The following is a 1153433-nucleotide window of genomic DNA, read 5'->3' as shown; positions in this document are numbered from 1 at the left end:
TCCTCATCAATGTTTGGTGCACCTCTTCCAGAACAATCTTTTTTTTTTTTTTTTTTTTTTGCGGTACGCGGGCCTCTCACTGTTGTGGCCCCTCCCGCTGCGGAGCACAGGCTCCGGATGCGCAGGCTCAGAGGCCATGGCTCACGGGCCCAGCCGCTCCGCGGCATGTGGGATCCTCCCAGACCAGGGCACGAACTCGTGTCCCCTGCATGGCAGGCGGACTCGCAACCACTGCGCCACCAGGGAAGCCCCAGAACAATCTTCACTTTAATTTTGTTGTTGTCGTTGTTAATGTTAATATAATCTTTATTTTCACAAATAGTGTAAAGAAAAATTTGGTTGCAGGTCTCAAGCTGCCTGCCTGTCCATCACCGCTTATGCTCTGCGGGTGACTGAGCGTCATTGCAGGACACTTGGTTAAGTCCTCAGCCACCTGCGGCTCTTAATTTAAATGTTCTCCACACAAGCTACAGCCTCTCACCTTCAGGACAATCCCCTGAAGCGTAGGCATCCAACATTCCTTTCTCTCCCACTGTGAATTATCCTGCACATATTACTTTGTTCATTTTTATGTTTTATTCAACCGGTGGTGTTTTTCTGACCAGAGCTTTAAAAGTTTTTGTCGCTGCCTTTGTTTTAGGGGCCAGTCTCCCTGTACGTGGTTGTTTGGGGGACAGCGAGCCCCTTGGTCTGTGCACTTGACCCCTCAAGAAGACGGCCCAGTGAATGTCGTCCCGATGCCTCCGTCAGGAAGCCCTTTAGCTAACTGGTTCTTTAATTCTTCTTTTCAGGAAAAATTATAGACCTGCTGTCTCCAGGTTCAGTGGACTCCGTGACTTCTCTGGTTCTCGTGAACGCCATCTACTTCAAAGGAAACTGGGAGAATCAGTTTAACAAACAGCACACCAAGGAAAGGCCGTTCAAAGTCAGCAAGGTGAATACGGGTATTTCGCAATAACAGAGGAGGTTCTTGGAAACAGTCCCTGTGTTCACATTGGTTTATAGAACGTGCGAGAAGGCTGACCTCAAGTAACTGGTGCTTCGTGTGGCCTTAGGCAGCCCAGCATCCGGTCTCCCAGCAAACCTGGGGCCTTCTTCTCGCCCTGCCCCCCCCCCCCACTGTGTCATCAAACGTGGTCCATGCTGCCGCTGGGCATTCTGTCTGTATCACACATCCCACGGTGTAGCTCTCAGGCTGAGGGTCCTTCCTGGCTTCCCAGAACTTTTGAGATCAAGTTCAAACTCCAGACTATGGCACATGAAGCTCTTTGTGGCCCTGGATCCTACCCATGTCTCTGTCTTCATTCTGTCAGTACCTGTATATCCCCCTTTCCTCTCTAGCGGCGTCTGGAAGCCTCCCTAGCAGTGCCCCCAGCCCGGTTTCTGTACCCCTGCTCTGAGCTCTCACAGAGAGCTATGGCACCGATCTCCCGGGACTCCTCTAGCCCCTGTGCAAATGCAGGACCGGGGAGGTCACTTGGGAGTTGTCACGATGACCGGGGCTGGGCTGACAGCAGTGGGGGTGGGAAGGACAAGCTTTGTGTCTTAAAGGTGGAGCCACGGCTTCCCTGGTGGCGCAGTGGTTGAGAGTCCGCCTGCCAGTGCAGGGGGCACAGGTTCATGCCCCGGTCTGGGAAGATCCCACATGCCACGGAGCGGCTGGGCCCGTGGGCCGTGGCCGCTGAGCCTGCGCGCCCGGAGCCTGTGCTCCGCGGCGGGAGGGGCTGCATCGGTGAGAGGCCCGCGTACCGCAAAAAAAAAAAAAAAAAAAAAAAAAAAAGTGGAGCCAGCGTGGCTTGTAATGAGTCAGATGTGAGGTGTGAAGGACGGGGGTCAAGGACACTCCAGGGTTTTTGACCCTGGGATGAATGGTGTTACCATCAGCCCAGATGGGGAGAATTATAGATGGAGCAGCCGTGGAGGGGAACACGAGGAACCAGCATGAGAGGTGACACTGGAGGTTTCTGTTATGTCCAGATGCACGTGTTGAGCAGGCAGTAAAGTTTATGCCTCTGGAGTATGGGGGGAGGTCCCGGCCAGGAATATAAATGTGGGAATTCTGTTTAAAGTCACGGGACTGAGATCACTGGCAGAAAAGCAGCACGAGGCCTGAGCCCTGGGTGACCCAGGGTTTGGAGGCGGAAGCAGTGAAGGTGATCTGGCAAAAGGGAGGGGACTGGTGTGGTGTCTGGAAGCCAACAAAGTGTTCCTGGGGCCCAGAGTGGCCGGCTCTGCTGACTCGTCCAGTGTCTTGTTTCAACTTCTTGTTTATCCATTCCTTTACAGAATGTGGAGAAGCCTGTGCAAATGATGTTTAAGAAATCCACCTTTAAGATGACCTACATCGGAGAGATATTCACGAAGATTCTCGTGCTTCCCTACGTCGGCAGCGAGCTCAATATGATCATCATGCTTCCCGATGAAAACACCGATTTGAAAACGGTAACTAAGCGGTAATCGCGTCGTGGGGGGAAGGGGGTCCCGTCTGAATCCCCGCCCGGCAGGCTCCCCGCCTCCCAGCAGGAACCCTTTCTGCAGCCGGCACAGCTCCCCTGGCCGCTCCCTCGAACCCACGGTGCGGTGCGTGCGGGCCACGGCAGACGGTCCCACTGGGCAGCGTTGCTCTGGACCCGAAGCCCTTCTACTCACCTCTTCTAGGTGGAAAAGGAACTCACTTATGAGAAATTCGTCGAGTGGACGAGGCCGGACCTGCTGGACGAGGAGGAGGTGGAGGTGTCCCTGCCCAGGTTTAAGCTGCGGGAGAGCTACGACCTGGAGGGCGTGCTCCGCGCCCTGGGCATCACCGACGCCTTCGAGAGCGCCAGGGCCGACTTCTCTGCGATGTCGGCCCATAGCAACCTGTGCCTCTCCCGGGTCGTGCACAAGGCCTTTGTGGAGGTCGACGAGCAGGGCACGGAGGCGGCCGCCGCCACCGCCGCAGTCCTGATGCTGCGCTGTGCCAGGATCACCCCCAGGTTCTGTGCCGACCACCCTTTCCTCTTCTTTATCCAGCACAGCAAGACCCGCGGGCTTCTGTTCTGCGGCCGGCTCAGCTGTCCGTGAGGAGGCGGCGGCCGCGGGCAGCCCCGCTGGGTCCTGCCGGCCCGCTTCTCCGGTACTCCGTGACGCACCTGCAACCCAAAGTGGCCTTGGCGACAGTCCAGAAATAAAGGGGCTGATCGAGAACCCCTGTGTCTGTGTGTTCGCATGTCCCGTGCCCCCTAGGACCTGCATTGCCATTCGGGGGTAGGGCGGTCATGCCCAGCAAGTGCCCCTGCTCTGAGGGGCGCCCCTCGCCCTCCGCGTCCAGGCCCTCAGGGAGAGCAGGTGCTTCCTCCCTCCTCTGCTCAGGGGCCCCTGTTTGCGAGAGAACAGAGGGAAGCAGAGGCTACGGCAGCCACGGGGAGCAGGCTGCAGAGACCCTCAGCGGAGTTCTGTTCCAAAACGTGTTGTGAGCCCTCCAGAAACCAGCATAGAGGTGGGGAGAGCCAGTGACCCAGACCCGTGAGAAGTCAGTCCCATTTCCCGCTGTGTCTGCACTTCGAGGGGTCTGCGGTCAGACCTCTTCAGATGCACAGCCACCCACTTTCCCTGAAAATGCTTAATTGCCACCAGGGGCCAGAGACGAGCAGACAAGTCCTGTTCACAGTAGCGGAAGAGTTTAAGACCGCTTTATGGATACATGCCAGGTGACTTTCTATCCTGCTGCAAGTACTAAAGATAAAGAGGGGGCTAAGGTTTCTGCGGCCACTTGTGTTACCTGCTGGAGACGCGATCCCGGCTCTCAGCTGACGCTGTGGTTCAGGTGGAGAGCTGTGCCGTGTTCCAGGCCAGCCACCAGGCCCCCTCCGCTGCCCTGACTGCCGTCATCAGGAGCTGGGCTCCCGCTAACATAACGATGCGATGCATATTTCATTCTGCCTCGGGTCTGCTTTCCCTGTTGAGCCCAAGCCAGCGACTTAGCCTTGGGGAGAGACAGACTGAGGAGACATTGCCATTATGAGTGGCGTGTGTGTGAAGGGGAAGGGCCGTGTGGTCAGCGCCATCTCCCTGCCCCGCACAGCTCTGTTTGTACCTGCGGCGTGTAGCGCAGTGGTCTGGCCATCCAGGTTCCGAGGCACCTGTCCTTCCTTTCCCCGGATGAGAACCCTCGGGCCCATCAACAGAGAGTTGTGGAAACGAGCGCAGTGGTCCCGTCCGTCACAGACCTATAATACAGGTAGACCTCTGCCAGGCGAAGTCCTAACACACGTGGAATAAACCATGTGCTGCTGCTCGAAGGGGCTCTCGGGTCCCACTGAGTTGTTCCACTTTGTCTGTCGGTCAAATGGCCTTTGAAAAGTTATCCCCCAACGTATGATTTTAGTAAAAGGCACAGCCACCTGAATAATGCTCCCACGTCTTTTATGAAATTCCACCAGAAGACAGTTCCATTACGTTGTGCAATGTTTCTTGTAAGGACCTAGAAAATAAAATCCTCCCGGGATTTAAGTCTGGGAAAGAGTTGGTCTCGCCCCTTCACAAATGTTTACTGAGCACCTGCTTAGCATTGATGATTTTACTTAATCCCCAGCAAGGAGTAAGCCCGGGGGGATCTGAGGTCCAGGGGGCGGTCAAGTAACTTGAACAAATTCTTGCAGCTGGCAAAGAGGTAGAGCCAAGGTCTCAGGCCAGTACTGACAGCTCCAAATCTGGCCTTCTTTCAGAGGGGCCACAGGACCACGGTCACAGAGGGGTCCAGGCAGGGGATTCGTGGAGGCCCAGGGCCTGTAGGCAGTGGCTGGACGCCAGAGCCTGGGTGGAAGGGGATGGAGGAGGGGGGCTTGTGCACAAGATGACCCTAATCTCACACTGACTAGTGGGCAGCACGGGGCCAGGGCCCCAGGACTTGCCTAGGGCATCCCTGCCAGGTGGAGACGGGGAAGAGGGAGGGGTTGGGGAGTCCCGGGAAGGGCGGGCACAGGAGCTGGGGTTTGGGTGCACCTGCAGAGGGCTCTGGGCTCTGTGCCCAGCTGGACTCCCTCACTGGGGTTTCTAAAGGCCTGTCCACAGTGATAGGACTGAGCATCGGGCTGTTGGGACCATCGCGAGCACTGATCCAAAATCCTCTTGGGTCCCGGGTGAGTAGAAAAGCTGCAAAAAAATTAAACAACTTTTTGAGGAAACTTCACACTGTTTTCCATAGTGGCTACACCAATTTACATTCCCACCAACAGGGCAGGAGGGTTCCCTTTTCTCCACACCCTCTCCAGCATTTATTCCTTATAGGCTTTTCGATGATGGCCATTGAGAGATGTACTTTTAAACCCCATCCACCCACTTTGCTGCACCCCTTCCCCACTTCCGGTAACCGCCAATCTGTGTATCCAGGAGCTTGGTGTTCTTTCTTTGTTTTTGTTATTTTAGATTCCACACGTAAGTGAGATCACACAGTATTTGTCTTTCTCTGTCTAATTTACTTCACTTAGCATAATGCTCTCAAAGCCTGTCTTGTTACAAATAGCGGGATGTCCTTCTTTTTACGGCTAAGTAATATTCTATTGTATATGTACCACATTTTCTTTATCCATTCATCCATCTTGTTTCCATGTCTTGGCTATTATAAAAAATGCTGCAGTGAAGATAGGGGTGCAGATATCTTTTTGAGGCAGTAATTTCCTTTCCTTCAGATAAATACCCAGAAGTGGAATTGCTGGGTCATATGGTAGTTCTATTTTTAATTTTTTTGAGGAACCTCCATACTGTTTTCTATAGTGGCTGCACCAACTTACATTCCCACCAACAGTGCACAATGATTCCCCTTTCCCTATATCCTTGCCAATACTTGTTATTTCTTGTCCTTTTGATAATAGCCATTCTAGAGGTGTGAGGTGCTATCTCACTGTGGTTTTGATTTGCATTCCCTGATGATCCGTGATGCTGAGCACCTTTCCAGGTACCTATTGACCATCTGTATGTCTTCTTTGGAAAAATGTCTATTGAGATCCTCTGCCCATTTTTTAATCAGACTGTTTGTATTATTATTATTTTTGCAATTGAGTTGTGTAAGTTCTTCATACATTTTGAATATTAACCCCTTATGAAATATGTGATTTTCAAATATTTTTCTTCCATTCCATAGGTTGTCTTTTCATTTTTCTGGTGGTTTCTTTTGCTGTATGGAAACTTTTTAGTTTGATGTAGTCCCACTTGTTTATTTTTGGCTTTTGTTGCCTTTGCTTTTGGTGTCAGTTCCAAAAAATCATTGCCAAGCCCAATGTCAAGGAGCTTACGACCTATGTTTTCTTCTAGGAGTTTTATAATTTCAGGTCTTAGGTTCAAGCCTTTAATCCATTTTAAGTTAATTTCTGGGTATGGTGTAAGGTAGTGGTCCAGTTTCCCCCAACACCATTTATTAAAGAGACTATCCTTTCCCTATTGTAAATTCTTGGCTCCTTTGTTGTAAGGGAACCATATATCTGTGGGTTTATTCCTGGGCTCTCTATTCTGTCCATTGATCTATGTGTCTGCTTTTATGCCAATGTTATACAGTTTTGATTACCACAGCTTTGTAATATAGCTTGAAATCAGAAAGTGTGATGACTCCGGCTCTGTTCTTCCTCAGGATTTGTTTGGCTATTCAGTGTCTTTCGTGGTTCCATACAAATTTAGGATTGTTTGTTCTTTTTCTGGGAAAAAGTGCCATTGGGATTTTGAGAGGGATTGCATTGAATCTCTAGATTGCTGTGGGTAGTGTGGACATTTTAACCATATTAATTCTTCCAATCCATGAGCATGGAATGTGTTTTCATTTATGTGTCTTCTTCAGTTTCTTTCATCAGTTATAGTTTTCAGTGGACAGGTCTTTCACCTCTTTGGTGACATTTATTCCTAGGTATTTTATTCTTTTTGATGCAATTGTAAATGGGACTGTTTTCTTACTTTCTCTTTCTGATAATCTGTTATTAGTGTTTAGTTCCATTCAGGAACCTTGCTGAGGACTGTAACTTGGGAGACCGACTCTCAGAAGCTTCGAGGGAATTTTTCTGAAGAGGGAGGGGAAGAGATGTTTTCTAAACAATTTTTGGCTACAGGGAATGCATGCAGCAAGCACACATCTTGGTGAAAGTCACGAAGAACAGATATTTCGAGCTAATGATTTTAGTGCTTTTCTCTGTGTGGGAAGATGCAGGAATCTGGGGTCATTACAATTCTTCCTGAGGTATGTGTCTATCTAGGGGGCCAGTTTTCCAAAGCACAGAGTGCCCACCCCGTTTTCCCCCTGAACCCCTCTCAGGGTGCACGGTGGTGGGTCGGCCAGGGGTGCAGTGTCTGACGATTTAACCCTTGTAGACTTGGTGGTGAGCAAGCTCCCTGTTCTTTATTTGCACCCTTCTTCCTGCAGCCCGCGGTCCCTAGGCTCCAGCACTGGTCTGCAGACAGGCTCCCAGCTGCTCTTCCTAAAACTCCAAAGTGCTCACCTCCAACTTGGTTTAAACTCTGCCTGGCCTTCCAGGTGGCAGATCAAAGGGCCGCGTTGGTGTCAGCACATCTCTTGCAGGAAACCATGCAGACTCCCTTCTGGCCACCCCAGGCCAGAAGACGCAGAGTCCGGGCTCCCTGGCAGCTCGTACTCACCTACCTGGCCTCACCTGGGGTCTGAGCTCCAGGTCAGGACCTATGGCATCTAGTTTTCATTTTCTTCCCCTTAAACATATAAGGAGAGTTCTATGTGTGCTCTTTATTCAAACTTCCCCATAAGTCTGTATTCTATATCTGTGAGTCTGTTTCTCTTTTGTAACTAAGTTTGTGTCCTTTTTTAGATTCCACATGTAAGTGTGTCAACTGAAAAATACGCACAACCTAAAAGTTGAGAGTTATGTTTTATTGGGCGGAAATGTTTAGGACTTAAGCCCGGGAGGCAGCATCTCAAGTAACCCTGGGAGAACTGCAAGGCAAGGAGAGACCAGACGTGGGCAACCGCGAGGGACTGACAGCAGTTAAAACGTGAAGCTGAGATGGACAGGATCCTGCAGCTCAGCCCCTTACCTGTTGGACAGGACGATCTCACATGTACGCGCACATATGCACACACACGGGCGCACGCACGCACACAACGGCCCAGGTCTGTGCCTGCCTCATCCAGGTGGCAAGGTGCTCACGCTCAGGTAGGTCAATGCACATTCTGTTTGTGTCTCTGTCATCTCTATTTTGCTGAATCCTCTCCCTCTTTGGGTCTCTTTAGTTGCTGTCACACAGCTGGTGGGCCCAGTGCTTCCAGGCTGACTCTGCCTCTCTGGCCCCAGCCCTTTATTTCCTGAAGTATCTTCCAGTGTAAGGTGAGGTGGGAGTTCCCAGGGCCCTCAGGCCAGCCTTCCAGTTGCTGCAACACCCTCTCCCCAACCCCGTAGAGGCCCCGCACACCCTGAGCAGCCAGGGGCTCCAGAGAGGCTTAGTGACCCGAGGGCACCGATTACTGGCGGGCACAGCCGTGCAAACAGTGCCGCCATTGTGCTCTCTTGGTTGACATTTACACACACTTTTGTAAAACTTAAAACAATTTGCACTGGTTTGGGCTGCTGTTATATATTTAGAGAGTGGCCTTTACACTTTATTTTTCTAATGTGAGACACTCCCTCTCAAACTATTTTAGGAGGAAGCTTAAAATAAAACATTGAACAGCGGAGTTGCTCTGGTTGAAACAGTTGTGCCCCAGCCCCCAGTCGTACCCGTCCAGCTCTGCTCTCCTCCCATGCTGCCCCCAGAGATGCAGAAGGCCCTCCCCAGGCTTAAAGGAGCAGTTCCAAAACTGCAGTGCCAAGCGCCTTGCTGTCCACTGGGAAACTAGAAGAAAGATCAGATGACGATCCATCTACTTATGAAAATGAATCTATAACAGTATGACAGTTCCTCAAAAAATTAAACACAGAAGTACCATGTGAGCCACAATTCCACTTCTGGGTATGTTCCCAGAAGAATTAAAAGCAGGGTCTTAAAGAGATATCTGGGGCTTCCCTGGTGACACAGTGGTTGAGAATCTGCCTGCCGATGCAGGGGACGTGGGTTTCTGCCCCGGTCTGGGAAGATCCCACATGCCACAGAGCGGCTGGGCCCGTGAGCCATGGCCGCTGAGCCTGCGCGTCTGGAGCCTGTGCTCTGCAACGGGAGGGGTCACAACAGTGAGAGGCCCGCGTACCGAAAAAAAAAAAAAAAAAAAGTAAAAGAGATATCTGTGCCCCCGTGTTCATAGCAGCATTAGTTGCAACAGCCAAGAGGTGGAAGCAACCCATGTGTCCTTCAAACGATGAATGGGTAAACAAAATGTAGTCTACACATACAATGGAAACTCATTCAGCCTTAAGAAAAGGAAGGTAAATCTGACACCGGCTGGAACATGGCTGAACCTTGAGGACATGATGCTCAGTGAACTAAGCCGGTCACAAAGGACAAACACTGTGTGATTCCACCTATGTTAGTATGTAGAGTAGTCAAATCCAGAGACAGAAAGTCGAGGCTGGTTTCCAGGGGCTGGGGAAAGGGAAATGGGGAGTAAGTTTTTTTTTTTTTAAATAAATTTATTTATTTATTTTTGGCTGCATCGGGTCTTTGTTGCTACGCGCAGGCTTTCTCTAGTTGCGGCGAGCGGGGGCTACTCTTCGTTGCGGTGCGCGGGCTTCTCATTGCGGTGGCTTCTCTTGTTGCAGAGCACGGGCTCTAGGCACATGGACTTCAGTAGTTGTGGCACGTGGGCTCAGTAGTTGTGGCATGTGGGCTTAGCTGCTCCGCGGCATGTGGGATCTTCCCGGACCGGGGCACGAACCCGTGTCCCCTGCATCGGCAGGCGGACTTTCAACCACTGCGCCACCAGAGAAGTCCCGGGAGTTAGTTTTCAATGGGGACAGATTTTAAGTTTTGCAGGATGGAAAGATTTCTGGAGAGGTTGGAGGTGATGGTTGCTCAACACTGTGAATGTACTTAATGCCACAGTGTCTCAAACTGTGTACTTTAAATGGTTAAGGTGATAAATTTTGTTATGTGTATTTTACCACAATCTAAAAAAATAAAAAATAAATGAATCTGTGTATGATGATCCTTATCTCTGGGTGAAGTTTCCAGTAACTTTGTTTTGCTTATCTCCTAAATTCCCAAGCTGGAACATATATTTCTTACCTGGCTTTAAAGCTATGAGCTAAAAATATGTCTCTGCATATAAAAAAGGATAAAATAATAGAGAAAAATAGCTTGTAGGTTTATGGGATTATGGATGATTTGTCTCTTCATTTCCCAAAATGCCCTCAAAAGCAAGGTGACTCACGGAAACAGGAGGGCACTGATGAAATTCAATATTTTATCGGGTTGTAGCCCAGTCAAAAAAACACCTTACTCTTATTAAGTAAGGTTAATGGAAATAAACATTAGTGTTGGACTTACAGTAATTTGCTAAGCTTATAATAACCAAGAGTAAACTGTAATAACTTTTGAGTTAGTAACAAAGCTTCTTTCGGGGCACCTTCTCCCCTTTTCCTATTCTCCAGGGTACATACAGATGGGCCCTGTTGCTTCTTACCTGGGCGCATGCATCAGAGCTGCCAGGAGAGTGCTGGCAGCCGGACTCCAATCAGCACCTCTAGAGGAAGCGCCCTCCCCAGGGTTGCAGATTCGAGCTTGGCTTTTGTCATCCCTGCCAGGCGCCCCCGGAGGCCACCCAGCCCAGTTTCAGCCACTCGAGTAAAAAACGTATGTCTCTACGGGGTCCCCCAGATTCAAAGTAAAGTTTATCTTTTCCTTGTAGCCCCATTTTACGTTGGACTGGCTCAAACCTACCTTCCAGGTTTGGTGAAATCTGCCCAGCTGATGACATGGGGATCAAAATGTAGTTTTTATTTGCAGAGAGCGAGATTCTTTCTTTGTAGAACACTGTTGACGATGATAACCCAGACACCAAAGTGAAGGCGAGCCAGCCACTCGTGGGTTTTATGTCATGGTTTGGGCTCTGGAATCACACGGCAGGTTCATTACTGACATCTCCCCGTAGCTAAAGCAGGGTCACCCCTGCACCGCCCCCAGTGTGTGCTTATAGGGGTCCAAGAGAGGAGCATGTACGGCGCCGGCACAGAGGAGTGCTGTAAAGGGAAGGGGGTCTCCAGTCCACAGGTGTTCTGTTGCCCAGGGTCACCAGTCATGAGCCCAGGCAGCTAGGATTGGCTGCTTGTGAACGAACAGGCATATTAGTTTCCTGTAACAAATTACTGCAAAATTCCTGGCTGAAAACCACCGAAGCGTATTATCTTACAATCCTGGAGCTCAGACAGCCAGAACAGCCTCCTTCTGGGGGCTCCAGGGGACGAGAACCCATTTCCTTGCCTTTTCTGGCTTTTAGAGGCTGCTTGATTTACTCACGTCACTCTGACCTTTCCTTCTGTCCTCACGTCTCCTTCTCTGCCTCTGACCCTCCTGCTTCTCTCTCATAAGGACTCCGTGACTGTATCAAGCCCCCCAGACAGTGCAGGACCATCTCCCGCTCTCCAGATCCTTGACCACATCCGCAAATCCCCTCTTGCCACGTAAGGTGACCCAGTCACAGGTTTGGGGGGTCAGGATGTGGACATCTTTGAAGGGCCCTTATTCTGCTGGCCACGCCCCGCGTCCACTGGCAGGGGTACTGATGGCCAGGCAACCACAGCAAAGCACGGCTCCGGACCTTTCCTGCTGGTCCTCAGGATCGCTGACGTGCCTGTGTGGCAGGCGAGTGGTGCTTTTGCCATCAGTTTCTGAAGAATGCTGGGTAGAGAGGACAACTCAGGAAACCTGTTTTCCCTGCGCCTGAGTCTCTCCTCCGCCCTGGTCGCAGTCTTCCTGGGAACAAAAGGAGACAAGTCTGCCCAGATGGCCCAGAGGTGTGTACCCATCACACAGGAAGAACCAGGTATGTTTTTTCCTGTGATTCCATAGGGCTGGTCTTTTCACACCTTCACACCAGCTCATGAAAGCCAGTGGGGCCTGCAGGTGGCAGGAAGGGCACCGTGGTGATGAAGAAAGGGCAGCCTTGGGTGGAAAACTGAGCTGTGGAGGACGGCATTTCCCAGTGTCACGGGAGAAATCAAGTCACAAGTTACTTTCTCTGGACCAGAACCTCAATGTATTATATAGCAAAATTGCATCTCTGATAAGGAAGGTAAGAGTACAATTCTGTTTCACAAAAAGGCCAAGGATTTCAACCTTGTTTTATTTTAAACTTTGGCTAGACGTGTACTTAAATGCAGCTGTCCAAGTGAACTTTTTGAAAAATGGGTCATTTTTTGTGTGTGATTGTGCAATAGTGAAAGAAGAACACAACACAAACGGGACCTTACGTCTTCTGGAATTATTTAGGGGGAATATATCTCATTGCTCTGAAAGGTTATGTGACCTTATGTACAAAGGAAGTAGTGGATCCTACTTTAGGGAAGTGGTCCTTAGCGTCTTTCTGTTTCAGGTTTCTTTGACGATCTGGTGAAAGTGTCCTGGAACATTGTACAACGTTAATATAATTAATATATGATCAATATGATATATATAATTAATATGGAATATAATTAATAATAATATGAGGGGTGTGTCCACTCTCCCCTGAAGTGCATCCATGGATCCCAGTCGGGCTTCCTTCCGGCTCGCTGGAGCACGTAGTCTCTGGGCTGGTGTGGGATACAGGAACAGCCTAAATTCTCGTTCTGACTTGACACGTACTCACAGTCGGGTCTGGAGAACTTCTGTAAAATTGCTGGTGAAACATTTTCATTTTTATTCATGCTCTCTCCTGTATTCCCTGGGCCATGGTAGATTCCATCCCAAAGACTTGGTTTTTTTCTCTCTCTCTCTGTCTCCTGCTATCAAGCTCTCCTGGCCTGAATAAGTCTGCCGCCCTGGGTCTCAGCTGGGGGCCGCTGTGCCCCCTTGAAGGCGTCTGGTGGGCGGATGCGGACCGGCCTGGTCTCGCAGAGACAGTGGTGAGTGGTGGCGTGAAGCGAGACCTTGATTCCCTGCCCAGGAATTGAACCTGGGGAGCCTGGATGGAAACCAGGAATCCCAGCCACCAGACCCCCTGGCTCTTGCCCCCAGTGAAAAAGGCATTTCTCACGGAGGCAAAAACTGCAAAAACAGGTACAGAGTTTATTATTAAAGCCATAGCACAACAACAGGTGGGAGAGCACACAGAGAAACAGTTTGTTTAGTTAAGACAGAAGCAGGGCAGAGATGCACACGGGGAGAGGAAGGGTGTGGGCGTCCCCCCTAGTGACGAGGACCCCAGTAAAGAGGCGGTGAAGTCATTCATATAGGGCGGTTCTTCCGGGTCTCTGTTCACCTTTGGCCAATTACCTGGTTTCATTTTCCACACCTGCCCTGCCCTAGGACCCTCCCCAGCATGTGTGCCCAACTTTTTTCCAAGATGGGATTTCAGCCCAGAGGCCTATGGGACGGCCTTAGCATCACCTATTCTGCAGTGGTGCCCCCTCCTTTTTGACCCCCAAGGAGCCTTTCTGTGCATGTGCAGTGTCTCCCTTGCCCCAAGGATGGGAATTATGTGACCTGTTGATCTATTACTCAAACAAGGGTTAGCCCCTCTCTGCTCCTGCCACGACTGCTATCTTCAGGCGTCCACAGGAGACAGAGCCTGGCTACTTACCCTGTTTCTGTTGTTACTTCCATTTTGGAGAGCCAACAGGAGGCTGATTGTAAATGTCTAAGCTGGAGCCCATCTATCTCCTGTCTCAGGAAATGCAAACAGGTGGCTAGTTGTGTCTGGCCTGAAGCCCACTTTTTCCTGCCCCATGAAATGTAAACGGGAGGCCAGTGGTACATGCCTACCTTGGGGCCCATCTGTCTCCTTCCTCTGTCCTACAGTGCAAAGGGCAGCCCCTTCAAGGAAGGGTCATCTGACCCCAAATATCAATAGTGCTGCTGTTGAGAAAGGCTGAGCTGGACAATTAAATCAACCCCCTTTTCACGTAGGAACCCACCAAATCTTCAGTACGGAGATCTGTTTGGAGGTTGCTCTTTGGGGGATTAGTGGGTGATGCTCAAAGCCGGTGGTGGTATTTTCTGTTAACAAAGGTGGAGACGGTCACCAAGGTCCCCATCGTTTCTCAATGAAGTTAACAAACGCAACACGCAGTGTTTTCTTAGAACTGCTGACTGGCTCTGTGAAGCAAGTACATGGAGTTGCTGTCAGGAAGTAGTGTTCACACATTCCTGAAAAGGAAAACAAAAGAAGAGAAGAGAATGAAGTAATACTCTACTGCCTTAAACATGTACTTAGAGATACACATCTGCAACTACAATTTTGAATTTTAATATTGTTTCTCAACTATGTCTTCTCTTTTTTTTTTTTTTTATTGTTTCTGTCTCCCTGGTATCAATCCCAATATGTCCATCCTCCTGCACCCAAACCTGCATCTCCCCCTTGACTCCCTGTCACCCACCGTGCTGTAGAAGGACCACCCTGGATCCCCCCAAATCTTACCTCAGTTGTTGGGCAGGTTCCCCACCAAGATGTCTTAAATGTGCCCCCTTCTGAGCTGCACTGCTACTGCCTGGATTCAGAGTCTCACTGTATCTTCTCCACTACCATTTTAACTGCTTCTTAACTGGTCTCTCCAAGCCCAGTCTGGTCCTCTCCTGTGTCTCATAAATCCACACTCTGACAGAATAGTCTTTCTAAATAAAAATCTCTTCATGAAACTGAAGCTTTAAATCTGCATAGCTTCTGTGAAATTCCTTAGTCCAGAGAAACCCCTCCATAAGGCAATACTTGAAGTCACAACATTTTGGCCGTGGAATACACGGGGTGGTGCTGCTGTGAGATTAGCGAGCCGACGGGAGGCTCCCGGCCCTCCGACTGGTCAGCACTGCCAAGCATTCCTCTGCGGGACTCAGGCACACCCTTCGTCACGGCTCTTGGTGCCATCCCGTGGAGGTCACCTGCTCTGGGCTTGATCTCACTGGGGATGATGCTGGGCCCTTTGGTTGGCTGGGTCTTCCTGGACAAGCGCTGGTGATGCCAGGAATCTCCCGGTTAATTGATGTTCATTTTTGAACACCAGCCTGATCTTTCTTTCAACGTTGGGGAATATTGGGACGCAGGGAGCCTCCCGCCACCTTCTTGGTCACATGGCTCCTCCTTCCCTCCACCTCCTGTTTCTTCTACGGAAGCTAAACGATTTGAAAGCACGAGATGCGCAGAGGACGGGAGCTGACCGCCACACACTTTACATCGGAAACCAAGGAATCGCGGGGCGCTTATCTCTCGGTTTCAGTGTGTTGGGTACCCTTCCTGATTTGGCCCAACTTACATGTCGAGGCTCCTTCCCTGCCACTGTGCTCTCCCCAAGCCCCTCCCTGAGAGGCATCCCCCCGAAACCTCCAGGCCGTTCGCTCCCTGTTCTCTTAAGAAGTTACCGGGAAGCGCTCTCTTTCCGACTGAAGAGCTACAGCGTTATTTGAGAATCACATCCCCCCTGAGTCCTCTCAGTCATTTAACAAATACGTTTCAGACACTGTGGTTGATGCTATGGACACAAAAACGAGTCAAGGAGAGTCAGGTTGTCCTCAGGCTGGTCATCTGGTGCGGAAGACAGAAGATTCTCCAGAAAGTCCCTCTGGAGTTAAGTGTCTGATGGGGATTTTCTTGGGGGGTATTTGGGTGTGGCTGCCACCATCTGTTTTCTCATGACATCTAGAAAGTACCTCTGAGCGTGTGTCTCATCAGACTGTGAGCCACCTCAGGTCACAGGTCATGTCCTCAGCTGGGACCCGGCCAGCGCCCGGCACATGGGAGCAGCTGAGACTCCTCTGCTCACTGAGTTAATGAGCCTTCATTAAGACACGACGCAGCCCGACTTGGGGAAGCACTCATGGAAGAGACATGTTAAGAGGGGCAAAAAGGTCTTCAACGTTACGGAAACCTTTGCAGAATAGGGCCAGACTCAGGGTGTGTGCCTCGTAGGCTGCTGAGAAATCCTGTCTGAGTGCCCGCAGAGCTGTGATTTGCTAACAGTACCTGTAAATGACACAGGAAAGGCTGCCAGTGTGACATGTCAGCCTCACTGGACATTACAAGGGAAAGAGGGGCTGACCTTGGCTGTGGTCTCCCGGCGGCTGGTGCTGTGACCCAGTTACCGAGGCCTGTTTGTGTGCACTTGCCGGATTTTCAGGCCAGCAACACAATTCTGTTATCTCTCTTGGGCCTGTCAGATCATGAAACAGGTACTTTGAGAAACACTTAAACCTCCTCCCTTCTGGACAGTGCTGGAAAATTCCTGAAAAATGTTTCCTTTGGGGGGGCCTTGTTTTTCCCTTATCTGGCAGGATCCTTAACATTCAACCAGATAGGGAAATACTTTTCAGATACAATCGTACTTTCTTAAAATAATAAGACGGGGAAGATTTTGACGGGAAAAATAAATAGCATTTCAAAATCTCTCCACTGTTAATCTATCGCTGAAAGGACTTCACATCCCCTATGTATCTTTTATTGGGAGGAGAGGGAGAAGAAACGAAAAGCGTTTTCATATTGAGAGCTCTGTTTTTTTGTCCTTGGTTAAATCCGTCTTCTATCCCTGGGGATAGTATCTGTATGGGAGGGAAGGTTCCTCGGGTCTTGGTGCACAGAGGCTGCCCGCATCTGTGTTAGAAGAGAGAAAAGGCAGAGCGCTGAGAAGGAGAGAGGAAGCTTGCAGGAGAGGCTGCAGGCTCCAGGGCAAACTGGCTCTGCAAAACCGGAGCAGGTAGGGGTGTGGGCCGGGGAGGATGCCCGATTCGTGTTTGCTGGTTCCGGGTGTAAATGAGCTCAGCGCGGCTGACTTGAGGTTACCACATGTTTAACAGCTCGCCTGCAGGAACCAGGTCCAGCTCATCACTGCCCAGGATGCTGCAGCGGGCCTGCCGATTTCCCTGACTCTCCTCCTGGGATCAGAGGCACTTCCCTTATGGGAGCACGGATGAGATCTGCCATGGCTGTTTAGGAGAGGCTGGGACTAGAGCTAGTGTCCAAGCAGTTGTCACTGGGAGAAGCGCTCACCTGGACTCCAGGTGGCAGGAGACGCCCAGAAGGAAGGTCCTCTGGGAATGGCTTGGGAGGTCTGGAGGGCAGGGGCGGGGGTGCCTCAAGGAGGGAACTGGGGAGAGCACAGTGGCAGGGAAGGAGCCTCGAAATGCAAGAAGAAGCCCCCTCTCTCCTTTCTTCCTTCCTCGTGGACGCGTAGAACAAGGCAGGGCTCAGACGGCTGGACGCTAACTCGCGGGCAGGCGGTTTGTCGGTGTGTGTGGGCAAACAGGGATGGCAGAAGCTGCACCCCGCCCTTCCTGTTCCGGGGATCCCCGAGGCCCTTCTCTTCCTCAGTCAGAGTCCTGAGCTGAGACCTTCGTCTGTCCTCTATCAGACCATCCTCTGACTCACAGTAATGTGTATGACACGAATATAAATACAGCAATTGGCTATGAGAACACTTGAAATTAAAAAACATTTTAAATGAGTTTAGGGCAAATCGTTCTTTTTGAAATCTCTGCTTGTCTCGGGTGTTTTCTAGCTGTTTTACTCTTGTGTCCATAGGGCAGGGAAAACCCCAGAATTGGGGGAGAGTCTTGGTGTATTTATACAAAGAAAAAGAAGTCTGTGGATTGTCTTGAACCAGAACTCAGTGCCTAAGCGCTCTGGGGCACGGGCATGAGGAGTGGGGTGAGGGTAATAGGTGCGTGTGTAGGCTCACCTAACATTCAATTTTCCTTCCCAGATTAAAGCTGGAGGAGGGTTATGCCTTGGAGTCTTTCCTCTGCAGTTCAAGAATGACTGGTGTGTTTGAGAAGGCCAAGGCCGACTTTCCTGGAATGTTCACTAGGAAGCAGCACCCAAGGTTGCGCACAGCGCTCAGTGGAGGCCAGCGAGGGAGGCAGCGCTCAGCACCAGGTGCTCGGCTTCCCTCCCTCCATCAGGTGCCACAAAACCAGCAGCATTTCGCTCTGCGGCAGGTTCTCTTCTCCAGAAAGAGATCCACTTGCTATCCACACACCTTCCCCTCTGCCGACCTTGCCTTAATTGAAATCAGTGATCCAATGAGTGCAGCAATTGAAGTGGCCAAAAAAGTGTGTGCTCAGTGCTTTTTGAATGTTCGTGCTGAGCATCCCGCAGCTGCTGGGAGTAGCCGAGGTGTCAGAGGTGTGATGGGTGTGGCTGAAAAGGTTGTGTATGTCTTGCAGCATTTGGGGCACCCCTGAGTGGTCCTGCCCTCCCCACATACCCTGGGAAGGCTCCCCTCCCAGGCTGTGCCCGCCGTTTTGGGGCATCCTTGGAGCGCCTCAGTGGTCCATAGGAGCTTATGACAAATGCAGGGTCTGGGCCTCACCCTCAATCTAATACACTTTGATGAGACGCCAAGTGAATCACAGGCACATCAAAGTCTGGGAAGCGCTGTCATGAAGGAAGAAGCATTGTCTTCCCCTTGGTTGAAGCCCTGAGCCTCTCAGTAAAAACTGTTTCCCCTGCCCCTCGCGTTGAGGCCTGCTTCAGACTGTCCTTGGAATTTGTGAAATGTCCACACCTATACTTTATGGGCTGTTCCTCAAATTTGTGAAGTGTTCTCGGTAGGGAACAGCTATGGCTTCATATTGTCTGAAAGGCAGTGGCTGCCTTTACAGTGCTGGGGGGACAGGTCCCCCACTGGGAGGCATGGGAGGGGGGCTGGGCTGGAACCGGCCCCTGCTTTAGCAGGATGGGGAAGAATGGATGAGTAATGCTGTTTAATTTCCCTTCATAATCTGACACTTCTCCCCAGTTCCTTCCCTATGCTGCTCACCAGCCCCCCCAAAACACGCACACTGCCAGCAGTTCTGATTTGCCCCATCTTCTTCACGGCTCGGCTTCTCCTTTCCGTAGAGACACGGAGCCAAGTAAGTAAGCAGAGGGTGAGCTGCTTAATCTTATTTACATGTGATGTATTTATTGTCTTTCATGTCCTGTAGGACTTTTAAAATATATAACACTTTATGCCACTTTTAAATGAATCATTGAGAATTCATGTCATGCTGGGTCCTGTAATCACAGCTTTTCTAGCTCAACGTTTTGTCCAAGACCTTATGGAGATGGAGAAAGGGAAAGGCGGGAACTAGAACCACGTGATTAGAACATAAGCAATGATTTTAAAGCATTGTTAATGTGGGATAACTGACATACATTCAAAACACTGAAACCCTGAAGTTTGTAACCCCTTCATGTTCTGGAATGATGCTGGAATCAGAAGACAGGAGTGATACCTAAAAGGATAATATGCAAAGCGATATTTTAGCCTTGTGCATGATTTTATATTTTCAATGTACTACATACGTATAGAACTGTTCAAGTTGTTATTTCCAATATTTATATTAGAAAAATTATATAGACACTTGATAATTTTCACCAGCTTTTTAAATAACACTTGTACTTACTGTATTGTAATAAATTTCACTTTTAACAGAAAAAAAGAAAGAAAGAAAGAAAGAAAGATATCCTGTCAACATGCTTCTGGTGGCTGAGGCCTCTGGCCGCCGGCCTGGGGTGAAGCTGACACAGGAGGCATGGGAGGAGGGTGGGCCCTGATGACCCTGAACCACTGAGACCCGCTGGAAGCCTGCCCCCCTCGGAGGCCCCGGCCGAGCCCCTCTGACTCCGTATCTGTTCTGCCGCTCGGCTTACAAGCCAGCACCACAGCCCAAGCCCGGCGGTGGGCAAGGGCTCGGACCCCAGGGGCGCTGGCCTCTGCAAGTGGGCTCGGGTCCGCTGATGAGCGGCGGGCCCTGGAGGAGTCCTCCGTCCTGGCTGAATCGGCCCCGCTACAAAGAGCCCCAGGCCCTCCGCACCTACAGCAGAAGCGCGCCTCTGCACCTGTGTCCGCTTCGTGCAAGTGTAAGAACCCGGGGGTCCGGGTCCTCTTCGCCCCTCTGCACGCGCCCCTGGTTTCCCTTCTCACTGGACACAGAGCCACCGGCAGCCGCGCTTTCCCTTTCAGAACCTCGCCTGCCTCTGCCGCCGTCCCCGTCCCCGCCCCCGCCCCAGCGGTCGGGGTCCCGGCGGAACCGTGAGTCCCGGCGGTGCGGGCTGGGCGGGGCGCGGTGCGGGCTGGGCGGGGCGGGGCGCGGCGCGGGGCGGGGCGCGGGGCGGGCGGGGCGGGGCGCGGGGCGGGCGGGGCGGGGCACGGCCGCCCGGGGCGCCAGTTCCCCCGGGCCGCGCCCCGCCCCGCCCCGCCCCGCCCGCGGAGCCGGGAAGTCCTGGGCGGTGGGCGGCACTGGGCGCTGCCGCGGCGGGGTCTGCGCCTTGGGCGGTCGGGGTCCCGCGGAGCAGAGGAGGCAGGTGGGCCCGCGCGCGCGCGTGGGGGCCCCTCCCGCAGAGCGCGGGGCGGGCGGGGCGGCCTGTTTACCGGAGCGCTGGCTGTGCGGCTCGGGCCGGGGCGCGCGTCCGAGGCGCAGGGTCTGGGGGAGTCGCGCAGGGTGGGGACTCAGACGCCGCCTGAGGCCGTGATGCTTGCGTGGAGAGGGAAGGGTGAGCGCCGTTAACCGGAGTCGGGCAAACAGTGCTTTCGGAGGCTCACACGTGGCTTGGAGGGGCTGCAGGGGTTCAGGAGGCCGGGGCAGGAGGCTGGGTCGTTTAGGGCAAGTGCTGTTTGAGCTGATCCCAGGGGCCGTGGGCGGGTTAAGAGCTGCGTGGAGGGCCAGGACGACGCCTTCCTCTGCGCAGAGTGTATGTGGGGAGAGGTGGGGGACCCGTTCTGCCCTGAGGCTCTCAACCGGCGGCGCGGAGGCAGCAGGCAAGGCTTGGTGACGCATGTGCTGGATGAAGGGGGCCTGAGGCCATTGGTTGGGAGAGAGGGTCTCATTTCCAAGGTGGGCCGGAGAAATGTGGGCTGGGGGACGATGGCCGTGCCTCGTTCAGTTTCAGATGTGCCCCCAGTTTCAGACGACCTGCCCACCAGCGCGAACACCGCCGACCTCCCTGCTTCACAGACACAGCCTCCCCGTTCTCGCTGGCTGTACCCCGTCACCCCGACTGTCCTCTCCTGGATGCCCCCCCCCTTCCTCCTTGCCTTTCCACTCCGATGTCCCCCAGGCACTCGTTTCCCCTGTCATGCTCAGCCTACTCTGGAGGCTTTGGGTGGGAGGAATGAGGGAAGCTTCCAAATCCGTGTTTCTGAGCCAAAAACAAAAAAAACAGAACAAAACAATGCACATTGACTCGGCCCCATTTCCAGTGTACAAGAGTCACCTGAAGTCTGGAGAACAGGAAGGGCAGGCGCTCTGAGCTGGGTTATGGGTTATGGGATAATGGTTGGCCATAGGGAGCCGAGGGCCGTCCCCAGACTGAGCAGCCACTGTAGGTGAAAGTTGTTTGCCTCACAGCCCATTTTATACCCGTTTCCAGCCTGTCTGGATACAATTCGGCATCTCATACATTTTTCAAGTATCAGCTGGCAAATGGGGAGACCATGGCCTGAGTCACAACTGAAAATCTCACGAAGAGTCTTCACGTCTGCAAGAAGAGACGTGGTGGGCTTACCTGGTGGCGCAGTGGTTGAGAGCCCGCCTGCCGATGCGGGGGACGCCGGTTCGTGCCCCGGTCCGGGAGGTTCACACGTGCCGTGGAGCGGCTGGGCCCGTGAGCCATGGCCGCTGAGCCTGCGCGTCTGGAGCCTGTGCTCCGCAACGGGAGAGGCCACAACAGTGAGAGGCCCGCGTACCGCAAAAGAATAGACGTGGTGTGTGGAGACCAGGCAGAGTACCTACCAGTTTTTCATCTGGGGTTTCCTCCCCTTCCTCCTCCCTGACCCTGTCCTCCTCTTCAGATGGGAAAGGATTGGACTTCACTGCTCCCAGGAGCCGTGTGTGCGCGTGCGTGTGTGTGCGCGCGTGCGCTAGTGCACCTGTGAGTGATTTCTGTTGATTTTCCCAAGGCTCTCAAGCTGGCTTGACCTGCTGCCAGCACCACACTTTGCTAATTACCTTAATATTGGACTTATTTTTTGGATGGAGAGCAACAATAAGTGGATCTTCCTCCATAAAATATTTTTGAGCTTTAAAATGAAAAAAAAAGTACAATTCTAAAATTGCCATGTGTTAGGTCAACAGCATTCAGGGTTTATTGAGGTAGCCTCCTTCCTCTTCGCTCTCTGGCTCCAGACCCAGCATCTTTTCTGGAGGCTTCCAGAAGTTCATCAATGCACTCACGCTGTCCATGGCTGGTGATTTCCCCTTCGAGCCATTCGTTGTGGCTGCCTGTGCCGTGTCCACGGGCAGTCGTGGAATGTTTGCCCTGGACGTAGCTTTGGGGCATTTGACCACATGAGATGACGTAGTCTCTCCAGCCCACCCCTCATTTCCTGTTTGTCTTGTTCTCCCACCTGGAGCAGAGTTTTCCTTGAGTGACGGGGAAGTGGTTCACATCACTGACTTTGCAGATGTCCCGATGTACCCGTGATAATAAATACCACCCGCGTGTGTGATTTCTCTATACACCAATCCAAACTCAGCAAATTTGAAGAAAGAATGTTTGGTTCTAGACTAGTCATCAAGGATGTTCCAATAAAGCCTTATCATGGTTTATTCATCATGCTTTGTATTCTCTACTTTTCCCTGAAGGTAAAATTCCAGAGTTGTTGTTGGGTAACTCAATTGATGCACAGACCAGGCTGGTCCTCCACGTGTTCAGCATCCTGGGAGCTCTCAGAAGCCCTCACTTAGGAATTTTCATGGAGCATGATCGATTATTAATTTGTAGCCCCCCTCCCCTCCCTGGAGCCTGGGGGATGGGACTGAAAGTTCAAGCATCTCATCATGGTTGGGCCTTTCTGGAGAGCAGCCCCACCCTGCAGCCATCCGGGAGCCACCAGGACTGGCCTCCTTAGAACAAGTGATGGTCCTGTCACCCAGGAAGTGCCAAGGGATTTAGGAGCTCTGTGTCAGGATCTGGGGGCAGAGACCAATACATATTTCTTACTATATCACAGCATTTATTGTATATATGGCCAAATTGGTGAACTCTTAGTCATTTAAGAGTTTTCAATACATTCTCTTGGGTTTTCTGCTCTGTGGTTATGCAAGAGGCAAATGACCTTAAGAGGGAGCACATCCTTCTCATTGTTACACTCCTGGTTCCTGTTTTTAGAATTTGTTTTTTGTTTTGTTTTGTCTTGGTCTTTTTTGCACTATCCAGAAATTCTGAGACAGAGTGTGCAATCACCATAAGACTCCTTGTGCTGCCCTTTGTTATAATTTAGAGCTTGGTAATTCCCAGTGCCCGTCAGACTATGAAGAAGTGTGGTATAAATTCGGCTTTTTGGAGGGAAGTTAACAAGACTTTTTGGAAGTCTTTCAATTTCAGATGAATGTTCCCTTGGGGCCAGCACTCTCACTTTTAGATTATCTGTTGTACAGAAGCATTTGCACACATGCTCAGATATGTTCCAGGTTTTTTTCTTCAGCATTATTTAAAAAATTCAGATCTACAGGGGTTTTAAATTATTATTTTTAATTGTGGTAAAAACACACATAATATAAAATTTATTATCTTAATCATTTCTAAGTATACAGTTAACATTATTTTTTAATAGCAAAAAAGGAAAGAAAAAGAAAGGAAGAAAGAAGGGGAGGGGGAAGGAGGAAGGGTAGGAGAGGAAAGGAAGACAATGAAATGGAATTAATCCAATTTTAATTTTTTTCTCCATAGGAGAAGAATGTAATTCATTTATATGATGGAATATGATGCAGGAAATTAAAAAAAAAATGTGATCGGTCTATATGTCACCGAGACAAGCTCGCTCAGCTCGCCGCACAGCAAACAGCAAGATGAGGTGTTGAAGCAAAGGAATAAGACCTTATTCGGATGAGTGTCTCCAAAGAACCGTCCTATGCGGTCTGGATGCCAGTTCCTTTTATAGCACAGAGAGGGGGAGGAGATGAGGAAGTAAAGCAAAAAGGCCAAAAGTTTTGCAAATATCCCCTGGAATGGCCAGCCTCGGGGAGGGGATGTGTTAATTTCTTCTTTCTCGAAGCCATTCACAAGTGGACAGGGGCCGGATGTTTCCCTGAACAAAGGCACTTTGGTTTAACATTCAGGCGGAGGGGCAGGATTCCCAGAGGCAGGGGAAGGGTAGCTCCCCGCACGCCGCCGCAGGTACCGTCCGCAGTTTCACTGTACTGGGCGTGCGTACTTAAACATGCATGGCTTAATCTTTGAGACAAGCATATGCTACAGGCAGGATCGACCAAGTAGAGAGAAAAAGATAAATGTTTCAATTCTGCTTATGAAGGTATAATTTACCAAATTACCCTAAGTTATAATTAGTTTAAGGGGAAGGTTCTCCTTACACCTGGAAAACAGATTGAAACCAGTCATTTTTCAGATAGAAACTATAAAAATTATAACCATATTCACCAGTTTACTCAGCCCTATGTAACTAATCCTTTTTTAAAAACAGCTTTAAGAAGCCATCAGTTTTCCCATTAGAATTCTTCAGTTTCTTACCCAGTTCAGCATTATTGTCTGAAAGCCAGAAACTTATATTTACCCAAAGGTCCCTTCTATAAAACTTCTTGAAGAGGAAACATTTTTGCAAAGGCATCAGAGTGAAACCATAACTGTCTATAATGACGAAAGACTTAAGAAGCATGTTTAAATCTGATTACAATGCAACTGACAAAGTAACTTGGTTACTGCTGTGACATGCAACACTTTTCAGACAATAGCTAGAATTATGACTGATAACATTTTACCAGGACATATCAAGTTTTAGGAACTCCATATAATCCCTAGAATACCTCTACCATTTGCCATACAATATAACCTAAGAAGATTTATTACTTATTTGACAACACTTCCCATGTAATTCAACATACCAAGTGAATCTAATTAGTTAATATCTCTCTTTGGGGTGTTTCAGGGGTCCTTTGAACCACTTTGGTTTAATATTCAGGCAGAGGAGCAGGGTTCCCCGAGGCAGGCCATTACGTATAGACAGTATCCTTTTGGTGAACAAAAGCAACGGGAAGCAAAGGTTAAAGTAAAAGAAACAGATGCAACATGTAGTCAGAGTTGGCTGTTCCCTGTATGTGTATGCAGTTCCTGAAAAAGATCATGAAAACCAATTAAGTGAAAAATGTATTTTGCAATACAATGTGTATAGTATGATGTCATTTTTGTGAACAAAACCCTGTATGTGTACATGTGAATTTATATATGTGAATCCATAAGAAAAAGTTTAAGGGGCTACATCTTTACTGCACAGTGGTTATCTCTGGGATAGATTGGAGTAGGGAGTATCGGAGGAAAACTTACATTGTTTTACTCTCTATAGGTCCATTTGTTTAAATTTTTAACTAAGAAAATATAATTCTGGGGACTTCCCTGGTGGCGCAGTGGTTGAGAATCTGCCTGCCAATGCAGGGGACGAGCCCTGGTCCGGGAAGATCCCACATGCTGCGGAGCAACTAAGCCCGTACGCCACAACTACTGAGCCTGCGCTATAGAGCCCACGAGCCACAACTACTGAGCCCACGTGCCACAACTAGTGAAGCCCTTGCACCTAGAGCCCACGCTCCACAACAAGAGAAGCCACCTCAAGGAGAAGCCCTCGCACCGCAGGGAAGAGTAGCCCCGGCTCCCCGCAACTAGAGAAAGCCTGTGCACAGCGACGAAGACCCAACGCAGCCATAAATAAATAAATAAAAGGGTTCTGCCAGATATTTGATCCAGACGAGCCGGAGGCGTCCATATAACACATACATGCCTGGGAGGCAGAAAGGGCTGCAGGGAGAGATTTAATTCTGTTGTTCTTACGATTTCCGTGGACATTTCTGCCACGGACAAATTGGTGAGATCGTTACATAAGGGAAAGCGCTCTAGTTTTAATTTTTCTGGGAGACAAAAAAGAAAAAAGCGTTACAGCAATAATCATCACCAAATGCCTTTGCGTTCGGTTCTCTGCACTTACCAGCCGAGCAGTGACGCGCCGCATTGCGCGGTAACACGCGCCTAGAAGCCGAACACTGCCTCGTGCTTGACGCAGTTTTCTCTTTCTTTTTTTTTTTAATTGAGTTATAGCTGATTTACAATGTTGTGTTAGTTTCTGGTGTACAGCAAGGTGATTCAGTTATACATAGATATATTCTTTTTCATAATAGGTTCCCACAGGACACAATATGCTTCCCTGTGTACACTAGTACATTGTTATTTATCTATTTTTTATACAGTAGTGTATATTTGCTAAACCCTCCTTTTTTTTTTTTTTTTTTTTTTTTTTTTTTTTTTTCTGTACGCGGGCCTCCCACTGCTGTGGCCTCTCCCGTTGCGGAGCACAGGCTCCGGACGCGCAGGCTAAGCGGCCATGGCTCACGGGCCCAGCCGCTCCCCGGCATGTGGGATCCTCCCGGACCGGGGCACGAACCCGTGTCCCCTGCATCGGAAGGCGGACTCTCAACCACTGCGCCACCAGGGAAGCCCAATCCCTCCTTTTTTTAAAGCTTAATTTAACGAACACTTTGAATGTTGACTTTGGCCCAGATGCTGGGGATGTAAAAATGAAAAAAAAAAATAAAAGAAACTTGCGCCAGTATGATCTGACATTGCGAGTGGGAATGACTCCTGCTTCTAACACTCCTTCCGTAGGGGCTGTGAGAAGTCTCCTTACTCTGTGTCCTGTGGGGATCAAGGTAGGACCCTCCTCCCACGGGTCCTGTAGGGAGGATTAACTACCTCTATGCATCTCTAGCCCTGAGGGCAATGCCTGGGACAGGATAGGTCCCGGTGAGGTCTCCGGAGTCTAAGCCCAGACACCCTGTTTCCACGAGGGTCCTCACTGCCACCCCAGTCCCACACGAGTGCCTTTTCCTCCCAATCCCGCTGTATTCCTCTACACCTGACGTGGCACAATTCTCATCATTCTGTCCCGAAAAGCTTTCTTCCTAAAGCCAGGTGCAGGGACTACCTCACCGTACCCAACCTGCCCGTTTATTTTATAGACATTTCTCTATTTTATGAACTATTTAATAGTTCTCTTGTTCATCCCTTCAGTTCTTCTGTTCATCCCTAACTTCTTTTTAAAAGGATTACAATTTGCCTTCTTGCAGAGACAACGGCCCGAGCTCCAACTTGTTAATACTTTCAAACACCCTGTGAAAATGCAGGGATCAGGGTTTCATGGCAGCAGCAAACTTATGTTAATTTGGCTTCCAGGTATATTGACCGTAAGACAGTTTGAGAAGGTGGCCCTCAGCTCATGGTGTGTTCCTCTGTGTATTATCCCAGCATGTGCGGTTTAATATTACTTAGACCTATTCTCTTTCTTTTTTTAAAAAAAGACAAAATGTAGAGGTATTGCCTGCCAAGTCAGTTGATTTATTGACAAAACGGGTCCTCATTAATGCTATATACTTCAAAGGAAAGCAGTTCAAGCAGTTTGATAATAAGTATATTGGGGAAAAGCTTTTTAAGTTAGCAAGACAAGGCTATGCCTACCTGTGCAGGAACTGTCTTGAGACATTGGGATCCTGTTACGGGCTGAATGGTGTCCCTTCCAATCCTGTGGGGATCAAGGTAGGTGCGCTGGCTTCTCATTGCGGTGGCTTCCCTTGTTGTGGAGCACGGGCTCCAGTTGCGTGGGCTCAGTAGTTGTGGCCCATGGGGTTAGTTGCTCCGCGGCATGTGGGATCTCCCCAGACCAGGGCTCGAACCTGTGTCTCCTGCGTTGGCAGGCGGATTATTAACCACTGCACCACCAGGGAAGCACCCACATTTCTCTTTTAACTATAGTAAATACAGCACTTTGTATACAAAAATTACTTTTTATGTTTAAAATGTTTCCATGCTCATGGACTATTATAAATTTTGTTTACGGTTAGAGACTACATATCTAAAATAAAATAGCTTGTTATCTAGAGTGCACTCCAACATGGAGATAATGTGCTCATAATAATCCCATTTAACATATTTACAAAACAGCACTGTGAGACCTCAACCCCACCAAGCTTCAAGTTGATCAAAAGTATAATAATTCACTTATTTAATTTCTTAAACTGAATCGGAAAACAAGCGAATTCAAAATTACTTTTGAAGAGAGGGAAAAGAAATCAAGATTTTTGTGGATGTTCTGGATGTCCAATAACCAGCAATTTGAAGGTGGGGTCAAGTCTGAGAGGAGCTCACGTCCACTTTCAGGCTGTGTGAGCAGGACGAATAATTCGGTCATGAGGAAACCCCTTAGAGGACCGACACTCCGCTTATGCTTGTAGGGCGAGCCGGCCAGGAGGACTTGGAGGGAAGCAGTGTTGGTGGCATCCACACATTCCCCTGAGGGGAGGGGGTGAAGAGGTGGTGCCTCTAGGACTTCAGGTTGGAAGAAAGGGGTGCACGCTGTGTGTTCACGGGGTGACGCTCTCCTTGTGGCCCAAGACTGGTCCGCTGACGAGGGACGGGGTGGGCCTGCTCACTCTCACGTGTGTCCTGTTTAGAATCAGATTCACCTTCAACGACTATGTCCTTATAGCACCTTCTATCGTTAATTCACCTTGTTTTGAGCATCTGAATTTTCTTCTTCCAGTTCCTTTCCTAGAAGTCTACTTTGCTCTGGGGAGCACAGCCGGGGGTGCTCAGCTTTTCACATGGTGACCTGGTGTTTCAGACGACCCGGACTCAAGGCTGACAGTTTTTCAAGACGAGTCTAGGTCTTCATATTCTTATAAGAATGCTAAATTCATTACTTTGTACCATCACTGAATGCAACAAGTGCGTGGCAAGCTTGTCTCCCCTGTAACCTGTTTTATCCGACTAGAAACTTGTGAACAAAATCAAGAGGACTGTAAAATTCCAGCTACTACTGCACAGCACTCCCAACCCTGGGGGACACTCAGGGGACAGGGTCTGTCCTCACGTCTTCAGGCCACCCTGCCAGGGCTGGCCAAGCCCCTTAAGGACCAGCCTTCGCCCCAATTCCTGCACGCTGTTGTCATGGCTGCATCTGCCACACAGCATTCCGGCCGGGGACCAGCCTCATGTATGTCACAGGAGGTCGTGGAGAGGACGTGACCACTGGTTGACCATCGAGCTGCACCCGGGCAATGGGAGGCTCCTCGCTCCCTCCCGTCTTTGGGATGTACGTCTGCCCACAGTTCCTGCACTAGGAGCCTCTTCAAGGACTTCTCAACTTGACTTTGCAACTATAATTACAACAACTTACCAGGCATTTTGAGCTATGTTAATCTGGCAGATGACTTGACATTACTTCTTTTGCTTTATTGTGAAATATAATGCACAGATCATAAGGTTAATTGAACAGTTAATTATAAAGCATGCACCAAGTGACCCAGGTCAAGAAAGCAAGTCTGCCGTGCACAGGAAGCTGCCTCTGCTCCATGTGACTCCCCCTGGTCACAGCCCCTTCCTCTTGTCTCCCCACAGGTAACAGCACTTCTAACTTTGTGAACAGTTCCTTGCTTTTCTCTGTGGTTTTACCCTTCTGCTATAACCCTAAGCAGTACAGTTTGCTTCAGGCTGATTTTGAGATTTCCATAAATGAAATAATGTTGCAACGTCGTCTTCTGAATCCGGCTTCTCTTGCTCAACTTATGTTTTGGAGCTTCATCCATGTTGTGAATGCAGCAACAATGTGTCCATGTTTGTTACTATATAGTATTCCATTGGATGGATATATCACGATTTATGTCCGCATTCTGCTGTCGCTGATTTTTGGGGCTCACCGAGAATGGTACCTCCAGCATTCCTATAAATGTCAGGATGTAAAATGTGAATACATTTCTCTAGGAGAAGGGTGCTGGGTCAACATTCTTAAATAACTGAACTTGAATAATGATCACCAAACTATTTTGCAAAGTAGTTTTCCCAGTTTATAATCCCCCCAGGAGTGAGAGAAGCCCAGTGGATCTACATTCTTGGCAACACTTTGAATTGCAGAATTTTAAAAGTTTTTGGCAATGTGAGTGGAAGAGATCTCATTATGTTTTAAGTTTGTAAGTTTGTATTTAACGCCTTTTTATACTTTATAAGCCATTTCGATTTCCTCTTTTAAAGTGTTTATTCAAATTGTTTGCTTGGGTTTTTTTTAATGTGTTTTTAATGTGCTTTGTAAAAGTTATACACAAACACGAAAACCGTCTTTCCATTGTATGCCTTTCAATTCTCTTTCGGTTGTGTGGCTTGTCTTTTTAACTGTCTTAATGTTGTCTTGGTAATAAAGAGAAATTATTGTTTTTAAAGTAGTAGATTTATTAATCACTCCCTTTATAGTAAATGCTTTCTTTTTCTTCTTTAAAAACTTCTTCCCTACCCCAAACTCATGGAAAATTCTCCTACATTTTCTTCTAAAACTTATTTCATTTTATTTTTCATATTGCTTTCATAGATCTTAAATACCCTTGGCATTGATTTTTCGGTATAGTGTGAGGTAAGGAATATTTTCCTTCCTTTCTTTCTTTCCCTCTTTCTTTCTTCCTTCCTTCCTCCCTCCCTCCCTCCCTCCTTACTCGTCCCTCCCTCCCACCCTCCCCGTCCCTCCCTCCCTCCCTCCTTCCTTCCTTTCTTTCTCTTTCTTTCTTTCTTCCCTCCCTCCCTCCCTCCTTCCCTCCCTCCCTCCCTCCCTCCCATCTTCCTTCTCTCTCTCTCCTCATCTTTCTTTCTTTAATTTTTTTGCATATATTCAATTGCTGCTACGTTTTTAAAGTATTCTATCATCTCCCCACTGTTGCCTTGTCACCTGTCATACGTCAAATGTCAGTACCTGCAAAGATCTGTTTCAGCCTGCCTAGCTTCACACACACGCAAGTGCATACACACGCACAAACGCACACCCTTTCTTTGGAATGTTTATTGGGATTGGGATTGATTTAAAAAATCAGTCAGAGAAAAACGACTATCATTGCAATATTGAGTTCCACTCAATGAATGTGATATATTCATTCTGTTAGATTTTTAAACATTTCTGTTAATAATGTTAATTTTTTTTTGTATAGAGGTTTTGCATATATTTTATTAGCTATATTTCCAGGTACTTGATTTTTTTGATGCTATTTTAGGTGGTATTTTTCTTTTAATTTCATTTTCTGTTTGTTGCTAGAAATACTGGTATTTAGTCATTATCTTGCTAAACATGAGTAGTGAATCTAAGTACAGAGTTGGATAAAGTGATCAGTGCACTCATGCCAATGGTCATATAGACAACAGTGCCCGTAATGGATTTAGGATGTATCTGAATACAAGGGGTATGTACGCAAATTGACCATATACTGGGCCATTAAGCAAGTGTCAAAACACTTCTCACCATTGAAGTAATATAGAGATCATGTTCCCTAACCACAATACAATTAACCTTGAGGTCAGTAGCAGAAGGACGATTAGTTCTCAAACATCTCTTGGTGCCTGTCTGGCATTTTCTCCTTCCCATGGATTTTACGAACCTATAGCTGTGGATCTTTGAAAAATTCATACGGCACCACCTTTGTCATTTGGCGCCTTGAACCAAGGACTGACGTGTCCCCACATGAGAGAGTAGACAGGACGCTTCTTACCTGGACTTGGGGATTTGAGTGTGGCTGGGTGTAGGAGAACAGGAAGGGCAGGGGCTCACTAGGTCCTTGGAGTCCCTCGGGCACACCCAGCACAGTTAGGGGAGTGGAGATGCTGGGTGGCAGAGGACCCCGACCAGCTTCAAGCTGACTAATCCTGGTCGGAGGGTAGGGGTGGGAGGGGAAAGACGGGAAATGATTACCGATGTTCAGTGTGTTTTCTTGCTACTTTGTACTGATTTCTGTTAAAGTTTAGCATGCATGCAGCAAAGCACAGAAGTTATGCGTACAACTCAGTGCATTATCCCCAAATCCATACCCCTGCGTAACCACCCCTCAAGGCATGGCAGGTGGGCAGCATCCCAGAAGCCCTCCTCTGCCCAAGCCACTCCCACTCACAACGCTTGTGTTAAAAATGAAGTGGGGATTTGCTCTAATCCGGCCTCCCAAGGCAGCTGACATGGACGTGAGTGTCATGAAAGAGGTTGATAGGCACAAATCTCCAGCGACAGGAGGCACACGATGACACGCCACATTGCGTGGGACCTGGGAAGCACCCAGGTGGGCCAGCAAGCAGAGGAGGAGAGGGCAGAGGTGGTGGGGCCTTTACTGGGGCCTGTATTTGGGCTCTTGCAGGAAGGGACGGGCAAGGCACGGTAGGTGCGCTAGGTAAGCTTGGGGCTGGACTGGATAGTTTGGGTCATTTTGGTGGGCTCGGGCTGCCTGCTGCTGGGGTGGGTTAGGGCCGGCGGGACTTTGATGAAGGGGAGAATTGAGAGTGAGGGCACTGAGCTGCTTGGTTTGTGTATCAAGGTGCGCTTGCAGCGGAGTCGTTCCCCATCTCTGGGGACCCGCCGGCCCTGGGCCCGCAGTCTCTCCAGAATCAAGGTCCCAGAGGCCACGCATCAAGGACAACGTAGTCAGCGCAATCCGCCTTCCTCCCAAGGGTCCCCTTCTCTCCTGACCTCTAACCCCACGGGCTGGTTCTGCGCTTCTGAACTCTGTGTAACCAGAAGCACACAGCTCACACCGCTGCGTGCGCGTTTTCCTTTCACGGTGCGCTTGGAGATGCAGCCAAGTTGCTGTGCGTTGCCGCGGCTTGTTCATTTCTGCTGCTGTGCGCTGTTCTGCTGTATCACTTCTCCATTCTTCTGCTTGGACCTGACTCAAATCCCGCTGCGATGAACATGCTCGCGCATGTCTCTGGGCGCCCGCCCTCACGTGCATTCATTCTGTTGGGTTTGTCCCAGGGGACGAAATCGCTGATCTAGCCAGGGTACCACACCTTCGAGCTGAGCAGATACGCCCAACATCGCCCACACGGGCCGTGCCATCCTGCCTTTCCGAGAATCTCCGTGTGACCTTGGTCAGGGGCCGTTTGCACTCTGAAGCCGCAAGAGCGCACACAGGGTGGTTACTCTGCCTCGGCCGTGCAGGGCACGCGGATTGATGGAAGACTGGTGTATAAAGTCCCTTCTGCCCGAACCTTATACAGTACATGTATTGACTTAGGAAGTGGTTTCATTTCATATTTGACTCAGGTTACTAACTCCAGGTGAGAACAAATACAAAATGTCAGGAGAAGAAAAGAAAATTCAGAACCCGTGTTTCCTTCGTTTACGTGTCTGGGATTTTAATTTTACAGCGCAGCCTCTTTCTCTCGGCTTCCTCACACAGACCTCTTGCTAGAAGCTGATGAGGGGTCTCTAGCTCTCTGAGACATGGTGGAGACGTTAGCGGTTTTATCAAACCACTCAACTTAACTATGACTGGCTTTCAATAAATGTTGGTTTCTTTATTCCAATCAGCTGTAAAGCACTCTACAATCTTAGTTATTAAGATATAGTTTAAAAAATCTATAGAGAGTATTTTTAGCTCTCATTACTGGGTCTTCTCTGGCCCTTATAAACAAATTCTCAGAGTCAAAAAGATCTACAAACCCATTTACACTGTATTATCCATACTAATTTAAAAATAGGATTTTTCCTTTGTCCCCTTTTCATGTTGAGATTTGCAGGAAAGCACGGGAGAAGTTTCAAGAATGCAGAATTATTACATACCCTCAAGTACTATCAATTTTGGTGAAATTACATACGCAGGCATTGAAAGAGGGGAAGAAAAGACCTCACAGAAACAGCTACTGCTTTTCTTCTTCAACGATAGTCATTCTACTTGAACATTACCTATAGGGGAAAAACTGGTCAGTTTACATTTTAGTATAATGGGTGAGAGATACTTTATTCGCACGGATGGGCGTTCTCACGGTGTGCCTCGGGTATGTGAGTTGACCCAGCCTGCTGGGCTCAACACTTGCCAGGGGAGTCTTGGGGCTGGACTCATGGCTTCCTGAGGGACAGAGACATCAAGGATGCTGTTTGGAACTGATTCTGTTTTATCTCACCCTAGAGGCCCCTCCTCACACACACACCCCCAGCCCCCAGTAACCCGAATTTGGAGTGTTTGGATAAGATTCCAAAGAGGCTGGTTTGCCCTCTAAGAAGCTGCACCTTGTCATCTCAGTCATTCACACCTTAGCAGGAAATAGCCCATCAGGTCCTTTATGGAGAGCTGAGTTTGCCTGGAACTCAGAGAGGTGCTGGGCCCCCAGGAGCGCGCTGCGTGGTGCCCCGCTGGCTAGCCCTCTGCCCCGCCCAGCCACAGCCCCAAATCCTAGGCAGTGCATCATCCTGGGGCAGGGCCGCCCCGCCTTCCGGGGACACTCCCTTTTGCCTATAAGGGCCGCGCTCTGCGCTCTCCGCAGATCACGCACCTCGCCCAGACAGCCCAGCATCGGGTAAGGCCGGGCAGGGATCTGGGCCGGGCGGGAGAGGCTCCAATCCGCGAGCACCCCTCGGGGTCCCCGCGTCCGGTGGTCACCCCGCTCCGTCGTGCGCCCCGCGGGGTCCCCGAGTTCGGTGGTTACCGCCACCTGCCCTGCGCCCCACCCGGGGTCCCCGGCTCCGCGTCCCGGGAGGCCAAACCGGGCGGCCTGCGGCAGACAGAGGTCGCTCCCTGGGGCCTGAAGGCGGAAGCGGAAGCCGAAGCCGGAGTCCAGAATGTTTCTCTCTCTGTGACGGTTTCCAGGCAGCCCCGGCGGAGCGGCTTCTCCTTTCTGTGGCTGGAGGCAGGGAAAGGAGGCCAGTGCGATCCTAGAGATTATTTATCAGCAACAACAGTAATAATTCAACTTAGGACTTACACGCTGGGCAGCCAGCACGACTGTTCCTCTTCCTCGATTGTATGTGGGCTGAGAGTCGAGGTCAGGTGGGGAGAGTGCTTGGCTGAGCTGAGCGCAAGGCCAGGTGCTTCACCTGCAGCCCCTCCGTGCCCGCGGGAGTGACAGAGGATACCTGTCACCTTCTCCTTGTCGGGCTGCCCTACCTGACCCCGGGGCCTGTGTTGGCTTCCCACTCTCAGATCCTTCACCAGCTGTGAGACTGGGGACCTCTCTAAACACCAGCAAGGGAATCTCAAAAACGACGATACTTCTGTCTCTTTTGCGGGAATTTGCTTTAATGAGTAGCAGGTAGCTATGATTTTCTAATAGAAACATTCTTTTTCAGGTAAAAGTGGGCAGTGGATTCATGGCTCAAATGAATCAGAGACTTGAACGGAGGGTGGGAAGTGTGCCCTCCCACGTGTGGTAGGGAAGGGCCCAGATGCACCTGTCTGCACGGCCAGGGCCCTTTAGGACAAGGAGTCCTGATCCCATGTCACTGCTGAATCCTTGGCCAGTCGCCCCAAGCTCCCACAGTTGTGCACATGGAGTGTTCTTGCCTTCCGCTTGAGAGAGAGACAGAGAGAGACAGAGAGGGAGAGAGAAAGTACAAGTTCGTTGCAGGGTATTTCAGGGTGGCTGGCGTGAGTTGAGGAGGAGATGGGGAAGTGGCGTTGCCGAGTGGCTGGTGTGGCAGGGGGCAGCTCAGGGCTCTGCTCTGTGTTGCAGCCTCACCATGGAGCAGTTGAGCGCGGCAAACACCCGCTTCGCCTTGGACCTGTTCTGCGCCCTGAACAAGAGCGATCCTGCCGGCAACATCTTCATCTCCCCCTTCAGCATTTCATCAGCGCTGGCCATGGTCTTTCTGGGGACCAGAGGCAATACCGCAGCGCAGATGTCCAAGGTGAGCAGAAACTAGCTCTCCCAGCTGGTGCCTACCACACAGACCGTACCAGAAAGTTGTGCCTTTGAGCTCTTGCAGCGCGTTTGTAGAAAACTGTATTTCGGTGTTCAGCATTGTGTGTTATATTATACATTATACTTCATGAAGTCAGACTTTCAGAAAAAGCCCCAGGAAAAATCCACTGGGATGCAGGCTGTCATTCATGACCCAGTCTTTACGGAGCACCTGCGATGTGCCAGGCTCTGTTTTTTGTGGGACTGAGGACAGAGCAGGAAGAAAGCCGACAACCCCCTGCCGTGCGCTGCTTCCGTTCCAGCAAGGAGTCTGCAAGGCTTTCCTGTAATCCACGTCCTCCCTGGCCCAGGACTGTCCAGTTTCCGCTTTGCCTGTGATGCTCAGCTACTCACATAATGTCGGCTGTGTCTTGATACTTTTGAGCATAATGACACCTAGTCGAGAAGTCAAGGGGACATGAGAGCCTGTGAGTCTGTGTTCCTACCCCTGGGCCTGGCACCAGGTGTGCCCTGGTGGGCTGTGACCCCCGTTCCCGAGTGAGCAGTAGGGCCCTGCAGGGAGAGGGGGCGGGGATGCTGAGGGTCCTGCCTGTCCTTGGTGGGTGTGGAGGGCACCTGTGTGCGGGGCGCGCTTTATGCTGAGTGGGGAACTCTGGCTTTCCTTGAAAAGAGGGGTGAAAGTGAAGGTCTTTCTAACACACGGGTCACAGATTACGCTGCACTTAGAGCCAGGGAAGGTCCAGCCCGGATTCACGTTTATGGGCCTGTTCCAGCTGCAAAGCTTCTATTTCTGTACTTTAGGAAACACCAACCTTTTTCATCACTGCAGATACAAAAGCGTTTGAAAGCTTTTAAAAATCCACTTTAAAAAAAAACCCCGGTACTAGTCATTGTGAGTCATCCCCTGCAAGGTAATCTGAGCTTGTGTTTTGAGGCTTTCCAGGAACTTTATAAGCTCAGTAAAGAACAGTCTTAAGGTTTTACCCCCGTTTCCAGTAAAGAGATCCGTCACAGCACCCCCACGCACATTCCATATCTCAGTGAGTAACTGGCCTTTGTACAGGGTGGCGGTTCTTCCTTGTGCCTTAAAAGCAAGGAACCAGCTCAGGCCTCATAAAACCAGAAAGGGACTCTAGATGTAACTGATGTATGGGAATTCAACTTTGCCTCATGTTAAGTTTAAGGAAATTATTTTTAAGTAAGTGAGTTACTGATGCCAGTACTGCAAGGAAAAAAAATAAAAACCTCTCAATCTGTACCATCTCTGTGTTCTTACATAGCTGATGCTTCTTATCTTTACTGTTTATTTCTGAGAACTTTCAGTAAAATTATATTTGTATAGAATATACATATGAACTTACCACTTCCGATTTTTGGGGAAAAAAGCAGACTTGTGTAAATATTTAGCTTGTTAACCACTCCTATTTGTGGAACTCTAATTATAACAAAAAAGTGATGGGAAAACAGTTTCCAATGTCCTTATTATGTTTCACCAAGCTATACATTTTGGAGTTTCTATTACTTGTTCTCCAATGAAAAATGGAAAATGATGATGGCTGGGGATCATCAATAATTAGTAATATTAATTTGATTTGATGGAAGCAAATGCCAAGGAACCAGCTTATAATTTCAAAAGAAATGGTTATAGAAATAATGTTTTCTTTCTTTTAGGCTCTCTATTTCAAAGAGGTTGAGGAGATTCATTCGGGATTTCGGAGTTTGAATGCTGATATCAACAAGCATGGAGCTTCCTACATTCTGAAACTTGCTAACAGGTTATATGGAGAGAAAAGCTTTGATTTCCTCCCTGTAAGTACTTTGCTCTTCATGTTCCAAAACTCACTAGACAATGCAGACTCTTCTCCAGCACAATCAAGTCACAGAAGTCAGCTTTAAGTTTTATAAACATTCAGCAAAATCATCCAGAATGAAAACACGACAGACAGTTTTCCCGGAAATGGATGTGATTTCATTTTCTAGTCTCCACAGTGAAAAGATTGACCCTGGCTGTTTTACTAAAGCAAGAGTGAATTCCATAATTCACTTTCAAGTACAATCAGTATTTGCTTGTTTATGAAAATGTTAGTCAAGGGGTAGAAAAGAATTGATAAATTTTGTTTTATTTTATTTGGGCTGTGCCGCGTGGCATGTGGGATCTTAGTTCCCTGACCAGGGATTGAACCCCTGCCCCCTGCAGTGGAAGCACAGAGTCTTAACCACGGGAGCGCCAGGGAAGTCCCCAGGAATTGGTAAATTTTATATAAAACTGAAACTACTGAACTGTAAACTTAAAAGTGCTTAAGGTCGTCAATGGAATGCTGTGTGTTTTTCACTATAGTAAAAAAAGTAGAAGGGTTAGAATTTTTTTTGTTACAATGAAATATGCCTTTTGGGACAATTTCTGTTGCTTTTAAGGATTTTACAAAACCATTTCTGTATGGAGTAGGAGTTACTCACATTTCCTTTTTTTTCCCCTTAAACAGGAGTTCTTAGCTTCAACTCAGAGAATGTACGGTGCTGAACTGGCCAGTGTGGATTTTCTGCAGGCCACCGAAGACGCAAGGAAGACCATAAATGAGTGGGTCAAAGGGCAGACGGAAGGTGAGCGAGGGCAGCCCTGGTCATACACACTGATGCTTCCTTTCCTCCCCCTGCCTGCCCCTTGCAGGTGACTCCCTCTCCCCTTCCCTAGCCCCTCCGCCTGACCCTGGGGTCCACCTTGCACTGCCCAGGGCCAGACAGCTTGCCTTCTTTCTTTCTTTCTCTCTTTCTCTCTCTCTTTCCTTCCTCCCTCCCTTCCTTCCTTCCTTCCTTCCTTCCTTCCTTCCTTCCTTCCTTCCTTCCTTCCTTCCTTCCTTCCTTTCTTCTTTCCTTCCTTCCTTCCTTCCTTTTTAAATAAATTTGTTTACTTTATATACTTATTTTTGGCTGCGTTGGGCCTTCGTTGCTGCGCGCAGCCTTTCTCTAGTTGAGGTGAGCGGGGGCTACTCTTCGTTGCGGTGCGTGGGCTTCTCATTGCGGTGGCTTCTCTTGTTGCAGAGCACGGGCTCAAGGCGCGCGGGCTCAGTAGTTGTGGCGCACGGGCTTAGTTGCTCCGTGGCATGTGGGATCTTTCCGGACCAGGGCTCGAACCCTTAGTCCCCTGCATTGGCAGGCGGATTTTAACCACTGCGCCACGGGGGGATGTCCCCAGACAGCTTTCAAATGTAGGAATTCCTCAAAGTGGAAATGTAAAGATGATTTAACTGAACATGCTAAATGTTTTCTACCCATAAGTTCCCCAAACTACATTTTAAAATGAAAAGTAACATTGAACGTAGACTAAAAGAGATGAAACTCTTGTGAATCAATATTTACAAGCCGCTGTGGTCATAAATACTTTTTGCGAACATCTTGTCTAAGAAACCAGGGTCGGGAGGTGGGGCTGAGTCTCCTCAGGCTGTTTTTCCGGTTTGTGTTTCTGTCGTAGTCACGGAACGGTTGAGGCACCCACAGGACACCTGTGTTCCTTCCATCAGGGACTGTCACGGCCGTGCCACATCATGAGTGGGGCCTGTGTTTCAGGGGAGGAACTGTCCTACCTTTTGGATATTTGTTAAAAGCTTTCCTGTGACAGTTAGGCATCTAACTTGGAAGATTTGAAGAAGGGAGTTATTTATTAGTGACAAAACATTTTGGTTAAGAAATTGTTCTTTTCCTGAAAAAGAATGGCCAGTCACAAAATGAGGCCACTACTTATCCCACGTTCCAGAAAGGAAGAGTTTTCCTGGTTTTAGCCTTTAAACAATTGACTTGTTTTGAAGCATCGGCCCTTTGGGGGCAGATTGTGTCCCCCTGATCTGCCCCTCGAGTTGGTCTATTTAAAGTAGAAGCACCCCAGGGGGCTTGGCTAACTTAGTACCATGTTAAAGGAAATTAAATAGAAGGAAGCATTTGAGTGGCATTTCATTGCTAATCAAAGGTCAGTTCAAATGTGGAATTCTGATAGGTGGATTTTTAAAAAGCTAACTTTGTCTTTTTAGGGAAAATTCCAGAGCTGTTGGCCTCAGGTGTGGTTGATAGCATGACTAAGCTGGTGCTGGTGAATGCCATCTATTTCAAAGGAAACTGGCAGGAGAAATTCATGATGGAGGCCACAAAAGATGCAGCTTTCAGACTGAATAAGGTGAGGGCAGGTGACCGTCTAGATGACTGTGCGCTCTAAATCCACGCTGACAACAATGTTAGTGATCTGTGTTTTAATTGTTTAGAAAGACACAAAACTAGTGAAAATGATGTATCAGAAGAAGAAGTTTCGGCTTGGCCACATCAAGGACCTTAAGTGCCAGGTGCTGGAACTGCCCTACCAGTGTGAGGACCTCAGCATGGTCATCCTGCTGCCGGATGACATCCAGGACGAGTCCACGGGGCTGAGGAAGGTGTGCCTCCCCACCTCCCCGAGTGATGCGCGGACCCTGTGTGTGTGTGTGTGTGCGTGTGTGTGTGTGTGTGTGTGTGTGTTTGTGTGTGTTGGGCATAGGCGCTTGTTCTTTGTTTAGTGAGGTGACCTGGTGTTCCTTCCCACTTTCCTGTCACTCCTTTGTAAAGTAGCCCATCCGCATGTACCAGTGCGAAGCTCCACATTTATTTATTTATGTTTATAGAGACTTATTATTGAGGTATAATGACATGTAACATTATGTTAGCTTCAGGAGGACAACATAATAATTCTATAACTGCATATAATGTGAAAGGGTTACCATAATAAGTCTAGTTAACATCCATCACCACACAGTTATAATATTTTTTCTTGTGATGAGAACTTTTTTTTTCCTGTGCATATAATTTTATTTTATTTATTTTTTTATTGTACGTTTTTTAACATCTTGATGGGAGTATAATTGCTTTACAGTGGTGTGTTAGTTTCTGCTGTATAACAAAGTGAACCAGCTGTTCGTATACACATATCCCCATATCCCCTCCCTCTTGCGTCTCCCTCCAGCCCTCCCTATCCCACCCCTCTACGTGGTCACAAAGCACCCAGCTGATCTCCCTGTGCTGTGCGGCTGCTTCCCACTAGCTATGTAGTTTACCTTTGGTAGCGTATATGGCACGCCGCCAAATGCCACTCTCTCACTTCATCCCAGCTTACCCTTCCCCCTCCCCGAGTCCTCAAGTCCCTTCTCTAGTAGGTCTGCGTCTTTATTCCTGCCCTGCCCCTAGGTTCATCAGTACCGCTTTTTTAGATTCCATACATATGCCTTAGCATACGGTATTTGTGTTTCTCCCTCTGACTTACCTCACTCTGTATGACGGACTCTAGGTCCATCCACCTCATTACAGATAACGCAGTTTCGTTCCTTTTTATGGAAGCCCCGCATTTAAATGTTCAGCTACTATCGGTGCACAACGTGGCGGGAACATCAAAGGTACACACCGAGTGTAATGCTGGCCAGTGGCAGCTCGTGGAGACTCCCTTAGATGAGCTTTAGAGGAACGTGCCATAAATGGGGACTGTTTCATTAAAACAATTTTTTAAAATTAAAAACCCTCGACCATTATCGTTTCGCCATGTGCTGTAAAATCTGGTCATTCTCACCCCAGTTCATGTAGATTGTGCATTAAATGTCCAATTGCTACATGACAGGAAAAGATCCATGTGACCTGTTAGTCTGAGAGATAAGCCCACTGCCTAACCTGAACTTTGTCTGCGGTTTCTCTTATTGTAATTTAAAGGCAATGGTATCCCTTGCCAGGGCCAGGAAGAGGCAAAACTGTGAAGAGTGAGGTTTTTCTTCAGTGTCTCTGGCCTGTTGTGTGCTTTTCCCCTCCCCCATCCCAGACCAAACTTGCTATTGGATGGCGTTTAATATTAGCCATTTGCAGCCCTAGAGCATAAGTGAAAACCACTGTGTTCCTTCTTTCAATTGTATCTCCATATTTGTCCGTTCCTGATTATCAGAAAGAACGTCTGGAATTACCAGCATCAGTAGAAAAGTGGAATGTGTGTGTGTTCCAGTGCAGTAGCAGTAATAATAGTAATGACAGTAGCTGACGTTACACAGCACTTGTATAGGGTGACTCATTCAGCACTTACAGTGCTCCAGGTATGTGCTACTGTTATCCCATTTTAGATGAGGAACTAGGTCCATTTCTGTTTACCAATGAGCTACATCTATCAGAGATAACTTCAGCTGTGTGAGGTTCCCAGATAAACACAGTGATCACTGGGGTTCAGAATAAACAGAATGAAATAAATGGAAGAAAGCTTTAAAATATCCTCTTGCATCACTCGACCAATTAGGGCAATTTTAGCCAGGATGACCCGTGACCCAGTGTGGCAGGGGCCTGGTAAGTCCTGGGTGGATGGGCCCTTGGTGGCTGGGAACGCAGCTCTGTTCATTATCACCAATAGTCAGAAAGAAATGAAATCCTCCAGATGGAATCTGTGTTGGAACAAAACATGAAGGAAGCTAGGGAGCAGCTGACATGATGGGCCCGTTCATTCAAACAATGCTTCATTAACTTCCTTCTATAAAATGATTTCCGCTCTTCTTTTTGCCCATTCCGAATCCAGATTGAGCAACAGCTGACTTTGGAAAAGCTGCGTGAGTGGACCAGACCCGAGAATCTGGATCTCCTTGAGGTCAATGTCCAGTTGCCCAGGTTTAAGCTGGAGGAGAGCTACGAGCTCAGCACTCTGCTGGCCTCCCTGGGTATGCAGGAGCTCTTCAGTAGCAACGCTGACCTGTCCGGCCTATCAGGAGCCACAGGCCTCTCTGTATCGAAGGTGGTCCACAAGTCCTTCGTGGAGGTGAACGAGGAGGGCACAGAGGCGGCGGCTGCCACCGAGATCACCATCGTCCACCGCATCTTGCAGTTGACAGAGGAGTATTTCACCGCCGACCACCCATTCATTTTCTTCATTCGGCACAATCCCTCCACTACCATCCTGTTCCTCGGTAGACTTTCCTCCCCATAGAGACCAGAAATACAAGGTCAAGCTTGGAGCATTTTACCTGCCCTTTCAGTGGTGACCATTTTCATAGATCTTTACCAGTATAACTACTATCCAAAAATGAATCTTTAATCTCCTTTGTAAGCTCAGTCCTGTTGTCTGGTTACACCCATTACCTTGGCATGGGCATCTGTTCTTCTTTGTTTTTTTTTTCTGCGGCACGCGGGCCTCTCGCTGTTGTGGCCTCTCCCGTTGTGGAGCACAGACTCCGGACGCGCAGGCTCAGTGGCCATGGCTCACGGGCCCAGCCGCTCCCCGGCATGTGGGATCCTCCCGGACTGGGGCACAAACCTGTGTCCCCTGCATCAGCAGGTGGATTCTCAACCTCTGCGCCACCAGGGAAGCCCAATCCCTCCTCTTTTTAAAGCTTAATTTAACGAACACTTTGAATGTTGACTTTGGCCCAGATGCTGGGGATGTAAAAATGAAAAAAAAAAATAAAAGAAACTTGCCCCAGTATGATCTGACATTGCGAGTGGGAATGACTCCTGCTTCTAACACTCCTTCCGTAGGGGTTGTGAGAAGTCTCCTTACTCTGTGTCCTGTGGGGATCAAGGTAGGACCCTCCTCCCACGGGTCCTGTAGGGAGGATTAACTACCTCTATGCATCTCTAGCCCTGAGGGCAATGCCTGGGACAGGATAGGTCCCGGTGAGGTCTCCGGAGTTTAAGCCCAGACATCCTGCCTTCCACGAGGGTCCACACTGCCACCCCAGTCCCACACGAGTGCCTTTTCCTCCCAATCCCGCTGTATTCCTCTACACCTGACGTGGCACAATTCTCATCATTCTGTCCCGAAAAGCTTTCTTCCTAAAGCCAGGTGCAGGGACTACCTCACCGTACCCAACCTGCCCGTTTATTTTATAGACATTTCTCTATGAACTATTTAATATGGTTCTCCTGTTCATCCCTAACTTCTTTTTAAAAGGATTACAATTTGCCTTCTTGCAGAGACAACGGCCCGAACTCCAACTTGTTAATACTTTCAAACACCCTGTGAAAATGCAGGGATCAGGGTTTCATGGCAGCAGCAAACTTATGTTAATTTGGCTTCCAGGTATATTGACCGTAAGACAGTTTGAGAAGGTGGCCCTCAGCTCATGGTGTGTTCTTCTGTGTATTATCCCATCTTGTGTGGTTTAATATTGCTTAGACCTATTCTCTTTCTTTTTTTTAAAAAAAAAGACAAAATGGTACAGGTATTGCCTGCCAAGTCAGTTGATTTATTGACAAAACGGGTCCTCAGTAATGCTATATACTTCAAAGGAAAGCAGTTCAAGCAGTTTGATAAAAAGTATATTGGGGAAAAGCTTTTTAAGTTAGCAAGACAAGGCTATGCCTACCTGTGCAGGAACTGTCTTGAGACATTGGGATCCTGTTACGGGCTGAACGGTGTCCCTTCCAATCCTGTGGGGATCAAGGTAGGTGCGCTGGCTTCTCATTGCGGTGGCTTCCCTTGTTGCGGAGCACGGGCTCCAGTTGCGTGGGCTCAGTAGTTGTGGCCCATGGGGTTAGTTGCTCCGCGGCATGTGGGATCTCCCCAGACCAGGGCTCGAACCTGTGTCTCCTGCGTTGGCAGGCGGATTATTAACCACTGCACCACCAGGGAAGCACCCACATTTCTCTTTTAACTATAGTAAATACAGCACTTTGTATACAAAAATTACTTTTTATGTTTAAAATGTTTCCATGCTCATGGACTATTATAAATTTTGTTTACTGTTAGAGATTGCATATCTAAAATAAAATAGCTTGTTATCTAGAGTGCACTCCAACATGGAGATAATGTGCTCATAATAATCCCATTTAACATATTTACAAAACAGCACTGTGAGACCTCAACCCCACCAAGCTTCAAGTTGATCAAAAGTATAATAATTCACTTATTTAATTTCTTAAACTGAATCGGAAAACAAGCGAATTCAAAATTACTTTTGAAGAGAGGGAAAAGAAATCAAGATTTTTGTGGATGTTCTGGATGTCCAATAACCAGCAATTTGAAGGTGGGGTGAAGTCTGAGAGGAGCTCACGTCCACTTTCAGGCTGTGTGAGCAGGACGAATAATTCGGTCATGAGGAAACCCCTTAGAGGACCGACACTCCGCTTATGCTTGTAGGGCGAGCCGGCCAGGAGGACTTGGAGGGAAGCAGTATTGGTGGCATCCACACATTCCCCTGAGGGGAGGGGGTGAAGAGGTGGTGCCTCTAGGACTTCAGGTTGGAAGAAAGGGGTGCACGCTGTGTGTTCACGGGGTGACGCTCTCCTTGTGGCCCAAGACTGGTCCGCTGACGAGGGACGGGGTGGGCCTGCTCACTCTCACGTGTGTCCTGTTTAGAATCAGATTCACCTTCAACGACTGTGTCCTTATAGCACCTTCTATCGTTAATTCACCTTGTTTTGAGCATCTGAATTTTCTTCTTCCAGTTCCCTTCCTAGAAGTCTACTTTGCTCTGGGGAGCACAGCCGGGGGTGCTCAGCTTTTCACATGGTGACCTGGTGTTTCAGACGACCCGGACTCAAGGCTGACAGTTTTTCAAGACGAGTCTAGGTCTTCATATTCTTATAAGAATGCTAAATTCATTACTTTGTACCATCACTGAATGCAACAAGTGCGTGGCAAGCTTGTCTCCCCTGTAACCTGTTTTATCCGACTAGAAACTTGTGAACAAAATCAAGAGGACTGTAAAATTCCAGCTACTACTGCACAGCACTCCCAACCCTGGGGGACACTCAGGGGACAGGGTCTGTCCTCACGTCTTCAGGCCACCCTGCCAGGGCTGGCCAAGCCCCTTAAGGACCAGCCTTCGCCCCAATTCCTGCACACTGTTGTCATGGCTGCATCTGCCACACAGCATTCCGGCCGGGGACCAGCCTCATGTATGTCACAGGAGGTCGTGGAGAGGACGTGACCACTGGTTGACCATCGAGCTGGACCCGGGCAATGGGAGGCTCCTCGCTCCCTCCCGTCTTTGGGATGTACGTCTGCCCACAGTTCCTGCACTAGGAGCCTCTTCAAGGACTTCTCAACTTGACTTTGCAACTATAATTACAACAACTTACCAGGCATTTTGAGCTATTTAATCTGGCAGATGACTTGACATTACTTCTTTTGCTTTATTGTGAAATATAATGCACAGATCATAAGGTTAATTGAACAGTTAATTATAAAGCATGCACCAAGTGACCCAGGTCAAGAAAGCAAGTCTGCCGTGCACAGGAAGCTGCCTCTGCTCCATGTGACTCCCCCTGGTCACAGCCCCTTCCTCTTGTCTCCCCACAGGTAACAGCTCTTCTAACTTTGTGAACAGTTCCTTGCTTTTCTCTGTGGTTTTACCCTTCTGCTATAACCCTAAGCAGTACAGTTTGCTTCAGGCTGATTTTGAGATTTCCATAAATGAAATAATGTTGCAACGTCGTCTTCTGAATCCGGCTTCTCTTGCTCAACTTATGTTTTGGAGCTTCATCCATGTTGTGAATGCAGCAACAATGTGTCCGTGTTTGTTACTATATAGTATTCCATTGGATGGATATATCACGATTTATGTCCGCATTCTGCTGTCGCTGATTTTTGGGGCTCACCGAGAATGGTACCTCCAGCATTCCTATAAATGTCAGGATGTAAAATGTGAATACATTTCTCTAGGAGAAGGGTGCTGGGTCAACATTCTTAAATAACTGAACTTGAATAATGGTCACCAAACTATTTTGCAAAGTAGTTTTCCCAGTTTATAATCCCCCCAGGAGTGAGAGAAGCCCAGTGGATCTACATTCTTGGCAACACTTTGAATTGCAGAATTTTAAAAGTTTTTGGCAATGTGAGTGGAAGAGATCTCATTATGTTTTAAGCTTGTAAGTTTGTATTTAACGCCTTTTTATACTTTATAAGCCATTTCGATTTCCTCTTTTAAAGTGTTTATTCAAATTGTTTGCTTGGGTTTTTTTTAATGTGTTTTTAATGTGCTTTGTAAAAGTTATACACAAACACGAAAACCGTCTTTCCATTGTATGCCTTTCAATTCTCTTTCGGTTGTGTGGCTTGTCTTTTTAACTGTCTTAATGTTGTCCTGGTAATAAAGAGAAATTATTATTTTTAAAGTAGTAGATTTATTAATCACTCCCTTTATAGTAAATGCTTTCTTTTTCTTCTTTAAAAACTTCTTCCCTACCCCAAACACATGGAAAATTCTCCTACATTTTCTTCTAAAACTTATTTCATTTTATTTTTCATATTGCTTTCATAGATCTTAAATACCCTTGGCATTGATTTTTCGGTATAGTGTGAGGTAAGGAATATTTTCCTTCCTTTCTTTCTTTCCCTCTTTCTTTCTTCCTTCCTTCCTCCCTCCCTCCCTCCTTACTCGTCCCTCCCTCCCACCCTCCCCGTCCCTCCCTCCCTCCCTCCTTCCTTCCTTTCTTTCTCTTTCTTTCTTTCTTCCCTCCCTCCCTCCCTCCTTCCCTCCCTCCCTCCCTCCTTCCCTCCCTCCCTCCCTCCCTCCCACCTTCCTTCTCTCTCTCTCCTCATCTTTCTTTCTTTAATTTTTTTGCATATATTCAATTGCTGCTACGTTTTTAAAGTATTCTATCATCTCCCCACTGTTGCCTTGTCACCTGTCATACGTCAAATGTCAGTACCTGCAAAGATCTGTTTCAGCCTGCCTAGCTTCACACACACGCAGGTGCATACACACGCACAAACGCACATCCTTTCTTTGGAATGTTTATTGGGATTGGGATTGATTTAAAAAATCAGTCAGAGAAAAACGACTATCATTGCAATATTGAGTTCCACTCAATGAATGTGATATATTCATTCTGTTAGATTTTTAAACATTTCTGTTAATAATGTTAATTTTCTTTTTGTATAGAGGTTTTGCATATATTTTATTAGCTATATTTCCAGGTACTTGATTTTTTTGATGCTATTTTAAGTGGTATTTTTCTTTTAATTTCATTTTCTGTTTGTTGCTAGAAATACTGGTATTTAGTCATTATCTTGCTAAACATGAGTAGTGAATCTAAGTACAGAGTTGGATAAAGTGATCAGTGCACTCATGCCAATGGTCATATAGACAACAGTGCCCGTAATGGATTTAGGATGTATCTGAATACAAGGGGTATGTACGCAAATTGACCATATACTGGGCCATTAAGCAAGTGTCAAAACACTTCTCACCATTGAAGTAATATAGAGATCATGTTCCCTAACCACAATACAATTAACCTTGAGGTCAGTAGCAGAAGGACGATTAGTTCTCAAACATCTCTTGGTGCCTGTCTGGCATTTTCTCCTTCCCATGGCTTTTACGAACCTATAGCTGTGGATCTTTGAAAAATTCATACGGCACCACCTTTGTCATTTGGCGCCTTGAACCAAGGACTGACGTGTCCCCACATGAGAGAGTAGACAGGACGCTTCTTACCTGGACTTGGGGATTTGAGTGTGGCTGGGTGTAGGAGAACAGGAAGGGCAGGGGCTCACTAGTTCCTCTGAGTCCCTCGGGCACACCCAGCACAGTTAGGGGAGTGGAGATGCTGGGTGGCAGAGGACCCCGACCAGCTTCAAGCTGACTAATCCTGGTCGGAGGGTAGGGGTGGGAGGGGAAAGACGGGAAATGATTACCGATGTTCAGTGTGTTTTCTTGCTACTTTGTACTGATTTCTGTTAAAGTTTAGCATGCATGCAGCAAAGCACAGAAGTTATGCGTACAACTCAGTGCATTATCCCCAAATCCATACCCCTGCGTAACCACCCCTCAAGGCATGGCAGGTGGGCAGCATCCCAGAAGCCCTCCTCTGCCCAAGCCACTCCCACTCACAACGCTTGTGTTAAAAATGAACTGGGGATTTGCTCTAATCCGGCCTCCCAAGGCAGCTGACATGGACGTGAGTGTCATGAAAGAGGTTGATAGGCACAGATCTCCAGCGACAGGAGGCACACGATGACACGCCACATTGCGTGGGACCTGGGAAGCACCCAGGTGGGCCAGCAAGCAGAGGAGGAGAGGGCAGAGGTGGTGGGGCCTTTACTGGGGCCTGTATTTGGGCTCTTGCAGGAAGGGACGGGCAAGGCACGGTAGGTGCGCTAGGTAAGCTTGGGGCTGGACTGGATAGTTTGGGTCATTTTGGTGGGCTCGGGCTGCCTGCTGCTGGGGTGGGTTAGGGCCGGCGGGACTTTGATGAAGGGGAGAATTGAGAGTGAGGGCACTGAGCTGCTTGGTTTGTGTATCAAGGTGCGCTTGCAGCGGAGTCGTTCCCCATCTCTGGGGACCCGCCGGCCCTGGGCCCGCAGTCTCTCCAGAATCAAGGTCCCAGAGGCCACGCATCAAGGACAACGTAGTCAGCGCAATCCGCCTTCCTCCCAAGGGTCCCCTTCTCTCCTGACCTCTAACCCCACGGGCTGGTTCTGCGCTTCTGAACTCTGTGTAACCAGAAGCACACAGCTCACACCGCTGCGTGCGCGTTTTCCTTTCACGGTGCGCTTGGAGATGCAGCCAAGTTGCTGTGCGTTGCCGCGGCTTGTTCATTTCTGCTGCTGTGCGCTGTTCTGCTGTATCACTTCTCCATTCTTCTGCTTGGACCTGACTCAAATCCCGCTGCGATGAACATGCTCGCGCATGTCTCTGGGCGCCCGCCCTCACGTGCATTCATTCTGTTGGGTTTGTCCCAGGGGACGAAATCGCTGATCTAGCCAGGGTACCACACCTTCGAGCTGAGCAGATACGCCCAACATCGCCCACACGGGCCGTGCCATCCTGCCTTTCCGAGAATCTCCGTGTGACCTTGGTCAGGGGCCGTTTGCACTCTGAAGCCGCAAGAGCGCACACAGGGTGGTTACTCTGCCTCGGCCGTGCAGGGCACGCGGATTGATGGAAGACTGGTGTATAAAGTCCCTTCTGCCCGAACCTTATACAGTACATGTATTGACTTAGGAAGTGGTTTCATTTCATATTTGACTCAGGTTACTAACTCCAGGTGAGAACAAATACAAAATGTCAGGAGAAGAAAAGAAAATTCAGAACCCGTGTTTCCTTCGTTTACGTGTCTGGGATTTTAATTTTACAGCGCAGCCTCTTTCTCTCGGCTTCCTCACACAGACCTCTTGCTAGAAGCTGATGAGGGGTCTCTAGCTCTCTGAGACATGGTGGAGACGTTAGCGGTTTTATCAAACCACTCAACTTAACTATGACTGGCTTTCAATAAATGTTGGTTTCTTTATTCCAATCAGCTGTAAAGCACTCTACAATCTTAGTTATTAAGATATAGTTTAAAAAATCTATAGAGAGTATTTTTAGCTCTCATTACTGGGTCTTCTCTGGCCCTTATAAACAAATTCTCAGAGTCAAAAAGATCTACAAACCCATTTACACTGTATTATCCATACTAATTTAAAAATAGGATTTTTCCTTTGTCCCCTTTTCATGTTGAGATTTGCAGGAAAGCACGGGAGAAGTTTCAAGAATGCAGAATTATTACATACCCTCAAGTACTATCAATTTTGGTGAAATTACATACGCAGGCATTGAAAGAGGGGAAGAAAAGACCTCACAGAAACAGCTACTGCTTTTCTTCTTCAACGATAGTCATTCTACTTGAACATTACCTATAGGGGAAAAACTGGTCAGTTTACATTTTAGTATAATGGGTGAGAGATACTTTATTCGCACGGATGGGCGTTCTCACGGTGTGCCTCGGGTATGTGAGTTGACCCAGCCTGCTGGGCTCAACACTTGCCAGGGGAGTCTTGGGGCTGGACTCATGGCTTCCTGAGGGACAGAGACATCAAGGATGCTGTTTGGAACTGATTCTGTTTTATCTCACCCTAGAGGCCCCTCCTCACACACACACCCCCAGCCCCCAGTAACCCGGAGTTTTGGAGTGTTTGGATAAGATTCCAAAGAGGCTGGTTTGCCCTCTAAGAAGCTGCACCTTGTCATCTCAGTCATTCACACCTTAGTAGGAAATAGCCCATCAGGTCCTTTATGGAGAGCTGAGTTTGCCTGGAACTCAGAGAGGTGCTGGGCCCCCAGGAGCGCGCTGCGTGGTGCCCCGCTGGCTAGCCCTGTGCCCCGCCCAGCCACAGCCCCAAATCCTAGGCAGTGCATCATCCTGGGGCAGGGCCGCCCCGCCTTCCGGGGACACTCCCTTTTGCCTATAAGGGCCGCGCTCTGCGCTCTCCGCAGATCACGCACCTCGCCCAGACAGCCCAGCATCGGGTAAGGCCGGGCAGGGATCTGGGCCGGGCGGGAGAGGCTCCAATCCGCGAGCACCCCTCGGGGTCCCCGCGTCCGGTGGTCACCCCGCTCCGTCGTGCGCCCCGCGGGGTCCCCGAGTTCGGTGGTTACCGCCATCTGCCCTGCTCCCCACCCGGGGTCCCCGGCTCCGCGTCCCGAGAGGCCAAACCGGGCGGCCTGCGGCAGACAGAGGTCGCTCCCTGGGGCCTGAAGGCGGAAGCGGAAGCCGAAGCCGGAGTCCAGAATGTTTCTCTCTCTGTGACGGTTTCCAGGCAGCCCCGGCGGAGCGGCTTCTCCTTTCTGTGGCTGGAGGCAGGGAAAGGAGGCCAGTGCGATCCTAGAGATTATTTATCAGCAACAACAGTAATAATTCAACTTAGGACTTACACGCTGGGCAGCCAGCACGACTGTTCCTCTTCCTCGATTGTATGTGGGCTGAGAGTCGAGGTCAGGTGGGGAGAGTGCTTGGCTGAGCTGAGCGCAAGGCCAGGTGCTTCACCTGCAGCCCCTCCGTGCCCGCGGGAGTGACAGAGGATACCTGTCACCTTCTCCTTGTCGGGCTGCCCTACCTGACCCCGGGACCTGTGTTGGCTTCCCACTCTCAGATCCTTCACCAGCTGTGAGACTGGGGACCTCTCTAAACACCAGCAAGGGAATCTCAAAAACGACGATACTTCTGTCTCTTTTGCGGGAATTTGCTTTAATGAGTAGCAGATAGCTATGATTTTCTAATAGAAACATTCTTTTTCAGGTAAAAGTGGGCAGTGGATTCATGGCTCAAATGAATCAGAGACTTGAACGGAGGGTGGGAAGTGTGCCCTCCCACGTGTGGTAGGGAAGGGCCCAGATGCACCTGTCTGCACGGCCAGGGCCCTTTAGGACAAGGAGTCCTGATCCCATGTCACTGCTGAATCCTTGGCCAGTCGCCCCAAGCTCCCACAGTTGTGCACATGGAGTGTTCTTGCTTTCCGCTTGAGAGAGAGACAGAGAGAGACAGAGAGGGAGAGAGAAAGTACAAGTTCGTTGCAGGGTATTTCAGGGTGGCTGGCGTGAGTTGAGGAGGAGATGGGGAAGTGGCGTTGCCGAGTGGCTGGTGTGGCAGGGGGCAGCTCAGGGCTCTGCTCTGTGTTGCAGCCTCACCATGGAGCAGTTGAGCGCGGCAAACACCCGCTTCGCCTTGGACCTGTTCTGCGCCCTGAACAAGAGCGATCCTGCCGGCAACATCTTCATCTCCCCCTTCAGCATTTCATCAGCGCTGGCCATGGTCTTTCTGGGGACCAGAGGCAATACCGCAGCACAGATGTCCAAGGTGAGCAGAAACTAGCTCTCCCAGCTGGTGCCTACCACACAGACCGTACCAGAAAGTTGTGCCTTTGAGCTCTTGCAGCGCGTTTGTAGAAAACTGTATTTCGGTGTTCAGCATTGTGTGTTATATTATACATTATACTTCATGAAGTCAGACTTTCAGAAAAAGCCCCAGGAAAAATCCACTGGGATGCAGGCTGTCATTCATGACCCAGTCTTTACGGAGCACCTGCGATGTGCCAGGCTCTGTTTTTTGTGGGACTGAGGACAGAGCAGGAAGAAAGCCGACAACCCCCTGCCGTGCGCTGCTTCCGTTCCAGCAAGGAGTCTGCAAGGCTTTCCTGTAATCCAAGTCCTCCCTGGCCCAGGACTGTCCAGTTTCCGCTTTGCCTGTGATGCTCAGCTACTCACATAATGTCGGCTGTGTCTTGATTCTTTTGAGCATAATGACCCCTAGTCGAGAAGTCAAGGGGACACGAGAGCCTGTGAGTCCGTGTTCCTACCCCTGGGCCTGGCACCAGGTGTGCCCTGGTGGGCTGTGACCCCCGTTCCCGAGTGAGCAGTAGGGCCCTGCAGGGAGAGGGGGCGGGGATGCTGAGGGTCCTGCCTGTCCTTGGTGGGTGTGGAGGGCACCTGTGTGCGGGGCGCGCTTTATGCTGAGTGGGGAACTCTGGCTTTCCTTGAAAAGAGGGGTGAAAGTGAAGGTCTTTCTAACACACGGGTCACAGATTACGCTGCACTTAGAGCCAGGGAAGGTCCAGCCCGGATTCACGTTTATGGGCCTGTTCCAGCTGCAAAGCTTCTATTTCTGTACTTTAGGAAACACCAACCTTTTTCATCACTGCAGATACAAAAGCGTTTGAAAGCTTTTAAAAATCCACTTTAAAAAAAAACCCCGGTACTAGTCATTGTGAGTCATCCCCTGCAAGGTAATCTGAGCTTGTGTTTTGAGGCTTTCCAGGAACTTTATAAGCTCAGTAAAGAACAGTCTTAAGGTTTTACCCCCGTTTCCAGTAAAGAGATCCGTCACAGCACCCCCACGCACATTCCATATCTCAGTGAGTAACTGGCCTTTGTACAGGGTGGCGGTTCTTCCTTGTGCCTTAAAAGCAAGGAACCAGCTCAGGCCTCATAAAACCAGAAAGGGACTCTAGATGTAACTGATGTATGGGAATTCAACTTTGCCTCATGTTAAGTTTAAGGAAATTATTTTTAAGTAAGTGAGTTACTGATGCCAGTACTGCAAGGAAAAAAAATAAAAACCTCTCAATCTGTACCATCTCTGTGTTCTTACATAGCTGATGCTTCTTATCTTTACTGTTTATTTCTGAGAACTTTCAGTAAAATTATATTTGTATAGAATATACATATGAACTTACCACTTCCGATTTTTGGGGAAAAAAGCAGACTTGTGTAAATATTTAGCTTGTTAACCACTCCTATTTGTGGAACTCTAATTATAACAAAAAAGTGATGGGAAAACAGTTTCCAATGTCCTTATTATGTTTCACCAAGCTATACATTTTGGAGTTTCTATTACTTGTTCTCCAATGAAAAATGGAAAATGATGATGGCTGGGGATCATCAATAATTAGTAATATTAATTTGATTTGATGGAAGCAAATGCCAAGGAACCAGCTTATAATTTCAAAAGAAATGGTTATAGAAATAATGTTTTCTTTCTTTTAGGCTCTCTATTTCAAAGAGGTTGAGGAGATTCATTCGGGATTTCGGAGTTTGAATGCTGATATCAACAAGCATGGAGCTTCCTACATTCTGAAACTTGCTAACAGGTTATATGGAGAGAAAAGCTTTGATTTCCTCCCTGTAAGTACTTTGCTCTTCATGTTCCAAAACTCACTAGACAATGCAGACTCTTCTCCAGCACAATCAAGTCACAGAAGTCAGCTTTAAGTTTTATAAACATTCAGCAAAATCATCCAGAATGAAAACACGACAGACAGTTTTCCCGGAAATGGATGTGATTTCATTTTCTAGTCTCCACAGTGAAAAGATTGACCCTGGCTGTTTTACTAAAGCAAGAGTGAATTCCATAATTCACTTTCAAGTACAATCAGTATTTGCTTGTTTATGAAAATGTTAGTCAAGGGGTAGAAAAGAATTGATAAATTTTGTTTTATTTTATTTGGGCTGTGCCGCGTGGCATGTGGGATCTTAGTTCCCTGACCAGGGATTGAACCCCTGCCCCCTGCAGTGGAAGCACAGAGTCTTAACCACGGGAGCGCCAGGGAAGTCCCCAGGAATTGGTAAATTTTATATAAAACTGAAACTACTGAACTGTAAACTTAAAAGTGCTTAAGGTCGTCAATGGAATGCTGTGTGTTTTTCACTATAGTAAAAAAAGTAGAAGGGTTAGAATTTTTTTTGTTACAATGAAATATGCCTTTTGGGACAATTTCTGTTGCTTTTAAGGATTTTACAAAACCATTTCTGTATGGAGTAGGAGTTACTCACATTTCCTTTTTTTTCCCCTTAAACAGGAGTTCTTAGCTTCAACTCAGAGAATGTACGGTGCTGAACTGGCCAGTGTGGATTTTCTGCAGGCCACCGAAGACGCAAGGAAGACCATAAATGAGTGGGTCAAAGGGCAGACGGAAGGTGAGCGAGGGCAGCCCTGGTCATACACACTGATGCTTCCTTTCCTCCCCCTGCCTGCCCCTTGCAGGTGACTCCCTCTCCCCTTCCCTAGCCCCTCCGCCTGACCCTGGGGTCCACCTTGCACTGCCCAGGGCCAGACAGCTTGCCTTCTTTCTTTCTTTCTCTCTTTCTCTCTCTCTTTCCTTCCTCCCTCCCTTCCTTCCTTCCTTCCTTCCTTCCTTCCTTCCTTCCTTCCTTCCTTTCTTCTTTCCTTCCTTCCTTCCTTCCTTTTTAAATAAATTTGTTTACTTTATATACTTATTTTTGGCTGCGTTGGGCCTTCGTTGCTGCGCGCAGCCTTTCTCTAGTTGAGGTGAGCGGGGGCTACTCTTCGTTGCGGTGCGTGGGCTTCTCATTGCGGTGGCTTCTCTTGTTGCAGAGCACGGGCTCACGGCGCGCGGGCTCAGTAGTTGTGGCGCACGGGCTTAGTTGCTCCGTGGCATGTGGGATCTTTCCGGACCAGGGCTCGAACCCTTAGTCCCCTGCATTGGCAGGCGGATTTTAACCACTGCGCCACGGGGGGATGTCCCCAGACAGCTTTCAAATGTAGGAATTCCTCAAAGTGGAAATGTAAAGATGATTTAACTGAACATGCTAAATGTTTTCTACCCATAAGTTCCCCAAACTACATTTTAAAATGAAAAGTAACATTGAACGTAGACTAAAAGAGATGAAACTCTTGTGAATCAATATTTACAAGCCGCTGTGGTCATAAATACTTTTTGCGAACATCTTGTCTAAGAAACCAGGGTCGGGAGGTGGGGCTGAGTCTCCTCAGGCTGTTTTTCCGGTTTGTGTTTCTGTCGTAGTCACGGAACGGTTGAGGCACCCACAGGACACCTGTGTTCCTTCCATCAGGGACTGTCACGGCCGTGCCACATCATGAGTGGGGCCTGTGTTTCAGGGGAGGAACTGTCCTACCTTTTGGATATTTGTTAAAAGCTTTCCTGTGACAGTTAGGCATCTAACTTGGAAGATTTGAAGAAGGGAGTTATTTATTAGTGACAAAACATTTTGGTTAAGAAATTGTTCTTTTCCTGAAAAAGAATGGCCAGTCACAAAATGAGGCCACTACTTATCCCACGTTCCAGAAAGGAAGAGTTTTCCTGGTTTTAGCCTTTAAACAATTGACTTGTTTTGAAGCATCGGCCCTTTGGGGGCAGATTGTGTCCCCCTGATCTGCCCCTCGAGTTGGTCTATTTAAAGTAGAAGCACCCCAGGGGGCTTGGCTAACTTAGTACCATGTTAAAGGAAATTAAATAGAAGGAAGCATTTGAGTGGCATTTCATTGCTAATCAAAGGTCAGTTCAAATGTGGAATTCTGATAGGTGGATTTTTAAAAAGCTAACTTTGTCTTTTTAGGGAAAATTCCAGAGCTGTTGGCCTCAGGTGTGGTTGATAGCATGACTAAGCTGGTGCTGGTGAATGCCATCTATTTCAAAGGAAACTGGCAGGAGAAATTCATGATGGAGGCCACAAAAGATGCAGCTTTCAGACTGAATAAGGTGAGGGCAGGTGACCGTCTAGATGACTGTGCGCTCTAAATCCACGCTGACAACAATGTTAGTGATCTGTGTTTTAATTGTTTAGAAAGACACAAAACTAGTGAAAATGATGTATCAGAAGAAGAAGTTTCGGCTTGGCCACATCAAGGACCTTAAGTGCCAGGTGCTGGAACTGCCCTACCAGTGTGAGGACCTCAGCATGGTCATCCTGCTGCCGGATGACATCCAGGACGAGTCCACGGGGCTGAGGAAGGTGCGCCTCCCCACCTCCCCGAGTGATGCGCGGATCCTGTGTGTGTGTGTGTGTGCGTGTGTGTGTGTGTGTGTGCGTGTGTTTGTGTGTGTTGGGCATAGGCGCTTGTTCTTTGTTTAGTGAGGTGACCTGGTGTTCCTTCCCACTTTCCTGTCACTCCTTTGTAAAGTAGCCCATCCGCATGTACCAGTGCGAAGCTCCACATTTATTTATTTATGTTTATAGAGACTTATTATTGAGGTATAATGACATGTAACATTATGTTAGCTTCAGGAGGACAACATAATAATTCTATAACTGCATATAATGTGAAAGGGTTACCATAATAAGTCTAGTTAACATCCATCACCACACAGTTATAATATTTTTTCTTGTGATGAGAACTTTTTTTTTCCTGTGCATATAATTTTATTTTTTTTTTTATTGTACGTTTTTTAACATCTTGATGGGAGTATAATTGCTTTACAGTGCTGTGTTAGTTGCTGCTGTATAACAAAGTGAACCAGCTGTTCGTATACACATATCCCCATATCCCCTCCCTCTTGCGTCTCCCTCCAGCCCTCCCTATCCCACCCCTCTACGTGGTCACAAAGCACCCAGCTGATCTCCCTGTGCTGTGCGGCTGCTTCCCACTAGCTATGTAGTTTACCTTTGGTAGCGTATATGGCACGCCGCCAAATGCCACTCTCTCACTTCATCCCAGCTTACCCTTCCCCCTCCCCGAGTCCTCAAGTCCCTTCTCTAGTAGGTCTGCGTCTTTATTCCTGCCCTGCCCCTAGGTTCATCAGTACCGCTTTTTTAGATTCCATACATATGCCTTAGCATACGGTATTTGTGTTTCTCCCTCTGACTCACCTCACTCTGTATGACGGACTCTAGGTCCATCCACCTCATTACAGATAACTCAGTTTCGTTCCTTTTTATGGAAGCCCCACATTTAAATGTTCAGCTACTATCGGTGCACAACGTGGCGGGAACATCAAAGGTACACACCGAGTGTAATGCTGGCCAGTGGCAGCTCGTGGAGACTCCCTTAGATGAGCTTTAGAGGAACGTGCCATAAATGGGGACTGTTTCATTAAAACAATTTTTTAAAATTAAAAACCCTCGACCATTATCGTTTCGCCATGTGCTGTAAAATCTGGTCATTCTCACCCCAGTTCTTGTAGATTGTGCATTAAATGTCCAATTGCTACATGACAGGAAAAGATCCATGTGACCTGTTAGTCTGAGAGATAAGCCCACTGCCTAACCTGAACTTTGTCTGCGGTTTCTCTTATTGTAATTTAAAGGCAATGGTATCCCTTGCCAGGGCCAGGAAGAGGCAAAACTGTGAAGAGTGAGGTTTTTCTTCAGTGTCTCTGGCCTGTTGTGTGCTTTTCCCCTCCCCCATCCCAGACCAAACTTGCTATTGGATGGCGTTTAATATTAGCCATTTGCAGCTCTAGAGCATAAGTGAAAACCACTGTGTTCCTTCTTTCAATTGTATCTCCATATTTGTCCGTTCCTGATTATCAGAAAGAACGTCTGGAATTACCAGCATCAGTAGAAAAGTGGAATGTGTGTGTGTTCCAGTGCAGTAGCAGTAATAATAGTAATGACAGTAGCTGACGTTACACAGCACTTGTATAGGGTGACTCATTCAGCACTTACAGTGCTCCAGGTATGTGCTACTGTTATCCCATTTTAGATGAGGAACTAGGTCCATTTCTGTTTACCAATGAGCTACATCTATCAGAGATAACTTCAGCTGTGTGAGGTTCCCAGATAAACACAGTGATCACTGGGGTTCAGAATAAACAGAATGAAATAAATGGAAGAAAGCTTTAAAATATCCTCTTGCATCACTCGACCAATTAGGGCAATTTTAGCCAGGATGACCCGTGACCCAGTGTGGCAGGGGCCTGGTAAGTCCTGGGTGGATGGGCCCTTGGTGGCTGGGAACGCAGCTCTGTTCATTATCACCAATAGCCAGAAAGAAATGAAATCCTCCAGATGGAATCTGTGTTGGAACAAAACATGAAGGAAGCTAGGGAGCAGCTGACATGATGGGCCCGTTCATTCAAACAATGCTTCATTAACTTCCTTCTATAAAATGATTTCCGCTCTTCTTTTTGCCCATCCCGAATCCAGATTGAGGAACAGCTGACTTTGGAAAAGCTGCGTGAGTGGACCAGACCCGAGAATCTGGATCTCCTTGAGGTCAATGTCCAGTTGCCCAGGTTTAAGCTGGAGGAGAGCTACGAGCTCAGCACTCTGCTGGCCTCCCTGGGTATGCAGGAGCTCTTCAGTAGCAACGCTGACCTGTCCGGCCTATCAGGAGCCACAGGCCTCTCTGTATCGAAGGTGGTCCACAAGTCCTTCGTGGAGGTGAACGAGGAGGGCACAGAGGCGGCGGCTGCCACCGAGATCACCATCGTCCGCCGCATCTTGCAGTTGACAGAGGAGTATTTCACCGCCGACCACCCATTCATTTTCTTCATTCGGCACGATCCCTCCACTACCATCCTGTTCCTCGGTAGACTTTCCTCCCCATAGAGACCAGAAATACAAGGTCAAGCTTGGAGCATTTTACCTGCCCTTTCAGTGGTGACCATTTTCATAGATCTTTACCAGTATAACTACTATCCAAAAATGAATCTTTAATCTCCTTTGTAAGCTCAGTCCTGTTGTCTGGTTACACCCATTAACTTGGCATGGGCATCTGTTCTTCTTTGTTTTTTTTTTCTGCGGCACGCGGGCCTCTCGCTGTTGTGGCCTCTCCCGTTGTGGAGCACAGACTCCGGACGCGCAGGCTCAGTGGCCATGGCTCACGGGCCCAGCCGCTCCCCGGCATGTGGGATCCTCCCGGACTGGGGCACAAACCTGTGTCCCCTGCATCAGCAGGTGGATTCTCAACCTCTGCGCCACCAGGGAAGCCCAATCCCTCCTCTTTTTAAAGCTTAATTTAACGAACACTTTGAATGTTGACTTTGGCCCAGATGCTGGGGATGTAAAAATGAAAAAAAAAAATAAAAGAAACTTGCCCCAGTATGATCTGACATTGCGAGTGGGAATGACTCCTGCTTCTAACACTCCTTCCATAGGGGCTGTGAGAAGTCTCCTTACTCTGTGTCCTGTGGGGATCAAGGTAGGACCCTCCTCCCACGGGTCCTGTAGGGAGGATTAACTACCTCTATGCATCTCTAGCCCTGAGGGCAATGCCTGGGACAGGATAGGTCCCGGTGAGGTCTCCGGAGTTTAAGCCCAGACATCCTGCCTTCCACGAGGGTCCTCACTGCCACCCCAGTCCCACACGAGTGCCTTTTCCTCCCAATCCCGCTGTATTCCTCTACACCTGACGTGGCACAATTCTCATCATTCTGTCCCGAAAAGCTTTCTTCCTAAAGCCAGGTGCAGGGACTACCTCACCGTACCCAACCTGCCCGTTTATTTTATAGACATTTCTCTATGAACTATTTAATATGGTTCTCCTGTTCATCCCTAACTTCTTTTTAAAAGGATTACAATTTGCCTTCTTGCAGAGACAACGGCCCGAACTCCAACTTGTTAATACTTTCAAACACCCTGTGAAAATGCAGGGATCAGGGTTTCATGGCAGCAGCAAACTTATGTTAATTTGGCTTCCAGGTATATTGACCGTAAGACAGTTTGAGAAGGTGGCCCTCAGCTCATGGTGTGTTCTTCTGTGTATTATCCCATCTTGTGTGGTTTAATATTGCTTAGACCTATTCTCTTTCTTTTTTTTTAAAAAAAAGACAAAATGGTACAGGTATTGCCTGCCAAGTCAGTTGATTTATTGACAAAACGGGTCCTCAGTAATGCTATATACTTCAAAGGAAAGCAGTTCAAGCAGTTTGATAAAAAGTATATTGGGGAAAAGCTTTTTAAGTTAGCAAGACAAGGCTATGCCTACCTGTGCAGGAACTGTCTTGAGACATTGGGATCCTGTTACGGGCTGAACGGTGTCCCTTCCAATCCTGTGGGGATCAAGGTAGGTGCGCTGGCTTCTCATTGCGGTGGCTTCCCTTGTTGCGGAGCACGGGCTCCAGTTGCGTGGGCTCAGTAGTTGTGGCCCATGGGGTTAGTTGCTCCGCGGCATGTGGGATCTCCCCAGACCAGGGCTCGAACCTGTGTCTCCTGCGTTGGCAGGCGGATTATTAACCACTGCACCACCAGGGAAGCACCCACATTTCTCTTTTAACTATAGTAAATACAGCACTTTGTATACAAAAATTACTTTTTATGTTTAAAATGTTTCCATGCTCATGGACTATTATAAATTTTGTTTACTGTTAGAGATTGCATATCTAAAATAAAATAGCTTGTTATCTAGAGTGCACTCCAACATGGAGATAATGTGCTCATAATAATCCCATTTAACATATTTACAAAACAGCACTGTGAGACCTCAACCCCACCAAGCTTCAAGTTGATCAAAAGTATAATAATTCACTTATTTAATTTCTTAAACTGAATCGGAAAACAAGCGAATTCAAAATTACTTTTGAAGAGAGGGAAAAGAAATCAAGATTTTTGTGGATGTTCTGGATGTCCAATAACCAGCAATTTGAAGGTGGGGTCAAGTCTGAGAGGAGCTCACGTCCACTTTCAGGCTGTGTGAGCAGGACGAATAATTCGGTCATGAGGAAACCCCTTAGAGGACCGACACTCCGCTTATGCTTGTAGGGCGAGCCGGCCAGGAGGACTTGGAGGGAAGCAGTGTTGGTGGCATCCACACATTCCCCTGAGGGGAGGGGGTGAAGAGGTGGTGCCTCTAGGACTTCAGGTTGGAAGAAAGGGGTGCACGCTGTGTGTTCACGGGGTGACGCTCTCCTTGTGGCCCAAGACTGGTCCGCTGACGAGGGACGGGGTGGGCCTGCTCACTCTCACGTGTGTCCTGTTTAGAATCAGATTCACCTTCAACGACTGTGTCCTTATAGCACCTTCTATCGTTAATTCACCTTGTTTTGAGCATCTGAATTTTCTTCTTCCAGTTCCCTTCCTAGAAGTCTACTTTGCTCTGGGGAGCACAGCCGGGGGTGCTCAGCTTTTCACATGGTGACCTGGTGTTTCAGACGACCCGGACTCAAGGCTGACAGTTTTTCAAGACGAGTCTAGGTCTTCATATTCTTATAAGAATGCTAAATTCATTACTTTGTACCATCACTGAATGCAACAAGTGCGTGGCAAGCTTGTCTCCCCTGTAACCTGTTTTATCCGACTAGAAACTTGTGAACAAAATCAAGAGGACTGTAAAATTCCAGCTACTACTGCACAGCACTCCCAACCCTGGGGGACACTCAGGGGACAGGGTCTGTCCTCACGTCTTCAGGCCACCCTGCCAGGGCTGGCCAAGCCCCTTAAGGACCAGCCTTCGCCCCAATTCCTGCACACTGTTGTCATGGCTGCATCTGCCACACAGCATTCCGGCCGGGGACCAGCCTCATGTATGTCACAGGAGGTCGTGGAGAGGACGTGACCACTGGTTGACCATCGAGCTGGACCCGGGCAATGGGAGGCTCCTCGCTCCCTCCCGTCTTTGGGATGTACGTCTGCCCACAGTTCCTGCACTAGGAGCCTCTTCAAGGACTTCTCAACTTGACTTTGCAACTATAATTACAACAACTTACCAGGCATTTTGAGCTATTTAATCTGGCAGATGACTTGACATTACTTCTTTTGCTTTATTGTGAAATATAATGCACAGATCATAAGGTTAATTGAACAGTTAATTATAAAGCATGCACCAAGTGACCCAGGTCAAGAAAGCAAGTCTGCCGTGCACAGGAAGCTGCCTCTGCTCCATGTGACTCCCCCTGGTCACAGCCCCTTCCTCTTGTCTCCCCACAGGTAACAGCTCTTCTAACTTTGTGAACAGTTCCTTGCTTTTCTCTGTGGTTTTACCCTTCTGCTATAACCCTAAGCAGTACAGTTTGCTTCAGGCTGATTTTGAGATTTCCATAAATGAAATAATGTTGCAACGTCGTCTTCTGAATCCGGCTTCTCTTGCTCAACTTATGTTTTGGAGCTTCATCCATGTTGTGAATGCAGCAACAATGTGTCCATGTTTGTTACTATATAGTATTCCATTGGATGGATATATCACGATTTATGTCTGCATTCTGCTGTCGTTGATTTTTGGGGCTCACCGAGAATGGTACCTCCAGCATTCCTATAAATGTCAGGATGTAAAATGTGAATACATTTCTCTAGGAGAAGGGTGCTGGGTCAACATTCTTAAATAACTGAACTTGAATAATGATCACCAAACTATTTTGCAAAGTAGTTTTCCCAGTTTATAATCCCCCCAGGAGTGAGAGAAGCCCAGTGGATCTACATTCTTGGCAACACTTTGAATTGCAGAATTTTAAAAGTTTTTGGCAATGTGAGTGGAAGAGATCTCATTATGTCTTAAGTTTGTAAGTTTGTATTTAACGCCTTTTTATACTTTATAAGCCATTTCGATTTCCTCTTTTAAAGTGTTTATTCAAATTGTTTGCTTGGGTTTTTTTTAATGTGTTTTTAATGTGCTTTGTAAAAGTTATACACAAACACGAAAACCGTCTTTCCATTGTATGCCTTTCAATTCTCTTTCGGTTGTGTGGCTTGTCTTTTTAACTGTCTTAATGTTGTCTTGGTAATAAAGAGAAATTATTGTTTTTAAAGTAGTAGATTTATTAATCACTCCCTTTATAGTAAATGCTTTCTTTTTCTTCTTTAAAAACTTCTTCCCTACCCCAAACTCATGGAAAATTCTCCTACATTTTCTTCTAAAACTTATTTCATTTTATTTTTCATATTGCTTTCATAGATCTTAAATACCCTTGGCATTGATTTTTCGGTATAGTGTGAGGTAAGGAATATTTTCCTTCCTTTCTTTCTTTCCCTCTTTCTTTCTTCCTTCCTTCCTCCCTCCCTCCCTCCTTACTCGTCCCTCCCTCCCACCCTCCCCGTCCCTCCCTCCCTCCCTCCTTCCTTCCTTTCTTTCTCTTTCTTTCTTTCTTCCCTCCCTCCCTCCCTCCTTCCCTCCCTCCCTCCCTCCTTCCCTCCCTCCCTCCCTCCTTCCCTCCCTCCCTCCCTCCCTCCCTCCCTCCCTCCCACCTTCCTTCTCTCTCTCTCCTCATCTTTCTTTCTTTAATTTTTTTGCATATATTCAATTGCTGCTACGTTTTTAAAGTATTCTATCATCTCCCCACTGTTGCCTTGTCACCTGTCATACGTCAAATGTCAGTACCTGCAAAGATCTGTTTCAGCCTGCCTAGCTTCACACACACGCAGGTGCATACACACGCACAAACGCACACCCTTTCTTTGGAATGTTTATTGGGATTGGGATTGATTTAAAAAATCAGTCAGAGAAAAACGACTATCATTGCAATATTGAGTTCCACTCAATGAATGTGATATATTCATTCTGTTAGATTTTTAAACATTTCTGTTAATAATGTTAATTTTCTTTTTGTATAGAGGTTTTGCATATATTTTATTAGCTATATTTCCAGGTACTTGATTTTTTTGATGCTATTTTAAGTGGTATTTTTCTTTTAATTTCATTTTCTGTTTGTTGCTAGAAATACTGGTATTTAGTCATTATCTTGCTAAACATGAGTAGTGAATCTAAGTACAGAGTTGGATAAAGTGATCAGTGCACTCATGCCAATGGTCATATAGACAACAGTGCCCGTAATGGATTTAGGATGTATCTGAATACAAGGGGTATGTACGCAAATTGACCATATACTGGGCCATTAAGCAAGTGTCAAAACACTTCTCACCATTGAAGTAATATAGAGATCATGTTCCCTAACCACAATACAATTAACCTTGAGGTCAGTAGCAGAAGGACGATTAGTTCTCAAACATCTCTTGGTGCCTGTCTGGCATTTTCTCCTTCCCATGGCTTTTACGAACCTATAGCTGTGGATCTTTGAAAAATTCATACGGCACCACCTTTGTCATTTGGCGCCTTGAACCAAGGACTGACGTGTCCCCACATGAGAGAGTAGACAGGACGCTTCTTACCTGGACTTGGGGATTTGAGTGTGGCTGGGTGTAGGAGAACAGGAAGGGCAGGGGCTCACTAGTTCCTCTGAGTCCCTCGGGCACACCCAGCACAGTTAGGGGAGTGGAGATGCTGGGTGGCAGAGGACCCCGACCAGCTTCAAGCTGACTAATCCTGGTCGGAGGGTAGGGGTGGGAGGGGAAAGACGGGAAATGATTACCGATGTTCAGTGTGTTTTCTTGCTACTTTGTACTGATTTCTGTTAAAGTTTAGCATGCATGCAGCAAAGCACAGAAGTTATGCGTACAACTCAGTGCATTATCCCCAAATCCATACCCCTGCGTAACCACCCCTCAAGGCATGGCAGGTGGGCAGCATCCCAGAAGCCCTCCTCTGCCCAAGCCACTCCCACTGACAACGCTTGTGTTAAAAATGAAGTGGGGATTTGCTCTAATCCGGCCTCCCAAGGCAGCTGACATGGACGTGAGTGTCATGAAAGAGGTTGATAGGCACAGATCTCCAGCGACAGGAGGCACACGATGACACGCCACATTGCGTGGGACCTGGGAAGCACCCAGGTGGGCCAGCAAGCAGAGGAGGAGAGGGCAGAGGTGGTGGGGCCTTTACTGGGGCCTGTATTTGGGCTCTTGCAGGAAGGGACGGGCAAGGCACGGTAGGTGCGCTAGGTAAGCTTGGGGCTGGACTGGATAGTTTGGGTCATTTTGGTGGGCTCGGGCTGCCTGCTGCTGGGGTGGGTTAGGGCCGGCGGGACTTTGATGAAGGGGAGAATTGAGAGTGAGGGCACTGAGCTGCTTGGTTTGTGTATCAAGGTGCGCTTGCAGCGGAGTCGTTCCCCATCTCTGGGGACCCGCCGGCCCTGGGCCCGCAGTCTCTCCAGAATCAAGGTCCCAGAGGCCACGCATCAAGGACAACGTAGTCAGCGCAATCCGCCTTCCTCCCAAGGGTCCCCTTCTCTCCTGACCTCTAACCCCACGGGCTGGTTCTGCGCTTCTGAACTCTGTGTAACCAGAAGCACACAGCTCACACCGCTGCGTGCGCGTTTTCCTTTCACGGTGCGCTTGGAGATGCAGCCAAGTTGCTGTGCGTTGCCGCGGTTTGTTCATTTCTGCTGCTGTGCGCTGTTCTGCTGTATCACTTCTCCATTCTTCTGCTTGGACCTGACTCAAATCCCGCTGCGATGAACATGCTCGCGCATGTCTCTGGGCGCCCGCCCTCACGTGCATTCATTCTGTTGGGTTTGTCCCAGGGAACGAAATCGCTGATCTAGCCAGGGTACCACACCTTCGAGCTGAGCAGATACGCCCAACATCGCCCACACGGGCCATGCCATCCTGCCTTTCCGAGAATCTCCGTGTGACCTTGGTCAGGGGCCGTTTACACTCTGAAGCCGCAAGAGCGCACACAGGGTGGTTACTCTGCCTCGGCCGTGCAGGGCACGCGGATTGATGGAAGACTGGTGTATAAAGTCCCTTCTGCCCGAACCTTATACAGTACATGTATTGACTTAGGAAGTGGTTTCATTTCATATTTGACTCAGGTTACTAACTCCAGGTGAGTACAAATACAAAATGTCAGGAGAAGAAAAGAAAATTCAGAACCCGTGTTTCCTTCGTTTACGTGTCTGGGATTTTAATTTTACAGCGCAGCCTCTTTCTCTCGGCTTCCTCACACAGACCTCTTGCTAGAAGCTGATGAGGGGTCTCTAGCTCTCTGAGACATGGTGGAGGCGTTAGCGGTTTTATCAAACCACTCAACTTAACTATGACTGGCTTTCAATAAATGTTGGTTTCTTTATTCCAATCAGCTGTAAAGCACTCTACAATCTTAGTTATTAAGATATAGTTTAAAAAATCTATAGAGAGTATTTTTAGCTCTCATTACTGGGTCTTCTCTGGCCCTTATAAACAAATTCTCAGAGTCAAAAAGATCTACAAACCCATTTACACTGTATTATCCATACTAATTTAAAAATAGGATTTTTCCTTTGTCCCCTTTTCATGTTGAGATTTGCAGGAAAGCACGGGAGAAGTTTCAAGAATGCAGAATTATTACATACCCTCAAGTACTATCAATTTTGGTGAAATTACATACGCAGGCATTGAAAGAGGGGAAGAAAAGACCTCACAGAAACAGCTACTGCTTTTCTTCTTCAACGATAGTCATTCTACTTGAACATTACCTATAGGGGAAAAACTGGTCAGTTTACATTTTAGTATAATGGGTGAGAGATACTTTATTCGCACGGATGGGCGTTCTCACGGTGTGCCTCGGGTATGTGAGTTGACCCAGCCTGCTGGGCTCAACACTTGCCAGGGGAGTCTTGGGGCTGGACTCATGGCTTCCTGAGGGACAGAGACATCAAGGATGCTGTTTGGAACTGATTCTGTTTTATCTCACCCTAGAGGCCCCTCCTCACACACACACCCCCAGCCCCCAGTAACCCGAGTTTTGGAGTGTTTGGATAAGATTCCAAAGAGGCTGGTTTGCCCTCTAGGAGGTGGCACCTTGTCATCTCAGTCATTCACACCTTAGTAGGAAATAGCCCATCAGGTCCTTTATGGAGAGCTGAGTTTGCCTGGAACTCAGAGAGGTGCTGAGGCCCCGGGAGCGCGCTGCATGGAGCCCCGCTGGCCCGCCCTGTGCCCCGCCCAGCCGCAGCCCGAACTCCTAGGCAGTGCATCATCCTGGGGCAGGGCCGCCCCGCCTTCCGGGGACACTCCCTTCCGCCTATAAGGGCCGCGCTCTGCGCTCTCCGCAGATCACGCACCTCGCCCAGACAGCCCAGCATCGGGTAAGGCCGGGCAGGGATCTGGGCCGGGCGGGAGAGGCTCCAATCCGCGAGCACCCCTCGGGGTCCCGCGTCCGGTGGTCACCCCGCCCCGCCGTGCGCCCCGCGGGGTCCCCGCGTCAGGTGGTAACCCCGCCCCGCCGTGCGCCCCGCGGGGTCCCCGCATCCGGTGGCTACCTCGCGCCGCCGTGTGCCTCGCGGGGTCCCTGAGTCCGGTGGTTACCGCCATCTGCCCTGCTCCCCACCCGGGGTCCCCGGCTCCGCGTCCCGAGAGGCCAAACCGGGCGGCCTGCGGCAGACAGAGGTCGCTCCCTGGGGCCTGAAGGCGGAAGCGGAAGCCGAAGCCGGAGTCCAGAATGTTTCTCTCTCTGTGACGGTTTCCAGGCAGCCCCGGCGGAGCGGCTTCTCCTTTCTGCGGCTGGAGGCAGGGAAAGGAGGCCAGTGCGATCCTAGAGATTATTTATCAGCAACAACAGTAATAATTCAACTTAGGACTTACACGCTGGGCAGCCAGCACGACTGTTCCTCTTCCTCGATTGTATGTGGGCTGAGAGTCGAGGTCAGGTGGGGAGAGTGCTTGGCTGAGCTGAGCGCAAGGCCAGGTGCTTCACCTGCAGCCCCTCCGTGCCCGCGGGAGTGACAGAGGATACCTGTCACCTTCTCCTTGTCGGGCTGCCCTACCTGACCCCGGGGCCTGTGTTGGCTTCCCACTCTCAGATCCTTCACCAGCTGTGAGACTGGGGACCTCTCTAAACACCAGCAAGGGAATCTCAAAAACGACGATACTTGTGTCTCTTTTGCGGGAATTTGCTTTAATGAGTAGCAGGTAGCTATGATTTTCTAATAGAAACATTCTTTTTCAGGTAAAAGTGGGCAGTGGATTCATGGCTCAAATGAATCAGAGACTTGAACGGAGGGTGGGAAGTGTGCCCTCCCACGTGTGGTAGGGAAGGGCCCAGATGCACCTGTCTGCACGGCCAGGGCCCTTTAGGACAAGGAGTCCTGATCCCATGTCACTGCTGAATCCTTGGCCAGTCGCCCCAAGCTCCCACAGTTGTGCACATGGAGTGTTCTTGCCTTCCGCTTGAGAGAGAGACAGAGAGAGACAGAGAGGGAGAGAGAAAGTACAAGTTCGTTGCAGGGTATTTCAGGGTGGCTGGCGTGAGTTGAGGAGGAGATGGGGAAGTGGCGTTGCCGAGTGGCTGGTGTGGCAGGGGGCAGCTCAGGGCTCTGCTCTGTGTTGCAGCCTCACCATGGAGCAGTTGAGCGCGGCAAACACCCGCTTCGCCTTGGACCTGTTCTGCGCCCTGAACAAGAGCGATCCTGCCGGCAACATCTTCATCTCCCCCTTCAGCATTTCATCAGCGCTGGCCATGGTCTTTCTGGGGACCAGAGGCAATACCGCAGCGCAGATGTCCAAGGTGAGCAGAAACTAGCTCTCCCAGCTGGTGCCTACCACACAGACCGTACCAGAAAGTTGTGCCTTTGAGCTCTTGCAGCGCGTTTGTAGAAAACTGTATTTCGGTGTTCAGCATTGTGTGTTATATTATACATTATACTTCATGAAGTCAGACTTTCAGAAAAAGCCCCAGGAAAAATCCACTGGGATGCAGGCTGTCATTCATGACCCAGTCTTTACGGAGCACCTGCGATGTGCCAGGCTCTGTTTTTTGTGGGACTGAGGACGGAGCAGGAAGAAAGCCGACAACCCCCTGCCGTGCGCTGCTTCCGTTCCAGCAAGGAGTCTGCAAGGCTTTCCTGTAATCCACGTCCTCCCTGGCCCAGGACTGTCCAGTTTCCGCTTTGCCTGTGATGCTCAGCTACTCACATAATGTCGGCTGTGTCTTGATACTTTTGAGCATAATGACACCTAGTCGAGAAGTCAAGGGGACATGAGAGCCTGTGAGTCTGTGTTCCTACCCCTGGGCCTGGCACCAGGTGTGCCCTGGTGGGCTGTGACCCCCGTTCCCGAGTGAGCAGTAGGGCCCTGCAGGGAGAGGGGGCGGGGATGCTGAGGGTCCTGCCTGTCCTTGGTGGGTGTGGAGGGCACCTGTGTGCGGGGCGCGCTTTATGCTGAGTGGGGAACTCTGGCTTTCCTTGAAAAGAGGGGTGAAAGTGAAGGTCTTTCTAACACACGGGTCACAGATTACGCTGCACTTAGAGCCAGGGAAGGTCCAGCCCGGATTCACGTTTATGGGCCTGTTCCAGCTGCAAAGCTTCTATTTCTGTACTTTAGGAAAAGCCAACCTTTTTCATCACTGCAGATACAAAAGCGTTTGAAAGCTTTTAAAAATCCACTTTAAAAAAAAACCCCGGTTCTAGTCGTTGTTAGTCATCCCCTGCAAGGTAATCTGAGCTTGTGTTTTGAGGCTTTCCAGGAACTTTATAAGCTCAGTAAAGAACAGTCTTAAGTTTTTACCCCTGTTTCCAGTAAAGAGATCCGTCACAGCACCCCCACGCACATTCCATATCTCAGTGAGTAACTGGCCTTTGTACAGGGTGGCGGTTCTTCCTTGTGCCTTAAAAGCAAGGAACCAGCTCAGGCCTCATAAAACCAGAAAGGGACTCTAGATGTAACTGATGTATGGGAATTCAACTTTGCCCCATGTTAAGTTTAAGGAAATTATTTTTAAGTAAGTGAGTTACTGATGCCAGTACTGCAAGGAAAAAAAATAAAAACCTCTCAATCTGTACCATCTCTGTGTTCTCACATAGCTGATGCTTCTTATCTTTACTGTTTATTTCTGAGAACTTTCAGTAAAATTATATTTGTATAGAATATACATATGAACTTACCACTTCCGATTTTTGGGGAAAAAAGCAGACTTGTGTAAATATTTAGCTTGTTAACCACTCCTATTTGTGGAACTCTAATTATAACAAAAAAGTGATGGGAAAACAGTTTCCAATGTCCTTATTATGTTTCACCAAGCTATACATTTTGGAGTTTCTATTACTTGTTCTCCAATGAAAAATGGAAAATGATGATGGCTGGGGATCATCAATAATTAGTAATATTAATTTGATTTGATGGAAGCAAATGCCAAGGAACCAGCTTATAATTTCAAAAGAAATGGTTATAGAAATAATGTTTTCTTTCTTTTAGGCTCTCTATTTCAAAGAGGTTGAGGAGATTCATTCGGGATTTCAGAGTTTGAATGCTGATATCAACAAGCATGGAGCTTCCTACATTCTGAAACTTGCTAACAGGTTATATGGAGAGAAAAGCTATGATTTCCTCCCTGTAAGTACTTTGCTCTTCATGTTCCAAAACTCACTAGACAATGCAGACTCTTTTCCAGCACAATCAAGTCACAGAAGTCAGCTTTAATTTTTATAAACATTCAGCAAAATCATCCAGAATGAAAACACGACAGACAGTTTTCCCGGAAATGGATGTGATTTCATTTTCTAGTCTCCACATTGAAAAGATTGACCCTGGCTGTTTTGCTAAAGCAAGAGTGAGTTCCATAATTCACTTTCAAGTACAATCAGTATTTGCTTGTTTATGAAAATGTTAGTCAAGGGGTAGAAAAGAATTGATAAATTTTGTTTTATTTTATTTGGGCTGTGCCGCGTGGCATGTGGGATCTTAGTTCCCTGACCAGGGATTGAACCCCTGCCCCCTGCAGTGGAAGCACAGAGTCTTAACCACGGGAGCACCAGGGAAGTCCCCAGGAATTGGTAAATTTTATACAACACTGAAACTACTGAACTGTAAAGTTAAAAGTGCTCAAGGTCGTCAATGGAATGCTGTGTGTTTTTCACTATAGTAAAAAAAGTAGAAGGGTTAGAACTTTTTTTGTTACAATGAAATATGCCTTTTGGGACAATTTCTGTTGCTTTTAAGGATTTTACAAAACCATTTCTGTATGGAGTAGGAGTTACTCACACTTCCTTTATTTTTTTCTTAAACAGGAGTTCTTAGCTTCAACTCAGAAAATATACGGTGCTGAACTGGCCAGTGTGGATTTTCTGCAGGCCACCGAAGACGCAAGGAAGACCATAAACGAGTGGGTCAAAGGGCAGACGGAAGGTGAGCGAGGGCAGCCCTGGTCGTACACATTGATGCATCCTTTCGTCCACCCGCCTGCCCCTTGCAGGTGACTCCCTCTCCGCTTCCCCAGCCCCTCCGCCTGACCCTGGGGTCCACCTAGCACTGCCCAACTGCCCAGGTCCACACAGCTTTTTCTTCCTTCCTTCCTTTCTTCTTTCCTTCCTTCCTTCCTTTCCTTTCTTTCTCTTTGTTTCTTTCTGTCCTTCCTTCCTTCCTTCCTTTTTAAATAAATTTGTTTACTTTATATACTTATTTTTGGCTGCGTTGGGTCTTCGTTGCTGTGCGCAGGCTTTCTCTAGTAGAGGTGAGTGGGCTTCTCATTGCGGTGGCTTCTCTTGTTGCAGAGCGCGGGCTCTAGGCGGGCGAGCTCAGTAGTTGTGGCGCACGGGCTTAGTTGCTCCGTGGCATGTGGGATCTTTCCGGACCAGGGCTCGAACCCTTAGTCCCCTGCATTGGCAGGCGGATTTTAACCACTGCGCCACGGGGGGATGTCCCCAGACAGCTTTCAAATGTAGGAATTCCTCAAAGTGGAAATGTAAAGATGATTTAACTGAACATGCTAAATGTTTTCTACCCATAAGTTCCCCAAACTACATTTTAAAATGAAAAGTAACATTGAACGTAGACTAAAAGAGATGAAACTCTTGTGAATCAATATTTACAAGCCGCTGTGGTCATAAATATTTTTGTGAACATCTTGTCTAAGAAACCAGGGTCGGGAGGTGGGGCTGAGTCTCCTCAGGCTGTTTTTCTGGTTTGTGTTTCTGTCGTAGTCACGGAACGGTTGAGGCACCCACAGGACACCTGTGTTCCTTCCATCAGGGACTGTCACGGCCGTGCCACATCATGAGTGGGGCCTGTGTTTCAGGGGAGGAACTGTCCTACCTTTTGGATATTTGTTAAAAGCTTTCCTGTGACAGTTAGGCATCTAACTTGGAAGATTTGAAGAAGGGAGTTATTTATTAGTGACAAAACATTTTGGTTAAGAAATTGTTCTTTTCCTGAAAAAGAATGGCCAGTCACAAAATGAGGCCACTACTTATCCCACGTTCCAGAAAGGAAGAGTTTTCCTGGTTTTAGCCTTTAAACAATTGACTTGTTTTGAAGCATCGGCCCTTTGGGGGCAGATTGTGTCCCCCTGATCTGCCCCTCGAGTTGGTCTATTTAAAGTAGAAGCACCCCAGGGGGCTTGGCTAACTTAGTACCATGTTAAAGGAAATTAAATAGAAGGAAGCATTTGAGTGGCATTTCATTGCTAATCAAAGGTCAGTTCAAATGTGGAATTCTGATAGGTGGATTTTTAAAAAGCTAACTTTGTCTTTTTAGGGAAAATTCCAGAGCTGTTGGCCTCAGGTGGGGTTGATAGCACGACTAAGCTGGTGCTGGTGAATGCCATCTATTTCAAAGGAAACTGGCAGGAGAAATTCATGATGGAGGCCACAAAAGATGCAGCTTTCAGACTGAATAAGGTGAGGGCAGGTGACCGTCTAGATGACTGTGCGCTCTAAATCCACGCTGACAACAATGTTAGTGATCTGTGTTTTAATTGTTTAGAAAGACACAAAACTAGTGAAAATGATGTATCAGAAGAAGAAGTTTCCGCTTGGCTACATCGAGGACCTTAAGTGCCGGGTGCTGGAACTGCCCTACCAGGGTGAGGACCTCAGCATGGTCATCCTGCTGCCGGATGACATCCAGGACGAGTCCACGGGGCTGAGGAAGGTGCGCCTCCCCACCTCCCCGAGTGATGCGCGGACCCTGTGTGTGTTTGTGTGTGTCTGTGTCAGGCGTAGGTGCTTGTTCTTTGTTTAGTGAGGTGACCTGGTGTTCCTTCCCAGTTTCCCGTCACTCCTTTGTAAAGTAGCCCATCCGCATGTACCAGTGCGAAGCTCCACATTTATTTATTTATGTTTATAGAGACTTTTATTATTGAGGTATAATGACATGTAACATTATGTTAGCTTCAGGAGGACAACATAATGATTCTATAACTGCATATAATGTGAAAGGGTTACCATAATAGGTCTAGTTAATATCCATCACCACACAGTTATAATATTTTTTCTTGTGATGAGAACTTTTTTTTTCCTGTGCATATAATTTTATTTTATTTATTTTTTTATTGTACGTTTTTTAACATCTTGATGGGAGTATAATTGCTTTACAGTGGTGTGTTAGTTGCTGCTGTATAACAAAGTGAACCAGCTGTTCGTATAGACATATCCCCGTATCCCCTCCCTCTTGCGTCTCCCTCCCACCCTCCCTATCCCACCCCTCTAGGTGGTCACAAAGCACCCAGCTGATCTCCCTGTGCTGTGCGGCTGCTTCCCACTAGCTATGTAGTTTACCTTTGGTAGCGTATATGGCACGCCGCCAAATGCCACTCTCTCACTTCATCCCAGCTTACCCTTCCCCCTCCCCGAGTCCTCAAGTCCCTTCTCTAGTAGGTCTGCGTCTTTATTCCTGCCCTGCCCCTAGGTTCATCAGTACCGCTTTTTTAGATTCCATACATATGCCTTAGCATACGGTATTTGTGTTTCTCCCTCTGACTCACCTCACTCTGTATGACGGACTCTAGGTCCATCCACCTCATTACAGATAACTCAGTTTCGTTCCTTTTTATGGAAGCCCCACATTTAAATGTTCAGCTACTATCGGTGCACAACGTGGCGGGAACATCAAAGGTACACACCGAGTGTAATGCTGGCCAGTGGCAGCTCGTGGAGACTCCCTTAGATGAGCTTTAGAGGAACGTGCCATAAATGGGGACTGTTTCATTAAAACAATTTTTTAAAATTAAAAACCCTCGACCATTATCGTTTCGCCATGTGCTGTAAAATCTGGTCATTCTCACCCCAGTTCTTGTAGATTGTGCATTAAATGTCCAATTGCTACATGACAGGAAAAGATCCATGTGACCTGTTAGTCTGAGAGATAAGCCCACTGCCTAACCTGAACTTTGTCTGCGGTTTCTCTTATTGTAATTTAAAGGCAATGGTATCCCTTGCCAGGGCCAGGAAGAGGCAAAACTGTGAAGAGTGAGGTTTTTCTTCAGTGTCTCTGGCCTGTTGTGTGCTTTTCCCCTCCCCCATCCCTGACCAAACTTGCTGTTGGATGGCGTTTAATATTAGCTATTTGCAGCTCTAGAGCATAAGTGAAAACCACTGTGTTCCTTCTTTCAATTGTATCTCCATATTTGTCCGTTCCTGATTATCAAAAAGAACGTCTGGAATTACCAGCATCAGTAGAAAAATGGAATGTGCTTGTGTTCCAGTGCAGTAGCAGTAATAATAGCAATGACAGTGGCTGACCTTACACAGCACTTGTATAGGGTGACTCATTCAGCACTCACAGTGCTCCAAGTATGTGCTACTGTTACCCCATTTTAGATGAGGAACTAGGTCCATTTCTGTGTTCACCAATGAGCTACATCTATCAGAGATAACTTCAGCTGTGTGAGGTTCCCAGATAAACACAGTGATCACTGGGGTTCAGAATAAACAGAATGAAAGAAATGGAAGAAAGCTTTAAAATATCCTCTTGCATCACTCGACCAATTAGGGTAATTTTAGCCAGGATGGCCCGTGATCCAGTGTGGCAGGGGCCTGGTAAGTCCTGGGTGGATGGGCCCTTGGTGGCTGGGAACGCAGCTCTGTTCATTATCTCCAATAGCCAGAAAGAAATGAAATCCTGCAGATGGAATCTGTGTTGGAACAAAACATGAAGGAAGCTAGGGAGCAGCTGACATGATGGGCCCGTTCATTCAAACAATGCTTCATTAACTTCCTTCTATGAAATGATTTCAGCTCTTTTTTTTGCCCATTCCGAATCCAGATTGAGCAACAGCTGACTTTGGAAAAGCTGCGTGAGTGGACCAGACCCGAGAATCTGGATCTCCTTGAGGTCAATGTCCAGTTGCCCAGGTTTAAGCTGGAGGAGAGCTACGAGCTCAGCACTCTGCTGGCCTCCCTGGGTATGCAGGAGCTCTTCACTAGCAAGGCTGACCTGTCCGGCATATCAGGAGCCAGAGGCCTCTGTGTATCGAAGGTGGTCCACAAGTCCTTCGTGGAGGTGAACGAGGAGGGCACAGAGGCGGCGGCTGCCACCTCGGTTGCCGTCAGCTACTGCATGCTGTTGACAGAGGAGTATTTCACCGCCGACCACCCATTCATTTTCTTCATTCGGCACAATCCCTCCACTACCATCCTGTTCCTCGGTAGACTTTCCTCCCCATAGAGACCAGAAATACAAGGTCAAGCTTGGAGCATTTTACCTGCCCTTTCAGTGGTGACCATTTTCATAGATCTTTACCAGTATAACTACTATCCAAAAATGAATCTTTAATCTCCTTTGTAAGCTCAGTCCTGTTGTCTGGTTACACCCATTAACTTGGCATGGGCATCTGTTCTTTTTTTTTTATTCTGCGGCTCGCGGGCCTCTCGCTGTTGTGGCCTCTCCCGTTGCGGAGCACAGGCTCCGGACGCGCAGGCTCAGCGGCCTTGGCTCACGGGCCTAGCCGCTCTGCGGTATGTAGGATCTTCCCATACCGGGGCACCAACCTGCGTCCCTTGCATTGGCAGGCGGACCCCCAACGACTGCGCCACCAGGGAAGCTCTCTTCTTTTTTTATGCTAAAAATATCCAGTGATTTCTTTTGAATGCATCAAGTTAAAAAAGGAAAGAAAAAATCAGATGTGTAGATTCTTTTTTTTTTTTTTTTTTTTGTGTAGATTCTTGACAACGTAGAAATCTATGAAGTTGCTATACTTTCCTGAGAGCCGGGGGGAACACGGTCACTCTGTCATCTGTTTTATAGATAGACCTTTGGAAGCCGTAATATAGAGATACCCTGATTGTTGAAGGGAGGCTTAAAAACAGATATTCAATTGAAATACCGCAGAGCGCAGCAATTAAGGGTCTGCGTTATGAAGACAGACTTGCCTTGGCAATGTCTCTGAGCCTGTGTTCTGCAGGATTTGTATCCCATTACAGCCCTCCAGGTTTCAAACTATCAAAGAGCCACCTGGTGATAACCTAACCCCTCCTTTTTTTCTGTTCTCCCTTTTCCTTCCTGATATGAGTTGGTGTGGGATCACAAGGAACCAAGCAGTAGGTGTCTCACCATGAAAGATGCCAAGAAATGACAAAAAGAAAAATGTCGTAGGAGATACTATTAAGCAAAGAGGTGGCGCAGAGATCTCATTGTTAACCGGCTTCTGCCGTGTTTTCTGATAAAGGCTCTTGACGTCCATAGTATGGTACAGGTTTTTATGGTAATGGGATGGCTTTATGCAACGCTGTGGTGGGAGATGGGGTGAGGATGCACTCTGATTAATATAACCCTTTGTTAGTGCACTCCTTGGAAGGGGGCGTGAAATGCTGCACCTCTGTGCTCCCATAAAGCTGGTGGGCTGGTTAATAAAGTTTCCTAAGATTCTGCAAACCAGACTGACCTCAGTCGTCTTCTTGTTTCTCCCTGATCTCAGACAAGCCAAGACTGCAAAAGGGGGTTCTTGGCCTGACCAACGATCACGTCTGTCCTGATAGGGAGTGACTCCACAGCACAAAACAAAATTTCAGCAAATCTCATGTTGGCAAGAATTTCTTCCTTCTTTTTTCCTTAAGATACTTACTAGCACCTGCCATATCCCAGGCCGTTTTAGGTACAGGGACAACAAGAAAAGCCACAGTCACTGCCTTCTGCTACGCTTTTTTTGTTGTTGTTTGTTTTGTTTGCGGTACGCGGGCCTCTCACTGCTGTGGCCTCTCCCGTCGCGGAGCACAGGCTCCGGATGCGCAGGCTCAGCGACCATGGCTCATGGGCCCAGCCGCTCTGCGGCACGCGGGATCTTCCCAGACCAGGGCACGAACCCGTGTCCCCTGCATCGGCAGGCGGACTCTCAACCACTGCGCCACCAGGGAAGCCCTCCTCATCCTAAAATCTACTCAGTGATTTAGACTAAATCGTGTTAATCGAGTTACATGGGCTCCAAGCCAATCTGCTCAATCCTCCTTCTTGTATTTGAGGGAACAGGCCCATGGACTACCAGTCAGTTGCTGAAATCAGAAAAACTAGTAAATTCAAGAGCAGAGACTAGATCCAATTCTTTCTTTCTTTCTTTTTTTTGGCCTCCCTGCATGCGGCACGTGGAATCTTGGCTCTCCAACCAGGGATTGAACCTGGGCCCTCAGCCGTGAGAGTGCGGAGGCCAAACCACTGGGCCACCAGGGAAGTCCCCCAGTTCATATTTTATGTGGAAAACGTCTGCTTCTCATAATGGTGAACTAGGTAACTCAAACCTCTTAAGACCAACTGAAAAAGCAACCAAACAAAATTAGCATCAGCCCATAGGAGGAAGGTTGACATGATCATGACAAATTACTGGGCCAAGATCCAGGAGAAACGGGTGCAGTTGGAAATCACTTTTGCCCCACGTGCATTTCCCAATCCAAAAGAGATAAATGAGGTGTGAAGCAGGGATTCTGGCAATGTTCTAGGCTAGGCAGGCTGAGTTTGGACCTGTCAGGAGCAGGGGCCCTGTTATACTTCCTGTGCTTTTGTTTGACACCCTACAGGTATGAGTGAACCGTCTCGGAATGCAGCCCTGCTATAAGTTGTCGGACAGCCTGGAAAATTCCAGCCCCTAGAATTGGATTACATTCATCCTGGTTTGCTAAAACCCAGAGGCATATGGCAGAAGCAAACAAAAATCATCTCCGGGGAAAGATTACCCATAAACCTCGAATTATTTTTTATAATCAGCTTTTCTTATACAACACCCAGCATACAATCAAAGATAACTGAATGGGTGAAGAGCCATGACAATGTATATTAAAACCAGCAAAAAAAGATAAAAAGCAAAAAAACAGTCCCCCCCCCAAAAAAAACCCCAGATAATAGAAACAGAAGTACTGGGGGCTCCAAATATTAGAATCATCACACACAAATTATAAAACAACATGGTTTTCTATGATCAAGATGACAAAAGACAAGGTTAAACATTTCAGCAGAAAACTGGAAACCTAAAAGAGACACTGCCATCTTTGAATAAAAATGAAATAGAAATTCCAGGGCTCAAATATACAGTAATGAATGAAGAACTAAATAGATGAGATTTATTAGCAAATCAGATGTAGCAAAAGAGAGAAACTGAATTGTCATGGTCAGGAGAAATCATAATTTCTTCTGGAAAGAAAAAATAAATAAAATCCAGAAAGACGAAAGGATGGAAAAATACAAAAGGGAAGATAAAAAACTCAAATGAGTCAGTAAGAAGACATTCCACAGGAAAAGAGAAAAAAAGAGACAGCGTGGGGCAGGATAATGGTCAAAGAGCTAACAATCAACATGAGGGTTCCAAACTGATACGACATCAATTCACAGATTCTCCAAGTCCCGCTGGAGCCCCAAGCAGGATACTACAGAGAAACACATCTCTAGATGCATCCAGTGAAACAGCAGAAATCCAAAGACTAAGAGATGATCAGAAAACAGATAAAACAACCAAAGGAAAAGGACAAAGTACCGTCACAGGAGCAGTGGTTAGAAAGATAACACATGTATCAACAGAAATGATGAAAGCCAGAAGATCATAGAATGATTCTTTTAATATGTTGGGGAAAATAGCACCAGAAAACCCTGCCAACCTAGAATTATTCCACACCCAGTAAAAATATCCCTCAAGATTTTTTCAGACAAACAAAAACTGAGAGTTCACCACCAGCAGACTCAAAAACAATTCTAGAGTATATTCTTTATGGAGAAGGACTGTCAGAGTTATAGGAAAGAATAAAGGGGAAGGAAAAAACTGTAAATATGGTAAATTTAAACAAATATTGACAATATTAAACAACAGTAATAATGTCTATAGACCTTCAAATATATACAGAATTAAAATATAGCATAGCAGTTGGGGAAGAAAACGGATGTAAAAGTCCAAATGTTCTTGCATAGTCTGGGAAGAGAATAAAAGTATAAGTGCAATTACATTAGATTTTGATAAGTCAAGGATGCGTGTTGCGCTGTCTAAGGTAACCACTGGAAGAACAGCAAACAGGTTTATAATTTCCCAAATAAACCAGAGAGGAAAAAAGGAATAACAACAAATACACAATCAATCCAGAAGGAGGAAAGAAAACAGAGAAAGAGATACACAGAACAGGCATGACAAATAGCAAGATGGTATATTAAACTCCAAATAATTACTTAAAAATGGAAGTTGGCTAAATGTTCTAGTTAAAAGACACAGATGGTTAGGCAGGGTTGAAAACATACTAGATGGTGTCTACAGGAAATATATCTATAACATAAAAATAGAGAAGATTTGAAAGGAAAATAATGGAAAAGAAGATCATATAAATGCTAACCATAAAAGTAGAGGTAGCTAAAAATACTAGGCAAAGTAGTTTCTCTTATTCCAGAGATAAAGACAGACATTTCATAATGGTAAAAAGATTCAGCTCACTAGGGGAACATAACAATTCTAAATTTGTATGCACCCAACACCACCACGCCCTCGAAGTGAAACTAGCAAAAATAGAAAGAAATAAATGAGAAATTGGTCTGCAATTTGAGAAGAATGTATGTTGCCACCATTTATACAATAATTTAATGAAGATCCTCGCTGATACAGTAACTCGAGAAAAATAAATAAAATACATAATGATTTGAAAGGAAGAAAATAGTATTTTAGATCTTTTTTAAAACTTATTTACTTATTTATTTTTTGGCCCGCGCCTCGTGGTTTATGGGATTTTAGTTCCCCAAACAGGGATTGAACCTGCGCCCTTGGCAGTGAAAGTGCAGGGTCCTAACCACTGGACGGCTAGGGAATTCCCTATTTTAGATTATTATTTTCATAAAAAGTCTAAATTATTAGAATTTAAAAGTGAGTTAAGTAAGATGTTGCTGGTTACAAGTGCAATTTAAAGTTGATTTGTATTTCTATGTAACATCAACAGTTAAAAAAAAAAATTTTAACAGCATTTACAAAAACGTCAAAAAATGTTCAAGTGCCTGGTAATAAAACCAACAAAAGATGCTCAGGACCTCTACAGTACAGAAAGCTATCAACATTATTGAGAGAAAATAAAGAAGATTTAAATAAATGGAGAGCTATACCATGGTCATGATTCATTATTTCAAAAGTGTTGACTGATCTACAAAATCAAAGCCAGCCCAATAAAAAACCCCAGCTTTTGTTTTGTTTCGCTTTTGGTGAAACATGACAGTTCATTCTAATATTTATACAGCAATGTAAAGGGCCAAGAATAACAAAGGCAATCTTGAAGAAGAACCAGAAAGGCAGACATACTTAATCGAATCAAGACTTACCTAAAGCTGCATAAATAACATAGGGCGGGTTTTGGTGCAAAGATGGTCAGAAATAGAACAGATCAGAGAGCCCAGAAACAGCTTCACTCAGCATGAGCCCTGCTTTATGATGTGTGACCCTCGTCCCAGCTCACAACAGCGTGTGTCCGACTCTATGGGAACTATTAGCAATGCCCTTTTTACTCTTAAAATCGTGGCACAAATCCAGCACCCTGTCCCCCTCCAGGGTCACTGCCAAGAGCCGAGATCTCGGCACAAAACTGTACGTCGGTTGGGGATAAGAAATATACTGGAGGATGAATCTGTCATTTAAAAAACCACTCGGGACTAAGGAAGGATCTGTTGTACTTCGACCTTGGAGAGGTCGATGGCTTGTAGACATGTACAGGTTACAAAGTGTAAAAGCATTTCTTGCAGGGTTCTAATCACATGTATAGAATTGCGACACCAGATCCTTTCTACCTGAATAAATAGTAGCTGGTGTGACGGGAGCCCAGCCTACAGGGTGTGGACAGAGCGTGTGGAGTGAATGAATCTGTCAAATTACTCTGCCAAAAAGGATAATTTGTAGTGTGAAATCCCACAAGTGTCATGGAACACAGGTGATTTTCTAGCACACAGGAGAGAGCATTTAAAAAACCGGCCTGCATAGCAAGAGGAAGTTACTGAAAGAGTTTTTTCCGGAACTTCTGACGACAACCCTTCCTTTATTTTGTAAATCTGTTATAATAAATTCTGGTAGTAAGAACTTTTGCTTCAGCAGATACCTAAGAGTTTCCCGTCAATTAGAAATGTAAATGTTTTATTATTGCACAATATTTTAAAAAGTCAGTTTTCAAAGAATAAATGCATTGCAAATTTTAGTCTTCTGTGAAAATCTGATACATTAGCAGAAATATTTAGGAAACTGGATAAAAATTTTCCCATTTTTAAGTAAACCCAGATGTTTTCTATAAAGGCAAAACAGTAGATACTTAAAATTTTCGATTGCTTTCATATGACCTAAATATATTAAAAGGTAAGGACTTACGTGCCTTTTAAACTTATTAATTTCTTACTATATTTTATGTCCTACACTACTTGCTGTTGTTGCCTGCTGAACTAATTTTCAAAAATTGATGATTTTTTCATCATTGTGGGTTTTTTAAATTAACATACGTTAACTCCAGAAATACTGTTAATCTGGAACAAGATTCACAGTCTTCCACTCAACAACAGCACGAGGCACCTCTTCAGACTGTTCAAATGAATTCTCTTTGCTCTGATTTCAAAGTCATTCACTGGTTTAATTTGCGTTCTCTTAGCGTATACTACGCACTAAGCTCCGAACCAGGCCCTAAGGATGCAACACTGAACCAACCAAACAAGATCCCCGCTCTAGGGTAGCTTATGTCCAGTTCATAACTCTGGTAAACTGACCCAGTGGTAGCTGCAGTACCGATCTTTTAATGTCACTATAGATTACTTTTGTTTGTTCTAGAATTTTATATAAATGGAATCATAAAATATGTGCTTTCTTGTGTTTGACTCTTTTCACTTAGCATGTTTTTGAGGTTCATCCATGTGGTCCTATGATTCCACAGGACCCACAGGGAAAGCGCACCCAACCATTCGTCAGGTGGAAAATGAGAACCCAGTGTGTGCCTCTCCTCGTCCTGGTTGCTGAAGATAGAGGATAAACAAGGCGGAGTGATTCTCTTGGGGGTGGCCATCCACTTAGGGAGACAATTACCACACGGAAATCAGCGCCACAAAGCATGAGAGCTGAGGACAGAGGCAGAGGCACAGTATCGTCAGAGGGGGAGGTGATCAGTGACGCGCCCAGGGTGGGGGTCAGGTAATCCTGGAACGGGGTGACTATCCACGCAGTACCATCCATTCTCTTCATTGCTTTTGGATAATGTTTGTTTTGTTTAATCATTGCAACCATCTATTTTCCTAACTAGGGATCACCTTTATTTGACTTTAGAAAGCTTATTAAGCTTTTGAAAAATGTCTGTATTTTGATAAATGCCATTTGCTAGGAATTAACCAGCGTAAGTAGGACAGCTCAAAAATGTTTCACGAGATGAGCTCACCCATGTATTCAGCACCCAGAACAAGAAGTAGAATTCTCCCAGCCCTCTGGGTGTCACAGCCCTGCCAAGGTGCCCTCTCCTCTACTTTCTAAAGACCTAGAGGAGTTCTGTCTGTATACTCTCTGAGTTTCCTTAATTTTACATTTTGTGGATATATGGATATTGTGTGTGGAGCCTGTGATGAATCTGTTTTGAATGACAACTTGCCTTGTGGAGAAAGCACCACCCTGGAGGAATGAAGCTCTGCAGGCTTTGTGTGCACATGTGACGATAAAATATTCCCCCAATAAACAACAAGGTCCTAGCACAGGGAGCTATATTCAATATCCTGTGAGAAACGACACTGGAGAAGAATATGAAAAAGAATCTATGCATGTATAACGGAGTCACTTTGCTGTACAGCAGAAATTAACACATTGTAAACCAACTAGACTTCAATAAAAATTTAAAAATCTATTCATCAAATAAAGTATTTGGCTTTTCTATCCCTAGCTGGCTCTTCTCTGTTGGGTGTTAAGAAAAAGCCTCTAATCTTGAGCAAGGCTGTGACCAGTTACACAGGAAACCGCTGTCTTTCTGAGCGGTTCCACCACAGTTTTGTTACGACAACGAATAAAACTCTTGGTAAGCCTTCTTTGCGTGCTGCTTTTTAGAAGAAATAAAAGTAAATCAAAATCAGCATGGACATGGAAAATCCCAGTGAGGGAAAGCTGAACGATGGCTTAATTTATATTGCTAAGAACCACCAACCCAGCGATGAGGGAAAGCCGAAGGATGGCTTAATTTATATTGCTAAGAACCACCAACCCAGCGATCAAGCGTTTCACGCGGGAAAACCTCAAAGAAGAGGGACGGGGCCTGTCCTCCTCCACCACGTCCCCACGTACCCACCCTGCCCACTGGCACAGTCCTGCCGAGTTCCAACCTGTGACCTGGGGAGATTCTGCTTTGACGTGATTCCCACAAGGGCCAAACTGTAAGAGGAAGGTAGTGTCTCACTTTACAGAGTCACGGTGCTCATGGGACGGGAACTTCTCCAAACTTGCTATGAGCTTGCTTAATCCCCTAGACAATCTGATGAGTTGGGTATAACCGGTATCCTCATTTTACAGACGACAAAACCGAGAGACAGAGACATCAGGCAAGTCAAGGGTCGCAATGAGCCAGGGTTCAGCCTGGAGTCTGGCCTGCAGAGCCCTTAGCCCCTGTACTGCACTCAGGATAACGCAGGGCTGGGATGTGCTGACCACGACTTACTGCTTGTCTTGAAGGTCACTGGTCAGGTGGAGGTATTAGTGCTCCTGTGTAGCGACGTTTGAATGTACTGGGCCGGCGGCCGGGGACCAGGAAGGAGCACGGCAGAGTCCTTGCTGTCAAGGAGTCCTTTTACGGAGGAAAATAGGAGCACGAGGTCAGCTGCAGAGGACTCAGAGCACAGAGACCGGGTTCTACTTAGAAGGGCAGACCCAGAGAGCAAAAGGAGGTGGGCAATGGCACATCCATCATAGGAGTCACATCCCTCACCTGGAAAAGTGATGAATGAGGCCCCTGTTCCATAAATTTCCCCCAAACCCTAACATCCTGCCATCTTCACGCCTGGTCACTGTCCTGCTCAGGAATGGGCCCCACTGGCCACATGCTGGTGATCAAGTCAGCAAGACTGTGCCAGGCTTGCAAGGCAAGATACTGGGGACAACTGGGAGGCAAGATACTGGGGACAACTGGGTGCTTCCTGTGACTGCAGTTCACTGTGCTGAGTAAAAACATAATGCGCAGACAGGGCTACGACCATAAGAAAAACAAAAGCCACAAAATGGTCCAGGTAGCAGGGACACTACCCGCCTCAGATGTGCAGACCCCTGGGGCCTGTGTTCACAGCATGGTCCGTATTCATGGAATGGAACGAGGGAGCCGCATGCTTTCGTTCTCTGGAAGAGTATCTGCTGTCACCCACTCCTGACATCGACGCTTTCTAGCTCAGAGCTTTATGGGCTGTTATCCAAGATTGCTTGTGGGTTATTATTGAAGATGGCTCTGTCGCTCTGACAACCAAGCATGTTGCCTGGCAACCGTTTTCTTGTTGATTTTGTATCTCCTCTTATCGTGGTTTCTGTATCTTCAGCAAATCTATCCCTATTCTGCTCCCTCCTACTCAGAATAAAGTCTCTTTACATTCCTGAATTACCAGGCACAGAAACAGAGTGACAGATTCACCAGGCTTAATCCTAAGAGACTGAGTGAGTTTCACTGCTATGACTGCGCCTCAACTTTGAGTTTGAAGCATTGCGGGAAAAATCCCTGCTGACTTTTAAAATGTGACCTGTGAGGCTGGTGGCGGAGCGCACAGCTGTTCTGGGGGAGACGAAGGTGAAGTTCGCGTTGGGGCTCAGGGTCACGCGCTGTAAGGAATTTGGTCAGAGCTGGATTTTCCTGGGGAATAGGAGGAATGTGGTGCTTTGAGTTTTCAACACAAAGCAACAAGGCATGTTTCCTTTTTCTAGTGGTGAAAACGTTGGCAGATTCTTAAGCGGTTGTCATTCAAACTTGGAGGGTGCTGAGCATGTACTGTACCTGAAAGAGGGCCGGTCTGAGCCAGGGAGACATGCTGACCATCTGCAGCTGTTCCTGGAGGGTTCCACGTCCTCTGCCCTCTCACTAATGCCTGAGATTCTACGGCTAAGTTACATCCTGTTGCCTTAAATAATCAGGCGTGCTTTAAAATAAAAATGCTTGCTACAGGAATAACTGTCTTCAGGTACCACTGATGTCCTAGTGAAGATCAGTCATCACATCTTTGTAGGGCTGAGGATCTGAGAACAAGCTTGATGGGAGAGAGACCACGAGAACACTGGGCTCTGGGGAAAATGACAAAATAATGGGCCCTAGTGGGTCTCTGTCTGCAAGGACTATGAAAGCCTGGGGGCAACATCGTCCTCCTCCGTCGTTTTTTGAGATCTCAATCAAATGCAGCCAGGGTCGTGAGCTGCTTCTCTCCTGCATCTGTCCTCAGTGATGTAAACACACCTCCTCATACACCTGCCTCTCTGTGTCTGTGTATGTTCTCCATCAGGGGCCTTGACCGAGGCGGTCTTGCCCCCAGCCCCAGGGGCATGTGGCGACATCTGGAGACATCTTCTCGGGGGAGGTGCCGGGGCATCTAGCGGGGAGGTGGGAACGGCCTACAGTGCACAGGACGGCCCCTCGCAGAGAATGATCTGACCCCAAACGTCAACAGTGCCGCACGCGGTTGAGAAACCCTTCTCCACGTGGAAGCAGAGCTGTGCCCCTCCTCGTTCCAGAATGCTGGTTTCTATACCCGTACCTGTGGAAATACCACTCAACCTTCAAGCCCCCTGTCGATGCGCCTCTCCCTCACGAGTCTTCTCCTGATACACCGACGTTCTCACCCGCACGCTTAACCTCTGCTGCTTCCTTTAACACTTACCAGATACTTCTCTGAATCATCACTTGTGACCCCGGCTTAAAGCTGCTAGTAGACTGTAAGCTCCTTGAAGGCAAAGACCCATTTCTTTCTTATTTTTGTTCCTTCTTCAGATCCTAATAATACAACTAAAATACAAAACAGACCATGAACAGTACTATAATACCAAAGATGCTGTATGAGCCCCGCTGGAGTGTGAAGGAGAGGAAGATGGATTCTGATTGTAGGAGATGGCACTGAACCAAGCCTGCCTATTACTAGCAGATTTACTCTCTGACATAAAGCGCCAACTCTTTCCCAATTACATGTAGAAGTATTTTAATTATGAGTGCATTTGGCCTCTGCCATTAACTTAGCTTGGAAGTTCTCTCACTAGTTTTGATATTCCCAGAACTTACACGTTCAATCTTTTAATGAATAAATGAGTGAATACAACTAGGTAACCAGGTCCAGTGATCACAAGGGGTTTAAGTCGAGACATGATGCCGTGAGGTCTCTGAAGGGCAGGCTGGTCCCCACTCCTTCCTTCTCCACTCTGGACCTTTCTCCAGCGAACCTGGAACACCTGTAGAAACTCGGACGGAACTAGCTGGTATTGTAGGAATTTGATTCAGTGCAGCCAGGAGAGGGGGTAACTTGGTTAATCACACACTTACTGGGCGGAGGCGGGTCTCAGGCTAAACCCTCCATGACCATAACCTACTGTTATTTATTTCAATGCGTTTCTTTGTTTGTTTCAAGCAGCGGTATTATCAGGATGACTGAATTAGGAAATGGTGTTTGTTAGGCGTATTGATGGAGCCAGTTATGATAGAACAAACGATCCATCAGAATAACTGACTTTGCTCTGTTCTTTCCCCTCCACAGCTGAGCCTCTGTCACGCAGGCGGAGTGACAGCTGGTGATGCACGATTACCGCAGGAAGTGGATTAAATAACTCAGAAGGACTTCCCTGGTGGCGCAGTGGTTGAGAATCCTCCTGCCAATGCAGGGGACACGGGTTCGAGCCCTGGTCCGGGAAGATCCCACATGCCACGGAGCAACTAAGCCCGTGCACCACAACTACTGAGCCCGCGAGCCACAACTACTGAAGCCCGTGTGTCTAGAGCCTGTGCTCCGCAACAAGAGAGGCCACCGCAGTGAGAAGCCCGCGCACTGCAACGAAGAGTAGCCCCTGCTCACTGCAACTAGAGAAAGCCCGCGCACAGCAACAAAGACCCAACGCAGTCAAAAATAAATAAATAAACTTATTTAAAACAAACAAACAAAACACTCAGAAATTCCTTTCCTGTCCTACGATGCCTGTGAGACAGCACTGATTATCTACAAGTGATCTGATCTTAGGGCTGAAACAGACTGTCACCCGGCTCTACGTATTTATGTGTTTTAACCACACAAGGAAAAGGATCCCCAGCACTGAGTCGTAAGAAGGAATGTCTGGCACACCAGGCTTCCCAGGTGGAAGGAAAAATCACACCTGGACTGGTCCCAGCAAACAAACAACACTGGCCACTTCTGAAAATAGCCAGGATCAGCAAGAAAAATCTTTACTTTCAGTAGAAAGGGGTATTACATGGGGGTCTTTTGAGAGCTCTAACGAAACACCTTCTATGTGCCAGGCGTTTCAGAGTTATTATTCTCACTCATCTCTGCCTTCTAAGTGGAACCCCTCAGCTCAGCTTCTCCGGTGAAGAGACCAAGGTGCAGAGTGTACGCTTAGGGCACCTGAGTCCACCCCCAAGCTCCCCTCACTGGCCCTCTGCACCTCTGGGTGAGCGGTTGGGGTGTCAGGGCTCAGGGCAGGGCTGGGTGGACAGGCCCTGGGAGAACAGGGACCGATGCCAGAGGGGTGCATTAGCCAGCCCTGGCTGCTGTTGACAGATCTCAAAAAATGACAGAGAAAGAGGTTCCCAGCAGATGTTATAGTTCTTGGAGACAAAGACCCTCTTTTTGGCCCCCATTTCAAAATAAATTTGGAGCTTTTTCAATAGGAAACTGGAAATCCCAAGTTACCAGTGAAGGACGGGTGTGAGGTCTCGAGAGCCGCCGTGCCCCCTGCCCTCTGCCCCCTGCACCCTGAAGGCCTGCGTCAGGCCCGAGCCTCCATCCTGCCCACAGCCCAGCCGCTCGGCTTCCGGCCCTCCTTTGCCCCACTGGCCATCGTCACAACTCTTGCTGCAGGTTGTTGAAACCCAGCTTCACCTGGTTAAGAGGGAAGAAGAGGGGTGTCTACTGGCAGCTTGAAGAGATGGCCAGGGTGTGTCCGGGGACGCAGCTGGACCAGGAAACACCTGCACTGCAGCCCGGAACGCGCCCAGGCTGCTGTCCTCGGGGTCAGCCATTTCCTCACCCTTCTTTCCACACTGGCACACCTGGGCGTCACGACCAGAGGGGGGCCCAGGCCTGTTCTCTCTGGACCCAGAAGGAGCTGGGCCTGGAGGAGAGGCGCCCGCCAGGCCACTGGATGGAGTCTCGCTCCCAGCAGCCCTGCCGTCACACGCTTAGAGCTGAGGCAGCAGGACGTTCCCACAGGGAGGGGTGGGTGGGTCGAGCACACAGGATTCTAGGTGTCCACCCAGTGTCACGACACCAGAGTGTCCCCGAATAACTTAGAACGTCATTTCTCCATATGCAGTGGGTGCAGAAATCCCGAGAGACCTTGTTACAACCCAGATTCCTGGGCCCAGCCCTTAGAGATGCTGCTTCACTGGGCTGGATTCTCTGCTTCCTGCACTTCTCACGGGCCCCGGGGAGGCTGTGCTGGCCGGGAGGCTCACCTGAGTGGCCCTGACGTAGAAGGCAGAGCTGGGTCTGCAGAATCCCAGATGATGCGCCATCCACCCCGGGGTGAGACGCCGCCTCCGGGCAGGCCTGGCTTGGGAGAAGGGCTGCAGAGAGCTCCGAGCCTCTGTGCCGGGACGGTCTCTCCCCGGTTCTGCCTTCGTACGGCTGTGACGGTTACCTGGCAGAGGGGCTGGAGGAGGTTCCGGGTAGCAACCGGCCTCTGGCCTTCCGTGGTTTCAACACGCTCGCAGCGTCCTATCCCAGGAGCGGTGGGGTGTGGGCAGACGGGCGAGGAGAGACTGGCTGTGGCTGCTAAGAGGGCAGATGAAACAACAGCAGAACTCCATCCAGCCTGTGCCCTCAGGGCTGTCCTCCCTCGAGAAAGAAGCAGCCGGGTCTGCAGGGAGAAAGAGGCTAAGAACCGGAGGACGGTTTACCAGCTGGGGTTCCGTCCATTCCTACGTGAACGTCCAGCGAGCGAACGAAAAACATGTCTTCCAATCGTCAGGCCTCTGAAAACCTGCCAATGATCCCTGACCCTTTCCTATATAAATGGCAAGAAGGGTCCCTCACTTTTAGACAGCACCTACGTCACCTCATCTGATTTTCATAAGAAACTTCCAAAGTAAAAGAGGGCCCAGCGGCCTCTCTTATCCTCACTTTATTTATTTATTTTCAGTACGCGGGCCTCTCACTGTTGTGGCCTCTCCCGTTGCGGAGCACAGGCTCCGGACGCGCAGGCTCAGCGGCCATGGCTCACGGGCCCAGCCGCTCCGCGGCATGTGGGATCCTCCCGGACCGGGGCACGAACCCGCGTCCCCTGCATCGGCAGGCGGACTCTCAACCACTGCGCCACCAGGGAAGCCCCTGTCCTCACTTTAAAGCTGGGAAAATTGAGGCCCAAGGGAGTGAAGTGACCTGCCACCGGCTGGACAATGGCTTTGTCTCAAAGTCTAGTTGTCCCATCATGGACGGAGGCTGGGATTGAATGGCTCACCAGCAAAATGCGGAGTTTCCTTTAGGTGGCTTTGTGATGTGAACACAAACCACGCATCCTCAAACTGCGCGTGTTTTTAGAGGTTGTTGTAACCCATCCCCCTTCGAGGAATGAGGAGCCTGAGGCTGGGAGAGACTAAATGATACCCTGAGATTCCAGAAGCCGTCCAGCTCTGTCTCACGATTACGACCTTGAGCATGTTCATTATATCCTTTTTATTTCACTTCATTTGAACATGGACAGATAAGGAAGCGCTGGCTTTGCAATCAGTTTATTGCTTCAGTAAAGATACTGCAAAAGGGACCTGGGTGGTCCTGCTTTTAGTGCAGAAGTAGAAAATTCGTACCATATCCTACACGGTCACTCCCAGCCGTTCCCCAGCTCAGCGAGGCGGCCGGGAGAACGCCCCCGACACGGTGATCCACTCCCCGAACCAGGGAGAGTTCGCACCTGCCCGGCTGAGACAGAACCACGTCTCCTAAATGTGTCCAGTACACAAGCGCTTGCTGAAAACCTCCGAGGAGCCAGGCGTCGTGAGGTTACCACCATCATTCCTACGGCTGCCCTCAGGAGGCTTATCCGAAGCCAAAAGGCCAGAATCTCTGCAGCACCGGCTGCCAGGCGTGAGGTCAGCACAGGGGGAGCAGAGTCTGTTCTAACTGGATGGTTCAGTGAAGCCTTCACATTTTTGCTGCCTTGAGGCAAGACTTCAAAAAATAATGGAAGAAAGGTAGGATTCCAACTCAAATACTTTCTGCTCCAGGAAATGGTTGAACAGTGAGAAGGTGGCCGGTTATGTAACTTCCCTCAGTAACGAATTACCAGCCGGGACTCTGCCATTGCTGAAGCAGAGGCTGCCCGGACCCGGGCGCCCCAGGCGTAATCCCTGGGGAGCAACCAGGCATCTTCCTCCACGCACTTGGACTCAGGCTTTCGATGCCCATGGGCAAGTGTGCAGTTTTCCAAGCCCTCGGCCCAAGAAGAGACTTCTTGTTTTCACAATACTGGTTTCCCTGGTGTGACATGGAGGAAGTGTGACAGTGAGGAAGTGGCAGGGCGGGCAGGGAACCTGAGGGCTGCAGGCTCCTATTCCTCCGTGAGAAGCCAAGTGAATAAAACCCGCGTTCTACAACGGGAGTGAAAAGTTAATCAAAATCGGCAAGAAGCACAGAAATCGAGTTGCTTGAAAATCTCTGTCTTCCCGAGGGCCCAGCTGGCCACCGTGGAGCCTCCGTGAGCAGCAGAAAGGTGCCGTTTCCTCTGGCGTCAGCCGACCCTCCCCTGCCTGGGGGGGCCTCGCCAGCACAACACACGCGAGTCCATTTCAAGGTGGATGATTTAAACCAGCCCCGCTGGGGAAAACCAGCAGCCGCGGTTTGAAGGGTCCGACAGAAGGGAGGTGGGCAGGCCCAGGTGACACGGGGACTTGTCCTCCCGAGTCACCGAAGTGGTTGGAACCAGAAAGGAAAGATAAATGAGTGTCCAGGTAGGAGGCAGGCGGGGGGCAAAGGCAACAGTGCAGTTGTACCCACATCTAGGGGAGCCCGCTGGCTACTGGAAACTTCCTCCTGGGCACTGACGGCGGGTGGCGCGGGGGCTCTCCAAGTGTGGTCTGCACGCATCGGCAGCACCAGCCTTACGGGGAACCTACTAGAAACACATTCTCAGCCCCACCGCAGACAGACTGAACTAGCATTCTGGGCTCTGATGCTCACAGGAGTCCGAGAACCAGGGGCAAGGTGGCTGAGCACTCAGGCTGCCTGGGTTTCAACCCACTCTGTGGCCCCGGGACAGTCACTCAGCCTCTCTGAGTCCCAAGTCCTCTTCTAGATACAACATAGGCGAGGCTCAGGTGGTCATTTGGGAAACTGAGATGATAAATGTAAAACACTTCCAACAGTGCCTGACGTACAGCAGGCAGCACACATGTCAAGTGTCCCTGGAAGACTGCAACCCTCCCTATGTCCGGGCTGGCCTCCTGGGCTCAGCCCAGCCCCTCAGGGAAGGAGATGAAAGGAGCTGCAGGCCGGGCGCTGGCCTCGTACCCTGCGCGGTCCAGAGGGAGAGCAGTCAACATCCAGCAAGGGGAGCAGCGCTCCCTGAGCTCTGAGCACGAGGGCACGGGCTGTGCGAGCACATCCGGGTGGGTGTGCAACTGGGGTGGGGCCTGACCTGGCCTGAGGGGTCACAGGCCTCCCGAAGGAAGTGACGTTTGAGGTGAGATCAGGAGAACGAGAAACGCTCCTAACTCACCCTTCTTGAGCAGACGGTTCTCAGCAGGTCATTCCCACTGCGATTAGGTAATATTTTGATCCCCATCCTACAGATGAGGAGAGTGAAGACAAAGATGACGACCCTGACCGAGGTCACCCAGGGGAGAAGTGGCACAGACAGGACTCGCACCCAAGTAGATAGATCTGAGCCCTGGCTCTTCACCACCTGGGGGCAGGGGCTGAGGGCAGGGAGGGAGGGAGCGAGGTGGGAATGATGCTGCACGGGTGGCGGGACCCGATGGGTGAGACCAGGTGGGCGGATGCGGTCTTGGGGACTAAAGCATGGACTCCGTCTTTATACTGAGAGTGTGGGGAGTTTAGGTGGGCGGGGGGTGGGGCGGGAAGGGGTTGGTGGTATGTGATCAGACCCCTCCCTGGGTGGGCTTGAGGGCAGGGGGAGGGTCCAGGTAAGGGACGAGGGCGGTACAGTCCAGGCGCTGGAGAAAGTAGTCCGAGGTCCAGACCACATTTTCCTGGTTCTTAGGAGCCCGATGTCACAGCCCGTGCTCTGCGTCACACAGAACAAGTGGCCCCTCGGGGCTCTGTGTGCAGCCACTGAGAGTCACCCACTGAGGCCAATTCCAGGACGTGACAAACCACACGGCGAGGAGAGAAAAAGCAAGCAGGCTAGGAAACGGGCGATGTTGCTTCCAATTCTCTCACACACATGCGAAAAGATACCCCAGAGACGTATACTAAAAAGCTAGCAGTGGTTACTGTTGAGAAGAAAAATTAAAGTTGACTTTTATTATGTTTTTTCTGTGTGCTTTCTTTTGTTTTTGGCTGCATCTCCTCTCATACCTTTTTGGCAACGGTCACATTACTTTTGTAAACGTACAGATAAATAGTAAGCTTTTTAAAAACCTGGTGATTGGCCCATGAGGTTAGCTACAAACGCTGAACCAGTCTTGGCTGAGTGTGGTCACGGGCACCAGGCGGCCGCTGTGCTGAGACCGGCCGTCGCGGTGGAGCCCGCCTCCTGGTGGACGCACACGTCGAGCGAGGGCAGGCCTCCCCTGTCAGACACCGGCATAAATGTCTCAGTGACAGTTTATTCACTCATTTTGTCAGTCAACAAATACACACTGGCCACCTTTTAAATACACACTGACCACCTCGCCCGTGTTTATATTCCCAAGCATGGTGGGAATATAAAACCGAATTTAAATACTGTTTATACTAATGATGCTTATAATAAAATCATGTTTAGGAATATGGCTTATGCCTGCTTTTGTTCGAGGCTTTTGTCTCCACCTTGGTCCTATTCCTCGGAAACTAGTACGTTTACCTCCATGCTGTTACTGAGAAGGGCAGATTTTTCTTGGTACATTTCCTGATTACAATTATAGTCCAGAAGCTACTGATTTTCATAAATGGTTTACATCTGACAATTTTCCCGGTCCTATTATTAGCTTTCTCAAGGTACACAATCAGGCAGAACTTTGTTTCATCTAAGATGTAGTCGCTACGCGTCTGGGCTCAGAGATCTGTCCACTCTAGGTGTGCCCGCCCCGCCGTCCCTCCAGACCCACGCTCCACCCTTTCCGTCCTGTTTTACCAGGGAGCATCTGGCAGGTTCTGCAACGGGGGCACCAGTGAGTCAGGCGGTAGGGGGCGGGGTCAGGCACTCACCTCCTTCTCCCGCCCTCCCCCCACTCCTGCCAGGACGTGCAGCGGAGGCTGAGTCCCCCCGACCCCACCCCGTCTACGTACAGCCTGCCCACTCTGGTCAGAGGCCAGGCCTTGAGTCCCGACGGTTGTGAGTTGCAAACCTTAATTATCCTGAATATTAGTCAAGGCGATGGACTGACCCCACGCCTCACTTCAAGCCCTCCCAAGCCCCCGCCCACCGCGCAGTAAAGGGGTCGCACGCTGGAGACGCAGCAGCACAGTGCCGAGCCCGGGGACAGGACGGGCACCTGGCAACGCACTTGGCAGGTCCCAGCGGGGACAAGAACCCGTCTCGCTTACGCGGCAGGTGTCTGCAGGGCTCCAACGGCAGTGGTCATCCTCTCCCACTCCAGAAGGATCTCCGAACTGGACCCCAGTAGAGCTGGGGGCCTGGGTCCCACGTCACATGCAGAGACCAAGGGGGGACACACACACACACACACACACACACACACTGCTCGCTGGGAGACGCCTGCCCACGTGGCACCTAGAACACAGGGAGCAGACTTTTCCCCACTTGGCGAGAGAACAGAAGAGGTTCTCTGGGGCTCTAACCAGCCCAAGAGGAAAAGCCCTGAAGACCCTGGCTTCCAGGGTTTCCAACAAACGGCTCCTTGAGGATCAAAGCCACACTCCGTGCCCCGTCCCCGCCCCATGCTCCGAGCTTCCAATCTGCTCTCGAGCTGAACGGGAGCACACCTAACCCGGGGCTGCTGGACATCTGAGGAAAAAGTGCTGTGAAAGAGGCCAAAACGAACAGAAAAAACCGTGGAAGCAAAGAGAACATACAGGGAGAAAATTAAAAACAAATTTGATATCCTCACGGAGATAAGTAATCACCAAACACACACAGGCTACAACAAAAAAAAGACATTACCAAAAAAGTGAGCTCAGAAATTCATAGCACAATGATGGCAAAGAGGAAAAAATAAAGTTGAGGAACTCTCTCAGGGAGAAGAGCACAAAGACAAAGGGTGGAAAATACGGAGGAAAGAAACATATACAACCTGCAGAGGGCAAAGCTCCAGCGGCTATTCCAGAAAGATGGACCAGAGAAGGTTCCAGAAAGACGGACCAGAGACGGTGGAGGTGAGAAGGATCCACAGGGGAGCGCGGACGGACCAGATAAGGTGGAGGTGAGAAGAGTCCACAGGTGAGAGAGGACGGACCAGAGAAGGTGGAGATGAGAATCCACAGGGGAGAGTGGACGGACCAGAGAAGGTGGAGGTGAGAATCCACAGGGGACAGCGGGCCTCTGCCTCCAGCGGCTATTCCAGAAAGATGGACCAGAGAAGGCGGAGGTGAGAAGAATCCACAGGGGAGAGCAGACAGACCAGAGAAGGTGGGGGTGAGAAGGATCCACAGGGGAGAGCGGGCCTCTGCGTCCGAGGCCCCCCCTTATGAGCTGGCTGATCCAGGGCAAGTTAGCCTCCTTACCCTGAACATGTGAATAAGGGTACTTAGTTTACTGGGTTATTACGAGGATTCAAATGAGTTGTCCCTGCAAAGCGCTAAGAACCAAGCTGGTGCCTATCATGACCTCAGTAAACGAAAGCCACCGCCAGCTCCTCTTTCCCACATACACGCCACACACGACCTGTCACCAAATTTTATTGGTTCGTCCTTCAAGCGCCCTCATCACCAGACCAGCCTTACCATCTCCGCCACCACCATTTGCGCACCAGCACCTCCCAGGCTTCACAGACGCCGCCCGGCCCTTGGCCGCCTCTCCTCCCTTCCGTCCTCTCTCTGGGCCACAGCACAGGTGACCCTCATGACACCTAAGTCCCACCACATCACTCCTTTGCTAGAAACCCTGAGTAGAAGCCAAGTCTCCCATGACCAAGAAGCCTCCACACCGTCATCTCCCGGCAACGCCACTATCTCTGCTCACGTGCTGGACCGGCCTCACCGGACACCGAGCCGGCCAGGCACCTTCCCGCTCAGGGCCTGTGGACTCGCCCCTCCGTCAGCCTGGCAGGCCCTCCTCCGGGGCACACTCCCCCTCTCGTTCTCGCGGAGGTCTGCTTGGCCACCCGAACATCTGGACCACACCCGCTCCTGTCTTCGTCCATCCCGGGGCAGTACTTCTTCCTTAGCACTTATCCCGCTGCCATACTGAAACGCTCTTCTCCACGCCGTTTCACGAGCACAGGATTGTCGTCTGTTGCTGTTGTTTGTTCACTTATGTTCCCAACGAGAGCCCAGTGTGAGGCAGGCACTCAGTGTTCACTGAATGCAAAGAAAAGAAACTTTCCCAGGACTCAAAGACCTGAGCTTCCAGACTGAAAGGCTCCACCTAATGCCCAGGAAAATCATCGCAAACTTTCCGACCCCGGGAACAGAGAGAGACTCGCTCGGCCTGCAGAGGTCAAACTTCTCGACAGCAACGTGGGCAAGAGGGAGGCAACTGGCAAACGCTGCCCACCGAGAACTTGTTCCCAAACCACCAGGCGAGTCTGAAGGTAGAGTAAGAGCACTTCCAGACTCTCAAGGTCTAAAATCATCTTGCCTTCCAGGCATCCACGCTCCTTAAAGCGACTGCAGGATCTGTACCACCGGAGCAGAAGGGAGAGCACAGGATCCCGAGGTCAGATGTGACACACGGATGGAGCAAAGGTGCCCAGGAGGGGTCACAGCGTGGGGGAGACCACCGACAGACGAGTAGATGGTAGTGTCCTTGGCGAAATGGGTGTCAAACGGCTAGGAAGGAGTTGGAGAAGAATCAGTGAAACGGAGCAGGACCCCAGGGTCCTTCCCCCCACATCCTCAGCCTGCCTTTTGTCTGTGGAAAAACTTTAGGCAAAGAATAAGTTTAATCAGAGAAGTGAGAAAACACAGAAACAAAGGAAAGTGGTCAAACAGGACAAGACAATAGTTGAGCCGTTAAGCGCAGTCAAGGCCCTGTGGTTCCTCCTCAGGGGCCACAGGTGATATCCTGAGCCACACCCTGTGAGCCATCTTGCAGACACTGAAGCCCCACCAGGTGGAAGAAGTGAACTGCATGATGACCAGACTGTAGCCGTGACACAAGCTGCCACAATTCTGAGAACTGGCCTCAAGGAAATGGGAACCAACCGACCTTGGAACTGAAGACTAACTGCACTTAATCAAGATGACGCCGGTCAGAGCACCGCGTGGCCAATATCAAGATGCCTGTCAGAGCTGCCTGTGCTGTTTCTGCGTGTAGCCCCCTCCCTCCACCTATAGAAGCCCTTGCCCCCTGTCAGGGGGGAGTCGGCCTTTGGACACGAGTTCACCCTCCCCCAACCCTGGCTGCCGGCATCGAAAATAAAGCAAACTTTCCTTTCCACCAACCTGGCCTCTTTATTGGCTTCTGCACAGTGAGCTGCTGGACCCCCCTTTTGGTTACATCAGCAGTAGATACAAAGGAAACGAAGCTCTGTATGTGTGTGTGTGTGTGTGTGTGTGTGCGCGCGTGCGGGGGCATATTTAGCTTTAGCAAACACAGAGGCAAAACCGGATATATCATTTAGAAACACGGGGCTTCAAGAGTCTGGAGAAGTGGGGAGGCCCGGGACGGGAGGCTGCTGATTCTTTCAGAAGCCATTTACAATCCTTAAAAATGGTTAAAAGTTAATTTTCGAAAGATACACGGACTTCCAAACTTTCCAACGTCACCTATGAAAATTTTTCTTTCACAGCGTTTACCTACCAAACTATGATGGTGACAGATGTTGGTACCTTGGCTCCCAGGTGGAAAAACAGGCAAAAATTGAAGTACTTTGAAATAGTTTTATTGGCTCATAAGACCTTTGCATATAAAAAAAATACCCAAAACACTATGCAGTATTAAATCACAATTACATTTCTTTGCCAATTGAAACTACCCAGAATATACATTTTTTAAAACAAAAAAACCCTACAGAACTGAATTCTGAAATGACATTATGACTTAAATACTATGACAAAATAGATAATCCCTCCTAACGTTAATTAATTGCACAAAGCTGCCAGACCGCTTCATGAGCATTATGTCGCACAGGGTGCAAACGAACACAATTTCGACGCCACACGTTCGGCTGAAGGAAGCTTCCCCCACTCCAGGAACGCTTACACCTCTGGCACGAAAGGTCGGCCTATTGTAACTCCCGCCAGGCCACCCACCGGCGATCCAGGGCCTCCCCTCCCTGGCCCAGCCTCCGAGTCAGCACCGCCGCTGCTTAAAGAAATCCACGCCCCTCAGTTCTTCAGGCAGGTAGTCCTGATCTGCGGGCTCGCTGTACACGGGGGTGTACTTGTAGCCCTGGCCGTAGCCTAGATCCTTCATGAGCCTGGTGGGCGCGTTGCGCAGGTGCAGGGGGACGGGGGGCAGGGGCCCCTGGTGGCTCCGCAGGCAGGCCTTGACGTTGTTGTAGGCGCTGTACACCTCGATAGACTTCGGGGCTCGGGCCAAATAGACGACGCACTGGGCCAGGAGCACCTGGGCGAGAGGGCACCACTGTCATGGAGGCGCCGCCTCTGGTTAGTTCTGAAGAGACCCCCCCGCCCCCATCCCCGCCCCCAGGCTTTTACTCCCCTGCTTTGCCCACAGTCTGGATCACCTAGGACAGAAAGAAGACATTCCTGCTTGAGGCGAGAGGCTGAACCAGACCACTGGTTTTCTTTTCTTTTCTTTTTTTAAACTGAAAGAACATTTTATTACGTGAAATTTTTCTTGAAACCCGAGTACATAAAGCTAAACAGGAGCGGCCCTGTTTGCGGGTGAACTTGCGGAGATTTCCTGTTTGGCCCCTCTGACACTTCTGTCCCCAGGAAAGCCCGGGCACCTCCTCGGCACTCAGGACCCCCCCAGTTTGAACACATGACCCTGCTGACACCCGAGGTCCCCTCTCTAGAGTCTTAAGCTTCTAAGATGCGAGTGAGAAAGCCAAGCAGCTTCTTCAGTGTCCCAGGCACCCACGGTGAGGGACCACGAAGGGACACAGCGTGAGAGCAAGGGACCGATCTGCAAAGAACGGAGCGGGTCCCCTTACCTCGCACTCGGGCATGCCTAAGAAGTGACAGCCTTGGTAGGCGGTGACTGCTTGTGTTAATGCAGACGGGTCGGCCAGACCTGCCACACACACAGAGACAAAGGCACGTGTAAGTCGTAACGCACACCCCCATCCTGACCCATCACTGCCTGCAGACTTTGACCGAAAGAATCCACTCAGCAAAATCTGATCTCACTAGCGTACTCGAGACATTTACTGAGTGGGTACTGTGCAGCGTCAAGAATTGTCTCCTCATGGATAAAAACTCTACAGCTAGTAGGAAAAAACAGGAGACTACGTACAACCCACATAAGGAGCAGAGGCCGTGAAGACAGTCACAAGGACGGACACATTAAAAGCAGAACATTTACTAAACCAAAGCAAGGTAGAGCTTCCTGGTCGTTTTCTTTAAATAGTGTCCAGAATCTTCCATCTCCTTCTCAGGAGCTGTCTGATGGAACCAGAACACCTGACTGCAAAGCAAATTTAAAATGTTTCTTTTATTTCAACACAGGCACCTCAGAGAGACTGTGGGTTTGGTTCCAGGCCACTGCAATAAAGTGAATACCGCAATAAAGCAAGTCGCATGAAATTTTTGGTTTCCCAGTGCGTATAAAGGTTACGTTTACACGCTACCGTCACCAACAGCATTATGTCTAAAAGTACTTTATTGCTAAAAAAATGCTAACCGTCATCTGAGGCTTCAGTGAGCCAATCCTTTTGCAGTAGTGGCATCACAGATGACTTGTCACACATCTCCATAACAAGAAGATAACGGAGACGAAGAAGTGTGAAATACCGCGAGAATTACCGAAGTGTGACAGACGCCACGGGAGCAGCTGCTGTGGGAAAAAGGGTGCTGCCAGACCCACATGACGCAGGGTTGCCACAAACCTTCACTTCGTAAAAAACGCACTGTCTGTGACATGCAGCGAAGTGCAGGTGAAACGAGGGGGCCTGTCCTCCTGCGTGGTCCACACCGCAGAGGAAGCAGAAAACGGTGACTCTGGGAGACAAACACCCCGAGCACACCCCCGCCCCCCGGGAAGAAGCGGCTGTGCTCACACTGACTCTCCCCCTCCCCACCTGCCCCACACGGAGCCAAGAGATTCCCAGGCCGAAAGGCAGCAGCACCGCTGGGCCCCGGGCCCCCCGTCACTCACCCACGTCCTCACTGGCAAATCTCACGAGCCGCCGGGCCACGTACAGCGGGTCCTCGCCCCCCTCCAGCATGCGCCCCAGCCAGTAGAGGGAGGCGCTCGGGTCCGAGCCCCGCATGGACTTGTGCAGCGCGGAAATGCAGTTGTAATGCTCCTCTCCTGGACACCAGAGAGCACCGCTCAGCCGTGGCGGGACGTGGGGTCCGCGCCCACACGCCATCCGAGCCACGCGCTGCTCTCACTCGGCTGACTTCAAGGAAGCCTGAACTAGCGCGGGGCCCAGGAAGGCCTGAGGAGAGCGAGGTGGGACAGCCGTGCTCAAGCTGCCCGGTGACCGGTGTGGGACGCTGAGCCTGGATGTGGGCGCGAGGCCCGGCAGTGCGGGCCCGGCCCACCGCGGACACGGAGCACGCAGGACAGCTCTCCTCCGCCTGCCTCGCCGACTGTGAGCGAGGAGGCGGCCCCGAGCCTCCCCCGCTGCAGAGGTCCTCGGGTCTCACACTTCTACTAGGTCCACGATGAAGGTAACACGGTCGAGGCCACGGGCTCTGGAGCCAGGCGGCCTGGGTTTAAATGCCAAGCGCACCAGCCACGTGACCGTGGGCAAGTCTGACCCCGTCTGTGTCTTGGTCCCTCACCTGTAGAATGGGTGCAACACCAGCTAGCTCACGGGGCTGTGTTCATAACGTCCGCCAGGCACAGAGCAAGCGCTGTAAGCGCGTGTGTGAGTTGGACGCTCTACGCTAGCTTCTATTTCTGCTTTTACCATACATCACTTTATAGCCTAGAATTCCACAGTCTGTGTAGAACCTCAACCTCAACGCAGGGCAGAGAACCTGTTCTCATTTGGAAATCTCTTCACTCTGACACAGAAATATATTTGGAGCTAGCTACCAAATCCCACAGGTGGGTAACTATATGCTGGATGACATGAAAAGAAATAATTAAAATCCTGGGGGTGGCGGTCTTTGTCTCAGCAGAGTTACAAAAAAGGCCAAGAGTACCAGCGAGCAGGTTCCAGGGCGAGGCCTCTATCATCCATATTGATGGAACAAAGCCTGTGAGAGGATGATTCTCTAGGATCTGAAGTGTATTTGTGTCTGCCGACCCACTGTGGGTGGGGATGTGACAGCGGGGCGGCACGAAGGGGAAGGCTTCTAGAATGTTCTCAAGGCCTGGCCCAGGCGGGCAGCACACAGCTGTGGAGAACACGGGGGTCCCCGCTGTGCGTGGCTCCCCGTGATGGAACGTGACCCCGAGAAACAGGAACCCCCGGCTGGGATGTGTCTGACAGCACGCGTGCGTGTGTGTGCGCGTGTGTAGGTATGTGCAGCAGGGGTGAGGCTGGTGACCGTGGGGCGGGCTGGCGTGCAGGCAGCACCGACACGGGGGAAGGTTCTGTCCTCAGAATCTGTCAGACTTGGATCTGAGGATGAGTTTTAGCACTTGCTTTGTGAACTCAGGCTTTGCCATCTGTAAAGTGGGGTAACATTAACAGTCACCTACCGCCTAAGGTTGTTTTGAAAATTAAAAGACAAACTTCCACGTTAGCTACCGTTACATTAGATGGCCGCTCTCTGGTTTTTAGCTGACAGTCTGATGACACATGAGAGCAGTTCCACGGGGTCCCGTCAGAATGAAGTATCACCTTAGTACAACCACAAAGGAGGAAGACCAGAGCCCCCAGAAACAATGGGAGTCCAGCACGTGGGCGTATTTCTACCTTTGGAAATTTTACATTTCATTCACATCTCCAATCCTTGCACTCGGCCAAAGCGAAGCAATGCTCTACACCCAGAATGGTTTACTGTTCAGATTTTCTGAGCATTCATACAACTTCGGGGCACAAAGTGCTGGGGGCTGAGATGCCTGGGCTGCATCGGGACGTAGACAGGAGCGGCCATGACAGGCCTCCAGCATGTCCTGAGTGCCCCCAGGCGGCTGAGGCGCTTCCCAGAGGTCACATGGCCCGCTCGGTGCCCTCATCAAGAGGCCATGCCCGGAACCAGTCATTGCCAAGCTTCCCCTATGCCCCGCCCCGGACAGCTGAAGGAGCTTCCATCACCAAGAAGCATCTGGAAGCACTGCAGACACGGCACACAGTGACAGCTCGAGCCATCAGCTTCCTTTCAAAGGTGTAGAAAGCTACTCCAGTTCCTGCCGTGTGACTGCCAAGAATCACACAGACCCAAGTCTACCCTACAGCCTCATTTGCAGTAGACTCTCTTCAGCACCCACGTCTTTTATAAAAAGCCACAAACGTGCTGTGCTTACGACATTTAATATTGCCAGGTCAGGAATTTAATAAGAGCTGGGATCATGTTTGGTACCTGTAAATACGGTTCTAGGAAAACAGATAAATACACACGTCGACTTTAATTTTTTAAAAAGCTGTTATGAAATAAAAGCACCAAGTTCTATGTACACTTAATTTTGCGTGAAGACTCTAAGAATTAAGGAGTCTTAACTCTCATTTAGCTAACTCTAACTAAACCGAGCTTCTGAAATGAGAGGCGCACCCAACTTCCCGCAATTTCATACCCGCTCTCAGGGCCGCCCTGCTCTGCACCCGAGGAATCGGGAAGCAGGTCTGTGACACAGGGCTCTGGGCAGGAGGCGCCTCTATGACCGACACGGAGCTGGCCGGGGGCCGCACAGCTCGGGCGGTCACTCACCTGCTCGGTCGTACAGGATGTGAGAGCGCTGGAGGCCTTCCTTCACGTCGCTCTCGGTGACCAGCACGCGGCTGGGAGGGTAGCTCTGCCCGCTCTTCTTCCCGAACGCCTTCCTGGCGCTCAGCCTGGCCAGCACCGCCAGCTGCAGCCCGTTCAGTCCGGCCCGCGCGTCCCCGTCACTCAGGCGGGCCAGCGTGTCCACTGCCTTGTCCTCTATGAACACGGAGGGCCTGCAACACCACCGAGAGCGCGTCACACGTGGGGGACACGCTCACCCAACAGCACTCTGTGACCTTTTGTCCCTGCAAGGCCACTAACGAGGCACCCGAGGTTCAAGCCTCTGCCCTGGATCCCAAACCACTGTGTTAAAGCGGGTCCACGGTGTCACACGGGTTGGCATCAAGACTGAGAACTGCCTCGCCCTGGAGTCGCGAGGTGATTTCACTGGACGCTCTGCCCTCTGCTTCTGTGGGTTCCGCATCCACGGATTCAACCAGCCTTGGATGGAAAACGTCAGGGGGAAAGATTCCAGATAGTTCCAAAAGGCACAGCTTGAATCTGCTGCATGCCAACAACTATTTACAAAGCACTCACAACATATTTACGACCATCTACGTGTCACTCACGTTGTGTTCGGTACCGTAAGTCCTCTAGAGATGACCTGAAGCATACGGATGTGCTCAGGTCCTATGCAAACACTACGCCATCTTGCGGAAGGGACCTGAGCATCCGCCACCCTCGGGTTTTGGTGTCTGTTGGGGCAGGGGCCCTGGAGCCGTCCTCCCACAGATACTGAGTGACAACTACATAGGCATACACATGTTCCTTATTTTACAAACGACCCACCAGGTCCCCAGCCCCTCTGGGCACAGCAGGACCCAGAAGCAGGGCTCTGGGATTTAGGCCTGGGGCATATGCTGCCACGGGGGTACTAAGCACACGCGGACCTTCGTAAAGGAGGTCTAACCACGACTCCTTTTCGACTCTAACTGAACTACTTTTCCTATTCCCAGTCTAGTCACACAAGATATGTGACACATCTAGTTACCTAGAGGGGTCTTACTCTTCCCGGCGAGGTGTCAGCTGCGCGTGCACAAAGCAGAAAATAACTGTTCAAAGTGACGGCTCACCCGTGTCACCGGCAACCTTCGTCAGCTGCTTGGAAAACAGCTCCTAGGCAGCCGCTGGGCTGGGCCAAGGCGGGGAGTGGGAGGTGGCCACAAGAGGGCCCAGCTTGTCTACGGAGGTCCATGCAGAGTTCCTGACCACACACCCATCCCCCCTCGCTCTGCTGAACAGCCTGAACGACCCCAGTCTGCACCTCACTCCCTGACGATCCCAAGCCACTGCTCTCGCTCATCTCCCTGCTCCCTCACCAAAGCCAAGCCTTCCGGGGAACGCCTCCCACCCCAGGGATTACCTGCGTTGTGAGTGACTCTCCCAGGACCCCTCACAGCTGCCTGGGCCCCAGAGCTGTGCGAACCGCCTGCAGGGCCCCCTCTTCCCTTCCTCATCTGACACTCACCACACACACCAAGGCCACCTCACTGGCTCTTTGTAAAGCTGACGGCCCGTTCCTGAAGCAGATTTTTTTTTTTTTTTTTTTTTTTTTGCGGTACGCGGGCCTCTCACTGCTGTGGCTTCTCCCGTTGCGGAGCACAGGCTCCGGACGCGCAGGCTCAGTGGCCATGGCTCACGGGCCCAGCCGCTCCGCGGCATGTGGGATCTTCCCGGACCGGGGCACGAACCCGCGTCCCCTGCATCTGCAGGCGGACTCTCAACCACTGCGCCACCAGGGAAGCCCTGAAGCAGATTTTTGATGATTTGGAAAAAACTAGACAACCCACACTAAAGAGAATGTGTTGCACGGGCCCACATCAGAGGGGGTGTGGCAGCCCAGGTATGCCTAAGAGGGAGGGCAGTCGGGGCTTGGTGACGGCACATCATCTGTGTGTGTGTGTGTGTGTATACGTGTGTGCATGTGTGTATACATGTGTGCGTGTATATATGTGTGTACTCGTATACATGTATGTGTACGTGTGTGTACATGCGCCTGTGTGTGTTTGGGGGGGGCAGGGAGACCCAAACGGCCTGAACATCTCATTTCAGAACTAATAAAAGCAACGCATTCCATCTCCTTGGAAGGCTTCCTAGCAACAAAGAGCCCGCAGGGCCATCTGCAGGAGGAAAGGGATCGAGCCGCAGCCCTGAGCGAGCGTCACCTGGAGCCAGGCCATTTGGTGGTGACACACCGTCCCTCCACCCCCGCCACTGCCGGGCCGCGAGGACGGAAATCATGTTTCATTCTTTATGAATGTGCACTCCACATGTGCACAACGAACGGACTAACTTCACTCTTCCCACAATCTCAGAGTGAAACATGTATTTTTAAACATGGTGACACATGGAAAGTACAAAAAAAACAAAACCATAAAAACCCCTTATCCGTACCACCTAGAGAATGACAGCTACCAGGTCATTTGCTGGATCTGCTCTATGGGCCGTCCACCCACGTCTCTATCAACCTCGCTGGACCTGGGTGGTGTGACCTGCAGCTCCGGACACACTGGGTGGCAGAGAGAGCCTTCTGAACACCCTGTGAATTTCTATCCTATAAATATCCAGTCTCGTTTTTAAAACAAAATTGGGGCCATACCATATAGTGTTTGCAATCTTACTAACAAAAATTATTATTTTGAAATACAAGCAAGCTACTCAGAACTCTGAATATTACTTGTTTACCAAATGGGATTATAAAAAATGTAAACACCAGCAACAAAGGGGTAAAGTCACCTGTTGCTCTGCCACCTTCAGGTCAGGGCTCTGGTGCACGTACCTCCCGCCTGTGTGACTGTCCACCGGATGCACCGAGAGGCATGAAGTGCTTTGGGGCAGAGGACAGATGGGTGGCCTCACACCCCGGCCCTCCCGCTGCTCCCACGTTTCCACGCCTCCTCACGGGCCTCGCTAATTATGAGAGAGGCCGACTAGCAGACTGTGAGCTAGCCTTTAAAAATGGGGATGAGTTTTACGTGGGTGGAAAAAGAAATCCTTCCTTCGCTGTTTAGACTCTTAACCAAAGTCCACACTGTTCCACTGTCACCCTGTCCATCAGGTCTGGAGTCAGGGGACGGGAGGGAGGGCACCCTCCCGGCCGCCAGTGCGCCACAGCCCCTCTTCCATGTGAGCCACACCCCAATTTCAGCCCTGCCCAAAATGAGTCTTTGTAAACACAAAGCACCCAGGGCTGTCAGCACCTGGGCTCCACTAACCAAGGCGCCACTTGGGACAGTCACGCGCCAGGTCTCTGATGGGAACTGGCTGCCAAGAATGCTGCACAGCACGGCCAGAGGCCCCTGCCACCGCCAGTCCATCCCAACCCCCGCTGACACCAGCCAGCTTCTGAAGAGGAAAAAATGCACCAGAACACCTTGAGATCTCAGGAGAGGGAACGGAGGAGGGTCACGCGAGAACAGAGGCAGGGGCGCGTGCACCGCCCTTGGCAAAACCCCTCAACAAACAGCCACTACTGCACAGATCACGGGGACCGTGCTCCGGCTCAACAGTTTAAGGCTATTGTAAAATGGAAGCGTACACTTCTACAACGTTTTTCATTTGGAAGTAACTTTCCAAAGTCATAAAAGAATTAAAGGAGGCGCAATCTACCTTGGGTAGATTGCCTGAAATTGCACAGCATCCCACAAAGAAATAAGCAGTAGACCATAAACTATATCGTTATAATGTGATTCAAAAAACGGTTCCATAAGGGAAAAAATGGTTTAAGTGCACTGGGAAAGATCACATTCCAAAGTAATGAGACCCAGAGAGGAAGGAAGTGACAGCCTCATCCTCTAGCTGGAGAGCAGCATGTGGTCTGAGCCGGAACCTGGGTGCGAGCGGCAAGGCCAGCTCCCTCCTTCCCCCTTTCCTTCCAAGGCCTGCATCTTTGTGCACCTTGTTTTCCTGCGATCTGGAGGATTCTACAGCTGGATGTCTAAGCTGCAGGAGGAGTGAAGTAAGTGAAAAGACGCCTGTTATTTCATGCAGAAGCACATACGTGGCTCAGTTACCCGCTCCCTGAATGACAAAACAATGCTCTGTGACTCTCTCTAAGGAAAAGGAACACTCCACGGTCAGGGTGACAAGAGCGACGTGTGTCACGTTACAGAGAACTTTCCTAAAATCCAGGTGTGTGGATCTCAGCACAGATTTACTGACTCCACAGCCTCCAGGGCCTGACCCCGGGCACATGCCTTTTCAAACTGTATCCCTGGTAAGCGTGACATGCAGATCTGGTCAAAAGACACAACTGCTAAATTACACATGGAAGCCTTTGGTTCCTAATCCTTTACAAATTAATACAGTCTGCCTGGACACGAAGAAGCACAGAGAAAGGTTAGAATGTTAATACTCACCAGTAGCACTTGCACTCAGTACCAAGGAGGTACTAAGTAAACTCCTTGAACTTCAGGTTCCTTCTTCCAACTGGGTTGGAAGCACGCTTTCAAAATCCAGCTCCATCATTCAAGCTGTGTAATCTGGGGCACATGACTCGGCCTTTTTGCGTCTCAGCCTCCTGAGCCAATGACCTATGACGTCTCCCAACTTAACTTCTTGTCAGAACTGCTAACGAGTAGACCCACGAATTAAGCCTGATCGTCTGCACCCTGCCTACTGCTCTGGTCCTCGTTTCACTTAAACTACGGCACAGCCGTGATGGGGGAGGGGATAACCTGACAGTCATCCCGTGAAGTACTGATGTGAATAAAATAAATAAATGACCCTAGATAAACACAAACGTGGCACAGAAAGTTGTAGACATATAACGACAGCCAGTACATGCACAAAAAACACACACGCAAAAGTCAGGATTCTTTTCCCCTCTCAATTTCCCTTTATCACTCGGTTCTGTGAGTCTGCAGTGGACGTGCTGCTTGGAGGAAAGCTGGACTGGACGCACAGAGCGGGCAGCAGCCCTGCAGACCCCGGCGCACGCCCCGCACGCAGAGACCCCTCCTGGAGCTCCCACCGTGGGTGGCGGTCCCGCCTCGGCTCTACCCTAAAGCCACGCAACCTGGGTGCTGATGGGGTCCTCGGCCACGTCCAGGGCTCTCACGAGGCACCACATAGCTCCTCCAGCATCCAAGACAGGAGCGAGCGGCGGAGGCCGGACACACGGGGAGGGGCAGCTGAAACCTAAGCCCTGAGCCTAAAATTCGTTCTTGTGCTTTAATCGTCACAGAAGAGCAGCTCCAGAGCAGTGGGGGTGAGGGTGGAGGCACCAGCCTCAAGCAGATGGGCCTCACCCCCCAGCGTTATGGCTGCTGACACGGGACCCTGGGGCAGCTGAGGAATACGCCCTAATACAAAGAAGGTAAAACCTCTGCCCCAAGTAACCCAGTAAATCATCCACAATACACACCCCGTGCGTCACACAGCTCTCACAATACAGAAAGAGATCACCAAGAGAAAAGGGACAGCCTTTAATGCATGATTTTCAGCTAAAATTTCTTTACTTTCCCGGAACTGAGTTTGACTTCTAGAGTGCTCAAACATCATCCTAGAAAGACTTAAGGAGTTTTATGGTAATGTTTATACTAATTCTTAGTGTCTTAAAAAGAAAAAAAACTGCAAGAACAGGAAATTGGGATCTGAGCATAAACTTTAAAAGATTCGTAAGGTAAGTCTATCCTGTGAAGAAAATAATCAATAAGGCTTCTCATGGTCGGTCTTCCAAGCCTTAAAAAAGAAGTGTGCTAGGAAAAGACCCAAATCTGTCAGCACAAAAGCAAACACCCAAGAACTAAAGCAAGGGGCTAAGCAGTTAAAGCTGGAAGAACTACAGATGAGCCCGCGATGGGCTCTAACGCACATGTGAAAAGCCAGGAGCCCTTTGCAGAGACAGAGCCACACCTGTCTGCCTGTCTGTAACCCAGCACTTCCCTCCTCCATTCCCGTCTCTCCTAGGAGGACATTTCTCCACCCTGCCCCTCCAGCCCCAGCTGGGGATTCTCCGGGAGGTGCCACCCCAGGGCCCTGCCGGAGCCAGAGTCACTTACTCAGAGCTGCTGTTGCTGCCGTGGCCCAGAGGGTCGGCAGGGCGGCTGGAGTCCAGGACGTGGATCCCCAGGGAGTTGATCGCCCGCATCAAGATAGTCACCACAGCCTCCACCGGAAGCTTCTCGAGAACGATAACCCGGCAGCGGCTCAGAAGAGCAGCGTTGACCTGGAAGGAGGGGTTCTCCGTGGTCGCCCCAATCAGCGTGATGGTTCCACACTCCACGTGAGGAAGGAACGTGTCCTGATCGTGGAGGAAAACAAAAGAAACTGACCCCAGTCGACACCCTGCAGGATCCTGGGTAAGTCGGCTGTTCCTTCCTTTTCCTAATTCTGAGCTCAGGATTAGGTTAGGAACTTAGACTGCTCACCGTGAGTCCTGACATTTAAACACTTATGAAAATTGGAAGCTTGACCCAAAGCGGTGTTTCTGATATGTATAGCTCTGAGGTATACCAACAATTTCATTTATCAGATAGAGGAAGCATTTTCTGGTCACCAAAACAAAAACGCTAAGAAAAAGTGAGGGGACACAGGCAAAGGAGAAGGGCTGAGGGTCTAGGCTTCTGCGGACGGAGAGTTATCATCACCCCCAGCCCCGAGCATTTATGCAGTGACCTCACGGGCTTTACACTCAAGTCAGCATTCACAAGGACCAAAAGAAAGTAAAAAGAAATGAACATACCTGCTGGGACTTATTGAACCGATGAATCTCGTCAATAAAAAGGATGGTTTTCCTCTTGAAAAAGCGCTTCTCGTTCTGAGCTTGTTTGATGACGTCGCGCACGTCGGTTGTCTTGGCGCTGGTCGCCGACAACGTCACGAACCTCACGCTGTGTTTCTTGCTGTTGTTAGCTATGATGTGGGCCAGCGTGGTCTGCGACAGAGGGCAGAGCGTGGAAGCTGGTGAGATGGAGGGACGCGCACCCAGGCTGCCAGAGCAGCCGCGGCAGCGTTCACCCGCGGCCTGAACACTGAGGCGCGCTCAGCAGCAGATACGATCGGAAACAGCGCAGCGCGCTTCCAAGTGGAAAAGAATGTTACAAAGAAAACAAGAAAGCAGCTGAAAGTTCGCCGATCCTGATCTCCTCTCCTTGGTGTCTGACCCCATCTGATGCCTTCCTGGGGACGCTAAGATCTCTGGAACCCCTGGAAAGAGCGGCCACCTTGAGGCGGCAGAGCCTGGCGACAGCCGTGACCTCTCCCAGCCAAGGACACAGCACCACGGACGGCTGAGGCGCAGACCCACGGGGCTGGCGGGGCCACATCCGAAAGCTCCGCAGGTCAGCTCAGAAAAGGAGAGCCAGCCCTTGAACTGAGAGCCCAATGATGACCCCCGGCGCTCAGGGCGACCCCCGCCCCGTGGGACTGTCCACTGAGGACAGAGACGGAACAGCAGCACCGCGACCCTGTCAGTGCTTCCCGGGAAGCGACGCCCGGCGCCTGGCATTTAATGGGTACTTGATAAACACACACCTGCTGTTATTAACTTTATTATTATTGTCAGCAGTGAAGTATAGCAGTTAAGGATGGACGCAAAGAAAAACGGAAGACCGTGTCACGAGGGGCAAATGTGCTCCTGAACGAGTGGGAAGGGGGCGTTCTGTTTTCTGAAAGTCGCACAGCACCATCATGCACTGTGGCTGCTCCTCTGCAAGCCCAGCCACAGGCCACATCTGCCTCGCTTGTGACCGGCGACCAACCGCCACTCTGAACAGCTCGGCCCACTGGCTCTCTTGCCAGGCATGTGCTGTGAGCGCCCCTCCCCAGGGGCGTTTTTCTTGCCATCTGCCTCTATGCCCTCTACCTGATTAGCTGTTCTGACCGTCTTAAGAGCTCTAGGGAATCACTAAGAATGCTACCGCGTGGTGCCATGCTTCCTGGGTCAACTCTGATTGTTCCTGGCTTCAGAAAAGTTCCAGTGCAAACAAGAAGGCACACCACGAGTAGGACGCACTCTAGGAACTGGAATAAACAGAGATGCAATTAAGCTGTGGGAGACGAAGCTGGAAAGAACAACTGGAGAAAATCCGTAAAAGCCCTTGTGTGCTGAGGGCTCTGGGCCCGCTCACAGCTCTGAGGCCCTTCGTGCCTCGTCCTGGGCTTTGCTTTTCGCTCCCTCGTGCTCCTCTCCTCCCTTTCCCTGAAGACAGGAAAATATATATTTCAGCACCTCCTCGCTTTCTCTTTTTTCTGTCCTAGCTCCTGTCTCCTTAGGGCTCCTTCCCAGTCTCCCCAGCGCTTTTCCAGTGACGTGTTCTCTAGACCCCAACATCCTAAGTGCCCTCCTCTGGGCTTGTGCCCGCCCCTAAGAAAACACTGGCCACCAAGATGCACCGATGTTGCTTCTTTAAAGGATAACCCATCCTAAGGACAATTATGGAAACGGTGGATGAAGGCGGCTCGCAGGGGGAAGGAGTTCTGTCAGTCCTGTTAAGCGAGCACACTCTCAAGTTTTAACGAAGACCCGTCTGCTGAAAAAACCAACGGCTACAAAGAGCCGGAAGCAGCACAACAGAAATCCTACAATTCCCGGCTGCTGGCTGCACACCTGACTCCACCCGCCCCCGGAACAGGATGGACCACGGCTCTGGGCGGCCCGCCACGGGAGTCCCCCGATTCCCGCGCACCCCCTGCATTCAAACACCTTCACTCTGTTAACGCCCGGAGAACGCGCCTGCGGCCCGGGTCGCTGCGGGGCGGGCGGACGCGCTCACCTTGCCGCAGCCCGGCGGCCCCCACAGGATGAGCGAGGGCACCTCGTTGGCCTCGAGCAGCGAGCGCAGCAGTGTCTCGGGCCCCACGGCGCGGCCCTGCCCCACGAAGTCCTGCAGCGCGTCGGGCCGCATCGTGTCGGCCAGCGGCTTCCCCTGCAGCAGCTGCCGCACCTCCTCGGCCGCGGGGACCCGGGCGTGCGGGCGGCCCCCCGGGGCCTCGAAGGTGGCGGCGGAGTCCGCGTCCCAGCGGCCCGCGTCGTCCTCGCCATCCGCGTCGCCCGCCGCCTCCTCCTCCTCCGGCGCCTCCGCCTCGTCCCAGCTCCGCGGGGACGCGCTGCCCGCCGCCGCCGCCGCCGGCCGCTGCCCCGCGCCCTTCCCGCCGGGGCTGCCGGGCCGCGCCACCGGGAAGTCGGGGATGAGCCGCGCGCCGCTGGGCGTGGGCGGCGCGTCGTAGCTCTCTCGGCTCTCGGTCTCGCCGCCGTCGTCCGGCTCCTCGGCCTCGCCCTCGCTGCTCTCGGCCGCCGTCGGCGTGGCCGGCTGCTTGAGCGCGGAGCTCTCGGACGGCCGGCGCCGCTTGGCGCGGGGCGGCGCGGGCTCCGCGTGGCCCGCCGGGTGCAGCAGCAGGCAGCGGTCCAGGTGCGAGTTGATGTGCGCGGCGGGCATGGTCTGCTGGCACACGGGGCACTGCACCCGGTGCAGCTGCGCCAGGAACGGGTCGTCCTCGGGCCCGCTCACCTCCATGGCGGCCGCCGCGCTAGGCCCCGCGCCGCGCGACCCTCGCTCGGGGAGGCGGCAGGACGCGAGCGGGCCGGCGGAGGGCGCCGCTCATGCCTCACGTCCGGGCTGCCCGCGTCGGCCCGCCCTCGGCCGGCAGCCCCGGCGCCTCGCGCGGCGCGCCGGGAAGCGGAGTCCGCGGCCCCTCGCCCAGCAGCCGCTGGCCACGGCCCGCGCGGCCTGACGGGAAACGTAGTCCGAGGCCGCTCGCAACGGTTCGCGCGGCCTGTCGGGAAATGTAGTCCACGGAGGTTCGCCTGGCCGCCGGGGGCAACGGCTCGCGCGGCCTGTCGGGAAGTGTAGTCCGTGGACGTTCTCCCGGCTGCAATGCGTTCCCTTCCGGCCGGCCTCGCGAGAGGCCAGCGGGTTGCGCGTGCGCAGGCCTATCCTCCGTGGACGGGGCGCCGGCGGAGCCGTGGAAACGCGCCGCGGCTGCGCGAGGGGAGTGGCTTTCTGCACGTGGCGGAGGTCAGGGGGCGAAGGGCAGGGGGCGGAGAAATGGGAGAGAGGCGGGACGCGCCGGCGGGGAGTAGGGTGGGGACGGAGCAAGGGGAACAGGAAGGTCCTCCGGGTGGGAGTGTTCACCTGGGCGGTGGCGGCCGCCGCCAGAGACAAGGAAAGGGAACCGTCCGCCCCAGATTGTTGGCCTTTTACCCGAAACGCGCGCTCGCACACGTGGTGTCTCACGGCCGTTTTGTAGTTAAATGTTAGAAATGGCCGGGCATCTCGAGGCGGCGTCAGGCTCCGCCGCGCGCGCCGCCCCCGGGCCGAGCGACGTCGGGTTGAGTCCCGCGAGGGGTCTGGCCTGGGGCGGCGGGATGACCGTCTCTGACACGCGTTCCTGCTTTTCTCTAAACTTCTCCTTCAGAAATGTGACACAAACCTGCATTTTTGGTATTTAGAAGAAGAAAATAGAAGGGGAATGAAAACAGAAGTGAGACAATTTTAGAAAAGAAGGGACTTTCCTAAAAGTTGACAAAACTGGGATGTTTATTTAATCTGCACAAGAACATCTCCTTGGAACTTACCCAAACGCAGACCCCTAAGGGTTAAATGAGCCTCTTCATATGAGATGATTTTACAAAAAGGAATGCCTCACAAAGAACTAGAATTAGGTAAAAGATAGTATAAAAGGAAAGGGCAAAGGAAGTGTTTTTTCTTCAGTTGATACTGGTTGTGAAGCATGTGTCCCAACCTGCTGGCAAGTGTTGAGAGGACTGAAATCTGACTTTCTGATAGTTTTACCAACTACGTATGTTAGGCTCAAAAGTAGCATTAGTAGGGGCTTCCCTGGTGGCGCAGTGGTTGAGAGTCCGCCTGCCGTTGCAGGGGACACGGGTTCGTGCCCCGGTCCTGGGAGAATCCCACATGCCGCGGAGCGGCTGGGCCCGTGAGCCATGGTGAGCCATGGTGAGCCATGGCCGCTGAGCCTGCGCGTCCGGAGCCTGTGCTCCGCAACGGGGGAGGCCACAACAGTGAGAGGCCCGCGTACCGCAAAAAAAAAAAAAAAAAAAGCATTAGTAGAAAAGGTAAGTAAGAATGAGTTGTGGAGTCTTTTATTGTTTGGCCATCATACAATTTGAAATGTAGGATCATGAGCTTTATATATAGCCTTTTACTCATCGCCCAGAGCATCCAGCCCCCGAACTTCACAAAGGCAAGTACTTGGAGAAGAGGTTTGCAGGCGGGGAAAGAAATCTTCTCTCCTTGTCTTAGGGTTATTAGGTCGGGCCCTGTGAATGTAACCGACAAAAGACAGATTAAAAAGAAAAACAGACTGTTAACATTTGCAGCGCCCCTACACACGGAGTAACTGGTGATGGGCGGGCTTACGTAGCAATTTATCAAAAGAACAAAACATTTGTAGAGAAGCCACAAGACAAAGGAAAAGGACCTTTAGTTTCTAGGGCGGCCAGTTGGGGGAAGGCAAATATATGGGAAACTGATGGGAGACAAGAACTAGTTAAAGTTGGTTATGCAGATTCCTCCAGTGCCACCTCTGGGCTGATGAGGGTCTAGAGTTTTCTCCTGTGATTAACTTCTGCCCTTTCTGGTAGATGGGAGGCGGGGGACACACCTTTGCAAATTTATGTCCTGCTCTTAGGAAGTAGGGAGAGAGCAGAGAGCTTTTCTTGTATCAGCTTAATTGCCTTTAGCTCAATATAATCCTTATGCCAAACTGGCACGGTTTGGTGCAGCGCACTCTGCTGCCCATCAGGTTCTAGCGCTGTCCTCAAAATGAGTTGTGAAGGAAAGTGTTACTAAGTATGGAAATACAATACACTACGTTAATTTTAAATACGTATAGAAATAGATGGACATGTGGTCTCCTCTAACACAAGCAAAATATTTTAAAATAATGACAACAAACTGGGCAACAACTCTGAAGCTTCCTGAGTCTTTTAATAAATGTAAAGCTTAAAACTTATTTTTTTTTTAGAAATGATATATGCTTGTTATGGAAAATCTGCTCAGAGATTCTCATTGTTAATATTTCAGCACCCTATTCCAGCCTTTTAAAATGTATTTCAAAAAGAAAAATATATCTCAAGACTACACTGTGTATTTACATATAAATGTAAACCTAATATATATTCTCAAAAGTTTTTACTGTAATGGGAAAATATTCATTGCATAATATGGAGTAAAAGTTAGAAGATACAAAGCTATATAGTATAATCACATTTTATTTTTATACAAGTGTTCTGCTCGTATATATAATATATAAAATAAAAAATAAGAAAAAGGAAACATATGAAGAAAAGACAAAACTCTCCATATACGTATATGTACTTTACTCCCATGGTGTCATACATGAATAAAATCGCACCATTTGGATAGACTGTGAGGTGAAAGTGCACTGGACTTGCCCTAGAATCTGGGCTTGAGTTGGACATGGTGTGACCTTGGGCGAGCTCCTTCCCCTCCCAGACTCAGCTTCCAAATCTAAGAGGGGAACAGTAATGCCTCCCTCTCAATCTGTTGTGAGAATTAAGTGATCTTATGAATGTAAAGGTGTTTAGTACCGTGGCGAGCACAGAGTAAGCCCTCTATTACACTGTTTTCCTGAACCCCAGCTCATCCTGCCTGAAGTTCAAAGTTTTCTCCACTAGATGGTGATGGTAGAAAAATAAAATGAGTAAACCATACCAGCCTCTAACCAGATTTAAACTTTCTTTTTAAATCAGCATAAATACAAATAAGTGTAAACTCTATTATAAGGTTGCTGTAAATGAGTTCAATGTAAAGCAGTAAGCCCTCGGCTTAAATGTCCTCCGTTAATCCTTCACTGCTTTCTTGTCTTCAGCCGGACTTGGCGTTCTCTTTGAGCAGTGTAACCATGTCTGTTCTCTGCCCCAGAATCACAATGGGGATGACGGATTCCGTGTGTGGCTCAACTCTCAGATCAGCCATCTATTCAGTGGCCACCGGGAAAGTCTCAGCCTGGTGCAGGTCCCGCGTGCTGCCGTGTAATACGCATCCTAGTGTTATCGAACCTCAGGCGTCATCTTGGCCCTCGTAATCATACCCCAGGTATGTTGGACATTTTGAGTTTAGTTAATCCCACCATGATGCACATCCCTGCCATCTTTAGTCACCATCCTAAAAGTCAGCCCCACGGTCGTCTGTTCCCCTTCCTGCTTTGGGAGTCCTCTAGCCTAGCCTAACCTCATAGGCCTTTCTTTTCCTGACTTTCCCTTGTGTCCCCTGGAATCTATGCCACGTTTCTATTAACTTTAGTAAATTGAATACATTTTCTTGCTACTGTAATAAGACTGCCAGATTGTTCTATTTTATTACTGGTCTTACTGGTATAAAAGAAGTGCTTTGACTTTTATAATTTATTTCATATTTGGCTTTTTTTGGGGAAACTCTTATTAGTTTTAAGTGATTTTCAATTGATACTCTTTGTACAAAAAGAATACATCTGAACTTTGTCATCAGTTCTTGGCACTGAGCTTCAAAAATCCTTGGAATTTCCTGAGTGACTGGAGAGCCAATGAGGCGACTCCTGGTGGGTCCCCGGAGAGCTTCAGGACGGGAACTGCTCACCAGAAACACCAACCACACAATTAGAGGTTGGAACTTCAGGCCGGCCATCACTGGGGAGGGGAGGGGCGTTGGAGATTGCCTTCAGGCACATGGCCGGTGAGTTAATCGGTGGTGCCGACATAGTAGAGCCCCAGTAAAACCTCCGGACACCAACGCTGGTGGGGCTTCCTGGCTGGTGAATATAGCCGTGGGGGTGGGATGAGCCCTGTCGCCATGCAGAGGGCATGGAAGCTGCGTCCGGGATCCTCCAGACCTCGTGTTATGTGCATCCTTTGTTAAAAAACTGAAATTTTTTTCAGTGAGTTCTGTGATTTGTTCCAGGGAATTATCAGACCTGAGGTGGGGGGGGTTGTGGGACCCCCATCTTTGTAGCCGGTTGGTAGGAGTGCTGGTCCCTGAGCCTTGAGGCTGGAGTCTGAAATGGGTCATTATTGTGAGGACTCTGCCCTGATCCGTGGGTTCTGATACTAACTCTGGTAGGTGGGCGTCAGAGCAGAATCAAATTGCAGGACACCCAGTTGGCGTTGGTATCAGAACAGTACTTTTCCTCTTTCCAACACATTTTTCTATTATTTTGTTTTCTTTCTGAATTTCATTGGCCAGTACTAGTTATTATTACATTGTTGGAGAAAGCAGGTCTCTTCACCTTATAAAGTGAACAGTAAAGTGACAGCCAAAATTCTACTTCAATCCCTGACTTTAAAAAACTTCTAGTAAAATAGAGAAAGGTACCTCCTTAACATGATGGTTTTTGTTTTGTTTTTCCTCAAACTGGCAGCCACCATTATGTTTAACGATGAAAACACTAAAGATATTCGTCGTTTCTTCCCACACTTCTCACCCTGGAGAGCTTTCCAGTCCTTTGCTACGTCTGGGTTACTACTTACTCTTCAGTTTAGAGAAGTCCTGTTAATTGTCCCTGACCCTCCAGGCTGGTTTGGTCCCTTCGTGCATTTGACACCTTGTCTGTCCCTTATGACAGATGCCTCATAGTATTATAACTGCCCATTGCATGTCTGTTTCCACTCCTGCCCAGCTTCCATTATAGGACAGTGCAGGCCCCATGCCTGACACGTAGGGAGCGCTGGGCTGTGCTTGAACGGGACCAGTGACTGAAAGCCGTCAGGCAGGTGTCAAGTGCCGGCTTCACCCTTTCCCCTGAGGTTCACAGCAGGAGCATTCTGTTTCTTCCAGAAAGACCACCTGAATGGGGCTTTTAGTGACGGAAAGATTAGATGAAGACTTTCTGCCGACATGGAGATATTTAGAGAACCCTTCCATAAAAAGAAAGGGCACTTTTTGGGAGGTGAGACTAAGATGGTCTCCTAGGAACAGTGGAGAATTGCCACTGGGAGGAAAGACTGGGTTGCTCTGGGGAGAGATGGATTTTTCATAGAAGGAAGAAGAGAAAGTGGAGGGTGAGCCGTGACATCCGTTTCCTTCTTGTCCATCAAACTGAATTTGAAACCCTACGGGGAGAGGGCTGAAGACCAGAAGATGAGCTGATGTTCTGGGCAGGAATCTAGATCTGGAGGACCCAGCAGCGCTGCGTTGGAGGGGAGGCGACATCCCCTAGTTCTGCCCTCCCCCGCTCAGACCCTGGTGCTCGCACCGAGGCCTCATCGTCAGTGCCGGCGCCCAGGCTTCTTCCAGGAGGGTCTTGACCATGGTCTTCGCCTGGCAGGGCAGGGGGACCCTGCAGACACACGTGAGGACTGCGGCCCACAGAACAGCTTGCAGCACATTTCAGCAACTCTTCGAGGAATTTCCAGAAATGAGTCGGGGATACACTGGGAGCTGCTAAGCGACTGGGTAGTAGAATGAGGCAAGGGTAAAGAGGATCTCAGAGATGTTGTTGAAGAAGCATATTAAAAGTTAACGTGGAGTTCAACAGGTGATCCCGTCCGAACTGAATAAGTGAAAGAAAAAGCGAACCTTGGTTTCTACCTTACACCACAGGCAAAAATTAATTCAAGATGGCTCATAGGCCTTGATGTAAAAGCTAAAAGTATGAAGCTTCTACAGGGAAACGTGGAAGAATATCTTCATGGCTTTGGGGTACATGAAGATTTCTTAGTGAGGGTATAAACAGCACTGATCATTAAAAATATACATATGAATATATATATATATAAATTGAACTTAATTAAAATTTTAAAAACATCTGCTCTTCAGGAGACATCTGTGGGGATGGAATATTACTCAGCCATAAAAAGAAATGAAACTGAGTTATTTGTAGTGAGGTGGATGGACCTAGAGTCTGTCATACAGAGTGAAGTAAGTCAGAATGAGAAAGACAAATACCATATGCTAACATATATATATGGAATCTAAAAAAAAAAATGTCATGAAGAACCTAGGGGTAAGACAGGAATAAAGACACAGACCTACTAGAGAATGGACTTGAGGATATGGGGAGGGGGAAGGGTAAGCTGTGACAAAGCAAGAGAGTGGCATGGACATATATGCGCTACCAAACGTAAAATAGATAGCTAGTGGGAAGCAGCTGCATAGCACAGGAAGATCAGCTCAGTGCTTTGTGACCACCTAGAGGGGTGGGATAGGGAGGGTGGGAGGGAGACGCAAGAGGGAAGAGATATGGGGACATATGTGTATGTATAACTGATTCACTTTGTTGTAAAGCAGAAACTAACACACCACTGTAAAGCAATTATACTCCAATAAAGATGTTTTTAAAAAAAAAAGACATCTGTGGGAAAATGAAAACACAAGCCATAGTCTGAGAGAAAATATTTGTAATACATATATCTACACAGGACTCATTTCCGGACTATATAAAGAATTATTGCAACTCAATAAGAAGAAAAAATACCTCCATTTTTAATCTTTTTTTTTTAACATCTTTATTGGAGTATAATTGCTTTACAATGGTGTGTTTGTTTCTGCTTTATAACAAAGTGAATCAGCTATACGTATACATATATCCGCATATCCCCTCCCTCTTGTGTCTCCCACCCTCCCTATCCCACCCCGCTAGGTGGTCACAAGGCACCGAGCTGATCTCCCTGTGCTATGCGGCTGCTTCCCGCTAGCTATCTATTTTAAATTTGGTAGTGTATATATGTCCATGCCACTCTCTCACTTCGTCCCAGCTTACCCTTCCCCATCCCAACACCTCCATTTTTAAATGGGCAAAAGGTATAAAAGAATACTTCACAAAAGAAGATATATGGAAAGAAAAACACATGAAACAGGCACAGTGAAATGCACATTAAAACCACAGTGAGATGCCACTACACTCCCTCTGGAATGACTGAAAATAAAAAGACTGACAACATTACATGTTGGCAAAGACAAGGCACAGTTGGAACTCAAAGCATTGCTTGTGAGAACATAAAATGGTAAAATCATTTTAGAAAATCATTTGGCAGTTTTCTTAAAAAGGGAAACACACCCTTGCCATGTCATCCAGTAATTCTGTTCCCAGAGAATTTACCCAGGAGAGATGAAAACATGTTCAAAGTGTGTCCACAAAACGGGTTGTATGCAAATGGTTAGCGCAGGCTTATTCATAATAACCCCAGACTGGAAACACTGCGAACGCCCATCAACAGTGAATGGAAAAACAAAGTTTGGTTTACTCATACAGTGGAATTCTACTTGGTAAAAAAATTAAACTGCCAACACACAGAGCAATGATAAATCTTAGAATCATTGTGCTGAATAAAGGAAGTCAGACACAAAACAGTATATGTATTGTATGATTCCAATTATGCAAAATTGTAGACCAGGCAAAGCTAATCTGTAGTGTAGAAATTATATCAGTGGGTGAAGGATGGGGATTATTGGTGGCCAGGGCATGAGGGATTTTTTGGCTAGTGATAGAAATGTGGTATAAACTGAGGAGATGGTTACACCGTTATATGCGTTTATCAAAACTCATCAAACTGTACCTTTAAAATGGGTGCAGTTTATTTATGTAAATTATATCTCAATAAGATTGATTTTAAAGACCACAGCAAGATCCTATTTCCTGCCCATAAGAATGACCAAAATTCACGTGACTGTCAATACCAAATGTTAACCAGGGTGCAGAGCAGCTGGAACGTTCACACATTGCCGGTGCATTGCTGGTGCAAGCCTAAAATGGGCTCTTTGAAAAACTTGTTGATTTCTTATAAAATCAAATATACACCTGCCCTATGACCCATCAATTGTACTCTTAGGTATTTACCCCAAAGATATGAGACCATATGTATAAAAAGTCTTGTAGAAGAATGTTTATAGAAGCTTTATTTGTAATAGCAAAACAAACAAACAAAGAAACCTGGAAACAATGTAAATCTGCAGGTGATAGATAAACAGATTGTGGTCTGTGAAATGCTACATTAAATTAGAAGAGGATGAACTGGTGATACATGCAAAACCACACATGATTCTCATAAATATTATGTTGAGTGAATGAAACCAGACACAAAGAGCACGGATGGTGAGTCCGATGGAAGGAAGTTCAAAAACAGGCACGTCTAAGGAAACTGGAGTGTTAGAAATTGGTGTTGCTGAGACAAGGGCATTGACTGAAAGGGGGCATAACGGAAATGTTCTGTATCCTGGTTGCGATGTTGGTTAATTAGGAACACACATTTCTCAAAACCCATCGAACTGTAGATCCAAGCTCTGTGCATTTCACTGTTAGCAAATTTCACCTCAATTAAAAAAAAAATTAATTCAAGGGGTTTCCATTTCCAGTAATGGCAGCTAGGAACTTCAGATCAACACAAGTAACTGATGAAAACAAGTAAAAATGCTGAAGCAAATGGTTTAGAAATCTTCTTAAAAGTATCAGAGACCTGATAAAATAGGAACTACCTGGCAAAAATCCAAAGGAATCCAAATCCAAACAGGCCAGAGGGACCTGAACGCAAGAGTTCCTTTTGCCCCGAGGGCTTTTGCTAATTCTGCCCACCGTGGGCCTGGCCTTGGGTGGCCTCTGCAGGCGAGGGTGACAGTCATGAGCCCAGGGTCTACCTGAGCCAGGGGTCTAACCTCAAGTGGAGGGGCCTAATAGACGTCCCTTTGTGAAGCTGGCACCCGGAGGGCGGCGCCTCCTGGCAAGGCTACCCAGAAGTAAACCTACCCCAACAACTACTTCCCTGAGCTACCACACTCATTTTTTTTCTGACATTGTTAAACATTCTTCTGCACACGACTTAATGGAAGCATAACGTTCTTTCTTATGGGAGAACCACAACTATTCCATCAACTTGGACTTAGGCTTTATTTCAATGTTTTAAATGTAGTAAATAATGTCATCATGTATTACTTCAAAGATAATATTTTACAATTCTATTTCTTAGGGGCAAAAGTCTTAGAAATGCAAATGGGGTCAAAGAGAATGGCCAAATTGCCCTCCCTAAAGATGAGGGCAGTTTACATTCCAACCAGAAGTGTAGGAGCGTGCCACCCTGTGCCCTCCCAGGCTTCATTTATGCCGAAAGTGTTTCCCATATACGAGCTGGGACTTACAATGCCCTTTTACCATTTTACCAGCTGCCATGGTCCTTTTGTACCAAGAAACATCAATACTTTTGAATATGTAGCATAAAACCTAAAAACCTATTATGAACCATTACATAATAGCCAAATTTATCTTCTACCTAAAGATACAACTTTTACCTTTAATAAGAAATAACCCAAACCTGAGAGTATGTGGAGTTTTCACCCACCTCCCCTTCAGCCACTATTACCCTCTCTGCTGTAGCATTTCCCCATGGAAAATTTCTCTACTGAACCTTACCCTCTTGGGAAAAGCAGGCCAACATTTTGTCAGAAGAGCATGTCTTGGGCTTTGCACTTCTGTAATTTCATGCCTTGTTCCTGTCATAAGCTTCTTCTAGCTCCTAAAATTCACTTCCAATTTAGAAGGTAGAAAAGCATTCTCAAGAATGGAAACATAAATATACCCTTCCTCAAATTCCAACTGGAAAAAATAATGATGATTCATGCTGTAGAATGGAATGTTTTAAATTTGGGCATGAATGCTCTCACTTTTCCCAATTGTTTAGAACAATCTCAACAGAAGCATGAAGTTTACCTTACAGCAGGCATTTTATTTTGTTCTTACATTTTCAGACTTAATGAATTAATGGGAGGGAGGTACATTTGTGTAATGGGGGAAGGATCAGAGAGAATCCTATGGTGCTGGGTTGGAATTAGGAAACTATAAGAATGAACTCAGGATTTAAAAAAATTATATTTCCAGCTCTGTCCACTGCAAGGACTAGAAGCAATGACACCCCAGCAGCAAAGAGCACTCCCATTGCCCTGGTCTTGGTTTCTAAATACCATTCTTCCCTAAGAGGAGCCAGGGCTTCTCTGAGAAATGGCAGATTCTAGAAACAGGGCAGGAAAATTACATGGTGAGCTTTGAACATCTCATTATGCCAGAAAGCAAGGAAGTGCCCCCCCAAACAATAGTGATATGTCAGAAGTACAGAGGCTTCCATTGACCAAATCTGGGACAGTTTGAGCATCCACATGACTGACATGGGGAATGTGTGTCACGTTTAGAAATGATACTAAACAGGGACGGGGATCCGGATGGGCTGGAGAGCTCTTCTTAATAGAATATAATACCAGTTACTAAATGTAGAAAATCATAGAATTAGAAAATCACCACTGAACAATCACTGTGGTAATAACTGATTCATGCAAGAATGGATACTAAAGTCATGGAGTGATAGACTGTTGTGGAACAGGATACCCATAAAAATCTCATAGGTTACTTATTAATTACAAAAGAAATAAGGGTAACTTTACTGTGGGGAAATCTGGCAGACGCCACCTGAATCAGGGTACTAAATTATATGAATCATGACACAAGCTACATCACGTACCACCTATTGAGACATTCCCAGAAAGACGCACCATCACTGATGTGGTTTTCATGATTAGAGGTTTACCTGGTTCCAAATATGAAGAAACAATCAGGCAATTCAAATTGAGGGATATTTTATGAAGAAATTGGTCTGAAGTCTTCAAAAATATCAATGTCATGAAAGGTTAAAAAAAAAAAAAGACTGGGTTATTGCTCCTTGAATAGATAAAAAGAGACTAAAAAGACATCTCAACGAAATGTGCTTGTGTGATTTTTGGTTGGATCCTGTCTTTGTTCTCAAGGAGACATATGCCAATGTATTTAGGGATAAAGTTTCACAAGGTCTGTAACTTACTCTCAGAAAAGAGAGAGACAGCAAATATTGAAAACATAAACATTTGGCGAGTCCACGTGCAGGGTGTATCGATATTCATTGTACTGTTCATGCAAATTCTCTGCAGGTTTTAAGTTCTAAAAAAATAATTCAGAGGAAAGGAAACATATCTAACAAAAATTATATAAAAGTCGTATGAGCTTTGGAAATGTATTTATGAATTTATGAATAGGATTGCACCGTGTACTTTGTTCCTATTGAATAGCACACATGTTTTCTAAGCAGTATATTAACTCAGTGACATGTATTTACATTTTACAAGAAAGTAAAAAAGGCTATAATTAGATGAACAAATTGTGGAACCATTATAGAAGTAATGAACAGAAAACACTGTTTAGTACTTCCGAGGAGACTAATTTTTAAATGGCCCCAGCTATATTTTTATCTAATTGTTTTCAATCCTCCTATTTTATTTTCATTTTTTATTACACAAAATTTAGCTACTTACTCACTGTCACTTGGACATTCTAAGGGTCTAATATCAGCTAGGTTGTAAGCAAGTCTGAATGTTCCGTAACGTCACTGTCCTCCTGCCTTGGAGTTTCCTATCTCCAAATAGAAAGTAAGAGGTAGAAATTAGTTTTAAATTTCTGTTCATTTTCTACTAATTACAAAATCATACACTATGTGATATTCCTACCCGGAGAAGAGAAGAGTGAGAGTCTTAACTCTTTCCCACTCACCGTTTCCTCTTCCTTTTCTCTGGCCTCAGGTGACCTGGCAAGCGTCGGGTATGATTTATGACTCCTTGGATCCAGCCTGGGTCACCTGGAACAGCCGGCCATAAACTGTTCACTGGTGCTTTTCTTTCTTCTTTTAACAAGTTTACCTTTCATTATTCATATTATTGGGTTTTCTGCTTTCTTAATTACTTTATTGAAGTGTGATTTACGTATCATAAAATTCCCCCATCGTAAGTGTACAATTCAACTACGTGTTTGGAAACTTAAAGAGTTGTTCAAAATGTTTTTGAACCTTTCCATCACCCCAGTACGATTCTGTTTACAGTTAATGCCTGTTCCTGCTCTCAGCCTCAGGCAACCTAAATCTACTTCCTGTGTCTATAGATGTGCCTTTTCTGGACATTCCATGCAAATGGAACTTTACAGTATACGGCCTTTGTTTCTGGCTTTTTTCTCTTAGCACAATGTTTTTGTTTATCCAGCTTGTAGCAGGGATTAGTGCTTCATTCCTTTTTATTGTTGAGTAGTATTGCATTTGAGTGGGTATATCAATTACCTTTCTCCATTCACTGAATCCATTGCTGGACATTTGGGTGGTTTCCAGTTTGGGGCTGTTGTGAATAATGCGGCTGTGAACATTTGCATGCGAGGCTTTGTGTGTTCAAATGTTTTCATTTCTCTTGGGAAGATACCTGGGAGAAGAATTGTTAGGTCATATGGGGAATAACTTTTTAAGGAACTATTTCCCAAGGCAGCTGCACCATTTTACACTCCCTCCGACCTTTGTGCTGAGGGTTCCCGTCACTCCACACCCTTACCAGCATTTCCTTTCTGCTGCCTTTTTATTATAGCTCTTCTGGCGGGTGTGAAATGTTATTTAATTGTGATTTTAACTTTCATCTCTATAATGACAGATTTCGGAGCATTTTTTATGTGCATATTAACTTCTTTTATTTATCTTCCTTGGTAAGCTAGCCTTCAAATCTCTTGTCCATTTGTAAAATTGGGTTGTCATCATATTGTTGATTTGTAAGAGTTTGTTTCAGGATATGAGTCGTTTATCAAATATCAAAGTCGTTTATCAAAATGATTTCACAGTATTTTCTCCAAGTCTGTAGCTTGTCTTTCCATTTTCCTATGGTGTCTTTTGAAGAGCAGATTTTGAATTTTGGTGAAGTGCAGTGTATCAGTTTTTGCTCTCACCAATCATGCTCAGTGGTGCTTTTTGAAAGGAAGAAAATTCAGTAGCTATGTGGATAACAGGGATGCCTTTCACCTGCATTTTGGTGTTTGTGAAGATTGCTCCACTTGTGTGTGTAGACGTTTAAGAACCCTTGTTCTGAGACATTCCGAATGCTGTGCACACGCAGAAACCGTTAGCATTGTCCAGGCTGCTTTGGACGCCGACCAGCACACAGAGTCACTGGCAATGCCTGCCTCGCCTGCTCCTATGACAGCACGGTCTCTTGCTGGTCAATGTCCCTTGAAAAGCATCACAATTTCTATGGCTCTGTGGAATGCTGTTTTCCTGAGGTTAGTTTTTTTTGTTTTTTTTTTTTTACGGTACGCGGGCCTCTCACTGATGTGGCCTCTCCGGTTGCGGAGCACAGGCTCCGGACGCGCAGGCTCAGCGGCCATGGCTCACGGGCCCAGCCGCTCCGCGGTATGTGGGATCCTCCCGGACCACGGCACGAACCCGTGTCCCCTGCATCGGCAGGCGGACTCTCAACCGCTGCGCCACCGGGGAAGCCCCTGAGGTGAGTATTTTTAAAAAAGGTTTGCAATTCCAGAATATGAGGGCAATCCAGGAAAAGTACCGCTGGGGCTGCTTCTAGCCTCACTGTGAATTTTTCCACGCCTTAGAGCGGGGGTCCCTGTTAGGAACGGGGCCACACAGCAGGAGGTGAGTGGCGGGCGAGCGAGCAAAGCTTCATCTGCCGCTCCCCATGGCTCCCCATCGCTCGCGTTTCTGCCTGAACCCTCCCCCACTCCCCGGGTCCCTGGAAAAATTGTCTTCCACGAAACCCATCCCTGGTGCCAAAAAAGGTTGGGGACCGCTGCCTTAGAGCATCTTTAAAGATGTTCCAGTGATTTTTATGGGTATGGACAGAGGGTGCTGAGGCTAGGTGGGTAGACCACAGTGGGTACGCATGCACTACCTGTTCTTCTTGGTGGTCAATATTGTACCAGGCTGCTTGTCCTCTGTGCCACCAGAAGCTAGAAATAGTGTGACACAGCAGAACTGCACTTCTGTCGTTTAATATTAGAAGACAAGTAGCATGGGTTCTTTTAATTGACTTTTCCTTTAGGACAAATAGACATAATTGAAAACCTTCTCTCTAGTAATCAAGTGACAGATACTTATTGAATACACATTGTGCACGAAACTTATCTGCGTGCGATGACTTCCAACCTGGACCTCTCCCCTGAAGCCTAGGTTTCTATATCACAACCTGTTCAACTCGGATGTCTAATAGACCTGTCAAACACTGAGGGCCTGACGTTTACCCCCAGAGTTACTCCTCCCATGACCTTCTCCATCCCAGTCAATGTCAACTCTCCTTCACGTGCTCAGGAAAAAAGATGGAAAGTCATCCTTTCCTACCATCTTTCCTTCACTCCCTGTATCCAATCCATCATAAATCCTAGAGTTTCTAAATGGAATATGAAATCCTGGATGAGATTCCAACAGAGAAAAGGGACATTAGGGAAGAACTCATTAAGTCTGAATAAAGTATGGAGTTTAGTTCATAATAATGTATCAGCATTGATTCATTCATTGTGACAAGTGTACTATACCCATGTAAGAGGTTAAAAATCCGGGAAATTGGGTGCAGAGCATAGGGGGACTCTCTGCTATCCTTTCACTTTTTACGTTTTCTGTAGATCTTAAACTACTCTAATATAAAAAAAATTATTAAGGAAATATGCAAAGGAGCAGTTTCTGCTGACTTCTAGCTGATTAGAGCCTGCGGCTGGTTTGCTGGAGCTGAGGGGACAGAAAGTCTGCTTCCACTGATTGGATGGTCTGGGTAGAGGGTACTGTCAAATTAGCCGAAGGCCATACACATGGTTTTCTTTGGGTGTGGGGATTGGTCACCTTATCAGTACTTTTTCACAGTTTAATTACTCCAAGGAAAATTGATAACCTCAAATAAGTTCAGTCTTTTCATAACAATTGTGTCACATAATTTATCTTTCACAAATACATAATATTGTTTAGGTATTCTTCCTGAAGAACAAAGTTCTCTAATCCTAGAAAAATACCTAACGTTTGGCTTTTTAAAGATCTTGCTATAATTCTTTATATGCTACTCAAGATGAAAACGTATTTTTATTTTATATGGAATACATTGATCTGAATTAAAAATAAGGACTTTTTTTTGGAAAAGCAAGAGGGCACTAGAGACTGGTGTTGGGTTAGGGAGTGGAGGGGTTGGCAAAGGCTCTGAAGAGGTGAAAGTTAAAGAATTGCAGGATCGCTTGTATTATTAGTTTGATTTTCTGGGGAATCAAGGCTTTATGCAACTTCAGTAAATCTAGGCATCCACTGCTGTTGGGATCAGGCAGGTGGTTTGCCGGCACTGGATTCTCTTTCCTTGGCCTGTGATGGAAGGCAGGGGAAGGCAGAGTGTCGCTTGTAGGGAGAGTTTATTATTGTTCTTGTGACTCCCCTTCATGCCTGTGCCTTTGAACTTTCCCTGCAGCTGTAAACAGCTGGAGATGTTGCAAATAATTTTAAGGACTTGCAGAGTGCTTTGGCCATCAGAAGCTCTCTCCATCTGTAGTTGGATGTGTTCAAAGTGTAAGGCGGGCAAAAAAGGTGGCTGTGCGGTTCCCTCACCTAAACCCTCTGGCTGGAAGCGTGCCCTAAATGCCAAGTCTGAAACGGGCAGGAGAGCAGGGCGTCTGATGGCAAAGACAAATGCAGCGTTGTAGTCCTGAGTGTGTTGCCACCCTGACGGGACGAGAAGGTGAAGGTGATATTTCATCCACTGTTACGGTCTGTCCTCTCCTTACCTGACCTCTGAAATGGAGCCGTCAGCTTTGAAAAGCCTGGTGTCTAAAATTAATATTCTTCCCCATCTGACTAAGAAGGCAACAGCTGAGCAACATGAGATCAAGGACCATCTGAGTTTAAACAGGGGCTCAAAGTGGCATTTGAGAGAGAGGATACTTCCTCTCAGAGTGGACACTTGTCTTTTCAGAAGACTTACTCTGACAGTGAGTCAAGACTTTTACCAGGGAATTGCACAGTTGTTTTGAACTCTGCAAACTCCCTTTTATCTGCTGGAACTTATACTCTGCACTTGGAATGGTCTGGACCCCAGCATGTCCTCCTATAAATGGTAATTACTCTTATTTTCTGTCTTTCTACATCACCTTAAACAACAAGTTGTACCAAACTCCAGGTAGAGCCTAACGTTTAATATTTTCTCTGCAAAATTTTTATATCTTGGACCCAAGCTTTTGTTTTAATATGCTAATTTTATGTGGCTTCCTGAGCCAACTTGAATACCATCTACAATTACATATTAGATTTTAGTTGTAGTTTGTCTTAGACGTAGTCATGAAATCCTTATTTTAATAATAACTGTTTTCAGGGCAAATTGTAAGAACACTGATGACGGTCTATGGTGTATTTTACAGAGCTCTGGCTGACCCTGCTTACATTTGAATGTGTTTAAATGTAAGGTCTTTGTGTGGTTCAGTAGAAGTTTGTAGAGCATTGGATTTTAAATAATTTGTAACTCAAGGTATTATTTTTACTAGCTGAGTTGAGAAAATGAAAGACGACGTTTCGTGGAGCTAATTACAGATGATTTCAAATTGAGAAAAAGCTGGAAGAAGCAATTTCCAGAAGATCTCCAGCAGGGGGCCTTAGGAGGGAACTGGCCACAAGTTCTCATCAGTCTCCCCTAATGATCAGGAGATGCCCAGGCACATACATACGCGTGGATCTTTAGTATCAGAGCAGTAGAACAGGTATTACCTACATTTGTGAGGGAAGTATTGCAAGGAAAGCACAAGGGTGTGAAACCTTTGGTACTTAGCTGCTAATGAGGCTGCAAAGAAAGGTATCTGGGAATCTTAATCTATGTGAGAGGATTATTAGGAAACAAAGTTCTTTTTAAAATAAGCACCAAACAGTTTAAGATGTAGGCAGAGAGGGGCTCTGGAAATGGCTCATTTGGTGGAGAGCACTCCTCCAAGGGCACAGAATTCCCGGGGGGAGCGCCAGAGAGCCCCTTCCTTACACAGCAAGCCCTTCCCACCAGGGCCAGGAGGAGCAAAACCAGCAAATCCAGTTAAACCCAGAGAAACTTTGTATCCCATACTTGTACGAGCCACTTAACATAAACACTTATTTTAGGTAATGAGGGAAAATTGTAGTTGCCCAGTGAAACTTAAGGTGGCGTCTTACTGTTTGCTTTTGTAGAAAAAAGTGGGGAAAGAAACCTTTTTCCTTTCAGAGTTTCAGCATTTGAAACTTAGTATTGATATTTGCATTTCTCTTCCTAATTTTGGGTCCCTTCTGTTTAAATAGAAGCGACTTCTAAATTCCCAGTGGTCATTTTCCCACAGAGTCAAATGTGTGAGTCGGTGATGAGAACTCTGTTTCTCCTCCTTGCAGTCAAGGGGAAGGCAGACTCAGAAGTCACGACTGCATCCTGATTTACAAATCGGAGGCGGAGGGGCACGAACACCACACACCAGGCAGGAACTTAGCCGGACTCACCAGCAAGATGCTGAAAGTGAAGCGGCTGGAAGAAATCAGCACGTGTTACCATGGTGACCAGCTGGAGAAAATGGCCTTTTTTCAGTGCATGGAAGAGGTGGAGAAAGTGAAGTGTATTCTGGAAGAAAGTTCTAGTGAACAGGATTCGAAATCTGGGAAGAGTGAGGTAACTGTGCTAATTTAGGCTCCTGAAAAGTGTCAGTTCTACTTTATCTTTTCTCACATAAAGCAATACCTGTTGCCATTTATACGACCGTTTTCTGACTCTGTTTGGTCACTTGTGTAGAGTTAAGGAAACTTCATGAACAGGCAAACTTCCATTTTGTTTCATGGAGGTTTACATATAGGTGGGTGTAGGAAGTCATTAGGAGACCTTTGAACGTGCACCCCTCCCTTGCAGGCAGCTCCTCAGCCCGGTGGCTGGTTTACAGGTTATGATGGTGAACGTATGGAAACACACATTGCTTAGGAAGGATGGTTTAAAAGGATGGGTTTGGGCATGAAATCCAGAGAAGCACTGCGAGGGCCACAATTGCCCTGCAGAAGTTTCTAATTTCTTCAGGACCCTGAGGTCCTCGCTGTTGACAGTGGCGGTCAGAGTCAGGGACAAGCCCTTGCCGCTGGCACACCTCGTGCAGAGCCCCATTTTGGCCACTTGCTCTTTGGGGCAGTTACTAAACCAGCCCCGGGGCTACCTGTCTGAATAGTGGGGCCGTAGCTGTTGGAACATTGAATGTATGTAAAGCACTCAGCACAGGCTGTCACCAGGGTAGGCGTTCAGTAGTTGTCAGCCGGCAGCACCCCGTCCCCTGTCTGAGCTCGCTGGGTCTCCCTCACCATCCACGGAGCACCCTTCCTGCCCGCCTGGCGTGGGCCTCGCTCTAGCACCTGCAATTGTTTGGAACTTGTTTGTCACCCTTCTCTGGATGCCCTCCTCAACGTCAGGACTTCGCATTCACTCCACCTTGCATTCTTGGCTGCTTTCCTGGTCACGGCACCGAATAGGCACCAAGAATGTTTGCAGAACGAACAGGTCTATTTACGTGAGTCCTGCATTCTGGTTGAGGGCTGGGGATCATTATTTTCAATAATCAGAGCAAGTGATTCTTAGGTAGGTTTGGGGTACGTCCCTCTTTGTCTGGCTACTGTTCTGAAAACCCCTGTCCAGGTAGGAAGGGCATTTCTAACGATGCAGTAGACAATGAACTAAAGCTGTTAGATGTAAGGGGCGGAGGACTCTTTTCATCGTGAATGTGTAAAATGTACTGGATAGAAGAAACGAGTCAGGTGGAAACGTGGGTGTTTTGAGACTCCACTTTCCTGATGAGCTAACATCTTGTTCAGCAAACACCAAGAAGAAACTTCCACGGGCAAAATTTAAGTCAGATATGACGGCTTCCTCATTAGAGCTGCTTACAATACAAATGAATACAAATGAATGAAATCTTCTGTTCACTGATTTCTGTAGAACAGAGGAGACACAATATTCTTACAGGATAACTGTGAAATAACCAACTACTGGCAATAGTTTCTACGAATTTGATTATGTTTCCAGGACTGTTTTTTCTTCAGGTTCTGTGACATAATTTTTGTAAGTAGAGGCCGTATCTTTAAAGAGCGAAATGGTGCTTAGCAGAAACATGAACATTTTTAGGAAGAATTGTTTTTGTGATGAACTGCTCCAGAATATTAGAAATCAAATGACTGGGAAGTTAAATATTTTAGGATATTTTTGAGGGAAGCACTGAGAATGTTGTTCCTCAGAGACCCTAGAAGAACGTCCTTTGTGATTGGTCTGATGTCCCCTGTGTCACCTGGGCCCTGGCGTGGACCCTGCGGTCACTGCTGTGTGGAAGGTGGGGAGGAATGACCGTGTGTCCCATTCAGTTTCTTCTTGGTAAATGGCTCAAGGCCCAGAGATGTCGGCAATCTCCCCGGCTCTCTGTCTCGCCTTGTGGAGGACGGATGGGCACGTGGTCGGGAGGTGCGGAGCTCTTCTCTCTGTGTCTGCCAAGGCCCAGGCCCCGGCCCCGGCCCCGGAGGCCCTCGCTCGCCCAGTGGGAGGATGCACGGGCGGCCAGCAGGCCTGGCAGGGGTGGGCAAGGAGGGCCTTCCAGCGGCTCGGATGTCCTCCGGAATGCAGACGGAGCTAGACTGACTCGGCTCAAACTCCTGCTGGGCCACGGGAGATCTTCACAACACCACACCCTCCTCCCAGGAACCATAAAAATGCTCGCATCATTTTCCCACCTGGCCCCCTTTCTCTTTACCCCTCCTCTCCTTGAGAAGCTTAGCTCAGCTAACCGTAGTCGAGACCCTCCCTGCAGTGCACTGACAAGAATTTACACTGAATTTCAGACACTCGAGTGACACGCAAACTGTTCTGAAGGCTTGAGGCTCAGTTTCTTTCTAGAAGAGTCTTTTCTCTCCTAAGAGGAAAAAATTATCTATGCATCCAACAACTTATGTTTGTTAACATAGTTTGGTGAAGCCCAGATTCTTCTTTTCCTGCTCTTAACCAGGTTTTTCTATTTCACTCATTTTTCTTCCTCTGGGTTTATTTTGAACTGCCTTCTTTTCCTCTGCTTTATTTTTTGTTGAATTGATTAAATTCCACATACTCTACTTTTCTACTATGTTTTGTTCGTTTTGTTTTCCAACTTTCCTTTTGATTCTGTTTTCAGTTGACTTTTCTCATTCTTTTATATTCCAAAGGCTGTTCAAAATCACCTAAATAGTGTAGAATTTTAAAGGCTTTTAGCAGATACACTATAATAAACTAGATCTAAAGCCACATAATATGGTGTTGAAATAAAGTAAAACTTAAATAACTAATGTGGCACATATGAGTGATGAGTTTAATAGCTACTGTGTATGTACCATTAACTTGTAAATGATAACGGCTCTCATAACTATAATTAGTATTACTTTTACACAGTCAAATCCAGGTTTTCCTCTTTTGTTCATTCTCTATTAGCTATATAAATAAGACCTGTGCTGCATTTCCCTCAGATCTAATTTGCTGTTTTGATACACACACACAAACACACACACACATTCTCTTTGCTTAATGGAAGGCCAAGGAGCTTCTGTTCTCAGACAACCCGAGGCCAAATCCCCACGGGTTCCATCCGCCTTCCTTGGCCCGCCCCCATTTGCTGTATGCATCCCTGCCTTTTGTGCCCGGGGTTATCTGTGCTCATCTCCTGTCCTCTGGTTTCCCCCGCTTTCCTGACACCCCTAGCCCCCTACCCTCCACCCCCAGGCGTGGTCCCGAGGGGAGGGTAGAAGTGAGGATGGCCCCAAGGGGTCGGGATCACAGCCCCTGGAATGTTTAACCGCTCCAAATGCTCCAAAGACCGAACAGAACAAGATAGCCCTCAACAGGATGTGAACAGACTGCAGTGGGTTGGGGCAAAGCGTGATGGCAGTTGGCACATTTGATCGCAGGTGGCCTTTCCTGCCTAACCGCTATGAAATTGGACCCTCAGCGGCAGTCACGGTGACTATAACTTAGGTCTCAGAATAGCGTAGCTGCGGGTGGAGGGGTTGTGATGTTTAGGGCTGCGTGTCCCCACCCCGTCTCTGTGCTCCTCGCCGGACCGCGAGGGCAGGAGAAAGCTCCCTGGCGGCGGTCCAGTTTCCGTGGTGCTAATTGTCCTTGAACTGGAGACGAGCGCATTCTCGGGGGTGTCACTTGTCGCCAGCCCGTCTCCCTCTGCCGCTGCACCTGTTTCAGATCTGTCACACGGGCCATCCTATTTTCTCCTTTTAAAGAGGCAGATTGCCCGCTGATGGCGTAACTGGAAGAGTCTCCCTTGGGGCCCTGCAGAGCCCTGCGGCTGGGCAACGTCTCCTGCTCAGAGTAGAGTTTTGCTTGGGAACGTGCTCGCGCTGGGTCGGGGAGGGAAGGCGGGGATGGACTTCTCACTTAGAAGAAAAGACGTCTGGATCGTAGGCAGCGTGTGCCTTCTCTCGTCTCCCATCCTCTGGCGTGTGCTCCGGTCCGTGATGACACGGGGAGGTCGCAGACAGGCGCCTGCCCTTGAGGACACGCAGGTAGTAACGTCGTCACTTTTAACTGTGGCGGATCTGTGTTACTGTCCTATTTGAGTGTTTCCAGCCAGGGAGTGGGCTTGCCCTGCAGAGGGGAGGCATGTCCCGTCTCAGTCCTCGCCCAGGATGGCCGCCTTGGGGGTTGGGATGAGGAGAGGCAGGTGGCACACTTCATATGTCAACCTCTCCACCAACTTTCGGGGAATCTGGAGACAGCCATCCCTGACGTGCACTATTTTGGTCTGTGAGAGCTAAGAATAATGTCAGCATCTCTTCTTCTCTTACCTCTTATGTGACTTAGGAAAACAAAACAGCACAAAAGCAAAGCATCGTTTCCCCTTACAAAGAAGTCTATGCAAAAGCAGTGTCTGAAGAGTGATCACCTCTTCTGACAAAGCTACCGAGCACGGCCTTCCGTGTTTTTTCCTTTGAACCGTTGCCCCATGGTGCCTTTCCTGTGATGCCGTAGCTGTTCTAGGAATGGAATTCTGTCAGGAAAACAGTGGAATTCTGTAAGAATTCAGATTCTAAGGATTTTGGCTCTTCCCGATAGAGGGTATTCATATCTGGGAAATCAGTTCTTTCTACATATTTAACTCTTTTATCAATTAGCATAGATGAATTATTTTTAAGACGATATAAGGCAGTTTAGCAAATACTACACGGAGCGTGTTGGATCCTTGTTCCCACAGGAAGTGGACTGACAACAGCGTTCCCCGTCTTTCTCATCACCATCTCCCCCATTCCAGGGACCCCTCCCATGAAACCTTAATACCACAGATGCACTGTATTCATGTTCGTGTATTATAGGTGTATCTGTGCTTTGCACATAAGAAGAGTAAGATTTTTTTCACCCCTCCTAAAGAATTAATTTTTACCTCCTTGGATATTCCCTGTATTGAAAATGCCTTAATTTATGGTTAAAAAATTTCTGCAGGGGAGTTGGGTGATATATCCCTATACCTGCATATAAACGCCTGATTTATATCTTATTCAACAAGAAACCACCATGGGGACTTCCCTGGCGGTCCAGTGGTTAAGCCTCCGCACTTCCAACGCAGGGGGCCCAGGTTTGATCCCTGGTCAGGGAACTAGGATCCCACGTGCCACGTGGCACGGCCAAAGCCAAAACAAAACCAAACAAAAGCAAACAAGAAACTACGAGCTCTTCGTCCTGGTGGTGCGCAGAGGACCCAGAACTCAAGGAGTCAGGCTTTCATGGTGGCCCTGCGCCTGTCCACGCACCTGACACGATATCTGTCGCTGTTGCCCAGGCGTCAATCATTTTTGGCTGTTGAACACACCTCCAATGGGAAACACTGCGCTTTCATCATGCACGTGGAAAAGAATGGGTTACTCCCCCGGCTATGAGACATGGCCTCCAAGTGTTTCCCAGAGGAGAGGCTGACAGATAGCTGGGCTAATTAGGAGTGCTTTGGGTGTGTTTTTTTTTTTTTAAGTTTTTTAAATTAATTAATTAATTTATTTATTTATTTTGGCCGGGTTGGGTCTTCGTTGCTGCGCGTGGACTTTCTCTAGTTGCAGCGAGCGGGGGCTACTCTTTGTTGTGGTGCGCAGGCTTTTCACTGTGGTGGCTTCTCTTGTTGTGGAGCATGGGCTCTAGGCACACAGGCTTCAGTAGTTGTGGCACGTGGGCTCAGTAGTTGTGGCTCACGGGCTTAGTTGCTCTGTGGCATGTGGGATCTTCCCGGACCAGGGCTCAAACCCGTGTCCCCTGCATTGGCAGGAGCATTCTTAACCACTGTGCCACCAGGGAAGTCCCTGGAATCATGTTTTTGATGTGCTTATTCTAGATTTTCAAATACACAATAACATACACATATATAAATTTTAAAAAGGGTTTGTTAGTTCACAACCGAAAATCATCCCAAACCCCTAGTAAGGAGGTGATGCCACGTCAGCCGCTGGACGCTGGCCTCAGGGCGCTGTGTCCAGGTCTTTGTCCTGGGCCACTGGACACTTTGGGCTTTATTTCTCACTTTCTGCCCCAAACATAGAGATGATAACAAAGATGGGGGGGGTGATAAGCAGACAGCAGTGGAGAGAAGAGAGGCCCAAAGTCTCCGCTCTGGACACAGACACATAGAAAACCCCTAACAGGTCAAATTCAGCCAGTGCCCCTCGCGTGCTGGCCCCGGTTCTCCCTGCCATCGCTCCTGAGGTCCCAGCGGGAAGCGGCGCCGAGTCAGGAGCTCCAGTGCAGAAGCTGGGATTGTCCTGGGAATTGACTTCAGGGAGTGGGGGTGGGAGCGGGGGCGGGGCCCGGGGGTGTGGAACAAGGGAGTGCCGAAGGCTGCATAGCCCCCTGCCACTCCAAGGGCCGTCCGCAGGGTGACAAACCCCCAGCATTTTCAGTTGCGTGCGGGTGAACCGCACCCGTCATTTACAACTTTTGATCAGGGAGAGACGTCTGATTGGCTAGTCCATTGACTGTGTGCAAACGACAGGCTGCCAGCCCAGACCTGCGGCGTGAGCGTGGCTCCTGGCTTCGTGCACCCGGGATCCCAAGGAGCGCAGGCCACTGTGGCGTTTCCACGATGGATGGGATGTTAAAGGAGGTCAGGGGCCTGGGAAGCATAGCTCCCGAGAGACCTTGGAGGTCAGCTGACCCAGGTCCTTCTCTGAGGGAACTCAAAGCCCAGGAGAGGTAAAGGGGGCCTGTCCCAGGGTCGCTGCATCGAGACTGTCCTTTCCCCACATCCAGCCACGTCCAGGTCAGAGACCGCCTTCTTCACAGGGGCCTGGGCCACCCTAGGCGAGGTCGCTGTCAAGTTCCTGCTGGCCGTTCCCACGCGGACCTGGCACAGCAGCCATGGGGCAGCCCCTGGATCAGCGGGCAGAGGTCCTGCAGGCCCCTCGCAGGGTGGCTGACCGTCAGCCGGGCCCTGGCCTCTGGCCTTGGTGCCACCTCTTCCTGACTTCCCTGTTCTCCGGCTGCTGCACTGGGAACAACACCCCAGGCCTCAAGCTGGGAGCTGGGCTCTGTGTGACAAGGAGCCCGTTAGAAGCTCAGGTCGTGACGGGGTAGACTGATGCCCGGTCCGTGGTCAGGAGTCAGGAAATTCTGAAAAGAGGCATAGACCAGGCTGGAAGTGAGGGGTGTGTGAGCCCAACTTCTGGTTTGTCTAGTGGACCTTTAGCTTGTAGGGTTTGCATTCCAAATGTGAGCAGTGATCACGGATGTCACCTTTCCTTTCCTTATGTTTGTTACACCGTTTAGGGCTTATCCAAACTAAATTAGGATAGGAGTAAGTGTAGAAATGAATTATAAAGATAAGATTTTAATTTTTTTTTTTTTTTTTTCTGTGTCCCAAAGAAAGTTCTCTACCTCCTGTACAACGTAGACGCTTTATGATGGTGCATCCCCTTCCAGCCATACGATTCTAAGTTGAGTTGTGCTGTGTTTGGGGTATGGCAGGGCACAGGTGGAGCCCTGGGATGTTGACCGTGGAGATCTGACAGGCAGACTGTCAACCCCTGCCACGAGCTGCTCTACCCTGGGCCTGTCCCAGGGCACCTGTCAGTTCCGGGGCCCGCGTCCAGCTTGGGTGTCTTTGAGTCCAATGTATATATGGTTTGCAGGATGTTTCCCCAACCTGAAAGGGGTTTGAGCGCCCTCGGATGCCAGGGGACAGGAGGGGAGGTAGCAGGAAGTGAAGAGTTTACGCGGAGCTTCCAAGTCTGCCAGAATCTGCCGAAGAACCTGGCCCTCCCCTGAATCTCTCAGGCCTCTACAGTTCTCGGGAGAGAGCTTTAGAAAGCACCACGGGTGTGGCCTCAGAAGACACTTATCACGCTGTCAAGCCTGAACCCTAAGGAGGGTCCCAACAGCCCCGGGGGTTTTCACAAATGGTCCAGAGAAGGAGAGGCTGGGCCAGCCAAGGGGAACACGTGATGAATCTACGCTGTCCAGCTCTGTCTTTCCCTGGGACCAGCAGTTCTCAAAGTGAGGTCCCTGAACCCACCAGGGGACCCTAAGACTCTTCTAGAGGTCTGCACGGTCAAAACTATTTTCTGTTCTATTCTAACATTTTTGCTTTTTGCACTGCCTTGACATCTGCACTAGTGACAAAAAGGCAGTGGTGGGTAAAACTGTCGGCACCTCCACACAAAATCAGGCCGTGGCACCAGGGTGTACTAGTAACCACAGCACTTTTCACCGCCAGACACTCAAAGCTTTAGTTTTCGCTTTTTAAAGAGCCAGGTTTCCTTAAGAATGTACTTGGTGAAGCAGGAATATAAACGCATTTAATCAGCCTGTAGCGGAGTCTAAGAATTCATGTAAATCTTTGTGCCTAGATTCTATATTAATTTACTCAGTGAAGAATCACTGAGCTCCCACTGAATGAAGAATTTCCAGTAATCGTTGCCAAATGCAACTCCGTTTGGAGGGCAGACACTTGAGACCCAAGGACCAGAGCAGTTTCCCTTACTGATGGTCACTGATGATCTCAAAAAAGGCAGAATCTGATGAAACGAGATCATTTATTTAAAGGGTACACATGGTCTGCAGCTCAACACGCCTACACAGAGATGTTTATGTCAGGGTCTTCCTTTAGACTACTTGGCGATCTCTACTTATTTCGAAATTTAAAAATGGATAACGACAAGCGTAAGGGCTCATTTCTTCCTAACCTTCCGGAATGAGCCTGTTTAATTGGATGGGATAATATAGGTAAGTTTCTATATTCTTAAGGCTGTGTTTGCACTTTACCTGCTTAGGATTTATGCTTTAAACTAGGGTCTATGTATTTACCTATTTTATTTAACAAACATGTAAATGGCCCTCACTGTGCGCCAGACCCTGTTTCAGGCACTTTACGGATATGAACTCACGTAAACCTTGTGGGCACTACTTCGATCAGCTCTAAGGATGGTAGGACCGCTAGCACCTATGTTGTGTTTGTCACGTTCCCGGCACTGCGCTGAGCACTTTTCATCCCAGTTGACCCTCACGGTGACCCCATGAATTGGGCACAATTATCATCTCTGTTTTGCAGATGACTAAACTGAGGTCAGGGACTTGCCCAAAGTTACGCAACTATGTACCACGGCAGCACACGAAACAGAGAGCTAGGTTTATTTGTAGACCATTTAACTGGAATTTATTTTTCAGAAATTAAGCAATAAGTATTTGAAAACCACCTCTGATGAATTTTCTAAGGACAGTTTGTATTATCTTCACATTATCTGAAATACATTTCACCTTTGGTGATTGTTTTGTTCGGTTGTTCTATTCCTTAATGCAGGGGTCCCCAACCCCCGGGCCTTGGCCCGGTACCAGTCAGTGGCCTGTTAGGAACCAGGCCGCACAGGAGGAGGTGGGGGGAGGGGCGGGCGAGCGAAGCTCCATCTGTATTTACAGCCGCTCCCCATCCTCGCTTTACCACCTGAGCTCCACCTCCTGTCAGCATTATGGTGAGTTGTATAATTATTTCATTATATATTACAATGCAATAGCAATAGAAATAAAGTGCACAGTAAATGTAATGCGCTTGAATCATCCCGAAACCATCCCCCCTCCCCCACCCACATCTGTGGAAAAATTGTCTTCCACGAAACTGGTCCCTGGTGCCAAAGAGGTTGGAGACCACTGCCTCAATGCAAACGCAGCCAGACTGGGTAGATAGACAAAAACGGGCTAGTTTCTTTTTCTCAGCAAATTGAGGCTCTTCTCTGGAACCAATGTAACAGTGACCTCCAGTGGGAAGAAGTTACAAAAGTTACTGCAGCCCTGCCATGAGGCCAGAGCAGCTCTGGGTAATCCAGTTGGTTTTTAAAAATTGTTTAAGTAATTAATGATTTAACTGAAGTATAGTTTGGTTACAATATTAACTTCAGGTGTACCACATAGTGATTCAATGTTTTTATAGGTTATACTCCATTTAAAGTTATTACAAAATAGTGGCTATATTTCTCTGTGCTGTACAATATATCCTTGTTGCTTACCTGTTTTATACATAGTAGTTTGTTAATTCCATACCCCTTATTTGCCCCTCCCCCTTCTCCCTCCCCTTTCATAACCACTAGTTTGTTTTCTATGTCTGAGAGTCTGTTTCTGTTTTGCATATCCATTCATTTGTATTCTTTTTTTAGATCCCACATATAAGTGGTATCTTACAGCATTTGTCATTCTCTGACTTATTTCACTAAACATAATACCCTCTAGGTCCATCCATGTTGTTTCAAATGGCATTATTTCATTCTTTTTTAAGGCTGAGTGATACTCCATTGCATATATATACTACATCCTCTTTACCCATTTATCTCTTGAGGGACGCTTGGCTTGCTTCCATATCTTGGCTATTGTAAAAATAATGCAATTATGAACATTGGGGTGCATGTATCTTTTCGAATTAGTGTTTTTGTTTTCTTTGGCTATATACCCAGGAGTGGGATTACAGGATCATATGGTAGCTATATTTTTAGCTTTTTGAGGAATCTCCATACTGTTTCCCACAGTGGCTGCACCAGTTTACATTCTCACCCTTCCAACTGTTGAAACCAATGTCTTGAGGCTGCCATCAGCCTGTTCTCAGCCTGCGATTCATGGACAGAGGAGAAGCCAGGAAACGAAACATTGGAACTGATGATTTTCTCAAACATATAACAAGGCTGCAAAATTATACACTAAATGCTGTTTGTCAGCATGCCATAAGATACTTAATTTGTTTATTATACAATACACGACAGTTTCTATACTCTCTGTAGTTTATTAATCATAGTTAAGCCCTGACTATTGAATGGAATTGAGTTTCCACTAAAGATAGTGGATGATAGATCAGGAAGGTGGACAATCCAGGGCTCTCTGGTTTAGCTTTTACAGTAGAATTGATACGTGGTAATTTTGCAGGTGCTTGTACTTAATAGTGAGGCGCTACAAGGTGAGCCGTTTTTACTGTGCACATAGTTTAGTGTAAGACCACAAGCTTGGATTTCATTTCTGCCTTTTGCTGCCTTTATGACCCCGAGCATATTATTCAGCCTCTCTCACCTACTTCCTCTTCTGGGGTTAACAATACCGACCCCACAGGGTTGTTGTGTAAAGCAGTTAACACAGTGCTTGGCATAGAGAGAGGGCACCACAGACAAAGCAGTAAATGTTTATCATTAGCAGCAGCTGAGCCTTTGCACAGCACTGGTGTCTCTTCTGCGGCCTGTGACCTCTTTCCTGCTGAGAGCCCCGCACTCCAGGTCCCGAGGGACTTTTCCCCTCTACTGTCTTTCCACCCAGAATTTCCTTTCAGGTTTCCTGGTGACTCTGGGTTGGAAACCTCAGTGATCTTGACCTCACTGTCTTGTACTATTGACCCTTCCTTCCATTGTCACATCCTGTCAAACACCAAATTCTGGGCGTGACTTCTTGAAAGGTTTCTTACATCTGGGATGATGGCAGAATGGGTTGGTATTTCTCTCACTGTCATCCAAGGATGTGTACAGATAAGATGCGTGATCGTCAGAGATCCCAAGGCAGGGAACAGCACTCCATCCAGGCTGCACGAATCCCCTCTCAAGAGGCCCAACTAGTCACAGGACTAGTTGGGAACGTGACTTGGAAAATCACCAAATGCTTAATGGTGGGGTTGTGTTATTTGCAAAACCCAGAAAGATTTAGCAACATGGGCTTAATAGAACGTGAGAGAAAGCAGGACTATTTATTTTACTGAACATGTTTTCCAACATGACATGGGAGTGGGGCAGTGCACAGGTAGTTCAAGCCTGACATAGCTAGAGTTTACAAAGATTTATAAACCCTCAAATTAGAACAATTATGATCACCGGTGTGATAAAAGGGCAGGAGGGATTCCATTGGTGTCCTGTCAGGGACCTTTGTCTCTTGATATTTCAAATGGTGATTGACCAGACCCCACTGAGCCAGCTGTTGGATACCCTGGGGGAAGCTGCGCTCTCCACCTCCCCACCCTCTGTCCCTTGGCCCAAGCTCAGTGGGCCACACAGAGTTTATTACAAAGCTGTGTATTCTGATGAAATTCTCTGGGGATTAGAGGGAAGAGTGGACAGTCACCTGTCATGATGTCTGCAGCGTCAGCTTGTCCGCCAGCAGATGACGACTTAAACTGAAGCCCGTCAGCCCATTTCCAGTTATTCTATTTTAATATTATGCGTTTGCACGATCAACATCATCTTACGTGGGATTATTAATATTATTCCCAACACATAATACTGGAAATTCTCAATGCACGTTAGAACATTAAAGGCTCTGAGAGGTCCCGCTGATAAAACAACAACAACAAAGCCGTTTTTAACCAGGCACATGGGAAGCATTCAATAAACGTTAACTCATATCTGAAATGTTATTAGTATTATTTATCCTAAGAGCTTTCAAAGTTTATTTGACCACTGAAGTCTCTGTTTCCTGACTCATATCCATATCGCAGGGTGCCACCAGGTGCACCTGTGGGAAGGCTGGTTTAGAGAAAACCGATTAATGACTTGGGTATCAGAGACCCAGATTCAAATTCCCGTGGGAGCCCTTACCAGCTGTGTGACCTGAGTCTCCATCCATGGTTCACCAAAGTGGTGTAATGATGCCAACCTCGCAGGAGAAGTTGGAGGATGAAATGAGCTAATCCACCTGTTAGCAAGTGGCTTGGTGCCTGGCACAGAGATGTGACCCAAATGTAACTTCTGTTCCCACTTTTTTACCTTTCACCACACCTTTCCTCATTCTCTCTCCTCTCCTGTGTCTTTTGGGATCCTTCTGTCCTTCAAGGTCAGATTCAAATCCCAGCACAGTTGATTCTAATCCGACCTCCCCAGTTTGCACTGACTACATCATCCTGTAAGTACACCGTTTAAGTACCCTGTACCGTTTGTGTGGGTAGTCTTGATGCCCTTTCTGGTAGTTACTCAGGTTTGGCCTCTGCTCCTAAAAAGCTGGTGCTCCTTCCCCATGGGGATCGTCCCCTGTATTTCTTTGTATCCTTCACAGCACCTGTATTACGCATGTCCATTTTCATTTGTGTTCTAGTTATTACCAGCGCAGTTTAGGGACAGTTTCGTATTTTAAGCCTTTGAAGTGAGGATAATTATTAGTATACTTATTTCACATATTCAAACAAAGTAACGAGTAGGGCGAAGCTCCAAATAGCAGAATATTTGGAGTAATATTGGTGCTGGAATTTTCCCCACGAGTTCCAAGAGGATGGGCTTGAATGAAATTTGAATCATTTCTAGACTGGCAGAGTCGACTTTGAGAGGTCGGTGTGATCTGATACACCCGGGCTTTCTTCATTCACCCACGGATCAGAGTGTCCGTAGGAACAGGACACCTGTAGCTCTGGCTGCCTTTTGCCTCTTTCTCTCAAGTCAAAATTTGTCTATCAGCTTTGTTCTCTGAAGTGGCTCTCATCAAACTGAGTGAAACGTGTTTACAATTATGGCCAAGAGGCCTTGTATGGATCCTGAATTCCATTTTGAGATTATCCAAGAAAGAGTAAGTTAATCTGAACAGTTTTTGTTTGTTTATGTATTCTAATCTTTGACAGTTGCTGCTTTACATGTTACGAAGATGGTCATTCACCACAAACTGGACTTCTTTGTACTCAAAGAGTGGTCCATGGCTCGCCAGCATCACCTGGGAGCTGGTTAGAGATGCAGACCATCAGGTCCCACCCAGACCTGCTGGGTAGGAATCTGCATTTGAACAAGGTTCCTGCTCATGTGCGCATTAAAGCGTAAGAAACAATAGAATGTTTGTTATCTTCTGCAATTGAAAAATGAAGGGTTAATTAAAGTTTAGTGTAAAAACATGCTGAAAGAAAAACATTTACTACCACAGTTGTGAATAATGCTTACATACTATATACATACATATACACACAAACATATCCAGAATGCCTGTGTATATATGTTTGTGCGTGTGTGTGTATATAGTGTATATATTCTTCCAGGAGTCTGTCAGGCTGTTTCTTGGGAACCAGGCAAAATCCTTTCTTGAACATTTTAAGAGCATATTTTCCTTGATAAAATAAATATGTCTAATAATAGTTCTTTCCATTAGATTTCCCAGCAGACAAAATACAAAACTTGTACTGTGGCCAGTTAGATAAGCTGGGGTGAGGGACGTGTGAGGTGCTGGGCGTGGCCTGTCTCCCTGTGAAGGTCACTGGGCCTCTCAGATGGGTCTGGACCCCGAGCTCCTCGCCCATTGGAAAGGTGGTGGCCCGTGATGAGCCACTGTGTCATGGAAAGTCCTTGGTCTGCCCTTGTCTGCGGAGCAGCAGGTCTACTTAGCAGTGTGCTGAGTAAAGGGGCAATCCGTGAGATTCACCTTGTGATGAGTCCCTTTTGCGGGCTTTCTAGTGTGTAGACATGAGCGCGTGTGTGCGGAGCGGCTGGATCCATTGCATCTACCTAGGACGGCACTGCTTCTGAAGCTCCCGGCGTCAAGAGGGAAGATCGCTGTGTCTGGGGCTCGTGGGTCCATCTGGGCTGGGCTCCTCACATTGGGCAAGGGGTCTTGACTTTGAGGGAGCTGTGTGACTCTCTGATATTTGTTTATCCAGGACAGCGTCTCTCAAACTCTCCTGCGGGTGAGCATCAGTTGGATGCTTGGCAAACTCAGATCCCAGGTCCCTAAAGCCACTGCAGCAGAATCCCCATGAGCCAATCTGTGCTTCTAACGGCCATCCCGGGGATCCTTGGGAGAAGTGCGGTTGGCTGGGCCCCTTCTAGGGACCCCATCTGACTCCTGTTCAGCCCACTCTCCTCTCTCGGAACTTGTTATAACTGGCAACTAAAAAGATGATAATGTGTCTTTGCTGGGGGTTGGTTAGGCCATAAAAAATATATTAAACTTGAAATATTTGATCTCTTTGTGCAATGAGTACTCATCACCCACCTCGTATAACTAAGTTAGTCTTGTGACCACTCGAGTTTCCTCATCTGTGGAATAAGGCTGATCACAACACACGTGTTAGATGGCTCTTGGTTCTGAGAATTACATGAATGTTGGCTGATATCACCAAGTTTCTTGCCTCTCCAGTGCTCGTTTGGTCTCCGGGGATTATGAATTCACGGGAAACTGTGGCAACGCTAGTTTAGGTATTCATTTCCGTTCCCACCATAACTCTTATCTTTGAGTCAGTTGTATCAATAAATGTTTTGTGGGATTAGCTGGGGTAGCAAAAGAGGTTTCACGAGGGTAAAACCAACAGATTAAAAATCATCTTAACAGAAGGAAGATGTTACACAAGGTTTGAAGAAGAAATGACAGTCCTGTTGCCATGTGTCCAAGCAGGAAGGGCCCGTTTCTGTGAAGAATTGCAATAAAGTGGGCCTTCCTTGAATCGACTTGAGAACCTGAATGAAATCCAACCCGAGAGTTCTTACTAAACGTGTCCACAAATAGATGGAGAGAGCACATGGGGACAGAGGGTCAAGGGAGGGTGTGAGTGAAGGAATGTTTGGGAGGAACATGTTTGGGAGAGAAGGCCAAGCTTTCTGCAGCCCGAGGTCACTTTGAGAAGAAATGAAGCACCAGTGCTGTCCCTTTGGCCATTCTTGCAAAACCCGCTCGATTTCCAGTTTTAGGGCCTTAGCTAGCAGCAGACTCAGCTCCCCTCCCAGAATGCTGGCCCACACCTGCCCTAGGTGCTGGTGGCCTCGGGGTTCCCTCAGCACGGCTGGCACAGAACAGCAGTCCCAGGGTGCTTTGGAGCTGGCAGCAAACTCTGTCAAGGCCAGGGCCTGGCTCAGATGGTTGCTCAGAATGTGGGACCCAGCTGGGAACTTCTGTGACCAGAAATGCAAGGACTTGTACCGTTCTGCTCAGGCGAAGTGGAAGAATTTATTAAACGCCTCCCAAGTGCCCAGATACCCCCTAGGATCTACAGAGGAGGACAAAGAAATGCCCATCATGCTTAGCTGTCAGACCTACAGCGATTCCCGCGGCTTGCCGAGCGGGTGGCACAGGAAGTTAGTGACGTTGCTCTCCTGGGGGCTGCTGGGCAGATACACCCAGACTGTTTAGGAAACGCTTAGCACTGTGCCCGGTACACAGCGAGTGCTCAGTAAATGGCGATGACACTACTGTTCTATCACTCTAGAAGCTCATCATCTAGTTGAGGGTGAAATGTTGGATTGTATGAATCAGGAAGAAAACAAGATGGGCAGTTCAAGCGTGGTTCTTGGGGACAGTAATTCTCCAAGAATGGAAATTCTGGCTGACTTCCTGGGACAGTCCTGCAGATGGGCCCGTTTAGGGCTTTCTCTGCTGTCACTTAGGTGAGCAGAGTGGGTCACTCCAGGCTGTCCGGTGGGTGCCTGCTGACCCCTCACTGCTGTAGGAGGGTTATGTCACGGCCAGCTACCTCGACGGTCACCCTGTCTTTGCTGACACTTTTCTTGGCCAGTCCCCTTAAAAGGCTAACTTCAGAGCTGCATCTCCAGGTCCTTTTGGAATGAAAGATAAAATAGGTACATAGAACTGAACTCACAGAGTCTGGCATTTATCCATCTCACTAATATTCCCTGAGCACCCAGCGGGTGTGGGGGGGGGGCGGTGAGGCCCGACACTGTGGTGAGAAGCACGCAGTCTTACAGAGAAGCCAGGCGATGGAAGGGGTGCAGAGGGCTGAGAGCAGAGCAGATGCAGGGGGTTTCCCTAATCTGTAGGGAGTAGGGAAGGCCTCTTAAGCTCACACCTGAAGCGTGGGCAGGAACAGAGCCAGGGCAGCATACAGGAGGAGCCCAAAAAAGGCTCAGAGTGAAGGAGGGAGGAAGGCGGTGGGAGATGGAATAGACGCCCTTGCAGACTGACCGGCCCGAGCCGAGGCGGGGGTACCTCTGGGCTGGCTGCAGAGCCCATACCATGGGGGCCCGTTTCCACCCCTTGGTCAGGCCCACTTCCTGCTAATACCCCTGCCGTTATTTTATCACCCCCGAAAGCTAATTCTGGTAGTTCTAGGCCTCGTTCCTAGGACTTCTTAGAAATGAGATTATACTTGGTGCCATTTCCCTTCCTTCTGAAGTTACTATTGCTATATTTTTAGCATGTTTTAGGGGAGTAAAAAGAATTACTTACCTCTAGTTTTCCATATAACCACTTCTGATGACTACCCCTTAAACACTCTTTTTCCAGGCTCTCCAGACCGAATTAGCTTTTCTGTGAGAAAAGGTCTTTCGTGGTTTATAAATTTTAATGCAGGCCGCTAACTGCCAGGATATTTCTGGACCACGACCAGGGGTTTAACCAGCCTCCCTTAACGATGAAACGAGTCAGGCCTGCGCGGCACCTGGACACAGTGGCTCTTTCATCATCCACGTTCAAAGTCATGACACCTCCTGGCTTAACCTCAGGATGTCAAGAATTTTCTTTTAAAACCTGTTTCCTGGAAATAGGTCTTTGCTGTGCCAATGGATAATTTTTCACTTCATATTTTTTTAAGGTGCATAAATTCTATTTTTTTCCCCTTGCAAAAAAACCCAAAACCAGGGTATGTGGGGGGCACGGTAAGAGCCTCCTTTGTATGAAATAGTACAGGCCATCCCTGTCCTGGATTTTTAAATATTTCATTAGCAGCTGGGGACTCTTACACTGCCCCATTCATTCCCTGTTCCTCCTCAGACACTGGACTGATTATTTTGATTAAAAGTGCTGAGTAAGAGAATGTGGCCTGAGAATTAGCCTCTTAAGTAGATGCCAGAGCCTTTAACCACGGAGGGACCTGCTTCTGTGGCTATTTACAGTTCTTTAGTCGATGGGCAGTTAGGGAAAACTGGGTGTTTGAGACTTGACCCCTTCCTCTGTTTTCTCACCCTTTCTCCACCCATCCTCCCAGGAGGATCTCCAGTCCAGATCCTCCTGGACTAGAGGGTCACACCAGGCTGGCAAAGTTCTTTGGTACAAAGTTTTCAAAACTGCTCCCCCCAGGGCAGTAGATTTGTGGGGACATCCTTCTGTGTGCCCGGTGGCCTGACATCCTGGTCAGCCGGCGACGCTTACGGGAGAAGAAGTCCCTTTCGTGGGCTCAGCCCGGAGGTGGAGAGCTCAACCACAACTGGCTCTCAGCCCACCTTCCCCCCCCCAACCCCGGCAGCTTTGCTCAGCGTGTGAACCACACACCGTGGATGTCTCGCTGGCACGATGAGCTTTGTTCTTAGCCAGCTGTCCACTCATTCCTGTTGAACTGCTGAGAGTTTATTCCTAAGACTCCAAATAAAATAACGCATTTGCGAAAGACTGTGGTGGGTTTCCTGGGAAGGCGGTGCTCGAGAGGGGAGGAGAGGAAGCATCTGAAGCCTGCCGACCGCGTCCCCACCTGGACGAGGTAAAGCTACTTGGCCCGGAGTTCCTGCTGGGAGCAGTTGCTCCAGTGACCCTTCTGGGTTATGTCAATGAAAAATCACAGAGACCACTGCCCCGGGATAGGTTTTAATAGGCTCCTTTGTAGTTTGTCAAAAACTGCTTTCCCAGGGGTCTTGGTGCATAAACGCTGAAAAATGCCCTGGAGGAGGGAACAAAATGAGGCCTTCAGCGTCTCCCCAGGAGGTTCAGAGTCACTAAAACACATCAGATGAACTGAGCCCACAGTCCAGAAAGTGTCCCAAGAGGCCTAACGAGGGCGTCTGGCTCAGGGCTGCAGGCGGGGGCTCGGGCAGGGCTGCCAAATAAAGTTCAGGACCTCAGTGAAATTTGAATTTCAGAGAAATAATGCATCATTTTTAGCGTAAGTATGTCCATGTAATATTTGGGACATACTTATACTCAGAAGTTACTGGTTGCTTCTCTGAAATTCACATTTCACGGGGCCTCCTGTCTTTTCAGTTACATTGTAATAGGGCACAGCCTGTGAGCAGGCTGCCCACAAGGTACTTTGCCACTGTGGCCGTGAGCTGACCCTGGAATCTGGGAGCCAGGTGTGGGCACAGCTGTTGGGCTGGAAACGGAGGGAGTGGAGGCGCCCGTGCCCACTGCTGGGACACCGGTGTCCTTCCAGTTCTGGGGGCTGTCACAGCCCAGCAGAAGGCAGGGGCAGGGGCGGAGCTCAGGCACCGGAGGCCTGTGGGCACCATGGGTGGTCTCTCCCCTGGGTTGGCGGGGGCAGAGAGTGGCTGACTGGGAGGCGGGGGCCTGACAGATTGATTTGAAGGTCAAGAAGAAGGAGATGTGACTGTCCTGGGTTTCCACGTTGGTGAAGAGAAGCCGGCGGGGTACAGAGGACTTTTGGTCACCGTGATAACCAGAATGGAAGAGAAATGCATTGGAGTGCCCCCCGCTTGGTTCTGGAGTCCCAGCCTAACCTGGTGAGAAAGTCACAGGTAGAAGAAGGGGCCCAGCAGCTGCTGGGTAAGACGGGAGGTGGCAGGAGGTGAGGATGGAAAGGCAGGCGGGCTCAAGGCCCCAAGGGCCTGATAAAGGGCTTAAATTCCTCCAGGCTGCGATTGCCAAACTTTCTTATTTTTAAGCCCTTTCTTCAAACAATACAGGATGAGTTAAATTAAAGAGATAGAAGTGGCCCCTCCAGAGTGGTGGGGTGCAAACATCCCTTCTGCAGAGAGCGGTGAGGTTTCACTGACTCCCCACGCCCTACGTACGAAGACCGCGTCCCACGGCCTAGGACCGCTGCCCCTTGTGGGGACCTTGTTGTTCAAACTGCGGTACCTGGTTACCTTTAGAAACAGAGATCTGGGCTCTGCTACTTACTATCCAAGTGACGTCGGAGTCACCGCAGAACCTTTCTGAGCCTCAGTTTACCTGTGTAGAAGGGAGGGGGGACGTGAGCACTTAGCGGACTAAACAAGGGCAGCCAGGCCGTGGTGAGTCCTCAGAAAGTGGTTGCTATTAATGATAATAACGATGAGATGTGACCCAATCACTCCAGACCTATGAAATCAAATATCTAATATGCCTACTTCAGTGATTCTTAGGATTCTAAAACTTTGGAAACACAGATTTTGTTTTCGGTGAAAGAATGCCTGACCTCTGGGGGTTTCCTGCCCACCGATGCAGGGGGTTGCGCTCTGAGGCTCTGGGGGAGAAGGAGGAGCTCTCCAGCGGCCCCGCCCCCAGACCTTGGGCAGCCCCTTTCCTGGCATGTCCCCCTTCTTAGTTTCCATTTTCACCCCAAAAGCCTTGTAGGGCTTTCCAGTGTCTTGCTTCTTCCTTGGGGCCAGAATCGTAGGGAAACAGAATCCAAATGCCTGTGTTTGAGCTTGTGTTGGATCCATTTCGTTTTAAAGGGCAGCAGTCTTTGACTTTGATTTAGTTAATGGAGCCAGTTCTTCAAGATTCGTGAAGGTTGACCAGAAAGAGCAAATTCTCCAAGCTCTTGGGCTGCCACCCATCTGCCTACATCTATGTTCTCTGAAGCCCCACAGGGACTCTACAAGGACCCCATTTCAGAGGACAATAGCCTGTGACATGTTTACAATTCAAAGTATCATGAAAGGGTCTCTCCTGCCACAAGGTAAAAATCCAGTTTTAAGATGTGTACATAGAAGTCTGTTTTAGCCTGAATTACCATTTGGTTAATTACATAGTAATTACATGGTAAGATCTGAGTCTCCTCTGAGCCTCTCCTGCACTTCACTGTGTCTCCTGTAGTCACCTAACAACCCTGGGCACGGCTTTTGTCTCCTCTGAGTTGGTGTGAACGGCCACAGGGAGAGCACATCAAGGATGGAATTTACTTAAGCGGACGCCTGACACTGAGACCTGGTTTCACACAAACCACTTAAACCATTTCCTGGCAAATGGCTATGGCTTTGTGTGCCCGGACCCCCTTCCTCTTTCTCACCTACTACATCTGCTCTGCTTTTTATTACATCTGTCTGTAACCTGAAACATTTTACTTTTTTTTTTGCAATTCTGCAGCTACGGTGTCTCAGTGCCAGTTTTGGACTTTCACAAGCAGTGTACATTTCCTAAGTACATTGGAGATGCTGATTTCTTCCTAGCCTTTTCAGAAATGTCCCAGTGCCCTTAACTCCAGGTTAATGTGTGCAGCTGACAGTGAGAGAAGCCCTACTTGCTCCTGGGTGGACCCTTGAGGCCGGTGTCTTGAAGATAAGACCCAGGAGTTCTAACCTTGGTGGACAAGAAGGACCTTCCAAATACTGAGATCATGCCCTCCCAGAACAGGCTGGTGAAGTCGTGGGCTCGAAGCTGGAACCATGTGTCAGGATGTTATAAAAGGAGCTTGGATGAGATACACTTAATGCCACTCCCAACTGTTGGAGTCTTTTATTTTGTTTTAATACTGAATCCTGACGTATGTTGAGTTCTGATGTATATTCCCTCAGTACACATGAGGTTAGCAACTGACCATAGAGGTCTAAAGGATGAGTTTCTGTAGTGTGATTTTTTTTTTACTTGCCACACCCCCCCCAAAAAAAAGCTATCTTCTTTCCTCCACGATTTCTCAGAAGGCTCTCACTGACACTTTGCATTTTTGTTCCTCAGCCAGGGTCTCTAAATGCCGTTCTGCTTGAGGTAGGTATTTGTTTCTCCTCAGCTGGATCAAAGTTGAAGCACTTTTTTCAGAGCCCCTTTGGATGTGAACCCTCTGGGATTCCTGTTGTTTTTCCTTAATATACCCCTGCCCAGAGCAAGCCCCTGCTGGACCTTGAGGAGCAGGGACACCAGGATCCATGGCTTTGGTGGTGATGACTAGGAAGTCGCCACCTTGCCCCTTGTGAGTCTAGCCCATTGGCACAGGTGCTGGGTGAGGAGTAGAAATGCTGTTCTTGGCTGCAGGGCACTGAAGGGGGGCAAGGCCATCTTCAAAGTGATCCACCAGAGAGCCAGGGTGACGAGTATGGAAACAGACAAAATCACTTTGTGGAGAAGAGCCCAGAAATAGCAAAGCTCCGACGAGTGCTAACAGCCTCATGAAGGGCAGCTGTCTAGCCAGGGATGGCTGGAGCCAGAGGCACCCACAGCCCGACCACTTCCACCTGAGCTCTTATTGAAGATGCGAAAAGCCAAAACCCTAACTTTATGAGATGCTTTGGCTGGGCCACGATGAAGAGGAAATATGGAAAATTGATTCTAAATGAAAGAGCAAACACAGCCCCTGGGGTGCCAGTGAGGGCAGGAGAGCCTCAGGAGCGCCCAGGCCAAGGGCGATCCCCCAGCATTTCTGAGCACCTTCTGTGCCTCCCAGTGTTTGAGTGTTGGATTGCTTGAGCAAATCTGTTCCAACTTCAAGCTTTACAATAGACTCTTTCCAATGCTCTGCAGGGATGGGCCCTACCTGATCAGCCGGATAATTATCAGAGCTCACATAACTTTTCTGTTTTTAATGAAAGAAGTGAAAATATGAGAGGTTGATGTATCATTGAAAAAAAGGTGAATTATTCAGTATAAAAACAAATTATTAAGGTGATATAATAGGATTTCAATTGTCATGCTAAAAATTGGGACAGCCCACTCATAAGTAAACATTTTTTATATAAAACACATAAAAATATTTTTACATAAAAATCTTTAGATTTTTCATATAAATTTTTTGTATTCATTATACATTCACATACTCTAAAGATCCATAAAGTTCCTCAAAGCTTTTCATGAGACATAGTATTTCTACTACTTCTGTGCCTATGTCCCCCCTCACCAGAGGTAAATATTTTCATTTGTTTTAGCTAATTCTTTCAATTATCTCCATATATCTAAATAATATGGTATGTTCTTTTTCCTTTTTCATATTTAAGCTTTTCAAATCAAATGGTATTGAGAGAAAGGTAAGGATTGTGTCTCTTTCATCTCTACCTTCCCCCCCCACACACACACCTTTTATGTTTTGCTCCTTTTCCCCATTCTCCCAACATAGTTATATTATAATTTTTGGGTAAATAAAAATTCAGTGTTTCAATTATTGTGATTTTGAAAATTCTATTCATGACTGAGAGCAATGTAGAGCATTATTATGAATTTTCATTTTTTGCTCAGCCCTTTCTTTTCCCTGGAGTTATTGGTCGCCTTGATTTTTAAAATTTGCTTAGCTTTTAAAAGTACGTATCATGAATTCAAAACGAAACCATCTTTTTTTTTTTTTTTTTTGAGGTACGTGGGCCTCTCACTGTTGTGGCCTCTCCCGTTGCGGAGCACAGGCTCTGGACACGCAGGCTCAGCGGCCATGGCTCACGGGCCCAGCCGCTCCGCGGCATGTGGGATCTTCCCGGACCGGGGCACGAACCCGTGTCCCCTGCCTCGGCAGGCGGACTCTCAACCACTGCGCCACCAGGGAAGCCCCAAACCATTTATTAATTGTCCAAATCTTTTCTACATACCTTTAGATACATTAGGTATCCTATCAAATTTATCTTCTTGAAGAAATTCCTCCCAGAGACTTCTGACCAATCTGAATTTTATTCTATTCTACAGTGATTGCCCTCTAAGCCTGAAGCAGAGCTGATGTCCTAGCATTTCTACTGGAGAAACCCTGTCTCCTATCCTCTGTTGGATAGGGCATCCTCTGTTGTGTATCCTTTGCTTCTCTTTCTTGTTTTACTCCTTTGTTTAGATGGAATACACCTTCCAGTAGTTTCCTAATGTGATATTTTTGAGATCTTACACATCTGAAAATGTCTTTAGTTTACACATGCACTTGGATAATAGTTTATCTGGCTGGGTTCAAAATAGTTTCTTTTCAGAATTTGGTAGGCATTGTACCGTCGTTTTCTAGCTTCCATGTTGCTGTTGAGAAGTCCAAATGAGTTCAGAATCCTGACCCTTTGTAAGTGACAGATAGTCTTCTCTCTGGCAGCTTGTGACACCCTCTATTTGTCCCTGATATTGTGAAATTTCACAATGACAGACCTTGTATGGGTGTTTTGTCCACTGTGCAGGATGTTTACTGGGCTCTCACATCCTTCCATCTGGCAAACTGTCTTGGTCAATTTCATGTTCTCTTGTTTTTGTTCTGGAACTCCTAGTATTTGAGTGTTAGATCTCCTTGCCTGGTCTGGAAATTTCTTATCCTTTCACTTCAATTTTCCTCCTCTGCTCTGCTTTAAGGGAGATTCCTTTATTGTGGAAGCTCCTTTAAGTTCTCTTGTCAACTATCGGAGTCAATTCCAGGAACTCTTTCCTATTCTCTGAGTGTCTCTTTTATGCAAATCCTGTTCTTGTAACCGAGATTTAATATGTTTTATGAGGATATTGATGAGTTTTTAAAACAGTTTTCTTTTTTCTGCATCACCTCTGCTTCCTCCAACTTGCTTTGCTTCATTAGTTTTAGCCTCTGTTTTTCATATTAGGGCAGAAGTCCCAAAATTTGTCTGCATATTATGATCACATAGGAAATCTTTAAAAATGCCAACATCCAGACCACATGGCAGACCAATTAAATCGTAATCTCAGGGACTAACATGAAGGAATTCGTATTTTTTGAAGTTTCCAGTGTTTTGCGGGACAATTCAATGTTCCTCCTCTGTTGTCTTAAGATCCAGCTTTCCTGGCTGTGCCCAGTTGATGACCACTTATCCATCTGCCTCCAGTTTCCAAAATTCTATTACTGCCATGTCTTCTCTTGTTATTTTTTGACCTTGTGCGTTTGTGTGTGTGTGTGTGTGTGTTTGCCGTTTCACAGATCCCTTTACTGCTATTTTAATAGGGTCTGAAGAAGGAGCAGAGCATAGAGTAAGATAGGGAGGAAAGAACACTTTGAGGAGGTCAGTTTTAAACTGGAAGCGGCCTTCTATTTCAGTTCTAGTGTATATTGACATACGTACAAATATATCAGCAGAAATTTTTTTTTTTTTTTTTTTTTTTGCGGTACGCGGGCCTCTCACTGTTGTGGCCCCTCCCGCTGCGGAGCACAGGCTCCGGACGCGCAGACTCAGCGGCCATGGCTCACGGGCCCAGCCGCTCCGCGGCATGTGGGATCTTCCCGGACCGGGGCACGAACCCGTGTCCCCTGCATCGGCAGGTGGACTCTCAACCACTGCGCCGCCAGGGAAGCCCCATCAGCAGAAATTTTAGCTTCACTTCATTTATTCAGAAGGGGCTACGAGCTCAAAATCAACCCAAGTTTTCTTTAAATATGAGAGCACTGGCACCACAGTCAGCTATATAGTTATAACCTCACGTAGTCAAATTTCACTAATTTATAATTAGTGATACTGGACTTGGATGAAGTTTGCCTTTCTCCATTTTTTAATTAAAAAAATTAGTGTAAATGACACTGCAGATTGGTAAACTGGTTAAGAGAAAAAATATTCAAGGATATTATTAGAACTTATGCAGAAAGACAGAAAGTTCCTCTGATTACAAATGCTGCTACTGATGTGAATCTGATTTGCTATGCCCTGAACTGAACTTTGTTAGCTATTAATCTGTATTACTGAATTAACAGAACTGAAATAAAATCCTTGCTTCTCTTTAAGCAAATTTCATAAATTTTTCTTTTTACAGACTTTTCGTCTACCTGAACTTGGAATTGTGGAGGGTTTACTCTAATGAAAATAACAGAAAGACAAACTGTGAACTGTAACATGTCATTTACAATTAAAAAACCACTAAACACAGGCAAGGAATTCAAGGGCTATAAAATGCCATGCATTTTCACAGTCAATTAATACAAAATTATTTGGCGCATTCAATTCTGTAGCTAGATGGGAAGTTACTATATTTAATTGCTTTCAAACTCACAAATTCACCTGTGAGACTGGCCCTCTTTTCGTGCTCTCAGGGGGAAATGGTGCCTCAGCCTTCCAGTCCCCGGAAGTGCCATTGGTTTGTCTCTTTTTATTATGACCAATTGCTCTGTCCTCCCTCCCACCCTCCCTCCCTCTTTCCTTCTTTCCTTCCATCCTTCCTTCCTTCCTTCCTCACTGATAAACATCCAGTGTGCTGGTCTTTATGCCTGAAGCTGACTGGAATGCTTTCTCCCATGTGTGGGTGGATGTGACTCAAGGATGTAAGCCCAGATTTAGCAGCACATCCTGCCCTTTGAAGAGTGTGTGTGTGTGTAGAGTACCGGCTTTCCCTTAGAAGCCCTGGGACTCTGCTTGCGCCTTGCTGGCCTGTCTACAACAGCAGTCCTAAGTGATGTCAGTGGAGTAAAAGAGAATGCAGAGAACTGGCCTTCAAAAGTCACTTTAAGGCTCCAATGAGACTAGTGACATTCAGCCTTATGAATGTAAAATCTGAAAATTCACAGACTCCCTAATAATAGCAGCTATACCTCTGCTATTTTCTCTTGAGAAAATACATGACTAAAAGCTATCTTTATTCACTGATTCTTTCAAATAGGTCTGACTTTTACTAACCACACCAGTGTAAACAAACATTTGAACAATGGTAAGAGTTAGTACGTGCCCACGTTTAGTCAGTGTATCACTTAGGAATTGTAGGTGACTTCCAGAAACAGAATTCTAACTCTGGTGAATTAAATACCTGAGGGTTTAGACCCTGACAGTCAAGAGGTCCAGGGGTGTTGGTTTACAGCCAAGGTCTCTGAAATCTTCTGGCCTTTTCTTCATGGTCCCAAGGAGGTTGCTGGAGCTCCTGCCACACACAACATCTGCTTTTGCTGCAGCTTGAGGAATGAAGGGCAAAAAGTTTTCCTTTGAAAGCCTTTTGCTCTTTCATGCTTATGTCTCAGTGGTCATCCCCTCTGCAATGGAGGCTGAAGAATGCAGTTTTTCAGCCAAGCACATTATCCAGGGGTCTCTTAGAAGGGAAGATGGGAGAAGGACATTGGATATGCTGCTAGCAACCTATGACATGGTCAGTCCAGACACGAGGCTGAGAGTGTGTCTGGAACCATGGGCAGCGAGGGGGTTCTCAGTGTGTGGGCTGGAGACCACAGGTCAGACGTCCCTAACACTCTATTCCACGGGGCTGGCATCTCGGTGCGCTGGGTTTAAGCATTTCTCAGAGGAGGCAACTCGTAGCAGTCAAAAGAGCACCGAATGTGGAGGCAGAAGAGGTGGACACAGTCCTGAGCTATGGGTCAGGAACTTGGACAAATGGCTTTACCTCTCAGAAGTGCAACTTCCCCTGTACAAGGAGGAAATAGTAACATCTGCTTCTGGGAGGGGGATGGAGATGAGGTCTGTGAAAGCTTCTCGGCGTGGAGTCTCCCACACAGAGATGCTTAATGTGGCTTTAAACTGAGGAGCCCAGGGTCACAGGCCAACCTCGGACTTAGGGACAAGCAGGCAGGTGTGAGGTGCTGGACCTTCACCTGGAGTCCCACGTGGTGGATGCTGGGGTGAACGGCCACAAGGTCATTTCCAGTGCCAAACGGCATCTTGTAAACTGCTCGACCCCAGAAGCAGGTGCAAATTGGATTTCAAAAAGTGCAAGTTCCCTCCCCGCTGCCCGTCCGCTCTGGAGGTCTGCGTGCATGTCTGCTTTGTATTTCAGGATTTTCATTTTTTATACTGGCTCATTTACAGATGTTTGATCAGGTGTGGACGTCTTCCAAGAAGACTATAAAAAAGCAATTTAACAAGTGAGTCTGAAATGCCATACCAAGGGTGGGACTTTACACAAATTACGTACTGGACTTTAAAAATGAACAAAGTTTCTCTTTCTTTTTTATTTCCTTGAGAAGCTCCTGGAAGGAAAGTTCAGGAGTTCACTTTGCCTGTTTGGGGCGGCTGTCCAGACACCCACATCGCCCTGCGTTTCCTCAGACTGTTCTCTTTCCCTGAGATGGCCTTTCCCTCCTATTCACCTGGCAAAAACCTATTTATCTTTTCAGGCCCGGCTCAAGCAGCAACTCTTCTTCAAATCCTTGATAACCCAGGACCCAGGCAGGAGGAATCCCTCTTTCCCCTGTGCTGGTGTAATTCCTGTCTGTATCCTCACTGTAATAGCATCGGGCGTTTGTTGAGAGCTTACTGTGTGCCAGGCACTGGTCTAAGTGCTTTATATATGTTCACTTAATGCTCATGAAAACTCTGTAGGGTAAGAACTGTTATTATCCTCATTTTACAGAAGAAAATTGAGGCATGGAAGGATTAAGCGGCTTGCCCAAGATCGTACGGCTAGGAAACGGCCAAGTCAGGATGGGAATCCAGTTTCTTAAGCAACTATAACACATACATGATAATTATTTTAATAATGTACTTGTCAGTTTTTCTCACCAGATTATAAGAATTTTCTGTCAGGGGCCCTGTCTTATTCCTCTGAGCGTACCCAGCATTCTATCCTGAATGAATGAATGAATATGGATACACACACCATGGGGTAACAAATTTGAACTGTACAGGAAACTCTAAAATGATGAGAAATTACTGTATGGCCCCAATTCAAGTTTCTTTTCACAGTGAGCCCTGTTAATCATTTCCTGTGATTTCTTTTAGAAACACCAGCATATATGTATGTGATTTAAAGAATTTACCCAAACAGGATCACTCTTAAACATTCTGCTCATTGCTTAGTACATACAGGGCTGTTTTCAACTTATCAAAAATGAAAAGTGATGATGATATTTTGATTAACCGTGATACCTTGAAAATTCCGTCGATTTTGTGTCCGTAAAAATTGTTGATCATTTAAAAGTATTGATCATAGCCCCAAATCCAGTTTTTAAAATGTTCTAACCACATAGTAGCAACCTCAACTGCTTTGGGGAACAGAGGAAGAAATGAGATAATTATGTCTCTTAGCCAATGTGCTCTCAGCAGTGCTCACTCAGAATCCTTTCATTTCTGTTATTCTTCTACATTTACAAAGAAGCATTCACTGGAGTGTTTTTCTAAAGGAGCAGAGGAGGGGTGCTGATGGGGGGGCATGGGGGGCTTCGAGCAGAGCACAAAGGCTCTAAAGCCCATGGCGGCCTCGGTCTTGGGAGCCTGGGAGGTGGGTATAACAACCCATGGACCCCGGGCTAGCACAGAAGAGGGTCCATAAATCTTGGACTTTCCAAGGGACTTCAGTGCGCTGAGTTCTTCTACTGTGTGGACATTTCATCTCCTCCTCTGACAGGGAAAATGCCTTTATTTTCCATATGGTACAAAGAGGTACCTCTCTCCGAAGCAGAGTTGATCCTGAGCAGAACATGTTTGTTTGTGATTTCGATCCTACAGGCTGGACACTGGATGCAGGCCTAGTTCACTCTTAGAAGTCAGCAGAAAGCCTTGATTCAGATGTCCTTGAGGGTGTGCTCTTTCCCCTTGGTCACTACAAGCTCCTGTGCTCAGACCTTGGACGCTGCAGGAAAACCGTCACCCGGTGCTTTTCTCAGCCCACGATTGTCTGGATCAGCCCACTTTCTCCTAAGAAAGTTCTCAAACAGTGAAACATATGAAATTAGCTTATATTACTTTTTTAAAAATCGCAGTAAAATATACATAACATAAAAATATACATAACATAAAAAAAAAAGGCTCCAGGTTGCAGCCTATATCAGAATTTCCTTCCTAAGACTGAACGATACTTCATTGTATGGATGGACCACATCAACAGACACTTGGGCTGCTTCCACATCTTGGCCATTGTGCATAATGCTGCTGTGAACATGGGTGTGCAAATATCTCTTTGAATCCTTGCTTTTAACTCTTTTGGGTGTATACCCAGAAGAGGGATTGCTGGGTCACGTGGCAGCTCCACGTTAAATTTTTGGGGAAAGTGCCACACTGTCTTCCCCAGTGGCTGCGCCATTTTACGTTTCCGCCGGCAGAGCACAGGTTCCAATTTCTCCACGTCCTCAGCAACACTTACTTTTGTTTCTTTGATGGGCTCCGTGGTGTGAGGGGTGTGGGGTGGTACCTCGCTGTGGTTTTGGCGTATGTTACTTTTCACTCAAGAAAAAGCATGTTTCATTCTGGGTTTGGTGGGAGTGTTTTGAGGAAGAACCATAAAAGCATGTTTCATTCTGGGTTTGGTGGGAGTGTTTTGAGGAAGAACCATAAAAGCAAAGTTCTCCACTGAATGGTAGCTCAGGGCACATTCATCAACCTACACCTGGGCCCAAAGACGGGCTCCGACCTTTAGAAGGAGCTGGCTGGGAAACCCTGCATCGCCCGGCCGTGCTGATCCCCAGAGACGTCCCCAGGGATTCCTGACCATTAAATCGTGCCCTGACTCTGGGGTGGGAACGGCCCTCTCTAACGTAACACTGCTGACAGCTTTGTGCTGGCCCTTATGTAAATGGGGGAGTGCTCTTCCAAGTGTCAGGGTCAGGCACGGACACTCCTATTTCAGCGTTGGAGGTGGACTTGACCGAGGCAGTGGAGGAATCCGAGCAGACACCGTTTGTGCAGACAGCTGAACAGGCTTGTTCCAGGAGGCCACGCCAACTTAGTGTCTTTGTTGCTTTTCTTTTTCCAAAAACACGTCCACATTTGTCACCGTATCTTAGCCTCTCTTTGGAACTAGCGGAGATAAGCCCATTTGACAGAGAGAACCATAGTCTTTGAGATGTGAAGTGCCTTCTACAGGGGATGCAGTTGGTTAACAGAAACGTCACTAGAAGCCAGCATCCTGGCTGTGGACCAGTGATCCATCTGACAGAGATGATCCCTGCTGAGTTAAGATTTCGTGCATCTGAATAGCCTGCTTTCTTCAGGGCTTTTTACGGCTCGAAGCAAAGTATTGCGTGGAGCAGCGGCAGAGGCGCAGCTTGGCGTCTGGCCCTTTCTCCATAGATCCTGGTGGTAAAGCCCAGCTCCGTGAAGATGGGCACACCGCCCCCGCCCCCGGGCCTCCCTAACATCAGCGGGTACCACCCAGGGCTCCTCACAAGACTTCGAGACTCAGTCTGGCTAACTGTGCTTAGCTTCAGGTTAGAAACCACTACTGATGACTCTCATGATCATTAAAATCAGCTTCTCAAAACATGAATGTCATAGACTAAAGAACTTCCCGGGCCTCTTGTTGCCCTGCTTAGCTCAGGTGAGAGATCATGTGAAGTTCTGTGCCACTGGCGGTAGTCTCTGAGTGACTGGTGTTTTCCTTCTGGAGTTTAAGTGGCCTGAAGTAGACACACAGGTCTGGGCAGCCCTCACCAGGCTATTTGCAAATGTGCAAGCCCATGCATAAATGGTCCGTCTTCTGGAATTTACTAGCTGGAGACCTGAGTGGCCAAGAGCACAGGGGCTTATGGACACGGCATGTGGATGCCACTGATAGACAAAGGCAACCAGCTGACTCTTATGGCTTCTCTCCACGGAGGTCATTCCTCAGCTCAGGTGGCCTGTGCCGAATATGAGCCCCAGAGCGTGATGAAGCTGTTGCTACAGGGACGGCAGAATCAGTGCCTGAGGGTTTTAGGTTACGGTGAGTATTAGTGGGAACATGGTGACGGTTTCCTTAAATAAACCAGTGAACAGCAGGCCCTTTTCTGCTTGAAAACAAAAGATGAGAAAAAGCTATCTCACGTGCCAACTCTGATATGTATTCTATTGTATATTTACCGGAAAATGTATAACTTTGATTTATTATTTATGTCTTTACAGAAGCACCTTTTGTCAAGGATACCATGACTGGAGGAAAGAGCTTTTGTTATCATGAAAAACAATGCTCAGTCTTATGTTGCTCTTTGGAACGAAATCCTCAGAGCCTACTTTAAAATTATAGACCTTAAAAGTCGCCTATTTCTTTTAAACCAAAGATACCCAACGTTAGCATTACTTAAAAATAGTTTTTAACTAGTGGATAATGTTACGTATGAGATGCCCTTCCAAAGCATCTTTGCACTTTACAGCTTCTCAGATGATACCACCCTGTTAAAGCCTGTTCATGAACCATGGGGCTGACACCCCACAGAAAAGCTCATGCAGGATAGCCAGAAATTTCCTTCCCGTGTCATACTCAAACAAAGTTTGAAAATAAAAGGTCTTTCCCTCATTTCATTCCATCTCTACTGAGCCACAGGTAAGAGAATTTAATGAGAAAATTTGGAAGTAACTGGTGGCTAAGAGTATGTAGGATATGGACCATCTCGGGGTAAAGATAGGGGCTGCTATCACCAAAAATTTTGTAACTTGCATTCATCAAGGAAATGTCGTGCTAAATTCATCTTATTCCTTTTTCTCCTGGGTTACTAAACTGGCTGATGTGAGAGTGCCATGATTTAGATTAATTTCTGCAATTAAGTTTCTTACCATGTCTTGTGGGAAATTCAGAGGCATGTAAACTGGATAACAGAAGAGCCGGGTGAAGTGGTTAATTAGAGGACCATCCTCAGTACATGTTAACTCAATACATGCATTGATATGAACCTGGAGCCACGGTCCTCAGTTGCTTTCTGTTGTGGCACACGTGGAAGACAGCTGTGCCCCTCCTGGACTTGTGTCCACGGTTGTGTGCGGGGTACGTACAGTCCAGCAGACTGGCCACAGGTCCACCCTGTCCCTCCCACTCAAGAAGACACACCTGGAAACTGGTTAGTGCAAGAGACATTATTCTGAGAATAAACTTACCACTGTGATCTGGAAAATGAAAGGCTGGCAGATTTCATTACCTGGGACGTTGTTAGTAACAAAGTATTTGTGCTACTATGAGCTATTGTAAGACAGTCTGTGCTGTGACTTGGCCCCTTGTCCCTTGCGTCATCCTGTTCAACATTTTAAACTCCATCTTTAAAGAACACTGAGAGGTGTGCTTCGAATCTCCTAAGGAACCCCATGGCTTGGGAGCTTCCACCTCCACAGCTGAGCGCAGCCTGCAGGAGTGAGGCATCCTTCGAACCTGGAGGCGGCTTTCAGTGCCAGAAAACCTATAGACGGCAGAAGCTTTAAATCAGTAATTCAAAGTGGTTAATTTTTTTTTTTTTTTTTGCGATACATGGGCCTCTTACTTTTGCGGCCTCTCCCATTGTGGAGCACAGGCTCCGGATGCACAGGCTCAGCGGCCATGGCTCACGGGCCCAGCCGCTCCGCGGCGTGTGGGATCTTCCCGGACTGGGGCACGAACCCGTGTCCCCTGCGTCGGCAGGCGGACTCTCAACCACTGCGCCACCAGGGAAGCCCCAAAGTGGTTAATTTTTAAGAATGAAGTTTTGATGCTCCATCTAAAAGGTTCCAAAAAGGTTTTATTTCTGTAAGTCTTGCTCCAAATAGACTTCTCTCATAAACAGAGATGTCAAGATGATCAGTTACTAATTGGGTAAATATTTTAAAGAAATTATTTCTTATTTTAATAAGAAATAATGTATTATTTTATTTCGCCTCTGGACGGCTAGTCCCTGGAGGACAGCAATACTGTCTTGCTTACTTCCCTGCTATCGACCCTGGCTGTCTCCTGCACACACCACTGAAGTCTGGTGAATTAAACCCTAGTTCATAAACCTCACAGGGGAGTCTCGTCTGTGACAGAACTCAGTTTCCACTTAAGACAAACTTTGCAAATTAGAGGGCAACCAACCCCAGGGCAACTGTCCCCAAGCCTTGACTGTACATTACTCAACATGAGTTACCCCAGAAAATATACAGGGCGCCACTTAAAATGGAATTTCAGATAAACAAAGAATGATTTTTTTAGTAAGGGACATACTGATATTAAAAAATTATTTGTTGTTCATCTGAATTTGAATTTAACTGGGCATCCTATGTTTTCATTTGCTAGGTCTGACAAGTCTAAGCCTTTAGAAAATGTTGAAGTGAGGGTCCCACTCCAGAGACTTGGATGCAGTTGGCCTGGAATGGGACACCAGGGCTGGTATTTTTCAGAGGCTCTCCAGGTGATTCTATGGTGCAGCTGGGGTTGCAGGTCACTGCCCTGTAATGTGCATTTCGACCTTGAACCTGTTCTCAGGGCCTTCAGTTGTAAGCGTCCGCCTCCTTTCCAAGGTATCCTGGCCCTTAGCTTCCCACAGGCTGACCTCAGGGATCAGTGGACCCACAGGCTTGGGGTGAAGCAGGAAGTGCTAGGCAGCCTTGACCTCTCTGCCCTTCCTTAGACAGAGGAGCTTTATTCTAGGAAATTCTCCCTATTAGAATTCTTGGGAAATGAAGTGTCTCTGCCCAGCCACTGGGCTCCTTTCTGTACATCAGGCCATTGTGTGAAGCTGCTCCTGACCTCTACATGGTTCTCAGATGTGTAGCTCCCCCCGTGGGCACCCTGAGTTCTCATGTGAGCCTCCTACACCTGAGTCCCCAGACTAGAGCACCCCATCTCCCAAGGAGACCCCAGATATTAGGACCAGGCTTTGCTGGTCCCCATTTCAAGTTTCGTTGTGTGTGTCAGAGCCAAGTCTAGATCTTGACCTTGTTGGGCTCCCCCCTAGAGACTATTGCTGCACCCTGGGACCCAAGCTTAGCATCGGGGCCCTATTCACCATGAGCAGACCTTTCAGGATTTGTTTTCCCATTTGGAATTCCCATTTGGTTTTCTGTGCTCACTTGTTGGAGTCCTGGTACTAGTCGCATGCCTAAACGGTGGAGCTTGCCATGGCCTTGAGTCTAAGGTTGGTGAGCCTCCTCTGAGGATGGGGGACTTTAGTGCAAGGCTCAGGCCTGGCCCTGGCTTGTTTTCAGCCGGACCCTGTGGCTCCCTGGCAGATCTACACTTAAGACTGTCACAGCGCTGTTGACAGAGCCTGGTATCACTGAAGGCAAGCCAATGCAGGTGTAAGATGTTGGGTTTTATTTTAGATTTGTACCGTTTGAAAGCCTTTTAGCATGGCAAAACGTTGAGATCTAGCAATCATTGGGATTATGGGATTAAAGACAGAATTCTGAGATCATTTGTACAGAGTTTAGCTGAAAGTGTCGGTGAGTTCTCCAAGGAGAATAAACCAGGGCTCAGTGCTCATAGATGTCAAATACACCAGTGGACGGAGAAGCCTGGTAGATGAAGGCCAAAGCAGGAAGAAATGCCAAACAGCTCTCAGTTCCTGGTCTCGCGTGAGTCACGAGGACCACTAAAGGGATGAGGTGAAAACATATCGTCTAAGAGAAAGGGCGTCATCTGAACCCTGAGAGGCACACGGCTTACACAGGGAGGGTTTAGATTTTAACTTTTAGATATTTTTACAAGTGCCCTACCAGAGGTGCTCATTTAGAAAGAAACCAGATAATGTTTTCAAGGATGTGAGCTGTGTAGGGAAAATACTGAGGTGTCGCAGTCAGAAGGCAAACCCAGTCTTAGTAAAGACTTCTGCACTGAGGGAGCCGGGTGGGGAGGAGACCAGAACTTTTCATTGGAGTTGGAGTACAAAGTAAGAAGCCAAAATATTAAGTGGAAGGCACATATAGTCCTGAATATAAACAAGACACAGCCCTGTGAGAAGCTGAGAGCTGGTAGAATCCCTGAGCATCTCAGTACCTAATTAACTCCTGGGCTACCTGAGGCTAATGAGACTGAAGGCTTAGGTCACAGCACATCTGAGAGTGGACAACTCCTTCTGTGCTGTCACTGGAGGGAATGGGAAGGTGAGACGTGATTTGTTTTCCTTTTTTCACAGCCAAAAGTCATGGTGACAAAGGCTACATTGTATGGCAAATCAGTGACGTTAAACTTTGATTAAGAAAAGATCAACTCTTTGGTAACCTCTGAAAAAGTGGTTTGAAAAACTATTGAAAGAGAAGGTAACAAAATGTAACGCTTGAAGGCAAATTTAAAAAACAGAGTTTTCATCAAAGAATATCACCCGTAAGAACACATTTCTATCATTTCCAAGCACAAGTATGTTTATAGATTCAGTCAACTTTCCCAAGTTTTTTTTTTAGTTTGGAGCTGGTGTTCTTTGATTAGTACTTGAATTTAGTAAGGAAACTTATTTTAACATTATTAAAATAAAACATTGTTTAGAGGAAGTATATTTACATATAGGGTTAGGATAATTCTATCAAAATTCTTTTTTTTAAATTTTAATAAAGATATTAGATCATCTGGGGGAAAAGGTTATGTACACTTTGAATATGTGAATTTGGTTAAATCAGTGTTGATGGGACTGAGATTTAATAAAAATATGGATGATTATGAAATGCATATAAATGGTATGCTATTTCATTAAAAATTATATATCCGTATTATAAAATAAACTAGTCTTAGTTATTTAATCACTTGAAAAAACCCCTAGATTTTAGGATTTTGAGTTGAGGAATTTTTTGCAGCTGGAGTCCTCGTTTTATAGAATGTGGATTTTTATAGGAGTTGTAAAATCCTCATCTGGTTAATTTTCTTTAAAATTAAAAAGAAAAAACCACTGCATTTGACTTTGACATTAATTGTCATAACTTTTAGTAGAGAAAAATTTTTGAGGTGATACTAAGACTAGAAGTCATAAAAAGTACTTAATATTTTTTATAACACCTACCTGGAAACAACTTATTTATTTTTAAATAATGCTACTTCTCTATTGAATAGGAAAATTTGGTGCCAATACGAGTAATTTTGTTGGAGTGAATATAAAATGAGCAACAGCAAAGTAATAGCATGTAAAGAAATTTTCATGTTCAGATTTGACCGATGTTGCTATAGTAAGTTATGTATTTGTGTAAATGTACTCCACCAATAATGAGGTCAGTTTGGAAAATATATTGCTTATAACTGAATTAAATCAAAATGAAAAATTTTACAGGGATTGTTAAATGCCAAATTGAACTGGTCTCGTTAAATGTGAAATTCAAGTATATTTAGACTATTGCCTAAACTTTAATACATGAAAATAATGAGATGTGACCAGAATAGATGGAAAAAGTTACTTCTATTTTTTTTCTTTTCTTTTAGCAGCTTCTCATTTCACAGTTTAGATGTATTTTCTGGAATTTGATGAGATAGCCTAGCCTGTGAGCATGAAGCATGCCGTGCCTCTCAGTGAACAGAGGAAAAGAACAAACGGGTATCGGCCCCTGTGGTTTTATATGAGCATTTTGCTCATGACTTTTACCTAAGGGGGTTACCTTTGTGTGTCAGTCAGGTTCACAAAGAAGAAAGAGTTCATTAAGCACGGGCACAGCTGAATGGAGGGAATGTGGATGGAGTACGGTTTTATACGAGGTTCCTAACTGAAAACAGACTGCAATCCTACTCTTGGAATACCCATGACTGCACTTTGCAGCTGTGATTGTGCAGTGCTGCGGCCGAGGCCGGCTGTCACCTCATCGGAGGCATTCAGTTATTTACTGCTATTCTGGGCGTAGTCTAGCAAACGGTCTCCAGGAAGGCGGGTGAGCAAGTGTGCGCTGTTTTTGCTTCCTACGGCAGTACACGACACAGGATTTTGCTCTCCTGAAACCCACAGAGAATTCCATGTGGGGCCCCAACAAGCCAAGGAAAGCAGACCAGCCCCTTCTAGTCCTCAGGCCCTGTACACTGCAAGCCTAGAGACTCTCTTTAGATACCTCCTGCAGGTGCTAATCGAATTTCCTTAATCCTGTCCATTATCGTGTCTTATTTGAGAAGAAGTTTTTCCTCCAAACAAAAATAGGCACTTTAAAGTTTACTTGACCTAACTCTGCCCTTCTCACTCTGGCAAACCGATACCATAACACAGGTTAATGCTTATGCTTATACCAATTCCTAACATAAGTTCATCTATAGTTGCCTATTCTTCTAAAAGTCACAGAAAACTGCTGTGTAATAACAAATGGGATATTGAGAACTGTGTGTACATTTGGAATATGTACTGTGGTGGGTGGATGTTTAGTGAGAGAAAATAAGGACGGAGTCTGTACTCCATGGAGCCCTGTTAACACTTTTAAGGATGAAGGTGTTGTAGGAAGAACCACCAGTATTATCCAGAGCCACCCCTTTTAGCAGAAACGTTTCAAATATTATTAAAATCTCCTATAATTGGGTGGAATTGGGAAGAATCTCGTTTTTCTCATTTTCAGTTGAGCTGATCGGGCTACATGCCCTTCAGAGTCTCTTCAAATGCTAAATAGATTTTATGATTTAGTAAGTTTTCTATTTCTTTGTCTTATTTTGAACTGTTAAAATACTCGGTTCTTTTATGGTAAATTGTGTGGTTGGGTATACAGAACAGTTATGTATCTAACCCGCCTGACGGTGCAGCAAACTACTTCCATTATCTTAATTTCTTTTTAAAATCTAATTTAAACCTGTGATGTTTTGTCTAAGCTGATTTTTCCTATTTCTCCTGGTTCTGCCTTCAGCTATTGTGGAAAGTAAAGAGCTGATTTCCATAATGAAAAATGCTACCTTTTCACTTGTATTGGTTTTGTTCATTGACGCAGCAATCTCTCACCTTGGCAAACAAGAGAATGCTATTCTTATTTGAATCAGTGAACGAAGCTCCCTGTTTAAACAAGGAGGACAGGCTCATTGCCAAGGCTGCCCGAGACTGCAGATTTGCAAAGGAGCTGACGATGTGCGCGTCTTACAAGCCCATCCCCGCATCACTGCCTCTCAGCGATGCTGGGGAAGAAACAGGACTAACCCACCACACTCCCTTCCCCTTGGAGAGGGGGAAGCGGGCCTCTCGTGGTGAAGTTCCCAAGAGACCGCCCCCTCCTCGTGTTGACAGGGCCTAATGCAGTGGGGAGAAGCCAACGCCATTGAAGCAACGCCCCGCCAGCTGAGAAATGGAAAATTAATATCACGCAGCCAAACAGACAAGCACACTACTTTCTACGATCTGCCCTAAAGGCATTTCTGCACAGGCATCTGGTTACTACTAAACCATCATCGCAACAGGAGATAGATTCCAAGGGTGAAGGTACTTGACAAAGCCCCCAAGAAGTGGCTTCGTGCCAGCAGACAAAGATTTGGAGTGTACTCTCCAACTCTACCCAGTTGCAGTCTAGATCCTGTGGCATCGTAGACTTTGAGAGCTGAGGCAGCATTAGAATAACGTACAGGCTGGCTCCTTAATCCCAGGACAGACACAGTGAAGGACTGCAGTGGCAAAGGCAAAGGCATTGATTTAGCACCTATTTTAGTGTTGGGCTACGTGATGTACAAAGAGATTTAATCAGACATTTCAAAGGAAATAGCTTCTGCTCACTAGGCAGAATTGCTTCCTAATCCTACTGAAGTAAAATGTAGCAGTGCTGGCACCCTAACCTCTTGTTTCCGTCGTTGGAAGTGTTCATTAAGTGTCTCTGAAGCACGTTAAGGAAGTTATGGTCAATACAGAGGTATGAATAATAGATCTGAAATATATACATAAAGCAAATGATTTTTATTAGGTATGAGACATTCGTTGGGAAAGTGGTAAAATGATACATAACTGGTGACACAGCGGTCTGAGCAGAGCACGGGCTTTCTCTCAGAGGTGCAGGCCCGCAAAGCCCACTACGTGAGCGTGGGGACTTCTAGGTGGCCCAGGAGCCTGGGAGCTGGACGTCTAGCCTCATACTGAGGAGGATGTACTAAAGGATATAATAAATAGCTCATCCCTCAAGATAACGTTTTATATGGGTGACTGAGGTGCTCAGCAAATACCGTCTGGCATCAGCACCCCCCACTTACTAATCGATCGATCGATCAATTAATCAATTGATCAAGTACAGAGTTAGATGCTAAGGATACCGAGGCGTCTAGGCAGGGTCGCTATGATAAATGCGTGATAGACGCACAGCCAACACACATGGAAGAAAGACTGATTCCTCTTTCAGTAAAAGGCTAAGGGAAGGAGTGTTTCAAGGCAGAATTCACAACGGGAAACCTTCTTGGGTACGGTGTTGAATAATGAGTAGGAATTCCGTATGGTTCCTCAAAGTATGGCCCCTGGACCATTTACATCAGAATCACTTACAGAGTTCGTGAAGAGTGTTCTCGGGCTCCAACCCAGAGCTACTAGTTAAGACTGTCTGGGGCAGGAGCTTAGCAAACTGCAGAACCACTGCCCCAAGGCCTAAGGCAGCAAAGGAGGTGCTGGTAGAAACACCCATGTCCTCTTCACTCATCACACACGGCTCTCCCCTTGACTGTCAAGGCACACTTTCCAATTTCCCACTAATGATAACTCGTAGGGGTAGCAAAAATAAAATTACAAGCCTTTATTCAAATATTGAAAATTGTGTAGCCAGGAGTCTGCCTTTGTGTCCAGGGGCACTCATATGTTATCCCTGTTCCCTGTGCAGGGCTGAGTTGAATAACTGGGAGTTCAGTCACTCACCCATCCGAGCAGGGACACAGAGGTCCCCGCCCCGCCAGGTACGGACTCCCGAGTTGTTGGGTCTTAGGAAGGTCCAGAGGCTGGCAGGGCGGCTGGGTCAGGAGCTGGGGGGGACCCCTGGAGGTCACAAGACACCCACTATTTACCAACCAGTATTGAAGCATTTCCCTATTTTAATGACTGGTATAAGTGCTCGCTGAATAGTTTCCCGTACATCCACAATAAGACAAAAGACAGGTAAAAACACCAAGAGTTCGATAAGGTATTTATGTTCTCCGTAAACTGAGGGTTTAAGGCTACCTTAGGAGTAAAAGCACAGACAACTAGACCGCATCAGAGGCCATGCACTGTCTGTGGGCTTCTAAATCTTTGTTTCATAAGAACTGGGCTAACTAAAATTACTTTTGTTCCTTTTAAAGTTGACAGCTTGCTATAACCAAGTTAGAGCCCTTGTGTTAATAACCCTAACTGTTCCGTGCAGGTTGGAGCTGAGCAGAGCATATCCCTAATTCTCTAGACTTTCCACTGTGACAGTTTTCATTGTCCCTGTCTTAGCTGGGGTGGCTGTAACAAAATGCCGTGGCCTGGACGGCCTGAACAACAGACGTTTGTCTGTCACAGTTCTGGAAGCTGAAGGCCTGAGGTTGGGGGCCAGCACGGTCGGGCTCCCATGAGGGCCCTCTCTCGGGCTGCAGACAGCCGCCTTCTCCGTGTCCCCACGTGGCAGAGGGGCAGAGGAAGACCCTGATACCTTCTTCCTCTTATAAAAACACTAATCTCATTGTCCGACCCCGCCCTCAGGACCTCATCTAAACCTGATCACTTCCCAAAGGCCCCGCCTCCTAATACATTCATCCTGGGAGTTAGGGCTTCGGTATATGAATTTTGTAGGGACGCAAAGGTTCAGTCCGTAGCAGGACCTTTACACCTCAATGCTGCTTTTGTCTGTGGCCAGAGCTCCCGCCATCAGTGGAGACCCCAGAGGTGAGTGGCCAGTTCTCGGCACGTGGTATCAAGGCTGGCATTCTCTTCTGAGTCCCTGTGAGGACCCCTGGGTCGGTGTCAAGATTCCGGACATTCTGCGGAAGTCACTAGTGTTCAACACGGTGCTGGATTCCCCCGCCTACGCCCCTCAAGGCCACTGGTTTCCAGACCAGCTGAGCTGTGTCCTGGCTCCGCCCCCTTTCCCTCCCGCCCCCCTCTGAGCTTCCCCAAGTGTGACATTGGCTCATCGTGGATGGAGGCAAGATTCAAATCAATACAAGAGGCAGTGATGAATATTTTGTGAGAAGTTTCTTCACACCAAGTCCTTATGTGTGTTACCTAGGCCAGCGCTTCTCAAATGTTAGCATTCACGGGAGCCTTGCGGGATTGGTGAAAGCACAGATTCTGATCCGGTGGGTGTGGTGGGGCTGACCGTCTGCATTTCTAACAAGCTCCCAGGTGGTGGTGCTGGCCACGGACCTACCTTGAGTAGAAGGGACCAGGCAACTAAATGTTTGGGGATAGTCATAACAGATGGGTTTATACCTACAGAGTTTGTATTACATTCCACATTCAGAGACTTTTTGAGAGCTTTGCGGCTTCTCACTGTTTTTCAGAGACAGCCTTTGAAAGCCACTTCGCTTTGCAGTGTGCTTTCAAAATTTGCTGCCCTGGGGAAGCTGTGGAAAGGCGAAGCGCGAGGTTAAATACTTCGTTCAGTGAATCTAAGTTCAGACCTCCGAACTTCCCTTACCACCAAGGGACCACACAGCCCCTCCCTTGGGGAACACTGGGCCCCCCGGGAGGTGCCCGCCTCCAAGAAGGCCCGTGGGGGGCATGGGCTGAACTGCCCACCGCTTACTCAGAGCAGGAGACAGGGGAGGGAGTGATAAAAGCGAACCTAAAATAAAAATTAACAAGCAGCCTGAGAATACCATGTGAAATGAATCCTTACAAAACTGTCTGCAGCGCGGAGAAATCTGGGAGTTTTATTAGGTGATGATAAAACGTAGTAAACTTCATGTGAAAACATTCCAAGGTCGGGTCTTGTGTGGTATAAGAGAGGAATTTTACTAAGTAAGGCTCATTTAAATCAAATGAACATCAAGGAGCTCTAATCCCATTTATACCTGCGTTTGAAACTGGTTACACACACACACACACACACACACACACACACACACACACACACACCCGCCGTTCCTCAGTGACTTTGCCGCCCGGTCTGAAGTGCCAGGTTCTGTTCTGGGAACAGAATCCCAAGAAGGCAGAGGCCTGCACTGATTCGGGGTGTTCAGACACGCTTCTGCGTGGAGTGTGTCAATAGTTCTGCACCCTGGAAGGTAGTGTTCTTCCACTTCAGCCCGAGTCTCCCCTCTTCTGCTCACCTCCATTTTGGTGGAGGAATTAAATCACTGGCCATGACTACATTTTGACCAGCAGGCTGGGCGGAGGGTCCCGGCGGAGGGTCCCGGGCGGAGGGTCCCGGGCGGAGGATCCGGGCGCAAGATCCGGGCGGAGGGTCCCGGGCGGAGGGTCCCGGGCGGAAGGTCCCAGGCGGAGGGTCCCAGGCGGAAGATCCGGGCGGAGGATCCAGGCAGAGGACCCCGGGCGGAGAGTCCTGGTCGGAGGGTCCCGGGTGGAGGGTCCCGGGCGGAGGGTCCCGGGCGGAGGGTCCCGAGGGGCGCTTGGCAGCGCGGGCTTTTTCTTGGCTCCCCCCACCCCGATCCCCCCGAGGTCAGCCTGGGGGGGCTGTGGTTTTCGGAGCTGTGCCCCAGACCCATTTCCACACGTGCCCCTGTGAGGCAGTGGTCTGCTGGGTAATCGTGCACCCTGGGGAGGGTCAGACCCTTGAAGGTGGGTGGGAGGCGTCACGGGTAAAGGGAAACACGAGCAACATGGCCTGCCCGGGGTCTTGCTGGCCTCCACACTCTGGTGGGGCCGCCCGGGCGGGGAGGGACCAAAGCGCCTCCAAAGCCAGAGGGGCGGGGCCGGCGCCGGCGAGCCACGGCCCCCAAACCCGGCAGAGCCTGACGGTCCGTGCGGGCCTCAGAGCCTCGGCGTCCGGGCTCCACCCGGGCAGGGTTGTGAGATTCCCCGTTGGGCCCCGGGCGCTGATGGCTGCCGGACGGTCCGCCACCCCGGGTGGCCGAGAAGCACCAGGTCAGAGCGCGGGAGAGTCTGGACACGTGGGAAGTGGGGTGGCGCGGGGCCGCAGGCAGAGTCTCGTCGGCAGCTTGTGTGAGAAGAGCAGGTACGCCTCGGAGGGCTGAGCAGTCCCTGTTCGGGGCAGACGGGGAGACGGCAGTGGCTAGGAAATCAGAAAATACGGATCTGGTATGAGATGTCTCAGGTGAGCTCATCCATCAGCAGTGAGACGAGGGAAAGTCAAATCCTTATGACCCAAGTACCCAATGTGACTGGATCTTTAGGAGAAGACTTTTAATTTGTTCCAGGTTAATTCTAACCAGTTCTTTTCAATCGACAAAGCCAGGCTGGAGAGGAGGGTGGAGGAGGCCTATATAGTCAGTAGTCTGCGGCTCTGGTCCACAGCCTGGTCCCCCAGGCGGCAGGGCAGACCAAGGGCCGGCCTCTCGCATAACCCTGGGTCTGCACAGCCCTGCTCAGCACCCACGTGTGGCCACGGGGCCTTGGCCGCAGCAGGGGTTGTGGAGATAAGAAAACTCAAAAGTGTGTTTAGATTAAGTAAAACCTGTGGTCAGTGAGGAGTAGCCTGACAGCACCTCTGAGCAGTGCGGGGCCCCCATCCGTCCTCTCTGGCTGGAGGGGCTGTTCCCTGTGCAGTGTGCCGCCTTTTCGTGGAACTGTCCATGCATCTTATAATCAAATGAAAGCAGGATTGCCCGCGTCTCTTCCCTTGACAGAGCCTCCGATTAGACTTTCCCGAACCAATGCCTTTGATTCCGGGCTCTTTCTTGACATACACCCGTGAGGAGTCCTATTTCCTTGGTTTCTGGATGAAGCCTGTCCCTGGAATTGTGGACACAAGAGGCTTTAGTCTTCTGTCCGATTATCCCCGATGTTTTCCGCAGCCTGGGGAGGGTCCACTCGCTGGGCTCTGAGGTCAGGGTCAGCACTTGCCTTCCTGCCAACGTCAGGTCCTGTCCTACCAGACCCTGCACATCACAAAGGGGGTTGTATCAGCCAGGGACTTTAGGGGCCTTCTCCTTAATGCCCAGGGAATCTGAGTGTGCCCTGAGAATGAAGAGAAATAGATTGCTCTCACAAGTGATCTCTACAGTCATCTTCTGTGCTCAGGCGAGGAAACACGGTTTTAATATTTCTTCTGAAAATTCCTCTCTTTGTCTGCTTTTCGCCTCTGTTTTTCTTTCTCCCCCACGAGGATTCTAATCAGATTTTAACAAGGTCATTACAGTTGTTGTAATTTTGCTTTTGTATTTCTAAGGCATAATATTAAAATTACCAAACATGTTCATCTTGGCACCTCCATAAGCAGTAATATACCCTCAGCTCAGGATTTATGCCGTTAGTTTAGTCGTGGCCCATTGTGATGTTAAGAAAACAGTTTTCTGAAGCAACTGTAGTCCCCAAATGCAGGGCTATGGGTGTCACTTAACATCAGCTAAGTGATGCAAAGGATGTGAGAGTTAGTGGCAGGGTGCACGTCAGGTTGTGCCTGGGTGGTTCGGCTTTTCAGTGATGCAGCCTGACACACGGATGTTCTCGCCATGAGACCACCATTCCGGAAAGCACTTCTTCCTTCGTGCACACGGGCTCACCAGGCACTTCTAGAACCCTGACCCTTCGTGTGGTGCTGGGGAAGAAGAGGTGTAGGGAAAGGTCCATACCCCCGGGGCGGGGACAGTACCATAACCCAGGAAAGGATCGTTCAGAGAAGGCAGCAACCATCTCAGTCTTTCTGTTATTTCAAAGTTAAAGCCATTTCAGACTTGCTTTTTAAAATAGATTTTTATTGAATGGGAATGAAAGAGGGATTGGGCAAAGTTGTTCAATCGAATTAATTTCGCTTTGGTTATCCCACCACTCAGGAAAAGTAGGGTTTTAGTGTTGGGCTGGTGAGGCTGGTGGTACACGGCACACACCTGTGCACCCGTGTTGCTTCCTCTAAGGGTCTCGATTCCACGGCAATAAGCGAAACTACAACAGAGACAGGAGTGTGAAGTGCATGCAGTTGGTTTACTCTGTCACAAAGGTCATTTGAAGAACGAATCCTGACCTCTTAAAAGCAGTACTTTGTAGAAGGTGGAGAAGGGTTTGCAAGAATTGAGCGGATAGCTGTAATTAGGTACTTGCCCTTGAACCTGCTAATCAGAATGGTTCTTCTCTAAAGCACATATTTCAGAAAAGCAGAATGTGAGAAATAGTGTCACCTAGAGGAATGGTCTCCGAAGTAGTTTGATTGTTCACTGCTATCGGCAAAATATTTTAAAGCATATGGCAACATTTTACTCTATTTATAAATGATATAAATGGATAAGCAATACATGTATACATATTTTTATAAACATTTCATATATTACAGACATAAATTATATGTGCTCAATATTACTAATACATATTTTAAAACGTAAGTAAAATATACATTTGAAAAGAATGGAGAAAGAATAGAAATTAGTTCTAACATTTCCTCCATGCCCCTCAAAGACTAGCTGGACAAGCTTGGGAACACAGGTCCACTCAGGACACCAGCCCAGGAAATGGGACAGAGTAGAGAGAGCAAAACTGTGTTTTGAATACTTGGGTATTCGGGCCAAATCCCCTTTCTTTCCCGAGTCATTCTAAATCCACTAATATTATAAAAGGAATGGGGAAATGGTTACAAAAGGAATCCATGGGGCTTCCCTGGTGGCACAGTGGTTGGGAGTCCGCCTGCCGATGCAGGGGACACAGGTTCGTGCCCCGGTCCGGGAAGATCCCACGTGCCGCGGAGCGGCTGGGCCCGTGAGCCATGGCCGCTGAGCCTGCGCGTCCGGAGCCTGTGCTCCGCAACGGGAGAGGCCACAGCAGTGAGAGGCCCACGTACCGCAAAAAAAAAAGGAATCCATGTGCAAATATATGAGTAATGATTAAGTGAACAAATTAATGAGTGACTGTGAGTGAAATGGGGCCCTCGTGCTCGTCTGGTCCGTCAGCATGAATTCAGCAAAGGACACAGTGTCTGGCCTGATTTTTTTATTCCTTAGCAGACCGTGATCATAATCCTTCCAGCACTGACCAGTGCTCTTTAATCAGTACAGAATACGTTTGTTTTTGGAAAACAAACAAGATGTGCTTACACACCTGTACTTCCTATTTTAGCAACTTCTACATGTAACTTGGAAACACTAAGAACGAACTTCATACTGAAGTCGCTGCCCAGAAACAGAAGAGGAGAAATACGTCTTCTGTTTTTCGGGAACTCTTCAGTTCAAAGTTCCTCTAGATGTCAGTATGACCTAGGGAAATGAAAATATAATAGCCTGTGGCAATGAATAAAGACCTTCTTACGTTATCTAAATGGTGAATCATATCTGATATATAATTAAAGGAAAAAATGGTCTGGTTTGGAAGCTTGTTTCTTACCTTCCTCAGAATTGATGGTTCTCCTGTTGGTCAAATCAGAACACTGCACCCAGAGAGCGTCAGCACATCCTGTGGGCACCCACCACTGACACTGAGACGTCCCTGGAGGCAAAGGCCTGGAGGCCTACAGCCAAATTCTCAATTTTACATATTTTGATAGATTGAAATTAACTGACACACCAGTTTTTTTGTTTGTTTTTTTGGGGTTTTTTTTGGCGGTACGCAAAAAATTGGGAAAAGTGGGAAATTGATGAGAAAAAATGTTTAAGAAGGGCTTCCCTGGTGGCGCAGTGGTTGAGAGTCTGCCTGCCGATGCAGGGGACGCGGGTTCGTGCCCCGGTCCGGGAAGATCCTGCGTGCCACGGAGCGGCTGGGCCCGTGAGCCATGGCCGCTGAGCCTGCGCGTCCGGAGCCTGTGCTCCGCAACGGGAGGGGCCACAACAGTGAGAGGCCCGTGTACCGCAAAAGAAAAAAAAAGAAAGAAAGCAAGAAAAAAAATGTTTAAGAAAATGTTGCAAGCTATACTGGGGTGGGAGTATGTGCTGATTGCTGTGCAAGTATAGAGCAGGGAAACTAAAACATTTTCCTGCCCTTTCACTTAAAAGAGAAAGTTCCGAACTCCTGGGCTCTAATCTCTAATTTTGGTTTTCTGCAGAGTTACTAAACATGCCTCTGTGTTTGAAGGTCCTTATCTGAAAACTGGAAAGGCTCTGAACCTATGGGACTGCCCTTTGGATTGTTTAAAAGCACATTTATAATTTGTCTTGATATCTATGACCTGCACTTACATGGTGTTTCATGCTTGCAAGTCACCCTCAGGCAAATTTTACTCTCTTTCCAAAGAAAAAAAGACTGATTCTTTGGACATCCATACAATTTCATTAACTTATAACGTATAACTTCAGAACTTATGATAATTTGGGTGGATTTATGTGGTATTTAAAAAGGGTTTGCTTAGCTAATTCAGAGAAACCAGGACTGTGAAAAGAATGTTTATCTCCTTAGAAAGGGGCCATCTGTTCTAAGCAATGTAGAAGCCCCTTTTATAGAAGCTTACTTTACTCTCCTACTTTCTGGTTTACAAAACCCACTGACATATAGCCTCTCATTTTTATTTGATTTATATGTGAACTATATCAAGACAATGCAAACAGAGGTCAAGGGTGACAATCGCGTTACAATATCCTTTATCTATCCATGAAGATGGGCCTTCTTCTACAAACAATGCCAGAGTTTTACAAAATTTCTTTGAAAATAGTGAGGTCATTTGCTTTCAAATACTCTAGTCTGTACAGGGCTTCATTAATTCAGACTGTTCTACCCTCTAAATTACTATTTATTTTGGGTTTTTTTCTGTGTTTGAATTGTGTAATATAATGGTTCTCAATATGGGGTGAGTTTGCCCACCGGAGACATTTAGCAATTTCTGGAGGCATTTTTTTGGCTATTACACCTGGGTGGGGGAGAGTACTGTGGGCTTCGGGTGGGCAGAGGCCAGAGATGTTGCTAAACATCCTATAATCCTTGTGACATTCCCCATAACAAAGAATTCTCCAGCCCCAAGTGTCAGAAGTGCTGAGGTCGAGAGAGCCTGGTGTGATGTGTAACTCACATTACTCATTACTCAATCGTGTGCCCACAGGCTAAGGAGCAGGTGTGCTCACACCCTGGCCTGAAGGAAGCAGAACCAGACAAAGGCCAAAGGACGGCACCTCCCACAGGTAACCTTTCTATAAGACTAGATATTTGTGGGTCAAGCTCTGTTATACAAGTCGCGAGGTTGTTCTTGTTCAGAGGAAGTTACATGTTCGTGATGCCCTGTGTCGGGTGAAGTGCTGTTTGAATACCTTTGTTTGATTGGCTTTGGGTCCTACTAGTTACAAACTAGAAATTCTTTGGAGGCCCAGCTGTCAGTCCACTGGTCACGTTTTCTCCTACTTTGCTTCCCCAAAGCTTTTATCTGCCAATAAAGAGAAGCCTGTATAGAGATGCCATTCTGTGAAGCCAAAATTACGCCGATCACATGCGTCCTCCATTAAAACACTGTGTCCTATGGTGGCTTTTAGAGAGATCTTCCCGCAAGAACAATCTGAGAAAGAAACGTTTAATAAAGCTCAACACGAAACAGGCTTAGAAGATTTTGCTGTAAGAAATTCCACAGAGCCAAGAGAAAGTGAAGACGGGAGAGACATTTCATGCCCAGAGAGACTGAGCTGACAAGAAAATAATAGCTCTGGGGATGATAAGCAAGGCTCTGCAGATAAAAATGAATGGCCAGTGTTCAAAGAAGAGAAAAATGGGCTTCATTCTAAGGAAAAGCCTGGTGACCGAGAAGCTAAGGAAAAAGGAGAATCCGAAATTCCAGATGAAACAGGGCTGGACGAGAGTTCAAATAAAGAGCAGTGTGTTTATAGAAGTAACAGTGGTCAATCCTATGAAAGGTAGGGTTTAAAGCATTTGCTTCCACAGCTGATGTTTTCTGCAGATCTATGCGCCGTTGCAATTTAAGTCCATATCGAAGGATAACTGAAGTGACTCTGCTTTAAAGCAGTGGGTTAGAAGCCACTTGCCCAGCTGTGTGGAGTTTTCTTGGCCATGTTTTCTTGCCTTTATTTTTTCTTCTTGCCTGTGACATTTTCAGGCATTTTATTGTTTTCTAAGTCTTCTACCGAATGATAGATGGATATAATGATTAGTAGTAATCACATCCAGTACTTTTAAAATATCAAGTAAAAGTTTCCTATTTTTAGCAGTATAGAGCACATCCTTCCTAAGATCGATAACTGAGCAATGATCAGATTGATCAGATGTATGAGTTGGCTGCTTCCCAAATATTGTGAGGATTGAGTACACAGTAGGTCATTGAATGATTCTTCCTCAACCGGGAAGTTTCACATATAAATTCAGGCAATTATATAGCCAACTCAAATGAATTAATCTCATTATGATGAGCCATAGAATCTGTTTGGAACAAAGACCATCCCAGTTCAAACATCTGTGGTATTTTTTAGGGATTTAAGACATAATTCTTATTTCTTTTTTTTCTTTTTTTGGCCACCCCGCGCAGCTTGTGGAATTTTAGTTCCCTGACCAGTGATTGAACCCAGGCCCTCAGCTGTGAGAGCTCGGAGTCCTAACAACTGGAGCGCCAGGGAATTCCCCTTATTTCATTCTTGGCTAATGTATTTTGGAAACCAATTGTAGAGAAGTCTAATTTTCCAAGAATTAAATGTAACGCTAATGTTTACTAAGAAAGTCCATCACTGCAGAGATGTTTTTAGTAAGGTCTGGAGCTGTTGGGAAACTTAAGTTAGGTCAGTTCTTTCACCAGTAAAGGCTGACTCTCTGCTGTTACCACTCAGAGACCACTGCTCCTTTCATTTTGCTTTAACATGGTCACTTCTATCTTCTTTAAGGAAAGGAAGTGAAAAATGAAGATCAGACTAGCTAGGCAGTCACGAAATGACTGCCTTTGTAAAGGGTCAGTGGACTAACTTGGGGTCGTGAGGTTGTTAGGGAGAGTCCCCGGGGTGCTGGTCATCTCCGCCTGTGACCGTGCTGCTTGGGGTGACGGGATGCATCCTGCTTCATCTCACCCCGAACACTGACATCACCAGCTCTCCATCACGAAGCTTACCTCCCTTCAACAAAGCATCATCTTGAGGACGCTTTAGTGCTCAGAAACTTGGCCATCTGAAAGTTTTCTCCCGGAAACTTTGAGAGCTGTGGCTGGATTTTTATATTCCAGGTAAAATAATGGCAGCAGAAAAGCCATTTTCACATCACGAACCACAGGAAAGTCAGCGACAGGACCTGTTTTGCAGAACTCTCATCCAACAGAGCCCTCAGGCGGCAGTAAGCGGAGAGGGGCAGAGGTGAGCTTGGTCCAGGAGGAGAACAAGAAGAGCAGAATAGATGTGGCAGGTGCAGGTGACAGATGCACATGGAGGACACAGGACGCCGGAGGTGCCGGGGGGACCAACAAGACAAAGTCCTGGGGTCCCCTGGAGCAAAGACCCCCAGGCAGCAAGATCTGGTGACCCCCCTGGGTAGGAAACGGCTTTTCTTCCAGCCCTTTAAAGCTCCTTAACCTTTCCAGCAAACATTTCCGACTACATTTCACTTAGCCTAACAGCCTGGAGGAGACATCATGCCACATTGATGCCATTTGTGTTCATAACTCAATCACTTTTGGGGTTTTTTTTGGTCTGAAGAGACGAATGCCACCAAGAGAATTCTTTCATACCTTCTTCACTTTTCAGCATATTTATGGTGTGAAGGGAGAACGTCCCCATCAAATCATTGCCCAGAGATTTATATTATCTGAATCTTAAAAAATATGAACACTTGGCAAAGTACCTAGCTCAAGATAAGTGCTAAAGAATTACATTTTGAATAAATGTAAATTTTTGAAAGCAAAGTTATTATCTACTCACTTCCCTTCGTACCCTTTGTATGCACATAAGAAGCTGCATGCAGTAGATGTTTAAGTAATGAATAAATGGGGAAATGAATAGGTTCACGGCAAGTAACCGTGGAAAAGTAAAAAGGATACTGGAAGAATATTAGTGAGTAACATGTACTTTAGAGCTGAGGTGGACTGGAGGTTAGATGCTTAGGCTGGAAGGTAGAAGGCGGGAGAAATTTGAGAGCTGTACAATATATACTTCACCAGTTTTACTGGGTGTTTGATTTCAGCCAGGAAAAATGTACCTTGGCACCTTAAATGTGTCTTGAATACTGGCTAAAATATTTTGGAAAGTCATATATAGTAATATCAAACCTTTCAATGACATGAAGAAAATGTTCATCTTTTTCTCTCTGCCTTAAAGAAAATAATGGACTTTATCAGTGGTGCTTTTAAAAAAATGGGTCAGTTTCTGGCGTTTGTGTTCAGATATCTCCAGTTTGAAAGTATTACCTGTTTGGACTGTACGGGGCTTGGAGATTTGTAGTTGTTTGACGTTTCTGAAAGCTGCCCTGAGGGAGCTAGGTGCCACGGTGCAGAGTCTCTGACACCCTTTCTCAAAGGTGTTGCGCGTCACCTTCATGAGCCATGTATCCTAACACGAAATGAAAACTTACATTCCCTGGATCATTAGAAATCAAACAGGTGGCCCACTGTGTTTTCTTATTAAATGAGCACATTTGCACTCTAGGCCCAGGCTTGGCCCTTGGGCCGCTTCTCACGCATCCCTTCTCTCACCTCCAGACGAGGCCTGGGCACCACCTGCGCCGTTTGATCACCGCATCGTGACAGCCAAGCAGGCCGGGGTCAACAGCTTCTACACCGTGAGCAGAACTGAAATCCTAGGAGGGTGAGTAATGCTCACAGCTTCAACACTCTCGTGACAAAAGAGGAAAGAAGAGCGCTTTCAAAGAGACAGGTCCTTTTCTGTTGTTTTAATTCTTATAAGTGTTTTTATTTTTATTATTTTTATTATTTTAGCTTTTGTACTGCTTCTTCATGTTTTTAAATTTTTATTTTATATTGGAGTATAGTTAATTGATAACGTTGTGTTAGTTTCAGGCGTACAGCGTAGTGATTCAGTTGTACATATACATGTATCTATTCTTTTTCAGATTCTTTTCCATTATAGGTTATTACAGAATATTGAGTAGAGTTCCCTGTGCTATACAGTGGGTCCTTGTTGGTTTATCTATTTTATATATAGTAATGTGTACATGTTAATCCCAAACTCCTAATTTATCCTGCCCCCCGCCCCGCCTTTCCCCTTTGGTAACCATAAGTTTGTTTTCTATGTCTGTGGGTCTGTTTCTGTTTTGTAAATAAGTTCGTTTGTATCATTGTTTTAGATTCCACATATAAATGATATCATATGATAATTTGTCTTTGTCTGACTTACTGCACTTAGTACGACAATCTCCAGGTCCACCCATGTTGCTGCAAATGACATTATTTCATTCTTTTTTATGGCTGAGTAATATTCCATTGTATATATGTACCACATCTTCCTCATTCATCTCTTGATGGACATTTAGGTTGCTTCCATGTCTTGGCTATTGTAAATAGTGCTGCTATGAACAAAGAGATGGATCTTGAGAATTTCATAAGTGTTTGCCAGTCTCAACCAGAGAACCGGAAACATCATAAGCGAACATTTTAAGAGATGAGAGATGTTAACCATTTCTGAAAATCATCACTGATGCCGGAGAGGTTGATGTGGTGACTACCCTCCACATTTAACATCTGCCTCACTTCCTGTGCTGTCGTGTCTGGAGTGAGTCCTCAGACGGTTTGGAAGCTTGAACACCGAGGAGCAGAATGTAGAAATGAGCGAACACTGTATTTCTCATGGCACGTGTCTGTCATTGTTGGTTTCCGTTTATGCCGTTACCGTATGAATTACTATTATTGCTGTATTTCAGTCGGTTACTTGCCTCCCAGAAGGACTTATTGGCAGGACATCCCCATCTCCCTGAAGTAGGAATAGTCAAGTCTATCGGGGGCGGGTCGGTCACTGGGGGAAGTTCCTCCTTCTTCTACCTCAGTCACAATAATCCCCCTGCGAGATCTTGGAACTTAAGGCTTAAATTATTCAGTTGACTCCCATCAGCATATCTATGTAAAATAGGAAGAGGAAAGCAGAAGATTTATACAAATATATAGAAATTTACTTACCAACACAGGGAAAACACGCGTGGCTACTACAGAGCGCGTTCCTGCCTATGGTCCTGGGGGTGAGGTTGATTTTGCAAAGCCCCTCCCCCCTCTTCCAATCCCATTTACCTTTTGCCCTTTGTCACGTGGACACACATGAACTTCCTCCTCCTCCGCTGGCCAGCTGACCCATTGTGGCGAAGGCCCCTCAAGCCTGTGAGGATGGGCTGAGGGGGAAAGGGATACTTGGGTGGCAAGCCAGCGACTGTTTCTCTAAAGGAGAGAAGTTATTTGCAGAAGCGGCTTTGAAACAACCACCAGGGTTTGCGCGTGCTTCTGATCGAGGTTTGTCAGTGACTCTTAGAGTTTCCTTCCTGCCCCTTTGGGCAGCGTTGACTCTTCTTTGTCATCCTGCAGGCAGGACCAGCTGCCCATCACCCCCTGTTCTGGGCTCAGTAAGTAAGTTAGAGGAACACAGTCAGATGTGTATGTTTGCCTCAAAACACAAAGAGGTCATCAGCAGGTGGACCTCCTTCTCAGTAGTAGGAGAGTCAACATGCAGCAAATTATCCTGCACTTTGGGCAGAGCTACTGCACCATGGCAAGGATCCCTGGACCCTGCGTGCGGTGTCAGGCCCCTGAATTTTCCGGGGGTTCATCTCCCCCGTGGCCGTCCCTGCTCACCCCGTTCAGTTAGCATGACGTTGTCAGCCTGGTGGGCCAGCAGGGACCCTGTGAGGCCACCTCATCACTCAAAGCTTTGCAGAATAAACCAGGCCAGAGAGACAGACGGGGTGGCCCTAAAGCAAAACAGCGACGAGGCGCCACTGCTGGGCCAAGCCGTTCTGCGGGCCGCTGCTAATTAAGAAACAAGCCTTTTCATAATGAACAGCCACATCTGAAGCGCCTGGGGCTGTAGGTTCATGAGCTCCAGGAAAGAGACCACGCCTGGGCCGGTGGGCGGGACTGAAGTCGTGCTCGGCTGTGCTTACGGACCCACCTGCTTCTGCTCAGGGAGCGTGGCTGATGCCCTCGCCTCCACTCCCACCCCTTCACTGTTGCAGCAGCCCTCTCCTCTGCTGTGGGCTTCTGGCCACGACGTTGGGGAGCTCTCCTTCCACTCCTGCATGCGGCCAGCGCGACACAGGCAGGCACGTGGGTTCCAGTTATTTCGCTAAATCAGGCATCACAGCAAGCAAGTCAAATTTGAAGATTGTTCTTGAGTGTGCCTTTTGGTATGTGAGGATATTTGAAAGAAGCTGTCTTAAGAAGTGTATTTAGGACTTCCCTGCTGATGCCGTGGTTAAGAATCCACCTGCCAATGCAGGGGACACGGGTTCGAGCCCTGGTCCGGGAGGATCCCACATGCTGCGGAGCAACGAAGCCCGTGCGCCACAACTACTGAGCCTGTGCTCTAGAGCCCACGAGCCACAGCTACTGAAGCCCACGCGCCTAGAGCCCGTGCTCCGCAATGAGAGAAGCCACCGCAGTGAGGAGCCTGCTCGCCACAACTAGAGAAAGCCCGCATGCAGCAACAAGGACCCAATAGATCCAAAATTAAATAAAATAAAAAAAAATACATTTATTAAAAAAAAAGAAGTATATTTAAATTTATATCCAAGCTAAACTGTCAAAAAATCTCACAGGTGATTATGTAATATGTATTTTGATTAAATGTGTCTATATGCAATTTTGTTATTACTTCTTACTTATTTATATGCAGTTTCCAAAAGTAATCTGATATGCCTGACCTACAGCCTGTATCACTCATATGCTTATGAAGCCTAGCTTGTTACATTCATATGTATTCAGAAAGATTCTATTTTTTCTGTGACGGAAGTTCTCAAATTTTAGGGTGCATATGAACCACCCAAGGGGCGTCATGAAAGTGCAGCTTCTGGGGCCTCCCCCGGCCTTCCTGTATCAGTAGGGCTGGGGTAGGGCTGGGACATCACCCCCCAGGGAATTCTGATGCCAGTGGTCTGTATCAGAACTTGACGTGTTCTAGGAGATATTTTTTTAAATTAATTAATTAATTAATTTTTCTCTGCGTTGGGTCTTCGTTGCTGTGCACAGGCTTTCTCTAGTTGCAATGAGCGGGGCTCCTCATTGCGGTGGCTTCACCTGTTGCGGAGCATGAGCTCTAGATGCGCGGGCTTCAGTAGTTGTGGCGCACGGGCTTATTGCTCCACCGCATGTGGGATCCTCCCGGACCAGAGCTCGAACCCGTCTCTGTTGCATTAGCAAGTGCAGAGCTCGAACCCGTCTCCGTTGCATTAGCAAGTGGTTTTTTTTGTTTTTTTTTTTGCGGTACGCGGGCCTCTCACTGCTGTGGCCTCTCCCACCCCGGAGCACAGGCTCCGGACGCGCAGGCTCAGCGGCCATGGCTCACGGGCCCAGCCGCTCTGCGGCATGTGGGATCTTCCAGGACCGGGGCACGAACCCGTGTCCCCTGCATCGGCAGGCGGACTCTCAACCACTGCGCCACCAGGGAAGCCCCTGTTCTAGGAGATATTGGCTACAGCACGTGCATAACAGGCTTGCTCATTCAAAGTCAAAAAGAGGGGTGCCGGGCAGCTGTATTGTCCACTGGGCAGTGACTGGAGCAGGGCCCTGGTGGGGACAGACCCTCATGCTGGGCCTCGTCCTCTTCTCTGGCAGGGGGCGCTTTGGCCAGGTTCACAAGTGTGAGGAGAAAGCCACAGGTCTGAAGCTGGCGGCCAAGATCATCAAGACCAGAGGCATGAAGGACAAGGTGAGGGGCTGTGCGGTGTGGGCCCCACCTGGCCGTTGTCCTCACGGCGCTAAACCAGCCCTTCCCTCTCCCAGGATGAAGTGAAGAACGAGATCAACGTCATGAACCAGCTGGACCACGTGAACCTCATTCAGCTCTACGACGCCTTCGAGTCTAAGAACGACATCGTCCTGGTCATGGAGTAGTATGTCCCCCGCCGCTGCCCCAAACCTACCCACACAGCCAGGGCCCCTTTATATGCGGCTGCGGCTCTGTCCTGCCTCGGAGCTGCTGGACCATGCTGGGGCGCCCTGATTCTGACTTGCACGTGTCAGAATCTCATCCACTTCGGGAAGGAAATTACTCGGGAATTGACGCCTCCGTGTGAGATTTTGTTGATAAGTAGCAGGACGACAACAGAGGTTTAGCTTTATTTCCAAGCTGTGCTGTCAAAACCCCAGCTTAACTCTTGTTCTGGGTAACCTGGAGGAAAGTGATTCTTGAACTGCATCTCACCTTTGACCTAATTGCTAATACAAAGCTCATGTCAAACTCTTACAAGTAGGGCTAAGAAGCTTCTGTTTTAAATTACTTTTATAAAAACGTAGTAAGTGTTTAGTTAGAAAGTGAGTCATTCTGACACTGAATTGGTGTTTGTGATTCACATCATTTCCCCACCCCAGCCCCCATTTTGGGTTTTGTTTATCACTGTGCAATGGGGATTTTGGATAATAAAATATCCAGCATCAGCCACATAGAAGCATTTTATCACTGAAATTAGCCTAACCTTCCGTGGTATTTGGGATCCCTCTCCCTGCCTTCTTAGCATCCTCTCCATCCTCCATATGCGTTAGAAACGGCAGAGGTGGACCCATCCCAGAGCTGCAGCCCGGATGAGAGGGCTTTGAGACTTTCCATCTGTGAAAGTGATGATGGCTCAAATAAGGGCCTTCAACGTAAGAGGCATCTCACTGAGAAGGTAGAGACATAGCTGCCCACACACCTGTTGGAAGAGTCAGAGAGGCTCAGACACGAGAAACACGTGCTCGTCAAGAGGTCATGACTCAGGGCGCCCCCCTCTTTCCCTGCAGTGTGGATGGAGGGGAGCTCTTCGACTGCATCATTGATGACAACTACAATCTGACCGAGCTCGATACCATCCTGTTCATCAGGCAGATATGCGAGGGGGTAAGGCACATGCATCAGATGTACATCCTCCACTTAGACCTGAAGGTAGGGTGTGTTTTGCATCATCTGAAATGTAAACCCTTCCCAAACCCTCCCCTCAGTGAGTGGACTTGGATCAGGGGGCCCTGTTGGGTACTGTACACCAGCTCGGGAGATTGATCCTGTTACTAGGTACATATTCAGGAATTTGAAAATCTGGATTCTTAGCCTCATCTCCCCATTCTCAACTTCTCTCACCTCCTAATACGTGCATGTCTCCATCTGTAGGGAACGGCTATTCAGATTCTTGTAACTTGCCTTTGTTAAAGGAATTCACATGGGAGATGGTTTCCACCACCACCACCCCCATCATCACCACCACCATCACCATCATCACCACCACCATTGCCACCATCACCATCATCATGACCATCACCACCACCATCACCACCATCACCATCACCATCACCACCAACACCACCACTACCACCACCATCACCATCACCATCACCAACATCACCACCATCACCACCATCACCATCACCACCATCACCACCAGCACCATCATGACCACCAGCACCATCATTACCACCACCACCACCAGCACCATCATGACCACCAGCACCACCACCATCACCATCATCACCACCAACACCACTACCACCGCCATCATGACCATCACCACCACCACGATCATCACCACCACCATCACTACGATCACCATCATGACCATCACCACCACCATCACCATCATCACCACCATCACCACCACCACCACCATCATGACCATCATCATCATCACCACCACCACCATCACCATCACCATCATCACCATCACCATCATCACCATCACCACCATCACCACCATCACCATCACCACCATCACCACCAGCACCATCATGACCACCAGCACCATCATTACCACCACCACCACCAGCACCATCATGACCACCAGCACCACCACCATCACCATCATCACCACCAACACCACTACCACCGCCATCATGACCATCACCACCACCATCACTACGATCACCATCATGACCATCACCACCACCATCACCATCATCACCACCATCACCACCACCACCACCATCATGACCATCACCATCATCACCACCACCACCATCACCATCACCATCACCACCATCATCACCACCACCATCAACACCACCACCACCATCACCACCACCACCACCATCATGACCATCACCACCACCATCACCACCACCACCGTCACCACCATCACCACCACCACCACCATCACCACCACCACCACCATCACCACCATCACCACCACCATCACCACCACCACCACCATCACCACCATCACCACCATCACCATCACCATCACCACCACCATCACCACCACCACCACCACCATCACCACCACCACCATCACCACCATCATCACCACCACCACCACCATCACCACCACCATCACCATCACCATCACCACCATCACCATCACCACCATCATCACCACCACCATCATCACCACCACCACCACCACCACCACCATCACCACCATCACCATCACCACCATCACCACCATCATCACCACCATCATCACCACCACCATCATCACCACCACCATCATCACCACCATCATCACCACCACCATCACCACCACCATCACCACCATCACCATCACCACCACCATCACCACCATCACCATCACCACCACCATCACCACCATCACCATCACCATCATCACCATCATCACCATCACCACCATCACCACCACCACCTCCACCATCATGACCATCACCATCACCACCATCACCACCACCACCACCACCACCATCACCACCACCACCACCACCACCTCCACCATCATGACCATCACCATCACCACCACCACCATCACCACCATCACCACCATCACCACCACCACCACCATCACCACCATCACCATCATCACCACCACCACCATCACCATCACCACCATCACCACCACCACCATCACCATCACCACCATCACCACCACCATCACCACCACCACCACCACCACCTCCACCATCATGACCATCACCATCACCACCATCACCACCATCACCACCATCACCATCACCATCACCATCACCATCACCACCACCATCACCACCACCACCATCACCACCATCACCACCATCACCACCACCACCACCACCACCACCACCATCACCACCACCATCACCACCATCACCACCACCATCATCACCATCACCATCACCACCATCACCACCACCACCATCACCACCATCACCACCACCACCACCATCACCACCACCACCACCACCACCACCACCACCACCATCACCATCACCACCACCACCACCACCACCACCACCACCACCACCACCATCATCACCATCACCATCACCACCATCACCACCACCATCACCACCACCATCACCACCATCACCACCACCATCATCACCATCACCATCACCACCATCACCATCACCACCATCACCACCACCACCACCACCACCACCACCACCACCACCATCATCACCATCACCATCACCACCATCATCACCATCACCACCATCACCACCACCATCACAGCATCCGTGTTGCATCCTCTCATTATTAGGATGAGTAGGTGGGAGAATTTTAGCTAACTCAGAATTTCCTGGTTGTAGACAAACTTTCCAGCTCTCCAAGAATCCCCAGCACTCTCCTAAAACCTTTTAGGAAAGTGAGGACTTTAGGGATTGTTTTTCTACAGGCATACTAGAGCACAGAGGAGAAACCTATGGCAGAATGGGATACAGGGCAGCCAGAGGGAGGTGCTAAAAGGGCGAGGGGCAGAAGGGGATGGGTGGGGCTGGGCAGCACCCTGGGAGCAGTGGAAAGCCTGTGCCAACAGCGGGGAGCCAAGCCTTCTTTCTTCTCTTATTTAATGAGCCTTTCCTTTCGCTCTCTCTCCCATTATGAAGTCCCTAGAATTGGACGGTGCATAGTTACAACCAGGGAAGGACCAATAACTCCGACCAGCTCTAATTTTGTAAAGTGCATCTTCTTGTGTGGCTCAGTCATTTTCTCATTTCCCTGTTTGCACAGCGTGACAGTGAGATAAAATATATATTCTGTATAACATACCATCTACTGCAAGTCATCAGGGATTGCAGAGCTAAATAAATGTAACTTCCTTAAATAGGTTTCCATGGGCCGCTGCTCCTCTAACTTGGCTTCCCTTACTCTCTTGATTTATGTCTTTTGCCTCTCCCATTCACAGGCCAGAAGGAAGTGATATATAAAATGACACAGCCAGAGGTTTAAAATCATTAGCAAGGCCCGTGGCTATGAGCTGGTTTGATAATGCATGTTTTCACGGAGCATTTTCATTGAGTGTGGGTATTCTACACATATCCCTAAAGGGCTTTGACTGGCAACTGAAATGAGGACCTGACCTGTCATAAGTCAAACAACTCCATATGTGGCTTCATAATGTTGATTGAGGACTTGCAACGGGCAATTTTAGCCGTGGCTTGTATGTAAAGATCATAATAAAAGCGACAGCTGGATGAATCATTAAGGGTCAGGCATCCCTTTCAGAAAGCTCCTTGGAAGGAAAGGGGCCCAAAATATTGAATGCTTGTCCCTATGTAGGGGAGATTATAGGTGACTTAAGAATGGTCTCCTTTATATATTTTTTGTGTTTTGCAAAACTTATTCAATGAATATGCTTTAATTTCATAATTAGAAAAAAAATGTAACTTTTGAAAGTGCCCTCAGAGCTGTTTCTTTACATTCTGCGAGCAAATATTTTATGTCATGGTGCTCTTTGGAAATCGGACAGCTTTATACATGATCGATCAGTTATTTAAGCATGAGGCCAAATCTTCTTGTATAGCACCCACTTTTCCATAAGTCGCCTTTTCTTATAGACTTCTGTTTTAGAGATATTTTAGAAAAAAGGCTTCCAAAGACATTATGCCCGACCAAATGGACTATTGATTATTGGCAAGGTGACACTAGGTCATTTCATGAAGTGTTTCTGAGTTTCTGATCTCATTCTAACCTCTTCTCTACCTAGACGGGCAGGCGAGGGGCAGCCATGATCCCACCTAAAGGATGGGACATGAATCCTGGGGATTTGGCAACTTGGCTAACCTCCCCCTTCCCCCCAGCACTTAGGGAAGAGTTGGGGTTAATTAGAGCTTGAAAGTTTTAGGCAATTCTTTGAAATTTTTATTTCTCTTTTATGGATGACCTTGACTTTAGAACAAATCCCTTATTTTTCCCAGACCTCGGTTTTTCTATCTTAACAAAGGTAGGTACACTTGTAAGACATTCTGTAAACACTGAGCTGTAGTGCTACCTACCTTTCTCCTCGTCACCCTGAGACTGTCCGGTTGGCGGGGCAAAGTCTTTCCAGACTCAAACTCCAAGGGAACACTTAGTCAAGGGTTTTAGGCACTGAGACCAAACTCAGCAAAACTCTGGAATTGCTGAGAATGGAGAGTGAACGGGGGTGAGGGAGCCCCTCCTTTCACATATGACTTTCCCACAGACTGAGCGCGAAGGGAAAGTCCGGAGGTTAGAGCCGTTCTCGTTACAGTGCATGTTCAGTGTGGCTGGTGGGATGAATCAGGCCATTTCTCCTGGAACTCATAAATCCTCAGGAAAAATATTCCTCCAAGAAGGGGAAATTCATACTTAATAATTTTAGGGGGCAGATGTCAAGGCTGAGACAGCCCCCACCAGTCCGTTTGGAAAGTCCTGAGGCAGGAGGCCTTGGCCTGAACTCAGGCGTGATCGTCGGCGGCAGAGCTGGGGGAGGGATGGGCAGGGCCAGGCGAGCTAGGCAGGGGACCTACAGCCTTGTCCACCACATAATTAAAGGAGAAAATACCCACGCAGACAAGCCAGCCCCAGAGGGAAAGGCCTGATATGTTTTTCCCGAGCATCGTTGTATTTTTAGTTGTGGTTCAGGGACAATTTGAGTGAAGGATGGTTGTTTTCATTGCTAATGTGTCTCTTTCTCCTGGCAGCCTGAGAACATCCTGTGTGTGAATCGGGATACTAAACAAATAAAAATTATTGACTTTGGATTGGCCAGAAGGTATGTCAGTTTGGACATAGGTGTATGAACTGAGTTAGGGAGCACGGTGGTGCTCGTTCTTTGCAAAGAAAAATCTGATGTACCCCTTGGTTTCATATCCCCGTTTAGAATTAACCAAAGTTATGTTTCAGCTTTACCTCGCTGGCTTCGGAATTTGAACATTTAGGAGTTTCCACAGCACACGCAGGAAAAATATGGGATATTAAAACCTAATACAGTGCGGTTATGAAGCTTGAAGACATTAATTCAGGATTTGTAAGAGTTTGCCTTAGTCTTTTATATTTGTTCCATGTGTAAAGAGAATATTTACTTAAAAAAATTAATAGTGTGACCAAGATTGCAAAGGGTTCTGGCTCAGATAAGCCTCTTAAGGGAGCAAAGACTCTGCATGGACCTCAGCGCATTAGTGAAAATATTAAATGGTCGTAAATTACCGCATCTTCTTTATTCATTAAAACAGGCTCGTTCAAGCCATCAACACGTCACAGTCTGTATCACTGCTCCTTTTGTCGTGTTCCATAATTTGTGCTCGAAATTACTCCAAGTGGCTTTTCTCACAATTATTTCAGATTATTAAGGCTTCCTAGTGGGAAGCTTCTTTACAAGTTGTGGACACTGTCTCTTCAGTATGTGATGTCCTTTATCGTCTCTTTATTTTAAATTTGCTGTGTGGCTGCAGTTCTTCTGCTCGTAGGCTGCATCCTTTCCACTTCCGTGCTTTTTGACTTTTGATTGATCCTCTCCATTCCTCTGCACTGTCTCCTAAATTTCAGATACAAACCCAGAGAGAAGCTGAAGGTGAACTTCGGAACGCCAGAATTCCTCGCCCCTGAAGTTGTGAACTATGATTTTGTTTCCTTTTCCACGGATATGTGGAGCGTGGGAGTCATCACTTACATGCTGTAAGTGGACCCGCAGCCCCTCTGACGCTTGTTCTCAATCGCCCCACATATTCTATTTGCTATTTTGAATAAAAATCCTAATTTAGGTCTTTCGAAAATAAATAACTCTGTTCCATAGTCAGATACTTCCTAGGTTCTGTTGACTCCCGTGGGTGAAAGGAATAAACTCTTTCCCTGTACATCCCCTGAAAAAGTAAAAGGATGTCTTCTTCATTAATCACCCTAACCCTAGGACAACACCTAGTGCCTCCAAAGAAACTAGAAGAACACAACCGCCCCCAAACTTGTGTCCTGATCCCTGAAATGACTGAGTAGCTTTACTCTTCAGAAGTGATGTTCCTGGCGGTTGCCATCTGCGGATGTGACAGCACTTTGCTAGCTGTAAAGTGCTTTAAAAAGGCAGTTTTACTCTTCTCTGAGATTCATATCTGAGGGTAGCTGCCGCCTTCATTGTGACCTTGTTTAAGTTAGGAGTTGGGTGGGAGACATAGCATTTTCTCGATTGCAAAAACATATTATAAAATTATGCTTAATTCTTGGTGATTTGCCTTCTTTCAGTTTTAAAGGACAGAAACAAGAAGGCCACTTGTCTGTACAGGGTTTGAAGGTGTTTAAAGACTACTCAACCCGACTCCGTGTCTTACAGACTCAGCGGTTTGTCCCCTTTCCTGGGAGATAACGACGCCGAGACCCTGAACAACATCCTGGCCTGCAGGTGGGATCTGGAGGATGAAGAATTTCAGGACATCTCAGAGGAGGCCCGGGGGTTCATCTCCAAGCTTCTGATCAAGGAGAAGAGGTGATCACATCCACTCTGTGCTCAGGAAGAAGTAGGGGTAACAGAGAGGCATGCTCCACCAGGGTTGTGAGAACTCATGTCAGAGAACTACCACCCCCTCGGTGACACCTGTGTTGCACCTGCAGAGTCGTAGTTAGAATGAGTTTGATGCCCTTGACCCAGTTTCCTGAGATCTGGGACTGCCGTGGTCACGAGGCTTGAACGGGGCTGCAAAAACCCATCCTTCTGCCTTTTCCAACAAGGCAGTTAGGGTCTCTTGCTGGGCCTCTGTGCACTCACCCTCCAAATGAAGGGTTCGGGACAAGTTATTCCCATGATCCCTTTCACATCTACGAGGCATATGTGGCTCCATGTAGGTGAACACTTGACGATCATTTCATTTGAGAGTCCGCTATGGACCAGACTGTGCCAACTGCTTTACAGACATTATCTCTTTAACCCCACACAGCCCCATGGGTGGAAATTATCAATAATATTCTATGCATGAGACTCCAAGATCATACGGCTAGTTAAGTGGCAGAACCAATGATCAACACAAGGCCGTGCACTTAACTGTTATGTATTACATGGACTTTTATTTTTCTGCCCTGCTAAAATCACAGAATTCAAACTTCAGTGGATGAAGAGTAGTGATACTGAAATATAGGGGCTTGCATTTTAGAACCATGGGGGTGATGGGGGTCAGGGAACGGCAGGGGTAACGGGTCTGGTGCAGAGCCTGACATACTCCTTCATGCGGCACTTCACTGACTATCTCCAAGCTGCCAGGAAATATGTCTGGGGCTTTGAGAACAGATGTATAAAGCCCAGTCCCTGCCTTTAATTAAGTCACGAGCTAATAGAAGACACGGGTATATTTTAAAAGAGGCAGTGAAATGTGGTTAACATTTATTAAAGATGGAGTATATTGACACGGGCCAGAACTGAGCCTGAAGGGTGAGGAGGGCTTAGCCCGGCTGGAGTGTCAATCGGAGAGCTCTTGAGAGCCAAGAAAGATAAGGAAAGACAGCATCACTGTCTGTATATTGTACCAGCATCGCCGATGACGTAACCAGCATCGCCGTCTGTACATTGCTGAATGCCAGCAGAGAACAGATGCAAAATGTCATCTCCGTCAAATCTTTGGAGGCTGAGAAATCCACACTTACTGAGAGCCTATGTTACACACGTGCTCTTATGTGTCAGCTGGTTTAATCCTCCAGCTGATCCTGTGGCATGTGGATGCTGTCACAGTTACTTTACAGATGAGGGAGCTGAGGCTCAGAGCAGGGAAGCAGCCGCCCAGCTGGCTCAGGGGCTCCAGCACCCTTGCTCTGCCTATCCTCAGTCTGAGGGCTTCGTTCTTTACCTAAAGAGCAACAAGTGCATGTTTGGGCAGAAAAACAACCGGCTAAGCATTCAAGTCAGTGCATGAATGAAACCAAGGCCAATGGCAACCATTACTATCACAGAATAAATTTCTGGGCTACAGAAGTAAACTTGAAATTGTATTAAATATTTAATTATTAGTACAATGTTATAGTTAACTTTTTAATAGTCAGCTCTTGAAAGTTTGACACTGGAGTGCAGGGATAATTTTTTAGCACTGTCAGCTGTTGGAATGCTTCTGAGGTCCAACATGGAAAATTTATGGTAGTCAACAGACTAACTCTTCCAACTGAAGTTGATGGAGGTCCAGAGTTGTTTTTTTTAATTATATCTATTCATTTAGGGTCCTACTGGTGATGTCGTCACCAAGTTATCCTTCATTGACTAAAGTAAAGGCTTCTCTCCTCTTCTTCTTTTTAATTGAAGTGTAGTTAATTTATAATGCTGTGTTAGTTTCAAGTATACAGCAAAGTGATTCAGTTATACATATATATTCCTTTTCAGATTCTTTTCCATTACATCCTCTTCTTATACTTAAATATCTGGTGTCTAACGAAGCAATTTTATTGAAGCAATTCTATAGACTGAACTTCATGACGGCTTGAAACTACTTTCTTGATACTGTTTCAGAAGCAGACTTCAGATTATTGCGCTCACTCATAATTTTTAAGTTTCAAAGGTTATTTTGTTTAATGTGATAAACACTGGTACACAAGACAGGTTTACAAAGCTTAAATTATGATATATAATCTTTATGATTCTTCCTCATATACTTTTTAATTGTATAAACCTTTGTTGGCTCAAGACTTTCTAATATACTCTCTCTCAATACTTACATTGACGTTCCATCTACTTCTCCATTTATTTGACTCTCAAAACTTGATTCAAACATTAGCAATACATATTATTCAGAAGTTTTGACACATAAATTGCTTTTGCAATCATCAAGAATCATGGTAGAATTTTGTCTTATATTAATAAATATATGTTGATTCTTCAACTGACTGATAGAAGTTCAATTTATGAAGCTTAGACATTCCAACAAGAATGGTTACTTCTGTCTGAAGATAAATGTTCAGTTATTAACAAGAATTCTGAATTATCTGCCTTGCTTTGTCCTGGACATTCGGCCATCTGGTCTCCCAAAGGCAGTGGTCAGAGCCGAGGTCTCTTTTGCCGTGTTTGGAGCCTGGAACCAGGCCAGCCCTAGACTATCATGTGAGAGAGAGATACATTTCTATCTCGTTCAGAGCCTTGGGTGGAAGGGGAGGATCCAAACGCAGGGGATACAATAACCCCCTGCGTTTCCCTTTAGTTGGAGAATAAGCGCAAGTGAAGCTCTCAAGCACCCTTGGCTGTCGGATCACAAGCTCCACTCCAGGCTCAGCGCACAGGTAACCGTGGCTCCTGGCTTTCCCTCTTTTCTAGTCGGCTTCAACTAGAGGCACCTTAGCCTTGAGTAAAGTTCTTTCTAATTAATTTCTCTTGGGCTTCAAATCTTGTGCTAAAGTGTTAAATTGCTTAAAATGTGTTTATTGAGCAATTTACGTTTTTAATGAATGCTAATTACATTGTTTAGTAGAGCATTATTTTCAGCAGAGCTATTTGTTACATTTATTATTTAATTACTGTATCCATTACACAGTGAATTGTGTCACTGTAACTGTGCCCATGCACACATATAGCCTAGGGTCTATAAACACGTAAAGCTTTGGAGAACACGTGTTAATGTACATTCAAGGGAAATATTCTCCTTCAAACACAACTCAGAATTCCAACTTCCGTGCTTACCTGGTTTAGTCTGCTTTGGGTGGCAAAAACCTGCAATATTCAGCTTGGTCAAGAGATTAATACAAGTACGTGTGAAGGAGACTCTTACCAAAGACTAAATGAAGGTGCCTGGGGTGTACGTTCAGAGTAACTGAGCGGTGCCCTGTGGGCACTTCTTGAATGGAGTCCCCATTGGCTCTCTTTGCCTTACTTACTGTTTACACCCCAAATTCCTCGTCTGCCTCTTCCTTTCCTAAGCTTCAGTTCCGAACAGCCACCTGTGCGCTGGGCATTTCCACGCGGATGTTCTCAGCTCTAAACGGAACTCACCCCGCCCCGCCCCGCCCCGCCCTCACCTCATTCTCAACCATCCTCCCAGAGCGGCACCTCCCCCGAATGGCCTCAACTGGACCCCAGAGCATCTCTTTGCTTCCTTCCTCTCCCTCAATCCCCTCATCTCATCTGTAGTTTATCTCCAAGTTTGTATACGTGATTTCCCCCAATTATTTCTGGAATCTGTACAATCCTCTCCGTCTGAGTGGTTATCTTGCCCGGGACGCCTGTCACCTGAATTACTGTCACAGCCCCCTTCAGACCATCTCCATCCAAATTCTGTGGAATACACCAATAACACAGAAGCAGATGTGTAACGTTTAAGTAACTTTGCTGAATACTCAGGGTGGTCAACGGGGCAAGAACACAGGCCGTCAGGCCTCTCTGGGGATGCGGGCCTGGCGTGAGTAGCAGCTGGGACGGCTGCTGTCGTGTCCTGGTGCTGGATGTGCCTGATACACTCTCCTTTCCTCCACCTTTGCTCCTGCACCTCCTGGGGCTTTGGAATGGAGCTTTTCCACTGACCAAAACCCTGGGATGACTATGCTCCAAGTACTCATTTTTTCCACATCCAGTTTTTATTGCAATTAACTTCACTTCTAAATTCAGCATCAGTAGTAAGTTTTATTTGTGTCTGAATATACCTTTCCTTGATAATTGGTACTGATGTCAAGTAAAAATAGGCTTATTCCCTAGCAGGTGCCTCACCCAGACCGCATGACCTGCTTATTAGGGTTACCAACCTATTCTGGGCCAATTTTCCACCGATGTATTTTTATCCAAGCTTATTGGTGTCCAAATACACTTTGACGTGGTCGACAATATGGAAACCACAGCAGATAATTAATGACATTATACAGTTTAAAAGTGTTTAAAAATATTTTTTAAACCATATAATGACAACAACAAGAAAAATCCCCTTTCTGTTACTCTATCCGACTGCCGGTACCTAAGGTGAACAGACATTTCAAGAGCAGTGAGGATTTCTGAAAAATTCCATTGTATAAATCCAGTTAGTTTCCATGAAAGTTATAATTATACAGAACTGTGCCAGGCACTGTTCTAACTGCTTTATGAAAATTAGCTCATTTGGTGCCCAGGCCAAGCCTCCGAAACGGGCGCTGTTATCATCCCCGTTGTGTGGACGGGGCCGCTGAGGACAGGGTTAGGGGCTCGTCCAGCATCCCGTGCAGGCAGCAGGCTCGCGAGTCGGACGAGGGTCCCCACTCTGCCATCCTGCTGTGGGGCCTCCGGAAGCATCCTTGTAGGACGTCGTTGCTGTTCCTGAAGGCCAACATTCAAGCTCAATGTAGTTTATTTTCCAGTGAAATATTGAGACCAATTTTTCTTCCCAGAAGACTCATCTCTGGAATAATCTTGGTTCTATGTTCTATAGAATCAGAATTCAACTCTATGTTGAAAATTTAACGCTTACCCAAACTATTTAAATCTAAATCCTATTTTTAAAAGTTTTCTTAATAAACGTTTATCCCTTTTAAGTATTTCGTGCTTAAAAGCACTTGCTGTTTCTGAACTGCTGCACGTGACTGTGGTCAGTGAATTTAGGAAGGATTTTCCTTCTTAGACGCTGAGGCCCTGGAGTTCTCTGCCTTCTCTGTTACGCTTACAAGGCTGAGGTTCCCACCTTAGCTCTGTGTCACCATCCACACGTAACCCATCTTCCATCAGAAACAGCTCTCTACCTGGGACGGAGCAGAGCCTCACTGCAAATCTGTGAGAACTTAGCAAGCACCTCCTGTATTCCATGCTTTGCGGGCAGAGGAAGGAAAACTGAACAAAGGCGACGTGATTCTTTCCTCCCAGAGCTAATGACCTTCCACCTTTCCCTTCCGCGCCCCCGTGCACCTGCCTCAGCTCTCGCCCTTCTTCCCATTCAGTGAGCTAATAAGATAACGTTGGAGCTGATATTCAGCCTCCGCCCACTCTCTTCTCTAATTCACCAAATCATCATTTCATTAATCACAGCTCTGATTATACGATTCCCTGATCAGAAACTCTTCCAGTCTTTCCCCTCGTGCACCATGAACACACACACCCAGCGGTTCGGGCCCCAGTGAATCCCGAGGTCGGGCTCCCAGCCCTACCCCCACGGCTCCTTCCGGATCAGCCCGAATCCCAGCCAGTGTCTGAGGCCCACTTTCACTGCCACCTCCTCCAGGACGGCCTTCTCAAGCCCCAAACTGGGGACGCTCTCTCCGTCCTCTCGAGGCTCTGCCCTGGCACTTAAATCTTGTCAGCTGGATTTGAGAACATCTGGAAAAAGCAGTGTCTGTGTCTGACTCATCCTTTGGTCAGTCTCTCTTGACTTTTGTGCTTTGTCGAAGTGAGCATTTGTCGACATGAGTTTTGACAAAACACACACGTGTAAAAGTCAAGTGTCATGAGGTACAAAGCTCTTTGTCTGTGACTCTGAGAGGAAGGGTGGTTATGACAGAGCTTTAGGGGAGAGTGGGGACGCCCTCGAGCTGGACTCTGGGGCCGGTTGGTGCGTCTGTAAGAGGCCGTCAGCCGTTCAGCCTCCAGGGACATCTCTGCAAGCAAGGGCCGGACATACCCGGTGACAAGTCACTGCCTCTTCAAGTGTTGTCAGATCTCAAGTCAGGAGCTGATGAGAGGTTCTAATCCTTCTCGAAACTCACTTCTTGGTTTCCCTAGAAGAGGAAGAATTGCTGCTCTGACGCCCAGGACCTGGTGGCCAAATAGTCCCTGGAGGGCGCCCTCTTGAAAGGTTGGTCTCGGGCCTTTTCCTGAAGAGGCGTTTGAGCCTAGGGAGGGGAGGGGAGAGAAGGGCCATCTGACTGTGTGGGAAGTGGGGCAGCGTTTCCTCTGGGGAGACCCTGAAACCGGGCTGCTGTGTTTGCACCCCGTCTGCCATTTTCTAGTGCAGAAACCTCCGGTTCCAGATTTGTGGTCCAGAAATAGTCTCACTTCCTATGCTTGTTGAGTGGCTCCAATGAGATCATCCAAGAAAAGCCCGGAGACCAGGGCCTGGCACACAGTAGGTGCTCAGGAAGTAACACCTGCACAGAAACGGTCCTTGGGAGTCTTTGCAACAACCGTGTGAGGTCAGGGGAAATAATACCTTCTTTGTAGAGATGGGAAAACCTAGGATTAACCCCCCAAGACCACGCCCCTAGTCAATGGTAGAGCGAGATCCTACCCTAAAGCTCACGCTTCTTTTCCCCCCTGAGCTGCCTCCGGGTCTGGACCCACTCTGGGACCCCAAGGACCCACCTCTTCATACAAAGCCTCTGCCCTGCTTAGAAGTTTGTCAGAATTATTCAGAGAGAGAGAGTTTTACATGTGAATATCTTCTGTTACATCAATAAATGGCCTGATTTATGGCCTAAAGGAGAGGCCTAGGGAAGTGTACTTATTACAGAGGACTTTTAGAAATCCCAGCGTTTGCATCCGGTGTGGGAGACATTCACCCCCCAGCCAGCCAGCTCCCTCGTCTCGGGCAGCAGGTCCACGGCCGGCTGTGCAGCTCGGCTTCAGCACCTCCGCTGGACTCGTGCCTGTGAGGCTGCATTCTTGCTGCCCACTCACCTTAATCTCTTATTCTGATTCATATTTACTCTGGTCCTGAGGCTTCTTTTGTCTGTTTGACTGTATATATTCTTGTAAGCTGCCTCGAATCTGTTGTAGAATAAGATCGGGTAGAGCAGAAATAATTCAGTAAATCATCATAAAGGCACGAGCCAGCATTAGGCAAGCATTCAGCCTTTGGTACGGGGGCCACTTACTGAGGATTCTGTTGCTTATTTAGAGACTGATGAGAAGTCAGCAGGGATGCTTTTGCTTTCTACGTACAGAGACCATTCTTCTCTGTCCAAAATAGCAAGGCCTCAGGGTTTGGGCACAGGAGGAAGTTGTTTTGTGTCTGGTGACAGTGTGGACAAGGGTGCCCCGCGCCCCGGGGCGTGGGATGCGCTACAGCCCGGCCTCGCTGTGAGCCGGGAGCCCTGGCGTCTGCACACAGCTGAGCCTGGTCGGTCCTTCTCTCTCCCCGCCGTCCCTCCCAGAGGCAGCTTTGTCCCCAGCGACCACAAACCCCAAGGGTTGACCACAAACCAGCTTCCCACCATAAGCACTGGGGTGGCTCTGGAGGCCTGGAGGGAAGGAATTCAGTGGGGGACAGAGAGGCAGGCCTGGTGCCAGGGTCTGGGGGGGAAGGATGAGGGGAAAAGGCGGCGGGAGATGGCTGAGTCCTTCCAAGGAGGTTGGCTCTTAAGCCCAGGGCGATGGAGGGTGGCAGCAGCCGGGCAGTGCTAGGCATGTGGAGGACAAGGACAGAAGCGTTGATCTGGTCCCCCTGGCGCAGAGAGACGGCATCCTTGTGGGAGATGCTCGGGGAGACCTCGCCAGACTTGGCCAGGTCCGCCTTGCGCCAGCCGCTTGGGCTGACTGCCTTCCTTTCCCGGGTACCCCCATCCCTCCAGGGGCCGCACAAACCCACCCGTTACCACTGCATGTCCCTGCGATGTGGGTGCTTCCTGGTTTACTTTCCCACTGTTTTTTCTTTTTCAAATGAAAATGTAAGCTTCAGATATTTACTCTGGGAGCAGACTCCTTTGAGAAGAGTGTCGTGTTAGAAAAGTAGATCATTCTTCACAACCTTTCCCGCCAGGCTAAGAGAGGGCTTTTGGCAACATACGATATGAGGAAAACCAATTTTGAGATAATATTGATTTTAAAAATCTGGTGGCTGAAGGTGATTCCTGCGGAAAAAGAAGGCTCCCAGGCCTTATGATAAGGCCTAATCCGCAATGTAAATTGAGGCCTAGGAATCTCCTGCAGTTGGTTCGAGGTTTTTGGATGGGTTGAGGAAACGCTCTAAAAATCAACCAGGTGGCGTTTTCGTTTCTCGTTTCCGTGGCTCTTTGCCAGGCCGTGAGACACGCCCTCAGATCTATAGGAATGATGTATCGATAGATGCGGCCCTGGGTCACATGTGGTCGTAAAGCACATGGGAAGATTCCCATGCGCAGCCCAGCCTGACTTTGAAGCGAATCAAGCTGGCAGTAGCTTTGGCGCTGGCTGTGCTTCAGGTGAAACAAAGAGGTCTTGTCCTTCGCCATGGCAAATAGTATTAAAATAGCTTGCATAAACTAAGTCAACAGCAACAGAAAAGAACCACCCAGCCCTGGTAAGCAGTGGGATCCTCCTCACAGACACACATACATTATAAAAATTCATCTGTGGTTTTCCTAAGGGGCACAACCAACTAATTACAATTTTTAAAGCCCTGCTGAATTAACAAGAGTCATATTTTGTTTGCTTTGCAGGAAAACTGCTGCGGTTGCTGCTGCTTTGAGAAGATTTTTGGAAAAATCAGCAGTTCTGATGCCTTGACCCCTAAGGAGACTGGTGGCTCTGGGGGAGGGGAAGCCGCCACACAGAACTCTGAGTACCTCTGCCAGGCTCGCGGGGCCGGGGACACCCAGAGCTGCGGCCCAGGGGGCAGGCAAGCCCACTCCCTGCAGCAGTGCACACCCCAGAAGACATTTCCCTGCCACCCTGAGCTCTAGAACTTTCGATCTCAGTCACTGGGGCACGGGGTGCATTATTTCTGCAATTTCTCAGATCCCTAGAGCAAAATCATACTGGAGATTTAGTTGAGATTTTTTTTTTTTTTAACATCTTTATTGGGGTATAATTGCTTTACAATGGTGTGTTAGTTTCTGCTTTATAACAAAGTGAATCAGTTATACATATACATATGTCCCCATATCTCTTCCCTCTTGCGTCTTCCTCCCTCCCACCCTCCCTATCCCACCCCTCCAGGCGGTCACAAAGCACCGAGCTGATCTCCCTGTGCTATGCGGCTGCTTCCCACTAGCTATCTACCTTACGTTTGTTAGTGTATATATGTCCATGACTCTCTCGCCCTGTCACAGCTCACCCTCCCCCTCCCCATATCCTCAAGTCCGTTCTCCAGTAGGTCTGTGTCTTTATTCCTGTCTTACCCCTAGGTTCTTCATGACATTTTTTTTTCTTCTTAAATTCCATATATACGTGTTAGCATACGGTATTTGTCTTTTTCTTTCTGACTTCTTCACTCTGTATGACTAGTTGAGATTTTAAAACATGTTGGATGCAGAGGTTAACTTTCATATACAGAATGAATAAACAACAAGGTCCTACTGTGGAGCACAGGGAACTGTAGTCGATAACCTGTGATAAACCATAACAGAAAAGAATAAGAAAAAGAATGTATATATATATGTGTAGAAAAAAAAACAAACCATGTTGGATACATTTAGAGGGAGAATTGCCTTTCAAAGCGGTGAGTACGATGCCAGAAAAAATTCTAAGTCTGGTGCACCCTTGACAGCTTAGTTTCTCAGACTCTATTACTTGGATTTGGTCTGAAATCAGGTGAATCCAATTGATAAGTAATTTGTTTTCTGGAACATAAGTTTTCTTTGAATTCTGAGGCAAGAAGCATCAGACCTTCTACCTTCATTTATTCTGAAATCCCCTCCAAGAGCAGCAGTGTCTTCTAAGCAGCAGATCTACTTCCAAACGAGGCACGTGTGTTGTCGCCACGCACTCCGCTCTCTTCCGAGGGAATCTTCATCCACATGGAGCACACTGGCTTTGGGAGATGGTTAGTCTTTACAATCAGGACCTTTGGAATAATGTTAACAGTCCCGAGAGCTTCCCTCAACGTGGCTGAAACAAGAAGAGATGGGTCTGGCGGGTCCTGAGGGGGACGGTGCTGTGTTTCCTGTCAAAGTGACCCAGGTAAATGCCAGCCCGTGTGAGGACCAGTGACCTCAGCCACGTGGCGTCTCTGTGGCTCAGCCCCATGCAGGGAGCCTTGGACACTGAAGGTCAGGGGCACCTCCACTCACTTTGGGGATGTGACACTGATTTCCAGTTGGAAGCGTCTTCTTGCTCCCGAGCTCGTGTGCCATTTTGTCACAGACATTTACCAGGGGACGTGAGCCCTGCTGCAGGATTGGGCGTTGTTTCTTTACAAAGCAGAAGCGATGCAGAGGGATTACACGCCCAGCACCACGCCCACCGCTAGCATCTTGAGCCTCCCTCACATTTTCCACTTCCAAGTACCTGTTGTGTTGAGATCAGCTATAATAGTGTCTTTATTTTTAGCTTAAATCGTTCTAGCCTGCAGTTGTCTCAACAGCGACAAAACAAAATAAGGGCAGCTCGGGGCTGCCTGGGCCAGGGCGGACCTGACGTGCGTTGGCTTTTCCCAGCATCCCACCGGTGAATCCTCATGGCCTGCCCATGGATAGCGACGCGTGCAACGTCCTTTTACTTGTGGTTCAGGTACGGGGGAAGCAGAGGCAGAAGACGAGGTGCCATTAGTGCAGGCCACAAGCCAATTTACTGGTCGTGCCGGCTGTGGAAGGTCCTCCTTTGCGGCCTCTGCTCTTGCATTACGATGCATCTCTTTCTTCCTTGGGCCTATGCATTTATCCAAGGTTGGCTTCTCCTGTTCCTGTTCTGTGACTATGTTTCAAATGTTTAATTTAGTTTCCTTAAAATACACACACACGCACATGCACACACGCACGCACCGCACACACGCACACAGCCCTGTGACTGAAGTGTTATGTTACCGCGTTGTTATGTTATCGAGTCTGGAAAAATACAAGCCGGTGCAGGCTTAACACTCAGCCCACAGAGAGCTGGCATCCACTCAAATGCTGAACGGGACACGGGGTCTGGTGCGTTCCCCTCCGGCCCGAGCAGGGGGCATTTGCAGGGCGTGCAGATCGCATCCACCCCGGCCCTGCTGCACGCACATGAGGGGGACGGCTTCGGCCAAATGGAGCAGTGATTTCTTTGCCAGATTCATCCACTGATGACCCCACGGTCAGTGGGTGTGATTTTTTTTTTAGGGGTTTAGAAAGGAGACTCTACTTTGAAAATGGCTCTCCTTAGAATTTGGATGGGGAGGTGGCCCCATGCCAGCGGGGGGCGTTTACATGGGAGCGGGGGAGAGTCTGCACTGCAGAGCTGACTATTACAGTCTCCAGTTACGGTGAAAGGGGAGGGTTTCAGTCTCCTGCCCGGCCGGTCCCCTCCCTCCACGCCTTGCAGTACGTGGCCGCTCTGATGGGAAATGGGCTTTGCACATCGGAAGAATCAAACCAGATGCGAGCGTGGACCAGAGGAGTGGAGTCTGGCTGCACTGGGGTTATTGTGATCAACTTTTCCAAGAAGTCACAAGGACTGGAGGCTGTATTGCTTCTCCACCCTCTTAATAGACGTGACAACCTTGCTCCCTCCCTTTAGGCCGCCGCCCGTTCCTCCAGTAAATGCAGGAAATTAAGCACCAGTGGGGCACTTCCTGCTGCCTGGAGAGAAGTAAACTTCACGAGCTATTAAGGAAAAGCACGGCACGTTCGTGATTCGTAAGATACCAACAGTTACCCAGAATCTGTTGCTGTTTAAAAATCAGGGAGAAAAGAGCTCATGCCCAGTTTGTGACATAAAACCCTCTGGAGTGGATTCTCACCTGAATTAACTTGGGGAAACTATTTCTGGGTTGAAGTTGGGTAACTCACGTCTGTTGAGTACCGTAGGTTTGCTTGTAGTTGCTTTCTTTCCTCAAAAACGTAAATTCGCCTGGTGCACTGTCACGCCGAGGCAGACGCTGATGTGATGTGGTCTGAAGACGTGTGAACACCAAGGTTTTCACCGTTTTTATGGAAATTAGCGCAGCAAAATTCTTTTCTTGTTTTAGAATCAAAGTATGGATTTTGTATTAGGGAAATGAGCGAGGATCTCATTTAATTCCTTTTTAGTTCTTCTGCTCCCACAACCCTGACGCCCCCCCACCCCCCCGCTCTGGGTTGGGGTAGGGGGGCAATCTCAGACATGAGCTTCTTCAGTATGAAATGTAGGCCAGTCGAGGGGACCTCATCTGGAAACTGATTTGTGAGAACTGGTAATGAGGGCAGGGCGGGGACCTCAGCGGCCGAGGTTGGGGGCTCAGCTCAGCTCTGTCCCCTGGCGATTCCATAGTGGGTTCAGGGCACTCCTCCATGGCTGCGCCCTTCTCAGCAGCCAGGATGCCACCCGCTTTGCTTTTGCTCCATCATTTCATTTTTTTACTTCTTTCTCTTTTTCTTAAGTTAGAATCAGAGTCCATCTTCTTATCCATCACCGTGCTCCTCTAGAGCCTCTTCGAGATGAAAAGTATGTTTCCAAAAGTCAAGTTGCTTTTTCTGTCCTAAAGGAAACGTGACGCGGCGCTTACAGGATGTGGCTTCCTGGATTAGGGTGACTTCCGTGCGTTGCGTGAAATCTACAGCTTCCCGCCTTAGAAGGTCTGTGTATTTCTCCCAGCTTCTGACGCAGTCCGGGGTGCTTTCCCTAAGTGGTCTTTGTATGGGCAGTTTCACCTTCCGTGAAGGCTTCTAACTCACCCCCTACTGCCCACTCGAAGGAGCGGAAGACGTCCTACCCCCGCCTGTGCCTGTGTTGCATCTTGTGTGTTCTGTAGTTGTTCTGGCGGATAGATGCCAGCGAGCCCTCTGGATGAGGTTTTTCAGTGGCGATAAGAAATAAAAACGGAGCCAGAATGTGGTGGTTGCATATATTGTGTGTATTTTCTATTTCTGAACGTAGTTTCATTCAGCTGTACCCCTTTGCCTTATAAAGATGTGTAACAGTCATATATATGCATTACATTGAAGAATAAACTTGGGCCTGTCTATCCTTTGGTAAATGAGCTAATTTATGCAATGACGTGGACATTGCAAATGCCATCCGAACGCTCTCCTTCGGACGAGGCTGACGTATTACGTCCCGCGATATCAAGAACCCAAGCTACACTTGCAGGGGCCCCAGGACCATCCGCAGGAACCCTGGGGAAAACCACCCCCCTTTTGAAAACATAGTGTATACGACGAACCAACACAAGGCTCAGGGCTTTTCCCTTAATTTTAACACAAAAATATTGACTGAGATATCTATATGCAGTGTCTAGTACCAGACCAGTGTGTGACAAATTATAAAGGCGATTAGCAGCAGCTCACTCTTTACAGTGACTTCGGGCAGGTTCTTCAGACCCAGAAAGATGTCTGCCTCAGAAGACCTACCACTGAAAGACTCAGGACGAAACGGCCCCCCAGCGGGGGACCACCAGGTCGCCTTATGGGCCAGCATCCTGGCTGGAGCGCTGCTGTGGCTGGTCAGCTCTGAGCCGTGTGTCTGAGGAGGACCTGGGGCCTCGCCGGTGTCCCCACTTTATCCCAGCAGGGACGGGGTCCTCCACCCGCACCTGGCTGAGATGGACCTGCTGAGTTTTCTGGTGTCTCCGTTGGAAGCACAAGTGGACCCTGTTCACACAAAGCCTCCCTTCCCTCCCGTTCGAGCCTCAGTCTTTCGTACCCAGCGTCCAGGCGAGGCCTTCTGACCTCCTCCCCAGAGGAGAAAACCTCACAGGCCGTCTTTGATGATGTTGTGACGTAAACACAGCTGTGCATTTGCCCTTGGTCCCCGGTTCCTGGCACAGGGCCCCTAAAACCCTCAGAATTTCCTGAGCAGCCACACCTGAGCTATTGCCCCTCAGGTGACTCTCAGAGGATGAGGCCGGTGGTCAGTGACCCAACCACGTGATCAGAGGGTTGGAACCTTCAACCCCACCCCTGCTGCCCCCACCTCCGGAGAGGGGAAAGAAGCCAGGGATTGAGCTAGTCACCAATGGCCCGTGAGTCGATCCATCATGCCTGTGTATTGAAACCTCTATTAAAAACCCTAAATGAAGGGGTCTGGAGGGTGACGCACCCCAGCTCCATGGGGATAGAAGCTCCTGTGCTTTGGACCCCCCTGGACCTTGCCCTATGCACCTCTACACCAGCCTGTCCATCTGTGTCCTTTACTACATCCTTCCTCATAGACTGCGAATGGCAAGGAAGTTATTCCCTGGGCTCAGTTAACCAGTTATAAATTCAAATTATTGAAGCTTAGGAGGGAGTCTTGGGAAGCCTTGATGTGTGGTCAAGTTGCACAGAAGTGTGTCTGGGTTGGGGGGAGTCTGTGGGCCTGGGAGCCGGGGGTCTGCACTGACTCCAAGCAATGAAGTGTCAGGACTGTTCCTGTGAGGAAAAACCTGCACGTTTGCTGTCAGAAATGCTCTGAGCAGAGAAGCACTTTTCCTTCAGCCTCTGGTATCGGCACAAGGCAGGTCCCGGAGTCCAGCTCCACCTTTGCCAAGAATAGTCTCACGGCTGGGGCCTGGGGCTCAGGGACAAAAACTGGTCACTGCCTTCCCGGGCCCTGTCCTCGCCTTCTCCCGGGGTAAGGGGACGGGGTGGTGTCCCTCACCTTCTCCCCAAGGGAGACACTAAACCCACATCATCACTTCGCTGACCCCTCCCTGCTCTGAAAGGCGACCACCACCCACTGTGGGATCCGGGCCCATCAGGGGAACGAGGGGCTTCTGCCCCCTTCAGTAACTTACTTCTGCTGCCCCTAACACAGGGTTTCCCGAGAGCTTGTGATCTGTGTCCCCGGACATCGCTGTGGGTACAAATAGGTTTTTGGGAAAGATACTCACCTGCGCTTAGGTGGCTCGTGGCCTCCCCTGCAGAGCTCAGTCCCCTCACAGCTCACGCAGCTGTTACTAGAGAATTCTAAAATACCCGTACACAAGCTTAGGAGCCAGCGTGCCAGGGAGAGGCGTCCACCCACAGCTCTGGTCCACCCGACACCTGCTGCCCTGCCGAGGGCGCTGCTTCCTGGCAGCCCTCCAGGTACGTGATGTGGTGTTTCCTGGAGCCCCCATCACTCTAACGTTGTGTGCAGAGCCAGGCAGCCGGGGGGAAGCGCAGAGAATGCTCACCGCCTGTCCGCCTCAGTCTCTGTGCTCAGACCTGAGCACACCAGGCCACCACACCTGTTAGGCTCTCGGGAGCTGCTACCAGCAACCAGCAGGTAGAGCTGAGTGAGCCTCCCCCAGAACCTGGCTGCTGGGTGGTATTTGGTCCAGTGACAGCAAGGTTCAGGCTGAATTCTGCCTTTCCTACAAATGATGGCTGCAGAACAGCCAAAGTTATATAAACTGCTGTGTGAGCCCAGTGAAGCTCTAGCTCGCGGGCCTTGTAGGTGTCGTGACAGTGTCTTGTATGGAAGGGTCACTCAAGACAGATGTGAGGGCTTCCCAGGTGACGCAGTGGTTGGGAGTCCGCCTGCCGATGCGGGGGACACGGGTTCGTGCCCCGGTCCGGGAAGATTCCACATGCCGCGGAGCGGCTGGGCCCGTGAGCCATGGCCGCTGAACCTGCACGTCCGGAGCCTGTGCTCCGCAACGGGAGAGGCCGCAGCAGTGAGAGGCCCGCGTACCACAAAAAAAAAAAAAAAGACAGATGTGAAAAAATTCTAATCGCAAGATCCAAGTTGCCGTTCAGTGACATCAGATGACAGCATCCTTGATAAAGGTCTGACATCAGCCTCAACACAGTTCTGACGCCTGGGGGCCTCTCCCAAGCGTATAGGCTCCTGAGCTTGTTGGATTCTTATCATAAAAGGATTATGACACTATTATTATTATTCTAATATTCTATTCTATTCTTATTCTTCATTTAAGAGTGGAAGTGTCTGTACAACATTTCTAGCCAATCCATACTCTAAACACTACTTATTTCACCAATCAGAAAAAAATCATTTTCTAGTATCCATTATGTCAATTTCAAGCTCCTCTGGTGTTGAATGGATATGAGGATAGAAGAAGAGATTGTACAAATCAGGCTTCTTATGTTGACTTTAAATGCTACCTACTAAGTCCTGGAGTGTAAATTCTTGATTAGGGTAACATCCTTCAAATGTTAACTAACTTCTCTGTCACAGCCTTTTCCAATAAATCACAGACAAAATCATACAGGTTGGCTATAGCATTTCACACGATTCTTCCTTAAAAAAGCCCTCCAGCCTCTGTGTTTGGCCCATCACTGAGCTGGTTGAGGAACGTACAGCTCCCTTCCTCTCCCTTCTTTCTCATGAAGATCTGTCCTGCTCCAAAATGCACATCTCATAAAGCCCCCTGGATCCCTGTGTGTTACCTTTAGTGACATCTCTGCCATACAGAATCAGCTAATGCTTAGGGATGATTACAGGACCATCAACCACAAGCGCTTTCTGTCCCTCTTAACGGTCTAACGATGCATGTCCCTAACGGAGGTGTGAAGCCCAAGGAAGAATCCTGCTGCTCTAGGAGACTTGAGGGCCACACTCATCACAACAGAGGGATGGGCCCTCTGAGCCCACATTCCTCTTAAAACTAAGATCCTGCAATTTTCTGTGGAGACTTGGGCTTGTGATGAGCACCTGCCCCTCTCAGGTCACCTCCTGCTTGTTCCCTCTCCATCCCTCACCTGGGGGCACCTGCCAATACACACCCTGTACTTCATAGCCCTCCCTGATTTCACAGTTAGTCTCTTGGACTCAAGTCTCTTTCTCCTCCAATCCTCCATGTTGTTAATTTTATTTCAAAAACAGAAATCTAATTATTTATATCACTTTAAAGTTTAGAACTTTAGTCTCAAAAAAAAAATTAAACTCCTTAATGTCAGCTTGGAGACCCTCACATGCTAGGGGATCGGCCTTACTTTTCAGCATCATTTACTGCATCCCCCCACTCCCACCCGAAAGACTCAGGAATTATTTCCTAGGCGTCCAGCAGGGTCATAATGCGGTGTCTCTGACCAGGTTAGGACCTTGGATGTGTGTCCTTTGGGACACCACGGTTGCTAAAAGTTTGAAAGTAACGCCTTTAGGCCCTTCAGGCACCAATAAAGGGTTCACACTATTTGTGTGCTATTTCTCTATCACAGACAACTCGTGCTAGAAAAGACCACGACTGGAGGAGGATCTGTCTCCCAGACGGCTGGATTGCAGAGCTGGCAAGTTGATGCTGGTTTTCGGCAGAGATCACAGCTCCTGGCCAGGTGAGCCTCTCCACGGCGCGGCCCCTGTGATGCTGGCTTCTCAGAGCAAGGAATCAAGGAGAGAGAAAGATGGAAATCTCGATCTCCTTTATGACCTACGCCCTCGTGTCCACAGTGCCCTATTCCACATGGGGAGGGATGACACGAGGTGAGAATCTTGAGGTGAGAATCATGAGGGGTCATTCTGAAGGCTAGTGACCATTGTCTGCCCTATGGCCCCTCAGTGACTCACATCCCTCCCACATATGCAAAACACCTCACCCACTCCAAAGGCCCCTCAAGGTCTCATCCCGCGACGGCGGCGGCTCAGAGTCAGGCATCTCACCATGCGCATCGAGTCGGGCTGTGGATAAATCTTCCTTAGTGGAGCTCCTTAGTGAAGCTGCTTGATCCAAAGTCATGTGAACGAAAGAGAAGAGCCACCCCTCCCCCACCACATACACACCTAACCCGCAATGGTGGACAGGCATAGGACAGCCACTAAAATTCCTATTCAAAATGAGGGCAAAGGGGCAACGTACGAGAGTGACTGGTCCGTAGCAGTTGTGAAATTCCGCGGGCGAATGTTGGGAGCTCCTTGTTCAGGACTCAGCCTCACCCCTCCCAGGAATGACTCGCCGTTTACTCTTGGCTCCGCCCTCTGGGATCTCAGCTTCACCCTCTGAGTCCTCCTTCCTCGCCCGCGAAAGCTAGTCTGTGTGCAGCTGGGTAGGTTTCTCGGCCTTCTTCCTGCCAAGAAGTTGGAGGATACAAAGGTCTCTTTCCTCGTTGTGTTCTCTCTGCCCATTTCAGTCTAAGCGGGCAGTGCACCTGGCAATAGAAATCTCTTAAAAACTTTATAGGTCACCTGTGTATTTTATTGGGGTTTGACTCCATTAGAAAAAGGCCACACCCACAGACCTCTGCCTCATACAGGGCAGCACCCTCAAACTTCCCAGAAGCCCTATCGTTTGGCTGAATGCTTCTCTGATGGATATTGGATATTTCTTGGATATTTCTGAGGTCTTAGCAAAGGTTTTAAATTCTTGGCTTCGTGGTCAGACCATGTTTTCTTCAGAGTGCCCTGGATTTGATCTTTACTTGGAAGCCATTTCTTAACCGTAGTATCGTTTGTTGTCTGGAGAGGCTGAGTTTTAAAATTTCTTTTTATTTAAAATTCCTTCCTGTAGTGTAGCTGTCTCTTCTCACATTTTATTACAAGCAGCAATTACAAGAAGAAACCAAGAAGTACTTTCAACAGCCCCTGGAAGTCTCCTTAGCTAGACCACACAGCTCATTTGGTAAGTTTTCCACCTCCCCCATTTTAAAAAAATTTTCTTTTAAGTCTTTATTGAATTTGTTACAATATTGCTTCTGCTTTATTTTTATGTTTTTGTTTTTGTTTTTAAGGCCATGTGGCACGTGGGATCCTAGCTCCCTGACCAGGGATCGGACCCACACCCCCTGCATTGGAAGACGAAGTCTCAACCTCTGGACCACCAGGGAAGTCCCCTCCACCTCCCCCATTACTGCAGGTAACAGTGTTGCTAAACTCTCTGTCTCTCTATAGCAAAGATCATTTTCTTCCAGTTTCAAATAACATTCTCTTTGCTTTCGTTCAAGCCTTCACTCTCAACCTCTTCCCAGGGCATCAGGACTTCATGAAACATTCTTCAAGGCTCTTCACGCTTCCAAGGTCACTCTCCCCAGAGTCCTTCCAGGTTCTTCACACGGCCTGTTTCCAAAGCCTCTCCCATCCTTGGGGTTTTCGTTATGGTGATGCTCCACATGCTGACAGCACCAGTACAGTACACCTGCTTATGACTCGGAAGCTTTGTACATCCTCATCTCTCCGTCTGAAATGCTTTCCACTAGTCTGTCTACCTGATAAGCACCCAAATCCCACTGTGTCTCCCAATCCAGGGCAAAGCCCTTATGTCCCTGTCACACCCTCTATATGTTTCTCATAGCAGTTGTCACATTACTTTCTAGCTTCTGCTTTTGGGGTCTGGTTTCCCTCCTCCTGTAAGTTCCTTGAGTGTAGGATGTGGGGTCTGATTTGGGGCATAATTATCCTTTTCTCTCCAAGTTTCAAGAGAGCTAATTTTTGAGTACATGAATCCTTATTTTGCTGTATTTGGAATGGGAACATTTCAACACTATTAGCCATACTTATTGACTAAATTTTCAAAAGTATTTAGAATCATAGTTTTCTTTTGGTTTAGACCCTTTTTTTTCCTTCTACAGCTCATTAAGTGATTGATGGCAAAAGTACAGGATATTATGAATAAGTTAAGATTTTATTTTCCATGTGTGCTCATAATTTAAAAAATGTTTCCTCTCTACATATGCTTAAAAATATGTCAACTTGAGAGAAAACAACCTAACAAGGATATTCATAATTCTTGCTAAGTAATGTCTGAACTTCTTTTCCCCTCAATTACTTCACACACCTGTTCACTGTAAATTTCCTTAGCAATTTTCATACCATATTAATGTTGTCCAGAACTTGGACCCATACCTGAGGTTTTTCTGAATTTTAATTGTTTTCAAATTAATTTTAATATTCTGAGTAATTTCAAACTTTACCCACATGTTTATAAAATTGAACTTTATATTTCAAAACATTGTGAAGTTTTCCTAAGGTTTCAAAAGGCAACGTATGGTCTGCTTTTATAAATGCTTTTAAAATCATTTTTACAAACCTCTTTCATTGAAAATCTACCTATTTGTCCCAAGTCTTATCGTTCCATAATTCACTTAGCAGCTTTTCTTGTGTGCAGCAGCTCACAGCTCTCCAAGGTGATCCGTGGTTTTCACTACTCTCTCAAACCCACCTTCTGCTCACTCCTAGGGAGTCAGATGCCACAGTTTTGGTCGGTTTTCCTGCAACAACTTGCACTTTGCCTCTGTCTCACTCAGGAGTTCTTTTGGTCCCGGGTGTGCTAGCTTACAAATTCGGCTAACATCCAGCTGTTTCTTAAAACATAAACTGTTTGGTTAGGGTACTTTGCCACATGAGGACATTACTAATAACACAAAAAGGAACAAACTGGATAATGATGGTCCCTGTTGTGACAATCTACTGGGACTTGTAACTTCAAAATAATGCTCTTTAAAGTAGAGGGTAAGAGAGGCTTTGTCCATATCAGCAAAGTAAGGGCTCCATTTTGTCACAGTAAACAGTGTTTACTGTTTAGCCTTTAAACAGGAGTTTTTTTGCATAGTAACTTAATAGCCACTTTTATTAGTTATTGATAATTACTATGTGGTAACATTACAGAGGCAGCTGGGGACAAAAAAATTAGGCTTAGGTGGGTGTAAGAGGCAATGGACTTTCTGACCTTAAAAATAGTCTTTTCTGAACGTTCATGTATGCACGTACACACACATCCCTAGACTTATGAACAGACTACCTATTGTCAAGACAATGGAAAGAAATTAAGAGTAAATAAAAACTCATTTAATCAATATATACTTGACCTAAAAGATCAAACTCCTAGGCCAATTCTACTCACCATTTCCAGTTTTCCTTTATTGTGACAGAGGCAGATATAATGATAATCACCCAGAAACAATGGAATACATAAAGTAATTAATGAGATACTGAGGGTACTGACTTTAGAAATATACCTAAAACGTATACATTTGAATGACTGTTGTAGTCAAAATAGTCACCCTCTGTAGCTGTTCATTTATTCCAGTCATGTTTTCTTTGCTTCACACATGTTTAGAATTCCTATCCAGGAACTGCTCACTGTTCTGTCTTATAAAGTGTACACTTTAGGTTTTGACATGTGTATGTACCTGTGAAACTGTCTTCACGATCCAGGTAATGAGCATAGCCATCGCCCTCCAAAATTTCTTTGTGCTTCTTCGTGAGACTTCTTCCTGTCCCTTGAAACTCACTCCTACCTTCCGATACAAACATTGGTCTGTTTTCTAACTGATCAGATACTTACCAGTTTGCATTTTCTAGAATTTCGTATAAACAGACTCATATAGTATGTACTTATTTTTTGTCTGGCTCTTCTCATGCAACCCACTTATTTTGAGATCCATCCATGTTATATCAGTAGATCCATCCATGTTATATCAATAGTCCCTTTACTTATATTACTGAGTATTAACCCATTTTATGCATCCATCTGTTGGTGGTCATTTGGGTTTTGTCCAAATTTGGGCCATCGCAAGTAAAGCTGCTATGAACACTCACATACAAGTCTTTGTATGGACATATGTGTTTTTGTTTGTTTGTTTTCTTTAAATACCTGAGAGTGGAATGGCTGAATCATATGGTAGATGAACATTTTAACTTCTTGAGGAAGTGCCAAACTGTTTCCCACGTTAGCTGCGCCATCTGACGTCCTCACCTGTTCTTTGTCAGCATTTGGTATAGTCAGCACTTTTCATTTTAGCCATTCTAAGAAATGGGTAGCGGCATCTCATTGTGCTTTTAGTTTCAATTTCCTAATGGCCATTTAATCGAGGATCTTTTTGTGAATTTAAGTTCCATCTGTATATCTTCTTTGGTGAAGTAACTGATCAGATTTTCCCCCCTTTTACTGGTTGTTTGTTTTCTTATTAGTGAGTTTTGAGAGTTATCAATATATTTTGGAGGCAGGTCTTTTATTAGATACACAATTTGCAAATATTTTATCCCTGTCCATCCTGGCTTATCTTTTTATTCTCTTGACGAATGTCTTTCAAATGGCAGACGTTTGTTTTGTCTTGTTTTTTTAACACCTTTATAGGAGTATAATTGCTTTACAGTGGTGTGTTAGTTTCTGCTTTACAACAAAGTGAATCAGTTATACGTATACATATGTTCCCATATCTCCTCCCTCTTGCGTCTCCCTCCCGCCCTCCCTTTCCCACCCCTCTAGGTGGTCACAAAGCACCGAGCTGATCTCCCTGTGCTATGCGGCTGCTTCCCACTAGCTATATATTTTACATTTGGTAGTGTACATATGTCAATGCCACTCTCTCACTTCGTCCCAGCTTACCCTTCCCCCTCCCTGTGTCCTCAAGTCCATTCTCTACATCTGCATCTTTATTCCTGTCCTGGCCCTAGGTTCTTCAGAACCATTTTTTTTTTTTTTTTAGATTCCATATATATGTTAGCACACGGTATTTGTTTTTCTCTTTCTGACTTACTTCACTCTGTATGACAGACTCTAGGTCCATCCACCTCACTACAAATAACTCAATTTCGTTTCTTTATATGGCTGAGTAATATTCCATTGTATATATGTGCCACATCTTCTTTATCCACTCATCTGGTGATGGACACTTAGGTTGCTTCCATGTCCTGACTATTGTAAATAGAGCTGCAATGAACATTGTGGTACATGACTCTTTTTGAATTATGGTTTTCTCAGGGTATAGGCCCAGTAGTGGGATTGCTGGGTCGTATGGTAGTTCTATTTTCAGTTTTTTAAGGAACCTCCATACTGTTCTCCATAGTGGCTGTATCAATTTACATTCCCACCAACAGTGCGAGAGGGTTCCCTTTTCTCCACACCCTCTCCAGCATTTACTGTTTGTAGATTTTTTGATGGTGGCCGTTCTGACTGGTGTGAGGTGATACCTCATTGTAGTTTTGATTTGCATTTCTCTAATAATTAGTGACGTTGAGCATCCTTTCATGTGTTTGTCGGCAGTCTGTATATCTTCTTTGGAGAAATCTCTGTTTAGGTCTTCCGCCCATTTTTGGATTGGGTTGTTTGTTTTTCTGATATTGAGCTGCATGAGCTGCTTGTAAATTTTGGAGATTAATCCTTTGTCAGTTGCTTCATTTGCAAATAATTTCTCTCATTCTGAGGGTTGTCTTTTCGTCTTGTTTATGGTTTCCTTTGCTGTGCAAAAGCTTTTAAGTTTCCTTAGGTCCCATTTGTTTATTTTTGGTTTTATTTCCATTTCTCTAGGAGGTGGGTCAAAAAGGATCTTGCTGTGATTTATGTCACAGAGTGTTCTGCCTGTGTTTTCCTCTAAGAGTTTCATAGTGTCTGGCCTTATATTTAGGTCTTTAATCCTCAAATGGCAGACGTTTTAAATTTTGAAGTTCAATTCATCAACTTATTTTTTTATGTATCATGCTTTTGATGCCATATCTAAGATACCTTTGTTTAACCAAAAGTCACAAAAATTTTCTCTTCTGTTTTCCTCTGGAACTTTTATTATTTTAAAGTTTTCATTTAGATTCATAATACTTTTTGGGTTAATTTTGCGTGTGCTACAATGTGTGGATAAATGTTTGTTTATTTGCTTGCTTATGGATATCCAATTGTTTAGGTACTATTTCTTAAAAAAAATTCTTTTTGCATTGCACTGACTTTTTCTAAAATCAGTTGAACATATTTGTGTAGTGTGGACTCTATTTAGTTTCATTGATCTATTTGTCTATCTTGATGCTAAGACCACACTGTCTCGATTACTAGAGTTTTATAATGTCTAAAAATTATGTATTATTTGTCCTGTAACATTTTTATTATTCAAATTGTTTTGGCTATTCTATATGTTTTACATTTCCATATGAATTTTTGAATGAGTTTGTTAATTTCTTCAAAGAAAGTCTGCTTGAAGTTTGACTGGGATTTCATTGAACCTATAAATTAATGTGAGGAGAACTGACGTCTTAAAAATACTGAGTCTTCTGACACATAAACACAGTATATTCATATATTTAATTAGACCTTCTTTAATTACTCTCATCAGTGTTTTATTGTTTTCAGTATTCCGGTCTCTTACTCTTTCTGTCAGATTTTATCACTAAGTATTTCATGTTTCTTGATACTATGGTAAATGTATTTTTAAAGTTTTAGTTTCTGATTGTTTATTGGCTATTATAAAAATAAAGTTGAGTTTTTCAGATTGATCTTATATCCTTTGACTTTACTGAGCTCAATAAGATTCATAGATTTTTGTGTATTCCACAGAATTTTCTGAATATATGTTTATGTCATCTGCAAATAAAGACAATTTTACTTTTTTCCTTTCCAATCTGGATGGCTTTTATTTTTTTTCTTATCTTATTGAAGTACAATATTGAAAGGCATGGTGAGAGCAGACAACCTTGTCTTGCTCCTGATCTTAGGGAACAAAGCATTCAACCCTTCAACACTAAGTATAATGTTAGCTCTCCAGCCTTCATAGATGGCTTTTATCAGGTTGAGGGACTTTCCTCCTATTCCTAGTTTTCTGAGAGTTTTCATCAGAAATGGACATTGGGTTTTCTTTTAAAAATACTTTAAAAGGGCTTCCCTGGTAGTGCAGTGGTTAAGAATCCGCCTGCCAATGCAGGGGACACAGGTTCGAGCCCTGGTCTGGGAAGATCCCACGTGCCACGGAGCAACTAAGCCCATGCGCCACAACTACTGAGCCTGTGTACCACAACTACTGAAGCCCGTGTGCCTAGGGCCCGTGCTCTGCAACAAGAGAAGCCACTGCAATGAGGAGCCCATGCACCACAATGAAGAGTAGCCCCCGCTTGCCACAACTAGAGAAAGCCCGTGCGCAGAAACGAGGATCCAATGCAGCCAAAAGTAAATAAACAAAATAAATAAATTTAAACAAAATAAGTAAATTTATTTTAAAAATACTTAAAAATGTATTTATATGATCATATGGCTTTTCTTTTCTATATTATTAACTAATTTTTTAGATTATTAATGTGTGAATTACAGTGATTTATTTGCAAATATTAAACCAACCATGCATTCCTCGGATAAACCCAACTTGGTCATAATTTATTATACTTTTGTATATTCCTGGAATCAGTTTGGTAAAACCTTATTGAGAATGTTTGCATCTATGTTCATAAGAGATATTCTGTAGTTTTATTGTAACGTCTTTTGGTTTCATGGGAATGCTGGTCTTACAGAATAAACTGGGTAGTATTTCCTTCTCCCAATTTTCTGCAAGAATTTATGAGGGATTGATGTTATTTCTTCCTTAAATGTTTGGTAGAATTCACCAGTGAAGCTATCTTACCTGGAGTTTCTTTATGGGAAGGTTTATAACTTCACATTTCATTCAAAAATATAGAAATAGTCAGAGTATTTATTTCTTCTTGAGTTAATGTTGGTAGTTAGTGCCTTTCAAAGAACTTGTCTATTTTCTAAGTTTATTGGCATAATGTTGGTTATATTTCCGTATAATCCTTTTAATATGTTTAGAATCTGTGATGGTTCCACCTCTTTCATTCCCGATTTGTATCTTGTCTCTTCTTGCCTGATCAATCTGACTTGAAGTTTATCAATTTTATTGATCTTCTCAAAGAACCAGCTTTTTCCCCCCATCAGTCTTCTCTATTAATTTTCTCTTTTCTATTTAATTGATTTCTGTTCTTATCTTTATTATTTCTTTTCTTTCCTTTACTTTGGGTTCAGTTTTCTCTTTTTTAAAAGAATTTCTTGATGAGGAAGCTTAGCCCATTGCTTTGAATTATTTCTTCTTTTCTACTATAGGCACTTAGTGTGAATAATTTCCCTAAGTACTGCTTTATTTGTAACCCCAAGGAAGCCTGTGATACAAGTGGGAGGCCATCAAGGTTGCATCATGAAATAAAATACCCAGCTGTCTCCTAATGGCACTGCATATGGGATCTACTCAGTGGGGGTCTTGGCAGGCAAAACTGGATTAACCCCTTCATGGCTATACACCCTTGGATACAACCCATGGAATATCAGTGTTACTGAGTTTTATGCTCTCATGTACCATTTAAAAATGACTTTCTAATGTGCTGCCCAAAGAAGCAGCCTGGTCCCAAGGAGGCATCCAGGTGCCAGTACAGGTGGGCACTTGCTACCTGCCTCTATAAGGATTAAATCACAACCTGCTGTGACCACTGACCTTCAATACACCCTGAAAGGAGTTCGGGGTGGAGATCAGGAATGAGGCGCTCTGTGCTCTGGGAAAAACTGGCAGAGCAGGCCTTTAGGTAGTTAGATATTTTCAGGAGAAGTATAAGCCCCGTTCTTGCATCTCCTCGTATCTAGAAAAGCACTAAAATCCTTCATGGTGACGTCTGCTCCTCGTGACCAGCAGAAATCTTCATGAGATGAGCAGAAAACTTCTGCAAAAAATATGTGCTTGATTGCATGTACTCCCCTTCACCAAAATCACATATATACTGACCTTCCCCCCTACCTCTTGGGAGCAGCTCCCCAGAGCTCTCTGAGATGCTGTCTCCTGGACTATAGTCCTCATTTTGCCCCAAGTGAAACTTAGCTCACAGCTCTCACGTTGTGCATTTTTTTCAGTCAACATAAATGTTGGTGCTTATGTGCATGAAAAGCCATCTGGTACACCATGTCCATAGTTATCACCATTAATTAAGCAGATAATTTGTGAGTGATCCTGTGCTAAGAGACTTACCCTCATTCTCTAGCTTCCTCTCTGTAGGAATCTGGGCTGTAATGCCACTCTCCACACCAGGGAGCTGATTCTTCTACAGCGAGGTAACGGTGAGGTCACTTGCTTTGAATGTTGACAGGTCGGGGTTTACCCTAAGGCCCTTCTACATCCGAAAAGCCACAGTGAGACACGTTCCCCCTCTACTGTCTCCACTGTCTGTTTACAAGCTGCGCGCTGGTCTGGTAAGGATGGCCCCACATCACGGGGCAGGGAAGAAACAAGGCCAAAGAGCCCATTCAAGAGACTCTGAAATTCTCTCCATTGTGAAAAATGCATCTTCTCCCGAGGGTTTACCGAGGAGAAGCTCCTTTGACACACGTGATGGCCCAATGGCACCAACGGCACCATAAAGAAACTCTCTTTATGCCCATGTTCACTGGTATTGTTTTCTATTCTGCGTGAAGTTAAACACACACACACACACACACACATACACACACACACATATACACACACATAGGTGAGGTATGTGCTGCCTTGTAGCACCTGCCCCGAAGGGCCAAAACTCTAGGTTGCAGACGTGGATGTTCCTGGGGGCTCACCTGATACCCCAGCCTTCTCAGCCAGGTCAGTGTTTACCAGGTAATCGTTCACTGGAAACGTGCCTCTCAGCTTGACTTGTCCGGCACACTTACCTGTCATCTCTGTGTTAGGATTTGTCTGTCGTTCAAAAGGAAGATGCTCTGTCACGTTCTCACTCTTCCTCCCACTATACCGCTTTGTTCGCATCCCTCAGCCATTCTGGAACTGTTTACACTAGTGCAGGTTGTTTTCGTTAAGTGTCAAGTATGCTCTGGGGATAGGCTGGCCTCGCAGTTACCCAAAGTGTGCAGCCAGGTCCTGGAAAGTCGTGATGCAGGGAAACACCATTGTTAACAAAACGTGTGTGTTACTAAGAGCTTATCTGGACTCCGCCTCTTGCCTCTGATTCCCCCTCTGTGAGCTGCTCGGGGGCTTTGGCTCTCCTCCTTCAAGAGGACAAGGGCTTTGTTCCAGGATGTGAGCTTCTTGGAGAATCAGACACATTTCCTCAGAGCCCCAGGGTGGAGTGGCCTCCGCAGAGCAGGCCGGGTGCATTCAGCTGATGCTTCAAAAATGGCAGAAACCAGCTGGTCATCCCCCGGCTCCAAAGAAAAGTTCAAAAAGCCCAGACGATCCGTCAGGCCTTTGGCAAAAGCGTCTGGCCGCCCGGAGCTCTTATTACTCACGTGCACACTCCATCTACCGGCCCCAGGAGTGAGGCTGGGGTATCAGGTTCTCCCCAGTGCACCTTGTGTTCCATTTAGATGCGGGACCTTCACTGCAGGTGCAGGGCCCAGGGCAGGAAGTGTGACCCCGGCTTCCTTGGGAGGAGCTGGACACCAATAAAGTGAAACAGTTAAACCTTCTCCTCGTGTTTGTCTGTGCGATGGTTTAGCCTAAGTCTTAGGATGAGAGGCACGTGACAACAATCTCACACCTCTGATTCTTCCAGAGTCAGGGAGACCCACACCGTGACAGGGACACAGGACCAGAGGGCCAGTGGCGACTTGGGAAGCCTTCCTGCCTTGGCGCAGCACAGAGGGGCACCCAAAGTGCCCCACGGGATGAACCCCCTGCCCCTGTAGCGTCGCAGAGGGTGGGGGGCTCGGGTTCTTTTTGGCCAGAAGGATTGTTGCTGCCGGTGCCCTTCTTTGAACTCTGACCTGTAGCTGGTGCCACACACCTGGGCTCAGGGCAGCTGCAGGGGCGCGTCCCAGCCCTCGCCTGGCTTTCCAGGTGCAGAACCTCTTCCTGAGCCACAGAAAGTGACCTCGTCCACAGCCCTGGAGGAAAACCCCAGGGGACCCTCAATGGGAGCTGGATCAGAGAGAAATGCCCAAAGCCCGCCAGGGAGGCGGGGGCTGAGGTTCATCCTCCCCCATCCTCAGAGCCCCCAGGGGAGCGCAGCCCGTTCCCAATAACACGGTCTCCATAGACCCCGCTGCCTCTAGGTCCTCCTCTCTCCTCCCCTCACTCCTTCATGGGATGGCTTCCCCCGTAAACCACTGCGTCCAAAGTCACGTCTCAGGCTCTGCTTTCAAAATCACTCAAACTAAACAGACCCTCCCCACGTCCTGAGGCAAAACGACCACTGCCCAGGTCACTTCCACCACTCGACCAAGTGCAAGAGAAGGTCAATAGACTTGAATCAACCATCCACCTGCCACTTGAATGAACAGACGGCCTTGTGTTTATTTTTGACGCAACGGGAGCACGAAGGCTCCTTCCTGCGATGGTTTCCCAGCTGCACGTTCCCGCACTGGATTTGCAACCGGCCCCTTTGCTCAGCCCGCACCATCCCTCCCTGCAGGGCCCCGCCACCCCACGGAGGGCCCCCTGCGACAGCAAGGGGACCTGAGAGCCGCTCTGCCACCAGCCTCTGTCCCAAAGGAAAGCAGTTATCACCCGAGAAAGCACAGGGACTGAGCCCTAAACTCCCCACCTGTCCCGTGAGCGTGCGATGCGGGCCGCGAGTGGGAACCAGCAGGTACCCCGCCTAGCCCGCCCCCAGGATAACGTCGCCATGACAGTACTGGAAAGGATGTCGGTGGGGGATTTAATTTTTTCTAGCCTTACTGAGGCATTATTTACACATAATAAAATTCAGGTATTTGAAGTGCACACACCGTGCCCCTCACACACATTGCAGAGCACGGTGTGATGAATTCTGTTAGCTTTCTCCACAGCCATTGCCACGATCACCCTAAACACGTCCCTGACCTCTGCAGGCCATCCCCTCTCCTGACCCTAACCCTGGCCACTATTGACTACCTTTATGTCATTACAGTCTCGCCTTTTCTGGACTTTCATATGGATGGGATCAAGCAAGATGCCGTTTTCTGTGAAGGAAGTCGGTTTCCTTCTCTCGGCAGTGTTTCATTCTGCGTTGCTTGTGCTAATCTTTTGTTCCTTCCTGTCACTGAGCAGGATGGCCCATCCCATGGGTATTCCAGACTCTGTTCATTCATTTAGCAGCCAAAGGGTGTTCGAGGTGTTTCCAGTTCTGAGTGTCGGTGCTGAGTCTCCTCGTGGACTTATGATTTCTTTCCCTTGGGTAAATACCCAAGCGTGGGATGCCGGGACATAGGTGCGCACAAGTTTACCGTCCGACCACATGGTTTTCCAAAGGGGTTGTACCATTGTGTGTCCCCCATAGGAGACGAATCCCAGCTGCTCCCCTTCCTCAGGATTGTGGGTCAAGCCAGCCTTGATTACTTGAGGAGACTGGTGCTATCTGAGTGTGGCTCAAGTCTGCATCTCTCTGACGAGTAACAATGTTGAGCACCTTTTCAGGTGTTGGTTGTCCAGATATGATTGCTGGTGAGCAATGTCCTAAAATATTCTTAGGGGAAGCATCGACCTAGGTAGATGTTACCACTGCTAATTGACCCCTGAAGATCTGAAGCCCTAGCCGCTAAATCACCGAGTCGAGCCACTCCTGGCAGAGCTGGGGCGAGCCTTCCGAGAAAGTGGGTGCTCCCCCAGGCCACGTGCTCCCAAGAGCTTGGAACACCTGCTCTGAAAGATACGTTAGCAACCTGAAATTTTGACAGGCTGGTGGCACATTTTGACATTAGTGTTTTGTCGCATTTTGACATTACTCGTCGGTTATTCAACATGGCCCCATATTTTGTTCTTTTAGGCTGATGAGCCTCTGACCATCTCTACCAGACTTAATAACTGGCTTAACTAGCGAGGACTGGAAGTTCCTGTGCGGTCAAGTCTCTCCCTCCACCAGCTCAGCCCACTTGGAGTCTGCAGGAAGGAAGCCTTCCCTGTGTTCCCCATGTGCGGGGAGCAGGCAGCAAACACCCCACGTCACTCGATTCTCCCTCCCCGTTTGTTTCTGCCCTGGTAGGGTTGGTCTTTGAAGTTAAGGCTCAGAGCCCTCAGCAAGGTGCTGAGAAAGGGGCCTCGTGACACTGGACTTACGGTGAGTGCGGGGGGCGTTGGGAAACGTGTGGGTTTCACCCTCAGGAATAAAAAGCCCTGAGGCACTCTAGCTTCCTGGGAAACACAGCCAGAAGCCAGAGCCTGGAGACTGTTTCCAAACATCCTAGAAAAGGCAATTAGGAGTGTTGGAGCCATGGTCCCAGAATTCTCTATATTTTTATCTCCTGTGCTTGCTATTTCTATGACCTCATCTATTTCTCTGTATTTTTTAAAAACGAGATTCTCTAAAATCAAAAGAACTTGTAGATTTATTTTTTAGAAGTGTGGAAGGGCCCTGGGAAATAGCGACTCTCAGGGAAAGAGGAGGAGGTTTCTAAAAGGCAAAAAGAAAGCTAACTTAAGGCTGGAAAGGAAGATGAAGATTCATACTCTGGTGATCAGTGCGTGTGTATGTGACAGTGTGTGTGTGTGTCTGGGTACCTGGGTGCACACATGTATACACGTGTGTGCATTGCGTGGGTGCGTGTGCATGTGCATGCTGGGGTCACGGCGGGGAGGGATCAAGGTCGAGAGCCCCAGGGCATCACTCTGGTTCTCTGTGGTCATTTACTCTGTGTAGCGAATTAGTGAAAAGTCACACCTAGAGAGCATTTTTAGTGAGGCTGGAGGAGGAAAGTCTTTGGGTGAAAAGGGGGTTCGCAAGACTCCACTCTCAGCTTTGGTTTCGCACGTGTGTTGATGTGTTTGTTTTGTGCTTTGCTTTACTTTCAGATTGCCTAAAAAGCCACGCTTCTCTCCGAGGCCACCTGAACCAAAGAATCTTCGACACGTCCTCTCTTGGGAAGCGTCCTGCTGCTGCAGTTCCCCCCGCAGCTCTCAGGTGTCGTGCGCACTCCCTCCGCGTACGGTGGTCTGCAGCCCGGCCTGCACCTGCCAGTGGGCTGGGGACCCTTCACACCTGCTGCCCGGCCCTACCCTGGCCACTGCCATCCCTCCCTCTGGGCAGCCTGGGCCCTGAGCTCGTCAAGACCTCCCCGGTGGTCCTCACGTGTATCAAGGTCAGGGACCACTCACTGCGGAAGGAATGGGGGTAAAAGCAGAAGCTGCAGGACCGTGAAACCCGGGGAATGAGTCTAACTGTAGGAAAGATGGCAACTTGGGTTTTTACTGAGTAACGTGACTCCGTTTATTTCTCAGGTGTGTTTCACTGAGTCCACACTTACAGTCTTCACTTGGGGAAGCTCTAACCGCATACGGAATTCCATTCCGTCCCTAAGAGAACAATCCCCATGACGGTGGGATGCGTGGTTCCCCCAGTGCCGCCACTTACCGCCCTTTGAAATGGGTCCATAACCGAGGTTTGTTTATATTTGCAACACTTTGCAGAGTTAACGTAGACTTTTCAGTAGGAAACTGAGGGAGTAAAGATGAGTGCTGAGAAGTGAAAAAAGAGATGATCCCTTCCGATTATTTTTATCTTGTTTTAAATATTCAAACACCAAAACAGGCAGATAGATTAAGCTTTCATGGGAAGCTGTGCATATCTCCTAACCACAGCAGTAGCCTGGGGTTATAATTCTCTGTCCGTACAATAAAATCAATCAAGTGCAAATCAAAGGCCAGTGATGAGAATGGCCAGTTGAGAGCAGCTGGGCCGCAATCACCGTCTCACACACATGGTGCCTGAGGAGGTCAGCGCTGGCCGTAAACAGGTTCTTTGGGGTGACTTTCCATCCCACTCACTCCCAGACCTGGCTGGGGCCACAGCAGCTTCCCAGGGGTCATTTCTGTCTATCAGGGTCTTGTTCCCTTATAATCTGGGGTCCCTCCTCATTCCCAGGTTCCCTTGGGACCCATATCAGCACAGGCCCCCGACCAGGTGGCCACCAGGCCCTGGACCTCAAGGCTGATACGTTTAGGGTGCCAGGGCCTTGTGAGGCGGCAGGAGGTCCAGCCTGGCGGCTGCTGCTCCCTAGGTGCCCCCAGGCACTGGGTCACATGGGCTCCAGGGTCCCCAAGTCCTGGAGGTCCTCCCTCCACCAGCTCCCAAGGTCCTTTTGTGGGGGGAGGGCCGGAGAAGTTGGGGGTGGAGGGGCAGAGGGGAGAGGGACCATCGCAAGTCCGTGGTGAGTGAAGCCCACTAACCACTTTCTCTTCTGAGACACTGTGAAAAGAAATCACCTTCTGTAAAACTCCCGGGCAGGGGCTGTGAGCGTCTCACTGATCAGAGGGGTGGCAGCCCTGTCACCTGAAACCCATCCGGAGCCTCCATCTAAGAAACAGAAAGCCGGTGTATTGGAGCCCTCGTGCGCTGTTGGTGGGAATGTAAAATGTGTAGCTGTAACGGAAAACAGTACAGTTATTTCCTAAAAAATTAAACGTAGAGTTACTATATGATCCAGCAATTTCATTCTTCTGAATATACACCCGAAAGGATTAAAAGCAAGGACTCAAAAATGTGCCGTGTTCACAGCAGCATTATCCACAGTAGCCAAAAGGTGGAAGTGCCCCGTCTGCTACTGCATGATGGGTAAACGGAACGTGGTCCCCGTCTGCTACTGCATGATGGGTAAACGGAACGTGGTCCCCGTCTGCTACTGCATGATGGGCAAACGGAACGTGGTCCCCGTCTGCTACTGCATGATGGGTAAACGGAACGTGGTCCCCGTCTGCTACTGCATGATGGGTAAACGGAACGTGGTCCCCGTCTGCTACTGCATGATGGGTAAACGGAACGTGGTCCCCGTCTGCTACTGCATGATGGGTAAACGGAACGTGGTCCCCGTCTGCTACTGCATGATGGGTAAACGGAACGTGGTCCCCGTCTGCTACTGCATGATGGGTAAACGGAACGTGGTCCCCGTCTGCTACTGCATGATGGGTAAACGGAACGTGGTCCCCGTCTGCTACTGCATGATGGGTAAACGGAACGTGGTCCCCGTCTGCTACTGCATGATGGGTAAACGGAACGTGGTCCCCGTCTGCTACTGCATGATGGGTAAACGGAACGTGGTCCCCGTCTGCTACTGCATGATGGGTAAACGGAACGTGGTCCCCGTCTGCTACTGCATGATGGGTAAACGGAACGTGGTCCCCGTCTGCTACTGCATGATGGGTAAACGGAACGTGGTCCCCGTCTGCTACTGCATGATGGGTAAACGGAACGTGGGCCCCGTCTGCTACTGCATGATGGGTAAACGGAACGTGGTCCCCATCTGCTACTGCATGATGGGTAAACGGAACGTGGTCCCCATCTGCTACTGCATGATGGGTAAACGGAACGTGGTCCCCATCTGCTACTGCATGATGGGTAAACGGAACGTGGTCCCCATCTGCTACTGCATGATGGGTAAACGGAACGTGGTCCCCATCTGCTACTGCATGATGGGTAAACGGAACGTGGTCCATCCACCCAATGGAATAGTATTTGGCCTTAAAAAGGAAGGAAATTCTGACACAGGCTCTACCTTGGAAACATGCTCAGTGAAATTAGCCAGTCACAAAAGGACAGATACTAGATGATCCCACTTGTACGAGGTCCCTGGAGTAGTCGAGTTCATAGAGACAGAAAGTAGGAGGGTGGTTTCCAGGGGCTGGCGGGACGGGGAGGGGAGTCAGCGTTTAATGGGGGCGGAGTCTCAGTTTTGCAAGAAGAAAAGAGCTCCGGTGGTGGATGGTGGTGATGGCCTTAGCGCCACTGACCTGTACACTTTAAGTGGTTAAGATGGTAGATTTTCCTTTGGTGCATTTTACCACAATTAAAAAAAGAAGGAAGCAGCACTGAGACCAGGGAAAGAAGAGCCCTCGAGGGGGAGACGGTTTCCCACCTCGCTGCAGAGGTGGCACCCGCCTGCAGCCACAGTAGCCTCTCTTTCTCTGTGCATGGAGGCCTCCGGTCAGTTTCTCCTGGATCTGAGGAGGGAAAGCACCCAGTTCACACACTTTGGGCCTTTGTGTATTTCTCTGTGTTTGTTTGGGTTTTACTTTTTCTAACTGTGATACTTCTAGCTCCGTTGGAAAACATCACTTCTTTCAGACCAGTATTTCTATTCATCAGGTGTGTAAGCACCATAAAGTAAATGCACGGGGCCACTTGCATGCTTCCCTGAGGTTGATATATCCGTTTCTTTTAAGGCAGATTTGAGCCATAATGTTTAGAGCACTTCTCCTTTGGGAGCACATACCTACATGTCAGTCGCGTTTTTCCTCCCTGACTGAAGTTACTTTCACGAAGCTGTTCCCTTGAAAGAAGCTCAAAGTGCTTTATAAAAATCCATCGTACTAATCTTTCTCACACAATAATGGGGTGGAACGGGAAACAGGATTCTTCCAGTTATGAAGAAATAGTCGAGAGAGTGGAAAATACCAGAAGGAGTATGCCTTCTTGGACTACGATACTCCACCCCGATTTCCAGATATGCTTCAGCTTTTTCCTCAGTCTAGACTGGAGATATTTACAGCGAGTGGTTGAAACTTTAATGAAATGCTCTGTTAGAGGGCAGACTTCCTCAAGCTTGGCTTACACATCCAACGTCACGCATGCCGTTCTCACGGGCGTGTGGATGGGAGCAGAAGCCAGGTTTCTGGCTCAGAAAGAACCTAAACTCAGAGGTTAGATGTGAAGTTCCCAGTCTGAATAATTAAACTTAAAACCCGGCATTTTTACGTAATGCAAAGGAAGCACAGACTTTCATTCCTTTTAGAGTTTCACAAGCATTTTTGGTCACTCTTATTAACAGAGATAGCAATGTCTTAAATACTTTATGAAAAGCAGCATTATAAAATGCCCTAAAAAGTCTAGGCTTCTTTAGTGAGCTCTGAACTACTCAGAAATTCGGTTCGCTATTGGGGGACCAAAAAAAATTCAGAGTCTTAAAAAATGGGAGTTTTCGCCTATGCTTCTTCCCAGCCTGAACGCTTCCTAGGGAATTCCGATTGCTCCGCTTTGGTTCCTATGGGGTTTTCGTGGTAACACTGGTCCGCGTGCACCCTCGGGCGCTAGCTCAGCTTGGCCACCAGGGGGCAGTGTGGTCATTCTTTAGCGCCCCGCGGCTCCCGCGCCGGCGGGGATGCCAAGGCACGTCCAGCCTCCAGCGCTTAGCCTGCGCTCCGTTATTACTTTTTGATTTACAAAGCGCCATTCCTCCGCAGATTCCCCGCCCTCAGCTGCTTCAGAGAAAGCCCGCGGAAGCTTTACCCAGCGAGGGGAGCAACCCCGGCACCGTGTCAGGTGGTCTGATGGACGCACGCAGGTGGACATCTGGAAAGAAATCTGCTGACACAAGGGCCCTGGCGGCCAAGGCAGCGGCCAGGGTGGGGAGGGTCAGCAGCAGGGCCACCCGTGTCCCAGCCAGCAGGGAAAGCAGCTCTAGCCAGTGGGGTGCAGGCATGAATCTGTTCCCACAGGAGATAGAGGCAGGACCAACTCTGGACGTGAGCCGTCCGAACATTCCAGCGGGACCTGCTGGGCCCGGCTCAGCCCTGTTCTCAGGACAGGCCTGGGACCGGCTCGGGAAGGCCCTGCTCGGCTCCGGGGAGTCGATTGCGCTCCTCGTGGTTTAGGGAACTGATGCAAAGGGGGCCCTGAGCAGGGGCAGGGGGTGCCCGGGGCAGCGCTCTGAGCAGCGCAGAGGTTGCGGATGGAGCCTTTTGAACGGCAGCTGAAAAATTCTAAATCCGGCTCCGGGACATTGGAAAGGCGGCGAGCCCGAGGGCAGCGCGTGGATGGGATAAAAACAAAAATAAAACCACAGACTGGAGCAAGCACCCACCTCCAGCTCAGCGGTGCCTGCGCCCACGTGCTCTACGTCCCCCACCCGGCCCATCAAACGTGCTGCATCTACCGATTTTATTCTAAGCCGTTCTCCCAGCAAATCTAGCCAAGCAGCGTTGTCTTCACCGCTTCACAGAGGAGGAAGCCGAAGGCCAGATGGCCAAGGTTACATGGCAACGAGGTACATCTTAGAGCTGGAACGAAGGCCCTGCGCTCTCAGACACCAGGCCCCTCAGCTGCACTTTGCTACTTCCTGAGAAAACTGGAGCCCTGGGCGTGCGTGTCTACACAGGGCATCAGAAGGGTGTCGCCTTTATCCCACAGGCCTTCCCACCAGCGGAGAGGAGAAGGCGTCCAGAGCTTGGCGGCCCGTCTGCCTTCCTTCCATTGCTCCAGTCTGGAGCGGGGCTGGCCCAGGGCTGCTGTGAAGACCAGGCCCAGAGGGTCTCCTGCGGCCCATCCTTCACCGGTGCACAGGGGGGAGGGAGGAGACCCTGCTGGACACACCTGGGAACCTGTCTGACAAGCCATGGAGGGAGGCCCAGGCAGCGTCACCGAGGCCACGGCCTGTGCACGTTTGGTTAAGGGAAGGGGGCAAACTGTGCACAGGAAAATCACTTCTCTCGGTGTGAGTGCCGTGGGCTGAGCACCTTTAGAATACCTTATCCTTTTAGCCTACTGCTTGCTACCTTTAAAAACAAGGCCATTGTTCTGCTTTAGGTAGGAAATCCCTCTCTGCTACAAAATTGCAAGCCCTGGGAAAGCCCCAAGGGTGGCAATGTCACAGTAAAGCATCTGAGTGTTCGTAGCAGTGATGAAATGGTCAGTGGAGGCGTAAAACAGGGAGGGAAAGCTTGGGGCCCCAGGAGGAGGGAGATGGGAAGACAGGGAGGCTGGAGCCCCGGGGCAGCCAAAGGAGGCGCGGAGGAGAGCGTGGAAGGATTTGCCGATGACATTACTGATGGGCTGAGTGTGGATTCCCGGCCCTCACGAGGAATCTAAACGGAAGATGGGAAAGACAGAGGAGCTGTCAGGGGGATTCACCTCCGGCCAACCTGCCAACTTCTGGAAAGAGATGGACGGCAGCAAGCAGGAGACAGAGAACAAATACAGAGGGCGCCTGCGGTGAGACACACGGTACCCCCGCCCCATGTCTTCCCCCAGCAAGGAGCCCCACAGAGGAGAGCCCGGATGCCAGCTTACAGTAGAGATGGGCTTGAGCCACTGCCCTTCTGGGTGAGGGCTTCGGGGTGGGACGGCCAGGGCTGGGGGGGCGGCGCATGGACGGGGGCTGCACAGTTGCTGTGGCTTCAGACACCTTCTCTGGGCTGAATGTCAGTTTGGCTGTGAGAGCCGCAATCTGATGGGAGATATGACATCACCCTTCGGCTTCCACAGCTGGGTCTTCCCCCTCCCCTTCTCCCTCGAGCCTCCTACCCCAAGCCAGGGTCTTGGAGGCCCTTGGGGGCGAGGGAGAACATGGCCCTTCTCCGACTTTGCTGGGGGCGGTCATTGGCCCGTAAAGTAAATACTTTCTGCTCCCCGGCAGGTCGTTTGGGAGTGTTAAGATGTTTAAAAGTCTGTGCTACTTTCCGAGCCCTGCTCCAGCTGTCTCGTGTGCCATAAGTTATGCTGTTGAAGCTTCAGATAACCTAGGAGGTAAATACTATTATCTCCATTCTGAGATGTGGAAATGAGGCCCTCAGAGAGGATGGGACTCTCTCAGGGTCACAGCTGGTGGCGGCAGAGCCGGGATTTGAAGTCAGGTCTCTGACTCAGAACTTGGGGTACTTCCTCCTTATTTCCATTGTTTTTTTCTTATTTTTCTTATGAAAATGACTTTATTCCTTTTGTAAAATAAAGTATGAAAAATCACCTGAAATACCGTCATGCAGGGATAACCAGGAACATTGTAATGAATATCTTTCAGGACGTCTCTCTTCTGCATTAATTTCAAGATGAACTTGTCAGTACCCAGGCTTTTCCTGCTTGAAAACTGGTCATAACACATCTGATCAAGCTGAAGCGGGTGGCTGTTCGGTCTTCAGGTTTGCCCATTAGAGCAGGCCTGGAATCTCCATGAAGGGAATTGCCTCCCTGGCTGCAGGGTGTCCTTACCCGGCCCCATGTCTGCTCCCCGCCTCGGGCAGGGCTGCTGCTAACATCTGCTCTTCCCAACCTGGTCTCCCATCAGCTTCCAAGATGTTACAGCTTCTGCCCCTGGCGGGCAGGATTCTGCAGACATGGTCGTGGAGATGCCAACCACATCCATCCTCTTTCTTTTTTGATCTGTGGGCAACAGACCTTTGGGGGGGATTTCTGTCCAGCCATTCAACTACGATAAGAGCTCAGGACTAGCCAGGCCCTCCGTGAAGCCCTTTCAGTACTCATGACAAATGCCACGAGGCCACACGATCGCTCACCTTCCACTCGAGGAAACAGAATCGCTCAGGAGCTGACACAAGCACACGCAGCCGAGAAGGGCCGGGTCTGGAACCCAGGTCCCTCCAACTTCAAGGCTGTGCCCTGTGTCACCTCGCTGCTTCCCTAAAAGCCATGTCTCCATCACACGGGAGGTGCTTTGTGTGAGAGAAGTCTACAGAAAAGGGCAGCTTGGGCCCAAGAGGGATCAGACTCCACAGAGACACACATGCGCACACACACCTTGCACCAGCACAGGGCTGACCCCCGCTTTGTGAAGAGTGAGTGAATAAGCAGACCTGTGCCGGTCCAGCCGCGTTTCGGATGCAACACCAGCTGTGAACGCGGCTTTGTTTTCGTTATTGCGCAGAAGGCGTTCTAAGTACAATATGCTTTCTGAGTTAGGTGAGAGAGGTCCACTGCTGGCTACAAAATGGTATTTGTGAAATCCAAGTGGCAGAGACCATACCTGGATTTTAATGCATGTTTGCTAATGGCTGAATAACCCTAAGGAGAACGGACTGAGCCGAACCATTCGGAGAAGTTCGATGGCAGGTCCGTGAGCGCTGACGCTCCAGGGGCCAGAGGAGTACAGAATGAGACAGCTGCTGCAGGGCCTGCATTAGTCAGGAAAAACGGGCCACTCTGCAGAAACAAAGAAGCCCCCGGGTCTCGTAACGCAACAGAAGTTGACCTCTGTTATCAAAGGGCAGGCCGGCCACCTTGCAGGGCGGCTCTCCTATCAAAGGTGAACAGGAGTCCAGACCATTCCCCTGCGGCTCTGCCACGGCTGCCACGGCAAGCAAGAGAGGACCGGGGGCAGGCGGGATGCTTTTAAGACCATATTCTGATGCCAAAACCAGAGGTCTGGAACCACCTTAAGAAGCACAAGATGTAACCTTCACGTTTTTGCATGGTGCCTTCATCCTTTCTCCAATATATGAACATATTTGAAGTAGAATTGAAGTCCACGATGGGAAGGGCTTGTCTTTGGATTGGGGACCGACCTGAATCCAAGGTGATCTCACCCCAAACCCCCCACTCAGTTACATCTGCACAGACTCTCTTTTCAAATAACATCACCTTCCCAGGTTCCTTGTGGATGGATTTTGAGAGGGACCAGAATTCAGCCCAGGACAACCGCCATCTACAAAGAGCAAACGCTGACCTCTTGTCCTTCAGGCCTCAGACGTTCCTTATGAAACAGCCGTGCATTACCCAGGACACCGAGGTCCTTCTTTGGGCCTCTTCTTGGCCCCATTTCTTCTCCTCATCCATCCCCTCCTTCCTCAGAGGCCACAGCTCTGATTCACTTGATGCGTTTCCTTCCAGTCCAAGCGTTTGTAGTTGTATCACGTCTACTTTCCATGATAAAAGCATAGTATTGTTTTATTTTCTTTAGTTTACATAAGCAGCGTCCTGTTGTGTGCGTCGTTTAGGACCATTTTGTATATTCAACGTTTTGTTTTCAAAAGCTGATCAAGACGTAAACTTACTTGTTCATTTTAATGGATATTTTGTATTCCTTTATATGAATATATCGGCTCCTAATGTTGGGAATTTAAACTGTCTTCAGATTTTTTTCTTACAAACCAGTTAGTGATATGACAGTCAGGGTTCTCCAGGGAAACAGAGCCGATAGCGTGTGTGTGTGTGTGTGTGTGTGTGTGTGTGTAAAGTAATTATCTATCCATGTCTCTATATATGTAGATACAGAGCCCTCTCTCTCTCCGTATAGATATATATGAAATGGTTGTAATATACACAATTACAACAGTTCTCAGAACGCTCAGATCAGCTCAACCTTGCAGCCTCAACTTCTAAACAGGATCATTTACGTTTTCTAAGATCTAGTCCCCTCAAAACCAATAGTTCTCTAGCTTCAGAAATCCACTCTCAGGAACTCCTCCCACCCACAAACACTTGTAGTCACCGGGTTCCTCCCTGTCCCCTCCCTACAGCATCCATCTCTTCTGTTAGCCTCAGGAACTCTCAGCTATGGCTTTCCACGCCTCACCTTATGCTGACATGAGGACTGAAGAGTCCATGCTGGGTGGGGGGGGGGGCAGCAGGGGCACCTGTTCTTTGCAGGCTGTTCGACAGCCTCCCTGGCCTCTACCCTCTCGATACCCCTCCCCAGCTGTGAAAATATTAGTTGCTTCCAAACCTTGCCAAATGTCCCATGGGGGCAAAACCACCCCCAGCTGAGAACCACTGACTTAATTAAAACAGCAAAATGAAGTACCCGTAGCAGATGGTCTCAGAGAAAATCCTCACCCACCCAGTCTGCCCAGCAGGTACTGAGCAGAAAGGAGGGAGGTACTTGCAGACACGGTCTCCTCATGTGTTTCACCCTCTCCAAGGTGGCCTCAACGTCTAGGTTCTGAGTTTATTTCTCTGCCGGCTACATTTAGGAGGAATAGTCTCATGAGCAAAGATGATAACGGTCAAGACAAATTGAGAGCAAATAGAGAAAGAATCTGTCTTTTATTTCTATGGCAGGAAATGATAGGAGCCTGAAAGGGAGTTTTGCTTAAATTGTTGTCTCCTTAATTGAATTTTCTCCGTTGCTTTCCCAGTGGGGACCAGGCCTCCAGATGGTTCTGCTGCCTCTTGCCTTTTGATGTCAAGGGAGCTTCAGGCAATCAAGAGTCACAAGGATAAGGGTCGTCCCTTATTTACAGGTCAGACGTATGTCAATCACTACAATCCAAGACACAGTGAAGAATCTGAAAGAAGCAGGAATGTTTTCCAAAGCTCGAAAATGCACATCGTGGGGCCCGGTCACAGGCTATTTTGACCCTTTTACTCACGGGAAAGCTTTCTCGGCGGCTGGGCTCTTGGTTCAGCACATTTCAGCAAGTCTGGTCGCTGGCTTTCCCTGCAGGAGATTCAGATAGAGTGGGTGTCACACGAAAGTATCCCGAAAGCAGAGATAAATGGTTGTTACACCCTGATGGGAGAAGACAGAGAGCGACAGAAACAGGAGCAATAGAAGCCACATCACGACCCCAAAACATTAGGGGCCCGAGGTTCCCTAACATACGGGCTAAACTGCACAAACATGTCATTTGTCCCCATCGTGAGTCACGTTACAACACACACAGCACGGAGGTTTGTAACGGTGGCGCCGAGTCGTCAGAGCAAAGGTTCATTTACGTTAAAAATAATCGGTTGTTATGGGTGGCGGTGGTGGTTGCACGACGGCGTGGATGCGTTTAACGCCCCTGAACTGCGCGCTTAACAGTGATTAGAACCGTGAGCTTTATGTTAGGTATACGTTACTGTAATTTACAAAAAATCGGGTATTATGATGGCTGAGAGGTCTGTAATATATTTTGGAAAACAGTGTAACCAAAATGGATACGATTCAAATAAAACTGTGCTGCTTAAAAGGATAAGCAAGAACTATCTTCATGATTCACTTGTGAATAGTGTCTCCTTTATCAAAGAAGCTTGCTGTTTACGATGTCACTGGAACTCGTTCAAAAATAGCAAGCAGTCACACCCTAATAGAAAGAATCGGACGTCGTGATTTGGGGACTGACTTTTATTTTTAACTCTGACAATGAAATATGACTACAAACCTTGTGGTTTGATAATGAAACTTAAAAAGAAAACAACCCACATTGGACGGCTGGGCTCATTCTGTGGCCGGAGCCCAGCCTGGCTCCTCTGACGAGTGTTAGCTCAGGGCTCCCAGCACCGAGCAGCAGCGTTGATGGATGAATACATTCACTGTCTGCCTTGAGGACGGCAAGCAGATTCCTGGTGGCCAGCGCTGAACACAGCAACGCTTGCGGGCCCCTGGGAGCAGCTGCTTCTATTCAGAGACTCGACCACTCAGAGTTAGTTGTAGCCTCAATGGCTGTGGCCTTAAAGAGTCACTCACACTAACCCACACTGTTTGTCAGGTTGCCAAGACCAGCCGGGTGCTTTCTAAGGAGCTTTGTCATGTCAGACGAGAAGGGTGGATTGGACACTGCCTGCTTCCTGTTGCCTGGTCCTTAGCAGTATATTTTGCTTGACATTTCTGCTTTTCCACATTAAAATGGGAGGAATCCTGAAAGGACACAGATTATTGACCAAGATGTTTCGGGGAACTTAGTTGATTTGTACTGACCACTGGTTCTCCTCGTAACTGTCTTAAAGGCAAAGGAGCTTCAAACCTTTTTGGAGAAAATGAGATGGGGAATTTGGATTGGAATTTGGGCTTTTTAATTTTTTTTTTTTTTTGCATAGTGAGAAGCTTGATGTTGTGTAAATGACTCTTAAATAGGTATTATCTGATGAGGGCAAGTAGACTCCTTTCAAAACGTCGTTTCCATCACAAGCAAATCTCAAAGTCTGGTTCTCAGTTAGGACCAGGAGTTACAAGCACAACTGCAGGCATCCTCTCCTTAACGGATAAATCGAATTAGAACAAAAGTTAGAAACTATCAGCCATCAGTCCGCGTGGGAGCTTTGGGAGGCCAACCGGGATGGAGTCTCTGAGGAAAGAAAGGATTTTTCTGAATCATTTCCTCGGGAGGGAAATAACCACACCAATTTTAGCCTCAAACTTTCTAAGTTATTTCTCCAAATCTTTGGAGGCTTTTCAAACCAGTTCTGAAGGTTTTTATAAAGTCGAAATGGCTCTGAAACCTCCTGTCCAAGTGCAGAGACCCTGGCTGAATGGATGGGGTGTGATGCGGTTTTCTGAGAGCTTGTTTGGATTTCAGGAAGTGAACGAGATAAGCTGAATGGCCTCTTCCTGCTCTGACTCTTAAAAAAAAAAAAAAAAGTCTCGCCCAAAAATGCTTGAAAGAAACCACTGACATTTCCTAACTTCAAAAGAACAGAAATCTAACAGGGGAGGAAAGAAAATCACAATTAGAGGCCCAGGATGTAGGAAAGACATATCAAGTGGTAATGCCAACTGAGACGAATTTAGAATAAACACACAACGCTTAAGGTTGTAATTTTATTTGCATTTTGTTTTGTTTTGTATGAACTTCCCTACTGAAAGGATGACAGGGAAGCGCACCTGTACAGTCTGAAATGTTTCCCTTTTCCCTCTCCTCTTTGCTTCTTTGCTTTGTGTTTCATCATCGGGAAAAGAGACAATCTTGGTGGTGAGGGGTGTGCTGTTCTCGAGATTATTTCAGATAAGTTCTGTGTTGGTGAAATAGGTGGTTTAGAGCTGAAATCCGTTTTTGCTGTTTTTGTATCAAACAAAAAGGCAGCCACATTCACTGCATTACCTACTTCAACATGGGCAGAATTTCCAGGCAGAGCGCACAACGGCCGCTCCCTGAGCAGCTCTGGGAGTGAGTTTTCACTCTGAGAAAATGTGGATACATCATACTCACCTTGTCGGAGGCACCTAATGTTGTAGCCCCCTGTGGACCTCCACCCCAGCCCTGAGCCTTTCGGCAAGACCAGGGGAGCAGCGCCCAGCCTCTCTTTTGAGGGCAGGAAAGAAGAGTCGGCCTCTGCCAGGCCTTGGCCGAGACCCAGGGCAACCCAGGTCCCTCATCCAACAAGCCCCGCCATGGCGGCACGAGGTGTCAGGTGATCTTGCACCGTGCCCTGCCGTGGAAACACGCCATCGGGACACCAGCTGAAGTCTCGCCTCTGAGGGAAAGCTCCTAGCCTCTGGATCTCATTTTACAGGTGCATCAAGGGTGCTACGGTGGCCCCTGTACCTCCTGCATCACTCTAAGAGCACGGAGGAAGCATGGTGGGCGGGAGAGGGGGGACACATCCCCACCTGTGGGACTGGGTCACACGGAGACACCTGTGCTGCACAAGGTGGGGTCCGGGGTGCGTGGACCACCACGGGCTTCTGGGGTCTTCGCTCTCTTCCAAGGCAGGGCCAGTGGGATTCGGATCCCAAGAATCCCAGAATGACCATTTCTGGGGAAATAACAATAAAGCCCAACTGTCCCTTTAACTTTATCCCACCCAGGCTAGCAAAATGCAGACCATGAACAGCCCATTTCTCAAAAGGAAGCCTAAGAACACTGGGGACGAGCCCACAGTCTGACCTGGCTCATTCACAGCACTCTTGCCCCTTTGACGCCTACCCCATGTGCCACCCTCAGCTCCGCGAAATCCATCTCCAGGGCCGGCGGACACAGTGGGAAGGGCAGGGGCTGGCTGACCTGGAAGAGGCCTCAATTCTCGAGAGCTTGTTTCCTCATCAGTGAAATTGAGAGACGAATCCTCCCCGCACGGCAGGTGTGAAGGTCGGTGTAAAGGACCTACGTGAAGGTTGCTGGGGCACAGGGATTGGGCCCCCAAACACACTCCAGTCTGTCTCTCCCTTTTCTATAGAGCAGTTGCTTCTGAGGAACTGCTCACAGCTCTAGTGGAGGGGATGTGGATCCTGTTCTCCCAGCGTCAAGATTCATAAAATTTATGAAGAGATGCAAAACTTCCAGTCGTTGCTTTTAGAGACCCTTGAAAACTCAAGGAGGCTCCGCTCTAAGAGCTAAGAGCTGTTTCCAGGAGATCAACAATAAAAACCATCTATATTCCTTTTTCAAAGTGGCGTATTCATAACAGGAGAATAAACATAAGAAAGTAGTAAGTGCTTCATTCCTGTGAGCCCATGGGTTTCCTTGATCTGTTCAGGAACATTCCCTTCTCTCCTGGGAGCAGGAGGGAGGGGTGCCTTTTATCTCATGAGCAGGAAACAGCACTTGATGGCTTCTCACCACCTGGACAGGAGCCAGGCGGCTCTCGGGAGTGGACATGCCCGGAAGAGCCTTCAGGCAGCTCTCGCCCCGGCCCCGACCACTGTGTTTCTCCTCCGTCATCTCCCCACACAGTTGCTGTCAGACTTGGAGCGCTTCCCCCTCAGAAACCAACACTGGCCAAGTCACTCCCTGGCATCTGAGAAGCCTGGAGACCCTCTTCCATCAGAGGGATGTCAGAAGTGGCATACAAAGGAATGACATCTTTCCGTCCCGGTCCCTGCGATGAGCTCTGGGGCCCCTTGGAGATACTGGTCTCAGTGAATCACAGGCCGCCCAGTGGCCTCAGGCTTGGGCTGCCTCCTGGGGCTGCTCCCCACACAGAGCCCTGCTTAGAGGAGGGGACCAGCCTCTGCAGCCCCTCCATCCCCACGTCACAGTGCCCCATGGCTGGGGAGGGGGCTGGAAAGGGACAGGATTCTGCCTTTCCCATCACAAAGTAATTCTCTCACCCCTGGAAGTACTTTTCTGCTGAAATTCAGAACGAGGTTATTTTGAAGCCACGCCAGGAAAAGCTCTGGAAACAGTGATGGGAGCTTGTGCTGGAAGCTGAGGACACATGCTCCACGCTGACTCTCCCAACCTTATTTATTTGCATGATCTGGACTAATTTCTCAGCTGTAATCTACACCACACACCACCTATGAACTTCCCAGAAATGTCCGGCAGGGGAGGGGCTGGGCGAGCAGGAATGCCCGAGAGACTGCCAGGCTCCCTGTCCAATCTGTCATGGCCGACTTAATAATTCACTTAGACGATCTCCTCAAAGCAAGCGAAAATATTGGCAGCAAATGGTCAAAGCAAATGTCCCAATTTTATTACAAGACAGAGTCTGTTACGTGATCAGATTGCGGAGTGAGTTAAAGTGTGAAGATGTTTAGGGGTCACTAATACCGCTCCAGCCTGTACATTTTGATGTTTTGTTCATCCTGGATTTTTTTGCATTAATTTTGATCTTTAAAAAATATTGCGTTAGGAAACGTAAAGGCATATCACTAAGCGAACAAGCCAATCTGAAAAGGCTGCACACGGTATAATTCCAGCTCCATGACGTCCTGGAAAGACCAGTGGCTTCCCAGGGCTGGGGGGAGGGAGGGAGGCATGTACAGGTGGCACCACGAGGATCTGGGGGGCAGTGGAAATACTCTGTACGACACCCTTATGATGAATACATGTCATTATGCATTTGTCCAAAGCAATGGAATGTATGCCACCAGGAGTGAACCCCAATGTAAACGGCAGACTCCGGTGGTGATGATGTGTCAGTGCAGGGTCATCGATCATAACAACTGTGCCACGATTGGGGGTGTTGATAACGTGGGGAGCTGTGCACATGGCAGGCGGCGCAGGGGAGAGGCGGGAAGTTTCTGCACCTTCCTCTCAGTTTTGCTGTGAACCTAACACTGCTCTAAGAAATAAACTTTAATAAAAAGCATTGCATTAAGATGTTATTTATCTGGGAAATTGCTGTATGAAGGAGGCAGAGTTTCAGTTTCGAAAGGTGAAGAGAGTTCTGGGGAGGGAGGGTGGTGCCGGGGCACAGCAGCGCGCACGTACTTGACGCCACTGAACCTAGACATGGTTCAAAGGTAAATTTCATGTCATGTGCGTTTGCTCACAATTTGAAATGCTATTTATCTTAATGACTGAGCTTTTCGCCATCCCCCCCACCCCCCCCACCTGTCCTGAATTTTGTGCGTTTCTCATCTCACCATCGTTCTGGACCTGCTCTCCACCTCTGAGAATCCGAGGGCTGCAGGTGTCGTGGTGTAGGATATGCAGAGGGGGCTGCACACGTCTTCCACCGTGGAATAAAGAATTGTCACAGACTGAGTGGTTTAAAGCTACAGTTTGTTATCTCAATATTATTAATGTTTCTGTAGATCAGAAGTCCAGCACTGCCTGGCTGGGTTCTTGTCTGTCTGGAGGTTCTGTAGAAAAACATCTGTTTCCAAGCCCATGCTCACTGCCAGCAGAATTCAGTGCCCTGTGGTTGTAGGACTGAGGTCCCCCTTTCCCTGCTGGTGTCAGTGGAGACCTGTTCTCCGTCACAGCGGTCACCTGCATTCCTTGCCATGTGGCCCGTTCCTCTCCAAGTCAGCAACACTGTGTCAAATCCCTCTCCTGCTCTGAATCTCTGAGCCCAACATCAGAGTGAAAGACCTCGTGTGATGAGGTCAAGCCCACTGGATCACCTCCCCATCTTAAGGTCAGTTGACTTGGGAACCTCACTTACAACTGTAAAGCCCTTCACAGCAGTGCCCAGGTTAGTCTTTAACTGAACAACGGGGAGGTGTGTGCGCACCACAGGTGGAAATCTTGGCACCATCTTAGAATTCTGCCCATGACAGCCGTCTTCTAAGTGCGCTGGGCTTTGAGATGAACGGCTTTTGGTTCTTCAAGTCATGTGCTGGCTTCAGCCTCATGGACAGTGTGCATTTCACCCTTCATTAACCACGGAGAGCCCTGAAACTAGGATAGCCAGCCCTCCAGGAACAAGAATGAGAGAAGTGATTCTGTCTTTGTTCCAGGTCAGTTTGAACCTGGGCCAAGACCACCCGCATAGGTGATAATTGTGACAATTTTTGTGGAGATCAGATTACTGGCTGACCCCATCCCCTCCTGTCATACTAGGCCCCCAAACCTTCATCAGATGGAAATGATTTTCAGAACTTGAGTAACTGTGCTCTAGAGGCAAAGCCTTTACTGGCTAGTTACAAACACCCTTTGGCATCCACTCCCTCGTGTTCTCAGAGCACACAGTGTATCTTAGTGACAGGCGTGATTATTGCTGGGTGATACAGGTCATGGGTGCATATCTTTCTAAGGGAAGTGGTACAAAGAGAGGGAAAACCATGTAGATTACCAAATTTGCAATATGGGTTGGGAGCATTAACTAAAGTTTATTTTCGTTCTCTCCAAGGAGAAAGGCTATGTTAATAGTGCAACTGTGGTAGAATATTCTGCCTACTTAAGGCCATAAAATACTCTAAACAGCTGAAAATCATTTCTAGGTAGTTCATGCAGGAATTATAAACTTTCGCTTGTTAAATAGAGCTCCCGTACCCCTTAGCTGTGCAGGTACCGAGAAGATAGCGCGTCCTGCCTATAACCCCTGACACGCTCACTTTGGATAAAATTGGCTGCTGCCATCCAACCAAAGGATGAGGAAAGCTTTCCCTTCCAAAAGCACGGCCTCGGGTGGGATTTGCCGTCCTTCCCCTCCTCTCCTCACTCCCGGAGACCCGCGCCGCCCTATGAGTGCACGTCGCAAAGGTGGGACCCCTGCAGGTGCCCGTCCCGCTGACGCTGTGAGCCACCCGGCTCTGCTGAGTGGCACCTGGTTCCACGTTGCCCGGTCAGCCCAGGTGAGCTCACTCCTGCTGTTCTCCTGCCGGGGGACCGTTCCTGCTGCCCAGCCCCTGAAGTTCCAGCCCTTTCTTTGTGGTTCTCTATGCACTCCTGGCCTTATAACCCCAGGAAAAAGAGGGTCTTTTTGGCCTGGGCTTTACTTCAACCTGTCTAATGTCAAAATATTTCCCAGAATTCCTCCAGCTGCTACCCATGGAATCTGGCTCTCCTGCCACCGCTTTCTTCCTCCTTCGCCTGTCTCTTCTCTCCCTTTTCCTTCCCCACCCCCGCAGTTCCCTCAACCCCCTCCTCCCCCCTCCCCCCTCCCCCCGCCTCCGCTCCCAGGGAGTCCCTCAACTCATCTGTCAGTCCTGAAATGAGTCCCATTTTGATTAGCGCACTCTGCTTCTCCCCCAGCCCCTTGATTTCGTTATTTTTCCAGTCAAGGGATTTTGCTCAGCCCCAGTTCACCTTTCGGCTTTGCCTTCCTCCTATGACACTGACATCTGTCCAAGTCTCTTCAGACTCGCTGGAGGCAGGTGCCAGGCCAGAAAGAAAAATGCTCTAGGAACGTCTCTGCCTTTTGTGCACCCACATGTAAGTCACTAGAGGAGAGAAGACTTAGGACGCAGGCAAATGTGCTAGCAGGAGGGCAAGGCTAGAAGAGAGATTCCCTGGGGCTGGGGCACAGTGGGCAGGAGCCATCGGAGAGGCAGCAGGACCAAGGCTTCTGAGACACTGGCTCCACCCAGGACTCCTGGGGCCCCGTCATGGTCCTACTGCCTCTCCGATAGCTTCTCCCCACCTACTCACCCATCCTGAAGGCCCCGGGAAGGACCCACCCATCCCTCCCAGTGGCTGTTGTGGGATGGACGTTTGCTGCACTATTTAAGAGCTTAGCAAGAAATACAGTTAGCCCATGTCTAATGACGCTGTTGCTTGAAAGTAATAATATTGCATTTTTTATGACTATAACTGAGAACTTTCATGGAACTTAAACCACCCCTCCTGTTAATTATTTGCAAACAATGCCATTGTGCCCCAGTTTTCTAGCAACATGTTATACTTTCCATGGGTTTTGGCAAATCTGCCATGTCACACGACCACCATCACAGTATCATACAGAAAAATGTCGCTGCCCTAAAAACCCCCTGTGCTCTATGAGTTATCCCTCCTTCCTTCACCCTCCAACCCCGACGATCACTGATCTTTTCACTGTGGTCTTTGTACGTGGCTCTGCCTTTTCCAGAAGGTCCTATCATTGGGCTCATACAGCAGGCAGCCTTTTCAGATTGGCTTCTTTCTCTTAGCTACATGCATTTAAGGGGCAGTATTTTTAGGCGGCAGCAGAGGACCAAACCACTTGACGTATCAGGAAAATTAGCATGTGAGTCACTTAGGTGACCAAATGGAATTTACGCACACGATTCCATTAACTAAAGCAAATTAACTGCAACCTGTAAGAAGAGGATGATCTCCCTGACCTCCCAGTAGCATGGGCTGTAAGATGACATACAATGCATTGTGCGTTTATCTGGAGACAGTTCAAGCCAGCAACTTGCTCCCAAGTAGAAAAGTTCGATTGAATGACCGTCACCAGCTCTGAACATGTCGATTGCTCCCTACGTGCCAGGTACCCCGCTTAGTGCCTCCCCTACATTTTCTCAATGCTCACAACAACCACTGCTTCAAAGAGGGAAAAATGGAGGGTTAGAGCCCTTGCATATCAGAGGTCACACATTCAGCAGGTGTCCAGGTTGGGACTGAACCCAGGCTGGTCCACCTCCAGAGCCCATGCGCTCCACCACTGAGCCTCTTACTGAATACATACAGAAAATATTACTTCGTGCGCCCATGAGGAGAGCTGAGCAATTCCCTGAGCCTGGGTAGATGGTCAGTATGTAGTTATTCTGGAAACCCTCTGCTCTCTTGTCCTGGAGCTCTAACGCGAGTTTCCACCCCTTGATGGGCCAGTGTGCTCCAAGGCTCCCTATCTGGGGCGTTTCTGCTGCAGGAATACACAGTGATGTGTAAGAGCCAGAAAGAACAAAGCATGAGAAAGTCCCCACACAGCCCACTTCCTCAGGATGTGTTTCCATTCAGAAATGCAGACTCCCTGAACGCTCGTGCCGCCGGGAGTCAAGCACAGCGTGATGCTCGGAAAAGCCACGCTGAAAAGGGTTAGCCGTGTCCTTTGGAAGCACTGCTTGTTCAACTAAGACGGGTTTTTTCACCACTTCCTGCCTCAAGCTAACTTCAGAGACTTATGTACTCATTTATCCATCAAATAAGCCTTGAGCTCCTGTACGTGTCAGACCCTGAAGGACGCACGAGTAAACAAAATTACCGTAAGGAGGGCACACGGGCCATAGTGGTCAGTAAGGGCCCGACAGTGGCACAGAAGAGGGTCCAGGAGATGCCGCCCAGGAGGTCATGCTTGAGATGAAGTTCTGCCCGGGCTGCAGGGACGCCTTACCACCGAGGGGCGGGGCAGGCGTCTTAATGCAGCGGGTGGGGCACGTGCAAGGGCACGGGGGGGCTGAACCAGGTGGTCGCTTCTGCGCACGCTGCACTGTCAGGTGTGTCTGGAGCCCATGATCTCGGGGAAGAACAGGGGGTTGGGACTGGAGAGGTAGTGGCCAGGGAGCAGGGTCCTGGGCAAGGTGGCTCCTGTGTTGCGACTGAGGCAGAGGCATGGAGCTTTCAGAGGGCCAGAGGGACACACTGCATTTTTAGAGAGACTGTTTCAGGAGGAGGGCTGGAGCGCGGCCGGGCGGGGGTGTAAGCAATTAGGCACCGGGGGCGGTGACGACCCCTCCTGGGTCTGCAGGTGGCAGTGACGGGGAGGGGTGGGGTTCATATGTATTTAAGATGTGAACTGAGGAAGCGCAGTATTTGCGGATTTAAATCTTTACTTACATCCAGACTTCTTTCCAAAGTTAATAAGAAGGATCTTTTTCTTCACTCCTCACCCTTGATGTCATCATTTCACTATTAAATGGCATGTGGTTTTACTACCACGTTTTCTTGGCTACACACACACACACACACACACAGTGCTATTTTCCCTACAGATGCAGGAAGTCCAGTAGTTTTGAGACAGAAAGATTTAACATTTAAAACAAAGAATTTCCCCCCCGAGTCAGAACCCAGGAAGGTTGGATGTGAGTCACTGGTCCCAGGCCCGCCCTGGCTCTGCCGCTCGCTGGGGGGCGGCCTTGGCCCACCACCGGCCTCCCTGGGTCCCACCTACCCATCCAGCAAACAATGAAGTTAGGGCGGACAACCAAAACGATCTTTTCCAGTTCCTGAACCGAATGGCAATTTCAGCAAACTTACTGACCTACATACTAAAACCCATGAGAATCAGTTGTTTTCCTGATTTGTGGAGACAACTTTCTATGTTACAGCCTTTTACCTAACTCAGCTGGGGTCTATCAGAGTAAAGCCAGCTCCGCTGTCCAGGGGGGGCAGGTCCCAGCTTCCAAATGGGAAGCACGGTGTGGTTAAATCTCCCAAGTCCTCCACGAAGGCCAGACCCATGGAAAGCTGTACACTGATTTCTTTTCTCTTTTCTGTCTTTCTTTTTAATCGGATGTATTGTGCTTTTAGAGAGGAATCTAAGTGTTTCATAGAAAGCTCAGTTTCCCCAAATCTTAGCATGGTCCGACAAGGTTCAGCACCACTGGCCTTCCCAACGGCCTCTGTAAACCGTTTCATCTCTTATTCCTAAGCTTTCTCAGCTGGAGATGGGGTCATAAGTTAACCTCATTAAATCAGGGACTATCTGTAGGCAGAAGAAAGGCCCCCAAAGACGTCCGTGTCCTAATTTCCCCAGCCTTTGAAGATTTTTACCTTACATGGCAAAGGGGACTTCGCAGGCATACTTCAGATAAGGTCCTTGAGATGGGATCATCTGGGTGAGCCCAGTGCAATCACAAGGGAAAAACAAGGTGTGACGGGAGCAGAGGTCAGAACAGTGGACATGAGAAGGACTCAACCGTCATTGCTGGCATTGAAGATGAGCAAGGGCCAGAGAAAGAAGGAGTCTTTAGATGCTGGACGATACGGCGATGGATTCCCCCAGAGCCTCCAGAGGTGCCATCCTCCTGACACCTTGATCTTAGTGAGTGAGGCCCATTTCGGACTTCTGACCCGCAGAGCTGTAACATAACAAACTCACGCTACCACGTTTATGGTAATTTGTCATGGCAGCAACTGGAAACTAATACACCAGCACCCTCAGTGTGAGGCTAGTGCCTGACATATACTACAGCTCACTGTTATCAAAGGAAAATGTGACCCCAAATAAAAGTAACGTCCAACGTCTATGTAGCACATAGCAGGAACGTTCATACATCGCAATGTCATTCCATTCTGACCCATCCCCTTGTGATAGGTATTATCGTCCTCATTTAAAGATGAGAGGATAAAGATAAAAGAAGTCAGCTGACTAGCCCACGTTCACACAGCATCTGTTTGGTGGAATCTCTGGGAAAGGAAGTACAAGGAGGTGATAGTTTTGGAGAAAATGGAAGGAACCCAAAGAGCTTTGACTTGGGTGAGGAAAGGCAGATGCCACGTTTTAAAAAGTAATTTAACAGTCAAGTACGACATTTATTTTTAAATCTCAGACTTAAAACTAAAACTTCTATCTCCAAGCTTTTTTTTTTTTTTTTTTTTTTTGGAGTGTAATTGCTTACAACGTTGTGTTAGTTTTTGCTGTACAACGAAGTGAATCAGCTATATGTACACCTGTATCCCCTCCCTCTTGGACCTCCCTCCCAGCCCCCCATCCCACCCATCTAGGTTGTCACAGGGCACCGAGCTGAGCTCCCTGTGCTATACAGCAGGTTCCCACTAGCGATCTATTTTACACATGGTAGTGCATTTATGTCAAACCTAATCTCCCAATTCATCCCACCCTCCCCTTCCCACCCTGTGTCCACATGTCCGTTCTCTACGTCTGCATCTCTATTCCTGCCCTGGAAATATGCTCATCTGTACTATTTTTCTAGATTCCACATATATGCATTAATATATGATATTTGTTTTTTTCTTTCTGACTTACTTCACTCTAGAGATGTGGCTGTTTTTTTAAAGCATATCCCAGTAACTGTATTTGCTTTGTGCAAAGCATCGTATGAGGTTTGGAAGCAAGAAATCATTGTTAGGAGCTATGGTGTGTAGAGAACATGTTAAACCATACCGCCGTTATTCTAATATTTGTAATGTCACTGTTTTCTTTCAGTCCTTGGAAGTGTCCTGATCATATTAGGATTTAGATATAGCAGATCTCCTGGGGCCACGGCAGAAGGGTGGGCAGTAAAATGTGGTGAACTTCCAGGATTGAAAACATCTTTCTCAAGAACGATTCCAGCAGCTCAAGCTGGGACTTTTGGAATCATCCTACCTGCTCTTCCCCAAAATGTAATGAACTTTTCATAGATGTTTCCAACCCACAGAGTTATAAGGTGAGTGAGGTCTGAGGCTCGAATGTGTAACGTGGTGACTACAGTTGCTAACACCATATGGTATAGCTGACACTTGCTAAGAGAGCAGAACTTAAGTGTTCTCACCAAAAAAAAAAAAAAAAAAAAAAGCTAATATGTGACATGAGGTGACGGGTGTGTTAATGAATTCCTCCCTAGATGGGGGAATCCTTTCATAATGTATATTTCCATAAATCATTGCATTGTATACTGTAAATATCTTACAATTTTATTTGTCAATTGTACTTCAATAAAACTGAAAAAGAAAAGGACTGCTTTGCCTCCCAGATAAGGAATATTCTTCTTTTTGCTTCATTCCCTATGGAGCCTGATGACACAGATTCCCTTTTAGGTCAAATACAGGTGTTTCATGCTTCCCCACACTCTCAGTGGGTGTAGCATCACCCTCATCTCCACTGTCTTTCCCAACCCAACCCCTCCGCCACTTCTGTGCCTCAAAGACTTTGCTCTGTCCAGGGACCCCTCATCCACAGTCTGGGATCTCACCACATTCTCCTTCTCAGTTTGATGGATAATCTGTTTATTCTTCCTGCAAAAATACTAGTGTAGAAAAATCTACACTTGACCCCGTTGTTCCTTCCAATGACGTCTCACATCTCCAGTTCTCGCTTTTTTAAAAATAAAACTTTTCTAAAATAATCTATTCCTGTGCTATGTCAAGAAAAGCGTCCTTGATAAACTGTCCTATAGCACACCTGACATGCTTTGGTTTATAATTACTCCGTACTTGCTTTTCTCTCTCCTCTTGTATGAGTTTGGGGGTGCCTCTTGCCTGCTCGGATGACTATTGGAGCTTCTTGAGGACAGGAATTAGAGGGTCTCTGTTGTTGCCCCACATTCTAATGCGATGTGCAAATAAACAAGCCAAACGCGAGGTTGACGATACACGCGGGGGGCACGCAGCCTGCTCCATTCGCACCTGTGCAGCCCGCCCGCAGCACAGTGGGTGCACCTGGCCCCTACGTGGTCAAAAAGTGAGTTCCTAGCAATGGTCCCTCGTTACCATGTGAGCACAGACATGTGAGCACAGACAGAATCTGTGGGGTGCAGTTGTGTGGTGAGCTTTGGGTTTTAAGCTGATCTGCTCACAATGCCAAAACAATCATTCTATTTAATAAAAAGATTCAGCTAAGTATATAAAGTGGCACTGAATTTAATAAATATCCATGAGCCTATAGTGATATAAACAAATGATTGAATAAATAAATGGATATACAAGAGACAAATCTTCTATGTAGAAAATTCCATATAATTTATGGATACATTCTGTCCTCAAGGAAGCTGAGTAGAGCCCCTAAGTGTGTGATGCGCACAGTGGTTTCCTTCCAATGAGGACCATGTGGAAAGCTGGTGGAACAGAGTGACTCTGAAGCAGAGAAGCCTGGCAGACACGACCCCGGCCAGGGGTCAAGGTCAATATCGACAGTGACAAGTCATCCTGACAGTGTGTGCCCTTGATATGAAGTGATGAGAATGGCATTTTGCCTGTGGTCTTCCTCCCCAGAACCATAATCCGAGCTAATCAGGAGGAAGAAAACCCAGACAATTCCCGACAGAGAGCCATTCTACAAAATTCCTGCCCAGCCCTCCTCAAAGCCATCCAAGTCATCCAAAGCCAGGTCTGAGAAACCGTCACAGCCCAGAGGAGCCTGAGTTATCACACGATAACTCAGGGTGATGAGGTGCCCTGGATGGGATCCTGGGACAGAAAGAGGACATTAGGTAAACAGTAAGAAAGTCTGAATAAAGTATAAAGTTTAGTTAATAACAATGTTATCATATTGCCTCATTAATTGTAACAAATGTACCGAACTGGTGTGAGGTTAAACCTAGGGGAAAATGGATGTGGGACATACAGGAACACTCTGTACTATCTTTATAATTTTTTTTTTTTTTTTTTGAAATTTATTTATTTTTAAAACATCTTTATTGGGGTATAATTGCTTTACAATGGTGTGTTAGTTTCTGCTTTATAACAAAGTGAATCAGTTATACATATACATATGTTCCCATATTATCTTTATAATTTTTTAATAAATCTAAAACATCCTTTTAAAAAGTACTTTCTTTTAAAAAAAAATTCAGTTGAGCATCTAATGTCAAAAGCTGGTTTTGTTTGACTTTATTGAGTTGATCAGACATTTCAATGCCTTGGTTGCATTGAGATCACAACTTTTTCGATTTCAGAGCTAATATCAAATATAAATATGACCCAGTCCCAGTCTGCAAGAAGCCACAGTCTAACTCTAGAAGCGGAGAAGGAGCCCAGGAGTCAGTGGCGCCCGCACTGCACTTGTGGGGCTGATCTGTTGTCACTGCTAGTCGTGGACAGACGGTGGCTGAAAGCCCTCCAGACCAGATCTCCTAATAGCTCCAGCAGCTTCAATGGGCTCAGGCAGACTCTCTTGCTCATAAATGAATTCACTTTCTTTCTTTAAAAAAAAAAAAAAAGTGTGGTAAGAAGGCAAGATGGAAAAAGAGCCACTGTATCTGTAGTTGAGTCTCAGTTCGGGGCGGGTGCTCAGGGACAGCGGCACAGAGGGCCGGAGACCCGCATCCCCTCAGCTTCTGCTGGTCTAGTTCTTTTATTTTCACACTGTTTGCCTAAGTGTGGTTGACTCCATTGAAACGAATTCCCCATATATCTTGTGAAATTCTGTATCATTTTAGAAATTACACCAGAGCCATGGTATAAGAAAACCTACTTTATATTTCTTCTTACTTTTGGCCAAAAAATTTTTAATCTACTTTTTTATTTCTTTGAACAGATATTACATTCACACAGTTCAAAATTCAAAAATTACAGAGGGTGTGCATTCGTTTCCTGGGGCTGCTGTAACAAAGCACCTCCAACTGGGTGGCTTAGAACAACAGAGATTTATTGTCTCACAGCCTGGAGGCGGGAGCTGAAATCAAGGTGATGAACGGGCTGTTCCTTCTCAGGTCTGGGAGGAGGCTCTGTTCCAGGCCTCCCTCCTGGCTTCTGGGGGTTTGCTGGCGATCTCTGGGGTTCCTTGGCTTGTAGACACGTCCTCCCAATGTCCACCTTCATTTTCTCTCCACTGTCTCCCTGTGTGTGTGTGTGTGTGTGTGTGTGTTTCCTTCTAATAAGGACAACAGTCACATTGGATTAGAGCCACCCAATCCAGTACGATTTCGTTTTAGCTTGATTACATCTTCAGTGTAAGACCCTATTTCCAAAAAAGGTCCCATTCATAGGATAAAAGTGCAACATATCTTTGGGGGACACAGTTTAACCAATAATAGCGTATATGATGAAAATTCTTCCAACCTAGTTCTCCGGTACACCTAATCCTTCTGCAGGCACATAAATATTTCTTATATATCCTTCCAGAGCTATTTTATATTATTTCATACAAACACAAACCCAGTAGGTGTCAGACACTGGTTATCTCTGCCTTTATTCCTTGTCGCTATCATCTACATTTATCTCCTATTATTAGCAAGTCATAATGTATTACAGGCACTACTGCTTTTCCACTTAATAATATGTAGCGGGGGTTGTTTAATAGAGATTCCTCATTTTTACAGCTGTATGGTATTCCCTCACAGGGTTAGAACAAGATTATTTAACCAGACCCTTATTGATGGAACTTGGGTTGTTTCTAACCCTCTGCTATTGCATATCCAGTGCCAATGAACAACCTTGTGTATATTTTATTTCTCCCCTGGACGAATATTTTTATAGAATAAATTCTTAGAAAAATAACTTTGGGTCAAAGAGCATTTGCATTTATAATTTTAATATCTGTTGCCAGATTCCCCATAGAAGCTGAGAACCTCATGTGCTCCCATCAGCTTTTCGTAAGTGACCTTTTCCCTCCTTTTGCAACCACACCATGTTACCGGCTTTGTTTAAACAAACAAACTGGGGGTTGGATAATGAAATCTCAGTCTAGCTTAATTTGCATTGTACTCCCTGCCAGGGAGGTTGAGCGTCTATCTCATACATTTAAAAGTCTGTGATCTTGTCTGTAAAGTGTCCTTTTCCCCATTTTCTACTGGATCTTGGTCTTTTTCTCGTGGATTTGCGGGAGCTATTTAGGTATTAGTTATAGCCCCTTTTTGTGTATGAATTGCAACTATTTTTCCCATTCGTTGTCTTATGAAGGCTACTTTAACATGAAACTTGAATTTATTGTCAATTGATTGTCTTGGATCCATGTAAGTACTTTATTTCTTAAGTTAGAAGTAGTTGGAAAAAAAAAAAGATATAAAGTCTCACATAAACCCAACATTATACAAAAAAAAAAAAAAAAGTAGTTGGTTGTTTGTACTGTTTTGTCTCCTGGAATGGACTTGGGGGGACAACAGTATATTAAGGTATAAATGTAAATATGATTTCTATTTTTTTGGTAACAAAAAAGTAGGTTTTTTTTTTGCCATTTTGTAGAAACTGTATAGAGCACCCATAATCGTATCTATCAATTATAAAAATAGAATAACAGTGATAAATCTAAATATTTGCCCTACATAAACCTATTTTTATTACTCTAACAAGATCTAAAGTTTACTAAATAGCCTTGGTAAAAACAACAAATTATGCATACCTCATGAATATAGTTTTCGGAGAATATTTTGGTCCAAAGGGCAAAAAAATGATCTTTTTATATTTATCATCTTTTAATTTTAGTAAGATTTAATAAAATTATACTAATATATATGTGTACACACACAAATGCACATATATATTGCCCTGAGATTAAAGAAGCACCTGGCAGCTGGCTGTTCATTTCAAGGGACATTTCAAGGTCATCGCCGTCCGCACTGTTTTCTGATGTTAATAGGCGTCAGCCTGAGCCTTCACCCAGAGCTTTGCGAATGTATCATTCAAGGATCTCAGCCAGAGCCGAAGGGCTTGAGTGGCCGGAAAGGGAAAGTCATGGAGGGGCTGTTTGGCCACATTGGACGTCTCACCTGCCCGCCCACCTTCTCCCTGGAATTCAGGGCTTCCGAGGAGCCCACGTGACCTTCGCTTGGAGCCTTGGTGGGTAGGCACCCCGGCCCCTCAGGGAAGAGGCTGCAGAGTTAACATTTTGAAAGCGATTTTCTGCCGCTAAAAAAACGTGTGGTTTATCACAACCTTAAGAAACATCGAGTGATGGGGATTATCCCCTTTCTCCTTTCCTGTGTGCCTTCAATTAGCCGAATGAAAGCAAACCCAGGGCTTTAGAACCAAAAATAGCTGGAGAAAAGTGACGCAGATTCCACCAAGATGAAAGAGTGGAGCCCAGAAGCCTAATTAAAAGCAACTGAGAAACCAGCATTCGATACAGAGTTTACTCACCTGAACAAATAAACGGAGAGCTGCAGCAGGGCTCTAGGGGAGGGCTGTGGGAAAGGGGCCGCGGGGTCCCCGGCGGGTCACAGGAAGGCCCTGCCCGCGAGGACACAGGGCCTCACTCTTCTCCCCTCCCCGAGTCAGGGGGAGGTCAGCCAGCGAGGGGACCGGGGAGGGCTCGCGGGCCCGGGGCAAGGACCACCTTCATCCTTCCCCAAACTGGGCTTTCTTTACCATCTTGAAACGTGCGTAATTAGCTAAGCATCCGTTCTCCTAGATCTTCCAGCCTCTTTTTCTTCTCGCATCTCCTTCCCTCCCTGCTACTCCCCACGACACCTTCCCGAAATTCAGAGCGTTTCTGTTTCTGTGCATTCAGCATATGGATTGTTTTTGATGGCAGGGAGCTTTCAAGGACTTACTGAAAGAATTAGCCCTCCTTCACCAAGAGGAAAATTCTCTCGGTTTTGAGATAAATCAAGGCCCAAGGTCAGTCAAGAAATAAATGATCCCCGCTTTCGTACACTGCATACTTTTAACCTACAAATCAGTTCTCCAAGAAGAACACTGGCAAATCAAAACAGCTCTGGTGAGCCCTCTCGAGGCCACTGCCATCTTGTCCAAGATTTTATTTGGAGGCAAGAGAAAGAGCGTAGCCTACTTTTCTTGGCCCTTTTCCGCTGGGGGAGGATGTCCTGCATTCTTTCCTTTCCAAGCTGGATATTCATTACCTTGGGGGGCTGGGGGGCGGAAAGATGTATTTGGTGTTTCCTAACAAATGCAGTGGCTTTGTTACTGCAAATAACTGAAATGACAGACAGTTTCTGGAACAGTCCGTGGATGAGGCAGAGCCCAGATGCTCACTCCTCTGGGGGTCCCAGCCAGCGTTTCTTCATGTCACGCTGTGTTGGAGAGGACCCATGACTCCGTGAGAACATCGACGCGAGGCATCAGCTACCGTTTCACAGCCCCGAACGGACTGCACAGCGGATGTTCCAGGAAGAGCACTCGACAGCGACGTCCCTGCTGCCGCCCCTCGAATACTTGGGGACACCACTCAGCCTGGGCTGGCCATTTGAAGGAGTCGTCTATTAAGTACTGAAGATACGGCCCTTATCGCCAAGGGGTCGCCCCCCTCAGGGTGCGTGTTTATATAAACACAGGAGCGTCCCTCACTGTTTCCGGAGCTGTGCTTTCTGCCTTGTTTTCCTCTCTGCCTCTGTCTTTCCTGCCCGTTTCCCTGCCTGGGGCTCAGGGCCAGCACTGAAAGGTCATCATCCTCTATCCAGTACAACATCGAGGCGACTTGCTTTGTCAAATGACATTTCACTTTTGTTGTTTATTCTGGGGACCTCAGGGGCGGAGATGTAATCAACCCTATTTCTCAGGCCAGGCTGTACAAGGCTCCTCTCTTGCTTTGGTTTTTCCCTTTATCCCTGACCTCCCAGCTAGCCCCCCAGGCCCCATACAGGGTGTTTTATACAGATCCCTAAATAATCATGCGTCTCTTTATACACTATATTGAGTAGCTTCGTATGTATGTGCTTCAACTTCCATAAACGGCGCTGCGTATACACTGCGTTCTTTTTACTACTTCCCCCAACGGCACTAGGCTTTCAGTCTCTCCATGTTGCTATACGTTCATCTCATTCCTTCCGGTCGCTTACAGGATGCCACAGAGGTCACGGTGGTCTCCACCACCATTCATCTGTGTGACAGAGAAGGTGAAGAAAACAGAACTGTCCCAATAGGACAGGCACCTAACGTAGCAGATAACACAAGGGCAATCGCGGTCCTTGAATAAGTTTCTGACCGTGAAAGGAGGGCTAAGGAGCTTTGGTCCCCTGGTCACGTGCCCACACGTCTCCCTGGGCTCTTCTTTGCAGTCCAAGCCACAGTCACGTTGACGCGTTGATGCGTGATTGTGGGTAAAGCATCTGGAGCTCCTGGTCCACGGGGCTAGGTCTCCTAGTTCGCCGCTACATCCCCAGTACCTGGCCCAGCGCCTGGGGAATGAGAAAACCTTGCTGAGTATCTGGTGGGTGAGTGTAGGCATAAATGGGCAAATTAATAATAACAGTTGTATCACTGTTGGAAGGGGTTGGAAGGCAGACAAACTTAGGCTTCCTTCTTGGCTGCACCTTTTTGCACAGTGGAGTAAACCTCTAAGTCTATCATGTCTTCTGGCTAACGGGACACCAGAGTTGTCAGGGTGATTATACACAACAAGGACGTAGTAACCTGGAGGCTTTTTGCGCTTAGTAGGATCTCAATCAAAGGAGCTACGATTCAATCCAACACTGCGAGGGCTAAGTGTTGTGCTATGAGATGGGGTTATAGGCAATGGGAGGGTGTTGCAGGGATTAGAATGGCTCCCTCCTTGCCCTTGCGCATTTAATGCAAACAGTAGCTAAAAGCAGGGCGTAAAAATGCTCTTAATACTTGGCCACAAAGAGAATCCAGCTCAGGACACTGCCTTGCAAAATTAGTCCCTGGGCCCTATCTCTTCATGCAGCACCAGCCCCTTCAGATAGACTGGGAAAAGCAAAATAGACATTTAAAGAGAACCATAGGGCTTCCCTGGTGGTGCAGCGGTTGAGAGTCCTCCAGCCGATGCAAGGGACGCGGGCTCGTGCCCCGGTCCGGGAAGATCCCACATGCCGCGGAGCGACTGGGCCCGTGAGCCTGTGCTCTGCAACGGGAGAGGCCGCAACAGAGAGGCCCACGTACCGCAAAAAAAAAAAAGAACCATAAGTACCCGCCCCGGGAACAGGAATCCAGAGGAAGGGTGTGTTCAGGTTTGCCAGGTACCAAATTGTTCAAATCCCAAATTTCTCCCTTTTGGTTGTTGGTGGGCTGTTTATATTACAGAAGTTACATGAAACTTGGAAGAAGTAAGAAAAAGAGATGGAATAAGTTGAAAAACAGAATGTGAGGTCCAGGAGTTTTGACTGGAACAGAGGTCAGCAAACCATGGCCCAGGGGCCAAGTCCAGTCATATCCTGTCAATAAAGTTTTATTTGAACACAGCTACACCCATGTGTCTGGGGATTGTCCGTGGCTAATTTCAAACGGCAGAGTTGAGCGGTTGTGACAGAGGCCATCTGACCCCACATAGCCTGGAAAAATCACACCCTGGCTCTTTAAGAAAATGTCTGCCTGGCCCAAAAGGAGGGGCACCAAATAGCGAAACATCCGTTTATGTGATTTACCGCCAGCTCAGTGGTCAGGTGCAAGAGTCAGAGAGGAAATAAAGGGCAGGGGACGCAAAATCTACCCCTCACCTCTGTGATCTTCCCAAGTCTGGAGGAGAAGGTGTTTCAGTCTTTTAATAACAGTCCACGGGCTCAGACCAGGTAACTGAATCCTGACAAATATTGATTCCCAAAGGCTCTGCTGAGACCCTCAAGGTCCTCAAAGCCTGAATTTCCACCTCCTGGTAAAAACAGACAAACAAAAAGGAACTGATTTTAAAGAACTGGAGAGGCCTCTGTGTGCCCCCAAATCACCTCTTACCGTTACTGGTCTCTGTTCACAACCTGCTGGCCGGACCTGTAATTTATGAAGGGAAATTTACGCAGAGAAGCTGGGAGAAACCCGACCCTGGCACACAGAGCCCCTTCTTGGCCTCCAGACCTCTCCGATACCTTCTGGAAACTGTCAGCGGACACAGTCCGGAGGCCGTGACACTGGGAAACGCTTCCACGAGTGCCTGCCCCTTCCAAGCCTGGTTTGCAGGCTGCCACATCGACCGTCACCACAGAAAGACCTTTTACCCTGGTCCTGGGAGAAAGCAAGGAGCAGAAACATCAGTAAAGGTGCCAAGAAAGAAGCCAGACCTGAACAGCAGGGAACTGAACACAGGAGACCTGGGTTGGGTCTGTTCCCCCCTTTCTGAGAATGAAAGCTTGGGTAACAACCTTCCTCAGTTTACGCTCCTGAACTTGAAAAGAGGGTGATGCAAACGCTAAGCAGGGTCGGGGGGTGGCGTGCAGGATGGCTCTCAGTCTTCCTGACTCTGCTCCCCGAGGGCTACAGTGTTTTATTGGGCCCCCAGAGCGGGGCCTTTGTTTTCAGATCTGAGCACTCCTCCTGGTATGGTACCCCTTTACAGGATGCCCTCGTTAGCTCTCCAGACCCCCTTCCTCCAGGAACTGGCAATGCATGCAGTGTCGCCCCCATAATCATCCCTCCCGGTGACCCTCGGCTGGGTCCCTCTCTCCTAAGTGGGGAGGAGTCGCTGGCCGCCTAACTCCACAGGACTTCAATGGGCAAGTACTGCCATGATCACTTCTAGACTTGCTTCCGTAGGATGGATTTCAGGAAGTGGAAGTGGAGGACAGAGAATTTGCCTTTCACGTGCTGACTCTCACGAGCTCTTCATGTACAAAGGATGCTGGTACCTTATCTGGAGTGTATGTGACAGATACTGTCCTGCTTTGCGAAGTGACATTTAACTTTGCTTATGCAGTTTATGGGATTTGTGGAATTTATTGTATGTAGTCAGATCTGTTGATGATTTATTTTATAATCTCTGCCTTTGGTGTTATTTTTATTCCTTTTTTAATTTTATTGAAGTCTAGTTGATTTACAGTGTTGTGTTAATTTCTGCTGTACAGCAAAGGGACTCAGTTATACATATACGTATACTTTTTCATATTCTTTTCCATGATGGTTTATCACAGGAAATTGATACAGTTCCCTGTGCTCTACAGTAGGACCTTGTTGTTTATCCATCCTATATATGCTGGTTTTCATCTGCTCATCCCAAACTCCCAATCCCCCACCCCCCAACCTTGGCAACCACAAGTCTGTTCTCTATGTCTGTGAGTCTGGTGGTGTTTTTAGAAAGGGTTTTCCATGAAAATTATATAATTATCTAAATTTCTTTTATTGCTCGTAAGGCTTACTCGAATTTTTTCCAGCTAGGTCAGTAGTTTTCCCAGTGCATTTGATAATCTACCCTTTCACTATGCATATGAAATACTATATTTCTCGTGTACTAAATAATTATATACATTTTGCAAAATGGGAAAACTGACGTCTGCCCCTGTGGTCGTGGAGGGCAGGTGGGCTTGACTGAAGGGTGGGCAAAGGAGGAGGTAAGACGTCGCGCAGGCCCCGCCCAGCGGGGGCCGTGGCTACCTGCGAAGGTCTGGCGTCTCGGGAAAACCTGTCTGTGTCTCGGCGCAGTCGGGTGGAGTCTGAATTCTCCGCAGTGTGTGTGGCCGAGTGGTGGGCGCTGACCTGAGGTCACCTCGTCCTGAGTAAACGTGGTGCCTGTGTTTCCAGAAGGTCTAGCTCAGGGTCCCCTGAAAGCGTCATCGTTATCATGCTCACGCAATCCGAAATGACGGATTAACGTTTTTTTTCATTATTCAGGCAAAGAACAGAGAGCTGAAATGACTTTCTCAGACCTGGAGTGCGGGGGATGGAACTGAGGCCTCCGTGCTGTCAGTGCAGAATTAAACCCGTTTCTGAACCCGACATATAACTGGCCCTGTGGTGGACTTTTTGATCCCCTCTAATTCCCTAATGTGTTTCTCAGAATATCTTGGATTTTGGTTTATTTTCTTAAGCCAGTGAAGGACCTTCTTATGTTTCCATTCACTTTATTTTAACAACATTTTTTTCTTTTAATGATTTTTTTTTTTTCTGGAGCCATTTCTCTGTGAAGGAAGTGTGTGGTGTGGCATTTGGAGGAATCCATGTGTCTGTGGCCCATTTTCTCTGACTTGGAGATGGTTTCGAATAAGACCCGCTGCTGGCCAGTGGTCAGGTGAGCAGTTCACAGTGTGGTGAGAAGTCGGAGTGAGGGCCATGGCTCTCAAATCCCTGAAGCCTCTGTCCCTGCAAACCCTGCTCCCGGAAGCCCACACACACGGCCCCCCGGCCCAGAGGGTCTGAGTCCCTTGTAAGTTTGCATAGGAACCAGCCTGCATTTCTCCAACATAACACTTCTCACAGCTGCAATAAAATAATTCACTGTAATTGACACATTAATTAGTGTCGCGAGAACAGGCTGGGCAGGGCCTGCTTCAGGGGCAGACCATCCACGCCCGGTGTCGTTTCATGCTCTGTAGCTGCTGCCGTGAAATTCTTACTTTCTGAACAAGGGACCTAGCTCTTGGCCTTTGATGTCACCGAAGCCCAGCCCCTGATCGACGGCAAACGCACGATAACTGTTGAACATTGTCCCTGAGTAAATCCGTGAAGAGCCGCCCCTCCTGAGCCTGGCGGGCCGCGTGTCCTGGGGGAACTTTCCAGAAGAAGGTGGCAGCACAGCTGCGGCCCTGCAGGCGACGACAGCTGCCCTCCTTCTAGGTTCTCACGCTCTCAGGGAGCGTCTCCTCTGGCCTCGGTGCTGACCTGCCGGCTCCATCCTCAGCACCAGCCCCGGGCCTGCCTGTTGTACCTCAGCATCCGTTTCTGGCTCACAAGGGTCCCGAGCTGAGTTGACCCTCTGAACAAGCCTCAGCACGGACCTCCTTCACCAGCTGGCCGTGGGGGGCCACCTGCCCCACGGCTCACCTGGGCCCTCTGGCCTCACTCAGGCCTGACCCCTGAAGGGCCACGGCCACTGTACATGTGACGATGGCTTGCTGGGCTCACCCCTGATGGCTTGGTGGAGCTGATGGAACTCAGCCCGTGCTGGGCACCTCTGGCTTCGTGGTCACTTGGTGACACAGTGCCGGCACTCTGGCCCCGCTGGGGTCTAGGAGCTCACCAGTGTGTATCTGTTTTCCGCCGGCATGTCACTCTCCACTTCCGCTGGCACGGCCCTGACTCAGGACGCCCAGCACTCAACCAAGTAGCCACCCTCAGATATTTGGGCACCCCATTTCCCCAGCGCTCAGTGGCCACAGGTCCCTTAGGTCTTCATCGGTGACAGGGCCCTCCTTTTTTTTTTTAACATCTTTATTGGAGTATAATTGCTTTACAATGCTGTGTTAGTTTCTGCTTTATAACAAAGTGAATCAGCTATATGTATACATATGTCCCCATATCTCTTCCCTCTTGCATCTCCCTCCCTCCCACCCTCCCCATCCCACCCCTCTGGATAAAGAAGATGGGCCCTTCTTTAGGCAATGGGCTACGGGGGCGCTCAGGTCTCCCAAGTTTATCAGACACTTGATATACTGAGCCTTACTTCTACGCCTGTGACATCCAGTCACCACCAGCGGAAGAGTCACCGCCAGCAGCCTGTCCCAGACACCATCAGTGCTCCACCACGACTGCCAGTGGCTGGAGGCAGGCAGCACTGGGCCCACCGAGCACGTGGTCAGGCAGACACCTGCTGGGACCAAAGGCTGTGGATTAACCTCCCCGGGAAGCGGACTCTGAGATGAAGATTCGCGTGAAGTGCTCTCAGGAGTGACAGCTGAAGCGAGAGAAGGCAGGATGGGGCCGAGGGAGATGGTCCCAGCCTGCCCCACAGGGAGCCCCATGTCTTACGCAGTGGGCCCAAGTTGGGGTCAGGGGCCAAGCCTCCACACTGCACATCACCCAGTTATTTGGATGCAGGCCGTCCCCAGGAAAAGGGCAGGAAACGGTGAGGCAGCCGGCTTCGGCCAAGAGCAATTCCTGGAAGGGGGCTGGGAGCTGAGCTGTCAGCCAGGGGAGCCGACAGTCGGCATCTGGTTAGAGCAGCACAGCATCTACCATTGCAGCTTGCGTCAATTTTCACAAATGCAGAGGAACCGAGTATTTCTAGAATATTCTTACATTAACATATTACTCTTACCTTATAGTAGAGTTAATATAATTAGCTATACCTATAGTTAATATCATTAACATTAATTAGTAATAGACTAGTAATATATAGCTAATATAATATCCTTCTATTAATACATACTATTCTTGGATTATTGTGATAAATATATCATGATATGGTCTATCACACTGGTTTTTATTAATATGCATTTAATGATTAAGAACCAGACATCTCCGGGGACTTCCCTGGCGGTCTAGTGGTGAAGATTCCACGCTTCCACTACAGGAAGCACGGGTTGGATCCCTGGTCAGGGAACTAAGGTCCCACACACTGTGTGGCCCGGCCAGAAAAAAAAAAAAAAGAAAGAAAGAAAGAAAGAAAGAAGAACCAGATGCCTCCAGGATCTTAGGATCAAGGACATACTTGAATTGGAGGTAGAGCGATTGCAGCTGCATTGAACCTTGGCAGAGTGAGAAGGACATCAGAAATGATCCCCAGTTTCCATGAAGTTGGGGACTGGCTTCTGGCAGGAGAACGTCTGGTTCTCTTCCCTCAGGCTAGGCCTGGGCCAAGCAGTCAGCGAGATCTCACTTTTGCACATTTTCAGGCGCCCTTGTTGGCTCCGACCTTGGCAGTACAGGGCTGAACTGTGGCAATAAATGTCTGGAAAGTTACCAAGCACATATCCTGAGACCCAGGGAAAGGCAGCCCTTCCTGGTCACAGCAACGACCGGAGACCAGTTCCGACCCAGTTGTTTCTCAGCGTGGGGGGGCAGTGAGGCAGAGCATCTGAAGGGCAGCGCGATTCGCCTCTCCAAGGCGCTGCCTGTGTGTGGAGGGGGCTAGAGTATTGCTTTGAGTTGGTCTAATTTTGGTTTTTTTGCAGATTTGCCATCTCAGTTACGTGTTGCTTAGATGAATCGTAAGGCTGGGCTCTGTTCCCTTGCTCTCTGGCTGAAAGATGGACAGAGGGGCCCAAAGCTAGCCCCAAAGTAATGTCAGATAAAGAGCAGATAATAGGCCTTCTGATAACCAAGTCCTGGCTCCTTAGTTTCTGGGCTTTGTTCTCCAGGACAAGGGAAAGAATGTTTTATTTTAGTCCCACAGACGTCCCTACGTCTCAAGCCCGTCTAACATAAGTAGAGCGTTTGAAACGTTCAACACTGGGACACATTCTCAGATTTTTTAAAGCATCAGCAATGGCACACTTTCCCCCCAGTGTGGCTACAGCACATTTCTCCCTCCGATGTTTGTTTCTGCCCAGTGGATGAGGCAGTGGCCCCAGCCATGACCGAGTTCTCATTGTAGTGACAGCAAACGTGACTTTGAAATGTGACATCTGTAAAGGCAGGCCTACCCTGGGACAACCATTTCTATTTCTTCCTTATTTCTTTGGTTAACTGACTCAGTTTACCTGGGAATTTGCACAAATGGCACAGGCCAGGATGCAAACACGCCCACCTCCATCTCCCCCCAACCCTGATCTATGTAGTACTGAAAACAAAACAGAGTTTAGCTAAGAAACAGACTGCTACAATATTGAGGGACTAATTATTCCAGCGTTCCTGATTTTGTTTTGTTTTGTGGTTGTTTCCCTTTTAGTGGAAGGCCCTCTCCCTTGAAGGATTCTTTTCTTCTGCTGGTCTGGTCAAAGCCAAAACAGCACTGGTCTTTATACCCCAAATGTGCCTTTGTATTTTTTACCCCCCTGTGGTGCTAAGGATGTTGCCTGATGACAAGGGCTGACGGTCCCAGGTGGGAGAGTAGGAGGGAGGGGCCATGATTAGTGCAGACTCTGCTGAGAATGGGGTAATTTTTCAGCCATGCCCAGATTCTATACAAAGGTGCATTTTAGAGATAGGAAAACAAATGAATAAACCTGAAGAGATAAGATCAGTGCCCTGGGGCTGGATTGAAGCAACAATGGGACAACGGGTAGGAAGCCTGCCTCTGGGGAGTCCCAGGCCTGGAAATCAGGGAGGGATCGGAGGGCTGGGGCCTGTCTCTTCATTCTGTTTTGAGGCATGATGTGATAAAGGCCTCTTTCATTATTTTGGTTCACTTTGCCTGTCCTCAATTGCCTTCTATTGGATTCTCCTTCAATTTTACCTTGAGTTCAGTTTTGTTTGACGGAGCAATAGCGCTAGAATTAAAACTCTGACATGGAAAAGCGTTGTCTTTGTTTTGTTCCTGTATCAGATAAAACCATTACACGGCCATCACCAGGGGCTACGGTTTGGGACCCTTTCTGCCTCTTTCCTTTCTTCCCCTTCTCCTCACGCGCTGCCTGAAATCCTGAATCCAGAAGTTGTCGTGCCTTCATCAGTTGTTCTTTGCCTATTTCATAAATTCCCCAAAGTAAGAGCACGTTATCCGAGCCTTCCTTTGGGTGACGCTGGATAAAATAACTGTGCTCGTTGGAAGCTCCCTCACTGCCTCTCCCGGTTGGCAGCCTGGCCTCTTTACTCGAGGCCCATGTTTCATCACTACAGATCATGGGGGCCCCAGGCCTCCACCCACCCTGCACACAGACAGGAATTTTGTCCGTCCACCATCTGCTCAGCCCCCGGCACGACTCCAACAACGTCCTGTGTGTGTGTGTGTGTGTGTGTGCACGCGTGTGTGCGTGCACCACGGGGCAGAACATAATACAAAGATAGCATTGTCTTTGCCCTTCGAGAACTTACGTTAGTAGGGGTCGACAAGATGGCCACATGAAAACAAGCGAGCAAACGGGGAAGTGGAAGAGAGAGTGGGAAGAAGGACAGCAGTGACAACAAGGACTGCTGGCTGACTATTAATGGTCAGACATTGTACTAAGCACACTGAGGGCAGACATCCTATTTAATCCTCCCCTCACAGCAAAGGCTCTGAAATGTTAAGCAACTCAGCCGGAATCGCATGGCTCCCACTTACAGGTGTCGTGTGGCTCTGGGGCCCGAGCTGGGAGCCGATGCTCCGTTGTCCTTGCTGTGGGCGCAGTAGAACCCCAAGGCAGGGACGGGTCAGGAAGCCCCACAGGTAGAGGCTGCATGGCTGAGCTGGGCTCTGACAGTTACTGTGAGTTCAGAAGGCAAAGGAAGGACGTCTCCTAGGGCAGGTGGGAGGAGGAGTGAGGGCCTTAGGAACAGGGACAGCAAATCCGGGAAAGGTTGGGTCAGGGGCCTGGGCCCAGGGGGAGGTGCGGGACGTGGGCTCCACGGGGGCTGGGTGGGCTCCGAGCCCGAGGCCTGGGGCAGGTGTCCTGGCTGGGCCGGAGCCTGTGGGATGAAGCAGTGGGACATCCCCCGGTTTACTCCGACGTTTGGTTTAGTTCTCCTTTTGGAGATTCCTTTTCTTACGTGGTCACTTTAGTTTTGTTCACTTTTGTGAGCAATGACTTTGAAATCCTGACTCAGAGCAGGAGACGGCCAGAGACGGCGGTGAAGAAGGGAAAATCAGAGGTTTCCCCCGAGGCCCCGCTCTGGTGTCTGAAGGGTGGCTTTACTGCCAGAATGGGAAGAGGAGCCAGGGTGAGGGAGGATGACCTCAGTTTTGGACACTTTGGATCTGAGTTGGCATCAGGAAAGTCCAGCAGAGTCGTCCAGCTGGCCGCGGGGGTACGAGGTCAAGGCTGAGGAGACGGACGTGTTATTTTCTTTCTCATTTCCAAGAAGTTCCTCGCTCTCACCCCCACACCTTGATTTGGTTTTTTTTTCCTGTTAAAAATGGCTACCAGATTTTCCCAGAACCATCCAGGTCCTTCCAGAATCCCAGCCCCCTTCTAGCTCTGCCTTCTAGCTCTGCCCCCTTCTAGCTCTGTCTCCTCCGCGAGCCGGTAACACTGTCCTCCGGGGAAAACGCCGCTGGGCCCTGCCAGAACGTCTCTCCTTGGCGGCCAAAGATGGCGGCACTGTTGGCACGGAGGGAACCTGACTCAGCCAGGCCTGTAGGGATGCACCGTCCCTCCCGTGGCTGCCAAAGTCCCAGCAGACGTAGACGGTGACGGTTTCCGCCCACAGATAACCTTGCGTGTGGCTGACAGCTGACCGGGCCGTGGGTCCCGTCCGGCCCGCTGAACTCACTCTGAAAGCATGGCCTCTGTGCGCTAGCCCGAGCCTGGGCATGTCCCCGAGGCTGTGGGAGCCGTGGTCACACTGGCGCAGACACCCCGTCCCCTCAGCAAGCCCGCCGAGGCCTGGAGGACTCTGTGAAAGGCCTCAGCCCCTGCTCAGAGTGGTCTTCTGAGCAGGGGCTACAGGAGCACGCTGTTAACGGGGCGACCTGGAGGTGGAGATGAGGGAGACTCCCCGCGAACCAGGCTGGGAGGGGCCGCTGGGGGCCCCGAGGTGGCCGCCCGGCCTGTGGGTTGGTCCAGATACAGGGACAACGGGCACCCGGGCTGAGGCACCCCAGAGGCTGGCTCCCCCCATCTTCTCGTTTCAAAGGTAAAACTCCGAAGCCCAGGTAGGTCTGGTAACTTGTTCAAGTGGGAGGACAAGTGAGGATTTTGGCCCAAGTCTCTGGAAGCCCCTGGCAAATTCTCTTCCAAAGATTCAGGAAGTGAGGTGGATGCTCTCAGATGCTGGGGTTGCTTCCTGAGAATGGAGCTCCGGTGCTGCGGGGCTCAGAGGAGGCTCAGACCCCTCCCGGCCAGGTGTTTGTGGACCCTGAGCAGGCCCCATTTCTCTAAACTATTGAGGGGCAGGATGTCAGGCTCCAGGCAGTGGCTGCGGCTCCCCCGAAAAGAAGTGCCTCATCCACAGGCTGCTCCCCGGGTACTTTCTTCTCATCTACGATGTGAAAGGACCCAAATCTATAGGGTGAAAAAAGAGAGCAATTCAAATGTCAGCAGATTTCTCATCAGAAACCATGGAGGCCAGAAAGAAGTGGCACAACACGTTTTAAGTGATTAGTTAAAAACTGTTAGCCCAGAATTGTATATCAAGTGAAAATATCCTTCAAGTACCAAGGGGAAATTAAGATATTCACAGATGAAGGAAAATGAAGCACCAGAATTCCAGCACCAGAATTACTCTAAAAGAATAGCTGAAGGAGGTTCTCTAAAAAGTAAGAAAATAGAAAAGGACTCTTGAAACATCAGGAAGGAAGAAAGAGCAAGAGGAAGAGTGAAATATGGATAAATACATTTTCCTTCTCCTCTTCAATTTTCTAAATTATGTTTGATGATTGATGTGATTTTTAAGTTGCCACTAAGATCAAGAACAAGGCAAGAATGTCTTCTCTCTCAACTCTCAGAAAACACAGAACACAGTGCTGGAACTTCTAGCGAGAGCAATATGGCAAGAAGATGAAAAGAAAGGCACACAGATCAAAGGAGAAAAAATAAAACTGTCTTTATTTGTAGATAATACGATGCTCTATGTAGCAAATCCCAAGGAACCTTCAAAAACTCCTAAACTAATAATACTAATACGCTAATAAACTAATAAGAAAGTTCAGCAAGGTCACAGTGTATAAGACCAACATACAAAAATCAGCTATATTTCTCTATACTAGCAATGAACATGTGGGCACCAAAATTAAAGATAAAATTCCATTTTTAATTGCTAAACATAAGAAGGTCTTCAGTGTAAATATAACAAAAACATGTGTAGGACTTGTATGCTGAAAACTACAAAATGATAACTAAAGAAATCAAAAAAGAGCTAATAATTGGAGAGACATACTATGTTCATGAAGTAGAAGATCCAACAAAATAAAGAAGTCAGTTCTCCTCAAACTGATGTACAAATGGTAGTAGACTGAAGGAAGTTCTCAGAGATCTAGTTCTTCATTCCTGGACCTGTGAATGTTACCTAATATACAAAAGGGAATTTTGCAAAAGTGATTTAACTGAGGATATCGAGACTGGGAGATTACCCTGGATTATTCTGTGGGCCTTAAATGTCAGCACAAGTGGCCTTATAAGACATAACCAGAGTGATACTCGACACAGGTGGGGAAGTAGGATATATGATGATGGAAACAAGAAGTGGGATGATGTGCTCTGAGGAGGGAGGAGGGCCTCACAGCTGCTAGAAGCTGAAACAGGCAAGGAGCAAATGCTCCCTCTATAGCTGCCAAAAGAAACCAGCCCTGTCAACATCTTGACTTCAGCCTCACGACACTGATTTCAGACTCTGTCCACCAGAACTTTTAGAGAATAAATTCATGTTGCTTTTGCTTTAAGCCACTAAGTTTATGGTGACTTGTTACAGCAGCAAGAGAAAACTAATACACAGGTTTAATGAAATTCCTACCAAAATCCCAGCAAGATTTCTTTTAGATATAGATGAGCTTATTCTAAGTTTATATGAAAAGGCAAAGAAAATAGAATAGGTAAAAACAATTTTAAAAAGAAAAATAAAGTGGAAGAAATTAATCTACTTGATTTCAAGATTCCACATAAGCTACAGTAATCAAGACTGTGTGATATTAGGGGATTGACAGGCATATAAATCAATGTAACTGAAAAGAGAACATAGAAATTGATCTGCACAATTGGTCCAAACAAATATACCCAGCTGATTTTTGACAAAGGTGCAAAGGCAATTCAGTGGAAGGACAGCCTTACAAGAAATAGTGCTAGAGCAAGGGGACAACCGTAGGCAAAACAAAGTGAACCTTGACCTAACCCTCACACCTGATACAAAGTTAGCTCAAAATAGATCATGGACTTAAATGTAAAATTATAAAACTTTTCGAAAAAAACATAGGAGAAAATCTTGAGGAACTAGGGCTAGGCAGAGTTCTTAGGCTTGTTGCCCGAAGCACGATCCATAAAGGAAAAAAATGCTAAACTGGACTTCATCAGAGCCAAAAACGTTTACTATGTGAAAAGAATGAAAAGACAAGCTACAGCCTGGGAGAAACATTTGAAAACCACATATCTGACAAAGAACTCGTACCTATAAAAGACTCTCAAAACTCAACAGTAACCAAAATACACGATCCAATTAGAAAGTGGACAAAGGTCGTAAATGGCGCTCCTGGGCATTTATCCCGGAGAAATGAAAACTTGTATCTATACACACAAAAAACCTGTACATGAAATGTTCACATCGTTTTATTTATAATAACCCCCAAACTGAAAACAACCTCCGTGTCCTTGAATGGGTAAATGGTTAAATAAATTGTGGTCCATCCATACCATGAAACACTACTTAGCAATTAAAAAAAACACAACACAACTATTAATACGTGCAATAACCTGAATGAATCTCCAGAAAATTATAGTGAGTAAAAAAAGTCCAATCTCAAAATGTTAATACTATATGATTGTATTTATATAAAATTCTGGCAATGACAAAGATATAGAAATGGAGAACAGATTAGCGGTTGCCAGGAGGCAAGAAGGGTGGGGGAAGAGAAGTGGGTGTGGCTATAAAAGGGCAATACAAAGGATCCTTGTGGTGACAGAGATGTTCTATATCTGACACTATTGATATCAACATGCTGATTGTGATAAAACTTCCAGAAAAAAAGTAGGAGAAAATCTATGTGACATGAAACTGGTGAGTTTTCAGATACAAAACTAAAGTGTGGTCTGTGAAGGAAAGAAATTGATAAGTTTGACTTTATTAAAACTTAAATCTTCTTCTCTGTAAGAGGCACTCTTGAGAATAAAAAGACAAGCCACTGCCAGGGAGAAGGTATATGCAAAACATACATCTGATAAAGGACTTGTATCCAAAATATACAAAGAACTGTTAAAACTCAACAATATAAAACCAGCAACTCAATTTAAAATGGGCAAAAGATCTGAACAGACACTTTACCAAAGATGATACGAAGATGGCAAATAAGCATATGACTATATGCTCAACACCATTTGTCATTAGGGAAATGCAAATTAAAACAACAATGAGGGACTTCCCTGTGTGTCCAGTGGTTGAAAATCTGTCTTGCAATGCAGGGGACACGGGTTTGATCCCTGGTCAGGGAACTAAGATCCCACGTGCTGCAACTAGAGAGAAGCCCACACACTGCAACAAAGAGCCCGTGCACTGCAACTAAGACCTGACACAGCCAAAAAAAATATGTATAAAAGAAGAAATACTATTAAAACAAAACAGAAAAACAATGAGATACCACTTTGTACTATAGGAGTGACTAAAATCTAAAAATTAACCGTAGTAAATGCTGGTGAGGATGCAGAGCAAAAGAAATGATCATTCATTGCTGGGAGGGATGGAAAATGGTACAGGTACTTCGGAAGACAGTCTGGCAGGTTCTTACAGCAGTCTTACCATATGATCCAGTAGTTCTACTCCTAGGTATTTATCCAATTGATTTGAAAACTTATGCCCACACTGAAACCTGAACATGAATGATTACAGGAGTTTTATTCACAAGTGCCCCAAACTGAAAAGAACCAAGATGTCCTTCAGCAGTTTAATGGATATAAAAATGCCTACGGAGTATCCATACAATGAAATACTCTTCAGTGATAAAAATGAATGAGCTATCAAGCCAAAAAAAGACATGGAAGAACCATAAATGCATATTTCTAAGCAAAAGAAGCCAGTCATAAGAGGCAATATACTGTATGATTCCATTATATGACATTCTGGAAAAGATAAACTATAGAGATAATAAGCAGACGAGTGGTTTGGGGTGGGGGGAGATTGAATAAGTGAGACAGGGAATTTTTTAGAGTGGAGAAAATATTCTGGTAGATAATGACTATGCCTTTGTCCAAAGTTAAAGAATTTTACAGCAGAAAGAGTGAACCCTAATGTATTAAAATTTAAAAAACATTTAATAGGTTAGGGCCTAGGATGGAATGCAGACTTTGACAAGAGCATCTAACTGTATTACGAAGTTTTGAAACACCTCACAGAGGGAGATGGGGGGAAGGTTCTGACCTAAGCAACTTTGAAAATGAATGGATTACTCAAGAATAAAGGCAGAAGGACCTGCAGTTAGCACCGTCCTCTAGTTGAGGAAGTTGTTTCCAATGAAGTTACAGGTGAACAATTCTGAAACCTCCATATATGTGTCCGGAATTGAACAAATAAGAAAATGGGTGACAGGTGGTAGCAGCCAGGTTTTTTACTACTGGAACGGGAAGTTATAGACAAGCAAGGGGAAGAGGCTAGAACGACCTATGCCGTGATAGATAAGAGCTGGATACATCAGTATGAACCCACGTTTTGCTTAACATAAATACAGATGGATATATGTATACAGAAATATTTAAAGAGACCTATAAATACACAGGTTAGTACACACATATATTTCCATGCTCTGTTAGCTGAGAGGGCTTGGAAGCAATGACACCCCAGAAGAAATGAGCACACTTAGTATCCAGGCCTTCGTTTCTAAGATCTTCATTAGAAGATCTTCTTCAACGAAATGAACCAGGGCTCCTTGGAGAAACGGCTGATTCTAGGACTGGGGCAGGAAACATAAAAGATGATCCTGGAGCATCTTTTAGGGCCAGAAAGTAACAAAGTGCCCCAAAATAAAATCCCCAGTGATGGGAATATGTCAAAGGGACATAGGAGCCTAGTGAAAGGATTCCAATGGCCAAATCTGGAACAATCTGAGCAAAAAAATAAACGAAGTAGTACTGAATTAGAACCTAAAGTGCAAGATAAATATGCATGAGTCCATACTGATGTAGATATGTGGTTGAATACATAAATAAATGGAAGAGAAGAGATTAATCTCTCATGCAGAGGAATTCCGAATAATAGACACTCTGCTCTCAAGGAGGTGAGCGTAGCCCCTCACGCCCTAAGCAGGCTGTGCATGGCGACTGCCTTCCAAAGTGTGCTGGTTGAAAGGGGAAAAAATAGAGCAACTTTGCAGGAGAGAAACCTGCAAAGCACTACAGGTCAACACCACAGTGACAGGTCATGTTGATGATATGTACCCAGACACGGTATATAAGAATGGCACTTCCCTTCCATGGTCAGTGCTCCTCGGCACAGTCAAGGTCATCCAAAACACAAGGAAAGTTGAGACACTGTCACCATCAAGAAGCGGTTTCAGGGACATTATGACTCAATGTAATGTGTTATCTGGATGAGATCCTGGAACAGAAAAGGGGCATTAGGTGAAAGCTCAGGAAATCCAACTAAACTATGGGCTTCAATGAATAATAATGTATCAATGTTGGTTTATTAATTGTGACAAATGTACCGTAGTAATGTGAGCTCTTAATATAGAGGAAACTGGAGGTCGACTTATGGGAACTCTCTGGACTTATGGGGAGACCCGTGAAAACATCCAAACAAAAAGAAAAGAAAAAAAAGGGAGGTGAGGATTTAGTCCACTCTCCCTTACCCACAAGGCCTAAGGACAGAGCAGGGCCGGCTCCCCTGTAGCTGCGGCAGGACGCCCCCTGGAGAAGGGATTCAGTAACTGCAGGTTTTAAGTGTCTGCCTGCCCTGTGTGAAACCAACACTCATTCAGCCAACTCTCCCTCAGAACTTTTCTGTCCATCTACATCTATTCCATAATAAAAATTTATTTAAAAATTAAAACAAAAAAGTTAATAAGCTATCCTTTCTGAAAAGGCTAATATTTATTTATACTAAAGTTGAGCCAATAAGATAGCTTTTAATGATAGATATTTATAAAGTTAATCCTAAAGACATATCTTTTTATACAAGTTAACAAATTACCTATCTATATATCTATCTTTTTTTTTTAACTTCTAATTTGAACCTGACCCCAAGTTCAGGCACTATGGATACAAAAGTGAGTAAGAAATTATCCCTGCCCTCAAGAAATGCAGATTTCCTTCACCTTGTACCTGAATCTCTACAGCTCTGGTTGTCCAGGTAGGGTGAAAATGATGCATGCTCTCCTTTGCAAGGCCAGAGTCACACAGTATTCTGAGCCTGAAGTTTCGTGGACTTTTTGTTTTGCTTTTAAAATATTGGTTAGAATTCCAAAATTTTTCAACCTGTGTGGCAAGAGAGCAGAAACCTCAGTGATGTCATGGCATCACATATATCTTGGCCTTCAGCTCTCTGATAGACATCCTGAATCACATAAGGCTGTAGACAGTTTTCCATGGTTTCTAAAGAGACTTTTATTAACCTAGTGTGATTTTTACATTTCTATCAGTGTTCTATTTTTTGTATGTCATTGTGACTCTCCAGATTCAGTGTAGCAAGCCAGGCCCATGCCTATCACATTTTCACATCATGTAGTAGAAGGGTTTTAAAACCCTCTCCTGTGTCAGAACTCCTTAGGGGCCAGGGGAAAGGCTTAAATTTACTGGTCACTGGAGTCAGAATTTGTTTGAACAGTGCCTCTAGTTTTTCAGGAAGGGAAGGGAAGGGAAGGAGGGAAGGGAAGGGAAGGGAAGGGAAAGGAAGGGATGGAGGGAGGAAGGGAAGGGAAGGAGGGAAGGGAAGGAGGGAAGGGAAGGGAAGGGAAGGGAATGGAGGGAAGGGAAGGGAAGGGAAGAGAAGGGAAGGGAAGGAGGGAAGGGAAGGAGGGAAGGGAAGGGAAGGGAAGGGAAGGGAAGGGAGGGGAAGGGAAGGAGGGAAGGAACCAGCATGGCTCTTAGAGTCTGTGTGGCGCCTCTCCCAACTCTGCCTTCAGTGATGTCATGTGGTAGCTGGAAATCGACCAGGTGGAAGCTTTCCACCATGGAAACTGGCAAATTCCGCTAACCTGGGTCTCCACCCCCACCCTCTCCCCGCACTGCCCCCCAGCTCCCGAGAGCCAGCTGTTAGACATTTGCAGCACCCTGCTGCTGAGGGACCACAGCCAGCTCTCCTTGAGGAAAAGATTTCTGAACTTCACATGGTAATGGTCTCCATATCCTTAGGAGAATGGACTTTCTGAGGGGAAATAAGACTGTCATTTACTTGCTTAAGGCACTTTTCTTTGCTTTTAGGATAGAGACCTTAACGTGACCTTTAAGGCCCTGAAGGGTTTGGCTCCATCTGTCTCTCTCATTGGGTCTCATCTAGGGTGGGGTGCTTTTCCCAGGAACCTTGGCCTCCTTTCCATTCCTTGAAAGCGCCATGCTCCCCTCTGTAGTGGGGTCTGTGCACACCCTTACTCTTACATGTAGTTGTGCCAGGGACGGTCCCAGTTTAGCACTGACAATCCCGCATCCTGGGAACTCATCAAGCCGCAGGTAAACACTCTGCTCATGTGGAAAGGTTCTTCCTTCTGTTCATCTCGTTACTCTTGGTCAGAGCGGAGAGGCTTCCCTGACTCCCTTGCCTAACCCATCCCCTCACCCAGACAAGGCTAACCCCCCCGTTTCGCTTTGCTAGCCCCAGTTCATAGTGCAGCACTTATTGTGGATTTAATTGTAAACTCATTCGTGTGACTCTTTGATTCGTATCTGTCTCCCCCACTACACAGCGATTTGTTTAGTGTTACAGCCCTAACTCGTGGCCCAGAGCTCAGCATCCAATAGGTACCCAAATATTTATTGAATAAATCAATGAATAAAAGAACTCCCCACCCAACGATCTTTCCACGGTGTGACAACACCCCTGTGGATTTGAACACAGAACAGCTTAAAGGTGGGAGAGGGGAGAACACAACCAATGGGTCTCATTGGATAAAAAAGCAGAGGAACAGAGCTTTAAAATGTTTTTTAAAGGTATGCAAGAGAGCTGGGAATGCGTCAAAACCAAATTTCTGTCCTCTTTACAATTTGTGCCAGTAGCAAGCCCTGAACCTGGCAGGTACAGCCCGCGTAGTTCAAGGTGTCCATTGCATCTGGACACACACATATGCTTCCGTTTGGGGTAACGCTACACTCCTATTTGAGGCTTATTTTGTAATGTTTGATCCACCGCAATATAATTGAAATAGAAAAGCATCTCGTTTTAGAACCGCAAGCCCATACTGAAGCACATCCTTTACACAGAAGGCCTGTGTGAGCAAGGGCCCCAGCTGTTTGCAACTGCATTCCCAGCACCGCTCGAAGCCCCAGACACATGTCCACCCCCGGAGGTCCAGGCAAGGACTCTGGGAGGCGTAACCCCATGCACATGACCATCCACTGACAGCCGTGATTAATTAGCGTTGAAGTGGGAGCAGTAAACTCTCTCTGTTTGAGGCTCGTTTCTTCATTCATTTTCCATGTCCCCCAGTTAGGCAATGCTCATGGGTGGGAAGTGCTTTTGCTTTAAGGAATCAGTTAAAAATCAAACGGCTCATTTTGCACGCTGTGAGGAAAAGCGGTCCTCCCCACCCTAAAAGTTGCCTCATCCATCCCATCACCGCCTGCCTGCTGGAATCACAAGACATGGTGCCAACTGGCAAGCATGGGGGTGCGTTTTTAACTCACGGGGGAGTGGAGCGAGGAAAACATTTTTGTAAGGCTATTTAAAAGTTATTTGCAAGGGAAACAATTAAAAAAATGTGTGGCCGTTCTCTTGATGTTGAAGAAATGCTATATCCAGCATCCAACTCCAGTGGGCCAATTCTCTCCTGCAGGATTTATGGGACCAATACTGCCCAGCAGACAGAAATCTACATGGAAACATGTTTCACGATAACAGAACTGTAATAAGAATAATACCCCAAACGCCCAGACAGTTTTATAGCGCTCTGGTCATGGAATTCCACTTTCTCTTTGGAGCCCTCGGGATGATAAATATGTCTGTGTACATCACCGCCAGAAGCTGCCTGGTGACCAGCTGTCAGGATGGCCCAGGCTGGGCCTTCAATCTTCTAAAATTAGCTGGGAATACCATGTCTCCACAGGCACACATGTGTCACCTCTCTAGATGGATACTTAGGTTTCTACTCAGAAATCCCTACTTCTTGTTCAGTGAATCTGCAGTTCACGAAGAGTCCCCCCATCTATACCCACTGACAGGCCACAGGGTGAGTTCAGTCTTAAAGCACTGTCGTGGGAAGGCTTCATTCTGATTGTTCTTTGGGGTGGAGACCCTTTATAAACTCAGAGGCGGGGGGGGGGTCTAGATGGACATCAATATTCTGACGTGTTGCTGTCTCTGACTTCTCTTCTTCATGTTCTTATGTTTCAGGAACCAGCATGGGGCTTGCTGTGCACACAAATCAGTGCCAGAAGGATCCTTGTCACAAAGAGGTTCTCTGCAGTTCACAGCGGGGGCTGAGGAAGTACACGTCAAGCTATGTCTTCTCTCTGAGTTGATTCACACGTGGGCCGTACCCGCTTCAGGACTGGTGTATCTGCACCACTCCCCACATAAGGCCTCCAGGACAACCAGCCAGTCGCAGCACCATTCCTCTTGAGACTAAATACAACCTCAGAATCTTTCTCAACCCAGTGCCCCAGAGAGCAACCACCAATCCATTAAATGAGCTCAGCATTGAAAACTACTTGCCACTCCATGGTCTATATATTTAGACTCTTAAACAAAACAGAACAAATTACTTCCTAAGACAACTGGCTTTTGGGGGGAAGAACTTTGTGTGATCCATTATTTAAAAATAACCCATTAGTCACTTCTGATGCATTCCCGCCATGTCTGTTTGTTCCCGCTGTACTTAACTGGAGCTGTTAGTGTTACTTATGCCGTCATATGAAAGAGTGTCTGCATTTCCTGCCAGGCGAGTCCCTTGAATTCGAGGGTACCAGGCTCCCTCCGTTACTCCCGACGTATGATGGGAATATTACTGATGCTGAATAGATGCTCAGTGACTTGAAATGAAAGCATTTAGATGATTTACCCAACCATAGCCCTGTGTTTCTGGAAGGTAAGGAAGCTAAACGCTTTTGGGATTCCAGGAAGCACTTATGTCAGGGGACGAAACCAGGGATGGCAAAGTGCAAGGGTAGGGGCTAGGGCTTGCAAGCACTCTAACTGCAGTCAGAACCGAGAACCAGTGCCTCAAAGTGCAGCTGCTAATTCAAGGTTTATCCAAACCCAGGGAATGCTTCGGTCAGCAAAACTGGACCCAAAAACATCTCCTGAGAACAAGCCGTCTCATAAGATTTCCGTTACCTGCTGCTTCCAGGCGGACTGAAAATACCTCCGGGCTGCCTTTCCAGCGGTGGTTTTGGCACTTCTTCTTCCAGACGGAGCCCACAAGGGCAGGAGTGCACAGAACTCAAATGTCCTGGGAGGAGAGTTGATTAAATGTTTTCAAACCTCAAAAAAGGAAAAAAAAAGAAAAAAATCAGTTCAGGTAGAGTTCAAGTTTGGGGGTCAAGCTTCAGGGACCCCTGGGACTCTTTTGTAGGGAGGCCATTAACTTACTTCTTGAAATGGTACCCTGGAGGGCTTACCGGGGCAGCAGTCAGCGCGCAGCACCGCCCTCCTTTGTTTTGTGTGGTCCGCCCGTCACAGAGTGACCCAGAATCACGCTGCCCTCCTTCTGCTGCAGGAAGACGCGAGCCAAGTCACAGAGAGGGTCGCCTTCATCCCGAGGCAGAGGCCGACTTTCTCTTCCACTCCCCTCTGCTTTCCTCTTGAAATCAGAGCTTCAGATGGCTGACCCTGGCACGGATCTGCTTTTCCTGTGGAGATAGGATCGTTTCAAGCTGCTTTTCCACATGAAAACCTTTAGAGGCCCTTGATGACACTACCACCGCCCGCCCAACGCTGACAGATGAAGCTGGAAGAAACAATCCAGTGTGTGTTTGAAAACTAAGACGTTCCAAGGTTTCTACCTCTTTTTGAGCCCTTTCCAGCTGCTGTCCAGTGCGGCCGGCTCCTGCCATGGATGCGATTTTCCTGAATAGGAAATCAGGCTGCATTGCCCCTTGAGTGCCAGAATAATGCATGCAGAGGCGGCTGGGGACATGCGAAGTGCCATGCCGCCAGGGCCCCTCCCTTTGGCCCCCGCCCCTTCTCTTTGCTTTTCGCTTCTCTTCTGCAAAGGGGCTACGGATTTTGATTACTTCTTCCAAAAGGCTAACAACTGTAGCGCCTAAGATGATGACATGATAACAACTGAAAAAGACCAGGAGGGCGACACCCAAGCCAGTGCCCGGGTCCTGATGGGGAGGACGTCTTCCAGGCAGAGCTGGGGGAGAGGGGGCCCGACAGAGATGCTCCGAGGCCTCTTCACACCCCGGCGTCTTGCTCACTCACGATCCATTCACCAGAGGCTCCTGGAATTACATGCACTTTGTGAGAAATACAGAGAGGAGTGTAGGTTTCTCCCCCGCCCCGTCCAGTAGAACTCCTGTCCCGAATAAAGGAAAATAATAATAGTAAAGAGCTTGTGTCCCTGTCAGAAAATATATCTGCATCTTGCTTTACAAGGACTAACTTAACCAAACAGGAAAGCAGATGTCAAATCTTACAAACAGAGGTCTGGTTTCTTGTCCCAGGAGCTCTGCGTGAGCTCAGAAAGGGAGAGAGGGCTCTGTCCTTAAGCTGGGGTGAACAGATGGATAGCTTAGGAAGGCACATCTCATTCAGTTCTACATTTTGAATATATGTGTGTATATATATATATACACACACACACACATACATAAAACATATATACATGAAACACACACACATATGCATGTGTATGTGTGTATCATTTTTTTCTACCTGAATTCCTTAAAATATAATTCTAGAAAGAAGGAGAAAGGCTGTATAGCAGATGACTTTAAAAATGTTCTATTTGAGTAAACTCCTTGCTGTAACGCCGTGTGGTGAGGCAGCGGCGGAACGGAACTCAGGCGTCCACTAATTCCCACCCCCTCTCTCACATTCCGGCCACGGTAGAGCTTTGCTTGCCGTGTCAGGTTAATTTAGCCTTTGCGGCTGCAAACTAAAGCTTCATTCTGAAAAGAGGGAGCTAGTGGATGAGGTGGCGAGAAGGAATAGGAGTTTTAGCGACATCGGCATTGACTTGGCCACGTCCATGGCTGCCACGCCAGACCACGCCGGGAAGGCGCCCACGTCCATGGCTCTTTCCGTGGCTGGTGCGTGCAGTGCAGCTGCTGTGCTCCAGGCAGGACCTGTCGTGTTGTCACATGAAGGCGACAGGATTGTACTCGGAGCAGCCCAGGACCTGTTGAACAGGAGCCCCACAGAGACAGAAGACGAAGCTCCAGAACACCCAAGAAGTTGCCAAGGAGATTATCCGTGATGTGAGGCCTCTTTTATCGTTGACGTCCTAGAGCACCTAGGAATCGCTGAGGTTAAAGGGGGGCATTTTTCACAGAGAGGAGCCAATGGAGGTGTAAGTATATCCCCAAACTCCCCACAGAGCCCATTAAATGGCTGTGTGGCCACCGGGCCCTCCGGTGGCCTCCTATCTCCTGGGTCAGTTCAGAGAGCAGCATCTTTTAAAGGAAAACTACCACCTTTTAGAACAGGGTTGGCAAGCTTTTCTGTATAGAATGAGACTGTAAATATTTTCAGCTTTGCAGTCAGTGTCACAGCTACTTGACTCTGTGCTTGGGAAAGTAGCCATGGACAACACGTGGCTAGTGGTGCGTGTGTGCGTGTATGTGCACGTGTGTGTGTGCGGGGGGGGGGGGACCAGTAAAACGTTCTAGGCGGAAACAGGCTGTGGGCTGGCTTTGGCCCACCAGCCGGAGTTTGTCGGCCCCTGTGTTAGAGGATCCAACTTCTCTTCGTTCCTTTCACTTGTGGTGTTTAATCAGAAGTCGCTGTGATGACAAAGAGCAGCTCCCGAGGGTGCCCGGGCAGCCCCTGGACGGAGGGACGTCCCTCCGTGCAGGAACATTCTCGGCAGGTGTGCCCGTTCCACCAGGCAGCCCACCAAGACGCTCCGACGCCTCCCACCAGCTTGACGGCTGAGGGCTGCCTGACCTCTGAGATGAGGGGGCAAAGTCTAAATGTTTCTCCTCTGAAGCCCTGCTACCTGATGCGGCAGCCTCAAGGGACAGTTTAATTTTACCGGCTCAGAGTCAGATATGTCCCCCCTTTAGATACAAAGCCGCCTTCTCCCCCAATACTGTTCAGCTGGGATAGAGGACCCCGTTATGTATCCAGAACTACCCAGTCCGAGACGGCTCCAGGGACCCAGTCCTGCCCTACCAGGACCCAGAGCCATGGTCCCCGCCAGGGGCAGAGGTGCTGGGAGGTCAGTGAGAGGTCACCACGCTGCTCTCTCTGGTTCAAGCGCGCACACACTGTCTGATTGTGCTGGTCCGACTCGTTAGACTCACACGGGCTCATTCAGCCAAACAGGTGAAACTGATTTATGCCAGGCTCCCAGGGCTGGGGGCTGTGCGGCAGAACGGGCTTTGTGTGGGAAGACTGGGATCCTTCTGGTTTGAAATTTGTGAGAAATTCAATTTAAGCGCGCACCCTTTTCACCTCTGAGGCAAGCCTGAGGCCACCTGAATCAAAACCAGATGGACTGTCAGGCCTAAAGACAACAAAGAGTGGTGGGATATCCTGCCTGCAGAGGACCCCGGAGCAAGGCTGAAACCCAGCCGGCTTGTTTCTAGACCTCGGCCGGGATGCTCCCCAGATCTGCAGCGCGGCCCCGGCCCTTCGTCTGCCCACAACGCCCAGGGCATCGCCTCGTCGTAGTCCGGTTACTTGAGCTGGTTTAAGTGCGACCCTGAGCTCCCCGGGCCTCAGCCCCTTCCTTTGCACTGCACCCCTAGCAGGGCTGATTTGTTTTGGCCAGGCTGGCAGGTGCCCTCCCAGCGCTGAGATCTGAGCTCCCACAGGGGTGTCAGCGGTGACCTGAAGTCTTGGGTGGCCGCCTTCACGCTCTCGCTTTCCCCGTCAGCTGATACATGTACCACCCACGTGCTGGAAGTTTCCGGCGAGCTCCAAGATTCCTGTAGGAGGGGGCGCTGACCTCCTCCGCCCCCGGCTCCCACCAGCCGGCGGGCCCTGCAGAGGAGCCAGGGCCCTCTCGGAAAGCTCAGGCCCTGCCTCTTCATAAACAGTGAGGGAGTGAGCATTTACACATGTGGCCTGTGAAACACGAGCCTCCAACTGACAACTGAAATCGGCCGTAAACTAACGCTGCCTGAGTCCAGAAGCTTCTTCTAAATCGCCTTTGAAAAGAGGCGAGGGATCAGCGGGTTATTTTCCAGAGACTGGGTCTGTCTGGGGACTCCAATCACGCGGGCGTCACCAGAGTGGACCTTTCCCTCGTCCCCGCCTTCTGAATTCCCGTGCATCGTACCGGAGGCCAGCAGATCCCTGAGTGGCCTTGGCAGCCGTCAGGCAGCGTCTCCACTGCCACCAGGGTGCCCAGGGCTGTGCTGGCCTTGGTGTCCATCTCTCTCTCCAGGCACGAGACATCCAATCAGATTATGGAAGAAGGCCCCCCTGCCCCCAGGGGACTTACGTCTATTCCCATCATGCTGCCCAAGCCGGACGCTGGTCCCAGCTGTGAAGACAGCACAAAGCCCTGCGGGCTGCGAGGGAGTCCAGGCCTCCTTTGGCCCAGACATCCTACCGTGGGCCTGCCCACCTGCCATCCGGGGGGGCGTCCAGAACACTTGATCAGCCCCCCAGGGCAGGTTTTGGGGTGGTGCCTCATCCGAGCGGGAGTTGGACGACACTGGAGTCTTGTGGAATGGTTCCCTTGCACACATTTAAAATCATTTCAGGAATTAGGCTGCAGCATCCTCACTACATCCCCGACCGGTGGGGGGGGCACGGGGGACTGGTGGGGGGCACGTGGTAACAAGAGAAATCCAGGCACAGCTAGTATCGCAGACGGCAGAGCTCCCCAGCACTGAGAGCGTGGACGCCGGGGGCAGGCACACGTGCACACGCACGCATGCACGCTGGCCGCCTTGACAGCCTGCGGCATCAGTCAGGAAGGGAGGAGGTGCCTGCTGCTCAGACCGAGGGCTTCTCCCTGTTCCTCCCTCCTTCTCCCATTACACCTCGAACCCGGGGCTGTGGGGACCCGTTGAGGGTGGAGCAAGTGCCCTGAGAGGCCACCTTTGCGCAAGAGCGGCTGGATTTAAAATCAAAGCACAGGGGGGAGTGGGGCAGTGCTGGCAGGGCGGCCGGGCTGGTCCCCGAGGGAGCGTGGCTGATGTCCGCAGCTTCCGACGGGCCCAGAGGCTGCCTCACCAGCCCGTGGGGTCCCCGAGGCCTCCGCGGGCTCTGGGGAGAAAACGGACGAGAGGCAACAGCGCTGGTGCCACCAGGCCCGACGGTGCAGCGGGAGCCTGTGTGGCCTGGTCAGCACAGAAGTCCACGACCTGGGAAGTGGGGAGGCTGGTCAACCCGAAGGGCCCCCGAGCTCAAAGGTGAGCGTCTCGCCACTGGAGTCGGCCCGCCTGGGTTCTTGTGACTTGTCCTCTTTGGTCTTGGGGTACAGAAAGGGTGAGAATATGGGGGAAGGGAATCGCAGGTCAGACATAGCCAGTGGTTCTTAACCTCAGCCGCTCCTCTCAACACTTGGGGAAAACACTGAAGAATGCGGGGTCCAGACCGCATCGGAATCCCTCCTCCTGGGGCCCAGGCATCAGGCGATTTTTAAGGCGTCCACCCCACAATGATCCCTTGTGTCACCGGGTGGAGGCCCGCTGGATGGACGGCTCAGGGGTTGGTGGGTCCTGATGGCCGTTTGCAGGCAGGAAGGGACCAGGTCAAATCTCAGCACCAGGATGAAGGAGAGGCTTGATTCCAGTGAGTCTCAGAGCTTATTCAGAAAATCTGACAGGGGAACCAGAGCAGACCTATTGTGTGTGTGTGTGTGTGTGTGTGTGTGTGTGTGTGTGTGTGTAAATGTTCTCCAAACATTATGTAACACATATATACACATGCATACGCACATGTGTGTGTACATGGTGTTTGGGGATATTTAGTTCTTTTATTGTATACATATGTATGTGCACATGGCAGTGTATAGTTTATTTTTATTGTGTATATACACATTATAGTGAGTATACACACACACACACACACATATATGTTTGTTTGGGGGACATTTAGTTCTTCTCTTTATTGACTAAAATTCGAATGTTCCCCTGTTTAAAATTGGGGAGCCGTCCCCCCTGAGCTACCAGCGATCCTACAGCAAGCAGCAAGGACAAAATGGTCACTCAGAGATGCTATTTTTTCCTTTTGAAAGACAGAAAAGAAAGGGAGGGAGAGAGGAAGAATCCCCTTCTGGAAATTTAAACCAAGACATATCTGGAAAGCTACAATGTGAAAACGCAGCTCCAGCGTTGGGGGTGTGCCTTTGAAGTCACCTGTCCAGAAAGCCTTTAGGAAACCAGCTTGGAGTCACGCTCTCAGCCCAGCAGGATTCGGGGCCATCAGGATCCACCAGGACCAAGCAGGGACGGGGCCCTGGCTGCCCCTCGAGGCTGAAGTGATGGGGGGTGGGGAGGCGGGCCTGTCCCCGACTTGACGGCTCAGGAACCAGCTGTGTCCTGCCATTATTTGAGGCTTACACATCAGGTGTTGCTGGGAGGGGTAACATCTGTCAGAAAGGTTCTCTGTTCATTTTTTTTTAATCTATACTTTGCAAGATCACAGTTGCCAAAACTCAGTCTGCGGTGGCTGAGTCAGAGGAAGAACCGGCAATTTGCAGACCTCATCTGTGTTCTCATCGCGAAGCGTTTACATCGCACTTTATATTTGCAGTGTATTTCACGTTGTATTAATTTTCTCCAAGGATTACTATTTTAAAAGATTTCACTGGGTAAAGTTGCAGAGGTGATTTAACAAAACAGCCTCATATAAACTGTCCGCATCCTGAACAACAACCCATAAACACGTTTGCTTCTTTGTCACAGATGACGAAACGAGGCGCAGGAAAATTAAAGCTTTCAGGGGTGCCCCTGCAGGTGACTTTCTGAGGTGGACTTTGGGAACTTGGGCCCCTGGGTTTGTATTCTGTGGCTTCTGTTTTATCCATAGGACCACTCCTCCTCAATTTCCCAGGTCCAGCCAGGGTCTTTTTTCTTTTGCAACCTACTTATTTCACACTCTTATCAATGCAGACCACAGCTGCATTTTCTGAACTACACTGATTTTTGAAATTTCACTGATGAGAAGGAAAATTCTCATTTTGATAGCACTCCAGGCTCTGAACATGCAGTGTGTAATAAATCGTACAGATTCTGTAATTTTTAAACGTTTTTTGCTGTTGTCTTTTTCAGTGAAATTATTATTGCCCCTAATGTGGGTATCAACCACCTCAAATCCTTTCTGAAAATAGGAAGGGCGTGTGTGTGTGTGTGTGTGTGTGTGTGTGTGTGTTCAGTGTTCAGACTAATTCACTTGTGTTCCTAATTTCTCTACAAGCGGTGGGGAGAGAGCCACCTTCGTGTTCTGCAAGATGAAACTGAAACCAAGATTGATTAATCGGTTCCCACGTCCACAAAGGGTCTTAGGGAATCTGAGTAGCCGTTAGGGGTCGGGGTGTTGGGGAAGGTGGCATCTAGTCGCTAGTGAACCAGGCAGGTGACCGTGGACGACTTAGTGAACCTAAAGCTTCCTTATTCTCACCAGCAAAAGTGAAGCAGCATGTAGCATGCCCAGGGTTCTGTTATTATGAATCTCATAAGGAATCCTGGCTGAAAAATGTTCTGTAAACTGCAAATAACTACATACTTCTGTATGTAATTATACATTACTGTACACGGACACCTGTGTGTGTATTATATCACATCCATACATCCATACATAAGTAACGCATTATTACTAAAATCGATTGAAGTAATTTCATTTCAAAAGGGCGATGCGTTTTCTAAACTGGGTAGAAGCCAGCTTTTGCTCTATATCCTTTGACACAGGATGACTGACTTTTACAATAATTTTATAACGAGTTTCTCATTTAATTAAGAACTATTTATAAAAACAAACCTAAAATACCTCCAGCAAAAGGTCATTGTAAGGGAAAGGCATACTTTATTAACTTGAACGGACTTCGGATTAACACTAGTCCTTCAAAGATGTGAGGGATGAGATCACATTGCTGGAAAATATATTACTTTCTCTTTCAAGGAATAGTATACTTTTCTCCCCCTTTTCCCTTAGCTAAAGGAGTAAATATTGGAGAACTTCTCTCTCCTTTAGAAGCCAGGATATTTAAGAAACTCTTCAAGAGAAACTCAGCAATCTGATGGGCCTGAGTGCAGGTCCCCAGGTCCCTGTAAGGCCCGGCCTGGCGGGCGTGTGCCCCTCAAATGTGGCCTGAAATGGTCCCAACCACTGCTTTTCTCCAGCCTCACCCGAAGTCATGAGTGAGCTGCTGTCCTTTTGAAAGCCGTTTCTACTCTCTAGGAAACTACCCCAAGAAAATAATCAGAAATGCAGACGAGACTTGCAGGGACAGTTACTCCGGTGTTGTTTAGAAGAGCAACACTAGGGAGCTCTTAAATATATTTTGTTTATGCTCATGTGCCATCATCGATGTGATATTTGCCAAGAATGTTTATTAGTATTGGAAAATATTTCATGCTATGATGTTAGATCAAAGGGGTACAACATAAAATCAGTAATGCAATGATTCTGATTTTATAAATGTGTTTTGCATGGAAAAAAGATTACAAGAAATTATATCCAAATAATAACCATGGCCATCTCCCAGTGATGGGTATGAGGAAATTCAATCTCCTCTTAGACTTTGCTGTATTTTATACATTTTCTACAATAATCATATATTACAATTTTTTAAGTTTATTTATTTTTATCAAGAAAGTCTTTTCCAAGGATGCGAATTCTGTTCTGAGTAATAAATTTGTGTAGAATAACAATTTACTTTTTCAGCTTCTGGTTACCTCTGTATTACCCTTCTTTTGAGAAGATGATCTGGTCCCGGTTGTAACTTCGGCCAGAGTTCACCTGCGTCTGCGAGCACCCAGCGGCCTGATGTCCGGCTATAGCCAGTGGACTCCAGTTCTCAAGGCGGGCAAGTGAAGGGATTTAAAAAGATAAATTCACTTGCTCACCGGTTCAACAGATACTCACGGACTTGCTGCTCTGCCAGGCAGATTTTTAGGCATTTTATCTTCAGGGGGTCAGTGTGAGGGGCCTGGAAGGAGAGATCTAGGGCCACAGTTTGAAGCTCCTTTGCTTTTGGAGGCTGTGTCCAGCTAAATGTTTCTAAGATGTGTCAGTTCTTCTCTGGACAGATTAGCAAAACTCTCTGAAAGATGACTTTGAGTTATTAAAATTTAAAAGTATTTAATGAGCACGTTCTGTGTGTCAAACACTAGGCTAAGAGCCTTGGATAAGGAAGAGAAGTGGATGAGAGCCCCACCTTCCCGCAAGAGGCCTGGACTGCCCGACTTGACCGACGTGCACCCATTTTTTAAATTTATTTTTTAATTGAAGTATAGTTGATTTACAATGTTGTGTTAATTTCTGCTGTACAGCAAAGTGACTCAGTTATACACATATATACATTCTTTTTTTATATTTTTTTCCATTATGTTTTATCCCAGGGTATTGAATATAGTTCCCTGTGCTATACAGTAGGACCTTGTTGTTTATCCATTCTATATGTAATAGTTGGCACCTACTAACCCCAAACTCCCCGTCCATCCCCCCCCTCCCCGCACCTGGCGACCGTATGATCCAGCAATCCCACTCCTGGGTATATAACCGTGCATCTTTACTGTGTGTTGTGTACACGTGCTGAGGCAAAGTCATTTGCTTCCCTCCCTGGATGCTTCAAATTTTGCGATTATGAATTTCCACTCTATCAGTTACTTGATATTCACGTACCCACTATCCAATTCCTTTGGTAAATTTTAAATGCACCATGACAAATAAAAACAATGGCTCCCCCTTCTAGCTGTAAGTCTTGCGAGGTCTACATGAACAGCAGACCTTCCTAATCTAGTCTTCCTGCTGCTGTAAATAAAGCTGCATTCGTTTAGTGCATATTATTATTGTGAATGTAGATTAGTAATTCCTAGATTACGTAGGAATTAAGGTATTTGTCTCAAATATGCAAAAATACCCACAATTTTCCCTAACACTCCCTCTTCTTGATACTCCCTGAGGCCCTGTCACTGATTCTGGGCTCTAGAATCCGTGCCCTTTATAAGATTAGGGGTGGTGACCATCAATAACAAAACCCTCTCCCCAACTTACTGCAAGGGACAAAAGCCTCTAGAATATTAGTATTCAGTAAGCTGGCAAGCTAACAACAAAATCTATGAACTGAATACTTATAAATACTGCATTTATCCACAAAATCTAAAAATTAAGAATTTCTATGTATACTAAACACTTATCATAACAGAGCTTCTCAAGGTGTAACGTGCACACAAGTCCCCTGGGATGTGGTCAAAATGCAGATCCTGAATCAGCAGGTCTGGGCCGGGACCTGGGAGTCTGCATTTTAACAAGACCCCAGGTGATGGTGGCGCTGCCGGTCCATGGACCACACTTTGAGTAGCAAGGATCTTTACATGGGTCTCATGGAGAGGAATATGAGAATTGGAGGGAAATTCTGAGCTATCAGAAAGAAAGAACCTTCTTTTACCACAAGATAATAGGCTTCAGGAAATGCCCTGAGGTTGAGGGCCTTGGGGCATTGTCCCTGGAAGGCCCTGTGTGGTAGGGTCACTGCACATCCAGGGCCTCGGGTGGAGCTTCAGGGAAAGGAGGGCTCCGCCGCCCCCCAACCCCCGCCACCCGCAGGTGGGCACGGAAGCAGCCTGTCTTCAGACACAGGCCGAGTAAGACCGCAAGTGTGGAAATGCTTCGCAAAGTATAATATGTGTCAGGAGATATTATCACACAGCTCACGGGGTTGTGAGGCACAGTCTTAGTGGGTGTGGAAAATAAAGAAAACTCCTGTTCCAGAAAGCACTGGGTGGCACTGAAGATCTTTCCTGAAAGTTTCTTGAGGGGAAGGCTTGGACCTCGGGGTGGGGACGTGTGCTCGTGCTGACTCTCCCGCTTTGTGTCACCTCATTTCGCCCTTTGCTCGGCCTCTGCCTGCATCGTCCCCCCCACCCATGCCCCTCAATCTTGTCCCAGCAGGAGGGGAGTTTGCCAAAGGGGCTGGAATGGCCTGTTTAACCCCCACTCACTCAGACTCTCTCTACCGCGCACCCCCAACCTCACCCAGAGGCTCTCACTTGCTACCATCTTGAAGCACATGGAGTTGCAAATTTGCTCATCTCATCTTGAGCCTCAAAAAGTTAAAACAGGCTGCCTTCCCCCAATCTGTTTTACATTTTCCATCCATCCGTCTCTCTATCCAACTGTCCTTCTATCCACCCATCATCCATCTATGTATCTATGTACACACGTATGCGTATGTGTGTAGCATCTCCATTTACGTCTTTCATGAAGTTGTAATTTCTCAGTCCTGTTGCTGCATGAGGCTCGTGATGTTATTCTATTTTATATGTACATGTGCTTTTGTTTGTATTGTGGTCTGAGCTTGGACGGTTGGCAGCAATTTGCTTCTTCACTTGTCGGCGTTTGCCGACCCGGCCATGCTCTTGTTGACCTACTACCAGTTCCAACAGCGTCTGCTCAGGAGTGGGAACTGTTTGGTTTTCTTATTTGTTTAAGTCCCTGATGGGAACTAATCGAAGGATGGACTGACTTTGCTCTTGACAGCTCCCTGGTCATATACATTCCAGCGTGATCTGATGTGGTGTATTTGGGGGAACTGGGGAGAAGTAATTGGCCTTCCAAGTCCAGCTTGCAATCAGCACACTCTCAGTTAGAATCAGAAACGATGGGAAATTCCTGACCAAACGTTTTCAGCAGTTGACCCTAAGAGGCGCACACTTCTGGGTGCTGCTCCTCGTTTAGCATTTATTCAACAGCTATTATTGACCACCCGCTCTGAGCAAGGATCTTGGTTACAGCGGAGACCTAGACACGGTATTGACCCTGAAGGTGCTCACGGCCTGTGTGTATGCATGTGCTGGCCACGTGTGCATCTAAGTGGACACATCTGTCCCAGTGTATGCATGTGTCTGGGTGTAGTCATCTAAGAGTGTGTGTGTGTGTGTGTGTGTGTGTGTGTGTGTGTGTATGAACAGGGAGAGTAGGCACGGGGAGGACAGATAAAAAGACTTCTTCAAAATCAGTCTGTCAAGGAACAGTAGAGGTAAGTAGAGGTAAGCACAGTAGAGGTAAGTCTCAGACCACTGAGGGCTGAGACTATTTTGGCCCGAATGTAGCTTGGAGTGCGGGGCATGGGGCTCGTAAGAATCCAGGTTGGGGAGGTGAGCAGAGACCAAATCACACCCCCGCGTCCAAGTGTGAGATAGAAACAACACACCATATTTCCCCCACTCACCCTTTGCTAGAATCAGAATCCCTGGAATATTCCTCTGTACTTTGTCCACTGGTAAAACCTGAAAATCCTTGACCCTGGTCTCCACCCTATTTCTTCATGCCCCAGAGAGTCATCATGCAATACATAAACAGACCTGACTGCAGCTGGTGTGGGAGAGAAGGGGGAAAGCTTGGCCTCTCTCTCTCCTGAAGCCACAGCTCTCTGTGAAGATGGAGCGTTCCTACCTCTTACTTAGAAAACATTCACGCACAGGGAGGTGCATTGACAAGCATTTTAATAAACACCCCGCCTGGACTTCCCTGGTGGCGCAGTGGTTAGGAATCTGCCTGCCAGTGCAGGGGACATGGGTTCGAACCCTGGTCCAGGAAGATACCACATGCTGCGGAGCTAAGCCCATGCACCACAGCTACTGAGCCTGCGCTCTAGAACCCACATGCCACAACTACTGAAGCCCGCGTGCCTAGAGCCCGTGCTCTGCAACAAGAGAAACCACCGCAATGAGAAGCCCGCGCACCACAACGAAGAGTAGCCCCCCACTCGCCACAACTAGAGAAAGCCTGCGCGCAGCAACGCAGACCCAAAGCAGCCAAAAAAAAAAAAAAAAAAAAAAAGATGACTCTTTAAAAATGAAAAAAAAATACACCCCACCCCTCTCTCCTGTGTTAAGTCAGGAGCATGAAGGCCTGCTTCCTGCAGCCAATGGTTTAGATTCCAGACTCAGGCGAGTTGATGTGAAAGGTCTGATGGGCCTGCCTGGATGGATATCCAAATAAGCAATTTCTTACAAACGTGGAACCCAGTGATGGCGAGACCCACAAGGTGATGAAAGAAGCCCAAGATAGCATCAGAAATGACCTAATAGAGGGGGAGCTAGGGCAGAGGTGATTGGCATCCCAGCTTTTGCTAAATTTAACGTGACTAGCCAAGTAAGAGAAGTCATTATTGAGAAAACGTGGAAGTCCAGCCAAGAGTTTGGGTGATGGAAAATTAACTATAGTTGATACATAAAATTTTACAATGTACGGATTGTAGAATGATTGGATGTCTTTCGTATTTTAAGAATGCAGCTCAATGGACCATCTCTTAGCATTATCCTGAAAGCTTACACTTTTGATTAAAACCTTCAAATCTATCTTAGAGATCCAGGAAAGAGTGTGCATACCTTAAACCCAAACATTCTACCACCTGCACAACAGGCATTCCCACGTTTCCTTCTATCTTTAATTTCATTAAAGGGGTTGTGGCCAAGCTAGAATTCTTGTATGCGAATTTTGTGTAGAAAATTCAAAGAAGTTAGAGATTTTAAAAGATTATTTAAGAGTTTACACATAGGGTTATTTTCAGGGAATACAAGATCAGACCCAAACTTAGCTACTGTGTTTGGGAAAACGACTGATGCAATGCCTTGGGTACTGCCTACCTGGAGGGGCTGGAGGCTGACTTGGGACAGACCCCAGCACAGCCCAGGGGGACAGTCCTGTGACCCATCACGTGCTCACTGGGAGGAGCATGGAGACCAAGGAGTGGGGAGGTGAGCTTCAGGCAGGCAGACGTGAGTCCTGGCCATTCTCCTCTCCAGATGTCGCTCTGTTCCTTTCCACCTTGTCTGTTTCACTTATATCCACTTTCCAAACTCAGCCAGAATCTCAAGTGCTCATGTAATTGCACTGGGCTGGATGATGAGAGAGCCCTGAGGTTTGGAATTACTCACGCCAAGACCTGTCACACCAGAGAGCATTGTGTACCATGAACAAGAAGCCCAGAGGAATACAAAAGTAATAAAATAAGTGTGGTTATGCGGTGTGTAGCAAATACAAATTTCCATGATATGCTAAATAATAAAAATGTTTCTCAAGAAATATCTACCCTAATGGAAAGGAATCACATAGCCTTAAATCAGCTGAGTTCAATTCATTCGGCATTTATTGAGATCCACTTATATCTGAGGCACTGTGAAAACCAATGGGAATGAAAAGTTGAACCACATATGATCACACTGGCGACGATTCTGTCCAGCTGCCCCCTTGCCCCACAACTTGTTCCATAAATCTAAGGAAAGAGCAAACATCAACTGACTACCTGCTCTGAGCCAGGCACTGTGCTAGACTCTGAGGCTATCAAGTTGGTTAAACACACAGTTCTTATCCTTAGGAACTCATAGGCCGGTGGCCATTGCCTTTTTTCTGCTGCTTTTGTAAAGAACAGGAAGTCTTACCATCTGAAGTCATCATCAGTATAGCAATAAAACTCTGAAAGATGCTAAAACTTGGCCCAGATCGAGAGGAGAAAACCATGCAGAAAAGATGGAGTTTCTAGCAAAGAGACACAAAGAGACAAGAAAAAGGAAAAACTCTCAGTCACTTCCTTAGCATTGAACTCCTAAGTCACGACATATATATTCTGGTTCAGCACACTTTCACCTTCTGTGGCTGTTTTATTCCCATGTATTTGAAATAGGGCTGTAAGATGTAGCAAGTAAAAATACAGGAAATGCAGTTAATTTTCAGATAAGACTGAATTTCTTTATGTGAAGTTCAAAATTAACTGAGTGTCCTGGATTGTATGGGTAAACTCATTAGAAATTAGCTCTGTATTTACAGAGATTTGTGTACCCAGCTCTGGCGGGGAGCGCCCATTGTGGAGCACGAGCAAGCTCTCTGCTTGAAGTGCTCTCTGGATACCTGAACTAACTTAGCTTCTCTGTTCAAAGCTCGTTTTGTTTTTATCAATCTTTGATTTAAGCCAACATCTTTGCCTGTTTCTTTGAAGAATTTTATTAGCTTTTTAGAGTTTTTGCCTGCTTAGGTGTCTCTCATTGCTTGTAAGTTTTTTTTTTTAGATGTTGTGGGTAGGAGTTTGTTAATTTATTCATTTAGTTTTGCTGTGTTGGGTCTTTGTTTCTGTGCAAGGGCTTTCTCCAGTTGTGGCGAGCAGGGGCTGCTCTTCATCGCAGTGTGAGGGCTTCTCACTATCGCGGCCTTTCTTGTTGCGGAGCACAGGCTCCAGACGCGCAGGCTCAGTAGTTGTGGCTCACGGGCCTAGTTGCTCCGCGGCATGTGGGATCCTCCCAGACCAGGGCTTGAACTCTTGTCCCCTGCATTAGCAGGCAGATTCTCAACCACTGCGCCACCAAGGAAGCCCTCCTTATAAGTTTTTATCCGGTCTCTATCAGAGTAATAATTCCATTCTTGGTCTTACTTCCTAGAAACTACTGGACCATGCATTCCATATCAAGGTGCCAGTTGGGCAATTAGTGAATTTTAATCAGGCAATGCAGTGCATAGTAAACCCTGGAAAGTTCTCATCATTGACCCAACAAGGAGAAGAATAGCAGAGTTTGTCCTGCTGTGTATGTGAAACCAGTCAGAGCAATATTCTTCATATAGGACATTTGGTTTGAAATACACAAGCTCCTTGGTCAAATTCAATTAGTCCAATTCATGTATTCATTCACAGATACCTGAAAGGGAAGGTGACAGAAAGACTTGGGGAGCTGGTCATCCATAGCTGTGCATCCAACACAGTGGTGGCTCACCTTATGTGGTTACTTGAATTTAAATTTAAATGAATACAAGCCCCACATGGCACTAGCCACATCGCAGAACTCAGTAGCCACAAGTAGCTAGTGGAGCCTGTACGAAGCAGTGCAGATTACAGAACATTTCCGACAGTGTCAAGTTCTATTAGACAGAGCAGATCTAGGGGAAAACAGATACGGAACAGTTAACTTCACAACTTGTTATTTATAGTAATTGTAATTATGTTGTGACATGAAGTAGAAGTTCAAGGAGGTATATGGTCACATAACCTTCTGAGGAAGGGACATTTGGGTGGAAGCTAGCACACACGGGGTCGAGGGGAAAAGGGGACTGTCTGGGTGAGGGGCCAGGTGTGCAACACTCCTGAGGAGGAGGGGCAAGCAGCACTTAGAGAAAGACACACGGCACGAAGGAGGCGGGAGGCCAAGGGGAAGCTGGAGGTGCAGGCAGGAGCCTGGAGGCCAGGCAAGGACTCAGGTCCTACTCCGAGTCCCCAGCAGGGAGGCTGGTCCTCCTTTGAAAAACCACTGAACCACCTGTTCACCCGTAAGTCTAGCCCACAGAGTGGCCGGTTCACAGACGTAGGGGCAGAGGCCACACCGGCAGCAACACTGACATGTCTCCATGTAAGTCAGAAAATTCCAGTAACATTGTCTGAAGTCGACACTTTATCGCAATAAAGTGTCAACAAGTTAACTCCATGAATAATGCCGAAGGAAAAAAGTGATCTGAAAGTCATGAAAACTTTTTCAAACTGAAAATGTGAAGAGCTCAGAAAAGTCATCAAAGTCTAAAATTTAAAAAAAAAAGAATTAAGGAGTGTGCTTGTGTGTGTGTGTGTGTGTGTGTGTGAAACAATTCAGAGAATGAATTAAATCTGAGAATGGCTAACACTCACTGAAAACGTTCTCCGAGGTGGCCGGCCCAGCACATCACCTGCATCCTGTCGCCCCACCAGTACCGCAGCCCCAGAAGGGAGTCCTTGTCTCCGTGACAAACGAGGAAGCTGAGTAATAACTTAGCCATTTAAAAAATCCATTAAAGGGGCTTCCCTGGTGGCGCAGTGGTTGAGAGTCCGCCTGCCGATGCAGGGGACATGGGTTCGTGCCCCGGTCCGGGAGGATCCCACATGCCGCGGAGCGGCTGGGCCCGTGAGCCATGGCCGCTGAGCCTGCGCGTCCGGAGCCTGTGCTCCGCAACGGGAGAGGCCACAACAGTGAGAGGCCCGCGTACTGCAAAAAAAAAAAATTCATTAAAAAATTAACAGAAACTATACCCAAGGAGGACTGCCCTAAGTCTTCGGTTGCTGTGGAAACCAGCAGTGTTCCCTCCCAGGCATCCGAGGCCGCGGTTTCTCCCTGTGTGTCCTGGGTGTCCAAAGGGCAAGACTCAGGAGTCCAGAGAATTTGAAATCAAGAGCTAAGCTGCACCAACACACAACAGCCATCGTCACAGCACGGGGCGTGGGGGTCAGGACCAGCCTCCCCAAGCTCAGGGGACACAGGCCCCAGAGGGCCTCGTCTTTGCCTCTGCCCCAGCTGGGCTGCTCTCCTCAGGGGCCAGCAGCCACTGTCCTCAGGGCGCCCCCTAAAGGGCTGGGGATCCTTGCACAGGAAATGACCATCCTCCCCACACCCTGAGTTAGCAATAGAGGAATCAGGAGTGCAGAAAGGTGGGCAATTCAGTTGGTTTCTAGCCTAATTCCTTCTCCAGGAGAGTACTTTAAACACCATCCCAGGAATTCCCTGGCGGTCCAGTGGTTAGGACTCCGTGCTCTCACTCCTGAGGGCCCAGGTTCAATCCCTGCTCGGGGAACTAAGATCCTATAAGCCACAGCACGGCCAAAAACAAAACAAAAACACCACCATCCACAACCTCTAATATTAGTTTTTACAAGCCTCAGACATGGTAAGCTAGTTTGGGGAGAAAAAAACATAAAGCAGGAAAAGCATAAGAATAATAAACATTTAATTCCGGTATTTAGAATGCATTTGGGGGACCTAAGTTTTGAAGTGAAATAACGAACAGACTAACCTGAAATGTTTTCCTACATTTCAGAAGAGACTGGTGAGTCTGACTGCTGCCTGCAGACCTTGTGCTGTAGCCGAACCAGAGGACACATCAGGAACCTCGGGGTCCAAACTGGAAGAGACAGGAAAAATCTCAATTCATGTCAACTATTGTGGTAATCACTACTTTTTCTTCTAAAAACCCTAAATTTTAAAAAATATTTGATGATTTTTCAGTAAGGCCAGAATATAAGACATTTAATGTCATTTGTCTCCACAAGTATTTCTATAACAAGTGAAGCAATCAATAATAGCTTAGATTAATGATCCTACAATCCCACTTCTTGGGCTTATATCCAGAGGGGACCATAATTCGAAAAGATACATGCACCTCGCAATGTTCACTGCATCACTATTTACAATAGCCAAGATGGAAACAACCTAAATGTCCATCGACAGATGAACGGATAAAGAAGACGTGGTGCATACATATACTACCACTACTCAGCCGTAACAAAGAATGAAATAGTGCCATTTGCAGCGACACGGATGGACCTGGAGGTGATCAGACTGAGTGAAGTAAGTCAGACAGAGAAAGACAAGTATCATGTGATATCGCTTCTATGTGGACTCTAAAAAAATGACACAAATGAACTAATTTACAAGACAGAAACAGACCCACAGACATACAGAACACACTTACGGTTACCAAAGGGGAAAGGTGGGGGAGGGATAAATTAGGAGGTTAGGATTAGCAGGTACAAACCACTGTATATAAAACAGATACACAACAAGGACCTACTGTACAGCACAGGGAACTCTATTCAATATTCTGTAATAACCCATAAGGGAAAAAAAATCTAAAAGAGAATAGACATATATGTAATGTATAACTGAACCACTTTGCTGTGCACCTGAAACTAACACAACATTGTAAATCAACTATATTTCAGTGACATTAGCACATTATATATGTGCATATATACTTACAGTAAGTTATATATATGTGTGTATATATATTTTATATGTGCTCCAAAATGCTAGCAGTGATGGGGACTATGGTGTTGATATTGGCTATTGTGAATGATCTTGCATTTCATCTATGTGCTACTGTTATAGTTAGAAAAAACACAGTTTTAAAATGAGGTCTTTTATAAAGACAAAAAATAGCGTAATTTATTAAGCACTAACTCTGTCAGGCACTGTCCTGAGAATTTTACGTGTATGAATGCATGTCCTCTCCATACCAACTCTATGGAATAAGCATTACTGTTATACACTGTGCCAGTTACTAAGTGATTATAAATATCAACTGTGCAAAGATCAGGAACCTTGGAAACATCATGCTAAATGAAAGACCTTAGTCAAAAAAGACCACCTATTGTATGATTTCACTTATATGAAATATAAACTTTCAGAATAGGCAAGTCTGTAGGGACAGAAAGTAGATTAGTGGTGGCCAGGGACTGTGGTTGCCAGTCATTGGCTGCGTGTAGCCTGGGGAACACAGCCGTGGCATGACGGCCATGGTGGCTCCACAGGGACCGTGGCTTGAGGCTGTTAGTCAGCCGTACTCCTCACAGCAGCTTTGCTGGAAGGAGCCCTAAGGGATCCACCACCATGGCTGCCACACGGAGGCCTGCCCGGCGGGGGACTGGTCCTTCTATGGTACCTGTGGGCGGTACCTGAGAGGAGATTTACAAAAGGGAGGTAGTGGGATGAATGACACCCCACCATGGCAGGCACTTATTGGGCCAAGATTGAAACTTGTCATCCTTTCTCCTGGACCCGTCTTAAGTTCCTCTCGCTCTCGGCTGTCCCGTTGCCCGTGGGCCGTGGTGCCCTGCAGATGGAATTAGCGCGGCCTGCCTCCAGGACCCCAGAGAAGACATCCGGACTCCTCTATGGGGGTTTAACACAAATCCACACAGCATCCAGCCCCACGGGCACCGCTGACACTGCAGGGTCTGCCATATTGTATGGCCCCAGGGGCAGGGCTGACGCAGCAGGACCCACTGCAGAGCTTTGCCCTGCTCTATCCTCCGTGTCATCCAACACACAGGCCTGAGCACCTCCCAGGCATGTAAAGTGGCCTGCAGAGGTCAAAGAGGCAGTCTGGGCAACGTGTGCTAGGGATACGAGACACAGCACTTTATGTGTTACTCTGGAGGGGACATCTGGTCACCCCCTGGACCCCTAAAAACTTAACTCAATGGCAGCACCCTGAATTTTTGTATGGCTTGTCCCCCACCTTCTGACGCATACGTATCTTACCAAAGCCTCCAACAGGCTCACCACTGCTCGCCTGACTTGTCCAGTCAGCAGGATGCCATCAATTTAATGAATTCATGTGATGCTTTGCTGGATGGCCAGTGGTCTGTATTTCCTTGGACTGACACAGAGGGCAGGAAAGCTAACAGAGTCCTGGGACAGAATTATAAACAAATGTTATTGTCTGTTCTACACGAATACAAACTGGTTTTGTTCCTTTTTTCTGATGGGAATGGAAAAGAGCGCATCCACCAAACAATAACCACGTCTGGCCTCCAGCTTCAAATGCGCAAATGGAGCTCCTACTTGGTTGACCTTGGGTCGTCTACACGGATGCAGAAAAGGTAGGAAACTTGCGCAAGTTCACACAGAAAACTGTGCGGCCAGAAAGGGACATGGAATCCTACACTAAAACATTCTTCTCACCAGTATGTGAAATGTTGCAAGATTAGCAATGCTTTGGTAGGAGAAGCAGGCATAGATAGAGGCCTGTAGGTGGAAATGCTTTCACTGTCCCTCTTCCATCCTTGGTCTGGGACCTTTCTTTGCATCCTATGGAGGGGATTTCTCCATCAGGACTTCCTACTCGACAGCTACTGACCCGTTTCCTCTTTGCCTTTTTAATGGGAACACCCACCATGTGTATGTCCGGTCACAAAGTCGCCTTGACAAGTACCATATGAAAATACCAGAAAGTCAAGGGGCAGTATGGTTGCATAGAAAATGCTTTGTTTAAAAGTATGTTTTTAACATTTAAAAAAATCTATTCCTAAAGGTTACTCTTAACACGGGCTACTTGATCCAACTCCATTCTTTGTGATAGCGCTAAGCCAATAAAGCCAGGATCCTGAGCTGTCATTTGGTATCAATCACAACTTTCAAAAGAAGAAAGGGGACAAGCTTAGACCAGGTGACTTCTGGGGTCAGGACCCTGAAGCGGTTTGGAGTCAGGGAGCCTCGACATTTGCAGAAAGGGTCCGTAGCCTCTATCTCCCGACAGCCTTGACTAAACAGAGGCCACGAGAGACGCCAGAACCACCTTAAATTCTCACCCTCCTTTTTCTATCGCGTGTCACAGACAACTTCCTGTCACCCAAATGCCTCCTTCTTTCCTTCTGCCAAGAGGAAAATTGTTAGGTGCCGTCATATTCAATAGATGGTTATTCAGTCGCACTTGAAAATGTTCATTTACTGTAACAGGCTCGTTATTCTAGGAATGTAATTGGAACCCAGACTGTTATGACCTCAGGAAATAGAATATAACAAAACTATGCAGAATATTAACATTGCCCCCCAAACAGGGCAGCCCTTTCCTCAGGGAAAGTGGAGAATCCATCACCCCACCTTCCTCTCCTCTCACAAACTCAGCGATGGTTGGCTCTCTGGGAACCTTAGGAGACTTCGAATCAAAAATCCTTAATGGACCCATGGAGAAACTGAAGCCTATCAGCTTAAGAAAATAGAACTTTTACTGTCCTAGAGCGTTTCCTCTAGTGACCCTTCAAATCTGGAATAGCCAAGAACTAAGCAAGAAAGATCTTTTGTGTGCTGAGGTGTGTAGGGCATCAGGCAGCACGGAAGTTGGGTGGACTTATCTATAACCAGGTGTTCTGATAAGAACTGAAAGCATATCGAAAGGTGAAGGAAAATTAAGAGGGGCATGAAAATCAAAGCCCCTATTAATAGCCTATGTAAAATGAGGGGGTTAGACAAGATGACAAGCTCTGACATTGTATTTCATGTCTGTTATGCTTTTTAAAATTATTAATAAAATGGAGTTCAGTATAAATATAATGCCCTGTACACCATGCAAACAGCCGATGCAGGAATCTGGTTTGCTATTAATGATTTAGACTGGAATCTGTTCAACAAATGAGATTAAAATAATTAGAAGTGTAATTAGAAATGTTATCCCCTTCAGTGGGAGCAATGCTTAGGCTAATCTGAGACCTTATTTCTAAGTCTCGGCATAGCTGTGTTCCAGAGACCTCACTTGAGTTTGGTCTCCCTTTTTGGAGTAAAGTTTTATGGCCTCATGTGACTTTATAAAAAGGCCATCATTATATGCGCGTGCGCGCGCACACACACACACACACACACGAGCCATGTTTGAAATTTCTAATTTCAGTCTCTGAACAAAGAAACTATTTTGTAGTATAATAAGACATATTTACTAGTATTAAAGTAGCAGGCTTATTGTAAGTTTTACAACATTAAAAATGTGATGGGATTTTTAACCCCAAAATAATTTATAGCGCTTAACATTTCTCAGTTGACTTAAAAACACAGAGCCCAGACCAACAATCCAACAGATAAATGGGCAAAGGATAGGAACAGAGAATAATTATATCTTAAAAATATGAAAAATAGGAAAAGATACTCACTGCGCTTAGTATAAGAAAAATGCAAATTAAAACTATACCAAGATGTCATTTTTCATCAATCACCTTGGCAAAACTCCAAAAGTTGTTAGTACTTTTCACTGGTGAGGCTTCGGGAAAACAGGCCACCTCATACCTTGCGGTGGTAGTGTAGATTCCTTCTGGTCCAGCGATGCTCTATTTGGCAATAGCCATCAGAATTATCATGCATATTACCCTTTAACCCACTATTTCCCTTCTGTAACTTTATCCTACATGTAGACTTGCACACGTGCAAAGTGACATATAAAGAAGGCTTTCCATTGCAGCATTGTTTATAATAACAAAAGACTGGAAACACCCCAAATTTCCATTATTTTAAAACTATTTAAATTATGGAACATGCAGTTATTTGAAAAAATGAGGAGTCTTTCTATATATTGATATGGAAAAAACCTCCAGATCTATAATTTTGTGGAAAAAGCAAAGGTGAAAAACCTGAGAGTATCGTATATTCCTTTTGAGGAACAATGAAAGGAGAGATAAAAAAATATATAGCTGTGTTTGCTAGTATTTATATTTAAAAACTCTGGAAAGATGCACAAGAAACAAACAAAAGTTTTATGGGAATGAGATGGATAGCAGATAGAGGTAGAAGGAGGGCTTTCTACTACATACTTTTCATTTATTTTTCTTCCAGCTTTATTGAGATATAATTGATATATAACATTATGTAAATGTAAGGTGTGCAACGTGATGATATAAAGTATGTATATATTGTGAAATGATTACCACAATAAGTTTAGTAAACACACCCATCACCTCACATAGTTACAATTTTTTTGTTGTATGTGTGGTGAAAACTTTTAAAATGTACGCTCTTAGCAACTTTCAAATATGCAGTAAGTACAGTGTTGTTAATCACAGTCACCATGCTGTACACTTCACTCCTAGGACTTATTCATTTTACTACCTCTGGAAGCCACCAAACTGTTTTCTGTTTACATGAGTTTTGTTTTTTTAAGATTCCACATGTAAATGAGATCAGACAGTATTCGTCTTTCTCTGAGTGGGAATAATACAAAGTGCCCTCAGGCTTCCTCCACGTGGTCACAAATGTGGTGCACATATATACCACATTTCTTTATCCTTTCAGCCATCAGTGGGCACTTAGATGGTTTCCATGCCTTGACTACTGTGAATAATGCTTCATTGAACATGGGGTTGCAGCGATCTCCTCAAGATAGCGATTTCGTTTCCTTCAGATACATACCCAGGAGTGGCATTGCTGGATCATATAGTAGTTTTATTTTTAGTTTTTTGAGGAAACTCTGTACTGTTTTCCATAGTGGCTACACCAAGTTACATTCCACCAACAGTGCACAAGGGTTCCCTTTTCTCCACACCCTTGCCAATTCTTCTTGTTTCTTGTCTTTTTGTTAACAGTCACCGTAAAGAGGTGTGAGGTGATATCTCTTTGTAGTTTTAATTTGCATTTCCCTGACAATTAGTGATGTTGAGCATCTTTCCATGTACGTGTTAGCCATCTGTGTATCTTCTTTGAAAAAAATGTCTATTCAGGTCCTTTCCCCATTTTTAAATTGGATTACTTGGTTTTTTGCTATTGAGTTGTATGAGTTCCTTATATATTTTGGATATTAACTCCTTATCATATGTGTGATTTGCGAATATTTTCTCCCATTCTGTATGTTTGTTGCCTTTTCATGTTGTTGATGGTTTCTTTTCTTTTCTTTTCTTTTTTTTGCGGTACTCGGGCCTCTCACCGCTGTGGCCTCTCCCACTGTGGAGCACAGGCTCCGGACACGCAGGCTTAGCGGCCATGGCCCACGGGCCCAGCCACTCCGAGGCATGTGGGATCTTCCCAGACCGGGGCACGAACCCATGTCTCCTGCATCGGCAGGCGGACTCTCAACCACTGCGCCACCAGGGAAGCCTGATGGTTTCTTTTTTAAAAAAATTTTTATTGGAATATAGTTGATTTACAAATGCTGTGTTAGTTTCAGATGTACAGCAAAGTGATTCGGTTATGCATGTTTCTTTTTTGTATGAAGTTTTTTGGTTTGATGTAGTCCACTTGCTTATTTTTGCTTTTGCTGCTGTATCTTTTCACCTACTAGAAAAATCAGCATGTATTTCATGGTGACTGATTTTTAAAATGTTCCTTAAAAAATACTTTGCTTCTTATTTAGACCTAGAGTTAACCATGATAAAGTTAGCCAAGATATCATGAGAGTCCCAGTTAGATACCTTTATTACATAAAGGTTTAGTGACATGTTTAAATTATTATTTTACTATTATTGCAACAGCCTTCTAGTGGGCTTCCCCTGCACCTGCCATCAGTACATCTTCAAGCCAGCAACCAGAACCATCCTGCTGAGAGCATGACTGAGATCGTGTCAGTCTTCTGCTCAAAACTCTCTAAAGGCATCCTGTCTTGCTCTTCATAAAATCCCTTTAATGGTGTATGAGCTCCAGTGAAAGCAGCCCCCAGCACCTCATGTGCCAGGTGTCACTGTGGCTTCTTAGCTACAAATGCATCCTTCTTTGCCTGCCTTCTGATGCTGGAGCAGGTCCTGGGATATTCTCCTGGTGCAAGGCCCAGCTTTGTCAGCAGAGGGCACTGCAGGGGGAGGTGATGGTGTTTGATTTTTCTCTTATAGCTCAGCTGCCAGAGATCCAAAGATGCCCACTCCCAGATTACCCAGGGGATCATGTCATACCGTCTCCAATGAGTCTGAATATGTTGGGATGGGAGAGGACCATCCAGCTTCACCTTCCTCAGGTGCTCTGACTCAGCCCCCAGTAGCTCTCCCTACATCTGCTATTTCCATTTCCTTTAGGGTTCTCGCTATCTCTTAGTAGGTAATCCTTCTTTTACTAGTTAATAATTTTTGTATTAAATTTCCCTATTCAAAAAATGAGTATGACAAAAATGGGTTACCTGTCTACATACTAACAGAGAACATTTTGAAAAGGAAATCAAGGAAACAATCCCTTTCACAGCATCGTCAAAAAGAATAAAATACTCAGTAATAAACTTAACCAAGGAGGTGAAAGATTTGTACACTGAAAGCTGAAAATGTTGCCGAAAGAAATTAGAGAAAAATAAATGGAAAGCATTCCATGTTCATGGATTGGAAGATTTAAAATACTAAAACTAGACTTCAGACTTAAATTGGTAAAATGCCCCCATTACAGTGTCCCCAAAGCAATCTACAGAGTCAGTGCAATCCCTATCAGAATGCCAATGGCATTTTTTGCAGAAACAGAAAAAAAAATCCTAAAATTCATGTGGAATGTTAAGGGACCCCAAATAGCCAACACAATCTTAAAAAAGAACAAAGTTGGAAGCATCATAGTTCCTGATTTCATAACATATTACAAAGCTACAGTGATCAAAAGAGTATGGTACTGGCATAAAGACAGACAAATACTGTATGATTCCTCTATGAAGGATCTAACTAACCAAATTCATAGAGATGGAAAGTAGAAGGGTGGTTGCCAGAGGCTGGGGGGAGGGGGACTGGGGAGTTGTTCAAGGGGTATTGAGTCAGTTTTACAAGATGAAAAAGCTGTAGAGATCTGTTACACAGCAGCATGAATACGCTAAACAGTACTGGGTAGTACATTTTTAAAAATGTTAAATGTAAGAATGGTTAAAAAAAAAAAGGTAAAAAATAATATGATTAAACTTTGATGTCAATGTATGATTAGGACATCTGATTTTCTGGGAAATGGAATGAGATTCTAAACAAAATACTACAAAATTTCTCAATCATAAACATCTTGCAGCATTAAAAAAAAAACAAAACTATACTTTTGTCCTTGACTAGACCCAGACTAACCCTGATCTCACCTGTCATTTATTCTGACTTCCTTTCTGCTCCTCAAATTAGCAGACATATTCCGACCTCAGAATGCTTACAATTGCTGTCCCCTCGGCCTGAATTGCTCCTTCAAGTCTTTGCTAAGATATCACTTTCCCAGTGAGGACTTTCCTTGATGCTCTAATATAAAAACCCTGTTCCTTGTAATTACCCTCTTTCCCAGCTTCATTCTTAATCTAGTGCCAATTACAGTCTGACAGCCATATATTTTATGTAGTTTTTTACTGCCAATGATATAAGCTTCATGATATAAGTTTCAAGAGGACAGGAATTCATTCCTTCATTCATTTATAGAATCCTGTTTACTATTGGTTCCCCCAAACCTACAAATGTATCAAGCACATATTAGGAGCTCAATAATACTTGTTGAAATGGTAAATTAATTCATGAATGAAACAATAACCTTTTGACGCCACGACAGAGCACGAGTGGTTCGGAATCCAGGTCATCTGATTCCGGAACCTGCACTTTTATTCTCTCTGCCCTGCTGCTTCCCTATCACAGGAGGCCGTTAGTGGGTTAGGCTGTCTCTTCTAGTTGACAAGAACATTACCAATAGTATTTAGGCGAAATATTTAACAAGATTTGGAAGGATCTCTCCTTTCCCACTCAGCTTGGGCCTCGGCAGCCGCAGCAGAGAGATTTCGATGTTTTGTGGCCATTCACTCTATGTTCCCATCTGTTGGTTCTTCGTCACAACCCCAACGAAAGGAAGCGGTGGGCTTTGCCCTTTCCATGGGTGATCTCTGCTGGCAGATGTTAACTCAGTGATCTGATCTAGGATGTTGCTGGGGATTGATTTCAAGCTTACAGGTTCATAATCTCCAAAGCTCAGCCGTTACACTTAAACAAGGAAACTAACAGGACCTTGACCCGTTCCCTTCCTCTGGCACCACTGCAATGATTCTCCATGAGTTAACATAACAAAATGACTCTGAAATTATTACACTTCCAAGTTTGTTTGTTTTTTTTAAATAATCTGTACGTTCATCCATTCTAATTAAAAACTTGCTAAAATATCTAAAATAACAATTCCAATATGTAATATCTCATAATAGAATATTAAAACATCTATAATCTTCAATTACTTATGGTTTAAAAAATTCTATTTTCCTTATAGGTGTATTTGTAACCAAGTAATCATAAACTCCAAGACACTAATTTTGCTCAGAATCTATGGCAACCTGGCCTGATCTAGGGCAACCCATTCGTGCTCTGGCTCTAATATTTACGTGCCTTGATGAGTGCTCACATCTTTTAGAAAACGGGAAGGCGAAAATAAGAGTACAAGCAGACAGTGGCACCTGGCCCTTCCTGGCCACTGTGCAGGTAAGTATTCTGAGGCCCCGTGTTGATACATACCTGCCATATAAGAAAATTCAACCACTGGGTCCCAAGCCAAAGATGTGCTAATCTAAGTTATACCGACTGTTATGACAAATCACTCTTTCTTTCCAAATTTCCCCCGTTTGTGCTTTCAAAGGCTGGCCTTGTGCCTCTGCATAACATGTCAGGGCCAAGATGCTGCTCTGAGCTCATCTGATCTGGAGAGATAGGACGACCTGTCAGACGTGGATTTTGTTGCCTTTGCAAAATTCATGTATGGGAAAGAGTGGAACATGGTGAAAGTAAAAACAAAAAATTAAATAAGTGAAAAACTCTTTTAAGGGTGAAAAGTTGAATGTGTGTAGTCACACACACACACACACAAACAGAAACCTAAACAACATATGAGGTAATTGCTATATATCACACTCTATATCCTAAAATCAGAGAATAACTCTTTTTTCCAAATGACCTATTAATAGTCACAAAAATTGACTCTAGTCAGCCAGAAAGAAGACCTCCATACATATTTTAAATTAAAAAAGTAAAACTAACATTTTCTGATCATAATGCAATAAAATGAGAAATTAATAATAAAAGTAGAAACTAGAAGACAAACCTACCATCTAGAAATATTTTTAAAACTTTAAATTCTTCTGTCACTGAAAAATCAAGATCAAAATAGCAGAATATTTAGAAAACAACATATATCAAAACCTATGAGGCGCAATTAAAGGAATGTTCGGAGGGAAAGAGTCGCTTTAGATACTGACGTTGCTAAAAAGGAAATATGGAAGATGAGCGAAGTAAGCATACAGTTTAAGAACTTGGAAAGAAAACAACAGAATGAACTTAAGGAAAACAGAAAGAAGGAATTTCTACAACTAAAAGCAGAAATGAAAAAAATAAAAAATAGGAAAACAGTAATACCAATCCATAGATACAAGCACTGATTTTAGTAAAACTCACATCAAAAACCACTGGAAGATCCTACTGTGTAGCACAGGGAAATACAGTCAATGTTCTGGGATAAACCATAATGGAAAAGAATATAAAAAAGAATAAATATATGTGTAGAAATGAGTCACTTTGCTGTACAGCAGTAATCAACACAACCTTGTAAATCAACTGTACCAACCCTAAATCAACTATATTTCAATTTTTTAAAAGCTATTGGAATGATGAGGGGAGAAACACCAATACGAAAAACACCAGAGGGCTCATACGTGGTGGTGAAAACTTGAAAAAGTAGACACAAATTATCATTAGTATCCCCAACTCCAGTCTCTGAGCTCCCGCAGGGTCCAGTTTCTCCCCTCCTTCCCGCCATGGGTGCCTCAGGCCCTCATCCTGGCCCTTGAAGGCTCTGTCCCGGAAGCAGTGTCCCAGCTTTCCTTTCTCCCTACAGCCCCACTCCCACTGCTCAGATGAGCCAAGCTCCCGCCAGGGCCTGAGGCCAGCACGTCACAGCAGAGCGCGACACAGCAAACCCAGCTCCTCATGCCCCCTCTAAGGAGAGGTGATTGAGGCTCCGTCACTGTGATGTGGGAGCAAAGTCAAAGAAACTGTCTACGGTTGTGACCCAAAGAGGAAGTTTTTAGCAGGAGAATTTCTGAAGTTATGGCTCTGACTTGGGGCCCCCAACTACCAGTTCCCAGGGTCCTGCAGTCAGACCTCATAGAGGGCTTGGTCAGCCAGGTCCACATAGGAGGCAGACGGTTCGCCTGGAAAACTCTTAGTGAAAAGATCATTACAGAGGTTTGCGCAGGTTCGGAGGTCAGTCAGGTACTCCAGTAGCAACAGGGAAAATGATTATCCCCCACCAAAAGGTAAGGCAAGCGGTGCTCCCCACGGGGGACATGGGCACTGCCGACCCAGGACAGGTGGGTGAGCTTCCAACCTCTTTCTGCCCCACCCTCTGATATCCCACAGGTGTTGTCCACTGGTCAAACCCAACTGGATGCCAGCGTCCCTGGGCACAGAGCAGGCTGAGAAGGACCGAGAATAAATCTGGGCTCTGTGATCAATACAGAACAGCCGGCTCGGCCGCAATCCGCACTGAGGCTCACCTGACCCCCATGGATGGTATCTTTTTCCTTCAGAGACGACCCCACTGACAGTGGACGGTCCAGACTGCACGCCGACGTCTTGTTCATGAAGACTGATGGAATTTTCTCTCTTCCCAGATGTGAACTAAAGTCCCCAAGAAGCTAAAATGTGTTCTGGAGAACTGACACATTATCGTGTCAAAAAATCACCTGAAACATCTCCAGAAGTAATTAAAGTTTAAAAAACGAAAACAAAAACCAGGAAGGCATTTCCTATAGGGGTAATTATTTGGACACCACTGGAAATCAGTGTTTGTATGATGTGCTCACAAAAGCCGAAATGCACTCTGGGATAAACCCCACCATCTGTAACACAGGCTCATTGCATTCCCTTCCGACGTCACAGGCACACAGACAAAAGGAGCGGTGTTTGTGAAGGTGTCTGTCCAGCTGTAAAGAGCTAGGCAAATATAAGTTTATAGTATTATATTTATATAATACAATCTGTTATTATTATATTATAATGTTATATAATATTATAATACGAATTAATAAACATGCATTATATTTATGATATACATTCAGAAGAAATTCTTTAGTTTACTCTTTTATTAAACAAGTATTTATTAAGTATCACGGGCCAAGCTTCTAGAATATACAAACAAACATGAAAAGTCCAGCCCTCAGAATTTACACTCTAGAAAGTGCAGGGTTCAACAGACTGCGGTGGGTGGGTCCAATCGCCTGCTATCTATTTACAGCCTGTGAGCTAAAAGTTGTTTTTACAGTTTTAAATGGTTTTTAAAAATAAGAAAAATAATATTTCATGTCAAAATTAGATGAAATACAAATTTTAATGTCCATGAATAAAGTTTTATTGGAACATGGCCACACCACTTGTTTACATATGGTTACGGCCGCTTGACGCCATCACCGCAGAGTTGAGCAGTTGAGACAGAGACCGTGTAGCCCACAAGGTCTAAAGTAGTTATTCTCTGGCCTTTACAGAACAATGTTGCTGAGCCCTGATCTAGCAGAAGACAGATCTGTAAACAAATAACTGTAGCAAGTTCAGCGTAAGGGTGCAGTCAGGGCAGAGCACAGGACAAGATCACATCCGCCATAGGAGGCGTGGGTGGCGCTGGGGAGCCAGAGGCTTTAGGAGGAGGCGGTCTTGGCCATTCCGGAGCAAACTGTACCACCCACGCAATGTTGATAAAGGTACCCATCAGCAGGACTTCCTCCAGGGGCCGTTTTCGTAATGCTGACGGTGAGTCTATCCAGACCCCACCTGATGTCTGTCCTTTTCCCCAGGTGACTGATGCCACACCCATGCTAGATTAATAGATGGCTGAGTGTTTTGGAGACAATCTCTCTGGCCAAGGCATAACTTACTCGCTCAGGAATTGAAGCTGTGCCAACCTATAGCCTGATTGCCACTGGGTTTCCATCAGCTACCAACTAGCCACAGAGAGAAACGGGAAATTTGTGGTTGGACAGGATTCAAAAATGAAAAATAACAGAAAGAGTTGGGTTGAAAGCAAGGGCCCACGAGCGGAGGGACACTCCATGAGAAACCACAGCACCAGCAGAAGGATGGAGACAAGAAAAGAAAAGAAACTATCAAAGGCACCGAGAACAAGAGGCCCAGGGAGCATGCTGCAAAGGATCTGGGGAGTGCGGAAATCAACACAGCAGAGCGCTGGGCCTCGTGAGGTGGGGGGATAGGAAATCCATCTCCTCTCCCCAGTTCCAATAATGAAATGAGACGCTGCTCTCTGAAAGGAGCAAGAATGCCACGCCCCGGGCTTATCTGAAATGGACTGATAGTTCCGACAAGCAAGTAATTTGACGTGAGTGTTAAGACACTGGTTGAGCATCCCTCCTCCTTCCCTCCCCCACGCACTGGCCGTGGTCCCTGGCTCTCTCCGCACCATGGTCACTGGTGCTGTGTAGAGGGGCACATCCCCTGCTGGCATCTGGGGAGGATTCCCAGTGGAGAACCAAAGGAAAGGGAAGACATGCGCAGGGAGGATTTGCAGTCCTGGGAGGGGTGAATGGCAGCGCCGGGTCTCCCGAAGATTCTAGGAAGCCTCCCTTCTCCCCTCGAGCTCTGCACGGCCAGCCTTTGCTGTCTGCTTCCCCGCAGTGCGCTAAGCCCCCGGCATCAAGCCCACCAGCAGTAAAGCAGCCCAGCCACGGTCCCCACACCAGCCCCTGTAATAGCAAAGAGCTAAAGAGACCTCTGCACAGATCTCACTTCACTTCTGTTTCCTGGAAGGTGTGTTCACGCTCATCCTAGCACTTTCCTCGGGATCTAGAGCCGCCTTGCTCAGGTGTGATCCTCGCCGAGAAGGAGACGGCTGCCTGGTAGCGGAGATAACTCTTCTGTATTTTACAGATTTAAAATGCTTGCGTCTTACAGAGCCTCACAGTAACGCCGTGGGCGCATCATTTTACTCCCACTTTGCAGGTGGGATCACTGAGCCACAGAGAGGCAAACTACCTTGTCCAAGATGCTTTCGCTGAAACGTGCCGGAGCCAGGGCAGGACCTGGGTCTTCAGAGGCCAGCTCCTCCACGTTCCATTGGCTGAAGCTGCCTGGATATACACTATGTTTACATCACTGACGGACCCAATGCCTTCCAAAAGAGTTAGCATTAGTATTTGCTTTAGCCCACCACAAAAGAACAAGATTCGTCCTAAGGAGTAAGGACCAGAGAGAACGTAAATAAATTAAATATAATGCTGCTCATTTTGAAAGTGTGTGTGCATGTGTGTCTGCATATAGGAGTTGGATGTGGGATGTATGTGGATTTCTCTGTGGGGCGTGTATGTGTGTTTTAGGTGCCTGTGTGTGTGTGTAAGTACACAAGTGCAGAAAGCATCTTGCCAGGAAAATGGGGGAGGTGGGAGGAAAACACAGGACTCAATGCTGCTGCCCTGGACTTCAGAGCAGGCGGGTCGGGGGAACTTTCCAGAGAAGGAGAATCTTGAGTCTTGAGGCTGGGGGCCCTCAGAGTGGTGCCCAGCTCCACTTCTCCATCCATGGCAGGAAGGTCAATCCCTCACCTCATGCCAGTTTTCCGCGTGTGTTCACTTCAATCATGAGGACTCTTTTAGAAGAAGCTGACGAAGCGGGTATTTATAAATGTAGGCCTGAGATGAGGGCAGTGTAGGTTAGGCGGCGAGTTATTTACAATCTCCCTGTGACAGTCCTAATCCTGTGGGCTTCCTTGCATTACTCTTCAGAGAATTTTCATTCGTGAAGAACAGCAAATTGTTCATCTCTGAAACACTAGATAGTTCTGTGACTCTGAGAGTATTTTGAAAATTATAAATGATAAGGAAACTCTGGGCCAGATTTTTTATATGACTCTCCAAGAATTATGTAGGATGGGAATCTGGCCCTTTGAGAGTTAACGATGTTTCTGGAGACGGGGAAGACTTCACGCACCAGAACGAAAGTGCCTTAAATCATATCGGTGGTGCAATTATCTCTCAGCAAAGATCCTCAGAGTTGAAGTTCAAGCTGTGGACCAGAAGGATGGTTGGGGGAAACAGGGTCCCCCTTGTTAAAATAAAGCAATTAGTTTAATATAGACTATCAGGCAGGGAGAGCAGGGGAGGGGAATTCCCCTTGTCAAACGCTGAACATTCAGAGAATCACTTAGAGCAAAAGTAATAAGGAGCTCTTCGTGAAAAAGTTGGCCCTATACCATGTCTAAATGCAAACATGTGTGTTCTTTCTTTTTTTAATTCATTTAAACTTCTGTTAACTGGGAATATTTTTATGTTCATTCTGTCGTTCCCTTTCTCACTTGAACAAAAATGTGTCAGGGGACAAGAATGGCGCCCAGGGTTGCAAGCGTGTTTAGACACCATAAAATACTTAACAGCTCTTTCCGGTATGGTTAAACCCCACTGAACGGCTAAACAAACTTTAACTTACAATTCACGGGCTGAAGCACTCAAAGGGCCATAAGATTTTGCTGCTGCTAATTTATATCTCTTAGAGGCATGAAATAAAAAATGAGTCATTTAGAAGTTCCCAAACCCACATTCCTTCTTGTGAAATAAAGATTTTTATTTCCAGGAGTTTACGTTCTCTTTGCCACAGAGAAGAGCAGCGTTGCTCTGATAGCTTTAAAGTTCTTTGCTCCCTATAGAGATTTTAAAAACTAAGCCTTGAAAATAGGTGATTTGGACCCAATCGGGATCCAGAGTTTGCTTGGTTCTTATAAAATGAGTGAAATAAATTAGCTTTTGCAATGATACACCTGGGTGATTGTCAAAAATATTATCCTGAGTTTCTTACTCAAAGAATGTCTGCTGTGGGGCTCCATTAATCCGAAGTCCCCGAGCAGGCCGAGCAGGCCGAGTCATCTATGTTGATAAAGTCCAAACAGCAGCTGTCTGATTGTGAAGGGGGAATAAGGGAACTTTTCTGTTTTATATCTTGATGGGGGTTTTGGTGGATGGAGAGCTATATGATAAGACACCCGTAGGAAATTGTTAACAGTAGGATCTAGGTCGTGGATATGCAGGTATTCCCATAAACCCCTTCCAGCTTTTTCATAGTAACAACTTGGAGAAAGGTGAGAGGAGGTACTACCCGCATCAGGCCAGGGACACTGGCTAAGCTGCAGCTTCTCAGACCAGCTCACACAAAGGTCACCTGCACATAGGTAATCCCGACTCTTTAATTTAAACCCTTCTCAGGTCTGCTTACATGTCGGAACCGAGATGTTTATTTGCTATGGATTTGCTATGGATTATCTTAAACAGTATTAAAGTCCTCACAAAGCTGCTCAAGAGTCATACAGTCCCTTCCTCTAATACGGAAGCTACAGAATTTGTGCAGCAAAGGGTAGATACGAGAGCCACTTCTGGGCTATGAGATGTAAGCAGACGTCTTAGGACAGTGTCCCAGAAAGCTTTTTAAAAAGGAAAAACACAGTAGGTCTGTCCATTTCAGTCTTTTGCTCTTTTTCCTTCATTCATCTCTTTTCTTCCTGCCGGGAACACAGTGCCTGGAGGTGCAGCAGCCATCTTGCCACCATGAGGATGAAGACACACACACACACTGAGGATGGCAGAGCAGGAAGGTAGATGGAGCCTGGGCATTAGCCCTGTTTTGGCCACACTAAGATTTCTTGTTACCTGACACGAATAAATTCCTTATTTTGTAAACATCTTCAGGTTTTCTACTACATTCAGTCAAACACATGCCTAACTAATATTTAGGTATCTTAGATCAGCTCTCAAAATGATTTTAACTTACATTGACTTCAGCAAGGAATGTAGCATGTTGAACACTTTGACTAGGAAGGAGGAAGGGTGAAACGCCATGCAACCAGCACGGACAGAGACACGGATGGAGAAGGTCATGAGGACCTGGGGAGCAGGGGCGGGGGGCGTTAAAGCCAATCAGTATGTCTTCCTTTTCCTCCTCCACCCTTGTTAACATTTTTGTACTGAATCTGGTAAAAAAAAAAAAAATGTACAAAGTGCAGGCTTGAAATGAAGAGGGGCTACCCCAGAGAGCACGACGCAGCAGCCTGGGAGACGTCATGGAAGGAACAGGGGAAACAGTTGCCAAACAGACAGCCCTGGAGTTGCACAGATTGATTGCGTGTCTTATTATATCTGAGGACCCCAGGAAACACCTTATCCCACTTCTGCCACCCTCTCTGCATTCCCATCAGAGGCTCCACCTCACGGCCAAAGCCACAGGGTCTTCCAAATGCCAGGGGCCTGGGGGCAGCGTCCATGAAGGGCCAGCCCAAGACATCTTGGCGATGGTGGCTGGGAGCCAGGTTGAGGGCTGGGAGCCACCAGGATACAGTCAACTGGGATGACTGAGTCATTCTACAGATGCTGCAGCTACTTGCCAACCCAGGTTCCCAGACCAGGTTCAAATAGAATAATTTGAGCAGAGTGAATTCGCACTACATGAAAACACAAAGAAGATACAGATCTGTACCTTTCTTATGTTTCCAGAAATGGCTGGCTTCCTGCCCACGGCAAATGTAAAACTTTAATCTGCTAAACTTTGAGAAAGGATGATTTGACTTAGCGTTGGTATGTAGAACGCTGTAGATAACGTCTCTCAACATCTTCTAGTTTGGCATCACCACGTCATTTTGATATTATTTAAGCCTCTATCTTCGACTGAGGCAGCAACCCTGGGCTGGAAATGCAGGCAGCTGACTCTGGAAACACACGCAGAAAACTGTCAGGCCACCCCGTTCCTGCTCTCCACATGTTGAATTTCACTGGACACTCGCTTATTACAAAACTTGAAAAATATTGTAAACATCTTTCAAAGCCAAACCTCGCCCCAGTTCAACAACTAACGCGACGTGAGTGGCCTGTGAGTTTATAAACCTGGAAGTCACATTCAATCACTAGCAGAGAAGGGAGTTTACTTTCGTGGCCAAATGTGTTTTCTGCTTATGACAGGATTTTTTAAATTGCTAGTGAAAGTCGCTATGGCACAGATGGAAAATTACCAGGCAAACGCTGACCATTCACTTTGTGGTGATGGCTTTGCTCTCTTTTGTTTTTGAAAATAGCGGCACTTTTCAAAAAACAGAAAAGTGTGTTTTCTAGTGTTAAAGTCCTTGCCCTGCCTTGGTTACACAAAAGGTTGAAAACAAGCCATTTTACTTCAAAGAGTACTGATTCAGAGCAGGCACAAGCACGCGTGATGATATTTATGTCCCTGCTTCACTCCAGCTATTACTGGAGGCCCTGACTCTTGTGGTCTGAGGGCATCGCAGTGGGACACTGGGATGTCTCCACATCCAACACACCAGACTTGTGTGGAGAAACTCAGCACGGCAGGGAGCAAACATCTGGGCATTTGGGTCTCTGATGTAGGTCCCTTTTAGCGCTAACGCCCAGCAGCCTGCAGACAGGGCTTCGGTTACATATGTCCCCCACATAAACTGGACACCCTGCCACCCATTCCTGGCAAGGTGTTGAATGCAAAGAAATACTGTCTGACATCCAAGGTTTTAATTAGAAAAGCAATTAATATATTTTACCAGGGTCTCTATAAAATTCCAAAGGGAATTCTATGAATTATAAACAAACAAAAGCACATAAAGGACCCCAGAAAGTCTTCTTTCCAAATGTTCTTTTTCTTTTCATTTCTCCGTTACATGTCGACTTCTCCTAAAACCTCTCTCCTTCTCCTCTCCACTCTTGTCAAAAAGACCCCTTCAAGTCAGTGTCAGCTGAAGCTCACCTTTCTCCCTGCCCACGTACCCCTTTCCCTCCAGGAACTTTCTGGAAATCCATCAACTCTTCCTGGATCCTCTGCCTTTGCCACGCTCTCACTGCTGTAACCCAACAGAGGCTCGGGAGTGGAGGAGGTGAAGACGAACTCCCCTCGTTGGCTAGGAGTTGGGGGCAGGGTATTGATAGAGATAGCGATTCCACAGTTTAGGAGAATATAGAAACACTCAAAATGCCTCTTTAGCCAAACTCCAACTTCTTTTCTAGGTAATCAGAACCAACAGTAAGTCCCAAGATTGAGAGATTCGAGTCCATTCCTTCATCTGGCCTCTTCTGGTGACTCGGCACAACAGGGGCTATGGCTGCGGAAAAGTCAATGGGAAAAGTCCCCACCGCCTCTAGGTCTAACATGGAGCTTTGCACAACTGCCCTCAACAGCCAAGGGCAAGCAAGAGCCACCATCACCAAGGCCTGGGCACAATGGTCTTCAGGACCATTTACACACGTCTTAAGTCTGCCTCTTTGTTAAACTGTCTCAGCTGAACTCAAATAGCATACTTATAGCTCTATAGATAACTCAGAAAAGCAAGGAATTTCCCTGGAGGTTTTCTACAGCCTGCAGAAAACCCGCAATGGGCTACATAGGGTCTACTCTGCGTGTGTGAGTGTGTGTGTGTGTGTGTGTGCGTGTGTCTGCACACGTATTTGCCAGTGGAGTACAGGGGACCCACCCGATAGGGTGCCCCCAGCAAATACCCTGGGCAGTCACTTGTTTCCTCTATGCCTCCATTTACTCCGAAGCCTGGAACAGTGCAGACGCACAATGAGAAAAAAGACACTGAATTAGAAATATACTCAGATCATCATATTTTCAGTTTCTTACAGCAGAGACAAGTCACTGCTCCGCGGGTGGGAGGCAAGGGTACGCAGAGGTGGGTGCCAGGTACCAGGCCACTCCTCGTGGGGATCCGCGTGGGCTAACTGCCCTTAGCCGACCCCCGAGCTCTGCCTCATTATGTGCTTTTGGGCAGCCAGCAGATCTCTGCTCTCCTAATCTTTCTGTCATTAGTGATTGGCCTTCCTTCTGGCAGCTTTTTGGCTTGAAACCGAACACTTTTGACAAGTTCTACAGAGACGAGAATTTAGCCAAGGGGCTCTTTTGTCAATTAAGACCTTTCATCCCACAATTGCCATCAGGGGCTCATGGGGTTCCCAGTGCTGTCTGGGTTTCAAGAATGAAGAGGAAAAATGTTAGACCTTCTGAAGTCATTCCCTCCACTCAGGAAAGGCAAATTCTTACCATCACGCATTTAAACACCTGCCCAGAAAAGAGACGTACATGCTTGGAGGGCCTCTCCCCATTTTCTCCACCAGTGGTCGTCCGCTGACTTGGAATCACCCAGACAGCCAAAACAAATACATCAGACCCGAGACATCACTGTGGCGTCCAAATTGTCCAAACTGACCGTCTCACCAAGCTGCTAATTCGGAATGATTCTAATTCACAAGAAAATTGTCAAAACTTCTGCTTCAGCTGCTGAAAGCTGGCCTCAAGTTTCTTGATATTGCGTTATGTGGAAAATGCACAGACATGTTTCTTATTATTCATAAGCATAATATACTTATGAATACATGGTGATGAGAATGTGACTTAAGTCCAACAGAAGCTGAAATAGTTCTCTGGGCTTTTTGCAGCCAAATTCCCAACTAATTGTTCAGTTTAAGACACCAGGCTTGGGGCTTCCCTGGTGGCGCAGTGGTTGAGAATCTGCCTGCCAACGCAGGGGACACAGGTTTTGAGCCCTGGTGCGGGAAGATCCCACATGCCGAGGAGCAACTAAGCCCGTGCGCCACAACTACTGAGCCTGCGCTCTAGAGCCCGCGTGCCACAACTACTGAAGCCCGCGCGCCTAGAGCCCGTGCTCTGCAGCAAGAGAAGCCACCGCAGTGAGAAGCCTGTGCACCGTAATGAAGAGTAGCCCCCGCTTGCCACAACTAGAGAAAGCCCGCGTGCAGCAATGAAGACCCAATGCAGCCAAAAATAAATAAATAACTAAATAAATTTATTTTAAAAAAAAAAGACAGCAGGCTTTGTTCTGATGGCCGTTAAAAAAAAATTACTTGTTTTACTCGGGTCATATTTCCCTTTTTGAGATGATTTAAGAACGTTAATAAACTGTAATCTGAAAATTCCCAGGACATTCTTCCTGCTCTTCTGGGAAGAAGACACAGAGATGAACCCAAGACTGAGACTGAATTATGTTCCAAAAATCCAAATGCCAAGAGGTCCGGTCGTCCCTCAGAGCAAAGAGCCGCTGATTTACAATATCACCGAAACCCCCACAGAGGTGCGATCACTTCTTGTTTCCTCTGCCTTTGTAAATTTTGTATAATTTAAGAATGTTAATGCAGATAGGGTATGGAGCGCCAGCAAATGCTCACATATCAAGGAGCTTTACCCCATATACTCAAGCTTCCACTTGCTCAACGCCTCTGGATGGAGATTAACTTTCACCTATAGCAAGTTGGGAAAACTAAAGGCTTGCTGACCTATTGGTTCAACTTACTAAATTTCTTCACAAATCTTCAGTTGTGTAATGTGAAACGCTTTGGTGGAAATCAACAGAAATCATGAAGGACCATGAGATAGATGGACGTGATGCTGAGCTGAATCACCTTGGATCCCAAGATATTCCAAAGTTCTCCTCAGACCTGGTATCCTCCAAACTTGTGGGAGTGTTTCATCTCAGAGAGGTCCCAAGTAAGACCTACTTGTGCAGAGATAGCCACCCAAAAATAGGATCATAGAAGAAGTAAGAAAGGAGACAAATCACTAGAAAATTAGGAAATTAACACACACAGAATGCACTCTGTCTTTTCCTTAAAATGAAGAAAAGGGGCAAAGTAAGAGGTCTGGTGAAATGTTTTCAAAGTTAATCTCTGCAGAATCAAGTCTTATTAATGATGTTCCAGATTCACTTGCCAGAGGCTTTTTAGCATAACCTTTAAGGTTTGCGCTTCTCGGGATATTCTCGGCACAGCCATTTCCCTACTCCTTATCTGGTTTAAGTTAGAGCAAACAGCACAGAGGGAGCAGCAGTGATGGGGTTCCGCCCGGGCCGGAGCCACCAGGCCTCTCGGACATGTGGCGGCCACACAAAACCATTAGCCATCTCCTGCTTGGTTGGGATTCACTTATTTATTCTCTCCATCCCCAAATCAAAAGGGTGAAACCAGAAACTGTCCCTGCCTGTGCTGGGGGCGGAGACACTCATTTAATGATCGTGTGAGTACCTGTTACTTTACAGCGTGTAACAAAAGCTTCGAAAGGGAGCTCTGAGGTCTTCCTACAGGGGGCTTGACCCACTGGGGATGTGGGGAAGGGACTCCTGGAAGAAGCAGGGCCGGGCTGCACTACCGGGCAGCCACTGGGCGTTCCTTAGGCAAAGCTAGAAGGAAATGACGCCCAGGCAGAGAGAGCAATACGGAACAGGGCCGTGCCAGTGGGTGGGGCCGGGCCGGGCTTGCCGGGGTGGGTGTGAGGGGCTGCTGTGGGGCTGGGGCACAGGGTGCAAGGGAAAGGGGCCTGGGTGAGGCAAGCTGGCCCAGCCACGCCAGGATCCTGGGCGCCACACGGGGAGCGCCCTCCCCTAAGGCAGAGGAAGCAGGTGATGTGGTTTTCGTCTCATCTGGAACTAGACTGTTCTATCTGCAGGGCGGGGACTCAACCCAAATGGGCAACAGAGGACGGAGGCAGAATGGGCTATCGCGGTGGCCCAAGGGAAGGACTCCGGGGCCTCGACCGGGAGGTGGGGCTGGGGATGGAGATGCAGTGGGTGTTGGGGGAAGAGAGGGAGGAGCTGGGGGTGTCTCGGAGGTGCTCACGTGCACCCTGGGTGGCTGGTTCACCAACCGCCATTTGTCGGGATAGGGAGCTGAGCAAGCACTAGGCTTTCAAGGGAGAAACCTGACTTTGGTTTGGACACGTCAGAATTGAGCTGCTCTGGGATATCTCAGAGGAAATGTCAAGCGGGCAGTGGGATGCACGGACCTGGGTCTCAGAGGGAGGTCCAGGCCAGAGGCAGACATGATGAGTTATACAACAGGTTAAAGGTTAAGCGTGGGCATAGCTGGCATTACTAACCTATTTGCAAACACAATCCTGGGACCGGAATTTAAAGTAATAAAGACATCTGGACGCTTCTAACTGTTATCCATCACTCCTAACACGCTCTCCCCTGCTCCCCCGCCCCTCCAGCCTTGACACTTCATTACAGCCCCTCCAGGCCCTTCATCTGACACGGGGACTCTTCTAGGAAATCTATTTGACTCTGGGTTTCACATACTAGAATCACTGTCTTGGTTCCCAGCTGGGACAGTTGGAGATCTTGTTCAGCAGAAGTTCCAGGATGGTGACCCCTTCCACAGCCTATCGCTAAGTTCCCCCAAGAACTTGAGCTGCACTCCATCCAGAGAATTCCTCCTATACCCCTTAGAGGACTGGACACCCACTGAACAAAGAAATACAGCATCCATTGGACAGCATGAAACCGAGTCATGTTCTTTTTCCAATAAAATGACAGTTTTCTAAGCTCTTGCCTAATTCTTCCAACTTTCTTAACCATTCTCCCCATCCCTGGTGGTCAGTAGCTTAAATCTGTGTTATGTGTTATATATTTAAGATCGAAAAAATTATTCAGACCATCTGAGACTCACACAGACTTTATTCTGGAAAGTCTGGCATTTAAAAATCTGAGTACACCAAGTAATAACTTAGATATTTTTTAATTTAAAAAACTTTTAAAGATTTTTAGACAAACAAAACTATAATTTACCTACTGATGGTTACGTTTTTTTAGCCATCTGAATTTAAAATACATCACCCAGATCTACTCAAAAGCAGTGGTTGTTACAGAAAGAAAACTGTCAAAAGACATGGTGGCTCTAGTGCAAATTCTTCCTCTTTCTTCATTTATTACCGTACGGAAGCCACTCAGTTTCTCTGGACCTCAGTGTCTCCCTCTGTTAAATAGGAATATTAGTACCTGACTTCAAAGATGGTTTTAAAAAACTACGTATCTATGTAAAACTCTTAGATTTACATATTAAATCTACCATTTTATTATTATATGAATGTAAAATATTATTGCTAAAACTTTCCAGAAAACTTTTCCTGTAAACTTCCTTAATGTCTATTTCTTCTTGAAATGATCTATCTAAAATCCTTTTACAACCAGTACTCTGTGATTTATGCATTAACTTGGCTGGGCCACGGAGTGCCTAAATATTTGGTCAAACATTTTTCTGGGTGTGCCTGTGAGGGTGTTTTGGGATGAGATTCACATTTGAATCAGCAGACGGACACAGCAGATGGCTCTCCCCGTGCGGGTGGGCCTCATGCAATTAGTTGAAGGCCCAAACAGAACAAAAAGTCTGAATAAGAGATAATCCACTCTCTCTGCCTGGAGCATTGGCCTTTTCCTGTCTTCAGCCTTGAACCAGAATTTACTACGTCAGCTCTCCTTGTTCTCAGACCTTCTGACTTGGACCTTGGGTCTACCATCAGCTCCCCTGGGTCTCCGCTCCACCCCTGTCAACTCAGATCTTGGCTGGTCAGCCTCCATAACTGTGTGAGCCAATTCCTTACAGTAAATCCCTCTCTCATAGATACAGATAGATGATAGATGGATATAGATAGATAGATAGATAGACAGATAGATGAAAGATAGAGATGATAGATAGGTAATAGATGATAGATAAATAGATAGATGAGAGGTAGTTATTGGGTTGGCCAAAAAGTTCGTTCGGAGTTTTTGGTAACCACAAACGATCTTTTTGACTAACCTGATAGATAGACAGACAAACAGATAGATGATAGATAGATACATAGATAGATAGACGACAGATAGGTAATAGATATATGATGGATAGCTAGCTAGCTAGCTAGATAGATATCCATCCTCTTGGCTCCGATGCCCCGGAGAGCCCTGACTAGTGTACACCCCTTCTCCTAGATGGGCGCAGTCAGAGGGCCTGAACTGTCTTGGCAACAGCGCGAGGTTTGAAGGCCGTGATCTGTGGAGTCAAGGAGGTGGGACTGGACACTCAAGCCGCGCATCTGTGAACGAGCTACCTCAGCTCTCGGAACCTGACCTCTCCAGGCCTTACCGAGAGGCCGAGGTGGCCGGCACACAGCAGACCTGCCACGAATGCGGCGCCCGTTCCTCTCTGCTTCTTTTTTCCCAGACTCGCTTCCCACCAGGCCAGCGTCCACCCCGTGGGGACAGCTGTTTCCCAACGCTGGTGGCCGTGGGCACGCTGTGTGTCAGCATTCTGACCGCGAGCCGCAATGTCTGCACGTGGCCCTCGCACCTCCCCAGGGGAGTTCACTGACCCTGCAGGCTCCCGAGGCAATTCTAGATTGTAAAAACAGGAAACGTTAGAGTTATGTTTCAGAAAATAATTTCTAAATGTTTTTAAGTCCCCAGAAATAATCCACCCTCTCTGCACGCCCCCCTCCTCCCTCGAGAAGCCAGGGGACCCGCAGCAGCTGGGTTGTCGTCGGAGCCCCCGGTACCAGGCCCAGGCAGCTCAGCCACGGAGCCAAGGCCGCTGGCACGGTCCTCCCCGCCGTGTCCCGGCCACGGCCCCATCACTTGTCCCCTCTCTCCTCTCTGGGAGGCTCCATCCTCCCTCCTGCAGGCCTTTCCCAGACAGCGGAACAAGACGCCTCAGCCATGAAGGGCCCTCTTGACGGAGCTGCTCGGTAAATCCCAGCTCGTCGTGGCTCTGGCCGAAAGTGAATACCTATGACCCAGCGGGAAGATGGATTATTTTTGGAAAGGCGCTGCTGTTTACTCTGGAGAAAACTCACCACACTAGGAGTGACAAATACTTTTCCCTTTGCTCACAGATAATTTTGGGGGGGCACTTTGGCAGTAGCCCCATCTGTAGATGATTCTTTTAAGCACCAGCCTTGGGCCGTAAGTGAGAACGTGTTAGCATATTCCTGCTCTCCCGAGGGGGTGGAGAAGGGGGTCAGCTTGGAGGAAAGGAAAGGAAGCTGTCGGCGACACTGGGGACAGTGAGTGGTCCACCACGTCGTTACTGCAGGAAGTGCCGAATCCCAGCGAACAAGATGGCGCGGGCCCTCCCGATGTGGGTGCGTGGGCTGAGCGCCTGCCCTCTGCTGCCCGGGCCCCACCCAGCTGCCTGGAGGGCTGACCTTCCCATGAGACACAGCTCCAAATGTTTCCCCCGGGGGACTGTCCATGGGTTTCCATGTGTCGCTATGATGTCATCTCAACCTTGTACCAGCCTTTCAGTAACAGTGAAAGATACTTCAAGGAGACAGAGTTTCAGTTTGGGAAAAGACGAAAAGTCCTGGAGGCGGATGGTGGTGATGGTTGCACAACAGAGTAAAGTCATTTAACGCCCCTGCGTCATACGCAGAAAAATGGTGAAAGCAGTAAATTTTTGTTATATGTATTTCACCATGGAAGGAAGGAAAGAAAGAAAGAGAGAGAAAGAGAGAGAGAGAGAGAAAGAAAGAAAGAAAGAAAAGAAAGAGAGAGAGTGAGGGAGGGAGGAAGGAAGAAGAAAGGAAGAAAGCAAGAAAGAAGGAAAAAGAAAGAAGAAACATACATTTTCAGGGCTGTCAGATTATGGTTCGACTCTATGCCTTTAGTGTTGAACTCAGAACATTTTAGTGTCAGAAAACAATTCTAATTAACAGCCTCTCAGACCCCACTGACAAATCTCTACCACATCTCACTGGGCTCTGTTCTGACGTGATGGAAGGTGCTCTCTCCACCACGTCTGCATCCATAAAGTCAATCTGTCTGTGGATTTGTGGAACCTTATCTTGTTCCTGCATGGGAAAACACCCACACAACTACAGCGGACACTGGAAATAAGAAGAAGACCCGGCCACGCAGATGAGAGAAGTAAGGGGCTGCCTGCTCACACGAAGGCCTGGGGCCAGCGTGTTTTCCCAGAGAGCTAAGTGACTCGGCTAAGCATAAATGCTCTGCTCGGTTGATGGGCGCACAGTGCTCCCAGGTGCTCCAGCGCTTGTGCGTCATTCAGACTTCTCAGGAGGCTGCTGAAACCTGCTGTTTGCTGGTTTATACTAAATGTAAGGCCACTACATTCTTTCCTAATGACAGAGTCATTCAAAGTAGCTAGTTTGAAAGCCATACAGCTAACTTTCCACCAGAGAGGTTTTATAGAGGAACTAGACCTGGGCGGTGCCTTCTTGAAGAGCCCCCTCGATCACCCCAACAGAAGTTGTGTTGGGGCCACTGGGAAAGAAAATGACACCCGTGAGAGTCTACACTTCTCACCTTCCCTCAGCTCCAGGGCCCTTAACAGCTGCCCGGCACTGGCTGTCTCGCTTTTGAATTGTGGCAGCTTAAGACTGTCAATCACCACAGACGACAGTGGTCATATATTATATTTATAACTACCTTCATCTCCCAACGCTAGGCAGTCACAGGGGAATTATGTCAACCACTTTTCCTGCATGTGGCTTGAGACATCCCTGAAGAAATCATTGTTTCTAATGGCATAGGACCAGGCAGGAGATGAGTGCAGGTATCATTTTTACCTACGGCCTGGGCCACACTTCTACAGGGGATTCTGTTTGGACACTCCCATCTGAACTGCACAAATAATAAGAGCAGAGCAAATTATCCCCATTTGTGAGATGAAGCAACTGAGGCCCCCGAAGGACGAGGGTGACAACACAAATCGCCCCCTCTTAACTCGATGTTTGTCCGGATACAGGCATTGACAGGTGCCCTGGAGACTTTATTGGCCTCAAATTTCTCAGGGACGTTTGGAGTCTTCCTGGGAACCCGGTATTCATCCTCTTACACAAGAATCACCTGACATCTGGCTGCTACCAATGCATCCAGTGATGGGGGAGCAGCAGAAGGAAGAGGCTTTGCTCCTGGATCCAGACACAGAACCCAGTGCCACTCATCCCTCTGAGTGGGAAACTAAAAGGAACATTGAGACACACTAGCAACCCGTCCCCAGTGAGCGCCTGGCACGCGCCCAGCACTGTCGCGACGCGCCCCACCTGTGCTCACTCTTTCCAGCTCGAGACCATCCTCTGATGGATGTTATCAGATGGACGCTCTTGGAAACAGAAACCAGGAGCCCCGGGGAGGCCAGGGGCTCACACAGCTCCAGCGTGCAGAGCCCGACTTTGGACAGAGACGGCCTGTCTGAAGAACGCATCTTAACCGCATCTGCACCCAGGGCACCATCCAGCCAGCTGCTCCCCACGCCGCCAGTATGCCCCTCGTGTAGCTGTCAGAGCGCCCCCTACTCATCCCGCCCACCCTGTCCTCGTTCTTTGTTCCTCAAGGAGACGGGATAAGTGTCGCACACGCACGCACACGCACGCATACACACACGCATACATGCGCACACACACACACACACACCCCAGAGCTTCCTGCACCCAGGAGGATGAGAAAAGAGTGCTTTGTGTTCCAATGTGTGTGTGTCCTTGTGTGTCCGCATGCGTGTGGGTCTGAGAGCTGAAAGTGCAAAGACCCGTATCTGCACCATTTTGCGGATTATTCCACTTCCAGGGACGTCTGGGCTCTGACTGGTCACAGCAGAGCTGGAGACAAGCAGAGCTGAGGGGACCCTTGGGCGCTCTTGACTCATCAACCTGGCGTCCACGCCTGTTCCCTCCTGGCCTGGCGAACTCCAACTCACCCTCTGGGTCCCAAGCCACCCGCCCCTCCCTCTAAGTGAGTGTCCAGACTCCTGAGGGCAGCAGGATGGCAGACTGTTCACAATAATGAGCGGGGGGGGGGGGATGGGCCTCAGAAAGTCCCGATAAGCAGGTAGTTGGTCTAATGTGAGCAGTCCCTCCACAGAGGAGGCCAGAGCGCTCCGTCCTCACGCCTCTGGGGTCCGGCAGCCTCCAGCATCACCAACACGAGGTGGGACGAATGCATGGGGGGATGTGCTGGGGCTGCCAGGCACTGTCACAGTCTGCAGTGGCTGCATCTACAGGGACATCGAGACCCTGGGTTTCTTCGTCCTTTGTGTCAACTTTTGCCCAGAAGAGTGAAGGGCGGAGATTGTGTAATTTAGGGGTCAGCTGGGCCCACCGGGTCCTCTAGGAGTCGGACAGAATTGGCTATGCCTCCGGCCCACATCCTGTGGGAAGGCCCGACCTCCGCAGGATTCCTGTAAATGCCCTGGGGCTAACATTCCCTTGGTCACCTCAGGTTCCAACTTCCTGTCCCGCTGGCCTTGAGATGTCACTCCCCGCTCACCTCCAGTGACCGCCCTCTGTCACCACACCTGGCAGCAGCCCCTTCCCCTGACTCACCAGTCCCCACTCCCACACGCGGGGGCCTTTAGGAGGATGGGGCCAGGGTGCCCACAGCCTAGCAGGTTATTCCAGGCGAGAGGCTGGGCCCCCCTCTGTACCTGCCCCGGACGACTCAGCGCCCGTCCCCCTCTCATCTCCCCGCGGTCCCTCACCCAGCCTCTTGCTCTTGTCCTTGTTGTTATTTCCACCCTCACGTCCCCGATCTTTTCTAAGACCGTGAAGTGTCTCTGGGTCCTTGTTGGCCAGGCCCTCATCTCCAGAAACAAACTCGCCCCTTTAGCTACACTCTTGAGGAGGAATTCTGCAGACAGTTCTTAAAGCTACCATTTCCCCCAGACTTCCCAGCAGGAGTGACAATGACGCTGGTCCCCAGAGGGCGAAGGATGAGTAAGCGGGGGACATGGGGCGATGTGTGCTGGCACCTCAGGCTGAGCCCCGACAAGCAGCCCAGACGGTAGATGGTGAGGCCACCGTCCCGCTGGCTCACGGACCGCCATCAAGCACTTAGTGTGTGATGATCACGGGCAAGCCCGGGGCCTAATCCCTCAGGGATTCAGCCAGCCCACACTGCTCCCGCCATGCAGGGAGCGTGGTCTGCAGCCCTGAGATCTGCGAGGCACCAGTGAGACCAGCATCCTCACCTGATCCTCGGGGAGGAAGGGCTGGGAAGATCCAGGGCCCTCGGAGCCAAGGTTTCTTCCCTGTGCACTGGCCTCCTCCGTGCCGTCCAGGGAGATCTCAGGATTCTAGCCTCGACGTGTTCACTTGTGTCTCCTTTCTATCCCCACCCCACGTGCAATCAGTCCACGTTCGACCGGCCTCTCAACAGACTGGACACTGTTGGTGGCCAAATCCACATCCCAGGCCCCCCTTTAACTCCTGCATTTGTTCAGGCATCTTCTCCTCTGGCAGTGACTTTCCCTCCTGCCCAGGCAGACCCTGAATCATCTTACCCAATCATGACTGGCCCATTTTTCCAGGGAGGGAAGCCAACAGAGGGGGCACCTCTGAGTTGTCCCCTTCTCTTCAGTGGTACCTGTGTGTGGAGAGGGGCCTGGACCGTGCAGCCATCCTGCAGTGGCCGGAGGGTGTCAGGACGGGCAGGGGGAAGAGCCGGGGTCCCCACGTCCCTGCCGCTCTGAGCTGATGTCCTCTCGGGCTGCTCAGTGTGAGCTGGGCCTTAGGTTCTTTCGGACTGAGAGCAACCCCACTACTTCACCCAGAGCACGAAACAAAATGTGTACCCGACGACATCAGAGCTCTCCCGGAAGCAGCGCGCACCTGGGGACTGTGACGGTAATTGCGGGGAGTACTCTGAGCGTTTGCAGGGTGGGGCTGGGGTGTTCGACGCCCTGTGATGCGTGGGGCTCTCCGAGACGATCTCACATCCCCAGAGGCTGTGCAGTGTTCTGTCGCACAGCTGTGATACATCCTCAGTCCGTCTGCCTACAAACTCCAGGTATTTTGCACAGGCTAAGTATGCAGCTATCACGAAAATCTGGGGACCTTTTGTTGTTTGCAACTGTAATAAGACTCTTGCAGTATTTTTGAAAAGCATCTCACAGGTCACAAAGCTGTTCGCTGTGTTTGACACTCCTGTTTGTTCGCCTTTACACAGCGTCGTTCCTGACAATCCACTACATAAACCGCATGGTCAGATCTGCTCACTGGGCGTTCTGATGCAGAACTACATTAGCAACTGACCTTTGTACTGATTTTAAAAACACATTTGTAGGTGGGTTACATTATCTATGAATTTTCTTCCAGTAAAGAATAATTTACCTTTAAAAGGAGAGGATGGGGGGCTTCCCTGACGGCGCAGTGGTTGAGAGTCTGCCTGCCAATGCAGGGGACACGGGTTCGAGCCCTGGTCTGGGAGGATCCCACATGCCGCGGAGCAACTAAGCCCATGAGCCACAACTACTGAGCCCACATGCTGCAACTACTGAAGCCCGCACGCCTAGAGCCCGTGCTCCACAATAAGAGAAGCCACTGCAATGAGAAGCCCGTGCACTGCAACAAAGAGTAGCCCCCGTTCACCCGTGCACTGCAACGAAGAGTAGCCCCCGTTCACCGCAACTAGAGAAAGCCCGCATGCAGCAACGAAGACCCAACGCAGCCAAAAATAAATAAATAAAATAATTTTTTTTTAAAAAAAGGAGATGATGGGGGTGGTGGCTTCATGGGTAGATGAAACTGATACACAAAACTGGTCAAATTGTGCACCTAAAACATGGACCGTCTGTGCACTTCTATCCTGCCCCAGATAGGGCTGGAGAATGGAGGAAGCAACTCGATTAGATAATCTGTGAGGTCTTTTCCAGTCCTAAAATCTCACAGAATCGCTTTACTCTTGTGTGGAGACCCCTGGGGCACAAACCAGAAGCCGGCAAGCCCCTTCCCAGGGTTTGCAACCCCTCAGTGTGCTCCTTGCTGACGAACCCTCGTGAGGAGACACGGCGGCTTCGTCTCATCAGAATGTATCTGATGCCACCAGACCGGCCTCTTACTTTGCCAAAGGGGATTTTGGGGAAATCTGAGCACGCAAATCACTTTCAGGTCCTCCCCCCCACCCCCAAGTCTGATCCCAAATACTCCATAAACCCCGCCACTCTTCTGTCTGACTGGCGCTCAGAGCCATCGCTGACCCGGAACCAGGAAAGTGCTGAGCTGGGGAAACACTTAATATGTACTTTTCTTCCCAACCCTGCAGCCGGCGCCCGGACATCAGCAGCTTGGAATCAGCCGTGGAGGGAGCATTGACGCCACTGCTCCAGACGCGGGCTCTGCACTCCTGGACGGCAGGTCCCAGACACTCACCAGCCCAGCCCTGCCCAGAGAGCAGGCACCCTCTTCACAAGATGTGCCCAGACCTGGCGTGCTGAGGCATCCAGGGGAGCAGATTCTTGTTCCTAAAACCACACCTACTGTAGCTTTGTTGGGAATATTAGAATCTGCTCCTCTGTTATCAGAAAACAGAACATATACTAGGATCTTGACCTTTGCTAGGAGTAGGTGAAAGGTCTCTGGATGGTTGGTGAAAAGGTGGGTGGCAGGGAAGTAAAGATGCTACCGTGTGCAAGTGTGTGTGTGTGTATACATGTGCATGTGTATGAGAGCATTGCGTGTGTGTACATGTGTGTATGTGTGTGCATGCGTGTACACATGTACACTGTGTGCACGTGCATGTGTGTATACGTGTGCGTGCGTGTGCCTGTGCGAGTGCATGCGCGCACACGTGTATGAGAGCATCGAGTATGTACATGTGCGTACACGTGTGTGCATGCATGTACACACACACGCAAGTATGTGCATGTGTGTATGTGTGTGCGCGCGCACGTGCCTGCATGTGTGCACGTGTGTATACGTGTGTGCCTTGTGTGAGTGCATTGAGCGCGTGTACGAGAACATCGAGTATGTACATGTGTGCATGCATGTATGCACGTGTGCACACATGTGTGCATGTGTGTGCGTGCACATGTGCGTGTGCGTGTGTGCATCGTGCGTGTGTGCCTGCGTGCGCATGAGAACTGGCTTGGAGTCAAAGCTAACAAGCCTTGGCTCCTGCTAGCAGACCTGACATGAACGGCGCGTCTGCTGGAGTTGATTAGCGTCCTTGCTGAGCTGGGCTGGGGGCTGCCTCTCCGCTGGCACTGGGGAGTGAAGGGAGAAACAGCCAAGGAGCCCTGAGCCAAGCAGACTGTCATCAGTGCGCGGCACCGGAACTTCGTGCCCACCGGCCCGTTCAGTTGACACTTGGGAGTGTCCAGTGCTCGGTGGGAAGCAGATGAAAAGAGTCAGAGCCGAGCGGAGCTCACACACAGCCTCAGACTGCAGCCCTGGAGATGAAGCCCACCCTCTGTAATGAGACGGGGGCCTCTTCCCCACCGGGGGCACACATCACACTCACACAGACACTACGCACGCTTTACCTCCTCCAGTCCCAGGAGATGGCATGAGGACCTGGCAGACATCTGGGCTGTGGCCCAGGCCCGGGGACATCTGCCCTGGCGGCCCCCCAGGTGCCCCGCACTCTTCTCTCCCCTCACTGCCCCCAGGTACAGGTGTCTCCTGCCAAGCCCAAGGCGACTCCTGCTCTCTCCAAACTCCCCATCAAAGCCGCTCCCAGGAAAGGATCTAATGTCTTCCTCTCACCTCGGCCCGGTCATGTCCACTCAGAGGAGATGTCCCTCTCATTTCCACGGTGCCACGGGGACCCTGGCTCTGGTGCGCATCACCTCCTGGGAGCGTCCGAGGTACTGGACCTCAGCCTGGCTGAGCTTTGCTTCTTCTGCCTAGCAGTGGAGTTGACACACAGTGAGGAACTTTCTGGTTACTTTGTGGATGCAATCATTTGGCTCCAGACAAAACCAAGCACTCATCTGAGTCCGATTTCAGTAAATTATGAGTTTGTTGTCTTTTTTCTGAGTGGTCAGGGTTAGCAGCAAGGGGGGCAGGGATGGCTATTGGGGGGTGTTTGACTAGAAAGATATCGGGGGTATAAAAAGAGAAAACCAGAGAGGATTTGGACTATCTCTGCTCAGAAAAATTCATGGCTGATTGGAAATCAGAAAGAGCCGTTACTTTACATGTCATGCCTGAGGGAGGCATTGGACAGAGACTCAGCAAGACAGTGAGTGGACCTGTGTTTGCCGTTTGCCCAAAACAGTGACAGAGGGTGACAGACAACCAGATGGTTCTGAGCGGATTATACAATTAAATTTTTTAAAGGTAAAATCTTCATGACTAGTGGGTAAATATAAAATGAGCACATCAGGGTTTCCCTGGTGGCGCAGTGGTTAAGAATCTGCCTGCCAGTGCAGGGGACACAGGTTCGAGCCCTGGTCCGGGACGATCCCACATGCCATGGAGCAACTGAGCCCATGCGCCACAACTACTGAGCCTGCGCTCTAGAGCCCACGAGCCACAGCTACTGAGCCTGAAAGCCACAACTACTGAGCCCACAAGACACAACTACTGAGCCCCATGAGCCACGACTACTGAGCCTGCGCGCCTAGAGCCCGTGCTCTGCAACAAGAGAAGCCATCGCAATGAGAAGCCTGCGCACTGCAATGAAGAGTAGCCCCCGATTGCCACAACTAGAGAAAGCCCGCACACAGCACGAAGACACAATGCAGCCAAAAAAAATGAATAAATAAAATAATTTTTTTAAATATTAAAAAAAATAAAATGAGCACATCAGAGATTTTACTTATATTATTAACCAATGAGGAAACCAGTAAGATGTTCATTACTACACGTTCAAAATACGGTCTCACACACACACACACACACACACACACACACACGTAATTAGAAATGTTGAAATGAACTTATAGATAGATCAAAATTGGTCAGTATCCACAGGGCAATAATTAATTGAATCTTCACCAGACACAATATATTTACATTTCTATGGTCAAGAATCATTTGCATTACGATGTAACTTCTTCAATTTACAGGTTCTAAAACAGCTCAAAAACAATGAAACTCAGGGCTTCCCTGGTGGTGCAGTGGTTGAGAATCGGCCTGCTAATGCAGGGGACAAGGGTTCAAGCCCTGGTCTGGGAGGATCCCACATGCTGCGGAGCAACTAGGCCCGTGAGCCACGACTACTGAGCCTGCGCGTCTGGAGCCTGTGCTCCACAACAAGAGAGGCTGCAATAGTGAGAGGCCCACACACCGCGATGAAGAGTGGCCCCTGCTTGCCACAACTAGAGAAAGCCCTCACACAGAAACGAAGACCCAACACAGCCAAAATAAATAAATAAATTAATAAACTCCTACCCCCAACATCTTCTTTAAAAAAAAACAAAAAACAATGAAACTCAGAGATGACCCAGAACGGTATGCTACAAAGGACACCCAGTAATCGCTTCCCATTTCAAACCTCCCCCAAATTTTCGTGTGTGTGTGTGTGTGTGTGTGTGTGTGTGTGTAATTTTTAATTGGATTTATGGGCTACTTATTGTTAGAATAAGAAACAAGTCAGCAATAATTATTTTTACTAATTTTTGTTTTATACATGTAAATATAAAGATGCCCTGTTGACGTAAATAAGTAAATAGTAAGTAAAGGATTTGTCGAGGCAATGTCACTCAATTCTTTGAACTTCTGAGTTATATGCCGAAAATCACATAATGCTCGATCATCACAATTATTTTTAATGCTCCACCAGCTGATAAAGTTTTCCTTTAACTGTATTGAAAGCAAAGAATTAGAATTAACCTGACTTGTTACCATCATTACAGTCATTACTCTCTCAACACAGATATTTTAAACTCTTCCTTTTTTGCCCCAAGGACGTGTACATCCTGGAGCAACACACCAGGACACCTGAGTTAGAGTTTGCCCTTGTAGAGTGGGGAAGGGCGGTGGGGAGGCTGCAGGTGACAGAGGACTGCATCACTCACGGTGCTACCTTCCTCTTGACACTTCTTTTTTTTTTTTTTAATTTATTTTTGGCTGCACTGGGTCTTCGTTGCCGTGCGTGGGTTTTCTCTAGTTGCAGGGAGCGGGGGCTACTCTTCGTCGCGGTGCTTGGGCTTCTCATTGTGGTGGCTTCTCTTGTTGCGGAGCATGGGCTCTAGGCACGCGGGCTTCAGTAGTTGTGGCGTGAGGGCTCAGTAGTTGTGGCTCGTGGGGTCTAGAGCACAGGCTCAGTAGTTGTGGCGCACTGGCTTAGCTGCTCCGCGGCATGTGGGATCTTCCTGGACCAGGGCTTGAACCCGTGTCCCCTGCACTGGCAGGCGGATTCTTAACCACTGCGCCACCAGGGAAGCCCCATCTCTTGACATTTCTTGATGTCTGGCACTGAGTATAATTTTTTTTTAAGCAACAACAACAAAATCATGAATGAATGAATAGACGTTGAAGGCAGATTTACTGTAAAACTAACAAAGCTGGAGCTTCAGGGCCCTTCACTGTATGAGCTCCTTCTGGGGGCCTGAGTGGATGCCTCAGGAGACTGTCCACACGAGTATGAGCGGCCCTCACAATGTGCTTGTGTGCTCATACGCAATAAAATTTGCAAAACTAAGATACTTTGACAATAATGAGCTAACGTCTTCTTCCATTTGTATTTCCTGTCAACCACACTTCCCCTCTAGAGGGTGAGTTGGAGTGTCTGCAGGGCACCTGGGCTCCAGTGAAGGGTTAGTGGGGTTGGGGAGATAATGGGATAGATTTCTGTGACTTCCAGGCACTCTCCTGTACCGAGTTACTGTCAATCATCCTGATGGAGGATGGCTTCTGGGAACGTCTCTACTGCACACTGTGTCTACCGGTCCAGCACCAAGACTTGAAGATGCAGGGCCAGAGATAAGAGTAAGTCCTACGGCACCAGCTGTGGGTATCGGAGGAGAAACAAATCTCTATATCCATGGATTCAGAAGCTAGTCTGCAGGAAATTCCTCCAGTCATCACTATGAAAATTGTACGCACAGGGTCTTCAATACCTATCAAAACAAAAATTCATTCTTCTTTCTTTTTGGACGGGAGTGGACAAAAAGGAAACACATGTTTTACTGCATTTAGAAGATGAAGCATTTTAATAAAACAAATGAGAAAGTACAGAGCCTTGATTTGGATGTATATGAATGTATCTCTATGAATGTGCTCGGCTGTATATCTTCCTTTGGCAAGTTTAAACTTATTGAAGAATTAAGAGAAAAATTCATATTAAATTCAATAGAATACAAACGAAAGTGAAAAGATGTGCGATGGAATCCATAAGAAACATTCTGATAGAGAGTACTAAATTTTAACCCAAAGAATGTTCAGATCACTTCAGAAACAGTAATTCATCAATAGGAAGAGAGAAATTCTGAGTAGAAATCATGAGTAGGGTTGAATTAAAGGAAAATCTGATCAATGAAGATGCCAGAATCATCGGAACACATTGGGAAAAGATTTCAACGCCTTCTTGATCTGAGACAAATAATTGCATCAGTGAAGACAGCATAAAACTCACAAGTTGTCCTACCTAGCCTTTGATGAAACTTGTCAACGCATATGATCAATTCAAAGAGTATTGATGATTGGTCACTGTGAAAGAGAATCTGAAATCTACACTTCATAAAAAGCTTTCCCAAATTTTGACAACAATCCTAAACTTTAGGTATTATGACCAAAAATGAGTTGAAAAGTAAAATTTTGTAAACCCCCAATAATAAAAATTAAAGTTTAATCAACTACGCTAGAAGAAAGTGTGAATTATCTTTCTCTTCTCTCTATAGAAAACAGTGCAGTGTATTGCAAAACTGCTATTTGGGAAGAGGTGATCAGAGAGGGTGCAGCCAAAACAGGTAGGAAAAAAGTGTTTCAGAGGCGTGTTGGGAAGTTTACAAATAATATCATTTTCCTAAATTTTGTGAAGTTTAAGGTATGTTTCAGATTTTTTACATTTATGATTTATTTGGAAAGTTCTTTATCATATCCCTTCCAAAATTTTGCTAGTATGTTTTCCCTCTCTCTCTCTCTCTCTCTCTCTCTCTCTCCTGCTGATGTTAAACTTTAATACTGTATCTTCTGTCCCTTGTCAGCTCTTTTGTATTTTTCCATCCTTTGTCTACTGTGCTTTATTCTGAGCACCTTCTTTGGACCTAACTTCCAGCTTCCTGAATGTCTCCTCACTTGTGACTAATTTGCTGTTAAATCCACCCATAAGTTCTGGATTATGGTCACTGAACTTTTCAGCTTTGGAATTTGCTTTCCTTTTTTGTCGGCATAGTCCTTTTTCTGCCCAAATTCTTAGGTTGTCTTTTATCCCCTTGAACGTAACAAGAATAGTTATATTCAGACATGTATTTCGACTACATTTTCTAACTAATTTCTACTAGTTAGAGGCTGGCTTTGCAGCTCTCAGCCCAACACCATCCAAGAGTAGGAAATGGTTCCCCTGAAGGAAACAGGGGAGAGAGGAATTTGGACAGAGCTTTCTTGTGCTGTGCACTTTCTTTCCCCAAACCCAGAAGTTTGCAGTTGTTATTTTTGCATTGAAGTAGATCTTTTAATTATGAAATTTAAACTGTTTGAGGACTGGAAGTGACCAGAGGAGGGTTTTTTCCCTAATGTAGTGTGATTAGAAAAATCACAGGATTTATCCCAGATTTTATCCAGAGAAAAGAGAAGCCAGCACAGCTGGTTTCCAGGGACTGTCATGAAAAAGAATAAAATGATTGTATGGTTGCCATTAAGTTCCAGTCTTTTAACTTGGTGCTTTAATGATACTAGATACAGAAATATTATGTAAACTATACAGTGCTTTATAAATTGTAACTGCAATTACATTTGAAGATATAAAGGTCGTCAGATCAATGGACTCCTTAGATTTCATAGATAATAAAATTTAGAAACATTTTGAGAAAGTGATACTGCCAAATCTGTATTTTGCCAAGTTAAAATCAATTTTTAAAATCCCATCGTCTATAATCACTAACATTTCATAAGAGGAAGAAAAATTTTATACCAAAAAAGTATGAAAATATAATGATGATGTATTATCAGAATAAAACAGCAGACCTGAAATTTAATGAATTTAACTTTGTGAATATTTACATCATAATTGTTTTTCCCACAGGTAGGTAAGTCCTGAGTTTAGGAGCTGTGAACTGACGCTTATGAAGGCATTGCTCTGGTTGTGGTGTTTCAGAAACCAGAAAAAAACGTGACACTCATTTCAGGATTTCAAACCTACTTCAACTGATGTGACCCACAAACTGAGGCACAGATCTAATTAAACTCTGATTTTCTCACGTAATAAATCAAAACATGAAATTCCAACATTGCTCTCCTAAGGGCCCCCTTCCCAGAATTGTCCATGAACCCAAGGATTGAGGGTCCAAGGTGGAGACAACACAGCTAGAGAGAAACCGGCCGATCACCCAGGACAGGGCGATGCTGCCCCTGGGCCGGCACGACCTGGGCGGGGGCGGGGCAGGGGTGGGGCCGCCAGTCCATGGGGTCTTCAAGGGAGGACAGGTCCCTTCCTGTACTGCTTGCCACCAAAACGCCTAAGTACTTGAGCCCCAAAGGTGCAGCTTTTAAGGATACGCTCTTTCAGTAGAGAGGTGTATATATGTGTGTGTGTGTGTGTATGCATATAAAACTGAATCACTGTGCTGTATGCCTGAAACTAACACATCGTAAATCAACTATACTTCAACTTTTTAAAAAAAGGTATGCACTTTCATGTCACACAAAGAGGCACTTTCCAGAACACCAGCCCACCTGGCCCAGTTCTCGGCCCAGCAGCTCACGGGTGCAGATCTGTCTCCCCTCCTCCATGGGGGCCACAGCAGAAGGGCGAGCAGATTTTCCTTTAAAACCCTCTGAACAGACGTGCACTGCGTTCCCTCCCCAGACCTCGGCTCTCTGTGTTGAAGACCCTCTGAGGGCTCTGGGTCCCCTCACCCGCCGTCGCACAGAGGGCCACCTCCATCCTCTGCCGAGGCCTCTGCTGTCATCGGGTGGCATCTCTCTGGCTACGGAGAGAACACAGAGTCAGTCTACACGAGCCTCCACGGACGCAGAGGGGCAGGGATGCCAGACCACCTGCATGCACCTCCGAGGCGGGGATGCAGCAAAGCAGTGATGCTGATGCAGTGACAGAGCTCGCCACCCTGCCTCCCGTCTGCTCGGGACCAACTGGAAGAATTCCTGGCCTCGTGGCCCCGAGGGTTAGGCTGCCGCCTCGGATTCGCCAACAGCCTGTGCGAACTCTGCGCCCATGAGCAACAGCTGCGAAGTGATGTGAGGAGGGAAAACGAGGAGAGGTGCCCCGGGTAGAGGAAAGCCCCCAAACGCGGCCAGCCAGGACCACACGTGGGTCGCTTCTGTGTGACCTTCCTTTTACAAAATTAATTTTTCCCTGTTAGGACAAGCTCACTCAATGCTCACTCGGGAAGATGCCTGGAGGTGTTTCCTCCCGCGGAGGTAACTGCTTGGGTGAAATCTCTTAACTGTCGCCGTCCACCGGGCCTGAGCAGGCCTTCCTACTGCGTCCTCAGCGACAGGCTCTCGGCTGGCCTGCTCCCGCCTCCTATACCAGCCCTGTCCCCGTGGTCACTCTCGGTCGTCCCGACTCCCGCCTGGACCAAGGTCAAGCTGAGCTCCAGACACAGCAGAGATGAGGGTGGTCTCCACAGGCAGTGTCCGTGGAATGTCATCTCGGTTAGATTCTTTTAAAATTGCCCAAAGACTCCCTTACCCTGGAGGATTTTTAAATGAACGTGCGTCCAATATGGGGACCTCCAACAGGTGATGAGGAAACCAAGCTGGGACCCTTGGCAAACACCTCCTTAAGTCCAGCATCAGACACAGAAACAGGACTTGATGGTCGACCTCGGGTGACGCAGGCTCACGACCCCTGATCCCCTCGCCGAGGCCAGTAGCAGGGACCCTGTCTGACACTAGACCAGTTGCATGTCACCCAGCACGTGACCATCCTCTCCACGCTCTATTCTGTCTCTCAAACTCGACAATCTGCTGTTCGATTTACCTCCGGCTCGGGGAGGCGTCTGCGTTCAGGCTGTGCTTCCCCTGCTCGTGCTTCTCCCGTTGGGCACCAGACAGACTTGCCGATTTTGAGGGGCCCCAAGGTCTCAAATGATGGAAACTGCTGCTCCTGACCCGGAGCGGGGCCCGTGGAGACATGCTGCCCCCACGCGCACTGTCCTGCTGTGAACAGGGAGGAAGCACTTCCTTGGAGGAGGGGGCCAGCTCAGCCCTCGGCCCGGCCGCCCCCGACCCACCCCATGGTCACCGCCGACTCAACCCCAGCAGACCTGCTCCCAGATTTCCTTCGAAGTTTGTCCAGAAGGTTGTGAGAAAAATCTCCGCCTCAGCATTTTCCTCCCGGCTCAGGAGGGAGAAGGAGACGGATGGAGGGTACTGGCCCCCTGGCCGCACCGGCCCCAGCGGGCGCCCCGCTGGCTGGCAGACGATGATGGACGGCGCCCCTTCCCACGTGTGCGTGTGCGGGGGGGCGCCTTGGCCTGACTCCGTCCAGTGAGCAAAGCAGGGGGCACTGCCAAGACAAACAGCCGAGGTATGAATGCTAACAGCCCGCGATCACCGTGGTGTGACATGGCCCGGGAAAGCAGACATCAAGGATGCTGCTCGGAATAGCTCGAATGTCGAACATTCTTTCCCAGAGGAGGGATGGACAGCGCACAGAGCCGTGGGGGGCAGGCACGCGCGTCCCGGGGACCCCGGAGGGGGACCCACTTCTGATGCGTTACATGTGGGTGTCGAGGGGGCAGCGCCCGGCCCTCGCGGGGGCAACGTTCCCCTGCCTCCCCGCTCCGCCCGAAAACAGCCTGGTTATGAATAGGTCATATCAAAAGAGCCCTTGTAGTTTATAATCATTTTCATCTGGTTTAGGGAAAAGCAGCCATAAAATGTCTGTTGGGCGACGGCTCGGGCCAGCCGGGCGGGTTTACAGAGCTGGTACTCGGGCCATGGGAGCAGCTGACAGGCAGGCCGAGCGTGCTTTACGGCCTCTAATGCCGGTGCTGACACGGAGGATTGGGGCACAATTTATTCTCGGCTCAGGCCATCACCCAGCCCTGAAAACCGGTCATTACAAGCCAGATGACAACTGGAATGCAGTAATCACTTGAAAGAATATTTATTTGGTCTTTAAGGTTTTGGATGAATCTGGTTTTCAGAAAGCGAGGGCCCCCTAGGAAGTCAGACCATGCCATTATTACCTACGACCCATTATGCAGTTGCTGGCCAATTATGTAATCCTATATGGCAAACACAACCCGAAAGTGGGGCAGGCCCCAAGACACAAGGGCTGGTTATTACAGGCCTCAGCCCCATAGCTCCACTGTGGTTACAACACACCTCAATGTCACTAATGGACCCAGAGAATCCAGCACTTGTAAAGTCTGGTTGGTCCCATCAAGTCCGCAGCCCACGGTGACAGTGAATTTGATGGAGTGGTGACGTACATTAAAGCACTTTCCTTCTGACTCATTCTACGGAATTCCAGGGATAAACAAAGTAGCACAAATAGAGCTGGACATTTTTATTAAGCCCAGTGTCAGCCTGAAGCTTTTGATTAAGCTTCTATAAACACGTCTTCTTTTTACACTGAAGTCATCCCAAATGTTAACATTTCTGCTCTCAAGCTAGTCAGGGCTTGGAATTAACGACGTTCACTCGTGACTCTCTTGGGTGGTGTGTTCTCACATCCCCCAGATAAGTAAAAGGACCTTGGACACAAATGACTGATACGCCACCGTTTCTGTAACATACAGCCCAACACTTCCTGTATCATCTTCAATTCATCCCGTCCCACTTAACTATCTTGTTTTTCTTTCCTTTCGAGAACTCCAAGCAAGCATTTTTCTCTGGTAATTCTTCTCCTCAGGAAAATCCATCACTTTCCAAGGAGACCAGAAACAAGAAGGCTGGTCTGATTCCCAGCCTGCTCGCCCTCGTGTAGGTGCCCTCCTGCACCTCACCCGTCACGCAGCCTGACTCGCCCGCCAAGGGTCCACGAGCCTGACGCCCCGGTGGGCGGTGCCCGTGGTGTGGAAATCCTCTGAGGTATTCGCTCCCGTGGGCACGTTTCTAAGTGTCCATCACACTCCAACAGTGTAATGCACGGTTCACACAAACAGAAGCCGTGACCCGCCACGTGCTCTTCCCGCCTCTTACACGTGATATGAGGGAAAAGCCCATAGGCGACAAGTCCTCCAACGTGGCTGTGATGCTGGAGCTTCGGGGAGGACCATGCTGTGACCGAGGGAAGGCGGAGAGCAGGGTTCGGGCAGGACACGGGCACTGGACCCCGGTCTCCTCGCTTGCGCGCTGTGTCCCGCGCTGCCCCGTCTCCGCCCGCAGCCGCAGATCACTCAGCTTCCACATCGCAGGCCTTGGACCATGTTACATTTGTGCAGGACAGACTTCAGGACAAGAGGTTTCGGAAAAACAAAGCAAAACAAAAAAGCACCTCATCACTGTGTTCCTCTTCCAGGATAATCTACAGCAGGAACTCATTCCGTTTCTTAACTTACTGTAAGCCTCCTTTCCTGGCCATGCCAGTAATCAAAGCTTTTCTAAGATGACGTTTAAAGCTAATGAATTAGGCAACGGCAAGCCCACTTTGTTCTCCCGCCAGGCCGCTGGCTTCCAGAGTCGGCTCTCGGGCGATGGGCAGCCCCGGCCCCTGCCTGCCCAGGGTCCTCCGTGTGGCCCCCAGACGCTGTCTGCAGCCTTCTCCACGCTGTGCTGGGCTGGGGGGACTGGCCGGTACTGACGTGCAGTGGAGAGCGAGTGTTTTCTCCTGCAGCACCTCCTGAGCGTCGCTGCGGACCGGCTGCCCCTGGAACCAAGGGCGCAGCTCTGCTTGAGGTGGCGGTCCCCGCAGGACGCTCCGACCTCCAGCCGCCTGGCCCTTGACACTGAGGGCAGTGTGACAGCCCCGCACCTGATGCTGCGTGTCCTTTCCACGTACCCTGATTTCAACTTTGTAAACAGTCCTCGCGTTAAATCCTCCTTAAAACAGTGTAACTTGAAGCCACCACGTGTTTGCTGCAGAGACCCTGACTTCTGAAGGGAAGCTGTGGTCAAGCGAGAGTGGAGCCGCCCTGTGTAGGAGGTTGTCCGGAGCTGTTTGTGGTACAGAAAGGATCGACCGGAGCAGCCCTGTCTCCGGGCAGCCCGTCAGGGTCTGCACACCTGAGCGGTCTCCCCGGGAAGCTCTGTCGGGGCCCTGGTGGTCAGCCTCACCGTTCCTGGTGGTCCACCATCTGCGGTTGATGGCCGCGGGCCCGGATGGAGGACAGGGACAGGGGGCTGGCCCGCGAGTCCCTACGACTATTGTTGAACACGACCACTCACGCGTGAGCTGCCCGGTGGATTTTCACCAAGGGGCCACGCCTATAACCACAGCCCCCAGATCCAGAGGCAGACGTCACCGGCACCCTTGGGACTCCCTCCTGCTCCTGTCATCCCTCTGACGGTAGCTGGTACGCTTCCTTTTAGCACCGTCATTCCGTTTCTCCTGTTTCTGAACTTCATGTAAATAGACTCGCACGGCAGGAACTCTGTGTACCTTTGTCTCTGCTTTGCCTTGTGTTTGCGAGACTCACCTGTGTGGTTGCCTACGTTCATCCTCGTTGCTGGACGGTTTCCCAGTTCATGAACACATCACGATGTGTGTACCCCTTCTGATTCTGGGAGGACATCTGGGTTGTTTCCACTTTGAGGCCTGTTAGAAATCGTGCCGCTGTGAACACAACACACGCGGCGCCTGGTGGACACACTGCCTGCCTTTGTGTTCAGAGACTGGGGGCTTCCAACGCACGTCCCCTCCTAACTAGCGCTGTTTGGGGCAGACAGAAAATGGGGTCTGGGACAAGAGAGGGAAACCAGCACACACGAAGGCTGTGCCCAAGATCCCACCCAGGGAACGTGAGCTCCATCGAGGACACGAGGCGGGGGCCACCCCGACCTTATGGCGTCCTGCTCCGCCGCCCCCGTGCAGAGCTTCGCGTGCTGGCTGGTGGGGCGGGGTGGGGGTGGGGGGTCCCGTATCACGTGACCCAGGAGAAAATGCCTCTTACTGTGCATCACCTGGCACAAAGGACAGTAAAGGCCCAGGCATCTCGCTGAGGTGGGTGGGGAGGGAGACCCTGATGGTCTCACCCAACGCGGAGCGACACGTGGGAAATACCTGCAACGTTCCCATCGGTACCGAGCCAGGATGTATTAAATGCCACTGACAGCCCCTCTAACGTGGGTTTTACCTGTTTTCTCAGTCTATAGTGCAAAGCTATTAACGCCATATTCATGGTGCTAACTAGCACGCTACATTCGTTCCCTAGGGCTGCCACGACAAGTTTCCTCAAAGCAAGTGGCTTAAACAACACGGATTTATTCTCTCCCAGTTCTGCAGGCTAGAAGCCTGAAGTCCAGGTGTCGGCAGACTTGGTTCCTCCTCAAGGCTCTGAGGGGGCTCTACTCCTGGCCCCGCGGTTGCTGGCGACCCTCGCGTCCCTCTAACCTCTGTCCTCCTCCGTGTGGCCTTCTGCCTGAGCATGTCTGTGTCCAATTTCCCCTTTTTCTAAGGACACCAGTCATATTGGATTTAGGGCCTGCCCTGCTCAGCATGACCTCATCTTAACTGCATCATATCCGCAAAGACCCTGTTTCCAAACGAGGTCACGTCCACAGGTTCCAAATGGACATGAATTGGGGGAACACTTTTCGGCCCAGTTCACCCCGACATGGCTTTTCCCCGCGACCTTCCGGTGAAGTGTTCCTTCTCCTCCCTTAGGGGTTCCTGCTGCCGTGGCTGCAGGTATGCAGGCAGGGACGCAGGTGCATGTAACAAGCCTTGAGCTGGGGCAAGAATGGGAGGTGGGAGTGGGAGCGGGTCTTGACCCCTGGTTATGCTCACAGTGCTTGTCATAACTCAGGAGACGGGGGAAGCATCCAGACAAGGGGGGATGGACCTGCTCAGAACTGGGAGAAACGGGGGTTCCCTCCACTTTAGGGGCTACTCGATGCCCGCCAGTGGCCTAGACGCCCAGGGCTCCCGCTTCCAGGAGAGCAGGGCTTCCATGAGGCGTCACAGACACGTGCATCAGAAGTTCTGTATAGCTTTTGGTTCTAATTGGTGATGCACAGTTTATGTCTGTCCCGCATTTCCTCTGTAAACCACGGCCTCCCAGGTGATGGCAGGGCCGCCAGTGGGGAGAGTGGAGGGAGGCCGTCCTGTCCGTGGAGCAGTGTCCCTGCCCCGTGGTGCTGTGCAGGCACAGGCCGGGCCGGGCACAGCTGGAAACGCCTGGAGAGCTGGGGAGGGGGCCGCCCAGCTCACCTGAGGACCCAGCACGGCACCGTCCACCCTCACCCACCCCCAGCGTAACCCTGTGCAATGGAACCGGCAAGGCCTGGGGACACGAGTGTGACGTGAGGCAAAGGGACTTTCGATTTCAGCTGACCCAAAACAGAGAAAATCGGAGCGTCTCATACCATCATGTACATTTTTATTCCATAAAAAGACAACTCAGACCATTCAGCCCCAAAGAAATGCATTATCGTGTGTGGTCAGAAATGCCCAAATTCACTCTCTAATTCTGAATGATCTATTTTTAACATTTAGTGCATTACTAAATAAATTTCGAAAGCAATTAGCTCTACACATAACTCCTACAGTTAACGATAAAATTCGTGGCAAAGCTCAATTCAGAGCAGGGCATATTTTCATAAAACAGTTCTTTTAAAGGCAGAAACCAAAAAACGGTGGTCAGGTGAGGTCTAATGCTTGAGGAGAGCGTGGCTGCTCCTTGAAAATTCTTTAAAGGCAGAGGCTGAGGCAGAGGTTTCCGTGGGAGCCGCATGTGTAACAGAACTGAATTATTTTCTGTTTCAAGAGCAGCTTTTGCTCAGGTGCTGCCCTGTCCACACGAAGACTGATCAGCCCTGTGGATTTTGTTTTGAGTTTTTCACACTCTAACGTCTTCACCTTGGGATTCCTCGGCGGGAGACGGGCTCGGTGCAGGTGGAATTTCAGAAAAGGGTCTCAGAAACATCACAGAAGTAGATGTGAGAAGGAAACTGACCAGGAAACTCAAACTGTGCTGAAAATACCCTCCGTGTGCCATCTGTTTCTGGTGGAGCTGCATCTTCCCTGCTCCTGAAATCAGTGCAGAAGAGAAACAGGGGGATCGCCTTGAACAACCTCAGAAAGGCCCACGTTGTTGGAAATGTTGGCTGTTTTTTTGTTTGAACAGCATGAAATGTTCCTGTAAGTGTAGAGGCCACTGCTCTTCAAGCCCTAGGATCAGGCTCAGCTGACGGGACGCTTACACTGTGAGAGGCGCAGGTGGTCTTACACAACTGGGGGCGCCAAGCACTGAGAACCAGACACCTCGGTGCCCTCCAAGGTCTAATATGTTCACAAGTGGGTGCGGCCGACCAGTGTTTCATATCTGTTTATTTTTGCTGAACTCACAGAGTCAAATTCATAGATGTGAAATGTAATGTTGATACAACTCTAGTCTATTTCAAACCGACACTCACTTCGAAGTGGTGATGCAGAAAGGTATGTGCTACCTGCACGCACGTGTGCTGGGTCTGTGGATTTCATCGAAAATGAATGAACAGATCCATTTATGGTTATTGATTTAACAACCTACTTAGTACCAGAAACACATCTAGAATTAAAACTAATGAACTTAAGTAAATTATTGGCTTTGTGAGGCTTTAAATCCATAGGCTGTAAACTATAAACTTTTAAAGATATGTTTTATGAAAGGTTATGTTACTGCAAGTTGGAGACAAGCAAAAACTAAATAAACATCACTGGCCTAAAATAATGAAACTAATGAAGTGTTGTAGAGAGACAGAGAGATAAATAGGTAGGCAGATAGGTGATGATGACGATAGATAATAGACAGATATAGATAGATGATAGATAATAGAGAGATAGAGAGACATAGATAGACGATGATAGATAGATAGATAGACAGACAGATAGGTAGATGCTAGATGTAGATATTGGTTTTTGCTACTGGATACTGGGCTATAAAATAAACTCAAATATAATGTACTTTCAACAAAGATTATTTTCAAACACTAAGTAGGTAATAATAAACTATGATCCATGGAGAAAGTTCAGCAAAGGTTTCTAGCAAATATAAATTAAAATTAGAAGAATAAAAGTGATAACTACAGAGTCATTTATTTTAAAATATTACATCTTAAAGCAAAACATTATTAAATTATGTATGATTTTTAAACAAATTCCTCGCGGAAACAGGTGGAAAGCTCTGGCGAGCCTCGTGACCTTTACAGAATCCCCTGCCCCGCAATGGCCACGGGAGAAGCAAACGCTCAAGTGGACGTTTCTGTGCCCAGTTCTAACAGACCTCATTTCCCTTCTCCAGCCAGACTCGCCCTCACCCCTGCCCTCCTGCAGTCGACAGCAATGTCATGTCATCGGAATCAACAGGGTTGTCCCCAAAGCCTGTCAGGAAAACCTGTGAGAGCCCGTGGATCCATATGGAGAGAAAAACCCAAATGATTGAAAACGCTTCCTTGAATCTATAATACCGGGGTTCTGTTCTGGAGAAAGAGAAGAATGAGCTTCACATTGTAGGGAAATAACAAGTAAACGGGGCTCCGTCCTCACCTGCCCAGGGCAGCTCCCGCCCCGCCGCCCCCTCGGAACCAGCTGCCTCATCTGGGGGCTGGTCCAGCGCAGCCAGAACAGGAGTCGGGTCTGGGCACTTGGGCAGGGGACACGAAGGGCTGTGTTTACTGGATCGTTTGTTGAAAGACGAGGACATGAAACGTATCTCCCCAGGAACAGGTCATTCGGGAGCAAATCTGCTGCCACAGAAAGACAGATGCAAGGCCTCGGCTCGTCAGAGGCACGCAAGCAGCTGGGCCTGGTCGTGGAGCCCATGCCCCCGCGCCCCAACCCTGGCCCAGTGCGCGCACACAGTTACGCACACTCACCACCATACCCTGGGCTCCTGGGCTGCCCTGTCTCCCGCCAGTGCGTGCACGAGGTGCTGCACTGCAGCTCCCGCAGCCCTGGCCGCACTCCCGCCCATGCGTGGCACGTGTGGTCAAGGCGTGGCACATGTGGTCAAGGCATGGCACGTGTGGTCAAGGCGTGGCATGGGGAGCCAACACAAAGTGCTCACCACGCCGCAGGACGGCTTCTGGCTGACGGCGAACGCGATGAAGACGAGGCTCCTGCCGGCATCTCCCCCCACTGCTGCTCTGCGACCCTCCTGGGACGGCTGCCAACACGACGGCAGGCTACGTGTGTATCAGGGTCACGTGGACAGATGCCCACGAGAGTCTGGGTCGAGACCACAGCCTTTTCCCCTCCGAACCAAGCCAGAATTTGAATCCAGGTCTCAGGGGGGAGAGCTTGCCAGGCCGCCCCCTGCAATAACAATTACCACGTCCACTGGAGACAGAAGTTCTGGGAACAGGAAAAGCTTGGAGAAGAGAACTGGCCCTCAACCTTCCCCACAGCCCAGGCCGCCTGGCCCTGAGACTCGGATGGGTCCCTCAATGGGCAATGGTTTCCTCGTTTGTTTGCATCCTCTGGTTCTCTACTTTTACCCCAAACCAGAGAGAGTGACAAAGATACTAAAAGCAATGGTGCATTCTTGCCATTTTTCTCATCCATTCAGAGCTGGGAAGCATCAGAAATCTTGTGGGAAAGCCACTTCTCAGGAGATTTCTAACCCTATTTCTCAACTGCAGTGGTCTGGAGTTTTTGCCGAAATTTTAGATAAGGTCCTAATTCCTGGTTACTTGGCTGCTCGAATTTCAAATTCTTCTCAGGTTCACATCAATCATTCCAAGAGACAAGCAAAACATTTTACACGACAAAATTTGTTGGTTTTTTGACATACCTTTGGTCTAAATTTATAAGACTTCTGTGTCTTTGAGGAAAAACACATTATCTCCTGACAGAGGCTTCTCTCTCAATCTCCCTCTCTCTCTCTCTCTCTCTCTCTCTCTCTCCATCTCTCTCTCTCTTGTAATCTGAAGCCTGCTCTCACCACCAAAATGTATCAGGAAACCACAGAAATGAAGACAATTAGAGTAAATAAGATCCAGTGATCAAATATAGCTAATTTGTATCCATAATATTTGGGAGTTACACAGTCTGCTTCAATTTGAAAGATATCTTCCAGACCACACTGTTTTCTTCCCAAGGGGACTGCCTTTTGCTTTTAATTATTGAACTTTAAGAATTCTTGCTATAATTTGGGGTTAGCTTGTAATTCTTCGAGAAGAAAAAAAAATCCAGCCCATAAATCCTTCTGTATCCCATCACTTCCAATAATAGGCTTCTGTGGCCCAATTCACCATCAATTAACTGCGTTTTTCAGCGGGAGGAAACGGCAGAGCGGGAGCTGGATTGAGGAAACCCAGCTCAGGGCGAGTGTGGCCGCAAACAGCAGAGGGTGAGTGGACACTCCTTGGCAAACAGCTGTGGCTAGACAGGATGTATAAGAAACGTCTCAAAAATAGTGTACGGCGTAGTGAGAAAAAGTGAACTGTCACTGACGAGACTTTGCCCTCCTCTTTTAAAGGATTTTGAACGTTCTTACGGTGCCTGGGATTTGACAGCATCATCCACATTTTGGGAGAGTGCTCTGAGGCTCCATCTTCCTGTCGCTAATGGTCCTTGTTGGGGGAGGGGGCTTGCCCTTGGTCCCACCCAGGGGTGCAGTGGTGCACAGGGGGCGCCCACAAAGAGCTGGCATTCACTGTACCGCCTGGGCCTGAGTGGTGGTGGCCGCTGGCCTCTCTTCCTGGACGGTAACGCCCCTCCCGACTCCAGAGTGTCTTAACACCACGGGCTCTCTCAACACACACCATCCATGAACCAGCGGCAGGGGGATAAACCACGCCCTTTAACGTCTGTATCTGACATGTCGATGTCTTGGGGCTTTGATGACCCTGGAGGGGCTGCCCCTCCCAGGACCGGCCAGCTCCTAGAGATGGTAAAGGACGCACCTGCAAGGTTTATATGCAAACCAACCACCCAGAGCCCACACCACCACCGCTCTCTTTATGAGGCTCTCACCCTCTGGGAGCTGTCCACTTGCCCTCGTCACCCCAGGGCCGGGCACCAGGCAACCAGGACAGCCTGAAACGCCCTGGTCAACACTGTGAACAACAGCGCCCCACTGCAACGTTGCAACCTGGCCAATCCTGAGCCCACTTACCCCGCCTCACCTATTCCTCCCCAGAAACAATAACAAAGGCTCTGCGCGTATCTCCCTGGCCTCCTGACCAGCGCTGCTGCTTCCCTGTGCGGTCCTGAGCGGCGCGATGGGCCCCCTCTTGGGAACTGAGACTAACAAACTATTTTCTCAGTGGCAGTTGTATCTTGCTGGCTCACCATACTTGAATAATAACAAAACCTATATTTTAAAGTAGGCATTTCCAGCCAGAGACATCAAAGACACAGGAATTCCTTCTTAGAAGAACAGGCTCATTTTTTAGAAAAGAAGCCATGGGGGAAAAAGTTAACAGGGAACAATGGCATTCCAGATTTTTAAAAATAAAATATTTTCTATCAAATTGGCAATTTAAAATATACATATTGGCAAGAGTGTGTTGTAGGAAAATGGGCACTCTCATAGACTGTTGTGGGATTGGTGGTAAGAACAGCTCTTCGCTAACGTTATTTGGCAAAAAGTACTTTAAAGCCTTAGAAATGTACATACCCTTTGACCTGGAAATTCTACTTTGAGGACTACATCCTAGGGAAAAACACTAAAGATTTAATAAAATGATTTTCCCAGGAGTATTGTTTGTGACTGAAAAGGGGGTGGGGTCAGGTAACAACTCAATATCCAGCAACAGAAGACTGGCTACATATTGATAAAAGAACCATACACACAGAACAAGGGGTGCCATTCTGCCGCTTAAAGTCAGGTCATGGGTTATTTATGTATTTACATAGAAAAACATTCACGATATGATTTTAAGTAAAGAAAAAGATATTACAGAGCAGCGTGTATAAACTCATAAAGACTTAATAGCTATATTTAAATACAGAGTATCGCAATTAAAGATATGAAGAATTTATCACCATAAGTTCTGAGAAGTAGAAAAACAGAGATTAACCAATATCTCCTCTGAATATCTTAAAATCACAAATCTTCCATGTCCAACACCCACGTGCTGTGGAGAGAAAAGCCAATGCTGAGGTTTCCGCTGAAAGGTTTTCGGAACCGGGGCAAACTCGTCAGAGGACCGAAGGGTGTGCACAAGGTATCTTTGGATGATGAAATCATGATGCTTTTAAATTCTCTACATTTTGTTTATTTGTGTATCTACTGTTTCTACAATGAACACATCTCTTTTGTATTAAGAGAAAATACACTTTTTAAAATTTATTTATTTATTTTTGGCTGTGTTGGGTCTTCGTCTCTGTGCGAGGGCTTTCTCTAGTTGCGGCAAGCAGGGGCCACTCTTCATCGCGGTGAGCAGGCCTCTCACTATCACGGCCTCTCTTGTTGAGGAGCACAAGCTCCAGACGCGCAGGCTCAGTAGTTGTGGCTCACGGGCCTAGTTGCTCTGCGGCATGTGGGATCCTCCCAGACCAGGGCTTGAACCCATGTCCCCTGCATTGGCAGGCAGACCCTCAACCACTGCGCCACCAGGGAAGCCCCAGAGAAAATACATTTTTAAGACACTTTTATAACAGGTTTCCTAAGGTATGGATAGAAGGATCAGCTCAAAGAGGCATTGACATTCGTCTCCCAACAGAATAGACTGTCCCAGGACCTCCCTGGTGGTCCAGCCAGTCCAGTTAAGACTTCACACATCCACTGCAGGGGGCGCCGGGTTCGATCCGTGGTCAGGGAACTAAGATTCCGCATGCCGCACGGCCAAAAAATTTTTTAAAAATAAGAATAGACTGTCCCATTTTTAGGACGATCAGGAGTCCTCGGGTCCTTGGGTATAGCTCAGACCACAAGGGCTGACAGTCTGATTGCTGAGTGACTGTATTTTCCAGCCCAGAGAACAGGGCAAATGTGCCTACCTTTTGGAAATAAGACCGTCTGTCCCAGAGCAGGGTGATCACATAGTTGCTGAATTAGTCTAGTCTCTGAAAACAGCAGAGACCCCACAAGCTCAAAACAGCCGTGGGCCAGACTCCACTGACCAGCTGCATAAGTTAACTACCCTAAACCTCAGTTTCCTCACCTGCAAAATGGGGATAAAAATAAACGCTTTATAGAGATGCTGTGAAAACCACACCCACAAGGCAGCCAGGTCAGCGCCCTGTTCCCAGTCCTATGAGCCGTTCCATATGCCCCAAACAAGTGGCGAGTGCCCTTGGAATGGCCCAGTCCCCTCCTGAACACACCGCATCTTCACCGTGTATCTCAGAGTCATTACTTCCACCAACAACAGTTCCCAGGGCTCCTAGTGGACGCCAAGCATCAGTACCCAGACAGAGTTCCCACAGTCTTCACCCGATCACTCAAATTTCCTCCGAGCTACGCCTGCAATGCTTTCATAGAGTGGAACTGCTTGAGCCAGTGGAAAGGAAATTTTGCAGCAGGCTTTCAAATCAGAGATGTGGGTGATTAGCAGAACTGCTCTGTACCAACTCTTTCCTTCCCTGATGTCAGATCACGCTCATCGCTTTCTACCATGTCTCCTTGCACACACGGCTAGGAAGCTTTTCATCGTCTTGCAGACCTGATTCATCTTACAGCTCTGTAGTCACTGGCCGTTTGTTTAAATTACTGGCCAGGAGTCGGAAACAACAGATATTGTAAACTCATCGGAGTTCAAATTTCCAAACTTTGGGGGCAGGCGCGTGAGTTTCTTCCCTGTGTCTGTTGGCACTGACCCAAAGAGCAAGGCTGACTGTTAGTCCTGGTTTCAGGGAAGCAGGTGCTGAGACAGGATGCAGTGTGCAAGGATTTTACAGGGGAAACACCTGTAAGAATGGGGAGAGCTGTGTGGCTGGAGCACATCAGGCTGTGAGGCACGTCTGAGCCTGAGTGGCGAGAAGAAGCCCAGGTGGGCAGCAGCATCCTGACAGCTGTGCAATCAAGGGCAGGTCTGCCGGGCCCTAGGGAGTCCTCCGGCCAGCACTGCCCGTCAGGGGAGCCCTGGGTCTCCCAGAAAGGGGCTGCCTCTGTATCCCTCTGCTCAGAGGGAAGGAGGAAGCACAGCAGTGGTCCCAGAGCCAGCAGCTGGCCCAGGGTCATCCATCACACCCCTGAAGTTGGAGCCTGTGGGCACCTGCACTGGGTGAGACTCATCATTCTCCAAGGGCTCACACGGAGCGCCCCCCCAGACCCACGAAATCTAGTCTTACCTTCCCACAGCACTCCATCCTTTGCAACACCTGCCCCTGTGCTCTCCTCAACCGAATTCAGCACCTGCTTGCGCTGGCCCAGGGTGGATGGACGTGGTGTCCGTCCCAGAGCAGGCCTGGCCCAGCACAGAGGCACCCACGGCCATCTAGGAGGGGAGACAGGCTGAGAGGAGAGAGACGGAGAAGGAAAAACCAAGAGTCTTCAGGGTGCAGGCAGAATTAAAGTCAGGTCTGTTCATGGAAGACAAAAGGGAAAGGGATCCACATGGCAGATGGACGGGAAGGGCCTGAGAAGCTTTAGTCGTAGCATCGTAGGCGGGAAGGACCCCGTGTTTCCCCGAATGACCAGGTTTGGAGACTTGGAGGGTCTCTGCCTGAGAGCACGTGGGGTCAGGACGAGGGCTCGGTTCCGGGCTTGCTTTGTGGCGCTTTGGCGGGAGCAGCCCTGGCTGCAGTCCTCACCCTTCATCATCAGGCTTCACTGCCGTCTCCGCCACAACCCTGCCATCTCCTGAGGTCTCCCTGCATCTCCTTTCCTCAGGTTCCTCCCGAAGTAGAGGAGCTATGGTGCTCCACACAGCTATGCAGTCTGATTCCTGGGGGATGAGACGTTGCCGTGCCAGGCGGCTTCCTTCCTGCTCAGCAAGGTCCCACCTGAGTGTCCACGGGTCATGCACTGGGTTCAGGAAAAACCCCAGAAGTCATACGATGTGAGCAAAGGAACAGGCTTTGTTAGAAAACATTACTTGGTCAGGGGTCAACAAGAGAAGAGAAGGCGCAGGCCCCCCGAACTTCCCGACGTCCCACAGAGAGGTGACCCAGCCCCGGGCTCAGCGGGACCTGCGTAGGGACCCAGCCACCACCTGGGCCTCCCTTCCCGTGGAGCCATCGTGGCAGAGCGTCCCTGTCGATGAAGCACGAACAGGCTGCTCGGCGCCAGACGGTCTGGGTTTGGGGTGTCGGCTCTTCACAGGGTTAAACGCTGTCACAGAGTATCAGCCACCCTGAACCTGGGGGCTGGGAGGGCCTGTGGGAAGCTGCAGCCTCCCTGTAAAGGGAGGGGTCAACCCCCAGTCCCAAGGCAAGCGAACTGGGGGCAGCTTCCCCTGCTAACAAAATAGGGTCCGCCGGTACCAGAGGGTTCAGGCCACAGAGTTGGGCTGCACGAGCACTTTCACACAAACCTGCTCATTGCTCCGCAGAGAAGCCAAAATAACTGAGCGACACAAGTGACCGGTGGCATTAAAGTAGGTGCAGGACAGATGTGAGGGCTGTTCAAACAGTGGAAAGAGACGTTCAGCAAGTGAGATCATGAGGCCAAGCTTCATACAAGGGAGAGAGTCTGATCAGGGCCTCAAGGGTGGTGGACAAAGGCGACTGAGATGTAAACAACCACATGGAGAACAGCTGAGAGTCGGGCACACGTCCATCAGGGCCCAGGTGGCTGTCGACACCTGCACCCCCCACAGCTGGATCTCACTTAACTAAAGTACCCGGAACCATTTCCTCTTAAAACTTTATTTTTTTTTTTTTTAATTAATTATTTATTTATTTATTTTGCGGTATGCGGGCCTCTCACTGTTGTGGCCTCTCCCATTGCGGAGCACAGGCTCTGGACGCTCAGGCTCAGAGGCCACGGCTCACGGTCCCAGCCGCTCCGCGGCATGTGGGATCCTCCCGGACCGGGGCACGAACCCGTGTCCCCTGAATCAGCAGGCGGACTCTCAACCACTGCGCCACCAGGGAAGCCCACCTCTTAAAACTTTAGAAGGGAATTCAAAGATACCATTCTGATCAGGCACTTATACCCTGGGATTCAGACTCCGCGAGTGCTTGCTGGCGTTTGCACTGCTTTTCTCATAGTTGGTCTTTTGTTCCGTTAGAATCCAACAAAATTTTTTAGCTTTTTATTATTCTAGACCTCAAATTTTGCTACTTAGCACAGAAATCCCCCAGTGGAATTCTTTCTTCTTTCCAAATATGTTATTCTCTTCAGCTCAGTTCATATGTTGAAATTCGGAATGTTTCTTGATATTTTGGGGGCAAGCCTGGTTTGGAGATATCTCAGGATAAAGAACTTCAGGAACAAAACAACAGTTTTTAAATCCTGGCAAGGAGCGTCTAACAAGAGTACTTTCTGCACGAGGGGCAGGCAGGCGCCACTTCCCCGGCCTCACCCCAGCGCTCTGCTGCCGCCTTGGCCATTCGAGCTGTGACGCAAGTGTTTCCAAATGACCCCAAAATGTTTTTCTCTGCTTTATATTGTTTGTCTTGAGGTAGATTGGGTGTTAAAGATAAGCCAGGTTTGGAACCGGGGTTGGAACCAAGTGTGACTAACCACTGGCCACTCGTGCAAGAAATACCTTCCCTCCCATTTGCCACTGCACACACCCCATTCTCTACAGCTTGGGTCATGTCCTGCTCTCCCTCCCCCATCCACCTCCCCGAAAGGGCCTCCAGGGGACAGGAAATTCAACGGGAGCCGGACACCCCTCTCCAAGAGCACGATCGCCGTTGCACAGCCAGGGCCACCTGCGTGTGTCTCTGCTGCGTGCTCCGGTTCACAGGTGGAAACTCAGCTTCTGCTCCAAGCTCTGCAACTTGCTCACGCTGAGACTTTCTGTAAGTCAGTGGATTCTGGGCGTGTGATTCCTTATCCTCCGCGAAAGGAAGTCAGCAAATGAGAGGCATCGCCACCCTTCCCCATCACTCATGAATCAAGGCCCTGAGCTCCAACATGAACTCAGAGTGTCCTTCTGAACTCAGGGCTCCAGGCAGCCACTACCAACCAACCAGCACTGGCTTTCAAAATAAAGCTTATATGCCATCCTGGGACCAAGCTCTCTTCCAGGTCTATTCCTGCATGAAATGAATGTAACAGAAATAAGGCATTAAGAACAGGGGGATGGACCAACGGATTCTAGTGCAAATCCGTCTTTTTGTAGTTAACATTAATTGAAGGTTGATCTCCCTTTTTTTTTAAACCGGGATATACCTTCATTTGAAGTAAAATGCCTCTAAATTCAATGATGAAATCTGATGCTCTTTGGGCAGGACAACAGAATTTGTTTCGTATACTTTGAACCTGTTCCTGAATAAGGTCTAACATAGCTCAGATGACTGATATCAGCTATATCGTCTGAGGCGTTTTCTTCTTCCCAACTGTACGTTTTACAAAATTGAGAGCAATCCAATGAGGACAAATAGCTAATGACAAATCTTTCTTCAGTGAACTCACATGTAAGACAGGAGAACAAAATCCTAGGTGTCAGAACTATCAAACCTAACGATGGGAACTTTAACCTGAGATCTCGGAGCCTTAGGGCGAGAATGCCCTGGTCTCTGTCAGCTTAACATACATCTCCCCCTGCGTCCTGTAAGCTCCCCAAGGACACAGACACTGCTGTATTCGTCTCTAAATCCCAGAAGCCTGGGACGTCAAGCAGCCAACTGTGGATAAATGGTTCTGGGCGGATCTCTCCATTGCTCAGGCCTTTAAGAAGCGGACTTGAAAATGCACGGGGCCGTAGAAGGCAGCCTGCACTCTGCCCGCACACAGACCCGTCCCTGTTAGGCAGTGGAAGGGTCCCAAGAATCCTTTCTTTCTCGGAACACGTCCTGGAAAAGTGAGCAGGAACATTGCTTCCAGGCTCGACTACAGCTTCGATCAGGCTGCTCCAGTCTGCGGCCTCTCCAGCTGGCACTCGACGTCCAGAGGTGAGGAGGGGCTTCTTTGAAGAATCACTGGCAGATGCTGGAAACGTCCCAATCTTTGGCCGCAGGGTAAATCGCAGGAACTTGAAATGACAAACCCCCCAAGAAAGTTCATGAGAACATCTGGGATGTTCTTATCAGGGATTTATCAAGCTTTCCAGAGTTGATCCAAGCCCTGTTTTAATAAAAATCGCCTGCCCATGAACAATGTACGCCAAGGATTTTTCCTTTTCTTCTCCTCCTTTTCCTTCTGCTTCTCTTTCTTCTAGTCTCCCCCCCTTCTCTGGCTTTTACTGCTGTAAAAGTTGATCCTGAGACAATGAACAAGCCTCGTGTTTCCAGGCCTGCTACGTACCCTGTGGTTATCAAACACTTGAGCTTGGGTTAACCACTCCACGTCAAAATAAAATGCGTGCAGTGGACGTCCACCATCACAGCTTGAACTGGGGAATTACATGAGGTTGAATTACCCTCTACTTTTGCAACTGGGTCCTTGGCCAAGACAAAGTCCTGATTTGTATGAATAAGAAAGATCTTCAAATGTTTTACTGATTTTTAAACTGGTAATTTTATACCAGTCACATATTTCAATTAACTAATTGTTATTCCTCTGTACTTGTGCCTTGAGATGACTTAACTTAAGAAGTTACAATCATAAAATTAAAATAAATAACCATATCCCAGTAGAGCCCTGCCCATCTATATACATCAACAACCTTCATTCCTGGCCATGGGGAAAATAATGTTCTTTGAACAATCAAAACGTTAAAACCATAAAGTCCTCCTTCATTTCTGGGCTCTGCCCTGATTTAGTTGCTGTGTTTTCCTTTCTGATTCCTTCATTTACATGAATAAGTTAACTGAGCACAGCAGCCAATGAGACAAGGAAAGGGTGCAGCTGAAGGCAGAGTGAGGGCGACAACGACCTCAGGACCTAGAAGCTCCCCAGGGTCTGAAGATGGGACTCGAGGGCCCCAGGAAGACACGAAAGCGGCCAGGGCTGGACAGAGAACTAAACCCCAAGGGCCTGGAAAGCCAGCTGATTAGGAAATAAACATGTCCCCTGAACTGAGAAGATAAGAGTTGAGGCTCGACAGACACCCAGATCTTACAAAGGCCTTGAGGTGGGAAAGAAACACCCACTGAAGAGAGGGGTGAGCTTCGAGCTAACCCACCTCCCAGCCTGTGATGGATTCAGAGCTCAAGGACACAGGTGGGATCAACAGACATACATGGGTACGTTTTGGTTTTGTTTTCAATTGTATTTGCAAAATTATGAAGTGTAATTTTAATACTTTGAAAAAATGTTAAAGATCACAGGATTTCCCACTTTTAGTTTCTCTCTGAGCTCCACGCACGCTTGATTTAAAGAAAGACTTGGGACGCTCCTCAACTACAAACCGTGCGACCAGACCCTCATTTAAACCTTGAGCACCTGGTGTCCTGACAGGTAGCCTGGCGCCTCGGCAGTTCCCAGGCAGGGCAGCCCCGGTCCCCACGCCCTGCAGGCGCCCCCCTTGGGCTGCGGCTGGCAGAGAGCACCAGGGGCCGCGTGCTCGCGATGGCGGACTGCGTGGGTCCCTGTCCCCACGAGGACACGGCCCCTGGCCTCCCGCCTGAGGGGACTCCCCCGAGAACGGCGGCGGCTCAGTCGCAGCGGGGTGCCTCGGTGGCGCTCCTCCCGCTGACCCCGCCGCCGCCACGTGCGCCTCCTCGCCGTCGGGAGCCTCGGCTGTTCCTCCTGCGGGTCCCCAGCCCGTGAGGCCGAGCCGGCCCAGGCCCTGCGGGTCGCCGGGCTCTAAAGAGCCACACGGCAGACGGTGTGGGGTGGTGGCCGGGAAAGGCATCTGAAGACTGGGTTTCTGCTTTGAGTGCCCGGGGAGGGGAGGGATTTCTAGTTATAGCTGGATGAAGTATGAAAGCTCCCTTAGAGGGACATGTTTATTCCTGGCTCCGCAGGTTTTCCTGACGAAACTTCCTGGGATGGAGTCTCCACTGCATTCCTCTGGAGGGAAAAGATGGAAAGCCTTCCTCAGCTTCCCTGCACCCCGCTCTCTTCTCCCCTAAGAACGGCGATACCTGTATGAACTGGTTCACCCGGGAGGAGGGAATACAGGGGAGCCCACCTCCGCCTCCCGGGTTCCCCGCCTTCGGGCCGGGCTGCTGGCGTCCTGCTCTGTTCTCTCCCTCCAGGGAGCTGGTGGGGAAGTTTGGCCATTTCAAGGGTTATTTTTTTTAAGTCGTGTCACTGAAGGTCAAGCTGCGCCTCCCAACAGAGCTGGTGGTCCCTCGGCCCCCAGAAGTGCCGTGTGCCGTGCCGTCCCTGCATCTGCTCGCCCGTGAGCAACGGGGCCGGGATCCCCGCCCCCCGCCCCGGGAAGCACAGCAGGTGGCGCACAGGGTTACCACGACGTTCAGGGAGCCGTGTGCCCACAGGTCCGGCGAGAGGGGCCACGGCCCCTCCCCGTGTGTCTCTAGCTGGAGGGGTAAGCGGAGGCTGATGGGGAGCCGGTGGGAGTTCTGTCCCCTGTCGGAATCGCCGGCTCTTCATCTCACGCCTCTGCCGCCTACCCAAGTGTCGAGCACGCGCGCCAAACTAATTCACTGTCTTCATTTTCTCCCCTTGGTTATTTTAAAGCTCATTTTTGTATTTCACAAATAATGTATAAATATATCCTCATAAAAATTTCAAATATTACAAAGTGAATGTCCTCCTGAATCCCCCCCACCATCCCAACCTCCTTCCCCAGGACCACCACTCCCCTTTCCTGGGACCAGCGCTGGGGGCCTCGGCTGCAGTGAGGACCACCTCTCAGCAACCTGCTCCCGGCCGCCCACTCCGGAACCAGACTTGGTTTATTGAAAACCCAGTGTAGCTACACCTCAGGGTTTACACAGACTTTGTACGTAACACCATCAGCACTGGCTGATTCAACGACCAATTGAGCAGAAGAACAGGTTAACCATTGTGACGCAGTTAAGACCGAGGTTATGGGAAACTCCACGGGATGAACAACCCAGTTTCTCCAACACACATGTCTATGGGGTGAAAAAGGAGATGGGGTGAGGGAGCTACAGATGAAAAGAAACGTACTGACCAAATGCAATGCATGAACCTTCTTGGGATCCGTGATTCAAACAACCCGACCTTAGAATAATTAAAAAGACGTTGATGAGACATTTAGAAATGTGAGTGAAGGGGCTGTCAGATGATAAGGAACCACTGTTAATACTGCTGATGTGTGATCATGGAGTTATATCTTTATACTTACAAGTTCATGTTTTTTAGCGATATAATCTGAAAGCTTCATGAATGAAATTATATGAGGCTTGGGATTTGCTTCAAAATGGTACTGGGCAAGGGAGAGTGGGCGGGGCAAAACTGAAGCAAGATCGGCCACGCTTTGATCATTGTTGACGCTGGATGGTGAGTACCTAGAGGTTTCCTTTCGCATGTGCTTAGAATTTTTCACAATGAAAGTTAGAAAATAAAAGCACAAAGCTTTGGCTGAGTTTCCCTGGCACAGTCCTGGGGGAAGGGATCTCTCTTTGCCGCCCTCTGGACCTATGGAGCTGGGAGCGGCCGACGGAGGGGGCTGGCGGCAGGTGTGGGCACAGAGCAGGCTGAGAAGGGGCCTGGGAGTTGCGGTGGCCCGACGCTGTTAATGGAACTTGACTAGTCTCTGCAGAAGGCCAAGTCCAGTCTTGGACTCAGATGGAAAACATGAACGGCCTCTTTTGCAATGACCCCAGCTTTGAGGTTCCTGTCATTTTATTGCAGGACTAGGTTCCCACACCCTGGCTTAATTGGAAACACTCTCACACATCTCCTCCCCATCCTGAGGGCAGGAGAGACAAAGGCCTGGTGAGCCACGATGGCCCGGGGGGCGGGGGGGGTGGCGGGCGGCAGCTGGACACGTGGGGCGCTGGACACAGACACAGCCGAGCAGCGCTAGGACTTTGCTCAGGAGTGAGGAGATGACTGGGATATTTACTTTGAAAGTGGGAAATGATTAATTCACCACAAGGAATTTTCTCTTCTACAGGGTGATGCCCTCAGGAAAGAAAGCCCCTGTTTGAGAAAACCAGACCGCGAAGGTCTCCGTCTGTCCCTTCCTCTCCCACTCTCACTGGACCACCTGCCGTCCTGGAGCGAAGGGGCAGCACGGAGACGCGGGTGAGAAGGAGGAATAAAACCTCTTTTACCATCTTGGAAAGAGCTGTAAATCATCAAAGGATATTACCAAGGAAGTGAAGACAACCTACAGAATGGGAGAAAACATTTGGAAATCGTGTATCTGATAAGGGTTTCATATCCAGAATATATAAAGAGAGTGGGTGGGGTAAAGTTGAAATGAGATTGGCCATGCTTTGATAATTGTTGAAGCTGAGTGATGGGTATATACAACTTAACAACAACTTAACAACCAAAAGACAAATAATTCAACTTAAAAATGGGCAAAGGCTTGAATAGACATTTCTCCAAAGAATATTTACAAATGGCCAACAAGCACATGAGAAGATGCTTGACATCACTAGACACTAGAGACATGCAATCAAAACCACGGTGAGAGACCATTTCACACCCACTAGGCTGGCTATAACAATATTTTTAATGGAAAATAAGTATCGAGGATGTGGAGAAATTAGAATTCTCTTACATTGCTGGTGGGAATAGAAAACAGTTACGGAAAACAGTTCGGTGTTTCCCCCAAAACCATAAATCACCGTATGACCCAGCAATTCCACCCAAAAGAATTGAAAGCAGGGACTGGAACAAATCCTCATACACCCATGTCCACATCAGCGTTATTCACAATAGGCAAAAGATGGAAGCAACCCAAATAATTGTCCCTCGGGAGGTGAAGGATGAACACAACGTGATCTCTCCATACAGTGTAATGTTATTCAGTCACAAAAAGAGAGGAAATTCTGACACAGGCCACAACAGGCTTGAAGACAGTATGGTAAGTGAAATAAGCCAGACACAAAAGGACAAATAATGTACGATTCAACTTACGTGACATAATCTAAAAGAGGCAAATTCATACATCCAGAAAGGTTAGAGGTTACAGAGGTCGGGGGAAGGGGGAATGTGAAGTAAATGCTTAATAACTTCAGCAGAAGTTTCTGGTTTTAGGCAGTTTCTGTTTGGGGTGAGGATAAAGTTTTGGCAATAGACGTGGTGATGGCGGCACAACGCTGTGAATGTAATTAATGCTATTGAATCACACACTTAGAAATTGTTAAAATGACAAAAAATTATGTTGTACAGACTTTACCAGGATTTTTTAAAGTTAATAATGTAACATACCGAAAACCACTGCACAGTGTAAACGGGTGAATTGTATGTTATGTGAATTCTATCTCAATAAAACTGCAAAAAATACAGGCAGACCTTGGAGATACTGCGGATTTGGTTCCAGACAGTTGCAATAAAGCAAGTCACACGAACTTTTTGGTTTCCCAGTGCATGTGTTGTGTTTACGCTATACTGTAGATTAGTAAGTGTGCAACAGCATTATGTCTAAAAACAATGTACATTACCTTAGTTAAAAAATACTGTATTGCTCAAAAATGCTACCCAACATTTGAGCCTTTAGCACGTTCTAGTAGTAACATCAATGATCACAGACACTGTCACAAATATGGTCATAATGAAAAAGTTTGAAATATTGCAAGAATTACCAAAATGGGACAGAGACGTGAAGCGAGCCAGTGTGCTGCTGGGAAAATGGTGCCAACAGACTTACTCAATGCAAGGTTGCCATAAACCTTCAATTCGTAAAAAACTCCATATCTGGGAAGCCCAAAAGTACGATAAAACAAAGCCTGCCTGGAAATAGGTAACACACACACACAAAAGATCTGCAACTCCCAACCAGGCTGCTGTCCACCAAAGATGTGGCCTCTGGAGGGGACAGAGCTGCCCAAGCCCGGTGCTAAGTGCCATGACCTCAGCCCCAGGGATGCTGCCCACCGTCTGCACTGGCCTCAGCTGACCTGTGCCCCATCCTGCTGGAGCGACAGAGCCTGGCAATGGGCGTGGCTGGTGCCTTCACCGCATCCGGCCTTCAAGGGAACGGGCTTGAGCAGCGTCCGCCCAGCCTCCGCGAGGACACAGAGCACCACAAGCCCAGCTTGTGACCCTCGGGGGGACTTGGACAACTAAGGTGTTCACTTGTCCTTAAACAAGATTCAGCAACGGGGGGGACAGGTGACACTTCCAGCACGTGGTGACTCTGGAGAAGCGCGAGGCCCTGTTCGTCCTCAGGCAGCCAGGCTGAAAGCAGAAGCCCCCGGCCACCTTCCAGGGCCAGGCAGGGAAGGGCCGCGTCCAGCCGTCCAGGAGGGGTTGGCGGCCTCCAGCCTGGGCCTCATCCACCACCTCCTCCCTGCCTGACCTGCTTCGTGTCCAGCTCTCAGTCCACTGCTGCCTTGTCTTTTGACCTTCAGCCCCTCAGGTCCGAGGCAGTCTGCCTTCCTCTGTGCTCCCCTCTGTGCAAGGACTCAAAGTGTCCTCGTCTGCCTTGCTGAGCAGGGACCTGCCGGAGGACGGGCTCCTGCTCAGCTCTGTGTCCTCACGGCTGGGACAGTGGCTGGCGCCTACGAGCGTTCCCGTGTTTGCTGAATGAGTGAGACAGTGGGTGAGGGAGCGAGCGGCTACAGGATTGGGCTACCCCACACCCTGGCTGTGCAGAGGGCTCCCTCCTCCCTCGGGGTGTGTGTTGGAGGCCAGGGGCAGGGGGCCGAGGGAGAGAGCTCCTGCTTCCCTTTCTTCCATTATCATACCAGCCTCTTCAAATTGCCTCCTTTGTGATTTCAGCCAAAACCCACAAAGATAAACTATATTTTCTAATTTTCTGCTTTCTCTGTGGAAAGCAACATCAGTTATTGTGTTTCCGTTTTTCCCTGAAATATCTAGATGTCATTTTAATAGCACATGGAGTACATATCAAAGATCCCCCAAAGCCACGAAGCGTAACTGTGGTGGGTTGTCACACTGATCCCTACTGCATATTTCTATTCAAACCCACATTTTCCCCAAGATCTCCAAGCGCATCTCAGAGCCTTTGGCCGATTCTAATTTGTGCCCCTTTGTGCGAATATGGAAACTACGATCAACTGAACATTTACTGTTTTCTTTTTAGTAAATGAGTTTGCGTTGGAGACTTTTTACTGCCTAATAAAACCAGCATAAAATGAATCTGCATCAGTGCCTCCTCATGCTTCAGGGCTACCAAGCCTGCCCTGGTCCTACTCTTTTGTTGGCACCCTGCCCAGACCCTAACTAGGTTATCAGCAGGCTGATGGCAGGCAGCCTCGAGCCGCAGAGCCTTGGCTGAGCCTGGGGTCCTGCTGTCTGCCCACTCGGGGGTCCCACGGTCCAGGCGGAGACTGTGATCAGTTTGCACCCCCCTGGGGGGGCGTGGTCACTGTGGATGTTGCTTTTATAGACTCTGGTTGTTCTGACCCTGTGTTTTTTATTACATTCCTTTGCACTTCTAGCAGCTGTTTTTGTCAAGAGTCTTAATAAAATTTGAACTGCTAAACGAACTTTATGGAAATTGGTCACAGAAAACCAGAGGCGAAATGGCCAACAGCTGCCTTTCATGGGGACAGTAGTGACCAAATAAACCCAACAACATGGGTGAAGGAGGATGGTTTGCAACTAATTCCTAATGAGATTTCCAGACTAGATTTTTGAGAGAATGCCCTCCACACATAATTCGTTTCTATCACTCTATTTACCACAATTTATTTAAAAAGTCTGGCAGTCTGGCCCTAACTATGAAGATGCTTTAAGGACCATTACCTTTTAGGACAGTCAACCCGCGTCTGATTCTTTTGTTTTTTTGATTTTTGTCTTCAGGTTCTTCAATTTTATAAACCTAAGACTCAGAAGAATTAAACACACTCAGAGTTCTTTGGCCTACGAAAGAAAACTAAAGTATCTGAGATGTTACGAGTTTATCTGCATTGTTGTTTAGTTTTACTAAAAGATCGCTCCATTTTGTTAAGCATTTTAATTTGGCCATGAGGTTAACTTGGTCTACCTGAGCCCATAAAGAACAGCAACCTTGCTCTAGACCCGCCTTGAGTGTAAGGCTTTACCCTCGACTTCACATACCAGGGCCATGGAAGAATAACTCACCAGCAGACCAAGACTAACCCTTCATCTGACTTCATACACTTCTGTGAACCAAACAGACTCTAAAAGCAAAACCCAGTATCTGAGCAGGTTTGGCCCGGCACCTGGGCAACCACATCCCAAGCCCCTCTACGACAATCCACCCTCTGTGTATCATCTCTCTGAAGATCAATTTTGCCACCAAAACCGAGAAGTTTAAAAACAGAATAAGCTACGAGGTCATTCGCAACACCACAGCCGGTGGAAATAAAATATCCGGACAGAGATGATACTGTGCCTGTAGACCAGTCACCTGGGGCTTACGGAGCGCGAGACCAGAGGCTGCACCAGGTGGTCCTGACCCGCCGCCCACCCCTGACGCCGAGACGCTCGAGGGGAGAGGGGACGTGGGCCACGGCGCTGGCCGCACGGACCGAAGGCCTGCTGACATCGCAGGCGCTCTCAGCGCAGAGCAAGTGGACGCCTGCCGCCCTCCGGGGGCTGCAGCCACAGCACCTACCACCCAAGCGCCTGCAGCCCCCGAGCAAACTGAAACCCTGCCTGCGCTTACAGGGTCGGCGCCGGATCCAGCCACCTCTCCCTCTTTTGAGAACTGTGCCCGAGATTTTAACTTTCTTTGTCTGCGAGCATCTCTCCCAACGCAAAGGAGAGGGGAAAGCCTCCAAGGCTGTGCAATGACGTCATACTGAAATACTCACTTTCGGACGATTCAGAGTTTCGTTCTTATTTACCGTCTAGAGTCATGGACACTTCTTTATGACGTCTTTGCTATTCTTCCTCAAAATGGCCAGATTCCAACCACCCACTTATGTTCGAACCCCCATCGCCTGTGCTTGGACCAGCAAAGGAATCTGCCGGTGCGGGCGGCCGACCTCCTTCCTGCAGCTTCCCACAGGTGCGCACTCCCTCTGCCGGCCAGCCGGGGGCGCTGTGGGACTTGACGTGTTTCCGCAGCAAGCTCGCGCTCCGGGAAGCTCCCCTTCGGCGGGGAGGGCTCTTTCCCGTCGTAATGGGAACGTGATGTCCGATGACCAAAAACAATAACTACATCAACGTATTTTCCCCAGGAGTCGGGGATGTTTTTTCAGAGCGTGAATGCAGGCCTCTTAGCTATAAGATAAATGAGTGGATTTTAGAAAAGGGGGGAAGGTATTGAAAAAAACTTTCAAGATGAACATAAGCTTCCCAGACCTTGTAATTTGCCGATTTTGACTACTGTGTATTAGGAGCTTCATTACATGTCACTGTTCTGCAGTAAAAAGATAATATAACAGCAATAAAATAGAGTAAACAGCGAGATTAACATCTGGCTGCAATCAGCCTGGTGTCATAGAATATACTCCCTGCCTGACTTTCACAGGGTGTGAGCCTGGCAAGAATGATAGAAAGACACAGTTTTAAACCGAGCTGTGACAGCTGAATATTATTTTCAACCACTACACATCAGATCTCTGCGAGGCACTTCCCCTCCCTGAAGCCTGAACTCCAAAGACCCAGATTCATACTTGCCTTTTCCTTTCCCACAGTAGACTGCTGCTTCTACACGAAAATACCTTTTGCTGTAGTTTCTCACTGCCAGATTCTCTCCCCGTGTCACCTAAGCAAACTGACAGATCATTCTGGGAAGCGTAGGCCTGTCATAGCGTGCCCAAAAGACTCCAGAACTACATGCAAATTGTAATCCAGGCCCATTTCATGAACCCCTAGGAGGGCTGCAAGATAAAATACAGGACATGCACTTAAACTTGAATTTCAGATAAACAACAAGTCATGTTTTAGTGTATGTCCCATGCAATGTTTGGGATATACTTAAAGAATTATTTGTTGTTTATCTGAAATTCAAGTTTCACTGTATTTCCTGTAGTTTTATTTGCTAAACCTGACAGCCCTTCTCCCTAGACACCAGGGGCATGACCTAAGCTGAGAACGACCCTGCTAAGCAGTCTCTCTGGAACTTCAGATCTAAAATCCCATTTGTCTGTGTTGCATGAAAATGTAAAGAGAAGTCTATGGATTTACAAAGAGTGACACACTTGCCAGCTCCTCAGCTTTGGGAGAAGTAGGAGACAGGTTTTCTTCCCTCTCCCAACCTCTTCTGCTATCAAAAGCTGGGTGGAGATGACTTGGCTAATCTAACATCCTGCTTGATGGAAAACTCAGCGTTGCTGTGAAGACAGGCTGACAGCTGACAGCAGGATTCAGCCCCAGACACACCAAAGCCAGGTGTAAACCTGAGGGTCCGCACGCCCAGCCGCTCGGTGTATTCCTCGACTGGGCATCTGTTCCTTGTTAACTCTGCTTCGTCCTGGTCATCTGAGCAGAATACCCAGCTCTAGCGGCTGCCTGGTTTTTTCCAGGATCAAAGCTAAGCAGGTGGTGTGGGACGCTTAGCAAGTAGGGTCCCTGCCCTGGAAAGGGACAGAGGCTGCCTGGCCCCAGCAGCCACGACAGCGGGAGCCAGCCAGGCACTGGGGACGCTCCGTACAGCTTCAGACAGCGGGAGCAAACAACGGCCATCCCCAAGGCACCACGCCCACCGCGCTGCTGGGGTCAACACTCACTCAGAAAATACGCGCCCAGCTATATCCAGAGAGCTAGCGGCTGCTCAGCAGACAAGTGGAGCATAAATCGAAGAGATCAGAAACACCATGTAACGATGAATGCCGAAGCCCCCGAAAGACCACCAGTCTAGTTACTGTTAATTAAGCAAAAGTAAGCGCATTTGAGCTCCCTGAAGTAGGAGAGGACACCTCGACCAGTCCTGGCCGGTCTCAGATGGTGAAGTCAGGGGACCCTTTAGAGGGCTTCAGGCCTGGACTCAAGTCCCTGAGGGCCGGTCCTCAGGGCAAGGAACTGAAGAGAATACGTGTGACTCTTGGATACGGTTGAGAAGTGTGAAGCTTGATTCTACCTAGAATCTTTTCTTCCTGTCTGATGCCCCTCGGTCCCTGCCCAAGAGAAGTTCACAGTCTGATCTATCACTTGAACGCGCTAGTGTCTACCTGTCAGGTGAGGCCCTGGCTCCCAGAAACTCAGCACCTGGGACCAGCCTCGCGCTCAGGTTTCCTTTCCCCGGCGTGGACTTCACGGGAGATATACGAAACCATGGCGTCGCTTTCCTGAAGAATTAAATTGGCCGCACACTGTGGCAACTCTCCTTTCCCAGGATAATCCATCAAAACACGGCCTAAATCAGGATAACACTGACTCCAAATTCTCAAAGTAGGACACGAAATTATATCTCAGTGACTTCCTTGACCCGAAAGAAAAAAGGCAAAGGTGGCCTCCCTTGATTCGTCTTCGTATTAATTGGTGTAAGGGTATGTTTCAAACGCTGCGCAGAATAAGGCCCTTTTCAAGCTTTTCCTCACCATGTTAGAGGTCTCTTGAGCTACAGTATTTTATAAATCATCAACTCCAGTGACCTTCCTCTCTGTATTTATTATGCTTTGGGTGAAATAATATTGTAGGAGTTCCTATTTTTTAAATTCCGCGCTACTATAAAATACACACTGAATCTATCACTATTTTACCAATCCATTTATGACTTTAAAATCATAAATGGATTAGCTTTCAAATCTTCTCTTTCTGAGAAAAATAAGATAAGCTCTTTTTCATTTATCTTGGAAAGTGCTAATTTCTCTGTTTTAAATATACAGCTCAGATTCATGTTTTTCTTTTTAAAATAATTTTGTTTTCCTTTTGCCTCGCCTGGACCATCCTCTCTCAAAAACAACTGCTTTTGGACAAACGCTGATATCACAGATTAAAGGGGTACGTGTAACTCTGCAAACATGAAAGGGAAGATTTTCCTTAGCTCTTAACAGTAACAGCAGCAATACAACCGTCTTTATAAGAAAGATGACTTCATTTTTAACCCATCACAAATTATATATCTATTACTGAGTTAAGCCAAACACTGTGTACAATAAGCGGGGTAAGATTTTTTATTTTTTTTAAACATGCCCTGGATCCCTGCTCTGCTTTCTCTCTCCTGGAAGCAGCCATGTTTTTTGTTTTTTTTTTTAATTTTTATTTATTTATTTGTTTTATTTTATTTTTGCTGTGTTGGGTCTTCGTTGCTGTACGAGGGCTTTCTGTAGTTGCGGCGAGCGGAGGCCACTCTTCATCGCGGTGCGCGGGCCTCTCACTGTCGCGGCCTCTCTTGTTGCGGAGAACAAGCTCCAGACGCGCAGGCTCAGTAGTTGTGGCTCACGGGCCTAGTTGCTCCGCAGCATGTGGGATCTTCCCAGACCAGGGCTCGAACCCGTGTCCCCTGCATTGGCAGGCAGATTCTCAACCACTGCACCACCAGGGAAGCCCCGCGGGGTAAGATGTGCCGTTCTTTCTTTTCAAAAGGATTACATTGATTTTATTCATTTTCGTGGGGGTACACTTTGCTCACGTAGCTGATGTACCAATGTGAACACAGGTATGCGATGTATTTGCAAACCATTAGCAACACTGAAGCTGGTTGAAATAAAAATAGTTATATTTTGCCCATTAAGACTGGCAAATAATTAGAATACCTGATACATCTATTATTTCTACCCTCTGCAGCCTAGATGATCTCTTTATGGCTAACTGGAGTCCCAGATCTTGAAACTATGATTAGTATCACAGATAGAAGTGATCAAAAACGTGACCGCTGAGAATAGTGTTTCTGATTGGACGAGGCAGCCAGACAAGCTCTATCTTAGGAGTTAAAGGCGCAAAGGAGGAGGGAAAATGCTGGAACTTATTGGTCCCTCTGATGAGACCACAAATTTTAGAAGTAGTTAAAAAAGTAATCTACATATTCCAAAATACCCAGCACGTCGAAAGGAAGGAAGTGCATTACTGTTTACAGAAGGGAGACCCGATGCTGACTCTGATGAATTGCACTGTGTGTGCAGACAATCCCACCCTCTTGAACAAGCGAGCAGAAAGCAAGCCAACCGCCTGATCTTGGTAATCCTCAAGTGTGTTAACAAATCTGCCTTAACACCAATTTGCCAAAGTCTAAATTACGACTTTAAAGTGCCCACGAAAGGAGTGGACGGATGGTGTCTTGTGGTATCAGCTTCTGCTCTGAATTTGATTATTCCAACCAGTCTAAGTTTAAATACTGGGTCCCAAAGAGGGACAAGCAGGTTTGCAAACTCTGCCCCGCCAGCCCCTCACGCCCCAGGTCCCAACTGCTCTCAGAGTCCACACACCCGGCCACAGCGAGGGGGGCCCACACCCCCTGGACAGCAGCTTTGCTCCAGCGCGTCATCTGTCGCTGAAATGCCGGCAACATCGAATGACACTCCCGCTCCAGCAGGGGCAACACTTTTCTTCAGGAAAATTGCCAACACGGGTGAAACACCTGTGTGCGAATGAAGAGAAATTTCTATCGAGTCAAATTCCTGTAGTTCGGGATGATATTCATGGACCTAAACATATTCTAAAGTAATAAAAAGTAGCGTTTCCCAAACAAGACCCAGGGGTGCCGACGATGGCCTGTGATGGATCGTCCATCCGAGAACCGAGGGGGGAAATCACATCATCTCGGACTTTTGGCTCTTCCCACTCCTGTTAACCAGGATTTCCGGTGGGAGGAAGGTCAACACAGAGATCTGAGGACCAATCATCTGGCCACCAGGAAGGGAACTGCCGTCTGACACACTCCCAGAGGTTTGCCTTGCCAAGCTTACGAGATGGTCTCCATCTTGTCTGTGATTTAGTAGCTGCAAAGCATATGGATACTGTGAGAGACAGTTTTGAGGTTCTCTCTTAAATCTGGGAAAAAGCAATGGGAGAAAATTGTTATTGGTTAAGTCCAAATTTTAAACTTGGCTGCTGTCTATGAAAAAAACAGTAACGAGGGCTTGCTTTGTGCCAAGAGATGAGTTACAGAGGAGCGTGTAGAAAGAAGACACAGAAAAGATTAAAGGCCTGGGGCTGGGGTGGATGGCAGGGTTTAGGTGCCTGCAGAGCCAGAGAGAGAGGAGAACGCAGCCGGGGAGTGTGGGGTTAGAGCACTGTGGGGTTAGTTGTTTGTTTAGGTCAGCATTTCCCAAAGTACGTTCATTCCCCAGACACAAGTCAACTCTACTTAGAAATGCACGTTCATCCCCCACTTGGTGTTTCACAGTGTCTGTCTCTATATTAAATTCTCTAGCGAGTCCTACAGTGAAGGTTATTTTACTGTTCGCTGACACGGACTGTTCACGGTAGACAGTTGTGCTGTGAGCTGGCTTGTATCGGCTCACAAGAGCTGACTGTTAAATTTTCAGGAGTTTGCAAACATTAACAAGAGTCATTGTTTAAAAAAATAAATTATAGGGCTTCCCTGGTGGCGCAGTGGTTGAGAGTCCACCTGCCGATGCAGGGGACACAGGTTCGTGCCCCAGTCCGGGAGGATCCCACATGCCGCGGAGCGGCTGGGCCCGTGGGCCGTGGCCGCTGGGCCTGCAAATCCGGAGGCTGTGCTCCACAACGGGAGAGGCCACGGCGGTGAGAGGCCCGCGTACCGCAAAAAATAAAAAAATTAAAAAACTAATATACACTTATAATTAATACATTATCTTAGGAACAAATTATCTTATCTTAATAAGCCTGTCCAGTGAGTTTTTTATTTCAGCTATTTCACTTTGCAGTTCTTTCCATTTCTTTGAACTGTGTTCACAATTGTTTTCGGAACATTTTCATAACAGTTTCTCTAATATCTTTGTCATACGATTCCAACATCTGTGTCACCTTATTGGTGTCTGTTGACTGCCTTTTGCCACGCCAGTTGATATTTTTCTAATTCTTTCTATGCCACGTAATTCTGGCTCACATTTTGACTATTACGTTATGAGACTCTGGGTCTGGTTAAAATATACAGAAACTATTGATACTGTTGTTTTAGCAGACAGTCAACCCGGGTAGGTTCAGGCTGCAAGTTCCCACCCACTGTCTTCGTGGTCGTCAGTTCAGGTCACTGTCCAAAGCCTTTGTAGTGTTATTTGGAGCTGCCCCATACATTTGGCGCCCAGTGGCTGGCCTGGGACCTGCATGGTCTACGTATTAAATCAGTTCTCAAAGTCCTTCACGTGCTGATCAGAATGCAATTCATTCCGGTGCAGCTCGGGGGTGAGCCCAGGATTTCATCGACAGCGTTACGAGGTTGCTTTCCCAAACTCCTCTCTCTGTGCCCTGTGAGTACCTCCCAGCTTCCCGGGGCCCCTTTTGTCCTCCATCTAGAAAGCTGTGACCCTACAGCTACTTCTGTTTTCTTTCATGATCCTATAGATGGTGACTTCCAGCCTCCTTCCCACCCTACTCACTTGCTTCTGGACCCCCAGTGCTTTAGTTCCTTTCTTACAGTGGGGCACCCTGATAGGGAACTACCACCTCCCTCAGTGTGGATGCTATAAATGCATTCATGCAATTTGAAGAGTGTTGGCTTTTTCAGTAACTGCATTTCACTGTGGCTCAGACCAGATTCTCTGAGATCCCAGGCCTTTTGTATGTGTCTAATGTCAGGTCTCTGCTACACAACTTCCATTGGTCCTTCTCACCCAAATGCAGGACGTAGAACCATTAATACTATAGTTTACCTTGTTGCCTCTAGTTCATGATTCTTGCCTACTGAAGCAATTTGGAATTCTGATGATACCATTATCTACCTATGATTTTATTAGTTATCCATCCTACCCTTACAGAGAGAGAATAAAAGCAAGTTTTGTTGTGCTCTGAGGAGCCTGGTAAAGTAGAAAGACTTTCAGAGGTTCAAGTCCATCTCTGCCTCCTGGCCCCAGTGGGTGACGCCCTCACTCGGACGTCCCATGAGCTTTCTCTGAACGTATCCAATCCCCAATTGTGGACAGAGTTCAAACTCTTCCCTTTGGAGTTCCTCTGCCTCCGTGTCAAACAGGGGCTGTATCAAGATGCCTGTTGCAATGTGCTACAAGTTTTAAGTAGGTGCTTTAGACAGATGCCCTACGGCGGCTGAGAGCTCGCCCACCTGCTCTAGAGGAGCCTGGATTTGAGAAACAGCCATAGGACAGCCTTCCACTCTTCAGAAAGATCTCCAAAAATCCCATCATCAGAGCCGGTCAACTGGGCGAAGTGGTGTCCTCTCCAGAATAACCATTTGGGATCTCAAGGAGGGAAACATGGATTGACAACCCAGAGTCCAGTAAAAGAGAAACGTGAAGACTGGCGAGAATTGAGGAAAACTTTTTTATGGAAAATTTCAAGCACATTCCAAAGAGAATAACGTCATACCCTAAACCTCCGTGTGCCCCACATGCAGCTTCAATGACGATCAGCTCACAACCAAGCTGGTTTCACCTGCACCCTCTCCGGCATCCCCTCCTTCACTCCCCGCCCCCCCCCCATTGTTTGGGAGCAAATCCCAGGCCCCATACCATTTCCTTCCTAATACTTGAATATGCAGGGAGAAGGCATTTAAACTAGGACGAACTCTTCACAGAGAAGGTGCATATAAAATCCAAGAGAAAGTGAAACTTGAAAATAAACAAAAGTAAAGCCACCAAAGAAAATTTTGAAGGATAAAGTGGAGAAGGGAGAAAAGGAATTCATTCCCAGGAATTATTCTCAGATTTTGATAATGTTTTATTTTTTAAATAAGACCTAAGATTCCATCACTACTCCTTTTTTTTCCTAATCAAACACTACAGCAGAAATCAGTTAATTGAGAAACAAGACTGATATTGGGGGGGGAAATCTGTGCACCCCTATGCAGTTAAACATGAAAGAAACACATTTGAGCTGTGTTGGCCCATGGTGACAACGCTTTTTAAAATATATGGGCCGTGACCTTATTTTTAAAGTTTATATTTATTTTGCTTCGTTCCACGAGATGTAAACTGGGATATTCAGTTATAAAACAGCATTTTATTGCTTCTGGGTAATTCCCCAAGAGAGGAAAATAAAGTTTATTTCCCGCCCAAAAAGTGATAAATGTTTAATGAAACATCTAGCCCTTTCCCCTTAAAGGTTAGGCGTGACTTTTTAGAATATTTTTATAAGCATCTGATTTCTTCCACCTGAATTTAGCTGATGAATCAGAACCCAGGTGTGAGTGTGGAAAAAAGGGAAGAAATACCTAAGGCTCTAAAAGCAGGATTTACTCTTCCGTGTAGGGAGTTGTATTGAAAAGTGAGAGTTCTGTCCTCAGGAAGGATCAGGAATCGTTGGGGAAAAAACACCCACTTGGAAACCATGGATAAAGGTTCAGAACATCAGCTTTTGCTCAGCTTGCTAGTTCCCTGAAAGAAAAAGTATGAATATCTTGTATTTCACACACAGAGACACCTTTACATGCACACACCACAAAGGGCTTTTCAGGCCTCAAGTACTTTTTTAACCCAACTAGTTCCAGGAAAATATAAAACAAACCAGAAACAAATGTATGAAATGTTTCTTAGAATAAAGATTTCCAAGCAAAAGAGGAAAAATCTTGACAAAGCCCGTTTGGGATTTTACCAAAGGCCACATCTTTCTCAGGATTTCTAGATCGGGTGACCCTCCAGAGACAGCTCTGCAACCCCCATCGGGCGCCAGAGGCCACATCACCTACATGCAGGGGGGCTGATAAAGACTGCGCCCCATTCAAATGCACCCTTTTCTCCCCCTCCCACCCCTTTTAGTTCCTGCTATGGTGTTACTTGCTGCCTAGTTTTTATGCCTCTGGTTTCCATTAAACAAAAGTCAGGAGTAGAAGACTGTAAATCTCTCACACTCAATGCGCTGCAGGGCAGCCAGGCCCCATCCCCTACCTGAGGACCTCCTCTGAGGAAGCCCCCATCCCCATGCCACCCCGGAGACTGGGAAGGGATGGGGCCAAGCGGGAGGGGAGGGAGGGAGCCTTCCAGGCCGGGGCCGCTAACTCCAGTGCACCCAAGTTCTCTTTCTCAGGTTCGTTTGCTCAGCTGGTGCCACGCGCTGCTCCAGCCCCACCAGGCCTGGTGGAAAGCGGCTTCCTCCAAAGTCTAAGGGTCCATCTTAAAGAAGTGGTTTGCAGCCGAGAAGAAGGGAGCCCCGTTGAGCTTCGTGTTCTTAATACGTGGAAATAAGAGCTGTGTAAACAGCGTTTCGCACTCCACCTATATATAGCGAGCCCGCCAGCGCACACAAGGCAGTCTCTTTAGACCTTCCTCCACCCCGATTATTGGTCTTCCCATCGCTCTCTTTATTCCAAACACACACACAGCCCCCGCTGCCCATACCCTGGGGGAAGGTATGTCGTCTCCCCAAACACCCATCCTCCCAGCGCCCGTGACTCAGGACCCACACCCTCGGCTCGGCTCCCGCAGTGGTCAAAATGCTTGTCGCCATTGGCACCCGGGCGACCGACCGTTCACCCCACCTTTCTTCTCTCTGACCAAATGTCAGTGAAAGCTGGATTTGGAGAGCCTCACCGACAGCTTCCAGCTGGGAGCAAAGAGGGCAGAGCCTTGAGGGGCAGCCAACTCCTCCCTAGGCTGCCCTACAGCCGGGCCCCATCCTCCCTCTCAGCCTGAAGGTGGTCCCCGTGCCTTGTCTCCAACGACCCCCTGCCCGTCACGCACGACACGATTAGGGGATGATGAGGGATGACACGCCAGCACTTGCAAAGCCCCCCACTGTGAACGGGACAGAGCTGGTCCGCCTGCCTCAAGGCCGTAACTTACTCCCATCAGACGTAGGAGCTCGGTGGCCTTGAGGGGTGTCCAGTGCCGAGACCAGACCTGCCCAGCGACCAGCAGTCCGGGCCTCAGGTGGCGCCCAGAGGACAGGCAGAGGGTGTCAGCAATGACAGGTCCCTCCCAGGCGGCCGCTCCCTGCCAGGGAGACGGAAGGGAGGGGGCAGCTTCTTTGCGCCTCGTGTTCTCAAGGGTCAGGGAAATATCACAAGGGAAGAGTGAGAAGAAGAGAGAGAGAGAGAGGCGGGCCAGCTTCCCGGGGACGGTCCGGCTGGTCTCCTGTGAATCCCGAACACCAGCTTCTAATTTCACATCGTCAAGATTCACCTCCCAGAAAAGTCAGAGCCGAAAAGAACGTGTAATCTTCTTGAAGAGATCCCACAGCTTCTCCAGATGTTTTGGTTTATTCTGTGGGGAGGGACAAGGCCTCGCTGGAGAGAAGCAAATATGTTCATTCCCTGAAAGGAGGAAGGTCACCGAGTGGGAACAGTTTATTCGCCTTTGGAAGGATCGCATTTCAGCAGAAGCGGCCAGGAATAAGATATCATTTGTTAACTTTGCTGATCCAGTAAGTGTACACTGGACAGCTGAGCCATTATTTGGGGCTCTCTGTTACGTGCCCTGTAACAAGGAAACAATGTCCCGCTGAGTTTAGGTGTGGTGTGTGCTAAGACCACATAAAACTTCCAGCGGCTCTGTACCAAGTTGATTTTAGGCAACGGCACACATTGAACCAGCAGAACAGAAAGAAACCACGGCCTTCCCTCCCCTCATCAGGAAATGCGTTACTAGTAAATTACTGGAGAGTTTCAATGGTGTATGGTGATTTTTATCAAATCAACTCCAGAATATAGGATTGTATTGTTGCGTGTGTGGTGGTTTTTCTCCCCAGGTGAAATACCCCAGGATCAAAGAAACTTTTTGAGTTAAAAGGACTGTTTGTGTTCCTGCTTCTCATTCTACTGATGGAAGGTCGAGGCCCACGGCGGGGTCAAGCGCAGGTGTGTGCGCACGAGGTACCTCAGGGACGGCGCCAGGACTATAGGACCTGGACGATGTTCCATCAGACCAGGAGGCCGCAAAGGAACACATGCAGGGGTGGCGGCCTGGCCCCCAGAGCTCCGTGCACCGTCCTGACTCATCTTGGCATCAGCTGTAGGGCGTCAGCTGTAGGGCAGCAGCTCTTTCTTTTCTCCAAACACCCCTTCCGCTCCCGGCCTGAAGGGGTGCAGGGGCGGGGCCGGAGCCTGGGCCAGGTACGTGCAGAGTAAGGAGGCTGCCTGAGGTGAGCTCCGGGAGCCCCGCCCCTCGGGAGCATCATTCTGCGCGGCTGACCAATGGTTTACAGCGACCGGCCCGGGCCGGCGGGGGGGGGGGGGGGGGGGGCGGGTAAGGGCAGAGAGCAAACTGAAAGTACAGGCTCACAGGGTCCCTCTCTTTGATTGCTGTGTCCCTGACAACGACACGTCCTAGGAATTGCGTGGCTGAGGGAGAGACAGTGATGGGTGGAGTGACTCGGAGGCTGAACTGCAGCCCGGGAGGGAGGCCGGTGAGGCTCAGCTCACGGTGCTGCTGCCAATGCAGGGCGGCCGCCAGCCCCTCCCTGCAGGGGACTTGGTGGGGGGCTGTCAGCGCTCCTTCCCTCCTCTGACAGCGGCCAGCTCCCGAGGTGGGCGTGGGCACTGGTCTGGACCCTGGAGCCTCCATCCCCTGTTCAGCGGTCAGCCGCAGTGTCATGGAGCGCCAGAGCCTTCCGTGGCCCCGGGAGTGAGGCCAGCAGGCAGGAGGGCAGGTCTGAGGGCCAGCGCACAGTGAAGGGCAGAGACCAAGTCAAAGCCCCTGGACTGTTACGCCAAGGTGCGCATCCTGCTTTTGCGCAAGTCAGTAACTGCGGTTCTGACACTTGACGGAAGGAACACAGGACCCAGGATATCCGCGATCAGACAGCACTGGGGGGAGGCAGGAAGGCTGTGGAGCAAGGGTAAGTCCGGTCAGAAAAAAACAGCATGGTAGGCCTAATCAGGCTCCACCAAGCATTAACCCAGGTGGGCTTCCTGGAGGCGGGTACACAGCAGCTTTGACTGAGCGTGAACCGTGTGTGCCAGGGAGATGGACGCGCAGACAGAGATCCTCTAACCGAGCCTGGGAGAAAAGGCAGGGCTGCGCCCAGAGGCCATTTCCTGGATGAGGGAAAACAGAAGGAGGGGCAACTGGGAGGAGAGGCAGAGGAAGAACGCGGTTTGGGGATGTTACATGTGAGCTTCTGCAGGACACCCAGTGGGGGGTGTCCAGCTGGCACATCCGTACACAGCTCTGAAGGTGGGGATGAAAATGTGGGCTGGGGACACCAAATTAGGGGTCAGCGACACAGGGGGAGGGCAGCCAAAACCGTGGGCCTGGATGGACGAGGGTTGCCCGGAGACCAGGGTGAGAGAGAGCCACGGACAGACCCTTCAGGGCGACAAGACCTGGGGAAGGAGCTGGAAAGGAAAAGAACCAGAACGGCGAGAGGGAGAAGGGGATCCGTGGGGAGTGTTGCCACGAGGCTACGTGAGCAAGAGAGTGTTCCTGACAATGAATGCAGCTGGCAAAGCCAAATGCCACAGAGAGGTCGAAAAGTAGACAAGCCGGGAAATATTCTCTGGATCTGGCGATCTGGAGAGCACTGTCAGGGTGATGGTGATGCCTCCTGTGTCCTTTTGCTGCTCCTCCTACAAACCTCTAGGGCAGCTCTCGGCACAAGGCAGGGAATGATTCCCTTCCACATTCTTCTCTCTTACTAGACTATTAGCTCCTTGCGGTCAGGGACTCTGTATTGTCCATCTTTTGCTTTTAAGCTATTTAATTGCGGTATAATTTCCATGTAGAAAATGCACCCATCTTACCGTATGGCTCAGCCTGTGTTTACACGTGCACCCACTGTATAACCCCAGCAGATCGAGATGGACACATTTCTAGGACCAGAGACGCCCACCCCTGCCCTTCCCAGCCAACACCCCAGAGGTCAGCGCTCTTCTGCCCTCTGTCACCATAGATGGGTTATGCCTGTTCTGAACTTAGTATAAGTGGAGCGGTAGAGCATGTGCTCTTGGGAGATGCCCCCTTTCGCTTCAACACGGGTCCCCAGGTGGTGCCGTGAAGCTGTGACCAGTCCCACCACATTGCTGTAGGTTAAACGGCTGCACCACACTCTTCTGTCACCAGATGTTTGACATCTGGAACCCAGGTGGTGGCTTGAAGAGAAATGCTGCCATGGACATTCTTGCACACATCTTTGATGGACATAGTACTCATTTTGGAGGTGTATGCCCAGGAGTGGAAGTCTGGTTATGTCCTTGGATCTTTTTTTTTTTTTTTTTTTTTTGCTGTACACGGGCCTCTCACTGTTGTGGCCTCTCCCGTTGCAGAGCACAGGCTCTGGATGCGCAGGCTCAGTGGCCATGGCTCACGGGCCCAGCCGCTCCGCGGCATGTGGGATCCTCCCGGACCGGGGCACGAACCCGTGTCCCCTGCATCGGCAGGCGGACTCTCAACCACTGCGCCATCAGGGAAGCCCTGTCCTTGGATCTTTTATTCTCAGCACTCTGTCCTATATCAGGCCAACAGGATATATACCTAATAAGTACAAATTGCCCTTGAAACCTTAAACAACTTTTCAACAAATCTCTTGTAAAAAGTTAAATTTAATGCTATTTACTAGGGTCTTTATGGTATTATCAACAAATTTTTAAAATCAATTTCCAAGTAAGTGTATCAAAATCTAAAGAACAGGCCAAAATCTCAATTAGCAGAGGACATAAACCCCTCTCTTTAAAGAACTCATATACAAGCTCAAATTGTTTTTTAAAAAACTATGCAATTTCAGTAAATAAGGTAAACAGCCTTTGAAATGAATGAGCCAGAATCTGGAGAACTGGTTGCAAGGAGGCTCCAGAAGAGGACCTGCAGGCTTGCCAAGGGCAGGGATGAGACACACATTCTGGAAGCAGGTCTGGGTCAGGGCAGCCATCTTTGCACAAGAAACACATCTGGGCAAGAACTGGGCTTCAGCAGGAGCCTCGACAAACGCCCCGGGAATAACACGATGCGAAGGAACCTCACCAATCAAGGTACCAAATGCGTGCTTTTCTTTTGAACACCGGCTTCGGTTTTCACCGGTTAGAAGAAGTTGAGTGCTAGGCGAAAGCCAAGGAGGCGTGAGAAAGGGGCTTTCCTGGTGGGAGCTGGACCTGCCTGCCACCTCCTTCTCATCCTAGCTCCCCTGATGGGCAGAACCTGACCACAAGTTTGGCCTGAGTTGGCATGAAAAGAAGTGAAGTCTTGCCTCAAAGAAAAGATAAAAGGAACAGCCAGATATGTGATTTCAGATCTGGATCCAGGCCTTGGTCTACATTCCATCTCACTCCATCCCCCCGGCCCCCACCCAACCCACCGCCCTGAGGCGTGACCCAAGTCCAAAGAAGAAGTCAAAGAATTTTTTGGTGTTTTTCTCCCATCCCCTTGGAAATCCTTCTGGGGGCGGGGGGCAGGGAATAGTCCCTTGCCTATCCAGCATAAACTATCAATACAAAATGGTTAGATAAATAATTTAGGCAGAGGGTGACGGTGAGGGTGAACTCCAGGCCACTAATCTTCGAGGCTGGCAGACACTGATAAGAAACACAGGACAAGCTGAAAAAGGAATGAACACAAAGAGAGGGACGGCCTTTTCCGGCGGGTCAACCCCGGACAGAACAAACGAACGCGTCTCCTCTGACGGCTATAGCTCTCCCACCTCGATGTCGGGTCAGACACAAGGCCGCGTTCATTTGCTCTGTGGTCTCATACATTAATGACACAGGAGTATCTGAGCAGAAAACAGCCTGAAAAAACACAACGTTATGGGAAACAGTGACCTTGTCCTCACCTGGGGCCCAGAGGTCTGCTCGCCCGCATAGGGGACGCGAGCTTCCTGTGATGCCCACCCGATGGTTCAGAAGTTCCCTCGAGTGTCTCACGAGGCACAGGGCCGCTGTGGTCACAACTCCAGGACACCACTTACAATGGGTGTCCTTGGGGGACAGAATGGGAATGAACGTGTTGAACATTGGTCACATGTCCTGAAATACCCAGAACACTTGAATTTTAAACTGGACACCTCATTGCCTTGGCAAGTTTCTCGAAATGTCAGAGTCACAGGTCCTGTGTTTTGGGGGATAAACACACACACACATACACACTCACAAGATGTGAGCACAGCAGGTGGAGGGGGAGGTGGCTGCAAAAGTGTGAGTAGCGGCCCCGTGAAGCGTCACCGCTCACCCGTCGCTGTTGCCTGTCCTCCCCGTCCTTGCTCTCTGTACATGGGGGTTCTAACAGGCACAACACTCTGGCTTAGTTCTTGACTCGCAAGTCTTAGAAAACGTGGTGGCTCCAAATAAACTAGAAGTCCCCCCCCCCGCCCCCCGCCAGAGGCGGGCACACAGCAGATGACCAACAAGTAACTTTTTATTTGACTTGACTGTGCTCCCCCTTCCTTTCATTATCCTCGGTTGCATATGCTGACGGTCTCCTTCCTGCAGAATTAATCTATTCTTAAGGAAAATACAGTTTCTAACAGCATTAAAAACTTCTATCTCCCACCATCTTCTCTTTCTCTTTCAGCCCCTCTAGTGGGCAGCTGCAATCATGCTTCCCTCTCCAGGTGCGTCCAGTCATGCACCCGGCCTCTCAGGTGAGGCCCTCCCTTTAAACCTGTTCAGCCTAAACTCAGCGATGAGTCACTTATCTGCACATATATCCTCAACTCCTTTGTTTCTTTCTGGTGCGGTCATGCTTCCTTAACAAAAACACAGTCTCACTTTCAAGGAACTTAATTCTACTGCACTTACCTCATACTCTTCCCGTACCATCCACCAACCATGATCCTTGGTATTTACCCAAAGAAGCTGAAAACTTATGTCCACACAAAAACTTGCACACGGAAGTTTATAGCAGCTTTACTCATAATTGCAAAAATTTGCCAAAAATCAAGATGCCCTTCAGCAGGTGACTGCATAAATAAACTGTGGTTCATCCGGACAATGGAATATTATTCAGCAGTAAAAAGTAGTCAGCTATCAAGCCATGAAAAGACATTGAAAAACCCCGAATGCGTATTACTAAGTGAAAGAAGCCAATCTGAAAAGGCTATGCACCGTATTTTCCAGCTATGTGACATTCTGGAAAAGGCAGAACTATGGAGACTGTTTCAGAAAAGACGTCTTCCCTCCTTTTTTAAGGTAATTCCCTTCGCGGACCTTACCCTTCTCCTCAGGAATGTCCCACTGTTGTACCTTCGATCTCTTTCTCTCCACTCTTCCTACCCTTCAGCCTGAAAGAAAAACACACGAAAAGAAAATACATACACAAAACACCCTCTTGACTCTGGGCTCCCTCAAGCCCCTTCCCGTCTCCTCTGCCCTGCGGGCTCTCCGAGCTCTATGCAGACACCCCAAGTGGCTGTCACTACATCCTCACCTCCCACGTACTCCTCAACCAGCGTCAACTAACGCTTGCCCTTTGCCCTCTCAAGTCAATGTTTTCTCAAAAATGAGAAATCTGACTTCCTCACTTAATCCCCAAGCCAGTCCAATGCCCCTCACATAGTGGGTTCAATAAATATTTGTTGAAAAAACATCCCGAATGATTTCCTAATTTCCAGCGAAGACCGCCTTTTGTCACTAGGCCTTGCGGACTACTGAAGCCCTGCCACCCCTGCCCTGTAGATAGATGGAGTCTCCTCTCCATCCTCAGCCTGAGACGGTCTTTCAGAGCACATGTCAGGTGCGGTGGACGGACTTCGCTGTGGCTTCCTGGACCGCCACCTCCTGACATCCACGTTCACGTTCACCCTGTCCAAGTGTGGGCGGGGCCGTGTAGTGACTCCGCCACGGTGTGTAGCCTCCGCCCGTCTGCGCTGCAGCCCTGCACCCGTGCTGACTCAGAAGGCGCGAGGGGCCTTGAATCCCACAGGCCCAGGAGGTGATCCCGCCAGCAGCCTGAGGCGTCCGAAGCCTCCAGGTGAGAGCCCAGCCCAGCGGTACCCTGACTGCATCCTGGGAGACCCCGCGCACAGGACCCAGCTGAGCCGTGCCCAGACCCCTCCCCACGGAAACCGTGCCGTGATGAATGTGCGTTCTTTCCCGCTGCTGACTCTGTGGTCATTCGATACGCAGTGCAGACCACTTAAGAGGCCAGGTCACAGCACTCCCTGCTCACACCCTCAGGGGCCTCCGTCTCATTCAGAATAAACCCCAAAGTCCTGTCTGTGGCCGGGAGCTCTTGTAGCCTGGCTCCTACACCTGTAAGATCCGCCTCCGCCCCCTTCCCCTTGCTCATCCCACCACAGCCATACGGGTCTTCCTGCTGTTCCATTCCTGCCTTTACCCTCTGTTTCCCCTGCCTGGAACATTCTACCTCCAGATCTTCCTGTGATTCGCTCCTTCACTTCATTCAGAACTGCACTCAAACACAGCTCCTCAAGGGAGCCTCCCCAGGCCCCAGTCCCAACTCCAGCCCTTATCAGTACCTGAAATTATATACCATACGTAGATTCAGATATGGGTAGCTGGCAGAAATTACCTTGAAACAAAAGCAGTGACCCTGTCACTACAAGGCAAACAGCTGTCAGTCTTGTTGGCAATGATACAAATTTGAGCTACCTAGTAAAAATCAGACTTTAGGAAATCTTGTATCTACCCCCATGAGCAGCTTACCAATGCCTTAAGACTTTTTGATGAGTTTGGTGGTGATACTGATACTTTGATATTGTAAGTGAAACATGTCAACATTTGGAAAATGTAAAAAACTCCATGAACCATAATTTTCAAAGTGATCAATAATGATATTACAAAATCATGAATGGGTAACATAAAGACAGGCATATAGACCAATGAAACAGAATAGAGAGCCCAGAAATAAGCCCTCACATACATGGTCAACTGACCTTCCACAAGGGTACCAAGACCATTCAACTGGGGAAAGGAGTCTTTTCAACAAACAGTGCTGGGAAAACTGGACATCCACGTGCAAAAGCTGGACCCTTACCATATACATATACAAAAATTAACTCAAAAACCTAAATGTATGGGGCTTCCCTGGTGGCGCAGTGGTTGAGAGTCCGCCTGCCGATGCAGGGGACACGGGTTCGTGCCCCGGTCCGGGAAGATCCCACATGCCGTGGAGCGGCTGGGCCCGTGAGCCATGGCCGCTGAGCCTGCGTGTCCGGAGCCTGTGCTCCGCAACGGGAGAGGCCACAACAGTGAGAGGCCCGTGTACAGCCCAAAAAAAAAAAAAAAAAAAAACAAAACCTAAATGTAGGACCTAAAGCTATAAAACTCTTAGAAGAAACCATAGGGGAAGAGTTTCATGACATTGGTTTGGCAAGGACTTCCTGAACACGATACCGAAACCACAGGCCACAAAAGTAAAAATAGACAAATTGGACTATATAAAAAATAAAAACTTCTGTGCATCAAAAGACACCATCAACCGAGCGAAAAGAAAACCTATGAGATGAGAGAAAATATTTACAAATCATATAAATGAGAAGGGGTTAATATGAAGATAAAAACTCCTGCAACTCAACAACAAAAAAACAAATAACTTGATTAAAAAATGGGCAAAGAAGAAGATATAGAAACAGCCAAAAAGTAGATGAAAAGATGTTCAACATTACTAATCATCAGAGCAACGAAAGTCAAACCACAACGAGATATTACTTCACACCTGTTAAGGTGGTTACTATTAAAAAAAAAGGAAAAGGAAAAGAAGCGTTGGCAAGGATGTAGAGAAATTGGAACCCCCGTGCTCTGTCGGTGGTGGGGTTGTAAAATGGTGCAGTCCCTGTGAAAAACAGTAAGGCATTACATTACATGAAAAATAGAATTAACCTATGATCCAGTAATTCCACTTCTGGGTATCCATCCAAAAGAATTGAGAGCAGGGCCTCCAACAGATATGTGCACACCCATGTGCATTGCAACACTATTCTCAACTGTCAGGAGGCAGAAGCAACCAAAGTGTCCACTGATGGATAATAGATAAACAAAATGTGGTCTATACATACAATGGAATATTGTTCAGCCTTAAAAAGTCAGGAAACTATGACACCTGCTACAACATGGAGGAACCTTGAGGACATGATGCTCAGTGAAATAAGCCACAGGAGGACAAATACTGGATGATTCACTTACATAAGATACCTAAAGTAATCAAATGTTTAGAAATAGAAAGTAGAACGGTGGTTGTCCTGGGATGGGGGGGCAGGGGAATGGGAAATTATTGTTTAATGGGGGCAGAGTTTCAGGTTTGCAAGATGAAAAGAACCCTGGAGATGGATGGTGTGGTGATTACACAACAAAGCGACTGTACTTAAAACTACTGAACTGTACATTTAAAAATGGTTAAGATGGTAAATTTTATGTTATGTATATTTTACCACAATTTAAAATAAACAAATAAATAAAAGTCTTTCATGGGTGAAAAAGACCCATTCAAAGTACCAAATATACCAATGGATTTTACAGTAACATGGTTCCAAAAGTTCACTGATATCTTTTCAGATTCTACATTACAACTAACTTTTAAAAATTATCATTTAATTTTTATGAAGACTCAAAGAAGAATAGTTACAATTATCCAAAAGTCTGTGAAAATATTCCTCCTTTTGAAACTACATGTATGTGAGCCCAGATGCTCTCCATACATTTCAATCAAAACACCATATTGCAACAGACTGAATTCAAGGCAAGTAAGAGAATCCAATAGTCTTCTAGCTACCAAGCCAGAAAGGAAGGAGTTTTCCAAAAATGTAAAACAATGCCACTCTACTAATTGTTTTGTTTTGGAAAATATAGCCATTTTCACAAAATTATGGTTTTTATGTCAACATGTAACAGGTTTACCATTTTTATTTTTATATGAATTAATAAGTATTTTCAATTTGCTCAGTTTTAATTTCTAATATGGTACATATATGTAGATAAACTATACATAATGATAAGCTCTTTAGGGTCTTCAATAACTTTTAAGAGTGAAAACGAGTACTAGGTCAAAATGTGTGGAAGTACTGGTTCAGACTAATGCAATACAGAGGATAAGACACTAAATCCTCCTTTTCTCCCTCCTCTGCCCTTGAATGATTACAGCTCTACTTAATAGAATTGAGGTAATCACCCTCCGGGGGCCGGAAGTCTGAACCTGGTATCATTGGGTTGGAATCAAAATGTCATCAGGGCTGTACTCCATCCTCCCCCCACCCCAGGCTTTAGGGGAGAGTCTATTTCTTGCCTCTTGAAGCCTCTGGGGGCTGCCGTCACTCCAGGCTCACCCCCACCTTCACAGGGTCCCCGCTTCTGTCGGTTTGGGAACTCCCATGCCTCTCAGTTATAAGGACCCACGATTAGATCGAACACCATCTGTTGTACTTTATAGGTCAAGCAATCCCATCATAATTATATTCATTTAATCTTCTATGAATTCCAAACAGTGTCAATAAAAAAACATTTAATTAGTTCACAGTGTACTTCTGGTTGTTTTTCTAGGCCTTTCTTAATCCACAATAAAGGGATACTAACAAGGGGACAGGTTCTGGCGCCCAAGGACCTGGGTGTGAGTCTCAGCTCCGTCATTTCTCAGCTGCGCCATCAGGACAGCTAGTCCTTCCTTTGTGCTTCAGTTTCCTCATCTGTAAAACGGGATGATGACAACACTGCCCACCACCGAGGACTGCTGTCAAGGCTGGAAGAGTCGGTCCTTGTAAAGTCCTAGCCCAGTACCCAGAGGACAGTAAGCATCTCCAAATGCTAGCTGTTGTTATTATTACCTGAATAAGGTTTATAAGAAGAGGTTGGGTATGGCTTAGAAATCAGCTCATGAGAATTGGGATGATGGATGCTGAAGAAGTATCTGTCCAACAAGTCACAGGACCCCGGCCCCTGGGGACCCCTCCAAGCATCACTTTGCATTTCTGCACTAGAAACCATACCTACTTCTCAGAGGTTTCCCTGGCCCTGCAGCCGTGCCCCACACCCCCCAAGGGCACCCGCACATCACTGGGGGCAGCTCTCGACAGTGTCCCAAAGCCGGGGAGGCCGTGAGGGCTCTTCTTCAGCTTTAGGCATAGCCTGTTTCTGAAAATGGATACTATATATTTACAGAGGAGAAATGACAGCATGTTTTCTGTCAATAGCTACATCACTTTTATTCCACTTCTTGTTTCCCCCATTTGGAGTATTTATGAAGTTTTCCATTTGATCCTTTTTTGGGGACAGACAGCTTGCTTGGAAAAAATGGACAGACAACTAAGTAAAATGGATCCTGGGGCTCCAACCCTACAAAGAACATCCTCGGCGGGGGGGGCCCACCTGCCCAAGGGTGGAAGGAGGCCCCCCCAGTTAGGACTCGGGGAGCCAGACTCAGGGGCACGAGGATGGGACCTGGGGACCCCGTGGAGCAGACGACCAGCCTACTGCCTCTGCTCCCGGCTGGAACGTGTTTCAGTCGTGACGAGTGTGAAGCGCAAAGGCAGACAGGATGGAAAACGAGGGTCAGCACAGGCCGTGCGGACCGGCCCGCTGTGCCTCTCCCACAGCAATGTGGAAACGGGAGGCTCTTCAGAGCTGTCTCCAGGTCATCTTTAAAGAGAAGCGGTGAGCAGAAACCGAGCCCCGAGTGTGAGTGGTGAAGGACAGGCCGGGAGCGGACGCCTGGGACGAGGGGAGACCTGCGGCCACCGGGCGGCAACCCCGAGCGCGCTGGTCTGAGGCTCTGCGAGCTGCCGTCCTCTCGGCAAAGGGACTTTCCGAGCGGAGAACAAATGATTCCTGCTTTTCCCAGGACGATTTTTCAAGCTGGCTTCCTCGCTGGTTTGGAGACCCAACCTGCCCATTTATAACATGCTAACTTCAGGGCAGAGTGAAAGGCACCCGGCCTTGGTGCCCAGCACCAAACTGGAGCTGCCGCCCCAGGGTCATGGCAAGTGCCCTCCTCAGAGCCCCTTCCGGCTGAAAGGCAGCCCTGCATCTCAGCTCCTCAAAGGAAGGTGCCCATTTTGCCCAAGTGCCCGTGTGTCACATCACAGATACTTGTCAGGGACACGGCGCGCTCCTTTCTTTGTTGCTTACTTTTAATCTGTCTGATCTTTAAGGAGAAAACTACCTCTAGACTTGGCTCCCGACCCTGCTACCGCAGAAGGCAGTGGGGGGAGCTCGTGGCCACAAATCCTCCTCCTAAAAAACACCTCCTCGTCTGGCAGCCAGAGATGCGACCTTTCCAGCCAGCTGGGCCAAGGGGGTGAGTCCTTGTTAAGGCCGGGCTCACGTGGGGCTAGAATCAGAACCGGAGGGACAGGGGAGCATCTGCCCTGACCAGCTCCCCACAATGACCAGGGAATGTCCCCAGAATCGCCATCAGGATGGAGGGCTGGCCAGGATGGCAAACAGGTGCTTCACCCATGCTCAGGTGATCTACCAGAAAGCACATTCAGAGCACACAAGTGCTCTTCTTTGTGGGATTCTATTCAAAATCAAATGAGTATTAAAAGTCACAGCAAAGTATTTAGCTCTATTCAGTAACTGGACTATCTATCACGGTAAAGGAAAGGGAATTGGGGGCTAACATACTTCTAAGCATTTCATTCAAGGGAGAAAGATTAGGGAAAACACGTAATGTATCTCAGGAACGCGAACGTCCTGTTATTGTTAGAAACTGCTGGGACCTCATTAGAGCCTATGAAAACATCATGTGTAAGTACTGAAAGGCAATAAATCTTCAACAGCCCAAAGAGAAGGTGGGTAAAGCGGGAAGGGAAGAAAAAGAGGGAGAAAGAGGGAAATGGGCGAATTACCAGCCCTCTGGTGGTTTTTCCCATCAAACCTCGAGCCAGCTTGGGCCACCAACTGGCTTCCCAGAAGGATTGCGTGAATGCAGCTTCCTGATACAGGTTGATACAGTAGGAGACTGTATTAAATACTCTAAAGTAATTATCAACAGTTAATAAAGTCAGTTTAGGATAGATTTTTTTTTTCCTTTTCGGTTTTCATACTGTAACCTCTCAGCAGTCTTGGTTCTTCCTTGGACATGGAAATTCCTTCTCATAAACTTCATCCTGGTACTGAATGTTGAGCCAATTCTGAAGAGCTGATCAGAAATTAAGTAGTAAAAGTTAAAGTTGCTCACTTTGGACTAACTAAACATTGTCCCTGGAGCCACTGTTATTGGCACACAGCCAAGGAGCATCTTCCAGGCCAAATGCCTTTACAAGATTACAGAGACTGTGCAATTCATCTATTCTCTTGTGGAATTGAAAAATGGTCACAGATAATAAGTAATAGTGCTCTTTTTGAAAAAAAAAAAAAGAATTACAGCTTCAGCAGTGAGCTATGTGAAAAACAGACAGGGAGAACCTGCAGACTAACCACATCAACAAAAATTTATCAATTGAGAAAGGAATCTCTTGATAAATACAGACCGTAGGATACTCTATATCCAATAAATAATACCCTTTTCTCTATAAAAGAGATTAGTTGTCTCTTCAACTGGCCAATCTGTTTTATGATAAAAATTCAATATCTGAGCAGCTTTTATATATGGAGAGGAAAAGAAGCTCACCATCATTTGTACTTTGTTCTCCACTGACTCTTTTTTAAACACTTAACACTTCTCTAAATATTTTACACCCCTGTCATATACCTAACTGTTAAACAAAAAGCTAAATTATTAAATTTCTATTAAATATAAAGTTATGAAGTTAACAAATTTGACTCAACATTTCAACAAATGATCGGTAACAAAAATTAATCAGACTCTTCCAAAGATTTAATAGGTATAAGTCTTTCTGATGCTCTAAGCACGTCAAGGGTACACCATATTACAATGAATATAAAACAGATCAGTGCACTTACACCCAAGCTAGTTTACTGAAGGTTTAACTCTATGGATTTAAATTTGCTTTTCTATTTTTATTCTTACTTGTATTCTAATTTCTTTCTGGAGTACAATTTTCACTCATCTTAAAAAAAAAAAGCTGGGGTCACCTTCTCAGACTCGCTGTGATTGCAGATGTGAGTTTTGAGAACAAAGACAAGATTTAGGCAGCTTCCAAGGAAATTGCAGCCAAGTCACTTACCCAGGTCCCTTGCTATAGTTGTGCTTGGTCCATTACTTCAGAAACTCTCCTGATCATTGGTTTTGGAAATTTTGGTGTGTTTTCATTTTTATGACCTTCATATTTCATCATCAATATCAAAATGGTGCTTATCCGGTATGTCCTGTCTGTATTGTATCCGGTACAAGTTCAGTTTTTTGGCTCTTGTTCTAAGTAAGATTCGGTCTTACTTAGATCTAAAGCCTTTGGTTGATCTGGGTCCCTGAAACGTTGTAACACTTCTTTCTCATCAACCATTAAAATCCGTAATATTGACATGGAGACACCAGCAGAAACCCCTTAGCCATTCTTCATCTTCCTTTGTGTACAGGAGGCTGGGAAGGCACAGTTCTGATGGCATTTTCCTCACCTTTAGGGTCCAAGATCCCCTCACCTCCTCTGTCTGCCTTCATGTGTAGATGATTAAATATGTACAACATGGAAACGAGTGAGCAGAATGTGCCTCAAAGAAATCGAGGAGCCCAAAAAAGTGGCTTCCTTTGGACAGAGTTCACTTTAAGCTTGACTTTGAGTTTACTGCTTAACGATGAGCACTACCTGCTGACTACTGTGAAGCTTTGTGACCACCTGTCTCATCGTATCAGCATGGCAGTTCTCTAAGAGTGGTCCCTGGGAGGTCGGGAGAAATTCAAATTCTCTGATATGATGATATGCCATCATATCAGCATGGCAGTTCTCTAAGAGTGGTCCCTGGGAGGTCGGGAGAAATTCAAATTGACCAACTGAACAAGAAACTCTGAGAGCACGGCCCCATATCTGTGTTCTCACAAGTCCGCTTGCGTCCTGGGTGATCAATGCCCACGCACGTTTGATGACTACTATAGCGTCGCCAGCGAGTGCTTTACTCAGTCTTCCATTTCCTTGCACCTGCTATAGTGAGATGTGCCCCAAATGTTAAGATTGCTAACCTGTGAGGATGGAATCAGCAGGAATGATCGCTTCCTGGAACAGTTTTGTCCTGCTCGGAAATAACCAACTCTGAGAAGTGTTCCGTAGATGTAGTAAGATGAAGACAGAGACACGCTCAATCAGGTCAGAGGGCTGGGAGGCAGCTGAGAAAACCACCATCAAAACTTAAATCAAGGAGAGTGAGTCTTAAAACGGGGATTGTGTAGAGATAGGGAAGGCGGGACGAGAAACAAGAGAACATACTGGTCTCTGCCCATCCCCCAGATCCCGACACAGAGCTCCTAAATCCCTTGGCACTTCCTGGGTGACAGGAGCATCACTTGTTCTAAGGAGGCCAATCCTGGTGGCTCCCGGATGGCTGCAGGGTGGGGCTGCTCTCCAGAAAGACCCAACCACGATGAGATGCTTGAACTTTCAGCCCCATCCCCCAGGCTCCAGGGAGGGGCGGGGCTGGAGACGGATGGATCATATCCTACGTCTACTTAAACATGACTCCAGACATTTGTGTCCATCAGTGTGGAGGACCAGAAGCCCTAAATGACTCAGCCCCCTTTCAAAAAAAGAAAAATAAAGGAAGTCTGGATAAATATGAACCAAAAGAAAGTAACAATTTTATGAATCAGCATTTGGCAATAAAGTGAGAAGTCTGTCTCAGTCTGACGCCCGGAACCATGAGTTTCCAGTTTCAAAGTGAAACACTGGAAAGGAAGCAAGACCCAAACCAGCCTTCACCCTGAGTCTATGCACTGAACTCTGTGACCTTCCATTTCCACTAGAGAGCTCCATGGTGGCAGGAAAAACAGGAAGTGAAGGCTTCAGCCCACCCAAGGCAGGAAAACACTACATACAGGTGGGGTCCAGAATGTCCACAGCCTCAGAATCCGGGTCAGTGGGAACAGGCCCAGTTCGGAGACGGGGAGTGAGGAGCGAGCCTGTCTGGGGAACCCATGACCGCATTCCCGCTGACAGGGGCTTGCAGACGACGCACACTACATCTGTGGTTTGGAAAAACACAGACAATTTAACTCACACTCATCCCAAGTCGGTCATACTCCCAGGCAACCGACAGCAGAAATCTCTTATATCCTCAAAAGAGGCCCAATCTCAATACCTCTCACAGAATTCCAACAGATAGTTCCAGGAGCATAAACATGGAAGAAAACAGGGTGCCATGAGTAAGAAGCAGCAGAACACGCAAACCCACATCCACACACACTCACACATGCGGCTACACACGCACACACACACACACACACACACACTCACACACCCGCACACATTGTGGACTGGGTTTTTTTGAAAGCAGCCGCCACGCCAGAACTTGGAATACAGATGTTTTTAGGATCAGTAACTGTGAAGGGGATGGAAAAAAAGCATGATTGCGCAGAAGGAAAGTTGAACTCAGTGTAGCTCTGACACAACCCTGTCAACCCAACAGAAAGCACCAGTGAGAATACTGTCCATCAGGGTCATCCTGCACCAGGCCTGACACCCTCACGCAGCTTCCAGATCCAGGCTGCTGTGAGCAGGGCATGGCACAGGCGAGGCGGCACTTTGCAGATGGAGGCTGCCTGCTGACCTCGTGCCTCCACACAGCTGGGCATCAACTCTTCCCTTGAAGAAGAATATGGTGGCATATCTCTGTGTCGTAGAGATAGATAGGTATATAGATAGATAGATAATAGGTGGATAGATAGATAGATAGGTACATAGACATATACCCACCCAGAATAGGCCAGGTAAAGATTTTAAACATACAAATTATCAAAAAATAAAAAATTAGTATTTTAATCTTTTAATAACTTTTTTACTCTTTTAGAGCTTTTAAAATGACCAAGCATGTTTATAAACAGAATCAAATTTAAAGTAGAACTTCTAGAAATGAAAATTATAATAATTAAGTTTCAAAAGTCATTAGACAAGTTGAACAGCAGATTAAGCACAACCAAACAAAAAATTATGAAACCAGAAGGTAGATATGAAGAAATTATTCAAAATGCAACCCAGAGACACAAAGAGATGTGAGAGAATGAAAAGTTGTAATTTATGTTTAATTAGAGTTTAGTAGGAGATAAGGGATATAAATGGGGAAGAAGCAATATTCAAAAGAGACCTAAACATTTATCCAAGGAAGACATACAGATGGCCAAGAGGCACATGAAAAGATGCTCAACATCACTAATTATTAGAGAAATGCAAATCAAAACTACAATGAGGTATCACCTCACACCAGTCAGAATGGCCATCATCAAAAAAATCTACAAACGATAAATGCTGGAGAGGGTGTGGACAAAAGGGAACCCTCTTGCACTGTTGGTGGGAATATAAACTGATACAGCCACTATGGAGAAGAGTATGGAAGTTCCTTAAAAATCTAAAAATAGAACCACCATATGACCCAGCAATCCCACTACTGGGCATAGACCCTGAGAAAACCATAATTCAAAAGGACACATGTACCCCAATGGTCACTGCAGCACTATTTACAATAGCCAGGACATGGAAACAACCTAAGTTTCCATCACCAGATGAACGGATAAAGAAGATGTGGTACATATACACAATGGGATATTACTCGGCCATAAAAAGGAACGAAACAGTGCCATTTGCAGAGACGTGGATGGACCCAGAGACTGTCATACAGAGTGAAGACAGAAAGAGAAAAACAAATATCGTATATTAACGCATATATGTGGAATCTAGAAAAATAGTACAGATGAACATATTTCCAGGGCAGGAATAGAGACGCAGACATAGAGAACAGATGTGTGGACACGGGGTGGGAAGGGGAGGGTGGGACGAATTGGGAGATTAGGTTTGACATAAATACACTACCATGTATAAAATAGATAGCTAGTGGGAACCTGCTATACAGCACAGGGAGCTCAGCTTGGTGCTCTGTGACAACCTAGATGGGTGGGCTAGGGAGGGTGAGAGGGAGGTCCAAGAGCGAGGGGTTATATGTATTCATACAGCTGATTCACTTCGCTGTACAGCAGAAACTAATGCAACATTGTAAAGCAATTATAGTCCAATTAAAAAAAAAAAAGAGAGAGAATGAATGAGAAATTTCCAGACTTGCTGAAAGACTCAAACCCTCAGATTAAGGAAGCCCAGTCAATTCCCTGCAGGATAAATAAGGAAATCCAAAAGTAGATACATCATAACAAAACTGAAGAACATCAAAAACAAAGATTTTAAATACGAGTCAGAAACCTTCAAAAGGAAGGAATTATATTGAAGGCTGACTTCTTACCAGCAATGATGAAAGCCACAAAAGAGTGGACTTTTTTTTTTCAATATACTGAAAGGAAATTATGATCCTCCTGAAATTCTATACCTAGTCAAATTAATTTTCCAAGAATGAAGAGAAAATAATTTACCTTTAGAAGAAGAAAACCTGACAGAGTTTAGCTCAACAGGCCCTTACAAGCAGAAATTCTAAAGAATACAAAAAGTACTAGAAATTAAAAGAAAAAACACTTGATAACCTTAAATTTTGAAATTTATTTTTGTTAAAAGACATCTTTAAAAGAGAAAACAAGGCAAATAATGGAAGAAGATACTAGCAATACATGTAACTCACAAACTTTGGTATCCATCATATGTAAAGTGTTCCTACTAATAATTAATAAGAATAAGACAACCCAATAGAAAAATGGGCTACCAACTTGAACAGGCATTGCACACAACAGAAAATTTAAATGGGCAATAAACATTTTAAATGCCCAAATTTATTAGTAACCCAGGAAATGCAAACTAAAATCACAACGAGATGCCACTATACCAGGTTGTCAAAAATCTTGAAGCTTGATAATACCAAGTGTTGGCTTGGATATGAGGCAACTAGGACTTTCCTACACTGCTGATGGGAGAGCAAACCAAGAGCAGGACGTTCTGAAAGATAAAAGCAGAGGGACGTTTGAGACGACCTTTCTAAAAAACTTTAGCTGAGACTGAAGAATGGGGAGTTGGTCAGACCAAGTGACTCCAGGCAGAGAGAACACTTTGTACAAAGATCTGAATCGGAAAAGGACTTGGTGTGTTTGAGGACCTGAAGGACACGCAGCACGGCCAAGGCAGGAGCAACGGGCACAGGACCAGAGCAGCACGGGATTAAGGCTGAAGGGGCAGCAGGAGACCCATGTCCCTTCAGGCCACCCTAAGGATTCTGATTATTATCCTGAGCCATCGGAGGTCATCGAAGGCTTTAAGCAAAGGAATAATGTTCTCAGATTTGCATTTTTTCAGGGATCTCTCTCTCTCTCAATACTAGGAAATGGGTTGAGTGTATGTGTGGGTACGAGTGGATACAGGAAAACCACTTGGCCTTTTGCAATAATGCAGGCAATCAATAGTGATGACAGGGGCTGGGGGGAGGTAATCAGATTGTGAATATTTAGGAAGTGAAATTAGCAGGCCTTGGTGATGGCTTGGATGTGGTGGTGAGGAAGGAGGGAGACGTAAAGGGTGACTTGTGATGTCTGGGGTCTGACTTGCATGTGGTGCTGTGCACGCACTCAGAGAGGAAACCCTGGCAGAAAGCCAGCTGGGTGTGGGGCAGAGAGGTCATTAGTCCAGTTCTGCACATGCTGATTTTGAGATGCTCATCTTGCCTCGAGGTAGAGATGTAAAGAGTGCATCTGACACATAAATCTGGACCCAGTGGTGTCCTGGAGCGGGCTCACACGTGCTCTGCGTCTCTTACCAACTCTGCAATCACTGATACTGTGTCAGTACCTTGATCTTGGCCGTGGTGAGAATACTTACACCATGGAAATTGGCAAATGCTACGATTCCGGGTTTTTCCCCTCTGGAGAATCTGCTGTTAACCATTTACCCGCACCCACTCTTTGCACCAGAGCAGAAGCCGGGTCTGAAATATAAAACTTTCAGGGAGGCCTCGGGGGCTCTCAGCTGGGCTTCATTAGCAGCAGCTCATTTTCCGCACGGAGCCCAGAGTCCAAGCAGGGAATGTGCTCCCGCCATCCCCGTAAAACTGCCTGCTGTTGACACACGAATGGCTTCCAGACAATTTGGACAGGTTGGGGATAGTTTTATAAGAAAAGGAGTGAAAAAGAAATATTTGTCCATGAAACCCAACTCCCCTCCTGGTTTTGGCCTGGTAGTGTGGCAAGGCACGTGAAAACAGTGTTATGGGTTTGCATGCATGTTCCCCTTACCACCTTTGGGACCATCTGGGCCTGCTTCCTTAGGAGCCTCTGTGGCCTGATGCCAGCCCTATGGACACCAGCACCAGGCCTCGTGCACACCCAGCCCACCCGATCGCCCACCCAGGCCTAAGAGCCCGGACAGCAGCCCGTCTCCAACCACACAGCCTGCCCGCCAGCCAGCGGCACAGGGAAACACGTTGGCCGAGGCTCTGCCTCCTGGGGCGAGACGTGTGGCTCAGAGAAAGGCTCCCAGGGCTGCAGGGCAGCTGTCGGGCATGGCTGGGGTGGCAGCCCTGCCTGCGGGAAGTCGCAGGGCACCTCCAGAGATGCAGCCCTAAGATGTGACCGCAGCCGGCACCTGCCTCCAGGCTGGGACTCGCCGGCTTCCCCAGCATGGTCACGTGCAGTCTCTCATCTCTGTTTTCTACGACAGCTCTGTGGAGTTGAAAGCACAGGGTCACTGTCTTCCTCTGTTTTACTAATGAGGTAACTAAGGTTCAGAAAGTGTGGATTTTCAGCTCCTTCAAATTAACGTGGACCACCCGACGATGCGTGCTAAGCCTGGGTACAATCCACTCCAAGCGTCTGCCATTTCTCTGGACCCGACATCTTGTGCTTGGCATCCCTGGCTTCCTGACCTCCCTGTCTTCCCCTGATTTGAATTCCAGGTAATGGAATGCATTTGTACTTATAATGGAATACATAATTCTACATATAACTGTGTCTACTAGTAACAGTATATAGTTTGCCTTCTGAAGCGTCTCAACAGACTGCTTTCTATGAGGTCCCAAGAATTCCAAGCTGTGGTCATCATATAGGTGTTAACATGTATACATAAAAAATGGTTTTAACAATAAACTTTCTTCTAAGTATAAAAGTAATGCATGCGTTCATACTATAAAATTTAGAAAATTAGGGATAATCATCCATAATTAACATTCAAAAGGAAAGTATCTGGTGTAATGGAAACATTAAGATAAATATCAGGATAAATATATAGTCCACCAAGATGGTGACTATCTTAAAAGTACACTCATTTGAGTATGTGAACAACGGCATTTACAATATAATGAATATTCACGTGTGTGTGTCTCACCTGTGTGCATTTTCCATGTCTCGTCCTACAGTCTCCTCTCAAATACCCGAGATGGGCTGTGAGACACACACTGAGTCCGATGGTCTAGGAGGTCCCCAGGGGTGCTCACCTGCTGCTGTTCACCGGCATGGTCCCTGCCACACGGAGCAGGATATTCCAGAAGTGACAGGTCGTGATTCCAAAGGCTGGATAATAAAGACACCACGGCTTCCTCCTTGCTCTCTGGGATCACTCCCTCCGAGGTAATCAGCCACCACGTTGTGAGGACCTTGTGGAGAGGGACTGAGGTTCCCTGACAACAGCCGTGGGAGGTGCCACCGGAGGCAGACCCTCCACCCCCTGCCCAGCATCCAGAGGCTGCCGGCCCAGCGACACCTGGACCCCAACCTCACGAGAGACCCTGCGCCAGAACCGCCTGCTGTGATGCTCCTGAATTTCTGATTTGCAGAAACTGTGGATTAATAACCCTTTATTGTTCGTTTAAGCTGGCAAGTTTGCAGCAGTAGATAACTAATACACTGGATTTAAACCAGGCAACCTAATGAAATCCGGACTCGGTCACTTCCTAGGTAAGTGGCCTTGGGAAACTCACTTCATCTCTTGTTTACAAATTATTTGAAACTGAGGGAACATTCCCCTCAAAGCACTGTTTTAGAGAGTAGATGCAGCCACACAGCACAGAGGCCTTGGCACAAGGCGACATTCTCAGGGTGACTAATTCACACCGGTTTACCCAGAGCTCCCTCGGTTTAGCCGACAGTCTGGCACCAAGACGCCTCACCCCAAGCTGACTGAGACAGTTGGTCACTCTAGCATTCGTTGAAAATTGGTTGAGGGTGAAAGGCGTCCATGGTATACAGTTAAGCAAGGAAGTCTAGAAGCTTCAGGTAGACTAGCCCACACTCTACTTAGCCACACACAGAGATTCCAGATGTAGGATTTCATCACCGTATCTGTGAGACCTGGGTTCCAGGCTGCTTGTCTTAGAAGTTCTGCAGTGACCCCAGCGATGCCTGGTCCGCTGGGAACTCTGCTGCCTCCACCACTCTGGTCTCAGGGGAGAGTCTGGGCCTGCCCTGGACCGTTCTTTCTGAAGGATGGGACGGGGCCTGCTCCACACACCATCAACAAGACTATCTAGAACATCGCACTTCCTCACACACTGCTGAAGCTGGAGGGCACGGAGAAAAATGCCACCTTACAGATGCTAGAAATGGCTGCTCCAGAGCCCAAACTCAGAGCTGACCTCAGAGGCCCTCACCAGACAGGGTCCCTGGCCAGCCCTGAGTCGGCCTCCGCCAAGGTCCCAAGCACCACCCTGGAGGGCCCACCTACCTCTGCCCTGCCTGGAGTTCTCACCTGCAGACCTCCTTGTACTAGACATGAATAAATGCCTTTCATTCCCCTTGGCTCCATTTTCCAAAGAGCGACATCTGGGAAGCAGAGTAAAATGCTCCTTCCCCCGGGAGCACAGTTTGCCGCAGCGAAGGAGCCGACGAAGGGAGAAGCAGGCAAAGACGGGAGGGCCCACCGCTGGCCAGGACGCTGAGGCGGGCGCAGACTGACAGCACCTCGCCGTCAGGGGGAGCCCGTCCCCAGGCAGGCCAGGTCTGCTGGTAACTCTTGAAGAACAACCTGCTTTCTGTCCACAGTGATCATTTCAGAAGTCAAGAATAAAGGTAAGGAGTCCTGAATGAGTTTTCTTTCTTTTCAAAACAAAATGACACAGACCTGGGCTGGACCATTTGACAAACTCCAGTGCTTCGTGGATTCCCTGTAATTGGGAGTTTCTGTCTTCAACTACCGAATTACCCACAGCAGATGCACCAGGGGAACCGGGTAGGCTGGGTAACACACAGGAGTGATTAGCAGACAGACCCTGATGCAGCTGGCCCTGCGGATGGAGGTAGGAAGCTCGGGGCCCAGACGTGAGCGAGCACGTGTGTGCGACAAAGGCTGGGCTTCCTGCCAGTGGCGCCTACTTCACACGTCACATGTCTCATTGGAGAGAAGAAGAATGTCTTCCAGAAATCCAGGCACCCCGACACCTGGTTTAGTGCTCTTTCTAGCAGCCTGAATAAGATGACTTGCTGCTTTCAAAATCAGGTCAAAGTAAATCAAGGGGAAGGAAGTTTTGACAAACAGGCTTCATTCCATCTGGTAAACAAGAGAAAAAGGAAAAAAGTCCAGGCCAAGCCTTGTAAAGAGAAGCGGTAGTGAGTGGGCAGCCTGCAGGACACAGGGTGAGTGAAAACACTGAAATTCCGGCTCCAAGACAGCTTGTCTGCTAGGATGCTACACCGGGCGGGGGAGCGACAGCATCTCCCAAGCTTGTTTTCCTAGGAATTTGCTATCGTGGGGCGGATATTTAGAAGCGAAGCATCACGCCATCCGTGGTTCCCCAAGACAGCATGAAGCATCAAGGCCCCTAAAGAGTCAAGATGGACCTGCGCCAGCTGCCCCGGGTGACGGATGGGAAGGGGGCCGACGCTGATTGAACGTCCTCGAAATTTCACATGTATTCATTATGTCAACCTTGCAACGAAGGACAGTGTTAATCACCCCAACTTTATGAATCACATCGAGTGACTTGAGGGCACGCGCTTAAGAAGCGGCAGCTCCCAGGGCGAGCTGCTGCCATTGTTCTAGAGTGAACGGCCACCTCCAGGCTGCGACCACGGCATTGACCATCTGAGACCATCTCCCACACCAGGGGCAGAGTTACTGTTTTCTAGCTCAGTGCAGGTTTCCCTGGACCCACAGCCAATCGTAGCTGGCCACTCATCAGAGCTTCTCAGCAAGCATGAGCCTCGAGGCTCAGCAGTTTCACTTCTGCAATCCTGCCTTCCGACACTGGGACTTAGGATACTTTCCACAAGATGGAGGGAGTATCAAGGTAACCGCATAAAACTCACACTCACTTATGCTTTTCTTTTTTTTTTCAAACTTGAAAATTCAAATTCCCCATCTGCTCACAGATCCTTGTCTGGCATTAACCAGACGGAGTGATATCCTTACATTATAGAGTGGGTGCAGAGTCAAGGAAGTGAATTGAATTTACAGCAGTTACCCTTTTTTGCCAAGAAACTCATCCAACTGGGGTTGGAAAACCAACCCTCAAATGTTGGGTATTAATTGGACCCTTGGCCAAGGCAATCGCTCTATCAGCCAATTAAGGCCCATGGAGCAAGAGAGAACTGTCATCCAAAGCCAACACACACAGCTCATGCCTGGTCACACACCATTTCCTCCCTCCACCCCTTCATCTCCAGCGACTGGAGTTTCCCTTCTTCAGTCTGCTGGCAAAATCAGGGGGCTTTGAAAGCTCTCCAGGACCCAGCTACCCATGAGTATTAAAAAAAAAAGCCACAACTAGTTATTGAAACTTGTGGAAAGTTTGTGAATTTTCAATGCAGGTCCAGGAGGAGTTTGTGTTCTTCTGGAAAGAGACGATGACAAGCAGGGAACCAAGAGGAGTGGGAATTCTGGGGGCCAGTGGGCGGGTCGAATCAGCATGGAAGACAGTCTCCCACCATCTTTCTTTCCAATGTGAGAAGGAATCCGTACTCAGGACCTGCACTCTATTGTATTCCTAGCTCAATAGGTACTAGTAACAAACGTGTTGCCCATCTCTTATTGGTGAGACACACGAACCAGAAGCTTCAGCATCACTGGACTTCAACTGGAATCCAGACTGTGTCACTTTCTAGTCAAGAAACCCTGAGCGGGAACTTAAAACTCTCAAATGTCCATGCTGTCGACCTCGGTTGCCAAATGGTTTAAGTGAAAACTGCTTCACACACTTAACACACAGTACATACTCAGTAACTTAACCACTGGCACTACTGCTCCCCGATGACCATTTCCCCCAATCCTCCCTAAATCAGTAGGCGATTCCCCTCCATAAAAACAAGTATGAGACTGGACGTGAATTCAAGCCCCAAATCTGGATGACTGTTTGCTACAGAGGCTGTGGCGTTCCTACGCGCAAGTATGTACATGCAGTCCCGGTTAAGCCCTGGGAGGCTTTCTGGTGGGCTGCGGAGTGTCGGTACGCAGCCCCACGTGTAAGAAGCAGCAAGGCTCTTTTCATATCTGACCAGAGCGGCAGAGAGCCGAGGCAACTGCAATACAATTTTGGCCAAAGAGGGCAGGTTCACTTGAAAGATTCCAATCAGTAAGGGAAAAGTAAAGGCTTTTTATGGATGGAATTACCTGGAAAGTTACTTCAGGCTCCCACAGCATCAGCATCCAGGGACGTGGCTCCCTCCAGCGCACAATCCGTGTGGTCGCGCACAGATGCAGTAATAACCGGTTATGATGGGCTGAGCTGGGGAGAAGGTAGGGGACATTCCCCGGTTGACAGTCATCGGCTCATGGGTCTCGATGGCAAAAGAAGTTGTCACTTGACTGAGTGGTGGCTCCATGGGGCAGTGTCAGCAAGATCTACAGCTGGAAGAAAGCCAACATGATGGTCAAAAGTATAAAAAGATTATATTTTGACCTTTCTGGCGTTATTGCTGGCAGTTATCCAAGATTTGGGACAGTCAGTTTTTTCCATGAAAAATTTAGTGGCTACCACAATAATTCATGGAGTATCCTTAGAATTCTTTGCTTCCAAGCCAAACACGAAGAGTGTTATGAAAAAAATCACCCAGTGCATTCACCTGCACTCAACTTCCCCTTCCTTCGTTAAACCTTGTCATATTCACATTTCTTGACATGCTTCCCTTTCCCACATCTGCCCTGACTGTTAAAGCAATACTGATGGCCCATCCACCATGTATTTTTATTGAGTTCCCTCAATATAAGTGAAATAAGTGGACAGGAGGGGACTGGGTTAGGACTGCACATCGGGAAAATGCCTGTGTACTCTAAGTGTTCAGGGCTTAGTGACAAAGCAATCCATCCACCGTGAGGGTCAAGTCATGTGCCAAAGACTCTGAAGATTTTAACAGAGAAGATGGAAAATTCTCTTCCAGGCAAAGAGACCCATCAAAACAGACTCTGCAGACTATAAAATGAGCCACAGGGGATTCATAGATGAGCCAAAGGCGTGTCCTGGGCGGATGGCGCTCCGCCTTCCCCACCTTGTGCAGCCTCTCCCACGGCACCAGACCACGGTCTTTCCAATCCCTGCCTTGCCCCAGGGGGCATGTTTCTCCACCCACTACTAGACACAGTCTGTTCAGCATCCATGGCCTAATTCCCAGATACCGAGGGCAGGAGGGACTGGCTCTTCCTCCAGAGGACACTGGTTCTAGGGGCCTGAAACTTACAACTTAACCTTTAAAAACTGCAATTTTAAAATATGTTGCATTTGTAAATTGGAAACTCATGAATTCTTTCAACCGCAGAGAAATGACGACATTAATAAAAGCCCTAATGAAATAATAAAAAGCAGGGTGCTGTTCAGGGGCCTCACTGCCATCTCAACACCCACGGATGAGGCAGGTGAAAGCCAAGATGAGTGAGAGGGACGATTGTTGCCCCCTGTCCTGAGCACCGGAAAGTCAGGCTAGAGCTCTCACCTCCCTCCTGCTAAGAGCACGGGCCTGGGTCCCAGGTGCCAGGAGGGTGAGGGAGGGCAAGGGCTGACTACCGTCTCCACGGCCCCAGTGACCCAGAGCTTTCTGTCTGTTCCACCGCAGGATCCCATCCACATGCTATAGAATAGGTACTTCTCTGCACGCTTTACAAATGAGGATTCCAAGACACAGAGACTCAGAGTAACTCGCCCCAGTTACACAGTTAATATGTTGCAGGACTTGTGATCAGAATCAGAGCCACGACTGTTGGGCATGCAGTATTTGGCACAGATTTAAAACCCATCTTAACCTCTGTATCAGCACATCTCAAACCTGACCATGCATTCCAGCCACCCAGGGAATCTTGTCAAAATGCAGATTCGGATTTTATCGGTCCGGTGGGGCCTGTGACTCTGCATTTCTGACCGGCTCCCAGGTAGTGTGGGTGCTGCAGGTCTTTGAGGAGTGACGTGCTACATAATGCTCCCTCCTCTACATCTAAAGGGGGCGCCCACAAGTGGGAGAGGGAGGGGTGCCGAGGGGGGAGAAGCAGGAAGGGAGCAAGCTTTCCTTCCACAAAAAGTCCTGTCCCCTAATGTGCATGTGACACTTAAGAAACTCTAAAGTCCAAAACTTTCTTCCATGAACTCTCTTAACTTGGAATCGAATTCAGGCCCCGTGTGTCCATCTCACATATGCGATGTCTTTTCTGGAACACCTGGGCCTCAGTAGATCGGCCCAGTTTTGCATCGTAAGAAATCAGCCTTCAGGAGGAAGACTCTCCCCCAGGATGAAACCTCAGGACAGGGTAACGGTCACAGGTGAATGAGTCCTGCCACACACTCTGTGGGGAAGCGCAAGCTGCTTCCCCCCAGGGACACCCCAAAGTCAGCGAGGTCATCCAGGACTGGCCTCTGCCTGGGAGTGGTATCTACTGCTCAGTGGCACTTCCTTCTTTGTGGAGTTTTTGGGGACACTTCACGGAAGCTGTGCTTTATTTTCACTGAGAGCATCAGGGGTGACCCTCGAGAGTGAGGTCAGGACACGGAGGGACACTTCAAAGACATGTGCAGGCCTCTGAGACTCCGGCCCAGCATGCACGACAGGAAGGAACTCGGGGGCTGGGCCTGGGTCTGAGCGGGGCAAGCGTTGCCCCCGCTGGCTTCTTGTGTCGCCCTTGGTTCCTGCTCACTCGGGGGCATCCTCCGTCTCCCCCACACACGTAGCCTCTCACAGTTCTGGAGGCCAGCAGTCTGAGGTCACGGTTTCAGCGGGACCGCGCCCCTGCAGAGGCCCTCAGGGAGAGCCCGTCCTCCGCCTCCTCCAGCTTCGCGTGGCTCCCAGTGCGCCTTTGCTTTGGCTGCACCGCTGCAGCCTCTGCCTCTGTGGTCCCACGGCCTCTCCTCTCCTCCCTGGGTCTCCCCCCTGTATGTCTCCTACGAGGACACCTGTCATTTGAGTTCGGGCCACCCAGATAATCCAAGATGACCTCATCTCCAGATCCTTCACTTGATCACATCTGCAAAGACCCTTTTTCCAAAAAGGTCACATTCACAGGTTCTGGGAATTAAGACATGGACATATCTTTTGGAGGGGCCGTCATTTCAGCCCCCACTATGTAGATAGATATTATTTAGGGCTTCCATTAATAAGCTCCATTTTATTAAATTCCTCCAGTGTTCAATCTAATTTATTCTCTTCTTCTAGTTGCATAACTATTGCAACTTAAACAACTGTGAGCCCCCAGCATCAGTTTTACCATATCATTTTGGGCCACAAGCTCACAAAAGACTACATTTTTAAAAGGATGATTGTCAAACCAGATGCCAGGAGCTCTCCTGAGACACTCTATAATTCAAACCACAGGCTCCCAGGCTCTGTTTTAAGAAGGACAGTCCTGTAATAAAAATACCGTATGTACTTCCCCTTGGCCTTCCACAGGCTGAGTTGCACAAAAGCCTGTCACCTGCGAGCAGGCGAGCTTCTGGAACCTGATGGGTGGGTGCAGAGCAAGTACTTGCTTGAAATCTTTCAGCCGAGAAAGAGTCACCATGTCCACAGCCCCAAGACCGGGGTTCCAGGGATGCAGCTGTCGTAGAAGGAATGTCTATGGAGAAAGGTTTTTTAAGAGTAGCCCATTTCTTTAATCTTCCATTCCTCACTGCTGAAAGAACTAAAAATAACGTAATTTGTTTGGGCCAGTGGAAGAAGAAGACTGGGGTTTATTTCTGCTTAACTTCCAAAATGCAAACAAGCAAAAGAAAACTTTAGATTTTCTCTGCATCCCAGATTGGTCAGGGTGGGAATTTGCCGCATGGCTGTCAATGAAAGTGGACTGAAGTGTGATTGGATGGGTGTAAGGCAGCGTGCCCAGAAGAAAGGGGGAAATGTAAAATGGACTGGAAAAGCTAAAAGAAAGAAAAACAAGTCTTTATCAAGAAAAGATTTAAATACACAGCAGCTGGGTATAATAAATATATTTGTTCATTTTAATTGATCAAACATCTCTCTTAATCTATAACTTTCGTTTTTCATGTCAGTGAAAATTCTCTGACTCAGCGTATAAAATAGCTAATAGAGTTTTTTTATTGCCACAACCTAGCCATATTTCCTTCGATGTGCCAAAATAAAACATAAAGAAACTCTGGTTGTTGTTTTTAAAAGACTTAATTCCAGCCGTCATATAACATCTCTCTGGCAACATGAGAGCGACACTCGGCCCAGTTAGGAACACAAGCCCTCAGCAGCACCTCTGGTTTCTAGACACCATCTAACGTCTGGCTCACTTCTGTTCCATGTTATCTTTCATTTTATGCAAATACTTTTTCATTTTTCCAATGTATTCTTGGATATATACATATATTTACACACCAAATTACATGAAGAATTAAGAAAATGCTCCAAGTGAAAACCACCTTTATGTCTCTGTTTTGTTCTGGGTATTTCAGGCAAAGAAAATTTAATCCATATAAGTGTTCATATAAGTAGCTCCAACAATCCATATACGTACCTCAACATTTATCTTCCTTTTTTCTTTGTTTCTGTTGGAAGCTTCTTTACTTAAAAAAAAAAAAAATCTTGCAATACAGCATCCCTTTGAATAGAAATTCCATTAATAGGCCAGGATTATGTAGGAAATAAAGTGAACTAGGACCAGTATTATTCACTTATACTTACAGTTTAATACCATATTATTAAATTTTCAGTTCCTATTATTAAAATGACATTTATATCCTGTTCAACTGCCTGGATAAAAAAAAACAAACAGCTCTTGAGAAGCATGGTGTCCAAATGCAGAATAAACTATAATACTTAGAATTAATTGCTTCTACTACTCAAAAAAATAAAAAGTATAATGTAAATGCTAAAGGTTGCAAAGAACAGCTGGAAAATATTGCCCTCTTGATAGAAGTTACCTTAATTGTGAAGTAATTCCCAAGCCAGAATACCATTATTTAAATTTGCTTTTCTGTCCCCTGGGCAATATTTTATTATTCTGTGTCTAACTAATAAAGTTTCCCTCAGTTGTTTATTTGCAGTTATTGCTGTCAGTTGCCAAGCCAATAAAATACATAAACTCTATTATTTATCACAAGAAATATGTGTGTTTTATAGACATTTGTAGTAAATTTTCTTTGCATTTTACAGGTTCTGTAACCAATACTGAGTCTCTAAACATCCAAGACAGCTTCTGCCCTGAGGGCAGCATTTCCCAGCTGCTACATTAAACATTAGTCACTACCTATGTTGTAAGATTTTTAAATTAATGCATGTTATGACTCCACATTTAATTAGTACTCCATTCATCCAACTGAGCACCTACTGGGTGCCAGCTGCTGTGTCAGGCCTGAGGGATGAATAAGATCTCACCAGTGATGGAGAGCTCAGTGTTTCCTCACCATATAGACAGTGTAGACCTTGGGAAGGGATAGTGAGGATACACCTTCCAGCTTTTACTTTAATATAATTTAAACAGAGCTTCTTTACTGGGGAATTCACAAGCCAATTGCCAAAACTAAAAGAAAACAATAATGATGATGATCATGATCATAATAATTATAGTAAGAAGAATATTTGAAGAACATGGAGGATAACATAGCAACCTAGAGAACAGAATCAGGGGACAATGGACTGAGTAAACAGGAGGTGGGACCAGCAGGACCAGCATCAGCCTAACTGGTAACTAGGCACCACAGCTGACATCCTGGGCCAGCTCTCGGTCCCCAGTGCTAGTTAGATGCATGTGAGGGATATTTATACATAAATACAGTTGATTCTCCTTATTTGCAGTGCACTTACTTAGTGACACTGACCGGGGCTCCTGGGGAAACACAGGGTTAGGTTCCCATGAGCCTCTGGTCACAACATTTTTGTTAACTGACCAACACAGAACCATGTTTTATGTGAGCTTCTGTTCAGAGACACCTTATTTAATATCTACTGTTGACTCATTAACGCTGAGCTCATGGCCCACAGCACTGTGACTCAGGCCTGGATGAGGTTCACCCAGCACAGGCATTTTCTCCTTGAGGGGCGTCACAGCCCTCTTGCCTTTAGGAGGACCAGACAGCGTCATCACTCTCTCGGGGGCCACCATAAACACCAAAAAAGGACAAAAGTGCAAAAACTGGGCCCTAAATTGACCCATGAAAGGACACTTCTTTACAGTCTGAGAGGTGAACCAAAGACGTGGAGCGTCAGCCTGGCCTGGACCACGTGCATCAGTCAGCTCCAGCTCTTTGCTGCTCTGGGAATGACCACGAAAGCCCTGTTGAGTGCTGATCTGGGGGGTACGAATATACTGGGTAGTTAGTGAGTAGGTGAATTCACAAATACTGAGGGTCAGTTTTAGACTTTTTATTGTGAAAATGTTCAAACATACAGAAAAGTAGAGAGACCGTTGTCAACCGAAGACACAACCTAAAAGTTGAGAATTATGTTTTATTCGGGGACATTACTGAGGACTATAGCCTAGGAGACAGCCTCTCAGATCGCCCTGAGGAACTGCTCCAAAGAGGAAAGGGAGGAGCCAGGATACACAGGAGTTTTTACTGGAAAAAAACCAAAAACAACAACAACAAAAACACATGTAGTCAAACATCAAAAGATTACTGCTAATCACAAAAAACATGCATTTCAAGTTAATGATTTTGGTGTTTTTCTATCTATGGGAAGACGCAAGAGCCTGGGCTCACTGAAATTCTTCCTTAGACACGCATCTTAACTATCTACGGCCAGCATCCTGTTTCTCTCCATCCCAAGTCCCCTCAGGGCACACTGTCAGGGCAGCTACAGAGGCTGATGGCTTGATGGTTTCAACAACCTTTGTTTACTGATATGGCAGGAGACATTCTTTGTCTACTCACTAATGTTTTTTTTTCTATCTGAATCTCTTTTTTCAAAATTACCTCTATGGAGGGGTGGAGTCAAGATGGCGGCGTGAGAAGATGCACAGTTTGCATCTCCCCAGAATTAGGGCACCTGCTGGATGCTGGTGGGGGACCTCAACGCCCAAAGAGATGGGAGGACCCCCCGAGCAACTGGGTAGGACATAGGGGTAAGTGAGGGGGGAGAAGCGGAGGCCGGACAAGACCGGCACCCCTGAAGGGTGGCTGGGAGCAGGGAGAGGTTCCCACGCCTGGAGGGACCCACAGGGGGCTCGGAAGATCAGCAGGGAGCGTGCCTAGCATTTCCCCTGCCCCATCGGGCCCCGGGAAGCCTGCTGGGCTCCTGGGCCAGGTCCGCCGCCCTCCGAGGGCCCTTCCAGGCCTCGTGGGTCCTAGGGGCATAGGAGGGAGGCAGTGGGAGAAGAGGAGAGGCGGACAGGGAGGGGCCCTCCGGATCCGAGGATCAGAGGAGGCAAGGAGAGTGTTTCCCCCTCCCACTCGGGCCCAGTGAGCCTGCTGAGGTCCTGGACGTGGTCCTCCACCCTCCAAGGCCAGAGGTACTCCTGGGCCCCTCCTGATGTGTTGAGCCTAAGCCCCGCCCCACACACACCCAGGGCCTTTTCCAGCCAGCCCTGTGGATCCCAAGCATAGGCCTTGCCTACCACCTACACCCTGCCCCTGCCTAAGCCCTGCACCCCACAGCCAAGGTCTTTTATGGCTTTTTTTTTTGTTCCTCCTCTTTTTTTACTATTGTGGTTCTGTTTTACCTTCTGGTTGTTGTTTCATCTACATTTTTATTTTTTTATTCTTTCTAACATATCTGTTAGTTTTCTAATCTTATTTTATTTTTTACTCTTTGTCATTGTTCTGCTTTTTTTTTTTTTTTTTTTTTGCTGTCCCACGTGGCTTGCAGGATCTGGGTTCATGAGCCAGGGGTCGGGCTGAAGCTCCAGGAGCTCTGAGTCCAAACCACTGGACTAACAGAGAACCTCAGACCCCAGGGAATATTCATCAAAGTGAGGTTTCCTGGAGGTCCTCATCTCGGCACCAAGACCCAGCTCTACCCAACAGCCTACCAAACTCCAGTGCTGGAAGCCTCAGGCCAAATAACCAGTAAGAGAGAAACGTAATCCCACCCATCAAAAAAAAAAAAAAAAATGAGATAACAAACAAATATGTCACAGATGAAGGAGCAAAGTAAAAACCTACAAGACCAAGTAAATGAAGAGGAAATAGGCAACCTACCTGAAAAAGAATTCAGAGGAATGATAGTAAAGATGACCCAGAATCTTGGAAATAGAATGGAGGCACGGATTGAGAAAATGCAAGAAGTGTTTAACAAAGATCTAGAAGAACTAAAGAACAAACAGAGATGAATAACCCAATAACTGAAATGAAAAATACACTAGAAGGAATCAATAACAGAATAACTGAGGCAGAAGAATGAATAAGTGAGCTAGAAGACAGAAAGGTGAAAATAACTGCCAAGGAACAGAATAAAGAAAAAAGAATGAAAAGAATTGAAGACAATCTCAGAGACCTCTGGGACAACACTAAACTCACCAACATCCAAATTATAGGGGTTCCCAGAAGAAGAAGAGAAAAAGAAAGGGTCTGAGAAAATATCTGAAGAGATTATAGTGGAAAACTTCCTAACATGGGAAAGGAAATAGTCACCCAAGTCCAGGAAGCACAGAGAGTCGCATATAGGATAAACCCTAGGAGAAACACACCAAGACACATATTAATCAAACTAACAAAAATTAAATTCAAAGAAAAAATATTAAAAGCAGCAAGGGAAAAGCAAAAAATAACATACAAAGGAATCCCCATAAGGTTATCAGCTGATTTTTCAGCAGAAACTCTGCAGGCCAGAAGGGAGTGGCAGGATATACTTAAAGTGATGAAAGAGAAAAACCTACAACCAAGATTACTCTACCTAGCAAGGCTCTCATTCAGAGTCGACAGAGAAATCAAAAGCTTTATAGACAAGCAAAAGCTAAGAGAATTCAGCGACACCAAACCAGCTTTACAACAAATGCTAAAGAAACTTCTTTAGGCAGGAAACACAAGAGAAGAAAAAGATCCACAAAAACAAACCCAAAACAATTAAGAAAATGGTAATAGGAACATACATATTGATAATAACCTTGAATGTAAATGAATTAAATGCTCCAACCAAAAGACACAGACTGGCTGAATGGATACAGAAACAAGACCCATATATATGCTGTCTACAAGAGACCCACTTCAGACCTAGGGACACATACAGACTGAAAGTGAAGGGATGGAATAAGATATTCCATGCAAATGGAAATCAATGAGTAGCAATACTCATATCAGATAAAATAGACTTTAAAATAAAGACTGTTACAAGAGATAAGGAAGGACACTACATAATGATCAAGGGATCAATCCAAGAAGAAGATATAGCAATTATAAATATTCATGCCCCCAACATAGGAGCTCCTCAATACATAAGGCAAATGCTAACAACCATAAAAGGGGAAATCAACAGTAACACAATAATAGTAGGGGACTTTAACACCCCACTTACACTAATGGACAGATCACCCAAACAGAAACTAAATAAAGAAACACAAGTTTTAAATGACACAATAGATCAGATAGATTTAACTGATATTTATAGGACATTCCACCCAAAAGTGGCAGAATACACTTTCCTCTCGAGTGCCCATGGAACATTCTCCAGGAGAGGTCACATCTTGGGTCACAAATCAAGCCTCGGAAAATTTAAGAAAATTGAAATCATATCAAGCATATTTTCTGACCACAATGCTATGAGACTGGAAATCAATTACAGGAAAAAACCTGTAAAAAACACAAATACATGGAGGCTAAACAATGTGCAACTAAATAACCAAGAGATCACCGAAGAAATGAAAGAAGAAATAAAAAAAATACATAGAAACGAATGACAACAAAAATATGATGACCCAAAACCTATGGGATGCTGCAAAAGCAGTTCTAAGAGGAAAGTTTATAGCAATTCAATCTCACCTCAAGAAACAAGAAAAATCTCAAATAAACAATGTAACATTATACCTAAAGCAACTAGAGAAAGAAGAACAAAGAAAACCCAAAGTCAGTAGAAGGAAAGAAATCATAAAGATCAGAGCAGAAATAATTGAAATAGAAATGAAGAAAACAATAGCAAAGATCAATAAAACTAAAAGTTGGTTCTTTGAGAAGATAAACAAAATTGATAAACCTTTAGCCAGACTCATCAAGAAAAGAAGGGAGAGGATGCAAATCAATAAAACTAGAAGTGAAAAAGGAGAAATCACAACGGACACGGCAGAAATACAAAGGATTATGAGACTACTACAAACAACTATTTGCCAATAAAATGGACAACCACAAAGAAATGGACAAATTCTTGGAAAGGTACAATTTTCCAAGACTGAACCAGGAAGAATTAGAAATACAAACAGACCTATCACAAGTAATGAAATTGAAACTGTAGTTAAAAATCTTCCAACAAACAGAAGTCCAGGACCAGAAGACTTCACAGGTGAATTCTATCAAACATTTAGAGAGGAGCTAACACCCATCCTTCTCAAACTCTTCCAAAAAATTGCAGAGGGAGGAACACTCCCAAAGTCGTTCTACAAGGCCACCATCACCCTGATACTAAAACCAGACAAAGATATCACAAAACAAGGAAATTACAGACCAATATCACTGATGAACACAGATGCAAAAATTCTGAACAAAATACTAGCAAACAGAATCCAACAACACATTAAAAGGATCATACAACATGATCAAGTGGGATTTATCCCAGGACTTCAAGGATTCTTCAATATATGCAAATCAATCAATGTGATATACCATATTAACAAATTAAGGAATAAAAAATGTATGATCTTCTCAATAGATGCAAAAAAGGCTTTTGACAAAATTCAATGCCCATTTATGATAAAAACTCTCCAGAAAATGGGCACAGAGGGAACCTACCTCAACATAATAAAGGCCATTTATGACAAACCCACGGCAAACATCATACTCAATGGTGAAAAACTGAAAGCATTTCCACTAAGATCAGGAACAAGACAAGGATGTCTACTCTCACCACTCTTACTCAGCATAGTTTTGGAAGTCCTAGCCACAGCAATCAGAGAAGAAAAAGAAATAAAAGGAATACAAATTGGAAAAGAAGAAGTAAAACTGCCACTGTCTGCAGATGACATGATACTATATATAGAAAATCCTAAATATGCCACCAGAAAACTACTAGAACTAATCAACGGATTTGGTAAGGTTGCAGGATACAAAATTAATGCACAGAAATCTCCGGCATTCCTATACATTAACAACAAAAAATCAAAAAGAGAGATTAACAAACAATCCCATTTACCATCGCAACAAAAAGAATAAAATACCTAGGAATAAAGCTACCCAAGGAGGCAAAAGACTTGTACTCAGAAAACTAAAACACTGATGAAAGAAACCAAAGATGACATAAACAGATGAAGAAATATACCATGTTCTTGGATTGGAAGAATCAATATTGTAAAAATGATTATACTACCCAAAGCAGTCTACAGATTCAATACAACCCCTATCAAACTACCAATGGCATTCTTCACAGAATTAGAACAAAAAATTTTACAATTCATCTGGAAACACAAAAGACCCCAAATAGCCAAAGCAGTCTTGAGAAAGAAAAATGAAGCTGGAGGAATCAGGTTCCCCAACTTCAAACTATACTACAAAGCTACAGTAATCAAGATAGTAAGGTATTGGCACAAAACCAGAAATATAGATCAATGGTACAGGATAGAAAGCCCAGAGATAAATCCACACACATATGGTCACCTAATTTATGATGAACGAGGTAAGAACATATAATGGAGAAAAGACAGCCTCTTCAATAAGTGGTGCTGAGAAAACTGGACAGCTACATGTAAAAGAATGAAATTAGAACACTACCTAACACCATATACAAAAATAAACTCAAAATGGATTAAAGACCTAAATGTAAGACTGGACACTATAAAACTCTTAGAAGAAAACATAGGAAAACCACTCTTTGATATAAACCACAGCAAGATCTTTTCTGACCCATCTCCTAGAGTAATGAAAATAAAAACAGAAATAAACAAACGGGACCTAATTAAACTTAAAACCTTTTGCACACCAAAGTAAACCACAAACAAGATGAAAAGACAACCCTCAGAATGGGAGAAAATATTTGCAAATGAAGCAACAAAGGATTAATCTCCAAAATACACAAACAGCTCATGCAGCTCAATATCAAAAAAAAAAACAACCCAATTAAAAAATGGGCGGAAGACCAAAAGAGACACTTCACCAAAGAAGACACACAGATAGCCAAGAGGCACATGAAAAGATGCTCACCATCACTAATTATTGGAGAAATGCAAATCAAAACTACAATGAGGTATCACCTCATACAGGTCAGAATGTCCATCCTCAAAAAATCTACAAACAATAAATGCTGGAGAGGGTGTGGACAAAAGGGAACCCTCTTGCACTGTTGGTGGGAATGTAAATTGATACAGCCACTATGGAGAACAGTATGGAGGTTCCTTAAAAAACTAAAAATAGAACTACCATATGACCCAGCAATCCCACTACTGGGCACATACCCAGAGAAAACCATAATTCAAAAAGACACATGCACCCCAATGTTCACTGCAGCACTACTCACAATAGCCAGGACATGGAAACAACCTAAATGTCCGACAGTAGATGAATGGATAAAGAAGATGTGGTACATATATACAATGAAATATTACTCAGCCATAAAAAGGAACGAAATTGGGTCACTTGTAGAGATATGGAGGACCTAGAGACTGTCATACAGAGTGAAGTTAAGCCAGAAAGAGAAGAACAAATATCATATATTAACGCATGTATGTGGAATCTAGAAAAATGGTACAGATGAACCTATTTGTAGGGCAGGAATAGAGAAGTAGACATAGAAAACGGACATGTGGACACAGCGGGCGAAGGGGAGGATGGGATGTATTGGGAGACTAGGTTTGACATAACTACACTACCACATGTAAAACAGATCGCTAGTGGGAACCTGCTGTATAGCACAGGGAGCTCAGCTCGGTGCTCTGTGATGTCCTAGATGGGTGGGATGGGTTGTGGGGGTGGGCTGGGAGGGAGGTCCAAGAGGGAGGGGATATGTGTATATCTATAGCTGATTCACTTCGTTGTACAGCAGAAACTAACACAACAGTGTAAAGCAATTTTACTCCAATAAAAACAAAACAAAATTACCTGTAATGACGTACATGTTTCAGAAAGTGGAATTTGTGCTTGCCCTTTTCAGATGACAGCAGATGAGGACATGGTCCATTTGGCTGATGGGTGCTCCCTCAGCTGAGTTCTTTGAGAATCAGTCATGAACAGAAACCATACTGAATCTGTCATAACCCACAAATAGGAATGATATAAATACATGTAAAAAAAAAGCCTTTTATTTAAAAAAAACAGGGATTAATGGGTGAAAAGAGAATTTATCCATTGAGAAATGTGTAAATCATACTTCCTGTCAATTAGAGTCCTGCAGGAGCCTAAAGTTGACAGCATCTTGCAGCCAGGGATGAAGCAGCAATTACCCACGTTTGCAGAGCATTTTGGTGGATTCTAACCAACCTAATGTACTGTAGAAAACTGACCCCAAAAAGCTGGTCCAAGTAAGTGTCCTGGTTGGAAAAATCAGATGTGAACCCAAGTGTGGGCTACATGGGTGTGAAATTACTGCTTTGAGGAATTTTTTAAAATTTTAAACAGAAACCTCTTTACCCAGAGTTTACAATGCCAACTGCCAAAATTGAAAGAAAATTCTAACCAAATTGGTTAAAAAGAAAGGAAAAGAAATCCTTCTTTTTGGGCAAAGAAGTTAAGGATTCCTTTTCTCTAAGTTTCACATTCATCTTTTTTCAAAAATTTCTTCCCATAAAATGTCACAGCATAGTAAGCACTCGTACCATAAAATCTCAAGGATAATTTCTAAGCAGTTTTGTTTTCACTCACATTCCTGAAATGAATACAGAAATTGAAACGTCCACCCCTCGCCTGTGAATTTCAGACCCTAAACACATACCTTAGCAGACTTTCAGAGACTAACACATTCTTAACCAAAGACCATTTGGATTACCTTTCCCTCTTCTGTTCATGCCATTCTCCATAGCAGGAAAATGTATCATGTATCATATCATTTGCCCCAAACCAATTTTTCCGAGTTTCATGGTCATCATCTCCCTCTTCCTGGAACAGAAAGTCTTGCAAACTTTGCCAACAATAATTCAGACTTTACTGCTGGTCACTTCCTAGGCAAGGCTGTCTTGACAACCAATACCTGGCTTCCTGACGTGCCCGTCTATGTAATGAGATGTTGCTGCCCTGTCGGGTGTATAAATGTTTGAGTGGGATGCAAGGGAGAAAGGTTTACACGCAGCCTCAATTACCTACCCCTGACTAGTCAGTCAAGACAGAAGTAATTGGGATAATGGTTTTTGTTGGGGGGGGGACAAAATTCAGGAAGCCAGGAACTTAAATAGGACACTGGCCACATGTTAAATTATGTCTCTCTGAGGCACCAGGATGGGGGAAGGGTTAGGGAGAAGTAAGCCAACACCAAATTAGGGTGGCTGGCTTTGCCCTTCATCAGCCCAGTGCTGGCTCACTTCCTGGACCATTCAATCTATCTTCATTTTTCTGGCAGTTGACATTTGCCTGCAACAAGGCATTCCTAAAACGATATGTTCCAAGAATGTCTTCTATTTACATTATAATATTCAACACAGCCCTTATTTCTTAATTCATGTAAGTAAAGACATCTTAAACTTCTCATTTTAGTACACAGCAATAGTCTGTGCTCTAATCACATACAGTAACTCTCGGGTTCTTTCTGCCTGGTTAATTTCAGTACAATGTAGTCCTTCTCAGAATAAATAGTTTTATTTCTAAAAGAAAGAATAATAGGGACGAGCAGGCAGTGAGCCTATGACTTCAGTAAGGAGTCGACTGTCAAATTTCAAATAATCATCTAAAGATTAAATGTCCCTTTTGAAAGGATCAGTAATAATTAGATGGTGACTACTTACCCATCCAACTGGGTTACTTTCCTTAGTAACATTCTTATCTTGGTTTTGGAAATTGTAGAGTGTCCAAAGAATGAATTCATAATGGAAAAATTTTGGGACTTCCCTGGTGGCGCAGTGGTTAAGAACCCACCTGCCAATGCAGGGGACACGAGTTCGAGCCCTGGTCCGGGAAGATCCCACATGCTGCGGAGCAACTAAGCCCGCGCACCACAACTACTGAGCCTGCGCTCTAGAGCCTGCGAGCCACAACTACTGAGGCCACGTGCCACAACTACTGAGCCTGTGCTCCAGAGCTTGCGAGCCACAACTCCTGAAGCCCGGGCACCTAGAGCCTGTGCTCTGCGACAAGAGAGGCCACCGCAATGAGAAGCCCTCACACTGCAACAAAGAGTAGCCCTCCACTTGCCGCAACTAGAAAAAGCCCGTGCACAGCAACAAAGACCCAATGCAGCCAAAAATAAAATTAATTAATTAATTAATTTCAAAAGGTTTAATATCAACTTCTGCTTCAATTTGGGGAAATTTTTTCTACCAAAATTAAATAAACATATCTATTTGTATAATTACTTGGTATTGTTGATGTTGAAAAATTTAATGAAATTAGGATTTTTTTTTTACTTGAAGAGAAACATCATCATGATATTCCTCCCCTAACTATTCTCCTTCACATTCCATATTCATTGTTTCCTGAATCAAACACAATGTGTACATCATACATTAATCACACACCTGGGAGATTCAGCCACCACTTTTTTGACGTGTGTATATGTGTGTGTGTGTGTGTGTGTGTGTGTTAGAAGCTTATTTACTCCATCAGCCATGTCCTTATTGATTCCTTAACGCAGTCAACCTTTCACCTCTGTAGACATACACATGTATTTTTGCCATGTAGACAAAATCTGGGCTTTATCTATTTGATTTGCTTGGGCTGAAGGTTCACTGGCCACAGGCTGGGTTCTGTTGCTCAGTCTTTCCACTGACTAAAGCTATTGGGAAAGCCATTCATACCGGCTCTGTGTTTGCAGAGGGGAACAAGATACTATAATTTGAGTTTAACAGAGCATGGCCAGAACGTATGTACATTACCCAGAGTGCAGGAAGGGCACTTGGCCAGGAGAAGCAGATGCATAGAGACAGGGGGTTCTTTCTACTTGCCTGGGCACTTGTCTGGGCCTCCCCTTCCTCCCTTTGGCCATAGCTAGCTCTTCCCTGGCGGACCCTGCCTGCCTTACTCCAGCACAACTAGTTAAGAAGCATGAAAGACAGCTTCAAGACGGCAGTGTAGGAAAATCCTGCACTCACCTCCTCCCCTGACACAACAAATCTACAACTACGTGCAAAATAATTTCCTTGGAAAGGAACCTGAAAGCTAGATGAACTGAATCCATAACAAAGGTAAAGGACAGCGTGGGGATGGGTAGGAGAGGCAGAGAGAGGGTCTCACCAAGGAAAAACCCACACCCCACCCATGGCAATCCACAATTGGGAGGGATCACAAAGGTACGAATTTTTTCCCTGAGGAGACAGGGATTTGAGCTTCACATCAGCCACCCCACCTCCCAGATCCTGCACATGAGAGACAAACCCCCAAACACCTGGCTTTGAAAACCAGCAGGAGGACAATCAGGCTGCAGGCAACAGAAAATCCACTCCTAAAGGGTCCACACGCAGACACACTCAACCTAAAAACCAGCACAAAACACCAGACTGAAAAGCACACGGACTGTAAGTGAAGGGGACCCACTTACTACTCTTGAAGCATCTGCCAGAGAGGTTGCAACCAGTTGGGATGCTCCCCAGGGACTGAGTCATTGCTGGATTTACTTCTGTGATCTCAGGCTACCTTGCTAGCACCAGTGCTATGAGTGCCATTTTGAAATTCTCCCTCTAATCTGTCAGCTCCTGTGGGTGTGCCCTACTGAGAGCCCTGCCCACTCCTGCACCTCAGCCTCAAGGCCGGCCAAGCACCAACCCCACCCCACCCCCAGGGTGTACAGTGGTTGAGGGCAGTCTTCACAGCCATCAAAGCAATAGCCCCACCAACTAGTGCCCTGCAGGAGCAGCTGTGGTCCTGCCACAACAGGAAGGAACATGCAGCCCAGGTAGGGGACGCCTTCACAAAAACGTGGAGGTTAAACAACATGCTCTTGAACAACCCACGGGTCATCACAGGAGAAATCATAAATACCTAGAGACAAATAGAAACAGAAATACAACATACCAAAATCTATGGGATGCAGCAAAACTGGTTCTAAGAGGGAAGTTCATAGCATTACAGGCCTACCTCAAGAAACAAGAAAAATCCCAAATAAACAATCTAATTTATACCTAAAGGAATTAGAAAACAAAGAAAGAATGAATACTAAAATTAGTAGAAGGAAGGAAATAATAAAGATCAGAGAAGAAATAAATGAAATAGAAACTAAAAAAACAACAGAAAAATCAAAAAAATAACAGCTGTTCTTTGAATATATAAACAAAATAGACAAACCCTTAGCTAGAGTAACTAAGAAAAAGAAAGGACTCAAATAACTTCAGAAATGAATGAGAAGTTTCAACCGATACCACAGAAATATAAAGGATCGTAAAAGACTACTTTGAACGATTATACACTAACAAATTAGACAACGTAGAAGAAATGGATAAATTCCTAGAAATATACAATCTTCCGAGACTGAATTATAAAGAAATAGAAAATCTGAATAAACAAATAACTAGGAAGGAGACTGAATCAGTAATCTCAAACATCTCCCAACAAACTAAATCCCAGGATAAGACGGCTTCACGTGTGAATACTACCAAACATTTAAAGAAAGGTTAACACTCATGCTTCTCAAACTCTTCAAAAAACTGAAGAGGACAGAAGTCTTCCAAACACATTTTATGAGGCCAGCATCACGCTGATACCAAAACTAGACAAGGATGCCACAAAAAAAAGAAAATTAAGGCCAATATCCTTGATGAACATAGATGCCAAATTCCTCAACAAAATATGAGCAAACTGGGACTTCCCTGGTGGTTCGGTGGGTAAGACTTTGTGCTCCCAATGCAGGGGGCCTGGGTTCGATTCCTGGATGGGGAACTAGATCCCACATGCATGCCGCAACTAAGAAGCCCACACGCCGCAATGAAAAAAGATCCTGCACGCCACAACTAACCTGGCGCAACCAAAATAAATAAATAAATATTTTTTTAAAATAGCAAACTAATGCAACAATACATGCAAAAAATACATTGAAAGAATCATATACCACAATCAGGACTTCCCTGGCGGCACAACAGTTAAGAATCCATCTGCCAATGCAGGAGACACAGGTTCTATACCTGGTCCGGGAAGATCCCACATGCCATGGAGCAACTAAGCCCGTGTGCCACAACTACTGAGTCTGCACTTTAAAGCCCACAAGCCACAACTACTGAGCCTTCGCACCACAACTACTGAAGCCCGTGTGCCCTAGAGCCCGTGCTCCGCAACAAGAGAAGCCACCGCAATGAGAAGCCCGCACACCGCAATGAAGAGCAGCCTAGCCCCCACTTGCCACAACTAGAGAAAGCCTGCAGGCAGCAACGAAGACCCAACTCAGCCAAAAAAATAAATAAAATTTTTTTAAAAATAAATAAACTTATTTAAAAAAAGAAAAAGAATCATATACCACAATCAAGTGATATTTATTCCAGAGATGCAAGGGTGGTTCAACACCTGCAAATCAATCTGTGTGATACATCACATTAACAAAATGAAGACTAAAAATCACATGATCATCTCAATAGATACAGAAAAGCATCTGACAAAATTCAACATCCATTTATGATAAAAAGAAACGAAAACAACAAAGTGTGCATGAAAGGAACGTGCCTCAACATAATAAAGGCCACATATGACCAGCCCAGAGCTAATGTCACTCTCAGTTGAAAAACTAAAAGCTTTTCCTCTAAGATCAGGAACAAGACAAAGATGACCACTCTTACTACTTTTATTCAACACAGTATTGGAAGTCATAGCCACAGCAATTAGGCAAGAAAAAGAAATAAAAGGCATTCAAATTGGAAAGGAAAAAGTAAAACTGTTACTATTTGCAGATGACATGATACTATATACAGCAAACCCTAAAGACTCCACCAAAAAACCATTAGAACTAATAAATGAATTCAGTAAAGTCACAAGGGATCTTCCCACTATAGTAGTCACCTCTCTACCTGATTTGCACATTGGATTTTAGTAAAGTGGCTAATTTTTGCATAAGTTAACCATTGAATAACAATCATTCATTCTTCTTCCCTTGTTTTTAATGAGGTTGAGCAAGAAAAGACTGCAGAATAAACATTAAGTTGTAAACATTTAAATACAAATTTATTTTTAACATCAGCTCACCTAGGGGGAGAGGTGGGGAATAGACACCTCATTTCCTCCATGGACATACCTTCTCATAGCTCTAATGTACAAGCGAATTCACATCAATCCATTTGCCCCACAACTCATAAGAATTACAACTCAGTTGCCTGAAGCAGCTGTTTGTTGCAGGGAGCTCTGTGGGACTTGTGATTGAGTCCCCGTGACACCTTCCTGCTTTGACTCCTAATTTCCATCCCCAACACATGTCCTGGGGCAAAAAGTCAGACTGAGATGGAACATGATTACCTCAAATAAACCAGTCAAATTGATGTGAGTGCCATGATGCATGCCAACAAAGAGATTAAATGGTCTTGGACACCTTGTACCCATGAGGCTTCACTGAGGTACACATCATATATCAACAGACAGGATTTGGCACTGAAAAAATGTAGCAGGGAAAGCTGTAAGTCTCCTACACACACAAACTGTGCACACTGATTTTCCAATACATCTTTCACTTACCCCAGGTTCTGTCCTGAGTGGTTTTCATTTTAAATAACTTTGTGACAGGTCACTTGTCAAATGAGCTGTCCTACCACAAAGTGTGGCTAGGGACATAAAATTATGTATTTATATTTACCATTTCTTTTTAGTTATCATCAACACCATCAACTTATTATAACAGGTAATGATACTCTCAGCACTGATCGTTTAAAGTGTTTTACATGAACTTTTGCATGTCTTGGTGATACCAACCGGTTTTAGGTGGACAAGGCTTTCTAGTTTTTGCTGGTTAGTTCGCATGTGATTACAAAATTCCACTAACATCTAGGAATGCCCTTATATATATTTTTTATAACTGCCCACTCTTCAGCACCTCCACACACCAATAACTTTATTAAGTTATATCTTCCCCAAATCTCTTAGCATATAGTAAATGTTCAATAAAGATTGCAAGAAGGAACGGGCAATCTTACATGAGTGTCTCGTGTGCCTACTGCTGTGAAGGAAAATACTTAAGGAACCAGATGCCTCAAAGGTGTTAAGAACCCCTAGGATTACGTGCACTTAAAAGAGAAAGGTGCCTCATGAGGACATTGTTTAAAGCCCTCAGGGACAACTCCAGTACAGGGTCGACAAGACCAGCTCTGGAAACAGTGGGTCTGAGGTCAGGTTTGGGAAACGTGTGATGCTGGCCTCCTCTGAGCAACAGTTCCCGCTCTGAGAAGTCCCACAGAAGGAGCCCTGCTCAACAGCCCTTAAACCTTCCCTTTCCCCCCTCCCTTCCTCCCCCCTCCTTTTTCCTTCCTTCTTTCCTTCCCTCCTCCCACTCCCTTCTTTCCTCACTTTCTTTCTGTTTTCGGGGCCCCTCACAAGACTAGCCAAGGCGCACTCTTTATAGAAGGATTCTAGTCTCCCAGGATGACTTGTGCACAAAGAACAGAGCCTCCATCGTGTGGACGAAGACCTCGACTCTCTCAGGAAGATTCTCCTCCGTGAAACAGGAGAGTACTTACCTCCCAGGGGGACGAGGAGTCACTGAGTTAGTACATGTGTGACGCTTAGAGCAGCAGTACACACCGTCAATACTGCACAAATGGAAGCTATTGTTCTTATATTTATTATTATTATTATTAATTGCTGAGATTAATCATCGAGCTAGGCCTGAGTGAACCTTCTTTGAAGTGTTAACTGGGGTATACTTTTAGAACACCCTTCTTGGTGGCAAACATTTGTGAATCAACAAATGAACTGGCTGCTCCAGGACTTGCTATTTTTAACATTTTTTAAATGACCTCGCTTACTGTTCCATGGTGGGTAGGCAGCTGTTTGCAATTACAGCCGTATATGTGGTCCACAGGTAAGCCAGGGCTGGGGAATCTGGCCTTTTGTAAAATGTTTTCAAGTAACTTGCCACATTGCGCTTGGCAGCCAGATCACAGCCAGTGGAAATATGCTAAAAGAGATGGGCAGAGCAAGGCTCCCTAAAAACAGAAAAGTGACTCATGCTCATAAACTGTCATTGCCATGGCAACTGTTCAAACACACTGCCCAGTCTGGGCCTGGCGGCAGGCGGGCACCTCAATGAACTGTTCACTGGCCTGTTGTTGAGTGTGTCGGTTTCTCACTTGGGCTTCTTCGGTCCTTACTGGTGTGGCCAGGAGAGAAGTTGCTGCTAAAAAGAAAGGCCTCCTCAGCCGGGCGGGGAGAAGAATCCCCTTCCCGGATGGCTGCAAACCCTGAAACATGTGTGTCCAACTGCACCCCAGCCACCATCAATGAGAGTGTGTCTGGACTGGGGTGGGGGAGTGGGCCAGTGCCTCGTTTTAAAATCATGAGATACTGAAACCAAGCAAATAGTTAAACAAAAGATTTCTGGCAAACATGCCCTCTTTTCATCACTGTGAAAGCATCATTTCATCAAGCTTGAGAACGTGGAAAAGGCGGTTTGGGAAACTCTTTATTAGCAAAGAGCCTTCGCTCATTAGATCCGCGTCCATTCAGGCTGCCCCGTTCCTGGCTGTGTCTCTCTGGATGGGCCTGATTTCCCCATCCAGCTGGGGGTGTGCTCACACAAGTGAGTGCACATGTAGGCGGTACATGTGTGCAAACATGTGTAGAGGATGTGTGTGACGTGTGTTGAGTTGTGGGTGTGACCATGTATGTGCACGTGTGTGGGGTGTGTGTGTGTGTCTAACAAGGGACAGACGCTCCTGGCACAAGCAGGAAGGATTCCTACTCCAAACAAAAGCCAGTAACTCGGCTTTACGCCTCCCCCGCGGTCACGGCCAGGGCCGAGCTTCGCACTCACTACACAGTCGGGTGGAGATGACCACACCAGGCGCGCACTCGGGAGAGGGAGAAAGTGCACAGAGCGGCTCAAAGCCGCCACCTGGTCCCCTGCATTTCCCCTGCATTTCCCCTGCATTTCCCCTGCATTTCCCTGCATTTCCCCTGCATTCCCCTGCATTTCCCCTGCATTCCCTGCATTTCCCTGCATTCCCCCTGCATTCCCCTGCATTTCCCCTGCATTTCCCCTGCATTCCCCTGCATTCCCCTGCATTTCCCTAAGCTGGCTCTGTCAGTGACTGCCAAATATTTAACTAGGACATCAGTTGCTATTACTTCTCTCTAATTTGCCCATGTTTACTGCCCTGGAACAGAAGGGGAAGCAGTGGGGAAGAAAGGAGGGTAGGGAGGGAAGGAGAGAAGATGGAAAGGGGAAAAGAGAAGTGCTTTAGACACAAGCCCAGGAGAGGGCCAAGGAGGGGGACCCACGCCAGCCACCCTGGCCCTCGGGGCAACAGCCTGTCTGTGTCTGGGGACTGGGGAGTTCACGGCTCCACGCTGCCATTGCCCTCACCCGAGCGTTCTCGCCTGGGCTGTGCCAGTCGGGCTGGGTGTGCAGGTTCAAAGCTGGCTTTGTGCGTCCATTCCCTTGGGAAATGTATTGACTCTTCCCCCAATGCACACTTTCATATAATTGTTCATGTTCTTGTTCTTAATGAGAATAAAACGGTACACAGGTATAGAAGCCAGGTGTTCTGAAACAGTCATCTTTCAGATAAAAGCTTGGTGGGGGGGGACAACCATGGGGTGTCATCTGTCATCTCCCAAATTCACAGCCGTCCCTCAATCCCAGTTTTCCTTCAAATAAAACCGAATCAAAGTATGATCATTACCAACAGCTGATGGGCATAAATGACAGCAGCAAGCCATGCAGAGCCTTTGTGATCAGGCTGGTTTCCCCATAAAATGCTGACTAAACAAACTTCCAACCTCCATGTCCATCTGTCTAGAGATTTTAAACATGTTCAACAGACTCATTCACAGAACATTACAGCCAGAAGGGAGTTAGAGATCATCTGTGCAAACGTCTCATTTTCGGATGAGAAACTGAGGCCTAACTGTACAAAACGACCTGCCTGAGAGGCCTCGGCAGGTTGCAGGGAGCCAGGCCAGGCCCTGAAGGACATGGCCCGTGATGCAGAGCAAGCGGCTCAGGACTGTTTTACCAAGCGGGTAAGCGGGCCGTTACCACCGGCTTCATTCAAAGAGGTGCTTTTCAGTGAACCTGGTTGCAAATACCACTCTAAAGAGAGGGGTGTGTGGTTGGTGGTAAGGACGCACACAGCCGTTCAGTAAGGTCCGCCCAGACAGATCTCTCCCACGATACATTCCCTCCCAATTAACCTTCTGCAGAACAAGATACCCTTCCACTCCCTCTGAGAGCATCTGTATCTAATCGGCCTGGATGAGGAGGGACGAGAAAGTATCACCAAGGAGCATTCTTGAACTTGAAATTAGGCACTCAAACTCCCATGAAATATGTGTCTGTGCATTTGTCTCGCTCAGAAAGAAATATGAGAGCAAAGTTTCCTTCTTTGGGGGAAGGAGAAATAGGCCAATATATCACAAGCTCAGTGCATAAGAGACTCTGGCAAACACAAACTGGTCTGTCTGCTTTATTACTTCTGAGATTATGTGGAAACTAGGTGGGTGGCAAAGTGTAACTTCCTCCTGAAAAAAGGGTAGAACTGACTGTCGATCCACCTCGAGCTGTGAACTATCTCAGGGACAGGCCTGGACATCTTGACGTGGACCCCAGGCCAAGCAAGGGGAGGCTGAGAGGCAGAGTTTGCAATACCTCGGGGATACATGATCCACATGTCTGCAAACGTCTTCATTTTTTCATTCCTCAAATTTTCCACTAACATACCTGGGCTCAGGCTCTATGCTGCAATTTTCCTACAGTTCTCCAAGCCTCTCTCACACCCACACATACTCAAGGCCTCAGCTGAACCCCACGTCCCCTACTGCAGGGTCCCATGGTGCTCGGGTGTCCCTGCCAGGCTGGGAGTTACTGATGGTGAAGCACACCTGTCCACGCACACCTGTCTCCCCACGCCCAGCAGAATGCTTGTTACACGGAGAGCCCTCAGCAAGAACTTATCGGCTGGAGGGATGGATACACGCCCTCTCTGCTTTCGGAGGCTGTGTTCCAAGTACCTCTTTTAAAACTACAAAAGGAAAAGCACTTGTTTTTCTCCAGTCTTGTTTTCTTGACCACTTTCCTCCAACAAAGTACTTTTAAGTGGAGCACGGGTTGCGGAAGATCAGGAGAATTCACTGCCATTTGCACTGGCTGATGATTTAAGACTCCCACAAAATGGTTCAGACGTGGGGGGTTAGGGACACCTTGAATTTGAATCCTGTCTTGAAATAAAGCAGTCCCTAAATTCCATCTCCACACAACTCTGAGTCAACAAGTGTATCTCGTTCATTTCTGGGTTCCTAGTAGGTTTTCAATAAAATGTTGTGGAATAATGTCCATTTTTCTCCTACACCAAGAAAACACTGTAACGTAACATTAATGTGCAATCAGATAAGTTAGCCACGAGCCTGCCGTAGCCGATACATTGCTCCAAGTGACCATCAGCGCTACAGAGCTATAGCACCTGGTGGCACGAGCGCTCTAAGTCGCTCCCGAAACAGCAATCCGAACACATTCTGAATTATTTGGCTGCCTGCCCCCCAACAACTGGGAGCTGCCTCAGTACAACGTCCACTTCTGCACTGGGCTTCACGAGACTGTGAGTGCCAAAACGTATCGCCTTAGTTTCAGTGTGCTGCTAAAACAACAGGTTTATCATACAAATCAGGGGTGGGCACGCTTTTTCTGTAAAGGGCCAGAGAGCGAACATTTCAGGCTTCCCAGGCCCTATGGATTCTGTCACATTTCCTCAGCTTGGTGAGAGTGTGGGGCAGCCGGAGACAATACCTAAGTAAACAGCATGTCTGGGTCCCGAGACGGTGTTCTCTACAAAACCGGGCTTGGGCTGGGTTTGCCCACCCTGATCTCAATGATGCTTTGAGGCAAACGAAAGCAAAAAACATAGCAGAGAGTTAAAGGAAAACCTCCTAATGGTTTGAGTAGAGAGAAATGATGGGAGAATAGAACCATTTTGTGGAAGAGGATAAAATGAGGATACCAAATTAAATATGGAAAAAAACTAAATCTTAATTGTCAACACCATATTCACATTGAAAGCAGTGATTTGGTAGAGTCCCTTGGAGCACTGATTAATAGATATATCATTATAAATATAAGTGTACACTTGCAATATAAAATTCTGTAAGGTACCTATACAATTTATAAGTAAAGGGAGTTTACACAGAGTTTTATGACTGTATATGCTTAAGTATTAAAACAAAGATAATTTATTTAAACACTGAGGGATTCTGTGAGAGAATTCTTTCTTTAAAAGAGGTTTGTCTGGACATTTCTCAAGGCTGAGAACCACTGGCCTAGATGGAATTGATGTTCTGTCCACCCTCTTCACCGACCGGGAAGCTCAGTAACGAAGCAGCACCGAGGAGTCAAAGGCCAGACTCCAGGCAGGACTTGCTCAAAGGCCCCACGTGTCGCATCACAGCAGCTCCTCAGTAGGAAGGGGTCTTCGCTGGATGTCGGGTTTCATTTTGGCCTGTTTGGTTTTGTTCCTTTAGTTTCAACCTTTCAGACAGTGTTTCAATCAACACGGAAGTGAGAAAACGCTCAGGTGTGGGTCTCTTTGGAGAGAGTGTAACAAAGTCTCTGAAGCTGACACATGTGTGCACGCACACGCACACGCACGTCGAGCACACAAGCTTCTGCGGGCGTCCGCAGTCTGGTTGGTTAAGCCCTCAGCCTCCCCACAGTTGTCAGTTCCACTGCTGAGTGGGGCTTTTTGTGAATATTTTTTATCCAGTTAAGGAGGTTTCTCCCTATTCCTAATTTGCTGGGAGTTTTTATCATGAAGGAGTGTTGAATTTTATCCAGTTTTTTTTCTTCATTGATCAACATGGTCATATGATCTCCCCTTTTTTCTCTAGTAATCTGATGAATTATATTGATTGAGTCCCAAATGTTAAATCACCCTAAATTCCTGGAATAAAGCACACTTGGCACAATGTATTGATATTATCCTTTTTATACATCACTGGATTTCATTTGCTAATAATTTTGTTAGGAAATTTAGCATCTTGTAATTTTCCTTTCTTGTAATGTCTTTTTCAGATTTTGATATTCAAGGTAGACTGAACTCATAAAAAGAGAAAGTATTCCCTTTTTCCTATGTGCTGGAAAAGTCTGTGTAACATTATTACCGTTTCATTCTTAAATGTTTGGAAGAAATGACAAATGAAACCATCTGGACCTTATTTTACCTCATATAAAGGATCCTAGAAATCCTACTTCGCTTTTTCATAATAGGACAAAAGTCAACACAGACATCAGATTATGGACTGGAGCCGCCCACCTCCAAGCACATCCCACTCGGGGCCCCTGGACCACAGCGTCATCAGCAGAAACCCTCCAGCACATGTCAGCCGCACAACAAGTAACCGCGGGCCGGTGGAATCGGTACCAAAATTGACCGTTTGACACGCTTCCCTTGCTCTCTAGGGATCCAAATCTTGTAAGACTCAAGTTCCGAGGGCCCTAGATGGGTCAGAATGAACCACATTCTGCTAGGGTAACAAACAAGCCTGGACCCTCTGGGCCTCCTCCGTCAGAGATAATTCAGGCGCTTGCAGTGTGTCCGTTCCGGTCCATCCAGCGGTCTCGCTGTGCCCTGAGGCCCTCTGGGCCCAGCTGATGGAGCAGTGCCTGCCTGGAGCATCCCTGCCACCGGCACGGAGGCAAGGGGGAACAGGGAATCGGGTGCCCAAAGTGGCAGGTATCACCCGCACTCACATCCCACCAACCCCAGTGGGACAACCTAAAGGAGCCCAGCAGGGCAGGGAAACATTCGAGCCACATGCTCTCAGCAGATGAGAGCAAGGACCCCAGCATCCCGCCCCCCCGCCCCCCACCCCTCGGCCACCATCCCTGAGCTGCTGTATCCTGGACGAGCGACCTAACCTCTCTAGGCCTCAGCTGCTTCATCCCCTGAGGGAGGCTTGTGACAATTTGCACCAGGTACATAGTGAGCACTCAACAATGGTAGTTATTATTATTATTATTTCTCACTGTGTCCAAGAATTCTTGGTGGGGGTGGGTAGGGCAGAAAAAGGAGAGAGAGAGCAAACTGGGAACCATTTTTCTAAAGCTTTGTGGTTTCAGGTAAGACAAGAGCACTTCCCACCATCACCCCCTAACACACGGGGATGTACACAGACACACCCCCACACCCATACCCACACACCCCCAGACACACACACCCACACAGATACACACACAGGCGCTGACCTCAGCTTCTGCACCCAGGTCAGAGCTCGCAAGGTAAGGGCTCTGTGAAAACATGTCGGCCATGTCGGCCCATCGGTACTGCAGCAAGCATGGGCCGATTCCCAGGTGCCGCCACGCCGATGACAGTACGTCCATTTCAGGGTCATCCCAGGATATCATTTGGGTCATCTGGATGAGGTTTTGTACCACTAAATCGTGTTGTTATCTCTAACAAGTGTTACGAGGTTTACAAACGTAGATCCATTTAAAGTCCATTTTAAAGGGCATAAGCCCCAGCTGGTGCCAGGCTACTCTGCCAGGCTACTCTTCCAGACACACACATATCTTCCGGGAGAGCTGGGAGGGGACCAGGACAGCATCCTCAGGGAAGAGGAGACACAAATGCCTCCAGGGTCCCCTGGCACCCAATGCGTGCTTCCAGCCAGGCCACCAGTGAGAGGTGGCTGGGGTTTCTCTGTGGAGGCTGGAAGAGTACCATAACTAGAAAGACCTTTCCCACTCCAAGATTATTTTAAAATCTTTTCCATGCTCTCTTTAATATTTTCATTGTTTCATTTGTTTTACATTTAAAGCTTTGTTAGATCTAGAATTTATATGGAGCTAATATTTGAGATAGGGATCCAGTTTTATTTAGATGTTTGAATCTTCATGGATTCCCTTTATCAAATACTGAATCTCTGCAGGTATTAGGGTCATTGCCTCCCACAATTTATCTGGTATAGCTAAACCTATGATTTATTTCTCTTATCTAATTGCATTGGCTAGTACCACCAGAACAATGCTAAATAATAATGGTAAATGTGGAAATCCTTGTCTTGTTCCTAACTTTAATGAGAATATTTCTATTTCCCCATGAAGCATGATGCTGGTTTGAGGTTGAAATAGGTACCTTTTATTTTAAGTAAGTATCCAACTATTGCTAATTTTAACTCCAAAATCTCAGTGGCTTTAACAAAAGTGTTGTTTTTTTTAATCAAATCACAGCCCGCCATGGGTCATGGGGCAATGAGGGCTCTGCTCTCCACAGCCTTCAGGGACCCATCCTGGTACTATGACTACCCAGGGCCTCAGGGGCCTGTCTGGATGTCAGAAAAGAGAAAACATGGAGGGAATTGTCTGGGAGATGTTCCATGGACCAGGCCTAGAAATAGCTAGTATCACTTCTTCCTACATTTCATTGGAAAGAACTCTTACACCTGCAAGAGAAGCTGACCAATGTAGCCTATCTCTGTGCCCAGGAAGGAAAGGAAACAGAGTTTGGTGAGTGCATTGCTGTGTCCATTATTCCTATAATGCACACCTGTATGCACATTCATCCATGTATGCAGTTTTATGTGTCTAAATATGCAGTTTATTTTATCAGTCGGGACTAGCTTGGTTATGCTGCAGTAACAGACAACCAAAATGTCTCAGCTTATCCCTTACTGAAGACCCACCCACCTACCCAATGCAGGTCAGGGGAGTGACTCTGCTCATCCCAGTTACTCAGGGACCCAACCTGACAATGCTTCCATGACAGCTGTGGCAGGAGAAGAAAAGGCTGGAAAACCAGGCACCAACCACATCCTGTTAACCAAGGCCAGTCACGTGGCCATGGCTAACTGCCAGGATAAGGAGGTGCCACTCCCCCAGGTGCCTGGATGCAGAGGTGGGCAACGCAGAGTGAATTGTGGAAGGAGCTGCCCCATCCGTGCATATAAAACTATGAATGTGTGTTCAAAAGCCCATCTCACATCTAACCTGGTAATATTTTCATGTCCACAGATGTGCATTACTATCACCGGAAAATATGCACAAAAATGCACCTCCCTCCAAGGACAGGATCACATTCTCAAAGACGGTTGAGACCTTGGTCTGCTTGGTACCAGAGCAAACTCAACAGAGCCTGTCCTGGAAGTGTGTCTGCATTTGTTTGTTGTAAAGCCGATAAACTGACCTTAACGGGTTGGACTAAACCATTCCACAAGTCTCCATTCCAGGGACTAACATTTATTGTGGCTAAAGATTATATTTCAGTTGGAATCTGTCAAATACCACAGAGAAGCCAAAACTGAACTCTCCGTTAGCAAAGGTCAAGATTCGTGGAAATTAAATACGAAAAAAAAAAATATCTTTGGCATTTACATTTTCAATAGTCTTCTCCTTCAATTTTAGAAAAAAAATGACCCCTCTTTTCTTTGTGGATGGTCAGGTACAAAGCATTACAATAAAGTGTATCTATTCCAGGGAAATAGATCAGTCAACATGAATTAAATTCCTACTAGGTGCAGCAGCTTTGGAATGTGGGTAATTTGTTTTTTCATTTCTAACCATTATTCAAGTTTCTAACCAGAACTTTCTTGGTTGTTGGATGGGTCAGAATAGGTCAGCATGAAACCTGAGTTAAAACTGCCATTTGGGATGGATGGCCTTCCAAGGTTTGTACAAAGTAAGCACGGTGGGCGCGTTATAGGATAACATCACCTGTCCATCAATACCTGCCCCGCATTTTGTTCCCTCAGGCCGCATGTTTAGAAGCAGCGCCTCTACCCTCACCTGGTGTTTGAGCAGACGGTCTGGCTAAGCTGGAAGCCCTCCTGTTAAAGAGACAGAGAAGGGGATCTTCAGGGAGCCCCTCAGCGTCTGGGACTCCACCTGCACCCCTGCCTTTCTCTGGCCTCAACAAGGTCTACCTGACTCTGCAGCCCCAACTGTCCCCAGATTCGCCCCTTTTGTTCACACTTGCTGAGAAGAGCTGTGCCCCAGATACTGCACCAAACCACGGAGACACGCAGCAGAATAAACGTCGGGCTCTGCTCCTGAGAAAGCTGCAATCCAGTATGAGAGCGGGCGTGTGGGGAGGGCAGCGACCAGCCCCGCTGGCCACCTCGAGCGTGTGCTGACTTCATCAGAGCTGGAATCCCACCCCCAGAACGGCAGGACTTCCGCGATCGTGACGTGCGCTTTCCTCGATCATCTGGGGACCCTGGAAGGCTTTCCCGCAATCTCCTCCTGAGGAAGGGGAAGCCCTCCAGCAGCAGCCTCTCCCGGCCCTCACCGCCCCCCACACTGCTCCAGTGCTGGCCCCTTGCCTGCCGCCCCTGCCGACTGCTGAGCCAGGGGGTCCGCAGGACCCTGCAGCCTCGACACTCCTTGTGTGAACCCACTCGGTCCCTGTCACCCAACACGCCGGGCAGTGGCTCTCAGGGCTCAGTCCTCCCAGACCCCCTCCTGCACCCTCTCCCGAGGCCTCCCTCCCCAAGGACACTCAGCTTCAGACCTTCGCAGGTCCACGACAAGCTGATTCTCTGGTGGCGTGACCACTTTCCTTCTAATCCTGGCAACACGCTGGCTTCATTTCTCCTCTTTCAGGCACTAGGTGCTGGGACAGGCCTGGGTCTCTGGACGCCTGGCAGGCGAGGGGCCCTCTTCCCGGACAGTCCAGCTGCTCATTCTGTGGTCTGGAATCAGGGCACGGCCCACAGTTGTGCAAGCAGCACATTGCACAACTTCAGGAGGGGACTGCTGGGTCAGAGGACAAACACACACTCAGCCTCACAGAGAAACCTTGGCAGAATGACTGCCCAGTGTGCATGCCTGTGAGCTACACCCTGTCTCCCCACATTCCTGTCAACGCCTGAGTCATCCAGCCCTCTAATGCGGCCATTCTGACGGGTCTGAAGTGGTTTCCATCACTACTGTTTCTAGAGCCGGACCATCGGTGACACTGGGATCTTGTCATTCAGAGTCGGCCTTGGTCACGAACCCATGTCTAGTGGGTAATCTGGAAATATGCTTCATCTGTATGGCATGCTTTAAAGATGACACATAATTGATAGCCAATCCCCCTAAATATTAACTGTAAATGCATCACCTCCTTGGGTCCTCACAGCTACCTGGGGTCCAGTGCAGCTAACTCGGCACCTTGCCGAGGCAGTGGCCAGACGCCCCACAGTGGAGGGTCGGGGCCGTGGGGAGCATGGTCGTAAGCTTGCCGCCAAGTGCTGGAAGCTGACAGTGGTGATGGTTCCACAGTAATGTGAATGTACTTCATGCTGCTCAACTGTCCACTTAGACATGATGAACTCATCAGCCTTATGTCTTTTTTACCACAGTTTTTAAAGCCACTCCTTGATTTGTGGAGAATTGTCTGGGAAGGCAGGAGTGGAAGAAGCAGAAATACCAGGTAGAAGCAACCACGGCAGCCAAGGCAGGAGTAGGGGCTTAGACAGGAACAGCGGCAGTGCAGGTGCAGACAGGGAGGATTTGGGAATCCCAGAATTGCCCTCCTAACATCAGTAATTAGTACCTGAAAATCACGTTACGTGCGAAAGCACTAAGAGCCTGTTTGCCATTGTCTGTAAAATGGAAAACAGTCACATTTGCACTGCACGACGACGATTTCCCAAAACATAACTACAACAGTGAAACACATGCATAATATCTAATGGTAGGATGTACAATGTTTAAATCATTTCCTGATCTTCAAATAAGTAATGTGACTGCTAAATGCCACATGTTCATTTGGTTTGTAGGCAGTAACGTGTGCAGCTTGTTATGCTCTAACATAAACACCGCATTTGCAGTGGGCCATGGCAAGTAACCCAGCCATGAATTCATCTGCTTAAAAAATGCAGACTAACATTGACAATAAAAAAATAAGGCTCTTTCCTGTAATGAACTGTCACTCGCATTACTCCCAGGTTCCAGGGATTGGGGCGTGGGTATGTGTATTATTCTGTGTCCCATGAGCTAGAGATCCCGGCAGGGACGGATGGAACAAACCTGAGCTTTTCATGGTGATGCTGAGCTGATGACAATGGAATCTCTCACCCCTGATTTCTTACTTTGTGAAATAACAGATTTCTAAATTGTTTAAGAAAAAAGCATTTATATTAGTTTACTTTGTGGTTTTCCAACTGATATTAGCAACATCTTCATATTGTATGATTTTATCCTGTTGATACTTCTCATACTAAATTTATACTCGTGAACACCAAAGTAGACTAAACTAAACAAAGTAGACTAGACTGCAGACTAAAACTGCAGGTGAGTTAAAGATCCCAGATAAACAAGGAAAAAAAAACTTCTCTATAGATAATCTGCCAAATTATGATCCCTAATTGGAGGATTAAAACTTAATGTTTATTATTAAAGTATATTTTTGAGAAGGAAGAAAGACTTGCTGTCTTATCCTAAAAGGACTGAGGTAAAAATGCAGCCAGTCATACAGGGGCTAATCCATATTAATTTAATATAAAAATATAGTATGCCAGCTTTTTCCAAATTTGCTTTTCTAAATATGCATCTAAACTAGATGTCTCAGGAGTCCTTATTAATAAAACATGATGTTGTTTCTAAGCAGAAGGAGCCCTGGGGAACGGTGCTGAAAAGAAGGAAAAAGCAAGGAAACTTGAGTCTGGTCTGCTTGGAGAAGGATTAAAAATACCCGCAAGAAGAAAAACAAGAGTTAGAAAAAATACAAGCGCACTTTTTTTAATCTCTCCTGTTTTCTCCTTCCATATATGATTTAACAGAAGTGTTGCTTTAATAGGCTCTCAATAAACACAGCAGATACTGAGTGAGTGAGTGAATGAGTGAACAAATGAACACATGAGTGAACAAATGAATGAGTGAATGAATGAGCGAGCCAGTGAACGAGTGAGTGAGCGACCAGGAGGCTCACCGCCTAGGACCCCGCCTATGGAGGGTGGTGCAGAGCACAGGAGGACATGAGAGCTGCCACGACTTACCGCCCCTCCCTGCTCTCCGTGAGCAGATCTAAGGCTGCTAGGAGTCCTGAAGTCTAATCGTGACCTCGTCCTCCTAATGTAAGACCCAAATTGTGAAATCACATGGACTCTACTGGGTGTTTTTGCTTTTTTAAAAATATTTAGTTAGTTAGTTAGTTGCAGAGGATCTTAGTTGCAGCATGCAGGCTCCTTAGTTACGGTATGCAAACTCTTAGTTGCGGCATGTGGGATCTAGTTCCCTGACCCGGGATTGAACCTGGGCCCCCTGCACTGGGAGCGCAGAGTCTTAACCACTGTGCCACCAGGGAAGTCCCTCTACTGGGTTTTTATGCTGTGCATTTCATGCATCAACACACAGTACAAATAAAAAATAAAGGCCCAAAAGACTTTGAAAGTATGATGGAAACAAAGTGGGCCAATTAATGTGTGAACAAGAGTCCAAAAGAATGGCTTAGTTATGCTACACAACTTCATTCATTCAAGTAGTCCAAACACCCACTGCTTATTTAAACCTACATCCCAGTCCCGACTCAGAAACACGTTTTGGGAATTCCCTGGTGGTCCAGTGGTTAAGACTCTGAGCTTTCACTGCTGAGGGCCCGGGTTCAATCCCTGGTCAGGGAACTAAGATCCTACAAGTCACACGGGGCGGCCGAAACAATAAGAAATGTGTTTTAATAGTGCAGACAACCTAATCTAGCCATTCAGGACCTCCGTTTCCCCCAAAGAAGGGTTGGATCAGGTGGTTGCTGTGGAATCTCTCAGTTCAAGGACTCATACTGTCCTTTTAGTGAGCAGTAGTTTGAACTGATGTCTAAAGAAGTACACACGCCAAGCTCTCTGACTAGGCTCTAACCACTAAGTAAGAAACCTTACTTAGAATTTTAAGTTGCCTCATGGATACAGAACAAATCTGCTTTTAACCAAAATATTTGATTGGTGTGCTCATACAGACACACTTTAATTATCTATTCCCAACTTCCAATATTACAAAAGTTATTTTAAAGTCTAAATCTATAATTAATAGGCTTTTTTGTGTGGGGAAGGAGGCTGTCGGTTTTTAGCTAGCATTCTAAAATCCTGCCTAGGAATAGACTTCCCTGTCTTCAAGTTACGTATGATGGAAAATTTAAGTGTAGTATTATCATTTTGGGCAGATTTAGATATTTTAGCTGATCTAAAATCATAAAATATACAAAACTTATGAATTTATGGAGATTTCCCTAAATCAACCCTTCCCTTCACCCGCACTTTTAAAGAATTTGGCCCATTATAGCTGAACAAATTCTGGTTATGTGTTTTTTCCACGCAGCTTCTATGTTTTCAAGTGTTTGCACACTAACATTCTATTCAAAACTAATACACAAGTAATGTCAAAAGCAGCCATATTACAGAGGTAGTAGCAAAAACGTTTCATTAAATTGATTCCCAAAATCAAATGTGCGGTTCCCAGCACATTTGTTGAGAAGTGATGGTTTGCAGCAAAAGGGTATATACAGATATAAACTTCAAGGCCTTAATGATCAAATCAAAGTAACTCCATTAAGATTATAGTGTTCTGTATCAATGAAGAATGGATTTAAAGTACAATGAGTCAGTAACCACAGACCCTCACTGTAACCAATAATTTTAAGCTTTCCTCCCACAAAACATTTAATGAATGAGATACAACTAGCTAAGGTAAGTTTCACCTTCTTTTCCTTAATTCGTCTTCACTCTGGGTACATTTTTTAAATGAAAAGACAAAAAAAAAAAAAGCTGAAACCAGAAGTATTTACAAGAGGGATTATTAGCACCACAAAGATTTATAACTCCCGTAACGTCCATAAGAATATCAAAAATGGTTTGTAGCTATGTGTGATGCCAATATACATCAGCTCATACAGAAAAAAAATCACACATAAAGGTACATTTCTGTGAAATCCACTGGCAAGGGGAAGGAAAGACAGACTCTTTCCTTTGTAAATAATATTATTTGTAAATCATAGGGCTTTGCATTTACCGCAGTTTAAGTGCTGACACAAACAGCCTTCCTAGATTAGGCCAGCAGGTGGCGGTATTGACCGTTTGCCAGAACAGCCTGAACCTGGCTGGAATTTCTCATTGTTTCAAAAGAGTAATTCCCAAGAAATACAAATGAGTTAATCTTATCTCTGTTTTGAAACTTTCAAAGATATTATTCCATCCTATCAGAGACTACTGTGAACTCCCTTTGTAAAGCCTGATGATCCATCTATTTCTCTTGGCTCGGATGTAGAGCATTCAAGAGACGGGGCGTCTTTCATTTCCAAGTCTTAGTAGCCGATGGGATACTTTATCTGTTTCACAGCCAGACAAGCACCACTGTTTACCTTGCCCAGGACAGAGCTTTGGAACAACAGGGGAATTTTCCTATCGACATACAGAGCAACATACCCACAAGACAAAAACAAGTTTGTATTTGGAGTTACAAGAGTGCAGCCTGCTGATTAGTTTATAAACCCACTATCAGGTCAGGATCTTCTGACAGGCTTCTCTTTTACTGTATTTTTATTTGATATCACTTATCTGTGGGTGGAACAATCTCTGACAGGAGGACTTTGAATCACATCAACAAGATAAAATGAATACCGTCAAAGACCATTTATAAACATACGTACTGGTGCATCATCTACATACAATTTTCTCACTCTTTTTTTATTACCAGGCTTCACACATTCCTTTCAGGAGGCACTGCTGAAACCACAGATGAGTTATTCATCCTTTTCAAGTAGGGCAGGGGTTGGCAAGCTTTTCTTAAAGGGCCAGACAGAAAATGCTTTAGGCTTTGAGAACCAAGAGGCAAAACTGAGGATATCACGTGGGTACTTATACAACCATTTAAAAATATAAAAACCATTCTTAACTCAAGAGCAGTACAGTACCCAGCAGCAGGCCAGACTGGGCCTATAGCCCCGTAGTTAGCCAACATGTTTCTAGAGAATAAACTCTAGTCTGGGTTTTTCTAGCCAAGTACATAAAGACTCTCAGAAAGACTTTAGCCTTGTATATTGTTTTAAATTTTTTCCTGTTTAAAGCTATACAGTAGAATTTTATACTCTTCATATTTCAGAATATATATTGTATTATTATCATTAAGAAATACAATCCTGGACCTGAGATCAGAAAATTTGGTCCAAAAGACACTCGTGATGCTGTCTAGTGGGCTGGATTTGCTGAGGGACCACAGTGGGCTGGACTAGGGGCAGGCCGGAGAGAAAACAGCTGCAAATAAACAACCACAGCACATGCTTTTCAGTAAAGGCCTTACTTAGAAAGCACTCAGTGTTAGTGAGTTTTCATTTAAATTTAAAATTTACACTTGTTAAAAATCATTAGCACTGTAGGCTTTTAAAGAAGATTCCCCTTCTTGCCAACTTTGCAGGCGAGCTCTCCTGCGGCTGGTGTCCATGTCTGTCCTCCGTGGAGATCTGAGGGACTAATGAACGAATCTGTAGAACTAACTTAGAATGAAATGTAAGTTATGGGTTCACAATTTCTTTTTCTTCCCTTTCACCAGATCACAGGATATTTCACAAAGTAGATTAGCTAGTAGGAAAGGAATGGCATAAAATAACAGACTCACTCAATAATTATTTTATCTTTGACTTTACAGTATAGTCAGAAACATTCTCAGAAGCTTGCTTTTTAGAAATGAGGAAGAGAAACCTGGCTGGGTATGCTGTGTGCTGGGCCCTGACTGGAGCTGGGAGGGCCCTGACTGGAGCCATCAATAGAGCGCAGTCCAACCCCTTGTTCTGCATATGAGTAAACTGTGGCCCACAGCACCTGCGTGACTTACCCAAAGTCACACGGCCAGAGACTGACTGGGCTTTTGCCTAGGCCGCTTAAAACCAACTTTATAGTTCCAAGGGTGGAGCTAAAAGCAAGTTATCTTTCTTTCATTGAATGGGTCTTTACTTAGACTCACAAGATAAGCATGAAATACAAGCTAATTTGAATGCCTCCTAGCCTTGCCCGGCGATCCAGTAAAAATGGGGATTAAGGGTACAGGTCTCCCCATTCCAGGCTGGTTCTGGTGCAAACCGCAGAGAGCTGTGGGGCAGTTAATTTGCTCTCGGGGAGCCCGCAGATGCCCAGGGGCCTGGATCCTGCCTCCTCTGGGTGGGGACTGGCCATACTGTGCCTGAGGCTCCGGGATCCTGGCACAGACCAGCAGCACGTCTGCCTCAGACCGCCGCAGGCAGAAAGTCACTGGGCCCTACCTTCGGGGGAATCAAAGGGAGCCTCACAGGAGCCCAGGCATCCCAAAGCTGGGCTCTCTATCACAAACAACAGACCAACCCCTTAAACATGTAAAATCAACAAAAGCCTCTCATACCTTTACATATAAACACATCAAACTGCTTCCTTATAAACTCACATCAGCAAGTTTTGTTTTTAGATTTAAGGCTTCTACTTTATGGGACACATTGTGACCCATAAAATACATTTTTATCACAAAGTGGCATTTTCTCAGGGGGTTCCCGGCTGCCCAGGTGGATTGCCCGCGGGCCCCACCGGGACAGTCTCCAAATCTTGATTCCAGGCGGCCAGGACAGGTTTTGTTCTACTGAGTCATGGCACCTTCTAACCCAGAACCCCACCACCACTCAGGCTCCCCACTCATGTGCCCATCTTCTCCAGAAAGAAACAGGATTTTATCATACTCTCTAAGACTTTTTCCAATATGAAAGCAGACAGATGGCAGCATAATGCCAAATGCATGTGCAGACTGGTTTGTAGATGGCAAAACGGAGCTATCCCGACCCCGGCCCCAGAGGGTGGCCCTCTTCTCCTCCACAGGGAAGAGGACCCTTGCAGGGGATGTACTACCCTGGGTGCCCTGCCTAGCTCGCCCCTCTTCTCGGAAATGTGATTTCCAAGCACATGGCCTAGACGGGCTGTCATCACAGTGACCCCAAAGTGCCCCGAGACATTGGCCAGGCCAATCAAAGCCCATCCCAGGACTGTTTTTAGCTGTAGGCGGCTTGGAAGAGCTTTTTCTTCTTTGGTTGTAAGGTCTTAAAGAAGTGAGCCTGAATCTCCCAGGTCCCCGCCCCTGGTTCTGTGACAGAGCCCGTGTGGAGTAGGAGAGACAGAGAGACAGAGACAGAGAGGGAGGGAGAAAGAAAGGAGGGCACAGAGCAAGGGCGCGAGGCAGGACTGGCACATGGACACAAGGGTATCGACGCAGCACCAGCTCACCAGATACAACATGAGAGCAAAGGTGCCCCACCTGCAACAGGGCACTGGAGGAAAAGTGCCCCGGGAAGGTTTCCATGGTCTCCAAAAGCCTTAAAAGAAGCCTAGAAAGTACCCTGGCCCGTGCACAGAGCAACACACCGCGGATGTGGGCTGGGTACCACCCACCTGCATTTTATTTTCCTTGCACGACACTGGTTGATTTTTCAGTGAAATCAGTTGCCAACATTTACAAACCAACCTTTTCTGTGTAAACCTGGATCCCGGTGTGTCAGCGACAGTATGTGGAGGGCACAGCACTATGCCTGCCCTCTTCTGAAGCAGCCACCGGTGGGCTGGCAAGTGGCTACTGGGCCCCCAGGCCAGGCAGGCCCAGTGCCTTACCCAAGTGTCTAAGTGCTGGATGGGGCATCATGCCCACAGCACACAGGACAGGAGAATACCAGCCTTGCTGTAAGCAGCCCTGGCGAGGCTGTTCCCATAACTATCGTCTAATGGAAATACCAGTCTCTCAAAATGCAAGGTTATGACATTTTCTCAACTGACTACTAGGCTCCCAAAGTTTTTCCTTTTAAACTAAATGTAATGATGTCAAATATCTAGGAGTATTTTTATTGGGATGCTATACATATACTATGCTAGCTATTACGGAGAATAATGTTGTATCTATCACCTTTTACCAAACAGTTCAAAGTTCTATTAAATCCTAGAGCAAATTTACCCCAAGCTGACATTACTTGTGATCCTTATCTGTTGTCTACTTCAGATATACTGGAGGGAGCACACAGCGTGATTAAAATAGAAAAGTCCTCTGAGACCTCAAGAAATAGTCCCTCTGGAGTGCATTTAACATCACAATTCCATTTGCAGAGTAAGTCTCTCTTTTAAATTTACAGGGTTGGGATCACAGGGCAGAAAGGACTGTTTTTCAGTGCAGCGCCCAAGGGTTATATTTAAGAGCTGGGAGACTGGGAAAACAGTCGGTTATTTGAAATTCCTGCCAGCTGTGTGGTCTGTTTTCTCCCAGGAAGAGGCTGACTAAAGGTGGCTTGATGTAGAAAGAGCATCTACCAGCAGCCGACCAGCATGACCATCTATACTTATGGCAGGATATTGGGCCCTTTTCCTTCTTCACAGCAGCCTCAATGAGGGATTTATCTTAGCCTTCCTTTTTTTGTTTGTTTGTGTGTTGGTGTGTATAAGATGGGACGATCTTTTTCCCAGCTTAGGAGACCTGCAGGCACTGATGTCAGCAGGTGGTTGGTTGGGACCAACTGGCTGTTTGCTCCGCCGGACTGGGACTTTGCTTTGGACTCTGTCTCATTTTTGTTCTAAAGCCCTTTTCAAAATGTTCTGCCGGTTTTGCAGTAAAGCTGAAGGGGCTAGTTTCCATTCTAACTTCTCTTTTCAAATTAGGTCTCCAATTTCAGCCTCAACTCCATTGACAAAATGAGATGAAAGCACTGCTTTTACTCCCAAATGCTGTCCAAAGGGATATTCTAATCTAGACTGAAAATCTCCTATAATTTTGTTTCTGATTTTTGTTGTTGTTGTTATTGAGATATAACTGCAAATCACATTGTATTAGTTTCAGGTGTACATCGTAATGATCCGATATTTGTATACACTGCAAAATGACCACCAAAACGTCTCATTAACATTTGTCATAAAACACTGTTACAAAACATTTTTTCTTGTGATGAGAACTTTCAAGATCTGCTCTCTTAGCGACTTTCAAATATATTATATAGTATTATTAACTATGATCAGCATGCTGTATATTGCATGCCCATGACTTATTTATTTCATAACTGGAATTTTTAACTTTTGACCCCCTTCACCCATTTCACCCACCTCAACCCGTCTCTGGCAACTACCAATCTGTTCTCTGTATCTATGAATGTGGTTGGGGTTTTTTATGGGTTTTTTGGTTTCAGATCCCACATATAAATGAAATCATACAGTGTTTGTCTTTCTCCATCTGACTTATTTCACTCAGCATAATGCTCTCAAGATCCATCCATGTTGTTGCAAATGGCACAATTTCATTCTTTTTTATGGCTGAGTAATATTCCACTGTGTGTGTGTGTGTGTGTGTGTGTGTGTGTGTACGCGCGCACGCGCGTGTATGCATAAGAAGGAGGGAAGGAAGGGATAAAATAATTGCTTTATCCATTCATCCATCAATGGACACTTAGGTTATTTCCACGTCTTGGCTATTGTAAATAATGCTGCAATGAACACAAGAGTGCATATATCTTTTCGAGTTAATGTTTTCATTCTCTTCAGATACATACCCCAGGAGTGGAACTGCTGGGTCATATGGCTGTTCTACTTTTAATTTCTCAAGGAACCTCCAGACTGTTCTCCACAGTGGCTGCACCAGTGTACATTCCCACCAGCAGTGCACAAGGGCTCCCTTTTCTCCACACCCTCACCAACACTTGCTATTTCTTGTATTTATGATAACAGCCAATCTGGCAGGTATGAGGTTACATCTCATTGTGTGTTTGATTTGCGTTTTCCCTGATGATTAAGGCACAAGGATTAGGGTTGAAGACAGTACGTATAAGAAGAGGATTTAGTCTGAGACAACCCCATGAGAGCGGGCAACAGTCAGTGGGGAGATAACGCTTGTGCACCCCATGTCTCAGGCCCCCAGACCGTCAGCCACCTCCAGATGGAGACCCCACAGCCTGTGCCCCCAGAAGGCAGTAAAACAGCAGGAACACCCCCCCTCTCGAAGCTAAGCTCTCAGGACATAGAATCAAGACAGAAAGGGAACCTCCTCGGTTTTACTGATGACCCACAGCAATGTCTGTCCAAGCGGATGCAGGTCCAGTGAGCGCAGCAAACGCACAAATCTGGGAGGTCAGCTCAGCAACAGGCTTCTGGAGCCTGAGTCCTATCCTGCAATTCTCCTTCTTAGGATAGCACAATGCAAAACAACAGTAAAGCAAAAAGCAGCAACAAGGGATGAAAAAGAGTAGCCTGACTACACCAAGGATGCCAACGTACTGGGAACCAATCATAAAATCTGGGTTTCAGACTGAGAATAAACAGCCAAGGACCTCAATGCAGAGAGAGTGGAGTTTAGACCTGCTGCTGAGCCATCAGCCCGCACTGCGAGCGGGTGCAAGAGGCCCGGGGTCTACACCCGGCGGCAGCCTGGGGTCCATGACAACAGGCAGTGCAGACCATAGCTCGGTGGGACCTTCACGACAATTGCAGAAATGAACGAAGACCAACCACATGAGAAAAGCAAAGCCATCTGTTCAGAGCTCACCTTAGCAGGGGACTCAGTCCCATACTTAAGTGTGGCAGAGACTCTAAGCCAGGAAGAGAAGCGGGAAAGCTTTACAGTGGAAAAAGGGAAGCTCCGGGTGTGCCCTGACTGGAGGCTGCTGACGTGGGGAAGATGTCAGCAGGCGAACTAGAAGAGGGGTGTCCATGTGACTGGTTAGGGGTGCGTATTCGGATTTCTCTGGTTGGTCCTACGCTGGAAACGGGCAAAAGGCAAGGAAGCTGTCAGTTGTTAATCAAGTCCTGGCCATTTCTGGCCGACTGTCACAGAGGCTGCTGTTTGGCTTCCTGGACTCGTTGCCACAAACAGTGACTAGGTTTGCTGAACTGGTTACCGTGGGTAACGACCTGCTTCTTAGGCTGGCGGCTGCAGACTGCAGGTCGGGGCTCTGGTGGCTGTCCGCTGCTGTGTTCAGTCTCTCAGCCCAGAGCCTTCAACTCAGCAATGTCGCTCCTGGGAATTTGTCTTAGGTGGATGAAATGGGCTGTGTACAAGGCTACACACTGCAACATTGTTTTGAGAGAAAAAAGGAAAGACTAAAAACAACCACAACGTCTCTCCACAGGGCACAGGATACAGGAGTGAGGGTGCAGCCCTTTAACCGAATACTAAGTCAGCGTCCCCTTTTCTGTGTTCCCAAGCCCCTCACACAGCACTCACGTGGCACCCCTTTACCTGTCAGGCTTTTCTAATGTGTGTTTCAGGACTTGAAGCAAAATTCAACGTTATTAATCATTGTGTCCTCTTGATAAATATTTGTCAGTTGAGACTGGAAATGCAGGGTAGCAGTTCCTCTCCAACCAGAGGCTAGGCAGTCATGAAAAGCAGTGCCAAGTTTAAATTTCACCCAGAGAAAAACACAATTCCATAAATCAAAGCATTGTTTTTGAGGAACAAGTTTATTTTACCATGAATTTGGATGTTAGAACACATTTACAGAAGCAGTGTGGCTGTTTAATTCAAATTAAATAAGGTTCTTGGAACATTATCTAAAAGACATCGCCAGCAGACTTCTCCAAAGGCCCACATAGTAAATATTTTAGGCTTTGAGGATCATATTGTATCTGTCACCTACTCTTCTTTGTTGTTCGTTTGTTTGTTTGTTTTTAACAAACTTTTAAAAATGTAAAACCTTGGGCTTCCCCGGTGGCACAGAGTGGTTTAAGAATCCGCCTGCCGATGCAGGGGACACGGGTTCGAGCCCTGGTCTGGGAAGGTCCCACATGCCACGGAGCAACTAAGCCCGTGCACCACAGCTACTGAGCCTGCGCTCTAGAGCCCACGAGCCACAACTACTGAGCCCGCGTGCTACAACTACTGAAGCCCACACGCCTAGAGCCCATGCTCTGCAACAAGGGAAGCCACTGCAATGAGAAGCCCACGCACCGCAACGAAGAGCAGCCCCCGCTCACCGCAACTAGAGAAAAGCCCACGCACAGCAAAGAGGGCCCAACGCAGCCAAAGATTAATTAATGAATTAATTTTTTTTTAATGTAAAACCTTCCTCGTTTCTAGGGCTGTATAAAAACAAATCACAAGCTGGATTTGGGGTTCACAGACCCCTGCCTAAAAGCCAAAGTTCTCTGACTTCCTTCTTAAGAGAAGAAGAGGATACTGGAGAAATGTCTAAGTCTGAATATCTAAATATCACGCACTCTTTCCTTTGCTGCATCAAGGTGCCTCTCACGACTAAAACAGTGAGGTGAGGCATGAATCCCTGTCTTAGCTTGTATCAGGCCCTTCGCAGGTGTCACACTGAAACTCTAGTCTCACTGCACTCCGGGGACAAAGGGAGGAAAATGTGGTCCAGCCGGCAGCACCCCGAGGAGCAGCCCTGAAACAAGAGCACAGCCAAAACCCAGGGGCGTGACCCCCGTGGCAATGGACGTCTGGGCCACCTCCCTGCAGCGGGGCCAGTGCCGAGGGCTGCTGGCCCACCGCGAGCCACAGGGGACCCGCGGACAGCCTGGGTGCCTAGTTCAGCCAATCTTCAAGGGCCTGAGGCTCCAAGACAGGATGGGTTTGATCCTTTTTTTTTTTTTTTTTTCTATTTTGCACGCAATTATTTCATTCTATTCACATTGTACAACTGTTATACAGCCTATAAAAAGTACCAAAGCCTAATGCATTTTCCAATGCCAGGTCAGACCTAAGCTGTGAAAAAAGGAAAAGAGTGCAGGAAGGTCCAGGAAGAGCTGCGTGTGGGTAGGAGGCCGGCCGCCTGGCACCTGACGGCTCACATAGCCTCTGCGGCCACCATACCGTTCCTGCCACGAGGCTTCCTTAGTTCAAGCTGTCTTTTCTTTTGAGGATGGGACCAGGAGACGCTGAATGGGTCTGACCTGGGTTGCCTCTGCTCCATCTGGGTTAAAATTCATTTGGCATTTGCAACAGAGTTGTCTGAAACAAACCTTATTTGCTGCAGAAACGCCTCATGGATGCACCGTCCCATGTGATCTGACAATATTTACACAGAAGATAGCCCTGCTTCGGATCCCATACTGGCAGCTGGACTTCCTGAGCGGCCCTGCGACATCTCCCGGGGCTCCTGGCACCCTCCTGCCTGTCACCGCAGCCCCTGACCCTGCCGCCCACCCCACCCCCACCCCCCACCCCCGAGCCGCAAGCTGGTCTTCCCCCTCCTTCCGCGCACGTCAAGCCCTGGGCCCATCTTGGCTGGCAGGGGGGCCCTACGGCCAGCACTGCCCCAGGGGAGTAGCCACGTACAGTCCCAGGCCCCCACGAGCTCAGTGTGGACCTGCCCACCTCCTGGGTGTCGGCCTCATGCAGCCTCACGTGCAGGCTGGGTTCACCCGAGAGACGGTGGCTCTAAGCTGCGCCCTCTTGTAGGGGTCCCCGCAGTCATCGGGGGGCCTTTTCAGGCACCAGCCACCCCACCTGGCCGGGAAAGCTGGGGGCCTGGTGCTGTGCCTCCATTCGGACTGTTTGTGCTCAGAATCCAGGCTGGGCCAAAGGCGGGTGTCCCTTGGCCCCAGCAAGAGCCTGGGGGACAGGGCCTCCACGGCACCCCCTCGCCCAGGCGCCTGATCAGGTTGGTTCTCACCCTTTCACGACGAATTCAGGTGTCCGCGTCAGTCTGGTCTGTCAGCCTTCCGAAGGGCCGTCACCTGCACCAACTCTGTCCTTCTCCTGACCACACCATACAAATATTTCCTGGGACCAAAGACCAGCTTATTTGCTGAGTTAACGTATGTGAAGCACTTAGAGCTGTACCTGGCCTGTAAGCTGTGCTACACGTGTCCCAGGTCCCAGCACACGCTGTTCCCAGGTCCCAGCACACGCTGTTCCTACCGGCAACACCTACAGGCTGGGCTTTTAGTAGGAACTTAGTAAACATTTTTTAAATAAATGAATAAACAAACAACATGACTCGTGGTTATGAGACCACCCCCCTCCCCAAGGTTCTTGCAGTTGACCCATTGTCCTTGGAAATGTTAATAAACTTGGGAAAATCCAGACCCCCGCCCCCAAGGCCTGAAGCCTCTGTCAGACCACAGGGTTCATCAGAGCGAATGTGTCCCTGAATAAAGACAGGGAAGTGGCTGTTTAAGGAAAAGGATCTCCCTTTAGGGTTTGCCTAAAGGCACAGAGGCACAGGCGTGGGGAAACCATGGGCTTGTTTTACTTCCCGGGACTGAGGGTAGCAATTCCAGTTTAAACAGCCTGGAGGAGAGGAGGTGGGAATGGGTAGGAGGAGGAAGCAAGTAACTGTTTACAAAGCATACTGAGCAGCCAGGAGAATGACAACTTCAGAGCAAGCTGGCGGCAGGATGTGTCTGCTCAGGGAGAATGTCCTAAAAAGCAGAGAAGCCCTCATCACTCATAGAGAAGAGAAAAGAGCATTAGGAAACTCATGGGTACACCACCCCCCGAGAATGCCTGTCACCAGCCATGTGCAAATTCTGACGCTCGAATACACCAAAGTCTTCGTGGTTTCCTGATACATCCACCCAATCTGGCTGAAAGGAATGGGGCTCGCCAACAGAAGACAAACTTTCAAAACACTGGGACCCAGTTTTAAACTGAGCAAAGGCTTATTTTAAGGGATTTAGTTTCTAACTTTTAAATAACATTTTCTTGTTAATTAAAAGAAAAAAATGTATACGTCCAAGAGCACTGTAAGGAACTACAAAAGTATAGACGTAATTCCTACTTTCAAAAAGCTGATGCAGGGCTTCCCTGGTGGCGCAGTGGTTGGGAGTCCGCCTGCCGATGCAGGGGACAGGGGTTCGTGCCCCAGTCCGGGAAGATCCCACATGCCGCGGAGCGGCTGGGCCCGTGAGCCATGGCCGCTGAGCCTGCGCATCCGGAGCCTGTGCTCCGCCGCAACGGGAGAGGCCACAACAGTGAGAGGCCCACATACCGCAAAAAAACAAACAAACAAACAAAAAGCTGAGGCAAATTTTGTTTCCTCAGGAATCCACATACACCAAATGAGTGTGTATACAGGTGGCACATTCAATCAAAAATAGGCTCTTTTTAGCACCAGCACTGCAGGAGGACAGCCTTCTAGCCTATGTTCCCTCTCCAGGTGCATAGACAATGATCTAATCCATAGGATGGATCCATCTGGACCAGGTACCACTCTTTAAAGGACTGACTGAAACAAACTGAAACCAATGATGGCATAAACTACATATAAGTCAGTGCACTGTGGACTCAAGCGAATAATGTGTTTGGAGAATATACAAATAATGTGTTGGCACAACTGCCACAATGTTTAAATAACTCTCAGTTTTCCTTGTATAGTATTGGTAGAACTCTGCCAAGAACAACCAGGAAAAATACAGGTCTTTAACAGGTCCTTTTTTTCTGGTATCACAGTAGTTCTGCAGCACTCAATGATCTGCCCATTCATTCATCAAACTTGAGGAATATTTTTTTTGCCTCATTTCCTCTCTCCTCCTTTTGGGACTCCAGTTACGTAACCTCTTAGTGTTGTACCAAAGATCCATGAGATTATTCATTATTCTTTCAATCCTTTTTTCTCCATGTTATTCAAATTGGAAAATTTTCTCTTGATCTGTCTTCGAGACAGAATTTCTGTTTGGTTCTTATTTACAGTTTCTAGGTCCCTTCCGAGATTTCCTATCTTTTCAATTATTATGCCCATATATTCTTTTACGTGAGTGTGGTTAATATATGTGTTAAAATCCTTGCCTGTTGTTTCCAACAATTTGGTCATCTTTAATGATTCATCCATCTCCAGTGATTGTCTTTCTCTTGAAAATGGGTCACATTTTACTGTTTCGTCACTTGTCTAATAATTTTGTACATTGTAAATGCTATGTTGTGGAGACTCTGGATTTGATTATATTCTTCCTGAAGTTTGTCCGTTTGGTTGTTTGTTTTAGCAGGCAGTTAATGTCACTGAATTCAAACTGCAAACCCAGTCTTTGGGAAAGCAGTTGGGGTGACCACACACCCCAGTCTGCCTGGAACTGACAGGGGTTCCTGGAAATGGGAGGGTCCTGGGCAGCCTGGAGCAAACTGGTCACCTTGGCAGCAGCTGAAATCTCAGTCCAGCTCTTTTAGTCTTTGCTGATGGAGTTGTTTGGAGTCTGTCCCACATATACATGATGTACATACAAGATTCAGGGATCAGCCAGAGACATGGGCAGAGTTTAAAACACAGAATCTCTGCAAGCAAGATCTTAACCACATCCAGTGTTCTCCAAGAACAGAGCTATAACTCACACTGATGGCTTCTTCCTCCAAGGAGATTCATTTGACAGACTCATTCAGGACATACAAGTACTCACAAAGGAGCTCACAAGAAGGGCATGACCACTGCCCCACACACAGTACAAGGCCTATCATCTTGGTTAAATTCTGATAATTACTTGATAAGTCGAGGGTCACTCCATCCCTGACACTGTCAGAAACAACTACTGACTCTCTGGGCACACACTTTAAAAAGCTCAATGTCATTCAGGTCTTTTTAGATTCTGGAGGCAACATGTTCTTCATTTACAGCTTTACCTAAAGCCCATTTATGCTGTTACTCACAAATCAACCCGACTCAAATGAGACTTTCTGCAACAAAAGTCTCTGCAATCCATCCAAAGGGCAATACAACAAGCACTCCCATTAGCGCCACACCCACCCCAAGCCTCCCTGCCTGCGGAGGCCTTAGCAGCTCCTCTGGGGCCCCTGCTCGCAATGCCCGTAAGGCCCGCAGGGGCTGCCACCGCGAGAGACTGATTCCCTCACCCACCCCACACCGTCAGAGACCGACTGCTGCCTCATACTGGGCTTCTGCGGAAGTACAGGTCCTCACGGCCAGAGCCCACGGCCCTCTGTACCCAGCCTCCCACTGTGCCTTGAGCCATGAAAACAGCATGGCCACCAAGCCCTTCCTGATACAACAGAAACTGTACCTACAGGATGGAGTCAAACCTGGACCCTCTTGCGTATCCTACCCGAGGGAAGGGGTGAACTTCCCTGTCTGAAGTACCTTGCCAGGGAATTGGTGCACTTCTCAAGTGGACGTGCCACCATCACAAACGACAGAGCCCACGGGAAGGCTGCTGAATATTTATTCTATGTGTATATGGGGGGGGGCCTCAAAAAAATGAAGTGAAAATCCCAAGAAGTGATCAGACCCAGAGGTTTATATACTATTTTAACAAAGGGTGATAAATTGCACAGAAATGGTAAGACGAAGGAAAAAGTTTGGGCTTTTAGGGGCAGTACATTTGAGAAGGTAAATGTATGGGAGAAGCCAATGGAAAATAAGGGTTATTCAGCAAGGTTTGTCTGTGCAGACGCATCTCAGTGTGGCCTCCATCTCCTGTGATAAAGACTGTTTTCCCCCCCTGGTATGGGGGGAGGCACCTCCACAAGGGAAATTTACACCCTGCTTTTAAGCAGACAGGGAGAGGGCAGAAAGCTTTCCCAGGGTCTGCTTTTTCTCAATTGTTTTCAGTTCAAAATAATTCTTTTACCTAAGTGGCATATTTGGGGGTGGCCTGTTCTGATCCCCTTCAATGTCTCCCTCAAGGTAAGAGCCACCTGGCCTTTCCCCCTCACACTGTCCTGGGCTGGGCTGGCGGCTCCATTACCGTCAGGAGCCAGACTCCTCCCACCTTGTTGCTCTGCAGTCCCCAGCACAGTGCTTCCTCCTTGTCACTCACACTGGCTGCTCAACCTCTAGCCATGATGTCCATGTTCTAGCCGGGAGGGAGAGGGAAGGACGAAGAACAGTGTGCCTCTCTTGACATGACAGTAACTAGCTAGAGACAGTAACTCTGCACTAGGTACAGAGTCCTAACTATCTATCGCCTATCTCAGTGGAGCCAAGAGGCCTGATACACTGGACTCCTCTTGCAAAGTGGGAGGTTTCTCACATTTCCACCTTATGGCTAATATTTTCTGGTAGCAATAAAATAAGATTTCACACCCTTTTTTTCCCAATCATCTTTGTCAGTGTTTGAGCAGAAACACACTGGTATTCAAATAAAGTGACTTCTGGTATGGAAAATGGCAAGCCTTATGCCGTAACACTTCAAACCAATCTAAAGTTGGTAGAAGAACTCCTAAACAGCCCTAACATCATTAAAAATGGAGTGAAGATATTAAAATTGAATTTTCAAAGACCAAAGATCCGTGGTATTTTGGCACAGGTGTCAGTAAGATGTTTCAGTGATACCATCTTGAGACAAATACAACAGGGCTGATGCTCACACATACACTCGTGTGCTTTTTTCCTGCATTCTCATCATCTTTAATTTTCTTGTTCCTGGGAGAGGCTTACTCAACCCTGAGGCTTTTTTTGTAATAAGACCTTTCCAAAGGTCTCTGGTTCAGTGGCACTCAATATATCTTTTAAAGTAGTAAAATTGAAAGCAACATTTTTTAAATGCCCCAGGACAATATGCTGTCTCATAAACATTAGGATTAGTTCTCAAGGAAGAGAATTCTTTGTGAAACACTGATAGAGCTCAGTGCCGCAAACTGCACAACTGTCTGGAGGAGACCTCCAAGAGCTCACTCCCTGGTGAGTAAAGCCAAAACCTTTAAACAGGATGGTGATTAGATTATTAAGGAAAATCTGGTCCCTGATCTAGTATTGATTCTCCACCATCAACAACTGGATGATGGGTCAGCTACAAGGAATCATATAAAAGACATTCCAACGCCTTCTATGACACATACCCCATCATTCCAGGCAGAGATGAGATATCCAGCTGTTAAACGTTTTTATCTGAATTTCAAGAGTAATAAAATGTATGCTTATAAAGAATGGAGTATTATACTTATTTGTGGAAAAGATATCCTATTTTACATTTTAGAGAGACATTAAATAAAATCATTTTCTTTCCTTATTAAAAACTCAAATTGGTAGGTCCTGAGATGTGACTAAGCCATACTTCCTACTGTGGGGACCCACTGGACACCCATAGTTTGCATAAAGATTATTTTAAAGTGAAAACATTTGGACTTGATGGGGCTCAAGGCAGGCCACCCCAAAATAAGCCACTTTGGTATATTGATTATTTTTAATTAAAGTTACTTTAGAAACAGCCAAAGCATGAAGGACACTCTTACCCTCCTAGGTCCCCTGAAATATACATAAATCTCCCTTGTGAAATGTACCATCTCTGTACCAGGAGGTAGTGAGTCATCCTTATCGCCAGAGATAGAGAATTTAGAGTCGAGAAGCCTGTATTAAAAAACTTGTTACTTCTTCACTAATTTACTACCCAAAGCCCAAACTTGTCAATTCTTCACAAAGTTATTGTTTCTTTGTCTAAAAGGTATGAAAGCGGTCTGCTGTGAATCTGCTTTGACTTGAGTCTCATATTTCTATGAGTTCCCGTATGTAGGAATTACATTTGTTTTCCTCCTGTCAATCTATCTTACATCAATTTAATTATTAGACCAGCCAAGAAACCCAGAAGAGAAGAAAGGAAAAGGCATCCTCCTCTTCAGTTTGGGCAAGAAAGCCAGGAGACTCCAGTGGCTGGACACTGCTCACCCCGGGGCTGCTGCAGCTGAGGGATACAGGGACCTCAGACAAGCACTGGCAGAAGAGAATTCTTACCACATCAGTCTCCCAGATCTCTGCATGCAGGGTCGGTATGTTAATATCGCGAGTGGTGAGAGCCCTTTTCTTTTTCCGAATTTAGATCAGCAGGAGAAAATATTTGTGTAAATTAGTTCCTTGGGTATAGTGACTCTGGTAAAGATTTGCTTTGAGTATCTTATTTTCTACTGACTCTGTTCCTCTCAAAGATGGTAACTGCAATCGTTTGTCTTTGTCTTTTGTGCCATCCGTCATAAGGAGGAAAACCATGGAGTAGAACACAGGCATAGGTCCTATGAGGCTGTTGTTCAAGCTGGCCTCACACACTGATAAGGTCGTGGTTCTCCCCAGACTGGTGTCTGTTTAGACAAACTTTGCTGTGGGTCCCCTACGTAAAAATGGGATGAGGTTTTCCGTTTGTGTCATTCTATGTCCTGAGACCTTGGCTTTGTGACCAGTGAGAATATTCAATCTGGCCTCTGCCATTCCAGAAAGTGCACATACTGTGATGCATCTGGTGGCCATTCAAACAGACTGGGATTCCAAGACACAAAGTCACAAGCACCCTTCTTCGTCCAGCTGTGCCAGCTCTCAGGGGAATCTGTTGTAAGGGGTCCATAAATGGCTTCTGTCATCTCAACTTTCATTGTTTTGCTAGCGCTGGAAAAGTCCCATTTGAGTAGAACCTGCCCACTGTCACAGATTAGAGGGGGATGACTGGAGGCCTCTCATGTTCCCATGAGAGACCAGAGACACCATTTTCACTACACCGTTCTTATAGCCATGATAACGAAGGCTTTGCTTTCTTAGGCTAACTCTGGGAGCAGACTCTCTAGATCTTGTGGGGACTATGTCTTTTGTACTCTCTTGTGAGATGCTTCTTTCATTCTTGGTTAAGCCATAAAAAGGCTTATTGGTTTGAGTTACTATTGAGATGAATAAACCCTATTTGTCAATGGCCAAGTGATGGGTCTTTGAATTGGAAAAACTTCTATATTTGAAAAAAAAAACTTACAGAGGGCTTCCCTGGTGGCGCAGTGGTTGAGAGTCCACCTGCCGAGGCAGGGGACACGGGTTCGTGCCCCGGTCTGGGAAGATCCCACATGCCGCGGAGCAGCTGGGCCCGTGAGCCATGGCCGCTGAGCCTGCGCATCCGGATGCTGTGCTCCGCAACGGGAGAGGCCACAACAGTGAGAGGCCTGCGTACCGCAAAAAAAAAAAACAAAAAAAAACTTACAGAGCTTTCATCCTCAACAACTGTCTTATTGGCACCTATGGAAAGACCAAAATAAAAAGTAGATACAAGGTAGTATAATGCAAGCTTTAGGGACTCCCTTAACAAGATGAAAAAACAGAAATTAGACTTAAAATAAAATTCCAACATAAATTCTTCTTCTTTAAAACTGCCCCGTCTCCCCAGCAAATTCCCAGGCCGTCCTACAAATAATTAGGAAATGGATCAGCCAGCTAGAGGCCAATATTCAGGGGCTCTGTCTTTGTCTTGCAAACCTACAAATACTTTCAGAAATATAAAAACTTAACCCTAGGGACTTCCCTGGTGGCACAGTGGATAAGAATCTGCCTGCCAATGCAGGGGACGCTGGTTTGAGCCCTGTTCTGGGAAGATCCCACATGACGCAGAGCAACTAAGCCCGCGCGCTACAACTACTGAGCCTGAGCTCTAGAGCCCACGAGCCACAACTACTGAGCCCGCACACCTAGAGCCCGTACTCCACAACAAGAGAAGCCACCGCAATGAGAAGCCTGCGCACCGCAACGAAGAGTAGCCCCTGCTCGCCACAACTAGAGAAAGCCCACACACAGCAACAAAGACCCAACGCAGCCAAAATAATAAAAATAAAATTAAAAAAACAAAAACAAAAAAAACAACTTAACCCTAATAATCTTTGATAAATAAATGCTAGCTTAAGTTTGTTGGTTTAATTAAACATGTTTTCAAAGTTATCAGCATTCAATATAATGCAGATAAACAACTTACAGTCTACCTGGGTTTATTAGGCAAATAAGTTCACGTTATTTCCGTTGCAAAAATTTGTCTGCAGGAAAAATAGCTTAGGATGACAGCTGACTCTGTCTAATGTCTCATGAAATTTTCATGAGTAGTTTAAACATAACTGCTGGGAGCAAATAATTTAGATAAATGTAAGTGGGATAAGAGTTTTTAGGTGAAGTTTTTAATAGTAATTATGTTTTAAGGTATGTGTACTTTAAAATAGTTTTCTAAATCTCTTTGGTAATTTGAAACCTTAGAATTTTTGCTAATTTAGATTAAATGATGAATAGTAATTAAATATCTAGATCACTTCCAAATAAGATAAAATAATGAAGCATTAATTACCTACTCTTGTCTTATTACAGAGAAACTAAAGATATATGGGGTTATTAGTAAACATGTCTTGTGCTACACTGAAAGCCCGCAGCATGAAAAGGCATATGTTTCTAGAAATTATGAAATATATTTATAAATTTGTCCATCTAAAGAATGCTGGTATAACAGACAGTACACAATTGCTTACTTCTTAGTTTTCACTAGAAATTAAGGTTCCTAAGGGTTAAAAATTCTAATTAATATATGTAATCAAAACTACTAGAAATAATAAGGGAAATATCTCTGTATGCAAGAAAAGTAAGGTACGTGTTTTTGGCAAGAAAATGTGTAAGGAATGGAGACGCATTTTTGTTGAGGAAATAAAAGTGATTTTGTCCTAAAAGCCAGTTATTTCAGAATGAGAAGGAAGAAAATGAAGAACCAAAATAGACATAGAAAATTACAGAAGGCTTATTTTTTGAAATTTTGGGATAGGAATTTTATGTGCGGTCAAGTTGGCTAAGACTGGAATTAATGTATTTAAGTTAAAAAATGAGTTTAATATCAAAAGTAAGGTGGTACAAAATTAAAATTAGTTTCTCTCTCTGTAAAAGGACAAAGTTTTTTTAGATTATTGGTCTGATCCTGATAAGAGATTATTAAAAGTTTTTCTTTACCTCTTAAGTGATCTGCCTAGAAAACAAAGATTTTGTGTCTTATCAAAATTATTTTCTGTGCTTTATCAGGTCTTTGATTGGTTTTGCTCATAATTATGTAAGCTTCTGCATTTGCCTTTGAACCCTTTTATTGTCAGTTTGGTTAAATGGATAATTATTGTTTCATAATAGTCTGTGATCCTATTTAGTCAAGTGTGCAAACCTTTTTGATATTTTTGATAAAATTCCCCAAATTCAAATTCTAAATGAAGTCTTTTTGCCCTTGAACTAATTTGAGATTTCCAGAAAGCCCTTGGAACATCTTAAAGGATTTGTTCTCCCGCCTTATTTAAAAAAAAAAAGGGGGGGGGGAGGGGAAGAGATGTTAAACTAGCTTACTTGGTATATTGAATTACATGGGAAGTATTGTAAAATAAGTAATGATAAACCTTCTTAGGTCATAGTATAAGGGTGACTTTTTTAATATAAATTTTCTAGAAACTATAAAATTCCTGAAATTCTGATGTCCTCGTATAATGTTATCAGTCATAATTCTACTTATCTTAAAATGTTGTATGTCACAGGAATAACCAAATTTCCTTATCAACTGAATTGTAATGAACTTTAACCAGATCTTTAACCATGCCATTTTTAACTCTTTTATCACTTATGTACAGTTACTGTTTGATGCTTTTGCAAAAGTGTTTCTGCAAAAGGGCTTCATCAGAGAGATTCACGGAAAGGACTCTGACAAGTACTACAGAATATAGGTTTCTAATAACTTTAAGATCATCAAACTGAACTGGTAAGATTTCCGGAACATTATAGAAAAGAATTTCCAGAACATAAAAGAAAAACTGGATTCAAGCAGAACCAGAATTAGTTACATGGAACTGAATGAACTGATGAAGGTGATTATCATTTTTATGACTTTTTTGTACTGAAATATTGCTGGTTCTTTAATCTTTTATTTTCCAGATATAAGGAAATTGTTCTTCTTAAGCTATGACTTCCAGCAATTTGGTAATCTATAGCTTTGTAAGCAGAATTAAAACTTTTATCTTTTTCTCCCTACCTGATTTCTCCAGAATTTGGAAACTCTTAGTGAGATTCTTATTTTCATATCAATATAGTCACTTGCATATGTCAATAAGAATCTGTTCTCCTTGTAACAGGACCCAGTTGGAAACGTTGGTTCTACTACCAAGGCTTTGACTGGTATGTCATATTTGAGAGAGACATGCATAGACCCAGATATGACCAGACAGCTTTTTTTTTTTTTGACCAGACAGCTTTAAGGAACTAAGGTTGATTTTATGGAACCCTTAAAGCCCCTTGGAAACATCAGCCTAAAGATCAAAGAAGAAACAAACAGAAAACAGCTGATTGGCTGAGGCCACACAGTATCCCTGTTTGGGGTGAGAAGGCCCAGAGGTGGCTTGGCATTTGGGGACTGGCTGACTAGATACCCTGGTTTCTGGTTAAGAGGAAGGAACACAAAAGTTAACTATGTTTCAGATGGTTGATGGGGCACCCAAGGCAGAAGCGGCTCCATCTCCCGCCTAGAAATTTATTTCAACAGCTTCCTGAGCCAGCTTTGCCCTCAGCTTCCATTTGGACGTCTTATTACATTGCCTGTTTTTCCCCTATTGATTTTTATGAATCTTAATATCTCTAATAGGTTACAAGTCCTTTGCCAGGTACATACTCTGCAAATATCTACCTTAAGTCTGTAGCTGGCCTTTCACTCTTATAGTTTTATCTTTTGAAGAACTGCAGCCCTTAATTTTAATAAGCCCAATTTATCACTTTTTCCCACTATGGTTAGTGCTTTTTATGAAGTCTTTGCCAAATTCAGGGTCATGAAGATATTCTTATGCTTTCTTCTAAAAGCTTTGTTAGAAAACAAAAACACTAACTCGAGAAGATAACTGCACCCCCATGTTCATAGCAGCATATTTACAATAACCAAAACATGGAAACAACCTCAGTGTCCATCAATGGATGAATGGATAAAGAAGCTGTGGAAATACTTGCAATGGAATATTATTCAGCCGTTAAAAAAACCCAAGGAAACCCTGCCATTTGTGACAACACGGATGGACCTTGAAGCATTATGCTAAGTGAAATTAAGTCAGACAAAGACATATACTGTATGATCTCACTTTTATCTGGAATCTTAAAAAAACAAACAAACAAAACAAAACTCACAGAAAACGAGATGAGATTTGTGGTAACCATGGGGTGGGGGTAGAGAAGGAATCTGAGTAAGATGGTCAAAGGTACAAACTCAGAGTTATAAGATAGATACGGGGACTTCCCTGGTGGCGCAGTGGTTAAGAATCCTCCTGCCGATGCAGGGGACACGGGTTCGATCCCTGGTCTGGGAAGATCCCACATGCCGTGGAGCAACTAAGCCCATGCACCACTACTGAGCCTGCACTCTACAGCCCGTCTGCCACAACTACTGAAGCCCGCGCACCTAGAGCCCGTGCTCTGCAACAAGAAAAGCCACCGCAATGAGAAGCCCGCACACGACAGCGAAGAGTAGCCCCTGCTCGCCTCAACTAGAAAAAGCCCGCGCGCAGCAACGAAGACCCAACAGAGCCAAAAATAAATAAATTAATTAATTTTAAAAATAGATGTGTACTAGGGACGTAATGTACAACAGGATGACTACAGTTAACACTGCTGTACGTTACATATGAAAATTAAGAAAATAAATCCTAAGAGTTCTCAATACAAGAACAATTTTTTTTCTTTTTCTTTTCCATTTCTTCTTATTGTGTCTACCTGAGATGATGGATGTTAGTTAGCTAAGCTTATTGTGGAAATCATTTCATGATGTGTGTAAGTCAAACCTTTATGCTTTACACCAGAAACACATAGTGATGTATGTCAATTAGATCTCCATAAAATATGGAGGGGGGAAGCGATGTTACCTTAGTTTTTTACATTTAGACCTACAGTCTTTCCTGAATTGATTTTTGTGTAGGACATGAAGAAGGGTTCCAGACACATTTATTTCACTTGTGGGTATCTAGTCCATACAGCAGCATTTATGAAAAGACCATCCCCACCCCATTATACTGTAGTATCATCTTTATAACAAGCCAGGGTAGTCTGTTTCCGGACTTTGTATTCTGTTCTATCAGTCCATTTGTCTATCCTTGTACCAATACTGTCTTAATTACTATCACTTTAAGTCTTAATATGTAGCAGTAATATTCACCAACTGTGTTCTTAAAGAAAACCTTTGCTATACTGGCCCACTCATTTTCATACATATATATTAGAACTGGGTGGACTATTTCTGTATAAGCTGATTGGATTTTTTAAAGTTACTGTAAACCATCATCTCTTAAATTACATTTTTCTTTTAGTTTGTTGCTAATATTAAAAATACATTTTTGTATGTTGACCTCATTTAATGAACTTGTTAAATTTACTTATGAATTCTAATAGTTTTTCTGTGAAGTCTTTTGCATTTTTTAAGTACAACATCTTGTTGAGTGAATATTCCTTTCACCTTTTCTTTGTTAATGTGGCAATTTTATGTTGACTGATTTTTCAAGTGGTAAACTAACCTTGCGTTCCTGACAACCCCACTTGTTTATGTTGTTTTAGTCTATCTGCAAGTTTTTAAAGGATTTTTTTCTAGAATCTGGCTTATAATTTTCCTTTCTTGTATGTTCTGGAATTAAGATTATACTGGCCTTACAGAAGAGTTGAGAAGTTTTCCCTCTGAGGCAATCTGTAGAAGACTGCTGTTGTTTCTTCATTAAATGATTAGAACTCACCAGTGAAACCACTGAGTCTGGTGGGATTTTTTTGTGGAAGTTTTTAGTTAAAGATTCAGATTTTAGAATAGATATATGAATTTTTATTTCTCCTTGTGTCCATTTTTGTAAGCTATGTTTTCCTATGGATTTCTGAACTTTGCCAAAACTTTAAATAGCATCTAATTATTCACTATATTCCCTATTATCTTTTCAGTATCTGTAGCACTTCAGGGTTGTCTCATTTTTTCCCCTTCATATTAGCAATCTGTGCCTTTGCCTTCTTTTCATGAAGGCTCTATCAATTTTATTATTCTTTTCAAATAACACACTTTTTGTTTTGCTTATTTTCTCTAGTGGATATTTGGTTTTTTTTTAATAAATCTCTGCTCTTTATTTATTTGTCCTTTTAATTGTGCATTCATTTTAATCCTCATAAGGCACTAAATTATTGCTTTATATGGTCAATACTTATATTTTCCCTCATATTATCCTTTTTCATTTTCTTTAATTACTGTCCTGTGTGTCCATGCTTCTGTATGGGACCATTTTTCTTCTTTCTGCAGAATTTCCTTTAGTATTTCTTTTAGTGCATGTCTTTTAGTGATGAATATTTTCAGTTTTGTTTGTCTGAAAATGCCTTAAATTTGCCTTCATTTTTGAAAAATATTTCTGTTTAGTGTAGAGTTCCAGACTGGCAATTATCTTCCTTCAGCACTTTTAAACTGTTATTCCACGAGCCTTTCGGCGTGCGTCATTTCCGTTGAGAAGTCAGTTATTACTCTTCCGTTGCCCTTGCAGGTGTAGTGCCTGTTTTATTTAGCTGCTTTAAAGCTTTTTCACTTGGTCTTTGGGTTGAATAGTTTGACTATAATGTGGTTCGTTGTACTTTAAAAAAATTTGTCCTGCTTTGGGTTTTTAGGCTTGATTCTCAGGTTTCTTGGTTGTCTTTTATCATTTTCAGATAATTTGCAGCCATTATTTATTAAAATATTGTTTCTGACCCAATCTTGTACTTTTCTCTTTTGGATACTTCAGTTTCAAGAATATATAATACAGTTGACCCTGAACAACATGGGTCTGTACTGTGCGGGTCCACTTACATGAAAATTTTTTCAATAAATACTACAGTACCACACGATCCAGGGTTGGCTGAATCCACAAATCAGGAATCACAGACATGGAGGACCAACTATAAAGTTATACACAGACTTTCAACTGTGCGGGAGGTGGCATCGCTAACCCCCATGTTGTTCAAGGGTCAATGTACACTCTTTTCTCTATTATCCACCCTTTTTACTCACTATACTTCAGTCTGCATATTTTGTATTGATATTTTGTCTACTTTACTAATATTTTGGTCTTGTGTAGCTAAACTTCTTTTAAACCCATTTATTGAATTCTTAATTGCAGTTATTGTATTTTTCAGGTCTAGTATTTGCTTCTTTTTTATGAATTCAAATCCTCCATTTTTTCTCTAGTGTCTTGATATATTAATCATAGCTATCTTAAATTCCTTTTCCAATAATTCTAATATCTGGGTTTCCTTGGGACTGTTTTTATTGTCCTTTTTATCTTCTCTTGTTTTTCAATCATAAAATATGCCATGCCTAGTAATTTTTTATTGACTGTTGGACATCATTTATAAAAATATTTAGAGGTTCTAGATGCTATCTTCCTTCAAGGAAGATTTACTCTTTCCTTTGCTGGTCAATAAAGTGGGCAATTAATACTCAGTTCCAAATAGGAACTGAGGTCACTACAGGCTCAGTCTACTTCTAGGTCAACCCTCACTCTAGTCATAGCCTCCAGGTGTTCCAACTGAGGGACCGTAGAGGCCTGAACTCTAATACTTCTCTTCTCAGCCCTGAGAAATGGTCTCCAACTCTACATTAATTACTTCAGTTTCCTCATCATCCAGTATTTCCTCCTCCACTGAAATGTGGCAATTGCCCTCACTGCTTTATAGAAACAACACTCTTGAAACCTCTAATAATTTCCTTCTCATTACATAATTTGTTTTAAAATAATTTGTATACAAGATATAAAAATGGCAAACAGGCACATGAAAAGATGCTTACTATCACTAATCATCAGGGAAATGCAAATCAAAACCACAGTGAGATGTCACCTCACACCTATTATCAAAAATACAAGAAATAACAAGTGCTGGTGAGAACGTGGAGAAAAGGGAACCCTTGTGCACCACTGGTGGGAATGTAAACGGGTACAGCCACTGTGGAAAATATTAGGGAGGTTCCCCCCAAAACTAAAAACAGAACTACCATATGATTTGCACTTCTGTGTATTTATCCAAAAGAAACAAAATCACTAACTTAAAAAGAAATCTATGGAATATTACTCAGCCATAAAAAGAAACGAAATTGAGCTATTTGTAATGAGGTGGATAGACCTAGAGTCTGTCATACAGAGTGAAGTAGGTCAGAAAGAGAAAGACAAATACCGTATGCTAACACATATATATGGAATTTAAGAAAAAAAAATGTCGTGAAGAACCTAGGGGTAAGACAGGAATAAAAACACAGACCTACTACAGAATGGACTTGAGGATATGGGGAGGGGGAAGGGTAAGCTGTGACAAAGCGAGAGAGAGGCATGGACATATATACACTACCAAACGTAAGGTAGATAGCTAGTGGGAAGCAGCCGCATAGCACAGGGAGATCAGCTCGGTGCTTTGTGACCACCTAGAGGGGTGGGATAGGGAGGGTGGGAGGGAGGGAGACGCAAGAGGGAAGAGATATGGGGACATATGTATATGTATAACTGATTCACTTTGTTATAAAGCAGAAACTAACACACCATTGTAAAGCAATTATACTTTAATAAAGATGTAAAACAAAAATATCTGCACTCCCATATTCACTGAAGCATTATTTACAACACATGAAAACTACCTGTGTTCATCAACAGATGAATGGATAAAAAAATGTGGAATACACACACACACCATGAAATGTTATTTAGCCATAAAAAAACCAAGGAAATCCTGCAATTTGTGACAACATGGATGGACCTTGAGGGCATTATGCTAAGATTAAATCAGAGAGAGAAAGACAAATACTGAATTATCTCACTTATATGTGAAATCTTTTCAAAAATTGAACCGGAGAGGGGGCAGGCCAGGGTCCAGCGGCCTTGGAGGGTGCAAACTGGTACAGCCACTATGTAAAACAGTATGGAGATTCCTCCAAAAACTAAAAATATAACCACCACATGATCAAGAAATTCCACTTCTGGGTGTATATCCAGAATAAATGAAAACACTAATTCGAAAAGATACATGCATCCCAATGTTCATAACAACACTATTTACAATAGCCAAGATATGGAAGCAACCCAAGTGCCCATCAACAGATGAATGGATAAAGAAGATGTGGTATATATACAATGAAATATTACTCAGCCATTAAAAAAAGGAATGAAATTCTGCCATTTGCAGCAACATGAATAGACCTAGAGAATATTATGCTTAATGAAATAAGTCAGACAGAGACAACTCCTGTGTGATATCACTTACACGTGGGATCTAAAAAATAATACCAATGAATTATATGCAAAACAGAAACAGACTCACAGACATAGAAAACAAACTAGTGGTTTCCAAAGAGAGAGAGAAGGGGGAGGGGCAAATTAGGGATATGGGACTAAGAGATACAAACTACTATCTATAAACTCGATAAGCAACAAGGGTATGTTGTACAGCACAGGGGAATACAGACATTGTTTTGTATTAACTTTTAATGGAGTATAATCCGTAAAAATACTGAATCACAATGCTGTATACTTGAAACTAATATAATATTATAAATCAACAATACTTCAACTTTTAAAAAATTGAGCTCAAGGATATGGAGAAGAGATTGATGACTGCTGGAGGTGGGGCTGGGGATGGACGAGATGAGTGAAGGGGGTCAAAAGGTACAAACTTCCAGTTATAAGTAAGTGCCGGGGATGTGATGCACAGCATGGTGACTGTAGTTAATAATACTGTAGTGTCTCTTTGAAAGTTGCTAAGAGTGTAAATATGTTCAGTTTTCATCACAAGAAAAATGCAACTATGTGTGGTGAAAGATGCTAACGACACTTACTGTGATGATCAACTTGCAATACATACATAGACCAAATCATTAGATTGTAGGCCTAAAACTAATACCATGTGATATGTCAATTATGCCTCAGTTAAAATTAATTAATGTAAAATTTCATTTGTATATACTTTGTTTCTCTGATAGACTGTTAAAAATTGATAGTAGAAAATTTGTGGACATTTAAATTAGAAGGTCTTACACTTAGTATGTCAGACAACAAATGAAGGCCATCTTCCAAGGTCTTACCTTAGTTCTATCCCTTTACTTCTCCTCTGAATCAGCTCAGCCTGCTGACCACCATCTTCAAATCTCATTCCTCAGCTTGTGACAATACTCCACGTCTTCTGGACATTAAATTGTGTGGGGCTGAAACAGAATTCAAGAGGACAATGGTCAAAATACAATTGCCTGCGACCAGCTGAATGATGAGCAGTGTCACTGCAATTTGCCCATGACACTGCAGCAGTGATGGCACCATGGCCGGATCACGCAGGCGTGCGGGCAGCCCAGGGACGGTCACAGAGTCATGAGTAGGGGCTGAGGACGTGACTACTCTGGGTTACTACGTGAAGATCCCTGGTGTCCATTTGGGAGTCCTAACAGGTGGAACCCAAATTACTGGGAAATGGAGCTGGAGAAGAAAAACGAATCAGAAGAATGAGAGGACACTGCGCTGAGCGACAAATCACAGCCTGAACCACACGCAGGTCACAACGCCCAAGGGTGAGTCACGAGGGAGGGGGGACAAAGCGCCACCCGGAGCCCCCGGCCCCACGGGATCCGTCCCCGCGCTCGGATGGAGCGGGGGGCTCCCTCCGGGTCTGGGGGGACTCCTCCCGTCCTCCCCGCCGGCCCCGGGCGTCCTCCTTCCCCCGCCCCTCCTCACAGGTCACTCGCCCCCCTGCTCTCGACTCTGCGGCAGGAGGCCTTGAGTCTGCGCCATCGCCCAACCCACATCTCCAGCCTCTCCCGGACCAAGAGCCACACACGTCCAACTTCCTCCTAGACAGTTCTGTCGCCAGCGAAGCCCATTAACAGTTCCCCGGAAATAAAAATAGAGTGTGGGTAATAAAGTCTAAGCTTTTTACTTTTCCTCTGTGCTCAGTGCAGCTTCACTGGCTCACAGGGGTCCGGTACAGAGGCCTCGCCCCCGCGACCCGTCAGGCCACGGGTGCTGGTGGAAAAGGGCGCAGCGCCCACCTCAGCTCCGGCCGGGGGCGGAAGCGCCGCCTGGGACCCCGCGATTCAAGATGGCGGCGGCGGCGGGCCGTGTGCAGAGACCTGCCCCGCCCCGCGAGAGCCCCGCCCCCTGCCGAGACGCTGTAAAGCAGCCCCGCCCCGCCGCGGCAGATCACGTGCTGTAGGGCGGAGCCCGCACCTCCAGGTGGGTTGTCTGTTGAGAGAACAGCTCTTCCCTTTGTTCTGAGCCGAACTGCGTCTCTCGTCTCTCGTTCTATTGGCTCAAGTGACACAGGGCAGGAGGAACTTGTTGGGACCCGACTGGAAAGGGTTGGTGACAGAACCCCCTTCATGTCCTTCCTTCCTCTCAGACGTGTCATCTTCCTCCTCCAACTTCTCCTGGCTTCCCTGTTCCTTTGGCTGCTAACCAGTCTGAGCTTATGTTTTCTCACCTGTAAATGAAGGTGACTTCTTTTCCACATGAGTTGTTGTGAGGATGAGAAACACACTATGGGAAACACACTATGTAAAACACTTACCACGAATCTGGGCACTTGGTTGGGCTCCGGAAGTGCTTCCTGTGAGTAAGTCGTGCGTTTACCCGCTTGGTGTCCTGACTAAGCTCGTGGGTCGTCAAGTTTGTCACGTCAAATTCTAAAGTACCACTGGCCCCCGTTCTCTGCTTCAGACCCTTTTTTCTCCCACATTTTATTATGAAAAATGTTGAACAGATAGCAAAGTTGAAAGAATTTTATAGCAGACATCCATACCCACCATCTAGGTTCTCCTGTGAACGTGTTACTGCACACTTGCTTTATTACATACCTTTCCATCCATCAATCCATCTTATTTTTTGAGACATTTCAAAATAAATTACAGACATTAGCACACTTCCTCTAAATAGTGTGTGTCATTAACTACATTTCTCTATTTGTTGACAGTTTTTCTTGTGCGATAACCTTATATGTACATTCACTGATTTTTACAAATGAGTATACCCTTTTAACCCAATCCCTATCAATATGTAAAATATTACCACCACCCTCAAAAGTTTCCTCATACCCTTTCCAGTCATTCCCCAGTTTTTCCCCCAAAGCAACCACAGTTCTGATTTTCCTGCACCATAGATGAGCTTTGTCGGGCCATTATTAATTCATGTCAACCTGGACTATCAAGTAGTCTTCTAATTAGTATCCCTGCTTCAACTAGAATTACTTTTTTCCTGTCACAATTCACTGCTCATCCAGAAGCTAAAATAATCTCCTGAAGTGCCACCTTGTCGTCAGGACACCACACCACCCACCCCATTTCATAATTTCCCCATGGCCCGTGAAGAGCGGGCTCCCAACACAGACCCTCCGCCATGTGGCCCCAGCTTGGTTTGGGCTTCACTCCACCACTCCTAAAATAGAAAACTGTTGAACCTCACTCAACCCATCACACACTGCTGTGGGTTCAGCTAGTTGTAGAAAGCTGGACCAAAAGCACACCCTCGAAGACCACAGAAGTGTCCCAAGGATCTTTTTTATCCCACACTAGATGAGAATACTTCCTTGCACATAATTTGATATTCGTGGAATAAACTGATAACAAATTTGAAAAGGGGAATGAGTGAAATTGGAAAAGGGAATGAATGAATTGAAAAAGGGAATGTCTTTACCCGTCTGACACTGCCCTGGCATTAACTTAGGTTAGTTATACTCCTTGTGTCTATCTCAGAAGACTAGGCCTGCAAGGTAAGGGAGGCATGCAAAAATCCCCTACAAGGTTTAGAGACAAGAAAAAGACACAGTCAGGACTTCCCTGGTGGCGCAGTGGTTAATGAATCCTCCTGCCAATGCAGGGGACACGGGTTTGAGCCCTGGTCCGGGAAGATCCCACGTGCCACAGAGTAACTAAGCCCATGTGCCACAACTACTGAGCCTGCACTCTAGAGCCCGCGAGCTGCAACTACTGAAGCCTGTGCACCTAGAGCCCGTGCTCTGCAACAAGAGAAGCCACCACAATGAGAAGCCCGCGCACTGCAGCGAAGAGTAGCCCCCACTCGCCGCAACTAGAGGAAGCCCGCACGCAGCAATGGAGACCCAATGCAGCCAAAAAATAAATATTAATTAATTTAAAAAAAAATACACGGTGCTCAAGACGGGGAATTCTCTAAACTTTTTTTTTTTTTTTTTCAGTACGCAGGCCTCTCACTGTTGTGGCCTCTCCCGTTGCGGAGCACAGGCTCCGGACGCGCAGGCCCAGCGGCCATGGCTCACAGGCCCAGCTGCTCCGCGGCATGTGGGATCCTCCTGGACCGGGGCACGAACCCGTGTCCCCTGCATCGGCAGGCGGACTCTCAACCACTACGCCACCAGGGAAGCCCCTCTCTAAACGTTTTTGACGAGGATTCTAAAGTGTAATCTTACGCCACTGATATGGAAATTAAAATTTAGATCTTTCTAAGTTAGTTCTTGTCAACTAAAGACTAATTTTCCAGTTTCAAATGTAGAGCTAAGAGCAGGGGATCTCAACCTTGGCTGAAAACTAGAAACACCAGGAGAGCTGTTAAAATCTCCCGATGCCCGGACTCCACCCTCAGCGATTCCAGTCCCATTTGTCTGGGGTTTGGCCCAGGCATTGGTAAGTTTTTAAAGCTCTCCAGGTGATCCTAACGTGTAGTCATCCTGCCAGATGAACGGTTCTTTACACAGAGTTCAGCCTTGCAACTGGTGATAAATACACAAGCAAATTCATTGCCACCTCCCCTCCCTTCAGAGACCCAGTGGGAAAGGAAAGAGAAAATTCCTAGCCAAAGAGGAGAATTAGGGGAATTAGTTTTTTACCACTCCTGGCACAGTAAGGGCATGTGTGCACCATGGAAAAGAGGAGTTAATTTTCCCAACAGCTGCAGGTTCTCAGAAACCTGGGCCCTTGCTTTCAGGGCTGGAAGAAGAGCAGGTCAGCAGCTGCCAGGCAGGGATCACGTCCACAGTGAGGTTCATACAAAACCCCATTGCTTCAGGCTGTCCCAGGGAGGGGCCCTGGGGTGAGGCAGCTCAGTCACATGGGAAGTGACCAGGAGGGCACGGGTAGAGGGTCTGCAGGCAAAAATAACCATCAACCCTTGAAAAATACATGAGCGGAAGACATCCACATGTTGCATCTCCAGCGTAGAGTTGGGGCCTGCCTTATGGAAGGGTTGGGAGCAGAACGCGTCAGTCAAGTTTCCATCTAACAACCAAAGGAAATCTGTGCTCCTCAGCCCTTTCACGTCCCGGTCGGTGGTCGTGGAAAGTAGCATAGTCATCGACACACGGGTCACCTGCAGGTGACGAGGAGACGGCATCCGGATGGACCTGGTGAAAACACCACTGCGTTTTCTCTGCATTGGATGATTAAAAGAAAAATAAAATGATAAGTATTCAGGAAAATGTTAAATATTGAATCTGTTTAAAATTCCCAAATAAAATCTGATTAAAAATTTTAAAGAGAACATTGAACTTGGCTTGAAACCAAGCTGGACACTGAGGGGCCTTCCTGGGTACAAATGCCCCTCTATGTCCCCCTGTTTCTTGCTTGTGGAAGAAAGGCTTTCATATCCTAGGCGTTCCCCAGTTCCAAAGAGCAGACTCCACTAGTGAATGGAACAGTAGAGTCACAGGACCCCTAGTGCCTCCTGAAGGGATAGAGATAATAATCTGACGCAGATCTTGAGTTGTTCTTTAGAAACTTAACACCCTCCTACCATTCCCACCTGGTGGAGGATGGTGACCACATGCTGACCATGAGCATCTAGACCCCAGACTGGTTGGAACCAGAAGGTTGATGACTGAGATTCCTGAGACATCACCCTGTTACCCCTCCACCAGCCAATCAGAAGAAGGTCCACAAGCTGATCGGGCCCCCTGCGGCCTTCGTCCCTAACACTGTCATTAAAAACCCTAACCTGAATGCCCTAATGATGAACTGTACCCTCCCAAAGTGCCAGTAACTGTCTGGCTCCTTATAGGGGCGAATAAGGCCCACCTCTGCCTATTTTCAGCTTTCTTCTCCAATCGCATTTCAAACTTGCCTTGTTAGGTTCAATCCCTGTTTAACCTTTGGATGCCATTTTGCCTGTTTGCTTTTAGATCCTAATTCTGTCATTCCAGATTAAATTCAGAGTAGCAAAAAGGATAAGGAACCATTTACACCTACCTAGTATAACTCCTAGATTCATTCCTGAGAATATGGTCCTCCAGGTCTGCCCTGGTGGTCCACACGGTGGCTCTGAAAGAGTCTAAACATCTAGAGATCCTTAGGGAAGCCAGTGGGTCTAGCAATGTCTTTCATCCAGACTTCAGTGTTGCTTAAGAATGCGACACACTTGATCTAGTTTTGTGCATCACGGGTTTCCAAGTGACAGAAAAATTTCACCATTTGGTTCATGATGATTTTGGAGTAACTGTAATAGCTGATTCACTGAACCGAATTAAGTTATTCACTAATGCTTAGTTGCATTTCACTTAATTTCATTACTGGAAGTTCAGGTAACAGAGCGTTGCCCAAGGCTTGTTTCACCCATCAGACTGTGATCTGTTAACACCTCCTAAGTCAGAATGTCTGAGATTTTTCCCTCCTGGTTTATGATAACATGGGGTGAGAATTAGAGTGACAGAGGCACCTTGAGTTTTACCTACTTCCATGTGCTATTTTCCAGTTAGCCCCCCAAGACAGAGAGCTATCTTGCTGCTGCAGATCAAAGATCTGTAATGATTCACATTATACTACTTCCCAGATAACCCAGTGTGAACAATTAGTTGTCACATCGCCTGGTATGCAGTCGGCACTTAGAAATATTTTCTGATGAAGGTTGAATAAGTAAAATGTTCAAGCTGAGTTTCACTTCAGGTCCCTTTTGTCTTTCTTGGACCTTAGCAAAGAAAACTGCTCAGTATTTTTCTCAAAGCCCTTTATTGGACTTGAAGAGAACACTAAAGTCTTTTCTCTTGATGAAATGACTTTTTAAAACTTTTAATAGGACCACTTTGTAAGTTTGCAATTTTGTTTGTAATTTTTTATGATAATTTGGATAACCAGTCTCAGTATTTTAGGGAAGAACAGTGAACACAATAAGCTGCGAAGGCATCACAAATCGAGTGAGGAAGAGGAAGGAGAATATTCTTGACCTTAATGTCACCATCTACATGGATTAATTTTTAAGCTAGCCCCATAAAATAGAACTAATAGTTCGAAGAACGGCGTCGTCTGCTTCTCATCAAGATTCAATTCAGTTAGCATTTATCGAATATCTTTCCAATGTGCTCTGGGCAGGTTGAAAGAAATAAAATACACCGTCCTGCTTTTGAGGAGCTAGTAACTGCAAAGGTGCTGGGCTCTCTCAATAGTTTCTTAATTCACTAAGAACTCTGCTCTGATTTTATATACTCTGAGAAGGCTTTTGCACAAAACACTAATTTCTACTGTTTACATGCCTTAGAGCTTTGCATCAGGAGGCAGAGAAAGAGTTGGGTGTGTGTGTGTGAAATTTTTTAGTTGGCCAAGAGTTTCCATTCACTTTGAATCTTTGAATCCTCTCTTTCCTTTTTGCTATTTCATGGTGTTTTCTTCTTCTTTTTTCTAAATACAATCAAATGTTTTTGCTGTATCCCAAAGAAGTTCATATAAACTTTGCATATATAAATGGAATTCCCAGCATAGCAGAGTGGAATGCGTGTTATTGTGAGTAAACGCTTTATAACTTTTCCTTCTATTTATTCTCAATGCCCTTTGCAACTCTGTGAATTAGCCCTTTATGTGAAATTTTTTTCCAGGGATTTTTAAAAAGACAGGCAACAGCTTTTTACAAGTTGCATTAACCATTCTTAGATAACACATTATAAGGTCTTGGACCCAATTCCAATGTGTGTTTGTGGGGGGAAGTTCCCACACCACCACGGAGCAGCTGGGTGTCCTACAATTCAACTCAACTCTGACACTATCCACCTGGAGGCGGCATCAGCTCCCACAGGTCGGGGCTCAGACCCACGAGACTGCCCTCCGCTTCAGACGGCAAGCACAAGCCCAGGTTTTTACCTGTGCTTCTGACCGACTGGCTACAGGTTGGACACGGACATTCTCTCTGTGGGTTCCACTAACTTGCTGGAGCAGCTCCCAGAGCTCGGGGAACCCACTTACTCACTGGATTAGTAACCGATGGCAGCTTCATACCATGTGTGACCAGGTAGCCATTCCAGGGGTCAAACGTCCTTCATCCCTCACCCTTTATCCTTTCTCTTAACAAACCACGTGTTTGTGTGAGGCAGGGCCACTCTAGCAAACCCCTTTTCTCTGACACCAACTAAAGGTTCTGGTCACTGTGTCCAACGTGTGGAGGGCGTCCCCACACCACCGAGCAACTCTCAGACACCAAATAACCTTGGCATGAATCTAATAAGAAAAGTGCTTGAGCTACGTGACAAAAAACTATAAAACTTTAAAGTCCTAAATTAAAGGGTGGAAAACAATTCTATAAAAACATAATTTTTTTAATGTTTATTTATTTATTTATTTATTTGGTTGCGTCGGGTCTTAGTTGCAGCAGTCGGGCTCCTTAGTTGTGGCTTGTGGGCTCCTTAGTTGTGGCTTGTGGGCTCCTCAGTTGTGGCATGCAAACTCTTAGTTGTGGCATGCATGTGGGATCTAGTTCCCATACCAGGGATCAAGATGGGGCTCCCTGCATTGGGAGTGTGGAGTCTTAACCACTGCTCCACCAGGGAAGTCCCATAATTATTTTATATTAACCTGTATGTTTAATGTTATTCCCCTCTAAAAATCCCAGTGGAAAGAATTTGACAAGATGATTCTGATATTTTTCAAGAAGAGAAAAATACAGAAGTAGAAAAGAAATTCTGAAAAAGAAGACATAAAGAGGAAAATGATATAACAAATCTGTTTTTAATAAAGGTATATTAAAAGAGTTTGGTATTGAAAAAGGAATAGATAATTAAATCAATTGAAACAGATGAGATTCCGGTATGATTCATAGGTAAACTGTAATTTAAGATACAAAGAAGGCAAGTAGAATAATCAGTAGATGGCTTTGAGATAATGGCTATCATTTGAGAAGAAAACATATTTTATTACATTTTACATAAAAATACAGAAAAAAATAGGTAACAATTCTACAATCTTGCTGTGGGGAATATCATTCTAAGTAAGTACTAGAAAGAAAGGGAAATGAAAAGCAACTTAAAGGGAGTAATATTTGTAAGATATAAAATAACAGTGTTACTATCCATCATGTTGGATACATACTGGATACATACAATACATAAAAAGCTTCAGCAAATCTGTAAGAAGACAAACAATCCAACAGAAAAGGGTCAAAATGCATGACACAGTGGTTTACAGAAAAATAAATTAAAATGCTAAAATAAGCATTTGAAGAGATGGTCAACTTCACTAATAATCAAAAACATGTAAATTAAAACAAGACACCACTTATACCATCAGATTTTGAAGAATTCTAGATTGAATACACAGTTTGGTGAATGGGCTGGACAATCAGGTACTTTTAGGCACTGTTAGTGGAAATGTAAACAATGATTACCTTTGTGGAAGGCAGTGTGGACCCTCTGGTCCGGTACGTGGCATATGGTAGGCATGTGATAATTATCCATTGACTGAATACAAGATTACTTTTGTGAATGGAAAGAGCATGGACTTTGCTATCAGACAGAGTTGAATTTTATTCCTGGCCCCACCATTTATTTACTAAGTAAACTTTAAGCAATTTACTTCTTTATGCTCCAACTTCCTTTTCTAGAAAATGGAGCTACTTCCTATTAGAATTGTGACAAATAATGAAACAACGTATGCAGGGTTTCATCTTATGGATGCCAAGTTTATGTGCTGGAAAAATGGAAGACAATACTCTCTCCCAAAGATTTCCCTGGCTACCCAAGAGAATTCCATATCCTCAGAAAAGTTTACCCAGCCTCCTTTCACATTCTCCTTCCTGGTCATCCAAGCACCTCGCTGTTTAAATCCAGCCATCCTAAATCTGCCCTTTGACTCTCCTCTTTCATGCTGCCAAGTGTTCATTCAAATCTTCCAATTAAGGATGATTTTCCACCATCACGTCAGCCTTTTAATAGACTCACCAACATTGCCTTTTGCAGGTTGAATTGTGTCCCCCAAAAAGATATGTTCAAGTCCTAACCCCTGCCTCCTGGGAATGTCACCTTATTTGGAAATAAGGTCTTTGCAGATAGAATCAAGTTAAGACGAGGTCAAGATGGAGTAAAGCGGGCCCTAACCCAACGTGATGATGGAGGCCGAGGGTGGAGCGAGGTGCCTCCAAGCCAAAGGATCCCAAGGACGGCTGGTAACCGCCACGAGCCAGGAAGAAGCAAGGAAGTAGCCTCTCCTAGAGCTCTCAGAGGGAACACAGGCCTGCTGACACCTTTGTCCCAGACTTCCAGGCTCCAGAACTGTGAGAGATTAAATTCCTTCTACTGAGTCTGTGGTACTTTGGTGAGACAGCCCTACGAGACTAACACACTGCCCCCAAAAGGTCATTTGACTCCGATTTTTGGCTTAGTAATAATCTGTGGATCAGATGGAGGCAGCGCCAGGTTTTGATAATTCTGGATAAATCTGCTAAAATATAATCTTGGTTTTCCAACATGAAGCCAGGCTTAGAAAAGGGGAGAATATTTAAGGATGAGATGGGTTACAAAAAAAGAATTCTAAGGAAACAAAGCAACACACTAGTTCTCTCAGGCTGCCTGGCCTCAGGAAAGATGGTTTCAGGGGTAGATTCCCAACCAGGGAGCCCCAAAGCCCCACATTTCCCTGGCAGCGTGCTAGAGGGTGGTACGTTCTTAGTGTCCGTTCAGGTGCTTCTGGGGCTGCCAGGTTCTTTTCTGCTATGCTGCCTAGTGGGGAGGATGTCTCCCACGGGGGGCGGGGACACGACAGCAGAACAACTTCACCATCACGTCTCATGGCACAGGGCTGCATCCCAGATACGTGTCAGTCTTGCCCTGACAAGGGGAACGGAATTATCATGATGAGTTCAGAATAACTGACACTCACACAGGTGCTGCTTTCCTTAAACACTTGCTACAGGTCCTCGTGTTGGGGCTCAAGCCTCAGTGTCTGCTGGATGACCGTCTCCTGCCAGCCATGGTGCCGGCACCGCCACTGCCTCTGGTTAGGCCCCAGCTCTCTGTGCTGCTCACTGGCAGCTGAAGCTTCTGTCCCCACCATCCTCACTGCTCTTCAGTGAGGTTCCTGGAGGGGCAGCTTGCTTTCTCGGGGCTTACTGTTAGCTTGAAGAACTTGGGATGAGTTACGGCAGAGCTGCACCTGAGGATTACTTGGTGGCTCCACCCACCGTCACACCAAAAGTGAATCTTTTTATGAATGATTAGGACACAATCAAGGACAGAGCCCAGGTACACTTCAGCCCTCCTCCTGTTACCCACCAGGGTTCTTGGCCTTCCCCAATCAATGGAAATTGACTAGAGGCCAGACAAGAAATTCAGGCAACGCTTCAGTGCGGCCCCTGCTACAGCAGGGGGGGAGCGAGAACAAGTAACGGGTTCCCTCGCTCACTCCTGGAGGGCAGGCGAGCTGGTTCCTTACATGGGGAGGGTAGGAGTGTGTCCAGGGGTTGGGCTTAGGTGGTGTGCCCACCCTTTGGTGGTGTTGAGTGCAGGGGGCGTGTGCAGTACCCTGTTTTTGCTTCAGCTCTTCAGAAGTGGCAGCTGGGTTGTTTTGGTCTTTTTGTAGCTTTTTGTCCATAATCTGCCCCCACTGCGCATGCGTGCAGTGATTTTTAGTCCCATGTAGTTTCGTTGTATTTTGTTGCTCCAGGAGACATCTGTCCAGGTGCAAGCTCTGCAGCCCTGCAGCAAAGGGGCCCAGGTCCCAGCCTACCTCATTTCTAGTCCTAGAGAAGATTCCTTAAGACGTGCCTCCCAGAGGTCAAAGGAAGCTTTCTCGGTGGGGGAAGAAGGGGCCATTAAAAAAATTCATTAGCATCAAAATTCTTACCATGTCTCCCAGCAGGTCTAGCAAATTCTCTAGTGCATAGGCTTTGTGGTGCGTGCCTTTATAATCCTAATGTTCCTCTGCTACCTACACACATTGGGCCCCTAGCCCAGACCTTCCTGGGCACACAGGTATGGGAGAGAAGATTGGAAGCCAAAGTGGACTCAGCCTGGAGAAACTGGAAATTTATGACAGCATCCTGAATGTGTTCAACATGTTAGTACAGAAGGGTAAAGTTTTCTGGAATTAGAATTCTTACAGTTAAAAATGACACCTGTATCTTAACCTTGAGGCAATTTTGACATATTATAAGGGTCAGAGTAGTAGCCAGGAACTGGAAGGTTTCCCTAGGCGGTCAACGGTGTTTTATTACCTCATCTAATTTAAAGAATGATGTATTACCCCTACTCTAGTGTTTTGCGTTATGGGAGATTCACTTTGTATCGGTCACAGCTTTAGGAAATATCACAAAGGGGGAGTGAGCACGTATGCGTCCCAAAATCCAGAGAGGAGAATGCTGAAAATCAGAGCCAAGGGACACTTAAAGCTTCACATGCTTCCCCCTGAGTTTGAGGCCAGTAACGGAAAAACAGCGTTGTGTGCCTTGAGTGGAGATCCTAATGAGACGGTACAGCAGTGACCCCGAGGCTGTTCTCCCTGGGATTTTTGTGAATTAGGAAACTAAGATTACCAGAGGGGAAAACTTTCCCAGTGGATAGCTCTTCTAGCTTGAAAACTATTAGTCCAACTAAAAACTGAACTTTTAAAAACAAAGGAGGTAGGGGCAAGGTGACTTCAGGCACACATGCTCCACTAGAGATAGAGTGTGTATGACAGCGCCCAGAGAGCATCCTTCTAATACACGTTTGCCTGAAGACAGAGCGCTATCTGATGGGAAACTGTACAAGTGAGGATGTGAGAAGCACACGCCTTCGATTGTTTGGGATACATTTTCCCTTTTCTAAAATCAGGGTCTAAAAAACTTGCCATATTGTGATTTCATTTGTCCAGTGGGAAACCCCAAAGTGGAGGTGACGGATTTCAGGAAGTCCTCACAAACCTTCCAATCCTGTTTCTAAAACTCTGCTCCTTCTGCCACAAATCCTAAAACAGGAGACTCACACAAGTTAATTTTATTCTGAAGAGAAACACAGTGGAAGACAGAGGTCTGAGTTGTCTCATCTCCAGTGGAGTTGGAGCTGATAAGATTTTACTTAAAAATTCACTACTTCAGGGCTTCCCTGGTGGTGCAGTGGTTGAGAGTCCGCCTTCCGATGCAGGGGACGCGGGTTTGTGCCCCGGTCCGGGAAGATCCCACATGCCGCGGAGCGGCTGGGCCCGTGAGCCATGGCCGCTGAGCCTGAGCGTCCAGAGCCTGTGCTCCTCAACGGGAGAGGCCACAACAGTGAGAGGCCCGCATACCGCAAAAAAAAAAAAAAAAATTCGCTACTTCTATCCTGCTTTATTTACTGGAAAACTGGTATAAATCCTGAAATATAGGGAAAGTAAAAAGGAAATGGTCTCTTCTTTCCCCCTGGATGTTTTCCCTGCTACAGCCCTTCTCTCTCAATTACACACACACACACACACACACACACACACACACACACACACACAAAACCATTTCGTTGGCCTTTCTATGGAGGTTAAGGGTACCTGTCTGGAGTTTGTCTCGTCCGTACTGCTGTGTCCATCAGAGTTTAGAGTGGGACACAGAAACCACCAAAGGCAATTCACGTAGAAAGGGATTTAAGGCAAGTTATTCTGTTAACAAACTCTTTGCAAGAAAACAGTTTGGAAGTTTAAAACAAAACAAACAAACAAAAAACCCCAACTAATCATGCAATTACTATATGGCCAAGTAATTACACTCTTGGGCTAAGCGAAAACTACAGTCACTCAAAAACCTGTACATGTATGTTCATAGCAGCTTTATCTGTAGCAGACCCAGACTAGAAGCAGCCCAAATACCCTTCAATGGGTGAATGGCTGCACAAACCTGGGGCATCCGCACCATGGATTGCTACTCAACAATAAAAAGGGATGGGCTGCTGATACACACGACTGGGATGGACCCCCAGCAAACTTAGGCTCAGTGAGAAAAGCCAGTTCCCAAAGACTGCAAGCTGTATGAGTCCATTTATAATACTTTTTGAAGTGACAAAACTTGAGAAGTAAAGGGCAGATTAGTGGTTCCCAGGGATGAGAGATGGGGCTGTAAAAGGGCAGCAGAAGGCATCCTTGTGTTGCCAGATATTCTGTATTTTGATCTTGGTGGTAGATAAACGAACCTGAACATGTGATAAAATGGCATAAAGCTAAACACACGTATGTACAAATGAGTACAGGTAAAACTGGGGAAATCTGCATCATAGCAGCAAATTGTTTCAATGTCAATATCCTGCTTGTGACGTTGCACCCTAGTTTTTGAGCATGTGACCATGAGGGAAATTGTGTAAAGGGTACATGGCATGTCACTGCATTAGTTCTTACAAATACATTTTAATCTACAATGATTTCAATAAAAACCTTGGTTTAGAAAAAAAAAAAACAACTTTGTAAGGAGTGGAGGAACAGAAGCTAGAGGGCTATCACTGGGCTGCTGACGTCAAGGGCACACCCCCAGAGCTCCAAGCCAGAATTTAGGAAGCTGCTGCCGCCACCACCCTGACCGGCTCCGCTACTCATGCAACTTGTGACAGACCTAAACTTGGAACGTAGCTGCCAAAAACTTTTCTACTATGTGACCAGCAGGAGAAAGATGGTGCCTGTTTCCCTTCCACCTGTCACAGTCTGACTGGTGGAACTCAATTTCCAAAACTCTGGATGCAACATAACCTGGGAAATGTGGGCTTTAGCACTTCAGTTTTTCCAAATAGAATATGGAATGGAGTTGGAAGAGCCAATCATGGTTTTTACCCTAACCAGCTACTAGCTATGTGACCTTGGCAACGCTTTTTACAAATTGCAATCACCATTCTTAGATGACATGTTATATAAGGTTCTGGACACAATTCCAACGTGTTTTGGGAAGGGTTTCCCATACCACCAAGGAGCAACCTTCCGACATCAGCTGGGTGTGTCCTAACAACGCAACTCAATTTTTATTTTGGCCAGGGATTGACCCCACGCCCCCTGCAGTGGAAGCGTGGTATCTTAACCACTGGAACGCCAGGGAAGTCCCAGCGTAACTCAATTCTGACACTGGTTACCAGGAGGTAGCCGCCCCTAATCCAAGGAGAGAGGCTACAGAAGGAACCAACCCTGCTAACACCTGATCTTGGACTTCCAACCTCCAGAACTGTGAGGAAACAAAATTCTGTTGTTTAAGCTCTCAATCTGTGGCAGCCTCAGCAAACCAATATACTGCTCTACCACTGTTCTCAGGCCCTCTCCAGATTCTGGCACAGCAAGACGATAGAAATGAGTGTCGCTCCCACAAGACTCCTAGGTGAGCAAAGCTTTTTATTGGAAGGAGAGCTGGTGCACGAGGGAGAAGGTATGAAAGAATGCCAGCTCCCTGAGGACTTTCAGGGAAGGGATTTTAAAGGCCATGTGAGGGAGGGGATGCAGGAGCCTGTGCTCAGGTCTCTGATTCGCTGGTGTCAAGGTGAAGTTTCGAGCATCATCAACCATCTGGTTTCAATAGGTCTGGGGTCCACATGCTTGTAGTCAGCAGTTTTCATCTGCTTCCTGCAAAAACAACTTAGGAATGTGTGTCAGGCCTTTATCTATATCTTTCAGGGAACCGGCAGTTCAGTGGTTCTGCTAGGTGGTTCTGCTAGGTGGCAGTTTTACAGTCCTGCTTTTATTCTTTGGAAAATATGTACATTCATCAGTGGAACAGAGATAATCTTCTACTCCTGTGGGTCTCTGGTTATTGTCTCAGAAGGCCAAGCCTTTAGGTGCTTTGTTTTACTGGGCCTGTCAAGCCCACTAACTCAAGGCCATTCCCCGGTCCTTTTCCAAAACAGCTGTACTCCTGTCTTCCTGTCTCATCACCTTTCTTCAGAGAATTTTTCTAGAGAAATTTCCTTCTTTTTAAACCTCCCACTGTATGTCTGAACTACCATTTCCCTCAATATTTTGCAATTATTTTATTTGCAGGCCCTAAAATATAATTGTTTTTATTTCCGTGGGTCTTCCACTGTCATGTTTCTTACCAGGACAGGTCAGCAGTGTGATCGGAGGTCTCGGCTGCCGGATAAACTTGGCACGTCCTCCCTAAGGATCCATTTTTTCAGCAATTTGGGGGAATGTTAAATAATTTATCTGCAAATTAATTCAAAGCATATTTATATTAAAACAAACATAAGTTTTTAATAGAATCTAGTAGATTTCAAAGACATTTCTTGCTTATAGCTAGTTGCCCTAGTGAGAGGGTTTCCTCTCCTCTGCCTCAGGGCCTCTCTGTTCACCAGTGATGCAGCCCTCTGCTGGGGCTAGTAACAGACCTTCCTTTAGCCATTCTCTGAATGGAACGGACAGGGGAGAGGCAAGTGAATCCAGAGACAAGTCTATCCATAAAGTTAAGGCATATTGCTGACATGCTTAGGGGACAGAGAGATTTTTAATGAAATCCTGAGCTCTTCTATTTTAGGATTTGAAGGGTGTAAGGGTCTTTCCCCCCACGCCCACCCCCATTTTTTGTATGGGCCCTGCCAGCATGCAGGATCCTAGTTCCCCGACCAGGGATCGAACCCGCGCCCCCGCCTGCAGTGGAACCGTGGAGTCTTGACCACGGGACCGCCAGGGAAGTCCCAATTCTGTAAGGGTCTTGCAGGTTAGGTTGGGCACCTCCTAGTCACTCAGTTTGTCATTTCAAGCGCTGGTCTGTGCTGATCTGTTGGGGAGAGGAATATGTACAGTGCAGAGAAGCAGAGCAGTGGGGAAAAGGAAGTTCCTCTCTCCTCCCTGGTTCCGGCCAGTGCTTAGGTACACACACCTGCTACCCTGCCAGCGTCTGAGTCAGCTCCTCTCCTCTCCCTGACCTATGTGCAGCTGCCACATGGAAGCCAAATTCGACAGACGTCAAGCTAGTACGCCACCTTGCATCTGAATTACTTTTTGAAATTCGGCATGTCCAGGTTTACTGACCTGTGCAGTCTTTTCAACATTTCCTTCTGCTGCACATGGTTGGGGTCAGAAACTTTCGTCTTGCTCTGCCAGTACTCTGACTACAGCATTTTGAATCGAGTTACTTGGAATCTCGTGCCTGGTTCCAAGCCTCAGAAAAACGCGAGAAGATCCAGAAAGCAGGTTAGGCGTGAGGCCGGTCATTGCCCCTATCCGTTACCCCATTCAGGGGCCTTGTAACGCTAGTGCCCTTCAGGAAACAGAGAACCAGACTCCTCAAAGGGCATTGCAGCAGGTTTCCAGGAATTACTTATCAAAGCCGATGACCCAGGGGCCGTGACCCCTAGATTCGGGCGGGATTCAGGGCTTTCTCCTAAGGGAAAGGTCTGCCCCTACTTCTTCCCAGCATCCTCGGATAGTGTGACCATTCCTGGGAGATTCAGGAGGGTGGAGGGGAGGACGTGCAGCGTGAGATGGTGAAGTCAGGCCGCCGCCGACCCGCCCCGTCCACTGGCAGCCCTTGCAAGCAGCAGGCTTGGCGCAAAGACCCGGCATCCCAGCCTCTCCTGAGGCTCTGGATAAGCCCGCGTAGGCGCGCCCGACGCCCCGCCCTTCAGGCGCAGGCACCGCCTACAAGCCCCGCCCCGCCTGGGTCGCGCGCTGCCGGAAGTGGGCGGGGCCTGCTCTGGCTGGGAGGCCGTCGGCGGGGAGGGCGGGGCCTGCCGCCGGCGCGACGGTGCGTCGCGCGGTGATGCGGCTGACGCTGCGCCCGCCAGGCCGCAGTCCGGCCGCCCCGCCCCCGGCCCGCCCCGCCGGCCTCCCAGGCGGCCCTGTCAGAGTGCGGCGGCGGGCGGCGCGGGGCTGGTCCTTGTAGCCGGCGAGGAGGCTCCTGCGGCACACCCCCGTCGGTCGGCGCCTCTCTTCTGCGCGCGCGGACATGGCTCAGGCAGCGGCGCGCTGCCCCAGCGCCCGCGGCTCCGGGGACGGCGAGACTGGCAAGCCCAGGAAGGTGGCGCTCATCACGGGCATCACGGGCCAGGTGAGCGGGGGCAGGGGCCGCGGGCACGTGTGCGCTCGGGGCGCCGGGGGGACGGCCGCGGGGGCGCCGGGAGCTCGGGCCGCGGGGAGGCCGGTGCCCGCGCGCGGGGCCTCCCTTGCTGCCCGGTCCCCTCGCCCGGGTCCCAGGTCGCGGAGGAAGTAAGAGGGAGCGGTGCTGTGCAGTCACAGACCAGGAAATGTTTTCCTGTTTTGTGTTTTCTTACACATTAAAAGGCCACCTCGCAGGAACTTCCAAGATCGCGGCCGCACCTGGACGGGGGGCAGGCTGGTCCGGGCTCGGGCCGGGTCCCCTCCCTGCCCCAGACCCTCAGGAGTGTCCGGAGCCCGGCCCACGAGCGGCGGGAGGCGCCGGGGCCGGGCCTCTCGGGTCCCCCCTGGGCGGTGGCGATGCCGACACCCGGTGCTCAGGAAGTGATGGGGTGAATAAAGGTGATAATCCTGATGCGCACGCAGGCTGTGCTTATTACGCGCCGTCACTTGGCTGATAGGACTTCATTTAGTTTTCCCAGATGCTCTTTGAGGCGGTGCTCTTATGTTCTCCACTTCACAGATGGGGAAACCGAAGCCCGCGGTCAAAGCGCTAGGAAGTGTCCAGTTGGGATTCACACTGCTGTCAGACTCTCTGGCAGGAGAAAAGAGATAGAAACTGTCTAGGCGTACAGTCAAAGGGCGTTAGACAGTTGTAACTGCTGGATACCTGATTACTTCCTAGTTACTCATGCATCGTGCTGTGTTTAAGGTAATTACAGTAAACCCCGGTTTGAAAACTGGTGGGAGGGGTGGCGGGGAGGGACAGGGATCTGAGGCTGAGTAAGAGAACCCTCAAATTCAGTCAAGGGCCTGCATACTTTCAATATTATGGAGAAATTAGTTAAGCTGTTCGTGTAACTCTGTTGGTATGGCTTATGCCTACGGAAGTGCCAGCAGCGTGAATCCATGCAGGTTAGAAGGGAAGCCTTATTTAGAGCCGGAGTACTGTGGTCGGGTAGGTGCTGAGTGGCCTCCTTCAGGCTGCCTTCCTGAGCTACTCCCTGGCCAGACAGTTCTGGCTCCCCACTTCATTTCCACTTTAAAACCCCTGCTTGAGGGTCAGGCTCCTTCTAACCTCTGCACCAGTATCTCCCACTTCCCTCCAACCCCACCCTGTGCATTGTCCCCTCATCTGTTGGGTGTTGTGCTGGCTTCTGCAGCCCCTGGCACAGTGCTGAACTCTGGTTGCCACGTAAATCCCTGCTGGTGCAGTTTACTGCTCTGCTTTGCATTTATCTCCCAGGACAGTGACTCCCGCCGTGGGTCTCGGAGTGCTGTGAGGTTAATGCAAAGGGTCTGGAGAGCCATACCTGCTGTCCAGTTTCTTAGTCGTGTTGGGTGAGAGCTTGTTGAGCTACTCTGCTGAACATTTTATATATTCCTATGTAAGAGGCAGGTACAGTTTTTGTCCCTATTTTACACCTGGCTTAGTAAGTAAGGTTAAGTATGTTCCCTGAGGGCGCACACCTCATGAGTGTCAGGGCTGAGATCTGAACCCAAGAGTTGCTCTAAGCCATTTTGTTATACTGCCTCTGTGGTAAGCCACCCACATTAAGTTACAGCCCTGTGTGTGTGTGTGTGTGTGTGTGTGTGTGTGTGTGTGTGAGAGAGAGAGACAGAGACAGAGACAGAGACAGAGACAGGGGGAGTAGGGGAGAGAGAGGGATTGTTTTACTCTAAGAAGAGGTCTCAGATTCAAGGTGAGGTTGAAACCGCTGCTCTGGCCCTTAGGGCTGTTGTGGCCTTTGTGCTAAGATGGGCTCTTGCATGGGTTGTCCCACGTTCGCCCTTGAGAGTGCGTGCAGGTGGCCAGGGTGCCTGTCTGCTGTGCATCTCTAGTGCTCACTGCCAGCAGTCACTCCAGCTTTCTTCCTCCTGTCTCTTCCTGACAGTAGTTGTGAATCATTCCCAGAGTTTTTTTACCTTATTAAATCACCTCGAAGAAAACCAGGCTGTGCTCTGCATTGCCACTTCAAGACCCTCCGCCAGCCATCCCCAGGGCTCACCTCATGGTCTAATTATGCTTGCTCTTTGCTACACCAGGGAAATGTTATTGCTGGTCCCTGAATATTGCTGCCTTGTACCTCCGTGGGGTCATTATTTTGCACCTGAATGCCCTCACTAGTCTTACTCCTTTTAACTTAGCTAAAAGCCTCAGCCAAATGCAATCATTCCAGGCTTTGTATTTTCAATTCTTTGTATTTACAGATGTGCAATCCATGTTGGCTACATAGATAGTTTATATAGCTTAGTTCTTTGGTTTGTTAACTCCTTTAGGGTAGAAACCTTCTTTTGAGCTTACTACCTCCCGTGTGGCTTCACCTAGTGGGCTTCCAAAATGTTGACTTACTCTTCCCATGAACAGAACTTGTCTCTACTGTGTGTCTGCAGGGTGCAAGGCTTGCTTTGTGGCTGCTGGGAGCCAGAGCCTACGTAAGCTGTACTCTCTGCCCTCCAGGATCTCACAGTTTTTGAGGGACTTAATGCACATGTCAAAGTCCGTATTTTACAAATATGTTAGGGGCCACATGCCTGGTTCATCCAACCTCACTGAATGCTGGCAGTAGCAGGGGCTGTGTCTGGGGAGAACAGCGTGTACAGGAGTGTAGAGAGGGGAGAGTTAGGGGGGCCATGAGGACCAAACATAGTAATAATGGGAGGAAAGAGAATTTATTACATTTTGTACCCCTTGCTTATTTCCAAAAAGATTCTGAAGTGGCTTCAATAAAAAAACACAGCGTTGGACCATCCTAAGAAGAATGAAAAAAATAGGAGTCTGCAGTGAAGGCTGTAGAAAGATGGAGGTAGTGTCCCCAGCACTGAGGGCGGCTGCCAGGTGGGCATGAAATTCAGCTTTGAGCTTCCTGACCGTCAAGGCAGAGTGGGTGGGCACGTGGAACTTTGTTAGTACTGAACTCTCAGGGGGACACAGAGCAACATGATGCACAATGAGCTCAACAGAGTCATCTCCTCAGGATGCTCTTGTTACCCTGACGGACTGTGGGAGCACATTTTTCGGTAGGTGGAGACTTCAGAGAACTGAATGGTCAGCGTTTGTGGATTTTTCCCTTTCTGATATCTGTTATGTCAAGCTAGTCTCTGCCAGGAGCATAGGCAAGTTGGAACTGTAGATTACCTTGTCAGGTGTCCTTGGTACGAAATTAATATTGGTGTTTTAAATATGGAAGAACTGACACGTTGAGGTCCTCCACACCTGCAAGTAGCCTAGGTTTTCCTTAGGAAGCACTTTAGATGTGGTCAGACATCTAAGCAAACACCAAGTCCAGAGTTCTGCGCCATGACACATGGAAGGCAAAGCGTTTATCTTTAAATGGTTGGAAAGTTAGCCCTGGTCAAGAGGAGTTAACTTGTCTGCTGTTGGCAGACAACACATTTTTACCAAGTCTTGCGTAGAGGAAAGAGATGGACCCTTTGAGCTGTCAGGCAGATTATTTAAGCCGTAATATTTTGTTTCAGAATTTTATTTTTATGGCCTTATTTTTTATTTTCACTAATTTAATTATTTTCTTTTAAGCATGTTCTAGCTGCCGTCAGACAACCATAGCCTTTAAAGAGAGCATGTTTAAAACAGATACCCAGATTCCCTAGACTTAGGTGGCTCTCACAGGCTTTATCTTCTTCATTTAAGAATTAATTTAAGATGCTGGAAAATGGTAATTGAGAATTGGCAGGAAGTACCATTCTTTCCACAGTTTTCCTTATCCCTTTTAAATAATGCTTCAATGGGATCATAATAGATGACGGGGATATTACTTCTTCTGGTTTTACTTTCTAATCCATATTTGGTGTCCCGCAAATTTCTGCATTCTAGTATCGGCATCAGAATCATCATTTGTGTAGATGGAGATTTAGTGAAATGTGATGAAGTCTACTAAAATAGCCATTGGTAATGGCTACATGGAATCACGGAGCCAAAGCTGTGTCCAGTTCGAGGGAGAGGCCCATGATAGATTAGTGATGTCTGCCTGGGAGAGGGATGGGAGTGATGGCACAGTGCTCTGTCTTTACAGGATTGTGACTCCTTGGGTTTAGGAAAAAAGTGTCTTAATCACTTATCCCCTATATCTAGCATAACTGGTAAAGATTAGGTACTCAAAATATTTCATAATTAAGTCTTTACTTGCTGATGTTTATTATCTTGCAGAAAAGTTGCCTGGAAGTTGTAGAAGTCTGTAGAAATGAGAACAGAATGCAGTTGTTGTTGGTTGGGTAGAAGCAAGGCATTTCAGGGTACTGTGGGGGAATTGGACAGTATATACCCAACATAGTTGCAATTTAGGAGATAAAATGATTTGTTGTAACTTCAGATTTAAAGGATTTAGAAAATACCCATTTCAGGGAAAAAAAGTAACATATCCAGTTTTGTATGATAGATTTCCTACCGTTTTTGTACTCATGTTAACCATTGAATTAAAAAAAATACTCCGTTGTCGTGTGCGTTGAGATCTTCGTACTGGAGTTAGATAACCATCATCGTGTGGAGGAGGAGGGGAGGCTGAGAAGGTGTGATTCCCCAGGTCACACAGCTGGTTAGCACGGGGGCTAGGACTGATCAACACTGTCCTTCACGGACAACGGCAAAGGGGCTGCTTTGAGCCAGAAAAATTGGGGTAAAGGAGTCTATGGTAGTGAAATGTGAGCATGGTGTTCTGTAAAGTTGAATAATAATAAATTACACCTGGAAAGCAATCAAATCTATTTCAGTATTTAATAGTATTTAATTTACAAAGGAAAATTAATAAAATACAGGGACTAGAGAAGGTGGTTCACGTTCGGCCATTCCTTAGAGAACTCGGACACTCCCTTCATTGGAGGCGTATGCTGTCCCGAGCTAGAGTTGCCTCCGGAGCCTGCAGACTTCTTGAGCACGGCCTGTCTCCCCGTTACGCACGAAAGCCCAGTGCTTCTGTCTCCATGTGGGGCTTTGGGACTCCAGGGCTGAAATCGAGGGGAGTTTTATTAGCTACCACCTGATCGCTGAGATGAACTAGAAGAACTGCTAATTGTACTTGTGATCTTGAACGGCTTTCTTTGAGGTGTGGAGTTCTCAACTTGCCTGTCCTTTGAAGCAGCCTTTCCTCAACTTTTGCTAGAGGTTTTCACTAAACTGGGATTATTTGGCTATGATTCCATGTAAAGAATCAGGCTTAAGGAGTGAGGCAAAATGTTTGCCTTTAACCAGGATTCTGGACACTTGGTAGATAATTATTTGGGGGGGGGCACAGAAAAAATTTACTGACATTGATAGAATGATTGCTGTGTGCCAGGCAGTGTGCCCAGCATTTTATATAAACATTGATAGAACGATTGCTGTGTGCCAGGCAGTGTGCCCAGCATTTTATATAAATTATCTCGTTTAACTGTGGGTGGTAGGTATTTTTACTGTCCTCCCTATACCAAGCAAGGAAACTGAGATTTGGAGAACTTCAGACTTGCCTGAGAACCTCTTGCACCAGTCTTTTCTCAGGACCTTCTCTCCTGTGTCAAGTCAGACTAGCTCTGTTGGCCAGATTGTTGACAAACTGTACAAGTTCACTGCTCTTGAGAAGCAGGTTGTTTTTAAAGGCTGCTTTTTGATTAGTGCTTTACCATGCTGTTTAGTTGATATTAACATTACTAGCCTGTGTGTCTAGGAGAAGTCTGGGGTGAGGGGGGGAAGGGGGTGAAGGGCTGCTCTCTGAAGCCTGCTGAAGACCCCTGGTGGCTTCTTCCCAGTTCTCTGAGGGTTTTACGGTAAGAAATGGAGATGGGGGAGCAGAGTGGCTTCCCTGCCCACAGACCTCCCGGTGGAGGGTCAAGAGCCAGCAGCCACTTCGTGGGTCCTCAGAAGCGGGCCAGGGCTGCAGCTTGGGTGAGGGCGGTCTGGTTGGAGCCTGTGGCGGCAGAGCTTGCCCGCGGCCCAACGTGCACAGGGACAGCCAGGTCTCCGGGTGGTGGAGGGAGGCGGGCGAGGGCCCTTCTCCACCTGCATGTGGACCGGAGTCACAGCTCCGGGTTCACTTGCTGTGCTTCTTTCCTCTCTGCAGAGTGGGGTTTGTCCTTGCTGTCAAGGCCCAGATGCCTGAGGAGACTAAGAAGTCTCCTGTTCTAGACTCTTGGACGCCGTCATGTAAGCTGGAACATCTTTTGGCCTGCAGAGTGCCCTTAACGGATACTTTGGACTTGCCTTTTCTCCAGGTTGTAGTTTAACCTGAAGAGATGCTTCCCTGACTTGAGAGGACCCTCCTCTCTTCTCTCTTTCAGTAAGCCTTGCATTTGGGCTGAGGGGTAGGTAGTTCTCTATTTCATATCCCCAAAATTTCCAGTAGCAATTTGGTGTTTTTTTGTTGTTGTTTTTTGCTTAATTAATCTTTTCTCTTGGAGGCAATTACATTTGAGGGCAGATCATCCTGTACTTAGTGATAGAAGTACTAGCGCTCATGATTAATTCGGTCGACGGATGTTTGAGTGCCAACGATGTGTCGGGCACTGGGGATACGACAGTGAACACAACAGACAAAAATGAGCCTCCTGTGACACTCATGTTCTGGGTGGTGGTGATGGCGGTGATGGTGGGTGGATGACAGTAATTAAGGTGTGTTGAGCATGCACTCTGTGCCAGGCACCGCTTAGCGGGCTTTACACCTGTTTCCTTTCTGGAGCAACGGAGCCCTCCTCTGAGGCGGTCTTCTTGTCGCCCCTGAGGAACGCAGAGGTTAAACAGATAGCCCAAAGGTCACTCCCGTCCTTGTTTGCAAAGTCAGAGGTGAAATGTAAATCCCAGTAATTTTATTTTCTATCAAATTTATTGCTAGAATTAACAAATAAATTCTAAGGAGAGGTAAATAGATGGTGTGTCAAATTTGAAAAATAAAGCATATTCAAGAGTTTTTTTTTGCAGTTGTGGAAAGATATGGATTATAGTAGTAAAATAAGCCTGTATTAATCACTACGTTATATGCCCCTTATTTTATTTTCTTTGCTGTCATTTAGGTCACACTGTTAATTAATTCGTTGATGACTTATCTTGTGAACTCCCTAAATGCTGGGACTCTGTCTTGGGACAAGTGGAAGAGGAGTTGGATTTCTTGGCCAGTGTGGGTTTCAGTTACTGCTTAGCTACTTAGTAGCTGCATCGATTTGGGCAGGGTATTTACCTTTGCTGCCAGGTTGGAAGAGTTATTCCTACCGAATAGAAAAGAAGTCTGGCATGGAATAGGGCGTTTGCCCCATGACTAGAATGGACCTCTCTTCACAGAGCTAACCAGGTAGTGAGAGTACTCCAATACGGGGAAAGGACATTGAATGTGGAGGGCACCAAAGTCAGCCTTGCTCCGTGGGGGGCATCTATCGCCTAGGGCGGAAAGTTCCCTGGGATTTGGAATCGGCCACAGGCTATAAACAGATTTGACGTCTGGTGTGTCTTACAGTGCAAAGCAGATCTGGGGGCCGGTCTTATCTTCCCGTGTGAGAGGATTGTGGGCAGTGGACTGGACTCTAATCCTCCTTACTGTGATTTGCGGTCCAGGAGGAAAGGTTTGGCATAACTGGGAATGAGAAGGATGTCTTCAGTCCTGTCCTGCTTTGGTCAAAGACTGTTATGCGGTGAAACTTTTTTTTATGTCTTTACATTACACATAATTAATTGATTAACTGAGGAAAGAGCGTGGACCTGAGAATCAGAGGCTGGGTTTTAACACCAGTTAATTGTACAGCCTTAATTTTTTCTTAATCCATAATACGAAGGGATCACCTGGCGATCTCTAAAGTCTGTTCAGAGTGGAGCGTGCTATAACTTTAGGATTGAACACTAATTATAGCTTATTGTGTGCAAAAAAGTCTTGTATTTAAGCAGTGCAGTCATTTAATATCAGTTTCAAAGCTAAGGCCAATAGGAGAATTAAAAAAAAATAAAACCAGTGAGTGTTAACTGTACTGAATTTATAATTAAGTGTGTAAACTGGGAAGAAATTCACATATGAGTTGTATTTTGCTAGAATTTATAAGGTTAAAGCAGGAATTCAGAGCTGTCTGCCCTGGTAGGTTTTACCAAATGAAGTGGTTTTTTGGTGAGGAAGGATTTAAAATTCCTGTTATTTATTTTTTGGATTGAAATATTAAAAAATATAAGAATCTGTATTTTGAGCTTAGTGTTTAATAGTGGAGGGTCTGTTCTCTCAGTAAATACCTGCTGAGATTTATTCTGGGCTGAGTTAGGTGCTAGGCATATAGCCACCAGCAAGATGGATAGGATGTTGTTCTCAAAGAGCTGATAGTCCAGGGGGGACAAGTAATTTGACAGCATACTAATTGCTATGATAATAATAAGAGAGTCACTGAATCACAAGGAGATCTTCCCTTAAATAAAAATGATCCATAGTATCATTAATTCTGCAGATTTATTGAGCATCACTTAGCTTGGAAGTTTCTGGTTATGAATGCCATTGTATTAAAAGGGTTAGCTGTGAGGCCTTTCCGTAGGAAGCTGAGCTGCTGAAGGATCCCCTGTATGCTCCTTTTTTCTTCTTTTTGATGTAGAAATCCTCATAGTCTAGTATTTCGTGAAGGATGTTCCTATTTTCATTCTCACTTTTCTATCTCAAAAGCTGTATTTCCAGCCTTTAACATTTATTCCATTTGGAGACCTTGCCAGTTATTTGATCAGATATATTTATGTATGCACCGGGGAATCATAGACCAAGTGAGGAAGCATTTATGAACTGTCATTGTGTGATGACATAATGTAGGGGGCAGGTCAAATTTTTCTTTTTGGCTGATCAAATTTGAGTTTAACAGAATACTCCCAATATAGTAACTAATGGTGAGTTAGTGTCAGCCAGACAATTGATATTTGTTTTAGGGTTTGATAACTAATTTTTGAGCCAGTATTGTAGACAGAGACATAAGAGGTTAAAATCAGATAATTTTGTTTTGTACTAGAATATTAGGTGTACAATTATTTGAACCAGCATATACTTTTAAATGTTTTGTTCCCTGTAGTATCCCCAGTGTGTAAAGTGCAGAGTGTAAGACATGGTACAGGACTCAGAGTAGGTAGGGAAGGAAGCAGACGTGTAGGTGCTGAGGTGAGGGTGCGCCTGTGGCCTTCAGTGTAAGGAGGAGTGGCTTTGCAGCCAGTAGCAGGGAAAGGAGGGTGGTGGGGACTAGTGCAGTTGGGAGGCTCCGTGGGCTGGCCTCAAAGCATGGTCAGATTGGGAGAGGAGGGCGGCGAGGGCCTGGGCTCCCTGCAGAGGGCGGCGTGGGGACGGAGTATGGCAAATAGTATATTCAAAGTCCAGACGTGCAGGTCCCGGGAGGCTTGGAAGAGCAGGTTGAGGGGTGTGGGTTTGATTAAATAAACAGGGGCATGAGTGGAGCCCAGCCTCGGGTGAGTCTGCAACCTGGGCCCAAATCCTGCTTTAAAAAACGTCCTTCCGGGAGTTACTTACTAATCTTGAACCCTAATTCCCTTTTCTTTAAAATGCAGTTAATTATACCCACATCACAAGGTGGTGTGCAGATTAGATAGGATGATTTTAATAATGCCTAGTGTGGTGCCTGGCACATGCTGCTTATGAAATTCTGGTGCTTATATCTATCACGTATAATACATGACTTATGTGTGGTACGTTCCCCAGCATGGGGGAGAGTGAGAGGAGAGGGCAGCGTGGTGCAGGCGCACAGAGTGAATTTGAGTAGGAGAGCCAGGAAGACCTGGTAGATTATAAGGATGTAGATGCAGACGACGTTGGTTGTGGAGAAGGAAAGAGAATCAAAGGGACAACGGGACTTTGTGATAAGTTAGGTATGGGGCTGGCTGGGGAGGAAGGGAAGAGTTGGAGATCCCGAGGTTGTTTTGATTTTGGAGGCTGGCTGGGCTGGCTGGCTGGTATCACCATGGCCAGAAATGCTGTCCCTGGGAAGGAACAGCAGTGCTCTGGGGAAGGGAGTGAATTCAGTTCTGTTCCTCTTGAGCGTGAGGTGAGAGCATGACGTTCAAGTTCTAATAACCTGTAAGCCATTTAAAACGTCAGCTTGAAACGCAGGTGAGAGATCCCGGCCACACAGTGTCCCGTCTAGGCCTGGACGCAGCTGTGGATGGGGAAGCCCTGTATTCTGCTCTGCTTGCCCGCCGCCCGGAATGTGCTGTGGTCCCTGCCTCCTGGTATTAAAACTAACATTTTCCCCTTTAGTTTCATGATTGAAGTTAACCAGGTTACTTCAGTTATACTTCAATTCTCCCCGTTTTCTTTCTTTCTTTATATTTATTATCTTAGATTTTTATGAGTTTTGATGTTATTGCAAGAATATATTCTAGCAATGTGAATATTGTGTTAAGCAGTCTGAGTTTTGCACTCAAGGAATGCTTTTTTCTAGGTAAGTCAAGCCTCAGGACTCTGCTCAACAAGATCAAAGGGCTTTGGGGATGAAGCAGTGTGGTTTACGATCCCACACTGCTGATGTGTGACTTTGCTTCACTGTGATATTAGCCATAATATCTTACATTTGTATATTAATTTGTAGTTCTCAAAGCATTTCCATTGTTCTACATGGTATTCTGGGATGCAGGCAGGGCAGGGGTTGTTTCATTTTAGAGATGACCAACACCCAGAGTGATGAAGTGACCTGAGTCTCGGCACTGGCGGCTGTCAGCACAGTAATGCCGAGCTTTCGTTCCTTCTTCCGGATCTCACAGTATGCTAGGGTTAATTCAATTTAGCTTTCTTCTGCATTCCCTCACCAGTGTTTTACTCCAGGCTGGTGTTTTTCTTTACTGTTTCATAAACAGCCTATGCAGGCAGAGTAACGCTCCCACCCCAAGATGTCCACATCCTCGTCCCTGGAACCTGTGACTGTGTTACCTCTTGTGGCAAAAGGGACTTTGCAGATGTGGTTAAAATCAAGATCTTGAGATGAGAGATGATCCTGGCTTACCTGTGGGATCTGGCATCGTGGAGGTCTTTCAGTGGGGAGGAGGGAGACAGAGGTGTCAGAAAAGACAGCCTTGTAAGGAAGGTTCAGCCGGCCAGGGCTGGCTTTGCAGACAGAAGGGGCCACAGCCAAGCGGCACGGGCGGTTTCCGAAAGCTGGGAGAGGCCATGGGATCCTCCCTGGGGCCTCCAGAAAGCAACGGAGGCTGACTGACAAGGCAGATTTCAGACTTCGATCTGCTGAATTGGGAGGTAGGGAATGGGGGCTGTTTTAAGCCACTGTGGTTTATGGTCATTTGTTACATTTATGGAAATTTGTTACAGCAGCAAAGAGAGACTGGTAGGCAGACGATATGCTTGTTCCCACTTTGCACTTACTGGGAATTCTCTCTTGCTTTGGCCTGTTCACATGTATTTGTCTTCAGATTCTAGTTTCCTTCACATTCCAGCCCTCATTCATTTCCTTCGTCTTGGAATTCTTTGCACATTTTAAGTTATCCTGCAAATATTTTTGCATGCCTTCTGCTGGTAAGCAATATATTCCTTCCTTTGGTATTATGGAGAACACCCATTGTCCCTGTTTTCAAGGAACCTCATCTAATGAGGAGCATTAATGGATCATTTCAGCAAATATTTATTTAACACCGAGCTCTGTGGTGGGCACTGTAATAGCCAGTTGAATTTATGCCAATTTGTTCCTAATAAAAAAGCTGTTCTATCATCACCATCATTATTGTTGTATAAATACAGAGTTCTCCTGTTTTAATTGTTTGTTTGCTTATTTTTTAGATTCCACATGTAAGTGAAAACAGCAGAGACAGACTCACAGATACAGAGAACAGATTAGTGGTGATCAGAGGGGAGAGGGGTGAGGGTAGGGGCAGAATAGGTGAAGGAGGTTAAGAGGTACAGACTACTAGGTATAAAATTAATAAGTTACAAGGATGTAATGTACAGCACAGGGAATATAGCCAGTACTTTATAATAACTTTGTCTAGAGTATAATCTGTAAAAATATCAAATTACTATGTTGGACACCTGAAACTAATATAATATTGCAAGTCAACACCAAAAATACAAAAAAATAAAAACTCCACAGACTCCTCCTTTGTTGGCTTTGAGGAGGCAAGTGGCCTTGTTGGCAGGGAACTGTGGATGACACCTAGGAGCTAGGGTGGTCTCTGGGCGACAGCCAGCAGGACGGTAAGGGCTTTGGTCCTAGAGCCACCGTGATTGAATTCTGTCGACAAATGGAGTGAACCCTTAGATCCACTCAGGCGTTGGATGAGACTTGACACCTGGCTTGTAACCTAGAGATGACCTGGCTAAGCACGCCAGGCTCCAGATGCATAGAAAATGTGTGCTAGTCAGTGTGGGGAGATTGAAGCTGCCGAGTGTGTGGTAACAGGGTTCTGCAGCAGTGGATGACGGATCTGAGCCCTGACCTTGCATAGCACGTGCAGAAACGGCTCAGAGGGTGTCCAAGCCGCTTGAGCAGTGTAAATGCGCGCTGTGGTCATCCACACGAGAGTGTACATGAGCAGGACAGTCAGTGGGGCTGTTGTGATTCGATTCCCGTGGTGTAAGTGCCTTTCACAGTGAGAAGTGCTGAGAAGCAGTGTTGCGGTTTGATGTTTCGGAATTCCGCTGGGAATGAGGAGAAGATGCTCTTGCCGGGCCCTGTTTTGGGTCTAGGGGGATGAGCGAGGAGGAGTCCTGAAGATCAGCAGGTCCCAGATTTCACAGACTGTTAAAAACTCGAGAATGATACACAGTGGCCAAGCTTTTATCTTGAAAGTAAGAGCCTTCAGAGTAGCAAATTCCTATCTGCTACCAGTACCACCAAAATGTAACAAGGGTGTGTCGTCAGAATAAAGAGCAGTCACCAAATTACACACTCTTGGCTGTGTGACCTACTTTAGTATGTCCATTTTTCTCATTTTGTAAAGGAATGGGTTACAAATGTGTCATGGATCGGCCTTGGTCTATTGACTACGTTTGGGACACCATTGAAAATTGTTTTATTAAAAAAAAGTTATTCACTTGTCTGATTCTCAGGACTCAAATATAAGTCTCCTGGCCTGCGGTGACCATGTTTTCTGGACCCCAGGGTAAGATACCTCCCATGACTATATGCCCTAGAGCAGGCTGAACACTGGAAACCAGGGGCGTCGGAAAGAGTGTGGAGTTACTGTCCGTAGAATACTGTGCCCACCAAATACTGAGCCCCATGAAAGGTGCCTGGTGAGCATTAGTGAGCTGGTGGTTTGAGATTTCATTTTTTGCCATGTTCTTTGGTGCTCTGGGCAGACTCCCACCTCCCAGAGAAGACCAGCAGCAGCCCGTAGAGCCAGGATCCCAGTTCATCCTGACAGCTCTGGTCCTGGGGCTGTCCTTTGAGTGTGCTTGGAAGGAATATGCAAATTACTGCTGTGTTGTTTCAAGTTTAACTTGGGAACCTGAAACTGAAATCAAGTTTGGGGAGCTTCTGAGTGGTTTTGACCTGGTTTTGTGAGGCTGGTCAACCCCCCGGGTATGTGGGCAGCGGGTATTAAGTGAATTTCTCAAGGATGAAATAGGAAGATTTTGGGGGGAGTTGTTTTTGAGGAGAGGTGATAAAGATAATGAATTTTTCAGAGAGTTTTGCTTTTCTGCATTTAAATATAAACCTTGGAAAGGAGACATAGAAGTTAGAACAAATACTGAACTGTTTCTATTGTTTTTTTTTTCTTTCAGCTGTTTTGTGGACTGTAGTGGTTTTTCATTTCACCCCCTCATCCATTTTGCTGTTTTGACTAATTTAGGAAGTTTTGGATTATTTCGGCTTATACAGTATTTTCTCTCCATTGAGTTGTCTTTTAATCTTTACTAATGTTTGAGCATATAGATTTTAAGCTATTTAAGCATAACCAAAGTTTATACTATTGCCAGACTGTTATTATAGGAATTTTGGGTTTAATTCCTAAAAACAAGGGTGTGTTTTAGAAGGAATTGTTTCGTGGAGACAAGGCCATTGATTGGGAGCCCAGCTGGAGGTCTTAGAAGACCCTCTGTATGGGGCACTGCGCTTAGTAGAGGCTTAGGGTCGGGTCCAGGAAACCTGACATTCCTGCTGGGCTTTTTGAACCACACAGGCCACTTCTCCTGTATGGGCTGATTTTCTTCTCTTTAAATATGCCTTCCGGAACAGGGGTGAATACACGTATGGAGTGAGGATTTGGACGTCTCCCTTTGCTTTCCTAGCTTGGAGTTTCCAGCTGGTATAATGGGAACTGGACTTGAGGAGGATGTTGACCATTGTGGATGACGTCCACCGTCGCTTGGGCTTGGGAAGGACTTGGGGAATTCGCTACTTGCCAGGCTCTTCAGAGGAATCTCCAGGTGGCCTGGGCCCCGAGTTGGGGAGCAGAGGGGCTCGTGGGCTGGTGCCTGGCTTTCCCTGTAGGACGGATGGCGTGGGCACCAGAACCGGGCAGGTGGGAACAGGTGTGCGAGCCTGTGCTTGGGGAGCTGCAGGTGATCTCTGGGCAGCTGTGCATGTGGCTGAGCCCCGAGGGATCTGGCCCCGCCTTGTCCTCACTTGCTGGCGTGGCCACTGAGATCCAGACACCCCTGCGACCTGAGGTGCACCTGTGCAGAACTGCCCTTTATTCTAGAATCCCAAGGAAACAGCCCTGGCCTGTCCACCCAGTCCTTCAGCTCCACCGGGTTTCACCTGTCACTGACTCACTGCACGCATCTCGGCAGTTCCCGCTGAGGTTTCTTTTCTCCTGCTCACTCTCTAGGAATTGCTGACGTCCTCACTGCAATCAGTGATTTCTCTAGATTTGGGGCTCCTTCCAAAAGAATACTCTGTTTTTCTTTTTGGTGTTTTGACCTTTGATTTCAGGCTGAAGTAGGAGCTGTCTATAAAGCGTGGGCAGCTCTCGACGTTGGTGGCACGTAGAGTCACGTGGGGAGCTTGAAAAAGTCTTGGCTCTTCCGTATTCAGTTTGCTGGGCTTCGGGTGGGACTTACATTTGGCTGTTTGTAGAAATGATCCCAGTGATTCAAGAGCGAGCTTGAGCAGAGAACCGCCCATTAAAGCAGATTGCGGTAGTGACTTGAAGATGAAGCTATTCTTTTCCTTAACACTTTCCCAACTTTTAAAAGTCGTGATACAGGCTTACTATAGAAAAATTAGAAAGTTTAAGAAGGTATAAAGTATTAGGGGAAAAGAAAACACCACCATAATTATACCAGTCAGAACCAGTCATCGGCAGCATTATTATTATTATTATTATTTACTGTTTTGTCTGTTTCTGATTCGCTTCACTGCCTTTCAGCAAATGTTACTGCCTAGGGTGGGATAGGCTCTTACGGTGGCTCTGGAATTGTTCTGAAAGCTTCTGAATGTGTAGGAGTTAGCAAGGACGGATTGAGTATGAGGGCCTGTAGGAGGCTGTGGAGCATACCTTGGATTTCAAGGGTGAGGAAACTCCATCTTCAAGATTCCTCATCACATCACATGACCCACGCGGCACCTCCTTGGCCTCTGTTACAGTCGTCACAGACGTCTGCTTGTATATTTTGGTTCACATGTTGTTTGTATTGGTTTTCTATTTTGAGTGAGATTATGTAATTTAGGGGAATAAATGCAAATAGGATCAGAGTTCATTAGTTTTGACATGTTAAATGCAAACACTTTAAAGAAAAATTCCTGTAATGTTTGTCGAAGACTGCAATTTCAGACACTCATATTCCGTCAGTGCTCATCCTGTAGGGAGGTTTTGATACCTTTGTTCTTGGGACTGTTGCTCTTGGTCTGTTTTTCAGTTAACTTTTTTTAATGGTATACTCTACGAAAGCACTTCATTAACTTGATTTATTAATATTTCAATTTAATTATAACACATAGCAATGCCAGGATTTGGTTGCACTTTTATTCTTACGCACAATTATTGTATGTAAATCTAACTCTTAGATCTGGCTGGTGGTGGTCCTGATCTCTCTGGTGTGCTGTAGCTCTGACATATACTTACAGAGTTTGTGGACTGCACCGTGGGCCCCTCTGTAGAGGAGACTCTCACTTCACAGGTTTTCTGTTATTTCTACCCAAGAAGCAGGATTCTGCACCCGAGGCCAGTCCCGAGAAAAGACAAGCATGTGGTTGGTGAGTGTGCAGAACAGGGCGAGCCCTGGGATCGCTCTGCGTCCTGGGAGGATGACGGTGGAGGGTCCCACCTGGCTGAGGGCAGGGCTCTCTGGGTTTCTCAGTGGATTTCCTCCTCTTGAAGCTTGGTTTCATGGAGGCGTGGTGAAGTGTTGGAAAGTCAGATGAGCACAGGGTGGAGATCTTGGCTGCTAGCCTGGCCGGGTGTCATCTTTTAGAAATGGTCCCTTGCATGATTATTTATTTTCTCTCTCCCTCCTCGTAGTTTTCTCCTTCCCCCCATCTCTTTCTTTTTTATAGTCGTCTACCCCCTCCCCCCTGTACACACGCACTTTTCCCCCAGTTCTTCAGGTGAGGCCTTAGGGCTTGGGGTGGGAGAAGCTTATCATGGGGACAGAGTTCACCTGCCCAAATGGCAGAGCTGTAGGGGCAGGACTTTTGTGGGTGGTAATTGTGCCTTAGGAGAGTTGAGAAAGCAAATAGTGGATTCTTATTTAAATAGCCCTGGAAGGGGCATTAAGGATGTTTGCAGGTCTTGGTCCAGATGGAAGCTGGCACTGGCCTGAACCCACCCCTCTCCTTTCACCCTTTAAGCATTTCCTTATTCTACTCTGTTAGTGCTTTGCAATCATCCCCTTCTGATCCCTAGCTTAGTGTGTAATTACAGGTGCTTTTCTGCTTCCTTTTTGCTGCGATATTGATCATCAGTGTTGGTCTATAGCAAACACACTGATCCGGATGCAAACCGGAAAGTCTGAGGGCTAGTGATGATTCACCACTCACACAGAGCAGCCTGACCGGCCAGGATGGGCTGCGCGAATGAGAGCCGGGTAGAGGCGGGGCCTTCACCCAGCTTAGAGGGGCCCCTGGGAGGCTCTGGGTCTGGTTTTGGGACTTTGAGACCAGCAACAAACTTTACCCTCTGGGGACCTCGGTTTCTTAATCTATCGAATGAAGATAATTAACCCTTAATTGCAGGGTTGTTGGCCCATAGGATAGTTTATAGTAAGCGGTATGGCAGTTATAATCTGAAACACTTTAAAATGTACACACATTAAAATATATAAAGTACCCAAAATTACAGACGTACATATTTAAGATTATTGAAGTGTTATCAGATGGGAAGGATAAAAATTAAGGTAATGTTAATGTCCTGTGCTCTCTGAGGTGGATAAAGTAAGCAACTGCTTTCCATTCTGGGATGTGAAAGTATGTTGCAAAAATGAGTCCCTCAATTTCTGGCAGAGACAGGCTCTTAATTCAAGAAACAGTGTATAAACGCAAATGTTTAGTAATTCCCGAGATTCTGATCTAACTGCTTTGCCTTTGTCTTGCACTTCTTGGGGGCTGAGATGTTTCCATTCTTTGGTTTTCCTCTGTATCTGGGAGGAGAGGGGACTTTGGTTTGTCTGCGGCACAAAAGGATGGGGTTCGTTTGGTTTTTTTTTTGTTTTTTTGTTTTTGTTTTTTTTTTTGTTTGTTTGTTTGTTTCGTTTGGTTTTTTATCCCTTTCCTTTGACCTCCCAATTTCCAGGGGCTGGGTTCTGGGCATCTTGGTATTCAGATGAATGTTTTGTAACCCTTCAGCTTTCTTTTCCTCTTGTTCCCTGAGGTTTTCGTTACAACTCTGCAGATGTTTTTAAAAACGGGGTGAGTGAGAAAATGACTTATCAGGCTTGGGATGGGGTGATTGCTGTGCCAGTGAGAAGGGCGCTGCTGTGGGCTAAGGTGTGACCTCAGGGCACACCCACGGGCTACGCGTCATGTAATGCTGGCTGTTAGCAGTGCCAGCCCTCTCTCACCAACTTTGCAACCAGAGAGCATCTGTTTTCAGTCAGTTTGTCTTTCAGACACAGCTGGAATACTTCCAGAGCCTAAATGAACTTGATTAAAATGTTGCCTGGCTTTTTTTTATCATCTGGAGCAAAGCCCATCTTGTCTTTCCTTCTTTCAAAGAAGGTCTGTTGTTTCTTGATGGGCTTCGGCTCAGATTCATCCTGCAAGTGTTCCCCCCGCAGGCTGTGTTCCTCCCACAGGCTGTGTGCACAGGGTCCTGGTGGGGCTGGGAAGGTCAGAGAAGAGGAAGAGCCACCTTGCCCTCAAGGAGCTCACTTTTTTGTATCAAAATGCCCTGAACTCAGCTACTCACATCAAGAGACATTTTACTTATAATCTAGGTAGTACTGGGATTATGAACAGCAGCAAAAACATGTCCAGGGCTTACATGTGCCAAGCCCCGTGTGCTGAGATCTTTGCATCTTTAATCCTCACAAGGGTACCATCGCTTTATAAGTCATTTACAAAATTATTATAAGCATCGTTTGATGTTTACTGTTTAAACATAGGGTATAACAAAGCGTTGGGGGACCTTTTTCCCACCTTATACCCCAGTTAAAGACTTAGTTCAAAAGCAAGCTGGTGAAATTATATATCTCCTTTAAAATTAAACAACAAACCACAAATATAAACCTTCTTCTAATAGTAAAATACTGTATTATATACCACGCGCTATTACGCTTTATTATATAAATATTGTATTGTAGCAACATTACAGTATATTAAAAATATACTGCAGGCCTGTATTACAGGAAAACACGTGTAACAGCTCCCCAGCTCTCCTTACTTAGGAGAGTAAGGCGGGGGGAGTGAAGCCTCCAGCGAGAAGAGGAAGCCCAGGGGGAAGGGCAGTCTTCCTAGCGATGGGTTAGGGTGGTTGGTGGGAACGGAAGCGGGGTGGGAAGGAGGCAGAGGGCGGGGGCAGCGGGGCGCCGGCGGGCGCAGAGAGGCGCAGGAGGTTTTAAGCGGATTCCGAGGTGTCACAGCGGATTCCGAGGTGTCACAGCCCAGGCTTAGAGAAACGGCTCAGGTGCTCGGCCCTCCCTCCCGCTGAACTGCCCCCAAGGTGCCACTGAGGCCTGGGAGCGGCAGCCGCAGCCCACCTCCCTGGGCTGGCCCTGGGCCCCCGTCGGGGTGCGCGGGGCAGGGCGCCCCGTGGGCCCCTGCGCACAGTGCCAGGTGGTAAATGCTGGGCTTGGGCCCAGGGGCGCGGTGAGAGGAGGCCCCCAGCAGGGGAGGGCCGAGTTCAGGTTCTTCGAGGAGGACCGAGTGGGTGGGGTCCCGCCAGGCAGGGGCAGCTGCTGGCGGGAGGTCGAGGTGTGCCCTGCAAACGCGTGTGCAGTGCCATGTGGAGGGGCGCGCCTGGCCTCAGTGACCCCGTTCGTCCTCGGAAACAACGCTCCCACGTAGGAAGACTGACAGTAGCGCGTCTAAGTGAGGCAGGGCTCTTTGGGGTTTTCTTTTTATTAACTCATCTTGGATTACGGACTGTTTTGACTAAAGCCTGGATCTTTCTCCGCAGAAAAGCATGAGTGCAGTAAGTGCGTGCACATGTATACTTATACGCTCACACACGCGCACACACACACAGCCCTACGGGGCTCCTGGAGCACGTGCGTCTTCCTCTAAGTCACAGTCGGTTTCCTATGAACTTGAGCCAATGGAGAGCAAGCTTCTCTAAAAATGTTCGCGTTTAATTTATCATAAATCTAGGAATTACAAAATGAGATTGGTGCTTATTCACTTCACAGAGTTTAACCTTAGGCGCATATTTCCGAACCTTAAATACTATAAAATTAGAAATTAAAATTATTTCATGATATGAGCCCTTTAAAGTGGTATATATTTTCCTCTTTTTAAAAAAATTTAATCCCCAGTACTTAATGTTTTCATTTATATTCTGCCTTATCCTGAAAATGATTTAAGGCAATTTTATTTGTTAATTTAAACTTTTCATTAAGGAAATTTTCAAAGATATACTAGAGTAGAAATCATAGCAGAATGGGCCTCTACATACCTGCCACTTAGATACAACAATTATTAGCTTGCAGCAAAATTTATTTCAGGTGTAGCTCTATATTTTTACATGACCCCCCCTCCCAAATTTTTAACAGTAAATTCTGGGCACATTATTACAGCCGTATTTAGTATAGTATTTATCTATAAATGATCCTCTTACAAAATAACTATATTGACATTATTGTATTTAATAACTTAATGATAATTAATATAATCAGATATTTGTCAGTATTCAGATGTCCCCAGTTGTCTCATAATTGTTTTTAGTAACTTGTTTGTTTGCCCCAGGGTCCTAATAAGGTCCGTGCTGATGTCTCTTACCTCTTAGAATCTCCTCCTTAAACCACTTCCCTCCTTTCCTCCCTTCTCTCCCTTCTTGCCTCCTTGTTGCTTTTCCCCCTATCCTTCTCTCCCTTCTCCCCTCTGTCTCCGTCTCTCTCTCTCAATGTCTCTGTCTCTCTCTGCCTCTGTGTCTCTCTCTGTCTGTCTCTGTCTCTCTGTCACATCTCTTGGTTGAAGATACCGGGCTGTTTTCTGTGTCCCGTTTCCGTAGTTTGACTTCGGCTGGTTCATTCCATGGTGCTCTTTCTTTCATTCCTGGCATTTCCTATGATTTGGTGTTTAGGGTTAAAGGCTCGATCAAGTTCAGTCTTGGTTTGGGGGTGGGTGAGGGCAAGAGTAACTCACACCTGGTCTTGTGTACTCCTGTTAGGAGGCGTGTACTGTCTTGTTTTTCTTGTAGTGTCAGCTGCCATTGAGGGTCATCATCAAGATCCATTATTTTATTAGCGGTTGCGAAGTGGTGATAATTGGATTCTGTAATTCCTTCTTCACTGATTAGCTGAAATAATTCTAAAAACAGAAGCTTGCAAGTATTTGGTTACCCTGACATATAGGAAAGGCAAAACAAATAATCAGTTCTTTCTCTGTATCAGTTTTTAGTGCGTTCTTCCATACCATTCTCTAATGACCAACTTCTTTTTGGATCTTTATGAACTCACGGAATTAAATATTCTCTGTGTATTCCAGTCCCTGTGTCTTGCTGATGCTCCCGTGGCCTCATCTGTGGCCTGGGGAGCCTTTCCATTCGGCCTCTGCAGCCTCTGGTGCAGCCTTGGTGGTCTCGGCTTCCGTTGCTCTCTAAGGGGACAGGACAATCCATGTGTTTTTCTGCTCCGAATCTGGAATCAGTTATTTTTCCAAGGAGCTCAAGGGCAGGTTTATTTTAATTTTGAAAGTCTTTAAGTAAAAAATGAACAGTCTTTACTGTGTTTATTCTGCTGCTGCTGCTGCTAAAGCATTGATTTTGTTGAACGTCCGCAGTGTCCGGAGCGTCCTGACACCCCTTGGTCGGGCAGCTGGTGCAGTGCTTTGCACGTGATAGGGGCTGAATACGTGTTGGCCACGTTGTTGTACCGAATGTTTCACTCGACCAGAAGCCCCTGGGTAGTGGTGGCTCTGTCCTTCTCTGCCTTCGAGGGCGGGTCCCGCTGCCCTCACCGGTGGCTCGGCGGTGGCGCATGTGCCTCGTGCTGCGAGCCGGGCCTGCAGCTCCCACACCCCGCGGCTCTGCCTGCATCTCCCCGAGCCGGCCTGCCACCCCTTCCTCTGGCCGCCTCTGCAACCCCTCGCTGCCTGTCCTCCCGCGTCCCCGCGGGACGGGCCTGCTCCTGCGGCTCTGGGTGCACTGGGGCGCAGCCCCTGGCTGGTGGCCTCCGATGGCCTCCTTGGTGGCACTGCGACCAGCTACGCCCTAGGCCTCCTCGTTTGGTGGTGCTTCTGCCCTTCCAGGCCTGCGTGGTTTCATTGTGTTGTTTACCTGTGCCCCCCACCCCCCAATAATAGAATTATTTCCTGTACCTTTATGACAAAATAAATTTGTATCTTATCTGCTCTCTTTGCAAAGTGAGTTCATGTCAGACTCTCATTTAATTCCCAAAGCTGTTTTTCCAGACAGGTGGGTCTGTATTGTTATTCTCATTTTAGGAATGAAGAAAATGGAAGGCAGAAAGCTTCCTGGGCCTCGGGTCCCCTGTTAGTACCTGATAGATTGAGGAGCCTGGGGAATCAGGACTCAGCGCTGCAGAGGTTGCCTCGGGCCGCTCCGATGGCCGCACATCAGGGGGCTCCTCCGTGCAGAAGAGTGGAGCCGCTCTTGAGTCACGGTGTCTAGAGTGGCTTTTTCCTGAGAGAGATTTGCTCCCTACTGTTGAACTTTTTCTTTGCATCAGGGTTTTATGATTTCTAATACATACTGTGAACAGATATTTGCAGGGAGAGCCTGTGCTCCCTTTAGTGAGTTAAAAAATACTGGGAAATAAGGTATAGTGGGGAGTATTTTTTTTTTACTTCTGTGACCCTGAGGTTCTTATGTCACCTGGAGGGGGAGTAACCTAGAGAAGAGAAGTGAAAAGGAGAAGAGCACACAGAAGAAATGATAGGAAAAGATGGTGCTTTTCTTTTTAAAATTTTAAAGTGATTTTTTTTTTAAAAAGCAGAACTACCTATTCAGAAAATAACTGCTCTTTTTACTTTTTAGGAAGATAACAATGTGCCCTACAGTCTGAGGTCAGAGTCTGTGTCGGGCTACACACAAATGTAAGATTATCTTAAGGTCACTCTCAAGTAGTAAACTCAGTGTTTCTAATTTTTCAAAAAGTTAATGTAACTTTCATATACTGAAAAAGATAACTAAAAGAAAAAGAGTAAGCAGGCCCTTTCTACTGCACAGCCTACCTAAGATGTTTTCTCCAGCAGTTACACTCTTTATAGGAATTTTATAGAAACCTGAGTTCGGGATTGTGCCATTTTCAGAGAATTTGTGTGTTTAAGTTTTAACTGTATGAGGAGTATCCTGTAACTAAAATTATGTTCTAAAAATGGTTGTAATGTTCTTGAAATTTTGTGCCTTTGATTTTTTCGTTTCTTTTCCTGTCATACATATTCTTTGAAATTGTAGTCCTGCAAATGCTTCTGCTGAAGGAGTGTTTTGTCTAAGTTTGGGAAATTCTAAATCATTAACATGTTCGTGTGCTTGCCCCTTTAAGTCGTTGAGAAAGACCTTCTCGAACTCTAACTTTCCCAAGTAGAAAATAACATTCAGGCCACTTAAGGAGTTAGTTGAGGTATTGCTATTTTATAATTAAATCCAGATGTTAAAAAAAGTTCATGTCAGAGGTGGTGTAACTTTTCTTTATCACATCACAAAATATCACATCTAGTTGACTTTTTAATCAATTGAATTACAGAGAAATTTAACACAGGTTCTAAATGAAAAACAAGTAGGTACTATAAAATTCTCCACACAATTCTACTATATTTATTTAATTGAATGAACTATAATTCAGAAGGGATGGGTTAAATTATCAGTTGTTGAAAGTTTAATTAAATTTTAGGTGACTGAACTGGGAAAAGTGGTGGGAAAGTTGCTGATGTATTATCTTACAAGAGTACTTAATTTTAATTCCCATTTTGGCTTACCTGACAGATTAGAAGTCTTGTTTCCAAGTGGAATAAATATTTATGGGAATTTAGAATTGTGTAGTAGTTTTCTGGACTCATTTTCACTAATGTTTTCTGATCCTGTAGCATAGAAGATTTTAATAATACTAACATGAAAAAAATTACTGTTTTTTTGCCTTACAGGTCCTTTGGGAGTTTAAAAAAATTGCCTACTGCTTTTTTGAGGGATAAATTTCACTAAAAAGGAGCATCTTTGGGTTTTTTTTTTTAATGTTTATTTTATTTTTTTATTTATTTGGTTGTGCCGGGTCTTGGTTATGGCAGGTGGGCTCCTTAGTTGTGGCAGGTGTGCTCCTTAGTTGCGTCTCGCCTGCTCCTTAGTTGTGGCACGGGAACTTTTAGTTGCGGCATGCATATGAGGTCTAGTTCCCTGACCAGGGATCGAACCTGGGCCCCCTGCCTTGGGAGCGTGGAGTCTTACCCGCTGCGGCACCAGCTAAGTCCCCAGAAAGGAGCATCTTTGGACATAAGCCCTACTTAAACATGTAGGACAGATAGCACTACTGTCCTGGTCTTATCTAAAGCTTAAAAGGCAAGTTTGGGGATTATAGGAGAAAGAATCATTGAAAATGCTATCAGAATGTGTTGAAAATAATCATATGTTATTTGAAAAACAGATACTTGTCAAATATTCTCCCCGGGAATAAGGTAATTACTTCTTCAACAAGTGCTTGGTGAGCGTCCTCCGGGCTCTGGCCCAGGGCTAAGAACAGGGGTAGCAGCCAGAGGGAGGCTCGGCCTCAGTGGTTAAGAACCCATGTAAAGGACCTTACACAGGCACCCCCCGAACAGCTTTCCTCTGCTTCTGGGATCGTGGCGGGAGGGCAGACGTTATAGACAAGTAAACAGATAAGGCTGCTGTTAGGAAGTCATCACACGCTTCAAAAGTGATGAGCCACGTGTGATTTGAGAGGGTGCAGGGTGGCTGAAGCACCTCCAGGAACGGTGTCCAGAGGCCAAGGCTTAGGAGGAGACTCCCTGCCCTGCCGCTTTCTGTCTGACTCTTTCTCTCTTCGGTGTAAGAAATCCGCTGCCGGGAGGAAGCCCCCAGCTGATGTCCTCTCATGCCTCGGCGTCAGTGCTGACCCTCATGTGCACTCCTGACCCACCCGTGGCTCCCTCCCAGGGCTGACTTGCACTGGGAGGGATGGATAGACACGTCTGGGGGTTCGTGAGGACCCTGGGTGGTGAGCAGACCCCGGCCAGGGCAGTTTTGTGTGGCAGCAGCTAAAGTGTGTTGTGCACCTCGTGTGTGCAGGCCAGGTGCTCTTGGTACCGTGTGCACGTATTTTACTCACGCCTTCTCCCAGCAGCCAAGCTGGGTGTGAAGGGGAGCTGGGCTGGCCCCGGCCTCACGTTCCCACGATGCCACCTGTGGAAGATGGGTGTGTTTCTGAGCTATTCTAAACACACTTGTTAACTAGAATAAAAAATCTAAACTGGTCAACCTTCAGTAGCTCCATTTATGTGATGCTCCTTGTTTCTCTGGAGTGTGGAATGAACAATTACCGTCCGTTTCACCTGTGCTGTACACAGCACTGTGTCCCTCTGCGCATGCCCAGGCCGCCTTGCTCAGGCGGAATCAGCTCAGCCTTAAGCCTCGTGTTAACCATTGTGATAAGTCACGTGCTGAAAGCCCAAGATGGATTTTCCCCTTAATTTAAAAATTAATGTATCCTACTTTGTCCTTTTTTAGGACCACTTACCGATTTTCAGAGGTTTTAGTAAATGCATATGTTTGATAATGCTAAGTCTAAGGAACATAAGCAGTAGAAGTTCTCCTCAGATTCATTTCTTCAGCTGTGTGTGTGTGTTCAAGCTAGTTCATACTTCAGGCTTTGACCGTGGTTTTTATTTTTTTCACTCGGTGCTTGCAAAGTCGCAGACGGGGGTGTTGGGGCCTGCCTGTTGGAGAGGAGGCCTTGGCCGAGGACACGTGCGTGTTGTGCGGGGACTGTGCCCCTAGAGGGGAGGCTCTCAGAAGCCAGCCTGACTGAGGGGCCCGCCGGGAGGGAGTCTTCAGCAGCGTCCACCCTCCACTGTGTGTTAATTCTGGGTCCCGTACGGGGCTACCAGTGCTCTTATTTTGTCTCCTAGGGATATTTAAAATAACACAGGCAAACACAAACCCTGTCATGTACTAATACTGAGTATTGCCATCATTTACAATAAAGGGTAGTTAACACCAGAGTCGTTAGGAAGTAACCTCAGGAGTAGAGGTTTTGTAAGAAGTCTGGGTGTTGAGCTGTGGGCTTCTCTGACCTTATCTTAAATCCTTCTTTCTTTGCAATGGCCCGGTGAACACTGACTCAGGGGCCCGCACTGTTGGGGGCAGGACCCTTGTTAACAGGTACGGTGATGGAGAGCCCAAAGAGGTGGCGATCTCTGCGTGATGGAGGGGGTGTCTAGAGCTGAGCTTGGCGTCTGTTCAGTCAGGTCCTGCTCTGTGCTTGGACAGAGCTGCAGGTCAGGTGAGCATCTGTGCCGCCAAGAAGGTTAGAGCACCTTAACCCGAGGCATCCTTATTTTTCCTTAAGTAAGGGTGGTGGTAGTGAGCAGTGTTGAGATGGAGGTTTCATAGCTTTCTTAACACAGTCCACTCCACAGGCCTTAGAATTCAGTTATTTAACAAAAATGTGCAAGTTTTACTTGAAGAAAATGGTAAAAAATGGTCTTTCAAAAATGTGGGCTCTCAAATTACCACATGTTGGGCATGTTATTTTCCAAAGTGCTTTCACTTCCCTTTGGGAATTTCAGTGGCACTGAGCTCGTCCACAGTCTGAGTGTTTTGAACAACCACGTGGACAGTTCCCTGTGAGCATTTAAGATGCGTGGACTGAGCAGGACCTCTTTGAGGCCCCGCAAAGCGGTGAGGGAAGGATAAGGAGATATCTATCTATCTATCTATATAGATATATATAGATACATATATGCACTTAAGTTCTTGGTTCCCGAGATGCTATTTTAGAGAAATGATCTCAGTTTTTCCGACCCAGAGGAATTCACTTGTGTAACCCCTTAGTCCTTAAGAAAATTGCTCTGGCAGTGTTCATATTCCCAGTTTTCCCAGGATAACCTTCAAATGGGAAGGCCTTCCATGGCGGAAGAGAAGGAGGGGTCTAATAGGAGAACCATGTTTATTTTTATTTAATGGTGGTGTGTAAGTTGCTCTCATGGATGGTGTTCATACCTTCAACAAATATTTATTGAGCATCTTCTAGGAACAAAAGACTTCTAGGAGCAATGTAGATAAAGAAGCTAATGGGCAATTTGATACAAATCTTCTAAGTTTGATTACAGTTCCAAACTTTGTGTAACCTCAATGTTTTGTTTTCATTGTGGCATAGACAGCCAGTTAGTTGGTTACCATCCTTCTCTTCTTCCTTACAAACACATTTCCTGTGTTATTTGGATCGCTCTGTGCCTAGTTAAAAGATGGCATTTTCCAGCTTCCTTAGAGTCACTGACTCTGTACTGAATTCTGGCCAAGGAATGTAAGTGGAAATGCTTTGTGGGGCTTCTGGAAGGGCTGCTTAAAAGGAGCTGGGAGAAGTGCCCCCTAGCCTTCACCTTCCTCTTTCCTGCTACCTGCTTTGTGGATGTGATGTCTGGAGCTCCGACAGTAGAAAGGTAGAAGGAGCCTAGGTCCCCGATTACTGTTGACCTGGTAATCCGCAGCCACTCCATCCCTGGACTGACTACTGCTAGACTTTTTATGTGACGTGTGTTAGGTTTTAACTTACTTGCAGCTGCAACTAATTTTGAGTAACTTAGGTTTTCATGGTCATCCTCAACTTCAGTGGCATTATTGTGAACATCACACTGAGCAGATTTCTGGGGGTTCACCAATGTGCTTATCCTACCTTCATGGCTCCTGGAAGCAGCCATTCCAGATTGCAAGTAAGGAAATTCTCAGATTAAGGAATATTAATTGCACTGTTCCTGAACAAATATGCCTGGAAAATCTTTACACGGAGGTTCTCAAAGTATGCTCCCAGATTAGCAGCAGTGGCATCAACTGGGAATTTGTTTGAAATCTCCAGGCCACACACTAGACCTTCTGAATGGAACTCTGGAGGAAGGGGGTCCAGCAATCTGTGTTTTAATGAGTGATTCAGATGCAGATGAAAGTTTGAGAATCATTGCTTTATGATCTGCATCTTGTCACTCAGACAAAGTAGCATATGCATATGAGGTTGGGTGGGCTACAGTGGGCTGGTTGGGTCTGAAGTTGATGTAATAGCCCTTTGGATTCTGCTCAAGTTGTTTTCCCTTGTTTACTATGGAATTGACAAAGGAGCCCTTAAAGAGATGCATGAGTTCATGCAAGAGGTAAGTATAGCCGAGCTTCTGGTGCCTTCTGGTGCTCCCCAGGGGCACCCCTGGTGTTTGCCATCCACTGCAGCCCACCTACGGAAAGACCCCAGAGCCACCTGGGGGCAGAGGAAACAGCACTTTGAATGGGACGTCTGATTTCAGATTTGGATGTCTGTGCTTTTTGTTATGTTGCCTGTTCTACTATTGAACTATTTCAATGAAAAATGGACAAATTGCTTGGAAAAAAACTATCTGTGAAAACTGACGCATGATGAAACAGAGCACATCATGGTAGTATATCTATTAAGGAAATCGATGGTATTATCAAAACGCTTCTCTCTCTCATACATGTGGAGAAGCCCTGCAAAACAAACAAAAGGCCCTCAGAGCTTGGACAGAGCAATGAAAAGGAGTCAGCCGTGTAGCGATCTGGGGGAGCAGATCGCGAGAGGTGCAAGCAGCAGGTGCTCAGGGTCCGATGCCAGAGCTCCCTGGCGAGGCCGCTGAGGTGTCCAGAGGCCACGTCGTTCAGGACCTATTAGAACTTGGTGGAGTGTTTGGGTTTTATCCTCATGAAACTGGAAACAAACAGAGGGTGTCAACCAGAAGAGTGTTATGGGCTGATGTGAGTCGACAAGCCTCTTTCTGGCTGCTGCGTGGAGGGTGGACGGTAGAGGGCAGCAGCGGGAGGAGGGAGATCAGCTGGATGCCCTGAGGATGGTCTGGACACAAGGAAACTGTGACTCGGGTGGGAAGGCATGGTGAGAAGAGGTCAGATTTGGAATGTATTTTGGAGGCAGAGTGTATGGAGTTTTCTACAGGAGTGGACTCGAGGAGGTGGCCTTTTCAGTGAGGAAGTTTTGTGTATGCAGCTAATGGCGTCTTGAGCAGAGGGTGAGGAATTAGCGTTCTAGACCACAGGCCGTGCTGCTCGATGTTGGATGCATCCGCTCTGCTGCTCATCCGTGTGACTGGCCAGCTTCTGCTGGATCTTCACCTTCCTCGTTTGCAAAGTGGAGATCTGTCTACCTTGGAGATTACTTGGAGAATTAAGTGAGAAAATGTATGTTCAAGTGTTGAGAATAATACCTGTCAGATAGTAAATGGCAGTACATATCAGTCGTTAACTATTTTCCTTTGTAAAACTTTTCACATAAAAAATGTCAGTGTTAGGGAAAACTTTGTCAAGACACACATACTGTGGATTGATTTTTGTTATGGAAACAACGGTTGTCTTAGCCTTTGGCCTTGAAGTAAGTGTGGGAGAGAGCCGACAGATGGCTCCTGGCGCACGAGGGGCGGGCCGAGGAGGAGCGCTGTGGCCAAGCGGTGGACCCAGGTGCTTTGCCACGTGTTCGCGGTGACGCAAGGACAGATGACGTGATGAGCCCTGGTTTTCTCACTGGGTCCCACACCGGCAGCACAGACATTGCCCTCCTGCATCTGGCCGACAAAGGTGATGGGGTAATGGCCTCTGCAATAGTTAGACACTATTTAACGTCCGTGGCCTGGTGATAGGAACTTCGTACGTGATGTATACTTGGCACCACTGAAGCAAAGGCAACCCGAGGCACTGGTCTTGTCACTGCCCAAAACAGCTTTCTCTAGGGGTGCGTGTCACCGAAGTAAGGACGTTTGAAAGTCAGGTTGTTCAGAGATACCTCAGCCTCACCTCAGGTGAAACCAAACCCTTGCCCCACCTCCCTTCGTACGAAAAACATTAAATGCTGATATATTTTGGTCCATGCTGATATTATCTTACTGGTAATTTTTATTTGTTCAAAATGCATTAGTTTTCCTAAAAAATTATGTGACCATTTCTTGTACTGCTGTGAAGTTGTTTCCCCCGCCCTCCCCCCCGCCTTCCATCCTCCACCTAAAAGGGCCACTGAACGTTGTCTAACAAAATGTACCATCGAGGAAGAAAACATTGGGATCCACCTTAACTACATACATTATTTTGGTATACCAGTTAGACACTATTTAAAAAACACAGAGAATTCATTTTAGACTCAACCACTTTCTCTAAACCATTGCAGGAAATATTGGAGGGACGTTTTAAAAGTCATTTAAAAAAATATTGACACATGAAACAAAAATTGCAGCCTAAGTGTCACAGCGGTACACACACAAGGCTTCCATGGTGGGACTACTGGACTGTGTCTAAGAAACTTGGCATTGTGTCTACGAGTAGGTCAATAACAGGAACTCCATCATAAATGCCCTGGTTTCCTGCTGGTGTCGGCCTCCCCGCGGCCGCCTTGCACTGGCAGGAGCACACGTTTGAGCAACAGCTGGCAGCAAAGCCTGACAGGGAAGCCTGTATTATTTTTAAATTGGGGAATTGTTTTTCAGAAACCTCTTTTCTTACATATTCTTTTCCAATTTTACCATCATTTTTCATTTCAAAATTGAGTAAATGTCCTCAAAGTGACAGGAAAGACGGCATTGAATCAATAAATGGAACTCCCTCCAGCCCCCCGGTGGCCTCAAATAACTTGAGCACATAAGCATCAGCCTTTTATTAATTGGACAGGGCTTCAGAAATGGGGAAAAGTAATTTATGTTGGCAATTTGATTAACAGGCTTCCTATGAACACACATTCCTATAAAACTAACAAGTAGGAACCATTCAAGACACACCAAGAAAAGTTCTTAGAAACCTTTCAGATGAAAAGGCAGCAGAATAATCCAGGCAAAGGGGGTGCACAGCCCCCATCCAGGGCCTTTGCTAATGACCCAGGCTGACTTTCTGTAGAATCTGTCGAGTAGGAAAGACCAGGACTGCTTCTCCAGGCCTGCGCCCATGATCTGGGACCTTCTGTATTCCCTCCTCTGCTTCAAGCACTGTCCCTTGTGATCCAGAGCCAAGGGCACAGCTCCTCTTTATTGGCCTGAGAGGAATTTCAGGTCAGAAGCAGTGTATTGTATCGAGATAAACCACAGCAAACTTGTGCCATGTTAAATTCAGTCACTCCTCTGGGCCTCCCTTCCTTTGCCAGGATGCAGGTCACAGTCTAGTCTCTGAGCCTGTGGGCCGTCAGGACTGTTCCGCCTTACCTGGTTTTCATGAGTCAACTCCTTTCCCAAACGTGCAGCCAGCCCCCTCCTCCCAGTTAAAGGGCACAGAGAGAAGTACGACATCGTCAAAAAAACATTTGAGTTGAAATCAGACATTCAGGCACACCAATGTCAGAGAAAATTTTATCTGTCAAAGGCAGAGAGAGAGTTAAAAACACAAAGTAAATTAGGCTAAATATTTATACCATTATGACAAATAAAAAATGAACAATATAGGATTATGAAGTCTTTTATATGATGAAATAGGAAATTGCATTTTAAAATTGCATTTTTGAATATTTCCAATATTGAAATTGCATTTCAAATGAATAGATTGTTAGAAATTAGAGACTCAGCTTTATGAATGAGGACACTACGTTCTCTCTCTGGGGTAGCAGGGGCAGGTGTTTGCCTCACCTGAATTGTCGACTTCTGTTTCTTCCCATTCTGGTGAAGAGTGGTCTTAGGGGTAGGCTAGGGGCACCTTGTAAACTGGTAGAATTCTGCTGGTTGGGCTCCATGATCTCTGCTGCCTGTATTCCAGACACCAGGACGTGCACAGTGCTTGTTTTTTCTCGAACTTGGTGAGAAATGTGATGTGGTGTTGAAGTTACAACACTTCTCACCTTTTCCAGTTTCACAGTCATAACTTTCTGATTCTGTAAAATACCTTATCTCAGGAAAATAAAAATCCCCTTTCTCAGTTCTGTCTGCAGCTCTACTTTTCTTTATTGCTCAGTTCCCTCGTTCTCTGTTTCTAATCCAGTGATCTCTGGGGCATGATTAAAAATTATTGATATAACCTTGGACCTCCCAGTCATTGAAGAGTCCTAGCGTGCTTTCACATTGTGGAAAAGGAAAATAAACAGATTGAAAGCTGTGTCACTGAAGGAGAAACAAAGTACATCAGTTTAGAGCAGGACCCGCAAAGCCTCTCAGTATTTTGGACACATTTCATTTCCTAACAAGTACTTTTTCCTGCTATGAGGCGGGCAGTGAGGGGACAGCTGTTGACAAGGTGGCGCCTTCTTGAGGAGACGTGGAGTCCTAGGGGTCGCGTGGAGTCCTAGGGGTCGCGTGGAGTTGTACACGCGTATGCGTGTGTCCACGTGCCCGAGTGCTGGTCGTGGTCGAGGGAGATGGCCGTCCGGCGCCCGGTCAAGGCCTGCCTGCTCTGTCCCTTCCGCCAGCAGGCTCACCTGCCGTGGGCGCCGTGCACTGCTTCCTTGCCACACATGGAGCGGGAATGACCGAGCTGGGATCTGAACCCAGACCTTCTGACTAATGCTCACATCCTCCCACTGACACCCTTGTCGTTTCCTAGTGGTGATTTCTTAAAGGAGTGACTGAAGGGCTGGCACTCGAATCTCCCCTTTGGCCCTGCAGACTGGGAGAGGCTCAGGAAGGCTGGCTTCTTCAGGAGTGTTTCCCTTTGTCACCCCACCTTGCTGCGGCCTCCTAGGGACGCAGGGCCCTTGTTAACTCACAGTGCTGTTTGTCTCACGGCAGCCTAGACTTGGGAAGCTTTGAAAATTAAAGCCATTTTATCTTGTTAGAGCCTTCCAAGGAAATGAGACCCTTTGATTTGCGCCGAGGAAGACGTCCTGTGACAATGTCCTGAGCCTCCCTTGTTGATGTGTTCACAGCGAGGTCAGACCTCTCCAGCCGCGGGCTCCCCTGTGAAGGCGGACGATGCAGAACCAGGCAGGCGTTTGACGGGAAGTGTGGTCACTTTTATAGACCTGACCATTGACGTGCTCGAGGTTAGCAGCTTACTCAGGACCACACAAGGAGCTGGAGAAACAGCTGGCGGAGGAGCCTCCGCCTTCCAGCCAAATTCTTTTCCCAAAACTATCCACCTTCCTCAGGAAGCTAGTCTTTTTATAGCAGCCTAGCCTCCACCAAGAACCTGAGCGGGACGGTGAACAGAGCCATCCTCGGAGAGCTTCTGTCCCTTCCATGTTTCCAGTGGGCGAGCTGTGTGGCCTTTAACCGTGGGGATGAGTCAGGAGTGCCGGGCGCTCTGACAGGGGGTGCCTAGTGCCCCTCCCAGTAGAATCGGCCGTGGCAGCAGCGGCTGTGATGCCCTTTAGCTCCTAGGATTTTCCGTTTTAAGGTGAACATGTTGCTTTTATAAAAATTTGAGCACCTTAAGGATCTCTTTGGGAATTCTTTTGGTGGATGCAATTTGATGTCAAGCAGGGACATGAAGATTGACATCCTGCAACTTTCCTCTTATTGACAGATTCTACCTCTTTAACTTTTTTCTGTGTTTCTTTATCCATGTCTCTGAGCACCTCTTGCCGCCTTGCTGACAGTTAAGACTGTCCTGTTAGGAGTTGCGTTTGCTCTGTTCTGAGCTGCCCAGACCCAGGCGAGAGGTCAGTAAACCGCAGGCAGGCCTCTGTGATCTGCAGTGACTTTGAATTTGTTTTGGATTCAACACTCAGTGTAGGCATCACTGTTGAAAAGACATGAAAACAATGACAGAGACCTGCCATGGTGAATTTCCAGCAGTGGGCTCCATGCCTAGCGACAGTTCCTCTTATGTAGTGCTTCTTGGTGGAGTGACGACCGAGAGGGCTCCTGACTTCTGGTGAGTGTAAGTTCTCTTTGGTCTTGGCACCAGCAGTGAGACAGAAGGCGAGTGCAGTTCAAGGGCGTGTGCACAGGCACCAGGTGCTTCCCAGTGCAGTGAGGGGAGCGAGCCGCCAGGTGGCTCAAGTCTGGTAGCGTCTGCATTTTCAGTCCGTGATGATTACGCTGTTTCGCAGCTGTTTTCACTTCAGAGAGACCAGTTCCTAAAAAACATTCTGAGAATGGATTTTTTTTAGCACAATGTTAGAATGTTAACGCAGAAGATTGCCTTTTTAAATTGTGTCACTGACTAGTATTTACAGGTGTTTGGACCTGTGTACTGTGTTTAGATTTATATAAAAGCTTGAGCATTGTTTACCATTTTGGCTGAAGTAAGTCCCCCCACATTGTCATTTTAGAATGTTATGATAATTTATATGTTTATTTTGACATACTTTCCATAGTTACAAATAAAATTAATAGATACAGAAATTTATACTGTCAGCATGGTTCATATTGTTTTATTTTATGCTTCTGTTCTTTGGAAAATGAAGAGACACACAGTACCTAAAAAATCAACACAGAATTTTTGTGGACTTATTATTTCCCAAGAAGAATTTAAAAACCTACTTTATTCCATGAGAAGGAATTCACTCTGTAGCTTCCCACTGACATTAGACAAAAAGCATTAAAATGCCAAAATATTTGCTTTATTTTGGAATATACGTGCAATAAAGTTCAAGTAAAATTAACCCTTGGGATACTTGCTTTTTTTTTTTTTTTTTTAGCAGATCACGACAGAGCATCTTAATTTTGGTTCGTTTTGATTTTCAATCGCAGGTTTCCTGGAATTAGGATTCTTGTTCTGATAAGCTTAAGGTATATTAGAAAATAAAACACCTATTCCAAAATTTAATGTCTGGTTTCCTATTTATGTGGGTCCTTTTCTTTTTGCTTCAGCATTTTTGGGGAGAGTCATTAGAGTCATTTTTGGACGGAGTCACTTCTGTTACATAGTATGAAAAGGGAAAAGAAGGTGAAATTCAAATCAGGTTTTTTTCCTTTATGCTAATTCTGGTTAAAACTTTTGCTGGAGAAAAGATGAAATAAATTTTTATAAACATGTTTTAAAATTACCATGGTTTTATTTACTCTTGTTAACTTCCTGTGAGTATAATTACCTCAGAAAGGAAACCAAAGTCTTAATTGAGATTATTAAACATAATGTTTTCTTGTCCTTTTTTGTGAAGCAGAGGCTCTGTCAGCAGTTTGGATGGTGTGCATGAGGTGAGGCCTCATGACCCAGTGATCAATTCCAAAGACTGAAGTTTAAGGAGTGGTTGTGACTAACAGAATAGCCTTTATTGAACATTGCTCTGCTGTGCTTGGTCAGGAGCAGTGTTACTGTGTCGGATGGTCTTGATATATGTTCCATCGACTGTGCTGATTTTCCGCTTCTGTACGCGGGTAGCCATGTGGTAGCCAGGAGTCTTCAACAATGGGTCTTTGTTGAGGTATTAATTTCTGTCCAGGAAATTGATGTGACTTTTAAAAACTATTGCTGTGTGTGAAGAGTGTAGACAAAGTTGTATGGGTCTTGCCCCTCCCCCATGATTAGGAAAATAAAACAACGAAAAAGTATGTGTGGGTAGCACTTTTTAATTCTACTTATCTTTCATTTATTTTGGTGGCTTGGTATGAAAGTGGAATCTCTTGTCATGATGATAAATGGAATCTTTCGTTGTAATGATAAAGCAAGTTGATAAAGTAAGGAAGTGAAAATTGGTAGAAAGTGCTTAAAGATATAATTTAGTGTTATAATACTTTTAGATGCAATGTTTACTTATTGGGTGTAAACAACTTTATGTGTATGTGTGTGTTTAAAAAATATTCCGTAAGGAATTGACCTTCAAGAATCGTGAAGCACATTTTCCCCAACTTTATTTTTCATATTTCCTTATAAAGTTAAAAAAAAATTTTGCACTGTGAGTATTTTAATGCCATTTCCTCCTACTTTAAAATTGTTTTAAATTACTTTTATTTTGTACGTTGCTTCAGAAATGACAGTGAATTTAAGAATTAAGCTCTGGTGTGTGTAGAATACAAAAGTGCATTGATCACTGGGTGCCTCACCTCATGCACACCGTCCAAACTGCTGACAGAGCTGAGATTAAGTCAGGACTTCCTGCGGTGTGGGAACCACCTGGCTTGACTTGCATCACGCTGAATTGAGAAAGACAGGTAATGTTTATATGCCTTTTTTAATAACACTCTCACTAAGCTTCCACTATTTCAGGGGTTCGTGTGGCCGCCTCACGTATATTTGACGCCTTTACAATCTTAAAATGAAATTCATGGATAAGATAACCTATCTTAACGACACATTATGTTTTTTTAAGTCCGTACAATGTTTTTACTATAACCAAGAGAAGAAAAGGGAAGTGAGTAGTCTGTCAGGAGAATCTGTGTTTCAGCGTATAAATGTGAGACGCTGCGGCATGGGAACACACGAGGAGGCACTCAGCCGCCTGCCCCTAGCGCGGAGTCCCGATGTGACGGCCACAGGTACAGACTGCGACATCTGTGGGTGGTAGTGGCAGCTCAGCAAGCACTAGCGGCCATGATGTTGGCGTCACCATTTTTTTGAAATGGTCTAATTTGGTTAAATTTGGCATAAAGTTGTAGTTTTCCTTAACATACTTTGTAGCACATACTTTGTGGTTATGCAAAAACCCAGTTAGGTTCTGTGTTCAGATAATTATAAACAATTTTTGCTTTTCTGCACAGGAACGACCAGCAGGACTTCTGAAAGTTGTGAGGGACACAGGGCAGCCTCCAGCTGTGCGGGCTGTCCCGGGTGTTGCAGTGCTTCTAGCATTCCTAGTCTCCACCCCCTGAGTGCCAGCAGCACCCCAGTGATTGTGTCAACCAGAATGCCTCTATTCATTTCCAGAGCCCCCTTTAGGCCGTGGGCACATGGGCCACGAGGGCCCGTGGTAAAGCCCTAGCAGACTGCTTGGCCACGTTCCTTCACAGCACTGTTAACAGCCGTCTTTGTGGCAGGCAGTGATGGGGGCTGCGCCAGGGATGAGTGGCACTTGTCTCTTTCCTGAGGGAGCCCGGGATCTGCAGGAAAACACAAACAGATGCCATGTAAGGGAAAGTGAGGGGACTTGGGCGTAGGTGGGATCCAGGGTACGCTGCTTTCCTCCCACCTTTACATTCTCTCCTGGATTGTGGCCTGCCCTTAGGACCGTGGCCAAGGACACTGCCCTGAGGAAGCTCTGGGCGGGAATTCCAGCTCTGCCCCGTGCAGGAAGTGAGACCTGGAACCAAAACTCAGCTTGTCCAAGGGTTGGCTTCCTCGTTTGTAGGAATGAGGATAATGAGATTAGCTGCATAGTAAGATAAGATAACTGTAAGAAGTAAGACAGAAGTGTTGTAAAAAGAGAGTGCAGTGAGTGTGTCAAAGATTGTCTTTTACTAATTTTTTTTTTTAACAAGAAAAAACTGGCAGTAGGTGGGGCTAAGCCTGCTCTAATACTGTGTTTGCTCTTTCACTACAAACACTAAAAAAAATTCCCATGGTTTGTAATATCAGGTTTTCATCCCACACTTGGTCTTTTTTTCCCTTCCTGATTATTTTCTTTAGAAATAAAATATAAAATAAACGAAAGAGCCTTTTGTGCTTTTCATAAAAGTTGCAAGTTGAATGTTTTTGAAACCACACACCTCAGATGGAACTAGAACCCAGTTGTACCTCAGATGGGACATGAACCCAGCCAAAACCCAGACTGGGACTCGAACCTGTGAGCTGGGACTTGAGCCCACTGTCTTTTAGTTAAAATCACTCACCTGGCGTCAAGACTTACTGAAGCTCAGGTTCTTTATGTCTCAGCACAGAAGGAATTCAGTGAGAGGCAAAGTGATAGGCAAGAAGTAGATGTATTACTATAGGACACTGTGTGGGACACAAGCAGGTAGGCAAGGGACCCTACCCCAGGAACTAAGTGGGAAAGCAGGTTTATTTTGGGAGATACACACTCCGTGGGCAGAGCGTGGGCCATCTCAGAAAGCGAGAGCGGCCCTGAAATATGGAGTGCTTAGTGTTTATAGGCTGAGTAATTTCATAGGCTAATGAGTGGGAAGATTATTCCAACTGTTTTGGAGAAGGGGTGGGGATTTCCACAAACTGGACCACTGCCCACTTTTTGGTGTTTGATGGTCAGCCTCAGAACTGACATGGCACCTGTGGGTGTGTCATTTAGCTGATGTATTATAGTGAGCATACAAGGCTCAAGGTTTAGTGGAAGCTGAATCTTCTGCCATCTTGGACCTAATCAGTTCTCACCAGTTTATGTCGTGTCCTCAACGGCTACATCATTCTTTAAGGGTTGTGCCCTGCCCCCTTCCCTCCTGTCTCATGTTCAGTTGGCTGAGGGGCCTTCTTGACTTAGTGATGTCACCTCTGTCTTGAAACTGAGGCGAAAAGGAGAAGAGGTAGGAGTGGGAGGGTGTGAAGTAGAAAGACGTTTATTGAAATATATGTTAAAGTTACTGAAGTTTGTGGAAGGTTTATGTTGATCGTGCAGGTCATCCTGTAATATAACCGAACTCCATCCTGGAGAAGGAGGATGGCTTGCTGGATGTTGTCATCAGCCTAGTAGTCGTGGAGTCGCGAGGTATCTTGGTCACAGAACGTTTGAGTAGAATTGGCCTTTGAGTTGCAGAAATTGGTACTTGTAGCCCTAAACCGTCAGTTCTGTGGTGGAACAGCGAAGCCGATCCCAGTGACCAGCACAGTATAGACCGAGAAGTAATGGTTTCAGATGTGGAAGTGTGTTTCCAGCCCTTGGAGAGGTGGATGAGCTTCTCATTCTGCACATGCCATCGAAGTGAGTATGTTCTGGAAGTATCCTCAGAACCACAGAGGCAGGAGGTGATGAACTGCAGAGTGAGCAAGGACCCCATTCTTGGCTTCTGAGTAATACAGGTCCCCGGGCCTTGTCCAGATCTAGTTAGGGCTTCTCAGGGTGGGGTCTGGGGTCTTTGCTTCCCGCCCCTGCACCCCGCCCCCGGCCATGCCACGCTGCTTATGGGATCTCAGTTCCCCGACCAGGGATTGAGCCTGGGACCATGGCAGTGAAAGCCCAGAATCCTAACCACTAGGCCACCAAGGAGCTCCCAAGGGTCTTTGCTTGGAATAGGCTCCCCAGTTGATTCTGACAATAGAATCATGTAGTTTTGGGAGTCACCATTATGGATTGGAAAATGGATGCTCCAGAGATCGCATTAGCCTGTGTTAATGGTTGTTCGTTTGACATCTCTACCGGCTGTTCTCCCTAAACCTTGAAGCCAGCACGGGAAGAAGAAACATCTACACTCCCGACCGCCCCTCCTGCCCCGCCAGCTCCTAGTCCTGTTATTATCTTGATTTGTCTTCCTTTTACTCAAGCTCAAAACATCTCTTCCCTTTGAATGGTTTTCTGTTCCCTTTTCCCAGACCAGTTTATTACCATATGTTCTGTCCCTTTCATTTTTCTGATCTGTCCTTGTCCCTTCTCAGCACCACTGTTCCTGTCTGTTTTCATTAGCCCTCACCGGGGATTTGCCATGCCATTCGTTTTCCTGGGGTCACTCTCCCCCAGGTCACAGAAGTCTGAGGTCTGTTTTCTTGGCGTGTTGTTGCTGATACTGTGAGTTGAGTCACAGGCCTGGCATTCTAGCCCTTCCACAGGGTCATTACAGGTTTGGCCACAGTGGATAGTGGGCTTTTCTCTCACCCTCCCTCACCGTCCTCACCGCCCACACTCTTGCTGGTGGGGTATCTTCCCGGGGAGGGGGGAGCTCTCCCTGTTGCTCTCCCTATTGCCATCCGTCCTGATGGAGCTCAAGTGTCAGGTACTTGAGGACAGCTTCCTGGTCCCTCCTTTCCCAGATGCGCCCTCGTCTGCCTCTGAGCGTCCGCAGTGTGTTAGAGTTAAGGGGTTATCAGCTTACCCTTATTCTGCACATTAAGCTCCTTGAGAACCGAGACTTGCTCATCTTGATACCCCTGCAGCATTTGGTAAAGAGTCTTAAACATTGTCGGAGAGGCAATAGCTATTTGTTGGATTCTTTAAAGTTGAGATTACCTGGGAAGTGTCAATTGCTGCAAAGAATAAGAATGGAAACCCCTTATTACCTTTTCCTGCTTCAGCAGTGCCCCCGGTCCATATCAAAGGAGAGCATTTGGGGAGCCCAAGGAGGAGGTTGATTACGTGACTGTTCAGATTCAGACATTTCAGTGAGGCAGCTGCAGAGACTGAAAGAAAGCTCTTGATACTATTTTTGTAGGCAGCTTTACCTCTGGTTTTGGAAGTAAAGTATTAAATATGGAAAAGCTAAAATTACTTCTGTTTGACCACTGATGAGTTTTAGCTAAATTGAACTTTGTGTCTGAGGAGAGAATTCTGAGCATTTGGGTAAAATAGTCAAATCCATAGTCCCGTTTTGTGCAGGAGCCCCTGTACCCCCATCACTCCCTAACTCTAAATCCTCCCTCCTCGGTGAAAACCGGCATCTTGCTGCCAAGAGTGGGGCCTCCTGGCCGCCTGAGTTGTAGGCAGGTAACTTGTCCGCTGTCGAGGGGCCTGGGTGAGTACTGCTGGTGTCCTTACGGAGCTGACAGCTCTGCGGGAGCCTGGAGCCTCGACTTCTGTGCTTCTGGGGAGACGACCTGTGGGTGTTACCTAGTGGCTTAGAGGCAAGAATTGAATTCATTGATGCTGAAACAGGAGTGCTGGTTTAAATTCGTAATTTTCTGCTCTTTAGTAATTGACCATATTGAAGGCATTTAAAAATAACCATCCCAGGCTTCCCTGGTGGTGCAGTGGTTGAGAGTCCGCCTGCCGATGCAGGGGACACGGGTTCGTGCCCCGGTCTGGGAAGATCCCACATGCCGCGGAGCGGCTGGGCCCGTGAGCCATGGCCGCTGAGCCTGTGCGTCCGGAGCCTGTGCTCCGCGACGGGAGAGGCCACAGCAGTGAGAGCCCCGCGTACCGCCAAAAAAACAAAAACCAAAAAACCCCAAAAAACCATCCCTTTAAATAAAGCAGTTTCCACTTGAAAACCATCGCTGTTCCCTTGTAATGTGATGCCAGTTTATATGATCTCTTACAGTGAAAGAAAGGCAGGTAAAGTCACAGCCCAGGGTATTAGTCTTTACTGTTTTACTACTTGGCATGTCATCTTAGGCAGAGCTTCGTTAATTTCATTTTAAACCTCAGTGTTCTCTTCCAAAAAATAGGAATAGTGTTGGTACCTCCCTCGTAGGCTTGTGGGTGGGTAAAATGAGGTGAGTTGATGGATGGCAAGCACTTAACGGTGTATCTCTCGTGATATGAGTGTTTTCTCCATGGAACACTGCAAGGCATTTTTGTGCTTCCATTTTGTATTTTTTCTAAGAGCTTGGTACCTTTCCAAGGAGCGGCTCAGGTCTCCTGGGATGAGAGTCAGGCCTGTGACTGCAACTGATGGGGCCACAGGTGGATCAAATCCAGAGAACTGGGAATGCTTGTCGGGCGATGAATCAAAGAACGGAACTTCTTTCCCAAGCGTGCTGTAGATCCCGCTGGGCTCTGTGACTTTGTTCCAGACCAGCAGGGCGGCGCTGGAGTGGGATCTGAAGAGGTGTACAGTTCCCTCCTTGGCCCGAGTCGGCTGACCAGCTGGAGGCACGTCCTCTACTGCGCCAGCACAGAAAGGGCCGGCTCAACCCAACTTACTCATCCGTTTATTTTATGAACTTGGCTTGGAATGAAGAATATCTCGGGCCCTAAATGATGCCGTTGCAAAATCAGTAAAAGCAGACCTGATGTAAAGAAAGATATAAAGAGTGGTAAAACCAAAGAGGAGGAATTGTGTAGGATATTTTAATGATCTGGCAAAGTTTGTAAAGCATTTATTGTTTCTAAACATAGAGTATCATTGATGTTTAACAGTATCATTGATGTTTAACAGTAGACTTCACTTTTACTTGAAAGTATCTAATTTACCATACACATAACATTATATATAAATAAATATCCTTGTACATATATTTATTTCTGAAATGTGGCAAATACTCAAGTAAAAACTTCTTTTAGGTGCCCATTTGGGTTAAAACACTAGCACCTAGAGAATCTTAGTATGTATCTGCCAGTAGTTTCAGTCCTGCACCTTGATTACTCAGATCTTGTTAAGTGAATCTGTGTAGGCGGTTATGTGGTATGCAGTCCTTGCTTGACAGAATAGATTTTTTTTTTCCTTTAAATTAGTAAACACAACTAGACAGTGGTCTTCAGTGTGTATTAGATGAAATGCTTGAAGGTACCTGGAGGGGACACCAGATACAGAGTTGAAGTTCTTGTAGCAAGTCTGATTTATTCTAGGAAGACCAGCTAACACATTGTTTCTGCAGAAGTAACTGTAGGGGCTTGTTACAGATTCCCTCCATCTCGCTTGTTTCACACATTGGGATGCTGTAGTGGAAATCTTTAAACAGTGCCCTGGGCCTCGTTTTAGCAATCAGCTAAGCTAAATAGGTATATTTATGCCAGGTTCCATTAATTGGTACCTTTGCTATTTTTAAGGGATAGGCCCAGGCCTCCATTGCAATAACATAAACGAGTGATTTTTGAATTGCTGTACAAGTAATATTTTAATAACATCGTACAGTAAAACATCACAGCAGTCCCAGTAAATCTTAGAAATGAGCAGGTTTCGTTTTCCTACTTTCCCTGCATGTTTTTGTCTATATGCACACTTGGTTTTTACACGGTGAAGGTTATTGATTTCTGCGGCCAGTTTGGCGGCTTCAATAATGGCAGCTTTGGTGATTTGAAGCCAAGTTTGAGAATCATTGCTAAGGATATAGTCCTGTATTTAACAGAATAAAATTTAAACAAATGTATGTTAATTGATTCATTTTTTGACAGGTATTTACTAAATATCCCTAGTTCTGCACTTCCTCATCTGTAAAATGGGAATGGTAACAACGTGAGGCACCTGAGGGAGGTGGGGATTTGGTTGAACAGGAGAGGAAAGAATGTGAGCATGCATGCGATCCCCCTGGACCTCAGGATGCAGGTCCAGACCTGCCAGTTAGAGCCATGTGGGCCAGTGTGCCCACACCTGAGTGGGACTTCATTTTTAATCACAAGCTGATGAGATCTGAAGGAACTGAGTTATATGTTTAATAGCTATAACATCATCTTGGCCCCAGTTCTCTAAAAATGGCCCTAGGGCAGCAGCTGGAGTTTTCTGCTGAGGCATTGATTCTGTCTTGGGAGAAATTCTGAGTGTCTTTATTACTTATCTGGGAAATAGGTGAAGGAACTTGCACGTAGGGTGGGTAGACTGATGCTAGCAGGAGAGACGTAGTACAAATCTTGGCAGTTCAGTTGTGGAAATGAATAAAACGGCTGTTAGAGTATCATTATTGTTGGCTCCAGACAGCGGTCGAAGGTGTAGTTTAATTCTTCCACGTTGTTGGATCCCCCAAGTTGATATCTGAATGGACACACATTTAGAAGTAGTGATTTTGATCAAAATGTTTGACTATTGTATAATATAAAGAATATGCGATCACAAGAGTGCAGTATTTTCAGGAACACATGGTGGTGTGTGTGGACGTGAGAGCGCCGTGCTGATACAGAGGTGTATTTTCAGGAACACATGGTGGTGTGTGTGGACGTGAGAGCGCCGTGCTGGTACAGAGGTGTATTTTCAGGAACACGTGGTGGTGTGTGTGGACGTGAGAGCGCCGTGCTGGTACAGAGGTGTGCAGTCTGCTGAGTATTTTCAGGAACACGTGGTGGTGTGTGTGGACGTGAGAGCGCCGTGCTGGTACAGAGGTGTATTTTCAGGAACACGTGGTGGTGTGTGTGGACGTGAGAGCGCCGTGCTGGTACAGAGGTGTATTTTCAGGAACACGTGGTGGTGTGTGTGGACGTGAGAGCGCCGTGCTGGTACAGAGGTGTATTTTCAGGAACACGTGGTGGTGTGTGTGGACGTGAGAGCGCCGTGCTGGTACAGAGGTGTATTTTCAGGAACACGTGGTGGTGTGTGTGGACGTGAGAGCGCCGTGCTGGTACAGAGGTGTGCAGTCTGCTGCGCTGGCAGCAGTCATGTTTTGCAGGAGGATATTGTTATTCTTGACATCAACTTAAAAAACTTTAGGCTGTTCTGTAACATGGCTCGACGGTCATTCTTTCCTCCCTTGCTGGGATGTATCCTTGCAGACTTCACTGAGGAGCTAACTGATGAGCACTTTTCAGAACCTGGGAAAAGCCTTGGAGTCACACTGGAATTCAAATCCTGGTTTTGCCTTGTGCTCCTGACCAATGTACTTGACCAAGACAGTGGTGTGATCTCCTTCATATTTGAAGAAGATCACTGGTGCCACATGGATATGAGGGTTCACGAGTGGGAGAGAAGGTGCCAGTTAGGAGGTTGGTGCAGTGGTCCAGGCAGGAGGAGATGGTGGAGTGGACAGGAGTCTTGGCCGGGAGGTGGAGAGACTGATGTGTGTGATGTTTTGAAGTTGGATCGATAGGGTTTGCTGATGGATTGGATGTGGGGAGTGAAGAGCAGGGAGGCAGGGATGAACCCTGAGTGTGTGTTTGATCATTTGGATGAATGCAGATGCCATTTAGGGGCAGGAGAGACATAGTTTGAAGAGAGGGGTGGGTGGGAATTGAGAATTGAGAAGTGCTATCTTCCTTGCTCCTATGAACCTTTTGATAAATCCTTTTAAGAGTGGAATTTCATAGATCTGACTTACATAATATTGCTACAGATGACTTGGAGAGGAAATACCTCATGAGGGAGGCTTCTGGGAGTCTCCAGTTGGTTCTCATGCCTTCGGAACATCGGAGAAAGAAATCTTTTGGAAACTCTCAGAAAAATCCTTTGGAATGACTGGGAGGATTTGTCCACGTGAGCTGTGATTTATTCCAGAGTGGCGTCCTGCTCTGTATTTTAATCGGCATGTGCTTTGTCTCAACTCGTCCCACAAAGGAACAAGTTCCTCAAGTGGTGAAGTGTAGTGTGTGGACAGCCCTCCAGCTGGATCTCACACAGTGTCCTTTCCTTAAGGCAATGAGAAAAAGGAAAGGAAAAACGCAACTTTCATACTAGCTTTCAGCTCCTAAACTTTATTTTCCAAACCATTTGTGTTTGCTTATACCCCCATGTTTTTCCTTAGTAAATTCAAATGATGAAAAAGATCAAGATTCATTATGAAATTTGTGATTACCACTCTGGCCGAGAAAACCGATTAGTTCTGGTGTGTACCTCTCTCTGCAGCGTTAGAGTCCCTGCGGAAGGACCCAGGTGTCTTTGATTTGGGCTCTGTAAGGTGAGAGATCCTGACCCTCTTTTTCTTTTTTTTCCCCCAGAAAGAGAGGGCCTTTGATATTTTGAAATATGCCTTGTTGCTGCCTAGCCTCTGGCATCTCTGCCTGTGCTGGTGGCCAGCTTTGACCATTCTCTGGCCATCGTTGGTTCAGGCCCGTACCCCTGAGCGGTCCTCACATGCCCAGGTGCTGCCATTCAGACCACAGACTGAGAATTACTTAGTTAATCTACCTGCAGAGAGCTTGTATTTCATGATTGGCCCTTGTCAAGAAATTGTGCCACTCCTGTGTAGGATTTTTTTCATCTGTAGTGTAATCGGATGGGTGTACCATCTGAAATTTCATTTCTATTTTTAAGTGAGAATTTAATTCATCTTACTGACTTTGGCAGTCAATCCAAATTTCAAAATGGAGAACCTTAGAATGATTTTTTTTAATAACCCTTTTGTTCTCCTGTGGATTGATACTACAATTTCTTGAAATCAAGTTTTAAAGATACTTTAAAATTTTTTATTATGAAGACCGATTGCCTTTTTTAAATAAAGGAGTTGTCTTACAGTTAAGCTGGAATTGCTCTAGGATATGTCTGTATGTTTTGCTGTTGTGATGCTTTTCTGTGTGCACTGTGGTGGTTTGCATTTATTCTCCCCTCTTGGGCTAACTGGCAGTGCTCCTGCAGACAAGCAACATTGTTACTCATTGTTATGCCCACAAAGAGAGCACAGCTCCCCACACCCTCCCTTGCCCGGCACAAAGCAGCTACTCAATGAAAGGACGCCGAGAGACTTCAAATTGCTCTCTTCTGACAATCACGTCCCTCTTCTTCTGTACCTAGTCATGGTGTGGATTATCTTGTATCCTTACAATGTGTTTCCAAGGGTGTGTTTTGGCATCAGAACATCCTTGTTCGTGGGGAAAAGTCAGCATATGGATGTTCAGACATTGGAAGGGGAATCACAGGGAAGTTCTATTAAATCCGGACTTACAGCGCCAGCTGTGCTTCTGTCATTGTCCAGTTGTTTTAGTCTTCATAGCCTTCACTCCAGGTCTGTTGTGCTGTCCTCATCTTTCTGGGTTTCACACAGGCGTCCCTTTTAGCAGAATGTCCTTTTCCTGCTCTATTGAGACCAAGCCCATCCCACACCTCCTCCCTTCACAGCCTCACTGTGCTTGGATGGTTCCTCCCCTCTTTAGTCTCTGAAGAGGAAAACGTGCCTCTTCCTACCACAGCTGCCCTTCTGGGTCCAGCTCCGTTTATTTTGTACCCTTTCCTCTTGTTCTTTCCGCCACCTGCCCAGAAACTTTCTGAAATCAGAGATCTCTTCCTTTGGCCCTCTAGCTGCTTAGGTTGCTTTCCTACTCCTCTGTGTGCCTCGATGGCCACAGCTTTTCAGAGCGTCCCCTCCATGCCTGGCCTTTGGCCTGACGCCCACTCCTGGCCTGTGTTCAGGGCTGTGTGGAGCCTGGTGGGAGGGGCCATCCCTGGGGGAGGGGCTTCATCCATTGCTTCTAGACGAATCCCCCGCTTCATTCCCTGGGCTTGCAGGGGTGGGCTTCTGAGGAGGGCAGTGAGAGAAGGATCTCTCCTTAGATTGTCATGTTGTCCCCCCCCGCCCCCCGGTCTCCTGAATCCGTTGGGGCTCTTATGGTCCCCTCTCCCCACCCGGAACTGGCAGATCTGGGCTGTCTCCTGAGGTGACCCATTGCCCTTTGGTTTCTGCAGACATCCTCTACTTCTTCGCTGGTCTGTTCCCCGCCCACCATCGTCCCCTCCAGACTAGCTTGTTTACCAGCTGCTGTTAGGAGCTTCGTGCCCCACTTCATGAGGACTTGTACCCACTTCACAGATGAGGGGCAGAAATGAACTGATTTAGCTGAAGTCACACAGCTGGTAAAAGCCCAAGCCTTTGACCTCAAAAATCTGTGTTTTTAAACATTGTTGCATTGCCCTATTGTAGCTTCCTAGCACTTAAAATTCTTTGAACAGTGAGATAAAATTTTTAGACAAAAAATTTGGATAACATGTTTAAGAACACTGCTAATATGTAATCCATCAGCAGATACAGTGAAGCAGAATCTGTTCTGATGCTATGTTTTAATTAGCAGAAATGGACTTGGTATCCTGGTTGGCTGATGTGGGAGGCCACCAGCTCTGGGTGTAGGCGGGGAAGCCTGGGACCTCAGGGTCAAAGGTTGCCAGGGTCAGCTTCTGCCGGGAGGCCACGTCTCATGCCATCAGCTGCTTGAGGACGAATCGGAGCGTCTTCACTCTGAGGAGCTTCCGTGCGATGAGGTTATGTCCGTGGGCGGCCTGGTGGGGACACTGCTTTGTTGTTGCCCCCGTTTCCTCATCTGTAAGGTGGGGGTAGAAACAGCACTGCCGTATCAGGTGGAGACGATACAGCTTGTGCACGTGGCCTCCGAGTTAATGAGTATCCAGTGCTTAGCGAAGGTTTCAAGGGCTGTGTAAGTGTTGGATGTAAAATAATCATTACTGTTATTGTTAATAGAGACCCAGTGGATACTCGATTTATGGCAGATTGAGAGGGCGTGTGCCTGTTCTTGTGTGTGTGTGTTGAAACACAACAGGTTCGTTTCTCAGCAGCTCTGCTCCTCGAGGCTTGGGTGTCACGGTGGGAGTGTGATGGGGGGTCGAGTTTGATGCAGTGATGTAGCTGCTGTCGCTGTATTTCGTGGAGCCTGAGGGTGCCGGGCTGCCCTCCTTTTCCACCCGCCTTGGTTCCCTCAGGAAGATCTGCAGGGCCATGGAACTGACGGATCTTCCTCAAGGCCAAGGTGGCAGACATTCTTGGCAGTGAATTTCCTCCTGGAGTTCTATAATACTCTGATTTAGTTCTGTCAAGCACAGGAACCATGTTTTTGTTATTCTTAAACTGCTTAAATTGGCTGAGCCTTCTTAAAGGCTAATGACATTCTAGTCACACCTTAAACGTGCCACTCCTTTACCAGCTCTTTGGCTGTAGTCCATCTTTGCTTGTATGTTTCTTTTATTCAGTTTATTGTCCATTTCTATTTCATTGAGTAATGTATAATACAGACTGTGCCTAGTTTGCTCCCTAGCTTGCACACATTCAGTTGAGCCATTTCTATATTTTGTTATGGAATTGATTTTAACTTATTTTTGTAACTCAGAGAAGAAATTCATAATAAAATTGAGTATTTAAAGGTATTGCCATTCTTACACTGCTGAAGATGTGTTGTTCTCTTTTTGACTTAGTGCTTTTTAAGTTAACTAATGTTAATAACTAAAACATCTTTTTCAAGAAGCAAAAATGTAATGATTTATTAGGTTTCCAAATCTGGCCAACCATGAGAATCCTAAGCGGTGGGGAGGGAGGCTTTGAAATGATTATATTCTGCTGTAGTTCCCGTTGCCAGTCCCAGGTGACTGTGACCACGAATCGGGTTCTCTGGGTGGTGTGGTTGGGTGGGCAGAGACTCTTCCCTGTTCTGCAAGGAAGGATGGGTGGGATGCACACAGGGTTCTTGCTCCCCAGCTGCAGGTCTTTTCTGTTTCCTGTATTTTGAATATGTTCTGGAGCCTTTAAAAAGTGGGTGCCTTTCAGTTCTATTCCCATTTGTTATACTGTTCTTTGACCATGTGAACAGTATTTGAGATGAAAATGAAATTTAAAAAAAGTAGGACGATCATACCCTTAAAACAGAAGCTTCATCTGGAAAAATGTGAACTATTCTGCAGGCATAGTTTTTTTTTTTTTTAGTAAATTTATTTATTTATTTATTTATGGCTGTGTTGGGTCTTCGTTTCCGTGCGAGGGCTTTCTCTAGATGCGGCAAGCGGGGGCCACTCTTCATCATGGCCTCTCTTGTTGCGGAGCACAGGCTCTAGAGCACTGGCTCAGTAGTTGTGGCTCACAGGCCTAGTTGCTCAGCGGCATGTGGGATCTTTCCAAACCAGGGCTCGAACCTGTGTCCCCTGCATTGGCAGGCGGATTCTTAACCACTGCGCCACTAGGGAAGGGAAGCCCCTCTTGTGAGGATTTTTAAGCCGCTTTTCTATCAGCTGGACCTTGGCTGGAACCACCTTTATAGAAATGTGGTTTACTCTTCAGTTCCTCAGAGTGCCTTGCAGTTCCTGACTTGCCCCCGATTTATGTCTGGTGACTGTAACACTGCCTGTGTTTGAAGTTACCCCAGATATTAAGAAAGTGAATGATTTTTAGTTTTTCTCCTATAAAGTTGATGGTGGAATCTAAAATGAAATCCACAAATTGTCTTTGACTCTCAGTGTCTTTTTCAAACACTCTATCTACTACTTAAACTCTCAGTATTCACATGATATAGTTCCTAATCGCTACATTGTGTCTTGCCAGTTGAATATATTCAGATGGAATTTATAATATAAATTATTATTTTTGTTCTGTTGTTGACTATGAAGACTTAGAAATCCATGGAAATTGAGAGTACATTTTTTTTCTCTAAATATTCAGAAGGGGAGTTCCTTTAATAATTTTGATCTTGCCTACAGTGGTTGTGTTAAATTTATATTTAGAAACAGAGTCCTTATTTGGCATCTACTTTGCCCCATTTTGAGAGTTTATTTTAAAAGAAGCAGTTGATGTGTTCTGGCTAGTATATGAAGAAAGTAACTGATTCATTCAACTTCAGGAAGTATAGCAAAAAGAAGAGAAAGCGTCATAGAGGTCTCAATCTGTGGTACATGAACTGAAAGCATAGTTGGGGCTTTCTCTACAGAGAATCCTCTCTCTGAACAATGAACAAACATAGGGTGCTGGCTCTTTCACATTTAGAGTGATGAAACCTTAGGCCCCGCGTGCCGAGGCTCGCATTCTGTTAGCAGTGAGTGACCCTCTACTTCCCTTTATTTCTTCTGCTCGCAAACCTCAGGGCTTGATGTGTGCAGGTGCCACTCTTGGGCGTGGAGGTAGTTTGGGTCTGTGGGCCTTCTGTGGCGGGCAGAACCGATCGTCCTCTTCCCTCCCAGCTGTTTGCACAGGCCCCGAGGGCTGAAGAGGGGACATGGGAAGAGCTGCAGCATCAGGATTGCCACTACACCTGCTCTTCTGAGGACGGTGAGGACGGATGGGAGGAGGAGAGGAGGAGAACACAGAAAAAACAAAGATGGGAGAGGCACTCTAGAGAAGTGCCGGGGCTTGAAACAGTGCCCAGGGAGGGGAGCTGTCTGTTGTCGTGGACCCTTCCTGCCCAGCCTCGGCTGCCACTGTGTGAGCAGAAATGTTCTAGGTCATGCGACAGAAGTCTGACCTGAATCCTAAAAACAGCGTCACATCCCTCAGTCAGGTCGCAGACTGGAGCCAGTTTATGGACCCAGAGCCCTCCAGCGAAGGGGAGGCCAGCTCCTCTCGAGGAAGGACCCCAGCACTCTGCCCGAAATTGGTGCCATTAGTCTTTCCCCTAGACTTTGCCAGAGGGCCCTGCGGCCTTTCACTAGGGTAACTGCGTATTGGGGAAAAGGAAATAGTTGGATTTTTCAGGCTCTAAATTGATCCTAATTCCAGGAGACCCTGGCCCTGAACTGACACTAACTCCAGGAGACCCAAAATGTCACTGGTCAGAGTAGGGGCTTACAGAGGTCAAATGATCATGGAATTTTACCTTAGGTCCCCTCCTGGTGGGCCCAGTGGATCCCTGAGCCCATCCTGGGGTTATATCCCCCGTTTTGGAATGCCTGATTGAATAGACATAGCAGCTGAGACAATCCCCACGTTGGTTCCCTGAGCTGCAGAGTGAGGGCTGTGATGGTGGGAAAGGCCAAGTGGAAACTAGTAGAACCACCTCTCCTGAGGAAAATGGTGACCCAAGAGGACACCACCTTCCTGGGGGGACCATGGAAGTTCGCGCCTCTACCAGGGGAGGTGACTCCGGCCAGTCCCCGTTCACCGCACCTGCTCAGCCTGTGCGGAGAGAGCCGCAGGGTCTTGGGGGCGCCAGGGCGTTACTGTGAGCTCAGCCTGGTGGGACTGGTCGCAGCTGCTGCACAGGGCGTGAGCTCATAAGCGCCTTCCCTGCGGTTCAGCCCTGACCCCGGCAGGAGCTTTTCCTTTACACCTGTCCGTGAGGACTGCCAGAAGCAGCGTGCGGCTGGGCCAAGGCCAGTGGCTCCCTGCCGCGGTCCCGCTGCGGGGGAGTGTCAGCTCTCCAGCCCCGGGGCGCAACTCAGTGGGCCGGGGTCTTGATCCCTCCTCCCTTCACGAGACACCACGCTGGTCTGTTACGTGGATGAGCTGCTGCTGGGCCCGTCCAGTGCTCTGGACTTAAGTGGTGAGACGTTTGCACGTCACAGGGAGGGAGAGAAATCTGACTACAATTTGGAGGCCTTCTACCGCAGTGAAATCCCTAGGGTCCTGCGGCGTGGGCATGTCAGGATACCCTCCTAAGGTGAAGGATAGGCTGTTGCGTCTGACCCCTCTTACAGCCACAGCAGAGACACAACACCTAGCAGCCCCTTTGGACTTTGGAGGTGATGGATTCTTCATCTGTGTGTGTCACTCTGGCCCATTTCCTGAGCGATGGAGAAAGTTGCTGCTTTTGAGCAGGGCCCAGAACAGGAGAAGGCTCTGCAGAGGGTCCAGGCTTCCCCGCGCGCTCCTCTGCCAGTCGGGCCGTGTGATCCAGCAGATGCTCCAGCAGATGCCACGTCCGTGAAGCGTCAGGGATGGGTAGGGATGCAGTTTGGAGCTGTTGGTGGACACTGCAGGTGTGTCGCAGCACAGGCGCCGACAAGCAGAGCCTCGCCACGCCCCACCGAAAACTCCTCTCCTCTTGAGAAGCACGCGAAGCAGCTCTTGGTCTGCTCCTGGCCCTCAGTCGAGGCTGAGCACTTCACCACAGCCCACCAGGTAACCGTGCAGCCCGAGCCGGGTGTTATCTGCTCTGTCGGCCGTGAGGCTGGGTGTGCACGACAGCACCCCGTCCTCAGGTGGAGGTGGGATGTGCAGGTGGGCTCGAGCAGGCCTGTGGGGCACAGAGAAGTCACGTGAAAAAGGAGCCCGAGTCCCCACGGTCCACTTCCTTGCGCTGCCCCTCTCACCGTCTTCCGTCTGTGGCCTCATGAGGAGCCCCCGATGGTAGATGATGGAAGAGGAGAAGACTTGGGCCCATAAGTCCACCAGATGGTGGGTCGAGCGGCACTCTGGCCCTTTCTGGGAGGGGCAGTGATGAAAGGCATCCCTCCTGGTTGGCAGAGCTTTGAGCTGTGCGCCTGGTGGTTCCCTGTGCTTGGAAGGAAGAATGGCCAGGTGTGCAGTTATGTGCTGACCTACCTCTGTGGCCAGTGGTTTGGCCTGACGGTCAGGGACTTGGAAGGAACATGATTGGAAAGTTGGTGACAAGGCAATGTGAGGAAGAGGTATGTGGATGGACCTCCCTGAATGGGCAAAGCCAGGAAGGTATTATGTCCATTGAGTGCCCACCAAAGGGTGATCTCAGTAGAGGAGGATTTTCATGATCAAGTGGACACGTGATCCGTCCTGTGGCTCCTGGTCAGCCTCTTTCCCAGCCACCCTGTCCTCGCCCGACGGGCTCATGAGTGAAGTGGCCGTGGTGGCAGGGATGGGGGAGATGTGTGGGCCTAGCAACGTGGGTCTGTGCTCACGAAGGCCGAGAGCCCAGCCTGCCGGCAGCAGGGACCATACTGGGCCCCTGATACGGCACCGTCCCCCGGATGACCAGGCAGCTCCCTGGCGGCACTGTGATTGCTCTGGACCACTTCCCTCATGGCAGGGCAGCATTTACTGCACTAGACGCTTGCTCGGGATACAGATTTGCCTTCCCTCCGAGCCCGCACCGCTGTCCGTGGACGTACAGAGTTCCTCTCTCCTGTCACGGCTTTCCCTGCGGCATCGCTTCTGCTCAGGGCAGCCCCTTCACAGCACATGAGGTGCCGTGGTGGCCAGGCTCGTGGACGCCACTGGCCTCACCATGTTCCCCACCCTCCTGAGCAGCCGACTTGACAGAACAGTGGAACGGCCTGTCCGAGGCTTGGTCACAGAGCCGGCTGTCCCCTGCAGAGCTGGGGCTCGGTTCCCCAGGACGCCCTGTCTGCTCTGAATCTGCTCCACCTTGTGGTGCTGTTTATTCCACGGTGAGGATTCATGGGTCCAGGAATCAAGGGGTAGAAATGGCAGTGGCACCCCTCACTGTTACCCCTGGTGACCCATCAGCAAAATTGTTTTTTCTCTTCCTGTGACCTTATGCTTTGCAGCCTAGAGGTCTCAGTTCCAGAGAGAGGGATGCTTCCAGCAGGAGACACAGCAGTGACCCCACTGAACTGAAGTTAAGACTCACCGGCCACTTTGGGCTCCTCAGGCCTCTGAGTCAGCAGGCCAAGAAGGGAGTCACGGGGTTGGCGGAGTGATTGATCCTGACCACTGGGCTGGACAGCTGCTCCGCAGTGGAAGAGTGGAAAACAATGGAAAGCCACAGCAAAGCCACGCAGGCAGGACTGTTCATGTCCCAGACCCTTCAGGAGTGAAGGTTTGGGTCACCCCACCAGGTGAAGAACCACGACAGGCTGAGGTGCTTGTTGAAGACAAAGGAATACGGACGGGCAGTGAGAGAAGACAGTTATAAGTGCCAGCTGTGACCCTGTGGCCAGTCACAGGACAAGGGCTGTAACTGTCATGAACGTTTCCTCCTTACTATTGTCTGTCTGTCTTTCCTTCCCTTTCTGATTCCCTTATCTTGTAGCTTAAGATGTGCTGACTTGATATCATAGTAGTTAAGGGTTATTAGTTTTATATCATAGTATTTACTTTATGGGACATCAAGGAGGAGAGCGTCACTCAAGTACTTTACCTCCTCTCCTGGGGAAAGGCTAGGTCACTTTCAGTTGTACGTAGGATAGTTGTCTCACGCCAGGCTGGATTATGACCGTATTATTATCTGTATTAGGAGATTAATTCCGGTTTAAGGAGAGGTGATGCCTGTGGGCACCATCTTCACAAAGCCTGCACTTGTGATGGTGAATCCTATGGGTCAACTTGACTGGACCAAGGGTGCTCCGACATTTGGTCAAACGTGATTCTGGGTGTTTCTGGATGAGGTGAACATGGACCGTGTAGGCTGAGGAAAGCAGGTGACCCTCCCCAACGTGGTGGGTCCCGTCCCATCAGTGGAAGGACTGAGTAGAACAAAAAGGCTGACCCTCCTGCAAGTCAGAGGGAACCCCTCCTGTCAGGTGGCCTTGAGCTGGGACAGCAGTCTTTTCCTAACTTCACACTCAGCCTGAAGCATGGGCTCTTCCTGGGTCTCAAGCCTAGTGGCTTTTGGACTGGAACTACCCATCGGCCCTCCTGGGCCTCCAGCTTTCGGGCTGCCCACCTTGGAACTTCTCATCCTCCTTAATTACATGAGCTGTTCCCTTGTAATAAATCTCTCCATTCACACAGACACACACATACTCACACACCCCTCCGCTGGTTCCGTTTCTCTGGAGCACTCTGGCTGATACAGGCTGTCTAGTTCTTGCCTGTCCTATGCTTGAGAATCCTGTCTGACGTGACTTGGTTTGGGCCTCTGACTTTTCATTGGTGATTCTTTTTCTCCCTGAAATGTCAGGCATCAGATGTTTTCTCAGGTATCATCTGAGAAGGCAGATACATGACTTTACACCCTTCCCCTGGCATCTTTCTAGTCCCTGTTCATTGTTGGGAGAGTTTCTTATTGTCCTGTGAGCCACACATCAGTATCACCATCATTCAGTATCACCACCTGAGTCTCCGAGGCATGACATCAGTCTTGACTGGACATCTTAAGGGCTTTCCCAAATTCTCCTTATGACAGCTTCACATCAGCGCTGTAGTGCTGGAGACACGTGAGAAAGAGCGTTTTCTCAGTCGATGGGCTGTTGCTCATCTAATCTTTCTTCTTAGATGGTCACAGAGCAGGTAGGGTGGTAGAGAAGGTGGCCCTGGGCACACGGAGTGGCAGGGATGGAGTGAGACTGCAGTGGCCCCAGAACCCAGACACTAGGGTGGAGTTCCGTGCTCCTGGGAAGCGAGGGGGGCGTGTGCATTGCCTCCTCAGCCCAGGGCCACGTTTTAGACGTAACTGATCCAGTGGGTCTCAAATCTTGCCACGTCGCAAAGCACCTGGAAGGGCTCTGTGTGTGTGTGTGTGTGTGTGTGTGTGTGTGTGTAACATGAAAACCTAGTACCTTTGATTCTGTCAATTGTACCAGGAATAATTTTACTAGCAATACATGTGACTATTTTAAGTATGAAGTTTAAAGCTCTTCTAACACAGAAACATAAAAAAAAATTTACTCTTTTCTGTGAAGCAATCAGTTTCTGCTTGCTCATGGAAGACACATAGTTTTAAGCCCCAGAGGTATAAGAAAAAAAATTATGGGAAAGAACTTTGTGAACAGATGTCTGTTATTTGATTCTGGCTGCAGAAAACCACAGTCTTAATTTGTGGAACACTGGTGTTCCGTGGGAGGAGAATTTGAGAACCACTAAAAACTTGTCTGATCGGTTCCTTTTCACCAGAGCAAAACTTGGCCTCTACACGGTGTCTTACTCAAGATTTCAAGGTCACGTAGCTGCAGGCAGAACCATGACTAGAGCTCAGATGCCCACACTGTCAGGTGTGCTTTTCCATCTTTGGAAAATGGGCTTCTTTTCTTTTTTCTTTTTAAAATCAGCACTAGAATATATATCCTGGTGTGGCTCTGGGGCCAGTATAGTCTCAAGAGGTTTTGCCTCTGAAAGCAGTGACCTTATCAGGCATAGACAATTTCCTGTGTCATTAAGATGTTCCTTGGCAGTATATTATTTTTCTTGGTGAATATATTGTGGTGTAAAACACGCACACAGAGCCAGCTCTCTGTTTTCCTGAGTGAATTAGCGGTATTGTAGCTTATCTGTGGCAGATCTCGCTTTTAAGTTTATTGACAGTGACTCCTGTCATTAGTGACTTGCTTGGTTGAGGTCTTGGCTTTCTTTTTATTCTGCCTTTTTTTGCAGCCTGAGTCACAGCCAGGAAGTCCTTTGAAACCAAACCCTTATTTGTGTTTCAGGGAGAGTTCGGGAAATGGTAACTCTGCTTAAAAGGGTGCTTTGGTTTCTCAGTCGAGGTCCTTCATTTTTTCACTCGCCTGATGTGAGATCTTGTTCTGTCCAAGAGAAGTTGTCCACAGGGCATGGGGGGGCCCCGGGGTCTCCCCAGCCTCCTCTGGGTCAGCACTTCACGGTACAGCTTTGTTATGATGTTGAAAATGAATTTCCAGATCCTCAAGTACACCTAAATGGAAACAAAATCCTCAAAGAAACATGTGGAAGCTCCCTGCAGCTTTCCTGGATCCTGTCCTCTGCCCGGTTGGTAAATCCTGTCCCAGTGCTGGAAACGTTCAGGCTGGTGGCCACAGTAGGTGCTCTGTGAACACCTGCTGTCACTCATGTTGTTCATTGCTGTGTAAATAGCTTGCTTTAGTCGATGAGTGAAACTCATACATAGAATTAGAGACTGTACTCTAAAATTATCTTAGCATAATGTTTTGGACAAAGTTTATTAAAAATGTCTCAGAGAGGTGTAGAGTGTGTTTTGCAAGAATCACAGTAGAGATTTAGGGAAGTGACATTTATTAGAGTATTTGTTATCTGTGCTGGCTTAGTAAACTGAGTTGTCTTTACAGAATTAATTTAAAAATACATATCTAAATTAGTTAATTTGGAGTTGGGCTCCTTCTATCTGAGATGGTTTCCATGTAAATCAAGTGGGGTCATCATGGTGGTCACCCTCAGGGCTTCCTGAAGGTTAAGGAGGGAAACTGTGGTGACACACGAGCAGCAGCTGGACGCTGGCCGTCAGTGTCAGCCACTGGCGTCATTCTCCTCCTGGTGAAGGGTCACTGTCCAAAATTCACCCTTCTCATAGTTCAGATGTGGTATGTGGCATAAGTTGCAATTTATAAGGATAAAAACTACTGTAAAAATCTTTCAGAAAATACAGTACTACCTGTTTTTTAATAGGTAGAGAAATTTACATTTGTCTTTTAAAATATGTTAATTTTAGGCTTAAATAGATCATAGTTGCCTCCTATTAACTTTGAAAGGATTGAGTTATATTTGTGGTGAAACCATTTTTGCTGGCTTCCTTGTTCATTTACACTCCTACGTGTGGTGCTAATATACCGTGACTGTAAAACTGCATGTTTGTACATATTACTTACAAAGACTTTAAAAATAACTTTTTGGCCTACATTTAATATATATATCCTCAAAGTTGGGCTTTGTTTAACTTAACAGATGGTAGAGAGATGGTAACAGATGGTAGAAGTGTCAAAATTCTAAAATATTGAGGGAAAGTACAATCAGTTTATTTTAGTATATGGCCAAGTACCTTTGTTTGTGATTGCTTATCCAGAGCATTTAATTATTGAGCCTCTCTCTGTCCCTACTCTTGTTTTCGATGACTTCTTTTCCTGTAGGGTTAACTTAGAAGATTTTTGATATAAGTGGCTGGGTTTGTCATAAATAACTAAGGACTTGGGAAGGACCACCTCACTCCCTGGGCAGTCTAGGGAATTGATTAAGGTGGACACACTGAGGGAAAGACGTCTCCATTTGTGCCAGTTGGAGAAGGGAGAGCCGCAGTGACCGAATCTGGATGTACTGGTTTGAGGGAAGGTTAGGGAGTCATCGGAAGGGATCCTGCTAAGCCCTCAGCCTCGCCGTTTTCCCCTCCCAGTGAAGGAAAGGCAGGGCAGTGGTCTTAGTACAGTCAAATGGTCAGCAGGTGGCCAATGGGGACTTTTGCTAAAGAGTGACCAGCTGTGATCTGTGATTTTTCCCGAGGCTGCAGTTTCCTACGTCGAGGTCCTCTGAGGCATTATCACATGGGGAGCACCATTTTATTTTGGCATCAAGGTGGTATGGATTTGAGGTTGGTTGGAAATTTTGCTTCATATTTCTTGTTCATTTTTCAGGGGAAGAAAAAAACCCAAACAATTGTCACAAGGACATTTGTGCTTTACGTTTGTGTTCTGTTCTCACCAGACCCTAGAAAATGTTTTCTTCGTATAAATTAAGGCTCCCTCTCACGAGTTATTTGAATGTGAACTGAGACAGCCTTTTGGTTTCTGTTTCCATCTAAGTCATGTATGTTTTTTGTTTGTTTTTTTAACATTCCTAGTACTATGAAGGGAAAAAAGGATTTAGAACCAGCAAGGTGATGAAGAGGCCACTGTGGGAGCTGAACTTGAAAGAAGGTGCTTTCAGGAGGGGGGAGGCGTGGATGTGGTTTGGGGGCTGAGGTTCGTTTTCGTTTCAGTGATCATTTTAGAGACAATAGTGAATCAGAACTGTATGAGGCAGGCAGGTTTCAATGTGCATTTCCAAACAGAGATGTCTCTCCTAGATACACAGGGCCAGGCCAACACAGGCGGTCTGTTTGTTCTGCTTCTCATTTTACCCTTGCCGAACGAAGGAATTCTGCCGATCGGTGCCAGCATCGGTTTAGGCTGAAACACATAATTGTATTGGGTAATAGAGGAATTTAAAAATTCCATTTTTTCCCCCCTGTGGCTCTCTTTCACAAAGCAGGCTAGTGGTGAAATACTTTTGCAAGTGTTCCCGTTCATCTCTGACTGAAGCAAGATGCGTAGTGGCTTGTGGTTTCCTAATTACTGAAGCCCTAATTTCTTTGGCAAGTCTGTCCTCAGTCTGTAGATTTCCTTTTGGCAGCAAAAAGATTTGCTCACATGACAAGATGAGCGCTGGCACCTTTGGTCGAGCCAGCATTTGTGTGCTGAGATTCACCGTGGGACGGGTGATCTTTTGTATCTAGGGCACCGGATCAGCAGTCCTCGGTCAGTGGGCTGAGACGTGGAGTTTGACCACGTGCTTGTTTCTTGGCTCACTTGAAACGAACCTGAGACTGACAGCTCCCATTCTACCACAGAAATGACCGTACCATAGTGTCCTTGTTCAGAAAGAAGGCAAAGAACGTAAACATGCTTGCGCCCCTGAGCACTTTGTCTTAGGGGAGTTCTCTCCAGAACCTTGCTGCCGGAAGGCTGGTTCACAGCTGTGCAGAGTCTCGGCCCCGCCCAGCCCCGTGGAATCAGAACTGGCTTTTGAACAAGATGTCATATTATTTGGATGCACAGTAAAGTTTGAGAAGCTCTGCTCTGGAACGTCTTGAGGCTCTGAAGACAACCTGTGCTCTACTGCTCTTCCAGTTAGAGTTGTTAGTGGTTCATCACTCATTTCTGCACTTTACACAACAGCAAAATCCCTCTGAAATACAAAGGAATAAAGGGTTATTGTGTGCATAGGTAGGGAAAAAATCTGAATTAGTTCTGTGTTTTTCTTTAATAATAACAATTCGGGGATAGTTTTATGTCCTCTTTGGCAAGTTCAGCAACGTGGGCAAAGCTCTGGCGTTTGGCTCTTATTTAAAACTCTGAGTGCTTTTTGCTTTCTTCTCATTTTAATAGGACATTGAAGAAAGTATGGGTTGCTATTTGGTGTGTGAAAGGAAAACAGAAGCATATTCGGTGTAGAAATTAGAAAGCTGTCATGCAGAGAGACAAAATAATATCTACTCCTAAATCTATCTATCTTTTTTTTTTTTTTAACAGTGATGTTTTGAATCATATTCTCTGTTCCTTACCTGACTTTAGGATAAGAAGAAGGTAATTTATTTTGCTGGTCACACTATGAAACTTAAAATTTTTTGATTAAGAAAAAACCAAAGTATCAATACAATCTTATTTTAATAGTTATCAAAGACATGTTCTAAGAGTATGTTTTAAAAAACTAAAGACTTTTTATTTTATTGTGAAGACCAGTTTTGGTTGTGCGCCTAATTCTTATTAGTTCATATGTTTATTTCATCATTTATTTATTGGGCATATGCCATGGGATAATGCTGTGAGGCATGGCCCTCTCTCTTCTAGGACTTCGAAGTCGTCATCACAGTTTCTTAGTAAAAAAAGATCTATGCCATTTTATTAGTAAGAGCATTTTTTCAGGTTGCAGTAATAGGAACATACATATAAATAAATTACCTCAGAATTCATTTTGAGTGATTTCTCTGCCCCTAGTATTTATCTTTCACACTTTGCCTTAGAACTGTGAGTTGTAAGTTGTAACACAGCTATATGTTGTGTTATGGGGTTAGCAGTTTTTAAGGTACTGAACCATATATTTGATTTTCTAAGCCCTCTGGCAGAAAGTAGTAGCAACTGAGAAGGTTTAAAGAAAAAAACACTATACCATCTATTTAGCTTTTTCTTAACATTTAGCAACAACTTGTAAGTATCTTACCTTCCTTGAATCTTAAAAAGAAGTAATCCTAATACTCACTTCTAATAAATGCCAAAAAACGTTAAATTTTCTTTTGTGATTGGTTTTTTCTTTATAGCTCTTTGATTTTGTAAGTAGGTTGGTCTGTTGTATTTGGTTTCATATACCTCAGTTTCAACTCACATTTGTAAAATCTTCACAAAAACACCTTTCAGCAGAAATAGATCCTCACCCTCCACTGTGGGAGAGAGCCGTTGGATGGAGCTGTCGCTTAGGAGGAAACTGGCATCAGGGCTCTTCCTCACACTTCATTTTTCTTCAGGATATGGGTTTCCCAAGTACTCCATTAATAGAAACTCCTGTGCATATGGTGCCTGAATTTGAAAAATTTAAAGCAATTAAGTTCTTCTTATCTTCTGCTTGGGACACACTAGTCTTCTCCTGTTGGTCAGATGCAATTAGGCTGAAATGCTGAGCTGTCATCTATTGGTGGTAAGGAAGTGAAATGCTTCCTTTTACGTGAGAGATGTCCAGAATCAATTTGGGGCATTTGGTCACAAGGTTTGGCCACAAAAGATATATACCCAGACGGTAATTACCTTTCAAGTCAGTCTGTGAATCTACTTACTTTTTGGAACCTGTCCAAGTTTTTGATTTCTCAATTGTCAAAACTAAGAGAAAAAAAACGTGTTTTTTGTACTTTCTCGTCTCCTTTTGTGTTTTGTCTGTTAAGTATAATTACTAAGAAATAGTAGAGATAAACCTGGTTATACATAAACTTTTAATGGGTGATGACATATCCCTATGATTTGAATCACCTGCATTATATCATGTTGGGCACATAAAGCCTCATTTAAAGAAGTTTGCTTCTTTGTCAGCATTTATGGAGTACTTCTGCCAGTATCCTGGGAGGACCAGAGAATGAGCATCTCTTGAGGAAGAGCCTCACCTCTTGTTTGGGAAAGTATTTAAAAAATGAAGTATGGTTACATACATTATGAGTTGAAAAAAAATAAAGAAATGTTATGAGAATCGATTAAAATAATCAGTCTCTTTAAGGTTTACTATGAGGTTGAGCCACATGAAGTAGGTAAAAAACTGTAGGTAAACTGTTGAATACATTTCACATGGGTCAACTTATTACAGTGCTCTTTGGAATTGCCTGGTTTGGTCGAAGCTAAACTTTAAAGAGAATTAAAAAAAAATTTTTTTTGCATCTCCTCAATAAGAGGCTTTTATTGAACTTGACTTTAGCCAGATAAAATGCAACTCAGGGTTGGGTATGGCCAGAAGTTCAGGTCCTTAGTGATAAATAGTTTGAAAAATTCAGTTTTTACCCTCTTCATTCATGTAATTACATGTTAATGCATGCATTTATTGATATGCTATTTGTCTAATACTGTAAACTTAGAATTAGTTGAAAGAGCAAGTTTTAAGTGGCATGGATGTTGAGTGGCCTAAGTTTAGGTGGAAAAAAATCTTTTACTGAATTTGAGTTGGAAAAGAGTTGGTACATACTTGCGGTCCTTGACTTTCTTTCCTATTTTATGTGCCAAAATCAGAATTATAGATTCTAACCACTTCCTAGTATCTTAATTTAATTTTGAGTATAAGAGTGCTTTTCAAGCCTTGTTTTTGTGTGTTAGTTAATGAAAATCATTAACAGAAATCTGAACAGAACAGAAAATTTATTTAATATGCCATTTTGATATTGAATAGAATTTCTGAAATAGAAGTAAAAGATTTCCCAAATAGGATCATTGTATGTATTCACAACCATTTCCCTTTTAAGTCCAGAGAAATGTGGACTGGGCCAACATCTCAAGAGGAAAGACTAAATATCCTGTATGTTTTAATTTCCACTTTTGTGTCTAAAATCTACCATGAAATATCAAATCTTTTTATTTGCATTTTTAGTAAATGTGATTATGACTTGGATTTGTATGTGTCATTGGGAAGAACAGAGAACGTTTACGTATGAGAACGTAAAAGCAGCCTTAATAAATACTTTTCTTACCTTTTATACAGAAGTATTATATTGATGAGGCAGAAATCAAACTGTAGAAAGTCTCTGTCATCACATCCATCCCCAGTGCATTCTTCTCCCCTCAGAACTCAGGGTTTGGCACATCTTTTCAGAAATATATTGATGCATATACCAGTATGCATCCTTTAAAATTTGCATAAATGTCATATTCTACATAGAAATCTGCCCCTTGCTGGACTAAACATTCTTGTTCATATACATGTATAAAACTGGGTAAAAAGTATGATGTTGATATCTCGTTTTGGTTTATATGTATTTCATTTTGAGTAGGGGTCAATATCTTTGCATATGCATGTATTATCTATTTATATGTATGTTTTCTGTTAACTGCCTGTTCATAGCTATGTCTTTTTTTCCTACTGAACTATTTGTTTTTCTTCTTAGACATGCTTTTTCTATGTGGACTTTAGCTCTCTGTATCATATTGAAGATAAATTTTCCCCTCCATTTTCTCATTTACTTTTTAACTATTTGGTATTTTTTGGCCCTGAAGAAATTTTTAATTTTTCTGTAGTCAGTCATCAGTCTTTTCCTTCATGATCTGGATAGTGTCCTGCTTCACATGTTCCTTGCTCTAGGGTTATAAATACATTTATCCATTCTAGTATTTTTATGATATCGTTTTTAAGCTTTGTTGTGCCTGAAATATAGTTCAGAGTAAGGACTGGGGTAGGGCTGTAACTTTATTTTTTTCCAAAAATACTGCTGTTTCCCAGCATCATTTGTTTAATAATCCATCTTTTCTCCATTGGTTGAAATATGCTACGTGTATCTTATACTACATTCTTATATGCGTTTGGGAGTGAATCTAGGTTTTGATTGCATCATTGACGGCTGTCACCTTTATTATGTTTTCATAATACATCATTTTCATGACTAACAGGAGTCTAGCCCTCCTGCTAATCTTTTTCAGGATTTCCAGGTTATTCTTGCATGTTTATTTGCCTCTAGCATATAATTTTGCCACTTTATGTCCCAAACCGTATAATCTGGCATTGAATCAAATTTAAGGTTAATTGGGGTGCAGTGTATATCTTTGTAATGTTGAATCTTCTAATCCAAGAACAAAGATTGTCCTTGAATATTTTTAAATACCTCTATTTATACATCTTTGAAGAGTTTAAAGTTTTCTTTATATGATTCCTGTTAATATCTTGTTAACTCCATTTTTAGGTATTCAAATTTTCTTGTTAGTATAAGTAGGATATTGTCCTCCAGTATAACTTTATTGTTTATAAATTGGAAGACTCTTGATTTTGAATAATTTTGTAACCAGCCAATTGAATAGATTCTTGTTTTTTAGGTATACAATTGCATCATCTGTAAAATGATAATTTTTAAGTTCTTTCTCATCTAATTGCAGTCACTAGTAGCAGGAAGAAATTCTTATTCTTTTAAATACTTTCCAAATTGACCAATAAAATACTTGGAGTGAATTTAGTTTGCTTATGAATAGCCTTTTAAGGAAGGTACTCTTGAATTTAGTTTTCTGTTTAATAAAGGAAATTTAAATACTATTTATAAAGAAATAAAGCCAAATTATAAGGAGATAAAAATATGGACTTAGGTATTTGTTTACAACATTAATATTTTCATATTAGAGAAATGTCTGTGTTTCTGACATAGACCTGTCAGCTTGTGTATGGCCTATAAGTATGGTGGACTTTGTACCAGAAGATGCAAACTTTAATTTGGAAACCAGCACAGATGAGCAAATGCCAGTTTAGATCAGTGTTTCTGAATAATGTTGGTAAGATAACATGAAATATTTTAAGGAGTACATTTTAAATTTATAATCAGATAATTATTTTATCTTAGGAAAAGTATTTACTCCATTTGTAACGTGTTTTCCTGGTTGACATTTGCTTAGAATGACGTTAAAGACAAAGCAAAATGATCTAGAGAAAAAGTAAAATAGTACATAAATGTCAAAAAGCTCTTAAAGGGTGAGAGAGGTTGAAATTTGGAAAATTGAATTTTAGGTTAATAATATTGTACATACCTTTTTAGAGATCAAGAGCAGTTTTCTATGCATTTTGTTGGTAGCAGTGCTTAATAAATAATAATAATAAGGGTAATAATACTGAATATTATTGTGAGCCGGAGATTACACTAAAAGCTTTTATACGTTATCATATACTGATTATAAGAATTTATCTTCCTAGTTTTATAGTCTCAAGGAAATGATGCAGCTTACTTGCACAAGATTATATAGCTAGCAAATGGCTGTCTTACACATTTGTTGTAAACTTTACTGAATTCACTCTGACTCATTCATATTTATGTGGCAATTATTTTTGAAAATTATACTTCCCTTTGGGGAATCTTCAATTTTAATTTAAGATTCTTTGAATTTAAGAATCTTCATTTACTCTTAAAAATAAGATTAAATATTTTTAGGCGAATTTACCTTGTAGACAAAAAACATAAAAATACATTTTGTGGTGCATCCTAGTATATCACTAATAATTCAGGCATCTCTAAGGGAAATTTGCCAGTGTAAAAGCAGTTCAATCATTTATATTCAAAATTGCTAAATATTCAAACTAGTTGGAAACTGTGAACTTTAACTGTGGTCTGTATAATTTTTTGTGGAACGGAAAGAGGTAACTTATATTTGGTATCACGTAACAATTAAAAGTATTGATACACTTTGAAATATTAGCTAACCATAATACTTTTAAATTTATTGAGTGATTAGAAGTCAATATATGGCCAGTATCAAAGTTTGCAGAAAAATCCAGTCTATTGAATGTTATTTTGTTTTAATTATTGTGCATTATTAATCTGAAACAATTGCTTCTTATAGGTAGAAATAATTTCAGAGATTATTTTAGAGTTCAAGTTCTAATTTATAGATGAGAAAACTAAAGCCCAAAGCAGTGATTTTCCCACAGGACCACATAATAAACAACAAAGCCAGTTGGATGTTGGAATCCATGCCCTAGAATTCCAGGGAGATAGTTTTGTGTTAGTGGCAGAAGCAGGCTTCAGAGCCAGATGGGTCCCACTCAGTGAGGTCAGGAATTTATTTCACCTCTGTAGGAAGTTTTGATTTTGTTGCCATCGTAGTCAGTTCCTAATACTGTTAACCTCTATATACCTATCCCTGAAAGAAAATCATTGACAAGTGTTGATTCTTCCTCAGTAATATGTCCTAGGTGGAATGAGCATTTTCTAGCAGAAATAATAAAGTACAAACTGTAACCAAGAATCCTGTATCATGGCAGTATTAGCCTTGAGACCGTGTTGTTATTGATGAAAAATAAATTTCAGGGCCAACCTACATAGCAAACTGACATGGAGGGTCTTCTAAGTATTTTTTCTTGTTTCCAGGATATGTAAGGTACTTTTAAGACACTTTAAAAAAAAAAAAAAAAAGAAGGAAAAAAAGAAAAAGAAAACTCCTAAACCGAAGAGCCTGGGGCTCAGTGAATGCACACAGCTTGGGTTGGGATGTGCTTGAGCTCAGTCTGCCCACAGCTTGTAAAGTCAGTTAAATATAGCCACCGTTGGGTTCTGTGGAACAGCAAATAGGAAAAGAAGGGAAAGCTGGAGGCGTGTTGGTGAAAAACACTTCAAAGTAACTTATTTTGACGCTTCTTAAAGGCTTCTTTGTCAAGGCACTTTTAAATAGTAGTTCTGTTTCCTTGAATCCACGCAAGACCATAAAACAGACTGGATTCAGGGGAACTGGCGTGGGAATGTTTTCAGCTCTGGGGCTGCTTGTGCTGGGACAGCTGCTTTACTCTGCACATTTTTAATTTTTTTAATGGACCTGCATTCAGGTGCCTGAAAAGCCAGTCTTTGATACACACCTTGCATAATCCTTACGTGCACGTTCATCGAATATGCCTGTTCGTCAGAGTTTTATGTTGTCCACCTGTTAGGTTTCCAAAGAGAAGGAAACACATAAATGACCCCGTATCGGTAGCAGTCTGGTTAATGAATCAGAAGGTAACCCATCTTGTTGTCCTTGCATCCCTTTTAATGGCGTCCACTGAACTGATTGTCTTTTCAAACCTGACTACTGGCTCTTCAATGATCTTTCCCAATGAATAAAAAAATCTTTGTCTACCTTTTCCCTGTTAGTTAATTACTCTAAGATAAAACCTGTAACCTCCTTAAGCTGTCTGAGGCAACCTTGGGCAAGCAAAAAAACAGTTTCTGTTTTTTTTTAATCTTTCTGTATTTTTTATTGTCAAGGTCTTGGTTTCCTCCCTGGTGGAGTAATTAGATTTAATTGACCTCTGAGGCCCTCTCCAAGTCTAATTTGTGATTGATAACTGTTTTGATGGTGCTTTGGGAGCCCAGCAAGCCAGCAGTACCTTTGGGTTGCATCTGAGGACTTGCAGTAGAATCCACAGGAGCAGTTTCTTCTCCTGTCTCCTTCCTGGTTTCCAAGCCTCAGACACCCTCTGCCTTGGGTTTTTCATGAGGCCCCGCCCCCTCGACTCCACCGCTTTCACAGAACTGATAGGACACAGCACAGGGTGACAGCAGGTCTCTGAGGATCCCTGCTCTCCACTGCCAATGCTTTAGATGTGGGCAGGCGCCCAGGCTGGTGTTTACGCTCGGCTGTCCAGTTTATGACTCCCAAGTGCGTGTTGAGTCCCTGAATAGATCTATTAACTGGAGGTTTTCACACTACACATCAGAACTGACCACACTCGGCTGAGTCACACCAGCATTTAATTTATTTTGGATCAGTCCCTTTAGCAGGGAACTTAAGGTTTTACTGCCCTAAAAATGCTTTTGAAATGTTATTTACCCTGTTGCTCACTCAACGTCTGAAAAAAATGTGAAAGTGCTTCCAGGAATAGTAAAAATGTGTTTCAAAACACTGGACTGAAACAGGGGGCTTAGTTCTAGGGTGTGGGTGCCCCACGTTGAGAATGTCTAATATGCCACCTTTAGAGAGGCTTTTACACAGGAGTCTTTTAAATAGGGATACTCCTAGCATATTTTAAATGTGAGTCAATATATAAATATTTTGTTAAGACATCTTGTCAGCAACACATCTGTTTCGTTATGCATAAAATCTAACTACTTTTAGTTTCTAAGCTGCTGAATTATCTAGTATGCTCAGGGGAATTTCTCTAAAGCATTTTTCTAGGCTTGGAGACATCTTTATATTTTTTTGAGAATCTTAGAAAAAGTCCTGATTTGTAGCATGATCTGCTTTGTAAGCATCTCATTAAGAACCGAATCTCTGTGAAAAGTGCGAGACAGTTGCTATTCTCCGTGGTAGGTGGTGGTGGCACGCATAGATGTGGCCAGGGCTGGGCTACGTTGGTAAACATAGGGACACCAGAGCAGGAACCAGAATGATGCAGAGGTTTCCAGTGTCCTAACGCCAGATGAGAGATATTTCATTCCAGGGCTTCAAAGTTACAGCAATCTGAGTCTAGGTCTTTACTCCCCCTTTGGAATATTATCAAAATATCCTACGCTCTTGGAGTAAGTTGCTGGAAAGTTTAGGTTCAGAATCTCATGCATGCATCTCGGCTAACAGCCCATGTCACATAGCACTGTAATGAAGGGCTTTGAACGTGTGTGTGAGGTTGGTTTACAAGTCTCAGCAGAGTCTGCTGGGCCAGAGGTTAAGGATTTCTGTCTCAATTATCCTCGTGATTTGTTTCAGAGCATCACTTTTGCAATTTGCCCTACTTGTAACGTGTTTTAGGTTTCATCGAAACTGAATAGTTTTCTGAATGTTGTATTTTTCTTTTTGCTCCAAAATACTGTCTTTGACTAACATCAAAAGAATGTAGGCATTCTAAATTTAAGAATGAACTGGATAAGCGTCAGTCAAAATAGAACCCTATTTGCTTTTGCCTTTTGGTCCTGCAGCTTCGGTTCCCTTGTAGGAACCTACTGTCTAGTTGAAGAAGCAAGAAAAAAAAATTGGACACCCACATCGTAAAGACAGTTTTTTCCCCTCTTGCGGGGGGTGGTTAAACAGCAGGTTTGAGTGCGCAAGAATGCCAGAGCGGGAGAAGAAGTTACTTACAGTCGAATACCTGAAGGAGCCATGAAGCCTGGCTTTTTCTGATACTGTCATAGAATCCTAGCTCTTTAAGAGCTACAAGGACTATTAGAGATTATATAATTTAATTAAATTCCAGTATTACATAACCATAGGTTGCCTGCTGGATGTGTCCATTTGAATATTTTGTTATTGCCTGAAACTCAAAATGCCTAAAACGAAATCATCTTTTCCCACCACCCCACCCCACCCAATATGTACCGTTCTCCCAGTTAACTTGACTCTTCCTTTCTTCTGCCCTGTAACTGCTGACCTTGCCCATCTTTTGCATGTTCATTATCACCACCCTCATTTGGGAACTCACGCTCCCCCCACCTTTTCTGGACTCCCGAGGGAGTTTGCTGCTTTGTGTCCCTCTTTTTCTGCTCCTCTGGCTTCCGGTCGGTCCTGCTCACCACTGCAGACGCTGAAGCACTGCTTTTCCACAGCTGTAAAATTTACTCATTTAACAATTTTATGCAATGTACAGACCATGACTGGGTCTTGGATTAGAAAATAAGCAGTTATTAAAACACTTTGAGGGAAGTTGGGAAACTTAAAAATTGACTATATTAATGGTACTGAGGTCACAGGAGAATTTCCAGATCCTGAGAAACTGCATGCCAAGGAAGCGTCATTAAGGGTGAAGTATCATCATGTCTGCAGCTTACTTGCATATGGTTCTCCAGCCAATGACAGTAACAACCACAGCAAAAGTGAGTGCAGGTGTGTATAAACATGGAGCGAGACGAGGCAAACGTGAAAGACTCTTAACCGGTGAATCTAGGTGAAAGATTAATGGTGTTCCATCAACTATCATGTAGATCTAAAACTTTTCAGGATTAAAAGTTGGGGGAATATCTTAGTGATTGCTGCAGGGACTAAAGGCCAGTTTCAGGTCAGGTGACAGCACCTGTGGATTGGCGGTGACCACCGAGAGCTTTATGGAGAGAGGTTGTGTGCCCGGGGTCACCTCCGGGTGGTGGGAGGTGGCACGGTGATGTGTGCACAGATGCTGGCACCTCCGACCTAATCACTGGGGAGCCTTCTTCCTTGCCCGTGGACAGCTTGGGCACCCTGGGCTCATCTGCACTATTTCCTCCCGTAACTGTTCTCGAGGTTCGGAAGTGGCTGCGCCTCCACATGCTCCGTTTTCTCCTTGGTCACCGTCCTGTCTGGGCTCCATTCTGCCCTCCCCAGGTCTGCATCCAATGGCCAAGGACTTGAATTATTCTTGGAAAAGAACTCTTAACTCCTTGGTCCTGGTCTTTCTTTTTTACGTCTCTGCAAACTCCCAACCCTACATCAGTCTTGGAGTATTCTTTTTTTTCTTTTTCTTTTTTTTAACCTGTGCTTGTGCCGAAATGAAAAAAATAACGCAAATACATATATGGTCCCCTTTTTACTCATAGTCTTCAGTCTCTTTGGGTTCCCAGTGGTCACCTTACGTGGTGCGTCTCCTTCCACTTTCCTGACGGTAAATATTCTAAGTCAGCCTCTTTGCTCAGGCTCCCTAGCCAGTCTTGAGCTTCTGGTCCTGAGCAAATAATCTTGCGCTTCAGTTCTTGAAACATGCAGCCTCCTCTTTCTCCACTGCCAAGTTGTCTCCATCTACACGCGTCCTTCTCCCGGCTCTGGGGAGACCTGGTCCGTCCTGCTCAGACCAGGCCTTTTCCCTTTTCTCTTGAGCCCGTTCCCTTCCCGGTCGCGGCAGCTACTCTTCCTGTCTGTCTGTCCGTCCAGCTCTTCCCTTGGCTCCCCTCCCCAGCCTGTTGACATGCTCTAATCCCTTCCACTTTGAGGAATAATTTTCACCATTTATTAAGGGCCTGTTTCATGCCGTGCACTTTATTTTTAATTAGAAAATATTTGGTATATGAACGTTAATATGTGATATCTGTGTAATTTATGGAGCATAATGATAAAGTGAAAATTTGGGTTAATCTACCCCCAACTTAAAAAAATAGTAGAATCATGGCGAAAGCTCTCTGAGTGTTCTACCGGCCAAAGTCCAGAGGCGACCAGCATCATGGCATTTGCGTGTTCTCTTGCTTTTCTGTATAGTGTCATCATACACGAATAGTTACTAAACACTATGCTGTGTAGTTTTTTGTGTTTCTTAGTTTATAAAAACCATATCATAGTGCGTATTGTGTCTGCACCTAACAGACTTTTATGAGATAAAAGATTACAAAACATCTGATTTTTTTCCAGTTTTATTGAGATATAATTGACACACAGCACTGTGTAAGTTTAAGGTGTGCAGCAGAATGGCTTGACTCACGTATGTTGTGAAATGATTGCCAGAGTAAGTTTAGTGAACATCCATCATTTCATATACATACAAAAAAATTTTTTTTCCTTTGTGGTAAGAACTCTTAGGTTCTGTTCTCTTTAACAACTATATATCAAGAGCAGTGTTGTTTTGTTTTTTTGTTTTTTTTTTGCGGTACGCGGGCCTCTCACTGTTGTGGCCTCTCCCGTTGCGGAGCAGAGGCTCCGGACGCTCAGGCTCAGCGGCCATGGCTCACGGGCCCAGCCGCTCCGCGGCATGTGGGATCTTCCCAGACCGGGGCACGAACCCGTGTCCCCTGCATCGGCAGGCGGACTCTCAACCACTGCGCCACCAGGGAAGCCCGCAATCATTCTTAAAAATGGATTATTACAAAAGTAATTGATGATACTTATTTAAAAAAATTTTTTTACTAAACTTTATATGAGTTTTTATATACATTTATTAGTTAATTGAAAAGCTTTAAAAAAACTTCTGTGGTATCTTGTTTTGATTGAAACATTTTTATTTTGATTGAAGGAGAAGTAATATGGAAATAACACTGTAGTTATGACTAGACAAATTGGTTTCATCTTCTGCCAAGTTCTCTCACTAGCTCTATGACCTTGAGTTAAAGGATTTAAGCTTTCCAATCTGTGATCTGACCTGGAAAAATGGGGATAATATCAGCTATCTCACCAGGATGTTGTGGGATATAAATGGGAGAAATATCTTAGAGAACTTAGCAACCATAAAGAATTAGAGAAATGTAAGATGTTATTAATTTGATAGAAATAATAAATACTTTGAGGAACATATGTGCAGTAAGTAAGATTGCGTTAGCTATATCTACTAAAAGGTGTAGTGTAAGGTGATAACTTACCTGAATTTTAAGCCTGGTGTTTTGATAGAAAAAAAAAATACTCAGTTTTTCTAAATGGATGATCCGGATCTACCAAACGTAGTCAAGTATCCTGACTAAGTCATGCGTATTAGGGGAGGGAATAGCTGAGAAGCAAACCACTGTGTGGCTTGTCAGTATTACAAGCCTAGACCACAGGTGGATGGATCTGGTTGGACAGAATTAGGGACACCAGGCTTTCAGTCTGAGCCCCTGGCAAGGTTGGGAATTTGGAGCTGGGTGCTCCTGAGACCAGGATGGGGAGTCGTATACAGTCCCTATTGACGTGGACATCATTTCTCACCTGAAGACCACACCCACCCGTCAACACCCTTACAAGACTCTGGTCTTCAGTAGAGTCGAGTCTGGATCCTGTTTTCCAGCTGTCCTATTAAGTCGAGATTTAAGAAGTACATGGTTGACATGTCCTCATACTGGATACACATTAAAAAATACGACTTTGAAGCTCCTTGAAAACAAAAGGTCATGGTTGAGTAGGAGATAAGCTCCATTGCTGTTGGTGAAAGAGGGCACAATGACAAGATGAAAACAGCCAGAAGGGTGAGCCTGCAGAAGTTCCACTGTCATAGGCGCTGTGTTGCGCTGAGCTGGTGGGAACGCGCCCAGGCTGTACGGCCTATGAGGCAGGGACTGGAGAGACTGCTGTCAGCAAGGTGGAGGCCCATGCTCTTCGATGTGGGATTTTCCCCCAAAGTGTTTTTCAATACCTTCTCTGAGTGGCAGAACCTTCGTGCATATTACAGCACAACCCAACAATAGACACCGAGACTCCCTGGTCCCCAGAATGGTGTTTTGCGGGTGAACATGCCTGCAGAAACTCCATTCTTTCCCTGTCCTCTGCTCTGAGCGCCAGCTTTATTAGCTTGATGATACGCAGCTTTCTAGGTAGGTGCTTCCACTTCTCCATGGACACCTGTGCGCACATGCTTGAATTTCATCTGTCTTTCAGTGACTTTAACTTATACAGATCACAGCTCTCATTTTGTATCTTTCTTCTGTGATTTACAATGTCTCCAGCTTGGTGGGGACTCCATTGTTGCAGATCAGGTCTGAAATGGCTCAGGGTGCCCATAACTGACATTTCTGTCATGGCGTGTGCCTGTGATAGGAATGGTCTTAACTGTTTATATCCCTGAAAGAAATTGGGTTAAAAAGAGCAAGAATATTTGCAAATAGTTAGGCCCTACTTGTCACCAACAGTGAACTGAAGTAACAACCGAATGTGCAGTAGAATGGAGAAAGATATAGTCATCAGTATCTGTGTGTCTTTTTGTTATTCTTCGGACCTTTTTAAAGTCGGTCAACAAAAGAGCATTTGCTTTGTCTTTCTCCATTAGCCAGGGCACAAACTCTACAAAGAAAGGCACAAGGAAATGCTAATAAATCAGGTAAATACTAAAATTTAATATTTCTTCTCTTTTCAGTACTGCATTTTTTTCTTCCAGGTTTAAAGTTTTTCATTAAGCATGGCCTTGCACCCTGGAGAAAGTGCAGCTCTGTTTTAGAGTACCTGCAAAAAATCATTTCCTCTATGCATCATTTGGACGATTAGAACTATGCAAGTATGTACTTTGCAAAGAAACAGCCTTTAATTAATTGTGTGGACTGTCACTTTGAGAGATAATGGGAAAGGGAAAAAGCTCTGTTTTCCATTTTTGGACAGTTTTAATTCATGTATGTATTTACTACAAAGAGATTATTTTAAGCACGAAGTTTACTGGTAATTTATTATTAACTTCTCTCTAGATCTGAACAAGTCTTTATCAATGTATTTGGAGCCCTGAGTTATACAAACTTTCAGTGAGTATATTGTTCTAAACTTGAAAGGAGTCATTCACAGCAGCACTGGACTGGTCAGTTAGCAGATCTTTAAAAGGGTTTTGACAGGGATATGCTTCTTGTATTTCCTCTGTTTTTCCCGCCTTGATTTCATGCGCGAGGGTGGTGATTGATTTCCCCAGGGCACCGTGCCATCCAGTGTGGACGAGGTCACTGGGGAAGTAGTTCATCACTTTCCTTTTCTCCCCCAGCCCTGCCTCTGCCCTGCATGTGGCTCATGCATCTGCCGGTGCTCCCTGATAGCAGAGCACTTTGCTTAGCTGTGCGGGTTACCTGGCTGCTCTTCTCATCCTGTCCACATGTGGGTATGCTGATCCCTGTGAAACCAGCGTCGAAGTCTAATCCTATCTCGGCCAGGAAGTGCCTGGCTTCCCAGATATTCTCAGAGCAAGAGTGCAGGGGCTAAATCTCTTCCTTCCTTTCTGCCCTCTATTCCCTGACACCTATGGCCAAGGGAATGTTTGAAACTCACTAATCTGTGACACTTTGCTTTGTTAATAAATTCTGTAGAGACCAAATTTTATGTTAAAACATCTGTAGGCCCATCATTATGGAGTGATTGATCCTATTAGTGGAGCAGATTGCCATATAAATCATTAGAAATATATATGTGGTGCAGATCCTTGCTCTGTTTACTAGCTGGGATATCCGGCAGGTTACTTGGTCTCAGTTCACTTCAGTTTGCTCTTTTGTGAAATAGAGATAATAGTGCTAACTACATAGGGTTACTGTGAAGATTGAAAAGTTAATGATCGTAAAGCACTGAGAGCGTGGCTGACGTAGCCTAAGCACTAAATAAGCGCTTACTCTTGTTTTTAATACTGTTATCGTCATCATTTGTAGTAATTCCAGGTCACGTGAGGACTTTTGTTTCTCTCTGAAGGGTAGAAATTTTAGCATGAGTGTCAAGAAAGGGAGACTGGGAGAGAGAAAAAGCACAGGGGTTCAAACTGAAGGAGCTTCCGTTTTAAAGAGGCGAGAATGTGGGCAGGAGGCCCCCTGGGGGCACTTGTATTCATGTGGAGATGGACAGGCTAGCTCATGCTTGATGCAGCTGCATTACGTACCCCCAGCACACACGTGTGTGCTTGATGAATGCCTTAGGATTTACTTTTGAGGGTTTTTAAACGTCTCTGGGACGGTGTTGGAGTGTGTGTGCTGTCCTTCTTCTAAGAGTATAATTAGAAATTATCTTTGTATACCTTATTAGCAGCTCTTCCCTCTAATCCCACTTTTCTTACAGCACTTGCCTAAATCACAGAAATGTGTTTTGCTGTGATGAGGTCGGTAGTGCTACAAGTGCTGGGTTGTGCAGATGTCCCTGGAGTTCATGTTTTGGTGTTTTCGTTCTTCTTTGCTCATTAAACTAAGAGTTTACAATAGTCATTTGCAGTTTGAAAGGAACGTGGATTTTAAACCAGGTTATCATGGGAGTTCTGCCACTAAAAATCTGCTAACCTGCTTCCAAATAGTTTCTGAGTGGCTTTTAGGAGATAAAAATGAGTCAATTTTATATATGTTCTAGATGCTTAGAAGAAAAAACCAATTGGAGAAATACAGCCTACTAGAAAAATGTATAAGAAATATAAAAGATAAGAATAAATAATTCCCAGAAGAAATAGTACACACAGTCATAAACACAAAAACCTTTTCAGTCTTTATACTAATCAAAAAATGAAAAGAATACCAGCATTTTTTAACCTAGCAAACTGAAAAAAAATATTTTCTAAAATTAACCTTATAGTTCATTTCTTCCCTCTATGATATTTTATTTTTAGTTTACAGTTGGCCATAAGACTTAACATTAGAATCTTTTGAAATTGAATGTTAATTTGAAATTAACATTAGAAACATTTTGAAAATACTTTGGGGAAAGATATCAGGGCAATGGTAGAGCAATGTGTAGTCTGATGGGGGGTATCCAGCCTCTTTCTAAAATGTTGCCTTTAAGCTTCAGCTCATCACAATTTCCTGGGAGGTCCTGGTTTGCAGCAGAGCCAGTGTCACTTATCCATGTGCCATGTGCGCGTGTGAGGTGTGTGTGCAGCCGCTGAGCACCTCCTTGGGGGCTCTTTCCCCAGCAGGGGGTCTGCAGGAAGGGGTGGTTAGAAAGGAGTATCCATCAGTCTTTGCTATGCAGGGGTTGTTGATCACTCCTTCTACCGGGAGGTAAATCAAAGGGAGTGAAAGGCAGTTCTTGGGGGTTGGGGGCGACCTCAACTTTTATGGGGAAATAATCTTCAGCTTTAAAGACTACAGGAGGCGAGGTTATTTATATGTTTTGCACATGGATGGCGTCCTTGTGTCCAGCCAGCCAGTTACTGCTCCCTCTCCTGACACTTGCTGGCTCTGTTCTCGTTCTTCCCTCTGGTTCGCAACTGTACACATGAGTCCAGTCTATTCGTTTTAGCTCTTTTCACAGTTCTTAGTTAAAAATTCTGAGGTCTGAGAGATCTGGGTTTTTTTTTTTTGTTTGTTTGTTTGTTTTGCGTTATGCGGGCCTCTCACTGTTGTGGCCTCTCCCATTGCGGAGCACAGGCTCCGGACGCGCAGGCTCAGCGGCCATGGCTCACGGGCCTAGCCGCTCCACGGCATGTGGGATCTTCCCGGACCGGGGCACGAACCCGTGTCCCCTGCATCGGCAGGCGGACTCTCAACCACTGCGCTACCAGGGAAGTCCGAGAGATCTGTTTTCACTTTTCTTACTTTCTTTCCTTTTTTTTTTTTTTTTTTTCCACATTCTGCTACCTCCTAACTCTGTGACTGGACACTAAACAATTAATGTTTTTAGTCTCAGTTTCCTGAGCTGCAAAATAAGACAGTGGGATTAATAATCCCTGTGGTCTTTTGAGTTCTGTGAGTGTGACAGAGATTTTATCCAGTGCTTTGTGCTACAAGTGTGAGCCAGGTGAAAATACTTTTCCCGTGCATTCTGCCTCTGGAATCTTGGCACTGTGGTGGCTAATCTTCCCATCTGAAGTCTTCATTCTAATTCAAAGCAGCATCTTCTGTTAATCTTTGAGGTGTCTGTACTTCTCTCATTGGAGGTACAGATTACTTTGATATTGTAATTGCAATTAGGTGAAAATGCTTATTTTAGAGTAATTAGGGCGCATAGACTTACAGCGTGTGGCAGGCAGTGTGGACGAGTGCTTTCTCTCCTTACAGGGGTGGTATTGTACTTCCCAGTGCTTGAGGTGATCTAAACAAGGGAATTCATTTTACTAGAGGCCTGGTTTCTTCAGCCCAGCACTGCTCATTATCTTACCCTCTTCAAAGAAGCTGCCCAACGGTGCTTCGGCAGAAACATAGGCTGATTTAGGCGCAGCTCAGAGGGGCCGGGTTCTCAAGTTGCATCTGAGAAGCTGTCCTTTTCACTTGTCCTGTGGGCTAGAAGTGAATCCATGTTTGGAGAGAGAAGAGGAATGCTCTCTCCTCTCTGCAGGAAGGTAGGTGGCCATACGTTTGAGGACATGGGTGGGTATGAGGCCATATGTGTGTGGACATGGGTGGGTATGAGGCTCGGTCAGGGCTGTTTCAGCCTTCTGTGGCCTTCGGGAGAAGGGGGAAACTTTCTGCACTCCCTTCAGCTTTTTATAGATGTGAAATTTTAGGTAATTTTTATCTTATAGTCAAGATAGGATTCAACTTCTGGAATTACTGTGAATTGTATAGGTGTGTATCTGGAACATTACATGAAAGGTGAAGCACAAGGACGGGGGCTGCAGGCACCAGGCACGCCGGAATCCTCCCGTTTGGGACCCTTGGCAGTGGCCCTGCCGCCTGGCTCGACAGCCTGAAACCTACATCCCAAGTCCACCTCCAGACACTGCTTCCAAGAGGCAGTGGTGCCCATATGAGGCTGGAGAAGGCCCCGGCCCTGTGTCCTGCCTCCCCCCCCGAGCTCTGGGCTGTCCTAAAGTTACAGGACCTTCTGCATTTGGGTCACTTGGTTAAAACTAGAAGGACTGTTTAATCTGTAAGATACCCTGTCATGCAAAGTGACTAAATCAATTTGGTTTAAAAATGAGTCTGTTATGGTCTTTTTATTGCTTTGTTGGGCTCTGACACGCGCTGGTGGGCCCCAGGTGGAGGAAGTGGTTTCCCAGGGCACAGTCGTGGGAGCCCCGGGTTCTAGTCCTGGCTTCCCCTCTCGTGGGTGCCACCAGGCGGGCCCCTAACCTCCACGGGCCTCCCTAACTCCCGTGCCAAGGGGCTGCCTGCCTTCCCGGTGAGTTCCTGGAAGAATAAGACAGAAAATATTTCTGTGTCTTGAAAATGTTAAAGCTGTGGTGCTTACTTCCAACTGTACAACGTTTAATGTGAAATGGAGACTGTCTTCATAACCATGTGCAAAACCGAATTGAAAAGAGTCCCGGCTGGGGTGCTGGCTCTCCAGTGAAAGCGTCTCCTGTCACGAGGCGTGAGCCCAGGCTGGAGTCGGTCCCAGATGAGTTGTGTTCGTCGTGAGTCGGACATTTAGGCCGTCAGCTCCTCGGGTTCCAGGAGTCGAGAGTCAGATGTCATGTTGGCTGTGGCTCTCAGTTGCCGTGACGTTGTGGTTTTCCATCTGGGGGAGGTGCTGTGCGACCGGCCCGTTCTCCTAGAGGGGCTTCAGTGCAGGGGTCTGGGGGCCAGGGGCGGGGGGGCCAAGGGCCTCGCGCTGCCGCGGTTCCCACATTGTGCGGCCGGCCCTATCACTTGGGAGACCTGGCAAGGAAGTGAGGAGGAAGCAGGTGCCACTGCTGGGGCAGAATGTTCCAGCCTGGCTGGAAAGTTTGAGGAGGGCCTGGGTGAGAAGAGCAAGACCTATTGACAGGGCTCAGCCCTGGGCAGGCCTGTTTCACATCAGCCTCTGAATCACAGCCCCTCCCCACGGTCTCACCTCTGCCTTTTTGTTTTTAAACATTCTCGGCAACCGTGGTGGAGCACAGAGCATTTTAACTTTTTATTCCAAGAGAAAAAGTAAAACTGTGAAAAGTGCAGTGTTGCCTGCTTCAAAATGACATCACCACCACCAAGAGCAAAACAAAATGTACTTTCTAGGGCTGTCCGACCTACTGTAAAATTATTATTATTGTTGTAAATGCTTTTTCTGTTAAGCTGTTTTCAGAATTATAAGACTATTGATTATCCTCAAGTTTCTGATGGTCCTGTAGATTGACTTGGCTTGTCGGGGTGTGAATTGTTCAGCTCTCTTATCTGGCTTACTTTGCATGTTGGGTGTGTAAAACCACACAATTGTGCATATATCCTAAGATTGAGAGGAAAAGGAATGTGCCAGACCATTTCTCTTCTTCTCCACATGAGTCTGTAAACCAGAATATTTATGTCAACAAGTCAGAAGAAAATTTGACGGGGGTTTTAATGAACCACAAAATGTATCCCTTGTCGCCCTCGCCTTGTCATCCTGCCTGAATTCACGCGTGCCTTCTGCGTTAATGCAGCAAGCGCCCTCGCGGCAGCCCTCTCATTTTCAGGACCCATAGGGTGTCTCCAGTTCCAGCTCTAAGTCAAGCAATGATAGGAATAAAACCTGCTTTATTTTTCTTTTTCCTGGAATATCTGGTAGGAACTTTTGAAGCTCAAAGGGATATTTTAAGCTTTTACAAACTGAGGAAACCAAAGGAAATCCAAATATTCCCAACCAGTTTTGAGCACACAAGTTTCCAGTAGTTGGAGCCTCTCATTTTTATGTTAAGTCTGGTTGGGATAGAGGGGACTTGCCCAGGCTGAAAGCAGAAGGGCAGTTACAGGATTGATTGTGAAATATCCACCCAGCTCATTTTCTGAGCAGGGCTGGTGATGTTCTACCGTATCTCTAGAACCCTGATTTTGTGCCTTGTGGCCTCTTAACAGTTTAATTAGATGGCTTTCATACTTTCTTTCCCTAAAAGTGGCGCATGAGGTATTTTACCTAGAACCTCCACCCTCACCTAGACATTTTTAAAGAATTTAAAAAAATGAGCTGAGAATCTCTGTGTTTAGTCAGACACTGTCATCTTAACGTAGAGATTAACTGCATGATTTAAGATGCGCACAAATGAAGTTCCCATTATTTCATAAAAAGTAAGCACCTCGCTTTTACTGAACTCCGCGTGTGCGTGCGCCTGCACGTGTATTCAGGGCTAACGCCAGCGCCATTGTGTCTACGGCCCGCCCCCACCCCACCTTCAAACCCCAGACCCTTTCTGAGGTGACTTTCCAGACCCTTGGGCTCGAAGCCAAGGCCACCAGTGCCGGGAGGGCCTCCCCTGAGGGCCCACACCTCCTCCTCTCCCCGTGGTAGCTCTTTCCAGTGGCGTCAATACCGCTGTGCTCTCAGCCTCCTCCCCGCACTCGCCCTGCCCTCTCCCCAGGCCCCGCAGCTCCTGTCTCATCCCTGCTCCAGCGTCTCCTTCTGTACAGCACCCCCAGAAATAGATTCCTGTTTTATGTCCCAGGAGCACCAAGCCCTTCTGCTTGGCCGCACACGTGTTGCGTGTTTCACAGGGCTAGTAAGCGGCAAAACCTAAAGCAGATCCATCAGCTTTTGAAGCTTCCTGTTCTCCCTGTTGCCCCCATGTGTCCCTGGATTTCAGTTTCTTTCCCTGTGCACGTGGTGATGCCAACGCCTTCCCACGCTCCCGTGGGCACAGACGAACGCCCGTCTATGGGAGGCTTAGTGGACGGCACAGCACCACTCCGTGTTTATGTCGGATGTTGTCTGTATTATTTTCATGTCGGTTGCCATGAGCCTTATTTAAGTTCCTAGAGCCTCTGAATGCTGTTTTCAAAACCCTTAGTCTTGGCCACGATGGGTCTGACCGTTGTTGATGTTCCTTGTCTTCCAGGACGGCTCCTACTTGGCCGAGTTCCTGCTGGAGAAGGGCTACGAGGTGAGTCCCCTATGAGCCGGCACAGGCCGACGGGATACCGCGGACACCGTGGCCTCCCGCTTCCTCTCTGCTGTCCTTCTGTGTGTGTTTCCACGGAAGCTCTGATAACAAGTCCAAATCAGGGGAAGAATGTGCCTCTTGGCTGGTCACAGCGCCAGCTCATTGTGCTGTTTATCTGCTGGCGCGCTGGCAGCCCCCCGCCCCCCATTCTTGCTGTTTCCCTGCTTTGCACGCTTCCCGCGTTCTCAGCTAAACCAGCAACCAGGTGGGCTGAACGCTGTACCGTCCTTAGGGTTAATTTATGATGTCATGTGTTACATAAAAAAGTCCCACTCACGGCGAAGTCACTTAATTCGGAAATTGCACAGAGCAGTAAAAACTAAGCTGATCCCTGGCAAGCCTGAGTGCAAAGTTGACACTTGGAGATGCTTGCTTTCCAGTCGGCAGCCAGTACTTCGTGGAAGCTGGAGCTTCTGCGTTTGCTGCTCTTGCCCTTGTCGTCCTTTTCTCCTTCTCGTCCTCCTCCTTACACGTTTTCTGCTTTCCTTGAAAGAAACAAGGGTTTTACATATTAAATGGATGTATCTTAGCATGTACATCTTACACTTTATAAGAACTGTTTTCGGATGTGCACATCTCTAGAAATCTCTGTGCTCCTCAGAAGACAGAAGCCTACGCAGTGGCACATGTTCTCTGGCCTGATTTGGGGGGTGTTTACCTTAATAATTTTGGACGCCATGTTTTTTCCAGTCGCAGGTACATTGTTTAAAAAATGCGCACCGTGGACAAATGCAAAAACAATAGCAAGGAATTTGGCATTTAAGCACCAACAGGATTTGAAGGAAAGGAACCTAGTTTTCTTACTGTAATGCATAATCTTTTCTGTGAACTTTGACTTTTAGACTTTGATTAATAGCAGATATGATTAGACCTTCTGTGCCTTTATCTAATAATGGCTACTTCTACATCTTGTCATGGTATCAAAAAAAGGCAAATGTAACTATGGAAATAGGCATGTACACATATGTTCATATACATAGATTCCTATAATAATTGAGCAATCAATTCATACGCTGCAGAGCAGAGGATTTTAGAGTTATGTGTAGAATAGAAGTATTGGTTTTAGGTGAAGACTGATATTTATTCAGGCTGGACTAACTTGATGCTTTAATAATTCTAAAAGGAAAGGTTTGTGAGAGAGACGTACTTATCTTGTTTCAGATGTTGGGACAGGCTAAGAGTCGTTTGGTGGCTGGAGCGGGGTGAGTGATTTGGCTGTGTACCGAGTGAGCCAAGAGAAGGAGCTACCTGAGTAATGGTGATGGGTCAGGACACCTTACCCCCAAACATGGCCCCTTGGCATGTGAATATTTTAAGCTGACGGAGTTTGAAAAAATAGCAGAAGTTTCTCCTGTTTATTTGTAATTGTTAGTTTAGTGTAGAGGAGGAGAACATTTTCCTCGACCCTCTTAAGGGTCCCTGGCTGGGTCTGAAAATTAAACTGAAAGCATACAGATGTATTTAATGTAAGTTTTCTGTGACATGGGAGCCTTCCTGAGAAAATGAGGATCCGAAGAGGCGGGTAAGCCCGAGTACTTGTGTGTTAGGTTAGGTGAGGAGGGACAGTGGTGGAGAAATGAGGTCCAGGGGTCTGCAGTAAGTGTAGGACTGGGCGTGGCTCAGCCAGGTCTGTTGGGTGGGATTCTTCCCAGCATCCCCTTGTCTTGGGACGTGAAGATGCTCCTTTCCTCCAGGTGTGGGGAAGGCACCTCCCACCTAGCTGCTTCAGGGGAGAAGGGTGGGGGGAAAGTCAGGGTGACCTTCGCACTTCTGTCATTTTCGCAGACTCGTTCAGCTTAAAATATGCAGTGTGCCCAGACACCATGCCCTGGCTGGTGCGTCCTGAGCCCCCCACAGTCCCCGCAGCTCGGGAAGAGAGAGGCGGTGTGTCAGCAGGAGTGCTCAAGCTGGGTGGATCCCGAGATGCACTTCCGAAGTGGACGCGGGGCACTGAGGCATCGGATGCGGATGTGGCTGGCCCCGAGGGAGAGAGAGCCGGCGAGGAGGTGTGAGGCGCCCGGGAGGAATGGGGACGGGGGTCTGTCCGGACGCGGTAGGCGGTCAGCTTCCTCGGGCATCAGGATGGCAATGTCAGTGTTCCTGGGAAGGGCCCGGAGGATGGCGTGCCCAGGAGGCAGAGCTCCATGTAGGCGGCCTGTTCAGGAATTGCTGGACCCCTGAAGACGGGTTGTCATGCTCCTGAGTGGACCAGAGACTCAGGAATAAATCAGAATCTAGGCCAACCAGGTGCGCTTCGGGTGTTTTCTTCCGCTGGCATCTGAAACTGTAAGAGCAGGTTGGATTCTGATAGAGACCATAGAAGGCCCACTCGGCAAATCACAGTTCGTGGGAGGGATGAGTCATTGAAACAGTGATTGGCAAGAGAGGAGAGGGCAGAAGGAAATACTCCCTGCAGTACAGGTGGAAGGTTCGGAGCTGCATGGCATGACCGGAAGTGATTCCTCCTTGGAGCACAGGGGAGTGTGAGTTTTGTAGGAATGGGGGCCGTGAGAGGGTGTTTATCTGTCCTGTCTTCAGTTTTCCTAGGCTGCTGTCTTCACTTTTAAGAGATTGATGTAATTGGAGGGTCAGTTTATTAACTGGGACCTGATGATAGCACAGGCTTTTATCTTTTGGTGTTTAGGTCAAAGTAGATGTGAGAGTGATTTTTCGAAGAGGCTGCGTTGCACAAATTCCAGAATTACCACCAGCAGCCCCTGGTTGCTCCAGAACACGAGCAAAATAAATAACAGGGTTAGAAAATTGCCTCCCGTGAGATGAGAGGGGACACCCCTGTCCACACCTGAACCCAGAGGGCCAACATCAGCAATTCTGGGCGAGCACCTCCTTCTGAGTCAGGAGTTCCCAGCGTTCAGCCTCAGAGCCGCCCGGGCCCCACTGAAGACGAGGCGGCTGAGTCCGGGGCCTTAGACCGGCCTTTCTAACAGCCCCCAGCTGTCGCGGTGGCTGCTTTCCTGGGTCCTATGGTGTGAGAACCACTGCAACTAGAGGTTCAAATGAGCTCTTTTAATGCCAAGGTGAAGCTGAACAGCATTTCTTAAGGTATCTTAATTTGGGGTACCTTGGTTCCCTGAGCTCTCATATTATTTTGGATCTAGTCTTTGTGGACCAGAAATAACTGGAAACAACATACTTTGGGGTAGCAAAGCGTCGCTGGGAACAAATGAACACTAGGAGGAAGAGCTGCAGATTCTGAGGGCAGGCTTGACCCTGAGGCTGAGATCTTCCTGCATAAGAAAGGGGCAGGCTTCCCTGGCCTTCGTGATGAGCACGGGGTGGGGTGGGGGGCGTGGACCCCGTGGACAGTCAGCTGGAGGGAAGCAGGTTGAGGAGCAGAGCCAGGTTGGCTGGGGAGTGACGATGGGGCAGCGAAGGTGAACACACGCCTGTGCGTGGAGGTGACGTAGTGCAGTTAGTCAAAGCAGCAAAGTAAAGGTACGAAAAGCCTGGCTAACCTTGAAGCAGAGGGAGATGTTTGTGTATGCCTTGAAAGGGAGTCTCATATGTTATAGATTAACTAGTTATGCTTAAATACCTCGTCTGACCACACACCTTAGATTTCTGAAGCTGCGGGGCCTGGTCACCTAACGTGTCCTCTGAAATCCGTGCATCTGATCATGTTCTTTTTTTTCAATTCACGATATATTATGAACGTCATTCCACGTCAAGGCATAGGACTACTTCATTTTTTGGCCGTGCCATGCGACATGCGGGATCTTAGCTCCCTGACCAGGAATCGGACCCTTGCCCCCTGCATGGGGAGCACGGAGCCTTAACCACTGGACCGTCAGGGAGGTCCCGTCTGATCATGTACTGAATGAACAATGTAACGTAAAAAAGATGGATTGCTTCATCCCGGGTCCGCTCCTCACTGAGAAGGGAGACCCTTTCAAGGTTTAAAGTTAACGCTGCTGGTTTCTTGAATTTTGCTCCAGATTAAACATGGGGGTGGGGCATAAAGATAAAGAGAATGGATCTAACATGTGTTCATTATTTATAGAATGTCTGTAGGTATCATCTCATGATGAGGAGAGCCAAGAATTCTCAGCGTTTATAGAAGACCATCTTTATGGCTTTAATTCTACACATTGTTGAAATGCAGAGGGTAATTCTCCTTTGTACCGTGTCAGGCCGCTCAGAGCAGGGAGGTGAGCGAGGCCATCCAGCTCGCGGTGGCGAGGCAGCCCCTGAGCTGGGTGCTGGACTGCGTCCTTATCCTTTCCCGCCACTTGCTGGCTCCGCGGCCTCTCGGAGACTTAGATGATGAGTGCACGTGTCCCCAAGGTCGCCACCAAGGTCAGGTGAGACGCACGGGGACAGCAGTCCAGAGGAGCTCTGTGGGCCTGTGGAGCTTAGTCTTACAGGACAGGCGGGTGGCACACTGCTTGGTGCTGACCGGCCGAGGGACACAGATTTTGTAGGAGGCCCTCGGTCCAGTCTGTTACTTGGCATCAGGAAAGGGCGGGCGTGTGACGTTGCCCGGGTCCCGGCTCTGCGCGTGCTCCTTCCCGTCGCCAGGGAAAGAGGAAAACCACAGGAGTGAAGCTTCCTGTGAAGGTGCCTCTGGTTTCAGGTGCCTTCCTAGCATCACTGTTAGCAGATAAGCCAACAATATACTTTTGTACTTATTTTGTGCAAAATACAAAGAGAAACCAGAAAAATGAAAGACAAAGTCAAACCCTTTAAAAGCTAGAATGTATCTGGGAATATGTGAGAAATCTATATTAATTAACTTGGTAACAATGACAACACAGCAAATCAGAATGTAAAATTAGAGAATAGGTAAATCGTGGGTTTCCCTTCCAGGAGAGGAACTGTAACCAGGGGGCCTCAGGAGAGCAGAAAAGAAATGGGGTATACGGACTGTGCAGTCATCCCTGGGAGACTGTTTGTTAGAACTGGAGTTCCTGTGCTTCCGTTCTTGATCTGTGGATCCTTTTTTCTGAGTTGTTGGTAATCCTATTGATAGAAGCCTGGGTGCAAAAAAGTCAAAGCTTTTTGTGGCTTTCGCTCTGAAACCATACTGAGTGTTGGCACGATGGGCTACGTCCACCTTTAACAGAACCACGTGCTGGTGGCGTGGTCTCAGGCAGCGTCCTCACCTGTAAGATGGGAGTCACGATACGAAGGTGGTTGTGAAGGTTCAGTGATTTAATGTCCACAGAGAACAGTGTCTGTGCACGGTCACTGCCATGTGTGTGCTGATGTGACCGACGTCATCTAGACTTTTCAGAAGCAGGTTGCATTAAACATCCCTGGGAGGCATCCTTGCCTCCAAGAGAAATCTAGACACTGAAGAATTTAAAATCCAGTGGTAATAATTTTCTATTTTCTCGACTGTAATCAATCAATCCATCAGTCAGCATTTCTGTGCATTTATACTGCCTAATCTGACTCTGGGTTTTGAAGTCAAACCAACTTTGTTCTGACATCGTGAGAACTTGAAATTTTCCTTTTCATCACTTAGTTAAATGGAACTTGAAATTTTTTTGTCAAAAATGCTCACTTCTGTTTAACACCTTAGTTTTTCAGAAATTTTGTTTTTGAACTGCTATAATTTAATAACGATTTTAATTAATTTTATCAGGAATCAAATTTAGCTCATTCATCTTTTCACTTTGGTTTCCTAACTCGTTTCTTTTTCTCCAAAAATCCTTATAAAAACAAACAAAAAATCCTGCCTACCTCCCTTCTGTAAAGAAAAAGCCGCTAATCTCACATTCTTAACTAGATCATCCAGTTTGCACACATTTTGGCTTGTCTTAAAGTTTGTATTTCACCTGTCTCAGAAGTAGACAGACTCAGCTTTCATTAGTTCTTAGAATAATACTTGCTGTCATGGATTAAGCATTTGGCAGGTCTTTCTTTCCCTGTATACACATACCAAAAGTTGGAAGTGAGGGGAAATTAAAACACAGCTTTTTTTTTTTTTTTTTTTGTATTAAAAAAAAGACCCAAAACTAGTGCTTAATGTGTTTGGTTGTAAGTGTGACAGTAAAGTCCTATGTTATTTATTTGCTGTGACTTTGGGTAATTGTCTGATTTTCATACTGCATCCATCAATGTCATTGAATATTTTTATCAGTCCTTTATGTTGATATAAAATGTATATGTATATAGCATTTCTCTTTGTTTTGGGCTGTTGGGATATGTGACTTATCCAGAAGCCAGCAATCAAGAGAAAAAAATAGACTAAATCATATTATTATTTTTTTCATTGTCAAAGCTAAATTATCTGTTTTTAGAACATATGAATTCCTCTCTATCCAATGAAATCAAGCTCAGCTTACCTCTGAGATCTCCGTATTTCAGAAATAACTTTGGTGGTAAGCACCAGTTTTGATATGTATAGGTGTATATGTGAACTTGGTTTTTATTAAAGTTTTTATTAAACAAAGTTTATTAAGTTTACAGAGTAGTTGAACTTTATAATTAACAGCTTGAAAAACTGGAGATCATGAAGTTGAATTAATTCTAAGCTTAATGTAAGTATTATTCTCTCTACTTTTAAATTACGTAATGGATACGTAAACCCAAATTGCAATTTAATGTTTCCTAGATTTTACTGTTTGCCTCCCGAAATGTCAACCAAGTTTGTGATGTTCCTGTCTTAAAATATTTTCATGTTTACAAAATTTTCTTCGGTTTAGTTCTTTTGGAAAATAATGTGGTTTTAGCTCTTTGGCTAAAGTATCTAACCAACAGAATTATTAATTGTGGGTGTGTTGTATCCTTTGCAGAAGTCAGTTTCTCATGTATGCCATGTAAAGTGACGATGACATTTCTTTCTATTTGAAAGAAAGTCTTATGTGCTTATAATTTCCCCCCTGCACTTGGAATATTTGAGTCATGCCAAGGATTAGTTTTTGTTCGAAATAGACAGAAAACGATTGAGTTAAAATATAGAAGTGTATTCAGCTGCAAATGAAATTGCCCAGCCTTAGAAGGGACGCTTCTAAAATGAGAGAAGGACTAAAACCGCCACCAGCAGCATGGGGACGTGGGCAGCCGGTGACATAAGCTGGTATGAGCACTGGCAGCACAAAGAAGGGAGTGAGACCAGGTCCTGAACAATGTCTCTAATGTATCAGACACAAATAGTCTTTTCTTCAGCATCGGACAGGTATGTGTTCTGGTTCCAATGACTTTTTTCCCTCACACTTGTCATGGTTAAGTCAAAGATAAAAATTAAAAAAAAAATCCTCCCTTCATTTGAGTTTCCTTCGTGCCTTAAATCTCACAGGACGTAAGTCTCGGCCCTGACCTATGCCATTTAGCTTTCTTAGCTTTTCCACACAGCTGCATAAAAGCAACGGCTCCCTGATTCTCTTGTGGACCCAGATACGTATTTATTTAAAGAATCGGTGCCAGATGCAAAGCTCGGAGGGCACTGGGCAGGGCTGGAGGCATCACAGCCCTCTCCTCGTGCTCTGGGTTGAAGAGTGGCCAGGCTGTGTGACCGATACGGCCTCGCCTGGTCTGTCTTCGGTTTCAAATTGAAGAGATATTTTTGTCAGCAGTAGGACCGTAAGTGTGTGTGTGTTTGGAAAAGGAGACATTTGAGTATCTACAACTAAGCACTCACTGTGAAGTCACGTCATTATCTAATTACTTTCGTCGGGATTGGCAGTAGAAACACTGGAGAGGGATGGAGGGAGCTGCCAGTGGGCGGGGGCAGGGTGGGGGGAGAGTGAGCCGCAGAACTCCTGCTTATTTAAAATAAGGTCTTTAAATGACAGTTATATGATTTTTCACGAAGCTAAACATTAGCAGAATAACGTTGCTTACGAATCCTCACTGCATATTTATTAACTTATTCTTATCCTTGCACACGATAAAAATGCAGGTCCATGGAATTGTACGGCGATCCAGTTCATTCAATACTGGTCGAATTGAACATCTGTATAAGAACCCCCAGGCTCATATTGAAGGAAGTAAGTCATTTTCTTTCTCTAAACTCTCTTTCTGTGTAACTTCCTATATTATGATAAGGTGTTTTCAAATGTCATTTTTCTCAAAGCCCATCAAATCGCAGTTATTTACCCATGAGTTACCTGCACTGAATGCTATCCGCACGCTTTGAAAGCCCTTCACTGCCTGCTGCCCTGGGCCATGGTGTCACCGCGGTTAGGCCGTCACGAGGGTGCCATCAGGTGAGGCTGCTCGAGAGGCCAGAGCAGACAAGCCTTTGATCACCCGTCTCCAGGTGTCCCTATGCCCTCGAGTCAGATCAGCTCCACACTCAGAGCCCTCCTCTGCTTTTCACGTTTGGTCTCATTTAATCAAGTCAAGCAGTCTTTGTACATTTATTTAATTTTAGAAATAATTGGTGAAGACAGGTCCAAAAGCAGATGGCAGTCAAAAATAAATTGCTTTACAGGCGGTTGTCAGTATTTGCAGTCGTTTGTTATTTTTGGTAACACAATTGCAGGGAGTACATCACACAGTTACCGTGTTTTCTCATTTGACCTTGACAGCAGTTCCTGAGGTTGTGAATGAGACCATATTACAGATGGAAGCAGAGAGAGGGTGTGACTTTATCAAGCTTCCATAACACGCGAAAGACAGAGCTGGGACGAGGACACAGGGTGTTTCCCGCCAGCAGGGATGATTCAGGTGGCTTGTATTCACCTCAGGGCCCTGAACATTGGAAGGTTTGGGCTAGTTGTACAGGTAGTGATGTCATCAGGAAGATGACCTACTAGTACACTTTCCACCTTAATATTTAGGTTAGTCAGTGAATCCTCCGTGAAAATTATCATCATTTTGTGCAAAGTGTAGAATGGTACTGCCATTGGACCTAGATGTAGGTCAGTATTATGTAAAATTAATGAAAGTATCCAGTTAGCAGGATGCCCATCTGCCTGTGTCACCTTCTTACACTAGTGAAGTCAGTGTGAGGATCTGCTTAGATCTGGGGTCAGAACAAGCTAGCTGTCCTTTAATCAGTTACGTATACGTCAGGCACGTCATGGATGGTTTAAGGACTGATGTTTACGAAGGACTGAAAAATCGCTACATAAAAGTATCTGAGTAGAGCTGTCTTCACTACTGTCAACGTGTTAACATGTTTCGTTCGAGGGTATACGCATTATTTCCAGATTTTCTTTGTCTGAATCTCATGTGACATGTCTTACAGCCACCGGGGCGCCGTAAGATACGCTGATTGTGTAACATCTGTCATGATATTATGTTTTTTTAAAAAGCTCATCTGAGTTTTTACAAATCCTTCATAGACGTAGCAACAAATGGGAATCTCTTTCTACTATTTAGCTTCTTTACAGATGACAGTTACAGACTGCTACTCCAGAACCAATCTGGTTTTCAGACTTTCAGGATATACATTTCAGTGTTGCTGTGTTAAAAAATTGGGCCTACGTTGTTTCCTTCTATCTAATGGTATGTGTTTCAATCCTAAAGACATGAAACTGCACTATGGTGACCTCACCGACAGTACCTGCCTCGTAAAGATCATCAATGAAGTGAAGCCGACCGAGATCTACAACCTCGGAGCCCAGAGCCACGTCAAGGTGAGCCGTTTTCCTTATCGTGGTTCCTCTGGCTGTGTTCCTGAGTTCTGTATTTTACCCTTGTCCGTTGCTTCTTCACACAGTACGGCAGCCACTAATCCTGGTCCTGGAGTTTGATTCTTGGTATTAGTTTGGGTATTAATGAGTCCTTATAGAAATGCTAATATATATTTTTTAAAGTGTATTTTCTGTTATTGAACAATGTAGTAAAATCTTACTGCCGACATTAGAGTAAAAGTATTTATTTATTTGGGGTTGATCTTACAGTCACGAACCTCACTTGGATGTATTTTCTGCCATTTCAACTCACATTGTGAATGAAGTGTTTTGTTCAAATGTTGGAAAATTAAGTCAATGAAACTTCTATTTTAGTATTAATTTTTGGTAGTGATGAGAAAATAGTATTTTTGCGTGCCAACATGTCAAAATTAATGGAATTAACGTTTTCTTGTGAGCAGTAAAAGTTATTGGAAGAAAGACTCTTCTTAGCCTCTTGCCTCAGTGTGACCCAGCTCATGTTGATTTCTCTCCCTTTATTCAGACAGATTCTCTGGGGGTCCATCTACCTCTCCTTGGTTTTTCTTTCTAGAACAAATCGCAGTAAACCTGAGAAGCCAATCCCCAGGGTTCTGGCAATCTGCTTAATTCAAGTTTCTGTTGCTGTATTATAGTGCTGACTTAGTGAGTGAACTGACGCCAGGGATGATATGAGGTCTATTTAGATACTTACTCAATCAGGATAGTTAGTGGAGCATAGAAATAAAAGCAAATGACTCTAAGTTAAAACAGCACCTGCCCCCTGCCCCCCCCCAAAAAAAGGACCAGCAAATCTAGCAGCATTTTTTGCTGTTCACTGAGTGAATTCAGCGCTCTTCCTGCAGAAGGCATTTGAGGTGATTGGCTGTTTCTCCACATCTCCAACTTTGGGTGGAATGGCAGCGATATGCCTGTTTTATATCTCTGCTAGTTTAAGGGAGAAATTAGAAACTAGATCAAATGAAACCAAAGGTAGAACATAGTAAGAGAAGCAAGTGGAAAGCTCAGTCTTGTAGTTGATACCAAATTTAAAATTTGAGCGTAAACCCTCACAGTACATTTTTCTCTAAGATGGTAACTTTGGAGGATGGCGACAGATCAGCCAATAATGATACTTCTTATCTGTCTCTGCTGTCTTGGAAGGTAATTTTTTCCTTTCTTAATCTCCAAAGATTCTGTTCTGTATCCAGGCTTAAGCTTTGGGCTGTGGAAGGTGTCAGGGGCTTTAGGTTAGAAAAATAGGGCTATTTTCCGAAGTGATTCTAGATGTATTTTCCATCTGAAAGGGTATTTCCTGCGTGCCGTGCCTTGAGCAGCCGTCCCCCCTTTCACGTAGAGAAGCAGTAACTGTCACTCCAGGCGTGGAGACTTTACCCTGGGCTGAGGCAGTTAGTCATCTCCCACGTTTTAATTTATCTAGCTGCTTCTTGGTATCTCCAGGCAAAACAGAATGCTTTGGAATGAGTGCTCTGTTACTCAGTTTCCTTTAGATTAAGACGTTTCCTTTGTGACGGTAGACAGTTTATCGCCTCTAGAAGTCCTACACCGGCATAGTGGGAAGATGCAGGAAGTTTTATAAAGATTTATGTATAGAAGGCCTTGCCCTGTCGTGTTAGTATTAAGTGAGTCAGTCTTCTCCTTTTTCCAAATCGGTCTGTGGTTCAAAAAGTCTGATATGCTTTCCGTACATGAAGTGGTGCTGAGCGTGTCTGGTTATTACCCTAGGGTGGTGAGTACAGAAAGCACAGGAGGTTGGGCCAGTTCCTTCTGAGTGGCTCTGTATGTGAAGTTTACCTGGTTTTATTGTGTTTTGCCAGCTTTGCCTAAAGGCCTGTTAATTGGCAGAAATGATGCTTAATCGAAGATGAATTTTGGCTCATAAGATAGTTTATCCCTTCAACGATATTTGCGTGCATGGTGGAGTGGAGGACCCAGGGATGCGTGAAACCCACCTCTGTCGTGGAGGGACTCCTTTCCCACGGGTGACAGAGGCTGGCGCTGATGTCTTTGGGTTTTTAGAGATGGAGTGAGAGAACTTCACTCCCACGAGATCGTGCATGGTGTCAGGGAGTAGGTTTGGGGTGGAAGCTTGCAGATGTCGTTAGTGGGAACGGGTAGTTGAAATTGAGGTGACAATACAAGGCTGAGAGTCAGAAGAGAGAAGACTTGGGATGTGTTTGCAACATGATGAGCGTCCTAGGTTGCTTAGGTCTTGCCTAGGTCCTAAGCAAGAAGTCTGGTGGGAGAAATGGGAAGTGGGCAGCTAGGGAGGTGGGCTGTGTTTGGGCAGTCTCTACGTGTTTCTTATTTAATTAGCCATTTTTTAAATTGAAGTAGTTAATTTACAATGTTGTGTTAGTTTCACGTGTATAGCAAGGTGATTCAATTGTATATGTATTCTTTTTCAGATTCTTTTCCATTAGAGGTTACTGTAAGACATGTGGTTCCCTGTGCTCTACAGCAGTTTCTTCCTGTTTATCTATTTTATATATAGTAGTGTGTGTATGTTAATCCCTAACTCCTAATTTATCTTTCCCCCTGCCGCCCTGCTATCCCCTTTGGTAGCCATAAATTTGTTTTCTGTGTCTGTGAGTCTATTTTTTTGTAAATAAGTTTATTTGTGTCATTTTTTTAGATTCCATGTATAAGTGATATCACATGATATTTGTCTTTGTCCGGCCATCTTCACTTAGTGTGGTAATCTCTAGGACCGTCCATGTTGCTGCAGATGGCGTTATTTCTCTCCTTTACGGCGAAGTGATATTCCATTATATATATGTACCACATCTTCGTTATCCATTTATCTGTCGATGGACACTTAGGTTGATTCCATGTCTTGACTATTGTAAATAGTGCTGCAGCGAACATTGGGGTTGCATGTATCTTTTCAAATTAGAGTTTTTGTCTTTTCCGGATATATGTCCAGGAGTGGGATTGCTGGATCATGTGATAACCCTCTTTTTAGTTTTTTAAGGAACCTCCATACTGTTCTGCATAGTGGCTGCACCAGTTTACATTCCCATGACAGTGTAGGAGGGTTCCTTTTTCTCCACACCCTCTCCAGCGTTTATTATTTGTAGACATTTTGATGATGGCCATTCTGACGAGTGTTTGCATCTCCAATATTTAGTGATGTTTAGCATCTTTTGCTCAATGAGATTCTTCCAGCTCTGTTCTTGTTTCTCAAGATTGCTGTGGCTCTTCGGGGTCTTTTGTGTTTCCATACAAATTAAAAAAATTTTTTTTCAGTTCTTTGAAAAATGCCATTGGTAATTTGATGGGGATTGCATTGAATGTGTAGATTGCCTTGGGTAGTATAGCCATTTTGACAATATTGATTCTTCCAATCCAAGAACATGGTATATCTTTCCATTTGTTTGTGTCGTCTTCAGTTTCTTTCATTACTATCATATAGTTTTCAGAGTACAGGTCTTTTGCCTCCTTAGGTAGGTTCATTCCTAGGTATCTTTTCGGTGTGATAGTAAATGGGATTGTTTCCTCATTCTGATCTGTCATTGTTCGTGTACAGAAATGCAACAGATTTCCGTGTAGTAATTTTGTACCCAGCAACTTCACTGAATTCATTGACAAGCTCTGGTAGTTTTCTGGCAGCATCTTTAGGATTTTCTCGGTTTAGCACCATGACATTTGCAGGCAGTGATTGTTTTACTTGTTCATTTCCAATTCGGATTCCTTTTATTTCTTTTTCTTCTTTGATTGCTGTGGCTTATGGGACTTATGTTGAATGAAAGTGGTGAGGGTGGGCATCCTGGTCTTGTTTTTGAACAGGAGACAAATAGATTCAGAGGTGAGTCTACAGGTGGGGCTTCAGAAGAGTAAGAAGTTGTTGGGTGAAGGTGGTGGCAGTCGAAGTGGGCATGAGGAGGATGGAACAGGAGGCATGTAGGGCTGACCCTCTGCCGACAAGATACGGGGCTGGGGAGGAAGGGAAGCGCTGCTCCAGGGCACTGGGGCCAGATGACTGATGGTCCTGGTGCTAGAAGCAGGTGTCCGAGGAGGGACTGCTGAGTTGCGGGGTGTGTGAGAGGCTCCCTCTTGGACTCGTCCTACCAGCGGTACTTGAAGGACATTCAGGTAATGCAGGTCAAAGGCAATTGAAAGTATGCTGTGAGGTTTGAGAGAGATTTGGAGTTCAGTCCTGGGAGTTCTTGAGAGGCCGAAGCCAAGGCAGCAGATGAAAACAGAGGAGTGGATGAAGATGGAGCCTTGGGGCCTGGGAGCGTTTGCGAGGGGCGTCATGGGTGACAGGGAGGTGGGGTCAAAGAGGCAGGAGGGTGGAATTGTGTGAGGGAGCCAAGAGACCAGGCGGTTCAGGCAGGAGGTGTGTGCCGCGCTAGGGCTTCAGAGGCGTGCGCGGGAGTGACGAGCGGGCGGGCGTCGTGGCCTTTGTGGTTAGGGTGGGGGTGGTTTGGGGCTTTTAGGGAGAGCACTTTAGCGATGCGGTAGAGGAATTATCCGGAAGGCGAGGGGCGTAGAAGTCAAGGGTTATGAAGGGTTGTAAGTTGAGTGGATTCTTTCCTAGGAAAGTCCTGCCTTGCCCAGCAGCCTGTCTGATTCGTGAGGTCTTCCTTTCCCAGGATGTGTCCAGGAGATGCTGACCCTGGTGTGGGGGCTTCAGTTTGAGAACCGCTCTGCTAATGTTTCTGGTTTCTTGTTTATCTGTGTGTAATATGCGCCTTAAATGCATTCTTCCTTCAATGCATCAGCTTTTGCATTTGGTATAAATTCCTTGCCAGCTAATGACTATGTGAGCTTGTAAAGCTGAGAGTGGAAAGAATCTAAGAATAATCTGATACATGTTTATACCAGAATTCTCCACATTCAGAACTCTTTTTCCGAGCAGCGTGTAGTCAGTGAGAACGCGTACTTCCCGGGTACTCCTAGTGCTCTTGAGGAGCAGTGTGAGTGCAAGCCACCGTCAGAGTGTCTTTGGAAAGCCCGTGTCCCATGCCCCTCTTCCTGTGCGGTCTGATGTCAGATGGGTTCTTAGCGGTGGAAAGAGTGGGTGTGGGGAGGGGCTGGCTGGGAAGGACAGCTGGTGACAGCAGACTGCGGCTGGCTCGGGGGGCGTAGCTGTGCCCCTGCCCACCCCTCCACAGCTCTGTGTGTTGGCCTTCAGCTGCCTACCTGTTCTCCCAGCAGCTTGTGAGGGGCTAGGATGGAGAACACATATTTCGTTCCTCATAATTAATTTCTCTGTATTAGTCAGCTTTGTAGCTTCTGTTGTATTCATAGACAGTGCTTTTAAACAGAAGCTCTTTCCGACAGTGGAATGTTTGTAAGAAGTTAATCAAAATATGTTTCTTCTTATTTGGTATGGAGCTCTTTTGAAAGGAAGCCCTAATATTAGCACACGTTGCATTTCATTTTGAATCCGTGACTTCTAGACCGGGCATTGTTTGTGTTGGCCTCTCTCTGTGCAGAATAGAGCCTTCTATCACTCTCACTTCCAGTTAATTTGATGTGGGCTATGGTATGCTAAAAGTAAGGAAAATAAAATAATAGGAAGTTGGTCTGGTTTCCTGTAGGAAACCAATGAAGATGAAATTGGTTCTTGGAATAAACCCACAGCAGTCTGGGAAATACTGACTGAAGACATTTTTCTGAATCATAAACAGAAAAATTATGACTCATGAAGTGTAGGTCATTGAGAGGCTGATTTGATCTTATGTAGGAGAAAGTGAGAGACGACTGAAATGTACTAGTTATTAAAAGTAGTTAAACCTAGCGTGGTGACATCACCCAACTAGGAACAAATTATCCAATATACATAGTCCTGCCCATTTTGATGAGGAAATGTTTTAGGAGCCTGCTTTATTGTTCTTTTAAAATTTTTACTGTGTAAATAATATTTTTCATTAATTTCTGTCCGAAATTTCTTATCTGTTCAGCATTCATTACTGTCATGACTTTGGAGTTTTCCACCATTCCTCACAGCTTCTTTGATAATCATACTTCATTCTTGAAGTCATACTGTTGGACGAGAACTGTCTACAGGAAATCTAGCCCAGTATGACCCTTTGGTCTCACAATGTCATGTTGGAATAGCCTTGATTATTTTTTAAAAATAAAAATGATGCAATCATGAAATGTTAGAGCTAAAAGGAACTTTAGAAGTAATTTAATATGATTTTCATTTTATGAGTGAAGCCACCTGCTGCTCTGAGTCACACGCCGGGTGACCGGCCGATCCAGGATCAAAACTCAGACCCGCGTATTCGGCAGCTTGTTCTAAAGACCATCGAAGAAAATGATGATCTCCATTGGTAATAATTCTCATGTAAAATAGTCCTCACCTTAAGAACTTTCCCCACATACCTAAGTTTCTTCTTAAGCTTTTTTCTTTTCCTTGTGTCTTTTGTGGAGACAGAAAGTCATTTGCTCTTCTTTTTTTAGTTTTGAGAACGATTTTCAAATCCCTTCTCAGTGTTCAAGACCGTTATTAAGTCTTTCTTTGACTTTCTGTCATTGAAACTGAATAACTCCCTCCGTGTCATTTGTTTTCTAACTCTTGAATTATCTTCATTATCTCCTTTTCGACTCTCTGTGGGTCATTTGTTTGATTTTGTCTCACGACAGCCAGGAGGCCTACGTGCCCAGAAGGTACCTGGGGCAGGCGGCGTGCGGGGCAGGATTTCCTTGTCCAGCTGTGCGGGACCGGCTAGCGGATCTGAGTATTGGGAGCAGAGGGGCCGAGTCTAATTGTCTTCCTGGTGGGGCTTCCAGCCCAGGAGGCAGGGCAGGAAGCGGAGCTGATTGTGAGCCAAGTGGCTGGCGGGGTGGCCAGGCAGCGCCTCAGCATCCGGGAGTCAGAGAAGCCAGTGCAGGGAGCGAAGCTGGGGGAGAAATGGGGCCCCGGGGAGGGGACCGTGCAGTGTAATCTCCTGAGAGACAGAAGTGCCCTCTCCAGTGGCTTTTTCCTGGCTGCTTCTAGCCCCCCCGCCGTTCGTCTCCTATTTATGGGGAGGAAGCCCACACCTCCTGGGGCTGCTCTAACCAGGGGGTGACGGGGTACACTGGGACGACTGCGTTACGGGGCAGGGCAGGTGCTTGGGGGGACGTGTACTTCGTGCCTGACTCACCCAGTTCTGGAACAGAACAGAAGCACCAGTGTGGCCTTTGCTGTGCAGGTGCAGGAGGGTCGGGCCCCACAGACAGCATGGAGGACTGTTTTCCTGGGCCTTGCTCCCCCACGTATTTATTTCGGAGCCTGGCCAGCCGGCAGGGAGTGTGAGAAGAGTAGGGCAGTGAGGAGGGGCCAGGGGCATCGTTCTCGCCGTCGGGGAGGGGCTGTCAGGGCGACCTCAGGCTGGGCCAGACCCAGCCCTTCCCGCCTGGTTGCACCGGAGCCCGTCGTGCCCCCTGCACTCTATGTGGCAGCTCACGTGTGCAAACTGCCATGTGAAGAGCTTCAGAGCAGAAGCCTGTGTCCTGGGGCCAGAGGGAAGGAGGTGTCCGTGGGCACTGGAGCACAGGCAGGGCCTCCCACGTCAGGATGCCCAGGACACAGACCCAGGCCCCGCGCTGCTGGCTTCAGCTCGCGTCACCTGCAGGCCCCATTCGTCACCTGTGAAACGGGTGGGCACCTTGTCTTGCGGGTCCCAAGACATGCTTCCCTGGGGGCCTCTGCCCTTGCTTCCATGGTGCTGCTCTGTCCTTGATATTCATGGTCTTGGTCTCTAACTGCTCCCTGCCTGTGCTCAGGTGTCAGCTCCTCAGTAAGGCCCTCCTACCATCCGGTGCGCAGCAGTCACCCCCCTGGGAAGGGGGCCAGTCCAGCCCAAGGGCGGCGGTGCCGCCGGGGGTCAGGGGCGCACGTGGGCTGCTCTGCCCTCTGATCCAGGTGCTCTCTGCTCCTCGCTGAGGCTGACGTGAGGCCAGGGTGGCAGCGAGTGGCTGCAGGGCACCGTCGCTGCTGCCCGTGGGGGGCCTGCCCTTTGCCACACTGCTGCTGGGAACTCTGTGCAAGAATGTCTTCCTCATTCAGATGTCCGTAGTTCCTGCCGCTGAAACGTTCACCTGTTATGGCATATTAGGAAGAGAAAAACGATGTTTCAGACCCTTGTTTTTTACTAAATGGGCCACAGAATTCTGAGGTGGAAGAGGTCGATGAGCCTGCCCAGCCCCTGTTTCACAAAGTGCCGCCCGGAACCTGCATTTGGGACCTTGTCGGACGGTGCCTTGTGCCTGTCAGAGGGCTGGTCTGAGAAGACCAGGGTGGAGCGGGGCGGGCAGCACAGGGCCCTGGTGGGCCCAGGCTCACCTCTCTTGTCACTCCCGCCACTGACCACAGTGCAGGAGGTCTGAGTTAAGAGCTTTGTGTTTTCTTTCTGGAGGGACCCGGTTAGGACGAACCCAAAGGACCAGTGTTTGCGTAGCTGGAAGGCCCCCAAATCCAGCCCCGCAGGGTGTGATGGTAGCCTGTCAGCAATGCTAAAACGAAACCCAGAGGACTGACTCCTCAGGGATAACCACAGCCTTTTCGGTCACGGTAGTTCAATTCGATGCATGGCTCTTATATTGAGCGCTGTGCCGCTGTGTGCGTTTCCCTAAAGGCTATGGGAGACCAACGACACTTGCTCCTATGGGATCGGAAGAACCAATAGCTTGATAACTAGAAAAAGTCATTTGTTCTTATTAGTATACTAAATCAAACAAACAAAAAATTGCCAAATCAGTTTACTGTCAATTAACCTATTTTCTAAGATTGAAAAATAAATGCTTCTGCTTTAATACTGCAAATACATTTTTGTCCACATTTTAGCATACGCAAAATATAACTCCATATTGGGTCTCTGAAGATAACTTGTTTTGCTTGGTAGATGTGTAAATTGATACAGCCTTATGTATTTTATGAGGTCTAAAATTAATTTTTATATATTCGTATATAATTCTCATATGTGCTTAGAGCAACATAAAATCACTCTAGTGTGTTACCAACTTGTTAACATTGAAGTTGTGAAGGTACTTCCCGGGCAGGAGGGCTTTACTTGGTAAAGAGCAGTGAGTGCGGCTGTTAGAACCCGAGGATGGTTGCGGTGTGTTTGCAGGTAGGCCTGGCGTCCATGTGGACTGCATGCAGGGTGTCTGTTTCTGGGAAAGTGATGAGCTCCTCGACAGGGGTGGAGGGTCAGGTGAACAGAGCGGTGGCCTGGGCACCCCTGGGCTCCAGTGAAGTTGTGTTTTTCTGCCTTCGTTCTCCAGTCTTCATTTCTTTCTGATGGATCCTGTTGTCCGTCACCTGTGCGGCTCAGTCCCTGTGATATTTAATACATTTGCAAACCTCTTTGGTTTGTTACAAGGTGGAGCTGCAGCACACAGAAAAAGCCTTTTTCACTTTACGATTTAAATTTTGTGCTGGTGGTGCATGAACCCCACCAATGTGAATATGGCTGATGGGTTCCTGTGGTTCTTAGGAAGACACTGAGCGTCTTTATCTTCTATTCATGAGGGTCGAGCCAGACGGGCGCACTGCGGGCGGGTCCCTGTGTGTCATCCGCTCAGATTCTCCTTGGAAGCCTGTTACAGATTTGAGCAGTCGAATTCAAATTTAAAGCCACTTAAAAGTCCTTCCTACTCCATTAAGAATTTATATGAGAGAGAACACTATGAAAGCTCTCCTCTCCTGTTCAAACAGATTGTTCTGTTTTATTAGCTCTAGGTGGTATTGTGACTTTAATAACAGCTAATAGTGTTTGGAATTTTTCTTATAATTAGTGGACCACACAAAGGTATGTTTGTTGGGTTTGGTACTCTTAATTCACTTACAATAGTGACTTGTTACTAAATAAAATCCAAAGTATTATTTTAGCTTTGCACAATTAAACCAAAATTAATGCAAATAGCTAAATGTACATGTTTATCTTAACACTAATTTCTAGATGTATCTATAAACACAAATAGTAAACCGGTAGTAAGTCAGTGAAGGTACTATGAGTGAAACATTTTGTTTTGGACTTTTATTGATGAATGGAGGACTGTTTTTGGATTCCCAATTAGATTAGAATACATAATTTGCATAAATTAAGATGTAGACATAAATAATACCTAGTTTAATACCACAGATAATGGATCTGTCCCCCTTCCCCCAAAAAGAAGAGTATGTAAAACTAAGAATTTAAACTTAACTGTTCCTTTAAAACATCACATAGAGCTTGGTATCAAACAAGATTTCTACTTTATCCTTTTAGTACAAATGGAATTTATAGAATTCTCTTTGTTAAAGTTGGATCCTTGAAGTTGGTACATATAGTAAGATAAAGTGGAACCTTTTCTATTTCAAAGAAATTTAATGTGTAATATCTTTTTTATATATTTCTACTGTAAATCATTAATTGGATACCTTACCAGTGCCAGCAAATAATAAATTGTATGAAGATTTATTTAATTTAGATTTCCAGTTTTGAAAAATGTCTAGCATCAAAGATTAGTAGGTTTCATTATGATAGCCTTCTAGTAATATTCACATGAAGTGTATGTTGTTTAGGGATGTTAATTAAAAAATCATTCATGATGAATTTAAATTTGCTCTATTTATAAATAAATATGCATAAAGGCTTGGTTTGGCTTGTTAAACTATGTTAAGTTTGTCATTAGAATCACTTGGACTGACAGTTCCTTAGAAAATGTTGAATTTTCAATGATGAGCTCAACTTGTATACAGTCATAGTGTCGATGATTAAAATAGGGTGTTTGCTGGGTGGCAAGCGTTGCACTGATAGCAGTCCTGAACTTTCTGTGAATGGCAGGTCGGTGGAGGGGAACACCCAGGGTGCACTCTACATTTTGTTCGCTATATCAGGGTACAGCCCCTCCCGAGTCCTTTCCCCTCCCACCCCCGTACATCTCATTGGTGCCAGTTATTTTAACAGTAAAAAGTCTTTTAGAAACTAGTAGTGTTGACAAAATAAACCTTTAAGGAGTGTTCTCTAGGACTGTGGACACACCCGATTAGTCCAGACTGGAAATATCGATCTCTGCCTTTACCAAGTAGATTAATTATTAATTATTCTTCAGCGGTTTTAGCAGAGGAAAGAGGAAGGGTTTTCTGTGGTTTTTGGTTTGTTTTGCTTAAGGTTCCTGTATGGCCCACCCCGGAGTGTTTTTCTTGTTTGTGTGCTTTTTTGACGCTGACATTTGTCTGCACGGTTCAGCGTAATCTGCACCACAGGGAAGGCTGAGGGCTCTAGGGTTCTGACACGTTTCTCTGTCTTCCCTAGAAAGGCAGCATTTGGGCATTTGACAGAGACTAGGTGATTATCAAACCACAGTATTTGAGTTTTTGGTAGTTTAAATAATGTGAGTAGATATTTTTTAAATCTGGTTTCTTTACATTTACTTTATATTAAATATTATGAAAGTGATCATTTGATCATATTTGGCAAGATATTTAGATTGCAGTTTTGCACAATTATTTTTATTGTAATTATTTAAGTGACTTAAAACTTTAACTTCTTGTTGCCTCTTCTTTTTCAGTCATAACTCTAGAAGTGGCCATATTCGCTAAAATTTATCCACAGCAATAACGGACGGTTGGTTTTGGTTTGTGTTAAATAACGCATCTTCAGTACTCTTCCGAAAGTTGCTTCACAGATAAATAAACAGAAATTCCTTCTAAGCTTCCAGGGAAGCTTTTTTGTGGGGAAGCAAATTACTCCTGAAGCTTCCCTTGTCATCAGAGACAGGATTCTCTTTGGAACGGGGGAGTTTCGGGGTGTGTGTGGGGGGAAGAGTTTCGGGGTGTGGGGGTGGAAGAGCGTTGTGCCCTTTTCTACGTATAGATGGCAGCAGAGCGCTACAGACGGCGGAAGTCAGCCTGGCAGTTAGAACAGAGATGAGTGGCAGTGTAAACCGACTTCTATCAGCGTGGCCGCCTGTGTCCTGTAGTTAAACATAAAATAGGAAAGAAAGCCACTGTTGATAACACAAGAGTGTAGGAGAATGAAGAAGGCTGTGAGAAGCTGTAATACACTGAATTTCTGGACAAATCCCAGGTGGGAAAGCTTAATCTTTGAAGGTATGTCACCCAGTCCCGTAAGATGATAGAAATCAGCTAAGATAATATGCGTGTCAAAATCCAGAGGCGACAGAGGGCCGGGGGGTGGGAGGGCAAGGGGGAAGCAAGAGAGAAACCGGACACAGTTGCGGCCGCGAGTGATGGCCCGCTGCCTGCAGGCTGTGGGGCTTGGCCTGGACGCCGCCTTCTCACTTAAGCCAGTTACCAGGAGGAAATGTCAGTCCACGAAGCAGGCAAACATTCCATGGGAACATTTGCTCAAATGTCAGCATTTTAGAAAATAGAACTGCGGTCTGTTATGGTCTGGTCCCCACGCTGGATTTGCTATTCAACGTACAAGGACAAAGAGATTCCTTCAGAATGCGTTTGCAATTAACAAGTCATTTAATGTCTTAATTAGCATTCCTAAATAATGACATCATCACCATAAAAGGTGGCAGTCGTCATTATAATTAATATTTAATATGCGTCTGCTTCTGAGGGCCCTTCTGTGGCTGCCCACAAATATCCAAGGTAGTTTTCAAGTTTCAGGTTTGGATTTGGTGAGAGCACAGGCATGAGGATCTAATAAAGTAAAATCATGTTTATTAGAAACGTGAGGTATGGAAGCAGGTTATAAAAGAGCAGTTTGTAACATGTCCTGAACCGGAGGATCAGGTCAGCATCTACTCCTTGGGAGCCTCGTAAGGCTTCTTACTTCCTCGAGGTGATGTTGCGGCTGTTCAGGAAGACGCTCCCCTGCTCTTCAGCTTCTTCCGATCTGCTCTCACGCGCTTTAGTACCGCAGACCAGCCTCTGTCACAAAACTGATTCCAAAGGTGTGTCTAACCACTTGCTCATATGCAGCGCCTGGCAAGTCTCTCCTGTGACAGCAACTTATTTCTCACATAATTATTTTCTTAGTAAATTTGATATCTTAACAGCCCCTTACCTCATTTCTGGGTTCAAAAAATAACACCGAATATTATTTATTTCTCAGACTTCACAAAGGCTTACTTGACTGTAGCTGCTGCACCGCCGGAAGGGCCGGGGCTGCCACGGCCAGTCCCACCGCTGCCCTGGGCCTCGGTGTCACTTAACGAGGCAGAAGGCATATCCCTGCTGCCGTGGGTTACTTGTTAGTGATGGAGTGGGTCTGCCCTGTCACAGATCAGTAGAAAAGAAGATACATACTTACACGTGTGCTGTTTCTCTGGTTTAAGTAAGCTATTGTGTTAACCTCAGTTTGTCTGCACAGCTAGGTCTGTGTTACTCTCATTTTTTTAGTAGTGTGGGCTGTGTAAATACAAGAACTAAGAAAGGTTTGAAATAATCCAAATTTGACTTTGATCCTAAACATGTAATTATTTTATAATTTTGTGAGCTTTCAGTTTAATTAATTAAACAGCATTTTATAAGATGAACTTTCACCATCATATAGTTCTTAAAATCAAAGCCTATGTTGTTTGAATTAGTGACAATTATATATAAATTTCTTCATACAGCATTATCAAAATATCAATTATATGTGTTTTAGATTTAGAATGAAATACATATCATTTGTTTTAGGTTGACATGTGCTGTTTGAAAACAACTTTTAGCCAGAACATAGTATGTTTTGCGGGTGCCTGTATACTTTTCCTTTTACACTTTTTGTCCCTCTTTGGTCATCATTAGATTTAGACCATGCGCTTTTTCTTAGTGGAAGAGTACGTTGCAGATTATTTATGTGACCTTTTTCAAAAAAAAGGACAATATTGCAGCACCACTTCCTCCAACTGCTTGATTTGAAAGAATCATGTCTAGAGTAGGCAAATTTCACAGAAGGACATTGTTTTCAAACTAATATACTGATTTTCTTCATGTTAGCATCAGCACATCAGTTTTCCTTGATAAAATGTTGTGACTATTTTACATAAATAATTAAATGTAGAATAATTAAAACATTTTCAGTTTGCTTACAACCTTTTAAATGGATTTTAGGAAGGATGCACTTTATAAATAATTTTTAATGCACCTTAAAACTGAGAAACAGATTTTATGTGAGTTATAGAGGTCTTTCAAGATTTTATTGGCATCTTATAACTAATTGTGATTTGTGATGGCTTTACATTTGTAAAATGAATCTTACAAAATCTTAGATATTTGAAAATTTGTACTATAATATGATAGCTTATGTAATGCTTCTCTTGAGTATTTCTTTTTTTTAATTGTGTTACCTTCCATGTGATTAGTTAGGTAGCATTCTAGTTGATCAGTAAAATAGAGTACACTCTATTATTTAGGATTATACTGTCAAGATATTTGTTCTTTTAATTCTTAGCTTTTCATTCTAACTATGCCCAAATTGTGCTTTAAAAAATTTTGATAAAAAAATTTTGAAATATGTAAATATTCTAAAATTATTTGTATGTTAGACAGAAGGGACTGTGACCCCAAAGCCTACTTTCTCGTGTGACCATTGTTTTTCATGAAGTAGTAATAATCAGTGGAAAATTTAGTTAATTTCATATAAATGCCTGAAGTCCACCTTTGGCCCCAAATTTATCCTTTTAAAAATTCCTTTTTTCTTTTTTACAGGTTGCATCTGTATTTTTGGATTGAACACTTACTTACGTTCATAATTGTATTGCCGGTCGTTTGTATTCTTTGGGGAATGATTCCACATGGATTTGATGTCTCTAGTTCTCTGTCTCTCTCTGCCTGCTTCATTCTCTCGGTTTCCTCTTGAGGATTCTACTTCTCAAGCTGAACATCTTTTATGTTGATGAGTCTTGGTGGTGCAGCTTTATTGGCACAGGGTCCAGAGACTAATCCATAAAACACAGTTTAAAAAGCCTCTAAAGTGTGAAATATTAGCTTGTCATTTTTTTCTCAAGTTTTCTCTTTTGACAAGCTTCGTTGAATTTTCTTTTTCTTTTTTTCATATGTGTTCTGCCATCCTAATTCTGAAAGAATTTATAGATATATCATTTGGGAAAAGATGTATTTTAACTGACAACATAAATATCTTGGTTTCGCAGTTATCTGGTCAAAGATTTTAAATTGCAAACCGTGAAAATTCGTTCTTTACAATATAGCATAAATTACATTTAGTGCTTTCAGTAAAAACATTTCAGTAAAATTTTGACACGAACAGTGTCACATTAAAAAAAAAATCTCAATGTCAGCTCATATGCTCATGAAATATTTAATAGAAACATTGCAGGTTAATTTTGTCTTCTTTAATAATAAAATATAAGTTTGCAAAGAGTTTTGACTCAGCTTACTCATTGTCTTGCAATTACTAATACAAATGAGAATTTTTAATGAGATAAGAATTTCATTTCTCCGTGTAAAACAACAACGAAGTGCAGAGATTTAATGCTTACCTTTACTCTCAGGGGCACCTCATTTTCTCCACTGTAGTAGATCTTAATTCCAGATGTTAGCACACGACATTCGTGTAGTGTTCCAATCACATGTCTGTTTGTTTAATATTCGCTCTGTGACCTGACGCGCTCTGTAGTATCATGATTTCTCGGTTATGCAGATTTTGTTGCTGTTATTGACTTCTTATTTGCAGTCTTCCATCTGTGTTAAACTAAAGACATATGTTGTGTTGTCACCTGTCAAATCCCTTATGAATAGTCTGTACTTTACTTAAATTGTATTGTGATTTTAGACCTTTATGAACAGAGCTTCATAAAATTAAGTAAGATAGTTTGTTGTGTATACAGATATGTTCATGAACCATCGCTATAATGATGAAAATATTGATTGTTGGAACAATTAAGACATTAAGAAAACACATATTTAAATGTGGCTAATGTCTGAAAATTTGTGAGTTGTTTATCTCTTAGAAATTTGTGATAAATCTAAAAGATAACTAAGGATTTCACTATATTGAAAAATTTATAGATATGTATTTATTTAACCCAGTTTTAATTATATAATTATTGTATGATTTAAGCCTCATTGATCTTATGTGTGTGATCAGTATATTGAAATGTAAAGCATTCTAAATACTAGCACAGGATATTTTTTCTTCATGAGAAGAAATAGAAGGAATTAGACTAGCCAGAGCCTTTTTAGTCTTGCAAAGCAAAACTCATGAATGAAACGTGCAGCTTCTCTGGGCCTCAGTTTCCACATCTGTAAAATGGGGGGTGAGGCTTTGGGAAGGAAGGGTTAGGTCAGCTGCTCTCTGAGATCTCTTCCACCCTAAAATTCAATGATGATATGATTTGTTTTTTGCAGTAGTGTTATGCTTATCAATGTAAATTGTATGTCTTGTCTAATGTAAACATAAGTGTAATAAAAGCTAAGGATGAAAAGTTCAGTCTCTTTTCAAAACCATACTTTTAGGGAAGAATCAGTGGACAGATTTTAGTATAAATGGTTTTCTCAAGAAATATTTGAAATCCTAATCTAGAGTAGACTTCTACCTTTTAAAAAATGTAATGCAAAAGAGTGGAAACTAGATGTTTGATTTGTGGGATAATGAGTTTGTCACATCCGTATTGGCAACTCTACTAAATATACGCTAAGTGGGAGTTTATAATGAGAAATGTAGTGGTTAAATATAGACAATGATTTTAGAAAACAAAAAGTGAAAGTTTAAAAAACATATTTTTAAAAGCCAACATTATAATTTTACTAGCACACCCTGAATTCATCATCTGGCAGAAAAAACCAAAATTAAATGTTTTAATTTCCAAGATTTTGTTGTTGTTGTTCATATTTTATTTGAAAAGGAACTGTCATTTATTCCTAGGGTTTATAAATGTCAGAGAAAGATAGCTCATACTAATAAAAACACGTCTTTTCTTCTTAGCTGTGATTGTATTTATTGTATTTCCAAGTGAAAGATTCCAACATTATAACTAGCAGAGGTTCAATTATTTTTAAGTCATCCAGATTCCTTTTCCATTTAGTGACGTTTCATGTGTTCGAGGTGGCAAACTTGTTTTTAGCTTGGTTTTTGAAGCTTATTATCCGTCTTATTAATATTTTAACCCCAATTAGGTCATTCCTAAAATAATTACTCTGAGCTTTTCCTTATATGACTTGTGGAAATCTTAAAAGTTTTGTGCCGGGATTTCTGTAAGTGTAACTCAAATAATCATGTAAATACTTTTCCCCACCTTTCTTCTGTGCAATTACTATAAGTATTTAAGAATTTGTTTCTAGTTGAAGTTATAAATTACATACGAATTCTTAGATTGTTCCTTGTCTTTTGCTAGCTGCAATAAAAGCTTTAAAATTTTTAAATAGATTACTTTCTTTGTGACTAAATTTTCATTATTTGAAGAGCAATTATTAAAATAACTTATGTGTAATTTAAAAAATGTCATCCTAGCTTATTTGGTTTTACTAACATAAGAAAATATTTAATCAGCTTTATACAGTGTTTTCTCATCTTTTGGTAGCTTGTTGAAGGATTTTTTTTCTTCTCAAGTTGTGGCACTAATTAGAAAATACTTGAAAATTAATTATGGAGTGTAATTATTGGCAACATTGTATCTATTTGACAGTTCTTTTGTTGTCGCCACCCTAGCCATCTAGACCGCTGGCTACTTTCTTATATAACTGGAGGGTCTAATTCCTTCATTTTACATACCAGATAACTGAATCTCAAAGAAATTCAGCTCCTTGACTTGGGTCCGCCCGCTAGGTTTTGAGGGGCAGAACCAGGGCTAGAGTTAAGGCTTTCTTACTCCTTCTCCAGAGCTAAATCTTCTCTACCCATTTGCCTTTCACTTGCTTTGTCGAAGTACGACATGGATGGATTGCTTGGAATTCTTTCAGAGCCTTTCCTGTGTAATAATGATGGCAGAGATTTCAAGCATTTGTCAGGGGCCACTAATACATGTTGTGACAGCAGTTTAAGGGGGGAGAAGGTGGATTTATTACTAATAAAACATTAAAACTCTGATATTTAAAGCCAAACATAATTTACATTCCATCCACCCCTCACTGCTCTACCTGTCCGTTTTGATTTAAACCCCCCTTCCCTCCCCAGCAGCATCCATCTCCCTCCGGCCACCGCCGTGCCACCACCCTCAGCAGATAGCAGGTGAGGCGGGGGCTAGGGAAGCACTTTGACTAGAACCATCTGTTTTGCTCGCCCTCAGAAACAATAGGCCAGACGTTATTCTCTGGGGAGTTGTGTGCCCACTTACATATGATACTAAAGTAGGAAAACACAAAGTCTCCAGACTCCAAACATCCCATGGTCTGGGGCAGCCTCTTTGGGCTTCTGGACGTTCTTGGAGTTCTTTCGCTCATTTGTTACCTTCAGCTTGCAAACTTGCAGAGTTTATGTTTCCTTTTCCTTTTCCTTTCAAATAGCATTATTTTCTGTGTATTGTGCACAGCGTGGTAACATTAAGATGAAACCTGTGAAGGAGATTCATATTGCCCGTCAGTATACACACAATATATGTCTTTCTTCAGAAGCTGTCTTTTTGGAAAAAGACAAAAAACTTGTTCTTTGACTCTTAAATATATGGACATTTTAAAATATGAAACCTACACTCGCCAACTGAAGTGGTCTCTGGATGTGTGTATACACACAACTAAAGTACACGCGGGTGTTGGCTTTTTTGGCAGTATCGTGTGACTTGCTGGGGATTTTCATGACATAACTGTACTTCAGAACTGATATCCATCTGTTTGAATTGGGAACCTCCTTGTTTGACGCAGGTCGAAGATGTTTTTGCTTTTCCCAGGCTGGTGAGAATTATTTTCCCCCCTTTCTTTTGCTTAGTCCTGGAAGCAGTGAGCAATATGCGACCTTCATAGCCTGAGAGCCTACTGAAATATTTTCTAGAACTAACCATATGTTGTCCTTAGTGATTTGAATTGCATTTGACCTAGTAATACCTGTCACCCAACCTGTCATTTTCCTTAAAATGGCAAACCATTGATGTAGTGATTTGCACTGCATCAGTTAACATTAAGATTTTTATTTGTGAAACAGACAGTGAATATTTCCCCTACTGGGTTGTGCTTAAACTGTGCTCAAGTTTACAAGTTTGTTGTGTTTTCTAAAACAAGGAAATTCTAGTAGTAAAAGAAATGAGATATATATGTATATTTATTTGGAAATCATAAAATATACTTTCTCTGTAAAGGTATTATGCTGCTTCAAAACAAGCTGATGTGTATAAACCTTAATTTAGAAAACAAATAGGATTACCACTTTAAACTATAAAATGAAAATTTACTTTATAAAATGATTCATGTGGGATTCTTTTTAATAGACTTTCTGTGCCACTTTACTAAATACTAAAATCTATACTTTCATCCTGTAAATTAGAGGACAGTTATATAATGTCATAGCTGTATCTCTGATTGATAACAGGGATGAACTCTTTATGCGGCCATTAGATATCCTGGTGTTCCTTTCTGTGAAATGCCTTTTCCTATTCTTTGTCCATTCAGTTCTTCTACCATCTTTATTGCTGATTTATGGGAATTCCTATAAATCTTTTATCAGTTAAATATGTTGCAAATACATTATTCCAGTTTGTCACTTCTGTGCTAACTTTGTGGCGTCCTTCACTGAACATAAATCTTAATTTTCTTAGGTCAGACCTTTATTGGGGGGTGCTTTATGTGATTTGCTTGAGAAATCCTCTTGTGGATTGCATGCTTTCTCTGATAGGTTCCACAATTGATGGGAATCTTTCAGCTTCTTTGGAAGTTGTCATCCACTATATATTGTTGAAAGGATTCACGTACTAGATTGAGTTAGACCAAGTGACCGCCAAGGTTCCTTCCAACTCCACAATTCTAGAATTCCATTCTGTTACAGGTAGAGTACAAATAAAGGGCTATGTAGTCTAAAATACACACCAAATTTGCAAGAAACACGTTGTATTTCATTGAGTCCAAGACACCACTGACTTTCAGAGGCATTATTATTTATTTTATGTACCATACCATTGGGAAAGGCTAAGCTTTTCTAACTAAAAACTATGACACAATTCTTTCCTACCACTTAAAATTCTTTACTTATTGAAAAGTTCATTTAGATATATTGAGACATAGGTTTGTGTCGTATTTTACTCTTGTGCACATATCAAAATCTAAGTGAAATGAAATACGGAATTGTAGACACTCTTCCTGTGACGGTATCTGCTGAGGTTGATGCCAAATTGGTGGCCCGCTGGGTATTTGAGTTCTTTCCTTTGTACAATGACTTTTGTTTTCATGCTGGGTGAACGTGTGATGCCTGGTGCGGTACACACTGTCTGACGGAGGGTGGCAGCGTGGCCAGGACCAGGTGTGCTTGCGTCAGGGCGCTGACACCGCGGCTGTGTGATGCGGCCCCTGAAAGGTGCAGCCTGAGGTGAAGGGACCTCGGGGTGAAGCGTGCTCTGTGCGACGTGTGGCCGTCTGTGCTGCCTTGTCAAGCTGGATGCCTGAGTACAGTGCTTTGAGGGAGCATTGCCAGCTGGTCCACGGCTTCAGAATTCCAAACCAGGGGAAATGACCAATTGTCTTAGTTTTAATGAGAAAATTCCATGCAGAAATCTGTCTTCAGTGTTGGCATAGTTGTGCCTGTACCGTACCTTAGCTGGCTTCACGAATCATGGGATTTTACAGGTGGTCCTTCTTGTCTCTTGCGTGGTGCAGGAATCCTTGCTGTCGCCTCCCTGACCGGTATGAGCTCCTCCATATGTTTCTGTCTGGACACTCAGCCTTGAGCTGATCGATTGTCTTCACCAGGCTTGTCAGAAACGTCACTGTCTTAAACCCAAATCTGCTTCTTTCATCCTCTGTGCCATTGGTGCGTGCTGTGCCCAGACCACCAAACTGCACCGAGGTGTCTGCCCCTCTTCTTACATAACTTACGCTTAAAATGTTGAATATAGCCTTTAATCTGCCCCGTTTTCTCTGAGTGCTTATTTCATTAACGTCCCTTGTAAAATGTGGATTTAGTAAAGCGGATGGCACCCCCCAGGGCCACCATCTTCTCTTCTGTGCAGACTGAACTCTTACTTGCGTTATTGGCCGTTGCACTGTGCTGTTGAGTGACAATTAAAATGCCCAAGTTTCTCTCAGATGTTCGGCCCATTAACCGTGTCTCCCCCTGCCCTACTTTTATAATTTAATATTTGGACCTCTTGGAGGGCTTCAGATTTAAGTTGCCATCTTATAGATCTAAGTTAAATTTTTCCAGTCTGTAGTGATTAAACAAATTGAAAGCTTTATTCAGTGATACAGTGTTCAGTATAGCTGCAGTCTCTAGCTCTATCACTTTCTAATGCACTCAGTGTGTTTCCCAAGCCTGTGTCCACTTCCCTGACGTGTATGTTGAACAGAACAGACTTGAGCAGAGCCCTTGGTGCATCCAGCAGGAGGTTCCCCAGAGATGAGCGTCAGTGTTGGCCTTTAGCCCCCTTGGGAGGGTCAGTTAGACAATTTAGAATCTCCCTGTTTTCTCAGAGGGCCTGTCTTTGATTATCCTGTTGACAAGGTGTCATGAAGAACTTTATCTAGGCCAGAAAATCGTTGGGAATTAGCACAGGATTGTTTCTTGAGAAATGTCTTCTCCCTTAAGCACTTTTTTTCCATTATACCAGGTCATTAAAATTTTTTTTAATAAAATCTTTTTTTTAAGTTACAAAAGCAACATCAGAGAAAGTTTGAAAAATAAAAAAAAATTATTTAAAATCTTAACACTGGAACCTATGTTTTACTGTGTTTTTTAAATGTTTTTCTTTCTAGTCTGTTGAATTCCATGGACTCATAATATGCATTCAATTTTGTGTCATTTTTAGAATGAAAATGTTATAAAATAATTCTTTTTAAAATAATAAGCAGCATTTCAGTGACCGTAATCTTACGTGTCTTTCAATTTGAAGAATCATGCAGAATGACTTTACATTTATATGGACATTATAATTAAAGTGCTCTCTCATGCATTGTTCTTACTTGTTTGGATCTTTTCCCTGACTATCTCTAATAGGTACTATTATAGTCGTTAACTACTCCCTCTTGTTAGGGGACTAGTTGAATCTATCCTGACCAGATGAAACACCTTTGACATTATGTTTTAAGACAAATCTACGATTTTGTTTTCTCATCATTTTTTCTTTCTTATTTTACAAAAACTAGAGTACATAATGCAAAAACCAGGTTTTTGGTCTGTTTATTTGTATTTTTTCAAGGTTTTTTTTTTTGTCTTTTAAATACAAAAAAATGTTTTGTGGTCTTGTAGACCTACTTTCTTTTTAAATTAGAGATTTCTAAATGCCTGACAGGGCTAGCAGAGGCTAAATATGCTTGAACTTAATTCTCAGTCCATTTGGTTACATCTGGAAAGACTGGTAACATTGGAAACAGAGTTGGTGGTGAGACTATAGATTTCCTGCTTTGCCCTACTTTCATAGTTTTGGCATGTTTCAATGGGCAAGTTCAAAATACAGCCCAGAAAGTGGAATAATAAATAATTTTTGTTCTATAAATTTGTATAATCATAAGGATTGGCTTAATACACACGCCTCTCTGTATTTCCTGACAGCCTTCCAATATCTTTCCTTATCCATCAAACATTCTGCTTCATTTAGAATATCACTTATATTGCCATTAAATTAAAAGTTGTTCTTTTTTCTGGAATGTCTAAAATTCACGACTTCTACCTACGGAGTTCTTGGTGACCTTTCTGTTTCTACTCTCCAGAGGAATGCACCAGGTTCTGAGTCTATTTCATTTTAAGGGAGCGTTTGTAGAATCTCTTTCTTCCATGCTCACTGATAGGGGTATCAGTGGTAGAACATCTTCTGTGTTCACTGGGAAGAGGCTGTAACCATGTCTCTACATTTCCTACAACTATAGACTCTCAGTGTCTTAAAAAAAAGGCGTCTAGCCTGAGTCTGAGTCTGGTATTTGCTCTTCTCTGCATTTCAAAACACGTTTATTGCCGACAACATGACAGGCGCTAAAACTATGTCAGGCCCTGCCCAGGTGCCTCCCCCTAGAAAGATGATGATGTAGCCCCCCTCTTTGCTCCCACACTTCAGTGTGAGTGATCCCTTTGTAGAAGGACACGGAAAGTGTGTGTGATCTTGGATGAGGGACGATTAATTCTAAAGATGATGGCGGTTTGGAAGAAAGGGCGGTGTCAGGGGAAACTGCAGAAGGGGGGCCGCATTTGAGCTAGAAAGATTGAAGCCATATTCCGCCAGGTGGTCAAAGAAGGGCACTGGGGCTTCCCTGGTGGCGCAGTGGTTGAGAGTCCACCTGTCGATGCAGGGGACACGGGTTCGTGCCCCGGTCCGGGAAGATCCCACATGCCGCGGAGCGGCTGGGCCCGTGAGCCATGGCCACTGAGCCTGCGCGTCCGGAGCCTGTGCTCCGCAACGGGAGAGGCCACAGCAGTGAGAGGCCCGCGTACCGCCGAAAAAAAAAAAAAAAAAAAAAAGAAGGGCACTGGTTCTGAGAGAGCAGCGCAAGCCGAGGCTGACTGCACGGGGTGCTCAGGTGACTCGGTGAGAAGCACACATGTTCCCCGAGAGTGTGGTTTCATCCTCCGACAGTTCTGTTTGAGACTCTCTCTCCCTGTAGATGGCTTTACATCCATTGTATTTGAGACTCTCTCTCCCTGTAGCTGGCTTTACATCCATTGTATTTGAGACTCTCTCTCCCTGTAGATGGCTTTACATCCATTGTATTTGAGACTCTCTCTCCCTGTAGCTGGCTTTACATCCATTGTGTTTGAGACTCTCTCTCCCTGTAGCTGGTTTTACATCCATTGTATTTGAGACTCTCTCTCCCTGTAGCTGGCTTTACATCCATTGTGTTTGAGACTCTCTCTCCCTGTAGCTGGCTTTACATCCATTGTATTTGAGACTCTCTCTCCCTGTAGCTGGCTTTACATCCATTGTGTTTGAGACTCTCTCTCCCTGTAGCTGGCTTTACATCCATTGTATTTGAGACTCTCTCTCCCTGTAGCTGGCTTTACATCCATTGTATTTGAGACTCTCTCTCCCTGTAGCTGGTTTTACATCCATTGTATTTGAGACTCTCTCTCCCTGTAGCTGGCTTTACATCCATTGTTGCTAGTTTTTTCCTTAGGAATCATGCAAAACAAATCCAATTATTTTGTCACATTTCTCCTCTCTTAATTTGGAAAGGGCGATTATTCCCGCGGGGACACCCCTCCCCCAGCTGGGTCCAGCCTTCCCTCCTGGGGGCCACAACCCACTTCCTGGGGCCACTCTTCCTGTCAGGGTCAAGGTCCCAGGACCGTCCTGATTCTCATCTGTCCAGCATCTACCATTTGTCTTTATCGTTCCTAAAGTATAATGCTTGGAATTAAATAGTCTGTGCTAGGCTTGGCCTGGCTGGTGTGGAAAGAAATAAGTCTACGATTTTCTTTGTTCTAGTGACTAAACTTCCAGTTTTCAGACCAAGATTGTGAAGCGTATTTTGCTAACGATATCCAACTGTCCCATTGTCCAGTCATATTAAATGTACTTAAACTGTACTTGTAGCTCATTATGACTTGACATTTATGGAGATCGTGAAAGGGGGGGAAAAAAGCGAAAAAGGAAAACTGAATAGAATTTGAATACCTAGCAATGGAAAAATGTAAGAATTAAGTTCAGTTCCCCTGAGGTGTTTTAATGTGTTTTGGTCAGCTGAACTTGTTAAATGTATGAGGATGTATTATACAGTTAGTGGTATTTGGGGGCCACCTTTTGATATGTGTTGGTTTCCCATCCATCCAAACATCTGGTGAGGATATTTCAGAGCACACTGGGCTCTCTATCAGCATACTTTAAAAGTAAGCAATTCCAGCTAAACATGATGAAGTCTCCTATACTATGAACCTAGAAGCAATTTAGTTGGCAACTCACAAGTGGAGAGTACGGTGAGAACGAAATGAGACAAATCCCCCGGAGGCAGCTCACGTCGTACACCCTAAAGGGATGAATGCTAGTATGGTACGTGAGGGTGCTTTTAGGAAAGCTCGGAATGTCCAGATGTTTATCGTGGCAGTGCCTTATACTTAAATCACGTAATGAACGTGGTGTCATTTTTCCTTTCAGTTCTGTTAGGCTGGTAGTTTGAACTAATAAGTGATGAGACCTTGGAACTTCAGCTAACTCCTTCTCTGATACTCTAAAGTATATTCCACTTTGGTTGTGGAGGAGTTGTTCAAATTATTTTATGCCATTATAAGCATTATAGTAAGAGTTCAAATATTTTAAAATATTTGTTTTAATTTGAACTAGTATCAGTATAAATCAAAATGCTATTCCAAAAACTTTTGGGTTTTATGCCACTATAATTAAGATAGAGAAACAAGGATTTTTGATTTTGTTGTTCTAGCTTGTGACTGAAATCCTAGAAAGCAATGTAAAACAGGTCATTTTATAAACTTAAGAGTTTTTAAAATCTATTGTTTATTCAGGTTGAATGCTGCATTGAAAATGTAAGAGATGTTTTGATATTTGGGATGTACATTGTTAGGAGTATTTTCTCTCTCTTTATTTTCTGGTGGCTGGCCTAATAAAATAATTTGTTTTTTAGTGGTAAATAATTTTGTTCATAACTATCGAGTGACTATGTTAATCTCTGTTTTGTAAATACTTATTTTTTTTCTGAGTATAGGAATTTATTATACTTGTTTCCTTCTTACTTCCGGGAGATTTTGGACCAGATGTTTTCTTAGTTCACTACAGTACTTTCTGTATATAGAGATTTGAATTCATTGTTTTGTTTTATATGCAGCGATATGGTAGGCTAGACTATTTGGATTAAATCTTCTATTGAAAACAACTAAAAATACAGGATAAAGAATATCTTAAATTTCCTTAAAATAATTGAAGAGTGAACAAGATTGTAAGCAGTTATCAGAAAAGTAGGAGAGGTAAGCCACGTGTTCAGGCTGTTTTAATCCTGAGAGCAGTTGTCTGTTTGGCCAGCTGGAACTTCAGTTTGACAGTCTTATGTGATGAGACAGAAATCAAAGGGCCTATCGCTAGGCTTAGGATGAATTAGATGGAAACCCTAGTCCCACCTCCAGAGGGTTCCACGGGAAAATTGCGTTGGTCTCAGCAGAGCTGAGTGGAGGGAAACTCCTGAGAAGGTGTAACCCCAAGGAGGCCCTCGAGTGTATTGTCGTCCAAAAATCACATCACCTGGGTCGTCCAGAAAACTGTAAGCCCAGGATTTAGTTTTAGGCATTCACAAGTTTTTAGAACCCTTAGGTTTCTGACAGAAGCTAGCAAAATTCCACTCTGGAGGAAGGTCACACAAGTCAGCCTCACAAATGACTTTATGAAGGCAATGAGCAGCACATAGTGGAAAATAACCAGGCACTCAAGGAAAAGAAATTTCTACTGAGACCTTCTTCCTGCATCTTCTCTTCTGTCTGTGCTTTGTACACGCTTCTCCTTTCCCCCTCCTCTTCTCTCTTCCCTGCTGCCCACTCTCCCTTCCTCGTTTCTGCCCTGGCTCGGGGTTCTCACTGGATACCACCCTCTGAGCGTCAGCGTTTTGCTCCTGGTGCTCTTGCTCTGGACAGGTTCTTCTTTACCATCTCACAAACAGTCTGTTGTTAGAGCCTTCTAGTTGACTTTAATTTCATTTTTTCTTCCCAAATTCAATAGCAAACCAGGTTCAGGCTAATTAAGTCCCTTTTTGCAATCCTTCAGTAGTTTCTGGATGAAAATTCCATCTGAGTTCCCTGTGGTCTGGCTACAGCTAGACCTTCCTTCCTTGTATGAAGGTGGCTGAGGTCTTGGGAACTGGGGCCTGGTTGAGAGCCTTTTACTCCCATGATTCATGGCATCCTAGGCTGCTATTCCTCAGACTAACCTAGAAGCTCTTTGTTTCTGTTTTTTTCTTTTTAATATTTATTTATTTATTTGGTTGCACCAGGTCTTAGTTGCGGTAGGTGGGCTCCTTAGTTGCAGCACGTGGGCTTCTTAGTTGCGGCACGCAAACTCTTAGTTGTGGCATGCGTGCGGGATCTAACTCCCTGACCAGGGATCGAACCCAGGCCCCCTGCATTGGGAGCGCGGAGTCTTATCCGCTGCGCCACCAGGGAAGTCCCCTAGAAGCTCTTTGAAGAGAGCGTTCTTTTGTTTTGTTTTACCGTTGGCCCTGGCTCCTCATGTAGTGATTTCTGCATACAGTCATCCAATAAACGTTCGCCGGGTGAATCGGTGGCTAAGAGAAAGCAGGTAACGGCTTTGCTGCAAGAAGGCCTGAGCTGTTAGGCAGGGGCAGGTTGTGGGGGGAGCACTACCCCAACTGGTGCCCTTTGGTTTGCAGGACGTTTCCATGTGTTATCTGTCCCCCTTTATCTTTATGCAGACCTTATGGTGCAGGCAGGCAGATTCCTGTTGTTGCCATTTTTACAGAAAAGTTAACTTCTAGCCAGACTTGCTTTTTGCAAGTGAGTCACTTAGTTCACTTCTAGAAGCATTAACAAAACACTTCCCGTATCCTCCACATTCTGCTCTCGACTGCAGGGTTTTTTAACTCCTGACCCCGCTACTATCACTAATTTAGCCTTGTAACCTTGGCAAGACACTTGGACTTTTTCTTCCATAGCATTTTCATCTGTAAAATTAATACTCCATGTCCCAGCATTTTATTATAGCTTCTATTTCTCCTTTTGACCTTTTTAACCCCCTCTCTTTTCTCCATTCCGGTGTATGAATGGATTATATTACTTCGCAGACAAGTAAAGCAGATAAACACTGAATTAGTTGTTACGTCCAAAGTTCCTTTTTCAGCTCTCATGGGGTTAGGAAAAACAAAGACCTTACTTGTATAAACAAAATATGTCAACAGAGTATATACAGAAATACCAACAAGAATCCTAGGACACAAAACTTGGGCAGCATAGATAATCTACCTTGATTATAGAGACTTCACTCAATCTAAAATTTTGGCAAAAATAACAGCTTCTTTGATGTTGATAATATTTTAGAACAAAGAGTTGAACTGTGATGGGTCTTGGGATCGTTAAAAGTTCAAGACGTGGAGCTTGTTTTCTGTTCCAGAGGAGGCAGTGCCACTCAGGGAGCACGTGGCTAAGCGCTGATGCATGGCAGTTATTGAGCGCCTGCAGTTTCTGGGTGCTGAGGATCCGCAATCTGTCCTTAAATTTGAAAGATGAAATCCTGGGTCTGAATGCAAGTTAATGTCTTCCGTAGGAGATTTTCTTAGTGAGAAGGTTTCCACTAAGGTTAAGTTTGAAGAGAACTCACAGCTACCGAAAGATGATTTATTTCACCAATGTTGCACTAACCTCCTCTCCTGTAGGTAATTATTACTTCTGGTAACTTGTTATAGTTGCAGGGCCAAAATCCTTCGACTGGAGGAGATCAATCTACAGTTAGGATGATGTAAAGAAGGAAAAAGTGCCTATATTTTTCATACAGAAGAAAGAAATAATTTTAATTTCTATAGATAAAATTGTAAGCAGGCTGGCCCTTGGTTATTAAATGTGCTTTTGTTCAGGATGTAATCACAGAGTGCCCCTCCCTTGTCATCCTGATCTATTCTGTCCGAGCATCCGGGGATCCCGAGACCAGTTCTCTGTGGCTGGCAGGTCTGTGTTGTGTGGGGAACCGTCCCAGACGTGGCCTCGCAGGGGTGGAAAAGCCTTTGTGAGGCTGGGGCCCTCAGATCCTCATAAATTACATCTGTGGTCATAATTCTTTAGTATTTTAGCTCAACATTTCAACAGGTTTTTTATGTTAATATTTTATTTGGAGCAATATTGTAATTTTCCAAGTGATTTCTCTTATGGAAACTCCTGAGTCCATGAAGGACACAGACAAATATTTCAGAGCTTTTTTATTGCTCCAGACAGCAGCAAACACATGGCAACAATAATGTCCTAAAAGGAGAACTATTACAGTCAGCCCGAGCGTTCTTCGTCAAAGCCCTTCTTTCATAATCTCGACCACGAAGGGCCTGGAAGTCCCACTGCTGCCTCTTCATCGTGTGATTCTCGGCCAGCATGCGGCCCGGAGGGAAATAAAGCGCACCGAACTGATGTGTGCAGGCAGAATACGGTCTATCAACAGCTTTCTCTAAAACGCCTAGTATAGGAAGTGAGAAGTATGCCAGTGCTGGGAGGTGGCCCTCCTCACGGGCTCCTGGAAGGAGTTTCCCAGCCCCTGAGGGCCTCAGAGAGCCGCTGTGGGGAGGACCAGCAACCCCGCTTCTCTGGGTTGGTTACTTCTGGAGACCTCTGTGGAGACGCTGCCCTGCCCCTGTGCTTTGGAAGGTCTGCATCTTAGTCAAGTGTCTCTATTGTGTCAGAATGACGGGAACCGAGTTACGTGGGGCACGATTTTCTTTGTGCGAGACTAGGTGCTTCTTTGAACTGTGTTGCTTCTAGTAGAGGGATGAAAAGAGCAGAGGGAAGCCGGGTTGCTTTTTATAGATTCTGCCCCCCAGGCAGAAAGGCCAGTGCTCAGACAGAAAGAGCTACTGCCTCAAGACACAGACTTGGTGGGTGGACCCTCTGACCCCGGTGGCTCTAGGCTCTGCCAGCGGGGTGGCCTCCGGCTGTCAACTCTGCAAGAAGAGAAGCCTGCCTTTGGGACAGGATGTGTATCTACCACACCCCGCGAGGTAGGGCAGATCCTGGATTTGAGTGTTTGTGTAGATGTCTAAGGTTCATGGTAGACTTTGTTCCTCTGATGAGATTGACCTGTGAAAAAGTGAGAGAGGTTAGAAGTAAGAGCATACGACTGCTGAGGATGTAGGCGCGGAGGCATCATAATCTCATCTTGAATTAGGAACATCATCCTTCAGTTATTTACCTGATTTGGTGAGAAAACAAGCTTGATTGATTCGTGAGGCTAAAGAGCTACAGTGAAGGAAAAGAAAAGTGAGACAAAAATGAAAATAGCGTGACCCCTGTTACAGGTATCTGGGGGGATGGGTAGAAGGGAAAGTGAGGAAGATGCGGATATGGGAGTGGGACTGCAGTTGTCTAAGGCAAGAAAAACAGATTTTGCTTTCTTTAAGGAAGAGAGAATATATTGTTGGTAAGTCTAAGGGTCCTCTGACAGTGGTTAAACATTGTAGAAGAGGCAGGCTTTTCTAAGTGCGAACATGTTAGTTTGGGATATTTCCTAGGCTTTCTCTGCTTGCCTGGAAAAACTGGTAAAACCTTGAAAAATGATAAGGTTGCTAGATTTTGTACTGACTCCTGAATTTGGTTATGGTTTTACGTGACTAATTGCAAGGCTGGTTCTTTTACTTCAGTCGCGCTAGAAAGTCTCTGATGAAGGGGATAGCCACTCTGGTTTGCCCAATCTGTATGTAAACCAACGCTCTTGCTTCTGGAAAGCTGAATTCAAGAATTTTATTTGGATTATTTTATTATAGCTACTTGCTGTGAAATGAAGGGTAATTGACTAATCTAGGATCTGGTAGCAATTTTAGAGATTGGAAAATTGGGTCTCCATCTGCCGCTTGAACAAATAAGCAGCTTCTCCAGTGTTCGACCACCAGTTCATTCCCAACAGTTTATGTACAGGACTGCCCCTGGTTCACTGGTTTATTATGGTCTATGTGATTTAGGAAAGCTTTTCCCTCCCTCAAACCTTCCAGACCCAGAAATGCAGGGACCTCTATGTCACCGGTAGAGGTACTTGGAAATACGTAGGTTTGTGTGGAAAGTACCCACAGGGATGAAGGGAGAGGTTGAGGTTATGTGATCGAGAGTAACTTTTATCATATGGCCTGAGACTTTAGTCAGGAAAAGTAGGTTGCCTGCATTTACCTAAAATACAGAGTCTAGCACAGTATTTCACATCTAGAGGGCATTTGATAAAGTATTTCTTAATTTGGTTTTCTCTACCCAGAACTGTCCTCGAGACATATAATTTTGAGTAACTGACTTATGATTTATTGAATCTTGAGTACTGTTTATTGGAGCATTAGTTGTTTCTCTCTCTTCAAGTTGGAATAATTTCTGTTAATGTGGGATATGAGAATGCCTGCCCCCAGGTAACTGGAATGTTCTGGTAAACAGACCTCCACGAGGGTCCGTCTGTCAGGAGCCCCTAGCAGGTGATAAACGCGTGGTAGTTTTAAAATCACTTGACGACGGGCTTGCCCGATAGACTGTGGTCACGTTGAAGAACACTCAGAGAGCTCGAAGTTGGACGAGAAGGTGGAGACCTTGTTGTCAGTCAAGGCAGACATGCTTTCTGAGCATCAATGGGACCGTCAGCCCCGGCTCCCTCAAAGTAACCACAGTGTCAGAGAGGTAGCCGGCTCATCCTGTGAAGCGACATTTCAGACTGAGTATTTCTGATTGGCTCTTACTTCCTAAACAGTTGTTATGCCCATTTAATTTAATCTTATAACCCGTTAGGGTAACTCAAGATGTCCTGTGGTTTTTGTGTTTTCTTAGGGCTGTCACAAATACTTACAGAGTTAGAGATTATCTAATAATGCTTTAATTGTTATTGATAATTATTTAATGAGAATACGGCTTTGGGGCAGTTAGCTTAGATGTCCTGGGAGATTTTCTGTTGTCTTGGTGATCTGGACCCATCTACGCTCCGGCTGTGTGATGGGAAAGTAAAGAGGTGTGACCGAGGAGGACGTTAGCTCTCATCAAGTGCCTGGCATTGTGTGGGATCTGCCTGTGTTAGATGTGTCTCATCTCGTATGGATTAAAAACCAGTGTCTGGTTTCTAACCGCTGTGTGATTTTACCCTTAGAGCCCAGATTTGCCAAGTCATTTGGAAAAATTGTTTCGATGGTTTTTGCTCAGTTCTCTGAAAAATTTGTGAATGCCTGCGTTTTGTGTTTTAGACAAATGCTGGTTTTTTATGAGGCTTGAAGAATTACAGAAAATGGAGATGTTTTTTAAAAAAGACATCTTGGGACTTCCCTGGTGGTGCAGTGGTTAAGACTCTGCGCTCCCAATGCAGGGGGCCTGGGTTCGATCCCTGGTCAGAGAACTAGATCCCACATGCATGCCGCAACTAAGAGTTCGTATGTCACAACTAAAGAGCCGGTGAGCTGCAACTAAGGAGCACACCTGCTGCAACTAAGACCCGGTGCATAAATAAATTAATTAATTTAAAAAATAAAGTAAAATAAAAAAGACATCTTACGTAGAACAGTTAGGGTTGAGTACTTGCCAGTAATGGGCTGTGTAATTGTGGGTAAGTCTTTTAACCATTTGAGGCTCAATTTTATTATCTGTCAAATAAGGCTATTACGTTAGATCAATGTTTTCAAACTTTCTGCCCACTGGAACCCAGAGTAAGAAATACGTTTGTAAAGAATTCTACTGCACACGTGTTGAGTGTGCACGCATATGTGTGTTGAAAACAGAAGTGACGCAGAGCGACACACGTCCTCACAAGGTGCAGTATGTCCTTCTCTGTGTGTTTTAAATTAACTTCATGACCCTCCACCGTCACTTCCAGTTTGGAAAACACTGGATGAGACGCTCTTAGCCCTACCAATTTCATGGTTGAAAACTGAACTTTAGGAATCAATTTTACAACTTTTGACCAAAAGTGTGAGTGGGTTTTTGGCACTGACAGGCGGTCACCTCGCCACAGCGTGGGGGGACGGACGTGGTAGGGACTCCGTGCCTTGGACTGTGTGAGCAGCTCTGGCCCTCGTCGGGCCGGGTGGCCAGGCACCCACCGCGCCTATAGCAGCGCCCTCTGCTGGCGCTGCCACCGGCCCATCGCCGTCAGAACTCTGGACTCCAGATTCCAGTAGCAGATTGGCCAGACAAGAGAAGAGGCTGTGGCCTCGCCTCTCGCGCTGCCTCGCCTTCCCGGATGGTGGGGCGCATTGAGGGAGGGGCGGGTGAAGGAAACTTACGGCAAATGCTTTGGGTTTGAGCAGTGGGTCCTTGGAAAGCGTGCGTCTGTGTGTGATGGGTGTGCGCCACGGAGCGAATACGGATTGCATTGTGTGTCTTTGGATCTTACTTCTTGTCTCCCTTTTGAATGTTACACTGTGCGTGTCATTATTTTCATAGGTGGGGTGAACAGCAGAAATAGTTGTCAATCGTGTTAGAAAGTGAGGCGGTTTCCCCGTGTGGCTAAACCCCCTGAAATTTGTGGCACTGGGGAGGGGGGGCTGGACGTGGGGTCGTGGTTGCTCCCTGTTCTGCTCGCGTGTCCTCCTGGGCGCCGGGCCCTTAGGGGCTGGGCTGTGACTCAGGGCCCACCTTGCGAATATCCCCCTCCTGCAGGGGAGGAGCACGTCTATCCTGGCGTTCCAGAGCCCCGTGAGGGCAGATGGGAATGCGGGCACCGCCCTGCCCTGCGTGTCCGTGGCGGATACCCTAGAGAAGACGAGAGGCTCCAGTGCAAACCTGCGCCCTTCCGAGACCCACGTGAGCCAGTGGGGCGGCATCATGGCTGCGTGGAGCCGGGGCCGCCTCTGCATTGTGCTTCCTCGTATCCGTAAAAGGCAGATGCTAGCGTTTTGTCCCTCGAGGGCTGCCGGGGTCGGAGGATTGAGCCCAGAACTGGTTGGTAGATCCAAAGGCTTAGGTGAGGAGAGGACTGAAGGCTGGGACAGCCCAGGGCAGGAGGACGTGGGCAGACAGGCCTGCGGCGGCTCTTCGCCTGGCCCTTCGCCGGGTCTCGGCATCCAGGGAAGGGGCAGGGCCGTTCTGTCGAGCACGGGAGGGCACTTTGCAGCCACTCTGCATGTGGCCAGGGCTGAGGCATAGCGCTCTGTCCTGAGTTTTGTTTTGTTGTCCTCTGCACAAAGCCGTGGCTTTACCAGGATCATTTTTTCTTGCTTCAGAGGTTTAAAAAATAAAACATGGGTTTCTCACCGAGAATCTGACACCCAGCGTGTACTAATATACTTTACAAACCAAGCTTTAGTAAAAGCACTGAAATAGCTTTTTGTGAGACTACGGGATGCACTCCTACACTGTAGGCGATATTGTTTCACTGAAAATTGACGCGCCTATTAGTCATGTAGTTTAGTCATATGAAATTGCCATTCTGTAGCCCCCAAGTAGTTGAATGATCAGCAGTATGAGACTGTTCAACCTTGTAACTTACCGGAGAGTAAATACCCAGCAAGTGGCATTCTAATTCAGCTCTGATGACCCCAAAGCCCATCTTCAGTTTTTCTTACTATTCTGTGTGGAATTTACCACATTTTAAAAATTCACTAAACAAATGGCATAAAAGCCAAAAAAGATGTTGTCCCATCGTGATGAAAAAGCCCGAAGCACGTTCTAGGTTGGCATCAGGAAGTGGGACCCGGAAGGTCAGAAGGAACGCCTTGTCCACTGTTGTCTTGAGTAAGTTACTAGTAAGGGTTTCGGAAGGGAGGGCAATTGCAGGGTCCCCAGGGTAATTATTTCTATGATCCTTTATTTCCTGAAGGTGAGCGTGTTTTGTTGTTGCGTTGGAGTCTGAGGCAGAATGCCGTCTCTGCAGGACTAACTGTGCTCCTTTCCCTTGTGTCTGCTGAGTGACTTCTCCACACCCTGGAGCTGGGTCCCCTGCCCCCACTCCCCCAGGGTGCAGGATGACGGAGAGCAACCAGATATGGTTAGGAAGGGTGCCCCCCAGCCCGGAGCTGCTCTCAAGATGCTCTGGCGCAGTCAGCACAGGGGTGGCCTGTGCATACGTTCACAGGAGTCGTGGCAGGTGGGAGCTGTATTCGTTTTCCCTGTGCACTGACTGTCTAATCTAAACATTCCAATGTTGAAAACAAAACCGAGAGTTGATATTTCCAGGGAAGGGTCATTGAGCCTCAGATGGATACAAAGAATATATGCAAAAAGAAAACAGTATGTTAATGCAGAATATCTGAACCCCAGATAGAGAAAGGTCACACACTCATCTAATTTAAGGGGATAGAAATTCACAGATGTGTTTGTGATTTTACCAGCTATAGAGATTTCAAATATTGAAATGGCATTTGGAACAGGAAGATAGGGTTCAGATTAGGGCCCAGTGAATAACAAAGTGAAAATGTTGTTATTCTAGCAGCTCACAGATCCTTCATTGTGTTTGCCTCTGCTGAGTCCTGATGAGTTGATCTTGAAAGAGTGATGCCTGTTGTTCTTGGCTTTTACTGATTTTGTTCCGTGCAGTGTGAAGGCTCTGCTGCTTGTCCTGAAATAATGAAATTGAGAGGAGATTGATTTTGGATGACTTCCAGTATCTTCCCTTAAACTTGAGTTTGCAGAAATCGGTCACTCAGAAACAAAGCCCAACTCCCACAGTCCACTCCCCACTGCTGTGAACCCCAAATCTACAGTTCATGTGCCTAATAGCTTTGAGAGAATTGGAAATTCCAGCCTATTTTGGAGCAAAAATACTTCCACGTTTGACCAGTTCTATTAAAAAAAAAAAAGGGGTGGACATCCCAAAGCCTTCTAGATGTCCTGCTTTTCTTCACGTGTGTCATGAAGAGCGGCCCTTGGAACTTTGGGGAGTCATGGTGTTGAGTGTTGGGGACAGGAGGCCTACCCCTCCTTTCAGATCTTAAACATTTTAGGCCATCTAAATTGTAGAAACAAAATAAGCTGTTTTTTAAATACATTAATACCAGCTTTGTCCTATGGCATGTGTTTCCTCTTGTGTAAAGGGAAAGTGAAACGTGCAAGATATATTCATGGCCAAACATACCTCCTCCCCGCCCTTTCCCCCTCCCTGCCCCCCCAGCCTGGCATGAGCCCTCTGGCCCATGTGTGGATTTGTGCATTAATGAAGAGGTGTTCTACAGATTGACAGAAGCCTTTCCCATTGTCTTTACTCATTTTTCCTTTGAGGCCTTAATGGTAGTGTTTGCATTTGGTGGCTAAGAACTTGAGGCCTGGGTGTGTGGTGTGACCCACTCGGGGTCACATTAGAAGTCAGAACATGGGCACAAGCAGCCTAACGGGACCGTGTTGGGGCTGGTGTGCTGTCTTGACCGTATTGCTTGCCATTCTGCTGTCTTGGAAATTTTGAACATGGTAGCGTAGGTGGCTGGATGGGGGTTTGGGGTTTGAGGGTTTAGAATTTTAGTTCCTTCTCTCTTTCTTTTAAGTAAAGTATCCCATCTGTTTTTCACACTTCTTTAGTCTTCAGTTTTGTTGTAAAGGAATATGGAATGCTTATTCTTGCTTGGAGATCCAGCCTCTAGGCCATCGTTAGTCTCCTGTATTTACTTTGTTGTTCTTTTGCTCATTCAACATTTATTGAGCTCCTTTGATAAAGTATGAGGCAGCTGTGTGGGGTGTATAAAAGAACACAGCATTGTTTTTGTCCTTGGGGAAATTCATTATCAGGGCAAATGGGTTCAGGGAAAGGAATCATGAGGGGCCTTGCTTGGGCCTGACCCCTTGCTCTTGTGCTAAAGGAATAGGGTTTCTTAGTTAAGTTTGACTCACCAGGGTAAGAAAGAGATGCAGGAACAAAAGAGCTCATAGGCTCTGAGCACGCTGTCTCAGAAGTTTCTAATTTGGCTAGTGTAGGCGCTAGAATGGGGATTCAGGATTTGCTTTTTTAGTTCTGGTTTTGGCCCAGTTAACACCTGGGATGTGGGGATATTGGGGTACACTTGCTGGAAAAGCAGATTCTGAAGAGCAGCTGTGTATGTGGACCAGGGTAGAGGAAGGCGCTAGAGAAGAGACAGTGAACTTGGCCTCTGCTGGGTGGGCATCTCTTATCTTAGGGGAAGGTGGTGCTTGGCTTGCACTGGAGGGCTGGTCCCAAGGCTGCCAAGCCATGTCCATGAGGCACGGATCTGTGATGCGTGCTCTGCACATGGGGTGTCAGAAGTGGGAAGGGGAGTGAGTGGAGGGGGCAGAGGAGGAGGAGGACGTGCAGTGGGTGGGGGCCAGGGGCCCGGTCAGCAGAGCTGGGAGCGAGGGACGCCGCTGGGCTGGGGGCCACGGGTGCACTCGGAGCGGCTTCTGAGGTTGTCTGACTTGTCATGGCGTTTCCTTCCCTTTGTTAGCCTCTTTTAAAGGGTCCTCAGTATTAGTAATGCCTATAAGCGCGTAGAAAAATGTAGTTTTGGTTAGTATATTTTATTACCTTTCCAGCCTCAGTGCTAGTGTCTTCCGTCATCAAATTGCTAGGTCCTAATAAAGGGCATATATTATTGTATCATATATAACTTGTTTCCTTTGTAATTTTACATATTTTACTTTGTATCCGTATATGCATTATTCTGAGAAAGCGTCCATCGGCTTCCTAGGTTGCCAGAGATTCACGGTGTAAAAACGGTACCCAGCTGGGGTACCCAGGAGTGCAGGACCCTGTGGTCTGTTCCCAGGGCAGCGACTTCACGCTGGCCCTGGGTGGGTGTCTGGGGACGAGGATGGGACAGTGGACCAGCCTTCTCCCCCCGCGGGGTCTCAGCATCAGTCCCGGCCCTGTCCCGGGACCCAGCTGGTGGTCTGCGTGGCCGGCTCTTCTCATCCGTGGAGCCATTGTAGGGCTAGGGTGGGGCACCTTCCCACGTGAGTGCAGACACGATCATTAACGTTTTGGACTTAAGTTTTCTGTAAAATAGGATGATAAACTTGTAGACACATTACAATGAGGGTACATGCGTGTGCAAAAATGACTAGAAATAAACTAAAGATGCTTGGAGGGGTAAGAATACGTATTAATACTTTTTCTTTACTTGCCATTTCTCTATAAAATCTCTTAGTTTTATGACATTAAAACCTGTGTCAGGATATGGGGGGGGGGAGGGTAAGCTGTGACAAAGCGAGAGAGAGGCATGGACATATATACACTACCACACGTAAAATAGATAGCTAGTGGGAAGCAGTTGCATAGCACAGGGAGATCAGCTTGGTGCTCTGTGACCACCTAGAGGGGTCAGATAGGGAGGGTGGGAGGGAAGGAGACGCAAGAGGGAAGAGATATGGGAACATATGTACATGTATAACTGATTCTCTTTGTTATAAAGCAGAAACTAGCACACCATTGTAAAGCAATTATACTCCAATAAAAATGTTAAAAAAAAAGTACAGCAAGTTTTATATGATATAAAAATATATTAGGTTCAGTGCTAGTAACATTATAATATATAAAATTCAATTCTGATAGTAACATAAAATACAAATAAAATTATTTCTATTATTAAAAAAACAAACAAGCCCATGTCAGGCATAAAAGACTGCCTCTGGTTGTATTGTTGGTAATAGAGTGAAACCCGTAACTTTCACGATTAACTGGCTAAGACTTGATCTTATTTTGAAGAAGCGTGAGGTGGTGGCCTGGGGACACTTGTCTGCCGCCTGTTGACTGTGAATGTGCTTCACTCTCACCATAATCTCCTCTTCAGAGGTGATGTGGTGGGAAAGGACCTTCCACAGCATCTCGGGCACCTGGCTCCAGCTACATCCTAACACACCAGCGCCCTATATGAGTCTTGCTTTGAGTACCTGTAACACATTGTTTATACCATGAGTGTAGCAATTAAAATGTCATATTGTGATGGTTATAAATTACGTATTTAAAAAAATAGAACTTCTTGAGCTTCTTGTTGTAGGTGAATTGAGTAGATACATTTCTATCCTCAAAGATTCTTCAGTGCCTAGAATATGGTGGACGTTGGTAAGTTTTAAGTATTTTTATCTACAATATGATAGACTTTTCCAGTTACAGGCTTTCGACTGTGTGAGCAGCCTTTGATATTGTGAGTTACTTCTTATTTTTGAGAATTTTTGCATGTATTAAGTTGAGACATGCATGAGACACTTATAAGTCTTAATTATGGAGAGACAGAGAAAAACTTTTCTCCTTTTAACTTAAGTCTTTCTTCCTTTCTCGTGTGGACAGGTCCCCTTCCCTCGCCTGGTCGCCACCGTGTCCCAGGATCTCCTTACCCACTAGCTCCCCAGGCTTCTCTGGGTGACCCCATTGTTCTGCTCAGGCAGGATGGTTTCTGAGGACCCAGCCGTGCAAACGCCTCCCCTAATCCAGCAAGTATTCCTCTACTTGTGTGGCCTGACCTCCTTTTAGCTTTTCAGATTTTTACACCACCCTGAAAAGAGCTAAGTTCTCTGGTCTTTAACACATTAACGGCTTAACTGCTCTCAAATCATGCCTCTCCTCTCCTAGATATGGACATATGTATCATTGTGAATGTCAGGTGTTACATTGTTCCTTCCTTATTTTGACCCAAAAGCTACGTAAAGTTGTTTGTCTGGTTGGTTGGTTTCCTTTCCTGGCTGCTCTGAAACCCAGGGCTGAGGGCACCACAGCCATCTTCTCTCCAAGAGCCTGGAGTTTTCATGAATTTATAATTGTATTATTTTGACTTGGTTTGCTTTCCTGTCATCTATTTGTTATGAGATTTACACTGTAGGGAAGGCAGAACGTTACCTCTACCCCCTTAGGGTCTCTGGCTGGGCTTGAGAATTAAATTGACAGAAGACAGATGAGCAGGAGAAAAATGTACAGATTTTTACCTGTCCTGGGAGCCCCCGTAGGACGACAAAGACCCAGAGACGTGCCAGGCCTCAGCGTTCATAGACCAGGGTGGACAGAGAGGCGCAGTTGTGGAAAAGGAGCTAGATCGCGTGGAGAGACGCGGATGCGGAGGGTTGTGTTCCCAGGCTCCTTGGCCTCCACCCTGGTCTCCTGATGAGAGCTTCCAGGCGTCGGGAGGGCGTGTTTCACGTGGGAGTTTCTCTCCTGCTTTCAGAAAGGAAAGGAGAGGTCAGGACACCCTCCCTACTCCCGCGCTTTCTCTGGTACCTTTGGCTCAAAATAACCCTTAAGCCAAAGTGGCGAATTTTGGGGTGGCGTGTCCTGCCCCCCTTCAGTGTCAGTCTGTAATTAAATCAATATCGTAAGACTTTTAATAGAAAATGGTTTACACCACAGTTTCGTTTTTTTGTCTTACTTTCTTACTTGGCTTGCCGTTTATGTGCTCCGAATAGGATTTCAGAGAAGCGGGATTCAGGCCAGCAGGGTAGAGTGGCTCGGAGGGTGGGGTCTGAAGCTCGGGCCCTGGGCCCTGCCTCTGCCATTTTCTGGCCTTTGTGATTTTGGACAGGTCATTTAATCTTTCTCTGCCTGTTTCCTTATCTATAACACAGAGATAATAACAGGACTGGCTTCATAGGGTTACTGTGAAGTTTATAGGAATATAAGTGCAGTGCTTAGAAGGACTCCCCCTCCAAAAAAAAAAAAAAGCACTCTGTAAGTGGCATATTGTAGAATTCCTAGAGCATTACTCGAAGTGAAATCAGCCTGCCCTTTCTGGAAGCTGGGGAGGCAAGGCCACCTTCTTCCCACACGAGCTGCTCTGCCCAGCCGAGAACCCTCTGCCCCCGCAGTGCAGGCAGCAGGGCCGCACCACCAGAGTCCCTTAGTGGGGAGGGGTGAGGTGGCCAGGAGAAGTGTTTGGGAGGCGTGGGAATAGGCGCCTTGGGACCCCAGGAAAGAGGAAAACAGACTTAGCGTGTGGACAGAACACCTCTGTCAGCCTCTCCTCCCCTCCCTGAAGTTTCTTTTAAACCTTTTCTTGACATTGGTATTTTTTCTCCTCCTTTCCGGAATACTGACTCAACTTTGACGGACTGAAAAAATACAGTAATTACATTTCTACAACTGTGATTATTAACTAATAACAGTTTGACTTTTAAAAATGTAGAATACTAAAGTAGTTCCCTGAGCTTGAGTTACCTTGTAACATCAGTTTGATGTGTGAAAACATAATTTATGACAAGATCTACTTTTCAGGTGATGGAAAATGTGAGATCTACTCTTTGTATTTTGAAAACCAGTTCATTAGGTGCCATTTGTTGATGTTCTAAATTTGTGAGATAGCTTTTCCACATGGTCTGTCATTAATTATTCATTCTTGATGTCTTTATTTGTAGGTCACCTGTTTATGTAACTCAATTTGTCTATCACCTGGGCATGTAGCTCAGCTAGTAACGTCTGCCAATTCATGGCTGTTTTTGACCAGTAATGTTAGGGGCCTGAACAAGTTTTATTTATTGCTGTACTTTTCAAATCACTCATAGTACTTCCAACCTTCAAACAGCTTCCCCGACTGCAACAAAAGTGACTTTTGTCTCATTATGGAAGTGGGCCAAACTGTTTGACCTAACGACAGGTGGGGTATTATTCAGGGCTGCTGAAACGCTGTGCTCCACATGCTTTGTTCCCTTGGGATTGTGTTCCACTCGCATGTTCCTGGCAGCCATTGTGGCATCAGCCTCCTTTGCTGAATTTGGAACATGCCCGCCAGAGCCAGCCCTATGAACGTTTTAGCTGTAGGATCATCACTTTCTTAAACAGTTTACGTATCAGTAGTTTTTATAGTTTGGTTTTATTTGTAGTAGTAGAATCATACGTAGCATTTATTATGGTTTCTTTTTGTTTGTTTTTACATAGTTTCCAGCCCCTTGTGTTTATAGTTGTGAATACTTGTGCTTTTTGGCCTTTGAAGTTTCAAGCATGGATATGTATTTATTTGCAAATTGAAAAAATTTACAAGAAATGTCTACCACTTTCGACAAATGAATTCTTTAAGAAATTAAAGATCTTCCTTATTGGTTATTGGATATCTCTACGGTCAGAACTGCCAGAGTCTATTATTAGAGCAGGGATTGATGCAAAAGTTAAGGCTGATCCCAACTTTGAGGTTTATTAAAATACTCTTCCTTTTTTCCTGCTAATCAAAAAAGATACATATTCAGTATTTTAAGTTCCATGCACTGTGCTCTGTGTGGGGAAGGTAGCAGTGATCAGACAGAACCTCTGTCCTCCTGACGCTTTGGTCCTGGGCTTGTGTATAACAGCTTGTGTCCGTGGCTCATAGGGGCACACACTGTGTTTGTAGGACCTGACCAAAAACAGACCCTAAAGGGACTTCCCTGGCGGTCCAGTGGTTAAGACTCTGTGCTTCCACTGCAGAGGGCGCAAGATCCATCCCTGGTCGGGGAGCTGAGATCCTGCATGCCGCATGGTGTGGCCAAAGTAAATAAATAAATAGAATATTAACAAAACAAACAAACCAAAAAACAAAAACAGACCCTAAAGCAAACTGGTGGTAATAAGTACGATGTGTTGGCTGGCGTAGGCTTTGTGTGACATCCCTACCCTACAAGTGAGGAGGGGCGAGTCGTGCCTTTGTGTTATGGGTAAGAAAATGAGGGCTCCGAAAACTTGTTGATTTGCTCCAGGACATCAGTGTCGGGAATTTAAACTGCTGTCTGTTTGTTCCCAGCTGATCCTTTCCTTCAGGACTCATCTCTCAATACAGGTTTTAGACTCATCCGCTGAACTTGCTCTGAAGATGACATTCATGCGTTACAATTTAAAACTTGGTGATTTGGCTCGTTAACAAAGAAAATGGTTATTTCTGTACTTTGATTTTTAGTTTTTAGATGCATGAAGGAAGAGTGTTTGGCCTTAAAATTTTACCAGGCACGTAGTTTTGAACGTGGTTTAGGTATGTATTCAGTAAAGCAAAAGCATATTTTTTCTTATTTTAATGCAGACTCACGATATGACTCACACAGTTCTTCTTGGGATCTCTGTGCATCTCCACGCCGGTCCCAGGATCCTAAGCTGGGAATCCTTCTTCCTCATTTTGCCAAAAGCAGCAAATGTTCGAGCCCAACAAAGCCGAGCAGTGACAACATAGTCATAGTAGCTTTTCCGAATTGGACCTACTTGAATAGTTCTGTGAGATTTCCTAATATACAGATTATATTGACTGAAGGCAGAAAATCACCCAAAGAGTGACTGTTGTCCATGACCATTCAGGCGCTCAGGGTGCCCCCCGCCCGCCCCGCCGCCCCTGCCCTTTCAGTGCACGAGGCAGAGGCTTCTTTTGGGCTCTCTGGACACTTCTGCGAGCACCCTGTGCTTGAGGCGACCACGGTCGTGAAAATGCCTCAGGCAGCTGCAGGGGATGTTGCTGGCAGTGTTTTCACGGGTTTCTTGTGCTGATCCAGGCATAACTGTGATCGAGAAAATACTGAGTGAGCGATCATCACTGAGTGCTCAATTTCATTCAGCTGCCGGTCCCTTAGCCTCGCCCTGGCCAAGGGTCCCCGGTGTGAAAGTCAGCATTCGTAGCCATAGCCGCGCTGGAAGCTTCTGACGTGCCCTGAAGGTCCCGGACGACGAATGAGCTGGAACATCAGTCAGCACGCGTCCCTCCTCTGTCCTCCCGTCTCCTGCTGTTGCCCTGGGCTGTGAACAGCGCCCTCCGGAGATGGCTCACTCGTGTGGGCTTGTTCTCTTAAGGCCTGGAACCCTGACCCCTGTAGGACATCGTTTTCACTCTTCAGAGTCGCAGCTCCAGACACCGAAGATGGACTCGGGGAGACTACCAACCACAGGAACAAGTTGTCCTGTCTCCAGAATGCCATAACCGTGGCTTCCGTGCTGGCCTGTGGGCCCAGGGGTAAATGCTGCATGGTGAGCGCCGTGTCCAAGCAGGAACAGCCCCCCAGGCTCTGCGGGCCTGCTGCGGCCCCTTCCCGCTGGCTGCCCCGTCCCTCCTGCAGCCGCGCTGGCGGCCGCGCCCTTCCTGCCGCCCCTTCCCCTTCAGCTGCCCTCGCGGCTTGCCTCCTTCTTTGGGGTCGTTCTCAGATGTCCCTCCTCAGCGACGTGTTCGCTGTGCTAGCTCCCTTCTCTGCTTTTGTTTCTCTCCACAGCGCTTACCATTAGCCAGCACACTCTGTATAAGATCCACGAAGGCAGAGATTTTGTCCCTGTGGCACCTTCTAGGACAGCTTGTACCAGGATGAAGCCTTGGGTGGGGGTGGCCCGTTGTAGCTGCCCGATCCGTACTTTTTGGATGAATTGATGAAGATGCTTTAAATAATCACAGAACTCAGAAACTCGCTTCATTTTGTTTTGCTGTTCATTTTTCACCTGTGTTTATCAAGAACCTGAAAATAAGATAAAAATACTTAAGACGTGCTTCCTGTTGGGAATCGAAGGGAAGGCTGATCCTCGTGGAACCCTCCTGCCCAGTGTTTGTGGAGGGTGACACGTGAGGCGGTCGTGATGGCAGCCAAGGGGCAGGGAGGTCGGGGTCTGGGGGCGGGAGGCCCAAGGGCCACCCTTGTTCCGGGGGTGATTCTGTGACCTCAGTTAATTTTTCATCTGTGAAATGAGGGTGTTTATGTCACTAAAATCACTTCTATGGTTGGTGGACTGGAGAGAGCAATTTAGGAAATTGGGAACGTGGTCTAGTGAGAAACTGAGAGAGGCTCGGGTTTGCTGATATAATCTTCGGTTCTTTTGTTTTGAAAATGTGGTTGTATTATTTACTGTCATTTCAACTGTAAAGCTTATTTTATAAATTTTAAAAATTCTAAAGACGGACTCTAATATTAGTGCTGAAAATGGAGCAATTCTATTTCCACTTTTTAAAAAATTCATATTTTTTATTTTATAAAATTTTCAGGTCAGTGCTTCTGAGCTTTGTTCTCTCAGAATTGTTTATTATATATTTGGGGTTGATAAACTTAAAAAGTATTCAAGGATAAAATACAGTTTTTCCCCCCAGAGGATTTGAACAGTACGTGCATTTTTAAGCTTTCACAAATAAATGAATGATTTTCTAGAAAGGGAATGATAATGAAGTTACAAATAAAACTATGATATAGTTAATAATATTTATTATATTAATGATCAGCTTTTCAACCTCTCTCAAATTCAGAGAAAGTAATAGTTCTAATAATTATGCATTTTCACGTGTAGCTCTCTTGTCAGTCTTGTAAAGAAACAGGGGCAGGAGGGCGTGTGTAACGGGGTCACTGCCAGCGGGGAGATGAAGAACCTTTAAAGCCACTTTAAAACCGGTGACGGCCACTCTTCTCATGGATAGAACAGGTCAAGGGTTGGAATGTCCAGGTGTACCTTTGACTCATATGACAGTGTTAGGAAAATACCAGACCCCTTCCTTTCGAGAGCGTTGGTCTCTCCCTGGATGTGTGAGCCTGGACTCTGATACCACCCCCTCCCCCATTCCTTTCCGGTGACACTGGGTGTGGCGTTGAGATGCTCCTGAATATCTCTGGCGGTTGCCTTTCAAGATACTCCTTCTACCTCCAGACAGCTCCCTTCGAAAGCTCTTCCTGTGCTCGTCATAAATCTGCCCGCCCTTAACCTTTATCTCAGGAATAAGAAAAGAATAAATCTCCTCTGCTTGACTGTTCTTCCAGACATATTGTGGTCTATCTTTGTTCCCAGTTAGTTACTTACGGCCTTTTCTACAGCTTTCCTGAGCCAGCCAGTGCCCTCCTGGTCCTTCTCCGTGAAACCTGCTCCAGTTGGGGCCAGCCCTGCCTTTGGTATGGACCCCGACTTAATCCTTAACCCAGATGCAGCTCTCCAGCCTTTCGAGGGGGGAGGGGCCATCCCCCCTCTTTCTGGAAACTGCTTCTGCCTATATATAGCTATGATGATATTAGCTTCTTGGAGAAGTCAGTGTCATACTGTTGACGTGGTGAGTTTCAGTTAATTAAAATCTCTTTGTTTTCTTTTTCCTGCTTCTATACCAGTGAATCTACCATCATCATCCCATCCTCATGAGCTTCTTGTTTTTGTTTCTCTGGTTTTGGTTTGGTGTTTTAGTCGCCTAATACTTTCATCAAACGTGATAGATATAGATCCTGGTACCGGTGCTTCCGTGTCTTTTTCTTAGGGGTATTATTTCTCCTGGCTTATTAACCTCTCTTTCCACCTTCTGTCACTGACATACTTGATCTCAGGGCTTAATATAAAGGTGGAGTAGGACGAGACTGAAGGAAGCGCCGGTGCTGGGGTGCCTGCACTGCCCAGTGTGGTGTCTGTGATGACTGCTTCCATTTAAATTGTAATTAATTAAAATTAATGAAATTAAACATTTAGTTCCCATGCACTGACCCACGTACGGCTGTTGGACACAGTGATACAGAGTATTTCTCTCACCACAGAAAGGGTCGCTGGACGGTGTTTCTCAACACCGATGTTGATCCCCTAGCACGTGAAACAGAAAAGCAGGTGGGGAATTATTTTCCCATGTTTCCCCACACCGATGCCTTTGATTTTACTGTAGTGGATTACTATGGTGACATTTTATTTGAGAGGAACGGGCAGGTTTTAATGGAAAAAAATGTAATTTAATTTGTGTTTTGAAGGATAACTGTGGTTTTGAGAGTAGATATTAGTGGAATTGTCAATTTCTTGGGAAAACTGGGTAATACAGATACAGTTCGACGCTTGGGGGCTCCGTCACGGGGCCCTGCCCTGGAGGGGCTCCCAGGTCGGTGGAGACACGCAGACAGAGCAGGTAGCAGCAGGTGCTGCGTGCTCTGCCTGAGACACAGGCGATGTCCTCAGGAAGGAGGCCGCTGGCCTGGCAAGGCGTCGCCCAGTCTCGGGGGCGCTTGGCCAGGACCTCATCTCAGCACGTGCGTGTCCTGCGGCGATGCTGCCTTCACGCAGAGACCGACACGCCTGTTCTCAGCATCCCCGTAGGCACGTGGAATACGTTTTTAATTTCAAAAATCTAGTGAGGTTGAATTAAATCAGAATGCTTTAGGCTGGCCTACGGTCAGCACTTTCTTACCTGGGCACAGGTGACTGGTGGTGAGAGTCACGGAGGGTGCTGGTGGGAAATGAAATCTCCAGCGGGAAGGTGGGGTGTCCTCGTGGTCCCTGTGTGTGGCTCTGACAGAAGTGCAGGTCCCCGGACCTGAGCCCTGGAGAGTCTGGCTTGGTTAGTCTGGGGTTATTTCCTGGCATCCTGGCTTTGTAAGCACCTGAAGTGACTCCAGAGGGCAGCCGGCGTTGGAAACCACTGGTCTCCCATGTGTGAGTTTGTAATAATAGATGCCACCTTGTGTCTTCCTGTCACATGGAGCCTCTTGCACACCAGTCAGAGCCTGGCATTCTGCCTGTGCAGATTTGAGCCCTGTCATATCGTCCCCGCTCCTGGGTGTATATTTGGAGAAAACTCTAATTCGAAAAGGTACACGCACCTCCGTGGCCATGGCAGCAGGACATGGAAGCGACCTAAGTGGCCATTGACAGATGAGTGGACAAAGAAGGTGTGGTGTGTGTGTGTATATATATATATACATATACACACGCACATACATAGTACATATGCCTTACTTCATTGACCCTAAGATGCACCTGTTACCACCTCTGAAATCAATCGGGAGGTGACATACAAGCAGTTGAATGCTCTGGTTCCCTTGGGAAGATGATTTCTTTCTGTGTGCAACTTAAAATAGAGTGGTCTTACAGTTTATGGTGTCTTAGAATCATTTATGTTATGAAATGCAAATAGTAAGTTGCAATAATTTTTGTTTTATTTATTTTTTGTGTTTTTTTAGCATTTTATTTTTTAATGCTTTATTTATTTATCTTTATTGCAGTATAGTTGATTTACAATGTTGTGTTGTGTTAATTTCTGCTGTGCAGCAAAATGACTCAGTTATACACATACATGCATCCTTTTTCATATACTTTTCTGTTATGGTTTATCCCAAGATATTGACTATAGTTCCCTGTGCTCTACAGTAGGACCTTGTTGTTTATTCATTCTATTCGTAATAGTTTACATCTACCAACCCCAGACTCCCAGTCCATCCCTCCCCCACCCCCCTCCCCCTTGGCAACCACAAGTCTGTTCTCTATGTCTGTGAGTCTGTTTCTGTTTTGTAAATAGGTTCATTTGTGGCTTATTTTAGATTCCTGTTTTGTTTTAATAAAGTGGAATACTTTGGTTTTTTGTTTAAACTTCATTGTGGCAATGATTATTATTTCGAACAATTACTGGGCACTTTCTATGCGCGAGATGGAGCCACGCGTTTAATCTCCATCACAGTGTAATTAATAATCGTAAGGTTGTTTTAGATGGTGATTTTGAGGCAGCTAGAAAATCATAAAATTAAGAACAAACACGTTTTACTCCAAAGCCCAGCCTATTAACTTAATCCCTGTGCTAAATTGACTGTCCTCATATTTAATCTACAGATCTGTGTATCATGCTCAGAGTTGGTTAGTTCCTTTTAGGTGATGTGGTGAGAAGCACATGAACGGAGGGAAATCCAAGTTCATGTTCCCAGTCCTTCACCAGCTTAGCCCTCCATGAGGCTGAGGGACGAGATGGGTGAGGAAGAGAGAAAATACTCTGACATTCTTGAGGCAAGACTCTGGGCAGTGCAAATACCAGAGTGATCATACCCAGACGTGCCAGCAGCAGGAAGCCTGGGCGTGTCCCAAACAATGAGCCAGCTGACAGTCAGGCAGGTCTCTCTTTGCACTAGTTTTCGGTAGTTAGACTGTCCACCTCGGTGTGCTTTGCTTCTTACTTATCCTGCTTGCTGTTTGCTGAACTTTATGAATCTGTAAATTTATGACTTTTACCCTAATGGGGAAATTTATTTGTTCTGGCCTCTTTTTTTTCTTTCTCTCCAGGAGCCCAGTAACAGGGCTGTTTTAATATTGTCCTACAGGTCCTTACGTCCTTCTCATTTTGTTCAGTAACTTCACTCCTCAGGGTCTGTAGTGCTTTTGCTACATCTTCAGCTTAACCCACTCTTTCCTTTGTCATCACCCATCTGGTGCTAAGCCCATTTCATTTCATTTCAATAGGATGCTTCTTAGTTCTAGAATTTTTTTTTTTTAATAAGTTCTGTCTCTCTGATGAGATTCCTCTTCATTCATCCTGAGTGTGTTTTCCTAACTGTCCTTGATCAGGGTTACAGCTATTAATGCTGATCAGCTATTAATGCCAACGTCTAGGACCATCTCAGCGTCAACCTTCCTTGATTATCTTACCCTTTGAGATGCATCCGTTTCTCCTTTCTGGCTTCTGGTACATTCCTCCTAATGATGTTGGGGTTTTTTTGTTTTTGCCAAAAAATCGATTTGGATGACTCAAGCTCCAAACAGTGTTTTGAGTTTGGGCAGTGGCTCAAATCACAGTTCATTTAGTCTTATCCTGGTTTACAGGTCAGCCAGAGATTTGGGCGGAGTTTACACACAGAATGGTGCGTCGTCTTCTCTGTCTCTATCTTTACTGGGGTTACCCATCCCTGCCAGCCTCATTTCCAGTAGCTGTCATTGCCCTAAACTCTGTCCTTTGGTTCTTCGAGCCAGTAAAACAGTGGGTTTTCTGTAGGTTTTGCTGCCTCTGCTTGGTACGAATGGGAGCCTGCCCTCAGGCTGAAATTCATGAAAAGCAGGAAAGTCACTTGGAGTCATTCCTTTATTTAAGGGTCAACTCCCCTCCAGAATCTGTGCTTGGATGCTCTGGAATATCTTGGCTGTTGTGTTGTGTTGTGTTGATGTTGTCCAAGGTTTATAGTTATTGTCTGCAGACAGTTCAAAAATTAGGCATTTTTTTCTTCCTTTGTAAGAGGATTCTTCTGGACTGCTTACTTTTTAATATTTGCAAATGTTTCTTATCATGGAGACGTGTAATGTTACATTCTGCATTGGAAGAACAATGACATTTCTGCTTTTCAACAGGTCAGAATGGAGGTTTGCAGCTCTTGTTTCATTTTCCATGAGAACTGAATGTACTCTTTTGACCCTTTGGTTTCTTTCATGAGTATAATTTATTCTGAATTCCGAATGAGCAGGTTTGATGTGTTTCTTGTAGAAATTAAAAGTTTTTCTTAATATATGGAAACATTTGATTTGCTAATATAAGAAGATGCTGGTCTTTACAGATCAAGTGTAAAAGCTTTGATTGTTGAAGTAATTCCATGGATGGAGGGCATAAATATAAGTTATTCAGTCTTGTGTAAATTGCATGTATAATTATAGAAAAAACGAACTGATTATTTGTATATTCATCAATAGAAATATTTTAATTTGAGTTATTCTGTGGTTATAATACAAAAATCAAGATTTTTTTTTTTTTTGCTTGATCACGTTGAAGCTGAAAATTAATTTTCTCAGTGTATTTAACCTCTTATTTTATTTTATTTTATTTTTGTGGTATGTGGGCCTCTCACTGTTGTGGCCTCTCCCGTTGCGGAGCACAGGCTCCGGACGCGCAGGCCCAGTGGCCATGGCTCATGGGCCCAGCCGCTCCGCAGCATGTGGGATCTCCCTGGACCGGGGCACGAACCCGTGTCCCCTGCATCGGCAGGCGGACTCTCAACCACTGCGCCACCAGGGAAGCCCTAACCTCTTATTTCTTAAAATTGTGTGCTGTGAAATTTTAGTCTGTTGAGTAAGTATGTTATTGGATTAGAAATGTGTGCCTCTCTCTTCTATAATTTTCTCAAATTTGAACTATTTTGATACAAGTATTGGATCCAGTGGCTATAAAAGGTTAATAGGTATAAATGAGGATGTGAAAACTTCATGAAAAATTTAAATTTGTTTTTATATCAATATTTCCTAATTTGTTGAAAATCACAGAAAAGTCCAGTAGAGCCCAAACTCTTATGAAATGTCTCATGCTAGCCTGCATATCTGTGTGTGAATGTGTGTGTGTGTTCCTGGAATTTAATTATATTCTTTTAATGTATTATTTCTTAATTCTTTGTATTTTCACTTTATCATGACCAGACCTGGAAACTTTATTTTCAAATAGAATCTCTAAGACCATTAATTTTTAAGGATTATAGAATGGTAACATTTTTTATGATAATGTTTTAAAAATTAAATTTATGAATATTTTAGACTATCATGGAATATATATGTATATCAGTGTTTTGGGGAAAAGAAAAAAATATATTCTATTACAAAGGTATTCAATTTTGAAATTAACTGTTTTTCAGCAATCCTGTGTCACTTAAAACTGGGGATAAAAATATCAAGAGGTGATATAACAGGATGCTTTAGCGCCAAGGAGCAGAAAACCCAACTGAAAGTCCCCTAAACAATGAAAAGTTTTTAAACTTGCATAACAGGAAGTCTGGGCACAGGGCCAGGTCAGTAGTGTCAACGTGGACAGAAGCTCCTTCCATCTTTTTGGCCCGACAGCCTTATCGTATTAGCTTGGTTCTAGGGCTAGTCCCCTCATTGTCACAAAAGGGTTGCTATAGCTCCAGACATCCACATTTCCTTCCATGAATGTGTTATTAGAGGGGAAAACCTTTTCCTGGTGTTTCCTCGTATCTCCTTGGTCAGGGAAATAGAATGATCATAATTGGTTTGCAGCAATCATGATTTACCTTCTCAGGCCAGACCATGTGTTTCCTGACCACACAGCAGAGTGAATTATACAGCAGAACAAAATTAGGACTTCGGCAGCCAGCAAGGAAGGGGTGTAGGGCAGAGACTGTTGTTCTTACAAACAGATTTTAGATAACCAAAGATTTTCAGTTCCTTGAAAGAGCCGTATTTTCTCTTGCTTCTAGGACCTTCCCATTGCTGTCTGGAATTTTTTTCCCCCTCTACCTAATAGATTTCTTCTCATCTTTTTAACTCCCATCTTAGATATAACTTCTTTGGGGAAGTCTTTCTAAATACGAGAGAAAAAGGAGACTTTAAGGCAAAAGCACTGTTATAGATATATTACCTTTATAATGATAAAGTTTCAGTTCCCAAGAAGAGATAACAATTGTAAATTTGTCTGTACTTAGCAACCTACGACAAACTATATGAAGCAGAAGTTGACCAAATAAATGGGGAAGTAGACAAGTTGTAACCATAGTAGGAGATTTTAGCCTACTTTCCTTATAACTGCTAAAAGCAGGCATATACATATATATGCACACGAATACAGAAGAATTGAACAACATGATGAACTCACTTGAGCTGAGTGTTATATCATGTGGCTCGATATACACTTAGGTCAAGTCACACGGCATCAGTCTCCTCCAGGTAACTTAAAAAGAGCAATCCTCCCCAATTCATTTTAGGAAGCAGTATAATCTTTTTTTTTTTTTTGCGGTACGCGGGCCTCTCACTGCTGTGGCCTCTTCCACTGCGGAGCACAGGCTCCGGACGCGCAGGCTCAGCGGCCATGGCTCACATGCCCAGCCGCTCCGCGGCGTGTGGGATCCTCCCGGACTGGGGCACGAACCCGTGTCCCCTGCATCGGCAGGCGGACTCCCAACCACTGCGCCACCAGGGAAGCCCCAAGCAGTATAATTTTGATAGTATAAGTTAACAAGAATATAAAGAGAAAGGAGCATTACAGAGCAATCTCACTTATGAACTTTCATACGACAATTTGTAAACAAAATAATTGCAAACCAAAGCCAGCAATGTATAATAAGGATAATGCATTGTTAGTTGAGATTCATTCCAGGAATCTAAGTATTTAACATTTTAATATCAATCTCTATTTTATCACATTATTAAGTAATGGAAAAAAATTATGTATTTTCTTACCAGAAACAGAAAATTATTTGGTAATAATGGAACTTTTAAAATGTGCTGTAGTGTATGTATTAGTTTCCTAGTGCTGCTGTCACAAATTGTCACAAAATAATATTAATAGTAATAATAATAGTAAATGTATTATCTTATAGTTCTGGAGGTCAGAAGTCCACAACGGGTCATCAGGGCTGTGTTTCTTCTGGAGGCGCGAGGGGAGGATTTGTCTTCTAGTCTTCCAGCTTCCAGAGACGCCCATGTTCCTGGGCTTGTGGCCCTGCCTCACTCCACCCTCTGCTCTGTCATCACATCTCCTCCGACTCTGCTCCCTGCCTCTTCTTTCCCTGAAACGGTCCCTTGGTGCTTATATTGGGCCCACCTGGCTAATCCAGGACCCTCTTCCCATTTCAAGATCCTGAACTTAAATCACATGTGCAAAAACCTTTTGCTCTAGCATATAACATGGTCACAGGTTCCTAGTCTTAGGACATGGACGTCTTTTGGTGGGGGGCGGGGGCATTAGTCTGCCTTGCCAGTGTAGCTAAAAAAAGAAGTGTACCAAGAATGTTACGCTTAATTATGAAGATCCTTCTGATATTGGGAACGGGAAGGCTGCCCTCAACGCCATGTCTGTTTGACATTCTAATGGAGGGCAGATCCAGTGCAGTTAGGCCAATAAGTAAATCAGAAACCAAACAATCAAAATAGAAGTTTGGGAAGGAGGAAATCTCCCTTGTCATTTGCAGATGACTATGATCGTGGGCAGAGGAAAGTCCAGAAGAATCTATAGAAAATTTAGAATTAATAACTAATTTTAGGAGTTGACTTAGCTTGGCCTCTCATAACAAAATACCATAGTCTGGGTGGCTTAAACAACAGAAATTTATTTTCTCAAAGTTCTGAAGGCTGGAAATCCAAGATCAAGGTGCCAGCATGGTTGGTTTTCGGTGCGAGCTCTTGTTCTGCGTGTAGACGGCTGACGTTTCTCTGCGTCCTCCCGAGGTGGTACCCGCAACACGGGCTGGGGCAGGGAGGAGTGTGAGGACACGCAAGCTTTGCGAGATCTGTTTCCTGAGGCCGCATATCCCATCGTGAGGACCCAGGTGGAATAGTCTTTACAGGGTGACAGTGCACTTTAAAAACATTCACTATGTATAATCTTACTTTATGTGATTTTATTCTTAAAAATTTTGTGAATGACTTGGATATAATTCAGTTAAAAAATAATCATGCCAGACAGCTTGCTCCTTTGGAGGAATTCTGTGCTGAAGTTGCTTTCCAAAGGCAAAGATCCCTCTGGGACTCCAGCAGTCAGGCCCTCTTCCCTATTCCTCCCGTTCATTGTTTTGTGAAGTTAGATTGGTGGTTTATGTTTGCAAGGAGCTTTGTGCTCACATTTTAATACAACTCAAACTATGCAAGATCCTCAGAAGAGAATTGCCAGAAGATTTGTGTTCTAGTGGATTATATCAGATGTCCATTACAATGAGGCTATAATCTAGTGTGTGAATTGGGTATTGGTTTTAGTATATATTCAGGCTGCTTCTGATTTTTTAGTGCCTGGAATTTATCCAAGCATAACTAAAAAGTGAAATTTGTACTCAACATAGAGTTTCTTGTAGTTCCTGCATGTGTACGAGCATGCTTCTGTGTCGCATGCAGCCCTGAGTACACACACTAGAAAAATATTTTCGCTTGCGTGTGAAACTGACTCCTCAGACCACCGTTAGTATAAGGAATACGATGGATTTGGGGGATACTTTTGGTATTGTAATCACTGCCCAAATTTCCTTATCTCCCTCCCCTGACAAGTATGAAGAAAGTGTCAGAAGAAGAGTTGGCTAGGGTTGCTTTGTTCAACTGCTTTATCTTATTATTTCTCTTTTTTTCTCCACCTTTTCTGGAAGGCTTTGCAGTTGAGAAATTCCGTTTGTATAGGCACACACATGTATGCACTCTTTGGATCTAAGTTATGGGCATTGTACGTAGTACGGTACCCGTTTGAGCATTTGTCACTTCCCACCTTAGAGCCCGGATTCTGCAAGTAAACATGCTTCTGTCACCTTTGGTTCCCCCTCACGGTGTCCTCTGCAGCCCTTAAAGCTGATATGTTTTACTTTACAAATAAATAGCAACTACGGGATAACTTTGCTAACGTGTTTGCTGTGAAGTGCTGTCCTTTGTGATGCAGGTAAGTCCAATAGATCGTATCAGGGTTTCCTAATACGCGTGCTTTGAATAGTAACTGGTCTCTGTGTTCACACTCAATGTTGACTCTCTCTCTAAACACCATGCTTATAAAATTATACTTACTTCAGAAGGATTTCAGCCAAATGGACAATATCCCATGACTTGACACTAATTAACGTTGATAAATGCTCACACGGGACCAGCATCACGACGGAGCCTTTGATTACATCCTTCTTGTGACCTGGCGGCCAGGCCCCACCCTCATCTGTATTTTTTCTCCTGTGGAGAGAGAGAGAAGTGTGATGAGCGAGTCCTCTGACTCTGGTAGAAGGAGCCATTTGACACAGAGGAAGTATGCACACAGGATTCCAGTCTGCACCCTTAGGTGAGGGCCATGCTCTCATCTCAGAGGAAGGTGTTCTCTGAGCTCAGCGTGGTGTCCAGGCTCCCTGGGTCTCTGTGTTTAGGTGGCACCTCCATGACCAGAGGCGCTTAGTGGCTGAGACTCTTAAGTCAATCACACTATTTAACTTCAATTTCATTTTGTTAATAAAAGTTGGAGAAAATTTTATGTTCCTGTGTTTCTGAGCAGCCATTGACGGGATGAGTGCATTTCTGGGAGAGTGTTTGCTTTGATGCTGTGCTTCTAGGAGGGGTTTGAATTAGGATAACACTTTGGAGAAAAAGCTACGTGAAGAGGTGTTTCCTTGCAGGGTTTTTATTTTTTATGTCTGTTTTCCCTGTGCGAACAGGATATTGCTCTGACATATCAAAGACTAGGCCTTGCTGCCAGCAGGGAGGACAGGGGGGTCGGGGCCAGGGGTGGATGCTGAGTTCGGGAAGCGTCGAGGGTCCAGCAGACAGGCCTGCATTCACCCCGGGGGCCGTGCTGGCCGGCTTTCCAGCATCTGCCTTCGTAGCTTGCTTATCAAAGCACTTTATCGCCGGGGAGGGGATGTGGGTTAACCACTTCACTTAGCTCTGGCTTCCAGGCTCCCAGTCTGTCAGCAACAGCTGCTTTTCAACAAGCGCGCCCCGTGCTGCCCGCCAGTGCCGGGCTGGGGACAAAACCCGCTTTGTGTCCCGTCCGGAGGGGCGGGGAGGGGCAGGCTTCGGGGAGAGTGGCCGAGCTCCGCTGTAGGCTCTGCTTCCTAAGGGCTTCTTTGGTGAGCAGGTCTTTCCCCTTCTCTGTTTCAGGGTTCAAGGTTAACTGTGAAAGCACGGGGCCGAGGCAGGTAAACTGTAGGTAGGTTGTGGCAGAGAGCGGATAGAGCGTGGGCTTTTGTGACCGCTTTGTACTGCGGTGGCACTGTCTTCTCTGCCCTCTTCCTGCTTCTTGTCCCCCTGCCCCCCGCTCGCCTGTCTTGGTTCACTCGTTATCCTTCTGTCTTCGTTTCAGGCTACTTGAGAAATGATGTGCAGGTTAGCAGCTTGTGGATATTGGCGGTCAGGAAGTTGGTAAACACTAGGGAGCAGCAGAGCCAGGTCCCGAGACGGCAGATTCTCCTGCTCGGGACCCCAGGCGCTCTCCTGTCGCAGGCTCGTCTGCAGAAATGGCTTTAAAATGTGGTTGGACTGTGAGGCCGTCACAGATGTTCGGTTTGCTTCTTCTGGACGCAGGATGCAGCCTCTGGCCCATTTGGTCTCTGACTTTAACAGTCAGTTTCCTTTGCTGCCCTTCCCCCAACCCCATTCTGGAAACACTGCCAGGATGCAACCCCTTTGTTCCTGGGAGTCCAGGATGAGCAGACCCCCCGCGGCGCGTGGGCCCTTGAGGGGCCTGAGATGCGAGGAGAATGTTTCAGTGGGAATGTTTACTTGAAGGCTCTTGTTACTGCAGGATGATATAACTCTTTGATTCCACGGACTGGAAATGAGTCTGCTTTGCCTTCCTTTTGGACCATTTGTAAATCTCTGCTAGGATTTTTGTCTCTCCCCTCCCCTCCCCTCCCCTCCCCTCCCCTCCCCTCCCCTCCCCTCCCTCTCCTCCCCTCCCCTCCCCTCCCTCCCCTCCCCTCCCCTCCCTCCCCTCCCCTCCCTTCCCCCTCCCCTCCCCTCCCCTCCCCTCCCTCCCCTCCCCTCCCCTCCCCTCCCTCCCCTCCCCTCCCCTCCCCTCCTTCCCCTCCCCTCTCCTCTTCTTTTCACAAAAGCCAGCACTCAGAAGGTGTGTGCCAGGCACGGGGGTGCTGTGAGAGCTCCAAGCCTGCGAAGTGTTGTCACCAGACGGTGTGATTGCACTGTTTCCCATTGAGTGCTCTGTAGGCGGAGATGCCTCGTATTAGAGAAATCATGTCCATGCTCGTGATGCTACTGAGGGTTCCTTTATCTCCTGAGTTCAAGTTTTTACCTCCTTTCTGCCTCCAGAAAATAATTCCAGGTAGAACGTAAGTAGAGACCGAGGCATGCAGTGAGTATGTATTTTAAACCTTACTGCTGAGAGTGTACTGTGGCTCAGGGTGCCACAGGATGACCCGTGTCCGCATTAATTTGCGGGAACAGGGCTTAGTAAGTCTCCTACGATACGGCAGCATCCCCAAGGCTCTCAAGTCTTCCCACAAAGCAGGTTTTTCTACAGTTTAGTTTTCCCATAGAATACTCTTCATGGGGAAAACTGCTAACCCTCAGTATATATTTACTTCCTGACGTTTATAGGAAGAAAATTATCATTAATCAGCATATATGATTCTATTGTTTAAAACTCTCCTGGCATTTTGCCTGGAGCCCTGCTCATTTGGAATAGACAAGTACTGTTGTGCGTAACGCCGGGAATGTCTGGATGCACAGTGTGGATGGCAAAGCCTGGGATAGTAGAAGTGCTGAGGGATCCCTGAGACAGACCTGCCCACACTGGACATCGTTCGGATTTCTCGGTACCAATAGCTAGCCAACCTGGCGTTCCGCAGGAGGGCACTGAAAAGCAATGATTTTGTTTTCAGTTAGCAAACATATTAAGGAATCAATAAGCTGGTTTACTCATGTAATGTGTGTTTATAAAAGACAACTTCATAATCTGTGTCACTGGTGTGTTTAGATCTTTATCCAGGCAGAGCCTAATTTATCAGCACCTCGTTATCGTAAATACTGTACACAGAAGGGTCATAAATCCTCTCTAAAAGGGCTTTATTTCGCCCTCTAATTAAGGCTCCCTGACTTCCTTCATTGACCTTAAAAGGAGTTAAGGGTTTGTTGATTTTCATTAGGTAACAAATACACATATTAAGCTGAGTTGGGTGGAAGGAAAGCACCGTCTTTTCCCTGTTAGTAGTGGGATAAATTGGAGCCTGAGGCCCCCCCGGACCCCACAGGCCGAAGACGTGGGGTCACATGTGGAAGGGGGTTTCGAGTACTCCTGCTCTATCCTCTGGTGTTTTCTGTCTCCTTAAGAACTTGATTGTGGCCAGTAGTATTGATATAACTGACAAGTTGAGCTTTTATTCAGTGCGAAGTCCTGTGATAAGTATGTGGCGTGCGGGACAGAAATGAGTAAGAAAGTCGAGTGCAACGAGTAGATGGTAAAAGGGAAAGTGTTGAGTGCCTCGGGAGGCACAGAGTGGGGAGGAAAGAATAGTGGGTGATCCCTGGGGAAATACAGGAAGACACACGTTGAAGGGTGACTCATTTGTGGGGTTGGCCTTGAAGGATGGAGGGGCTTTGAACTTCAGAAGATGAGGAAAAGGGATATTCAGATCAAAGCACGGGCTCAGAAGCACAGGAGGGAGAACAGCGGACCTGCCCTCTGCCGTTCCACAGCGAGACCTGCCCTCCACGGTGAATGACCTGGTGAGGCCAGCCAGGACCAGACCGTGTTCTGGGTGTGAATTCGGGACGATGGGACGCTGAGCTCGTAAAGAATTTTGTTCAGCTGCAAGTTACGGAATCCTGGGAAACCGCTTACATAAGTGTACTTTTCTCATGTGGTAGGAGGTTTGGAAAAACCAGACCAGCGATGCTGTAGCCATTCCCAGCGCTGCTGCGGCGGGTGGGCGGCTCCTCTGTTCCCCCTCTGCCGCCCTTGCCCTGCACCCCGCTCCTCGTGACCTCAGGGTGGTCGCCTCGCTTGGGCAGGGGCCCCCAGGCGGCACTTTGAGAAGTGCTGCTCTAGGTACGTGGTTGCAGACTGTAACCTAGGGGTCAGGTGCAGCCCCAAGATGGGAGCAGCTGTTAACATTTCCTCTAAGAGCTTCAGTGAGAGAATTCGCTTCCTGTGCATTTACCCATTTAAAGCGCACGTTCAGTGGTTTTAGTACATTCACAGAGTTGCGGGGCCCTCACCACCGTCGGTTTCAGAATGTGGTCGTCACCCCAGAAGGAACCCCTGTACCTGTTAGGGTCACTCTCCGTTTTCCCCAAGCCCCTCAAACCCCTGGCAACTCCCAGCGTCTCTTCTGTCTCTCTAGATTTGCCTGCCCTGGACGTTTCAAAGAAACGGATCATATCATACAGTATGTAGTCTTTTGTAGCTGGCAGTCCTTGCATTTTTGAAAGGTTGTAAAAGAACACAAAGAATATACGATAGAGATTGTCTGTGGCCCACAAAGTTCAAAATGTTTACTGTCTGACCTTTAACAGGAAAGCCTGCTGACCCCTGTTACAGACCAGTGCACATTTTTGATGAGAAAGGTATTTTTGATCATGAATCCCCTATATACAGACATACATGCGTTTGCACAGATACATATGTTTATCAATTGTATATGCTTAATCCTGTACCATATATTTGTATGTTATAAATCATTCAACTGAAAAATTGAAAGAGATAAAAATAGATATAAAAGTTTAAATGTTTTTTCATATCTCTGCAAACCATTATATATGCCTCTCAAGGGGTACATACTCTGCTCAGGATTGGTGATGCCAAAATATTTATTTATAAGTAGACTGCATTAGGAACATGCTGGCATTTATCAAAAATACAGTTGCTAGGGCTAGGCCTCAGCCTCAGAGCTACTGAAACAGACTCTTTAGAAGTTGAACCCAGGAACCTGCGTTTTGATACGAGCCCCCAGTGATTCTGATGGGCAGCCTGGGTCAGGTACTACTGCTCCGTGCCTTTAGGCTCTAAGGCAGCGGTCCCCAACCTTTTTGGCACCAGGGACCGGTTTCCTGGAAGACAGTTTTCCCACAGACGGAGGATAGGGGATGGTTCAGGCGAGCGATGGGGAGCATTGGGGAGCAAGGAGGAGTGATGGGGAGCGACTGGGAGTGACGGGGAGCGACAGGGAGCATTGGGGACTGATGGGGAGTGACGGGGAGTGACGGGGAGCATTGGGGAGCGACGGGGAGTGACGGGGAGCGTTGGGGAGCGACGGGGAGTGACGGGGAGCGACGGGGAATGATGGGGAGTGACGGGGAGTGACGGGGAACGTTGGGGAGCGACAGGGAGCGTTGGGGAGTGACGGGGAGCATTGGGGAGCGACGAGGAGTGATGAGGAGCGACGGGGAGCTACGGGGAGCGACAGGGAGCATTGGGGAGTTACGGGGAGCATTGGGGAGCGACAGGGAGCATTGGGGAGCGACAGGGAGCATTGGGGAGCAACAGGGAGCATTGGGAAGCGATGGGGAGCGATGGGGAGTGATGGGGAGCGACAGGGAGCGATGGGGGAGCGGCAGGTGAAGCTTCGCTCGCTGGCCCTCTGCTCACCTCATGCTCTGTGGCCCGGTTCCTAACAGGACACACACCGGATACTGGTCCGCAGCCCGGGGGTTGGGGACCCCTGCTCTAAGGCACCAGGTACCAGGCACGTTGCAGGGAAAATGGTGCAGCAAAAGGCCACGGTATGGAACCTTGGAAATTTAACTCCTTTAGAAAGTAAATTTTCAGAAGTCTTTTATATCATGAGAGCATCCTTTTAAGAAATAAATTTCTTCTTAGGAATCAAACAATTGCCACTTTCTCCTTGGGATGTACTCTAAAGGAGGCTTAAGAAGAGAGAACAACATTTGTGCCAGTGATAAAATGAAGAATTTGTCCCACACTTGACCTGTTTCAATGTCCATCTTTTCTAGAACGCCTGTAAAGGTTTCCTTGGACAAAAATAATGGAGACCCTCCCTCCCACCTCCCACCAAATGATATGATAATTTTCGAGGAAAATAAATATTGTTCTAGTTTATCGCTTCAAGAGCAGAATCACATGATGCTTTGGGAACTTTTCACAGAGCTCTTTACCATTAACTGCGTGATGGGGTTTATGGTTTCTGTCAGCAGTGGTTATTCGTTGATTAATGAATCAATGATTCAGTGATTATGCAATTATTATTCCACTCGTCATATGGTTTGGCTCAAATTACAAATGAAGAAAATATCAATTTAAAATAATCCAGGAAAGGAAATGACCGGAATTCCAAGGATCTCAGTCTTTCTCTTCCTGTGTGATTATTCATTCAGCTGATTGCAAGATTTAATATATTCTTTCCTTTGAGTGAATACGAGTAACTTAGTTTAACCACATGTTACATGGGTTTTATTCATTTTACTTTCATTTTTGTGACTTAAAAATTTTTTTTAAATGAGATTTGGAAAATCCCAAATTGTTCTTAAAATTTTTCTTTGTACTCTCTTCTTCTTGGGAGTCAGTGAGTTATATAGCAGATCATGAGGAGAAACTATTTTGTGTCTGTCAAGATGAGTTATATTCCAAATGTTGACAGTGTTTTTACTGTGACCTTGTGGAAGGCATTTCAACTAGCAGTGAATTATCAGTTTTACAATAATGAGTGGAGATCTTACTACTAATTATGTTGTTGATTAAATCAGACTCCTTGTGAGCAAGTTACTTTTCGTCTTGTCTCTCTCTCTCTGTCTCTCTCTGTCTCTGTCTCTCTGTCTCTCTCTCTGTCTCTCTCTCTCTCTATATATATATAAAACTTTCGTAAGCTCCCTAAGGGCAGGGATCTTTGTTCTCTGGTATATGCCGAGCATCTAATAATATCTGTCACTCAATAAATATTTAATGAATGAATGGACTCCAGAACTTAGTTTGAAAAGGATTTCAGGAATATTGGCAAGTGTGATGATACATACAATATGCCAAGAGAAAATAAGCTTAATATTGCTAAGGAAGGAACTAGACAGTGGGAAAATATAGGTAGCAAAGTAAGACAGCACCAAGAATGAGATCAGTATCCAGATTACAGACATGAATTCTGTAGGCGTCCCAGAGAAGCCTGTGCACTTGACACTGAGAGTCCCAGCTGCACAGGATTCTGTATCCGAAGGATAAAAGGCAAATTCGATTACTGTCTCTGCAGGCATCCTTGACCTGACCACTCTCCCCTCAGATACTTGACATTGGTCACAGAGAGACCGGGGGATAGATGCGTGTGTCCAGGGTAGGCCCAGCACCGCGACCAGCAGTGCGGTTCACAGCGTGTGTATATCTTCCCGCTGACAGATGAGAGGCAGCACATTCCTAGATGAAGGCCAACAGCGTGTTCTCTTCTGTTGGGATTTTATTCCACTCTGTGATCATTGAGAGACTCCCACATCTGCCCTTGTTCCGTATGGATCTTTGTGTGAATGCATTTTCAAAAAGTTCTGATCGTAGGCTTATACACTTTCAATATGGTTGAAGGAGAAAGGAGGCCCTGAGAAAAACGGCTTATTATTTTTTTCATAAAGCATTTTACTGAAACGTTAATTGTATTTGTAAAGTCTTCCCACTATAGAGGCCAGAAGGTGATGGCCAGGAGCCTCATATTTCCTAAATATGTAATGAGATTTTTCACATTTAAAATCAGAAGAGAAGCCTTAGGGTTTAAGATGCCTGTTTTTCTCGGGTCTCTGCCTCTCAGCCACCTGGAGCCCATGCGGGCCCAGTTTAACAGACCCTGGACACTCCAGCTCAGTTTTCACAGCTAGACTTTGTTCTTTCCCCAGAGATCCTCAGAACTTCTCCTGCATCTTCTTCAAGGGTCTCACATGCCCTGTTCTCAGTGAGACCATCCCTGGTCACCCTATCTAAAACTGTACACACACACACACATGCACACACACTCTACCCCTCTTTCACTCTTTTCTTCCTCAGCACTTGCCACTGGCTTGTACATTGCACTCGTTTATCTTGTTGGGTGTCTCTCCTGACACATCCTTGTCTGTCTGCTTACTGCTGTACCTTCCATGCCTGGAATACCCGGAACACAGACCAGGCTGCCGTACTTGTTGAATGGATGGATTTCCGGCTTCTTTGGAGAAATCCGTTAGCACCGAGCCTGGTTGCGTTTCTGTGTGGAGACTGTCATCTGAGGCAAAGTAGCAGGAAGGGCAAAGAGGTCTCCAGGCCATTGCTCCTCTAGGAGCTTGTTACAAACGGGGAGTCTTGGGCGCCAGCCCAGAACCCCTGCACTTAACCAAGGTGACTCCTTTAGGCCTGTGCAAGTCTGAGGAACAGTGCACAAGGTCACTGCAGCTGCGCCTGGCCTGCCTCGTTTACTGATGTGACGTGCTTGCCCCGTGGGCATTTGTGACCCCGGTGGAGAGTAATATGATCATTTTTACGTGTGAGAGATTTGACACAGTAATAATTGATTTTGTTTATAATAAAGGAATTGGAGAGAAGCCTTGCTATTGTATTGGTATTGAGTCCCGAGGATAATACACATTTCACATTTTAGTGAAACATGGGCTACACATCATGGTTTCCAAGCAATGTGTGTTGACCTGCGGTATGCCCACATTTAGTGAAGCACTTTACAACCGTTTTACTGTTTGTCCAATGCACACGGCCTTGTTTGGAGCCAATACATATTTTGGCAAGTGCTCTACTTTTTAAAAATATCTATTACTTTCCCCACCAGAAAGTAATAGTTCCAAGGGAACTGTTATAGTGAGTCTTAAAAATTCTTCTCTGTACACATGTCCTTGACCCCTGGAGAGTACTAGAGCCTTTCAGACTTGCTGTGGTCAAGTCTGTTGTACAAACTCTGCTTGCTGCAAACCCTTGGGGAAATTTTAGATAAGAAAGCATTTTATAAGCATTTTATATGTGGAACCAGGTCCATGTAAAATAGAAAGTGAGGCAACATTTGAAGCTGTGTTTCCTCTCCCTGCAAATTCTCAGATGCTAAAATAAAAAGAGCAAAAAATATCCTTCAGGTGCTTTACAGACACCAGATTAAAGTTTGTCTGAGTCCTCTTTTCCCTGGCTTTACAACTTCACAGATTTGATGCAGGCAGTCGCATGCACCATCCCTGGAAGCACCCTAAGAAAATGTGGGCACACATGTATTCTTGTTCACTTTCTATTTTGAAATCACCTTTTAAAAAGTCCAGACAGAAGGCACTGGCTCTTGTGGAGGAAAGAGACAGTGACCAGCAGTGACTGGGAGCCGGGGCCTGCAGTGCGGGACCTGCTGTGGGGAGTCGCCGTGTGGGCACCCCCTTTCCCTCCTCCTTCGCCCTGTCCACTGTCTGGACTGTCCTTAAGGTGCTCATCTCATGGGGAGAAACAGCTCAACAGATGAAATGCATGTCATCTCTTTTACAATAGAGGTTTGCTCAGGACCACATTGAAATCCTGAAGGAACCCAGAGCATGGAAAATAGTATTTCATGCTGCCTTTTCCACACTCCGATATGTAATTCAAGATGACACAAAATTTATATTCATGCTTAAAGTAGCTTCTTTGAAATATTTCTTTGAAATATTTTGATGTCAAAATTCTAGATGACCTTATTGCAGATACACTTTTTCTCTTTTGGGGTGCCATGTGGAACCCCACGCATATACACTTATTCAGCCTGTTGTGTGATCCAGCAGCGGGTCAGCCCCGATCCTGCCAGAACACAATCAGGAATAGTTCAGAGTAGGACTGATGGTTGACACAGTCCTGTAGAATGAGCACATGCTTCCTGGCACTGTGTGCAGACGTTGGGCTGGACCATAGGTGCAGTTTGTAACCTGGTCTTCCTTCGTCATCGGGGCAATTCTTGGAAGCCCCAGTGCCCTGGACAATTGTAATGGGTTTTTGCTGGGTCAGTAATTTATCTGCTTTTGCACACCCAATGGTGAGAAGGAAGATGAGGGGTCAGAGGCAGGGCAAGTTGACAATTGGACCGTCATCAGCTGAGTCATTAAATAAGGTTGTAAATTATTTTCTTGTAGTTGAAAAACATCTGATTAGGGTGTGTGTGTGAGACAAAGGGCAGAGGGGAGACAGACGGAGAGAGATGGAAGAAGCCAAAAAGTGATGGCCAAACTTAAATTTAAATGAGTATTTGTTAGGATGTTGCTTGGATTTATTTTCTGTCTTGAAGATCAAACTTTAACATAATGCTTTACATTCCTTAAACATATACAATACAATATAACATATTTTTTTAAGTTATGGTAAAGGTCTTAAGAAATCTCCACCTCCTCATTCCCCCGGTTTAAAAAAAAGTCACGTGGCAAAGCCATCTATCTTGTATAATTATCCTCATAAACCTCTAAAGTGTGCTCCTCTCCCCAGACATTATTGGTGTTGGTCCTGGCACACAGTCATCACACCAGTAATTACAGGTCTTAAAAGGAATATAGTCGTCAGCATTTACTAGCCTTTGTTATGAACGCATCAATCATTTAATAAAATGGCTAGGGGACACTTTACTTGTCATTCTGTTTACCTTAGGCGTTCTCTGCAGGCGTCCTACATGAAAGTTAAAGCAGGCTGAGCTCTTTCTGTAGACTGTCCTTATCATTAATAGAAAGCAGCCTGTGTGCATCCTGCAAACCCATTTCCTTATTTAAAGTGGGCATCCTTCCTTTACTGAGATGTGCTTCCTCTTTTATTACAGGACTGAAGACCAAGCCTTTGTAAACCCTTAAAGGCACATCCCTTCCAAATGACCTTTTGTCCTGAGCAGCTAAGATGTATTGTTTAGTCCACTCAGAATTACATGGGGTGTCCTAGGAATCTTTGTTTTGGTTAATTAAATTTGGAAATGTGTCATTTTTTCCTATTATAAAGCAGAAATGAAAGTCCAGTCAAATTGATTTTGGAGTTCTGGGGGATGAGATAATTGCAGAGGGTAAATGATTTAGGATTTAAAAATATGTGTACCTTTTCTCCACTGAGAGAAACTTGAAACATATTTAACTTCAATTAAATTATCTTCTTGTCTGCGTTTCTTTCCACTCATAAGGGTGTTTATGTGCATGTCATGCTGAGCAAACTTATCCTTACTAGTTACACTAAACAGAATGAAACTCTGCTTGAATGAAAGTATTCTTTTTACACTAAAAGATATTTGTTAGGGGGAGCTAAAATAGAGATCCACAGCAGAGCTTTTTAAATAGGTAAGAGGGCTTTTTATACATGAGACCATTCATTAGACCCTTTTATAGTTGCTATCTTTAAGGCTGTTCTTTTGCCAAGAATTTTTTGTTTTCCTTTAACTATTCTAAAGTTTTTTTAAACCTTTGTTCAAAGAACTATAGACGCTATAATTTTTTTTAGTCTAACAGTGCAGAAGGAAAGGACTGTGATGTGGTAATAAATGTATTAATTGTATCAAAAGTATAGAAAGCCAATTTGATTACGCACATAATTTCCTAAAGTTTTCACTTTTCATTTATGATCTGTTTTTAATAAAAGAACTTTTCATAAACTTTATGAAACATAAATTTATGACTTCTTGTTAAGCCTGTATTATGACATGCCATTTACCTTTTCGTCCAATAACTATAATGTAGTCTGCTGTCCTCTGATTTCCTTACATTGTTTCTGGAAGAATCCTGTCTCTTATTTGCTATGCAGACTTCAGTGAGTTCTGTTGTTGGGTCTTACTAATACACGAAATATACTTATCACTATGTTGATCACTCCTGTTCTTATTCCAGACCCTAACACTTTTCTCCTGCACTTATTTTTTCTTATAAGAATTCCCCCCTCTATGTCTGCATATCTGATACATTCAAATAAAAACCACCTTTCTCAATCTCCCACCTTAAGGAAAATCACCAAAACTCCCTTCTGAGCAAACCGGAAATCAAAGGAAAGGGAACAGGGGGTGGCCCTGGGTGTCAGAGACGTCTGCCTGCTCCGCTTCTCGTGTTGGCCGCCTTTGTGTCCTCCCAGACAGTCCCGGGTGGCCTTCTCGACCACACTTGCCACCCGTGCCTCAGCCATGCCCGTGGCCGTGCTCTTCTCTGGGTCAGGTCAGAACACCCAGCTTCAAAAGGACCGACAGGGACTGCGTCTTCCTGAAGCCATTTTAGACTAAATGCTCTTGTTTGATACCGTCATTCTCTGGTTTCAGCTCCTAGTTTACCATAATATTTTTGCTTATATGCATATTAATATGTATTTCATAGTTTCTGGGATTTTTATTTTCGTTCTGTTTTTCTTTGACCTTATTATTGTCTTATTTCTTATATGATCCATATCCTTCTTTGGAAAAACATTTTTGACTCATTTCCTGTTTCTTGATAACATCTCAGAATCAGTACAGAGCTCTTCCATAGGCAACGTTGAGTAAACTAACGAAGCTATAACATTCATTTGGTAGAGTAGTTACTTTAGACTTGGTCACTGCACACCAGCATCCCCGTGGATCTGGGGGCCCGTTGTCCACGCCTCACCCACCCGCAGCGGGCTCCGTGAGTCCCCTTTGCAGGCTCCATCGGCATCATCAAAACCAGCCCTAGGGAAGAATTCCCAGGAAATCCTGAGAGCGGTTGCGAGCAGTTTAGGAAATGTTAATGCCGAGATTAAACGTCCTGCTGAGAACGTGCGCAGATCATACAAAGGACAAAACTGACCTTCTCAACAAGGTTGCACCTGTAGCCAGTGATGTAGAAAATAAAAACGACAACTCCAGATGGTTTTGATGCTGGTTTTGAATAGCATTTTCTCATTTGCCAAGAAAAATGGTTGTGTATTAATATTAAATCTTTTTATGTTTCATGTATAAATTGCAAAGGTCTTTTCGCATGCCTCTGTGTTTGGAAAGTCCTTATTGTCCTGTGTGCCACTTCCTTAAACCCACGTTGCATACAGAAGATGTTTGCATCAGGCTGGACAGGCCATGCCCACGATCAGCAGGGTGACAAATGGAGCCGGTGACCACGGAGTGAAGGCGTGTGCGCGGGGGCCCGGGCGGAGCCTCCTGACTTTGACTTGAGAGAAGCTGGGAGGTTTTCCACACCCTGACATAAAGACAGCCACATGGCCAGAGAGCCCAGGGGGTCTGTGGCCCAGGACCAGGTGGCGGCCCTTTGACCGCCCTCTGCCTGTGGAGCACTGTTTTTATTTGGCAGCCAAGTGGTGCTACTTGAACTACAGTGATTGTTCTGAGTGTTAAACTTTTACATTAAAAATATAACAGTAAAACTTGTGCATGTGAGCAAAATGTGCTAAGCAATCTTAAAATTAATTTAAAAAGTTGTTTTGTCATGTCAAAAACTCTAAGGGCCATCTAGCAAAAAGCCTTTTTTATTTTCTTTTAAACGATAACATCTCCGAGTGAGGGAGACTTGATAAGTTACCACGTGAATAGTGAATCTTCTTTACGGAGTTGATTATTCAGCCAAGCAAGCATTATTTCCTAGGTAGGTTAGTTAGCATTGAGAAAGAACTTGCCCATTTGTTTTCGTTTTCCAAATACTGACTTCAGCTTGAAACACGTGTTCAGATTGCCAAGGAACACCTTGACCTGGCAACTAGCTACGTGAAGAGCATCCTCATTCATTCTGAATGATCATTCGTTCATTTATAGACCCAAAGATTAAGCTACAAGGTAGAAAGTACTTTCTTTTGAGCTGGCATAGTCTTTATTCATGCAGCATGTGAGTTGAATTTACTTGGCTAATAACAGCATGTATGAAGTCAATAAATGCTTGATTTGAAAATTTTTTCAAGTTCAAAAGGAAAGACATTTTCATTTGTGTGTGTGTGTACATGCACATGCCCACATTAAGAATTGTAAATATTTATATCAATAGGCTCTAAGCTCACTAAATGTCCATTTTTATCCTGGCCATTTAGTAGGTATTTATTAAATATTTATCTCACACACTCACACACACACACACACACACACACACAGACATACACACACACACACACACACCCCTCGTCAGATTTTAGCTAATCGTTTAAGTTTTGAATTCTTTCAGTATCTTTTTATGTTAGACCTTAGTTTATAGGTTTAGCAACATGTGGATACAAATGGAAATAAATTAGATTTCTTTTCCAAAGAAAAACAAAAAATTCAATTTTAGTATTGTCTGCTTTCTTCGGGTACTTTGTTCTGTTTCTTATTCCATTTAATGTTAAGCTCATTTATTTTAGTCTCTTTTTTTTTCTGAACGATTACATTGAAGATGCAATCCCACAAAGTATCAATATTAATATCTGTCGCTGTCATTGTGGGTTTATCTGTTTTTCCTTGTTTATGATTATCACACCTTTTGGGGGGATGGTTTTACCAATATGTAGTATGCCTCATTATTCTTGTTAATGCTATGATTTAAAGCAAAAAAAGCATTCATATTACTGAATCAACTTTCTTTTTGTAAGTACTTGCCTGGGATTTCTTTTTCTATTCCTTATATTTTCAACCATTCATTGTCCTTTTTGCTTTAGTATATACTTATAAAAGAGAATTAGGCATTCCTTTTTTGTAACTTCAGTTATATTGTTTATCCCTTTTATAGAGAATTTAAAGTGTTTACATTTATTCTTACAGCTGATATATAGGTGCTTATTTCCATCTGATTAGTGTGTGTTTTCTACTTTTTCTTTGTCTCTCTTCTTTTCTTCTTTCTTGCCTTTGGTTACTTTGATTTTTTTAAAATTTCTTTTTCCTCAGCTACTGCTTCAGAAGTTATACTTTCCATTTGTATTCTTTCTGCTGTTATGCTTAATTTTAACACACATACTTTATAAACTCTGAATCCAAATCCTAATTCTCACTGCCTACTCAGAACACTCATTGATCTGCTGCTTCTCAGGGCCATGGACTGCTGTCCAGTAATTTAATTCTACCCTGTTTGCATATCTTTCCAATTAGTCATTTTTATTATTCTGTTCTTTTTCAATGTAGCTGGTAATTGTTTTGACTTATCTGTATGTTTACGTTAACTTACTGACTCTTACCCCCTCCATATGCTCCTGCCCTTTGAGTCTAAGTTCCTTCTTGTTTAGGTAGGTCCTTCAGCGGCGTTCAGTGAAGGTGTGTGAGTTATAAACGCTCTACCTTTGTCTGAAAATATCTTAATTTTGCCTGTGTTCTTGAATGGTAGTTCAGCTGGTTTTTGAACAGCTTCGTGTACTCTTCAGCCTATCCATTGATGCCTTTTGTTATCGTTTAACCAACTGTATGGACCTTCTGTTTAGTGCTTTATTCAAATCCGCCTCTTCTTACTTTGTGGCTTTACTTCTTTTATGTCTTTGAATATTTCAGATACACTTATTTTAGAGCCTTTCACATTCTCTTATTTTTCATTCTTGGAGTGAAGACTCTGCTGGCTATTGCATCCTTGCTTTCTGTGGAGGGTCTGTGGGACCCGGGCTGTGGAAGGCTCCCTGGGGAGGGGCTTCACCTCTGTGCGGCCCGCTCCTCAGGTTTCCCAGTTGCAACCAAGTTGTTTTGTAAAAATATTTTATTTATTTATTTACCTTATTTTTTTTGGCTGCGTTGGGCCTTAGTTGTGGCACACGGGATCCTTGTTGAGGCATGCAGGATCTTTTCATTACAGCGCGCGGTCTGCTCGGGCTTCTCTCTAGTTGTGGTGCATGGGTTCCAGAGCACGTGGGCTCTGCAGTTTGCGGTACACGGGCTCTCTCGTTGAGGCGCGCGGGCTTAGTTGCCCCACGGCCTGTGGGACCTTAGTTCCCTGACCAGTGATCGAACCCGCATTCCCTGCATTGTAAGGCAGATTCTTTGCCTCTGGACCACCAGGGAAGTCCCCCAACCAAGTTTTTACGTTTCGAATTCCGAAAATTGTAACACAGAACAGTTTGTTCGTCCAACAGACAATTATTATGAGGAAGCGACATATGTCCTGTCCTTTTGTAGCTTGTAACCTTCCTTATTGATGACACACTTAAAAGTGTTTCAAGTGCATGTAACTATGACAGGAGAAGCTTTATGCTAGAGTCTAGATAAAAATGAGTTTAACTTGACAGCATAAAATACATATTGAGGTAGTTGCCACTATTTTAAATGTTAGTGTAATTTACATGAGTATAGTTCTCAAAATAATTTAAAATGAAATTCAAGTCGGCTATTTGAAAAATGCCTGAAACGCCTCTGGGAATACAGTTTGCCAATCATTCACCTAGATTCTAGGACCTACCTCAATATTGCCTGACATGGCTTGCTAAGTCGGCCCAGGACCTGTGTATTTAAGGAAATAAATTATAGAAGTCAATTATAAATAATTTAAGAAATTCGTGATTATGCGCTGAGAACACCCAGTTTCTGAGAAGACGAGTAACTGAATAGTTTTATTATTCTTCAGAAGGAAAGCGGATTAGAGTTTTAGGGGGGTTTTCTTAGTGTGTTCTAAAGCTTCAAAATCGTTTGCCTGGGATGCTCTAATTGACTGATTTCCAAATTACCTACATATATGTAAAGCAAAACCTTATCTTTTTTAGGAATGCTGTCCTCACGTATAGTCAAATAGACAGTGACTTCCAGAGATACACATTGCAGTCTAAAGTGTTTTGTGCACCTGTGGTATATACATAATAACACATACTGTGTTTCTAAGAAGCTCAGTATCGTACTGTGTTAAATGTGGTGGTGATTTTCATTTTTGTAATCTGCATAATTACTAGAAGATTTAACAAGTGATTTCATTTGTGATTTTCCCCCTCCTTTTAAAGTTTAACTTTTAAAAATGATGGAATCTCTGTGATATTTTGAATAATGTGTAGCCTCACCATACTTCTTTTTACCTCACGAACCTCACAGATGTAAAGAGATACCAGAAGAATGCTACCAAATCATCTCTTGGATTTCAGAACATGAGTTGCTGCCAGTTAGTGATCAGGAGCTGCTCTTTCTATGCACGTGTCAAACATCCACCCATTTACACTTCATGCCTTGAAGCTTTTCCCTTCGTACTCCAGCTCGTCTGCTGCTTCTGTTCTTCTTCAGACCCCCGCCTCACCCCAAGAAATTAAAAAAGGTTTTTCCTCCACTCTGGTTTCTTTACACCCTGTTCCCCATCTCTTTGGCACTACATCTTCCTGGTTTTGGTGTAACTCACGTGTGTCGTATGTGCTGTTCCATGCTCTGTTGCCTTGCTAGGTGTAGGGAGCCTGTCGGTCATAAAATAGATATGAAACTCAGGTTTCAGTGGAAAGCATTCCTTGGTCCTCAAGTCCAGCTTTTCTCATCCTTTGGCTTCATAGGATAACACCAAGGCCATTTGATGTCGGGACTGCTGCGTTAGCATTTTAATGACGTTGAGAGACAACTGGCTGAGTGTTAATGAGACTCTGCCCTTTTGTGGTAACCTCAGAATCAAAGCAGTACAGCTGAGGAAGCCTGGCTCCTTGCCACCTTCCCCACTGGGGGTACATGTGTCCTTAGTGTCACCTTGCAGGCTGGCTGGAGCTGGAGAGAGCGGGCTGTGCGTGCGTGGCCTGGTGGGGAGCTGTCGCCGTGCATGTGTGGGATGGGAGCTTGTTTGGAACTTGGTCGTCAGTGGATGTGACCGCTACGCCCTGCCACTCTAAGATGCTAGTACCTGTAACATCCTACACCTGGACGAGAGCTTTAGGAATCCATTCAGACAAGATCTGAAGGCTGAGTCATAAATATTTTGCTTATTATATGAATTTTTGGCTCTTTTTCTCTTTTTATGTCTTTAATTCTGTATTTACTGTTTCTAGAGATTGAATCCTTTGAGTTTCTGCGCTCAGCCTTTAAGTACTCATTTTATCTCTCTTGCTTGTTAGAAAAGGGCACCTTGGTCTCTTAGTGTGCTAATTTAATATTTCAATGGTCCTAAGACCTCTACAACAAGCACCTCAGCTTTGATCACTACTGTTATTTCAATATTAGGCAGTTTATCCGTTCTTCTTCCTAAATTCTAGGTTTAGTAGGTAAAGAGGGTCAGCATTGGGCTCCTTGGAGTGTCTGGTTATAAATAGACCAGAAAATAGCAACAAGGGGGGGCTACTGCTTCACTGATGCCCTTTTCAAATACTTAAAAGCAAATGATTCATCAAATAGAGTCACTAAAAGCAGAACCCGCCAGTTTGTAGAATTTGACCCCTCCTAATCAGAGAGAGGCAACAGGGTGTGGAGTTCCTGCCCTGCACCTGATTAAAGCCAAACGCACCAGCGACGGCAGGCCAGAGAGGAAGCACAAGACCGACCGTCTCAACTGGGGGCACAGGAGCTGAAGACATTCAGAGGAAAATGATTTTTAAGAACCTTCTACATTTGTTTTTTTTTTTCCAGATATGTATCGTAGATAAGCACAGTTTCAGGCTTTACATTTTTTAAAGTAACATCCCGTCTCTGATTTAAGGAAGATGAATCTATGTGTGGTTTAAGTGAATGTCTTCCTGTGCAAGTAGATGTGTTATTTTCAGATAGTTCTGTTATCATCCTAATTGTGCACATTTTCTTCTTAGGCATTTATTGTAGCTATTAAAACAGTTGCTCTTCTTCACTTACATTAAGTACTAGTGATTCCCCTCATTGAATTTCAGTTTTTTTAAGTGTTTCCCGTTATGGGGTTCTCTGATGATTTTGATTTTTAAAAAAATGTATACATCTGAGTTCATTGTAGTATTTTCTCATGATTATTAAGGCATTGCAAAATGTTATCTATAGTTATTTTAATATTTTTATGAAGTTAAGCTAAAACTCTGCCTCCCTAAAAATAAATTTTAAAATATTGGAAGCATTCCAGCAAACCTGATTTAAAGAGTAGAACTGAGAAATTATTAAACATTAAAATTTCTCTGTTAGCTTGTCTCTGAGTCTTGCTGCCTAGCGCTCTGTATTTTGTCTCTGATATTACTACACCACCAGCAGTGAATGAGAATGCAGTCACTTCACATCCTCACCAGCATTTGGTGTTGTCAGTGTTGTAGTTTGGGTCATTCTATAGGCCTGTGGCGGTATCTCCTTGTTGTAATTTGCATTTCCTTGATAACATGTGGAGCATCTTTTCATATGCTTATTTGCCATCTGTATATCTTTATGGTGAGGTGTGAGTGCTATAGTTTAATCTTTTGTTTTTTATTTGTCACGTGTTCTTGGCCTTATCTTTCTTTGCTTTATTTGGGTTGAATTGGGTATCTTAAAACATTTAAACAATCAACTTTCCATCATATTTGTCTGTACTGTACATCTTTCTTTAAATTTTTTTTTTTTTTTGCGGTACGCGGGCCTCTCACTGCTGTGGCCTCTCCCGTTGCGGAGCACAGGCTCAGGACGCGCAGGCTCAGCGGCCATGGCTCACGGGTCCAGCCGCTCCACGGCATGTGGGATCTTCCCAGACCGGGGCACGAACCCGTGTCGCCTGCATCGGCAGGCGAACTCTCAACCACTGCGCCACCAGGGAAGCCCTGTTTAAATTTTTTAGTGAGTGCTCTAGTGCTTTTTTCTTAGCATTCTCTACCTGTACACTTAGGTGGTATTAGACCACTTCCCATGTAATGTAAGAAGCTGACAACAGTATACTCCCATTTTCTCATTCTGGTTTTTGTGCTGTAGTTATTTTCTTAGATTTTCTTTTGACATATCTTTTTAACCTTACAATATATTGTTATTTTTGGTTTAAACAACTTTAAAGAAATTTTTAAAAGAGTAAAAAAGTCTTATTTACCCGTATCTTTATTATTTTTGACATTCTTTCTTCACTTCTTTGCATAGATGCACATTTCCATTTGATATAGTTTTTGTTCAACTTGAAGAACTTCCAGTTACATTTTATGAAGTACCTGTCTGCTCTCAATAAATTTTCTCAGCTACTGTTTTTTCTGAAACAAATGCTTTATTCCACCTTCTTTTTTGATGGTTACTTTTATTGGGCATAGAATTCCAGTAACTTTCAGCCCTTTTAAAATCTTCCTTCCTTTGTACTCTGTTTTATATCATCTGACAAGTAATCTCCAGTCATTTTTGTCTTTGTTTCCTGGTAGATCTTTTTTCTTCTGCTTTTAACATTTTCTCTGTATCACTAGTTTACAGTAATTTCATTATAGTGTGTCCTAAGTTTTGTGGTTTTGTAAGTGTCTATCCTTCTTGGGGTTCATCAGGTTTCTTGGATCTGAAGGGTTCAAATTATGGTTCTTCATTAAATTATGATGATTTCAGCTATCGTATCTAGAGATATTTGCCTGTATTTTAATTACATGTATATTAGACCATTTAATATTTTTCCTTTGGCCATTGAGGCTGTGTTCATCTTAAATGATGTCTTTTGATGAGTAGCATAACATATTTATTGATTCTTTGTGGAATTTTGCTGATTAAGATATAAAGACAGCTTTTTTCATTTTCTATTCCTAATTGAGATTAGTAACTTTGATCATATTTTAATATTTATTTTCCGTTTCCATTTGTAGTATCTTTTCTTCAACAATTTTCATCTTTTTCATCTTTGATGTTTTGGTACAGATTGAATTTTCACTGCTGGATTTCCCCTTCTCTTAGAACTGATTTATCCCATGTTGACCTGCGTCTGCTGCTTTGAATGTGTCAGTGCCTTTTACAAGAACTTCAGTGTCCTTTGAATAAAATCCAAGACTTTGAGGCTTAATTTATGGTTCTTTTAAAATCCCTTTTATTATATTTTTGTTTTTTCCCTCCTCTCCTACCTTTCTTCTCTCCACTGCTTTCTTTCTTTCTTTCTTTAGGGTCACTTTACTTGGTTCAGAGTTGACACTTCTACTAAAAGAGGAGAGGCTTTGGGTAGAGTTTCTTTTTCTTCTGCCTTTCAGCCCCATTATGTGGCCTATTTCCTTCATTGATTATTCTTTTTTCAAGAAGACAAAAATTCAAACTCCTTTTGGAAAATTAGAGCCAAAAATTGCCCTGAACCTTCCATAGTTGTGAGTTGTCTCCTTTTCTTGAAATATGAAAGATAGAAAAATAACTTTTGTCATGTTGTTATTTCAAGAGACAAAACTTCCCATACTCAGTGGCAGACACCCATCTTTCTGTTTGATGTCTGTGTGATGTCACTTACTTGGATGTTGGCCAGTAATTATTCTGATTTGAAATGTCCTGATCATGATTTTCTTCTACTGCAGGCCTTGATTAATACATATATTTACCTTCACCTCATCTCTTAATAGAATGAATATACCTTCAGTATGTTTCTTAAAATCATTCAGGACATTTTGAAAACCCCACTGAGGTAACACAGACTTTTTCCTGTATCTTATTTGTCCTTGGAGTCTGTTGATTAACTTCTTGTGTTAAATTGTGATGTTCTGTGTTTATATGCATCCATGATTATCTATCTATCATCTATCTATATATCTATATATCTGATATATATATACATATATATATATATATATATATATATATATATATATATCCATGATATATTTTCTAGAGCTGCAGGTTTTTGTAGCAGAGATGATGTTAAAATCACTATGGAAAACAGAATGAAATAGTTTTTTAAAAACAAATTCTATAAAAAAGTTAAAGGTGGAAAACCAGACACCTGAGGGGGGAAAATGCCATCTATTATTCAACTTGTATGTTTACCCATACCCCAGCTTTTAGGTGATTAATGAGCTCTCTTAGCTATCAACGTAACAGGCTCTGGGAGTTCTGTTTAAAATGAATGATACAGACGTGGCTGAAAGGTTTCCCTGGGCTCAGACCTAACACGTTCGTGGAACAGGTTCCCTGCCTTTTAAAAACCTTGTCTCTGCAAGGATTCTTCAATATATGCAAATCAATCAATGTGATATACCATATTAACAAATTGAAGAAGAAAAACCATATGATCATCTCAATACATGCAGAAAAAGCTTTTGACAAAATTCAACACCGATTTATGATAAAAACTCTCCAGAAAGTGGGCATAGAGGGAACCTACCTCAACATAATAAAGGCCATATATGACAAACCCACAGCAAACATCATTCTCAATGGTGAAAGACTGAAAGCATTTCCTCTAAGATCAGCAACGAGACAAGGATGTCCACTCTCAAAACTATTATTCAACATAGTTTTGGAAGTCCTAGCCACGGCAATCAGAGAAGAAAAAGAAATAAAAGGAATACAAATTGGAAAAGAAGAAGTAAAACTGTCACTGTTTGCAGATGACATGACCCTATACATAGAGAATCCTAAAAATGCCACCAGAAAACTACTAGGGCTAATCAATGAATTTGGTAAAGTTGCAGGATACAAAATTAATGCACAGAAATCTCTTGCATTCCTATACACCAATGATGACAAATCTGAAAGAGAAATTAGGGAAACGCTCCCATTTACCATTGCAACAAAAAGAATAAAATACCTAGGAAAAAACCTACCTAGGGAGACAAAAGACCTGTATGCAGAAAACTATAAGACACTGATGAAAGAAATTAAAGATGATACCAGCAGATGGAGAGGTATACCATGTTCTTGGATTGGAAGAATCAATATTGTGAAAATGACTATACTACCCAAAGCAATCTACAGATTCAGTGCAATCCCTATCAAACTACCACTGGCATTTCTTACGGAACTAGAACAAATCATCTTAAAATTTGTATGGAGACACAAAAGACCCCGAATAGCCAAAGCAGTCTTGAGAGAAAAAAACGGAGCTGGAGGGATCAGACTCCCTGACTTCAGACTATACTACAAAGCTACAGTAATCAAGACAATATGGTACTGGCACAAAAACAGAAACATAGATCAATGGAACAAGATAGAAAGCCCAGAGATAAACCTATGCACCTATGGTCAACTAAACTATGACAGAGGAGGCAAAGATATACAATGGAGAAAAGACAGTCTCTTCAGTAAGTGGTGCTGGGAAAACTGGACAGCTATATGTAAAAGAATGAAATTAGAACACTCCCTAACACCATACACAAAAATAAACTCAAAATGGATTCGAGACCTAAATGTAAGACCAGACACTATAAAACTCTTAGAGGAAAACCTAGGCAGAACATTCTTTGACATAGATCACAGCAAGATCTTTTTTGATCCACCTCCTAGAGTAATGGAAATAAAAACAAAAATAAACAAATGGGACCTAATGAAACTTCAAAGCTTTTGCACAGCAAAGGAAACCATAAACAAGATGAAAAGACAACCCTCAGAATGGGAGAAAATATTTGCAAACGAATCAACGGACTAAGGATTAATCTCCAAAATATATAAACCGCTCATGCAGCTCAATATTAAAGAAACAAACAACCCAATCCAAAAATGGGCAGAAGACTTCAATAGACATTTCTCCAAAGAAGATACACAGATGGCCAAGAAGCACATGAAAAGCTGCTCAACATCACTAATTATTAGAGAAATGCAAATCAAGACTACAATGAGGCATCACCTCACACCAGTTAGAATGGGCATCATCAGAAAATCTACAAACAACAAATGCTGGAGAGGGTGCGGAGAAAAGGTAACCCTCTTGCACTGTTGGTGGGAATGTAGATTGATACAGCCACTATGGAGAACAGTATGGAGGTTCCTTAAAAAACTAAAAATAGAATTACCATATGATCCAGCAATCCCACTGCTAGGCGTATACCCAGAGAAAACCATAATTCAAAGAGACATGCACCCCAATGTTCATTGCAGCACTATTTACAATAGGCAGGTCGTGGAAGCAACCTAAATGCCTATCGACAGACGAATGGATAAAGAAGATGTGGCACATATATACAGTGGAATTTTATTCAGCCATAAAAAGAAACGAAATTGAGTTATTTGTAGTGAGGTGGATGGACCTAGAGTCTGTCATACAGAGTGAAGTAAGTCAGAAAGAGAAAAACAAATACCGTATGCTAACACATATATATGGAATCTAAGAAAAAAAAAGTCAGGAAGAACCTAGGGGTAAGACGGGAATAAAGACACAGACCTACTAGAGCATGGACTTGAGGATATGGGGAGGGGGAAGGGTAAGCTGTGACAAAGTGAGAGAGTGGCATGGACATATATACACTACCACACGTAAAATAGATAGCTAGTGGGAAGCAGCCACATAGCACAGGGAGATCAGCTTGGTGGTTTATGACCACCTAGAGGGGTGGGATAGGGAGGGTGGGAGGGAGGGAGACGCAAGAGGGAAGAGATATGGGAACATATGTATTTGTATAACTGATTCACTTTGTTATAAAGCAGAAAATAACACACCATTGTAAAGCAATTATACTCCAATAAAGATGTTCAAAAAATATATATATATATATAAAAGTTTTTCCCCCCAAAAATATTTTCTAAATGTATGATGTGGAAATACCATAGAGAATATTCCACTAGACTATCATATATATGAAAAGTGTGAAAAACTCAATATATATGCAAAATCAATTTACCTCTGGAAATTGATGCTTTAATAAATCTCTTTGTTTACTTTCTGCCCCCCCCAAAAAAGATGTACATATATACAATGGAATATTACTCAGCCATAAAAAGGAATGAAATTGAGTCATTTCTTGAGACGTGGATGGATCTAAAGACTGTCATACAGAGTGTGAAGTAAGTCAGAAAGAGGAAAACAAATATTGTGTATTATCGCATGTATGTGGAACCTAGAAAAATGGTACAGATGAACCAGTTTGCAGGGCAGAAGTTGAGACACAGATGTAGAGAAGAAACATATGGACACTGAGGGGGGAAAACCGCGGTGGAGTGGGGATGGTGGTGTGCTGAATTGGGTGATTGGGATTGACATGTATACACTGATGTGTATAAAATTGATGACTAATAAGAACCTGCAGTATAAAAAGACAAACAAACAAACAAAAAACAACTAATACTAAACTTTCTTTGGGTTATTTGTATGGAAATATGTTAATATAAGTGTTTCAGACATTACATGAAATTTCTAAAAATCTTTTATGTTCTGGTATAATGTTGTAAGTCACAATTCTAGTTCTTACTTTAAAATGTATATCTCAGAAATAACTAATAAAATAATAATAATAAAAATAAATAAAAACCTTGTCTCTGTGGCCTTGTGGAAAGTGTCCAGGGCTTCAAGTTGGGAGTCTTGGATCCTATTCTGGCTTTGCCAGCAGTTAGCTATGGGTCCTACGATCTCTGAAGTACAGTCTTCCAAACCACTGGTTCCTAAAGCTCATTGCAAATCTAAAGATAACACTCCCCACCCCTCAAGTTGCTACTTTCATGGGTCTTAGTATAGGACGTGGGAGGCATATACACATGAAGCTACCTAAGGAGCATTTTTTCCCTGTGGAGAGGTGGGCTGGCCGCTTCTCATCCATGGTTTCATTGCATGAGTGTCAGCAGTTACAGAGTGGAGAGCCTTCAGCGTGTTTGAACGTCCACGTGGGGAATTTGTCTGGGAACAGAGGACCCAAAATGTGTTCTCAAATGTGACAGGGTCCATCAAGAAGTGGAACTAGATACAAACTTATTCATTAAATTAGAAAATAATACCCATTTCTTTGGATTGTTATAAAGATTAAATGAAATACTGAATATAAGATAAGAATAGTAAGCCAGCACTTCTGGGGCTTCCCTGGTGGCACAGTGGTTAAGAATCTGCCTGCCAATGCAGGGGAAATGGGTTCAAGCCCTGGTCCGGGAAGATCCCACATGCCGCGGAGCAACTAAGCCCGTGCGCCACAACTACTGAGCCTGCAAGCCACAGCTACTGAAGCCCACACGCCTAGAGCCCGTGGTCCGCAACAAGAGAAGCCACCGCAATGAGAAGCCTGCACACCACAACGAAGAGTAGCCCCCGCTCGCCGCAACTAGAGAAAGCCCGCGCGGAGCAAAGAGGACCCAACGCAGCCAAAAACAAATAAAATAAATACATTTTAAAAAATTAAGAGAAAAATAGTAAGCCAGCACTTTCACCTCGTTTCCTGTTTTCATTTTTATAAACTCCGTTACCAATCCAGCAGCTTGTTTTTCTGGTGAAGCAGATGAGATAGAAAGCAGGAGCTGACACACGAACCAGAAAATGAGTGGCCTGTGAGGGTGTCTGCCCAGCTAAGCTGAGCGCCGTGGACGGAGGGACTCGGTGTGTCTGCCTTGGAGCACATCCCGAGACCGTTTTGGGAGCGGGGGGACTTTGGCAGGGGTCATGGGAAGAGCAGGAAACACTGGTTGGTCTAAGACTCATTCAAGATCTAAAATATTTTAGCCTTTTTTCTAATATCATGGCCTACAGATGTGCCTTGAGGAAAAAGTAAGCTAAGTTTCTTAATTTTTAGTCCAGTATCTGTAAGATATGCTTCTCTTTTTGTCCAGCAGTGTAGAATACGAGTATGTCGTTCACTTATCCGCAAGCTCAGAAGTGAACTGTTAGTTACAGAGCTCTTGTCAGGAGTAGTTGAGCTGAGCGTTGTTTGACAGAGGCGGCCGGGAGGAGCGTGTTTGCGTCCATCCCATAACATATCGACCCCACAAGCATTGAAGAAGGACCGTGTCATAAGCAAGTGTGAGAAGTATGGGTGTAAATAGTTACAAAGCAAACTGTACTTTTAATTTTTAATCAAGAATGAATAGAAAAAGCAATAAGAATCTTTTGTATTCAGTAAAAACGATGTTGAAGATAGTCTTCCTCTGAGATTTAGTGCCAAGAAAATGTTTCTGCCTGATGAAGAGCTGATGCACATCCTCTTAATCAAACAATGAGGAAGGATGATGTGGCTTCTAATTTAGTTATTACCTTTTATTTCTAAAGCATTTTTAGATGTAAATAGAGTGTGAATTCCAAATGTTGGAGTTTGTATTTCAGAAGTAAATGGGGTAGAAATTATAATTTTTAAAATATTCTGAAATTAAACAAAATAATAAAATGAAGCCACAGTATACTTTCTTTATCAAACATGGTAATAAGCATTTAAGTTTTGATATTTCATTTACAGACGAACCAGAAAAGATTTTTGTAACCAGGTACACAAGAAATGAGAATATACCCATTGGCACAGCTGAATTAACTGCTTTCCTGAGAATCCTACAGTTATTTGGACAATTTTTTCCTCTAAAATGTCATCAACTTAACTTTGAAGAGCTAGAGGATGTTTTCAACAGTGCAGATGGCTTTAAACTTCAAACACCAAGAAATGAAAAGTTTAGGCCCTTTTATGAGAAAACCGAGTAAATTTGAGAACATAGTGAGGAAACAGAGTACTAAGCTATATAATCTCACATTCAAGAGAATGTGAACAAAAAAATGAGAAGTAGCAAGAGGACATTAATTAACCTAAAGGGTGAATTTCTCATAGAATTTTTCATTATAAATAACCAGGGAGATAATGTTCTCTGGAGGTGCATATGCTTAGAATTGTAAAAGAATATCATTTTTTTTTTTAATTAGGGGAAAGCTTATGGTGCATTATATAATGGTATCATTTGCTTTTGGTCCGGTGTTCCTTCAGTGAGCTGCATGCTTTTTATTTGCCACAAAAAATAAAAAGAAACCTTGAGGGTGTGGTTTCCCGGGATGAGTGCTCCGCTGAGGGAATCGGAGACACCGAATTTCATACTTGAAGCTGTCAAAGGATGAGGCTTCCACACAGTGATTCCACCCCATCAAAACTTGCTCACATCAGTCTAGGTGTTTTTAAAGTAATTCATTATTTTCTATTATATTTTAAAGAGTACAAAGACTACTCTACATGAAACTCTCTTTTCTGTCACTTTTTATCTACCTCTAGGAAAAATTATAAGACAGGAGATTACATTACAGCAGACTGGTATTCTCCTCTTACTTAGAGCTTACACTAAGTATATTACTCAGAACACTTCTGCATTTGAGGGCAAAATATTTGCAATATGCCTTGGAAATTGCTCCCCTAACTGCCTTGAACACTGTGATTGAAAACTTTATGCACTTTGGATTCATGTAAATGAATTTAAAGGTCAAATTGATGTAAAGTAATTTTGTGATGATTGATTTATTTGGGGGGAAAGTTAAATACTTTGCTAGCTTTTTGGTTACAGAATGGAAAAGGTGATGAAAAATTGTTGGTGGGCAGACTTAGTAGATTGATGTTGTAAAGTGTGTTTTTGGTTAATATAGAGAATATACATAAGACAGAACAAAAACAATATGTAAAATATTCATTTTTAGGTTTACCTATTAATAAATAAAAAGCTATTTTGAGGCAGTTGTTAAAAATGAACTGCTGTGAACAAAGATTCAGATCCCAGTTCTTCTCCTTCACCCCGAAACCAAAGGATTGGATGATTTCTGCATTTCTGTTGGTGCAGCTGGGCGCAGGTGCTGGGGAGGGGGGGTGGTGTCCAGGCAAAGCTGTTCTAGTGGCAGCTGGACGTGCTTTTCTGGAGCTCAGAAGATCGAGTTAGGGATGAGGATTTAGAGGTGATTAGTGTTTCAGGCTGATGGAGCGAGCTCCGTGGGGATTAAAGCTGGTCTTTGGGAACGCTGAGATTCAAGGGTGTCCTGGGTGACAAGGGCCCGGTGAAGAGTGCTGAGAGAAGTAGAAGAATTAGGAGCTGATAGTGTTTGGAAACCAAGTAAAGGAGTGTCTTTTAAGGCACATGGAACAGTGTCATTGAGGGATATGCATTCCAAAGGCTTGCTGAGTGGTAGGGATCCCGTGAGTTTGGAAGCCATATGTGGGCCGATTTGTCTGTCTCTGTGATTTTTTCCATGAGTTTGAACACTCTGGGTTTGGAATGGAGAAGACAGATGGTTGGGTTGTAAATGCATTAATGGAAGATCAAGAAGGTGAGGCGTTTGTCCTGATAGACTGAGTTGAGGAATGGGCTGTGGGATTGAGCCTTCCTCATTCTCCCCCCAATTTCTGATGGGCAATAAGCTGACAGAAATGAAAGCTGTTACACTTGAGTTCACATGTTAAGATGCCAGCTGATTTAGGGTGTGAACCCCATGTCTGTCCACTCCAAGCCACGTGATTCCTTTTCAGAGTCGAAATCATAGAGGGCAGTTGTTTTCTATGGGTGAATTATCCCTGGAGGACTGACTGACAGTTTTCTTGCCCCGAAGCTGGACCATACGGTTGAACCACCTGAATCCTAGTGATACTTAACATCTTGCACAAGGCCTTGTGTTTTGAGGTAATTTAAAACCTTATTAATCCAAGCCCCATTGAGTCAGGATTTGAGCAATTCCAGACACAGGCTTATTAAAACGCACCGTAACAGTCTCTGAAAAAAGGTTCCACTAAGCAAACTAGTAGTGCAAACAAGATTTTAGCAAGAATGTTCGAACTACTTAAAGCAGGACTTTGTTTATAAGTACCCGTAAGTACTTCTTAAGTCCTTTAGAGGCTCTCACTTATAAACTATCTATACTCATTGCAAATCACCCTTATCTAGTGATTAAATCTATGGATTGATACTGGGTAAGATTTTATTAGTTTAATTCTAGTTGCTGTGTTTTATAGACAGTTTTCAGCAGCTAATGTCAAACATTAGCTCAAATAATTTTCTAAAGAGCAGTATTAAATCCAAACACCAGAAACCCATTTAAAACTTGCTGAAAATCAGGGTGTCTTTGTATTCCTTGGTATTTTATCCCACAGCCTTTATTTCCATTAGTCCTGACCTCTCCCCGTACAGCTGTAAGAAATGTAAGTGGATGGAGTGTTCAGGAGCTCTTTTCCTGCATCCTGACTCACGGTACCCGAAGTCTAGAGCTTCAGTAGCAGCTGTGAGGCCAGTGATAGTTCAGAAAGCCTCAGTCAACGACAATATCCGACCAACCCCAGAGGGTGGGGTCTTTGTATCAAGTCCTCTGTGTCTAGCAGCGCATAGGCTGTCGGAACTCCCCAGCGTATCTTTTTCATTTGGAAGGACTTAAGATGAAAAAAACTTTAATTTTTTAAATTAGTTAATATTATAGTAAATTGCTAAATGACAAGTTTTGAGTTGTTCTGAAGTTGTAACAAAGGGAGAATGAAAAGTGGCTTCTCCGTGGCCTCCCTTTTGCTCCTGCTTCCCGCTGAGCCCTGTACCCAGAAAAAGGGCTTTGGGAATTTTGCTGCTTTAAATGTACTTCTGCCCCTTTTGGCAGTAGGTGTGGTACGACTAATAAATCCTTTTCAAATTGTTGTTCTCTAAAGGCTGCCCTGTAGCCTTTTGGCATCGTTCTCTAAAAAGGGCTAATAAATAATTTAAAATGTAGAGATTATACACCCAGGTGAATTTTTATTTCAGTGACTCCTGAATGCTTTGCGCTCTTTAGAGAAGAACGGCCTTTTTGTCCCAAGCTGACTTGTAACCATAGGAGATTTAATTACATGGTATATAGTACAGGGCATCCCATGAATGTGTATCATCAGGTCTTAATTTCACATATGCTATAGATGTCTCATTGTCAAAATATAGATACCTACATTAGATCTTTACCAGAAATTTAGGGCAAAATAATCTTGGGCAAACATAGCATTGGAAAGGGAGTCATAGTAAACAGGATTTGGGTGCAATTGCAGCTTAAATTAATGGCTCTGGCCCTAATCCGGGGCTGTGTTTTCTCTTACCTTTGCAAGGTGTCAGTTTAGTCCTGAGGTGATTTTATCCCTTCGTATTGCAAAAGGCAGGTTTCAAAATTCAAGAATGTGCTGAATTCTATTGTATTCCAGTTTGACTGGACTATTATGATTGAGGAAAATGTTAGTTCCTGTTGTAGCTCCTCATTCCTGGCCAGTCTTACTCTAAGAAGTGCCCTTGGAATTTGCTGCTGTTGCCACTTGGAAATTTTTGTTTTAATTTTTGTTGCAGATTCTTTGGAGAACAGGTGGGATATAAATGACAAGTGCTTTCTAAATTTATGGCTTGGTGAGCAGAATGCTTGCTGGTCATTTAGCTTGACGGTGCTTGGGCTCTTTGGAATTTTAAGTAAATTTTAAGTAAAGTATTTTATTTATATTTTCCCAATTTGCAGAATTGGAATAATATGTGTTCTCTCCTTACCTCAAAGAGATGTAAGGGATATTAATAATACTTAAAACCCCTGTGGGGTCCTGATGCAGCCACAGAAATAAATGGTATCATCACCATCTGAGAACAACAACCTTGTCATCGTGGCTTTCTCTTTGCAGAGATGAATTATGGCTAAGCGGTCAGTCATCCCATGGATGGGCTCTGATTTTCATTCTGATACTCCTTTACTAGTATGTTAGCTTAGGAAGCATGCACTTTATTATCAAACTGTTGTAGAAGATGGTCTTATGTTAGCCAAGATTCTACATATTCAGACAGAGACCCTGCATGTTAAGATGTATTCTTATTTTTTTCATGACTTTTTTTAGTTAGAAAGCATGTTCCAAAAAAACTCCGTCTTTTCAAAATAACCTGCACATCAAGAGCTTTTCCCTAACCAGGCAAGATTAATAGATTTTTCTGGCATTATTTCAAAATATCATCTAATCTGTGAAGACAGGAATACTCCATTGAGTTTGGATTCCCTTTTAGGGACAGTGCTTTGAAGGTGCCAGGCACTCACCACGTAGCTGTTGAATCCAGGTGTGTTCTTTACGTGTCATACTTGTGATTTCTGCTAGAGCATTTAAAAATTTTCCTCGTGTAGATGTTGGGGTCATAAGTCTCTGATGTTTGTTTCTGAGGTTCTTTGAACCTATTATGAAACAGAGCTGTACGGCCTCAAACTGTCTTCAACATTTAAGTCCCTCATCTTAGTAGAGGGTAGGATTTCATAACAAGGTATTTTCAGTTTAAGGGATAAATAATAGTGACATTGAAAGAACTGTTAATCTTCGGATTAATGCTTTTTCATTTTATTCAATATTAGCTCCAAAAGAACCCTCTGAGGTGAAAGAAAGAAAGATTATGAAAAACATTGAAGTGGGAACAACTTTTTGACAGTATGTTTCCATTTAAAATTCAATCTCTAAGTATATCCCTCATCCATCCTGCCTTATCTCCATAATGTTTGTCACCAACTTATACCTAACTTTTGTTTATAGTTTATAAATCCATTTTTCCCTTTAAGATTATTTTTTAGACAAACTTTTAAAAACAGATTTTAAACAGAAGATGGGTTATATAGCACCTAGGCACTCCTTGGAAAACCATTTGAGAATACAGTTTGACCAACAAATTGATGAATCAAAAAAGAATATTGGAATGGTGAAACCATAGTAAAATAACTTGGTGGTAAAGAATGAATCAATTTAACTATAAAACTAAGGCTGCTACATTTAGGTCTTTGATCCATTTTAACTTGTTTTGTATGTGGTGTGAGATAAGGGTCCGACTTCATTCTTGTGCATGTGGTTATCTAGTTGTCTCAGCATCATTTGTTGAAAAGACTGTTCTTTCCCCCTTTGAACGATCTTGGCATCCCTGTTGAAAGTTAGTTGATCATAGACCCCTGTGTTTATTTCTGGGCTCTAAATTTCATTCCATTGATTTATATGTCTATCCTTACGCCAATACAGCATTTTCTTGGTTACTGTTGCTTGTAAATTTAGAATTTGGGAAGTGTGCATCCTCCAACTTTGTTCTTTTTCAAGATTGTTTTAACTTTTCTGGATCCTTTGTAACTTCATATAAATTTTAGAATCAGCTTATCAATTTCAAATACCTAAATGTAAAAGAGAAAACTATAAAACTCTTAGCAGAAAACATAGGAGTAAACCTTCATAACCTTGAATTTGTCAATGGATATTTAGGTCTGACACCAAAAGCACAATTAGCGAAAGATAAAATAGGTAAATTGGACTTCATCAGAATTAAAAATTTTGTGCTTCAAAGGATGCCTTCAAGAAAGTGAACAGAAACTCACATAATCGGAGGAAATATTTGCAGATCGTGTATCTGATATGGAATATATATCTAGAAAATATAAAAACTCCTAGAACTCAATAATAAAAACGCAGATAACCCAGTTTAAAAATGGGCAAGAAAGATATACAAATGGCCAATAAGCACATGAGAAGACGCTCCACATCATTAGTCATCAGGGAAATGAAAATCAAAACCACGGTGAGGTACCACTGTATGTGTGTTAGGATGTCTGCAATCCAGAAGCCCGATAATGATGAGTGTTGGTGCAGAAGTTGGAAGCTGGAGCCCTCATACAGCACGGATGGGACGTAAAATGGCGTGGCCACGTTGGAAAGAGTCTGCACCTCCTCCAGTGGGTAAGCATACCCTCCAGCAGTTCCACTCCTACGTGTCAACGCAAGAGAAATGAAAACATATGTCCACACAAAACCTTGTGCAAGAATGTTGATAGCAGCATCACTTAACAGTTGCCAAAAGGTGGAATCAATCCAAGTGTTTCCAGCTGGTGAATGGATAAACAAAATGTGATATACACATACAGTGGAATATTATTTGGCCGTAAAATGGGATGATGAAGTACTGACAGTTAAGTAACGTGGATGAACCTTGTAAACATTACGCTAAGTAAAGGATGCAAATCACAAAAGACCACATTTACATGAAATATCCAAAATCGGCAATAGCGACGTGCGTGCAATGGATTAGTGGTTGTTTAAGGTGGGGAGAGTGGCTTTAGGGAGGGGATTGATAGTGGGTACGGGTTTCTTTTGAGATCGCTAAAATGTTCTAAAATTGACGCTGGCAACAGTCGCGCATATCTGAGAATATACTAAAAGCCATGGAATCATTTAAAATGCAGAATTGTGAATTATATCTCAAATTATGAATGCGGATTTTATTTTAATAAAGCTGCCGGTTTTAAAAAAAAGTAAGTCTGACCAGCTGTGTGAATATGGGTACAGAACAGAATGTCAGTGTAAACTATGTCAAGTGGTAGTGTTATCTAGCAAAATTGGGAGGGGCGACCTTCTTCTGTGACCGCACTGGCCCCTGCCGCGTGCACCTGGTTTCCGTCATGTCCCTCTGTGTTCATTCGTCCACGTTAACTTCTCCGCTGTGACCGCGACTCGCCAAAGCCTTGGTGCTTCTGTCCCCTCCAGGCGAAGCGTTCTTTCCCCAGATCCTCATGTGGCCCGTTTTCTCATGGCTTTGACGTCTCCGTTCCAGGGAGGCCACCTTGCAGGCCTCCCTGGTCACTGTGTCCTCCTGGCCTTGCAGGGTCAGAGTTGTGCTGTGCAGAGCACAGTCTCGGAGCCACAGCGCCTGAGCTTGACCCCCGGCTCTGCGGTTCATCAGCGTGCTGGGACGCGGGGCAAATAGCTCAACCTCTCTGTGCCAGCTGCCTCGTATGCAACTTAGGGCTGTAACTGCCTCCTTCATAGAGTCTTCACAGGGAGCAGCTGAGTTCACACAGCAAAGCTTCCAGAATGATGCCTGGCTGTGGTCAGCGTGCTGTCCTGTGAAGCATCGTCTGTTATTGTGACTGCTCGACACACTGAATGTGCTCTGTCCGCCCCTCTCACCTGAACCCAAGCTCCACGAGGGCCAGGACTTCATACGTTCCGTTCACTGCAGGCTCCCCACGCCCGGAGCAGTGACGGAGCGGAGGAGACTCACGATAAAACCTGTTAAACACATGGATTTTGTTTCATCGCCTTATCGTTGAACTCTTACTTCATTGAATTCACGTTCTTAGTATGAAACATTGTTGAAGAAAAAATTAATTCCAACCCTTGTTACAATGTAAGGAAGACTATTCAAGACCAGCAGTAGGGGGATTGCAATTGGAGAGAAACTGCAAGTCCAAGAAGGACAGTGGGATGTAGAGTCAAGGAGCAGAGGGGTCAGGGGATGGAAAATTACCCAGAGGAACTGTCAAGCAGAGGGGGATTCTTACTGAAGGCAGGCCAGGTGATTCCTCTCTCCTCTTCTGTTTCTGGTACTTTCTGACCGAACGACTGTGTCGAACGTCAGCTCTCCCTATCCTATGTGTAATTTCACTGTTCTGGATTTCTGGGTCCCACAGAAGCACGTGGTGGCGTGCGATTTAAGTTTGGATCCTGTCACGCCAGCTTATTGATGCTGCGATCTCGGGTGAGTCCTTCAATTCTCTGACCTGCGGGAGCCTCCTGCATGAAAGGTGCTGTGGACTTGACTGTCGTGCTGCAGCGAGAGGTGTTTGTGGTCCCAGCGGGTACCGGGCGCTCACCTGCTGTTCTGTGTTAGGAGCTGATGACTGCAGCCCCGGCTTTGAGCTGTAGCTCCTTATACGGCTGTTCCTGTGATGAGAGTTATGACTAATACAGACCGGAGAGGAGATGCTGCTTCAAGGGAGAAAAAGACCGACAGTCTTCTGGTGTGTGGGCCGTAAAAGGGGCCTGTAGTGATGGTCATGGGCATACGCAGGCGCGGTGGCAGGAAATAGGTGGAAAAGTCCAGTCAGAGACTGAGGACTGAAGGCTTTCAGAAGTTCCTTGAAGTGCGTTCAGAAGCTCTGGGGAGCCTCTGAGGGATCTTGAGTGAGTGAGGCTGGGGGCAAGCAGAGATGAGGGGCGGGTGGACCTCAGAGAGAGACACACACATTACAGGATTTAATAACAGGTTTAAACACTTAACGAATACACTGTCCTGCTCATAAAATATCTATACCAAAATATTAAATCGTTCATGCACATCGGAAAGCATTTCATTCCCGCGTGTATATACAAAAAGCACCACTGGTTTTCCCTCCTAACCCTGTTGTGTCCTTTCACTAGACCCCTGTGTCTTTGCGGTGGCCTGGCGGGACTTTAAGACGAGTGACACGCGTGCTCCTGGCGCTGCTGGCTCAGCAGGCGTCTCTGCTCCAGCCCCACGGCCGCAGTTCCTGGAGGCCTGGAGAGTCCTCTGTTGCTGTGCAAGCAGACGTAGAGCCGGGCAGTGCCCCTTCCTGGAGTCCCCTGGGTCCCCTCCCTCTTGCACCCGTTCCCCGTGCACCTAGGGAGTCAAGTGCATCCAGCAGAGACCTCCACGCCTCCCCTCTGCTAGGAAAGACCCGCCCCGCCGCTCCTGACACCCGGGCTGTTTTATCTGGTCCTGGCCAGCCTCCCAAGCCCCTAGCCTCTCAGTCCACCCCAGGGCGCTGTGCTCTCCATCTTCCCAGTGACACCCTGTGTCCTGTCCTGGTCGCCTGGCTCTCCCACTTCTCCACTCCCTCCTCCCTCTCTCCCTCCCTCCACAGCTCCCTTCACTTATTAATTTTGACTACTTCATCTTTCAAATTCTAGGACATATAGAAATCCCCCAAATACAATTGTATTGTCTAATTCTGTTGCATTCCTAATTATTTTCACTTTATATATTTGGAAACTAGTATGTTGCTTTGTGTTGACAATGTTTTCTCTTTTTATAGCCTACTTTAAAAAACCGTACAAAATATCCTTCTCCTGATTCATGCTGTTTTCTGGAATTACACTTTATTTGATGTTAGTATTACCACTTTTACTTTATTTTTATTGGCATTTGTTTATTCCTGGTTTTCAATCTTTCTGCTTCATGTTTTGAGTAGGTGTCTTGAAAATAGTATCTAATTTTTTTAAATGCTCAAAGAACTTTTGAGTGTCAATAGGAAGATTCAAGGCATTCACATCTATTTTGATTATTGATTTATTTGTCCTAATTTGTCCTAATCCCTGCCGTTGTATTGTATGTTTTTGTTTTGTTTTTTAAAACAACTTGTTATGCTTTCTCTTTCTTTCTTTGCTTCTGTTTCTGATGTCTCTTATTTATCTAATTTTATTTAAGCTATATAGTCCACCCCCAGCTGTTTTGGAGTTCTGCATTCCAACTATACTTGGCTGGTTGTTTCTCATAAGAATATTTGAAACTATGAATTCCAAGAATTTAATAGTATCTGCATCTCACTGCATCCTTGCCAAGGATAAAAGGAAATCTTGTGCATGCTTTTTGCTTATCTCCTCTTTCCTACTTGAATCCTAGGTTTTTAGAAGTAATCTATATTTTAAATACTAGGTCAGATTCTTTTATTATATCTTTTTTTATTTTACTGTCTTTCTGAACTGTTGCAGTTAATTCCACGACTGCATTACTAAACAGGGTTTGGGCTAATTAAGATTTATTATCTTCATAGTTTGCTGCCCATTGCTTGAATTATTTACTATGATTATTTTTGAAGTACTTCCTCAAATGATATTTTGCCCGAGAAGAATGCGTTGGGGTGCTTTCCAAGTCTTTTCATTAAAAAAAAATGGTTTTCTTTTGTCTTCACATTTAATATTTCATCTTGTTTCAGCTCTGGGGTCATAGTCCTTTCCCTCGGCTTTGTACCCTTATTGCTCTACTGCTTTTAGCGTTTAGAATTGTCTTTCCCTCCCCACCCCTTGGATTTTCTCCTTCCCTTCCCTCCCTTACTCTTACTGGGGGGCTCGTGGCGACTTTCTCTTTGTTTTCACGTTTAGAAACCCCCCAGGGTCTGGGTGTCTGCGGTCGGCACTCAGGGCCGTGATCCTCAGGGACGTTTCTGTGGACCTGATTCCTGCTCTTTCCTTCTCAGCCTCGTGACTGTAGGAGCCCCTCGCTGTCACGGTTACGTTCCTCCTGTGCTCTTATCATCTTTCTGGACGTTCGGGAAGATTACTGAGTTGGGGTTTAAATCAGCAATTTGGTTTTCTCTCCACTGAGCATCTTAGCAGCTGTGTTTTTAATTTCCTGTGCTCTTTCTTGGTCCTTAGTTGTTCTCTATTTTTTCATAGAGATCTTGTCCTGCTTCGGAGGTGACGCGTCCTCAGACCTCCCTGAACGTGCTGATGAAGGGCCTTTCCCTGGCCTCGCCCAGCTGCTCCCCTCCCTCCTGGTGTGGATTCCGACCCTCCTGCAGTGTCTGTGATGCTCCATCACCCGTCTTTTTATGAAGGCAGGTGTGAACCAATCAGCGTTGGTGGTTGGAGAGCCCCCCTCAGCGGTTGTGGGTCTCTTTGCTCTCTCAGGGGGCCTCTGACCACCAAATGGTCAGTGGGGATAAACTCCGGGGGGTCTCATGCCAAAAGGGGGCCTTCCTCTCCAGGTGTGCTGTCTGGGAACAGACCAGAAGCCACAGCCCCTAATAGGAAGACCCCCCCACCCCGCCCAGGATGCTGAGGGGGTCATGTTCTCTTTCTGCACAACGGGTGATTGTGCCTGAAGCAGAGATCCTGGTGCGACACAGCCTCCCATTCTTAGAGAATCAACAGCTTCTCCCCGTTCCTTCCTCAGGGTTTAGGAAGCAGTCTCAGGACCAGCCTTGCTCTGTCCCAGCACTTCTTCCCTCTACCCCTTAACTGCCTCTCCGCAGCCTTCAGAGCAGACAGAGCAGGAAGCGGGGAGAGCATCGGGTGTGAACGCCAGCTTCCTGGGGCGCTGTGACTGTCTCTCCTCCTTCCTGGCTCAGGGCGAGCGGCGTCACAGGAATTGCCGGGAAACTTGGTGGAGCTCCAGGGAAGACTGGCATCTTGTTCCTTGGCTGGAAATCTGTTGGAGGGGTATGGCAGAGGCGCTTGGTTGTCATCCAGTTTCTGTTCTCTCCTTCTTGGGGCTAGAATTCTGAATTTTTATCTGAGTGCATGGCCTTCTATAATAATTACATTTCCAGCTCCCTTTGTAGCTAGGTGTGGGCACGTGACTGCATTCTATGAAATTACTTTCAAGTAGGAACGATACGTACTATAGGCAGTTGAGCAGGCCCGGGAGGGGGTGTCCCTGCCCCAGGCGGGGCTCTGCTCTCCAGGTAGAGGAGCTGGGTTGGGGGGAGGGTCAGAGCAGAGCGTGGCCTCCGCGCCCTGTGCCCTGTGCCCTGTGCCATGGACCGGCTGCTCGGAGCAGCAGTGAAGACATGGGTGTGGTGGTGTCACAAGTCACCGGCGAGTCCCAGGACCCACCCCTGTGTGTCTGAGAGCTCTGCTGAGCAGGGAGCAGTGTCCGCCCTGGCACAGTCGGGGCAGTGGCGGGAGAGCAATGATGTGCCCCCATTTGCGTCTCCCCAGCTGCAGAATCTTTCGTGAACCAGGTGTGGAGGTCCCTGTGGGGATGTTGATGGGGGTGGGAGTTGCCTTTTTTCCTGTCCTCCCCCAGCCGGGGCAGCAGTGAACGCTTTGGCCGCTCTATGTTTGGGGGTTCTGGTGGAGCCCCTTGTCCCCAGCTTCTCCCTGCTGTGCTCTCCCTGTTGGTGGGATCCGGGGCTGGGGTGGGCCGCCTTGTCCCTCAGAATCTCGGCGAGGCGGGGCTTCCGCATCTCCCACTCTGAGCTGTCCGTGGCTCCCCCATTGCAGAGTGGGTTGTCCTCTCCAGGAGAAGCCTGGGGGCATCACTGTGGCAGCTTCTGTGGCCCGTTTCCTCCGGACCGTGTCTTACAGCCAGGTGGCTGCTCTTATGGGCTTACAGCTTCCTTGGGACTGTGAGGGATTTCGTCTAAGGCTGTGGCTTCCGTCTGTGTCGTGTTACTAGTAACTCAGCACTGATTATTTTTGCCTGATCAATCTGATCATACATGCTTTATGGCGCTCAAAAATTCTTTCGTTTTCCTTTGTCAGATGAACCCTTCTCTGTGTTCTAGGACTGCAGGGGATAGTTTTCTTAATTTTACGTTGCTTTGGTGATTTCTTCTTTAAGGGGAAGTCCTCCTGTGCCTTTGAGCCTTGGTTTCCCCTCTGTGCCCTCCCCATCTGTCCAGCGAGGACCGGCCCTCTGCCCTGGCTCATCCGGGTTCCTCGGGCCTGTTTATTCGCTGCCTCCCTCTTGCATGCTGTCACCACCTGCCGAAGCGCTGACTGACATTAAAGATGTCCTTGCGCGTCTGTGTCCCGAGACACTGTGGGCTCCCTGATGACAGCGACTGTGCTTCATTCATCTTTCTTGTCCCAGACTCTGCCCCGTGCCAGGACCTGGTAATGTGCTCTCCATGCTTATTCAAGAGTTATTTTCGGTTTGCCTTCTTGATGCTTTGTGAAAATTATAAGCTACAAGTTATGGAATATAGTGTATCATTTCCCTAACGGGAAGACCGAAACACTAAGTAAGAATGACTCCTCCTGTTTAAACTTGAATCTGTGTATCATTTAGCTGCCTTCTGAATCCAATAGGCGTGTGTGAGACCAAGTCGCTGTTTGCAGTACTGCGTCTATGGGAACATAGATTCCGGATCATGGAAAGCGACCTAAAAATATACTCTCATAGGCAACCTGAGTTAAATCACAGCCAGCCTGTGTTTAGAAAAAATGAAGCATCATCTTGGTATTAAATTGCACAGAAAAGTCAGGTCGCCAGCTCTGTGTCTAGCTTGTGGGTATAGAGAATACTGATGCAAAGGAGTGCGCGGTGAGGTGTGTTGGTGGTGGTTTGGTTGCTTCCCTTGGATTATTACTTTTTCCCTGGTGTGAAGCCCATCTCTGCTACTTACCGACTGTGACCTAGGCAGCCTCCTTAACTGTGCTGAGCCTCATTTTTTCCAGATGTAAAATAGATATAACGGTAGTTTCTGACTCATAGACTTGTCACGATGCTTAAATGACCGAGTACTGGAAAGGCACTGGGCGGGTGCCCGGCCCACGGCCGGTCCCGGACACTTGCTATTCCTGAGGGTCTCGCGCAGCTGAGCTTCTGCGGCTGCTCTGTTTCTGTTCCTGTGTTTACTCCTTTGCTCAGGGAAGCCTCGCTGACATTCCCCATCTCCACTCCCTACTCTTTTCCCCTCCATACCGCTCATCTCCTTGGACTTACCCTAGATTTTCCTTCTTTACGTTGTCCTCTTCTCCCACCACTAGAAGGTAAGCCCCACGAGGGCAGGGATCTTTGCTTGGTGCCTAGAACATGCCAGGGTCTTGAAGTTGCTCTGTAAATGTTTATTGAATAAAAACTAAGAGTACTTAAGGTCGATCAGATGCCAGTTTTGCCAATATTACGACTCAGTGTATCTGAAGCAAAAAGTGAAAGTAAAATAAAATGAGAGACACTTGCATGTCAAAGAGACACTACAAGTTTCGGTGGGTTTTAAACTTTGAGTGTATTTTACATGGATGTATATAAATAGGAAAGAACAGAAAACAGTTGAAAAAGGTTTGAAAACTTCCCTTCCCACATTTAGTCTCAGCCTTCTTTCCCCTTGACACGAATGAGGGAGTTGGATGGGCTATCTTCTCACGCCTTCCCACTCGGGCTCCGTGGCCGTTTCCCAAGCTCCTTTCCTGCCTCTCGAGTAGCATGAAGCTTCTGGCACAGCCGGGTCTGGGCTGTGTAGGCAGCCACCCAGGGCCCTGCGTGTCTCTCACCACGGAGGGCGGGCGTTGTTTCCAACAGCAGGACTGTTTTGGGCTCAGCTGTTGGCTTATGGTGCTTCTATCACGTGAAGCAGAGAGAGTGGTGCTTTCAACGTTGCCACTGAAAAAGCGTGGCCTGTTGCTTCTTTGCTTATTCTCACCTTCCATCACCACCCAGGCCCTCACTCTCAAATTCCGTGTCGTTTAAAGCTGAACATTTTTGGAGAGTGGTTTGGAGATTATCCTGAAAGATAAATTGCTTTTACTGAATATCCCTGACAGCTCCCCAGATCACTAAATTAATAGCAGTGAATGGAGAGATAAGTAAAACTAATGCTAGATTCAAGTTTCGTGCCGGGGGTTAGAATCGTTGTGCTTCTCAGGGTCTCAGGAGACCCCTCCTTCACCACTCGTGTCATTTTCATATTGCAGTTTTCCTTTATGTAAAGTCTGCCTTCGTGTAGAAGTCTGCAGATGGGCTGTTAATAAACCTTTGTGATCATGCAGCACCTCATCCTTATGAACTTGATGCAACTTTCTTTGTTATTTATGAGTCTTAATATGTTTTCTGCTCTCTTTAAGGTGGTGAAAGACTAGGTTTCGTGGGGGAGATTGTTGGAGCTTTTCACAGATGGACGCTCTGGACAGCTGAGAGTGGGCAGTTTAGAAGCAGCCCAGCGCTGCGCTCTCTGGCATTGAGGGAGGCACCTCTGCTTACGTTAGACCTGCCCAGATGGCACTTGCGCTTCTCGGGTAGCTAATCTCCAGAGCAGCCGTAATTTCAGGGAGGTAGAGCAGGTACCAACATCTCATTTCACTTTAGAGAACTCCCAGGGAAGGTTACTTTCTCAGACGTTTTTAAGAACACAAAGAACACCATTTACAGATTACCTGTGATTTAAGACCTTGTCTTACTGTGATAAATCTTAAAGGAAAGGGATGTTCTTTTGAATAACAGAAATGCTGAAACTTGAAATTATTGGCACTCACTAGTTTTCTGGGTCGCCCACTTTGCTGACCGTCGTAAATATGCCTAAGCTTCGTGCGTCCAGAAGCAAAGTGGTCCCGCTCAGAACAAAGACCCGCCCCCGCGACCCCAGGCGGCCCCGAGCTGACCCGCCCTCCTTCCTCCGAGGCAGCTTCATGACCGGCAAACTCGTGCCACCTTTGGGCTCTTGAAGACCCTGGTTTCGGAGTCCAGCTCTCCCTTGTTTCCTTGCCCATCACCCTTCCCTGCCTCTCTCCTTCTTTTCACTGAATCTGTGTGTTTTCCGGCTACATTCCTGACACTGTGCTAGATGCTGAGGACCGAAGGAAGACCCAAGTCTGCACAAAATGTACCCATTCTTTTGGCATCTACTCTGGCTGTGATGTTTCTAGGTGTATTTTCTAAAGACTTGGGCCTGTCTTCAATCTTCATAGTTTGGATTTCACTGTTTTATTTGCAGAATTTTGAGTTTTTTTCCCAACTCTGTTCTTGTTTCATTTTGCCTTTTTGCAAAAATTATTTCTTGTTTTTAGCTGATGTTATTTTTTTCTTGGTCTCTTTGAGATATATTTTAAAGTCAACTTTAAAGAGATATTAAAGGGGGAAGTATTTTAAGGTCATTTTCAGAAGGAGGTATTATTTTCATTTCCTCTGGAGTAAATTCTTTCTTGAATTGTAGATCTCATTGGTTCTCTCTTTAACATTAATGTTCTTTTTTAAAAATTTGATTTGCAGGCTCTTATTAAATAGGAACCTCCCCTCCCCTTCTACCTTACCACTTGTTGTTAATGACTTTGTGGTTGCCACCACCCAGCCTCTAAAATATTCCAGTCCAGAACCATATTGTGGCTCAGAGTTTCCATCTAGCTCTGACGCCGGAAATCAAATTTGTCCAGTCAGTGGCAAACCTATCTGGCAGATCCTCCTATGAAGATGTGTCTGCTGCTGTGTGCCTCTCATTTTAGACAACTTAGCCTTCTATTAAAACAAACAAAAATTTATAGTTTCAGGCTGGCAGAAGCAGCTTTTTTCATCTTCCTCTCATGGGCTGCATAATTATGCCCCAGTCCTTGGTCTTAAACAGCAACTATGGCTCTGTCAGTGCTGTTAGCCCTGTTGCTCACGAGAGCTGAAATCCACCCCTGCCTGGTTCCAGCCTTGATCTCCGGCAGGTCCACAGCTGAGCCTCACCTACGCCTTTGTGTTTCAGTAGCTTCCGTGTTGCGTTAGGACTACGCAGCTATGTATTTGAAATTTTCTTTCTTTAAATTTCCTCGTTGCTCTGCTTAGAGTGGCATGGATGGGGGTTGTGGCCTTAAAACATGGTCACATATTTTACTGTGTTGAAGGCACATGACAAGTATTCAGTGGTATTTCTTGAAGGGATGAGTAAATAATTGTTTTTGATTGTTTAAGCTAAGGTGTTTGAACTTCATCTGAAAGCTGTGGGCAGCCATTATACTTTTAGAAGAATGTGACCTGATTAGGTATTATGTTTTGGGAAGATAGTTCCAGTAGGATGGAGGGTGGAGTTTAGAAAGGCCAGATAGGAGGCTAGGAGACCTGTTTGGAGAATATTGCCTCTGTGTAAAGGTCACGAGAGACCCGGCGTTGAGGGGGGTAGATTCACAGAGGACCCCGGGGTCACCAGGAGCAGTTTCAGTGTACTGGGCAGGATGTCCAGTGATGCCTGCACGTCCTTCACCTTCAAGGCCAGCCCTCTTTACTGACTGCACCTCTGGTTACATTGCTCACTGGCTCTTTGGAATAGAAGATTGAGCCTCTGTTTCCCTTGTTTCCACTGATCCTCAAGTCAGTCAAATGGATGTTTGTTAGATACATGTGTGGTACCCTCAAACGCACAGAAGAGTAAGGGCTGGAAGGGACTTTATTTAGGAGAAAGAAACTGAGGCCTAGAGAGACACATTTGTTGGTTGCTGACAAAATAAGGAGTAGAGCCCTAGCATTTTAATTATTATCAGTAACTTCCTGTGTCACTTTCTTCTTGTTTCTCATTTATCTATCACACATCCATAAGCATCTTTTCCTTACCCAAGGGAATTTCTGTCATAACAAGTTAGTATTTTTCTACTTCTGAGGACTCACAAGTGCTAGTTCTTTTTTTTCCCCGCTAAACTCTGACTTGGATTCTGATTATTTCCCCCTTTTACTCTGAAATCAGTTTCCTCTTGGTTTCATGTGTCTGTTTCCCTGATGTGCAATACGCAGGTGCAGCCATCGTCCCCCCTCCCCTCCCCTCCTCGTGTACCTACTTGCTCACATCAGCTCACAGACCTCAGCGGAACAGATATTGACCTGCAGTGCAGCAGGTATCAAATTGGACAATATGCAAAAGAAAATAAGATATATATCCTGTCCAACGTGACCTTTGTTTTCCTGTAAAAATCTAAAATTTGTACGACACAGCAGTTTCAATGTGGAAAAAAACCATGAAAACACAGCATTTTTTTCACATTTTGAAACTATGTGGCTAATATCTTCTTATATGCTTTTTTATTATAGAAGAATACTACTTTAAAAATAGTATTTAATACCACTAAACACATATAAAAACACTAATAACAGTAATGCTATTGTTAATGATGTTTTCCTGTTAGAGACTACTTTAGTACATCTTGCTGAATTGCCTTAATCTTACGTTTACATCAGGTTTTCACATCATTTTGTTGTTGTGGGAATGGATCCTGTGTAGGACCAACACATGGGATTTAGGAAAAAGCGCCTGGAGAGGAAGGAGCGGTTTCGGAGTCACCATCCTCTCTGAGGAGATGTCCAGGTTCCGTGATACTGAAACGCTTTGCTCTTTTTTATTCGTTCCCTCAAGAAATAGTACCGTGTGCCAGGCACCGGGCCAGGCGCATGGTGGAGAACAGGATGGGGTTAGTCCCTGCCTCTGAAATTCAGTTTCTTTTATGCATAATCTGCTTCTCAAGAGCGTGAAATGCTCCAGAGGGAGCATATTAAGCAAATTGCTTTTCAGACACCACTCAGTTGAAGACAGACTTCTGTTTTGTTAATTTAGTGCTTAATCAGACTTCAGCGAAGGGTGTGCCTCATTCAGGTCTTCTGGACTCCTAATGGTCTGGTTTATGATCTTTCTTTTCATATCCTTTATTATTTCACAAAGCCTGAGTCACTCTACCCACTTCCTGGCTTAGAGTTCACAGCCGAAGAAGTCGCACTCTTTTTAACCCTCTCTGCACGCGATAGCTGCTCTGTTTCCTTGAGCATCTTCCTTGTGCCCTAGGCTCTCTTTAGATTCTCTAGAACTCTCTGCATCCTAGAGGATGTTCTTAAAGCATGATGACCAGGACTTCACGGCCCCCCCTGTGCATGGGCGGTGGGACACTGCTTTCTGTTCTGTTTCTCTGCTCTTTTGGGGGAGACTCCACGTTTTCTTGGTTTCTTAGCATCAAACCAACGCCCGAGATCTTCAGAAAATACTTGGAACTCTGAGGATGTGGCTCCTGTCACTCTGTCTTTTTCTCTCCTGTCTTAAATGCACTATCTCCCTGGTCCAACTTGAAGGGTCTTGCCATTTTTCCAGCCTTTTCGGCAACTCCGTGAGATCTTACAATTAACTATTTCTAATGTGACTTTCACTTTTTGGAAAAACAATGAACGTTGGGAGATTTTTGTAGTCTACCTCCTCTCCCAGACTGTTTTCAAAACATTAAATAAAGACAGTCCCTAAACTAGCCACGGACGGGATCTGCTTTTTGTATTTGCTCTCTCAGCTTATATGTTTTGTTCCTACTTTAGTTTTCCGTCTGTAAGTCCTCAACCTGCTGGGGTGGGGCTGCTGGGAAGGGACGGGGAGCCCCTGTTGGCAGAGGAGATGGAATTTTTCTCCCACCGGAGGAGTTATTGTAATTACTTTGTTAAAGGCATGTGTCAAGGCCTTTGACAATCTAGGTGAATCATATCCACGATTTGATTTCCTCCTTACTCTTCCTTGCCCGTGTGCTTATTTAGCTCTTAAAGAATTCTGCAGAAGTAACGAGGCAATATCCACTCTCGCAAGGCCAGCTGTATTTTCTGCCCTGACCCATCTTCAGCCGCTCGTGGCTTCTGCTCATTACTCTACACTTTGCTAGATTTGTCACCATGAAGGTGACAGCCCTCGTTTGAGCTCCCCTCCAGGGGGACTGTCAGTTACCTTGTTATGGATCTGCTGGCATCTTCATCAGAGTGAGTGGACTTTTACAGTATCATGCATGCCCGTCAGTCTCGGTGACTTGTCTGCATTTCAGCTTTTCTCTGAGACAGAGGGCAGTTTGGTATTTACCACTGTTCCGCCCACCTGCTTCAAATAGTGGTTTGGGAATGGAATGCCCTTGTCCTGCCCAGCAAGCAGAGGGCAGACTCCCACTGTCTCCTTCCCAGGCCCCTGCCGCCTGGTTCCCCCAGCAGCCTTCTCTAAACCCCGCTGCAGTTCTCATTGACTTTAGATCCTTTTCCTTGGACCCCACTTTATTCTTTCTTGGACATTATTTTAAATTATTCTAATTTGATGAATGCACCGTTCCCCCTGTTTTCCCTGCTTTGGCTGCCAGTTTGCTGTACAGTTCTTGTTTGTCTTGAGCGTCGGGGTCTTCTTTCCAGGGCTGTCAACGAAATATTTTCAACAGAACATCTAGGTCTCTTGCGAGATGTTACTGTTACCGAACTCAGGTTCGGCTGCTCGCTGCTCAGAAGCCAATAAGTCCAGAGGCAAGTGTCAGTAGAAAGGAAAGGCGCTTTCATCAGGAAAACCGGCAGAGAAGGAGAGAGAGAAGGTGGACTCAGGTCCCAAGACCAACTCTGAAGATTCTCCTCAGCCTTGGCAGTTTTTAAAGGGAAGAATCTCAGTGAATCGTCGAGGCAGGAGGTTGGGTTCTGCATCCTTCTCCATGGTGTGCAGACCCTGACTCTCTTCAGATGTTATTTCGCCGGAGTGATCTGCCTGCAGAGTTGCTAAGGGGACTGCTGGGGTACAGAGCTCGTCATTCTTGAACTGCTTAATTCTTTGCTCTTCTTTTAATCTAGGAAGAGAATCAACAGGCCACTTAGCTTCTTTCAGGGTTAGAGGGAAACAGAAATGGGCAAACAGGAAAGAGGCAAAAGAGCTGCTTTCATTTCCCCACTGTCAGACATCATTCCATTTCTACACGATTAGGGGCGAAGTGCGTCTTCTGTAGCTTCTTCTTGCTGACATAGGTGCCGTGTTCTCAGAGTGGAAGATGACGACATGGGTCCGTAGCATCTCTTTGCTGACAATTTTAGTTGCCCGCGCAGAGCAAGCTACAATTATTTTGATGCCCACAAAGATATAGACTATTATGAGCACGAGTGTTAACCCCATTCTCTCGAGGCCACTTGTTGGAATTGTGCTGGACATGGACTCAGTTCTGCTCAAGATGGAGCAGTTTATGTCATGGCTACAGTCTGGTCATCATGCACTTAGCTTTTCTCTTCGTGGCAGTTACAGTGTCTGTCAAACAGCTCACGACTGTGCATCCGAGTGAGTCTGTGAGTCTGTTGTCCCAATCATTAACAGCTTGGTTTCGTACCTGGGGGGCCCTGCAGGGTTCTGCTTGGTTCCGTTACTTAGTGAAACAAGCCTTTTGTACATTTCCTGCCCCTCCCTCTCTGCCCCCCCCCCGTGGCTTAGATAGTTTTTCTGTATTATTCCTTCTAAAATTAATACACTATATGCTATTTTTGGAAGGAAAAGTAGGTCAAGAGAAATGGAGGCAAAAAGGACAGAAAACAGTTTGTTCCACGTGACAGGCTGTTGTCGTGGCCACTCTTAAGCTGTGACGACTGACAGACACTCGGACACGACCGTCTCCGTGGGGTACAGCTCCCTGAGCTGCTTCTTTGCCAGAAGTTCTTGCTCTGCTTCGTCTTAACGAGATTCTCTTCCCGCCGAGAACGGCAACCTGCATTACTGCACCTGTGCACGTTGTAGCTTCCCAGACCCTCTGAACCATTTCAGGGCTTTCTCATTGTTTTTTTGTTGTTGCTGTTCTGATGGTCTGTGGACTAAAGAATGATTAGCTATTTAGATGCAAAGGTCAGTGCTGAATTCCTACTTCAGTGTTATAATAGTGGCCACTCCAACTGTAGTGACAGTAGTCGGAAGATAGCAGTGATGCTTTATAGTAATAGTGCACACGGTTTCGGTCCTCCTGTGCACAACCTGGATAACTGCTCAGGCTTTGTCGGTACTGAGGGCTCCCCAAATCCCCATCGCCTGAGTGGTAGTGTGCAACGAAAATTAAATCATCTCTGCATTATCCTTAACAAATAGTTTTAATCTCTTAGTTAAACGTTTTAAGGCCGTTGGCTAAGTCCCCCTGATTTAGATAATCCCTCTATCCACTCCTGTGCCCTAGCCAGCAGTGGGCTTCAGGGCAGTTAGATCATTTCCTGTATGCGTGATCAAAATAATTCAGAAGATTAAAGTTGTAAACATTATAAACTAGGGCTCAAAGCTAGTTTGATTATTCACTTTTTGATTGTATGTCCAACTCTGGTGTCATATGAATGCTTTAGTGTACTTATGTGGTTTTGGTACTTAGTCTTGGAGGTCAGGAATCTATCGATGATTCAGACCGTAGAATAATCGCAGATGTAACCGTGTGCCTTGACGTTATGTGCATCAGACCCCGACATGGCAAAGGGAGCTTGTTAATGGGGGGGGGGCTCTGAGTGAGACTGGGGGCTTTTCTTCTCAAAGCACATTCTAAAATACTGGAATCTGTCACCCCCACCAATAGAGACACCTTGCCCTTGCTTAGGCTGTCGACTTCCACAATCTGAGGAAGCCTGTGGATATTCTCAGGATAAGTTCGTTACAAGTATTGTAACACAAAGCATAACACTGAAGATTACAGAGGAAACCGACTCGATTCATATGTTAACGTCACAGTATTTAAAAGCCAGGCTTGTGATCCAGCGATGTGACAATGTGGCACAGTGGTAGAGCAAAGCCTGAGGTGGGTCCGATAACCCCTGAGCCTCCAAAGCAGCGATGGGCAGAGTGACACTGAGAGGCCCCCAGCAACCCTGCCCCCGTGACAGACAGCGGGAGTGCCACCTGGTGCTGTTACTCTGGGGATCGTTGCCTGCACTCAAACCTGAAGGAGGTTCTAAACCTCAGGTAGACTTTAGTGAAAATGAAGGTGTCTCGTTTCTCACCCCAACCTCCTTGCCCCACTTCAGTTCTATCCGGGGACCCTGTGGACCCTTGGCCAACTGTCCCAGTGTGATTAATTTCACAGGCAGGCTTGCTTCTTACTTCTGCTTGCCTGTAAGGAATCTCTAGAAAAACTAGATCGTTACTCTCGGTGCCCTTGTCCCATGTGAAAATCATGGCAGGTTTTTGTTTTTCACCAGCTGATAAGCCTCTATAAAAGTGGGCAGGAAAAGATGTCTGATGTGGCTCATTTGTGATAGGTGGAGTCACAGTATTTGTAGGTTACGATTTTCTGTGAAACCAGGGGTTTAGTTTAATTGTAATCTTTGTTCTTGAGTTATAGCCTATCTTCATTGAGAAAGCAAGAATGGGATCAGAGGTTCTTGGAGGTTACAGCAAATGGCAAGGAACTGGATCACTGAAGTGGGGGGAGAGCCCAACATTGGCAGCAGTGAAGATTCTCAAACTGAAGGACTGTCCTTGACACCGTCCTTTCCATGTCAGTGGATGGAGGAGCTGGCAGGTTTGGGAAGCAGTACAGTGTGGGCCTCAGGGCAGAATCCTGCTCTAATGAAAGCTGCGCTTTAGGCAACCCTGAGACTAGGGAGACGGATTAACCAACATTTCAGTTTGTCTTAATGGATAAGAAGTAAACTTGTGAAGAAACGTGCCCTACGTCTGTTCCTCAAAAGTCTCACGTCCTGCCGTGTGCTGAGCAGTCGGGTGAGAGTGGAGAGCCCTGGCCCCACGTGGGCCGTGGACGGATGGCTTCACCAGGTCAGAGTCTTCAGGAGTCTGGGGTGGTGTCTTGTCCAAACACGGTGAACCTTCCGATTCACCGTGGGAGTCGTTAGTCACCTTGAAGTATTTCAAACACTTACGGAAACTACGTATGAATTTACGTTGGGCATAGGAAGGCTCACAGAGACGTGTCCTTTGTTTAGTCTGGCTAGAATTCATCACTCCGGTGGACTAATAACCTTACGATTGTTAGATGTTTCAAATTATCATTATAAATGTTTTTGAACAAAAAATATAATTGCGGTAAAACAAGGAGAAATCATATAAAATTGGGCTTACGAGTGTCGGGAGTGAAAGGTTCTGCGCTGGGCCTTGGCGGGGCTGGAGGCACAGAGAGCTGAAGCTGGGTGTGAGTCCCCAGGGACGAGGCCGGTTGAAGTGATGCCCTTCCTCTGTTCTGGAACCACCGCCTGCTGAACAGGCTGCAGGCCGCATCCAGGGCCTCCTCCAGCATGGCCTCTCCTGCTGTTTACTGATCAGTTCCTTCTGTTTCCGTCCCTTTCCTCCGTCTGAACTGGAGGCCCCTGACCTCCCGGCGTGGGCAGAGGGCACTGTCTGTCCTATGGCTCGTGCTGCCCCCATGAGGACGCCCCCATCTCCACCTGCTCACGTGGGCCTCCGCCTCCCCGAGCCCTTCTTTCCTCTGTCCTGTTCTCCTCTCCTCTAGGGTTCTGTTCCCTGCCCCTCAGTCCCTGTGCTGTCGCCTTGTGGCGCTTTCACTCCCCTTTCTGACCTGTTCCCAGCAGGCAGGTGAGCACTCCTTGTACTCAGGGCACACGGTGCCCTGCTGCTCCGGGGGCTGCCCTGGACGGGGATGCGCCCTCCCCAGGCCCCTCGGGGAAGCCCTCGGGGTCCCTCCGGGCCGCACCTGCCTTGCCCTGACTGCCCTTCCGCTAACACAGTTTTGTGTCTCGGCCCAGCTGCTAAGGAACCGGCGGCTCGGAGGGCGGCTGCTCGCTGAGAGCCTGATTCACGTGGAAAGGGATGTTTTATTGTTGTTCTCCTTGATTAATAACTTTCACTTGCAGATTCCAAGTCCCGAGGAGCAGCGACTGGCGCGGCTGCCTGTGCGGTCCCAGCATCTCCAGCTCCCGTGTTTCTGGGAGTCAGATGCTGCAGGGGCGCCCTGGCCTCTGGGGCGTGTCTTTTCCCACATACAGTTCTTCTGCAGCAACGATCTTCTCTTTTTCTGAGGCGACATCTCTAGTCAGGAAACTGGGGCTCCTTCGTTGGGGTTTTAAAACTCAAATTTGCTGCCTATGTGAACTTCACTGCATTATTAACTGGATGATAGGGTCATTGAGAAATTACGTGTCCACACTTCAGGCCTCGGGCCATCGTGTTCGTTCAGGTTCGGTTTCTGGAGCACCTTCTGTGAGATGGGCAGGCTTCTCACTGGTAGGAGAACAGAACAGACAGACAGACACACACAAACAAGTAAGGCTTCTGTGCTGGGGGGCTTCCAGGCAGTTGACGACTTGAGGGTCACAAGGCGACTGCCCTGGGGAGACCCCCTCAGGGAGGGGTGAAGCGGGCCGTCTGCTCCGGACGGTGGAATCATCATTGTTCTTTGCTTCCTTTGGTGTGAGGCCTCGCGCTCTGAGCCAGGCCTGCCGGGACCGCGGCCTGCTACAGTGAAAACACTTCCAGAATTTACGTTCCAGTCTGCAGGCTGTGCGGAAGTGCAGGGCAGACCTTCAGTTCCTGCATCTGGGTCCCCACAGCCCTCGGGGGACCGTTCCTAAATCGTTGTTGTCGTTGTTTCAGGAAAGGCTGTGATTTACCACCTCTCTCTGAATGAGGATAATTCTGGGGATATCTGTGTGTATCTTTGAATGTCGATAAGGGCAATCTGCTTTATATTTGAACTTAAATTTACTGTTTTCCCGTGGCTTCAGATGCCCTGGTTCTTGGAGGCTCTGTGACTGCTCTGACAGCACCTGGCAGGCGAATGTGTCGGCGACCAGGTCTTTGGTTATGTCACCAACCTGCTTCCTCCACGCCCGGTTCCCAGCTGTGGCCTAAGATGGTCTCCTTTGCTCTGAATTGTACATCGCCATGTGGTGGAACCGTTAAGCCTTCGTCATATTTGTTATGCTAAAGTTTTGAAGTTTACATAGAATTTCACTTACCTTGCTCCTTGAAATTTTACCTATTTCAGTAGGATTAAATTATCAACCTTCTTCTATCATTCTGATGGCCCATTTTTTTCTACTAGTTTTTGTAGTTTTGATATTTGTGTGTTTGACATTTAAATCTCAGTAGTTACCATGCTACCTTCACTCATCCAGCAAATACTGGACAAGCTGTGTTTCAGGCACGGGGGGTTCCTGTAGGACGAGAGAGCATCCCCGCTCTCGGGAGCTTCGTTTTAATGGAGGAGATGGTGAGTAAGTAATCAGATCAGCGTGAAGGCTGGATAAACAGAGATGAAGAGCTTTGGGCCTTTTAGGTAGACAGGAAGGCAGGGCAGGCCCCTGTGAAGGGGGGGCGTTTGCACAAATATGGGGGAGCAGAGACGGACTGGCGCTGCACACGGAGGGGCCGCGAGTCCAAGGCTGAGGCCACAGTCGGGGGGGAGGGGCCGCAGTTGAACTTGCTGGGGCTCCTGGGGTGCTTCCTGTGAAGGGGGACCGGCAGGGAAATGGGCAGACATGCTTAGGGTCCGTGAACCCTGAGGGCGGAGGAGTCGTCCAGGCTCCCTAGGGTTCCGTTGGGAGCATCAGGGGAGTAGGTGCCATTTCAGCAGAGGGAGAGGGGACAAGTGAAGAAGCGCTTTGGTGGCAGCATCAAGAATTCCGTTCAGGTCAGGTGAGTGTGAGATGATGTCCTCAGATGTGACGAGACATGAGGCCTCTGCTCAGGGCCGGGCAGGCCTGCAGACAGGAGTTTGATTTGGGACAACTGGTGGGGGAGGGGAGAAGAAGCAGTGCTGAGCCCGGGCCTGAAGAGGGGGTGGCCGGGTGGCACAAGAGCCCGGGAAGCTGCCCCCCACGAGTGGGGGGGAGAGCTAGGAGGTTACGGGGTTCCGGAAGCCACGCCAGAAAATGTTGCTACAAGGGGAGGGCGGGACGGTACTTGTAGGCTTGGGTGTTTTGATCCGTCCGTTTTTTGTTCTCCCTGCTGGGTGAGGTCAGTGCCTGCTGTTGTCCGAGTCCTCAGGCCTCTGAAGGGGTGGGCTGTGTCGGGCTGGAAATACACTCCAGAGCCATCCTGTAGTTTTGAGAAAACGTGGAAAATAATGATAACAATTTTGAAAACTACTCAGTCTTGGCTCGGAATGTAACTGTGGTTCATTTCAGGGGTCAGAAAGCTTTTTCTGTAAAGGGCCAGATAGTAAATATTTTCACTGCTGTTACAGTGTGAAAGCAGTCATAGAAAACACATCAACCAATGAGTGTGTCTGTATTCCTAGACGCCTTTAGGACAAAAACAGGACAGAGCCAGGTTTGGCCCACGGGCTGTATGTGACTTTCCAGACCCCTGATGCTTTGGTGTCTTTCAGAATGACACTTGTTAACTGTCAGGGGTTTATGAAGCTGAAAGTACTATTCTCATGTTTTCCTTTTAAAGGAAGCCACTTAATTTGTTACTCTGTATTGTAAAACACTTCGTGGACAGTTGGATTTAATCAGCCAATCCTATTCCCCAGCATTTTAAATATCAAGCATACGCTTAAGTCTTGATGGAGTTACCTAAAAATCTGTATACGTGGAGCCACACCCCACCCCATTCTCCTGCCTCAGTTACTTTTTTCAGCGTAAGTGCTTTTAATTCTTTTCCATGATTTATGTTCTCTGAAGAAGAACCTATGAATTATCTAAACTGGGTTCCCTAGCATATGTAAAAGCTTTTAAGGTGTGCAAAGGCTTCTTAATCTGTGTTCCAGTGACTGAGGGTCAGCGTGCACATAACACAGGAGCTACGCAGCGTATGCACCACTAGCCGTTCTCTTCATGTAGCTGTTTGGGTAGTGTGAAGACACATGAAAAAACAGCCAAGGAAAGAAAAACACCAATGTTCTCTTTGCTGTTCAGACTTGGGTGATCCCATCCAAAGGATGAACAAATTACGGGGTATGAATTTATATGTAAAAATATTTAGGTCCTGGCTTGACAGGTTCCTAGTGTGAGAAAGGAGCTCCTGGTGCAGCGGGGCTTCACCTGCAGCCCGTGAGCCCCTGGAAGCTGTAGGCCACACCGCGTGTGTGTGTGCATGCGTGTGTGTGCGCGTGGGTGCACGCTTGCACACACGTGCGTTTCTCTGTCTTGTCCGAGTGTCCAAGGTTGTCATGAGACCCCGGCAGAGTCCGCCCCCCGGGACGGCCGTGCCCCGCTTCCCCAGCGAGCGCCTCACCTGTCTGCACCTCAGCCCTGCTGCTCCCCACATTTGTGTGACTTTATCAAGTCAGTTTCTCTGAACCTCAGGGCCTGCTTTCTTTCTCCTAACATTGTAAAGCTCCAAAAAAGAAGCACTTTTGAATTGTAAAGTGTCCTATAAGTGTTTGTCTGTGGCGTTATACCACGAGAACACTGCATCCAGGGGGAGCATTTGAGTGGTTGGAGTGAGCTGGGGGGAGGGTGGTCTCAGCAGGTGGTCCCAGAGCCCCGATACCCCGTGGCCTGAGGCCTGCTCAGGGCGCTGTCCCCTCACCCTGGGCCACAGCTTTTCCTGAGAACAAGATGGCCCAGTACCAAGACCATCTGTTGGGAAAGAATAGCCTTTTCAGCAAATGTTGCCGAGACAACTGGACATCCATATGCAAACATATCACATATAAAAATTAACTAGAACCGGGGAGTGGGCAAAATGGGTGAAGGGGGTCAAAAGGTACAAACGTCTAGTCATGCAATAAATAAGTAGTGAGGATGTAAGAGCAGCATGGTGACTAGAGTTAACAATACTGTATTGTATATTTGAAAGTTACTAAGAAAATAGAGTCTAACAGTTCTCATCAGAAAAAAAGAATTTTTGTAACTCTGTGGTGATGGATATTAACGAGACTTATCAAGGTGATTATTTTGCTATATATACGTATATCAAGTCATTATGTTGTACACCTGAAATTAATATAATGTTGTATGTTAATTATATCTTGATGAAAGAAAAAAACCACAATGACATACCATTTCACACCCACTAGGACGTCCATAATCAAAAAGCCAGACCACGAGAGGTACAGGTGGGCGTGGAGAAACTGGAGCCCTTATCACTGCAGGGGAGACTGTGAAATGGTGCAGCCAGTTTGGGAAACGGTCTGGCAGGTCCTCGAAATGGTACACACATGACTCTAGGTATAGATCCAAGAGAAATGAAAATATGATGTGTGAAAGAAGCCAGTCACTAAAGGCCGCATATAGATGTGACTCCCTTTAGATGAAGTGTCCAGAATAGGTAGATCCATAGAGACAGAAAGTAGGTCAGTAGCTGTCAGGTTGGGGATGGACGGATGGGAAATGAGCCCCGATCGGTACAGAGTTTCTTTTGGGGATGAAGAAAACGTTCTGGAATTAGATGGTGGTGATGATTGTAGAATGCTGTGAATATACTGAAAACCACTGAGCTGTAAACTTTAAAAGGGTGAATTTATGGTATGTAAATTTCATTGCAATAAACTGTTATGTAAAAAGAGTAAAATAGCCCCAAATCTTGCTTTCTTGGCTTTGAAAGATTGTGGGTGAAACATACTTTTTTCTGTTTTGTCTCACGGTTGCCTGTGAGCTTTACTGACCTAGAGAACAGGGGTGAGTTCTGTGACCTGAGTCAGGTCCCTGACGGGCAGGCCCGGAAGTTTCCTGAATGCCCTGAGCCAGGGACAAGGCGGCAGAAGGAATCGGGGGACGCTCGGCCCAGAGAGGGGCTTCCAGGGGAAGCTGAGGCCTCAGCAGACGATGGGGAGTGTGGCCGCGTGTCCAGCTGTATTTGGCCTGTGAATAAACCAGAGACGGAGAATTTCAGCGTTATTAGTTTAGGAGATTTGAATATTCGGTTAATTTGTTTATTGTGCTTAGAAATGATTTAAGAAAAAAGCACATCAGTCACATTTATTTTTAAAGAAAACACTCGAGAACTGCAAAACACTGAATTATTCCTTAACACACTCTTCTTAAAAGTCAGTCAACTCAATATGCATTGGCATCTTTCTGTATTCAGTGTGTTTTATAATTAAAAGATATGTCATGTATATAGTATACTAAAAAGTCAATCTTGTAGCTTAATTAAAAATAGAAAATAAAACAGTTCTTTTTAAAATCAACTGTGTTCTCATGTTCTCAAACTTACCTGTGCATAAAAGTCAACTGGGACTCATTAAAAATGTGGGTTTCCTAGGCTCCCCAAGAGGTTGGTTCCACCTGAATTTTTCAGGAACACCCAGGTCATTCTGAGGAGCAGAGGTGTGCACTTTGAAAAGCACGGCCCTGGGGACTTCAGCCTGGAGTTAGGAGGTGATGTACGTGGTCAAAGTGTTCCTCACGTTACCGTAGGTCATTAATACCTAGTTCTTAAGGTATTTTGCAGCCACTTGATGTTAGAAGCAGATGACATCCATATTCTGATTCTGCTGCGAGAGAATAATATTTCCTCACAAGCATAATGTTTCACAGTAGGAGAAGTTGCGGTCTGTCCCGCCTGAAGCGCAGTTGTTGCCGGTGCCCGTTCACGTGGTCCCGTCTTCCCCTGCGCCTTTGTTGCTGGCGCCCGTTCACGTGGTCCCGTCTTCCCCTGCGCCTTTGTTGCTGGCGCCCGTTCACGTGGTCCCGTCTTCCCCTGCTCCCTCCAGATTTCTTTTGACCTGGCTGAATACACTGCGGACGTCGATGGGGTCGGCACCTTACGGCTTCTGGATGCAGTGAAGACCTGTGGCCTTATCAACTCTGTGAAGTTCTACCAAGCCTCAACAAGCGAGCTTTACGGGAAAGTGCAGGAAATACCGCAGAAGGAGACCACTCCTTTCTACCCGCGCTCGCCATACGGTGAGGATGCGCACGGGCTTGGTTCTCTGTGCTCCAGGGGTGCTTCCGCCTGGACGCTGTTCCTGTCTCATGGCTGAGGTCACGTGGTGTGAGAGCAACGTTGAAGCAACCTAAAGGGGCCGGACTTGCTGGTCAGACACCTTTGTGTTGGGCTCACTGCAGGTTTTTTTTTTATCTATAAATTTATTTATTTTTGGCTGTGTTGGGTCTTTTTTTTTTTTCTTTTTAACACCTTTATTGGAATATAATTGCTTTACAATGGTGTGTTAGTTTCTGCTTTATAACATCACCGCAGGTTCTTGCTGCCGTCTCCTCCAGGGTGAAACCTGCTGCACTGCTACCCTTCCAGATGGGCCGCTTTAAAAGGAAAATTAGGTCCAGCAAGATTCTTTTTACTGAACTGTTGAGGTTGTGCTGAAGTGATACGGCCTGGTGTTTTTGATTCCATTTCCCTAATGAAATTCTCCCTGAGCTCAAACCCTTAAACAAACAAACAAAAATGATAAAAATTGAAAGCCGCTAGAATATTAAGCTCCCGTATTTTTCACTTCCTAATTCTTTAAAACTAAGAAAAAGGGGATTAGCCCTAAGAAAGGTCAGTTTGATATACTGCACATACTGCAGTTGAGCGAATTAGATTGTGAAGGAACGAACTGTGATTATTACAGAAGGACGAAATTCCTAAGTATTTCCTTGTCACGTGATTAACTGGCAAAGAAACCTTTATTTTGTCTTTGGCTTTTGATTCATTTTTTTCCCTATCTTGATACATTACATATTGTAAATATTGCACGTTGTTACTTGTTTAAGTGAAAATGGCTGTCTTTTATAATAAGGCACTGTCTTTTATAACAATCAGTGTCTTTTATTTGCTTTTAAAAAATTATTCCAACAGGGGCAGCAAAGCTCTATGCCTATTGGATTGTGGTGAACTTCCGGGAGGCGTATAATCTGTTTGCAGTGAATGGCATCCTCTTCAATCATGAGAGCCCCAGGAGAGGTTGGTATAGGTACTGATGGGAAGAGAGTGTCAGGCTCCACGGCTGGAACGTCGTGTGTGTGTGTGTGTGTTCTGCACGTGTGCTGTACAGACTGGGAATGTTTCACATCTGTTTTTAACTATGTGAATGTCAGAAGTGGTAAATGAGGAAATGTAAACCCAGCTTAATCACCTATTAACTTCGTTAGAGTTTTTATTCAACGTGGTGCCGAGCAGTGTCCCAATTTTACCATTTCCTTTGGTAGGTCGCATCAAGTGAGTTTTAACCCGAGTGTCAGGAAGTGTCCTTGGGGTGCAAGGAGCTGAGCAGGAACCAGGGCTCTTTCCCCAAGTCACTGTCACTCATGAAGGCTCTACCTGTGGCGTCTTTCTGTTTTTACTTTGAATCCATTGGATATTCAGTATTCTTATTTTACATTCCATTTAAACAGACATCCGGAAGTTTCTGTGCTTCTAGAGTATTTGTCTTAAGATACGTTTAAATCATTTCTTATATTTAGAATCGTTATTGGGTGTTTTTTTTCCAGAAAATCATATTTGTTTGCATTGGCTTGTTTCCTTTTCGTGGTTGTCATTGAGACTATTAGCAACATGCCAGCTCTCCTGTTGCAGATACTAGGTTTTAAGTAAGAAAATGTGTACTCCTTTCATTACTTCTGACTTACTGAAGCATGAGAAATCTTTACCAAACATGTGCACTCTACAAAGTAAAAGTTATCTGTATAATCTAATTCTAAGAAGTTTTATTAAATTTCACTATCATTTAGCCTTTTAGCTTGAGAATGAATGAGAAATCCAACGTCGTAAGTTGTTTCATGCCCAACAATTAGTAATGCTTATAACTTCGTCAGTGAAATTTTATGTGACTGTGTAGCCACGTAATTAAACCAGCAAGTCATGAGGAAAGATTAAAGTGACATTTATACAGGTGTGTTTAGTGGCAATACATTTTTATTTCATAATTGCGTAAGTTAAAAATTCCCACGATGGGCTGTGGAAGCTGTTGTTGGAAAGGAAAGTGAGTGACCGGGCAGCCAGGAATGTTTCTTTCACTCAGCTCCATGGTTCTGGATGTCCTGACTAGAGGGGAGGAGAAGGAAGGCCTCAGCTGTCCTTGCCTCCAGACTGGGCGGCAGTGTTGGGGATCGACCGTCAGGCCTCCTCAGTCGCAGACGTGTTGGTGCATTTTGTCTGGGTTTCTCTGCTTCCCCCCTCAACTTTTCCACTGGCAAAAAAGAAATACAGCTCAATTGTTTCGGGTGAGGTTAGGATAGGGAAAAACATTTAGTTGTAGAAGAAGGAGACAAATTTAAGTGTAACCCCCCATCCTCTATTTGCATACCTCCTAATGAGAACTTTTTTCTCTTTGTTGATATTAATCACTTTTTAAAAAAATTTATTTTAAAAGTAATATTTCTTTTTAAAAATTAATTTTTTTATTGAAGTATGGTTGATTCAGGTGTTAGTTTCAGGTGTACAGCAAAGTGATTCAGATATAGATATATATAAAATTCTCAGATTCCTTTCCCATATAGGTTATTACAAAATATTGAGTACAATTCCCTGTGCTGTACAGTAGGTCCTTGTTGTTTATCCATTTTATGTATAGTAGTGTGTATGTCATTCCCAGATTCCTAATTTATCCTCCCCTCCCACCTTTCCCCTTTGGTAACCATAAGTTTGTTTTCTATGTCTGTAAGTCTGTTTCTGTTCTGTAAATACGTTCATCTGTATCATTTTTTTTAGATTCCACATATAACTGGTGTCATATGGTATTTGTCTTTGCCTGACTTACTGCACTCAGTATGATAATCTCTAGGTCCGTCCATGTTGCTGCAAATGGCATTATTTCTTTCTTTTTTATGGCCCAGTAATATTCCATTGTATATATAGGTACCACATCTTCCTTATCCATTCATCTGTCAACGGACATTTAGGTTGCTTCCATGTCTTGGCTATTGTAAATAGTGCTGCAATGAACATTGGGACGCATGTATCTTTTTGAATCATAGTTTTGTCTGGATATATGCCCAGGAGTGGGATTCTAGGATCATATGGTAGTTCTACTTTTACTTTTTTAAGGAACCTCCATACTGTTCTCCATAGTGACTGCACCAATTTACATTCCCACCAGCAGTGCAGGAGGGTTCCCTTTTCTCCATACCCTCTCCAGCATTTATTATTTGTAGGCTTTGTGATGGTAGCCATTCTGACTGGTGTGAGGTGATACCAAATGGGACCTAATTAAACTTAAAAGCTTTTGTACAGCAAAGGAAACCATAAACAAAATGAAAAGACAAGGTACAGGATGGGAGAAAATATTTGCAAGTGATGCAGCTGACAAGGGATTAATCTCCAAAATATACAAACAGCTCATACAGCTCAATATCAAAAAGCAAACAACCCAATCAAAAAATGGGCAGAAAATCTAAGTAGACATTTCTCCAAAGAAGACATACAGATGGCCAACAGACACATGGAAAGATGCTCAACGTTGTTAATTATTAGAGGAATGCAAATCAGAACTGGAAGTAATGCTTCTTTTTTTTATTTTAAAGAAAAGTAAACAGTACAGGAGGGTATAAGGAGAAAAGAGTTCCCTCCCTCACACCGACTCCCAGCCCCATCCTCAGGCCCACTGTTGACTTTCCTTCAGAAGTGGCGCAAGCGTCTCCACCTCAAACATAATAGTAGGCCTGCACCTACACAACAGTAGGTAGTTCCATACATAATGCTCTGCGTCTAGGGCTAAAGGTTTCTTAAAAACATGACCTGTAGCTCACACCACTTTGTTTTATTATGTATCTAGAACCAGTGATACCTCAGTTTTTATTTCGTTTATATAATCGAATAATGGGAAATAATGAAAATAGAACATATGTGAAACTGATACTTATCTGATATCTAATAGTTAATACTTAGAGCATTTCTTGAAACTTGAAAATTAATTTTCATATTAAATTAATCTGATAGTAGTATTGTTGTTTTGTCACAGTTAATTGTTATTTTTTAAGGAGGTTCTTTGCCAGACTGAGAATTTCTTCATGGTAGGGACTATATTATGTTCTTAAGTCCGCAGCATCTAAAACAGTGCCTACCTGCTAATAAGCATTCAGTAAATATTATATAAGTTTCAGGTGTACACCATAGTGATTCACAGTTTTTAAAGGTAATACTCCATTGTAGTTATTATAAAATATTGGCTATATTCCCTGTGCTGTGCAATATATTCTTCTAGCTTATTTATTTTATACATAGTAGTTGGTAGCAAACTGTTTTGAAGTAAAGATTCTGTCTGATATACTTTAGTAAGTACCCAGAATTCACTTTTAATTGCCGCTAGCTTGTACGCCTGTGATTGCTCTAGTACTTTGAGTGAGTTTATTTTCTTAAGTTGGTTGAGCATTTGTCTGCACCTCAGTCCTTTCACCCTTTTATCTCGGGGAGCACTTTTTTCTAGTTGCTGCAGTGGTAAACCTCGGTCTCATCTAAGGTACATCATCACAAACGCCCGATTAAGTAGAGCCCAAACGGATGCTACTTTTTTGGGACATGTACTTTTTCTCTAACAAAAAACAATTGGCAAGGCCCATTTTGACTGCATGAATAACATTTCATGAGAATTCCAGACTTTAAAAGGTATGGAAGAAGTATTTTTTAATACAAAGATATTCTAGACCAGAGCTTGGCAAACTATGGCTGGTGGGTCCAGTCCAGCCCACCTGGTTATTTTTGTAAGTGAAGTGTCCTTGGAGCCCGGTAACGTCCAGGTGTTACACAGTATCCGTGGCTGCTTCCACGGTGGAGGCCTGGGTCCTGCAAAGCCCCAAATGTTGACTGTCTGCCCTCTAAGAAAACGTCTGCTGCCCCCCTCCCCCCAGGGGAATAGTTAGACCCTCAACAGCAAGAAACGGTTCACTTGGGTTTAGTATGGGTTTCTCCCGAGGCCGCAAGATAGTCTGATAGAAAGATTTCCAATAAACATTAAAGTCACATTGAGTCAGAAGTTAACCCACCCGTAGCAGAACTCCTGAAGTGTGTTGTCAGTTGGAGGTTCCCCTGTGCTTTGCCGAAGTACCAAGGGGGCACCCAGGTGACCTGGCAGCTGAGCGGGACCCAGCAGTCCTCCCTTCAGGACGCGCTGTCACCAGGCTTCGGCCGCAGTGTGTGTCTTTTCTCCTTTGCAGTCCTCGGTGGTTCTCTTTAAGGATGCTTACTTCGTTATGTGATGAGAAGTTCATGGTAGCTCTGAAGGTAGTCAGGGTCACCTGTGGTTGGCACAGAACTGACAGTGGGGAATCACTGACCTAGTGAAGAAAGCCATGATCCGGGGACGGGGCCCGTTTCCCTCCGCCATCTCTGCTCATTCTTTCAGTGACGGCTGGTTGGCTCACGTGCTCATGCTTTAGGTTTGCTTTTTAGAAAGTGTAGTCACTCGAGTAACATTTACTGCAAATTAACAGTGAATGATAGTTTAAATTCTAGAATTATATGTCCATAAAGGCATGAAAATGTCTGTATCATCATATGTTCTGTGAATAACTACCACTATGTATTATATAATGATATTCACAGACATTAACATGGTGCTTTTATTCATAAGCACTCAGCTTTTCAAAATAAAAAAATGTACTGTTTAGGAGAATAGTTGCTTTATTTCATGGATAAATTGTGCAAAACTGGACACGTATCTGAAAAACTTTTTCTTCTCCTTTTGTTTCTCCAAGCTTGAACTTCTTTATCTGTTTAACTTATGTATTTCTACATCTACATGTACATAAATACATGTAGCATTCTGTTAGCCACAAATGTGGCAGTGGTGCCACCTTTCTGCTGAAAATACAGATTTATATATTCTCTATTTAGGAAATAAAGGCTGTGTTTATTGTCTAGAACTGTTACATTTTTTTCTGTGAGGAAAATGTCATATGCAAAAATCTTTTTGCTTTTGTTGCTGTTTCTTTGAAAAGCTAATCAGTTAATAAGACTGATGTCACAAAGTTTGTTAACTATATAAATTAAACTATGTAAAAATACTGAGAAATTTTTAAATTACTTGAAAATAGCTCATGTAAAGAAAGTAGCTTCTTTTCAAATACATTGCTTATCATAATAAAACCTGAGATTATTCTACAAATCAGAACATTAAAAGCAAGCCTATTAGGAAAGTTATTGTACCCATGAGCTGTTCTGTTGCATTTTTAATACTCTAAAGGTACTTCTAGAAATATTTTGACAAACTTGTATAACTTACACATTTCTTTATGTGCATATGGAAATTCACACATAGTTCTAGTTTTTAAAATTTTTTAATTTAAAAATATATATTAGCCCATGAGATGATATCCTTTCTTCGAAAGAGCTTTTAGGGAAAAAACAGTGGACATCCACCTGTATGTGTTCTCCCCAAATACCCTCAGAATTTATGAGCTAGAAAGGAATTTAGAGATCTTTCCATCCCATTTTTCTCATCAGTGAAGAAGCTGAAGCAGCATGAGAATGAGTTGTCCAAGGTACAGCACTGACAGCTGTCAACACTGAGGCTAGAGATAATCATGGGGATGGGAGGAATGACATAAACATTGCTCGTGTCTGTAGAAAAAGCACGCATACACGTTTTGGAGTTGGCGCTGGAGCAGAGCTGGGGCTTCGCTATGGAATGAAGCGACGGCTCGTGTCTTTGGTAAAAGCCATGAATTCATCTGGCTGAATGCAATGTGCCTTTCAGATGTTTAGCAGAAATAATCACAGTACAACATTAGTTTTATGAGATTAAAATACAAATGTGATATGAAGCAAAAAACTCATCTTGAGTATCACCAAGAGTTGGCCAGGAGAAAAAACAGGGCTAATACAAAATACATTAAAATCGTGGCAGTGAGAAGTGATAAAGTACTTTAAATGTATCTGTAATTAACAGTTTAAGACTCCCGCAGATGGATGGTGTACTGCTACTGTTTAGGTATCAAGCCATTTTTAGACGCTATAGCACATTCCTGTAAATATGGGCTTCATAAGAAATCATATATAGCAGTCTAAACACAGTATTCACCTGACTGGGAGAATCTGGCATTTTAAGGTTCATGAACTTGTGGTTTTAAGTTTTAGACTTGAGCTTTTTTTTTTTTTAAACTGCCAAATATTTTGCTTCTTAAAATGTCTTAAGTATATTTATTATCATAAGTTAATCTTTAGATTTTTTAAAGCTATAATTCCTGTAAAAATTAACTACCTAAGTCATAATAAAATTTTGGGTAATTTTCCCCTTTATTTTTCTAAAGATTGTCCTTTATTCATTGCTGTAAAGATAAGATTAATACTCCAGGTTAGAGGTTCTCAACTGGGGGTGGGGTGAGGTGGGGAGAATATGACCTGCCCCCGGAGGACATGTGATAATATCTGAAGACTTTTTTGGTTGTCACCAGCATCTTGCAGGGGCAGGGATGCTCCTAAACATCCCACAGCCCGAGTGTCAGTCGTGCTGAAGGTGACAAGCCCTACTCGCCCCAGATGTTACCATCAAATCTAGACGAATGTCATCTCTAAGACCAGGATCTTCTTTTTCTTTATGTATCACTTTTACTTTGCAGTAAATCCTTCCTAGACTTTTAGCAAACACTACCTAAACACAGGAGAAAAGAAATCTGATTTAAATAGCTCCATGTGAAACCATTTAGGCCTTAGGTCTTCTGGTAACTGCAGGTCAGACCCAAGTCAGGGAAGCCCAGAGAACAGAGTTGTTTTTTCAGGGCTCTTCTAACCATCTGGGACTGAATTCTCACTTTATAGTGACCCACTGCTCCACAGACCCATGTCAAGTTGGGTCCATGACCCTCCCTCCACCTCCAAAATAAATGAGCGTTTTTATCTTTTGTTATAAATTATGACAGGGACAAAGCTTTCCTTTGGGAATAAACCCTAGATTCCATGTCCTGGCTATGGTATAAGACAACCATTAAAATGTATTCGAGATTATCTCTCAGTGCGTACATAGGATTATAGTAGTGTTACTGTGAGAGGTTCACTGTATATGAGAATTTTCCTTTAAAATTATTCAAATTCACAGTATTTTAGGGCTTTAGGGGACAATAGAATGCATGATATAAACTAAATGGCTGGAACTTGCTTTTATTTAACCCTGTGGGCAGAAAGCACTCCTCTTTCTGTATGTGTATGTATGTCTGTTTGTAAATAAAATAATCTTTTAAAACATGACCAAGGGGCTTCCCTGGTGGCGCATTGGTTGAGAGTCCACCTGCCGATGCAGGGGACACGGGTTCGTGCCCCGGTCCGGGAAGATCCCACACGCCGCGGAGTGGCTGGGCCCGTGACCCATGGCTGCTGAGCCTGCGCGTCCGGAGCCTGTGCTCCTCAATGGGAGAGGCCACAGCAGTGAAAGGCCCGCGTACCTCAAAACAAAAAAAACAAAAAACCAAAAACATGACTATTTGTCAGCCTGGCTAGCAAATTTAAATCGTGGTGCTATAGAAATATCAAGAAACACGCAAACCAGTATCAAACAGCCCGATGTTTTATTTGTATTTCTGTCTATTAAAGGTGCTTTGTGGTTTTTAGGTGAGCATTATAGCCTTAATTTATTGGAAACAATTTAGCCACCCATTGTGAAATCAGAGCATGAGTAATCTCACGTGAGAGCTCAGCAGAGCACTGCAGGCTTGACGCAGAACCATTTTGTCTGAGTTTCATGGCTAGATCACTGGCCACTCACCTTGGACCCACCAAGGTCGAGGTGGCCTCTGGTTAGGCACGAAGTGACATCATCTGGTTCACTGTCACCTTTGTGGACGGTGACACTTGGAGATCACAGAGCTGTCTGCCTCTGTTATTCTCTGCAGAGAGAGGAGGTGTAATTGCTTAAACGTGAAAGACTCTTGAAGCAATCTTGGGTCTAACTGAGGCGGTTTTTACCACTAAATAAAGCGAAGTCCTTTCCCACCGGCTGAGATGAGGCTTCTGGGATTGTTATATTGATTTTTTTAATGTTTTGCAGTTTCTTTGGCATTTACATTTGAAACCAAGCTGACAACTGTCTGGTCTCACGTAGCGGGACTCTCACGTATAGGCAGGCAGTGTCCGCGGGGGCTAAGGGTGCCTCAGGCTTCGCAGAGCCAGGCCTGGGCCGAGGCAGCTTGGCCACAGGACTTCGGCAGCCCTCAGTCCTCTTCTGTGTTGATGACGATGTCTACCTCACGGGAGTGCCGTGAGGATCAGTGAGACAACAGTATACGCTACTCACCTGTGGCGTCCTTGTGAAGCAGAAGCAGGGAGCAGGTGTGAAAAGGATGAGCACAGTTCCTGGTGGGTTGAGAACATTCGTGTTTCTTTGTCCCCCCTCTCTTCTTCCCTCCTCCTGTAGTGGCAGGGCTGAGTCCTAGAGGCTGAGGTGCCGGGCTCTGCCGGAGCAGCCCTCCGAGTGGGATTCTGGCGGCTGTGGCCTGAGACGTGCACCCAGCGGGGCCTGTCCGCTAGAGGTGCGCTTGAACCGAACACTGAGAATGTCATGATGTTTGCTTAGAGTAGTCGCTGAGACACCCCTGAATTGCAGGAAGAAGAGATGTAAGTGCTGCTGGAGAACTGCTGGAACCACGGGAAAAGCCATTTGCAAGTGAGAGTCGGGCAGTTAAGCCAGCGAACGTTTGAATTAGCGAAGCCAGACAAAGATGATGATGGATATGGAAGGGTTATGGATAAACACCAAAGGCCTGTGAGAGGCCCTTGAGAAAATTAATGAAACCTCCAAGTATTTTTAAAACTGATTCACATATTTTTATTAATGGTCCTGTGAAGTGCAAAATGTTTTGTCAAAGAAATTACAAACCGGAAAAGAAACCTGCTTTACTTTTTGGCGATACTAAGAAAAAACCCACAAGTACAGTTTTCATTTAAATTTTATTAATTATAAGATAAATTACAAGTTTTATCAAAAGGGCGTTTTCCCCCAAATTTAGTTTGAGCCAAAGCTTTCTTTTCCCTGTTTATTATGGGGTTTTGTTCCCACTTTTAGTAGACACAGGAGTCTTGATGTGGAGTCAGCCTCCTCCACTGACTAAGTGAGGGACTTTGGTAAGTTTCTTCATCTCTCTGAGCCTCGGGTTGCTTTTCTCATTTGTGAAATGGGGTGATAACGGTCTTCACTTAGGGGGCTGTGAGCATTAAAGGAAATAATGTACGCAGGGTAATTAGTACATCCTACTGTCACCACCGCTGCTGAGGTTGCATCTGGAGAAAGGGGGTCCACCTGTGGCCACCTCACAACTTAAAATGTGATAATAGGGACTTCCCTGATGGCGCAGTGGTTAAGACTCCTCGCTCCCGGGTTCGATCCCTGGTCAGGGAACTAGATCCCACACGCAAGCCACAACTGGGGAGCCCGCCTGTGGCAACTAAGACCCAGTGGAACCAAACGAATAAATAAAAATAAATAAATATTTAAAAGCTAATAAAATGTGATAATCATGACAGGAATGATAAAGGGGAAAAGTCGTAAAGGGGTCGGTGACTTGTCTTTCCTGAACAAGTTGAAGAAGCTAAGCTTCCAGAGCTTGGTAACTGGGGACTCAGGTAGACAAGATGGGCTGAAGGAGCCCCCTGAGCACTAGGCGCCAGGTGTTGGTAAGAACGGTGTTCTGCACTTGTTTTCTGTGTTTAATTCCCAGAGCTCAGTTAGAGACTAAACTCTGAGCAGAAAAGATTCTCCTAGAGAAAGGATTTAAACCCATATTACTCTTCTGTGCTCATCCTTTGTAGAAGAAAACTTTTTCTGTAGAAAATACTGGTTGTAAAGAAAGAAGAGGAGGATGGGAGAAGAGCCACGATAAGCTCAGTGGAGCTCTACAATCCAGCTGACAACGACTCCGTGCTTGAAGGCTGCTTCCGGCCAGGGCACAAGCAGGTCCTAAAGCATCGTGACAAGCTGGGGACAGACACGCCTGTCAGGGGCACGGTAGAGAGAGTCCGCGGGAACAGCTCAGCCCCTTAGGTTGCGGTCGTGGTGTGCTGGGGTGAGGGACACTGGAGGTTTTGCCAGGACCGCTGAGCATCCTTTCTAGTTGGTTAGACACTTGCACACACACGGATGTGCGTGTAAGCTTAGCCTGAGCCCAGATCCAGAGTGGGATTGGCAGCTCCTGTAGCTGAGACACAACTGGTCTGATAGAGGAGGGGTGAGGCCAGCACTGGCTTCGTTTCCTTAAAAAATTAAGAAATTTGTGAGACTCAGGACACAAGGACGCAAAGAGCAGTCCTTTGGGTATCCAATTACATACTGAGACCTTGAATTGGGAAGGGGGCCTCTCTCCCACGTGCGTGGGGAGCACAGCCCAGGGGGAGGACGCGTTGCTCCTGGAGCCTCAGGGCCGTGGACTCTTGGGTCAGGGGCCCCGTGGCCAGCCGAGCTCTCATGCAGGGGGCCGTGACTGTGGTTCCCCCTTCGAGTGGTTTAATGCCAGGAGGGTGAGAACTTCAGACAGGTGGGTTTGAGAATATTCAGCATTTCCCACTGGGTCAGCAGAATTTGGCCTTGAATGCTTCTCTGACCTTGGTAGTACCGGCTGATGGACCCCTGGGGCATTCAGTCCTCTGCGTACCTTCAGTAATTTAGAGTTTGGGCTCAACCTCTCAACAGACCCTTTGCCATCTTCCTCCATCCCTGGTTGAATGTACACTTCCAGCTGTTGTTACACAGACATTCCTGGTCTCGGTGGACCCTAGCGATGGGTCACTTAAACATCCCCGGAGTGAGCAGAGTTGCTGATGTTAAAGAAGGCTTATTTCTGCCAGAATAGGTATATCATTACAATACAACTTTCTAAATGTCTAGTAAATTTCAGGTTTCTTAAAAGGCACCAAAGCAGGATGTACGTGAGGATAAGTAGCCCATAATGGGATGCAATTAAGGAAGTGAAAATACAGCCTGATCGCAAAGAAACACTTCCTGGCCGTGAGGAAGGTAGGTGTTCAGCATAATTTTATCGGTGGAATAGGGGAAACCCCAGTGCCCACAAGACGCCGAAGAGGCCACAGTGAAGTTCACAGGAAACGTCTCTGCCTGGCCCCAGGTGCCTCTTAAAATCCCAACAATGAATTTGTACAGAAGCAGCAAACCTCTTTGTAAGGAATAGGAAGGAGTTTCTCAGAGGCTCACTGAGGAATCCTGTTGGAGGAAGACCAAGTGAACAGGGCTGGAGCCTCAGTGCTGATCTGTGGCCCTGGGGACGGCCTCAGGCCAGTGCTCACAGAAGATTGTGACAGACGTTCCATCTGAGGAGTGTTTCCTAACCCGCAAACAAAGGGTTTCCTTATCGGAAAGAAATACAAGACGGGAACTGAAAATCCTTTTAAAAGTGAATATCATCTACTGTGCCCAGCGCTGTAATGAGCTAATACACCGTATGTGAAAAAGTGACACGCATGCGCCTGTCTAACAGGTAGACAGGAGACCTTGGTAGACACAGCTGAATACTGCTGAGTAATTAAGACTGATGGTTATGAACGTGAAATTGCTTTTAGGAGTGGAGGGACCCACGTCCTCAGGTGTGGAGGGAGGTCAGGGCTCCCTGACCTCAGGGCTGGTCACCCTCCGCTTGGCAGCTTCGCCTGCAGTGGAGAGGTACCATTGCGCTCCTCTGTTTTCGGGTAGCGCGTTTGCTTCCTTTTCTGTGACAGGAGAGGAACAGGAGAGCAAGTGAGCTGACTGTGGAAGGAGCCACAGCTGCCGCCTTTCGTAGACCTTTGTCTCGTCCCCGTTTTCTATCAGATGAAGAATTTGAAGCAAGGCCTTTGGAAGATTTTCTTACTTTGCAGTCTTTCCACTGGAATGGCTATAAGCCGATACTGTTTCTTTAAAGTTACTTTGAACATGGAATTTCTGTGAAGTGGCCCTGCTCTGATTCTCAGGCATCAGGACTGTTCTGAGTCGAGATGGAGGCTGAAGAAGGAACTGAATCCACGCGGTGTCCGTCCGAGCATCGTCAGGGAGAAGCGCTGTCATTTCCGATGCAGCGCCGTGTCTCAGTTCTGAGGTGCGGCCCAAACATGACTCAGACAATGTGGGATAAGTCATTTTTTAATGTTAATAAATCATTTCTATAAAAAAGAGTTGATTTCAAAGGATGATATACATGTGTCTGTGTTATTCCCAGGCGTGCTCTGCCCTGTGTGAGTGGAATGTGTCCTCTGGGGACAGAAAGTCTGACCCTCCTGCACCATGTCCCTCATCTCTCTGTCTCTTTGCTCTGTAAATTTCAGAGCAGATTAGAGGGAAGAGAGACTCAGAGCGCACAGAGCATCCGGCGGCCACGGCAGTCACCCCCCCCCCCAGAGGAATCTGTCCCTGAACTGGGACCTGTGCATCTGTGGGAATCTGGGTTTAGAAATGGCAAAACTCCCACTAACCTTCAGCAAAACTAAAACAGACGGTGCGTGGTACCCACGCGTGGGAACAGCCAGGGTGTGTGTGGCCAGGGCCGCTGAAGCTGAGACTCTGACCCTGCAGGTGCCTCCCTCTGTCTTTCTGTCTTGAATTTACCTTTTCAAACCCCTTTCTCTCTGCAGCCAGAACTGAGGACACAGCAGCCTCGGTCTCACTGCCCCCCACCTTGTGAGGGTGTGGGGAAGGCACTCCCTGTCACCTCGCTGGGGCCCTGCGGCTAGGGCACTGGAGCCTTGGGGGTGCCCGCTGGGGGTGCCAGCGTGTTAGGTTGCCCCCAGGCATGGGCTGCCAGAGGCTCGACTGTGTCGGGTGGGGAGTGGTCATTTAGGAAAGTCAGGGAAGCAGAATCATGGGACCTGAGCCATCGGCTGGAGGGTGAATGAGGAAGGGCTGCCAGTGGGTGGCGAGCTGGTCGCCAGGCAGTGACACCCAGAAGTCAGGTCAGCAGAGGTCAGGGCGTGTCCCCTGGGGTGACCGGAGGCCCGATGTGGACCTGCAGGTCCAGGGCTGGGGCCAGCGAGGGCATCCAGGGTCTGAGTGACCAGCCCCTGGGCCTGGAGGGCAGGGGACATGGGGCCTTGGGGGGACTTGGGGCGTGGGGGGGCCGTCCGTTGTCCCTTCTGCTGCAGAGCTGCTGCCACTTCTCTGGCTCGCCTCCTTCTCTCCCTCAGCCACATCCCTGCTGGTCTCTGGGCCTCCCGGCCTCCCGGCCTCCCGGCCTTCCTGCTGCTTCAGCCCCGCCGCCTCCCGGCCTCCCCTCCTCCCGGCCTCCCCGCCTCCCGGCCTCCGCGCTTCCCGGCCTCCCTGCCTCCCGGCCTTCCTGCTGCTTCAGCCCCGCCGCTCTCTCCTTTTCCGTCACCACCACTTCCTCCTCCTCCCCGGCCCCTTTACATGCCGTCAGTAGGTTTGGTTCTTGGACATGTCTGTCCTCTTGCCCACCTCCCTCTCTGGGTCTCATCCAGCCTTGGCCTTGGGACTTGAAATGTCATAAGTGGGTCCCAAATGTGTGCTCTCCCCTCGGCCCTCCCAAGGCCGGACCTGGCGTCCCCTTGGCCCAGTCTCATCCGGAGCTCAGTGTTTTGTTCCTTCCTTCCCTGATGGTTTGCTCAGCACATCACGTGAATAGAGAGGATCACAGTGTTTCTGTGGCAAGGTCAGTGCTACACAGAAACCTGTTGTAGTTTGGTGGGAGTTTGTCTCTGTCAGGGTTGGTTTGAGTGAGGCGGAGGCTCTCAGTGGGTACACTTTGTGTTCACCTGGGGAAGTTGTGGAGCCTGCAGACACGTTTGGGTGTCGCAGTGGGTCGGGGGAGCTCCTGGCCCCGGGCCGTCGAAGCTGCACCCAGGACAGGAGGGCATCCTGCAGCCCAGTGCCGAGTGCTGAGCCAGGACCAGCCCTGGAGTGAGGATGTAGGACCTGGAATGATCCAGCTCCCCCGGGAAAGGCAATGAGCATTTGATGCAAACAGCAAAGGAGCTTGAACCTCTCTCTTTAAACCCGTATTTATGACTAGTTGCCGGGAAGTGGTAGCTCGCGTCATGAATGGGCCTCTTGTCAGCCCGGGTTCTCTGCAGGCGCTCCTGGTGGGGCCTGAGTACCTGCAGTTAAATGCTGTTGCTTTTGGCAGGGCATAGCAGCAGGCGAGGTGCAGGTCCTCTGATCTCCACGGTCTGCGCCGTCAGCCGTGACCTTCCCCGTGTCTCTTTTTTCCCCACCCCGTCTGCACCAAGCCCTGGCCCAGGCACTGCCCAGCGGGGCGGCCGAGATCGCTGCGGGGTGGGACCCGGGGCCCCAGGCGGAGGTCGTGCGGGGTTCAGGGTACATTGGAACGATTTCTGTTTGCCAGTGAAGATTGTCCAAACTATCTTTGTACTTTATCTAATTCCAAAAAATCTTTAAATCGAAAGCTTTTGGATGAAGTGCTGGGCAGTGGAATAGAAGTTTTATTAGAGGAACTGCGGTCACTTCACATGCTGTCTGGTGCTGAAGGGATAGTGTTACACACGTTTGCGTGTGTGCTCACACACAGCCGTGTGCACGCATGGGCACACGTCCCGACTAAAGTCACCCCACACTCAGCGCTTCTTTGCCTCTTAGGAGTTGGACAGTGTGACTGCAGGGCCAGCGTGAAACACACGTCTGAAAAGAAGTCACTTTGTCTAATGGGACGAGCAGAAGAGTTTTCCCCGGGGGGCTCACTGGGTCTCCCTCGGCGTTTCTGCCCTTGGTGCCACTGTCCAGTGTTGAATTTTGTATTAAAAAAAAAAAAAAGTCTGTTAAAGTGGTAACACTGTGTTTTAACAGATGATTTAATTCTTTAATTTTAGTAAGTGTGCTACTATTCACATCTTAAAGTTTAATGCTGGTCATTTAAGGTACATGTTTTGTAAAATTTGTCAGTTCTCCTTTTCCTTCAATTTTTGTTTTAGAAGGTATGTGACTTAGGGAAATTATGTGGGTGTTTTGTGATATTAGAGTAGAAAGTTTAACAGAAAAGGAACATGTGTGTATAACACATGCACACGAAGAGGATTAGACTTGGGAACAAAGCCAGGGTATTAGGACCTGGCTCTGGCTCCTCTGAGCCTGTGTGTCCCGCTGCCTGGCTTCGCAGTGGGTCCTAGTCATCGGGCCTCAGGGGAGGTGAGGCCCAGGGGGGAGGGTCCACAAAAACAGGGTGATCTTGTGGGTCAGAATTTCAAAAGTATAAGTTTGCCTGGTGTGTGAAAAAAATCATTACAAATAGTTGTATTTGAGTCAGAGAAATAGTGTGAGCAAAACAGCGAGACAAATTTCAGGTTGTTACGTATATTTTTATATACATGCATTCATTGTACAGACGTACTCCGTAGAAAAGAAAACGTAAAAATCAAATTTTTCTGAATGTCTAACATGAAAATAAAAATAAATATGTCCAGGGTGGCACAGTTGTTCACATTATATCCAGATGTGCAGAGGAAACAAGTTTCTTTATTTCTTTAGGTCTGTCTTTGTCTTCCTGGCAGCCCTGCCCACTGGTAGGCGGGGACCACTAGGGACACCAAAGCGCTGCACAGTTCTTTTGGCTTAGTGGGAAGCGGTGACTTGAATAGGCCTCTTGGCCGCCCAGACTCTCTAGTTGGAAGGTTCAGCTTGGGGCCTTGGTGTGGAAGTGGAGAGCAAAACGTGTTACCTTGGGATTGTAGTAAGTGGCAGTGTCTCTGTGTCCCCACCAGAAACAAGCCAGACCCTCTAGGAAGGAGACTGTCTTTCTCAGACGTGTCCCCTGGTTTCCAGCAGACAGAGATTACTAACCTCGAACTCGCAGTATCACCATCACTCAAAGTCAGTGGATAAAACAAGAAATCGGTCCCCTAAAAACTTTAAGTATTAGAATTATCAAATTAGAAGATGAAATTACCAGGATATGTTTAACTAAAATGAAAAATCATAAAAAAGAAATAAGCAACAACAGAATATAAAAAATAGGCAAAGAGAAGCAGAGAGAACTTTACATATGAAAAGTTATTGAAATAAAGGATTCTATGCATGACTTAAATATTAGGCTGCTAAAAGAAAATTAGATGGATCTAAGAAAGTTACCCAGTGTATTGCAGAGAAGACGAAGAGAGGGAAATGATAAAAAAAAGAAATGAACAGACTGGCAGGTAAAGTGGGAAGGTCTAACATTCTTTCCCAGGAGGAAATAGAAAGAAGAAACTAGAGCAGAGAAGAGGCGGTATGTGAAGAGGTACGTGTACTGCACAGATACAGGAACACGTGTACACCAAGCAGAAAACCACATCTAGGTACATGGACCTGAGACTCCGGGATGCAGAAGACAAAGAAGCGTCTTTAATCTCACGAGAGGAAAAGAGGTGAATGACAGTTACTGGCCACACTCTTATCCGGAGCAAAAAAATGGAACCCAGAAGGTAGTGTATTAGTACCTTCAAATGCTAAGAGAAAATCATTTTCAACCTGGCATTGTCTAATTATAAAAACTATCTTTCAAAATCAAGCCAATTTCCCTGCTTTAAAGGAACTTCTAAAGAATGAGTTTTAAGAAGAAAGGAAATTATGTCAGAAGAAAGATTCAAAAAGGTAGGATGAGAAAGGAAATTGGTAAATATGGGAATATGCACAGCATTTCCAATCCAAAATTATAAATAAATGTGTATTCTCTGAAAAAAAAAGATCGGGGAGCTATTCAAAGTAACCGAAGTGAACGAGCAGAGTTAAAACTGAGAGGAAGCTTATTTTATCACCTTTAATCTATTACAGCTAGAGACTCTGTTTGACAGTTTTGCTCATGAAAGATATATAATTACCCTTAAGATGACATTAAAATAATCTGGGACTTCCCTGGTGGCACAGTGGTTAAGAATCCGCCTGCCAATGCAGGGGACATGGGTTCGAGCCCTGGTCCAGGAAGATCCCACGTGCCGTGGAGCACCTAAGCCCGTGCACCACAACTACTGAGCCTGCGCTCTAAAGTCTGCGAGCCACACTATTGAGCCCACGCGCCACAACTACCGAAGCCCGCGTGCCTAGAGCCCGTGTTCCGCAACAAGAGAAGCCACCGCAATGAGAAGAAGCCCGTGCACCGCAACGAAGAGTAGCCCCCGCTCGCCGCAACTAGAGAAAGCCCGCGCACAGCAGTAAAGACCCAACGCAGCCAAAAATAAATAAATAAAAATAAACTTATATTAAAAAAAATAATCTAACAATGCCTGATTCACGTTTCATCATATTTTTTCAGATGTTCTAATCCTTGATTCTTACAACAGGTGGAGTGGTGGCCCCAAAAAGATATGCCCACATCCTAATTCACAGAACTTGGGAATGTGACCTTATTTAGAAAAAGGTCTTTGGAGATGTGATCAAGTGAGGGATCTGGAGACAAAGATCATCCTGGATTGCACGGGTGGATCCTAAATCCAGTGACTGTCACCAAACGAAGTTCCTGTGCCCGACACACAGTGAGGCCAAACATACCGAAACGTCGGAGTCTGGAGCAGGGAAAGGTTTATTGCAGGGCCAAGCGAGGAGAGCAAGTGGCTTGTGCCCAGAAAACTCCGAACTCCCTGAGGACTCCAGCAAGCTTAAAGGACAGGTGAGGGAGGGGCGTCCAGCATGTGTGATCAGCTTGTGCACGATTCTCCCATTGGTTGATGGTGATCAACCCTTAGGAGCTGCCTGGTCTGGGCTCTGTGCTCAGGATCAGCAAGTAGTTAATTTCTTCCACTTGGTGGTGGCTTTAGCATCTGGAAACCTCAGGAAATACGCCTGCGATACTGTGATCTGGGTGCTTCAGAGGAGCTGCAGCCGAGCATGTGCGGGGGGCGTGTGTCCCACGAGGGCCCCGTGGGGTCCCGCTCGGTTACATGACAGGTGTCCTTGTAAGAAACAGAAGAGGCGACGACACAGACCCTGGAAGAGGAGGTGGTGTGCAGACGCAGGGATGCAGCCACGGCCCAGGGGGACCAGGAGCCCCGACACAGAAGGCAGAGAAAGGCTTCCTCCCTGGATGGCCCAGAGGGAACGTGGCCCCGCGGAATCTCAGGCTTACGGCCCGCAGACTGTGAGAAATTAACGGAAGCCACCTGGTTTTTGTAATGTGTTATGGCAGCCAGAGGAGGTTAATGCGGTCGCCGTTAAATTTACACTTTCTCTAATTCTCTGTTTACCCTAGTGTGACTCCGAAGCCAGGTTTTCTGGCCTGCCGTCCTCCCCTGGGGCTCTGGGAGGTGGCGTCCGGGTGTGTGGGATGCGGATGTGGCCGGTTGGACCTCGTGTTGACGGGGGCCCCTGGCGTCCTCAGGCCCGGGTGCAGCTCTCTGCCCGCAGGCCTGCTGGTCTCAGCTGCTTCCTCGCCTGGTGGCCGAGCAGGTGGCGTGGCCTCCGCCGGGCCCTTCCTGTGTCTGCCGCCCATCGGTCCAGGGCCTTCTCTTTCCTGGGCTCCTTGCTCTGCCCGTGTCTGGCTCAGTGGACTGTAGACCCACTGCCTCGTCCGACTCGTGGTCCCCTCCGGGTGGTCTGACGTCCACCTCGCCTGGGCTCAGCGGTGAGGGCGGAGGGCCTTCACCCCTACTCATCTCGTTAGTGTCTCTGGTGCAGCCCCCCCAGGCTGGTCAGGCCCAGGTGGCCTCCTCGGAGGGCTCCCCAGACTCCACAGGACGCATGGCACAGACTTCTCCTTGGCCATGTCCTCAATCTGCTCTGCTTGGTATCGCAGCCCAGAGGCTACATTCACCTGGAGACTCTGCTGCCTCTGCTGTCCTTCCCCACGAGCCCTGGACCCGCCCCCCCCCCCCCCCCCCGTCCTTCCCGCCTGGACGCGGGCCTGGCCCTGCCCCTCAGAGCCTGAGGGCATCACCCATGGGAGGGACTTTGGGCTATGACCACACTAGTGTCTGCTACACTAAAGTTATCTAGAAAATTACTTTCCCATGAAGCCTTGCTTTCACACTTGCTGTCTTGTTCCAGAATCCTATTTTGAATGATAGGGATGAGTATTACCTGGGTCCTTTTGACTGTCTGGTGTAGCTCTTCTCACCTTTCCCCAGCCTTGGGTTAACCGCGGAGAATGTCACATAAAGAGGGATGCATGAGGAAAAAGCTTTGCTATTTTAAAAGATTTATCACAGTAAAAATATCCAAGACAATAAGCGTTTATGACTGATAGATACAGTATTCTACAGCCTTTTAATTTAGTGTCTCATTTGACCCTTAGTATCGATTATTATCCCATTTTATAGATAAGACAACTGAGACGTTAAGACATTTAAGGTCATAGCACTGATACAAGTAGCAGAATTAAAAATAACTCACAGGGCGTGTAACCCTACTTCCAGAATCTGCCTGAAAGCACTCACCCTTTGCCTCAGACTGGAAATGAAAGATGAAGCTGTTTCCAGGTCCTCAGATGGCGTTCCCACCCTGCTACCAGCCCTGACCGCTCTGGGCCCACCATGACTTGGGCAGTCTTGGAGACTCAGCTTTGAATTTAAGTAAATAATAATAGTATTTTATCCAGCGTAGTTTGGTGTTTTTTAATGTGGCAGTTTTTCTTGTTTGCTGTATTGCCAAAACAGAAGTTCTGTATTTTTCATTCTGTCAACGCTAGCAAAACTCATGATCTCAATCTTAGAGCCAATATTTGGGCTAAAACCAGTTTTAATTGGTCTCTTTCTTTTTTTATATATATTTATTTTATTTATTTTTGGCTGCGTTGGGTCTTCATTGCTGTGCGTGGGCTTCCTCTAGTTGCGGCGAGCGGGGGCTACTCTTCGTTGCGGTGTGCGGGCTTCTCATTGCGGTAGCTTCTCTTGCTGCAGAGCACGGGCTCTAGGTGCACAGGATTCAGTAGTTGTGGCTCGCGGGCTCTAGAGCGCAGGCTCAGTAGTTGTGGCGCATGGGCTTAGTTGCTCCGTGGCATGTGGGATCTTCCTGGACCAGGGCTCGAACCCGTGTCCCCTGCATTGGCAGGCAGATTCTTAACCACTGTGCCACCAGGGAAGCCCAGGTCTCTTTCTTATTAGTATACATTTTTATGGATATTCTATTTTCCTTGGTTAATGAGTTTACCTTGAAAAAGTAACCTACTATGAGGTTAGAAATGTTTATTAGTGCTTTGGGTGTGTAAGTAAGTCCACACGCCTGCCTCTGGCTGTTTATTTAGATCTGTTTTCAATCTCACACGTTCAAAATCAGAATTAAGAGACTTAGTCATAAAAGAACTAAGAAATCTGAACTTTTCATTGAGGCTTAATTACAGGTACCATTCACTTTGTAATGTAATAATTGTAATAATAGGTAACATTTATTGGGAACTTGCTAATCACATTACCTAGATTTTCTCAGTTAAACATCAAACCTACATGGTAAGTACTGTTATTATCCTTGTTTTACAAACAAGGACGTGATGATATTAATTCCGTCTGTGTCTGTAGTGATTCGTGGTCCGCAGCGCCCTGACCTCTGCTTGGGTGTCCCTGTGACTTGGCCTGGCAGGTGTTCCTGTCCTGTGGTGTGCAGAGACTGTTACATGGTTTGTGTAGCAGAGCCAGTGACCAGCAGCCGTCAGTCGGTTCACTAGGCTGACTTTCCATTTCTCGGCCTTCTTCGTAGCCACGGTCTTGTAGTGCAAGGCTCTTAGAGATCAAGTATCTGTGTACATCACTTTGGGAGTTCCATAATTGGAGTGTGCTGTAACAGCAAAACCACTCAGGTGATCTAGTCTGCGGAGGGACGCCTCCCGCACTGCGGGGGGGTTGGTGGCGGCAGCACAGGCGGGAAAGTGAGGGAGACGGCTCGGGTCAGGCTGCTGGCTGCACAGTGGCTGCTAAGGCCTCAGCCCTCCTGTGTCATCATTTGCTTATCGTTCTCTACGAAAACAGCAGTCTTGTGTGACGAGGAGTGAAAATGAAGAGGACAAATTGAGAACACGATCACTTAAAGCCTCTCCCAGGGATGAATGAAGCATATGGCGGCAGTAATGACGTTGGAAATGAATCCGAAGGTGAGATTAAGGAAGGTTACAGTTATAACAACATTCGGAGGGGATAAAGTACTTAAGGAACAAATTTAACAAAAGCACTGCAAAACGTATTCCCTAGAGACTACTGAGCATTTTTGCTGAAAGCAGTTTGAGAAGACGCAGGTCACTGGAAAGACCCCGTGTGCTGATGAGCTGGAAGACGAAGTGTTGCTGAGCCGGGCAGCGCTCCCGCACTGAACTACAGACCCAGCATCATCCCTACAAAATCCCGGGTTGCTTTTTTGCAGAAATTAACAAGCTGATGCTAAAATTCGTATGGAAATTCAAGAGACTGAGGATAGCTAAAACAGTCTGAAGGAAGCATACAGTTGGAAGACTCACACTTCTTGATTCGAACCCTTACCAGAGACCTATAGTAATCAAGAAGGTGTGGTACTGTCCTAAACATAGGTGTTTCAGTCATTGCAATAGGACTGAAAGTCAAAAATAAGCCCATGTGTCCGTGGTTAATTGCTTCTCGATGAAAGGTATAAGGCAACTCAAATAGGAGAAAGAATAACCTTTTCAGCAAACACATAGTGCCGGGACAGCCCTATATCCACATGCAAGTGAATGAAGTTGGGCCCTTTCATCTTAACCACGCACACAAATTAACTAAAATTGGGTCAAATACCTACAGGTAAGAACAAAATCGATACAATTCATTAAAAAATACAGGAGAAACTCTTCAAGACCTTCCTTGGGCTAGGCAAAGCCCTTTTGGATATGACACCAAAAGCTCATACAACCAAAAAAAAAAAAATAGGCAACTTGAACTTCATAATAACTAAAAAAAACTTGTGTGTGTCAAAGGACACCATCAAGAAAATGAAAATATAACCTATACAATGAGAGAAAATGTTTGTAAATCATATATCTGGTAAAGGACTTGGATCCAGAACGTATGAAGAACTCTTACAATTCAGTATTAAGAAGACAAGTAACACACTTTAAAAATTGGACAAAGAATCCAAGTAGACATCTCTCCAAAGAAGATATACCAGTGACCCATAAGTACGTGAGAATGTAGAGGGTTAAAGTCATGAGTCATCAGAGAAATGCAAATCAAAACCACAATGGGATACCACTTAGTACCCGTAAGGGTGACTGTCATCAAAAAGATGGAAGTATAACGACTGTTGGGAAGGGTGTGGGCAAATGAGAGCCAGTCCACGGCTGGCGGGGCTCTAACCTGCTGCATCTGCCATGAAGAGCAGTCTGGCAGTTCCTTAATAGGTTAATTGTAGAGCTGCCCTGTGACCCAGTGATTGCATCTGTAGGTGTCTACCCAAGAGAAATTAAAACATAACCCCCACACAGAAACTTGTGCATCCGTGTTCACTGCAGCAGTATTCACAATAGCCAGAAATGGAAACAACCCAAATGTCCATTTACTGATGAATGGATAAATGAAATGTGCTATATCCACATAATGGGATAGTATTCAACCATGAAGAAGGAAGGAGGGATTGATTCACCTAGCACAGATGAACCTGGAAAATGTTAGGCTAAGTGAAAGAAGCCAGTCACAAAAGACCACATATACAATTCCATGTATGTGAAGTGTTCAGAATAGGCAAATCTTCAGTGACGAAAAAATAAATGACTGCTTGCCCAGGGCCAGGGGGCTGGGGAAGGTGGGGCGGGATGATCGCTAAAGGGTACATGTTTCTTTTGGGGGTGATGAGAATGTTCTAAAATTGATTGTTGGGCTGGCTGCACAGTCTGTGGATGTACTAAAAGCCATGGAATTGTACACTTTAAATGGATGAATTGTATGGTATGTGAATTATATCTCAATCAAGCTGCTATAAATAAAAACATTAAAATTAACTTCTAAGAACTAGAAATTTCAAGTAACTGACTAGGTATCCAAGATCATTTTGGATCCAGAGAAGGAAGGCTCCATACCCCCTAGCATGCCATTCCAAGTGCTGGGAGGTGAGAGCCTGGGCTTTGCAGCCACACAGACCGAATTGGACAACTGGGTTAGAAGGGCCAGTTTGCACAGCTTCTCTGAATCTCAGCTTCATCATCTACGAAATGCGGGTAATAATTCTTAGCTCGTGGGTTGCTCATCCGAGGGGTGGGGTTGTGGTCACTGCGGCATCGTGTACAGGGCCCTGACTCTTTTCGTCCCTGCAGACCTGCCATGTCACTTCTGGCAGCAGGGACGGCCCTGTCCATCTCCCCCTCTCTGGGCTCCTTTAGCAGGGGGGCCTCCTCTTCACCCGCTGCTGCCTCTGCTCCGGGCTTGCTGCTTGCTGCTCACTTAGTGCTGGTTGGGGGAGTAAACAGCAGGCCGGAGGGGAGTGTTGGAACAACGTCAGTGCTTCCACCGCACCCGTAAGCGTCACTTTACTGGCAGATAGAGTACTCGGAGCTGGTTGGTGTTGGGAGCTTCATCTGATGATTTGGCATCACAAGTGTATCGAGTAAATTTTGGCACGATGGTATAGCCCTGACATTAAAATACAAAGATGGGCATCAAGTCTAAATTTCATTATAAATTTAAATTAATAGAAAATAAAAAGTTGCTAGTTGGTAATAGATTGAGAAGGCTTGTGCCTGATAAATACTTCATTTTCAAAGGCTCTTTTTTCGAGGAGCGCTTGTGTTTTATAAGCTGCCCTGCAAATTTGAAACTGGACTTCCTCAAGTACTCTATCAACTGCTAAGAGAAACTGAAAATTTGGATTTCCATGGAAGTCTTATCGTCATTTTTAATGATAAGGCATTGAAATGTGTCTACTGAGTTTGTGTAGTAAGTGAGTCTAGTACGTGTTTGAACTTGTACGGGGCTATCTTCTTGCCAAAACTGAGAAAACTTATTTAGAAAATTCACCTTATCTCTGTGCCAGTTTCTCTAGAAGCCCAAGCTTTCTCATAACATTCACCTCGCTGTTTCTTATGCAAAAGAACAAAGCTAAAGTTATTGCTATGTGATAAATTATGATGGTAATGTGTCTAAACTGTTTGAAGCCATTATTGACTAGCTCATGTGCCTGTTAATTACCTTGAGAGTTTGACATTACCTGGTGCTTTGTGATAACCTTACCTAGATACAGGGGTATAGATAAACTTATCACAGAAGTGCCTTTTAATTTTGTCCTTCTTTGTGATCTTTTAAAAGTGGACAGGAGCTTTCATTAAAGACCAGAGAACTTTAAAACAATTTCACTCCTTTAGTTTATGACACCTTTCATCCAATCATATCAAAATATTTATACAGAATTCAGGAATCCTATCCTGCAGATGACACTTGGATGAAATTAGAAGGTGGCACTGTAGTAAGTACAGATGGTCTAGAAACTTACGACTTAGCACTGGATGGCTGTGCAGGTTTCTAAATAAGGGTGATCACCACTTATGCATTTCTTCTTCGTTTTCTTTAGTTACACCCTGGGAGCTAAGTTGCTCTCCTCTCTCTCTCCCCGTGAACCCCAAAATAGTTTTATTAATAGGAATATATGATGTTTATGTTCTTGAAAAAATCAGGGTGGTCTGATTCTGGCATTTCCCTTCGTCCAACCCTGTTGAATTTTCTGTTTAAAAACTGGCATTCCGAGAGCTTTTCTCTGGCTGGGTGCCTGGATCGCATGTTACAGCAGCAAATGAGGAATGCCAAGACGTCCCCCAAAGACAAATGTTTGTTATGGCAGTGGAGCTGATGTGACACTCAGAGTGAGAGCTCCTTAGCTTGTCTGAATGACAGTTAATGGTCTTTTTCATTTTCTTTTTTGTTATTATTTTAGAGGGGGGAAAAGAATGAAAGAAATGCCCAGAGGCTGAGATTGTGTTTGGTTCACCGGCTGTTAAATGTCAAATGCACTTGACTGATAATGCGTCTTTTGTCTCTTTTAGGAGCTAATTTTGTTACTCGAAAAATTAGCCGGTCAGTAGCTAAGATTTACCTTGGACAACTGGAATGCTTCAGCTTGGGGAATCTGGACGCCAAACGAGACTGGGGCCACGCCAAGGACTACGTGGAGGTAGGGACCCTCACGTTTTGGTCTTGAAGTGCCTGTATCCGCTGGCATCGGGACGCCAGGCCTCGGGGAGAGCTCTCCTGGAGGTGGCGGCAGGTACCCTGGTGCTAATGCAGATGTGTTGAAGCTCTCACTGTGCCCCCTCCAGGCTGGATGGTCAGCGGTGTGTGCAGGCCGTCCCGCACCCCTCTGGAAGGGGGAACCTCTCACGACCCTTCTTTTAATCATTCAAAATGAAGGTGCCGGTCAGTGGTCTGGATGGTGGATAAAAAGTAAATGGTGTTCCTTCCTTTCTAAAGTGGCTTCCTTGTGCCACTCGCTCATCCCTGCCCAAGACACGCGTAACTAACTGTGAGAGCATCTTGTTGTAACAGTACTAGTCCTCACATCTGCAAGAAATACTGCCTGATTTCACTTTGTATAATCTAAGACCTTCAGATTTACATTATTCTACTAATCACCCCCAGAGTGCTGTTCTTACAGAGCGATTGGTTCAGGCTCTGGTTATTACCCCGTGTGCTTGGTAGCCTGTGACTCACACCCGTGATTGTGTCCATTAAACAAAGAGCAAAGAGAGAGATGCTAGTAATAACGCTATTGCAGAACAACGGGTGTAGTTAAAGGGAAATTCAAACTTTCAGTCTTGGGATTTATGTGCGATTCAGTTTTGGTTTGGGTTACATGTGTTACATATATAAGCGGTATGATTTTTCTTTAAAAAAATTATTACCTCTTACCTTGCCGGCATTAGTATGCTTTTAGATATCCGTGGTGATTCTGTGGCCAGACGTGAAGGAGCTTGTTGGTGACATTGTGTTTGTCCCGGAGTCTGCTGGTCCTTGTTTAGGTGCTTACAGATTTCCTGTACTCGGGAGACTATTTCTGTCCTCAGTGATGCCTCTCTGGGAAACCGGATCTGGTTTCCTAAGCAAACAAGCAGTTCACTTGCTAACCCAGAGGTCAGCTTCAGAGCGTTATTATTTTTGTGTGTAACAATTAAAAGTGTTGCATACTTAAACGCCTAATTCTGATTTATATTGCAGACAAAAAAAATATCTGATTTAAAATTTTGAACAACGTAACATTTAGATCATTTAAATGTGTTCTTCTAAACTGTAAATACAATGAAGCATTTTATGATAGTCGCCCTTGGATATATTTTAAGAACATTCGTTAAAAATATGTAAGACCATACTTTCAGAAGTAATAAGAAAGTGGGAGAAAGGAGGTGTTAACAAGAGAAGCTGAAACTTCCTTTTGTCTGGCCTATATGGTCTTGCCTTCTTAAAAATATGAGGCAAGTTTTGTAAAAATAAGTGCATTATTTTCTCAAGAATAGCATTTTGGCGTGTAACCTTTGAGCTTCTGCATTTACTTAGAGCCGCACAGAAGGCTCTGTGCGTATCCTTCGTCATCCAAAGTCTTGTTCTTCAGTTTCGGGAACCAAATAGATGAAATTTCATTCTATTTTATTTTATATTTTTGCACTGGGGTACAAAAGAAGTTTGTTATTGGAACTCAGAAATAGATTTTGATAGTGTGAGAAACAGTATATCAAAATGTTAGTAATACTTATTTTTGGTTATGTTTATTTTCTTCTGTATACTTCGGTATTTTCCATATATTGAAATGAGTATGTATAAACTTTTTCAATCAGGGAAAAAGATACATGACATTTTGAAAACAGGCCAGAAAAATTCAACAAAAAGGCATGAGACTGTTACATAAACACATAAGTAACAAGAACACTTTTCGTGAGCTCAGTGGGTCTGCAGGAAGGACCGTGCTGTCATCTCATCCCCAAATGCCGAGGGTGGCACTGCTCCTGGGTGTCGCGCAACCCTGGCACAAAGGGCCCACATTTGTATTTGTTTAACAGGAAAGTATTTCAGAAACACTGTGGCTCAAAGACTTCAAAAAGGTCTTCTCAAATGATGTCATTTTGAAGATTCCTTGCCGAGATGTGTCAGTACAGCAGCCGCACGAGCCAAGATCTCCGGGAGAGTAAGACGTGAGGGTTAAGAGGTTCTGGCTTTTCAGCAAGTGTCACATTTTCAGATTTCACAAACACACATACAAAGTTAAGTCATTCTCGCTGGCGTTCAACACCTGATTTGTTCCATAATACAGGTGGGTTTTGCGTATTAAGGATTCCCTTGGCTCCGACAGTAACACATGTTGATGCTCTAAAAAGCATTTGCTCACTTACGGGTTCTGAAAGAAGTCAACATTTCATGATTTCTAAAAAAGTGTCATCATTAAATAAGAATCCATAGTTCGCTATCTCCATTTTAAGAAATATTACCATCCTTTGCATTTCTAAATATATTAAAATGAGGTTACTTCACAGACTTATGAGTAAAGGTAGGTGTGGCCAAAATTAAAATCAACAAGGCTAAGAATGAAAAATGAGAAGCATTGTTTGTTTAAAACACATCTGCATCCTGGCGCTATAATCAGCTTTAGAGTAAAGAAGCCTTGGCCAGCACAGATCAAACAAGTCATAATAGCATCTCATTTACATACGCTTTAATTATATAATCCCTCTCATTTATATGTAAACATGTTGTATTCGTATATCTTTAGATTAAGTGACTAATACGTTCTTATTTATGGATGAATTTTAATGATGAAGAGTAGAGAGCATTTGCCAGACTGGGTGTAGGTGAACCCAGCTGGGTCAGTGAGCCTAAGTCTTAACAAGGTTTCTTTATTTTTTTGCGGTACGCGGGCCTCTCACTGTTGTGGCCTCTCCCGTTGTGGAGCACAGGCTCCGGACGCGCAGGCTCAGCGGCCATGGCTCACGGGCCCAGCCGCTCCACGGCATGTGGGATCTTCCCAGACCGGGGCCCGAACCCGTGTCCCCTGCATCGGCAGGCAGACTCTCAACCACTGCGCCACCAGGGAAGCCCTTAGCAAGGTTTTATACATCAATTTATCCATCTGTGAAAAGGACATAATAGCCATCCTGTTAGAAATCAGCATTAATGTGCTATACATCCCTGATGAGAATCTATCTCTTCCTTGTAAACATTTTTCCAACAACTTATACAAAGCCATTTCCTGTTGCTGATTCAGATTCACTAACTTCTGTTCTTAGTCTTGTTTCCTAGATCAAAATGATTTAAAAATTATTTGAGTGGATAAGAGGTATTTCAACTTGAAATGAAGAATATAAAAACTATATGAAATTACATGGCACTTTAGAATAAACAAGTCATGTGCAGTTACATCTTTTATATTATTTTATTAGAAACATTATCAAAGATGCAGAATTGTTGCATTAATTTTACAGTGAGCAGCCGTATACCCACCACCCAGGTGCTGTAATTAACATCTGCAGTTACTGTTGTGTTTTGAGAAAAAAATGACTCTTTAAAAATTGCTGTAGCGCTAATGGCTCGGGGCTATAAATACACAATTTACACAAACACAGGTTTTCAAAAATATGCATTTCTTATGAGATAAGGTCAGTTGACAGTCCAAACTTTTAAAATATCTTCATCTTCTTAAATATTTCTGTGCCCTGACCGCAACCTGTTCTCACGCCTGACTCCCGTCGTGAACTCGTCATGAACTCGGAGCATCAGCTCGTATTCATGAGAGCACGCGGCGCTGTGTGCCACGTCGGGTGAGCTCAGGCAGCCAGCAGTGCACCAGCATTGTGCCAGCAGTGCAGCAGCAGTGCAGCAGCAGTGCAGCAGCAAGCAGTGCACCAGCAGTGCCTGGAACGTTGTTCCTTCAGCACCTCTGTGGACTGTCTATCTCCCATGGCCATGGTTCTAGCTGCTACAAATGACCCTGCCCAAAGCCAAACCCTCCTGACAAGACAATGCTATACTGCATAAAGGTCAGCAGATTTCTTTACTATAAGACCACCTTCTCAGAACTTAGCATATGTGAGCCTGCACTAGGCCTGCTGGGAGTAGTAGAGGGTTTTCCAAACACATCTTACCTTGCCCCCCTTCTAGTGAAAAGTGGGCATTAACGTCTAGCAGTGCGGAGTTGGGAAATGGTGCCCTGAGCTTAAATAAAATGAACAGTAGCCGTTTGGCTAAAGAGGTCCCACTGTGGTTGCACCTTGATAGAATTAGCCAGAAAAGATTGAGAGATAAGTTATTGTTAAGGGCTAGGCCACAAGAGTCCTTAAGCTTTTCCACCTACGGGATGGTCCTTTGCTCTTGGGATACACAGGTAATCAAGAGACCCGAGTCTGAGCTCTTTCCAGGACTCTGCAAAAAGCCATTTAAACATGTCATGAGGTTCTACTGCCCACAGCTGACAGGACAGATGCTCCTGAAGAGAAACCTGGCCTAGAGGCAATCCGGGGACTTTCACATTATTAGGGGAGAAGTTTTGAGATTCATCTGAATTTTAATATATTCCTTTAATTGTTTTCTTTTTGGTCAGGGAGCCCAAATTAGTAATAAAAAGCTACTTTCAGAAATAAAAATAAGAATAATTGCCAAATGTTAGGCACGTATTACAGAAACTTCATATCCATCGTCTTCTATAATGTGCACAAGCCTCCAGACAGGGTGAGTCCGTCCTCCTCTTACAGACGAGGGAGCTGAGGGGACATGATTGCTCAAAGCCGAGGTGACCACGGAGGTGAAGGCCGCCTGGTCCCCGGCCCGGGCCTGATGCCCGAGCCATGCCCCTGACTTAGGCTGAAGTGAGGGCAACAGTGGGATCCGGGTGACTTTCCGTTTCCCAGAGAGACAGAAAGTTACGTTCTGTCCTTTTCTCTTTCTGCCACTTGTGGTCCCAGGGCAGGAGGAGTATCTGGCAGTTCAGAGCCACTGAGCTGGCTGTCGGTTCTCCCTGAACCCCTCCCACTGGCTGGATGCATGCGGCCCAGATGCACAGGGTGTGTTTGGGGAAATGAGCTGGGAACCGCCCACCCTCCCTGTTCCTTGGCCCCCAAGTGAGTTGACCTTCAGGACAGCTTTGGTCTCAGCAGGTGACAGAGACCTGGGGGGAGCAGGGAGCCTCTGGCGGGGACGGGAGCCTGGTGACAGCGCTGGGGAGGTGACTGCTGTGTCTCAGGCCCCCTCTCCTCCTTGTGCAGGCTGCTGCTGGCATTTTGCATCTGGTATTAATTCACACAGATCTGGAAGGAAAGGATGCATTTAAACTTCCTGAGATTCTATTTAAGGGGAAGCTTGCTTGTTGGGACATCTCTTCTTCACACTCAGGAGAGGAGTTTGATTTCCTCTTGGGTCTGCATCTCTAAGAGTCAACGGTACCTGATCCCGTTCTCCAGTCAGACCCCACCCAGCAGATGTGCAGGAAGTCGTAGTTGCCATATTTCCATGGCCAGGTCTTCACGGGTTGGGGATGACACCACAGGAGCGGCCATGCCCCACACCCTATAAACTGCAGGCCCTCTTTACTTCGTTGTGTTAACAAATGAAGCTTCTAGGATGGATATTCCTCAAGTTTTCATCCACAGATAAGTTAGAAACATGGAGGTGGGTACATTGTGAGATCAGATTTTCAGTGTGTTTTAAAAAGGTAGAATTGAGCATCTGACTTTAAATTAGAAAAGTGGTTCTTGGCAAAGGTGTGTGTGTGTGTCTGTGTGGAGAGAGGAAGAAGCGAGTGTAGGGTGGTGGGCTGCCCCCTCAGAGGACACAGCGCCTGGTGTGTAGACGCCACTCACCTTTTCAGGGGCAGCAGTTAGCTGCAATGAGCAGCAGCCTGGCCCCCCCTCCAGGTCACCCCCCTCCCCGATGCTGTGTCAGCATACCCTGCAGGCCACCAAGCAACCACTCGTACCCAAGAAAGTCACGGGTCAGTTCCTGAACATAACCGTGTAAATGGTGGGACTCATTCACTCTTGTCTCAAGTGCCTGGCAAGGGTCCCTCGGCTGCCGTCCCCTCCTCACTGCCTGGCCCTGTCCTTTCTCTGCCCCTCCGCCCTCCCTCCTGTCCCTGCTGGTGCCCGCTTCCTGTCTGCTTCCTCCCACAATGAAAACTGGCTCTTTAATTGTAGTGACAAGACTCCTCATGTGATATGGATGTAATTGCCTCTCAGAAAGTATGACGTCATCTACGCTTAGTGATGATTTGCAGGAGAAGGCAATGCTCTGGGCTCTTGTTTGGAATAGACATTGTGCAGGAACGAAGTGTTTGACACCTTGACTTGCTAGTTAAATGGCTTCCAAGTAGGATGTTGACTTTGTTCCATGTTCTTGATGCCTTATTGTAAAGAATCTTCAAAAGCCACCATCTCTTGGGACCAGATTTCCAAAGGGTTTTCCCTCGTAGCCTTTCGAGTCGTTCTAGAGGCCGTGGTTGTATTCTGCCTGAATCTCAATATGCCCGAGTGGATGAACCTGGGGGACTGTTGAGTGAAGATCCCCTCTCATTTTAGCAAGGAAGATCGTGGATGGGGCTTCCATGAAACCCAAATTATTCACAAGTGAAGTTTTACAGAAGCAGAATTATCTGAAGGCAAAACTGAGAAACCATCTGTGAAACAGTCTGCGCTGTTGACTGAAGCCTCATTTGGAAATTATTAGTAAAGATCCTAAAGAAAGAGACGAAATTACTCTGCAGTTCCCCGCTATCTGTGAGCTATGTAAAATATTTGAGATCACTTTTGCTGTATTTTCTCATATTCTAAAGAAAATGGTCGCGCTTAAATCATTGTTCATTACTTCCTGCGGAATCTAAGATCTGAAATCTCAGAGAAAATCACTCCTCCACAAACATAGGAAAGGATGTGGTTGGTTATCTTGTGTCTGTCCCTCTCAGCTGCTTGAAGGCACGACGGGATTTTGTTCCTCTTTTAATTGTGCCTCGCAACCTGCCTGGTACAGAACAGATGCCCCATAAATACTTGAAATGAATGGAATCTCCCTGTCTGATCAGCTCTTTATAAAATTTATAAAAACGAATTTATAGAAAATATGAGATGTGTTTTATTCCCCTTACTATTAACATATTGTTTCCTATACTTAGCATAAGACATTTTCCACTCTTGAGCAAATGTGAATATGCTCTTACCACATTTAGGTTTTAGTTATGTTGGATTTACTTGATTCCAGCGAAATGTGTTCAAGCAGTTTTCTCTCTTGTTGCATGCTGCCGTGAAGGAACGCTGAGCAGTGCTTAGACGTTCTCATTCTGTGGTAAGTTTCCCGATGATCTCTAGATTCTACTATTATTAGACTTTATTCCTATTTTTATTTTTATTTATTTATTTATTTTTATTCCTGTTTTTCAAAGAAGGATATCTGAGCAGATGGAAAACATAGAAAGAAAGAATGATACATTGGCTCTGACTGACAAGACGAAATTTAGGAATCGCGGAAGTACATTAGTTGACAACAAGGTCAGGCGCCCTTTGTGTGACTGATAGTGTTGACATCTGCCCCCCAGAAGCCTCTTCATCTGTGAGCCCCTCCCTGTGTTTCCTCTCAGCTTTCAAGAGTGTCATCTGAGGCAGAATTCTTCTTGGTAGAGCAAGATTTCCATCACAGATTCTGTTGTTTTGGAAACTTTCTCTCTCCATTCCTTCCCCTCCCCCGACCCCCAGACACACACACACACTCACACACACACACTCACACATCAGTAGCAGCTCACTTTCTAATGATCCGTCTTTGTTTTTAAGTACATGTAAAAGTTGACTTGAAGATTCGTAGGCAGAGTTTTTTGACAGTAGCTGTGGAAGATCTCTGTGAAGGAAGGAGGATGGTCCTGCAGGATCTTTATGTTCTCCGAGTGCCACGTCCTTTCCTCCCCACGTTCAGAGCACGGATGCAGGTGTCCGGGTCTGCCCTCAGCTGCTGGCTCACCTGTGCGTGGAGTGCGGCAGCCCCGCTGCCGGGTGAGGGTTGCCTGGGCGGCGGAGCCTGGGAGGCAGGTTGCATTCCTGGCAGGTCCACACAGTCCCCACACTCCCCCCGGGCGTGGCAGTGGCACCTCCGTCCTGCTCACCTGCGCAGGGGCAGAGATCAGAATCCCGGGCTTCGTGGTTTCATATGCTTTTTCTTATAGTGCCTCCTGTGGGTCAAGAATTACTTGCTGATTTTCACTGGATCTTAAATTTCAAGTTTGAAAACAAAATACAAAGCGCTTTCACTGGACCTTTTTCTTTTAAAGCTCTGAAGGTTATCCTCTTGTGTTTGTGTAGTGCTTTATCACTTACATCTTTGGATTTGATTCTCCTGACAGATGTCAGCCCATGGTTAGGAGAGCAGGAATTATTATTTGCATTTTTTACAGGAAAAAGGCTGGCTTTGAAGGGAGGTGCCCTGGACTGCAGGCCTGGCCTTCCAACGGCAGGTTCCAGCCGGGCCCCTGACTGTGACCCGCACTGCGTTTCAGGGCTGCTTCTTGGTACATTTAGTCCTTCTTGTGAGATGTGACGGCTGTTGTTTTCACTGGCCTCCAGCGTTGACCCTCACCAGGAATTAGGGATAAACCAGCATTTGTGCCGCTGGCTTTAGGGCCTCCCCTGCCCTGTGAGATGGAGCCCAGTTCCAAGGAGCTGGGCTAGGGAGAAGCTGCAATGTCTGGGGACCCAGAGTTAAAGGCTGCGGCTCCACGTTCTGAGCAGAGGCTCCGCTGCAGTGAGTGTTAGTTCAATAGCTGTACAATCGTGTAATTTGGAGAAGGTATCAACTCTGTACAGGAAATAAAGGTTTAACAGAAATCATTTCATTTGATCCTTATCTTCAAAAAACCTGAAGTGAGAAGTTGGAAGAAAGGACCTAGGTGGCTTGAATTCCACCGCCTGCTGTCAGCGGCGGCTGAAAGCCTCATTGTCGTGAACTGTCTGCCTGAGGCTCTGGGAAACCAAAGCATCAGCGAATGGCTGAGCCAAGTGAGTCACCTGCTGAAATGAGCCCTAACGAGGTCCCGGTGTGGGACCTCGGGAGGCTCCTGGGCTCAAAGAGGCTGCGGAGGCTTAGGTGACATTCCCGTCGGGTCCTTCCTGGCTTGCAGGGCGCTGGCCCTCCCCTCCTTCCCTCCCTCCTCCTCTGGGCCCCGCCCTTCCCCTTCTCTCAGGTGGCGGGAATCTAAACCCCCGCCGAGAGCGTCTCTGATGGGTCACCAGCATCTGGAGCGGGAAGCCCTGGCTCTGCGCCCCAAGGCCTCTTGCAGCAGCGGGAGCCTCCAGGGTCCCGGCCGGCGCTTGACTGCGCTGGGCACGCGTGAACCGCCTTCTCCCGCCAAGAGGTGGCTGCCGGCCTCCCCTCCTTCCTGCAGTAGCTAAAGCCTCCTGATCTGATCGGGAAGAGCTGCCATTTAAGGAAACCATGATAATCACGTGAGCTCGCGTTCAGCAGGTGAAAGGACGGTGTCTGCAGCTCATTTCCCATCTCCGTAGTGGGTTGGAGGAGCGGCCAGCCTGTGTGGGAATAACTGGGAAACCATAATCTCCTGGACGGCCCTTTATTTTTAACCTGCTCTATGTGTCAGTTGTTTTAAAGAAAAGACCTTTCTCTGAATCTGAAATGCTCTTCATTCAAATATATGTTTAGCCTTTATTTCCAAGTTTAAGACCTTACTGAGTACTGAATGTATAAACTACTTGACACTTTTTACAAGCTGACTTTCACAGCAGTCTCGTGAGATAGACGCTATTATCCTTCCTCCTCCAAAATAAGCCTTGGAGAGAGAATAGCTCAGTTTGTCTCTGACCAGCACCCGAGGGCTGAGAGCCTGCCTTGTGCCGGCTTGGACGGGGGGTCCCATGTCGGCTCTGCTGCCGGCCGGCCGCCTCTGAAGCACAGAGACCATCGTCCTTCTCCTTACGGCCAGCAGCAGCGTCTCCACTGCGGAGCCAAGGCTGGTGACCGGAGTGCGGCACTCGAGGTCCTGTCCCGCCTGAGGCTGCCGCGCCTGTGCCCGTCGGGTCGGGGGCTGAACCTCACCTGGCCCCTGCAGGGGCCTTCACCGGGCTGGCTGGGCCGCCTTCACACGCACGCACACGCACACGCACGCACCCTCCACGTCTGGCCTCCACGCTCACCCTTGTTTGCAACGCACGGAGCCTTCAGAGCACCTGAAGCAGGGGCACCGAAACGGGATGGACTCAGACCAGAGCAGCCTCGTTGGTCCATCTAGTTCAGAAGCAACTGATGCAGCCCCTTCCTCTGGCAGGTGAAGCCCTTCGTTCCTCAGAGACGTTCACTGACTTCAAACAGTTCAGCCTCAACACGGCTGCAGGCCCCCGTAGTCTTTCCGCTGTGGCTTCCAGCAGATCACGTAGCCAGCGAGAGTGCTGCGTGACGCCTTAGCCATTCACGCGGAGACGGTCCCCCGGGTGCTTCCCTGTCACTTAGGAGCCACACTCAGCCGCAAGTGACGGGGGCCCGCGGGGGCTCCTCTCTCCTCACGGCCTGGAGTCCACGCTGCGGCCCCCGTGTCTCCTGTGACCCACGGCGGCAGCAGCAGTGGCCACCCCCGTGGCCTGTGCCCTCGCTGGGAAGAAGAGAAGGCCGCGGACTTACGGTGAGCCCTGGCCTGTGGCCGTTCTGCTCTGCAAGGGAAGGGGCTCATAGGGCCAGGTTTTCACTCCCAAAGACTCTCTCTCTGGTCGAAGGTGGGAAGGGATGCTACAGGGGTACCTGCCCGCCCCACGTGGTGTCGCAGGGGGCCTGGCTCTGCACTGGCCCTGGGCATGAGGCTCTTGGCCCGCCCGGCCCCTGACCCGCGTCCGGCGCGGTCTCACCCCCTCCCAGGACCTGTGTCCGGTGCCGCCCCACGTGGGCTTCGTGTGGTCGTGACAGTGGTGTAAAGTAGACAGCGAGGGTCGGGGTGCAGAGCATGTGTATCCTCTTCAGCCTTGGCTTTCCAGGCTCCCGGTTTTGTTTTATGGCAGCTCGTGGGTTCTTAGTCCGACACAGATCGCGTGCGATTGGCTTCTCACCCTGTAGCACTGCCTGTGAAGAGCTGCTGGCAGCTCGCGGCCGTCAGGCGACCGTGCGGATCTCGGCCTGCACCTCCTGTGTCGTTTGCCCTCTCTCGTGCTCCCTGCCACCCCGTGTTGGTGTCGATGGGACACCATGCGGAGCCGTGCTTGTACTCACGTGAATCTCCTGTGAGCTCTCCGTCCTGCCGTACCTGCACTTCTGTGTTCGCCCGTCCCTGCTTTTCCGGATTTTATAGAGAAACGGGGCGTCCCTCAGTGGAACCACCTGGCTGGGGCTCCTGTCCCTGAGCAGCTGCGCGCGCGCTGTAGCCAGCCAGCCCTGTGGTTTCTGAGCGCTGCTGCTACACTGGTGGCCTCAGAACTCAGCTGGGGTGATGGGAAAGTTGCACTAGAGGCTGCTTTCAAGTCTAAAGTTTGCAAGGTGACAAAAGACATGTTATTGTCATTTTTGACATAGTAGTAGTATTTTTCTCTGTAACTGAAATATAGTCTTTTAAAAAGAATTACACCATTTTGTTCTTTGAGGAGGAAAACTTGCTTCTACAATTTCTTGTAGATAGTGGGCTACCAAGTTTGCCTGCCAGCCACCTGAGGTGACTGTGGATGGAATCGACATGTTTGCAGCAATACAAGTTTTCTTAAATTAGGGTCAGCTAACAATAGTTTTTTTTCCATTGAGATCTCGTTGGCGTATAACATTGCATTAGTTTCAGATGTACAGCGTAAAGATTTGATATTTGTATATCCTGCAAAATGATCACCACGATAAGTCTAGGTAACACCTGTCACCTTGTATAGTTACAATTTTTTTTCTTATGATGAGAACTTTTAAGCTCTACTCTTAGCAGCTTTCAAGTATGCAACACAGTGCTGTTAACTGTAGTCACCCTGCGGTGCGTCACATCCCCGGAACTGGACGGTTGTACCTTTCGACCCCCTTCTCCCCCTTCGCTCGCCTTTTACTACGACTCCTCCCCCACACCGGCAACCACCAACCTGTGCTCTGTTTTGATGAGCTCCGTTTTCTGCTTGCTGTGTTTCTTAGGTGTCTCTCACAGGACTGAGGTCAGACAGTATTTGTCTTTCTTTGTCTGATTTATTCACTTAGGATAATGCCCTCCAAGTCCATTCACGTCGCTGCAAATGGAAAGATTTCCTTCCTTTTGTGGCTGAAAAATATTCCGTTTTTTGTTCATATCTATATATGAGCTATAGGATATATATTAACCAGTTTTCAAAAAGGATCATATAGCAACAATAATCAAATTAACAATAAATAATAACAGTAAGTTTTATAACTGAAGGAGTCTCTCTACTCAGTTCCTATTTTGTGTGACAGGAGAGAAGGTTAATCTTCTCAAAGGTGATTTCTTTCAGTGCAGGCAGAGATCACCTGGCATCGAACATATTTCCATAGGTGAATGTGCACATGGAGGTGAAATTCTGTATTTTTGGGGTAACATTCCTGTATTTCGAAAATGTTCTGACCAAATGTGCACTTACTTTTCATTTTCTGAAATGCTACTTTTTAACATAACATCATTGTTTCTAGAAACAAATCAAAAGGTTTTGTTCATCCCTCGCTCTGCCCCCCTCCCACCCCTGCCAATAGCACAGTGCAGCTCAGATACACGAGCTGTGGAGGGAGGAACACCCTCAGGGCATCTCTTTCTCTTTCTTTGTAGGTATCCTGTTTATTAGTGGGCGGGCACTACTTTCCACAAATTTTACTACACAGATAAATTTAAAGTGCTTAACATAATGCCCAGCAGTAGAAAGGACTCAATTTTCGTTGCTTCTTTTTAGTGATTAGGAGTGATAAACCCTGGAAGAATAGGACTGTGAAATCTCTGATCCTTCCCCTCAGTTTAAACCATGTAGCCTCAGACTTAGGACTTTTTAGGAAGGGTTTGGAGACATTCAAGGAAACTCCGCCCAGGGAGTTCGTTGTTTGTGGTGTTTGCCCCAGACCTCGCTGAGCCTGAATGCGGCCGCTTGAAGGGGCACACAGGTGGAGGGAATGCTCATTTTTAATTTCAAGAGGAGGAGAAAAGTTAAAAATTGAGGCCGATAAAAGTTAATGAGGAACATTTAAATCTTTTAATGGGTCCCTTTATGTCGCGAGTCAGAGTGGTTACTGCTGTTACTGTACACGTGCGGCATCCTCCTTTGTCTGCGGTAACTCTGTTCCCTGGAAAACGAGCCAGTGCGACGGGGAAGGCGTGTCCCTCTCCTGACGATGGCTTGTTCTTTTGACGAGCTCCACGGTTTTTTTTTAAATGGCGGAAAGAACAGGCACAAGGAAATGAAAATATAAAGGTTTGGGTTTGGGTTTTTTTTTTTGCCCTTTTCCCTTATTTGACAGACGACTGAATAAAACAATTAGCAGCAGGAGAGAGCATTTCTGTCTCTTTGTGCTTAAAATTTTATTTGGGGATGGGAAACATGCCCCAAACCCAGAGGGTGCACTTAACATGCCAGTTTTCATTTGAGAAGAATTACTTTTCCACGGTCGGTGTTCGGGGATGCAGCCTCACTCCACATACAGTGTTAATGGTCCAAAGACAGGGCAGCTGAACTTTCTGATGGGCTTTCCTTGGGAGACATTAGCATGTCCCTGGAGACGGCTTCCCAGCTCTGGTTAGTCAAATCTGTATGTAGGGAAAGCTTATGACTTTTAGAAACGTTACTCTTGGACGGCCCGTCTATTACCCAGATCAAATATGTGATGTGCACTGCTGTTTTCTCTGTGTTAGACATGAACTGGACTTCACTGTACCCGCCTGCAGAGCCCAGGCTCTGGGAACACGTTGTGCACTGGACCACCTTGAAGGAGGTGCTTCTGTCACTGGGATGAATAAATAAGGCAGAGCATCTTCACACAGGGATCAGTCACCACGACAGTCATAAATGTGGAACAATTCTAGGTACTGGTTCATGTAGTGAGCTTTTTTTTTTTTTTTTTTTTTTTTGCGGTACGCGGGCCTCTCACTGCTGTGGCCTCTCCCGTTGCGGAGCACAGGCTCCGGACGCGCAGGCTCAGCGGCCATGGCTCACGGGCCCAGCCGCTCCGCGGCATGTGGGATCTTCCCGGACCGGGGCACGAACCCACGTCCCCCACATCGGCAGGCGGGCTCTGAACCACTGCGCCACCAGGGAAGCCCCTGTAGTGAGCTTTTTTGTGGTAAAATTAATCAGTTGCCCTTTCTTCAGAGTTATCCGTGATTTTTCTTAAAAACACAGTACCAATTTTTCCATAGCAATTTTTTTAAAGCTAAAACTCAATTATTCTGAGAAATATTCCGTCATATTTCGTAGAGGGCAGTAACCTCATGAGCTGTTTTAGTAAAATAAAATAGGTGTGTGTGGAACTTATCTCAAAATGGAGCGTGAAATCTTGTGGGTCTCTCCCTAGCGTTTTCTCGGCCTGTGTGGCCTGACTCAGAAGGGTCGTGTGCTGTCAAGAGCAGCCCCGCCGCCCGGTCTTGCGTCCTCAGCCTTGTGCTGCTACCTCGAACTATGGAGCCTGAAACACTCACTCTATCACTCCAAGTCTTGCCTTTCTCATCCTCACAGTGAGGGGCTAGAGCCGTATGCACTGTAAGATTCAGAATCTGAGAATAAGATTCCAGCTTGATAAGCACTTTTTCCATAAAAGTCTAATTACCATCTAGTATAAAATTCATATTGTTTTTAATGGTGCAGAGTATGCTTTGGTGTTTTGACATTGTGAAATCCCTAAATGAAACATAATTTATACAGCCCAATGTCATCTTTTTTTTTTTTCAATTTTCATGAGTTAGTCTAGACTAATTTAAGCTAACATTTATTTCTTTTTCCATACCAGGGTAAGAGATGATATAGAGCGTGACTCTCCAATAGAAATAATTGGATAATAATAATTCAAGCCACACATGCAAGCCATTTAATTTTATATAATTTAAAATTTTCTAGCAGCCACATTTGAGAAAGTAAAAAGAAACAGGTGAGATTAATTTTAATAGTTTATCTAACCCATTATATCCAAAATACCATTTAAGTGTGTTAAAACTATACAATGTTATCAAGACATTTTACACCCTTTATCTTCTTCTGTACTGAGTCTTCACAACCCGGTATATATCTTACACTTTACGGACTGGCCACATTCAGGTCATACCTCGAGCTAACCCTGCCATGGTGAGCGCTGCACCGGGACTCTGTAGATTTGTGGATTTAGAGTCTGCCTTCTCATGCAGAGCTTCATATTTTAAAACCAGCTCTTACGTGTGTGGAATCCTGAAGAAGGGCATCCATGAGAAAAGAAAACCTGGGTGCTCGTATAAGGCCGTCGTTTGGGATGAGCAGTTTGTACTTTTTCTCTGTAGTAATCGTGTGACTTGACAGTCGGTGGCCTGTCCTTGTCCCACTGAGGAGCAGATGGGGCCACGGCCAGGCTGTCCCTGCTGCAAGAGGGGGCAGGCACAGGATTCTCTTCCCAGTCTTTTCCCAGCACCGGCAAGGCCACAAGTGCATGACTTCAACCTCCTTGGGGGCAGCAGCCACACAAGAATGGCCGTGACACCAAGGGCGCCAGTAACAAGGAAGGCAGCTCAAGCCTTAGAGCAGATCCTTTCGCAATCCAGAGAATCCCGGAGTTTTTTACCTAAAGGACCTTAGAAAGGATGTAGTTGTTGACACAGGATTAACTGTAAGAAAGGAGCATATATCTTTGGGTCTTTGATTTAGGCCAGACAGATTCACTGTGACTCTGTTCTTTCAGACAGGTAATTCAGAGGGAGGAGGAATCCCAGTTGTCAGGTGGAATTCTGGGCTAACTTACTTTACTTTACAAGTGCTTTAACTTCACAGTAAGGATCCATTTAACGTTGGAGAACGTTTTAGCTGCACCTTTCTGTATGGTTTTGAGGGCTGCCAAACTTTGCTAGTTACAAGCTCCAAACGTCTGTTTAAAAGGAACGTCATAAGCTCGTGGTGTGCTCTCTTTGTTCTTAGGGGCAGCAGTACACATAAATTAAACACTTGTAACTTTGCTGGTGTGACTAACATCCTAGGTTTTCAGTGAGTCCATGTCATTCTTTCCATTTACACAACATCTTTTTTGGTAAGGATCTCAAACCAGTTTTTGGAAGAAGTTGGTATCGTTTTCCTAATTACAGAGATGTGGATGTTTTAACTCCCCTGGGGCGAAAATGGCTTGCCTTTAGGGTCAGCCAGGAGTCTGGGGGCAAATCTGGGATTTTAACCCAAGACTCCTGATTCTGGGATTTCCGCTCTCAATTTTAGTTATTTAAAAATATGAAGAGACAGGACACTGCAGCTCATTCCAGTGCACGCCCAGCCATGTGTGAGCAAATAGCCACCGCAAAGCCCACCTTCTCCGTGGCCCTCCTGCAGCCTCAGAACCGAGGGGCAGACACCTCATGCTTTGCCAGGTGCTTATGGGAGCGTCAGAGCGGTGACTCGGAGCAGTGGGTCAGGAAGCAGGAGACGCGGCTGAACAGAAGGTTCCCCTTCCAGGACCCTTGCTGCTTTCTGGGTAGTTGTGTCAGCTGGGTGATGATATCAGAATGACACAGTCTTTATTGAAGTTGATGTCATAACTCAAATTACATGTATCTCACAGAAAACTTTTCATTCCAATAAATATTTTTTACCAAAAGAAAACCAGAACAAAACTGGTCAACTCATCAACTACTTGGCAAAGAGAAACCTTAGATGAAACTTGTAAGTGAAAAATATAAGAAAAGGAATGTATAAAAAACGGTATTGTCCTTTTATTGATGGGTGGTGTCTCTAATATACAGTCATACAACATATTATTTATAACTCCATGTTGATTTAAAATTTTGTTTGTTTTTGTAAGTGTACACCCCCCCCCCGAGGCCACTCTGGCTCACGGGGGAGGGTGGCTTTCACGTTCCGTCCTGTGACTGCCCTGCTTTGTACACGGGAGCAAGTCGTGGACATTTGCTCTGTGAGATGACTGGCCTGTTCATCTGGGAAAATAAAAGACTCCACGTCCTGTAAGAAAAGTGTTCTCCTGGTTTAGTTAAAAGCCCCCTTTAAGGTAGACCATTCCTAGGAGAGTTTGTTTTACTTCCCTTATTTCACTACTATATGGCCCAAAGTATGTATTCAGTCTTTGATTTCTTTCTTTTTAAGTTTAGTTTATTGAAGTATAGTTGATTTACAATGTTGTGTTAATTTCTGCTGTACAGCAAAGTGACTCAGTTACACATATATATATATATTGTTTTTCATATTCTTTTCTGTTATGGTTTATCACAGGATATCGAATATGGTTCCCTGTGCTATACAGTAGGACCTTGTTGTTTATCCACAGTTTTCGGTTTCTTAAAACTTTTAAAAGTTTTTAGAAAGTTCTGTCTATTCATAGGTCACAGTATATCGCTTTTGCGAGATTTGTTTCTTTGTTAAATTCTCCTAAAATTCAGCTTTGGAAAACTGGTATGTGGGACCGTGTGGCCCTTGGCTTGCCATCTCCCCACACCCCCCAATCATATGGAGCTTTAGGTCGTCTGGGTGCTTGCGGGGGGCAGTTAAAGTTAATGCAGTTGCGTGCAGCATCTTCCCCAGAAGCCCACGGTCAAACCCGAGAGAAACCACGTGCACACCAGGAGATGCTGCTGGGTGGGCTCGTGGCCCAGACCCGCGGATGGAGCAACCCAGCCTCATCTTCCTGCTCACAAGTGACAGGGGCAGGGATGGCTCCTGACAGCTTTTCTGTGCATCCAAGCCCCCATGTCTGGTTCAGGCCGAGGGTCGCTGCGCCCCGCCCTGCCTGCTCCCCCAGGTGTGGCCGCAGTGAGTGTGCGTGAGCCCCACCTCAGGTGCTTGCCGGTCCCCGCCCGCGTGGGGCTGGGCACACGGGTGACGAGTGACAGGGGCCTTGTGGACACACTTCCGGGAGCCTTGGACCCCCGGAGGCCACGGGCCTGCTGAGATTAGGAGGCAGCAGCCGGAGGGCCGAGTCCCCTGCTCCCCAGCACTGGTGGGGGGGGGTAGGGGGCAGGAGCCCTGGGATGTGCACACCCAGGATGTGTATACCCGGGTCATGTACACCCGGGTCGTGCACATCTGGGACGTGTATACCCAGGTTGTGTACACCCGGGACGTGTATACCCGGGTCACGTACACCCAGGACGTGTACACCCGGGTCATGCGCATCTGGGACGTGTATACCCAGGTCATATACACCCGGGTTGTGCACACCTGGGATGTGTATACCCAGAATGTGTACACCTGGGACGTGTATACCCAGAATGTCTACACCTGGGACGTGTATACCTGGGTCGTGTACACCCCGGTCATGTGCACCTGGGACGTGTATACCCAGGTCGTGTACACCCAGGTTGTGCACACCTGGGACGTGTGTACCTGGGACATGTACACCCAGGATGTGTATACCCATGTCATGTACAGCCAGGACGTGTACACTGGCTCATGCCCACCTGGGACGTGTGCACCTGGGACGTGTATACCCGGGTCATGTACACCCGGGTCATGTACACCCAGGACATGTACACCTGGGATGTGCTCACGCGGGTGGTGTACACCCGGGACGTGTATACCTGGGGTGTGTATAGCCAGGACGTGTGCACCCGGGTTGTGTACACCCGGGATACGCGCATCCCCGGCGGCTGCAGCTTGTGGGCCTGGAGGATGTGCAGCATTGCTCAGCTGGACTCCACAATCCTCAGCTTCCTCAGAATCTCCGAGAAACTAGAATGTCACAGAGATGTGAAGGCTTAGATTCCAAGAGCAGTGAACAGGTGTATTCAGATAACTTTGACTTTAGATTTCTTTTTTAAAGTCGTAAAAATTAGAATAGGCTTCAATGACAAAACAAAGGCATCTCTGGCTGTTTAACTGACAGCAGTTTGGGTTCTGGTTTGGCCTAAATCGTACCTAGGACTCTGAGGGATTCGCGGACTTCCCAGCGCCCGGGCACCCAGAGGACCCTCCTCCCACGCGTGCTGCTCGCCGCACAGCGCTGTCCGTCAGCTTCACCCCGAGTCCAGCCCCAGCGCTGTGGCCGTGCGCACCCATTGTTGCAGTGTCAGTCACCAGGGGTTCCGAGTGAAGAGCGCTGTGTCTCCGGGAGCAGCATCTCCAGGCGCGCGGTGGGGACAAGGCGATGCGTGCTTTCCATGCCCGGTGAGGGTGGCGGAGGCGCATGCGCAGACGCAGGGTTCCCGCTCCTGCCCTCGGGCGCCCAGACACCCCGGCGGGCCCTTCCCACCACTCACACCCAGAGCCGTGTGCCGGTGCTGTGGGCAGGTGAGCAGGTGAGCTCCTGTCCTCCTGCGTCCCGTGTCCGGCAGCGCCGCACCTGCGTCTTCACCACCGGGAGGCCCAAGTAAGACGTGGGGAGAGCTGGACTACAGCCCTGCAGAATAAGCGTCTCATCCCTGTTTGGCCGATGAAGCAACGGTGCGCAGTTTGGCCAAGCAACTTGCCCGGGGAGTGTGGAGACGCCGCCCCGGACGCTGAGGGCAGGACACGTGCGGGCCTGCTAACCTCTCGTGCCCTTGTCCCCTTTCCTCTGCTTCCAGCCCGGTTTCCTACTGTCATCCTTCTCGGGGAGCGTAGATTTGCCTCTGATGGGTTTCTGACACTTTCCTTTGTTAGCTGCCTGTTCCTTGTGACATGGGCCAGGACGAGCTCCGGGGCTGTCACCCTCCAGGGAGGGAGCAGAGCCCCCAGCAGTCAGAGGCTCCGCCCGGGGCCGTGGCTGGCATCTGCACACCCTTATTTGGCAGTTGGGTCACCGTCCTGGTGTGTGGGCCGTGCCCACAGCAGAGTGTCGAGGCCTCAGCCAGGAGAGGCCTTCCCAGGACAGATACAAATTTATTCGTTCAAATTGCTGACTCCTTTGTCTTTGTTTCACCAGATGACTACGCCTTCTTTGACTTACTCTGTCTGCCTGAAAACAGTCAGCGTGGGGAATCCGCCCTTCCCCATCAGCCAAAACGGACCAGGGGTGTCATCCCGGGGCTTCTCCTGCAGGTGGGAGCGAGGGAGGGCCAGGCCGGCTGGCTCCCCAGCCAAGGCAGCCCACGGGGAGTCCCCCTCTTCCCAGAGATAAGGCCTGGGCTCCCTGCACTGCCGCCAGCAGCCAGCTGTTTCAGGAGCCCTTTTCTCTCATCCAAGATTGTTTCGTTTTGTACAACTTCACGTTATTTGAATCTTAGATTTTTTGAAAATGGCTTTCTCAGAGGCTGCTCTCTTCTGCACCGTCTGTCCTGCGGCCCTCGGGAGTCTGGAGGTCCTGTCCTCATGCCACGTGTTCTGCACTCAACAGCGCTTTTCTGTCCTGAGCTTGCCCTCCTCCCCAAAGCTGAAATAAATCAAAGTTGGTGGAGACTCAGTCGCAATAAATCAAGGCCTGTCCAGAACTGGAGCCTGCCCAGTCAAAATGTCATAGCTTGGCTTTCACTGAGGATTAATTAAAGGCCTGATATAAAGCCCAGATGTGCTTCAGGAGAGCAGTGAGCTGCCTGGTGGCTGCGTCTCCCCAGGTTTCTGCCCACCCAAGAACACGCTGGAGGAGGACGGGAAAGGCATCCGAGGTTGGGAGGGCACGGAGGGGGGAGGTGCCCATCAGCACATCTGAGTGGACTTTATCTGGTTTGGAGGAAACAGAACAAGCTTTCCAACAAGGAGCACATTCTCTCCGTGTCAGGCTCTGTGTGTACAGGCTTTAAATGGAAGGGAAATGCAATAGCTCAGAAGCTGTATTTTAATTGAGGAAGACAAAAGAAAATGGAACGAGTAAAGGTGCTTTCAGTGTTAAAAAAAAATTGTAGTGACATCAGTGCCTGGTTCGCACTGCCCTTGTAAATGTTTTAGACCAAAGAAACTGTGGGATAAGCACGTCCGAGATGTTTGTGCTCACAGAGAGCTGGACTCGCCGGAAGGGGCTTTTGGGTTAGAAGTTGCTCCCAGCCCTCCCTTCGTTCCTGCACAACTCCATGGAACCGTACAGAAAAGGGTGCTAGATTAAATCCCCACTGAGCAAATCTGCATGAGAGGGAACGTGTGGCATGAACCAGTTCTCCATGTGTACAAACAAAATACTGCATTGGAAACAGAAAACAAGGAGTAGCTTGTAAGGTAAAACCATGCATCGTGGCCATGTTTTTGTATGACTTTAAACTTAACATTAACCACTGTAGAAATTTGATTCTGAAGTTGGAAAAAAAGACGCCATCAAAAACTAATAATAATTAACTTTCTTTCCTGTGGTAATGTGTTCGCTTTCCTTACTGAATATCTGAAAATTAGTTATTTAGAAACTTCATAAACAAAACAGTGAATCTCCCGATGGCTGTACAGTCTATAATAAATACTTTCATAGGAAGAAATGAGGCTCTTTGTGATGAGGAGACCTTGCTGTTTTTATAGCATATCTTTATGTTAACATTAAGTTTTTATCAATGGAAAGTTCAGCTTTTCCCAGAATGCTGGATTTTCTCACATTGCCCTATTGATGTTTACTTTCTGGACTGAACATCTTGTTTCCTATGAACTTAAATAATGAAATGGCATATATGTTAAACAAATTCCAGAGGAACGTTGTGATTTCAACTGAAATGATCTGCATGTTTTTATATCTGTTATTTGACCCAGGTATTTAAATATACAACCGTATCCAATTGTAAAGATATTTTTTAATCTAATGAATTTTTAATAGACACATTATAAGTGGTCATATATGGCTTCTTAGTATTTTTATTCTATAATCTGATTATTGTGGCTGAAGTAGCAATTTAAATAGACTTTTTTAAAGCATACCTGTGCAATTTCTCAGAAATAACAATTTCAACTATTTTCCCCATGATCAAGCCCTGAATTTCTGTTGAGATTATTGGGGACTGGTAGGTCATTTGGGGTTATTATGTCTCTAGCTGCATGATACTTGGTTTTCTAAGGCTTTCCTCAAGGACCCTTGGCCTATTTTAGTCCATTATCTGGGAAAAAATAGTTTACTGCAAACTTACATTTCCATTGGTCCAGATAATTGACATTTCCGGAAGGACTGCCATTTCGTGCTTTCTTGCTTATTAGTCCGTGAGTAACTTTCATGTTTACCATTGCTTCTGGTCCTGCGTGTAAATTTCACTAGCTCTGCGCAAGGTTGAAAGGCCCCAGTCAGTGCCTCTAGAGTGAAAACTGGGTTTTAAGAGTCAGGAAATTTGGAGAAATAAACCTTCCCTTTTGGCCATCTTAAATACTCTCACATCCTCAACACTCAGCATGCAGACTGATTGCAGCTTCTGGAACTCTGAGTCACTTGGCAATTGTATACGACATAGCGCGTGACATCGTAAAGGAGCCTCCCTCCAGATCTTCCAGTCCATAGGCTGTTCTTTTATGTTTCAATTTGGAGTATTTTCACCTTTGTATAAAACTGTATGTACCCTTTTACCTTTGGGCGGTAGTCTTCCTACCCACAGTAGGGCCTTCTCCCCTGTCTAACCCTTTTACCTTTGGGCGGTAGTCTTCCTGCCCACAGTAGGCCTTCTCCCCTGTCTAACCCTTTTACCTTTGGGCGGTAGTCTTCCTGCCCACAGTAGGCCTTCTCCCGTCTAAGTCTCTGTGGCAGTGATTTGTCACTTATTTGTTTGTGTGTCTGTCCATCTAGGCAGATTCGAATTCCTGGAGGGTGAGAATGGTGTGTTACCTTTGGTTTCTGCAGTGTCTAAGTGATAAGCACGTGATATGTGGTGATGATGGAATAGAAGGGGGCGGGCATGTGTCTTTTCAGGGACACTTAATATGTGGTTGCCACACATACCAGAGGCTACAGCACATTTCTTGACAGCCCTTCAAAAACTTACTATCTGAAAATGCCCCACCCTGAGGGGAAGAGCACAGATTCTCCTGGTACACAAAGTATTTGGGGAAGATGCAGCAACGCTCTCTGTTTGGATGACTTAGTTTTTGGAAACAGTAATCTATGATCTTCAACTGATCTGAAAGAGTTACTGCAATTCCCCAAATTAGGTAGCCTGGCTCCTAGAATAATCTCGTATTTTTCCTTCTGTATTTCTAATTGTATTGAGGCAAACAGCTAATGTAACAAACCCTGTGTAGTTTTGAGAGGTGGGAGCATGTGCACCGTTACAGTCACACCACCAGTGCCAGCAAGGACATCTCATTACCGAGCCCAAGTATTAACACTATTAAAATTCAGAATAGATGCACTAAGAACTTGCCGTGGTCAAAAATCAGAATTCTGTTCCACAGTGTACCTTATTTAACACAGGCCGTCTGCAGCCCAGGTGCTGCAGCCCAGGTGCTGGGCAGTGGGTGGGCTCCAGGCCTGCCCGCCCCCTGGGCCTGGGGCCAGAGCTGGGAGCCGAGGCCCAGGGGCCTCCAGCTCACCTGGAAACTGTGTCGGCTCCCAGGGCCTGCTTGCCCTCGGCCGCGCTCTGATTTTGATTCCTTGCTAGTTAACTGTGTTGGGGAAATGGCCAAGGAAGGAAGAAAAAGCCACAGCATGGCCCGTCTCCCCTGGATAGGAGGAGTGCGTTATTAGTACAGCAGCTTGGCGTGAGCGAGTTGTCTGAGACGCTCTGGGAGTGATGGCAACCAGAAGCACTGTTTGCAAGTTAGGCAGCCTCTGTTTTCAATGTATAACATTTCAGACTCGAAGGTTCACTTAGAAATTGTCTGCTTTGATTAGACGTGGAAATGAAAACCAGAAGAAGTCAGCGACGTATCCTGTGTCCTCCGGTCAGAGCTGTTAGCCCCCTTGGCTACGGTTTTGTCTTTCCACTGTTGTCCCATATTGTCACGTTATTTTAAAGCTTGGTAGAAGGTGATCAGAAAACTTCATGATTAGTTTCTGAAAGCACATTTACCCATGTGCTTATACACGTGTCCTTTCTATCTGTGTACGCTACTCCAGCATAAACTATCTGTAAGTCTCTGAACCCGCTTAGCAGCGTGGGTTCCTTCTGAACGTATTTTTAACGACAGTAATGCTTAGCTCTTAAATTCAAGGGCCTAGTTATAAAAAGGTGGGCGGGGGGTCTCTGCTGTGTCGCGTCTAAGGCGGCCGGCAGTGTTGCTTGTAAAGCCACGTGTGGTGCAGGCATCGCCTGGCTCGGGTGAGCGGGTACCCACCGCATCTGCTTGGGAACCGCCTGCCCGGGGGTGGGGGTCCCCCTCTCCCGCAGCCCCCCGTTCCGTGTGGAAAGCAAGTGGCTCACACCTTAAACGTTAGCCCAGACGGTGTGGGAGCCCGTGGCATCCCGTCGCAGGTGACGGTGTTCTCTTTGGCCAGCGTCTTTGCTGCCAGAGCCCCGCCAGTGTGTCTTCTATTAAGATGACGTCATGTTTACAAAACAGCCTGAGCTGACGTTCTTCCGCAGCCTTAGGAGGTTGTTCTTCGGCTTTTTTGAAACTTAACATTTTTTTACAGTAAACTTAGTAAAACTTCTGCTTTTTTCCATCATTTCCTGGAATGGCCCAAGGGGTTTTCCTCTTGCTTCCTTGCAGCCTTCGTACTGGGCTTTCTTAGTGAAGGTCTTCTCTCTCCAGTTCTATACAGACCTCTCAGGTCACCTTTTACCCCTCTTTGCCGCATGGAGAATTGCAGCCACTGCTCCCTTTCTCTCTCTCCACATAACCCTGATTCACGGGAACCATGGTTTTAAATTTTCTCTTAGTGACGAAGTTAGATATTGTTAAGTATACTAGTTCGTAAATATTAGATCAAAGCATTCAGAAAAGCAGTAGCACCGGTAACATTTGCATCTGACACTGTACGTGTTCTTTCCGGTAGACGTCTCACCAGCTCCACAGGCTGGATGGATGGGGCGGGGGGCAAAGGAAGCCTCCTGGTTTCTTCCCCGACCTCCGCTTCAGTCTTCTCAGCAGAGACCAGCATGGATGAAGGTTGCGATAGCTGACAAGGCACCTTGACGGCCATCATCTCCGTCTGTCCCTTCCTTCGTGGTGTCTGTCTCGGTTGCGGTCCGCCTGCTGCGTGATCTGTGCTCATCTTCCTCCTGCTCTGTGCTCTGAGGCCCCGCTCACTCCTAAACCCCCGGCCCCGACCCACCTCCTGGCCCATCACGGGCAGCGTGAGTTATTCAGAGGGCGGCTGGCGCGATGCGACGCTTCCGACATCCTCACCTTCCACGCGGCTCCACGAGGCTGCCCCCATCCCCGGTCTGAGAACCCGTTTGCAGGCTGCCTTGTGTCCTATTCTTCATCTACCTTGAGTAGGGGGCGCCGTCTTTCTTCCAGGCTTGTGAGTGATTGTCACTGGCCCCTCGAACCTGGCGTGGCACCAGCGCGTGTTTACACCTGGTCCACGTTTACTGAAGGAACAGACAAGCCAGCACCCTCCGGATGAGGAGGGAGGACACTGTTGTTCTGCCCCATGCACAGGGCAGGGAGCTGGGCCTCAGAGTGGACGGGCAGGTGGGGGCAGGGTGGCCGGCCCGGGCCCCAGCTTCACGCCCCATCCCTCCAGCCCAGCTCCTGGGGTGCGGCCCGCCTCCTGGCTGCTCTCTGGACCAGGCCCTTCCCAGATGTGTAGTGAAAAAGAGAGAATGGGGCCCACAGAGGACAAAGGCCTGCTGATGTGCGAACTGCCTGTCCATCTCAACGGGGCATACCCCGTGTACTTAACTGACCTAACGTGGTCAGATTCTAAACGAACTTCAACTGAGGGACGAAGGGTACATTCACGCCCTTGACCTGCGTGTGTGTTGTCACTGAGAGTAAAATGCAGCTTCTGGTTATGGTATCGTTCCGGATCCCCAGAGCTCCCAGGCTGGCATGCTGCTCCAGGCTGTCCTCGAGGAGCACCTGACCTTGGGACCCGCAGGGGCCCGGGGCCCGCCAGGGGGTCCCGCGTGCAGCGGCCCCAGGAGGTGGAGGGCAGCCGCTCTGCTCTGCTCTGCTTGGGTGAGGCCGTTGTGCCCACTTCCCCAACCGCCCGTCTCAAGGATGCCTTCTCCCTCAGGGCTGCTGGGGGCCCTGCTCCCTAGCTGCTGTGAACCCGCGTGACCAGTAAGCATCACAGACGGGGGAGAGCCGGGAGAGGGGCTCCCAGGGAGGAAAGAGCCCCTGCTCATGTCCCGCACCTGCTCACCCGCCGCTGCTGCTCGAGCCCTGGGCAGCGGCCGTCCGCTGCCTCCTTCCCTCCCTGACGCTGACCGTGGCTGAGCCCCTTGGGGAGGGAGGTGATGGTGTCCGCACAGTGACTGAACTGGGTCGTTTCTAAACCATCTCGCGCCTTGAATTTTTTTGAAACACGAGTAGTTTAATTCAGAAGGTTTCTTTCCTCTCGAAGTCTTCTTGTGCCTGGAAGCAAGAGGGCAGGCTGCGAGGCTCTCCTCGTGGGGCAGGGCTGGCTGTGGGCCCCAAGCAGGAAGGGAGACAGAGGGCCCCCGCCTGGCTAGGGTCCGCCCCGCACACAGTGTCAGATATGCTCAGGTATGAAGGGGTTGCTTTCTGGAGAAAGGCTGTCTGGGACTCACTGAGCATTAGATGGAGAACAGCTGTCCTGCCCATGGTCCCCGTCCAGCTCTGGTAGCAGTGACCTTGGGCCCCACGAGTTCGCCAGCCCTTTTTCATCAAGAAGCTGGAGGTTGGCGCTTGACAGCACTGTCTATTCACATTTGAATGAAAACTTCAAAAAAAATCTTTCCTTTTAGGCTATGTGAATTATTTGTATACACTTAAAACTGTGTCTTGGGTGAGAGTGAAGAAAAATCACAGCAACATAATTTATAAAAATTAGGACATCGAAAGCATCGGGAGTTGAAGTTCATTTCACAGAAGGACACCCCACAGGGTGCTTTGAAATCGTGAGCTCTCCCAGTGCAGTAAAAGCATAAAGCAATACCTTTTTGATTTATACACATTTTGCAAGCACACATCCTTTGCCTCCTATGATGTGTCAGAATTTCACGAAATTGAGAGCACCCCATTCTGATGTAAAAACATCTAATTGCCTAAGAAAAGAAAGCATCATGGCATAGGAATTGCTTGGCAGTGGGGTAGTTGGCAGAAGCCATCCCTCTTCGGAAAGGAGGGGCTCACCGCCCTGAGGAGACTCCAGCGGACCTGCCACAGACACTCACTTGTGCGCACCACACCAGCCCCCGTGCTGCAGGCTTCGCGCCCTGTGGATGGTGGTGGCTGCAGCCCTGCTCCTGGAGCAGTGCGGATACTCTCTGCTTCTTCGCTGGCGCTGGGGCGTTAAAGCTGGAGCTGGAACTCAGGTGACCTCCTGAACCCTTGTCTCCTGCAGTCATGCCATCTACTAGCAATCTGCCTTTTGTTTAGTTTTTCGTAACATGTGCCGTTTTTGTCCCGCAGAAAAAAATGCAGCTAAATTCTCACTCTACAATCACATGATGGGGAAGGCAGCCTCATTCTAGCAACCTTAAGGCACCTCCCAATGAATTCCTGAAAATTTACATTTCTGTAATGCTCATCAGAAGATAAGCATTAAAGATGCAAAATTGGGACCATAAAGGAGGTTTGGTTATATATAATTTTTTTTAGATGAGTGATTTTGATAAGTCGCACTAGTTAAAAATTAAAAGTCCCCACATACATAGTCACTTCCTTTATAAAAAGTCATTTAATCACTAATACAGGTACATGGTACAGGATTCAAGCAGCTTTCCATCTATGTTGGAGTGATGAGAAATTGTTTTTTCTAAGATTTCCACTTTTAATGCTGATACTGGTTTTATTTTTTTTAACAAGTAGAGCACATTCCCTCATCGTATTCTGAGTACAGCCCCCTTGAGCCTGGATAGGCGGTGATTCTCGACGTGGGCCAGGGAGGCTGAAGTCAAGTGCATTCAAGTCAGATGCTGTTTTCAGGTGAATGTATTACATGTAATGCCTACAATTTTTGTGAACATTCTAAGCATAAAGCAGGCAAGTCGAAGAGAAAGATTCTTCGCTAATCACCTTTCTTCTGTACGTGCTTTTCTCAAAAAGTCAACTACTGTCAACACTTTGCATGTTAATGTTAATTCCTTCCTTTAAGGTATACTAGATACGGCATAAATATTTTGTCTAGAGCCAAAAACCCCATCCATGCTAAGTAGCAGACTTCTCAAAAAGGCAAAGCAACGCAGTGACTGGAGAGACAGCTCCTCTTTCCAGAGGCCGGAGTTCTGTGCGCAGATAGAAGGCAGGCTTGGCCAGGCGCTGCCCTCCGACGACACTCCTGCACTCGCAGCCCCTGGGCTGAAACCCCCAGAAACCGCTGTACGGGCCCTGGGGCCTCCCTGGCCTTAGAGCACCTTCGCAGCGTGCCACCTTCAAATGAATTCTAGAAGACGCCAAATCTGTTTCTCAATTATGGAGGCTGATGGAGAGAAAACAATGTCTTTTGTTTGGAAGATACTGAGGGCATGTGATTTTTTAAATGTTTTGTGATTGTTAATAAGTAAACTCCCATAGCCCTCCCAGCAAATATATTTCAAATACCGATTGCCACAACCCCAGTATCAGTTGGGCACTGGGAGCGTATTTGGGAAGAGTGTAAGACATCATCCCCAAACTCCGTGGAGCTCAAAATCTTTCGCATAAAAATGTGATTTTTATTTATTTTTTTTATTTTAAAATTTATTTCATTTATTTATTTTTGCCTGTGTTGGGTCTTTGTTGCTGTGTGTGGGCTTTTCTCTATTTGCAGCGAGCGGGGGCTACTCTTCATTGCGGTGCGTGGGCTTCTCGTTGTGGTGGCTTCTCTTGCTGCGGAGCACGGGCTCTAGGCGTGTGGGCTTCAGTAGTTGTGGCTCACGGGCTCTAGAGCGCAGGCTCAGTAGTTGTGGCGCACAGGCTTAGCTGCTCCGCGGCATGTGGGATCTTCCCGGACCATGGCTCAAACCCGTGTCCCCTGCATTGGCAGGTGGAGTCTTAATCACTGCGCCACCAGGGAAGCCCCTAAAAACGTGATTTTTTTAAAACGTGGTTTTTTTCATTCCCATGCTGTTTCTCTCTAAAGCTTTCAGCAGAGTAGCCTGTAGTATCTGGTATATGTTTATTCCCTTACTAGATAGGAACAATTTTACTAGATTGTTTTGTGGAAACAAAACAGTAGATTGTAACATCTTACTTTCTATACAATAAGAAAGATGTAGGTGAAAATGAGATAAATATGTGTTTTCACTTTGAAACTGTAAAGAAAGCACTAAGCAGTATTTAAGAAATGTAATATATTCCCTTCTATTAATGTTTTAATATTATTAAATGTTTTGATATTAAAATTAGATGATTGTTTAAGGAAGGGCCAGTTATCCACAGCAGACGATTTTCACAGGACAGGAGTAAACGTCTGTAAAACCCTTGACTTGTGACTGGGGTCGTTCTTCCCGGGGAGTTCCCATGGCTTTTCTTGGCGGGGCAGGAAGATCAGATTAGAAGTGTGAGCAAAATATTATTGCAGTCAATTAAAGCATTAGGCTCAAAAATCGATCAATAAGTTTTCAAGAACACGATAGGTCCTAATTTCATTTCACTGAAGAAAACCGTGATAGCTAAGATGAAAAGCCATGTTTCTTTTTGTGTCAGGTATTCCATGATGGGTTAATGAATGGTTTTCTTCGCTAGGCTGACCCCTCATCTCCTGCTACAGGTTGGCTTTCATGACTCCCCCCCACCCTCTGACTCTCTGCAGCCCCCCAGGCTGGGGAGCCCCTTCCTTGCTCAGGGCTCCCCACCCAGCTTCCCCACTCGAGACCCAGAGGTCTCAGGTTTGTACGAGGTTCACGGCAGGTCACATATTCTCCAGTATGTTTTCTAAAGGGCTGCTTGAGCTAATTTAATTTCTTATATTCATCGATTCCTCTCCGTCCACCTCCACCCCCTCCGCATAAACGGCCCTTCACATGAATCCAATTTCGCCTCAATGCACCTTATTCACAGGCCAGCTGTCCAGCTGCCCGGCTGCCTCAGGTTTCCCGATATAGCTCTGGAAATGATTTCAGCATGGCAAAAACGTTTCTCCAGCCAATTTGGAAAACAGGGTTCAATTTGTGAGGGGGGCCCAAAATGGCAACTGAACTGGGAAACGGGGCTGGGACCGGCGGGAGGGGTGACGAGGGGCCTCTGCCACACTCGCCCCGACGCTCTGGCCTCTCCAGGAGCACCTCCCAGGCCGGGTCCACCTTCTTGCACTGGGGTAGGATGGGGGGTGGTGAAAGTCAGGGTCTGGCATTGCACTCGTGTCTCTCTCCCCGGCCTCCTCTCTTTGGCTCGGATCTAAGTGCAGCTCTGGTGTAAACAAGGCGGAGGGGCCTGGCAGCCGTGCCAGCAGGAGGCTCAGCGCGGGGCACAGTCACGTGTGTCGCCCGGGCGTGGCCTGCGGTGGGGCCGCCCGTGCGGCTGCGAGCGAGTCCCAGGTCTCAGCAGAGCGGGCCGAGGCGTGCGGTGGATGCCCACGTTTACACGCGCGGTGCAAGACTACCACTGCCCTGTGCCACCTGCTCACTGTGGCTCTGTCTGTTAGATCCAAAAGTTATTTGTAAGTAATTCATACGGGGTGTGAAAAGGTTAATTAAAAGTGGATTTACTGTGGGCTTTGGTAAAAGATATGCGATCGAAATGCACACAGGCAGGTTCTGGGTTCGGAAGGCTGGCTGCTGTCAGAGGCCGGGGAGGGACCACTTCTGTGAAACAGTGTGTGTGTCGTTGCTTTTCTCTGTGGGTGTAAACTTCAGTCTCTCCCAAAGAAAAGAAATATCGCATTTAAATATGAGTGTAGCTTAATAGTGGGTGCTGCTAAAGCTCTGCCGTATTGCTTCTGCGTGGCATTGGTGAGGTCAGAATAAGCGCGTTTATTATTCATAGTTTTTCCTGCAGAGAACACGGGATTTTGAATAATTTCAAAAGCCTAATACCTTCAGAAGTTAAACGTTGCCCATAACGATCTGTATGTTTAGCTGTGTCACTTAGACGTAACTATTGCAGCTGACAGTCAGTTGACTCTGGAGCTCTTTGGCGTCGCGGGTGGCTTCAGCATCTGGACGAGGTATGGCGCCATCGCGTCACCCCTGACGCCCGCACCGCTCCCCAGGTTCAGGCTCCTCCTCTCCGCTGTCCTCGCTCAAAGGTTCTCAGCCTTCTGGCTGCGGGAGGATGGCTTGGAAACTGGAAGCTGTCGTTAAAGCACAGACTTGGGGGCCCTGCCCCCCCGAGTCTCTCACACAGCAAGTCTGAGTGGGTCCCAAGAATGCATTTTTAAACAACTTCCCAGGTGATCCTGCCGCCGCGCGTGGTACCACTGCTGGTACCAGCCACTCACCCCTGTCGTGACCCAGCAGTGAGGGAGTGGTAGCCCAGTTTTAAGAATCAGCAGTTCTGGAGACCTAATGAAAAGCGTGGGGACCATCGTCAACACTGTACCACGTACGTGAAACTTGCAAAGAGGGTAGATCTTCAGTGGTGTCACAGTGAGAGGAGAAAGAGGAAGGTTCCCTGCGAGGTGAAGGGACGTTAATCAGCTTTGGTTCTGGGGTGATTTCACAGTGTTTACATACATCAGACACCAAGTGTGTGCCTTAAATATATGTAACTTTTGTCAGTTATACCCCCAACAAAATGGAAAAAAATTAGCCCGTCTGGCTAAATTAGAAGCTCAAATATTTCTGCAAAGTTGACCATTTCTTTAAAATAATCAGAAGTTTTCTAATCATCCAGGACTACCGCTAACATTTTTCCAAATTAGCATAATCTTTTCTGGACGTTGAGAGACAGACCAAGGATATGAGTGGACGCCACAGCCATTCACAGGCCCCGTTTGTTCCCCGCCCCATACGTTGGATGCCTCGCTTTGACCTTCAGAGGGATGGTCGCTTGGACTTGGAAAGGTCAGGCTGCCGGGTTGGAGATGACACCGCTCAGCTGTCCTGAGGCCCACGGTAGTGAGCATTTGCCTTGGGACAGTGTCACTGAGGTGTGGAGGGAGGACAAGTGAAAAGGATTTGTAGAAGTGGCACAACTTGGTAAACCTCCCCAAGTATGTGGTCCCTGCTCCAAAATGGTAATAATGTCTACTTGCAAGGTTTCCGTTAGGATTATTTTTAAAGTATTATTGAAAATATAGCTGCTAAATAATTGGTAAAGAATAAAGCCCTAGAATAGACTGTCATGGGTTCCAATTTAGGGCAAGTTCCTTGCCCTCTCTGTGCCTCTGTTTTCTCATCTGTGGGATGGGTATAACAGAGTTACTAATCTCACGTGCTTGTTATGATGAATAAATGCGAAAATGGGTGTCTGTGCAGAGCCCGGCATGGCGGAAGTGGTCAGTAATTTAAAGTGGCAGCAGCGGCCACTGCTAACACCGCCACTCAGAGTAAAAATCTAAGAACAAACAGAAGAAAATAAGAAACATTTTCTCCAGTTGTTAATGAGAGCTAACCAATGAGAAGGACCTCTGCTGGTTTAATTGTTTATGCAAATTACAGCCTGAAGCTGCTGGGGTAAGTTTACCATCTCCTAAGAGTCAGATCTAATCTCTTATTACAATAACCAAACAGTGCCACCTCGGACGTGCAAACGTCAGTCGTCTTCACCCTCAGTCCTTGGTGTAGATGAATGTAATAAAATAAATATTGTTTTTGTTCTTGATTTTTAGAAAGTATAATTAATTGAAGTGAAGTAGATAAAACATGATGTCAGGTAGCCATTGTTCACTGCAAAACCCCCCGGGTCTGAGGAAGGTGCCCTCGCAGGTCACCCTAACGGGCGTTCTCTCATCTAGGAGGCTGTTAACCAAGTCGCTGTCGGGTCTGCAGGCTGCCGTAAATGCAGTGTCCTAATAATGTGAAGCCACTTGCAATTATGTTCCCCTTTCCTTCTCTGAGATGTGGTGAAGTTATCTGATTTATCACAGAATAAAATCTGCGCCATTTCTGGTCATTATCCTTTTCCCATTGATATTTTAGTGCTTGTTACAGTAAAATTCCAACAGAATTACACAACTGAGAAAGAAGGATTTGATAGGTCCTAAAAGTATAGACCCTAATGGATTTCTGATGGAGATTGAACTTGATGTCAGTATGTTAAGTTCTTGAAGTTGGAAATTAATGTTATATTTTTAGAGGACATTCTTGGCATTGCTTTTACCTTTTAGGAGGAGGGGAGGAGAAATATCATAACTTTCCTTCTTTTCTCAGACAAATGACCAAGCAGGAAGTTTTTTGTAAGTTACAGAAACATTCACTTTGCAGAGCGTGCTGTGATTCCCAGCTCAGTCCCTTTGGTCCCCCGTCCTTGGCATTTCTGCAGACAGCAGTCCTCAAAGCGGCCCGAGGACCACGCACACCCTGATTCATCAGGGCAGCCAGTGAGTTCAGAAGTCTTCTCTGTTTTGGGGTGTAGAACATGAGGAAAGGGCAAAGCTGGCCTCTGCCTGAGGCTGGATGGCTGTGCTGCGCCCCAGGCTGGCCTGCCACCCAACTGGTGTAAAAAAAAAGTCTGCAGGCTTCATCCTCCAGACCGAAGGGCTGTGTCCTGTGGGGATGGCAGGTGGGCAGTCACACAGGAGGTGGAAAGGATGGAAACGCTGGAGGGAGGTGGGCGGCCCGCAGACTGGGCAGCCCGCGGAGATGGACCCTCCTTTGACACCTAGGGCACCTCAGCGGCCAAGGAACAACCATGATGTCACTTGGTGCCTTTCCACAGCAATTTTTATAAACCAAAAATATGGGGCGTTCTCAGCACCCTGAAATCACTGCTGTGTCCCTGTGCCTTTGTAGTCTCCAGCCAGTGTCAGGTTAGACATCTTCTCCCACCTTTCCTGCTTTTCCCTGGTCTGAGAAAGTGACATGAAGTTCAGATTAAACACTTGACTTCTTTACTTGGATCGCAGACACATTAATTTGATATATGCTGAAGATAAACACGCAGAAAGAGGATGAGTGGGGGAATCCACTTATTCTCAGATAGCTTTTCTTTTTTAACTTCAAAATGAGAAATAATTATATTTATCTCTGTAGCATGGAGATAACGAGGCTGTAAATTAATTTCCGTGCAGGCTTTTCTAATAAATTACAGAGTTTTGCTCTTTTCCAGAATCAGAAGTCCAATAGGACGTTTCTGGGTCAAGTGCCCCTGAGACGTCCGGGCCTTCTGCCCCTGTTCCTTTATAACAAGGGCGTTATCCCCTTAAATCCATAAATTATTTGAAGCATCCTTTTAACTTCTCAGGAGAGAGGTGCCAGATTGCTTAAATATTTCCTGTTTTATCAGAGTTCTATATTTCTTTTCACTTGTTTCAGCGTAGTTTCCTCCTATAATTAAAGCAGCGTTTCAAAATTTAACATCGAGCAGGGAGCTTACAGATAAATGATAGAACTCTGTGGCTTAAATCGATAAATCTTGGGCCCCTGCCAGTAGGTGAATAACGCACTTCTATTCAAGCCATTTAGGAGCGATCAGCTGCAAGGTCGAGGGCTCAGGGCACGAGCTTAATGCACTTTTTAATGAGTAAATCATTGCTAACTGGCGCTCTCATAATTTAACTCCCTTTTTAATACAGTGCCTGTGAGTTATGCCCCTAAAAAGCAAGTGAGGTACCCTTAGGGCCAGAGGGGACTGGGAACATTTACAAGTGAGCGTGACACTGATGTGAACCAATGGATTATCTGAATTCCACTGCCTCACTTATCGCTTAGTGGCTGCAGGCTCCGATGGCAAGCCTGTGGACTGCATTATGTTAGCCTCAAAAATAAATGCTAATATCGGCGGTGTTTTCACATTCCCCACCATATTTGGTCAGTCGTGCTAGCTGAGCTGCTAAGGGCTGCCAAGAGTCTCGTTGGCAAAAAGTGCCACTTTGGTGAAGACATAACTGACCATCAGTCTTGTCTGTAGGCTTTCTGTAGTTGAACCTGCATCCTTTCCTCCCTAGAACTCTGGGATTTGTGCTTTTTATTCAATGGGATGATTCGAGTTATATGTGAATCGCCCTTCTAGCTTGTGCTTTCCTTCAGCGGCAGTGTTTTTGGTCTTTGGATAATTCTCATAAAGTCCTTAAATGTATAAGGTGAACGAATGGTTGAATTGATCTGTTTGTCACATGGATTTTTGACTGGGTGCTTAGGACTGTGGGTGAGAAAGGTGAGATACAAGGGGTCGAAGGACAGTGACCCCTTGTCGGGTCATTGCCCCCACATGTAGGTTGATTGTGCCCCTTCTCCTTAAGTTCTGGCTCTGGCTCTAATTATAATTCCATTAGAGCGAAGTCTTGGCCAGTTGAAAATTACATGCTAAATATTACTTAGGTGGCTGTGTTCCACCCCTCAATTCTCAACGAACTAGAACTAGGTAGTAAATTTTGTAATAATGAAAGAATACTTAGATTTGATTAAATAAACATGTAACAGTGTATTTGTATGTATTCTTATAATAAGAAAACATTAAACATGAGTTCCTTTTTGGTATATTTTATATTTAAATTAACATTAAAATTTAAATGTTAATATTTTAATAATGAAACTTTTAAATCACTCAGCTTAACATACAGAATAAGCAGTAGATATTCAGGTAGAAGGACGGTATCCGGGTGCCAGGGGTGCTGACTTGAGTCCCATATCTGCTCTTTAATCTGTGTGTATCTCTGCAAGTCATAGATTCACATAAATTTTTTTCAGCAATACAGGGTTTTAGAATAGAGAGATGTCATATCTGAGGGCCCTTCTAAATATCAAAATCTGTTTTGTAATATACGTGGAAAGATCTTTTTTAAAATAGTCTTTAACGTATTTAATTTGTGTTTAATTTTCATTTTTATTAGTAACTTTTAATATCCATTGATCAGTACATAAAAAAATAGATCAGTGGACAGTTGTGATTAATGCCATAAAATTAATTTTTAAGAAATAAAGTCTAAAGTTTGTATTTATTTTTCATGCCATACATCAGGTGAGTGGTCCTTTTCTCTAGGCAGCCCCACTTCCGGAGCTGCTCTGACCAGAGGCTAAACGACACACCCTCTTGCTCTCATCCTCACGAAGTAAACGCACGATAGGCCTCAGTAGCTCTGTTTTACAGGTGGAAAAACTGGAGCTGAGCCCAAGGGTTTGTAACTAGAGAGCCGGGAATTCTCTTCTGTTACGCCATGTGGCCGCACCCTTGTAAGTCCATGCTTGGACATCATCACGTAATGAGTTCAAGAGCCAGAGAACTGAAAGGTCCCACCTGTAGCCATGCCGGTGCTTGTAAGAATCAGCAACAGAAGGTGTCAGGAGTCTCTTGGTCGCAGACCTTCTGTGACTATAGGTCACGTGCTGGCTGTTGCTAGTGGTGTTAAGGTTAATTTTAGAGGGTTTTTTCCCCTCCTAAGTCTACGTGTAGAGTTTCTTCATTATTTCTCCCTCTTCTTTTTAAGTGACCCTAAGTTAATTGCAAAATAGGGAATTTTTTGGCCAACTGGTCCTCCTATCCTAAGAGCACTTCAGATCACAGGCTGGTTTATTTCATTCCAACCTGTCGTGTGTCTTGGGTGCATGTGTGTGTGCTCGCGTGCACAGATATGCACACGTACGTCGTCACGCGTGTTTAACTAAATGGTGATTTTAACTATAACCAATATTTCTATTTCTAAGTAATATTTTATCTTCATTTGAAAAGCCAATTAAATAGCCCTTTGGTCAGCCCCACTGAGAGCCCTGGGCATGAATTTTCTCTGTCTCCAGTTCTGCGGGACCAAGGGCTGCAAAGAATTCTCAGAGCCCTGCTGCCTGGTAAAGATGCTTAATTTAGACAGCAGTAAACTGGATGTTCCAGTTTGGAAATGCCACACCATGTTTTTAAGCCAGTGCCTTCCTTGGTTGATTTAGAAAAGAAGTTCTAAAGATGAAATACTTACCACAAAGAAACCTACTTCTATGTGTGTTCAGAAGTAGTCAGTTTGACTACCTTTTGTGGACGAAGGTTCCTTGACATAGGACCTTATCTGGGAAAAGAGTCTATTAACTTTCTCTGTAGCTGCACGATTTGGCATCCCTGCTCGCTCTGTGCTCCTCCGAAGCTGTGCTGGCTCCTTCCTCTTGTGACTCTGCCTGAGCTGCTGTGACGGCTGCTCCTCGCACCGCGTCTTGAGTGATGTCTCCTGCTTCCTCCCGTTGTGCATCTTCCAGGAAAGCAGGTGCTCTTCATCATTTGGGTGATCTGAATCCCGTTATTTCCAGTAAACCCGGTAGGATTTCTGGGGTGAGAGTAGGAGCAGCCCTGCTGAAACACTGAGATGAGAGACGGGTGCTTTAGTGAAAAACAGAGCAGGCGTTGCGGGGTAGATAAATTCGTCTCATTTACGCAGCTCTTTTTTTAGTCACATCTTTGCGGTTCTAAGAGCATGTTGTTTCTTCAGATCCGCTTCTGGCGACTTCGTCAGTATTGCCTGGTAAGGCCGCCCGGGAAAGACTGATGATGGTGTGCTACAAAGTCACTTTCCTTAAACCTGTATTCAGCCTTCTCTTTTCCTAGAAAGGAAGCCAACTTCATTTCTAATCTCAGTTGTTTGGTTTTTTTTAAATTGCTTAATGATTTTTTTAAAAAGTTTGGTCTTACAAGTTTGATTGTCAAGCCCAAGGGCTTGGCTGCGAATTGGTTACAGTGTCGTGTGGGGCATTTTATATATATATACAATATATATAATATATAAAAATAAATATATAATATAAATATATAATATACATAACGTAGCTTTCCTTCACTGTTTCATCTCCTTATTCATATCCTCCATGTTTTGGACGTACGTCCAGGTTGATCACTTGTGTCGCAGGTTCCATTTCTGCAGGAAAAACCTTCTGTTTTCCACCCTCTTGGTCGCTTTGATTCCTTTATGCCTTCTTTTTCTCTTGCCTGTTTTTTAATAGATGGATGTCTTCTTTACGGAGAACAGAAGAATATTCTTTTCTAAAATTTCTTCTTTTTCCATCTAAAGGATATACCTCAGGAATTACTTTACCTTTGGTTCATCTAAAAGTTTCAAGGTAACAGGATGTTCTTTTTTTCGTTTCTTTATCCTTGATTTCTACTATCATATCCTTATTTCTAGTTTAATTTTTCTACTGAATACCTAATGCTGTCTAATCAGGGTGTAGATTTAACTGCTGATTTCAGTGTTCACCAGAAGACATGCAGAGGCCTAGCCGTGGGCGGGCAGTGGTTGAGATTTACAGCTGGACGTGGGGCTTCATTTCTGCCGCCGGAAGTTATCTTTGCTTCTCGTGATCCTCTGAATATGTTACTGGAATTGGGTTGGAATTGGGAGAATGCTGAACCAATCGTATTGCTTCTGCCTTTGCGTTGAAAGATGCTGCGTAAGTGCACACTTTCTGACTCTCCTGGCAGAGACAGCAACTCTAGCAGCCGCTTGCACGTTCACTGAATGGCTAGGATCCAAACAGCGCATTTACAGGGCTGGGTAGAACAAGGGTAGTAAGTCGCACTTTAGCCCGGTACCGTTCTGAAGGCCTTCTTATAACAGTAAAATACTTGTGCAAGTATTCCTTCCCTCCCCTCTCGCTGTCTTGCTCTGCCTTCCTGCCTGTGACCACCTCCGCTTAGAACACACGGCATCACTCACCACTCTTCACATACGAGCAAATAACACACCGGTTGCTTGCTGAAGAGTAAAAGCAATCCACGGTCTCTCTCCTCCTGTTCACCAGGGTGCTCTGTACACCACAGATGGGGAGAACAGGGTCATCTGTTCTTGAAGCAAAATGAGCAGTGCCCCCGAGCCCCTCCAGTCCAGAGCTACGGTCGGCAGGGTTGTCACCTGGAAAGGCTGAGCTGCCCAGGCCGGGAGGGACCAGCCACCCCTCGGGACCCTCTCGGGTCTCCTGCACTGTGTCCAGATCAGAACTCACTACCTGAAGGTGGTGAGATGTCTTTTAAGAGATGTCTTAGAGCCACAGCGCCTTTCCAGACCAACCCACAGAGGCGTCTGTCCTGCCCGTGACCTGGTAGTTAGTGGATCATCTGTCAGGATGTTTACCTTCCAGTACTAGATTTTCTGCTGCTTAAACACAGAGAAGTAAAAAGGACAGAAAATCAATAGTGAAAAGAACTTGCCTGTTATTATCTCAATATAAAAACTGGGGTAATGTGCTAAGAAATAAGAATACATTTCTCTCTTCAAGGAATAGTCTTTTACTTAACATAAGAATGCCTGTATCAGCTCATAATTTTGAGGTCACCTTGCGTTTACTCAACGCGGCCAGCTGGCTTCCTTAGCAGGTCAACACCCACACCATCGAGAGTTGCATCTCAAAGATTTCTGAGGGCTCTGAGCGGCTCTGCCGCCACCTGGGTGCACTTTCGAGACTGTTCCTCTTGCAGCCAGGTTGTCCTTCTCACCTAAGTCTAAATATTTTTCTCTGTTTCGCACCCACTATCTGTTTAAATAGAAAATCACCAGTAAATTATTTTCTTTTCCATGTTCATAACTAAATTTTAGAAATAATCCATGAATTCTTTGGGCTCGCTCTTTACTTATTCACAATTTTTAATAATAATTATACAGGGAATATTTTTTGAATACTGGCATTTATTGCGACTTACCAGTTTTGCACTGGGGACCGATGACGCAGTGAATGCGACACAGCCTCTGACTTCAGCGGGTCCACCCTGTACCAGAGCAGCAGGCTCACTGAAGTCAGTCCCCATACCTGATGGGGGGCATGACGGTCGCTCTGGCCCAGGAAAATGCAGAAAAGCGAGGGCTGCCTCAAACCCTGCTTTCTACCATTTGCTCTCTTGAGTGCATTTCTCTTGGGAAAATACCCTTTTATTGGAGTCTTTTAAGTTTTATTTTTAAGTGCTATTTTCCAAATAGCTAATCATTGACCTGGTTTTCCACTGGATTCCGCAGAAAGTACACTGGGTTCATTTATACTTCAGTTCCTATTTCTAGGGATTAAATAATACCTGTCCAGAGCATTAACATGTACATCGATGGGCATTGTTCATTCCACGGTTGTCACCCTTCTGTAAACGTGACCAGTGGAAATGTTAGAGCCTAGACCCATGGGACTGCGAGTCAGCCGTCTATGTGGACACGCTCCAGAGCACACCTGTAGAGCCAGGGGCTCCCCAGGGGTCGCGGGTTACAATTTTGAGGGTAAACACATCGCATCATCCCTTAGAACACCCATGGTTGTAACAGTGGAAGGATGTCCCTGAGGTATTAACTAACGCAGGTTGGTTTGCATAGGTGACTGGAGGGCTTTCTCAAGAGATGATATTTCTCTGCGCAGTTACGCATCACCGCTGGACCAGGACATAGCCAGTCACATGCTCAGGTGAGCTGGAGAATGCAGACAGGTGTGGCTGACCTCTGAATCCTGGGTGCTTGCCTCAAAGAGCATTTTGCTTCTAGATCTTATAAGTTGTATAAATTTACTCCCCAAAGGAAGCATCCCTCAAACAATGTGACGTTCCTCTACCCCTACCTCCTGAGATGCACACGGTAAAAGTCTGCCGGGCCAGGTGGCCAAGGAAACAGTGCACCTTCCAGGATGGTCTTTAAATCTCTCCCGGTGTTTTTCAGTGGCCACGTTGGCCGTGTCTGGATTGCTCTTATGTAGAGTGTCCCAGGTGTGAAGAGGGTGCAACCGCTTGGTGAGAGCATGTGCCTGCCATCCGTTCCCCGCTGAGGCCCCTTAACCTTTTCCGTCAGTGGTTCTGCAGGCCACCTGGTCATCCGCAGCAAACTGAGACCACTCTCCTGTGGGTCTGACCCTGAGACTTCAGGAACGTTTTGTGACCTTGGGGGTTGGAAGTGACAGTTCCAGCAGCGCAGCATCTCTGAGGTGACCCTGCGGGGACTGCCGTCCATCAACCTGTGAGAAACTCTCTTCTCTTGTCCCCAGAAGGACGGGGACTCTGATACCGAGTCATAGCAGCGAGTGGTTTTACTTGGGCAGTTTAGCCATAACTGTTACCCGAGGAAGTTTTTCCTGTTACCCGAGGAAGTTTTTCACTCTTCCTGGCTTGCCCGCCAAGGGAAGAGGTAAAGGTGATCAGAGAACGCTGTACGTAGGAGAATTAATTATCTTATTTTTCACTATAAATCAGGACGGAATATACCATTTCATGGTATATTCTAGGTAAAAGTTCATTGCAGAAACAAACAAATGTCCATATTAATACCTAACGTTTGTGTCGTGTGTCAGTTTTCAGAAAACGTCACCTCATTTAATCAGTGCTCACGATGGCACTGGGTAGTATGGTTGTCCCCTGTTAGGTGAGGGAGCGTCACATCACAGAAGTTCAGGAATTGCCTGAAAGCCCCCCATGAACCTGGGTCTTCTGCTCCCAGCCCTTCCACTTCTCCAGCCTCACCCCACAGCCTCCCAGGCACCTGGGTCTTCTGCTCCCAGCCCTTCCACCTTCTCCAGCCTCACCCCACAGCCCCCCATGAACCTGGGTCTTCTGCTCCCAGCCCTTCCACTTCTCCAGCCTCACCCCACAGCCTCCCAGGAACCTGGGTCTTCTGCTCCCAGCCCTTCCACTTCTCCAGCCTCACCCCACAGCCCCCCATGAACCTGGGCAGAGCTTTGTTTCCTTAACGAATCTTCACATTTATTTTCGGAGTCTGTTTATTGCATCATGAGGATTACATCCTTTGCTTAAAGATTAAGGATTATATAAATCAATAAATGATCTCTTTTACGTTTCACTTCAAAGCCTTTTCTTTTCTCATCACCTTCAGCTCCTCAGCATAACCCCAAACGCAGGTCATATTTCTAGTGTTACCAACACTGATTTATCTTTTTTTTTTTTTTTTTTTTTTTTTTTTTTGTGGTACGCGGGCCTCTCACTGCTTTGGCCTCTCCCGTTGCGGAGCACAGGCTCCGGATGCTCAGGCTCAGCGGCCATGGCTCACGGGCCCAGCCGCTCTGCGGTATGTGGGATCCTCCCGGACCGGGGCAGGAACCCGTGTCCCCTGCATCGGCAGGCGGACTCTCAACCACTGCGCCACCAGGGAAGCCCTGAATTATCTTTTTGTTTAATGAAGATGCAATCCAGGATACATTATAAGAATATTTTAGTCATTTAATTAACACACACATGCACACAAAATCATTTTTCCTGCATATTTTAAAACAGATGAACAATCTTAATTCTTATTCTGAGCACATTTTCCTTTGTCAAGTTTACTTTGGCAAATAGAAATTGTGAAAATATTTGGCAATACTCCAAGATAAAAAAACCCATTGAGAACGTCGGGATATACAGTACTTTAGTGACTTTAGTTGTCAAGATTCCATAGTCTTAAAATCTCTTCTGATTTCTCATCTACCTGTGTAATTCTGGTGTTTAACAAGTTTTGAGATGATAATAGAGTGCCATGGGTTTTATTTTGTGTGCATGTGTGTGTTAATTAAATGACTAAAATATTTTTATAATGTATCTTTTAGCATTTATATACTTAAAAAAATCTTTTTAATCCTAACAGAGATTGTGTTGGCACATACTTTTCCAGTCTTTGTGTGTGTGTTATGTGTGTGTGTATTTATGTAGTATGTAAATGGAAAAAAGATTGAAAATAAAATATATTTGGTTAAATAAAAGCTATTCGAATATTGTCTATAAAATCTGAATCACAAACATCAAGATTGATGTTCTTTTACATTAGTTCAAATTCATTCATTTGAAAGAGTTTTTCTGGAATAGAACTTTTTTGCATACTCTTACGGTATTTTACAGTTTTGTATTCTTTTTATTTTGAATTATACATGCCCAGGAATAGGTAACCTCAAATATGAGGCCGTCCCATATTTTCCAAAGGGAAGAAACAAAAAATACTCTGAGCCAACCGAATATTTAAACCTTAAGGAATGTGGACAAAATGGTTAAGTGACTAAATAAATATTTAATTTGCTAAATTAAGTACATATTCATATTTTAAATAACATTAGGATACTTACAAATATTGGAATTTTTCTTCTTGCATTTTATAAAACAATTTTATCTAATATCCTCAAACGCGTCTTTGGCATCTTTTCGAGTTGTCGTTTTCCCAGAGTCCCTCACTCGGCCCAGGGCTCTGAATCCACTGCTGGTCCCACTAGGGGACATCCATCCCAAGGGACCTCGGCCCCTGGTGGGAGAACGTGCTGCTGCTTCCTTCATGGCGTGGACAGGCCGTCGTGCTCCCCACCCAAAAGCCTGGCTTTCTGAAGGGATAGAATTCTACGTCTGCATTGACATTGAACACTTAGAATTGTGAGGTCATGCTCACAGTAATTACAGCTCATTTTTTTACCTCTTTTTTAAACAGATTCTTTCACGTGGCCCCTTGAATCGTGGAAACTGGGACTGATTGATGTTATTTCAAACGAGTGTGTCTTCCCTCTCGCCCTGCCACCCCGCCATGGTACTTAGTTGTTCAAAACAGTATAATTGAGAGGCTGCCCGTGGTCCCCAGTTCTGTCAGCACTTGGATAGAAGGTGCACTGGGAGGGAGGGTCAGCATTTAAACCACACTGTGGAAGAAACGTCCGCGTCTTTCTGTGTGACCTCTCAAATTTCACGTTTCTTCCATCAGCTTTTGCATATAAGCAAGGTAATAAATTTGAAATTCCATCAGGCCAGAGTGAAACACTCGAGTCAGGAACAGAGTGACTGCTGGCACTGGCGGCCCGGAGGCTGGGCGGCAGTGCTGTCCCCGGGGGACATCGCGGGACAAGCCCTGTGATAGACGGCGGTCCCCTCTTGGGCTGCCACCTCTCACAAGCTGTGCTGCTGTGGCCCTGGGGGACCCGGAAGCGCAGCCGCTGGGGGTTTCATGCAGGAGGTGAGGGGTGGTCAGGGGTGGGCCCCCCGGTGTGGCTGGACGCTCGCCTCTCCCTCCCCGCGAGGGGCCTGGGTGGGGGTTGGTTGGCTGCTGTCACCAGCTCCTCCCACCCACCCAGCTGGCCTTGCCGAGGCACCCGACACCCCTGATAAAGAGCTGGGGTCGTCATCACTTACAAACACGCAAGCGCTCGGGTTCGGGCCTCTCACCTGCCAGGCAGGCGTCTCAGGCCGGGTCTGTCTCTCTCCTTCTGCCCCGGTGCCGCCGGATGCCGAGGCTCGAAACCCGTGTGCCCGTCTCCAGAGACACCGTGGCCCTGCGCTCAGAGCCGTTGCCCCAGATTCCCTTCTCCCCAAAGCGGGGCGGCCATGCCCCCGGCCCGAGTGACAGCCGCCTGAAGGGCAAGTGCTGGGAGGAGGTGCAAGTGCACAACGCCGAATGGCAAGCGCACTCGCCCGCATCCCTGGGGCTCACCGCGAGACCCTCCTCATCCCCATAGCACCCCCCTTGCCCTCCCGACAGCCTGGAAGGGGGGTTCTCACTGTCACGTTGCCTCTATAAAGTACAGGGACAGAGCGGGAAGGGCCGCTCGTCGGACGTCCCCGGGCTGCCCCTGGCTGTCTGAGTTTTCTGTCTTTCCTCGCCTGTGGAATAACTCGCCCAGACCCAGAAAACTGTGGGGTTCCAGCGGTTCCCAGAGCCTGGGTCTGCGGCACCAGCACCGAGATGCTGACGCAGCCCAGCCCTCGCTGAAGACACGTAAACAGCTGGGGAGGGGAGGCCGCGGAGGCCAGTGTAACAGAATCGGCCGCCAGCTTCTCGGCTGCCATATGTGCTGTGTAATGCTTGTCATCTCCAGTGAGTCATTAAAAGGTTCCCCTTAATGGGGCTTTGAAGTGCCGGGCCGCTTGAGCGCTTCCATAAATTCCACAAACAGCCCTCTGACTGCGCTAGCTAATTGCTTGCTCTTTGACTTATTAGGATCAACTGAGTTAAATAATTTGTCACATGTGTGGCTCGTAATAAATAATGTGACCAGCCGGTTTGTGAGCTGTTTGGGTGATATATTGTACCCCTTTTGGATGTTGTCACACGTAGCTAGCAAATGGGGGCTGTTTCATCCAAAGGGCTATCTTTTCCCTGCAAAGAGAGTAAGTTCTGACAGAGCAGTTGGGGAAAAGAATTTAGAAGAGTCTAGTTACAAACAAATGTGTTCATTTCTACTTCAGCCTTTCCGTGAAGCATTAATCATCCTTTTTCTTGCTTATTAGGCATATATATCACACATCATGCAAGTCATAGGCAAGAGAATAGAAACAGTAAGTATTGAATTGTTACCTTTAACATGGATCGAGTTATTACAGTTAAAGTATCATCTGAGCCCCCTGTGGGAAGGAAGCTGTCCCTGCTGGTAACCTGGTGGGCGTCCTCTGGCCCCTCAGCACTGCATTTGGGCCACGCTGCTGCTGTGGGCGTGGAGGTCTGTCCGCGGGTAAAGACAGAGGACGGTAAGGGCAGGAGATAGTACATGGGCCAGGGAGAGATTCATTTGTAAAAAGGGATCTGGGAACCTAACTGTCCAGTCGTAGGAGGGAGCATGCTTTGCTCGCACTTGGAGTTCATACTTCATTTGCCCGGGAAACAGTCTGGAGCCCAGAGATGCTCCCACGTCACCAGAAGCACAATGTCCCAGCACCTCTGGGCTCCTTGGCTTTAAGATCAATATAGTGTATTTGTTCACATTCAGAAAAAAGAAAAGAAAAAGAAAAAAGGGCAAGTTTCTTGCCATGTTAATCTTTTTTTTTTTCCTTAAAATTTATCTATTTATTTATATTTTATTTTTGTCTGCGTTGGGTCTTTGTTGCTGCACACGGGCTTTCTCTAGTTGCGGCGAGCGGGGGCTTCTCTTGTTGCAGAGCACAGGCTCTAGGTGCACGGACTTCAGTAGTCGTGGCTCGTGGGCTCTAGCGCACAGGCTCAGTAGTTGTGGCGCACGGGCTTAGTTGCTCCGCGGCATGTGGGATCTTCCTGGACCAGGGCTCGAACCCGTGTCCCCTGCATTGGCAGGCAGGTTCTTAACCACTGTGCCACCAGGGAAGTCCCGTGAGGTTAATCTTAGTCTGGACTATGTTCATGCAGAAAGTATTATGAGACTTATAAGGAAAGAATTGAGCTGTTTGTAACTTTTTAAAAATCCTTACAAGAATACATCATAATTGTCTCTCCTTATTATTAGCAATGGTAGCTTCATACAGCAATTTTATTGTATTAGCATGGAACAGATAAATCTGAAGTGAAGGTAGTTACGCTTTTCTTTTGTAGATTAGTGCTTTCACAATTTCACGAAGTATTTCCGGAACACAAAGGGACAGGAGAAGTCCAGCTCACCAGGGCTTGCTTTCAGCTTTTCATTTCATGGAATGTCATTTATAATTTATTTATTTATCTGTGCTCCCCGAAGCACTCAACTGAACTAATAATGGCCTTAACTAACACTTTTATGGCAATTTAAAGAATTAAAATACTGCGTTCTCTGTACGTGCTGCTTCAGAATTAATGTTCTCATGCTGTTTTCTCGAATGGCCTATTCTTTCTCTCTCTTTGAATATATTTACTTAGGGTTTTAATATATCTCTATGCTTGCACATTATCACTGAGACAACAGGCAATAAAAATGCCAGAAAGTCTCAAACAGTGAGGCCAAGAGTCACGAGCAGGCCCCAGCTGGAGGGTTTCCCGCCTGCGCCCCGGCCGGCCCTTTCTCAGCCCACGGCACTGGGGCCTCTCGTCTGGATGCTCACAGCGTAGTTAGATAACGATAACGTCTGAGCGTGCAGGGGGTGGGCGGCGGTGTGCGGTAGGGCTGGGGCGCGGATGGCTGTGTTGAGTTTGGAGGACACGAGGGGAAGCCACCCAAGCCTGGATGTGTTTCGTCTGTGGCCGGGGGATGCCGTGCACCCAGCACCTGGGGCAGGTGGCACTCAGCCCCGGGGCCCGTGCACATTTCTTGGCTTACAGAAATCAGTTACTCAGTCAAATTTATCATGCGTGCCGTCTGTGAGAAGTGACATCCAGAAAAATAAAGCTGATCATATGGCTTCATTTAACTAATAGTGTGTTTCGTGTACTACTCCTAAATGACTTTTTAAGCTTCACAGGTGGGCCTTGGGTGTAGCGACAGTAAGGGTTCTATTAAGAGGAGTATGTGGACAGAAGAGTGTTTAAAGGTGTTTGTCTCCCGGGTGGCCAGCGCTGCAGCGCGCTTCCTCCTCTGAAAAGACCAAATGTGCTGGGGTGGGGCGCACCCGGCCCATCCGAGGCTTCCACCTCGCAGGCAGGAGCCTCGGTGATGGTTTGGCCTGGAGTGGCACAGCCGTGCTCTGAACACGTGTGGGGGGCTGTTTGGGGGAGGGGAGAGAGAGTGGAGCTGTGGATTGATGGGCACGTGTTCTTCTGCGAGTCAAGGGCACGATGGGCCTGGAAGTCCGAGCTGAACGATGCGCCCTTCTTTGAGCTTCCCGATCGGGGGCAGTGGGAGGCGTGTCCTGGCTTCCTCACGGTCCAGCGACACAGCAGGGACCACAAAGCACACTTCTTCCTAAAGCTGGTCACAGCAGTCCCACGGTTGTCACCCGGCACCACAGCAGGAGCGACTGGGAGAAACCAGCACCGATTCCTCCACTTGCGCCCTTGAGCTGGAGACGTCAGCGCAGGTGCCCGAGCGGCCCGTGGGCAGAAGCTGCCTGTCACACAGCCTTGTCCCTGCTGTGCCCAGGGCACAGGCACCGTGTGACCTGCTCCTCCTACAGTGAGAGGGCGGCCCCTCCCTCTGGGGTGGCAGACGTGGTCAGAGACCCCCTCCGCCTGCAGCCCCCCGCCCTGTTAGGGTCACCTCCTCCGGGGACACAGGCCGCCTCCCCTTTCTGGGGTCGGGGGGAACTGCCCGAGGAGCCAGCCTACCGGGCTTATGACAGTCGCCCCCAGGAGGAGGGCCGGGCCGTGTTTGGGGGCGACCTCCCCTGTCCTTACCAAGCGTCCTCCAGAGTGACGGGGAGAGAGCCCACCCAATGCCCCGGGACAGAATTGCCTCTTTCCTGAACGGCGCTCCTGGTTGTGGGTTCTGTGGGCTCTTCCTGCGGACCCTCAGTGCTTTCTTTTCTGCCTGTAAACATTTCCATCCACTTTCTTCCCCTGCTAGTAAGATGGTCCTGGGATTTTCAGTTCCTAACAATGTCAGAGACATTCCTGGGTAAACACCTAATGGCCGTGGCCGGGGCCCGGATGGCCAGTTCAGGACACCCACGTACCCCACCTGCGAGATCTGCGCAGCCCTCCAGCCTCTGCCAAGAGCAGAGAGTCTGAAATCATTGCTGCAAAAACAAAGACCCCTGCCTGGCTCTTCTTTGCAGCCTCGGGTTAGCTGGCCGGGGAGTGCGCGCCTGAATCACATGTGCCTGCGCTGGGCTGATCTCTGGGGGCCTTTGCCTTCTCTTAGGGTGCCCTTAAAACACAAAGGACAGAAACCAAAGGAACACGTGAGCATCTACAGAGGCACGTTTGAAAGCATTCCTGGTTGTGCCCATGCCAGAGCAGAGCATCCTGGGAACTGCGCCGCCCGGGGCCCCTCCTGGCGGCAGCTGCCCATCTGCTGGGGACCGAGAGGGGCCCGACATCCGTCCTGCTGTCACGACGTGGTGTCAGCTCCCTTTCTCAATATCTCCTTCTCATGTTATTGTTTCAGTTGTGGGTATTCACATTACAAGGTGTCCTTAAATCACTTTTAGAAGGACAGCGCGTGTGAATTATGAGTAATTAATTTTAAACGAACATTTTAAATTTTAAATATTCATACGGAATCTACTCTCGATTCCTTTTTTTCCCCAGTTTTATTGAGATGTCCTTGACACACAGCCGTGTATGAGTTTGAAGTGTGCAGTGCGATGACTTGATCACATCCGTGTGAGATGATCACCACAGAAAGTTAGCATCCGTCATTTCACATAGATCCCGAGAAAAGGTGTTCTTTCCCTGTGGTGAAGACTTCTGGGATCTACTCTCTTAGCAGCTTTCAGATGTGCCACCCAGCCCTGTTGCCTGTAGTCGCTGTGCTGTGCATCACACCCCAGTGCTTACTTATCTTATAACTCGAGGCTTGTACCTTTGTGCTCCTGATTTCCAGTAATACACAATTACTGCTTTCTAAGATTCTGCTTACAGAGCTACTTTCCTGGATATTAAGTATCTGGATGCCCAGTCTATGCCATATATTCCTGTACATTCTACAGCTATTCAACGTCTACTTACAACCTTTGTAGCAGAGGGTCCGGAAAGAGCCCTCAACTAAAGTCAGAGATTCAGGAATGACCCCCAGCTCTGTCCCGTGCGACACCTCTGAGATGAATTTCACCATCTGTAAAATTCTTTAACTCAAAGAGCCTTTCAAACTATTAAATGAAGGAAGGGATGTAAAAATGCCCACCTCGGTGCTCTGCAAAGCCGTGTTCTCAATTTCCTTCCATCGTTCTTGTCCCCTGGGGTTGAGGCGGTCTCGTGATGGGAATGCACTCAGTTTATGACACTAAGTGCTTTCAGTCCAGATCCCCACTTGCCCCCCTGCTCATCTGTACACTCACCCCATCAACACAGGAAAGTGTTTCCCAGGTGACCTGGTTACCCGCCTAGCATAGACTGGTGAGTGCATTTATGGGTGAACGGCTCCTGATTGCAGAACAGCTATTGGGAGATAGGGTGAACTCTTGGGACCCGGCACTCCTAGAGTGGCCTCACTGGGGAGAAAACACCTATGAAATAACAGGATGTTTCTTCCACCTGCAGACATTCTGCCTTCCCTTGTCAGGGCTCCTGAACGTGGGTTTTCTTTTAGTTTCACCTCTCACCAACTTTAACTTTTATTCTGGTTTGTTTTCTCAGAATTTTCTTTTGATTTACTGACTTATTTTTATTAAACATCTTTAAGTCATACTTACGGATAATTCAAAGTTACTCAAGCAATAAAGGGAGATTTCCTCTTATACCTTGATCTGTATCTAAGATGCATGTCCACTTGTTTCTAAGGATCTTTATGGGGGAGACCTTCTCGTGTAGCGATTAGGGAAGGCTTTGAGGTTTCCGTTTCTAGGCTGAGCGGACCTTAGGATGTAAAGTGTTCTGGCGGTCTGAGTGCAGAGTTGTGTTGTAAAGTCCAGATGGATGGATTCTAGATTTCTCAAAATCATTTCTGTCTGCATTTGCCCCCAAACACTATCAAATCTGTCAGACGTAACCTTACTGTTACCTCTTAAGGCTCGTGCCTAGTTGCTTGTATTACCCTATAATAGTATAAGTGAGATATGTCTTCATTAACATTTCAGAGAGGAAAAAAACTTTGTAGAAAACCTGTAAGGCTTATTTTATGATGGTGATTTAACCACTGTTTTATAAAGTGTCCCGTATTTTGACTATATTAGCATGCCCTTTAAAAATGCAATGTGTGGATATTTCAACTTTAAAAATTGTTACAATTTATGCTTTTGAGTTCAAAGTCATTTTTCCATGTATTAGAGAATTCACCCGAATTAAAATCATCAGAAGGAAACACATAGATTCTGTAAAATTATTGTAAGTAAATTGAGAAACGTGGCTGAATGTATCCATGCGACTTGTCTGTAGCAGAGTTTTGCAGAAACTGAAGGACAACACTGATGCTTTGTTAACTGCTTTTTTGGGGGGTGGTGCTAATTCAAAAGTTACCAAAACTATTAATGTAGTATAAACCAAAAAATGCATTTCTGTTATCATCCTGTGAGTTTGCTGTGCTGGGTGGTTTTTCTTCCTGGAAAGGACCCGAGCAGGCCGTCCTGCCAGGGCAGCAGAGCGGCCGCCTGAGTCCCCAGCCTGCGGCCCCAGCTCCCAGCCAGACACCTCCCAGCTCTGCCTTTTCCAAAGTTAGGAATAAAACCCGTATATTACAGAGAATGACTTTAAAAAGCTCTCAGGTGTGTTCCTCGCTGTGATCTCGGCAGGTTTTGTCGTTGAACTTCAAGAGGCCAGTCCAGGTGGCCGTGGACTTGCTGGTCTGGTGGCTGAGTCCTGCCCTTCACTGAAAACTGGGTCCTGCTCGCGCCCGATGACCCGCCTTCTGCATGGCCCGCAGTAGCTCCAAGCACTTAACATTTTTAAGCCTCTTTTCCCGTCTGTAATGTAAACTCTGTGAAGCTCCAGCTTTTTTAAAGCGTGTCCCCTGCACTGATTCAGCTCACACAATAAACCCTTTGTTCCCGGCCACATTGCCCATTCATATATGCATATCCACACATGCACTGTCTACTATTTGTCTGGTCTGGAGTAAGCGTTCATCGTTAACTACTGCACAGACATTCTGAACAGGTGTGGAAGCACCGCATCCCCCCAAGTGCGGGCTCTTCTCCGGGCTGCCAGGCCGCACCGGCCGAGGCGTGAGCTGAGGTGCAGGCGGAGGGGTGGTGGGTAGAGGGCAGAGAAATGCCCAATGCCACATGAATCAGAAATTTCCAGGTATACATCATGCGCCACCATAACATCCTTTACCGCAGTCTGCGTGCCAGGAGTGGAGCTCGGGTAGTTTCTAGCAGAAAGGTGTGTTTTTCTGTGTGAGTGGGGATGGCGGGGAGGGGGGAGGGGCTGTGTGTAACCCCGCATTTTTCTCCTTCCCGGGGATTGCGCACCCTCGGCCACCTTTCTTGGGGCTGTGGTGTGAGCAGATATAAAGCAGCATTTTTCTCACTGCCTCTGGAAACAATGGGGGCTCTGTTAGCAGGAGCCGGGCCTCTGCAGACGGCCTCGCCGGCTACAGGGCTGGTGGAGCCCAGGTTCAAAGCCGTCGGCCTCCGAGTGCTTTAATTCAGCATTATTTTTACTGCTCTAACCTTGTTTTTTTTTCTTTTTACATAAACCTTCTGAGGCCTCCTTGTTTGGTTGGGAACCGAGCAGTGACTTTTTCTAATTAGATTAAAGTTAATCAAATGAAGACTTGGATATTTTTTAATGTCATTTAATCTCCTTCTCCCCCTCTTTCCCCATGGATTTTATCACCTTAGCTCAATTTGTTGCAAAATTTCACCTCATTTTTGCCTAGTTTCAGGTTTTTGAGTTTGGAAAAATAGAGGACAACAGGCATTTTCGGGCATTTCTGTTTTTCTTGGAAATAAACACAAATCAGTTGTGCATGTGCTACATTTTACAGAATTGTTGTCCCCTCTGCTACTGCTCTTTCGACTGTTGCAAATCTACCAGGTTTAAGAAGTGAGAGAGGAGATGTAAAATAAAAGTTTCTATAATCAAGGGCAAAACAGGGAAGAGAGGTTATAAAGAAACTTAGTTGAGAAATATTTCTTACAGAAAGCAATTGATGTCTGAAGTGAGGGCCGATGAAGTTAGGATGCTTCGGTGGGTTTAGATGATAACGCAATGAAGAGGGACCCAGTGAACACAGAAGGTGGAGTTTCTATGCTCCAGCAATAAAAATGTAAACATTCTTTCTTGTTAAGTCCAGATTTATATCCTCTGTGATATGTTTTGCAAATGAACTTTGAAAACAAGGCGAAAATAGTTCTTACGTCAGACTTTGTTGTAAACTCTAGAATCCATATGAAATTGGACTTTCTTTAGAAGAATCTCTCTGTCTTCTGGTGGCAGGGGCGAGGCAGCAGAGTGGGGGACGCCGCGGGGTTGCCGCTTAGCTGGAGTTTGACAAGCATCCTTTCTGCTCGGACGAGGGGTCAGGTTTCCAGTGTGTCGAGCTGAAGGCCGTGGGGTGGTGTACGGAGGGGCCTGGTTCTGATTTTTAAGTGGTGTTAAGAAGGTCAAGGTTCACATTTTTTCCATTTTATCCTGAGTTCATCACCAGCAAATCTACCTTTGCCACATGTAGTAAACACTCCTAAATGGATGAAGACCGGGAATGGGGATCGTAGGGTTGTTCCCACCCCCTGCTACACGCTCATGTCCACTGTGTAAAAAGAAAAATCCGTGTCGCCATAGACTGACCCACTGCTTCATAGCTTTGCCCCGTTGTCTGATCATTAAAATGTTCTTAATTGTGGTAAAAATAAATAATTTATTATTTCTAATCTTAGAAATTAAGAGTGGAATGCTATTTTATTAATTCATCGTTTTTCCTTTGTCACGGTTCTTTAAATTTATACTTCTATTTTTAAAAATGCTGTTAGGAACTACATTATTTAGATACATTGCATTGAAATTCCCTGTCTTTTTTTTCTAATACAGAGGTTAACTATAGCTTCCGAAGTCCCTGCTTTGAAAGATTAATCGAAGTGCCATTCCTATGCAGTAAGACCAATGAATAAGAAAAGTTTTATAAATAACTCAAATCTACATGTTTTATCTTCTTCGGATTGTTTTTGAACTGATAATAAACTAGGGGAACGTATTTCTTATTTTTGTAAAGAGTGACTTAAAATTTTTTTCATAAATAAAATGTTATGACCTGCCTCTCATAGATGATTTAATCTTATCAGTTGAAAATGACCACTTTTTTCCTGTTGGTTTATTGGCTAATTTGTTTGAAATTGGTTAATGTCTTTTTAAGGCTACACACTAGAAAATATGTTACCCAGCTTGTTTTTTATTTTTTCCTAACTTTAAAGGTTGGGGATTTGTGAAGTTCTTACAAACACAGATATGAAGGGAGTCACATGCATGTGACATGTTTGCATTTTATTGATAAGTGTGTGCTTTACAATGATGCCAAAGGTAGAGGGATTTATACACTGTCCACCTTCTGTGCTGTGTAGACGTACACGTGCAGGTGCCCTCACTGCATGAGCTGAAGCAAAGGAGAGCACGTCTAAATCGACTTAGGAGGGATTTTAATGTGCACGATGTTTCAGAAGCTTCCAGGAGGTGTCAGAATCTTTAAATCACTAGTATAAAATAGCCCATTCTCATGCTACACAAAAGTTCTTTTAAAAAAAAGCTACCCAGATACTTCATGTAAATTTAGAGTTGTTGAATAAAATCACCAGGAGACTTCCCCTCCCGCCCCTATTATATTGGAAGACACACACACGCACACATACACGCACACACACATGTTTTCCTGTGTTTGGAAGTGTGATATGAGGAATTACTACGTGGACACATTACATAACACTTCAGGGTTTACAGCCAGGCGTTTGTGGGTGCTGTTTCCAGTCCACTCATCCTACACACAAGAATGTACTAAAACAAATAGGAAAAATATACCCTCTAAGGTGAAATCCTAAAACATTTTCTTTTTGACTTGCTAGAGTTTTTCCTGTGGCGAGTTTTCCTGTGTGTTCCGAGAAACTAGCGGTTGTGAGTGTGACCCCCGGCTGCAGCTCGTTGATAAATCCCCCTCCCTCTCGATGGCTTTGCCAACTCCTCCAGTCACAGGTGACAAAGGCCACTGAGGCAACAAAGGCAGATGCTTTTGAATTTAATGTCTAAAGTCACATTCCCTGAGAAATTTTTCTTCCTGTTCTGTGGAGTGAAGATATAAGCATCCTTCCTTACATGTTAAAGAGTAGAATAATGTACTTAGTTTAGCTTCCAAGCCGTTGCTACTTCTAATAAGTCATGTATAACTTCAGTATTTAACTTCTCTAATTTAGTGACGTTTGCTCAGCGTTTGGTGTAAGCTGATGCGGATTTTATGTCAGGAAGAGAGAATGCTGCTTGGAAAGGCTTTTCTTAACAACGTTATAATCATCGTGTGCACAGAAATTAGTTCTCTTCTCCACCAGCTTTTCAGTCATGCCCATTATTTTAACCTGAAGAAAAATACCTTTCAACAGTACCAAATAATAAATCCACAATTTTTTACAGAGGAAAATACTACATGAATAAGAAGTTAGATGTTTTCAAGTTAATCTGAGGCTTGCTGGGTGCAACTGGGGGAAGATTCTTTGGCAAAGACAGATCAGCATGAGCTATAGCAAGATGTGGGGATGTATAAATCATAGGCTCTTTTTATGAAAGATTTTAATATTTGTTAACCTTATTCTAGCTAATGCAAAGAACCTTTCTGAGCTACACATTTGAAATATGCAGCCAAGTCTTCCCAGTAGCTTGCTGTGCTGTGCCAGCACCTGATGCGCTGGTGAGTGTTGTTGACAGGCTCTGGCGATGCTGTTCCCTGGCCGCCCGATGCTGTGCCAGCAGGAGCCCTTGTCTTTTCCCGTCTCTCCTGTCCAAGGTATGTTCATGTAAAGGGAGAACCACTCTTTCAGTTTGAAATATTAAACAAAATAGCTTTTATTTCTCTTTCAATACCGAGGGATCACCCCACAGCCTCTAAAATAAATAAATGAGCTTAACTCATCAAACAAAACATTATTTTTATTGGTCTGGTTTGTGAAGAATGAGGAGTTCTCGTGCAGAAGTATCTGTTCTTTCATCATCATCTCCCTTCCTGTTCGAGTTATTTTCTGTAAATCCTAGTCAAACACTCCGAGGTTTAAAGTAACTAAAACTTCAATGGTTGGGAAAGGGGTTGAAGCAAATGTCCTCTCTGAGGCTCTTTTATTATTTTAAGGTTTGTGGAATGTCTCTGTTCTTAAACATAGTCAATAATATCTGCTCTTCAGTTTGAATTTTAACTAAATTTAGGTCTGAAAGAGATAAATTATATTTTGTCTTTGTAATCTACACGAACTTCCTCAGAAGAAAAGTGGAACGGGACCAAGCGTGTTCGTAAGCCCCGCTGTGGGACTCATAAGTCCTTCGTAAGGACTCGCTGTGGTCGGGGAAGGAAGTGCATCTGCCGCAGGACAGGGCTGTGACAGCAGGCCAGCCAGTTGGCCAGCTTCTCTGTGACCTGTGGGTGCCTCTTGGTCTTTCACTTTTGGAGGGGAGAGATTGCAGAGATGACCTTTAGCCTCTGACATTGCTGCTTCGTGCCCTGAAATCAGGGGAATTGGATCAGGCTGTGTAGCGCTGGCATCCAGCCCTGGAGGCCGCTCCTGTCACAGGAGCCAGGCTCCCCTGATTTCCCTCTGGAAGGCAGGACCGAGCTGCTTACCCCACTGGCTCTGGGGTAGAACTAACCCCTGGCTGTGCCCCAGGTATCCGAAGCTGGAGTGCCCCTGCCCGCCGCCCCCCCCACCCCCCAGCCATTGCTGGCGTAACATTCAGAGCGTCTGGCATCTGCCTTTTGAGGTTATGCGACCTTTCAACTCCTAGGGCTTCTGGATGGCCCAAGGCTGACTTGCTGGCCACCAGAGAATGGTGGATAGAGAATGACGCTTCTGGTGACCGCGGTCAAGGAATTAACGTCGTTTAGTTGGCAATTGTAGATATTTCTTAGAAACTACTTCAGTATATGCTTTGGCCTAAAGTGGAAACTTGAAAGCTTCGTTTTCACACTTGAGAGGCTGTTATCTAGTAGAGGGAATAGAAATCATCTATATTGTTCCAAAGGTCAAAATAACATTTTACAAGAAAGAGTTTGACTTCACATAAGACAGACGGTTAATGACCAGAGTTGTTAACGTTGGCGATGGCTAACTCAGGTGCAGGGCAGACAGCAGCCTCGCGCTAACCTCCTGGTTCTGGAACCCTTGGGTTCCCCGTGCTGTCGGTTCATTGTGCAGACTGTGGTCTTTAACCGCATCCCATCGTCTTCCCCACTTCGACTGCGCACCTGTCCATCTGGAATGAACGTTGTCAGCCCAGAACTTGGGAGCTGTTGGTCTAGCTTTCTGTCCTTCGCATCCTGAGAGCCCTCCGTCCTGTGAGCATCGTGCCTGCGGGTGACCCGTCAGGCTTTACTCCGGGCACCTGGCTCAGAAGCAGGCCACTAACTAACTGGAAGACAGAGGGAAGACAGAGCTGGTTTCTGTAAATTACGCTCTTGAATGGAGAGGCCTGGTGTTTCCTGCCCCGACGGGATGGTGAGCCCTGGCCCAGATGCTGCCCGCTGGCCAGAACTGGTGGAGCAGATGTGGGCGGCACCAGGGGAAGCGGCTGGTTGACCCCGGGGGGAGCGGGAACGCTGGGATTCTTACCTCCCTCGCATCAGCATTTGGTCGTATGCGACTCAGTGAGTTGGAGAACTTGACTTATTGAAGCTTCTAAACGCGTGCCTTTACCTTCTGAACCAAGTTCCTAAAAACCCAAACCTGTGGACCCGGCTCCCTTTCATGGCTGGCAACATACGCTCTTAAGACTCTTTTCGTCTGATTTGGGGCAACTCTCCAATATTAGTGAAAAATATCAGCTGTTTGGTGTTGAGTCAGGTTTACTGAGGTGTAACTTACACACAGTGAAGTTCATCCTTCTTGGTCTGTAGTTCTGCGGGTTTTGTAACCGCGTGTAGTCCTGTAACCTCCACCATAGTCAAGATGTAGGACAGCCCATCCCTCAGCAAATTGCCCCTACCCCACAGCTTCCTCTTCTCCTCCCATGTCTCACCCCTCGGAATCACGGAGTGTTCTACCGCATAGTTCCCCCTTTTACGGAGTAACATATAAATGTAATTCTACAGCAGTAGCATTTGAAAGTCTGGCTTCTTTCACTTAGCATATGCGTCTGAGATTCACCCCAGTTGTTGTGTATATATTTTATTGTTGAGTAGTAGCCCATTATATGGAGCAACTTCTTTTAACTGAAAAAAATTACAGAATTTATTATAATGTTTTAACTGAATATCTAATTTGTATACTCCCAGTATTTAAAAATATGTATTATTAAAGTCAGGTCATTGATTTATTTTGAATTTCTCTCTTCCTTTTTTTCCTCATTGATTATCTTTTTTTAAAAATTGAAGCATAGTTAATTTACAGTGTTGTGTTTCAGGTGTACAGAAAAGCGATTCAGTTATATATACTTTTTTAGATTCTTTTCCACTATAGGTCATTACAGGATATCATCTCTTCCTTTTTTAAAAAAAACAAATTATGATGTAGATGTCTTGTGAGGTTTTAACTGGTTATTTGCTTAGTCTCTCTTCCTCACTAGAATCTGAGGTCTGGAAGACCAGTGAGGAGAAGGACAGTGTGTACTGTCGGCTTCTATTCTAGTCCGATCATTAAGCAAGATTCTCTAGTTTCGTAAAGTTTGGACTTAGTACTGTTTTCTTAAAATAAGGATGAATATATTTGAAGGCATTTAATAAGTAAGTTATGATATTGTTCTTTGGATGCAGTCAAGTGTCACGATTTGAATGTGACTGTCACAAGGGCTGTGGCGTCATCTGTGCGGCCCCCGACTGTGCACAGGGAACCTCAGAGGGCGCTGGGCTCACGAGCCGTCCGTGCCATCGAGGGCGGGGCTGCCCGACCCCAGACACTTCAGCCGCCCATCCACAGCCTGGGGTCTCTGGACAGATCGCCCTGAAGCAAGGGCTTTGGTGTCGTTTTTCCTGACTCATAAAGCAAAAGCAGAAGCCAGATGGGAAGTTCAGCCCCATGAGGAGGGGCAGTCTCAGGAGGAGGGGACTCGTTAAGGCAGTTACACTTGTCTCACTGCGCTCTTGGTGGCCGGTACCGCTAAAAGTTCGCGACTTTACACGAAATGGAGCTGACTTTTTGTGTTGAAGTCTCACCCAGGGCCCTGCAGTTTAGCCTAGTCTCACCTTCTGCCTGAGGAGGTTTTTGTTCTCGTCTCTCTCATGAGAACCATCTCAGCGATGACTTTGTCGACGGCCTTTCTGTGAGCGGCAGCATTTGAGGAAAGCACTTCCATCAGCAGAGCAGACACGGCACGAGGGTCCTAGTGGGGCTTCTGCCGTGTCCACTGTTTGTCTCCTGCGTAGGTGCTGTGGTTGGATGTCAAAAAGAAATCATGCGACAACACACTGGGCAGTTAACAGCTGTGAGGGCCTCGGCTGAATCGTCATTTTGTGCAGGTCCGAGTACAAAGTTCATAAAGTGTAAACAGTAGCACAGAGGACAGGGCGTGTCCCCTCAGACCTGAGAAGCCGACCTCAGGGCCTCTGCTTCCATCTCAGTCCTGTGAAAAGAGAAAGGCCCAGAAATGTGGCTGACACTTCTCCTTTAATGGAGCCTGCCAGCGCTTGTAAATGGTCGAAAGCCATTAAAATTCCCTTTTAGGAGCTGAATAGATTTTAGCCTCCCATGTAGACAGTAAGAAAAAGATCTCATGAGATCGATTGAGCATCCTTAATATTACTGAAGCTGAGGAAGGCCCTACAGAAACGTTAAAAACACCTCTTTAAACTGGTCGGGGAGAATGATTTTGAGAGTTAAGAAAGCGTTGACTCTGGGCATCAGAAATAAACATCTGAATTTACTCACCTCTGTTTGTGACATTTCTTCGCCTGTTTTTATTCCTGTTCGGTAATACATAATGCGCTCCTCAGCGAAAAGTAATTGCAATAAGTAAAATCTAAACCAAATAGTAGTGTGAAGTAGTAGAAAAAAAGAAATGGAAATGTAGTGACAAGCAAAGCATTGTTATTGAAAGGTTTTGGGAAAAAAGCCTCTTTCACATTGCTGGCCTGGTTGGGAAGTTTGGTCCCTGGTACAAAGCCATACAGCTGCACACAATATAAAGGAAGGTTAATAGCATATTTGGTGCGTTTATAACTTCCCTGGGGCATTTTAACAGTAAAAATAGTCATTGTTAACCCGGTCCATCTGAACTTAAATATGAGCTTACTTTGCAAGAAATGAGGGGTAACGTCTAAGCAGTTTTCTCCAGGCTTCATTCTTGTTTGAAGATTTAACATTATGGATCCTTTTAGTCTGATTTTATATGTTTTATTCAATGTGCTGAGATGTTTGGAGTCACAGACTAATGAGACGGTAGGCTCCCAGGTCTCAGCTCTGTGACTTTTCTCGTACGTCAAGGGCGTAGATCTTCATGAACGTAATACACACGGGGCTCTGATACAGTGAGACACGTGTTCATACGTGTAATGCAGGCTGGGGGTGGACACGGCAGAATTTTTCCTAAAATCAATCTGGTGAATCTTCCAGGACGCCCACCTCGGTGTCCTTTGCTTATAATCACGGAAATGCAATTTCTAACAGTGGCAACCGCTAGACTGTCAGAATATTTCGACTTAATTCGTAAAAAAACCCAAGTCTGCACACGGTCCGTGGATCAGTCCTGCTACAAAATGTAAAGAATAATACAGATGCATTTCATTATATTCCTGATGATGCCAAACAGACAGGGCCGCCCCTCTTCTCAGGCTTTGGGCATCTGCATTCTGCTGTTGGCTCTCAGACCCACAAACGGGAGGCCAGTGTATGTTCCATTTTAAGAGGCCATTCCTGATAAAAGGAAATTTAGGAACACTTTCCAAATGAGCCCTACGGTGACCCTGCATCAACCAACCCTTAGCTGGAGCCGAACTGTAGTTTCCAAAGTGTAAGGAGCTGAGATCGTGGACCGGACATCCCTCTCCAGCCCGGGTCAGCGTGAGCTGCCCCAGACCTACGGCCCCCATGTGTCCACAGGCCTTATCTCCTGAGAGGAACTCCAGGAGCCCTGTGCTCCTGACGGCTGTCCATCTCCTGAGAGGGGCCAGCAGCAAGGCCCCGCCCGGCTCCCCGCAGTGAACGTCCTGGTGCGGCTCCCCCCCGTCCGTCTGAGGCCTGGCCCTCCTCTTGCGTCGTCACTTGGTGATTTTCTAATCAGAAGCCTTGGGTGTGTCTGCAGAGGTTGGATGCGCCGCTGGGTGCCCGTGTTGCCCTGTGGAGGGGCCTGTTCATCCCCTTAGTGTGTGGTGCAGCTGTCTGCGTCCTGGGACCGGCTTCATTTGTTTGATTCCTTAGACTCTGAGCGTGATTTAAAGCTCGCGAGTGGTCTTTAATATTTTTGCGCTCTCTCTCCATCGCATTGATGAACTGCTGTCCTTCAGCTCAAGACAGACTTAGGGAATGAGTGGTCACTTCCCCGAGGCCCTGTTGGCAGTAGAGTGGTTGGTCCCAGGGGCAAGGTGTCAGAAGCACACAGCAGAACGAGGGGCCCCTCTGAGTCTGCCTCTTGAAGCTGCACGTCGCAGCCCAGGTGGAGCGGCCCTGCGTGTTGAACCCCACTGGGGTAAGGGGCTCACTCTGCTCTGTTGCGTTTTGTCCAGATGGGCAGCTGCTAGTGTCACCTATCCTGAGCAAAGCTGGGGCGTCTGCATCCCAGCGAGGGAGTCTCTGCAGCCGCGGACTGTGAAATGCAAAGAGTGCAAGCACGTCAGCTCCCAGCCTCAGGGAGAGCGCCTGTCTAATCGGTGGGGAAGTCTGGCACCATACGGTAGCCAGGGATGTTTTCAGGGCCAGGAGGACTTCTCTGACTTAAGGAAGTAAAGGGAGAGAGTGTAGGTCCCGAGTTGTAACTAGGAATGGATGCGGCCTGTCCCCGCAGGTGGGTTAGAGCGCAGCTTTCTGTGAGGAAGCGCCAGGGCCAGGCGAATTACAGAGACGGTTCTCATGTTCAGTGACTTTACTCACCAGAATCAGGAGGTGAAAACGGTTGAGGCATTTTAAACACTCAGACACCATTGTTATCACTGTCACCTCCAACAGCTAACACATTTGCCCTCGCTGGCCACACCCCGAAATGCAGGACCTGCCCCTCGAGGCTGCCTGTGCGCCCATAGGGAGGTTTGCCTCTCCTCCGCCTGCACCTTGGTGAGTGTTCATTGCGCGGCCCTTCGGATTCCGGAGGATGTGGGACTCTTGTGGGAGGTTTGGGGGTTGAGAGATGGATACACAGACACACAGTGTATATGAACGTTTATAAATCCAACCTCACAATGCCAGAATCTCCCCAGGAAGTGCATACATGCCTCGTTACACACGTGTGGGGTGTGTGTGTGTGTGTGTGTGTGTGTGTGTGTTGTAGCAGTAACAGTAGTAGCAGTGGAGAGAAAGGATATGATACGATGCCTATAACTTGTTGGCAGAGTAAATTTAAATTCCATTGGAAATGTTTCAAATTCTGGAAGGTTGAGTTTTGTGTATACTTTTACCTGGTGAATATTATTTCCCTGTCACTCTACTAGTTGCTCGTATGCTATATTTTGGTAACAAAAGTAAGACTTTTATTGCTTCGTCCAGTTGACTACTTTGCTTAACGTGTTATCCTTGCGTTCTTTCTCCTCCGCTGTTTGACGTCACCTGCCTCGCCCTTGCGACAGCTACCAAGACAGCCGATGGGGAAGGGCACACCCTCTCCGGGCAGTGGCATTTTGCGGGGTGCTGTCGGCCGTCCCCGAACTTGGGGCGACCACACTCTGCAGGGCTGTGTCTCTCCTCTCGATGGGACTCTACCTTCCGCCTCTTGCCCTTGTTCTCTTTCCTTAATAAGTACGTCTTCCCCTCGATGGGAGAAAAAAGGAAGAAAAGGACTTGACGTTTGAATTACCAGAATACGTTACTTTGATGGTTTTAGCAAACAGGTGGCACCTGGAGAATACGCTGACGCTCGTGCTGAGGTCGGGCCTGGGACCTTCTTCTTAGAGTCTCGTCTGTACCTTCCTCGCCCGTTTCCCATCGCGGGTCATCAGGGCACACACGGCCCCTCGTGTCTTCCCTGACCTGCGGTGTGGAGATGATTGATGGATAGGAGATAAAATGTGGGCATTGGCGATGCGTTCGTCATGGATGAACAAGGCGAGCGGAAGGTTTTTGGTGCCCGTGAGCCCAGACTACACGCTGTGGCCCCGCAGCGCGGCCGCCTCCCTCTAATGCGAACAGAAAATAGGCATCGGGGCCTCGCTCGCACAGGGCCACTTATTTCTCATCTTCTTTTCTTTCTTTTTTCTGGTTGTCTGTGTGCTTTAGAAAAAGTCACCCTTAGCAGGAAAGTATGACCAGGGGAAGAGGCCGAGTAGTGGATATGGGATGTCGACGTGCCTCCTTTCCAGTAAATGCATAAAGAAAACACACGCGAACCTCTCAGGCCCCAGGGAGAGGGTCTGTGCGCAAGGCCTGCCTCCTGCGGGTCTCCCCCGGGGTGGGGGGCGGCCTGCGGGGCTCCGGGTAACTAACCAGCAGTCCCGACCTCGTCACCCCTGCCGTCCGGGACCCTGGGAGCAGCCCCCTGGCTTCGGCCCTGGTAGCGCAACCCCAGCTGGGGTGTCAACCACAGGCGTCCCAGACGTGGCCACGGCCTCCTGGGGGAGAACCTCCCCAGTGGATGAGAACCACTGTTGTATAAGGATGGATGGTGTCGGAGGAGAGAAGGTGGTCATGAGTCTTACTGTCTTTTGGTTTTGACAAGGACAAAATCTGAGTTTTGAAAACTGAAATCCCAATTCAGCATGTGGTCTCTTTGCCCTTGATTTCGGTAAAATGAAGCCACTGAGGTGCCTGTCGTTGCCCGAGACCACGCCCCCCACCACAGACGGGGACTCACCTTTCCCCGAGGCCTCTTGCCCCATGTCTGTGTAGGAGAAATTGGTGTGCGTTCAAAGTATGACTTTTTGAACGCGTACATTTTCCCGTTTTACAGAACGCAATAGTTTCTGCTAACAAATTTTACCTGGGTGTGGGTGTGAACTTTTACAACTGAGCTATTAGTCCTTGAAAAGAGATTTTTATAATGGAAATGCTGACACAGCCTCAGCTGCCCTGCCCCCCCGGGGCATCATGATGTTATTCCACTCTTGACCACGTCTGTGTTCTGGAAACAGTGGTGGCATTGTCTGCCTCCGAACGGTGCTGGAGGCCGGGGTGGGGCAGGGGAGTGGGGGGATTTGGCACCGGTATCGGAGTGGAGGAAATAAAACACAAAATACACCTTACGTGCATGACTCATTCATTCGACTCAGGGGATTTCTAAAATGAATAACTCGGTCTGATCCATGTAGGATTTGCGCGTTTCACCACCCACAGTAAGTGGTTACCTCTCCCAGGCCATCTTAACCGAGCCCTCAACTGCCGGAACGATTGCCCAATTATGAGTGTTCTCTTTAGTGAACCCATTACTCCACATGTTGGTGTCCTGGCAGCCTCCTGCTCTGTGCAGATCTGGACAGCTTGTCCAGCCCCACGTCCACGGCTGTCCGCGTGTGCACACACACGCCCTGTTACCCCCCGCGTAACCTTGAGACAACCTTTTACCGAAAGGCCCGATGCTTTGTGCTCCGTGTGGCGGCGTTGCATGTCTCGGGCCGTTTTCAGAAGTTTCCTGTGCGCACTTGGTGAGGAGGAAAGAAAGGAAATGGAAGAAACTCTGTCACGGCCCGCCTGCATTTCCCCTCTTCCGACAAGGACAGAAGTGAGGACACTAAGTGGTGAGCAGACCTGCCTCCTTCTGCCACCCCCAGAAACAGAAAAGTAGTCGATATTTGTTTTTCTCTTTCGCTAACACATATATATGGAATCTAAGAAAAAGAAAAAAGAAACCAAAAAGTCATGAAGAACCTAGGGGTAAGACGGAAATAAAGACACAGACCTACTAGAGAATGGACTTGAGGATATGGGGAGCGGGAAGGGTAAGCTGTGACAAAGCGGGAGAGAGGCATGGACATATATACGCTACCAAATGTAAAATAGATAGCTAGTGGGAAGCAGACGCATAGCACAGGGAGATCAGCTCGGTGCTTTGTGACCGCCTGGAGGGGTGGGATAGGGAGGGTGGGAGGGAGGGAGACGCAAGAGGGAAGAGATATGGGAACGTGTGTATATGTATAACTGATTCACTGTGTTATAAAGCAGAAACTAACACACCATTGTAAAGCAATTATACTCCAATAAAGATGTAAAAAAAAAAAAGAAAGAAAGAAAAGTAGGTGAGGGTTGTTAGCAATGGAAGTCCGGAGGAAAAAGTGAGAATGGGAAAGATCAAGTGCAAAATCATCAAAGCGTGAATTACGAGGAAAAGCATCCTTTCAGGAAGGGCCAGGCTTGTGGAAGGTAAATAGTGAAACGCTGCTGTGCAACACGAAGCGGCGGATGTATCTTTGCGTCTAGAACGGATGTCTTGACTTCATTTCTGAGTCAACTCATTAGGCAAAATCTTCCCTTGTTATAGAAAATGTACTTGGAAGATTTGACCCAAAGGAAGCCCCAGCAAATCGAACCTGTCATTTGACGTTCAGTGCTGGGCGCACGCCCTGCACGCTGGTCCCTGGCTTCATCCCAGGGCGAGCAGGCGCCCTGAGTCTTCACCAGCTGCGGCCCAGTGGCTGGAGGGACAGTCATGGGAGGGCAGTGGCCCCAGCGGCCCCGTGTGGTACAGGCCTCCTTCCTGTCCGCTGCCCGCGGGGCCAGGACCCAGCGCGGTGGTCAGTTTCAGACACACCCGGGCGGGGACCGCGCACGCGTGTGGCCACTGCTCGGCAGTGTCTGCCAGTGGCCTGCCACTTTCTTCTCATTTGAAAGAGTGCACCTCTGCAAATAAAAGGTGATTGTTCTGAATAAGAAACAGAAGAGGAGTGTGAGGTTGGGAGATGCTCGCATTACAGACAGTCCAGTCACCTCGGATTTTCATTAGAGCACTTTTTTTTTTTTTTTTTTTTTTTTTTGCGGTAGGCGGGCCTCTCACTGCTGTGGCCTCTCCCGTTGCGGAGCACAGGCTCCGGACGCGCAGGCTCAGCGGCCATGGCTCACGGGCCCAGCCGCTCCGCGGCATGTGGGATCCTCCCGGACCGGGGCACGAACCCGCGTCCCCTGCATCGGCAGGCGGGCTCTCAGCCGCTGTGCCAGCAGGGAAGCCCCATTAGAGCATTTATTTCATGTTCTGTGGGCAGTTCTCCAGTCCGGCTTTTCTTGTTTTTCATTATTATTTTTTTAAATGTGGTGTTTGGTGGTGTAAACACCAGGTGAGGGAAGGCTCCCGGTGGCTTAGTGTTGGTGATCACTTCCTTACTGGTTTGCCTGGATCACCGCCCCGAAAAAGCCTTTCCCATTAGGTGCCTGTGTCCTGCCGCACAGCTGTGTGTCTCCAGACAGTCGAGATTGCACAGGCAAGAAGCGCATTCCTGCCCTGAAGCTCCTATCTTTAACAAAGTCTGTTATTTCCAGTAAACCCCTTGAATGTGAGTATATCTTTGCTCACCAAATGCACTTAAATATTTAAGTGACACCAGCAAACACCTAGAACTGATTTCCTTTTGCAGTAAAATATATACATTTTCTCAGTCTTGTAAGTGTACACATTAATAATAATTAAAAGGTTAGAAGACAGTCTTAATTACAGCTGGTCCCTCAGCTCTCCCCTCTGGTTTGGAGCAAACACATGCATTCTGAACATCTTAACTAAGCTGCCTTAGGCTCCATCCTCTTCTCCTTCTTTCTAAATCTGATGTGTAAGAAAGAGCGCTTGATTGATGGGCAGCCCTTCCGGTAAATCTCCGAGCCCTTAACCGCATACCGCCGGCCTGATAGAGCGTTTGCTGTTGTCTGTAGTCTGTTATCCTTGGGGTTGGCTTTCCGTGTAATAAAGCACTAAAAATCTCATCGAGTAGGATCAACTTGGGTGTCCTGCGGTTTGCATGGCAGCTGTTCTGCCCGATTCCCACAGCAGAGGAGGGAATTAGGGGGAGCAGCACAGAGAACAAAAGTTAGGGGGCTGCCAGCTGAGTAAGCCCCCCTCCCGTGAACAGGTTGGGGTACTAGCAATATTTCTGAAGGGCGGGCGGTGACGCTTAAGTGAGGTTGGCCTTAGGAAGCAGTCACAGGTCTGGATCCAATAATCTCTCATTGGCCGCGTCTGGAATAGATCTCGGGGTAAATTAAGTGAACTCTTACCCTGCTGTGTGCTCTGTACTTATTAGCCTCCCAGCCCCTAGTTTGACCCTGTTCCCTTTTTAAATTAATGCATCTCCAATTCCCAAATCTAGACATTTTTTTTTAATCTCATGTTTCTTTGTTTCCACCCAATTTGAGGAAATAGCTGAGGAGTTTTCAACTGTTTACCCAGAGGCAAAATTAACAGGTGCATTCAGGGTTATTGGGAGCCTGTCCCACCCCGCGGAGGCCAGCCCGGTTGCAGTTCCGATAAACAGGCCGGCGTTGTCAGTTCACTGAAAACCGACCAGGCAACAGGCGTAGCTCAGGGCCCTGGATGAGGCTTCACTGCGTCCCTGTGGAGGGGCCTCCACGCCCGTGTGCACGGCAAGGACTTTCTTGGGAACAGAACTTGGGTGACAGAAACCGAATCGGAACCAGAAAGGGCCCCATTTTTAACACAGTCTGGGAATGTGTTTACATCCGAGAGCAGCCTGGCACGAGGAAGAAACTGTTCAGAGGTTTGCCATCTGTTTGCTGCCGGTTTGTGCCTTTATTTGGAGCGGAAGGCCCAGGAGCCTGCGTGTGTGTGAATGGGGAGAATTAGGAAGAAGTAGGATGTGTCTGGTGTCCTCCATGGGAACATAAGGACCGTTTACAGGGAAACAAATGGAATTTTACGTACATGTGTCTTCGGGTACAACAGCTGTTTAAGGCCTAACTTCCTTATTGTGAAAAGTAAACTTCACATTTTGGAAAGGACACCTACTTTTTCTGAGCCATTCTGGCTCCATGAAAAGGGCTTTGAAAAGTTCCTCGTTAGAGAGAAGGGATTGCAAAGCTCAGCCGTCGTAGTTCCGACCGTGTTGCTGTTTTAGGTGCCACAGTGAAGAGCGTCCATCTGAAGTGCTGGCTTTGGGCGTAACAGGGTCCTTCTTACCATTTAGTCTTTTTAGAGTGAGGAGGTTATAACAAGGATTTAAGAAAGTCAAATTCAGGGAAAAGCTGCAGCCACAGCAATTCTAGGATTTGTTTTTTCAGTGACAAAACTATCTCCCTCCACGGCAGCTGAGGACATTTACCGTGTGCTCACAAGTTACCAATCAGAAGGCTTCACGTTTCGCGCTTGTTCGCAAGTCAGCGAGCACTTCTGCATCTGGCAGGGACAGGAAACAACAGCATCATGTGCGTCTTCACCTGCGTTGTCTGCTTCAAGGAAGGTGGGCAGACACGTCAGGCCCCTCGCTGTGCGTGTAGCCTGTGGGTGCCTGAGTGCGGAGCCTCTGATCTGTGTGCTTCCAGTGCTCATATCCCTTTATGAACACCTGTTACCAGGTTTCCGCCTGAAATGTAGCCTTTTTCCAGATATTCTGTAAAGAGGTGTTCAGCATGTGGCACAGCCTCCAGTGCTGGCATGAGTGCCTTACACGTCATAGCCGCTCACCAAGTGCTTGCTTCACAATTAATTTAATCAGCGAGTGACTAAATCACGGGAAGAAAGAAACGTACTTGGGACCTGTGCTCACAGGTCTAGGCCAGTGGCTCTCGGGCGGTGGTGGCTGTGCCCCCCGCAGGGGACATGTCACAGTGTCTGGGGACAGTCTGGAGTGTGTGGCTGGGCACAGTACTCCCAGCACCTGTGCTCAGGACAGCCCCCCACAAGGGACTCTCCAGCCGGAGGGTTGGTGCTCTGCCCGCCCTGCCCGGTGACTCCTTGGCTCCCGGCCCCGCGGCCACGTGCACTGTCAGCCCGCAGTTTTGTCTCCAGTGCAGCCCTCTCCCTGCTCCCGGCCCGGGACAGCCTGCCCTGTAGACGTCCCCTCCCTGGTGTCTCAGAGGCTGGCCCAAGCACAGCCTCCCAGAGGGAACTCGCTGTCTTTCCTCCTCTGGTAGGCACACGGCTGGCACTCGGGAAAGAAAGCGCGTTTAGTGACCCAAGGCAGAAAGTAGCAAATGTCAAGCGCTTCTGCTTTGAGGGCAGGGAGGGCCTGGCCTGGGCTGGGTAGCTCAGGGGCCCCCGGACGTTTCATGGGGAGGGTGCCTCTGGCGCTGGACACCGAAAGCTTCGTTGCATCTGGAGGCCTGGGATTCTGGGTGGAGGGGACGCAGGCACAGGTCCAGAGGCTGGGAGCTGGACTGTGACCGGGGGACACGTGCTGGGGTGCCTGCTTCAGGGAAGCACACCCAAGCTGGGGTGCCCGGCTTGGTGCCGGGCCGTGGAGAATCCAAAGGCAAAGCTGAGGGGTCTGCCCTTCATTCCATAGGCAGTGGGGAGCCGGGCGGATTGGAGGGGCTGGAATTTGAGGTGGATTTCAGGCAGAGTAAGCAACAGCAGTGCTGGGACCTCCTGCCGCCTTCACTTCGCATCCTCCGAGTGTCCGTTTCAATGTCCCTTCCCCAGAACCCTCGCCAGCTCCCAACGCCTGGCTCGATGCCCTGGCCGTGGACTCCCCCAGTACCCTGAACTTTGCTGCCGTATATCTTGTGCACTTCCCTCTGCCTACAGGGCTTAGCTCCCCTTCGACTGTAAACTCTCAAGTCAGGGGCCACGTCTGTCTTACTGTCTGTGAAGGCTCAGACCAGCACAAATCAGAACTTCAGCCCCGGCTGACAGAGATGCTGCCCGGGCAGGTGTGTCCAGTCTACCAACTGGTTAACATCGGGGCAGGGGGAGGAATGAATCCGGCCGACTCCAGGGCTGTAGCCCTCCCTCCGGGGGCGTTTGATGCTGCAATGGGGCAGAAACATGGGTTGATGCACATCCAGCAGAGGGAAAGCTGGGATCAGAGCGCTGGTTAGTTTAGGGCGGAGAGATTGCTCAGGCCTGGGAGATGGGGCAGAGAACCAGGGGTGCGTCTGGACCTAGATGCGAGAGCCATGTGCACGCGTGGGACTTCAACCACAAGACGGCCTGGACAGGCGTCTCTGTTTCAGTCTCCCGCACTGGCCAAGGGGGAGTGTCCTGCTGCCGCTGTCATCCTTCTAGCCATCTTCTAGATTCTTTGGAACATTTGCCCCTCTCCAATAAAAGGCACCCAGTGATGCTTCTTAAACACATCTGAAGAGTCAGGAATGATGTCAGCTGCTTTTCTTCCCCAAGAGTCTTTTCCGCCGTAATCATTTCTTTTGCCAGACTTTCTGCCTTCTTGGATCACAGCAAGGTCTGCTACCTCCTAAAAAATAGAGATTGTAAATACTGAATTTAGAGACCTGTCCAGACGCTCCCCTGGGCTGTGCTCGACAGCTGGGCCACCTCGGCTCTGGTCACCTCTGCAGCTTTCACCTCCTGCTCTGCCTGGCCCGAGTTTTCCAGAATACAGATTACAAGTTCAGGAATTCAGTGGAGGAAATCGAGGTTTGTAATTCAGGATGTCAAGAGGTGTGAGACAGCCTTCCTGCTCTGTGTCCCGTGCCTTCCAGACTCTGTTTCTCCTTCCAGACTCAGTTTTCCCATCTTTCCTACTCTCTCTGGAGAGAAACTTCATTATTATTATTTTTTTAAATTATGGTTCACTTTATGTTGGAGTAGTTGTGTTTCCTTTTCTTGGTTTTGAGAATTTGAGAGAGAAAAAGCCATTAGAAGCCGTGGTGTCTAGGTCCCTCCTTCCCCTCCCCTCTTCATATTATCCAGGGAGCCCGGGGAGCACCTTCCCGGGCTCACTGGCAGGCCTGGGCTTCACGCCTGCCCGCGGTGCGTCCTGCACGAATATCCCGTGAGGACTTCGAAGGGCGCCCTGTGAACAGACTAGCATCGTCAGGAGCCACTGGAGAAGGTCTCACTTAGAATATCCACTCAGTATCTGTGAGCAGTGAAGTGGCTGGCTAATAAATAAGGTTATGGACTGGTGTATCATTCTGCTGTAACCAGTGTGCCTTTTCTGTGAGAGCTGTGTTTACATGTGTACACGTGCTGCGTGTGTATGTGTGTGCATCTGTGTTCGTCATGGAGAAGTGCTGCAGAGGGATTCCTGACACGCTTTTCTTCCACTAAAAGCATAAATACCATCTTGAATGTGGGGGCTATTTTGGTTTTCAGGACATGTAGAGTTTACCACTACCCTGTAGTCTATCACATGTGCATTGGCATTACCTCCAAAAAATGTGCATACCTTAATTAAAGCATACTTTATTGCTAAGAAGTGCTAACCATTATCCGACAATGCAGGGTTGCCACAGACCTTCAATTTGTAAAAAAACACAGTATCTGTGAACTGTAGTAAAGCCAGGCATGGTGAAACGAGGTTCGTCTGTGAAGTACAGCGAGGTCATCAGAGTCAGATGGTGGCACTGACAGATGACCCCATCTCAGATGTAAAATGCCGCATGATGTGAAAACTATTTGTCTGCCATCATTTCAAGTGTTCCCACTTTTCATCGATAACCAGAGTCTCATTTCGTACTCAGTTGGAACGTGAGGAAGATACTAGGAAAATATGATTTAAGCGTTGAGGTTTAGCAGCGTTTACTGACTAGGACAGTGCAGCCCAAAGTTCTCTTCTGAGGCCCACTTTCCGTTTTGTTTAAAGAGGCCACTTAAGTTAATCATCACCAATTCATATTAAGAAATGTCACCTTAAGATTACAAATAACTTAGTAATTCTGTGATTGAGCTCTTTTACTTGCATGAAATTATCTAAGAGAGAAGTTAGCCTACTTATAAAAAAAAGTATGTGTTTGGTCTTCAGCCAAAAGTTATTTTGAAATGTACTTTCGTGTAGTAACGCTACTAAAATTTGCTGGATAGACACAGTTGGGACAGCTTGTACATTCATTGTCTGTACCGTAATTGCCAGCCAAAATATTCTAAACAAACAACAAACAAACAGAACAATGCTACTGAAATCTGATTGTTTCAGTTCCCTCCAGGAAAAATAAATAAATAAATAAAAGAAGCGGTAGGTCGTTCTATTTCTTGGTGCAAAGTTTTGAAAGATTTCCTCTGATAATGAAGATTATCTGTCAGCGATCTGGGGAAATTTAAACTAAACATTAAAAAGTATGCCAAGTATTTTTGAGTTTAAAATTCAAGGTAAATGCAAAAAGTGTGGTATGGCAAGAATTTTATGTTGAGTCCTGAAGTGGGCAGAGACCGTTTGGGGCGGTCTGCTGTAGCGTGAAGCGTCTTAAGGCCCATGGTGGAGCGCGCACCAAATGCAGCATCCGGCCTTCAGCACCGCCGCCTCGGCCTCTGGCTAGAGAACAACTCGTTCTGCTGGATTTTTTTTCTTTTGACCTTTTATTTTGGCCACACACCACAGGTGGAGACATACAAGGTTTAGAGAGGAACTTGCATGCGGACCCCAGCGCTGGGCCCACCAGCGGAGGCCTCGCTGCCCAGCCGCGGTGGTGTCCCTGCAGCCACGGTCCCTGCTGAGGTCGCCTTGACGGTGACAGTGAGGACGCTGCTGTGTGAGCGAGTCTGGACAGGAAGCTGGCATCACCGCCAGCCAGCGCCTCAGACGGTTGTGACCCTGGCGCCCCGTCCCACCCACTGTCTTCAGGGGGCCCGTGGGAGGCCCGTGCTTGCTGGCTTCACAGCCTGGTCCTGTGACAGAGGGTCCTGGTCATTGCGATTTTCACCGTACGTTGATGTGGGCTCTTTCCTTCTAACCCAGGAGTCGGGAGACCCAGGAGGGCCGGTGTTCGTCTCCTCTGCCCCATGGGGCCACGGCCTGCCCAGGGCGTGAAGGGACCTGCCTGCCCGAGGCCACAGCCCCTGCCGCTCAGAGGGCCACCCACTTGGGTGTGGGCAGCGGTGCTGTCACATTGGCATGTGGCTCATAATCTACGCCGCCCATGGCTACCACCCAGGCAGAGCCCAGCCGTGCAGAGAGCCTGGGTACTTCCTTATGACAAATACACAATCTGAGCCTCTGTCTCAAGGCAGCCTTGGAAGGCAAGGACCATCGGGCAGCTTATGTCCTCCCTCCCTCCCCCTGTCCCCAAGTTAGGGTATTTTTATCTTCAGGTAACAGAAAATTTGAATCAAATTGGCCTTAACTATAAAAAAATATGTTGTCGCAGATGACCTGACTTTCAGAGGTGGGCGGGCTTCATCCGGCTGCTCCAGCGGCGTCCAGGGCCCAGCTGCCCCTCTCTGCTGTCCCCGTGTCCACACGCCCCCCCCAGGCCAGTCCCCGAGAGGCTGTAGACCAGCTGCCAAGAGCAGTCAGGCTGCTTCTCCTCCATCAGGAAAAGAGCAGTGACGCCCACAGCTTTCCTGGAGGTCCCACGGGTAGAGCCACAGGCCGGCCCCTCCTGGACCCCTTGCTGGTCTGGCGAGGGGACAGCTCTGACTGTCCCAGACGAGTGCTGTGGTCGGTCAGCCTCCCTGAGGCTCAAGGGTGCGGTGACCACTCAGTGTGTACTGGGCTTCGCTCAGGAGGAGAGCAGGTAGGAAATCACACCATGGAAGACTTCCTGGAGGAGGGGACCTTTGTGCTGAGTCCTGAAAAAAAAAGTAGAGTTAGAAGTTACAGAGGAGATTTTAAGTAGAGGGAATGGCTTGTACAGAAAGTTCTGAAGTGTGAAATAGCAGGATCTCGTGGAGGGAACCCGCCGTGCGTGAGCACAGAGGATGAGAGTAATGGGTTGGCCCCAGGAGGAGGGTGTGGTGTCACGGCCACTCGGAACTTCAGGGGTGTCCCGACCAGACCCGAGGAGGGCTCTGGACCAGGACCACATGGGGAGGACGGGGAGGAAGTGACCTTAGAGGATCCTTCGGAGGTAGGGCAGCAGGGCTTCCTGGACAGTGGGGAATGAGGAGAGAGCAGACGGGGCAAGCCCTGGGCCCTTCAGCCTCTGGACCCTGAGTCAGCGTCGCTCCTCACAATGTGCGTCTCTCTCTCTCTCTCTCTCTCTCTCTCTCACACACACACACACACACACACACACACACATTTCTGTGGCACTGACATTGCAACGAAAGCAGTGACGTGTGTGCAGAATACTAAGTTTTCATTTGTTCTCTTCCTCATTCTAATATTAACAGCTTCCCCCTTCCCAATTTTCCAAAATATTTTAAATGAACAATTTTACTTGTTTGAGGATGCAAAAAAGTGACTCTTTTAAAAAAGATTTGGTGACTTCTAATAAGCTGTGATGTGGGTCTTTAGAAGGAATCATTCATTTCAAAAGCCTCAGTTGTGTGGGTATCAGCTCCTTGTGAATTGTTGGGTTCCATGTACATTTCATTTTGCAGCGGGTGTTTGGAAGGAAACCTCCGATTTTCCAGTGTCCTGTTTCTTACCAATGACTGAAATATGCTGCGTCAACCTCCTCCCCGCATGGAGTTCACATTTGAACTAAGAGCAGACTGCAGACAAGGAGTGCCCGGGGTGGGGGGGGGCGGGGGGCGTTCTGAAGGCTGGGCTGGCGGAGAGGGGCCCGCTCTGCGGTGCTCCCTGAGGATGGATGAGTGCTCGAGACTTACCGGCCTGCTTCTTTTCCTACTTAGGATCTTCTTGCATCGCTGAAACGCTAGTTAACAAAGCTTGGGAAAAATTCCAGAGAATTGAAAATGTAGAGCTTGTTCAGTGTCTGACGCCTGGAACGCTGTGTGCCGTCGTCCGCGTGTGGCCTCGGGGAGATGCGGAGCCGCGTGACGCTTAAATCCCAGGCCCCGTGCTTATGTTAGTTTGGGCGATGAGTCCGGTGGGGTTTGATCCTGCAGCAGTGAGCCCCCCCCCCCACCCACGGAGGTGGCTGCCCGGCCCGTGAGCACCAGTGTGTCACCGAGGCATCCCCCCGCCCTGATGACCACACACTAGGGCTGTCACATGCCTGATCCGCCCCCAGCCCGCCATGGGCTGGACACTGCGGCACTGGTGGTCTCCACGCAGAGCCCTCTGTGGAGGTGGCCCAGACGTTGGTTTCTTAAAGTGGCCAGAACCCAGCGTCCGGCCCTAACTTAGACTGAGCATTGAGGGGTCCCCCGAGCTGCGCCCACTCCTCTGGCTCGGGGGGGGGGGCGTGGGGTTGGGGGCCCCCACCTCGTGCCCCTGTTTTTCCGGCTCTCTCACTCCCAGCAGCATTCTTTCTACTGAATACTCGCGGAGACCTCGTTGGCATCTCTGGTCGGCGTGCTCGCCTGCGCGAAGCTGCTGTTGTGTGTTTCCTGCCCAATCAGGAGAGAACTGAGAACCTGCTGTGAGCTGGGGTCGGCCGGGGCAGGGAGAGCCGGCGAGCTCGTCCTTCCTGCGGGCCCTGCCTGGGTGCGCCTTCCGGCGGCGAGGTCTTGAGGTGTCACGGTACAAGAGCATGCGTCTGTCTTATAACACTTGCTGTTGCCCGCTGAGGGCCTTTTCTTCCCCGGTCTTTGGGATTAACCTGTGTTTCTAAAATCCTAGCATCTGAAGCGCGCTAGTTTCGAGTATGGGATGCTGCGGGCATCTCACAGGAGGGCAGGGAAAGCGCGGGGCCGCTGCCGCACAGGGCCTCCGTCCAGGCGGCTGCTGCCCCGGAAACTTGGGAGGGGTTTAAAACACACACTTCCCACATCATGCCTCCGTAATGTTGATTTCAAACAAACGAACAAACGGAAGCGGTTCCCAGAGTATTCCCTTCCTGACTGTGAGCTAAAGGTGAACGGTTCTCAAACATCCTCACCCAGGCTCGGGGCCCAGGGCGGCCCCCGGCCTCTCAGCCTGCTGCCCGCTGGTCCCAGTTGTGGTGGGACTGGTAGCGGGAGCCCATCCGCTCTTCTGTGGGAAGCTTCTAGCAGGAGAGCTTTCCGCCGCGCCTGGCAGGGCTCGTGGTGGAGCAGCGGGGTTTCGTTTCCAGTTTCAGGGTGAAAATCACAGCATCATTTGGAACAGCACATCCGACTTGGAATTGACTGGAGTGGGCAGGATGATGGATCTGAGATATACTTGAAGGGATAATTGTACACAACCAGTTTAAAAGCTGGTAAATATTTAAGGGTCAGGGGTTAAATGTCAAAGCCACAGCACTTGGGCTCAGCTCCATAAAGTACCAAGAATGACTGCTAATTAAATCCAGGGTGTATTTCACCAAAGGGAAATAAATTTGACAGCTAACAACCAATACTGGCTTACCACCTTACAGGGGTTAGGGATCATGCTAGTAATCGCAGATGGTTTACAGTTTTTAACGCAGTAGTCATCAGAGGATGAGTGCTCACAGTCACAGATCACCGCACGGAACAGAGTCTTGTGAGTCGGAAGTGTTACCAAAAGGCATATCCATCTGGGTCCCCGACTCACTTTTTGTTTAAAAACGAATGCTCTGTGACTGCTGCAGAGCAAATCCCTAAAACAAATGTAGTCAGAGAACACGCTCGCTGTTTTTTCCTGAGCTGAAATTTTTTTTCTGCGATTAATAGTTACCAGCGAGTGTCATGGCCAACTATGAAATGAGATGGCTTTGATTTACAAACCAGGACAGCAAATTGAAAGCAGAAAACTGTCAGCTAGGGTGTAATCGTCCCTCTCCTAGTCACACACTTGTGGTACTTAGATGATACGATATGTTACCTAAGTTCAGCATTCTTCGATGGGCAGGTAATTTGGACGCTATTTTAGATGCCTCACCTCAGGAAAAAGCTGTTTACCTTGAGATGAGATAGGCCGTTTGAGCACTAAGCGAACAGAGTGATTGTAATATTTTAATAGCTTTGTTTACATGCAGATCTTGAGATTACTTCTGCCGTGGGTGATTTATAGGCTATATTAAGTAAATCACACTTGGACTGCTACTCCGAGGCATGATGAGTCACAGAGTATGGCCATTTCCCTTTCTCCTTTCAAAAGGGAGCTCAAAGGGAAAGAAAAGGAAGCCCTCCACTCCCCACACTCACCTTAATGCTACTCAAGAAATCATTCCATTTAGCTGTTTTCGATATTGACTGACATTCATATGTCTGTTTAAAGTAAAATTGTCTAACCCAAAATTTCACAGAGATAAATTTATGTAGAAAAAAATAGCCAAACCCGTTATAGAAAACCTCATTAGTCTTAATACTCCAGCTTCTGCAGGCTGAACTAATTACTCCCTAATCTTTTTGTGAGGCATTGGTTAAATCAATTAAGTCGTTAGGAGTAATTTCAATAATGCTAGTGTTTGAGAGAACTACATGGCAAACAGGATTCGCCTTAATTAGACTTTTATTCGCCTTAATTAGACTTTTAAATTCAGAGCCCTATCTCAGTCTGGAGCCAAGTTCTCTATTTTGACTCTCCCTGTGTTCACTTAGTTGTAAAGGGAAAATTTTTAATATGTCTGGCTCGAAGTAATTAGTTTGCAAATCTGTAATGTGAGACGGACGTTGTGGGAGCTGAGTTCGGGAAGGAAAGCAGAGCCCCTCCCTTTTCATTTTATTAGCTTTTCCTGTATCTGGAGGCTTCCTGCAAGGATGGAGCATTCCTGTGAGTTCAGCTCGCGGGAGGTTTGCCCCCATAGCATCAAATGCCTCCAGACAGGTACCTGCTGCTGACCTTCGGGTACCTTTGCCCTTTAAAAAACAGCAGTGCTGTTCTTTGTGGGGCTCTCCTCCTCCCTTCTGCTCCGCCCTGGGGGCTGGTCCCCGGGCGCCCTCCACGCACGGCTTCCTCTCAGCGCTGGACCCGGGCAGGAGATCCTGTCCAGACCTGTGGGAAAGCGCCCAGAGCCCGCTCTTCCCACCGCCCCTCCCACCCGCTGGGGAAGGAACTCCCGGCAGGCAGGAAGGTCTCATTAGCCTAAAAGAACATCCCGCCTTCCTTCCCCTCTGCGGCTCCTGCAGCAGTAAATCCAGGAGGGTAGCACTCACACTTCAGATACGAAGCTCTTTCTTTGGAGAGTCGTAATTGCTCTGCTCCCACAGAGAATTTTCCTGCTAACTTCCATTACCAGGCGAGGGTTCATCCTAATGCATTCCTGCTCATAGAAAGTTCAGGCTTCAGGAGCCAGGTGACCAGCACACTGGTCGGCACTCGTAATAACAGATCAGGAAGCCAGCTCGTCACATCGTGTTGGAATGTGAGTCCTCAATATAATGCAGTTGGCTTAGGTTTTAACATTCTTCAGAGATTGCATTTGTCAAATTTTATGGTAGCTTACTCTATGTTATGAAGAAATGGCTGTGTCCCCCCCCCCCCCACCTTGGGAAAGAGCAATCCCTCTTCACCCACCCCCTGCCCTTGTGTAAGTGCAGAAAAATCAGCACAATCGTGACGGACAATTGTAGTAAACATTTAACAATCTGTGCTTTCTCAGGTTTATCTTATCATCTGAACATGTGGTGAGCCCAGATAGGTTAAGTGTCTTTTCCCTAAGGTGCAGTATTCTACACTTTTAGATGCAATTTAAATTTTATTTGTAAAGCCTTGGGTGACACATTTGAACATTCTGAAAATTAAACCTTGTATGAACATAACTGCAAGGGTTAGGGGAAATTGAACAAGCGAAATGTAAAGACTTGCACTTCCTGTAGATGAAGTTTTAGCCTTTTCCCAAACTTTCTCTATTGTAAACTTAAAACAAAGTCTTATCAGCAAGCGACATAGAGTAGCAGCTGGATATCATTAAATCCCTCCGTCTAAGCTATTCTTCTTCATTACCTTTTTCCTGACAAGCCTCGCTCTGCACAGAAATGTAACTTTGTCATGAGATTTATGTAATTCAGGCGTCCTCTCTGCTGAATGAGCCCTTGGCTGCAGAAGAAAGGGATTTGCAAGCATCCACAGAATTTTATAAGAAGAGGCAGAGCTTCACAAAATTCTCAAGGAGACACGGGTTAACATGACCTCTGTACTGACCACTTTTACCGATCTCCCTTTTATAGGTTCTTTTCATATTAAGAGTATTTTCCTGAAAACTGAAATAGTAAGTTTTATTTTACTAACGCAGGCCATTAGCTACTTCATCATGAAATACCCAGCAGCGCTCTTCAAATGCTTTCAGATTCAGTGAAACAAACTGTCTTTACTCAGTAGCATCACAGAAAATACTGACAGACATCTAACGATAAATGCAAATTGGAAGCAGCAATGCAGATGCCCCTCTGAGTTTAGTGAAACAGTGTAACCGTTGTTAAGTTGGTGGAGTTGTGGTTACTTACACTCACCGATCTGTGAGCCTTCAGTCTGGTCCCTGCTGGATTTCATATGTCAAAATCTGAGGTCAGGGTTAGGCGTTCTTCTTTCAGTGATACGACAGAACCACTTGGAAAAGAGGACGTGTATCTGTTAGAGGTGATAAGACACTAGGGAATCAAGAAATATGTACAAAAAAATAAAGCAAATGAAAAAAAAATCCCTAGTGACCCTCTGGAACATTAAATTGACAGTTATTTTTTACTCTTACCAAATTGGTATCTTTAAGAATTGTTGTGTCTTCCCTGGCAGTCCAGTGGTTAAGACTCGGTGCTTCCAGTACAGGGGGCACGGGTTTGATCCCTGGTCAGAGAACTAAGATCCCACATGCCGTACGGCGTGGCCAAAAAAAAGGGAATTGTAATCAAAAAGCACCTGCTACGTGTAATTTTATTCATGGCTTAATACAATTAATGATTCAGTTAATATTTATGCCCATTTACCTGCACTATTTGAAGTACAAATACAAAGAGTCTAAGAACTTATCAAATAGTTGATTCATCAAACCTATGATTATTTCATAGGAACATATCTCCTTTGATTTCACCTATGTTTCACGTAATTTTCTGTAAAGCAGGGTAAAGATTCCCAGAGTTTGACATAACAACTCCGCTCTGCCTCCCCCAGAGGACGCAACCGTAATTCCCCTCCACAGTTTCCCTCTGCCGCTGCTCTGGACTCAGACAGGCCTGTCCCCGTGTGCTGTCCACCAGGCTGGCTCCATGCGTCCCATCCCCAAGGAGACCTTCTCTGCCAGAGTCTCCCCGACCCGGCACCAGTTCTGGGCTCTGCCTGCTCACCCCCGGATCACCTCCTTCTCTCTCCTTCTGGGCAGTAGGCCGTCCTTCTGCCAGAGGCCAGGAAGGGTTCTGTCCTCCCCCAACCCCGCCCGGGGCATCATCTCTGGGGCTCTGACGTGCGTGGTCTCGTTCACCCTTCGTAGCCGTCCCATGAAGCAGGAGGAAGACCTCTCCGTGTAGGCAAAGAAACAGGCTCGGAGCAGCTGCCCTGGGCCATGCAGTCTAGTGACAGGGTCTACGTGGGAACGCAGATATTTCTGGCTAAAACACCTGCTATCTTAAATAATTTAAAAGGTTTTTTTACTGACTCACCTATAGAAACATCTAAGCCCACACAACTGCTCTTCTGACACCTGGGCATACACTGCTTTGTGCCCTTTCTGAGCTGTCTCTGTGGCTTGTCTCAGTAACGGCATTATAAGCCCCTAAGGCACATTGGTGATGTTGTTGGGTTTTTTTTTTGTTGTTATTTTGAGGTACGCGGGCCTCTCACCGGTGTGGCCTCTCCCGTTGCGGAGCACAGGCTCCAGACGCGCAGGCTCAGCGGCCATGGCTCACGGGCCCAGCCACTCCGCGGCATGTGGGATCTTCCCGGACCGGGGCACGAACCCGCGTCCCCTGCATCGGCAGGCGGACTCTCCACCACTGCGCCACCAGGGAAGCCCTCTGGTGATGTTTTAAAATCACCTCCTCGCACCCTTACCCCCCCCACTTGATACCTAGTGGATACCAAGGGCTAGAGATAGAGTAGTAGATGTTCAGTAAATGCGTGCTGAAAATATAAAAATTAAAAATAGAATACAGCACTGTTGACAATAGATAGACGACAGACGTTGATTTTGGATCAAACTCAAGGACCAAAAAATGACTCAAGTGATCCGCTACACCTAGCTAGAGCCGTGGAAAAGAATCAAGGCAGCAAGATTTTAAAATCCCAAAACAGTTGTCTTTTAAGGAGCGGGCGTGCGGGGAAGCCTAGGCCCATCCATAGAGAACTAATTAATACCTAACTTAAAACAGTTAAATGAATTACGATAAATCTACAATGTGGTTGGCTTGCAGCTGTAGCAAAGAGTAAGAACGATCTCCACGAAGTGAAAACACCTCTTAAGATGTGTTCAGAAGAAAGAGCAAGGTCAGAGCGGCGTGCACAGTGTAGCGTTGACCAGGCAGGTGAGGGCAGGAGAATGTCCCCATGGCTGCCCGCTTGGGGGAGGTGGGCACGGGTTGGGGGGGGTCAGGGCTGGACGAGGGCAGCTCGGGATACGCCTCGTTAAGCCTGAGATCCTCACCGTAGGAATGCGGTATCTGCCAAAAATAAATGAGTCATTCTGGGATTACTGCGGATGGGACAGCTCAACAGGAAGTTGCCTTTCAGTCATTCTCTGTAGGGGTAGTGGAATCTTGTATTCAAATTACAAGTGTATTAAAAACCGAATGCAGGCCAGTGTCTAAACCAAATCTCCCAAAAGCCCTGTGCGTAAAGGGTGTGTTGTGTTTTAGTGTTTAACGAAAGAGGGAGTCACTGACTATCCACACAGATGTCACGCTCCAGGAAGAGATGGGTTCCAACTGGGCCATGGGCAGGGGACCCGCTCGGGGCAGTGCGGCACCCTGGGTCCTGGCCCTTCTGCTGATGGAAATTAGTGTCTTAAAATCACCCAATTTTTTTCCACAAACGCAGACATTTTAAATGGACTCTCTTTTAGGTTTTTAAACCTTAGGTTTACATGTTTTTAAACCTTCAGTGGACCCCTAATGAAACCTTATTCAGTATCTTTCATTTTCTTGCTATGTGATGAAATTAGGTAGCAGTTGGTTGCATTTCAAAGCATGCCAAACATTTTAACCTGCAAATCAGTAACTTTTCCCTTTTCAACTTTAACTACTAGATTTTAAAATATTAACCCTTAATAATGTCTTTAAATTTGTAATAAATTTTCTCTGAAACCTAATCCCGGCCTGTTGCTCCCATCGTGCGTGTATGCACAGGTCTCTGTTTTCTGACCGGCAGGATTACTGGGGTTCTGCAGGAATGGACACAGAATGATTTGAAGGAGAGCGTATTTCCCACGTGCACGTTGACTAGGAATACAGAAAAGCTAAGCAACTACCTCTTAATTCACTCTGTTTATTTAATGAGCAACTTGGGGTGGTGCTAACTTCTGCCTCCATAAATGACCTTACTCTTGAATAATGAAGAGTCTTCAGCCCACTGCCCTTGCATCTGAAAACTGTAAACAACCTTGGTTACAGTTTTCTCCTTTTGCTGCCAGAACGAGGTCATCCAAAATATGTGTGGGGTGTGAAGTTTGTTTTCGGCCCAGATTTGTCATGAGCCTAAACATTTCTCTCTCAAGTAATTTACGTTGAATTACATTGCGTTATGTTCCCTCAGGAAGGTGAGGAGAGGGAGAGGAAGAAACTCACAAAGCAAGTGGTTTCAGGGCGCAGGTTTCGCCTTATAGAGTCCCTACGATGGCGTCCTCCTCTCACTGTGCCGTGAGGCGGGGTTCTCTGGCGCTCGTCGTGTTTTATCCTGACACCCCCGAGATGAGCTTTCCTTGCGAAGGCGGAGGAGGCCTGATGCCTGCGGTGGGATCCGGGGTCTCCCCTCCTCTGGGGTCGCTGACACGTGCAGTTCGGGCCGGGAAGCCCGGCGGGAGGTGCCCCGCTGATTAAGGTGCCTAAAGCTCCCTGCCACCCCTGCCCCTCAGGGCGCCAGCTGCAGAGAAGGGGGCCTCCGCGGGCTGCGCTGCGGCCGAGCTGGACAGAGGGCCAGCGGGCCGGCAATTTTCCACCCTTTGTGTGGGTGATCAGAGGCCCAGGGCCGACAGTGCTTCACTCGGGGCTGCTGGTCTTCAGGAGCCCAAGACTTCCTTCCTCGAGTGGCCACGCATCCTGCGGGTGAACGTGGGACTTGGCAGTGGCCGCGGGGGCCCAGCTCAGCAAGGGGCACCGCGGGCTTCACGCGGCCACGCCTGCTTCGACCCACATTCAAGTAAATGCAGCTTAAAGGGAGAAATGAAAGGTGAACTTTGCCTTAGCGGGGTTGTAAGTGCCCTTTCTCCGCAGAGGCCCTTTGTTAGGCTTCCTACTGGGTGTTCACAGTCAAGCTGACGTCCGCGTGGCCGGCTGGCTTTAAGGGCAGAGGGTCTTGGGCCCCCTCACTGCCTTCCTTTCCCACCCCAAGGTCTCCATCCCCTGCAGCCAGTGAGTCCTGGCAGGTGGTGCTGGTCTTCTGTGCACAGGCTTGGTAGCATTTGCATGTCCTTCAGGACAAAAAGGTCATCACTTCAACCCTAGGGGCAAAATGCTGCCGATAAAAAGTACCCTCTAAGGAGTTTCTCTGTTATGCGCCCCGTCTTCACTCAGCTCCAGCAAAACCCTGCAACATGTTAGTTTTCACAAATTTATTACATTTCTGAAAGTGGAGTGAACGTGTGGGCTTGTTTCTACCACCAGCTTAGGCCCCATTAGAAAGATGGTAAAAGGAGGAAAGGTTTACATACTTGTAACAGCAAAAGGAAGAGCAGATGAGGGGTTTGACCTGGTTTCGGAATACAGACCAGGCCGAGAGCCAAGTGGAATGGAAGAGACTGTGGTTTAAACAGGACTGCTGGACTCTGGCCGCGCGTGAGTCCTCTGAGCTCCGGCCTGCGCCTGCTCTCAGGCGGGGCTGAGAGTCTGCATTCCTGACAAGGTCCACAGGTGACACAGACGCTGCTGATCTGAGGACCACAGGTTGAGGATCAAGGGCCTCGAAGACCGTGGGGGTAGTAGCCTGTCTGCCCAGCAGGCCGGGGAGCCTCTGCGGTAGAGTGGACACGCGTCTCAGACACTGACGGGCCTGGGAATTAACTAAGGGTCCATATGCGCGACGCCTGGACGTGCCTGCCTGTGCCCTGTAAAATCAGAACACTTTTCTCTACAGGACCTGAACAAGCTCTCTGGGTAGAACCAGCATAGCTGAGGTAGTCTGGGTTCCCTAAGCCTTATTTCTGGTCTTTGGGGACCCTCAGTAGAATAGCTGACTCCCCTCGAAGAAGAGTTCACCAGTCAGTAGGCCCAGCTTCACTTACAGACCTAACTTTTGGCTTTCCCCTTACCTTCATTTCTACTTAGTATCCACAGAGACTCGGGAAGACACCACCTTCGCAAAGTGAGACTTGAATCTACAAAAAAAGCAACAGTCAGAGGACAAGAGAGAGTGCTTGGATATTAAAAATATAATTGCTAAAATAATTTTTTCAATAAAAGGTGGGTAGAGAAAACTAAAACTATTCCAGGGTATAATACAAAAAGATGAAGAAACAGAAAATATGGGAAAACAAGCAAAAGGCCTAAGGGATAATTCTGGGAGGTCCAACTTCCGACCAAAAGTCAATAGAGAAAAATTCCCAGAACTTTAAGAGAGGCTTTGGGTTGAGAGGCCCGTAGAAGGATGATCAGGAAGAAGGACTGTCACACACGCTCACTGTTGTCAAGTTCCAGAAGACCAAGAATAAAGAGAAGATCTAAGACGCTTCTAGAGAAATAAATACGGGACACCCACAACCTAACGAGAATCAGAGTCACATTGGATGTCCTGTCAGCAACAGCGGGCACTGAAGCAGAGATGAGCGAGACCTTCAGAACTCTGAGGACAATTCTTCCTAATCGAGGTTTTCTTACCCAGGCACGGTGTCAATCATTAGTAAGACTAAGGTCCATTCTGAGACATCCCTCTCCTGCAACTCCTGTGAGATGAGAGAGAGCCCCAGAGAGAAACTGTGATTCAGTAAGCGGTAGACCCAACACAGGCATCCAGTGGAGAGAGGCCTGGTCTTAGCCGTGACCGGTACAGACGAGAAGAGACTCGGTCGGTTGTAAGAAGAATCCTTCAAACAACAGATAAAAGGAGTAAGACGACGGAGGATATAAGGGTTATCACTTTCTAAATAAAACCTGTTGGAAAAACAGAAAGCTGAGATAGCCGTGGTCCAAATATGTACCAGACTAAAAGAGAATTCACTTTTTAAAACTTTTCATCTGAGACAATTTTAAACGTATAACATTAGGCAGTATGACATAAGTACCCCTCAGCCAGCGCCACCGTTTATCAAGTTGGGCTCCATCTTGTTTAATCTATACTCTGACCCACTGCTCTCAGCCTGTCTTATTCCTAAGCAAACTCCAGGCATGATACTCCCTTTGGCTTTAATGCTAGCACGGTTCATCTTGAGAGGCTCAGGCCTCATGTGCCGCCCTGGAGACTTAGCGGAGGAAGTGTACTCAGGGCACATTCCTGGCTCTGCACAGAGCACCGCTGTCCGCACGGCTGTTAGGATGCAAGCTGGATGTATGGCTGCCAGTGTTTAGGGTGACGCTGTGACAAACCATGGGTGACTCATTTGTGAGGGTGGAACGGGAACAGATGTTCCTGCCTTGATGGTGAGAATTCGCAGGTGCGAGTGGGCAGAAGGAGAGCATGGCGTCTGTTGTTAGATGTGCTGAAAGCAGTGCTCACCTGCACTGGAGGTTTTGGTCCCCATCTCTCCTACCCGGGACCTTGGTGTTTGGTACTCATCTGGAAAAAAGAAAAAAAGCTTAGTTATTTGTATCATTACGTTGGTTTCGCTAAAATGTCTTTAATTTTGCTACAGATCCCTGACTCACTTGCAGCTGTTTTCATTATACTGGAGGCTGTCAGTCATTTGGCCCCTTTATTCACCTGGTCGTTGTGATGTGGGGCCCTGTGTAGATCTCTAAAGGCATCTCAGGAAGGGCACCCCCTACAGGCAAGGTTAGGGGGCATCTGCTTCCTCCTGGGCTCAAGAGACTGTATCCGGGTGTGTGGGTGGCCCTGAATATGTTCAGGTCTGGGTTTTTAATCATTTGTAAACTTCAGTGGTATTAATGGTAACCAATTTCTTGTGGATCGTCTAAGAACTAATTGCATCCCACTGGAGGTATGTAACTCCTTGGTCGAAAGTGGTCCTTCTGAGGGGTACCTCATTATTACACAGCTGCGCCAAAGGCTGGACCAAGGAGGTGAATTAATACTTTATCTTCTTTTGAGATATACATTCAAATGGCACGTGGAGATTCCTGAGCTACTACCATGAGGTCCACATAACTAAAAATTGATCTGTCATTACTAATTAGAACATGAGAATATCCTTCCACTCATGAAATACTGTTATTTGTAGATGGAGCGGAAAATGGCCAGGGGCCCACATCATCCTCTTTTATATATAAAGACAGTGCGGGGACGGGACCATAGATACTACAGACGTCAGGAATGCAGGCGCAGGCAGCGCCGTGTCAGTTCACATAAAGTGTATGTTCTCATCACGCACCCAGGTTCTGTACGGAAAGTTCGTTTACTCAAGTGTTTTACTTACATTAGATCATTTGTTCCTCACTCTGACTCTGAAATAGTCAGGGCACGTGCTATTAGCCCTAATTATAAATAAGGAAACTAAGATTCCAAAAGGTTAAGTGGGCAGCCTGGGGCTACGTGGTTAGTAAATGGCAGAACTGGAACCAAATCCTCACCTTTTCCCTTCCCATTGCCTTTTGTGTACATTCTATAGACACTTTCTTTGTAGTTACCATGTGGGTTACACTTAAAATCCTAAAGTTACAGTAATCTGATTGAATGTATACCAACTTAACTTTACTACAGCTCTTGCTGTTATTGATGTCACGGATTACATCTTTATACTCTGTGTGCCCAATACCATAGATTACTAAGTAGTTTTTCATACACTTGCCTTTTAAATAATGTAGAAAATGAAAGGCAGAGTTACCAAGCAAAATTACGGTAACACTAGCTTTGTAACGTCTCTGTGGCCACCTTTACTGGGGCTCGTCATGTCTTCATATGGCTTTGAGTTACTGTCTAGCTTCCTTTACCTTCTTAGCTTTTATCTGGGGAGTCTTAATTTCTTCCTCATTTTTGAAGGACAGTTTTGCTGCATATAGAATTCTCATTTGACAGTGTTTTTCTTTCAGCACTTTGAATGTATCAACCAGTGGCTCTTCTGGCCTCTAAGATTTCTGTCGGGAAATTGGCTGACATCTTCTTTGAGCACCCCTTGTGTCTGATGAGATTCTTCTCTCTGGCTGCTTTCAAGACTCTCTCTCTCTCTCTTTAATGATTTGAAAGCTGATAGATTTTAATAATTTGCAATTGTATTGCTATTTTCACCTGTTCAATTTTTTAAATTGACGTATAGTTAATTTACAATGTTGTGTTAGTTTCAAGTGTACAGCAAAGTTATGTGTGTGTGTGTGTGTGTATAAATATAAAATCACACACGTATATATACACTCTTTTGCAGATTCTTTCCCATTGCAGGTTATTACAAGATGCTGAATATGGGCCCCCTGTGCTGTACAGCAGGTGCTGTTGTTTACCTGTTTATATACAGTAGTGTGCACATCCATCCTAACCTCATTTCGCCCTCAAAGATTCTCTCTTTGTCTTAATTTTTTGACAGTTTGATTACATGGTCTTAGTGTAGATCTCTTTGGGTTTTTCCCACTCGTTTGTCTAGCTTCTTTGATTTGTAGAATCCTGTCTTTTATCAGACTTGGACGTTGTCAGCCGTCAGTTCTTCAAGTACTCTCTCTGCCCTTTCCTCGCTCTGCTCCTCCTGGAACTTGCACAGTGTGCATGTTGCTCTGCTTAATGTTGTCCCACTTGTCCCTTAGGCCCTGTTCACTTTTCTTCATTTTTTTCCTTTCTGTTCCTTAGACTCAATAATTTCACATTTCTTATCTTCAAGTTCGCTGATTCTTCTGCTTGCCCGAATCTGCTTTTGAACCCTTCTATTGTATTTTTCATTTTATCTACTTCTCAGCTCCAAAATTTCTTTATAGTTCCTTCTTATAATTTCTGTCTCTTTATCAAGCCTCTGTCATTTTCCTGACTTTGTTGTGTAGCCCTTTGAGCATGTTTTTTGTACAGTTGTTTAGTAAGTCCAAAGTCTAAGCCTCCTCAGGTATGTTTTCTCTGGATTTATTTTACTCCTTTGAGCAGGTCATACTTTCCTATTTCTTTTTTGTGGTCGAAAACTTGACATTCGAATTGGATAAAAGTTAACTCTGGAAATCAGATTCTCCTGCTTCCCAGGGTTCGCTTTTGTTCTGTTTCGTTTTTATTGTTGTTGGGTGCGTCTGTGCCAGGGATCATCCTAAGGTGAAAAAGATTAAGGTCTTCTCAGGTCTTAGCCTGAGCCTGTGTCTTAGCCTGAGCAAGCACAGTGGCTTTCTCAATTCCTGAACATGTGGTTGTCTCTGAATATCAGAAACTACAGAGGCAGTTCCTTTGGATCCCCTGGAAGCCATTTTAGCCAGTGGGGGGTTGAAGCAATGGAACACATCCTTATCTTTTAATAAAACTGATTTACAGATTGTTAAAGTCAGAGATTCTGCCTTAGGACTCTTTTCCAAACATATGATGTAGTGCCTTGAAGTTAATGTGTATTCAGTAGCTATTTGTTAAATTATAAGAAATAATCACTGTACAAATTCTTCATTTTATACATGCAATTGACCCTTGAACAACACGGCCACTTATTATAAGGATTTCTTAGTAAATACTGCAGTGCTACCCCATCCAAGGATGATTGAATCCGCAGACGAGGAACCGCCTGTACAAAGTACCTGTGGGTACAGAGGGCCAACTGTAAAGTTATACGTGCATTTCTGACTGCACAGTGCCCCTAACTCCAGCACTGTTCCAGGGTTACTAATGTGAAATCATTTCAGATAGCAATTTGAAGCTTATAAGGGGGCTTAGGTCATTCTTGATAAGATTTCAGAATTGAAAAGTAACGAGGTGTGTTGAATTAAAGTCAGGTTATTTTAACTTGCCTCATTAATTTGGATTCATAACTATACCTTTACAATACCTGTAGAAAGGATTTGCTTAGCGTATTAACAGTTTAAGCAAAGTGAAAATGATGCTACCTACACCAAACTTTTAAGCATATAACATAACTTTAGGAGCCTCTACTTGTACAAAAACAATTTGCTGATTCAAATGTTGTATCTATATATACATCAGACCCCTTAGGCGTTCTACTGAGAAATACTCCACAGTCCTCTGACTACAGATATTTGAACTAGTTCTCCAAACTAGACTGGCTGTACTTATTCAACATAGCTTAATTAAGCCACCTTTTAATTTATTTGTCTGCTATTTTGCGAACCTTAAGTTTTGTAATACATTTGGTCTAGTACATTTTTTAAAGTTATGTTTTGTGACATGTCTAGGTTTGCTGTGTCTGCTACAGTCTCACGGAGTCTGATATTTTGAAGGACACTCTGTACGTTAAACTTCGTCGGGAACGTTCTTAGCTGTGGGTCTTGCATCCTCAGGCACTGTGCCCCATTGCAGCCTGAATGCAACTGACTCCTACAGGGGATTGATTTCTTTGCAAGCCCAGTACGTCCCCTACAAACGAACCTTCCAGTTAGTTGCGAACTTTCAAAGATGCAAACGTGCGTGCCAGCCCCTGGACGCCAGCTGTTGTACTGTACTAGTGTACTTTTCAAGGTGCTGTACTGCAAGATTAAAAATGCTTTTTTAAGTTTTTGTGTTTGTTTTTTATGTACATATTATTTGTGTGAAAGGTATTATAAGCCTATTATAGTACGGTACCATATAGCCAGTTCTGTTAGCTGGGCACCTAGGCTAACTTTGTTGGACTTACGAACAAATTGGACTTAACGAAGGTGCTCTTGGAATGGAACTTGTTCATATGTAGGGGACTTACTGTAAAGGATTTAGATGTTTAAAACAAGTTTAAAAAAGCCCTGTGTGGTTCCCCTCCCTCCCTCCTCCACCTCTGTAATTTCTGGCCCAAGAAAAAGTGATTTCAGAAAGACAAAGTATTTAGTAAACACCTAGGATATGTAAGGCACTGTGCTAGGTGCTGGAAGTGATTTAATGCAATAATGACTGCCCCCTCCTTCTGAAATCTCGTTTAGGAGGTGAGAAGGCAGCAAATGCACAGCCCCAGAGTCCAAGGCAGAAGGTGGAGGAGAACAGAAGCACTACATCAGTGCTAGGATGTTCACATAATAGCTGCAAAGACTGAGCATTACAATGTACCAGGCGTGTGACATACGTTATTCCATTTAATCCTCACATCCTGGCTGTTGAACTCATCCCCACTTGAGAACGAGGCTGTCACGTGGCGTGTTCAGCTGCTGAACACGGGTACCGGGGAGCCCGTGCTGGGCTGGGCCTGGCAGGGGCAGGAGTGACTCGGAAAGATGCCGTGGGCGCCGCACAGGCGAGTACCTGGGTTCTCTCGGCCGCGGGCGCGGCCCCGGGGCCTCCTGCATGTTGCTGCCTTTGAGTGGAAGAGGACGGGGCCACAGCCCCCCGGGCTCGTGCGACAGGCCGTCTTGGATGGGCGGCTAATTGACACCTTTCGAAGGAGGGGGTCTCAGAGGCGCGGGGTTTGGTAGCATCATCAGCGCGTGAGGCACGTAGAAGCAGCTTTCCGGGAGACGGCAGGTGACCAGGTGGGCTTGGGTCTGAGGCGCTGGTGATGCTGCTGGGCATGGCCGTGCTGGCGTGGAAGCGGCGCTTGGGTTTGCCTCAGCGTGGAGTCGCTGTATCATACATCCTAACCTGATCACGGAGTTAACGCACCCCCGATGGCCATCCACGCACCTATGCTAAAACAGGGCTGTCTGAAATCGTGTCTGTGATGAGTTTCCTGAAAAGCAGTATATGGAAAAGGAAAGGAAGGAAGATCAGGTCATAGCTTCAGGAGATGCCAAATCCGGGGGCGAGGGGGGGGGGGAGGGGAATCCCCAGGGGGTGGAGCAGACAGGAGGCGAGGCCGGGAGACGACTTAGGGACCCTGAAGACCAGGTGGCGTCAGCTACGCTTAAGATGATACAGTTAGGAAGGCTTACTCAGAGACGGCAAGGCTTGATGGATCCACAGACAGCTATTGTATACAGTTTAATATTACGATTCCCGTTTAAAAAAAAGAACTGTGAAAAGAGGGTTGATTTTAAACTGAAGTGTGGGTAGTGAGAAAATAGGGATAATATAGAATTTTATTAATGTCAAAATGTATAATGGGTGTTTTCCCCAGCAATTTCTGACCCAAGAAAAATAATAAAACATTTAGTGGGTACCTGTCATTCTACGTAGAGTTCTAGAGGGCATTTAAATATAAAAATTAGGTAATTTTATATATATTTTACAAATAAGTAAATTTTATATATAAGTGAGTTTTGCCAAATATTTTACATACTTCTGGTATGCGATCCAAATCTTTTTAATGAGCTCTAAATTTAAAGAGCCACTGAAATTGGGAGGATGTTTAGAAAAAAGGAAATCCTGTGGTTGTAAATGACCCAAATACACAGTATTTTCATGTTGGTTGAGGTATTTTTTACAACATTTTGTGTTTGGGGGAGAAGCTGTTTATGTCTTCTCTCAGACGTCGCTTTAACAGGAAAGTATTTAACTGTAGTAAAACACATACACCCAAAAATACTTGTTACATTATAGCTCTTTTTAAAATCACATTTCATTGTATTATTTTTAATTAATAATACTTAAGTAGTTAAAATATTAAAGAGGTATTTTGCTGAAGCAAAAATAGATCATTATAATCTGACTTACCCATTATAAGAAAAAGCAAATCTCTGAGGGTGTAAATAAATCTCAGACGTGCTTCTGCTTTGGGTTTATTTCTGCCTTGATCACAAAGTCTGAAACATAACCAAGAATTCTCTTTCTCCTTTTTTCCTGTCTCCCATATATGTGAACATTAACTATTAAGCCTAAAAGCATATTGATGTTTGTCTTGAATTATCTCATGACTGCCTGTTTTGTCTCTATGATTCCTTTCTGCTCTTTGAGTTTGTCAAATTATTACTGGCGTGGAGTTCTGATGTGAATGTTTCCCCCTCTCTTTTGTCTTAAGGAACTCACTTCCTATGAAAATAATCAGAGCCCTGTCAAGACTACCAGTAATCTGTGACCTAGAACTCACCCCAATACTTCTCAGAATGATGAGTTTCTTAATATGTTTGGGCTTTGCCAAACCATCACATATTTTAAAATATAGTTCTGGTTTTGAATTTCCAAATGCATTCACTCTGAATAATTTCATAACACTAATACTTTTAAATGGGAAAATGTGAATTGGGTCAGAAGGCTTACTTTTTGCAAGCGTCCTTCAGCTCAGGTAAACTGTCACGGGGTTTCATAACGCATAAGGCAGCAAACAAGAAGTCACTTGTCAGAGCCGTCTGTTTCCTGGTAGTTTACACACCAGAAACTGAAATCTGAGAAGAGCCCTTGAAGGAAAACAAAGAGCTTTACAGTATTTTTTTTTCTTTTCAGGAAAACACACAGAAGCTAATTTTAGCTTCTTGATCAGATTGACCCAGCCTTTAACCCTGGCAGACGTTACCCCACACACTTCCAATGGACAATAGTTTGCATACCAGCCTCGCGCTGGAAACAGATGTGTGCAGGGAGCAGCCCCTCCCTCCGGACTGAGCCCGCGCTGTCCTGGGCGCTGAAACAGACAAGGTCCTTCCTAATTGGGGTAAAAACTGGGGCTTCCTTCACATTTCAGACTACAAGCTTTCCTGACTTCTTAAAAATTTATTATGTCACAGTTCTGTTTTGACCCGAGTTTCAAAATATCATTCACTAGAGAAACATCTCTTGGCTTCAGCATGAATTCTATCCTGGGGAAAAAAAAAAAAAAGAGAAATTGTTAGCAGCTGCGCTACTCATGAGTGATGGTTACACAGTTTATATATTAAAACGTTTGGAATGCGAACAATTACCTCTTTTACTTTCCCACCAAGTCTCCTATAGTTTATATAAATTGCATTTTTATTACCAAAGAAACGTCAGTCTCCCCCCCCCCCCGCCCCCCATTCTCCCCCACCCGTCCTGCCCTTACCGGGCACGCTCCGGGAAGGGCCCGCCCCCGGCCACTGTCCCATCATGTCTCTGGCCCGTCCCCCAGCAGCGGCTCCTGGCAGCCCTGCTAAGAAGGAGCCCCGAGGGCTGCCAGCTCAGCAGGATTTAACGTGGCCTTCTTCTCCACACCTCCGGGGAGACCCCCTAACTGCTGAAATGCTAGAGAGTTTTCCCATGTTTGCTGGGAGACAAGGAACAATTTCTGTTTCCTTGAGCGATGAAAGAGGATGTTTCCTGTCTCGTTTGCTGTAGTAATTGCCTCTCTCTAGACTCCCCCTCACTCTGGGATGCTGTAATTGGGTGTAATATGTGTGTCCACGTGCAGAGCCCACGTACCAGAAGACACAGGAGGACCATTCTGCCAGTACTTTCCATGACTGTTTTGGTAAATTCTTATTTGGAACCTATGGCTCTGGGACTTCACTGAAATCACAAAGCGACTTAATGACCATGGGGTCTGAGCTAGGATCCCAGGGCCAGGTCCCCAGCTGAGGCCCTCATCCACGTGTGCCGAGCAGCTTAGTGACCAGCCAGAGTGTTCTTCAGGCTTACAGGCATGAAATCCTCCTTGATGCTTGGAATCTGTAAAAGATGAATTTAGGCGCATGCGTGATAGTTTTTTAAAGCTGAGACTTTATGTTACGGAGCATCGTGTCAATTACAGGGCTTATCAGAATTTTAGAAACTAAATGAACTTATTCTTCAATGTATACATGTTTTCCGCTTCTTTAAAACATTCTTCTCTCTTAAAAATAATTACGAGCACCTCTTATCCCTCTAGGTGAATGGTTTACATTAAAATTTAAATATGCAGAATTCTAGGAGATTATAATACATCTGAATAGAATTATGTACAGTAAATAGCTGTTGGACTGTTACGATGATAATTGCATATTAAATATATTTAATGCAAAAAAAATTCTAAACTTTATAGGGCATATAAGCAATTATTGGTCAGATATCTATACCAAAATATTATCTCTTACATTAGCAAGTTAATAACCAATAGCTACCTTTGAACTTTGTGAAGGGAGGTTAAACTATTTTCCTGGAATTTTTGTTTGACTGCCAAAGGGGGAAAATTTTTCATTGGATTTTGATATCCAATACTTTTTATGTGTACATTTTTATTACCAAGGGATTCTTTATCCACCTTTTATTTTTTCATAATAAAGTTCATACATCTTTCAGTAATGCATGCGTAGCAGATATCACCCTGAGTTCTTTCTCCCCACTTAAAATGCATGCTAAATATGTTTTCAAGCATGTGAGTCTCACTTCACTACTGCTGGGTCAAGACAGATGGCTTATAGACGGTAAGAACAGATTAGGAGGTACACAGTTTCGTTGGATAATGGTTATGTTGTCAGAGGGCTTTTGTGTTAGTGCCGGACGGAAGCTTTCGTCTGACGTACGTGGTTATTGTTGTGCAGGTCGCCAAAGGAAACACTCTAAATGGCAGGAGTGGTTTCTGCTCAGCATGAAGATCGCCTGCATGCGCCATATTACTTTATTGTATGTTTTCATGATCAAGGGAGCAGTGAGGTTAGCATGACCCCCACAGCTTCTGCCTGTCATCTTCTTGTCTTGGTGGAGAAACCTGACCCAACATGCCGATTTTTAAGCGGCTAGAAAGAAGTATCCTTCAAGGAACAGGCCTCTTCCATGAAGCTTTCCTGATGTGACAAGTTACAGCCGGTAGTTTCCACAAGAAATGCTGAAGCCCATTGAGTTTAGCTCTCTCTTGAGTTTACTAGCGTCAGCACCTGCTACGGATGAGGTAGGACACCTGGGCCTTGCCTGTGGTAACTTCTTATGTCTCAGTAGCCCTGTAGGTGAGTGGTGCTCTCCTTAGTCTGAGGCAAAGGAGGGTGAAATGGCTTACCCAGGATCACAAGGGGGGCACATAGTAGATCTGGGATTTAAACCCAGGCTCCCCACCGAAATCTAAAATGCAGAGTGCACTGATTTTTATAATCTAGTGTTTATGTATATGTGTGTGCTACATACATGATGTGAATGTGTGTGTATATATATGTGTACGGGCATATGTGTGTATATACACCTGTGTATTACATGTATATATACAATCTGCGTATACGTGTGTATACATTTGTATATACGCATGTGTATATATGTGTGCATGTGTGTATAGGCATGTGTATATATATACACGTGTATATGTGTGTCTATGCATGTGTATATGTATGTGTATAGAGTGTGGGTGTGCATGTGCTTATATATGTGGGTATATCTATGTGTGTATATGTGTGTGTATCTGTGTGTCTGTTGGTATATGTGTGTGCATGTGTGTATATGCATGTGCATGTGTGTATAGAGTGTGTGTGTGCATGTGTTTATGTGGGTATATCTATGTGTGTATCTATGTGTGTCTTGGTATATGTGTGTGTATATATGTATGTGTATACGTGTGTGCATGTGTGTATATATGTGTCTATTGGTGTGTATATGTGTGTTCATGTGTGTATGTGCGTTGTATATGTGTGTATAGAGTGTATGCATGCGTTTGTATATGTGGGTATATATGTGTGTGTGTCTGTTGGTATGTGTGTATGTATATATGTGTGCATGTGCACATGCATATGTGTGTATAGAGTGTGTGTGCATGTGTTTATATGTGTGAGTATATCTGTGTGTATATGTGTGTATAGAGTGTGTATGCATGTGTTTATATATGTGGGTATATATATGTGTGTGTCTGGGTGTGTATCTGTGTGTGTCTATGGGTATATGTGTGTGTATATATGTATGTGTATATGTGTCTGCATGTGTGTGTGTATCTGTGTCTGGGTATATGTGTGTGTATGTATGTATGTGTATATGTGTGTCTATGGGTATACGTGTGTATATGTGTGTATAGAGTGTGTATGCATGTGTTTATATATGTGGGTATATGTGTGTGGGTGTGTATCTGTGTGTGTCTGGGTATATGTGTGTGTATATGTATGTGTATATGTGTGTGCATGTGTGTATATATGTATGTGTATGTATGCATGTGTGTCTGGGTATATGTGTGCATGTATGTATGTCTGTGTATGTGTGTATCTGTGTGTGTCTATGGGTATATGTGTGTGTATATATGTATGGATATATGTGTGTGCATATGTGTCTATGGGTATATGTGTGTGTATATATGTATGTGTGTATGTGTGTGTATCTATGTCTGTGGGTATGTGTGTGTATATATGTATGTGTATATGTGTGTGTCTATGGGTATATGTGTGTGTATGTATGTGTGTGTATATGTGTCTGCATGTGTGTGTGTATCTATGTGTGTCTGGGTATATGTGTGTATATGTGTGTGTATGTGTGTCTATGGGTATATGTGTGTATATATATGTATGTGTATATGTGTGTGTGTGTCTATGGGTATATGTGTGTGTGTGTATGTATGTGTATATGTATCTATGCATGTCTATGGGTATATGTGTGTATATATATGTATGTGTATATGTGTGTGTGTCTATGGGTATATGTGTGTGTGTATGTGTATATGTGTGTATCTATGTGTGTCTATGGGTATATGTATGTGTATATGTGTGTGTGTATGTCTGGGTATATGTGTGTATATATGTATGTGTATATGTGTGTGCATGTGTGTGTGTCTATGGGTATATGTGTGTGTATATATGTATGTGTATATGTGTGTGCATGTGTGTGTGTAACTGTGTCTGGGTATATGTGTGTGTATATGTGTGTATATATATGTATGTGTATATGTGTGTGTATATATGTATGTGTATATGTGTGTGCATGTGTGTGTGTATCTATGTGTGTCTGGGTATGTGTGTGTGTATGTGTGTGTATGTATGTTTGTGTATATGTGTGTGTATCTATGTGTGTCTATGGGTATATGTATGTGTATATATGTATGTGTATGTGTGTGCATGTGTGTGTGTCTATGGGTATGTGTGTGTGTGTATGTATGTGTGTATGTGTGTGTATCTATGTGTGTCTATGGGTATATGTATGTGTATATGTGTGTGTGTATGTCTATGGGTATATGTGTGTATATATGTATGTGTATATGTGTGTGCATGTGTGTGTGTCTATGGGTATATGTGTGTGTATATGTGTGTGCGTGTGTGTGTAACTGTGTGTCTGGGTATATATGTGTGTATATATATGTATGTGTATGTGTGTGTGTGTATGGGTATACGTGTGTGTATATATGTATGTGTATGTGTGTGTGTGTGTCTATGGGTATATGTGTGTGTGTATATGTATGTGTATATGTGTGGATGTGTATCTGTGTGTGTCTATGGGTATATGTGTGTGTGTATGCATGTGTGTGCTTGTACTGTTTCCACCACCACCACCACCGCCCAGGTAGCATTTCTTCTCTCACTTGGGAGAAAACTTTCACTTAGAGAAACCCTAAGTTTGAGGCATTTCAAAGTTAAGTCATTACAATAATCTGTCCTTGATATTCTAGTTTTTAAAATTCATTAGCTCTACTTTCTCTTGGCTAATACATTTTCATATACTCAGTTTAGTTTCCCGGAAATGTAACAGATCCAGAAGATTTTTGGTAATATTGTTATCCATTGTCATATTTATACCATGAATTTGCATTAATGTGCATTCAGATGGGGATTTTACGCTTTCCCGTCTTCTGTAGTTTTCTGTTGGGCTAGTGACTAGGAGGCATATTTTAAGACCAAGTGTATATTTCAGGAAACTTAATCAAGTGATTTCACTTTTTCCCCTTTTTCTTAGCTCTTTACGGCATTATAATTTTTCTTTCTTTTGCATTCTCCTTAAAAAAAAAAGGAAGAAACTCATGACTTCATTTTATTATAACCTGCTTTAGGCTCCACCAGGCCTTTCCCCTCCCCCTTCTCTTCACCCAGCGAATGGCCTGCAGGGGCTGTGAGCTCCCCAGAAAGCCGAGCTGTGCTCCCGAGGCGGCCTCACGGGGAGCCGTTTGCCCTCACAGGGACAGAAGCAGTTAATGGGCTTGGTTCTGCTACAGAGTAAATGACCTGCTGAGAACTCGTTTGTATTTGTATATGTTTTTATGGTTGATGTTTTCAGTGGCCCATGTTACAAAGTAAGCCATAACTACTTCTGTAAACACGTTACAGTAGTAAAGCAAAACTGTATATTCCTAGATATTTATATCACTTCACTCAAAGCCTTGGAGTGAAACCTGAAAAATAAAAAAAAAGATTTCTTCCCAAACATTTCAGTTAGAAACTCCATTTCAGATCCTTGGCAGTCTCATGTATAGGCTTTCTTACATGATTGTTGAATAACATGTTATTATATGCAGGGAAGAATAGTTCTTTTGTTGGCTGCATTACATTTTGTGGTGAAATTGGAGAAAACAAATCATTAAGGAAGTCTATTTTGGTTCAAGACATTACACACTTATGACGAGTCTGTTTTTTAACCTTGCCAAGTTGAAAGAAAATGTAGACCCATTGGTGCTGGAACAGGAATGCATGTTGCAGGTCGCAGGCCGTCAGCAGCATCGTGTGTGTGTGTGTGTGTGTGTGTGTGCAGGGCAGCGGTGGATGACATAGGTGTGTGTGGACACCAGCGTGTATATAGCCCTGCTGCTGCTCCTAAGTGCGGTCATGGCTAATTCATTAGTGACTGGCTTTCTAGATCCTGCTCCAGAAGGAAGGAGAAGGATGTTTTCTTAATGACATGGTAACTCTGATAATCTTACCAGACCTGCTTTCTTCGGGCAGTTTCCCTGGTCTCCCGAGAGCCTATTGCCACTCCCCCATTGAAACTCCCATGGAAGCAGCGTCCTGTGGTCAAAAGACAAAAAGAAAAGCTTCTGCAACTTAAAAAAAAGAAAAGTGTCTGTGTGTATCTATTTGCTGCAGTTAGCATGAGCAGAGAAAACAGTATGAAAAGAAAAATGCCAAATTCGGACTTGGTCAGTGGGTTGAATTCCACTTTGTTTGAAAGAGGTGGAGAAAGTCTTTATATACTTCTGTGTTCTTTGATTTGTTACAATGAGAATGTATTACTTTTAAAGTTATAAAAAAAATAGAAAACACAGCCAAATGTTTTGAATTACCAATAGCAGTCTGACATCTTCCCTCTATGGATACCTGTATTTTCGGGGGGGAGGTCTTTTATTTTTTTAATTAATTAATTAATTTTTTTGGACTGCGTTGGGTCTTCGTTGCTGCGCACAGGCTTTCTCTAGTTGCGGCGAGCAGAGGCTACTCTTCATTGCGGTGGCTTCTCTTGTTGTGGAGCACGGGCTCTAGGTGCGCGGGCTCAGAGTTGTGGCACGTGGGCTCAATAGTTGTGGCTCGCGGGCTCTAGAGCGCAGGCTCAGTAGTTGTGGCGCACGGGCTTAGTTGCTCTGCGGCATGTGGGATCTTCCCGGACCAGGGCTTGAACCCGTGTCCCCTGCATTGGCTGGCGGATTCTTAACCACTGCACTACCAGAGAAGTCCCAGATACCTGTATTTTGGAAGAGGGTTAATGTACCTGAATAAATCTAACAGTGGTACTTTGTGGAATCCCTGTAATATTGCCATCAGGAGTTCCTGAGCTTTGAAATGAGACAGAACTGGGATGCAGCCCTAGCCTGGTCCTTAGTTGATGTGATTTAGGACAGCTAAATAAGCTCTTTGGACCTCACTTTCCTCGTCTAGAAGGACGTCATAAAAATACCATTTCTGTTAAGATGGTAGCGATGAGTGGAGATGATTAAAGCTGCTAGTATGTGTGGCAGCATTCCCGTAAATGCCGCCGAGAACATAGCTGAGCACACAGTAGGTGCTCGGAACTATGGGATGGGTTAGGGTCAGGGAGTAAGTGATTACTTCTCTGCCAGTGCTGACCCTGCCCGGCCACCTCACCGGTCAGGTCAGGGTCAGGGTCATATGGAGGCCAGGCCTCCGCTCAGCTGAGCGCCCGTACCTGTGGGACAGCAGGCCCTCTGCTCAGCGACTTCTCCTTTGCAGACAGCGGTGTTACTAGCAGACACCACGTATCAGAGATCAGAAATGTATTGTGTCATACACAGACTGCTTTTACCAATTGAAGTGCTTCCTTTTTCTCTCTGCTTTGCAATATTCTACCAGTCTGGGTTTTCTCGTGAGTGAAATTTGCAAGAATAAAAGCGAGAGAGGACATCAGAATAAGGGGCCATCCAAAGAGCTGAATAATTAAATAGGAAGTTATCTGCACACTCACCCTGGCCTTTTACTGCTCCTGTTCTTTTTCATTAGAAAGAAAAAAGGAAAGGAAGAAAGAAAGAGAGAGAGAAGGAAGGAAGGGAGGAAGGGAGGAAAGAAAGAAAGACGGAAGGAAGGAAAGAAAGAAAGAAAAGGAAAGAAAGAAAGAAGGAAAAGAAAGAAAGAAAGGGGGAAGAAAGAAGGAAGGAAAAAGGAAGGAAGGAGGAAAGAAAGAAGAAAGAAAGAAAAGAAAAGAAAGAAAGAAAGAAAATAAAGAAAGGAGGAAAGAAAGAAAGAAAGGAAAGAAAGGAATGGAAAGGCTTGTTCCTTACCTTGTATGAATGGTAGTGGGTTTATATTTTTAAATCTCACTTGAGCAACTTACTCTTTTTAATAAAGCGGGGTTCAAAGCATGTGAGTCATCACAAAGGAGAAAAACAAACAAAAATTCAGGCTAATTTTCTCCTAGTTTTCCAAGAAATGGATTATTCCATGGTGTTACTCACCAAGTGGAGTGAATGTCTCCTTTCGAGCCCATGGGCAGGGCTGCCACCTCTGTCCAGGTACCTTTTCATGTGTGATCAGTAAGTCCAGACCACAAGTAGCCTCCTTTGAGAATTTAATAGCAAAAACAAAGGCACTGAGATTTTCCACCATAACTTTTTTTTCCAAAAATAGTTATCTACTGTTTACTTTGTGAAAGTATCACTTTTTCTGTATATATTTGCACGTGGTCACTTGGTGGGTTAAACATATTATTTATGGGGTGGACTAACGCCCTGAACTTGCCTCAAACCTGGGGTGAATTGTGGACACCTTTAACGAGATGGATGGCTTTGTTACTGCAGGCAGTATATGCACTGGGGAAAAATGTCTTAAATGATCCTAAAGCATTTCAAGACAGAGCAAGTCCCAGCTTTTCATGGTGAAAGAGATGTAGTACACACTTGGGGGGTCTAACCCACAGCAGAATTCATTTCGTCCTACAGACGGGTATTTCGTAGCATGATCACGTATGTTTTGTCTTAGAATTTATGATGTTTTATTGAATGTGTCCTATTGTCCCCAAATGTGACTCGTTTTTTCACATTTGATTTAAAATAAACACCTTTCTTTTTCTTAGTACGAGTCAACTAAACACAGAACTGTTCATCCTATCATTTTTCATTGGAAACTGAAATATCCAGAAACTGAAATGTCAAGAAATTTTACAAAATGATAAAATAAATACCAGTTGTTTAATTGGTTCTGTATAATGAAATTTAGAATCATAATTCTAATTATAAAGCTGAACTGTTTCAGTATGTGAGCTTTGAAATACACACACACACACACACACAGATTTTTTGGTAAAAACATTAAATACCTTCAAATTAAATCTGCTCATCTTCCACTTGAGAGTTCTTTAAAACTGTAGACATTAAGTAGCTTTTATATTGTTGAGTCTTACACCATTTAAGTCTTCATAATAGCCCTGTGGCACATGGACAGACTTTGAGAGAGCAGCCTGGGTGGTCCCTGAATGTTCCAAAGGCAGCTGCACTTTTTTTTCCCGGGTACCCTTATCTTGGGTCTTAATGTTGAAAAACATTGCAAGACTTGTCATAAAGTTCTGACAGTCTTTCTGGTCCCAAAAGTTACCCTTCTTTTAGAAGGAAGAAAAAGCCCTTCTAGCCATGGTCCTTTGGAAGTGGGTGCTTATCCTTTGTGAGAAGATTCCTGTCTCTGTGAGGAAGGAAATGAAACCTCCCGGCCTGGGGAGCTGGAAACTCTTGGTAGCCAAGGTAGATTTAGTCAGACTCTTACCCCGGAACTGATATTCTGATTGGGTTTAAAATTCTGTGGTCAGTATTAGTTCTTATCAACAGGTGAGATCTGCTGACATGAAAATGGAAACACGAGAAGGGGGACAGGCTTCAGGTCACCCCGGAGCCAGGAGCTGCACCAATGCACCATGTTTGTGATGCCAGATTTTCAAAATGTGCTCTCAAGAAGCAAGTATGATTTATAATCCAGTCCCTACATTTCCTTATATGAAACCAAGTATTACTAATTGTATTAAACAACGAATGGAGTTTATTCTGCGACTTTCCCCCAATATTTCAGTTTCCAACTGGAGAACACTAGGATGGGACAATTCTATGTTTAGTTGACTGTGCTAAGAAACATTTTTAAGAAGTTTTTGCTTTAAATCATATTTGAAGAGTGTAAGTTAGTAGAGACTTCTTTTCCAAAGGAAGGCCAGTGAATTGCTTTTTCTCTTACACTTGAAGCTCTTAAGGGTCTTGTGGGGATGTTGTAATCCTTGGAAAGATGCTCTTATTAAAAGCTCTGGAGCTTTCTCTGTTTTCTCAACCATCCATTATTAGCTATCTAGAACTAATTACTCCCAAGGCACCTCTTTAGGGATTTTATGATTCTCTCTGTCTCCTGGGACATCATGTAGAGTTTTCAGATGAAAAAGGAAGCCCATAAGAATTCCTTCTTTTTCGTAAATCAGATGAAAATAGGAATGACTTAGGAATAGTTGTTCCTAAAATAATTTCATTCCCCGCCCCTCCCCTCCCCGCCCCGCCCCTCCCCTCCCCTCCCCGCCCCTCCCCTCCCCTCCCCGCCCCTCCCCTCCCCTCCCTCTCCCCTCCCCTCCCTCTCCCCTCCCCTCCCTCTCCCCTCCCCTCCCTCTCCCCTCCCCTCCCTCTCCCCTCCCCTCCCTCTCCCTTCCCCTCCCTCTCCCTTCCCCTCCCTCTCCTTTCCCCCTCCCTCTCCTTTCCCCCTCCCTCTCCTTTCCCCCTCCCTCTCCTTTCCCCCTCCCTCTCCCCTCCCCCCTCCCTCCCCCGCTTCCTTCCCCTCTGTGTCCTCCCCTCACTCCTCATCCTCCTTTCCCTCTCCCCCTTCCCTTCTCTTTCTTCTTTGCCTCCCTCACATCCTCCTCCTTAATTTCTTGGAAGATTCTACAGCTGCTCCACTGGGAACCTCTGGTTCTCTCTGCGTCTCTCAACGCAACCTGAGCTACCGAAAGTCTAAAGTCCTCAGTAAGATTCACCTGGTCCCCGTTTGCTGCCTTCAGCCTCCCTTTCATGAGCTCTTCACATGAGTGGCCGGGAGAGACAGGCATCCCGCAGCCCACCCTGCGCGGCCAGGCCTGTGACCCTGCTCTTCCCATCACCTGGCCCAGGCTACACAGCCTCTCTTGGGCTGTGAGCTCCCTGCATCCTCCTAGGTCCTCATCTGAGATCTGACCTCTGTAAGCGTTGCTCCAGCCCAGCTTTCATCTCATTCAGAACAGCTCCTCCCTCCACTGTGCTTCTGTGGCATTGTGTATAGAGCTGTATTTTAGCATTTCCCATATCTTAACCCTAAATTCTTCTCCTCCTCGACTGTGATTTCCGTGACAGTAAGAAGGTGTCGTTATTTTTATATATCCAGCGCTGTACCAGGAGCATAGTAGGTGCTCAGTAAACATTAGTTAGATGAATAAGATGAATGAACACCAGAGCTTCTAATTCTAAAATTATGGACGCAAAGCATTTTAAAATTAGGTACTTAATTTCAGTGGATGCGTGTTAGGTGTTGAAAGAGGATTATGTGAACATAGTCCTTGCTTTAAAGGACCATCAAGCTTCTTTCCGCACCAGTCAGGCAGGGGTCCATACAGCGTTGTTCTGGATTCCCACCGTAACTTAAAGGGAAGCTCTCACAATGTCCGGAGCCCTTGATGTCCTGCAAATGAAGGAGGAGGATGTCCTCAGATTCCTTGCAGCAGGAACCCACTTAGTTGGCACCAGCCTTGACTTGCAAATGGAACAGCACATCTACAAAAGTGATGGCATCTACATCATAAATCTGAAGAGACCTGGGAGAAGCTTCTGTTGGCAGCTCGTGCCATTGTTGCCATTGAAAACCCAGCTGATATCAGTGTCGTATCCTCCAGGAACACTGGCCAGCAAGCTGGGCTGAAGTTTGCTGCTGTCACTGGAGCCACTTCTGTCTCTAGCCGCTTCCCTCCTGGGACCTTCACTAACCAGATCCAGGCCGCCTTCCAGGAGCCAAGTCTTCCAGTGGCTACTGAGCCCAGGGCTGCCCACCTGCCTCTCACAGAGGCCTCTTATGCTAACCTGCCTGCCGTGGCTCTGTGTGACACACTCTCTCCTCTGTGATATGTGGACATTGCCATCCCATGCAACAACAGGGGAGCTCACTCAGGGGGTCTGATGTGGTGGATGCTTTGCCTGGGAAGTTCTGCGCATGCGTGGCACCATCTCCCGTGAACACCCCTGGGAGGTCATGCCTGACCTCTACTTCTGCAGAGACCCTGAAGAGACTGAAAAGGACGAGCAGGCGGCAGCTGAGAAGGCTGTGGCCAAGGAGGAATTTCAGGGTGAATGGACCGCCCCACCTCCTGAGTTCCCTGCTGCTCAACCGGAGGTGGCGGACTGGTCCGAAGGTGCGCAGGTGCCCCCGTGCCTGTTCAGCGGTTCCCCGCTGAAGACTGCAGTGCTCAGCTTGCCACTGAAGACTGGTCTGCAGCTGCCACTGCTCAGGCCGCTGAGCGGTAGGAACAGCCACTGAGTGGTCTTAAACTGTTCTTCTGCAAGCTCTTAAAATGGAAATAGGTGGACGGAAATAAACAGTTTCCAAAAAAAGAAAGAAAACGGACCATCCAACTTATTCGGAGAACGGTGGAGAGCAAAGTGGGACTACAAACCAGCAGTCACTGTTATCACAGGTGGAGTTCCTGCTGTCCATGGGCGATGGGGGATGGGCAGTATTGCACCCTTCAACAAGGCACAGAGGTCATGCCTGTGGATGTTCCCATGCAAGAGGCAAGATACCTCCTTTGCCATTAAGTCCCCCAAAGCATTATGGAGGTCTCTAGTTTAAAAAAAATTGTGTACAATCAAAATACTGGCAGTGATCATACATATAAAATTTTATATGTTGAAGATAGAGTAAAATGTAATCGTCTACTGATAATTAAAAGCTGCACGCATTTCTTTCATTTATGCAAGATGTATTTAATCACCTACCAAGTGCGGAATACCAGTGGGAGTTGTCGGGGACATAAAGATGAATGAAACTTAGCTGCTAGTAAACTTGCATCACTTGTTGGTCCAAATGTCTGTTCAGAGCAGTTCAAACTTCGTAGCTGCATAGTGAATCCCAGAAAAACCTCAGGACTCTGTTCTTGGTTGACTCCTATGAAACAGGACGTATTTCCACGGACAAGGTGAAAGTTTTTAAAGGATTATTTCATCATTTCAGCCTCAGTGGGCCTGAGAATTTACCCAGCACAGCAGTCCCTCTAAGTCATAAGAGACTAAAAGAAGCTTTTAGACTCTGTCCTCGTTGCGTGGGACAAACTAATCAACAAGATTCTACTTCCCGTTGTCAGAACCGTCCTAAGCCATTGCCAGTTGTCCTGAGAACAACGAGGAGAAAGAGCCCCACGAAGAAAGGAGGGGCCGGTGAGCCCGGTACAGGGCAGCCCATCTCAGCGCCGCCCGAGTCACCCTGCTGCGGCCGCCACCGCCGATTCCCAGGAAAAGCACCGGGCTCTCACGTGTTCAGTGCGTGTAAAAAGAAGACAGCCAAGTCTGTTCTAGTTTTCATAATTAACTGCAACCAAGATAAACTTTTAGTTTCCAAGATGGTTCTGTTGAAACACGCTTGACTTTGGTCATCAGCGTCCTGATGCCCTGAGCCACGGCGCTGAAGGCGAGTAACCTTCCCAAAGCCGGTGTGACCTTGTCCTCACCCCCTTGGGCAGAGGAGACCCCTGCGATGGCCCCCCTTCCCTCCCCCTCATCTCCCTGTCTGTTCCCGGGACAGACCAGGCTCTCCAGGCCGCCTTTATTTACTCTGGTCCATCTGCCCGAAAACTGTCTCCATCCTGCCTCCCCACTGTCCTCTCACCGGTCCTCCGAGCACAGTCGCCCCTGAGCTGGCCTTCCCACCCCGGCTGGGTTAGCTTAGGAGCCTTCAGACTGTACCATCCCAGGCCGGGGCCGCCCCGCATCCCAGCCTCCAGGACGGCAGAGCTGTGCCTGATTGCTGTCCGCGCCCCAGCCCCTGGCCTCAGGGTGGGCAGACAGCACCTGCTCGGTATCTGTTCTTTGAATAAATGGAAGAACTATTAATCAACTGAATCAGTTTGAAAATTGATATTAGTTAAAAAAAAATAACCATCCCAGGTTTATCTCTGTGGCACCTGTTAGATCTCAGTGTCCACCCTAAGACTGTGAACATAAACTGTATTTCAAGGATAACTGAGCTTTGTTCTTTGAGGCCACAGTCCGACCATTTTCATACCTCGCCCCTAGCGGTCGTGTAAATGCTCCGGGAGTGGTTTGTGCGTCACTTTCCTTCCACCCCCTCCTCTCTTTTCGTAGTTAATCCTCATCTATTCCTAGATTGCAGAATTCTTTCACTAGCCCTCTTCTTTGTCGCTGGCTCTTTAATTTACACGCTTGGTTGGCTGGTTCCTGTTACTTGGCCAACAAATCTGTCCTGTGTCGTCTCTTCTGAGTAATTTATAACCTCCATAAAATGCCACGTAGAGGCACTTTTTTACATTTTTGAGTAATGGTGAGAAAGAATTGCCCTGGGAATCAAAAATCCAATGAGTCATAGATTATTTTGTTATTTATGACCAGAGAGTGGTCATTGGCAATATTTGGCAATTTTACAGCTATGAACCTAGGCTATTGTGCTTTAGAGTGTAATTTATTAAGCAAATAAAACTCTTACTGGTAATGGGTCCTGTTAAATCTTAAATCTGGGGGACCACATGGGCTCCAGGCCGGTACAGCTGTGGAAGTTTCATAGTAGCTGCATACATCTTGGATGTCTGGACACTAATATTTTACACTTACTTCATGGTTTTATTTATTCAGTTGCCTTTATATTCTTGATTGGATTCTGACCAACCATTTTGGTTTAAGAAGTCATCAGCTTTGAGTAGAGAAGGAAGAGCCTGGAGAAAATAAAATGGATTTATGTTGAAAAAGCACAAATCCTTCTTTCATTAGTAAATTCAGGCTTTAAAGAAACACCAGATGTGTTCATGGAAAATAACTGATGTAAAATCATCTTTGAAAAAGAAAAAGACAAGGACCTTCAACTTAATTACATATATCCGAGGGAGAGATACAGAAGTGGACACAGAGGTAGGTAGGTCTGTATATGCATGCACACCACACACACAGACACAGACACAGACACACACACACACACACACAGCATATGCTAGTGCAAGTGGTGTCAGTGAGAGCTTAGGATTTCTTTTTTTTCAAATCTCCATTTATATCAGTAGTATTTTGTAATGTTGACTTCGGTTTAATTCCAACCGTTCTCACCTTTTAATATGTTTGGAGGAAAAGGTGATCTTAAATTCTCAACAGAGGAAACGGATCTTTTTCAGAATTGCTACATCAGGCAGGACTTACTTTTTGTTGTTTTCTTTTTAAGCTGGAAATGTGCTTTCTTTGATGCAATTGTTATATGTGTATGTCTGACAAATTCCAGGGCTAGAGAAACTCAGTTACTACTTAACAGCATGAAACACTCTCAAGAACTTGTTTCAAAAGCCAAACTCCAAATACTGATCAACAAGAAAATTCCAAGAACGTTCCTTCCATTTGAAAGTAAGTTCTGGGCGTTACACCTACCTGTCCATTCTACACAGAACTAACTAGAACCTCGCCGTGGTCGTTGCTGTGTATCTCTGCATAGAACAGAGATGGGCAAGTGAGACCCAAGTGTGTATGTGGAAGGGGCACTAATGCAAATAAGACTGGAAGGAGATGAAACCAGGTATGTGACCTTGAGGGCTGCCCTTGTGCTCAGCCACGCCCCCTCGAGGTTCTCACTGCGCCATCTCGCGCTCCGTTATAATTTCCCACTCACTTTTCTGCCTCCCTGGTTAAACTGGAAGCCTCTTGCCATTTCCTTTACCAACTGTGCACCACTCCTGTGGGGGGCCAGGTAGCAGGGCTGCTTGGATGGGCCCAGGCTTCCTCCCTGCTGGCTGCTCTGACTCTGCTTCCCTGGACAAATGATGGTGCGCTCAGTCTGAAAATTCCCGGGCTCCTGGCTTTCCTGCGTTAATTTGTCGGAGTTCTTTATATTGTGTAGAATCAAGTCCTCCGTCAGCCGTGTGCAATGGGAGTATTTTCTCCCGGTCTCTGGTTGCCTTTTCACTTTCTTTGTGGTTTCCTCTGATGTGCAGTCTTTGATCGTCGTCAAGTTTGGTTTATCATTTTCCCTTCAAGGTTAGTGTTACTGTGTCTTCCTCCAGAATCTGCTCGTCTCTGTGGTCATGTTTCTTCAGGGAGCTTTGTAGTGTTAGCTTTTATCTCAAGATCTGTGATCCACCTACAACTACTTTTGTTTATGGTGTGAGGTAGGGGTGGAGATTCATTCTTTTCTGTGTGATATCCAGTTGTTCTGGAGCTTTATTGAAAACACCTTCCTTTTCCCCCATTGAATTGTTTTGGTATCTTTGTTAAAAATTAGAACAATATTTCAGTTTTTGAAATTCATTCTTTCATCCATAATTATTCCAGTGAATTTTAACTGGGTTCACATTATGGTCATTTGCCCAAACAGCATGAAACACACACATGTTCCTGCCCTTGTGGGGTTTACAGTCCATGGTTCTACCCTTCGGTTTAGATTGAAGCAAGGAAGGGATTTTATAAGAGAGTAAAAATCTGTCATTGTAAGTACAAGATCCCTGTCAATAAATCTCACTTTCTCTAATCTGTTCTTTGAATTATAAAAATAAATATTATAACTAAAAAAAAAAAAAAAAACCACACACAGCTAAAATGCTGAACGTGCTTTTCCAAAGCACACAGACTACCTCTGCCCCCACCCCCCAATATTGAGATTCTCGGGTCTAAATGGAGACCATGTATGCAGATGACATTTGTCATTAGGACTGGACATGTCAGCACTTGAAGAGGCCTGATGGCGGCACAATGACAGATACGTCGAGTGAACTGTGGCTTTCAACTCTGAGGGAAACATGAGCTGATCTGTGAATTTGAGTGTATCTGTTATGCTCCTAGTTTTGAAAGATAACTATTGCTTAAATAAAACCTTAGGTTTCGATTATAGGTATTAGTGTGTGAAAATATCAACAGAGCCTTTTTCCTGTTTTGAAATGGAAGAATCCTAAATTCTAACCTGGGCAAATTCAAATGCATTATATGTCACTGACACATACTAATGGCTGTAATAACAGAAGGCTTTTGTACCAAAATCCAAAATGGATCAAGTTGAAAAGGTGTTTCCACAGCCCTATTTAAGTTACAAATGGGCCCACAGACCAGGGTCTCTGACAACCCTGGTGCCCGCACAGTTTCCTTTGACAATGGATGGGGCACCCGTGCCCAAATTCAGAGACTTTTAATGACTTGAATTGCTTTGACAATATAAGCCCTGATCCAAAAGAATCTGCTTCTTGAATCCAAAACTAAGATCTCAATTTATAAGAACTGTTAGTGTGGTATTCAATACTTTTAAGTAGCCCAAATGAGCAAATACTAAGGCCTGTTTTACTAGTGGGGATAACTCTCCTCCAGGCTCTAAGGCTGATGTTTGAATGGCTGTATGCTTCTTCCAAAGTAAGGGGCTAATTTGGACTTGGAACAAAGTTGGTTATCTAGATACATTTTCACACACAGATCACAATTACAAATACCCACATTTTCATATAAACTGAAACCGTGCAGTAGAGGAGCCCCAAACTGGAAGCTGCCTGAGTGACCTGGACCAGAGTTCTGCGAACCGTTTTCATCTCAGAGCCCCATCCCCTCCCCTTAACACCCTCTTAAAAATTATTGAGGATCTCAAGCTACTTTTGCTTTTGTGGCTTGTATCTACCAATATTTACCATATTAGAAAATAAAACAGTGATATTTAAGAGAGATTTATTAATTCTTTAAAAAAATAACATGGTAGAAATATTTTATGAAGAATAACTGTTTTTAAAAACAAAATACTAGTAAGAAGAGTAGCATTATTTCACATTTGAAAAAAATCTCATTAATGTCTGGATGAGTAGAAGACAGTTGGATTCTCTAATCTGCTCTGACAGTCTTGCAGTGTCACAACTCAGGTGGCCTCTGGAGGACCCCTGCACACTCACGAGAGAAGGATAATGGCAAAGACACAACATCCTCGTGTTATTAGAATATAATTTTGCCCTGGAGACCGAATTACAGGGTCTCAGGCAGGGACCTCCAGGGACCCCGGATGCCCTGGAGACCGAATTACAGGGTCTCAGGCAGGGACCTCCAGGGACCCCGGATCACACTTTGAGAACTGCGGCTCTGGAATGCTTATGGGCTGCATCAGAGCCATACAGCACACCACCATACAGCCTTACAAAATGGCATGGATGTGTACCCTTTCAATACACAGGAACATATGTTTAATAATACATGCTCCCCCTACTTAGAAAACAAACAGTATATCTTAGAATACTTAAGTGCATATTGAACATGACAGAAAAAAGAAAGATAAAGCATACATTTCAGACCACTTCCTATATCAGTACTTCATAAAATCAAACAGCATGACATTGAGCCATCTTAAAGGGCTAAACCAATAAGCTACCTTATGGAAATCTAAGAATGTAAAGATGGAGCTATAAGTTCTATGTGACAGGAAAGGGACCCATCAGTTCCTAAAATAAGATAAAAAAGGCGGAAAGTTGATACTCTAATACAGACAGTAAGATGCCTGTTTTAATTTCTCTTTGAAATAGAAAGCCACTCAACTTCTTTAGAAGGTTGGCTACAGGATACTTGGCGACCATTTTTATTTTTTTTTCTCAAACAAAAGTTTTAATTTTCTTGAAGCACTTGGAAAAATATTCCACTGAGGTCCTGGAGTTCTCTGCCTTTGAATTTGCAGAGATGACGTTAGCCTAGAAAATATCAAGAGCAATGCATTTCAGCTGCCAATGGAAGTGAGTGTATGATAGTAAAGAGCTTGGGGGAAGCACGAAATAGAATAAACACATTACTGTCATGTAAAAATGTGTATTGATAAGGCTTAGAAGTGAATCTCTAGTAAGTTTTTAGAACTTTCTGTTTATTGGCTTTGTGTTTTACTTTAGCACATTTTGACCTTCTGTAATTTCCAGTGAAAGTGTATACAATTCATGATAAATAAGAGATATATCTGTCCTCTGGTAGTGGGGGAGCTAGTGACTCAGGGTGGTGTGATCAGCTGAGGGGACCAGCTGGCCCCGAAGTTCTGACTCACTGGCAGGGTTAGCACAAAGCAGCGCTTTTTACCCCAAATCCCTGAAGTAACAGAGAGAAAAGCAGAATGGCCCCAGTAATGTAGGTGGCCGAGGCACGGTTGCTGTTTTGGGGACCAGCCTCTGGGATGGTTGAGGGGGTCTGGATGCAGCCCCAGAGGACTCCGTGGCCCCGCTGGGTGCGATTTAAAAGACTGGAGAGAAGGACGTGAGGTTGGAAAGGCTTCCATTAGAGCCACGTTCGTGCGCGAAAGCGAACCCTCCAGGTAGCCAGCTTTGCTCGGTGAGCTGAATAAAAGGCTCTTATTGCTCCTGTTCCTCAGAGAGAATGAGCCAATTAGCCCACTGGCTGTAAAGCAGTTACAGAACGAAGACAGTAAAGGAAACCAAGTACTGGCGACCGTTCCATCTCACCCTTGAGTCCTGGCTTTATCTTGTCATCGGCTTTGTTCTCCTGGTGAATGGTCAAGTCAGTATCCTTTTCTTTTCTGGGAGCCCTGGCATTGCAGCAACTCTCTCAAGATATGCACGCAAAATCAGACACCTGTGAGCTTCAAGCAACAAAAATCAAGTCCGACCGTGTGCACCCTGGCCTTACAGTGGAGTTCCCACCGCGTTGCCTGCACCTCGGGGTGCAGAGCTGGCTCTCTCCCGAGAACCTCGCCCCCTCTCTCCCCCCTCTCATTTCCCCTCAGTGTAACCCAACACTTCGGCAACTGGAGGCCCAAACAGTCTTGTTAACTTAAAAGTTTTCCTTCAGATTTATTGACCCAGCAGAGTTGAACAGGGTGAGTGTTGATCTGGGCCTCTCAGGTATTTCTTTAATTATTGGGCTGGCATCTCTAGGGCCTCATAAAAATGTGCAGCGTGAGTCGGTAATAAAGTCACTGTGTGTTTATTTACGTATTTATGTATGTATGTATGTATGTATGTACTTATTCGGGGGGTGGGGGAATCGGGGGTTTTCTAAGGGGAGCCTCTACCTTCTGCCATAAATGGTAGCTGTGGCCTTGATAATACTGTGGTTGAACAGTAAGGGCCCCAGGACTGCTCCCTGAAAGAGATTAAACTGTAATTAAACTCCACTGTGAGTAAGGAGGGACGGAAAAAAGAAGGAAAAAAAAATGTGGTTTCATAAGGCAGAGAAGAAATACATTGAGTGGTGTTTACAGGCCAGAGATGTTTTTTTGCCATCTCGACTACAAAACAGTCCTATTTTTAGCCAGCCGAGGTTTTGCAAGAAGGCGTATCAGTCCCACAGTGCTGTTCTCTGAAATAATTGCACGAGCTGGTCCCAAGTCAGCAGCACTAACGGAGAGGCAGGAGGGAGCATTTCTCAAGCCTACAGTGCTGGTGACATTTGCTTTAACACTGAATTATGTCGGCTGCCGGCGTGAAGTTCCACCTCATGGGAACAAGAATTTAACTGGATCGTAATTGAACATACATCTACATAATATCCTTTTGTTTAGGCTCAAAACTGGATTTTTTTAAACCTACTTATCAGTGCAGCTATTAAATATTGTGGCTCTCAGGCTATCAGTCTGTGATCAGCACAGTTAGTGCATTTTACCTTCCAAGGAAGTGCACTTGAGCCAGCTGGAGCACGGAAGACAGAGGAGCGGGGAAAGTCGTAATTGAAACAGGCGACTGCTTCAGCACAGACAGGAAATAAAAGGAACACTGGCCCTCCGCGGATTAAATTAGATGTTTCAAATTCAGACAGTATCGGGGAAAAGAAGACTTACGGGAGGGGAAAAGGGTAACAGTGAGTTCATTCAGCCGAGCCCCCGTTCCCCTCCTAACATGTGTTTCTGCCGGACCATCACTGTGCCTGCCCCTGCAAGGGTCGTCCCCAGCCCACCCCCTGCCCTCCCGCTCATGTCACACCATCCGTCCCTCCTGCCTGTCCTCACCCTCCCAGAGTCCTTTGGTTTTCCATTTCCATAAATTAGGCGTGAAATTACGTTGGGCTGAGGATACAGGATTTCAGCTGTTTTATAGTTGGAAAGGAAAATCTTTCAGACCTAAAGCAAAAACATTTTTTTAAATACGCTTCCTGCCTATTAGTTTGAGATATGCCTATTTTAGAAAATGCTGGCTTTGTAGAAACCTTCTTTCTTCTTTTTAATCTCACAGAATTCTGTCTCATCCTCCAGTTCAAGTCAAGTCACAGGGATTGAGCGCCGACTGTATACAAGGCCCCCAGGCTGACTGGAGACTGGCATGTGTATGTGCACTAAGATGATCTCAGCATACGTATACCGCAAATCCTCAGTGAGGACTTGTGCTACTTTGTTAAAATATCTTAGGGAGTAGATTTTGTTTTACGTTGTAATAATCAGCTGAAACGGCTGCAGCATTTTTGTTTTCACTTTCCCCATGTGCTACTGCGTCTCAGTTTTTCTGTTTAAGCGAATATGGGTCTTCGTTTAACAGAGTTTGCTTAAATATCCAAGTTCAAAGCTTGTTACTAGCAGTGACTGTGACATTGCTCTTTAAGGTCAGTGCCTGTTTCAGCCCGATAGCATCCAGTGTCGTTCATTTGTGGGGATGGGTAGCGTCCTTGGGTGAGGTATTTTCTCCGAGATATATATAAACACGCTGAAAACGTCAACGAGTTAAAAATATGATCGCTCTGCCCTGTCCCTTCTTGAAAGCTGGTGACGGTCAGTGTTAGTGTCGCAGACGGGTAGCATCCCAACTTTAAAGGTCTCTCTGAGGCTCCCTGGGTCCCTAAACCATCGTTCTGGGGGAGAGTGGGCCGCCCCATCCGCTCGGTGGGCGCACTGGTTCAGCTTCTTGAATTGAGCCTGGGAAAATTCTCGTGCAAACATCTGTTTCGTTCTCCGTGCCTCTGCCACGAGAGCAAGGTGGGGTGGGGAATAAATACATCATGGGTGTGGGTTTGCATGGAAAATGTTGCGGGTTGCTTCCACTCCAGCTGGACAGCTTTATGTAGCTATAAACCTTTACTGCTGTATTAAGGTTCTATTCAAAGGGAATGAATCTCTGATATTCGTGGTCCAACAAAACTGTTACTAATTGCTTATCTACTGAATAGCTACCAGGGCTGGCGGCTTGAACAGCAGTAATCCAGGAATGTAGTGTTCTCCAACAAGGGAACATTCTTGTTCGTATAAATAGCATGGCTTGCATTTTTCAAACTCGAAGCAGCAGACTAGAAATGCATACCTGCGTCCCCCATCAAGGCCACTGGGCTTAGCTTCCTCCCAGAAAGTATATTTCTCCCTTCCTGAAAGGTCATTCCAACGTGGTCTCCAAGAATGGGGGCATTATACAGAGAACTCTGGCCTCAGGCAGGCTGTGCTGATTGCTGGGTCCCAGGTTCAGGGTTGGGTGTCCCAAAGAGTGCCTGGAAGTGGACTGGCCTCCGAGCAAGGATGAGGTGGCTGCCCGTGGCCACGATCTGTGGCACCCACGGCCCTGAACTGGACAGCCCCTTTCAGGAATTCCAGAGCTCTGTCCTGCAGAAGTTCTACCCGGAGGTTTGCTCTGGTGCTTCCACATCTTCTGGTGACTGTTCTTGGAGGCTCAAGCCGCCCCTGTGCATTCAGGTGCAGAAGTGCATGCCTCGCTGCAGCCGTGTGTCCTGGGGCCGGTGCTTGCCGGGCGGTACTGTGATGAGGTGGGTGTTAGCAGGCCCGTCAGCGCACCAGCCCGCCCATCGTGGTGTCGCCTACTCGAAGCCTCACAGTGGCCCTCCCGAGATGGGCTGTGTTATCAGCCACTTTTACAGATGAGTGCACAGAAGCTTAACGCCTGTGAGGAATTCACCACCAGCATCCGTACACCTGGTGTGTGGAGCTGCTGGGATTCACACGCAGGGCTCTGGGAATCTGAAGCCTTTTTAGCCCCCTGTACCACATATACGTGAGCTGGACCTTCTTTACTTTGAAAACCTGGTGTGTTCAGCATGAATGGTTTTCAGACGGCGGCCCCATGTGGGCGTCGTCCAGCAGCCCGGTCAGGGTGGGTGGAGGGCAGGCAGGCGGCCACAGGGAGAGGCCAAGGCTGGCCCTGAGCAGGTGATGCGTCCCCACCTCCTGCTCTCCTTCCCAAAGACAAGCCCTGAATAGTAGTGATTTTAATTATTAAAGAAAAAGGGACACCAAGGTGTGAATGACCTACTAGCTTTAACCCTTGGAGAGTTCATTAAATCATTCTTTCTCTGACATAAGCATGTGGGAGGTGTGTGCAGCAGGGGGGTGAGTTGTCTCCTCTGTTCAGGAGGGGGCCCCCAGACGGTTTGTCTAGTTTAGTGGGATGTCACGCTGAAGTCAGCCGTTTCAGATCTGTCGTGCATTAATGACACTAACAACATTAAATGAAGAGCACACACACATATTCGAGACTTGCCTTTTCCAGTCTCCCGCGCCCCCATTTCTCTTGACCCCCTTTGCGTTCTTTTCCTCTCCATGTGAGGCTCCGTGACAGCTCTCTGCTCTAGAACGTGACCAAGGAAGGAAGGAGAGCCAGGGTCTTCTTTTCCTGCCTTCCTTCGCCTCCTTGGACAATAATGAAGACCTTCAGACTTAAAATAAGGGTATATGTTGATTATTGTTTTCCTGTTTAAAAATACACCCATCAGAGTTCTCAGATTTGAAAATGAAAACTGGAGGGAAGGAGCTTAGTGTAAGCACCTTGGAGTCACACGTCAAGGCCCATCCTGGGTGAAGACCCTGCCCGGCTGGAGCCCAGGGTCTGGTCAGCACGTGCAGTCTGACCCGAACAACAGGGCCACACACTGTCATCACTGGGGATTAAATCCTGGGAAACTCGGCACTTGAAAGGGAACCTCTGTTTTATTATCTGAACATTGAGGGCAAGAAGGAAGCGACTTGACTCTCCTGCCAGGAGGCTCTGGGCCTGGACCCGGTGAGGGGTACCCCTCCCTCCCCACTCCCTGTTTCCCACTCCGTCTCCCCGTCCTCCCCCACTCCGTCTCCCCGTCCTCCCCCACTCCGTCTCCCCGTCCCTCCCCTCCCCTCCGTCCCCCTTCCTCTCCCCTCCCCCTTTCCCTCCCCTCTCCCTCCCCCTCCCCTCCCCTCCCCTCCCTCCCCCCCCTCCCCTCCCCTCCCCCTCCCCTTCCCTCCCCTCCCCCTCCCCTCCCCCTCCCCTCCCCCTCTCCCTCATCCTCTGGCTCCAGGTTCCTTCCCTTGCCCATCTTTGAACTAAACAATGCCCTAGGAATTGTTGGGAGTAAAGGTTTTGAAAGTTAATATTTAAAAATAAGCAGTGGGGGGCTTCCCTGGTGGTGCAGTGGTTGAGAGTCCGCCTTCTGATGCAGGGGACACGGGTTCGTGCCCCGGTCCGGGAGGATCCCACATGCCGTGGAGCGGCTGGGCCCGTGAGCCATGGCCGCTGAGCCTGCATGTCCAGAGCCTGTGCTCCGCAGCGGGAGAGGCCACAACAGTGAGGGGCCCACATACTGCAAAGAAAAAAATAAAAATAAAAAAATAAAATAAGCAGTGTTGATTGAAATGCCTCTTTACTGGCTTGGGAAGTACTCACTAGGTCCAGCACACCATCCATGGGACAGAAGTCAGATCGGGGCTTTCTGAGCTGTTTACGTCCAGCTGCTGCCTCGCTGGATTCCTGAGGCTGCTTCCCATGAGCCAGGAGCCTGTCTTCAAGCCAGCAGGTCTGTGTCGCGGCCTGCAGCTCACACCCCATTGTGGGTGTCAGCAGGGCCAGCTCTTACTCTCTAAGCCGTGCAGGGCCCGACCAGAAAGGGGACCTTATGGCAAGGCGGGCGCTGGGGCTCAGAGTGCTGGCTCTGTTTGGCATCTCGGGGACCGACGCTTGGACGGCTCCCAGACACGTACCCCGCCAGGAGGGATGCTTGCTCCTGGAGAATCAGTGGGCTGCTTGGCTGCGGGGAGAGCCTGAAGCCCTTCTGATCAGAAGGAGACTCGCGCTCCCCCAGCCCCGTTCCTCCCGCACAGATCAGCTTCCAGAAAGCCGGCGTTGTTCCAGAATCTCCCACATGGGCTTGCACAAGGCCCAGTGGTTCTACAGGTTCTGCTCTTTCCTGAGAAGAACTGAGTACAGGAAAGTTGACTTAATACATCCTTAAAAATCTGGTTTCTTTCAGAGTTGCCCATTACAGTCACTTATTTGAAAATGATAACACAGTGGTGTGGGGTTGCATTTTTCAGTAATAGCTTCTAAAACCTTAAAAATTTTCTCTTAAGGCGTGTGTGTGTGTGTGTGCCTCATGGCTGTATAATTAGAAGTAAACTCAAATCAATTTGGGCATGATTGGCCCCTTCCATATACAGCCACAGTTGAAATTTCTAGAATTACAGGATGAGTGTTCTTCTGAAGCTGGTACAAATGGATTGAAACCAAAACTGGGAAAGTGTGAAAACCTCATGTCCTTTGACTTCTTTGTAAAAGAATTGCAAGAGGGCGTTTTCCAGGAGTACTGCTGAATGTGTGCAAAACCAGGAAATAACTCTGTGACATTCATAGCGTTAATACCGCGCAATGAGTCAGAAACAGAGTTGGAACAAAGCTAGAGTGCCCTGCCTGTCATCAAAGAGCAGGGGTCTGACACGTGACCAAGCCGGTCCTCATCACACGGAGGCTTGGGGCACAGCTTTCCTTGTGGTCCATGGGAGCCGTGTCCATGATGCACACGTGGTGTCAGGGCATCAGCACGGGAGCCAGACCCCTGGGTTCAGATCCTGGCTCTGCCACTTCCTGGGACCGTCTCAGCTCCTTTGTGCTTCAGTATCTCCAGTTGTGAAATGAACGTCGTGATAGTACTTACCTCATAGGACTCCAGCGGGGGGATTAAACACAGTGTACCTACAGTTCTCCAGACTGTGAATATGTTTAGATGTTGGCAACTCTGATGATGACGATGGTGGTGATGGTGTTGACAGGTACTTGCCAGCCTGCTTTGCATCATCACCCAAATCAGAACATCGCAAAATAATCTGATAGAAAGTCGCATAGATAGAAACAAGTCTATTACGACATCCATTACCTAAACTAAAGTGAGATGTGAGAGGATTCTTTTTACCAGGTCCACCTGTCCTTTTATCCTCCAGCTCTAAGATTTAAAATCTCCTTTATCACAGCAGAATCACGAGTTAGTGACCATTTCATGTGGGTATAGTGACACCATTCTTCCTGCTTTCTTGAGCCTTTTGAGTAAACATTTCTCATCGAAAGTGAAATAATATTCCCCCGACTTCTTATTAGTGAATGGGAAAAGGACCCCTACAAACATATCAAATGAGTGAAAATCACTGTGGTTTGAGGAATGAGAGTTTTAGTCAGTGCCAAGGAAGGGAAAGCCTTATTCTCTGCTTCCTCGAGTTTTTTGCTACTAAAACAAAGTAAGTGTTTGGATGGAAAATGCAGCAAATTAATATTTTGTGTTTGTTATTTTTAATTGAAATGAGGATGCAGATCAGTGGATTTTTATGTTGCTGAAAGAGCAAATACACATAGTTCAGTATTCTAGATTTACATGAAATTTGAATGTTATGATTTGAGAAGTTAGTATCCCAAGGAAACCTTCCAAAATAGCATCACATCTGAAATCCTAAACATGGCTTGATTGTTAAGGGCACTCAGGGAGCTTCATAAAATTAGAAGCTCCCAGGCCCCTCACCAGCTTACCTAATTGCAATCTGTAGAAGTCAGGCTTGAGAATTTGTATTTTTTAAAGCACCCCAAGTGATTCAAAATACACATGATTAAAAAAAAAAGTATAGTTTCTAACCTGGACCATCCTCATTTTTTCGTCCTCTTTTTTGGGGCACCATCTTAATGAAAAATAACAAATGTTATACTTGAGATAAAATGACCAGGGGCCCCAGTTCTCTGTAAGCCTCAGGGAGAAGTTTTGAGGCTGGGTGGACTTCCTGACCCCACGTGGCAGGGGCCCACCGTGCATGGCTGCCGAGCCCTCTCTAGGAGACGTGTGCACACACCCTGTGCTTGCACTGGAAGAACACCTCCCACCTGAGGTCAGAGCACTGGTTACACTTTCTCTTCGCCTGTAGACCTCCTGCTAACTTCTGGTGGAAAGAAGGGACCTGGCCGGGCCCTGGCTCCCTCCTGTCCTGGCTTCACTGGCCGCCATAAATGCACGTGATGTACTTACGATGAGTTATCAACACTCATCTGAGTGCTTCTTTAGGGTCACATTGCAAATGTGTCCTACATATCTTTAGAGCAAAGAGCTGTTTTGATTGGGTGTAATACAGCGTGAGTGGCCGTTAACGTGGATGAACAGCTGTTTACAGGGTCCTCGTATTGCAAGGCTCATTCTGTTTTTGAAGGATTCCACGGGGACTTCACATCTACATGTAATCATGTTCAACTTCTATGTGAATTCAAGGCTTGACTCCTAGTAATTTTCCCATTTGTTACTTCATGGTTATTATTTTTAAGGCTGAAAGTTTTCTGCAGTTTTTAATTGTTCTCCAGTGAGGAAATATAGATCCTCTTTCTAATAGCTGATTTAAAAGGTAAATACAGAAAACAGAGATTGGGCCACTTGAAAGGTTAGATTCCACACAGTCATGAAAGCAGTGAGACCGACATCGTGTGCATTTGTGTAACTTTGATGCCCCAGGGGTTTGCGGTGTAACTGAGAGTTCCCTCAAAAACAAAGAAGTCACTACCTCGGAGTCTTCGGCAGCATATAAAAATGCATTCATTTAGAACATTTAGGATGTTATTAACATCTAACTACATTTAGCCTGGAATAGGACATGTCTATCTCCTTTTCAGAGGTTCCAAATGAATTTTATGTCCTTGGGGTAAGAATGACAAGTATGTCCAGTATCCACACATACGAGGGTCCTTTCACTACATGCATGTAGCTTTTGATCAATCTATAAAGTGATTTGGACACCACTATTAGTATTCAGAGGTGATAGACTTTGGAAGGCGGTATCACTCACTCCATCCTCTTCAGACAGCGTATCGACCCTGCTCTTTCTGAGGTCAGGCCCAGGCCACACTCTGCTGGGGCTGCCGTGCTCCCAGCTGACTCTGCTGCTGCCCTTGGCACCACAGCTGCCGCCAGGCTTTCAGCCAGCAAACTGCGAGCGCTCACGTCGCACAGCGTGCCTCCACAAAACACCACGATTCCGTCTCCGTGAGTTTTGCGATAGCTGGGTGTCTGTTCCCCCCAGTGTTCGCACGACCTCAGCGGTTTACACGGTGTCGCACGACCTCAGCGGTTTACACGATGTTGCACTTTCCCAAGTTTTGTCTCAGTGAGCTGATATTTTAGGGAATATCTTAGGTGGAGAAATGTTCGAAGTAGAGTTGAAATAAATATGAAGAAAAAGGATTTGGAATGTAATTTTTGAACTGTGGGAATCTCCATGGGTTTATCGTAAAAGAAGAAAGAACTCACTAGGTGTTGGTTATGGTATTGAAAAAGTGGCTTTGTAAATTCACTTCAAGAGGTGTCGATAAATTTCTCATAAAGATCTAAATGCCGTATTTTGTTGGTTTTGTTGTTTTCTTTCATTTTCCTTCCCATTAAAACATGTCCACCTGGGATAACCGTTCACTTCCCCACCCTTTATTTCGAAGGGTCCATTTCCACCTCCTGTCCATTTAAAACAAAGTCACTCCCACATAAGCAGTCAAGCACTTTCCATCATTTCACTTCCTGCTGTCCTTGGGGATCCCTTGTCCTGCCAGACCCGAGCATGTTATACCTCATGCTGGGTACAGACATTTCTTCATCTGTGGCCCTGAACTGTCACATTTTCTGTTCTTTTAAGTCTGGAGTATCTGGGAGAAGCGCTGAGACTTGAGACAGAGAGTTTGTGTGCATTTAGGAACACTAAGCCGAGTGAGAGACCCAGAGTTCCAGGTGACCGTGTAACTGCAGAGCAGGAAGGGAAAGGATAGTAACTATCCCGCAGGGGTCTTTGAACTCCCTTTGGCATTTTAAAGTAAGATGAGCTGCCTTCACGATATTCTCCATCTGTCACCTGTGCATGTGAGGCATCCGCAGCCTTCACCTGGGTTAGTTCAGGAGCAGCCAGGTCTCCTGGACTTGCCCACGTTCACTTGTTAACACAAGAGCAGACTCCAAGTTCTGGGACGTCTTAAGGGCATACATCAAGTTTTCATTTCATGAACTTCTGGAAAGAGGTCATTCATAATTTCCCATGCTGATTCAGACCTACGTTAAAGGAGCATAGTAATTTCTGTGTATCTGAATTTCTTGTAGCTGTTCTGAAGGCAGCTGGAACTCTTAGGCTCTCCTTAACCGATATCTATACACCTAGGACAGCCTCATAAATTCCTGAAACTGTTCTAGAGTAGAGAAGTGCATCCCAAATGCATAGTCATGTTATCATGGGTTCTGAGACTACCATTGAACATGGGACGTCAGGGAATTTAAAATGACCCAGGAAAATGTGCCCCGCCCCCCCGAGGAAACCTTAGGAAGTCACCTGTTGAGTCTGGAAAAGATCACTGTTGGTGGGTAAGTGTAGACAGAGAAAGGGGATCAAGAACTTAGCACTGGAGCCACAAGAAGATGAAATATACGAGAACTAGAGAAGGCACTGAGAAGTGAAACCCTCTAATAAGAATTTCATTATGGGAGTAGAGGGAAATTATCAAAGGACTATTTGAAGAAAATTTCCCAGAACTGAAGCATATGAATCTTGAGATTGCAAAGGCTTTATGAGTGTCCAGCTCAGTGAATGAACAAAGACCCACACCAAAGACCATTACTGTGAAATTTCAACATTGGGATTAAAGAGAAGATCCTAAAATTCCTAGGAGTACAAACAGGTTTCTTACAAATGATCCAGAGTAAAAGCAGGAGTAAATGTGCCATTGAATTACGTTCCAGCACAGAAATGAGAAGCCAAGGGAGCAATGCCTTCTAAATTTTGGAAATGATTTTTAATCTGGAATTCTAAACCTATACAAAATATTATAGACATTTTCAAACATGCATCATTTTAAAAGAAATTACCTTCCACGTACTGCCCTGAGAAAGCTACTGGAGAACATTCTCCACCAAAACAAGGGGGTAAACCAAGAAAGAGGAAGGCATAGGATTCAGGAGGTAGGGGATGCCACACAAAGAGAGGAGAAGGACATTCTCAGGGTGACAGCAGAGGAAGGTCGAGAGCAAACAGTCAGTGATTGAAGGTGGAGGTTTCAGGAGGTGCATCTCCAGGAGGAAAATGAAAAGGCACCAGTAAGTACTCTGACAGGTTTGAGGGTGTGGAGAATTACATTTTTACAGAGAGTTGAAGGGTGTGAGAGAACTCAGATATACAAGCAAAAAACTAATCAAATGAAAAACCCCAGCAGTTATTAAGTCTGGTAGAGGGAGGGAAGGGATTGTTAAGAAACTGAAATCATGGTCCACTAGTTGATTCAGAAGTGAAAAGTTCATTTAGAAATTAATAATGGCTACTATGAATATAGATTTAACCAAAAATTGAGAAGTAATTATAGATGGAAATTAGGGTAAACAAGTGTGTAAATGTACTGAACATCCCCTATTGCTACACTAGGCAATAGTTAAGGCCTAAAATGGATTCATCAGGCGATAAAAGAATAAAACACATCATTTACCAAATGGTTACAAGTGCTGAAAAGGGCCCTAGAGCCTGACAAGTCGGGAGGAGCAGGGAACAAGGGCACTGTTTTTTATTATAAGTCTTCTAGCACTTTTTAATTTCTTATATTATCTACATGTAATGTTTTGGTTAGTTTAAGAACTAATTTTAAAATAAATATAATTTGATTATATGATGTACACAGCATTAAAGTTAAGAAACATATTCAGTTTTCATCTTTACTAACTATACCACTGCACCCTGCATTCTAGAAACAGGAAGTAAGACTTTCGTTGTTCTTGTTTTGAGTTGCGATATAATCGACAGGTAACATGTGTTCGTTTCAGGCGTACAACATAGTGACGTGGTATTTGCATGTACTGCAGAATGGTTACACTAAGTCTAGTTAGCAACCATCATGACACAGTTACAGTTTTTTTCTTGTGATGAGAATTTTTAAGATCTCTCTTAACAACTTTCAAATAGACAATACAGTATTATTAACTGTAGTTAGTATAGTAAGATGTTAGTATCATTTATCAGGGAAAGAAGTATATTAGTTTCTTGCAGCTGTTGATAAAAATTACCAGACTTCAGGGCTCAGAACGGCACTGCTCTGGACGGGACTGTGACCCACTCCCCCAGCCAGCGAAGTGACATTTAGAGGTGGCGCCTTTGGGAGATAATGGGATTTAGAGAAGGTCATGAGGTGGTCCCCTCATGATGGGGTTAGTATGAGAAGTGAGAAGGTGGCTGTCTGCAGGCCAGGAGCTGAACATGCTCTGACCTCAGACTTCTAGCCTCTAGACCTGTACGAAAATCACTGTCTGCTGTTTAACCCCGAGTCTGCATTATTTTGTTGTGGCAGCCCAAGCAGACTAAGACAAACACAAACTTACCTGATAGTTCAGGTCAAGCGTCTGGATGGGTCTCACAGGCTAAAATCAAGGAGCCCGCCGAGCAGTGTTCCTCCTGGGGGCTCTGGGAGGCGCTGTGCCCTGCCTTTCCAGCTCCTGGAGGCCCCCGCATTCCTTGTGCCCCTTTGCCACGTCACCTCACGTCACTGCATCCTGTGCTTTCTCTGATCCCGCTGCTTCCCTTATGAGGACCTCGCGCTCACACTGGTTGCCCAGGTAACCAGCACAGCCTCCCCTCCTCAGGACCGTTATGCACATCTGCATCACTTGAGCTGTGTCAGGTCGCATGCTCACAGGTTAGGGCATCGGGGTGTGGACATCTTTGGGGACGTTATTCAGCAACCACTAGAGGCGAGGGAGCCAGAGGGCGTGAGCAAACAGCCTTCCTCACGCTTAATCCCCAAGCATCAGGACGGTTGTCAGCGAATTGACATTTGTTTAAAACCATGTACGTGTTCCTGGTTATATTCAGATATAGAAGAAAACTCAAATCTAATTTCAGTTCTAACTATAACTACTGAAAACCTTGATATTTTGAAAAATTTGGAAATTTCATGGATAATTTGCCTTGTCTCCATTAAAACAGGTAAATAAGTCAATGGCAGTTAAGAGTTGGATGCTTGTGTCAAACAACTGAGTTTAAAACCCACTTCCACCTCTTTGCTCATGAGTTTGGACCAGTCACGGAATCTCTCTAAATCTCGATTCCCGCATTTGTGCAACAGAGAAAACCGGAGTCTCCACCCCATTGGGTTGTTGCCAGGCTGTGCCTGACACACTGAGGACACCGTGAGTGTGGGCTCTTACTGTTACTATTAATTGATGGTTCATCTTCTTGACGAAGGGGCTTGTCTGACATCCCCTAAGCCCTGAGAGATTATTCCTGAGCTGTCGTGCTGTAGTGATGCAGTTTATGTCTGGATTTGTCAACAAGTAATAGGATTGGTAAGGTTGTTCATGGAAAGAGTGAGGGGGGGACATTTCATGAAAAACAGTAAGAACTTCAACAGCAGTAAATGCAATGTCATGTATTTAGGGACAAAAAAAATGTATCTTTATGGACACAAGAAGGGGAAAAATAATAAAAGATATCAGAGTGAATCAAAAATCATTTTAATTGTAGGAGCTAATAAATGTAAAGTGTGTTATTATTTAAACGGGAGTGAGATTATATGCCACTCTTAAATGCAAGCACAGTTTAGCTGTGTAACTGACAGCAAGTTGTATTAAGGACATTTTGTTATCCGGTTACATTTGACTCTTGTGTAATAGAGAATTTGGCTGCCCTTTGTCCCTCACTGCTGGAACCGAGGCTCTAAACCCTTGGAATTTCCTAAGTGCAGGGGCATCTTGGTTATTCGTGGTGGGCTACTAGCTAGTAGGATGGGGCTGGCCACCCGCTGGGTTAGAGAGCTGGAGCTCTGAGCCACACAAGGGCAGCCCACATCCTGGCCTCTAGGGAGGAGGGGGCTAGAGATCAAGTTCAACCACATTGCCAAGAATTCAGTTAATCAAGTGCGTAATGAACCCCTAGTCATAACTCTGGGTACCAAGGCTCAGTGGAGATGCCTGGTTGGTGACTGTACGCGTGTGCGGGAGGCTTTTGTGTCCTGAGGGCATGGAAGCTTCGTGTTTGAACCCTCCCGGGGCCCCTGATGTGTCCCCCCACCTGCCTGGTCCGGGTTTGTGTCCTTCACATACTGTGGTGCTTTCCTGAGTTTTGTGAGTCATCCTAATGAAGTATCAAACCTGAGAGCGTCATGGAAACCCCTGAATTTGTAGCTGGTTGGTCAGGATTACAGCGGCCGAGGGATCCCACACTGTGGCTGGTGTTGAGGGGAGGGCAGTCATGGTGGCGTCAGGATGACGTCATAACGTTGCACTGACAGACTGGGGAGGGAGGCAAAGAAAATCCAGGGATCTGGCAGTGAATTAAATCAAGCAGACGGTTTTTGAACGTGTTTTGACCTAAAATACAGATGCTGAGTTGAATCAGGAGGCTTGGAGCCAAGTGGGGCTTCCAGACTCCTGACGTGTGGCCCGAGAGGAGGGGTCTGTGGAATCCCCCTCCCTGAAGAAGTGGTACCGTCCCCTGCAGCCCTGCTGTCCAGCCTCGCCATGGCTGATGAGTGTCAGAAACGGCCTTTCTTCCCCTACCGTGTCCATCAGATTTTCTAGGCGTTTCTGCTGACCCTGTGTCTGTGAATGAACTGACCCACACCTCTCAGGAACCCACAAGAAAGCCCCAGGAAGGAACCCATTTCTGTGCTCCCGCCCCCGCCCTGCTTTTTGGTTGTGAAGACCTTGAAGGGCTGGGGGTGTCCACAGTGACACGCGCTGCACCTGTGTGCCTCCCCTCCCCCGGACCATGGCCCTGGTGGCCACCTGGTCCCCGCCTCGTGACTCATGGTTCCTCTGTGCCTGTGTTGGGCCGGCTGGCCCAGCCTTCTCTTGTTGCCCGTTCTAACCTCTGGGCATTAATATTCCAGTTTGACATCTGGGCAGCTGAGCCTGGGAGAGTGTAAGGACCCGCCAAGGTCACAGGCGAGCGCGGCCAGGCTGGGCTCCCCAGGGGCCCTGGGCACAGCCCGCTTTTACAGCAGTGCATCAGCACCGAAACCTCAGTCACCAGGTCTACAGAAGTGCGTGTGCTACAGAAAATATTCCAAACTTGTGAAGTTGACTTATGCTTTATTGCTACCTTAGAGTCGAAGTTCTCTCTTTGGTAACTCAGGAAAATCTTTCTACCTTCTCCACATTAAAAGTGTTTCAGGCATCTGGGGCTTCCTCTCCTGCCTTTTTTATATATTCGGGCCTAGAAACTTTACATGTTAATTTTGTTGTACAAGACAGAGTTAAGCCAATTAACGTTTAGATTAAAAAAACAAAACAAAACCATAAATCCAAAAGAACATCTCGAGATCTGTTTTTTCCCTTATTGGAAGTGAAATTCCCATTAGTGGCAGCCAGGCCTGAGCATGGATAGAGAATGGGGCCCCTTGTTTGCAGAGATGGACTTATCACATGGTTAGCAGCTGGGATTTATGTGGAGGCTCATTAAATAAAACAGCAGTGGCAGCCACCTCCTGCTGGAATACACTTGGAGGTACAGTACCTGAGTTTTTCGAATTCTAGCTATAGTCTTTTGTACTTTGTTTTATGTCTCTCTCATTTTTCTGACTGTTCTTGACATTTTCTGACCTCACAGTACTTTTATTATTATTTTTATTGCTACTATAACAATGATAACTTAAGGGCCTGATTTATATGATGGCAACTTAGCCAAGGGGGAGATTAAGGCGTACCCAAAGAAACATGCCATAAATGCTTGAGTCTGTCAGCCTTGCATTTTATTAAGTGGGAAACTTTTGTTTTGACACAAATGAGTTTGGAGAGTCCTGAGCGACTGCAGGATTGTGTTTGCTGGGGCACACGGCCGTGGGTCCCTGCGCTGGTGACATCTCAGGGCATCTGTAGTTGGTCACCCTACATGACACTCAATTTACTCAATTTCTTTCTTTCTTTCTTTCTTTTTCTTTTTTTTGAGTAATTGGTAGTCATTCTTTTGTTCTTTCTTTCTGAAGTAATTCTGATTTTCGGAATGATGAAAATGCCACAAATTACAGGCAGATTCCCTTAACTGCAGTCATGTCATTTCCAGCTGGCTTGTTTGGGAGGCGCCAGACCCGCTGCACTCACAGCAAAAGCCAGTCCCCTGGGAGGGTGGGTGGCGCTGCCCTGAGGGCTCTCGGCCCCCGGGCTCAGGCTGTGGGCAGCACCTGGGCCCTCGTGCACCCACCTGCCAGCGAGGGCTGGGCTCGCTGTGTAGCCTGAAGCCCGGTGCGTGGACCCCGAGCCTGGGGTGCCGAGCTCACCTCCTGCCCCGAAGCCTCAGCCTCTGGACTCTGCTGTCTTGAGAGTCCGGCCCGGAGCCCAGCCCTGCCCCCCCTCCCCCAGCCGACCCCCGCTTCCCACACGCTTGCTCCTCACCCCGCTTCTCGGCCAAGTGCATCGCCACTTCCCTCTTTCTGCGTCGTACTTATCAACCTCATTGAGGGCTCTGATTTAACGAACTTTGGTGAACTGAGTTGAACTGTACTGATGCTTCACTATTTTACCATTTCTGTGGAGTTATTAAAATACCCTCCTGTGTGGGGTACAGAGTGCGACCTTGAACATCCTTAGACCGACCTCCGGGACACACTGTAACGTCACGCTGAAATTGTGGCTCGTTTGGGTGCATTTACCCCTTGACCACTGTCGTGTTAACATCTCCCTCTTTATCGGATATTTCAGCGTCCTGGCTGAGAACTGTCTCTGCTGGGCCCCTTCACCGCCTTCATCGGCACCCTTCCGGGCTTTATTTCTAGGAATGTGTTTTACAAAAGGGAGTTGTTACCTCGTGGTGGGAGTGACTGGGTCTTGAGCAGACAGCAGCCCTTCTGGAGCTCAGAGTGCTGAGCAGGTCACCCGGGTGGCAGGTCATGGCCCTGCTTGCTGCCCCAGACCCTCGCCAGCCAGGTGGGCTTCGTGAGAGCTCGGTGAGCAGAGTGGCTGAGATGGAACACAGGTCCCAGCTGACCTGCTTGTCCCTGGGGTCCAGCTGTCCGCCGAGGAGGAAGCCTGAGTTGGCCTGAGTGCTCGCAGGGACGAATCAGCACCTGCCCTGGACACAGAGTCCAGCCCCAGCCTGGGCGTCGTCTAGCGCAGGCCCCAGACAGCAGCTCTGTCCGCATGGCTGACCCAGAGAACTCACGAGCATAAGAGGTGGCGGGTTTAGGCCACTAAGATTTGGGGGCCCATGTTACTCAGCCAGAGTGACCATACATCCACTGGAGGCCTAGGTCAGACACAGCGGCCGCGTGGAGCTCAGCTGGGGTTCATACCTCACTCGGGACGCGTCCAGGGCCATCAGGCTGGGAGCCTGTGGCCGCCCGCCAGCAGGCAAGGTGCTGGCTTTGCAGCCACTCACGCCCGGCCGCTGACCCCAAACCAAGGCGTGCTTTGTCTCCTCCTCTCTGGTGACCCCAGTCAGTCCTGGAATGTTGGGAACACGGGGTTTGCTTTGTCCGTGAGAAAACAATGCGGGTGGAGACCCTGCCAGCTTTCTGCAGATCTGAGGTCCTCCCTTGAGTTGTTGCCCGGAGGTGGCTGCTTGGGCCGAAACGACGTCTCTGGGTGCCCTGTGCGTCCAGGAGGCTGGAGCCTGTTTCAGAGCAGAATGACCCATCACTTCTGGGCTTTCCTGTCTGCCAACTGGAAGCAAAGGTCTCTGAGCCCCTTGGGATGGAAGGATCCGTGGGGTGGAAGGGTCTTGGTCCCTGAATCATTGCAGGGATGAGAGGGGATTCTTCTGTGCTGGACTTTGTCGCCCAGGACTGCGGCCGCCCGCCACCCGAGGCTGCTGAGCCCCTAGAGCAGGGCTGGTCTGACCCGAGGTGGTTGTAGATGTGAACTGGACGCGAGATTTCCAAGAGCACAAAACAGAACGTAAAATATCTCAACAATTGTTTATATACATTACAAGTCAAGATAATAATACTTTGGATGTATTAGATTAAGTAATAAATTATTAAAGTTCATTTCACCTGTTTCTGTTTTTACTGCGGCTACTAGAAGCTTTGGGGACCTTTGAGGTGACAGTGTGCTTCTCTGGCGCACAGGGCTGTCCTGAGACACTGCGACCACACGTTTGTCTACAGTACATCCCCTGAGCCCGGGCCCTGGAGCCATCACTGGGCACTGTGGCCTGGTCTTCCGGACCCATCGCAGGCCCTGTCCCTGCAGTAATATTCTGCCATTCTCTGGGGAATTGACATCTCCGGAATGAGGTGTTTGCTCTCCACAGCGTTAAAGCTTCAAATGAAGCGTTTCTGAGTATAGTACAGTTTTTCTGTGCTGTCCTTCAGAAATAGGAAAGGCCTACCAAATACCACCATGGCATTCAGTTGCCATGGTCATGGTTAAATTACTCCGTTCCAGGAAATGAGGCCTAATGATGCAGCCTGTTACAATTGTATACTGTATAGCATCATGACTTTCATCGGATAAAACAATTTTTCTTGCTACTTGTTAGAATTTTTCTTAACCCACCATCTATATATAGCATCCATCTATATATAGCTTTTTTATTCTTTTACACTTCATGCTGAAGATTTATTGAGTACAAATAAAAACATGTTTCTAATCCTGTTTTTCAACTATAAACCATCTGGATTTGTTATGGCCAAAGGACTTCGTGAATTACATTCCTAATCGTGCTTGGCTAACGTAAGTCTCTGCTGGAAGATAATGGGTCAGCTTCTTAGGACTATGGGGTACTCTTGGGGCACATTTTTATCCTTGCCTTGTTACACTAAAAAGTCATTGTTTATGCTTTATTAGAAAAACAATTTATGGTGTAACACAGATTACGTCTATAGAAAAACTACTCTGGAAAACTGTCTTTTTCTTTCTGCGTGTTTTCTGAGCAGTGATGTTTAAAATAGAGCTGCACCATTTTAATCTGCGTGTTGCCGTGATCTGTTTTTCAGATCTGAAAGGCATACCTGTGATGGACCAGAGAATGAAATCCGTTTGTTTTGCGTGTAATGTGGAGGAAACTAGGCTGCCCTATGGTCAGTTACATCCAAAAGAAGGAAAAATCCAACCCCACAGAAGCACTGAAAAGTTGCTTTATTCTTTTCTGCAGCCTCTAGAAGAGGTGGCAGAGGGTACCAGTCACATGACGCAAAGCCGTGCGTACAGAAGTGCCTCGTACCCCTCTGCCCAAAGGCCTCTGACGTCTCCGTCCTCTTGGCCCCAGACTCTGCTCTAAACTTCCACCACCTCTGGCCCCCCACCTTTCCTTCTGTCCCAGCCTCTCCACCTCCTGTAGCCAGTATTCCTTCCAGGACCAGACAGCCCTGAAGTCAAACAGATGCTGGACGTCCTCAGGCCCGGGAGGGGGAGGAGGTTTGTGAAAACTTACAAATGAACTTTTCTGGTCTCTGTTTCATATCATTATGCTTAGAATTTTTTTAAAATTGGCAATTATAAATAGCCCACCTGTAACATGCAAGATACAACTTTTATCACAGCTGATTGAACCTCTGAATATTTTACTGGTGTCAGGGCCCTGACTAAAGTTGAGAAGTGTTTTTGGTTTTTGTTTTTTAAAGACTGGCCCATCCAGCCTGACCAGCTACCTGATTATCACAAATCAGGGCTGGCCAGAGACCCAGGGGGAAGGGGCAGGACTTTGTAAGTCACGCAAGCTAACCTTAACATGTTAACATCTTTTCTGCCACTAAGTACCAAGAGCCTGCTGTCCTTTTAGTGTGTGTGTTTGAAGCTCAGTAATATGAATGAGTGAGCTGCACTGTCACGTCACTCGTACTGATGTTTTCACATCTGTGTCTTTTGCGTATTTTCGGTAGTAATACAATTGCTACCTCTTAAGATGCCAAAGCTGTGCATCTTCCAGCAAGATTGCCATCGCCAGTGTGAAACATCGTGGTGCTTTGTAAGGAAAGAGGACACGTTAGCTTTATGCAACATGCATCTTGTTCCCATTTCACACCTGGCTTCGGATTTTGTATTCATTTTGTGCCCTTCTCCTGGGTCATTTCAGACGCGTGGTTCCTGACCTCAGCATGTAGTGGAGTCAAGCCCAGGGGTGCGTGGGGAGAGAGGCACCCTTCGCCCTCGGGACACACACGGGCCCCACTTAAAACATCAGGGTCCCGGGAGGCTGCGCCTGTCTGGCCTCAGGGGCCAGCCTCCCAGCAAGAGGGGCCATCGGGGAGACTGAGCCGCGTGACCCAGCCTCGTCACCTCTCTGACCTCGGCTTTCTGAGGGGCAGGCCACAGGGTTCTGGGAATCAGGCAAGCGGGTGGGCGTCCGTGGCGCCTGGCACGGTGTAAGCGACGTTGTCTTGTAAATATTTTATTTCATTTTGATCGACAGGGCAATTCTGCCCGTATTCATGACTTCCTAGCAATTCCTAATACTTCTCTTCGCCAAGATTGAGTTAAAATCAGGAGCTTTGAGAATCAGGCATTTGGCCACGAGGCACTTTCTTCTGTGGGCGGTACCGTGCTGGTGTTTCATGACAGTCCCATTTGCTCTAGATTCAGATTTTTATTGGTCCTAAGAAAGACTTTGAAAGAGATCATTAGAAGATTAAGGCTTGGGAGCATTTTGTGGCCTCCAGTGAGATAAAGAAGTTATCTTGTCGACCTTACTCAGGTTAATGAAGCTTCAGTTGGAGGTGATTGAGTCTGGTTCTCTGCGTGGAGGAACAGTGACCCTTAGGACAGACTTCGGTTTGGGTGTTTTGTTTTTCCTTCTTGCTGTTTGAATACATGTAACTAGGTCTGTTGCTAGAAGTTTCTTTGGGGCTAGACTGGGGTAAGGAAATAAATGAGAGAGTTGGACCAAATTCTGTGAGTCTGGACTACACCAGGCCAAATTCCCTTCCCTCCCATGCAGTTTCAATAGAATTCCATTGAATTAATTTTGCTTGTAATAAAATCGGCTGCATTTCAGGCCTCCAGCTCTGGGGACTTCTGATCCAAGTACAACAGCCTGTGCTGTGCAGCCTGTTGACCTTGGCGGCAGGGGTGGGGACGGGATCGTGTTTGAAGTTGGCCCCTTCTGCCCTGCTCATCAGTATCTCAGGACAGCTGGGATTCTCTGAAAATCAGCTTTTGCCAAAAAAAAAAAAAAAAAAATTGCTGGTTTGAGAGGATCATGCTACTCCTAAATTATTATTCCTACAATACTATAAAATTGTAAAAGGCTCCATAAACCATTAAGAGTATTGGAAGCCAGTGACTCATCTTTCAGGGCTAAGTTGAAAGGAAAGGCAGTTACGGCCAGCAGGGTCCATTCCAGAGGACGTCCACAGCACGCTGTGTTCCCCGAACCGACGGTGCAGCCGGGTCTCACACGGGGTGACCTGGGCTGGGATGAGGGGGACAGGGGACAGCAGAGGGCCAGGGCCACTAGCAGCAGGGGCGGAGCTGGCTCGGACGCCTGCAGAGGGAGCTGGCAGGCGGAGTCCTTTGTGAGGGGCGTCCCCTAAGCACAGCCAAGAGCCTACTCCGACCAGCAAGGTGTCCTGTGCCACCTTCACGAAGCGGGGGCCTCCCGCTCTGGGTCCGTGCTTACAGACTCAGAGATCTGACGGCACAGGGCAGGTTTGTCCAAGTGCAGCATTCAGAGAAAAACTCACTTCCCGCAGGTAATTCTTCAGACTCCAGTTGTGTGCGTAATGAGATCTGAAAGAAGAAGAAGAAAAATCTTGGTTGCTTCATATCATGGTATTAAATTTATACATAAAAAAAAAAAGATGCTGCATCATCACGTCCGTACCACGTCCGACCTCTGCGTGGACTTGGGCTTGTAAATCTCGGGGTGCAATCCAGCCGCCCCAGTTAAAAGGAAAGTCCCCTTGGTGTAGAATAAGGCAGAAAGAAAAGGCAAGTCCTTCTCTGGGTCTGACGTCCCTCAGACACTGGAGCTGTTGTAACACACGGGCGACATGTGTCCGGGAGAGGTGGTGAGCGTGTTGATCCTCGCGGAAGAGGAAGTGGGCAGAGCTTCCTGGGGTGGGAGGCTGCCCACTCCCTGGGTCTGGCATCCAGCAGTGCCCCCTCTTGCCAAGCAGGCGGGTGGAGAGGCCCCCAGCCCACAGGCTGGGGAACAGGAAGGAAAGCAGGATGGTCTGTGTGACGGATCAGGCTCCCGGTGCCTGGTGGAGGTGGGTGGGCTGAGTGTCACAAGAGCTCGGAGGCCGAGGGGCACAGGCCTTTGAGCGCCGCGTGCCCGGCCGGTGCCGACCGTCCCCAGGGAGCCACGGGGCCACCTTTCCCGCCGTGGAAGCTATTCGACTAGCAGCAGGTGTTGCACACGTGGGATCTAGTCTATGTGTCCCGCCAGGCTGAGTACTGACATTGAATCCTAATGAGACCTCTGTGCTACCCCACGTCTCATCCTCATGTTACAGACAAGGAAACCGGGCCTCAGAGAAGGAAGGGATTCGCCCAATGTCACACTCTCCCAGAGGGTCGGAAGTGATGGCTTAGAAAACAAAGCCTTATATCCTCAGGTGCAGTTCCGAGAATGTCTCTTTTCACCCACGTCAGCGGTCGGCTGCAAGTGGAGGGGTGTGTTCAGCGCGCCCTCCTCAGAGCCCATCGCCAGCTGTCCCGCAGGGGCGGGGGTCTGTGTGTGGCTAGAGGGGCCCTTCGGAGGGAAGGGTCCTCAGGAGACGGATCACAGGACACTCTTCACAAGACGGTGCACATCATCGCACGGTGTCCCCATAGCGAGCGTCAAGTGCACCGTCTGTCCTGGAAAATTGTGGCCTGGGTCACCAAGTTTCCTTCCAAGTCATAATCTTCTCAGGTCGCTCATGGCTCTTCGGTCGATTTTGGAGGGATTTGGAGGGAGAAGGTCTGGGGAGAGTCCCAGGCCCTAGCCCACCAGACACGTGGATTCACCTAGAGGTAGCTGTCCAGCTCCGGAGCACGGGTCCATCGGTCAGGAGACAGTCCGCGGGGCTGAGGAGTGGGGCCCCGGGTCGGAGGAGGAGCCCTGGACAGGAGACACCCATCCTGAAGTTTCCCGTCAGGTGGCATCGTGGGACCAGGGCAGAAAGGCTCCCGGCGGTGGCCACCAGGGAGACCGGCCGGAGAAGGGCTGGCCCGGCCTGTGAACGGGGTGGCCAGGCCTGGTCCAGGGAGTAGCCTGGGCGGCCTCAGCAACCCCTCGAGAAGGAAGGGGCAGGCGCGGCAATAGGCAGCCTGAACTGGGAGGGCAGGGGCTGTCAGGCTTGGAAAACATTTCCAGGCATTTTTCTGCCTTAGAGGAAAAAAAAAAAAAAATAAAGAAAATCTACGGGGCCAAGTCCTGTCGGAGGAGCTGGTGCAGGCCTGGCCCACAGCGGTCAGGCCGCGGTCCGCGCGCTGAGGTCTGAACTGCGGACGTCAGCAGGCTTTTTCCTGGCTGGCAGGAAGGGAAAGTTCCCTCCAGTGACAGACAAAAATAATGAATCTGGGGCAGGTCTTGGCCTTCAGAGGTTACGGTGAAAATTAATGGAGGGCCACGTTAACTAATGTTACTCTAATCCTGCAGTTTGGGACGTTGGGCTGAGTTTCTGTTTTATGGCATGTTTTACAAACTAACCTATTTGAGATGCTGGAACGGTCAGGCTGGAGTGAGTTCCAGGTCAGGAAACGTGCCCCTCCCCACGGAATCCAGAGTCCAGCCACTGGGCACTGCACTGCCCGGCCCCTCGCCTCTGCCCCCCTGCACCTCACGCCAGATCATTTATCTTTCAGGTGTTATAATCTGGGCTTCAGTCACTGCTCCATCACCCTAAACAGGCAATTATCTGCGTTGTCACTTCTGCCTCTGCTCTTCTGACCCGGGGGTCACAGAGGCCCGGGTGTAACTGAATCCAGCAAAATTATTCCCTTACCTGTCATATAAATAGTCATCCCAGCAAAATGAGACCCAAGGGGGCTTTTCGAGAGGTGTTGAGAAGGCCAGTCTAACTCAAGCCTTTATTCGCTCTTTAAGGAATGCAGCACTGTGTTGGCACTCTATCAAAATAAAACAAAGTTCCATTTTTCAGCTGCTGTTTTTAAAGCGTGCACCCCTGAGCTTACAAATGCTTCTTTGTGGCCTTCTTTATTGAAATTTCCATTCAGCTCTTCCATCTGTTAGCTGTGTTTACCTCTATTTCCAGGGAAAGAATTCAGCATTTCACCTTTATTTGGGGTGTAAGGTCATAAAACTGTCTGGATTATTTCAGCTATATTTATACCAAACTTAATATTGCTTCTTTAACAGGCTTAAAGCTTTTAATTCCCTGGTTCGTTATTCACGGTGAGCTGCCGGAAGAGACAAGTTTGTGTTTTAAATGAGGAAGGCATTTTATACCTTCTTGCTGTCCGTGCCACCCTCCCCTGCCCCCCCAGAGAGAGAATGTGCTACACTGTGACCTTCACCCAGGGAACACCTCATTCAGCTCCAGTCCTGTCCCCTCCTCAGGGCTGCTGGAGCTCCCACTGCATTTAGGGAGCACATACTTGCTGTACGTGCCCCTTTCCTAGAAATATTCATGTTATTGCGATCTTAGAAAATCCCTAAGACTGATGGTGTAACACCCGCTGTTGAAGTAAGGTCTCCCACTTCAGTGGTCTCCAGTAGCAACTGGAGTTGCTACTATGTGTATTTGTGCGTGTGCATATGTATGTGTGCGCACGTGTGCATGTGTGTGTGTATGTAGGGGTGTGTGTGTGTGTGTGTGTGTGTTTAAATTTCCCCAGACAAGGCGACCTCAGCCTTCAGCAGTAAGTTTGGAGCTATGTCACAAAGAAATACAGAAATAATAGAAAATAGAAAAGCACACAGATGATTTTTCTTCCAGAATTGCTGCATCGGAACGCTTCCAAAGCATTCTGCGCCACAGGAATGAAGCAGTGTGGAGTGGTGGGCGGAGCACGGGCTGACGCCCAGGCCCCTCAGGAGTCGTGCGGTGCTGGTACAGGGGCGCGTCCACCCTCGCTCCTGCCGTCAGAGAGGAGCAGAGCACCGTGCGGGCCGGGACGGCTGTGGACCGCACGGGGCCTGGCACCTGCTGGGGGCTCACCAGTGCTGGGCTTTGCTGTCGTCAGGCCATCCTGGGTGAGGGGTGACCAGATCCTGTGTCTCAACCGCTGTTTTCACTCTGGTGGTTGTCTGGCACCTGCCAGGTGGCCACCTGCACGTGCTCGGTGTTGCTGCTTCCTTGGCTGATGAGCTCGAGCCGCGACCCCCGAGCCTGGGAGCCCTTGATGGAGCAGAGTGCCTGTCTTCACCCTCTCCTGGATGGTTTCCCATCATGACAGGCTCCAGGGTGGCGGATGGGGGGAGGTGGGCGTTGAGTGCCCAGGTAGAAAAGAGCTAGAGAGGCACTCTGGGGATTTGGGTCAATGCAGCCTGTGATCGTGGGCCTGAGCTGGAGCCTGAGAGCCAGGTGACTCCCAGGTGATGCCGTGGCCACAGGTCACACGGGAGCATCAGGACCTGAGACTGCTCAGCGCCTTGTGGGGTGTACGGCCCCCGTACCTGCAGGAGCGCCTCAGGTTTCAATGGGAATTTACCTGTTTTAACAAAATTGGCTTAGAGAAGGGCAGTGGCTGCCCCGTGACTTTAAAACTCAGGGGAAATAGAGAAATGGTGCTTCTTCACTGCCCTCCGTGACTGTATCTTCTTGATCGTGCCGTGTGGTCAAGTCCAGATTGTGCCTGGTTGTCAGTTCACAGACTGATGGAGCTTCTGGCCTCTGAGTGCAGCTGTTTGCTTTCCTGGCTGCCCCTGTGGTTCCAGGACGGCGGCAGCGCAAAGGCCTGGACACGCCTGGCAAGGGAGGTGGCGAAACACACGCTGCATCGTGCAGTAAAACCACTGTAAACCCCCCTCCAGTCTCCCAGGTCCCCTTTTCTATTTTACTGTAAAGACAGAAAAGAGTAAACATCCACTTTAGAAAATTGAGAAAATTTGAAGAAAAAAATACCCGACACTTAGAAACAAGCATCAGAGCATCTCTGTATCCTGGAGAAGAGTGACACACGTTTCTACAGGAAGCAGACCTGGGCCACAGGGAGACTACTGACCAGGCCCCTCTTCTCCTGTCCCTGGGTTCCCGGCAGGGCGTTGGGCTGGCCCGTGAATGGCTCTGTAGCTGCAAGCCTCAAAGAAGGGTGTGTCTGGGGACTGCGGGCCAGGAGACGGAGGAGGCTTTGGAGCGTGGCGGGTTCGAGTCCCTCCCGTCCAGCGTGGGCACTGCGCTCATAGATGCTTTGATTCGTGTAGGCGTTAGGATGGTATCTAGCGGTGGCAGGTGAGGGCCAGGTCGTGCTGTCACTCTCGTGTTGCGTTGTCAACACTTACACAGTCTCGGCCCTGCCAGGGTCTCCAGAGGTGAACTTGGGTGGGCAGGAGGCCCTTGTGTGACAGGAGAAGATGCAGACGCCAACGTGGCCCTGGGGTCCTCCCAAGGCTGCCCGCACACCCCTCCCCCGCCCACCGCCTGCGAGCAGACTCTCCCCCTCGTCTCTTGAAGGCTTGGGTCCCTGAGTTGTCTTATTATTTTCATAATCACATTAGGTGTTATGGGTTTTAATTAAGTAGCTGTCGCCACAGGACGTGTCCTGGGAAAGAAGCCAAAGGCACGAGGCCACTGAGTGGACGTCCCCAGGGCCCTGCTCCCGCCTCCAGGGATGGGCAGGCGCCTGCCGGCTTCCGGATATCCCTCCTTAGTAAGTCCTGACTTTGTCTCTGACTCGCGGCTCTAACTTCAACTCTGAAACTTGGTTCCCTTTCCGTCGTTGAAGGCCATCGAGGGTCTTGTGCGGCTCTAAAATTCTGTACGTCTGTGATTCAGTCAGAGTGGCTGGTAAAGATATAACTACAATAATGAAATAGGAAAATGTGCTTCCTTTATACAAAGGAAAACTTCGGAAGCTCTTCTTTTCTTAGTTTGGGTCAAGTGATTTCTACCCTGACGTGAGTTACCAGGCTTTTCTGAGCTGTAACTTGCTGCACATATGGTTTCAATGTGAGCCGTAGTCTGAGACATCTTTCCTAGATTTTTGGTGAGACAGAAGGACAGAGTGTGTGTTTTTATGCCCGTGTTTTTCTGTGTCTGCACATTTACACACAGTCATCATGTGGGGATGCCGATGGGCCCTAATCCACTTTAATAGCCTAGTGAGAGATTGCATCATGTTTTGTTTTACAAAATCTGAAAACTCTCTGCAGCTGTGAAGGAATCGGCCTCATAATTCATCTGCGAGCCTGCCTGTCTGGCTCGTGGGATCTACCCCGTATCTCATATCAACTCATTACTCTGTATCCTCCCCGTACCCAGAAAGCCCTCGTGACAGATGCTGTACAGCAAGGATGCGATTTCCCCGAGACAGGGAGGTGCACGCTGTGGCACCGGAGTGGTGAGGCACAAGGGGTTAGGAGGCGGCCTATCTCTGCACACCAGATAATAACACTGTCCTTTATTCCGCAGCCATGTCTGTGTTCACAGTGCAGCTCAGAGAGAGATAGGGAAGTGCAATTCTTATATTTTTGATTCATGCATTTATAAGGCCTTGCTTCCGATATATCCAGTGCCCCTTGGGAATTCTGCAAGAAACAACAATGGCCGTGACTTTCTTCTTTCAAGATTTCCTTTCATTAATTTTTACGTCATTCTGATGTTGATTTTTGAACAGTGGGCATTTCTGTGCTTTAAATCGAAGCTACTATTGGAAAACACAGCTTAGTTCCCATTTTTCAAACACGCGTTATGCAGTAGAGTGGTTTGAACTTTTGACCTAATCATAGACGTTTGAACTGTAAGATACAGATGAGCTATTAATGGACTTGATATTTCATAAGAACAAGCTGCACCCTTACATGTTAAAATCTTCTGAATCCATTCCAAGGAGACTAAAATCTTGACATGTTTGGAACAATCTGTGACTACCTCAATGGAGTTTGTTTCCCACACTCTCTCAAGAGGAATTGGCCACTTAGAATTCACACATCAGACATCAGGAGCTGAGACCTGGGCCAGCCCCCAGCAGTGTCACCTGCTGACCACAAGTTCCCCGTCCACGGCTGGCCACCCCTGAGTGCGGTGCTTGCTCTCCTGCCCGCGAAGCCGTGAATCTGTCACGTCAGGTAACTCAGACTTGCCTCTGCCGTCACACACTCAGCCAAGCGGTGGCCCCGTCTTCACCTGTGTGGTCCTGAGGTACCCAGAACCCTTTTGTGAGATGGTTTAGCGCCAACTGGTATTTGACGTCCCACGTCTGACTCAGCGGAGCCCTAACCATTCTGAGCCATGGACAGGCCTGTCTTCACAATCTCGTTAAAAGCACAGAGTTCCATCTGAGGAATTATTAGTTCAGTAGATGCTAATACTTTCCAAGGACCACCGTAAGTGTTGAGAAAGTCCTTGGTTAACCCAAATAACTTAGATTTTCTCTCAAACAGGATACTTATCTTGAAGCTGAAAGAGTGGACCCTCAGTGTTTTCTAACTGCCCTGACTGTATGTAAACTATCAAGTCCATGCTCTGTTTTTCCCCTTGAACTTCCCCTGCATTTCCCCATCACCCAGAGAGACAGCCGAAATCCTCTCCGCCATCTGCTTTAACCCTGCCCGTGAGCCTCATGCTTGCAGATAGGGGCTTGCAGTCACTGCCATTCACCAAGAAGCCCCAGGTGGTGATGATCAAAGCGTCCCTGTGTGACCTCTTTACCTTATATTTTGCTCTGAAACATACATCCCAGCTTAAACAGGAGGAATATCCAACAGAACATAGGGGTAATGTTTCCAGGAAAGCCTCCTTCCGGAAACCAGTTGCTAACAAGCTGCCCCCTGCAGAGAAGTTGAGAAGAAATGAAGAATCTTTGTGTCTTTGCGTTTTCGGTTTGCTCTCTGGCAGCATCCCCGGCCGACTCTCCCCCATCAGCCTCTCCCCTCAGTCACCACCCTATTCAAAGTTGCTGTAAACAAGTCCCAGTGATGGACGGTCCTTCGGGACCGGGAAGTCAGCCTGGGCGACCGTGCACATGCTGGCAGGTTCTCCTGCACCCAGTGAGGCCTCTGTCCTCTGAGCCTGTGCTCGAGCTGCTTTCATTTAAGAGCTAAATATAATCTGTAAAGTGTTGGCCTTTGAGGATGCAGTCCCAATACTCGTGCACTGAAATTCTTCGAAGACCTCTTCATATTGGAAAGGCGTCTTCTCTTATTGGCACGCTTAGTCAGAAGTTCAACTTGGAGGCCTTGTTTTCTTGCTGGAGGTGGCCAGTTGTGTCCACCGGAACTGCTCTACATACACTAAGTGCTTCCCACTTGTGAAGAACAGATTTCACTCTTTCCTTAGCTTAGTCCTTCCTTGCCCCACCCTCAGGAGTAAAAAAAAAAAAAAAAGAGCATATGGGTTTTGGTTGTGGTCTTTGGTTTGTTGTCATTTTCCACTGCATTTTCTTTGTAGCAGTAACTGAAAATAGCTGGGATGCTGGAGATTACCAAGGACTGTGTGTCCTCGACACACTGTCGTGCTGTTTTCACAGACGTCACTCTTCTGGTCCGTGTGACCCACCCTCAGGAGGGCCACAGGCTTTACCCTATCACCCGTTTCTTTCCTACGCTCTCCAGTTTCTCTTGAGACTGGTTGCCTCCTGATTATGTGTTCACAGCCCCCAGACAACGATTCTCTTTTTCCTTTCTTGAATATCTACAGTGTTAATAGCTTGTGCTGGACCAGTGGATGCTGGTGACACATGATGCCCTGCTGGCTGGACACACCAGGTGCTGTAGGATGGACAGTCTCTACTGGGCCACTTCGTGTCTGCCACTGGAAGACTGGCGAATCAGTTAACATCTTTCATCCCGTGCTCTCGTGGGTGAAAGGGAAACCATAGTGCACGCTGATTAACTCCAAGTTTATTGTGAGGATCAGGTGACAGATTGTGAGGGTGTTTTACAAAGCATGTAGTGCTGTAACTGGGGCACACTTGCACCTCATTTATTTAGTGAATGGCATCATTAGTGCGAATTAATGGCAGCTACCATTTTAGTGACCTACTCCTTTGTGCCAACCACTGTTATAGGCACTTTATACTCATTTTCTCATTTATTTGTTTAAAGCCTACAAAAGAGGCCTTGTTACCCTCATTTTACAGTTGAAGTGACTTGCCCATCATCCCAGGCATTGGGTAGCAGAGCTGGGATTCTAGCCCGGGTCTGTCCAAGGTCCAGGCTCTCCTTACCGTGTCTCCATCCTAAGTTGGGAGAAAGAGGCACTGTCCTCCGTGGGATATGGGGTCTGACTGTCTTGCAGCTGTGACGGGCTCTAGAGCAATCGTATTTTCAAGCTTAGATATCTTAGCTACAAAAGCATAGAGTGTGTGAGTCCCAGGGGAGGGCAGGTGTTTTAGCACGTAAGGTATAAGAAATCAGTGAGTTTCAAGAGTAACTATCTTATAAACCTTTTATTTATTATATTTATTTAATTTCAGTGTATTTTATTTATGTATCTTGTGAACCAATAAAGAATGCATTAAGTAAGTCAAAAAAGCCCTATGCTACAAGCTCTAGCCAGCACTTCTTCCTTTATTATCTTGGCAGCTTTATTTTTTTATTTTTATTTTTTTTTGCGGTACGCGGGCCTCTCGCTGCTGTGGCCTCTCCCGTTGCGGAGCACAGGCTCCGGACGCACAGGCTCAGCAGCCATGGCTCACGGGCCCAGCCGCTCCGTGGCATGTGGGATCCTCCCAGACCGGGGCACGAACCCATGTCCCCTGCATCGGCAGGCGGACTCTCAACCACTGCGCCACCAGGGAAGCCCGGCAGCTTTAGTTTTTAAAGGATCATCATTTTAAAAACTTTTCAAAACCGTTGGTTGGGTGCTGTTGGCTAAATGACCCTCTCCCCTCATTAAGACCATTAGGGACGCTTCTTACGGTTAATTGTCTTCTCCTCACTTTCACTTTCCTGGAATAATTTGTGCTTTCCTGCCCAGTGGCTGCCTCTCAAAACAGGAAGGCAAGTTTGACTTCATAAAACCAACAGCTAACATTTGTACAGTGTTCGCCGTTTACAAAGAAAGCGCTGTGCACTCCATTGTCTCGGTCTCAGAACTGGGGTCACGGTCTGAGGGCTCGAGCCCCAGACAAGCAGGCTGCGGTCCTGGGAGAGCTGTGGGTGGCCGTGCTGACAGTGGGACGGTCTCACCTGGGTCCGCTTCGCTTTGCACCGGAGCCTCTGCTGCAGGGGCTGCACCCTGTCTTTCCTGGCGTCCCGCTCAGCTTTTAGCACAGGCCTTAAGTTGGCCTTCCGCAAACGTGGCCTGCACAGAAGCACGAGCGAGTGGAAGATGAGTGAGGATGTCAGTGTTACCTCCGTGAATCAAAAATGTCGAACCCAGTGTCCAAAGACAGCCTTTCCAGGACGTCTGTGAATCCCTTAAAACCTTGGGCAAAACATGCCATGTGCAGGCTCACGTGTGTGTGCTTTTCAGGGAAGAAGGCGTCCACCTCAGTTTTCATCAGCTCCTCGGTGGGGTTCATGACCCCGATCAAGTTAATAATCACTGCCTTCAAAAGTTAAACAGCCCCACATTTTAAGCTTGTATTTGGCCTTCTTAACAGAAGATAGAAATCGTTTAGAAAGTTAGGCTTAAACTCTGTTACCTGAAGGATATCAGCATTTCAGGTCTGAGCTAATCAAATTTGGTTTGTTAGAGCTTAAAACGAATGAGCTTGACACTTGGGTTTCAGTCTTCCAATTCCTAAATCACAGCTCAGTCCTGGGGCTGCGGATTTCACCGAGCCCCACCAGGCATCTTGAGAAGGCCCATGATGGGCGAAAAACCGCAGGGAATTAGCGCGTCCTTTGGTCCATCACTGTGTTCCCTGTGCTGTTTGTTCCTACTTCAGTCTGAATACAGCTCCTCCTTCACAGGTTAAAATATTTTGTGTCCTCCAGCTTGGAGAGAGTTTCTCAACCCAACTTTTACATCCAGGAGTGTTATTTTCTCACAAGTGACACCCCCATCTGCTGCCACACCGGCTGCTTCCTCTCTGCCTCTGTAACTGTTGTGTGTGTCCTGTTAGCATCTGTCGTTGTGAAGTCATTGGGGGCAGGTTACAAAGAATCACAACGTCAAAACAGAGGACTCTCCTAGGACGTACTCACACCAGTACATAAGCTAATGTAAAGTATAATGTTCTAGCAAATAACTTTTATCACTGAGTACTTTGCCGTAACATGTAGTAGAATCAGACAAAGTAAGCCACTGTCCCTCATCCCGGGCTTATCCTTGTACACCTCTCATCTTTCACAATAAAGTCAAGTAATGTCAGAAGGAGTGCGAAGTGAAAAATGTCTAAAAGTGCACGAAAATGTTTAAAAGTGCGCAGCATAACTTTTAGTCTGCAAAATGTCAACAGATGAATAATAGTTTATAATAAAGTGCCAATTTTCACAAATTATGACTATTTGAAAGAAACAGAAGTGTTTTTAAGTCAAAGCAAATACCTTACGTTATGGTATAGTAGCTAATGAGAATCATTTATTCATCAAAGAATTAGCAAACATTGCCCTTCCTTGGCTGACGTAGAAGGGCCCCAAAATAAGCAGCCAGGTTTGAATTTTTTAATACTTTCTGGTCACATATTATTGACGGGATACATTGATGCGTGGATACTTTTTTACGAGCTGTCCTTCCAATTAAATTTTTTAGAAGCAAATGATGAAGTGTCATCCTTGCACTTTTTGCACATAGCTCATTAATTATACTGTCATTCTAAATATTTACAATGTGTTCTTTCAAATATTTGTAGATATAATAGAAAGCACGTCTCTGATACTATATGCCTTACTAAATTGACACTAGATATTCCCATGTTTACACACTTACATATGGTTAATGACTCATGTTACCTATTAAAGTTTCCTGTTTCCTGATTTAAAAGATATTGAAAGGTTGAAGTACTGAAATGTTTATTTTTGACCTCGGGATCTTACTGCTTCATAGAGTCACACATAAATAGGCTGAATACTCATTTTAACGCCCCCAAACCCACTTTTTAGCTTCATTGTGAAACGAAGGTTCCATCGGCCGAGGTCACGTTGGACACTTGGCGTGGCCGGCGTGGTGGCCGGTGACCTCTGCCCCAGGGAGGAGCGTGGAACGTAAACACCGGTTTCTACAGCAGCTTAGAGCCGGGATTAACTTGGATCATGTCGTCTTCTGCTTTTAATGAAATTCCGTCCCTTGTATTTTCATGTTTGGAAGAGAGTCCAAGTTATCTCATGCTAATTTAGTCCGGCCGTGCCCTCGGGGGTGTCACAGGCTTCCCTGACCTCTCCAAGAGGGACGAGGGGCATGAAGCATTCCTGAGAAACTGGAGTGCGGCAGCCCCCAGAGAGTTTGCAGCGAAACTTGCTCCAGACTCGCCGCCAGATGCTCGAGTCCCCTTTCAGCACTTGCCTGACATCTCTGTCAGCCTGTCTGGCTGCACGGGAAGGCCAGTCCCGGGGCCGGGGGAGGCCCAGGACAGGACTGTCCATCTTTGTCGTTTGCCGTCTGAAGTACGTGCACGAAGGCGGGAAGATCCTGGGGAGGCAGGGCCCGATTTTGCTTGTCTATTTTTTTCTTTCCTAGCCGCCAATTTAAATTAGATGAATTGGTATTCCTAGTCCCCAAATAATGAATTCCCTGATTTTCGGTGACCAAAATTGAAGGGTGGTAGGTGGTGGGTTTTTTATAGGACCTCTGCGGCTAATTACTTTGTAAAGATATTAGCTATCGTGCAAAGGATGTTTTCTCTTGTGCATTTAATGAAATTTGGGGCAAGGGGGTGTTGGAAAATATCTTTCTGGTTTTAAAATTATATCCTCTTTGTGGTTTACATTTCCTATATGAAGGATTTCAGAAGAAGTGGGAAAGAGGAGTATTCTATACTGTAAACAAACCGGGAAGCCACATTTCCTGTCTCATCCCTTGTTTTCCTGTGAAGTGAGTGAAGTTCAGCGTGCCTGGTAGCGGCCACGTGAGGAGAGTCTGAAGGTCCTGCTCGACCCGACACCCGAGTGGGACCCTCAAGAACGGATCCTCCTACTGGGGTCCTTACCACCTGCATCACAGCTGGGCCACGGCTATGCTTTGTTTAGTCCAGGCAATATTTAAAATTTTCTTTTCTTTTTTAGCTAACAGTTAAAATTTGAGAGGTTTTGTGTTTTTTTTTAAACAAAACTCTCAGCTTTCAGCATTTCAGATGTATGACTTCTCTGATATAACCAGAAGACCTGGCGAGGCTCCTTCCACATCCCCGTACGGGGACCGTCTTCTGCCCGCAAGTGCTCACAGACCCTTCTGCAAGGGAATGTCCTCTGCAGGCCACCAGGGGTGAACCCAGCCAGGGCCCCTGAAGGCACTGGAGTTGTGAAGCTGTCTTGGACTCTTTCTCCAGTGCTGTGTTAAAAAAGAGAAATCACTTTTCCAAGTAAAGTACGTTGCTCACCGGAAAGTCCTTCCTGCTTTTTGTGTAAGAGCAGATACTTAAATATTACACTCATTTCTTCATTGACCTACATTGTGACTCTCAGGGCCCTTTGCCTCCTACATGGCAACCTGGAGAGGTGGCTGGCCTGGAAGATGGACGTGGGCCCCAGCACCAGGCCCGCCTCCCGCCATCTGGAATGTCTCGATGGAGCCCAGTTTCCTTACCTCCAAAACCTGCAACAAATTTCCCAACTCTCGAAAGTTCTGTGATCTTTGCCACTTTTCAGTTTCCAATGATTCAAGACATAGTAGCTTAGGTTTCCTAACTTAACCTAGTGTCTCTGTCAAACAGAATTAATCATGGAATCAAACATGTTGCTGCCCTCAGAGGGGCTGTGTGTCACAGACCCTCAGGTTCTGTGTAGAGGTTCCCTTTGTAAAGACAAGGGTCCTTCAGATAATCACCCCGCCTCCATCTCCATCACCTTCATACAGCGCGGCGAGTCTGTGGGCCGGTCTGACCGCTGTGACGGAGGACGTGTGCGCTGGACGTCCGGAGAGAGGAGACCCTGGGGGCATCTCGGAGGACCCCTTGACATTCAGGCTGGAAACTGGGAAAGGAGGAGGGTCCCACGTTGAGGCTGGGACGTGCCTGCGCGAGCCCCTTGCGTCCTGGCAGTGTCCTAGGCCGGCGTGTGCCTGGGGGGTGCAGTCATGGGTGCTGGAGAGGCTGGTACAGGGGGTGTCTTCAGGCAGCCGCTTATCAAGCCTCAGCTCCTGCCGTCTCGTGCAGATGGGGTGGACCGGGTGGAGACCGGCCCCAGGGTCAGGAAATCTGCCTTCTGTTCCTTGTTGTGCAGCCGCGACCTTTGGAAGGTCATTCCCCAGCCCTTCTCAGTTTCTCCATCCGTAAAATAAGACGGTGAAATTAATGTGCTTTATAAGAAACGTTAGGGAAATCCTTCTGATTATTTCCATGAGAACTATGGCCGATGAACATTTCTTGGGCCCCCACCTTGACCCCCTCTCTGGCACACTGTCCAGGGCCCTCGTCTCTGGTTGGAGGGGTTTCTCAGAGCCCTGCCTTCCTGCTGCCTGTCCATGGGTTCTGTTCCCACCCTGGTGACACCTCCGCCCCCCAGGAGGAGAGGTGGTGGAGGCGGGAGCTCCTTACGCCGAAATAAACAGTAAAGTTTGGAGACATGTAGACCAAAATAATTAGGACAATGCTGTTGAATGAAAGATGGCATTAGACTTCTTGTTGTACTTAAGTTGGAATCCAGTCCCCAAAAGCACACTCTCCAGTTAACTGGTTTGTTTTAAAAGGTTTGTTTGTTTGTTTGTTTCAAGATTTCATGAGTTGAAATCTTCTGATCACGCCTCAGTTCAGGCTCTATTTATGGGCTTTTCTACTTCCTTGAGAAATGTTGGAAAAACATCTGTTTTTCTATCAACAACTGTTGACTATTTGGGAACAGTATAACACCAAGGAACACGAACAATAATGAATGAAGCTAACTATCTAGAAGAAATGAGTTCAAGCTCCCCTGAAATATCTGCCTGTACAGCACAGATTTATTTTCCTGAAATAGCAGAAACCCACATATAAGACAAATATATAAATTACCAGGATTTTAAAAAATGTTTTATTTTATTTATTTTGGGCTGCGTTGGGTCTTCAGAGCACATGGGCTTTCTCTAGTTGCAGTGAGAGGGGGCTACTCTTCGTTTCGGTGCACAGGCTTCTCGTTGCGGTGGCTTCTCTTGTTGCGGAGCACGGGCTCTAGAGCGCAGGCTCAGTAGTTGTGGCACACAGGCTCAGTAGTTGTGGCTCGCGGGCTCTAGAGTGCAGGCTCAGTAGTTGTGGCGCACGGGCTTAGTTGCTCCGCGGCACGTGGGATCTTCCTGGACCGGGGCTCGAACCCGTGTCCCCTGCATCGGCAGGCGGATTCTTAACTACTGTGCCACCAGGGAAATCCCTACCAGGATTTTTATACTCTTTCAAAACTTGCATATAACCGACCTGCTTTGGGCAAGGAATCAGAAATTCTTAAGGATGGAAATGTTGAAATTGCAGATTTCCATTCTAAAACACATTTATTTTAAAGAATTAGTGCTCTGAAAAATGCTGTGTTTTCGTGTTAAGAGCGATAACAGGCTGTGGAATTATCACGTTGTATCTTGGTGATCGTGATGGATCTCTGCTCTCTTCAGCATTAGCCAGGCATTTTCTCTAATAATATTATCCCTTGTGATAGCAGTAACGTTCTGTAGATCACAAAGCGCTTTCAAGAGATGCGCTAATAGGATCCCTAAACCCTGTGACGTGCGAGAAAACCAAGCATGAAGTAAGTGACTTGCCTGGCGTGATAGGCCCAGAGTCTTAGGGCTTCTGTCCGCGTTCTTTTCACTACGTAACGTTGAGACTGTCCTTGATGGCCCATTTTCCTACAAAACCCTTCGCTTGGGAAGACGCATCATTGTGCGAGGCCTTGTGGTCCTGCTGTCGGGGCGCTGGTGTGTGGGCCTCACACCGCAGGCGCAGCTTGTGGAGCGGCCCCGCCTTGTAAACAGGTGGCAGCTGATCGCAGGAAGGCTCCTCGCCTGCCAGCGCCCAGTACTGCTGGGAACAAGGTCGGTGCTCTCACTCTTTTTCCGGTGCTCCTTCGTCCTCAGCCTCCACTTCTAGCAGCAGGACGAGTTGGCATCAGCTGGGTGCTGTCCCTGCTCCCCCTGGACCCTCCGGACGGGCCGCCAAGAGGGGCGTCTCTGCTAAAGCAGGTCAGGGGCCCAGCAGGAGACGCGGTTTCCCCAACTGGAGGACACCACTCGCTCTTAGAGGCAAGCGCCCCGAACCCATCCCTTTTCTCAGAGGTCCTAACCTAACACGGAGTCAGAGACAAAGGTGACTCGTGGGACTGAGATGCTCGTTCTGGTCGCCTGGTAGGTGGCCCTGCGCCATCCCGGCTGGGATGCCAGGCTGTTCCCAGCCCAAAGCTTCCGTGAGAGGCATGAGCTTGCTTCTCTTTCCGCCCTTTGTGTCCTGGAGTCAGGCGTGCAGAGGCACAGGCGCCGGGGGTAGGGGCAGTGGGGCAGCTGCCCTCGGAGCCCCCCAACCCCGGGCTCATCCCCCGCCCACCAGTCCTGTGGGGCTACCCGTGGGGGGAGGCACAGGATTTCTCTCCCTGTCTGGGGAGAGCTGACTTCCTTGGAGACTTAGTTCACTGATGCTTCAGCCCACTCATGTGATCCTTTCACTGGACCCTGAACTGCATTTGTTCTTCTTCATTTTTCTTACGAGCCTTCGCTCTGGCTGACGGTGGAGGGCCGGGTGGGAAGGGCTCCTTATCCGCTCTCTGGTCTGGGGTCGGCCCGGTGGCTTTGGTCCAGCAGCACCTCCCTGTGTGTCCCCTTTATCTGTCCCTCTGTGATTTTAGAAGGAATTTCGTAGAAATGGGAACTGGAGATTCGGTGTGGATTGAGCAGAAAGTGTGATCGTCACACTGGCTTATTTGCAAGAGCAGTAAAAGGACACTAAATATTCTGCCTGCACACATGTTCCCGCCTGAAAATTACTAGCCTCTTAATTTATGATTTTTGGAGCAAATGTTCAATAACTGTTCTTAAATCAACAACATTGATTTAAAAACAAAATTATCAGCATTACCTAGTGTCTCACAGAAAAGAAAAAAATCTAGCAGATCACTTCACATTTAGCTTTGAGATGTTATCAGCCGTCAGCTTTCTAAGCACCCTTTACCCTTGGTAAGTGCAGTGCAGTGAAAACGCTAGCACGTACATGAACGTCCAGCAGACTCAGTTCATCCCGAAGACCCGGCACGTTGCACACCTTCCCGGGAAGGTTCACATCCATCACGGAGTAACATCTGTCTTCCGTAAACACCACCCCAAGCGCCCTCCTTCTCGGAAAGTTGGGCCGAGGGAACCAGCGCAGATCCCCTCCCTGCCAAGCCTTGCGTCACGAGCCTTCGTGATCAATAAGAACATTGTGGTGGTTGTTTCAGAGCTGATGTAGTTACTTGTCTGCAAGCCGACACTTGACTCAAAAGGCTGGTCTGGTTTCTGTGGTGCAAGTGTGGCCTTTGCTGGGCCTGTCCTGGCACCGAGCTCTGGTACTGCTCTGCCCGGGCAGCAGCTGGGCCCATCCCTCAGTTTCATAGTGAGTAACCCATCAGCCAGACCAGCGCCTCTGTGAGAGGACACGGTGTCTTTTCCGTCAGAACCACCGTGGCCCGTTAGTTAGTAGGAAGGAGGGAAAGAACAGAATGGAAAACCCATCAGATGCCTGGCTGTGGGCTCTTCAACTCTGGAGAGACAGAAAATGTGGTGGCCCTGCTTTTCTTAATAACTGGGATAAACACAGAAGGTTGTAGGCCATTGAGCATCTAAGGATGAGATGATGCAGAAATGCATGACTTAGAAAAAGTTTCTCCGTTCATAGTTGAAATGCACAGTGTTTCTTGGCTTTTCTGTAATCGGTTGATATGGTTTGTATATTAATTCATGTCAGGCTCTTAGAATTTCCTCTTGGAGTTTCTGTCTTCCTCCTTGAAAACTTTCTGTTTCATTTTCAGGGAAATGGAATCCTTTGGGTCTTACTGTTGAAATATAGTTTTGTTGTGTCCGATATTACTTCTAATTTCACGATTGCGGGGGTAGATAAACCATTGTGCAGTTGGAAAAAAAAAAAAATTGGCAGAAAGGCAGAATATGTTAAAGACTCTTGCTTTTCATTGCAGGGAGATTTCCCAACTGGAGCGGCTCTGTTTTATTCTGCCTCTGGCTAACATCTAAAGATCAGTCATAAAGCTCCATGCAAATACTTTCATGTATTAGAAGAACAATATTTTGACACTCATTGACACAGCAAAGAAATACAACCCTAAATTAGTGTTCAGGAGGACAGTGAAGACATTGTTCATTCATATGAGATGCATGTGAAAATGTTGTGTTGTGTTAACAGAAAAGATGCCCCTCAGCCCTTGACCGTTAGCATTTGCCAGGAGAACCGCTTCTGGTTTTCCACAGGATTAGACACAGCTTTTTATTCTTAATCATGGGACTTGAGCAGTCATTGGTACTGTCAGACTACAGAAAATTTTAGTCACCAAAAAATAAAGGTTTATTCTCCAGAGTCTAGCAATTTGAGTTAAGCTTCTCTCGAGTTTTTGTTTGGTTGTTATTTTCTTTTTTGGGGTGGGGGGGCACTTTAGAATATTTAAAGACTTGTTATGTTAACTATTTTGAAAGTATTAATTCAATTTATCAAAGGCCTGATTTTCTAAATTTCATCTAAAGTTATAAAGACTCAAAAAAAAATCTGTCACTATCTGTGTGTTTTTAAAATAATCAAACTTTTAGGAGCTTTCTTGATTTTTTTTTAATTTGAAGAACATAAAGGAGCTTTTGGTTGAATTTTCAGCAGTGTGGAGGGGATGTAGTCTGTAAATTACTGGCATTTTTATATGTAGTGGCATTTCTCTCCTCCCATGTCACTAGGCTCAAATAGTACTGCTACAAGAAATGTTTTCTTAAATAGAACTAGCTTCCCTTCCCATCTCTCTCAATCAAGGGCACTACTGAGTCAGCATCTAGGAAATAATTATGATAACAGAAACATTACAGTCATGGGCAAGACCAGGTTAAAAAGAGCAACTTAACCTCCCAGAAGATCAAAGCTTACATAGTGTTTCTGTTGGGGTGTTCTTGTATTTAGCAACCAGAAATTAAAGGCAGAATGATTAAATCTAAATCTGTTCAAGCGTAGTTTTAAGAGTATGGAGGGTAGACTGACTTTTAAATTGAAATCCTGATTTCTGTGAATCAGGATGCTGTGGTGAAACACATTTGAAATGAGTTTCAATGAATGCGTTGAATGGGCACCAGCTCCCCGGTGACAAGGATGCGGCGTGTGCCGGGCCGAGGTCCTCAGGGATGCTGGACGGGCAGGCGCTGCGCTCGTGGGTCTAGGAGCAGACGGATGAGGGTTCTCAGAGCCCTCCCGCCGAGAGGTGTGCCCGCTGCCTCCCCGCTCCTGCCAGCGGCCAGCGGTCACCCCTTGGTCCCAGTGGCTTGGGGACGTGGCGTTCCTCCCTCCTCCCTGAGGATTCTGGGGCCCGGATGCTGCCTTACCCCTTGGACCTGCCTTCTCGGCGCTGATGCATGGCTGCCCCCCGCCCCATGCAGGGACTGGTCCCCAGCTGTCTTCCTCCGAGCTCGTGGCACAGGGAGCAGAAACCAGCTCAAAGAAATTCAGGTGGAAAAGGAGCCATCCCAGGGGGCGTTGGGGCACGTCCCAGGCCGGGGCGGTGGAGTCGCTTGCCGTGCTCCGGGCACCTGACCCTCGCTCCCCCCATGCCTGGGGTCCCGCCCTCCCTACTTCTCGCCCAGCAGGTGTCCTGCCCTGGGCTCTGAGGTGCTCCTTCTGCCTCAGGCCTCCCCCCGGCCTCAGCAGGGCGCTGACCCCCACTCCGGAGTCAGGCATCTCCGGTGCCCAGTACCATCCTGCGCATTCAGTCTCTGGGCCTCTGATCACAGGCTTTTTTGAGACCCCGATTGGGCCCAGAATATGTCTGTGTCCACCCTTGATATGGGACTGGGAGTGGGGGAGGCACTGGGACGGGCCCCTGGCTGAGCGTAGGTCTGGCCTCACGCCTCCAGCTCAAGCCGGGGGTGGGGGGTGGGGGGGGCTGCTTGGGACGGAGGTTGTCCGGAGCTTCCAGGCCTGATGTCTCCTGGAGGCTCGCTGGAGTTCATGTCTCAGAAGTTCCTCCTTAAGTCAAATGCTGGGCTGTTAGAGCCTTTTTCCTGTGTAAAGGGTGGATGTCCCTAAGCCAGGCTCTGCGTCCCCCGTGTCTGCCCCCACCTGGCATCCTCCCAGTGCCTGGCACTTCGCGGGCTTCCGTAAATACTTGCTGACCGACAGGTCAGGTCCCCGGGCTGGTCCGCACGACCATTTAGAATAGCAGAATTTCCACAGGAAAATGCATGGGAGTGTAACGCAGTGAAAAGAAAACGAAACAGGGGATTGAGGCTCTCGTCCCATTTCCGGCCAAACTAGCTGTGTGACTTCAGCCAGATCACATAACCTCTCTGGTTTCAGCTGCTTCCCCGCCTTTTTATGAGTTGAATTGAAAGACAGCATCTCTGAGGTCCTTTCCAACTATGAAAGTCTGTGGCTGTGAACAGAATGGGGATTAAATTCACTCCACCCTTTCACTCTGCGTGCCATGTATGGACGCAGGACTTTGGTCCTGGAGATGAACTAGGTTCTCCCAGGTGCCAGGAACCCTCTCCAGCTGCGTAACCGCCGTCATCACCATCATGATGAATAATGGTCCGTGAGCACTTACTCTGTCCCAGGCAGTGTTCATATATTAGCTAATTTAATCCTAAAACGACCCTACGAGGTTGGTGCCATTATTCTCATTTTTCTGAGGCCCTGGAAGATTAAGGAACTTTCCAGAAGTCACCCAGTGACTCCTGGAGCCGAGGTTTAACCCGGGTGGTCTGACTCCACGTCTGAGGACCACAGCACGCGCTGGTTCTCGGTGTGGTCCCCAGACCAGCAGCATCAGCTTTGCCCTGGAACCTGCTAGAAGTGCAGATTTTCAGGCCTCACCCAGGCCTACTGAGTCGGCCTCGCTGGGGCTGGAGGAGGCCCGCGATCTGTGTGTTAACCTCCCAGGAGGCTCTGATGCACACAGACTCCAGCACCCCTGCCTGCTCCCTGAGCACTGGCTGTCATGGTGCCCGTAAGTGTCCCTCTGGGTCTTTGCTCCCCACTGTTCCCACTGGGAGGCAGGGGTGTGGTGTCGCTGCCCGTTGGTACACGAATGAGACAGGCATTCAAAAGTCAGACGGTCATAAACTGGGAGCTAGTTAGCCTACTTCTCAAGGCCTGTCTTCTAGTTGGCATCACCGATATAGTCACTGCAGGAAAAGTCGGGTGGTGGAGACGAGGAAGGAGGGAGGGGAGAGGATGATCCGCCAGCTGTGTCCCGGGGTGAGCAGGCCGCCTCCACGAAGCCCTGCAGGTTGAGCGGCGGCGTGAGGGCAGCACACACACGAGAGGGGGGCCCTTCTCCCTCTGCGGGGCGGCTCCGTGGCCCGGCTGCCCCATGAGTGCCTGCCAGCCTCCTGTGTTCGTGGGCACACAAGGGGTGCCCAGGTGAGCTGAGATGTGCTGCGAACACAGAGCGTGCACGGGGCTTCCAAGGCTCAGTGCATAGGAAGACAGCGTAAAATACCTTGATAGTATTCTCTATTGAAACGACAGTGTACTGCATACATTGGCTTATAAAGCATTAAAATTAGCTCTGCCTTTTCCTTTTCCTTTTTTAATGTGGCTAATAGAAAATGTTAAGTTATATATGTGGCTTGCATTGCATTTCCGTGGGGCAGCACCGTTTTAGGGAACCTTAGCTTGTAAAGTCCCGTCTGCGTTTCCCTTAATGCACATAATGTGATGTGTTTATCAGGGTTAGTTACCGGTAACGATGGCTGTCAGTACTGGAACCCAGAGGTCCGTGGCGAGGCTCGGGCCTGTCACTCAAGGGAGCCCAGGACCAGCCCAGAAGCTGGGCCCCTCAGGTCAGAGACAGACGAGAGGCAGAACTGGGTGCTCAGGATGGCTTTGAGGGGAAGGTCACAGTGAAGTCAGAGCTGCTTCCCAAGGGTGAGTTGAGGCAGCCCTGGGCCGGGAGCCACGAGCCGGGAGTGGCGGACAGGTGGCCGGCCGTGGGCGTGGAGTCACTTCCTGCTGTGCAGCTGAGCCAGGAGCGAAGTCTGGGTGGCTCGCCGGGCATGTGAGTGGGAGCAGGTATTGGAAGCACCTGGAAGGGGTAGGCGGCTGGGCTCCAGGAAACAGCACTTCTGGGAAGTGCGTTGTGACAGTCATGGTGTCGGGGCCCGTATGCCAGGTGTGAGTCCCTGAGCTAGTGTCAACCTGACCATCACCGCACGGTGCAAGGTAGGCAGAGCTGTGCAGGGACACTACAGCAGAGGCAACAATGCTTATGTTAAAGGCAAACATAAGGATTTCATTGCTGTATTGAAACAGCTGAAATTACAGTCATCACAGGACTGCCCGCCCATCCTAAATGCCCTGTCACAGTGTGACTTTACTGCTTTTCTCATGGCGGGGGTGGGGGTGGGGGGCGTTCCCCTTTGTCTGGAGTTGGGGGGGCGTTCCCCTTTGTCTGGATTTGGGCTGTGACTGCCACAGTAGTCCATGGAGGGGCACGGCGGGGCCTCCCGAGGCTTTAGGAGGCCTTGCAGATTCTGTTTTCTAAGGAAGCTGGGCCAGACTGGGTGAGAGGCTGCGGGGACAGGACACAAGGAGGAGGGCTGGGGGGCGGTCCAGCACGGAGGACCCAGGCCTGTGCGGGAGGCCATCTCGGCCAGCAGCCCGGGAAGCAGGGAGGAGCCGTGCTCCCGGATTCTGAACTCAGGGTCCTGAGCAGCAGAAAGGCTTAAGCCAGAGCTTCGGGCTGGCAGATTAAGCAGCGTCCTCTGTCTGTACGTGCGTTTTCTCTTACGGTTCTTTCCTACGTTGTTTACGTGGTCACGAAACCTTGGGTACATACCGTGCTTCATGTGCTCACTCAGAGCATGTTGCGCTGGGCATACATGTCTGGCTGTAGAATTCGCTCAAATTAATTTCCAGTCCTAAAAGTCCCACAAAATGACGTTCCATAGGGCTGGACAGTGTCTTTATCGATGCCCACCCTCTCCTGCAGGACGACAGGAGGGACCCCGGTTTCACTGTCGGGGCCTGGCCTCCTGGCTGAGGGGCAGTGCAGACTGATCGGGGTTGGGCTACTTGGGGCCCACACTCACCAGATCAGTGCCGGGAAGTGAGGGCAGCCGTGTCCCGGGGCAGAGAGTGTCCTGACTTTGGAGAGAGGGTTTTGGGAGGACTTTAAAGTGGAGCTGCAGGCCCGCCCTGCACTTTCCTTCTCCTCACACCGTTCCACAGCAAGTATGCAGCCTTGTTCAAACAGGAAGAGTAATGGGAAAGCTGAGTGGGCCTGGGGAGAGGGCTGCAAGGGGGGACAAGGACCAAAACGAGACAGACCAACAGCACATACGGGCCATAAGGAGTAGCAGCAAAGGCAAATACCACGGATTCAAAGATGCTTACAGGCAGCGCGGTTTGGTTCCATTTGCCAGAAGCCGAGGTGGGCAGATGAGAGCCCGTGGGCCAGTCGCGGGTTGTGTAAATAGCACGGCCGCACCCACCTCTTCCTGTGTTGTCTGTGGCCGCTTTGTGCTCCAGTGGCAGAGCTGAGTGGCTGTGTTACAGCGTGTGGCTCGAAAGCCTAAAGTGTTTACTCTCTGGCCCTCTCAGAAAACGTTTGCAGACCCCGGACTTAAAGGAAATAAATGAAGGAGTTAAGCTAGAAGTAGTCAGTAAAGACACGGACAAGAGAGAGAAAATCATTCCAGAGGTTGAAGTCACATTAGCAAGAGAACTTTAAATAAGTGTTATTAGAAACAGTCAGGTGAACAAGCAGGAGGAAATCACATAAAATAATATGGAAGAGAACAAGGATAAATATGATGGGGCAGCAAGTAACAGACCTGAACACAGAAGAAAAGAGATACAACACATGCATAATTGGCGTGCCTGGAAAAGAAAAGGAGTGCGTGGAAGCATGGAAGAGATAAAATGTACTCAGAGATCAATAAATAACTACGTTACCTGACTCTGCATACAGAGAGAGCAGATGGTGCTCCAGAAAACTGGGTCAGAGTGATTCCCAGAGGACTAGAGCTTTCAGGCTGTATGTTGTTACCCCCAGCCTCGGACTTTGTAGCTTGGTGGACCTGGCTGGAACAAAAGGGCGGGGCAGTGCAAGTGTTGGTCTGGCCTCTTTCAGTGCATTGGTATCAATGTTGAATGATATGTTAATAGCAAGAGCTAGATAGCCTTCTAAATTTGTTTTATTATTTTTGGTGTTTTTAAAAATGTATCATCTAATGATTTTTTTCCTGTCCAGTAACTTCGTACTTTTAAAATGTCTAAAAGACCCTTAATCAAAGGAATCCACAAACAACAGTATTTTTACCCGTGAAGGAATTAATAGACTGAGGTTTGGATTTTATGCTAGATGATTTTCTCGATACAGTGGTGTTTGTTAGTCATTTAGTGCCTGTTTCCCAACTATGTCAGAGTAAGGGGTACTCCCCCTGGGCGAACCCGCCCGAACTGTGTGCATCCCACAAAGCATAAGACCCAGCCTAGCCCAGGACTCCTTGAAGTCCTGATTCAAACTGAAAACACCAGGCTATCATGATGAAAATAGCTACTGAACAGAGCTGAAAGGAAATGTATGTGAACGGTTCCACACTTAGAATCCTTTATGGGGAATTTTAATCTCCATTTATTCAAATGCCTCTGATTTTTATTAGAATAATTTCATAGAATTTCTCCCCTATTTTTATACATATATTTATATATATGTATATATATTTATGTACGTGTATATGTTTAGATTATTTTTATGACAGTAGCCCGTAAAGCACAAAAGCACAGGACTGAAAAGGCAGCAGTCAAATGAACATAGTTAAACATAACCTTGATTAACAAATCTCGTTATTCATGGATGACAGCTCAGTTAATAAGTGTCCGTGGCTTGGATACTGAGCCGGAGGTTAATGGCAAGGTGGAAGCAATTGTCGAATCCAGGTTTTCAAGACAAACACACATCACAGCCCGAAAGGCACGCGTGGAATCAAGGCTAGCTGGTCGGCTGTGGTGATGCCCTTTGGCTGTTCTCCACCACTGGTCCAGCTGGGAGCCACTGCAAGCTCCTGGATCCAGGAAAGAGGAGGCCCCTCCACTGTGACTTCCACGTTCGTGACCTGTACGGCCGAAGAGCAGGTGTGGGAGAGGAGTATTTTTTTTTTTTGGCGGGGGGGGGGAGGGTGGGAATTTTTAAATGAAAGTTTTATTTTGACTTCTCTAAATTAGGTTTGTAAAACAGATAGATTCACTGTATAGTTACAAGAGAGCACATATCCAAACGGAGCGGATACTTATAACCACCTAGACTTGGCCTTCAAGCGTCAGTGACATGGAGTCGGGTTCCCCCTGGACTTTATACGCCTTAAAAGCAAGATGAATATGGGACATGGTTGGAGAACTGCGCTGTTCATTTGCCATCAAGAGACATTTTGATGCTGAAGAATCCCAAGCCTTGGTACATTCCTCCCTGTGGGATGGATTAAAAAATAAAAAGCAGGCGATGTTTTCGTTTGCACTGGTGATCAGGGCAGGGCAGAGGTAAATAAGTGTGTGAGGAGGTGGGGAAGTCAGTCGTATCCTTATGGGGCCCCTCATTCCGGGAGGGACGGGCCCAGAGTGCAGACGCCTGAAACCTGTCACCTCAGGAGCGTTTCTGCACCGGAAGCCGGAGCTGGGTAGGGACTTGAGCACGGGGTGGCCGGCCGAGTCGTGGGTCACATGGCCCGCATGTGAACAGGAAGGTGAGGAGAGGTGAACCTTCGCCTCAGCCGTGCCATCCATCAGGGAAGAAATGGACCAGATCAGCGTGTGCAGCTGCATGAGGACATGCAGGCCTGGGCGCTTCCCACACAGGGGCCTTTGTGCTGGACACGACTGGGCATCGCGATGGGCCGTGCGGCCCTGGCTCAGTGGCAAATTACTAACCCACGATCACCGCAGAGCACAGACTTGTTCATCTGATCTGGAGTGTCACCGGCCTTCATTTACCAGTCAGAGACGATTCATTATGCTCAGTGGAAATTCAAACAAAGCCTTTCCCTCTGCGTTTTAAAACCAGTAAACTATTCAGTAATAACAAATAAATCTGGAGCTGTACATCCTTTCCCGCCCATTCCCAGGCTGGAGTCTGGGACAGGATGAACTTTAAAGGAAATGCCTAGAAATTGGTAGGTCAAAGGCCGCGGATGGTCGGCTGGAAAAGAAAAGGGCAGATTCTTGGCACTCAGCTGTGGTGAAAGTGAGGGCCTCCTGTGTGCCCAGATTCCCGGTGGGGATGGAACGAGCACCAGGGAGCTGGTGCCGGTGTCTCAAGTAATCCACCCTCAACCAGTCATCATATTTTCTCCTTTTATTTTTAGCAGCCCTTGCTTTCTTTCACATGATTAAAAATATGATTTTTTCAAAACCATTCCAGCCCAACATAGTGTTTAAAAGAAATAAAATAAGCTGAGCAGTCCTGAAAGACCTACTTGAAATGTTATTTTTAGAATGGAAAGTCAAGTAAAACACCCTTAAGTACATACACTAATCCCTCAGAAAAACGTTCAGATAGAAATTCTAGCCAGAAGCATAATTTAATTTTTCCTAAAAACTTTGGAAGCATTTTGAAGAAAGCCAAAACGTGTGTCTGTGTGTGTGTGTGTCTGTGTGTGTGTGTCTGTGTGTGTGTGTGTGTGTGTGCGCACGCGTGTGTGTGCACACAGCACGTGAGAGGGTCAGCTTAGTTGGGGAGGTGCCCAAAGGGCAGCTCGGGCCAGTATAGCCAGTGTGCTATGCCATCGTCCCAGGGAACCTGGAGAGACACAGGCCGTGCCAGGGCCCAGGCTGGAGGAGGAGGGTGTTCCAGGCTGGGTGGACACCTGCAAGACGCGGACACCAAGAGGGGCCTCTCGCCTCTGCTGGTGCCCACGACCAGGGCACCTTCAAGGAGCTGAACAGCCAAGGGCGCTGGCCCAGGGTCTGACCCTCGGGGCCGCACACACCATCCCGATGAAGAGGACAGCTTGCATTCTGCGCCTTTTTAGAACTGATCAAGCTTTATTATTAATATAATTCATGGAAAATTTTTAAAGTGTTATACATAAATTCATCAACTATAATCTCTTAATGCAAAACAAAACTGCAGATCTTTCATGAATGTGAACAAACCCCTCTCCTGCCAGGACGATTCCGTCTGATGCTTCTCAGCATGTCCCTGACCTGCGTCTGCTTCCAGCGTCCCACCCGGGGGCCGCCTCTCCAAGGCGTGTGAAATTGCCGAAAGCCTTGTCTTCTGTAGGACAAAAATACAATTTAAAACAATCTGGAAATAGACCGAAATATTCACAAGAAAAAACTTCGAGTACAGGAGAAACGTGCGCGTTTCTAGTTTTTAGAAGGCTGCCATAAATTGAAATGAATAAAGAAGAATTAAACTTTACTTAAACTAAATCAGCAAAAACTTTGCTGATTGTGTTTTCTAAAAGAAAATAAGCTGCTCCATTGATCTCAGAAACCTATTTTTCAGCTTATCCAACAGCAGCTAGGGAGACACCAACCAAGAGTTTTCTATAGATGTTACAACAAGAGTTCAATGTACATAATATTGGGGACTCTGTGTTCTAATGAGGTGACTATTGCTTTCACCTATTTTATTTGGAAAAGTGGGTGTGAGTGATGAAAAAAATTGATTTTTAAAAAATTTTTTATTGAAGTATAGTTGATTTATAATGTGTTTTAGATGTACAGCAAAGTGATTCAGTTATACATATATATGTGTATATACATATGTATATTCTTTTTCAGATTCCTTTTCATTATAGGTTATTACATTGAGTTGTTTTTTGTTTTTTTGGTCTTAGATTTTTTTCCTAAAGAGACTGCTGTCGGATACCAGCTATACTTAATTTTGTAAAATCTTCATCTTCTGTCTGTGTAAACAGAATCTTTAAAATCAGTGTGTGGCTCCAAGCTATAGGAACTCTAGGCCTGGCTGCTACGGTGAGAGCCATCTAAGCTGAGTTTGGGGGCCCTGTTTTGGGTCTTTCACCTGCAGCTAGACTTCTGGCTCTCCTTGAAAAAGCCTGTCTGCGAGCCCCTGCCCTTCAAACACAGCTGCTGAAACCTTAACTCTGCGCAGACGTCTTCACTGCCGATAACTTGTTAAAAGTGCTGTTCGTTATATGATTGTTTTTCCATTAAGGATTGTTGAATATTTTGCTTTACCGTGTCACCACAGTGGTAAATTTCCAACTTTACTGTTAAGAAATTTGGTCCTACTTTGGAGGATAAACACCTGTCCTTAAATGATGTTTTCTTGCCTTCCTTCCATGATTCTTAAATATCCTATGGAAAGGTTATTCGGTGCAGACGCTCTTCAGCATCTCATACCTGTGAACGGTAGTCCAAGGTCCTGCTGCAGACAGAGGTGCTGCAACAGCTGCCCGGCCTGTGCACCTGGGCTGTACCCAGAGGTCCCCAGATGATTCTGTCTCACGTTAGAGTTTGAGAACCACGACTGCCGTGGTTAGGATAGTGGACTAGATTCGTCGTCACCGTCTGGCTACACAGGTTAAAGCATCTAAACAAGGAGGCCGTTAGCCCTTGGTAGCCAGGGTCACCGCACCAGAATCCGAGGAAGTGAAACTTCACCAGTAGCTCACCCGGCTTCCCAGATAATCAAATAATTGCTTTGCTCTGTTTCGCTTCACTTCTACTCTGTAAAAGCCTTGCCCCCCTGTCTCTGCGTGGGGAGCCTCCTGAACACCTTTGGAATCAACGTGTGCTCAGATAAACTCCTGAGAGTTTTTGCGTGCCTTGGTTTACCTGTTAGCACTGTCTCTGTCCGGTGATGTGCGTTGGTGACATGATAGTTCCCGAGGGGCCGCTGGGTCCAGCTTTCACGTGGCTCTGCCTCTCTTTCTAGGCCATGTGGCTGATGCTGCAGAATGATGAACCCGAGGACTTTGTCATAGCCACGGGGGAGGTCCACAGCGTCCGGGAATTCGTAGAGAAGTCGTTTCTGCACATCGGAAAAACCATCGTGTGAGTATGACTGATGGACGTTTGTCAGACGTGTGCTCGCTGTTCTGCCTGCATTTTGTCTTTTTCCCTCTTTGCTCTTGTAAAGCATGAAGCAGGGACTCGGTCCCAGTTATAGTGAGAGTCAAATGTTTGTCACCATCTAAACTCAGTTTTTTAAAAATTTCTTTTCTCTTAATTTTTAAATATGTTTTTAAGGTTTTTACTTTTTTAACTTTAAATTTTGTATCATGGTTTATACTCAGTTTACTAGGATTTTACTGTTGCTAATTGCTCTTAACAGATCAATGTGATAACATCAAAGTTACAGAAACTTTTTTCAGTACTTTCACTTTATATTTAAAATTTTTGAAACCATAGAAACTTACAGAAAAGTTTCAAATGCATGACCAGCATAATTCTTTTCTCTGAACCATTGAGAGTAGGCCCCGTCCCCCTGACTTCTGTGAGTATTTCCTATAAACAGAGACATTGCCGAACGTGAATGCAGTACAGCCATCAAGGTCAGGAGGTTGCACTGCTGAGTGAGTGAGTACCGTCTCACCTGCAGACCTCGCCTGAGTCTTGCAGCTGGGTCAGTGCTCCACTTTATACCAAATGATCCACACACTACAGCTACTTGTTGCATTACACACATTTTGAAGTCAGATTTTTATTGGAATATTTGAAAGATTTGGGGGAAATCCTTCACTACAGATGGAAGATTCTTTTTTGGTGATTGTATTATTGAGATAAAATATACATAACATAAAATTTACCATTTTAATAATTTTCAGGCATACAGTTCAGTGGCATTAAGTATATTCACAGTGTTGGACAACCATCACCACCATCCGTCCACAGAACTCTTTCTTCTCCGCAAACTGAAACTCTGTTCCCATTAAACCCTAACTCCCCTCCCCCTCCCCCAGCCCCTGGCAGCCACCATTCTACTCTCTGTCTCTGAGTTTGATGACTCCAGGGACCTCATATCAATGGAATCACACAGTATCTGTCCCTCTGTGACTGGCTTATTTCGCTGAGCCTGATGTCCTCAGGTTCCATCCTGTGTCAGCATTTCACTCCTTTTTAAGGCTGAGTAATATTCCATTGTGTGGATGGACCACGTGTTGCTTCTCCGTCATCTGTTAACACCTGGGTGGCCCCCGCCTTTTGGCTGTCGTGAATGATGCTGCTGTGAACATGCGTATACAAATATCTGTTTCAGTCCCTCCCTGCTTTCAGTTCTTTGCCTTATAAACTTAGGAGTGGAATTTCTGGGTCATGTGGTAATTCTGTGTTTAACTTTTTGAAGATCTTTCAAACATTTTTCCGAGATTCACTTTTAAAATATAAGAAAGGACTTCCATTTCTAGCTATGATGGAATAACAGAAATCAGATTAAACCTTCTATCTTGAAAAACTAGGAAACTATATGAAATATATAAAACACCGTTTGGGCGACGGGCAGTGCAGGACCCCGGGTTTCCTGGAGACATGGTCTCCACCAGGGAGCGTGGAAGAGGAACTTCGACAGAGAACAACCGTTTGCTGAGAGCCGAGGAGGTGGAGGTCAGAATTCCGAGAGTCTGAGGCACCTGGATGTTGTGGAGCCGTGTGAGGAGGAGCCTGTGGCGTGGTGATCTGCAAAGAAAAAGAGTTCCCAAAACGTGCATAAGGATCCCACTGAGTCCTTACTGAATATTAAGAGGACATTCCACAAGCTTGGATGAGGAACTGCCTGGGAGGTGGAATTGAAGGTTTCTTAGAGCATTCCCAGGCTTGGGAGGCACATGAGCTTCAGCTATAATGGAGAGACCTCGTTCTCACTCAGTGACCATCCTCACTCAGGGGATGAAGTAAGATTCCAGAAGAGCTATGCCTCAGTTGATGGGACTGATTCCCAGAGTAAAGGCTGCTCTAGACCCAGGCTAACAAAGCTTAAACACAAACTTCAAAGGGATCAAACTGGATACAAATAACTTAGCCTTCGACCATTGCAAAGCCCAGTGTTCTTCAAAGGAATACAGTAAAATCTAGACTGAAAAGCATAACGTTTCTTTTTCTTTTGATTTTTATTGGCGTATGAGTTGCTTTACAATGTTGTGTTAGTTTCTGCTGTGCAGCAAAGTGAGTCAGCCATACGTATACATATGTCCCCTTTTTTTTTGGATTTCCTTCTCATTTAGGTCACCACAGAGCATTGAGTAGAGTACCCTGTGCTATACAGCAGGTTCTCATTAGTTATGTCTTTTATACAGAGTATCAATAGTGTATATCTGTCAATCCCAGTCTTCCAGTTCATCCTAACCCCCACCCTTCCCCATTGATATCCATACGTTTGTTCTCTACGTCTGTGTCTCTGTTTCTGCTTTGTAAATAAGATCGTCTGTACCAGTTTTTTCAGATTCCACATATATGTGTTAATACAGCAGTCCCTGACCTTTTTGGCACCAGGGACCGGTTTTGTGGAAGACAGTTTTTCCACAGGGGGAGGGGGGGATGGTTGAGGCCGTAATGCGGGCGATGGGGAGAGGCTGTAATTACAGATGAAGCTTGGCTCGCTCGCCCACCGCTCACCTCCTGCTGCGCAGCCCGGTTCCTGACAGGCCACAGACTGGTAGCAGTCCACAGCCCAGGGGTTAGGGACCCCTGCATTAACATACGGTATTTCTTTTTCTCTTTCTGACTTACTTCATTCTGTATGACGGTCTCTAGGTCCATCCACATCTCTACAAATGACCCAATTTCATTCCTTTTTATGGCTGAGTAATATTCCACTGTATATATGTGCCACATCTTCTTTATCCGTTCCTCTGTCGTTAGACACTTAGGTTGCTTCCACGTCCTGGCTGTTGTAAACAGAGCTGCAGTGAACACTGCGGTGCATGACTCTTCTTGAATCATGGTTTTCTCAGTGTGTGTGCCCAGTAGTGGGATTGCTGGGTCATATGGTAGTTCTATCTTTAGTTTTTTAAGGAACCTCCATACTGTTCTCCATAGCAGCTGTATCAATTTACATTCCCACCAACAATGCGTGAGGGTTCCCTTTTCTCCACACCCTCTCCAGCATTTGTTTGTGGATTTTTTTAAATGAATTTATTTGTTTTTTATTTATTTATTTTTGGCCGCACTGGGTCTTCGCTGCTGCACATGGGCTTTCTCTAGTTGTGGTGAGCAGGGGCTACTCTTCGTTTCAGTGCATGGGCTTCTCATTGCGGTGGCTTCTCTTGTTGCAGAGCACAGGCTCTAGGCACATGGGCTTCAGTAATTGTGGCATACGGGCTCAGTGGTTGTGGCTCACGGGCTCTAGAGCGCAGGCTCAGTAGTTGTGGTGCCCGGGCTTAGTTGCTCCACAGCATGTGGGATCTTCCTGGACCAGGGCTTGAACCTGTGTCCCCTGCATTGGCAGGCAGGTTCTTAACCACTGCGCCACCATGGAAGTCCTATTTGTGGATTTTTTTTGATGATGGTCATTCTGACTGGTGTGAGGTGATACCTCATTGTAGTTTTGATTTGCATTTCTCTAATAATTAGTGATGTTGAGTCTTTTCATCTGTTTGTTGGCCATCTGTATGTCTTCTTTGGAGAACTGTCTATTTATGTCTTCTGCCCATGTTTTGATTGCATGGTTTGTTTTTTTGATATTGAGCTGTGTGAGCTGTTTGTATATTTTGGAGATTAATCCTTTGTCAGTTGCTTCATTTGCAAGTATTTTCTCCTATTCTGAGGGTTGTCTTTTCTTCTTGTTTATGGTTTACTTTGCTGTGCAAAAGCTTTTAAATTTAATTAGCTCCCATTGTTTATTTTTGTTTTTATTCTCTTTACTCTAGGCGGTGGGTCAAAAAAGGCCTTGCTGTGACTTATGTCAAAGAGTGTTCTGCCTATGTTTTCCTCTAAGAGTTTTATAGTGACTGGCCTTACATTTAAGTTTTTAATCCATTTTGAGTTTATTTTTGTATATGATGTTAGGGAGTGTTCTAATTTCATTCTTTTACATGTAGCTGTCCAGTTTTCCCAGCACCACTTATTGAAGAGACTGTCTGTCCTCCATTGTATATTCTTGCCTCCTTTGTCAAAGATAAACCCATGCACATATGGTCACCTTATCTCTGGGCTTTCTATCCTGTTCCATTGATCTGTATTTCTCTTTTTGTGTCAGTACCACACTGTCTTGATTACTGTAGCTTTGTAGTGTAGTTTGAAGTTGGGGAGCCTGATTCCTCCAGCTCCATTTTTCTTTTCAAGATTGCTTTTACTATTCAAGGTATTTTGTGTTTCCATACAAATTGTAAAATTTTTTGTTCCAGTTCTGTGAAAAATGCCTTTGGTAATTTGATAGATTGCATTGAATCTGTAGATTGCTTTGGGTAGTTTTGTCATTTTCACAATATTGATTCTTCCAATCCAAGAACATGGTATATCTCTCCATCAGTTTGTGTCACCTTTGATTTCTTTCATCACTTTCTTATAGTTTTCTGCATACAGGTCTTTTGCCTCCTTAGGCAGGTTTAAACCTCGGTATTTTATTCTTTTTGTTGCAATGGTAAATGGGATTGTTTCCTTAGTTTTTAATGTTCAGCATTCAACCAAAAATTAGTAGGACTGTCATGAAGCAGGAAAATGTGACCAAAAACCAAGGGGAAAATCCATCAATAAAAGCAGACTGAGGAATAAAAAAGATGATGGTATGAGTGCATAAAGAAGGTAAAATAGCTGTTATAACTATGTCAAGTATTTTAAGAAAAACATGAGTATAGTGAGGAGAGATAAGGAAATATATTTGTTTTTTAAAGAGCCAAATGGAACTTTTAGAGATGAAAAATTAAGTATCGCTGTTGGCATTGAGAATAGATTAGATACTACAGAAGAAAAACTAGCAAACTTAGAGACATAATACTAGAAAGGACCCAAGATGAAGCACAGGAAGAAAAAGACTGGAGGGAAAAAAAAAAGAGAGAACAGAGATTGATTTGATTAACCTGTGAGAGAAAATCAGGCAATCTAATATATGCTCTAATCAGAGCATCAGGGAAAAAGCGGGGAGGGCACAGGAACAGAATTAAGTAACAGCCAAAAATTTCCCAAATTACTGAAAATAAATGCTAAAGAGAAAAAATTTAAAGCAGCCAGAGAAAAAATAGAATTATTTGCAGAGGAACAAATATAGGAAAGTTTTGTTACCAGAAACTACGCAAGGCAAGAAGACCTCGGAGCAACATCTTTAAACTGCAGGAAGCAACCTGAACCTTGAGTTCTGTACCTGAGGAAACCATCTCAGAAATGGAGGTGAATTAAAGACTCCCCAGACAAACAAAGGCTGAGATGGTTCATCGCCAGCAGTCATTTAGGCGGAAGGAAAATGATGCGAGTTTGAAGCTTGAATCTCTACGGAAGAATGAATCGCAAGAGAAATAGCCAAAATGTGGGAAAATATAAACGTTTTCCCCTCGTTTTAAAATTTCTTTGAAGGTAACTGACTGTTGAAAGTAAAAATAATGAAAATACATTATGAGGTTTCTACTACATATGTAAATAAATTGTATAACAACAGTAGCACAAAGAGTGGGGACAGGATGGAAGCAATGCATCATTACTGTAAAGATTCTTGCACCAGATGGGAATTGGTGTGATATTATTTGAAGACAGACTGCAATTAGTTAAAGTATGTACTGCACACTCTAGAGAAACTACTAAAACAAAACAAAATGAAAAGTAGCCATAAGCCAATAGTGGGGTCAAAATGCAATCCTAAAAAATACTCACCTAAAAGAAAGTGGGAGAAGAGAGAGTGTGAACAAATAACAGGTGGGACAGATAGAAAACAAATCATAACTATATTGATAATTATATCCATTCTAAGTGCTCTAAATACTCTAATTAAAAGGGTGATATAGTTGGACTTGATTAAAAAAAAGCAATATGCTGTCTACAGGAGACACACTTTATATATAAACACATAGATAGTTTAAAAGTAAAAAGATGAAAAAATAAAACGTCCAAACACTAACCATAAGGAAACTGGAGTGGCTATATTTATATGGGACAAAATAGACTTCATTTAATTAGAAGGAATAAAGAGTCATTTCATAATTTTAAAGGGGTTGATTCTTCATGAACACATAATACTTTTTAACGTATCTACACCCAGTTATAGATACTTCAAAATAGTGACAGAACTGATAGGAAAAAAAGACAAATGAACTTTATGCTTGTGTACGTCAACACTCCTTTCTTTGTAACTGACAGAACGAGTAGACAGAAAATACCTGTGGATACAGGAGACCTGAACAACATAGTAAACTTACTTGACCTAATTGACATTTCTAGAGCTTACCACCCAACACACTTCTAAATAACTCACAGGATTAAAAAGAAATCACGAGGGAAATTAGAATATATTTTGAATTAAATGAAAATGAAAACAGCATATCAAAATATGTGGGGTACTGCCAAAGCAATGCTTGAAGAGAAATTTGTGGCTTTGAATACTAACATTAAAAAAGAAGAAAGAGCCCAAACCAGTTATCCAAGCTTCCATCTTAAGAAGCTAGACAAAGAAGAACAAATTAACCCCAATGCAAACAGAAAGAAGGAAATAATAAAGATAAAAACAGAGATCAATGAAGTAGAAAACAGAAAAACAGTGGAGAGAATCAGTGCAACCAAAACCTGGATAAACCTCTATCTAAGAAAAAAAGAGAAGACAGAAATTATATGTAGTAGAAATAAAAGAGTGAACGTCACTACTGATCCTCCAGACATGAACAGAATAGTAAGAAAATATTATGAACAGCTTTCTGCCAACGACTTTTTCAAGTTAGAGAAAACGGGCAACTTTCATGAAAGACACAAATTGCCAAAAGTGACTTCAAAATATGTATAAGTCTTCGTGGTTCTGTGTCTGTGAAAGGAAGAAGGTGACACCCCTTCTGTACTCACTCAGAAGAGAGAACACTTCCCAACTCATTGATGAGGCAGCATTACCTCATGATGCTAAAAATAAAAATGTTACATGAAAAGAAAGATACTGACTAGTATTCCGTGAGAGCAAAGAAACATAAAAGGACTAACAAAATATTAGCAAATTGAATCTATCAATATATAAAAAGTTGGTTCACCATGACCAAGTGGGATGTATTCTAGAAATGCAAGCTTGGTTTAACATTTGAAAATCAATGTAATTCACCATATTAAGAACACAAAAGAGAAGCCATATGATTTTTTTAACAGAGGCAGAAAAAGGCATTTGACAAAATTTAACAACTATTATTAAAAAATAAAATAAAACTTTCAACACACTAGGAATAGAAGGAAATTTCCTCACGCTGATAAATGGCCTCTGAGAAAAACCAACAGTTAACATTATACTTAATGTTGAGAGACTGAATAATTTTCTCCTAAAAATGAGGCTCAGGGCAAGGATATCTGCTTTTATCCAACTTTTCAACATTGTCCTGGATCCTAGCCAAAAGAAAAAAAACAAAAAGAAATGAAAGGAAGATGTATATCTGTCTTATTCACAGATAGCGTGACGTAGTACATAGAAAACCTAAGTAATCTACCCAAAAAGCTACTAAAACTAACAAGTGCATTTAGCAACATCACATGATATGAGGTCTATATATAGAAGTCAATTGTATTTCTACGTACTGCCATGGAACAGCTGGAAGTTGAAATTTGTAAAAAAGCACATTACCACTTACAATAGAATCAGAAAAATGAAATAGAGATGAACTTAATAAAATACACAAAAGATCTGTACACCACAATCTAAAAGACATCAATGAGAGAAATCAAAAAAGCCCTAAATAAATGGAGAGATACACCATGTTCTTGGATTGGAGGACTTGATGGGGTGCCAGTTCTCTTCAAATTAATCTGTAGATTCAGTATATTCCTGAACAAAATCACGAGCTTTTTTTTTTTTTTTTTTTTTTGGTAGAAATTGACAGGCTGATTCTAAAATTTATGTGGAAATGCAAAGGATCTAGAATGATTTTGAAAAAGAATATCAAAGCTGGAGAACACTTACTCTCTGATTTTAAGATTTCTTTTAATGCTTAATCTGCGCGATATTGACGTAAGGACAGATTTATAGATCCAGGGAACAGAATAATATAAAGCCCAGAAATAGACACACACTTATACAGACAATTGAATTTTTACAAACTTGTCAAGGTAATTAATTGGAGAAGGATAGTCTTTACAACAAATGGTGCTGGAATCAGGAATAACCGTATGGGGTAAAAAAGTGAATCTCAACCCAAGAGTCAAACCGCACACCAAATTAGTTGAAATGGAGCAGAGGTATAAATGCAAGAGTGGGAATCGAACACTGTTAGATGAAGACATGGGAAAAAGCTTTGAAACCTTGGGGCAGGGAAAAACGTCTGAGGTGGTTTTCTGTTCCTGAGTTATGAGAGTTTTGTTTGTTTGTTTTTTGTTTTTTTTTTTCGGTACGTGGGCCTCTCACTGTTGTGGCCTCTCCCGTTGCGGAGCACAGGCTCTGGACGCGCAGGCTCAGCGGCCATGGCTTACGGGCCCAGCCGCTCCACGGCATGTGGGATCTTCCCGGACCGGGGCATGAACCCGTGTCCCCTGCATCGGCAGGCGGACTCTCAACCACTGTGCCACCAGGGAAGCCCCGAGAGTTTTTATGTTTTGCAGATGTACTCTCTCAGCCCATGACTTGCCTTTTCAGTTTCTTAACAGTGCCTTGCAAATACCAAAGTTTTACATTTTCATGCAGTTCAGTTTATCATTCTCTATGGCTTTTTGTTTTGTGTGTGTTTGCCTTAAATATTTAGATCAATTGGGGGCAAAGGCAAGGATTTCTTAGGACACCAAAAGCAAGGACCATAAAAGAAAAAAGTGACAAAATGAATGTCATGATTAAAAACCTCTATTCTTTGAAAGTGACCACTAAGAAAAGGAAAAGGCAAACACTGGTCTGGGAGAAAATGAATGTAATATTTGCACCTGACAAAGGACTTATATCTAGAACATACAAAGATCTCCCGTAACTCAAAAGAAAGAAGACAAATAATTCAATTTTAAAAATGGGCCAGATGTCTGAACAGATACTTCACACAAGAAATTCCACAAATGGCCACTTAGCACATGAAAAGATGCTCAGTGTGATCATCATCCAGGAAATGCGCGTTAAAAGGACAGTGTGCTAGTGGGAAGCAGCCGCATGGCACAGGGAGATCAGCTCCGTGCTCTGTGACCACCTAGAGGGGCGGGATAGGGAGGGTGGGAGGGAGACGCAAGAGGGAGGGGATATGGGGACATATGTATATGTATAACTGATTCACTTTGTTATAAAGCAGAAACTAACACACCATTGTAAAGCAATTATACTCTAATAAAGATGTAATAAAAAAACAACAGTGTGATCCCACTGCACTCCCTTTGGAATGGCAAAACGGAGAAAGTCAACAGAGCCAAGTATTACTGAGGATGCTGGGACAACTGGAGCGCTCATGCATTACTAATGGAAGTACGAATAGTTCAGAAAACACTTTGGCTTTCTTATAAAAACCAAGTCTATATTTACTATGTGACCAGTGATTTTCCAAGACATTTACCAAAAAAAAATGAAGATGCATGTCGACATAGAGACTTATCCATGAATATGCATAACAGCTTTAGTCCTAACAAAGCGTTAGCTCCCCCAGTGTCTAATCAGCTGGCAGACAATGTGTCCGCACGAGGAATACTGCTCACTCATGGAAAGGGTGACACCTGGCACACTTGCAGGAAGAGCACGGACTGTGTAATTCCGCGCATGTGATGCTCTAGGAAAGGGTGAGTGGTGCTGATAGGAATCTGAGCATGACGGGAGAGCGACTGGGAGAAGGAGAGGGAATCTGTGGCGGGGGTGGGGGGGATGTCTGATATCTGGATCGCAGTGGAGTCTGCATGAGTGCATGCATCTTTCATCAAATTATGCACTTGTGACACATTTTCTTTGTAAATTATACCTCAATATAGTTGATTTTTCAATAAAAGGAATCAAAAAAGAACTTAGGTGCCCATCATCAAGGATATTCAAGTGAGTTTGATCAACTGTTTTCATTCAGCTATTAAAAATAAAGCTGGAGAGGAATTTGAACAACATGGAGTATGATTATGACAATATTAAGTGAAAAAAAACAGGATCTGTTGGCTGATCTAAAGTCCCTAAAAATATGCCTACAAAAAATTAGAAGAAAACACACAAAATTTTTAAAATGGCAATTTCTACATGGCAGAATTATGTGTGACCTTTAGCGTTCTACTGAATACATTTCTCTATATCCGAATGTTCTATAATGAACTGACATGCTTTTGTAGTAAGAAATCAACTTAACACACGGTTTTTTGAAGTTAGGGGTAGTCTTACAAATGAATTCCCAAACAAGACTCTGTTTTGATAAATGCATGAAACTTGGTCATTCTCCCACTTTGGAGACCATGTGTCGTTTTCAGTCACCAGGTCATCCTTCTGTCCGTAGGTAGTCCCATGGGCTAATACCCTTTTTTTTTTTTTAAATACCTAGCACAGTCTTTCGCAAACTGAGAATTCTTTAAAAAGGAAATGTCTTAGAAAGGCATTCCATGTCTAGTTCATTTGGAGAATATTGAATATTTTAACGCCTCTTAGAGAATCACCAGTAAGGAATCTGTTTAACTTTGTTTAACCCAGCACTTTCTAAACTTACTTTATATTAGAATCCTACACAAACAACAGAGTTGTGTGGAGTACCTGCTGGGAGTGTTGTTCTGTCCTTCAAAACTGAGTAGCAGCTTCCTGGCGGGTCTGAGCCCTCCCCTCTTCCCACTTCTCCATCCGAAGGGAAGGCGCAGTAAAGCCCTAGAGTCAGTTTCACTAAAATCTACTGCACATTTCAGGCAGTGACCTTCATTTTGTTTCAGATGACAGGCTAAACCGCAAATCAAGCTTTTGGTGGTCTAGTAGACATGGCCTTCAAGTGCTATATAAAATTTGGGTGAAATTGAACCCTTTTCCTGAACTCTTCCAGAAAGAGACACGGGCGTGAGGTGCTCAGGTCCCGGACAAACTAAAGGTCTTGCTTCGCCCCTCTCGTCTGAGTCTTCTGTGGGTGGCAGCTCCCACCTGTGTGCCCCGTACCTGCGTCGCTGGGCTGTGGGAGCAGAATGCTTACGTTGCATGTTCCTCACAGTGTGTCTGAAAAGGCAGAATTCCTTCTCAGGGCCAGATAATGAAATCATGATGGCTTTATGAATGCTGTCTGCAAGTCATGTTCTGTTGTTTGTTTTTTTTCCAATTTCCTTCCCCTGGATCTTCTCTGGGCCCCATGAGCCGCATACCGATCTCAGCTGGAGGACAAGCAGGGTAGTCGCGGCTGCTCCCGGGTCCCGTCCCCGCCGTCCCCGTTGCAGCTGTGACTTTTGACAGGGCCGGCGAGTCCTTCTTGGGAACGGTTTCTGCACAGTCAGACACCAGGCAGAAACGAGCAAAGAAAACACACTGAGATGGAGCAAAGCCTGGAAGGCCAAGGATAGTATTGAGCCTCTAGGCCTTCGGGGCGTGCACCTCTTTCCCCAAGGATGCTGATTTAATTTCCCTCTTTCACGACGCGGTCATGTCCTTCTCTGCACACAGTGTGGTATAATATCGTGTGAAGTATAAAAGCACAGCCGCAGTGCCACATTCCCTGGGTTTGAATCCCAGCTCTGCAGCTTTTCTGGGGAGTTAGTTACCCTCAGCGCCTCCATTTTCTCATCTGTAAAAGGGGGATAATAAGGGTCCCTGCCACACAGGGTCGGGGTGAAGGTTAAATGGGTTAACATTCGTGAAGCACCTAAAGCAGGGCCGGGTGCATCGTAAGCTCTGTGCGTTTGCTGTTAATGATGAAATGGGTCATTGACGGAAAATGACACTTGTCAACAGTGAATACAAGGGACAAATGAAATGTGAAAGCAGTATAAGATTGGGCAACTGGTGATATATGTTTGGGGATCCAAAAACGTAAAGTCACACCAGCATCTCGTGCTTATGTGCCCAGAAGGAATGTAAGGGAGACGCTTAGCAGAGAGGCAGTTGAGGGAGGAACGGCCTAGGTGCCCTGCTCTGGTTGCATAGAGACCTCTCCTCCTCCCTGGGAAGTAATCCGCAGTTTTGTCAGAATTAGGACACCTTTTGGCTGCGTCTGTCTCCTGCTGAGCAGAAGTTCTCAAACGCTAAGGTGCTGGGAATCACTTGGGGATCTTGTTAAAATGCAGATTTGGAATCAATAGTTCTGGGCGGGGCCTGAGGCTCTGAATTTCTAACAGGATACCCAGTGATGCAGGGGCTGCTGGTGCCTGGACCGCACTCTGAGTAGCAAAGCCTGGGACAGTCACAGGACCTCAAGTTCCAAATGAGCCTGACAGTCACACGCCCAAGCCCTTCCCCCTTTGGACCTTGATCGTAGTCACCTGTGACTTTGCCTTCTGTGGTGGACTGGACAGTTCTCTCCTTAAGGCAGAATCTGCTTTGGGTCCTTTCTGAACCTTGCGTTCTGCCCAGCACAGTGGCAGACATTTGCTAAATGAATCAACATTTACATGAATCAATAATGGAAAACGAAATTTTAGAAGTTGAGAGTTTGATTTTAGGATTTGTGTGTGTGTGTGTGTGTGTGTGTGCGTGTGTGTGTGTGTGTGTCATGCAGGAAGGGAGTAGGGGCAGATTGCTGGAAAATGAAAAAACCTAAAATTTCCAGATTTTCCCATGAGAACTGTCATCCAGTGAGCACCTGCAGCTGATTTAGTTCCTTCCCTCCTCTTTCCTTCTGCCCTCACGCCTCCAGGAATTGCTTAAATGCTAGTTGAATTTAATAGAAATTGGACCTAATTTATCATCTGATAAACTGAGATAAAAAGAGTTCTCTGGACGCCCCACTCCTGCCATCAGTGACTCTGGGAATGCTCTCGGGGAGATGTAGAGGTCTGAAAAGCTGGAGGAGTACCTCCCGTTCTTATTCCCTGCGGTCTGAAAGAGATCGACCAGGAGATGATGGGGATCTCCAAGGTGCACAGCTAGGGTGTCTGGAGCCCCGGTCTCTAATATGAGGTGAGAGCCCAGGCTTCAATGACGTCAGTCCCTTCTGAGCCTCAGGAGCGTGTGGGGTCATCCCAGAATCGATGGCGACTCAGTCCCACCAGTTCTGCAGGAGTCAAGTTCTTCCAACAACTTAATTTATACAGTAATTCGTTTACTTCAAAAGTTATAATAGCAGAAAAAAAAAAAAATTATAATAGTAGTCTGTCAGAACTAGCGCTGGAGATTGGAGAAGGTCCAAGAGCTCATTGCTTGGGAAACATTTCGCATGCTTTCCTGTAACACGTGGCATTTTAAAACATTTGATGCTTAAGTCCCAAGAGAAGGTGGAAGTCCGTAAACCCAAGACCAATGTCCTTGTTTGTAGTAGCCTTTAGGTGATTTTGCTTCCAAATTGCAACGTGAGGAGCAAAATTTCAATTAGAATCACCTTCTATGTCATGTTTCATTTACCTGCATTTTCTTCCTTTACTTAACTACCTGACTTATAAATTTGTTTTGCATAAAAACATTGTGAAGGAGACTAATTATATTCATTAGAGAAGATAAAGAATAGGAAGGCAAACACGGAGGCATTTTCATTTTAAATGCAATGCTGGGAGTTGGCACATTAAGTAAAAACAAAAACCAGGAGGACATAAAATAATCTTTGCAAGGCAATTTAGCCATCTAGAATACCTCTATGCCCCTTATTTCATTTTTAAAGAAGATATTTCATGTTTCAAGAAAATTATTCACATTCTTTTGTGGATTTACAAGTGTATTGTGGATTCCTTGTGTCGGGATTGAGTTCTTTTTTAGTATCTTTTTTATATAGACAAATATCTTTGTATATAGAATTCATGTTGCTTTTAAATAATCCCCCAACATTTTTATTAGAATGAAGACTACAGGGGAAGGGGAATGAGTACCCTTCACTCTATAGTAGAGGCAATTTCTCATCTTATTTTCTGAAAATAAGTACACGTTTTGTTTGTGTTTTCTTAAGGAATAAAGCATGACATTTTGTTATTCTCTTAAGCTCCAAAAGTTGTGAGGGATGATATACATAAATTCTTATTTTTTTTGATGTGTGAGGTATCCATGCTAATGAAATGAAGCCGTGTAAACATAATCAAAGTGTCTGTATTAGGAAGGGGAGAGAAGTGAATGAGCATTTCTAGTAGTCAGAGTTCTTTTGTCTTTAAGGGACGACAACCGACCTTGGCGTAGCCTGGGGGACACGAAGGACCCTGGCCGGTTCTGCTGGGCCCGTGACCACCTGCAGACCAGGCACGGAGGCCACAGTGTGGCCAGGCTTCTCCTGGGTCTGGTCCTGTCATCGGGGGAAGAGACCTCTGTGCTCGGCGACCCCACAGAATTCCGCGATTTGAGCCGGGGTGGGTGGGGGGGTGGGCGGGTCCTCCACCCACTTGGGATGTTACTTCTAGAAGAAAGGTGAGAAGTGGGCTAGGCCGACAAAAGCATGTTCACGTAGCTCGAATGATCGTTTAGTGCGAGCCCAGAAGGGTGCCGTGGCCGTGCCCCCTTCAGCTTCACCCCAGCACTGGAGGCACCATGACACACGGCCCCCGTACCCTCGACGGCCACCTGCTGATGGGGGGCGGTCCGGGTCTAAGCTTCATACCTCATTTTCCATCTTGTTCGCGTGTATCCTTTCTTCGTGACATGACGGTTGTGTGTCAGAAGCAAACAACTTACCGAGCTGGTCTGAGGCCTGCGAGCCCGTGGAAGGAAGCCCGACCAGGACACAGAGACAGGAGAAGCCAAGGCCTGGCTTTTGAGTGTTCGAGAGCCCAGGTTGTGATGAAAAAGTGAGATGGGAGGATCCTTCCAGGATAATTTTCCCTCCGTGCAGTTCGGGCCTCCGCTCTGTCACTGGAAGCAAGTTCCCCCCCGCCGTCCTTGGGGGTCTGCAGTCTGGGGTCCTCGGTCCTGATCACTGAGACCCAGTGGGTATCCATAGCCAGCCTGTGTGCTGAGTCCTCCCTGGAAGGGCCCTGGTCGCCCTAAGTCCCCCATGTCGGGGTAGCAGGGCCCATGCTCCCAGGGTGGTGACAGTTGAAGGGGCGCCACTGTCTTCCTACCCCAGGGAGCCAGAGAGGCCTGGGGAGGGCCTGCACGTGCACAGGGCCGGCAACCGCAGCGCTGTCAGGTAGGATGGGAGGCCTCTGCCCTCTGGGAGCTCCTGCCTGCCCTGCTTTGTGAGCTCAGAGGAAGGCTGTAGGTATTTTCTCTGAGCTCCTGGATTGTCTCTGGAACCTCCTATCATATGGCTTTCCTGCCATATGGCACACCAGTCAGCATCTGGAAGAGTCTCACTTTAGCTGTTTTCAATCTACTGTCACTTTCCATTTCTTCTACTGTTTTTGAAAATGTCTGTTGAAATTTTCACTGAAAAGACTTGGAAAATGGGCTGCCATCTACACATTTAGAGTTGGCACAATGTCTGCTCTTGAAGTTTTTGACGCCACTGAGTGATTTTTTGCTTTCAGTTTGTTGGAAAACAGCACCTTCATGTGACTTTGGGTCAGTAGAAGATACTCAGGGGAGCAGGTCAGTGCCGCATGCAGTCCTGATAACATTTAAGGTCACGTTTGGCAATAAAGTTCCCATTTGGTTGTTTACATTGAGAAGGCACCCTTGTGACAACAAATGTTTTCTTCCCAGAACATCCCGGTGTGTGTGTCTGTGTGTGTGTATCTCTGTGTGTGTGTGTCTATGTGTACGTGTGTGTATATGTGTGTATGTGTATCTATATGTGTATGTGTGTGTGTATCTGTGTGTGTGTGCGTATCTGTGTGTATGCATGTGTGTATCTATGTGTATGTGTGTGTATCTGTGTGTACATGTGTGTATGTATGTGTATCTATGTGTACTGTGTGTATGTATCTATGTGTACGTGTGTGTGTGTGTATCTGTGTGTGTGTGCATGTGTGTTTTGGAGGAGTTTGTGTTGTCAGGGTTGTTGTCAGTGTTAGGCTTTGCTTTTCACTTTCCCATCAACTTATCGCTAAGTAATGTGAAAAGGAAGAGCTTTTCTCCTATAGTTGAAGTGATGCATAAACCAAACAGGCCAATACTTGTCTTGACTAATTTTCTGTCATTAATCTTGTTAAATTTTGAGAAGAGAGTTGTAGAAATAGCCTGCAACCATGTGAGAACCACCGTCTGCTGCTGGGGAGATGTTTAGCCAATGGAAATATTTATCATAGTTTGTGGTATCGTATCTACATTTTCAGTCAAAACAACAAGGGCAAACATTATTATATGTTGAAAAAGAAACTCATTTCTAAACGCCTCCTGGCTGAGATAACAAGCATTTTGTGTTTGTGCACATTCTTCCCCTAATTGGGGATTGTTTCCTGGTGGGTGGGATTTCTGGCCCTTGGGCCTGGAGGATGCCCGGAGGGGACCGTAAGGAGATGGGGGGGGGTCTGGGTGTGAGCCCGTGTCCCATGGTTGGGTGTCTATGCCCTGGGCGTGAGCCCGTGTCCCGTGGCTGGGTGTCTATTCCCTGGTCATGAGGTCATTAGCCTGTGTCCCGTGGCTGGGTGTCGAGGCCCCGGGTGTGAGCCCGTGTCCCGTGGCTGGCATGTCTGCTGTGAGGCCATCCTGGAGAACGTGCTGAGCCTTGACTGTGTCCAGTTGCTTTTGGACAAAAGCACATCCTTCTGGTCAGTCGTTTTTGACGAACAGAGTTTCCCCAGGACGTACTTTGCAGCTCCGCCTGGGCTGGGCGGGAGTTGGGAGAAGGGAAGTCCCCGTGGCTCTGCGTGTTTTCCTCCGGGAAGGTTCTGTGCGTTTACGCGTGTTTAGGTGCGCCATCCTCGGCCGCGTCTCTTCAGACTCACCCCCTCTGAGCCCCCGGAGCTGCAGCCCCACCTGACAGCTTGCTTACTGCTTGTCTGATGCCCATACTGTCTAAGCAAGTTGAGTGGAACCTCTGACACGGAGGGGTAGAAATGTCATCACTTGCATCTTCCGTGGAGCTGGGAGAATCAGTTCTGTTGAGAAGCTGGGTGTCAGCACCGTGAGAACTTGGTGGAGATGCTCTGACCAGACCCAGGCCTTCAGAAATGTCTGCGTAGAGACTGGACTCTCCCTACCAGCTTCCACTCACCGCTGAGACAGAATCTCTCCCACCACTGGGAAGTCTAAACTCTACTATCATTTCTTAAAAATAAATTTATTTGTTTGTGTATTTAGTTATTTACTTTTGGCTGTGTTGGGTCTTCGTTGCTGTGTGCGGGCTTTCCCTAGTTGTGGCCAGCGGGGGTTGCTCTTCGTTGCGGTACACGGACCTCTCATTGCGGTGGCTTCTCTTGTTGTGGAGCGCGGGCTCTAGGCGCACGGGCTTCAGTACTGTGGCTTGTGGGCTCAGTAGTTGTGGCTTGCAGGCTCATTAGTCATGGCTCATGGGCTTAGTTGCTCCGTGGCATGTGGGATCTTCCCGGAACAAGGCTCGAACCCGTGTCCCCTGCATTGGCAGGTGGGTTCTTAACCACTGTGCCACCAGGGAAGTCCCCCTACTATCATGTTATATTGATGAACTTCTAAGATACTTGGGGTTTTAATCCATTAAAAAAAAAACCCAAAGTATAACAGCCTAAAGGGATGTGAACTTTAATTCAAGCGACAGGTTTTTGTGTAGCAGTGTGTGTAGGTCTGATGTGAGCCCTGATGCTATTTGTGTCTTGGAGGCTGGGGCAACCCTTGTTCCATTTCATGTACGGTTGATGCAATTCACTGGGTAGCAGGTCAGTTAAGTTCTTTAACTAAGGATCCATTAGATCCTCAGAATAACTGCTGCATTGTAAGTTACCTAATGGAACGGGGGCCGTTGTACTGAAGACAGAGCAGACGCTCCATAAACGTGCTCTCTGCACATTTTCTTCTTTTTTTTCCCAGAGCCAAAATCATCTAAGAGAACCAAGACACTTCCTTGCCCTTGAGAAGTGTAGGTTCTAATTAGGTGATAATAAGAACTCATTATGTACAAATGTATACAAGTAGATGATGGTACTGTGCAAATTTATCACATCAGTTCTGAAAGAACAGCCCTGTGATGGAGGTTTGGGGTGATGTCGGCAGGAAGGTGGAGTTAAGTGGGCCTTTGCCCCAAGCGGGAGCTGTGGCTGGGAGTTCAGGGGAGGGAGAGCCTTCCAAGTGGGTGGCAAGGCATGAGAACAGGCGCAGAGGAGCATTAGTAACCTGGCTGTGGACAGTGGGCAGGCCGAAAGCTGGGCTGGGACAGCCTGGCCACCTCGGGTGCAGCGAGAGACACGCACACCTACCGCCTGCACACCCGTCGGGTCTCAGCTTAGAGGCCTCCCTGAGGCCACCACCCTGCCAGGTGCCACCTGGTCCTCTGACAGCCCCTGTCTGCCTTCTGCTGCCTTCTGCTGCATCCTGCGTGGCCGCCAGGCCTCGAGCCCTTTAAGGACAGAGGCCCCCGTCCTCAGCACGCGGCTCAGCTCAGCGCCTGGCACTTCTAGGCGCTAGCTGGGGATTTGCGGGAGGTGCAGGGGTCAGACAGCCCTGAACTGTGATGGGGCTCAGACAGAGTGGGGCTCTGGTCCTAAAATCGCCACCTCCCCACCGCGGGCCCCCGGTCAGGCCACCGTACAGTTTGCTTCACGCTGTAAAGCAGGAGAAACTCCACCCACATTCCTTGGGGGCGGATAGGACACCCCAGCTGAGTTAAAATAAATACAAATAGGCAGATAAGAGCCGAGTGAAGGCCGCGCAGGAACGCGGAGGCTGACTTAGAAGCCACTGTCACTGCACAGCTGAGGACCGTGCTCTCTGGTCTTTCATTTGATCTCTTGAGCCAGTCTCATTAGGCCTCATTAGGCTCGACGCCACAAGGCTGTGTCCACTGAGTTAATCACACCCGTCGGATTTCCTACAGATAAAGCGTGAGAGAGGACAGTTTGAAAGGAGAACTTCTCTATTTAGTAGTTTCCAGTGATACTGGTGAAAAAGAAGGAAGCAGAGGAAATGTTGACCAATCGACAACTCTTACTGAAGCCACGTTTGGGAGGGGCCCCATAGGATGCGGTGTCCTTGTCAGAGGACGCAGTCTGCTCTCTTCGACCGCGTGGGGTGAAGCCCTTCCCATGTGGCCTTCTGCCACCCACTCAGCCCCCCGACGGCTCTGCGTGAGGAGGGGGTCCTGGTGTGGAAGCCTGCCCTCCAGGGAGTCACGGGAACAGCTGCTTCTGGAAGCGCGGGAACAGGGATTTAAATTTCACCTTTTGTTGTAATTGGTTATTCATTCATTCAGCCGAACAGCTGGAGCCGCTTGTTTAGTAACGATGATCCTTATTAAAGGAAGTGAAGTGGGACACCGAGCACCTGGAGACCTGCAGTCTGCGTTTCAAACCCGCACAGGGTCAGCGCCCGCGCCCGCGCGGCCCACGGCCCCCTCCCTGCGCGCACCCAACCCCCGCCCAGAGCCCGCACCCCCCCTCGCGCCCACGCGCCCACGCCCCCCCTCCCCGGTGCTGCCCTTCAGGAGCGAGAGCAGGTTTGGTGATTAAGCCAGCGGCCCTGGAGCCCCCCCCCCTCCTGCCCCTGGGCAGGTGCCCCCCGCCCGGGTCTGGGCCTCAGCCGCCAGCCTTCTCCAGAAACCTGTCGTCCCTCCCTCCGCCGCCGTCAGCTCCACTGTCAGCATCTTGCCGGCCCCAGGTCCTCCAGTCTTGAAGAAGGGCCCCCCTCCCTCCAGAAGGTGCCCGGTCGGCTGCCCCCCTTCCATCCCCGCCCTTCACTCCATCGGAGCTGCTCTTCCGAGGCCCCGCAAGCGTCCGCAGCTCCGCGTCCAGGGGGCCGGGGCGGTGGGCACCTGGCCGGTCGCACGGCCTCCCCGGGGCCTCGCTGGTCGGCCCGCTGTTCGTGAAGCTCACGTTCACGGTGGTTTTCTCCTTCGTTGCTGTTTGTCCGTTTCCAGTTACTCCGGCACATCATGTGACGTCTGAGCATGTGCAGGCGGTGTCCCACCCCCAGCGACCTCCCGCCCTGCACCCCCATTTTCCCAGCTGGTCCGCCCACTCTTTGGCCATCCTGTGGCCCTTCAGCGACGCGAGAGACGCGTGCTCTTCTGCGCTGGTACCTCGTCTTGGGTCACCTCAAGTTCTGCTCTGCTCCCGTGGTTTTCTGGCGTCTCTCTGTGGAAGTCCTGTTCACTGTGTCATTCAGCTCATCACTTTGGCATTTGCATCCATGTGACTAAACAACGTGCTTTGATTGCTGGTCCTCGACCTTCCCCCTTGAGGCTTCTCTCCTGGCACCTCTTGTTCCAAAGGAGAGCTGTGTCCCTTGTGACCCCGTGTCTCCCCCCACCTCAGAGCTGTCCTCCCGTGTTACGTCGTCAGGACTGACCAACGCGTTCACTCCGGGAAACAACACTTCCTTCTTCCTTTCTGAGCAGATGTCCCTTGCTTACCATAGACCTAACAATTGTCTTTCTCCGTTTGCTTCATTCTCCATGTGTTTGTCACTCACTTCCCCTCAGTCTGCCCTGAAGGTGCTCAGGCCGGAGGCTTACCCTCGGGCACGTCCCCTGCGGCCCCCCTCTAGATCCTTCCGACCTGATCCCACCTGGACCGCTGGATGGTAGAGTCATCCCCTATTTTCTGACATCTTTTTAAAATTCTGTGGTTTGGTGAAGCCAAACCTTAATTAGTTTCCTGAGAATGGTGCATGGGAAGCAAATAGTTTTTGACCAAGCTTATCTGAAAACATCTCTATCCTGCCCTCAATTAACAAGGTGGCCAATGTACATTTCTTGGTTGGAAATAACTTTCCTTCAGAACCTTGAAGGCGTTGCTCCATTGCCTTTACTTTGAGTGTTGCCGCGGCAGCCCAGGGGCCACTCTGGGCCGCTCCCATCCCCTTGAGCTCCCGGGGGCCTCCTCCTCGTCCCCGTGTTCTGAAACTCTGTGAGGTGGTATCTGCGTGCTCTGTGGGACGCTTTCAGTCTGGAAATGCGTGTTCATCTGCTCTGATCAATTTTCTTTATATATGTTAAGATAATTATTTTCTTTACTCTCTTTCTGGAAATCCTATTATACTGACCTCTTGAGGCCATCTTCTGATTTTCTTATCTTCCTTTTTCATATCTACATCTTTTTGCCCTACTTTTTGGGAGGTTTCCTCATTTCTGTCTTCAAAATCTTCTCTTGAATTCTTAATTTCTGAATTTTTTCAATTTCTAAATCTTTTTTTTCAAATTGTCCTTTTTTATGTAGTATCTTATTTTTGTTTCTTTGATATCTTTCCTTGTCTCTCTGAAGATATTAGCAGTGATGTGTGTGAGTTTTTTGTTGTTGTGTTCTGTTTTTAATGATCTTCCCTGTTTCTTCTGTTTCCTCCAAGTTGCTGGTTTTCAGTTTGTCTGCTGTGATTTCTGTCTTCGTATGTGTGGTTTTCCTCACGTGTGTCTGGTAATCCTTGGTTTTCTGCTCATGTTTACAAGTGGGGGCCTAAAAAGCTGATTGGGGTTTTTGAGGACATAGAGCCTGGGGGCTCTGGGGGCTCTGGAGGCCGTTTAGTTGGAGAATCTGAGCCCAGAGGAGAGTTCCCAGCCCCCTCCCTGGAAGGGGACCAGCCTGACCCCAGCACCCCCTCAGGGCAAAGGATGCTGGGCGTTCTGCGTACAATCCACTTACCTTTCCTCTTCTCCGTGTGGTGGCCGCACGCTCACAGGGCCCAATGGCCTTCAATCCTGCCACCTTCTTCAGGACGGAGGGTGAGGCCATTGCCCAGTGATGCCAACCCTGGGAGGGGATTGGACATCGGGCTGCTTCTGGGGGAGTTTAATCAACCCCCTGTCTGGAGTATCTGGGCTTTCCCGGGGCCAAGTGGGCCCATGCTCAGCTTCCCCGCTGCCAGCTTGCAGGTCTGTTTTTTGGGGCCTCTGCCCAGTCCTTTAACACTCGTCCGTCTCCTCTCCAGCTCCCAGAACTTGGGTCTTCTCGTCTCTCCTGTTGTTCACCCCTTGTCAGCGTGTTTGTTTTTGCAGGGGTTCCGGGGAAGGAACAGAAGTGTGTGCAAACACCGTCCTCGCCCAGGACCTGCTGACACTCCCAGGGCGCCCCATGCCCTTCACCAGTAAATCGTGGCTGCTGGTGACCTCCCATCTCCACGTGTGCACCCTAGTCAAGTCTTGGTCCTTAAAATAATCCCTGCGCGCTTCTGTGATGTCCCCGACTTGACTTCGGCTGCCCGCTTGGCTTTGCTTTGCTCCCTAGAGGGATTCCTTGTTGGGGAGAGTTTAATAGCACCTCATCTTGACTTACTGTGCTAGATTCTTCAGTGCTTTCTATTGCTATTTAATGCTTATTAAGAGCCAACAGTTTTATTTTCAAATTTGTATTATACAGTATCCCTGCTCAGTGAGCTGTTGATCTAAATTAGTGGCTAGCAACTCCTGCTAATTAGCTGAATCCCCTACCCCCTGTCAGGCCACTGTCATTTCATGAATATTGCAGCTCTGCTTTGAGTCATAACATTACCTGTTAGGACAAGTTAGCTCTTAGCGTTTACTGGTTAACACAAGTGTTCTGTGTGTTGTTGTAACAATGCTTTCTGGTCCTTGGCCGAAACTTTTGCTTATTGCCCTCTTGCAGACCTAGTGCAAGTTAGAAAGTGGTTTCTGCCACCTCTCTTCTGCTCTGCGTCCTTCCCTTGGTGACAGTTGGCTGTTCAGCACAGCCATATTCATCGTAGGGCAACGCCATGCCCTGAGAGACGGCCGTGACCCGTGGACACACGTGCAGGCTGCCTAGCAGCACCAGGCAGAGGCAGAGAGGCCTGCATGTGGGCAGCCGCCCTGCAGGTGCCTGCATGGTGTCAACTCACTTCTAATGTGCAGGTTCTTCCCCGTCTTTTCCCACTTCAGCTGCTGTTACAAATGCCAGTGTTGGCCCAAGGCTGCAGGGCAGCCCAGGAGAGTCCATAGCAGTCGGGGAAGGTCCCGCTGAGCCGGCCATCAGCCTGCTGGTGTGGACCGGAACCGGATGCTTTCCTGGGGTCAAGGGTGAGGATGTGTCAGTAACTCATCCCCTGACGCAGGGGGGCAACTACGGTCTGCAGGCCAGACCCCAGCCAAGGCTCGTTTTTTACTGTCCTCTAAGGATGTTTTTACTGTTTTAAAGGGTAGTTAAAAATTTTAAAGAAAGAAGATAATGAGGAAGAGAAGAAGGAGGAAGGGAATGAGGAAGAACACGTGACAGAGCCGAGCCTCTTATGTGATGCTCTTCGCAGAAACAGTTCACAGCCCCTGGTCTGGAGACGTGGCCAGCTTTGCCAAGTTCCCTGGGCCACACGTGACCACGGTCAGGGGACGCCTTTCCCGAGGCCTCGTCGACTTAAATATGTATGTGGCTACGTGTGTGGTTTCAGAAGGATTCATTGTAAATACATGGGTCTGAATCACCATTCCTGCAGCTTGTGGCCTCTGTTCGGATTCACCACCACGATGGGCGGTGTCACGCGTGTCTGTGTCCCGACGTCAGCCTGACCATCGCAGATTACGTGCCGAGCCGCAGCTGGAAGAAACAGCAAAACGTGCTCCTGGACCCTCTGGCTCCGTGCAGATGCCGTCAGGAAGGCGTGTGCGGAGCTTGTTTCTCTTCGTGAGTGTGAAATGTGAACAGAAATAAAACTAAAACGCATTCCTGAGAAACAAATATCCTTTCATTTACTGTTGATGAAAGCGTCACCCGAGAGAGGTTCCACTAAAACAAACAACTTTAGAATTAGGTAATTTTTTTAAGTCATGACTTTACCAAATATTCTCCCTTACTGTGGTTATTGGCCAAGGTTTGATCACCATCCATCAGAGATGACAGGGCTCACCAGCCCCTCAGCTTTTCCCATTTTACAGCAGTTTTAGTCGGCATACTCTAAAGCATCCACCTACCATATCCAGGTGAATGTTCCAGAAACTTAGCTCTGATCCTGCCAAATAAGTCTAGGCAAGGGAAAGAAATTAAACCAAATAAGTAAATTACCAAACACCCTTTTTTGAGTCATTAATATAAAAGTCATGGAAAATGCCAGTTGTGCATTTTTTTTTATTGTTCAACATATTAAGCTATAATTCTCTCTGTGTCGTGGAATGTTTTTCATATTTGCCTTTAGTACATTGGCAAATCCAGCATACTCATGAACTGATTCTTCCTCCCACGATGAAACATTATCCTTATGCTATCAAAAAGTAAATTGAGGATAGAACATTTGAGGGGTTGATCAGAGAGAAAGCTTGTGAGGCCAGTTTAAGTCTCTGATACCCAATCTATGTCGAAAATACAGCCACAATCAACATTTAATGTCCATCTTCAATGGCACCTGTAATTCACACAGTCAAGTAACCAACTTAATGCCCTTTGATCTCCACTGTGACAGAATTGTCCTGTCACAGGATTCATCACCAGTTGATAAAGCAAACTAGGTCTGAGGATAAGCACTGAAGTCAGACATTACTTGGTAACTTCTTTCCTTTCTTTGCCGAAAAGTTCCATTTGTAGAAACAAGTCAAATAATATAGTATTTTTTGTTCTTTGGATATTAGTTTGTAGAAATCCAGAGGTCAGCTTTAGCCAGTGGCTTCATTTCTGTAAAAGTGAGAACATAAAATGGAACTCCGGCCAGAAGCTGGCCTTGAAACTTGTGAACTTGCCCCTCAGCTTATGAGAAGAGGGGGCTGCTATCGAGACTCTGAACTGTTGTCGACTGTGGATGCTTAAGGAAGAACACTTGTCCAAATAGCATCGTAGCTGAATCAGAGGAAGAAGAGATGCTGAAAGACCGTCGCTTAGCAGGAAATCAACCGATTCATTATGCACTTTTTGGAGGTTTCATCATCTGGGCTTTATCAGTGGGGCCAGCTGCTGCCTGGGTACAGCAAGGGCACTTGTATGGAATACGGGGATGCAATGAGTGGTTAATTAGGGTATGAAACTTTTTCTAAAGTGGAATGCATTCAATTTACAATAAATACTCCTAAAATTACAGAAATAAAAAAAAATAAGGAAGGGAGAGACAGGAGAGATTAATTCATAATAATTGACTTTATCAAGAATAGTCTAAAGAGGTACAGAATCTTGGAAATCCTGAAAGTTGCCCAGTTCCTTGTTGTGGCTAATCTGTTCATTTCTGGGGTCTCACTTCTGAACATACCATGATCTTCCTTAAAGAGGAAGGAAAAGGCCTGCCCTTTTGACATAGATCTGGAAAGGCTTTAGAACCGCTGTTGCCCTCATAACACGGTTAAGCACCTGCGTGTGTTTCCTGAGTTAATGGGCTTCTGGCTCCTATAGGGAGAAGCCACGCTGCCCGGCAGCCTGGCCTGATGCTCCCAAGCAGGTTGGGGCTGACCAACTCTTTTTCTCCTTTCCAGGTGGGAAGGAGAGAATGAAAATGAAGTGGGCAGGTGCAAAGAGACCGGCAAAGTTCACGTGACCGTGGATCTCAAGTACTACCGACCAACTGAAGTGGTAAGTGTCTCGGCCCTGGCGGCAGGGCCACACCCGGCCACCGGCTGGGAAAATATTAACTGGTGGCTGCAGCCAGGCTTCCCAGCTCTGCCCTGGGCTCCCTGTCGTCCCTCAGTGCGCGTTCCCCAAACCAGAGCCCGGGGAATCGCATTTGGGGTGTTATTCTCGCCACAAAATGCACTGCCGTGTAAAGGAAAACAGGGTAACACACACCCAGGGAAAGAGCTGGTTTCAGAAATGGAGGCTCAGATCAAAGGTGGATCCCATCAAGGTAGTGGCCTGATGGATGGCTGAGCCCCGGTACCTGCAGGACGTCTGCCTTCCAAGGCCCCCCATGGCCCTCAGGGTCTGGAGATCCCGGTGCACACGCTCATGTACACACACACTCGCACGCACTCACACATGCACACATGTGCACTCACCTACACACGCACAAACCTGAGTGGCGTTAAGCCCTGCACACTTTTTAAGCCTCAGCTCAAGTACTGTCCTGGTTGTGAATCCTTTTCTGGCCGATATACTACCACCACTGAACTTATTACTTTTTCCTTTGTATCTGTTGATACATTATATGCTATACATAACTATATTATAACACCTATTATAATTTACTATACTAATTTGTTTACGTGTTTTTCTCCAAAGAGTTTCTCCAAAGTCTTTGAGGAGAAGGACTTTTTTTTACTATCTTAGATGAAAAACTCAGTGCTTAATGATTATTGGTGGATGGGTGGATAAACGCATAAATTTCTGAATACAGAAGTTCCTGAATATATTCAAACTTTTATTGAATGACTGAACACACATTATCTATTAATTTTATGGGTGAAAGAATCCCCCTTGTTTACATAAGCATTTCTCTAACCCTCACCCCGTAATTTGCCATTTGTCTTTCAATTTTATCGATGGTTCTTTCTCCACCTGACGTTTACTTTAGTATTTTTAAAAACATGACTAGCCACTAATTACTAATGTTTCATACCCTCCCAATCTGTAATAATACTTTATCAAATACTAAATTTTAAAATACAAAAAAATAAAAAGAAGTTTCTGTATTAAGAAATGACCTACAGGTTGTTTGAGCATAACATGCTCCTTTCCTAGATTTATAAGAACTTCTAGCTTGGTGTTGTCCCTTAAATGTGGGCCACGTTCACTGTGGTTACAAAACTCAATGTTTTAAAGGTACCTAAAGGTGATAGAAAGCAGCAGCTTCAGAGAGAAATGTTCAGACCTGGTGGTTCCCGAATGAAATGTATATTAACCGTGAAAGTAGAATCCTGGAACCTGTTTTACCTGTGTTTGAACCAAATTCCTATCTGTTGTACAACCTTCCGAGATCAGGAAAGCCACGGTGAAGAAAGATCGAAAGTGAACCTGTCACCGGTAATCACCCTTCAAACTGTCTTGTTTCAAACAAAAGAAAACACTTCATTTCATGCACTCTTACACACAGGAGTGAATAAAAAGGAAAGGAAATCAGCAGTGCTTGGCGACTGGGGCTGTGGAGTCGCATTGTCCTGGCCCGGGCGGGGCCGGTCTTTGACACACAGTGAACAATGGTGCCCGGTGCTGATGGGGGTGGGTGTGGCCAGCAGAGGATGTGCTGGTCCCAGGGAGGGGACACCAGCGCGCTCCTGCTGACACAGCAAGGAGACCCGGCTGTGGAGCCTCCCACCGGGCCCAGAGATGGGCCACGGGCTCTCGTTTTTCTGGGACATAAACAGGCAGCTTTCTTTCCGTGCTCGCGAATGAAAACTGTCATCTCAGAGTGGAAAACGGACGGAGCCAACCCTCAACCCCTGTAACAACTTCACCGTGGCCCTTCTCATTTCCAAAGCTAGGATGTCGTTAAGAACAGCTTGTCTGTCAGCCTTACTTGGGCACCGTGTGGGGTTGATAAGGACCCTTGGGCTCACAAGAAGTCCCTGTGGACCCTCTTTCCTGCCGAGGCTCCACGTCCGTCCTTTTGTTCTGGCCAGTGTCCCTGTCGTACCTGTTCTGCAACTCTGTTTGCACAAAAGGCGTTTGAACGTGAGGTGCCCTCCTATTTCCTAGGCTCTCCTCTCACCCATCTAGCTCTCCCCACCACCCGGATCCCCTTTACTGCCTCTGGTCTTGGATTTTGAAGGCTGCGCTAATTTTGTCCACTCCACTCAGCACAGGGCTCTGTCGGGCAAGCCTTCTTGTGTGGTGAGGCTAAACTTTTCACCTCATTCTTCAGAACAGCAGTTTTCCCAGAACTTGGATCGGCTTGATAGCCGTACATGGAGTTGCCTCGGGGGTGACAGTGTTCCTCCAGGTGAAAGGGGGTGAGAACTGGAGCCCGCCTGTGAGCTTGCACTTGGGTCTGTGCCGTAAACAACACACCCAGGGCGTCGCTGGCGTGAGGCCTGAGAGGCACTCGATGTGGGGAGACGTGTAATTCTCCGTGTCCCGCTGTGTCCTTCCCTTTTCTGAGGTCAAGTCCACCTTCCAGGTACCACAGCCTCCCTCTCATCCTTCCTCGCTTTCTAGAAAAGCTTGTTCTCCTGATCGGCTTTCATCCTGTGTCTTCAGCACCTAGGACACCCCGGAGACGAACGCATAAACTAGATCTTCTTAGAGTCCAGTGGGGCCAGAATGATCGAAAGAAAAAAAATGCCGTAAAGAAAATTGGGGGGAAGAAGCAGGCCATAGAACACCGGTACCCTAAAGCCAGACTACAGGGAGATAAAGATTTACATTGTTTTCTGAGTGAGACTCAGACCAAGCAAGGCAGCCTGTTTACGCAGTACAGGCCAGCACTGACCCCAAAGAGGCCGCCAGGGATTCTGTACAGAGCAGACCTCCCAGCTGAAAACCTCTCCCTCGTTGATTTTGTCACCACAAAATCTTTGGTCCTGCTTCTGCTCCAGAGTGGAAAGTCCTGAAAGGTTTTGTTCTGAGCTTAGGACTCTGGTGTCCAGTTGAGCTGAGCGGAGTCCTGTTTTCTGGTTCCCGCTCTGGACACCTCTGGGCTTCCCTTGCATGTTGAGGAGTTTTACTGCTGTGGGAAGCTTCATCCTGGAAATTGGACTTCACATTTCCCATTGCCCCTGAATCCCAGCATTGGTGATGGCAACACGAATACTTGGGTCCTGTACCTCTGTCCACTCTGGTGTTTCCTCTGCCTGTACATGTACGCAGAGCTGTGGCATCGTGCATTTGTGTGCGGGGATGAAGCGGGGTTGGGCTTAAGGCCAGACGGCCTGAGTTACCAGATGTGTGAACTCAGGCGTGTTACTTCTCAGTGCCTCTGTTTGGCTGTCTTTAAAGACGGGATTCATAGTCAAACTTCTTTCAAAGAATTGCTGGAGAATTAAGAGAGTCACTTACACAAAGTGCCCATTAGAGCAGTGTCTGGCACATGGTAAAATACCAGTATTAATGCTGTTATTGTTAGTTATTCACTCGTTCAACAAATGTTTACCAAACCCTGTGTTAGGCCCTAAGAATTCAGCATGGACGAGACAGACCCATCCGGCCCTCGTGGAGAGTGTAGAGAGGAATAGGTCAGTTACTCGAGTCGAGTGCCTTTTGAAAAGGAGAAGGACGTCACTGGTGAAGTGTACGTATTAACCGCTAAAAAGTCAATAACATGGTATAATCAGGGCTTCTAGCAAACGCTAATAGGTACTCTGATTTTTTAAATTCTTGTTTTATCTTGATTTTTATCCTTTCTGACCCTCTTTCTGAAGATTCAGTAGCTATTCAGTGGTATGGAATTGTCATGTAAATAGGAGAAAATTAACATTGACCTATTACTTAATTTAAAATAATAACGAAGATGTCGTCTTTTTGTTTGAGAATTTTTAACTTGGAAAATTCACAAAGGTTGTATTAGGAAGTGTTCGTCCTCATGTGCCAAATGTTAATGACACCAAATGTTCAGTTCACTTAAAAAAAAAAAAAAGCTAAGGTTTTTTTCTTTTCAGTGAAACAAACAAAAAAGTTGCCTTTTTTCTGCAGAGCATTTTAGGAAATGGCATGGGAAACACATTAACAGACCGAAGTTGAAATCACCTATTTTCCACGAAAAATGTCTTGATTTAAACTCTACTGGGTGATGGAGCTGAGTTTTTCCTTGCTGTATTATTTGTCTTTAACATTCGCTTTTCTTGCCATTGTATTTCTAATGTCCTCAGCTGTGATTGGTTTTTGCTCTCTTTGCCTAGATACTTAATGTTTATTCGCATTCTTTATAGATACTAGAAAAAATTCCTGAGTTAAAATCTAGAGCTGGGAAAGCAGTAACTTCAAAGAAGGCCAACAAGCTAGTTAAAGCAACACCTTCCTTCAGTAAAAACATGTGGCCTGTTTCTAATCAAATTACCATATGCTCATTGAGTTGTCCCCTCTGCAAACTTTTCCTAATATTTTTCTGTAAATGATGTTAAGTTAAATGGCCCGTAATTGCTTGTTCTATCTCATAGCCCTGTTTAGAATAATGCTGGGTAACACTTTCCAGACCTCAGGAATCTGATCTGTCAGCAGAGGACTTGTATAAATACCAGTTAGAGCTTCGCCCAGCGCCATCCCTGGACACTGGGGGTCTTGAAACGGTCCCTTCTTCCCCCGTAGCTGTTCTCAGCCCCTCGCACACGTCCCTGCCCTTAGCAGGAAACTGGACCCTCCCTTGCCCGCGACCTGCCTCCTGCGGCTCTGCCAGAAGCACCCATCTCTCCCGTCCACATCCCTGCAGTGCTCTAATCCCACCCCTACGCCCCTGCTTTCCTTTGTTCCTCGTCTGGATGGTGAGGGCCAGGCGGAGACGGGGCAGACACAGCAGTGAAGGGCGAGCCCCTCTCTCTGCTCCGGGACCTGGAAGAGGAGAGGCCAGGCTCCTCATTCTGTAAGTGTCAACTTGCAGGCCCAGCCTTCTCTGCTTTTATAACTGCCCGAGCGCAACGGCGTGGAATGCTGTCACAATGCTTCCTCTTTTGTAGTTATTCTCTGAACTTCTTACTGCTTGTATTTCACAAATAGTTTATATCTCTGCGTCACTGTCCATGTGTCGTAAGCCTCCCTCTTCGGTTCCTCATACTAATCTTTCTATCCCTCCTTAATCACTCTGGCCTTTCCTGCCCTTTTCCTTCCTTGAACTTAACCGAGAGAACTGTAGTTTCAGTCTCTCCAGTTGAGTCTCAGCTATTCCACAGTGTGACCTCCGTGCTTCACAGGACGCCGCGCAGAGCCCCCAGGGTGGGTGACATTCCTCCTAAAGCCTGGGCTCTTCCCTGGGCTCCTGTCCCCTCAAGAGCGTTTACATCTAATGAAATAACAATTGTGTCCCGACCATAATGCCCCCGACTTCCTCCTGTTTTTCCTTGAAGGGTTTATGATTAGATCCAGATTAGAATGATGCTATTAAAGACTTAAATACCTCGGTGAATATACATAACTATATACCTTCCCTTATATTAAAAAAAAATTTTTTTTTAATTCTTTTTGTTTGCATCCAAAAATCTCCCTGGCAGCCTTAACGTAGATGCTTTCATTCCTTGTACCAATAGGGAATTCCTATAAAATCTGTACCTTTGTTCCAAAAAAGCTGAGCAGGTAATGACTACCCTCATTTGTAATCATAGTAATGACCTCTTGACATCTACAACATAAATTCCAACATCTTGGAAATGTGTTGTAGCCTCTGCAGCTACTTTCTTTAGGAAGGGCAGTCTGTTCCCGAGCTCAGCTGCTACCTGCAGGGGCTCTGGTCACTCACAGGAAAGAATTCCTCCCGGAGGTGCAACCAGCCACTCCCTCTTCACTCATCTCTGGCCACTGGCATCTGTATCCCAGAATTTTAGGAATCCCTATTTGCTGTTTGTTTGTTTCTTAAATCAGCAGTGCTGTTTCCGTTCTATCCGGCCATAATTATCTCCTGAAATAACTGTGATTCAGAAACCTTTTCATGGAGATTTCACAGATAACACTATCTGTGTGTCCTTCTTCCACTTGTTCTGCTCTATGCGTCCGACAAGGCTCGTAATTCCTTAGCAAGTCTGATTGTTTTTCCTAGCACAGCGTTCACGTGCGGACACTAGCTCTTCTGGGTCCTCCAGAGCTCCGTCTCTGTCTGTCTGCACCGGCCTTTCTCTTCCCTCGAGGCCTCCCCTGGCTTCGCTTCCACGCCCCTGGCTCAGGGCAGACCCGTCTCTTCACTCACCGTCACACCTGCTGCCACAGTTGGGCGCTCACCTGACTGCCGTGGTCGGGAGCCTCCGAGCTGCTCCCCACAGCTGATGGTCTTGCTTCCTAACTCGGCAGCTCTGCTTGGCCTCCTGCACAATCACACCTGATGTGCTTGGCCTGCTGGTGAACACCCAGCTCCACTCAGCCGCTGTTCAGAGCAGGCGCTGTACTTCATAGCCAGATCTGGTTCGTGCATTTTGTAATGCAGTCCTAAAGCAAGAAACGGGCCAGTGCCCAGGCACTAAAAGATTCTGCAGTTTTTAGGATTCGTTACAGGAATCCTTTAGTGCATTCATCACATACATTTAAAATATAATTCTTATTTACCTTCAGCTTCTCAGGAGGTGTATCAGCACATACAGAGTATCCCTGTAGGGTTGAGGCCTTAGAGGTTTAATTCAGAAGGAATGTTTATTGAATCCCGACTGTGGAAGTGAGTCCTCGTAGCAGGTGGGGGAGGGAAGGCCCTCAGCCGGCAGTGAGTCTCCCCCAGGTGAGGGGATGGCTCGGCAGCCGCAGGCTGGGCCGAGGCAGGAGCAGTGGGGCGCTCACTGGACCAGGTGGTGGCGGCCAGAAGAACAGCGACGGGCGCCAGGACGCTGCAGAGATGGAGAGCACAGGGTCAGGGGCCAGATCGGATGGTGACGCACAGGTGGCGGGACCCGGGGACAGGACTCCCTTCGCGGGGCAGGGGCCTCAGGGCCTCGGGGCGCTGGTGGCCAGGTGTGGAGGAAGGCGGTTGGGTTTGGGGCTACGTGTCCGTGAGGTGAGTTGAGGCCCTGAGAGGGGCGTTTGGGGCGGGGGGTCTGGAGCAGGAACTGGTCCCCGGCCAGGCAGGTTTGGGTGCAGGAGGTCAGTCTCAGAAACTCGGGCTGAGGACACTGGTTAAGAATTCATATATTAAGCATTTGTGTCCAAGAGCCTCGGGGCCGGACTAGAGTGCTCCCCACCTTCCATCGTGAGCCCCTGCCTTCGAGGCTCCTCAGAGGTTTCAAGGGCTGATGCCAGAGAGTTGACATGAACTGGAAGGTGATTCCTACCTCAGTTGAGGCAAACTGCATTTCAGGGATAAGCAGAGACCTAATTCCAAACTGATGTGCCCCGGAAGGCGGGATGCGAAGCGTTTTGGTTCGTAAGGATGGAGGCTCGTCTGAGTATAAGCTGCTTTTATTACTGTCATCATTGTAATTGTCGCCGTCAGCAGCATCGTGCAGGCCTGTGACGTCATTGGTTATCAGAAGACGTCTGACAGCCTCCTTCGAGCTCTTCAGGTCCTGATGTTTTCGTGGTTTTCAGTATGTCTTTGGTTTTGGCCCCGACAGTTTCGGGCAGAAAAGGTCGTTTGCTCTTAGCGCGGCCGGCTCTGCTTGATCCCACACGGTGGAGCAGATGGTCCTGGTGAAGGTGAGGAGGTGGGCTTCCCCTCAGGTCCTGTGGACGTCTGTTCCCAAAGGCTGTTCCAGGCCCCGGGGTCCAGCACGTTCCGGGGCGACCCCGGAACTTCGGTACCGCTGACGGGCTGGTGACCAGCCGCCCTCCGGCACTTCCCTGCCCCCTCACCGTCCTCCCCGGCGGAAATCTTCCCGCGAAAACCCATCTCTGCGCTTGCTTCTCAGAGGCAGCTGGGCATCACTTTTACAGCCGAAAATCTATGTTGGTTTCCCATTGCTGCTGCAACAAACGATCACAAAGCGGCTGAAAACTGCACAAAGGCGTCATCTTACGGTTCCAGAGGTTGGAAGCTGAACTGAGTTTCACGGCGTTGACAGAGCTGTGCTCCTTGTGGAGAGGGCTCTACTGGAAGAAAATACTGAATTAATCACTTTGACCCGTTGCTGGACCAGTGTCTCTTGCTGTGTGGAAAACACAGTATTATCACCTTGAGGAGGAGGAAGAGTTGGAAGATTCTAGTTAACTGTCAGCTTAAAGCTTCAGACACGCCCTCGAAAAACACCGTGAACGTGCGCCTGGGCCGCCGCAGACAAGGTCCAGCCACACATACGTCTGAGGCAGCACCAGGCGAGGGCACGACAACAGTAGGATCTGGGGGAGATTTGTGGCTTAAAAAGAGACCCAGAGAGCGTTCTGGGTTGGGGGTGAAGCAGTGGCACCGCGGAGACGCGGTGCAGGGACCACATGGTCTCCCGGGGAGACGCCGGCCCCATGGGGATGCTGGCGCCAGGGCCCCTCCCAGGCTCCCCCGCGGTGCATCCTCCACTGCCTGGGCAGCGCTCGGCCCTCCTCCCCTCCCTTCTCACCCTCTTCTTCCTGCATTTTGACCTCTTTTCCTTCCTTCCTGCTCTTGCTGTTGTGAGTCTCACAACCAACCAGGAGTCATCCTTAAGCCCTACAGAGTCCCTCTGCCTCTGAGATCACCACCTGTCCTTTGACAGGTGCCTTCTGACCACTGACTGGCCACACTCTGAGGCGTCCCCCAAGCAGTTCCGTTAAGTTAGTTAAACAAGGTTCTTGGTGGAGACTGACTCCTACTAAACAGTTCGCAGCTGTTGTGATTCACGGGCAATGTCGGGAATGGGGGAGGACCCTTGTCTCCTAAGACGGGGATTTGTTAATCTCATAAACATGGGTCCTTAGCAGTCGTTCCAGGAAGATCCGTCTAAATACGCTTCTATTCATTTTTTTTACATATTCTTCAACTTTATAATGAAGTGTCTCCCTATTTCTCAGAGATTTTTGTTGAGAATGAAGTTAATTCTATGCAGAGTGATATTAGAAAGGCACGGTACCTTTTACATTCAGATTGTTTCTATTATTTTTGGAAAATAGGTCAGCAGAGGAGATGAGGCAACTGTGATCCTCTAAAGCCACAGTTGAACTTGGGGGAATGTGTCGAGGTTTCTCTAAGGCATGTTAGGATGTTGAAGAGAAACATTCGATTTAGTTTTAGCTTTGGAAGCTTAGGCTTGCAGTGTCTTCCTCTTTGCGCACCTATTTTGGTGAAAATTTCGGCCAAGTGTATTGAAGTGGGCTCTGGATATGCTGTCCAACACAGGTATCCCAAATACAGTTTTTATTACTCTTACGTTTCCCAGATGAGCAGGACTGACCTGACTGAGGATGGCTCTCTTGCTAAAAATGTTAACTGACAGTGACGGTGTGAAGAAATCAGAATTCTAACGGCTTGTGGAGCAGATCAATAGGAAAAACAAAAGAGAATGTGGGTCAGAACAGTTGTGATTTTCCTATGAGGTCCTTGTGCCGAGTGCCACCCGCTGAGGTGAGAGAGGAGCCGTTTTCACAGTCTGGCTCATCCGTGGACGTGGCGTGCATGCCCGTGGATGTGGGGCCTGTTCTGAGGCCCGTGGACGTGGCGTGCATGCCCGTGGACGTGGGGCCTGTTCTGGGGCCCATAGATGTGGCGTGCATGCCCATGGATGTGGTCCGTCCTCGGGTTGGTGAATATGACATACTCTTTCCGTGCACCAGCCCCTCCCAGCTGCCCTACAGGTGGGGTGGCTGCTGCTCCCTTGGCATCATCTCTTCCCCCGGCTGCTCAGGGAGGCCGAGCAGCCAGGGGTGGGGACAGAAACAAACAGCCCTGGGGTGGGCAGCGAGAACCTGGCCCGGTCACTGCGTGGTGCTGGGCGACCACACCCCGGCCCCGAGGGAGTGAGGACAGCTCAGCACCCACTGGAGTGAAACCAGGACGGCTTGTCCCACCAGGACAGCGGTGGCCAAGGCCACGGGGCTAACTCTTGGTTTCTTTAACATATTTACCGAAAGGCCGGCACTTCCCTCCTGACATCGGGTTTGTCTGGTTAAACATGAAACAAAGCCTTTGCCTGTCCAGTGAGGGCGTCCACCGAGGTCACATTTCTTCCCGTCCAGCTGCCTCACATCCGAGTCTGGATCCTACATAGTCTGTGTTCACAGCTTCCTCGCTCTGGGGCAAACGCAGACCCCACGGCCGTGGCTTTCGGCTTTCTTCAGCAGGGACAGCTTTGCACACCTGCTTAGGTTGACGTCAGTCTTCCTGACTCAGGTGCCCCGCTCCTCACCTGCCCTCCCGGACCCTGGCTAAGTAACGTTTAGGTTGTTCTGTCCCCAACCTCTGCTGAAATCCAAACCAAACCATCCACGGCCTACTAGAAATACTCTCCTTTCCTTGTCTGCATTTTCCATGACGTTGCTCTATATTTTTAAGTAATTCAACCTCTTTTCTGTCTTCCTTCCTCATCTTTATAATTTTTCCAGGCAGCTGGACTTTATTTCTGATACCCTTATGCTTTCTGGTCTGTATCCCAGGCTCAAAAGTGTGTATTTATTTTAAACGTGAGTCGACGATATCATTATTTCTCCTGCATCTTCTGTCTGTGTGACATTTTGTGCCCTGACCATCACGTGGACAGTAGGTCAGGGTGTGGTTTTTGCAGGTATTGTTCATGTAAACCACTGGCAGTGGTTTTAGTTTATTCATCAAAAGGAAACAGCGAGGGGGAACCCTGGGGTCAGGTACGTAGGCGTTAAGATAGAAGGCGGCGTTCGAAAGGGGCGCCTTTGGCTTCATCTTCACGTTCCCCTGACTCAGCGTCCGTTTCCCCGTCTTCTGAATGAGGATGACTGTGCTAAACTACACAAGAGTACTGGGAAGGGAACCTAGCGTGTGTGAAGCAGCTTGAGATCTCACGATCAAAGATACCGTATTAGTGTAAAGTGCTGCAATTTTTATCAAGGGAAGCTCCTCAGACCGGACTCTGGATTCACCCGCCTGCGTCCGCCGGGAGCCCCGAGCCTCTCCCCTCTTGGAGGTGCCTGTCTCGGTCCTAGAGTCCGTTTCTGGGTGTCGGAGAGAATCAGAGGACACATGTCAGGTGTCCACCGGCACCTCAGGTGGGCAGGGACAGGCGCAGGTTTGCAGGGCACCTGCTGTGGGTGATGGACGCCTGCCGGCTGGCACATCCTATCACCCTGGACGCTGCACAGAGTCCCGCTGAAGAACTTTCCAGCTTCCCCAAGGCACCTAAGGGGTGGAGACCAGGGTGCGTTGGTGGCCAAAGTCTCGGGTGAAGACAGACCCAATGCACAGAGATAAGCGAGGTGGACTGAGTTTGTGAAAATTGCGAGGAATACCCCCAAACGTGCAGGCTGTGTGTGGGGCGGGTTCAGTGCAAGCAGTGGCCGAATGGTTTTCTCCAGTTACTTCCCAGCGATGCTCTCCTTTCGGGATAAAGGTCAGCGCCGTCGTGGGTGTGCGAGTGTCCATGTGTCCTTAGAGAAGTGGCCGGAGACCACGTAACAGTGAGGTCTGTGCTCAGGCAAGAGTGGCAGGCGTGCGTGGCTGGGGGCCGCCTGGCCTGCAGGGCTCAGGCCGGGTGCCCCGTAGTCTCCAGAAGGCTGCTCAGAAGTTAACTGTCTGCGAGGGCTCATCTCAGAGCAGCTGCGAGTGGTCTGGGGGCTCTGGACCTGCAGGGACGGGGCAGCCGCGTGCCTGGTCTGCACTCGGAGGCTGTGTCCTTCATGCCCGCTTTTGGTTTCAGCCCCGTGGAGAAGCACATGGAAGCTGATTCTCCCCAGGGGAAAAATGCTCGAATACATCATTTTTTTAATGTAATTTTAGGGAAGCATCGATCCTTTCCAGTCTTCATGCTGAGAAAGTCAAACTGAACGGCCCAGTCTGCCCTTTCCTCTCTGCTCCCAAGTTTTCGCTCGGCTCCGGTATTTATAGGGTTTTCTTTTCTAAACGCCCATTTTGAGTGATTAGAACTTTGTACAAACTGATGATGTGCAGCCGTCCCCTCACGCATCTGTAGCTAAGCCCCCCGCAAATTCAGTGGGTGCTTTGGAAAAGCGAGACGGCTTTCCCTACCCCACAGACCATGGAAAGCTCTCACTCCCCAGGGAGGAGATTCGTAGGACCCACACACAGAACTCGGCAACTTCAAAAGATCATTTACCAATTAAAGTTAAATTGACAGTGGAAGTTTGAAAGTCAAGGTTCTGTGCCCAGATAGCCTTGGCCTTCCGACCCATCTTCAAGAAGCTGTGGGTCAACGTGGGCCGTGTCTGTGCCGTCGTACGTTTTGGATGCTTTGTGGTGGATACTCAGTTCTCTGGTGGCTGAAGGTCTGTGGGACCACGACCCGTGGATTCCGTGCAGGGTGCAGAGCACGTGGCCATGGAGTGTCTGGTGGCTGAAGGTCTGTGGGACCACGACCCGTGGATTCCGTGCAGGGTGCAGAGCACGTGGCCATGGAGTGTCTGATGGCTGAGCGAGGGAACCCCACAGATAGACGCAGAGGAGGAATTCAAGCGTCAGCTCGCCGCTTCAGGGATTGGAAGGGAACCCCACAAACAGATGCAGAGGAGGAGCTCAGGCGTCAGCTCGCTGCTTCAGGGATTGGATCAATCAGTTTGATGGACTGCCTCTCCCAGGTTGGTGATGTGTCTGCTGTGGTCTCAGCCGTGATGTGGACCAGCTTGTCAGGCCTGTGCACGCAGATGTCTCTGCCTGCCTTGCGGGAGGAGCAGGGTATCCGCAGGGTTTAGAGACAAAGTCGACTTGAAGGCGAGGAGGTGAGAGCCCGGCCGCTGCAGGGACGCGTTGACAGGCGGTGAGTCCTGGGATACCTGCCGCTGGGCACGGGCTCAGACTCTGGGGACTCAGGCAACGTAAAAACGATCTTTTAAGATCGGAAGTCATTTACCTTGTGAGCTTGTATGGGTTTTATTATGTACGCAGGTAAGTTTCCTGACTATTTCCAGGGATAATTCCACGGTGGAGCCGGAAGCTGTTGTGTGATGTGCCATCTCACTCTGGAGGGCCTGGCCCCCGTCGAGCTGGGCAGCTTTCAGCGAAAGACCACTTCCGCTGAGAGGAGCTACTTTTTCCTTCCCCCCAGACTCCGAACCCTCTGTCCCAGCTCTAAAGCCTGGTTACAGCACAGATTCCTGATCAGTCCCTCCTTCTCCCTTTTCCTCTGATGGAAGCAGCAGCTCAAGCCTCTGCGAGGGCAGCTTTTGGGGGCGGGGGGTGGGATCAGAGGACACAGACCCAGCCATCCGCTGCAGGGCTGAGCCTGTGAGCCACGTACGGGCCGCCCAGGGGTCGCGGTGGCCTTGCTGGAGCGCATCGCCCACCCTGTCACCTGTCCTTTCTGGGAGGGGCTGGCCCACGTTGTAGTTACCTTGTAGACAAGTCTTTCTGAGCAGACCTGCTGGCCCTCCCAGCTGTGAGATGCAGCCCAGGAGGACGAAAGCGCCGTGGCCTCTTGCTTTCTCGGGTACCCGGGCTCTTCCCTGGGCTCCAGGGATGTTCTCAAGGCCCCACCTGGCCGTCCGGTCCTTCTTCAGCGTGCCCTCGGGACTCTTAGAGTAGTTACTAGATTTAACTGGGAAGGAGTGTTCTAGCGGGGTTTACAGCAGGCATAGTTTGAGGGAAAACCAAGCCTGCTTTTCCAACACAGTCGGAGCCACTGTATCGCCCTTATCGGATGCTGTGGGGCTTCCTCCCCATGGAGAACGGTCTTTACACCTAAACTGCCTCGCTGTTAATGTCACACTTCACTTGGGCTCTGCCCACCCTGCGCCCTGTCGCTGTTTGGACCACAGGGGTCCCCACTGCAGGCCCCCTCCCCAGACTCCCCCTCTCACCTGTCTTTCCTTCTCGGAGCAGCCTGGACTCTCGCTGGGAACACCCGGCGTCTGCAGCTACAGGCTTCCCGGCCCAGCGGCTCACGAGGTGCCACCTCTGCTCCCATGCGTGCAGGCCTGGTGGGCCAGTGGCTCACGGCCGTGGCCTCCAGGCCTGACGGGTGAGCACCGGGCCTTCCCCCTCGGTGCTTCTGGGCAGCTCCTCACTGTGCCATTAAAAGCGGATGAGAATGGACTTGTTTATTCTCACTTCAATTGCTTACACTCTTCCCGATTCCAGGAAATGTTTAAGACGTTTATTTACCTGTGTGAGTAGGGAGGGTGCGGCCTGTCTTATGATGTCCTCAGTGCAGTAACGGATTTTCCTCCCAGAAAGCAGGTTTTAAGTGATATGGGGGACCAGCCCTGACCAACCAAAGCCTGTTTTCCCAGTAACACATCTAAAATGCGAATCAAAATACTTTAGCCACACCTCGCGACTGCAGGTAGAGTTGTTTCTCGGTGGAGGTGCACGTTCTGAGTCCCAGATCCGGGCGCTTCGAGTGGGCAGTGGGGAAGGGCAGAGGCAGCCTTGCATGGCTGGCGTGCGGTGCCTCCTGTGAGGCCAGGAAGAGAGGCCCCAGGAAGCTGTCCGCTCCTGACTCCTCTCGGCTACGTGTCCTCAAGCATCTTCCCCCGATTTTGAGACCCAGAATCCGTGACGGAGCAGGTGGGCAGGAAGACAGGTGCTTTTTAAGATCACAGTCTGTTCAGCCCGTGTTTTAGCCTCGAAACCTTATGACTGGGCTTTGCTTTCTTCAAGTCACGTAAAAGCATGGCTAGCAGAGATGTGGTTCTGGTGGCACATGGGGATGTACTTTTAATTCCTTCTCTTCCCAACCAATAATAATATTGAAATTTTGGGTAAACAACATTTGAGAGGTACTGAAACTTGAGATTCACTTAACTGCTAAAATACTACTCTCTTATCCACAAACCACCAGTTATAAATGTTTCCATGCCCAGTTCAGTTGACAGCAAGAGACTTTGGAAGGTTATGAGCCAGGAACCAGTAAGAGATGCCAAATGCCTTCTCGCCCTCCCTGAGCTACGGACCTGAGCGTTTGCCTCTAACGTTACGTTCTCAGGGTTCAGAGACTGTGGACCCCAGTGTCCAGTCATGCAGAATAATTGTGCACAAAGCTTCAAGTGGACACAACACAATGGAGCCGTTGAAGGCTGCCTTCATTCAGACCGTGGAATAACCAAGGAAAATGTCTGAGCTGAAATGCCGAGTGGAGAAAGCAGGACTGAAAAATGTACAATCAGGATGATCACAGCCACACAGGTGAGAGAGCAGCGGGTGGAAGTCCCAGGCTCGTGCAGCCCAGAGGTTGACCTCGGCTGTGCTCTGATGGTCGGCCTGCAGGGGGGCTTCCCCCAGTGTTCGCTGATGGGCATTCTTCACCTGAAAGTGGGAAAAAAGGAGCACGATTGCCACAGACCTCAGAGGAGAGAGGCCAGTGTTCCCACGGGGCCTCCAGTGAGAACGAGGGGTGGGAAGCCTGGGTGTCAGAGCTGAACTTGTCCCCTTGGCAAATGTGTCCCCTTGTTAGAGTCGAGAGCCATGTCTGGTCTTGCGGTCATGTCTGCCGAGTCCTGTCACCGTGGCAGACGAATGACAGGTGATCAGTGCGGTCGACGGGGCCTTAGGAAGTCAGGCGCAGCGACATCCAGAAACCCATCTCTTGTGTGGGATGACCGTGGGCTTAAACGCATTTGTACAAGAAGCCTGTGTCAAAGGTGAAGAAAAGGAGGAGAGAACTGTGATACTTCGAGTCCTTAACGTGGATCTGAAAACCAGGTTCCGGAGCAGACCCGACCCAACAGCACTGCCCGTGGGGAAGCCCCGGCGCTCGGCTGTCTGACAGAGTCAGGCCGGGCTCCTCTAGTGGACGGAATCTGGGCTTGTGTTGGTCACTGCTGAGAAGCGGCTGTGACCACGCGGACCGTGGCAGCTTTCTCCAGAATCTCCCCGGTCCCATGTGGGGTCCGGTTCCCGTGACGCCCAGAGAGCCGTGTCCAGGAAGAAGGGCCTGTCACGCCCCATCTCAGCGTCTGGACACCTGAGGTCGCATAACATCACATCCCACGAAAAGGCAAACTCCTATGTGGGGAATCAGCTTTTAGCCACTTTGGAAGAACTGTTTCTCTTTGAATCGGAACACATTTTGCCGCAAATACAGTTATTTGTCGTGCCCGTCACCAGCAAGCAAAAATAATTCACTTTAAGGAATTTACTTTAAGCTTACAGAAAAGGAAGAAACATTTATAGAGATATGGAAAGAAAGACATTTATTTATCAATAAACTTATTCGTTACTTATAATTAGTATTTATATATAATTTTAAAATGAGAAGACTTCTGCCCAGCCCCTTAGCTTTGATGGCCTAATGTAAGAAAATAGAATGGAATAAATTATTCTATTTTTAGTTTTTTCATCACAAAGAACGTATGAGAAAATGACATATGATTCATTTCTCCTAAATTTGAATACTTATCCTTAAATTGCACAAGCCTGTCTTTAGGTTTGGAAGTCACCTCAGTGCTGGGGGACGCTGCAGCCAGCACTGCTGTTTGGGCCTGAGAGGCTGGAGGACGGGACTGCCCTCCCGTGTACGTCATCCTCCGTGGGACGAAAACGCCGAGACATTCAAAACGAAAGGAGGGTCACCTGTGCTTTTGAATAACAGACACAATCTACGTGAAGAAGTGGGTGCGTTGGGTAATTCTAACCCGGAGTGTGGCATAGTTCACCCTTTTGGATAGAACGATGGACCCGCTGTCCAGGATGGGGAGAGGGGGGAGTGGGGGGACAAGGAAGGGGACAGTGAGTGTGGGGACGGGTGTCGCAGTTGCTGCCCCATCGGTGCCATGGAGTTTCCCGAGGCAGGCACCCCCGGGCCCCTCCCGCGTGCGCCCTACCTGTGCAGGGTCGCGGCCGGTTTTCCTGGCGTGTACTTGGCTGTTCAGACTTCTGGATAGGAGAAGGTGAGGCCAACCCCTCTCCTTGCCTCCTGTCACTGCGTCTCAGTCATCTTTTAAAGTACAGAAATGGTCTCAGATTTCAGACAGGGCTGGGATGGAGTTTTGTGTCCAGGACACGTAGGTGCCTGGAGTCCAGTGACCACAGGTGGACAGGAGGGGCCGCGGCGAGTTTCCCGCCAGCACCTCTGCCTGCCATGCCAAGTGTTCGTCACACAGAGGAGCCCAGATCTGCAGAGCACCGAGCAGAGATGCTGCTGTCCTGTGATGCTGCAGGCTTCCTCCTTGAATCAGTGCCCCTGATACAGAGTGTCTTTAACTCAGCCTTTCCTAGCCACACATGAGAATTAAAAATGTGCTGCAGGGTCCTTCCTGTGCAGCTTCTGACTCTGTTCAGAGTGCGTAGGAGCCAAACGATTGTAGATTTGCACCCCCCTCCGAGGCACAAACTAATAATTGGTAGTTTATGATGCTTACTCCAGACTCCCCCCCCCATGCCCCCCTACCCTCTGCCAACCCTGGAGCTGTTAGTGACACTGGGACCTCCGTTTGCTCTGAACATCCAATTTTTAGTTTTCAATTTTCTTCTGATGACTTTTCTGAATATATGAAAAAGAAATGAAAGGATTGCTGATTTTTTCCAGCAAACAGAGCAATTAAATTCAGAATAAAAATAAAACCTTTCAAGAGTAGTCGAGAATAAAAGTGAGAAGTTTTCTTACATAATGAAAGAAATGTCATATTCAGATAAATCAGTAGGAGCATGAAGACGTTTCCTTAAAGAAATACTCTCTTTCCTGCACTTCTGTACATGGTAAAACTTCTGCCACATTGTCAAATACAAAGTATTTCAAATTAAACGCTAGCTTCCCAAGGAGAGCCTTGAAGAGATGGACAAAATAGATAAACCAGGAGATCCAGTTTCGGGGGAAGTTTATACATTTGATGGCCTCCCTTGTAGAAAAGCACACAAAAGGATCTAACTTTGGGTCGGTTTTCCATCAGCAGAGGACCCTGTGCTGAAGCTGCGTTGCCCCCAGTCTGTGTAGCAGACAGAATGGGGTCTCCTGAACACATCCCTGTACCAGTCCTGGGACCTGTGGCGGCAAAGGCACTTTGAAGGTGATCGAGTTCAGGGTTGTGAGACAGGAGGTGCCCCTGGACCTCCAGGTGGGCCCCAACTGTCATCACGAGGGACCTGAAGAGGGAGGCGGTGGGTCCCCGTGATGTGAGGAAGGGCCAGCAACCCGGGAACGCGGGCGGCTCCAGAAGCTGGAAACGGCGGGGACGCCGTCTGAGGCCTCCGGGAGCAGCCGGCCCCGCGCCCCGGAGCCCTGAGGGGGCCCGCGGTCTGCGTGGAGCCCAGCCTCTGGGGGGGTTGTTCTGCGGCCCCTCCAGCCCACCTCCCAGCTCCAGCCCTTCCCGGAGACCCTCCCGGCTGCCCCGGGCCCTCCCTGGGTCCTTTCACCCCATGCCTCTGGTGTCCTGTCCTTTCCCCTCCTCCCATTTGCTTTATTTTTCTTTCCATTCTTAAAACATAAACTCCCGAGCCCGTTTTTCCAGCCTGATACACAGTCTCCTGTTCGTTCCTTCCCCGGCTGATTCCTCGATGGAGGTGTCCATGCTTCTCTCACCAGCACAGCCTGGGTGTGTGCTTTTTAGTAACACGTGGAGATTAAGTTAGAGTTGGTGGAGCCTGTGGAGCACATGGGATTAACGGTTTTAAAGGCCCTGCCGCTGAGCTGCACACGCGGTTTTGTGTGAAAATGGAGGTTGGGAGTCGTCACCCTCTGTGTCCGCAGCTGTGATGGGTGTGTGCCCGCGATTCCCAGTGGCTCTTGGAATTTCCCTTTGGCCAGGTGACAAGACAGCTTTCACCATCCTGAGGAGTAACCTCTCCAGCTCTTCCTGAGGAAATAGGCACCCCTGCAGCGGAGGAAACCGGGGCCCCTCCCCGCGTCCCCAGGCCACGCCCACGTGTCCCGGGCCTGGAGTGCAGCCCCTGCCCTTCCGCCGCCGCGCGTGCGCGCTGGTGGCACCTCCTCATCCATCTGGAGCCATCCGCTGGCCTCAGAGCAGCAGTCCTGAGCCTGCTCACCTCCCGACCATCAGGAGGCCGGTGATTTTGTGCACTTTTCTAATGAGCCAGGTCCCAGAGGTAAAAGAAGCCACCACAAAATACTCAGCTCTTTCTGGAAACCGCAGAGAGCCTCTGCTGAACTTGCTTGCAGGGAGGGGCCCCTCCTGACGCATGCAGAGGCGGGGGGCATCTTGGGGAAGCGAGTTTGCACCGAGGCGATCTGAGTTCTGACTGCCCAGGGGTTGCCCACCGGCTCCAGTGACTGCACACGCGTGTCCGGTGCAGACCCTGCAGTGCCCGTACGTGTGTGCGCGCACATGCAGATGCAGAGCTGCAGAACACGGTTTCCTAGGTCCAGGCGCAGGCCAGGGCTCTGAGGTCCCGGGAGGCTGCCGTGACTGGAGCCATGCCCGGAGCACCAGCTGGGGAGGGGGAGCTGGGCTCTGGTGCACTGGGCCCGGGAGGAGCTTCTCTCCTGCACCCTTTCCTTTTTCGAGCGTAAATAGGATTCACATGTGGCCATGGAAGGTGTGACACATGTGAACTGCCCCTGAAGACGCCCTTCTTCTCAGTGTGTTACTTTTTGGAGACGGGGGTCGCAGTGCTTTCCCAGGTCACTTTGCGTCATCAGAAGTGGACGTAAGTGATAACTTACGAGAGAGGAGCTCTCTCTGGGGAGCCTTCCCGTTTTCGTCTTACTCGGCATCTCGTCTGCTGCCTACTTACCGTCTAGACCAGAGGTCCTCAAACTTGCTGGCACATCAGAAGCACACAGAGGGCTTGTTAAAACCCAGATTCCTGGGCCTCATCCCCAAAGTGTGACGCACCAGCTCTGGCCTGGGGTCTCCACCCTTGTTTCTCTAACATGTTCGTAGGTGCTACTGGTGCAGTTCGTCTGGGGACCACACTTTGAGAACCACTGGCTAGAGTGCAGCGCTCAGAGGTCCCGGTTGTTGCACTGTTTTGTGTTTGGGAATAACTTATAAGAAGTCGGTTTTAGGTTTTCTGTTTTATTCCTAGTTGAGTCTGATTGATAGGGTGACCAGCCATCCCAGTTGGTGCAGAACTGAGGGGGTTCTTGTAATGCTGAAACAGGGAACATTCTGGGGAGACTGGGGGGACCTAGCCGCCTCGGACATTGACTCGGCTTCCCAGACGCGTCCAGAGTGGCTCCGGTACGTCCTTCCAGAGGAAGGGCTGTGCATGCGCTACCCTACGTTTCTGGGCTGCATGGGAGAAGCAGGGGCTCTTGGGACTTGAGTGATACCTGCCTGCAAAGCTCAGCCTCTTACTCTTCTGAAATAGGAAACATAACTGAGACGTTCGTATTAAAAACATCCCACTGCTGGGCCGGGATTTTAGCAGTCTCTGCATTAACACATCTGTGATTTGGGGGAGAATATTACTGATGTGAGGTCCCAAAGGGAGTTATGTTCTGTTCTATTTCAAAACCTTCGTGGGTTCAGCATTTTTGCGCGAGGCGCAGAGATCCGTTGGTGTTGGAGGTAACTCCCTGTGGAAGTCGTAGCCCGTAGCAGAAGCGAGGCTGCCACACAGCGACCCACCTTCCCGCTCTTCTCCCAGGGACTGGCAGTCTCTGGAGGCTTCGTGGTCGCTACCGCTGTCCTTCACAGTGAGTGACCGACTCCTCACTTTTACCTTCAGGAAAGTTTGGGGGTTTTGGGTTTTTTTAAATAAATTTATTTATTTATTTATTTGTGGCTGTGTTGGGTCTTCTTTGCTGCGCACGGGCTTTCTCTAGTTGCAGTGAGCGGGGGCTACTCTTTGTTGCAGTGCGCAGGCTTCTCATTGCGGTGGCCTTCTCTTGTTGCGGAGCATGGACTCTAGGTGTGCGGGCTTCAGTAGTTGTGGCACGTGGGCTCAGTAGTTGTGGCTCGCGGGCTCTAGAGCGCAGGCTCAGTAGTTGTGGCGCACGGGCTTAGTTGCTCCACGGCATGTGGGATCTTCCCGCACCAGGGCTCGAACCCGTGTCCCCTGCATTGGCAGGTGGATTCTCAACCACTGCGCCACCAGGGAAGTCCAGCTTGGGGTTTTTTAATTTATTCATAGAAAGAAGTGTGCATCTTTCTATGGACAGAAGTAACAAGGGAACCAAAAGAAGTGGTGCCCCCGAGTGGATCCTCCCTGCAAGGTGGTTAAAGGGGCGTCCTCTAATCCAGCAGCTTCAACACTTGTGCTCACCAAGCACAGCTTGTGTGTCTTTAACACACTCAAACTAAGTGGGACTCTACAGAGGCAATAGATGTTTTTCATCTGAACGGATGTATGTTCTAATTTAAAAGCTGGTTTACTGCCACAGTAAATAATCTTCAGGCTTTTTCTGAGTGTATGTAACATCTGTGGCATAGTTGCTCACTCACCGGGCTGTGGGCGGATGAGACATTTCACCCTGCCCACGCTCACTGACCCTGTCTCCACTGCTGTCCGTCTCTACACCTGGCTCCCTCCCTCGGCCCCCTGGGGACACCTGTGTGCCGACACACCCATGCACACGTACACAGGGCTGACGTGCCAGCAGGAAAACACATAATGTAGTAAGATGGATTTATTTCAAACAAGCATATCAGGTAGAAATAACAAAACCCGGCACCACCGTTTACCAGCTGTGTGACCTTGGACGTGCCACTGACCTCTCTGAGCCTCAGTTTCCTCACAGTGCAGACTGTAAGGCCGCCCTCTTAGTGTTGTTCGGTCAGTGCAGCAATGGCAGGTAGTAGGTACCAGTAACTGACACTGCACTAATTAAGTGATTTTAACACGCATTTTGTAAAACTTTAACAACTCTAATATTGAGATCCAGATGACTGTATATGACCCTAAAGAACATTGAATGTCTTTCAATTTTATTTAAATTTAATTTTTTGTTAAAATTTTAACAATCTTAAAATGATTTTTTTAACACTTAAAATTTAATTTGAACATTTAAGACACTATGTCATAGTTTAATGGGCAGGTTTTTTCTTTCTCGGGGATGTAATGGTGCCTCTTACAGCCAGCGACCCCTTAGAATCAGTGAAACAGGGTAATTGTTGTCATTCTGCATTTTCAGGTCATCACGCACACTTACTTATTTTCATGATCCCGTCCTTGTTCCCGGACATTTCTGGTGGCCCATGGCCTTCTCGTTAGTACATTTGGGAGAGCAATGAGTAGAGCACAGGCTTGGGCTTCAGACGAGCTGGCTTTCAGCTCTCCCTCGTCCGCTAACCAGCTACATTGCGTCGGGCAAGTCTCGGCTTCTTTATACTTAAAAGGGGAACCATAGTATTTACTGTGTAAAGTTGTTACAAAGATTAAAATGAGATCGTGGACATAAACACAGCCCACTTGTGGGGCACGTAGTACCTGCTCAGTTAATGATGAACGGGAAGCCAACCATGGCTGTGCTTGCTGCTGACAGAACCTTATCCACCGCAATTTTATGTGATTTTCTCTGAAGCGGTCAAAAGCCATCCAGAGCCACCCTTGTCCAGCTGATGGCCGTGCCAAGTGGTAATAAAACTAGGCATGGGGGGTGCCCACATCCGGACCAGATGGAGCAACAGGGACCAGACTTTCCCTCCTGTCCAGAAAAAGCAAAACAAAAACACAAAACATGGGAAAATGGTTCTCGGGGCACCAGACGTCAGGCAGCAAGGACGCTGCCCCGAGGAACGGGAAACAAGAGAAGTGAGCCCCTTACGTGCCAGGCTCACTGCCCTGCGAGGTCTTCCAAGACACAGCAATGGGACAGGGTCGGTAGAGGCCGGCGGACTCCCTGGGTCTCGAGGACAGAGAGAAGAACTCAGGGAGGCCGGCTGGCAGGAGGACTCAGGACAGAGCTGCTCAGACGGCCCCCGGCATGTGCAGGGGAGAACTGACCAGCACACGCGTGTGAGGAAACGACCCAAGGCTGGGAAGAACCACCCAAAAGGGTTGGCGTACCAGGCGTTGACACGGGGCCAGGCACAGAGCCTGCTGCCTCCAGCCGGGCTGGAATAGGGCACTGTCCACAGGCGTTGGCTGGAGTGTCCGACGGTCTTGCCTCTGTAGTGGGATTTATTGGTCCTGCCTTGGGCGCTGCTCCAGACCTGCCTAACAGATCTTAAAAGGAAGATCCAAAAGGATCAACCACCCTGTTTCCAGGTAAGTTAACTGTGTCCCAGAATAAAGTTCAAGAGTATTTGTAACAATGCAGGGATATTAACTGCCTCAGCAAGGGGAATTTCACAATGGACGGAATCCGACCAAAAGTCGCCAGGTTCGCAAAGAAGCAGGAAAGCATGGCCCGTAATGAAGAGGAAAAGAATCTATCAAAACTAGCCTTGACGGACCCAGATGTTGAAATTAGCGGCAGGGGGCATTAAGCCCATTTTTAGAACACTGTTCCATACGTATACATCAAAAAAGTTAGAGGGAAGATATAAAGAAGACGGTTGGACTCGTAGAGATGAAATCTGCCGTGTCCAACGCGAAAATTACATCGGATGGAATAAAGGGTCGACTGCACTGCGAAGGAAGAGCTCAGTGCCCCTGGAGACCATGTGAGATGAGACACAAAAAAAAGAATTTTCCAGAAAATGAACAGAGTGTCAGTTCTGTGGGACAACTTCAAGTCCCCAAATGTACACATAGTCGGGGACCCGGCAAAGAGGGGAGAACAGAAGAGGTGCGTGAAGAGATGATGGATAAAATTTTTCCAAATTTCATGAAAACTATAAACACACAGATCCCAAAAGCTCAGCAAACCCCAAGCGCAAGAAACAGGGAGAAAACAGCACAGAGGGGCCTCATGATCAAATAGCACAAACCAGGGACAAGGAGAGCATGTTATAGGACATGGGACACACATGGGACAGAGATAAGGGTGCAGGTCTTTGTACATGTGAATTATGAGCCTCAGAAAGTTGTTAAAGCAAAGCACGTAAATCGGGTCCCCTGACCTGCCCGGTAGACGCCCCAGGAATATTTTGAACCAAGGCCTGCGTAAGCAACAGGAGGCTTCAAGGAGATTCCTGTAGAAGAAACGTTTGTATATGTAAATGTGCAACTGTTTCACTTTGCTTAACAAAAGCAGTCTTCTTACTGGTCTTGTTCTGTTCATTCCTGCCCATTTTCCCTCTGCTCTCTGTGCAGTTTGAAGCCTTGAGTATTCATTCATTAGGCCAGGTAAGGTCCACCTGACTTAAGGAGATCCTGGCTCTAATTTAACTGTAGTAGTTTTTCAGAAGGTATTTAGGAAGCCCCTAGCGGCAGGACACTGGAGCGTACAGATCCCGTGTTCCGGTAGCTTGTAGGCAGTGGAAAGGCACAAGGGACAGAAACCCTGGGGATGGAATAGAAGAGGAGAAGGAAGGGGGTTTGCATGTCGGCGGTGCTGGGCTGGATGCGGGACTTACAGGTTCACCTGCCCAGGTTGCCAGAAACATGTTTACTCCCAATACCCAGTGTCTGTATCACAAGACGCTAACGTCTCTGATTCAGAGTGGTGGGTGTAGTTTTTCAGTCATACTTCCCTTCCGTTCCATGCCAGCTATGACTCCGGGGGCACGTCCCTGATTGCTCCACTGCTGGATGATGTTAGTCAAGAGACAGTTCATTCAGACAGTAGAAATCACTTTCTCATCACCAGTGAAAGCTTTCAAGAGCTCATCGCAGGGTCGTGTCAGAGGCCTGCACTTAGGTGACTTTACGGGCTCTCGCTCATGTGTGCAGTGGCTGGGCGTAGGGCACAGCCCCGTGAGAGGGGGACGTGGGGGACACACCTGTCCGTGTTTGCAGCCAGCCCAGCCCAGGTGACACGCGGGCCCACGCCAGGCTTTCCTCCTGGGTGTCCTCAGTGGTTCCAGACACGTATCTGGCGTGAGCTGCTCAGCCTGTGACGGCCCCTGGCGCTGAAGAGGGAGCCTCATTTCTCCATGCAGCCCTCAGAGCAAGAAAGTCATCTAACCGCAGCAACCGTGAAAATACGGGTTCTCCAGCGTTGGCTGTAGGTGATCTCCAGGGCAAGTGACCGTTTGTCAAAGTCCTATCATGACGTCCCGTCATGTGTGTATATGGAGAGCTGAGGTTTTTTTTTAATAAATTCATGTTCCTTGGGTGGATACCCGAAGTTGGAAAAAACACTACCCCCAAAATCTGTGTACACCTCCAAAGTGAGGTGTAGTATGGCTGACACGTGGTGGGTGTCAACAAACATGGTTGTTTGTGCTGAAGCCTCTCTTTCTCTCGCACCCACTTCTCCTCCATCAGCAAAGGCTTCACTCTCCAAGGATCCGGCCCCGCGTCTCCTCCCGCCGAGCCACGTGCTCTCTGCCGGGACCCCTGCAGCATCCTCAGGCACTCCACTCCGGCCCTCCGGCTCATCTCAGGACAACAGCCAGGCGACACTTGATACGAAGCGAGGTCACGTGGCTGCTCCCTTGAGCCCTCCCCGGGGCTCCACCTGCTCAGAAGGGAGCCCTGAGTCCGCCCATAGCCCCCAAGGCGCCCCGTGATCTGCCCTCCCCCGCCTCACTGAGCTAGGCCCCAGGGATGCACAGACCGGGCCACCAGGGAGCTGGAGAGCGGGACTGGCTCCCTCCTGCCCTCGGTCCCCGTGTCCGTGTCGCTCTGTCCCAGGACCCTCGACTAAGCAGCAGCCCGCACTGCGGCCCCGTCCACTGCCTCTGTCTCCCAAGCGCCTGGCCAGCACCTGACCCAGTTGCCCCTGGACTGCCTGGCGGACAGATGAGTTGATTCCAGCCCCTACTCACCGTGGAAGGACAGGCCTGCAGCGCAACGCAAGGAGGTGTGGGCTGAAATTCAGAACACCTGGGGCCCGAATTCCGGTCGGTCGTGACCTTGATACTCACCGCCTGTCTGACCTTGGGCAAGGTCCAGCCCTGGAGCCCGGGCCCTGTCCCCTTTCCTGCAGGGTGGGTGCCTGGGCCACTCCAGCCCTGACACCCAGTCGTCCTGAGAAGCGAGAGACCATGTCTGCCCGTTCCTGCCGTCCCCAGCCAGCCGAGCAGGCCTGGGGGCGAGGCCTGAGCGTGTGATTGTCGCTGGTGGGAGGGACCGTGTCCTCAAGCAGGCGGGGAGGGTGCTGGTGAGGTGAGGGCTTTCCACGCAGCCTTTTCCTCTCGTCTCAGAAGTAATCGTAGTTGTGATTTTGCCTGAAACTGGGGACTAAATGGACTAGACCCCATAAACTTCCATTTCTACCCTTGATCCCAAACATTTTTCTCATTCTTTACTTAAAGTAGATATTCACTGGGACAGAGGAAATGGAGTTTTGCAGTGTCTCAACAGATGGCGCTGCTGGTAGCTATTATCTGACTATAAAAAAATCAATTTCACTTTACTAACTTAAAAAAAAAACTCATTAAAAAATCTGTCTTGCGTCCTGGGATGTGATCCATTCCTGTGTTTAGTCCTCATCGGACTGATGCCTCAGATGGTGAGTGGTTTTAACCCTTCTGGATAGTGAAGCCAGCCTGAAATGCAGAGGGGCCCAGCCCAGGGCCGACCCTGATCATAGCTCCCAGCGCTCACCCAGCGCTGCCTTAGAAAACGCCACCAAGTGCTTTACTCAGAGGAAGAGAGAAGACCGTATTCGCAGATAAGTGCTGTCCATTTTGGCTCTTGACATAAATACAAATGAATCAGGACCTATCTACCTAGATGCTTTGAAGAGATGCAAATATTGTCTGCGGTGACCACACTCACAGAGAAGAATACGGTGATTATTCAGAGAGGCTGGAGAAAGGTGCACGTCTACTAGAGCCTAAGGAGAAGACGTCCCGCAGAGAACCAAGGCCCAGGCTCCCCAGCTCCCTCCCCCAGACCCACGTTTCCATCTGGCCTCCAAGCAGGAACGCTTTCATTCTGCAGCCATGCGCTGGCTTCTGGGTGTGGCTTCCCTGACTGCATACAGCAGCATAGGTTACAAATATTTGGCAGGATTCCTCCTTCTCTGGGAACCAGACAAGTCATAACACCCACCGAACGCTCCGCGCTGCTGTGCAGGGAGGAACGGCATCATCTCAGGTTTCAGAGCGTGGGGCCCGAGGTCGCTGGGCTCGGCTGCCCCCCTCGAGCCATGGCCCCAGCCAGGACAGGCTTGGGGTTAGAGTGACAGGCCCCCATTCTGCCACCAGGCCCCCTCCCCCCGCCACTGACCAGCCCACAGGCCCAGGGTGCAGCCAGCGCTTTGTCTCAGAGCCTGGCTCTGCCCTCTGCCTATGGCTCCATCACCCAGAACGGGAAAGAGAAATTAGGCTTCGGGTGTGTACAAAAGAAGGCGTCGGCATGTGATGTTACAAAACACTATTAATGGGCTTCCCTGGTGGCGCAGGGGTTGAGAGTCTGCCTGCCGATACAGGGGACGCGGGTTCGTGCCCCGGTCCGGCTGGGCCCGTGAGCCATGGCCGCTGGGCCTGCGCGTCCGGAGCCTGTGCTCCGCAGCGGGAGAGGCCACAACAGTGAGAAGCCCGCATACCGCAAAAAAAAAAACATTATTAATTAGTAACCCCAAGAAATGTTGAGTGAAACAACCACAATTTTTCTTCACCCTGAGCCTCAGATCCCCACTTGTGTGCCCTCTGCTGCTCTCAACCTTCTTTGGTTGTTTCCTCCTGTTGGACGCAGGTGCCGGCACCTGCCCCACTCCGGACACTGGGGAGAGTCCCACTGGCGGAGGACCGAGGCCCTGGGGAGGGAGCCTGTCTCCTGAGCATGGAAACGCGAGCATCTGTGTGCTCTGTGAGCATAAGGAGAGGGGAGGGATATAGTGTCACTGGCCTTTTAACTACTTTTTAAGATTAAATAGGTTTCTGGCATTTTGGTTTTTTTTTTACTTTATTACTAGTCACTTAGCAAACAAAGAACTGTACTATCTTTATACAATTGACCCTTGAACAACACCAGGGCTAAGGGCGCCGAGCCCCTGTGCATTCGGAATCGAGCATAACTTAGAGTCCGTACCCATCTTTGCGGTTCCCGTACCCACGGTCTGCATCCGTGATTGAACCTCGGCAGGCCATGGGTGCTCCTGCAGCACCGCGGTACTAGTTGAAAACAAGAGTAATAACACTTGGCACTCCTGCATACTATTTAAAATCTCACTGCCTTTTGGCGGGGGGCGGGGAGGTAAGTAGTAAAAAAGGGGCAATCTTGTGTCAGAAGGACTTGAAGGGGAAAAGCAGCACTTAAGCCTGAGGTCAGGTCAGCGTGGCTTGGGTGACCGGCAGCGTTAACACAGCTAGGATAGGGTTGTAATTCTAAGTGACAACTAAAGGGGGAGACATAACAGTTTGCTTGGGGCCAGGTACCACACTTGCCCTCCTCCCAGCTTTAATGAGGTGCACTTCATTAGAAGTAAAAACCACTCTCTCTCAGTTCCAATTTGATGAGTTTTGGCGACAGACATAGCTGTGTGACCTTCACCAAGAGCGTTTCTGTCACCCCGGAGAGCTGGTTCTCTCCTGCCCCTTTGCAGCCTTTTCTTTTCTGAATGTCATAGAAAGGGAGTCTTTCATTTGGAGTCCTGTGTTTGGCTTCTTTCACACGACAGCGGCCGAGATCCACCACGTTCTCCGTGTCTGTGGTCCGTGTGTCACTGGGTCGCACCCTGTCCTGTGGTCACATCAGGTGTGAAGGTCACCAGGATGTTTCCTTTGGGACAGATGTGAATGTTGCCTGCTACAGACGTTCACGTACAAGGTCTGTGTGGACACGTGTTTATTTCTGTCGGGTAAATACTCGTGAGTGGGGTTGCTGGCTCACATGGGAAGTGTATTTTTAACTTTTGAAGACACTGCTGAGCTGTTCTCCGAGGGCGCTGTGCCCTTTTGCCTTCCCAGCAGGGTGTCCGAGAGGTCCAGTTGCTCCACACGTTGCTGTTCATATGTTGTTTCAGTCGCTCCTCGACGACACTATAAATTAGGGGTTATGGTTACTATTCTCATTTTACAAATGAGGAAACTGAGGCGTGATGAGATCGCGTGCCTCGTGTGAGGCATGTAGCTAAGAGATGGTGGACTCCATTTACACGGAACCAGGTCTGTTGAAGCTGTTCTTAACTGTACTGTCCCTAAAGCTAGCAGAACTTGTGTTGCTAATCTAGGGGATTTTAGAACAGAAATATGACCAAAAGCCAAGAGCCTAGGACTTCATCTAGTGGGCTGTGAATACAAATTGGACTATATGCAAAGGAACTTTTTAGTTAAAACGAATTTAGGGAAAGCACAGGTGAGATGAAAACACCTCTCATGTCTAAAGCTTTTATTCGCCAGAGCCAGCTTATCATGACATTTTCATATGCTTCCCCCGTCCTTGGGGACAGGGGAGGAGACCTTGCTGGGCCCTGAAACAGTGCTGGTGTTTTCCTAAGTGGGTAATGTTGCAAAGTGCGCCAAGATCTTTCTGGACATCGACTCCTTTTTCTCTTTTCTTTGTGTTTGTCTTAGAATAAATTAGCAAATGAATAAGCGAATCCCGTCAAATTCCTCCCAACTGCGCGTGCTTGTCTGTGTGTAGAAAGCATCGCAGTTTAGAAGAGAGCATTTCATAAGCCCAGGACCGTCAGAAGCCCATACCAAATAGTGAAGGCTGGGCCCTTGTACGTGAGGGCCCAGGATGTGGAGACGGCTCTTCCAAGTTTAAATCGCACAGCCTTTCCATTAAAATCAGAAGAAGACATTTCCACGTGAATATGCTAAATGGATTCTGGAAAATCAGATGCGTAGCATTCTTCACTCAACTTCAGCCCTTTATTGAGATGTCCAGGAAGACCAAGAAGGTGGGTGGGCCTGGCTGGTCCCCGAGGCTGCAGGAAGCCCTGCCAGCCGGACAGGGCACCTCCAGCCATCCTCAGAGCCATAGCCTTGGTCCTGAGTGGGGACCCGGGAGCCTCGATTCCGCACACACAGGGCTGCTTTCTCCCAGCCCCGTCAGAGCCCTGCGTGCTCCGACACAGCTGCCTGCAGACTGAGGGATTCTTCCAACAACGTGACAGACCCTGCAGTGTGCCGTCATGCGTGTCTGTCAAGCAGAAGCCTTGTCACTTTGCAACAAGCGCTGGCCTGTCCGGGTGGCAGGACACGGCCATGAGGCAAGCGCGCGCACATTCCTGCCGGCGTTGACACATGCCCTGGGCCCATCACCTCCCCAGGATGTGTGTGTGCATGTGTGTTTGCGTGTGTGCATGTGTGTGTGCGTGTGCCTGTGTGCGTGTGTGTGTGTGTTTTGCTTCTCTCCTTTTCAACCCCCTGCCCCCCTCAGGAGGCAGCAGTGAGTGTCAACTGTCAGACAGAACAGACCAAGCGTTCAGTGGTGTCCAGCCCACCTGCGGGACTTTTCTCCAGGAAGCCTCACCCAGGGCGATTGTCATGAGAAGCAGCCTTTCAGGTCGCCTGTATCGGTGTCAGAGTGACAAGCATGCCTGGGCTCCCCGCAGCAGACGTCCTTGCAGACCGAGTTCCATAGTCTGGGGACAGGAGCTCCCTGAGACAGGCCGCTTGTGGGCAACTATTCGGTGCTTCTGGCGGCTCCGGTGTTGCCCCTGGAATTCACTGTACCTTTAATGTGACGACCTCAGCGGACCTTATCGAGGTGACATTTCGTTCCGGCTCAGCTCCTGGGGGGCGGGGGACATAGTGGCAGAAGACAGGCGCCGTTCCCAATGGAAGAAACAGAGCCACAGTCACAATCAGAGCTGGCATCTGCCCAGCCTCGGGCTGTACAGCACCTCGGAAGACAGAAGGTTTAAGAAGACAACGCCTATTGCAGACCGAGGGACTCCAGTATCTGGGGTTGGGATCCCCAACGCTTCAGTCCTGATACGGGCCAGGCCCCCATGTGGTCACTGCAGCTCAGTGCCTTCCTGTCTTGCCCACACAGCTGGCCGCCCAGAGCCACGTCTTGTCACTTTGGAGGCTTCGGTAGGGCCCACAGGTTGGGAATTCGCCAAGAGAAACGCTTCATGAGTGAAGGTCACCTCCGGTGACCTGGGGACGGTGACAGCGGGCTGATGGACAGCCTGTGTGAGGGACACTAGGGTCTCATAGGCAGGAGGACGTCTGCTCTGCAACCCACCAAAGATGTAATCTGCAAAGTGCGTCTGATCTCAGTGCACGGCACTGGCCTCATGCGTGCAGTTACAGACTAGCTGGAGTGAATGATCAGTTCAGCAGGTTTGTGCATCACGACCATGGTTTATCCACACCACACGTCCAAGAACAATATATTCCATTGTCAATCTTTTATTTTGTTTTCTTTCCTTTTTCTCCCCTTGTCTCCAGGAGACCAATTAATTGTTCAAAGATAATATATAGAGGAGATTTCAAGAGCATTTACTTTGGCACCATCTCTGCCCCTTTGCGGTCTGGCTAACAATAAAGCTAAAATTTGTTTTGTAGTGATGGTTCCAGTTGGACTGGAATCCCTTTGAAGTTCCTGCAGTTTGCTGTTGTGAGAGCTCAAGATATTATTTGACTGCAATAAAACACTCTGTGCGTTATCAAAGTATGGGACACAGTGAACTGTAGCAACACGCAACGGCCAGACTCACCCCCGGAGGTGCCCTGCAGGCCTGGAGAGCACGGCCCATGCAGACGAGGGTCCATCCATAGGGTCCGTCATTACCCCGAGGGCCATTCATGGGCCTTAAACTCCCTGTAGGGCCCATATCAGCAAGGCCCATTTGCTCTGGGGAGCAAAGAGCAAACCTGAACAGACCAGCAGCCATACCGAGGGCACCCTGGCCTGACCTGGTGACCGTCGGTGTCAGGGTTCAGCCTCCCGGCTCTTGCATCAGCTGACCTAAATTACTTCATGCTATTGTCACCTCTAAGGTAATATAGTCATTGTCTGGGGCTCTATTTATACTTTAAAGTTCTTTCCCACCCACCCATGGCTGGGAGTGGTCCGTGAGCGTCAGTGGAGGAGGGTGTCCCAGGCTCTCACCTGCGGGTTTGGACCCACCGCAAAGGGGTGCTTCACTCAGGCGCTGCTCCTCTGAGATGCACGTGTCCTGGCGTCAGGACAGAGGCCCGGCTGCTCCGGACATGAGAGCCCCAGCCAGTGTGCGGTGAGTGTGTGCGTGTGCGTGCATGCACACCTTGGGGCTGTGTACATCTTTTGGAAAGCAGTTTTGTCTAGGGTGGTAAACAGCTCTCACTAAGAGAATGTGTTACTTGGCCGCCATGTTCCAGGTGTTAGAAAGGGCTGCGGTGGATTCTTGTTTTAAACAAATAATGAAACCCTCGTAGTGTTTAGTGACACGGCGACTGGGCTGTGTTCCATTGCTTGTGTAAATGAAAATATTTTAAGTGATTTTTTATGATAAGTTTAAATAACCAAAAGAAATGCCTGGAAATGTATTTTGGCACAGGGAAATCCCTCCTTACAGGAATTTATAAATATGTCATGTGGGAAAATATAAAATCTATTTTAATCTTCTCACCTCTGAATGAGTCTTCAGTTAAAATGTTCTCCCTGTCTGGTTTTTACCACTGTCCCTGCCTTATGTGTTACCTTCCCGTGTTTGATCTGAGTTGCATTTAGTTGGGGAGAAAAATGAAAGTCCATTGAACTCACTTCTGGTTTCCCTCCGACGTGTACACGTGTCCTCACAAGAAGAAAACAAGCTGAACCGGCTGAAAGTCCCCAGCTCTTCTTAGACCCATCAGAGCACTGAGGGCAAAACGCTGCCCCCAGATTGCAGAGAGAGGTGAATGCAGAGCTAGCACGAGTAGAACCTCCCACTGGGCTGGCCTCACGCACAGAGGGTGATTGGCTGGTTGCTAGAGGCTGAGCATGGACTCTTGAGAGGTCAAAACTCTTAGGGCCCAGCATTCAGGGCCCCGCATCCATGACTTTTATCTCCAGGAGCCCTGCTGGTTCCCGGGGTGAAGGAGGAGAGAAGTCACCCCACGCCTTTGCTGGGGGATGAGGAAAGTAACCAGTCTGGAATGTGTCCAGAGCCCTCCGGTCCCTTCCCTCCAGGGAAGCTCTGTCCCCAGGCCTGACGGATGTGGGGGAAGCAAAGCTCCATCCCCTTGAGCCCCCTCGTCTCCCTGAAGATGGAGCAGAAAACTGAGAAGCAGCTGTGAAGGTCACAGCCAGGGACACAGACCCGGAAACAGCAGGAGAAGTAATCGTAGGGTTATGCAGTATTTCCCTTCTCTCACACTTACACCACATCAGCAGTCTCCTGTGTAATTACACAGGAGACAGCAAGGTTCAGACCCTACTTAAGAAGGAGTCTCTCGGGAAACCCAGAGAGAAGCGGGGAAACAAAAGCACAAGGACCCTGGAGGACATTTTGGCCTCTGGCACCCACAGCCACATCAGACAATAAACACAGCCTCCCTCCTAGCCAGGTAAACACAAGACCTCGCACTGAAGACCTTTTACCTTCGTTCCTTTTATCAATATATCAAGCCCAGCTTTCAGCTACAAGACGAGCTAAAAGGTGAAAAACACAGTCTGAAGAGACAAAGCAAGCATCAGACCAGTCTCAGTTATGGAAGAGATTTGGGAATTATCAGACTTTAAGTTAAAATAGCTATGATTAGCATGCCAAGGGCTGTAATGGAAAAAGTGGACACCATGCAAAAACAGATGGGTAATGCAAGCAGAGAGGTGGGAATTCTAAGAAAGAGTCAAAAGGAAATGCGAGAAATCAAAAACTCTGTAACAGAAATGAAGGTTGCCTTTGATGGGCTCATCGGTAGGCTAGACACGCCTGAGGAAAGGATCAGTGAGGCCGCAGGCGTGTCAATAGAGACTTCCCAGCTGAGAAGAGCGGGAAAGAAGAATGGAAACTCTGGAACAGAATATCTAAGAATTGTGGGACGACTACAGAAGGTGTCACATACACATCGTGGAAATACCAGGATGAGAAGGAAGAGAGAAAAGAAGAGAAGAAATATCTGAAGTAAAAATGGGTGAGAAGTTTCCACAATTAATGATAGACACCAAACCACTGATCCAGGAAGCTCAGAGAACTCCAAGCAAAATAAATACCAAAACATTTATGGTCGGGTATGTCATATTCAAAGTACAGAAAGTAAAAGACGACGAAAAAGTCTTGAAAGAAGCCAGAGGGAAAAGACCCACCATATCTCTACAGGAACAAGGGTAAGAATTATATCAGACTTCTCTTTGGCAACCATGCAGGCAATAAGAGAGTGAAGTGAAATTTTTAAAGGGTTGAAAGAAAAAGAAAAAAAAAACCAGAATTTTGTGTGTAGTGAAATTATCCTTCAAAAGCAAAGGAGAAATAAAGACTTTCTCAAAAAATAGAAATTAAGGAAGTTTATCACCAGTAGACTTACCTTGTAAAAAAATGAAGTTAGAACAAGTTCTTCATAAAGAAGGAAAATATTATAGGATATATTTGTGGATGTTGACAAAGTGATTCTGAAGTTTATATGGAAAGGCAAAGCCCCCAGAAAAGCTACCACGACACTGAAGAAGAACAAAGTCAGAGAGCTGTCACTACTTCAGTGATCAAGACAGCATGATGTCAGCAAAAGAACAGACAAATAGCCCCGTGGAACAGACCCTCCCAAACACGGTCAGATAGTCTTTGGCAAAGGAGCAAAGGCGTTTCAGTGGAGAAAGGACAGTCTTTTCGGCAAATGGTATGGAAACAACTGGATGTCCACATGCAAAAAAAAAAAGAATCTAGACACAGACCTTACACCCTTCACAAAAATTAGGTCAAAATGGATCATAGACCTAAATGGAAAATGGAAAACTAAGAAGCTTTTGGAAGATAATAAAGGAGAAAGTCCAGATTATCTAATGACTTTGGAGTTCTTAGTTAAAACACCACAAGCACAGCCCATGAGAAAACATAAGTGAGACATCATTAGGATTAAAAACTTCTGCTTTGTCAAAGACACTGCTAAGGAAAAAAGAAGCCACAGGCTTTGAGAAGAATGTTTGCAAAACTCATATCTGATAAAGGACTGGTATCCAAAATATACAAAGAACTCTGAAAATTCAACAATAAGAAAATGAACAACCCAATTTAAAAATGGGTAAAAGGTCTAAACAGACACCTTACCAAAGAAGATACACAGATGGCCAGTAAGCACGTGAAAAGATGCTCCACGTCTTATGTCATTAGGGAAGTTAAAACCATAATGAAGCACCACTGCACACCTGTTAGAATATTGAAAATTCAGAACACCAAATGCTGACAAGAATGTGGAGCAACAGGGTCCCTCTTTCATTGCTGCTGGGAAAGCAAAATGACGCAGCCACTTTGGAGGAACGTTTGCAGCTTCTTAAAAAGCTAAACATCATCTTAGCGTAGAACCCAGCAGTCCCACTGCTAGGTGTTTACCTTTTGTCCACATAAAAGCTGCATGTGACTGTTCATAGCAAATGTATTGATCCTCATCAAAAACCGGAAGCAAGACGCCCTCCAGTAGGTGAATGGATAAGTTACCCAGACAACGGAACGTTATTTAGCGCCAAGAAGTAATGAGCTCTCAGGCCACAAGCCACCATTCAGGAGGAAGCTTAAATGCATAATATGCAGTGAAAGAAGCCAATGTGAAAAGGCTACGCACTGTACCGTTCCAACTATACAACATCCTGGAGAAGGCAAAAACTACAGAGACGGTGAAAAGATCCGTGGTTCCCAGGGATTAAAGGGAAGAGAGGGGGTTACGATAGGTGGAGTACAGGTTGTTTTCAAGGCAGCAGAACTGTTCTGTAGAGTCCTGTGATGGTGCACGTGTGACTTTTTGTCAGAACCCAGAATATGGTACAACAGAGTGGACCCCAGTGTCAAGCACGGACTTGAGTCAGTGTATCGGTTTGGTCCATTTGTTGCCACAAGGATGCTGCTCTGATCTCGTGTTAGCGGGATGGGTTGCACAGGGCCTGGGGAGTGGGGCTCACGGGAGCTCCCTCTACCTCCTGTGTCATTTTCCTGTGAAGATAAGACGGCTCTAAAAAGAGAGAGCCTACTTTAAGGAAGGCCCTTGGACACACAGCTGAGGAGAAGTCAAAGGAAGAAACGTGGATCTTTATCGAACCGAGAAGGCGGTGGGGCGGGGAGAGGGGACCCGGCGCAGCCCTGGCACCCGCCCTGCCGTCTCGGGAGTTGTGGAGCTGTGCGCCCCCCAAGGGGAGCAGCCCGAACGCCTGGGACGGCGTCGATGCCAGGATGCTGGCCACGGCCTGAAACCGGAGAGGCCCTCCGAATCCCAAACCTCATCTGTTTTTGCCAAAGCTCACGCCACCGTGGGCCTGCCTGATCCTCTGCCAGCTGCTGTGGGCTGATCAACGGTTTGTTTCATGCTGTGTTTAAAACAGGGGAATTAGGGACGGGGTGGTGCGTTCCGAATCCCGCTGAGGTGTCCGGCCGGGCGTGGGGGGCTACAGAGCCAGCACCCGGCTGTCTTCCCGACACGCCCAGGTGGGACGCCAGCCCGAGACCCCCGGCTTCCCACTGGCAGGATGGGAGGTGGGGCCGAAGAACGTGCGTGAGACAGGGTGGAGACCGTGAAGAAATCCAGCCGCCGTTCCGTGCCCGGCGAGGGGCCTGGTCCCTCTGGGAGACGCTCAGTCTGGTGGCCAGATAGGTCCTCTCTCTACTCTCAGGTGCAAGCTTTGCATCTGCTGTTTCCCGGACCCTCGAGGCCAGTCTCTGAATTCTCTCCCCATCTGACTTTGCTGACTAAGGAGACCAGCCGTTGGGAAACGTCTAATTTTACGTCAGTCTTAAAGACTGAAACAGTGACAGAGAATACTAGACATGAAACTGGCCATTTCAGAGAGACTTTCATTCCTGAGAATTATCTCCCTACTGAAAGAATCCCGCAAAACTCTAGGTCTCTTTATGTCTGTGCGTGTGCATACACGTGGCCCCACACAGGCACACAGACGTGCACACACGCCCAGGCCCCCATCGGTGCTCTGGGACCACTCCATCCCCACCCCTCCCCCCTCCCCCCACCGTCCCCAGGCCTGTCCAGTCCCTGCCCTTCCCATCTGCTGTCCCATCCATTCAGTGTGACGTGGGCACCACATGGCTTTATCACGTCGGAAAACGTAACACAGCAATGGCTTCAGAGGGCCAGCACCTCTGACACCCGTCGTTCCTGAAGCCAGACCCGGGTGTGATGGTACTGGGTGGGACTGGGCGTCGGCTAACCCAGGACAGAACACTCTTTTGGAGAAATAAAAAGAGGGGGGCTTCCTTGGTGGCGCAGTGGTTAAGAATCTGCCTGCCAATGCAGGGGACACGTGTTCGAGCCCTAGTCCGGGAAGATCCCACGGGCCGCGGAGCAACTAAGCCCACGCGCCACAACTACTGAGCCTGCGCTCTAGAGCCCGCGAGCCACAACTACTGAGCCCGCGAGCCACAACTGCTGAAGCCCTCACGCCTAGAGCCCGTGCTCCGTGACAAGAGGAGCCACCACAATGAGAAGCCCACGCACCACAACAAAGACCCAACGCAGCCAAAAATAAATAAATAAATTTATTTTCAAAAAGAAATACAAAGAGGAAGTGTGTGCTGGTGTTGGATGTGTGATTTTGCCTATTTTTAATCTGTACGTATTTGGGAAGGCATGACATGCTCGCCTCTGAAATCATCGGGACGATGCCCTTCATCCTGAGTTTCTGTTTACCTTCTCAGTGGCTTACATCTGTGACTGTGAGCCCAGCACCCAGAGCCGCCTTCCGGGGAGCTTGGGCTGTTGGCGGTAATCTCGGCCTGATCCCTCCTGGTCACCCTGTTGCTTCACTGAAGAGCCGTGGGCGTGAAAGCTGCCTTCGGCTGGGCTTCCTCTGAACCGGGCGCGGAGGCCGGGGTAGCCTCCCACAAGGCACCGGCGTGGCCACGTCTCCTGCAGGACTGGGGGAGCCCCTGCCAGGCCTGGCCTCTCCACAGGGCCTGGGGGGCTGGGAAGGGGTCAGTTCAGGGCTTTGGTGACAGCACGGCCTGTGGTTTGCAGGGTGCGGCCATCAGATCTTTGCCCTGTGTGTGCACTCCAGTCTCCCGGAGGCCGGCGCTTGCTGGGAGGTGAGCAGCATGGAAATAAGCTTCGTTGTCTAGAATTTCGCAAAGCCCTGCGGCTACACCGTGAAGGGAAAGCGGAGAGGAGCATGCTGCCAGCGCCCGGCACCGAGGAGGGGGAGGGGAGAGCCTGTAAGAGGCGTGGCTCCTTGAATCCAGCCTCAGAGCAGGAGTTCTCTGTTTCAGAACGAAGATGCATTTTGTTAAGAAGTGTGAGGTACTCACCCCAGGCCATGGTTTGACCTGCAGATGACTTCGGCTTTTGGAACCATGGAATGCAGAGTGAAAACTAAAAATACAGCTGAAGACAGAAGACGTCAGGAGATGATTATCTCTGCGCTACTACTGAGCTGTTGTTACGTTGGGAAGATTATGTTTCCAGAATCTGTGTCTACTTAGTTTTCCTCGTTGTAAACGTCCTTTTAATTATAAAACCGACTCGGAGAGTATCCTGGCTTTTCATATTGATGTACTTTTTCTTTTTCTGGATAAACCAGTTCCATTTAGATGACTGACCTGCTCATTAATTAAGGGAAACACCCCATCAGTTACCAGCCGTGATGCCTCAAAAACTGACAAATCCCACCTTCCAGTGTGTGTTACGTGAAGTGGGAAAGGTTCCTGTGACTACCAGCAAGTTTCCCAAAGCCCCAGTTCGGGTGGGAAGAGCCCACAGAAGCCCTTCTTTCTGAAATAGCTTTTTCAAATCGAAGCGAGAAAAGTGTGATCCTGGGAGCTGAGCGCAGAGCCTGCTTCTTGCCTCTGGGCCTCACGACAGCCTTGCGCTCCCTCTCGCAGCACCCCTGACCCCGATGGGTGGACGTGTGATCCTCCAGGGGCTTGATGGGTCTGAAGAGGCTTTGTAGTGCTGGGCGGGCACTCCTGAGGAGCCCCCAGGCCTCCCGGGGGCCAGCCTCCTGGCGACCACCTGCTGTCACTGGACGGGCTGTGACGGCCCTTGGCGGAGCTTCTATGTGGAGGCTTCCTGAGCTCGTTGAGGTCATTTAAACAGCAAAACACACAACGCACATTGTTTCTTTTTACTTAAGGGACAGAAGTTCCCTTAAGTATTATTGTTAAGGTACTACCCACAAAGTCGTTTTTCTCTCGAAACAAATGCTGATGGGAAAGATGGGAAGAGCATTAAAGATCATAGACTCTGTGTCCCAGAGAGAGCCTGCACCTGGGAAGCACAGGACCAGACCCCTGGAGCCTGCAGGGCCTGGGCTGCCGTCTCCAAGGTGACACTAAGGTGACACTGAGATGAGCAGGCCGCCCTGGAGGGGCTCGGGCAGCTGCCAGCCCACCCTCCACGCCGGACGTTTCCTTAGGCCTCGGCGTTGGGCTTTCAGGAGGAGAGTCTCCTTTACAGAGGTAGACACGCGTGTGCTCCGTCACTAATCCCGGTGGACATGAAGTTCAGCATGAGAATCCCTGTTACCTCTCTGGCTTTGTTGTCCTGAGAGACACCCCAGTGCTTGTGATTTGGCAAAACTCAGATGATGTGTTGTGAAAAGCAACATATATTCCAAAACACCTATTTCTAAGTCGACAGTATTTTTTTTCCTTAGTGGAAAATGTTCTGTTTTGATGTTTGTGTTCCCTTTTCTTCCCCCCATGTCTCTGAAAATATTCACATTTTCTGCCTATTTTTTTTTCCAATTTACAATTTAAAGATGTTGTTAAATCTTTTTGATAACATATTTTTCAAAGTACTGTATTAGGGCTTAGAAATATTATAATCATACATTTATTTGCTTACCAACATACTATTTTAGTATTTTAACAAAAAGTGACAGTATCTTCCTTATTTGGAAGTTAAGCCAAAAAGTGACTAAGTAGTGTTTTTATAAAAAGTGAAAAAGAAATTAGCTATTTCCAAGGTTGGTCTTCTCTTTTGAAATAACCTTGCATGGAAGCACATTTACTTACAAATCATAAATATATTCTTGCATCTTACAGAAATCCAAGTATCGTCCATTTGTAATGTTAGTAAATAAATGACAGGGTCGTGGTCACGGCCTCGTTTGTCTGGGGCTCACATAGGGACTCGGCTTCCCTAGAGCATCAGCCTCGAGCGGAGTCGGGGAGATTCGGGAACATTACCTTGGGGTCCGAATGGGGAGAGGACCCCAACCTTCATCGGGAGAAACCTAAGCAGGACAATGAGTGTGTTCGATCCTCTTAAACTGTCCAAGTTACTGATCACTGGGACGCATTTTTTCATTTTTTCTTGAAATGGCCACCTTAGGGTAAATATCTGAAAAAGAAGAAAAAGTAATACAAGTGTGTCACTCGGAAAACCACAAAAGTGTGTCAGAACAACTCTCCTACCCACTCACACCCACTGGTCTTCAGAAAGGACTGTCACCATCAATTTTTCATCTTTAAAGGGTTTTAATTCTTTCAGCATGTTCATATGGTTTTATAAAGCCCCAGATGCCCGGCAAATCCCCTTGGTGTTGTAGGACAAGATTGCTGTTAAAAAGTGTCTAGGCTCTGTCAGCTGCTTCTCGCCAGCTTCTCGAGGGGCCCTGGGAAGCGGTGTTTACACTGAAGCCTGAATTGATGGGGCCAGTGTGATGCAGTCGGGTCGGAGGGCCAGCTGCTTAGCTGGGCTCGTCAAGCGCTCAGGTTTCACGGCGGTTTATAAAGGAAGGTCTGTAGTGATAACATCTGGCTCTTGAGCGTGACTGCATTTTGCCTCTTATGATTGAATGGAATTTAATGGTGGGAGGAGAAAACCCAGGGCAATCTCATTCTTGAATTATGGTTCCAGATAGATTAGGCAGAGTGGCAGGCCGAGCGCTCTGGGTCGGGCCACCTAGCAGAGTCTGTGGAGCAGACTGGCTTCCTCTGCTCTGCCTCCACATGCCGCCGACCCCCCCACACGGCCAGCATCCTTGCCGAGCCAAGGGCAGGGCCCCTTCGGGCACAGCCACGCCCGGGCTCCGGTGCGTCCCCGTCCGGCTGGGCTCTGACCTGCTGGACCCCGCGGGCAACGGGCTCAGCTGAAGCCCTTCGCCACCGGGTGCTCCCTGAACGGCGGTGCGCCGGCCAGGCTCCTGGTGTCAGAGGTGAGCTTCGTTCCTGATTCCGCCGTCATCCAGTGAGCTCACTTCGCGCCGAGGTACCAGGACACTGTGACCTCGGGGAGCTGTAGACGCTACAGGGGTCGCTCCTCCAGCGAGGGTCCAACTCAGATGGGACCCCAGCCCCAGGGTCCTGGCATTCTGTAACTGCTCAGCGGTCCCAGCCCCACATGAAAAGCTGGTGGTGTGGGGGTAAACTCGTGCCGCTCGGGGTCTTTTAAAGTCCTCTTCACTTAGCCTTTGGGTCTCTGAGTGTCTGTATAACTTCTTAAATTTGCAAGAACCTCTTTTCAACCTCGACAGGTGGGCAGACCACACTCAGGTAAGTGATGGCGGGTGGTCCCCTCCCAGTGCAGTCAGGCCGAAGAGCGGGAGAAGGGGCGGGTCTCTGACACTTCACTTGTGTTCTGTTTCTCCACAATTGTGGACGGTGTTCTTGGTCTTGGTGCAGCTTCAGGACCAACAGGGAAGGAGCCCAGCAGCGGCACAGCACAAAACACAGGGGCTGCGGGAGGAGATGCAGGCGTGGAGGCTCCCAGTTCCAGGACCTCTCAGCTGCCTGGCCTTCGCGGGCTCCCAGAGCCTTTGTTTCTTCAGCTATAATGTGGGGCAGGTGCCAACCCACTTACCTGCCACATCGTCACCCCCGCATCCTACGAGGTCAGAAGGGATCCACATGGACCCAAGCCCACCTGAATGGAAGGGTCTCTGTCACCCCTGTCTGTGGTCCATTTGGCTGACCCCTGTTATTGTTGATGGGGTCAAGTTTAGATCCTCTAGGTCACTGAAATTCGAAACAAGCTCCCCAGAAGGAAATGTTCTACCCATTATCTAACTCAACTTGGTATAACAAACCCAGACATACCAAACAGCTGGATAAGGATGGTACTTATGAGCTTATTTTAGCTCAGTGGGATCTTTTTCAGACAGCACACTTCCTCATCATACTTAAGACATGATTACACGTACAAAAGTTCTGTTTTTCTCAGGTGGCAGCCGTCAGGTGGGGCAGGCACAGGTACAGACTCCGCCCCCTTCATCACCTGCCGCTTCCCTCTGCCCCATCTCAACCCAATGACCATCCATAAAGGCCAGGAGAGGACAGGAGGCCCTCTGCTCTGGTCCCAGGGAAAGAGGAAGACCAGGCAGGACCCCAGGACAGCAGCAAACTGTCCCGTACCATCCCCATCAGGGACTCCTTCTGACCCGAGAAGAAAAATGGGAGAAAATGTATAAAGTGAGCCTAAGATAAGCCTTTCTCCACTTGCCCTAAAAGCCCAGGGTCTGCGGCCCTTTCCCTTTTATATTAATTGTCATTATCATCCTCAATTCCTACGCTGGCCCGTTACTTCTGCTGCACATGGAGTTGAAACCCTTTAAAGTAATTGTGATTATACGCTGTGCGTCCTTAAAAGCATAAGCCACCTTTGAACACCGTGGGAAAAGATAAAGTCCCAACTACGGACTCTGCGAGTTACAGACGTGGAACGCCAGCTGTCCGTGGACAGACATGTATTTATGCAGCACACGTGTCGTGGGTAAGCGATTCTGGTGAACCCCACTGGAGTGAAATGTCAGTGCTAAAGTTAGGACTATTTTAACTTCAGTTTCAAAGTGTTTTTACTGCCCTGTACCTTCCATATCAGTGAGGTAAAGACATCTCTACCTGTACATGCAGCCTTTTTAATGCTACACTCGGATTTTTCAAATTAAATGTTATGCTTACACACTAAACATTAGCAACGTTCTCCTAACAGTTAGGCCAGGCCTGCAGCTGACCGGGGAGTAGCTACCTGAGGCTCAGACCTTCAGCACCGGACGAGCCGCACGTCACATCCCCTCTGGCCCTTCTGCGCAGACTCAAGCGAGGATCACTGTCGACCACTGACGGTTCGGGTCGTAAATGCAGAGGTTGGGCCAGACACGGTGGAGGGAGCCTCCTAGGGAGGAGGAGACGCTTGTTCATCTAAGGCTCTTCTCAGGGGAGATGACCCCTTTCCAGTGGGGAGAAGACCCCAGGCTCTGCGTGAGTGAAGGGTGGCAGGGGGAGCTTGGGGGGTGCCTGGGAAGAAAGGAGGTGCACACAGGGCTCAGAAATCTCTGTGGCCAACAGGCCGGCCCAGGCTCTCTTGGTTTTGACCAAAGGTTGATAGAAGATTCAAGTAGCAAAGAGCAAATTCTTGATCTTAAAAACAAATTGTTAAGATCCAAAGTTGGTTTTTTGGAGTAAGAATGGGTAACATTTCAGAGTTAATTTGATAGAAAGAATCACCAAAGTAAAAACTGTACTGGGTTCCTTTTTTTTTTTTAAGCAGCATTTAGCCTTATTATTGTCAAAGAAGCTATAACAGGCGGTACGCGCGGGTACTGAGCGTTTCTCCCCCCATCCTCTCTGGGTGCTGGCAGTGTGCGCAGCTCTGCCCTAGGCCCCGGGGCGCTTGCGTCCTGATGGGCGACACAGCCCGTGACGGAGGACAGGCGGGGACACGTGTGCTGTGAAGGATGAAGCAGGAGATACGGCCGGGAGGCCTCTGCAGTAGTGAGGGTCTGTGCGGGCCGTGGCGGAAGTGACCTTCGGAGGAAGGGCGTCCGAGGGGCCCAGGCCCCGAGGCAGGTGTGTGCTTGGCCAGCTGAGGGAGCAGCGAGGGGCTGGTGGCCTGGCGCAGGGGGAGTGGGGACAAGGCCACGGCGGTCCCCTCAGGCCCTGCAGGCCGTTGTCGGAGCCGAGGGGTCCCGGTGGTTCCCACGGGGAGGGGCCCCAGCAACCACCGTGCCCAGAAACATCGTCTGGCTGCTGGACAGACTGCGGGGCCGTGTGGCTGCAGGGAGAGCAGCTTGGCGTCCTGCTGCCCCAGGAAGCTCTGAGGGCTTCAGATGCGGCAAAACAAGACGGGATGCTGGGAGGGGTTCCCGGTTTAGACCGGGCTGGGTTACTAAAGGGCCGCCTTTTCTGGGCCGACGCCCTGCTTCCCCGTGCCCCACCTGCACGCCTCCACGCCCGAGCCCCTCGCTCCCCAGGCTTCCCAGCAGATTTCAGAGGCACCCACGTGGGCTTCCCTCGCTCTCCTCCACCGGGGCACGCTCCAGAAAAGCTACCATCTGGCCTTAAAAACCATCTCTGAGCAGCGAGTTCTGTGGCATAAAAAATGTTACTTTAGGTTTTACACCTCCCCAAAGGATGTCCTAGAAGGAAACGTCATATGAAGGGACACAGTGGTACCTCTTACGATGTCGTAAAATAAGCAGATGCCAATCTACACCCTCATTCCGTCCATCCCCTCCCAAGGATTTGTAAACTCTGAAAGGTGTGCTTCTGAATCCTCGTTACCAATTGTTCAACAAGCGTCGTTCCTCCCGGCTGGCTGCCCCCCTCATCTTGCCAGCTCAGGGCACAAAACGCTCCTCGGGAGTAATCCCCAAACTTGCATTGTCATCAGTCAATGGGGGAAATACTGGGATGATTTCTTTCAGTTCTCTTTCTTTTTTTTTGCTGCACCGAGAGGCTTGCAGGATCTTCGTTCCCAACCAGGGACTGAACCCGGGGCCCACAGTAAAAGCGCAGAGTCCCAACCACTGGACTGCCAGGGAACTCCCTTTTTTTTTTTTTTTTTTTCAATTCATCTTTTCTTAAATCGAGGCATTTTCCTGGGTTTCATGACAGCATCTAAGTTAACATCAGCTGTGGAGGTGACATTTGTGATCCACGCGAATGTTTATCTTCCAATACTCCCGCAAGCGGCCTGAGAACATGCCACCAGCATCCCCGAGGGCCTGGCCCTCCCTCTCCCGGCCCGGCCCCTCTTCCCCGGGACAGAGCCTGCGCCTGGGCCTCCCGGGGGGGACGGGCTCAGCTGAAGCCCTTCCCCACCGGGTGCTCCCCGAACGGCTGCGGCCCGGCTCTGCTCTCCTTCCGCAGCCCCCAGGCCCCGGCCTCTCGCGCGCCCGCCGCACCCCGAGCCCCCGCGTGTTGCTGGGTCCCGGCCGTCGTCTCCTCCGTTTCCCCAGCGTGGGTCTGGCTGCTGTTCTGATGGCCTTGGGCCTTCCTCGTTTCCTCCATCTCTGTCTCTCCTCCCTTGACCGCCCGGCCCGTAGGTGTGACCCCGGCTCCCCCGGCCACCTGCCTCTAGCCAGACGCCAGGCCACTTCCCAGGCGGTGAGGGACGCGCGGCAGGGGCCGTCCTTCCCCCGCCCCTGCAGCCGGACCGGCTGGAGCGCCAAGCACGTGCTGGCTTCGCGGTCACTCTTACCCAGTGTCCTGGGTTGGGGGTGATGGAAGAACAGCGTCACCCGAGGAGCGGGCCAGGGCCCGACAGGACAGACGGCCTGGGGCTCGCCTGGCTGGTCAGCGTCTGCTGCAGCCACGGGCCCCGGGGGCGGAGGGGACGCGTCTCTGCACATCCCCCCGGCCCGGCGGCAGGGGCCCAGGCGCGGTGAGCCGCTGACCGCGCCACCAGCACACCTGTGCCGTTTGCATCAGGTGCCTCTGATTTACGTCCCAGACCCACTCCCGGCTTATCGTGTGGCCCCCGGGCGGCCAGTCAGCCGTTCTGTTTCCTCCTGTACGTCCGGTGGAGATAACACTGACCCACGTCACAGGGTGTCGTGAACTTCAGTAATGAACGCTCGTGCGGCGCTTTGAAGATGCGAAGCTGAGCACCTGTGTAAGTGCCTGATGACCGTCCTCGCAGATTATTGGACCCTCCCGGCCTCCTGGCTGGTCGCTCCCTGGCGACGAGCAGTTCTAATAGCCCCCGCTGTGCAGGCCGCCCGGGTCTAAGAATGCAGCCCGCAGTGGATTTACAGGTTTAAAGGACGTTGGCGAGGTCTGTGCTGAGCGCTGGCCGTCCCAGGGCTCCCGGCACTTTTCCAGAAGCCGGGGTACTGTTGGGGTCACCTGCCCCTCTGGTGTGGTGATGCTTCAGGTGCCGAATGAAAACTGCCTGCTGGGCTTGCAGTCTCCTCGGCCGTAGCTCAAGGTCGGGATGGGAGAAAGGGGGCCATGTGGTGTGACCAGCGCTCACACACCGACCCCTGGGGCCCGCCTGGAGAGGGTGTGCCCCTCACACCTGTGTCTCGGGCAGCTGAGAGCTGCGGGCACTGTGCGTGAAAGTGCGTCGTTTGTGTCTTTTGTGGTTGTGTCTGTTTTAAAAAGACTTTACAGCCGGCTCTTGGTTTTAGATTTGCCGTCATCTTCTGTTATGTCGTGTTGCCTGCATCTCACAGACCAAACCAACAGGTGGGTGGAACTCAGGCAGCTGGTGGCCAAGAACCAGAATAGGAGGAGTCCATGGCCAGCCTCTGCACACCCCCCGCCGTCAACTCTTACCAAGGGGCGATTCCCACCGGTCTCTCTCACCCCCCCCTTTCTTCTGCCAGATGCACCCCTCGTCACCCCTGTGTCCTCTGCTTTTCTGGAGAAACACACACTATCCGAGGTGTGTTCAGGGCCCCAGAGGCTGCGACGGCCCTTCCTCTTCTGGGCAGTGGGGGGCGATTTCGTTTCCCTGGGTGTTGGGTGCCGTAAGCCTAACTCTCCATGAGCCCCACTCTTTCCAGTTTCGTATGAAGATTTTCAAACTCCTGTAGCTCAAGTCCTAGGTTTTACCATAAAAAAGTCATTCCAGTCCCGTCAGGGCCCTTGAGCCTGTCAGCACGCGGGTTGGTGGCTTTGCGTGTCCTCCAAGGTGCTAGTTAAGACCTGCGTTAGGGGCACGGCGGGTCCCTGGGGTGGGGACAGCACCACCCACCCGCATGGCAGCCTGGGGCCCAGTGCACACCACCGTCTCAGCTTATCCGGGCACACCACGTGCAGCCCGGGTTTAAGGAGGACTGAACACATGCTAACCTATAGGGAAATGAGGTGGGTTTAAAATTGATGTTACTGTTTTTAAAAAATGGACATTACAGTTACAATCATTTTTTTTGCTTTGGTTTCCTGCGTAACAATGCATTTTTCAAGTGTCTGCGCACTCCCCAAGGCTGGCCCAAGTTCACCATGGCAAACGGGAAGTCTGACACGGGGTTGAGGAGGACCAGTGATGCAGGAAGTCCGCACAGGCTGGGACAGCTGTCACACGCTCCATGGCGGGGGAGGCCATGCCAGCCTGTCCACCTTTACATGATGACAGCTGCCATTGGAAGAAAGAATGAATTCTGCATTTTTAAACATTCAGTCTCCCACAGTCCCATGGTGGGTGACCCGAGGCTCTCATAGATCGAAGATGCTCACACCCACGGAAACCAGAGCCTTCTCTGTGATGGGCCTGGTGCAGAATGTCAGTGTGGCTTCAGGGAGGCACATGCTGTGCCCCGTCACATGGTCCCTCCACGGCACCCCCATACCTGTTTCTCCTGAGGAGCCTCAGCACAGACTCCAAACCGCCCTGGTGGCTGTGATCGTGATTGGACAGATTGCTCCCTCACCAGGGAACCCGTGGCTGGACATGAAAATGTGACCCTGACTCCAGAATTGCAGTTCACCGAGACCTTATACACATGGCCAGATAGAAAGCTCTCGGGCCATATAAACGGATATCATTTTACTCTTCTGTCTAGTTTTGTATTTAAAATGTTAAGGGCTTTCAACCTTAAATAATAATAATGTAAATATTTTACTTAAATGGGAAAATTCTTCACTTAAAAAGGATACCTATAGGACTTCCCTGGTGGCGCAGTGGTTGAGAGTCCGCCTGCCGATGCAGGGGACGCGGGTTCGTGCCCCAGTCCGGGAAGATCCCACATGCCGCGGAGCAGCTGGGCCCGTGAGCCATGGCCGCTGAGCCTGCGCGTCCGGAGCCTGTGCTCCGCAACGGGAGAGGCCACAACAGTGAGAGGCCCGCATAATGCAAAAAAAAAAGAAAAAGAAAAGAGACCTATATATGTCAGTTGAACATGAAATAGTTGGATGAGTCACAGCTTTAGAAATTTGAAAGAATAAGCAGAATCCTTGTACTCGTCCCTGCTGCTTTTTCTAAATCCAGTGTGTTGAGTCTTGTGTGAACAGCACTGTACTGGATGCTAAGCACACAGAAATAAAGGCTCAGATACCACCTAGAGAACTGGCTCTGGTGTGACACCTGTCCGCAGATAAAGGAGAGTTAGTGGTTCAGTAGAGAAGCGATGTATTTATTTTCAAGTTGAGTACTCATGGAGTTTTTTATTGTGGTAAAATATACATTAAATTTGCCGCGTTAACCATTTTCAGGTGTACAGGTCAGTGGCATTAACTGCATTCACAGTGTTGTACAACCGTCCTCTCCATCCTCTCTAGAACTCTTTACTGTCTCAAAACCGAAACCCTGTCTCCATTAAACAATAATTCCTCACTCCCCTCCCCCAGTCCCTGGGCCCACCCTCCTACTTTCTGTCTCTATGAATCTGATTCCCTGAGGGACCTCATGTGGGTGGAATCATGTAATATTTTTCCTTTTGTGTATGGACCATGTTTTGTTCATCCATCGTCTGTCATGGACACTTGGGTTGCTTCCACCTTTTGCCTATTGTGAATAATGCTACTGAGAACATGGCTGTCCAAATGTCTGTTCGAGACCTTGCTTTCAATTCTTTTGGGTAGGTACCCAGAAGTAGAGTTGCTGGATCATATATTAGTTCTGTGTTTTTCAAGGAGTCTCCATACTGTTCTCCATACTGACTGCACCGTTTTACGTTGCCACCAGCAGGGTGCAAGGGTTCCAGTTTCCCCACATCCTCGCCAACTCTTGTCGTTTGCTGTTTATTTTTTTTAAAGTAACCATCCGAATGGGTGTGAAGTGGTATCTTGTTGTGGTTTTGGTCTGTGTTTCCATATTTGTTAGCAATGTTGAGCACCTTTTCATTTGCTTATTGCCTATTTTTATGTCTTCTTTGAAGAAACGTCTATTCAAGTCCTTTGTCCATTTTTCAATCAGGATGTTTGTTTTATTGATATTAAGTTTGGGGAGTTCTTTATTCTGGATATTAATCCCTTATCAGATATATCGTTTTCACGTATTTTCTCGCATTCAGTAGGTTGTATTTTCACCCTGTTCATGTGTCCTTTGATATACAGAAGTTTTAGTTTTTGATGTAGTCCAGTTTATCTATTATTAATTTTATTGCTTGTGTTTCTGGTGACATATCAAGAAATTATTGCCAGATCCAATGTCATAAAACTTTTCCCTCATGTTTTCTTCTAGCAATTTTATCTTTTGACCATATATACAAGGGTTTATTTCTGGGATCTGTGTTCTATCCCGTTGGTTTATTCATCTGTCTTTATGCCAGAAACACACAGCTTTGACTATCATAGCTTTAGTAATAGGTTTTGAAATCAGGAAGTGATTTCAAACTTTTTCCAACTTTTTCTTTTTTAAGATTCTGTCGTCTATTCCCAGGCCCTTGAGATTTCATATGAATTTTAGGATGGATTCTTATTTCTGCAAAGAAAAAAAAATCTACTGGAGTTTTAATAGGGGTTGCACTGAGTGTGTAGATGACTTTGGGTAGCATTGTTCTCTTAGCACATTAACTCTTCCAATCCATGAACATGGGATGTCTTTCCATAGATATGTATATATTGCACTTGTTGTTTTTTTTAATATATTTTAAATTTTTATTTATTTATTTTTTTGGCTGCGTTGGGTCTTCGTTGCTGCGCGCGGGCTTTCTCTAGTTGTGGCGAGGGGGGGCTACTCTTCATTGCGGTGCGCGGGCTTCTCATTGCGGTGGCTTCTCTTGTTGAGCACAGGCTCTAGGCACACGGGCTTCAGTGTTGTGGCTCGTGGGCTCAGTAGTTGTGGCTCGTGAGCTGTAGAGCTCAGGTTCAGTAGTTGTGGTGCACGGGCTTAGTTGCTCCGCGGCATGTGGGATCTTCCCAGACCAGGGCTTGAACCTGTGTCCCCGCATTGGCAGGTGGATTCTTAACTACTGTGCCACCACGGAATCCCTGCACTTGTTTTTGAAGTCCCGTTGTAAACACAGCACCATCTTTGATCATGGAGAAAAGGAAAAATTAATCTTTTTTCCTAGAGTGGACTACAGTCCAACCTGAATAATAAGCAAATTATATGAATGAGTCAGAACAGAGATGAGAACTGACACCAGTTGAGGGCATCGGGGTGATGCCTTGAGCGTCAGAGGAGGAAACCACATCTGACTAGCACTAGGGCCCCCGGGAGACCCACCTGAAGGCACAGGAGAGGCAGGGGAGCCAAGAACTCAGTGGGTTTGTGACCTGGATGACCGGAGATGGACTGGAAGGCTGCAGGGTAAGACACACAAGCCCGAGAGGTCGAGGGGATGCTTAGCCGGAACCAGTGACCTGGCCAAGTGTGGGGAGAAGGCCAGGGCAGCACATGCACGCACGTGTGTGTGTGTGTGTGTGTGAGCGTGAGCCTGTGCACATTCAACATGCAGGGCAAGGACAAGCAGTGGAATGTGGACAGAAGGAGGCCCTCAGTGGTGTCTGAGCTGACAGACGTTTCTGGGCTCTGGGACGCCGTCAGCAAGGAGAACGTAACAAGTCTCGTGCGGAGGACAGCAGGTGAGCGTGAGGTGGTAGAGCCCAGGGTTTCGCTGATGTGTGCTTGGGAGAAAGGGCATTTGTGCAGTGACGTGTGTAGGATGGGGAGAAGGATGGACACTGTCGTTACCAGGTGGCCAGGTCTGCAGACTTCCTGACACCGTATCTCACTCAGTGCCCCCCTGCAGCCCCGGCTTCGTGAGGCAGAGCAGGGCTGCCCGCTAAAAACCAGTCCCCGGAAATGTGGACGCTGACAGTCACGCCCGTGTGACCCTGACTAAGGGTCCACGTCTGTGTCCATGCTCTGCAAGGTCAGAGATGGGGGATGGGTGAGCTCGGGTGAGACCCCAGTGTGCTGTAGTCTGTGGCCCCAGGTGCCCAGGTCGGTCCTTGCACTTAAAGCAGTTGTGCACACGGCATAGTTAGAGCCTTGGTGACCCAGGAACCAGGAATTGAGCTCCCGGAGAATCTCAGGAGAACGTCTCTTTCCATTTTTGGTCCCTCCACTGCAAGGACTGGAAGTGCCCCCCGGGGCCGCGTGGGTGTGAGGGTGGCGCGCGGTGCTCAGGGGCCTCCGTCGGCCCGGCCTCCTGAACCTGTCACCGAGCGCCCTGACCTGCAGGACAGGTGTGAGCTCAGACGTGGCGGGAACAGGCCAGGGGTGAGTGTGGGCCGCTGCCTACGTGCTGGGGCAGGCTCCCTGCCTGGCCAGATCTAGGGACGTGAGCGCTGTGGAAGGTGGTGGAACCCAGCACGGCCAGAACTATTCAGATGCCGCTCTGAGGGGACCGTGCCCTGCCGGGCCAAGCCTGGATTGCATCCACGAGGGGCCCAGGCAAGTGGCTCCCAGCCCCGCCTGCTGACCTGGCCCTGCCCAGGCGGTGCAGCTGGGCCTGCCCCTGAGGGCACGGCACAGCCGTGGGGCATTTTTCTGTTCTGTTCGTGTGTTCCTTTTTTTTTTTTTTCCAGTGTAACAAGACTCTCGCAGTTCTTTAAAACAGTCAAGAGACAATGAGTTAAGAGGGCTTTTCCCCTCTGGATGTACTTTTTATCCTACTTGGTAATTAAAATGCAACAGAAAGTGGCCAGAGTCCCCTGAGTATTCCTGCCTCCGCCTGGTCGCGATGCCGGGCTCACGTCGCCTGTGTCCTGGGCGCCACTGGGCGGACACTCGGGAGGGCCAGCGCCTCAAGGAGCCTCTGAGATGAGCGTGTGTCGCTGGTGCTGTCCTCGGCACGGGCGGGACGCTTGAGTGCCGCAGAGGAGACCTGAGGAGCCAGAGTGGGGTCCGGCCTTCGTGCCTGTGCTGGGCGAGGGGCCACGGCCACGGTTAGCGCCCTCGGTACTGCGAGTGTGGTCCCGATGTGGGTGACACCAGTGTCCGCAGAGTGAGCCGGCCCGTGGGGCAGAGGCTGCAGCCTCAGAGCCGCCCTGCAGCCCCATGGACGCTGGGGCCACGGGAGCCGTTGCTGGGCAGGGGGCGGGGAAGGGTCCAGACAGCAGGGCCCTTTCCATAAGGTGAGGGTCAGGGTCACAGGCCAGGAGACAAGCCGGAAAGGCCATTCTGTGCTTTAGGTCTCTCTGAAAGATGAGCTTGGAAAACTCTTATGAAAGTTAGTCACCCGTGCAAAGAAACAAGACATGTTAGAACTATTTTCTTCAAGGGCCGTTAGGACCATGGTATCTAAGGGGTATCTTTGAAACAACGTGAAAATGTCTTTATAGAGGAGGATGCAGTAAACTTTTCAAGAAGAGGTGGTTGGGGAGAATCACCCGGGTAAGTGGCCTTTGTCTGAGACCGGGCAGGGATGAGGCCAAAGGAAGAGATGCCCTTTGGCCGCGCACCAGGGAAGTGTGGTCACTGAGGCAGGAACTTCTGTGTTGGTTACATCTGCACCTTGTGCGACGCGCTTTCGTGTTACAGGTGCAGTGACAGCATCTCATTCCTCTGGGAATCAGAGCTGAAGGGCTGTGTTATTAAGAAAACTGAAAAGTGTTATTGACCATGTTCCATGGGAGGCTGCGTGCACAGTGTCCCACCGGGTTCCATGTTGGGTGCGTAATTGTTAAATTTAGAGACTGAGAATTGTCAGCTCTTCTAACCCCTGAATTGACCTCTGAGACTGAGTTCTCCCGTCCGTTAAGAAGCCAACGATGCATCCTTGGGACCTGGGCTGAGGTGAGTCATATGACGGTTCAAGCCCCACGGAGCAGCAGACTCCTTTCCTCCTACACCTACTCCTGAGGGGCCGTCACAGGCCCACTCCGGGTCAGGACCCCGAGGGTTGAAGGGTGCACACCTCCCACACCGGGAGGCTCAGCCCTGTGGCAAAACCTGAAACCTGGCATATAAATGGTATTTCGTAGACAGTATTATAAGTCAACACTTGAAGCAAAATAAGAATTGTATTTACATTTCTGCATTTTAAGAGGATGCCTTAAAATTAAGCGTATGACATCTTTATTTCTGATTTTGTAGAGTGTTGCCTTTACAGCCCTTATAGCTGGAAATTTAGAGCAGTAAATTCAGAGAAGAGCTCTGAGAAGACTGTTCATATTTCAGGTCCTTTATCAGCAAGGTCTCCATCAGGGCCAGCAGGAAAATTCAACACACAGGCAACCGCCAGCAATTTCCACAGTATCTCTACGCATAGACACGTAAAATGCAGCTACTTTACGAAAACGCTTTCATGTCAAATTGTTCATGGTTTCGATGTTTCATCATTTGGGAGTGGTGATTAGCTCGACTACCCATGAATTAAGGTATTGCGAAACTAAAAGACCTGCCGATTCTCCATGCAAAACAACTCTGCCTTTTCATTAGGAGGCGATAAAGGAAGAGAGGAGAATTCAACTGCAAACTCGTAGCATGTGTTCAAAGCTGCTCTTCGCTGGAATAGCGAGGAATACGGGTTTAGCCACACAGATGCTTGTTCTAGGCTTTTGCCGTATACAATCAGTAACATTGTGTTGCTAGCTGTGAACGTAAGCCCTACATCATGGAGCAGCCCTCAACAGTGACATAAATAACCCACGGAACCTCCCACGTTGCTGAATGCCACTCCGTAGGCAGCTTGAAATATGTAAGCAACTCAGAAGCACCACATTGCAGAGGAAGGTTTTCTTCCGGTCGGGGTGGACGCTGAAATGTGCAGACATGTCAGAGACGTGGAATTCCACCTAAAACGGCTCCCCCGATCCTCTTCTCCCCGGAATAACCACACTGCTTACGTTGTCACTTCTAAAGAGCAGTCCAGGGAAATCCTGAAAACAGAGGCTACGCTAAAGCATCGCCCACATTACAGAGCTCCAGGCCCTTTCCCATCAAATGGGGTGAGAGAGCTTAAAACACGGAGCCCAGTCACTCTTTCAGCGGCTCTGTCTTGCGCAGTCGCTGTGAGCAGCACCCATACCGGGCTGTGATCGGGTCGGAAGAGACGAGACAGAGTTCCTTTCCCTGGGGGGCGCGACAAGTGCCCAACCCCTGTGCTCCCAGGATGCAGCACTTTGGATGGGGCGCTCTGGGAGGGTGCGTGTCCTTGGGGGACAGGTGTCGGGGTAGGTCCACGTGGAGAGCCGGGCCTTCTAAGAAGGAATGGCTTGGCAAACAACGGAGATTTCTGTCTGGGGGGAGGGGCAGCACCCCAGGGAGAGGAGGCCCTGGAGCGGGGCGGGTCCCTGGAGGGCCATCGTCACACAAGTGCGCGTGGCCTGAGGGCTGAGAAAGGAGGACCCGAGCTCGAAGTTCTGGGAGAGGTTTGGGGAAGAAACATGTGGGCGGAAGAGGCAGTCACAGTCGCCATGACTTTAAGCCGGGGGCGGCAGGGGTGATCGTGACAACGCAGTGGGGAGGGGGGCAGGTGTGTTTCTTGGGGGAAATGGGGGAAAGTACTGACCTTGGCTGTAAGCATTCCTGACCCATGAAACAGATCCTTGCTGAGTGCCTGCTGCATGCTGGCCGTCTGGGCGCTCACGCCCTGGGGGCGGACGGTAGAGTCCTTACAGACTTCGGGTTGGCTGCAGGGACCCCGACGGAGAAAAGCAGAGCCACGCAGGAGACCTCGGGGTGGGGAGGCCTGTGTCCGGGGAGCCCCCGCCATGCACTGCGCAGTCCAGCCTGTGGCCGAGATCCCGTTCCTGACCCCGTGGGACTTTCACTCGATTGAGGGTTGTGATCAAGGGTTGGGGAGCAAAGCAGTCAGAGTCGGAAGCTCGCCCCCGACCCCCACTCACTAACTTTGTGACCAAGCCTGTCTCCTGGTCTGCGGAACGGGACTCTGCTAGGCTGAGCCCGAGAGGTCGTGCTGTGGTGGATGGGGGCTCCGGGGGGAGGCACGGGGGCCCTGGGGTAAATGCCCACGTGTGGCCGCAGTGGCCGGGCGCGACGCGGTCCCCGAGCACCCGCGCTGCAGTCGGGGCAACTGGCGCCGGGCCGAGCCGGCTGTGCTGGACGGGCTCCCCGGCGTCCAGGGTGCTCTCCTGGGGGCCCTATGGAGCCCGGCTCCCGCCCCAGCGCAGTCAGCCCGCGCGCGTGGCCCCTGCGTGGAGCTCGCCGGGCCGGGGGCCGGGCCGCTGCCCTCGCGCCACATCCCCTGCCCCTCGCGCGGCTCCACTCCAGGGCAGAGCTCGGCGCTCCGCCGAGGCCACCGTTCACAGGGAGAGCTGCAGCGAGGAGGTGCAGGGTGGCCCGTAGTACCGGGTGGGCGCCGGCCGCCCCTGGGGCGTGAGCAGGGGCTCGGACGGGGCCTTGAGACTCCTGTCTCACCACCGCCTCCTTCACAGAGGGGGGCTCCGGTCCCAGAACCAGGCACAGGGCCGGATTTGGCTGGCCTTTCTCTGCCCCGTCCACCTCCACGGCACCCCCATTCGCTGCAGGCCCTGGGGGCTCGGGCCGGGGTGGGTGGCCGTCGGGCCAGGGCGGCCCCAGGTGCCCAGAGGCCCCTCTGCAGGCTGACAGGTTGGGGCCGGGCTGAGCACCTCCCGCCCGGGGCCTCTCCCCTTCGCGGGGCCGCACAGAGCCCCAGCCTCCTTCTCTGGGCATCTGCTCAGTGCACCTGTGATCCTGCAAAGAGTCCACGCTGCACACCTGAGGGGAAGCAGCAAAACCAAGTGAAAGTCGCTCTGAACCGAGTCCAGGGCTGCGCTCCGGCCCAGCTTCCTCCCCAGACTGGCCTTGTGGGTTCCCCCTCACCCCAGAGGCCCGGGGCCTTCAGAGTTGGCGTCTCCTCGCCTAGGTGGGCCCCTGTTGGTGCCAGCGGGCCATGTGGAATTGCTGTGGCCGCAGTCCTAGAACCACCTGAGGCTCTCGTCGGCCTCGGCCCCTTTCCGGTGTTTGTCTGCAGACGCGTCATGCCCGTCGGAGAAGCCGCGCTCCTGCCCGGTGTTTTCATCCAATTACTGAGCACGAGGCACCGCTCGGAGGCGTGACGTCCCTGGACCAGCTCCTGGTGGCAGGAGGGGCCAGCCCTGCACTTCCCGGGGCGCTTCCGGTGTCTCCTCTGCGTCGTCTCTTGGCCCCTGGTTTGTTAAGGATGATGACGCATCTTAGACGGGCACACAGTCTGCAAACATGACACGGAATGAAGGGCAGCGTCCTGGGAAGGAGCCGGTGGGGGTCACGTGGCGCGGGGTGGTGCCTACATTTCTGTGGCCAGTAACTCCTCACGTCTGCGTGCAGCTGTCATTTCCAGACTTTCGCGCGCGCTGGACTGTCACCTCAGCCGAGCTGGCAGAGTGTGACCCAAGCTCTTGCTGTGTCTGTGGACACGGAAGCCACACTCGGTCATGGGCAGCGCACGGCTCGGACCCCAGCCTCCATGGCGTCGGCCGCTCTGGCCACAAGCACAGCACCTGCCAAGGGCTTCTGGGCGGCCTATCGCACTTGGAGTCCCCTCCAAAGCTTCCATCAGGTCAGCTTGATTATTTTCCACTGCATTTTCCTGAAAGGATGTTATGATTTTCTAGTTGTTTGGTGGCTGGCGATAAATCAGGCCTTTCTGATGTCATGTGAAAGGGCCCTGTGCTTTCTTGTGCAGCGGCCGCAGGCTGAAGGGGTCGTGTCGGCAGGACACCGTGGACGTGGCTGGCTTAACCCTTTCCCTGCTTGGTCAGGCACGGCCAGGCTGCCCGCTGTGGGGGCGTGGATGGAGCTGAGGGGCCTCCCTCCCACACGGGCTTCACCAGACTTCCTCCACTGAGAGGCTTGGCATCAAATCAAGATTCAAAACAAGACAGTGTGTCCACGGAATGACAGAGGAGGCCACAGGTAATTCTACAGAAGGAATCCTTTGGAGGGTCTCTGTCTCATAATCATGAAAACGAGAGTTTCCCTGAAAAGAGAACAACGTCTAACGGCCGAGGGGTCGTGATAAAATGTGACTCTTGTACTTTGCTGGCCCCGCTCAGTTCCCACGAGTCTCCGAACGCCGCGAAGAGGTTCTCACTGGGGCACCAGTCCCGGCGTTCTCCGTGAATGCTCTCCCACAGCTCTGTCCCCTGGCCAGTCCTCTGCCTCCTCCAAAGTGGGCCCCGCTTCCTGCGTCCTCACCGCTACGCCTGGTCCCGGCCGCCGCCGTTCACCGCCACCTGCGTGGCCACCATCCCCTGGCCTCCCCTGGTCTCTAGCCGCTCTCACCCCGCTCGGCGGCCACAGTGAGGTCGGAGACACCCAGCCGAGCCCGTGCTCAAAGCCTCGCGGGGCTCCAAGCAAAGCCAGACTCTGGACTCAGTCGGAGGCTGATAAGGTCCACAAATCTTAAAAGTAAAGCAGGTTCTTTCTCGGCAGGTGTCGCACACACATGCGCACACACACACACGCACACACAGGATTTCGTAAAAAAAAAAAAAAATTAAACTCAAGCAGGTTTAGGTGCTGTGTCCCACCCTCTCGAGACCTTATGGGGCAGAAGAGGGGCCGTGGCCGCAGGGGAGCTCGAGCTGCGCCCAACACCGGCAGGGACCCACTCTTGCAGGAGGAGACGAAGGGCAGGCAGCCCTCAGGAGGTCCGCGGTGTCCTTGCTGGACCAGTCCTTGCACACACAGCAAGCACTGGCGCAGCACCAGGCCCTGCCCTCCGCCCCGGGAGGCCCCGTGGGCACTGTGTCCTGCGGGCCCGCTGGGCACGGTCCTGCCTCTCAAGGGCGGGTGCCCAGACCTCATCCCTTCACGAGCGGCCAGATGTTTCCAGGCTGAGTGACCCAAGCACAACGAAGTGGCAGATCTTTCGGAGGGAAGGGGATTGTGTGTGAGAGTTGGAGCATTCCGGGCAAAAATAACTCACCCATCCTTGTAAAACACGGAGCTAGAAGTCAATCCCACACTTGCTTTCAAAAATTACATTGGCGTCAGAAAATCAGACTTTCAAACTACATCAGGCTGAGGTGGCCAGTTTATAGCTGCGGCCCACGGGCTGCAGGTGCTCTAAGGGACCATCAGTGACTACAGAATAAAGTGTGACAACGTGGCTTTGCTGCGAAGGTCCTGGGTCCCGTGATGGGAATTACCCCGGGGGCCAGTGTGATCGCCAAGCTCCTCTGGGCTCCAACCACCTTGTCACCCTGTGCAGACTCAGTGGCCTTCCCTCCATCCCCGAAAGACCCTGCTACCCCAAAGCTTCACGTGACGCTTTTTCTCATCAGTCAAATAAACGTCACCGCTTCAAAAAGGGCCTGCCCCTGTTTTTCAAGCTCCCTCTCTGTCAGCTTTCTGCCCTGAGCTCCCTGTGGCTGAGACGGGCTTGTTCACGTCTCCTGTCCTCTGCACTGTCCCTCCTGCTGAAACAGAAGCTCGTGACAAGGCCTTGTCTAGTCCAGGGCTGCTTCCCCAGAGCCTAAGGCTGTAAAGGTTTGACAGCAGTCAAGAGCATGTGAAATGGTTACAGTAATTGTGGAAAAACAGAATACCAAGTCTGTTAGCATTATTCAGAAAATGATCTAGAAACAGAAGTTAGGTTAGGGGGCGAGGTAAAAGCGACATACCTATCAAAGAAAAACTGTAAGACAGCCCGCTTTAGAAGATTACATTTTCATCCTTGATGTTACTATAAAATATGAAAAGAATCGCTTCCCCTCCACCTTGGTGATAAAAGCAACACTAGCCAGCCTGTTGTCACGATGAACTAGAAATGGAGCCGGCTGCTTTCCACGTGTAACCGTGAATCCTCACAGCAACCTTGCCTGGAGGGCCGTGTTTCCCCATTTCACAGATTTAAAACGTGAGGCTCAGAAGCATTGAGAACTCCCCCAAGGCCACACAGCTCAGTGGTTGACCCACAGATGAAGCCAGGTCTCCCAGTGGTGTCTGTGCTGTCAGCGTCTAAGGAGCTTCTGTTATTGAGATAAAATGTGTGTGGTGAAACGCGCAGATCTGAACCCGCTTTGACAAATGCACACCCTCACGTACCGGACACACCCTCCATGTAAGGCCCCCCCCACCCAGGGTCCTGCAGCACCTTCCCTGTCGACCCCTTTCGCTTGTAACCAACAATCTCGTTTCCCCCACCTTCAGTTAGCTTGCCGGGTCTAGAAGCCTCACGCACGCTGGACCATAAGTGTCCCTCTGCTCTGCCCGTCTTGTCACCCAGCACTGGAACGCGTTGATGTTTCCACTTGGTTTAGTCTTCATTCGTCAGAGGCCTCTTTGCCACTCAAATGAATGTCCACAAAGCGTGTTGTTACACTGCTTTCTGGGGAGGGCTTGTCCTACTGGGCGTTGTGAGTGCTGGCTTCTGGTCCAGCGCGCGGCCACTAGATGGCTTTGTGACGTTCGTCAAGTTGTTTGATTTAAGTATCTCTATAGCCGTGTTCGGGAACGGGATTCTGTCTCTCTTACAGAGATAGAAAAGCAAATACACCCGGTGACCGGGCAGTGTAGCTACGCCACAGCCTGGTAAACCCGCTACTGACAGGAAACCAAATGAATGGACAAATAGAATTGTAGGAAACCTAAAGATCCGTCTTCATACTCATCTTTCCCCATGTCTCTCAAAAACCTTACTAACAAACGTCATAGCAGTCGTCTTAATTTTTCCTCAAATACGAAACTCCCCAGAGAAACAACCAAAAAGCAAGAATTTGGATGCTGTCAGTGGCCTGGTTAGCCTTAGCACGCCTTAAGAAGTTACTGAGGGGGGCTTCCCTGGTGGCGCAGTGGTTGGGAGTCCGCCTGCCGATGCAGGCGACGCGGGTTCGTGCCCCGGTCCGGGACGATCCCACGTGCCGTGGAGCGGCTGGGCCCGTGAGCCATGGCCGCTGAGCCTGCGCGTCCGGAGCCTGTGCTCCGCAACGGGAGAGGCCACAGCAGTGAGAGGCCCGCGTACCGCAAAAAAAAAAAAAAAAAAAGTTGTTACTGAGGGAATGTATGTTTGAATGACCGCCACGTCATTTCTGCTTTGGTTGGGGAAAAGGAAGGGAGGGAGGAAAGATGGTTGGATGGATGGATGGATTGATTATTGAAGTGAGGTTTCTTGAGTTTGAGTAACCTGATGTACTATACAAGCTGAGAAAAACCCCAAAGAAAAAAATATCCCATTCGTGTTGTAGAAGCATCCATATTACTTACAATACTCTTTAGTACTAATGTTCAAAGGCAGGGGTGAGGGTGTGGGCAGATTTCTAAGGGGCCGAGTAATCTAACAGCTAGAAAGGAAATCGCCTTCCCCTTGTGCGTGTGGCGGTCACGGGTGGCCTGAGTCGGCCCCCCGGGTGAGGGGGCGTCAGGCTATAGGTGAGTGAACACGGAGCCGCGCCTTCGCCCCACAGGTGCTTTCATCCCTAGGAAAGAGGCCACCTGAAGCAGATACAGGATCTCTTGAGTTGCATTTTGATTGTCTGGAGGTTTAATGAGCTGATGTATGTGCAGTGCTTGGAGGGTAGAAAGTACTAAGTGGCAAAGGAAGAGCGGCCCGGCCTTGTGCTCCAGAGGGCCACCAGCCAACTGTGTGACAACCCTCTTTAATCGGTCCACTTAAAGGAGCTTTATCTCCTTTCTGCGGGGTTTGTGTCACCTCCTACTAGCCTGGGTAATATTTACACCCTAGATCCAGTTATTAACAGTGACCAGTAATTTCCGACAAAGACGGTGCTGGCTTTGAAGCCTGGGATGCTGAGGTCGCCAACAATCTTATCTCCCTTTCATTAACCGGCCCTGCGTTGCCACTGCAAGTCAGCCCCGCATCAGCCGGTCAGAGTGACCATCAGGGAAGGAATCAGAATCCGGAGGCTCCAGTTACAGGACTTAATCGAGCTTCCCCTGGGCCGATGCTCCCATGAGCCCCGCAGATCAGGGAATAAAGCGAACAGAGAAGTTACAGGACTTAATCGAGCTTCCCCTGGGCCGATGCTCCCATGAGCCCCGCAGATCAGGGAATAAAGCGAACAGAGAAGTGAGCTCTGCGGTTGCTCTACATGCAGGCCAGATGCAGGAAGGTGGAACCTCGGAAGCCTGTGTGCTGCGAGGCTGCACCCCCAAGCCTTATTGGCTTACTTTATTTAGCGCAACCCATGACGCACCCACCTGTGCATCCACAGCCCCCAAACGTCCTGGGGCAGCTTCGAGAAACACTTTCCTCCGCCCAGTCCACTCGGGCTGAGCCTGGGTGAGCCGGACAGGCCCCGGAGGCCCAGGGGCTGGCCGGTACAGAGGCTGGGGCGTCCCCGGGGCCTGCTTCTCTGTCCCGGGAACGGGGACGGGAGCCTGGGGCTGACGGCCAGGGACAGAAGCCGGCCTGGGTGTGGGGCACGTGCCCGCTCCATGCGGGAGCGCGCCCTGTCTTCATCTCCACTCCTCCTGAGCACGTCTGCCTGAAAGGACTTTTTCCAGGATATTTTTAAAGCTCTATTTAAAAGGAACTTGGTGTGTTTCATCCTGTAGTTCCCTGTATAATTGTGTGTCTGTATTTCTTCCCTTTTCCCTAACTACGTTTGTCCTTTTCTGCTAATCATACTTTCGAAATACAAATGAAAAAAGATGCATCTCTATGTAGGCTGCACCATAAATGCCGTTAATTGGGTTCTCCCTTTATAAAGTGAATCCTTTTTTTTTTAACCACCATAGGCTTTATTTACAGATTTCCAAGTGGACACCGAAGGAAGACAGTGTTCTCATTCACTTTTTCAGAAAGCTCTGCTGTGCCGGGTAGACTTCATCCGTGTCTGGGGCACGCTCGGAGGCGGATTGTTTCTCCCCCCTTGGTTTGGTAGCTCTTAGTAGCAGCTGGTTCCAAATGACAAATTCTACCAATTGGAAGTGAGTGGTCCCCAGCCCAGAAACATGGGATCAGTGGGGACGGGGCGGGGGGCGGGGAAGCATCCTGGAGATCCCTTCGGGCACCTCCACCCCCCTGGGGGCAGGACAGCACGTCGCGAGGCCACTGGCAGAGGTGCCGGCATCCGGGGCACAGTGCGCCTGTTCTGCCCGCATCCCGGCCTCCTGGCACGGGCTGCTTACTCTGGTTCCTCTGCCACTTTATCTCCACGGTCAGTGGCCAGTGGAGCCGGTGCTGACGGACTGCATTTCCCCGAGGGAGAGCCCAGCATTGTTCTCCCCGACGGCAGCCCCGCTGACAGACAGCCCCTCTGAGGCCGCTTCCTGAGCAGACCAGACGGCCGTTTTCTTCTTGTCTCTTATCGCCCCTGTCATTAGACGAGAGGCCGGGCTTCAGCTTCCCTGGTGCTGATGTGCACAGGCGAGGGGAGGGGCCGTGCCGGGCGCCCTGACTCAGGCTGCCGCGGTGCGCACTGCTCTGGGCTCGCTGCCTCTTTGGGAGGGTTTCAGTCAAAGGACATCAATGTGAACATGAAGAGTTTAACCTGCCCGACAGAGACAGACTCTACTGCAGACTTTCTGGGGGAACATCCAGACTTTGTTTTTTCCCGTTCTTACCGACTGTCAGCTGCGCATCTCCACCCGTGACTGGGACGGTCCGTGCAGCTTTACAGGTTTTCCCATCGACTGTGTTGTTGTTGTTAGCAGTTCTGTCTTTCTAAAAAGGAGCATTTCCCCCAAGAGGAAGGCATTAGCATCAAGTGACATCAGGAACCAAATTCACTGGCATTCTTTTATTCCCTTGGAAGCTCAGCTATTCCTCAATTTGGCTTTTTTAAGAAAAGTGGGAGGAAAGCGATGAACATGCAGCAGCGCTCACAATCCGAGCCTTAAATCCTTGAATTAAGCAGGGCTTCTGTCGTCCTGCTTGTCTGTGCCCTTCTCCTTACTGACGTCACTCGAGTGCAGATCTTTCAGTATGTGCACTTTAGAAGTATAACAACGTCCTGTCAAAAGAGCTCACGCTCCCAGAATGCTTCTCCACCTAAACAGATGCCCTTTGCGAGACTTACACATCACTTGAAATTAATATTAATGTTAATATTAGTATTAACATTTTCCTGGGAATTCTCTGGCGGTCCAGTGGTTAGGACTCTGCACTTTCATTGCCGAGGGTGAGGGTTCAATCCCTGGTCAGGGAACTAAGATTCTGTAAGCCGTGCAGCGTGGCAAAAAAAATTAAATATTTCCTAATGTAACCTCAGTGAAAGAGTGAGAAAAAGAAATGAGACTATGAATTTTGAAAAGAAGTGTGATAGAATCTGCTTAACAGCTTTCACCACAGTGATTTTCAGGAAAGTGGCTGAGTATCAAAGGAATTTAATGTGCTAAATAATGACCAAAGGAAAGTAAGATTGGGGGAAGGGAGGAGATCCAACCCGGTGTGTTAATAAAGGTGTGCCGTTATCCTGATGAGGGTGAAACGGTGCCCAGGAGACTGTAGTGAGCGTGTAAGACAGTGACACAGCATGGGCCCTGCTTCCCTGGGTTTTGCGTTAACTACTGTGGGCGCAGGAACTGGCCTAATGACTTTTCCAGGACCTGGTCTGGCCCTTTATCACTTCACTATAACAAGAACAGAAGCCGGGAAAGCCGGAAAAATTACTGCAGCAAAACACGCCTTCCTACCTGCGGGGGTTGCCACCCTGACCACCGGCACCCGGGCTTCAGGGCTCCTGGCTGGGCAAGCCCTAAAGGCCACCCGAGTCAGCAAGCGCCCTGGAGCCCTCGGACCATGAAGGGCCAGGGCGTCTGGACACACACGTCTTCCCTGCTCGTGCTGCTTTGCTGCTGTAAAATGCTCAGCTAACCCTAATCGAATCTGACAAGAATAAATCACAGGGTGAAACTCACCTAAGGAACACCTGTGGAAACGGGGAGGACACCAGGAGCCAGAGTCATCTCTGGGAAACGTCACCTTCACGTAGAAATGCTTCATATTTGCCCCAGGGCTTTCTCGTCTCTCTTTTAAAGGAAAGGTCCAGACCACCCAGTGCACGACGTGCGTTTGGGAAACTGTGCATAAAATCATCACTTTCATTCAGCTTTGGCCCCCGTTGTCATACCGAGGCTTTAAGCCTATAAATAAAGAAGGAACTGAACGGTCAGAAGAGAAGAAAAGAACAAAACAGATGAACGTCTTCCTCGCCCGTCCTTGGAGCTGATCACACCCTAGTGGAGAGGGTTTGTGAAGAGTGACAGGAAGCACAGCTCCTGGCCTCCTTCCCCCGCAGGCCAGCCACGTGCACCTCCACTGCTGCATCCCAAACCGTTTCCCTAAAGGACACACTGGGGAGAAATACGAAAGCCCTTCGGGAGGGGTTAAGGGTAAAACAAGCTGGGACGTCCTTCATCTTTCCTACACGTGGACTGGGGCACAAGCCCAGGGGCTGGGCTGGATGTCAGCTTAGAGCAGCTGGCGTTCAGAGCCACCGTTTCGTTTTAATGGAACCTCATCCTTTTCCTTCACAAGATCTCTCGGTGTAATCAAATTTGAGGGAGACAGAGCCTCGGTAGAAGGTGAAAGGTAGCTGCTCAGCTGGAATATAGGAGTTGTGCTCAGAACTACACTGGGAAGTTTCACTGGTGCATCTCTGGTTTCAATGAAATCCTTGCACAGTAGCAACGTCTGTTTCTGAGCTTTTGAAAGCCATTTTTCTTCTTCCTTAATTATAGTTCCCTACTTGTTTTTAGATTAAGAACTGCTTGTAGAAAAATACAGGAAACCAAGTTACAATGCAAAGCACCCTTTCCAAGCCTGCTGAGGCCATTTGAAATGGCACCGGTTCTTCAGGTTCTGCTAACCAGGAGTTTAGAGCCCGGCTCACACCCTCTGCAGAACCGGTGACCTCACGGCAGGTGTGGGAAGGGAACAGCGGCCCTGCTCCTTCCAGCCGTGACCGTGACCGTGACCGCTGTGGAACTGAGGGGCCCTGTTGCTTCCTCGTGCCACGTTTCACAGCTCCCTCTGGGGAAAAAGAATGCATATCTTTGTGTGACTCTCAGAGTTGAACAGAGGTATCGTTGAAGTCTGCACAAGTTTATTTAGGGAAAGGAGAGAGAACTAAATTCATTTGTTTTTCCACTTGTATTTCCAGCTCCATGTAGCACTGTGTTCAACTGCTAATTAGTAATATTTGCATCTTACTCTTCCTGAAGACTCTGCATATGGATTTCTAAGGCCAGCAGAAATAACTTGTTTGACTATTATTAATGCTGGAGAGGAAGCCAGCCCTTCAGCAAAACGCAGTGCCTTTGGGAACTTGATTTACTCCAGCCTAAAGTGTGAGGCTGGGTGGTGGAGGAGAGCAGCCTGATGGGCCGTGTTGGAGCAGATTTCAGGCAAACGGTGCAGAAGTGGATCCAGACGCCTTAGCGGACGTGAGCCGGGGGCTGGGCCGGGGCCGGGTGGGCAGAGTGGGTCCTGCCCGCCCCTGCGCCTTTGCCACCTCAGTCCACCTTCCGGGAGCCTGGGGAGGACGTGGGGCAGAAGCCTTCAGTTGCAGCTTGAGTGTGTTACTTTCCTTGTTGCCGTGGTTTTTAGGCTGTTCTTCAATATTCCGTGTGGCTGAGATAGCGTCTTCCTGGGGTATGTGTGGTGTGCAGGGTCCTGCCTGTGTCCAGGCAGCCTTCACTGGCTTCCGTTTGAGGGCTCCTGTCTCGTGTACCGCTGGAGGAACACGTTTGCATCTGGAGGGGCTAACTGTTCATCTTAGCCCCAACATGGTCTATTTCAAAGTCTTTTTCTTTCCTTTCTCTTCTTTCTTTCCTTCCTCCTTCGCTTCTCCCTTTCTGTTTGGAATCATCTTGAAATTCTCATCCCTCTTGCTCGCATCCGTGCGTCCTCAGGACCTGTTCTAGCAGCAGGGCTGGGATGCGGCAATACTTGACGCTCTTCTGGTTTCCTTCCCAGGAAGTCTCTTCAATGGAGGGAAACCGGGAGGCCTTGGCGGTTTGCAGCTCCCTCCCTGCGCTGGGAGGCCTAGCGGCTACTACTTGAGTCATCTCGTCCTTTTTTATGTGTTTTTATATTTTGATAAGGTCCTGTCAGCTGGGATGAGAAACTCACGAGTGAGCACATGGGCCCTGCCGTCGGAGCCGGGCGGCGGGGCAGGGGCTGCGGGGGCAGAGGAGCCCCGAGTGCGAGTGCGGGGGCCGCTCCTTCGCGGGGGGTGGGGTGACGGGGTCCAGATCAGCATTTCTGAGGAAGGGGGAGAACGGACGAAGCAGACAGCCGAGGGCTGGCAGCGCCTGGTCAGCAAGGACGGGCCGCTCGGAGAGACGCGCCTCTTCCCGCGCGCGTGGGTGTGCAGGGCGCGGGGCTGCGCTGGAGCGAGAGAGGGGCGCCCGGGAGGGGAGGGGGAGAGACGGGGGTGGAGGATGGGAGCGGGGTGGGGGGCGCACCGTAGGGGAGGGGCGGAGGGCGCATCCCCCTCTCCGCTCCCGTGAGACGAGCGCGAATCCGACACGGCTCTCGGGGCGGCGTCCCTGACAACACGAGGCGGAAAAGAAGGTCACTGAGGCCGGCGGGACTCGGTGGCGGCGGCGGGCAGGGACCCCGGGCCCAGCGTCGGGTCCCGAGACGCCGCCCTCGCGGGGCCGCGGGGGACCCGGGCGCCTGTTTCCCGCCGCCGACCGTCCGCCCGTGTGCTCCGTCCCCGCCCCGCAGGACTTTCTGCAGGGAGACTGCACCAAAGCCAAGCAGAAGCTCAGCTGGAAGCCCCGGGTCGCCTTTGATGTGAGTGCGTCTCCCGGCCGCTCCGGTCCGGGCCGGGGAGGGGACGCGGTGGGGAAGCGCCCCGGGCAGGAGGGCGAGGAGGGCGGGGGAGGGTGCGCCGGCCGCTGCAGGCGCCGCGGTGGAGGGGGCGCCCCGGGAGGGGGCCAGACGCTCCCGTCTCACCAGCGCTCGCGTCCTCCCCGCAGGAGCTGGTGAGGGAGATGGTGGACGCCGACGTGGAGCTCATGAGTACCAACCCCAACGCCTGAGCGCCCAGCGGTGCCCGCGCCCGCGCCCGGGCGGCCGAAGTTTGCAGCAGCCGGGATGGGCTCCGGCGGCGCCCACTCGACTTTTGTCCAGGCCTCCTGTGACCCGTTTTGGTAATCAAGACGTTTTAATCACATACTCACTTGACTTGAAATTATGTCGCTGGACAGCTGAAATTGTGGGGCTTTCAGGTGGTTTTTTTTCTTTTCTTATTAAAAATATCCTTTCTTAACCTGCATCAACACAGTCCTTGTGCATATTGTCTCCAAGTTACAAATGCAGCTCTATAAGGACCCCAGAACCAAAATACCCCAGTCCCTGCCTTGGAGCGAAATAGCTTCCTTCTGAGAGAGCTGCGGCCAGGCCTGAGCCCGGCCTGGCCGGAGCGTCCTCCCGAGCCTCTGCCCCGGACCTTGCTTTCCCCACCTGGTCACGGTAAGCCGCTCTATGCAGCCGATCTGGAAGCCCAGGTCCTGCAGAAAGGCGGCGTTCACACCAGCTCTGGTCTCTGCGACTATAGTTAGAACCCAGAGGGCTCCCACCATCTCAAAAGAAGTCTTGAGAAACAGGGAGAGGTGGTTAGAAAAAAACTTGAAGGAGGGCAAATATTGCTGGAACATTCCATGCCAGGCCCCTGGGTCACCCAGAGGTCTCTGAGCCCATGCCTTTGCTTGTGGTCTAGAATCTTACACACACTACTTATTTCCAACCTCTTCTCAGTAGTAGATCACTTTTTAAATCTAATTTTGATTTAGTCATTCAACCAGTTTATATTAAGTGCCTAATACATGCTAGATAGCATGCACATGAACTGCATCAGGTTAATTAGAAATCCGGTTTCATTAAGAGCAGCATTTGGGGGCCTGGCTTTAACCGCGTGTGCTCCCGAGCCGTGTAGGGCATATCTGTGCAGGTTCAGGCAGGTGGACACACGCGTGTGGAATCCACCAGCATTAGGCAAGGGTTTGTGTACAGGTGGAAACCTCTGCGTGAAATGCCATATTTCGCCCCAGAACAAATTAGGTCAGGACTCCTCTCCCCCTCACTCCCCCTCCAAGGAAATAAAATAGAACTCCACAGCGAATGGAATTCCAGCCTTTGCACATGCCTGTGTGAGTACAGCTGAACTATTTCTGAATGTCTTCGCGGGCAGGTCTGTGATCTGGGGGGACCCAGGCTCCAGCGGCCGGTGGCAGGAAAGAGGGCTCTGTGTGTGGCTGCCCCAGTTGCTGTGCAAGCACGCTGGCCGGGGCGGCCTGGGCTCCGATGGAGCAGAACTGGGGGCCTGAGCTGGCCCACCCGGGGCTCGGGAGCTGCCCCAGGACAGGCCTTCTCCCAATCGTGATGCTGCTAATTGGAAACAGATGGTCCCTGGAAGGCGGGGCCTCCAGGGCTGGGGGCTGGTGGGCACACACACACTCACATACACACAATCACACACAGATTCACATACATGCAAACACTTACAAATACAAATACACACCTACAAGCATGCCATCTTACACAGCGTCACTCACAGACACTTGGAGACACAACGCAAGCCCGCCGTCACAAACACACAAGGCTCACAAATAAACACACTCACATTCCCCTTAGCCCTGACCCGATGGAAGGCACCCCTCCTCCTCTTCCTCTGACCCCCCTGAGCCCCCAACTTCGTCCCACACCCGGGCTCCGGTGCTCTGTGGCTTGTCACCCAAAGGCTCCTCAGTGAGGACTGGAGAGGGTCCAGGCAGGGGGTTAATGGGGCTCCAGTGGTGCCTTGGTGTTAAGTTATTCTCAGAATGGCCTGGAGCAGCCGGTCTGAAGGACACAAGAAGTATTTTTGGTTGCAACCTTCTCTATTCCTGCACCTCCGATGGTGGGGTGAGGGGTAATTTGGCTTCCTGGCCTCCCTGTGTGTGTGCTTAAAAGGAGGAAAAGAGAACAGATTTGCTTATTTCTCTGCTTGCTTTCTGGGCTGTGAATTTCATTTGGACATCCTTGAAGACAATTCTTACTAAAGTGTTTCTTCTACCTTAAATCTCACTTCAATTTCAGCGAACTTATTTTGCCCTTTTTCCCTGCTCTGCCAGCTTTGTTCATTTTAGATGTGATAACATATCTTCCACCTTGATTTTTTTTTAAGTAAAAGCTAAGAAAGTGAAACTTTACACTCAAATATGAGAGCAAAGCAGTGAGGCCCCACGCCCGTGCCCTACGTGAGCAGCATGGCGCGAGGGTACCTGGGCAGCGGGGGCCGCAGCCTGTGTCACACCTGCCTGGCGGGCGGCGGTGGGCTGTGTGCTGCCTCTGTTGGAGGAGAGACTGGGGCCCAGCCCTGAAAACCTGACACACCTCTACAGCTTGCAGGGGCGAACATGGGCAGCACCGGCTGCCGACCTTTGAGGGAAGGGCTAAAGTGCTTTGAGGGTAACCTCCACGCAAGACGGCGCCTTCGGAAACTGGATTCCAGGTCTGTGACTGCGCCAGGAAGCCAGTACAGACACTGCTGCAGGTTCCTCTCTGTCTCCCTTAATCGCCTGTACCAACACCAACCCCCAAAATGCACAGAAACGCCGGTTGGTTGGTTGGTTGGTCGGCTGCTGGGGAATGAGACCTTCGTTATTAAAGCTCATTGCAGGAGGCAACACCTCAAAATTTCGTTTCAAAATAGCCATAGATACACTGTTTACAAAAAACTTCTGAAGCCCCAAGAAAATTAGCCTCAAAGCACCCCAGGCACCTTGTGTGTACTGGGAATCCCAGCCGGGTACTCTCAGTTTTAAGATGTATGCCAGTAAGTCCAAGTTCACAAGTCGTCTGTTTTTCACAACCCGCAGCCGGGCGGGTCCGTGGATGGCGTTGGGGGGATGGGGGTGGAGGAGCCGGGAGATTTACCCAAAAATCGTGTGTGTGTGGACACGGCTCTTTCAAACATCTCCACGCCCCAACATGCCACCCCACACCTCTCCAAAAATGGCGAGCTTTAATTTTTCACGCACAGCAGCGACAGCCGGGCCACACAGCCGCTCTGGGCCCTACCCCACCGTTCAGTGTCCCCTTCCCCAGGGACTGGCGCCGCTGCCCCGCTGTCCCGAGGCCAGGCCGCCCGCGCACACCCGGGGGCTGTGCCACCGCGATTAGCCCGCGAATGCCTCTCCAGCCATTTCGGGTCGCGGCCCGCGAGGCCACCGCTGCCCCACCCCCGAGGCCCGCGACGGGTTGTCCCACCGGCCGCAGGAGGCCATCCGCAGGCCCCGTTCCGAGCACCACCCACCCTCACCCTTTTCCTCCGCTGGAGCGTCCCAGCTGGGAGGCCGACGACCGCGGCCTGACCCCAGACCCTGGTTCCCGCCCTGCCTCCAGGGTCAGGGGTCGCACGCAGCGGACGCCCCCTTTGATCTCTAGATTCGGGGACTGGGGCTCCCGGCGCGGAAGCCACTGCTAGGAGGAGCCCCGACGCGTATGCGGGGCCCCGGGCTCCGCCACCCGCCGCCTCCGAGCCGCGGCCGTACCGAGGGCCCCGGATCCCAGGACAAGGACCGTAGGGAGACCAAGCGCGCGCATGCGCCGGCCGCGCGCCCCTCCCCCAGCCCTGGCAGCGGGACCCCGCGCACGTGTCCCAGCGCCCTGAGCCCGAGCGCGGGCTAAGATTTGACAGAGAGCTGCCGTTAAGAAGCAGAAAGTCCCACACGGCTCAGCCCCGGCCTCTCCCAGGCGCCGGTGCGCCCAGGGCGCGCGAGGAGACATCGCTCAGAAGGCCCGACTCCCAACAGGAGGGTGGGTGAACCGGGGGAGGCGGCTGCAGCAGGGGTTCTGGCGACGGCCGCTCCGACGGGAGGCGCTGGGCCCGGGCCGGCCGTGAGGCCCGACTGGAGCTGGAGCGGCGGCCCGGGCGCGGAAGTGTCTATTTGGAAGGGGGCAGGACCTCGGCTGGAGTTTGGCTTTCAATGGCGAGGAAGCCTCCAGGCAAGGGCCATCCGGCGAGGCCTTCCTGTCGCGCCGCTTCTCCCCGACGGCGCCCCGCGGCCCCGGCTCCACCGACCCACCCGGGGACCGGCCCGCAAAGCCGAGCTGCGTTGGGTTGGTTCTCGGTCACTAAACACTGGAACCACTGCCTGGCACTTGCCGAGGCTCCGCGCAGGAAGCCCCCGCGGGGCCCCGGGGCCGAGGTCCCTCCGGGAATGTCTGGCAACCAGTCAGCCCGGGCCGTGGGAGCCGCGGTGGGGCCTCCCGTGTTCTCCCCGACGGCCCCTCCGCCTCCTCTCGCCGGGACCCGATCGGCCCGCAGCGAGGCCCGGCCGCTGTCCCCGTGTGTCCTGCGGGGTGACAACGATAAAAATCCTCTTCGGGACCGCACGGAAGTCCCCGGGGGCGGATCCAACCGGGCCTGGACCCAGGCGCTGCGCACCGGGCTCGGGTGTGGCCTCCGCGGTGTCAGGGACCCGGTGCGCCGCGGGGGACGCCGGGCTCGCTCAACTCAGAGGACAGAGTTCTCATTTTTCCTCCACTCGCAGATTTTTAAGAATCCGATCGCTGCCGCCTAAGCACATGGTCCCCTCTCCTGTCTGGTTTGCACATCTGTAGCCATTAAGGAGACCCAGCACAGCCTCCGGGCCCAATGACCTGCTTTTATACTGAAGGAAATGCAGAGGCCTTAAGAGTTAATGGCGCTAAATGTGTTGGTTTTCCTGCCTTTTCCCTGGGGTAGGTAATGGAGGAGGGAAGGTGTCTGTCTCCTCTCTCTCTCCCTCTCTCATCTCTGATCTAACTCATCCCCAAAGCCCTACAACGAACCCCTTCGTTCCCCAACTTCCACTACTGAGTCCTGGTGGAGCCCCTGGAGAGGTCCTCCTCTGCTCCTAGGCCACGCCAGGGTCCCACCACCCAGGTCAGTGGAGACGCCCCACCGCCTGGCTTTGGCCGCCTGCCCACTGCTCACTCCCTGGGTTCGCAAACTGCACTCCCAGGGCCACCCAAGTAGCACCAAGCTGTGTTGACTTCGGGGGCAAAGGAGCAGCCCACCCAGTGTCCTTCCTGGGAGTGATGTGAGGGACAGCTAGGGGAAGGGGACAGGCAGTGGCTTGGAGGAACCCAAAGGCAGACCAGAGGTAGAAGATGCTCTTTGGTAGAAGAGAGGGAGGTGCCACGTGGAAAAATGAGAGGCCTGGGGAAGCACCCCTGAATCCTGCAGGGTCACCGGCCGACCACTCTTGAGCAGGTATGAATGCCAGGCCCTCTCTCAGGACCGCTGGACCGGCATCCCCTGTCCTGTGTCTCCTCTGGGAGCTCCACCCTTCTCTCCTGTCTGAAGACACCCAGGCCTCAAGGCAAGCAAATCCCAGATTGTACGGCATCCCTTCTGATATGCTCGACATGCTGCAAATGTGAAATCAGTGAGGGAAAAAAGTCAATAACAACAAAATAACGTAAAGCAGAGGGCTTCTTTGGAGCCAGGGTAAGACAGGAAAGGGCCCAGCAAAGGTCCTCGGTTGCCCTTATGCTCCCTACACCATACTTTGGTTTCCAATAAGGCGGACATGGTCCATTTTGCTCAATTTTCCACTCCTAATCCCGTGGAGAACATCGTGGAGAAGCGGCTTTCATTCTCCTGAATGCATTTTGGAGCTGGAATTCCTTGGATTGAGGATTGGCCCTTTCCCACCCGGACTGCTCCGTGTGGCCCGGTCTGTCCTGGTCTGTCTGGGGGCCTGAGTGCGCGCTCCGGCTGCCGCGTCCGGCCCGGGCCCTGTGCACGGTGGGCATGCGCCCCTCGGGAGGCGGTGCAGGCTGGCGCGGGGACATCCTAGAGGGGCTTCGGCCCCAAGGCCTTCTGTGGGGGCCTGGGAGGAAGAGGGTGGGAGAAGGAGAGGACAGAAGGGGGGCGGGGGGCAGAGACACTTAGCACTTAGAGCGGATGCTGGATTTACACTCAAAACGGAGGCGAGGAGCAAAGGGGCAGCGGGCCACCGAGTTCCAGCGGCCGATACGGGGCCCAAACAGCAAAGGAAGACTGTGTTTAGGTGCCACCGAAGTGCCATTAATAAAAAGCTCTTTGCCAGGAACCTCTGGGCCTCCTTCTAAATTGAAACAGGAGCTTTCAGAAGAGCGGGGGGTTTTGAAACTGGCGTTTAGGCCCCTGGCACACTTCAGCGGCTCTTTCGCGGTGGCCACTGCCTGAGTCAGGCAGGCCGTGCCACCTGGAGCCTCGGGCCCTCTGCTCCGCTGCTCCCACAACTCCTGGGGCGAACACTCTGACAGTCTCTTGGTCCCTTTTCTCCCCGACCCCCCCCCCCCCCCAGAGCTCCCTGCCCGGCTGAAGAACCGCTCACACAGAATCGGCTTCTGTCCCGCCTGGCCAGCTTTATTACATGGCCACCATCAATCTTGCCCCTAAAGCGACATTTGTTTACGACCGGGCGGGAAGGGCTAATGGCTCTACAAAATGAGTCGACAGGAGTCCAAAGAGATGGCATCGAGACACCAGGCTGGCCCCCGCGGTGGGAACTGGGCTTGGAAGCAAATGGGGCCCCTCTCCAGAAGCTCCAAGACGTGGGGTGGGGTAGAAACTGTCACTCCAACTGCCACCAACAGCCGGGGACAACCCTGCTAAGGGAGTCAGGGCCTGGATCCGCTAGGGATGCCTCCTGTCCCTCCTGGGCAGCCTGGCCAGGCAGCCCGGACCAGCACAGGGTTCAGGCCTCTCTGGGGTTTTGCACCATTAACAACAAAACTAGTGGTTCTCCACCGTAAAAAACCAAGACCCCTCCAAAGGGAACAGGGCTGAGAGAAAAGGTCCTATGTCTCTCTTCCACCTATCAAAGTTCGGGGGAGCCATAGGGCTGTAAGGCACTCTTATTTCCTGACCCTGTTTCTGACCCCGCAGGAAACAGCCAAGGGCTTACGGGCCACCAGCACAATTGAGCCTTATTCCCCTGAAAATGTCATTATTAATGACACAAACTGCATGGCATGATAAATTGTAAAGTGTGTGCTTGTTTGCATGCAGCCTGGTGGAAAGGGGCTACCAACACATAACCCTGGAGAACAGTGCCCACCACGCGTACAATACCCCAAGTGCAAGCTTGTGTATGGCGTGCGGCGCGCTGACTTTTACCTGCTCATGGTAAAAACTGCTAAGGAGTGCCCACTGTCACACGCAGGACAAAAGTCCTTATTCCCCTAAAACTCTCTACAGAGGCTGACTCCCAAATTAGCCAAGTTCCCCGCTGGGTCCCGCCTGGTGTCCTAGGATAATTTCAAACTGTGCTATTTGTTAAAGTATCCAGGAGTTTTTCTTAGAATATTTTACAGCAAAATTATCCTTGTTGCGAAAAAGGTACAAATCAAACGTGCAAAGCACTGAGGTACAAGGAGTGCTCACTTCCGAACGAGGCCCCAGCTTCCCAGGGCTCAGGCGGCAGGAGTTGGCTTAAGAAGCCCAGAGCAAATGTACTGAGAGTAGAAAACGTCACATAAGTGGTCCTAAGACTCAGCCTAACGAGCAGGACCTGTGCCCTTCTGCTCAAACACAGCTTCTGAGCAACGACGTGGGTAACTCGCGCAGAAATAACTACTTTCTCTGCACCCGTATAACTCAAACGCCTCGCCTTCCTAAAGGCCTAACTTTCAAACGTTGGGAATAAAGAAGGCAGAAATGATTGCTAAGAGGCTCCCACGGCGAGCGCAGAAACACTCCCCGGCTGCGGCCAGGGCTTCTCACCGGCCTTTCCTAGGAGTCGAGCGCCGCGCGCCCGGCTCCCTCTCCAGCCACCGGACTCGGGGCCCAGAAAGGACAAGCCCGGGTCGGAAGCGCCGCCGGGCCCAACCGGCCCTCTCCCACCCTCGCCGCGGCGGCCGGGCTCCGAGGGCCGGACCTGGGCCGGCAGCCGAGGCCGCGGGGACGCAGGAGGTCGCGGGCCCCGCCGCCCACCCGCGCGGCCGCTCCAGGTGCCCCGAGGCCTCCGCAAACCAGCCGCGCACGCCGCACGAGGACGCAGCCCGCGCGGAGGCCGCCCGGGCCCAGCGCCGCTGGGCAGGTCGTCTGGGCCGGGCCGGGGCCGTCAGGCCGGCGAGGGGAGGGCGCGCGGGCGCCGGGAGCGCGACCCGCCCGCGGCCCCTCCGCCCGCCGCGCTCCGAACGAACGCACGTGCGTCCTCCAGACAAAGGCGGCGAGCGCGGCGCGGAGCCAGAGCCCTGCGCCCGGCTGAGACGCGCGGTGAGTCCCTCGGGCCCTCCACCCCGGCTCCGGCTACCTGCTCCTCGGTGCGGCCGCACCGACCCTCCCGGTCCCGGAGGACTGGGCGCGGGCGTGGGCGGCGAACATGGCCGGGACGCGTCGCTACCCTAATTAGACGAGGAGCGTCCGGTCCCAGAGGCCGGCGTCGGGGCCGCGGAGACGCACCTCGGCCGGAAACCCCGGGCGGGTCCAGGTCCACACCACCGTCCCCGACTCGGAGAAGTGGGACTGCCAAGCCGGAAAGGTCAGGCTCCCGCCGCCCGCGCTGTCCGCCTCGGGGGGGTGGGGGTGGGGGATCGGTGCCCGTCTGAGGGGACAGGGCCGCCGGTCACCTGCGTCCGCTTCCCTTCCGCGCCCGGACAGCCCCGCTCCGACCGCGGTCCCTTTGTCCGCCCGCCCCGCTCCACGCTCGGCTCCCACGAATGGGCCGACGCGGGAACGAGATTTGTCCGCTGATTTTTCCCCTTCACCACCCAAAGGGGTGGGGTGGGGGCCCTGGGAAGCGCGAGGCCGCCCAGGCTCAGGGCTGCGAATCGGAGCGGGTCGCGCGGCGGGAAGGCCGGTCCCGGCCGCCTGCCCCGGGGGACGCCGCGCCCTGCGCGCCTCCCCGGCCGCTGGGCTGCGACTCTGAGCCAGGGACCCAGCAAATCAGAGGCCACGTAAAGCAGTTTTTGACTGGAAGTAGAGTGTATTTATTTGCAGCAATCCTTTAACAATGATCAAATTTTGACAACAAGCAACAGCAATTACTGCTAAGTGTTGCCTCTAGATCGGAGCGGCAGATAGCAGGAAACTGTGTTATCTCGAAAACAAACGGAAAGGCCCTGAATGACTGTAATCAAACCGCCATCTCCCCAAAGTCTGATTGACAGGGCAGATCCCCCTACGATAATGAATTTATTACATTTCCTGGGTTATTTACAAAGGGGGAGGGCCGATCCGGATTGCCCCCTAGGTTTAACTGTAAATTAAGAAGAAAAATGGGATTGAAAAGAAACCACCTGGACTAAAACGCCCTGCTCTCTGCTCCTTCCTTCTTGTTATTGTTTTAAATCTTTTTCAAAAAATAATTGTTCAACAAACATATCTTCTAAAATAAGTTTCCCAAAGATTAAATATCCCTTTCCAACCCGCCATACATGTTTTGTTTTTAAATCAATCCTTCTGCGATAGACATGAAGGACTGTAGATGTGGATGAGTTATATACATACGTTTAAAAGCTGGGTTTTTTTCCTCTTAAAAAGGAGTGAAATGAACAGGAAGAAAATCCTCCAGCATTTGGCTCACAGGGATGCCTAATACACATCGCGGTTTTTTAATGGGATACACAAGCCAAATCTTCATATGTGTATCTGGAGGCACAGCCACCTCCTCTCCACACACAGGTATCACTGCGGTAAGACCGCTGCTGATTCATGGGCTTAACATTTCCAAATCATGTTCAGTCATTACTGAGGCAATGAATTTGTGTGTATGCCAACTCAGATCTGTTAAGGAAAATCTCTTTTTACTAGCCACAAAGCAAGCTGCCTATACAGTACGTTTTCAGAAGATGCTGCAGGAAAAAAAAAATCTAAACAAAAAGAGACTTTTATGTGAAATTTGACAAGGAATAGTCACAGGGTGTCTCCATTTTTTTCAGAGATTTAGGAGGAGAATTGATAATTTCTAGTGTTTTAATCTCTGAAATCTTTTTTCTTATAATAATTAAGGCTGTATGAAAGTATCCAGACATATAGGTCTCATTCAAACTGAATGGTAATTTATTAATAAACAAACAATGAATATGTTCAACAAAAAGAAAGAAAAGATGATAGAATAAGATTAATACAGTTTCCCTTTTTATAATGAAAAAAGAGCACAATTTAAAGTTTCAGGCAATTTAACGTCAGGTTTTGGAAACACTTTCTGGCGTTTGGTCCACGACATCCAACTACAAATTAAAAATAAATTACTATGTTGCAATTTACATTTTAAAACAAGTCCATGGATAAAAAGAAAGCGATTTTTATATACGGGGACTTCCTACCTCCTTTCAAGAGAATAAAATAGTATCTTACAGGTGAGACGTGAAGGCAGGAGGCGGCAGGGGAAGGGACAGGACAGGAGGAGGAAAGCGTGCTCTCTGAAAAGAAGGAGAAACTTACGTGTTATCTGGAGTAACACTGTCCTTTAACAAACCATGACTCTGCTGTCTCTGTACGAAACAGTTTACGGTTCTGTTTATTGAGTTAAGGCAAAGTGGAGGTGGCTCCGAATCCATCTTTTAAGAAAATGCTCTTCTTTGTGCTGGTGAGTTGAAAGTTTGGAGGGATTCTGTTCGCCGGTTTGGTGACCGTTTCACAAATTGGGTTTTTGGTTTCGGTTTTGCATCGACGGTTCTTTTGGCTGCTTCTGCTCTGGGGTCCGGTTCAGTTCGGCTGGGAGGCGGGCAGGGCGGAGGAGTTAGAACTTGCTGCAGTCGTAGACGAAGGCCCCTGACGTGCGGTACAGGGACTGGCCCGAGGGGAAGGCCATCTGACAGCTGCTGTTCCCGTTCACCGGGGAGTTGCTCAGGCCGATCCGCTGCGACTCAAACATCCCCCGCACCGAGTGGAAGTTCTGCTGCTGGCCCGGGTAGCCCGCCGCGGCCGCCGCCGCCGCACTCGCCAGGTGGCCCAGGTCCCCGCCCGCCTGGTTCAGGTACCACGAGGCCAGGCGGCCTTGGTGGGCCGCAGGGTGATGGCCGGCCTCCTGGCCGCCGCCGCCGTGGCCCAGTGACGAGGAGCTGCTGCTGGTGGCCGGGGGCAGGGAGTAGTCGGGCAGGGGGTCGTCCACCGAGGAGGCGCCGGCGCCCGCGGGCGCGCCCTGCACGTGGCCGCCGCGCTCCCCGGCCGCGTACAGGCTCATGGCCTGCAGGTTGCAGTGGTAGGTCCCGGCGCCCCCGGCCCCGCCGCCCCCGCCCGAGCCGCCCGCGCCGGGGCTCTGGCTGCAGGGGGAGCCGTACAGGGAGGTCTGACCCGGCGAGTAGGCGCCCAGCGCCAGCGGGGGCGCCAGGCCCGCGCGCGAGGACGCGGCGGCCGGGGCCAGGAGGCCAGAGCCCAGCTCGGCGGCTGCGCCCTGCGGCGACCCCCGCAGCGACGTCATGATGTTGTCCACGCTGAAGCCCTGGCTGTGCGGCGGCGCGGGCGCGGGCGCGGGCGGCTGGCCGGGCTCCGCGCCGTCCAGGCTCAGCGGCCGCGCCGCCGGCAGGCCGCCCGGGGGGCTGCCCCCGCTGGACAGGCTGCTGCTGCTGCTGTCGGGACTTTCGATTTTGGGCACCGCGGCGGCGCCGGCGCTGCCGCTGCCCAGGGCGGCGGCCGGGGACAGGGGCTGGGGCGGCGAGGGGCACGTACCGTTCTCGGTCTTGATGTCCTGGATGCGCACGGGCGGCGGCTGCGCTCCGGGCGCCGCGCCGTCTGCCTGCTCGGGCGGCGCGGGCTGGCGGCCGGGCTGCGGCGGCGGCGGCGGCGGTGGCTCCTTGAGGTGCAGCCGGTCCTTCTCCTCCTTGTCCTTCACGGCGTCCTTCTTCTTGAAGCGCCGCCGCCGCCGCAGGAAGCTGCCGTTCTCGAACATGTTGTAGGAGTCCGGGTCCAGCGTCCAGTAACTGCCCTTGCCTGGCTTCTTGTCGTCGCGCGGCACCTTGACGAAGCACTCGTTGAGCGAGAGGTTGTGGCGGATGCTATTCTGCCAGCCTTGCTTGTTGTCCCGGTAGAAGGGGAAGCGGTCCATGATGAACTGGTAGATGCCGTTCAGGGTGATCTTCTTGTCCGGCGCGTTCTGGATGGCCATGGTGATGAGCGCGATGTAGCTGTAGGGCGGCTTCACCATGTCCTTGGGCTGCGGCTGCGGCGTGTAGGGCCCGTAGGCGCGGGCCATGCCGCCCGGGTACTGCTCGGCGTGCGCCGGGTGCGAGTACACGCTCATGGGGGCCGGCATGGCGGCGTAGCCGCCCCCGGCCGCCGCCGCCGCGCGGTAGTAGCTCTGCTCGCCGCCGAGGTAGGGCACCACTCCCAGGGAGTTGGGGCTGGAAACGGAGTAGCGCGCCTGCATGGCCCCGCTCGCCGCCGCCGCCGCCGCCGCCCCCCGCCCTCGCTGGGCCGGCCGCCCAGTCCGAGTCCGGGCCTGCGGGCTGGTGCCGGGCCGCCGCCTCCCCTGCGCTCGCCCGGCTCCGGGGCGCCTCCGGCCGCCGAGGAGGCTTGGGGTGGCGGAGAGGGCCGGACGCGGACGCGGCCGACGGCCTAGAACGCGCGCGACAGCTTCCAGGCGGGAACGGGAAAAAGGAGCCCGAACTAGAAAACAAGCAGACGTCCGGCTCGCCGCGCCGCCTGCGCTTCCAGGAGGCTCTGCCCCAGCCGCCGGCGAAGGCGGCCAGATAACCAGGGCGGGGGGCAGCGCGCCGGCTGCCTGCCCGGGCCCGCGTCACCTTTTTTTCAGTCTCTCGCGCGCCGCCCGCTTAAGGAAGCATTGGGAAAACTTCTGAACTTTTGAGCATCCGTCACCCAGGCGAGGACTTTTTTACGCAGTTACATTTTTTCCGGGCAGTGGAGCCCCGCCCCATCACGGCGGCGGCAGCCAATGGGAGGCGGGAACGCCTCCGAAGGAGCCGGAGGCCGAGCAGCGCCGGCCCGCGCCCCGCCGCGGAGGACCGCGGGGCTGACCACACGCGCGCCGGCCCGCGCCCCTGCCTGCGCCCTCGCCGGCGCCCCGCGCGCGCCCGCAGCCGTGCGCCCCCGCGCCCCGCCGCCCGCGCCAGGCCCTGTCCCCCACCCCGGGCCCTCCGCTGGACGTCCATTGTTCCCGCAGACTTGCCGGGCCCTCCGGGCCCCCCATAGACCCTTCCTCCGTCAGCCGCTCCCAGATGTCACGGCGTCCTCGAGCCCCAACTCGCGCTGGCTCTCTCCCATTCCTTGGCCGGCCTGGTCGACTCCTGCACCGGGATTTCCCGGGCCTCCCTTCTCTTCCTCCCCTCTCCTCCTCCCTCTCCTGGCTCCCCTCTCTCTTCCCTCCTCCCTCCCCCTCCTCCTCTCTCCCCTCCCCCTCCCTCCCCTCTCCCCTCCCCCTCTCCCCTCTCCCCTCCCCTCCCTCCCTCCTCCCTTCCTCCTCCCTCCCCTCCTTCCCTCCCTCCCCTCCCCTCCTTCCCTCCTCCCCTCCCCTCCTTCTCTCCCTCCCCTCCCCTCCTTCTCTCCCTCCCCTCCCCTCCTTCCCCTCCCTCCCCTCCCCCTCCTCCCTCCCTCCCCTCCCTCCCCTCCCCCTTCTCCCTCCCTCCCCTCCCCTCCCCCTCCTCCCTCCCTTCCCTCCCCCTCCTCCCCCTTCCCCTCCCCCTCCTCCCTCCTCCCCTCCCCTCCTCCCCCCTCCTCCCCTCCCCTCCTCCCCCCTCCTCCCCTCCCTCCCCTCCCCTCCCTCCCCCTCCCCTCCCTCCCCCTCCCTCCCCTCCCCGATCGCCAGGCTCCCCGGCTCCCAGAGGCCTCCAGTTTTCCCCACCTGGAAGTTCTCCAGTCCTGAGCTGGGTTACAAGGGGCACGGTTTTAAGGGCTCAGTCACAGCCGAGCTCCGTTCCCGGTGGGGGCGGAGTTGTTGCCCCCACCTCACAGTCCCTGCGACCCCTCCCCAGTAGAAATAAGGGAGGGGGATATGGGGCCTTGCCAGGAGCTTGAGGCCGTGGTCGGCGGCGTGGGTGTCTTCAGAGCGCGCTGCTGGAGCCTGGAGGCTACCCCGAATTCCTCTTCGGGATTCGCCGCGACCGTCCCCTCTTGTCGAGTCCGGCACCTTTCGGCTCAGAGCAGGGGTCAGCCTGCGGGCTCAGTGACAATAGGAGGTGTGATGACAAGAAGCAAGTCAATACGTCCCACATTCCTCTCCGCACGCGCGTGGCTGCCGGCTCGCAGAGATAACGTGTAATTGGGGGAACGTTCAGAATCGCACCTGCAGGGCGGTTCGAGGGTCCTGGGGATGAGCACAGCGGCTAATCCCTGTGCAAGCGCCTGAGACTTGCAGTTTCCGGGGAACTGGGATGGAATGGGAAGAAGAAGAAGGAAAGGGAGAGAAACCACGGGCAGGAAGGAGATGGGCCTCCTCTCCTGCAGCGCGCTTCTGCACTTGGGCAAAGCTGGAACAGCCCCTCCGGGCCCTTTCCTGCAAAGCTGGAGGAACTGGCGCGTCTAGGGGGCTGTGAAGATGAGCAGCGTGGCGCATCTCACACCTCCACCCTCCAATTCCTGACAATCTTTAACTGCGAGGACGTGTCGGGAACCCTTTTGGCTTCCCAGCTTGAATCCGGCTTTCTCCTCTGCACAATTTGAGCTGCAGCTGCAGTTTAGGAGTTAGGGCGCGGGCCTGTGCAGTTTTAAAATGTTGCATTTCGGAGTGGACCCTGACATGGAGAGACGAGGGGACCTGCTCTTTCTGAACCAGCCGGGTGCCCGGAAGCCTGGCTCCCAGGCGCTGCCTGGCCTGCTCCGCGCCTGGGCCGCTCCAGCCTCCTTTCCTGGGCGTCCACAAGGCCCCGTCTCCGCGTCTGGAGGAAAACACTGATTTATCGTCAGAAGACTCCTAAACACGTGTGAGGGAAGGGGCGGGGGGGAGAAGCCCCGCGACACGAAAAGTGCATTCGTGTCCAGCCCCCGCCCCACACCCGGACGGAATCTGCCCCTTTGGTCGAGGCCTTGTGGGCTCCCCGGCTTCAGCCTGGAGGCTAAGGAAGTCAGTGGTCGTCCCGAACGCCTCGGCGTTTGGCGACTTCGGCCTTTGAACCGCGTTTCCACCGCTCGCGGTGCGCGGGCACCTACGCGGCGATGGCGACTCGGCCGTATTCCCAGCACGGGCCGCGCCCGGCTCGTGCGCGAGACGTGGTGCCGCGCTGCCCCGGTCCCCGCGCGTCCTCCCCTGCTCCCGGCTCCGCGGCCCGAGAGGTGGAAAGAGCTCCTTAGTAAACTGCAAATCCGACAGTCGGCTGTGCTGGGCCCCGCTTCGGGTATAAAAGTGGCCGTTGTGAAATGAGTGTCTGGCGCGCGGGAAAAAGGCGGGGTGCAGTTTACGAAGATCATCTTTCTCCTGGTCGAGCTCAGGATACTCGCCAGGAAAAGAGCTTTGCGTTTGTGTTTTACAAGCTTCCTCGGAAGCAAACCTCCACTAAACGGCTTGATTGTATTTCAAGTACTCGACTTATTATTGTTGTCGGTGGTGGTATTTGAACATGAAGGCGCAGAAATGAAGTCTTGGGAGAGTAGGTTACGGTTTTTATTTTCCGGTTGGAGTTTCTGATGCCCCCTTCTGCTGCTCCGCGGGTGGTTCAGTCACTGTCTCCCCGCAACCCTTAACTCAATTGGCAGAAATGCCCCCGCAGGAAGCCTTCGGCTGCTTTTCTGACACCTCGCGGCTGCGGCCTGAAGGTCCCGCAGGCGACAGCGGTAATGGATGTTTGGTGGGACTGTCGCTGGCCCTCTCCGCCCCGTCCCCTCCCTGACCCGCCAGCCGGGGTCACAATTCCCGGGGCCCCCGAGGGGTCTCAGCTCTGGGGAGGGGCGTGACGTCACAGCGATACGCAGAACAGGCCTCCGGGGCCTTAGCTGGAAAAGCACCAGGAAGGGAGAGGTGGCGAGCACTCCAGGAAATGCCCGATTCGCGGCATGGTGACACCGCAGGAAGAGGGGGAGGGGCGGTGGCTTAAAGCTGGCCACCAGCAGCGGAGGAGCTCCTTTTCAATTCAAGAAAAACGGGATAGGGGTTGGGGAGGGGGCCCCGCGAGTCCAGAAAAGGGTTCCGGAGGGGCGGTGAGCCCAGCCCAAGGTGCAAGGATTGTCCTCCTGTCAGAGACCCCTCGGGAACTTTGCAGCGTCCCTCCAGCCCTGGCCAGCGACTCTCCCCGGACACGCGCAGGCCCTTACCGCCCGCTGTCTGGGCTTATCTGCGCCCCGGCTCTGGGCTCAGGAAGCTGGCCCGTCGGGGGGTTAGGGCTGGTCTGACCGGGAGCTTCGGGAGTCCAGAAAGGCGGGCCGCCCCTTTAGACGGGGCAGCCTGGGGGGGGCGGGGGGCTCTGCACGCCCGAAGCCTTCCCTCCCCCTCGCCCTTCGCTGTCGGGAGACGCGTGGTATCTGACAGTGCGACCTGGAGGCTCCCCGCTAGACTGAAGTCGCAAGCATTTGTAGCCACGTCTGTTTCGAGGTGTCTTTGAGCTATTTAGGTTTTTGTCGAAGTTCTCCACGTGGCCTCGTTTATGAAGACCTGAAGCCCCAGGGTGGGAGACGATACGCGGGTGTCAGTGGCCGTTTTTCGTTATCAAACCCTCCGCCGGGCAGGAAGTGCTGTTCATCCGCGGAGGGAGGGACAAGGACCCCACGTCTTAGTGGCCAAGACTCCGGGCAGATCGACTTTTCTCTTAGTTGGGGGGTTTCTGAGTACAGGTTCTGTTAATGCAGTCTTCCTGACTCAGCCCCTTCCTTAGGAGAAAAATAATTCTTACGATAAATGAAAAGAGCGTTTGTTATTTGATTGTTTTAAAGACAAAGTGATGTCCATGATTGAACGAATTGCACAGTTGCCCTCCCGAGGGCAGCCTCCACAGGAAGCTTATAGGATGGGGTAATTTAATGCCCCCCAAGTCCCCACGACGGGCCGTCCCACTAATTACTCTCACGGGAGGGAGTGTGCCAACACCTGCTCGGGGTTCCCCCGGGTAGGACCACCTGTCGCCCTTCTGCAGGAAAGCCCGGTCTCCCAGAGCATTTCTGGGACCCAGCGCGAGCAGAGTACCAAGAAAGGGCCACAGGACTCGCGGGAAGCTTCAACCTCGGTGCCTGGCTACGCATGACTGGGGCTTCCTTTGTCCAGGAAGAGTTAGATGCAGATGCGAACTGTCCCCTGTCGTTAACCATCAAGGACAAAAATAAAATTTGGTAAGGGTGGATTAACATAAAGGACTACTCGCGCGCCTCGGTTTCTTCCCATCCGGGTCCCCATTAGACTGGGGCGCAGCCTGGCCTGGAAGGGGAGAGGCCCCGCCACTCCATCTTCCGCGACGGGGGCTCATCCCGGGCGCGGCCGACGACCCGCGGGGCCCCGGGGTGCGCGGTGCGGGCATCACCGAATGCGGCGCGAGGGCGCCTTCTGCATCCACGCGTGGGCTCCGGGTGTCGGAGGAAAGGCCTTGGTGCGCGGACAGACCCGCAGACAGCCCCACGGGCGGGGAGGGATCGGCCGCACCTTGCGGCGGCGGGGCCTGGTCCCGCGGGCGGCGGGCTCCCGGCTCTCTAGCCCAGCACTGGGGCCCCACGCGCGGGGCTGCGCCCCCTCCCGCCCGGAAGCGGCCTGAGGAGCCTGAGCTCGGACGCCCCGGGCCCTGGGACGCGCCGCCCGCCCAGTCCGTGCACGTAGGGCGCGGCTGGCCTTCCCCCCCAGGCCCTGGGGCGGCCGCGTGGCCCTCGGCCGGGACCGCCGGCACCTGGCTCCGTCCCGCCTGCCTCCCGGGTCCTCGCGTGCCTCTGCACCTGGGAGCGCGTCCCGGTGGCCCCCGCAGCCTTCCCGCCTCGCCCCCGTGAGCGCCGGGAGAGGAAGCAGGGGAGCCGCAGGGCCACCCCCGAGGCTGGAACTCCGGGCTCCGGGGCGCAGGTCCCCGGCCAACCCGAGCGCCGCGGTGGGCTCCGGCCCCGGCCGGCCCTGCACGCGCCCCGAGCGCCCCCTGCCGTCTGCGGCCTCCTGTGTGCGACCCGACGCCCCACCTCCTGCCGGTCCAGCCCCTCCGAGCGGCGCCCGGGAGGGGGCTCTGAGGAAGGGGACCCGGGGGAGGCCTCGCCGCCGGAGGGCCCCGCCTGGCTCCTGGCTTTCGCACCCTGCAACCTAGCCAGCTCCCCGGCGGGAAGAGTCCGGTCGGGAGGCCCCTTGGAGGGACCGGCTCGGACACCCAGGCACGGGCCTGGGCGCTTTTGTTCCCGGGACCCTAGGTGACCTAGGAGGCTTGCAGTCACCGGCCACATTCCTTCCTAGCGGCCCCTTTAATTGATGTGCATGTTACAGAAAAAGCAGGGCCTCCTCATCAAGTAAATTACATTCTGGGAGATGCCAAGGAATGTATTTACTGGCAGCCAGGTTTGCCAATAAAAGCTGCAAATTAAGACCGCTGGTTTCCAGGAAAAAGTACTTCTGTTTTTTAACCGCTCCTTAGTCTTAATTATGAAAAACAGAACCTCCAAAGAACCGGTTTGGAGAACAGGGCGGGGGAGGCGGGGCTGGCGACTGCGGATCGGTCCTCATCCCCACGCGCGTTTCCATTCCAAGCCCCGCACGACGCGCGACGCACCGGACTGACCTCCGCGGAGCATCGTCGGCAGCACCGCGAGCCGCTGGCGCGGGAGCAGGGTGTGCTCGCGTCAGCGCTATTTAGTTTGGAAACGAAGATATAAGAAAAGATAAACTATGGCGAATAGGGAGGCAAATTTCCGCAGAATAAGTAGGAATAAATGTATGAAAGGGAAGGAGCCACGTGCGTAGCGTTCACTGTGGTCGCTCCCGTATTTTTTAAGGTCAATAGTGGAGTTGGGTTAAAGTCTAAATTAAGGGCGAGAGACAAACAAACCCGGAGCTTACTTTTACCGAGGTCCCCTTTGGTTGGGGTCACAGAGACCCCAGCCGAATGAGAACATCTCTCCATGCCCCAGAGCTGGCCTCTTCACACAGACCCGTGCTCGGGGTAGCGCGTGGATCCTGGTGAAGGTGAACTTGTTGATGGGACAGCTCTCGGGTCTTCACCGCAGGCCCTCAGACGGCAGTGACTTCACTGGTCGTCCTGCCCAGCGTTGAGAGTAATCCTTTCATTTAACCCTGGCGTGGACGCTGTTATGTGCATCTTACACAGGAGGAAGCTGGGCTTAGAGAGAGTGAGGGACTTGCCCGGGGTCACACACCATCCCTCACGATTTTACTCTGCTGTGTCCTTGTCCCTAAGATGCTCTTTATGATAAGGTACATCGTTTATCTGCCACCAAGAGAAGAAAACGTTAAACTATTAAACCTTGTCAGTGGTAAGTCTGATCTCAATGTCAGATGTTAAAATGTGTATTTCAGATCATGGTACGTGGACTAATCCACTTAATCGACAAATGGATAGCGGTTTCCTTGTTCAGCGTTATCCCAGCAGTGGGATGCGGCGCCCTGGGCGGGAGGTAAATACTGGCAACTACGGGGAGGGTGTCCGTCCTCCTCAGTGCCCGAGTCTGCCGTGTGTGCAAATACACTTGTGCTGGGCTGGCGGAGCCACGCACGTGCTCTAGAGACGCTGTACTAGAGGCCCTGCTGGCGCGTTCGCTCCTGAGTGTGAGCCGGGCTCCTCTCCTGGATTTCCCTTCCATCCGGTTGCCCCCAGGACGATTCTCCTGGAAACAAGCGAAGGAAGGATGACCTGAGCTTTAACTCCCGCCCACCTTCATGGCCTGTCCGTATAGGCTCAGGGAGACCAGCCAGGCAGGGCCTTGCAGGCCAGAAGAGCTCAGGACCCTGCTGGAAACATCGGCACTTAGCTCTGCCCTCACGAGACTGGGGAGGGGAGGGGAGGGGGGAAGGGGGAGGGGAGGGGGAGGGGAGGGGAGGGGGAGGGGAGGGGAGGGGGAGGAGAGGGGGAGGAGAGGGGAGGAGGGGAGGGGAGCGGGAGGGGAGGGGAGGGGGAGGGGAGGGGAGGGGGAGGGGAGGGGAGGAGGGGAGGGGAGGAGGGGAGGGGGAGGGGAGGGGGAGGAGGGGAGGGGAGGGGAGGGGAGGGGAGGGGAGGGGGAGGGGAGGGGGAGGGGAGGAGGGGAGGGGAGGGGGAGGGGAGGAGGGGAGGGGAGGGGAGGAGGGGAGGGGGAGGGGAGGAGGGGAGGGGGAGGGGGAGGGGAGGAGGGGAGGGGAGGGGGAGGGAGGAGGGGAGGGGGAGGGGAGGGGGAGGGGGAGGGGAGGAGGGGAGGGGAGGAGGGGAGGGGGAGGGGAGGAGGGGAGGGGGAGGGGAGGGGGAGGGGAGGAGGGGAGGGGAGGGGGAGGGGAGGAGGGGGAGGGGAGGAGGGGGAGGGGAGGGGAGGAGGGGGAGGGGAGGGGAGGAGGGGAGGGGAGGGGAGGAGGGGAGGGGAGGAGGGGAGAGGAGGGGAGGGGAGGAGGGGAGGGGGAGGGGAGGAGGGGAGGGGGAGGGGAGGAGGGGAGGGGGAGGGGAGGGGAGGGGGGAGGGGAGGAGGGGAGGGGAGGGGAGGAGGGGAGGGGGAGGGGAGGGGGAGGGGAGGAGGGGAGGGGGAGGGGAGGGGGAGGGGAGGGGGAGGGGAGGAGGGGAGGGGAGGGGGAGGGGAGGAGGGGGAGGGGAGGGGAGGAGGGGAGGGGAGGAGGGGAGGGGAGGGGAGGAGGGGAGGGGAGGAGGGGAGAGGAGGAGGCGAGAGGAGGGGAGGGGAGGAGGGGAGGGGGAGGGGAGGAGGGGAGGGGGAGGGGAGGGGGAGGGGAGGGGAGGAGGGGAGGGGGAGGGGAGGGGAGGGGGGGAGGGGAGGGGGGGAGGGGAGGAGGGGAGGGGAGGGGGAGGGGAGGAGGGGAGGGGAGGAGGGGAGGGGAGGGGAAGAGGGGAGGGGGAGGGGAGGGGAGGAGGGGAGGGGAGGGGGAGGGGAGGAGGGGAGGGGGAGGGGAGGGGGAGGGGAGGGGAGGGGGAGGGGGAGGGGGAGGGGAGGAGGGGAGGGGAGGGGAGGGGGAGGGGGGGGAGGGGAGGGGAGGAGGGGAGGGGGGGGAGGGGAGGGGAGGAGGGGAGGGGAGGGGAGGGGGAGGGGGGGAGGGGAGGGGAGGAGGGGAGGGGAGGGGCAGGGGAGGGGGAGGGGAGGGACGGATGTTAGGTCCCAAGCCTGACTGACCTCCAGGAGCCCGTGGGGGGGGAGACTGCCTGGCTGTCATGCCACAGAGACGGACACTGAGGCTCAGACCACCTACTGCTGAAAGTGGACGAGACCCAACCCCCACCCAGCGCGTCACCGTCACCCTGGCTCCTAAGCGTCAGTCCCACCCACCCTGGTGTCCAAGGCAAGGAGGCCGTTGGTCGAATCAGGTTGGGGTGGGGAAGGCGAGAGGTGAGTGGGAGCGAGGATGAACAGAGGGGCAGGGCTTTTCCCTTTGCGGGAAAGAGTCCTTCCTCTGCCCACCTGGGACTCGGTCTGGGCCTGGAAGATTGACCCAAAGGCCAGTAGTGCGGTAGGAAGAGCCAGGGGCGGAGCCAGAGGAGGCACCACCACTTCAGCCAGGCCTGCGGGGCGGGGGGCGGACCCTTTCCAGAGCAGGGGCTCTGCTCTCCCGGGGAACAGGCCAGCGAGGTGTGCTGGAACCCACCCAGGGGCCCCCCAGGCCAGGAATTCCTCTATCTTCCCAGAAAGAGCCTGGAGTCCTGGCCCTGGCGGGTGCGTCCCCTCTGCTGGCGGCCACAGTAGGCGGTGGGCACCTTGGGCCAGACTCCCCGGGGACCCCAGCCCCCGCCGGCCCGCTGTGGACAGCCTGGGACTGTCCCTGCTTCTCTTCAAGAGCAGCCAGCGTGGGCGTCTGGCCCCCCTGCCTGTCCCCGCTGCGTGCGGAGGAAGGTCCTTTCAGAGGCCGAGCTGTGCTGTCCACACAGGCACACGCGAAATCCCGCACCGGGGCCTGTGTTTAGTCTGTCTTGCTGACGTCCTTCCTGAACAGATGGGAAGAGGAAACGCTTCTCTCGGCCATTTTTGCTTCGCTGTACACGACTCATCCATCATTTTCTCACCTACCGTCCCGGACGACCCAGTCTGCACCGACGGCCTCGCAGCGGCAGCGGCCGCGTCCCAGGAGAGGCTGCCACTGCCCACCCACCAGCCTGGGCCTCTCCTGCGCCCTTTCTCACAAAGGTTTACATTATTGGCCATCCCTGTGATGAAACAGGCTCCAGATTAGATAAGGTTAAATTACACTTTTATAAGATGCCAGTATCGTCTTAGGAGACATTCTCTTTTTATTGGAGTGTGCGCTTGTAATAAGTTTGTTTTTATACTTATCTCTGCTCTAAAGCAGACAACATATATACGCACTGTGACTCATTAGGGAGAGGACCACTCGCTGCCCAAAGCGGGGACATCAGTTACTCGCCAAGAAAGAGCCAGTCGCTCACAGTTGCTGCCTCCTGGGAGCCGCCCGGTTAGCCAGGAGGAGCTGCCCTGCTTTGCGCGGTAATTCCACGTGGTGCCTGCTGCCTTCCTAAGAAACACCCCCTAGTAGTTTTCATTGTTTGCCGTTATGAGTCCTTGCTATCAAAGATGATTTGGTTGGTGTATTTGTTTTCGTAAGGAACCCGTCCAAAGGCAGGCAGACATGTCACCGGGAAAATGTTTTGGCAGGAGCCTGGCAGGGGTTTTACATAATAGGAAAACAAACGGGCCCACCCTCCTCACATCAAGGCAAATACAGCCGCACATTTTCTCTAGTACCAGTCACAGTGTCCACTGTCTGCGGGAAGTGGGTTCGTTTTCTAGTAAGCATCACTGTTCCTTCTGGACTGGGCTCAGACCCATCCAGGTTGTGTTGCCTGGTCCACGTTAGCTTGTCTTTGGATATTTTAAGAGAGGGCTAGTGCGTTGCAATCACACTTCCTTTTACTTTTAAATGAATTTCGAAAAATCTGTGTTTCATATTTCTCCTTAGTTTGGCAGAGTTTGAATTTTCCTCGATTATGCACTAAATGAAGTAAACAAGTTTTTCTCACTCTCTTTTTCCTCCTCTCACTGTTGGTATGTCAGCTTTCCTGATGATATCGCTATACCTTTGCTGATTTCAGGGAGGTTCAATTATCAGATGGTGTTGACAGCCTGTTGTGGATCTCATGAAAGAGCTGTGTTACTTGCCGCCAAACATTTTCCAAGTAGGTAACCAGAAAGCATCCCCTAGCAGGTCAGAGTCATGTTAAATACAGGTCAAGTGCTGGATTCGAAGTTCTTGGTCATGTCCCTTGAAAAACAAATTTCTCTGATGTGTCTGGATCTGGTTTTCCAATAACTTTCAGTTTTATCCACCAGACAAACAACTATTGCGAGTGTCTACATTAGGCGGAGAGAGAAGGGGGTGGGTGCGCGATTTGTTCTTTGTCTTTTAGGAAAAGTTTGAATTGTGAACAGTTCACTCGAATATATGTCTTGGTAGATCCAATTCATCCTCCTCCACTGTGACCCACTTCTGACCATTTTATATTATATTTAAAACTGAAGATTAGCTGGGGTGGGGGAATGGCAGGAGAGAATGGAGGTGAGCTCAGAAAAGAAATCAAACTGGGGACCAAAATTTTGAAGAAGAGGTTTGATGGGTCTTTCGTGGATATCACCTTCTGTTAAAAAGCAGAATGACTGTGGTTATGTGACTCAGTCTGAGCCCCACTGGGGGCCAGGCTGTGCCAGAGACGCAGGGTGAGCCCTCTGTGCACTGGCTGGACTTTTTTTCTTTTCGGGAGGGGGTAGGGTATTTTTGTTCAAGGATGCCTCCTCTTTTTTCTTTTTTAAAAGATACATGAACTCTAACACTTCAGTGCAACTTGCTTCTATAGCATCCATTTTCCTCTGTGCCCTGGGGAGGGTCAGGGATCTGGGGGGCAGTGGTGATGGAAGGGCTCTCCCTTGCGCCCTCCTACGGCAGGTCCGGTCTGAGGCAGCAAGATCAGAGCCCTGGCAGCTGACATCCTGGAACTGAGTGTCTGGGGAGCTGAGTGCAGCAAGAACCCAGGCTCTTGTCGGGAGACCCTGAGGGGAACGAGGGCTCCCCACCCAGTCACCCAGCCACCCAGCCACACACGGGCTCAGAGCAAATACTTACGCCTGGCAGAAGGCCGTGTTTGTACCAAAGTCAGGAACCTTCTGGGGCCTTCCTGCCGGGTGAAAGGCCGTGCCATCTGCTGCGGGGCAGGGGCCTGCAGCCCACCTGGCGGATGGGGTCCACCTAGAGCAGGCACTGGGCAGGGGTCACCCCCAGGCGCTGTGTCTGTGGGGCCCGCAGCCTCCCCTGCATCGAGTGCGGGTGTTCTCTGTGAATAGTTTCCATCTCAGCGTGGAGTTACACGTCTGCCTGGTCCAAGTTCTGCCCGCATTCGGTGTACACCGTGAAAGGCTCCAAAATAAGACACATGATGAAGTGCAGGCCTGTGGAAAGAAGGAACTTCTCCCAATTGCTTCAGTGGAACGAACGGCTGAGCCCTGCAAGCAACATCTGACGGAGGAGTGAACCTTCCGCTCTTCAAGTTGAGGCATCGACCGCAGAGGGGAGCCCAGGGGACCCTGTTGGCAGGTCCACCAGACACCGGCCATGTGCCTCGAGCCCCAGCAGCTCCAGGCAGGCAGGCAGGTGGCCAGCACCAGTGCTGAGCCGTGCCTCGGTTTACTTTGTTTTTAAAGGAGAGAATAATATGTCTCTTTTAACTTAAAAGAGAGTTTTATAAAACGATCTCAATGGAGAACCTTTGGAATGCCTTTGAGAAAGTCAACTGTAAATATAGGACATGAAAGAACGGTGATTATAAATAGGAAATGAAAGAGCGGGTTGGGTCTCTGAGCTTCCAGTTAAGGCCACTGGACTTTCAGGTTTCAGCTCCGACCAGCACACGCTGACGGGAGTTGTGTGTTCAAGTGTGATTCTGCAAATGAAGAGCCCGACCGGCCGCCTCTCAGAGAGGACTGTCACAGCAGAGGGGTCTGCACATCAGTGCTGGTGATGGAGTGTGTATGAGCCATCTCACTGAGCTTTAGAGGAAACAAAGCTACGAAATCTAGGGGAAAAGCCCTTTATATATTGCAGTAGATATTCAAGTGTAAATATCCATAAATGACACAGTCCACTGCAGTGTGAGTTGGGTTTAAACACAAGTGAGGTTTTTAACCATGCAAACTCTGAAGCAAAACCTTCGGAAGGAAACTAGATGCCCGTGGATGAGAACATCAACAGGGTCACGACACATCATAGTTAGGAGCGCCGTGCAGATATGCAATGGTGAAGCCACGGATGGTTCCTCTGGACAAGGAATGTCAAAGAAAATGCAAAATGGAAATGGTGGTTAGGGTAGCGGGGAGACGCTTCCTTCCGTCTAAACCTTTCTTTGATGTCTGACGATACAGGCTTTAAATTATGAAGTGGGAAAATGGAATCTAGAAAAGCACTGTTTGCGATTTCAGATCAATGTAATCACATCAAGAGGAGCTTCTCCGGAAGCTGCTGGCGGCCGAGCCTGGAAATTCCCCAGGAACAAGTATGGGGCAGGCAGAGGGCCTCCCCGGGGGGTGTGGGAAGAGGGGGAAGTGGGTGTCGTGAGAGGTGTAAATGGCCCGAAGTAATTTGGTGAGAGGAAGAGATAAACAAGGGGCCCAACGCCCTGGGAAGGCGGGAAAGAGCCTCAGCTGCTCCCAGCACCATGGGCATTGAGTTTCAGTAAAGCCCTTTATCTCCCTCCGCTCCGATGTTATCTCACCTTTAAAGCGCTAAATCGTTTATATAACGTTTGCTGATTCCTGAAATGAAGGGGCTGCAAGTTAACGCGAAGACAAGTGGGGGCGGCGGAGAAAAGCTTGGGGGTATTGATTTCCCGCTGGTTCTGCCTGAATCTAATCTCTGAGCTTCTGGGGGGCCTGTGGGAAAGGGGGTGCTGAGGGGAGGGCTGACCGCTCCTGGGCTGGGGTGTGTGTGTGTGTGTGTGTGTGTGTGTGTGTGTGTGTGTGTCCCTGCCTGGGAGGCTCCAGGGCAAAGGGCTCTGGCTTCCCAGGGAGAGCAGGGTTTGGGGGGGTGGGGGGGGACGGACGCCTGGCTCCGGGCAGGCGGGCTGTTGAGCCTCCCCCAGAGCTGTTTCCCGGGAAGAAGAACCCAGGTTCTTGTGTGATGTCAGCCTAAGACAGAAGAGAGGTTCTGAGGACAGCAGAGGCTGAGGACCTGGAAGTTTGCCGCAAGACAGCCAGTACAGTTCTGCTGCCCTTCCAGTATTCAGGGAAGAGAGGTCATTAAAAAGTCCAGGACCAGCTTGTTTTAGACACACCCAGTGCAGTAACTGATGCTAGAGCTGGAGTTAAGAATTAAAGGTAGGGTCCATATTTTCTGTTTATTTTTTTGCAAATTTAGTTGTTATGGGGTTTTGTGTATTGATGCCAAGTGCTCTCTCGTAGCTCCATAACCTCAGTTTGGAAGCTGGGAACCCAAGGGTCTTAACCCCTTCCTGGCTGCAGAGGGACGCATTCCCGGCGGGGCTTCCGACGTTCCTGACGCGGCCGCGGGGCCGGGTGGAGCTCTGGCGCCATCTCGCGGTAGGCGGGGAGACTGCATGCAGGACTCACCGCCCGGCTGAGTCTGGGTTTAAGGCTGAATATTTGCGGGTCAAGGGCCTCCCCAGGGGTTGCGGAAGCCAGTAATCCCCTCGTTAGGGAGAAGCAGCCACTGAATTTCAAGTCACACTGGGGTCTGTTTTGGTGGGTCTGTTTCCGTAGGGTGGGCAGAAAAGCCGTAAGTGAACTGGAATCCCCTTGCTTTCTACTTTGCTCCTTCCACCTGCAAATCCAAGAGCACCTGCGAGAGGCAGCCGCGGCCGGACAGGTTCAAAGTGTGCGCCGTGCCGCGCAGCGCTGCCTCCTGCTCTTCTGCTCCCCTTCTCCTGGACCGGCTTTGAGAACACGGCAGCCCCGCCTTAAAGCCGCCCCTAAAGCAGGCTGTTCCTGCGTCGTGGGGGAGGAGTGTGGCGAGTGGGAGCCTGTGGGCCGGTCCAGGCAGACTTGTGTTAGAGGAGGGGTGAGTGTGCTCCCCAAACCCCTCCATCCCCAGAAACCCGCTGCCAAGTATTTGCCTGGGGGCCGGCGCTCACCGCACCGGGCTGTCCGGGGGCATCTGAGGGGCACGTTGCTGTCCTCCTCTCGCCCGATGCAGCACTGCTTTCTGAATTCAGGGCGGACCTGGGGCACCAGGGAATGACCCAGTGGGGGCCCTTTACCCTGGCAGGGGTTGCTCCCTGGGGGTACCCCCGATCCAGCCATCTGGGCAGCTGAGGAGTCGGACGTGTCACCTACCTAAAAATCCAGCCCTGGGTGGGGCCATGGGTGGCCAGGTTAGTTAATTCAAATAATGATTTTAATATAATTAATATTTGATAATAGTATTGCTATATTAACGTGAGTAACAATGAAATTAAATAACGCAGGTGTTCATAACCGTCTGGAAGGATTCCTGGAATTCCGTGAGGCTCTCCCTCACCTCTGCGTCCACGAGTCCGTCTTTCCCGGACGCTGGCTGGTTCAGGGCATCCTCAATGATGCTTCTCAGCTCACTGCCCTCCTCCGCCGGTCCTTCTTTGCCTCCTCCACTCTGCCCAGTGCAGGGGCTCTGCTGGGGGACTGTCTGCCTCGTGGGGCGGCCCGGGTGTTGGTGGGGCGCACGGCTGCCTGGACCGAGAGGAGGATGGAGTCGCTAATTGAACGCCTCCCAAGAGAAGGGGGGCTTCTGCCGAAGATTTTCAGGGCGCACATTCTGAATTTTCACTTCTAAGTCCCAGGATGTGCTTTGGTATCAGCGGTGGCAAGGACGTGGGTGTGGTGGCCTAGACGATCGTGACTGCGGAGGCACGCGTGGGTCATGACCATTCAGGAAGCATCTCCTGGGTCCCTGGCCCGCTCGGGCAGCCCTCACCGTGTCCCAGGTGTGGGGGTGCTCGGCCATCTGTCCTTCCCTCCGTCCACGGCCCCGATGCGCCCCCCGCGGGCGCGAAGGCTGGATTCGCAGCGGGGACAAGCCAGGTGGCCCCGGCAGGTGGAGACGCCCCTGGGTGCCGGGAGCTGGGTGAACCGCCTCCAAGGGCATCTGGCGCCCCGGGGCCGCGGTTACCTCCCGGCAGGCGCGCCGTGCCCGGGCACTGCCCGAGCGAGGTTGCATAAAAAGCTTTTATGAGCCAGGGAAAGTGTGTAATTTGTTCTGGAAGAACATAAAGCTCATTGTTTTCCCTCGGCTGCGGGTTGCTCTAGCCCCGTCCATCTCCTGGGAACGCTCGCTCCTGCTGTCACTTCCGCGGGCTTCAGGAGGAAGCTTCCAGACCACGGAACTCTCGTCCTTCAGAAACGAAAGGGAAGATAGGGCTTTCCCTCTTTCCTGTGAATTTCAAAAAGGGCTTTTATGAAGGACTAACTCTTGACAAGTTTCCTTGGCATGGCGGCTCGTGTAGAATTCATAACACATATAGTTTTTACTCAGAAGCCTTGGGTCACGTTCAGGCGGGGCCCTAAGTGCAGGCCCCGCCTCATCCCCATCCTCTTGGGCTCACGGCCCTGAGGCTGGCCGGGGGCACAAGCAGCAGGCATTTCGCCGGTGGGGGTTCCCAGCAGGCCCTTCTCGTGGGCAGAGTGCTCGGGGCGCAGGTTGGGCAGCCGCGAGAAAGCGTGTAGCTGGTTAACCTGCCCCACCGCGCTCTCTTTCGTGGACTGACAGTCATTTTTGGTGCCTTCATGTGGCTCTTTGCTTTTTTCGAAGACAGCAAAACAAACATTAAAAAAATCGTGGGCTTCCCTGGTGGCGCAGTGATTGAGAGTCCGCCTGCCGATGCAGGGGACGCGGGTTCGTGCCCCGGTCCGGGAAGATCCCACATGCCGCGGAGCGGCTGGGCCCGTGAGCCACAACTACTGAGTCTGTGCGTCCGGAGCCTGTGCTCCGCAACGGGAGAGGCCACAGCAGTGAGAGGCCCGCGTAACGCAAAAAAAAAAAATCGTATCTCACACACACACACGCACACACACACGCACACACACGCACACCCCTGGATTTGCCTGCGGCAGCCACACATACTTTGTGGCCCTCAGCTACCAAGCAGGTTCAGGGCACAGCAGAATGAAGGCCTGTCAAGTCAGGAGATGCCTCTTCCTACCGTGGGATCCCAGGACCCCGGGGATCTGCCTCTGTTGAAGCTCCAAAGGAAGCAAGCAAGCCCTCCGCTGCCCCCTCACTGCTTCTCCCCCCGAGCAAAGCCTTTGTATTTTCTCGGTCACGTCTCCCCCTTCACCTCCGGAGCAGCAGTGTGTGTGGCGGTGGGACTGCAGGCTGGTGAAGGGACCTACCGACCGGGGCTTCCTCCCCAGGAAGCAGGACACAGGGCCGGCTCCTCGGGACGAATGCCCCGGCAGCCTGGGTGTCCTTTGGCTTGGGACCGAGGTGCACGCTGACACGGAGCCTGGCTCGCTGGGCTTCCAGAAAATTCGTGCGAGGCGGAAAACTCCTCCTGAGGCCGATGAGGTTGAGGACGCGAATCTGGGCCTCCCTCGAGCCCCTTGTGTGTTTGACAAGCCAAGCGGAAGCCCTCCTGAATCACTTCGCTCCTGCAAACCCTGAGCCCCGCTCCCAAAGTCGCCCAAGGGACTTTCCATCAGTTCGAAGGAGAAATGTGCTATTTCAGACTCAGAACGTATCTCTTTGTAGCTGTAGAATCATCGCCCCATGGAAGAAGCACGCGGTACCTCGGGGCTGGGGGTGCCTGACCGTAAAGGGCTTTTCTGGGTAGGATTTTCCACTGAACGTACTTTAAATCAGGCTTCTTTGACTATAAACTTCTATTCGTGGGTTGAGTCTAGAAGCATGTAGTTTTTAAAAGACTGAGCAAAATGAACCTTGCTGTGTGTTGGTGTGTGTGTGTTGTGCATGTGTTTGTGTGTATGTTGGTGTGTGTGCATGTGTTGGTGTGTGTGTATTGGTTTCTGTGCCTGTGTTGGTGTTGTGTGTTGGTGTGTGTGTTGGTGTGTGTGTGCGTGTGTGTGTTAGTGTGTGTGTTGGTGTGAGTGTTGGTGTGTGTGTGTTGGTGTGTATGTTGGTGTGTTGTTGCGGTGTGTGTGTTGGTGTGTATGTTGGTGTGTTGTGTGTGTGTTGGTGTGTGGGTGGGGCGTGTTGGTGTGTGTGTTGGTGTGTATGTTGGTGTGTTCGGGTGTGTGTGTTGGTGTGTATGTTGGTGTGTTGTTGGGGTGTGTGTTGGGGTGTGTGTTGTGTGCGTGTTGGTGTGTGTTTGGTGTGTGTGTTGGTGTGTTGTTGGGGTGTGTGTTGTGTGCGTGTTGGTGTGTGTTTGGTGTGTGTGTTGGTGTGTTGTGTGTGTGTTGTGGTGTGTGTGTTGGTGTGTATGTTGGTGTGTTGTTGGGGTGTGTGTTGGTGTGTGTGTTGGTGTGTTGTTCGGCTGTGTGTGTGTTGGTGTGTGTTGGTGTGTTGGTGTGTGTGTTGTGCGTGTGTTGGCGTGTATGTTGGTGTGTGTGTTGGTGTGTATGTTGGTGTGTTGTGTGTATGTGTTGGTGTGTGTGTTGGTGTGTGTGCATGTGTTGGTGTGTGTGTGTTGGTTTCTGTGCCTGTGTTGGTGTTGTGTGTTGGTGTGTGAGTGTTGGTGTGTGTGTGTGTTGGTGTGTGTGGGGAGAGAGGGCACTGGGGCTAGAAGGAAGCAGGAGGAGAGACTAGAACTTTTCTTCCTTCAGAACCAAGCCTGGCCCACGGGGTGGCCACAGCAGCTTCTTCCCGTGGACCGAATGGCTCCTCTAGGTCAGCAGGCGCAGGGTGCAGTCAGGGCAGCCACACCGGCTGCAGACATAGTAACACGGCCCCATCAAGCGACAACCTCCTGGATTCTCCTTTAGAGAAGAGGGCGAGGTTACAATGTCTGAAAACCAGTCTGATGACATCATCAGATCTTTTCAGGCTGTTTGAAGCCACAGTTGCCCCTGATTATCATGATGTTTCAAATTCAGTGGATCTCGACTTAAAATGAGCCAGACAGGAACGACAGTTTCGAGCAGCAGACCTGAGACGTGAGTGAAGTGTTGCCTTTTAGGGCTTCTGCCAGCCATCAAGAGAAAGCTCTGAAGGAACGAGGGAGTCTCGCTTGGGGCTGAGTCAGCAGGCTGGCCACGGACGCCCTCAGACGGCACGCTGCCCTGCGTCCTCTGCCGTGCAGGACCAGAGGGCACCCAGCGGCTGACCATCCAGGGCTCACCACCAGGTTGGAGGTGGGCTCCTGGCAGCGCGCTCACCTTCAGAAGTAAATCCTGCTCAACGTCTGAGACCTTTTCTTGAAGGAAACTTTTCTCCCTGCTCCCCAGATATGTCAGGGTCCATTCTCTTCATCAGTGATATTCAGCTCTGGAACGTCGCCGCCATGGACTCTGAACCGGAGACACTGACCGGGGCTCCTGGGGAAACACAGGGTCAGGCTTCTGTGAGCCTCTGGTCACAACATTTTCATCAACTGACCTTGTTTTACGTGAGCTTCTGTTCAGAGACACCTTATTTAATACTCATCGTTGAGTCTTTAATGCTGAGCTCATAGCCCACAGCACTGTGACTCAGACCTGGATGAAGTTCATCCAATACACGCAGCTGAGGAACGTCGCGGCCTTCTTGCCCTTAGGAGACGAGACGGCATTCATCACCCTGCTTGGGGACCACCGTAAGCAGCACAGAAAAGTGGAAATGGGCCACTACCAAGGCCACGAAAAGACAACTCAAGTTCTTTACTGCCCTGTGCACGCCCATGAATGGCTGTGGAAACACTGAGAGTATTGATCTGGGGCCACAGATAAATGTTAGTGAGTAGGAGAATTCGCAGATATGGACTCCGTGAATGATGAGATTCGACTGTATATTGGTAAAACCAACGGGCATTTTTAAGAGCTGTGGATTCTGGGTAATGACTATGATCTAGTCATTTAATTTTTGGTCTTATCAAAGCAAAGATAATTCACATTTTAAAAATTATCTGCATTTATATAATGTTTTCTTAATAAAGACGCCAGACTTTGAAAACAGCTCTTTTCCCTTCTCTCCCTTGAAGCAGCAATCTCTCTTCTGTCTCGTCTTCGTACCGCTGTCAGGAAAGTTGCTTGTCAAGCCCCCCACGTTTCTGGCTACGACTGGCACCGGTGTCGACCTCATCTGCTGTCACCAGTGGCCGTGTGTTGGCATGTACCAAAGAACGAAGGTTGTCAGCGTCCAGCTGTTGAACATGAGGGTCTTCAGTGTCCGAGAAGCAGTGAATTATTTCACTTGGAGATGGTGTTTTTGGCCTTCGGAGCCATGTTGGGAGAAACCACTTCAAGTAAGGGATCCCTTTCTGGTGTCCTTTTCACATTTTCATGACAAGGACGGCTTGTCCTGTCACTTCTCCAGAGTGAGATGATGAAACTCTTCCCATTGGGCACCGTCCCTAAAGTGAGTTCCACATATCACTAGTCACCTGGATCGTGCGGTTGGGTCGACTTGGGAAATTCTGTGCAGAGTCAAGCTTGTTTCTCCTCCGCAGGCCTTCTCAGAACCTTTAGCTGCTAAAGCACATTTTGAAATCCCATGAAGTGCGTGTGTGCCCCACACAGGTTGACCAGCTGGAATTATCTCCCAGACCACTGTTCTCTGGGTTCCGTCTTGGGAAACACTTCTGTAGAGGCTGGACGGGGCCCAGACTACACGGGGTGCATCTGGGGTGGATACGGGGCAGCCGGTGCATGGGCTCTGGTTCCACGTGGAAAGAGGCCGCCCACGATGGGACCAGAGCCCTCTTTCCTGTCGTCTGTCTATTCTGTTGGGGGATGGTTTCCTGGTGTTTAGGTGCCGACATGGAAGTGCTGTGCCCTGTGATTTTGCAAGAAGCGCTTGTCAAACCCTGACTGTGAATGGGCACTGAGAGTGGGCGATGCAAAGAAGAATGGGGCCTAGAGTTGCCAAAAGACAGAGAAACTCTGGGGGCTCTTTTGATCTTGCTTTGCACCCAGCATTGATAGTCATCTCAGCCTCAGTTACCAAACACAGGTATTTCAGGCTCTTTGAACCCCGCTGAGCACAGCGGAATTTGGGCCGTCTGTTAATTACTGTGGTTGAAACACTGCGGCTTTTCTCTCCCCTGTGCATTTCTCATGAGACAGTGTCACCTGCACAGGTGGATAACGACCGTGACTCTGAAACAGTGCCCCCAAGTGGGCTTTCGAGGGACTTGATGGCAAGTACTCAAGGCTTGGTACTGGCCATCTCCGCACGGAAGGAAAGCACGAAAACGTTATTATTCGACACGTAGCCCGTGCCAGGTGCTGTGCCAGCCACAAGGCGACAGCATAAGTGTGACGGGCTTCTGTCCCTATTGAAAGAGGCTCCTGCACTTATGAGGAAATGGTGATAGTTCAGCCCCCAGGTCTCAGATGTGCCCTCGGAGCCCAGATTCGCCCTGACCGGTGGCTGGGATTGCTGGCAATGTTTGGGACAGAGGGGTTCTGAATGGAGTTGACTGCAATTCAACTGTAATTCAGTTGTTGGGAATTACGTGAAAGTGGTGATAAAGCACATGGGACAGTGTCTGGCTTGAGGCAGGAGTGTAGGACAAGTGGCCTGTGTCACCCATTGTCGTCGTCACAGGGCAGGTCTGGCCTCGTGGTCGCCTGTCCTCAGAGCCTGGCCGTAAAGAAGTGGCAGGTGACTCTTTGGCAGACAGTAGGTAGCTCACACTTGTAGCTTAGTTTTTGGAAGAATTTTTGTTTTCGATCATTCGGGGAACCAGCAACACGCGCAGATTGAGGTGGTGAATTCCGACTGTTCGTCAGCTTCGTCGAGTGGCACGTGTGTCTGCGCTTTATCCAGGTGATTCGGGCACGCGTACTTTGGGGGCACATGTCTGGAAAGGGCCTCGCTTCTCCATTTCACGTTGTGTATTGGCAGGTGCTCCGGAACATTACACACCTGTCCTCTGAACTTAATGACAAAACACGCTCTGTGTGTCGGTATCTCACAGGAAGGATTATCAGGGTGTTCTGAGCACGGAAGGTTCTCTACAGAGGAGGTAGCTCTAGGGTATGTGTGGATTTTTCTGTGAAGTCTACAGCACGTGCTGTTTCCGCAAAGGTGGCTTTACACTAGCTCACAAATTCCTTCCTGGGACGTAACCCTGCGGCCAGGTGAGTTGAGCGCTGTCGCCGGGTACGCAGAGACTGTGTCCGGCGCCCACGGGAGCAGAGGCTGGCCACCACGAGGCCAGGCGACGGTCTCAGCCACTTGACTTCCTTGCTCCTGACTTCCTGCCAGATGCTTTGGGGCGGAAACATCTTGTCTGGTGCTGGGCCGTGTCTGCCCAAAGGTAAAAATTTGGGGGAGTTTCTGCCAGAGCTATTAAGCCTTTCGTGAGTCAATGAAAAAAGAAATTCTTCCTTTGAATTGCTTGGCTTCAGTTCACCAGTGATTCAACATGTGACCCTGCCACCCAAGAGGTGCTCTGTCTCCGTCTCTGACCCCCACACACGCTCACACACACACGTGCTCACCCCCAGCTCAGCACTCTCACACACACGCACACACCACCCACCGACACACGCGGCACGCACACCCTCACCCTCAGTCTGGCTGATGCAAACCCTGAACCAGGGCGTCACCAGAGACTCTCTCGCTTTATGTGTCAGGAAAGGAAGGGAAACAGGGGCAGACGTGTCGGAACTCGGTAATTCTGAAGCACAGACTCGCGTGGCTGCTACCTCAAATTTAGGAATATGAACTATGAATCAGAAGGGGGCTCTGAGGGCACTGCTGCCACAGCAGGAAGGAGGGTGATGGGGAGACGTGCACAGCCCTGCGTCCCCAAGGTTTGCTCTTTTATCAAGAATGCTCTGGGCTTCCCCGGTGGCGCAGTGGTTGAGAGTCCGCCTGCCGATGCAGGGGACACGGGTTCGTGCTCCGGTCCGGGAAGATCCCACATGCTGCGGAGCGGCTGGGCCCGTGAGCCATGGCCGCTGGGCCTGCGCGTCCGGAGCCTGTGCTCCACAACGGGAGAGGCCACAGCAGTGAGAGGCCCGCGTACCACAAAAAAAAAAAAGAATGCTCTGAGTGGGGTCTCTCCCTGGTCCTGACCTTGTCATCCTCCTCTGGTCACAAAGAGCTGTATTTACATGTCCTGGGAGAAAGTGGTCACTCCGGGACACCCGGGGAGGGCGCAGACGCTGTGGCCCGAGCCAAGGCCCGGGGCTGAGCTCACCCACCCGCCTGCTTCCGTGGGTTTGGTGCTGCTGGTCACTAGCTAGAGCCAGCAGCACTGTTCTCTCCAATTCTCCGGGAGAACAATCCAGGGCCTTGATGGGTCAGGTGAGCAGAGGTCAGGAGGGCGCTGGGCTGGGAGGCCCCCTACAGCCTGCAGTTCTCTCCAGAGGGGCTCTGAGTGATGAGTTGACACTGACATTACCCTACTCGGGAAAACCCCAAATCTCTAGTTTTCTGTATTTGAATATCGTATTGCCCTGTGTAATTTTATTGTGTAAAATGAAAACAGAAAGAGCTAAAGTTGTTGGGGGTGGAGAAAGGCCGAGGATTTAGGAAGATAAATTGAGGTGGCTTTGTCCCTGGGGGCGCCAGGCTGTGACGGCGGCTGTCACCCCCAGCTGGCCTGGCCCTGGGTAGGTGAGTAGGGCGCTGGGGACACAGGGCACTCATCGGGCGCTGGGCCTGTCCTGCTGGCCTGAGCAGCGGCCCAGGTCGACTGTCGGGGAGACCCGAGAGCTTTCCTGACGTCTCTAAACCCTTGGCTGTCCCCCTGCAGGTGGCCCACGAAATGCATCGCCTCCCTCGCCCGGACCTTCGGGCTGCGTAGGCTTTTAATGAATGCTTTTCTCCTCCGAGCTGACTTTACCTGCAGGGGAGCCACCGAGGGGTGTCAGGATGGGAGTGCTGCCTGAGCCTCTGTCCCCCATCTCCTCCTGGGCAGCCCAGGGATGTCCTCCCGACAGGCAGCTACGCTCTGCAAAATATTCTGTCTTCACCCTGAGCAGGTGGCTTCTGGGAGAGGGTTAGGCTTTCCGGTGGGCCCGCACTCCACGCACGTAGCACAGGCCCTTCACATTCTCTGGCTTTTCTCTCTTACGAAGAGACTGGAAAGGACAGAATCAGCACGTGTGGGCTCCTGGCATCCGGGTGGCTCAGTAGGGTGGCGACGTGTTTCGTGCTGGTGTCTTGGACGAGACCACGAGGGGCAGCGACTCTCCCTGCCCTCCCTGATCGCCACCAGGCTCTTGCTCTTTGATTGTCTCGCCTCCATATTTGTTTAGGAATTATCTGGAAAGGACCGAGGCCCCTGGGAGAAGCCGGGCTGTGTCTATACAAGCAGAGACTGGGGGAGAGCTGATGGAGAGTTTAGAGCAAATGCCACGCTTCTCGTCACCGAGGGAAAGGGTTTTCTTGCTCTGGATTGTCGAGGTTATTTCTGCACAGGGACCCGGCTCACCAGCTGAGCAGCGGGCTCCCTATTTGGCACAATTTGAAGGAGGTGACCGAGGTCACAGAGGCGGTCAGGAATCAAGGTGTTGGCCAGATGACTCATAGAAGAATCTTCACATTGTCTCGCCAACACTTAGGAAATCCTTATCTAGAATTCAGAAGTTCTTAAGGATGATTTTCTTTTTCTTTTGAATTTTATTGTTGGAATAGGTGATCCATGCACATGGTTTACGTAGAAAAACGATGTAAAAAGGCAGACGTTGAGACGTCTTCCTCCCGCCTGGGTCACTGGCCTCCCGTTCCCAAACCCCAGCTGTAGTGCAGCTCCTTTGATTAGGTTTGTGTGTGTATCTGGGGGAGGATGTGCATGCTGTGTCCTTCTGGTATGTCACTGTGGAAATATAAACAAATAAAAATATGTTCTTATTTTTCTTCCTTTTTAACCCCCAAACACCTCAGTTTTCCCCTAATACTGTATCTCGCGGATCTCTGCTTAGTGCCCAGGGAGCTTCTTTTCCAGAGGCGCCTGCTGTTCTGTGGGTGGACGTGCTGAGGTCATTTAACCCCGCATGGCGGGATGCTTGTGGTGTTGTCAACCTTCTACTAGAACAAACAATGATTCAGTGGATCGACTTGGAATCTGTCGTGTGTGTGTGAGGACCATCACAGGCTAAATTCCCAGACGTCAGGTGGTCAGGCCCAAAGTAGGCACATCTGTAATTGTGATGGGTGTGGAATCCCCACCCCTGCCATCCCAGCCTCCGTGTTGTCGATCTCGGGGGTTTTTGAGGAAGGCGAACGCTTGTCTGTGATATAAGTTATGAATAGCTTTTCCCAGTTTGTCATTTGACTTTGTTTATGGTGTACCTTTTTTCAGCTTTTTATTATGAATGAATAAATCACCTATTTATTCACTTATGATCACCTATGTATCCACTCTCTAAATTCAACAATTGATAGCAGTTACCACCTTTGCCCTAGCTGTGTGTGTGTGTGTGTGTGTGTGTGTGTGTGAGCACAGATGTGTGTGAGCCCGTGCATACACACAGAAGGTGCAGACAGCATGTCAGCATGCCACTCCCGAAAGGAAGACGTTTTCTTACATAATCATCACGTCGTTACCACATCCAAGAAAATTAATAATAATTCCCTCATTTTTCTTCTCAGAATTTTCTTGGTTCTCTTTCCTTTTTTTCATATAGACTTTAGAATTGCTTGTCTAGTTCCAGAAAAATGCCCTTTAAAAAATTGAGATGGTATTCATATTTAATTAAATGAATGTAGAGAGAGTTGGCATCTTTTGATGTTGAGTCTTCCTGTCAAGAACATGGTATGTTCTTCCATTTAAAAATTCCACCTTTGTATCCTTCAGGAGCATTTTGAAGTTTTATTCTGAAGGTTTACACGTTTCTTGTTAAGTTTTTCCTAGATGTTTTTTCTCTTACTGATCTTGTAAACGGTGTTGCGTTCCCCATCTTTTGAAGGAGAGTTGTTTGTTTGTGTGAAGCTGTTGATTTCTACGTGTTAATTTTCTGTCTTACTACTGAGAGTGTGCATTTGTGTACCTTGTCATTGCACAAGGCCTCCAGCTGAGGCGGGCATGGGGCTGGAGCTCAGCTTGCCCTTTCCTGGCCAGGCAGCATGCTCATGGGGCTACGACCCCATGACCAGAAAGAGGTACCCTTTCTACTGGGATGGGACACATTTTCCTAAGCTGAACAAAGGCATGGTAGAGTCTAATGTTGACCTTGTTTCGACCTTCCTCTTGTAGAAGTCTTGTTTATAGTAGTAGTTTTGGTTAATTCTCTTATGGTTTCCTAGTTGTAGTAATACCATGAATCAACAGTAAGAGGTTCACCTCCTCTCAATGTTTATGCATCTAATTTCTTTGTCATATCTAACTGTTTGGGCTAGCATCACCAGTACTGTGTTAATGGTTGTGATGATGGTGGACGTCCTACTGATGTCAGCAAGGATGCCTCTGGGGTTTCCCCAGGTTCACTCTTTAAAAAACTATCTTAACCCTTTTAAAATCGCAGTTAAACTACACATAACATAAAGTGTACCACTTTAACAATTTTTAAGTGCACGGCTCAGTAACGTTAAGCATGTCGACACTGTCATGCAACCATCACCACCATCCGCCTCTAGAACATTTTCATGTTGCAAAACTGAAATCTACTCGTTACATGCGTACCTCTCATATTTTCCCTCCCCCAGCCCCTGGCACCCATCATTCTACTCTCTGTCTCTGTGAATTTGGCTGCTCTGGGTGCCTCATATAAGTGGAATCCGACCCTATTTGTCCCTTTTGCGACTGGCTTATTTCACTGAGCATCACGCCCTCAAGGTTCAGTCATGTTGTAGCAGGTGTCAGCATTTCCTTCCTTTTCAAGACTGAATAATATTCCACTGTCTGGACAGAACACGTTCTGTTTATCCGTTCATCCATTCATGCTCTGCCATGGTTAACCTGGGGTCTCTGAGACCCCAGCCCCACGAGCTGCCTGAGCTGCACCTCCTCGGGGCCCTCTGGCCTGGGCCCTTTGTCTCCTCCACTGTCTCGTAGGACATTGGCCTTTATCCGCCTGGGCCTGGATTCCTCCGGTGGCCCCTCCAGCTTTACCCAACTGCTTCTGTGACACAGGGTGAGCAGGGGGCCCTGTGGAACCTCACACTGCAGCTGCAGAGCCTGCAAGACGGGGTGCAGGTGGCAGGAGGAGGCCTGGACTCCGGGGGTCCTGGGGAAGCCACAGAACAGCTGGAAGGAGGCAGAGAAGTCTCCAACCCCAAGTCGGCACCAAATTCTGGCCGCATGGCTTGCCTTTCTGTCCACCTGCCCACACTCCATGTCTGGGGGTCAGCAGACATTCTGTCCTGTGTCCTTACATCACAGGCCACCGCCGATCATAGCATCACAGGTGGACCCGGAACCCTGACCAAATCTGAACTATAGGATGGTTGTCACGTTTATGAGGTTTCTTTCTAAGGAAGAAGAGTGGACACGGGTTAGGAAAACCCTGGTAGAACCTTAGCTTCCCAGGGGTGAGGGGCCTGTAATGGCAGAGCTTCCAGGGCTGCCTCCCAGGCCCGGTGGAGCCGCGCACCCCTCCCTCCAGGTGGGCTGGCTAAGGCGCTCTCCATGCTGGTTTCCTTGCTTGTTCTCAGTCAACACGGGATTGTTAAAAAAAGGAAAGAAAAGACTCGGAGAGCTTCTCCCGAAGCATGAGTAATTCATCTGTAAACTGCCCCAGGTAATGGCCACGTTAGTGCACCTAAAAGCCATGTGTTTTCAGATCACTGATTTCAAACACAGAAGATGAAGTAACTCTCCCACATCTTCCTGCCTCTGGGTTTTTAAAAAATTAAATTTAGGGTAAGAGGTTGTGCATTTGAGGGAAAGACAGGCTCAGGCTGCGTAAGTGGAAGAGGACAGACCCAGGATTCCAGAAGACTGTATCCTTGACCTCTGACCCACACTGCGGTGCGAGATGCAGGCTGGGCGGCAGGTGGGCAGGACCGAGGTGGTGCAGTGGCCTCCGCGGTCCCTCCCGTGACCCTGGCGGTGTGCTGGCTGCGCGTCTTTGCAGACCCTGTGGTCTTGGAGGCTGGTCTGCAGGGTCACGGAGGCCTCAAGGGCAGTCTGTTGTAACATCTCTTTACTCCCAGGACTGAAGCAGCAAATGGAGCGGGAGGCCAGCGAGCGGGCATCACTGTGGCGGCGGGAGGGGGAAGGGAGGGAAGGAGAGCGAGGGGAAGGGCTGGGTGGGAGGAGGGGACAGAGGCGAGAGCGCCGGTGCGTGCCTTGCACTGACCCGGACACCAATCTGCCTGGCTGGTCACCCTCCGTGGGACCGTGTCTCTGGCAGCCGACAGCTAATCCCCGTCCCTCAGGCCAGCAGCCGCGGCCCCTGGATCTGCAGGTTATAAATATGTTGTGGGCTCTCTGGCCGAGAGCCCAGGTGTGGTCTGCAGCTGCCCGGCCCCAGTTCTGGGGAGAAGGGGAACCTTCACGGGGGTCCTGGTGATTATTTGCGGGTTGTGCTGGTGCTGGTGGGCTCAGAGCTGCCGTGCTTACCCGGGGTTCTGCGCTGCTGACCCTCTCCTGTCACGCTGCCCTTTACAGCCTGTAACTCACTTGGCGGCTCCTTCCTGGAAGCCTTCCAGTGTCCCGATGTTCCTCTGAACTTGGGGTGCTCCAAACCGTCTGCGGTCTCCTTAGAGGCTGAAGGAAGCGTTGGGATCCACGGAATAAAGACAGCCTTGTTAGGCACGCAGTGTTTGGCCTCTTTGTGTACACCCAGTGTAGCATAAGGCTTTTAAAAAACCCCTTTGTGACTATATGACATCATTTATTTATAAGTACTTCATTGTTCAGTGATACACCTGGACCTTTCCTGGAACCTTTGCTTTCCCCACATCATCTTCCCATTGTTTCTCTGTACCTGTCACAAGAGCAGAAATTAACTAATGATAATGTGGCCTCTCTCCCCTCCTCTCCCCTTGAATGTGGTAATAAGGTGCCTTCCTCCCAGGTGAAGACATGCCTAACACGGGGCTCTTTGCAGCTGGGGGAATGACGCACTTCAGGCCAAGTTCTCTTTGCCCACCGGGGCTGCGAGATTCAGGCTGCAGCATCTCTCTGGGAACTAGAAAGGCTGAACTCTGATCTCAAAGCAAAGAGGGATCCCTCTTCTCTCGGGTTAAGGCAGATAGAGCTGGCTGCTATCACCCCCAGCAACAATTTCTCTTCCAACTTTTTTGCCCATTTCTTCCAAGATATTATCTGATCTTTATTCCCTGCCTCCTGCAAATTAAAGACAAAATCATGGAGTCTTAGGTCAGGAAACCTACAGGGCCTAATTTAGGGACCAGGCATCTGAGCCCCGGAAGGGTAGTGGCTCAGCCACAGCCGTGGGCGGTTGCTGGTGCACTGGACCAGAACCAAGGAAGGCTGAGCTTTCCCAGACATTCGTCCAAAGAGCTAATACACGACCTGGGAATCTGGGGGTAAGCGAGAACTCGTTGGACATCCTCCGCACGTCTCATCCTCAATTTATGAAGAAGGAATTTGTAGGATTTTCCTGTGCAGGCCTCTAGGCTTAAATTCATCGTAGCTCACCTCGCCTTTGTGGAAAGAAATGTGGTCAACATCTGACTAATTCATCAATGGATTTACGGTCTGTTCAAAGCCCACATAAGAAATGGAAAGAACTGTGCCTGCTCAGTGACAACAGCAGGATTTATCTGGTACGAGATGGTTACCATAGAGGGACCCTTTATAGATGGATATGAGGTTTTGGAAACGGTGGACTTTTGGACATGTGGCCGTATTGTTTTTGGAAAGGTGGCAGAATACCCCACTCAATTATCTGTTGTGCTTGGATGAGTAATAAATTCCAACGTAGACATGCAGGAAACACTGGTAGGTTTTCTTCTTGAAAACATAGGGTTTTCAATCCTCTGCCCCTCACAGCTCACCCATTTCCTCTTGTGGTTCCCTCTGTGAGCTGTCCAGAACCAGGAATTTCTGCATAAAATAGTAAAACATAAATGAAAACATAAGTCCCACTGATGGCTTTTAAAGTCGGGTTGCTCTGTGCCACGTGCCGGCTTCACTTCTAAAGGTCACTGTCACAGTGAAATGTGGGCATCCAGACCCCCGGGCCCAAGTCTCCCTGTGCTAATTCCTGCTTTTGCCCTTAGGACTCCCTGCTTGTTCTTCCAGGGACATCTTGACACAGACGGTACCGAGGCCTCTCTGTCCTTCCCTGGGTCCTTCGGACACTTTTTGGACAACATCTTAAGGACCACAGCTTGGAAAAATAATGTCAGGCTTGGGGGCCTTTCCAAGTGCTCTGACGGCAAAACTCAACGTCACAACCATTTATTTCTTTTCCTTTGGTGCCCGTTTTCAGATATTCTTCCCTATTTGGGACTTGGGACCCGTCCTTGGATCCTGCAAACACTGCACAGGGAGGAACGTTCTGGAACCCAGAGAGGGGTGACTGTGCACGGCTGCTCTGGGCGGGGCCGGGGGCTGGGGGCCCCTGGCTGTCACCCCCAGAGGCGGCTCGGTAGCCTGTGATTGCTGGCAGCAACCAGCCAGGGGACTCACCTTTGCTTCCAGGGCACAGATTCCACACCACAGATCTTCCCCAAAGTTGGCCCTCGGTGGTCTGGGCTCCTGCTTCCCAGGAGCGGACGAATGGGCCCTCTGAGATCACACACTGTCCCCATTCAGGGTCCTGTCTGCAGGCCTGGGGCTCCCGGGAGGCAGTGTCCTGGAAGGAGGACCAGTGCCCTTCGTCCCTCAGGACCTGTTGAGTGGCCCCAAGTCTGCAGAAGCAGGCAGGGCGGCTGGCCCGGAGCAGCGGCAGAGGGGGACCTTGGCTGCAGGGGTGACACAGAAACCCCTCTGAGTGCGGCCCGGCCAGCCTGTACTGTCCTCCCGTGGGACCACATTTGCTATTTGCCTAATTTATTTGTCAAGCACAGTTAAGAGTGTGTTGTAAAGAACTTTTCTAATGGGGATCTAAAGCCTATTTAAAGCTTTGCATCTTAATTGCTCTGGGGCAGGTATGGAGAGTGTGTTCCATTTGCTCCAGCACAGGAGTCTGAGACCCAGGAGCTTGGGATGTGACAGGCAGAGCCACGCAGCTGACCCAGGGCTGTCACTCACAGCCCCACAGGCGGTCACCCGCCGTATCACGTGATCTGGCCGCACAGAAGGGCAGCGGGGAGCCGAGATTTGTAAGAGTGATGTCTTGACTTGTGTATGCTGGCAGCTAATTCAACTCTTCTTTTTCTTTTTTACTCATTTTTTATAACAAAATATACATAATATAAAAATTACCACCTTAACTATTTTTAACTGTTCAGCAGTGTTAAGTCTACTTAACAGGAGATCTCCAGAGCTCCTTGTCTTGTAAGACTGCAAATCTGTCCCCATTAAACACTAACCCCCTCCCCAATCCCTGCAGCCCTGGGAAACTCCCATTCTGCTTCCTGTCTTTATGAACCTGATGACTCAACTTTAAAGAAAAGAAAAGCACTGAGCATCTAACAAGACCCTTTGGGATCTGGTAGCTTTCCTGCGGTCGCCAGTTTTTCTCTGTAATCCCTCAGTGGTGCCAGTGAGAGACACGAGCTGTTCGTTCTTGAAGAGCTTTGCTTTCTTAAGTTACTGGTGGTTAAGTTATCCACTGAGCAATGATTGATTCTGAGCCTGGCTGTCTCTCTCTCCAACTTCCCCTCTTTCGATTATTGCCAGGACTGGTTGGTCTACACATCATTTCAAAAACTGGCCTCAAAGAAATACAGTCAAGGCCCCAGGCTTACTCCTCAATTGATAGCGTGGGGAGAGCTGAGAGATGAGGGTCCATCAAGTCCAAGTGAGAAAGCCCTGTAGAAATCATTAGGTAACCTGCAGACTGAAGCGTTGATCTAAACTCACAACTTTGGGGATGTGAACAGGGTTGTCGTAACTGTACGATGTCACTGGCATAGAATAATACATCACCGTCCCAGATTGTGCCTTTGGGCTTGTGTCCTGGAAGCAATCGTAGGCTGGCAGACCAGCCTTGAACATAGCATTTCAGGTCCTTTTCACGGCTTGGTTTTCTAAATCCCAGGCTGTAACCCTTCAGCATGTGGACCATAACTGAAAATTGAAAATGAAGTTTTGGGTTTCCCTGGTGGCGCAGCCTGCCGATGCAGGGGACGCGGGTTTGTGCCCCGGTCCGGGAAGATCCCACATGCCGCGGAGCGGCTGGGCCTGTGAGCCACAACTACTGAGCCTGTGCATCTGGAGCCCGTGCTCCACAGCAAGAGAGGCCGCAATAGTGAGAGGCCCGCGCTTGCCACAACTAGGGAAAGCCCTCGCACAGAAACGAAGACCCAACACAGAAAAAATAAATAAATAAACTCCTACCCCCAACATCTTCTAAAAAAAAAAAATGAAGTTTCAATATCCTTTCCCACTGGGGCCGAAAGTTCAGAGAAAACAAGACTGGCAGAGGGCTCCCTGGCAGCCTCCTTCTCTGACCCTGCCCAGAAACGCCTGCTCCGAGCCCCTGGAAATGCACACGTTCCTCATCAACACCTTCGCTCCTCACGCAGGTGGGGAGCGCTGCCCGCTTCCCAGCAGAGCCCGGCCGGCACCCCCAGCCCGTGCTGGATGGGGAAGGCTGAGCTCCAGGTGTGAAGAAAGTTTTCGGAATAAGGCATCTGGGCTTGCTGTTTTTGGAAAAACAACACTTTGTGTCCCTGGAATCCCTTTTTGCAGGCGAGCATGTGCGGACCGAAGCTCTGAGACCCTGGCCTCCCGGGCCTGCGGGGGAGTCAGTGTTAGGGCAGGGCGGCTACCAGGGTCCGGATGCTTTGGGGCTTTGGCTGTCTTCCTGATGGAACAGAAGCGCTGCCCACCCCCCAGTTTCCCAGGTAGAAATGCTGTCTTCTGTGAGGGCATCAGTCAGGGGCTCCTTCCCCTCTGCTGAGCTGCCCGCGGCCCCCGACTGGCTGTGACCACCAGCTCATCAGGAGAGAAGGAGAGGGCCTGGGTCACCCTCCAGGGCTACGGGCTGTGCTGCTCGGCCCACCGCGTGTGAGGCCTGCTGTGTGCCTACTGGGAGTGGGTGACTTGCGCAGTGGTGGGTGCAGGGGAAACACTCCGATGAGGATTATGCAAAGTCTGCCCCCCTGTTCCAGGCCGTCACATCAGGCCCAGGCCTGAGGTGGGCAGGAATCGGGACCAGGGCTTAGTTAGCGCAAGCGTGCTTTACTCTGCTTCACTCTTGCAGGGGAGAATAAGCTGTGGAAAGAAGAAGAACTTGGCAGAGGCAGACGGCGGCAGCTCTGCCGGCCCCTGCGGGTCGCCTGGCGAGTTCCTGGCCTGGACAGACTCTCGCGTGGGTTGTCTGCCAGCCCGGAGGAACGATCACCTGGGTGCTCACTGCCATCTCTGTTTCCAGCCCATCAGCGCCAGGGATGGCAGACAGGACCACAGGAGGTGACAGTTCAGCTCCTCAGGGAGCACGTCCCCCACACCTGGGACGAGGGGCGCTGGGGTGAGCCGTGGGGTGCCGGGCCCAGCAGCCCACTCCGTCTGCGAGGGGCTTCCTAAGAGCAGGCCTGGCCGTGGCCACACGCCGTAAGGACAACTGCCTTGTCACCCGGAGGTTGCCACCTGTCACCGCAGCTCAGATGCATTCTGCAGGTATGTTTTGTTGGATTCACATGCTGTTTCCCAACATGCTAAGTCATTCTTTTGAAAAATCAGGAATTTAAAAATTAAAACTTGGATTTCTGGCTTTTCCTCCAAAGAGGTAGCAGATGTGGTGCTGCACCTGCATGCTGCGTGACAGGCGGGGCGGGGAGCCCCTCTCGCCCGAGGGAAGGTAGCAGCACAGAAGTCAGAAGGGGGCAGTCCTTGGCGGTGCCTGGAAGTGCCCGTTCCGCTCAGGTCGCCTTTGCCTCCGTGTGGAGCCGGGTCCGCCAGCCTGTCCAAATCTAATCCCCATGAAATACCACTTGTTGATCCTTCGGTCACCAGACAGCTCCTGAGCCTGGTCCTCTCCAGCGTCCACACCACGCTATCTAGAACGAGGGTGGCCGTGATGCTCTCACTGTACTTCCGTCCAAAAACTGTCTGTAAAGAGACTGAATTAGTAATTTAAAAAATTCCCACAAACGGAACTTCCCTGATGGAGCAGTAGATAAGACTCCACGTTCCCAATGCAGGGGGCCTGGGTTCGATCCCTGGTCAGGGAACTAGATCCCACATGCATGTCGCAACTAAGAGTCATGTGCCACAACTAAGGAGCCATCGAGCCGCAACTAAGGAGCCCACGGGCTGCAACTAAGACCCAGCGCAACCAAATAAATAAATAAATATAAAAAAAATTTCCCACAATGAAAAGCCCAGGTCCAGAAGGCTATACTTTTGAACTCTCTAAAAATAGATTTAAAACAAATTTAAAAAAAAAGAGAAAAACGAAGGCACACTTAACAACTCATTCTATGAGGTCAGTATTATCCTGATACCAAAACCAAACAAAGACATAACAAGAAAACTACAATCCAATATTTCCTATGAATATAGATGCAAAAATCCTTAACAAAAATCCTTACAAACTGAATCCAGCTACATATAAAGGAGGATTGTACACCATAGCTAAGTGGGATTTATCCCAGAATTTTTGGTTTAACATAAAAAAAATTAATGTAGTACAGTATATCAATGGAATGAAGGACAAAAGCCACATCATCATCTCAATCAATTCAGAAAAAGTATTTGACAAAAGTCAACACCCTTTCATGATAGAAACACTCAAAAATTAGGAATTGAAGGGAATTTTCTCAGTCTTATAAAGGACATCTGTGAAGAACACACAGCTAAGTGCACCATACTTAGTGTAAAAGACTGAGTGCTTTCCACCTAAGATCAGAAACAAGGCCGAGATATTTGCTGTTGCCAGTTCTGTTTGACCTTATACTGGGAATTTAGCCAGGGAAATTAAGCAAGAAAAAAGATCAAAGGCATCCATATTGAAACTGAAGAATGAAACTATGTCTGTTTGTAGATGGCATGATTTTATATACAGAAAATCCTAGGGACTGCACTAAAAACCTATTAGAACTAATAAGCAAGTTCAGCTAAGTTGCAGAATACAAGATCAATATACAAAGTTAATTGCATTTCTATATGCTAGAAGCAATCAAAATGAAATTCAGAGAACAATTCCATTTACAGTAGCCTCAAAAAGGATAAATACTTACGAATAAATATAACAAAAGAAGTGAAAAACTTATACAGTATGCTGAAACTACAAAACGTTGTTGAAATAAGCTTTAAAAGAACTGAATAAATGGAAGGATATCTGATGTTTATGAGTTGGAAGACATTGTTAAAATGACAATATCCACCAAACTGACATATAGACTCAAAGCAGTTTGTATCATAATCCCAGCTGCATTGTTTCAAGAAATTGGCAACCTAATCTCAAATTCATATGCAAATTTGAAGGACCCAGAATAACCAAAGCATTCCTGGAAAAGAACAGTGTTAGAGGGCTCACACTTCAGAACTCACCACAATGCTACAGTAATCAAGACAGCGAGTGGCCGTGTCATTTCCAGTGCTCGTTATTCCCTACTGCATTTCCATGTTTCCATCTATGATAAATTTCCTTCAACCCAAAGAACTTCCTTTAGTATTCCTTATAGTGCCGGTATGCTGGTGATTAATTCCCTCAGCCTTTGTCTGTAAAGTGTCTTTATTTTAACTTTCAAAGAACAGTTTTACTGAGTATAAAATTCTAGGTTGGTTTTCAGCACTTGGAAGACATCATTCTATTGTGTTCTGGTTTCCATAGTCTCTGTTGAAAAGTTAGCCATCAGTTTTACTGTTGCTTCTTTGGAGATAACATGTCTTTTGTACTGTGGCTAGTTACCTGATTTTCACTTTTCTCAGGTTCTTCAGGACTTTGACTATGATTTGCCTAGGTATGGTTTTCTTTGATGTACCCCGCTGGGGTTCCTGAGATTCTCAAATCTGTGGTTTGATGTCTTTTCACCAATTTTGGAACTTTCTTGGCTGTTATTTCTTCTGCTTCCTGTATTGCTTCTGCTCCAGTCTCTCTTTCCTCTCCTTCTAGGACTTTGATCACATGATATTAGGTTTCTTGATTATGTACCCCATGTGTCTCTTTATAGTATGATTTTTCCTCTCTATGTTTCAGTTAATATATTTTTCTATTTACTTGTCTTCAATTTCACTTCTCTTGTTTCCAGCTTACCGTTATCCCCACCCAGTGGGTTCTTAATTTTAGGTATTGAGTGTTTTAGTTTTGGAATGTCCCTTTGATTGTTTTGTATATATTCTAACTCTAATGGTTGAATTAACCATTTTCATTGATTTTTATCCATCGTTTGCACTGATTTCTTTAATATTTTAATATTCTTCTCTGCTCTCTCCAAAACCTGGATGTTCTGTCGTCTGCTTTTATTGTTTATATTCTCTTGGATGTTGGTCACATCTTCCTGGCTCTTTGTTGTGTGCCTGAACGTTTATGAAAGAACCTCAGTCACTCCGTATAATACCTTTCATCAGCAAAGGTCTTTATTTTCTTCCATGTAACATGAAGAATAAAGAGAAGATTCCTTCAGTGAAAGCAGAGATTGAGCTGGGTTGAGGCTGGGTGGTTTCCAAGGTTTCTGGAAAACTTGGTTCAGCTCTGGTTTATCCTTGTCCTTTGAGTGTGGCCTTTCTCAGCTTTGAATTCTAACTGTTTTGCCATGTAGAGGTTGTATCTTAGTTCTTCCCCCCTGTTGCTACCTGCAGCTTCAAAATCTGACAAATGTCTTGAGCTGGAGACCTGTTTGTTTTAGACTCCTTCTTTCTAGTGGGGCTTTATCCTCAAAGCACTCTGAGACTGTTGGAGATTTTGCTCTGCTCTTCCGGCCAAGCCCCTCAACCTTCTACACCATCCCATCACTCAGCCAATGACTAGTGGGGAAAGCCGGCCTATATTATACATTCAAATGGCTTTTGTTTTTTAATTGCAACACTCTTGGTTTTTCCTGTGCATTGCTTGAGTATGAGAAGGAACTTGAAGATGAAGCCTGCACATCACTCAGAGATCCTAGATTTGGAGCAGGAGTGAGTATACTTCATGTAGGCATGAGCATCTTAAATCAGGACAAGAGGCGTGCACAGGGATATGGGGAAGTTAAAGGGGTAGACTGTTGCTGACACTGCTGGTTATCTACCCAAGATCTATTTCCTCCTTGTTTCCTTGTAACAGGACTTTAAATTCATTTAGACATCCACCTTCCCATGTGCAGCCTCTGCCTCAGGGAAGGTTAATTTCATCTTCAGCTCCAGGGGGTGGATCTAAGTGGTCTAAGGATCATCTCATCTCTACTGCCAAACATTTGGTTAAGGAAGATATAGGTGGTTTCATAATTTGGGTTGATGGATCCTTGGTATTGCCTTTGCATGTGAGAGGCTTATAGCTGGGAAAGTTGGAAAATGACAAAGTTGAGAGGTTTTCTAATTGAGTTTCCTAAGCAGTATCAGAAGCTGAGAGTGTATTTTTTCCCTCAAATAGCATCAATTATCAGGTATTTAAAGTAGCTTGGTGACCTTGATGTTGGCTTCTAACATGTGGCATCATATGTCCCAGTAGCCACTTAGGGGCAAAGTGTATTTGCTTATGCTCTGGCCCAGTTTTGATCATTCCCATGAAAGTGAATAAGACCTCATGATGATGTGGGGTATTAGACCCCTTGGCAACTCATGGCCTTAAATCAGAGCTCTGTGGTTGACTTGGCCTTCAATTTCACCCATGGTAATAACAATCGACAGTCTGTCCTCAGGACCGAACTAGATACACAGCTAAAGTCAACCCGGGGAATGGTGGCTTTTCTCCGGCATAATGTCTTCATTTCCCCTGTAATTCATTTGAACAGGAATTTCTGTGGCTCCAGCCACGAAATATCAGTCTGTTCACATTCTTAACTGCTCCTGGAGAGCTTTGTATCTTTAATAATCGGGCCCCAGTGATGCTTTGGTTTTATGCCCACCAGCATTTCATGCTTGGATGAATGAAACATTTCACATTTTTATGTCTTCCTTCACTAAACACCGATTGAGCACTTAATATTTCAGGCACTGTGCTGTAGGATTTGGGACATGGAGATAGGACACCCCCCGCCCCGCCCCCCACCCCTGCCGGAAATGCTAACATGTGAACAGATGTCCCCAGCTGGCCACTGGAGCACAGTTTGTAGTAACAAAAGTTTGGAGCCAACCCAGCCGCCCCTCAGTAGGGAAGTAGCTAAGTGGATTTTAATTCATTTGTACAATGGAAGTAGCTAAGTGGATTTTAATTCATTTGTACAATGGAAGTAGCTAAGTGGATTTTAATTCATTTGTACAATGGAATACTACACAGCAATTAAAGTGAATGAGAAGAGGTATGTATTACACCATGGACAAATCTCAAAAGCATAAAAATTAGTAAAAAAAAAGGCAAATAGCAAAAGAATACATACAGCCTGATACTCTGTATGTAAACCTTAAAGACCCAATATGTGCAATGGTATATCTTGACTAGGAATTCATATTTATGAAATAAAAGTACAAAAATATGCTTTAAGGTGGACATTTCCTGTGGGAAGGAGCAAAGGGATGAAGTATAAGGGTAGGCTTTATCTAGGTCAGTAATATTATATTTTTTTAAAAGAGAGAAGGATGAAGCCAATTAGATAAAATATTAATACTTGCCCAATTTTGGTAGAGGGTAAATAAGTAACAGTTTATATATATAGAAACTTTATATTTATATATACGTATAATATTTCCTGCACTTTAATGTGTGGAATGTTTTATAATTAAAACAACTTTAAATAAAGACACAGAGGCATTATCTGTAGGTAGCTCACAGTTTAGTGGTTTGATAAGTGCTGATCACTCAGGAGACAGCGGGTACACAGAGGAGCTACTGGTAATTCAGCCTGGGGGTTTGGGAGCACCTCCTGGGAAGGCAGTGGGTGACTGGAGCTTGGAAAGGGATATAGGTCAGCAGACAGAGCGGGAAAGGACCCGGCAGAGGGCAGAGCCATGCTTGAGAGCCCCAGAGCGCTAGAGCAGTAACTAGGTCAGCAGACAGAGCAGGAAAGGACCCAGCAGAGGGCAGAGCCATGCTTGAGAGCCCCAGAGCGCTAGAGCAGTAACAGCCATGATTAGAAACTTAGGGTGTGCTTGATGCTCTATATGTGCCACTCTTTCTAATCTTTACAACAGCTTTTTAAGGAAGGTATTATTGTTCCAAATGAAATAACCAAGGTGTAACTATTGGGCTCAAGGTCACATAACTCGTAGGGGACGTGGCTCTTCTGCGAGGTCTGTTGGGCTCTAAGGTTTGTACGTGCTCTTTCCTTCAGACCATGTGAGGACCTTACGTATCCTCCCCACCAAAGAATTTCCCAGAAAAAATCCTTGTCCGCAGTAGCTGTACACTGTATAGATTGAGGTCATGGTATAGATTTGTTCTTTTGGAGAGGAAGGAAAAACCATACAGTTGACCAATCTCAGAAGAGGCAATGCTGAATCTCAGAAAGGATCTAAAATGAACTACCAGTTACACAAATTTCAGGGGACATTTAAATGCACCGCAGTATGCAATCAGCAAACTCAGAACACAAACAGTGCTGTAAGGCAAATGACCTGGTTTCTTCAACAAATACATTTCAAGGAAAAAGAGAGGGAAGCTATAGATGAAAAAGGACCTGAGAGACATATCAGCCGGGCACAATGTGTGGACTTCAGACCCTACTGAACAGACCATGAAAAGAAATCATGAAATGATTGGAGAACTGTGAGTGCTGACTGGGTATCAGATGATGCCAGAGAATTACTGTCATATTGTTGCAGTTGTGATAATTATAGTGCAGTTATTTTTCCCCCCAAAAGAGTAGTTATATTTTAGAAATGCCTACGGAAATATTTTTAGGTGAAATGATATACCTTGTATTTACTTCAAAGTAATTGAAGGAACTGAGTATTGGGTGGGTTTTATATAAATATTTATATAAATGAGGTAAAAGCGTTGATAACTGTTGAACTGAGTGAGGATACTTTCTGTGTATATTTAATATATTTCCAATAAAAATCAGGAAAAATAGGGAGGCAATAGAGATGACCTCATCTAATTCTCTTGCTGATGCTTGAAACCTCTTCGTGTGTAATGTCAGCTACAAAAAAAAATGTGAATTCATCCATTCTTTTTAACCTAGTTTTTCTTCAGTGTTCAGTGCTTTTTTTTTTTTCTTTTTTGTAAATACTTATGATGAAGAAGGTAAAGTTTAATTTCCTTGGTGGTCCTGTCTTGGCCTGGGAAATCTTTTTAATATACGGCATTGTAAAGCTCAAATCTTTCAAGTGTAAAATTAAGTAGCTCCATTTTTTTTTTTTTTATTTACAGGGGAAGCTTAAATATTTTATGACACATTTAGACTTAACTTGACCTGAAATAAATGCTGAAATGTGTTTGATTATGAGTCAAGTTGATATACAGTCTTAATTTATAAGTGAATTGTAGGGGTCTTTAGAGGAGATGCACTGTAGAAAAGTCTCAAGCATGAGCTGAGTGTTAAAGACTCGTATTTCGCATGTTGGTATCATTTGGCTTTGTGATCATCATTCTGAGTTCGCATTTCAGAGTGCCGACTGCATTAGGCCTGATGAAAGGGAAATGTGGCTGGTTAATTAAGCAGAAGCCGGCGTTAAAGGTTAAAGGCAGCAATGTGATGGCTGAGCACAGGGGGCCGGCACCGGAGACCTGGGCTGGTCCTGGGCTGCTTTACCTTGGGCAGGTTGACTGTCCCTGAGCCTCAGTGTGGTCAGCGGGACACGGGGGTGATGAGCGGCCCCGCCTCCCAGGGACAGTGTGAGAGGCCCACGTGATAACGCGGGCCTGGCACGCAGGGCGAGCCCTGCAGCTACCACCAGCTCTTGTGGTTAATTCCTGGGATCGCACTGTGGAGAGCAAAGGTCACATAGGCACCGGGCACAGGGAAGGGGACGATCGTCACTCTGGTTTGTCACCTGGTTGAGGAGGAGTGATTCCTGCATGTGCTGCTGTGTCTTGTCTCCTGCGCGGAGAGCGAGAAACTCAAGTCCATGCGTTCTCAGCACCCAACAGCGACCCCAAACCTGAAAGCCCATCAGAGGAGACTTTTGTTTACAATGATATTCCACATGTTTCAGAGCAGGAAATTAAACGTTTCTCTAAATGATGAAAAGAAGGGATTCCAAACATGTATGTGCTTGCACATTTTCTGAAGCAATTACGACACTTTTGGTAACACATGTTTGTGTTTGTTACCAAATTTTAGTTTTAATAAAGTGGTCTACAGTTTTTAAAAAAGAGGATGCAGGGCTTCCCTGGTGGCACAGTGGTTGGGAGTCCGCCTGCCGATGCAGGGGACGCGGGTTCGTGCCCCGGTCCGGGAAGATCCCACATGCCGCAGAGCGGCTGGGCCCGTGAGCCATGGCCGCTGAGCCTGCACGTCCGGAGCCTGTGCTCCGCAATGGGAGAGGCCACAACAGTGAGAGGCCCGTGTACCGCAAAAAAAAAAAAAAATTTCTTTTGGCTGCACTGTGCGGCTTGCAGGATCTTAGTTCCCCGACAGGGATTGAACCCGAACCCTTGGCAGTGAAAGTGCTGAGTCCTAACCACCGGACTGTGGAACTCCCTGCCCCCTTTTTTTTTTAAAGATGAAGCTGCAGAAGGAGTGGAAGCTAGGAGTTTTCCAGGTGCCCACCCACCCTTTGTTTCTACCACATCTTGAAAGAGCAGATGCCTCGGGATGGCCGATTCCTGCGATATGCCAAGTTTATGAGGCTCATCGGCTTGTCCTTGTCGTGGGGACTTGGGAATTATCAAGCCAAGGTGCTTGAGTGCCGTTCTACTTCCCAGTGATGATCACACGACAGGTGGAAAATAGTAAAAGTGCTTAGAATGCCCAAAAGTGCATTTTTATAACTTTTGGAAATGTTTAAATGTTTTAAATATCTGGTGAGACAAGCGTTTCATACACCTGTGAACAAAAAGGCAGGTACTACAATCCACTCATTGAAGGAAAGAATAATTAAAGTAGCTACAGACCGGTGTCCTGAGCAAGCAGGACAACCTTCCAGTTAAGGAATCTCTACCAATTAAGTTTTAGTTCCAAATCCCAGGTGTGGGTTCAGCGACACTTCACACCATAACTTCTTGAGTTAGAGAATGTGTCGGCTTTATTATTTAAAGAACAGACGCAAGAGGGAGGGGATATGGGGGTATATGTATATGTATAACTGATTCACTTTGTTCTAAAGCAGAAACTAACACACCATTGTAAAGCAATTATACTCCAATAAAGATGAAAAAAAAAAGAAAAGAACACTGAGCTTTGGAAACGACCTGTAAACACATAGGATTAACAAACAGCTCACTTTGCGTTTTTCCTTAGCACTGTAAAATATATCGAAATGTAGATGATTGTTAATTGCCAGTTATCATCTCTTTTAATTTTCAAAACTGCTGGTACTGCTACCAAACCCTGACGATGTGGTTATTTGAGGGGTCATGACACCACTCCGAGTGAGGCAACTACAGGTTAAAAGAAAAAAAGCAGAGACTTTGGGAATCACAGTTAAAGAGAAATACAATTTATGCATTTTAAATTGTTTCTCACAAATTTGTTGGAATGACCTCTCCTCATTTAGTCTTCCTTTGCAAGTTTCTCTTTACAGCTGCTGGCGAGTTTGCTTCTGCGTCCCTATCTGCCCCTGCTCTGGGCCAGGTGGAAAGTCTGCGGCTGAGAAATGAACAGAGAACCCCTGGGAAAGCAGAGGGCAGTGCTGCGGCTGGTGTGTGCCCACCGGGAGCCGCCTGCCCCCCTCAGCACCCAGCACCTGCAGCTCAGAGAAGTCGCAGGCACACTGGAGGTAGCTCTGGGCTCCAGGGCCTCCTGAAAGGTGGAAATGCTTTGCTGACAGATTTGGACTTTTTTTTTGGAAAGAATGCCGTCATTGGTATGATTAACTTGCATCTAGTTTTGCTGCCAATTTCCCAGTGTTGTGGGAAGGAGAGAGATAAGGAAACGGAAAGAGGAATAGCTTGAAAGACTAGAGGAGTGAGTTTTCACATCTTTCACCATCCCAGCCTTCAACGCTAGCTTTTCTTTTAAGTCTTCATCTGCTCTGCTAAGGTCAAAGTACTTTTTACTTCATGTGAAAAATGCCTCCCAGGGGAAGTATTCTGACTCTGGTTCTGAAACTGACTAATGTTCTTGGAGTCCCCAAAGAGCCTTTACTAAGTGTCTAAGTTACAGTTTCAGAGGAAATGGGATGTGTTTCTGAACTCATCTAAAACGGCTTCATGGAGGGTAAATCTCAAGTTGCATTTTTAAAAAGGGAAGCCTGTGGTTTGGCCAAGGAGAATGAATAATATATTCTAGACCCACGTGTAGTGGCTTGGTTTAGTGAAAAAAAGGATATGCAGGGAAAGGAATAGCAAAGGGCTACATGGTGTATTGCCTGGATCCACTTGCAGACAACAGGATTCAATCTAGTTGAAGTAGAAAGGGATTTATTCCAGGATATTACATGGTTTACAGACTCTTTGGGGAGACTGAAGAAACAGATTCCAGATTGATCTTTTAAGATCACTGCCCAAAGCCACCCTGTAGAACTAAAGAAGTGACTGCCTCGTCTCTGATTCAGCAGACCTCAACCATGCAGGGAGACGGCAGCCACAGCTGCAGGCTCCAGAGCCATACCACCTGCCACGATCGGGAAGCTACCCTGACAGGGAGGTGGCACCATCAGGAACCCCCCTGGGTAGGTCCTGCTCGTGCTGCTGGATCCAGAACGGTGCTGTGCCTGGTGCAATCTACACGGGCTACATACTTGCCCTGGGCAGTGCTTTTCAATGTCCCACAGGCCAGTCAATGGACACTGCTTACAGAGAGGTGACACCTCCACGATGGTGCTGTCAGCAGAAGTATTAGAAGCAGACTTTCCAAACTTGCATTAAATTTCTTAATAGTGGGACCTAAAGTGCTATTGAGCCCTAGATGCAGAAGAACTGGGGAAATGCAGTGAAAACTCTGGTTTTCCATCTCCTGAGATACAGGGCAGCGCATAGGAAGGGTGTCAGCGGGGATGCTGGGTGACTCAGTTCACGTGCACAGCACGGTCCTCCGCTTTGGTCACTCACCTCCCATCATGCCCTTCTTCCCATATTTAAGCTTTTGAACATCAACAATTCATCACGCAGTAAAAGACAGAGCTCGTTTTGGGTTCTCCTCCAGGATGGTGACAGAGGAGGCTCTTAAGGTCTCCTTCCCTGTGGACTCACTGCACAGCTAGCCGCAGAGCAGTTCCATCTCTGTGGGCGGAGGAAGTTCAAAAGCCAGCTGAGTGGCTCCTACACATTGGGCGAAAGAGGAAATACCCACCTTGAACTGGTAGGAGAGGCTGAGACACACTCTCGCCGTAAACCCCACTCCTGGCACATCTCTGTCCAGTAGGGAGGAGCAAAGAATTTGGACCCCACAGCAAGCACACCAACTTTTAAGACTCTCAAATGAGGGACAAGCCCCCCAAACATCCAGCTCTGGAAGCCAATGGGATTTGTGTCTATGAAACCCACAAGCCTATATACAGCAAACAAAGAAACACTTTTTAACAGTCTCTAGAGAGAGCGCTTTGTGGCTTTCTGCCAGAGGCCCAGGAAACAGACGAAAAGCCCCACCTCCCGGTTTTTCCCTGAAAAGGGTCTATTTGCATATACACTACAAGCCTGAGGCCCAGGCTTCTACTGTAGCTCGCATCCAGAGGCTAGAGGCTGCCTACTCTCCTCCCTTAAGACTAGGGAATCAGTGGATGCCTCCTCAGTATCCTTCTAACCCACTCCAAATTGTCAGTATCTCCCTCAAAGGAGTGCATACATACATCGGCACCCCAGCATTAGCAGCTGTCACCCGACGGATGGGTCCCCGCATCTCCCGGCTCTGATAGCCCACAGGGCTTGCATTCATGAGTCCTGCAGGACTGTAGCAAACACAGAAACAGTTCTCAGTAGGTGCAGGAGCACCCCCCACTGCTATACACCCAGGCCAAGTATAGAGAGCAGGCAAAAACGCTCATCTCCCAGTTTTTCCCTAGAAGTGCCCTAACGATATATTTTCCTAGCTACTGTCTGACAGTCCAGCTTCCAATCAACCTGCACCTAGGTGCTGACTGTACTGCTCCCCTTTGAGGCACTGATGGGCCTTGGCACCCCCTCTACTACTGGGAAGCACCAGGAACAAAGAAGATGGCTTGGACAGTTACAGAGGTTTGAGAGACAAACAAGACCTCAGGCTGGGCTGACTGATGAGGTTCTCCTACATGAGACCATTCCATCCAGACTGGAAGAGGTAGCTGTTTTATCAAATGTGCAGAAGCCAACACAGAGAACCAAGAAAAATGAAGAAACAGGAATATATTCCAAACAAAAGAACAAGAAAAAACTCTAGAAACAGACCTTAATAAAATGGAAATAACTGACTTACCTGATAGACAGTTCAACATAACAGCCATGAAGATGCTCACTGAGGTCAGGAGAACAATGACGAACAAAATGAGAATTTCAACAAAGAGATAGAAAATATTAAAAAGCACCAAACAGAAATCACTGAGCTGCACACTGTAATACCTGCACTGAAAAATACAATAGAGTAATTCAACAGCAGACTAGGTCAGGTGTAGGAAAGAAACAGTGAACTCAAGGACAGGGCAGTGGAATTTGTCCAATAAGAGGAGCAAAAATTAAAAAAAAAATAACAAAAAAGAGTGAAGACAGCTTAAGGGACTTATGAGACACCATCAAACAGACCATTACATGCACTATAGGGGTCTCAAAAGGAGGACAGAGAGAGGGGGGCAGAATGCTTATTCAAAGAAATAATGGCCGAACACTCCCCTAACCTGGGGAAAGAAACAGGCATCCAGATCCAGGAATCCTAGGGCTCCAAACAAGATGAATCCAGAGAGACCCACACTGAGGCCCATCATAAGCAAATGGACAAAAGTTAAAGACAAAGAGAGAATCTTAAAAGCAGCAAGAGAAAAGCAACTTGATAGATACAAGGGAAACCCCATAAGACTATTAGCAGCTTTTCTAGCAGAAACTTTGCAGGCCAGAAGTGAGTCTCATGATATATTCAAAGTGCTGAAAGGAAAAAAAATAACCTGTCAATAGAGAATATTCTACATGACAAAGTTGTCCTTCAGAATTGAAGGAGAGGTAAAGAGTTTTCCAGATAAGGAAAAGCTGAAGGAGTTCATCACCGCTAGAGCAGCCTTACAAGAAATGTTACAGGGACTTCTTCATGGTGAAATGAAAAGATGCTAATTAGTAAAATAAAACATATCAAAGAATAAAACTCACTGGTAAAGGTAAATTAGAGTTAAATTCAGAAAGCTCTGATGTTTTAATGGTGGTATGTAAATCACTTACATTTGTAGTATAAAGATAAAAAATATAAAATATTAAAATAACTATAACTATAATAATTTGTTAATGGATACACAATGTAAACAGATATAAATTGTGACACCAAAAATGTAAAATGCATGGGAAGGAAAGTGTATACATACAGAGCTTCTGTATATGTTTGAAGTTAAGTTGTTAGCAGCTAAAAATTGTTACAAATGAAAGATGTTTTATAAAAGCCCCATGGTAACTACAAACAAAAACCTATAGTAGACACGCAAAAGAGAAAAAGAAAGAAACCTAAGGATACCACTACAGAAAATTATCAAATCACAAAGGAAGAGAATGAGAGAGGAAGAAAGGAATCACAAAACAACCAGAAAACTATTGACAAAGAGACAATTGTAAGTCCACACCTATCAATACTTACTTTAAATGTAAGTGGACTAAATTCTCAAATCAAAAGACATAGTGTGGCTGAATGAAAGAAAAGACCCATTTATGTGATGCCTACAAGAGACTCATTTCAGGTTTAAGGACACAAACATACTGAAAGTGAAGGAATGGAAAAAGATATTGCATGCCTATGGAAACCAAAAGAAAGCAGTAGCTATACTTATATGAGACAAAATGGACTTTAAGCCAAAGACTGTAACAAGAGACAAAGAAGGTCATTATATATGATAAAGGGGTTAACTCATTAAGAGGATAAAACATCTGTAAATATTTATGCACCCAACATAGAAGCACCTAAATATATAATACAAGTATTAACAAGTATTAACAGACCTGAAGGGAGAAATAGACAGCAATACACTAATGGTCGGGGACTTCAATGCCCCACTTACAATAATGGATAGATCATCCAAACAGAAAATCAATAAGGAAACAGGACATTAAACTACACATTAGACCAGATAGACCTAATAGATATTTACATAACATCCAAGAGCAGCAGAATACACATTCTTCACAAGCACACACGAAACATTCTCCAGGATAGATTATATGTTAGGCCACAAAACAAGTCAATAAACTTAAGAAGATTGAAATCAAGCGAAGCATCTTTTCTGACTATAATGATATGAAACTAGAAATCAATTACAAGAAGAAACATGGAAATTTCAGAAATATGTGGAGATTAAATTATATGTTCCTGACCACCCAATGGGTCAGAAAAGAAATCAAGAGAGAAATTTGAAAATATCTGAGACAAATGAAAATGAAAATACAACACACCAAAACTTATGGGATATAGAAAAAGCAGTTCCAAGAGGGAATTTTATAGCGATAAATGCCTACATTAAGAAAAAAGGAAGATCTTATATAAACAACCTAACTTTATACCTCATGGAATGAGAAAAAGAACAAACTAAGCTCAAAAGTAGCAGAAGGAAAAAATAACAAAGGTCAGAGAAGAAATAAATGAAATAGAGACTAAAGAGATAATAGAAAAAAACAATGAAACTAAGAGCTGTTTTTTTTTAAGATAAACAAAATGGACAAACCTTTAGCTAGACTTAACAAGAAAAAAAGAGGACTCAAATAAATGAAATTAGAATGAAAGAGGAGAAATTACAACTGATACCACACAAATACAAAGGATCATAGGAGACTATTATGAATAATTATATGCCAACAAATTGGACAACCTAGAAAAAATGGATAAATTTCTAAAACATATACCCTACCAAGACTAAATCATAAAGAAATAGAAAATAGGAGCAGACCAATGACTAGTAAGGCAATTGAATCAGTGATCAAAAACCTCCCAACAAATAAAACTCCAGGACCAGATGGCTTCACTGGTGAATTCCACCAAAACATACAAAGATGAATTAATAATCCTTCTCAAACTCTTCCAAAAAAATAAAAGGATGGAAGATTTCCAAACTAATTTTATGAGGCCAGCATTACTCTGATAGCAAAACCAGACAAGGCCAATTCAAGAAAAGAAAATTATAGGCCAATATCCCTGATGAACGTAGATGCAAAAATCTTCAACAAAATATTAGCAAGCTGAAATCAATGGCACAATAAAAGGACATACACTGTGATCAAGCAGGATTTGTTCCAGGGATGTAAGGATGGTTCAGCATCAGCAATCAATCCACATGATACGCCACATTAACGAAGTGAAGGCGAAAAATCATACTGTCTTCTCAACAGATGCAGATAAAGCATTCGACAAAATGCAACATACGTTTATGATAAAAATCTCAACAAATTGTGTATAGAGGAAACATACCTCAACATAATAAAGACTAAATATGACAAACCCACAGCTAACGTCATACTCAGCAGTGAAAACCTGAAAGCTTTTTCTCTAATATTGGGAACAAGACAAGGATGCCCACTCTTGCCACTTTTATTCAACATAGTACTGGAAGTCAGAGCAATTAAGCAAGAAAAATAAATAAAAGGCATCCAAGTCAGAAAGGAAGAGGTGAAATTATCTCTATTTGCAGATGACTTGATATTATATATAAAACCCTAAAAAGACTCCACCAAAAGACTGTTAGAACTAATCAATGAATTCAGTAAAGTTGCAGGTTACAAAATTAATATGCAAACATCAGTTTCATTTCTCTACACTAACAATGAACTATCAGAAAGAGCAATTAAGAAAACAATCATATACAATAGCACCAAAAAAAAAAAAGCTCCTAAGAGTAAATTTAACCAAAAAGGTGAAAGATTTGTATGCTAAAAAGAGACTGCTGAAAGAAATTGAAGAAGACACAAATAAATGGAAAGATATTTTTTTGCTCATGGACTGGAAAAATTAATAGTAAAATGTCTATGCTATCCAAAGTGATTTACAGATTAAATGTAATTCTGTCAAAATTCCAATGGCATTTTTCACAGAAATAGAAAAACCAATCCGAAAGTTAGTATGCAACCACAGAAGACCCCAGATAGCCAAAGCAATCTTAAAAAAGAAGAAGGAGGCATTCCCCCTGTCTGATTTCAAACTAAACTAAAAGCTACGGTAATCAGAAGAGTATGGCCTTGGAATAAACACAGACACATAGATCAGTGGAACCGAATAGAGAGACCAGAAATGAACCCATGTATATATGGTCAATTAAGTTATGACAAAGGAGCCAAGAATACACAAGGGGGAAAGGACAGTTTCTTCAATAAACGGTGTTGGGAAAACTTTATAGCCACATGCAAAAGAATGAAACTGGCCCCTCTATTACACCATACATAAAAATCAACACGAAATGGATGAAAGACTTGAACATAAGGCTTGAAACTGTAGAACTCCTAGTAGAAAAGAGGGGGTAAGTTCCTTAATATCAGTCTTGGCAATGTTTTTGTTTGTTTGTTTGTTTGTTTTGAATTTGACACCAAAAGCAAAAATAAACAAATGGAACTATATCAAATTAAAAAGATTCTGTACATCAAAGGAAATGATCAACAGAGTTAAAGGGCAACCTATGGAATGAGAAAAATATTTGCAAATCATATATCTAATAAGGGGTTACTATCCAGAATAATATAAAGAACTCCTACAGTTCAACAACAAAATAATGAGCAAAGGAGTTGAGTAGATATTTCTTCAAAGAAGATGTACAAATGGCTAAATGAGCATATGAAAAGGTGCTCAACATTGCTAATTATCAGAGAAATGCAAGTCAAAACCACAATGAAGTATCACCTCAGACCCATTAGGATGGCCACTATCAAAAAAATCCAGAAAATAACAAGTGCTGGTGAGGCTGTGGAGAAATTGGAACTCTTGTGCACCATTGGTGGGAATATAAAAGGGTGCGGCCATCATGGACAACAGTATAGAAGCTCCTCAAAAAATTAAAAATAGAACTACCGTTTGATCTAGTGATCCCACTTCTGGGCATATATCCAAAAGAAATGAAAACAGGATCTCGAAGAGATTCTGCACTCCCACATTTTTTGCAGCATTATTCACAATAGCCAAGATACGGAAACAACTTAAGTGTTCATCAGTGGATGAATGGATCAAAAGGATGCAGTGAATATGTATAAAATGGAACATTATTCAGCCATGAGCAAGAAGCACATCCTCCTGTTTGTGACAACATGGATGGCCTTGAGGGTGTTATGCTGAGTGAAATAAACCAGACAGAGAAAGACAAATCCTGTATGATATCACTTATATATGGAATCTAAAAAGGCTGCACTCAAGGAAGCAGACTGGAATGGTGGTAACCAGGGGCTAGGGGGTGGAAGAAAAGGGGAGATATTGGTCAAAGATTACAGTCTTCCAGTTAGAAGCTGAATAAGTTCCTGGGATCTAAGGTACAGCATGGTGGTTGTAGTTAACGACACTGTATTATATACTTGAATTGCTAGGAGAGAGTACCTGTTAAATGTTCTCCACACTAAAAGGAAATAGATTATGTGATGCAGGTGTTAGCTAATGCTATGGTTGGAATCATTTTGCAATATATAAGTGTATCTAATCAACATTGTACACCTTAACCTTATACAGTGTTATATGTCAATTTTATCTCAATAAAGCTAGAAAAGTAAAAGAACTCATTTTCCTCCCCAAAGGGGAAACCTAAGTCCCGTCAGCCACTGTATTCGTTTCTCATGGAAGGTCTACATTCTCCTCTATGTCCTAGTCTAGTTCAGTCATAATCCTTTCTTGATATCTCATAACCCATAGAACAAATAATAAAACATATCCTGTATGAAATATTAGGGGCTATAGGAGGAGGAAGAAAATGACTTGGATGTAATAGAGAAAAGAAGGAAAAATGTTATTACAGTCCTCATTTTCTCAAGACTTTTGAGTCTGAAGTTGGACTCTTTAACAGCCTTTCTTTAGCCTGATCACACGTTTTTCTCTCTCCCTCATCCTTTGCCTTTTCTGGGTAGAGCTCTTTGTCTGTTGGGGAGATCCAAGTCCTTATTCCTGAGAGCTCCTGTTTCTGGGTGGTCTTTCTTCTACTGAGATGCTGTCGTCTCCGTGATGCTAACTTCCGTGACTGGACACCCAGCCTCAGCCGTGATTTCCTGGGCACTGTCAGTATCGTGATCTGCAGAGACACTTCATAGAGACGCTGTCAGACCTGTCACAGCCCGAAGTGGTAGAGCTTCTTGCACGTGGCCCGAGTGAAGCCCTGGCTTCCTCTCAAAGCTGGCAGGCTAATGGGTGATTTGGGAAACGGGGCTGGCTGTGGCTCACGTGTAGTTCATATTAGTTTCTAAGCAGAGTCCTGTCAAGTGCCGTGGCTCTTTGGTGGCAGCAGGGGTGCACGTGCTCTCTTGCCTCTGGCTTTGCGCAGGGAGAGATGCCCGTCACCCCCCGGCCCTGGACACAGCAGTTCTGCTGAGGGAGCAGGTTGACTCTTGGGGGGCAACATCCACCCTCTGGCACACATCCAGGTGTCAGATGTACTTGTTTCTTCTCACCAGGCTTGGGAAGAATGAGAGCACCCAGGTGGTGGGCCTGCATGATGTCCTTGGGACGCGGAAGTGAACACGGTCCCCTGCAGGTGGAATCAAGAGAGAAGATGGGGCCTGGCACAGAGTTGGACTGGAGCTGCCCTGCTGTTCCTAGCAGGTAAAATAAGATTGCTTCTAGTGGTTTTATTGGGAAACAGAGAAAAGCATTTCCCAAATTGATAGCTGCCTATCGGGTGCCCGGGGCTGTGCTGCGTCGTTCTAGTAATGAAACTACAGCAGAACAACAGGTGCACGTGGGGTCATCAGATGATGGAATTAACAGTGAACCTGTCACCCCCAGGACCCTCTGTAGTCCACGCTGGTCCAGCAGGGGAGTTAAGTGGGAGTCACGGAGCATCCTTACATCTTCAGTTCTTTGGCAGTTCACCCAGGGGCATGACATCGCTTTGGATGGACTCTTCTGGTGGGGAGGTGGCCCAGGGTCTTCAGCTTGGTCCTGCCTCCTTAGGTGAGGAGGGGCGTGGGGTTCCGTGTTGAGGGTCCTCTATTCCAACTCCGTGTTCAGCAGCTGGAAAAATAACCAGAGGGTAAGTTTATAGACCCACAAGGTTTGCAGTGAGAAGGACTTGAGCCCAAGCTCCATTTATCCCTTGGCCCCCGTGACCTTTACTGTATGACCCTCCTGCCACTTTGGCCACAGGGCGTCAGTGGCCTGTCTTCTGATGCTAATGGGATCTTTCCTGCTTAAAACTCAACTACGTCAGATAACTTAGTGGTCTGCATGCGTTTTCCTCATAGACTCCCCAAAGGAATTTAATTAGTTAATTGATTGATTGATTGATTAATTAATTAATTTATGGCTATGTTGGGTCTCCATTGCCACGCACGGGCCCTCTCTAGTTGTGGCGATCGGGGGCTACCGCGGTGCACAGGCCTCTCTTCTCATCGTGGTGGCTTCTCTTGTTGTGGAGCACGGGCTCTAGGCGTGTGGGCTTCAATAGTTGTGGCATGCAGGCTCAGTAGTTGTGGCTCGCGAGCTCTAGAGCGCAGGCTCAGCAGTTGTGGCACACAGGCTTAGTTGCCCTGCGGCATGTGGGATCCCCCTGGACCAGGGCTCGAACCCGAGTCCCCTGCACCGGCAGGCGGACTCCCAACCACTGCGCCACCAGGGAAGCCCTCCCCAAAGGAATTTTGAAAAACAGTTTACATCTCACACGTTTAACTTGACAGCTCACACTTTTCTGGTAGGTGTAGATAGTTAAAACGGATCACAGACCACTATAAATTTTAAAATGCTGCATGATAACATCCAAGAAAGGTGACATTTTTGTTGACATATGTTCAGAGTTAAAAGAAAACCCAAAATGTTCAAATGTCCAAGAAGAGGCATTTGAAAATATTTTTTAAGTGAATAGCATGCTGGTCACACCCCAGGAGCAAGAAGACACGCATGTGAAGACACTGGGATCTTAGGATGTGTTGTCACCACAGGAGAACCTGGCTTGTCCTCACTGATGCACTTGGTCCACTGGCTTTAATCCTCCGAGCCTCAGTTTGATCCGCTGTGAAATGGTGATAATAACATCTTCCATACGGCCTCGCAGGGACAGCTAAAGGAGACGACGTTCCTTGCAGGTCTCACATTCTCCGCGGAACATCTAGCTGACAGCACGGCGCGCTCCAGAAACAGAGTTTTCTTCGTGGCCACAGCATTAAGGGTTTAAGATCATAAAGTCTCAGATCTAAAGATAAAGAGGCAGAGCTAGAGATGCCAAGAGCTCCTTGGGACTTGGGGCTGTGATTTCCCAAGGCTCCATCGGAGGTGAATTCTGTGTCATCTTGAGAAAGGTTTGGCAGGCGCATCTTCCTTTGCCCCCCAGCCCCCCTATTTGTAATACCTGGCGAAGCAGGTGTGGACGTTCCCTGCAGCAAGAGGCAACAACGCAGGCTGCTTCCCCACGGATGCGTGAAGGGTGCTGGAAGGCCCGCATGCGTCCTTCCCGGCAGCTGCGAACTCGGGGCTGCGCTGAGATGCTGGGACGCAAGGTGGTGGCTGGTGCCCGATGGCTGCGGCGAGCAGAAGGCCCTCCCGTGGACCAGCTGTGGGCAAGGTGGGAGCCAAAGGCCAGCCTTTGCTGTCGGGAGCCTGGAGACTTGGGGCTGCTCCCCTGCAGCGTGACTTAGTGTAACCTGACCGCTTCCACTGGGAGTGAAGCAGGGTGGCCACGATAGGCACTGAGGGTCAGGACCCCAGGTTTCAGGTGTTACTGGCAAACCGAGGCTGGTTTTCTCTGAGCCTTAATTTCCTCATCAGTAAATGAAGGAAATTGAACTAGACTTTCTCTCAGTTGTTTTATGAGTCCATTAGTGTCTCTCTCTGTGTGTCTCTCTGTCTCCCTTTTATCTCTTACCCATCTATCATTTAACCATCTATTATCTATCTATTTATCTGTAACTGTCCATCTGTCCATCCTTAGTCTAGAGACTAAGGTGAATGACTAAGTAAACCGTAATATTTTTGCTATGGTCTGAATGTTTATGTCCACCAAATTTCGTATGTTGGAAACCTCATTCCCAGTATGATGATGGTAGGAAGTGATGCCTTTGGGGATGATTAGGTCCGAGGATGGAGCCCTCATGAAAGGGATTAGTGCTCTTACAAAAGAGGCCCCACAGAGCTCCCTCACCCCTTCCGCCTCGTGAGGACCCAGGGAGAAGCCACCCGTCTGCACCTCAGATGGGGCCCTCACCCGACCGTACTGGCACCCTTCCAGCCTCCAGAACTGCGAGGAAGAAACATCTGCTGCTTCTAAGCTGCTTCGTCTGTGGCATTTTGTTAGAGCATCTCAAAAGGACTACGACGATGTTCACAAAATTCAAATCTTAAATTCCACTCACCATTCTGTGTGAAAGCAAGCTTACAAGAAGGAAGCAAACCTTGTCACGGACTTTCCCTTAGATGCTGTTATTTCTGAGATGAAGAAGAGTTATGCATTTTTGCTTTGAACAAGACTTTTGTTTCTTGGGAGGGCCTTGCAGACAGAGAGAATTCAAAAAGGAGCTCTTGAATTTCACAGCTGGAAAAGGCATCTAAGCAAACACACCCTAATCAAAATAGCTTTGCCCCTCTTCTTACATCAATTCGCTGAATCAAAAAGGAACTCCCTCTTACTGGAAACTCAATTCCTGACAGATGGAGAAAAAGGGGTAGGCACCTGACAAAAATAACACAACGAAGTGACATGGCAACCTTGTGGTGAGAGGCTCCATGCAAAAGTGAGACACCTGCAAGAAAACGAGAATAAGATTTTCAGGAGAAATTTCCATTGTGAAAGCAACGCTTGGTGAAAAGTCCTGTTGTGTGATTCTGTAAGGGATCTGGCAAGGGAAACATGACTCCCATCCTGAAGAAAGGAGAAAGGGCCACAGGCTAAGATTCTGGGGTGAGGAGGAACGCTTAGGTGCAAAGGGAATTTTGCCATTGGTTATCAGGTCAACTCCTGCACCAGAAGCATCAATAAACTCTCCCAAGTAGTTTCTCTCTTTTCTTTGGTTAAGATTTGGTTCCACTGCATGTAAAGGAAAACCTCAAATAGCAGTGACTTCCGCATATAGGACTTCACTCTGTGATGGAAAGCAGGTCCATGTCTAGGCATTCCTGGGTGACGCAGCAGCACCACAGTGTCAGCAGGGACCCAGGCCTCTTCCGACTCTCTGTTCCCAGGTGCATTTTCAGGGAAACCTCATGGTCCAAAATAATCAACGGGCCTCCTGCCATCACATCTGTATCCCAGAGCAGGAAAAGAAGAGCCATGAATGGGCAGAATGGGCTCACTACCCAACAGAGTTATCTCATGAAGAAATCTGCCCAGAACTCCCGCCACACTGTGAACGTAGTCGCCAGCTGATACTTGTCAGGAAGGCTGGGCAATGCGGCCTGCCAGGTGGGCACGTGGCCCCTCCCAAGGAAAAACAGGGCTCTGGGACTAAATCGGGGAGAAGGGAAATTGTGAGGTGACTAACAGCTTCTGCCACGTTATTTTTCCAACTTTTGTCTGTGAGACAGTTACTGGGATCAGTTATAGATTCAGAAATAATAAAGCATACTAACCTATCAGTTGAGAAAATGGTGCATTGGCCCTAAATTCTGAAATTTCTCCTATAGCTTAGTTAAGGAACAGGTTCTTCAGTAGCTGTTTGTTGCAGGCTGGTGTTTGCCAAATGGGTTTTCACAACAACTAGTCATGGGCCATCCATAGCTGTCATAGACGCAATTTGAAAAACACTTTCTGCAACAAATACATTTTAAACTGATTTCTCCCAGGACTTTAACATACTAAAGTGCTCTGTGACTCTCAGAAACAGTGGCTCCCCAAAACACCTGACTGCAATCTTTCCCCTGAGCATTCCCTAGATGACTGCTCCAGGGACCACACTTTCTGAGCTGCCCTTGTAGGTTACAATGCCCTGGGCTGGGAGCGTCTCATTTAACTGGGTGATTTGTGATCATCTAACTGAAGACCCAGAAAGAGAGAATTTTTTCCTCATTATCAAAGATAGATTGGATCCTCTGTGCTTTAAAATGTAGGTATTATTATTATTATGCAGATAGGTAAAGCCAACAGATTAGCAGAGGACTGCCATCGGGAAGACAGTTTATTAGTACAAGTTCCAAGAGGAGGGGTGTGCCGTGCCAGGGAGACCCGCGCAGGGAAACACCAGGGCCCGTCAGAAGGCAGAAGGTGTGAGAAGCGGCCAGAGCTTTTCCTGTGGTTTCCACGTGAAGGAATAGACAAGGCAGGGGAAGCAGGTCTAGGATGGGCTATTTTGGATATTGCCATGTGCTCTGGGGCATGGGGCCTGTCCCTGCCTTGAGGGAAAGTGGGCCAGAGCATGGGGGCCCGTCAGGAGGTGGGGCTGTGGGCTGGCGACTGGTGGGAAGGCAGGCTGGCAGGTGAGCCCTTCGCCATCTCTACGAGTTGGCTACGCTGGGAGGAGCAGTCTCTCACCTCAAGGGGCCCCAGATGCCAGAGCTTTGGGAACTTGGAAAGTAGGGGTCGATGCACCAGGGGAGGGAGCAGGGTTCCCCCCACTGTCCCTCCCCCCGCCTCGCCTCGTGCTTACCTGTGCTCCAGCTGCCCTGGTCCTGGTGCATCTGGGGAGTTGCCCCACAGGACTCTCCTCCGCCGATGCCTCCAATGACGGTAGCTGAAAATGTAAGAAGCGAAGCTATTAGAAAAGTCATCGCCCTCCTTCATCACATATCTGCACGCAGGACCCTCCGACACGGGCCCAGACCCTCGTCTGTCTGGGCAGCTCTCCCCGTCCTCAGGCAGGGAATGAGCTGGACGGCCCTGCACCTGTTTCATCCTTAGCGAGGCCCCGCGTGGCTCCCGGGATCATGGGGGAGGGGAGGAGGACATCCTCTTCTGTGAGCCCTCAGCTCGGTGCGTTCTTGGAGCAGGTGCACACAGGTGAGAGGTGAGGGTGTGGACGGGCGTCCCTCCTGGTCCCCGCATCCACAGGCGTTTCTTGCTTCTCCTGGGTCACTACGGAGCATGTGACCTCTCAACGTCTCCCCTGCCCCCTACCCCCGGGGGGCCAGCTGAGGAAGCCGGTTAGTGAGTCAGCTGGCCGGGGACAACGGGGCACAGAGGGGTTTGTGCTGAGCCAAGAGACCATCCCGCCTCTGGGACTCATTTTGAAATGTTTTCAAGCGCTGCGCTGGTCACATTAAACCCACCCCTGTAGACTGGCAGGGGGAGCCTTGAGTTGATGGCCTTCTAGTGTACGTGGGTTATTTTATTCTCTTAACACCCTTGCGGAGGTGGCATTACCACCATGGCCCTTTGAGGAAGCAGGTTCGGGGGGGCATTTGGGGGCTGGGCAGAGCGGAGGCTCCAGGGCCCATGCCCGGCAACCGTCTTGACGAGTGGCCTGCCCTCCTGACTTCAGTCTTGTCTCCAAAATGCTGTGGGACCTGCCGTAGGAAAAGGACAAGAGAAATGGAGACAACGTGGCTGCAAAGGGTGGAAGTACTGCTCAAGCAGAGCCCTGGCACAGTTCTCGGAACTTAGCAGGTCTTCAATAGATAGTGCCCGAAACTCTGAAACAAGCTGTAAGTTCCGTTTTTTTCAACACCATATTCTCAGTACAGCGGACCGCCTGGAAGCTGAGGGTGCGCTGGGCTGGCAGAGCTTAAACCTCGCACCGGGACGTCGGGGGATGGCGCCGGCAGGGAGGCCGGCCGCAGGGAGGCGGAGGGAATGCCTGGGGTCCCGCAGGGCCCGGAACGTTCCGCCCCCGCGAGGCCCACGGCCGTGGAGCTGCGGCTCTCACTCCAGTGGGATGAGCGCGGCAGGTCCGCCCCTTCCTTCACAGCAGCCGAGCTGTGGGACGGATGGATCTGCGCCCGGATCGCCCTGCGAGCACACGCGCGTCGGCGGCTGCGCACGGCGACGAGGCCGTGTGTTACCCAGGTGTCTGGAGCTCTTCAGGCCTTGGAGATGGTTCCAGTTTGGGGAGTGAGAAGAACCAGAGCAGGCCTGCTTTCCCCGCCGGCTGGTCAGAGCTCTCACCGACCATCTGTCTGGTTGGACAGCCGTCAGCCAGGAGCTGAGGCCCGGCGGGCTGCCGGCGACCCCTCGGCCTCACTTAAGGAAAGACGGTCTGGTCTCCTCGCCTGTCCTCGTTGGAGCCCGGCCTCCCCTCTGGAAGGGGGGCCCTGACGGCCTTCGGGCTCACTGGTTCTGAGCCCTGGCTCTGGCAAGGATCTTGTCCCGGGGCCCGGAAAGAACGAGGACGGGGTTTTGAGCATAAGCAAAAACGTCCCCAGGCCGCCCAGACCCCACGCATCTGCGCGACCGATCCACCGCCAAGGGTCTCTGAATAGTCACGCACTTGAAAGCAGTCTCGGGGGACCTCAGAGCTGCGCCTGCGGGACCGAGGCTGGAGGTTGGGAGACCATCCCGGGCATTTGCTTTAAAGCGTTGCACCAAAAACGGGAACCTCGGCTAGGAAATTAGTTGCCGCCATCTGCTGAGGTCCTGCTGCGAGCTGCCCTCTGTCCTCAGGGGACTGGGGCCGCAGGTGAGGCCAGGTCAGCAGTGAGGACAGGCAGGCAGGACGTCGAGGCGAGGGTGGGCGCGAGGGGCACTCTGCACACTCTCCACCTCCGCCCGTGCGTTCCCGCTGCTCTTGGTCTATTTATTGCTTTTGCAAATCAAAGGCATTGCTAAGGTCTATTATTTGTCTATTTTTAGTTTAAAAATGATTCTTCTCGATTACTGAGTAGACACAAAGAAAGGAGTTCCCCAAAGCCAGGACCACTGAGCATAGAGTAAAAAACAAAAAACAACAACCAAAAACCAGCACAAAAGCAGACTTGGCAGAGATCAGCCAATTATTTGGATCCATTAGACGACAAATAGATTTTATCCAAATGAGCAGTCTCGCAACTACAGACTAATCAAGCAAGACAGATAAATGCCAAAACTATTCTGTGCTTTTGCAGACAGTGGAAAATTTGTAACTTCTGCTCTAAAATGGACCCAAAGATACTTACTTGCTTTATATTAAAACTCCATGAGCTTCAGAGGATACTTGAGTTCCCCAAGAACGTGGCCTCGTTTGAATGCAACCTCTGTCACCTTGTGACCCCTAATAATGTTCCCGAATGGGATCCCCTTGGGCGAAGTACCTCCTCCCACAGTTTCCCTAGGGTCATGTTCCTCCACTCACGGGATGCTGACCACCCAGGTGCCTGGGATCCTGCCTCTGCGGCCAGGCGAATAGACCCTGGAGGATTTTGAGGTCTCTGTTGCTTTTACAAATGGCACCGTTGTTACTGAGAGCAGAGGCAAATCATTTTATTCCTTCCTCTCTTTGGGCAAAACCTTCATTCCCTTCGGACCATGGAAAGCCGTTCTTTAAAAAAGCATTATTTATTTGGCAGTATCTGTTATATCGTGGTTTGTTTATTTTTAATTGGTGTGTAAGTGGCTCATGTAGGCCAACCTCCCCTACCTGGAAGGTCTGGGCTCTCTAGATCATAAGGTGGCTCTGGAATTCGATCTTGACATCACTGTGCTTGAAACAATAGAGGACAGGATGGATTCAAGGTGTCCTTGGGGAGCCGGGGTTGGGCCAGGTAATAAACACACCTGCAGGAAGGAAGCCTGCGAGGCCCTCCTTATGGTTTGTTTGCCCCGGGGTGGTTGAGGGTGGGAAGATGCTTCCCTGGAAGCATCTGAGAACTCAGGTGGTCTTCCGACAGCTGTAACGATGGTTGTGATTGCATTTGGCCGGCTGCTTCATAGCTTTCAGAGCAGCATTCGGGGTGTGTGCCAGTTTCTGGCGTGTGTCAACCGTGTCAGCGCTGGAGCATCTTGGAAACACGGGGCGGCGGTAGAAACGAGAGGTGTGAGGGCTGATGGGGCCCCTGGTCCCAGACGCTCTCAAGTTTCCTGAGTAGTTTTGCTTTTTATTTTTAGAAGAGTCTTAGATCACGGGGTGAGCAGTGAGAAGAATGAAAACAGAAAATACTGGCCATGTGGGGAAATGTCTGAGTCCGATACTGAGTAAGGCTTTTAAAAATAATAATAATAACAGGGCAGGGTGATCTCACACTTTTTACCTGTGTGCATCTATTAATCGCCAACCGATTGTGTTTCTGGAATAATTAAACAGGCCAAAATTCCAATAGAATAGGATTCGTCGAAGTCCTGCAACTACCTATGGATACCATGATGTCGTTTATTTTAAATGATAGTTTTAAAAGATTAAGATGTGTTTATTGACAAATATTTGCAAAAAACAAACAAAAAAATCACCCATAATCGACCATCCAGGTATAACTACTGTTAATGTTTTTGTGTTTTTCCTTTCTAGTCTTTTCTTTTTTCATACATTTATACATATGTATTACAAAGTCCATTAGGAGAACAAGGGACCCTGACAGAGTGGCTTTTTGTCCAGGATGGCAGGGTTGGCTCACTAATTAGAAATTGATGATATACAATATACTGACAGAACACAAGAGAAAAATAATCCAGTCATTCCACAGTGTCTAAAAAGGTATTTATAAAAGGGCACCATCCGTTTTTTTAAGCTTTGTTAAAAAAAATGCAAGAGTAGACAGAATGGTCTAATGAGCCCCCATGTCCCCACCACACAGCTTCACCTATGAGCGCTGTTTTCTTTTTTTCAAGTTTTATTGAGTATAATTGACAAAATCGTATATATTTAATGTGTACTATGACTACTCGTTACATCTGTACCCCAAGCACTTCCCTCTCTCTTATGTTATTTTGAACCAACTCCCAGACGTTATATCATTTCATCCATTCATATTTAGTACTTATCCCTTAAAGGTGAGGATTCATAAACAACTCTGATGCCATTATCACACCAAAAAAATGAGCGATACTCCCTCAATGCCATCAAACGTCCAGTAAGTGCTGCAATTTCTCGTCGTCTCACGAATGTCATAATCTTTTGGTAGCTGTTTGTATGGATCAGGATCCAGGTGACTCCCACACACTGGAACTGGTAGATGTCTTTTAAGCCTCTTTTAACCTAGAAGCATCTCCCTCCCCCTCAACCTTTCTCTTTTCCCCCCTTGGAAGTCCCCGATGGCCTGTGGTCAGGCACCAGTGCCCCCGTCGGCTCCAGATGGAGCTTGCTGCAGGAGTTATGACGGGAATCACAGGCAATATACAAGTGCATCAGATTATCATGCTGCGCACCTTAAACTCACACGGTGTCTCGTGTCATCTATATCTCAGTAAAGCTGGAAAAAAGAAAGACAGCAAGCCTGAAGAACTCCTGGAGAGAAGCCGGAACGTGTGTGACGGTGCATGGCCTTCGAGGACAAAACAGCTGTGTAGGGTGAGCTTACATTTGGGGGCAGGTGTTGAGGAAAGGGGATGATGCTGGCGGGACCTGAGAGCCCGCAGGAGGATCCGGCCCCGGGGAGGGAGCAGGTGTCAGCACAGAAACCCCCATGCCCAGGAAAGGGAGGGAGATGCTGCCCGATCTTCTCTCTCCCTGGAGATGACTTCTTTGTTCCCAGCTCAGTCTCCAGAGAGATGGAAGTGTGTGACTTGCACTGGAAAGTCAGTTTACAGGCCATTCACATGATCTCAGCTCCCTTTTCCCCCTTGGGCCTTGTTTGCATTCTTTGCTTTGAAGCGGAATCTAGAGAAAGTGGATGAAGGTGTAGCTGTGGGCTGTGTTAAAAATGCATGAAGTTCAAGGGGAGCAAAAATTTTACTAATCATCAAAGAAATGGAAATTAAAATAACATTTTGAGTTTATCTTTTTTTTTTAGCTACTAAGTCAGCAAAAACTAATTTAATTCCTGGCAAGCTTGCAGTAAAAAAAAAAACAACCAAAATGCTCACTTTAGTTGTTGTAAGTTGTTAAAAGCTTTTCCGAAAGCAAGTTGGAAAATGGTTATACCAATGGGCAGGCCCGCGTCACTCATGGAAATTCATCTCAGGGAAATAATTCCGTGGGAGAAACAAGCTGCGTTTGAGTGTCCAGTGATGGGAATGAACCCCACGCACCCTCTGAATGGGCCGGGGGCAGAGCAGGAGGGTCATGATGGTGCGGACTCTGTCACCAGTGGAGGTGGCTTTGAACAATATATTAGGTGAAAATACTGGCTGCCCCTTGAAGCATTCGTATAGTCAGGAGTGGAAAATATCAACACACGAAAATCACGGGGTTGACAAAGCCGTATTGTGAGTTACACACGATGCTAAATTGTTTTACAGTGAAAACAAAGATTGAAAAGCTGTGTTTTAGGAAATACAGCCCGTGGTGTCCTGGAGAAGCTAAGGGACTGGCCCGTCGACCAGAGGCCTGTGTCCAGCATAGGTCACGTGGAGAGAACTGATCCGTCTCCTCCTGGGCTCCTGGTGGGTGCCTTCTCCAGCAGAGAGAATGCGGCTGTGTCCTCTCCTCACTAGGTCCCCCAATTGGAGTGGCCATCAGACAAGAGATCTGGGGGGAAGCAATGACATTTCTTCCAAGCTGAGGAGATGGGTGGGGAGGGAGTGCAGAGAGCTGGGGACTCCTGGACTTCACTGGCGGTCTGAACGGTGGCTTTGCAGGCGAGACCAGCAGTCTCTGATCATAAATATGGGGGTGCTGACAAACGGGCTGCGCCCTGGGACCCGGGGTCACAGTTCACGAGTCACGTGGGCCGCCTGGGCCGCAGGGCTGGGCCCGCGAGCTGAGCGTGGGCTTCTGAGGATGCGGGGCTGGCCCGCCTTCCGGGAAAGGCCCCGTTTTCTCAGGTTTCCCTGGAGGAGGCGCCTGGGGAGGGGCCCGGGGAAAGAATGGTCCCTTTCAACGCGGCAGATGCCGTCTGGCCCAGAGCCAGCGGTGTACAAACCCCAAGGGGCCCACTACCTTGAAAAATCTGCACACATTCAAAGTGTGCAGACTTTACACATGCACAAGGGTGCACCATAAACGTGAGGGTTTTTGCATCCTGTGACCGTGGAGGGCCTGCGCCCCCTGAGCCTGGGCCGTGGGCACAGATTAACACGCGTGCACGCCCCGGGCACAGGTCCACGCATGCGTGTGCTGCTGGGGCGCACGGTCCCGAGGGTGGCGAGCCTGTGGCCCTGGGCTTGGCGGCGGCTGGAGGTGGCCCTTGGAACGGCTGCCCAGACTGGTCCTGAGCAGGCGACAGGCTCGCGTCCTGAGAAGAGGAAATGCGCTCTCATCCTGGGGGTGGATGGACACGGCCTGGGGCTAAGCTCGGGCCCAGCCCCCCGGGTCCTGAGGCCTTTACCGCTGCTCCGCTCGCCGGCTCCCAGCGTCCACGTGCTTCTCACCAATGGGGAAGATGGCCTGGGCTGGCCCCAGCCACAGGGACGGCCTGGAGGGCCCGGAGGACGGCCGGCCCGCACGTGCCCCGTCCCGTGGCCCGGAAGGTGGCCGAGTACGGGGCTGGGTGGAGCTCGGGGGCCAAAGGCCTGGAGGGCAGTGGAGCCCCCAAGAGCCCCTGCACCCCGTCTGTGCCCACGTGTTCCCCTGCGGTTGGGCAGGGACATTCGGAATCAGCCCCTTCACGTTTCTCAGCCATGGCAGATACAAACACCATTCGCCGTCGTAGCCGTTCTTTATGCCAGCTCAGTGGTTTGAGCACGTTCACAGGTCATGCGGCCACAGCTCCACCCAGCTCAGAGCTCCTTTCGTCCTCCCAAACCGAACCTGTCCCCTAAACGCGAACCCCACCCTCCCCGTAACGTCTGCTGTTCTTCCCGTCTGTGGGTTTGGCGACTGGGGACCTCCTGTGAGTGGCGTCGCCGGCACCTGTCCTTCTGTGAACGGCTGATGGCACTGAGTGCCATGACTTCAAGGCCCACTCCTGATGCAGCCGGGGCCCCATTCGAGTGTGAGCTGCACACGTGCTGAAGGCCTTCTCTTTTCTCCGCAGCGCCCGGGCTCAGTTCTCACAGCAGCAGTGGGCTTGCTGGGCCGGGGTCTCTGCGTGAGGCGGCTGGGGTACCCCGGCGCGGGGCTCCTGGAGTCTTTGATCTGGGGAGGGGTCGGCCCTACGCCTGCCCTCGGCTTTCCTGCTTTACTGGATTCACACAGGAAGGAGACCTTGGAATCGGGGCCAGTGAAGGGAGCACGCTCGAGGGTGGGGATGCCCACACCCTCTTGAAAGATTCAGAGAGCTGGTGCGGCTTTCAGCCTATTTTCTGGGTTTTACATGACTTAACATTACTTCTTTTAGAGAAAATAGTTCTGTGCTCACTTAGTGGCAGGCCTTACAGGGCATGTCTGCTGGACTTGCCTGTGGACCCCAGCACTGTTCCAGCCCAGCGCAGACAGCATCCACGAAGGGGCTGCAGGCGACCCCCGGTGTGCGCCATCTGTGCTGTCTCCCTGCTCTGTAATGACGAGAATGGGGGTGACCACAGCTGCCGTGGACGCCATGGGCAGAAGAGGCGGCGGCGCCCTCAGCCTGGGTCTGACCCCTGCAAACTGGGGCACCCACTTGGAACCATTATGTGAGAGAGCGGGAAACTCCTCTGTCCTTTAAGCTCCTGGATTTTGTAACTGTTCCAGCAGTTTACTCTGCTTGTCTCTATTACCATGTTTTGAATGTTTGGAGAAGTTAAGATACTCAAGGTCACAGAGCTGGGATCTAAATACTGTTCATCTAATTCCAAGACCTTGACCCATTCATTGCCTCGGACCAATCAAGACTGAGAAAGAGACTGTGGCTTGGGGACATACGGTCTGCGGTTCAAAGCCAGCCTGGTAGTCAGGGAGCACAGTGACCAGGAGATCTGCCACTTGGCAGAGGTAACTGAAGAGTGCGTGGTCTGTACACCCGCGTCCCAGAGAAGCTGCAGGTCTTGCTGGTCCTGGGGGCGGGGGCAGAGTGGGGTGGTTCCCTCTAAGGGCCGTGACACCGAGCTCTCTCACCTGTCTCAAAATCCACGTCCAGAAACGTTCCCCAAAACCAGACGTGGGTGATGGGAGTGAGCGGCCCTCTTCAGCAGGTTGCATCACGTATCCCTGACTCTCTCCGCTTATCCAGCTGACGGAGGGCTGGAGGTCATGGTACTCTGAGACAGGTGACTGACGCTGGTCCTCTTGTTCTTGAAACCAAACTTCATTATCACACCCCTGTCGGCCCGTCTTGTCCCCAGAAGACAGTGGAGGTAAAATCCCACTGTTCCTGGTTTTCCTGATGAAGGCAGCTTCCGCCTTCGCAACCCCGCTACCTGCCACCGTCCATCACCGGGCCGGCCCGAGCCATGCCGTCCCCAGCCGTGCCGTCCCCAGCCGTGCCGTCCCCCTTCTTTCCCTGCGCGTGTCTCCTGCTGGAAGCGCTGGTGTCACCGTGGAGCAGTGACCCCGCCTGGAGCTCAGTAAATCCCGGGCCCTCAAGCTGGCCCTGGGGGCATTGCTGTCCCCCTGGTAAAACTCCTACTTAATTCATGGACGGTGCAGTGTGATCGGGGGGCCTCTGCTTTGGCCAAAGCACCCGACCTGAGCACTTCAACGTGGTTCTGCTGATCCTGTGCAGGAGGCTGCGGGGAGCGGGGTCCTGGCGGAGCAGAGGGGCCGCCCCGGGGGTCGTGCTCGGTGGGCAGAGCCCCTCCTTTCTGTCAATCCCAGAAGGCCGAGGGGCTCATGCGGGGGCGGGGCATGGGGTGCTGGCCCACACGTGCCACGTGACTGTTTCTGATTGTTGCCCCTTAGTCTGCCTGTGATATTTAGTCTTGATTCTTGTTTGGTCTGTCTTAGAAAAGTCATACTCTTCTGATTTGAATGGTAGCTGACATTTAGTGAATGATGACTGTGTCGGCACTTACGCTATGCTATCTCATTTAATCCCTAGAGCAGTCCTGTGAGGAAAGTCCTATTACCGTCTTTATTTCGTAGATAAGAAAACTGACGTTTTGGGAAATTGTCACTCATTCAGGGACCTTAGTTAGAAAGAGGCAGAGACAGTTCTAGAATGAAACGTTTCTCTGATGAAGAATCTGTACTCTTGATACCTTACAACCCCTAAGAAATAATGACACAGACACAGTAAATATAGAATATAGTTATTTTTTAGAAACTAAGTCATATTAGAAACGGCCTGAGATGCACGTGAACATACGTGAGAGGCACCCAATGTAGTTAAAGCACAGTTGCGTAGATAAATAGAGCCTGAATCAACTTTTCAGAAGTAAGCTCAAGGGAGAACTGTCAGAGTAACTTCATGCATCAAAAACAAAAACAGAAACAAAAACCAACAAAAATCAGTCAAACAAAAAGACGTGCCCAGTGGTTACAGCCCTTCCTGCTCAGCCAGAGCTCAGCCCTCAGGAGCCTCCCTCCAAGGGGCTCGTTTTTGGCAAATCACGTTGAAATCATTTAAAAATAGAGAACAAAAAATCTGTCTTTGATGGGGAATGGCCGGGTCAGCGGTCATTTAACAATGGACTATTTAACATGTCCTCTGCTTCAGTGGAGCTTCGAGCAAAGGGGAATCTGACGTTTACGTCCTAACCATCTGAGTGAAAAAGAACAGCTTCTAACTTTTCCGGTGACAGTTTAATTAGTGATAGTACTACCAGTGATAGCATTACCAGCGATAGCATTACCACCAGTGATAGCATTACCAGTGATAGCATTACCAGCGATAGTATTAAACGATAACAATGCATGTCAATGGCCTCAGATGAGCACTGTTGAGCATCCGTCATAAGGAGATACTAAGTGATTACAATTTGTAAAGGAAGAAACCCATGAGGTAAGTACAGGGACACGTGGTGATTAGAGGTGGGTGTGGGGCTACGAGAGGGACCAGCCACACGCTGCTCAGTCAAGTGACAAGGATCTCTGTATCGCCTCGGAACACACAATGGGTCACGTTTCCAGTCAACACGATAAAGCCGTGAACCAGTTTAAATTAAGAGTTTATATGATCTGATGCACAAAGATAGGGGCTTCTCCTGGATGACCCGTCGGGTCCTTTCCAGCTGTGAGGACCTTCAGGACATTTTAAATTGCCTTCTCCTTACTGGAAGATGCAGCCTATACAGCAGAAAGAACACAAGCTTCAGTGTCACACGTACCTGGATTCTGAGCCTGGGTCTCTGCTCGTTGGTCACGTGACACTGAAATTGCCGCCCCCCCCGAGCCTCATCTCCTCACCTTGTGAATGGGCGGGTGTTCCGTACCTTCGGGATGGCAGTGAGCCTTAGCTGAGCTCACACACAAGGAACACTTCTGCGGTTCAGCTGATGCCTGTGACGCGGAATGTATTTCCCAACGACTCTTTTAAAGATACGATGGACATGTTCATACCTCACCACCCCCCATCTCCTGGGACAGAGGCAGAACAGCTCTCACCCACCTCCCCCCTCTGACAGGGGGACACCCAGGTCAGCACGACAGAAGGCAGGAGCAACTCCGTCAAGGAGTAGCCCTGCTGTTTGGGGGAGACACGTGGCCGCGGCTCTGGCGCTCCATCCGGCTTGCCGGGCGGTTGGGTGGGGTCCAGCGTGACCCCAAGGAAGCCAGGTTAAAGGATGCAAGCAAGGAAACCATCTGAGGGTTGTCAGAGGCTGCACGGGCGTGGAGACGAGCTTCACAGCCAAGTCACTCACCAAGCGAACAAACTACTCAATTCGCAAGAAAATCGAGCCCCCGAGTAGGGGTCAACGTCCAGAGCTACTACGCTACACCGTGCAAACCCAGTTTTCAGCAGAATGTCCTGAGCCACGCAGAGAAACAGGAAAGTGTGGCCAGTACACAGGGAAAACAGTCCATACAGATGATCTTGGGGGCCCAGACGTCGGGTCAGGAAGGTGCACACTTCAAAGCAGGGTCTACCGTGTGTCCAAAGAACTAAGGCGGCCATGCCTAGAGAATTACAAGAGGGTACGGTGAAATGACTCGTAAATACAGAACATCACCGAAGAGATAGAAACTATAAAACGAGACCCAAAGGGGTGTTCTGGCGTCGAAAAGAGCAAAAACAAAAGTGAAAGGTTCACTAACGGGTCAACAGCAGGGCTGAGTTGGCAGCAGAAAGAATCAGCAAACTCTGAAGGCAGGTGGAAATTACGCGACCGGAAGAGCAGAAAGAAAAGGAATAAGAGAAGCGAAGGGCACCTCAGAGCAGGTCGGGACACGCGGGCAGAGTGCATGTGACGCGGCCCAGAGGTTGTCTCTGGGGAGGACCTTCCTCTGCAGAGCTGTTAAAACAGCGTCATTTTAGCCACTCTGGGCATGTTATCTGTGATGGGTGCTTCAAGGTCTTTCGACTGAGAGCTGTGATAAGTGACACATCTTACGACGCTGTGGTAACTGAGCGCGTAAGTGCACACGTGCACTAGAAACAAGTTTCATGAGGTAATACTTATCGTACACAATTGACTCTACTTTAAGAACTTCTATTTCTTTCATTTTTTTAATATGGATCGTCATGGCCCCCTGGACCGATCCCATGACCCTCGGATGGGTAGCCTGCTGGGTGAGAAAACCCCTCCCCCCTCCCCCAGGGCACAGAGCGCCCGGGGGCACCGGTGGGTCCTCAGCGCCAGCGCCTCCGCCTCCTCTGACCTTCTGTCTGAGATGCATGGTCCTTGCAATGTTCATCCATCCTGCCAGCGAGTGAAGGAATTAGTGATTTGTTGAGCACCAGCTGTGTACCAGGCGTGGACTAGGCTCTGGGGAGACACCACTGAGTAACCTAAACAAAGTGCTTCCCTACTGGTCCTCATGTTCTGGGCACGGGAAGCAGGTACTAAATGAGAGAGATGAGTGAAATGCACAGCCTAATGGAGCGCAGTAAGTGCTATGAAGTAAAATAAAGGCAGGGGATGGGGCTCTGAGCAAAGGTCTGAGAGAGGCAAGGGCCAGGCCATGGAAACACGTGGGAAGGGCAAGTGCAAAGGCCCTGTGGTGGTCGTGCCCTGAAGGCTCGAGGAGCAGCAAGAAGGACGGAATGGCTGGGGCAGGTTGAGCAAGAGGGACAGTAATTAGAGCACAGGTCGGATTGCACAGGGTTTTACACATATATGTGTGCATTGCACAGGGTTTTACACATATGTGTGCATTGCACAGGGTTGTACACATATATGTGTGCGTTGCACAGGGCCTTGTAAGGGCTTGGTTCTCACTGAGTGATGTGAGAAGCCCTTGGACGTGTCCGGCAGTGGGTGGCCTGGGCTGGCACACGTGTAGCAGGATGGCTCTGGCTGCTCTGGGGAGATTAGACTGAAGGGGGCGAGGAAGGGTCGGGAGACCGATGGGGAAGCTTTAGTGGTGGTTCAGCTGAGAGAAGACGGTGGCCAGATCTCGGCAGCAGCAGTGGAACCCGGAGCTGGGGCTGCGCTGGGGTCTGATTTGAAGGTGGAACCGGCAGGGTTGCTGATGGAATGGGTGCGGGAGCGAGAAACTGGAGACAGGATGGGACTGACCTCACACTCAGGTGCCCAGCTGTGTCCCATCCATCAGATCCCACTGCTGTGGGCGGAGGGACACAGGGACACCGAAACAGCCTCTGAAAACCAGGAGTCCAGATCGATTCAGAAAAATTAAAAACAAAGAAAAGGAAAAGCTCTGACTGGGGTTGGAGTAGGGCTTGGGGCGGGGCCCCTGTCCCAGGGCCTCCTCTGGCCCTAAATCTCACTGGACTGACCGCTGATGGGGTCGGTGTGTGACCCTGGACGGCTGAGCGGCCGCGTATGTCCAGGGTGACTGCCGTGTCCAGTTTTCCTCTTTGTTCAGTCTGAGCAAAAGCAAACTGCTCGGGGCAGTGGGGTGTGTCCCCTCCGCCCCTTTGGGGACGCTGTCCCCACTTTTAGTGGGTCTGTCTCTCCCTCAGCAGGCGGTGGCCTGTCCACCAATGTATGCCAACATCGCCCCCTGCTATCCACTGCTGCGCGGACCTGTGCCCCAGGTCTGATCGTAGGGGCCCAAGGAACGTCCCTTCTTCCCGTGCAGCAGGGCTGGACGTCTGGGGGGATGAGATGAAGTTAGTGCCCCGTTTTCCCATTTCTGACAGTCCATTCCATTGGTTTTATTTTTGACCAACACCATGCGCTTGTCCTCTGAAGGGACTGTCCTTCTACAGCTAGCAGAACTGAATGAATCCTTCCAGGGATGCAAATATGGGTGACTCGTTTAAGAGCTTCTCCACAACATGCTTCAACACCATCACCTTTCAATGGGTGACACCACCTTCCTTCGTGCTTTTCCCCAGCGACCCCAGGCACTTTGCCTGCACGTGGAGGAGGGCGTGGTGACAGGGACTCTGGCTCAGAGCGACTCTCTCTTTTAAGGCTCAGTGATACATCCAGCAGGGACACTTCTGCGGAGTAGAAAGCTGAGGATTCAGCAGTGGAAAGACTGGTAAAGGAGACCCTGTGTCAGAAGTCTGGGAGGCCGTCCTTGTGTCTGGCGTGGCCACGCTGCCGTGTCAAGGCCACATCTGTCAGCAGGACCGGGGGGGACGGCGTGGGCTCCCAGCATCGTCCCGGCCCTGCGCTCTTGTGGTCCCATACAGGGGTCTCCTCTCTGCTTCACTGTGTTTTGGTTGGAGCAGCTCTTTATTGGTGGATCCTTTGAGCAAATCGTCCTTTAGCAGATGGCTTGGCGCGCATTCAATGAGATCATTCTTGCTGAATCAAGGGCATTCCGAATAACCCTTTCCGTGTGGACTTCCTCTCTCCGTATCTCAGCGAGATGCTGACGTGCATTATGCGTCAACGACCTGCATTTACATGAAGAGGGACGAGATGAAAGGTCTTTCCTGCTGGGGGCCCCCAGACACAGGCTTCACACAGGGCCTCTGCGGTCAGCATCCGTGTCCTGAGCTGGGAAAGGGACGTAAGGACCCGCCAGAAAAGATGTCCGGAGCCAAAGAGCCAGGCTTTTTGTTTAAAGCTGACTTTGCTGATTTTGGCAAAACTCTTCCACTAGTGACACTCAGTGCATTTACAAATAATAGAATGAATTGGGACAGGAGGGCAAGTGTTTCCTGATGATACAGTCAGATTTCATTGTTGAAGACATCACCACAGTAAGAGACCATCCAATGTTTTGCACACCGTGCTTTGTTTCGACATGTTTTTGCCGAGTGAATCAGTAGCACCTGGGGGGGTGGGTGCTACATGGGGGTGGGTCTGTGCTTTATAAATGCTTCATTAGTTGACACGGTTTGCAGACTAAACTGGACCGTTTGAAAATGGTTAGAAAGAAAGTGGTGAAGGACCGAGAATACTTTGACGTAGATATTAAAAATCAAGTATACAAAATTATTTTATTGGAGTAATAGAAAGTAAATTTAAAATAATAAAATAAAAAGGTAGACTCGGGCTTCCCTGGTGGCGCAGTGGTTGAGAGTCCGCCTGCCGATGCAGGGGACACGGGTTCATGCCCCGGTCCGGGAAGATCCCACATGTCGTGGAGCGGCTGGGCCCGTGAGCCATGGCCGCTGAGCCTGCGCGTCCGGAGCCTGTGCTCTGCAGCGGGAGAGGCCACAGCAGTGAGAGGCCCGTGTACCGCAAAAAAAAAAAAAAAGGTAGAGTTATGTGGTTTTGGAGCCACTGAAGCTATTCTGCTTGCTTTTACACAATTATGTGTGGAGTCCAGGCTCCTTCTAGAGAGGCGGGTCTAAACGGGGTGATCTGCAGAAGAACTTGCAGAAACAAAGTGTCAGAATATTTTGAAGACTCTGCACTGATGTGGATATGATGTTACCTCATCTAAGCTTGTCGCATGAACCCAAACAAAGAAAACCCATTAGAAAATAGTTACGAGCAATTCAGACTCTGAAACCTGCTTTGAGGATTCAGAGGGTCTTAATTAACTAGAGTTTTATTTAGTGGTTCTTTGCATTTGAACAGAAACTGCTCAGTTTGAAATAATTTTAGACTTAGAGAAAAGTTGTTGAAAAACAAAAAAGTAGAGAGAATGCCTGTGTACCATTCATCCAGCTTCCACTAATGTTCCCATCGGACACATCTGCATTTCAGTGCTCAAAAGCAGGGAATTGACGTCGGTCCAGTGCTGTCAACTGAAGTACAGACCTTATTTGTTTTTCCATTAATGTCCGTTTTCCTTTTCGTTCTGGAATGCAACTGGGGTCCCATATTGCTGGGTGTTTTTTTTTTTGTTTTTTTTTTTTCTGGTACGCAGACCTCTCACTGTTGTGGCCTCTCCCGTTGCGGAGCACAGGCTCCGGACGCGCAGGCTCAGCAGCCATGGCTCATGGGCCCAGCCGCTCCGCGGCACGTGGGATCTTCCCGGACCGGGGCACGAACCCGTGTCCCCTGCATCGGCAGGCGGACTCTAAACCACTGCGCCACCAGGGAAGCCCCGTGCTGTTTTCGTTTCTCCTTCAATTATAACATCAATAACAGTGGCAGAGATGATCTTTACATTCCCAGGGTGCTTCACAATCCTTCATCCCAGGGAGGTGGGACTCCATCATGTCAGAAGCCAAAGCTCTGGCATGAAGCTCTTTGATAATCTCCCCTCATTAGTGAGACTTGCTGATAATCTGGAGGGAGTGGGATTTCTCCAATTTGTGAGGTTATTTAATATCAGAAGAGCACTAAATGCATAATTCTGTATGCATCTTCATACAGAGATTAGAGAATAAATCAACACATCAACAAATAGCTCCTGCCGTTGACTAGGAATGCCAGGAAACATGCATCTGCTTTATTTTTCAGTTTCCTCCTTTTTCAAATGTTACTGTCTGTTCTGTTTGGTCTTTTTTGATAGCCCTGTCCAGTTTCTAATCTCTGAAACAAAGATAATTCGAGAGGGTGACAGGTTAACTTTCTGCAGCTGTGGTTTCTGGCCCCGGCCTTGGACATCACTGTTACAATGATGATGGTGGAAGCTGGTACTTTGCTTCCTGGAGCTCACAGGTTCCCATGTCTCTTCCTGTGTTCATTCTAAGAGTGACCCCTGGGAGTCAGAAAGCTGAGCCCTGCCGTCCAGCAGGACATGACTTTTTCACCCCAGGTAGATTTGCGCCGACTCTGACCCTACACCCCCACCCCCTCTTTGCAGCTGTTTTTCTTCTCCGCTCTTTAGGGCAGAAGAAGTTAATTTGTCTCTGTCTTGGTCTGTTCTGCCAGCGCCTCTTCTTGTATTTCAGTCTTAAGCCCATTTCACTCTATCTAAAACTCTGCCCCTTTGCAAGTGTATCCACTCCTGCGACTTATGTTTTCATTTAAAGGGCAGTTGCTCCAAGTTCCAAGGGGGCAGTGATCATGTCTGTTCACTAATGTGTGTCTAGGATGTAATGTACAGTGCCTGGTACGTGGGAGGAGGGCGGGAGCTATCTGCCCGATGAGCGCATCACTCAGACTTGTTTCCAGTCCCGACCTCCCTCCTGAGCTCCGGGCCCGTGTCTCACGCAGCTCACTCAACATCTCTGAGTGGACATCTTGCAGAAACTTCAACTTGACGTCCCTCACAGGGGCCTCTCGTTCCCCAGGCCAACGTCCTTCCTCTGCTGATTCCCTCTTGTAGAAAATGGTCCCACCGTACAGGCCATTCTTCAGCCGGCATCCTGGAAGGCAGACAGGACTCGTCCCGTCACCTCACTTTGCACGTTTAATCATGGTTTCTCTTCCCTGAATATTTCTCGGGTTTGTCTCCATCCCTGCTGGTACCGCCCAGGCCCAAGGCAACCTGACATCTCTCTCGGCCCCATGCTCAGTCCTCACCAGCCACTTTCTTCTGTGCAACAGGAGGGACTCTGGAATGTAATCTGGTCCTGTCATTGTGACTGAAAGGCCTTCAGTGGTTTCCCAGTACACAGACGACGAGCAATCTTTTCCACGTTTTTTGACCACGATGAGCGGTAAGAAATACTTCTTACGTCTATAGACCAATTACCACACACGCTCATGCACATGTGCATGTAAACACACACACATGCAGACACACACACACACACGCTTTAATGGATTATGATGCTAAGATGGACAATAAAGATAAATGCGGTGAAGTTAAGTAAGGTGGAGAATAAAGCTCCACATCTGTACGTGGCTTGTGAGGCCCCGGGATCTGGCTCCGGCCCCGCCTCCCCACCTGCATGCATCTCTTCCCATCTCTCGTGCCCTTCACCCACCCTGGCCTCAGCTACTGCAGGTCTGCAGGGTTTTCAAGTCCTTGAATCTGGTGTGCAATTCCATGACGAGTGCACGGTTGCTTCTGCCTAGACCGGCACCCGTGCCCCCTGCCCACCCACCTTGAGGCTCAGCCCAAGTGTCCCTTCTCCAGGGCGGCCTTGCCCGGCACGCCTTCTCCCTGGCCTCAGCCTGGGCTGTGCTGCACCCCAGCCACCTTCAGAGTCTGTGCCACTAATATAATGAAACGTGATTTCTTCACTCTGTGAGGGCAGGCGCCATATTTGTCTTTCTCGCTGCTGTATTCAGAGTGCCAACAAAAGACAGTAATAAGTACTTGTTAAATGACCAGATTGATTAGCCAGACCTGTTTTGTATAATGGTCAGGCTTGTTAACTTAAATCGGTGAAGATAAAATCTTTGCTTCTTGATTGGGAAATAAGGATGAAACGAGGCTTGACCTTCTGAGCTCGGCTAGCAGGAGAACTATGTCATATACAGCTCAAGAGGATGTTTATAGAATTATAAATTCATGTGCACTTAATGTTCACTACTTAAACAGTCTCACAGTAACTTCAGTTCATCATAAATGTCTGTGTTAAATAGCCCTTGGGTTCCTAAGCTAGAAAATGGCAAATGAGATTTTACAATCAAATTAAAAATTAAATATAGAACTATACAATATGTACATGCTGGCAGTACTATTTTTACCTTAGCTGAAAGTGTATTTTGCTCATATGGGTAAATGCATGTAGAGACCCAACATGACTGTATTTTTAGCGCTATTATTGATCCATTGCTTTTAGCCAGATATATATTCCGCACCAAAACATTAAAAACTGGTGAGAAACTTGTTTACAATGTATTAGTTACAACCATGTTAGAATGACACGATGACCCAGGTTTTCATTCAAAGAAACCTAATGTTCTTATTTAGCTTCTTATTGTTTTATCTTTGCAAAGCTCTGCTCTCCATTCTGTTTGCTAAAATCACTCAAAAATTCTTAGAAATCCTCTCCATTGTATCCCAGCGCCCTCTGAGACTCCTCCCCAGGTGACTGTCCAGCCTGGCCCCCTCACTCAGGCCAGCCTCAGGCAACCGGAAGCAGAGCATGTCCATCCGAGCAGCTGGAAGGACTAGAATGTTCCTACGTAGGTTGAGTTGGAACCTGCCCCCCTCCTGCCCAGAGCTTTTGTCTGTTTATCTCTGTCTGATTTCTGAGTCTAGCCGAGCAGGTCCAAGCCCATCTCCATGGCCAGTGCATCAGGGACTCAAAGGCAGCAGGTCACACTGGCACCACTTCCTTCCCTGCCCTTGATTCTACACAACTGTCCCTCATGTGGCATGATTTCTACATCCTCAGCTGGCTTGGTCCCCCTCCTCTGGGTCTAGAAAGCCAATGCTGTTTTTCCGGGGAAAATGATAGCCACTTGGGCAATGTATCAGCCAGGATCCAATCAGGAGGCAGAAACCACGGAGTAAATTGAAGGGGGAAAGTTTAATGTAAAGAATTCTTAACTAAGAGGGGGTTGGAGTCTTGACGGGTCGGCTGGTTGGAAGTGAAGTGAACTCTATGGAGTGGCCCCTCCTGGCTGAGACACAGACCCCAAGAGAGGGGTCCTGGTCCCTGACCTGGGGGCCGGCCTTGTTGGGAAGGTCGCGGACAGGGCTCCCTGAATGTGAGAACCACACGCCTAGAACAGCCAGAGGAAGCTCCTCCCAGGAGGCCTCGCACCGGTGTTGCTCTGCTGAGGGGCTGGAAGGACTCCACCTGCTGCTGTAGAAATGCCAAGTGTGCCGGGGGCTGACGGGAGAGCCCGCTGGGGCAGGAAGGAGCCCTTCCTTCCGCAGTGTCTCTGCAGGGCCCTCTCCTGACAAAGCCTGACACTGTGCTGCTAGCAGAGGAAACGTATGTAGCAGCTTCCTCGTCACGGCCAGTTCATGTGGGAGAGCTTGGAGCCCTGGATGCGTTGCCAAGGGGCCCAGGTGATTCGCAGGTGCCTAGGTGTCCTGTCCTGCTTTCTGCTGAGGCTGTGTCACGGAGGGGGAGGGCTGTGAGTGCCTGGGCCCTTGTGTGTGTGTGGGGGGGGCGGATTCCCACCACGAAGGAGCCTGAGGTTCAGCTGCCCGGATGGGCTGTGAGGGCCGCGCCGGCCACCCCACGTCCAGTTCAGTGACCTTGGAGCAGCCAAACACGTGATTCCGTAAACTGAGGCGCGCTCTGTTCTGCCAAGTCCCAGGGACCCGTCGGGCCAAGTGAGAGCGCGAGGGGGCGGGTGCGAGCTGCAGCGCGGCCGCCAGCGGGGTCGTCACCACTCCCAGGGTGAACCGGGGTGTGCCTGCTCCAGACCGCTCCCGGGGGGCACGGCCCACGCACAGGAGAGCCCCTCAGGCGGATGCTGCCCAGCTGGGAGGGGAGGCCCCGGCGCCCGATCCTAGTGGCGGCCGAGTCTCCTGGCCCCGGGGTGGGACCAGCGGCCGGAGGACCCGAGGCCCGGACGCGGCCCGGAGCTGAGGGCGGGGCCGGCGAGCTCACTGCCAGTCGCAGGGTTGCGCAGCGCAGGGCGGCCCGTCCCCGCGTGAGCGGCCCCTCCCACGAAGGGGGCACCGCTGGGCGGGCGGGGCGCCGGGAGGGCCCGGGCAGCGGAGCAGAGCTGAGGCTGCGCGCTTCGGTTCTGCCGGGGAACCATGCCTCCCCCGGGGAGGCCCGCCGGCGCCCCGGCCCTGGCCCGCGCCAAGTCCTGCGGCCCAGCAGCTGCCCCCTACGCACACCCGCGCGCGGCTCCGGGTGCAGGCGCACGTCTGCATGCGAGCCCAGGCCCTGGAGGGGTGGGGGGCTGGGGGCCGGCCTGTGCCCGCCCACCTGCGCGGCACCTGCACAGGTCGGGGCGCAGACTGGGGCCCTACGTCCAGTCCCGGGGACGGCCCAGCGGGACCCTTGGGGTCGGTGCCTGGAAAGCTGGTGGGCTTGGCTCTCCCCCCGACGAAGGCAGCCGCGGAGGAGCCTGGGGTCGCCGAGGACCCGAGCCTACTGGCCCCCCCCCCCGAGGCTTCTCTGGTCTCACCCTCACGTCCCGGGAGGCACGCCCTGCTCTCCCCGTGCACAAAAAGTCCCGAGGGGTTCGGGGGCAGAACGTGCTCTGTGTTTGTGGTTGAAAGAGGGACAGGAACTGGATTCCAGGCAGGCTCTGCCTCTGGTCCCCTCTGGCTCTGGAGGCCCCATGTGCACAAGAGGACAAGCCGTCCCTGCCACCGCCAGAATGTCTGGGTGCTGGACACAGCACGGGGGCCAAAGTGAGGCCCAGAACAAGTAGTCGGGATGACCCAGTGCCCTTTAGGCTGCCAGGCTGGGCTGGGGAGATGCCGAGGGGTGGCAGTGGCCTCTGAGTAAGGACGGGGGTGACGATTCATCTCGCTGGGTGGTGCTGACTAATTCGTCCTCCTTAAAACAATCACTGAGCCCCTGGGGGGCCCTCAGGTGGGCCGAGCAACTCCGGCAGGAGCTCTGTACACCTGGGGAAGCCCTGACGTGGAGCGACAGAGCTGCTGGCCCAGCGCTGGGTGGACCCTGGGCCCTGGTGTCGCCAGCTGGTCCCTTGACTTTGGGCCCTTTCTCACTCCGAGAGTCCAAGAGTCTAGTTCCAAGCCTTAGATTCCCTCCTCCTGAAACAAGCCTTTGGATCCAAGACTTCACGTGGGCACCGCAGGCCCTGCCTGCAGTTCCTTCTAAAAGACTTCACGTGGGCACCGCAAGCCCTGCCCGCAGCTCCTTCCGAAAGACTTCACGTGGGCACCGCAGGCCCTGCCCACAGTTCCTTCTGAAAGACTTCACGTGGGCACCGCAGGCCCTGCCCGCGGCTCCTTCCGAAAGACTTCACGTGGGCACCGCAGGCCCTGCCCACGGCTCCTTCCGAAAGACTTCACGTGGGCACCGCAGGCCCTGCCCGCAGTTCCTTCCGAAAGACTTCACGTGGGCACCGCAGGCCCTGCCCGCAGCTCCTTCCGAAAGACTTCACGTGGGCACCGCAGGCCCTTCCCGCAGTTCCTTCTAAAAGACTTCACGTGGGCACCGCAGGCCCTGCCCGCAGTTCATTCTAAAAGGTCCTGGAGCAAGTGCTCATTTTTCCCTTGGGAAGAGGCCGCTTTAGTCCCAAGTGTTCCTTTGCCTTCGAATCGCAAACACCAGACTTGCATGCGACTGGGATTTTCACTCAGAGACTTGTTCTTTGCAATGAGATAAAGTAAGCGCATCCCAGAGGGTTTTGCAGACACAGCAGTAGCCACTGCACTGGCCTGGGGACCCTCCCCTGCTTCATCCGGGGTGAACCCACGGCAGGTCAGCCATCCCTGCGGAGCCGTGGGCCTGTCAGGCCCCTGTGCCACGTGCACACCAGAAATACGTCTTATACTCCCAGCCAGCTCTCCCCCAAGTACGTAACTAAACAACGGTCTCACAAAATAGTGCTTACTTTTACTCCCTGCTCTGATATTCCCAATCACGTTTTCTGTTATGTTCATTCATGTTCTACCTCTATTTTGTTATAAAACAATGCTGGTTACAGCCCACTAAAAGGATTTCATGACCCACGAATGGGGTGAGACTCTTAGTTTGAAAAACCCATTCTTGTAGGTTGAATTCTGGAGTCAATCCTAACTTTCAAGCATGTTTTATCCTCATTTTATAAGAAAATTCAGGCTTTGGTGTGTCATAGCTTCCAGGGTTGTCAACCTTGCTTAGAGAAACGAGTTCCAAGAAGCTGAGACTTAGGTACGTGTGTATTTATTCCTTCCTTCGACAGACATTGGATGCACCGTTATTGTGGTTACGGGGGACAAGGCACTGCCAGACGCTGAGGGTAACCACAGTCTCTCCTGAAAGAGCTCGTCAGTAACCACAGTCTCTCCTGAAAGAGCTCGTGGGCTGGGGGATGGGAACCAATTCAAGACTGAACTGCCTTGGGGTTCCCTGAGCATTACTTTGGGAAACAGAACTTCATTTGTAGGACAGGGAGGATGGTCTCTGACAGGTTAATATCCTGTTGCTTTGTCTGGGTTTTTACAGGGAAAGGACCTCCAATTCTGGGGCCACCACATTGAGAACCCCAGCTGTCCGCCCCGGGATACAAGCTGTGCCGAGGTCCTTCTCCTTCTCCTGTGGGCACCTGGGATTTCCTGAGATGCCCCGGGAAGGAGACCTGAGCCTCTGGGCCTCCGTGGTGAGGGGTGGCCAGCAGGGTGCCCACAGGGGCCATTCGGGGAGCCACAGGCAGACGACGCTCTTCCCCAGTGGGCGAATCCGTGAGGAGCTGAGCCTGCAGCCTCGGAAAGGACAGTAGTAGGGACACCGGGCCAGGCTCTTTCAGTGCTTTACAAACCCACGCGACCAGGCCGCAGGGAAGGGGCTGAGCCCACTTTATAGATGGGGCAGATATAGTGCACGCTGCCCAAGATCCCACAGCCAGTCACCGGCAGAGACGGGAGGAGGTTGGTCACCTGTGTGCAGGGGCTGATCCCCAGGGAGGGAGGGGCACGAGGGCCAGTGGTCCCCGCAGGAAGGCTCGGGACGGGGGAGGCCTGAGCATCCCCCCAGTCCTGCCCTGCACCCCGCTCTCCGCTGCCCTCTGTCCTCTCCAGGCCGAGGCCGGACAGCGGCACCCAGCGCTGCTCCCCTGCAAGCAAAAGGTGCTTACTCAGTCTTGGCCCTTGGCCCGAGCTGCTTTCTGTCCCTTCCCCAAGGTCCCATCTTAATTCACTGAAATGCATTGGTGGGGACCCCAACGAGGCTCAGGCCTGCGGTTCACAGGGAAGACATCCTTCCTGTTTCCCGGAGGGTCTGCCTCAGCCTCTGTGCTCGTAGACGCACAGCTAAGGAGTCCTGTCTGTGTGACACATTGCTGCCAGGCAGCTCTGCCCACTCGTGCTGGTCCCTTTCTCCCTGACCCATAAGGCATCACGGCCTGGGAACACCTGGGCAGATGTCCCCTGTGAAATGTCCACGCAAAAGCATCAATGGTTTCGAGGTTCTCTCGTATTTCCACATCAAAGTGTGCGTAAAAACACCCCCTGCTCCTCGGGGAGACCACAGATGCTGGGGCCGGGCCCCGTCCATCCCCCGCAGGTCACTGGCTTCGCCAGGGGCTTGCTTAGGAAAATGGGTCATTTGGGATTCTTGAGTCTGCACTCTTTGGCCCTGTATCAAACTAAAAGTTTAATGTGAGGATCGAACCATCATTTTGGGGCAAGAAAAACTGTCTAGGTGCCCGACAAAGCCATATAGAATTTCACAGACCAGAGCCAGCATTATTCAGGGTTGCACACCCCCATCCCTAATTCAATTTATTTATTCAGCCGGGGACTTGGGGAATATACAATTTAAGCTGCAAAACAAGACTATAAAGGGTGTTGGATATCAATCTGGTACTAAAAGAGGAGGCTGCAGCCCAGCTTCTTCTTGACACCATGTGGCTTTCTCCAGAGGTCTGTGTGTAAATCCAGAAGGCTTTGTGCTGACACAGCCTTTGATAAGATCAGCCTTCGAACTGCGGGCGTTTCACTGGGAAAACTAGAAAGAGTTTAGTTTTGAATATGCCATGAGTTTTGAAGAGGCCCCTGGCATGAGCTTTGATGGGGTGGGATCTGTCTTCCGTGGAGGGACAGACTTTCTGGGTCCTGGATGAGCTGCCTTTCTCTTTGTGTTCTGGGCTGGACTGTCCCTACCCCCAGCTGCCATATGGTGAAGTCCTAACACTCAGGGCCTCATACGTGACTCTATTTGGCACAGGGTCTTTACAGAGGTGATTAATCTAAAGTGAGGTCTTTAGGGTGGATCCTAATCCAATACGACTGGTGTCCTTATAAGAAGAAGAGATTCGGAAACAGACACACACACAGGGAGAAGACGGCTGTCTGCAAGCCAAGGAGAGAGGCCTCAGTGGAAACCAACCAGTAGAAATTAATACAATGTAATGAGTGAAAAAGATACCCTTCCTCCCTCCCTGCCTCTCACCCTGCCCTGCCCCATCCCTGCAGAGGAGCGATGAGAGTGGTTCAGACAAGGGGGGAGGGTCCTGGGTGGAGAGGGACGAGATCAGGAACGTCTGTTGGCAGCTTTATTTTTGTAACAAGTGTGAATCCAACAATACAAACACAGATAGGAAAGGAATATCACTTTTCTATTTCCTTTCAAATCAAATCAAACATGACCCAATGCTTTCAGTCCATCTTATTAGAATAAAAATAAAATTAAAACAAAACCCTGCTTCTTTTGTGAAACCTCTGCTTCCTACGTTGGGCAGCTGCAGGCCCCCTGCCTCTCTGGCCAGGTTCTGCGGACTCTGCCGACTGGACGCCCATCACCTCTGTCCCCTCCTTTCTGACCTGCCCACTGGGAGGGTTTCCTCAGTACTTCTGTTCCTACACCTCTTCCACGTGACCACCAGTGAGAAGGTTCTAAAATGTCCCTGCAGCACGACACTCTTGCGCCCATAGGGTGAAGTCTTTATTTTTGAAAATGTTTTCATGGGACAGAGATATTTAGAATTTATATTTTTCTTTCAGCGCTTTAAAGATGTCGTTTCACTTTGTTTTGGTCTCCAGTATTTCTGATGAGAAGGCAGCAGTATTAATGTGTCTTTTTTCCTCTGGTTATTTTATGATTTTTCTCTTTCTCATGAGTTTTTAACAACTTGAGGATGAGGTGCTCAGGTGTGGTTTTATTTGTATTTTTCCCTCTTAGGACGTGATCATCTTAAATGTCTGGGGATTGTTTTTAATCAAATTAGGAAGAATTTTGGCCAACAGTTTTTCAAATCTTTTTCTGTCCCATTTTCTCTTTTCTTTCCTGCTAGGACTCCAACTACACATAGGTTAGATTGCTTGACACTATCTCACATGTGACTTTGGTGCTATTCATTGTTTCTTGAATAATTTTTTCCAGGTCTTCGGTTTAGATAATTTCTATTGAAATTATCTGTCTTCAAGGTCATCGATCTTGAAATATTCAGCATTGTGCAGGTTTCTTTAAAATTTCAGATATTTAATTCTAGGAGATTTATTTATTTAGAATTTCTGTTTCTCTCCTAAAATCCTCTAACTCTTTATCTTTTCTTGCAAGCTTTTTTAACGTATCTGTTATTTAGTAATTTGGGGTCACCTGTGACTCTGCCCTGTTGACTGCTTTTTCTCTCGACTCTGGGTCATTGTTTCCTGCTTCTTTTCATGTAATTGTTGTATATTGGGCACTGTGGGTGACATGCTGTAGAAATTCTAGATTGGCTTTTACATTCCTATGAAAAATGTCGGCATGGAAAATGCTAGCAGGAAATTAATCCCACTGTGATTCCATTCTTTCTGGGATTCTTTCCTCCTCTTCTAGCCACCATGGTGGTTTCTAGCCACCGTGGTGGCCCCAATATCTGGCCTCTGCCATCTGCACCCAGTGACTACTGCTTTTTCTTGGTCTCGAGCCCCCTGGCGCCTGTGAAGAAGTGCCCGAGGAGGACATATTGGGTAAATGGGGATCTTCACTCCGTCTGTGTCTTTTCTTTCAAGAGTTGAATCTTCTCCAGTTTCTGCCTCTGTTCTTTGCTCTCTAGTGCCTCAGAATAGCTGTATCCTATCTTTCGTTCAAAGTTTATAATTGATGCTGGCAGGAAGGTTAGTCTGGTATAAACTGCTTTGCCATTTCTAGAAGCTGGAAATCTCCAAGACTCTAAATACGCCATCTCATTTAATCTTTACCACATCTCTAAGGGGGTCAGGATGGTTTTGTAGAAGACACTGAAGCTCAGGGAGATTGAGTAACTTACCAACCGTCACCAGCGGGTCAGTGATGGGAAGGACTCCAGCTGGACAACTGATTCCACAGCCAGTGCCACAGTCATTATATGCATCTGTCCATGCATGTGTGAAAACCTGTGTGCCTCCAAAGCAGTGAGCCTGGAGGGGGCCGGGGATAAGAGCCACGAGCACCTGGGGTGGGAGGCATATCGGTCCTGTGGGGACGTGGAGAGGTGTCACTGTCAACAAGACAGTGTTCTTCACGAGGGTCCTCACTGCAGGGCGATGACAAGGCACCTCTCTGGGCTACAAATGCATTGACAGTGAGGAAGCATCAGATCAGGACCTGAGTGGTTGAGCAAGAGAGTGGTGTTGGTGAGTCTATTTTCTGGAAATTCCCAAGAAGATATGCTGGGGGAGAGTTTAGAGAGAACGTATTAGAGCTGTAAGGTGATGCAGGTGTGCAGATGGGACCCTGCACTGGACAGACTATTGACATGAATGGGCCCGTGGGTTTCCAAGATCTGACCAGGTGTAACTGGGAACCCAACAGCCACGTTCAATGTTTCCTCGAGAAAACGTGTTTGGGCAACTGCCAGACGATGGACTCAAAATAACCTTAGGATAGCAGTAATAGGTAACATCTAATTGGGGCGTGTTCTGTGCCCGGGCTGTGAAGAATTTCTTATCTGCATTATCTCATTTAATCCTCGCAGTAACTCTGTGATAGGTACTGTTATTGAACCTATTTTATTTTTTATTTTTATATTTTTTAACATCTTTATTGGAGTATAATTGCTTCACAATCGTGTGTTAGTTTCTGCTTTATAACAAAGTGAATTAGTTATACATATACATATGTCCCTATATCTCTTCCCTCTTGCATCTCCCTCCCTCCCACCCTCCCTATCCTACCCCTCTAGGTGGTCACAAAGCACTGAGCTGATCTCCTTGTGCTATGCGGCTGCTTCCCACTAGCTATCTATTTTACGTTTGGTAGTGTATATATGTCCATGCCACTCTCTCACTTTGTCCCAGCCTACCCTTCCCCCTCCCCGTGTCCTCAAGTCCATTCTCTAGTAGGTCTGTGTCTTTATTCCCGTCTTGCCCCTAAGTTCTTCATGACCTTTTTTAGATTCCATATATATGTGTTAGCATAAGGTATTTGTTTTTCTCTTTCTGACTTACTTCACTCTGTATGACAGACTCTAGGTCCATCCACCTCACTACAAATAACTCAATTTCGTTTTTTCTTATGGCTGAGTAATATTCCATTGTATATACGTGCCACATCTTCTTTATCCGCTCATCTGGTGATGGACACTTAGGTTGCTTCCACGTCCTGGCTATTGTAAATAGAGCTGCAGTGAACATTGTGGTACATGACTCTTTCTGAATTATGGTTTTCTCAGGGTCTAGGCCCAGTAGTGGGATTGCTGGGTCGTATGGTAGTTCTGTTTTCAGTTTTTTAAGGAACCTCCATGCTGTTCTCCATAGTGGCTGCGCCAATTCACATGCCCACCAGCAGTGCAGGAGGGCTGGTCTACAACTACAACTAGCCAGCACTACGAGCACTCTGTGATACAGCCTGTGGGGTCCAGGACATGGCGCCCTAGGAGGTCTGTCTATTTATATTTAACTTCATAGCTGAGCTGTATCAATAAGATGTTCTCTCCTAGGACTTTGGAATTAAAATTGGAGTCACTAAGCAGTCTCGGTTAGAACTTGAACTGGGAGGACGTAAACCCTTGGGCACAGAGAGCAGTCATCTTTGCCCCATTGTTGAGAAACAGAGAGAGAGAGAGACAGACAGACAGACAGACAGACAAGTGAAGAGAAGCACAAACGGAGAAATGGAGGTGGCGGAAGAGCTGCCTTGCCCTGGTTTCACGTGATTTCCATTTCCTGGTTCTTGTCCCTCTTGGGGCTTGACTGTACTTCTTGTCCTTGTGTTCGACGAGGTTCCCTCTATCTCCGTAACCCATTTTTTCACAGTCGACTTTTTTTTTTTAAAGATTTTTTTTGATGTGGACCATTTTTAAAGTCTTCATTGAATTTGTTACAATATTGCTTCTGTTTCATGTTTTGGTTTTTTGGCCGTGAGGCACGTGGGATCTTAGCTCCCCCACCAGGGATCGAACCAGCCACCCCTGCATTGGGAGGCGAAGTCCTAACCACTGGACCTCCAGGGAAGTCCCTCACAGTCGACTTTTAATGCATTTCTGTTACTTGCAGGGCAAAGGTAGAGGGGCATATTTAGGAGGTGATGAGTTCAGCTGTAAACAGGCTGAGGTAGTGGTACCACGTGGAGCCTCAGGCAGATGAGAGCCTTAGTGACATGTGGGACCACGAAGAAAAGGACACCTCCGTCCTGAGCACCCAGCCCATGGCCTGGAACGTGGTAACCATCTAACATCATACATTAAATAAAGAATGAATATTGATTTGCTGCACAGCAGCAGACTTCTGTTTCATGGTTGAAGATTCTGTGATACCCCAGTGACTCTAGTTCTGAGCAGCAGCTCCCTTTTAAAGCCCTGTTAATGGAACGGGAGATTGAGTTTATCATGTGCGGCTTCTAGAAAAATTCCATGGGAAGGTATTTCCTTTTTTTATTGCTAATTCCCCTCACAAAATCACCAACGTTAGCTAATTTATTCTGATATTTGGGATCTCTCCTAAAAGTAGAGAGGGATAAAGCAGCTGTAGTTCAAAGTTTCTCTTCTGCATTTGACAGGTAAACCTCAAAGAGCCTGTGCTCTGGACTGTTGGAATCTACTTTTCTGAGAATTAGCAACAGCTAATAAGAACCTCAGCTCAGGAATGAAGCTCATTGGAATATTTGAAAAGCTGCTCGATGAATTGCTGTGCCTTTTTCCAGGTGTTTTCTCTTTGGGCCTAAGGGTCTAAAATGTAATTTAAAAAGCAAATTGCGAGGCAGGTACTTGCCAGTAGACTTAGTTTAGATCAGAGATTTGAACCCTGCAACTACCCTGGAGGGAAAGCCAGGGAGGAAGATTAAAGAGACCAAAGCATGGACGTAACTGATTTGAAAACAACTCACAAGGAAGATGGGGAATCCTAGCGGTTTTACCAGGGATTAGGAAATGTAAGTGATTTGGGCCATTTTACTTGCTCTGAAAACCACACAAAATCGTTTTTCCATTTTCCTTAGGGGTTGGAACCTCTGTGTTCCCAATAAATCCAAACAGATGTGTCTGATTCCAAACGTTCTCCCAAAAGACCATGTCTGCACCTCCACAGGGCAAAGTGACACGCGGTGCAGTGGAAAGCGGGGCCCTTGTGTGATCACCCGTTTATCTTATTTTGCTCCAGGTGGAGAAAGGGGCAAACCCAAGTCATGGTGGTTGCAACTGGGTTTTGAAAGCACATGCTGGGTTTCATAAAAAGTGAAATGCAAAATTAAACTCGGAGAACCAAAGATTTCATTGAGCTCCAAGGAAGAAGAAAGTGTGAGAGGTAGGGAAAGAATAAAACATTTGAGGGGGGAAAATCTACTTGAAAATCCCTGAATTTTGTCTGTTTAACTTGATGTTTTACTTTTGTAGTTGCCTATAGGGGTCCCTTGTGGTGGGGGTTGGGCATGTCCTTTTCCTTACTCTGAGGTGCTGATTGTAACTAATACTCACACCGAACACACGCACACATACACCACCACCCTCCCCCCACCACACCACCCTCAGTGTTTGGAGGCAGGACACCCCAGGCTAAAAGCAAGGATAAAGCGTTTGTATGCAGAGGTCAGCCTACCCTGGATTTATATTTACTGAGTCTGCTTAAGACGATTAAAGTCCTAATTTAACAGCCATCTGTTACAAAACTTCTCTAAATCAGCCCTTCTCCTATGTCAGATGTTATCTGGCATTTCTTTCCACAATTCAGCCAAACCCTTACTAAGTTATTTAACTTATTTCAAGTCTACATCGCATTGAAGTTCCTAGCAATTTTACCTAACTCTGTTCTTTGTATTTACTTTGGCTGACCCATCATTGCATAGTTAGACGAAAGGAAATCGCTCTGTGTCTTCTAAGTTGCTAACGCTAAGGGGAGCACTTAATCTTTTGAGGAGAAATCCAACTTCAAGACACGTGACAGCAAACACACGGGCTCCTCGTGCTGAAGTTCTCAGGGAGCGCGACTAGTGTCCAGCGCAGGGCACACTTGCTGGCGAGAAATCACATCAGAGTTAGCTGGATTGCTTCAGCACTTGAAAAAATTCAGCATCTGGGTCTATTTTCAGAGATCCTTGTGCCATTTGAGAAGTGTGCTTCCTTTTTCCTCTCGGTTACTATGGTAATAAGGATACTATTTAAGTGCAGAGTTTATCGATTGTTTTCTTGATATAGGTATTCTGCCAGGCCATGTAAGATTCATAAGCTCATTTACTTGTTCAAGAAAGTTGTGAGGGGCTTCCCTCGTGGCGCAGTGGTTGGGAGTCCGCCTGCCGATGCAGGGAACACGGGTTCGTGCCCCGCTCCGGGAGGATCCCACATGCGCGGAGCAGCTGGGCCCGTGGGCCGTGGCCGCTGAGCCTGCGCGTCCGGAGCCTGTGCTCCACAGCGGGAGAGGCCACAGCGGTGAGAGTTCCGCGTACCGCAAAAAAAAAAAAAAAAAGAAAGTTATGAGGTAGGCAAGTGCTTTGCACAGTGCCTGACACACAGAAAGTGTTGAAAAGATATGAACTACTGGTTTTAACTGTTAGAATGCTCTGGCCCAGAGAAGTTAAGTCACATGCTCCTGGCCCCACAGCTAGTGAGTGCGAAGGCGGCTAGAGAGAACTCAAGTGCAGTGACTCTGAAGCCCGTTCTGCTCACCTGGAATATCCCCGGAGATAGTAGGTCCCATACCCACGCTGAGGGTTATCAAAGGAGCAGTATTGACCCCCATGTATTCCATTCCCTTATCCCAGGCCCCTTGGGGACCAGTGGGGTGAGAGGACGTTCCATGGTTTTGGAACTAAGTTAAGGTGGCCCCAAGAGACTGAACTTGGACCCTTGGACCAGTGCAAGTAACACCATTGTCTACCTGGAGCCAATTCTGGGAAAGTAGGTAACTGGTAACTCTGTTCTCCACCACCCCTCCCCCATAACCCCTACACGTGTGCACATGCCTGCACCCACCTACCACACGTGTGCACACACATACACACACTTGGCGAACACAGCGTGCACTTGCATGCACACACTTAGCACACACGTGTGCACACACGCACAGCACACACACTTACCCAGCCACGTGCCCACACACACATCTCAAGGTCCTTCCCTCCTCTCTCCCAGCCTCCCAAGGCCCATTCTCCACGACTCCTGCCAGCGGTAGGATTGGGGGGTAGGCAGTTGCCACTCCGGTGGGAGGACTTTGGAGCAGCTCGGGGGGCGTTGCTGGCCTGCAGCATCGGCAGGAGCTGATGGGGGGCCGCGAGGAGTCCTGGAGGCCGTGCTGCTCCTTCATGAGATAAGGCCTTACTCAGAGGGGCCGGGCACGCATTACAGAGTCTTGATTACGTGGCAATTAGAGTCTAGACTTTTCTCAGAAAATAATTTAACTTTTTACTTTGAACTAATTATGGACCCACAAGAAATGACAAAGATCATACAGAGTCCTAATACCCTCTCCCATCCTCCCCTGACAGGAACCCGTTACATCGCTGTAGCGCTGTCAAAGGTGGGACATCAACATCACACTGCTAACTAGACTTCAGACCTTAAGCAGGTGACACCGGCTTTTACCTGGGCTCATCTGTGTGTGTGTGTGTGTGTGTGTGTGTGTAATTCTGTGCCGTTTTATCCCACGCGTAGATTCGTGTATAACCAGCACGAGCGAATTCCGAACTGTCCTGTCCCCACAAAGTGACCTGCTCATCCCATCTCTTCAGAGTCACCTCTCGTCCCCATCCCTGTTCCCTAGAAACCACTGGTTTTTCTCCATCTCTATAATCCTGCCACTTCCTTAATATTGTGTAAATGAGATTATGTAGCATGCAGTGTGATCTCCCAAGACTGGCTCTTTTCTTTTCGCGTACAGCCGTGTGGTCCGATCGCGTACTTGCGCGCATCAAGGTCCAGTCCTTTTTACTGCTGAGTATGATGCCTTTGTGTGGACGTCCTGCATCTTAGCGCTCCACCCTTCGAAGGACGCTCAGGGTGTTTCCAGGTCCTGGCGATTGCAAGAAAATCTGCTGTGAACAGCTGTGTGCAGGTTTTTGGGTGGACTGGCCCTTGCTTCTCTGGGGTAAAGGCTGAGGAGAACAAGCCCTGCATTCTATGGTGTGTGTATGCTTCATGTTGTAGGAAGCTGTTTCTCAGACCGGCTGCACCGTTTACCTTCCCACCAGAAGTGTCTGAGGGACCTGGTGTCAGGTCTGGACCCAGGATCTGTCTGGATGGACCGGGATGCCACTCACTGGGCAGCCAGTGAGAGATGGCATGGGTGGGAGGGGGTCACTGAGAGGGGGCCTGGAGGCTGGACCCGGAGGCCGGTGTTTATTTATTGGAAGATGGTGGACCTAACATTCACCATGTTAACTGTTTTCAGGCGAGTGGCTCCGTGGCGTTAGGTACATTTGCGATGTTGTGCAGCTGGCACCACCGTCTGCCTCCAGAACTTTCTCGTCCTTCCAGCGGAGCCTCTGTCCCCATGAAACCCTAACTCTCCACACCCCACCCAAGTTCCTGGCAAGGGAGCGCTAGCTGTGACTGACGCTTTGGGGTGCGCTCTCTTCTGGGGGTTGGGAGGCCTGGTGTCTTCAAACCCGGGGGCTTTGCGGGCCGGGGACACCAGGAAATGGGGGCCCCTCGGCGGACCCCTGGAGGGAGCATCCTGGGGGCGGGGGCATCTGCGCGCCTTCGGGGGCTCTCCGGGGTGTGTCCGGTCCCCTAACATCTCTCTGTGCAGGGTCTGGAATCGGCAGAGACGGCGTGGCTGAGGGGAGACGGGGCAGCGGGAAGGAGGGGCCACCTGGAGGGGGCGGCCTGGGGGCCCGAGGGCAGGTGAGCCTAGTGGAAGGACAGCGGGTGAGCAGCCATCAGAGAGATTCCTTGTCCAGCTGTGTTTGAAAGGACCTGGCCACCAGGGAGTCCCTTTTAGGGCTGTCATGTGACCCGGGGGAAGAGGAGGCCTGTGCTGGGGACAGGTGACAACGGGCGGTTGAGTCCAGAGACGCGGCAGGAGACGGAGATCGAGGGGTGAGGGACCCACGGAGAGGGCAGCGTGGCGAGAGGGCAGTGTGGAGGGAGGGCTGTGACTTGGGGGTCTCCCGTGTGATCTGTGACTGTCCCCTTGAAAGCCCGGCTGTGGACTAACCTCCAGTGTCCCCACCACCGCTCTCTTAAGCCGGGGACCTCGGGTGGAGGACGGGCCCCAGTTGGGTCCCTGGTGCTCCCATGATAGCAGGACCTTTGGAAGCCATTGCATCCTCTGAATCTCAATGTCCTCATCTGTAAAACGGGACCCATAACAGGACCTGTCCAGGCTGTGCCAGATGCTTAGCAGACGTCAGGGTGTCGTTAGGTATCATCAGGGCGTTAGATCAGCGTTTCCCAAGCCTGCCAGCCCCGCTGTACCCGCAGAGCCCCAAGGCGGCTCCGCGCCCTGGGGGTGCCCCCAGAGAATCCCCTCCCTTGAGTGCAGGTGGGACTGTCCACGTGGCAGGATTTCACTCCTGTGATTAGGTCACTACCGTTGACTTTGAGTTAATCAAAGGGGAGATTATTCTGGGTGGGTGCAAGGAACATTCTTGTAATTGTGAATTTCTCTGGGTTTTCTTGGGGGGTCGTTCGTCATCACGAGCCCGTTCAGACTGTGCTCCCTCCTGCACTCACAGCTCTGCTGTAACCCCTACCCCCTCCTCAAGGGCCTGGTTTGTGAGGAGGGGTATGAGCCTTCCCAGAGTCCCCCAGGCACTTTCAGAATCACCGTTCCAGATGCTTTTTGGAACCCAATAATTCTGTTACAATTCAGTAATGGAAATATTTGGGATCAGAGGAGGAAAAACGATTTTTACTTGGGAAGCTTAGAAACTGGGAAACTTGAAGACATTCAGAGGAGAAAGGAAGGAAAACAGGGGTGATTGGGGTTACAGGTTGGAGCTTACAGTCCAGGGGGCACCACGTTTACAGCATCCGAGGGAGCCCTGGCTGGGGCAGTGCTACGTCCTGAGGTGAGGGAAGGTTCTTGTTGCTGGATGGAATGTCCACCTTATTTGTTACAGTCAATGGGCATGCATATGCACATATATTGTATAACTTGCAGTAACTAACTTCCTAAAGACAATTCAGTAGCTTTGTTCCCGTTGGCAAGGGATGTATACAAAGTAAATGCCCGTCAGCAGAGAGAAGGTTCAGTAGATGGTGATGCATCCCCAACACGAAGGCTTATGCAGCCTCTAGAAAAAGGAACGATGATTCCTCCCCCGAGCTGGGAGTGATTTCCGTGGGGAGTGAAGCGTGAATACTAAGACACCCTATTTGTACACAATGAATCCACTGCGTAAAAACAAACACCACATCTCTCTATATTTATACAGATATTTGCGTCTGTTTATAAGAAGGAGAAAGTATGGACACACCTTTGTCAGGTTTTTAGGAAGAGTGCCCCTGTTTCCTTACCATACCTTCGTCCTCTGCCACAGACTAGAAGCCTTTTGAGGCACGTGGAAAAGTTTCGCTCACTATCCAACCGTCTGCCCTGAAAGAAGCCACTGCGTGAGACCCTGAGGCCTGAAGATAAAACAGCTCTCGGAGTTCATTAAAGGCTCCTGTGGGGACAGGTGATCATTTGTTCTGATGGATGACCCTCTCTTGCCATGGTCGTTCCGTGTTATGGTTCACGGGTGATTGTCAAGTTCACGGCCCAGGCAGGGATATCTAACGGCCCGAGTTCAGGATGAACTGTTGGTTAGGAAGCCCGTCTCAGCCGTTGAAACGTGTCCTGATGATTTTGCTGAGACTTGTTCTCCATGAATTAGCTGTTGGCGCGAATAGAAGCTTACGTGTATTTGAGCCCCATCAGCTGGCATTTAAGCTGCGGTTCATCAGGGCTGGTCCTGGCCCCAGCTAGAGTTTCACAGACATCTGGAAAGTCAGCACTCTGGGAGGACTGACAGTTTTGTGGGGTGAAGGGAAGGGTTGGGATTACGGCAGGTATCCGGGGCATCCTTCCCCGGCCCCTGTGCGGGTCATGGGAGGTCCTCCGCACCTCCGCCCCCCAGGCCTCTCTTAGCCGCGCTGTTTGCTCCTTAGGTGATGACGCTGAGAACAGAAACGATCGTCTCTGGGTGTAACTGAAGCTCTGAAGGTAGATCCTACACTAAGCACGTGACACAGAACACTGGGAGCCTGTGTCTGGTCTTCATCACAATACAAAGTAAAGACATGTAGCAGTGAGCTGACTTACTTTAGTGTTTGTCCTACGAGAATCTCTGGGGCTTTTTTTTTTTTTTTTTGCGGTACGCGGGCCTCTCACCGCCGCGGCCTCTCCCGTTGCGGAGCGCAGGCTCCGGACGCACAGGCTCAGCGGCCATGGCTCACGGGCCCAGCCGCTCCGCGGCATGTGGGATCTTCCCGCACTGGGGCACGAACCCGTGTCCCCCGCATCGGCAGGCGGACTCTCAACCACTGCGCCACCAGGGAAGCCCTCTCTGGGGCTTTGAATTCGCTGCTCTGGACAATCTGAATATGATGGTTTGGGGCAATTAGGAGAAAGAGACCCCGAGGCGAGGATCCCTTCCAGGCAGAGCTGGCTCACTAACAACCCCTGCAGCCCTGCTCCCCATGCCTGGTGGATGTGGCTGCAGACGTGGGTACTTCCCAGCCGGCTTGCCTTGGGTGGGCCGTGCCATCGACTTTGGCAGTGACTTTGTGATCTAATGTGATTCAGAATGTGTCCTGGGCTGAACGTGTCCTCCCAAATTCATGGGTTGAAGTCCTGATGCCCAGGACCTCAGGATGCGACTGTGCTTGGGAAAAGTCTTTAGAGAGGTGATTAAGGTAAAATGAGGACATGTGGGTGGGCCTTAACCGAACAGGACGGATGTCCTTATCAGAAGGGGAATTAGGACACAGACGTGCGCAGGGGGAAGGTCATACGAGGACACGGGGAGAAGACGGCCATCTACACACCAAAGAGAGAGACCTCAGAGGAAACCAGCCCTACCGACACCTTGATCTTGGACTTCCAGCCTCCAGAACCATAATAAAGTCCATTTCTGTTGCTTAAGCTGCCCATCTGCGGTGCTTAGATACGGCCACCCGAACAGACTGGTAGCGTCAGTGCGCTTTCTCTGCTTTCTCTCTTCCCATCTTTGTGGGTGGGGTGCGGGTGCCGACGGCACACCTGGGAGCATGGTTGACGATGGTGGACCCTCCGTTGTTCTGTCTCTGAATACCTCTGTGGATTGCAGCTGGCTACTCGCAACATTCGAGATTTTAAGTGAATGAGAGATAAAGTTGTGTCGTGTGAGGGCGTGAGATTGTGAGGCCTATCCATTACGACAGTAGAAATACCCTCCCCAAGTGGAGAAGTCTTCAGAGTCACTGAAGAGGCACAGATGTCCCACCTGGGAAGGAGCCTCCATCCTGAGAGGAGGCCCGTCCTCCTGCGCAGAGCACTTGGGGATTATCTGCAAGAGGTGGGTTCAAGCAGCCTGGACCCGCATCCATCACCAGATGGTCCTGGGGCTGGGAGGGAGCTTGTGCTGAAGCCACGTGCAGCCATGAAAGATGCCGTGATCGGGGACCAGAAACCTGGGGTGAGGACTCCCATTTAGAGAAACGATAGGTCCCTGCAATAAACAATAGCTGTGGGAGAAAATACGGACCTTTCATGCGTGTGTGGCTTCCCCATCGGGGCCGTTCACGTTGAGTGTGCTGTGTGAACTGTTTTGGGACTAAGTAACTTAACAAGTCACCAGGGCACTGAGTGACTGAGAGGTGGTGCCCTGGGACAACCAGGGGCCAGTGACTTTTCTGGGGTCCTTACAGTTCCTGCTGTTGGAATGAGCTCCAAGTTCACGAGTTGACTCGGAGCTAAGCCCCAAACTGCTCTTGGCCACAAATGAGTTAACGGTCTGCCGTCCAAACCTGGGATCGCTGGCACTGTGTGCAGGCTGGGGTGGGAGCCCAGGTCCGGAGCCGTCACGGCCACCAAGCTGTCCCCCCACTCCGAGCACTGTTCTGTGTGCCGAGGCCAGCTCGAGCCCCCGATACACCTTCCATCCTGCGGGCCTTGTCCTTCCGAGCTCAGAGGGCACTGAGCTTTCCTGCCCCCTTGAAGCCTGGCTGGCCAGACGGGTTGCTAGGGGGGCAACCCGTGCTCCTCTGCTGTCCCTTCCCTGGCGCTGTGATGGTGTATCACGAGTTGGGGTACATGACGCAGCCGGAGAGGACGAGCTGCCCCAGGGAGGCTGTGTCTGAGGATGTGCCCAAACCTGCTCCGCGCTCACCAGGTCTCACCTCTCGTTCGGTCAGTGGCGGGGACTCGGGGGTTTAGTCACCGCATGACCTTGGCCGTCCTGATGAGATCTCTGTGAAACGTCTCCTAACGCCGACGGGGCAGAGGCTGCTGTTCACCCCTCTAGATCTGCTCCACTCTTCTTTCTCGGGTGGGTGGGGAACTCTGACCTGGGCATAGAGATGCTTAAATAAACATGATGTTACCCGACCTGCGCACAGCTAGGGTCTGGCCTTGGAACTGAGTCCCACTGTGGTGGCTGCCGTGTAACCCTGGTTTCTGTCTTTCTTATTCATTGTTTTATCTGAGCGAAAGCAAAACTGAATCTGGGAAGCTGGGCTGTCCCCATCTGCGCTCTGCCTCGGGCTGGGACAGAAAGGAAGCCTCACTTCCAAGATCAGGTGCTGGAAGACCGTGTCTTCCACCCTGGGGGCCCCGTCGCCCTCTCGCCCACTTGCTCTGAGGGAAGCAGCTGACGTGTGGGAGCTGCCCTCTGAACGGACCTGTGTGGGAAACGCAGCCCGCAGGGACCCTGTCCCGCCCACATTAGGATGAGGCTGCGGTCCCAGCTGACAGCTCAACGGCAGCATCATGAGAGACCGACGGGTGGAGGCGCCCAGGCTCCTGACCCGTAGAAACTGTGAAATGATAGACGTTTGTTGTTTTAAGCCACTACGTCTTGGGGCGGCTTGCTATGTGACAACAGATAACTGACACACGGGTCAGAGGGCCACGCGTGGGAGGGGCAGGTCCAGTCTCTGACTCTCGCTGTTAGAGGGAGGGGGCCTGGCCTCTCCGTCCGCTTCCCTGTCTCCTAACGGCCAGGCACAGACGGGGCACATACGAAGCGTGACGGGTGAAACAGGAAGGCAGGAGCCTGGCCCCGCCCCGGCCCCCACCCCCCAGCTTCATGGAGCTGAACTGTCCAGCCAGCTCCGACTTTCATGGAAAGAGAAATAAGCTTCTTTCCGTTTAAGCCATTGAGATTTGGGGTCTCTTATAAGGACGCTGAGCCTCTATCATGACGAAAACACCTACTTGAGTTCTGCAGGATGGGAAACTTCCAGGGAGCAAAGTGATTGGAACCGAGCTCCTTCACAGAAGCTGAGGACACTCGTGTTATTGAAAGTTTATTGAGAGACGTGAAGTCAGATGCACACGAGCTATTTTCTCCCTTTAAAACCGTAGATGATAGAAATGTGTTTCTCGAAAATGAAACGAGGGTTAGATTTGGGAACACCAGACCTGGGAATGGCATTGATCACTGTGACCAGCTGATCACTAAGAGGGAGAGGGTTCAGGTACTTGGCAGGCAGGCTCGTGAATTGCATCCGTATTCACAAGAATTCTTTTGTACATCAGGCTAAATTGCTCCTTTCAAGAGAAAAAGAATCGTGTGGGATTATGTTTAGACTAAAACTAAGAAAGTGGCATTCTTCACATGTCACAGATGTGTCCCGTGCAGGAGCCTCTGCGGGCCGCAGTGGCCACGTGGGCTCCTCTGGAAGCCTCGGGAAAGGTCAGCGCTCCCTCGGGTGGAGCGTGAACTGAGGGCGTTTTCATTCGCTGGGAGAGTTATGGGCTGGAGGAAGAGACGGGGCCTTCACTCTGCCTGTGGCTGTTTGCTTTTCTAACCCTCAGATTTAATGCTGCAGGTTTTACAAATAGCTAAAATAGGACAGATGTAAAAACCAGCATTGTCTTGGCCCAGCCTCCAGCCTGTCCAGGTCGGGACTGAAGCAGAACCCTGCCAAGAAGTGTCCCGTGTCCTGTTTTCATTTCTGATTTTACCCCTGACTCTGGTCCTGCTGAATGTGAAAACAGACTAAATACAAATATCTGAAGAAAAAAAAATCCCCGAGTGAAGATCTTACTAAGGGGAAAGATTTGTCTCTTCTTGGATTGGAAGACAGTAGCACAAAGGGTCATTTTTCCTAAATTATTGACTTTAATTCAATATCATTTCAGGTAAACACCTCAACAGAATTTGGGGAGAACGTGACAAAATTATTCTAAAGTTAATCTGGCAATAAATATTTGAATATAACTGAGAATGTTTTGAAAAGAGTAATAAAGGAAGATTTGTCTTACATGAATGAAATGCATTCTTACAGCAATAAAACAGTTATAGTAATAAAACCGTGTGGTCCTGGCCTGGGAACAGACAGGTAGATTAATGAACTGGAACAGAGGATCCAGAAAGAGACAGATACGAAATGCAGCAAGTAAGTCAGTTGCCATGTCAACTCATAACTAAGAAAACAAACAACCTAGTAAAAATTGGGCGCAAGGTTGGAACGGGCATTTCACCCAAGAAGATACACAGATGGCAAATAAACACATGATTAACCAGTAGAGCCGTTAAAACTGCAGTGAGTTACAAGTATGCACCTATTAGAATGGATTAAAAACCAAAATTAAGAAGGCAAAGTGCTGATGAGAATTCGGGACACCTGGAACACTCACCCTGCTGGTGGAAATGCACACCTGTGCAGCCCCTTTGGAAGACACAGCAAGGCAGCCTCTTATCGAGTAAGAAGCACCTACCACGTGACCCAGCGCTCCCACCCTGGTTGTTTATCCGAGAGAAATGAAAATGTGTGTTTTCTCAGAAACCTGTAGACAACTGTTTCAGTCCATCTGGGCTGCTGTAACAGAAACCACAGGCTGGGGGCTCATACCACAGACATTCACTTCTCACAGTCTGGAGGCTGGACGTCCAAGGTCACGGTGCCAGCAGGTCCAGTGTCTGCTGAGGGCCTGCTTCCTGTTTTCTCTCTCTGTCCGCACGTGGCAGAAGGGAGCTCTCAGGGCTCTCTTCTTTAAGGGCACTGATCCCATCCTGGGGGCTCCAGCCTCCCTCCCTGATCACCTCCTGATTCCATTACATTGGAGGTTAGGATCGATTTGCAGGGGGCAGGGGGAGGCACAAGCATTCAGTCCATAATAACAACATTATTCATGATCACTGGAAGCCCAGAACATTCCACATGTCCTTCAGCGGCAAACGGATAAACAAGATGTATAGAATCCTGCTCAGCAACAGAAACAGGGAACTACTGACACACCAGGACGATCTGTTGCAGAAGGGGCCACAGCCAGACCACACTGTCATCCTATCCCCATGACGTCATGGGAGAGGCCATGCGCCGGGGACTGGGAAGGCCAGTGGGCTGCCGTGGGTTAGGGACGGGGTGTGGCTTGACTCCAAAGGGGCAGTGAGAAGGAATTTGGGGGGTGTTGGGACTGTTCTGTATCTTGCTTGTGGTGCTGTTTACGCAACTCTCTATGTTTCTCAGAACGCATGCAGCTATCCACCAAAAGTGAGTGATGCTGGGCACGAAATAGAAAATAAATTTTAAAGAACATCATGTCATCTTAGAGTAAAAAATTACTTATCTGATACGTGGGGTGTGATTCCAAGCTAGTGATTTAGACAAACGTAGAGGTAGACGCTTCCCTCAGTCCCCACGTGAAAATAAAGTCCAGATGGATTGAGGCTTTAATTGAAATACAGAAATCATAAAATGTTACAAGAAAACAGGGGTGAACAGTTTTATAATCTTGGTTGGGGGAGGTCTTTCAAATAAGCATGTCAGAAATCCCCAAACCCATGTTTGTGATGGTGCACTAATTTAAAACAACTGGGTAGCAAAATGAAATGAAATAGGCATGTTGAAAACTAAATTGGTGAAATCGTTTGCAAGTCACATGGTAACAGATTAACTTTCTTGTGAGGCAAAGAACTCAAGAAAGGAAAAAAGTATAAAAGAAACCCAAATAAAAATTTGGAGAGAACGTGAAGAAGCAGTTTACAGACTAACCAATGAACACAAGAAAAGATGTTCAACCTCCTTAGTGATCAAAGGAAGAAATAAAAACAATAGTTTTGTTTGTGTATCAGGTCAACAAAGGGCAAAGGGATTGATAAAATCTGCTGGTGGCAGCGTTTGGAAAATGGGAAATCTATGAACAATTTGTGGGCGTGTAAACGCCCATAGCCTTTGGGTGGGGCAATGTGAATGCCTTGTTCCCCTAGGAAATAATAACACAACTGAAAAAAATCTATCTAATTCAGGATATTTCTTGCAGCACTGTTTATTATGCCAACGTTTTCTGCTGCCGCGGTTTTGTGAGCCTTTAAAATACTAATGTTCTCTGTGACCTTCAGGTGGGGAATATAACATACATAAGGTTCTCAAAATTATTTGACCAGAGGAAACCCCTGCTCTTTCTTTCCCCCAACAGGTCACCCTCAGGTCATAAGGAGGCGACTGGAAGAAAGGCCCTTAAAATGTTAACGGAGGTCCCATCCGACATGGTGAGATTTTACCGAGTTCTTTATACTCTTCTGTCTTGCTTGAATTCTTTAAACAATGAACATTTATTGTTTTGATAAAAAAAAAAAGAATAATGAACTGTTTTCAAAAGGAAGAAAAAGGATCCGGTGATTACAAAAGAAGAGTAACTTAAAACTTCACTGTAAAGCAAACCTCTTTGTAAATAAGATTGACGTAAAGACAGGAGCCCTGTACATAAGGGGCGCTGGAATGTTCACGTGCGCCTACGTTCTAGAGGCCCCGAGTCCAAGGAGGACAGTCCAGGCCTCGCCGTGGCACCTGCTTGTAGCCCTGGGCAGGGCAGCCAACCCCCTAAGGCTTCGTTTCCTCACCTGTAAAACTGGAGTCATGCTGTCCGCCTTGCCTCACTCACAAGGTGCTTGTTAAAATGAGACCATTATTGCAAAACGACTCAGCTTTGAAATGATCGTAAGTGAAATCATCGATCCTTGAAGTCATTGTAGGAAAAGTTACCAGTACTTGAAGCGTTTGAAGCTCTGAGAGACTCCCTTTCTCCTGAATCACCCCGTCACTATACAATGAAGCAACATACAAACTGGAGACAGAACTAACCCTCGGGGCTAAGCCCCCTGCCCGCAGGTGCATTTTAGAACTTTGTTACTCAGAGCGTGGTCTGCAGACCAGCAGCAGTATCGGGGCTGCCCAAGAAATGCCTTGTCTGGGCCTGAACTAATGCTACCAAGACGAACTCCCCCACCAAGGGATCCACTGCGTATCAGCGCTTGAGAAGCATTATTTTGGGGATAGAGTCTAATCTACAGAACAGACAGACCTCGTTTTATTGCACTTTGCAAATATTGTGTTTTTTACAAATTGAAAGTTTGTGGCAAACCTGCCGCGAGCAAGCCTATAGACGCCGTTTTTCTAGGAACATTATTTTTTTAATTAAAGTTGAGTATGTTGTTTCTTTAGACATGATGCCTTTGCACACCTAATAGACTGCAATCTAGTGTAAACAGAACTTTCATAACTTTCTGGGAACCCAGAAAATTCGTGTGACTTACTCCGTAGTGGTGGTTTGGACCCGACCCCAGAGCATCCCCGAGGTCTGGCTGTACGCTTACATCTGTGTGGTGATAAATAGAGCTTTGCTATTGGCAGGAAGATAACTAAATAGGAGTTTCTGATCTAAACTGTTGCTACAAGTTGTGGTTCAGAAAAGGAAGTTATCTAACTTTGTTGAACTCGAAGTTTCCTAAACCACTGCTTTTTCACACCACCAGTTAACAGGAATGAACCCTGGGGAGCGCCCCGCAAGGCAGCCCCGCTGCACCATCTCTGGCGGCCCGGTGCAAAATGAAAACGTAGGCCGCCGTGTACAAAACTTGGAAGAATTTTCCACTGTCGACAGCAGAGGCCCTTGTAAGCCCGGGGCCCCGAGTGATGGCGTGGGTGTCACACCTGGAGGCTGGCCGGCCCTGCTGGGGAATGTTCAAGATATAAAGAGCTGTGATGAACGGGGTCCAGCCCGGCGTGTCACCCCAGAGCCTTATTAAACCTGATCCCCTCAGCTTCTCGCTGTTTGTTAGAGCCTCGGACCCTGCTGCCCCGATCTCAAAAGCGTGGTCACCAAGTCCTACCTGTGGGTGTTGTTAAGGGGGCCGAGAGCAGCCAGCTCCAGGCTGTGGCCAGGTGGGCCCGGGGCCGGGATGCCCAGGGGTGGGGTAGGGCACCTGAAGGGGTGGAGGCTCCGAGTCCCTCATCGGGAGTCCCGTGGTCCCGCCTCCGCGGGGCTTCCTCGGAGACCTTCCAATCCCATCGAATAACCAGATGACACGTTTTACCTTAAATCTACGGGGTGGGGGTCTCCTCTCCTCTCCTCACCTCCCCGCTCCAGCCTCCATCTCTGGTCCCCTCCTCCCCTAACACATGCCCTGAGGGGTGGGGCGACAGGCAATCTGCCGAGCATCTCTGGGCTTCGGGGCTCTGACCTCGGAGAGGCGTGGGTGCCGAAGGGACGGCCTCCCTGCGCTGATTTCTCTGGGAAATGCTGGAGAGAAGGGGGGCATGGAGGCTGACGTCAGCATGGCACCAAGAAGGTCATCCATCCCAGGGCAGCCCTGCCCGAGGACCTGCGGGGGACATGTCTGTGGGCTTTCTTAGAACCTTGGGAAAGCAGTGCGTTAGCGTAATTAGTGTGGTTTTATCTCGTGAGCCTAGAACAAACGTCCTGTTTCCTTCTCTGCTGAGGTCAGAGAGGTGAAGTCAGGGGAGGTCTCACGTCGGACCTCGTAGGCAAAGCAGGGACTCGAGATTTGCGGGGTTTGGTGGGGAGGTGGCGTGACCTGGCTGCTGTGCTGAGAATCGAAGGAGGGCAACCGGGAGGAGGGTCCTGGTGAGAATCCGGTGAGAGGCCACAGGGTCCAGGTGGAGATGGGGAAAAGCGCTTGGGTTTGGATCTATTTTGCAGACACAGTCAAAAGAATTTTCTGATAGATGAGATGTGGCGGCGGAGAGAGAAGAGTCGTGGACCCAGCGCTGTCGGGCTGGCGATCAGAGAGCCTGGGGGCAGCTCTGGGGCAGCAGGCTCTGGGGAGTGCGGCTGGGGTCCTCCAGTGGGGTGGGACGTGGGTTTAGGACAGCAGCGGGGGGTCATTAGCATACAGACTGTGCTTACAGCCCTGGCCGGTGAGGGGGCGGAAGCCCGGATGCTCTCCGGTACTGGTGTTAGGAAGACAAGAATGCACAGAGAAGACCCCAGGGTGGAGCCCTGGAGGCCATGAGGAAGGGGTTTGGAGAGGGTGAGACAGGTCTGTCAGGGGCTGCTGAGGACAGACTGGAGTGGGGGTGGGCTCCACTGGACTGAGTCCAGAGAGCAAGGGGACAGAGGTGGCAAAGCTCAGGCGAGGATTCTGCCCCAGATGTGAGCTGAGGGTTGGGACGGGAGACGAGGAAAATGGGGTCAAGTGAGAGACCCGCCTTTTTCTTAATGAGAGAAGAGACAGCATGTTTGTACGTTGATGGGACGATCCCCAAAGAGGGAGCGTTGATGATCCCAGAGGGAGCCTGATGGAGACCCCGAGCTTCTGTTGTTCAGCCTCCACAGTGGCAGGAACAACAAAATTCTTTCCGACCTGTACTCGCTCTCTAAGCCCAAAAAAGCCACGCAGTGAAGGACTGGACACCGAACCAGCAAGAATATGGGAAACACTGAAGAAATTCCAGGACTTGAGTCATCCTCCAGGAGCTCAGAGAATTCTGCCCCGTCCACCGGGAGCCCGCACTTCTGAGGTCCCGGAAGACCAGTCAGGACACGATGTTTCCGTGTTGCTATTGTCGTTGTGTCCCTAGAAGCTTGCTTATGGCTGGCACAGAGCAGGGACTCAAGAATCATAGTCAAATGAATGCTGAGAGCCACTATGAAAACCTACCTTCCCCAACGCAAATCAAAACCCCAATGAGGTATCACCTCACACCTGTCAGAATGGCCAACATCAAAACCCACAAATAACAAGGGTTGACAAGGATGTGGAGAAAAGGGAGCCCTCAAGAGCTGTTGGTATCTGAAGGAAATGAACTCACTATCTTGAGGAGACATCTGTATCCCTACGTCCATTGCAGGGTAACGCAGAAGGCATGCACACAGCCTAGGTGTCCGTCCGTGGGCGGGTGAGTCCAGGAGATGTGATATATCTGTATCTATACCTATACCTATATGTATATCTATACCTATACCTATATCTATAGCTATAGCTATGCCTAGATCTATACCTACCTCTATGACTATAGCTATAGCTATGCCTAGATCTATACCTATACCTATATGTATATCTATACCTATATGTATACCTATATGTATATCTATACCTATATGTATACCTATACCTATATCTATAGCTATAGCTATGCCTATATCTATACCTACCTCTATGACTATAGCTATATCTATGCCTAGATCTATACCTATACCTACATGTATATCTATACCTATACCTATACCTATATCTATAGCTATAGCTATGCCTATAACTATACCTATAACTATACCTATATCTATGCCTATATCTATAACTATTGCTATATCTATGCCTATATCTATACCTACCTCTATGACTATAGCTATAGCTATGCCTAGATCTATACCTATACCTATATGTATATCTATACCTATACCTATACCTATATCTATAGCTATAGCTATGCCTATAACTATACCTATAACTATATCTATGCCTATATCTATAACTATTGCTATATCTATGCCTATATCTATACCTACCTCTATGACTATAGCTATAGCTATGCCTAGATCTATACCTATACCTATATGTATATCTATACCTATACCTATACCTATATCTATAGCTATAGCTATGCCTATAACTATACCTATAACTATACCTATATCTATGCCTATATCTATACCTATATCTATATCTATGCCTATATCTACAACTATAGCTATATCTATGCCTATATCTATACCTATAGCTATATCTATACCTATACCTATATCTATATCTATACCTATAACTATACCTATATCTATACCTATAACTATAGCTATACCTATATCTATATCTATACCTACATCTATACCTATATCTATACCTATATCTATATCTATACCCATACCTATATCTATATCTATATATATACCTATAACTATAGCTATATCTATATCTATAACTATACCTATATCTATATCTATACCTATATCTATACCTATATCTATGTCTATATCTATACCTATACCTATACCTATATCTATACCTATACCTATACCTATACCATCTATATCTATATCTCTACCTATATCTATACCTATAACTATACCTATATCTATACCTATATCTTTACCTATATCTCTACCTATATCTATACCTATATCTATATCTATATCTACACCTATATCTATACTATACCTATATCTATACCTATATCTCTACCTGTATCTCTACCTATATCTATGTCTCTATTTTTGTTTTAAAGAGGGAAATCCTGTGATTTGCAACAACATGGATGAACCTGGAAGACATTATGAAGTAAAGTGAGCCAGACACAGACAAATACTGCACGATCTAACTTACCCGTGGAATCGGAAATAGTCAACTCACAGAAGCAGAAAGTAGGAGCCAGGGGCGGGGAGGAGGAGGGGAAATGGGGTCAAAGGGCATAACGTTGCCGTCTGTGGGATGATTGAGTAGAGAACCAATGTGCGTGCAGGGTGACGACTGAACTTAATAACACGGCACTGATCACAGAAATACTAGGAGCGAGTGGATGTAGGTAGCTCTCATCTCACACCCACACACTCACACACACGGCAACTCTGTGAGGAGAGGGATAGTCAGCTTGACTGTAGTTAGCACTTCACTATGTACATGGATATCAAATCATTATGTTGTACACCTTAAATATAAACAATGTTTATTAAAAAATACTTCCCCATTTAAGCCTTGACAAACACATCCAAGATATCCCACATGTCCAGAATAAATTTTCACACATTTATTTAAAAATACAGCACAGAAAAGCAACAGCAGAGATATGGGACACGTCCTAATAAAATTTAAAATTGGGGAATGAGAGAGCTCAGATCTGACATGTAAGGGTGATGAGGATGGAAGGGGTATTTTTCTTTGCAGAGTTTCATCCTGACGGCTATGGTAGGGTTTCCTTTGCTTTTACCAACGAACAGGATTGCACGTTTTTGTGGCGTGTTCTTCTGTGAGGGTTTTCAGTGGGAAACTGAGCTAGCGATCAGACTCTTATCTCAAATTCAAGTGCCAAAAAGACTTTTAAATCTTAAGAGCAAAGTGGAGGCAACGTGAGATTCTGATCTGTGCCCCACCTATTTGACCTGTAAAAATAGCATCTTCCTCTCTGCCCGCCCTGAGAGCCCAGCTGTCTGGGCAGCGGCTTTTAGGAAACTTTGTGTCATATGAGCTTCGTCCATGAGATGGCGCTGTTGTGCCACAAAAGGAAACCTCTTGGTCCGAAAACCCGAAGAACGATTTTAAAAAGGGAGACCCCAGTCATAAGATGAATCATTTCTAGGGCTCTGACATACAGCATGGTGATTATAGTTAATCGTGTTGTATCACATACTTGAACGTTGCTAACAGAGTAGATGATAAATGTTCTCGCCACAGAAAAGAAATTATGTGACAACCTGCATTTCACAACACGCAAGTGTATTCGGTCAACACACCGTGCCCCCAAACTCGCACGCTGCTACCTGTCAACTACGTCTCCCCTCGCCCAAGCTTGTCGCTGAAACCGGGAGGCTGCGCCCTCCATCCTCCAGCCCCGGGTTCCAGCAGGCAGATGGCTTTCTTCCCGTGTCTACACTGCACACATTCTTGAATCCGGGTGTTTGCAGAGTGTGTGCTCCTACCATTTTCTCAGTGTCTTATCTGTTTTGTTTCTGAGGCTAATCTTGTCTGTCTGCCCTCCTGGAAGTAACCCCCGAGTGATGGGGAGGGAGAGGAGGCTTTGCCCTGGTGTCGAGAGCTGCACCCCGGCCCCCGTGGCTGAGGGCCGGCCCCCCGACAGCTCAGAGGGTCGTCCTCAGGGCCAAGCAGGAGCTGAGAACTGCAGGGCTGAGAAGGGGGCCGTTCCCTCTCCTGCAGTACAGATCATCTTTCTTTCCCCCATTTTTTATTGTGGTAAAACATAAAACTGAACATCTGTACCATTTTCGAGTCTGCAGTGCTGTGGCACTCAGTGCATTGACAGTGCTGTGCTACCCACCCCTCGCCTCCTTCCAAGACCTCCCGATCTCCCCACTAAGCTCCAGCCGCCCCGCCGGCCTCCTCTCTACTCTGTCTGAATTTGGTGACTCGTATGAGTGGGATCACACAGTGCATGACTTTTGTGTCTGGCTCATTTCACTGGGCACAATGTCTTCAAGGTTCATCCATATTGTGGCCTGTGTCAGAATTTCCTTCTGTTTAAGGCTGAATAATATTCCACTGTGTGGAGAGACCAGCTTTTGTTTTTCCGTCATCTGTGGGTGGACGTTTGGTTGTTTCCACCTTTTGGCTGTTGTGAATAATGCTGCCGTGAACATGGGTGTGCAAATATCTTTGAGATTCTGCTTTCACTTCTTTTGGATAGATACCCAGAAGCGGAATTCCTGGATCATATGGTAATTCTACTTTTAGCTTTTTGAGGAACCACTATGCGGCTCTCTACAGCAGCTGCACAATTTTACATTCCCCCAGGCAACACACAAGGGTTCCCATTTCTCCACATCCCCCCTAACGCTTGTTCAGGTCATTTTTAAAGCACTGCTGGGCGCGCACACCTAACCTAACGTAAAGAGTTAATTTCCTAACAGCGCCTCACTCAGAACTACTGATGGGTGTTTCTAGCAGGATACCCGCCTTCTAGTCTCCAGACAGTTTGCAGATTATTTCTTTTAGTCAATTTGCCTTCTACGTCCCTCTTTCCGAGATGGTCATTTAAGATAAAACTACACTAACTTTTTCTTGTTGGGAAAACATTGCAGAGTTGTTTAGGGTTATCCTTGAAAGCAGAGGAGGTGTGTGAAAGGAATTGCTTCAGGATGTTGTCTTCTTGGTTCTCTAGCCAGATGGTGCATGAGGATGAGAGCTGCAGGTCTTCGGATGAGCAGGAGAGAGTCCGGCGGGTTAGGGCAGGTGGTCTCGGACCTGCAGGCAGCAGAGCGGGGCTCGAAGGCAGTAGGCAACTCCCAGGCCCCCCACTGTCCACGGTGTATGATGCAGAGGTTTATCCCGAATGTCCATTTCTTACATTTTACTAGGTACCAAATGTGAGTCGCGGAAGGTTGGTATAGATGGTGGTCCGTCTATATTATCAAAAAAGCCACGCTCTGAATTTTTACTTAAGTTTTGTTTTCTGCCCTCACTACAATAATTCTGTGGGGAAGAAATAGCATTTCTGGAATGATAGATGTTTCTGGAATGATCCCAGCTGCTCTCCTTGGGCTTCAGGAAGCCCCTCACGGGGCAGATGGCGTGTCCAGAGGGAGAGTCCCTGCAGTGTGCCTAGCAGGGCCCTTCCTCGCACATTGCCCTTGCTCTCAGCGGACTCTATCTCAGCGTCTGATTCTTCGTATATGAGCACCCAGAGAAGACATCAAGCAACACATTATTTAAAATCAGGTTATTTAAAATAAAATTTAAATTATTTAAAATAACATTATGATGCGTCATTAAAATAGGCATGTTGGCATAAACTCTGCTGGCTTTGTCCATAAGGACAGTGGGAAATCGGGTATAATAGTGCCCTTCTTAAGTTCAAAGTTCAAATCTGTCGTTTTAAAGGACGTCTTCTCCTATCTGTGCAGCATATAGAACAGGTGATTCCGTGAGCTGTGTGTGACCACACACAGGTGAGTAGGAATTTTTACTTGGATATGCAGCCCTGGCCTCGGTTTCTCGGGATTTCTCTCCTGAAGGGCGGTCTGAGCCCGTGACCATGGGCTCCGGTGGAGACGGGCGGAGAGGGCACCACCCAGTGGGGGCCGGGCAGCTGCCTCTGCCCTTGAAGATGCTGGAGCGGGGAGGAGCATCTCCCCACGACAGGCCGTCCCTTTACCTGCAGGGGATTCTGAGCCACTTCTTCCCAAAGTTTCCTAAACGCTCCAAGGCCTTGGAGTCCTGGCCCTTCCTCTCACCCATCGTGCAGCCTTAGACTTGCCCAAGCTCTGCGCTTTAAGCGGAAAGAGGTGAGGTGAGGATGACCTGAAGTCGCGTGTGCAGAGTCTTGGTGACAGAACGTAGGTAACATTCTATCGGTACCCCCAGAGCGCAGGGCACGGCTGTCCCTGAGCACCAGGTAGGGCTGGATTTGGGGACACAGTCGTCAATTCCCAAAGTCCTGAAGTGAATGACTCTGGTGGGAGACAAATGCACAGGTCCTCCGGTCTCCACAGTTTCCAGAGAGTTCGTCACTAGAGTGGTCAGGGCTGTCTCTTGGCGGGTTCTGAGAGGAAGGGTGATGTGGGGACAGGTCGGGGCCAGAGGCACACTGCCCGCTGTCCCAGGAGCAGAGAATCCCTTTGGGGTGGGTTCCATGCAAAGAACCACAGCCACTCTTACTTTCTGCGGTTGATGCAAGCAAGGGCCGTGGGTCTTGGTCACGTGGGTAGAGAAAAGCTCCCATCGTGGCCCCCCTGCCTCCCGGGGATGCCTGTGCACAGGGGTGGGTGATTCCAGCCAGTTTTCCACAGACTGTTCCGTAGCTGTTTAAAAGGTAGAGACACATTGAACGATTAAGCCAGAGACAGCAGGACTCCAGATGAGCGTGCTCTGAAGAGCGGCCTGGCCGGAAGAAACACAGTGGGTTTATCTCATTCCCACACGGAAGACCTCATTTTGCTTTTTTTTTTTTTTTTTTTTTTTTGCGGTACGAGGGCCTCTCACCGCCGCGGGCTCTCCCATTGCGGAGCACAGGCTCCGGACGCGCAGGCTCAGCGGCCATGGCTCACGGACCCAGCCGCTCCGCGGCATGTGGGATCTTCTCGGACCGGGGCACGAACCTGCGTCCCCTGCATCGGCAGGAGGACTCCCAACCACTGCGCCACCAGAGAAGCCCCTCTATTTTGCTTTAACTGTAATAGAACCAGTGTTTTGGCTCAAAAGAGAAAAGCTGATTGTATATCTACAGCCATTTGAAGAAACATAGTCCTAAAAATAATAACAACGACTTGTGTACAATTAACTACGTGAGTTTTTTTGTTTGTTTCCTTATAAAAAGGAGTGGAGCAGGTAATGAGGCTGTGGAATGAGGTGGGTTAACCCAGGTCAACTCGTTTAGCTTTGAAGCTTTGGGGTCACACACCACCTGCTCTTCCCTGGGCACACAAGGTCAGTGGCTATAGGGTCCCTAACAGTGTGATGCACGCGTGTGTCCCCTACACTTGACAAATGCAGCAGCTCGCACATGGCCATCCTGTAGGGAAGGGAAGACGCCCAGGAAACGGACATTTCAACTGGGATCCGCCTCCATCATTTCTTTTGTCTCCTCTTCACTAATGGCGATGACGTTCTAAGAGGGTTTTGAAGACTAAGCATACAAACGTGGCTCACCACTGTCCTGTGTGATCCATTCCACTCTCTTTGCTCTGCCCCTTGTTGCCCCAGATGCGATGGGCCTGGGTCCAGCTATTACCGCCCAGATGCCTTCCCTGTGCCCCTCACCCCGATTCACCATCTCCGAGTGTGGCTGCCCAAGCTTAGGGTCTGACCTAGAAGCTCGTTTGCCCTTTTAGGACTGTTCACGGTCACGGCCGGCACTGGTGTGGCCGTGTGCACGCATGTTCTAATGCTTTACCTCGTATCGAGTCATTAACCTGTGCAAACACCCATGAAGCAGGCGCTGTTACACACCCACCTCACAGGCGAGAGCACGGAGGTCCAGCGAGGTTCAGTTCTGTCCTCGGGTCACACGGCGGTGGCGGTGTCAGAACCGGGACTCGAGCCCACGTCCTCAACCACTAATTTAGAGCCTAATTTCAGTCTCTAAATTAAAATTCTAGCCCTGACCTCCGTATTCTAATTTGGAATCTACTGACTAAATGTAGCCCCACTGCCTGCGGGCACTAGCACTGGACGGTGGTCAGCACCAGGCCAGGTCTCAGCACAGAACCTTCCAGAAATCACGTGGCCCTGATGCCCGCCTGCAGTGAGGGCCTTTCCGCGCTTCAGCCCAAACATTCAGAATCACTCGATGGCACCGCCCAGGTCACCAGGCTCCGGGGGAAAAGAGCAGAATGCAAGATGTCAGAACCTCAAAAGGAAAGACTGGGTTTAGGAAAACGCTGGTTCTTCAAAGAGCCCTGGCCAAGGCGTGCCTCCTTGATCTGGGACAGGCTGAAAAGAAGTCCCCGGCAGGAACTGCAGGAGAAGGTGCGCATCCTTACTGGTCTCGAGGTGAAGAGGTGGGCGGACCTGCGTCTGCTTTCAGGAGCAGTGGTCCCGTCAGCCTCCTCTGATGCCCGACGCTCCTCTTGCAGAGACGCCTCTCCTCACCCCATCCTCGCTCCGGCCGGCCCCGGGGTTTGCTGTGGTGACGCATGGATTGCAGCACAAGTGATGCTGTTCAGAGCTGAAAATGAGCCCTCCGGGACCCACCCGACTGCTCTTTCATTGACAAGAATCCAGATTTTCATATCCAAAAGAATTTAGGAATAAATTTAACAGAAGAATGTAAGACTTATCCCCTGAAAACCACAAAACGCGGGTAAAAGAGATCGAAGAAGACCTAAGTCAATGGAAAGACACCCCATGTTTACGGATTAGAAGATTTAATATTGATACGGTGGCAATACTACCCAGATTGATCTGCAGAGTAAATGCAATCCCTATCAAAATTGCAGCTGGCTTTGTTACAGAAATTGACAAGCTGATCGTAAAACTCATATGGAAATGCAAGGACTGACTCAGGGTGGCCAAACATTCTTGAAAAAGAAGAACAAAGTTGGAGAATTCATACTTCCTGATTTCAAATTTACTACAAAGTTATAATTATCGGGCAGTGTGGTGCTGGCATAAGGACAAACATATAGGCCAATGGATCAGGGTCCAAGATCTATAAATCAGACCAACATTTATGGTCAGTTGATTGTTGACAAGAGTGTGTGCCAAGGCAATTCAATGAGGGAAAGGGTGGTCTTTCTATCAAATTGTGCAAAAGAATGAAGGCTGGACCCCTTCATACTTCACACCATATAAAAAATGAACTAAAAATGAACCAAAGACCTAAATATAAGACTAAAACTATAAAACCCTTAGAAGAAAACATAGGTGTAAATCTTGTGATTTTGGAGTTAGGCAAACCCTTCTTAGATACAGCACACACAGCACAAGTGAGAAGAGATGAAATTGGTGAGTTGGACTTCATTAAAATTAAAAACATTTGTGGTGCAAATGATACCTCTAAGAAAGTGAAAAGGCGACCCACAGAATCGGAGAAAATACTTTGAAACCGTGTATCTGATAAGGATCTTATAGCCAATATAAAGAACAAGTTAATAATAAAAAGATAACTCAATTAAAAATGGACCACGGATCAGAAAGGACGGTTCTCCAAGAAGATGTACAAATGAACAATAAGCACATGAGAAGATGCTCAACATCATTAGCCATCAGAAAAGTGCAAATAAAAAGCACAATGAGGGCTTCCCTGGTGGCTCAGTGGTTGGGAGTCCGCCTGCCGATGCAGGGGACACGGGTTCGTGCCCCAGTCCGGGAAGATCCCACATGCCGCGGAGCGGCTGGGCCCATGAGCCATGGCCGCTGAGCCTGCGCGTCCAGAGCCTGTGCTCCGCGACGGGAGAGGCCACAGCAGTGAGAGGCCCGCGTACCGCAAAACAAACAAACAAACAAAAAACCACAATGAGGTACCACTTGGCATCCAGAAGGATGGCTATACATGAAAAGACAAACAATGACAAGTGTTGACAGGAATGTGGAGAAATTGCAACACTTATATATCTCTGGTGAGAATGTAAAGTGGAGCAGCCTCTTTTGAAAACCTTTTGGTGGTTCCTCAAAAGCTTAAACGTAGAGTGACCATATGTTGCAGACATTCCACTCCTAGGTACGTACACAAAAGAAAGGAAAATTTATGTCCACACAAAATCTTATACGTGAATATTCATAGCAGCATTGTTCATAATAGCCAATAAATGGGAATAACCCAAAGACCCAACAAATCATGAATGGATAAATAGTATATAGTATGTTCATAAAGTGAGATGATTCAACAATAAAACAGATGCACTGAGACAACATGGATGAATCGTGAAAACACAGTGCTAAGTGAAAGAACACATATATTGTACGATCCCATTTTCAGGAAATGGTCGGGACTAGACAAACCCAGAGGTAGGAAGTGGATTAGTGGTTGCCTCGGGCTGGGGTAGGCGTGTTGGGACAGAATCGGAGTGAGGGCTGAGGGGTACAGAGGTTCTATTTGGGGGTGATGACAATGCTCTAAAGCCTATTGTGGTGATGGTTGCATAACTCTGGGGGTATCCTAAAAGCTACTGGGTTGTGCACTTCAGTGGTGGGTGAATGATCTCAGTAATGCTCTTAGTGAACGCCTTTTCAGTGGGCGTGTATTTCACGCCAGCTGCGTGGCTCTGCAATGGATGTTTTCACATGAATTATATAATACACACAAACACCCCCAAAGGAGCGATGATCGTGCCAGTTTTGAAGACGAGGAAACTGAGGTTCAGTGTGACCTGCCGAGTCATGAAGCTGGCGGGCATGGGGAAGAGTTCAGACCCTCTTCCGAAAGCAAACCCTTCAAATGGCCCTACGGCCGCTGGTCCCCAAATCCTATCCGCTGCTGGGTGCCTGGCCTCATGGGAATTTCAGAGAAGCTCAGGGCCACGCGTGAGCACATCTTTGCTTTTGGATGGTCATTTCCATCGCTGAGCTTGTCCTAGGTTTATATCTATTCTCCAGCCAGGTGGGGCCCCCTGGTATGGCCTGGAAGCCCGATTCCGCAGTCACCTGCTCTGTGGCCGTGGGCAAGTCAGGGACCCCTGAGCCTCACTCAGCTCATCCATGAAAACCAGCTGTTGACACTGCCCCCGGGCGGAAGCAGGGTCTGCTACACACACAGCCCGTGTTCCGCGCGTCCGGAGGTGTCGGCGGCAGGGTGCACGGCGACCCGGGCCGGGGGGTGAGGAAGGGTGATGCGGGGCTCGCGGGGGGATGGGAAGGGAAGCAGTTTTGAGGCAGGAGGACAAGGCCCGCTGGGGGGCAGGCGGGTGGGCGTCCCCAGAGTGCCTCTCCCAGCTCCCATGGTGGCGTGGCTTCTGCTCGGGCCGTGGGGGGTCTGGAAAGCCCTTCATGGTGGAATCTGCCTCATCGTGGAGCGTCTGGTCCTCCTCGGTGCTGGGAAGCCTGATCCTGATTAGGCTTCTCCCGGGTGGTCCATCCTCCAGGGCTTGGGGCTCCTTTCGCGTAGGGGGTGGATGACACCGGCAGGCTTGGCTTTCCAGCCATGAGAAGCCACGGGGGGAAGGAATTTGCGACGTGGCTGTTCTCCCTGTGCAGCCAGCATCCTGGGCCTCCCTGTTTACCGCTGAGGGTGATGACCCCCTAGAGGGCCTCGCGTCCCAGCTGAGCCCTGCTGCCTCTCTGTGACCTGCCCTGAGCAGACTGCTGCCCACAGTGTCCCCCGTCGCTGCACCTGCTGCCTGGGGTCACCAATGGCTGTGGCCGAGGAGCTGCTGTTTCATGCACATTAGTGAAAGTCCCTCCTGTGAAAACATTTAACAAGTGTCTGGGGCATAAGATGGGAAAAGAGAGGGGCTTTTGCAGCCCCAGAGACTTGGGCGTAATTCCAGCCATACCACTGGGCGTGGAGGTCATAGCCCTGTGTCCTCGGGCGAGTTGCTTGCCCACTCTGAGCCTTGTTTCCTATCAATACAAGTCTACCTGAAGAGTTATTAGGAAGATTAAAGAAAATGTTATACAGCATCGGCTATGGTATTTAGCACATACAGGTGTTTGACAGTAGTAACTACTACAAAGATAAAAACTGTTACCTACACAGATGTGACAACTTAGGAGTTACTCACTTTTCGTCCTGTTGAGTGTAGGACTGGGGGTGCTTCCTGTCACCTGCATTGGCCAAGGTACTTATGATCCCACACTAGCCTCGGGGTTGCACCAGGTCTTGGCATCAAACGAGGCCGGTGGAGCCACACTCCCTATTTTGTGCTGGAAATTGAGATCTTTACGCGGGCTCTGTAACCTCAGAAGAGGTTTCTGTCTGAAAGCCCTTGAGACAGGCCCTTGTCCCCTAGTTCTAGAGGTTTAGAGCCAGGAAGACATTCAGAGACCGCCTGGCCCCCTCCCTTAGATTTGATGAGGAAAGGCCAGAAAAGTTGAGGACTTGCCAGCCAGCAGGGAGCAGGGAGTTACGCGCCGGGCAGAGCTTACTGAGCATATACTACGTGCCTGGAACTGTCTGCACCACTCGACCTGAACCCCCTTATTTAATCTGCACAGCAACCTGTTTCCTCTCCTCATGCTGACGAGGATGAAGAGCACCCAGGCTGTGGTCTTTAAGGTCCGTGTGTCCCACCTCCCGGCACCTCTACGGCCTCGTGGAGGGACTTGCTGGCCGTCAGCGTCGACAGGCTCGGCCTGGGCTTTCCCGCGACTGCAGTGGTTGGACCGCGGATCTTGAGAAGAAACTCTAAGAAGCACTAACCTGCATAGTCTCTGGCGCCTTTGCCAGAACCATCTTGTGATTGGCAATGGAACGGCCTAGGGAGGGAACAGAGCCGGGGTCCTGTTTACCGATCGGAGTTGACGCGAGCGTCACACAGCCTGACTCTCACCTCCATCCGTAAAGCGGGCCGAGGGGAATCCAGAGAGGTTGCCGTGCCTGGAGTCGGCCTGAGGATGCTCTGCCGGCTTCACACTCTCTGGCACTTCATCCCTTACTCAAGCCTGCACGGCAGGAAACAAAACAAACCTTTATTCAGCTCCTGTTTTACAGGTTCTCTGCCTCAATGGCAAGTCCTCTTTGGTGACGGCAGGTCGTAAGCTCAGGATGGAAGGCAGGTCCCTCATACATCATCTGGTGGTGGACGGAGGCTTCCTCATCCTGGGGATGGGGGACGGTCTCCAGGGTCAATTACAAAATCCTGTCCAGGGCTTCCCTGGTGGCACAGTGGTTAAGAATCCGCCTGCCAATGCAGGGGACACGGGCTCGAGCCCTGGTCCGGGAGGATCCCACATGCCGAGGAGCAACTAAGCCCGTGCGCCATGACTACTGAAGCCCATGCGCCTAGAGCCCGTGCTCCGCCACGAGAGAAGACACCGCCATGAGAAGCCCGCACACCGCAACGAAGAGTAGCCCCCGCTCGCTGCAACCAGAGAGAGCCAGTGCGCAGCAATGAAGACCCAATGCAGCCAAAAATAAAAATAAATAAATTTTAAAAAAAGTCCCGTCCAGCTTGGGTTCATGATGGTGAGGGTGGCCCCATATGCAAGGCCGTTGCTATAACACATGCTCTTCCTTTGATGTGGTCTGTTTGGGGCTTCCTAACTCTGTCTCGGGTACAGTGGCTTTAATGACATCTCAATGGTCACATGATACTTCCACCTTCAGCTTTCAGGTTTTCCCCTGAAGGACCTTTATGCCTTCACAGCCTCAGGCAAGAGTCCTGGGCTGCGAATTGGGTGTCGGTCACAGCCCCTGTGGTTGGTTGTCTGGGTTTTTCCCATTTATTTTCAGGCAGGACCCACTGCATTTCCATGGGCTGCCCAATGCCTGTGTGGCACTCATCACTTTTTTACAATTAGGTAGGTGTTCGGACACTGGGTTTATTTCACAGCTTCCATCAGGCCACGTGCTCTATGGGGGTGAGGCCCACACCAATTCTGCTTGTCTCCATATGCCCAGGGTCTAAGATGCCACGGAGTCAGGAACAGATAAACTCTAGCACCTGAGTGAGCTCGACTTGTGAATAAACTAACCCCCGGCTCCAAGTCACAGCAACACCCACTGCTGTCTGTGCTCGGCACGGCCATCTCCTCCCCTCACTGTCAAGACGGACATCTCTTGGCGACACTGCGCAGTGATATTCACTTATGACATGAGCTACAGCTTACTTCCTTCAGCTGCAGCATTGAAAAGGGACTTTTTTCCTTATAATTGACTACTCCTTCAAAGCTGTTCTTCCAGTTGTGTGGGCCCCAGGACTCCTGGCCTATGTTGTCATCGTGACTTCATTGTTTGTCCAAGAATGGTCTCAATTTCATCCTCCATCGATGCGCACTTATGCTGCAAGTAGACATCTCATGGTAAAGATGAGTTCTAAATTATATGCATGAAACAATGGTGTTTTCCTGGTAGAAATGTATGATGAGGAGATTCACCCCCATCTTTTCTTTAGATGTATCATTATTTCAATGTCCTCTTAATAAGTTCAGAGGTCTAAGACCCGTTCATATTATGGAGAATATTTCTTCAAATATGTTCTGATTATTAAAATTGCAAAAATATGTGGGCTTCCCTGGTGGCACAGTGGTTGAGATTCTGCCTGCTAATGCAGGGGACACGGGTTCAAGCCCTGGTCTGAGAAGATCCCACATGCCGCGGAGCAACTAGGCCCGTGAGCCACAACTACTGAGTCTGCGCGTCTGGAGCTTGTGCTCTGCAACAAGAGAGGCCGCGACAGTGAGAGGCCCGCGCACCGCGGTGAAGAGTGGCCCCCGCTCGCCACAACTAGAGAAAGCCCTCGCACAGAAACGAAGACCCAACACAGCCAAAAAGAAAGAAAGAAGTTTTTATTAAAAATAAATAAACAAATAAAATTGCAAAAATATGTAGGCTCCCCGATTTCTTCTGTTCACGCTTTGTGTCGATGCAAAATTATATACCAAAGCTGGTATATAATTTAGAGGGCTCTGTGTTTAAAAAAATACTATGAGCCAATGTTTAAAAAGTGGGAGATTTTACATAATAGTTTGGATCTGTGGCCCGTGCAGCACCGGCTGCCACGGGCAGGGCTCCTGCTGGGTCGCTCCGGCCCCTTCTTTTTCCTCCCGTGCCCGCTATTGAAATCGCTGAAAGTGTGGGTTCTAGGTGATTTGTTTTCTTTTCTTCAAACTTTAATTAATGTTTAAAAAAACTTTGTAATGATGAGTGAAAACAGTAGCTTTTGAGGAGCTTAAGTTACGGGCTTAAGAATTCGTCTGTGTGTACCCCCTCTTAGTCACGTGGGACTCCCAGAAGCAGTGAACCTTTTAGATTGGAAAAGTGAGGAGAAGAGAAAGGAGGTGATGGAGTTTAAGCCGCACGGCGTCCCAGCTGCTTTGTCAGCTAGCTGAGCTCCTCCTCGGCCCTGTGGCTCTGGCCTTGCAGAGGCAGCGATGCCCTGGGGGGCGGCGGTGGAAGCAGCCCCGTGGCAAACATCTCCCTTTTCAACGGGGAGGGTGAGCCAGCGCTGAGTGGGATCACGATTGGTCAGTGGCTGCCATGGAGACGGGGTGCTCATGTCCGTGGTCAGTGGCTGCCATGGAGATGGGGTGGTCATGTCTGTGGTCAGCGAGGACTCAGGGGATCGTTTCATCAAGAGTCCGCGAGGTCGCTGTCATCCAAGGTCTTGGTGTGTTCAGACTCGGATACTTGCTGCACCCGGAGTGCCTGCTGCCTGGGGGAGTGGGTGTCGGGGGTGGGGCAGCCCGTCCTCTCCTTCCTCGTCCCGCTGGTGCAGACCCTGCCCCTGGCATCTGTGTCCATGTGAAGCTTCACCCTCTTACTGCGTAAATCCTAGCTTCCCTCACACAGCACCCTCCCTGCGGCCCACAGATCCTAGCGGGCCTAGGGGGACAGGCTGCAGCCGGGGTCCCCTCCTCTGGCCGGGCTCTCTGGGACCCACCTCCCCTGCAGTGGGCTCCACGGCTTCTGCTCTCTTTCTGGATGTTGAATCTGAGCTGTCTGGTAACCGTTCAGGCAGAAAAGATGCAGTCTACTGCACACTAGGAAAGCAATTTTGTGGGCATATGTGTGCTTTTACAGAACACTCACAGCTCTTTTCAGCAGGACCTCTAAGGTCTTATCGGCAAGTGCACGAGAATGAGAAGGAAATAGCCAGCTGGGAAGCTGGAGAAAACTTTACTTAGTTTTGTGCACACCGAAATGATAAAAATTCATTCACACCTTTATGCTTCTACGTGTTCAGGTTGGCCCTGCGACTGCCTGCTGGGGGTGAGGGTCGGGCAGGGCCGGAGGGGCTTAGTTGTCACTCTCTGTACCAGCGGACCCCCTGCCCGTCCGGGATGTGAGTGTGCCCATAAAGAACTGGAGTACGATTTAAAACATACGATAACGAGTCAAAAAGCTAAAAATTAAAACAGAAACATTCCAAGATAAGGAGAAAAAACAAAAAGAAAGGTTGGGGCTGCTTGCAGAGATGAATTTAACAGGAGAGAAGAAGTTGGGGGAGGGAGGGCGCTAGGGCCTGCGAGCTGCAGACCAAGTGGGGCTGGCGGCCAGAGGGGGCAGCTCGGGAATCTTCCTGTGGCCGGAGCTAGATGTGCCCACCGCTCCTGTGATTCCAAGTCCACGGGTTAGAAGCAAAGCAGTGCTGGCGGGCTGCCCAGTGGAGGGGGATGCGTCCTGTCCTTACCAACCTCCCCCCGTCCGCTGAGCACGTCGTCCCTGCAGCGTCCCTCAGCCCGGGCACCACTCAGCGCGGCGACTCCACACGTGTGAATGCGTCTTTCCCAGGCCCTCAGCTCTCGGGTGGGCTGGCGTGGGGAGGGTGGAACGTGGGCCAGATGAGCTGCACATCTTGGAAATCTCTCCTGAACGTCGCTTCGTAGAGAGGGCTTCTGCTAAGACTTCAACAGCGAGATTAATGTTACAGCCTCCGGCATGAACCTCGGTGCAGAGACTCTGCATGGGCCATGGGGGCGAAGCCAGGGGTTTGGAGATCAGCCACGGCCCGGGTGGCCCCTCCGCCTGGAGAAACGGGAAATGATGGGATGCCCCCCACCTGGAGAGCCCAGAGTGAAGAGCCTTTAACACGACAAAGGCAGAACATGGGAAACCATGCTGTGCTTTCCCCCTCCCAAGGCAGGTGGGGGGTGGTGACCCGAGTGTGTCTGCAGTCAGGCCTCCTTTACCACCAGCCTTTGCCTCGATCACTATTTCACTCCATCTCAGTCAATCAGCCTCAGATCCTGCTCTCCCACGTCCCTCTGTCCGTCTAGCCAGACGGGGCTCGGACGGAGGCCTTCATGTCAGTCTCAGAGCCGGGAGGGGCGTGCCCTGGGCTGCAATCGGCCTGGTCGTGGGCTGGGATGTGGTGACGGTCGCCGAGGCCTTAGAACCTGTGGCTTCCCGTGGCCTGCGGGGCACTCACGTGCCAAGGGGAAGGGGAGGACTGAGTCAGTCTCTGTAGCCATTTACTACTTCATATGTTACAAAGCAGGAGAGATTATGTCTTAATTACACGCTTTTCGTTCTCAAAGGCTCTGTTCATCCGCAGTGGCCACTAGCATTTAAAATCTATGGAAAACACGTGTCTCACCACGGAGCTTAATACCGTGCGGGTGATTTTTCCAGGAGCCGAGGAGGTTTCTGTAATCGTGAACGATTGCTACGTTGGCTTAAAAAGAGTGACGAGCTGGGTCAGCTGCCTGCAAAGAGGTCGTGGGTGGCGTCTGGGCGGGCTGCAGTGTCCCTGGGTGCCAAGGGTGGGTGCAGGCAGGGGGCGCTGGGCAGCTAGGCCAGAGGGCAGTGCTGTCCCCCAGGCCCTGGCTCTTCCCCTCTCAGAGGAAACGCAGCAGACATTTAAACATTTCCAAAGCAAACAGGACATGCTGAAGGGTCCTCCTGCGGCTCCATCATCCGTCTGAGGCCGGTCTGAAAGTATCAAACAAGGCAGAGGCGGAGGCGGCCTGCGGGGGAGGGCGGCCGGCAGGCGGGGCAGCAAAGCCGCCGCCCCCCACCCTGGGCTTCTGCCCGAGGGTCAGGGCTGCTGTTAAAAATGGCGAGAACCGGGTGCTCTTCAAGTCACGGCTCCACGAGGGTCCCAGTCTCCCACCCTCCCTCAGGGCCCAGGGAGCCAGCCCCGCGGCCTGGAGGGCTTCGTTTGCACCTTGAGCTCTTTCCCACCAGGACCCGCTTGCTTTCAGGCTCTCAGTGCCTGAGAGAGCATCCCTGTACCCTCATCTGTTCTAAAAGGCCTGTCCTGCCCCCAGCAGTTAAATCAGATTTGACTTTTTCATCTGTGCTTTGATGGTAACGGGAACAAAGTCCCAGGTACCCTCATCTGTTCTAAAAGGCCTGTCCTGCCCCCAGCAGTTAAATCAGATTTGACTTTTTCATCTGTGCTTTGATGGTAACGGGAACAAAGTCCCAGAACGGACCTTCCACGTTCCCCTGCCGTTACCTCTCCTTCCCTTGGAAACTCTGAAACGCCGCATCTCAGGCCAGCACTGAATTTGGGGAAGAAAAATGAAAGTTGTAACTTTGACCTCGTTCTGCATGTGGCTGTTAATAGAACTGCGGTTCCTTTCTTGCTTTTGTGATCTTGTTTTCCAAATTAAAGCCCTCAGTGACTCAGCCTCCGCTCTGGTCCTGGAAGGGCGGCAGGGAGGCTGGTGGAGCTGCCGCTGGGCTTCGGCGGAGGACGGGCAGGAGGGCTCGTTCCCGGGGGGCATCGGCTGGGCCCCCTCCCAGGGGTCCCTCCCAGGGCGGGTCTTGTCCCTGAGCCTGTGGGAACATTGCAGCTCTCAGAGGAGACGTGGGGAGCAGAGTCTGAGTCCCTGCGAGTCCGGGCCAGACCCCTGTGGCGGCCAGCTCTCCTGTCCCCGGGAGCAGCTTTCAGAGGGGCCGGCTCTCACCGCCCCTCCCACCAGGCCTGGGGGTCCTGCCCATACCCTGGCGCTGGGTGAGAAGCTGGCTTGCGGGTGGGTCAGAACCCACTCAGCTCAGATCCCAGACAGCCGTCGCGCCGACAGTGGGACGTCCAGGGCTGACGTGTGCAGGTTCTCACGGGAGCTTGGGCTGGGTGCGGGGAGCCCTGGAGGCCCTCTCGGGGTCCACTCCTTCTTGTGTGATGAGAATGGGGTGTCTGCACGGTCTGGGCTGTGCCCCGAAGGTTCCTGGACACATGCCCTGACGCACCACGGGCACCTCATGGATTGCCAGATGCCCTGGCACGCTGGGCCTGTCTGCCCTCCAGTGAGCCCCCTCCCCTGTGGCTGCCCCCTCCCCCATTCTTTGCCGATCCCCCAAGTCAGATGTGTGGAGCAGGGTGGATCCAGGTGGGGAGTTCAGCCCTCCCAGTTACTGGTATAATGGTGAGCAAGTTGGTCATCTAGGAAACGGGTTTAGTAACTTGAACCTCAAGGACTATGTTGAGGACCACGGATCATGCGTCGGGGGCCCGCCAGCTGCTCTTCCTAACACTCCATCTTCATGACATGGTGCTAATGACACTAGCTCTTCCCCAGTTCAGAAAGGAAAGAGCCTTTTCCCCAGCCTTTCTCTTTTGGGAGGTGAGATCCTGGATGCAGGACCTGCGTCTGATGCAGCTTCAGGGCTAGCACGCCCCCAGGGAATGGTGGGGTCGTATCTGGGAGGCTCTGCCCAAAGAATGCAGGCTGGCTGGTGGGGGTGGGGGGGACTCGGCTCCCCAAAGGAAACAAAACCTAGCTTCTGGCCACTCAGGGGCTAGATGGAGGGGAAGGCCACGCTTGGATGGCCCAGCTCCCCTCAGCATCCTTCGGAGAGCTGGCTCAGCCTGGAGCTGCCTGGACAGTGGAGGTGGTGGGAACCGTAAGAAATCAAGTGTGTTTCTGTTCAGCTGTGAGCTTGGTTTACAGCTGTTACAGGATGAATTGTGTCCCCAAAGTCACGTTGGAGTCCTAATCCCCTGGTGGCCTTATTGGGAGATGGAGTCTCTACAGAGGTAATCAGGTCACAGTAAGGTCACTAGGTGGGCCGTGATCCAATGTGACTGGGGTCCTTATAACATGAGGACATCGGGACACAGAGACAGACACGCACAGAGGGAAGATGACATGAAGACACAGGGAGAAGGCGGCGTCTACAAGCCAAGGGGAGGCTTCAGAGGAACCAGCCCCTCGAAACGTCTTGGTTTTGGACTTCTGGCCCAGAACTGTGAGAAAATAAATTCCTGTTGTTTAAACCACCTGATTCGCGGCACTTTGTTACGGCAGCCCCAGCAAACTAAGACGATAGCCTTGCAACCCTCCCTGCGCGCGCTGGACGCAGCCATCCTCCTGTCCCTGCTCAGGACCATCCCCACGGAGAAGGCTGGGCCTTCTGCACCTGCACCAGGCCCTGCTTCTCTGCATCGTGTGCCAGGACCTAGCTGCTCTGTAGCGCCTATAATCATCAACACTGGAGACGGGTACCAGTACCCTGTTGCCCAGGTTAGGCAACAGAGGCCCAGACAATGTGAGCGATGCCACAGCAGCAGGGCTAGGGTCCAGTGAGCTCTGTCTGTCTGTCTCTGTGCAGGGAGTCAGGCTGCTGCTCGGGGGAGGGACTCATGGACGCCAGTAGGAGAGGCCGTCTGAAGACCTCTGGGGATATTCTCCTTAGTGTGTGAACTTTCTCCAGGAGAGAGTTCCAAGGCAGGCAAAGGAACAGGGTTTCGCCCCACTGTTGGGACGGGACTGTCTGTGGGCTTTTGTTTGTCTGCAGGCCAGCTGCCTCTACCAGGGAACCCCCGAGGCTGGGGCAGCATCTTTAGCTGGTGTCAGAAGTTCACTGGTTGATTCATACCTAGACGGAGGTCTCCCTGCCCGCCACCTGCCTGGTTCCTCTCGGGGCTTGGGGCCTGCTGTGAAGAAGTTTCATCCAAAAGAAAGAGGTCTTCCCCCCCGCCCAGACCTGTTCTCATCGCCACAGGGGACACCAAGTGCTCACAGGAGGATGGTGCAAAGCCCACGTGGACCTTGTCCCTTCGAGGAGTGGCCAGGGCCCCTCCAAGTGCCATTCGTGTCTTAAACAACTTTGCCCTGCGCCGTGGTTCCAGCCTGTGGACTTGCCTTTGGCAGGGGGCTAGCTTAGCCTTTGAAAACAAAAGCAACAATTGAAAAGAGGCTGTTTTTATGCTTCTAGAATTAGAGGAAGGGGAAATTCCCGCCTTTAGAAAAGGAAACCTCAGAAGGTGGTTATTAAACTGTTGCAGTGAATTTGGAGATTTGGAAAGATGGCAGGTGTGATCAAATGTCAGCATCTCAGTACTTGGGGTTGGGACCCCAACTGAACAGAAGACCGTGTAGGTGTCTATATGTCTCCATGTGTGTCTATGGGTGCGTCTGCCTATGTGTGACCATGTGCGTCTGTACGTCTACATGTATATGTGTGTGTGCCCGTCTGCCCATGTGTGCTCTTTGAGCATTGGCTCTGATGCTCCTGGCCTGGGCACCAGGCAGCCTTTGTTTGGCTCTCCCAGTCAGTGCGGGGATCCCCTACTTGGCCCCTATTGCTGGAGTATTGCTGGTGCACAGGGCCTGGGGACTCTGCGTCCTTACTGATGCCGTGGGTCGGCACAGCCTGGTTGGGCCAGCCCAGGCAGCCCAGGGGAGGGTGAGGGCCTCAGTCTTTCCTGGCTGGTCCTTCCCCGTGTCGCCCCCTACCCATCCTCCCTCCTCCCGTCTGTGCCTCTCCCACCGCGACTCAGGAAGAACTACAGTAACTGATGACTGTGAAGTTACACCTGGCGGCCGCGGGGCGGTGTCCCCTTTCCCTGCGGGGAGCAGGGGCCCAAGTCGCCCTGTCCGCCCATCAGAGATGCTGCGTGACCACGCGGGGGGCTGGGAACAGATCTGCCGAAGCTGCCCAGGTGGCAGGCGGTGTGCCAGGGTGGGGGACCCTTGCTTTACAGACAGGGCACTGGTGTGGACCCCAGCTAAACACAGCTGGGCAGCCTTTTCTCTTCTGCAAGCCCGTGACGATAAGGCCTTCCTTAAAGGATTTCTGTGAAACATAAACAAGATAGCGTTCATTAGCGGTTGTCAATCCCGCCTGAACAGCCGAGGCAGCTGGGGGCCTTCTGGGCATCGCCGAGGCCAGGCCCCCCGGGGAGCCAACTTTGCTGGCCGGGGGTGACTGGGGTGGGTTTTAAAGCTCCCCAGGTCCCCCTGCCAGGCTCTGGGGCTGTGGCCCACCGCTGTGTGTACAAATCACCGAGTAACAGCCCCTGACCTGCTCCTTCCGGACCAAAGACCAGCCTGGTCACCTGGAATTTCAACCCAGTAAAGTGATTCTCTCCTGATGCATGTTCTTTTCCTTCTTGAAGAATAGCCGTTAGCAGGGGTCGTCCTGTGGTTCAGCCACTCACCCCACACGACTTGCTGCTGCTTCTGCCTGGTCATTGCTGTGGTGGACGGAGTGAGGGAACCCCTGACAGGGCTCACGCAGGGGCGAGGAGCCCCAGTGAGGGGACACCGCCTGGTGGGCAAAGTGCCAGTGATGTGGCCGAGGGCTGCCTTCAGGGATCGAAGATGGAATGGAAAACAGAGGCCCCCTAGACTCACCAAAACGGGAGCAGCTTCTGCGTGGCGCGGTACCGTCGGGGGACAGAGTCCCTGCCTGGCCGTGGCCAAGGCCGCCCTCCATGTCTCTTTGCCTGTGAGACAGCAGCTCCTGGGCTGGGGGGGTAGCAGGGGGCCCTTCCGGAGGGAATGCCTGGAGGGCATCAGCCTCCCTGCTGCCCCGGGCCCCTTCTTCTCTCCCATACACTCGGACCGAGAGGACTGGCGGTCCAGCCCTGGGACCCTCGCTTCCCCCGGGGACCCGAGAGACGATTGCTGCGGACCCAGGGCGCTCTGAGCTCCAGAAGAGCTGCCAGCACTTTCATTTTCTCCCGACTGAGCTTGACGTCTGTGAGCTGTGGCCTTCCCTGGCCCGGTGTCTGCATCTGGGGTGTTTGTCCTTTTGCTCAGATAGGGTTTCATGGAGACAGGTTTGGTAAAATGGATTTCCGTTCTGATCAAATATATTAAAATATATTTCCATGCTAAATAAGCCGGTGCCTGTTTTGAATTAATCACCATGATGCACAGTAATTAGGTAGATAGGAATCTACAAAGGGGTTTTTCTTTTGGGAAGGAGGCGCTAATTCCATCTAATACCTGAAGATTTCCCCCAGAAATCAGACTTCCACTTTCTAAAATGTAAGTCGAGATGATTCTCCCCAAATGCTCTGGACGCTGCTGCAGCGGTTCAGAAAATTTGAGCACGCACAACTAGAGAATTCACTTACTTCCCCAGAATCCAGGCAGAAGCCAAGGAAAACAGAAGTACGTGGGCTTTACAACCAATGCTTTGGCCCTGGAGGCCTGGGGAGATGGCGGTGGCCTCACAGGATGGCAGCCCAGCTTCAAAGGCTTCTCTGCTCACATCGGGATGGGAACTCCTGAGATATTTTCAGACACTCCTCTGCAGATCTCTCCTCTCTCTCTTTCCATCTCTCCCTCTCCCCGCCCCGCCCCTCGGGTCCTGCCTGACCCATCTGTATCTGGGGGTCACTGAGGTCGCAGCCCCCCTTTGCTCTCTCTCTGTTCCACCCTCTAAAGACTTTATCACCAATAAAGGAATTCCTTTTCCCGCCTGCTCCAATCACCACCTGCCTCCATCTGGAGAACTGTGACATCACTGCTGTGTACATACCCAGACTCACAGTACCAAGGTGGATAGACTTTAGTGATTCCACCTGACTTTTCTTTGCAAAGTTTACTAGAATAAAACAAGACATACCATTGTTTTGAATAAAAATGGGGTTTCTACTTCTTTGTGCAGGGCTCAAAATTAGGCCTTATGTTTCCCAGGGGTCAGTAATCCATCACAGAGTAATCCATCATAGTTTTTCTGTGGACAAACTATTTTTGAAAAACCTTTTCAGATCTTTGCTTAACTAATGAATGCACAAGCCTTAACACCCGCCCATATCCATAATTCAAACTGCCTTCCTGGACCTGTGGTTTTCAAAGTGTGGTTCCTGGAGCAACGCTGTCAGCATCAACTGGGAGCTTACTGGGAATGCAGGCTCTGGAGCCCCGCCCAAGACGCACTTGTGAGAAACGGGGGGCGGGAGGGGTGGACCCAGCAGCCTGTACCCCACTGGCCCTCCCAGTGACTCCGATACACTGGGGCCACCGCACCTGTGTCTGCCACTCCAGGTGCAAAGGTCTTGTATGTGACGTTGGGGAGTGCGTGTGAAAGGAAGCAGAATCAGGGACCATGGCTTGGACCCCTGCATCCAGGACCTAGTGCAGGCACACCTCTTCTCACTGGGCTTCACTTTAGTGGGCTTCCCAGATAGTGAGCGTTTTTTACGAAGTGAAGATTTGTGGCGACCCTGCATAGAGCCATGCAAAAGGTATCATTTTTTCCGATTGCGTTTGCTCACTCTGTGTCTCTGTGTCACATTTTGGTAATTCTTGCAATATTTCAAACTTTATTATTATTATATTTTTTATGGCGATCTGTGATGAGTGATCTTTGATGTTACTACTGTGGCGCGCTGAAGGCTCAGATGAAGTTTAGCATTTTTTAGCAGTAAAGTATTTTAAAATTAAGGTCTGCACATTGTTTTTCAGACATAATGCTATTGCACACTTAATAGACTCCAGCATAGTGTATCCATAACTTTTATATGCCTGGGGAAACCAAAAATTTGTGTGACCCACTTTATTGCAGTATTTATTGTGGTGGTCTCAAGCCAAGCCCACAGTATCTCCGAGGTCCGCCTGTGCGGATCTGTAAAGCGGACCGGCGTCCCCACGTCGGAGGAGTAGGAAAAAGCCCCACAAAACAGATCACTTTGCGAAAGTTCCTGCATAGGATAAAGGACCCTGCATCTCCATGCGCGGGGCCTCCTCGCACCGCTAGGGGGCGCGCTGGGCTCGCCGAGGCCCGGCGGCCACAGGCTTCCCTCCCAGGTCCTGTCATTCTCTGTATAAACAAGTTACGTGCAAGTGTTTAGGATATAAATTACGACCATGCCGGCTGCCTCGGAAGGAATGTAAACACAGCACTGTGGTCAGAGCAAACTCTGAGACTGACTTCATAATTTATAGCAGCCCCCAAGTAGCCCCGAATAAAAGAAAAAAAATCCCTATTTAACTGCAAATGTGATAATGGGACACAACAAACGTTTAAGTCCCCGCTTAATTTTGGAAAATATAGAAAGGAAGCCTAAAGATTAGGCAGATGGTTAGGACTTTTCAAAACAAGATGTTTTACTGAGACCCTCTTTGGACTGAAACTCACTCAGAATACAAAATCCCTGTGTGGGAGACGCCCACCCAGTGGTATCCGTTCCTGGTGACTGACTGAGAGACAGTGCTTGCAGGGAATGAGACTCGAAGGCAAGTTCTCAAAAACAAAAGCAAGACCTGGAGAACCTCTCTGCTCGCTCTCGGGTCCATAGTTGCCAGCGCTGCCCGTGAGTCTGCGGGGCTGGTCAGACCAGGCGGAGCTGATGCCCATCGGCCTGTTTCCTTTCTTTTTTGTCCAGAGCTTCAGCAGCTCTGCCTGTAGCATCTGTGATTGGGAAGCCTCAGGAAACCAAGCGAGAAAGGAAAGGGATCGGAGGAGGGAATCCCGAGGAAAAGCATCACTCCCTTGCGAGCGAGAGGAGGCAGCAGAGTGACTAACAGGGAGACAAGTGGGGGCCGCGGCCGCTGTGCCTGAACCGGAGGGCGGCAGACATCTTGTCCTGCTTCTGTCCCTGATGCTCGGGGACTGCCCACACCCTCCACGGGCTTCCCCCTCTGGACGAGGGGATCTGACGGCCACCCGAGGAGCCGGGGCCCTTGCACTGGGCACCTACCCCTTGCTCGGAGCCCGGCCGGGCCGAGGGCAGCCCCGGGTGATGTTCTGCCCCATCACTGCACCCTGTGCTGGTGGCGAAAGGAAAGAGCAAAGGGCAGAACTCGCCGTGTGCACAAGAAAGGCAACAAGGGGGGCACGAAACTTGCTTTCCTCAAGCCTTTATCTTGCTGGGTTTTCTTTTAAGCTCCTTTCACCTTCTGTTTTTTGTTTAGCCAGAAAGAGCGAGGGTGAAGGAAAGAAATAATAGAAAATGTTTCTTCTTCTCTTTCTCTCCTGAGAAGACCCACAATCAGAGCCCCGCCTGTGCTGCTCAAGGCGCAGACCCCACACCACGTCAATTACATGACTTAGAAAAAAAAGCCCGCCCAGTGTAGAGTTGCACTGCCCGCTGGTGAGGAGACATGGCGATCGGATGCCCGTGGGGGAAAGAGACACCCCAGCAACTATTTGTTATATACATTTTATTGAAAAAATTTTACATCAAAATAGTTTGGCAAACTGTAAAAGTATACGTAAGTGCAAATATATCCTCCTTTTAAAATACAAGCAAAGTGTGAGTATACACGAAGGTCATAAAAATACCTTTAAACTATGATGGTAGAAAACAACCTTGTAAAAAACGTTGTATTGTCACAATACTGAAGACCACTTTAAACTAGACACATTGTTGCTAAATACTTCCTTGATAATGTTCTTTGGCACCTGTATCCAAAGGTAGTGTTTGGTAAAACACAGCTCTCCCACTGAGCCAGGCAACAAGATGAGGCTTTCTTGAAATCTTGTGCTCGGCACTGCCTTTCAGAAAAGCACACACATTTTCCATAGACAAAGAAACACACACACACAGCCCCTCTGCGTGTTTCAGACCCTGATTACTGAAGGCAAGGGAACCCCCAGAGTTCCATGCTTGTGTTTTCCGCGTGGTGAGTCCTCACCATCTCGGCCGAGGAGCGGAGTTCTCCCTTCTCTGGGAGCCTGCACGAATTCGGGGCATTACCTTGGGGCTATCCTTCTGCCAACGGCAGACAAACATCAGTGCAGGATGCCTGCCTGGCCTGGGGACTCTGGCTAAGTGACCGATGTGCTACGTGCAGCCACGCTGCTCTGGGAGTCCACCTCAGCCTCGCCCCAGGGGCGACAGGGCCTGGCCCGGCCCCTCCCTCCGCTCACATGACACAGGGCTTAATGTCCTGGCAGACGCTCTGGTGGTGGTGGTGATGGTAGTAGGGGCCGCTGGCCGAGGGGTGGAAGGAGGAGACGCTGTTAAAGCTGAGGACGAAGTCCTTCCTGTCGCACACCGGCGTGGAGTGGTGCTGGTATCGGGGCAGCCCCACTGCAAGGAGGGAGAAAAGAAAACTTTTCAGAAACGTTTCTTCCGCTGAGGACAGGGCACATAATGTTGGAAAACTTAATTCAACTTTTGACTCCAAGGGGGTTGGCCTGTCTTTTTGTCGATTGCGGTAAAACTGGGAGAGGAAACCCAGCCCCAGAAGCTTCTCAGAGTTTCAAACTGAAGGCCAAACTGAAGGCCGACTCTGGAATCCCGGGTCGGGGTCTCCTTTGGTTCACACGGGGCCGCAGAGCATAGTCCCCGCGAGGCCAGGCGCTCTGTGCCCGGGTGTCTGTTACTCCCAGAGGCTGGGCGGGGCTCTAACAGTCCCTGGCCCCAGGCCCTGCGCCGGGTCCCTGCCCGCAGGGCTCCAGCCGGTGCTGCTGAGGCCCAGCCCCTGCCCCCGAAACACCACGGTCTCCCTCGCTTCTGGTTTCGAGCCCCCCTGCCTTATTTCCCAACCAACTAGCCGGCTCCGAGGAGCAGGCTCTGCACACCAGGGGGGTGACAGAAAACAATCCCACGGCCAGAGAAAGACCGAGAACAAACGCGCGCATCTCTGTGGGTCGCGCCTCGAGGAAAACGGGACCCCCGGAGCAGGGCCTGCCCTTGGGTGAGAGCTCGGCTGCGGCCCCTTTGCCGCGGGGGGAGCCTTTGGGAGAGCAGGGCCGGCCCGCAGCCTCTCCCCGGGCCTGAGCCAGGCCTCCGGGAGCCGACTTTTGCTTTTGCTTTCTCGGCGCCTCCGGCCCGGGGGCGCAGTTGGCTGGGCTTCCGGCTCGCTGGGCCCCGCGCTTCTCCCGGCCCGGGCCTCTCTCGGGGCTGGGCTGGGCTGGGCCCTTTTCCCCGAGGCCTTTCTAGTCTCGCGTGCGCGGCGGGGACCGCCCGCCCACGCGGGTGCAGGGCCGGGTTGTTCCGCGCGCGCGAAGACCTTACCCAGCGGCCCGCGGCGCCTCGCCCGGCCGCATCCAGCGCTCGCTGAGCCACCGGGCGGCCCCGCGATCAGCGCCCGGCAACACCGACTGTGGCCAAACGCGCGCCCCGACGTGAGCCGTCGCTGCCGCGCAGGTGTGCTTACCCCCGCGTTAAAGCACCTCGCGGTGGCGCTTCCCGCATCTCTAGACGGCGGGCCCGGCGCTTTGATGGGACCGAAGGACCTAAGAGCCCAGCACCTTCCTGAAAGGTTCTCAGGAGGCAGAGAGGCCGAGGGGCCTCCCCGAGCACGCGGGCCTGGGCCGCGCAGGCGTCGTGCTGGGAGCGCGCGCTCGGGGCACCTCCTCGGCCTCCCCGCTCCTCGAGGGGCCCTGGGCTCTCGGTCGGCCGCGGCCCGGCCTGGGAGACGCCAGCTAGCCCCGTGGGGAAGAGCGTTCGAGGGGGCGGGAGCCAGAGCACGGCTGGGGGCTGGGGAGAAGCAGAGCGTCCCGGCCGGGCCATGGCCTCCTCGGGGCTCCCAGACTCGGTCCGGAGGGCGCGCGAGCTCCCGGGGGGCCGGCGAGGCAGTGTCGCTTCTCCTCTAGACAGAGTCGTGCTCCAGGGTCCCCGCGCTTCTGGGACCCGTGCGTGCGCCCGGTGTGTGGCGTGGGGCGAGGGCGGCCTCACTGAACGGTCAGAAGGCTCTTTCTGCGCGATTCTGAACGTTGAGGGAAGTGTTTCACGGCAGCCGCGGAAGTTTCACGAACCCGCCTCGGAGTCCCGGTTGCGGCTGAGCAGGGCGGCGAGAGCGCGGAGCGGGGAGCCGGGAGGGGAGCGGATGGGCGGGAGAGCGCAGAGCGCGCCGCCAGGGCTCAGAGGTGATTGACAGCCCGTCCCAGGGGGATTAAAAAACAATAAGAGGGGAGGGTCGTCTGTGTTGGTTACTTGTTGAAATTCCCATAAAACTGAACAAGACTCCGCTCTCAGTGGGTTAAGTCAGGCTAAAATCCTCTCCGGTGTGGTCCTGCCCAGACTGTCTTTGTTTAGTTAACCTCTGAGACCCGCATTTAAAAGGCCTCTTTGGGAAATTTCACCGTCCAGGGAACCAACATCTTTCGCCCATTTCTGGACTTCCTTTCTCCCTGACGCTCTGCCCCACACCGATGCACGAACATGTAATGTAGGTGTCGTCGTCCTGCGAACCCTTTTCTAATCGGGGCGGGTGAGTGTCAGCTAGAGCCCCCGCTTGCCGGGCAGACCAGCCTGCCTACGAGGGGTTAATGTAAGGGTTTATCTCCACTGTCCCCATAAACCTGGCTAAATATTCAAATTCCCTCCTCCACCCCCATCTGTCCCCTCCCACCTTTCAGCGCCTTGGGCGAGTCAATAAATTTTCAAAATCTGCAACCAACACAATTTACACCATCAACACGACAAGGGGCGCCCAACGGGCAGGCGTTTCTCAGGGGAGGCTCGCTGCGGGCCCCAGGTCCTGCTGGCCTAGGCCGGACCCATGTGTCATCAACTTGGGTCCACCGTGGGGGGAGGCAGGAGACTCCTCCACCGCTTGGCGCCTCTCCTCCCTGGCAACACTTTCCTTTTGTGCAGGGTCCTGGAACCCCTCTGCTTTCCTGGCGTCCCTCTCTCCTTTCCCCTCCTCTCAACCCTCGCCCAGCGGAGCCCCTCCCCACGCACACGGCAGGTACCGAGCATCTCCCTTCTGGACATGTACTTTTGGGTGAAAGCACAGCAAAACCAATTTGAAAAAACGACACAAGAAAGCAGCCACAGTGCCTTGGCCAAGGTCCCCTAAGGCCACAAGGCTTCCCCCTAAGCTAAGTCAGGCCTGAGACTGGAGCCCTGCAGTCCGTGAGGACACTCGGAGAGCCCGAGGACACAGGCACTTGACTCCATCCTCCTCGGGGTGAAAATTCCGGAGGCCCGGCAGGGGCCAAGCCTGTCGGGGAAGGCCCAGTGACCCCGACCCCACCCCCCATAGGGTGCCAGCTTCCCCTGGGCCTCGGCCACCCAGAGCGGGGAGGCCTAGAGGCGACGCGCCGGCGGGCCAGGCCCCGTGTTACCTGGGAGGTCCTCGCGGGCGTTCTGGTGCAGGTAGCTCTGCTCCAGCGAGTAGGTGGACATGCTGGTGTGCAGGCCGGCCGGGGCCGCGGGGGTGCCGCCCGGCGTCAGGGCGGGCGGCTGCTTGAGGTAAGGCGAGGCGCCGGGCGAGCTCCAGTGCGCCGCGGGGCTGGTGTAGGGCGAGTGGCACTCGATGGCGCTCGCCACGGCCGGGGACGAGGGCACGGGGCTGCTGCTGCTGTCCGGGCCGTAGTCCCCGCCGCCGCCCCCGCCGCCGCCGCCGCCCCCGGCCGCGCCGACGCCCCCCGGCCCGGCGGGCACCGGGCAGCTGGCCATGTAGGTGGAGCCCGGGTTGGGCGACATGTGCGGGACGTGGTGGTGGTGGTGGTGGTGATGCGGATGCGCGTGGCCCGGGGCGCCGGCGCCCGCGTCGTAGCCCGCGGGCATCATGTCGAGGCCGCCGTAGCCGCCTTGCCCGTGGCAGCCGAGCGGCGCCGATGGCGGCGCCTGGAAGTCGAAGCCCTGCGGCAGCAGCGAGGCCCCGAAGCCCAGGCCGCTCACCACGCGGTGGTACATGGGCTTGAGCGCCTGGCACTTCCGCCTGAAGCCGCGCGGCCGGCGGCGGAACGAGCCCTCCTCGAACATGAACTCGCTGGCCGGGTCGATGGTCCAGTAGTGGCCCTTGCCCGGCCGCCCGAGGCCCTTGGGCAGCTTGATGAAGCACTCATTGAGCGAGAGGTTGTGGCGCACGGAGTTCTTCCAGCCCTGGTAGGCGCCGCGGAAGAAGGGGAAGCGCGCCTGCAGGAACTGGTAGATCTCGCTGAGCGTCAGGCGCTTGGCGGGCGAGCTCTGGATGGCCATGACGATGAGCGCGATGTACGAGTAGGGCGGCTTCTCGGGCCGCCGCAGCCCCGAGCTCGCCTTCTTGGCGCCCGCGCCGCTGCCGCCCGCGCCCCCGCCGCCGCCCGCGCTCTTGCAGGCGTTCGGGGCCGCGCCGGCCGCGCCGGAGGAGGAGGCGGACGACGACGAAGACGAGGCGGCCTCCAGGGCGGCGGCGGCGGCGGCGGCGGCGGGCGGCGGGCTCATCAGGGCGGCGTGGAGCGCGCCGGGGCCCGGGCTGCGGGCGCGGCGGAGCGGGGCCGGCGGCGGCCCGCCCTCGGAGGTCATCGGGGGCCCGGGAGCGGGGCCCGGCGGCGGGGGCGCGCCCGGGGCCGGGCGCGAAGGCGCGGGAGCGCGGTCGACCCAGAGGCCCGGTGGGCGCCCTAGCCCGCCGCCCGGGCTGCAGCCGCGGCCGCTCCGAGCCAGCGCTCCGCCGTCGCCTCCCTCAGCTCCGCCGGGGCTTCTGGCGGCGGCCGCGGGCCGGAGGCGACGCCCCGCGCATCCCTCCCCGGGCCTCGGGCCCGGCCTGCGCGGCGGCCTCCGGGCCGCGGAGCCGGAGCGGCCGGGCGCCGGGCGGCTGCGCGAGCGAGCGGGGACCGCGGCCGGGACCCCGGGGACGAGCCCGACGTCTCCCCTCAGGAGCGCGGCTCGCTCTGTCTCTCGGACTTCCTCCCTCCCGCGCCCTCCCCCGCCGCCCTCCTCCCCCCCCCCGCCCTGCCCCCTCCTCCGCCGCCGCCCCGGGGAGGGCGCGCTGGGCCGGCGCTCACTCCTCCCCCCCGGCCGGCCGCCCGCTCCCTCGCTTATCTCTCTCCTCGCTCTCCGGGGTCCCCCTCGGCCTTTTAATTCCTCTCTCGGATGCTCTCCGTCTCCCCCACCCACCCCCTTTCAAACCGCGGGATCGCAGGCCGACTCACATTGTGACGGGAAGACGCCCACCACGCCCCGCAAAACTCGGCCCCCTAGACTTTAGGAAATCGTCCTTCTCTTAGTCCCGGACAGCACCCCTGCCCCCCATCCCAAAGCCAGCCGCCCCTGGCGGAGCGGACCCACCCCTTCTCCTCCCCCCTTCCCCCTCCTCCTCTCCTCCCTCCCCTCCCCTCCCCCTTCCCCTCCTCCTTCCCCTCCTCCCCCCTCCTTCTCCTCCCCCTCCTCCCCCCCGGCCGGTCCTGGGCCGGCCGAGTGGTGCTGCCGCGGGTGCCGCCGCCAGACCTCCTTAGCCGCTGCCCCTGCGCCCGCACTGACACCGTCTGTCAGCTCATTTAGACATTGCCGCCTCCGCCACACGCCGGGGTGCCCGCGACGCCCAAAGGTAACGTGCCAACCCTCTCTCCTGTGACGGGCCTGCGGGCTCCCACCGCTGTTAGCAGAGGGCAGAGGCCAGGCTCCTTAAAGACTCTCCTTTTTAGAGACCCTGGAAACGTGGTCGAATAGGACTCCTGTTTGCATTTGTTTCCACTTCCTTTCCGTTTGCCATTTGATGTTTTGTACGAAATGCAGAAAGAAGGCCGCGCTGAGTGACAGGAGTGAGATAGCTGTATTTGTACTCAGTCCTGAAGGGGTGTGCAGCTGTCACGGGGTTTACACCCCCAGGCCCCGTGCCGCCCACCCAAGCGTGCCTGCCATCTCGAGGCTGGCTTCCGTGGGACGACACCCCACCCAGTGTGCCTGGGTCCTCTCCATCTAAGTGAGAGTCAGGCTGGGAGAGAGGATGTGCCCTCGGAGGAATCACTCCCGGTGAGACCGGACAGTTAGTTATTGGATTACACGTGCAAGGAAACGTCGTCTGACCAGGGACGGGGCTGGAAGTGGGAGGAGAACAGGAGGCCTGGGAGCCTCCGGGGCCGCACGGGGCTGATGGGGGAGGCCCCCAGGGGAGGTGCTGTGAACCGCGGACCACAGGGGCGGCGGGGCCGGGCGCCCCTCTGCGGCTGCTCAGAAAGGACCGGGGTGCAAGCGCGCGCGCTGGGCAGGCTGGGGAGTCGGGGCGGGGGCGGGGAGAAAGGGAGAGGGCGCCAGGTCTGGAGAGGGGGGCAGCCGGAGCCCCCGGGTGGAACAGGCCCGGGGCAGGCCCTGGGGCTGCACCCGCTCTGCGTGCCCAGGAGTGCTGGGGTTGCTTCTGGCCGGGTGTGCCGGTGGGGCAGGAGAGGGAGGGGTGCGAGGGGTGCGAGGGGGAGGCTGGGGGCTGGGTTGGGCTGGCCCCAGACAGTGACCTGAAGTTGAGTGGAAGCAGGCTTTTTCCATCAAACCCTGCCTGGATACCACACACAGAGACCGAGTGTCAGTTTACTGCCCTGAGCCCGGCTCCTTTTCCCTAAGCTCCAGTGTAATTAGACAAAGAAAACCTAAATTAGCTGAACAGGCGTCGACAGCTTCCTCCAGAGCACCGCTGGTACCTACATGGGAATGTGTCCCAAAATGGCTTGATTGTAGCTGCGAGTCAGCTAAGAAAACACGGCCCAAATGAACTCAGTTTACTGCTCATTTCCAATAGAAAAAAGAAACAAGCCGCTCTTTTCCGGATGGGATGTTTTGGTTGAGTTGGGGAAGGGGGTTTGCAGTTGTTTCCACTTCTAAGAATTCCTTTCTGAGTGACTGGTGAGCTTTTTTTTTTTTTTTTTTTTTTTGATAGGGCCCCATTAATTTCATGGTATTTTTTTCTCTTGTCCCTTTTGTCATTTTACAGGGAATAACTTATAGGTGAAGTGGAAGTATTCAATAAATAGAGTGTTCACTAAATAATGAAATGCGATAGAAGCTGGAGCGAGGAGAACAGAGTATCTGAGAGGAGCTCCCCTGACACAGACTTCTGTGTGCGTGTGTGTGTGTGTGCGCGTGCGCGCGTGCAAGCAGTGGGAAGAGAACTGGCCCAGCTGAGAAGCAGAGGGACCAGGAAGGCAATCATCTCATTTGGAGGTGGGGGTGGTGGGCACTGGATCTGGGAAAAATCCAGCAAGTGGACATATCGCTGGCACTGGACCCTCTCTGATTTTCTGCGCCTGGGAATTCTAGGGCCTGGATCTCAGGCCCTAAAAGGTTTTAAGACCCAGAGAGTGAAGAATAAAAAGCACTGACCCTAAAATCCAGGCAGGGCTAGTAATGACCTTACACACCAGTAGTTCCCAGTCTTTTTGAGAATATGATGGAAGCTATGGAGCCTTCCTCCAGAAAAAAAATATTCTCAATTTGCCTGGGATTTTAGGGGGTCCACAGATACTCATTAAAACCCGAAAACTCTATACATTTTTAGTTTCTACCAGTTTATCTGATTCAGTGATCAAGGGTTTTAAAAATCTCCCTTCCCATCCAAGTGACAGTGGTATCCATTTTACCTAAACCCTCTGAACTTGCAAGAAATGCCCACTTATAGTTTGGGCAGCCTTCCAGAAGGCCAGGCAGGTCCTGGACAGGCAGCAGGCTTTGGAGAGCAGGTCTGCAGACCTGGAGCCCCTCTCCACAGGGGTCTTAGTGCTGCCCTGTACTCCAGGACTGTCCGGAGGTCGGTGCCCTTCTTAGTTATCTGAGCAGGAAGGGGCCCTTCTTCAGACCACTTTCTCGGAGACCCCCCTTCTGCCTGTGGAAACTGTTCCCCTGGCAGAGACCCCTCAAGTCTAGAAATTTGTTCCTTGTAGATTTCACGGGCATAAGCCTTTACATTCATATCATGGGACCGCCACATGGTCTCGGTACCTTCCCCTTTAGGGATAAGGAAACTGAGGCTCAGAAAGGTCAGACGGTTTGCCAAAAGTCGCACGTGGGCAAGTGACAGAGCCGGCCTGCAGCTCAGGGCTGGGGTCTCCATCCACTGCTGCTTCCACTATGGGGCAGCAAAACAAAGTCTCAGAAGTTTGTCTTAATTACTGATTTATACAGATCTCCTGGGTGAGAATGCACGCGATAACCGATTATGTCAAACTCTCTGTCCCTGGCAGGAATACCTGAATTTCTGCGTGGGAGACGGTTGAGAAGGAAAAAGCTGTGATTGTCTGTGAAATAGTTTTGCTCGGGAGGCTGCCCTGTCTTGGAGTTCTTCCTGATTGACTTTCACTGTCTTATAAACAACAAAAGTCTTGACTTCTTTCTTATGGGAAGGAAAGGTATGGTTCCTTAAAATGACTGCAGATCCGGCCAGGCGCTCCTCAGTTAACCAGAAATACTGGGGGGTGCCCCTGTATTTCTCAGAAATACCCTGAGCTGACCCCTCGGGTAGACTGTCTCCATCTGGGCCGCGGATTCCTTTCTGCTGCAAACCCCAAGGTCCCGCCCCTGCTCCAGCGCAGGGGAATGTAAACTTCAGGAAGCCTGGGTTTCTCAGGTTTTGTCCTGTAATCGGCGTTTTATTCTAGGAAATCTCTTCATTATTGCGGTTTACGTCTTATGTTCTTAGCGTGCTTCCCCTGCCGCGTGGGTTTTACACGAAATGGCTTAGACTAAACCAGCTACCCACCGGAGAGACCCACCCTGTTGGCGGCCCTCTGAAGCCTCCCCTTGCGGGCACCTCTGGCCCCGCGGCCGCCCTTCCTTCCCCAGCCCAGCAGAACTCCGACGCAAAGCGGCCACCCTGTCCAGTCTGTGCTTTGGTACAAAGTTAACGTGTGTGTCGAGAGGCCTTTCCAGACAGCGGTGGGCACTGCATGCTGAGGCCTAGGGGGTGAGCCTGTGTGGGGAAGCGCCCCAGAGGCCAAGCTAGAGATGCTTATTTATAACAGAAAATGCGTCCGCGGCCGCGAGGCCATGAGGAGGCGCCAGGGCGGGCTTGGAGAGGGCACCTGGGCCAGAGCGGTAACGGCGGGAATTTTACACCCTTGTGGACGTCTGTTCACCTTCCTCGGTCCAGAGGCCCCAGACCTCCGGGTTTGAAAGCAGCCACCCAATTCCAAATGTTTATTTAGATAGATTCTTCCGCTCTCCAACGCCTGTGTTCCGGGCAGGGCTCTTTTTATAGCCACCTTCCTGAGAGATCCGCGGATGGGCCCCAGATCCCCTGCGCCTGGCGGTGGGCAGACTTGATCACCCTCTTGGCGGGATCAGCGGTGCCTGGAGAGGCGAAAAGGGGTCCAGCCTGCCAAAGCCCCTTCCCAGGAGGCCGCACCTCTTCCCACCTCTGCGGCTGCCCGGGCTTCAAGGCCCAGCTTCCTACCCTGGGAGACGCGTTTTGGGGGGTGGTCCCGGGAGCCGGCCCGTCTGCCCGGTTCGGCTCTGCAGTGGACCGGCCTTGGGCCTCGTGGACAGCCTTCTGCGTTTATGTGGCTGCGTTTATGAAGGCCGGGGCTTGCGAGGAGGGTTTCCATGGCCGGGACGGCCACTCCTAACAGGCAGCTTCCAGCGCCGAAGGAAAATTAGGGAAGCCTGTCCCACCGGTTCCCAGTCTTGGGAGAAAAAAAGCGGAACAAGTGTGGGTGGGGTGCCCCTCTGCAGGACCACCGTGAGGCGGCTTGGGTTGCTGGAAGGGAACCCCCGCTGATGACACAGAAACCGTGGAGCCAGGCTGTGTCTTAGGAGTGAGCCCGAAGGCACCCTGAGCTCGAAGTCCCTTCCCCTGCGCCCACCCTGCTGTGCCCCTGCTCTGCAGCCCCCCCTTGGGAGGCCCCGTGCCCCGCTTCTGCTTCCCAAGCTCGGGAAGAAGGTGGGTGGCACGCTGGGCAGGCCCGGCTGGCGGGAGCAGAAGGAAGGAGGGTGCCCGCCCAGGGCTGCGGAGGCATCGACCAAACGCTCGCGCTCGGAGGTCGCAAGGCCGCGCCTCGGACGCACCCCGCCACGACGGAGAGGCCAGACCGGCCGGCTGCGGGTCCGCGGGCCTGGAGGCGCCCTGGGGGTCCCAAACCGGCCGAGTCGGGCTTTCTTCTCGCGTCTGGCTCGCCTCCTCCCCTCCTGCCCTACCCCCTCCAATAAATAAATATTCCCCGGGGCAGCGAACCCCGCGGGGCCCGAGCCGCGATGGATGAACTTCCTCGAGCATCAAAACTCCCCTCCTGTCTCCCCGCTGCGCTCAGGATATGGGGCGCGCTCGCTTCTCTTCAGAAAAGGAAACGTAGCTCTTCCAAAAATATAAATCAGCTCTGACGTCCAAATATTTCTTTTGTCCTCCAGCATCCTCTGCAGGGATAAATAAAACGTGCTCGGCGCCCAGAGCCCGACTCGGGACCTCGGGGCGCCCAGACGCCGCCTTGGAGGAGCTGCCTTTCGGGAGCCTTCCCTCCAACCCATCCCCCATTCCCCCCGCCCCCCCCGCCCCCCCCCCGTGCCTGGTGGTCGGTCCTTTGCGGAGGCGGCCTGACCCTCTGTCGCCTGGGAAGCCCGCGGGAGGGGGAGGGAGTGCTCACTGGTGCTGGGACTGAGGGGCCGGGAAAGCACCCGAGGCCGCGCCTAGACAGGCCCCAAGGCCGCCTCCCCAGGCCCACCTTGCTGTCGAGGTTCGCCTCTTCCCAAGGAGGGAGCGGCTGCAGGTCTCCCGTAGCAACCCGAGGGCAGTCTTCTCTTCCAGGCGGGCATAGAGGGCGCTGAGACGGACATCTCTGAGGGCTGCAGCTCCACGGGAGGGAAGAGGCTGCGGCCTGGCTGAGGCTTGGTCCCAGGGGTTCCCAGCCCATCCAGCCTCCAATGGTTTGACCCGAGTCATCTTTACGCGTCCCCCCCCCATCTCCCTCCTCCAATTTGGGAAATGTGGACGGACAGTTTTGGGTTGGGGTTCGAAAAGAAATCTCTACCAAGGGAAGGCACATGTAGCAGGGCACCTGAGGCGCTGGCGTAGGAGCCAGAGGAGTCAAAGTAGAGCATCCCAGGGGCCGCTTTTCACCCTGTGCCCTGACGTCCTGGTGTTGGGAGCCCACCAGCCTTTTTGCCGTCACCCCCCGCCCCCAATCACCCTGCAGCGCCCCCACCGTGCAACCTGAAGGGCTTCGGTGTCGGCCGGTCCAGGTGAGGCGTCTCCACCTGCCCGGGACCCCCTCCCCGCCTCCCCCTTGGCCAGGAGGTTCTGGTCCAGGCCTAGGGCTCCAGGCTGCGTGGTGGGGGGCTGTTCTCCAGCCCCCCTCTCTCCAGGGGGGTCTTTATTGATGAGCTGCCTTCAAACCCCCGCCCCAAACGCCCCAGAAGGGTTTAGATGATCCATCACCCGCCACTTCAAGAATGCTTCCTTCCTTTCAAACAATCCTCGCACACCAGACGGGCTGCGATGGGGAGGGGCGCGCACTTGAAAAGGGAACGCTATATAATCAACGTCCAAGCCATCCCGCAACCTTTCGGAAACAGGGACTCAGGCCAAAAATCCCTCTAGATGATTTACGCGGCCTGATCGTCCCTCCCTCCACGTGGACTCTGCCCTATGCCGGCAGCGCAAGGCCAGCGCACACCCGGCTCCAAGGCGCGTCCACCCGAGCGCATCTCTGTGGGTGGTTCGCATTTGAGGGGAAAGCGCTTTTCATCTTGGGGTTCAGGGCAAACGGAGCCTCGGCCTGGCGGGCCACGGTGTCCTTGCTGGTGAGAGGGGTGAGCCGGGAAGGCCAGGCATGGTTTTCTGGAGCCGTCAGTGAGTGTCACCCTCCAGCCGTCCAAGAAAGTCCCTGGTGTCTCGGTCCCGGGCTGGCCTCCCCCCCTTCTGGGCGCCCGCGTGGAAAGAGCAGGAGTTCCTCTCGCTTCCGCTGGGTGGCGCCAGGCCCTCGGGAATCGCGGTCCCCGCGGGTCCCTAACCCGCCTCGCGCGCCCCGTCCCCGCAGCCCGGCCCCAGGCGGACTGAGTCCTGCAGATATACTCGCTCACCTCGGACTCCGTTGGCCACCTTAGGACACACCCTGCTTTCCCGACCCCTCCAGCCCTTAAAATAGAAGGAGGCCAGTCGCATGCCTGGGACCCCTCCACGGAAATGCGCCCTCCTTTTCAAACATGGGTCTTGCTGAAGAAAGTCTGGCTTCGGTTTGGCCCTTCTGGTTTCCCACAGCCAGCAAGGGGCCGGGGCGGCGTCTTTGTCGGCAGCCTGCCTGGAGCTCTGGGAGCCGAGGTCTAACAGAAAACAGACGACAGACAGACGGCCGGGCACCCGGACAAGCCAGCCTCTTGGTTCGGGGAAGTGCTTTCCACTCTGGACCGCCGTGAAGAGGCTGCAAGACCATCTCTTGTCTTCTGGGTCTACAGTGACAGAAAGACAACTTTTTGCCTTTATTATTTCTCATTCCTTTTAACTCAGGAAAGCACCCTACACTTGTCCTGGCGGAAGCCTGCAACATAGAAGGGAACTTTGGGGGTCCTTTGGGGCAGGCTGCATACCCAGGTGGGGTAACAGGCAGGGTAGTGGTGGGCTTGGGAGTGGAAAGGCCAGGGCTGCTGGATTTGGAACCAGAGACCAAGATGTCCCCTACTGGCCTTTCCTCTGCGACACCGACTCAGGAGCTACACTTTATAGGAGATAAGAAGGCATTCTCCATGTAGTCTGACTTTTATTTTAAAACTCCTAAAAATTAACGGTATTCAGGTATACCTTACATACAATAAAATGAAGAGGTTGAGTTTTTATTGTTCTTTTTATATTTTTTCTTCGTACTAAAAGTTTCATAACGCACAGAAGTGGAGGGCTGTATACCCATCACCTGGATTTAACAGTTATCAAGATTTTGCCACACTTGCTTCATTTATCTCTTCTCTGTCTCTCTATTTTCATTTCTTGCTGAAATATTTCAGGGCAAATGCAGATGTCGTGTTTTTAAAAGGCACCTTATTACTCCTCCCCACGCCCTCCGGCTCTGGCTCTCTCATACCTAAAATTATATTTTAGTGCCGACAAGCACAGTTCCTTAGGGAAGCTGGAACTAGGGCCGGGACATTGTTTCTGGATGTGTGTTTTATAAGCAGAACTCTTTATCCTGCTGCCCACTCCCCCCAAGTGACTCCCAGCCCCAAGTTTCTTGGCTTTTCCCTGCCTGCTGGAGCTGCCAGGAGGTGACGGACGTTCCCTCCATCACTGGGGCTGGGTATGTGCTTTGGAGCAAGCTGTGGCAGGGGCACTCGTCTGTGCAGTCACCAGCGTCACCCCCACGCTGCATCCACAGGTTCAACAGCTCCTACGTACAGAATTCATTTTATTGCAAGGTCACACGTGTCCTTGTGATGTATGTGTGTGTATGTTTATCCTTGTGGACCATACAGTACTTTCCAGTCATTTACCCAGACAGTGGCCAGCCTGGAAAGACTTTTTCATTTGGTTTGAAAGTGCCTGTGGAGGATTTTGAACTAGGCTGGGGTGTGAAGGGATCCGGGGGAGGGGGGAGAGTGAACCAGGAAGCCCTGGTTGGCCCCTATCCCCAACGCCCAGTCGGTACCAGGACTCTGTATAAATATTTCATAAATATTTGTTAGTTGATTTGTCTGATTTTTCCTGCTCCCCCAAACCATACACGTTACCTTTGTTCTTAGCAACCCCCAATGTAGCCGGAGCAGCGATGTGGTGTCATAGGTGGCCCTAGATTTTGTTTGACAATTGTACCTGCTCCAGGTGACCTTGGGTAAGTCTGTGAGTTTCAATTTCTTCCTTTCTTCCTTCCTTCCTTTCTTTCCTCCTTCCCTTTTCTTTCTTTTTTTTCTTTCTTTCTTTCTTTCTTTCTTTCTTTCTTTCTCTCTTTCTTAATCTTTCCTAAAATGGGAATAATAAAAATAATTTTAAAAGGGCCTCCTCCCACAGTGACTATAAAGATGAAATAAAAATTGTAAAAAGAAAACCTTTAACAATTTGAAATATACACATTTATACGGTTATTTTCGGCCCCATCCGACAACAGCACTGTGTGAATGTACTTTGTAAGCCTCGCGCGTCCTTGGGATCTTTCCTTCACTGAGCGATCTCTTATATGCACGTTTGGTTGGGTCCTTAATAAGGAAAAGGTGGGTCTTTGTCTACCAGTTTAAGCCCGCCTCTGCGGGCTGGGGTCTCTGCTCTCCGGCGTGTTCCGGCTGTGACTGGGGTTCCGTGTCTTCACCGCCGAGGGCGAATTCTCCCCGGGTGGGGGGATGTTTCCCGGGCACCAGATCACGCGGCTCCTGGAGGGATCCTACACTTTCGCAGCACCCGGGCCGGAGAGCGCCCTCGCAGCACGGTGGGTGGGTGCCTGGGGGCTGGCGCGGGGCACTGAGGAGACCAGGGCGCGGTGTGTGTGTGTGTGTGTGTGTGTGTGTGTGTGTCTGAGCTCCGGCAGAGGAGCTCACTCGATCGAGGAGGGTAGAGCGTCATTTGTCCTCAGGAAAGTGTGCCTCGCAGAAACGCAAAGCGCCCGAGTAATAACGCCAGGCGCGCGGCAGCCCGGGTGTGTGGGACCTGGACTCGCTCACCGGGGGTCGGCGGAACCTCAGACGGCTGGTGTGAGGTTCGGGTTCGAGAGCCCACGGAGAAACGGAGAAGCGCGGAAAGAAAACTAACCAGCACGCTGCTGCACGGGCGGCAAGGGTTCCTCGCCGGCCAGGGTCTACGGCAAACCGCCGTCCACGTTTGCTGTTTTACACGGAAATTTTCTCCATTCCGCCCCATTTCCCGTTTGCAAGAGGCGCAGGCTCTGGCCAGTCCTGTGGGAGGCGGCGAGGCGGGCGAAGAACCCTCTCCGTCCAGCCTAACCAAGCGCCCCGGCGGCGGGTGTGAGGGGTCTCTCGCCCCGGTTACGCCGCGCTACCCCGTTAGGCTCTCGCAGCTCTGACTCGGAACATGTAACCTGCAGTTTGAAAAACTAATATTAAATGTTTACTAAGGTCGCAAATGCTATTTTGCCCATTTAATTTTACGTATCTCCCCCCTCCGCGTACAGCTTGCTCTTACTAGTTACGCGACCTTGTGCACTTCAGTTTCGTCAGTTCTAGAACTGGGATGGAATAACAGCTGCCCCCCAGGGCTTCGGGGAGGGTTAAACGAGTTCAGACAGTCGAGCGCCTAGAACAGCGCGCCGCACGCAGAGGGCGCGCAGCCGACCTCGGGCCTGGCATGCGCGGCGCAGACCCGCTGACCTTGGCCCCGCGTGGCCGCGGGCCCCGCTGCTTTCCCAGCGACCTCCCGTCGCGGCCCGCGGAGCCTAGGGACGATTGGGCCCCTGCGCCTGTCCCAGCACCGCCCCAACTCCGGCGCTTCGTTTTAGCTTTCGAGGTACAGACAGAATGAAGAGTTGGAAACGGAGCCAGGAGGAGAGGGACGCAGAGGCCCGCTCGCGACCAGCGGGCGCGAGGCCGGAGCCCGGAGCCCGGCGCGCGGAGCAGGTGCGGCGGGCCCAGCCCCACAATCGATCCGGGGCCGCGGTCGCGTCGGGCTCGAGGGGCATCCCCTGTCCCCGCCTCGGCAGCTCAGGGCGGCCAGAGCTCTGGGCGGTGCGCCGCTGCGACCCCAGAGGGGAGGGAGCCTCCTCGGGTGGGAGCGGCACAGCATCGCGGGGCACGGAGGGCGACAAGTGTAGCAGCCCAGCCGGGGATGGTGAGCGGAGACAGCGTTTTCGTTTTCGCGCCTTCCAAGTGTCCCCGTCGGATGCTCGGCCGCGCCTTATCCGTGTCGGACCGTCTCCAGATACTGCCTGGAAAAGGCGGACAGGACAGGGCCGCTCTTTGGCTGTCGGCCTGTGCTCGGGACCAGCGTGGCCTCTCCGGGGGCGCGGCGGCCCGCAGGGCGGCCGGTCCGAGCGCAAAACCTCCGCCTGTCGGCGCTGAGGGTGGCCCGGACGTGGCTGCTCCACTGACCGAGCGGGAGAGGGGAGGGGAAGTGACCTCTTGAACCTCATCAAATGCAAATTCTGTAAGAATTTTTTTTAAGGGAAGAAAAGCGGAAGGACAGGGAAATGGAGAAACGCGGGGTCCACCGGTGGCTTGAATGGCCTTTTTAGAATCCCTGGCCCCTGGGGTGTGCAGGCTTCTCTGCGGTAGACCGACGGCTGGTAACGAACTTTGGGTTTTCCCTCTAGAGGGTGAAGCTCCCAGCTGACTTCTTCCAATATGCATATTTTACATATATAAACACCTTCGCAGCTTAATAGCCATTTAGATAAATCATGCAGGTAACTTACTCTTAAAAACGATCTGGCACAAAATAGCTTTTCTTTCCCGGGGGTCGTTTTCTTCCTTCTTTTCATTACTGGCTTTCACAGCTAAAGTTTCGTCTCCAGGTTGGTGGCTTTGCGGTCTTTTCACACATCACTCTGCTGTCTGTTCTATTGTAAGGCTCATAGGACTTTCCTCATCAACGCAGGCCCAGGATAGATTCAGAACTTTATTTTCCATTGGAGGGATGGTATATTTTCGGAAAAAGCAAATGCCCCTTTGGTTTTATCTAGTGAGTGAGAATGGGGTGGGGTGTCGGCAGCGCGGCAGAAAGAGACCCAGCTGCGCGCAGTTCTGGGCTTTGAAAGAGACGACCCACTTGATGGGTCCGAGTCACTTATTCCATCCTCAAGTCTCTGGAGTTAAAATATGCTAAGAATCTGGAAAACAGTGAGTTGTTTCCATTTGTCAACTTTTCATTCAGCAAAAGAAGCTCTGAACGCCCACTGCTCCCTCCACGGAAAGGAAACGCTGTTTGGGACGTGGAAATACAAACCAAACTCCAGAACCCAGGTCTTAGGACGAAATGGGTGTGGGCAGTTAAGCAGGCCCGCTGGGAAGACAGGATTTGGGGTGGAGGCTGGGCGTGACGGGGCCTCTGTGAGACCATCTGAGTCGGAGGACAGAGTGCACTGGGGGGTCTGGGCTAGTGTCGGGGAGGGATGTAGTGGAGGGGCAGGGCTGGCAGATCTCTGTGGAGAGCACTTTCCAGGGAGGCAGGGTCAAGCCTCTCTGGTCCCGGTCAGCTGCTGGTCAGGTGGAGGGTGCGTGTTGGCATCCGGCAGAGGGAGTGGGCCCTGCTGAGCTCAGTGAGGACCGAATGTAATAAACGTCTTTTCCTTTTGTGGTTTCTACCTGTGGAAAACGGCTGTGGATGGAGGGCTCTTAGAAAAGGGCTGAGCCTGAAGACATTTCCATTTGTAAGTCAGTTACAAAAAAAAGCTTTGTTGTGCGTTTTATGGATGTAGGGATTTAATAGAAAGGAAAAGGAAAGAATGTAGATGCATCTGGCAGGTAAGTATGACTGGAAAGTAAGTTTTTGTTTTTTTTTTTGGTGGGGGGCTTTTATTTTCCAACAGCAGCAAATATAAGTCTGTAGTAATGTGAAAATTATAGGTAATTTGGGGTATCTTGAATTCATTATAATATATTCCCGACCCCGTTCTAACTAGGAAATTGTTTCGAGGCCACAATTTGATTGATGTCTGGGGTTTGGGTGTCACTACAGCAGAAAGATCAGAGCTGGGCAATGTAGGTAACACCCCTTAGAAACATTTTTCCTGGCCTATGTTATGTGCAGTTTTCTAGTTTTCGTTCACGTTTCTGATGAAAGGACATAGGGCACCTTACTTTCATATCTTGAGTTAAAAGTGGAATTTCAGTCGATATGTAATTTCTGTCACTTCTGATTATGAGAAGCTCATTTGCGTCATCTTCCTGTAAACTGCTTCCTAAAGCTTTAAATACTACTTAAAGGAAAGGTTTAAATTTTGAAAATTTACATGATTTTAAAAGATTCTAAATTTCCCTTTTGCATTGTATTTCCTTGCTATTCACTTTGTCTTTTCTAGAGAAGGTGAACAACTTAGGTTAATGTCTATTAACCTCCCATTAATCCTTTAGAGTGGGAGAGGGGTAAACACATCTTCGCCCTTTGAAACTAGGAAAATGGAGTCATTGGAAGATGAAAAGTAAACCCTGAGGTCAAACAGGTTGACACTTTCATTAATAACTGGGAGTTTCAAAAGACAGCAGTACGTTGGAGAATGGGAGAAAAATGTGTTTTAAAACCTTTGCATTATCTAGAGAATTGTCTAGATTTGTTTCTCTGTGTGCCAGGCATCTTGTTCCCCCTTCTACCTACTAGTGACAACATCTCCATATCCCTGAGGCATCCTGCTTCTTCCACTTGGTGCTGGCCCGGGGCAGCCACACAGCTGGGACCCCCAGGCCCAGGCCTGTCTGTATCACTTGTCCCCTGTGCTTGGCCCCATGCAGGCATGGGGTCAGCCTCAGGCACCTGGAGCCCTTCCCTGGGATGCTTAGTAAAGATGATAAATAAGGGTGCCTGCTTGGAACCCCTGTGACCATCTCGTGACTTCCCTGGCTCCTTGTCAGAAGCGCACTCACGATAGAAGAGGATGACCCCAGAGGAGAGCAGAGGAGGGGGTGGGGCCGGCCAGGCCCTAGAGCTCTCATTTCATTCCTTGGTTCCAAAATCATTTTTGAGTGATGCTCTGTGCAAGGCACTTTCGTAGGTGCTGGGGAAACATTCAGGGGAGGACAGTCAAGGTCTCTGCTTTCAAAGCTTAGGTTCGGGGAGACAGACAACCAACAAATGTACCAAACAACCTTTCAGATAGAGAAAAGTGTTTGAAGACAGACCACAAGCAAATTAACATAAGGGAACATTTCTGGTGGTAATGAAGGAGAGGAGAAATGATTTTCCCTCTACCTTTCTAGGTTCTGTGGCTGAAACCCCCCTGCGATAAAAGACAAATTAACAAGAGGAAAACAAGCACAAGTTTCACAAGCGTCTATATCCTGTGCTGTATACATGGGAGAGACCCAGGAAAACGGAGTCGCTCCCTGAAACGGCCAAGCCTCCACTTTAACACCATCTTCAGCTAAAAACAACAGAAAGATGTTGAGGTTTGGAGGAGTCAGTTACGGGGGCTCATCAGGAGAAGCGGGCAAACGCGGATGAGCTTGTTTCGGAGGTTGAAGTCCCTGCTCTCTCAGGTGATTAGAGTCTCCCGTGATTCTGAGTCCTCGGCGGCTCTCTGGTACAGAGAGGGAGACACTGACAAATGGAGATTCCCTAATAAATGCAAAGCCCTTCCTGAGGGCGACCTCTGCCAGGTTTTCAGAGCTTCTCCTGTGTCTGCCTTTCCTTAAAGATACTCAGATCAAAATAATCCTTTTGCCACAAGAGCCTTCCGCCCCCTTCGGTATCGGAGCTGATAATATAACAGGGTGATGCAGCTGAGACATGGACGTCGGGTAGGTGGTCGGCCACGGGGGACCTGGCGGTATCGTTGATCTGGGATCTGATGACCCAGAGGAGACGGCTATGGGAAGATCCGCAGACGGAGCAGCAGAGACAAAGGCCGTAAGGAGTGATCTCGGGATGTCGAGAGTACCGAGGACCAGGTTGCTCCGCTCCAGGGGAGCTGTTGGGGACGAGAGATGCAGCAGTAACAGACAGACGGTCATCAAGCCTGCCTCTGGGCTCCTCTCCTTTTAGGTGCCGCCCCCATAAAGAGCCACCGTCCTGTCACGATCACGTGACATTGCCAGGTTTTTACAATATAGCCCAGCAGGTTCCAAAGCTTTTGGCTGTCATCTTCCCCCATTTTTCCACGAGGCGCTCACATCCTAGTGGTGTATGTTTGCAGATATGCTGATTTTTCCTCATTTTGGTCACAGAGGCTCGTTATTCCTAAATGCTGTAGGCACTCAAGTCTGGCTGTGGGATTGGTATGGGTAAGTGGCCGACTGGAGGAGATTCTTATCAAGTTCGGCCCTCTTCCGATTGTGGTAGGCAACGCGTGCAGGTCTGGAGCTCAGGATGCTCGGGGAGGAGTGGGGGAGTGTCGCTCTGACTGAAAGGATGAAGGTGACAGTCATGATGCCAAGATGAGAGTCGACTGCAGGGTTTCAAGAAAGCTGAAGGGGGAGTTTACTTGTGGTCGTTAAGTAGATGAAAGATTCATACTTTGAAAATCAAAAGTGGTTTGTCGAGTGTTTAACCTACAGTGAATACAAACCACCCAAAGGAACAGCACATCAGTCTGAATTCTTACTGAGAAGCAACAGCACCCACTCTGGCTGCTTTCAGCAGAAAATGCATTTATTAAAGGACACTTAAAGGCTCTCTGGCTTGGGAGGGCTGAAGAGTCCGTTTTGGAGGCTGCATCACCAGAATGACGTTGAACTCCACCCCAAAACAGGTGTGGAAGGAACCCCTGTAGTTGCTGCCACTGCCGGCGCCGCTAACACTGACCGCTGGACATCAGGGTCTCCTCGACTAATTCACGCCCCTGAAGTCACCTGGCCAGAAGGGAGTTTCTCCACTCCAGGCCTGCTGCCTGTTTCCTTGCAGTGTGCTCTGTCTCAGAGAGGGTCTCACGTGGGAGGGCCTGATTGGCAGAGTGTAAATCTCAGGTGTGAACCCAGTACAGGGAGGCTGGGAAGGCAAGTTTCTGGCTGCCACCTTGGGAGACAGAACTCATTATGGAGGAAATTCAAAAGACATGGGGTCGGCGGGTACATGGCAAATACCTTCTGCATTCAGGAAGGAAGGGAATCATGAGAATCATGGCAGAAATCAATAAAATGGGCGACCTACCTCAGCAATATTGAGATAATTTACAGACCAAAGACGTTTCTTGGAAAAGAATAATAAGATAGACACACCTCTGATGAGACTTAGAAAAACATTGGTGTTACACATGCACAGTCTTACACATGCACACAGTCACACACATGCACACATACGCACACATCAGGAAATACGTAAGGTAGAGTATTTACAATTTGTAAACGAATAATTCTCCATCAGCTCCAGATTCAAAGTCCTGAGAGAGGTGATCATTGGACAAATCGGACTCAGATGCCTGCCCTGGGCATGTGGGGAGAAGAGAGGTTCAGGCCCCCGATTTCTGGGTTGGCAGGTACTTCCTCCCAACAGGATTATGCACAATAGGAAACACCCCAGAGGGGCAGCCAACGAATGACAAATGTGCAGCCCCTGTACTGTGAGTTATTTCATTAGTTCCCTGTTGATGGACGTTGATATTCTTTACGAAATTTCATTACTATAAAAAAGCTTCAACAAACATCTTTGTCAAAATTTTTACCCTAGAAGTGAAATTACTAAATCAAAATATATGAATAATTTTATGGCTTTTGATTAAACTGTCAAATTACTGTCTCTAAGAGTTGCAACATTTTACAGCCTCACCAGCTGTGATAAAAGAGGATGCACCTCACTTCATCTTTCCTAGTTTTGATTATTTCATAATGGAGGTGATATCTCATGGATGTTTTAATTGGAATTTTTAATTATACCTGAGGGTAGGCAACTTTACATGCATTATAGGTCTAATATGTACAATATTTTGTAAGAGAGATGTCATGATCTTTGTTTTACAGATGAGAAAACTGAAGGTCAAAGAAGATGAAGGAGCATCCCCTCAGTCCCTCAGTCAGTCCGGGATGTGGGATTCAAACCTAAGGTATTTTACTCTAAAGCCCTTATTCTTAACTACTGTTTTATTTCAGAGAAATGGATGTATTTGACTAAATATACAAATTAAAGTATATGAAGACTAGAAAGAAATGTAGTCAGAGTTTCCCAAAGAGTGTTCCAAGGAACACATGACTTCTCAAATTCTCAGAGGGAAAAAACAATTCAATATTTAAAACTTTGGGAAATGCTGGATAATGTGTCCCTTCTTGGAGACTCATAGCAAATGTCAGGATTTTTAAGGCATTGAGAAGTCTTGCACCAAAGAAACTGTTTAACATTTCAGGGAAGTAGCGTTCCAAGGAACATGTTTGGGAAATGCTGCCAAACATGGTACCTCGTATTTCTGTGTCATGTTTTATTGCATTGGCTACAACATCTAGACAATGGTAAATGATATTGGAGGGAGTGGCTATTTTATTCCCTATCCACCCCCCACACACTGATTTAATGAGAATGTTTCTAGAATTTCATCACTAAGTATTGTGTTGGCCATGAGTTTAAGAGAGATATAGTCTTTATTACCTTCTCTTCCGGCGTATAGAACCAGAAATGGATGTTGAATATGAATGAATCAGCTTCTCATACAAAGGGGGGAAATTCAGTGTGTATTCATCAAGTTGACAATGTGTTCGATGGACAGGGCACCCTTCCCCGTGTCCCTGAGTAACGCAGCTCCTGCCCTGGGCTGGGGGAAGGCGCATACATTTTCTCCCAGAGGCAGCACGTGGCTTTCTCACCTTTACCGTGGGCTGGAGAAGGGGGAGCGCACCTAACTTGCCTAGTCAGCAGATGTTTTCTGAGTACCTCTTGTGGGTCAGGCTCAGTTGGCTCTGTGTCTCTAAGCACAGCATTTAGCCTGTGCGGGGAGGGGGCGCATAAATACAGTCCACGTAAGGTGAGGTGTGAAGAGTTGGCTTTGATGTCAGCTGTCTGCACCCCACGCCGACGGGACCTAAGATGTGGGGGGGTTTCTTCTCAGGCCCCCTCCCCCTCTTCCCCTCCTCTCCCCCTGCCTTCTCACCTTGGTTGCAGGCAGTGGGACATGACAAGCATGTTTTCCCCAGAGATACACAGGCTGACCCAGTCCTGGCTCAAATGTGGCATAAATATTGAGGATGGAATCAGGGCAGGAAGCTTTCGACCACTTAGGACACAGGACTTTGCTTTTGGCTGGAGAGGACTTGGAGACGGACTCGGAGTCCTTGGGGCGCTGGCGAGTGAGTGATTGCATTTCGGTTTGGGAACCATTTTTTTCACCCATCATCTCCCCATCTTCCAGCTTATGGGATAGTAAATAGCCCCTGTGTGCAAAATGAACTCTGACATCATAGGTCTGGGCACTTAAAACAGCGTTTCACCAGCACTTTTATTAGCAACGTCCCCTGAGGCTGCACAGCCAGCCCTTCCCAGCCCCCTTATTCTGTTACGAACCGCACTGTCTCAACGAGGCCACTTTTTCAGGGTCCAAGTCATTTCCTGCATCCTCCCGCCGCCAGGACTGTTGGGATGAGATGCAGTCCGGTTACACAGTACCTGATGCAGACACACGTCTTCCATCTCGGCTGTGGGTACAAAGCGGTTGTCAAGAAATGCCGTGTAATCCTGACCTAAGAGGGTGACAGTTCATCAGGTCTGTGACAAAGCGAGGTGACTTCCATCTTCCCTTCTGCTATTTGTCCCCAACGTGGGACCTGTGAAATTCTGGAGATTTTGAGTGAGCGCAGAGAATGTAAGTTGAAAGCTAGGTGAAGGAGGAAGGGCTGGGAGTTAGGGAAGAAGTATTAATGCTCAGTCTTCATGGGTCTTTTTTTTTTTTTTTTGGTGAGTTTTCGAAGAGACTAGGATTGAAAACTAAGAATTTTCCTGTGAGTGGAGGAACCCTCGTTTCAGAACTGATGGTAGTGAAAGCGCAGAGGGCGTTGAAGTGATCAGATTTTCTGCCATCAGCTTTGCTTTCCCATCCCTGGTCGCTCGGTGCATGATGAAGAGTTGGAATGATGGGTTGGAGTTTGTAACAGTGAGTCTTATTAGTATCTATGAAGTATTGATCACACAATGTCCAACGAGTGCATAGAAACCACTTAGGATATCAGTATAGTTGGTTTACTGCAGAGTCAGCATAAATTCTCCTTGCTTCTCCTTCCTGACGGGTAGCTCTTCTCATTTAAAATGTTACCTGTAAAGTCTCTGCTTTGCAATTCCTAGATTATAAAATGGTCTGTTGTCTTTCTTTTAAGATAGAAAATGTATGCTCAAGGATCCATCCTTAAGGAGGCTGTCAGACAATGCCTTTGTGATGTGCGGACGCAGGGAGGCTGGTTCAAGACCCCTTCCCCAGAGTCTGGGGGGGGCAATGGCCCCTGAGACCCGGGTCCCCCCACGCTGGGCTGCTGAGGGGGGTCGTGGCCGCCACGTCGTTCCTCCAGAGGCCGGGCCCTGGTGAGGGGTGGAGGGTCACACACAAGGGGCAGCGGGGCCGGAGCCCTCCAGCTCTGTCCTGCCTGGTTTGACGGCTGAAGGCTCAGCCAGGGCTGGTTCGTGCAGCGCCCGCTCTGTTCTCTCGACCTCACTTCTACTGCAAATTCTTCTTGTGCAGAAAACTTCCCTTCCACATTCTTGTGCTTTTTCCCGTTTAGATTTGGAGAGAACGCCGATTCTTCAAGGCTGTCATTCCAAGGCCCAGAGCTGCTCGCCTCACTTTGTTTGTAATACCTTGATGAAAGTTTGCTAAATTCCTTATTTTTAAAAGAATTTCCTTTGTCCTGGGGACAAAGAGGAAAAAAAATACAAACAAACAAAAAAATCAAAGGTTTCCTGCTTTTCTAGGTTTATCACCATTTGAACGTGAAAATAAGATTTTCAAATCCTTTTTGCTTTGAATGAAATTCAGATGTAAGGTCCCCTGGCCGCTGGCCTGTCCCTGAAGCAGGGGGAGGGCTGGAGGAGAACCTCAGAGCCTGTGAATTGCCTTCCCCTCTTTTGCCTGCCTCTGAGTCTCCGGGTGGCTGGGTGGCTCCTATGAGGTTGCGCTGTCCTCTTTAAGAATGTGTCTCCCTGTGCCATGCGGCTGCTTCCCACTAGCTATCTGTTTTATGTTTGGTAGTGTATATATGTCCATGCCACTCTCTCACTTTGTCCCAGCTTACCCTTCCCCCTCCCCATATCCTCAAGTCCATTCTCTAGTAGGTCTGTGTCTTTATTCCCATCTTACCCCTAGGTTCTTCATGACCTTTTTTTTTTTCCTTAGATTCCATAAAAATGTGTTAGCATACGGTATTTGTTTTTCTCTTTCTGACTTACTTCACTTTGTATGACAGACTCTAGGTCCATCCATCTCACTACAAATAACTCAATTTCGTTTCTTTTTATGGCTGAGTAATATTCCATTGTATATATGTGCCACATCGTCTTTATCCATTCATCCGTTGATGGACACTTAGGTTGCTTCCATGTCCTGGCTATTGTAAATAGAGCTGCAATGCACAGGGAGATCAGCTCCGTGCTTTGTGGCCACCTAGAGGGCTGGGATACGGAGGGTGGGATAGGGAGGGTGGGAGGGAGGCGCAAGAGGGAAGAGATATGGGAACATATGTATACGTATAACAGATTCACTTTGTTATAAAGCAGAAACGAGCACACCATTGTAAAGCAATTATACTCCAATAAAAATGTTAAAAAAAAAAAAAAGGAATGTGTCTCAGGTTTCCTGGTGTCATTTCTTACGAGGGCCACTTAGCAGACAATTACGATGGGGCCTCCGAGGTGAAATTTAACTCCTGCTCTCCGCGTGCTGGGGCCCGGGGGGCGCTCCCTGAGTCCTGGGAAAACTACCTCAACACGGCTCCGGACCCAGGGCAGACCCACGAAGGCAGGGACCCAAAATCTCCGAGAATTCATTGACTTGGTTCCTGAAATGGGGAAGTATTTTATTTTTACAAGTTTCTTTTCCCTTGTCCTTGTTTCAAGTGAAATCTTTTTGCAGGTTTCATTGTTGTGGACTAGGTTATCTGCAGGTCAGTGGGACCCCAGGTTGATTGCATTTCCTAAAATTGTGCTTTTCGCTGAATGTGGCACAAGAGATTGTTTGCGGCCGGCTCTGTGGAACAGGACAGCCCATGGAAGCAGTCACGAAGGTGTTCTTTCTGTTTCTGCTGCTCCCCGTGGGGGCATTTTAGGGATCTCCGGTGCTCGAGGGGCCTAAAATCAGCAGAGAAAAATCCTGGACTTCTGAAGCTTCCGGCCAATTTTGTGGAGTTCAGAACAACTTTGTTTTTCAAGACCTTTTTTCCATGACTTTCGAGAAGCTGGCTGCATCTTGCGGCACTTTTCCTTTGGATGAATCATTTTCCAGATCCAGTGTGCGATGACTTGCAGCCAGAGACGCAGCCTCCTAACTCCAGATGCAGGTCCAGATGTCTGCAAGTTCATGGAAGGGAAGATATAAATGTCCTGGCTTTGCCATGTGCCCTGAGAAGCATCCTTTTTTTTCTCTTTAGAGAGAGGGAGAGAGGGAAAAACCCACCAGATTTGCTTCACTTCCTGCTTTAAACACTTATGCTTTAGAGTTCATTTACATATGAAATTGAATCATGTTATAGTACATGTGGGGGAATTTTGCCTGAAACCCATTTTCCTTTAATCTGCAGATGCCGTGGATCGTGAAAATGCTGTCACTTCTCAGGGTGGCAGCTTTCCTGGAAGGCACAGTGTAAAACACCCTCTACTCAGTGAGCAGCTTTATAAACGGGTCCTAAACCTCTTTCTGAAAAGGATACCATGGAAGTTTATTTAGTTCCCTTATCTTTAAAAGAGTGTAAAGACACTAAATAAATCCATAGAATTATTGTGGCATCACTGAGAATCCTTTGGGGGTACTTTGCATGGGAATAAATGATCATTTGTTAATATGAAATTATAGAATCGAGCCGCTTCAAAATAGGATTTTTGTTTGTTTTATTACTTTTTGTCTTTGTGTTGCTGGTGTATCTACCTGTGGCTATTTGTAAAACTTTCATATTTTCAACAAATACATATTTAACCCTTGTCGCGGGCCGGGAACCTTTCTACGTGCCGCAGAGTCAGAGGTGCACGAGGTGGACCTGGCTGCCTCTGGCACACGTGGAAATTAAGGGAGCGCAAGGGGGTAACAGGAGAAACAGTGTTCTGGCCTGAATCGTGTTTGGGCCCTAACCCCCAGGACTGGATGACTGTATTTGGAGGTGGGGACCTTTACCGTGGTGGTTAAGTTAAAATGAGGTCACTAGGATGGGCCCTAATCCCACAGGACCGATGTCCTTATACAAAGAGGAGATGAGGACACAGACACACACAGAGGGACAACCATGTGAAGACACGGGGAGAAGGTGGCATCTCCAAGCCAAGTAGGGAGGCCTTGGGAGAAATCAGCCCTGCCCACGCCTTGATCCTGGACGTCCAGCCTCCAAACCGTGAGGGACTAAATGTCTGTGCTTTAAGCGCAGCCCGAGCAGACCAACATAGACAGAAAACGCGCTCATGAAACAGAAAGGCAGATTGCACGTCAGGACGGTGGGCCGCATGTCAGCTCATCTTGTGTGGGCTAACACAGTGCTGTGCCCCAGGCATGAGCGAAGAAGGCCTCATCCTGCCCGCGGGGCCGGCCTGCCGCGGGGACACATGGTGAGCGCGTGGCCTCACCAGCACTCTCTCTGCAGAACGTCTGAGGCCCTGGAGCCCCACCCGCGGGCAGGAGAGAGGGTGCTGCGTGGTGTCAGCTCTGAGGAAGATCACCCTCAACGCCGAGGGGTCTGTTCCGAGGGCGGGGAGGAGACGAGCCCCGTATGCTGGCCTCTGTTCGCACGGCCCCGTTATCGGGAAGAAGCCTGTTCTCTCAATCTCATTTTTGTCTCTGGTAAGTGGAGAAATGTGGTTTGCATCACTCAGAGCCTTGGGAATGTCTTACGGGATATTTCTGGAATGGGCAAAGTTCAGCACAGGCTGGAGCCAAAACGTCCCCATGACTGAGTCAGTCTAGTCCGAATGTTTACGACCGTCTCGAGAATGGTCTGCATATGTGCGAAGCTGGCGCTGTGGTTGATCACATCCCTGGGAACCGAGGAAACGCCGCAGGAAAGCAAGAACGGCGCGCGGGCTGCCCGCGGGTGTCTTTTCTCTTTCGGAGCTTGCAGCTGCGGGAGAAGGCCAACTGCGCATGAGTGTTTACGAGGCTCCTCCCCTCAAAGGATCAAGCCTCCTAAGCCTGGTTGGAAGCCCCAAAGGCCGTAGGGAAGCCCAGGTGACCTGCGTCATGATCTTCTTTCTTCTTTGCCCTGTACTCCACCTTCAGGACCGGTTCAGTCCAGCATCTCTGAAGTTTTTGACGGGAGTCACCTACAACAGGGTTCTCAAAACGTGGTCTGTGGGCCCCTGGGGTCTCTGGGACCCTTTCAGAGGTTTCGAGGTCAAAACCACTTTCCTAATAATACTAAATACTCTTCTCCCCTCCCTCTCCCACAAGCGTGCAGTAGGGTTTTCCAGAGGCTGTGGAATGTGAGCTCACTATTCTCGTGTTCTCTAGAATGTTCTAAATAAGTAGGGTCAAGTTGTACGTATGTGCATTTTCAGAGATTAACAGCTTTCAATACTTCTCTGTTCTTACTAGTTATCTTCCTTTATACCTACTATAATTTCCATAAATTTATTTTGGAAAATCTCAAATTCCCTTAGCTATCATTAAAATTACTTATGTTGAGAAATACTAAGAACATCTCCCCAGAAGCAGGAATTAGAGATATCTTTTGTAATTTCTAGTATTCAGCATTTTACAAGATATACTAATGAAAAAGAAAGTAGAATTATTTTTTTACAAATGAAATGCTTATGTACATAGAAAATCCAAGAGAATTTTTTTTACAAATGAAATGCTTCTGCACATAGAAAATACAAGAGACTCAATACCAAGCCGGTTAACAGGACTTTTAGTATAAAAAAAAGGTGAAAATTTTATTCGCAGCAACAAACATCATAATAAACCAAAGGATAAGCAAAATCAAAATAACCTATATTTTTTAAATATCATAATATTTGATCAAAGAACAGAATGTAAAACCTGATTAATAAGGCAATAATAAATACATGAATAAAGAAAACAATAATTCTTCCCAAATTAATACATAAATTTAATGCAATTTTAAACAAAATCCCATTAGCTTTTTTTAGCTAGACAAAATGTGTCTAACATTTGTATGGAAAAGTAAAGGCATGAGGTCTGACAAGACATTTTTGATAATGAAGATTAGTGACCAGGGGTATATACTTATATATTATTAGAATTTACCCGTGAAGCTACAGAGAGGTATGAGCACAGGATGGACAAATACATTAGTAGAACAAATGCAAACATTGAGAAACAATCCACGTGTATGAAAGAACTTCATTTATGATAAAGTTGGCATGTTATTACATTGGTGGAGAAAGAATTATTCAATAAATAGTGCTGGAAAAATTGTCTATTCATGTGGAAGAAAATAATCATACATAACACCATAAATAATCATCCACTTCAGACAGTTTAAATATATAAATCTAAAAGTAAAATAAAATAATAGAAGAAATATTAGAGAAGAGTTTTGTAATATTGTGATAAAGATGACCATCCAGACTATGTAGGAAATGCATAGCTATAAAGGATAAAATGCACAGATTCGATTATATAAATATTAAAAAGCTTTATTTTTAAAGGGAAAAAACCCCAAAGTCAAAGATAATAATATTAATTATAATGGGGAAAATTCTATGTTATTAAGAAAAAGGTAACCTAGTTTTTTAAATGAACAAATTATATAAATAAGGAGATCACTGAAGAGAAAATATGAAAAGCTATATATAAAAAAATGTTCAATGTCACTAATAGTCAGGGAACAATAACATAACATTTGGGAAAATAAGAAAGAAAAGTAACTTCAAGTTTCTTATGCAGAAATATAAAAAAGTAACTATACCTTTTCATCTTGTTTTTGTTAATATTTCAACTTTATGGAAAAACATTTCTAAATTTTATAATTGTGTCTGAAACTATTACTATTTTAGAATTTAATATCTTATTCTAAAATAAAATGAAATTTATTTATAATATATTTTGTTGTGGTGCAGTGGTTAAGAATCCACCTGCCAATGCAGGGGACATGGGTTCCAGCCCTGGTCCGGGAAGATCCCACATGCCGTGGAGCAACTAAGCCCGTGCGCCGCAACTACTGAGCCTGCGCTCTAGAGCCCACGAGCCACAACTACTGAAGCCTGTGCACCTACAGCCCGTGCTCTGCAGCAAGAGAAGCTACCTCAATGAGAAGCCCGCGCACCGCAATGAAGAAGAGCCCCCGCTCGCCGCAACTAGAGAAAGCCCGCGCGCAGCAAGAGAAGACCCAACGCGGCCAAAAATAAATAAATTTTAAAAATATATATATATTTTTTGTTATATTTAAGGATGACTCAATGGCTTTAAAATGGGAGATTAGAAAGCTTGCTTTCTCAGTGCACCCCTGCACTGTCTGTGTAGAAAGATGCTGCAAAGGATAAATGCATCATGCATCAGGGCCTTCTCTTACGAAAGAAGTCTAATTCAAAGAAACTGGTTGAAACTGCAAGTAAGAAATGGAAATAGGATGAAAGCTATTTCCCCCTCAGCTCTATAGATTAAGAATGTACCTTGTGTTTAATGCAACAGAAAAAATTCAAATTATATTAAGGTGCCAGTTAAACTGTGCCATCATTTTTGGACCTATCATTCAGAGTTTAAAGGAAAAGAAATAGAACATTTTAAGCATAGACTTGATGAGTTCTTTTAAAAACCAAAAATTGCTTGATAAAACTTGTCGAACGAGAAATGAAAAAGCCACAGAAACATCTTACGGAGTAGGCAACGGTCTTGCTGGAGACTGGCGCACGACAGCACAGAGAAGAGGCAAGCCAGGCGCTGACATTGCTGGATGTCTGCTGGCTGACGAGTCAGGTCAGGAGTTGTGGCACGGCTGCTTTCTGACACCACTGTCACCTGTCGTGTTGAAGCTGTATCTGCAAACAGGAAGATCTTGTCTGCAAACGTGTACTTTCAGCTTAAAAGGGATGCCTGACTTACCGTTTTGCTTGTCTTCATCTGGGATTCTATCAATGATCATGGAAGGAGGCTTCCTTCAAGTGAGTGCTGGGTAACAAGCACACATGGGGTGAAATATTCCGAGTGATGAACACCTTTTCTGAACCTTGTGGTTTGTTCTGGAACAACTGTGCTGACGTTTGCACTGCTGGCGTCTCACCACAAATGAAGACACAGGGATGAGGAGCTGTCCCGCACCAGAGTCACCAGGTCTCCACTGCCACACTCACGGGGGGAAACGCCACCTTTCCTTAAGAATGTCTAGAAGTAAAATTGCTTGTTAAGATTCCAGGGGTCTCTGAGGCACTGTTCATCTTTCTCCATTATTTTTTCTTTCTGTTTCTCATACTGGATAACATCTATTAATCTGTCTTACCAAGTTCCGATTGTTTTTCTTCTACCTGCTCAGATCTTATGTTGAGCTCATCTAGTGAATTTTCACTTCAGTTTTTGTAATTTTTTTTCTAGATTTGCCATTTTGTCTTTAAAAAACCGATTTCTTTGTATTGCTATTCTCTATTTGGTGAAACATCATCCTCATACTTTCCTTAGTTGTTTAGATATGGTTTCCTTTAGCTCTTTGGACATATTTAAAATCACTGATGCAAAGCCTTTGTCTAACCTGTGTGTGGGCCATGATTTCCTGTTTTTTGCATGTCTTGTAATTTATTTGGAAAACTGCATGTTTTAAATAATATAATGTGGCAACTCTGTAAATCAAATTCTCCCTCCCACCCAGGGTTTGTTGTTGCTTTCGTTGTTGTTTCTTTGTTTAGTGGCTTTCTTTGAAAAACAGAACTAATTCTGTAAAGTCTGTATTCTTTGTCATGTGTGGTCACCAAAGCCTCTGCACAGTTAGCTCAGTGGTCAGCTCACGGCTGCACAGTTTCCTCAAATGTCTGGAACCAGTAAATCTTCCAGTTTTTGCCAAGGTCTTTTTGTGTGTGTTGGGCCATGCCTCAGCACGCGGCAGGGCAGATGGCGTCTCTGCCTTAGCCACCGCTTGCTGTGCACAGAGCCTCAAGGTCAGCCAGAGGTGAGAGATTAGAACCCTCTCAGGTCTTTCCTGGGATGTGAGAGCCATGCACATGCATGTGGCCTCGTAGAATCCCAGGAATATGTCCGAGCTTTTCAAGGCCCTCTCTGGACATCTCATTCCTCAGCTTTTCCTTTTAAGTTTTTTGGTTAGCCTAATTTTTGCCACTGTTTCAGGCAGTCATGATGTTACACAACTGCTACTGATTTGTTTTTCACAAACACCCCTGGGGGAAACATTGTTTGCACTTTATTTGAGTCGGGTCATTTGATAAAGTGGGGTCTTTCATAGAACCACCTAGAAGCCATATAATGATAATTCACTGGGGAAGGGGCCTTGAAGAAGTTCCAGGAACTCATCCTTCCCCTTTGGTGGCTGCCAGGCTCCTGGTTTTCAGTGGGATTTCAGGCTGTGGGTTTTCAAGGCTCCAAGGAGAGAGGGAGGAGGAGAGATGGCAATAGGGGAGTTAAAAGGCCACAAAGCCCTCTCTGTTCTGAGGTTCAGCTGTTTTACCTGACTAAAAGATCCTCGGGTTATTGCAAGCCTTGGTTAATTTCCAGAGGTCAGAGAAAGTTGATGATGACCATTTTTGCCAGGGCTTTTGTTGCTTTTATGGAGGAGAGGATTTCTGGAGGTCATTCCTCTGCCATTCACAATGATGTCTACACTGTTTTAACAGCAAAAACCTGAAAACAACCTGACGGTCCAACAGCAAGAGAGTTTACTATGCACTGCAACGTCTGTATCATGGGATATTGTAAAAAGACTCAAAAGAATGAGTTATGTCTCTTGAGCTGGAGGGGTGTCATGATGTTTTAAATTAGAAAAGTTGGAGAGAGAGAGAATGAGTTCATGTGTGTGTGCACGTATGTAAGGATGATAGTGGGATGTCAAGATTGACTGCGGTGAGATTTGGAGAGTAAACGGAAGGGCGTGTGTGATAGCTTATCAGCTGTTTATTATCTTTGCATCCTTTCAGAGATTGTGAGAAGCGTGTGTTACATTTGTCATTTCTGGAGATAACGTTAGCTCAAGCAATATTTATGAGGACAAAACTATACGTTATTTTACGAGCCTGAAGGGTTTTACGTGTACCGTTTTCTCTTTTTTCTCCGCTTTCTATATCCGTGTCAATACATTTCCAGAGTCGTAGCACAGATAAGCTCGTGTCATTCTTGTTCATGCGCATCAGAAGACGGCACAGTTCAAACAATTAAGTACTGCGCTGACTCCCCGTGCTCGGCTTCTAGCCTTCAGTGATGAGCAGTTCAGCTCATGACAGAATTCCCAGCTGTGCCTCCGGTGAAGCAGAGTTACCCTCCGAAGACAGCTGGCAGGGCCCCTGCAGCCCCCTGCCGCCTGCCCGCCACTTAGCACGTTCGGGATGAAAGGAGAGGGAGCTGTGTGGGCAGGCCTGGCCCATTTTGCAGAGGAGGTCTCCTTGGAGTCTCACAGTACATCTTGTCGTCCTGTGTTCTCGGTCCTCAAGTGACCGCTCCAGAATCTTTAGTCACCAAGACCTCTGAGAGCTGCTCTTGACTCTTGAGAGGAGGTCGCAGGGGATGCCCAATGTCCTCCACTGCCGCGCCCCCCCCCCACGGGGCCCCTCCCACCGGCTGACACCAGGTTCAAGGAGCCCTGGGAGGGAGGGCGCTGGAGGCTGGGGACCCTCCACTCTCCCGACACCCGCGACGGTCAGCAGAGCAGGGCCTCCCCGGCTTGGCTGGGCTTCGCGGCATCCCCTCCACCCGCTTGTTACCCCGCAGGGGTCTGGGTACGAGCCCGCACAGCGCTCGCCTTCCAGGCGCCACCGCAGCCTCCGTGGCCCCGTCCACGCGTAACTCTCTAACGCTGCTTCTCTTGCCACTTTCTCCTGTCTCTTTTCCTTCCACGTCACACATCTCCTTTCTTTTGGTCACAGCAGATTTACTGTGTAAACGGTGCTACATTTGGACCGTGACGCGGTCTCGTGTTGCCCAGAACTCGCACCTCATTGCAACACCGCTGTGACCCTGTGGAGGTCAGGGGGAGCCGTGGGCTGGGGCTGGGCGGCTGCCACCCTGCTGAGCACTGGATGGAGCAAAGACCCCACTCCCACCAGCGCTGCTCTGGAGAAGCTCAGGACGGCGTCGCAGACGTGGGGTCTGCAATGGAGATGCCGGTGGTCCAGGACGCCCACTCACCTGGAGGGCCCAGAGCACGACACACCTGCCCACTGGCCATCTCCAGATCTGGCAGGGTGCTGGCGTCTCGGCCAGACAGGGCAGCGTCTGAGCCCCAGCTGAGTGGGTTTTCCTTGTGAAGTGTGCCCCCCACGGCAGTGATCCCATCCCGTAGAGTGTCGAGGGGCGCCCAGGTACACACTCCTTCTGAGCACGGCTGCCCCTGGGGTTAATAACAATAGTGTAAAAATTGATTCTAAGCTCGGGGCTTTCACAAATGGGTGGTTCCCTCAGGTGCCCCTGATGCGTTTCTCACGTTTGATTTCCTGTTGGGGATTTTGTTCTAAAGGCGTTAAAGGGCTGTGTAGGGGGTGGGTGGGTGGAGGGTGGTCAGAGCGAGCTCAGGGCGGGGAGTCAGCTCCCCTGTCTCAGGACGCAGTGGATGGGTCTAGGGTGTTGGTGCAACCTCCACGTTCCCTGAAGGTCCCACTTTGGAGCTTCCTGTGGGGCCAGGACGAGCCCTCGCAGACACTCGCGTTACTTTTGCAAACACGCTGAGCTCACAGCATTTGCTGAAATCTTGTGCACCTCCTTTACGGAGCCTCTTGGCTTCATGTGAGGGCTGGTGGTTAGCGATTGCTCCTTGGTGCTGCTGGTGATAAGAGAATCCTTTAAAGGTAGTGTGTGGGTGGCGCAGGTCTCAGCAGAGCCAGGACGCGCTGCTGGTGGGACGGGGAGCTGGGACTGGACAGCAGGACGGCTGCCCCTCCACCACCCCCTGTTCCCCGGGGTCCTGTCTGCTCATCTGCTGTCACAGGGATTTGCAGACTCAGAGACTTGGGAGCTTGCCGACTTACTTGCACTCTCGGGGGACTAGCTCTGGGTCCTGGGGGTGAAGCTTGCCCACAGTGTGGTGTCCCGTGGCTTCACAGCCACAGGCTGCACTCCAGGCCTGCACTGAAGGGCCGTCCCAGGCAGCATGGGGTCATGGTAACACACAGGCTTTGGAACCATAGGGCAAAGTTGGTGCAAAATCGGTCTCTAAGGCAGCAAGCAAGGCCTTGGAAAAGTTATCTAGCCGTCCTATGTACAGTCCCCTTATATGTAAAAGGGAGGGAAGGGTAGTGGTGAGTCTAAGGTTATCAGGCCATTAAATGACATAATACATGTGAGAGCTCAGGCCTGTGCTGACACACAATGCACCCCGGATCATACCGGGCAGGGCTGTTAGTGGACACAAGCGCAGGACAGGGTGGAGATGAATTCTCAGAAACCCACCACTGCTATTAAAACAACAGAAGCAATACCGTCAATGGACATGTTTTGTTCTCTTACGTACCAAAGACTGCAAATTTGGGCTCCTGCGAATAAACGGCTTCCTAGATTTTTCAGAAAGGTTCACTCATGAAGCTGCAAGTACTGAGATAATGGAGCCGCAAATTAAAGTCTCCGTCTGAAAATTGACAACTGTATGTGGGGAAGAAACCCCAAACCAACTCTCTAGTTCCAAACCACCTGCTTCCATAGAAAGGGATGTAGGGTTGTCAACCAGACTTCTCTTAAACTGAAAAGTTAAGAAATGTACACGGTAAGAAAATGCTAAAAGTTCAAAATGTGTGGAGAGCCTTCCTGGTTCACTCGACTGATCCTCCTGCCTTGAAGTAACTACATTGTCAGTTTTTGCGTTTTCCTCTAGGAATAATCTGTGTGTGAGCAAAGTTAGGCCAGATATTCACTTATCTCTTCATCATTTTTAATTTTTAATTGTGGTAAGATACACATAGGATAAAATTTACCATCTTAATCATTTTTATGTACACAGACTAGTAGTGCTAAGTGTATTTTCACTGTTGAGCACCCAATCTCCAGAATTTTTCTGTCTTGCAAAACGGGAACTCTGTCCCCATTAAACAATAATGTCCCGTTCCCCCTCCCCCAGCCCCTGGCACCCACCCTCCTAATTTCTGTTTCTGTGAGTTTGATGACTCCAGAGACCTCATGTAAGTGGAGTCACACAGCATCTGTCTTGTGGCTGGCTTATGTCACTGAGCATCATGTCCTCAAGGCTCCTCCACGTTGTGGCAGGTGTGAGAATGTCCTTCCTTTTTAAGGCTGAATAACGTTCCATTATTTGGATGGACCACCTTGTGTTCATCCATCCTCCATCGATGGACACTTGGGTGCCTTCACCTTTTGGCTGTTGTGAACAGGGCTGCTGTGAACACGGGTGTGCAAATATCTCTGTGAGCCCTTGCTTTTAGTTCTTCACCCATATATTCCTAGAAATAGAATTGCTTGATCATATGTTAATTCTATTTCTAATTTTTAAAGGACTCATTATTATTATTATTATTTGCGGTACGCGGGCCTCTCACCGTTGTGGCCTCTCCCGTTGCGGAGCACAGGCTCCGGACGCGCAGGCTCAGCGGCCATGGCTCCCGGGCCCAGCCGCTCCGCGGCACGTGGGATCTTCCCGGACCAGGGCACGAACCCGTGTCCCCTGCATCGGCAGGCGGACTCTCAACCACTGCGCCACCAGGGAAGCACCAGGACTCATTATTTTTTGATGGACTTTATTTTTTGAGCAGTTTTAGGTTTACAGAAAATTAAGTGGAAAGTACAGAGTGTTCCCAATTACCCCTCCCTCCCTCCCACGGTTTCTCCTATTATTAACTGTTCGCATTAGCGTGGTGCCTTTGTTACAGCTGATGAAGCAATACTGGTGCATTATTATTTACAAAGTCCACAGTTTACTACAGTATGATTTCACTGCCTTAAAATCCCCTGCTCTCCTCCTCACAAACCCCTGGGACCCACTGATCTTTTCACTGTCTCCATAGTGTTGCCTTTTCCAGGATGTCCTAGAGTTGGAATCACGCAGTGTGGAGGCTTTTCGCATTGGCTTCTTTCACTTAGTGATACATGTTTAAGGTTCCTCCATGGCCTTTGGTGGCTTGACAGCTGCGAGCATGTGGTATGTGCAGCTGCCGTGGGTGCGAAGTGCAGGGGTGGGGCTTCCCTTTTTTTGGGGTGGGGAGGATGCATCTTCAATTTAATTATAGCCTTTTGGAAAGAAAGGAAATACTACACGATAAATATGTACTTCCGCTGTAAGACATCCCAATTTTAGAACATTAAAATTCGTATGGGAAGAAAAAGTGATTCTCGTGCAGGAAGCAGTGCAGTAGGTGGAGAAGATGAGCTTGAACAGCCTCAGTTGGGCTCAACAGCGAGGCTGTACGTCATCCTGATGGGACATCTGCCTGCAGCTCCCCAAGTTCTGTAAGCTGGTGATTTGACCTCTCCCAGAGGTCAGCACTTTCCATAGCTCAGTCTCACAGACACTGATTCTTTCTGAAATGAATCAGAAAGACTTTTACATTTTTTTCCTGGACTGATCTGACTTCCAGAGTGGGGGCTTTTTGGTCACCGGGGTACAGATCCTGTAGGATGCTGCCCTAACTAACTAGTTAGCATCCTAGTTAGTTGGACCTCTGGGAGCCAAGGCAACCCGAGGCCAGTGTGCATCTCACCGTGACTGCAACACAGGAACCAAGCCCACCCCGCTCCAAGCTGCACAATGCTGGTGTGGACGCTTTGCTTCTGGCTCTGAGATCCTGACGGGGTGAGCGCCGCAGGCTGCCCATCGCTGCAGAGAAGGAAGATGGGGTGAGCCTGGCTGCCTGGCTGGAGATGCCGTCGGTTCTGGGAGCAGGAGCTGACAGCGCCAGGATGGGTTCCCTCTGACGTCAGTCATGAACACTTAGATGGCGACAACTAGAAATGACCATGCCACCAGCCGGTGTCCTGACCTGAGCAGTGCGACCAACAAGAGCCAATCACGTCCACCTACGGACGCCCCTGCGGGAAGTGGGACATGGGAAGCAGAGTCGCCGGGCAAAGTCACCAGCCACTGGTGTCAGCTCAGCCCTGGGCACCTCGGAGCTCATCAGGGAGGATCCTGCAGAATCCAGAGCTCGTGAGTGTGTCCCGGTGTGCCTTTCAGGGGGGACCCAAGGCCACTGGGATGCACGGGCTCCCTGGCCCCCGGGACAAGGGCTGGAGAAGGGAGGCTGGCGGGAGAGGCGGCAGCCCTTCTCGGGGTGTGGATGAGGTGAGGAAGCTGGGTGAAATTCCTTCTCTAAAACAGCACTTCTCAAAAGTTAAGGTGTATGGAAATCATTTGGGAATCTTATGAAAATGCAGACTGTGTTGCAGTGGGTCTGGGATCGGGCCGGCTACTCTGCATTTCTAATGAGCACCCAGAAGATGCCCAAGTGAATGGTCAAAGATCGCCCGAGTCCCAAGGCTTTACTGGAAGCTAAACAAAAACTGACTTTTATTTTCTTTTTTCTTAGATCTCCTCCACTTACCTACCTGCCTGTGATACTGCTCCAGATAAGTACATTAAGAGTTTTCATTAAGGGCTTCCTGGTGGCGCAGTGGTTAAGAATCCGCCTGCCGATGCAGGGGACACGGGTTTGAGCCCTGGTCCGGGAAGATCCCACATGCCGCGAAGCAACTAAGCCCGTGCACCACAACTACTGAGCCTGCGCTCTAGAACCGGGAGCCACAACTACTGAGCCCACGTGCTACAACTACTGAAGCCTGTGTGCCTAGAGCCCGTGCTCCGCAACAAGAGAAGCCACCACAATGAGAAGCCTGCGCACCGCAATGAAGAGCAGCCCCCGCTCGCCGCAACTAGAGAAAGCCCGCGCGCAGCAACAAAGACCCAACGCAGCCAAAAATAAATAAATAAATTTATTTTTTTAAAAAAAGAGTCTTCATTAAAAGACTGTTTTGTATCCATGGCATGTCAGTTCCTATTGGTGGACATTTAGGCGGTTTCTCATCTTTGTTCCTTTAAATAAAAAAAATCTTAATCTTAGTGGCATATAGTTTGATTTACAACGCTGTGTCAGTTTCAGGTGCACAGCGAAGTGACTCAGTTACGCGTATACACATATTCATTCTTTATAGATTCCTTCTCATCTTTGTTCTGACAAAAGCCAGACTGCAAGGAACAGCCTTGTCACATGAATATTTCACGTTTGTATGAAAAGATGTGAGTTCAAATGAAGGAAAGCGTATGGAGACACTTGTCCACTGAAAACTATGATTATTCTAATGAGTGGGGACACCAGGGCTTAGGCTTTCTGACAGTCTGGTGTCATTTTGACTCAGGTCAAGCCGGCCGTCTTCCGAGATGCTGTCAGTTTTGCACGTGCTGCCATTCAGCCCCATTATCTTTCCCATCGTGCGCTTGTGCGACTGTTCCCTGAAGTCTAAGTGTGGGACTGCTTTCCACAGCCTGCTAATTCCATTTGCTAGCTTTAGACTGCCGTTCTCACCTGCCGAGATGATTGTGCTTGTTGACTTTGTCATCTAACATTTACCCTCGCTCTCCTGGGTTATTTCATCTTCACATTTGATATCTCCATCCATCTGTCCGTCCGTCTGTCCACCCATCCACCTACCCAGTGACTGTCTCTAGAGTGCCCCACGCTATGCAAGCCTTGTGCTAAGCTCTGGGGTGTGCACCGTGGTGAACGAAACAGAAAGGAATCTGTGTTCTCCTGGACTTTCATTCCAGTAGGGAGGACAGACACTAAACAAAGATAAATAAGTTCCATGGATGGTATGCTGATGGCAGGTGCCCAGGAGGAAAATAAAACAAGGACGAGAGACGGGCAGGGTGGCCAGAGGAAACCTCACACAAATGTGACATCTGAGCAGAGGTCTGAAGATGTTTCTATCCAGTTCATTGGCCAATATGGTGAAAAAGAATTCTTTGATCTGTCACTAGAGACCTCCCTATAGGTGGACGTTAATCCATGAACCGGCACCTTTGTGCTGGTACAGCCACTTACATGCTCTGTGACTAAGTATCCAGCCTGCGTTTCTCTACGCTGGTCTTAAAGATATTTGAGGAGTGTGAAAACCTGGATTCTTGGCATCCATGGGTCTTCCCTGAGCCCAGCTGGTCAACCTCTCACCTCAGGGAAGTGAGTTTAATGTGAAGGACGGTGTCCCCACCCCCACCCCCCCGTCACCTGACGGAGCGGCAGCCGTTGTGGGCAGAGGGCGGAGAGGGCGACTCCAGCCGCTCTCCATCCTCATGGGCCTCGCTTATAAACCGCAGGTGGAAAGACCAAGTTTTCTGGGAAAAATCATGGGAAATTCAAGGTTTTTTCTCGGGAAATTTTGGCCCTGCCCTTGTGCTGTCAGGAGGCTCCGTGCAGGTGACCAGGTGTTATCTTCAGTCTAACCTGCAGGCTGCAGTGTTGCCATGACTATCTCCTCAGCCACACGCAGGGCTGGGCTCTCCAGGTGAACAGACAGGAGGCGGGGGTGGTGGTGGGGAGGTTTCGGGCAGACACCTACGTCACGTGGGAGACAGAGAGCACGTGAGATCGCCGTGCACCCTGACATCGGGGCAACGCAGGGCCTGCGTCGGGGCCCAGCCGTGGTGCAGTCAACTCTCCTCGGCTCCTCTGGCCTCGGTTTCTCCATCTGTAACGTCAGGGGAGTAGCCCAGATGATTTCTAAAGACAGTTCTCTAAGCTTCTGTGTATTGGTTTTATTAGAAGCAACCCGTGCAGCAACACTTTAGAACCTGATTTCACACATACTAATTCTGACGGAGGAAGACCCATGTGGCCGGGCGACAGCCTCGTGCAGGCCAGGAGGAGCCAGGCCAGGCCAGGCCAGGCCAGGACGCGGGAGGCTCAGAGGCCCAACAGAAGGTGTGACCCCAGTCGGTGAGCGAGGCCAAGGGGCTGGGACGGAGCGTCTTGACCTGGTGGGAGAGGAAACAGCGGCAACAGCAGCAAGAAGCCGTCGGCAGGACCAGAAGATGCCCACGGAGTCCGCAGGCAGCAGACACTCTGACCCTCCTCCGAACCCTGGGGACCCCCTTCCGGGTAGAAGGTGCCAGCACTGTCTCTTTTCCGGAGAGCGGATCCGTGCAGCGTCAGTGCCTCCCTGGTCAGAATGGCCCTTTGTTCTGCGTCTTCATGACTAATGATGCTGCTATGCAAAGGCTTATGCAACCTGGCAGAGCCGGGCCCTCGCGCCCGACCGGGGAGCCTGTGATCTGGGAGCCGGGCCTGCAGTTGCGCAAGAAGCAATTAGGGTTCCAGCCGAGGCTTGCTGGCTCCCCATCAGGCCGGCTCCCAGCCCCAGCTCCTTGACAGGCTCGTTAATGTTGAACCCTCCGAGTGCAGGAGAGTATTTTGCCAGCTCCGGGCACGGCTGTGGAGTTCGGTGTGGGGCTGGGCTGTAGGAGGTGGGCCCGTGGCTCTTCCTGCAGGGTTTGTCCTTCTGCAGGGTTGACCCCGTGGCAGGGCTGACCTCTCCTCCTTTTCCATAAAAGTCATTTTTAAAGCCCTCTGAAAATCTCTCAATTTTTACAGAGTTCTTAAAAAATAATCCTCTGCACCAACCCATTATCTTCTAAAAAGACCTCAAATGTGATTTTAACTTTGAGAAATAAGTGACAAGAATCAATCTAGCTTCCCATCAGCTACCAGAATCTAAAAGGGGAAGAGACAAATCTACTGTATTTGGAAAAACCTCAAGTGCACTAGTGGCAGAGGCCGCCACCGGGAAGCCCTCCCCCTGCCTCCAGGACGGCCCAGGCCTGAGAAAGCCAGCCAGCCTCCTGACCTCGTCTGTCTCATCTCTGCAGAGCCAGGCGAGCTCCCTGCCTTGTGCTCCATGGCGCCAGTCGCTGGGCGGTCCAGAACATCAGGAAAAACGCAAGCTTGTGTGTCATGGGCGGAGGGCGCGTCTGCCTTCCGGGATTGTAAGGACTTTATCCCAGCGTGGTTTGCAGGGACCAGGGAAAGCGGGCAGACCCAGCAGCCTGGCACTTCCTTGTTTCACGTATAGAAGAAGTTAGAGGGTATCGTGCTTGTGAAGTTTGGTAAAATTGCTAAAGCTTCAGTTGTGCTGGTGTCTGTCTGCATCCAAAGAGGAAAAGGGCTCATCTACTCCAGAGAATGAGAAAGTTTCTGCCCCAGCTTACCTGCCACTCTCCCTCTTCTTCCTTCCCCCACCCCTTGGTTTTCATTCCCTTTTAGTGAAATAGGCTTCTTTAAATTGTAGAGCAATGAACAATATGGTAAAAAACAGTTCTTCCAACCAGAATAAAAGCATGCACGATGAAAGAGAAAATGCTTTCAGCACACCCCATCCCTGCGGCCCCAGCAGCTACCCAGAGGTGACTCTGCAATGTAGGCATTTGGTACAATCTTTCTGAACGTTTCCCGGACCAGCACTTTTGCGGGTGGAGACACGTGCAGAGCTCTGTGCTGAGAATGGGGCCTCTGTCAGAATGCAAAACACACATCCTTCCATGACACTGACGTCCTAATTGCTGAGCGGCCCACTGTGAGGCTGTAACCCAGCTAATTGAAACTTGATCCATAAATGGTATATAAAAGTTTTCCCCGGTTTTGGGGGATGACGAACAGTGCCGCCCTACACACCCTTACACGTGCACTTGTGCATAGTCGAGAGAGTGTGCCCTTGTGATAAATTCCTAGCAGTGGAATTGCTGGGTCAAAGGTTATGTGCATTTTACATTTTAGTGGGCGTTGCCCAATTGCCCTGCAAAAAGTTTGCGCCAATTTACAGCCCTGTTAACGTTGTATGAACAGCCAATTTCCTCAGAACTTCACCAAATTCACATTCTATCAAACTTACGGCTTTTTTTTTTTAATCCAAAATGTGTTTATTGGGATGGTTTCCGATTCATCTTGATTCCAGGGGCTTTTAGTGCTGCTTCCGTCTGGAGGAGCACCGTTCTGTAAGCCTTGCTTTTCCTCCTGTAGGCTGGCAGAGGACGGTAGAGCAGCCAACACACAAAACTACTGTTTGTGCATGGCTAGAGACGGTGGTGATTTTATAGCATCCTGGGCATTTCACATCCCTGAAATAGGAATTGGGGCTCTGCACCAGGTGCTTCTTCTTGTGTTTCCTCTTCTCTTCGGGAGAGGGATGAAGGAGATCCTTTGCGAGAGGCATGTTCTCGTGGGGAGGTCTTCACCGTCGGAAAGGGCAAACTTATAAGTCTTTGCCAATAGGCAAAAAAGGGCAAGTCATTATTTTCTTAAATTTGCATTTGTATTATGAAGAGTGCTTATGGAGTATTTGCCTTTATTGGATGGAAACATGCTGGTCTTTACTACTGTTCATTTCCATTAGGTTTTTAGTAGTTTTAAAAATTGATCTATAAAAGCTTTTATTTATCATTAGCCTTTATTTGTCAACTAGGTCACAAATACATGCCCTGTTTGCCTATTATTTAAGCACATAACAGTTTACAGTATTTATGGAATACAATTTATCTGCTTTTCCTGGAGAGCGTTTAGGGTTTCCACTAGGCTCACATGAGCCCTGCCTATGTAGAGAAGACTTAACCTCTCCTTGCTTTCCTCTTGCACTGCCAAGGGTTTGCTTCCACACGTGCGTCTTTGCTACTTCAGGTCCGTGTGTTGGCGTGTGCGGTGAGACAGGGATTCGGCTGGAGGAGGCTCTGTTGTACTCTTGTTCGTCAGCCTATTGGCTCTACTGACGCGCTGCCAGGGCAGGGCTTTCTGCTCCTTTGGAAATAAAAGGATTCAGACAGGCTTTTGGAGGATCCAGGCAGGAACTTGCCTCCTTCCCTTCTTGGATCAAAGATTCGGCCCTTTTCCCAGTTGGGGGGGACCCTGGGCTGTATTTTGAAGGAGGCCTCAAGGAGTAAATGCAACAGGAAGATTGAGAGAAGAATGGAAAACAGGCTTCTGGTGCGAAGAGAAAAACACCAATTTAAAATGACAGAATCACTTACGTGCATAAGCCACAGAGCTAAGAGGCCCCATTTTCACTGAAACAGCATGAACAACAAACACAACCACTGGGCTGAAAGAAGAGCTGAGCAGATGAATTCTGTTTACCTTTTGTTTGTTCAGCTCTGCTCAAGAAAGAGAGAAGGAGTATACAATTCATTTGTTACTCTCGTTTTAACAGTATCTCCACAGTGAGTTTTCCTGGTTGAACAGATGAAACTCCTTATGGAAAGTTCTAGAGGTCACATTCTGGCCAAGGTTTTCAGTACCCCTCCCATAGCTCATAAGTAGGTGGGATATTTTTTCTTTAAAGACCAGATAAGTTAATTGCACAGTTAGTAGCATCAGTGATTTCTATTTCTTGGCATGAGTGACGTGACATGCCTGTTGGCAAAGACCTACAAACTCTGATTTGCAACATAAATCATATAATCCTGTAGATCAAGTTCCAGGCAATTTAGCTGAAAGGTACAGAAGAACTCTTCCCCCACCTCCACCAAGTGTCTGCCTTGTGGTAAACTGTGTAATTTGTATAATAATTATAAGGTGATCGATGAGGATATGATGCCATCATTAAGGACTAAGGTGTATCACTACTATTAGTACCGATCACCACTCGTGTTTCCGTGCTCCACGCGTAGATGCGAGTGTGTGCTCTCACTTCATCCCGCTGCCCCGTGAGCCCTACCGGACCTGTTCTGTGATGCCCGCTCTACGGACGCAGGTTCAGAGGCTCGGCTGACTGAGATCACACAGCCCCCGATGCAGAATTGGGACCTGCAGGACCACGTGACCCCAAGCTCTGTGTTCTTCCCGTGATTTCTTACTGTCCCTTCCCCTGCAGACGAGACAGGGCCCCGGGAGAGGCAGGACCCTTTCCAGCGGTAGGTTAATTCCACGTCACCTTAAGGATCAGGGTCAATAACACTCTCCCCCTCCGTCCCTTCTGCCATTTACCGAGGAAGTCTTTCCTCAAAGGGCCCAAAGAGCGCCCACCCCTGACCCTGGCCAGCGTTCCAACTCTACCAAGAGGGTCCACAGGGAACCCTGGGGGCAGGCCTTCCGGCTGAGGAAGGGCTGGACCAGGACCCACCACGACGGCCCACGTCTGGGCCTGGCGCCCGAGCTGACGGCCCCCAGCGCCACTCTGCAGCCATCAGCCCCACCATCCGTGACAGCCCTGCTACCGGTGGCTCCCTGGCCCCTGCGCCCCACAAGCGTGGCTCTTCCAGGCTTTGTGATTCGCTCTGTCCTCCTCCCCCCTCTTGCGGCTCCTTCCCTCGAGACCCCCGTGTGTCTCGCATCCTGGATCCCCACCCTCCCCTCTGCTCACACCGCTCACCCCCATTTTGGACATAACCTTAATTTTCTGTTTTGTGTAGTTCTGTCAACTGATTTCCACCGAAGCCTGTTACACACTGCCCTGGATGACATCATCATGTCCTCGGTGGTAGACACTGTCCACGTTTGCACGGTGCCCCATCACATCTCCAGCCCCTGTCCTTCCCGCACTTCAGACACTGGGATGCCCTACAGGGAGCCAAACTCAGTCACCTACAGAGTCTGCCCCATGCACTCAGGGCCATGCTCAGATGGTGACTTTGAGCACATTAGAAAAGAGTACTTTCCTCAAAACACTTTAGTGCCATTGGGCAAAAGTCGTACTTGACACATGGAATTATTATGACTGTGATGTGAATAGCACCCCTTTATTTGTATCAAAGGAGGAGCAACTACACACTCGCACCGGCCTCTTGTCCTGCATCTCAGAGACTCCATTGCTGTCGGGGTTCGGGGTTCGCCATGGGCCGGCCACCCCCGCTGCCCGGGAGTGTCCACCTCCCCAGGGAGGACGTGCAGAGTCTTAGTGAATTTCTCTTAGTGGAAGGAGTGACACGGGCTTGTTATCCTTCTGGCGCAAGCAGGGAGGTGCCCCCACCGAGCCCAGATTGGGTACCGCCTGGGCCTCCATCCAGGAGGACAACGTGAGCTTTGCTGGAGGAGTCCACCGATTCTCCAGTGTGCTGGGGCGGCAGCAGACAGCACATGTGGGACGTGTGAGGAGGGGGTGTCTCTGAACGGCTCTGTCCCCGGGCCTGGCGGGCGGCTGTGTGTGGTTACGTGACCCCGTGTGTGCATCCGTCAGGCGGCTTCTGCTTCAGGGCCAGAGCCTGCCTCTGCTACGGGCGTGCTCAGCGCCAGCAACACGGCTTCATTCTCCACAAGGGCCAGGAGGGGACGTGCAGGCAGGCGTCGGGGAGCCGGGCCTGGGAGCAGCGTCTGGACCGAGAGCCAGGCTGAAGGGGCGGGCAGCGTCCTCATGCCCCGCTGTGCCCCGTCACCCTGGAGCCTGATGCTAAATGTGGGTTGTGGGCTTTGTTAAGTCCTGCATTTGCTTTCTAACGTGGATACTCAGAGTCGAAGGAATTCAAAAGCAGATTTATTCCAGCGCACTTGAACAATGCATTTGAATATATGACTCACATCCTTGGACAAAGGAAAAGGGACCCGTAGGAGGGAAAGCTGCCCGTGGCCTGTGGGCAGCAGAACGTCTTCACTGTATGGACCGTGCTCTCTGCCGGTCCCCCGGACTCACGGCCGGTCACCAGAGGTGTTTCCTTCATACCTAATGTCTCCACTAGTGACGTACGGCAGGCAAAAGCTTAAGCTTGGCAGCAGGAATGTTTCCTGCTGACTCTGCCGCTGGTGCTGGTCTGTGGACGGGTGCGTTTGTCTGTGGACGGTCAGTCCTCAGAGGCCAGCAAGGCTGTACACAGGCCCTGTAGTTACCGCACGAGGACGGGAGTTGTGTTTGCGATGGAACATGATTGCCTTGGTCTCCCTGTGCCTGTTTTCTCTTTTCTCCTTTTGGAGAATTTACGCCCCGTGTCCACTATATAACTTGACAGAGTGACTCGAGACATTTGAGACAGCAGGGGGACGGGGCGGCCAGAGGGGAGTGGGGGACGCGTCCCCAGCAGGGCCCTGTGGGTCCCTTTGCGAATCACTCTGCAAGCAGCCACTGCTGGCCCAGATGTGGGCTGATGCTGTGGAATCAACTGTGACTAAAAAATGGGCTGGTTTTAATCTCCTGCGATTCGATAAGAAAGCCCCACTGGGCAAGCTGTTCCCAAGGCCCTCTGACGGCTGAAGGGCACGGCTTGAAGGGGTGCCTGGGGCCACCAGACATCTTTTTTCTGTCACAAGTTCTTCTCGGGTTATGAACTAGAAATTTGGGCTCAGATTTATCTTTACTGGATCCAAGTTGGCAGACAGCTCCTGCCGACGTTGTAGGAAGTAGAGGTGGAGGGGTGCACGAGGGGACAGGGTCCCAGCTCTCACCTTTCCCGAATCCGGGCAGATGCACTGCACGGCCCGAGCACTTGCTTCAGCCAGAATCCAGACAGAGCCTCGTCATTCTGCACGACACAATGATGCGGCCTTTTATTGCATTTATAAATGTCCCCAGAGGCTATTAGTCAAAAGGGGTTCAGCTAATAAACATATTGTCTTGGTTCAGAGCACTGACTTGTGTAACTGCTGTCAGGGTCAACAATGTCCTGTTTGCTCAACTTCACGGAACCCCGACACTTGTGGGTACAGAACCAGGGTGCAGGCCGGGGTCAGGGATCAGGGATCTCTTTGCCACTGGGTCTGAGCGTGGTGGACAGGCTGGGGCTGTGTCACCCGGTCCTGGTGGCTCCATCTGGGGCCCCTCTTTTGGTGACCTTTCCTTGCAGGGGTGCTGGACCCTGATGCAGGCCCTAGGCCGGCAGCAGCCCGCAGAGCTGCTCTGGGAACTAATCCTGGCGTCAGGTGGGACCACAGCAAGGCTGCTTCTCTTCCTCTTGGGCGCTCGGTCCCTTGGTCTGTTCTCGGCCAACTGGTCAGCCAGAGGGAACAGTGCTTCTGAATGTAGGAGGAGCACGTGGAACATGCTGGAGGGGTCCGGTTTGTTGGGTGGTCTGGAGACACTTCCTGTGTGGAGTGCCATGGGTGCCAGGGCCAGGGGCTGCCTGCCCGGCTCAGAGTGGGGAGGGGGCAGCTGGCCCCTGCGTATGATTTCAGAGGCATCGGGACGCTCACCTTTCCTGCGAAAATGCTCCCCTGCCGACCTCCATTACAGCCAGACTTCCGTGAGTAAAGCTTTATTTCCTTCAGCCTCAGCTGGGAGTGGGAAGCACCTGGTTCGGGCAGTAGTGTCTTAGCGCTCATTCTCTGCAGGAGAGCGTCTGTCCGATGCGGGGGGTTGGGGTTAATCTGCAAACAGCAGCACATGCATTTCGGGGCACAGTCCTGGGTTTGGGTCAACGTATACGGTCCTGAAACCACTCTCGCCATCCAGATGAAGACTGTTTCCATCACCCAAAAGTCCCCTTGTCCCCCTGAGAGCCCCCGTCTCAGCCCCTGGCAAGGATCTGATTTCCGTCCCTTTTGCCTGTTTCAGTGCCACGCATGTGGCCTCATCCGGAGGGAAGCTTCTTCCTTTGTGCGAGGCCCCCTGTACTTGCTGTCGTCCCCCGGGGGGCGGGGGACAGAGCCGCTGCCTGCACTGCCGGCCTGACCCCCGCTGCCCACAGCCCAGCTTCCTCGTCCCCACGTCCTCCCGTGGGCACTGTGGGTGTCCTCCGAGGGCCAGCAGGGGGAGGAAGTTCACAGAGCAAAGGCCTGGCTGGCACCGCGCCTGGGCTGACCTCGCAGGGTGGCGCTGAGGGCGCTGATGACAAACGTGGACGAACAAGTGTGACTGAAGCAGGGCCGTTTGGGAGGATCTTCCCCAAAAGGAGAGGAGCCAGGGCTCCCACAGCTGAGCCTGACGGACCTCTTCCCTGGGGTCCCAGGGACAAGTCAGCCCCCCTCCGTTTGAGCTTGAGTCCCGCTGCCCCAGGTCCAGAGGCCTGGGGAGAGAGGCCGCTGTCCGGCCCCAGGTCGGGACCCGCAGAGCAGCCCACCGTGTGAGCAGGGCCTCAGGAACTCAGGGGGCAGAACAGATGTTTGCTCCCCATGAAAGAGGGTTGGTCCCTGCAGGCGTCGTGTGGCGCTTGTCACTCCTCTTACCCCGGGCCTGAGGATGTGTCTGCAGTTCACTTTATTAAATAATACCTATTACTGTAGGAGTTGGTATTTCCAGGGCTTTTCTCTAGTTTCCAAGTTTGCCCTCCTTCTGACGGCCCACATTGACCTGATTTCAGTATTTAGTATTAGTATCTCCGTGCTCCACGTGTGCACACACAGACACACGTCCGTTTCCAGCCCCGAGTCCTGGGTGCTAGTGCGTGTTCGGGTTGTATCGACTCTGCTACCCAGAGAAGCGCCGTTGGCACATTTGGACTTTGTTCCTCAATAAACAAACGAAGGGCTGGTCTGATCCCCTCATCCCGGGGTCTGAGCACGGGCCTGGAGCTGTCGCTGGAGCGGCAACCAGCCCTGGATGCCTTGCTTATCGCGAAACCTCAGGAAAACAGCCCAGCCTCTCGAAGCCTTCGTTTCCTGTCTGTGGAATAAGCATGCTGGTGTTCTACAGCTAATTCTAAAGCTGGGATTCTGGGCAAAATTGAAGTTGTTGAAAACACACTGGGGGTAAATGTTTATTGGAGCTACATGTTATCATCCACTAGAACGGCAAGCTATATATGTCTGCTGAGCCCTGGAGGTTTCCAATATGTTTTGCTGTGTCTATGAGAACTTTAATTATGTTGAATAATGCTCTAAGGAAGCTTGTCCCTGAAACACACATTTGCTCCCAAGTTGATTGAGTTTGAGGGAAAGAAGAAGCACCTGTCAGCATGACATCTGTGACATCCCATGAGCTGAGAGAGGTGCTGGCTCAATCCTCTTGTCCCGCTGAGGCTGGCGGGGGGCCCCTCCCCTAAGGTCGCCCAGCTTCCAGAGACCTGGCCAGAGTTCTGGCTTGTCTTTGAGTTCCCATTCTGAGCTCTCCCTTGACTGGACCACTTCTGTGGTTTTGAGCGTTACCAGATATCTAACTGCAGTGAGCCTAGCCAGCCACAGGTTGCCAAACTTTTCTACCTTTTCCCTTGACAGTTAGAACTTGGTGATCAGAAGCAACAAATCCATGTCAAGCCTGTTGAATACATATGTTATTTTGGGCTCCAAACAGATGTGACAGAAAGGATCAGTTATGGCAAATCTTCTAAGTTAAACTTTTCCTGAAAAGAGCAGCAAAGAGGGTCCAGGAGTGGTAAGGGAAGTGTGGTATTATGTTAATATTTATGTTGGGCTGTAGTTCACCAGGAAGGAGGGTGTAAGGCCTGTGTGTGAGCTGGCGAATGACAGGAACAGCATTTGCTCCTAGTCACCCATCCGTCTGAACGCCGAGCAGAGAGGTCCACGCACCAGCACCGTGTGACGTTGGAGCCTCTGCGAATTTGAAAGAGGACCTGGAATCGGGGGGCAGTTACAGTTCTATGGTTCTGGTCACGAAATTAGAAGATGCTTATTAGGGCCATTTGTTGACAGCATTAAGAATTAACAAATTATGTTGTTAAAGCATGACAAAATTTAATGGTTTCATTAGAGAACTATAAAGTCTGTTACTTAAGAGAGAACTATGGTGGTTTTAGAAAGCGGGAAGTATTTACTGGACTCTCTGGGGTCTAATTTCTATAACCCAGGCAAAGCTTAGCTATTGTGATGTAAAGAATTAAAAAGACAGTAAAACAGAGGAGAGATACCTTTGTATGTGTGATGCCAACGAAGTCCCTTACCACCTAGAAAAGTTGTGAGTCACGTGAGTCCACTGCGTTGGCATTTTCTTTAGAAGGTAAAATTGCAAGGCAGGTTATTTTAAGAAGTTCCTTCTTTCCAGAGTGGGGAAGGGGCCGTATTTGTTGTTTGGGGAAAGTAGGAAAGGTGTGTGGGGAGAGTGCCCACCGCTTGTGGCACCAGAGACCAGGGCCCGTGGAGGGGCCCTGAGACCCTCTCAGCACAGAATCCTGGCTGCCCCCCTCGTAGGGGTGGGGCTGGCGCTCTGCAGAGTGACAAAGGGCGCGAGGAGCACCGCTTAACTGACGCTTGAGGGTCCGTGACCCCCGCGCCTGGCCTCCCAGGCCGAGGAGGGGACAGTTGTGTGAGGTGAGGGTACAGCTCTCAGTAACGAAAGAAGCCATTTTCCAGTTTGGGAAGCTTGCCTACCGTTTAGTAAAAGTGAACCGAGACGATCACCTGAGGAGTTCAACTAAGTTCGGGCCACAGTATGTTTTGGTCTGAATTATGCGGATAATTGTGTTATGGTGGAGAGAATTCTGAACTGGAGTTGGATCTTGGTTTCCAGTTGGGTCTGTCAGGAAGGAGTGTTTAAGCTACTCGCTGGACCCCGTTTCCTCGACTGTAACATTAGGGTCTATCCAAGAGAGTCAATGAGTCATCTGTGTACTTGTGTGGAACACCATTCCCCGAGAAAGGAAAGCCACGTCTGTGACTCTGTGTGGCAGTGGAACAGGGTGGCCTGAGGACTCTCCTTAGGCTGCTGCCCGCCGCCGGCCTGCAGAGCCCCCCCAGCACCATGAGACCGTTCTCCCCTGCCAGGGGGAGACTCTCTCTGTTTCTCTTCTTTTCTGCACACTCCACGTGGGACCGAGAAGCTGGAGGGAGCCCGCGTGAGGCTGTGAGCCGGGAGCCCAGGACCTGGAGTGGCCGTCTCCAGGGGTGGCCAAGTCCCTGCAGGGGTGGCAGGGCCAGGGCCACCGCCAGGGCCAGGGCCCTGCTTCCCGTATTTGGGAGACTCCTCCTGCCTCTCAGGACGCGGTTTGCTGCTCAGGTTCTCAGCCCGCAAATGCCGCAGACCGGCTCCTGGTCGCTTGGGGCCTGGCCGGGCGCTGGGGCGTGTCTGGGCCCTGCAGGCCGAGGCTCCAGGAAGGGGCGTGTGCGTGCGTTTCTCTCTCAGGCCACCGCCTTCCGGGGATCGGGGGTCAGGAAAGGGGACTGCAAAGCACCCGGGGGCTGGGGGGGCTCTTTGAAAACTGACCCAGGGCACCCTGGCCCACGGCCCAGACTCCCAGGTATCAAAGGGCGTTGCCCAAACCAAACAGACCCGCCCTCACCCCGCGGTCCCGAGCCCCCTACTCGGCCTAGGGTCAGCTGCCCGCCCGCGGCAGCCTGGTGTTTGCACAGGTGGGCCTTGGCCCCTGGGCCTGGAGGCTGGGGAGAGGGGTGAGGCAGGTTAGGGGATGGGGTGGGCTGGGGGAAGGGGATGGGCTGGAGGAGAGGGGAGGGGGTGGGCTGGGGCCGGGGGAGGGTCCTGGGCGGGGAAGGGGGAGGGGAATGGGCAGGCGCTGGGGGAGGGGCAGGCCCTGCCCTTTGCCCACCAGAGCTCGGAGGAGAAACCGGATTTTCTGGGCGGATGCAGGAAGGGTGGACCTCGGCCGGGTCTCTCAGGGGACCTGCCGCAAGGAGGCCGAAGCTCCCAGGGCTGGGGCTGCGGAGCAGCGGCGGGAGCCCGACTCTCCGTCGCCTCCCGCCTGGGTCCACCGGGAATGATGGCCGCTCGGTCGTGGGAGCTGGAGCTCGGCAGTGGTCGTGGCGCCGGACCGGGGCGCAAAGGTCCCGTGACCCTGGCCTTTCTCTAAAAAACCTGGTGGTCCCTGGTGACACGGCGAAGGGGACCCCTCACTCACCTGAAGTCCGGAGTGTTCATTAGGAAGGAAGGCCCTCTGAGGGGAGGGGAGAAGAACTGTGATTGAGAAAACATCCTTTTTTACGTTGCTGTTTCTGTCCATTTGCAGAACTGACCCGGTGTGTCGATTTAGAAATGAAAACAGTGGGGTTACAAACCCGACGTGGAGGTAGGAGGCAACTGGCCTCTGGAGGGGGCAGAGTCGGAGGGGAGGGGTCAGTCCGCGGGAGTCAGTGATGGGGGCGGGGGCTCCCCAGGCGTTGGGTGTGGCGTCAGGAGCGCAAAGAACTGAGCGAATGGATTCCCACCATTTCAACCCGCTGAGCCTGGACCACCGCTCCGCTCCCCCCGCCGCCCGCTTCAGTTTTATTTTCTAATTATTGGTCGTGTGGGTGCAAATCTCTGCTTAAATGGGTGCTTTTTGTCATAATTCAACCCTGTTATTATCCCTCTTCATGACTACTAAGTAGATATAACCAGATCGGTCAAGACTTGTTTCTTGTTAACTAGACTTAGGGATGGGCTTTTTTTCCCTCCCATTCCTGCCAAAACACAGCATCCTGAAATGAACTCCACTTTCTTTCCCCACTTCACCATACGTAGACCCCAAATCATCCTCTTGCCTTGGATAAGATGACATCTGCCCAGAGGCAGGAACAACAATGGGGCCGGCACTTACAGCCTCCGAATTTTTCCGTCTTTGTATTACTTTTCAAAGACTGCAATCCATGAATTGTTAGCGCTCTATTGCCTTTGAATTTGAGAAACTGAAGTGCACACTGCTTTCTGGTACTTCTGCTGATGGAAACCTTTCGTTTTTAATACGGCTAATCATCTCTGCCCCATCGGAGGTGGCCTCTCTCCTCAGATCACAACTGAAATAGGCCTGGCAGCCCCACCTCTACAAACCTTATCCTCCTACAAAAGGAGAGAGTGACAAATTACTACTGATGGGTTCACACCCGGGTGGACTGGGCATGCCTAAAAAGGTGGTTTTGTTTTGACAAAAAAACAGACTTTCGAATTGCTCTTAAAACTGCCCTGAAGAATCTTCAGTGTGTTAATAAGCAAGTCCCTTGCCAAGATGGTTTCCAGCTTTTTGAGATTATCAGAACCACTGTACCTGACAATGTCTGCTCGATGCTAAGACTGTTAATAGCTGAACTTGTCTACTAAAGGATTCTTGGGGAAGAGGGGCCCACACCTTATCTTGCTCTAGTAACTATTAAGTGAATTCTTAGAGAGGTCACTGGTTTGATGTTTAAGAAATCCCACTGATGGACGTTCCACCCCGGAGAATTGTACAGCAATTTGTCAGGTAAGGAAACCTGCAGCCTCTACCTTCACTGAATTATTCAGGAAAATATTTGGTACTCCACAGGGAGTTTCTTAAGAGTCAAACCCGAACCCATTTGGAGGTGGGGGGCGGTGGGTAGGGTGTAAAAAGCTCTCCATCTCCAACCCATCACCACAAAATGCTGAAGTCCATTGTGAGTTTTATTAAAAAATAAGCACTATGCCTGGGTTTCATAACATTCATACATGTACACAGACACAAATACATACGTGTACACAGACACAAATAAAATAATATTAAAAATAAAAATCACACTTGCTTTCACGTGGCAGTGGTCTTGGCACCCCACATGCACAATGTTAACTTGTCCTTGGAAGAAACCGTTTGGCCCAAGGAGACCACAGTTATGAGAGAACCCAACCGCGAATAAAGCCGTAACCGTTGCCTGCAACATTTTCAATTTGGGTTTCAAAAATATATAAATAATTTAACTACAAATCCCAACAATATATATATTTTTCATTTTTGGCACAGTGAGACGTGGGTCAAGAGCAGAGGCATGGCTGGAACTCCTCTGGCCCCTCCCGCCCTCAGCCACACCTGTAGAAGCCACACGCTTGCAAGGAGCGGGGCCGCTACCCCCGCAGTAGTCGTATCATGTATCCCACGGAATGGTTCCCTGACGTGCTTTTTTGTTTTTGTTTTGCTTTTTAAGGGACAAATCACTGGACGGTGCAACGAAAACCGGAGGAACAAGGCGGAGCCTGGACACTAGGAAGGGAGAAGTCTCCGTGGAGGGGGCAGGGACAGGCTTGGTCAAGCAACGAGACCGTTGTGAAGCGCTGCTTTGCTCCGCTGTGACGTTAGTTATAAAGGACGAAGGGAAATGTCCGGGACCGCGTTGGGACACTGGCGTCGGAAGGCGTTAGCTCTAAGGCACGTTTGGTGGAGATGTTTTCTTTGACGGTCTCCGTCCTCTGGGTGGAAAGCTCACCCCCACCCTTCCCGAGCCCGCGTTCCCGGCCGGCTCCGTCGCGCTCAGGCCAGGAGCGTCTCGGGCGGGCCGGGCAGGTGCGGGCCTGGCGCGCGGGCCGAGGCCACGTGCAGGGCGTCGGGCAGCCGCACGGGGCAGTACAGGTGCGCGCAGGCGGCCGGGCCCCGGAGCGGCTTGGCGGGGGCCGGGGCCGGGGCCGCCAGGGGCGCGAGCAGGAGGGGCGGCGCCTCGGCCCCGCGCGCGCCCAGCCGCGGCGGCTCGGCAGCGCCGAACGCGCCGAGTGGCAGCAGGGCCGCGGCGGGCGCGCCCGGAAGCAGCGCGGGATAGGCGGGCGGCAGCGGGCAGGGCGCCGCGTCCCACGGCGGGCGCGTCCCGGGGCCCGCGTTCCCGGAGCGGCGGCTGCGGAAGGGCTTGCTGAGGATGCTGTCGATGGCGAAGGGGCCGGAGAACCTGCCCGCCGGACTGGCGCGCCCCTCGGGCCGAGCGGGCGAGCGCGCGCGGGGCGTGGCCGGCGCCGGGGCGGCGGGCGCGGGCGGCGGAGGCGCGGCGTCCGGCGGCCGCGGCCCGGGGCCCGGGGCCGTCGCCCGGTGGCTGAGGCGCTTGCGGCGGCGGCGGAAGACCCCGTCGGCGAAGGTGTACTCACTGCTGGGGTTAAGCATCCAGTAGTTGTCCTTGCCCCAGGGCCGCGAAGGGTCGCGCAGCACCTTGACGAAGCAGTCGTTGAGCGAGAGGTTGTGACGCACGGAGTTGCGCCAGCCGGTGTAGCTGCCGCGGAAGAACGGGAACTTGCCCATGAGGTACTCGTTGATCTCGGCCAACGTCAGGCGCCCGCCAGCCGAGTCGCGGATGGCCATGGCGATGAGCGCGATGTACGAGTACGGGGGCTTGGGCCGCCGCGTGTACGGCTTGCCGCGCGCGCCCGCGCCGCCGCCCGCGCCCCCCGCCGCCGCCGCGGCCGGCCCTCCGCCCGCGCTCCGCTCGCCGCCGCCCGCCAGCGCCACGGCGCCGCCGCCCGCCGCCGGGCTGTTGGCCGCGCAGTCCCCGTCCGAACCCAGGGAGTCGTCGCCCGCGGCCGACAGCGGAGACGGCGCGTCGCGGCCGCCCGCCCCCTCCAGGTCACTCCCCAGCTTGTCCCCGAGGCCCTCGCGGGGCCCGAACACCTCCAGCTTCATGCCCGCGCCCCTCCCCGCCTGGCGCGTACCCTTCTCCTCCGCTTGGTCCTGGGCAGCGGGCGCCGGGGGAGGGGTGGCGATCCTGGGCCGGGGTCCTGGCCTCTCTCTCCCGGAGCTCACCTTCCTCTTGGAGAGACAGTCGCTTTCCGGACAGCAGTCCCCTTCCACTGGAATTTTTCTTTGGAGGGGTTTTGCTTATTGGGTGAACCGAGAGGGGCGGAGAGGAAGCAGTTGGGGGGGGGGAGCCTGTTGCCTTCAGTTCGAGGAGTGGAGACTTCGGGGGAGGCGTGTAGGGCCGCGGTTCCAGCCTCGGGTGCCCGAGCGCGCGGGGCTTGGAGTTCCTGCTGGAGGAGGAAGCGTGCGCATCTGTTTTCCGTTCCCGAGACGGGGGTTTCTTCTCTGCAAGTCCCCGGTCCCGGGCAGGCGTCCTCGCGGGTCGAGACGGTGCCGGCTGCTGTGCGTGCCACCCACGCCGGGAGGGACGGTCCTGCCTTCAGGCTCTAGCGCCCACGGAGCAGAGTCGCCGAGGCCGTGGCGCCCGCAACCGCCTTTCCGCCCCCGGTCTCCGGAGCAGCATCTCCACGCCGGCCAGCCGCAGCTCTGTCTCGCCTCCACCTTCGGCCCGGCCCAATATAACCCCGCGGCGCCCCGCGGGGGCGGGGCCTGGGCGCAAACCGAGAGGGGTGGGGAGCGAGGTGGCCCAGGTGGCCGCAGCTCCGGAGCGGGCGCGCACCAGGCGGGGGCCACGCGGCGGCGCGGCAGCAGGTTGTTTGTTTTGGGTCCGCTCGGCCCCGCCCTCCGCCTCCCGCCAATGGGAAGCGCGCGCGCGGCAGCGGTGCGCGCGCGCGCGCGCGCGAGTGTGCGTGTCCGCGAGTCCGCCCGCCCGGGAGGGGCC

The 1153433-nt window shown here is 47.9% G+C and overlaps 9 protein-coding genes, 1 long non-coding RNA gene and 2 pseudogenes across 44 annotated transcripts in view; 7 read left to right on the top strand and 5 right to left on the bottom strand.

Annotated features, from left to right (window-relative positions):
* The window catches only part of LOC111181303 (serpin B6), a 12616-nt gene extending 9430 nt beyond the window's left edge, over window positions 1-3186 (top strand). For all 4 annotated transcript variants that reach the window (XM_022586535.3, XM_030760220.2, XM_022586533.3 and 1 more), the window contains exons 5-7: window positions 792-934; window positions 2287-2442; window positions 2659-3186. In XM_022586535.3, coding sequence (XP_022442243.1) covers window positions 792-934; window positions 2287-2442; window positions 2659-3063 — 704 coding nt within the window. In that variant the 3' untranslated portion in view covers window positions 3064-3186. The remainder of the gene's footprint in view (window positions 1-791; window positions 935-2286; window positions 2443-2658) is intronic.
* A 7531-nt stretch (window positions 3187-10717) lies between these two features.
* Window positions 10718-30240, top strand: LOC149748111 (uncharacterized). 8 transcript variants are annotated; one of them, XR_016394497.1, is made up of 8 exons: window positions 10718-12154; window positions 12854-13119; window positions 14071-14243; window positions 14449-16742; window positions 16843-18900; window positions 19464-20063; window positions 20915-23887; window positions 25329-30240. It is a non-coding gene; the product is annotated as an uncharacterized LOC149748111 (long non-coding RNA). The 8 variants fall into 8 exon arrangements; XR_016394494.1 differs by having other exon boundaries at window positions 14071-16742; window positions 16843-17071; window positions 17748-18900; XR_016394495.1 differs by having other exon boundaries at window positions 14071-16742; window positions 16843-17920; window positions 18786-18900.
* A 3982-nt stretch (window positions 30241-34222) lies between these two features.
* Window positions 34223-43144, top strand: LOC149748110 (leukocyte elastase inhibitor-like). The gene is made up of 7 exons (XM_089918218.1): window positions 34223-34339; window positions 35492-35666; window positions 37352-37489; window positions 38164-38281; window positions 39703-39845; window positions 39931-40098; window positions 42237-43144. The coding sequence occupies exons 2-7, from the start codon at window positions 35499-35501 to the stop codon at window positions 42639-42641; spliced, it is 1140 nt and encodes a 379-aa protein (XP_089774344.1). The 5' UTR covers window positions 34223-34339; window positions 35492-35498; the 3' UTR covers window positions 42642-43144.
* A 7652-nt stretch (window positions 43145-50796) lies between these two features.
* Window positions 50797-59669, top strand: LOC149748109 (leukocyte elastase inhibitor-like). Its single transcript, XM_089918221.1, has 7 exons — window positions 50797-50889; window positions 52042-52216; window positions 53902-54039; window positions 54714-54831; window positions 56233-56375; window positions 56461-56628; window positions 58762-59669. The coding sequence occupies exons 2-7, from the start codon at window positions 52049-52051 to the stop codon at window positions 59164-59166; spliced, it is 1140 nt and encodes a 379-aa protein (XP_089774347.1). The 5' UTR covers window positions 50797-50889; window positions 52042-52048; the 3' UTR covers window positions 59167-59669.
* Window positions 59670-67313: 7644 nt separating this feature from the next.
* On the top strand, window positions 67314-76944 carry SERPINB1 (serpin family B member 1). Of its 5 annotated transcripts, none has more exons than XM_022566752.3 (7): window positions 67314-67445; window positions 68689-68863; window positions 70549-70686; window positions 71361-71478; window positions 72826-72968; window positions 73054-73221; window positions 75334-76944. In XM_022566752.3, the coding sequence occupies exons 2-7, from the start codon at window positions 68696-68698 to the stop codon at window positions 75733-75735; spliced, it is 1137 nt and encodes a 378-aa protein (XP_022422460.2). In that variant the 5' UTR covers window positions 67314-67445; window positions 68689-68695; the 3' UTR covers window positions 75736-76944. The 5 variants fall into 5 exon arrangements, with proteins under 5 accessions (XP_022422460.2, XP_089774340.1, XP_089774339.1 ...); XM_089918214.1 differs by lacking the exon at window positions 67314-67445 and adding an exon at window positions 67476-67917; XM_089918213.1 differs by lacking the exon at window positions 67314-67445 and adding an exon at window positions 67924-68268.
* Window positions 76200-112641, bottom strand: WRNIP1 (WRN helicase interacting protein 1). 5 transcript variants are annotated; one of them, XM_022586529.3, is made up of 8 exons: window positions 111684-112641; window positions 109652-109843; window positions 108969-109210; window positions 102910-103139; window positions 100238-100393; window positions 99075-99154; window positions 98643-98723; window positions 98415-98521 (listed from the first exon to the last, which is right to left on the bottom strand). In XM_022586529.3, the coding sequence occupies exons 1-7, from the start codon at window positions 112422-112424 to the stop codon at window positions 98643-98645; spliced, it is 1722 nt and encodes a 573-aa protein (XP_022442237.2). In that variant the 5' UTR covers window positions 112425-112641; the 3' UTR covers window positions 98415-98521. The 5 variants fall into 5 exon arrangements, with proteins under 5 accessions (XP_022442236.2, XP_089774337.1, XP_022442240.2 ...); XM_022586528.3 differs by lacking the exon at window positions 98643-98723 and having other exon boundaries at window positions 76200-98521; window positions 111684-112638; XM_022586531.3 differs by lacking the exons at window positions 98415-98521; window positions 98643-98723 and adding an exon at window positions 98595-98642 and having other exon boundaries at window positions 111684-112640.
* A 362627-nt stretch (window positions 112642-475268) lies between these two features.
* GMDS (GDP-mannose 4,6-dehydratase) lies at window positions 475269-956499 on the top strand. 17 transcript variants are annotated; one of them, XR_016394490.1, is made up of 15 exons: window positions 510260-511275; window positions 555629-555673; window positions 562194-562239; window positions 563601-563688; window positions 563775-563907; window positions 565175-565284; window positions 676763-676955; window positions 677851-677955; window positions 702792-702919; window positions 747912-747959; window positions 863845-863963; window positions 889421-889517; window positions 914698-954770; window positions 956059-956127; window positions 956313-956334. XR_016394490.1 is itself a non-coding variant. In XM_089918200.1 (12 exons), exons 5-12 carry the CDS (start codon window positions 565177-565179, stop codon window positions 914869-914871), a joined length of 972 nt encoding a protein of 323 aa, XP_089774326.1. In that variant the 5' UTR covers window positions 475550-475570; window positions 555629-555673; window positions 562194-562239; window positions 563601-563688; window positions 565175-565176; the 3' UTR covers window positions 914872-917117. The 17 variants fall into 17 exon arrangements, 15 of the variants coding, with proteins under 15 accessions (XP_089774318.1, XP_089774315.1, XP_089774319.1 ...); XM_089918200.1 differs by lacking the exons at window positions 510260-511275; window positions 563775-563907; window positions 956059-956127; window positions 956313-956334 and adding an exon at window positions 475550-475570 and having other exon boundaries at window positions 914698-917117; XM_089918198.1 differs by lacking the exons at window positions 563775-563907; window positions 956059-956127; window positions 956313-956334 and having other exon boundaries at window positions 510262-511275; window positions 914698-917117.
* LOC149748108 (small ribosomal subunit protein uS2 pseudogene) lies at window positions 805166-818555 on the top strand (annotated as a pseudogene).
* Window positions 956500-965136: 8637 nt separating the features above from the next.
* Window positions 965137-969402, bottom strand: FOXC1 (forkhead box C1). The gene has a single exon (XM_022586490.3). It carries the CDS (start codon window positions 968664-968666, stop codon window positions 967041-967043), a length of 1626 nt encoding a protein of 541 aa, XP_022442198.2. The 5' UTR covers window positions 968667-969402; the 3' UTR covers window positions 965137-967040.
* Window positions 969403-1096187: 126785 nt separating this feature from the next.
* FOXF2 (forkhead box F2) lies at window positions 1096188-1101492 on the bottom strand. Its single transcript, XM_022586525.2, has 2 exons — window positions 1100098-1101492; window positions 1096188-1097110 (listed from the first exon to the last, which is right to left on the bottom strand). The coding sequence occupies exons 1-2, from the start codon at window positions 1101260-1101262 to the stop codon at window positions 1096944-1096946; spliced, it is 1332 nt and encodes a 443-aa protein (XP_022442233.2). The 5' UTR covers window positions 1101263-1101492; the 3' UTR covers window positions 1096188-1096943.
* Window positions 1101493-1139348: 37856 nt separating this feature from the next.
* On the bottom strand, window positions 1139349-1139649 carry LOC111181263 (small ribosomal subunit protein eS27 pseudogene; annotated as a pseudogene).
* An 11221-nt stretch (window positions 1139650-1150870) lies between these two features.
* On the bottom strand, window positions 1150871-1153303 carry FOXQ1 (forkhead box Q1). Its single transcript, XM_022586524.3, has one exon. The coding sequence runs from the start codon at window positions 1152536-1152538 to the stop codon at window positions 1151411-1151413; it is 1128 nt and encodes a 375-aa protein (XP_022442232.2). The 5' UTR covers window positions 1152539-1153303; the 3' UTR covers window positions 1150871-1151410.
* Window positions 1153304-1153433: the final 130 nt, after the last annotated feature.

The sequence above is a fragment of the Delphinapterus leucas genome, chromosome 10, assembly GCF_059928025.1.
Source record: "Delphinapterus leucas isolate spDelLeu-1000000601 "Yukka" chromosome 10, BTC_Dleu_Yukka2, whole genome shotgun sequence".
Classification (NCBI taxonomy): domain Eukaryota; kingdom Metazoa; phylum Chordata; class Mammalia; order Artiodactyla; family Monodontidae; genus Delphinapterus; species Delphinapterus leucas.
The sequence above is the reverse complement of the archived record's forward strand: the minus strand, read 5'-3'. Positions and strand labels throughout refer to the sequence as shown.

What these genes read in the sequence shown, in the direction of transcription:
- LOC149748110 (XM_089918218.1), top strand. Translation starts at nt 35,499, where the DNA reads ATGGAGCAGTTGAGCGCGGCAAACACCCGCTTCGCCTTGGACCTGTTC. An exon ending in GGTCAAAGGGCAGACGGAAG is followed by an intron (nt 38,282 to 39,702) that starts GTGAGCGAGGGC and finishes TTGTCTTTTTAG; the next exon opens with GGAAAATTCCAGAGCTGTTG. An exon ending in CAGCTTTCAGACTGAATAAG is followed by an intron (nt 39,846 to 39,930) that starts GTGAGGGCAGGT and finishes TTAATTGTTTAG; the next exon opens with AAAGACACAAAACTAGTGAA.
- LOC149748109 (XM_089918221.1), top strand. Translation starts at nt 52,049, where the DNA reads ATGGAGCAGTTGAGCGCGGCAAACACCCGCTTCGCCTTGGACCTGTTC. An exon ending in GGTCAAAGGGCAGACGGAAG is followed by an intron (nt 54,832 to 56,232) that starts GTGAGCGAGGGC and finishes TTGTCTTTTTAG; the next exon opens with GGAAAATTCCAGAGCTGTTG. An exon ending in CAGCTTTCAGACTGAATAAG is followed by an intron (nt 56,376 to 56,460) that starts GTGAGGGCAGGT and finishes TTAATTGTTTAG; the next exon opens with AAAGACACAAAACTAGTGAA.
- SERPINB1 (XM_089918213.1), top strand. An exon ending in CCGCAGCGCAGATGTCCAAG is followed by an intron (nt 68,864 to 70,548) that starts GTGAGCAGAAAC and finishes TCTTTCTTTTAG; the next exon opens with GCTCTCTATTTCAAAGAGGT. An exon ending in AAAGCTATGATTTCCTCCCT is followed by an intron (nt 70,687 to 71,360) that starts GTAAGTACTTTG and finishes TTTCTTAAACAG; the next exon opens with GAGTTCTTAGCTTCAACTCA.
- WRNIP1 (XM_022586528.3), bottom strand. Translation starts at nt 112,424, where the DNA reads ATGGAGGTGAGCGGGCCCGAGGACGACCCGTTCCTGGCGCAGCTGCAC. An exon ending in GGCCGCCGGGCTGCGGCAAG is followed by an intron (nt 109,844 to 111,683) that starts GTGAGCGCGTCC and finishes CCTCTGTCGCAG; the next exon opens with ACCACGCTGGCCCACATCAT. An exon ending in GGCAGCAACAGCAGCTCTGA is followed by an intron (nt 103,140 to 108,968) that starts GTAAGTGACTCT and finishes GTGGTGTTGCAG; the next exon opens with GCCCTCCGTGTTCATAGAGG.
- GMDS (XM_089918188.1), top strand. Translation starts at nt 557,557, where the DNA reads ATGCCCTGGCTGGTGCGTCCTGAGCCCCCCACAGTCCCCGCAGCTCGG. An exon ending in GAGAGAGAGCCGGCGAGGAG is followed by an intron (nt 557,740 to 563,600) that starts GTGTGAGGCGCC and finishes ATAAAAATGCAG; the next exon opens with GTCCATGGAATTGTACGGCG. An exon ending in CTACCCGCGCTCGCCATACG is followed by an intron (nt 676,956 to 677,850) that starts GTGAGGATGCGC and finishes TTATTCCAACAG; the next exon opens with GGGCAGCAAAGCTCTATGCC.
- FOXC1 (XM_022586490.3), bottom strand. Translation starts at nt 968,666, where the DNA reads ATGCAGGCGCGCTACTCCGTTTCCAGCCCCAACTCCCTGGGAGTGGTG.
- FOXF2 (XM_022586525.2), bottom strand. Translation starts at nt 1,101,262, where the DNA reads ATGACCTCCGAGGGCGGGCCGCCGCCGGCCCCGCTCCGCCGCGCCCGC. An exon ending in CGCCCGCGAGGACCTCCCAG is followed by an intron (nt 1,097,111 to 1,100,097) that starts GTAACACGGGGC and finishes CCCTCCTTGCAG; the next exon opens with TGGGGCTGCCCCGATACCAG.
- FOXQ1 (XM_022586524.3), bottom strand. Translation starts at nt 1,152,538, where the DNA reads ATGAAGCTGGAGGTGTTCGGGCCCCGCGAGGGCCTCGGGGACAAGCTG.